The sequence below is a fragment of the Bos mutus genome, chromosome 8 (genome assembly GCF_027580195.1).
Source record: "Bos mutus isolate GX-2022 chromosome 8, NWIPB_WYAK_1.1, whole genome shotgun sequence".
NCBI lineage: Eukaryota > Metazoa > Chordata > Mammalia > Artiodactyla > Bovidae > Bos > Bos mutus.
This window is the reverse complement of record NC_091624.1, coordinates 21,657,722-22,811,154: the sequence shown is the minus strand read 5'-3', so window position 1 is coordinate 22,811,154 and position 1,153,433 is coordinate 21,657,722. Positions and strand designations below refer to the sequence as shown.

Genomic DNA, 1,153,433 nt, shown 5'->3' with positions numbered 1-1,153,433 from the left:
TTTGGCCACCTCATGCGAAGAGTTGACTCATTGGAAAAGACTCTGATGCTGGGAGGGATTGGGGGCAGGAGGAGAAGGGGACAACAGAGGATGAGATGGCTGGATGGCATCACTGATTCGATGGACGTGAGTCTGAGTGAACTCCAGGAGTTGGTGATGGACAGGGAGGCCTGGCGTGCTGCGATCCATGGGCTCACAAAGAGTTGGACATGACTGAGCAACTGAACTGAACTGAACTGAACTGAACTTTACCCCTTCCCTGGAGGAGGGCATGGCAGCCCACTCCAGTGTTCTTGCCTGGAGAATCCCATGGACTAAGGAGCCTGGTGGGCTAGAGTCCGTGGGGTCGCAAAGAGCCAGTCACGACTGAAGCAGCTTAGCACGCACGCAAGCCTTTTACCCCTTTGTTGTTGTTCAGTCACTAAGTCGTGTCTAACTCTTACTGACCCCGTGGACTGTAGCCCCCCAGGTTCCTCTGTTCATGGGGTTCTCCAGGCAAGAATACTGGAGTGGGTTGTCATTTCCTTCTCCAGGGGATCTTCCCAGACCAGGAATCGAGACCACATCTCCCACTGAGCCACCACGAAAGCCCCACTTTACCCCTTACAGGAAGCCTACTTGAAATAAAAATACATAAATGTATTAGAAAGTAAGATCTATCCTGTTGGTTGCTAGACAGTACCAGGTAAAGCATATTTCTTGTAAAAGTCACTGAGACACAAGGTTTCACATATAATGATGCAAAAGGATTAAATACTTGAAACAATACTGAATTTCTGTGGCCACAAAATCATAAATGTTGTTATTCAGTTGCTCATTTGCGTCCGACTCTTTACGACCCAGTGGACTACAGTATCCCAGGCTTCCCTGTCCTTCACTGTCTGCCAGAGTTTGCTCAAAATGGCACCCCACTCCAATACTCTTGCCTGGAAAATCCCATGGACAGAGGAGCCTGGTGGGCTGCAGTCCATGGGGTTGCTAAAATTGGACACGACTGAGCGACTTCACTTTCACTTTTCACTTTTATGCATTGGAGAAGGAAATGGCAACCCACTCCAGTGTTCTTGTCTGGAGAATCCCAGGGACGGGGGAGCCTGGTGGGCTGCCGTCTATGGGGTCGCGCAGAGTCGGACACGACTAAAGTGACTTAGCAGCAGCATGTCCATTGAGTTGGTGATGCCATCCAACCATCTCATCCTTTCCTGCTCCCTTCTCCTCCTTCCCTCCATCTTTCCCAGCATCAGGGTCATTTTTAATGAGTCAGTTTTTCACATCAGGTGGCCAGAGTATTGGAGCTTCAGCTTCAGCATCAGTCCTTCCAATGAATATTCAGGACTGATTTCCTTTAGGACTGACTGGTTTGAAAGACAGCTGAATAATGGTAATACCTATTTTACTATCCAGATGATAAGAGATCAAGAATTTGTACTAAAATTATTCCTCAGAATCACACGAGAAGTAAAGGCAGACTTCATTGGCAGGTTGGAGATAATTAAGATGGACACTTACTGGGAACACAAAATACGTAAAACCTGCAGAGAGCTGACACAGGATTGCTATCATTGAATTCAGGCCCCAAGACATAAGCTTGTTTGAACACTGAATATCCTGCAGGTTGGAACAGAAATGTTTTCAACTGTGTGTGACCCACTTTACATAAACTTGTTGACAGCCAGATAGAAGGCTGTGACTTACAATGCTGATTTTATTTTCTTTCCTTTTCTTTCCCTCCCCTCTTTTCACGTTTGTCCCCTACTTAATTTAGCCTGAACTGAACACACACCTTCCCTTCTAGAATTTAGTTTTAAACTGATATGTCACCAGTAACAAAACTGAAAGAAAAAGCAACAATTTAGCAAGAATAAATCAACAGATTTTCTTTCTTTCTTTAAATAAGATCCTATGAAAAACCTGAATGATCTTTTGGGTCAACCCAGTATTTATTTATATATTGGGCTGGGTCAGATCTCAGTTGGGATCTTTAATTTTTACATGTGGGATCTAGTTCCCTGACCAGGGATTGAACCTGGGCCCCCTGTATTGGGAGTGCAGAGGTTAGCGACTGGACCACCAAGAAAGTCCCCAAATCAACAGATTTTCTAAGAAGAACCAATTTTCATCATATGATAAGCAAAGATACAGCTTTGTTGTTCAGTTGCTAAGTCACGTCCAAATCTTTGCAACCCCATGGACTGCAGCACACCAGGCTTCTCTATCCTTCTCTATCTCCCAGAATTTGCTCAAACTCATGTTCACTGAGTCAATGATGCCATCCTACCATCTCATCCTCTGTCTGCCCCTCCTCTTCTTGCCCTCAATCTTCCTCAGCATCAGGGTCTTTTCCACTGAGTCGCCTCTTTGGGTCAGGTGACCAAAGTTTTGGAGTTTCAGCTTCAGCATTCCTTTCAGTGAATATTCAGGGTTGACTTAAAGATACAGCCAAATAAGATCAATTTTCCACACAAGCTAGGAATAAGGTGACTCCCATAAAGTGAGGTTTTTAACTACCCCAAAACATTGTCTATAACTGCGTCAGTTCAGTTCAGTTCAGTAGCTCAGTCATGTCAGACTCTTTGCAACCCCATGAACTGCAGCACGTCAGGCCTCCTTGTCCATCACCAACTCCCAGAGTTCACCCAAACTCATGTCCATCGAGCCGATGATGCCATCCAGCCATCTCATCCTCTGTCATCCCCTTCTCCTCCTGCCTCCAATCCCTCCCAGCATCAGAGTCTTTTCCAATGAGTCAACTCTTCACATGAGGTGGCCAAAGTACTGGAGTTTCAGCTTTAGAATCAGTCCTTCCAAAGAACACCCAGGACTGGTCTCCTTTAGAATGGACTGGTTGGATCTCCTTGCAATCCAAGGGACTCTCAAGAGTCTTCTCCAACACCACAGTTTAAAAGCATCAATTCTTCAGTGCTCAGCTTTTTTCATAGTCCAACTCTCACATCCCTACATGACCACTGGAAAAACCATAGCCTTGACTAGACGGACCTTTGTTGGCAAAGTAATGTCTCTGCTTTTGAATATGCTATCTAGGTTGGTCATAACTTTCCTTCCAAGTTAGAGGGATTTGGGAATATCTAGGTATCATTAACCGAGAAGACAATGGCACCCCACTCCAGTACTCTTGCCTGGAAAATCCCATGGATGGAGGAGCCTGGTGGGTTGCCGTCTATGGGGTCGCACAGAGTCGGACACGGCTGAAGTGACTTAGCAGCAGCAGCAGCAGGTATCATTAAAAGGTGTGAATTCTGTGGAGAAGAAACAAATGGTTAGGACTAAATGTAAGTGAAACTAAGATGTATGTTGCATCTTGTCTGGAGTATCAATATGAGTTAAAGAGACACAATCTTAGTACTGTAGACCAAATGGCCCTATAGCGTTTTAAACATGTGCAGAGGGAAGTGATTCTGCCAACAGGCACTTGAGGACCACGTATGGAAATGATGGATGCATCAGCCACCATCAAATACAACTCAGCCTCCAGTTCACAGCTGTTTCCTAAGACAGCCATCAGGCAAGACGCCATTCAGGTTTATCACACACACCCTTGTCCACCTGAAACAGCCTCCTAGGGCTAGTCATTTTCTTATATTGAGGGGAGCATGTGCTGAAGAGCAGAGCTGAACATCTATCCTTCACTCACTAGAAAGTAATAAATTGGCTTCTTTGGTTTATACATCAGTCTCTTAAGAGTTTGGTTAATTTGAGTTTACACCTATGGGTATGTGGAAAATAACTGGGAACACCACCCTGGAGTAAAGACTCTATTGGGGAGCCAGTGCCAAGAAGAATACCACCTGAATAGTCAGCAGCCACCCCCTTTGGCATCACAGTGGGATCAAGCCTTTAATATTGATGCTTGATCAAGAGGACAGAAAATTCTGGGGTCAGCTCTCCAGCAATACACCTAAAGACCCTCTCTACATATCATTTTCCATTGGAAAACATTTTCTTTAAGGAGAAAATTTCCTGAATAATTTTTATCTCGCCTTTCCCTAAAATCTTTTCCTAATCAAACAGATATTTCATGAAAGTTTCAGCACTTCCTATAAAATTTTTTAATTGCTTTAATTTATTCCATAAAATTTCACTTTTGACCCAAAGTTACTTGACCCAAAAGTTCTGATGGGCGTTTTGTGCTGGGCCCAGCATGTCTGAAGGTTAGCGTCTCACCAGACTTCTCACCTCTGTTCCTCTACACCTCGATCTGGTTGCACTACCCTCCTCTTACTGGAAATCTCAGCTCAGATCTCGCAGTGGTAATTTTCAAGTTTATGGGAAGATGGGCAGCAAACCCCTCTTGATACTGGTGTGGCCAGAGCAACAGACCTTGCAGGTTTATCTCTGTAGACCACCCACCACTGAGCAGCCCCACTCCTGAAAGGAAAAGGGCAGGTCCATGGGCCCTGGACGAAAACCCTACAGAAGGTAGGTTCACGGGTTCACGCCTGGAAAGCCATCACACCAGACTGGCGGATCTCACTTCGCTGGGAAGCCAGCTCATTCAGCCGAGCATCTGAGCTCCAGCCACTCCCCACTGGAAATGTGAGGACGGAGACTGTCTTCTCCCTGCCGCCTCGTTTAGGGGTCACATTCCAGCACAAATATCTCCAGAATTAGATATCAGAAAGAACTAGATATCTTCTAACATAAAGACCTGCCGAGAGCCAGCGTGAGGAACTCCACCCGTGGCAAAGGTCATGAGGAAGGAGGCTCGGCATACACAAAGGCGGGATCGAGCCTCAGGAGTCTCCCTGGATATTCTCGAGCATCTACCCCCAAAACCAGAATCTGCCTACTTTACTGCTTTGTGCTCTCACCTCTGACTTTACGGGGGCTGTCCCCCACCACCATCTCACTCTCTCTGAAAAGGAGTTAACTTACAGCTCCAGTTAATAAAGTTCCTGGGCATAAAAGGAGTGTTTAAATCCAAACCCCTCAGATAGCTCTCTAACTTGCCTGAGAAGTTTACCAGGACTCCTACAGCTATGCATATGATTGTTTACAGTCTCCCAACAGTGAGAGGCATGGGAAGCTTAAGATATTCAAATAGCTTAGAGCCTCTCAGAGAGTTAGAAACTGTCAGAATAAAACTAGTTAAAGATTTCATTGATGAGCCAATGCTTCCTGCCAAGTTTCCACATCCCCTGTTTTGTATCCTTGAATGTGTATTAATTAATATAGTTGGTATGTAGAAAAGATAAGTAGTGGCCTTGGTGCTAGCAACTTTAGACCCTTAAGGTAATAAATTCTTTTCTTTGTTGTAAACTCACTGCACCTCTGCCCTATAGGAATGCAACTTTATCTAACACCTTCGGAGGATGGCGCCAGACCTTAAAATAATTACTCTTAGAGAAAATAAGTCTTATGGTTGACAAACCTTTGTCAGAGTCATAAAATGTTAATAGGCCTTCTGGCCAGAAGATGATGTAAATCACCTAAACCATTTGTATACGATAAATTTGCAGAAAAGAAACCCTGGTTTCAATAAGGATCAAAGACTGCCGACTTTGCATGATTTCACATCTCCTATTATCCTCTATGTGCAACTTATGGTATAAAAGCCCCTGTTGAAAATAAAGCTACGGGCCTTGCTCATCAAAGCTTAGTCTCCCTGTGTCATTCTTTCTTGTTTCCTTTTCCTCCTTTTCTCTTCTGTTCTTCCTTCATGCCAAAATAATTTGGAGCATGGGGGTCCTCTGCAACCGCTTATTTGCCTGGGCTTCTAAGACCCACTCGAGAAGGTGCCTAAGGTGGGGCACCTTCCGCTATTCAAGAGGGCGCCTGCGGCCTCCGTGGTCAGAGCAAGTTTGGTGTCACGAACTTTATTGATTTCCCGCATAAACCAGTTATTATTGATCATCTAATAAATCTCTCAGCCTTTGCTATTCCTTAATCGCCAACGCCGTCATCCTGAGGGAATCCCTGGATCCAACTGGGGCTGGACTCCGGTAAAGACCCTCTTTCCCTTTGAAAGAAACTGTCACATAGTTCATTCAAAATTATCAAAATTACAGTTTCATTCATTTCAAGTTGCCAGTAGCAGTACTGAAAACTGTTCTGCACCAATGAAAAAACAAAATGTGGATTTATCTCTCATAAATCTCTACCAAGATAAGCATCAGCATCAATAGTAATTTAAGGAATGAGAAGCTTATTTAAATGAGGACCACAGTTCCTGGAACTCTCCCCTCCTTTTATTTGTCTAAAAAGCTTTTAGCATTGAATTTTTAACATCTGCTACAAAACAGTTCTTCCACACACTATTCTTTCAAAGTGATTTTATTACACATTCAGTTCTTTTAAAATATGTCAAACTGACAAAACATAGATATCTCCATTCTAAATGTGTAAATGTTGAAAGTTTTACTAGAAAATGAAGTTGCATGAAGGGGAGAAGATACTTTGCCTGAGAGAGACAGAGGTGGACATCCTGAGCAAAGGGCAACCACAGCATAGGAACTCAGGGCCAGACATCTAAGGAGTGATGAAAATAAGAGCTATATATTTGCTTTCCTTTACCTGCCTCCTCTCCATAGTGTAGTGGTTATCACATTCGCTTCACCATGCGGAAGATCCCTGGTTTCAAACCAGACAGAAACAGACTGGGCTTTCCTCCGTGGCTCAGCAGTAAAGAATCAGCCTGTCAGGAGACACAGCAGGAGTCACAGGTTCAATCCCTGGGTCAGAAAGATCTTCTGAAGAAGGAAATAGCAACCCATTCCAATATGCTTGCCTGGAAAATCCCATGCCCACAGAAAATCCCATGCCCAGAGAAGCCTGGGCTGTATAAGGTCCATGGGGTCCATGTAGTCCTTTGGGCCAAAGAGTCGAACACAACGGAGCACCCATGCACACATTTGAGAACTAGTCACAGAGGAACAGGGGATCTTCTGGAACTCTCAGGCTCAGGATGAGACCAGTGAGCAGAGGTGGGAGAAGAAACTAACATTTCTCACACATTCTAGTTGTACCTGCAAGGGCTTCTCAGCAAACCCTGCCCCCTGCCACACATACAATCATCCCCATTTTACAGACATGGGTACTGAGGCACAGAAGATTAAGAATTCACGTTCCATGGGCTACAAATTAGTCACTTGGACACCTAACAGAAAAGAATATCTGCCAAGAAGAGGAAATTGACATTCCAACCCATGGGGAAATGAAGGGAAGGGAAGTGAAGTGAAGTCGCTCAGTCATGTCCAACTCTTTGCAATCCCATGGACTGTTGTCTACCAGGCTTCTCTGTCCATGGGATTTTCCAGGCAAGAGTACTGGAGAGGGTTGCCATTTCCTTCTCCAGGGGATCTTCCTGACCCAGGAATTGAACCCATGTCTCCTGCGTTGGAAGCAGATGCTTTACCTTCTGAGCCACCAGGGAAGCCCTTCATGGGGAAGTCAAGGTTAAATCAGGAGGCTGCCCAGATGCTCTCTTTGGAGTGGAGTACAGGACAGACAGAAAGTACAGGACAGCCAGGAGACCAGCAGACACAAGACCATGCTCAGGTGGGAGACCTGCTGAGGAAAGGTTGGCTCTGGCCGAGTCTAGAGGAGGCTGATGCTAGAGTAAGAGGGGCGCACACACCAAGCAGGGGGCAGGACATTTGATTGTTCACGTTCACCTTGAGAGATGCTGACTGGAAGCAAAACAGGGGAGCAGACAGCAGACGGATATAACTGGACCAGGCAGAAACAGATTTTTAAACAAAATTTATGTTTTTTCCATTTGTCTAGCTTTATTGAGAAGAAATTTTCTTAGAGTTGAGACCCTTTCTCTGTGGGCACTTGGTAACTGTGAACAACAACACCAAAGCTATTCCTAACAATTTGGGCTCATAATCATTGGCACTTTAGAATAGAAGGCAGCAAACTGCAGCCCACCACCTCTTTTCATGTGGTCTGCAAACTAATAATACTTTTTACATTTGTAAATGATTAGGGAAATAAAAGAAGATGACTACAGCAAGCCCCCTACATCCGAACGAGTTCCATCCCAGGAGTACGTTCACAAGTCCAATTTGTTCCCAGGTCCACTAAAGTTAGCCTACTAACACAATCAGCTATATAGTACTGTACACTATTCACACAAATAATATATAAAAAACAAACACACAAAAAAGAAAACATGCTTAATCTTACAGTACAGTGCCTTGAAAAGTACAGAAGTACAATAGCTGGCATACGGGGACTGTCAGAGAGGGCACAGGCAAGCAGAGTTACTGACTGGAGGAGGGAGAGGAGGTGGGAGATGGTAGGGCTCAGATCAGATCAGATCAGTTGCTCAGTCGTGTCTGACTCTTCTCGACCCCATGAATCGCAGCACGCCAGGCCTCCCTGTCCATCACCAACTCCTGGAGTTCACTCAGACTCACGTCCATCGAATCAGTGATGCCATCCAGCCATCTCATCCTCTGTCGTCCCCTTCTCCTCCTGCCTTCAATCCCTCCCAGCATCAGAGTCTTTTCCAATGAGTCAACTCTTCACATGAGGTGGCCAAAGTACTGGATTTTCAGCTTTAGTATTATTCCTTCCAAAGAAATCCCAGGGCTGATCTCCTTCAGAATGGACTGGTTGGATCTCCTTGCAGTCCAAGGGACTCTCAAGAGTCTTCTCCAACACCACAGTTCAAAAGCATCAATTCTTTGGTGCTCAGCCCTCTTCACAGTCCAACTCTCACATCCATATATGACCACAGGAAAAACCATAGCCTGGACTAGACGGACCTTTGTTGGCAAAGTAATGTCTCTGCTTTTCAGTATGCTATCTAGGTTGGTCATAACTTTCCTTCCAAGAAGTAAGCGTCTTTTAATTTCATGGCTGCAGTCACCACCTGTAGTGATTTTGGAGCCCAGATAAATAAAGTCTGACACTGTTTCCACTGTTTCCCCATCTATTTCCCATGAAGTGGTGGGACCGGATGCCATGATCTTCATTTTCTGAATGTTGAGCTTTAAGCCAACTTTTTCACTCTCCTTTTTCACTTTCATCAAGAGGCTTTTTAGTTCCTCTTCACTTTCTGCCATAAGGGTGGTGTCATCTGCATATCTGAGGTTATTGATATTTCTCCTGGCAATCTTGATTCCAGCTTGTGTTTCCTCCAGTCCAGCATTTCTCATGATGTACTCTGCATATAAGTTAAATAAACAGGGTGACAATATACAGCCTTGACGAACTCCTTTTCCTATTTGGAACCAGTCTGTTGTTCCATGTCCAGTTCTAACTGTTGCTTCCTGACCTGCATACAAATTTCTCAAGAGGCAGATCAGGTGTTCTGGTATTCTCATCTCTTTCAGAATTTTTCATAGTTTATTGTGATCCACACAGTCAAAGGCTTTGGCATAGTCAATAAAACAGAAATAGATGCTTTTCTGGAACTCTCTTGCTTTTTCCATGATCCAGCAGATGTTGGCAATTTGATCTCTGGTTCCTCTGCCTTTTCTAAAACCAGCTTGAACATCAGGAAGTTCACGGTTCACATATTGCTGAAGCCTGGCTTGGAGAATTTTGAGCATTACTTTACTAGCATGTGAGATGACTGCAATTGTGCGGTAGTTTGAGCATTCTTTGGCATTGCCTTTCTTTGGGATTGGAATGAAAACTGACCTTTTCCAGTCGTGTGGCCACTGCTGAGTTTTCTAAATTTGCTGGCATATTGAGTGTAGCACTTTCACAGCATCATCTTTCAGGATTTGGAATAGCTCAACTGGAATTCCATCACCTCCACTAGCTGGAGGTCAGCAATTGGAGATGGACTTTCAATACAGACAAGAAGGGGAAAATGACACAATGGATTTTGATGACGCATGTTGAGGTCCAGATATTTCATATTCTGACCCAACATGGAAGGCGAGGGTGCTGGTGGGCAGAGGGTTAAAGCACTGTAGGATCATCCCTTGTCTTCCTATCAACATTTCTTTAACCTTTTCTACTAAAGTAGAAGCCTGATTCTTCTCCTGGACCCCAGGCCTCTGGGCCTTTTCCTGGGAGGCTGCCATTTTTAGCATTTAAACCCCAAGATATGGGAGTAGAGATGCCAAATTAACCAAGCACAGCAAAGCGATGAAAAGGAATTGAGGTAGCCTCTTCTGCTAACTCATTGGTAGGGTGACCTCCTGGTCATGTACAATGTGATGCTAAGGTGTAGAGATCAATGGCAACCATCCCATGGGCTCATCAAGCCCTCCCCTGCTAGCTCTTGGTTTTAAACACATAGTCTTTAAATACAGAATTTCCATTCATGACCATGGTTCAGATCCCTGATAGTCACTGGGCACAAAAATCCAAAGAAACAAAATGGGAATAGATTCCAACGGATCATTAGTCTCAAGGGCCTGTGCCAGGAGCTGTAAGTCTTTCTAGGGCTTGTGAAAACCTCTAAAGTCTGACAAAAAGAAGAAATGCATTTTAATTCCAAAATTAATATATGTTTAATTCAGTTCAGTTCAGTCGCTCAGTCATGTCTGACTCTCTGCGACCCCATGAATCACAGCACACCAGACCTCCCCTGTCCATCACCAACTGCCGGAGCCTACCAAAACTCATGTCCATTGAGTCAGTGATGCCTTTCAACCATCTCATTCTCTGTCGTCCCCTTCTGCTCCTGCCTTCAATCTTTCCCAGAATCAGGGTCTTTTCAAATGAGTCAGTTCTTCACATCAGGTGGCCAAAGTATTGGGGTTTCAGCTTCAACATCTGTCCTTCCAATGAACACTCAGGACTGATCTCTTTTAGGATGAACTGGTTGGATCTCCTTGGGACTCTCCTTGAGAGCCTCCAAGGGACTCTCAAGAGTCTTCTCCAACACCACAGTTCAAAAGCATCAATTCTTCGGCACTCAGCTTTCTTTATAGCCCAACTCTCACATCCATACATGACTATTGAAAAAACTATAGCCTTGACTAGATGGAACTTTGTTGGCAAAGTAATGTCTCTGCTTTTCAATATGCTGTCTAGGTTGGTCATAACTTTCCTTCCAAGAAGTAAGCGTCTTTTAATTTCATGGCTGCAGTCACCATCTGCAGTGATTTTGGAGCCAAGAAAAATAAAGTCTGACACTGTTTCCACTGTTTCCCCATCTATTTCCCATGAAGTGGTGGGACTGGATGCCATGATCTTCATTTTCTGAATGTTGAGCTTTAAGCCAACTTTTTCACTCTCCACTTTCACCTTCATCAAGAAGCTTTTTAGTTCCTCTTCACTTTCTGCCATAAGGGTGGTGTCATCTGCATATCTGAGGTTATTGATATTTCTCCCGGCAATCTTGATTCCAGCTTGTGTTTCTTCCAGTCCAGCATTTGTCGTGATGTACTCTGCATATAAGTTAAATAAACAGGGTGACAATATACAGCCTTGACGAACTCCTTCCTATTTGGAACCAGTCTGTTGTTCCATGTCCAGTTCTAACTGTTGCTTCCTGACCTGCATACAAATTTCTCAAGAGGCAGATCAGGTGTTCTGGTATTCTCATCTCTTTCAGAATTTTTCATAGTTTATTGTGATCCACACAGTCAAAGGCTTTGGCATAGTCAATAAGGCAGAAATAGATGTTTTTCTGGAACCCTCTTTCTTTTTTGATCATCCAGTGAATGTTAGCAATTTGATCTCTGGTTCCTCTGTCTTTTCTAAAACCAGCTTGAACATCTGGAAGTTCACGGTTCACGTATTGCTGAAACCTGGCCTGGAGAATTTTGAGCATTACTTTACTAGCATGTGATGAGTGTAATTGTATGGTAGTTTAGGAGTCTTTGGCATTGCCTTTTTTGGGGATTGGAATGAAAACTGACCTTTTCCAATCCCGTAGCCACTGTTGAGTTTTCCAAATTTGCTGGCATATTGAGTGCAGCACTTTCACAGCATCATCTTTCAGGATTTGGAATAGCTCAACTGGAATTCCATCACCTTCACTAGCTTTGTTCATAGTGATGCTTCCTAAGGCCCACTTGACTTTGCATTCCAGGATGTCTGGTTCTAGGTGAGTGATCACACCATTGTGATTATCTGAGTCATGAAGACCTTTTTTGTACAGTTCTTCTGTGTATTCTTGCCACATCTTCTTAATATCTTCTGCTTCTTTAGGCCCATACCATTTCTGTCCTTTATCGAGCCCGTCTTTGCATGAAATGTTCACTTGGTATTTCTGATTTTCTTGAAGAGATCTCTAGTCTTTCCCATTCTATTGTTTTCCTCTATTTCTTTGCATTGATCATTGAGGAAGGCTTTCTCATCTCTCCTTGCTATTCTTTGGAACTCTGCATTCAAATGGGAACATCTTTCCTTTTCTCCTTTGCTTTTTGCTTCTCTTCTTTTCACAGCTAATTTTAAGGCCTCCCCAGACAGCCATTGTGCTTTTTTGCATTTCTTTTCCATGGGGATGGTCTTGATCCCTGTCTCCTGTACAAAGTTATGAACCTCATTCCATAGTTCATCAGGCAATCTGTCTATCAGATCTAGTCCCTTAAATCTATTTCTCATTTCCACTGTATAATCGTAAGGGATTTGATTTAGGTCATACCTGAATGATCTAGTTGGTCTAGTAGGTCTAGTTGACCTACTTTCTTCAACTTAAGTCTGAGTTTGGCCATAAGGAGTTCATGATCTGAGCCACAGTCAGCTCCCGTTCTTGTTTTTTCTAATTGTCAGCAAAATATAGCCCTGGGTCATCAACTCAGGCAGAGAAGGCAATGGCAACCCACTCCAGTACTCTTGCCTGGAATATCCCATGGACAGAGGAGCCTGGTAGGCTGCAGTCCACGGAGTCACAAAGAGTAGGACACAACTGAGAGACTTCACTTTCACTTTTCACTTTCATTCATTGGAGAAGGAAATGGAAACCTACTCCAGTGTTCTTGCCTGGAGAATCCCAGGGACATCGGAGCCTGGTGGGCTGCCATCTATGGGGTCACACAGAGTCAGACACGACTGAAGTGAATCAGCAGCAGCAGCATCAACTCAGGGCTCCCAGGTGGCTCAGAGGTAAAGAATCCACCTGCCAAGCTGGAGACCCAGGTTTTATTCCTGGGTTGGGGAGATCCCCTGGAGCAGGAAATGGCAACCCACTCCAGTATTCTTGACTGGGAAATACCAGGGACAGACAGAGAAGCCTGGCAGTCTACTGTCCATGGGGTTGCAAAGAGTTGGACACAACTGAAATGACTAAGCAACATCAGCTCAACTGCAACTTTCTCTTACAGAGTTGTACTATATGAATTCACTCTTTCAACAAACGCTTATTCTTAAGTAGCAGTGAAAAGGAAGTAAAAAAAAAGAGGAATTAGTTTTTTCTTTCCCTTTCCTGAGAACAAAGAAGATAAAGAGAACAGTGAGCAGACCTGAACCTTCCTAACTTCTCCTAACTTGGAATGTCAATAGCAAAGTGTGCTTTGAAAAGCGAAAGTGGAAGTCGATCAGTTGTGTCCAACTCTTTGTGACCCCATGGACTATATAGTCCATGTAATTCTCCAGGCCAGAATAGTGGAGTGGGTAGCCTTTCCCTTCTCCAGGGGATCTTCCCAACCCAGGGATCGAACCCAGATCTCCTGCAGTGCAGGTGGATTCTTTACCAGCTGAACCACAAGGGAAGCCCAAGAATACTGGAGTGGGTAGCCTATTCCTTCTCCAGCAGATCTTCCCGATCCAGGAATCGAATTGGGGTCTCCTGCATTGCAGGCGGATTCTTCACCAACTGAGCTACTAGGGAAGCCCAAAGTGTGCTTTTCTGCCCCATAACTCTGCAGGAGCTCTACTTCACATCTATTTTTCCTTTGACTCTATGCTAGATGCATCCTGCATCTGGTATGTACCCTTACAACACTCTTCCCCTTACAGTTCTTCTTTTTACATATAAGAAAGAAGGCCACAGAGCCATCAAACTCCCGGACTCAATTACTGACTTACTGAAGCCAGCCTATGACTGTCTTTGAAACAAAGGAAGAGGAAGAAATCAAGATCCCAACACCTTTGTTCCTCATCACCGACTCCTAACAGTGAGCCCTCATTTTATATAAGCCCCTAGACTCCTCATGAAGCCGGGGCAGGGCACAGTTTTTGAGGCATGAGCCTACCATGTTCCCCTCTCCTCCAGAGAAAGCCAAGGTTTTGGCCAGCAACATTCTCAGTGCTGTGAATATAGCATCTCTCAAGGCCCCTGTCTTTCGTTGTTTTCATTTCTGTGGGAAAGATAAAAAATAACAAATGCAAAGTCAGGTAAGGTAAGAGTTATGAACAAAAATACAGCAAGGCAAGGCAAGGCAACAGAGGGGTCAGGTGCAATTATCAGTAGAGGTGACTCCTGAGCAGTGAAGGAGGAGTGGGAGGGAGTGGTATGACCATCTTAGCAGCACGACCACAGAAACAGAACAAAATCACATCTGTAAGTTTAAATTTTCTAGTCACCACCTTATGAAACTAAAAAGAAACAGATAAACTTAATTTAGTTACCCCAATATATACCAAATATTATTTTGACATGAAATTGACATAGAAGACTTTAATGAGATATTTTACATTTTTTCCATAAGAAGCCTTCACACTACAGTGTGTATTTTGCCCTAACAGCATATCTCAAAGTCAGCCAGCCACCCACAGGGCAAGGGCTTAGTAGCCACACATGACCATCAGCTACCATACGGGGCAGCGCAGGACAAGGGCCAGCACCGGAGATGGATGCCCCTTCAGGCTGAGTCCTGACATGGGCCACCCCACCCCAAGCCAGGAATGCTGCCCACTGACTGGAAGTTCAGACAAGGGATTCCGATAGACCCTGGAGTCCTTGTGTGTGCGCCTTTGTTGTTGAAGCTGTTATAAATGCATGCACATTTCGAGTGATCTGAGTGACAAGGAATACAGAGGGGAAATCCGGTCTCATACCCAGAAACAAAATTGTTGAATGTTTCTTTCTCTCCTCCTGAGGCCTGCCTGAGGACGAGCACCTGTCTAGGATGACCTTCTTCCCAAGGACTGAAGAATTTGCCTGGAGATGTTCCTGTTGACACGGGGTCCACGCCCCTCCATGGCACACACAGATCTTTGGACAAGTCCACTCTATGGCTTGTCTTGAGCTCTCCATTCTAGCAAATCCTTATCTGAGTGTTTGTGCAAATGACAAAGGAAGAAGGCAACTCAAAATCTCTCAAGGCTTAATATTAGGAGAACGTGAGCCTTGGTTTTTGCCTTGCCACAGCTGGAGCCTTAGAGCAGGCTGCTTCTCTTATCCAGGCTCTGGGTGTGAAAACATGAGGTGGGGTGGAACTGGTGATGCTTCGGGGGCGCCTTTCAGGGAAGACATGATTAAAACTGTCTGTAATTAAAATTGACCACAGAGTAGGAGTAATCTGGCTCAAGTGGGTTTTATTGTGCTTTTGGTCAATTAGGACTTCAGGAAAACATTCACCTTTCTTTTGGAAACCTAATTCCTAAGGTATGGGGCAGAGGGATCCCTGACTAGGATTTTTGAGAATGTCTTAGACAAATTATTTTAGAAATACTTTCTTAGATAACCTGAAATTTCTAGTATTAACAAATCCTGTTATATCTCTCTGCCAAAGAATGTGTGCTTATAAAATGTGCATGATATGGTAAGGAAGTAAGAAACATAAGGTTAGATCCCGTGAGACAAATAGGATGTGTATAATTGAAGGACCCACACGTGCTTCCCTCTTTGGTACTTGCACATGAATAGTCTAACTGGATGGTTTTAATAGGGATACTGACGAACACGTTGGTGGCTGCCATTAACCTCAGGTTGACAAGGCCATGATGGGGTCTGCACTAAATGGCTCCGTAAACCTTCTTAAGGCCTAAAAGTTCATCTCCCTGAGAACCCACCTTTTACAAAGGACTGACAGATGCACAACAGGAGAAGGCGCTGTTTCCCAAATTTAGAAGAAGATAAGAATGATCCTGATGCTCGCTGAAAATACAGGTGTGGAGCCAAAACAAGGGAAATTTCACTTGGGTGACCACTCTGGACTGAAGTGAAATTTTCAGTTCTAAGTACAAGAAGGAAGAGAAGAAATTGGAGTTCTATGTGCTCTACCCCACCCCATCTCCCTCTGCCTCTTGACACTCGTAGCTGTCTCTCTGCCTGTTTACAGCAAGGAGAGCATAAAGAGATCTTGGTAAAGACAGATATGTTTTCTCTTTCTTAGCTATGAGAGGTACAGGCCCCAGATTTCAGAGTCCATTTGCTGAACAAGGACTTCTTTTCTCTCTGGGCATACGTCAGTGATTACTAAATTGAATGCATTGGAAATACATTAATACATTGTAAAATTCGGGAAAGGGGAAAGATTTGGTGGATTTTAGTCTCCAGGGGATGGTTGATATGTAGCAGACTCTCTATGAACCAGGATGCACTGCATTTCTCTGTCCTGTATTTTAAAATAGGGTGTAATTAGAACATGGGATTCCCTAAGGATGACACACAGATGGCAAATAAGCACATGAAAAGATGCTCAACATCATTAGTCATGAAGGAAATGAAAATTAAACCACAATGGGGTATCACTACAGACCTAATAGAATGGCTGAAATAACAAACATTGACACCACCAAATGCTGATGGAGATGCAGAAAAATTGAATCACTCTTACATGCTGGTAAGAATATATGTTCGTATCTTAACCCCGGAAAACTTTGGCAGTGTTTACAAAACTAAATGTACAATTACAGTACAACCAAGCAAGTAAACTTTTGGGTATTCATCCAAGAGAAATGGAGACATATGTTCACACAGAAACCTGTATGCGAATTTTCAGAGGAGCTTTATTATAATAGCCAAAACTAGAAACTACCCAGATACCCTTCATTGAGTTGAATCACACAAGCTCCTATCTCTCCATACCACAAAATGTTATTGTTTAGTCGTCAAGTCGTGTCTGACTCTTCTGTGACCCCATGGGCCGTGGCCCGCCAAGCTCCTCTGTCCATGGGGTCCTCCAGGCAAGACTACTAGAGAGGGTTGCCATTTCCTTCTCCAGGGGATCTTCCCAACCCAGGGATCAAACCCGCATCTCCTGCATTGGCGGACAGATTCTTTACCATTGAGCCAGCAGGGAAGCCCCTATCACAGAATGCTACTCAGCAATTAAGAGAATTATTGATGTATGCAACAAGTTACAATGGAGTTCTACTAAGAGAAAAAACAATCCCCAAAGTTTATATTACTATATACTTCTATTTACACATCATTCTTGAGATGACAAAATTATACAGATGAAGAGTCGGCTAGTGAAGATGAGTGATGACCTAGGATTAGGGATTGGATGAGGAGGACAGGGGGCTTCCTTGGTGGCTCAGTGGTAAAGAATCTGCCCCTCCCACCAATGCAGGATTCCTGGGTCAGGAAGAGTCCCTGGAGTAGGAAATGGCAACCCACTCCAGTATTCTTGCCTGGGAAATCCCATGGACAGAGGAGCCTGATGGGCTGTAGTCCATGCGGTCACAAAGAGTCAGACATGACTTAGTGACTCAACAACAACACAATAAACTTTAGAATCTCTGAACTTTTCTAAGTGAAAGTGAAAGTCATTCAGTCGTGTCCAACTCTTTGCAACCCCATGGACTATACAGTCTATGGAATTCTGCAGGCTAGAATACTGGAGTGGGTAGCCTTTCCCCTCTCCAGGGGATCTTCCCAACCCAGGGGTCGAACCTAGGTCTCCTGCATTGCATGTGGATTCTTTACCAGCTGAGCCACAAGGGAAGCGAACTTTTCTAAATGACACTTAAATTGGCCAAATAATTAACCATATAAAAGTTACTGGTTGCTTTCTGTCAAAAGAGTTTATCGTTTTTATCCTTTCCATATTACTGAATTATTCCCCCTTATCCATATCACTGAGGATATACAGCAGGAAGTTCTGTAAAATATTTTCTAAAATTATATATAAGTGAAATGTATCATTGGAAACTGGGACTCTGAAACGGTTTTGCTGAACCTGTTATTATAGAATGACTAAATAGGAGAAGTAGATGGTTTCACAGGCAATGAGATCCAGAGGTTGGGAAAGAAAGTGTTGCCTAAATGAAGGGATGACAGTAAATGAAATATTTCAAGTAGGCAAAATTGCTTTCATTGATGGTACCCACAGTCTGCAAGTAAATACAACTAGGGAATCGAGGCCTGAACAGTGTGTAGGCTCACATATAGAGACAACAAAGAATACAGCCAGGTCAGCAAGCAAGGAGAATCACAACATAAAATGCTATCTTCCGCTTCATCTTTCCTAGGAAACACGAAAGACCCAAGTCAAAAATTAATTCATGGCCAGTGCATTGAGCAAGCTATCTCTACAGCTGAAGAGGCCTTAGGTGCTCTGGATGAGTAACAAATGAATAATGAAACACTTGAAAGGCTAAGACATTTGTATAATTATGGAACCTGCTGAGAAAGAAGCAGCTGTAATGAAAGCCATGGGGAAAATGTAAAACAGAGCATTCTGGGTAATCCCCTAATCATGCTTTTTAACAAGAGAAAAGCCCTTTCAGGCATGTACCTTTCATTCCCCTAGAAATTCAGCGCTGAGTTTCCAAAGAGAAAAATTATTAAAAGCAATAAATATTCTTGAGAATTTTTCTTTGCTCATTTGGAAAGACAAATGAAGGATAAATAGTCCAGAAAAAATAATCAAGTTTTTTTGTAAAGGAGCATTTTCATTGTCCTGAGCTCAGAGTACTTTCTGATCTAGAAATCAGTATTATTACACTCTTGGAGCAGACTTGGGTTCCACCTCAGTGTGGTGTGGACAGTTGTCAGCAGCCTCAGACCCCTCCACTGCTCTGGGATGGTCCCCCCACATCTGCACCACGGCCACCACCCTCACTCAGCTTTAGTTAACACTCGAATTACCTGCTGTTTAATGCAATATACCAGGGATGAGTCCTGGTTTCTCACATTCATTCTTTCTTTAAAAACCTTTTTATTTTATACTGGAGTACAGCCGATTGGCAACGTTGTGATAGTTTCAGGTGTGCAGCAGAGTGACTCAGCCACACATATACATGTATCCATTCTCCCAACTTCCCTCCCATCCAGGCTGCCAGGTAACACTGAGCAGAGTTTTCTGTGCTATTTATAGCACATTTTATATCCATTTTAAATACAGCAGTGTGTACATCACATTCAGTTTTGACAGCCCACTTCTGCCACAGAAACAATTTTAACTGACAAAGAAACAAGACGACATGAACCATCTTCTCTGTGAGTCACCCCAACACCTCCCCTTCCTTTCTCCTTGTCCTAGTTATTGCTGTTGTTTAGTCGCTAAGTTGTGTCTGACTCTTTTGTGATCCCAAGGACTGTAGCCCACCAGGCTCCTCTGTCCATGGGATTTTCCAGGCAAGAATACTGGAGTGGGTTACCGGGCCCTCCTCCAGGGGATCTTCCTGATCCAGGGATCGAACCTGCGTCTCCTGCATTGGCAAGTGCGTTCTTCACCACTAGCGCCACTTGGGAAGCCCAGTTACAGATTACTGCAAAATAAACCCCAATATCAGTCTGATAAAATAACATCCACTTTATTCTGCCTGTGGATGCTATGGTCAGGAAGTTAGATCAGGCCTTAGAGACAACAGCTTGTCTGCTGTGCAGGATCTGGGATCCCAACTGCTGCTGCTGCTGCTAAGTCGCTTCAGTCGTGTCCGACTCTGTGTGACCCCATAGACGGCAGCCCACCAGGCTCCCCCATCCTTGGGATTCTCCAGGCAAGAACACTGGAGTGGGTTGCCATTGCCTTCTCCGGGATCCCAACTAGGAGCACTCAAATGCCAGGGCTGGCATCTCCTGGCATCTTTACTCATCCATCTGCTGCCTGGACTGAGGTGACTCGAAGGTTGGGCTCCCCTGGGCCTGGAGGTCCTGCATGCGGCTCCTCTGTGCAACTTTGGCTTTCTCTTAACTCAACTGCTTCAGGTGGAGTAGGCTTCTTACATGGACGTCCCCACAAGTGCCTTGTAAGGGAGGCAGAACATGCATGGCCTTCTGTGGCCCAGTCTCAGAAGTCACACAGAAATCCTTCCACCAATTTCTGTTAGAGCAGTCCCAAGCCTGCCCAGCTAGAAAGGGAGGGCATAGAGCCCCACCACAGGAGGGGAGGATCTACAAAGAATTTGTGGCAATTTATATCTCATGTTGGTTCTGGGTTTGACCTCCAGTTCTTTTCTTCTCCCCACCACCTAGACGACCTGGCCACCCTTCTTTCTCATCTCCCTGCACACGCTGCTAGGCTCTGCTCAGCCACAGTCTGTTCTCCATCCTGCAACCTGGATAATCGTAAAACCCAAATATGCTTCTCACCAGCTGCTAACCCCTCTGAGATTGAGATTTGGAGCTCTTAGCTCAGCTCCCAAGGCCCAGTGTGATTTATTCCCTGACGACCTGTCTCATTGCCCAATCCTGGGCCGCTGAATTGGGTGACCATCCTGACTGCCCCAAGCCCTTTGCACACACTGGTCCCTCTGTCTTGAATGCTCTTCCTTGTAGGCCCCATTCACCTGTACCCCAAAACTCCTGACTCATGATTCAGCTCTCTGCCCAACACCATGGTCACACAGGGTCCTTCTCCACCCCCACAGTGAGTCCGAGTGCCCTGTGATGTGTTCTTACAGTACCCTACACTTTTCCTCTGTCTGGCGCAGCATTGTCTATAAATATCTTGCTTTAAGTTGTACAATTGGCCACATCGTGCTCTCCGCCTTCAGTCTACGCCCTTAGGATATGAGGCTCCCAATGATCCCATCAAGAGGTGAAATCTAGGACTTTCCTGGTGGTCCAGAGGTCAAGAAGCCACCTTGCAATCCAGTGGACATGGGTTCGACCCCTAGTCTGGGGAGATTCCACATGCCACAGGGCAACTAAACCTGTGTGCCGCAGCTACTGAACCCGTGTGCGCTAGAGCCTGTGCACCACAGTGAAGAGTAGCCCCTACTCCCTACAAGTAGAGAAAGCCCCCACACAGCAACAGAAATTCAGCACAGTCAAAAATTAATTAATTAATTTTTAAAAACAGGTGGAATCTATACATGGAACTTGGCTATGGAGTTGCTTTGGCCAATAGGGCATTGACAAACAAGGCACAAGAAGAGGTTTGAAAGGTGCCTGTGCTTTGGGGCCTGCTCTGTTGCAGTGGCTGGACCCCAAAGACTACCAGATATGGACCAGCTGGCTGTACGCTGGAGTCGCACGGCACTGGGGCTCCCTGTGTCATGCCGCATGGCCATCCTACATCAGCCAGCCTCCCCTGCCCTTTCACTGGCCAGACACAGAGGACAGCACAGCAGACAAGCCATACTGGACGTCCAGTCAGGATGACTCTGTAATCAGAGGCACAGTAATCATGGTTGTGGTTTGAAGCCACCATACGTTAGGAGAAGCTGATGGATGTGGATGTACTTGTATCAGTACTTTGTGGTGTCGATAGCCTCACCAGATTTCAAACCTCATCAAGGTAGATACCAGATGCACGCTGATGATTTTTTTAAAAGATTTATTTATTTTCTTGGCTGCGCCGGGTCATCATTGCTGCGCATGGGCTTTCTCTAGTTGCAGAGAGCAGAGACTACTCTTTTTTGTAGTGTGTGGGCTTCTCACTGCTGTGGCTTCTCTTGTTGCAGAGCACAGGCTCTACGTGCACGGGCTCAGTAGTTGTGACACTGAGGCTTAGTTACTCGAGGTATGTGGGATCTTCCCAGACCAGGGAGTGAACTGGTGTCCTTTGCATTGCAAGGTGGAATCTTAACCACTGGAACTTTCTGAGTTGATGGAAACATCCCCAACTTGATAGCAGTGATGATGACACAAGGGCACGTGTTTGTCAAAACTTAGAATTGGTGCGATTCCTTGTACATGAAAGATTCTTGGTGAAGGTGATTTCTAAAGGGCTAAGGGTGGTCCTTCTCTCTTTTCAGCTCCTTCTCTTCCACTTATGCCCATGGCCCTCTGGGTTGGAGCACATAGAGAGATGAGGGAAAGGGGCATCTGAGATCGTCAACTTATGATGGAGTTCTAGAAACTCCACCCTCCAAATTGCCAGCTGACTGTTCTGCCCTCCTTGCTTCCAGGGGCAGGAGTGTCCCCTAGTCACTGTGTCCCCACACTCCAGAGCCTCAGCAGAGCCATCTCTCACCAGGTCTTAGGTGGGAGGGTGAGGGGCTCATAGCACATGTTGTCTATCTCTCAAGACTCTGCATCTTTTTTTTTTTTAATATAATTGCCTTAAAATGTTGTGTTAGTTTCTGCTGTACAACTACATGAGCCAGTCATATGTATACATATATCCCCCTACCTCTTGAGCCTCCCTTCCACCCCTCCCCATCCCACCTCTCTAAGCTAGCACAGAGCACTGAGCTGAGCTCCCTGTGCTATCCTTCAGGTTCCCACTATTTTACACACGGTAGAGTATATATGTCAAAGTTACTCTCTCATTTCATCCCACCTTCTTCCCTCCCCACCCTGTATCCAGAAGTCCTTTCTTTACGTCTGCACCTCTATTCCTGGCCTGCAAATATGTTCCTCAGTACCATTTTTCTAGATTCCATATATATGTGTCAATATACAATCTTTGTTTTTCTGACTTACTTCACTTTGTATAGCAGGCTCTAGGTTCATCCACATCCCTACAACTAACTCTATTTCTTTCCTTTTTATGGCTGAGTAATATTCCATTGTATATATGTACCACATCTTCTTTATTCATCTGTTGATGGAGGAAATGGCAATCCACTCCAGTACTATTGCCTGGAAAATCCCGTGGACAGAGGAGCCTGGTAGGCTACAGTCCATGGGGTCGCAAAGAGTCGGACACGACTGAGCGACTTCATTTTTATATATGTACCACATCTTCCTTATTCATCTGTTGATGGACATTTAGATTGTTTTATGTCTTGGCTATTGTAAATAGTGCTGCAATGAACATCAGAGTACATGTGTCTTTTTGAATTATGGTTTTCTCAGGGTATATGCCCAGTTGTGAGACTGTTCGGTCTGTATCTTTTTCCTCCCTGATCCTGCTGTGGTGCTCTTTGTAAATTTCTATTTGGTTGGGAAATTTAGGCTCCATGGGAACCTGCATGTGGAACAAGTTGGCATCTTATTATAAATGATGACCTTACTGGGCTTTAGTTTGGGGGTTGTTGTCTATTGTACCTTTGTTTTATACCATCCAGCTTCTGCCAGCTATTCCTGAGATAATAGCAGCCTAAATTTGCTTTGGTGATGAGTGTTTCTCCAAATCAGTACAGGTGGTTCCAGAAAAGACAACTCCACAGAGGAATTAAACATGTAACTTGGTCTGAAGGGTAAGGAACCTATTGCCTTGGCAGATATCCAAGGGAGAATATTTCGGGCAGAGGGACTATTATGGATTGAATTGTGTTCCCCCACAAATGGATACATTAAAGGCCTAAGGCCCCCAAGTGACTCTCTTCAGAGATAGAGCCTTTAAAGAGTTAATTAAGGTTAAGCAAGGTCATAAGTGTGGAACCCTGATCTGCTAGGACTGATGAATGAGGAGGAGAAGACACTCGTGCTGTCTCTGCCATTAGGACACAGCAAGAAGGTGACCATCTGCAAGGCTGGGAGGAGGCTTACCCCCCAGCCATGATGGCACCCTGACCTCAGACTTTCAGCCCCAAAATTGTGAGAAAGAAAAGTTTGTTGTTTAAGCCTCCCAGGTACTATATTTGTTACAGTAGCTCAAGCTGACTGAGACAGGAATTGACCCATGCAGAAGACCCGAGGTTTAAGGCTTTTCAGGGACAGCAGAGGGAGCAGGAGCTGTGGGGAGGTTTTTAGAGCAGAACCTGCTCAATTACATTTACAGGACCCGCCTGGACCTGGAGGGGGAGCGCTGGGCAGCACTAGGGGGAGGGGGAGGATCCTGCTTTCGAGGCGCAGATGGCCAAGGGGTGGATGACAGACGGTGTCTCCCAGGGAGCAGGAGGGAGGCTCACTGGGACCAGAGGAGGATTCGTGGGCTGGCTAATAACCATGGTCTCAGAGGATGCCTGGAGGGGCTGCAGGGGCTGGGATGGGCCAGATATTCTTGGAGCCATAACAAGCAGGCCTCTCTCTAGCTTGGCCTAGGAGAAGAAATAAAAACTCCTGGGGTTTGGGGCTCATGTAAGCTTTTGTTGTTGTTCAGTTGATAAGTTGTTCTGACTCTTTGTGACCCCATGGACTGTAGCACACCAGGCTTCTCTGTCCTCTACTATCTCCCAGTTTGTTCCTATTCATGTCCATTGAGTCTGTGATGCTATATAATTATCTCATCCTCTGCTGTCCCCTTCTCCTCTTGCCCTCAATTTTTCCTAGCATCAGGATTTTTTCCAGGGAGTCAGGTCTTAACATCAAGTGGCCGAAGTATTGGAGCTTCAGTTTCAGCATCAATCCTTCCAATGAATATTCAGGGTTAATTTCCTTTAGGGTTGACTTGTCTGAATGCTGTGCTGCAAAGTAAACAGGAATGAGTCTAGTTACTGCAAATCATTCTCCCCCAACACTTCCAACATACAAAGTGCTTCAGGGTAGGGAAAAAGAGAACTGAGGGGAAGGGGGATGAAAAACGTGCTGCCTTCACACTAAGGGGAATGGAGAAGCCACTCTGGGTGTGTAGAGCCCATCTCAGCCACCACCACTGAACCCAAGTTGCTGAAGCAGCTCCACATCACAAAAACAAATCCGCAGAGAACCCAGCAGATGTCTACTTTGACGTTACACATCTCCTAGATTAAAGAGCCATTGATGAGCTAGGACCTGGAAGCAACCTAGATGTCCATTGGCAGATGAATGGATAAGGAAACTGTGGTACATATATACAATGGAATATTACTCAGCTATAAAAAGGAATACATTTGAGTCTGTTCTAATGAGATGGATAAACTTGGAACCTATTATACAGAGTGAAGAAAGTCAGAAACAGAAAGACAAATACCACATATTAACACATATATAGGAGAAGGCAATGGCAACCCACTCCAGTATTCTTGCCTAGAGAATCCTGTGGACAGAGGAGCCTGGTGGGCTGCTGTCTGTGGGGTCTCACAGAGTCAGACACGACTGAAGCAACTTAGCAGCAGCAGCAGCAGCAGCAACACACATATATGGAATCTAGGAAGATGATACCTGCTCTTTTGCAGGGCAGCAAAAGAGACACAAAGAACAAATTTTGGACTCAGTGGGAGAAGGAAAGGCTGGGATGATTTAAGAGAATAGCAGTGAAACATATACATTACCATATGTAAAACAGATGACCACTGTGAGTTTGATGTCAGACACAGGGCACCCAAAGCTGGTGCTCTGTGATAACCTGGAGGGAGAGGATGGGAAGGGAAGGTGGGACGGAGGTTCAGGGTAGAGGGGATACATGTATTCCGATGGCCAGTTCATACTGATGTATGGCAAAAACCATCACAATATTGTAATTATCCTCCAATTAACACAAATAAATAAATTTTTAAAATAAAAAATAATTTTTAAAAAAAGAGCCATTGATGTTATCTAGAGAAAGAAGAGGGCAAATGATTGGAGTTTCATTTTCCTCTGAGCAGCACATTAGTGATCCAGGAGGCTGTGAGCTGCCACTCTCCCTTGCTTGTTCGCAGAGCAATTTAGCCAACATTTCTTTCTAAACATCTCTTCCCCAGTATCTCCTTGTGGGCATCACACAACCCATCGTGGGGCCAACAGGCTGCAGCTCAGGTGTATAATTTCACTATATTGATTGATACTAAAAATGGAATGCTCTCAGGTTACTTTCCTGTCTTAGTTTTATCCTGGAAATGCCCCAGGGAATATATTCATAGGGCTCTGGTGTTGTTTTCAAGATGAGCAGAAATACCTTTCTACATGAGTTTTTTAAAACCTATTTGTGGAATTCACAATGACATCCTCCTTCTTTCCTATGGCTGCTCAGCTCTTTCCAGCACATTTCTTCCTGATTTTTCATGGAAAAGCAGGGATTTTCCCATCCAAGAGGAAAGGGAAATACTACAGTAAGTACCCTATGTACAAAAAAGTTCCATTCCGAGAATGCATTCATAAGTCAAATTTACTCATAAGATCAACTAAGTTAGCCTAGGTACTCAACGAATACAACCAGTTACATAGTACTATATTGTAATAGGTTTATAATATTTTTCACACAAATAATACATAAAATACAAATACAAAAAATAAAGAAAACATTTTTTTAAATCTCACAGTACAGTGTACCCCTTGTAGAGGGTGCACACACATGACAATGTATGCCAGACGTGTGAACTAACTTACTTACATAACTGGACATGTGAACACATGTTCTCATCTTTGAAAGTTCACAACTTGAAGGTTTGCATGTAGGGGACTTAACTGTACTATTACAAGCATGCAGCATTTCCCCTGCACTGCTACAGATGTCTGTGATAATTAAACCAAAGGGAAACCTTATGTAAAAGCCCAGTCATCTGGTTCGAGATGGTAAAATGAGACACGAGGTTTCCTTGTCTCCCTCACTAAAATCATCCAAGAGAAGTACAAGTGGAATTCAAGAAAGGGAACAGAATGGAAGATGGAGACCATCAGCCTTTGAAGACTCTGACAGCTTTCTAGAAGACAGGAGGTGGAAAGATGCCAGTATATGGGTTGGAAGAGGCAGGTGGAACCCACAGGGTGGGGGAGGGGAGGCAGGCAGTGTCTGCAGTGCACAGTAGGTGGGGAGATGACAATGATGACCATACTCACTTCATATCTATCCTCCTAAATGAAATGAAATAAAACAAAAGCTTGTATTTACCTTTTATGCACCCCATCCACCTAGGAAGAAAAGTCAATGCCTTGTTAATTACTGCACCCACCTCCAGACCTCTGGCTGAAGTCCATTCCCCCGCTAGTTTTACCAGCCTGCCTCAGATTGTAACCCGCAAGTCCAGTTACAGGGTTAATCATCGGTAACACCCACACTGGAAAGTGCTGGCTTTTGTCACTTTGTTTGTGAGTTCAGTAGGCACACACCAGAGTAGTGGGAAAGACTGACTCATTTCAGCATGTGGGCTATCTTCCCTTCCAGGTTCTTTTCTTTTTAATTAATTTTTATTGGAGTATAGTTGCTTTACAATGTTGTATTAGTTTCTACTGGCCAGCACAGTGGATCAGTTTTACGTATACATATATGCCGTCTGTTTTTGGATTTCTTTCTCATTTAGGTCACCTCAGAGCACTGAGTGGAGTTCCTGTGCTCTACAGTAGGTTCTCTTTCGTTGTATACTTTATGCATACCATCAATAATGTGTATGTGCCAACCCCAACCTCGCAATTCATTCTACCCCTACTTTTCTCCATCTGTGTCTATTTGTGTTCTGTAAATAAGATCATCCATACCATTTTTTCTAGATTCCACACATATGCATTAATACACAACATTTGTTTTTCTCTTTCTGACTTACTTCACTCTGTCTGACAATCTATTATTTGTCTACCAGATTCTTAAAAGCTCCATACACAGTGGGGCACCACATGGGCATTTATTGATTTATCTATTGACAAACCCAAAATGTTCTCAACAATATGAGGTAGTAAGGGGGTACAATTTTAAAATAAGGATAAATCTAACTGAAAGTCTACTATTTATTATCACCATGTTCTAGATGTCCTAAACAAATGTCAGTGATAAAAATACTCCTTTTTGCTGGACACTCAATCAGTACTATTCATATCTTGTCACACTACTCACTCCTTATCACCCATCCTTCCCAGTCCCTGACACTAGGCTCTGCCCATAAATCAATATAGATCTTTACCTCTGATCCTATCTCCTTCCAGGCAATGTAGATCATCAGCTTTACTGCCTTCTCATGGGTCGTGCTCTATACAAAACTGGAAACCTTTTAGGTCGCTCAGAGCAGCACACTCAGCTTTGATGTAGGCTACCTCCAAATCCCACAGAGACCTACCAAGCATTGTATATCTTTCTGGGCAGTAAAGAACACAATTCACAGCAACATTCTTTCAAATTAGAGACAACATCCCCAAATGTCCTGTGACGTTGGACTCCAGAAACTCCACCAAGGAGACAGACCTTGGTGGTTTGGGCTGGAATATGTTCATCTTCCACCTTTTGCATATGTCTCTCCCAACACATGTCCCACCATCAGCTCTTGGAGTCCTGTCAGCATGATGCTATCAATGCTGTGAATGACTCAGAATATCATCCTGCAGGTCAGTGAAATGGCAAAAGTGTGGGAAACAGCCAGAGTGTTGAAATACCCGGAGCCAAGACACTGAAGATGTTCTTCTTAGCCAAAGAAAGCTCTCAGTTCCTTTGTTATTTGCATTAAGCAGGAAAAAATTCCTTATCTTTAGCTGCATCCTTAATGACTGGAGGTCTTTTGATTTGCTCCACTAAGGAGGCTCTATCTCGAAAAGCAACTGCAATTAGAGACATCACCTGGAATTATCCACTGTCATTATCCAGTTTTCATCTACCTTTTGCCCTGACTATATTAGAGAGCTAAATGGACTATGATGGGAATCTACATCCTTGCATCTTTAGTCATGAACAGTGCAATTATCCTGTGAACTTCCCTTGGGCATTTGCTTTTGCTTTTGGCTCTTTGTCAACAGTGAAGAAGGCTATGTGGGGCTTTCTCTTTTTTTTTAATTAATTTTTTTAAAATAGGATAATTGCTTTCAGACTTTTGTTGTTTTCTGTCAAACCTCAACATGAATCAGCCATAGGTATACATATATCCCCTCCCTTTTGAACCTCCCTCCCATCTCCTTCCCAATCCCACCCCTCTAGGTTGATACAGACCCTATTTGAGTTTCCTGAGCCATACAGCAAATTCCTGTTGGCTGTCTATTTTACATATGGTAATGTAAGTTTCCATGTTACTCTTTTCATACATCTCACCCTCTTCTCCCTTCTCCCCATGTCCATAAGTCTATTCTCTATGTCTGTTTCTCCATTGCTGCCCTGTAAATAAATTCTTCAGTACCATTTTTCTATATTCCGTATATGTGCATTAGAATATGATATTTATCTTTCTCTTTCTGACTCACTTCACTCTGTATAATAGATTCTAGGCTCATCCACCTCATCAGAACTGACTCAAATGCATTCCTTTTTATGGCTGAGTAATTTTCCATTGCGTATATATACCACAACTTCTTTATCCATTCATCTGTCAGTGGACATCTAAGTTTCTTCCATGTTCTAGCCATTGTAAATAGTGCTGCAATGAACAATGGGATATATGTGTCTTTTTCAATTTTGGTTTCCTCGGGGTATATGCCTAGGAGTGGGATTGCTGGGTCATATGGTGGCTTTGTTCCTAGTTTTTTCATCTTCCATAGTGACTATATCAATTTACATTCCCACCAACAGTCCAAGAGTGTTCCCTTTTCTCCACACCCTCTCCAGCATTTATTGTTTGTAGACTTTTTGATGATGGCCATTCTAACCAGTGTGAGGTGATATCTCATTGTAGTTTTGATGTGAATTTCTCTAATAATGAGAGATGTTGAGCATCTTTTCATGTGTTTGGTTAGCCATCTGTGTGTCTTCTTTGGAGAAATGTCTGTTTAGGTCTTTTTTCCACTTTTTGTTTGGGTTGTTTGTTTTTCTGGTATTGAGTTGTATGAGCTGCTTGTATATTTTGGAAATTAATCCTTTGTCAGTTGTTTCATTTGCTCTTATTTTCTCCCATTCCAAGGGTTGTCTTTTCACCTTGCTTATAGTTTCCTTTGCTGTGCAAAAGCTTTTAAGTTTAATCAGTTCCCACTTTTTTACTTTGTTTTTTGTTTCTGTTACTCTAGGAGGTGGGTCATAGAGGATCTTGCTTTGATTTATGTCATTGACTGTTCTGCCTATGTTTTCCTCTAAGAGTTTAAAAGTTTCTGGTCTTACTTTTAATCCATTTTGAGTTTATCTTTGTGTATGGTGTTAGGAAGTGTTCAAATTTCATTCTTTTACATGTAGCTGTCCAGTTTTCCCAGCACTATTTATGGAAGAAGCTGTCTTTGCCCCATTGTATATTCTTGCCCCCTTTGTCAAAAATAAGGTACCCATAGGTGCATGGGTTTATTTCTTGGCTTTCTATCTTGCATCGTTGGTCTATATTTCTGTTTTTGTGCCAGTACCATACTATCTTGATGCCTGTAGCTTGTAGTGTAATCTGAAGTCAGGAAGGTTGATTTCTAGCTTCATTGTTCCTTCTCAAGACTGCTTTGGCTATTCAGGATCTTTTGCAATTCCATATGAATTGTGAAGTTTTTTGTTCTAATCCTGTGAAAAATGTCATTGGTAATTTGATAGGGATCACATTGAATCTGTAGATTGCATGTGGTAGCATAGTCATTTTCACAATATTGATTTTTCCTACCCAGGAACATGGAATATCTCTCCATCTGTTTATATCATCTTTGATTACTTTCATTAGTGTCTGATAATTTTCTGTGTACAGTTCTTTTGTCTCCTTACAAAAGTTGATTCCTAGATTTAATTCTTTTTGTTGCAATGGTAAATGGGATTGATTCCTTAATTTCTCATTCTGAATTTTCATTGTTAGTATATAGAAATGCAAGTGATTTCTCTGTATTGATTTTGTATCCTGCAACTTTGCTAAATTTACTGATTAGCTCTAGTAATTTTTTGATACTCTCTTTAGGGTTTTCTATGTACAGTAGCATGTCATCTGCAAATGGTGAGAGCTTTACTTCTTCTTTTCCAATCTGGATTCCTTTTATTTCTTTTTCTTCTCTGATTGCTGTAGCTAGGACTTCCAGAACTATGTTGAATAATAGTGGTGAAAGTGGACACCCTTGTCTTGTTCCTGATCTTAGAGGGAATGCTTTCAGTTTTTCAACCATTGAGAATAATGTTTGCTGTAGGCTTATCGTATATGACATTCCTGGTGGCTCAGACGGTAAAGCGTCTGTCGACAATGCGGGAGACCCGGGTTCGACCCCTGAGTTGGGAAAATCCCCTGGAGAAGGAAATGGCAATCCACTCCAGTACTATTGCCTGAAAAATCCCATGGACAGAGGACCCTGGTAGGCTACAGTCCGTGGGGTCGCAAGGAGTCGGACACAACTGAGCGAATTCACTTTCACTTTCACTATCATATATGGCCTTTACTATGTTAAGGTCGGAGAAGGCAATGGCACCCCACTCCAGTACTCTTGCTTGGAAAATCCCATGGAGGGAGGAGCCTGGTAGGCTGCAGTGCATGGGGTCAGGAAGAGTCGGACACGACTGAGCGACTTCACTTTCACTTTTCACTTTCATGCATTGGAAAAGGAAATGGCAACCCACTCCAGTGTTCTTGCCTGGAGAATCCCAGGGACGGGGGAGCCTGGTAGGCTGCCATCTATGGGGTCGCACAGAGTCGGACACGACTGAAGTGACTTGGCAGCAGCAGCAGCAGCATGTTAAGGTAGGTTCCTTCTATGCCCATTTTTCGAATAGTTTTAATCATAAATGAGTGCAGAATTTTGTCAAACACTTTTTCTGCATCTATTGAGATGATCATATGGTTTTTATCTTTCAATTTGTTAATCTTTAGGGGTTGCTCCACAATCCCTAAACTCCAGTTCCCAACCACTGCTCCTTCCAGGGGACCTGTGTCCCTTTCCGTGGTATATATGGCTGTAGAAAGGACTGTCTGATTCTCATTCCATTAAGGCTGCCACAGATCCGCTATTTCACTCTCAGCCTTAAATGTTTCTGCTCTGATTCAGACAATTGACAGATGTGGGGATTGGACCCTTGCTTCAATTCCCCTACCTGCAGAAGGCAGGTCCAATCATAATAACATTCCTGTTTTTCCCCTTAGTTCCTTCATCCTACCAAGTTTTCGTGATTCTATATATTCTTTTCTGCTGGTCAGGTACTCCTGTCCACTCTCCGCTAGTATTCTGCATGGCCTTCTGCATCTGAAAGTGTATTCCTGATGTATCTGTGGAGAGAGATAAACTCCACGCCCACCTACTCCTCTGCCATCTTGTTCTGTGTGAGGCTTTCTACCATAATAACTTCACCCCCTGGAACAGGAGGCCAGTGGTAGAATTGTACCAGTTGCCAAGGTCACCTAACCAATGCTCTGTTCAGGAACTGGGAAAGTAAGTGCAGGGTAGATGTATACAGGAAATAGCTAAAGGATAGATGGGCTGCCACGAGGTAGACTCGGCTCCTATTCCATTTGTCATATTAATAAGCCCTCTATACACTCTCAGACTGGCCAATGGACCACAGTAACTTAGTTGGTCTATGGGGATTAGCCTCCGAGAGCATTCCCTGTGTCTGAGTATTTTCTCATGCAAAGTTATTTTGTTAAGTGGCTATAGGCTTTAGGGGAAGGTGAGGAAGTAAACTCATAGCACATTTTGTGAGAATATCATGTAGTCCTCCTTGTACAGGAGATCATGGCTTGTGGAATAGTTCCAATCTAGACATGGACAGGCTTTGATTCCTCATCATGATGTTCAATCCAGGCCTCTATTCCCCAGAGCTGAAAGTTCTCCATTTTAAAAATCAAACAGAACCTCAGTAAACTGCTTGCCAATTTCATTCCTAAGGCCTTGGGAGTGACAACAGTCTGTTTACCAAACTGACCTGGAGCCTATTATGGTGATCAAATTAGATTTGCGTGTGCTTATGTGGCTTCCACCTCCCCAGAACCAACACTGAAATCAAGGAGTCCATGTAAACTGAATCTTTAATCTATGTTATCTTCAGCCTAACATTGAGCAGTGTTAATGCTCCTAGAGGTAGCAAAACAACTCAGAATCCAGCCTTCAAGTAGTTCACTCATATAGACGCTTCAACCCAACATAAAAATATATTCTCTTTTTCCTTGGTCTTAGACCATCAGAATCCATTCCCATTCTGACTTACTTCATTTTTTATGACAGTCCCTAAGTCTGTCTCTACATGACCCCATGTCTCTACATGTCTCATCCATGTCTCTACAAATGACCCCATATTGTTCCTTTTTATGGCTAAGTAATATCCCATCATATACATGCACTACACCTTCTTGAGCCATTCATCTGTCTATGAACATCTAGGTTGCTTCTGCCCTGGCTATTGTAAATAGTGCTGCAATGAACACTGGGGTGCATGTGTCTTTAAGAATTTTTTCGTTTTTCTCAGAGTATGTGCCTGAGATTGCTGGGTCATATGGTAGTTCTAGTTTTAGTTTTTTGAGGCATCTCCATACTGTTCTCCATAATAGTTGCATCACTTTCAGTTCAGTTCAGTCGCTCAGTCGTGTCCGACTCTTTGCGACCCCATGAATCGCAGCACGCCAGGCCTCCCTGTCCATCACCAACTCCTAGAGTCACTTTACATCCCCACAAGTGGTACAAGACAGTTCCCTTTTCTCCACACCTTCTTCAGCATTTATTACTCGTAAATTTTTTGATGAAGGCCGTTCTGCCCTGTGTAAGGTGATACCTCTTTGTAGTTTTGATCTGGGTGGGTGGAACTGGGGTGGGCAGGGAGGTCCAACAGGGAGGGAAACTATGAATACATTCGCTGATTCGCTTTGTTGTACAGCAGAAACTAACACAGCTTCGTAAAGCAACTAGAACCCAGGTTAAAAAGTCTATTTCCACACATGTTCTCATGATTTTGCTGATTACAAACAGTTTATTTTCTATTCCGGAGTTTGACTTTGTAGTTGACCTCCTGGACATGTAGAGCTCTGAGTCTAATTACAGGCCATCAGACAGCCAGAATAGCATGCAAGGAGTGGGATGTGAACAGAACTTGCAACAGAACTCACTCAGGCAAGAGAGTTTCAGGGTCTTTATGCAAGGAAGGACTCGGGTGAGTAAGGAAAACCGAGGGGAAGGAAAAGGCAGGACTCATAGTTGTCCAGATATTTTTGGGTTCTCATGTATTCCCATTCTAATTCTTAGAGTTCCAATCAATCCCCTCACTCTGATAGAGTGATAACATGTTGTTGTGAATTCAGCTGACTTTGCCACTCGGCATACTGTAAGATCAAACTGTAACACAGCATTAGATGCACTATGGGGTACAGTTTATGCCTCAATTTTAGAATTTAAGACATTTAAGTTTCTTGTTCTTTCTTCAAGCCCTTCAATGCTATATCAGTGTTGCCTCCCCAAATACTAAGTGTATTTTTATCCCTTTTCATTGAAAAGTCATACCCTCCAGGGTTCCAGACAGAGCAAGGAGGAGAAAGTCAAAGTGGAAGTTGCTCAGTCCTGTCCGACTCTGTGATCAGGCCAGAATCCTGGAGTAGGTAGCCTTTCCCTTCTCCAGGGGATCTTCCCAACCCAGGGATCTAACCCAGGTCTCCCACATTGCAGGCGGATTCTTTACAAAGGTGAGCCATAGGGAAGCCCAAGAATACTGGAGTGGGTAGCCTATCCCTTCTCCAATGGATCTTCCTGACCCAGGAATCAAACAGGGGTCTCCTGCATTGCAGGCGGATTCTTTACCAACTAAGCTATCAGGGAAGGGAGGAAGAGAAGTTGCCTGAAATGAATAGGAATGCTATCAAAACCACATGGGCCGACTTCCCTGGAGGCGCAGTAGATAAGAAACTGCCTTCCAATGCAGGGGACACAGGTTCAATCCCTGGTCTGGGAAGATTCCACTTGCTAAGGGGCAGCTAAGCCCTTGAGCCACAACTAATGAACCCCTATGCCACAACTACGGAAACCTGTGTGCCTAGAGACTGTGCACCCCAACAAGAGGAGCCCCAGAGTGAGAAACTGTGCAACGAGAGAGTAGACGCCACTCTCTGCAACTAGAGAAAGCCCTCGTGCAGCGATGAAGGTCCAGTGCAGCCCAAAATAGATACTAAATAAGAATAAAATAATACATGGAGCTGTGTGCACATGTCAGAATAAAATTAAAAAAAAAAAAAAACAATGCCAGGGAAACAAGTTAGGATCTCATTTTGTTTTCTCAATGTTACCTGTCATTGCCAGAGTTGGGTGGGCGTCTCCACAGCAGAGGAAGCAAAAACAGGCTGAAGGCGGGCCTTTCTGGGAAGATGTCCTTGCCCTGAACCTGGTACTGGCTGCTTTAGCCACTTCCCAGAGGCAGGCGGAGAGGCCCCACCCTTCCCCTGGGCAAGGGGCGGTTGGGCATTTCTTAAGGAACTGTGGTAGGTGGAGGGGAGTATGCCCAGAGAGCGCTAGCCTCAGGCTCTCATCCCACTTATTGAACCATTTGCTTTTGTTTTCTCAAGTACTTCCCTGGTAATCAAGCTGCCTTGAGATGCATTTTGTAAAAAGAGCTAGAAATAGAAACCTCTCAGGAAACCCGCTCGATTCCTAATGAAGGAGGAGGCTCTCTGACTTCAGATCCCACATACGCTGGCTGAGGGGCCTGCTTCTCACAGTCAGCCCTGCTTCATGGGCTGAGTTTTTTAAAGGACTGTTTTAAGTGTCGCTTCATAGTCCTTTGAGGGGATTCTGAATAAATATTGAAGGTTTGACCTCTCCGTTACTAAGCTGTGTGCCTTTTGTGATAGCCAAAGGTCAATTGTTTCACACTCTGTTCAAAGTGCTAAATGGTGACTGCTTTGAAATTAGAGAACTGCTGTATGAAGCATTCTGAAGAAAACATTGTAAAAATTCCCAGAAATGTTTGTAATAGTCATCATTATGAAAGAGGAACTAACTTCCTTATCACCAAAAAAAAAAAAAAAAATGCACTCCAGCTGTGTTCTAAATGAAAATTGTCTATATTAGTCTCAGGACTTTTGTTGTTGTTGTTCAGTCCAGCTCTTTGTTATTCTATGGACTGTAGTCCATGGGATTTCCCAGGCAGGCAAGAATACTGGAGTGGATTGTCATTTCCTTCTCAAGGGGATCTTCCCAACCCAGAGATCGAACTTGTGTCTCTTGCATTGCAGGTGGATTCTTTACTGTTGAGCCACCAGGGAAGCCCCTGAGCATTTTTAGGGGCCTGTAATATACCTATGACTTTTAAGACAATTGAGAGGATTTTTGGGAATCACAGGTTACTGTCGCATTTGGATTCTGGGTTATGGGGAACTTGCCCAGCCTTTATATAAACTTACAGCTGAACTCCAGAGAGGGCAATGGCAACCCACTCCGGTACTCTTTTGCCTAGAAAACCCCATGGACGGGGGAGCCTGGTGGGCTGCAGTCCATGGGGTCGCTAAGAGTCGGACACGACTGAGCGACTTCACTTTCACTTTCAATACAATACAGTACAATGTCATTTAAAATGCAAAATAGAAATATACATATAAAATACTAAAACGGAAAGTTGCAGCTAGGGTATCAGTGACTGTTAAAGTATCCTTTAGAGTGAGAGTGTAAGGAAAAGGCTACTTTACGTATTTAATATCTATCTTCTCCATTTGAGCCATTATCTGGGATTCATTATTCAGCAAGGCATTTTGTCTAGAAGGCACGCTGTTTTACACTTGGTACACAGAACTGGAAGATCTTCTCAGAAGTAACCCTGACACTTATCACTGCACATATTTGTTCTCCATTGCCCTCAGAATAAATTCAAATCCCCTGCCTTACCCCTCAAAGCACTGTATGATCAGGCCTTAGCCTGATGTTCTCAGAATTTTTCTTGCAACACTGGTGCCAACAACCCTGCACAGGCCTCCTTCCCATCCAGGCCAGAGCTGCTTGTCTTCTTTTCTGGAATGTTCCACCCATGGCTAGGTCATGCTTCAGTATTTTCACCTGTTTCATGTGATGGTTAGTTTCATGTGTTGACGTGACTGGGCCACAAAGTTTGGATATTTGGCCAAATATTATTCTAGATGTTCTGCAAAGGTATTTAGTATAGAAATTAACACTTAACTCAGTAGACTTTGAGTCAAGCTGATTGCCCTCCATCACACAGCAATGCACTCCAGTATCCTTGCCTGGAGAATCCCATGGACAGAGGAGCCTGGCAGGCTATAGTCCATAGGGTTGCAAAGAGTCAGACATGACTGAAGTGACTTAGCATGCGTGCATGCACATACAGTTGCCCTCCATAATGTGAATGGGCCTCCTTCAATCACTGAAAGGTCTTCAAAAAAAGACTGAGGTCTCCCAAGGGAGAGGAAATTCTGAATCCAGATAGCCTATGGACTCAAGCTGCAGCATCAACCCTTCCCTGGGTCTCCAGTCTGCCAACCTGCCCTTCAGATCTCAAACTTGCCAACCCCCAAAATCATGGGAGCCAATTCCTCAAACTTAGTCTCTCCCTCTCTCTCTCTCTCATACACACACACATACATACATAAACACATACACACACATACATCTTATCTACATATGTATATCCACATGCTCTCAGTTCCATTTTCTGCAGAACCCTGCCTACCTCATCTAAAGACGGAGGCTGACACCGTGGCTTTCTTGAAGTGCTTCATGGGCATTTCCACAACCTTGGTTACTGTGCACTTGCTCCCTAGCTGGCTCAAGGTCTGAGGACTCTGAGCAGGAATGCTGAAGGCTCTGGGAAGCCAGCGGCCTTAGTGGGCTCTCACTGCACAGCCCCATGCAAGCACAGAACACCAGTTGGATGAACAGTGGATGGCACACATTCTAAACATTTTAATTATGTATCTTCTTTGAAGTGACTGTGAGGATTGATCAATACATTTTTAAAGTCTAACAATATCTCAAAACTGATGCTTTTGAACTGTGGTGTTGAAGAAGACTCTTGAAAGTCCCTTGGACTGCAAGGAGATCCAAGCAGTCCATCCTAAAGGAAATCAATCCTAAATGTTCATTGGAGAGACTGATGCTGCGGCTGAAGCTCCAATACTTTGGCCACCTGAAGCGAAGAGCCAACTCATTGGAAAAGACCCTGATGCTGGGAAAGATTAAGGGCAGGAGGAGAAGGGTATGACAGAGGATGAGATGGTTGGATGGCATCACTGACTCGATGGACACGAGTCTGAGCAAGCTCCGGGAGATGGTGAAGGACAGAGAAGCCTAGCGTGCTGCAGTCTCTGGGGTCGCAAATAGTCGGACATGACTGATCAACAGGACTGAGCAACAAAAACATTTCAAAGTTAACGCCCACTTTGTTATTTTTAGAAACTTGAACAGGGGACTACAAAAACTAGAATTAGACAATGTTTCATAACTTGGTTAGCTAGTAACTCATCAATCCATTAATAATCACAACATTATAACATCATAAGTAACCGCAATAACTCATTGATATCAAACTCTGTCAAAACCTTCACACTTTCTGCAGGAGCCCCACCCGCGCTCCCCACTACCCTGTGCTTTTGTTATAGCAGTGTATACCCCTCACCCTACCTTTTCAAGGAGCCACTCATTTTTGAGTGGTCCTGCACGCATGTGAAATAAACCTCTCTCCCGTTAAACAGGCCCCTGACCCCCGGGACCTACACTGGTAGAAGAAAAATTTCCCTCCCACGCTAGGAACTGTTTTGCTAATGCTTTTCTAGTGGTTAACTCTGTTACTCTTCTTCAAAATCTTACATCACAATTTTTACTAATTACTATGCTATAAGCTCCCAATTCATTTTGATTCTCTTATTGCTTATCTTTATACCTTTAAATAACGTCTTTAAGCCTCTGTCCCTGTTTTGCCAACTCAGTTGCTTCTCTCCGAGAATCAGTGCCCACTGCTCGTCCTCCAAGCCAATATCTTCTTCCATTCAATAGCTTATCTTTTTACTTTATTAATGATTCCATTCTCCGAACAATAGCTTTTTACTTTGATGTAGTCGCATTTGTTTATTTTTGCTTTTGTTGACCTTGCCTTAGGAAAACCCCAAAATACCTTGCTAAGACCAAAGTAAAACATTTCACTGCCTAAGCTTTCTTATAGGAGTTTTATGGCTGCAGGTCTTATATTTAAGTCTTTACTCATTTTTAGTTTATTTTTGCATATGGTCCTATGTTAAAGACATAATTCATTACTAGTTTGTTTCACCTAAACCTGTATTACTTTTGAGGTTTGAAATGCCACAGAGAAAATCGAGTCCTAACAATTTAAAGTAAAAGAGGATGAGGGAATCAGCCAGTGGTGGGGAGGGTCCCCGGTACAGAGATGCCCACTGACCACCTAGAGGAAGAGCTGGCTAATAGCCTGTCCAGAAGCGCTCCCAGTGCGCCACCTTGTGGAGAGCTTCTGAAATAGCTGAGTGAGCGGCTCTAAGGCTGGTTTGAAAGCACATCCCACGTGCAGCATCTACGCCACCTGGGAGCTTGTCAGAATTCAGACACATTCGGTCAGAAACTCTGGGGGTGGATCCAAGTGATCTCAATTTTACAATCGTTGATTCTGTTGAAACTTGAACTCGGGAATCACTGCACTATTTCAAACATGGGCCAAAACTTTAGTTTTGAGCACAACCAACACATATATATATATGTATGTAGTTTCAAAATTTGAACTACCCATAAGGGTAGGTGTACTGATGTTTTTAAGGGAAAAATCATTCTGGCCACAGATCTATGTTCATCAGTGATGTTGGTAGGCAGTTTTCTTTTTTTGTGATATCTTTTTCTGGTTTTGATATCATGACAATGGTAACCTCATACAATAAGCTTGGGAGGGTTCCTCCCTCAATTTTTGGAAGGGTTTGAGATGGATAGGTGTTGTTTCTTCTCTAAATATTTGATAGAATTCACTGTGAAACCATCTGGTCCTGGACTTTTATTTGTTGGAAAATTTTTAATCAATTTCACCTTTATTGCTTGTGACTGGTCTGTTCATATTTTCTATTTCTTCTTGGATCAGTCTTGGAAGGTTGAATTTTCTAAGAATTAGTCCATTTTTTCCAGGTTGTCCATTTTATTGGTATATAGTTGCTTGTGAAGTGAAATTAAAGTGAAGAGTTAGTCACTCAGTCGCATCTAACTCTTGCGACCCCATGGTCTGCAGCCTACTGGGCTCCTCAGTTCAGTTCAGTTGCTCAGTCATGTCTCTTTGCAACCTCATGGACTGCAGTATGCCAGGCTTCCCTGTCCATCACCAACGCCTGGAGCTTGCTCAAACGCATGTAAATCGAGTCAGTGATGCCATCCAGCCATCTCATCCCCTGTCATCCCCTTCTCCTCCTGCTTTCAATCTTTCCCAGCATCAGGGTCTTTTCCAATGAGTCTGTTCTTTGAATCAGATGGCCAAAGTATTGGAGTTTCAGCTTCAGCATCACTCCTTCCAATGAATAGTCAGGACTGATCTCCTCTAGGATGGACTGGTTGTATCTTCTTGCACTCCAAAGGACTCTCAAGAGTCTTCTCCAATACCACAGTTCAAAAGCATCAATTCTTGAGCACTCAGCTTTTTTTATAGTCCAACTCTCACATTCATACATGACTACTGGAAAAACAATAGCTTTGACAAGATAAACCTTTGTTGGTAAAGAAATGTCTCTGCTTTTTAATATGGTATCTACGGTGGTCATCGGAGAAGGCAATGGCACCCCACTTCGGTACTCTTGCTTGGAAAATCCCATGGACGGAGGAGCCTGTTAGGCTGCAATCCATGGGGTCGCTAAGAGTCGGACATGACTGAGCGACTTCACTTTGACTTTTCACTTTCATGCATTGGAGAAGGAAATGGCAGCCCACTCCAGTGTTCTTGCCTGGAGAATCCCAGGAACGGGGGAGCCTGGTGGGCTGCCGTCTATGGTGTCACACAGAGTCGGACACGACTGAAGTGACTTAGCATAGCATAGCACAGGTTGGTCATAGCTTTTCTTCCAAAGAACAAGTGTCTTTTAATTTTATGCAGTCACTATCTGCAGTGATTTTGGAGCCCAAGAAAATAAAGGCTCCTCTGTCCACGGAATTTTCCAGGCAAGAATACTGGAGTAGGTAGCCATTCCCTTCCCCAGGGGATTGTCTAGACCCAGGGATCAAACCCAGGTCTCCTGCATTGCAAGCAGATTCTTTACTGACTGAGTGACCATGGAAGCCCACAGTTGCTTGTCGTAGTATCTTATGATCCTCTGTATTTTTGCTGTATCAGTTGTAACTTCTCCTTTTTCATTTCTAATTTTATTGGAGTCCTCTCCCATTTTTTCTTGCAAAAGGTTATCAATTTTGTTTATCTTTTCAAAGCAACAGCTTTTAGTTTCATTGATTTTTGCTATTGTTCTCTTCATTTCTATTTCACTTATTTCTTATAGAAAGTAGAACAAAAAGTTGGGGGGAAATAGAATTTAAGAGATTTGCTTGGATAGCCAAAATCAAAATAATAAAATCTTTAAAGAGAAGGCAAAAAAAACAAAAACAAAAAACAGAGATAGAGTTATCAGCAAAGAAGTATAAGAACATTTTCTAACATGGAAAAACATTAACTATCAAATTTTAAATAGCTATCAAAAAAACAATAGCTACCAAATCCACAGCCAGATAAATGTAATTTAACATGTACACACACAGAAACATAAAGAATGAAGAGAGAACTCATTTATTTTCTTCAGATAGAAAAATAAACTATTTACCTACAAGGCATTGGGGATCAGTATGACATTGAAATTTACGTTGCCAAAAGCATAAATGATCACAAGAATTACCTTTGAAATTTGGAAGGAATATTTCAGCCAGTATACATCCAGCCAAACATGCAATTGTTGACAACCTATTCTCATGAAGCTACTCAAAATTATGATCCTCAAAATGATAGAAAACTCCAAGAAAAGAACAATATAGGGTCCAGAAAATTCTAGCTCCAACAGAGGAAAGAGGGGGAGGAAAGTCCCGAGATGATGGAGAAGGCACATTCCAGGATAACAGTAGGAAGAGAAGCCTAGAGAACAGCTGACACAGATTGGAGGAGGGAAACTGAGGCCCCCAGGGGAGGTTTATATGCTCATCAGAGCCTGGAGGAGGGCATGGCAACCCACTCCATTCTTGCCTGGACAATCTCATAGACAGAGAAGCCTAGTGAGCTGCACTCCATGGGGTTGCAAAGAGTCGGACATGACTAAAGTGACTTAGCACAGCATGCATGGTCATCAGAGGTGTGGGGAATTAATGAATGACTTTGACTATGTGGATCACAATAAACTGTGGAAAATTCTCAAAGAGATGGGAATACCAGACTACCTGACCTGCCTCTTGAGAAATTTGTATGCAGGTCAGGAAGCAACAGTTAGAACTGGACATGGAACAACAGACTGGTTCCAAATAGGAAAAGGAGTACATCAAGGCTGTATATTGTCACCCTGCTTATTTAACTTCTATGCAGAGTACATCATGAGAAACGCTGGACTGGAAGAAGCACAAGCTGGAATCAAGATTGCCAGGAGAAATATCAATAACCTCAGATATGCAGATGACACCACCCTTATGGCAGAAAGTGAAGAGAAACTAAAAAGCCTCTTGATGAAAGTGAAAGAGGAGAGTGAAAGAGTTGGCTTAAAGCTCAACATTCAGAAAACTAAGATCATGGCATCTGGTCCCATCACTTCATGGGAAATAGATGGGGAAACAGTGGAAACAGTGTCAGACTTTATTTTTTTGGGCTCCAAAATCACTGCAGATGGTGATTGCAGCCATGAAATTAAAAGACGCTTACTCCTTGGAAGGAAAGTTATGAACAACCTAGATAGCATATTCAAAAGCAGAGACATTACTTTGCCAACAAAGGTTCGTCTAGTCAAGGCTATGGTTTTTCCAGTGGTCATGTACGGATGTGAGAGTTGGACTGTGAAGAAAGCTGAGCGCCAAAGAATTGATGCTTTTGAACTGTGGTGTTGGAGAAGACTCTTGAGAGCCCCTTGGACTGCAAGGAGGTCCAACCAGTCCATTCTGAAGGAGATCAGCCCTGGGATTTCTTTGGAAAGACTGATGCTAAAGCTGAAACTCCAGTACTTTGGCCACCTCATGCGAAGAGTTGACTCATTGGAAAAGACCCTGATGCTGGGAGGGATTGGGGGCAAGAGGAGAAGGGGACGACAGAGGCTGAGATGGCTGGATGGCATCACTGACTCGATGGATGTGAATCTGAGTGAACTCTGGGAGTTGGTGATGGACAGGGAGGCCTGGCGTGCTGTGATTCATGGAGTCGCAAAGAGTCGGACACGACTGAGTGACTGAACTGAACTGAACTGAATGATTGAAATAAATGCAACAAAATTGAGTCTAGAAGAAGAGAAGTTGTACCAGAAAGAGCATAATCAGACACACTATGAATATGAGTAATATACTGTGAAAATGTGATCATGATAATGTAAACACTATAATTTACCCAGAAATTACATTTTATGAAGAGAGAATGGGAACAGGGGGAGTAACTATTGAGGTGCCAAAAGAATTAAATTCTCAGGAATTCCCTGGCAGTCCAGTGGTTAGGATTCGGGCACTTTCACTTCTGGGGCCTGGGGTTGGATCCCTGGTTAAGGAACTAAGATTCCCAAAAGCTACTCAGTGCAGCCTAAATAAATATATATAGAAAGTGTAAAAAAAAAAAAACTTTTTAAAGAATTAAATTCTCATCTACCATAGTGAGAAAGCAGACAATCAGAAGACTAGAAATCAAGAAGTACTCTTAAAAGCTTGTCACATATCAATGTAGGTATAAAAGCATGATAAGCCCCTAAAAAATTTATATCTTCTTGTGTTTAAGGAATAAGAATCAGTTGTGTGGAAGGGTGTAGCAGGAGAGTGTTGTTTCTCTTCATAAGTATTGAAAAAACACTCCACTTTTCAAAATGAGTACATGCAACATGTGGTAAAATGAAAACGAAAACTAAAGACTCAGATCTGCTTGGCATGTAGTGTATGGCATTTAAATTCAAAATCACGCTTAGAATGTATTTTTATCACTTGATTCTGAATTTAAGTAGTATGCAGAAAAAGGGCCACACACGTTTTAGAATACTGTCCTAAATCTTATCCATGTTGAATTCACTTCAGTAATGGTGTGTAGAAAAGTCCTATTTACTGAGATCCTATGTTTGGCCTTGTTGTTTGGCAGAGGTGACCCTCTATCACCCGTGCTTCTGGGTCAAGTCTTCCTAAACGACATGATATAGTCGTGTCTGACGATACGGGGGCATCTGCTCGCTTAGGGAGCTGCTGTCGTGGTCCCCATAGAAGAGGAAGGGGTTCAGAAAGGATGTTGACCAGAGGCGGGAGACGCTGACAGAGCTCTCTGAGAGACATTAAGGAGGTAGGAAAACCGGACTGTGTGATAAAAGAACTTTCTGTGAGAGGTGATCAAGTGTACTCGCAGGTATCTGACCTGAGAACCCAGATGGCGACTTTATCTTGAGTTGCGCACCGTGAGACTCCACACACCCCCACCCCAACCCCCGAGGGCATTTTATACATTTTTCCCATTGTTCCCTCATTGCCCTGTTGACTTTGTTTTTAAATATCTGCCTCTTTGGCCAGTATCTGATTATCATTGGTAGGCCATCGAGAGGTTTCTGTCTCCTGGAAGGTGAGCGTTTCCACAATTGCCTCTCATCTAAGAGGCTAACGGGCTTCCCTGGTGGCTCAGAGGTTGTTCTGTTCAGTTCAGTTGCTCAGTGAGTCAGCCTGCAATGCAGGAGACAGGGGTGCCATCCCTGGGAGGGAAAGAGCCCCCTGGAGAAGGCAACCCACTCCAGTATTCTTTCTGGGAAATCCCATGAAGGGTAGTACCTGCGGGGGCTAAGTCCATGGGGTCACAAAAGAGTCAGACACCACTGAGTGACTAAAAAGCAAGAAGCTAGTTATGGTTAATCACGTTAAGTAGAGTTTAAGGTTTATTCTTTTTTAGTCAACAGTTCTTCCAGATTTCTCTTCTGTATTAAGTTCTCGAGATGGGAAAACTTTATTGTTGTGTCTGCTAAGTCTTGCTCAAGGTAAATCATGTTCCTAAAGGCATGTGTCTCGTGCCTTTATTTTTATTTATTGTTTTATTTTACCGTTTTGGCTGCACTGCAAGGCTTGAGGGACCTAGTTCCTCCACCAGAAACTGAATCCAGGCCTTGGGCAGGAAAAGCACCAAGTCCTAACCCCTGGACCAACAGAGAATTTCCTAACTTGTTTCTTAATTTTTATACCACTTTTAAAGGTTACATTCCCCAAGGTTACTAAAGCCAAAATGTTGGCTATATTCCCTGTGTTGTACAATACATCCCTGAGCCTATCTTCTACATCCAGTAGTTTGTATCTTCTCTTCCCCACCTCTTATTGCCCCTCTCCCCTCCATTGGTAACCACCAGTTTGTTCTCTGTATCTGTGAGTCTGCTTCCTGTATGTTATTGTCACTTGTTTGTTGTATTTTTTAGATTATACGTATAAGTGATATCATACAATATATGTGTTTCTCTAGTCCTGAATTGGAGAAGGCAACGGCACCCCACTCCAGTACTCTTGCCTGGAAAATCCCATGGATGGAGGAGCCTGGAGGGCTACAGTCCATGGGGTCGCTAAGAGTCGGACACGACTGAGCGACTTCACTTTCACTTTTCACTTTCATGCATTGGAGAAGGAATGGCAACCCACTCCAGTGTTCTTGCCTTGAGAATCCCAGGGACAGGGGAGCCTGGTGGGCTCTCGTCTATGGGTTGCACAGAGTTGGACACAACTGAAGTGACTTAGCAGCAGTCCTGAATGTTCATTGGAAGGACTGACGCTGAAGCTGAAACTCCAATATTTTGGCCACCTGATGTGAAGAGCTGACTCATTTGAAAAGACTCTGATGCTGGGAAAGATTGCGGGCAGGAGGAGAAGGGGACAACAGAGGATGAGATGGTTGGATGGCATCACTGACTCGATAAACATGGTTTGGGTGGACTCCAGGAGCTGGTGATGGACAGGAAGGCCTACCGTGCTGCGGTTCATGGGGTTGCAAAGAGTTGGACACGACTGATCGACTGAACTGAACTGAACTGTCTGACTTATTTCACTTAGCATAATGCCCTCCAAGTCCATCCATATTGCTGCAAATGGCAAAATTTAGTTCTTTTTTATGGCTGAGTAGTATATAGTTTTTCCAGTGGTCATGTATGGATGTGAGAGTTGGACTGTGAAGAAAGCTGAGCGCCGAAGAATTGATGCTTTTGAACTGTGGTGTTGGAGAAGACTCTTGAGAGTCCCTTGGACTGTAAGGAGATTCAACCAGTCCATCCTAAAGGAGATCAGTCCTGGGTGTTCTTTGGAAGGACTGATGCTAAAGCTGAAACTCCAGTACTTTGGCCACTTTATGCAAAGAGTTGACTCACTGGAAAAGACTCTGATGCTGGGAGAGATTGGGACAGGAAGAGAAGGGGACAACAGAGGATGAGATGGCTGGGTGGCATCACCAACTCAATGGACGTGAGGTTCAGTGAACTCCAGGAGTTGGTGATGGACAGGGAGGCCTGACATGCTGTGGTTCATGGGGTAGCAAAGAGTCGGATATTACTGAGTGACTGAACTGAACTGAGTATTACAGTATATATATGAAGTGAAGTCACTCAGTCGTGTCTGACTCTTTGTGACCCCATGGACTGTAGCCTATCAGGCTCTTCCATCCATGGGATTTTCCAGGCAAGAATACTGGAGTGGATTGCCATTTCCTTCTCCAGAGGATCTTCCTAACCCAGAATCGATCCTGGGTCTCCTGCATTGCAGGCAGGCACTTTACCATCTGAGCCACCAGGGAAGCCTATATATATATATATATATACAGCATTTTCTTTATCCATTCATCTGTTGATGAACACTTAGGTCTTGGCAACTGTAAATAATGCTTCTATGAACATTGGGGTGCATGCTCTTTTCAAATTAGTGTTTTTGCTTTTGAATATATACCCAGGAGTGGAATTTCTGGGTCATGTGATAGTTCTATTTTTAGTTTTTTGAGAAGCCTCCATATTGTTTTCTACAGTGGCTGTACCAGTCTGCATTCCCACCAACAATGTCACAGTGTTCTCTTTTCTCCATATCCGGACCAACACTTGTTATTTGTAGAGGTTTTAATAATAGCTGCTCTAACAGGTGTGAGGTGTCATGCCTTTATTTTTAAGTTCATCTCATTTTTCAGAATATCCTCACTCAAGAGCATTTTGACATTTGCTTTTGATGTCACCCCAGAACTGCTGTTCACTAACTTCTCAGTTAGATGTTGAGTAAACCTACTTTGCAATTTCTCAACATTTTTTCAACTGTTTTAACATTCTGGAAAAAAAAAAGTTTAATGGAAACACAAGAAAACACATAGATAGGGAGGCACAGTTCCCATTTGCCTCAGGCTCTGATGTGGCTCAGAGTGGTACTGTGAGAGCTTATCTTTATTTACTATTCTTTCATCTTTTTTTAAAACATTAGTACTAATAGTTTTTGAATATCACAATAAAATATTATTCATGCTGATTACTGAGATTTGGGGCATAAAATTAAAAGATGCTTGCTCCTTGGAAGAAAAGCTATGATAAACCTAGACAGCATATTAAAAAGCAGAGACATTACTTTATCAACAAAGGTCTATCTAGTCAAAGCTATGGTTTTTCCAGTAGTCATATATGAATATGAGAGTTGGATCATAAATAAGATTGAATGCTGATGCTTTTGAACTGTGGTGCTGGAGAAGACTCTTGGGAGTCCCTTGGAATGCAAGGAGATCAAACCAGTCAACCCTAATGAAAATCAACCCTGAATATTCATCAGAAGGACTGATGCTGAAACTGAAGCTCCAATACTTCGGCCACCTGATGTGAAGAGCTCACTCATTAGAAAAGACCTTGATTCTGGGGAAGATTGAAGGCAGGAGAAGCGGGTGACAGAGGGTGAGATGGTTGGATGGCATCACTGTCTCAATGGACATGAGTTTGAGTAAGCTCCAGGAGATGGTGAAGAACAGGGAAGCCTGGTATGCTGCAGTCCATGGGGTCACAAAAAGTCACACATGACTGAGTGACTGAACAACAATGGCTTTGATCATCCGTCCATTCCAGCTTCCCTTCCCCACTATCTCTGGGAATGAGAAGTGTGTGCTCAGCTGCTCAGTCGTGTCTGACTCTTTGTGATCCTATGGACTGTGTGTAGCCTGCCAGGCTTCTTTTCCCTTGGGATTCTCCAGGCAAGAATATTGGAGCGGGTTACCATTTCCTCCTCAAGGGGATCTTCCCCACCCGGGGATTGAACCCACAATCTCTGGAGTCTCCTGCATTGACAGATGGATTCTTTACCACTGAGCCACTGGGGAAGCCGTGGAAATGAGAAGAGATGATGGCAATTATAATCCCATGCTGCTGCTGCTGCTGCTAAGTCACTTCAGTCGTGTCTGACTCTATGCGACCCCATAGACGGCAGCCCACCAGGCTCCCCTGTCCCTGGGATTCTCCAGGCAAGAACACTGGAGTGGGTTGCCATTCCTTCTCCAATGCATGAAAGTGAAAAGTGAAAGTGAAGTCACTCAGAGTGTCCAACTCTTAGCGACCCCATGGACTGCAGCCTACCAGGCTCGTCCATCCATGGGATTTTCCAGGCAAGAGTACTGGAGTGGGGTGCCATCGCCTTCGCCGATAATCCCATGAGCATGAGCCTTAACTCAGAGATAAGGGTGAGGGGAGAAGGTGAGGTGGGGAACTTTGTTGTAAGACAAAGAAATAAAGGAATGAAGGAAAGATCTTGAAAGCCAGGAACAGGGAGGACACTCTACTTGCTTCTCCAGGTCAAACCCATGGAGGTATCTGGATTCCCAGGAATGGAGGAAAGGAAGCAGGCAGATGAGAGGTCTCCAAGAAGTTGAGAAATCAGAAACAAGGAAACACTTCAAGGAGAATATGTATTTTCAGTCTGGGTTTAGCAGATAGAAAAGGTTGGGATTAGCTCTTGGAAAGAACTCTGAAATGGAGAGCTATTGTGTCTATGGGCAAATATTTCTTCACTCTTTATTTGCTGACTTCTCAGTTGTCTGCAAACATTCTGAAAATCCTGAACTGGCATTTCCAGCCCACCACACAAAATCACAGGTGTCCCACATTTACATAGTACTTACTACATCACAAGCTTCTTTCAAACACTCTACTTTGTGAGGTAAGCAGGAATGGTTTTCTATATTCATGAGATTGTCTCACTTGGCAGACTCAGAATGCAAAACTAAGACTTCAGATGGAGTTACAGGGTTGTGTTTACCACTCTCAGCTGTCATGTACGTTCCCCAGAAAACCTGTAGTCCCCACAGCTTAGTTTCTTGGGTCAGTTTCTTAGGGGTCAGTTTTCACATTCTTTTCTTTTCCCTTTCTTGTCTTCCTTGGAAACAAATGCAGGTGTGAGCCCCAGGCCTCCAACCGCCTACCTTTGCTCTGTCATCCTCGCCCACTGTCCAGGAAGCGGGCCTGAAACGCAATGAAGCGCTGCCGCAAAGATGCAAAGATAAGAGGAAATTCCCAAAAGTGAAATGTGTTCTAGGGGCTGAGTGTTTCCTAGGTGTAAGAGAGAGAGGTACCCTTGGTCTTGTTTGGCCCACAAAACCCAAAGAAGCCATTTCTCAGCAAATGTCTTTGGCCATCCCCAGTGTGTACTGAGGGGCTTCCCAGGTGGCTCAATGGTAAAGAATCCGCTGGCCAATCCAGGAGATGTAGGAGACTCAAATTCAATCCCTAGGTCAGGAAGATCCTCTGGAGGAGGAAATGGCAACCCACTCCAGTATTCTTGCTGGAAAAATCCCTTGGACAGAGGAGCCTGGTGGGCTACAGTCTATGGGGTCCCAACGAGTCAGACATGACTGAGCTACTGAGCGAACCTGCACACACATAATGCACACTGAACCAAACCAGGACCAATGGTATTTAGAAGTTTCATATGATTTATCTGAACAGTATTGATGTGCCTTTAAAGGAATTTATAATTAGCTGAAGGGATTTGGTGAATTGGAGAAAGACTGGGACTTGGCTAATTATCTGCTCAGATTCTTCCCCTGTAAAATAGGGGATTTAATTAACTAAATGGTTCTAGCTCAGATGTTGAAAACATTTCATTTAGGACACTGAAATGAGTTCATAATAGTTCATGTACTAGAAGATCCATATAATTAACCTTTCTATATTTTCATTCCTTTAATTTTTACTATTATAAACAAAGCTCTATTATGCATATCCTTAAATATTTGACCATATATGGCAAATATATTGATTTACAATGTTGTTAGTTTCTCCTGTACAGCAAAGGGATTCAGTTATATGTATATATATATTTTTTTCATATTCTTTCCTATTATGGTTTATCACAGGATATTGAATGTAGTTCCCTGTGCTATACAGTAGGGCTTTGTCGTTTATTCATTCTATATTTACAGTTTGTATCTGCTAATCCCACACTCTCCATCCGCTGCCTACCACCCCCCTTCCCCTTGGCAACCACAGGTTTGTTCTCTACGTGAGTCTGTTTCTTTCATAGCTAAGCTCTTCTGTTTTGGCCATGCCACACCACAACTTGTGGGATCTTAGTTCTCTGATGAGGGAGCAAATGCAAGCCCAGGGCAGTGAAAGCACCAAGTCTTAACCACCAAACCAAGGAATTCCCATTTGCATCATTGTCAGGAAGCATTTAACAGGAGGCTTCCTGTGTGCTGTTTTGGATCTGTCATGAATCCTCTGTTCCTGAATATTCAGGAATTAAGAGGAGTGGCAAACCACTCCCGGGGCTGAGGACTGCATGCATTTCCTTCGTTAGTTTTTCCATACGGTGATAAGTAACTATTTACGACCCTCTTCCTTTTTACGAACTATACAGTAAAAGTGATTATTTACAACCCTCTCTCTTTGATATGGATTGCCTTATGTTTCCCTGATAATTTGTAAGCCTGGACTTTTGAGATTTATCTTTGCTGAACAAAGCTATCTTGTAAGACAGTATATATACCCACTCTACATTGAGTAAAACGCCTTTGCTCCATCAGATCTTGGGTCCCCGTGTCTTTCTTCCTCTCTCTTCCTGGCTAATTCTCTGAAGTGTAGAAACCCATCGTGTTCACTCTCCTGCCAGGGCTTCTAAGACACTCTCCAGAAGGCATACTTCACCCCATTGAGAGGGTGCCCCGTGCCTTCATGAGCAACACAAGCCCTGTGTCAAGGGCTTTATTGGTTTTCTGTGTAAACCAGGGAATATCAGCCTCTCTCTCTTTTACTTTCTTATTGTCGACTCTGGACCACCAGGTTCCAGTCCATTAAAGGACCCCAACATATCGTATTTTAGATTCCACATGGATGATATCATTATGGTATTTGTCTTTCTGATTTACTTCACTTAGTATGATAATCTCTAAGCCCAACCAGAAGTTGGCTTAAAAGTCAACATTCAGAAAACAAAGATCATGGCATCTGGTCCCATCACTTCATGGCAAATAGATGGGGAAACAGTGGAAACAGTGTCAGACTTTATTTTTTTGGGCTCCAAAATCACTGCAGATGGTGATTGCAGCCATGAAATTAAAAGACGCTTACTCCTTGGAAGGAAAGTTATGACCAACCTAGATAGCATATTCAAAAGCAGAGACATTACTTTGCCAACAAAGGTTCGTCTAGTCAAGGCTATAGTTTTTCCTGTGGTCATGTATGGATGTGAGAGTTGGACTGCAAGAAAGCTGAGTGCCAAAGAATTGATGCTTTTGAATTGTGGTGTTGGAGAAGACTCTTGAGAGTCCCTTGGACTGCAAGGAGATCCAACCAGTCCATTCTGAAGGAGATCAGCCCTGGGATTTCTTTGGAAAGAATGCTGCTGAAGCTGAAACTCCAGTACTTTGGCCACTTCATACGAAGAGTTGACTCATTGGAAAAGACCCTGATGCTGGGAGGGATTGGGGGCAGGAGGAGAAGGGGACGACAGAGGATGAAGATGGCTGGATGGCATCACTGACTCGATGGACTCCAGGAGTTGGTGATGGACAGGGAGGCCCGGTGTGCTGCAATTCATGGGGTCGCAAAGAGTCGGATACGACTGAGCAACTGAACTGAACTGAACTGAAGCCCATCCATGTTGCTGCAAATAGCATTACTTCATTCTTTTTTGGAGAAGGAAATGGCAATCCACTCCAGGACTCTTGCCTGGGGATTCCCATGGATGGAGGGGCCTGGTGGGCTGCAGTCTATGGGATTGCAAAGAGTCAGAAACGACTTAAGCAACTAACACACACACACACACACACACACATTTTTATGACTAAGTAGTATTCCATTATCAGAGAAGGCAATGGCACCCCACTCCAGTACTCTTGCCTGGAAAATCCCATGGATGGAGGAGCCTGGTAGGCTGCAGTCCATGGGGTCACGAAGAGTCGGACATGACTGAGCGACTTCACTTTCACTTTTCACTTTCATGCACTGGAGAAGGAAATGGCAACCCACTCCAGTGTTCTTGCCTGGAGAATCCCAGGGATGGGGGAGCCTGGTGGGCTGCCGTCTATGGGGTTGCACAGAGTCAGACATGATTGAAGTGACTTAGCAGCAGCAGCACAGTATTCCATTATGTATGTGTACCACATCTTTTTTTTTTTAAATATTTATTTGGCTACACCAGGTCTTAGTTGCAGCATGAGAACTCTTAGTTGTGGCATGTGGGACCCAGTTCCCTCACCAAGGATCAAATCTGGGCCCCTGCATTATGTGCACAGAGTCTTGGCTACTAGATCACCAGGGAAGTCCCCATATCTTCTTTATTTATTCCTCTATTGATGTACATTTAAGTTGTTTCCATGTCTTAGCCATTGTAAATAGTGCTGCTATGAACATAGAGGTGCAAGTTTTCTTTGGACATATGCCCAGGAGTGGTACTGCAGGAAACCATGGCAATTCTATTTTTAGTTTTGCTTTTTTTTTTTTTAAATTTAGAATGACTTTCACTTTTATTTTGAGAGGTATGATTCATTGTTATCTGACTTTGTTAATTTCCCTGCCACTATATATGCTCTTACTTTTTCCTCCAACATGTCATTTGCATTTTGAGTTTTGTCCATGGTAACTATCCTGTATTAATGGCAGAGCAGTCTCTTTTCTGTGTTTATTTTTATGCTTGGAACCATTATCTTAGCCTGAGAGGCATTCATATGCTGCCTGGTAATTAAGAAAACTAGGCTCTAAGAGAAGAAATGTTGCCCAGGCCCTATATCTAGGGAGTGTGGGGCCAGAACTGAACCTCAGTTTTACCTCAGGCTCTTCCCTTGTTCCTCAGGCTTTCTCTGATCAGCTGCTTAGCAAGCACCCAAGAGCCTGGGGAAAGGAAGGGAGATACGGAGTTCTCATCTGAGAAGCGGAGAAGGCAATGGCACCCCACTCCAGTACTCTTGCCTAGAAAATCCCATGGATGAAGGAGCCTGGTAGGCTGCAGTCCACGGGGTCACTAGAGTTGGACACGACTGAGCAACTTCACTTTCACTTTTCACTTCATACATTGGAGAAGGAAATGGCAACCCACTCCAGTGTTCTTGCCTGGAGAATCCCAGGGATGGCGGAGGCTGGTGGGCTGCCATCTATGGGGTCGCACAGAGTTGGACACGACTGAAGCGACTTAGCAGCAGCAGCAGCATCTGAGAAGACCAGGAGCATAGTTATATATCCCTGGTTATATATCCTAAATCATTTCCTTCCAAATACTGATTTCTTAAAGATCTTGCTAAAGTTCCAATACTTTGGCCACCTGATGTGAAGAGCTGACTGATTAGAAAAGACCCTGATGCTAGGAAAGGCTGAAAGCAAAAAGGCAGCAGAGGATGAGATGGTTAAATAGCTTCACTGACTCAATGGACATGAATTTGAGCAAACTCCAGGAGATAGTGGAGGATAGAGGAGTCTGGCATGCTACAGTTCATGGGGTGTCAAAGAGTCAGACACGACTTAGTGACTCAACAAAAACAAAGACCTTGTCCATGTTGTTCATTTGTTTTTGTTTTTTCAGTTGTTTTGTTTTGCTTTTGGTTTTGTTTTGGCCATGCTGTGTTACTTGCTGGATTTTAGTACCCTAACTAGAAATTGAACCCAGGCCTGGGAAGTTAAAGCACTGAATCCTAAAAAAATGGGCCTCCAAGGAATTCCCAAGAACTTGCCCTTGTTGAGGACAAATTTCCTGCAAAGAATGTAAGAAAACTAGAGACAAAAAGCAAGAGACAGCATCTTTTATTTCTTTTCCACCTACAAGAAACTTGGAAATGCTGAAGTCTAATTTCAGAGAAAGACCATCACTCACCAATCAGCATATACAGATTCCATGGCCAGCTTTGCCATGGCATATATGAGTAAATAGTTCGTGAGTCAGTGTCTTCTCTGAGTCAGTGTCTTCTCTCTTTACTACAACTTGATAAATATAAGGGTTAATTAATGTTTATTAATCCATTCCAATGTGGATTTCACACATTGTAAGGCACTATAGGGGCAGAAAGACAGGGAACCAGAGAGAAGCCTTATAAAGGTCAGAGTTCAGCCAAGCCTTCTGCTCCATTTGAACAGAAGACAGCCATCCAGTCTCCTACCATGCAGCTCTGCTTCTGTCTCTTTGGGCCCCAGACCTGGGAAACTCAGCATATCCCCTCATAAAGACACACAGGAGCAGTTTCCTGACACCCTCCGTGGGCACAGGGTAGCCTGGTGTTCTGCCCTCCAGCAGGATCTGGTGGTACTCTCGTTCCCTCTTCACCTGGTACTGCCATTTGGGAAGAAAAATGGGGGTGAAGGATGGGGGTTTGAGGCTAGAAAGATGTCTACTGATGAAACCTGAGTAGTCTGGAGTCAAAACCCAAGGTGCTGACAATGTAGATCCAACTTAAGATTTTTCAGGCTATGAGGCCTTCCTGGCAGTTTGTGTGTTGGTACTTTAACTTCACAGAATGGCAAGGAAGCAAGGAAGGTGAAATATGTAATTGGACATTTCAGCAGCCTGTGCTCAACCCCTGCTGCTGCTGCTGCTGCTAAATCACTTCAGTCGTGTCCGACTCTGTGCAACCCCATAGATGGCAGCCCACTAGACTCCCCTGTCCCTGGGATTCTCCAGGCAAGAACACTGGAGTGGGTTGCCATCTCCTTCTCCAATGCATGAAATTGAAAAGTGAAAGTGAAGTCGCTCAGTTGTGTCCGACTCTTAGCGACCACATGGACTGTAGCCCATCAGGCTCCTCCGTCCTTGGGATTTTCCAGGCAAGAGTACTGGAGTGGGTGTGCTAGTTTTCCTTACTTACTTTCACCTAGTTTTCCTTAAAGTCAGACTGCGCAGAGCAATTTAAGGCTGCTGGTGTTCAGCTCTGATGTACACCAGATCCTTATTTATAAACTGGGTAAAGCTAAGTTTTGCTACTCTGTAACCTTGAAGGTAGTCTGCCACATGAACAAGAAGCATCTTTATATAATTTCTCCAATCTTGAGGGTTCAGTCCCCCTGGCTAAGCAGATTTCCTCCACATAGGTGTGCTTCCCACCCTCTCCCTCTTGGCATGGATGAGTAGGTACTGGAGGGACCCAGGCTACACTGTGAACTGAAAAGAGATGCATTTGCATTCACCTTCCAACTTCTCTCTCTACTCAAACCCATTCATTCTACACTGGGGTTTGCATTTGGCAATACACAGTGAGTTGGGAGGAGGACTTGCTTTCAGGAAATTGTTTGCCCGGGAGCAGGGATGTGTTCAAAGTCCAGAGGGAAGACACACTTGGCTGGACAAGGGAAATGGGCAGTGTGCACATGGAGAAGAGGGAGGATCCATCCCAGGCCACAGAAATAGCCACAGTGAATCCCATTCTGTGAGTATTGAGTTTATTTCTACAAATCAGCCCTCACCCTACCCCTCAATCCCTTCTAAGGTTTACAGAACATTTAAGTGCTTCATATTGATCAAGTGAATCATATTGATTCATATTGATAAAAAGCCAGGACAGATGGACTTCCAAAGATCCCTTTTCCTCCCATCTAAGGAAACCCCTTAGGTCCTCTGCCTGCCCATATCCCCTGCACTTTATGCCCTTCCATCTTGACAACTGCATTTCATTAGAAATATGTCTATATCTCTCCAGCACAAATACACAAATCTTCAAATCCTTTTTCAATTTTGCATACTATTAAAAAGTATAGATGAGCCCTAGCTGATTTCATCTGTGACTGGCTCACACTTGCTTAGGTTATGTCCGCTGTTTTGTTGTAGCAGGGGTTTAAGTGCTGCTCCCAGAGCTGCAATGGCTGAGGGCTGGGGTGCCTAGGGCCTGCCACCAAGGTCCTTTCTCAGAGGTAGGGATGGAACAGGTTCCTCATATTGGCACGTGCCTTCTTTGGAAAGGGCTGAGAAGAAGCAGGATGGGAACACAGCTCCTGGGGCAGAGGGGGTTGAGGAGGTGAAGAGGCCGGAGTAGGTGGAAGTGACCAACAGGACCACGGAGGCACAGCGGCCTCCAGGCTCTGGGACAGTGGCTGCTCGAATTCCATCTCTGGCTTCGGAGCAGGCGAAGGCTGCCAGTTCCACCATGGCTGCTGTTCACCAGAGGGGGGACACTGCCCGTATCCCTGCGGGGGCTCATCCCCTTGAGCCAGGAACTGCTCGGGGTCCCCCACATAAGTCTCTGCACAGCCAGCTTCCAGTTGTGGAGAGGACTGTTGGGAAGCATTGAGAATTTTGGGGTTGAAGCCTGAGGAGAAACAGTGGAGGCTGAAGCTCGAGGACAAAGAGTAGAGCAGGTCTCCGGAAGGCTCATCAGCTGCAGTTGGCAGGTTATGCGAGGCCATATTCATGCTCGGGTTACCAACATACCCACCAAAATCAGCTTGATCAGAAGCATTCCCTGGCTTCGAGGAAAATAAACTGGCATTCTTCTGGGCCGCCAGGAGACACTGCTGGCAAGGGCAGTTGGGGGCACAGAGTCCACCCTGACTGGGTCTTGGAACTGGGGCGCCAACTCTTCCATGAATGGGTTCTGGAACCAGGGGGCGTGCCTTTTCCTTTGTGTTCTTGCGAGATCGAGGATCTCGAGCTCTTCTGTTCTGAAACCACACCTAGAGGGGCGGGGATAGGGGGAGGGAGATGGAGAAAGGAAGAGACACAGGGATGGTGAGACAAAAAGACATTTTCCAATTAAGCCCAGTCCCATAATTATCACCACCAAGGAGCATGTGACTTAAGGTAGAATTCAGAATAAAAGTAAAATTCGTGGTAAGCTGATTCAAACCATTCAAGGTGTGGCCCAACCTTAACCATCCGGGCAAAGCTCCCCAAGGCATCATGTGCGCATGCGTCTCACAACCCAGGACGCTGTGTGGAGGCCGCCATAGCGACACACCCTTTCTCTCCCATTCTACTTTCCAATCCTTGTCGGCACTTTCACTGTGCTTTCACTTTCACTCCTGGCTCTGCTCTTCTCTGCCAACTGCAACTCACCCCTTCTTATCAAGATTATCTTTGAAAGAAGCCTCCTCCCATGGCGGGGGAGGCCGGGGGGCGGGGCCGACGGGACTGGACAGATGCTGGTCAAAGGGTACCAACTCTCAGGTCATAAGATTAACAAGTTCTGGAGATCTAATTACAGCATGTTGCTAAGTTGCTAAGAAAGCAGATAGATATTTAATGCTCTTATCATAAAGAAATGTTAACTATGTGACAGAATGAGGTGTTACGTAAGCTGTACAGTGGTAACTATGTGACAGAATGAGGTGTTACGTAAGCTGTACAGTGGTAATCATTTTTTAGTTTATAAGACAGAACCCCTCTGAGTAAAACCCCTTTTCACCCCAAGCCCCCTAGTTCAGTGTCAGTTCCTCTGTGGGTCCTTTCAGGACCTCACCTTGGATAGGTGAGGCCTGGGAGCAAGACACTTATTAGTCCCACCTCCTCTCCTTTGCCTGACACTGGGAGTCCTCTTCTCTTCCCATTCCCAGGCAGGCCTCCTCTCTGCCTCCTCTAGATTTGAGATGCGGTTCCACCTCCCCTAGGGCTACTCCTTCTCCTGGAGGCTCCTCTTCACCCCTGACCCTGGTCCAGTTCTGCCAGGCCTCCCCTTTGCCCTCCAGGACCACAACAGTGGCCTCTTTATAGGCCCAGCCACTAGGCAAGCCCTGAAGATGGAACAGAACAATAAAGGAACTTCACTGACAATTCCCACACATTTTCTTTTCCCTTAGGGAAAACAACTCCCCCAGGGAAACTGCAGGATAAAGGCCCAAACTTACAGCAGAGGGGTGAGGGAGGAGGGACATTCCCAAAATTCCAACCCTGCACTCTCCTATACACACCCTGGCCCCAAGGCAAGCCCACCTCCAGGTAGGCACAGGATGCTGGCTTCTTCCCCCACACCCTGGCCTTTGCAAATGCTAAGCTGATCTCTAACCAGGAAACTTTCCCAGTCTCTGGCCCCTAATTGGGTTTCCCAGGTGGCTCAGATGGTAAAGAATCTGCCTGCAACGTAAGAGACCTGGGCTCAATCCCTGGAAAGGAAAGATCCCCTGGAGAAGGGAATGGCAATCCACTCCATTATTGTCCCTTTGGGAAATGCTATGGACAAAAGAGTCTGGCAGGCACTGGGTGGCAAAGAGCTGGACACGACTAATCGACTTTCACTCTCTGGCCCTAATAGGGTGTCTACCAGGTGCCCCCAGAGGGATGTCCCATAGCTGAGCTTTTGAACTTCAAGGTTTCCCATCTGGCTCCAGATGCTACCTGAAGTATAAAAGGAACCCCAGAACCTTTTACTGAACTTCTGAACCCAGTGCTTCTGCCCATAAGTGGTCGTGAAGTTGTACCTGCCTGCCTGCTAAGTCGCTTCAGTAATGTACAACTCTGTGTGACCCTATGGACCGTAGCCCGCCAGGCTCCTCTGTCCATAGGATTCTCCAGGCAAAAATATTGAAGTGGTTTGCCATTCCCTTCTCCAGGGGATCTTCCCAACCCAGGGATCGAACCCAAGTCTCTTAGTCTCTTAACGTCTCCTGCATTGGTGTTTGGGCTTCCCAGATAGCACTAGTGGTAAAGAATCTGCCTGCCAGTGCAGGAGACGTTAATCTAGGACTGAAAACCACTGGTCAAGAACAGAGATTTCAATCCTAGCTACACATCAGAATCACCTGGGAGGCTTTCTAAACAGCCTGTGTATATTCCAGCTCCGCCCTCAAAGACCTGAATTTCATTAAGAGCAGCAGCAGCAGTTTTCAGACTTGACCTCACACTTCAATCACCTAGAGGGCAGAGGAGGGGGTGTTACTTAAATTCCCAGGCTGGACCCAGACTCATCCAAGTAGACTTCCTGGAGGAGCAATCAGAGAGACTACAGTGTGCCCCCAGGGCTGTGACCCAGAGATCCAAAAGATCCAAGATTCCTGGGACCTCCAACCCCCTTTGGGGGGTCCCTGTGAAATCAAAACCATTTTCTTTACAACACCCAGATGTAATTTGCCTCTGCTCTTTTCCTCTCTTCCTATATTCTCTCTGTGATTCCCAGAGGCCCAGAGAGCTGGTACAGCAAAGGGAATGCAAAGAACTGAGAAACCAGCTTCTGAGTCTTGTTCTGCCATTCTTCTAAGACAGTGTTCAGGTTTTGAGACTATGGTTGCTTTTCTTAAAAAATACCAAAAATTAACAAGTAATGTAACCAGTTTATTGTTGTCCAGTCGCTAAGACTCTGCGACGTCATGGACTGCAGCACAGGTTTATTATGGTTATTTTTACTGAATTAGTGAATATTTTGAGATTTCTCGGTTTCAATTTCTTTTTTTCCCTTTTTGTAAATTCTCAGTTTTCAATTTCTAACATGGTAAATATTTGACAGAACCCAGAGAAGCCAGTTTAGACTCTACCCCTTGCCAGAGTAGTAACCTAAATTACTAACCTCTAACCTTTATTTTCCTATAAATGGGGATAATGTCTACCTCACAGCAGTATTAAGAGGATTTACTCAAAGCAGGGCTTTTTAAACCAGTATTAAAAACAGGCAGTTAATACGTGGGCTGGTCCCTCACCCAGCCCCACCCTCCTGTCAAGGATTTACATTTTTACCTGGATTCTTGGCTCAGGAACCTTGATTCGCTCAGCCAGAGCCATTCTGACATTAATATCGGGGTAAGCGTCACTTTTGAAAGCCTCAAAAAGAATCTTGGACTGATTTTTGTCGTACTTGGTTCTCCTGCGCCTCTGGCCTTCTTGAGACTCTGGAGCAGGTCCAGAAAAAGACTCTAGAACAGATCCAGAACAAGAAACAGACTTCAGCCTCAGGCCTCACATTTCGGTTCACTTGTAACCCCGGGATCTGTGTGTGAGAACTGAGACTTGCTCAATCTGCAGCCTCCCAAAGAGAAGGAATTTTGTTTCTGGGCAGGAAGCTTAGGCCCCCTTGCAGAGCTCTCGCAAGCCCACCCCTGGGATTCTGCTCTTGGGATTCTGCTCCTGGCCTGGCACCCTCTGAGGAATCCCATGAAATCCCACCTGCACATCTTACCGATACCGGAGACGTCAGTGCACCCCAAACAATTCTTGAGGCATCTGCCATATAAACTATAATGACAACGCAATGCACAGGTCCAGACACTGGCCTGGGAATGCCCAGATGTGTCTGTCAAGACCCCCACTAATATGTACCCACCACCTATGAGAGGACTCAAAATATGCAGCTATTAGGAGATGTCAAAAATTTAAACGAAGAAATCTCATCTGAGAAAAACCAAACATCGTGGAATCATACACATTAATATTTGCATTTCTGCTTGTAACTAGGGCAAGCTCCTCAGTCCTCAATTTTAGCTTTGGGCTCCCAAGTGCATTAGAACTGGGCTCACTACTGACTCAGTTCTAAACCAAATTCACTCTCTGATGAAAAATGGGCAAAATATCAGGTTCTGGAGAAGTTAGGCTCCCTTCCCCCTTTAGGCCCTCCTCAAAGCAATCTAGAACCGCTGCATCCTGCAAAGTGAACTTTGCACATTTCTGAATTTAAGGGGGAAAAAAAAAAGTACCATGATGGGTGCCTACTACCATCTTGAGCTCCTTCTCTAAGGAGGCTTTTTCAGGGCCTGGTCTAGTTAGCCTTCCCCCCGTTCTAAGTCTCAGCACTAAATAGCACAGTAAACAGAAAACTTCAAATCACTCCAGGTGAGCCCTGCCGATACCCCACAGCCCAGACTCTCCGCATTAGTCACAATAGCCCTCGTCCCAAGGACTTACCCTCCGAAGACATGGTGAGGATGGGCCTCCAGACGAGCAAGGAACTTCAGTGAGAACTGCCTCCCTCTCTCCTGGAGTCCGGTAGAGGCACTGGAGGGACCCACCCAGTCAAGCCCCTTTTAAACACCTTCCAAGGCCCCCTCCCTTAATGCAATCTTCTCTAAAAGTAGTTCTGGGAGTGGCCAGGCGCTCTCGGAAGAGCACTAGTTCCGGTGCGTTCAACTCCCGGCCTTTGCGCAGCTACTGAGACATTGAGCACTGGGTCAGGATTTAGGAAACCTGATGGGAGATTGCCCCCACCCCGTCGCAGAATAGCGTAGACCAGACCACACAGCGTCATCAAGGTGATTGGTTTTAAGGGATATGACGGCAGATGAATTAGTTAAGGAATGAAAGGCAACTCTTCTGCACCCACAATATACCCAAGTGCAGTGCGGCAAGCGTCGCCCAACAGCAAACGTCCCCCAGTAGCAAACATAGGGCCAGACTGAGTCACACTTTCCTACCCCGTTACTACAGAACTTGCTACTGAAATTTCCTTATCCATTTCCTCTGATCAACATTTAAATAAAGAAAAAAAAATTTTTTTTTAATCATGAAATGGACTGTTATTATAAAAGCTGCTGCTGTGCCTATCTAATACATAGAAGGTCATGAGTCAAGATTTAGACATTTATGCTGTATATCAGGGCCCACTTTTCTTGAATTCCAATGGACTGAGCAAATCTCAAGGGAATTTTAGTAGAATATAATTCCAGGAAAATAGAAAGGAAATAAGTTGCAAACTGCCCCCAAGGTGCAGGTACCAGGAGAGAAAGGGGTGGGAAGCTGCATGACCTTTTGCTTATCTCGTTGTGGTGATTAACAAGCAGGGTGGGGCACTAGATACGATCACATTTTGTTGTTGCTGTTGTTCAATCACTCAGTCGCATCTTACTCTTAGCAACCCCTTGGACTGCAGCACGCCAGGCTTCCCTGTCCTTCACTATCTCCAGGATTTTGCTCAAACTCATGTCAATTGAGTCCGGATGCTATTTATAACCACCTCAACCTCTGCTGCCCCCTCTTCTCCTGCCCTCAGTCTTTCTCAGCATTAGGGTCTTTTCCACCTCTTCACATCAGGTGGTCAAAGTATTGTAGCTTCAGTTTCAGCATCAGTCTTTGCAGTGAATATTCAGGGTTGATTTCCTTCAGGATTGAATTGACTGGTTTGGTCTCCTTGCAGTCCAAGAGACTTCAAGAGTGTTCTCCAGCAGTTAGAAAGCATCAACTTTCTTTATGGTCCAACTCTCACATCCATGTGGGTGGATGTATACTCAATCATGTCCAACACTTTGTGATGCTATGGACTGTAGCCTGCCAGGTTCCTCTGTCCATGGAATTTCCCAGGCAAGCATACTGGAGTGGGTTGCCATTTTCTACTCCAGGGGATATTCCTGACCCAGAGATCAAAACTGTGTCTCTTGCATATCCTGCCTTGACAGGCAGATTCTTTACCACTGTGCCACCTGGGAAGCCCCAGTTCACATCCATACATGACTACTGGAAAAACCATAGTTTTGACTAGACGGAGCTTTGTCGGCAAAGTGATGTCTTTGCTTTTCAATGTACTGCCTACGTTTGTCATAGTTTTCCTTCCAAGGAGCAAGCCTATTTTAATTTCATGGCTACAGTCACCATCTGCAGTTATTTGGAAGCCCAAGAAAAGAAAACCTGTCACTGTTTCCACTTTTTCCCCTTCTATTTGCCATGAAGTGATGCAACCAGATGCCGTGATCTTAGTTTTTTGAATGCTGAGTTTTAAGCCAGCTTTTTCACTATCCTCTTTGACCTTCATCAACAAGTTCTTAAGTTCCTCTTCACTTTCTGCCTTATAATGGTATCATAAACGGTAAAGAATCTGCCTGCCATGCAGGAGACCAGGGTTCGATTCCTGGGTTGGGAAGTTCCTCTGGAGAAGGGAATGGCAATCCACTCCAGTATTCTTACCTGGAGAATTCCATGGACAGAGAAGCCTGGTGGGCTACAGTCCATGGGGTCACAAAGAGTCGGACACAACTGTGAGCGACTAACACACACATAACACACACACATATTTCTCCCAGCAGTCTTGATTCCAGCTTGTGATTCATCTAGCCCAGCATTTCCCATGATGAGCTTCCCTGGGGACTCAGTGTTGAAAATCCTCCTACCTATGCAGGAGATGCAGTTCAATCCCTAAGTTGGGAAGATCCTCTGGAGATGGGGATGGCTACCCACTCCAGTATTATTGCTCATAGAAGTCCAAGGACAGAGGAGCCTGGTGGGCTATAGTCCATGGGGTTACAAAGAGTCAGCATGACTGAGCAACTAACACTTTCTCTTTGCAAATATGAAAAATAAGCAGGGTGACAATATATAGCCTTCAAGTACTCCTTTCCCAATTTTGAACCAGTCCATTGTTCCATGTCCAGTTCTGACTGTTACTTCTTGACCTGCATAAGGTTTCTTAGGAGGCAGGTAAGGTTTATCAGGAGGCTGGTATTCCCATCTTTTAAACAATTTTCCAGTTTGTTGTGATCCATACCAAAGGCTTTTGACCACATTTTGACCACTATCTGGTGTTTTCTTTCAAGCTCCATAGTTTTTATTTGTTTTGTTTTGCTTCTGGCCGGATTAATTTGCAACTTGTTCAATTAATTTGGCATTGCCTCAGAGAAAACGAAATTATTTCCTCCAAAGTCTGTCCTGAGCTGAAAGATTTAAATAGCAAGAGCAAACCTGGAAAGATCCAAGTGTTGAGAAGTAGAGGGGAAAGTATTGTTGAATATTGTCAAAAAGACAACCTCAAAATGCCATATGAAGCTTTTCTGATGGTCTCCCATGGAGAATTCCATCTCAGAAACCTGCTTTCTGCTCTGCATTCCAGGAAGCTCAGAAATACATGGGCACTGGCCTCCTATTCTGCTTTGAGGATGGTTCTGCTGACCCATCTCACTCCTGCAGAGATGGGTAGCAGACCAAAAACCCAGAATGCTTCCAATCCTGAAAGGCTCTCCATCGGCACCAGTTCTGGTTAGAAGTGATCTTCATAGCTGTGTGTCCATGAAGGATGTACTCTGTTTGAAAAAGTTTAGCATCAGAGGGTCCACCTCGGGCAGAAGGAACCACCTTATGGGTGTGATAGTTCCCACTCCTTCACCAGGGAACAGCTACATCAGCTCCAAGCAGTTGTACTTCCCCACCCACCCACAGCCCCATAAGACCCCACAAGACTCCCCCTCAGCCCCACAAGATCCAACAGCCACCCCAAAAAGACCCCAAATGACCCCACAACAACCCAACAAGACTCCACACCACGCTATCCCACATAATGCCCAAGAGCCACTACCACCTCTTTATCACTTGAACCTCTCACTTCATTTCTTGTTCCTAAATTTGAGAAGACTACTGCACTTTCAGGGGATGGTGAGTGTCAAGCTCTGTGCAGGGAGGAGAGAGATGAACAGGAGGTGCAGGAGTGGAGAAACCATGGAGAATTTGCGGGGAAGCAGAGGGAGCTCAATACACGTGTGGACATGGATTTTTGGAGAAACACTTTAGAATGGGAGAAATTCAAGTGTTATTATTACAGGAAAGTGTGCATCAAAGCAGAAATAAGGTGACCAATGTTTCAATGCCACAAAAGGATGCATCCAAAGCTCAAAGGGTCTGGATTTCTGCTCTGGGCCAAGCCCTGCCCTTGTATTAATTGGTCCCCATAACTGCTCTCATCCCATTTCTTCAAGAGTGGAGGCCAAGCCCAAAAGTCCGTTTAAAGGCACAGTCCTGGAATCCAAGACAATTTGGGCCGTAAACTGCTGCCCTTTTTCCTCCTCTGAAACAGGCTCTGAGGGTGTTTATAACCAATACAGTGGCTGAGCCACATTTATAACCAATACATGGCTGAGCCACACTGGGCACCTGAACGTGGCAAGTCCAAACGGAGATGTGCTGTGACTGTAAAACACACCCTGAACTGTGGGGTTGTTTTGTTTGCTTGTTTGTTTTCTTTTTTTGCCCCATGGTGTGGCATGCAGGATCTTAATTTCTCAACCAGAGACTGAACCCATGCTTCCTGCAGTGGAAGCTTAGAGTCTTAAGTACTGGACATCCAGGGAAGCCCTGGCACACTGCATTTTGGACACTCAGCACAAAACACAAGATGTGAAACAGCTCTGTCCAAGAAAAAAAATACTCAATAGCCAATCTAAGAAATAAATGGAAAATTTTATTCAAGCCAATCTGAGGATTACAACCCAGGAGACAGTCTCTCAGAAAGCACTGAGGACTGTTCCACCCATTAGAACTCAAAGATCCATTAGAGGTCAAAGCACAGTTATATAAACTTTTGAGACAAAGGGTTATACGTAAGAGAAACATATTGATAGTTTACATGATCTAACAGGCAAGTAGTGAGTCATCATGACTCCTTACAGAATTGAGAAAGGAATGTTATCTTCTAAAGAGTTACCTTGCTGGCACTGATAGAAAATTGTTGGGGTTTTTAGTTAATTTCTTGTTGGTGAGCAGGCATTCCTGTGTCTTCTAGATCTTCTAAGGAGATCTAGTCTGTGTACAGTGCAGATGCACAATGCATATGAAGGGGAGAGAAGAGTGACTCAAACAGCAGATAAAATTTTAGGTTCAATTTTTCTTGTCCTGCCTTAAAACAGTTTTGTTTCATCAGCTCAGTGATTTTTATATGCCTTACACAGTCAAAACAACATTTTTTACATACTGGGCAAAATAAAATGTGTTAGTAAAATCAATGTCACCCATTTCTTCTTACCTTTTTAATGTGGTTATTATAAAATTTAAAATCACCCATGTGGCTCACATTATATTAAGAGTCTGTGCCGTTAATTGCTATGCAGTCCCTCTGCACCTATGAGGTGCCAGATAATGGGCAAGATCCTAAAGATAATTTATGAACAAGACAAATAGTATTCCTCTGTGGCTTCAGGAAGCTTCCACGTTCCTCATGGGAGAAGGCCAAAGCTTCAGATTCCTTTAGCACAGAGGCCCCCAACCCCTGGGCTCTATTGCCTGATGATCTGAGGTGGAGCTGATGTGATAATAATAGAAATTAAGTGCACAATAAATGTAAGGCACTTGAATCATCTGGAAACCATCCCCAACCCCTTCCCCCACCCCCACCCCACCCCCTTCACCCTCACACTTGTCTGTGGAAAAACTGTCTTCCATAAAACCAGTTGTGCCAAAAAACACTGTGGACTGCTGCATTAGAAAATAACAGGGAAAAAATTTTTAAAAAATTTAAGGAAGTTTATCTTTACCTCCAGAGACATTTGACAATTGGTCTATCCCAGATTATGTTTATTATTCAATTGAAGTGTATCAGACACTCATCACTCATAAATTAATGTTTTCCCATAAGAAATGGCAGATTTTGTAACAGAGTTGTGAATACTTGTTGATTATTTGAGGTTAGTATTTCAAGAATCATGCCAAATTTTTTTTTTAAAGCATAACAGCAATAGATGGAAATAGAGAGAGCGAAGGGGAAAAAAAGATTGCGTGTGAGAGATGGAGATTGAGGGTGATTGAGAGGGAGTCAAAAAGAGTCGGTTCATGAATGTCTTCACGATTCAGACCCTCAGGACGACACTTGGCTAAAATGAACTCCATGGGACTCCCCTGGTGGTCCATTGGCTAAGATTCCAAGTTCTCAATGCAGGGGACCTGAGTTTGATCCTTGGTCAGGGAACTAGATCCCACAGCCACAACTAAGAGTTCACATGCTTCAACTAAAGACCCTGCATGCCACAACTAAGACCCAGCCCAGCCAAATAAATATTTTAAAAATAATAATAACTAAAAAAATAAAATGAACTCTGTCAACTTTTATTTTGTCTCTCTGCCCCTCTCCCCCACCCCCCGATCTCCCTGTCCTTCCAATCCCTGTGACATCAGTGTTAGTCGCTTGGTCATGTCTGACTCTGTGTGACCCCATAGACTGTAGCCCACCAGGCTCCTCTGTCTATGGGATTCTCCAGGCAAGAATACTGGAGTAGGTGGCCATTTCCTTCTTCAGGGAATCTTCCCAACCCAGGGATCCAGCTGAAGCTCCTGCACTGAGGCGGATTCTTTATCCTCTGAGCCACCAGGGAAGGTCAGATAGATTTTGTTGTGAATCTGGCTCCTCCCTTCCCTAGCTCCCTGAAATGGAAAGACTTGGAAAAACTCTCTAAACTTCATTTTTCTTATGTGAACAACAGAAGTAACTAAATTTGCTGCCTCACTGGGTTTTCATATAAAGTGCCTTTCAGTAGGTTCTGGCATGTGTTATGTGCTTATTAAACATTAGCTATTTTATTTTCTTCAAAAATATGAGGACCAATGAATTAATGCTCTTATTTTATGCCTGAAATTTCCCTGATTCAGAGCTCACAGGGAAGAAAGAGCAGCCTGAGCAGACAAAGGATTATGAATGATATCCTGGGGCACTCCAGGGGCTTTTAGCCATGTCAGTTCTAGGCTAAGCAAAGGATTCAGGTCTTCCTTGATTAACTCATTAAAAATGACTACAGGGCACTCAGCTGTGCTAGGGCTAATTAAGGGAAAAGACAGCAGAGGATGGAGCTGATTTGTAGCACAAAGAACCACAAAGAAATCTGGGATTAAAAGATTTAGTAGATTTGGGCGAAGGTGCTGTTATGCCTTCCAGTGGGGCTGGCGGGGCCTCTGCGGGCTCTGCGAACGAAGCTACCGAAATTCCACACAAAGTGGGAGACTGGCTTTGGGGCATCTACCACTTCAGCACCAATAAGAATGACTTCCAGAGGAACTTGTTCTTCAATTTGGGCCTTTGCTGCTGGAGTTTGGCTGGCCAGGAATTTGAGTTACGTTGACCAAATAGCATCTCAGCCTGGATGTAACCATAAAGACACGTGGAACCCCTGTGCTGTACTTGAACCTTCCAAAAACAGAGCCTTCAATCTGTGACCATCACAGGACTTGCCCTGATGGCAGCTGAAGTTTTATTCAGATGGGTACTTTTCCTTCCCTGCCTGATTTACTTTTCTTCGTTGAGTCCACTCAGGCACCCTTTGCAGGTCAGCGGGCAGGCTTCAGCTAAAGTGTTGTTCTCTGTTCTGTAAAGTTCTATACAACAAGGGTGTGATCCCTGGGTCGGGAAGATCCCCTGGAGGGCACAGCAACCCACTCCAGTATTGTTGCCTGGAGAATCCCATGGACAGAGGAGCCTGGCGGGCTATAGTCCATAACGTTGCAAAGAGTTGGACACGACTGAAGCAACTTAGCACACATACATAGTTCCTAAGTTTTGTCAGGGGATGATCTTTGTTCTTGTCCTGAAGAATAATTTAATTAACAAAGACTGAATACACACACACACACAATAAAAAACACCCAAAGATTTAGAACATTTGGAGTCAAATTCATGCTCCAGCACTTATATGCAACATTCTGGGTCCCTAAATACCTTATGATTTAACTTCTCTGAATCTAGGTATCGTCACATGTAATTCTCACAACACCACTGGTAAAACCCACTATGCTTGTAATGACTTAATAATGATGAACATTTTTTGAGGACTTAATGACTTATTATTCTCTCATTAAACCATTGGTGACTGCAGCCATGAAATTAAAAGACGCTTACTCCTTGGAAGGAAGGTTATGACCAACCTAGATAGCATATTCAAAAGCAGAGACATTACTTTGCCAACAAAGGTCCGTCTAGTCAAGGCTATGGTTTTTCCTGTGGTCATGTATGGATGTGAGAGTTGGACTGTGAAGAAGGCTGAGCGCCGAAGAATTGATGCTTTTGAACTGTGGTGTTGGAGAAGACTCTTGAGAGTCCCTTGGACTGCAAGGAGATCCAACCAGTCCATTCTGAAGGAGATCAACCCTGGGATTTCTTTGGAAGAAATGATGGTAAAGCCGAAACTCCAGTACTTTGGCCACCTCATGCGAAGAGTTGACTCATTGGAAAAGACTCTGATGCTGGGAGGGCTTGGGGGCAGGAGGAGAAGGGGACGACAGAGGCTGAGATGGCTGGATGGCATCACTGACTCGATGGACGTGAGTCTGAGTGAACTCCGGGAGTTGGTGATGGACACGGAGGCCTGGCATGCTGCGATTCATGGGGTCGCAAAGACTCGGACATGACTGAGCGACTGATCTGATCTGATCTAAACCACTGGAGCAACCCTCTTTAGTGGGTACCAGCAGTATCTCATTTGAAGAGAAAAACACTCAGCAATTGTTGTGGTCTTCAGCTGATGAGGAGCACTTTGAGAATTCCACTGCAACTACTTTGGTTTTATCCCCTGCACTAGGCCTCTACATGTTAATGTTCCAAGAGCAACTGCAGTTTCTCTAAGTTGGAACCTTGGTCCATGGCCCTCTCCCTAGAAGAGCACACCATGGGCACTCATAGAGCTTTATTGACTTACTGCTCGATGATGCGAAGAGTGGTGGAAAGGGCTTCCCTGTTGGTCCAGTGTTAAGAATCTGCCTGCCAATGCAGGGGACACGGGTTTGATCCCTGGTTTGGGAAGATTCCACGTGCCTTGGGGCAGCTGAGCCCCTGTGCCACAACTACTGAAGCCCGAGAGCTGTAGAGCCCATGTTCACTGAAAACCTGTGCACAGCAACAAAACCCATTACAGCCAAAAATAAATAAGTTAAAAAGTGGTAGAGAGCCACTGATTCACTTTAGTACTTGAGAAAATACTGAATTTTCTGAGATAAGCAGCTATGGAGGGGAACTGGAAGATTGCCAGTAGTATCTTAAAGCATTCGCTGCTGTGTGTTCAATCTTCAAAAGGTCGTGTATGAGAGCAGCCACCTCCTTCCGCTGAGGGAACTGCAGGCACTGGAGTAGGCATTTCTCCTCTTCACAAAAAGGAATTTATCGAGTGCACTTGAGTCATCTTGCTCAGTTTCTCAGTCATGTCTGACTTTGCAACCCCATGGACTGCAGCCCACCAGCCTCCTCTGTCCATAGGATTTTCCAGGCAAGAATACTAAAGTGGGTTGCCATTTCCTTCTCTAGGGGATTTTCATGACTTAAGAATTGAACATGCAACTCTTGCACTGTCAGGCAGATTCTTTACCACTGAGTCATCTTGAGACCTTACTGAAAATACAGAGTCTGATTCAGTAGGTCTAGGGTGCTGCTGGGCATCTACATCACAGCAAGCTCCCAGGGGTTGACAGTGCTGCTGGCTTGCAAATGGCATTTTGTGCAACTAGTCAAGAGTTCATACTCTGTTTCTCATGTGTTTCCCCCAACCCTATCCAAGCCAAGGGGCTCGAAAGTTGTCTCAGAAAGTGAGTGCACAGAATAGCCTAAGCTCCCATGAAGCTCCCTAGGACTAAGAGAAGACTTTCCATTTCCTGAGAAAGAGATCACTGTTAAATTCTGAAAGCCAAAGAAAAAGAGACTCTAAGAAAGCAGAGGGAGAGGAGTGGCTCACTACTTATAAGAGATCCTCATGTGTGTTCACGCTGTCGATTCAGTCATGCCCAACTCTATGCAACCCTATGGACTGTAGCCCGCCAGACTCCCCTGTCCATGGGATTAAGTGCTAATTTCTCCCTAGAAACCAGGACTGCCAGAAGGTAGTGGGATGACACTGAAAGTGCTGAAAATAGAAACTGTCAACCAAGAATTCTACATCTGGCATAACTATACTTCACAAATGAAGGAGGAATTAAGATCTGCCCCACAACAAATTCTAAAAGGAGTTCTTTAGGCTGAAATAAAAGGACTCTTGGGAGTAACTTGAATCAACATGGCATCAGTAAAGATAACTACATAAGTAAGTGTGGAAATGACAACATAAATATAAATGCTCTGTGTAATTATATTTTTCCTATTTGATTTAAAAGACAAGTGCATAACACAATAATTATAAATCTGTATTGATGGTCACAGTATGTATAAAGATTGATTCGTATAATAATAACAACATAAAGGAGAGGGGAAGGAACAGAGCTTATATAGGAACAAAGTTTTTCCACATGGCTGAAATTTAGTATTAATTAAAATTATTGATTGTTGGGAATTCCCTGGCTGTCCAATGGTTAGGACTCCACACTTTCATTGCCGAGGGCACAGGTTGGGGAACTAAGATCCTGCAAGTCACATGCAAGGTAAAACAAAATGTTAGATTGTTTTAAATTAAGATGCTAGTTTTACTACCCAGAGAAACATTAAGAAAAAAGATTTTTTAATATCGTAAACAAAATGACAAGAGAATTGAAACAGAACACACTAGAAAACATCTACTTAATACAAAAGAAGCTGATAATAGAGGAACAGAGAAATGAAAAAGACATGGAAAATAAATATCAATTAGTAGATGTAAATCCTACTTCAGAAATCATTACAACAAATGCTAATGAATTAGGCATTCCAATCAAAAGAGAGAGATTGACAGAATGGATTTTCCCAAAAACATGATCCAATTATAAGCTGTATACAAGAGAGTCTCTTTAGAAAGTTAAAAGATGAGAAAAGATACAGAATGTAAATAGAAACCAAGAGAGTCAAGTGGTTATACTGGTTTGAGTCAACATAGACTTTAAGACAAAAACTGTTACTGGAAACAAAGGACACTTTATAGAGGTATTTAAGGAAATAAATAGGACAATCCAATAGGAAAAATGATTATACAAACATATTCACTTAACAATAGACGTCTATAATACAGTGAAACGAAACCAGACTTAAAACTGAAAGGAGCCAACACATAATTCAACAATAAAAGTTGAAAACATCATGTCCCACTTTCAATAATAAAACAACTAGGCAAAAGAAAAGCCAGGAAATAAAAGACTAGAACAACACTAAAACACGGTTAGATCCAGCAGACGTCTGTAGATAGCATGTGGTCTCTTCCTGGACCACAGATTGAACCCGTGTTCCCTGTACTGCAAGGCAGGTTCTTAACCACTGGACCACCAGCAAGTCCCCGTGATTACTGTTTTAATGATTTTTTTAGAGGAAATTTAAAAATTTTAGAACAGTTTTAGATTTACAGAAAAATCGCAATAATGCAGCTTGCACATACTTCAAAACCCAGTTTCTTCTATTAACATTTTGTATTTAGTATGGCACATCTACAATAATTAATAAATGAATGTTGACACATTATTATTGACCGAAGTCCATACTTTATTCAGATTTCCTTAGTTTTTACCGAATATGTTTTTTTCTGTCCTAGTATTCTAAGATATCAAGTTCTCTTTCATTGTCATGTCTCTCTAGGCTCCTCTTGGTTATGGGCTTCCCTTGTGGCTCAGCTGGTAAAGAATCAGCCTGCAATGCAGGAGACCTGGGTTCGATCCCTGGGTTGGGAGTTCCCCTGGAGAAGGGAAAGCCTACCCACTCCAGTATTCTGCCCTGGAGAATTCCATGGACTGTATAGTTCATGGGGTCACAAAGAATCGGACACAACTGAATGACTTTCACTTGGCTATGGCAGTTTCTCAGACCTTCCTTGTTCTTGATGACCTTGCCAGTTTTGAGGAGTGTTGTTCACCTTTTTGTAGAATGGCCCACGTTCGGGATTTGCGTCATGTTTCCTCATGATCTGATAGAGATTATGGGATTTGGGAAGGAAGACAACAGAGGTAAAGTGCCATTCTCTCCACATACTAGTACTATCAGCACGGCTTATCACTAGTAATGACCTTATCTCTTGACTGAGGTGGAGTCTTGTCAGATTTCTTCCCTGTATAGTATTTTTCATTTGATTTCACTTGATTTTCATTTCAGATGAGATGGGTGAATGGCATCACCAATGCAATGAACATGAACTTGGGCAAACTTCGGGAGCTAGTGAGGGACAGGGAGGCCTGGCATGCTGCAGTCCATGGGGTCACAAAGAATTGAACATGACTGGGCCACTGAACAACAACAATATAGTCTTTTATTAACTTTTCATATTGTCCTCTTTGACAGTATGACACGACATACAGTCAGCAGTTAAAAAGTGGGGAGCTATTCACGTACTGGAAAGACAACAACTTACAGAAATGAAAATATGTAACAGGGAGAGGGAAAGAGGAAGGGAAAGAAAAGTCCACATGTATTACAGGGACTCAGCCACACCATATATCACTAAAGTTTAATTCCCTTTAATTGTAGGGTCAAAAAAGATACTTAGGAATTGATTGATAGCCTAGATCCTGCAAAATCTGCTGTTCTGAGGGGAAGAGGCATCTGTAAATTTCAACAAAATTCCTGGAAAGAATTAATGTGAAATTTTCTGAAGCCACAGAAAAACACCAAAAGAAGCATTAAAATAACCCTAATATTAGGGTTATTTTGTTATCACTAATATTGTGATAGTGTGGCTGACAACAAACTGTGGAAAGTTCTTAAAGAGACAGGAATACCAGACCACCTTACCTGCCTCCTGAGAAATCTGTATGCAGGTCAAGAAACAACTAGTACTAGACATGGAACAACAGACTGGTTCCAAATTGGGCAAGGAGTACGTCAACGCTGTATATTGTCACCCTGCTTATTTAACTTCTATGCAGAGTAAATCATGAGAAATGCTGGGCTGGATAAAGCACAAGCTGGGGTCAAGATTGCCTGGAGAAACACCAATAACCTCAGATATGCAGATAACAGCACCCTTATGGGAGAAAGCAGAGAAGAATTAAAGAGCCTCTTGAACAAAGTGAAAGAAGAGAGTGGAAAGTCTGGCTTAAAATTCAGCATTCAGAAAACTAAGATATGGCATCTGGTCCCATCACTTCATGGCAAACAGATAGGGAAACAATGGAAACAGTGAGAGACTTTCTTTTCTTGGGCTCCAAAATCACTACAGATGGTGATTGCAGCCATGAAATTAAAAGACGCCTGCTCCTTGGAAGAAAAGCTATGACCAACCTAGATAGCATATTGGAGAAGGCAATGGAAACCCACTCCAGTACTCTTGCCTGGAAAATCCCATGGACGGAGGGAGGAGCCTGGTAGGCTGCCATCTATGGGGTCGCAGAGTCGGACACAACTGAAGTGACTTAGCAGACAGCATATTAAAAAGCAGAGACATTACTTTGCCAACAAAGGTTCGTCTAATCAAAGCTATGGTTTTTCCAGTAGTCACGTATGGATGTGAGAGTTGAACCATAAAGAAAGCTGAGTGCTGAAGAATTGATACTTTTGAACTGCGGTGTTGGAGAAGACTCTTAAGAGTCCCTTGGACTGCAAGGAGATCCAACCAGTCAATCCTAAAGGAAATCAGTCCTGAATATTCATTGGAAGGACTGATGTTGAAGTTGAAGCTCCAATACTTTGGCCACCTGATTCCAATAACTGACTCATTGGAAAAGACCCTGATGCTGGGAATGATTGAAGGCAGGAGGAGAAGGGGATGACAGAGGATGAGATGGTTGGATGGCATCATCGACTCGATGGAAACTAGTTTGAGCAAGTTCTGGGAGTTGGTGATGGACAGGGAAGCCTGGTGTGCTGCAGTCCATGGGATCGCAAAGAGTCGGACACGACTGAGCAACTGAACTGAATTGAACTGAACTGAAGGAAGATATACCAAATTGTGCAGAAATAAGGAATAGAGTAACTCTATGGCATTGATATTTTTAGAATAGAATTTAAACATGAATGAATTTAAATTTCATGATAAAATTTTATAATTATTGCAATTGTTTATATTTTATATGTTGTTTAAGGTCTTTGTAAATGTGTTGTTGCCATATAAGTTACTTGAGAGAAATTAACTGGAATCATTACTGACGTTTACACGTTTAAGAAAATGAACTTTCATAGTCCAACTCTTTGCTATCCCATGGACTATAGCCTGCCAGGCTCCTCTGCCCATGGGATTCTCCAGGTAAGAATACCTGAGTGGGTTGCTATTCCTTTTTCCAGGGGATCTTCCCAACCCAGGGATCAAACCCAGGCCTCCTGTATTGCAGGCAGTCTTAACCATCTGAGTCACCAGGGAAGCCCAAGGTATTTGAGAGAAATTAATCACAATCATTACTGATGTATACAAGGTTAAGAAAATGAACTTTCATAGTTTTATCTTTTAGATAATTTAATAAATTGAAACTTAAATTACAAAAAAAAAAAAGTGGGGGGTTATGCTGCATCTCCTGAGAGCAGAGTACTTGCATAAGTTATCTGGAATCCTTCTGAATAGGATACTTTCTATTACCCTTTATTTATTTATCATTTATTTATTAATAGTAATTCATGGATATTTATTTTATACTTTTGGTTATAACCCAATACTACATCCTTGTTTTCCTGGTCAAATTGTTTCAGCTTTGGAAATTGGAAGCTCTTTCTGTTGGCTCATGTGCACCTTATTTTTTCTTTTTTAGCAGTTTCTTGTTTTCTGTTTTAAATATTATTTGTGAATACACTGAGAAACACTTCAAATAACACTATAATTTTTTTGTTTTTAAATACCAAGCATAATTTCTTGATAAAATCCCAGTGGGAGGATAATCTATTATCCTCACCAAAAAGTAACTGCTTCTCTTACTTATTTATGTATTTTTAAACTTATTTTTGGCTGCTCTGGGTCTTCGTTTCTTCGAGGGCTTTTTTCTAGCTTTGGCGAACTGGAGCTCCTTTCTGTTGCCCTGCACAGGCTTCTCTCATTGTGGAACATGGAGCTGCTAAGTCACTTTAGTCGTGTCCGACTCTGTGTGACCCCATAGACGGCAGCCCACCAGGCTCCCCTGTCCCTGGGATTCTCCAGGCAAGAACACTGGAGTGGGTTGCCATTTCCTTCTCCAATGCAGGAAAGTGGAAAGTGAAAGTGAAGTCGCTCAGTCGTGTCCAACTCTTCACAACCCCCATGGACAGCAGCCCACCAGGCTCCTCCATCCATGGGACCCTCCAGGCAAGAGTACGCGCTTGGGCTCAGTAGCTGCAGAAGCTGTGGCTCATGGGCTTAATTGCTCCTCTTCCTGTTGAATCTTCCTGGCTAGGGATCAAACCTAAATCCCCTGCATTGGCCAGCGGACTCTTATCCACTTCACCAACAAGTCCAAATATTAACCCTTTCTATTCCTCTTTTTTTGCTCCTGACATTCCATGTTTCCTTCTGTTATCATTCTCCTTCTCCTTTCAAGAACTTCCTTTAGCAATTTTTAAAATTAAGTTCACTAAGAACAAATTCAATTTTCCTTCATCTGAGAATGGCTTCACTTCATTTTCATTCCTAAAGTATATTCTCACTGGATATATAATTCTGTTAACAGTTCCTTTCTCTTAGCACTTGAAAAATGTGCTGTTTCCTTCTGGCCTCTATGGGTTCTAATGAGAAATCACAAGAATTAGAGACATTCTGCCCCAGTAGGCAATGTATCATTTTTCTAGGACTGCTGGGCACATTCAAGAGTTGGTTTTTTTGTTTTTTTCTTTTAGTTTTCAGTAATTTGATTTATGATGTTTTAGGGCATTATGATAGTTTGGGGCCTATTCTTTTGGGATTGACTCAACTTCTTCAAACCGTAGGTTATACCTTCCCCCAATTCGTGAAGCTTTCAATCATTATCTATTCAAATATTTTTTTCAGCCCTGCCTTCTTCCACCTCTCCTAAATTTTAGATCTACTCTTAATGTCTTACCAGCCTTTCAGATTATGTTTATTTAAAAATTCTTTTTTTTTTAATTTAAAAAGGCTTAATTGTGGAAAATAACATATACAATTTACCATTTAAACAATTTACCATCTGAACAATTTCTAAGTGTACAGTTCAGTAGTGTTAAGCATATTTACAGTACTGTGAAACCAATATCCAGAAGTTTTCATATGGGAAAACAAACTCTATACCCATCAAACAACAGCACCCCATTTCTTCCTTCACCCATGCCCCAGCAACCATCAGTCTACTGTCTGTTGATATGAATTTGATTTCTCTACATACTTCATATAAGTGGAATCATACAGTATTTTTGTTTTTGTGACCAGCTTTTTTCACTTAGCATAATGTCCTCAAGGTTCACTCACATTGTATCATGTGGCAGAATTTTCTTCCTTTTTAGGAATGAATAGTATTCCAGGACTTCCTTGGTGGTCCAGTGGTTAGGACTCTGTTTTTCCAAAGATAGGGGCACAGGTTCCATCCTTGGTCAGGGAACTAAGATCCCTCATACCACGCCATTGAGGAAAAAAAAAAAAAAGTAATATTCCATTGTATGTATATATTGTATTTTGTTTATCCATTTATCTCTCCATGGACACTTGGGTTGTTTATTCCTCTTGCCTACTGTGAACAGTGCTACTATGAATATGGAAGTGCGAACATTTCTTCAAAGTCTTGCTGTTAATTCTTTTGATATATACTCAGAAGTAGAATTGCTGGATCACATAGTAATTCTATTTTTAATTTTTGAGGAACTCCCATACTGTTCTTCATAGCAGCTGCACCGTTTCACATTATTTTGTGTCTAGTTTCTTTGAACATTGTGCTTGAGATTCATCCATGTTGTTGCAAATAATAATGTTTTGTTTATTCTCATTACTATGTAGCACTCCATTAGGTGAAAAATCCTGCAATTTATTTATTCTACTATAGACTTTGGGGTTGTTTCCAGGTTTGAGCTATTAAAAAGAGTGCTGTTATCAACATTCTTCTGTGTTTCTGGTGTTAAAAAAAATGTGCGAGTGAGTGCTAAGTCACTTCATTCATGTCCGACTCTGTGCCACGCTATGGACTGTAGCCTGCCAGGCTCCTCTGTCCATGAGATTCTCCAGGCAAGAATACTAGAATGAGTTGCCATGCTCTCCTCAAAAAAAAAAAAAAAAAAGGCATGTATACACATTTCTGCCAAGTCAAATTCCTAGGAGTGGAATGATATTCTGGTGATTATTATATTATGGTTTTGACTTAAAATTTCCTGATGACTAGTGGAATTAGCAGAGAACTTTTCAAATGTTTATGGGCCATTTGTGTATCTCCTTTTGTGAACTGTCTATCCTATATTTTGCCCACTTTTCTGAAAGCTTGCTTCTTATGATTTTGCAAGAGTTCTTAATAAATTCTGCATATGAGTTCTTCGTCAGATACAAGTGTTACAATATTTTCTCCTTTTTGTGGCTTTGTTCTTCACTCTCTAAATGTAGTTTCTTATGATAAACCGATGTTCTTACTATTGACAAAGTTCAACTTTTCATTTTTATTTGTCTTTTAACATTTTCTGTAACCTCATTTAGAAAATCCTAACTAAAAAGCCTCTTCATGAAAGTGAAAGAGGAGAGTGAAAAAGTTGGCTTAAAGCTCAACATTCAGAAAACTAAGATCATGGCATCTGGTCCCATCACTTCATGGCAAATAGATGGGGAAACAGTGGAAACAGTGTCAGACTTTACTTTTGGGTGCTCCAAAATCACTGCAGATGGTGACTGCAGCCATGAAATTAAAAGACGCTTACTCCTTGGAAGGAAGGTTATGACCAACCTAGATAGCATATTCAAAAGCAGAGACATTACTTTGCCAACAAAGGTTCATCTAGTCAAGGCTATGGTTTTTCCTGTGGTTATGTATGGATGTGAGAGTTGGACTATGAAGAAAGCTGAGCACCGAGGAATTGATGCTTTTGAACTGTGGTGTTGGAGAAGTCTCTTGAGAGTCCCTTGGACTGCAAGGAGATCCAACCAGTCCACTCTAAAGGAGATCAGTCCTGGGTGTTCTTTGGAGGGAATGATGCTGAAGCTGAAACTGCAATACTTTGGCCACCTCATGCGAAGAGTTGACTCATTGGAAAAGACTCTGATGCTGGGAGGGATTGGGGTAGGAGGAGAAGGGGATGACAAAGGATGAGGTGGCTGGATGGCATCACTGACTCATGGACATGAGTTTGAGTGAACTCCGGGAGTTGGTGATGGACAGGGAGGCCTGGCGTGCTGTGATTCATGGGGTCGCAAAGAGTCGGACACGACTGAGCGACCGAACTGAACTGAACTGAACCCAAAGTCATTAAAATATTTTTTTTTCTAAGAGCTTCATTGTTTATCTTTTATATTTAGGTCTGCAGTCCATCTGGAATCAATTTTTGTGTATAATTTGAGATCTGCGTCAATAGACAGTTCTTCCTCATATGACTTTCCAAATGACCCAGTACCATTTTTTGAAGACCATCCTTTCCCATTCCACTGCTGTATTTACCCACACCATTTGTAATAGCTGTAAAGCATTCCATTCTAAGGCACTCTCATAACTTATTCACCATTCTTCCATGGGATATTTGACTTATTTTCTAGCCTCTGCCATCATCAAACAGGGTGAATATATCTGTATAGACATCAAGGCCTTCTTCTGAAATTGTTAAAGCAGAGTACAATTTATGAGCCAGAAAAATATTTATTTTTTTGAAGAATTAATAAATTATACGGTTCACAATTTCAAAAAAATCCAAAGAGGCCCAGTGAAAAGATCACCTCCTACCTTGTCCCCAATCCTTCTGGTCCCTTCACCAGGTAAGCACAATCATGAAATCTTGAGTATTTTCCAGACACCTTGTAATGCATGAACAAGCATTATTTATATTATTTTCTTTTCTTTTTACACAGCTAGTGGCACTCTATATACTTTGTTCTTCATCTTGTCCTTTTGACTTAACAATACATCTTAGAAATCTTCCCGTTAGTGTGCATAGAAAAGCATCCTGGTTCATTTTAAAGGTAGCGTAAATGATGTGTGTCACTGACTCGATGGACGTGAGTCTGAGTGAACTCCGGGAGTTGGTGATGGACAGGGAGGCCTGGCGTGCTGCGATTCATGGGGTCGCAAAGAGTCGGACACGACTGAGCGACTGAACCGAACTGAAATGAATTGAATTGCTGCGTGTATCACAATTTAGACAGTCTCCTATCGATGGATATCAATGCCGTTTCTAAGTTTTTGCAATTCATCTGTGCTTCAATGCCTGAACTTACACGTGTCATTTCACATGAGTGTAATGTATCTGTTGGAGGAGGTTCTAGAAGTGGATCAAAGAGGATATACAACTGTGATATGATTATTTTATTATTATTTTAGTTGTGATTAGATTATTTTACGGTTTATCTCATCGTGTATGAGATTAAACACTTTTTCAGAAGTTTTAAAAAGCGACTTGCTTTTATCAACATCCTTTGACGGCATGCACTTCTTTAAAATCCCCCAGTCTGCAAATTCCTCCAGTATTTCCTCATTAGAAGTCCTCAGACATTGTCTTTCTGTGTCAGAGTTTGCACTTTTTAAAAGTTGTCTTTAAATGCTGCCATTTCACGCTCCCTCCACAACGCAGACCGGAACCCGTCTCGCTTCCATCATCATTAAGTCTGGGGCTTAAAGGCGGAATGGTACCTGTATGTTTTCCTAGGTGGAAGCTGGCACCTCTAGGTAAGGGGGCGGAGGGACCCTGGCCTTCTTGGGGAGGAGCCCGCCCCTCCCTGTCACTTTTCGGCCACGCCCTCGGCGCCGCAGTCACGCCCCTGGGTGGACGGCCCCGCCCCTCCCTGCCCCGTGCTCGCCTCCTCCCTGAAGAGCGGCTCCACCCTCCCGCCAATTTAGCGCCTTCCCACCGCCTCTCGGCTTTGCCCTCGGGCTAAGTGGCCCCGCCCGTTGCGTAACCTGGCATCACTGGTCACGTGGTGCTCGGCAGAGGCGAGAGGGATCGGCGGCCATCGCTCCCGCCCGCACGGATGACTTCTGCTGAGTGAAGCGCACTGAGGCGTGATGGCGAGGTCCTAGGGAAAGGCACTGAGAGGCCCGGACGTCACCTCTAGTTGCCTTCGGCCTCCAGGCCCGGGCGCTCGTTTCTGCGTCGTTGCTAGGCAGCCGCGTCTGGGGCGGAAGCCGGGGCGGGCTAACGCGGAAGGGTCTGGTGCCAGCGAGGGGCTGTAACTGCGGAGGGTCAGGGTGCCGGGCAGAGGGCCATGGAGCAGTACTGCATCTTGGGGCGCATAGGGGAGGGTGCGCACGGCATCGTCTTCAAAGCCAAGCACGTGGAGGTGAGCATCCAGCCCTTCCTCTTCGGTTTCATTGAGATCTCCCCGTCTTCCTGACCCATGCTTGGGCCATAGCTTCTGCCTCCCGGTAGTTCATCCTGGCGTGCGCCCGCCTCTTTTGCCCGCGGAGGGGAGGGCTTCCAAGTTGCGGCCAGCTACCAACGGCGCTTTCAGCGAATTCCCCTAGGAGCCTGGCGTGGATATCTGAGTTGTTTGCCCAGCTCTGCGCCGGTTGGCCCTGATTTCCCTCCAGCACGGGTTGGGGGGCGCGTTCCACCCCCACGAGGACCTCAGCCCTCGGCGTCGCACCCCTTTTCCCAGCTGGGACGGGCTGGTAGTGTCTGCGTTCTGTCCCAAACAGACTGGAGAGATCGTTGCCCTCAAGAAGGTGGCCCTGCGGCGGCTGGAGGATGGCATCCCCAACCAGGTCCTACGGGAGATCAAGGCCCTGCAGGAGATCGAAGACAGTCAGTATGTGAGTGGGGCTGGTGTTCTGAGGGGCTGTCCCACCCTCCTTGCTCACTCCCACTCTGAGGGCCTGCGGTCACTGTGTTTCCTTATTTGCATCCTCACCCCTCAACTCACTGCCTTTCTTGTCCACATTCATTCACCCAGTTATTTCATTCCTCACTCATTCCCTCTTGTTCACGCATTTATTTCTTGCCTACTTGTTCATTCATTGACTGACTTATCCTTTTTCTCAAATCATATAATGATTTCTAATGATAATGATTATTGCCACCTGTTGAGCTCCTGTTACCTTCTGCAGGCTGGGTTAACTGCTTTATGTACACTGTCCTGAGTTTTCTCCTCCGTACTGCAAGGCGGGTTTCAGGCTCTCCTTCTCTCAGGCCAGGGCCTGCTCATGGGCACTCAGCTGGCTCAAGCTTGTCTGTGGAGGCTTTGCCTGATTGCAGAATCAAGGTTTTAGCATTAGGGTCTCCCATAGGCTCTGCCCTCTGCTGGGCACTGGAGACATAGCCCCTAACCTGCTTTTGAGAACTGAAGTGTGATAGGGGAGACAGACAAAGGCTACAGGGTCCACTTGGCGTGATTTGTATGTGACAGGCATGAGAGGGGCTGTGGGCGCATGGGGAGAGACACCTCCCACACCCAGGCTCATTACGTGGTTTTCTCTCTTGTCCATGTCCTTCCTGAGTGGAGAATGTACCTAACTTCCTGGGGAGTGACAAGGCTAGGCCCACCCACCCAAGAGTAGGCAATACTCTGACTTGCTTCTTTTTTTTTTTTTTTTAATTTTATTTTTAAACTTTACATAATTGTATTAGTTTTGCCAAATATCAAAATGAATCCATCACAGGTATACATGTGCTCCCCATCCTGAACCCTCCTCCCTCCTCCCTCCCCATACCATCCCTCTGGGTCGCCCCAGTGCACTAGCCCCAAGCATCCAGTATTGTGCATCGAATCTGGACTGGCATCTCGTTTCATATATGATATTTTACATGTTTCAATGCCATTGTCCCAAATCTTCCCACCCTCTCCCTCTCCCATAGAGTCCGTAAGACTGTTCTATACATCAGTGTCTCTTTTGCTGTCTGACTTGCTTCTTATTCTCTAGAGATGTCCATGATATTTTGGTGACAAAAGCATGTTTTAGAACTGCATGTGTCATCCTGGTTTTGTATAAGAATATTAAGTGTATATATATATATATATATATATATATATATATAGGCTTCCCAGGTGGCTAAGATGGTAAAGAATCTGCCTTCGATACCTGAGACCTGGGTTTGATCCCTGGGTCCGGAAGATCTGCTGGAGAAGGGCATGGCAACCCACTCCAGTATTCTTGCCTGGAGAATCCCATGGACAGAGAAGCCTGGTGGGCTACAGTCCATGGGTTCACAAAGAGTCAGACATGACTGAGCGACTAACACATACAACACACACACACACACACACGTATGAATATGTGTCTGTGTATACCATGTCTCTTGTAAAGTCTGGTGGGATAGACTCCTACTGTTGACTATAGGTGGTAGGATTTTACTTTTGCTGGGGTTTTTTGTTATAATTTTGTGTATTATCTGAATGTATGTTTGTCCCAATTTGTAAAATGACTGTATGCTACCATCAAAATCAGAAAAACAGCACTATGGCCATTCTTGTTTTTTGAGGACAGTAAAAGGGCTTGCAAACAGCTTGTGTGAGCTGGTTGGAGGGCCCATGGGAAGCTGGTGATACAATCCCATGTCCTGTGTAGCAGGCCTGAAGGGTCTATCTTTAAAACACTGCTGGTATTCCCCTGGCCCAGGCCATCCTCACCTCTCATCAGAACTACTGCAACAGCTCCCCCTTCCCTCCTCCACCTTCCCTGCCACTACTCCCACTCCACAGTCAAAAACTGTAGATGAATCCACTCCCCAGCTTGAAAAGCTCCAGTGTCTTCTCTTCACTCTGAAAGAACTATCTCTATCTGCTCTGTCTCATGCCAGCCTCTTCATTCATTCAGCAAAATTTCTTCCATGTCTCTCCGAAAACAGCACTATCGAGACTCCAGGAGTATAGAACAGAGCAGCCTCCTTCCTGTTCTTGCCTTCGGGCCTTGTGTTTGCTGTCCCCCTGCCCCCAGCTCCTTCCCAGATCCCTATATAACAGACCTCGCCCCATCTGTTCTCTTCTGTTTTCATCAGAATACCCTATAGGTTTGTTAGTTTCTGTCATTTTTCCCCTCCTTGAGAACCCACTGGCCCTCCCTCCTGCTCATTGCTGTGCAGCCAGCCCTTGTGGGCCCTCGGTTTATATGGCATGTCTCCTGCGCCCAGTGCTGGGAGCTGCGATCACCTGTGTGGATGTGTTTCCAGATGACTTTCCAGTTCATGGGCTGGGTGGGGGATCAGACACTGCCCTACGTGGCCTTTCTTAGACCTCCTTTCCCCTGAGGGTTTGCTAGAACTAAATCACTTCAGTAGTGTCTGACTCTGCGACCTCATGGACTGTGACCCGCCAGGCTTCTTGTCCAGGGAATTCTCCAGGCAAGAATACTGGAGTGGGCCGCCATGTCCTCCTCCGGGGGATCTTCCCAACCCAGGGATCAAACCCACATCTCTTAGGTCTCTTGCATTGGCAGGCGGGTGTTTACTACAGGATTCCAGTAGGGACTTGCCTTCTTCTGGGAGAAGGGAGCGAGAGAGCACCCAGCTCCCTGATCCTGAGCTCAGGTCTCTTTTCAACTTCTCTGCCTGCCTGGTCCTCTGTTGGCGCAGGGGCTGGGGATCCGAGAGAACGTGAGCCATGAGAGTCTGGAGGCTGACGGGGTACCATTGCAGGTTGTGCAGCTGAAGGCCGTGTTCCCACACGGCGCAGGCTTTGTGCTGGCCTTCGAGTTCATGCTGTCAGATCTGGCTGAGGTGGTGCGCCACACCCAGAGGCCACTGGCCCAGGCGCAGGTCAAGAGCTACTTACAGATGCTGCTCAAGGGTGTTGCCTTCTGCCATGCCAACAACATCGTGCATCGGGTCAGTACCACCATGGGCTGGGGTGGGCCTGTGGATGGCTGGGCTGGGAGTAGGCCAGCCCTTGATAAAGGGCATGGTTTGGGAGGGGACAGAACGGGCAGGGCCTGGGAACAAGTGACTGGAGTTGTGGCCCTGGAAGAGACCAGGTCCTGAGCTCACCCGGGTGCCCAGCCTGCCAAGCCCTCCTGTCCCGAGGTCCGCTAGAGGAACTGATGCTTCTTTTGGTGCCCTCAGGACCTGAAGCCAGCCAACCTGCTTATCAGTGCTTCAGGCCAGCTCAAGATAGCAGACTTTGGCCTGGCCCGGGTCTTTTCCCCAGATGGCAACCGCCTCTACACACACCAGGTGGCCACCAGGTAGGGAGGACCAGTTTCTGGGCAGGATATGGCAAAGGATAGGCCCCCAGCCTACCTACTGGGGAAGAGATGATTTTGGAAGAGATGTTCTGTCCAAACAAGTGCTACTGGGGCTGGTGTGAGGGTCAGGGTGACCTTCCAGGGCAGCTTCCTGACAGACCAGTGACCTACCTGTGACCCCGTGCCCTCCTCTCATAGGTGGTACCGAGCCCCCGAGCTCCTGTATGGTGCCCGCCAGTACGATCAAGGTGTTGACCTCTGGTGAGACTCCTATGGGCTAGACAAAGGGGGGATGTGGGTAGCTGAGTCACCTCTCCTCCTGGACATTGAGGTCTCTAAGCCATTTGGGGGTTTTCCCTGCTGTGAGCTCTAGGTTGCCTTGGGAGTGTCTCCTCTGGTTAGAGTATTTCTGAGGAGTTTGGAATCAGTGATCCTCCCCATGAGTTTTGAGCTGGGAGGGGTCAAGTGGGATTGGAGTGATTGTCCCTGTAGGAAGCTTCTGGGCTGAGGTTGGGAAGGCGGTCCGAGGCATGGGACGTCTAAGCCGGTATGCAGGGGATGACATCCCAGGATGTAATGTCCCTGAGTTATGCAGAGGCCTGGGTCCCTGGATATGAAGGCCCTGGACCTTTATTTGGAGTTGGATGCATGGCATCTCACTCTAGTATTCTTGCCTGGAGAATTCCAAGAACATAGGAGCTTTGTGGGCTACAGGCCATAGGATCTCAGAGTCAGACATGACTGGACTCACCTGGTAGCTCAGTTGGTAAAGAATCTGCCTGCAATGCAGGAGACCCTGGTTTGATTCCTGGGTCAGGAAGATCCCCTGGAGAAGGGATAGGCTACCCATTCCAGTATTCTTGGGCTTCCCTGGTGACTTAGATGATAAAGAATCCTCCTGCAGTGAGGGAGACCTGGGCTTGATCCCTGGGTTGGGAAGATCTCCTGGAGAAGGGAAAGGCTACCCACTCCAGTATTCTTGCCTGAAGAATTCCATGGGCAGAGGAGCCTGGCAGGCTACAATCCTTGGAGTTGCAAAGGATCAGACACGACTGAGCAACTTTCACTTCACAAGAGTTCGAGGTCTGGGGGCTGTTTTGGGGGTCTGTCCCAGAATGGGAGGGGGTTGCTGTGTGTTCCAGAGTATGAGGTTCTGAGACGTTCCCCAAACTGGGTTGATGTGTGTTTCAAAGTTGAGGCCTAAGACCTATTTAGAGAATGGGCTATGCTCTGTATTCTAGGCTTGAAGCTTTGGACTGTGTGAAGCTGGGGATCTGTAGGCTACTTTGTGGGTGTCTTGACCACAGAGGGAGGTGTGGGTGCTGGTGTGGGGAAACCTGTGTCCCTCGTGTGTGATCTCTGAGATGTTTGGCTTCTGTACCTGCAGGGCTGTGGGCTGCATCCTGGGGGAGCTGCTGAACGGGTCCCCCCTTTTCCCAGGAGAGAATGACATCGAACAGCTTTGTTGTGTGCTTCGAATCTTGGGCACCCCCAATCCTCAAGTCTGGCCGGTTTGCAGGGGCCTACCATTTGAGGGGGGAGGGGGTGTCCTCTCTTCCCCCAGCAGCTCATAACTCCCCTGCCTTGCATCTTCTGTCTTCTGCCTCAAGGCCCCCACACCTCCTAGACCCTCCCAGACCTTGGTCCTGGCCCAGCATGGGATCTCCTCCATCCCTGATCTACTGGAGGGTGGAGGACCAGAGCCCAGCCCCTACCCCTTCCTGCTAATCCCCAGCACACACGCAGCCCTTACCAAGCTGGGCATGGAGCAGGCGCCTGAGATGTGCATGTGTTCACTCACATCATGCTGTGAGCGCATGATGTCATGAGTGATGTGGTGCGAGCAGGGGCAGGTGGATGGGGGCTCTGTGAGTGAATGGCAGCAGGTGGGTGACAGAAAGCAAGAACTGACTCCTGAGGGGGCTGACAGGGTGGGCGCCAGCCGTGATGAGCCCCTTCTCCTCCAGGAGATCACTGAGCTGCCCGACTACAACAAGATCTCCTTCAAGGAGCAGGCACCTGTGCCCCTGGAGGAGGTGCTGCCCGATGCCTCTCCCCAGGCCTTGGACCTGCTAGGGCGGTTCCTCCTCTACCCACCACAACAGCGCATCTCTGCCTCCCAGGTAGGAAGACGCCCATTGCCCTGACCCTCCTTGTTCATGCCCCTGTGTCCCAGCAGGTTGAGGTCCTCAGAACCTGTGATGGGCTGGGAACAGCACCCCTGGAGACAGGGGGCATGGAGAAGGTGTACCTCTCCTGAGCAGACCCTTGAGAGGCAGCAGGTGGCTAGGAGTGGCCATATTAAAAGGGCATGCCCACCTCGCTGAAGAGTGCATCTCGCTTCTTTATCCCTTCATTCCTTCAAGAAGAATTTACTAGCATCTGGCACATGCCCAGCATTGTCTTGGGTCCTGATCCCGCGTGAACAGACGTGACTTGTTCCTCTGGGCTCTCCACCCTGTGGTGGGGCAGGGCAGCCAGTCTGTGGGCATCAAGGGGAGGGATGTTGGGACTGACTCTGGGGTCATGCAGGTCTTCTGGAGAAGGGCGGGGGGAGTGGGGCGGGTCTATTATCCCAAGAGAAATGATGAGCAGAGGCCTGGAGAGGAGGACCCAGAAGGGGTTGTGGCTGTAGGTGAGGGAGGAGGGGAGAACCATGGGCTGATGGCTTATGGAGTCAGGCCTCTGTCACATGTACCTGTCCATCTGGCCTCATGGCAGCCTCACCTCCCTGCCCTTGGAGCAAGCAGTGTGTGTTTACATACACCCCTATGAGTTCCAATGTCAGCAATGCCTTTAGGATGTACTGAAGCCAACCGAGGCTTCCCAGGTAGCGTTAGTGATAAAGAATCTACCTGCCAGTGCAGGAGACATTAAAAAAAAAAGATGCAGGTTCGATCCCTGGGTCAGGAAGATCCTCTGGAGAAGGGAATGGTACCTCACTCCAGTATTCTTGCCTGGGAAATCCTAAGAACAGAGGAGCCTGGTGGGCAAAGAGTTGGACATGCCTGAAGCGACTTAGCACGCGTGCACAAAGCCAGCCGACCACTTCTCAGCCCCCCGCTGCTGCCTCCAATCTAAGTGCCTCCTGCCTCCATGCAAGTCCCCAATTGCTTCCCAGAGTTTGCTTCTCCTACTCCCATTCGATCTCTCCTCCACTCGGCAGAGAGAGGGACCTTGTCCAGGCAGGCTGTCACATCTTCCCCTGCAGGGCTCTCTCCTCAGCTGAGAAGCCCAGGTCCTAGTGACCCACAGGCATCACACACGTGGGGCCGTCACATTTGTGACCCTGCAGCTCCCTTCCCCTTGCTCACTCCCTGGGACCCCAGGCCTCCTCCAGGTCCTAAGGTCTGTGCACTTCTGTCCCAGAGCCTCACTCATTCAGCTTCCAGATCTCTGCTCAAGTGCTACCTCTCGGGGCCTACCCTCCTGTTCTTCAGGCCTGCAGCTGCCCTAGTTTTCCTTGTCCATGCTCTGACTTTCTTTTTCCCACAGCACCAATCATCTGGTGCGCTGTTTATCTTACTTTACCTTGTTATCGCCCCCTGTGCTGTGCTGTGCTTAGTCGCTCAGTCGTGTCCAACCCCTGACTATATGGAAGACTTGAAGGCAGAGCTCTTTGTTAGTTCACTGCTACATCTCCTGTCTTTGGAGCAGTGCTGAAACAGTGAACACTCAGAGCTGTTGGGATCATCTTGAATGGAGAATGCATGAATGAGAAAATTTCTTCCAGGGTATTCTCGGGTATTCACATCCCCCCCAGAGGGAAGTGAACTGAACCTGGAAGGCTGCAGTGACCGGTTTCCTTTTGCTGTCTCTTGCTTGCTCCCCTCAGGCCCTCCTGCACCACTACTTCTTCACAGCTCCCCTGCCTGTCCACCCCTCGGAGCTGCCAATCCCCCAGCGCCCAGGGGGACCTGCCCCCAAGGCCCACCCAGGACCCCCCCATGTCCATGACTTCCACGTGGACCGGCCTCTCGAGGAGTCACTGTTGAACCCGGAGCTGATTCGGCCTTTCATCCCGGAGGGCTGAGATGCAGGGCCAGGCCCAGTTGGCTTGTCCCCCCAACTTCCTGCCCCTCCCAAGGACAACCCAAGCCACTCGTTCTTCTGCTCCAGCCTGATTTCAACCACAGTGGCCCTGGTCCTGGCCAGACGATGAGGCCATCCAGCCCCAGCAGAGGGCGCCCTCAACCTGTGCTGTCAGCCTCCAATTTTGTGTGCTGCTGAGGGATCCATCAGGAGGGGGCAGTGAGCTCCACTACCATGCCTGCCATCATCAGGGATTCCACCAGGCAGGGATTGTCCCAGTAGAACCATCTGAGGGAGCACTGAGTTTAAGATGTCCTCATGTTGGAAACCCAAGTGAGAAGGAAAGTTTGGTTTGATTTTGTTCTCAGACATTAAACACTAGTTCAATTTTGAGATTTATTATAAAAACCCTGAGTAGTTCTATGTGACGTAAGCCCCTCTTCCGTAGTTCATATAGAGAGAAGTGGCTGAGGTGGCATCATCTCTTGGCCCTTGTTTCTGCTCACTTGGAAAGTGGCCCCACTCATGGCTACTTTATAGTCTTGGGGGCTTCCTAGGTTCTTCATGTAACAGAGCTCCCTTTTAGAGGTAAGGTGGCAGAAGTCAAGGGCCAGGGATGGCTCAAGTGGGGGACCCCGTAGTGACCCTCCACACCTTAAACTGGTTTACCAGCATCACCCTCAGGATAAGGGTAGGCTGGGATCAAATGAACCTCTTCACTCAGAGATATCTTGCAAATAAGAGACATTCCTGGAATTCACTTGTTAATTCAGTAAATACCAAAACAATTCGAACTTGCTCTTGTCTTTCTTATTTAATAACTTGGTAAGCCAATTCTAAAATATATATGTGGAAATGAAAAGGTTAAGAGGAGGGAGAAGAAGAAAAGGAGAAAAGCAATAAAAGGATTTACCGTATCAGATACCAAGACATATAGGGTATAGTAAATAAGACAATGTGCTGTTTGTTCACGGATAGATTAAAAACAGACAAGTGAGAGAAACTAGTATTTTAAGAGAAACTTAAAATACTAGCAGTATGTTATTCAAAATATACATTTTGTGCTCATATGTATAAACTTCTGCAAGCGCTGAGGTTACAGAGGTGACTAACTGCCACCATCACTGCCCTCTAGGCTCTTTGAGGGTAAAATACAGTAAACTCAGTTGTTGCTTGCAGGGATAAGTTTAAGTGTCTCATGTGACTTTAAAGGTGTTTTAAGCATCTGCCCTCTGCCTGTTTGTCCAGCCACATCTGAAGACTAAGCTTCAGTCTAGCTCAATTTCTGGTATCTCTCACCTCCATATGAATGTGGGTCTGGACCCAAACCCTGATCGCTGACACTCAGCCAGTTCTGCTCACAAAGACTCTATAAACCTTACCCCCACCCCCAACACAGACCCTAGCCTTGACCTTGAGCCTTACATTTAACCTGACCCTATTACCCTGACCCTGGTACATACCCTCACTCTCACCTTCACTCAGTTCTTTGGCAGCCCCTTCCCCATCCCCCCGCACCCCCCCACCCCACCACTGGCCTGGCTTTGATCTTAGCATTGACTGACCCTCATCCAAACTCTGACCTCATTTGACCTAGAACTTAACCTTGTCCTTGAACTTGGCTCTCCTTTTCACCTTAACCATGACTGTCTAACTGATATCTTTGTTTCTCATGTTGACCCTGGGATCGAACTTGGGTCTCCTGCATTGCAGGCAGATACTTTACTGTCTGAGTCACTGTACTCAAGCTGAAACTGAAACTAGTCTGCACCCCATACCTGATCATGACTCTGGTTCTGACACTCATCTTGCCATAGACTCACACTTGGCTGACACCACTGACACCCTAATCCCATCATGACCTTGAACTTGACCTAGACCTTAACTCTAAAATTGAACTTAAGGGTGACATAGCCCTTCATGATTACGATGACTCTGATCCTCAGCCTGAACATCACCTCCATCTTGACCTACTCTCACGTTGAAACTTAAGCCTGATTTTTACTACAAGCCAAACGCTGACCCTCTGTGGTAAGCAGACTAATGTTCCCTTTAAAATGCCCATGTCCTAAGCTATGAATATGCTGTTTTACACACAGAAGGGATTTTGCAAATGTAATTAAAGGAGTGAGATGTAAAGAGTGTCCTGGATTATGCAGATTGGGCCAATGTAATGGGGGGAGGGGAGGGAGAGTTGGAGGAAAACTTAATTCCTGCCAGCAGGAGTAGAAATGGAACCCCACCTTGACTTTTAATTGACCTTGACTTTCATGCTCACCTTGACACTAACATTATCCTCACATTGATCTTGACCCTGAATCCAACACTGATTCTAATTCTGAACATCAACCTCACCCTCAACTTGACCCTGAATCCTACTCTGAAATGGCCATGCACTGTCAACCTGAACCCAACTTTTACTTTCATCCCCAAAATACCATCTTTCTTATCCTGACATTCATCCTCTCACTGACCCTCTGCAATGGAGGCACAACTTGATCTTGACTTTCACACTGATCTCAAACTTGAACTGGATCTTGAACCTAACCCTGAATCTAAAATTTCCCTCACACTGATCTTGTCCTTGAACCTGATTCCAATGACACAACCCTGACCTTTTTCTTATCTTAACCCTTAACCTGACATAGAATTTTACCTTGAACTGGACACTCACCCCAATTTCTGATCTTCATCAATCTGTCCCTGATCTTACCCTCATCCTGACTGTGACCCTAACTGCTCTGACACTGAGCTAGATCATGATCCTCACCCTTACACTAACTCTGATCTTTGATATGGTCATGACCAAGTCCAGAGTGAGCTCCGGGGTCAGGGCCAAGGCAGGGGTCATGACAAAGGAGACACTAGGTGAGGGCCAGTGCCAGGGTAAGAGGGAGGCTGGGGGTCTCTGTGAAGGTGATTGTGAAGGCAAGAGTCATGGCTAGGGCAAAAGTCAGGGTGAAGGAATGTTAGGGTGTGTCAGGATCAAGTGAGGGTAAGAATAGGGGTGGGGTAGATGTCAGATGCTAATGAGGTCAAGCGCGATGATTAGGGTGAGGCTGAAGAAAAGGTACAAGGTCTGGATAAGGGCCAGCACCAGGGCAAGGGCTCAGGAGGTACTTGGTGCAGGGGCACCACAAGTTCCAGTGTAAGGGTCAGTGCAAGGGCGAAGGTCAGAACGAGGATGAATGTCAGTATAAGAGGGTGAGCGAGGTTCTGGGCTACTGTCAGGACAAGAGCAAGTGCCAAGGGGAAGCTCAAAAGCCAGATGAAGACTAACAGAAGCGGATCCGGCGTGCTATTACTGTAAGGAGCAACAGCACCGCTGCTCGGCAAGAATTATGCCAGCCGGGCGGAAGCCGGCGGGCTGGGCGGGGCGCGGCCTGCGGAAAGAGGTTCAGCTTGAGGGGCGGGGCTCGGCCGTCGGGGGCGGGGCTCGGCCGTGGGGGGCGGAAGCACAGCGAAGGCGTGGCCCAACCCGGCGTCCTGGGCGGCGGGCGCCATGGAACCGCAGTTGGGTTTGCATGAACTGTTGCACGTCTTTTCCTTCTTGGAGGCTCGCGACCTGCTGTGCGCCGCCCAAGTGGACAAGGTAGTGAGTCCCGTCCCAGGTGGGAGGCAGGGCTGGGCTCATGGTCTCTGGCGTGTCCACGGTTGGTCCGTTCCCTCTAGGCCTCAGTTTCCCAAATCTGGGAGGGAGCGTGCGGCGGTCCTGAATCCGCCCGGAATTAGCAGAGGACGCTCGTGGCCCCCGGGGTGATGACCTCCTCAGCGTTTTAAGGGGTCGCTCAGAAAGCCTGTTACTCCTCCGTCCCTCCATCTGTCTAGAGTGTGTCCAGAGCTCCTGTTGGGTTGACCTGCGCTGGGTACCTGTGAACAGAGTTCACCCCAAGATTGACTTAGAGATCCCGCCTCTTCTGGAATGTTCTGAAAGTTCCCTTATGGGGCCTGCCCGGAAATCCTTGCTCTCCCTGTGAGTGGCACCTCCTCCTGCAGACTCGGGCTACCCCTTCTCAGCCAGTCGAACTCTCATTCTGGCTGTGTTCCCTAAGTGCCTGTTGAATGTGGTAGTCTGGTCTGCGCTTCTGCGCATGTTACACGTGTTCTGAGCGCTTTCTCCTCTGTGCGCTCCATCAGCACAGCTGTAACCACATGATCGTACAGTGTTATTTGTTAAATATCTGCTCCTCACCCCCCACCCCCACTGGACTCATTTCTAAGAGTGGGGAACTTGTTTCTTGCATCACTGTGTATAAAATCACTGTATAATCATTGTGTGTATACACTCAGTATATGGCTTGATATTTAATTGTTCAGTCACGCCAAGTCGTGTCTCACTCTTTACGACCCCATGGACTGCAACACGCCAGGCATCTCTGTTGCTGACCATCTCCCAGAGTTTGCCTAAATTCATGTCCATTGAATCGGTGATGCCATCCAACCATCTCAACCCCCTTGATATTTAGGGTCCTCAGTAAATGTTTGTTGAGTGAAATAATTTCTTCACTTTTAAAAATACATTATTGTATCACTTTACAAAAGGTAAACAGACAGACCTTTACCTCTTTGTGTAATTACAATTTAAATGTGTAGAGTAACAATCCTGGGTTGTTATCCCCAGTTGCACCAGTAAGGTATTAGGCTTCCCAGGTGGCGCTAGTGGTAAAGAACCCGCCTAACAATGCAAGTGACTGTACTTGGTCAGGGACGTGGGTTTCATCCCTGGGTCAGGAAGATCCCCTTGAGGAGGAAATGGCAACCCACTCCAATATTCTTTTGGGGAGAATCCCATGGAGGAAGGAGCCTAGTGGGCTATGGTCCATGGGGTCACAAAGAGTCAGACGAGACTGAAGCAACTTAGCATGCACACACACCAGTAAGGAAAATGAGTATCAGGTAGTGAGCACGTTGGCTGAGGTCACCCAGGTAGTCCCCCAACAGATTTAGAAAGGGAGGTGCCTTTTACCCTTTGATAGTAGCAGATTCTCTAGGTTCTGGTTCCCCTGTTAGGTAAAATGAGGTCAGTAGACCCTGCCTCACAGTGTCATCATGAAGGTCAGGTTCTAACAGAGAGATTCTCAGAGGACTTGAAAGTGAAAATGTTAGTGAAAATGTTGCTCAGTTGTGTCTACTCTTCTGCGACCCTATGGACTGTAGCCTGCCAGACTCCTCTGTCCATGAAATTCTCCAGGTAAGAATACTGGAGTGGATAGCCATTCGCTTCTCCAGGGAATCTTCCTGACCCAGGGATAAAACCCAGGTCTCCTGCATTGCAGGTAGATTCTTTACCATCTGAGCCACCAGGGAAGCCCAAAGGTGGGTAGCATTTATTTTGTAGGTTTCATTACATTTTATAATTATTAGGGATTATAAATATTAGGGAAATAAGATCTCAGTTGGGTTTTGAACTGGGAACTGTGTAAAAGGAGAATGGATAATCTTGTCAGGTTTGATCTTTGCAAAATATCAACTTTACATTCCTTCCAGCCAAAAAAACTTCCTTTTTTTTTTAATTTGGCTAAACTGGTTCTCAGTTGTCACACACAGAATCTTCCATTTTCATTGCAGCATGCAGGATCTAGTTCCCTGATCAGGGATCAAAGCCAGGCCCCTGCATTGGCAGTACAGTGTCTTAGTGCCTGGACTACCAGGGAAGTCTCCAAAAGGACTTGTTAAAGGCTGAAATTTTTGAACTTGGATGAGTGAGGGCGGCAGAAGTAGGAGCCTGGGCTCAGACAGGAAGGTTGTTACTTCTACCAGGGCCTGGTAAGCCACATATCTGGAAGGGAGCCTCAGTAGGTCTCGGCCACAGAAAGCTCCCGAGTGGTTTTCATGAGGATGGGTAGGCTCCTGAATCCAGGGTGGCCCAGCTAGAGAGGCCAGGAGGTTCCAGGATGCAGGTGTGGCCTGAGGGAGAGGGAAGCATGGCACTCTGATCCTGTCCGGGGCCACCTGAGCCTCTTCCAGACATTTCTGCAGATAGCAGTTTGTGGGAATAGGGCCTATGTACCCTCCCCAGATAGGAGTCCATTCTGCCACCTTGACATCTCTGGGACATCTCTTTAGCCAGGGCCTTAATTTACTCCATTGCAGCAGCCTTCTTATGGGCCCTGCTGCTCTGCGTTCTTCAGTTCTTCCTTCTCATAGCATCTAGTGACCTTCCTGAAACAGTTTGGCATGTCGCTCTGCCATTTACAATTCTCAAGTGACTTCTCACTGTTTTTGCCCTTCCAAGAGTTGGTCTAAGCCTGTCTCCAGCTCCTTTCTCTGTGTTCTGATGAAGGCAACCTGCTCATCATCTTTTTCACACTTGTGAATCTTTGCCGAGGTGGATGGCTCTCCCTGAAATTGCTTCAGGCATTTTATTAGAGGACAGCCACTTAAGAGGACATCCTTCAGGGCTTGATCCATCATTTCTTCTGAACCTCTTGGCCCCAGTTGAGTTGGTCATTCTTTTTCCTTCCTCATTCGTCATTTGGTGGGTTTTATTTGATTGTCTGAATATGTCACCTCAGGGTGAGTGTTCTTGAATGCCAGTACTGGATCTCATTCAGCACTCTGTCACCTCCACAGGGCCTGGCAGGCTAGTCACTGATTGCTTGCTGACTGAACAGATGACTGTCTTCTCTCTCCTCCTTTTCTAGGTCTGGAATGAGGCTTCAAGGACCAAGGAACTGTGGAGGTGAGTGAAGGAAAAACCAGGCCTCTCAGGAAAGAGTATGCCTTGAAGAAGAGCGGGGTGGCCCTTTTTAGCACTCACTGCATTTCTGTTAAGGAGACAGGAACAGACAAACCACAGCCCCTACCAGCAGGAAACTCCTCCCTACTTGGAGAATAAGACTTTTCTTTAATAGTATATTGAAATAAAAGAGAGTTTATTAATCAATTGGAGGTTAATATTAGGGGCGGGGGTACCAAACTCAGGGGCAGATGTGTATAACAGATTGAATGCAGCTGGCTGATAGACAAATTGATGGACAGATAAGCCATTTTGATTTCATCTTTGCTGTAATGGCATTGTTCAAATGTGTATGTCTTTCCTTTTCTCCTTTGCTTTTTACTTCTCTTCTTTTCACAGCTATTTGTAAGGCCTCCTCAGACAGCCATTTTGCCTTTTTGCATTTCTTTTCCATGGGGATGGTCTTGATTCCTGTCTCCTGTATAGTGTCACAAACCTCTGTCCATAATTCATCAGGCATCATCAGGCACTCTATCAGATCTAGTCCTTTAAATCTATTTCTCACTTCCACTTTAGTATAGTCATAAGGGATTTGATTTAGGTCATACCTGAATGATCTAGTGGTTTTCCCTACTTTCTTCAATTTAAGTCTGAATTTAACAATAAGGAGTTCATGATCAGAGCCACAGTCAGCTCCCAGTCTTGTTTTTGCTGACTGTATAGAGCTTCTCTATCTTTGGCTGCAAAGAATATAATCCATCTGATTTCGGTGTTGACCATCTGGTGATGTCCATGTGTAGAATCTTCTCTTATGTTGTTGGAAGAGGATGTTTGCTATGACCAATGCGTTCTCTTGCTTCATTCTGTACTCCAAGGCCAGAATTGTGTGTGGTTTATTCTGTGTGGATCACAATAAACTGTGGAAAATTCTGAAAGAGATGGGAATACCAGACCACCTGATCTGCCTCTTGAGAAACCTGTATGCAGGAAGCAGCAGTTAGAACTGGACATGGAAATTCAGACTGGTTCCAAATTGGGAAAGGAGTACAGCAAGACTGTATATTGTCACCGTGCTTATTTAACTTCTATGCAGAGTACATCATGAGAAACGCTGGGCTGGAAGAAGTAAAAGCTGGAATCAAGATTGCCGGGAGAAATATCAATAACCTCAGATATGCAGATGACACCACCCTTATGGCAGAAAGTGAAAAAGAACTAAAGAGCCTCTTGATGAAAGTGAAAGAGGAGAGTGAAAAAGTTGACTTAAAACTCAACATTCAGAAAAGTAAGATCATGGCATCCGGTCCCATCAGTTCATGGTAAATAGATGGGGAAATGGTGGAAACAGTGAGAGACTTTTTTTGGGCCAAAATCAGTGCAGATGGTGACTGCAGCCATGAAATTAAAAGACGCTTGGCTCCTTGGAAGAAAAGTTATGACCAACCTAGACAGCATGCTAAAAAGCAGAGACATTACTTTGTCAACAAAGGTCTGTTTAGTCAAAGCTATGGTTTTTCCAGTGGTCATGTATGGATGTGAGAGTTGGACTATAAAGAAAGCTGAGTGCCGAAAAATTGATGCTTTTGAACTGTGGTGTTGTAGAACACTCTTAAGAGTCCCCTGGACTGCAAGGAGATCCAACCAGTCCATCCTAAAGGAAATCAGTCCTGAATATTCATTGGAAAGCCTGATGCTAAAACTGAAACTCCACTACTTTGGCTACCTGATGCGAAGAACTGGCTCATTAGAAAAGACCCTGATGCTGGGAAAAATTGAAGGTGGGAGGAGAAGGGAACGACAGAGGATGAGATGGTTGGATGGCATCACCGACTCAATGGACATGAGTTTGGGTAAACTCCAGGAGTTGATGATGGACAGGGAGGCTTGGTATGCTGCAGCCCATGGAGTCGCAAAGAGTCGGACAAGACTGAGCAACTGAATTGAACTGAACTTGTAGTACAGTGCTCACAACTGAAATGGGTAGAATGCCAACCCTAAACCCTAGTATTTGTTTTCATTTTTACTGATAAGCTGGGGTAGAAATTTCCCTTTGAGTAACAAAGTAAGTATATTTCTTGCAGCAATTCAAAAAATCTTTGCAGCAGCTTATCACCTGACCCCCACATATATGTCATGTGTCACCATATTGTATGCATCTCCAGGTTCCTGAAGCAGATTGTTCAGCTTTCTGCAAGCCAAGTCACAGATAGGTTTTCGGTTGATGATTATTTTTCAGTGTCTGGTGTTAACTCTTTGTAGCATAAAGTCATTGCTTAAGATTATACCTATGTTCATATAAAAACACTGGGTTTCTGTTTCTGGGACAACACATTCCAGGAGCATTGTCACATGCACATATCATTTCTGATGCTGTGCCTGTGTGGGTACCAGACCCCAAAATTCCTCAGGCCCAGTGAAATTCTTATGGACACAGTAAATGAATGTGATTAACTGATCATGTGTTTTTAATATGTACTCCAATTCTAATTTAAAATACTTCATGGTATTTCTTTAAAATGCTTCATGACCTTTTTTCCCCCTTTGACCTTTTAATTAAATTGTGCCATTTCTTTAACACACTAAGCATTAGTTTTTTGGTTAAAAGTAAAACTGCAGACATTTCCTTTTGTTTAAGGTATGTAATTTCTGTTGTGCACATTAGATTGTTTTGCTGTCAGCTGGTATCTGAAAGGTTTTGATGCCAAGGGTTTTGATTTTTTCACTTGATACATCTTTGTATTTCAGAGATGTATATACTTATATGCACACTTCAACTGTATTGACAGTGTGCCCTTTTTTAGTCAGATCATTTGGTTTTATTTCTTCTGAATATTCCTTTTGGTTCCTACTTACGGTTTTATGTATAATGGCCTTAACAATGTAGAAACAGGCTTCACTTCCACAAAGAAACATGCTTTCTCCCTTTTTTTCTTAAAACTACGTTGTCTTCTTGGTCTAGTTTTTATTTTCAAACTGTTTAAGTTGACATATGTGTACAAGAAAGTCCCCTTTCTGCTTATTTCACCTAAATGAAAATCAACAGCATGAGAGTAATGATGTGAGGCAGCTGGTAATCAGCTTCTTAGTCCAGGAGATGACACAAGCGGTGAAGGCTGTGGTGGAGCTGATTCTTTTTTTTTTGACGGTGCCATTCAGCTTGTGGGATCCTCGTTCCCCAACCAGAGACTGAAGTAAGGTCTTCAGCAGTGAAAGTGCAGAGTCCTGACCACTGGACTGCTAGGGAATTTCCTGAAAGCCCATTCTTGTCTGAAGGGGACAGTTCTCTGTGGCCCCAGACAAGTTTTATCAGGTGGTAATTTGATTTCAATATAGCTAAACCTTCTTTTACCTGATTTGTGTGTGAAATTTGATTTTTAAGTGTGCGCAACTACTTCATGTAGGCCAGTCCTATGCAAAGGGATTCCCTAGTGGCTTAGATGGTAAAGAGTCTGCCTGCAATGCAGAAGACCCGGGTTCAAGCCCTGGGTTGGGAAGATCCCTTGGAGAAGGAAATGGCAACCCACTCCAATACTCCTGCATGGAAAATCTCGTAAAGGAGCCTGGCAGTCCATGGGGTTGTAAAGAATTGGACATGACTGAGTGACTTCACTTTCGCTTTCAGTCCTAAGCAGACCAGACAAGGTAATCTGGATGCTCATTCTGCCCACAGGCTGTGATATGCTACTTCTGATAGAATAAGCAGAGTTTCAGTGAGTATAGGAAAACCTGCATCCCACCTCAGCACTGGATTCCTCAAAGGAAATTGAGGCCTACATAGACAGAATGAGTTGTCCAGGCTAGTGTTAATAGATGCTAAAACTGGGAATTGAAACTAGGCCTCCTGATGCCAAAGCACCTTGTAATGACACCTCTTCTGCCTGGGACTGGGGCCTGTGTTTCAGGCAGCTGTGTCTGAGACGCTGGTCCTCCTGTAAAGCCTCCCAGATGACCCTGGGCACACAGACATGGAAACAGTACTATCTCCGCCGATCTGAGCTTGAGTTCCGAATGGCATCTGGGCGGCCAGAGGACTTTACCTGCAGAGCCCTTGCTGGGCACAAAGGTATGGGGTGACAAAGTGGTAACTCTACATTCCCACGGCTTCCCTGGTCACGTCTCCAGGGATTTGGTCTTTCAGCCAGTTAGTTGGAAAGGGCTACTTAATGAGGATATGCCCTTGCTGGTTTCTATACTTGTTCTATATAATTTGATCCTCACAGAGATCATTACATCTGTTTCAGAGTAGAAAGAAACTAACATAAGGAAATTGTTGACAGTTACATGACCAGTGGGATGGTAGGCAGTCCTGGGCATGATACCCGGGTTGTAAGTCTGAAGCCCTAACTCTGTGTGTCCACTGCTGTGCCCTGAATCAGCACTGCTTCTGAGAGAGAAAGAGGGATGACTGTCCCACCTACCAAGCTGAGTGTTCATATCCTGAGCACCCATATGTGTGCTCAAGGCAAGTCTGTGTTCTTCTTCAGGAGAGATAGATGATCTGGCCTACATCTCAACCAGCGAGTACCGGTTTGATGGTCGGGACAAGTCCGTGGTGTGCACCGTGTCCTCAGATGGCACCGTGCGTGCCTGGGATCTGCATGAGGTGAGCTGCCTGGGAGGGGGCCAGGATGAGCGCTGTGGATTCTGCTGTGTCCTCAGTCTTGCAGCCCTTTGCCTTTATTCTCTTTGTCTTTAAACATCACAGTCAACTTGTGAGGTGTGGGAGTCCCATTGTACAGTGGAAAGTGTGAGCTACAGGAGGCTCAGTCACTGTGCCAGGTCACTCTTCAAGCTTGAGTCTGATTGATCGCAAATGCCCTTGACTGTCCTGCCCCGCCTCAGGGAGATGGGCATTTTTACAGTGCCTGATGGAGTCTGTTCATGCAAGGGGATGGCAGCTGGCTTGCCCAGTTTTGTGATGTCCATATTAGAGCTGATGCCAGTTTTGCCCAGATAATGCAAACTTTACTCACCCATTTGCAAACTAAGTGTTAAAAACTTTGATAACTATTAGTAATTTCAGACTTGGTTGGCACTTAAAAAGCTTTCCTATCCATTTTCTCATTTGATTCCCACAGTAGCCGTTATTATTCTCAGTATTCATTATTATTATCATCCTAATTTTATACAGGTTTAGACTGAGACAGAGAGGAAAGGCATCTGAGTTGAACCACGTGGTCCCTAGCAGATCCAGGGCTTCTGCCTGGGCCCATGGATCTTTTCCTGGAAAACTAGATAGCTTGATGTTTTCAAACACCCTAGACAAGGAGGTCCCTCTAGGCCTTGCATTATTGGTAGACAGACTTGGGGAGGTGGTTGCTCATCTTGTGCTGTTGTTCGGGTTTGCTGGACATGACAGTTTCCTTCCACGGGAACTTAGTGCAGAGCGAGCAGAGGGCAAACTCCTGAGTAGGGCACCAGGAAGCCCTACCTAACGTCCCGCAGATTGCCCCCATGAACAGGGCACGGTGGTCAGAGACCTGACTGATCTGTGGGCTTGACTTCTCAGTCCGTGTTGTAGCTACATTTTTGAGTCCCTGTTCCTGCCTTGGGGGTTGCTCCTCTGCCCAGACTTCATGGTAGAAGCCATGAGAGAGAATGGTGTGAACCGTGTTAGGCGATGGGAGTGCTTGGCTGCCAGTGAATGAGTAAGTCCGAAAGCCCTAGTTGGGCTCCAGCCCAGGATTCTGACAGATGCCAGATGACAAACTAGGCCGTCTGAGGGACTTTAGAAACTGGGATAGGGACTCAGAAAGGGAGGAAGGTTGGGGGCACTGGATGGGAGCAGTGAGAGGGCAAAGGAGCAGAGCAATTTGGGAATGAGTTTTGGGTAGTTACAATTTGCTTTGATTTTCATAAAACACTATCAAGGCTTTTATATGAAAGGAAAAATGGGACTAAAAGATAATTTATAAGAAGTAAAAAAAATTGCCCTTCCTTCCAAAGGTAACCACTTCTTTATTGATTTCTGGTCTTATTTTATATTTTATTAATAGATTCTGTTTCTTGGTGTGTATACTTTAGAGAGCATCTGTTGACTGCTTTACAGAAACATTTTTAATTACTAGGAACCCTTTCATATTTTCTGATTATAATTATTATTTTTGTTTGTTTAAAGGATACAGTTATTTGCATCGTATGTCTTTCCTCCATAGTCAGTTTTTCAGTTGTTTATCACGGATTTTTCTCTTCCATGTGCTTTTTTCCCTCATATATATGCCATGATGTTTGACATAATTCCAAGTGAAGGTCTCTGGTGACCATGGGTGCATGTAGCTGGTTTCTGTCTCACTGCAGTTGTGTTGCCCTGAAAGAGGCCTGCCTCAGGCTGTGGACAGGAGACCTTGCAGGCTTAGTAGGTTAGGGATCTTGGGCAGGAATGAGACCCAAAGGCTGGGAGGTTCCATAGTTGCCAAAACAAAAAGATCTTGACTTGAAAGAGCTTTGGTGCAGGGGTCGACAGACCTTTCTGTAAGACCTTTTCTTTGTCTGGCCAGCAGACCAGAGAGCAAATATTTTAAGCATTGTAAACCATGTGATTCTGCAACAACTTAACTCTGTGGCTGTAATGCAAAAGCAGCCATAGATAACAGATAAACAAAAGGGAGTGGCTGTGTTCCAATGTAACTATTTATGGACACTCAAATGTGAGTTTCATGTTGTTTTCAAGTGTCATGAAATGCTCTTTGTGTTTTTCCTTTAACTAAAATTCAAAAATGGGTTTGGGTATAGGCCGTGGTTGAACTCTACTGTGGTCTGTTTATTATAGGGCTAGACCACTCTGCATCCATTCTTCCTGATTCCCTATCTTAATCCCTCTTGTGAGCACATCTCCAATCTTACTTTATTTTTTAAAAGTTCAGTCATTCCGTTGGAGTCATGCAATATGTAGCCTGTTTCCATGCTCTCTTCCCCTGGTCACTGCTTTCGATTCTGACATGAGAAGGGGAGTTTCACTGCTGCTTTGCCTACTTCCATACCACTGGCCACTGGGGAGTGATGTGTGGTCTCCGAGACCTATTTGACATGAGCCAGTCACCGGTGCAGAGTTTCTACTAGTGATGGTCTTATTAGCTGTTCCAGCAACAGAAATCAACTGTTGATATGTTGACATGAGGGGGAAGAAAGAAAAGAAAGGAAGAATACTGGGATATCATGACTGGGAAAAGATTGTGCTAACAAGATAACACCTGATACAAAAAGGACCATAATAACTACAAATTGAAAGAAAAAGAAAAAACTTTGTCGCAACTCTGGAAAACTCTGAAACAATGGCTAGAGGATTGGTTCTCTGATGCCCTTTGTTAATGTGCCATGGGCCTGCTCTTTACCTCACTCTTCTAGCTTTCAGAATCCTGGAAGAGACCGTGGAGCTGGGAGTCAGCCCATCTCAGGCCAGTTGTTCTCCTCTATGCTAATGGCCATGACAGGGCATGGACCTTGGCCAGGCCCGGCCCGTGGTAGCTCCACTGGGCACCCCAATGGGAAGGGCATGTTCTGAGCAGGGCAGCTGCAGTTACCCAACAGAAACTGTTTGCATCCATGAGCCTAAAGTAGCTTATCTGTAAACTTGGGCTTCCTGGGGACCAAATGGGATGCTCTGTGTGGAAGTTCTCTGTATGCAGCCCTCTGGAACTCAGGTCCTGAGTACAGCTCCAGTCCAGGGCAGGGTGGAGGGTAGCGTTGGTCCTGCCTCCCTGCCCAGCCTTCCTCAGTTAAGCCATAGTTGACCACTGGTAGTGCTTCAGACATCCCAGTGTGCACCCCAGACCCCACCTTTAGTCCTTCTGGCCATGGCTCTAGCCCCAAGCAGTCTCCGCACCCACTCTCAGCCACTGCTCTCCTCTAGGACAAATGTGTCCTTTGTGGTAGAACGTTATTTATTTTTTTTTTTTTAATGAATTTTATTTATTATTTATTTAGTTTTTGGCTGTGCTGGGTCTTCAGCACTGCATGATTTTCTCTTGTTGCCAGGCAGGCTCTAAGGGTGCACAGACTTCAGTAGTTGGGGCACGCGAGCTTAGTTTCTCTACGGCATGTGGAATCTTCCTGGACCAGGAATCAAACCCATCTTCTCTGCATTGGCAGGCAGATTCTTAACCACTGGGCCACCAGGGAAGTCCAGGGGAACATTGCTTTTGTGTTGTATCCCATATTGTGCTGTGCATCCTGTGAGGATGGGGATCACACCTCTCATCCTGCATGTCCCCAGTGTGCCCTGGGTGATGGTTGAATGAATGAAACCAATAAGTGTTTAGGAAATAAATGAGCCCTGTGTGAGTTGTTATATTCATTTTGTTGTTGCCCAGGGCATGGAGCTCTGGTCGAGCCCTGTACAGTCTGCTGCTCTGGTGAATCTGGTGGCCTACCCTCGACTGCAACTGGTGGTCACTGTGGATGAGCGGGGACTGATCAAAGTATGGGAAGCAGAGAATGGGTGTGAGAAAGCCGCCTTCTTGCTGCCCATGTATTCATCTGCATTGGAGGCCTGTGACATTCCGGAGGGTCCCCTCTTGCTGGTGAGTAACCTGGCTCCTAGGAGCCTCTCCTGTTTCCCGGCATCTGTGGGCCTGGCACCGGACCACCGTGTCAGGTGGCACCTCAAGCCAGGCCCTCCACGTGGCAGACCAAGTGACCTCATTATTCTGCTTGGTCCCCCCGCTCCTCCTTGCCTGCCGTGTGGAGGGCAGGCTCCACATCCCCCTTCAGTTCTAACATGCCACAGCCTGCTCCCTGGACCTGTCTCTGCAGCCTCTCACCCTCTCACAGTGAGGTCCAGCCCCATGGGCTGCCGGTGCTTTCTTGTCCACATGCCCCTGCTTTCCTGTCTCCCCGTCCTGCTCATAGTCTTTCTTTCCCTTCTGGTTACTTCTCATTACTGCATTCTCACTCTTCTCTCCCCCTTTCAAGTCTCAGCAAGGGCCCAACTCAAAGGAAAACAGGCATGTTCGACAGAATGCAAGCATTTGCCTGAGATGATAAAGGCCTTCTGTTGCCAGGACATTTGGTTTGGAGGTGATTCTTGAGTATTGCAAGGGAGCATTTGGCCAGAGAGAAAGGGTGAAAGTGGGTGTAAGTTGGCAGGTCGAGGATGTGGCTCTCACCTGGCGGCAGTATCCTCCTCCTGGAGGGAAGGAGGTCTTTGAGAGTGTGAACAAGCTGGCCTCCCAAATACCAAGATGAGCACACCCCCAGGAACAGCTTCATATGTAAACAGGACTAATTCTGTAAAGGAACTAAGTTCATGAACAAAAACAGTAAGACCTGATGAAACATATTTCATATAAATAACTCTGTAGTTATTTAAAGGAGACTTTGGAATAAGTGTAATTAATACCTCCAGAGCAATTTGAGAATATATTGTAAAGAGGAAGAGGAAGCCACTGTAGTTCTCTCCGGGAATGAGAGACCACATGATTCACACTTCATTGTTGGTGAAGGACAGTTAGGAAAGTTAGAATATATATTAAATCAGAGAGCTAAAAATAGCAAACAGTTTCTAGGCCAAGATTCAGAAGATGGCAGAAAGCAAAGTGCTGAGCCTAACACTGGGGCTGCTTTTGTTCTGGAGATGTTTACTCCAAGGCCAAGGAGCTGAGCAGGGAGATAGCCAAGTAGATAAAGGTTGGAGTGCAGGGCCATCAAGGGTTGGAGCCCTGTGAAGCCTCTTACATTGGGTGTGTTATCGAATGTTGGAACCTGAGAGTTGTGGGGGAGGGTCTGAAAATAAACAGTGCCTGCAATGGCTGCAGTCCATGGGGTCGCTAAGAGTCGGGAACGACTGAGCGACTTCACTTTAACTTTTCACTTTCATGCATTGGAGAATGAAATGGTAACCCACTTCAGTGTTCTTGCCTGGAGAATCCCAGGGACGGGGAAGCCTGCTGGGCTGCCGTCTCTGGGGTCACACAGAGTCAGACATTACTGAAGCAACTTAGAAGGAAATGGCAACCTACTCCAGTATTCTTGCCTGGAAAATTCCATGGACAGAGGAGCCTGGTAGGCTACAGTCCATGGGGTCGCAAAGAGTCGGACACTGAGCGACTTCACTTCTTCACTAAATGAAAATCCTTTCTAGAGAAAGATAAGACTCACCATGCCTCTCTTTTCAAATATAGTGTTTAGCACTCCCTTAGAAATGAGGGAGTGGTTAAGACAATGGGCTTCCCTGATGGCTCAGAGGTTAAAGCATCTGCCTCCAATGCAGGAGATCCGGGTTCGATCCCTGGGTTGGGAAGATCCCCTGGAGAAGGAAATGGTAACCCACTCCAGTATTCTTGCCTGGAGAATTCCATGAATGGAGAAGCCTGGTAGACTATAGTCCACGGGGTCGCAAAGAATTGTACACGACTGAGGGAGACTTAACCTTCACCTTCACCTTAGAGATAAGTAGTGATAAGATAACAGGACCTACCCAAGGCAATCTACAGATTCAGTCCAGTCCTTACCAAACTACTAATGGTGTATATTCTTGGGCTTCCTTTGTGGCTCAGCTGGTAAAGAATCCACCTGCAGTATGGGAGACCTGGGTTCTATTCCTGCGTTGGGAAGATCCCCTGGAGAAGGGAAAGGCTACCCACTCCAGCATTCTGGCCTAGAGAATTCCGTGGACTGGATAGTTCATGGGCAAAGAGTGGGACGTGACTGAGCAACTTTCACTTTCAGAGATAAGTAGAGATAAGATAATATGACCTACCAAGGCAATCTACAGATTTGGTACAATCCTTAGCAAACTACCAGTTTTTCACAAAACTAGAGCAAAAATTTTTAATTTATATAGAAACACAGAATATCTTGGAATAGTCAAAGTAATCTTGAAAAAGAAAAAGGGAGCTGGAGGAATCAGATTCCCTGACTTCAGACTATACTGCAAAGCAACAGTAATCAAAATAGTATGAGACTTGTACAGAAACAAGAATATAGATTAATGGAACAAAATAGAAAGCCCAGAGATAAACCTATGCTGCTGCTGCTGCTGCTAAGTCACTTCAGTTGTGTCCGACTCTGTGCGACCCCATAGACGGCAGCCCACTAGGCTTCCCGTCCCTGGGATTCTCCAGGCAAGAACAAACCCATGCACCAATGGTCAGTTAATCTATGACAAAGTAGGCAAGAATATACAGAGGAAAAAAGACAGTCTCTTCAATAAAATAATGGAATTAGAACAGTCCCTAACACCATACACAAAAATAAACTGAAAATGAATCAAAGCCCTAACTGTAAGGCCAGACTCTATAAAATTCTTAAGAGGAAAACAGGCAGAACACTCTGACATAAATCGCAGCAAGATCCTTTTGGATTCAGCTTCTAGAGTAATGAAAATAAAAACAACAGTAAACAAAAATTAAACTTAAAAGCTTCTGCACAACAAAGGAAATTATCAACAAAATGAACAAAGAGCCCAAAGAATGGGAGAATAATCCCCCAAATATGCAAACAGCTCATGGAGCTCGCTCTCTGTCTCTCTCATATATATATATAAAACAATCAGAAAATGAGCAGAAGACCTAAATAGACATTTCTCCAAAGAAGACATTGTAAAGGCCAAAAAGCACATGATAAGGTACTCAGTATCACTAATTATCAGAGAAATATAAATCAAAAGTAGTGACATATCACCTCAAACCAGTCAAAATAGCCATCATCAAAAAGTCTACAAACAATAAATGCTGGAGAGGGTGTGGAGAAAAAGGAACTCTCCTACAGTATTGGTGGGAATGTGAATTGTCACAGCCACTATGGAGAACAGTATGGAGGTTCCTTAAAAAACTTACAACTTAAAATACGATCGAGCAATTCCACTCTTGGGCATACACCTGGAGAAAACCATTATCCAAAAGAACACATGTATCCTAATGTTCACTGCAGCACTGTTTACAATAGCCAAGACATGGAAGCCATGGGTGGTGATATGAGTATTTACTTTGTAATAATTTACTGAGCTCTTATGTTTATGTTTGGTGCAATTTTCTGTGTTATGTACATCAATTAAGAAGTTAAGATTATAGAAGAATTAGTGAACTGGAAGATAAACGTAATTCTGTAGAATGCAATGGGGATATCAGGAGTGGTAAATGTGGAAGAGAGGCTGAGAGACAGAGACGAGTGCTTCTCAGACTTGAATGGGATGTTATTTGCCTGTGGACCTTGTTGAAATGAAGATTCTGATTGAGTGGGTCCCTGGGAATACCTGAGATTTCTGAGTTTTTTAGGAGCTTCTTGAGGATATTGATGCCGTCAGGTCACAGACCACACTTGGAGTAGCAAGGCCATAAAGGACCCATGAAAAAGTTTAGTATTTGTTCATTTGATATCTTAGGAGTAGGTGAGTCAGGGTGAAACCATGTAGTGCCATTTCATGGGGCTCCAAAGAGCCCTCATCTTTTATGTCTCCACGTGGAAAGAATCCAGCGAAGGGTGAAGTGATAAGTGATTTATTAGAAAAGGGTGCTTGTGAGGCTTACAAGCAAATGGGCAAGAGAGCGCTGTGTCCTGAGAACTTAGTGGGCTAGTTTTATAATCAAAGGAAAAGTGAGGAGGAGGAGATCTTTGTCTTTCTTGATAGATGTCACGCTTCCATCATGAGTTCCTCCTCCAGGTTGAGCAGGGGAGTTTTCTTGTCCCTATGTGGTCCATCTAAGTCCACAGGTACTGTTTCATGTGTGCAGAGAGCATGCCCTAGGCATCATCAGCTGACTGAGCTCCCTGGGCAGGATGTGGTCTCGTGCCACCAGTGGTTTGCAGTTTTGGGGCATGTCATGCTTCTGTCGCTAAGCAAGCCAACTTGGTTTTGAGGTTATCCAAATTTGCTTTCTTGAGTGATCATTAACTCCCAGGGGTCTCCCCAATTTTTATTTATTTATTTATTTTTTCCAGTAAACAACTTAGTCTTTTATTTGCCCAAGGCCAGCTGTTGCAGGCACTGAGGCCCTAAGACTTCCAGAAGGGATGGGGGTGGGGGGAGTCACCCTGCCTCCCAGGTCCTGCCTGCCCCATCCTGCTTCCTGCAGGAGATGGGAGAGTAGAGAAAGTGTGCCCTTGCACCATCAAGTATCTCAGTTGTGTGTGTGTGTCAGTCGCTCAGTCGTATCCGACTCTTGCGACCCCATGGACTGTAGCCCACCAGGCTCCTCTGTCCAAGGGATTCTCCAGGCAAGAGTACTGGAGAGGGTTGCCATTTCCTTCTTCAGGGTCCAATTTTTAAAACTTACAATCCCCTAGTGGGAGTTAACTATTTTATGACCTACGTTGTCCCTTTACTCTTTCCCTATCAAGCTGGGGGGTGGGGTGGGGGTGGGAGCATAAGAAACATTTGACAAGATGGTAGACATTTTTCCGAAATAGACTGAGGACATTAATCAATGAAGGTCAAGAAGGTCCTGCAAACCCCGAGTAAGGTAAATAAAAATAAATTTGCACATAGACCTATCAGAGTGAACTGAGATAATTGAAGACTAAGACAGATCTATTTAATAGCAGTGAGGGGAAATAAAACTACCTTAAGTGTAATAGTAATGAGACTGCTTCAGGCAGTGGGAGAATGATCATAGGTGAACTTTCAGAAGGAGCAGGAAAGAATTTTGAGCAAGAACCATGGTAAATCTTAGGAAATCTAAACGAATATCCTGTATAAAGCAGCAGAAACAATGCCTTGTGGATTTTATATGTAGAAATAAAATGAATGACTTCACCATTTAGGTTAGGAGAAGGTTATGAGGAACTAGGTCTACTAAGCTCCTTGAACTGTCCGAGATTAAATGTACGAAATTAGTCATATACTTTATGAGGCAGTTTGCAAACAGTTATCTCTCACCTAATTCCCAAAATAGTATACAGCAAATAGCTTCTAAATCATAAGAGGAAGATCAATGTGTCTTGTGGTTTCCCTCTAGGGGCAGGATCAACCCAACCCAAAGTTTGGCTTGGTAATTGTCAACTGGAAAAGAAAAACAAAAGCACAACCTAGAAGCTGAGAGTTTTGTTTTATTCAGCAGGACTTTCTGAAGATAGAGCATTTCAGATGACCTTAAGAAAACTGTTCGGAAGAGGCAAGGGTGGGGACCCAGGATATATAGGATTTTTTTTGCAATAAATGACCAGGTGGTTGGAACATCAAAAGATTACTGTTAATTAAAGAAAACCAGATATGATATCTCAAGTTAAGGAATTTAACACTCTTTTATGTATGGGAAAATGCAAGAGTCTGGGCTTACTGAATTGTTCCTTTGATACGTACCTTCTTTTGATGTGGGCTTCCCTTGTGGCTCAGCTGGTAAAGAATCCGCCTGCAATGTGGGAGACCTGGGTTCGATCCCTGGGTTGGGAACGTCCCCTGGAGAAGGGAAAGGCTACCCACTCCAGTATTCTAGCCTGGAGAATTCCATGGGCTGTATAGTCCATGGGGTCGCAAACAGTCGGACATGACTGAGCAACTTACACTTTCATTTTATGAACCTTCACTGTCTGGGGCCAGTATCCTGTGTTTTCACATCCCGAGTCCCCTCAGAGCTCACCATTGCGGGTGGCGGTAATGTGATGCTTAATGGCTGCAACATCCTTTGTTTACATATATGGCAGGCAGCATTTTTAGTTCTCATTATCATGAGAACTCATGATGCCACACATGCTCTGAGGGGATGTAAAAAGATTCATTGGTTTCATTATCAGACCTCCCTGGGAGAGCAGAGCGGGCTTCTAGGAGTCAGCTCTGGAAATGGCTTGAGGGAGTAGGGAGGAATGACTGGCTCTGGTCTTCCTTCAGAGGAAGCAGAGCCCTGCTGGCATCTTGATTTGGGGCCTCTGCCCTCTAGAACTGTGAGAGAATACATTTTTTGTTTTTATAAGCCACCCTGTCTTACTACTGCACCCAAAGGAAACTAATACAAGACTCCTCTAAAACAGAACACTTAAGGAATTAAAATGATGGGAAAATGATAGGCATTAGAGATGTTACCAGAGGCAAGCTGATACAGCTAATTATGTTAGACGAGAAGACTGGAAGATGAAAGTCTTTCCTGGATCTTAGGGATCTTATATCAGAATAAGAATTAGGTAAGCCTCCTGGGAAGATACAGCAAGACTAATTTTTTTTTTTGGCCTTGTGTTTTTGGAGTGGCTTTCGGGATCTTAGTTCCCTGACCAGGGATCAAACCTGTGTCCCCTGCATTAGGAGTGCAAAATCTTAACTACTAGACCACCAGGAAAATCCCAGGGCTAATTTTGAATGCATTTTAGAATATGGCCTAAAATATATATTGAAAAATAATGTGTAGAATTTCAAGGAGAAATGGTCAAAGCTACATGCATCATGAGACATTGCTGTTACCTGGTTAAAGAGAGATGATCTGGGCAGGCCCACTCTAGTTCCGTGGGCGCTTTAAAGGCCAAGCATTTTCTCTGGCTGGTCACAGAAGAGGAAGTCAGAGACACAGAGGGTGAGGGCATGGGGGCCTCCTGTGCTGGCTGCCAGGTTGTTGGTGGGCCTGGAACAGGGATGGTCTCTGCTGCCAACCAGTGGGCAGGGAAACCTCAGTCCTGCAGCCACAGTGACCTGAATGGGCCCTCAAATGAGAATCCAGCACCCTGACACCTTGACTCAGCTTTGTGTGACTTTTTATACATTCCACGGTTTATTTGGAAGTGGTTAGGTCATTGGCTCATTTCAAGTTAAATTACATTTGTGTGCAGGGTCAGCATCAGGGTTCATTTTTACTTACAAATGGTCATCCAAAACTCACAGGAAAGACCATACTTTCTTCATCCAATTACATTATCACCTTCGTTTTGTCAAAATATCAGCTGACCAAATGTGTCATGGGTGTTCTATGTCAAACTTGTGGGTCAGTCTCCACTGATCTGTATGTCTGTCCTGATGACAGTCACATGGGATCTTGTTTCCCACAGATTTTAGTTAAGTCATGACCTCCCACATTTCCTTTCTTTGAAAATATATCTGTTTCCATAAAATTTTTCCAGTGAGCTCATCAATTTCTGTAACACTGCTTCCTGGGTTTTTGCTTACTTTGAATCTGTACATTAATTTGGGAACAACTAACACCTTAGTATTCAGTCTTCTAAGCCATGAATACGGCATCAGTTCAGTTCAGTCGCTCAGTCATGTCCGACTCTTTGTGACCCCATGAATCGCAACACCCAGGCCTCCCTGTCCATCACCAACTCCTGGAGTTCACCCAAACTCAGGTGCATCGAGTTGGTGATGCCATCCAGCCATCTCATCCTCTGTCGACCCCTTCTCCTCCTGCCCCCAATCCCTCCCAGCATCAGGGTCTTTTCCAATGAGTCAACTCTTCGCATAAAGTGGCCAAAGTATTCGAGTTTCAGCCTCACACCAGTCCTTCTAATGAGCACCCAGGACTGGTCTCCTTTAGGATGGACTGGTTGGATCTCCTGGCAGTCCAAGGGACTCTCAAGAGTCTTCTCCAGCACCACAGTTCAAAAGCATCAGTTCTTCAGCGCTCAGCTTTCTTCACTATCCAACTCTCACATCCATACATGACCACTGGAAAAACCATAGCCTTGACTAGACGGACCTTTGTTGGCAAAGTAATATTTCTGCTTTTTAATGTGCTATCTAGGTCAGTCATAACTTTCCTTCCAATGAGTAAGCATCTTTTAATTTCATGGCTGCAATCCATCTGCAGTGATGTTGGAGCCCCAAAAAATAAAGTCTGACACTGTTTCCACTGTTTCCCCATCTATTTCCCATGAAGTGATGGGACTAGATGCCATGATCTTCGTTTTCTGAATGTTGAGCTTTAACCCAACTTTTGCATTCTCCCCTTTGACTTTCATCAAGCATATATGTCCATATATATATATAGGCCTTCATTTATTTTCCTCAACAAAGTTTTGTGGTTTTAAGTGAACAGCACTTGCACATAGTCTGCTACAAGCATTTTCATACTGTTTAAATATTATTTTAAAGTATTCATTTATTTTTGCCTGCATCAGGTCTTAGTTGCCGCACTCGGGATCAATCATCATTGCTGGGCACAGGCTCTTTGTTGTAGCACAGGGGCTGCTCTCTGTTAGTACTTGTGGTGCACAGGCTCCAGAGCTTGCCAGCTCAGTTGTGGGGCACGGACTTAGTTGCCCCGAGGCACGTGGGATCTTATGGCTTCCCTGGTGATGCAGTGGTTAAGACCACATCCCAATGCAGGAGACATGGGTTCGATCTTAGGTTCAGGAAGATCCTCTGGAGCAGGAAATGGACACTCTGAGTATTACTGCCTGGGAAATTCCATGGACAGAAGAAACTAGCAGGCTACAGTCTAATCGCTTCCCAAAGAGTGGGATGTTACTGAGCATGCACGCGTGTGGGATCTTAAGATCTTCCCCAACCAGGGATTGAACTCACATCCCCTGCATGGGGAGGCAGATTTTTAATGACTGGACCATGAGGCAAGTCCCTTAATGTTATTTTAAAATGTACTTTTCCAATTTTTTCCATTGCTAGTATACAGCATATATAGAACATAAATAATTGTGATCATGCTACCCAAGATGGCTCTTCTCTTGCTGTCTGTACATCCTTTGCTCGACCAGTCCCTTCTTCACCTATACCCTACTCACATGATCAGCCCCTACTCACATGACCAACCCTTAATACCTACTCCCCCCTAATACATACTTGCCCCCACCTCCAGTTAGTGATTATTCTAATCTTTAGATCAGAGCATCTTCTCCATGATAGTTTATCAAAGGGGTGGTGAGGGACGGGCTCCTCTGCTGGTTTCCCTGGTAACTGACAAGCCAACCTGATGTCAGTTACCTCTGTAATTGGTCTCCCTCCTATACATGGACGTCACCAGATGGTCAATACCGAAATCAGATTTATTATATTCTTTGCAGCCAAAGATGGAGAAGCTCTATATAGTCAGCAAAAACAAGACCAGGAGCTGACTGTGGCTCAGATTATGAACTCCTAATTGCAAAATTTAGACTTAAATTGAAGAAAGGAGGGAAAACCACTAGGCCATAAGGGTATGATCTAAATCAATTCCATAATTCTGACCATAAACTGGACTACAGACAGGAGGAGTTACAGGAGTATCAAGGGACAGAAACAGGCTTGAATGAAGCATGAGCCTCCTGAGCAGAGAGCACACAGGCTGATAATAAAGCCCTTCCTGGGAAAGCACAGTCTGCAGTCTGGAGGAAAAAAAGAAGGGGGAAGGAAAGAGCAAGAAGTGGGATGCAAGAGGCCTGGAAAGCAGGGAAATGAGTAAACTGTATTATTTAGTCTGAATAAAGACAATCCTGGGCTTCCCCGGTGGCTCAGACAGTAAAGAATCTGCCTTCAATGTGGGAGATGCGAGTTCGATCCCTGGGTCAGGAAGATCCCTTGGAGTAGGAAGTAGCAATTCACTCCAGTATTCTTGCCTGGAGAACCCCCATGGAGAGAGGAGTCCGGCAGGCTACAGTCCATGAGGTTGCAAAGAGTCTGACATGACTGAGAGACTAACACTTACACTTTAAATCAAATCCCTTACAATTATACAGTGGGAAGTGACAAATAGATTCAAGGGATTAGAGCTGATAGAGTGCCTGAAGAACTATGGACAGAGGTTTGTAACATTGTACAGGAAGCAGCGATCAACACCATCTCCAAGAAATGAAATGCAAAAAGGCACAATGGTTGTCTGAGGAGGTCTTACAAATAGCTGAGAAAAGAACAAAAGCAAAAGGCAAAGGAGAAAAGGGAAGACATATCCATCTGAATGCAGAGTTTCAAACAATAGCAAGGAGAGATAAGAAAGCCTTCCTCTGTGAACACTGCAAAGAAATAGAGGAAAACAATAGAACGGAAAAGACTAGAGATCTCTTCAAGAAAATTAGAGATACCAAGGGAACATTTCATGCAAAGATGGGCATAATAAAGGACAGAAATGGTATGAACTTAACAGAAGCTGAAGATATTAAGAAGAGGTGGCAAGAATACACAGAAGAATTATATTAAAAAGATCCTAATGACCCAGATAACCATGATGGTCTGGTCACTCTAGATCTAGGCATCCTGGAGTGTGAAGTGGGCCTTAGGAAGCATTACTATGAACAAAGCTAGTGGATGTGATGGAATTCCAGCTGAGCTATTTAAAATCCTGAAAGATGATACTGTTAAAGAACTGCATTCAGTACGCCAGCAAACATGGAAAATTCAGCAGTGGCACAGGACTGGAAAAGATCAGTTTTCATTCCAATCCCAAAGAAGGGCAACGTCAAAGAATGTTCAAACTACCCCACAATTGCACTCATCTCACATGCTAGCAAAGTAATGCTCAAAATTCTCCAACCTAGGTTTCAGCGGTATGTGAACCGAGAACTTCCAGATGTTCAAGCTGGATTTAGAAAAGGCAAAGGAACCAGAGATCAAATTGCCAACATATGCTGGATCATAGAAAAAGAGAATTCCAGAAAAACATACTTCTGCTTCATTGACTATGCTAAAGCCTTTGACTGTGTGGATCACAACAAACTGTGGAAAATTCTTCAAGAGATGGGAATACCAAACCACCTGACCTGCCTCCTGAGAAATCCGGATGCAAGTCAAGAAGCAACAGTTAGAACTGGACATGGCACAACAGACTGGTTCCAAATGGGAAAAGGAGTACTTCAAGGCTGTATGTTGTCACCCTGCTTATTTAACTTATATGCAGAGTACATCATGCGAAATGCCGAGCTAGACGAAGCAAAAGCTGGAATCAAGATTGCTGGGAAAAATATCAGTAACCTCAGATTTGCAGATGACACCACTGTTATGGCAGAAAGCAAAGAGGAACTAAAGAGCTTCTTGATGAAAGTGAAAGAAGAGAGTGAAAAAGCTGGCTTAAAATTCAACATTCAAAAAACTAAGATCATGGCATCCAGTCCCATCACTTCATGGCAAATAGATGGGGAAACAATGAGAGACTAGTTTCTTGGGCTCCAAAATCACTGCAGATGGTGACTGTAGCCATGAAATTAAGAGACACTTGCTCCTTGGAAGAAAAGCTGTGACCAACCTAGACAGCGTATTAAAAAGCAGAGACATTACTTTGCCAACAGTGGTCTGTGTAGTCAAAGGTATGGTTTTTTCCAGTAGTCATGCTATGTGAGAGTTGGACCATAAAGGCTGAACTGCAGAGATTAATGCTTTTGAACTGTGGTGTTGGAGAAGACTCTTGAGAGTCCCTTGGACTGCAAGGGGATCAAACCAGTCAGTCATAAAGGACATTAATCTTGAATACTCATTAGAAGGATTGATGCTAAAGCTGAAGCTCCAATATTTTGGCCACCTGATGAGAAGAACCAACTCATTAGAAAAGACCCTGATGCTGGGAAAGATTGAAGACAGGAGGAAAAGGGAATGACAGAGGATGAGATGGTTGGATTGCATCACTGATTCAATGGATGTGAGTTTGAGCAAACTCCAGGAGATGGTGAAGGACAGGGAAGCCTGGCATACTGCAGTCCATGGGGTCGCAAAAAGTTGGACACAACTGAGCCACTGAACAACACCAACTGCCCCCTCAACAGTGAAGACTGCTGCTATGTCCTGCCTGCTCCCTGCTGCATATGGTAGAATGTCACTTAAGGGCCTTGCTTCAGACATAAGGTCCCCCATCCATTAAACTGTTGTTGACTCCATACTCTTCTGTCTTGAGGCTACGTGAGTGGGTAGGGTGCAGACCAAGAGTAATAGGAGAATGTATGGTTTTGTATTTATAAAGAAATTGCCATGCATGCACTATGTAGCATACATAGAAATAATTTCTGTATAAATATACAGAGACTTGCGTTTGACTTTTGTATAGTTACCTGTATCCAACAGCCTTGCTAAATTTACCTATTAATTCTTTGGTAAAAAAGAAAAATTTTTTTATTATTTTTTGCCCGCACTGTGCGACTTGCGGGACCTTCCCCACCCAGGGATTAAACCTGTGCCCCTTGTACTAGCAGTTCAGAGTCTTAACCACTGGCTCACCAGGGAAGTTCAACCTATTAATTCTAACTGTTTTGCAGGGGAGTAGATTAGTAGAAACTTTTCAAAGGTAACAATTTCTTAGGACTCACAAAGGACTAGCTGTGTAATAAAAAATAAACAAATTCGATTTCATCAAGTTCAGAACTTTTTAGAAGACGTTAAGGAAAATAAATGGCAAGCTTCAAACTGGAATAATGTATTTCCCATATATAAACATGACATAGGACTGTGTCGAGAATATATAAAGAACTGGTACCACTCAGGAAAAAGGACACAATGCAGCTTTTAAATTATGCAGATGATTTGAACACTCCTCAGTTCAGTTCAGTTGCTCAGTCGTGTCCAGCTCTTTGCGACCCCATGGACTGCAGCACGCCAGGCTCCCCTGTCCATCACCAACTCCTGGAGCTTATTCAAACTCATGTCCATCAAGTCAGTGATGCCATCCAACCATCTCATCCTCTGTCGTCCCCTTCTCCCGCCTTCAATCTTTTCCAGCATCAGGGTCTTTTTCATTGAGTCAGTTCTTCACATCATGTGGCCATAGAATTGGAGTTTCAGCTTCAGCATCAGTCCTTCCAGTGAATAGTCAGGACTGATTTCCTTTAAGATGGACTGGTTGGATCTCCTTACTGTCCAAGGGACTCTCAAGAGTCTTAACCAACGCCAGAGTTGTTTTTTTTTAAGCAGGGCATTATATGCTTCTCATATATGACAACCTGCTTAAAAACTCGTGACGGTGGGTACTGTCCTTCCCCCTTTTGTTGGAGGCTCAGCCAGGAGTCCACAGGCTGCAACTCTGAAGTGCCTCAACTCAGACTTGGTGCAGCCAAGTAAGGACTTCCCAGGTGGCGCAGCGGTAAAGAATCCATTTGCCAATGCAGGAGACACGAGAGACTTGGGTTTGATCCCTGGGTTGGGAAGATCCCCTGGAATAGGATCTGAACAGGGATCAAAGCCAGGCCCTCTGCATTGGGAATGGGGATTCTTTGCCACTGGACCACCAAGGAAGCCCCGGTTTTCTTTACCTTAACACTTTCTTTCTCCTTTTTCCTTATTTGGGCCTGTCACCTGTTTTATTTGTTGTCTTTACTCTTTACTCCCATGGCAGTCAGTGAGTTATTCTATTTTGATCCTCCCTCACTTTTTAAAGATATATTATTTCCAGCTTTTTGAGAACATAAAATATTTACACCCTGTTCTTCTCTTGTGTCTACCTTTTTTTTTAATTAGCTCTTTGATTTACGGTTTAATGTATTTCATAACAACACTAGTTCTTTTGGTGACATATTCGTTGTATCTTGTGATTTGATGAAGCCCATCCCCTGGTCAGGTCCCGAGGAAGGACCCATGAATGCAATTCTTGCATTAGCATTGTGGTTCTGTAGTCTGGGGGCTTGAAGAGTGACCTGGCTGGCCACTGCATCCCTGGCTCATGCTTTCCTTAAATTTTGTGAAAATATTATGCCACAGTGTTTCTGTTGGAAATGTCTACTGCCACCCTTATTTCTCTTGTTAAATACTGGAGTTTTAAAAAATCAAAGGCCTAAAGGATTTTTTGAAAGATTTAAAGCCTAGTAGTCAGTTTTATTGTGATGTGTCTGTGGTGACCATCCCAGCTCAACTTCCCCAGGATTTATCGCCAGAAAGTTTTTACATGAATTTTGTTTGTTTGTTTTGACTGTACCACGTGTTTGTTGCAGCACGTGGACTCAGTAGTTTCGGCGCTCAGGCGTAGTTGCTTAGTGGTGTGTAGGATCATAGTTCCCCGGTCAGGGTTCAAACCCACATCCCCTGCGGATTGGAAGGCAGATTTTTTACCACTGGACCACCAGGGAAGTCCTTGAACATGGATTTTCAGTGTTAGTCTGTTAATTAGTTGACTTTTCTTCTGTAGGAACTTCATTTCTGTGTTTCTTAGACCTTTGCTTATCTCCTTGGACACTTTCTGATTCTTTTTGGGTCTTGATCCCATTTTTGATCCGTTGCTTGCAGGCCGCCTGTGCTGAAGGGGCACTCTACACACTTACGGTGCCCTGGCTGCAGCTGCTCTCCAGAGTCAACGTGTTTCCCGGCAACCCCACCAGTCTCCTCTGCTCACCTGACCGGCAGTGGGTGTTTGCGTCAACCCAGAACTCAGACCTGAGCCCGGAGGTCAGTGGTGGGCTGTGTCCCTTGCCTCAGGTGGCTGGCTTTGTGCACAAGGGTGGTGGATCCTATGCCCTAGGCTTTTGGGGTGCATCTGTGGGGGCAGCTTCTCATGTAGGACCAAACCTGCATGTATGGGTGATGATGAGTCATCTGTGACCTTTCACAGTAGGGACTGCCTTCTCAGGGCCACCAGCTGAGCTGATGGCCATGGCAGCCTCACCCAGGAGTCTCTGTTCTTTCCAGGCTCCCGTGTTGCCCACAGGCTGGAGGGGGTCAGCTATCTGACTGGAGATGACAGAATTCAGTTTTGAAAAGGTTTGGGACTTCCTTGTGGAAATGCTCATGAGGTATTAGTGGCCTGAGAACAGGCTTCAACAAGATTAAGGAAGACAGTGTCTGGGCCAGCATGGAGGAGATGCTGACAGCATAGGGACTGTATCCATTACTTGGAGGCCCATACACAGCTTGCCTGTGAGAATGGCTGCCTCTGCCAGTGAGGGCTCAGAGATGCTCAGGCTGAGTGCCAGGGTGTGAACTGGAAAAGTGTGTGTGTGAGTGTGCACGCGCAGGTGCACCCATGAGCTCTGTCATTCAGTCGTGTCCAACTCTTTGTGACACCATGGATTGTAGCCTGCCAGGCGCCTCTGTTCATGGGATTTCCCAGGCAAGACTACTGGAGTGGGTTGTCATTTCGTACTCCAGAGGATTTACCCAACCCAGGGATCAAGCCTGCATCTTCTGTGTCTCCTGCATTGGCAGGCGGATTCTTTACCACTGAGCCACCCGGAAAGCCTGAATTGGAAAATTAGACTGGAGTAAAAAGCAGGCAGCTGGAGCGGGTCTTGAGACATACTGGGGTCGGTGAGCAAGGAAGGACAGAAAAAGAGAATCAGTGGCCTAGCTGGATGGAAGTGGAAGTGCCGAGACCTGGGAGTCAGGGGAGGCCAGGGGTCAGGGAGGGCAGCCAAAGGAGAGAGGCCATAGGATCGGTGGGCAGCCTCAAATCAGTTCCGGGGACCAAGAAGGGGTTTGGAGCCAGACTGCAAGAAGACAGGAAAGGAATATGGAGGAAGACATTGGAGGCAAAAGCAAGATGGTGATAGGCGCTCAGGAAAAGAAAATCCATTTATTTGATTCACCCATTATGCTGACCTCACTGGGACTGGTGTGCCAAGATCTTTCCAGCAGGGCCAGACATGGTGTGGGGTTAACCTCTTTTCCTTGGTAAGGGCGTTTGAGAAAGGCGGGTCCACATGAGGCACCCTGTGAGACCCAGTACAGTCACCGTGGATGTGGTCTTTCGGAGGGCTCCTGGTTGGAGAAGTCTCCTCCCTCACCAGCGATGAGACGTGCGGTGCTGTTCCCCAGGTGTTCTACACTCAGTCCTTGCTCTGCCGGTCAGAAGATGAGACTCCTGCCTCCACCACTCTCCCCATCTGGCTGACGTCCAGAGCCTGCTGGACCCCCGACGAGGCAGCCAGGCTGATGGTGATGCACAGAAATGACAATGGCATGCAGTTGGTCATCACCACCTATGAGCTAGGGAGCAGGAAGTCCAGGGATAGAGTGGAGGTTCTCGGTAAGGATCCCCATGTCACCACCACTACCTTACAGTGCTTCTTCATGTTTCCTTTGGGGCACTTTTTCTTTCCTCTCAGTGAATCATAGTGACCCCACAGATGTCTTCTAGTTGTGCTTTTGTGTGCTGGTGGAGTAGTTGAACATTTGCTGTGTGTTGGGGCCCTCTGCATGGCCGTGGGATTCAGAGGTTAACTGCTGTCCACTCTTCTCCCTTCTCTTCGTCCATTCATCCCACCTCTCCTTTTACAACTGTGTCAGAGTCACCACTCTCAGCACTGAGTGCCCACAGAGATGAATAAGGAGCTCTTCCCTAAGGAGCTCCTAGTCCAGTAGGAAAATAAGACCCACATTTTTGTCTTTTCCTGTCTCCTCTGTTTTCCAAACCCCACACCACCCTGATAGGCCTTTTCTTTGTTCCTTAGCGTTTTTTCCTTTGTATTATATTCATTTGTTTTCCTATCATCATTTGACCATAAATTTTACTCTGAGCTTCCTGGCAGCCGAGGAAAAAAAGGGAAACAGGATGTGTAATATAATCCCTTGTCTGATACGAGAAAACGCATGAACTCTTCAAAAGAGGTAATTTTGTTTTCCTGGTGCTAACTAAATTCCATAAGGAAATGATCGAATTAATTTTTTTTTTTTAACAAGGAATGCTGTACAGTATAAAAGAATCTTCAACAGTAGTTTTCAGCAGATGTCATAAATGTCATAGTTCTCTTGTGGTCATGTCTTACATCCCCCTGTCTTAGATGGGGAAGGGTAGAAAGCAGGGTGGAGGCCGCACCCCTGGATAGTACCATAGGCCAGATACTGTCACTGCCATGTGCATATCGCTTTGAACCTCACAGTCTCCCTGTAAAGCAGCATGATCAGCGTTCGACAGCTGATGACCAGTAGACTAGGGGAGTAAATGCATGGGTCAGGATTGACTGCAGATGCAGCACAAAGCTGTTGCTCTTTTCATTATTCCACATCCTTGTAGGTGAGGCATGTCTATTCCAGACCCCCAGCTGCTACTAAGACATGACAATCTGTGTGCCTTTATTTCAAAAAGTACGACAGATTGCGAGCTTCCTGCTGCCAGACACCATGATGCCTCCTCACCTCATGAAGGGCCACGGCTCCCAGGTGATCCTGCTGGTGTCCGGCTCGGAGCTGGTGCTCTTCACCATTCACGGCCTGCAGCTGGTGGCCTTTCAGGACCACCAGAGGCCCATCACGTCCATGTGGGTGGTGAGTGTGGCCCCTTGCCCGCCTGCTGCCAGCCTCATGGCTCCGTGCCTTGGAGCCCACATTCCTGCCTCACTTGGTTTTTCATTTCAAGGACCAGACTCGAGTCATCACCTCTTCCTTTGACCTCTCCCTGCGAGTCTACATGTGGAACAAGGAAAATAAATTTCCCGTCCTCAAGAGCTGCTATCATTTGCTTGGTGGGTCCCACAGATGGGCCAGGTAATTGCTTCTGACTTTTTAAATGTTAGCTACACAATGGCCTCTCATGGCCTCCCAGCAAGAGGATACCATTGGCAAGAATGTGAATAGGACTTGGGGTCTTAGCCCAGCCTGCCCCTCCCTATATGGGGACCTGAGGCAAGTCACTGTTCATATTTATCCTCTGGTTTTAAAAAAAATGCTACACTGTGCATCATTTGCATTATCTCCTTTAATATACAAAGCCACCACCTGCAGTTAGCATCACCCACGTTTCCCAGATGAAATCAGCGATGTGGGTTTTGCCCAAAGGCCCACAGGGATGCACAGTGAAGCTGGGGTCAGCCTGGATGCAGCCCTTACCCCACCTCTGTAACCTGCACAATGCCAGGTCCATTTACCAAACCTAGGTGGCCATAGGGGCAAGACTGTAAAAGTTGAAGAGAATATGATTTTTGTGCTCTGATTTACAATTAGAATTGGGGATGCTATGCTTAGTCATTCAGTTGTGTCTGACTGTTTGCAACCCCACGGACTGTAGCCCACCAGGCTCCTCTGTCCCTGGTGATTCTCCAGGCAAGAATACTGGAGTGGGTTGCCATGCCCTCCTCCAGGGGATCTTTCAACCCAGGGATCAAACCCAGGTCTCCCGCATTGCAGGTGAATTCTTCACTGCCTGAGCCACGAGGGAAGCTCAAGAATACTGGAGTGGGTAGCCTATCCCTTCCCCAGGGGATCTTCCAGACCCAGGAATGGAACTGGGGTCTCCTGCATTGCAGGTGGATTCTTCACCAGCTGACCTACCAGGGCAGCCCAGAATTGGGGGATGACATGTTTTTTCTTACCAGAGTAAGTCCTGCAAAGTAAGGACAGGGCTTCCAGATTGTCTGTTTCACTGGGTTACTTATGGTAACACCTCCTGCTTCATAATCATCAGTTACTTGTCATGAGTTATGGGATTAATTCAGCCTCCTGTGGCAAACATCTTCCAGTGTTAATTTAAAAAAATGCAATGCCCCAAACTAAATATTTTTACAATTAAATATTTCTATTAACAAACCTGCTTCCCTAGCAGCTCAGATGGTAAAGCTTCTGCCTGCAATGCAGGAGACCCAGGTTTGATCCCTGGGTCAGGAAGATCCCCTGGAGAAGGAAATGGCAACCCACTCCAGTATAACAAACCTACCTTGTTGCTGAGTTTAAGAGCCATAACATTCCATCTCCACACTGCAGGCCATGAGGGGCTGTATATTTCCTACTGAAGACCCTAATATGTTGTTATCTACCCTCCCCTGTGCTCGGGAGAGGTGGCCTTGCTCTGTTCTGTCTGTACCTGGGCCGCAGGCCAACCATTGTGAAGCAAGCCCCTCAGGCCGATGGAGGCCCTGATTACACACCCCACATCCACTCATGACCCCTCAGTAATGATTTTTTCCCTCCAGTGGCAGGAGATGTATGTGCGAACAAACACTTGTTGCCACTGGAAGGAGGCCACTGAAGAGCTTGCCAGCGATGTTGGTCTCCCAAGATGTGCTTTTTTTTCCTTTCCGTTTTTATATGTGCCTTTAAAGAATTCCCTGTATCATTACTGAATGGTTAGAACATCTTTTCACTGAAAAAACACTGTTGTCAACTTAGTAAGCAAGTAGCACTTCTAGAAACTTCTTTTTTACACATTTTTAAACACTGCTCTACATGCATCACACAAAGCAGAACACATTCATTCACTGAAATATTCATTGTGCACTATTAGAAACATTTTTTAAATTACACTTTATTTACTTACCTCTGTGCTAGGTCTTCATTGTTGCATGCAGGCTTTTTCCAGTTGCGGTGGCTTCTCGTTGCAGAGCTCAGGCTCTAGAGTATGGGCTTAGTAATTGTGGCACATGGGCTTTGTTGCCCTGTGGCATGTTGGATCTTCCTGGACCAAGAATCAAACATGTGTCCCCTATATTGTTGGCAGGCACATTCTGAACCACTGAGCCACCAGGGAAGTTCCAGAAACTTCTGTTTTTTATGTGTTTTTAAACTGTGCTATTCTGAGGCTTCCCTGGTGGCTCAGATGGTAAAGAATTCACCTGCAGTACAGGAGACCCAGATTTGATCCCTGGATCAGGAAGATTTCCTGGAGAAGGGAATGGCTATTCTTGCCTGGAGGATTCTATGGATAGAGGACCCTGGGGGGCTACAGTCCATGAGGTCACAAGAGTCAGACACGGCTGAGTGACTAACACACCCATTTTATAGGATGGTAAACCTTTTCACTGAAATGACATTTTCTCAATGAGCATAGCACACTTAGTAACATAAATGTGCTTTAATCAGAACCCTGGAATGTATTACAACCTTGAATTCTGCTCCTTCCTAATTCATAACAGATTCCTCAGAAATGCTTATTTGATGCAAGTGGTAATTTTTCTCTTTGAGGGCTTCATTGGCAATCATAAACCCAGCAACCTTGCTCCATGCTGATCCCCACAGGATGGGCAGCTGTGGACTGTATTTGATCTATCTTTTCATTACTTTTTAGGAGCTTTTCAGTTTCCTAAAATGTTATAATCTGTGAACACATACTCTGATTCTCCAAAGAAAACAGGTGTGGTAAATAAAAATGTAATAGCAAACGTAGCAGCATACCCCTAGGAGAAATAAAACATGTCTACAGAGACTTGTACTTGAATGTTCTTAGCAGATTTATTCAGAAAACCCTAAAGGTGCAAACAGTGCATATGCCCATCAGCTGGTAAATGGATAAATCCACTGTGGTGCGTCCATACAGGGGAATGTTATTCAGCCGTAAAGAGGAATGGCATATGACATACACGTGGGTGAACTGCCAACATGTTGTGCTGGTGAAAGAAGCCAAATGTGTAAGGTCACATATTGAATGATTCCTTTAATATGGTACATATAGAAAAGCAAGTGTAGGAACAGAAGGTTAATTACTGCTGCCCAGGGTTGGGGGTAGGATGGGATTTACTGCAGATGGCTACAACAGATCGTTTGGGGCCAATGGAAATGTTCTTAAAACTGGGTTTTAGTGATAGTTACAGAGTTCTGCAAATTTACTAAAGATGAGTTGAGGGCGTGGGGGAAGATGAAGAGGAAGTCTATAAAGAGAAAAAGAAAGAAGATAGGTGCTAGTTCAACCTTATTTGCTAACAAACCAAGGAGACTGCTGGCTGACTGCTTGTATCAGGGAGCAGTTGTTGCCCTGCTCACCCCACGCAGACCAGCCAGTCCTGCAATTTTCCAACCCAATCTCGCAGTTTTCTGACACAGTCTGCAAACTGCCACATTCCACTCTTGTTATTAATCTCTGTTGTTGTTTGCACAAGATGCGTTTTTTAAAATTAATTTATTTTCATTGGAGGCTAATTACTTTGCAGTACTGTGCTGCTGCTGCTGCTAAGTCACTTCAGTCATGTCCGACTCTGTGCGACCCCATAGACGGCAGCCCACCAGGCTCCCCCGTCCCTGGGATTCTCCAGGCAAGAACACTGGAGTGGGTTGCCATTTCCTTCTCCAATGCATGAAAGTGAAAAGTGAAAGTGAAGTCGCTCGTACTGTAGTGGTTTATTAATCTCTTAAGTTGAGTAAGTCAGCATGGCATTTACTCTAAGCTGAAAGTAGTTCATGAAAGCCAAAGCTCGTTTCAGAAGCAATCTATAGACAAAAACTGGGCTTCTTTGGGAAACTCAGCAAGTTCCTTCTGTTTTTGTTTGTTGGTTAGTTCTTTTTTTTGTTTGTTGGTCTAGACTTGCTCAATTTTTCTATAATGCAACAGAGCAGCATTGTGTTTTTGTGGAAACCGAAGTCCCCATTGGCTCCTGTGGTTACATCTCCTTCACTAAGACTGGTTAGGAATTGATAGTAATTCTAAATTCTGGAGAAATGACTCTGACTTGCCCAGATTGGATGAGGTATCCCCCACTCCTGTATCAGAAGTTTCTAGAGTAGCTGGAATCATTGTGATTTAGGCAGCTACCATCAGGAAGACCTCAGACTGATCATAGTCAAGAATGTGATGATTTTTGCTACTTGATATAAATGAACGTAGGTCCTCAAGTCAAAGCCTAGCATACTCACAGATGGGTGGACTGGGTGGAGAACGTACAAGGCTGAGCTCCATCTTCGTGTAAAAGCTTTATGACTTAAACGTTTGTCCTTTTCCAAAGTTAACATATAGCGTGTCCCTTCCTTCACAGTGGATTCACTCATGTGGAGAGTGACAGTATGAGCATTGTAGGCGTGGAAGCCAGAAACATCGGAACTAGTATTCTGAGGTCATATTACTTCCAAGTGCGCTGTGGCTAAGATGACTGCATCAACTGAAGATTGTCACCACAGTTGGTGAGGGGCTTGTCTGCATACAGAGACCAAAGTAATTATTGTATCAACATCGGGAAAAGAAGTAATGATCCTCAAATACCTACTGTGGGCCACACAAGTGTGTGAGGTGACCTTATTTTTAAATCCTCAGCAGAAGCCCTGCAGTGTAGATATTACTGTCTGTATTTTTCAAAGAAGTTGAAATGTAGTGGAAGAGGAGTTAACCCACCGTTGGTCCATTTTCCAGCTATCAAACTGTCCAAGGCTATTCAGATAGTAAGTAGCCAAGAAGAATGAGTGCAAGACCTTGGGTGCTAGAAAACCCAGGTTTAAAGTACTCAAGATTGTAACATAATTGTTTTTTGTTGTCCAAATATGTAATTAATGGAGTAAATATTTTTATCTTCCTAGTCTGTGTTACATGCTTTAGACACACATTAATAAACAGCTCTGGGTGTCCTACAGATGTTCTGTGGCACAGCGTTGCATGGCTGCAGGGCACCACTCTGTGCCTTGTGACAGCGATGCCTCTGGAGTTGGTCCATATGGAAGCCCTGACTGGGTTAGCAGGTCTGTCTTTAGCATTCTTAATTGCAGGCAATAGGAACAGCAGGCTGGATCACTAACACCAAAAAAGGAATTTATTAGAAAGAAATAGAGTAGCATAGAGGGGCAGTGTGCAGGCTTGAGGAGTAGGCCTGGCACCATGGAAGCTGGCAGCAGGTGACAACCAGGGCCGGCTCCAGCAAGGCCTGGCTTCCCGGCTCTGCTGCTCATATCCCTATTTCCCCTCCGGCTCCACCACATTGCTGCCACCATGCTCCCATCGCTGTCACTGAACAGGCATCACTGCCATTATCTGAAAACTTCCCTAAGGAAATGCGACTCTTTGCGACTCAGTGGAGTGTGCGTATGGGATTTACTGGCCTGGGTCACAAGCCCACACCATCAAGTTCAGGATGGGAGAGTCTGGCCCATTCAGCTTTAATAGTAGGTACTCAAAACCAAGATTCATACAGTGAAGAACTCCTTGAAAATAGAAAATAAAGATTAAAAAGTTCTCTACTACATTCTGCTCTTGTGGCTGCCTAGTTCCCAATATACCCTACTTCTATATTTGCCTTTTAACAATAGTTTTTTGGCCTAACACAGCACCTATATACTATGTAGCCAAGACCACATGCAATCATTTCACCCAGAGGAGGAAATCTAAGGTTTTTCTTTCTCTTTTTTAATCTTAAGGTTTATTTTGGAGTTATTTTAAATTTACAGAACATTTGCACAGATAGTACAGAGGGTTCCCATACGCCCTTTACCCAGCTTTCCTAATGCATTAAATCTCGCATAACTGGTACACTTAAAAACCCAAGGTCTTTGTTAGCTGTGTGAACCGGTTTCAAGTCAGAACTCTTAGGGCTGTGAATCTCTCTTTTAGTTCTGTCACGATTTTGCTTGATGTTCCAAAACTCATGAACTAAGTACTAATGCATCGTATATACAGCAGTGGGGAAAGGGGAAGGAGATGAGAAATTAGCTGAAATAAATATGCACACACACACATGCGACACAGCAGGAAATAGCTGTTCAGAGATGAAGGGAAAACTTCAGATAAATTGAGATATAGGAAGGTTTTCTGAAGACACAGGGAAAGGGGTTGGGGTGTCAGCAAGAGATTGGAGATCAGACAAGGGAACTCTTGAGTGTGTGGATCCACCTAAGAAACTTGGACACGTGATGGCTAGGAAAGCGGTCCTGGTCATTTCTTAGGGGAGGCCAGCTAATCAGGTCCAGGCACTCTGTCCTCAGGTGCTACATTAGGTATCATGTCTGGGAATGGCAGCCCTACCCAAGAACAAGTGCAGTTCTGCTTTGGTTGTGTGTAGGAAGTTTGTAAGGGAGTCTATGGGAACATAGGGAGCTCTGGGGATTTCTGTGAGTCTTGACAACGGTAGGTCCTGAGTCTGGCAGATGGGCTTTTGTCAGGAAAACATGGTCTGCTGGGGTGTGGTGCCATGGCCCCAGGAATAGGCACTTAGTATGTCATGCTCTAAAGTCCTCTAAGTCCAAGTCCTGACGGCTTGTTTTACAAGGTGCAGTGGGCACTGTTCCAGTTAAGGAGCGTGAGTGGTCCTCCTCGAGTCCTACAGAAGCATGCAGATCTCTGTGAGACCTTCCAGTAACTCCTGGTGTAGGCATATGTATTCTGTATTACTTTTAAAAAATTCCCCTAATCATTGGCTACAGGTCAAGTCTTAACAAACTACAAAATACTGACTGCTAACCTTGGATTCTTGAGTGTGGCTATAGTCACACTCAGTCATAAAGTTCCCTAGTCATTGGCTACAAGTCAAGTCTTAAACTGCAAAATACTAATTGCTAACCATGTATTTTCCCTATAGTCACATTACCAGTCATTGGTTCAGAGCACACACCATATCTTGTATTGGAAGATTGTATCCAAACCTCACTAAGTATTGTCTCCCCAGCCAGCACCTTACCTGAGCCTTCAGTAGGCCATCCTGTATTGCATCAGGCCAGTTACTTCTGGATGATGGATACATGACAAGATCAACGCATTGCACAGTCATGAGCTCATTGTCACCCCTCTGGTGTAAAATAGGTCCTTCATTCTGAGGCAGTGTTGTCCAGGATGTCTGGATAAGGCATTCAGCAAGTTTGGGAGATGATGCTGACAGAACTGTGGGCAATTATGACAAAGTAGGCAAGAATATAGAATGGGGAAAAGACAGTGTCGTCAATAATTGGTGTTGGGTAAACTGGACAGTTTCATGCCAAAGAAACGACTACTTTCCCACATAACTAAAAACCTCAAAATGGATTAAAGCTTAAGTCTAAGACTTGAAAAAACAAAACTTCTAGAAAAGCATAGTACCTTCTTTGACATTGGTCTTAGCAATATTTTTTTTTAATATGTGTCTTTAGGCAAGAGAAAAGCAAAAATAAACAAACAGAACTACATCAAACCAAAAAGCTTTTGTACCACAAAGGAAACTTAACAAAATGAAAAACAGCATGCTGAATGGGAGAAAGCATTTATTTGCAAATAATATATCAGATAAGGGGTTAATATCCAAAATACACAAAGAACTCATAGAACTCAACACCAAAAGGACTAACAGTCCCACCAAGGAACTGAATAGACATTGTTCCAAAGATATAGATACATATGACTAAGACACATGAAAAGATGCTCAACATAAAAAAGCTCCCATTATAAACATAAGGGGAATGCAACTGAAAATCACAATGAGATAACACTTCACACATGTCAGAATAGCTATTACAAAAAGATAAGAAATAACAAGTGTTGGTGAGGATATAGAGAAAACCCTTGTGCACTGTTGGTGGTACAAATTGGCTCAAGCATTATGGAAAACAGTATGGAGATTCCTTAAAAGTAGAACTACCATCAGTTCAGTTCAGTTGCTCAGTCGTGTCTGACTCTTTGTGATCCCATGAATCGCAGCATGCCAGGCCTCCCTGTCCATCACCAACTCCCGGAGTCCACCCAAACTCATGTGCATCAAGTTGGTGATGGCATCTCATCCTCTGTCATCCCCTTTTCCTGCCGCCAACCACTCCGAGCATCAGAGTCTTTCCAATGAGTCAACTCTTCGCATGAGGGCCAAAGTACTGGAGTTTCAGCCTTAGCATCATTCCTTCCAAAGAACACCCAGGACTGGTCTCCTTTAGGATGGACTGGTTGGATCTCCTTGCAGTCCAAGGGACTCTCAAGAGTCTTCAACACCACAGTTCAAAAGCATCAGTTCTTCGGCACTCAGCTTTCTTCACAGTCCAACTCTCACATCCATACATGACCACTGGAAAAACCATAGCCTTGACTAGATGGACCTTTGTTGGCAAAGTAATATCTCTGCTTTTTAATATGCTATCTAGGTTGGTCATAACTTTTTTAAGATCTAGCAATTCCACTTTGCATATTTTTTACAAAGGAAAAAAAAAAAAACACTGATTAGAAAAGATGTATGCATTCCTATGTTTATTGCAGCATTACTTACAATGGGCAACATATGGAAACCACCTGAATGTCCAGCAATAGATGAATGGATGAAGATGTGGTATATTATATATAGTGGAATATTAGCCATAAAAAGAAAAATCTTTCGTGATTTCAATGTGACAGCATGAATGGTCCTAGAGGTTATTATGCTAAGTGAAATAAGTCAGAAAGAAAAATGAAGTGTGATTTTAACTTATATGTGGAATCTAAAAAACAGCAAATGAAAAAAGGAAAACAATAGATACAGAGAAGAAATAGTGATTGCCTTAAGGGAGGGAGTGGTGGGTTGAATGCCATAGGTGGAGGTACAGACTTCCAATTACAATATAAATGAGTCATGCGGATGAAATATACAACATGTGGAATATACTCAGTAATACTGTAATATCTTTGTATGGTGACAGATAACTAGACTTAGCATAATAAACATTTTGTAATGTATAGAAATATTGAATCACTATGTTGTGCCCCTGGAATTAACATAGTATTACAGGTCAGTTATGCTTCAGTTAAAAAACAAAAGATAGTTCTTTGAAAATTAATAGAATTGATAAGCCTCTAGTCAAGCTAACTGAAGGTAAATACAAATTAGTAAGATCCAAAATAAAAGAGGGACATTACTACAGATCCCATGGATATTAGAAGGATAATCAGGAAATACTATGAACAACCATATATCTACAGATTTGGTAACCTAGATTAAATGGAGCAATTCCTTAAAAAATACATCTGCCAAAACTTACACAAGAAGAAAAAGACTGAATAGGCCTGTATCTAATAAAGAAATTGAGTCAATAATTAAAAACCTTTCAGAACAGCAGCAGGCCCAGATAGGTTCACTGGTGAATTAAAACATTTAAGGAAGAATTTATGCCAATTCTATACAGTCTCTTCCAGAAGATAAGATGCAGAACGGAACCTCCTAACTCATTTTATATGAGGCCAGCATTATTCTAAAACCAAAACCAGATAGTCTTTAAAACTATAGAGCAGTCTCTCTCATGAATACAAATGCGAAAGTTCTCAACAAAATATTAGCAAATCAAAACCAAAATGTATGCAAAGAATGTATTCCAGGTATGCAAGTTTGGTTTACCATCTGGAAATCCATTAATCTACCACATCAACAGGCTAACAAAAACCACATGATTATATCAATAGATACAGAAAAAGTATTTGACAAAATCCATCACTCATTTTTTATAAAACTAGCAAACTAGGCATAGAGGGGAACTCTCAACTTGATAACATCTACAGCTAACATCATACTTAATGGCAAGAAAATAGAAGCTTTTCCACCAAAAGCAGGAACAAGGCCAATGTCCTCTCACCATTCCTTTTCAACATCATACCAGAAGATCTAGGTAATGCGGTAACAACAAAAAAGGGAAATAAAAGTTACACAGGGTGGAAAAGAGGAAATAAAACGTTCATTTATTACATGATGGTCTATATAGAATTAACAAAAAGTTTCTGGAAATAAAGTTATTACAGCAAGTTTATAGGATACAAGGTTAATGTACAAAAGGTTATTAACACTTTTATTATACCAGCAATAAACATGCAGAATTTTAAATTTAGAATGTGTTACCATTTACATTAACACTCAAAAAATTTAGTTATATGTAAATCTAAGAAAATGCATATAAGATCTATATGGGGAAAACTACAAAACTCTGATGAAAGAAATTTAAAAAGAACTATAGGTAGATATTCATGGATGCGAAAATTCAGTTTTGTCAAGATGGTCATTCTTCACAACGATTTATAGGTTCAATGCAATTCCTATTAAAATGCCAGCATGTTATTTTGTGGATGTCAACTACGTGATACTAAAGTATATCTGAAGTGACAAAAGACCCAGAATTGCCAGTACTGAAGTTGGAGGACTGACACTGCCTGACTTCACGACTTACAATAAAGCTACAGTAACCAAGTGTGGTATTGGATGAAAAAAGTCATATAGATAATTGGAACAGAATAAAGAACCCTGAAAGAGACTCACATAAATATCACTGTATTTCTGTGAAAATATCACTGATCTTGATGAAATACAAAGGCAGTAAAATGGAGGAAAGATGTGTGCTAACTCATTTCAGTCGTGTCCAACTCTTTACGACCCCATGGACATATGTACAACTTAAAAATATAAGCAACTTAAAGTATACATGAAGGTATACAAATAGCTGACTGTGGCTCAGATCATGAACTCCTTATTGCCAAATTCAGACTTAAATTGAAGAAAGTGGGGAAAACCACTAGACCATTCAGGTATGACCTACATCAAATCCCTTATGATTATACACTGGAAGTGAGAAATAGATTTAAGGGACTAGATCTGATAGAGTGCCTGATGAGCTATGGGCAGAGGTTTGTGACATTGTACAGGAGACAGGAATCAAGACTATCCCCAAGAAAAAGAAATGGAAAAAAGCAAAATGGCTGTCTGGGGAGGCCTTACAAATAGCTGTGAAAAGAGAAGTGAAAAGCAAAGGAGAAAAGGAAAGATATACCCATTTGAATGCAGAGTTCCAAAGAATAGCAAGGAGAGATAAGAAAGCTTTCCTCAGTGATCAGTGCAAAGAAATAGAGGAAAACAACAGAATGAGAAAGACTAGAGAATCTCTTCAAGAAAATTAGAGATACCAAGGGAACATTTCATGCAAAGATGGGCTCAATAAAGGACAGAAATGGTATGGACCTAACAGAAGCACAAGATTTAAGAAAAAGTGGCAAGAATACACAGAAGAACTGTACAAAAAAGATCTTCACAACCCAGATAATCACGATGGTGTGATCACTCAAACTCACCTAGAGCCAGACATCCTGGAATGTGAAGTCAAGTGGGCCTTAGGAAGTATCACTACAGACAAAGCTAGTGGAGGTGATGGGATTCCAGTTGAGCTATTTCAAATCCTGAAAGATGATGCTGTGAAAGTGCTGCACTCAATATGCCAGCAAATTTGGAAAACTCAGCAGTGGCCTCAGGACTGGAAAAGGTCAGTTTTCATCCCAATCCCAAAGAAAGGCAATGCCAAAGAATGCTCAAACTACCTCACAATTGCAGTCGTCTCACATGCTAGTAAAGTAATGCTCAAAATTCTCCAAGCCAGGCTTCACCAATACATGAACCGTGAACTTTCAGATGTTCAAGCTGGTTTTAGAAAAGGCAGAGGAACCCAAGATCAAATTGCCAACATCCGCTGGATCATTGAAAACACAAGAGATTTCCAGAAAAACATCTATTTCTGTTTTATTGACTATGCCAAAGCCTTTGACTGTGTGGATCACCATAAACTGGGAAATTCTCAGAGATGGGAATACCAGACCACCTGACCTGCCTCTTGAGAAACCTGTATGCAGGTCAGGAAGCAACAGTTAGAACTGGACATGGAAAAACAGACTGGTTCCAAGTTGGTAAAGGAGTATGTCAAGGCTGTATATTGTCACCCTGCTTATTTAACTTCTATGCAGAGTACATCATGAGAAATGCTGGGCTGGGGGAAGCACAAGCTGGAATCAAGATTGCCGGGAGAAATATCAATAACCTCAGATATGCAGATGACACCACCCTTATGGCAGAAAGTGAAGAAGAACTAAAGAGCCTCTTGATGAAAGTGAAAGAGGAGAGTGAAAAAGTTGGCTTAAAGCTCAACATTCAGAAAACTAAGATCATGTCATCGGGTCCCATCCCTTCATGGCAAATAGATGGGGAAACGTGTCACACTTTATTCTTTGGGGCTCCAAAAACACTGCAAATGGTGATTGCAGCCATGAAATTAAGAGACGCTTACTCCTTGGAAGGAAAGTTATGGCCAACCTAGACAGCATATTAAAAAGCAGAGACATTACTTTGTCAACAAAGTTCCGTTTAGTCAAGGCTATGGTTTTTCCAGTAGTCACGTATGGATGTGACAGTTGGACTATAAAGAAGGCTGGGCACTAAAGAATTGATGCTTTTGAACTGTGGTGTTGGAAAAGACTCTTGAGAGTCCCCTGGACTGCAAGGAGATCCAACCAGTCCATCCTAATGGAGATCAATCCTTGGTATTCACTGGAAGGATTGATATTGAAGCTGAAACTCCAATACTTTGGCTACCTGATGCGAAGAGCTGACTCATTTGAAAAGATCCTGATGCTGGGAATGATTGAGGGCAGGAGAAGAAGGGGACAACAGAAGATGAGATGACTGGCTGGGATCACTGACTCAATAGACATGGGTTTGGGTAGACTCCGGGAGTTGGTGATGGACAGGGAGGCCTGGCGTGCTGTGGTTCATGGGGTCGTAAAGAGTTGGACATGACTGAACAACTGAACTGAATTTGCCTAGTATTAAACAGTAATATCTGGCAGAATCTATGTCTATTTCACTGTAGAGCCTAAAGAAGTAATAAAGACATGCAACTTAATCCCAAGGGCTTTCAAGAAGTGAGGTGCATTTGCTCTGCCCTCACCCAGTGAATATATCACATTTGAATAGCATGTATCTTTAAACATAGGATTGGTAGATAAGTCAGGGCTAAATAGGAAAATATATCCAAGGTCATGAAGTCACCTTGATATGTTTTCTGATTGCTGGATCCTTTTTCTGTCCCACAAGCACATTTCAAAGTAGAACTATGGAGTTTTAGTTTCAAAGAATTTAAAGTTGAAACGGACCTTAGAGATGATTTAGTCCAGTTTTCACATTATAGCCTTGAAAAAACCAAGGCCTAGGAATGGAAATGGACTTGTTTGGAGACCTAGGATGTTAGTAGAAGAGCTAAGAAGAGAATCTGAGTAATAATTTAAACAAATTTAATTATTATATAGTCATAAAATAATATTTAAAACAAAATTAACTACAATGCCATATATTACCACTTGGGGGTGTCTGCAATATCCCCTGTACATATATTGTCTTATTTAACCTATATATAGATTGTCTTGTTAAAGCAGTGTTTTGATATAAGTGTTATTATCTCTGTCTTGGGTAAAAGAAAAGTTTCTAAATCCAGGATTACACAGGTAATGCATGGCCAAACCTTACCAACAAAGATCCATAAATCAAAGTTATGGTTTTTCCGGTAGTCATGTATGGATGTGAGAGTTGGACCATAAAGAAGGCTTAGCGCTGAAGAATTGATGCTTTCAAACTGTGGTGTTGGACAAGACTCTTGAGAGTCCCTTGGACTGCAAGGAGATCAAACCAGTCCATCCTAAAGGAAATCAGTTCTGAATATTCACTGGAAGGACTGATGCTGAAGCTGAAGCTCCAATACTTTGGCCACCTGATGCAAAGAGCAGACCCTGATGTGGCAAAGATTGAAGGCAGGAAGAAAAGCAGGTGACAGAGGATGAGATGGTTGGATGGCATCACCAACTGGATGGATATAAGTTTGAGCGAGCTCCGGGAGATGGTGAAGGACAGAAAGCCTGGTCTGCTGCAGTCCACGGTGTCACAAAGAGCTGAACATGACTGATTGACTGAACAACAAACAACTAAAGAATCAAGATTCTAAGTTTTTCCTACTATATCATTATTTTAAAAAATTATTCTGTTGTTCATATTTAATTTTATTTTCTGACCCTGCCACGTGGTATGTGGGATCTTAGTTCCCTGCTGCTGCTGCTGCTAAGTCACTTCAGTCGTGTCCGACTCTGTGTGACCCCATAGACGGCAGCCCACCAGGCTTCCCCGTCCCTGGGATTCTCCAGGCAACAGCACTGGAGTGGGTTGCCATTTCCTTCTCCAATGCATGAAAGTGAAAAGTGAAAGTGAAGTCGCTCAGTTGTGTCCGACTCTTAGCGACCCCATGGTCGCTGCTGCTAAGTCACTTCAGTCGTGTCCGACTCTGTGTGACCCCATAGACGGCAGCCCACCAGGCTCCTCAGTCCATGGGATTTTCCAGGCAAGAGTACTGGAGTGGGGTGCCCAGGGATCAAACCTGCATCCCCTGCATTAGAAGCATGCAGTCTTAACCACTGGACCATCAAGGAAGTTCCTCAAACTAACTTTTATTCATGCTATTAAAACTATAGAAAAACAATTGAAAATGACATCAATGAGAAAAAAACAGAATTAAGACAAATATATGCATGCTACCATCAATATCAGATCTCTACAATGGCTAAGCTTTATTCTGGTCTCAAGGAAAAGTTTGAACGGAAATAATATATGCACTGCATATTACCACTTCAAGTTGTAAATATATGGAATCATCTGGAAAAAGTAATGCTCTAGTCTCTCTTTTGTAGGAGATATTTGTTGATTTTCTTCTAGGCATTTCATTTTTATGTTCAATTGTATAGTCTTTTTTTTTTTTTCACTTGTCCCAATGGTTTTTTATAATGCTTTCTTGGGTCACAGCGATAACAGAAGGAGACACAGGTGTGTTTTGTATTGGACTTTTCACGGAACTCCTCACCTACAGTGGCACTGGTCACCAGAAGGGCATTTGAGGAAAATACCCAGTTGTCTTCTGAAGCTTAACCAAAAACTTCTTCAAGGCTGCTTTCTCTTTATCGATCTCCCTGAACCGCATATTTAAAGCCTGCTGAAGTTTTAGAATGTGGATCCTGGTTCTCTTCTCCTCTCCGAGGTTGTACACAAGGGCCTTCCGCAGGTATACAGGATCTCCTGTTTTTATTGTGCCCTTCTTCACTGTGTAGCTCATTCCACCCATGTTCAAACTTCGGTAGAAGAAGTCCAAAACAAGAGAGTAGGACTGCCTGTTAATGTCTCAGTAAAATGATTCTCCTCTGGTTTGGAATATTAGAACCATGGCACCATGGGAACAGAGGCTCACAGAATCTTGGAGCTGAGTGGCATCAGAGATACACTTAGCTCAAACCTTGTATTTATTGATCAGAAGTTTTTAAGCTTGCATATATTCTTAGTTTAGAAATACAAATGAATACTTCAGTAGACCAGAATGGCAACAGGATGGCTGCTGTTATTTTGCGCTTACACTTAGGTTGAATGGTAAGTGCCTTTTAGTTCAGTTCAGTTCAGTCGCTCCGTCGTGTCTGACTCTGTGATCCCATGGACTGCAGCACACCAGGCTTCCCTGTCCATCACCACTCCCGGAGTTTACCCAAATTCATGTCCATTGAGTTGGTGATGCCATCCAACCATCTCACTGCTGCTGCTGCTGCTGCTGCTGCTGCTAAGTTGCTTCAGTCGTGTCCGACTCTTTGCGACCCCATGGACTGTAGCCTACCAGGCTCCTCCACGCATGGGATTTTCCAGGCAAGAGTACTGGAGTGGGGTGCCATTGCCTTCTCTGAACCATCTCATTAGGTGTTTCCTAATTAGGACTTTAGGGCTTCCCCAGTAGCTCAGTGGTAAAGAACCCTTCTGCAGTGCAGGAGCTACAGGAAACATGAGTTCGATCCCTGGGTCAGGAAGAGTCCCTAGAGGAGGGCATGACAACCTACTATAATATTCTTGCCTGGAGAATCCCATGGACAGAGGAGCCTTGAGGGCTACAGTCCACAGGGGCGCAGAGTCAGGCACAATGGAAGCAACTTAGCACACACGCCATCAGGACCATGATGTTCGTGGACAAAGGAAAAAAGGAGAGCACAATAATTCAGTTTAGTTTCTGAAGCTATTTGTCATTTCTTTATATACCCACTTGAAGTTGCTAAATAACTGAGATTTTATCATTTGTTTAGGTATTAGATTAGACTTAAAGATAAGAACTTCCTCATGAACTGTCTACTTTTAATATAAGGACAAGAAACAGCAAAATATACATATGTGCCACAAAAAAACCCCCACAGAAAATATAAACTAAAAGTGAATGAGGTGACAGAGATGGGAAGGGGTAAGTGGAAAGGATGGGGAAATGGTAATAGAGGAATAGGAGTAGGAAGAGAGGCACTTTAAATGTAAGTTTAATTGTTCTTACATTTAGAAATGTGTTAACTTTATGTGTTCAGAAATAATTTAAAAAGGGCTGGGGGTGGTGCCAACATACGTGTATTCTAGGAGTGAGTAAGAAGTGAATATGTTATGGATAAAGAACTCATTCTCTCTGTAGGAGAAACTAAAAATAAAGGAAGGCTATAATGTACTCTGTGATGCTGGATTAAGAATTAGAGATGGCAGTATAAAATTATGGTTCTATCACTCAGTTTGAATTTATGATCCTATGAATCAGATGAATCTATGCTTCTGTGAGTCACTATGAATTCATGGTTTGATGAATTAGCTGAATTCATGGTAGAAAAACTCTGGTCTCCAAACATGTCTTAGAGACTTGGGACTTTGTGACCCTCTCCAAAATGACTTGAGCCTCATTTATCCCTAGCCTCAAAATTCTGGAATTTTCAGATAACAGGTTACATGTCCCCTCTCTTTCTGTTTTAGCTATGATTTTTACCTAAGACTTGATAAACTATTTTATTCTTTTTAACCTTGTTATGAGCAGACACATGCATAATTCTTGCAGACTTGTTTAGTCAAGAGCAGAAAACCTGAACAATGTGGAATGGTCCTAAGTAAGAAAGCACATTTTTTCCCAACAGGAAAATTTTACTAGTTTTCTTTTTAAAATTGAGGTATAATTGACATATAACATTATACTAGTTTCAGATGTGCAACATAATGACTTCATATTGGTGTATATTGAAACACAATAAAAGTCTAGTTAATATCCATCCGCATACTAGTTACAATATTTTTCTCTTGTGATGAGGACTTTTAAGACCTACTCTCTTACCAACTTTCCAATACGCAATACAGTATTATTAACTATAGTCACCATGCTGAACATTATAAGCCCATGGTTTATTAAATAACTGTGGTTTGCACATTCTGATCCCCTTCACCAATTTCACTCCTGTAACTTCCTGACTCTGCCAGCCACCATTTTTTGGTCTGTATTTATGTGCAAAAAATATCTTAAGGACCCAGATAACCATGATGGTGTGACCACTCACCCAGAGCCAGACATCCTGGAATGTGAAATCAAGTGGGCCTTGGGAAGCATCACTATGAAAAAAGCTAGTAGAGGTGATGGAATTCCAGTTGATCTATTTCAAATCCTAAAAGATGATGCTGTTAAGGTGCTGCACTCAATATGCCAGCAATTTGGAAGATTCAGCAGTGGTTACAGGATTGGAAAAGGTCAGTTTTCATTCCAATCCCAAGGAAAAGCAATGCCAAACAATGTTCAAACTACTGCACAATTGCACTCATCTCACATGAGTAATGCTAGCAAAGTAATGCTCAAAATTCTCCAAGCGAGGCTTTAACAATACATGAACCAACAACTTCCAGATGGTCAAGCTGAATTTAGAAAAGGCAGAGGAACCAGAGATCAAACTGCCAACACCCATTGGATCATAGAAAAAGCAAGAGAATTCCAGAAAAATATCTATTTTTGCTTTTATTGATTACACCAAGTTCTTTGTGGATCACAACAAACTGTGGAAAATTCTTAAAGAGATGGGAATACCAGACCACCTGACTTGCCTCCTGAGAAATCTGTATGCAGGTCAAGAAGTAACAGTTAGAACCAGACATGGAACAACAGACTGGTTCCAAATCAGGAAAGGAGTCCATCAAGGCTGTATATTGTCACCCTGCTTATTTAACTTATATGCAGAGTACATCATGAGAAATGCTGGGCTGGATGAAGCACAAGCTGAGATCAAGATTGCCAGGAGAAATATGAATAACCTTAGATATGCAAATGACACCACCACCCTTATGGCAGAAAGCAAAAAAGAACTAAAGAGCCTCTTGATGAAAGTGAAAGAAGAGAGTGAAAAAGTTGGCTTAAAACTCAACATTCAAAAAACAAAGATCATATCAACCAGTCTCAGAACTTCATGGCAAAGAGATGGGGAAACAATGAAAACAGTGAGAGACTTTATTTTTGGGGGCTCCAAAATCACTGCAGATGGTGACTGCAGCCATAAATTAAAAGATGCTTGCTCCTTGGAAGAAAAGCTATGATCAACCTAGACAGCATGCTAAAAAGCAGAGACATTACTTTGCCAACAAAGGTAGGTCTTGTCAAAGCTATGGTTTTTCCAGTAGTCATGTATGGATGTGAGAGTTGGACCATGAACAAAGCTGAGCCCGAAAAACTGATGCTTTTGAACTGTAGTGTTGAAGAAGACTCTTGAGACTCCCTCGGACTGCAAGGAGATCAAGCCAGTCAATCCTAAAGGAAATCAGTCCTGAATATTCATTGGAAGGACTGATGCTGAAGCTGAAGCTCCAATACTTGGATCATCCTGATGCTGGGAAATATTGCAGGCAGGAGGAGAAGGGGATGACCAAGGATGAGATGGTTGGATGTCATCACCAACTGAATGAACATGAGTTTGAGCAAGCTCTGGCAAATGGGGAAGGACAGAAAGCCTGGTGTGCTGCAGTCCACAGGGTCGCAAAGAGTCAGACATGACTGAGTGACTGAACTGAACTGAATTGAATTTATGTGCTCAGTTTTTGGTTTTGTATTGTATCATTTTTAGATTCCACATATAAGTGACATTTTATAGTATTTGTCTTTCTCTGACTTACTTCATTTAGCAAAATGTCTTTAAGGTCCATCCAGTAGTCTCAATAGTCAAAATGGAGAAGGAAATGGCAACCTACTCCAGTGTTCTTGCCTGGAGAATCCCAGGGGCAGGAGAGATTGGTGGGCTGACATCAATGGGGTCACACAGAGTCAGACACGACTGAAGTGACATAGCAGCAGCAGTAGTCTCAAATGGCTTCAGTTCAGTTCAGTTGATCAGTTGTGTCTGACTCTTTGTGACCCCATGGACTGCAGCATGCCAGGCTTCCCTGTCTATCACGAACTCCTGGAGCTTGCTCAAACTCATGTCCATTCAGTTGGTAATGCCATCCAACCATCTCATCCTCTGTCACCCCCTTTCCCCCCTGCCCTCAATCTTGCCCAGCATCAGGGTCTTTTCCAATGAGTCAGTTCTTCACATCAGGTAGACAAAGTATTGGAGTTTCAGCTTCAGCACCAGTCCTTCCAATGAATATTCAGGACTAACTTCCTTTAGGATTGACTGATTGGATCTCCTTGCAGTCCAAGGGAGTCTCAAGAGTCTTCTCCAACACCGCAGTTCAAAAGCATCAGTTCTTTGGCACTCAGCTTTGTTTATGGTCCAACTGTCACATCCATACATGACTACTGGAAAAACCATAGCTTTGACAAGACCAACCTTTGTTGGCAAAGTAATGTCTCTGCTTCTTAGCATGCTGTCTAGGTTGGTCATAGCTTTTCTTCCAAGGAGCAAGCATCTTTTAATTTATGGCTGCAGTCACCATCTGCAGTGATTTTGGAGCCCCCCAAAATAAAGTCTCTCACTGTTTTCATTGTTTCCCCATCTATTTGCCATGAAGTGTTGGGACTGGCTGCCATGATCTTTGTTTTCTGAATGTTGAGTTTTCAGGCAGCTTTTTCACTTTCCTCTTTCACTTTCATCAAGAGGCTCTTTAATTCCTCTTTGCTTTCTGCCATAAGGGTGATGTCATCTGCACATCTGAGGTTACTGATATTTCTCCTGGCAATCTTGATCCCAGCTTGTGCTTCATCCAGCCCAGGATTTCTCATGATGTACTCTGCATGTGTTAAATAAGCAGGGTGACAATATACAGCCTTGACGTACTTCTTTACCAATTTGGAACCAGTCTGTTTTTCCATGTCCAGTTCCAACTGTTGCTTCTTGACCTGCATACAGATTTCTCAGGAGGCAAGTCAGGTGGTCTGGTATTTCCATCTCTTTGACATTGAAACATGTAAAATATCATGTAAAAAACGAGTTGCCAGTCCAGGTTCGATGCACGATACTGGATGCTTGGGGCTAGTGCACTGGGACGACCCAGAGGGATGGTATGGGGAGGGAGGAGGGAGGAGGGTTCAGGATGGGGAACACATGTATACCTGTGGCGGATTCATTTTGATATTTGGCAAAACTAATACAATTATGTAAAGTTTAAAAATAAAACAAAATTAAAAAAAAAAAAGAATTTTCCACAGTTTGTTGTGATCCAGACAGTAAAAGGCTTTGGCGTAATCAATAAAGCAGAAGTAGATGTTTTTCTGGAATTCTCTTGCTTTTCCTATGATCCAATGGATGTTGGCAATTTGATCTCTGGGTCCTCTGCCTTTTCTAAATCCAGCTTGAACATCTGGAAGTTCACAGGTCATGTACCGTTGAAGCCTTGCTTGGAGAATTTTGAGCATTACTTTGCTAGCATGTGAAATGAGTGCAATTATGCGGTAGTTTGAACATTGTTTGGCATTGCTTTTCCTTGGGATTGGAATGAAAACTGACCTTTTCTAGTCCTGTGGCCACTGCTGAGTTTTCCAAATTTACTGGCATATTGAGTGCAGCACTTTAACAGCATCATCTTTTAGGATGATTTCCTCAAATGGCATGATTTTCTTCTTTTCATGGCTTAATAATATCTGTATTATATACACACACACATAGACACATACATCACATTTTCTTTATCCATTCATCTGTTGAGGGACACTTGTCCATGTCCTAGCAACTGTGAATACCATTGCAATGAATATGGGGATGCAGATATCTTTTTGGAATAGTGAGTTCACTGTCTTCAGAAAAATACCCAGAAGAGGAATTGTCAGATCATATGATAGTTCTCTACTTAATTTTTTTGAGGGACCCCCATACTGTTTTCCATAGTTGTTGGCATAGAATGTACCAGTTTACATTCCCACCAACATGCACAAAGATTCCCGTTTCTCCATATTCTTGCCAACATTTCATACTAGCCATTCTAATAGGTATGAGGTGATACTTTGGAGTTTTTCAAACTTCCCTAGTAATTAATGATGTTGAGCATCCTTTAATGTCTCTCTTGACAATTTGTATGTCTTCTTTGGGAAACTATTCAGGTTTCTGTGCATTTTTAAATCAGATTACTTCTTTTCGCTAGTTGTATGAGTTCCTTATATATTTTAGATATCAACTCCTTATCAGATAGATGATTTGCAAATATTTTCTCTCATTTTGTAGGCTGCCTTTTCATTTTGTTCACTGCTTCTTTGGCTGTGCAAAAGCATTTTAGTTTCCACGTTTTTCCGGGTTCAATTTAATCAGTGTGATGTTGCTGCTGATGCTATGTCTCCTCAGTCATGTTTGACTCTTTGCAACTCTATGGACTATAGCCCACCAGGCTCCTCTGTCCATGGGATTCTACAGGCAAGAACACTGGAGTGAGTTGCCACGCCCTCCTCGGGATCTTCCTGATCCAGGGATCAAACCTGTTTCTCCCACATCACAGGCAGATTCTTTACTGTCTTGAGCCACCAGGGAGAATAGTCTTAAATGTAAGTCAATCTCAAAACCAACGTTCCTTTAGATACTGAATATTGTGCATTAAAAATCGCATGTTTTAATAAATTAGGGTGCAGAGAAAAAGGAACCCTCTTACACTGTTGGTGGGAATGCAAACTAGTACAACCACTTTGGAGAACAGTGTGGAGATTCCTTTAAAAACTGGAAATAGAACTGCCATACGACCCAGCAATCTCACTGCTGGGCATACACACCAAGGAAACCAGAATTGAAAGAGACACGTGTACCCCAATATTCACCGCAGCACTGTTTACAATAGCCAGGACATGGAAGCAACCTAGATGCCCATCGGCAGACAAATGGATAAGAAAGCTGTGGTACATATACACAATGGAATATTAGCCATTAAAAAGAAGGCATTTGAATCAGTTCTAATGAGGCGGATGAAATTGGAGCCTATTATACAGAGTGAAGTAAGTCAGAAAGAAAAACACCAATACAGTATACTAATGCACATATATGGAATTTAGAAAGATGGTAACGATGACCCTATATGCAAGACAGCAAAAGAGACACAGATGTATAGAACAGTCTTTTGGACTCTGTGGGAGAAGGTGAGGGTGGGATGATTTGAGAGGGTAGTGTTGAAACATGTATATTATCATATGTGAAGTGGATCGCTGGTCCAGGTTTGATGCATGAGACAGGGTGCTCAGGGCTGGTGCACTGGGATGACCCCGGGGGATGGGATGGGGAGGGAGGTGGGAAGGGGGTTCTGGATGGGGAACACATGTACCCCATGGCTGATTCATGTTGATGCATGGCAAAAACCACTACAATATTGTAATTAGCCTCCAATTAAAATAAATAATTTTTTTTTAATCGCATGTTTTCATGTGAAAAATGTAAAAATCAAAGGACTTGTTTTGTTATGTTCTCCATTATCTTATTTTTATATCCATTTCTGTTTTGTATATATAAATGGCAAAACATAAGATTTACACACAGTAGGTGAATCCTGTTAAAATACGGGTGAATGTAAAGTCTGGAAATATCAACAATATTTTTAAAATAGATAGAATCCCCTTGATTGTTTTATCTAGGGCAAAGGTGCAAGTTTATGCTGTGGAATTTGGACACATAAATCATCTGAGACAACATATGAAGATGCAGGTGCAGTGACTGACGGGAACGTTGCTTTAGTGCTCGTTGCTCATTGCAGTTTCGCACTATGCATTACTAATGAGGGGCAGTGCAATCACACATCATTGCAATAAACTATTTATTATTATGTATGTTTGTCTATGTTTTCAGTTTGTTCAACTTAAATTCAAAGGACTGAATAATAATCAGTCTAAGACAGTCAACTTGAAAAGGGAATAATACATTTTGTAAAGCATTTCCTGTATGGAATTTTTCTCAGTTGGCCCCATTTCGTTATGAAACCTACCTGCGTAACTTTCACTACAAAAAAAAAATCACATAATAGAATACAAGAGGACATCCACAACCATATTCCATCATGTTGTGATTCAGTAAGATTGTAAGAAGTAAGGTAGAAAATTAGTTATAGATTTGTAATCATAAAAAAATACAAGAAGGGAATTTTTGTTGAAATAAATAGGCCAAAAGAACCCTCACATCAGCTCTGTTTCTCTTAGAAACAGACTGTGATACTGTCATCCTGAGGGATAATCTGACTTAACCAATGATTAACACTCGACAGCTGTCACTAAAGTAGATTTTAACAAGGCAAGGAAACGTAGTTGCTTATGAGCAACAAGAAATATGTATGTAGTTTCACTAAAGTGCCAACTTTGGAAAGGGCTGAAAATACAATGTGAGGATTTTGATGATTGATGTACATTCTGTGTACATTAATACATTATTTATTTATGTACCCTATCTTCAATTCAGATGTAAAGAAGTCCCTTCTGGTCATTTTATCATGCCATATGTATATATCAAGCACAGATTAAATGATCTTTTGTAAAACTCCAGACTAGTTGAAGCAGAGTCCTTTTTTAGCCCCATGCTTGGCTGCTCAGTCGTGCCTGACTCTCTGCTACCCCATGGACTGTAGCTCACCAGGTTCCTCTGTCCAGGGTGATTCTCCAGGCAAGAATACTGGAAGGGGTAGCCATTCCCTTCACCAGTGGATCTTCCAACCCAGGGATCAAACCTAGGTCTCCCTCATTGCAGGCAGATTCTTTACCATCTGAGCCACCAGGGAAGCCCAAGAAAAGTGGAGTGGGTAGCCTATCCCTTCTCCAGGGGAACTTCCCAACCCAGGAATTGAACTGGGATCTCCTGCATTAGAGACAGATTCCTTACCAGCTGAGCTACCAGGAAAGCCCCCTTTTAGCCCTAAAATGATATAATGAATAAAAAATGGAGCCTACCAGAGTCTTGGAAATTTTACATTTTTAAAGAATTATTTAAAAAATGATTCCTCCTAAATATTCATCAGTTTCAGCTATGTTACCTGGATATTAGGACTTTGTCATATCTTGGAAATATGTATAACACCATTTGAGGGCATTACCAGATTTTAAGGAAAAAGAAAAATCCCAGTGGACAAAAAAGGAATGCTGCTGCTGCTGTGTCGATTTAGTCGTGTCCAACTCTGTGCGACCCCATAGACGGCAGCCCACCAGGCTTCCTGTCCCTGGGATTCTCCAGGCAAGAACACTGGAGTGGGTTGCCATTTCCTTCTCCAATGCATAAAAGTGAAAAGTGAAAGTGAAGTCGCTCAGTCGTGTCAGACTCTATCGACCCCATGGACTGCAGCCTACCAGGCTCCTCCGTCCATGGGATTTTCTAGGCAAAAGTACTGGAGTGGGGTACCATTGCCTTCTCCGCAAAAAAGGAATATTGCCAAATATATAATTCACCTGAAAAACTTCACGTATTAGCTTGTTTCATTTAAAAATAAAACCAAACCCACAAACCTGACACAAGCTGTATGCACAAAATAGTGTGTTAGCTGCACAGCCCCCTGGGAGGTGGGGGAGACTTCACATGCCTTTTTGCTGGTTTATTCCTTGAGCCCATTTGTTACTTTGTTTTCAGAGTAAAGAAACCTGACATCTTGAGTTCTCATCTTGTCCACAAGGAAATTAATATGATATTGACACCATCCGACTGGAAGATAACTAAAATGGGAGAAATTTTTATACTTTCTCTCATTAGAGTTTGGCAGCATTTTCAGTTCAGTTCAGTTCAGTTCATTTCAGTCGCTCAGTCATGCCTGACTCTTTGCAACCCCATGAATTGCAGCACACCAGGCCTCCCTGTCCATCACCAACTCCCGGAGTTCACTCAGACTCATGTCTATAGAGTTGGTGATGCCATCCAGCCATCTCATCCTCTGTTGTCCCCTTCTCCTCCTGCCCCCAATCCCTCCCAGCATCAGAGTCTTTTCCAGTGAGTCAACTCTTCGCATGAGGTGGCCAAAGTATTGCAGTTTCAGCTTTAGCATCAGTCCTTCCAATGAACACCCAGGATTGATCTCCTTTCGAATGGACTGGTTGGATCTCCTTGCAGTCCAAGGGACTCTCAAGAGTCTTCTCCAACACCACAGTTCAAAAGCAATCAATTCTTTGGTGCTCAGCTTTCTTCACAGTCCAACTCTCGCATCCATACATGACCAGTGGAAAAACCATAGCCTTGACTAGACGGACCTTTGTTGGCAAAGTAATGTCTCTGCTTTTCAATATGCTATCTAGTTTGGTCATAACTTTCCTTCCAAGGAGTAAGCATCTTTTAATTTCATGGCTGCAATCACCATCTGCAGTGATTTTGGAGCCCCAAAAAATAAAGTCTGACACTGTTTCCCCATCTATTTCTCATGAAGTGATGGGACCAGATGCCATGATCTTAGTTTTCTGAATGTTGAGCTTTAAGCCAACTTTTTCACTCTCCTCTTTCACTTTTATCAAGAGGGTTCCTCTTCACTTTCTGCCATAAGGGTGGTGTCATCCGCATATCTGAGGTTATTGATATTTCTCCTGGCAATCTTGATTCCAGCTTGTGCTTCTTGCAGCACAGCGTTTCTCATGATGCACTCCGCATATATTGCCAACATCTGCTGGATCATGGAAAAAGGACGAGAGTTCCAGAAAAACATCTATTTCTGCTTTATTGACTTTGCCAAAGCCTTTGACTGTGTGGGTCACAATAAACTGTGGAAAATTCTGAAAGAGATGGGAATACCAGACCACCTGATCTGCCTCTTGAGAAACCTATATGCAGGTCAGGAAGCAACAATTAGAACTGGACGTGAAACAACAGACTGGCAGCATTTTACTGATGTTTAAAATTTGTGATTCTCTAAGCAATGAGCGCCGAAGAATTGATGCTTTTGAACTGTGGTGCTGGAGAAGACTCTTGAGAGTCCTTGGACTGCAAGAAGATCCAACCAGTCCATCCTAAAGGAGATCAGTCCTGGGTGTTCACTGGAAGGATTGATGCTAAAGCTGAAACTCCAATACTTTGGCTGCCTCAAGCGAAGAGTTGACTCATTGGAAAAGACCCTGATGCTGGGAAGGATTGGGGACAGGGGGAGAAGGGGACGACAGAAGATAAGATGGCTGGATGGCATCACCGACTCGATGGACATGAGTTTGGGTGGACTCCGGGAGTTGGTGATGGACAGGGAGGCCTGGCGTGCTGCGATTCATGGGGTCACAAAGAGTCAGACACAACTGAGCAACTGAACTGAACTGAACTGAAGCAATGTGGCAGAGCTCCAGGTAATGAAGACCTGTGGAGGAAAGACATTTGCAAGTCTGCACGTGGAAAGTTATAATTCTTCTGTTCAGAGGCAATGTTTGCAAAAGTACAAGAAAGCAGGAGCATTTCTCCAAGCAGAGAAACCCATCTGGGGACATGCTGACAATGTCTGGATGTCTTAAGAGTTTTGGACAAGGGGTGGGGGGCAGTTCGGGACACGGCCACTGGTCTTTCTCCCATGCTGCAGTTCGTTAACTGATATCAGACCCACCATGAAGGACCTGTCAGTGGGGGGATACTCAGATCCTAAAGAACACCAGTGAGGTGTGTTGGGGAGGTCTCAGAGAGAGAGGTCTCTGGGATTTCTCAGAGTGGGGGTGAGAGGTCCATGTGTGGGGTCGGTGTGGGTCAGCGTGGGGACTCTTAGTGGGGAAACCTCTGTTGCTGGTCTTTCTGCCCCTCGCGGCAGAAGGACACAGAGACTTGCTGCTTCTTGTTTCTTGTGTCCGTTCTGGTTCATTCCTCTGGATACATGCCTAGGGGGTCTACCTCCCCCATCCCTTATACTCACCTCTTGGTGCCACTGAGAGGACCAGGTGGCAGCCGGCCTCAGGGTCTCAGCTCTCTGTGTTCCCTTCTGCTGAACTCCAGAGGTCACTGTCTGTCCTGGGCCCCAGCTCGTCCCTCAGCCCTGGATAAGCCCTGAGTTCTATGCTCACCCCAGAGGATGGGGCCCAGAGGGCACCTGTCTCTAGGGAAGAAACACAGCACAAGCAGGCCTGTGCCCGCTGCCCCTGCAACCCTGATCCTGGTCCCACTTGTGGGAGTCCTGACAGCCGTGCGGCAGGACTATTCTTCCTGTCGCCTGCATCGGGGCCCCTCCTGGAGCAGGTCTCTCCACTGTGGGAGTGACTGTGACACAGGGCCCCAAGCTGTTCCAGAGAACTGCTCCTATCTCCCCACTTTCCCCTGTGGATGGGTCCAGGGAGGAAAGCTGACAGCATACTTGTTCCCCACAGGTCACCCCCGCCCCCACCCCCCGCCATTGGGTGACACATCAGGTCTGCTAGTCTCTCCCCTCCCCCGCCCCGGGCTCAGGTCAGCAAGGCTGGGGGCAAGTGAGACTTGCTATGACCCCTGCACAGTCCCTGGGCCTGTTAAGTCCCGTCTGTCCTCTGGGAGCCTCCTTGGGCCACACATGTAGGTAGAGGTCACAGACCGCGAGTCTGTCCTGAGCTTCCCGTCCTGTGAAAGCTGATTATTTACACTGTGGAAAAGTGAAGTTTCCATTCTCAGAGGCTCCACTGTCTCTGGGAGCCTGGCCCTCTGTGGAGGAGCTCCAGGTAGCCCCACTCTGTCTGGGCTCTGGGAGCTGGAGTAGGGGAGACTCTGGGGTGGAGCCACCAGAAAACACTGGACCCCTAACTTCTTTCCTCTGGGCCTGTAGATGGTGGTGGGACACCAGGGGCTCCTTGGTCACTGCACCGTCTACGGACACCTCTGCCACTGCCTCTTTTCCCTTCATCCCACCCCAGGGGCACAGCGTCCCACCCTCAGGCAGTGCGGTGACTGCACACGCAGTGACACCCCTGCTCCTTCCCCAGGGGAGGTGGGTGCTGTGAGCAGGGCTGTCCTCTCCTCTAGGGCCGGGGTGGATGGGCCCTCAGGGGCCTCCATGCTCCACAACACACATTCTCAGAGCTGGGAATGTGGTCCTCATTGTCGCTTCTGCTCCAGAGCATGAGAAAGGCAGAGGAAGGGTGATGCTCCTGGTTCATCTCAATTCAGCTCCATCAGGGAGAGAAGGGGCTTCCAGGACACTGTCATCTAATCCCACCAAGATGTGGGGATGAGGTTTCTCCCACCTCTGGACTTGGGGCCAGCACTGCCCCTAAACTCCCTGCCTTATTCTGACATGTAAACTTGTCTCTGCCACTTTCTGGGGTCTGAGGGGAATTTCAGCCTCTGCAAACCCCTCTGCTCTATAGTCCCACAAGCTCAAGGTAGAGAGGGAGGTAGAGAGGACTGAGTCGGATCCTAAAAAGTGGGAGGTCTTTAGGTTTAGTTCACCTTGACATGTACTGAATGCTGTCGCTTGTTTCTGCAATGCTTCGATCATGGAAACTGAAGGTGCAGTGAGGAAACGGGGTGGCGGTGAGCATCCACGCCGGGGTCACACCCTCCCTCCGTGGCCCCGTCCCATCTGGGAAACAAAGCAGGCACCTGGGAAGAGTGGACCCTGCTCCCTTCCCTTCCCCTCAGCAGGGTACAGACCACCAATTCTCATGAGAAAAAACATTTCTTTCAGGAAACAATAAAATTTGTGGTAGGAAGAAGTCATTAGGACACAGAAGATGTGTTAACATGAAAGAAAAAGTTTTTCTCTGCACGATATGCAATTTCTTTTTTCTTGGAGAAGAGTTTTCCTACCAGGAAATCTGTGACAAGCATGTTCTGATTGACCAGAAGAGGTATATTTCTGAAGGAAACAGTGCCTTAGATAGTGCATCGCCTGGGACACTTGTTACTCTTGATCCATGCTGGAAGGCTCTCACAAGGGGAGATGAACACACATCCTTCTACTGCGTTAGCTTGGACCCTCTTACCTTACCTTTTTGTTTGGAACACAGTCCTTTGTTTCTTTGATTTCCTTCACTGTCTGTTGGTTTTAAACATTAGAAAAGACAGCCACCTTTCCCAGTCTTGACAGAGTGGTTTCACACAGAAGATGAAACTTATTAATCAGCTCACCCTGGGTTCTTGATTGCCTCTCAAATCTTTGACTGTTTAAGCCACACTCTTTGTCCATGGTACTTCTCAGTCACTGAGGATGTTCAAGGGCCCATCAGCGTCCCAAAGGGGAGGATCACATCAGGACCTGGAGGTAGGCTGATTGGAAGCTGGCAAAGTATGTAGTTAAGGCCCTTCCAGTGATATACTGAAAAACTGACATTTTTGCCTGTTCCTTCTGTGCTTGTATAGTTGTGAGGAAGAAGGAGGGGCTGTCCTGTGCCCATTCAGAACTACTACTTCATTTGCTCCGGTTCTGTGGGACTTATGAAAGCAAACCCCACTGGCTGTCAAAAAATCCAGTGGCCTGTGACGTGGGCAGTAGCCGAAAAAGCTGGGGAATACGTGTACAAGCTTCTTGTAAGAGATACTAGCAACTTCAAGTAGGCTTGAGGAAGAGGGCAAAGGGTAGGACACAGGCTCTTGGAATTTTGGGGAGGCTCTGATTCAGCCCATAGAAGGATGCTAAATTGGAAACTTGATACTTGCAGTGAATTTTAAAATACGCAAATAGACCCTTTTCAGGAAAAGACTAAAAGATGTGTATTTCTGTTTGCTCCTTCTGCTCCTGAGTCCCAGGAGGACAGCCAGTGAAAACTACTTCTTTGTTTGCTACTGTCCTATGGGACCAGTGAATGCAAACCCTGGTGGCTATCTGAGCCAGGTAATCCAAGGACCCACCCCTCAGCAGCAGCCACTGAAGCTAGGACATAGACCTGTGCCCAAGCTTTGTCCAGAGACGTAACATGATTGGAGTCAATTAGAGGGATAAGCTGGAGGAGACCAATTTGGGTTCTTTAATCATACTTAAATAAGTGCTTTGAATTCTAAGTTTGAAAAATATATCTGAGACTAAAGACAATTTTTACTAATTTATTTCCACCCTAGTATGAACACATTTTCCTGCTTCTTTTTATGTCTTATAACTTACTATTAAACACTAGACATTTTAGATAATTTACCATAGATATCTCTGCCCAAATATTTTGCTTGTTTTAATTATTATTCTAAAGTTTCCAGACACAATGCCTTTTTTTCTCCTTTTTTAGTATATTTACTTATGTTTCTTTTTTTTCTTCCAGTTTTATTGGGATATAATGGACATACAGCACTGTATAAGTTTAAGGTGATTACACTTACATACATCATGAAATGATTACGATAAAAGTTTAGTGAACATTCTTACCTCATGTGTTACATATAACTAGAGAAACAAAAAAACTTTTTGTGTGATGAGAACTCTTAAGATTTACTCTGTTAAAACTTTTATATATAAAATATATCAGTGTTACTTATATTTATTTGTAAGGTTTAACTATTTCAACTTGTTTTATACTTCATAACTTTGTAAATTTCAAATAATTGTTTCAGTCCCTGTAGCTGAATACAGTTAAGATTAACATAAAGTTTAAAATTTTTCTTTAATGTTTTCAAAATTCACACGGCTAAGTATGAGACAAATTTAAGTTCTGTGCCTGGGTGAGGCAAGGCATAAACATACTATGTGGGAAACTTGGAATTACAGTCAAGGGCATCGTGGGAATAAAAATTCCTGGGATTAACCAAAACTACAGGGACAACTCCAGATTTTTCAGAGCAACTGACGGGGCTCAAGTGGAGATCTCAAAGGAATCATGTATTGTCTGAGTTCCAAGTGGAATTAATTGAAACTTGACTTATGTCTCTCTAACAGGATGAAAAGGTAGGATGGGAAGGCTCAGAGAAGGAGATGGATGGAGCTGTGGGTCTGGATGGTTAGAGAGGGGCGGTGGTCCAGCCCCGCCCTCCAGTACTCCCTCCCACTTCAGGAGCCCACTGTGACCAGACCACAGCTCTGTGACAGGGACCTCGGACTTGAGTCCCCGGTGCACACCCTGTGCTTAACTGCCTGAGGGCAGCAGTGTGATTCAGATGCTGGAGAATCCTCTGTTCTCTGAAAAGCACTTTTGATAACTCGGCTGAACTCCAGTTCTACTTTGGAGGTGATTAATGATTGATCAGGAGGGTAAGGAACCCTTGGCCCAGACTCACAAACACATGATTCCCTCTTCTTGTGTATTATTATTTCCATTTTCTTTTTTTTTTAATTTATTTATTTTTTATTGAAGAATAAAAATTCTTTACAGAATTTTGCTATTTTCTTTCAAACCTCAACATGAATTAGCCATGGATATACATATATCTCCTCCCTTGTAAACATCCCTCCCATTTCCTCCCCATCCCACCCGTCTAGGTTGATACAGAGCCCCTGTGTGAGTTTCCTGAGCCATACAGCAAATTCCCATTGGCTATCTATTTTACATACGTATTTCCATTTTCTGAATCAACTAGGGAGACTCCTGGGATGGAAAAGAACACGATAACTTTCTCAAGGAAGAACAGAACATCATCCCTCTAGGGACAAACCAGGCTGGGCAGGGGATACAATGAACACTAGGATTTCTATCCAAAGTTATCAGACCAGTTGACCAGCTGTAGCAGAGGGCTCCAGGACTAGTCCCCAACATAGTGACCAGAGTCTGAGGACTGGATACTGAGTTCACTCTCAGCCAGAGGAGAGGCCCTTGAGCATCTGTTCACCAGACCTGACCAGGTATCTCAGACCAGGACTAATCTGAGGGCACTGCTGAGGCCCCCAGAGCCTCAGAGCAGGGGCTGGAGGAGGGCCTGGTCTCAGGAAGCAGAGACCTACCGGATGGAGCTCGGATTCACCCACAGGTCTGAGAATGCGTCGTTTCTTGAGCAGAGAAATAGTGACAAAAGAAATTCAGGGTGAATCTCACACTGAAAATCCTTTATGTTCTTCAAAGAAGGAAAACAGAAAACACTTTTATCTTCTTTAAAAATGAGTGAAAGGAAGGAAAACCCACAGAGCTGTTAGTAAAACATAGGAAGTCATATTATGTATGGCCTCTGAGTTATGCTTGTCTCGAGAGGGGAGAGTGAGACTTGGTCCCAGGTCCTCATTTTTTTCTCTCTCAGCATCAAATGGAGCTGAGGGGAAGAAGCAGGAGCAGGAAAAGAAACAGAGCTTTGAAAGGCGAGTTCTGCCATTCAACCCTGTGTGCCCCAAACATTAGCCCCCTCCTCTCCCTACCCTGAGGGCCCAGGTCCATGGACTCCGAGGAGGCCAGTGGCAGTACCTGTCACTCAGGAAACAGAAGCCTCAGGGAGACTCCTGGGATGAAGAGCAGAACACAGATACTTCTGAGATTCCACGTGGAGAAGGAAGCCGCGAGGGGCCTGGAAAAGGGTGTGGTGAGCAGGAGCCTGTGGGCAGCATTGAACCAATAGCGCCTGGATTGGGAGGTGGGACTCCAGGTCCAGCTATGGACAAATTGTTGCAGTTGTTTTTTAATTGGAGTACGATTACTTTACAATGTTGTGTTAGTTTCTGCTGTACAATGAAGTGAATCAGCTGTATATATACATACAGACCCTCCCACTTGGACCTCTCTCTCACTCCATCCCCATCATACCCACCTAAGTCACCACAGAGCATTGAACTGAGCTCTCTGTGCTCTATGCAGGTCCCCACTATCTATCTATTCTGCACATGGCAGTGTATTTACATCAAACCTAATCTCCCAATTCACCCCACCCTCCCCTTCACCACCCTTTGTGTCCACATGGCTCATTCTCTAGTTCTGCATCTGTATCCCTGCCCTGGAACTAGATTCATCTGTAACATTTTTTCTAGACTGCTGCTGCTGCTGCTAAGTCGCTTCAGTGGAGTCCGACTCTGTGCGACCCCGTAGACGGCAGCCCACCAGGCTCCCCCGTCCCTGGGATTCTCTAGGCAAGAACACTGGAGTGGGTTGCCATTTCCCTCTCCAATGCATGAAAGTGAAAAGTAAAAGTGAAAAAGCCATGTCCGACTCTAGCGACCCCATGGACTGCAGCCTAGCAGGCTCCTCCGTCCATGGGATTTTCCAGGCAAAAGTACTGGAGTTTTCTAGACTGGCCATCATCAAAAAATCTACAAATAATAAGTGAAGAAGAAAGTGTGGGAAAAAAGGGAACCCTTTTGCACTGTTGGTGGGAACGTAAAGTGATACAGCCACTTCGGAGAACAGCATGCTAAGTTGCTTCAGTCGTGTCCATGAACACCTCCCACGAATCTCTTGTCCTCAAATCCTTACATTCAACAAGAGTTGGAAGCACATAGAATAAGGTTTCAAGTGATCTTTCCAGGTGGCACTAGTGGTGAAGAACCCACCTGCCAATGCAGGAAACATAAGACGTAGGTTCAATCCCTGGGCCAGAAAGATCCCCTGGAGGAGGAAATAGCAACCCACTCCAGTATTCTTCCTTGGAGAATCCTCATGGATAGAAGAGTCTGGCAGGCTACAGTCCATGGGGTCGCAAAGAGTCAGACACAACTGAAGCGACTTAAGCACACACAGGTGAGGTACAGGTGGGGTGTACCTCTAGAGTTTTAAGTTCATACTTAGCTTAAAGGTGAAAAAGGCTCAAGTCCACCTTGAAAGTCACCTGTGACTCTGGGGACCACTCAAAATCCCAGTTAACCAAGATCTTGGAAAAGCCCCTCCAGGCTCATCTGGGAGAGAAAGTGATAACAACAAGGGCAGTTTCCCCTCTGAAGAGTCTCTTTCCTGCCCCCTCACAGGTGAGTGAAGAAACCCCAGGGCCCCTGGGAGGACCCCCACCTGGTGACATCCATAGGCCCTCAGAGGTCCCTCTGACTGGACAGGAAGACAAGCCACCTTCACAGGCCCCCTCATACAACTCTGTGGGCAGAATCTGTGACATGAGTCTGTTGTGGGGACTGACAAAGGCAGCCTGGAGCCCAGTCCAAGTCCGGCATTGGCTAGGAATGAACCACAGGAAGAAGCTGGGGGGCAGGCCTCCCCAGACACCTGCTCTATCATGACAGTCATAGACCTCGACACATGGTCCCAATCTTCCAGGGTCCAAGAGGTCATGGAGGGGGACCCTTCTTGGAAAAGTACTTTCAAACCTAGTGTGCTGATTAAATTCCAAATCTGCAATATGGATCTGAGGAGATCGTGGTCCCGAAGGCCCATAAAAGCCCCTCGTTGAACAGAGTCCACAGCCCCAAGTCCAGAAGATCTACACTTTGAGGCCCAGTGTTGCAAGCCTGAGTTCCAAGGGTTCAGAGACCGGCAGAAACAGGCTCAAGGCTGCGTCACTACTTGCTCCTTCAAGATGGCGCCACCAAGACGTTTCTCAGACTGTTACTCAGATGTTTTCATTGCCCCAGACATCTTGGTTTCTCAGGAATCTCTGTCTGGCTTCCAGCCCTTGTCCTGTGGAGACTCATCCAATTCCCAGAAGCTCCATGACCTTGAGTGGAGGGAGTAGGCACGGCCAGCAGGAGGCCCCAAGACAACAGCCCAAATATAAGAGCCTGAGCAAGATGTTTGTCCCCACTGCCGGGAGACTCACAGGAGGCCCAAACTAGGACAGCATAAAAGGGCTGGCAGTACGGAGGGCCGACCAGGCCAGCTCGATAGCAGGACTGCTGAGGTCCAGGCTCTTGGGACAGCTGTGGGCCGGATCCTAAGGGAGAAGGTGGCACTTCACTGTGGACCTCGTGCCTCCAAGTTTAACTGGTTCAAAGGAAAACTCTGGGCCCTATTAGTTCTACGTTACTACTACCACAGGTTTCTCTCTACCAAGTTAAGAGTGAGGCAATATACATGCCGGGATGACCAAGCTACCCCATGGGTCATGGCTGCCCTAGAAAGAGTAAGTGGACCAGCCCCAGGGACAGCAGGTGGACCTTCCCACCCCCACCAGGCAGAACCTTCATCATGGATCAAGAGTGACAAGTGTCCCAGGCCATCCTCTCCACTGTCCAAGGTACTGCCTCTTTCAGAAATAAACCTCTTTTGGTCAATCAGAACATGCCTGTCACAGCTTTCCTTGTAGAAAAACTCATCTCCAAGAAAAAAATGCATAGTATGCCATGCAGCTAAAACCTTTTTTCTCTCAGGTTAGCACATCCTCTGTGTGCTAATGGCTTCTTCCTACCACAAAGTTTACTGTTTCCTGAAATAAATGTTTTTTCTCATGAACAATGGTGGCCTCTCTGCACCCTGCAGAGGGGAAGGGAAGGGGTCAGGGTTCACTCTTCTCAGGTGCCTGCTTTGTCTTCCAGATTGGACAGGGACACGTAGGGAGGGTGACCCCAGTGTGGATACTCACCATCACCCCAATTCCCTCATTGCACCCCATTTTCCACAATACCAGCATTACGGAAACAAGCAACAGCATTCAGGACATGCCAAGGTGAACTAAACCTAAAAACCACTCCTTCTCAGGATCCAGCTCAGTCCTCTCCTGCTCTCTCTCTACTTTGAACTTGTGCGGCTGTGGGTGGGGGTTGGGTTGCAGAGGCTGAAATTCCCCTCAGGTTCAGAAGGTGTCAGAGAGAACTTCTCATGTCAGAATAAGGACAGGAGCTTGGGAGCAGTGCTGGCCCCTAGTGAGAAGTGGGAGAAACGTTGTCCATGTGTCATGGTGGGATAGATGACACTGCCCTGGAAGTCCCTCCTCTCCCAGACGGAACTGGAATGAGATGAACCAGGAGCATCACCCTCCCTCTGCCTTTCTCATGCTCTGGAGCAGAGGCGAGGATGAGGAGCACATTCCCAGCTCTGAGGGTGTGCAGTGTAAAGCATGGAGGCCCCCAAGGGCTGGTCCACCCTGCCCGAGAGGAGAGGACAGCCCTGTTCACAGTGCCCACCTCCCCTGCGGAAGAAGCAGGGGTGTCACTGCGTGTGCAGTCACCTCACTGCTTGAGGGTGGGACGCTGTGCCCCTAGGGTGGGATGCACGGGAAGGAGGCAGGTGGCAGAGGTGTCCATAGATGGTGCAGTGACCGAGGGATCCCTGGCGTCCCACCACTGTCTACAGGCCCAGAGGAAAGAACTTAGAGGCCTGGTGGCTCCTGGTGGCCCCACCCCAGAGTCTCCCCCTACTCCAGCTCTCAGAGCCCAGACAGAGAGAGAACACCTAGAGCTCTCCACAGAGGGCCAGGCTCCCAGAGACAGCGGAGCCTCTGAGCAGGGAAGCTTTCACAGGACTCGGAGCTTGGGACAGACTCATGGTCTGTGATCCAAGGAGACTCTTAGGGAACATGTGGGACTCAACAGGCCCAGGGACTATGCTGGCGTCACAGCAAGTGTCAACTACTATCAGCGTGTCAGAACCCCAACTTGTAGGACCAGAACCCGGGAGCGGAGGGCAGCGGCATGGGCCTGCTTGTGCTGCAGTTTCTCCCTGGAGCCTGGTCCCTCCTCTGGTCCCCATCGTCCAGCGTGGGCCTAGCAGTGGGGGCTCAGGGCACAGAGTGGCCTCCAGAGCTCAGAAGAGTGGGGCACAGAGTGGGGACCTCGAGCCTGGCTGCTGCTTGGTTCTCTTAGGGGCACCAAGAGGTGAGTGCTGGGGCGCCCCATCGTCTCCTGTCTGGAGGAGTGACACAGAAGGGATATTGACAGAAAAGCAAGAAACCAGGAGGGGAAAAATCCCTGTGCCCTTCTCCTGCCCTAAAGTGCAGAAAGGACACCAATGTAGGGCCCCCCACTGTGTGTCTCCACATGGAGACACAGTGTCCCACACAGGGATCTCCCACAAACCCACACTGACTCCACAACACTGACCCCACACATAAACTCCCCCTAGTCCCACACAGAGACCTCCCACAGATAAAAAGTGACCCCACACAGAGACCTCAGACAAACCCACACTGATCTCCCATAGGGACCCCACTAGCCCCTCACAGAGGCCTGGCACAGAGCCACAATGACCCCACAAAAGGGCCTCTCACAGACCCATACGAGTAATCTCCCAGTGACCTCTCAAATCTGTCTCTGAGACCTCCCACACAGACCTCACAGGCGTTCCTTAGAATCTGAGTATCCACTCACTGACAGGGCCTTCACGGTAGGTCTGACGTTAACAAACCTTGTGCATTGGTGTTCGGAATGTAAATTGGTACAACTAATATTTAAAACACTGTGGAGATGCTTCAAAAAATAAAATTAGAATACTATGTGATCCAGCAATTTCACTTCTGGTCATTTAGCAAAAAGAAACAAACATTTTTATCTGAAAAAGTTATCAGTGCTTTTCTATGTTCTCTGAAACATTAATCACAAAATAATGGTACAGAAAGAAACTTCCTGTTTGTGGTAGATAAATGGATAAAGAAAGGTGATACACACACATACATAACATACAAAATGAGATATTATTCAGCCTTAACAAAAGTTAACCCTGACATTTTCAAGAACACTGAATGAACTTGGAGAACATTATGCTAACTGAAATAAGCCTGACAGTATCACTTACATGTGGAATCTAAAAGAAAAAAAAAAAAAGGAATCATAGAACAGAGTAGAAATTGTTGTCTGCAGCTGGTTGTGGGGGAAATGAGAACAGGTTGGTAAATGGACACAAATTTTTCATTATAAAATGAGAAACAAAATGAAGGAATAAGACCTGAGGAGCTAACGCACAACATGATGTCATTAGCAGGCGGGTTCTTTACCACTAGTGCCACCTGAGAAGCCCCTGAATGTGCAACCTGGGTTGCTATCACACATGTAAATTTTTAAATTGGGTGATTGGTCTGATTTAATAAAATGTATCTGAAAAAAAAATTAATGAAGCCCTTCCCCTCGGCTGCTCCTTCTGGGTAGAGCATGACTGATCAGCATGGACTTTGGACTTAACAAAGCTCCTCCTAGATGCCTGTGGGCTTCGAGACCAAACAGCTACTCTCCACACCTACTACATTCCCCTAGCACATCAAATCCTGGTCACTTAGTGGGCTTTGTTACAAACAGAAGCCCTCATGGGATGAAGATTATTCTCTGGCAAACTCACATCCCTATTATATCATGGATAAGGGATTCCTCCTAAGAGTGACCCAGCATGGCCACAAATGCCTCTGGGCTAAAACAGAAATAGTACCATTATGAACAGGCTAAACCTGACATGGTAAGGAAAGACTCCCAAAGTCATTCTCTGAAGCTACCATCATCCTGATACTAAAACCAGACAAAGATGCTACCAAAAGAGAAAATTACAGGCCAATATCTTTTATGAATATAGATGCAAGAATCCTCAACAAAATACTAGCAAACCAAGTCCAACGACACTTAAAAAGGATCCTATACCATAATCAAGTTTGATAAATCTCAGGGTCATAAGGATGGCTCAATATATGCAAAACATTTAATCTGTTACATCACAACAAATAACAAAAATCACATGATCATTTAAACAGATGCATAAAAAGCATTTGATAAAATTCAACATCCATTCATGACACAAATTCTCACCAAAGTGGATATAGAAGGAACATATCTCAGCATAATAAAAGTTATTTATGACAAATGCCCAGCCAACATAATACTCAATGGTGAAAAGCTGAAAGCTTTCCCACTAAATTCTGGAACAAGTCAAGGATGCCTACTACACTACTTCTATTCAACATAGTATTGAAAATCCTATCCACAGAAATCAGACAAAAAAATAAAAATAAAAGGTATCCATTTTGGAAGGGAAGAGATAAAACTGTCATGTACAGATGACATAATACTCTATAGAAAACCCTAAAGTCTCCGCACAAAAACAATTAGAATTGATAAATGAATTCAGCAAGGTAGCAGGATACAAGATTAATATACAGAAATCTGCTGGATTTCTTTACACTAATAATGAAATATTAAAGAAAGTAAAAAAAAAATTTCTGTTTAAAATTATGTCAAAAAAAAATAAAATGCCTAGGAATCAACCTGATAAGGACATGAAAGATTTACACACTGAGAACTATAAAAACACTGACAAAGGCAAATGAAGATTATTCAAGGAAATGGAAAGATATCCTATGCTCTGTGGTTAGAAGAATTAATATTGTTGAAATGGTAATGCTATCCAAAACAATCTGCAGATTTAATGCAATCCCTATCAAATTACCCACGATATTTTTTTTTTCCCCCACAGAACTGCAGTGACTAATCCTGGGCTTCCATGGTGGCTCAGTGGTAAAGAATCTGCCTAACAATGCAGGAGATGCAGGTTTGACTCCTGGGTTGGGAAGATCCCCTGGAGAAGGAAATGGCAACCCACTCCAATATTCTTACCTGGGAAATCCCATGGACAGAGGAGCCTGATGGGCTGGACAGGACTTAGCAAATAGACAACAAAAATAAATAATCCTAAAATTTATATGGACCCACAAAAGACTCAGAAAAAGAACAAAGCTAGAGGCATAATGCTCCCACACTTCAGACAATACTACAAAGCTACATTAATCGAAAGAGTGCAATATTGGCAGAAAAATAGACATACGGATCAATAGAACAGAATGGAGAGCCCAGAAATAACCCCACATTCCCACAGTCAATTGATCTTTGACAGAAGAGGCAAGAATATGCAATGGACCAAAGACCATCTCTTCCACAACTGGTACTGGAAAAGTTGGACAGTCACAAGCAAATCAATGGACACTCCCTCACAACATACACAAAAGTGAACTCAAAATGTCCTAAAGCCTTAAATATAAGACATGAAACCATAAAACTTCTATAAGGGAATATAAGCAAAACATTCTTTGACGTAATTGTAGCAATATTTTCTCAGGTCATTCTCCAAGGCATAAAAGATAAAAGCAAAAATAAAACAAATGGGACCTAATCAAAATCACAAGATTTTGCACAACAAAGGAAACCATAAACAAAATGCAAAGACAATCTACAGTTGGGAGAAAATATCTCGAAATGATACAACCAACAAGGGCTTAATTTTCAAAATATACAAACAGCTTATATAGCTCAGTATCAAAAAAAAGCAACCAAATCAAAAAATGAGCAGAGGACCTAAATGAACATTTCTCCAAAGAAGACATACAGATGACCAACAGGCACATGAAAATATGCTCAACACAACTAATTATTCAGTTCAGTTCAGTTCAGTTGCTCAGTCATGTCCGACTCTTTGCGATCCCATGAATTGCAGCACGCCAGGCCTCCCTGTCCATCACCAACTCCTGGAGTTCACTCAAACTCATGTCCATCGAGTAGGTGATGCCATCCAGCCATCTCATCTTTAATTATTAGAGAAATGCAAATCAGAGCTTCAATCACTTCACACTGGTCAGAATGGTTACCAACAAAAAGTCTACAAATAATAAATACTGGAGAAGGTATGAAGAAAAGGGAACCCTCCTACACTATTGGCAGGGAATGTAAATTGTTGCAGCCACTATAGAGAACAGTATGAAAGTTCCTTAATAACCCAAAATAGAGTAACCAACCATATGATCCTGCAATCCCACTCCTGGGCACATACCTAGAAAAGATGAAAACTCTAACCTGAAAAGATACATGCACCCTGATGTTGACTCCCGACAGTGCAAGCATACCCTTATCAGGGCCCTATTAGACCCCTTGGCCACTCAGTTCCCCTCGTCAGTGGCTCCCTGGCAGAGCCACTATGTTGGGAGCCTCTGAGATGGCTCCCCTCACCTGAGACAACACTGGAGATGCAATGCTATAGCCCACAAAAGTGCAGGACATAACAGTCTGAGAGAAGACAACATGGATGGATTGGGACATGAGGATTCATGCTATAACACCCCAGCCCATGACATGACTGGACACAACTTCATCCTGAATGCTGCCTCCACAACCTTCCACTGTACCCAAGATGACATCAAGGGACACAAGCACTGGGACTTGGTTGCTAAATTGAATGTTTGCTTATCTAAATACCCTGCCAATGACACTTCAAATAGCATTTTGCAGAGCTAACTATATGTCTACACCAAGGCCTCCTTGCTTGCTTACTGTATATAACACTTGCTGCTTGAGTGTGAGATGGTTGCTACGATTGTCAGGCTGCTCTCTGCTATGCCTTTGAGTTTTGGAAAACCAAGGTATGTGCTGAGTCTCATAACCTTTTTTACACCCTGAACTTAGAATTCTTGCTCCAAGTTCAGTTTTACTTTTCCTGGGACACCTTTTAAAGTAGCCACTTACAGTTGAGCCCACCAAAGTTTAGTGACCTCCACCCCAAACACCTAATAATTAATAGATGCATGCTACCCTGCTTTCTACCTCTTGCTGGCTCATAACCTGGGCAGAGGATTGCCTTTCAAAGCTCCTTGCCCAACCCAACCCCCACTATCCCCCAGTTCCAGGGTCTGACACTAATAACTCTTGTGACTTTACCTCCTTTGTGTGTATGTACTGAAACTATGCCTTCAATCAAAACAACACTTAGGGCTTTCATTTCCTGAACATGGGAGCTTGGGTGCTGAGGGAGCTGCTTGCCAGTTCCTTGTGGGGCTTGTGCCTCCTCACTCAGCAGGTCATAATCTACATATTCTTAATGTAACACACCAGATATCGCCCTGCGAACACACCTCACCCCAACATACAAGGGGCCATTCCAACTTCCCTCAAACATAAGCACAACCCTCCACACTCCCTGACTTCACACATACAAACCATGTTTATGCACATAAACACAGCCCCAACACACACACACAATTTCCACCACCCTAAAGACACAACCAGAGAAGGCAATGGCAACCCACTCCAGTGTTCTTGCCTGGAGAATCCCAGGGATGGGGGAACCTGGTGGGCTGCCGTCTATGGGGTCGTACAGAGTCAGACACGACTGAAGCGACTTAGCAGCAGCAGCAGCAGCAGCAAAGACACACCCACACTCAGAATCCCTGTAAAGAAACAGCTGCAAGCTGTAAAGGGGATGAATTTGGTGACATGGACGTGGGCCACCTGGATTTCTCTTCAGGAAAGGCCTTGTGTCCTGAATTGATGAGGGTATAGTTGGGAGGCAGTGTCAGCTCCCAATTCCTTCAGGGACTGCTGAGCTAGAGAACTGCCTTGCCTAACAGTCATTCCCCTTCCAGGAAAGTTCATATCTGATGGACTGATGGAGGCAGAGTTAGAAATGCCTGGCCCACTCCTTCCAACTGACCACCTCTCTGAAGAGACAGTCTGGCTCCTCAGGTCCCATGGGGTAGGGGGAAGATGTTTTGGAGTTTGAGTCACTGTTCAACAGCCCCTCTGCCCAATCCTTTTTGTTTCTACTCCTCACAGGTGTTGCTTGGTAAATATACTGTTCCCTAAACTCTTTCTCTGATTCTGTGTTCCAAAAAATCCAAACTATGACAACCATCATCATTTCTTCATTCCATTATTCATCAGGCATCAATGAACACGGCAAAGACCGCTCTTATAGATTTACAGTATGTGGAGGAAATAGACAGGAAACACATAGCTCCATCATAAACATGCAGGGTATTAGAAGATATCCAGTTAGCAACTGAATTAAGGGTGCTTGATCTACCTGGCTCTGCAGGTAGTAGTAGAAAGTGAAAATGTTAGTAGCTCGGTCACGTCCAACTCTTTGCAACCCCATGGACTGTAGCCCGCCAGGCTCCTCTGTCCATGGGATTCTCCAGGCAAGAATACTAGAGAGGGTTGCCATTTCCTTCTCCAGGGGATCTTCCCAACCCAGGAACTGAACCCAGCTCTCCTGCATTGCAGGCAGATTCTTTACCATTTGAGCCACTAGGGAAGCCCATGGTAGTAGTGGGGGAGGGTACAAAGAGACTTGTGAGCTATTCAGAAACGGCCTTTCTGGTTAGGTTTCTGGGCTGTTCCCAGAGAAGAGGGCCTGAACTTTCTTCCTTACATACATGCAGTTCTAATCTGGGTACACCATGCTTATTGTTTAAAGTATGGGAGAGCTACAGGAAGAACGTGGACCCCTGCCCTCCAAGATAACACTCCCTCTATTAGGGAGTGTTATTTGCAGCCACAGGAAGTGAGTCTGGCCATGGAGTGAGGGGCAGAGGACCAACATGTGTACAAGCTGAGAAAGATCTAGCAATTTGGCCCTAAAAATGACTCTAAACTCTTCAAAAACTTTTGGGGTTCCTCCTTAGGTTTAGAGAATTCTTTGCCTAGAGCTCTCAGTTCAGTCTTTAACTAAGGGAGAGAAGATATCTGAGGAGGTTTGCCTACAACCTCAGTTAGTTTTATTTTAAATAGCAATTGTTGAATATTCTCTTTGGAATAGAAAAGTAGTTCAGTCAAAAAGTTAATAAAACATTAAGTCAGTCACTCAGTCATGTTTGACTCTTTGTGACCCCATGGACTGTATCCCACCAGGCTCCTCTGTCCATGGGATTCTCCTAGGCAAGAATAGTGGAGTGGGTTGCCATTGCCTTCTCCAGGGGATCTGTCTGACCCAGGGATTGAACCCAGGTCTCCCACATCGCAGGCGGATTCTTTACCGTCTGAGCCACCAGGGATTGGAAAAGGATATGGTAGAATAGTAGGACTTGAGTCTACAGTCATAGCTGTCCTATGATCTTCTGTTTCAGGTAACTTTATCTCTTTAATTTTTCATTAGCTTTTTGTACTGAGTTTTTAAATGAAGATATTTTGGAATCTTGAAGGCTTGAAAGTTTTCACATACCCATTAAAGTAGGCATCTCATTCTCCCTGTTCAAATGGGATCCTTTGCTCTAGTGTTTTCCTTAAATGAACAATCTTGTCTGATTGGAACACACCCCACAACGGCCACTGTAATTCTAGACCAATATCACTAAAATTTTGCCATCCTTCTAGGTCTCTACAGCCTCCAGGACTACAGTTCTTAAATATAAAATAAGCAAGTGTGCCAGAAGGTAGCATAACGAATTGTGATAAAGGCTCCCATTTCCTTAGCTAGTCTTTGTCAACCCGAAACAAGGCAAATACACCTGGGCCTTAATATATGAGCAGTAACCAAGAGATGCTGCTATGTCTCAGCCGAAAGAAGGCCTGGCCTGTACCACCACCAATTCCCAGGGAATGTTGGAATGGGGGAAATGGTCAAACTAGCAAATTCCAAGAAATTGGGACTACAAACTAATTCCAAACAAAAAGGAGAACTATGGCTGTCACCAATAGTTCCCAGCATGGAATCTGGGGGCCAATGCTGATTCCAAACAGATGGGAAAGTACAGACTAAACTGTCAGCAGTTTCCAGGGAACGGAATTAGGGGCTAGGATTTACTACTCAAAAATAGATTGGCAATAACCAAGAGATATTACTGTGCCCTGGCAATTTTGATCTGAAAGGCTAGGGGTTTGGCCTTAGGAAGAATCCCCTACCAGCCAAGCTGACCTGCCCTGTAAAGGAAAGCCATCAGACTGGGAGCACAGATGCAAAGAGAATGGAGCTCAAACCAAGAGAAGCTTACCAACAACCTCCAGGAATGGCAAGAAAGACAGTGAATTCAAAGGATTTCTAGACATCACACCTGTTTCTCCTTGTCCCCAGGTATCATTCCATCACTGCCACTAATATATTAAAAAAGCAATATTTAACTGAGTAAATTGGAAGATTTACTCTGAATTTGTAACATACTGACTCTAGTAAATGATTCATGAATCAGATGGCATCTCGTGGAAGACAAGGAGATACTCCAAGGGGCTGCACATCATGGAATGCTCTTAAAATAAGAAAGGTAGGACAAGGAAAGGAAGTGATGAAAGTTCCAGTGGGGAAAAGTGGCTTCTGATGGCAAAATTTTCTATTAGCTGAGTTTGTTGTTGGCCAAAAAGGAAATCTTCCCTCCTCCAGCTGGGGTAGTAATGTAGCCGCACTTCCTGTTTGTGATTGCAATGTATCAGTCTTCCTGCTGGGATGAGTAATGACCTCTTCCTGCTAGGGTATTTGATGATGAGTGACAGGAAATGGTAGCTCCCTCTACAGGCCTTCCAGACTCCAGTTACAGTTGAGTTATCCTTTTATTAAAGTTCACAGCATGTTTTGTTGGCAGGAGGATTCACAATGAGGGAGAAAAGGCCAGAAGACTTACCATTAAGAAGGTTCAGAAATTCTTAGGAGGATGCAAGGGAGGCAGAATGTGACTATGGGGTCAGCTGGTGGCCATACTGATCACATGGCTCCATCTGATGACTTTGCAGCTTGCTGTGGAATATTAAAAAAAAAAAAAGTCACTTTATCCTATCAGAGAAACATGAAACTGAGATGAGCTTCCCACTGCTAGAAGCATCCTCAGCCTTCAGAAAAGACCAGAAAACATGACTAAAGGATTTGGGAATATCAGAGCCATATTTCTCAGAGTGGGACTCCCCAGTCTCTGTAGGTCTCAGTCCTCAACTGTCCCTCAGGGACAGTCTCCCCACCTCCATACTTATCAGCTCATTGATCCCTAGAGGTCCTGCCTTACCCTGAGAACTTAGGTTTCCATGGAGCTAGGTTGGTTGAGACCTAGTGATACAGCTGACCAGCCTGATAATAGTCCCCATCACCCTGGGGCAGTTGGGCTTAGGGATACATGGCTTTGTAGACTTTCAACACCTAGACCCAGTGTGGAGGGTGTGCTTGCCCATCACCTGTGTCACAGAAGAGCCAGCAATACTTGGAGCTGTCCAAGCAACTCTCAGGGGGTTTTCCTGGGAGAGCACTTGGTTATCTGACTTCTTATCCAGGAAGCCCTATGACTTTTGACTGCTGCCTGTCACACCAACAACGCACCTGTGAAGCTTCTCCTCTACAAGGCCATCTGCCCACCACACCCACCCTTCTAGGGGCCCAGATGCTAGGACCATACAAATGCTGGAGTGTCTACTGCCTAAAGTACAGACACCCCTCTATCCATCTGCATGATTTCTGCTGGGAATCCCCAACATTTACGGGAATTCTTTGACCAACCTGATAGGAACGATGCAATGATTCAGAATGACAAGGATCCATTCACACTTACAACCCCAGAAGCCCCACTCATAACCACGTAAGTGTCCCATACATTCCCACTGATGCCCAAATATTCTTGCGTCATACATACATACATCTAAACACACACATCAGTGGTGTGCTGATAAATGCTTAATAAAAACCTCTCTGAGAAAGGTAGGAAAGACTTCATTTATGGTGTCTACATGGTATAAATATTCCCAGCATGATCAGTTTCAAGCTACCTAGTTGACATCACTGAACACAGAACTGGGAGGAGATATGCACCATTGACTATCCCAAGCTAGTATGAACCAGTTTCAACACATCCCAAATCTTTTCATATGAGTATGTGCACATGAACCACTTATACCCAGAGTAGGCCCCTCAACTCCCAGCACAGATATATAAGCAAAAGGACACAACATACATATTCATATATATGTGTATGTATGTATATCCATACACATATATATTCTGAACACACATGTACATTTCTACTCTCACCTTGAAAAAATATACACAGAGACCACCTCTTACTACCTAAATTTTTATAGATGAAAACCTACTCACACTGAATATTCACATGCCACTCTTACAACTATATACATATACACACACGACATGGGCCTGAACACAAACATATGCAACCAATATACCACTCATATGTACACACTGTACACGTATACACACAGGCTCACGAGGTACACAACTGTTTGTTTCATGAGCAACTCCCAAAAGACCCACAAGCAATTCATAGCCCTAAAATACATATACTCCAGATTTCTGAACATACACATAACCTACTCCATCTACTGAACTCTCATATCTGCCAGAATACTTAATTCATAGCCCCAGGGACTCAAATACACACAGCCACAAACAACCTACACTTATCGAATACAGCTGAACCTTGAACAACTTGGGGATTAGGGTACCAAACTTCCATTCAATGCTTCTGTATCCATGGATCACGTAGTAGCACTGTAGTATTTACTGAAAAAAAAAAAAATCCACTAGGAATGGATCCGTGTGGTTCAAACCCATGATGTTATAGAGTTAACTATACTTATATAAGTCCAACTTACCAGTTCTGAGAACACACAAGCAACACTGCTAAATTCTTCAGGCATTACATTTTGAAATAAACACAAAGAGGACACTAAGCCTCCTTTACGCACAAATCACAAATACACACATCCATAAACTACTCTTGAGTATACATCCCAAATGCTAAGACACACACAAAACACAAAAACACCGACAATTTCTGTTCTCTAATATACACATGCAATTCTCACACACCTATGGACACAGATGTGCAAACATTCCCAATCTCTGAACATAGAGATCCCCCTCAAACACTACCTCTCCAGATACAACCTCCCCATTGCTCCCCAAACATATAAACAAAGGACACTATATACATATATCTAACCTCATGCTAATATACACAGACCACCTCCTACTATCTACTATCAAACACATGTATAAACGCACTCAGTTCAGTTCAGTTGTGTCCGACTCTGCAACCCCATGAATCGCAGCACTCCAGGCCTCCCTGTCCATCACCAACTCATGTGCGTCGAGTCGGTGATGCCATCCAGCCATCTCATCCTCTGTCGTCCCCTTCTCCTCCTGCCCCCAATCCCTCCCAGCATCAGAGTCTTTTCCAATGAGTCAACTCTGCATGAGGTGGCCAAAGTATTGGAGTTTCAGCTTTAGCATCAGTCCTTCCAATGAACACTCAGGACTGATCTTTAGAATGGACTGGTTGGATCTCCATGCAGTCCAAGGGACTCTCAAGAGTCTTCTCCAACACCACAGTTCAAAAGCATCAATTCTTTGGCGCTCAGCTTTCTTCACAGTCCAACTCTCACATCCATACATGACCACTGGGAAAACCATAGCCTTGACTAGACAGACCTTTGTTGGCAAAGTAATGTCTCTGCTTTTCAATATGCTGTCTAGGTTGGTCATAACTTTCCTTCCAAGGAGTAAGCGTCTTTTAATTTCATGGCTGCAGTCACCATCTGCAGTGATTGTGGAGCCCCCAAAAATAAAGTCTGACACTGTTTCCACTGTTTCCCCATCTATTTGCCATGAAGTGATGGGACCAGACGCCATGATCTTAGTTTTCTGAATGTTGAGCTTTAAGCCAACTTTTTCACTCTCCTCTTTCACCTTCATCAAGAGGCTTTTTAGTTCCTCTTCATTTTCTGCCATAAGGGTGGTGTCATCTGCACATCTGAGGTGATTGATATTTCTCCCGGCAATCTTGATTCCAGCTTGTGCTTCTTCCAAGCCCAGCATTTCTCATGATGTACTCTGCATAGAAGTTAAATAAGCAGGGTGACAATATATAGCCTTTACAGACTCCTTTTCCTATTTGAAACCAGTCTGTTGTTCCATGTCCAGTTCTAACTGTTGCTTCCTGACCTGCATATAGGTTTCTCAAGAGGCAGGTCAGGTGGTCTGGTATTCCCATCTCTTTCAGAATTTTCCACAGTTTATGGTGATCTACACAGTCAAAGGCTTTGTCATAGTCAATAAAGCAGAAATAGATGTTTTTCTGGAAATCTCTTGCTTTTTACATGATCCAGAGGATGTTGGCAATTTGATCTCTGGTTCCTCTGCCTTTTCTAAAACCAGCTTGAACATCTGGAAGTTCACAGTTCATGTACTGCTGAAGCCTGGCTTGGAGAATTTTGAGCATTACTTTACTAGCATATGAGATGAGTGCAATTGTGCAGTAGTTTGAGCATTCTTTGGCATTGCCTTTCTTTGGGATTGGAATGAAAACTGACCTTTTCCAGTCCTGTGGCCACTGCTGAGTTTTCCAAATTTGCTGGCATATTGAGTGCAGCACTTTCACAGCATCATCTTTCAGGATTTGAAATAGCTCAACTGGAATCCCATCACCTCCACTAGCTTTGTTCGAAGTGATGCTTTCTAAGGTCCACTTGACTTCACATCCCAGGATGTCTGGCTCTAGGTGAGTGATCACACCATCATGATTATCTGGGTCGTGAAGATCTTTTTTGCACTGTTCTTCTGTGTATTCTTGCCACCTCTTCTCAATATCTTCTGCTTCTGTTAGGTCCATACCATTTCTGTCCTTTATCAAGCCTATCTTTGCATGAAATGCTCCCTTGGTATCTCTAATTTTCTTGAAGAGATCTCTCATCTTTCCTATTCTGTTGTTTTCCTCTATTTCTTTGCATTGATCGCTGAAGAAGGTTTTCTTATCTCTCCTTGCTATTCTTTGGAACTCTGCATTCAAATGGGAATATCTTTTCTCCTTTGCTTTTTGCTTCTCTTCTTTTCACAGCTATTTGTAAGGCCTCCTTAGACAGCCATTTTGCTTTTTTGCATTTCTTTTCCATGGGGATGGTCTTGATCCCTGTCTCCTGTATAATGTCACAAACCTCCATCCATAGTTCATCAGGCACTCTATCAGATCTAGTCCATTAAATCTATCTCTCACTTCCACTGTATAATCATAAGGGATCCTAGCAGTTTCCAAAGAAATGCACTTAGAATACTCTTAACAACTCCATACCTCATGAACAAACTTTGATAATTCATACACCCTTTGATGACATACACACAAATTACTATTCACAAGTAACATGCATAGAAATATCTACAGGAAACCATTTATGAAATAACTTCCACATACCAAATGATCCCTAGCTAGTAGGAGCCAGCTCATATATCTGCAAATACTAACAAATAACCATGTCACATATTCCTAATACATATAAGTGCAATTCTCCAACTCCTGTGTATAAACCTGGAACCTCACCGTCTCATCAGATACACATATACTCACTTCTCAAAATATATAAGCCTAAGAGGCCCCTACTGAAAAATACAAATACATAGCACTAGCAGATATTCCTCCAAATGGCTATGCCCCTTGAATACACACACAAACTTACTTTACATACAACTCTCCACAAGCTCCAAATAAAACAATTACCCACTGCACTAAAAATAAGCAAACATATAACTGTATATACTCTCTGTTTCAAATACACATCCTACACTACCTGCATATGCATAGCCCCACATTCCCAAACTCTCACACAGAATTAACTCTTCCATCTTCCATAATACAGTATTATACAAACACAACATACCTACATCTATCAGTTCCATAAAATAGCCACAGACTTCCCCTACACAGCAAAAGATATATACACAGCTCCTGAAAATACACACACACAAACCACATAAGCCCTACAACATACACAATGCACAAATGATATCCTGAATACACAAATGATCATCCTACATTCATCAAATACACAAAACAGATAGTATACCCAAACTAATACACATCAGTCCTTTTCCTAACACTGCCCTTATGCATATGCAAATCCATCATGAGACACAAAGAAATTCCCAAATTCATGGGTGAAAAAAACACATGTAAAAATATTCCCCAAATACCAAATTACAAATACCTAACCACTAACTACAGAGAAGGTGATGGCACCCCACTCCAGTACTCTTGCCTGGAAAATCTCACGGACAGAGGAGCCTGGTAGGCTGCAGTCCATGGGGTCGCAAAGAGTCGGACATGACAGAAGCAACTTAGCAGCAGCAGCAGCAGCAACCACTAACTAACTCCTTGAGTATGTCTCCGTTAAATCTCAACACCCTTCAAATATCCTTCAAAGATTTACCTTACACATTCTCACAAAAACATAACTTCCCCTTAAACACAAATATTCACAAACAAAACCAACCCACACATTTTATTACATATCAGATTCCCACCAACCGATTACACACGAATCCCATCTATGCTTGCAAATCAATACTGAATTGACATCAGACTATGAATCAATGTTTATTACTACATTCAGCAAAGTTTCTTCTATCATGGACAAAAGAGTGCAGTTTGAACATTTGTGTCCAAATCAATTGAACAATCGATTGATGCCTTTACGTTAAAAATGAAGACACAAGTGAAACTATGGTTTCACTCACTTTCCACTCATTTTCCTATAACCTGTGCTAGTTCTTGGGAACCTGATGAGGGCTTTCAAATCGGAAGAACTTCCGTCTAGCTTTCGTACTCTTCAGAACACGTGGACAGAATGGCACCTGTTTAACGGCTCTCACACACTATTTATCCCACAACTTACTCCCACAGTCACCGAACCGTTCTTGCAGCCTGCTCCCCCATGGCCAATAACCCTAGTGTAAACGCAGCAAAGGGAACTAAGTAAGCTCTATAGGGGCATGAATCCACATTGTGAGGAGTCTCCCCTACAGCTGCTACTGCTAAGTCACTTCAGTCGTGTCCGACTCTGTGACACGAGACCCCAGAGACGGCAGCCCACCAGGCTCCGCCGTCCCTGGGATTCTCCAGGCAAGAACACTGGAGTGGGTTGCCATTTCCTTCTCCACTCCCCTACAGACAAAGACACAAATACCCGACAGGGTGAACAGCAGTCAGAGAGTGACACCCGCAGGTTGAAGGGTCCCTCCATCCCTTACCTCCATGTTGACTCTGGAGGCGGCCTTAAGAGGTTCGGCCCTCTGCTGAGGCAGCCGTTGGGGCCCCGCCCTCCAAGCTCGTGCGTGCGCTCCTGTTTTCCTGAGCAGACAGCCTCAACAGACCCTTGAAAGAGCCAGTAGACTACCGCACTTCCAGTGCTCTAGAGCCCCTGGAGTCCTGTGCGTCAGGACTTGTGGGAAACTGTCCTTTTAAGTCCCTGCTGGAGAGGAGAGAAATGGAGGGTCGGGGTATCCTGAGGAGCTTCTCTGGCTATGTCTCCTTGCTGGAAACTTCGTGGTGCTCTCTTAAAACTAGCTCTCGTGAGATGAGCACTTGTGATTTTTAAATTGCACACGTGAAGTCCTTGCGCTTAGATGCAAAGGGTTTTGTAGAGCTCCATCCTTATAACAATATCCTCAAATTGGAGCAAGTGCTTTCATGACCTTCAGACTGCAGTTCCTTGCTTCTTGTTTATGCCTGTCAAAACCAGTAGGTCTTTTTCCTAGCAAGGTGGACGTTTCTGTTAAAGAACAATTTTAGCAAAGAGTTTCAGACCTGGGAACACTCTTAAGATGCTTTCTCCTGATTCCATTCCTAGAGTTCTTCCAAATGCATATACTCTACTAGAATATTTTTCTGTAGTGTATTTAATACATGGAGTTTTTTTCAGTAAATATTGAGTGTTTCCTTTGTAAAGTTTTTGTTGTAACCCTGAGTAAGACAACAATCTGGTTCAATTTAAACACAACAGGTATTAATACTATGGGAACAATTTTACTCTCCCCCTTTTTTGGTAATATATTGCAAAATTTCTGTTGGCAATAAAAAAATAAATAGTAGCAGAATCAACTTATTAACCTGACTATGTAATGCTTGCCAAAGAAACCTCAATCAGCAAATCCTCTTTCTGGTCAATTGCAAGATTAGAGCATTTTTTCACTCAACAGAAAGCTTCTGAAGATCCCTCATATTTAACAGTACTAAGAGCTTCAAGTGCACAGACTTGAAAACTCCACAAGACATAAACATTGTATCTCTTTCTGTCTTTAATGTTCCATAGTGATGTGGAAGATGAACTGTCTTCTGATGCTTGTGATCCATGTCCAGAGATACTTTTTCTCTGTAATCAATGCCTGCCCCCAGCGTCTGCAGGAATAGTCAGAGATTGTGATCTAAAGGAATTTTAGATATTCCTTCCTTGTCTGGTCTTCCCAAATCATATTTGGGCTGCTTTGATTATATCTGTCTCCGGGGTGTAGTATTTTGAAGCAGTACAAAAATGATTGCAGAATTGATAACTTTTACATAATGCAATTTTTGTATCAGTGGCCCTGAGAGGCCTCATTCAAATACTTTATCAGAGTTATGAATGAGAATCTTGTAATTGGTTGAAGGACTGAACAAGGGGAGGAAGCAACAAGAAAGCTTTCCTTTCTTGTATTCTGCCTCACCATCCCTCTAGCATCAAGTCTAGCATTGGTTGAATATCATTTAAGTTTTCCTTCATGATAGGAGTCCAAGAGCTGAGCCATATTTCCAAGTTATTTTTTCAGTCCCCAACAGGAGTTTATTGATATAAAGTTCACCATGATATTACTTTAAATACTCTCACCTCATCTTCTCACCTTCTTTTGAGTCCGTTTTTCCTTGCAAGGTACAAGGAACTTCATAAGCACCAACAGAAGTCTTTTTCACCGTATGGAACTGTCCTTCTAAATCTTTCTTTTCCCAACACCCCACAATTCCTGCTATAGCAGGGAGTGACTCTTGTCTCCCAAGAGATCTGGTTGTAGTCCTCTGAAATTTTCACCCTTCATATCCCTTGACAAGATACCTAAATTCCTTTCTTCTCACAACACAAAAGGCAAATATTCTTTCATATCATTTTGATAGTGATAAACTGACATTGATTCTCAATATGAAAATGAGAATCAGGCAAATTATTAAAAAAAAAAAGAGATGCTCCCTTTATTTCATGCAGGTGGGTCCATATGCAATGATGAGCTTAGGTTCTAAAGAGAAAGGGTATGTAATGCAGACAGGAAATTCATAAGCTTATAAGCAGTATTTGCAGGCTAGGATTTAGATGGAAGTGGATTTGTGTGAATGGGGATTGGACATTGCTAGATAAACTTTTGGCATTTTTCTCAAGGTACACGTCCATTTCATGGGTAATAGATTTTTAACATCTAGAAAAACCAGTGCTCTGGGATATTTAGTCCTTTAAACACAAGGAAAGAGAAGATTTTTTTACCTTCTCATTCCTTATTTCTGTCCTTAGTCCTACTAAGCCTAAACTTTCAATGCCATGTGATGGCTCTTCGAAATCCATTTCATCCAGAGTCTGCAGATTTTGTGTGTTTGCAATTGTGTTTTGTGTTGGACCCAAGATGCACACGTCAGTCTCTTTACTCCCAGTTCTCTTTCTCATAGTGTAAACTGTAGTCACTCAGTCGTGTCCGACTCTTTGCAGCCCCATGGACTGTGTCCTCCAGGCTCCTCTGTCCAGGAATTCTCTAGGCAAGAATACTGGAGTGGATTGCCATTTCCTTCTCCAGGGGATCGTCCCAACCCAGGGATCAAAACTGAGTCTCCTGCATTGCAGGCATATTCTTTACTGTCTGAGTCACAAGGGAAGCCCCTCTTTCTCATAAGAATGATGAATAATAGCTTACTATGTTATACTTTTTTGGTAGTACTGCCAGATAAAATACAGGTTTTCAGTTAAATGCAAGTATCAGATAATGAGGAAATTAATTTGCATAAAGCTATATCAAAAATATTGCATAGGGCACAGCTAGACTAAAAACTAATCCATTGTTTATGCAAAATTCAAAAAATCAAATTCATTTAGGCATTTGTTATTTTTATTTGCTTGATCTGGCCATCCTACCTTTTCAGGTAATTTGAAATTTAAAAGACTGTAGAAATTCTTGTTCTAGGAATTAAGTCCGGAAACAGAGGAGCTGTAATACAAAATACAAAAACAATCATTGAAAATATACTTGGATATATTGGAACATATATGAATTTTCAACCAGAAAAAAAAAAAACTGGAGACATTTTTAAAAATGAATATCAATTACATTTATTTTTAGTTGCAAAACACATCTCTGGAAAGATTTTAATGAAACAGATAACTCTGGTTTTCTCTGGGAAAGAAGATTGAAGTGAGGAAAGAGGTGGAACTATGTCACTGCATATTCCATTTCTCACAATTTGATTTTGAACCATTAGAAGATATTACTTGTTTAAAGTATTATACTAAAATCATTTAAAAGATAAAAAACTAAATATTTAACAACAATGTAATGCTATGAGAAACACAGTGAATTCTGGTCTTAGACGTGTGGGTTGCATGATGGATTTTTGATAGATGGGCATTTTCCAGCAAAAGGGATTGTTAGTAAGGAAAAGTCCTGCTGAATGTTGGTTGGGGCACAAGGACTGCTTCCTTAGGAGTGATGTACATACAGCAACCAAACACCCTGCATCTGCTGAGACAATCCTAATTTCAAACCCTCAGTTCCATGTAGCCATTAATACCCAAGGGTTTATAAGACTAAAAGTTCTTCTGAACTTGTTCTGAAAGTCTAGTCTCTGTTGAAGTAAGTCAAGATCCAGTTAGGAAGCAGAGTGAGTTGAGGGACACAAAACTAGGTTGATGGAAAAAGAAGTGAAATAGGTGGAAGATCAAGTCCAACTTTGGTGCTGTGAAACTGAGAAACAATTGATAAGTTGCCTAAAGAGGCAAACACCAATTGTGTCACCGCTATGTAATGTGGAACGAACTTCTGGTTCTCGCCTTCCTGCCAGAGCTGTTCATGGAATGTCTGCTCACCCCACCCAGGTCCACCTGCCTTCTGCCCCTCCCCCGCTGCAGAATGTTTCAGTTCCACATTCTACTGTTTGAATTCAAACATTTCCCTCCTTTACTTGGATGCTGAGCATCTGCTGGAGCAGGTCACTCTCTGGGTCTTGGTCTTGACTTTTCTCATTGAGGCTACCAGGCAGCAGTGGTCCATGTCCAAGCCTATGCGAATGGCTTCAGAAGGAGGTAAGCCTGTAGGCTGGGGTCATGTTCCCTGCCATTTCTCAGACCTTTGAGTCCACATGTGACATTTCACTGTGGGCACACGGTTGAACTGAAGTTGAGGAAGGAGAGAGCACTGGACCCATAAGGACATCTGGGGAGACTGAAAAGCCTGAAGAAACCTGAGGCTGCACTGGGGAGGAGGGTTCATTGGAAGTGGATCAAGGGAAATTGCCCTGGTTATGGAGAAAGGATGGCAGCAGGCAGGCTTGATAATTTCTAGAATGAAGATAAGCCGCTTTGAAACGTGTGTGTAGGAAGTGTGAGTGATCTCCTGGTGGTGACACAGGAAGGGTCATGAGGAGGCCCTAGCCCCGTATTGTGCTTCTTAGGTACCCGAAGCTTGTCCCACCCCATGTCTTTCTGAGGGGTTTGGACTGGGGCATACTGTATCTAATTGGGCCATGGGGAGAGATAGTCTTATTAGAAAACTATTCAATGGGACTGTGTGTGGTCACACCTGAAGTGAAATTTCCTCTGAGAGCTAGGCAGGAAGTTACTCTAACTGCTGCAGTCCAGACCGTCTCCACTCCTTCCAGCTCACAGCTGACCTCTCAGTTCAGGTAACAGTTGCCTTGGCTTTGACAGGGATGGGTGTCCATGTAACTTCAACCAAGACAGGCCTCAGTTTCCCAAGATGTCTTAAACTGTTCTTCCTTTTGTGGAAAAGCAGCTCTTTAGACCGACTTCATCTTGTCCAATATCTCATGGTGGACCTTCGGCATATCTTGAGACGAAGAGTTTCTTCATTTTTCACGTCACTCCTTTGTGGACAGGGAACAGATGTGGAGGGTGGTTAGTTCTGGTGGAATGTCAGTGAAAGCTGATTTCCTCTTTAAAGGGGGGTAAGGAGTGTAGCCCAGAAGCAGGCAGACAATCTTCTCTGTTCTGAGTAAAAGTCCTATGACATCTGTTCTGATTAATTAGGTGCACGTGGCATGTAACCTGTTCTCCTGAACAGGGATGTGTTCCAGACAACTTTATCACAATGGCACCTGGATCATGCCTGTTTCTCAGTTTGTCTTCACTCTCTGTTATTGGGAACTCAAAGGGGAAGTACCCCAGGCAGTCTATACTCCCACAACCAATGTAACATGACCATTCCCTGGTCCTTGTCTAATCCTCTACAGCCATTCACTGGCTGTGAAATGACAGAATTTAAGGGACAGATGCCCACTTCTCAGACTCCCCACAGTTCCTACAAAGAGAATTCCTAGAGTGATGACATGGCTCTGGGCACTGGGAAGGGGGTGGTATAACCTGGCTCATATTAACTGTCTGCTGTGGTGATTCTGATGTGCATGCTGAGCCAGTGTGTTATGGGTTTTTGTCAGAATTCCATTTGAGTGATAGTTTCCATTATTTTTGTTTTGTGAGGCTTGAAAAGAGTGAGAGGATTTATACTGAGCACCAGGAAAAGAAAGACTGAGGTGGAGGTAGGCCCTTAATGTTTTAAACACTGCCTGTCCACAAAGGGTCTTTGGGTGCCTAGAACTTACCGTGGAGAAGGTCCTCACCTGCTAGTGGACCTGCTGAGGGGCGTTTCTCACAGAGCAGATGTTCACCCAGTTCCGGGTCTGGGAGACAGCCTGTGAGATTTGGGTCCCAGGGAGTGCCTGAGGGAGGCTCTCCGAGTCAGCACTTGCTGAAGAGATTTCTTCTCGGCAGACAGGGCTCAGGGACCTTGGAGGCTAGGAGTGAGGTCACCAGTGGAATAATTCTCATCCAGAGGTCAGATCGTGAAAATCATTAGAAGACATGTCCATGCTGCACACACTGTCCAGATGTCCTCATGTGTGGAGATTTACACTCTGATTCTCTCCAGAGAGCCTCAGTCCCAGTGAGAGAGTCATTTCCTAGGCAGGTTGATAAGAAGTCTAGGGGTCTCCAAGGAGAGAGGGGTCTGAAATTCTCAAGGAGGAAGAAAGGACAAAAATTTTTCCCCCTCTACATTCCTTAGGATTATATAACAATAATGTATCCTGCCCGAGGACAATCTCTCGATTAAACCTTCTGGCTAATCCTGTTATCTTAACATGTAAATTATGGGAGTAGATCTGGTGAGGTCTTTACAAGAATTATATAACAATAATGTATCCTGACAGAATGTGGTCCACTGGAGAAGGAAATGGCAAACCACTTCAATATTCTTGCCTTAAGAATCCCATGAACAGTATGAAAAGGCAAAATGATAGGATACTGAAAGAGGAACTCCCCAGGTTGGTAGGTGCCCAATATACTACTGGAGATCAGTGGAGAAATAACTCCAGAAAGAATGAAGGGATGGAGCCAAAGCAAAAACAATACCCAGCTGTGGAAGTGACTGGTGGGTGATAGAAGCAAGATCTGATGCTGTAAAGAGCAATGTTGCATAGGAACCTGGAATGTTAGGTCCATGATTCAAGGCAAATTGGAAGTAGTCAAACAGGAGATGGCAAGAGTAAACATTGACATTCTAGGCATCAGCGAACTAAAATGGACTGGAATGGGTGAATATAACTCAGATGACCATTATATCTACTACTGTGGGCAGGAATCCCTTAGAAGAAATGGAGTAGCTATCATGGTCAACAAAAGAGTCCAAAATGCAGTACTTGGATGCAATCTCAAAAACGACAGAATGATCTCTGCTCATTTCCAAGGCAAACCATTCAATATCACAGTAATCCAAGTCTATGCCCCAACCAGTAACGCTGAAGAAGCTGAAGTTGAATGGTTGTATGAAGACCTACAAGACCTTTTAGAACTAACACCCAAAAAAGATGTCCTTTTCATTATAGGGGACTGGAATGCAAAAGTAGGAAGTCAAGAAACACCTGGGGTAACAGGCAAATTTGGCCTTGGAATACAGAATGAAGCAGGGCAAAGGCTAATAGAGTTTTGCCAAGAGAATGCAGTGGTCATAGAAAACACCCTCTTCCAACAACACAAGAGAAGACTCTACACATGGACATCACCAGATGGTCATCACTGAAATCAGATTGATTATATTCTTTGCAGCCAAAGATGGAGAAGCTCTATACAGTCAGCAAAAACAAGACTGGGAGCTGACTGTGGCTCAGATCATGAACTCCTTATTGGCAAATTCAGACTTAAATTGAAGAAAGTGGGGAAAACCACTAGACCATTCAGGCATGACCTAAATCAAATAGTCACAGAAAAACATATATTTCTCCTTTATTTACTATGCCAAAGCCTTTGACTGTGTGGATCACAACAAACTGTGGAAAATTCTTCAAGAGATGGGAATACCACACCACCTGACCTGCCTCTTGAGAAACCTATATGCAGGTCAGGAAGCAACAATTAGAATTGGACATTGAACAACAGACTGGTTCCAAATAGGAAAAGGAGTACATCAAGGCTGTATATTGTCACCCTGCTTATATGCAGAGTACATCATGAGAAACGCTGGGCTGGATGAAGCACAGCTGGAATCAAGACTGCTGGGAAAAATATCAATAACCTCAGATATGCAGATGACACTACCCTTACGGCAGAAAGTGAAGAGGAACTAAAGAACCTCTTGATGAAAGTGAAAGAGGAGAGTGAAAAAGTTGACTTAAAGCTCAACATTCAGAAAACTAAGATCATGGCATCTGGTCCCATCCCTTCATGGCAAATAGATGGGGAAACAGTGGAAATAGTGTCAGACTTTATTTTGAAGGGCTCCAAAATCACTGCAGATGGTGATTGCAGCCATGAAATTAAAAGACATTTACTCCTTGGAAGGAAAGTTATGACCACCCTAGATAGCATATTCAAAAGCAGAGACATTACCTTGCCAACAAAGGTCTGTCTAGTCAAGGCTATGGTTTTCCCAGTGGTCATGTATGGATGTGAGAGTTGGACTGTGAAGAAAGCTGAGCGCCGAAGAATTGATGCTTTTGAACTGTGGTGTTGGAGAAGACTCTTGAGAGTCCCTTGGATTGCAAGGAGATCCAACCAGTCCATTCTAAAGATCAGTCCTGGGTGTTCATTGGAAGGACTGATGCTAAAGCTGAAACTCCAATACTTTGGCCACCTCATGCAGAGTTGACTCATTGGAAAAGACTCTGATGCTGGGAGGGATTGGGGGCAGGAGGAGAAGGGGACGACAGAGGATGAGATGGCTGAATGGCATCATCGACTCGACGCACATGAGTTTGGGTGAACTCTGGGAGTTGGTGATGGACAGGGAGGCCTGGAGTGCTGCAATTCATGGGGTTGCAAAGAGTCGGACACGACTGAGACTGAACTGAACTGAACTGAATGTATCCTGCCTGAGGACAGTCTCTGGATTAAACCTTCTGGCTAATTCTGTTATCTTAAAATGTAAATTATGGGAGTAGGTCTTTACAACCTCCAGACATTCTTTTGATTCATTAGTGAGCATATAACTCCACTGCTAACACTAGCAAGGGGGTACTCTTTCTGCCCCCTTCTGATGCCTATGTCAGAAGCTTTCTCTATCGCCTTTAGACTTTAAAAAACTTTATTACACAAAAGCTCTGAGCAATCAAGCCTCATCTCTGGCCCTGGATTGAATTATTCTCCTCCGGAGGCCAAGAATCTCAGCATCTTTTCGTGGTTCAGCAACAACCTTTCATCTGTTGCCCGTTCTCCTCCTCCATTCAAATCTTTCCTTTGTCTCAACAGCATCTCCAGAGCTGGGAACGGATGTGGCCGTGACCCCTGGTGCCTCCTTGCCTCCTTTCAGGACAATGCCCTTTCCTCCACCCATTCCTGGCCCAGAACACTGGCCACCCTGGGAGCAACACCTGCCACCTTCCATGACCCCATCATTCCCTCCTGGTGGCACTCAGCTGCTGCCAGCTTTTCCAAGGACACCTTTGGTGCCCAATGCTGGCCATGGCCCCAGTGCCCCTGGGGCTTGCAACATCATTGTCCAAGTCAGGTCAGAAGGAAGGCCAGCGGAGCACCCGCAGACTCAGACCTTTGTCCTTACTCAGGCTCCCCTCAACTGGAGCACTCCAGGGCCCCTCAGCAGGAGTACTGCATGTCCTGTCCCCCTATTCTTAACAACCCCTGCGATGGAGACCATTGTGACTGCCCCAGCTGTTGGAGTAGCTCAGTCTGGCAAGGGAAGCTGGACCCCAGGCTTTCCACCTCAAGCTCCACTACCAGCTGCCCAGCTGGCCCCCATCATTCCCCAAGTGAACTTGGGGCCACAGTCACATGGCATTTCCAGGGAGGGCAGCCTGGCCACCAACCAGTCCAAGGCCTCGCAGGATGACTCCTGCAACCCCAAGAGCGTGTATGAGAACTTCCGACGTTGGCAGCGCTTCAAGTCTCTGGCCCGGAGACACCTTCCCCAGAGTCCTGATGCTGAAGCTCTTTCCTGCTTTCTCATGTGAGTGAACAGCCAGGGGGTCATGAGGTTATCAGAGCTTTTAGATAAAAAGGAACTGGGGGTGGATGCTCAGATTAGGTTTGTAGGGATACCAGGAAGAAAGTCTGAGGGTGATGTCCCTGCTGTGAGAAGGCACATTTTGGTCCTACACATCACCATGCAAGTTCCTGACATCCTTTCAGTACCTTATCTCAGTTATCTCACTGCCTTGTGAATACAGCCAACTTGACTTTCCATGATGCTCATGGTGATGTTGATGAAGACTTGTAGCCAGGGAGGGTTTTGGTGTGAGGTGAGGAGCCACAGATGGGATGCTGCACTCCTTTGTGGTGCCATATCCTTTCACACAGGACTTGAGTGTCCATGGTCAGGGGATGTCCCTTCAGAAAGGAGAGGGAGTGCAAGGTCCAGGATAGAGCTCTATGCATGCCTCAAGAACAAGAACCTCCTTGTTCTGGAGAATTCTTAGAACTGGGTGGTGGTAGAGCTCACAGGGCATGGGCTCTCTCCTAGAGCTGGGAGCCTGGCAGGCATTTCCCTCCTAAACCTCAGTTCCCTCGTAAAAAAAAAAAGGTGGTGGTGGGGGACAATTGCATTTAACTCAGAGAACTGTGTAGAAAACTCTTTAGGCTAATCTATGAAGTGTTAGCAGACTGCCTGGCACATGCCATGCCTCACTGATGATAGGGATTTTTATAGTCAAAAGGCAATCTTGCAAAGGAAGGAGCCCTCACAAGGGTCCCTGTCCCAGCCTTAGCCTGGGAATGGATGGTCATCCTTCAGTGAGAGTGAGGCGGTGATGGCAGTAGCGGGAAGGCTTGTCCTTGCTCTCTCAGGCCTGTCCCTCACCTTCCTGATGCTCAGTCATGCTATCTTGGGTTATGTGGTCCAAGTTGCTGGGTGGAATCAGATGAGTGGAGACTGGGCTGGACTCTGAAACAGACCCTGATGGCTTACAGCCCAGTGCTTCGGTCCCTGGCTCGCCTGAAGCCCACCATGACACTGGAGGAGGGACTGTGGCGGGCTGTGCAGGAATGGCAGCACAGAAGCAACTTTGACCGGATGATCTACTATGAGATGGCCAGAAAGTGAGTCAGCATCCTGGGCCCTAGAGCTGTGTGGTGGGTAAGAGGAGTGGGTGAGGGTTAGACCCCAAGTCAGGGTCTGGCTGTGGGCATGCTCATCAAGCAGGATAGAGGAGGGCTGTCACTCAGCACAGGGCCCCCACAGCCCAGATGCCCTACTCCCCTCCAGAACCCCTCCCTCATCTTGAGAGCGTGGGTCTTCAGTACTTCCTCCAGCAGCACCTCTGATCTCCCTTGATGGTGACCTACCTTTGGCTTGACATGAAGGTCTCAGGATGGGGTTGGGTAAAGCTTTGAGCCCAGGAGGGGTCCAACCCCAGCCATAGGGGCTGTGCAGGGGCATGCTCTCCACCCACCAGCCTGCTGCTTCCTTAGTGGTGGGTGGCTGGCAGCCACTGACATAGACTTTGGGACCCCCTCTTCTCATGAAAAGTGGCTGGAGTGGGTACCCTGATCTCCCTGAAGAGGCTGGGGAAGCCAGCATGTCATCAGCCCAAACGTCTCTGGCCATTCCAGTATTTTCTCCATGGCAATCTTTTTAGTTTAAAAATAGAACCAAACAAACAAACATCTCTCAGAGGAAAGGAAAGCCTCTTCTCTAAGCTTAGCGGCCAAATCCTCCAACCTTTCCTGGGCCCTGTCTCCAGGCTTATGTTCCAGGACTCTCAGCCCCTGTCCAGGGTCCTGGATTCAGCAAGGACCGCTTTGGGGACATGTGCCTGATTCAGCCTCTGGCCATCAGCCCTTCATATAGTTCTGGATGGGAATGGGGGCATGAGGAGGGTCCCCTGTGGGTCTGCCTGTGTCCTGAGGGCCTGGTTCAATTCAGCAGCCTTGGTCTATGCTCTTGAGTGCCCTTCAAGTGCTGGTGGGGCAGGAAGAGTCCCAGATATCGAGTCAGTTCCAGGAGAGCCCTCTGCTGGGAATAGTACCTCCCACGGCCCTGTCCACCCCAAGACACACTCTCTCCCAGGCCCTCATTCTCTGTTGCCTTTGTTCCTGGCTCCAAAGCCCAGGCCTTTTTCTCAGTGTGCCGTATGCCTCCATCACTCCCAGGTTCATGGAATTTGAGGCAGAGGAAGTGATGCAGATTCAGAAGTTACAGTGGATGCAGGGGGTGCAAGGCCTGCCTCCTCCAGTCCCACCGAAGCTGGATCCTCAGGGGTCCTCAGCCCAGACAGTGTGCCCTCAGCCAGGCACCCACGTTCCCACTGGAGTTCCAAGCAAAGGTAACATGGGCCAAGGGATGACCGCTGGCCCCATGTGGATCCTTTTCCTTCAAGAGGGTCATTGGTCTTTCAACCAGAACAGCCAGTGAGACAGGGTCTCAGTTGTCCTTTGTCACTGCTGCTGCTGCTGAGTCGCTTCAGTCGTGTCTGACTCTGTGTGACCCCATAGACGGCAGCCCACCAGGCTCCCCCGTCCCTGGGCTTCTCCAGGCAAGAACACTGGAGTGGGTTGCCATTTCCTTTGTCACTACAGGGTATCATCTCCATCAGTTTAATAACTCCTCTTTCACCTCCCTGTCAAAAGACCCCACACGAAGTGGGCTTGTTAGGGATACCCTGAAGAATCAAGGTTCCACATTCCTCACAGGACTGTCTTAGATGGCCCCCTCCCCCTCCCACTGTGCATGAGGCTTCAGGTGGTGCTAACCCTGCCCACACCTAAGTCACTGACCCCCAAACACTGCCCTCACCAGCGCATGCTCAGTGGTCAGGAGGTGGACGCAGAAGCCCCTCACCTTCCTTCCCTCTTTCCTGCTCTGCCTCAGCCAGTGCTCCCCGGAAGGCCGGGCCCCGGGCCCATCCCACCCGCTCGCAGCCACACAGAGCCCAGCGGCACCCGGGGACCAAGGCCCCCAAGGAGATTCCCCCTGAGGCTGTGAGAGAGTATGTGAACATCATGGAGGTGCTGGTGGGGCCCATCCACTCGGCCACGGGCAAGTCAGAGGCAGAATGTGGAAAGGATGAGGATGAGCTGAAGCAGGAAGAGGACGGGACCTATGCAGACCCGGATCTCCTGAGCTACATTGACAAGCTGTGTTCCCAGGAAGAGTTCGTCACCAAGGTGGGCTGGGCATGGAGCCTGGGGTCGACAAGATTCCAAGGCATGGAACTCTCAGCACCCAAGATCTGGGTTCTGCCCAGGCCAAAGGGACTGAAGCTCTGTTCATGTGCTTTGTGTGTGTGTCCATATGTGTGTGGAGTGTGTGTATGCACATGTATGAGTGTTCATGTCTGTGTCTGTGTGTATGCCTTCATATGTCTGTGTAAGTAGGTGTGTATGTGCTTTTTTATTGGAGTATAATTGCTTCACAATGTTCTGTCAGCTTCTGCTGTACAACACGTGAATCATCCATATGTATACATATATCCTCCACCCCTCACTCTTGAGCATCCACCCCACCCCCACTAGAGAACAGGAGTGGGTCTCTACTTTTCACTTTCCTCTAGGTCTTCTTGGCTCCCAGGCCATTCCTGGCCAAGAATGCTCACAGCCTTTTCCTTCTGTTCTAGGTAGAGGCAGTCATTCACCCTCGATTCCTGGCAGACTTGCTTTCCCCAGAACCACAACTGGATCCCTTGGCACTAGCTGAGGAGCTGGAACAGGAGGAAGGCCTCACCCCTGAGGAGGTGAGCAGGAGAGGGAGGGATACTTATGGAGCCTGTGGGTGGGGACCCCATGTGACCCAGGGGAGCCAGGGGAGGGAGGGACCCCAGGTAGAACAGGGGAGACAAGGGTCTCCCAGGTAAACCAGGGCATGGGGGACCCTGGTGAGCAAGGGAGACATAGAACCCCAGAGCAGGAGGCTTCCATGGCTCTGTCCATCCCTCCCCTGCCTGGGACATCTGGCCTGGAAGAGAGCCTGCTCTGGGGTAGGTGCAGTGCTGGGTGATAGGAGGGAGAGGATAGGGAGCTGGGGCGGGTGATGGGGGAGGAAAGGACACAAAGCTGGGAACAAGGTGCAGGAGGCCAGCAGGAACACCACAGTGTCTATATTTGGATTTGAGTCTCAAGGTCACCCCTCCTCTCCACCCCACCCAGGGCCATGTCCCACTGCCCACGGCTCCTCCTCTCACATGTGGGTGTGCAGAGCAGTCACTGCCCTCTTCTCTCCTACCAGCTGGTGCAGAAACGACTCCTGGCCTTGAAGGAAGACAAGGGAGTGCAGACACCCAGCAGTCAAAGTGTACCTCAAATGGACTCAAGTCCTTCTGAGTCTGACACCAGCAAAGATGCCCAGAGATATGATCAAGGCCCCCAGCTAGGGGTCAGACATGAAGCCTGCCCACCAGAGGTTGATTTCGAGGCTGTTCACAGGTTCAGCCAAGCAAACACTGGCCTATCCAGGGCCAAAGACCTTGTTCCCTCTCCGGGACAGCAGGAGTTGCCTCCATTCCAGCCAGGACAACACTCCCCTCCCCAGGGTCAGAGGTGCACTGGCCCTCAGCCAGGACCCACGGATACCTCAGTTCTCAGAACGGCCTTTCCAATTCTGGGGGCCCGAGGGCCCAGGGATGGGTCCAGCGAGGACGAGGAGGAGCTCCCCAGCCTGGCCTTCCTCTTGGCCTCGCAGCACAGTCTGCTGCCCTGGAGGCTGTCCCAGAGTCCTGTCCCTGCCTCAGGCCAGGCCCCCTCCTCTCAGAGAATAGGCCTCAGTCCAGCTCCTCTGGCTGCTGCCAGGTCTAGGAAGCGGGCTCTGTGCGGAGGCTCAGCTGCTGTAGAGATGCTGCCTGGCCTGGGGGCTGGCCTCGGGGTCTCTGAGAGCCCTGCCCTGGCTCTGGGACTGGTTCGCTCCTCACAGCTGAGAAAGAGAAAGTGTGACCCATTTGTCACAGGAAGGAAGAGGAAGCGGCTCTGCAGCCAGTAGGGAACAGCGGGCCAGCCCCAAGGGGAGCCTAGGGCTCCTCAGCTCGTGGGTGATCCTGGCTGCTGTTGGAGGAAGGGACTCCAGGGCAGGGAGGGGATTGGGCTTGAGGGAGCTTCGAGAGGTGGGGGAGATGGATCTGGGTGGGCGTGGGTGGCAGCAGGATCTTTGGAGAGATGTATGTAAAATGTGAATAAACGTAGTTTTGTTGGGAAATGCTCTTGGGTCACCATCTTCTTATTCGTGTCTGCTCTGCTCTACAGAGAGGGGTCCTGACAGGAAGGAAGGACCAGGGAGGTCACAGGTGCTGTGGGCCTCCAGTGGCCAAGTCTTGCCTCCACACAGACAAGGACTCCTCAGGCGGCTCCTGGGAGCTCTCAGCTCTCATCCTCCACAGGGACCTCCTCATCATCCCCGTCTCTAAAGCCAGCTTGGCTTGAGACCTTGGGGACATCTGTACCATCATCTGCATCCCTGGACAATCTAGGGATGGAGAGCTGCTGTCCTGCCCTCAGCCCTCTGGACACTAAGCAGTTTCCAGGATGGAGCCTGGTGACAGCTTTTGTCTTTAGGGAGCTTTTCTCTGCTCCCTGAAGCAGCCAGATGAAGGGGCTGGGCTGATCCTCTGCTCATCCAGGGTTTCCTGTGTGGTGGCCTGACCAGAGAGGAAGAATCTCCGTCATAGGGTCCGGATTGTCGGCCTCTCTGCCTGGCTGGAGGGTGAGCACCCTCTAGTCTCAGAGGGATTACTGCAGTGTGGAGAGTGGTGGAGGCAGCTACCTCTTAGTCCCAGTGAGGATGAAACAGGGGAAATGGGTGAGAGGAAATTCATGGGGTGCCCATTAAAGCTGTGTATAAGGAAAATGACAGCTGGGCCCCTTTCTGGAATTTATGGAAATTTTGTGCAGGAGTGTCTTGTTCAGGGGAGGGAGGGGACCCATCTTGCTGTGGCTATGGGGACTGACCTTAGGGGCCCAGGGTTCTGCAAAGACATCCCACAACTACTGTCCCTTCCCTTCCCACCCATGGCTGAACATGTGTGTGTATTGGGGTCAACACTGATCTATATTCACACATGAGACAGTTCCTCCTAACAACATATGGCCCAGGGAATCTGGCCTTGAAGGCCAGCGGAATTTGATTATAGGACTTTCACAGGCCTGGGACAACAGACACTCCAGTCTTGGAAGGCATAAACAAAATCTGGCACGCACCAAGACCCAGAGGAAAGGAGCGGTGACCCCACAAGAGACTGAACCAAAACTACCTGCTATTGTTGGAGGGTCTCCTGCAGAGGCATGGGTGGTAGGGGCTCCACCATTGTATCATTACTGGTCAAAAGAAAAATAATGGAATTCTATATCATCAAAACTACCATTTAATAGAAAAACCTGTAATGACTTTTTATAATCCAGATGCATATCAGAATTATCTTGGAAATTTTTGAAAAATACAAATACTCAAGCATTGCTTTTTTAAATTTTTTGCCAGAGCTTCAGATATGTTTCTAATGAACATTCACTTCAGTTCAGTACAGTCGTTCAGTCGTGTCTGACTCTTTGAGACTTCATGAACTGCAGCATGCCAGGCCTCCCTGTCCATCACTAACTCCCAGAGCTTACTCAAACTCATGTCCATTGAGTCAGTGATGCCATCCAACTATCTCATCCTCTGTAGTCTCCTTCTTCTCCCACCTTCAATCTTTCCTAGCATCCGAGTTTTTTCAAATGAGTCTGTTCTTTGTATCAGGTGGCCAGAGTATTGGAGTTTCAGCTTCAGCATCCATCCTTCCAATGAATATTCAGGACTGATTTCCTTTAGGATGGACTGGTTGGATCTCCTTGCAGTCCAAGGGACTCTCAAGAGTCTTCTCTAACACCACAGTTCAAAAGCATCAATTTTTCGGTGGTCAGCTTTTTTTATAGTCCAACTCTCACATTCATACATGACTACTGGAAAAACCATAGCTTTGACTGGATGGACCTTTGTTGGCAAAGTAATGTCTCTGTATTTTAATATGCTGTCTGCTACTGCTGCTGCTAAGTCGCTTCAGTCGTGTCCGACTCTGTGCAACCCCATAGACGGCAGCCCACCAGGCTCCCCCGTCCCTGGGATTCTCCAGGCAAGAACACTGGAGTGGGTTGCCATTTCCTTCTCCAATGCGTGAAAGTGAAAAGTGAAAGTGAAAGTGAAGTCGTGTCTGACTCCTAGCGACCCCATGGACTGCAGCCTACCAGGCTCTTCTGTCCATGGGATTTTCCAGGCAAAAGTACTGGATTGGGGTGCCATTGCCTTCTCCGAATATGCTGTCTAGCTTGGTCATAATTTTTCTTCCAAGGAGCAAGCGTCTTTTAATTTCAAGGTTGCAGTCACCATCTGCAGTGATTTTGGAGCCCCCCAAAATAAAGTCTGCCACTGTTTCCCCATCTATTTCCTATGAAGTGTTGGGACCAGATGCCGTGATCTTAGTTTTTTAAATGCTGAGTTTTGAGCCAACTTTTTCACTCTCCTCTTTCACTTGCATCAAGAGGCTCTTTAGTTCTTCTTCGCTTTCTGCCATAAGGGTGGTGTCATCTGAGTACATGAGGTTACTGATATTTCTCCTGGCAATCTTGATTCCAGCTTGTGCTTCATCCAGCCCAGCATTTCGCATGATGTACTCTGCATATAAGTTAAATAAGCAGGGTGACAATATACAGCCTTGATGTACTCCTTTCTCTATTTGGAACCAATCTATTGTTCCATGTCCAGTTTTAACTGTTGCTTCTTGACCTGCATACAGATTTCTCAAGAGGCAGGTCAGGTGGTCTGGTATTCCCATCTCTTGAAGAATTTTCCACAGTCTATTGTGATCCACACAGTCAATTGCTTTGGCATAGTCAATAAAGCAGAAGTAGATGTTTTTCTGGAACTCTCTTGCTTTTTCGATGATCCAACAGATGTTGGAACATATCTGGACTATATAAGGCTCTTTTATCTAGTTTGTTTAACTTTTTCCATTTCATATTCAGGGCTCCCATTTCATTTAGTCTATGTTTTCTAATTTCTCCATCTCTTCTTTTTTCTTGGTGTTCTTCCTCAAGCCTTTATCAAGTGTAGTAGAAAAGCTCTTGTGTACATATATATAAATAATATGTATAATATATGTATTTTAGAAAACTTATTAATTTTTGCCTAACTAAAAAATTTACAACATTTTGATTCCACTTGTTTGACTTAGTGTAAATAGAATGCTAGTTTTCTAATTTAAAAAATAGATATATAATAAGCAGCAAAGGTTTACTATATAGCACAGGGAATTATAGTCAATATCTTATAACAACCTATAATGGAAAACAATTTTAAAAATAATATATATGTATATGTATAACTGAATCACACACAAAAAATAATTCTACTTTTTGAAATTTAGTAATGTTTATCCTTTGTCCAGTTTTTCTAATCATCCTATGAACATCTAATAGCAACATGTGAGATACAAAATTTTAAGTATGTCTGTATAGGATATAAGATTAATATAAATTAATATAAATAGAAATCTATTATATTTAAATTATTAATGACATCATTCAAGATGCTTCTATTCTTATTTTTATGCACTTAATAAAATATTCTCAGAGAAATGTGAGTATGCCTCACTATGATTATATTTATTTTTCTTTTCCCTTATATTTCTTCTAATTTTTGCCTTATGTATCTTTGTGTCTTTGTTGTTAGGTGCCAGATGATTTATGATGTCTATCTTCTTTGTGAGTTGTACCTTTTATCATTAAAAATATTCATCTTTGTTTCATCTAGAAATACACAAATAAATTTATGCAGTAAAAAAATCAGAACTTAGAGATTTGGAAAATTATCAGCCTATCCATATTTCAAAGCGAGCAAGCTTGTTCTGAAGAAAACTCTAAGGGTGTAGCTGAGCAACCATTTGAAGAAGAGATCATGGATGTGGCTCATTAATTTAATCAGTCTTCTCAACAGAGGCCAAGAATAGAGAGGGATAAACCAGCAGAGACTTTCCTGTCACTTTGAACTAAAGGGGGCAGAGAAAGCCCCTGTGAAATGAAAATATCTCCTGCCATATTAATCAACAAGAATTGTCGCAGCCATCAGTAATTTCTAGCCTCCAAACGTGAATGAGAGCTCCCAGAACTGGGATCCAGTGATGCTGCCATCTCCACCCCCCGCCCCATGGTGATTGCTGAGGAGCTGGGGGAACGCAAGAAGCAGGGTGAGCAAGGAAAGAGGATTGGCCCCAGATAGCTGAGCTGTGGTGGTGATCAAAACCACCCCCAAGAAAAGGCAAAATGGCAACATGGCTGTCTGAGGAGGCCTTACAATAGCTGAGAAAAGAGAACCGAAAGGCAAGGGAGAAGAGGAAAGATATCCCCATCTGAATGCAGAGTTCCAAAGAATAGAAAGGAGCGATAAGAACAATGCAAAGAAATAGAGGAAAACAATAGAATGGGAAAGACTAGCTATCTCTTCAAGAAAATTAGAGATACCAAGGGAATATTTCATGCAAAGATGGGCACAATAAAGAATAGAAATGGTGTGGACCTAACAGAAGCAGAAGATATTAAGAAGAGGTGGCAAGAATACACAGAAGAACTGTACAAAAAAGATCTTCATGACCTAGATAACCACAATGGTGCAGTCACTCACCTAGAGCCAGACATCCCGGAATACAAAGTCAAGCATAGGAAGCATCACTATGAACAAAGCTAGTGCAGGTGATGCAATTCCAGCTGTGTGATAGCAACTCAGCTTGCACATTCAAGGACTTCTCAGGATTGGCACCTGCCTGCCAATCCAGGAGACATCATGCTGTACATTAGCTCCTCAGACCTTAGTCCTTCGTTTTGGTTCTCATTTTATAATGGAAAATTTGTATCCATTTGCCAGCCTATTCTCATTTCCCCACAACTAGCTGCAGACAACAATTTCAACCCTCTGTTCTGTGATTCCTTTTTTTTTCTTTTAGATTCCACACATAAGTGATACTGTCAGGCTTATTTCGCTTAGCATAGTGTTCTCCAGGTTCATTCAATGTTCTTGAAAATGTCAGGGTTTACTTTGATTAAGGCTGAATAATATCTCATTGTTTATGCTATGTATGTGCACGTGTGTGTATCACCTTTATCCATTTATCCACTGTAAACAGACCCACACTGATCTCCCATAGGATTCCCACTAACCCCACACAGGGACGGAATGACCAGGCTCAAGGTCCCTGCTCTGTGCCCCCCTCGCCTGAGCTCTGGAGGTCACTCTGTAATCTAAGTCCCAGATTCTCCCCTCAGACCCTGGCTGAGCCCCTACTGCTGGGCCCACCCTGGAGGATGGGGCCCAGAGGCAGGACGTGGCTCCAGGGAGAAAACACAGCACAAGCAGGCCTGTGCCGCTGCCCTTCCCTCCCAGGTCCTGGTCCTACGTGTTGGGGTTCTGACATGCTGATAATAGTTGACACTTGCTGTGACACCAGCATAGACCTTGGGCCTGTTGAGTCCCACATGTTTCCTAGGAGCTTCCTTGGATCACAGACCATGAGTCTGTCCCAAACTCCCAGTCCTGTGAAAGCTTCCCTGCTCAGAGGCTCCGCTGTCTCTGGGAGCCTGGTCCTCTGTGGAGAGCTCTAGGTGTTCTCCCTCTGTCTGGGCTCTGGGAGCTGGAGTAAGGGGAGACTCTGGGGGGGGGGGCCACCATGAGCCGTGGGCCCCTAACTTCTTTCCTCTGGGCTGCAGATGGTGGTGGGACGCCAGGGGCTCCTTAGTCACTGCACCATCTATTGGGCACCTCTGCCACCTGCCTCCTTCCTCTACCTCCCACACTAGGGGCACATTTGGAAGGCAAAGCAGGCACCTGGGAAGAGTGGCCCCTGATCCCCTCACTACCCCCCAGCAGGGCACAGACAGAGGCCACCACCTTTCATGGGGAAAACAAAAAACAAAAAACAAAAAAAAACTTATTTCAGGAAACAAAATAATACGTGGTTGGAAGAAACCATTAGCACATAGAGGATGTGCTAACATGAGAGAAAAACTTTTGTCTTGGCAGAATATGAATTTTTTTTTCTGGAGAAGAGTTTTCCTACCAGGAATGCTGTGAAAAGCGTGTTCTGATTGACCAGAAGAGGTGTATTTCTGAAGAAGATAGCGCCTTGGACAGTGGAGAGAAACAACCTGGGACACGTCACTGTTGATCCATGCTGGCAGGCTCTGCCTGGAGGGGGACCTGGCTCCCTGGGTGGGACGGTCCACTTGCTGTCCCTGGGACTGGTCTACTTACTCGTTTTTGGACAGATGTGGCCCATGGGGGTAACTTAGTTATTGAAGGCTGAGTTTCTCCTCACTCTCCTTTACTCTGGGTAGGAGAGAAACCTAGTGTAGCCGTAATGTGAACCTAATGGGGCCCAGAGTTCTGCTTTGCACCAATTTAACTCCAAGGCATGAAGTCGATGGTGAAGCTCCATCTTTTCTTTGAATCTGTCCAACAGCTGTCATGAGAGTCTGATCCTCAACAGCCCTGCTGTCGGTAATCAATCTGCTTTTGACTGGTTCCTGGCCCTGGGCGGCGGATGCTGCAAGCTTGCCTTTTTGCAGGGGCTGTTCTTATCCTTTGCATTTACTTGAGAAAATCCATTGCAGAACCTGCTTAATCTGTGTTCTGAAGTGGCTTTCTGAAGGACCCTGTCTCTTCTTCAGGTTTAACTGTTTAATTTGCTTCTCTGGGACTCTGCTGATATCTTTTGCTGGCCCAGGTTACTCATCCCTTAGGCCTCGTAGGCCCTCTATTCTGCCAACCCTTTTTATGCTGTCCTAGTTTGGACCTCCTGTAAGTCTCTCTTCTATCAGTGGGGACAAACTTATTGCTCAGATTCTTATATTGGGTTTGCTGTCTCAGGATCTCCTGCCGCCCCCGGGTGCTCCCTCCACTGGAGTTAATGTTATAGAACGTCTGGTAATTGGACACATCTCCACTGGGCAAGTCCTGGGAATAGGAAAGAGATTCCTGAGAAGCCAAGATGTTTGCAGCAAAGAACATATCTGAGTGACAGTCCTTGAGAAGCATGTCAGTGGCACAGTCTTGAAGGAGCACACCAGTTTCACAGTGTGCCCTTGAAACTCAAGCTTATGAAACTGTTCATTGGTGTGTAGATCTTCCTGATTCTAACTTTGTGTTTGAGGAGGGATTTTTATTGGACCTTGGAGATTGTGAACTCTTCATATCAACATTAATGACTTGGGATTTAATAAGTACTCTAGGTTCAAAATTACCTTACCATGCAGGGCCTCCTCCACAGATTCTTTGGTCCTGGCAGATTGGGGGCATTCGTTGAGGTCCATGACTGTCATGCTAGAGCAAGATGCTGGGGAGGCCTGCCCCCCAGCTTCCCTCTGTGGCTCATTCCTGGCTGTTTTGGGACTTTGACTAGAATTCAGGTTGCATTTGTCCACTCCCACCACAGGCTCACTGTGCCAATTCTGCCAACAAAATTGTCTGTGGGAGCCTGAGAGATGCCTTGACTTCCTGTCCAGTCAGAGGAACCTCTGAGGGCTTTGTGGATGTCCCCATGTGGGGGTCCTTCCAGCGCTCCCTTGGTTTCCTCACTTGCCTGTGAGCAAGCAGGGAGGGGACTCTCCAGAGAGAGACCTGTCTTTGTTGTTATCACTTTCTCTCCCAGATGGCGCTGAGGATGTTTTCCCAAGCCCTAGGTTAACTGGGTTTTTGAGTGGTCCCCAGAGTCACAGGTGGCCTTCAAGGTAGATCCTGGAAGGAGTATGGGGTGAGCCCTTGTTAACTTAGAGCAAAGTATGAACTTGAGGACCTTAAGAAGTAGGTCCCACCTGCACCTCACCCGAAACTGAAAGCTTATGGTGAATCGTGCTGGTATTCCTGGTCTCTAAAGGTGAAAATTTCAAAACTAAAATTTCACAAAAATTTCAGTTTTGACTGAAATACAGTCTCAGTCACTCAGCGCTTTGTGTAACAAAGTTTTATTAGAGTGAAAAGTTTAGAGAAAGCCTCTAACAAAAGGGGGAAGGAGAGTTCCCACCGTCACTAGTTTTTAAGCAGGTTGTCATATATGAGAAGCATATAATGCCCTGCTTAAAAAAAACAACTCTGGTGTTGGTTAAGACTCTTGAGAGTCCTTTGGACTGCAAGGACATCCAACCAGTCCATCCTAAAGGAAATCAGTCCTGAATATGCAATGGAAGGACTGATGCTGAAGCTGAAACTCCAATACTTTGGCCACCAGATGCAAAGAACTGACTCACTGGAAAAGATCCTGATGCTGGGAAAGATTGAAAGTGGGAAAAGAAGGGGACGACAGACGATGAGATGGTGGGATGGCATCACTGACTTGATGGACATGAGTTTGAGTAAGCTCCAGGAGTTGGTTATGGACAGGGAAGCCTGGTGTGCTGCAGTCTATGGGGTCACAGAGTCGGACACAACTGAGCGACTGAACTGAACTATATACTTCTCAACTGGCTGCTGAAAACAGATAAAAAGAATATCTGGAGGTTGTAAGAGTTCCACCAGACCCTTTCCCAAGTCACACATCCTGAGATAACTTCAGTACAAGATTAGCCAGAAGGAAGGAGTTCGGGGAGTTCCGGAGCACCATGTTTCTGGGCGAGATATATTGTTGTTGAGAAACAGACTCCCAGGCAAGATTTGTTACAATTATAATCATTAAGATAGAGTCTAAGAAAAGCATACCCATGAGTAAGATATATTATGCTTTGTAACAGTTAGTTCTGGACCTAAAGAAGGCCAGGTCTCAAGCGAGATATATTGTTGCAATACCAGTACAGGGCTTAAAAGAAACATGTCCTACCTGACTAAGGCAAAAGAATGGATAAAGGAATGTTTGCTGCCTCCTCCTTTAAGGGCCTTGGGCTACCTGCTTATGCTTTAACTCTCTCATTCTCCCCTTTTTCTTTTAGGAGAATATTGTTGCTGATGGGAAAGGGGTGAAGAAATCTGTCTTTAACTGCTCTGTGTTGGAGAGGGGCGCTGGCCCTAAGTTGCTGAAGCAACATATTCTTCTTACCCTTTTATTTAGTGTTTCTGATCCAGGGGCCCCAAGTAGTAGCTAGAGGAGGCAGTAGAAATTGTAGAAGCACGAACAATCATTTGCAACTTAAATGCCTCAAGCTGCTTAGATACAAAATTCATTAGACAATTAAAGATACAGGGTGCAAATAGTAAGAATAACTACTGAAGTAGTTTCCCACCAGGTTAGGCCCACAGACTACACATTCCCAATAGTCTGTGAATTTTGGGAAACTATAATTCCAAAATCAAGATTGGATCTATGACCAGAGTGGAACATCAGGGGAGTCCATCTTGAAGAGTGACCAGAATCTCTACATCACTGTCAGTTTGTCTGGGAATCCATTGTATCCTTTAGGAAGAACAAACTAGACAAGTAGATTTAAAAGGCAGAAACCAAAAATCAGTAAAAGAATTATTATAATCAGCAGTCCAAGCAAGAATAAGAATCAGGTTACATTTGGCGGGAAATCTGATCCTGGTCTAGACAGAGTCAAACCTTAGATGGCCCTGTCTGTAAGAATGGAGCCATTTGGTTTGGTCGTATACATTTTGAATGTAGGTATAGCAAACCCTGTTCTCAGAAGCAGGTGAAAGAGTGACAACTTGCACTTTAACAGACAAAATAAATCTCATCTTTTTTTTAGGAGAATGCGTCTCAAACCCAGTGTAGACAGGTGCTTTATGTAAACTTATAGCCAGGCAGCCAGCTGTCCAGGTTTGTACAAGTAGGCTTTAGCCTCTTACTGTGGTATTAACATATAAGCCATTGTAGTTGTCACTGTTAACAATTTTAGTCTTTTTCTAGGTATGAGAAGATGTAAGAATTTGGGCTCAAGAAAATTTTTACCTGACAATATTGAACTATCTGTTTGATAGAGAGGCCTGTTTTGTCCATTTTGCCAAGAGCACAGAGTGACTGCTTAATTTCTGATTTCTACTCAGAACTCCTTTCAGGGGATGTTAAAGTTCAGCAGCTATAATGTCCATGATTTAATATTTGTAGAGGAAGCTGGCAAGTGCCAGTTTCCAGTCAGCAGGGCCCCATTATGGCCATGAGTTTGACCATTGTTTGGGGCATTTCATGATCTGAGCCACAGTCAGCTCCTGGTCTTGTTTTTGCTGACTGTATAGAGCTTCTCCATCTTTGGCTGCAATCTGATTTCGGTGTTGACCATCTGGTGATGTCCATGTGTAGAGTCTTCTCTTGTGTTGTTGGAAGAGAGTGTTTGTTATGACCAGTGTGTTCTCTTGGCAAAACTCTATTACCCTTTGCCCTGCTTCATTTCGTACTCCAAGGCCAAATTTGCTTGTTACTCCAGGTGTTTCTTGACTTTCTACTTTTGCATTCCAGTCCCCTATAATGAAAAGGACATCTTTTTGGGGTGTTAGTTCTAAAACTCATTGGAAAAGACCCTGATGCTGGGAGGGATTTGGGGACAGGAGGAGAAGGGGATGACAGAGGATGAGATGGCTGGATGGCATCACCGACTCTATGGACATGGGTTTGAGTGAACTCTGGGAGTTGGTGATGGACAGGGAGGCCTGGCGTGCTGTGACTCATGGGGTCGCAAAGAGTCAGACACGACTGAGCGACTGAACTGAACTGGGGCATTTCATCACCATCTTGTCCCATGGTGCTGGGAAGGCTCATTCCCAGGTCTATCAAGGATTTCACAGATTGGCCACTCTCTGTGCTGTTATTGGACTAGGCCCTGTGAATAGCAAAAGTCTCTGGACCACACCTGTCTTACTAGCCTCTTGGTCCAGGAAAATATTTCCTCTTGTTGCTTCTTCTAATATAGAGAGTCACATTGCTACAATTATGGATTTCATATGGAACTGTATACCATCATTATATCAGTGGCTCAGTCACACAATTGATAATTTAAGGGACAAGAATTTTTGAAACAGGTAATGTAGAAAACAATATACTGAGCACTAATAGTAAAATCATAAGTAAGAACTTAAGAACTTCCATTAGATATAGCCCTGTGATATTTCTAAGTCATCTGACTTAGTTTGTTACATGACTATAGCCTGCTGTTAATCTCCTGGTTGTAGATCTTGAAGGATCTGATCTTTATTCAAAGATTGGTTTAGAGATAAGATAGGCTTTAAAGATAAGCTTTAGAAACAAACTCAGAGAAACAAACTGTGTTCCCCAGTGGCTCAGAGGATAAAGCACCTGCCTGCCATGTGGGAGACTTGGGTTCGATCCCTGGGTTGGGAAGATCCCCTGGAGAAGGAAATGGCAACCCACTCCAGTATTCTTGCCTGGAGAATCCCATGGACAGAGGAGCCGGCGGGCTACAGTCCAGAGGGTCGAAAAGAGTCGGACACGACTGAGCGAGTTCACTTTAGAAACAAACTCAGAGTGTCCTTTTCAATAACTTAATTAAACCTCTTGGCAATTTAACATAGCCACAAGGAACTATCTCATAAATGAGTCTTAGTAAATACAGATATTAATTAACAAAACTAGAACTTAGTGTTCATTGAAACATAATATTTTTCTATAATTATCCCCATTTTTATTAAATATAGTGAAAACTAATTTCCTTTCTAAAGTAAGTTTGGTCCATTGACTATAGATGCCATAGGACTGACATCAGTTTTTATGGAGGTGTATTTTTCTTTTAGAGGTCCCCTGTATACTTTGGGAGAAGGCAATGGCACCCCACTCCAGTACTCTTGCCTGGAAAATCCCATGGGCGGAGGAACCTGGTAGGCTGCAGTCCATGGAGTTGGACACGACTGAGTGGCTTCACTTACACTTTTCACTTTCATGCATTGGAGAAGGAAATGGCAACCCACTCCAGTGTTCTTGCCTGGAGAATCCCAGGGGCGGGAGAGCCTGGTGGGCTGCCCTCTATGGGGTCACATAGAGTTGGACACGACTGAAGCGACTTAGCAGCAGCAGCAGCAGCAGTATACTTTGAGATTTCTGTATATGTTGGGAGACAGTCTTTTTATTTACTTGATAAATCTGTTCAGAACCCAGTGTCTCCAATTTCTGGAAGGACAAGACAGAGAGAAAAAAGTTATAATTTTACCCACAGGTGTAAATTACTAAGTTGCTTTAAACCATCAGTAACTTGAGGAGAAGAGCCTCTTTATATCTGAAAACAAAGATTAAAAGCCAGCAGTACGTCAGACAAAAAGTCATGAAAACTGTAATGCTTGTATGGTTTGTCCAGTAAAGTGGGTGCCTTGATCACTGCAGATTGTAGAAAACATAGTTGAACCATATTCTCTCCACTGGAGACGCTAATCCTGCAGCCAGGAAAAGGCTTATCCTATCAAATAAAAGTGAGGTTTGTCAGGGAGCCAGGAAAAGCCAAGCAGCCATATTGGATTTCCCGTAGCCCCAGCTGTTTGGTTTACAGCCATTGTTTATCCATTTTAAATCCCCTGATGAAGGGTTAATTTTGTAGAAGCAGAATGAGCTTTGTCTATGTGTGACATAGCCTTCATAGAGCTTTGTGAAATAATACTCATTCATTTTATCAAAGTAACAAAAGATTTAAAAAACAAATACGAATCACTTAAAGGCAAAGAAATCTACATGGTCTGTTATCAAAAGCCATATTCCAAGAAAACTTTGTTCTTTTCATCAGGGAGAGAAAACAAAATTCCAGTTTGGTACTAGCTTACATTCACTGTGAAACAATAGTTATCTACTTAATCAAAGTAACAATAAAAGATTTCAAAGGCAGTTTAATGTCTTAAGAAACTTTTACCATGTACACAAAACTTTTTTACACTTTTCATATTCATTACTTTATTGTACAGGAATATTCACAGCAACTTTATTCATAATAACCCAAACTGGAAACAACCCCACTGTCTATTGACAGAAGAATGGACAAAGAAATTGTGGTATATTCATACAGTTGAATCCTACAGCTATATAAAAGAAGGGACGATTCATATACATAACAGCACACACTGTACGATTCCATTTATAGGAAGTTCAAGAACAGACAAAAGCAAGTTAAGAGATCAGAATAGTGGTTGTGTTGTGCCATGGCAGGGAGTCAGGGGAGGGAGGGTTCAGGGCATAGGAAAACATGGAATTTTCTGAGGTGAAGGACTACAGACTGATAGAAAATTGCACAATATAAGAGTTGTGAGCTAAGTTTCATTTAGGGTCTTATTGAAGACTATAACCCGAGTGAGAGCCTTTCAGTAGCTCTGAGAAACTGCTCTGAAGAGATAGCTGGGGAAATTAATTTATATATGATTTTTGGCTGGGGAATACATGCAGTCAAGTATATTATATATCTTGGTAACAGATTACTGTTAGTCATCAAAAACGGATGTATCAAGCTAATGATTTTGGTGCTTTTCAATGCATGGAAAGTTGTAAGAAACTTCATTCACTAAAATTCTTCCTGAGACACATCTAACCACATAAGACCCTGCTTGTCCAAAGCACAGAGCATCCTGCTATCATTTTAATTTCTTCTGTCTGAAGCACAGAGTGCTTCATCCTGTTATCATCTTAATTTCCTCTGAAGTAGAATGCACTGTCAGTCAACAACTGCAGCAAGTTAATCTTTGCAAAAGTGGGTGAAATGCAATGCTGTCTGTCTTTCTTCTTTTACAAGTCTTTTCTTTATATTGATCTAGACATTGGCTGCACAAGTATATCTGTCAAAATTCAATAAGCTTTACACTTAAATCTGTTCATTTTTTCATATATAAAGTATATATTACCAAAATACTGTTAGGATAAAGAGTTGGAAAAAAGGCGACAATACACATTTGTGTGATTTCTTTTTTTTTTTTTTTCAATTATTATTTTTTTAAATCATAAAAAGAAATTTTTTTGGCCACAAGGCATGTGGGATCTTAGTGCCCTGACCAGGGATAGAACTTGTGCCCCTGCATTGGAAGCATGGAGTCTTAACCACTGGACTGTCAGGAAGTCCCATTTGTGTGATTTCTGAAGGTGAGTGCAAGACATGTTGATGATCTCTAAAAGTTGATGGCATTCATTCTTTTTTTTAAGTTAATTTTCTTTTGAAACTTTCTGATGTCCTTTTACTGTGTTCTATCACTAGCAACCATTTTACCAGATTAGTTTCATTTCCAGAACCAAAATAGGAGGAAAGGAGAAAAAAATGTACAGGATGTACTATGATAAAGATAGAAATAGACATAGTTACTTAACAAAAAGCCTGTAATAGTATTAAGTGAGTTGTGGGTAGTGACAAATACAGGAAAAGAAGTATCTCTCTGGAGGGAAGGAAGGATGTCTTGGAGGAAGCCTTTGGAGGAGAGCGTGAGCTGAGAGCACTAATTAGCAGTACATGGCCTCAGCGAAGTCATTTGAGCCCTCTGAGGATGGTTCCGTACTATACATTTCCTTAATTGGAGAAGGAAATGGCAACCCACTCCAGTACTCTTGCCTGGAGAATCCCATGGAGGGAGGAGCCTGGTAGGCTACAGTCCATGGGCTCGCAGAGAGTCGGACACGACTGAGCGACTTCACTTCACTTTATATGCTAAATGATAGGACTGAACTGAGCTCAGAGCATCATGCTATAATACTAAAGTACAGTATAATGACTAATATCCCAAGTCATTCAAAAAAAGCTAATTTCTATTCTCTGTATTTAGTTTCATAAGGCAGAGAGGTATGTAAAACATGATTTGTAATAAGAAACTATTTGACATATTGAATGCCTCCTCTGTGCCAACTAATAGGCACATACACTAGGCAATATACTTTCATTGTCTTATTTAACTTTCACTTTAATTGATTAATTACTTTTTAACTTGTATTGGATCAAGAAAAAATGTTTTTAAATAACATATATATATATATATATTTCATCATCATGGTAATGTAGCATTATTGCAGACAACAGAGAAAAAAATAGAAAAATCATAAAGAAAAAATAACCCTGTCATTCTTAGGAGCTATTACCATTTTGGCAACATATATGTTGACTCTTTTATACACACACATTTGTTTTAGTTTATTATCTTTGGTTTTATAAAACTGAGATCAAATTCAGTACATTCCTTTGTATCCTGTTTCCATTTTTCAAAAATATGATTTTTCAATAACCAATAGCATTCCATTTTGTAAATACAATAGATTAGATAATCTCTTATTTTTGGCCATAAGAAGGGTTTTGACACTAATAATGTAAATTTTAGTTATATGAAAAATCCCAGGGGCAATGTCTCTATCAGGGTGCCCAGGGGAAACAGATGACACACTTGGAGACGGTAATTAGAGGAGTGTTTAACACAAGATCTGTTTACAAAAGAGTGGGCAGAGATTAAAGAAGCCAAAAGTAATAATGGAGTATGTGACCACATTGCTGATGGTACCTATGGGCCTGAAGGCCTGAAGTGGTGACAGGAGGAAGGAGGGGAAATTATGGGAACCTGGAAATCAAGAAAGCTGGCAGAAACTCCTGCTTGACAGAAGCTTAGTAGGTACTTGGTTGAGGGAGCAGCTAGTCTTCAGGGACCCGAAAGGAGGAAGCAGGGGGATACAAGCCCCGATACCCCACCTGATTCTGAGCTCCTGCCTATGCACCCCACTCAGACTGTTCTCCCCAATCAGAAGCCATGGGGCCAAGGAGACTTTGGTGTGTTCTGCACAGGTTGGCTCGCTTGGGTATAATGCATAGCAAAGAAAAGTGAAGAGTACATCCAGAAGAGCAAATGGAATTCCAAGCACATACACTTTCTTGCTTGCCAGAATTTATCTCTGTGATGACCTGTGCTGGGAATCTGAGAAATTTTCTCTTGAGAAGTGATGCTGAATCTGAAATCTAAAGGATGTGCAGTTGTTTAGAATGTGATCAGTTCAAAGAAGACATTCTAATGGTCAAAGTGAAAAGATGCTCAACACCACTAAGCATCGGGGAAATCAAAATCAAAATCGCAGTGAGATATCACCTCACACAGGTTAAATGGCTATAATAAAAAAGACAAGAGATAACAACGGTTGGTGTGAATGTGGAAGCATGTTGACTATAGTTAATAATATGGTATTATATACTTGAAAATAATGAGACAGTACATCACAAGCATTCTTACCTGAAAAAAAAGAGTTGTGTGAGGTGATAAATGTATTAATTATCTTCACCTTGGTAATTATTCTAATCATTTGATAAATAGATCAAATCTCATTTTACCCTTTAAGTATATACAACTATATTGTCAATTTTTCCTCAGTAATATTGGGAAAAATGTGACTAATAAGTAATGTTGTAAGTAAGGAAAAGAACATTCTAAGCAGAGAGAATAGCATGTGCAAAGTCCCCTGAGGTGAGAGCACATTCAAAGAACTGAAAGAAGGCAGTGGGTGAAATAGACAAAGGAGAGAATAGAATCAAAGGGAGTGCAGATTTTGGCAGGGCATTGTAAGTCCTCCAAGGATTTTGGTTTTTATCCTTAAAGCAAAGGTAAGCCATTGATAGGTATTAGGCATCCAATGACAGATTAGATTTTGTTTCTCAAGAAAATTACTCTGGGGAGAATGGATTAACAGGAAGGGAAAAATGCAATGGATGTGGTTATACCAGAGATTCAGATGAATGCTTAAACTAAGGTCGTGGACAGACATGGTGACACAAAGAAAAGTTTGAGAAATTTTAGGGACGTGAAACTGACAGGACTTACTGATATACATGGGATATAGCAGTTTGGAGGTGATGGCAGTGTCAAGGACTGTACTAGATCACTTGCTTGTAAGATGAAATTAGGAGAAAAGCTTTTTGGAACTGGGAAGTTACAAAATAATTAATAATAATTAACCAAAAAGTGAAAAAGGAGGAGAAGGGCTGACTGTTTTTTCGTGAATTAAAGACTGTAGACTCCAGAAATAAAAGAAGATGCTTTAGAAGCTGAACACTGAGAGCAGAAACCATTTCTAAAATTTAGCATTTGTTGAACAATTATTAGAGGAAGGTGGAAGGCAGGGAAAGGAAAATCTGAGAGGGAGGGCAGAGGAATGACATGAGACAGACCTTGAGGAAAGAAGAACTTATGCAAAAATAACACAGTTTGTTCCAGATTCAAGAAATGACTCAACTTTGGAGAAAATAGGAATGCAATAAAATAGTTATCACAAAAATACAAATAAGCAAGCAAACAAAATTATATTCATTATTTATTTCGTTTCCTCCTAGTAAATAGCACAGCCTCCTGTTTCCACCTCTTTATTTCTTTTATTCCACTCTCTGCCCCTCTCTTTCTTGAAACATCGTGAGCTCCCTGAGGGAGGGCCCACACTTCTCAAGTATTTTGAACACTGGTTCTGTCATTATCTAGCTCCTTTGGACCACAGTGAGGATTAACCAACATGAGGGTTAATCGTCTGCCTTCTACAGACCCATCCTTAGCTATTTACTCCTCTTTTGAGTGCCCCCTTTCCTCATCTGTATCATGCTGCAGTGTTCTAACCCCGCTACAGTGTAAACTTCTAGAAAGCAGAATTGACAGGACCCTGACGTAAGGGCGGATGGGATAAGTACAAGTGACTGGGAGAAGAGAAGAACATGGAATGACAAGCCTAGAGACAAGCGGGATCTATTTCCCAGGTAGGTGCAGATCTGAACCCTTGACCTGGGCCTGCTTTTCCTCCTGCAGTACAGCAATTCTGTGTTGGGGGTTGTGGGGTGAGGCTCAAGGAATCCAGCTCCCGCACGTTCTCAAGTATCTATTCAAGCTGGGGAGCCCTGTGGGCACATTCTTCGTGCTAAGTAGATAGCCGCACTCAGTAGCCACTAACACATATTTCTGGAATAAACAGATGGGTGGATGAAATACTTGTGCAATAGAAACTTCTTGTGGCAACTCCCGAGCGAGTAGAATCCTTATAATCCCCGCCATTCATTCCGCAAGTCCTGGGCTCGCGTGTCTCCGCCAGTCACATGGAGGCCCCGCCCACCTCTGGGCGCGGCCCCGCTCGGCGCGCTCCTTCTGCTCGGGCCCGCAGCCCTCGGGGACGCGCGGAGCAATGGGCAAGTTCTGGGCCACAGTGCGCTTGCGCAGAAGGTGCAACGGTCCGGGGAGGGGCGGAGCCTGAGGAGCTTAGACTGAGGTGATAAGGAAAATACGGAAAGGATCTGGATGGCTGTCAGCTCTGGCTCCGCCGGGAGAGAGGAAATGGGCCAGGAGTGGGTGTTTGCAGGGTACACAAAGACAATCTGTTGGTGAGTTTACATTTTTACTGATTTTACCTTTTTTTCAATTAAGCTCGGTGTTCAAGAGCTGATGCTTTGGAGGTCCCAGTGTTCTGACACCGCATGCCTATGTGGCTTTGGGTAAGTTACCTGCCCGAGCTTCAGTGTCTGCCTCTGTAAAGTGGACCTGGTAATAGTTGTGGGCTTCACAGGACTTTTGTGAAGATGACATCAGACAGTGTGTGTAAAGTACTTGGCACAATGTTTGTCAGAAATGCCCAATAAGTTGTAAGTGCTATTACTATCATCAATGTTAGAAGCATTAAGTATCATCATAATGTGTTTTTTTGTGTGCCAGGATCTTTTGTATGCAGTTGTTATGCTGGTAATCTTTGGAAAATATCAGAGAACCTGAGAAGTAACAGGAAGTTAGAGATTGGAAAATATTCTGAGTTTAGAAAGGAGAAAAAAGTAGATCTTGAAAAATGGACTCTAATAATCTTGAATTTTACTGAGCACCAACACAAACCCAGGATGGATCGTATCAAAGGTAGTTTGTGAGGAGAATTTCCTGGCTATGCAGTTGTTAGGACGCCACGCTTTCACTGATGAGGCTGTAGGTTTGATTCCTTATGGGGGAACTAAAATCCCACAAGCCAAGCGGTACTGCCTAAAAAAAAAAAAGTAGTTTGTGAGCCTTTAGAAAAGGAACTGGTACTCACTATGAAGCAGTCTGCATTCTCTAAGAACAAATAAATCAAGCCAGATTAACTTTTTTGAGCGAAGAGTAAACTGATAGCTCAGTGGAAAAACTTTCTTTGGTTTAGTCATTTACCTCAGCCTGAGATGCTGCCCCATTTTAAGAGTCTCTTGTCAGAGTCTCTTTCATTTCTGACATAAATCTTACAGAAGTAATTTTTTTAGCTAAACGGGGAATATGTGAATACCTTTTTGTTGTAAAAAATTCAAAAACTGAAAATGAAGGGAAAGTCCCCTTCCCAATTCTGTTTCCACCTCCACTCATCAATTTAGCGTGCATTTTGCTCTGATACTTAAAAATCTATCTCTACACTGATTTTTAGCAGTTAGAACTTTATTCTGCCAACTGAATAACCAGCAAAAGAAAGCAGTTTTTTAGTCTCATTTGAAAGGAAACCCAAGGGCAGGTAGTGTAGAGCCAGCAGACTCTTTCTGTCTTGGTTTCACCATCTACACATTTATCCTCATGGTCACAAGGTGATTGCTGCTTCTCTAAAACTGAGTCCATTTATTGGACAGGAAAGGACAAAAGCTATCTTGTGAAGTTTTATATTTTAATTCAGGAAAGGAAGCCGACTGGAACATCTGCCTACAACTCATTGGCCAGACTATATCACATGACCCCTCTATCAACAAGGGAGTCTGGTGGTCAAGTGGTTAAGACTCCATCCTTCCACTGTAGGGAGCATGGGGTTCCATCCCTAGTGGGGAAACTAAGGTCCCTGAATGCTGAGTGGCTAAAAAAGAAAAAAAAGTAAGACAAGGGAAATATTAATAATTTACTTTTTAAGCATCTAGAATATAGACTCCTGAGAGTCCTTTGGACAGCAAGGAGATCAAACCAGTCAATCCTAAAGGAAATCAACCCTGAATATTCATTGGAAGGACTGATGCTGAAGCTCCAACACTTTGGCCACCTGATGCAAAGAGCCAACTCACTGGAAAAGACCCTGATGCTGGGAAGGATTGAGGGCAGGAGGAGAAGGGGATGACAGAGGATGAGATGCTTGGACAGCATCACCAACTCAGTGGATTTAAGTTTGAGCAAACTCTGGGAGATAGTGAAGGACAGGAAAGCCTGATGTGCTACAGTCCAAGGGGTGCAAAGAATCGGACACGACTTAGTGATTGAACAACAACAAAGTATAGAACGACATAGTAAAAGTGAGGGGTGAATATCTTTGGGCTAAGCAAGGTTTCAGTGTCTGCTGCAGAAATATAGAGGTTGGTTTTGCTTTTCTGAAAATAAACTCACACTATATATTTTTGGCAGCTTGCTAATTTTCCTTGGCAGTATGAATGAATTAATACTTTCTGAGGTGGCCTGTATGAAATTTCCTTGGCTCCTTTAGCTGCTGCATAATACCCTTTTTTCCTTATTCTAAGGCATACTCTTTCATTCACATGTTATTATCTCTAAAATTGGTATGCATCTTACACTTGCCATCATCTAGGCAGTAGTCGTGATGTAATTGTCATTGCCTGCTGGATATGCTTCAGAACTTGCAGAATGGATGTTAGCAGCCTGGAATATTAATGATTCTGAGTCTACATATGACTCAGAAGGTTCTGACTCCAAGAAGAAGATTTATATATGTTTTAATCAATTTATTTGATGAATACTCTTATTTTAATGTATGCATGAGGATGACATGGAATTAAAAATTCATGTCTTAAGTTTCATGTGACTTTTTGAATAAATATAAAATAAAAATTATAAGTGTTAAGAAAACTTTTTTGTCATAGTTTAATTAGGACCACTTTTTTCTTTTTTAGTGATACATAAAATAATGGTGTTTATCATTCATGATGTCCTGAAGTCAGTGAAATATGATTTTCTACACTGTGGCTATTCCATAGCTTAATCATTTTTGTATCAATAGATGTTAAGTTTTCCCTTTTTTTTACAGTAGTGCTTCAGTAAACTCTTTTTCATTCCTCCTTTTCCATATGTGCAAATAGTATTTCTCTTGATTCCTAGAACCACATTTTTAAAAATTCTAAAGCTGCTGGCCCCTCCAATCTATTGTTGTTGTTCAGGTGCTCAGTCATGTCCAACTATTCATGACCCCATAGACTGCAGCACAGCAGGCTTTCCTGTCCTTCACTATCTCCCACAGTTTGCTCAAACTCATTTCTATCGAATCAGTGATGCCATCCAGCCATCTCATCCTCTGTTGCCTCTTCTCTTCATACCCTCAATCTTTCCCAGCATCAGGGTCTTTTACCAATGAGTTGGTTCTTTGCATCAGGTGGCCAAAGTATGGGAGCTTCAGCTTCAGCATCAGTCCTTCCAATGAATATTCTGGGTTGATTTCCTTTAGGATTGACTGTTTTGCTCTCCTTGTTGTCCAAGGGACTCTCAAGAGTCTTCTCCAGTACCACAATTCGAAAGCATTAATTCTTCAGTGCTCAGCCTTCAGTGCCATAAAGGTCCAATTCTCACATCTGTACATGACTCCAGGAAAAACCATCAGATGAGATCAGATTAGTCACTCAGTCGTGTCCGACTCTTTGCCACCCCATGAATCGCAGCACGCCAGGCCTCCCTGTCCATCACCAACTCCCGGAGTTCACTCAGACTCACGTCCATCGAGTCAGTGATGCCATACAGCCATCTCATCCTCTGTCGTCCCCTTCTCCTCCTGCCCCCAATCCCTCCCAGCATCAGAGTCTTTTCCAATGAGTCAACTCTTCGCATGAGGTGGCCAAAGTACTGGAATTTCAGCTTTAGCATCATTCCTTCCAAAGAAATCCCAGGGCTGATCTCCTTCAGAATGGACTGGTTGGATCTCCTTGCAGTCCAAGGGACTCTCAAGAGTCTTCTCCAACACCACAGTTCAAAAGCATCAATTCTTCGGCGCTCAGCCTTCTTCAGTCCAACTCTCACATCCATACATGACCACAGGAAAAACCATAGCCTTGACTAGACGAACCTTTGTTGGCAAAGTAATGTCTCTGCTTTTGAATATGTGCTTTGACTAAATGGACCTTTGTCGGTAAAGTGATGTCTCTGGTTTCTAATACGTTGTCTAGGTTTGTCGTAGCTTTTCTTCCAAGCAGCAAGCATCTTTTAATTTCATGGCTGCACTCATCATCTGCAGTGATTTTGGAGTCCAAGAAAATAAAGTCTGCCACTGTTTCCACTTTTTCCCCATCTATTGGCTATGAAGTGATGGGACTGGATGCCATGATCTTTGTTTTTTTAATGTCGAGTTTTAAGCCAGTCTCCTCTTTCACCTTCATCAAGAGGCTCTTTAGTTCCTCTTCACTTTCTACCATTAAAGTGGTATCATCTGCATATCTGAGGTTGTTGATATTTCTCCTGGCAATCTGGATTTCAACTTGTGATTCATCCAGCCAGGCATTTCACATGATGTACTCTGCAGCAGAACAGATTAAGAAGAGGTGGCAAGGATACACAAAACTAGACCAAAAAAGGTCTTAATAACCTGGATAACCACGATGGTGTGGTCACTCAAGTAGAGCCAGACATCCTGGAATGTGAAGTCAAGTGGGCCTTAAGAGGCATTACTACAAAGAAAACTAGTGCAGGTGATGGAATTCCAGCTGAACTATTTCAAATCCTAAAAGATGATGCTGTTAGAGTGCTCCACTCAATATGCCAACAAATTTGGAAAACTCAGCAGTGGCCACAGGACTGGAAAAGGTCAGTTTTCATTCCAATCCCAAAGAAAGACAAGGCTAAAGAATGTTCAAACCAAGAACTTCCAGATGTACAAGCTGGATTTAGAAAAGACAGAGGGGCCGACTTCACGGCCGACGCGCACGCCGCCTGGGACAAGTTCCTGTCGATCGTGTCTGGCGTCCTGACGGAGAAGTACCGCTGAGGCCGTCGCAGGACCCCTAGAACAGGCTTAAAAAAAAAAAAAAAGAAGAAGAAAAGACAGAGGAACTAGAGATCCAACATCAGTTGGATCATAGAAAAAGGTAGAGAATTCCAGAAAAAAATCTACTTCTGCTTCATTGACTACAGGAAAGCTTTCGACTGTGTGGTTCACAACAAACTGTGGAAAATTCTTCAAGAGATGAGAACATCAGTTCACCTTACCTGTCTGCCTCCTGAGAAACATGTATACAGGTCAAGAAGCATACAGTTAGAACTGGACATGGGACAACAGACTGGTTCAAAATTGGGCAAGGAGTACATCAAGGCTGTATATTGTCATCCTGCTTATTTAACTTATATGCAGAGTACATCAGGTGACATGCCTGGTTGGATGAATCACAAGTTGAAATCCAGATTTCCAGGAGAAATATCAACAACCTCAGATATGCAGATGATACCACCCTAATGGCAGAAAGTGAAGAGGAACTAAAGAGCCTCTTGATGAAGGTGAAAGAGGAGAGTGGCTTAAAACTCAACATTAAAAAATGAAGATCATGGCATCCAGTCCCATCACTTCATAGCCAATAGATGGGGAAAAAGTGGAAACAGTGGCAGACTTTATTTTCTTGGACTCCAAAATCACTGCGGATGATGAGTGCAGCCATGAAATTAAAAGATGCTTGCTGCTTGGAAGAAAAGCTATGACAAACCTAGACAACGTATTAGAAACCAGAGACGTCACTTTACCGACAAAGGTCCATTTAGTCAAAGCTATGGTTTTTCCTGGAGTCATGTACAGATGTGAGAATTGGACCTTTATGGCACTGAAGGCTGAGCACTGAAGAATTAATGCTTTCGAATTGTGGTACTGGAGAAGACTCTTGAGAGTCCCTTGGACAACAAGGAGAGCAAAACAGTCAATCCTAAAGGAAATCAACCCAGAATATTCATTGGAAGGACTGATGCTGAAGCTGAAGCTCCCATACTTTGGCCACCTGATGCAAAGAACCAACTCATTGGAAAGGACCCTGATGCTGGGAAAGATTGAGGGTATGAAGAGAAGAGGCAACAGAGGATGAGATGGCTGGATGGCATCACTGATTCGATAGACATGAGTTTGAGCAAACTGTGGGAGATAGTGAGGGACAGGGAAGCCTGGCCATGGGTGCTGCAACCCATGGGGTCTGAAAGAATCGGACACAACTTAGTGACTCAGCAATGACAAAATTTTCCAGGGAAGTCTCAATATAAAAAATCTCGGTACATTATTGTCATTAGCTATCAACATACTTCAGAAGTTCTGAGATATCAGTATCTGAACTATACTGTACTGCCTTGAGTTCCAGTGAGGCAGATGTCACACAGTTTGTTTCCAGATAGCATCTCCCTAGGGGTGGTCTTAGTTTCTAAGTTCTCTGGACAATTTCAGATCTACTTGGACACCTGAAAGATTATTGTTAAAATAATGAACAGGGAGTATACCTCTATATTATAGGAAGGGTCTTTATTTTTATTAGTGCTTCTGACCACTAGAAGTGTTTGGGTGTTTCTTTGCAGTCAAAAGACCTGGCTCAGCCTCTCACTTTCTGAGCAAGGTGACTCTGTGGGTCATGGGAGCTAGGAGGGTGGGGATAGCCTCACATATATCCAAGGAATTAAAAAAAAAAAAAAATAGCAAGTGTTGGTGAGGTAATGGCAAATTTGGAACCCTCATACATTGCATATATTGCTGGTGGGAACATAAAATCATTCATTTAGCCACTATGGGAAATTTTTTTGGCAGTTCCTCATAGAGACTCCCAGAGACAGGGGAGCCTGGTGGGCTGCTGTCTATGGGGTCGCACAGAGTTGGACACGACTGAAGCGACTTAGCAGCAGCAGCATAGAGTTAAACAGAATTACCATATGACCCAGCAATCCTACTCCTAGGTATATACTCCAAAGAACTGAAAACATAGACAAATACATTGATATAGGCACGTTCAGAGCAGCAGTATTCACAGAGGGTGGAAATAACACAAACATCCCTCAACAGATATATGTATAAGCACATTGTGGTATACATACAATGGAATATTATTTAGTCATAGAAAGGAGTAGGACACACGCTACAAGGAGGGTGAACCTTGAAAACGTCGTGCTAAGTGAAAGAAGCCAGGCACAAAAGACTACCTGTTGTATGATTCCATTGATACGGAATGTCCAGAATAGCCAAATTCAGAGAGAAAAAATAAATTAGTGGGTACTCTGAGTTGAGGATACCAAGGGATAGGGAGTGACTGCTTAATGTGTGGGGAGGTGGTTCCCTTTTGGAGTGATGAATCTGTTTCAGAACTAGATAGAGATGGTGTGGTTGCTTTACACTGCATTGTCATAAATGCCACTGGATTGTTGACTTTAAAGTTATTTTTATGTTATGTGTATTTCACTCGTGTAATAAGAACAAGAGAAAGTTCAATCCTCTCCACCCTTCTGAGCTTGGAATCCTTGCGGGGGCACGATAAAAGGTGCCTTGTTCTACAGCTGCATTTGTTGTGCATTCTTCATTTGTTCATGCAAAAATTCCCACTTACTCAGCACACAGCGTCTGAACCAGGTTTGGGCTGCAGAGGGAACAGTCTCTGCCCCGGGAGCGCACAGCCTAGGGGGAGACACATCCCGCAAATTAAAAAATAAAGCAAAACTCCGTGATGAACCCAGCAAAGGAGGGTTGGCTACTTAAGTAGCAGGGTGTTCCGAAAGAAAAGGGGGGCCTTTGTCAGACGGGGGGCATGGACTGAGCCGATTCCTGCCCATGGCCGCCAAGTCCCTGGCGACAAATGCATTCTTTTATTGTTCATGGAAATGAAACAGTTTTTCAGGCCCTTCAGGAGCTCGTCCGCCAAGGTGGGAAGACGGAACTTAATCAGCACAAGGATGTCGGGCAGGAGGGAGAGGGGTGGATAGGCGGGAGACCCCCTGCACCCCGCCTCAAACCTCGGGGGAGGTCAGCGACCGCGTCTCGGGGAGGTGGGGACTGCGCGGGGCCGCGCTCCCGCCCTCCTCGGCGCCTGCGGACCCGCAGGCGGCGGGCGGCCCGCGAGGGGGCGGCGGCTCCCGGGCTTTGTGGCCGCTGCGCGCGCGGCGGGGCCTGGCCGGCCGGGGGCGCGCCGCCGCCGCCCGGCGCTCCGGAGCCCGCGGCCCTCCCGGCCGCCCAGCCTGCGAGAGGAGTCAAGGCCGCCCGCGCTCGCAGCTCGCCGGCCCCTCCCCCGATCGCCGCTGCCGCTGCGCCGCCGCTGCAGGTAGGAGGCTCCCCAGGCGGGCGGGTCGCAGCGGGGCGGGGGCGCGGGCCAGGCGTGCGGGGGCTGCGGGGCCGGTAGGGCGCGCTTCCGGCCCAGGCGCCACGACCCCTGCCCCGCAGGCCCGACGGCCACCTCCGCGCGCCGCAATGGGAGTCGGTGAGTGGGGCCGGCCTGCGGCGTACAAAGCCCCAGGGCGCGGACCTCGGGGAGATTCAGCGACGTACCCGGGGTCTGGGGACTCTGGACTCCGAGGGCAGAGGAGCGGCTTGGGGGGGTGGGGGAGAAACCTGATGACCCTCAGTGCCGGCGTCTCTCCATCTCAGTGTCCCCACAGTATGCCGGGCACTGTGCTTGCGCTTTTGCATACTTGTCTTCTTTAAGACCCCTTGTGTCCCTTACAGAGCTGTGAGGGGAGGGGTCCCTCATTCTGGGGCAGAGCGCCGAGCATCACAGAGGTGCCCGCCTGACCTTGGGAAAGCGCCTTTACTCCGAGCCCTGGCTGCAGCTCCTGTAAATGAGGGTGGGATGGGGGAGAGGGATGGTGGCTGAGAGTGCGTGGTGTAATGCCTACCCGCAGGTGCTATTGTGAGAGATGAGGTACGCAAATGATCATACATATTGAGCACTTTCTACATACCAGGCCTGGGTACCAAACAGTTGGCATGAGTTATCTAATTAAATCATCATGCTGGCGCTGTGATGTAGCTACTGTAAATTGCACTAGTAATCTTTATTTAGGAGTAGGAAATAGAAAAGAATTTAGCCTCCCTATTCTGATTAAGGAAATTGGGTGTTTCTTAGGCATGGTCACATTTAAGGTTACAGATGTCCCTGCAATGTTAGAGCAGTTGTGGGATATATTTATTACACATTTAAAACCGGGAGGTAAAATAATATCAGGGCCAGGGGTGTGAATTTCAGCGTCAGATAAGTCAGTTGTGTTACCAAGGAAATTGTCGAGTATTAATTAAAAAACATAGTTCCAGAGTTAGGACTGAGGACTGCTCTAGGAGTTTGGGGCCAGAGAGACAAGGGGTGGACTAGGAGGAAATGGAGGATTCTAAAGCCCTGGGTGGAGAGAGGGACCTGTGACCACCCAGCAGTTTTCTGGACCAAGATTTCATCCTGCCCTTGGAGACCAGACATCCTATCTGGAAGGAGGGAATGGGGAGGGGTGGGGGAAGGATCCAGGGGCAAGATCAATGGATTGTCTCTTCTTACTCCCAGGCCACCCCAAAAGTAATCAGCTGGGTTGAGAGCCGGATGACAGGGCCTCCTAAAGCACCATGGTCCCTTCTCATGATTCTTTAAATTCTTTTAATATGTTTGAGGAGATTGGGATGCTCACCAACCCTAAAGATTGGTAAGATGCTTAAAATACAAAGACCTAATTGATGTAATGAAGGAGTGTGTTTGGATACAGCTCCCTTGGTTGGATAAGCAATGGGCCTGAGGAGATTATTTGGGGGTTCAGTTTGGAATGAGGAGAACTGGAAAGATTCCGGACCCTGAAGAAAAAAGAAAGGCAGGAAGGCCCAGGTGCTGTACCCTGGGGGCAGGGGGTAGAAGGGGCACTGAGGCCTCCAGAACACCATGTGCAGAATACCCACCCAGCCCCCTAGTGCTGGAGTACCCAGAAGGTACCCCTCTTCTCCCAGCTTGTGACTGCATCTTCCTTGAGTGTTGTGGAAGGTCGGGGCTCGACTCAGGCTGACTTTTCTCCTGAGTGAGCAGGAAAAGCTTCTTGGAGAAGGGTTGTTTGAAAACCAGTCTTGAAGGACAGGGTGTTTGGGCGCATAGATTGGTGAAGGTAGGAGCCCTGTGCCTAGTAAAAAGAGCAGGTGCTTTGGAGAGACAGATAATGGGATGTTTGAGTTCTAGGTCTGCCATTTCTCAGCCATGTAGTTTTTTGCAAGGATTAAATGATGGTTTTTCAAGTGCCAGATAGGGAGCTCAACAAGCACTAGGACCTTTCCCCCGTCCACGGTGACATTTGTTTAACTCTTGTCTCCCGAGCACCAGTCCTATGCTGAGTCATATGCTTCATGCTGGGGATCCAGAGATAAGTCAGAAATTATGCATTTCCCTTAGGGATTTCCCAGCCTAGTGAAGGAGACGGACACAATGAGCAAATTACAGAAAATAAGGGAAGTGCAGTTATCCACAGCTGGCAATGAGCTCTGGATAGAACACTCAGGGCTAACTGCCTCTTGAACAAGATTTAACAAGATGAGATGTTATCATAGAGGTTTTGAATGCAACACCAACTCTTAATTTCTTTTTTTACCTTTGTCTTGTCTTTGCCCTGAAGTCTCTCTCTTAAAACAAAAAACAAAAAACGCAACCTAGTTGCAGTGTGTACATAGTTGTTAAGCTGCCTCAAACTCATTTTAGGAGGAAGCTATTATAAATAAAATCAACATAATAGCCTGGATGTTAGTTAAGGAAGGCTTCACAAAAATTTCATGAGAGTTGGACGTTGAGGGATGAAGATAAGCCCTGGGTGGCCTTTGGGGTAAAGTATTCCAGCCAGAGGAAGCCCCATGTCCAGAGGCATGAGAACACAACAAGTTCAAGGGCATGAAGGTGAGTTTGGTCTGGCTGGGTTGAAACATACAGGGAAAGGGTGTTGTGGGATGTGGGTGGGAAGCGGGTACTGTAATCAGGGCCAGATCTGGAAAAGCCTTGGATGCCTTGTGAGCAGTTTGGACTTTATCACCAGAGGTCTACATACAGGACTGTGGCATCATCACTGTGTTTTAGGAAGATTCCTTGAGGGGCCGGAAGTTTGGGAGGTCATTTTGGGAGACTAGGGCTCACCATGGGCACAGGCAATGAGGATGGGAGTGGAGAGAAGAGATACAGAGGTAAAATGTGAAGCAGGTCTTGACGAGTAGTTCCATGGGATTGAAGAGCACACTGAGGTTTCTGCTTTCAGCCGAGTTCATGTGGCTGAAATCATCAGAAATTGGAGGTTTGGGAATGAATAATTCATTTACTTTGGGAGGTTTCTGAGGTACCCATAATGGACAGCTAGATGGAGGTGGCCAGGAGACAACTAGAAATGTATGTGGTGTTGAGGGGAGAGGATGGGGCTGGAGAGAGGTTCTTCCTGACATCCCTACTTTCTTGCGATCAAATGCCAAGAATCAGCTATGTGCTCAAGATACAAATATAGTTCCAAGCCACAGGAGCTCATACTTGGATAGGGGACCCCCTGAGGCGATGGATAGACTAGTACAGAGTAATTCTGAGTCTGAAGGAAAAGGTAAATACGTGGGATCCTGGGCCCTGCGACTTGAGAGCTGTTGTTGCTGAAGTGGTGAGTGTTGCTGAAGAGGAGATTGTCCTCAGATGAGAAGCAGGCCGGAGCGGGAACCCCTAAGTATGGGGACTTTCATTTTGTAAAAGCACTTTCTGTGGAGGGTACTTGAATAATGATCCCAAGGGAATTTCAGGGAGACTGGGATAGTGTGGGGAGATGGTTTGGGATGGAGCTGTAGGGGACGGGAGGGCAGGGGAGCGGTCAGGATCTTTAAGAACCTTCCCCTGGTTGGCAGAGGGAACCATGAGGGGTGGGGGGACAGGAGGTGGGAGCCCCTAGGCTTAAACACAGGGCTGGTTCTGCTCACGGTCACACTTAGACACAGATGGTAAAAATAAACACTTCCCGGTTACTTGGCCACCTGGAGTGGGTGGTGAAGGAGAAGAGGAGGGAGAGCACCAGAGGAAGCAAGTTTAGTGCTGGGTATAGATTGGAAAACCGTCTAAAGGAAAGATAGAAGGTGGAGAGGGCACAGGTGAGTGGCCATCCTGAGTAGACAGGTCTGAACACTTGAGAGCAGGTACATGGCAAGGTGTGCACGGGAACAGGAATGTCTGATTATTCTTAACCTCTATGACAGATGGAGGAGGAAATGGCAACCCACACCAGTATTCTTGACTAGGAAATCCCATGGGCAGAGGAGCCTGGCAGTTTGGAGTCCACGGGGTTGCAAAGAGTCAGACATGACTGAGTGAGCATGCACTGCGTCAGATGAAATCAGGAAGGCATCATAGTTCTAGCTAGGCTCTTAAAAAAATTTGACGTACAGGAACTTCCCTGGTGGTACAGTGGATAAGAATCCACCTGCCAATGCAGGGGGCACAGGTTCGATCCCTGGTCCAGGAAGATCTCATATGCTGCGGACAACTAAAGCCTATGGGCCACACCTACTGAGCCTGTGCTCTAGAGCCTGTGAGCTGCAACTAATGAGCCATAACTCCTGAACCTCACGAGCTCTAGGGCCTGAGAGCCACAACTAATGAGACCCTGTGCTGCAACTGCTGAAGCCCATGAGCCTAGAACCCATTCTCTGCAACAGGAGAAGCCGCTGCAATGAGAAGCCTACGCACCGCAACTAGACAGTAGGCGCTGCTCACTCCAGCTAGAGAGAGCCTTCACGCAGCAACAAAGACCCAGTGCAACCAAAAAGAAATAAGTGCATTAAAAAAATCTGGCATACAGTACAGCAGTATTTATAAGATGAAGCCATAAAATGATTTTTGTTAGGATAAATCCTTGATAAAAGGAGAAATTTAAGATCGTGGGACATCTAGATATAATTAGTTAAAGAAAGTGCAAATGGCGAGCAGGTTAGTTTCAACATATATTTCCCCTGTATTTATTTCCCTGCTGTATTCCAGGTGCGCTTCAAGGAGCTTGGGCTACAGTAGTGAGGGAGGGGTCCATCACTTGCTTTAGACATTTCACTTAGAAATAACCTACAGAGTTAAACCTGGGCTAACCTCCCCTAAACTGCTGAGTTGGCTCTATTCTGTTGCAGTGTTCTCTTTCTTTGGCTAGTAGCCCCACTAGCCTCATAAATAATCAGAAAATGCCATCTATGGGTCTTTGGCAAAGGACCATGGAAATTAGGTTGCAGAAAAACCCTTGTAACAGCATTGTTAGTGTGGGCTACAGCACTGGATGGGGGTTTAGAGAACATGCATGGTAGTTTAGAGATGAGGAATCAACAGGAGGAAAGGGGACTTGGCTGATGGCACAGAGTGAGTGTCAGAGTTGAGGGCAGTGGCCTCAGAGTTTTCAGTTGGGGTAATGGGGAAGGCTTGAGGGTACCTAGCCAAAGGGCATCTTGATGGTGAGAGGGTTCCAGAGAAGAGATATGGGGGGAGGGGTTGAAAACAAATAATGAAGCTTCACTTTTAGCCCCTCCTCGGCCTCTAGGAACCTCTGTAGCTCGCTCTGAGACTCAGTTTCCTCATCTGTAAGGTGAGAAGAGTGGATTGAAGTCCCTTGTGAGTTTAACGTGTTAGGATCGATGTTGTTCTCTAAAAAAGATTGTTTAGGGGGATGCTGAGAGAGGAGACAGTCAATAGACCAGGATGGGAAATAGCCTTTCTAGGCTTTAGAACAAACTGATCACCCATAACCTATGGCCAGGACCCCCTTCAGGGAATTGGCTGCCATATTTCCTGCAGCTCACTCGCCAATTCTGTATACTTTCCTTCTCTCCAAAGTTGCCCTGCTTTGTTCTAATGGCAGTTCTGATTCCAGTCTGTTCTGATGGGAGTTAAGGTCCTTATTCTAGGTCCTCCCCAATCTTGGAGTCACATCCCTGGGCACATTTCTTTCTCTGTGCTTATCACACTTGTCACCAGTCCATCCACAGTACACTGTGTTGTATTGTGTCTTCATTGGACCGTGATCTCCTGAATTTGTTTTGTTTTGTTTTCTCCTGAATCTTAAGACATACCCCTCCCCGTCCAATGCCTGCACACGCAGGTGCTTATCTAGTCCTCGTGCATTCTCTTTGCCTCTGCTTTCTCTTGATCCCCCACCCTAGTGTAGACACACACACATCCTGGTCATTTCTCACTTTGAAACAGCCCTTGGCACGCACCGCCTCCTTTCCATTAACTCGCCGCTACTCAATCCAGGCCCTTCCTTATCAATTATTTATCTGTATGATCTCCTTCAGCGCTGTCTGTTCATATCCTATACATTCTTAAAAGATCTAGCTCAAATGTCCTCTCGTTCATGAAGAGTGCACATTAACCTCTTCCCTCTTCTGAATGCCCAGGGCGCTTGGTCCTGTTTAGGTCTCAGTTTCAGTGTGCCTGTCCTTCTGGTTGTCAGTTTCTGCATGCCAGTGCCCTTCCAGGCTCTCTGGTTCAGATTGTCTTTGTATCTGCCACATATTCTAGGACAGTACTGAGCCTTTGGCAGGAATTCATTACATATCTGTTGATGGGTTTTTTTTTTTTTTTGCCAGTGAATAGAAGAACCAATAAGTATTTGAGTGTATGTTGTATTTAGACCACTGTTTTACTTTTGGAAGCAGTTCAGTATGGGTGAGAGGGGTGGAAAGAACTAAAATTTATTGAAGATCTAGTCTGTGCTTCTTGACTCCCATTGCAGGACAGTCATATAGGGGGACTAAGGCAGAGTAGTGGGTATTAACTCTTACTACAGATGAAGCATGAGGTTAGTTGACATGCCCAGAGTCACACCGCTAAGTGAGTGCTAAAGTTAAGATTTGAGCCCAGGTTTTCTGCATCCAGTGTCTTCACTTCACTTTAAGAGCAGTAGTTCATATCCTAACATCTGTCTGAAGTCTCAGTGTCACGATTTTTGGTCGTGGTTCCTACAAAGAGCAGTAGAGATCAAATCTGGCCAACTTTCTCTAGTCTTTGCCCAAATTTTAGGACTTTGTTTCATCCTTAGTGGACTTAGAATATTATTGGATGGTGTATTAGTCACCTTGGCCTGCCATAATAAAATACCACAGACTGGTGGAGGGGGAGGCTTAAACAACAAAAGTTTATTTCTTACAGTTCTGGAAGCTTAGGAAGTCCAAGATCAAGGTGCCAGTAAAGTAGGTTTCATTCTGAGGCCTCTTCTCTTGGCTTGTCGGTGGTTGCCATCTCTGTGTGCTCACACGACCTCTTTGTAACCTAGGGGTTGGTGGTGGTTGGGGAGGCAGGAAACAAGAGCTCTCTTGTCTTTTCTTATTAGGTCAGTAATCTTCTTGAGCCAGGACTCCACCCTTATGACCTCATTCCATCCTGTTGTTGTTATTCAGTCATTCAGTCCAACTCTTTGCGACCCCATGGACTACAGCATGCCAGGCTTCCCTGTCTTTTACCATCTCCTGGAGCTTGCTTAAACTCATGTCCATTGAGTCAGTGATGCCATCCAGTCATCTCGTCCTCTCTCTTCCCCTTTTCCTCCTGCCTTCTATCTTTCCCACCATCAAGGTCTTTTCTAATGAGTCTGTTCTTCCCATCAGGTGGCCAAAACATTGGAGCTTCAGCTTCAGCATCAGTCCTTCCAATGAATATTCAGGACCTATTTTCTTTAGGATTGACTGGCTTGATCTTCTTGCAGTCCCAGGGACTCTCAAGAGTCTTCCCCAACACCACAGTTCAAAAGCATCAGTTCTTCAGTGCTCAGCCTTCTTTATGGTCCAGCTCTCACATGCATACATGACTACTGGAAAAACCATAGCTTTGACTAGATGGACCTTTGCTGGCAAAGTAATGTCTCTGCTTTTTAATACACTGTTTAGGTTTGTCATAACTTTTCTTCCAGGGAGCAAGCATCTTTTAATTTCATGGCTGCAGTCACCATCTGCAGTGATTTTGGAGCCCCCCAAAATAAAATCTGTCACTGTTTCCATTGTTTCTCCATCTGTATGCCATGAAGTGATGGACTGGATGCCATGATCTTCATTTTTTGAATGTTGAGTTTTAAGTCAGCTTTTTCACTTTGCTCTTTCTCCTTCATTAAGAGGCTCTTTAGTTCCTCTTCAATTTCTGCCTTAAGGTTGGAACCATCTGTGTTTCTGAGGTTATTGATATTTCTCCTGGCAATGTTGATTCCAGCTTGTGGTTCTTCATCCAGCCCAGCATTTCTCATGATGTACTCTGCATATAAGTTAAATAAACAGGGTGACAATATACAGCCTTGACAATATACACCTCCTTTCCCAATTTTGAACCAGTCCATTTGTTGTTCCATGTTCAGTTCTAACTGTTGCTTCTTGACCTGTTTTCTCATTCAATCTTAATTACTTCCTTAAAAGCTTATCTCCAAATACAGTTACTGTGAGGGTTAGCGTTGTAACAAATAAGTTTTTTTAGGGGGATGGGTTGAATCCAAACATTTAGTCCCCTAACAGATGGATTTTTAAGGTGGATATTAAATGTACTTATTACAGTCTTCTGGTGGTTTAGTCAGTGTTATTGTTTTGGGAATTGTGCTGATTATTTCCTCTGTGTTCTTTTATAGTATTGAAATCCTGCTATTTTATTTAGTTCTGTCTGTGGGTCTTTGCTTAGCCCAAGAGGAATTTCCATCATATTTGGATGTTTCTATTTTATTTGACAATTTTTACTTTCATGCAGCTTTTGGTGTACTGATTATTTTATCACATATGATACTCATTCTGTGCATGGTAGGCAGTTTTATGCCTATATCAAAAGACATTGATTTGTTAAATTTTGCTGAGGGCCCACAATGTGAGGGTCTCTGGGCTGCTTGTTGTCCTACAGCCATGCATCTGCACCCTGTCTAGCAGAACAAGGGGTGGAAAATTTGATCCATACTGAGTAGAGCTGGGGCAGTTTCTAATAAAAGTTGATGCAGCAGAGGCTTGTTATGTTGTCATAGATAACCAGTTATGGACATTCCTGAGCAGTTTTAAGCTGGAAGGTGCTTTCTAGTCTCGGTGTTTTCTACTAATAAGCTGTGCCCGGACATCTCTTTCTCCAGGAAGTGTTTGCTTACTTAGGACTGTCAGTCAGGTGCCCCAGCGCAACATCAGCATCCAGTCTCCCTGAGGCGTGACCATTTTAAAGCTCCATTTTATTGCTACAGTTACTTTTCAGACACACATTCTTAGCAGATCAACAGTAGACACTATTTCAGTTCCCTGGTTAGAGTGAGAGCAGGGCACCTGGGTGGGGGTGGGGGACTGGGGACCCTAGGTTTGAAAGAAAGGGGGAGTGGGGAGCCAACAAATGGAGATGGGCAGACAGCTCCTAGGCTGCTCTGCCCGAGGACCTTTCCCTGCTGACAGATTGCTAATTGACAAGTAATTCGACAGGGGCACTAGAGGCTGTCGCTAGGTCTGAAAGAAGTGGGCTAAGTAGAGCAGAGAGCAGCCTGGGCATGGAGTCAGACCTGGGTTTAAATCCTGGTTCTGCTACTTACTATTTGTGTGACCACAGGCAAGTTACTCAGCCTCATTTTTCTGATCTGGGAAACAGGAATAATAATTGGTTAGTGGGCTTGTATAGCCCACTTCAGAAGACTGTTGGGAATCCATAGGGGACCTTTGGGGTACTCTGTCTCATACCAGAATCCTTTTATAGCCCATCAGGATGCAACCACATGGCCAAGGGAGGCCTGCTGTTCTACAAAATTAGGCAAAGTAAATTGGTAACTTTCGATTTACTTAACTAGTAATTAAATAACAGTCTAGTTAATAGGCTATTAATGGTCCCCAGGTGTTGGTAATTCTGAATATTTGCTTTTGAGAGAGTTGTGTAATTTCTTCTGGTACTTTCATAGTTTTTTTGTTTTAGCAGTGTAACAAATGATGCTCTCAAGGGCTATTTTGGGGAGGATTAAATGATATAGTGCATATTAAGCAGTTAGTATAGTGTCATGCTTACAGTATAGCCTCAATAACAGTTATCTGCTATTGTTATTACTGCTCTTATTAGAGACCAAACTGGGCACACTTAGGTTAAGATCCTTTATGAATTTAGATCCCCACCAGCCCACCACCACCGGGTGGCAGTTAGTGGTACTGCACACTGTGTGAGGAGGAATTATTAAAGTGCTTGGAACTAATTCCCTGTAGTTTCAATTCCACTAAGTATCACAGGGACTTTGTTAGGCAGAGTGTGGCCTATTTGCTTGGGAGCTGCAATTCATATATCACTAAACAATGAAGGGACATATTTTTCATCTCCACAATTGACACAGATTTTTTAAAAATGTTAACAGCAGAAGTCAATGAAGTGGGAATATCAGTTGGTACACCATTTCTGAAGGACAGATAGTGATGGAACAAGTCTTGAGTGTTTTTTATCTTTTTTGGGCAACTGTTCCTCTCCTGGGAATTTATCTTGAAGAAATAATCAAGGATAGGAAAAGAGGTTTATTTAGAAAGAAAATGTATATTGTGTATAAGATATTATTACCTTTAATAGAATGAAATAGCAAACAATCCCTTTTTCATTTGGGAATAAGATTCCGAATCCTCATAGCAGTGATTCTTAAAAAGAGTGGGGCATGGGGGAAGGTAGACATCTGGGGGCAGAAGAGTTGGGGTGGGCTTCATATAGTGTGGTGCGTAGGTTAAGAACATTTGGGATACCTATTGATTTCATAATAAAAACTATAGAACATAAAACATAAACCATAGAACATAAAATTGAACACAGACATCTTGGTAGATAGAGATACTATAGGAAGAGATATATTGTAAGGAGTGCATGTTAATAAATTTCAGTTTGGGAACGCTACTTTATAGGAAATAAGAGTATTGATGAAGGGGAAAATTAATTTTGGACCTCTGGGGGAGACGGGGTCTGAATTGGATGGATCATCATAGGAATATTAGAGCCACGTGGCTGAAGCATAGGCCTAGTAATTTAGGGGTTCAGGACTTGCCTCCAAAGATAAATTCTCCTCCCATGGACAGAGGAGCCTGGCAAGCTACTGTCCATGGGATGCAGAGTCGGACACGACTTAGCAACTAAACAACATTTCTCTTTGCCCAAGACCTCAGGGCCAAACCACCTCTGGCTTGTCTAAAGCTCTAGATTTTTGATGTGGATGTGTTCTGATGAATGTGAGGGCAGGCACCTTGTATCTGGAGACACTGATCACACTGACCTTAACTTTTGGGAGGAAGTGGTACATGGTGGGAAACCCAGACCAGGTTCTATTGCCCTCATGTTAAGCCCACATTTCCTTGGCTTCTATTTAAAGGTTCTCTGACCTGGCCAGGTCCCCTCCACACTCAGGTCTCACAGATTTCAACTGCAATTGGGACTTCCCTGGTGGTCCAGTGTTAAGAATCTGTCTTGCAATGCAGGGAATGCGGGTTCAATCCCTAGTCTGAGAACTAAGATCTCACGTGCCTCAAAGCAACTAAGCCCATATACCACAACTAGAGAGTCTGCAACGAAAGATCCTGTTTGACGCAATGGGGATTCCCTGAACCGCAACTAGGACCCAACACAGCCAAATAAATATTAAAAAATAAAAAACTACAGTAACCCCTCCCCAGGCATAGTATGTGAAGAGCTGACTTGTATAATGGTGTGAATTTAAGTCAGTGTTTTAAAACTTACAAGCCACAGTCTTTCTCCTCCACCCTAACTGTGGAACTTTTCAAATATGAAGATCAAGAGAATAATTTGATGAATCTTAGTGTACCCATCACTGTTATTCAGATGTCCCATTTTTGGCCAGTGCGGCTTGTTTCAAGTTAGTTTCTATTTCTTTTCATAGCAGGTTGGTCAGTTTTAAATGAACTGCATCATCAGTATCTTGAAACTTGTCTGTTATTCTGAAAACTCAGAGGCTTGAAGAACATAAAGAGAACGGGGCATATCAGCTCTTTCCACAAAGAGGACAATGCACCGCTTGCTTTATTGCTGCATTCTCTGTTGCTTAGTGACATTCTTGCCATGATGAATCTGAGAGATTAATTTTGTAGGAAGTTTTCTGTGAATAAAAGATGTGGGAGAGTATGTGGTCATAGAACACATAGGCTCAGTGGAATAAGACATTTATTAAGCATCTATTGTGTAAAAGATGCTGGCTCAGCACTGGGGAGGATGGCAAGATGACCTAGGGAGTCATGGTTGCGTAAGAGATAATTGTGAAATGATACTAAGAATACCAGGTGATTCGAACTCACAGAGGCAGAGAGTAGAACAGTGCATACCAGGGACTGGAGTGGGGAGTGGGGAAGATGGGGAGATGTTGATTAAGGGGCTACAAGGTGCAGTTATGTGGGATGAATCAATCTGGAGATCTAAGGTACAGGAATGAGATTATAGCTAATAATGCTGTATTGAATATTGGAAACATGATGAGAGCCTAGATTTTAGGTGCTCTCATCACCCACATAGAAGGTAACTATGTGAGGAGATATGTTGTTTACCTTGATTGTAGTAATCATTTTCACTATGTATGTTACATATATACAATTTTTTTTAATATAAAAAGGTATAGCATGTTTTTACATTTATTAAAAATATAAAAATCTATGGTTCAGTTCAGTCACTAGGTCGTGTCCGACTCTATGCAACCCCATGAACCACAGCACGCCAGGCCTCCCTGTCCATCACCAACTCCTGGAGTTCACTCAGACTCATGTCCATCGAGTCAGTGATGCCATCCAGCCATCTCATCCTCTGTCGTCCCCTTCTTGTCCTGCCCTCAATCTTTCCCAGCATCAGAGTCTTTTCAAATGAGTTAACTCTTCGCATCAGGTGGCCAAAGTATTGGAGTTTCAGCTTCAACATCAGACCTTCCAATGAACACCCAGGACTGATCTCCTTTAGGATGGACTGGTTGGATCTCCTTGCAGTCCAAGGGACTCTCAAGAGTCTTCTCCAACACCACAGTTCAAAAGCATCAATTCTTTGGTGCTCAGCTTTTTTTATAGTCCAACTCTCACATCCATACATGACCACTGGGAAAACCATAGCCTTGACTAGACGGACCTTTGTTGGCAAAGTAATGTCTCTGCTTTTTAATATGCTAATCTATGGTATATAGATTCTAATAATGATAAAGGCATGTGTGCTAAGTTGTGTCCGACTCTTTGTGACCTGATGGACTGTAGTCTGCCAGGCTCCTCTGTCCGTGGGACTCTCCAGGCAAGACTATTAGAGTGGGTTGTCATGCCCTCCTCCAGAGGATCTTCCTGACCGAGGAATTGAACTTGCATCTCTACGTCTCCTGCATTGGCAGGTGGGTTCTTTACCGCTAGCACCAATGTCATGCGGTGTGGCCAAAAATAAATAAAATAAAAATTCATTAATTAGTAAAGGATATAGACTGTGCTATATCTATAAAATGGACTATCCTTTGGCAATAACAAAGAATGAAGTATTGATATGCACCACAATGTACACAGACCTTGAAAACATTATGCAAAGTGAAAGAAGCAAGTCACAGATTATTCCATTTGTATGAAATGTCCAGGGGTAAGAAAAAAGAGGGGCATTGGACTCAATCTTTGAAGCGTTCAGGCCTTTACACCTCTGAAATTATATTAATTATTTACATGGAACTGTACACTTTTAAAAGTGGCCCTTATAGCTTAAGAATCACAGACTCCAAGTCCTTATTTTAAAGATAAAGAAACTGAGGTTCCTCTAAGAGCATGGACCTATCTGCAGCCACAAACATAGTGATGGAAATGTCAGATCTTCTGGGGTGATTTTGGATGATTCTACAATCTTGGTAGTATTTATATTATCTGTTACATTAGGTCACTCAGTGCCTTCTCTTATCTTCAGCTTAACAAAACTTTGAGAGACCTGTGTAGTTCAGAAGGTGCCTACCATGAATTTGAGGAATTATCAGTTCCTTAATGTTTCACTTCAGTTCAGTTCAGTCGCTCAGTCGTGTCTGACTCTTTGCAACCCCATGAACCGCAACACGCCAGGCCTCCCTGTCCACCATCAACTCCCAGAGTTTACCCAAACCCATGTCCATCAAGTCAGTGATGCCATCCAGCCATCTCATCCTCTGTCATCCCCTTCTCCTCCTGCCCCCAATCCCTCCCAACATCAGAGTCTTTTCCAATCAGTCAACTCTTGGCATGAGGTGGCCAAAGTATTGGAGTTTCAGCTTTAGCATCAGTCCTTCCAATGAACACCCAGGACTGGTCTCCTTTGGGATGGACTGGTTGGATCTCCTTGCAGTCCAAGGGACTCTCAAGAGTCTTCTGCAACACCACAGTTCAAAAGCATCAATTCTTTGGCGCTCAGCTTTCTTCACAGTCTAATTCTCACATCCATACATGACCACTGGAAAAACCATGGCCTTGACTAGATGGACCTTTTTTGGCAAAGTAACGTCTCTGCTTTTGAATATGCTATCTAGGTTGGTCATAACTTTCCTTCCAAGGAGTAAGCATCTTTTAATTTCATGGCTGCAGTCACCGTCTGCAGTGATTTTGGAGCCCCCCAAAATAAAGTCAGCCACTGCTTCCACTGTTTCCCCATCTATTTCCCATGAAGTCATGGGACCGGATGCTATGATCTTAGTTTTCTGAATGTTGAGCTTTAAACCAACTTTTTCACTCTCCACTTTCACTTTCATCAAGAGGCCTTTTAGTTCCTCTTCACTTTCTGCCATAAGGGTGGTGTCATCTGCATATCTGAGGTGATTGATACTTCTCCCGGCAATCTTAATTCCAGCTTGTGCTTCTTCCAGCCCAGCATTTCTCATGATGCACTCTGCATATAAGTTAAATAAACAGGGTGACAATATACAGCCTCGACGGACTCCTTTTTCTATTTGGAACCAGTCTGTTGTTCCATGTCCAGTTCTAACTGTTGCTTCCTGACCTGCATATAGGTTTCTCAAGAGGCAGGTCAGGTGGTCTGGTATTCCCATCTCTTTCAGAATTTTCCACAGTTTGTTGTGATCCACACAGTCAAAGGCTTTGGCATAGTCAATCAAGCAGAAATATATGTTTTTCTGGAAATCTCTTGCTTTTTCCATGATTCAACGGATGTTGGCAATTTGATCTCTTGTTTCTCTGCCTTTTCTTAAACCAGCTTGAACATCTGGAAGTTCACGGTTCACGTATTGCTGAAGTCTGGTTTGGAGAATTTTGAGCATTACTTTACTAGCGTGTGAGATGAGTGCAATTGTGCAGTAGTTTGAGCATTCTTTGGCATTGCCTTTCTTTGGGATTGGAATGAAAACTGACCTTTTCCAGTCCTGTGGCCACTACTGAGTTTTCCAGATTTGCTGGCATATTTAGTGCAGCACTTTCACAGCATCATCTTTCAGGATTTGAAATAGCTCAAGTGGAATCCCATCACCTCCACTAGCTTTGTTCGTAGTGATGCTTTCTAAGGCCCACTTGACTTCACATCCCAGGATGTCTGGCTTTAGGTGAGTGATAGAAACAAATTAACACAATAGAGTTCCACATAGATGTTCAGCTTTTCTTTTTTTTGGCTGTTCTGTACCACATAGGGCCTTCCTCAGTGGCTCAACGGTAAAAAAAAATCCACCTGCAATGCCGGAGACACAGGAGATGCGGGTTCGATCCCTGGGTTGGGAAGATCCCCTGGAGGAGGGCATGGCAACCCACTCCAATATTCTTGTCTGGAGAATCCCTTGGACAGAGGAGCCTGGTGGGCTAACGCCCATGGGGTCAAAAAGAGTCGGGCATGACTGAAGCAAGTGAACACACATGCATGCACCACATAATCAGGCTTCACTGGTGGTTCAGAGGTAAAGAACCTGCCTGCCTAGTGGGATGTGTGGGTTCAACCCCTGGGCAGGGAAAATCCCCTGGAGAAGGAGATGGCAATCCACTCTAGTATTCTTGCCTGGAGAATCCCAGGGACAGAGGAGCCTGGTGGGCTACAGTCCATGGGATGGAAAAGCGTCAGACACGACTAAACACAATAACCAGGTAACCACAAAATAGCCAAGAAGTGCAGCGAAGGTTCTACTGGAGTGGGTAGCCATTCCTGTCTCCAGGGGATCCCCCCGACCTAGGGATTGACCTGCTTCTGCATTGCAGGCAGATAGATTCTTTACCATCTGAGGCACCAGGGAACCCCCACTTGAAAATCTATTCTTAAGTTAAAACCCCATTCCTGGTAAACTTCTGAATGTTTTCTTGAGAATATCACAACTCAGTATTAAAGAGGGGAGGAAAGTGCTGTATTTCAGACAAGGGAATCAAGTCAGGGATGGAGCTTGAGTGATTAGCTGATGCCTTTATAGCTGGAGTTGATAATGATTGTTTCAAACTTCTTGTTCCAGGATAGCTAACAGCCAGGAGAAACACAGTGGAAAATGCAAAACAACGAAATCATAAAACCTGCCAAATACTTCTCAGAATTGGAAAAGAGCATCCTGCTGGCGTTAGTAGAAAAGTACAAGTATGTGCTGGAATGTAAGAAAAGTGATGCGCGAACTATTGCCCTCAAGCAGCGCACCTGGCAGGCGCTTGCCCACGAGTACAACTCCCAGCCCAGCGTGTCGCTGCGGGATTTCAAACAGCTGAAGAAGTGCTGGGAGAACATCAAGGCTCGGACCAAAAAGATTATGGCCCACGAGAGGAGAGAGAAAGTGAAGCGCAGCGTCAGCCCGCTTCTGAGCACCCACGTCCTGGGGAAGGAGAAGATTGCCAGCATGCTGCCGGAGCAACTGTATTTCCTGCAGAGCCCTCCCGAGGAGGAGCCCGAGTACCATGCTGAGGCCGCTGCCCAAGGTATCGTGCGTGCCGCCCGCTTGCACCTTCCCCTCGGGTAGCCCTTTGACAATTCAGTGTTCCAAGTCCTTCATTTCCACGGAGCTTAGAAAAAAAAATAATAACTTTCCTATCAGACTTGACTTTCTTAGTTCAGAATTTCTGGATTAGATAGGACATTCAAGTCATGTTGTCCATAAAAACAGAAGCCCTTCTCTCCTTGTGCTATCTCTTAGAGAGGTCTCAGTAATCACTATTATCACCTAAGAGGGGAAAATAAGGGGCTGCATCAATATAGTTATGAATGAAGTACCTTAGTTGCTTATCTCTATTTTATATATTAAAGAGACTTTGAGGATTCATACTCATTTCAGTCAATCATATTTTTTATCTTTCAAAAGTAGTTTTTGAGGACTGTTGTGTGCAAAGCACCACATTAAGTTCCTCAAAAGGCCACGATAAGAAAGTGAACTATTTCAAAGTTACCAAAAGTACAGAGGCTAATATACCAAACACCCATTTAGCAGTCACCCAAGTTAAAAACTAGCATTTCTACCTATTATAACATTGTGATCTATAGTTTTGGTTTGTGTACTCCAGGAAACATGAGACATTCTGGAAAAAATTCATTTTTGAAAAGAGAAAAATATACATAATTCTTAGGGAAGTAAAAGAATGTCACATAATTAAGACTGTAACAGTAGTGGGTCATGGCTTTAAAAAGTTGAAATTAAGGGGCTATTGAAATTTCTCCAGGCAAGGGGAGGGTGAGAATGCATATAGACAAAGTATCAGTAATTTCTGCCTCTTTTAAGATAGGAAAGATCAGTTTATGTAAAGATTCATGGAAGTTTGTAGAAAATATACCTTGATGCAGAGGAAGATTTCTGGGAAAGCCAGAAGACTGCTCAAAAGGCCCGCCAAGGACCCAGACAGCAAGGATTTGCCTGGAAAAATCCAACTTTTGGCTTGCAGGATGAGAAATTCACTTATTAGTGTCCCGAGAGTAAATTGAAGCTCTGAGAGACTAGTTAATTAAAAGTCACAAGAAACTGTTTAAAACCAAGAATGTTATTCATGTAGAGTGGAAAAGATAATAACGTGTTTCTGATTAGCACTTTTTTTTTTCCTGTCGGCAGATCATCCTGGGAAGCTTAATTACGATCAAATGTTTGTTTTCTGATCATTTGGCCAAGGTAAAATCTAGGAAGCCAGTTGAATGTCAGGCAACTCATGTGTTGTTTCTCAGGGTAGGATCTCTGTTTAAGTTGATTCTTGAGTTCCCCAGGTAGGGAAGCTTCCAGTGTTAATATGGACACTGCCAGCTCTCTCTCCTCCATCCTTATTGCTGCTTCTGTGCTAAAGTGGGGTCCGCTGCTAATTGACAGTGTCCTTGCCTTGGAGATGTTTACAGCTTCAGCGAGTTCCTGTCCATTATGCTGGCCTTGGGTGATTCTGTGTCTGTGAGGCAGTGAAAGGAATGGTGCTGGGGGAGGTGAATCAGCAGGGCTGCTTTTCAAATTGCTTATATTCCCTGAGAGATGTTGCTGAGGAAGATGCTGGTGTGGACTGCGCGCAGTTCACTTTGCAGATCTCCAGTCTGGATGGTTGTGTATTGATTTCATCAGCTTCTTCTAAGGGGACAGTCTTATTTCCCCATTTTCAAATTCTTGAGTAGGAAATAGAAAGTCTATTCTTACAGATTTTTTTCCTCTTGCTTTTTAGAGGAAAGGATATAACTTATTTACTCATAAACACAATTTCTAAATTTTCAACAAGAAGGGAATAAATGTGGATTCTCAGTGTCCTTCCTGTAGTGATGTTTTCTAGAGACTCACTTGTAAAGAGATTTTCTTTAAATTGGCTGTGTGTACATATATGGTGCATGAGACTTTTTGCTGATGGTTCTTAAGGTACAGCCATATGCTGTCTGGTTCCTGTTTCCAGGTCAGATCTGGAGGGTGATGGAGAAGTGTGTTGCTTTGTCAGTTGGGAACTGGGTCCAAAATAATTTGTATTCTCTAGTAGTTAAGGTACTGAAACTCTTTCCATACATTAAAACAGCTTTGAGGTTACCTTACCCATTTTGCATTTCAACTTACTTTTAAGAAAGAGAAAGAAAGCTGGAATTGTTAATCATTTGTTTCTGGGTCTTGCTGGGGAAAAGGTTGAGAACCTGCTATAGAGTTATGGCTCTTCTTCTTTCGTGTGTCTTTTGGCCCATGGACTCTGTGTGTGTGTGTGTGTTTAGTTAGTATCTCTGCTAACTTTGTCTCCTGTCTCTCTGTCTCTACCGTGCTGTCCAGTATAGCAGCCACAAGCCATGTGAGGCTGGTAAGCACTTGAAATGTAGGGAGACTGAATTGAGAGGTGCTATAAATGTATGCACTATATCTCAGAGATTTAGTACCAAAAAACAGAATGTAAAGTCTTACTCATAACATTTATATTGATTGAATGTTGAAATGATAATACTTTAGATCTGTTGGATTAAAAATATGTTACTAAAATTAATTTCGCCTCTTTTTACTTCTTTAATGTGGTTATGAGAAGAAATTTTAATGGCATACGTAACTCATATTTCTGTCGGACAGCACTGTCCTAACACCTTATACAGTGCCTGTGACAGAATTAGTTGCTCAAAGATTTGTTGGAGTTTAAACAAAGGAGCCTAACACATTCCCCTAGAGGCCTCCCACCAACTATTTCTTATGTGAGATGTCTTCAGCTGTGTCATCTTGATCACCGTCCCTTGCATGTTCTTAGCTTTGTTAATAACTTTCATGAAATGTATATCTGTATTTGAATGCACTGGCCTTAAAACTTAATACTTAGGAACGTATTTGTAAAAAACGGGTGTTTTCTCCTTAAATATAATAAAGGAATTTATACCCTGTAGATTTATGATATGTGATAATTTGGCTTCGATACTTAACTTCCATAATCTTTGGGGAACAGGTTTACAAACAAACTAGGGGAGTCGACAAAATTTGCTGGGTGATCAGTTCAGTTCAGTCACTCAGTCATGTCCAACTCTTTGTGACCCCATGAATCGCAGCACGCCAGGCCTCCCTGTCCATCACTAACTCCCGGAGTTCACTCAGACTCACGTCCATCGAGTCAGTGATGCCATCCAGCCATCTCATCCTCTGTCATCCCCTTCTCCTCCTGCCCCCAATCCCTCCCAGCATCAGAGTCTTTTCCAATGAGTCAACTCTTGGCATGAGGTGGCCAAAGTACTGGAGTTTCAGCTTTAGCATCATTCCTTCCAAAGAAATCCCAAGGCTGATCTCCTTCAGAATGGACTGGTTGGATCTCCTTGCAGTCCAAGGGACTCTCAAGAGTCTTCTCCAACACCACAGTTCAAAAGCATCAATTCTTCAGCGTTCAGCTTTCTTCATAGTCCAACTCTCATCCATACATGACCACTGGAAAAACCATAGCCTTGACTAGATGGACCTTTGTTGGCAAAGTAATGAGGGTAGAATGGCCAAATGTCAGATGCACGTAGGAAAACTAAGCTTTCAGATAGGACTCAAGTATCTTGAGAGAACTTACATTTAATTCATATGCTGTTAGTTCTCTACTATACAGCTATACTCCAGTAATGCAGACATAGGCATGCCAACCTATCAAACATTTCTTAATAAATTCCAGTATTAGTCTTTTTAGTTTAATCCTCTTCTTTTGGGGTAGGAACTCCAGTACAGGGAGCTGATTTTTATTTCTAGTCTTGACTTATTAGATATATAAAGGGCTGGAAAAGTCCTTTTTTGTGTATTATTACTTATACAAAAATCAGCATTATTTTTTTTTCTTTTTTTAATCCCCATTCACCACTTTCACTCTTTTCTCCTGAACCCTAATCATTCTAACGTGTTGTATATTCTCTCATGTGTTTTTGAAAGCACGCATTGGTGTTGTGTGTGTATATTTTATTTTTTGCAAATATTAAAATTTTACATAGATTAAAAATCATGCTATAGATGCCATTCCTTTTTCTCTTACCTTTTTTCACTTAGAATGTTTTAAAGATCTATCCCCACCATGGTGAGTAAATCTAACTTGTTTCTTTTAGTTGATGTATAATATTCTGTAGTGTATATCCCCGGCATCTTATTTATCCATATTCTCTGTCAGTCCTGTTTCCATTTTTTCTGCTGAGAAGGGCTGAGTTTTAGCCTGTACATAGTTTCCTTCCCATCCTTTGACTGCCTTCGTTGGTTTTCCTGATGAAATTAAACTTACTCAAATTGCCCAAGTGGAAGAACACCCCTTGACTGTGTTCTCTGCTCCCAGGAAACACTTTAGGCCTTCTTACCCGTTTTGCACACGATCGAGTTGTTTTCTACTTCAGGTGGCTTTGTTTTACCTGGGAGAGAGATTACATGGTGTGTGTTTGTAGCAGGTTGCCATTCCCAGGAGAGTCTTTTTCCAATTAAGAGGAGACTCTCCCCATCTGAACACTAGCTTCCAATCATTGGAGCTAATATTTGTGTGAAAGTTAATTAACTACTCCATCGGGCTTCTCTAGTTTTAAGCAACAGCTTCTAGCAGAGTCTTGAGAGATCTGGCTTTTTAAATTTAAAATGTGCACACTTTTAAACTAAAAAAAAGTAATTTTAAAGTAGACTCATTTATCTGTTCCCAGACATAAACATACTGTGTTCATGTTCATAAGTCAAGAGAGAAATTTGGAGGTCAAAATTTGAAATATATACCCATAGTCTTAATAATCAATGGTTTTGTAGTGGATACAACTTGAAGACTGCATTTCAAGATATGTAAGTAATCAGCTGAGCAGGTGATATAATGAGAGGGTGGGCGTTGTAATAGTTGAGCTTGTGTTTTAGAGTCAGGCAGACCTGGATTGGAGTCCTGGTTCTTTCAACTAGCCAAGTGACTTTAGCTTATTGTGCTTGGTTTTCTATAATAGTACCTCCCTCAAGGACTTCCCCGGAGAAGGCGGTGGCACCCCACTCCAGTACTCTTGCCTGGAAAATCCCGTGGACTGAGGAGCTTGGTAGGCTGCAGTCCATGGGGTTGCTGAGAGTCGGACACGACTAAGCAACTTACCTTTCACTTTTCACTTTCGTCCATTGGAGAAGGAAATGGCAACCCACTCCGGTTTTCTTGCCTGGAGAATCCCAGGGACGGGGGAGCCTGGTGGGCTGCCGTCTATGGGGTCGCACAGAGTCGGCCACGACTGAAGCGACTCAGCAGCAGCAGCGGCAGCAAGGACTTCCCTGGTGGTCCACTGGTTAAGACTCCATCTTCCAGGGCAGGGGCACAGGTTCCATCCATGGTCGGGAAGCTAAGGTCCCACATGCCATGGGGTGTGACCAAAAATGAAATAAAAAATAAAAACACCTCTCTCAGAGGGTTGTTGTAAGGATTGAATGAGATAATGCTGCAAAGCACTAGCCTAGTGCCTGGTTAGCTGCTCAGAAAATGGTATTGCTGTCATCATAGTCATCATCAAAAGGCCTCTAAAGCCAAGACTTATTGAGAGAAAAATAAGCATTTAGAAATTGGGAGAGATGAGTAGCATTGTCAGGGCATGGACTTTTTAAAAGCTCAGAGGAGTATCCAGAACTGTCCTCTGGAATGAAATCAAAGAGAGAAGAGGCTAAAGGTACCAAAAAACGTCTAATGTGTCCAGTCTTCTTTGAAGACAGTTTCAGATCTGAGACTCGAAAGGAAACAGATGAGGTAATCCTCTTTGCATTTGATCCCATCTGAGGGACCCCATTCTCGGTGCTCAGCCGTCCCCACTCCTTTGTCCTGCGCCTTGGCTCTGCACTCAGAATGCTATTCTTTCTTCACAGTTGTGCCGTGTTGAGAGCGATGTGACCCTCTGCAGCCAATTCATCCCGCACACATTTCTTACAAGCCCAGCAGTGTGTCAGGCCCTGAGCTGGGTCCTCCAGGAGGATGAATTAGAGGCAGTGTCTGTCTTCAAAGTGCTCAGAGACCTGAAGGGGAGGTAGTTAAACCGCCAGTTTTAACAAGTGCTCTGCCAGAGGTAGGCTCCGGAGGCAGTGGGAGCATGAGGGAAGGACATCTAATTGAAGCTGTAGCCGCTGGAGTTGGGAAGACTCCTAGGGAGACATTTTCATTATCTCTGGATGACGCAGGAGTCCTTTTAACCTTCCCTTTCAAAAGTAAGATTTTTTTTTTACCTTTTCTTTAAGCTTAATTAGGGACTAGTTATGGTTGTTACCTAACCCCTTAGAGTGAAATCATCTAAACAGCAGCCATTTTCCTTTTATTAACAGAGTGTTACGAGTTAGGTTTCCCCCAGTAGCCATTAACATTCCCGGCATCCCATCTTCTGGAATAATGGAGTGGACGTACTAATGTAATCAACTCTGTTAATAAATTGATGTTATTTTTCTCAAAGGAGAGGACTCTCATTACCGGAAATATAAAGCGTCCCAAGAAAGCATTGGAGTCAGAGCTAGAATCCAGTCCTACCACATGGAATCATGGGTTAGTGGTGTTAGTGGTTTCCTTATGGAAACTCCCTAACTGATACTCATATCATTGACCTATAAAAATACTAGGGCAAACATGGCACCACCGAATGTGGCAACCTTTTGTATCCATAAGCTCTGTTCCCTTCTGTTCAAAGCTTCAGCGCTAGGCATCCGCTAGGTACCAAGCAAAATAATTGGTGCCCAAGGATAAAAGAAATGAATAAGTCACAGTCCTCAGACAATACTAGGATGTGTTAAGTTCTATAACAGAAGAGAAAAGTAGAGGCTGAGGTTTCACAGAGCAAGTAGCATTGATCCTGAATGAAGTAGGGGTTAGGGAGGAGGTTGGAAGGGAAACTAGAGTAAGAATGTGTGTTTGAGTGAGGGGCTGGGGACAATTAGTGAGCCCAACTGTAGGCTGAAGGAGCAGTGAGACAGCATTATGGGAGAAAATAAAGATTGTGGTAGAATTGGAGGATACCTGGGATTTTGAAGAGTAAGTCAAGGAAGATAAAGGAAGGTTGGAATTAGATTATGAGGGTTACTTAGGGTGGATGGAAAACAGAGCCAGAGATAGGAACCCCAGGGAAACATTTAAGTGTGATCCAGAAAAGAGAAGAAAGAGCAATCAGAGAGGAAACTTAGGAGAAAGCAATGGTTCAGAAGCTAATAGGGAAAACAAATGTCAAGAAGGATTGTCAAGTGCTAGGGAGAAGTTTCATAAGAGGGATGTCAGAAATTGTCTGTAGGATATGAATATTGACCCCCAGATGGCAGCGCTAGAGGGAACAGCCAAATGTAGGAGACTGAAGAAAAGTCTGAGGAAGTTAAGCCAGGGAGTGTAGGCTCATCTTTCTAGGAAGAACCTTTGTGAGATCCTATCCAGGGTAAGGGTTAAGACCTGTGAACAGGACCCCCAGCAATGGTGCCCTTGTGGAGATTGAACTTCAGTGTTCATGGCTGAATGAGAATCAGAGAGGGAGATCAGACCAAGGGAGAACTTCTTAATCTGCAAACCGACCACTGGCTTCGTACTGTGGTCTTCTGCTCACTGGGGGTTGTGCACGTTTCATTTTAGAACTTACATCCACATACCCAGGTCTCCAGTCCTTGATAAGCACAGTCTCGGACCACTTTTCTCATAGTTCGCAGTGTCAGAAATGATATGATGAAACCTATTATTGTTACTTTCTTAAGGGAAAATTGCTTTCGATGTATGGTTTTTTTTTTTTTTTTTAAAGTCAGGAGTGACAGGGGTACCTGTGGACATGCAGACCAGAGCAGATGCTGTCTCAAGTCATCCTGCCATGGGGGACCCTGTCATTTGAAATAGGATTGATTTACTCTCTGCCTGTAAGTTCTTTGAACATATGTTTTCTGCTACTGTTTTTCAGAATCATTTGCTGTTTCAAATAGAGAACTGTGCGATGATGAGAAAGAGTTCATACATTTTCCAGTATGTGAGGGGACCTCTCAACCTGAACCCTCGTGTTCAGCTGTCAGAATAACAGCCAATAAAAACTACAGGAGCAAAACCTCTCAGGAAGGTGCTTTAAAAAAGATGCATGAGGAAGAACACCATCAACAAATGTCCATCTTACAACTGCAGCTGATACAAATGAATGAGGTGCATGTGGCCAAAATCCAGCAGATAGAGCGAGAGTGTGAGATGGCAGAGGAGGAACACAGGATAAAAATGGAAGTTCTCAATAAAAAGAAGATGTATTGGGAAAGAAAACTGCAAACTTTTACCAAGGAGTGGCCTGTTTCCTCATTTAACCGGCCCTTTCCCAATTCACCCTAAAAGACTGTGGGGATGGCCCCCTTGTAATTAATGTGTGTTGGCAAAGAAAGTCTGCAACATGAACTTGCGGTCAGTAACCTGTAACAGAGCTACGAACTAGGAAAATTAGAGTGGTAGTAGACACTTAAGAATACATTCAGGTAAACAGCTGCACCCTGTGTACCCCTTCAGTGGTAAAGAAGCTGTTAGAGTTTTCTGAAAATTATCACTTTGAGTGCTATCCTTCTGAATGTAATGTCTCTTAATTAGAATTCATACAAGAACCATGTGTGAGTGTTGTTGTTGTATTTTTTTAATCAAATGCAAGTGTGACTATAAAGGGAGTGTGGCTGGGTTTTGTGGGTCTTTTTTTTTTTTTTTTTTTTTAAACAGCAGACCTTTTATATCCAAATGAATGCCCTCCCATTGAAAGCGGCTGTCTTGGGAGGATACACGTTTCTCCAGCAGTGATGCTGTTGCTCAGAGTTTGCTAGAGGTCTTTCGGGAACCTCCACAAGAGCTACAGCACACTTTTCAGTTTTTCTGTGTCATCTTCTGAGTGTGGATTTTCCGTTTTTAAACAGCCTGACATGTGGAAGGTTATTTTCTAATGTGGCTCATAGACTGCTTTTTTTTCCCCTTTACTCAAAGAAGAGTTCCAGATAATGTCTCCAACAATGGTAGCTTTGTTGGAACTAAGGATGTGATTACTTTGAGAGAGAAATGTTCGTTTAGAGTTCTACATTCTGTCATGCTTATTTCTTATTTTATTAAAAGACAAGACTTGCAATTTTATAGTCACACTGTGTATGTTTTTTAAAGGTGCTGCTTCCCCCACTGTGCTCCAGTTTTTGCCTTCCTGCTGTAGGTTCCTCCCAACTTTGTACTACTGAGTTCATGCTTGCCCTTAGTTTTAATCTTTAGCCACCTAAGGAAAGACCCTTCCCTCGCTGTACTCCTGGTGCTGGCTGATAGTAACGCTCCATAAGCATTACGCAGTTGGTATTGAGCTTTTTCAGAATCCATTACCAATAGATTTGGAAATATGGATTGATAAATGGATATTTTGACTGAGCTGTGATATAACTTCTCCTGTAGCCTAGTGTGAAAAACAGCCTTGGGAGCTGGGCATAGCAGTAGTTGGGAGAAGCTAAGTGACACTCAAGTGCCATGGCAGGTCAGCAGAGTCTGAGAATGAAACTTTGAGACTGTGTGTCGGGGAAGGAGGAGTATGTATGACAGAGGCTGTGCAGGTAGTGTAGGACTAGGAGTCGGAGCTTGAATTCTGAGCTTGGCTCCGGCTCAGGTGCTATGTGACCTTGGGTAACTCCATTTAGTCTTTGGCCGTGGTGTTTCCTGTCTCTAAAACAAGGGAGTTGGTCTAGATAATGATCAGACCAACTCCTTGACTATGGTGTGGTCTGCACAGTCTTGGACGACGGCTGCTAACATCATAATTGTCCGTAGGACGTGAGTCAACGGGGAGAGTTTATACAGTGGCTAAGCTTCCTTTCATAATTTTGGAATTTGGCTCTCAGGGTCTGTAAATTCAGTAAAGTACATATGTACTCATATATGCATATGCACTGCATAAAACTTAAATGGATATCAATTTATTATATGCACTGATCATATTTGAAATACCTTAGAGGAAACAGTTATTAAAGGGAACCCATGAAGACTAGTCTTCTTTCAAAGGAAGGATGCTTTTGTAAGGATTTGTGTTCTTACTTTTTTTTCCAAATGGACCCTTTAGAGAAGTAGCATCTGGAAAAAGTCTCAAGCTTCATGGATTTATGGGAGACAGATTAGGCCAGAGAATGGCAGGTCCTCAACACAGATGTGAACTGACAAAAGTGTGATTTGCTTCATCTATTGGTCCACCTGAAAATCTCCTTAACATGCCGATTCTGGCATGGGGCTTGAGACTGTGCATTTCTTGCAAGTTCCCAGGTTATGCCAGTTCTGCTTGTCTAATCACCATGATTCTGTGCAGCAAGGTTTTAGAGGACCCTTGTCTTAAAAAAAAAAAAAAAAGCACCACCATTGGGTTAGGTACATTTTTGTATACAGCATTATGCCATATATTATTATTCTTTCAGAATTTGCCACCTAATCACACAAATAACAATGTGGAACAACACAAAAAGAGCTCACACATATAATGGAACTGTAAAAGCATTGAACTAATTCCTAACTGAACAAATAAAGGATAATTAAACCAGCAGGCTAAAGCACGTGTTCTACTGTTAATGGTATTTATGAGTTCATAACAGTTTTCAGCCTTGAGTTGCATTAGAAACAGTGTTTTATAAAAAATTTGTCTCAATGGGTTCCATTCCCAGGAGATTCAGTTTTCCTGGTTTGAGGCCTGGTCTTCTATATTTTGGGATTTTGCAAAGGATGATGATGCCCAATTGAGACTGAGACCCACTGGTGTAGAGTTCACAAACGTGTATCATTTGGTCCTTAATCCAGTGAAGTCCAGCAGCAGTGAGGAAATGATGCTCAGAAGAAACACTTGCACCAGGCTGAAAGCTAGTGAATGGCAAAACAGGACCTCAGTGCTAGGTCTCTTGACTTGAAAACAAATAGCTCCACCTGCCTGCTCCCACCCCATCCCTCAAAAGCTCTGTCATGGATTTCCTTTATCCTGAGAGCCAGATGACATCTACAGCTTACTGGTAATGTCTCCACTTATGAACAGGTATATCCCGATGCATTCCACTTTTGAGCAGTTCTTTACCTGAGGTGGAAATGCAATAAACATCTCTTGGCAGGTGCTGTAGAGAATTGACAGATGAACACTAATACATCCCCTGCCCTGCGAATCATGGACATAGCCCAGTAGGAGAGCTTGTACACAGCTGTCGTGTATTTGATCAGTGCACGTCTTCTAGAGCATTTGTAGCTCAGCAGAGAGTGAAGACGGAGAAGGCAATGGTACCCCATTCCAGTACTCTTGCCTGGAAAATCCTATGGATGGAGGAGCCTGGTAGGCTGCAGTCCATGGGGTCGCTAAGAGTCAGACATGACTGAGCAACTTCACTTTCACTTTTCACTTTCCTGCATTGGAGAAGGAAATGGCAACCCACTCCAGTGTTCTTGCCTGGAGAATCCCAGGGGCAGGAGAGCCTCGTGGGCTGCCGTCTATGGGGTCACACAGAGTCAGACACGATTGAAGTGACTTAGCAGCAGCAGAGAGTGAAGAAGCTTGAAGGAAAGCCGCCTGGAGGAGTTAGCATTTGAGCTAAATCTTTAGAGTTGGTATTTTGGTAGGTGGAGATTCAGAAAGGAGAGCAAATTCACTAGATGTAAGACCCTGATGAAGATTTGTGCAAGGAGACATGTAATTGGGAGGACGTGGGGTAATTTCCAAATTCGGCAGTAACGTGATCAAAACGGTGCTCCAGGAGGAAGATTAGAAGATGGAACTGAGTTTAGAGAAGACGAGTCCAGAAGACAAGGTAGGAGGGCTTGGCTCTAGTTAGGATGAGATGATAGGAGGACCTAGAGGAGTCTGTAGTGCAAAATGAGGGAGACCAATGTGAAGGGCGGGAGAGGCATCACTCAGGCTTGGCAGATTTCTTTTGTTGAAGTGGATGACTAGGGTTTTGAAGTCGATGCCTGAAAGAATGATGTTGATTGAAACAAAGCAAAGATGCGTCTGGCTGACAATGTCCTAGGGGAAGCCTGGATGCAAACTAGTGCAGTTGCTGCAGCTCAGCCTGGAACACCAGCTCCTCCTCTCACCTCCTCTTTGGCTGGCGCCTCTTTGCTCTGACTTCTGCCACCTCGGCTGCCCGTGCTGCCCCTTGCACCTGTTCAGCTGATGTTTTAACCCCTCCTTGCTGGGTCCTCATCACCCGACTCACTTGGTGCTGTCTCTGCCATCAGTACCTTCACTGCAGCTAGTGGTGTATCAGTCACCGTCTCTTATAAAGGCTTCACACTTGAAAGGTCAGGAAAGACTATCGTTGACCCTTAACAACTGGGGGGCTAAGGGCACCAACACACCCTAGCTGTGGAAAATCCGCCTATAACTTTACAGTCAGCTCTCTGTATCTGCAATTCTGCATCTGGGGATTCAACCAACCGCAGATGGTGTCATACTATGGTACCCAAATATTGAAAAGAATTTGAGCATAAGTGAACCTGCGCAGTTCAAACCTGTGTTGTTTAAGGGTCAACTGATTTCTTTTATCTTGGGCTTCAGTTCTCTCCTAGTTGGCACCTACAAATTTCAGGGTATTTTTTAAGCGTCCCTTGTTGTGTAAAGACGCACTGACTGAGAGGCTAATTCCCACGTATGCCTATTACAGCCCCTTTACAATAATCAAACATAGAATCCTACCTTATTATGCATTAAAAATTAGGAAATATTTTAGGAACTTTTCAGGGAGAATCTTAAAATACATTGTTTTTATTTTATTTTATTTTTTTAAGACAAGAGCCAACAGAAGGAAAGAGGCATGGTGGGGCAGTGTATTTGAGTTGTCAACAGCTTCTGCAGTGTCAGGTCAATTACATCAGCACTTGGTCTGGACCAGGGGAGAGGAATGGTTCTGCCTCCCGGGAATGTCAGAAGGACCTGATAATTATATTTGGCAAAGCCATGAAGAGTGACTCTGTAATGTCATTGCAAAGAATTACTCTCTTAATAGCATCTCTAGATGTCCAAGCTGTTCAAATGCAATAGCACTTCTTTTCTGCTGCAGCTTTCCTTTCCGTTGGGCTGTTTCCCAGCTGGTCCTCTTGTTCTTCCTTGCCCTTTTCTGTCTTCTGCCTTCCCAGCCCTGTTTCTGCAGCCCCTCCTTCTGCACCCACAACAGTCTCTGCTGACCCCTGTTTTAGAGTTGGAGTCACCTGAGAATGTGTGTGAGGGAGATACTTGCCAACACCCAGCATATTGAACATGTGGTATCAACAAGGTGAAGTGTGTAGCCTTAGACTAGCCATAATATCGACCATCTGCTTCCTTGCGGCATCCGCTACTTCTGTGTTGGTGGAACTCAGATGTCGCGGGAAAGGTCACCGGTGATTCATGACTGCAACAAATTCTTTTCCTAATTGTGCCATATGTTATGCCCTTCAACACAACTTACTAATCTCTGCCTCGGTTTCTCCATCTGTGAAAGTGGTGTAATACTTATCTACCTCCCTTGAATGTTGTAAAGACTAGTCTATGTTAGTAAAGCACTTTTGAAATAAAGAGTGATGTAAAGCGTTTTAACATTATTGTTGTCATTGTGACATGGATGCAACCCTGTAGAGATGCTGCTCTGTAGGAGAAGAACCCCAAGGATACCATGCTTTAGGAATACCCACTATAGAAAATTTCCATAACAGATACCAGAGTGATTTTGGGGGGTATATGAAAAATTTCACCATAGCATTTCTTTAAACAGCGCTTTGGTTCATTTAGAATGAGATGTGATTATAGAAGAGTGATTTATGTAAGATTTTTAAAGAACATATCTATTGAACCTCTATTACCTAATATAATAGTAGGATTTGCAAGCTGATTATTAACCTAACAGTGCAGTTTATCATCATTAGGTGGAAGGCTATTTCTACATTCTCCAGATGCCCAGATTTTGTGCATGCAGGTTTTTTCACTGTTGCCACTGATTAGAGTAGACAGAATGGGGCTCCTGCTACTCCTGAGTGAGGGGATCAACAGCTCCAGTTCCACTTGAAAAATATTCTCACAGCACTGCCAGTGTGGAGGGGAAGACTCACCATGTGTGTTCATCAGAGTAGGGGGTTCTCTGGCCATAAACTTGAGTTCCGTGTCATAACTCCCGGTAACTGTCAAGAGATTTAATTAGGTTCTGGTCTGAGTTTTCTCTTTCATGGGTTTGTTGGGAGAAAAAAATTGCAAACCCTGCTGTTTAAGAAATTGGTTGTTTTTAATCAAAAGGACCTGTTATAATGGAACTACTGTAAGCAGCAGAAGTTAAGGTCCCAGGGAAATCCCTGATGGTCCAGTGGTTAGGATTCTATGCTTCCACTGCCTGGTGCCTAAGTTTGATCCCTAGTAAAGGAACTAAGATCCCACAGGCTGTGCAGTGCAGCAAAAAAAAAAAAAAAAAAAAAAAAAAAAAAAAAGGTTCCAGTTCTTTTTTGCCTCATCATCTGGTTTAGCTTCTAGAACAACCTAGAAGGAAACTCTGCTCTGCTGTGAGGTGCATGTGGTTCTAGATTTTTATCCTTGAACCTCAGAGAGATTTTGGGTGGGCTAGTGTTATACTTTCTGCAGGAATGGAAGGTGGTCACTGTAGTCACTCAGCCTTTGGGAAGTCTGGAGGCACTGCTGGGGTCGCTTGGAGCCCCAAGCTGCAGGGGTAGGAGCTGTCCAGGGGAAGCCCTTCTCAAGGTGACGGCAGAAGGATGAGAGGGCAAGCCCACCTGGGAAAGCACATTTCAAGTGTCAGTGTGATAGCTGCTAATATCTCCTTGGCCAAGGCAAGTCATGTGACTGAGCCAAAAGAGAGGGGGAGGGAAGCAGACGCCTCTTAAGCAGGTGAGGGGGAGGATTCCCTGGTGGCTCAGATGGTAAGGAATCTGCCTGCAATGCAGGAGACCCAGGTTCGATTCCTGGGTCAAGAACATCCCCTGGAGAAGGGGATGACAACCCACTCCAGTATTCTTGCCTGGAGAATTCCATGGACAGAGGAGCCTGGTGGGCTATAAAGCCCACAGGGTTGCAGAGAGTCAGACATGACTGAGCAACTAAGCATGAAGCTGGTGAGGGGAGGAGGTGAAAAATTGGAATGGTAATCTCATCTACCACAGTGACACAAGTGGGGAGGCTATGAGTGGAATACCAAGGAGTTGAGATTAGATGATAAACAGAACAGAGAATTTAGGGGGGAAATGCATCCCAGTTCCTTCCTCTTTTTCTTTTTTGGAGGGAGAGGCTTTAAAATAGTGATAATAATAGAATACATATCCTAGGGCTGTTGCATTAAATGAGTACTTGTATGTATTTAGAACAAAGCTTGGCACACAGACACTCTAAGTTTTAGTTTAGTTTTTTTTTTTTTTTTCTCTTAAGGTCATATGGCGTCTAAATGGGGCCAGAGAGATTTGAACCCAAGTGGCCTCGCTCTGGAGCTCATGCTTTTAAGAGTCAGAATACAGTGTTTCTATTCAGAGCCTGCATTCAAGTCTTTGCTTTACAAAGAACTTCCCTGGTGGCTCAGATGGTAAAGCATCTGCCTACAATGTGGGAGACCCGGGTTCAATCCCTGGGTCGGGAAGATCTCCTAGAGAAGGAAATGGCAACCCACTCCAGTATTCTTGCTTGGAAAAATCCTATGGACGGAGGAGCCTGGTAGCTAGAGTCCATGGGGTCACAAAGAGTTCGACACGAGTGAGCAACTCCACTTTCACTTTCACTTACAGAGAACATGGCCTCCTGAATATTAGACCATCATCTGTAAAAAACCTACTTTCCAAAATGATTACATGAGAATATAAACATGAAAGGGCCACACAAACTGTACAACCCACCTCCCCCTCCCAAACCCTGCACCTTTCTTCTGATATTCTGTGTCATAGGACAATCCAAGACTCTCTTCTTCCATCATGAAACTTCATCTTAATTTCTCCCTCCAGCCTTCCCACTCTGTGACAATCCCTGAACACACTCATCACCTCTCGGTTTCAGAGCCAGGCTCTGTGAAATTACTTCTGTTGATCCCTCTACCTGGAATGCTGTCAGCCTTTCTACAGCCTCTCTCCATCACTTGCTAAAGTGTTATCCGTCCTTCAAGGTCAAGTGACACCAGGACGCACTCCTGTAACCTGGGCTCTGGACCCACTCATCACTCTCTGGATTAATATAATTCCCTTGTGTGTAAAATAAGAGTATTGGAGGAGAGGATCTCTAAATTCCCTTCCCTTGTTTTAATTCACCTGATTCTGAAGTTAAACTAATCTTTTCACTTTACTGCATGTAACACAAGTTTTCAATTTACCATTCTCCTTAAAAGATAACGTGTATATGTGTGTGCGTGTGAAGTTGCTTCAGTCCAACTCTTTGCGACCCTATGGACCGTAGCCTGCTAGGCTCCTCTGTCCATGGGATTCTCCAGGCAAGAGTACTGGAGTGGATTGCCATGCCCTCCTCCAGGGGATCTTCCCCAGCCAGGGGGGAAGAGATTTCCATTGTGTATGTACATAGTGCCACTTGAGATTTCCAATGAGTACATAGTGAAGTCGCTTAGTTGTGTCTGACTCTTTGCGACCCCATGGACTGTAGCCTACCAGGCTCCTTGGTCCATGGGATTTTCCAGGCAAGAATACTGGAGTGGGTTTCCATTTCCTTTTCCAGGGGATCTTTCCGACCCAGGGATCAAACCCAGGTCTCCCACATTGTAGGCAGACGCTTTACTGTCTGAGCTACCAGGAAAGCCTGAAAATGTGTACATAAATGGAATTAAAATAATCCATTGAAGCGGGTCAACTTCAAAGTTAAAAGTTGTATTTGTGAAAGTTATTGAATTAGCATAATGATTATACTTAAACTGTTTCTAAAATAAACCAAATACAAGCAATACAAGAATTTCTATATAAGGCGTACATAAAGGTTGTTGGTTCCTAAAATGTAATTTTCCCAATAAGATGTAATTAGCTGCTGTTTACTTTAGCTCTTTTAAATTGCCCACTTCTATAGATTATAGAATCCTTCTATTTTACAAATTGCCCTGTTCTAAGGCAGTAATATACCCAGAATGTGTAGATTTTTGTATATGCTTTTAACACGTAATCAGTTGCTTTCAGTAGATGATATCTCTTTTGAACATCCAGGGCTGCCTGGAAACCTACTTCCAAGGATGAAAGTTAGCATTTGTTGCATATCTTTTATGGTCCCTAAGCATGTTCATATATTATTTTATTCTTAAAATACTCTGTAGGAGTAGGAATATTATCCATATTTTAAAGATAATGAAATGAAGCTTAGAGAGGTTAAGTGTCATTCAAAGTCAGATACCAAAAGTTCTACAGATGGTTACACAACAATGTGAATGTACTTTACATCACTGAACTTTACAGTTAAAAATGGTGAAAATGGTAACTTTTATGGTACTTCACTGCAATAAAAAAATTGCATATTTAGCTCAACTAGATTTAGATCCCGAGTTAGTATGATTTGATTAGTCTGTTTATGGCTGGTTATGTTTATCAACATCTGTTAGGAATGATGAGCCAGAAACAAAATGAAGCAGAGAGAAGAGCTACACGAGGTTAAAGGTAACAGCAGCGGCAAAGGTGGTACCCAGTTCTTCTGACAGCAAGCTGAGAATCAGTGACCAAAGCGAAAGAGAGGTCACCCATCTGTCTTGTGGTGCTTCTCAAATGTTAAGGTGCATTAGAATCACCTCGGCATCTTGCTGAAAATGTAGATTCCGATTCAGTAAGTCTGGAGTAGAGCCAGATTTTGCATTCCCAACAAGCTTCCAGGGGCTAGTGATTTTGCCAGTCTATGGACCAAACATTGAGTAGCAGGGATTTTAAGTGAAGTGAGTGAAGTCGCTCAGTTGTGTCCGACTCGTAGCGACCCCATGGACTGCAGCCTACCAGGCTCCTCTGTCGATGGGATTTTCCAGGCAAGAGTACTGGAGTGGGGTGCCATTGCCTTCTCCGATTTACATGTATAGCAGACTTTAGCAAGGATTTTAGATCACGGTAATTTCCACGGCAGGCTTCCCTGGTGGCTCAGTGGTAAAGAATCCGCCTGCCAATACAGGAGACACACGTTCTATCCCTGGGCTGGGAAGATCCCCTGGAGAAGGAAATGGCAACCCCATCTAGTTTTCTTGCCTGGGAAATCTCATGGATAGAGGAGCTTGTTGGGCTATAGTCCATGGGGGTCACAAAGAGTTGGACACGACTGAGTGACTAAACAACAACAATGTCCTCGGTGGCTCCCTAAGTGTTTCAGATCTCTTGCATCAGAGAATCTGGCGTGCTTCCCCAAAGCAAGTTCTGGACCAGTACCCAGACCTACTGAAATCAGAATCTCTGAGGGCAAGACTGGAAATCTACACTTTTAACAAGCTTCCCTGTTGCTTGGTAGGTGTAATAAAGCTCAAGAACCATTGCTAACAGGACATCACAATAGTATGACTTCCATTCCCATTTCCACTTTATAAAGTCTTTTCCTATCCTGCTTCTCCTGTGCCTGGACCGCAGGATGACAAAGGCAATATTATTACCCCTGCTTTGCAGATGAGCAGACAGACACCTCCACAGGTTAAGTGCTATACACAAAGGTCTTCAACTCCCAGAGTTTTCTTTTTATTATTTTGTGGCCCTCTCTCCCATTTTACCATATATGCACTTATACTCCTACACAAATTAGAAATTCTTTTATGTCTAAAAGGCTTTGCAGAGCAGTTATCTTGCTGTGATGCTTTTAAAGGTTTCTATCTAATTTAGCGTATTAAGAAGCACAAAAAGCTATCCAAGGTCATGGCAAAAAAATATGTTTGAAGTAATGAAATAAATTGCATTGAATTTTAAAAAAATCCTTTTTTTAATCCTTCACCTAGATTCACCAATTGTTAACAGTTGGCTTTTCTCGCTCTTTGAACCACTTGAAAGTTGCAGACTTTGACACTTCACCATTTAATTCTTCAGCGTGCTCCTACATCTGCAATTCCATTATTACATGGAAGAAAATTAATATTAACTTAGTAATATCTTCTGAGTTACCACATAGTATCTATATGTAGTCTACATTCACATTTCTCTAGTTGTAAGAATGTCTTTTATTGCTGTTTATTTTCTCAGATCCAATCAAGGTTTATTGCATTTGGTTGTTTTGTGTCTTTAGCCTAATTTAATTTAGAAGAAACCTCTTTCCTTTATTATTTCTCCTTACATTAAATTTCTTTTAAAGTCCAGGCCTAGTCAATGTGCCCCATATTCTGGATTTATTTGATTACTTCCTTGTGATTAGATTCAGGTTAAACTTCTTTGGCAAGACTATCTTATAGATAATATCACCTATCTCTCATTACATCCTTTCTGGAGCTGTGTGGTCAAAAGCTGCCCCACCGTTGGTGAGGCTAAATTTGATCACCTGGCAAAGGCAGCATCTACTAGATTTTTCCATTATAAAGTTATCTCCTTTTGTTTATAGTTAATAAGTTATCTGTGGCGTGATATTTTAAGACTACATGAATATCCTGTCCCCTACAACCTTTCACCCCACAGTTTTAGCATCCATTGGTGATCATTACTCAAATCAGTTATTTCATGGTGATTGCAAAATGGTGATTCAATCACTCTTGACCATTTGCCAGCATTTGAAATGGCAGCCCACTCCAGTATTCTTCCCTGGAAAATCCCAGGGACAGAGGAGCCTGGCAGACTACAGTCCATGGGGTGGATAAGAGTCAGACACAACTGAGAGACTATCACTTTCACCTCTATAGAATAGAAGGCATGCTAGATTGGAGAGAATCTGAATTTAGGTTACCTCAAGGGACGGGGCAACTTCACTTTCACTTTTCACTTTCATGCATTGGAAATGGCAACCCACTCCAGTGTTCTTGCCTGGAGAATCCCAGGGACGGGGAAGCCTGGTGGGCTGCCATCTATGGGGTCGCACAGAGTTGGACACGACTGAAGCGACTTAGCAGCAGCAGCAGCAAGTCACACTGACTACTCAGAAAGCATAGGGTACACTTTGCCCAAACTTTCTTAAGAGACCATTTCCCTTAGAACTCTAAGTCAGTTTAAAGAAAAAGTAACTTGTTACATAAGACTGAGAGAATGCAACTGCCCACAGTAAAGATGGTAATGCAGATTGGAGTGGAACAGCCTAGAGGGAGCTGATGGAGAGTATAGTGGGGCCAACAGTGCCTTCAGCTACCTTTGGATGCAGCACCCCCCACCCCCGCCCGCCAATATCCCACTCTGCCCTGCCCCCTTTCTTTTCAGAGAGACAATGAAACCAAGATTCAGGATGTTCCTCAGTGTCTCAATACCATATCTACAACCCCCATGTCACCTTCCACTCTTCTATCTTATTTCAAAGAAGAAAGTGTCTTCCTCAAAAGTCAGTCCCTCCATCTGCGCTTTGAATTCCACCTTGTCTTCTCAAGAACCTTACACTCCTGTGTTGTACAGTCAATTCCCCCACCCCAGGATCTTTATCATCGTTTTAAATATTTTACAGTCTCATCTCAAAAAGTCCCTCCTCCACCCAGTCACCTCTAGCTTTGTTTCTCTTCTTCTCTTCACAGTCAAGCTGTCCAAACGTTCTGTTTCTACTTCTACTTCCTACTCATTTCTCAGAAGGCTCCAATCTGGATCCTGCCCCTACAATTTCACCAAATGGCTCTTGCTTAGATCACTGATGACTTCAAGTGACTATATCCATTGGACACTATTCAGGACTCATTTTGCTTGACCTTTCAACAGCATTTGACTAGGTGGGCATGTCCTCCTTCTTGAAAGATTTTGTTCCTTCATCACTGTGACCCTGTTCTTTCCTGGTTTCCTTCTAATTTTCTGGCAGTTCTTTCACAGTTCCCATCATTGGAGATCCTCAGGGATTCAACCTAGACCCTCTTCTTTCTTTTTTTTTTTTTTTTTTAATTAATTTTTAATGGAGTATGTAGTTGCTTTGTGACCCCATGGACTGTAGCCTGCCAAGCTCTTCTGCCCATGGGATTTTCCAGGCAAGAATACTGGAGTGGGTTGCCATTTCCTTCTCCAGGGGATCTTCCCAACCCAGGGATTGAACCTGGGTCTCCTGCACTGCAGGAAGTCTCTTTACCTTCTGAGCCACCAAGGAAGCCTTGTAGCCTTTCCTTTCTCCAGGGGATCTTCCCAACCCAGGGATGGAACCCAGGTCTCCAGCATTTCAGGCATGTTCTTTACCAACTGAGCTACCAGGGAAGCCCAAGAATACTAGAGTGGATAGCCTGTCCCTTCTCCAGTGGATCTTCCTGACCCAGGAATCAAACTGGGGTCTCCTGCATTGCAGGCAGATTCTTAACTGAGCTATCAGGGAAGCCCTCTTTTTTTTTTTTTTAAATTAATTTTTATTGGAGTATATAGTTGCTTTACAATGTTGTGTTAGTTTCTGCTATAGAGCAAAGTGAATCAGCTATATGTATATATAAATCCCCTGATTTTTGGATTTCCTTCCCATTTAGGTCACCATTGAACATTGAGTAGATTTCCCTAACCTGGGACCTCTTCTAATTTTCTAGTAAGTTTACCTTTGAACAACATTGGGGCTAGGGGGCTAACCCCCCTCACAGTTGAAAATCTGAATATAACTGTACAGTTGGCCCTCTGTATCCATAGCTCTGCATTTAAGGAGTCAACCAACCTTTTATGGTGTAGTACCATAGTACCTATTTATTAAAAAAAAAACAACTGAGTGGACTCTTGTAGTTCAAACCCATGTTTTTTAAGGGTTAACTGTATCTTATACACTTTTAAGATGTCACACAGACTTCCATGACTTCAATTAATTTTTATTTGGTGTCTTCCATACTTATGTGTTCCGTGTAAATCTCTCAGGAGCAACAGACTTATAAATCCAACTGCTATTGGATGTCCTAGTGATAGATACCTCACTGGCCCCTCAAACTCAGTGTGCCTACAACTGAGCCCATCATCCTCTCTCCAAACCTGCTTTTTATTCAGAGTTGGCCATTTTAGTAAATATCCTTGAACCTAGGGATAACCGTGGCTTGACACTTTCTCTCCTTCACTCCCACATCTAGTCAGTCACCAAATTCTGTTGATTTTACTCCCTTAAGTTAATTCCTTTACTTATCCTCATCTTCCCTAGTTTCAAGCCACCATGATCCCTTACCTAGACTCCTGCAATTTTTCTCCTGTGGTTTTCTTGGGTACATTTTGCCTTTCCAATCCATTATGCACACTACAGCCCAAGCTATTTTTCAAAAGTGTCATTGGGATATAATTAACATACCTTACGGTTCATGCAGATAACCAAGTACTCTTTTTTTTGAAACTGAAGTATAGTTGATTTACAACGCTTCGTAACCAAGTAATCTTTTAAAGACATAAATCTGAGCAGGATATTCTCCATTCATAATCATAGGATCAAATACGAATCCTTACTCTGGCTTAAAAGGCCCAATGTGGTCTGGTCTCTAACTTCATCCTTTGTGTCATTTGCCTCCTCAGTCTTCAGGCTTCAACCACAGCTGCCTTTTCTCTGTTTCTTAAACTTGCCATATTCTTATCATTTACAGGTTGAACATCTTTCATAGAATACTGTTCCCTCTCCACTCCCTTTTAACTCTTCATCAGTCTTCTAGGAGTGGCTCAAATATCACTCTTAGGGGAAGTTTTCCTTATACTAGTACCCAACCCCTTGGAGTTAGGGTCCCTGTCTGATGCTTTCACACATCCTTCACAAAATCCTTCATTACTGAAATTTGCCATCTAAAGACTGACTTCCTGTTAGACAGTAAGACAAAGACTGTGTCTATCTGGTTTACCTCTGCCTCCTCACTGCCTAACATGGTTGCCTGGCATGTAATGGGCAATCTCTCTATATTGTTGGGTGAATGGCACTACTGTCCTTGCTCTCCATGCCCTACTCTGACCCCTGCTCCCATTGTTTTTGAAATCACCACTATCAGAGCTGCCAAAGGTCTCACCACTCTTGTTCTGCTTTGAGAGAAACAGCTTTAGTGTGGGGTCTTGCTGTTTCACCTTTACAACTCCCTTCAGTAGGAACCCAGACTAAGAGCCGAATCTAACTATGTTGATCCCAATGATGAGTTCCAAGGCCATCAGACTGTAGGGAATAATTTTCAACTGGCTGCCAAGGGAGAAAGGGAAAGAAAATCACTGACTTCATTCAAGCTCACATATGTATTGGTGAGTTGCTCTATACAGTGACGTGTGCATGGATACACATATGTAAATGTGCATGTACAAACACAGGGTCCAGCTGTCACACTCAAATATGCAAGCATACACACTCCCAGAGGCAACCTTATATATACTCATTCCCTACATATGCACACAGAGAGTAAAAGGACATATGCTTGGCACTTATGCATATATACAGAGGCAAGCTGATATACACTCATTACATATATACACATAGCAAATGACATATGCTCAGTACATATGTGTACATACAGAATCAAGCTGACATACTTAAACATACACAGTGGTAAAAGAGAATTATTTAGATCCATTTGACTCACTCTAATTCCTCCCTGTACTTAACTCCTTGCCTTACTTCTCTTTCATGAGTCTTAAGCCCAGTGGATGCTCTTCTCAAGTGTCCATGCTCTTGTCTCTTCCCTTTGACCCACATGGCTAATTATCACAACTTTCCCTTCTAGTAGCTGGGCTGCCCCTGCCAGTCACCCAGTTGCACTCATGCAGGTCTCTCTAGCAGCCAGCCAGATCAGATGAGCTCTTTAGACTGCCAACTTTAAGGGTGACCATAGGCTTTGGAGTCAGACAGACCTCAGTTTGAGTCCCAAGTCCTACTGCCCACTAGCTGTGTGACCTTGGGAAAATAATTAATTTCTCCAAACCTCAGTTTTCTCATCTACAGAATGAGATTTTGGGAGCATTACTTTATATAATACATGTGGAGCTCTTAGCCTAGTATTTAAATACAGTTTATGGCTACTGCCACTCATACTAACTAACATTTATTTGCTTATTGCTACCTCTACCCAATTATTTATTAAATATTTACAATGTACTAAACATTGTTCTAAGCACTTTATCTATGCAAACCCATTTTATCCTTACCACAACCCTATGAAGTAACTAAAAAATTTATTTCCGTGTTACAGATTATGAAACTGAGGCCCAGAGAATTGAAGTAACTTGCCCAAGGTCATTAAGCTTGCAAGTGGCAGAGTTAAGATGCAAAACCAGATGGTTTGGTTTCAGAGCTTACACTCTTATTTACTATGCTATAGAGACGACTCTTGAGAGTCCCTTGGACTGCAAGGAGATCCAACCAGTCCATCCTAAAGGAGATCAGTCCTGGGTGTTCATTGGAAAGACTGATGCTGAAGCTGAAACTCCAGTACTTTGGCCACCTCATGCGAAGAGTTGACTCATTGGAGAAGACCCTGATGCTGGGAGGGATTGTGGGCAGGAGGAGAAGGGGACGACAGAGGATGAGATGGCTGGATGGCATCACTGACTCAATTGACATGAGTCTGGGTAAACTCTCGGAGTTGGTGATGGACAGGGAGGCCTGGCATGCTGCGATTCATGGGGTCGCAAAGAGTCGAACACAACTGAGTGACTGAACTGAACTCTTACTACAATTTATGGGTGATTGTCCAAGAAGCTATTTTTTTGGTACAATCCTTTTATGAGTTAAACCTTTGGAGAAATTTTTGAATTGCAGCTGAACATTTCCATTTGCCGAAAGATGGAGAAAATCTGCATTCTGTATTTAGAGCAATCCTGAGCAACTGAATGACAAGAAGACTTTCAGGAAAAACCCAGAGGTGGCTCTTCAGTCTCTTTACCCACTCACAGGGACTGTTTGGGTGAGGAGCCTTTCAAATATACACAATTACAGTGGTGAAGCCTGTTCTCAAGGCAGAGTGATGCTATCTCTGTGGATTCCCACAGCACTTTTTGTTCAAATATCTGTAACCCTGGCCTCCTTGGCTTCTGCCCATCTACAGAATTGAGGGCCATTAAGGCCAAGCTCAACATTCAGAAAGATCATGGCATCTGGTCCCATCACTTCATGGGAAATAGATGGGGAAACAGTGGAAACAGTGTCAGACTTTATTTTTTTGGGCTCCAAAATCACTACAGATGGTGACTGCAGCCATGAAATTAAAAGATGCTTACTCCTTGGAAGAAAAGTTATGATCAATCTAGATAGCATTTTGAAAAGCAGGGACATTACTTTGCCAACAAAGGTCCATCTAGTCAAGGCTATGGTTTTTCCAGTGGTCATGTAGGGATGTGAGAGTTGGACTGTGAAGAAAGCTGAGCTCTGAAGAATTGATGCTTTTGAACTGTGGTGTTGGAGAAGACTCTTGAGAGTCCCTTGGACTGCAAGGAGATCCAACCAGTCCATTCTGAAGGAGATCAGCCCTGGGATTTCTTTGGAAGGACTGATGCTAAAGCTGGAACTCCAATACTTTGGCCACCTCATGTGAAGAGTTGACTCATTGGAAAAGACTCTGATGCTGGGAGGGATTGGGGGCAGGAGGAGAAGGGGACGACAGAGGATGAGATGGCTGGATAGCATCACTGACTCAATGGACGTGAGTCTGAGTGAACTCCGGGAGCTGCGATTCATGGTGTCGCAAAGAGTTGGACACGACTGAGCGACTGAACTGAACTGAACTGAAGGCCATGTGGGTAACAAGAATGGTACCTTCAACTGGAGTTGTAATTACGAGCAATGTAATCACAATAATCGCTGTTTATGATGACAAGAAGCCCTAACAAAAGTCTCCTGATGCCTGGCTGGGGGCCTAGGATGGCTTGTGCATACCTTTGTACACCCTGCAGTATTAGTGGTGCCAATCTTTGCGCCATCTTTTATCAGGTGATGGATGATGCTTCTCCACCTGTTCATGCTTGTGATGTGATGGGGCTTTGGAGTCAGAGGAGCCAGGTGACTCCAATGTCCTAGCTTTGTGGTTTAGGTAGGTTACTTAACCTCACGAGTCTCGGTTTCCTCATCTATAAAATGAAACTAATAACCTACCAACAGGATAGATGGGAAAATTAGTGACAAGTAATAGGAAGTGCCTGGCAGTACCTGGGATGTAGCAGGTCTTCAGAGAATTATAGTTACTATTGTTATGGCTCAACCCACCAATGATATTATGGGGTCTCTGCACTAGACTATAAGTTCCATGAGAAGCAGTGACTTCGTTTCGTTCACTACTATTTCTCAGCATCTAGAATAGTGTGTAATTTTTAGTAGGTGCTCAGTAAATATTTGTTGAAGTTTACAACCAGTTGATCTTGTTCTCTGTCCCCACTATGCTGGCTGGCATTCAGACGAATTCACAGGCCCTTGCTCTGATTTTTCTTCTGCCTGGAACACTCCCCTCTTCACCTAGTTAACTCATCCTCCTGATCTAAGCACAAGTACAATTCTTTCAGAGAAACCTCTGACTTTCTCTTCCATAGCCTCTGTTTATACTGTTGCAATTTTACTTTTATTTGTATAACTGATTAATATTTGATTGTAAACTTCATAAGGAGAGGGACCTTATCGGTTGTACTCATCACTGTAAATTTTCAGGGACCAGGGGTAGACCTTCAGTATAAATTTGCTGAATGAATGAATGACTTCCATTATTGTTGTTTTTGACTGTACCATTAAGCTTGTGGGTTTTCAGTTCCCCCAACAGAGATTGAACCTGGTCCACGGCAGTGATAGCCCGAAATTCTAACCACTAGGCCACTAGGGAACTCCCTACTCTTTTCATTTTTTAAAAAATATCCCTCTGTCCAGGAAGTGGTGTCCAATTTCTCGAGTTGGGTCAGAGGTCAATCCCAGGTTTGCATCGGTGCTGAGCCATAAGTCATTCCAGTGTTTTTGAACTGAACTCAAGTACTATGATTCTCTCCTACCAAGGCCAATTTGTCAGTCTCGGAGTTTTCATTACCGCTTATCAGGGCTTTATTATGCTGCTAGACCCTCTAGCACGAGGTCTAGAAAAGTCCGAATTTTGGCTGGGTTGGGAGTGTGAAGTAGGATTTGCCATTTATTCCTCCTTCCCCCACCCCCCTCTATTTCTATCTAGTGTTTATCATACTGGGTTGTAATTATTAATTTTTTAGATGTATCACCCCCTCATCCCCTAGCAAGGCAGGACTAGCTCTTGGTCCCAGAGGACTGAAAGAATGCAATGAGATTTGTTGAAGGAATGCAATGTTTTCCATGAATGAAGTTTTACTGAGGAAAAAAATCAGCTCAAAGGAGAGGGCACTACCTGTTTTTTTTTTTTTTTTAAACCTGAGTCAGTAAGTCTCTTTTTGTTTAAGTTAATTTGGGTTCCGTTTTCTGTGACTTGGATCTGAAAACATTCTGATAGAGCATAATCCATGGTGTTCAGATATAGAATCTGACAGATCATTGTTAAAAAATGTTTATTCCATAGTAACTCCTTCTTACCTCTCTAAGAAGAACAGACTTCTCTACCTCTGTCTCTGGGCTCAGCTATGAGACTTGCTTTAGCCAGTGGCATCATAGCAGACACGTACAAAGAGGGGTGTGAAAAGTGCTTGCACAGTTGGTTATGCCCCTTGTACCTCTGCCACCTCCATAAAAACTGGTTCCCTCAGGTTCTGCCCCTTCAGCTGGGGCCCCAAAGTGCATACGCCTGAAGAAGATCAGAACTCAACCTGCACATAGGAGCCAAGCCCAGTTGAACCTGCGGTTTGGAGCCCAGCCACTCAGCCAAGCCTACGGTCAACCCCCAGACCTATGAGAAATGAATGTTTATTGCTGGTTGCTGTAAACAAATGACAGGTTGCTGCCATGTTGTAGTTGTTATGGAGCAATCACTGATAGGCCAGGGGTTTCCAAACTGGCAGTGTATGTGAATTACTTAGACAACTTTAAAGTAAATAAGGGATACTTGAGCTTCCCCCAGAATTCCTGGAGTCGTATTCAGAAATCTATATTCTTTTAAAACTGACTGGGTGATTTAAAAAAAAATATATGCATTTTTGGCTGCTTTGGGTCTTAGTTGCGGCATGCAGTGAGCAGGCTGAGTTGCTCTGCAGCATATGGGATCCCAGTTCCAAGACCAGGGATTGAATCTGCACCCTCCTCCCGCACCTCCCCCCACCCCAACTTCTGCTGGAAGGTGGATTTCTAACCACTGAACCACCAGGGAAGTTTCCTCTGGATGGTTTTCATGTAGTGAGTTCCCCACTCTTTTGCTGGCTGAGTGGGTCACCAAAGTTAAGGCATGTGATGGGGATTCTATTAGATGACCACTAAGATTTTTTTTAACTTTAAAAATTTATTGGGGTATAGTTGATTTACGTGTTAGTTTCAAGTATATAACAGAGATTCAAAATTTTTATAGATTTCATTTAAAGTTATTATAAAATGTTGGCTATATTCCCTGTGCCGTTCAATATATCCTTGTAGCTTATTTATTTTATGCATGGAAGTTTGTACTTCTTAAGATCTTTTTTCCTCTCTGAGACCGAATGATTGAAGTCAGAGGACTCCTGTTTCTGAAGTACAATCCTTTTCAATTTGAAAACTTCTGAGAAATCTGTGTTAAATTTTTCTTACCTGATTTGGAGAAAGATGCAGAAATAAATGATCTGTGATTTATGGCCATAGGGTTTTTGGTTTTATTTAAGGATTGTCTCCTCAAAGTATTTCTTCCTGGACTATGGTTAGCAGTCAAATGAAAATTAAAAGCAGAAGACTGGGGTTTGGAGAGCCAAACACATGGCAGGAAAAAATCACTGGGGAGGTCATGTTTAATGGAGAAGCTGTTGAAGGAATGGTCTGAGAAGGAGCCTTTAGCTGTGGCTTGGCAGTCAGGAACTCGAGATCACACCTAATGCAGAAGCTAGTTGAATTTCAGCTGTAATAACTGCCATGCCACAGCCCAGTTTAGAGTTTTGAGGCAATCTTAATAAAATGTTTCAAATGTGAATTTATATAAAAAGCATGATGAACATATACTTCAAAAGAAAATAGCTTTTTAAAGTTTTAACAAAAATTTTCATTGAAAAAAATTCAAAAAACACAGACAAGTATAAAGGACAGGAGTCTTATTCATCAGCTCACTTTTTAGAGATAACCACTGCTAATATATCACTATATTCTTTTGAACTTTTTTTTCCTATATACACACATGTCTATTTAATAAAAATAAGATTTTCTTACACATACTCACTGGTATCCTTTTTTCCTTGTCAGTAAACACTGATCTAATCTACTCCATTGCAAAAAGAGGTACCATACTTTAGTTCCCACAGATGGACATTTAGTTGATATTTACTATTATAAAAAGGCTGTGATGGATATTCATATAGACATTTTGTGCTCTTGTCCAATTATTTCTTTAGGATAAATTCCAATTCTTGGAATTGCTAGATTAAAGGATAAATGTTTTAAAGGTTTCTGATACATAGTTGAATTGCTCACCTCAAACATAAATTAATAAAGCAAGGTTTTGTCATTTCTTCTGGGCTTCCCCTGTGGGTCAGCTGGGTAAAGAATCCACCTGCAATTCTTGAGACCAGAATTCGATCCCTGGGTTGGGAAGATCCCCTAGAGAAGGGACGGGTGATCCACTCCAGTATTCCGGCCTGGAGAATTCCATGGACTGTATAGTCCATGGGGTAGCAAAGAGACACGACTGAGCGGCTTTAACTTTGTCATTTATCTCTTTTAGTCATCATCAGGACAAGAAAGCTTGTCGGCTTAATCTGCCTTTTACTACTACTGGGTTTAAATATCTTTTTATATATTTATTGTCTGTATTTAATCTGAATAAGACATTAGCGCCCCTTTTGTTTTTTTTACCTCTATCAACCTTTTATTCCTGATTCATATTGTTGTCTCCTATTTACAGTGAAGATATTATCCCTAGTGTGGTTTTTTGCCTGTGGCAGCTTTCCACACATTAAAAAATTTTATGAGTCAAATTCATCAGTTTTTCAACGAGATTTATAAATTCCTTTTTAGGTGAGAGGCAGCATAAAAGAATGAAAAAAGTAGAGGAATTTCAAACAGTTCAGTCCATCATCTTATTGCTGTGGCTGGGTCTCACTCATTTCGCACAATGTGGTAGGAAGAGCACTGGGTTGGGAGTCGGATCACCTTTCTCTGGCTCTCAACTTCCTCCTCTGTAGAAGAGGGATGAGAGTGAAAACTCCTTTGTAGGGCCGTAAGAAAGAACTGGAGGGAATTTGAGTCCTATCTAAATATTAGCTATTCTTAGTGGGAGAGGGCAATACAGAATTTTAAAAACTATTTTAAATTCAGTTGGTGTTTGTGGGAATAGGGTAAGGGTGAGGAACCCAGTAATTCAGCCATTTACCCCCATCTCTAAGAACGACAAAGCTGGAGTCAGAACGTGAGTTCTAATTCTGGGGTCCTGCCCGTTTTCCTCGTAGGTGACCTTGGACAAGTCACCTTCACTTCTCCCCGGCTCAGTTTCTTCACCTAGGGAATAGCTATATAATAGCCCACCTGCCCTTTTCCCCGCCAAACTGCTGGGCCAAGGAAACGCTTCAAAAACGCTCACAAAAGGGCGGCAAAAACGTCTGTCAGGGTAACGCCTTCGGAGCCTGCTCGGCGCCCGCCGGCCCCGGGTGGCTGGACCGAAGGGCGGCCGCGCCCCCCAACCCCCGCCAGTGCTCCCGCCCCGCCGCAGGAACAATAGCTCCCCCGGAGGCGGCGCCGGCCGCGGGCGGGGGCGGAGCTGCGGGCGCGGGCGCTAGGGGTGTGCGCGGGGCGGGGTCGCAGCCACCCCTCCCGCCGGCGGCTCTGTCACGCGCCCCGCACCGGGCGGGCCGGGGTCTTTGTGACGCGGCGGCGACAGCCGCGGACACAAAGGGAAGGCGAGGAGTCGAGCGAGGGGCTGGGCCTGACCCTGCCCCGCGACCCCCGCCCGCCGCGCGCGCGCGCCCGCTCGTTCCCCGGCATCGGTCTCCCCGCGCGGGCTCGCACGCTCGCGCGCACTCGCCCCGACCCTCCGACTCCGTCCCGAGCGCGGCTGGCCCGGGCCTGGCGGGCGCTGCGGGTGGGGCGGGGATGCTGAGGGGCAGCTCCTCGGCGCAGCGGCGCGGCTGCTAGGAGGCGCCGAGGCAGCGGCGGGGCTCCCGGCGCGCGGCTGGATGCCCCGGGCCTGCGGCTCCCTGCGCTTCCCGCCGTCCAGGGGCGCCAGCCATGGGCGCCGTGGCCGCTGAGGCGCCGCTCCGGCTGCCGGCCGCGCCCCCGCTCGCCTTCTGCTGCTACACGTCGGTGCTTCTGCTCTTCGCCTTCTCTCTGCCCGGGAGCCGCGCGTCCAACCAGCCCCCGGGTGGCGGCGGCGGCGGGGACTGTCCGGGCGGCAAAGGCAAGAGCATCAACTGCTCAGGTAGGACCGGCCGGAGCGCGCCTCTGCGGCCCCTCCTTCCTTCCGCCCCCGCGCCTCCTCCCGCCCGGTCCCCGCGACGCGGCCCGGCCAGGCCGGGGCGTGGGGGTCCCGGGAGCCAGGCCGAGGGCGAGCGAGGGCGCCGGGCGGGGCGCGAGCGCGCGATGCGGGCTTGGGGACCCGCGTGGGGCCGGGGAGTGGCCGTGCGTGCGTCCGTGTGTGCCAAGTGGCTGGGCGCGGGCGGCCGGGCTTGTGGGGAGGGGATGAGGCCGGGTCGGCAAGTGGGAGGCAGCCGGCTGGGGCTCCGGTGTGGTCGTGGGTGTGCACGCGGGAGCGCATGTTTGTGTTGTGAAGGCTCAGGGGAGGGAGGGGGGCGGCCCCAGACAGGGCTTTTCTGTGTGCTTGTGTGACGATGAGGGGCCAGGGGAGTGACCGTGCGCTGGGGAGGTTCCTTCTTGGGGGGCCCTGGCTTCTCTAAGGGGTCGTGTGGGAAAGGGGAGCGGCTGGTCCAGAGGTCGCAGATCGGCCATGGAGCGTGACTGTGTGTGTCTTTTGGGTTGAGAGGTGGGCGCTCCGGGCTCGGAGTGATCCCGGGTCTGTGGATATGAGCAGGGAAAGTCCTGGGGCCATGGAAGTGACCCTCTGTTGTATGCGTTGTGCTGGGTGAAGCCAGGGGCTCAGGGATGTGCCGGGGTACACATTGAGGAGGAAGGAAGGGGGTCCTGGAGTAAACCCCGTGTGTGTGGATTCAGAGGGACGTTAGCTAGGGAATCATCATGCTGTGTAGGATGTGGGTAACAGAAGGAGGTAATTAGGTCTCCGGGAGTGCCTCTGTGTAGAAAGGTGTGCCCCGGGTTAAGCTGGTGTGTGAAGAGGGAACCGGTTCCGAGGGAATGGTCCTGTGCGTGCGTTGGGCTGTTGTAGGAGGGCTTGGAGATTGGCAGCCACGGGAGCAAGGGAGTGACCTCTCCCCTCTCTCCAAGGCCGTCTGCCCCCACAGCTGGTGCAAACAAAGAGCTTGCTGGGGCTGTAATGGACGAGACTGGGGAGGAGGGGATCCTGGCAGTAAAGTTCCCTCTTCCTTTCACGACGGGTCCCAGAGGAGCCCTGGGGCAAGGAGAGGCTTCCAGGTCTCATTTAGGGGTGCGTAGGTCCTCCTGGAGCTGGCCTGGCAGATGCTGGTGATCATAAGCCACAGCCTGGCTAACTTGCCTTCTATCAGTTCTCATTTTCCACTAGTGTTCTTTAAATCAAGTGTGGGAGCAGAGGCTTGGAGGTCGGGGGTGGGGCTGAAGAGAGATTGGACTTCAGGTCACAGAGAACCCTTTGGTTAGCCTGCCAGACAACCTTTGTACCCAGAGGGCTCTTGAAAGGGGCATTGTTTCTAGGGGAGTGAGGGAGCAAGTGGGGCTCAGCACAGATGTTTTTGCTACCCTAAATCAAGAAAACCTTTGGCCTGCTGTTTAGATTTGAAGGTCTGAAATCTTTTAGTAATTTTCATAATGGCATATTTTATGATGGGGGAGGGGTTATGAGCACAGTAAACAATAGCATGTCCATTAAAAGCTTTTCCATCCATGTAATAACTTTTACTTTATTTTTCTAATGTTAAGTGGAATAGGGGATAATGCTTTAATATATAATCACACTTTAATGGTTAAGAATAAAAGTCATTAGTATGTTAGCATGCCCTTTTGCAACAAATATTGGCTACCAAACTTCTAAGTGATCGCACCATGTCAAAATATTTTATGGGATAATGTGCTGTGGTTATTTGTTCTTGCTGAGCTAATTTGTCCTTAGCAAAATAAAGTGTGTATTGATGGATGTTTTTGGGTATGCTTGCTAACTCTGGTGGATAATACAAATTTTTAAAAAAGACATAGAGGGCTGAAAACCCACGTGGTGTGGAAAAAAGGAAAGATTTGGGGATTGTGGCCCTTGCTAGGCAACTGTATGATTTGGAGCAAGTTACCTAATTTTCTTAATTTACTCTTTTGTTAAAGGGATTTGGATTTAATAATATCTGAGCCTTATTTAAAGGGTGTATTGATATTTTGATATGTATACCAATAAATTAAGCTTATTACATAAAATGTTTCTAATGCTAAGATATACTTGAATAACTCTGGGTCTAAAACTAAGGGTTCTAACTAAATGGTATTTGTAGATTCTTGTAGTAATTGTTCCTAGGATGAAGATCTGGGAGTAATTCATATGGAAAATAAATTTTTTAGAGTTGATTAATTAGAGAGCTGTAGTACTGCAGTTTGGACATTTGTTGTTGTTGCCATTTAGTTGCTAAGTCTTGTCTGACTCTTTTGTGACCCCATGGACTATAGCCTGCCAGGCTCCTCAGTCCATGGGATTTCCCAGGCAAGAATACTGGAGTGGGTTGCTATTTCCTTCTCTATGGGATCTTCCTGACCCAGGGATCAAACCCGTGTCTCCTTCATTGGCAGGCGGGTTTTTTTTACCACTGAACCACCAGAGAAGTCCAGTTTAGACATACAGTTCAGTTCAGTCGCTCAGTCGTGTCTGACTCTTTGCAACTCTGGACTGCAGCACACCAGATGTCCCTGTCCATCACTAACTCCCAGAGTTTACTCAAACTCATTTCCATTGAGTTGGTGATGCCATAAAACCATCTCATCCTCTGTCGTCCTCTTCTCCTCCAGTCTTCAATCTTTCCCAGCATCAGAGTCTTTTCAAATGAGTCAGTTCCTTGCATCAGGTGGCCAAAGTATTGGAGTTTCAGCTTCAGCATCAGTCCTTCCAATATTTAGGACCAATTTCCTTTAGGATGGACTGGTTGGATCTCCTTGCAGTCCAAGGGACTCTCAAGACTTTTCTCCAACACCACAATTCAAAAGCGTCAATTCTTTGGCACTCAGCTTTCTTTATAATCCAATTCTCACATCCATACATGACTACTGACAAAACCATAGCTTTGACTAGATGGACCTTTGTTGGCAAAGTAATGTCTGCTTTTTAGAATGCTGTCTAGATTGATCATAACTTTTCTTCCAAGGAGCAAGTATCTTTTAATTTCATGGCTCCAGTCACCTCTGCAGTGATTTTGGAGCCCCCAAAATAAAGTCTGTCACTGTTTCCACTCAAACTATGCACAGTTGCACTCATCTCACACACTAGTAAAGTAATGCTCAAAATTCTCCAAGCCAGGCATCAATAGTATGTGAACCCTGAACTTCAGATGTTCAAGCTGGATTTAGAAAAGGCAGAGGAATCAGAGACCAAATTGCCAATATTGGTTGGATCATCGAAAAAGCAAGAGAGTTCCAGAAAAACATCTATTTCTGCTTTATTGACTATGCCAAAGCCTTCCACTGTGTGGATCACAACAAACTGTGGAAAATTCTGAAAGAGATGGGAATACCAGACCACCTGACCTGCCTCCTGAGAAATCTGTATGCAGGTCAAGAAACAACAGTTAGAACTGGACATGGAGCAACAGACTGGTTCCAAATGGGGAAAGGAGTACGTCAAGGCTGTATATTGTCACCCTGCTTCTTTAACTTACATGCAGAGTACATCATGAGAAATGCTGGACTGGATGAAGCACAAGCTGGAATCAAGATTGCCGGGAAAAATATCAATAACCTCAGATATCAGATGACACCACCCTTATAGCAAAAAGTGAAGAAGAACTAAAGAGCCTCTTGATGAAAGTGAAAGAGGAGAGTGGAAAAGTTGGCTTAAAGCTCAACATTCAGAAAACTAAGATCATGGCATCTGGTCCCATCACTTCATGGCAAATAGATGGGGAAACAGTGAAAACAGACTTTATTCTTTGGGGGGGCTCCAAAATCACTGCAGATGGTGACTGCAGTCATGAAATTAACAGACGCTTGCTCCTTGGAAGAAAAGTTATGACCAACTTTGACAGCATGCTAAAAACTGGAGACGTTACTTTGCCAACAAAGATTTGTCTAGTCAAAGCTATGGTTTTTCCAGTAATCATGTATGATGTGAGAGTTGGACTATAAAGAAAGCTGAGTGCTGAAAGATTGAAGCTTTTGAATTGTGGTGTTGGAGAAGACTCTTGAGAGTCCCTTGGACAAGGAGATCCAACCAGTCCATTCTAGAGAAAATCAGTCCTGAATATTCATTGAAGGCCTGATGCTGAAGCTGAAACTCCAATACTTTGGCCACCTGATGCGAAGAAGGGACTCATTTGAAAAGACCCTGATGCTGGGAAAGATTGAAGGTGGGAGAAGAAGGGGACAACAGAGGATGAGATGGTTTTATGGCATCACTGACTCAATGGACATGAGTTTGAGTAAACTCCGGGAGTTGGTGATGGACAGGGAGGCCTCTCATGCTGCAGTCCATGGGGTTGCAAAGAGCTGGACACGACTGAGCGACTGAACTGTTTCCACTGTTTCCACATGAGTGCAGCATTTCTCATGATGTATGCATCTATTAATGCAGCTTGAGATTGTGCCTTGTGTTTTTTTAAGTAGCTTTATTACCCAGGCATTTCCCACATAAACTGGTTTACTTCTCTACATGTTTGAATTTTAAAATCTAAATACTGGCCTTGACTACCTGTTAATTTTCATTTGGGGTTTTTGACCATTGTTTTAACCTATTCTGACCTTTCTGAAAACTGATTCTGTCAGGCTATGTGAGTTGGCTCACAGCCCTGTGGCCCTTGTAAATGTGAGGAGAAAGTCTGCGGCTTCTTAAATTAATAGAAGTTGTTTAGATCATGGAAAAGTATGGAACTCTGTGATATTTTACTGTAGACTTCTTTCCAAATTGGTTGATGTTGATACATTAATCAGCCGGATGTTCAACCAGCTATGTATCTTCCTAGTTGTATATAACAGATTTTTTAGCTTCTGCTGTTAACATTTTCCCAATTTGCTCACCAGTCTATCATTTAGAAGATTCTGTCAGATTGTCTTGTTAGAATATCTGTATCATCCCTTTTCCATTCTTAGTAGTCATATCAAAAAGCAAATGTCTATAGTCTGCCTTAATTGAGAGCCCATGGTGGCTTTTTCTTTTCATTGTGTTAAAAAACTTACTGACCCATTCTAGAGTTTTTCAGTGGATATGTGGCAGCTTTACCTATGGATGTTTTTTCTGGGTTTGTTTTTTCTTTTTTGAAAATTGAGAGTGCATTCTTTCCTTTCTGGTCTTCTGGCATCTTGTCAAGATAGCTTAGGTAATCAGTAGTCAGATCTTAAAAGTTTTTTTCAGCATTATGGAATGTGATTTGTTTGGATCAGAAGCAGATTCCTTTGAACTAGCTCTGTATTCCATTAATGTCCGCTTTCCATGTCGCTTCCCTTAGATGGTAGCTCCCTTTTTTCAGGGTCTGCCTTCCCAGTTTTTGAAGGTCCTATTCTTTGGTGAAGATTACTAAAGCAGAGAAGAAACTGAAAGGGTCTGCATGTCCCTGTCACCTCTTGATGTTACAATATCTTTGCTAAGCCTTTTGTTTATCTCTTCTTGTTCAAAACAAGCCCTTTAAAAAAAAAAAAAGTTGTTCTCTTGTCTAAGTTTTCTACTCGTTCTAGACTTTATACTTATTGATCATTATCTTGTTGTTTGTGCTTGCTATTTTTTAATAATTTTATGGATTGTTTTGTTTTTGGCAGCACTGTGTCTTGGTTGCTGCGCAGGCTTTCCTCTAGGTGCGGTGAGCTGTGGCTCCTCTCCACTTGTGTGCACGGGCTTCTTGTGGCGCCTTCTCTTGTTGCAGAGCACAGCTCTAAGGTGCAGCTCCCTGGCTCCAGCACCGATTTCAGTAGTTGTGGTGCACGGCTCACTTGCTCCTCAGCGTTTGGGATCTTCCTGGATCAGGGATTGAACCTGTGTTTCCTGTGTTAGCAGGCAGATTCTTTACCACTGAGCCTCCAGGGAAGCCCTGTACTTATTATTTTAAAAAATCTACCTTACCAGAGAGGTTTCATGTTCATCCAAAGAGAAAAATGTTTGGAAATACGTGATTTATGTGAAGAACAATTAACCTTGAGCCCAGGAGACCAGGTGACCTTAGCCATGCTGCTTTTTTTTTTTTTCATTTGTAATGTGAAGATAATGATAACAGTCCTTTTTGGCTCTAGGGTGTTAGAGAAGAACAAATGAGGCTAAACATATGAGACAATGCTATTTTAGGGATTGGGGTTAAAGAGAAAGAAAAACATTTTAAGAGACCAGCAAGCTGCATTGGTGAGAGTTGTAAGGTGGAGAATTTGAAGTAGGTTTTTAAAGTGTCACAGAAATCCAGATCCTCTGATTGTGGTGTGGTTAAGAATGATATAAATGGTTGATATAAACTTCGTATTAAGAGAAGTTTCTCATTGAGAAATTAAGGAAACAATCCCATTTACCGTCACATCAAAAAGAATAAAAATGCCTAGGAATAAATCTACCTAAGGAGACAAAAGATCTGTATTCCAAAAACTCTAAGATGCTAATGAAAGAAATTGAAGACGGCACAAACGGAGGGAAAGATAGACGGTGTTCTTGGATTGGAAGAATCAATATTGTTAAAATGACCATACTACCCAAGGCAATCTGCTGTCAAATTACCAATGCTATTTTTCACAGAAATGGAACAAAAATTTAAAAAATCTGTATGGAAGGACTTGCCTCGTGGTCCAGTGGTTGGGAATCTGCCTGCCAATGAATGCGACACATGTTTGATCCCTGGTCTGTGAACTAAAATCCCACATGTCTCAGGGCAGCTGAGCCCCTTACACCTTAGACCCCGTCCGCCACAACAGGAGAAGCGAGTGCAGTGAGCAGCTTGTGCTCGCCCCAACTAGAGCAAGCCCGTGCACAGCAGTTGAGAGCCTGGGTGTTACAAGGACGACCCGGCACAGCCAAAAGTAAGTAAATAAATAAATGTTTAGAAGAATCTGTATGGAAACACAAAAAACTCCCAATAGCCAAAACGACGTTGAGAAACAACGGGATGGGGGGACGGGGAGAGAAAACCAGCTCCCTGACTTCAGACTGTACTACAAAGCTACAGTAATCAAAAGTGTATGCTATTGGCACAAAAACAGACATATTAGATCCATGGAATAGGATAGAAAGCCCAGAAATAAACCCACACACTTACGGTCAAATAATCTAGGACAAAGGAGGCGAGAATATACAGTGGAGAAAAGACAGTCATCTTCACTAAGTGGTGCTGGGAAAACTGGACAGCCACACGTAAAAGAATGAAATTAGAGGGAATTTCCTGGTTTGTCCAGTGGTTAGGACTTGGCGCTTTAACTGCCAGGTCCTGGGTTTGATCCCAAGTCAGGGAACTAAGATCCTGCAAGCTGCACAGCGCTGCAAAAAAATAAAGAATGAAATGAGAACATTCTCTAATAACCGTATACAAAAATAAAAGTGGATTAAAGACCTAAATATAAGAGCAGATACTTCGATATTTATAGAGGAAAACATTGGCAGAACACTCTTTGAGATAAATTGCAGCAGTATTTTTTTGGATCCATCTCCTAGAGTAATGGAAATAAAAGCAAAAATAAACAAATAGGAAGTAAGTGCCTTGTTAGTGGCAATTCAGGATTTTGGGGGATAAAAAGTGAATTTTTTGTAATTGGTACAATATTTTGATCAGGACATCTCTAAATCCCTGGTATGTAATATGTGAGTGTTGAACCTTGATTGAGTACCTGCAGTTCAGTCAGTTCAGTTCAGTTGTTCAGTTGTGTCCGACTCTTTGCGGCCCCATGAATTGCAGCATGCCAGGCCTCCCTGTCCATCACCAACTCCCGGAGTTCACCCAAACTCACATGCATCGAGTCGGTGATGCCATCCAGCCATCTCATCCTCTGTCGTCCCCTTCTCCTCCTGCCCCCAATCCCTCCCAGCATCAGGGTCTTTTCCAGTGAGTCAACTCTTCACATGAGGTGGCCAAAGTACTGGAGTTTCAGCTTTAGCATCAGTCCTTCCAATGAACACCCAGGACTGATCTCCTTTAGGATGGACTGGTTGGATCTCCTTGCAGTCCAAGGGACTCTCAAGGGTTTTCTCCAGCACCACAGTTCAAAAGCATCAATTCTTCAGCGCTCAGTGTTCTTCACAGTCCAATTCTCACATCCATACATGACCACTGATAAAACCATAGCCTTGACTAGACGAACCTTTGTTGGCAAAGTAATGTCTCTGCTTTTGAATATGCTGTCTAGGTTGGTCATAACTTTCCTTCCAAGGAGTAAGTGTCTTTTAATTTCATGGCTGCAGTCACCATCTGCAGTGATTTTGGAGCCCAGAAAAATAAAGTCTGACACTGTTTCCACTGTTTCCCCATCTATTTGCCATGAAGTGATGGGACTGGATGCCATGATCTTCGTTTTCTGAATGTTGAGCTTTAAGCCAACTTTTTCACTCTCCACTTTCACTTTTGTCAAGAGGCTCTTTAGTTCCTCTTCACTTTCTGCGATAAAGGTGGTGTCATCTGCATATCTGAGATTATTGATATTTCTCCCGGCAATCTTGCTTCCATCTTGTGCTTCTTCCAGTCCAGTGTTTCTCATGATGTACTCTACATATAAGTTAAATAAGCAGGGTGACAATATACAGCCTTGACGTACTCCTTTTCCTATTTGGAACCAGTCTGTTCCATGTCCGGTTCTAACTGTTGCTTCCTGACCTGCCTACAGATTTCTCAAGAGGCAGATCAGGTGGTCTGGTATTCCCTTCTTTCAGAATTTTCCACAGTTTGTTGTGATCCACACAGTGGAAGGCTTTGTCATAGTCAGTAAAGCAGAAATAGATGTTTTTCTGGAACTCTCTCACTTTTTCCATGATCCAGCGGATGTTGGCAATTTGATCTCTGGTTCTTCTGCCTTTTCTAAAACCAGCTTGAACATCAGGAAGTTCATGGTTCACGTATTGCTGAAGCCTGGCTTGGAGAATTTTGAGCATTACTTTACTAGTATGTGAGATGAGTGCAATTGTGCGGTAGTTTGAACATTCTTTGGCATTGACTTTCTATGTTCTAATATACTAGATAGTAAGGGAAATATATTAGAGGTCATCCCTGCCTTCAGAGGCCTTATATTCCAACAGAAGTGGTTGGTTAACCTCTTAAAAATACATGCAGGAAATTTGTTTAGTACATCTGGGCTTTCTCCCCTTTTCCCCCACTCCCTCAATAATAAGCATTTATTGACCACTGACAGCAGCAGCAGCAGCAATGGAGTTTTTAAAAGGTGTACAGTTAAAGTGATTTTAGTATAATTATAAAGTCATACAACCATCACCACTATCTTAATTCCAGAACATTTCACTCCCCCCAAATCCTGTACTTACTAACAGCGATTCCATATTCCTCTTCACCCTGCCCCTCCCCCCTTCCCCCAAGCCCTTAACAACTACTAATCTTTTTCCTGACCTTATGGATCTGCCTGTTTTGAACATTGAATATAAAGGGCATCATGTAGTATGTGGCCTTTTGTGATTGACTTCTTTCACATTTTTTCAGGGGTCATCATCCATGTTATAGCATGTATCAGAACTTTATTCCTTTTATGGCTGAGTAATACTCTGTAGTATGGATATATGTGGCACCTTTTTGCTTTTCCATCAGCTAATGGACAGTGGGCTGTTTTCACATTTTGGCTGTTATGAATAATGCTGCTATGAACATATATGTACAAGTTTTTTTGTGGACCTGTGTTTTCAATTCTCGTTTAACGTTTTGAGAAACTGGCAAACTGGTTCCCAAAGCAGCTGCAACCATTTTAGATTTTCGTCAACAATGTACAAGGGTTCCAATTTCTCCACATCCTCTCCAACACTTGTTACTACCTTTTTGATTATAGTTCTAGTTGGAGTCCTAATTGAAGTTGTGGATCAGTGAGGTTTTGATTTGTGTTTCTGTAATGACATTGAGCACATTGTGCTTAAAGGCTATTTATATATTTTGTTTGGAGGAATTTCTCTACAGATCCTTTGCTGAGCTTGATTTTAACCTTCTGTATTAAACATTCCCTTAGTGAACCATATTATCCAAATCCTACAGCTTACAGATGCTCCAGTGGTAGGTTTGCTCTGGTTTGTCTGTGTATTGTTTGATTTCTCTGCTTACCAAGAATCAGTTGTGTTTGTTTTCAAGTTTATTTATACCAGTGGTATAATAAATATTACTCAATTAATAGGCACAGATGAACAGCAGTGAAGAAAACAAATAAGTATTAATAAATATTACTCAAATAGATGAAATGTGAATGCAAAAAGCAGCTGTTTTTCTGAATTGCTTTGGAAAGACTTGAGAAAGGCATGAAGCTGCGAGAATTGCCTTTCAGTGAATTAAACTGTGGTCAGTGCAACCAAAACAGATTGGGGAAACCTTACAAATCTGGGAGGATTCTAGTCCTAGAAAACTTTGCAGATAGTTAAAAGTCTTGTTCTACTGTGAAAGGGAGGAAAATGGACATTGTAGATTATGGATTATGATTGTGGTTTATCCAAGGAAGTAGAGAGCTGCGTTTGGCAGACCCATACTCAAAGAAGAGGTCTTGATGCTATAATATATGGGGAAGTGAATGTCCATTTGTACGTTTGAAGTTTAAAATGGTTGTAATATGTATGTGTCATTTAAAAAATGATTCCTTGCTCTACCTGACTTTTATGATTAATTGATCAGTGACAGTTTCCACTATATGAGGTGTGCCCTAAGGAAGATACTGATACAGTGTTAAGGGAATTAATAATTCCTATTTCTGGGAATCAAAAAATAATTCCTATTTTCCTGAATAAGTGGCTGTCGAACTGGGCTTTATGGGCAGAGTAGAATGTCAGCCCAAAACACCAGCCATGCTTTTGCCTGAGGCCTTTGTTGTTGACCTTCCTTTTGCTTGGAACCTTCTTGTCCCAGTTATTTATCCCTTAGCTCTTTCTCATCTTCAACTTCACTTTCAAAATGATGCCTTAAAATTGCAACCTTTTCTGCCTCCCACCCCTTCTTCCCTTCTCATACCCGAATCCTCCTTTGTGTTTTTTTTTCTGTCTCCAAAGCACCTTTTTCTCTGTGACCTAATATGAAAAGTTGTGTTGGTCGCTCAGTTGTGTCCCACTCATTGTGCGACCCCGTGGATTGTAGCCCACCAGGCTCCTCTTCATGGAATTCTCCAGGCAAGAACACTGGAATGGGTAGCCATTCCCTTCTCCAGGGGATCTTCCCAACCCAGGGATAGAAGCCAGGTCTCCTGCATTGCAGGCAGATTCTTTACTGTCTGAGCCATGAGGGAAGCCTGTGACCTATTACACATGTTATTCTCTGACGACTCTGTGTAGATCCATGAGGGCAGGGATTTTTGTCTTTTTTTTGTTCACTGCTGTATCATCTGTGCCTAGAACTGTATCTGACACAAAATTAGGTGCCCATCCTATATTTATTTGTGGAGTTAATGACTGAAAGAACGTAGAAACTGAGGAGAGTTGGAAAGAGTGTTCTCTAGGCTATTGGAATGGCGCTGGAATCCAGCTACAAAGATGGGGAAGCGAGGGGACTATTTGGGGATACTGGGCTGTGGGGATGAAGGCAGGAGATGAGTCTAACACAATTGCCACTGTATTAGAGGAAGGCCTTGAAGGCTGAACTGAAGGTTTGACACTTGCTCTGAAGAGAAAGGAAAGCTTTTAAAGCTTTGAGTGACATTGTGGTTTTAGAAAACAAAATCTGGAATTGAAAGGGAGAGGAGATGAGACTGGGGGCATGGTGAAAGATGACAGTGGAAATGAGAACTCAGAGGATTTGTTTGGCTGCACTTTATGTTTAGAAATTGAATTGGTTGTTAACCATTTGAAAATCTTGAGGTGTCACTTGAAAATCTTGAGGTGTCACTTAAAAATCTGCATTTTGGTCTGCCTTTTCTAAACTTCCCTAGTGGCTCAGTTGGTAAAGAATCAACCTGGAATGCAGGAGATCCTGGTTTGATTCCTGGGTTGGCAAGCTCCGCTGGAGAGGGATAGGCTACCCACTCCAGTATTCTTGGGCTTCCCTTGTGGCTCAACTGGTAAAGAATCTGTGTGCAATGCAGGAGACCTGGGTTTGATCCCTGGATTGGGAAGATCCCCCGGAGAAGGGAAAGGCTACCCACTCCAGTGTTCTGGCCTGGAGAGTTCCATGAACTGTGTATAGTCCATGGGGTTGCAATGAGTCTCCCTACACAACTGAGCGGCTTTCACTTTCACTTTTTGAATTTGGAGGTATTGATAGCTTTAGGCTCTTTCCACATGGCAGAAATTCTCCAGAGCTGTCTAATGGGGCATCAGCTCTTCAGCTTGTTAGGCCCTACCCAGCCATCCTTTCACTGACCGTTTTCTCCCTTAGCTTCTGGATCACCTCCTATAGGTGGCAGGATGAATTATGATGTTCTTGATATGGGGTGGAGAACCTGTTTGGAGGAGGGTCAAATTGGTGTGTAATCCTTCCTTCATTGCTGTTACTCACAACCACCAAGTTGAATGTAAATCCTTTTTTCTGCAGTTTCCGGCCCTTCCCATCTGAGCACCTCTCCTGCCCGTACTCCTTGCAACTTCTGCTTTATTCTGTCCTTTCCCTTCTCAAATCTTGCCTTGAACTCTCCTTCTACCTCTTTCTATTTGAAAGCTATCCTGCTATCATCTCTGACTGTATACCAATTTCCTTGAAATGTTTTCTGATGATATTTTTATCATATTTAGTTTTCCTTCATCAGTTTTATATTTTAGTTTTAGTACTTCCCCTTTTTTCAGATCAGATCAGATCAGTCGCTCAGTCGTGTCCGACTCTTTGCGACCCCATAAATTGCAGCACGCCAGGCCTCCCTGTCCATCACCAACTCCCGGAGTTCACTGAGACTCACGTCCATCGAATCAGTGATGCCATCCAGCCATCTCATCCTCTGTCGTCCCCTTCTCCTCCTGCCCCCAATCCCTCCCAGCATCAGAGTCTTTTCCAGTGAGTCAACTCTTCACATGAGATGGCCAAAGTATTGGAGTTTCAGCTTTAGCATCATTCCTTCCAAAGAAATCCCAGGGCTGATCTCCTTCAGAATGGACTGGTTGGATCTCCTTGCAGTCAATTTGATCTCTGGTTCCTCTGCCTTTTCTAAAACCAGCTTGAACATCAGGAAGTTCACGGTTCACATATTGCTGAAGCCTGGCTTGGAGAATTTTGAGCATTTCTTTACTAGCGTGTGAGATGAGTGCAATTGTGCGGTAGTTTGAGCGTTCTTTGGCATTGCCTTTCTTTGTGATTGGAATGAAAACTGACCTTTTCCAGTCCTGTGGCCACTGCTGAGTTTTCCAAATTTGCTGGCATATTTAGTGCAGCACTTTCACAGCATCATCTTTCAGGATTTGGAATAGCTCAACTGGAATTTCATCACCTCCACTAGCTTTGTTTGTAGTGATGCTTTCTAAGGCCCACCTGACTTCACATTCCAGGATGTCTGGCTCTAGGTCAGTGATTACACCATTGTGATTATCTGGGTCGTGAAGATATTTTTTGTACAGTTCTTCTGTGTATTCTTGCCATTTCTTCTTAATATCTTCTGCTTCTGTTAGGTCCATACCATTTCTGTCCTTTATTGAGCTCATCTTTGCATGAAATGTTCCTTTGGTATCTCTGATTTTCTTGAAGAGATCCCTAGTCTTTCCCATTCTGTTGTTTTCCTCTGTTTCTTTGCATTGATCACTGAAGAAGGCTTTCTTATCTCTTCTTGCTATTCTTTGGAACTCTGCATTCAGATGTTTATATCTTTCCTTTTCTCCTTTGCTTTTCGCTTCTCTTCTTTTCACAGCTATTTGTAAGGCCTCCCCAGACAGCCATTTTGCTTTTTTGCATTTCTTTTCTATGGGAATGGTCTTGATCCCTGTCTCCTGTACAATGTCACGAACCTCATTCCATAGTTCATCAGGCACTCTATCTATCAGATCTAGGCCCTTAAATCTATTTCTCACTTCCACTGTCTTTCCCTTTTTTTCTCTTTCTAAAGTCTTGAGGAAGAAACAGAACTTTGTTTCTATTTCCTTAAGACCACAGGCATTTATGATAAATTTCCTCTCCTTGTTGTATAGCTTAGGAATTTAGATGTTACTGATAGATTGTTTTATGGTTTTGCATTATGGTCTAAGAGTGTGTTTATATAATTCTAGGTTTTCATGTAAGAACTAGGTGGGGAATTCCCTGGTGGTCCAGTGGTTAGGAGTCCATGCTTTCAGTGCTGAGAGCATGGTGTCAGTCCCTGAGAGCAAGGTCAGAGAGCGAGGTCTCACAAGCAGCACAGCGAGGCCAAAAAAACCAACCAACCAACCAAACTAGAAATTAGGTGTGTCTCTGCATTCTAGTATGAGAGCACGTTTTGTGAAAGATACTTATACCTCAGAAAAGAAAGTGTTATTTCCTTAGCTTCTTAGTCCCCTATTATGTAACTATTAATTTTACTTAAAGTTTAAAACATTTTCTGAATTTCAAACTTAGAAATAAATTGTAGTAGTATACCCAGATTTTCCAATTAAGGTTTCACCCCATTTGCGGTATCATAGTCTCTTTATATATATAAATCTGTCTATATCTATATATTTCTACCTACTTACATCTGTATCTATATTTTATCTGTGCTGTGTGTGTTGTGCTTAGACGCTCAGTCATGTCCAACTCTTTGCACCCCATGGACTGTGGCCCGCCAGGCTCCTCTGTCCAAGGGGGTGCTTCAGACAAGAATACTGAAGTGGGTTGTCATGTCCTCTTCCAGGGGATCTTCTCAACCCAGGGATCGAGCCTAGGTCTCCCTCATTGTAGGCGGATTCTTTGCCATCTGAGCCACAAAGGAAGCCTGATACTTTATCTGCTGCTACTGCTGCTAAGTCACTTCAGTCGTGTCCGACTCTGTGCCACCCCATAGACGGCAGCCCACCAGGCTTCCCTGTCCCTGGGATTCTCCAGGCAAGAACACTGGAGTGGGTTTGCCATTTCCTTCTCCCATGCATGAAAGTGAAAAGTGAAAGTGAAGTTTTATCTATATCTATCTAAATCTTTCTTTTCTGAACCTGACTCTGCCAAGTTGGCCCCTACCAAAGGAAATGGTTTAATTTATGCTTTATATCAGTTTTATTCTTTTAATACTTTGTGTTGTCATCTATTGTGAATGAAACATTGAAGCCTTCAATTATAATAGAAGTTTATTTTTGTATCATTTTTATATATTTTTGTTCTATTTGGGACACATACATTGAATAGTTTTTGTTTCATTTTTTTGTTGTAATTTTTATTTTTGTGTAAGGTAGATCTAAAGAATCTCCTGAAGTCATAATATTGCCTATTCAGTTTTGGATTTGTGTGTGTCTTTTAAGTGTTGGGATTCGTTTCACAGTGTAGATACAGACCATTCTGCTTTCATAGCCCATTTACATTAAGTGAAGTAATTATGATATTTCTGATAACCCTCTATTAACGTGATTATCTTTTAAGATGTAAAATCCAGTTGTTTTTAGTATAGCTGCAAAGTTGTACAACTGTCGCCATGATCAATTTTGGAACATTTTTGTCCTTTCTAAAGAAACCTCATATTCTGTAGCAATCACTCCCCAAACCCCACTCCCACAGCCCTAGGAAACCACTAATCTATCTTTTGCTGTAGATTTAACAGTTTGGGACATTGCATATAAGTGGAATCATACAATATGTGGTGTTTGTGATTGGCTTCTTTCACTTAGCATACTGTTTTCAAGATTCATCCATGTTGTAGCATGGATCAGAATGTCATTGTTTTTTATGAGCAAATACTGTTCCATTGTATGGATAATACCATGTTTTGTTTATCCATTCATCAGCTGATGGACATTTGACTTGTTTCCACTTTCTAGCTATTATGAATAATGCTGCTGTAAACATTCATGTACAAGTTTTCCTGTGGACATATGTTTTCAGTTTTCTTGGGAATATACCTAGGAGTATTAATAGCATTACTGGGTCACATGGTAAGTCTGTGTTTAATATTTTGAGGAACTGCCAAGCTGTTTTCCAAAGTGCTGCATCATTTTACATTTTCAGCAGCAATGTCTGAGGATTCAAATTTCTCCACATTCTGGCCAACACTTGTTTTTGTCTTTATTATAACCAACCATTTTAAAGTTCGTATATATTATCCCTCATTTCCTTATGCGTGTGATTTCTTTCAGTTCAGTTCAGTCCCTCAGTTGTGTCCAGCTCTCTGTGACCCCATGGACTGCAGTACGCCAGGCCTCCCCATCCATTGCCAATTCCTGGAGTTTACTCAAACTTATGTCCGTTGAGTTGGTGATGCCATCCAACCATCTCATCCTCTATCGTCCCCTTCTCCTCCTGCCTTCAATCTTTCTCAGCATCAGGGTCTTTTCAAATGAGTCAGTTCTTTGCATCAGGTGGCCAAAGTATTGGAGTTTCAGCCTCAGCATCAGTCCTTCCAAAGAATATTCAGGACTTATTTCCTTCAGGATAGACTGATTGGATCTCTTTGCAGTCCAGGGGACTCTAAAAAGTCTTTTCCAACACCACAGTTCAAAAGCATCAATTCTTCGGCACTCAGCTGTCTTTATAGTCCAACTCTCGCATCCATACATGACTACTGGAAAAACCATAGCTTTGACTAGACGGACCTTTGTTGGCAAAGTAATGTCTCTGCTTTTTACTATGCTGTCTAGGTTGGTCATAACTTTTCTTCCAAGGAGCAAGCGTCTGTTAATTTCATGGCTGCAGTCACCATCTGCTGTGATTTTGGAGCCCCCCCCCACAAAATAAAGTCTGGCACCGTTTCCACTGTTTCCCTATCTATTTGCCATGAAATGATGGGACCAGATGCCATGATCTTAGTTTTCTGAATGTTGAGTTTTAAGCCAACTTTTTCACTCTCCTCTTTCACTTTCAAGAGGCTCTTTAGTTCCTCTTCACTTTTTGCCATAAGGGTGGTATCATCTGCATATCTGAGGTGATTGATATTTCTCCCAGCAGTCTTGATTCCAGCTTGTGCTTCATCCAGCCCAGCATTTCTCATGATATACTCTGCATATAAATTAAATAAGCAGGGTGACAATATACAGCCTTGACGTACTCCTTTTCCTATTTGGAACCAGTCAGTTGTTCCATGTCCAGTTCTAACTGTTGCTTCTTGACCTGCATACAGATTTCTCAGGAGGCAGGTCAGGTGGTCTGGTATTCCCATCTCTTTCAGAATTTTCCACAGTTTATTGTGATCCATACAGTCAAAGGCTTTGGCATAGTCAGTAAAGCAGAAGTAGATGTTTTTCTGGAATTCTCTTGCTTTTTTATGATCCAACGGATGCTGGCAGATCTCTGGTTCTTTTGCCTTTTCTAAAACCAGCTTGAACATCTGGAAGTTCATGGTTCACATACTGTTGAAGCCTGGCTTGGAGAATTTTGAGCGTTACTTTGCTAGCGTGTGAGATCAATGCAATTGTGCAGTAGTTTGAACATTCTTTGGCATTGTCTTTCTTTGGGATTGGAATGAAAACTGACCTTTTCCAGTCCTGTGACTACTGCTGAGTTTTCCAAATTTGCTGGCATATTGAGTGCAGCACTTTCACAGCATCATCTTTAAGATTTGAAATAGCTTATCTGGAATTCCATCACGTCTACTAGCTTTGTTCGTAGTGATGCTTCCTAAGGCCCACTTGACTTCACATTCCAGGATGTCTGGCTCTAGGTGAGTGATCACACCACTGTGATTATCTGGGTGTGAAGATCTTTTTTGTACAGTTCTTCTGTGTATTCTTGCCACCTCTTCTTAATATCTTCTGCTTCTGTTAGGTCCATACCATTTCTGTCCTTTATCAAGCCCATCTTTGCATGAAATGTTCCCTTGGTAGCTCTAATTTTCTTGAAGAGATCTCTAGACTTTCTTTGCTGCTGCTAAGTCGCTTCAGTCGTGTCCGACTCTGTGCGACCCCATAGACGGCAGCCCACCAGGCTCCCCCGTCCCTGGGATTCTCCAGGCAAGAACACTGGAGTGGGTTGCCATTTCCTTATAAAAAGACTTTCTTTAGTAGTATGTAAATTTCAGTTTTTATAAAAGCCGGTTTGGGAGATAATGTCAACCCATTTACCTTGTCCTGCTCACCCTCCCCTTTTTTTGCATTGTTAGAAACATTGTTTTAACAGAACTGTTTTCATTATTCCTACTATTAGTTCCGTTATTAGCTTCTCTCACTGGAGAACTGAAACATTTAGCAGTTGACATACTACTTTTCTTGTACACTGTGAAATTCTATTTAAATTTAAATCTTAAAACTCTATTTGCTTTTACTTTTAAATGATTTACTGTTAATCTTTTGTTACAGTTTGAATCTATTCCTTTTTTATAAGTGTCATGTATTTTTCATGGCTCAGTAGTTTCATCATTTTTTGAAAAGTCATTTCAGGTTCTAAAGTTCTTAGCGTATTCTTCTGCCTTCAGAAACTTTGGCAGGTATTACATTTTCAACCATGGCTCCATTCCTCCTATTTTTTGTGCAAATATTCTCTGAGTCTTTTCCATGGTTAAAAAAAAGGAAAAGGAACAAACTCCACACCTTTTTTCTTTATTATAAAAGTAGTATTTGTTTGATGTAAGAAATTTGAGGAATATGAAAAATTGTACAGAGACATCTGTGATAATTGCCATTCTCCTCTTAATGTATGTTATAATGTTTGTGCTGAAATTATTTCATTTATACCAAAACAGTTTAAACTTTTTTCTTTTTTTAAAAAATATTTATTTTTATTAGGCTGCATAGAGTCTTAGTTGTGGCACGTAGGGTCTAGTTCCCTGACCAGGGATTGAACTCAGGCCCCCTGTATTGGGAGTGCAGTCTTAGCCACTGGACCACCGGGGAATTCCCTGAACTTTTTTCTTGATGTTAATGTTTGCTTTGGCGTGTTCTGTTTAACCTGGAGCCACTACTGTTCACAGATCAGATCTTTTGGAATTTTAAGTTCAGCTTATTTTTTTGTCAGCTTTTGTATAATATTATTTTACAAGTGAATCTAAACTGCTGATATTTCTGTTTCAGTTCTGTTGTTCATAGCCTTGTTGTATATTTAGATTCTCTATTGTTCACATGTCAGCTCAGTCTTTACTATTTTTCTTCATAGATTTTTTCCTCTATAAAGTGGTTTGAGATGTTTCTTAGGTTGTGCAATTATATTTACTATTGTTTGCTTCAAGTTCAGACCATAAGTGCTTCCTGAGTGAGTGAAAGTCGCTCAGCCATGTCCGACTCTTTCCGACCCCATGGACTATACAGTCCATGGAATTCTCCAGGCCTGAATACTGGAGTGGGTAGCTTTTCCCTTCTCCAGGGGATCTTCCCAACCCACGGATCAAACTCAGGTCTCTCACATAGCAGGTGGATTCTTTTACCAGCTGAGCCACAAGGGAAGCCCAAGAATACTGGAGTGGGTAGCCTATCCCTTCTCCAGTGGATCTTCCTAACCCAAGAATTGAACCGGGGTCTCCTGCATTGCAGGCAGATTCTTTACCAACTGAGCTATGAGGGAAGCAAGTGCTTCCTAATTACCATTTAATTAAACTTAGTTTTTTAAAAAAGATTATTCCTTGTTTTACAAAATGGGGTTTAAGGTTGGGGTTGTGTCAAAGTTTTGGTTTTGATGGTTTCACCCAATGGGGAGAAGTATCCTTGATAGTTTCCGTTGGTATTTTGTAAAGATGTCTTTTAATCTTTTTTATCTCATGAGGGATTATTATACCCATTTTTACTCTAGGGAACTGGGGTTTCTCAGATTTAGTGCTTGGCCAGTTTCATGTAGTTACTTAATCAAATAGTTAAAACTCCAAATCTGGAACTCTTTCTATTAATAATAATGCCCCAGAGTTTGTGAAGTCCTTTTAAAATAGTTAACATCGGGCTCTTTAGTGATAACTTGCAGGTTCTTTTGTAGATTTTTGTCTCTGTGGGTGACATCTGGGTTCTGACTACCTCCCATTCCATTTGGTATTGCAGACACTAAGGAATAATGGTTAGAAATAGAACTAGAAATGGGAATTACCTGGTGGTCCAGTAGTTAATACTCAGTGCTTTCACTGCTTTGGGCCCAGGTTTGATCTCTTGTAGTGAAACTAAAATCCCACAAGCTATGTGGAGTAACAACAACAACAAAAAAGAAATAGAAATAGAAGGGTGTTTTCTTGTGTTTAGATTTATTTGTTGATATTTCAAAATTTTTGATGTAGGAACTATACTGAATGTACTTTCAAAAGTTAAAAATACTTACATAAACATGTATATGTTGCAAAATATAAATTACATTATAACTCTGGTTTTATTTTTTAATTTTAGTTATTTTAAATTATGAAAGCATGATAACACATTTATAGCAGACTTGGAAAATACAGAACAAGGTTACATGTAGTTCTGCTATTAATTATATAGTTTTATAACCTGCTTTTTGCACTACATAATGGATCTCGGTCCTTCCATAGATATGTATTTCTGTCACATACTTTCATGGCTGCATAGTATTTCATCAATAATTTATGTAATTAATTCCCAACAGGTGGACACTTAGGTTGTTTTCTGCTTTGCTATGATATAAAAAAGCTGATGTTATCAGTCTTGCAGGTACACTTTTGTATGCTTTGTCTTCTCTCCCTATCATAATTTCCTAGTAATAGAGTTGTGGGGTTAAGACATAGAGACAGTTTAGATTTCCATATATACTGACACATTTTACTATGAGAGGTTCTGCCAGTTTATACTCTTAAAGTTGGTTTGAATGCTCATTTTCCCCATCTTCTCCAGAGCTGGTATTAATAATAAAAAAACAACCAGCAGACATTTAACATTGCACTTCTGATGTGTCATGCACTGCTGAGTGCTTTCCCTATCTGTATTTAATCCTTCATCAGCATTATGAGATGGGTGCTATTATTGTCCCCATTTTACAGATGAGGGAATGGAGGCTCAGAGTGGTAAATTCCTAAGGTGTTATATACTTGATAAGTGACAGAGGCAGCAGAGGCAGGATGCTGATCTAGGAAGTCTGATTCTAGAGTCTGCCTGATAAACAGCAAATTATATTCCTTGTTCATCTTTTTCAAAATTTAGGTGACATGATTATTTTCTCCGATTTTTGAAGTTTTTTATTCTTTATTGAGATATAATCCACATAACATAAAGGTCACCATTTTAAAGTGTACAACTCAGTGGTTTTTAAATATATTTAGTGTATTATGCAACTATCACTGCTACTTACAATATAATTGAGAAGCATTTCCATCGCTCCTAAAAGAATTTCCATACCTGTTAGCAGCCCCAATACTCCTCTGTCCTTGTCTCCTGGCAGCTGTATAGAGGCTTCAGTTTGTGGATCTGTGAGAGGGAAGCACCCAGGTTTGCCAAGCTAGTCAAAAAATAGGAGTAAGGGAGAAAGTGTCCAAATTTTGAGATCTTTGGTAGGGCTAGAAAGACCCTGGGTACCATTAATACCCAGCTTGAAATCTAGGTATTTCTTTCTTATCATGGAATAGGTTGTCCTCCCCATCACCTTGCCTGAAGCATCCTGACATTCAGGCGTTTAGAACTGAAATAGGCAGCAGGGAATGACTGTAGGTGTTTGATTGGAGGACTGACATGATCAGAATGGTGTTTAACAAAGGGTGGTTTGGCAGTAGTGTGCAGAATGGGATGAAAAACATTGGAGTCAGATAGATTGTGTGGCACATGTGAATTTCTTTCATTTTACATAGCTTAGAGATCTTTTAGTCATCTCTTCTGTGAATGCTATTTAATATTAATGTAAACTGCTTTTGGTTTTATATCATGAAATATTGAGCACAGTTTATTTCCCCCCAATATCTTTATAGCAGAAAATAACTCATGTAATATTGTTAATTTAGTAAGCAAGTTGAACAGAATTTAATTCCTAGTTCATCTCACTTGCTGAGACTGAAGTCAACATTTACTAGATAGATCAGTTGTTTCAGTTTTCAATGACTTGTGTCATTACAGGTATCTCCAAGATTGGTCTGGGAAAGGAAAGGAAGTGAATCTTTGTTGTATACCTTCTTATTCTAGGCACTGTTGCTTTTTAATATGTTATCTCATCTAATCATTACAACATCTAGGGAAGGTGCTGCTACTCTAAAATGTGAAGAACTAGCCTGTGAACCTGGCCTGTATTGGCCCTCAAACTCATGCTTTGTCCGTTGTATGGCAAACTGTGTCTGGGGTTGTTTGAAATAACATTGACTTTTTGCTCCAGTGCTCAGTTGTGTCCAGCTCTTTGCCACTGCATGGACTGTAGCCAGCCAGGCTCCTATGTGCATGGAACTTTCTAGGCAAGAATACTGGAGTGGGTTGCCATTTCGTTTTCCAGGGAATCTTCCTGACCCAGGGATTGAACCTACATCTCTTGCATCTCCTGCATTGGCAGGTGGATTCTTTACTAGTTGAGCCACCAGGGAAGCTCCCCCTTTAAATATAACTGGTATAAAAACTTGAAAAGAGAGAAAAAAAAAATCCATGTTCCACTGGTGCAAACATACTTGGATTTTCCTATATATGTTTTTTATACATTATATTGGTGTATGTATAGCTTTGTCTTCTACCTTACTTAACATTCATCAGCATATTTCCATATTGTTATATAATACACACAACCTTTTAAACAGCTGTGTAATATTCCATGGCTGTGTCACACTATTTCCTGGTGTGGGATATTTTAAATGTTTAAATATTCTTAATATTTTCACTGTTTTCAGTGTAGAGATTGTGGAACTGTCATGTAGGCAGTTGGACACAGTGTCATGAACAAACAGGGCATCTTTTGGGAGTGAAACCATCCAGCAGGGGTCATGTCAGGTTGGATTGGTGTGTAGGTTTTCCCAAATACTATTAACATCTAGGCAATGAGAATAAACCCACTGAAATTTTCTTAAGAACGTGATACAAAGTTTGAATATGTCCTGAAAGAGAATCAATAAGGAATCACCTAGAGATAAACTGAATATTTCCACATGTTGTAAAGTACTTAAAGAATACTTATCATTAAATCCTATTTAAGTATTAATTTATAGGACTTTGCTCACCAGTGCTTTGAAGACTGGAAATAGCACTGGCAAAAGCAGATGAGAATGGCTTTAATAAGGTTGGGGAAAACCAACTCTGAAGACTTGAGTCGTGGGAGTGGAAGAGAGTGCTGAGAGAAGAAGTACGATGAGATATTACAGTGGGATGGCTGAGGACAGAATATTTTTATACATAGTAGGAGCCCTCTTGTCTCAGTGCCGTAAGATTCTGGTAGTTGGTTAATCAAGAAAGTTTTTAAAGTGAGGAGTCACAAAATGGTTTGTAAATGTATGTAGCATTTTAACTTAAAAATATATGTTTATTAAACAATATTTTGAAAGAGAGCCCAGAGTTTTCTTTGAGAATAACTGGAGTTTCCCCTTTCTTGAATAAACCACCTTCATAATGCATTGAGTACACATTCCAGTTTTAATGTCTTTAAAAAAGAATTTAAAGACTTGGAGATACAAAAACCTAGATTTTTATCTTGCCTCCACCTAAGGCAACAGCTATTTTTAAAAAGGAACTCGTCCTAAGTCTTTCTGTAGCATCCAATTTTATTTTCATAGAAAATTTATTTTCTTGCTTGTGAAGAGTTGAAACCACATAATTACAGTAATGAATACAGTTGGTATACACAGACTGTATAACATACATAACTGACTCTTGAAGCACAAGAGCAGCTCTTCTGATTGGAGCTCAAGTACTCATGAATGTTGTAGAGAGTGACCTAGTAGCCTTGAGGATTCACTGAGCCATGGGCATTGGTTGGCATGTTTTACAGACAAAAGCACACTTTGGTTAATCTAGAGTGTTGATTAAGTTGGGGATAAATTCTAAGAGTGACGTGGATTGAGCAGTAGTAGAAGGAAAAAGGGGAGTGACTGAGAAGTGGTCAGAGAGTTAGTTGGGGGAATAATTAAGATTACCAGGTTGGAATGGGGGAGGCCAGGTATGTCAGCTCCAGTAGACAGGTCAAGAAAAGAGCTGGAAGACTTAAGAAGAAAGGTGTGGGATCTTTAGAATAGAGTGATTTTGACCTTTGATAGAATTTTGATATGAAAGGGGAAAGAAGCCAGGCTGATGAGAGGTTAAGACATTCTTGAAGGAGGACACCCACTGAGCCTCTTGTTGCAATGAAAAATAACTGCAGTACTGTACAGAGATTTTGCAGATTTCTGCTGTTTGACTCATTTTCTTTATAATGATTGTGTTGGAGAATTAAATATATAAAGCCTTTTATTTCATCTTTTACAGTAAGTGGGTCTTGTCTGGTGGTGAGTTTGTTCCCTAAGGGGATGTTTTGTAGTGTTGAGACATTTTTGGTTGTTACAGCTGGTCCTGCCGGCTTCTAGTGGGTGGAAGTCAGGGATGTTGCTGAGCATCCTGCAGTGAACAGGGTAGCCCCCTCCAACAAAGAACTATCTTACCCAAAATGTCAGTAGTGCTGAGATGGAGAAACCCTCAATCCTGTCATAACATCTTGCAAAGTTAATTCACTTTTTGGCTCCCATAATCACTAGCTAACTCATAAGATCCCCCAGTTACCTTCTGTTTAATTGGAATGGTGGTAGGAAAGTCGCATCATTATGGAATGCTAATGGGTCTCATTTTGAACTGCAGCCTGAACCTAGTTAGTGGTGCCAAAAGTTGGGGATTCTGGCAGTTCACATTCACAGTAAATAGGATTTCTTCCCTTATGGTATATTGTTCCCCAGCCTTCGAAAGTTGATGAAAATTGAGACAAGTTTTACATTTAGAGAATTATATAATGGGCATTTTTGCAACTAGAACTAAATATTTCTGTTTTGAATCCACCCTTCTGAGTGATTCTGTGTGTAAAATATTTCTGTTTGGAGAACTGATTTTCGGCCTTAGAAATGACTCATCCTTTCTGCTGAATTCCCATTTGGGGCTCAGGAAGGCAGGTGTGTTATCATCGTTACCATTGATAGGTAGTAGAGTGCCCTCCTGATGCCTGGTACTGAACAGAAGATGACTCCAATTCAGAATTCCTTCTGTACTGTTTTTGCACTAAGGCCATAGTTCTCAAATTTGTGAGGAGTCAGGGCACTGGAAAGTCATGATACTCTTGATAAACTAATTTTTATCAAACTATGATGTAGCACCCAATTATTTAAGACTTTGCCTGGACTCCTCTTGTCCAACCAAGACTTTGTTTATCAGGCTGAGCTTTTCTGTTTTACCTTGTGGTTTAGTTGCTAAGTCATGTCCGACTCTTGTGACCCCATGGACTGTAGCCTGCCAGGCTGCTGTCAATGGATTCTCCATTGACAATTCTCCATTGGCAAGAATACTGGAGTGGGTTGCCATTTCCTTCTCCAGGGGATCTTCCCAACCCAGGAATTGAACCCAGGTCTCCTGCACTGTAGGTGTATTCTTTACCAACTGAGATACCAGGGAAGCTTCACCTTAGTATGAATGATTATTCTCCCAAGGTGTTCTTTGGTCTGTCATGCAAACAGGTGCGTGTGAAAATCTTTGTGGCAGGGAGGGTTTAGGCTCTTGATTGCAGTTCCATTGTGCTTTTAAAATACAACAGATGAAGTATTACAAGTCAAAAGAATCTGAAGCCAACATAGCAAGTTTTAAAGCGTGATCTTGACCCATGGACAAAATAAAAATTTTATTTATTGTTGTTTGATATGTCTGATCTCTTTGGAACCCAGTGTGAATCTTGAAGCTACAAAGAAAAGAAGTAGAGAAATAGACTAAAATTTATATCTCAAATCATGCAATTCTTTTTATTTCTATGGTCCCTAAAATGGATTAAGTCTGTGGTTGAGCAGAGATGTCATGCTTTCTTATCTTCTTTTCTAGAGCAGTTCTTTATGAATATTTAGTTATGTTCCTTGGGTTTTAATGTGTACATAAGACAGTAACTGGAACCTGGAGACCTTGTGCGAGTTCCCTGCAGGAATATAGGTAGACAGAAAAAAGCAACCCTCCCCCCCAACACACACTTAGTATTGAGCTTCAGGAGCTAGTGTGAGTGTTTAAGGGGGGAAAGGGAAGAATAAGCGAAAATTGGAAGATGAGGAAAACCAAGAACATAAAGCTTCCAGAGCCAAGGTGAAAGGAATCAAAGGATGGTCGCCTCTGCCCTGAATACTGTGTGAAACATTGAGAGCGACAAAACAACTGCATTAGCTTCCTATAGTTTTTGTTTCTGCTGATCTAAAAAAAATTTTTTACACATATGGTTGAACTTGAGAGCAATCCAATTCTGTGCACCTGAGATCCATTTAAGGAAAAGAAAAAAAATTTTTTTTGTAACCTATAGTTACATAGACATGCTTACTTTAGTGCAATGCTTGGTTCAGGGTGGTTATTCAAATAAGTACCCTGACTGTCCACTCCTTGGGTGTTCAGGTACTAGACTATCAGTTCCTCAGAGGGTCAGCTGGGAGTAGGAGACCTGAGACAAATGGCAGAGATATTGCAGAGCACTGAGGACAAGTGGGGCCGAGAGCGGCAGTGATGGTCAACCAGGACGTGTGTCACTAGATAGAGAAATGGAACCTCCTCAAGGCAGTCCACTGAGGCCTGCTTCAAAATCTAGAAGTAGAAAACAACCAGGGATGAGGGACTGCAGGAGAAATACTTGCCAAGACCTCATTTCCATCTAGAGCTGCAGGAAGGAGGTCTTGTGCTCTTCCCAGAGTGTCTCAGCTGTTGAGCCACAGAGTCAGGAGTAACTTGGGCTTCTCTGCTTCCAGACTCATGAATTCACCTCCTCACTGGGATGAGTTGCCTTTTTATTTTTTAACAACGTTGTTTATTTATTTTTGGCTTTGTTGGATCTTTGTTGCTGCGTGGGCTTTTCTCTAGTGGTGGTGAACCAGGGCTGCGGTCTAGTTGTGGTACGTAGGCTTCTCATTGCTCCTGTTGGGGAGCACAGGCTCTAGGGGGTGCAAGCTTCAGCAGTTGCCGCGCGCAGACTCAGTAGTTGTGGTTCTCGGGCTCTGGAGCACAGGCTCAGTAGTTGTGGCACACGGGCTTAGTTGCTCTGCCGCACGTGGGATCTTCTTGGATCAGGGATCGAACCTGTGTCTCCTGCATTGGCAGGCAGATTTTTCATCACTGAGCCATCAGGGAGGCCCTGGGATGAGTTTTTAAACAACCATTTGTTGATTGTTTATAAAAGTGCATTTGTTGTTGTAGCTCTCATTCCCAGTAGGGAGGATATGAAAATTGGCTTTGTAGTGGTTTTCACCCAGTTCCATGTGATTGGCAGCTTTTCTCTAACCTGGAAGCAATTTATTAGGTTTCCTAGAGAGATTATTTTGATCGTTCCAGAATAAGACTGACAGTCTTGGAACAAGCACAGAATGACTGCAGAGTACTTGTATTGTTGATAGGCTCTGCTTCATGTGGTAGTAAAATTATATCAATCATTTAAAAATCTTAAATCTACGAAGATTTTGAACCTCTTTCTTTGCACATAAATGCCCCGTATATACTTATGGTGTGAACTACCGTATATATCTATTGTGTGAAATTCAAGCTTACTTTATCATTCTTTTGTAATTGAAACTGTTTATCTGTCTAGAGTGAATAATGATCACCCAAAACTTATTCTGGGTGCCAAAAAATTCAAGATTTTTTTTCAGTTATTCTTATTGGCTGCCCTTAAAAGTAACTCAGTCACTAGAAAAATAATGTAAATTATTAAGATAATAATAGTAAGAAGACCGTCTTAAGCTCTTGGCAGGCAAAATAAAAAAATTCTGTGGATTTCCCTTTTGAGAATTATGTGAAATCCTGAAATTTTGAGCTTTATTTTGCTTTGCTCTATGTGATTTAAGGCACATTACTATGCACAACTTTCTTTGGGGAATCTTGAACATTTTGTGACCCATAGAACTTAATTTTTGTATGTTGTGACTTATTATACTTGTCGATGAGATATAAGGATTTTTTTTCTTTTATTTATATATGCATATTTGGATAAAAAGGAGACACACACACATATATGAAACAATTTTTCCTCTTTTACAGAATTAAATGTGAGGGAATCTGATCTAAGAGTTTGTGATGAATCATCATGTAAATATGGAGGCGTCTGTAAAGAAGATGGAGATGGTTTGAAATGTGCGTGTCAGTTTCAGGTAAGGAAATCAGACCTTTTCTCAAAAGTTTTAACGTTTGTCATATTTTGTAATTCTACATTTTTTTAAATTAAAAAGCTTATTAAAACACCTTGAACTCTACAAGAAATTTGGGTTCACAGCCCACTGATTCTTGTCAAATGAAACGCTACTGTTTGTACCTTCCATTCTTTTCTTGAATGATAAGGACAGATTGGCTCTCATAGAAGGTGAAAATGCCTTGAAAAAAAAATTAAAAGTTTTATTCAAATGTATAATTGTCACTGAAAGGAAGTAAGGTACAGATTGCAGTAGAGTCACTTATTTAAAATGTTGGTCTTTTTATCCTCTTTCCTTGTCTTTCTTGTCTTTCTCTTTTCCTTTTTTGCTTATTTCCCTTATTTCCCTCTTATTTGCTGCTGTCTCATCTTTTTTCGGCCAGAGGACATGACTGCCTCAGGGTAGATCCGAGTTAGAGATGGATTAGAAAGGGGGAATCTCAAACTAAGAGTGCGAATATCTTTATTTTTCAGATGCTGTTTTAGTTGTGAGTTTGTTGTCTTAAAAAAAAAACAAAAAGAATGGAAGTGAAATCTGCTCCGTTTTTTTTTTTTCCTTTTGATTGTGTCGCACAGCTTGCGGGATCTTAGTTCCCCCGACCAGGGACCATTGTTCACAAAGTGGTCCCTTATTCAGAATTTGTGATGAAACAAAAAAGGAACTAGAAATTTTAAAATTCATGATCTTATTCTAATTGTGCCTACCATTTTGAATTTTAAAGGGAATAAAGGGAACAGAGATTAGGAATAAAAGCATAGGATAGTCAGTATTTCTAAAACCCTGTACAGCTTCAGGCATAATTCTGTATGATCCATCTGAAAATAGATAGCATATTTCCCACCCTTTCTTAGGATATTGTAATGAGAATCAGAATCAGAAAGAGATCTTGAATATGAAGCCTTTTTGAAAACTGTTAGCTATCAAGTTTATTTTCATTAAAAGAAGTAGAAAGTTTAAGTAAAGGAGGAAGGGGTGGGAAGTATACTGATGACCAGCCAAAAATGTTCCTCTTGGTCAAAAGGGACTTTACAATCCACTGTTTATTGACAGTAGCCACCTTTGAAGTGGCTTAGCTAACCTTGTGCCCACCCCTCCATCGTTCCTCATGTAACAGTAGTCAGGCCAGTGTAACTACTGTATATAAAATAAATAACCAACATGGACCCACTGTATAGCACAGGGAAGCCTACTCAATATTCTGTAATAACTTACATGGGAAAAGAATCTTACAAAGAATGGATATATGCATATATAACTGAATCACTTTGTTGTACACCTGAATTAACACAGCATTGTAAATCAACTATAATATAAAATAAAAATGAAATTAAAAAAATAGGCAGTGTTATGTCTGCCTGCCCTCTTGCTCCCTAAACCTTCTTAAGAAGGACAGTAACTAAAGTGGGCTTCTTTCCTTAAAAGAAGGTGTTGATTACATGGTATGTACCAAGCCCTCATGTGCTTTTACTTCTTCTTGTTCTTCATGTTAGATAAATTTTAGTTACCTACATCAAGGTTCACTGATCCTTTTTTCTGTCATCACCATTCTGCCATTCAGTGAGTCTTTACTTTCAGATACTTTATTTTTAGAATTTATAGTTTCTGTTTGAGATTTCTTGTCTTTTCATTCCTTACAAGCTTATTTTCCTTGAGCATAGATATTGATGCTTTAAAAATCTTTGCCAGTTTCAACATCTGGGACATCTCAGGGATCATTTCTATTGATTGCCTTTTCGTTTGAGAATGGATTGTGTTTTCTTTTTTTTCCTATTTATTCTGACTGTATCCTACCCCTTGTGAATGATGTGTTTTCTAGTGTTTGGATTACATTCCTCTGAGTATTGTCATTTTTGAAACAGTTGAATTGACTGAAAAACAGCAGACTTTGTCCTTCCTGTTTGAGTAGCAACACAAATATCATTTATTTCAGTCTTGGCTGGTCTACTTGGAGTGTGCCCCATAAGTGCTTGGTTCAAAAGTCAGCCACAGAATCTGGGGCTCCCTGGTTTCTCTCTCCTTTCGGGGACTTTCTCGCTCACTTCCCAGTGGCTTTGGTCGCTCTGAATTCTATCCTCTGGGTCTTCATGCAACAAAGATTGAAGGTTTTTTGGTGGGTATTTTAGCTATCCTGGGTGGGGAAAACTGGGGCTATTCCCCTCTTCCAACTGTTTTTTATTTCCTTAGGTTAAAGTCCTTGATGTGGAGTTGTCGGGCCAATGGAATGCTTATGTACAGATTAGCATTCTCACCAAGAGCAGTGTTACCAGGCTGCTTGTTTCCTTTCAGCCTCTTGGTAGTGAATTTTGTCAGTCCTTTTAAATTATATAAATCTGAAAGGTAAAGAAACTTTTTGCATTTGATTACTGGAGAAATTGGAAATGTGCCATAGATTTATTTACCATTTTTTTGAATTAATATTTCATATTCTTTCTATTTTGGGGAGTATTTTCTTTTTCCCTGTGTTGATCTGTAAAGATACATGTGTATACTGTGTTAATAAAATATAATGTACTGTTTGTGTTGTTCTTATAATATTGCTTACTGTGCTGAGCATTTTATATCTATTAACTCCTAAATATTTTATATATATTTATATATAAAAATTAACATAACAAACTCTTATGAAAACCTATGATGTAGGTATCATTTTCATACATTTTTTAAAAGTGTGGTATTTGCCTTAGTAAACAACTTGAACATTATATAAGGAAAAAATGTCTTCCTTCCACTCCAGACTACCAGTTGCTCTTCTCAGAGGCAACATCTGTTAATTCTTACATTTCCTTTTAAAAATATTCTGTTTTACTAATACATAAGTGTTTTAATTTCTTTTAAGTACTAAGTCACTTATGCATGCATGCTAAGTCACTTCAGTCTTTTCTGACTCTGCAGTCCTATGGACTGTATCCCACCAGGCTCCTCTGTCCATGGGATTCTCCAGGCCAGAATACTGGAGTGGGTTGCCATGCCCTCCTCCAGGGGCTCTTCCCGACCCAGGGCTCAAACCCACATCTCTTATGTCTCCTGCATTGGCAGGTGGGTTCTTTATCGCTAGAGCCACATGGGATATATGTAATCCATATAAACTAAAGTATCTTAGAGATGGTTACTTTTTAGTTTATATGGATTACAAAGAAAGCTTTATATATTTTAAAGAAGTTATCCTAGTATTATTTTCATTTTATGTTTTTTATATAAAGTTTTACATTTTCATTTTATATTTATCTTTGTCTTCATGATTCTGCTTTTTATTCTCAGAGTCTTTCCTTGCAACTCTACGGTTATAAAGCCTTTTGACCTTTTTAACTTACTTGAACAGCTAGAGAACCTTCTCATGATCTATCTGAATCCCTGTATTCTTACCTTGTGGCAAAGCAAGAAAGGAAAAGAAAAGTTAGGGGTTTAGATCACTAGACATTTACCCAGAGCTTACTTAGTGGTAGGTGCTGGGGATATAAAGATGTTTAAAGACAAATTACTTACCTTGCAGGAGCAAACTGCCTAAGGGCTTACAGCGTGACTTGATCCTGCTGCTGAGCGAAACTTTGACTCCTCTTCTTTATATGCTTTTACGTCTCTTCAGCCTAGACTTCCGTTCTTGCTGGTTTAAGAACAATGACCTCATATGCCCATTAAACACTTTTCTGTGGATGCTTTAGCAGTATCTTTCAATTCATTTAAAAACCTTGCTTATGATTCATCATGCTTTCAGTGTCAAGCTTTTGGAGGGGCATAATTGAAACACATTTTAACAGATAATAATAGGATTTTAAATTCTAAAATTGTTTTGTTTAGCCTGTTAATAGGAGCTATTACATCTTGCCACATACATAAACAAAATTGCTTTTATTAATTTTGAACAAAGAAAAATGATCAGTATTGCATCTTTTCATTGCAACCTGAATAATATATAAAGAGAAATGCCTGTGGCTTTTCCTGTTTTCTTTCTTCCCCTTTGTTCTTCTGACTGGAGTTCTCAGGCTGATACCTTTTTTTCCCTGAGTTTCATAGTATTTGCTCTAGCTAAGTACTCTGTCCTCTTATTAGACTTTTGTATTAGTCAGGATTCTCCTGAGAAACAGAGCCAACAAGGTATATAGAGAGAGAAGAGAGAAAGAAATTACAAGGAATGGGCTCACTCAGTTATGGACATGAAGTCCCATGATCTGCAGCCTGCAGGTTGGGGGCCCATAAAGGCTGGTAATGTGGTTCCAATGTGGGTCTGAAGGCCAGAGGAGCAGAGGAACTGATATGTAACTCTCAGTCTGAGTCCATAGGCCTGAGAACCAGGAGAAAACCAAGGTCCCAGCTCAACCAAGGTCAGGAGCTTATTCTCCCTTCATTTGCCTTTTTCTATTCAGGCCCTCAGTGGGTTGGATGATCCCACCCACATTGGAGGGGGTATTTATTCAGTTCACCAGTTTAAATGCCAGTGTCATTGAGAAATACCCTTGACAGATACATCCAGAAATGTTTAATCTAGGCACCCTGGAGCCCAGTCAAGTTGATACTTAAAATTAACCATCACAACCTTGTTAATATTATTGTATTCAGCACAGTTCCTGACACACAGTAGGCACATAATAAATGCTTGAATGGACGTGGCTGCAGAGTTGTACACTGCTGCATCTTTGTAAACTGCTTCAAATCACTCTTCCAGGTAAAGAGTAGGTATAGGGGAGAGTTCTTTCCCCCAGCAAGAGTGACAGTAAAGAGGAGGCAAACCTTAAGATAGAGTCATGCCTGAGTCAGAAGTTGCGTGTTGTTAAAATTGCCCAAATCATATAATTTTTGTATAGCATAATAAGAAGCTCCTAAAAGCAACTCCTGGAAACTGACCGAGGAACTGCAGGTCTGCTTTTCCCATCATGCTCACTCCTTGGTATGTGCTTGTTAGGTTGCATTTCAAGGACATTGCCTATCTGTTTTAAGCTCCTTGCTCACTACCACCAAGTGAGATCCTGCTGAAAAACTGGAGCATGTAGTGGTTAGTGTTAGAAATTGGCTATGACCCTAGACAATTACTTAGAACTCAGAAATGATAATATCTATAGCAGAACCAGTGAATGTTTGTTGAAAATTTACTATGGCCAGATATAAATGCTAAAGATGGATTTCTCTTATTTAATACTCATAACAGTTTTGTTAGGTAGATACTATTATAATTACCATTGTACAGATAGGGGAAAAAAAATGGCATTGGTGCTAACCCGTAGTCACATGAATATTTGACCCAAGATTTGAACTCAGCATTTGACTTCAGAACTCTGGCTCTAAGCACTAAGTAGAGTACTGGAGTGGGTTGCCATTTCCTTCTCCACATGTGCTTTGCAGGACTGTTACATTTAAGTTAGTTTAGGACATTAAAGTTGCAGCCAATATTTACTAGATAGAAACTCTGCATTAAATGTTAGCTATTACCGTATAGATTCGCAGCCCTATCAGACTTAATAACCCTTTTTTATAACCAATAATTTGTATTCCATTTCTTTTCTAAAGTGAAATTTGTAGATAATGTAGCTTACATAAACATGTAGTTAAAGAAATCAATATAATGTATAATTGAAATGTAAAGGAGAAATAAAAGTAATTTATAATAAAATAAGTATTTCAAAATGTAAATGCTGGGACATGATTATACTAGAAGACAATGTAGGGGTCCATTGCTTATATCTACTTAAATGAATATTTGGATTTTTAAAAAGATCATCATCAGCACTTGCATACCAGTAGTACTTGAAAACGAAAAGTAGAAGTATGGTGAATGCTAGAATAAAAACTATTAGGAGAAGCTGCTGCTGCTGCTAAGTCGCTTCAGTCGTGTCCGACTCTGTGCGACCCCAGAGACAGCTCACCAGGCTCCCCCGTCCCTGGGATTCTCCAGGCAAGAACCCTGGAGAAGCTAGAGCAGTCTTATTTGTTTATGATCTTACCGTAGTTCCTGCATGAATGGCTAGAGATGCATTCAGAAATTGTATGGTGTACAAAAAAAAAAAGAAATTGTATGGTATATATAAAAAAAGAAATTGTATGGTATATAAACAAAAAGAAATTGTATGATATGTATGTTGTATGGAACTGCCCTTTCCTTTGTGGTACTTTGAGCACTCTTAGAATCCATCTGCTAAATGACAGTAATGTCCTCTTGTCATCAGTTCAGTTCAGTCCACTAATTTGTGTCCAATTCTTTGCGACCCCATGGACTGCAGCACGCCAGGCCTCCCTGTCCATTGCCAACTCCCGGAGCTTACCCAAAAACTTATGTTCACTGAGTCGGTGATACCATCCAACCATCTCATTCTTTGTCATCCCCTTCTCCTCTGCCTTCAATCTTCCCCAGCATCAGTGTCTTTTCAAATTAGTCAGTTCTTCTTATCAGGTGGCCAAAGTATGAGTTTCAGCTTCAGCATCAGTCCTTCCAATGAATATTCAGGACTGATTTCCTTTAGGATGGACTGATTGGATCTCCTTGCAGTCCAAAGGACTCTCAAAAGTCTTCTCCAACACCACAGTTCAAAAGCATCAATTCTTTGGCGCTCAGCTTTCTTTACAGTCCAACTCTCACGTCCATACATGACCACTGGAAAAACCATAGCCTTGACTAGACGGACCTTTGTCGGCAAAGTAATGTCTCTGCTTTTTAATATGCTGTCTTGGTTGGTCGTAACTTTTCTTCTAAGGAGAAAGTGTCTTTTAATTTCATGGCTGTAATCACCATCTAAAGTGATTTTGGAGCCCCCAAAATAAAGTGTCTCATTGTTTCCATTATTTCCCCATCTATTTGCCATAAACCAATGGGACCAGATGCCATGATCTTAGTTTTCTGAATGTTGAGTTTTAAGCCAACTTTTTCACTCTCCTCTTTCACTTTCATTTGTCATGGTGACAACCAAAAATGCCTCCATGGGGCACCCAGACCTAAGGGGCATGAGCACCTTTGTGAGCACTGTATTAGAAAGTTGTTAAGCATTGCTGAGTGAAGAGTTAGTTGGCTTGAAAAATCCATAGACTTGTATTTGACATCTTGGAGCTTATGGTCTTTTTTTGTTGTGTTGTTGCTAATTATACATTGTATAATTACAGAGTAACATTGACTCCTGCAGACATCATATAGTTTTATTGTGTACATGTTAGGGGAAGAGAATAAAGGAATGTGATCCTTAGAAGAACTGGAGGAATATAGGAAGGCATCCTAAAGTAAAATTTGAGTTTTAACTAAAGTTGATGTAGGAGTCTGGTGATAGTGTATAGCAAGTCAACTTGGTTATAAAATATTTTATTAAAAATTGTTTTTACCAGTGCTACCTGAGGTAGCATGCCAAAGTTATGGTTCATAAAGTAAGTTGACCACTTGTTAAAAAGTAAATGAATGATGAAAGTAAGCCTTGCTCATTGCAGAAAAATTGGGAAAAACAGAAAATCCTAAATATGGAAATAAAAAAATATGGTGACAAGTAATGTGAAAAATTTATTGATATTTTCTTCCAGGATTTACTCTGAATATTTATTTTTCTAAATAACTCAGATATATATATATAATTTATCTTCTTTCTACATTTTTATTTTATATTATCATATTATTTAAGAAATTTTCATTCAGTTTTATGGACTAGATAATGCATTTAAAAATGGCACAAAATTCTCAGAAGTTATATACGTGGTATTATTACCTGCTTTTCACCTAACATCATCTTTTTATGTCACACAGTATTCTTATAAAGTTCAATAACTCTTTGAACATATATAGCGTGCTTTAAAATAAACATTACCTTATTGGATACTTAGATTTTTTCTTGTATGTTTTTGATATGAATACATTTCTATTTGAAATGACTGTAATAAATTTTCATCTATCGTAGTTTCCTTCAGATAGATCCTTAAATGTGTAATTCTAGATCAAAAGCCTCATTGCTTTTTTAGAACTCTTAAAATGTGTTATTAAATTGTATTCTTTAAAGATTGAGCCAGTTTAAATTACAGCAGGGCTATTGGTATGCAACTAAATTGAATTTTTTGTTTGTCTAGTAGCCAGTTTTATAAGGTTAAAGTAGCATCTTATTTTCATGTACAACTCTGATTATTAGTAAAGGTCAGCATTTTTAATATATTAATTGACCGTTTGTTATCTTTCTGTAAATTTGTCTTTTGTCCATTTTGTATTAATTGGTACTGTCTCTGTTTTAGTGATGATAACTTGTATCATGTTATACTATTTTCTCCCAGATTTTAAAACTTTAGTCATGTATATTTTTGAAATATAGAAGTTTTAAAGTCTTTTAAACATCTCAATTCAGTGTCATTTCTCAAACCTGTATCATCTTTTTTCTTTTCATCTACTAATTCTTCAAGGTCCAGTTCATGTTTCACTTTCTCTGAGGAGGCTTTCTTAAATACCTTATATCTTACAGTAATAGGTGTTAGATATAATACTTATTATCTGTACTTTTGATTTAGTACATGATCATATATATACCCACACATATAAATTTCATATTTATATGGCTCTCTAATAAGATTGTAAAGTCTCAGAGAACAGAGCTTATGTGTCTTCTATAGCATTTACCTTGAAACCTTTTATACTAGAGGTGCTGAATAAGTGAATTTTGATAGTTTACATCATTAGTGCTTATTCCAAACATTGGAAAGAATCTCCTCTTATATTATCTCCTTGGATCGCTAGCAAATGATGTAGACAGGATAGAGATTTTCATTCTCATTTTTATGGATAGTTGATAGTTAAAATATTTTCATTATAAATGTGAAAAAAAGGTATGAGAAAGTAGCACAGCTCTTCTTTTTAAAAACCAAATAAAAGAGCAAACTTCTGTCGTAGAAGTGTGTTACAGTCCTATGGCATTGCATTTGTGAATATGAAATGAACTATTAACATTCACGTGTCGCTCTGAGAATTTATTTTTGTTTCTTTTGCAGTGCCATACGAATTACATTCCTGTTTGTGGATCAAATGGGGACACGTACCAAAATGAATGCTTTCTCAGAAGGGCTGCTTGTAAGCACCAGAAAGAGATAACAGTAGTAGCGAGAGGACCGTGCTACTCTGGTATGTGTGATGCTCTCCTAAAGAAACGTTAGAAGTGGTTCTGCTGTACTAAGGTGAAGTTTCCAGTCAGAGGTTCATTCCCAACGCTGCTGTGCGGATTGGGATGATTATGTGGGAAAGTGGGCGGGGGCTCTTTTTGCCTCCATCTCATGTTGCTTTTTAACCCCAGGTGGTCTCTCTTATTACCTCTTCTGTGGCACTTCTTAGGACGTTTTTAATGTTTAATACTATTTTTGGTGGGGACTTTGCATATCAATTTTGCCTTATGGTTTGAACATTAGGCAGAGTAAGATTTGGGAGGGTAAATGCTATGAGATCCGTTTTGTTAATTTTTATTTTGGTGCGAGGTGGAGTGGGGAATATTGTAGAAACTCATTAGTGGCATCCCAGAAAGTGTTTGTCCAAGCTCTTCTCTTTGTATCTTTTCTGTTTGCCAGCCTTTGTTACCAACTTCCTCCCAGTTTTTGTATATACTTCTCTTTTCCTTCCTGAATTATTTGTTGTTGTTGTTACTAAGTTGTGTCTGACTCTTTTGTGATGCCAAGAACTGCTGCATGCCAGGCTTCCCTGTGCTTCACTATCTCCTGGAGTTTGCTCAAATTCATGTCCATTGAGTCAGTAATGCTATGTAACCATCTCATCCTCTGTCATCCCTGTCTCCTGCTTTCAATCTTTCCAGCATCAGGGTCTTTTCTAAAGAGTTAGCTCTTCGCATCAGGTGGCCAAAGTATTGGAGCTTCAGCTTCAGCATCAGTCCTTCCTATAAATATTCAGGGTTGATTTTGTTTAGGATTGACTGGTTATATCTCCTTTCTGTCAAGGGATTCTCAAGAGTCTTCTATAGCATCACAATTCAAAAGTATCAATTCTTCAATGCTCAGCCTTCTTTATGTCTTCCTAAATTGGTAGTGGTTAATTTTGGAAGGCATTACTATAAGAAACCAACAGTAATGCCTTGGTTTCTTACTTGTGTTTGTATTTGGGAGCAGGGATGCTGGTGAGATATTATAATAGAATTATTTTATGAAGGTTAGCAGTAAATGTGGAGGCTGTTCTTTATATGATTACTCCATTTCCTTTCTTTTCCTGTATACTACAGTGCCTGTGTTCAGAGTTTTTATTGGGGCTCCATTACATAAGCATGACTAATTGCTTGTCCGTATGGTTGATTTCAAATTTGGTCTACTAACACCACATGATTCAAAGCCTCCACTCTGAACTATGTGGTTGGTCTTTCTGGTGTGAGCTAGCCCCTACCCTAAGAATATTGAGTGTGGCCAGCCCCACCCTCAGATCTGATGTGGTCAGCTTCCTTCCTAAACATCAGTTGCCTTCTAGAAGCTGTGGGCCAAGGCCAGATCTCTCTTTGGGAAAGGCCAAATTCTTTTCCATACACTAAATAATTAGGTTCTCTTAGGCCAGTAGACTGTGATTTGTATGGTTCTCACATACTTTCTAGGTACGTTATATTTCACAGACTTGATTTAGAAACTAAAAAGGAATATGGAGTTCTTTATAATCCCAAATTAATTATGCATCATTTATGAGGAGTTAAGATGCCAACTGCTTTGATAAACAATGAATGTTAAACATGGGGAGGCAGAGTGTTAGGCTGGAAAGAGCACTGCACTAGGCTTAGAAAGTCTAACTTAAATTAACTCCAGCTCTGATTTGCTGAATGACCTTGCACAAGTCACTTAGCTGCTCTGAGCCCCAGTTACATACCTACATGGTTAGATGGTTATCGTCTCCTGTGGTTAAGTGAGGGTCGAATGAGCTAAGCTATAAGGTACTACTTTGATCTTGTTATCTGCTAGATGGGCTCTGTGTTCTGTCATTTAGTCTGGTGTAGGTCCTGTTTGCTGTGCTAGAAATAACATTCTCCTTTGCTTATTTGAGAACTCCTTTTTTTAATGCTTTAATATTGAGCTTAAGTCTTTTCTCCTCTCTGAAATCTTTCTTCTTTGGCATCTCCTGGCAGAGTTTGTTCATGCTTTGTGCATATGTCTGTGTATATATCATACTTCATTTCATTTATCCAACACAGATGAATGTGTTTATCCTTTAGCCAGATCCTGTTTCTGAACAGGAAAGTACTATGTCTTGCCTAGAGAGGATGTCTTAATTCCAGGGTTGGAGTTGGGGAAAGCGTGTGTCTAGTGAAAATCTAATCTACAGAAAGAGCTCAACCTCATTATCAAAGTAGTCACAATATATTTATTTCAAAATTTTAAATGACCCTTATGGGAGGTGGTGAGATATAATATTTATTAAAATTGGACATTGGTTGAAAAAAAGGTTGGTAGTGAGTATCTCCTGGACTGGGTCTGTCTTATTTATCAGTTTGTACCTATTCCTTTTACTATGTTGTCTAACACATAATATGTACCTAGTCAATGTATATGGAATAGAAGGGAAAAAGAGAGTTTTCCTAAGAAAAATTTGGTAATAAAAATAAGTCAAGTTCCCTTCTTGTCTTTTTTTCTGCTCTTTCATCCTTTTCCTCTACTTGGAAAAGATATTTTTCATGGTTGATCGGTCAGTGAATACTCTATAAGACTTTGTATAAAATCGCATGAAGTGTTGAAGTTCAGTTCAATTCAGTCGCTCAGTTGTGTCCGACTCTTTGCAACCCCATGAACTGCAGCACCTCAGGCCTCCCTGTCCATCACCAACTCCTGGAGTTTACCCAAACTTATGTCCATTGAGTCAGTGATGCCATCCAGCCATCTCATCCTTTGTCATCCCCTTCTCTTCCTGCCCCCAATCCCTCCCAGCATCAGAGTCTTTTCAAATGAGTCAGCTCTTTGCATCAGGTGGCCAAAGTATTGGAGTTTCAGCTTCAACATCAGTCCTTCCAATGAACACTCAGGACTGATCTCCCTTAGGATGGACTTTTTGGATCTCCTTGCAGTACAAGGGACTCACAAGAGTCTTCTTCAATCTCACAGTTCAAAAGCATCAATTCTTAAGAGCTCAGCCTTCTTTATAGTCCAACTCTCACATCCATATATGACCACTGGTAAAACCATAGCCTTGACTAGACGGACCTTTGTTGGCAAAGTAACGTCTCTGCTTTTTAATATGCTATCTAGGTTGGTCATAACTTTCCTTCCAAGGAGTAAGCGTCTTTTAATTTCATGGCTGCAGTCACCATCTGCAGTGATTTTTGAGCCCCCAAAATAAAGTCAGCCACTGTTTTCCCATTTATTTGCCATGAAGTAACGAGACCAGATGCCATGATCTTAGTTTTCTGAATGTTGAGCTTTAAGCCAACTTTTTCACTCTACTCTTTCACTTTCATCAAGAGGCTCTTTAGTTCCTCTTTCTGCCATAAGGGTGGTGTCATCTGCATATCTGAGGTTTTACTGATATTTCTGTCGGCAATCTTGATTCCAGCTTGTGCTTCTTCCAGCCCAGCGTTTCTCATGATGTACTCTGCATATAACTTAAATAAGTAGGGTGACAATATACAGCCTTGACGTACTCCTTTTCCTATTTGAAACCAGTCTGTTTTTTTATGTCCAGTTCTAAGTGTTGCTTCCTGACCTGCATACACATTTCTCAAGAGGCAGATCAGGTGGTCTGGTATTCCCATCTCTTTCAGAATTTTCCACAGTTTATTGTGATCCACACAGTCAAAGGCTTGGCATAGTTAATAAAGCAGAAATAGTGTTGAAGTGGCTGATACCTAAAATGTGTATTTTTTCCAATCCCTCTTGTTTCTACCATGATTGGGACTTTGATTATTGTCTTCGGGAAATTGAGGGTGAGGGGGGAAGGGAGCGATATTGTGAAGGATGTCCCCTATTCTTGAGAGCTATCTGACAGACTGGAATGCATTTTCTGGTAAATTCTCCCTAGAAAGTGCTGGATAGAGTGTCAAGTTCATCACTTGCCATCTTGGCTCCAGGCTGATGATGCTACAGTCTTGCCCTCTTTAATATGCTTTGTGCCATATGTTGGTTCTTTCAGGATTATAAAATACATATTTTAAATTAATTACCTTTTACACTGGTTTCTTGCTGGTAACTTTGAGGGAGGCTCTTTAATTTGATTAGTAACAAGTTTTTCAGACACCTTGGTGAGATTCCTTCTGTAAGGTTTCCTGTAGGAAGTTAATTTCATCAGTATTAAGAAAGCCTCAACCCTGAGGTTCTTTCCTTCTAAACCTTAGGTTTATTCATATCTTTTGGCCTTTATCCACAGATTTAATTAAGAAGATTTTTGGAGCAAGACCCAAAGCTTTTCCTCCCTTTTTATTAAAAGCAGTTTATTTATTATTCCTTTAAAGCTTTAGCAAAGTTAAACATTTTTTCTCCCTTAAAGTGAGTTCATTAAAATTATTTTTATTTAGCCATTTACTTTATAATATTTATTGATTTTTCACTTTGTACAAAGCACCTGTGTATTTTCTGAATGAGCTACAAAGATTATGAGGTATATAGATTATGTATCCAAGGAATTTATATTTGGAGAAAGGTACAAAATAAGTATATAAGAATAAATTGTTGGATGTCGAAAAAAATGAGAAAAGGGACTATCTGAGAATGGATATCACAGTTTGATTTTTGATAAGAAATTTTGCTATTTGGTAAGATGAGATTCTGGGAAAAGTGTTGATAGCCATTCTTTATTTTTCTTCTCAGATAATGGCTCTGGATCTGGAGAAGGAGGTAAGTTTCAAATACCCTTAAAAGGCATTTTCTTCTTTTGCATTTTAAAAATGGCTTTACTGAGATAAAATTCACATCCCATACAATTTGCCCATCGAAAGTGTATAATTCAGTGGCTGTTAGTGTATTAACAGAGTTGTGCATTAATCACCACAGCCAACTTTAGAACATTTTCATTGCCCCAGAAAGAAACCCTGTACCCCTCAGCCATCATCCCAACCCCTCAGTTTCCCTTAGCCCTATGCATTCCTTTTTTTTCCTGCATTTATTTTTCATTTTAGATTTGTTGTCAGACTAAGGGGAAACATTGCTCCAGTTAAATTGAAGTTATACCAAAGGGCCCTCTCTGTAGGATCAGACCCCAGGTGATTTTAGCTCGAATCAGAGTATTTGTGACTCTTTTGTCGTTTGCTTACACATTTTTTGCTCATAGGGAATTTTCAAGGCACAAAACTTAAAAAACTAATATTTGGTAATAGCATATAACAGAGTTTACTCTGAATTATTAGAATTGATTAGAACAGATACTGTACTTGATCTCAGCCATAAAGCCGAGAAATGATGAATTATTAGAATTGAGAATGACTAAACTATCTCATAATCTAATGAGACTGTAATTCTTAATGAGTATCCACTGAATGCAAAATAATGTTTCAGGTGCTCTGTGGATGCACTAAAAGAAAAAACATCTATGGTAAAATTCACATGTATGCGCATGAAAACCGCAGTTATGATCCTTCCAGCACTATCTGAAACCTTACTCCATCCCCCTACATTTCATAGAACCCTAAAATTGTAGAGTTGGAAGGGACTTTAAAGGTCACCTAGAGAGTAGAAGAACTGTCCTGAGGAAGAAGTTCAGGGATGATGGTTTTAGCTTTAAAAAAGAAAAGATTAAAAGCTGTCTAAAAATAGAATTTGAGTGGACATGTTCAAGCAGAGACTTCGTGATCACGTGTGAAGGATGAGATCATAAATTCTAGATCTTAGAACTGGAAAGGACTTTAAAGGACCATGTAGTCTAGCCCCTGTGGTCAGATATTCAGTTAGGAAATTGTCATTGTTACTATATGAAAGAAATGGAAGTTGGTCTACATATTTGCTTTTATGGTACAAATGTTGGATGTCTTTCCCTGAGAATGTTGGTTGTTGGTAATTTTTTTTTTTTTTTGGGAGTTTGAGTTAGAAAGGCCAAGTGGTTTGCTCAGATTAATACACAAATTCTAGTGAGCTCATGGTGGCTGTGTGAGTTTTAGATCTCATGGTATTTCTGAGGCTTAGAAGTACTTAAGATTATGCTCCCTGGAACTGTTTGGGAGTATGCATGAGAATTTGGGTAAAGTGTAGGTAGGATCCAAAATGCCAAATTTAGAGATAGTACCAAACAGGCACTTAGGTCTGTGTGCTTGCCTTATAACACCTTCTCTGCTGATAGGCACCCCCGCAGTAAGGTATGCTTTCCCAAACCAGACTGGGACATCCTCTAAGTAAACCATAATCCCTAAATTGGCTTCAGAACTCATCTTCCTGCCCAGTTTGAGATTCTCTTAATAGGATCCACTGTAGCTGAGACCCACAGAAACGAGGTTCCCTAACTGCGAAATATGAGCTGATTTGGGGGCTGGTGGTATGCACTGATCTTGTGCTGGATCATAGGAGACCCATACACTTCAGCATTCTTGGTATTATTGGCAGGGCTACGTGGCAAAGTAGAAAAGGGTAAGTACTTTGTAAATAGACTCCTTTTCTTTTTAAAATTGGGAGACAGTTTTTAAGGCAGGTGTGAAACTGCTGTGAAGACAAGGCAGTGGTTAGACTCGGCTGTGTTGAGTAACTTGTTTGTTGAATCACTTACTGCTAATAGGATTGCACAGGCTGTTTCAGTAGGGTAATCGCTGGACTGAATATATTGCTCATGTTTATTTCCCCTCTCTTATTTCATGTTATGGTAATTCTTTTTAAGAATTAATGAGACCTAGCTTATTGTTCCATGGTACTTAGGCTAAGGGATTATTTTTCTGGCCCCAATACTTGTTTTTTTTCCACAGTATATGTTAATACTCTGTATTGACAGCATTTTTGGACTCAAGCATCAACAGCTTTTTGGAACTGATTGTTTTCAAGAGCCTTGCATACATTTTCCCCAGAAATAAGGATAATGGCTGCTGAAAACATGAAGCAGGTTTGGAAAGGATCCCAGCTTTTGGTTGAAAATTTAATTTTTCTTTTTAAGCAGAAGAAGAAGGGTCAGGGGCAGAAGTTCACAGAAAACACTCCAAGTGTGGACCCTGCAAGTATAAAGCTGAATGTGATGAAGATGCAGAAAATGTTGGGTGAGTTGATTGAGGGAAAGGGATAAACTTATTTGGAGGTCAGTTGTCAGCATTATTATGTTATAGAAAGCTTATCTTTTAACCTGCTTTGGTGTATATTGTGTGTGCCTTCTTTATTTTTTGTTTACTGTTAATCTATTGACTTTTAAGTTGATATGATACTATAGCTATCTAAGTCAGTTTAAGTGTTTTAGAGTGGAAATCCATTTGTAACTTTTTTTTTTTTTCATTTTACCACTCCTTTCTTCACTGATAGTTTTATACTGTTATAAAACTGATACATTTTATACCAAGTGCTAATTTTATTCATCGGAATTACTCTTATTTGAATTACCTTACTTTTATATCTTCAGCTAGAGTCATGATAAACAGTTTTTCTTGCATTTTTATACACAAACTTTTAATGCATTAAGAAAAATCCAAAACTTTCAAAATTTTAAAGATAGTAAGTAAATATAATAAGTAAAAATTATTTCTGGAAATCTCAGCTGGATAGACTGACATTCTGTTTTGTTTTCTCACTCACGTTCTGCTTTCACCAAGGTAGGCTTTGTAGCTGACCTGTGTTGTCCATCCAGTTTCCCGTGCACTCCCCATGAAAAGAGTGCAGAGTAGTAGCAATATAGACCTCACCAACACAGCCAGCTTTGTTCCTTTCGTCAGGCTCCTGTTTGTTTATCCCCAGGCTCAACCTTCCTTCATTTCCCTGTAGTGCTTGCTTTCTGCATAGTTGATTCTAAAAACTTTAATACTGTCTTTAGGGCCTTATGTAGCACAAATGGATCCTCTTCACTTCCTCAATTTCCCCTTAGTGTGTATTTTGAAACACTTATAGAAATTTGCACTTTCTTTCTTACTCATATGTATTTTCACTGTGCATTTCTATGTTTTATTCAGTCCATAAATGCATATTTGAGCCTTTTACTGATCAATGGTAATATGGTTTAGTTAGCATTTATGCCTGGAGTGACTTTTACAAATCAGGGTCACTGTGTTTTCAGTATTTTGATACATAATCAGCTATTTGTCTGGCACTTGGTAAAATTAAATGTCTGATAATTTACTTGATATATATTTCAAAGTAGGTAAGAATTGGCAAAAGACTAATTCAATAAAAAGTCGAACACTGCAGCAAACCCTGTGTTTGCTCTGTTTCTGCATACGAGTCGCTTGTTGACATGTCCATCTGTTTCAGTCAGAGTGGATTGATTTGTGAGATGATGTTTCCCAAAGTAGATTTTGGCCTGTAGAACATGAGAGAAATGATAGCAATGTGGACTTACAGAGAGGACAGGTAATAGATACTGTGTTCTTTTTCTCTTTTTGTACTGAAGATACGGTATGATGCAACACCTGTGTGTATATGTGTGCATACGTGTGTATTTTTGCAGATATTTAGTTCTTTTCTCTGCTTTTCCTCAGAACTGTTCTAAAATCGTGTTCAGAGTCAGAATAGCTGTCAGTGATTGATCGACGTGGTCTGTTGAGCTTTTGTTACTCCGTTGACAGTGCCTCTCTTCAGTCTTCTTTTACACATTTCTCTGCTATCATTTTTCATCTCTTAATTGAAAGAGAGAGAGATCTTTTGCTTGGAAGTAGAACAGATTCTGTGTAATCTCAGAGGTAGCCTTAAGTATGACATCTGTATAAAATACACATCATTCTTATATATACCTCCTCTTGATATGATATGTAGTCTGTCCTCAGTCAGAGCATGTCTGTTGTATAGAAGCGCACTAAATTCATTATGTGTGTGTCTATTTGAGAACTTGTAACTGCTGTCCTTGCAGGTACACGCTCTAAGCAAAAGAAAGTGAGTAGAGACAAGGGAAGGGCTTACCAATAAAAGGAGCAGGCAGGCTGAGGAGCCTCCTCAGGAGCCCATGGATAGATTGGGACAGGCAGCCAAGACCAGGCCAGGAAATTGATGCAATAATAGAAGAACATTAAGAACATTAACATTAACATTTGTGCCTTTACCTAGAAAGCAAGTGCATATATACATAGTAATAACAGATATTAAGTAAAACAAAATCCTATCATACTTAACCTTTACTAAAAATACTGTACTCTAATATTTCCTATAGTGATTATGACTTAGAGTTGAAAAAATATTGCTCTATAATGTAACTATAATAGATACTTTATTTCATGTTACATTTTTAGGTATGGGTATTCATTTAAAAAATATTTTGAGGGCTTCCCTGGTGACTCAGTGGTAAGGAGTCTGCCTGCCAATGCAGAAGACATGGGTTTGATCCCTGATCTGGGAGGATCCCACGTGCTTGGGAGAAACTAAACTCGTTCACCCCAACTATTGGGCCTGTAGAGCCAAAACTGCTGAGCCTAAGTGCCACAATTCCTGAAGCCCTCGAGCCCATGCTCTGCAACCAGAGAAGCCACTGCAGTGAGAAGCCTGCACACCACAGCTGGAGAGCTGCCCCTGCTCTCTGCAGTTGGAGAAAAGCCCATGCAGCAGTGAAGACCCAGCACAGCCAAAAATAAAAAATAGATTAAAAATTATTTTTAAAATAAATAAAAGTATTTTTTAATCTTCTGTCATTGTGAAATATCTTTCCTGTCAAATGAAATGCTGTATATCAATATAATCTATCTGGTTTCCAGAGGGCAGCTAATCTTTTTTTTTTTTTTCTCTTTTGTACTTGGCTAATTTATTCTTGTTTTTAAAATTTCTTTTTTATTGAAGTATGGTTGATTTACAGTGTTGTGTTAGTTTCAGGTGTATAGCGAAGTGATTCAGTTATACATAATATATATTCTTTTTCAGATACTAAAACCATTCTCTTGCTTTAAAAGCTCTTTTTTCCTTTGCTAATAGGGAAAGAAACTTGACCATTTGTGGGAGGGGATAAATGGTTAAGTTAAGTTAATGTTAAGTTAATTTTCTGCTGTTAAGAGAGGTGCTAGTGTTTTATTTAGCCATTTAAATGGAAATTGATTTAAACAGATTGTCTTCTTAAACAGACTATACAGAACATATTCTAACTATTCTTAAAGTCATATATTGTATAGTGCGTTACAGTTTTCAAACATTGTTACCTAAACTATTTTTTTCAGCTCTTTATGGCAGTATGTCTGGTTGGTAGGGCGAGGATTTATTACTCTGATTTTACAGGTGGAGGTGAGCGCAGAAGAGGCTGAGTGGCTTGTGATTAAGAACAGAACCAGAACACAGTCTCATGACAAGGGATTTATCTATCGTGTTGTGTATGCACATGTGTAACACCATGGTGTTCTCAGAGGCCCCTGATGTGCTTAATGCCAGTAGTTCTACCCCTACTTAAGGGTCCGTTCTGCCTTGTTTTTGGGGTTCTACATCTGTTTATAAAAATGACTTTTCTTCTCCCATATCAGGTTGTTCCCTTGCTTCTGGGTGCTGTCAGTATGCCTAGTCAGTGATTCTGATTGTGGGTGACTCCAACTTATTAGTTGCTTCTCTGCTTCCCCAAAATAGGAAATCATGTGCTTATAGGAACGGTATCTAATAAAATCAGAGTAAATAGGTTCTTAGTGAGGTGCATGAACTTCTTATATTGTATGACTGTTTTCTCTCTTATCTGCTCAGTGGCTATTTTAATTATAATTGAAATTAGCTTTGCTTGTGAGAGGCTTTTTTCTTCTTTCTTCCTGAAGCACAGTGTGACTCTCTAATGGCATTGGGGACTTTTGCATGGGTTTGTGAATCACTGCAGATGGTGATTGCAGCCATGAAATTAAAAGACGCTTACTCCTTGGAAGGAAAGTTATGACCAAACTAGATAGCATATTGAAAAGCAGAGACATTACTTTGCCAACAAAGGTCCGTCTAGTCAAGGCCAAGGTTTTTCCAGTGGTCATGTATGGATGTGAGAGTTGGACTGTGAAGAAAGCTGAGCACCAAAGAATTGATGCTTTTGAACTGTGGTGTTGGAGAAGACTCTTGAGAGTCCTTTGGACTACAGGGAGATCCAACCAGTCCATTCTGAAGGAGATCAGTCCTGGGTGTTCATTGGAAGGACTGATGCTAAAGCTGAAACTCCAATACTTTGGCCATCTCATGCGAAGAGTTGACTCATTGGAAAAGACTCTGATGCTGGGAGGGATTGGGGGCAGGAGGAGAAGGGGATGACAGAGGATGAGATGGCTGGATGGCATCACCGACTCAATGGACGTGAGTTTGGGTGAACTCCGGGTGTTGGTGATGGACAGGGAGGCCTGGCGTGCTGCAGTTCATGGGGTCGCAAAGAGTCGGACACGACTGAGCGACTGAACTGAACTGTGATGTCTGTCTGCATTGATGTTTGCCCTTTGAATTTATACCTAGAGCTAGATAGTTGAGGTTCCAAGAAATTTGATGCCCACATGGAGAGGTTTCAGTATTTCATTGTGACTGTTTTGAAATATAGTGGCTAGATTTTCTTAGTCTTAAAACTTGGGAACAGTATCTGCTTTACAGAAAATTAGATTTCTCCATACTCTTACCAACTGTATCCCTCTTCATCTAAACAGTATCTCTTAAAAAAAAAACATCCCAGTATCTCTCATCTGTCCAAGGCTGATGTTATTGCTCTAAGATAGTTCTCAACTATTTGTCTGTACAGTGGGACCAAATAGTCATAGAACTCCTTCAGCCAGGTAGACCTTTTATATACCTGACTTAAATGCCTGCCATGAACGATTTGAGGAGTTTGTAGAATCATCTGGCATAATGTCAATACAGGTGAGCTGTAAGAATCCTGCAGTTACTCCTTTGAACTTTGTCTGTCATGTGCTTTATGGAAATTGTCCCTGCTCTTCTGCCTTTTTGATGTCAGTCACTTTGGAGATGGTGTTTTCCTTTTCCCCTGAGGGACATAAGCTCTCAGAGTTGCTCAGAGAAAGAATCTTATAGGTGTGCAGTGTGACAGACAGTTTGAGAAGCATGCATTAGTAATTCACCTGATAGACATCTTTGTCGTTATACCATCATTTTCTGTTTGGAGAGTTGTTGGCCATTGTCACAAGCTGATGAGTCTCTTCCTCAGAATGTGCAATGAAGTCTTTTCCCTCACTGAAACACAAAGAATAATGCTCTATATCTGTGTTCTCCATCAGTCCTCCTTTCTAGAAACTGCACATAGTTTTTTTTTTTTTTTTTAAAAAAGCAACCAAAGAAGTATTTTCCTACTGTTACCTTCTCCTCACCTCTGATTTCCTCCTAATCAGAGATGACAGTAATTTATTTACTAATGTCATTTATTTATGTATGTATGTCTGCATTCATGCCTTTGAAATTCAGTGTTAGAAATTCAAAAGCTTTACAGGGCTTTACAGGTAGACTTTTAAAGCTATTTAGGTTTAGTAAATTTCTACCATGGTCCCTTACACTAAAATGGAAAAATAATTGTATGTTGTCTGTTTTCCTCTGGTAATGGGAAATAAACACTATTAAACATTATTCTGTACTGAATATAACCCAGATGTTAGCAATGACAGGCTTCTTTATCCAGAAATATCTTCCTGTATTTCTGTACAGCTGCCAGTAATGGTTTCTTTTGAGAGGTTAGATTTTAAAATGTAGAACACAGTATTCTCCGTGGCCTCCTGCAGTTTTCTGAATGCTCTGTTGCTCTTTGATAATTTGCCTCTGTTATTCTCTCTGCCTAAAGTCCCACCCCTGTATGTCTATTTGTTTAATTCCTGCTCTTCCTTTCAGCTTGGATATAAGCATGACTTTAGCACCTCTTCCTAGCAGCATGCCTTGCTCTTTCTGCAGTCCCTATGAGAGAGATGACTAACGCTTGTGTTCAAACAACCTCCACATAGCACTTAAATTGATGGGACTGCTAACAGATTGTGGATTCCCTGAGGACAGGGACTTTGTCTTGCTGGTTTCTACAATGGATGAACTTGCCATGAGGTTGGGTATCTTAGGTTCCCTCCGTAGGTCTTATGAACTGGCAGTTCACACAGGGCTTTCTTATTCACTTGGAGCTGCACAAGGGGTCATAGTGATGGTTTAACATGTGTGAGAAGGATTAGTAATATTGTGAGGAACTTGGAGCAGGTGAATTTGTTGCAGGCTTTGTTAGGTGTTTGTGAAATCTACATAACTTCACGTGATTTAGTTTAAAATGCCAGTGATCATAAAAATTAACCATATCTCAAAGGAATGACACTTTCTATGTACAGTAAGTAGAAAGAAAGAGACAGAATAGATATTTTTCAATAATACCTTTCAGATGTACATAGAATTTGATGATTTCAAAGGGCTTTTTACAAAAGCTTATTTGATTCTGTCACCAGCGTTTGAGGTATTATCCCTATTATTAAAGACTCAGAGTTGTGATTTGCCAAAATCCTCAAGCTAAATCAGAGAAGTAATTGAATGTATTCATTTATTTATGTATGTATGCCTGCATTCATGCCTTTGAAATTCAGTGTTAGAAATTCAAAAGCTTTATAAGGCTTTACAGATACAGGTCTGTTTTCCACCCCAGTCCTCAGCTACCCAATTGTCTTCACTAGAGGCAGTCACTGTGATCAGTTTCTTAATCTCCCAGAGGTATTTTCCCCACGTACAAAAAGTATGCACACATATTCTTTCTTTCCTTTTTATAAAGTAATGGCAGCCCACTACACGTATTGCTCTTCAGTTCAGTTCAGCCGCTCAGTCATGTCTGACTCTTTGCCACCCCGTGGACTGCAGCATGCCAGGCCTCCCTGGAGTTGGTCTATCACCAACTCCCAGATTTTACCCAAACTCATGTCCATTGAGTTGGTGATGGCATCCAACCATCTCATCCTCTATCATCCCCTTCTCCTCCTGTCCTCAATCTTTCCCAGCATCATGGTCTTTTCATATGAGTCAGTTCTTCGCATAAGGTGGCCAAAGTATTGGAGTTTCAGCTTTAGCGTCTGTCCTTCCAATGAATATCCAGGACTGATTTCCTTTAGGATGGACTGGTTGGCTCTCCTTGCAGTCCAAGGGACTCTTAAGAGTCTTCTCCAACACCACAGTTCAAAAACATCAGTTCTTGGTGCTCAGCTTTCTTTACAGTCCAACTCTCACATCCATAAATGACTACTGGAAAAACCAAAGGTTTGACTAGACAGACCATTGTTGGCAAAGTAATGTCTCTGCTTTTGAATATGCTGTCTAGGTTGGTCATAACTTTTCTTCCAAGGAGCAAGCATGTTTTAACTTCGTGGCTGCAGTCACCATCTGCAGTGATTTTGGAGGCCCCCAAAGTAAAGTCAGCGACTGTTTCCACTGTTTCTCCATCCATTTGCCATGAAGTGATGGGACCAGATGGCATGATCTTAGTTTTCTGAATGTTGAGCTTTAAGTCAACTTTTTCACTCTCCTCTTTCACTTTCATCAAGAAGCTCTTTAGTTCTTCTTCCCTTTCTGCCATAAGGGTGGTTATGATATTTGAGGTTATTGATATTTCTCCCAGCAATCTTGATTCTAGCTTGTGCTTCTTCCAGCCCAGCGTTTCTCATGATGTACTCTGCATATAAGTTAAATAAGCAGGGTGACAATATACAACGTTGACGTACTCCTTTTCCTATTTGGAACCAGTCTGTCGTTCCATGTCCAGTTCTAACTGTTGCTTCCTGACCTGCATACAGATTTCTCAAGAGGCAGGTCAGGTGATCTAGTATTCCCATCTCTTTCAGAATTTTCCAGAGTTTGTTGTGGTCCACACAGTCAAAGGTTTCGACATAGTCAATAAAGCAGAAATAGATGTTTTTCTGGAACTCTCTTGTTTTTTTGATGATTCAGCAGATGTTGGCAATTTAATCTCTGGTTCCTCTGCCTTTTCTAAAACTAGCTTGAACTTCTGGAAGTTCATTGTTCATGTACTGTTGAAGCCTGGCTTGGAAAATTTTGAGCGTTATTTTACTGGTGTGTGAGATGAGTGCAATTGTGCAGTAGTTGGAGCATTCTTTGGCATTGTCTTTCTTTGGGATTGGAATGAAAACTGACCTTTTCCAGTCCTGTGGCCACTGCTGAGTTTTCCAAATTTGCTGGCATATGGAGTGCAGCACTTTCACAGCGTCATCTTCCAGGATTTGAAATAGCTCAACTGGAATTCCATCACCTCCACTAGCTTTGTTCGTAGTGATGCTTCCTAAGGCCCACTTGACTTCACATTCCAGGATGTCTGGCTCTAGGTGAGTGATCACACCATCGTGATTATCTGGGTCATGAAGATCTTTTTTGTATAGTTCTTCTGTGCATTCTTGCTACCTCTTCTCAATATCTTCTGCTTCTTTTAGGACAGAACTATCTTCTATTTCTGTCCTTAATTGATCCCATCTTTGCATGAAATGTTCCTTTGGTATCTCTAATTTTCTTGAAGAGATCTCTAGACTTTCCCATTCTATTTTTTTCCTTTATTTTTTTGCACTAATCACTGAGGAAGGCTTTCTTATCTCTCCTTGCTATTCTTTGAAACTCTGCATTCAGATCTTATATCTTTCCTTTTCTCCTTTGTTTTTCACTTCTCTTCTTTTCACAGCTATTTGTAAGGCCTCCTCAGAGAGCCATTTTGCTTTTTTGCATTTCTTTTTCTTGAAGATGGTCTTGATCTCTGTCTCCTATACAATGTCATAAACCTCCATCAGTAGTTCATCAGGCACTCTGTCTATCAGATCTAGTCTCTTAAATCTATTTCTCACTTCCACTGTATAGTCATAAGGGATTTGATTTAGGTCATACTTGAATGGTCTAGTGGTTTTCTCCACTTTCTTCAATTTCAGTCTGAATTTGGCAGTAAGGAGTTCATGATCTGAGCCACAGTCAGCTCCCAGTCTTGTTTTGCTGACTGTATAGAGCTTCTCTGTCTTTGGCTGCAAAGAATAGAATCAATCTGATTTTGGTGTCGACCATCAGGTGATGTCCATGTATAGAGTCTTCTCTTGTATTGTTGGAAGAGGGTGTTTGCTATGATCAGTGCATTCTCTTGGCAAAACTCTATTAGCCTTTGTCCTGCTTCATTCTGTACTCTAAGGCCAAATTTGCGTGTTACTCCAGGTGTTTCTTGACTTCTTTTGCATTGTAGTCACCTATAATGAAAAGGACATCTTTTTTGGGTGTTAGTTCTAGAAGGGCTTGTAGGTCTTCATAGAACTGTTCAACTTCAGCTTCTTCAGCGTTACTGGTCGGGGCATAGACTTGGATTACTGTGATACTGAATGGTTTGCCTTGGAAACGAACAGAGATCATTTTGTAATTTTTGAGATTGCATCCAAGTACTGCATTTCAGACTCTTTTGTTGAGTATGATGGCTACTCCATTTCTTTTGAGGGATTCCTGCCCACAATAGTAGATATAATGGTCATCCGAGTTAAATTCACCCATTCCAGTCCATTTTAGTTCGCTGATTTTTAGAATGTCAATGTTCATTGTTGCCAACTCCTGGTTGACCACTTCCAATTTGCCTTGATTCATGGACCTCACATTCCAGATTCCTATGCAATATTGCTCTTTACAGCATCCGACCCTGCTTCCATCAACAGTCCCATTCACAACTGGGTGTTGTTTTTGCTTTGTCTCCATCCCTTCATTCTTTCTGGAGTTATTTCTTCACTGATCTCCAGTAGCATACTGGGTACCTACTGACCTGGGGAGTTCATCTTTCAGTGTCCTATCTTTTTGCCTTTTCATACTGTTCATGGGGCTCTCAAGGCAAGAATATTGAAATGGTTTGCCATTCCCTTTTCCAGTGGACCACATTCTGTCATTCAATAAACAGATATTTCTATTCTTACACAAAATCATCCAGAGAACAGAAAGAACATTCTCTAATTCATTTTATAAGGCCATATAACTGCAAAAAATAAAAGATTAAAACTCGCCGAATAAAAATGAATAAAAGAAAATCTCACTCTACAGCAGACAGAATCCCAATAATAAACAGGCACAAAAAGGTATTATAGTCATAAAACAAAAACAGAATGCTATAAATTTTTTTTAAAAGGAGCACCATAAAAAGTATATAAGAAATGACAAACTCAAAAAAGGACTGGAAAATAAAAGTTCAAGAAATCTCTCAGAAAGGACAGCAAAAAATAAAAAAATTTTAACAGACACTAAGAAAATTAAAGGACTAGTCCAGAATGCCCAACATCCAAATGACAGAACTACCAAAATTAGAAAAGAGAGGAAAGAAAGTCATCAAGGAACTAATTGAAGAAAATTTCTCAAATCGGAAGTCAGTAAGTTTCTGGGAACTGTGAAATTTCATTATACTGAGGACCAAAAGGAGATTCTACATGCTTCGAGAGAGAAAACAAACAGTGTAGAAAGGACCAGAAATCAGAGTGGCTTCAGACTTCAGCTGGAAGCTAGAAGACAATATAGCAATGCTTTCACAATTCTGAGGGAAAATTATCTCAGCACTTGGAAGTATGCACTCACTGAGTTATAAGTCAAATATTAGGTGTAGGATAAATACACCTGAAACATAAGGTCTCAGACTTCGCTGGTGGTACAGTGGATAAGAATCCGCCTGCCAGTGGAGGGGACATGGGTTGATTCCTGGTCCGGGAAGGTTCCACATGCCGCAGAGCAACTAAGCCAGTACACTGTAACTCCTGAGACTGTGCGACTGTGTGCTGTGCACTGTGCGACTGTGCGACAGAGTGTGCGACTGCTGGAGCCTGTGCCCCAGGAGCCTGCGCTCCACGAGAGAAGCCACCACGGTGAGAAGCCCAGGCACCACAAGTAGAGTAGACCACCATCACCACGACTAGAGAGTCCACACACAGCAGCAAAGACCAGTGCAACCAAAAGTGAATAAAATAAATTACCAAAAATAAAAAGTAAGGTCTCACTTTGTACCCTTTCACAAGAAGCTATTGAAAGGTATACTGAAATGGGAGAAGGTAAAATAAAAAAAAAACATGCCACGGAGGAGAGAGGTAAAGGAATTTCTGGGATGATGCGTATCGTTTAACAAAAAATATTATTAGGTCTGTTTCTGGCAGAGCTCCTAAACCCTTGTAACTTTGAGAGACAACTGTCTTTTGTGTGCTAATGAGATGACTCAGCTCCTTCCTTAATTCTAAGTCATTTTAGCAAACTATGGAACCTTAAAGGAGGTGGTAGGAACATCCAGATTAGTAGTATCCTGGGTAGAAGTGCAAAGAACCTACCTCGTTTGCAGCCGGTGTCCTAAAAGGGGGGCAATTTGCAGATCAAAGACCTGTGGGGTTTGTGCTCACTCCAAGTAAGAGAATAAGAGAACTGAAAAGAAAAAGAGAACTGAACTGTAAGACACTCAGCTAGTGCAGAAAGACTGGAGAATAGACTGTGGTAGGAAAAGGTGCAACATTGAAGGGAGATTGCAAGATCATGGCTATATTAAGAGGGCAACCAGTTCACGCTGAAACAGTTCCACTCTGTGGACAGTCATATTGCTGGCTGCCATTACCAGGATGCCTACTACCCTCTTTTCAGCCAGAGGACAGAATGCCCAGAATGCCCTGGCTCAGATTCTTATCTGTACTTGCCGTGATGAAGTTCCTGCAACTGCCTGAAGCAAACAAGCACTCTCATTTAACTGACATACTCCTGAGAACTGCAGGTCAGCTACAGTGAGACTGGAAGTAGAAAACACAGAGCCGCCCGCTGAGATGACATTTCTGCCAGACATCCATACTTGGTAATGCTAGGATCCTGCCAGACGTCTCAACTACGAGTCCTATGACATTCCTGATGACTTTCTCAGGGTCTTGCCCACCAACTTCCCCAGAAGGGAATCTTATAAACCAGGAAGCCAAAAGCCAGACTCTGACAGAGACTGTTCAACATGTCTTTTTCGGTAAGCCTTCATCTAACAGTGCCAGCTAGGTCAATGCCCAGTACTATGAATTAGGCAATAGTCTATTTTGGACCCAAGGTGTTAGGTACGTACGTGAAGTATTCTCTAAACTGCATGTTTATATTTTAAACACATCTGTATGCAAAATGTACTTTTCACCAAAAAAGTTTTGACTAAAAAGTAGAGCAGTATGTTTCATTATAGGGGACTGTAATGCAAAAGTAGGAAGTCAAGAAACACCTGGAGTAACAGGCCAGTTTGGCCTTGGAGTACAGAATGAAGCAGGGCAAAGGCTAATAGAGTTCTGCCAAGAGAATGCACTGATCATAGCAAACATCCTCTTCCAACAATACAAGAGAAGACTCTACACATGGACATCACCAGATGGTCAACACCAAAATCAGATTGATTCTATTCTTTGCAGCCAAAGATGGAGAAGCTCTATACAGTCAGCAAAACAAGACCGGGAGCTGACTCGGATCATGAACTCCTTATTGCCAAATTCAGACTGAAATTGAAGAAAGTGGAGAAAACCACTAGACTATTCAGGTTAGACCTAAATCAGATCCCTTATGACTATACAATGGAAGTGAGAAATAGATTTAAGAGACTAGATTTGATAGACAGAGTGCCTGATGAACTATGGATGGAGGTTCATGACATTGTATAGGAGACAGGAATCAAGACCATCCCCAAGAAAAAGAAATGCAAAAAAGCAAAATGGCTCTCTGAGGAGGCCTTACAAATAGCTGTGAAAAGAAGAGAAGCGAAAAGCAAAGGAGAAAAGAAAAGATACACCCATTTGAATGCAGAGTTCCAAAGAATAGCAAGGAGAGATAAGAAAGACTTCCCTCAGCGATCAGTGCAAAAAAATAGAGGAAAATAATAGACTGGGAAAGACTAGAGATCTCTTCAAGAAAATTAGAGATACCAAGGGAACATTTCATGCAAAAATGGGCTCAATAAAGGACAGAAATGGTATGGACCTAACAGAAGCAGAAGATATTAAGAAGAGGTGGCAAGAATACACAGAAGAACTATACAAAAAAGATCTTCATGACCCAGATAATCACGATGGTGTGATCATTCACCTAGAGCCAGACATCCTGGAATGTGAAGCCAAGTGGGCCTCTAGAAAGCATCACTACGAACAAAGCTAGTGGAGGTGATGGAATTCCAGTTGAGCTATTTCAAATTCTGGAAGATAATGCTGTGAAAGTGCTGCACTCAGTATGCCAGCAAATTTGGAAAACTCAGCAGTGGCCACAGGACTGGAGAAGTTCAGTTTCATTGCAATCCCAAAGAAAGACAATGCCAAAGAATGCTCAAACTACTGTATAATTGCACTCATCTTACACGCCAGTAAAGTATTGCTTAAAATTCTCTAAGCCAGACTTCAGCAATACATGAACTGTGAACTTCCAGATGTTCAAGCTGATTTTAGAAAAGGCAGAGGAACCAGAGATTAAATTGCCAACACCTGCTGAATCATCGATAAAGCAAGAGAGTTTTTCTGCTTTTTTGACTATGCTAAAGCCTTTGACTGTGTGGATCACAATAAACTGTGGAAAATTCTGAAAGAGATGGGAATACCAGACCACCTGACCTGCCTCTTGAGAAACCTGTATGCAGGTTAGGAAACAACAGTTAGAACTGGACATGGAACGACAGACTGGTTCCAAATAGGAAAAGGAGTACGTCAACGTTGTATATTGTCACCCTGCTTATTTAACTTATATGCCGAGTACATCATGAGAAACGCTGGGCTGGGGGAAGCACAAGCTGGAATCAAGATTGCTGGGAGAAATACCAGTAACCTCAGATATGCAGATGATACCACCCTTACGGCAGAAAGTTAAGAAGAGCTAAAGAGCTTCTTGATGAAAGTGAAAGAGGAGAGTGAAAAAGTTGGCTTAAAGCTCAACATTCAGAAAACGAAGATCATGGCATCTGGTCCCATCATTTCATGGCAAATAAATGGGGAAACAGTGGAAACAGTGGTTGACACAATTTTGGGGGGCTCCAAAATCACTGCAGATGGTGATTGCAGCCATGAAATTAAAATTGGAAAATTATGACCAACCTAGACAGCATATTAAAAAGCAGAGATGTTACTTTGCCAACAAAGGTCCATCTAGTCAAACCTTTGGTTTTTCCAGTAGTCATGTATGGATGTAAGAGTTGGACTATAAAGAAAGCTGAGCGCCAAAGAATTGATGCTCTTGAACTGTGGTGTTAGAGAAGACTCTTGGACTGCAAGGAGATCCAAGCAGTCCATCCTAAAGGAGATCAGTCCTGGATGTTCATTGGAAGGACTGATGCTGAAGCTGAAACTCCAATACTTTGTCCACCTGATGTGAAGAGCTGACTCATTTGAAACGACCCTGATGCTGGGAAAGATTGAGGGCAGGAGGAGGAGGGGACGATAGAGGTTGAGATCGTTGGATGGCATCATGGACTTGATGGACATGGTATGGGTAGACTCAGGAAGTTGGTGATGGACAGGGAGGCCTGGCGTGCTGTGGCTTTTGGGGTTGCAAAGAGTTGGATAGACTGAGCGACTGAACTGAACGGAACTGAATGATTGGAATGAACGTGTTCATGAATCCTTTTTAAAAAATTACCTGGATCTGATACTGTCTTGGAGGATATATTTAAAACTGATTTTATTTCTTCAGTGAATGTAGTACCATTCAGCTTCTATTTCTTTTTTGATCAGATTTTAATAGTTAATTTTTTGTTATTCATTTAACTTGTTTTCAAATTTGCTGACATATAAAGTTCAAAATATAATTCTCTTATTTTTTAAATCACAATCTGTAGTCTTTTTTAGTTTAGATACTTTTTTTTAAAATTTTTTCTCATCCTGCTTTGTTGATTTGAAAGTTAATTGTTGATTCTTTCTTTTTCCTTTTTTTTGTCTTTGTTTTTTGGTCACACCACGTAGCTTCTGGGATCAGAGTTTGAACTCAGGCCCTCAGCAGTGAAGGCATGGAGTTCTAATCTCTGGACGACCAAGGAATTCCCTAAAGGTCTTTTCAGAGGACCAACTTTTAGCTGTATTTCTCCGTTGTAATTTTGTTTTCTATTTCTGCTGAGATGTATCTATAAATCTAATATTAATATCCATGTCCTCCATATTTTCCCCTTTTTTTTGTTTTCACTGGGTTTATTCATTGCTCTTTTTCTAATTTCTTAAATTGATGTTTAGTAATTTAACTTTCTACTGTTCCTTCAAGATTTGAGATAAAACTTGAAAACGGTGAGGGATTAAACTAAGTGGTTGTTTGAGGGAAAAGTGTTTCAGGAAGAGGGGAAGCCCTGAGGCAGGGGTGTCCCTGGAGAGTTTGAGAGAAAAGCAGGGCCAATTTAGTGAAAAGATTTTTCATGATATAAATGTGGAAAATAACTACTTAACTCCTTTCATCTGTCACTTTGCCTGCTGAGATGTCTGTTTCATGTGACAGCTGTGATGAGTGGAGAGAACACCCTCTCAGTCACTCATTAGGTTTGTGCTCTTAGGCTTTTTAACTTCTTTCCTATTCAACTTCCCTGTTCATAATTTGCTGTCATGATTAAAGAGGCAGATACGACTGTCCCCACACAGTAGGTGCAGAATGAATGGTTAAGTGTCTTGAGTTTGGCATGTTTGCTGAAGCAGTTTCTTTCCACATTAGTGCACTCCTGTGCTTGGCATCCTCCTGCCCTCTGCCGCCATTGCCAGCCTGCAGACCCCAGGAACCACTCCAGTCAATAGTGTTAGTGGCCGCTGGGGTCTAATGCTGTTCTCTTCTGCTCATTGTTTCACTGAGCTGGACATTCCTTAAGATGGGGATTTCATTTTCTTTCCTCACGTGCTGCTGAAAATAGTAGTGGCGGTTGTTGTCACAGCTCTTGGTCTTTTATGCCGTGTTACTGTCCCACTGTGGAGTGGACCTTTCCTGCATGAAATCAGGGCAGTTCCTGCTGGGCTTCCCTGGTGGCTCTGTGGTAAAGAACCCCCTTGCAGTGCAGACATGTGTGTTCGATCCCTAGGTTGGGAAGATCCCCTGGAGAAGGAAGTGGCAACCCACTCTGTGTTCTAGCCTGGGAAGTCCCATGGACAGAGGATCGTGAATGGGCTACAGTCCATGGGGTTGCAAAGAGTCAGGTACAACTTAGTGACTGAACACAAGCCTCGGCTGAGTCCCTTGTTTCTCCTCACTTGATCGATATGGTATTCTGCCTTTGTTGCTGAGCCTTTTCTCATCCCTGAAACTGTTCTATAATTCTTTCTTTTGTTGGCCACTGTTTCTGTTTAATTGCCATCCCAGTTTTGCCTACTTTTATTCCTTAAACCTGGAGTTGGCAGTGTTTTTCTGTAAAGGACTAAATGGTAAATATTTTATATTTTGAGGGCCACATACTGTCTCTGTCACATATTCTCTGTCCCCATCCCTTTAAAAATTGTAAGAGCCATTTTTGACTTGTTAGTAAATATTCAAAGTTTTTTTTTAATTGTGAAACAGAGCATATATTGAAAAACTTATGAAAACTTAAACATTTAGTTTAACATACAAAAATGAAGCAAACTGTGACTCCTACATCCCAAGCCAGGAAATACAGGGTATTGTCAGTACTTTAGAACTGCTTCCCGTGATCCTCCCCCATTGCATGTTTCTTTGTTCTGTCTGCTCTGCTGCATTTTGTGGAAATCATTCCTTTTATTTTTTTCTATAGTTCTATCACATGATAACCCTCCTAACAATAAATTGGATTGGCCAAAAAGTTTCTGTAAGATGTTACAGAAAAACTCGAATGAACTTTTTGGTCAACCCAATATTATTTGGCTTTTGTTTGATTTTGAATTTTGTATAAGTGGAATCATACTATGTGTACCTTCTTTTGGAGAAGGCAATGGCACCCCCTCCAGTACTCTTGCCTCTAGAATCCCAGGGACGGGGGAGCCTGGTGGGCTGCAGTCCTTGGGGTCACGAAGAGTCGGACACGACTGAGTGACTTCACTTTCAATTTTCACTTTCATGCATTGGAGAAGGAAATGGCAACCCACTCCAGTGTTCTTGCCTGGAGAATCCCAGGGACGGCGGAGCCTGGTGGGCTGCCGTGTATGGGGTGGCACAGAGTCAGACACGACTGAGGCGACTCAGCAGCAGCAGCACCTTCTTTTGCTCAGAATTATGTTTTTGAGATTTGTTTGTGTTGATGCTCGTAGCTGCTTAATTGAATTCAGTTGCTTGACTGTTCCACATCCTTTTATAGTCCATTTTAATGTTAATGGACATTTGGATTGTTTCCAGTCTTCTGTTCTCATGAATAATGCTCTGTGACCATTCTTATGCATATCTTCTGGTGCACATATGTAAGAGACTTACAAGGGCCTCACTCAGTAGTGGGATTATTGGGCATGTGCAAGTCTAGCTTTCCCGGTAATGCTTGTTTTCCAAAGTGGTTATATCAGTAAGTTTTCCCTCCAGCAGAAGGTAAGAATTCCCTTTGGTTCTCATCCTTGTCAACACTTTGTATTCTCTTAATTTTTGCTGTTTAGTGAATGTGATGGTGTCTTGTGGTTTTCATTTACATTTTCTTGATTATTGAACAATTTGAACACTTTTTTACATATATTCTTCCAAGTCCTATATCTTTTTTCAAGTTAATTTTTATATATATTTTGCATATAAGTTTAACATGTATATTCAATTTATCACAGTCTGAAGTTCATCAATATTTCTGTTCTTAAAACACTGTAATTTCAGTCCCTTGCAATTTGTATGCTATCATTAATATTTTAATTTACTGTTTTTTTTTTTTTTAATTAGCACAGAGCTTTGATGTCATTGTTTTATATTGTCAGTATTTTGTTAACATTGCTTATGTATTTATATTTTTGTTCTTCATTTCTGTTTTCATATGAGGTCTTTCTTGTAGGATCATTTTTCTACTGCCTTTATAATTCCTTTACTGACAGTCAGCAGGTGACAAACTAAATTTTTACTTCTTCCAGATTACTTTTATTTTACATTTAATCATGCACGATAGTTCTTTTTATATAAACTTGTATCTCAGCACATTGCAGGTATTATTTCACTGTCTTTTGGCTATAAATAAATAATTTGGCTTCAGCACTACTTTTGAAGACACCTGTCTCTCTTCTTGATTCTTTGAAGGTAGTCTTTTCTTTTTGGCTGCTTTTAAAATATTATTTTTTTGCCATGTTACAAAAATTCCACGGTGATATTTCACTATCTAGATTATTTTTTAATAATTTTGTTTAGAATTTATTAGGCTTCTTGGATATTTAGATTAGTATATTTCTTTAGTTTTAGAAAGTTTGAGAAACTGAGAATATTATTCCTGCCTTATTCTTTTAACTCATCTGAAACTCCAATCAGATTTTTATTAGCTGTTGTGACTGTTTTCCATGTCTCTTAATCTTTTTTTAAATATATTCTGTCTCTTCGACTCTGCCGTGGTCTGGGCATTTTCTTCTGACCTGTCTTCCAGTTCATGGATTCACCTTTCGTTTATCTAATCTCCTTTTAAATCTGCCCAGTGAGTTTTTTATTTCTATAATACATTCTTTATTTATTAGAAGCTTTTTTTGGTTCATTTCCACATCAGCTTGCTCTGCCCATGTGTTTTATTTCCTTGTCTGTGTGGGTGTGGGAGTGAGTGAGCGTGTGTGTGATCTACTTGTTCTTCTCAGAACTGTATCTTGGAAAATATTTGAAGTCTAGGATAGTGAAGTTGGGTTTCTCCAGAGAGGATTGCTTTTACTTTTGTTAGTTGCTTAGGGCCCATTCCAGTCATTGACTCTTAAATTCTGGGCTTGATTTTTTTTCAGATCATCCAAGTAGTATTTTAAGTTGTAATTACTCATGTGGGGACTGGCTTGTAGTTCTAAGGGAGATGTTTTTTACCCTGTCTTCAGTACTGCGGCTCAGGGAAAGATTTTTTTTTTTCCCTTTAAACAGTTGACTTGGAATATGGCAACTCTTTTCTTCTCTGCCCTCATGCCTTTTTTCCAGGGTCTTCAGATTCTCCACCTTAGGTAGGTCAGTATTCTTTGTCTTCTGTTCTCAGAGGCTTGCAAAGTCAAAAAGTTGATGATTGAATTTTCCTAGTTTGGCAAATGCCTTCAAGGTGAAAATCAGCTTTGGCAAACTTAATTGATCTTTTTCTATTCTTGTCTTCATTTAACTTTTGTCTTGAATATTCCTTGTTTCTTGACATCTTATAGGTGCATTTGAGAATGTTTTAAAATATTTGTTATTTTCATTAGAAGGATTAGTACAGGTTCCGAGTCCACCATATTGCTGGAAAACAGAGAGTCTCTGTGGTTTTCAGTTTCATATTCCCTGTTAGATTTTACTGTTCTTGAGAGGAGTGACCATGCCTTGTACTTTCTTGGCCTTCTTAGAAGGCAGTGAGTGTTCAGTGGACACGCAGATATACAGGTGGATGTGTAACTCAGAAACACTTTTGAAGGACTTCTATTTTACATGTTTTATATCTATTTTTTAATCTTCCCCATTATTTGGTAAGGTTAGGTGTATTATTACTACTTCTGGATCAGTAAACAGACTTAAGAGAGAATATGGACACAAATCTCGTTATTTGTTGGACTAAAATTTAGATTCATGACTTTTGACTCATAATTCTGTGTTCTTTCTGCTATACCATGTTGCTTTTTAACTAATATTATTGACATTTGCTATTTCTTGATTATTATCTCTAGATATGAAAATTCTAAAGAAGTGACTCCATTAGTAATAATCTGGATGAAATTATCTCTGGATTCTCACCTGAAAGAAATTGTTGGCTGAGCATTCACTTTGCTTAAACTTTTATCAGTGACTTAATGTATTGACTTGTGTTACAGAAAGCAGAAAAAAAGAATTCCTTACAAACTACTATATAAAATAAATAAGCTGTAAGGATATATTGTACAGCACAGAGAATATAGCCAATATTATATAATAACTTGAAATGAAGTGTAATAAAAGTATTAAATCACTGCATTGTACACCTGAAACTAATATAATCTTGTAAATCAACTGTACTTCAATAAATATGTTAAAAAGTTAAAAAAAAATTGCTCAGTTTTGCTGTTGAAGAATTGTGAAATCAACTGTACTTCAATAAATATGTTAAAAAGTTAAAAAAAAATTGCTCAGTTTTGCTGTTGAAGAATTGTGAAATACTTTTGTTGTAAAACATAAATAGTTTTTGTTTTTTCCACCAGGTGTGTATGTAATATAGATTGCAGTGGATACAGTTTTAATCCTGTGTGTGCTTCTGATGGGAGTTCCTATAACAATCCCTGTTTTGTTCGAGAAGCATCTTGTATAAAACAAGAACAAATTGATATAAGGCATCTTGGTCATTGCACAGGTAAAATTCATTCTAGAGGTCTGTCTTTAATATCACATGTCTACAGTCTTATTTGTATATTTTGGTAGTGTTCTGAATTTGTAAAATGAAAAATCTTTGATGCTTTATTTTTTATTACTATGTATTTTAGAACTTCTTTGTTCTGTTACTAACTTAGCTTTTTAAAAATTTGCTTTCACTGTCTTAAGACACAAACAATGCTTCTTGATTGTTTATTTAGTTATTAAGCTGATCCTAATGTGAACTTATAGCTATATTTATGCTTCTTAAAAATTGTCTCAAATTTGTAACGATTATAGTTGTTTAGAAATGAGCTTATTTTAATTATAGTAAAACTGTAAATATCACCATTTTTTCATCTTTTTTTCTAGAGCATTATAGTTTACTTTATTTTCATGTTTTCTCTAGTTTTTGCCCCTACATGTTTTATACTGTTAGAGATTTTGGTGTGAAGTTATAGCATGTAGGGAAAAATTATTACTTTCAGTTTAAAATTCTTTCCCCCTTCTTGATTTTTGCCGTAGTTTAGGAACCATGATACTAACTAAGAATAAGTTTTTGTCTTCTATTCCTGCTAGAAGTACCTGGTCACAGAGTTAGAGGTTTTCAATCTTTTTTCCTAGTAAGACACATATAGACTAGCATAATGTGTGATTTCCCAGTAGCAAACAAGGTCCAGACACTTCCTGATGGCCTAGGGTTATGCATCTTTCCTGCTACTAGGTCTAACTGCCCTCCCTTCTGGCTACCCACCCCCGCCCGCCTTTTTTTGCATTTATTAAAGGGCTGTGTTTTCATAAGCTTAGGGAGAACATAGCTAAGGGGAAAAAGTTGCAAGCCAGAGTTTGCTGGTTTATACTGATAACAAGCTATTTGTGAAATACTGAACAACTGATTGAAATGTCTGTGGTCTAAGCTACTGAAGAATGCCCAAGAAACTATTCAGGGATATCTAGGTGAGAGTCAGGTGTGTGCATGGCAGAGGAAACTGTTTACTGACAGAGACCCCTTATATATGGAAGTACTAGTGTGGTTTGCTTTTCTTTCTTGGGGTGGCATTTGTAGCGTAGGTTAAAGTGTATTCTTGAGAAAGCATATCTTTTCTGAGGAACTGGTTTGTGGTTGAATGGTACTACCTGGAATTTCAAATTCAGAAGAGTTGGTCAAGCTTGAGGATTTTGTTAATTGAAATTCATGCTTTTAGAATCCTGTGGAGTGGTTTATCCTGCTCCCCATTTACACCTGACTGTGCCTTCCCTTGCCCCCCACTGTGCACTGGAAAACCGAAGCTTATGCTTCCCAGCAGGTGTTTATGGTCCATGTAGTCTTCCTGTCCTAACATAATTCACCAGGAGGGTCATGTTTATAATAAATTTTGTCTGATAACACAGTTGATATTCCACATTTATATTAATCTGATACTTTTCCAAGGAAACAGTGGTGTGAGAAGGTAAATCTTGAAACCATTGTCCCTTGGAGAACCGGCTGATCCTTTCTGTTTAAGGTCTATGTGATTTCAGTTTCACAGGGAAGACTTTTTAAGGAGATGATGAGATGATATTTTAGCTGAAGTTTCAGTGAAGTTAGACTGTTCATCATGCAGAACGCATTTATATCTGAGGCCTGAGATAGAAGTGTTACAATAGATCAAGTGAGTGGTAGAGCAGGAAAAATGGACAGAGAATTGGAAAGGACCTGGAGGATTTGGAATATTTAGGAATTTCATGGTATGACTTTAACATCATATGTATCTTAATTTTCAAGTCATTTTCTCTTACAGACACAGATGACACTAGTTTGTTGGGAAAGAAGGATGATGGACTACAGTATCGACCAGATGTGAAAGGTACTGAATAACAATTTCCTAAATTTTGGCCATGTGTTGAAACATGGTCACTAGCTGTCCTTAGTAGTTCTTGTTCCATTATAATGACCTTTCCAGCTTTGCTCTATGGCAATATACATTATGCAGTTAAATTTTAGTAATAATATTGACTGAGTGCTTCTCAGTTTACAGAGTACTCTCACATCTGTGTTTTTTTAATTGAAATTTTTATTGTGAGAATTTAGATTCACATGCTTTTGTAAGAAATTATATAGAAAGATCTCTCATCTTTGCTTTTAAAATCCTCTTTGCCTCTCTAGAATCTACTGTTAACACTTAACCTCTGTGCATGGGTCTTTGAACCTAGTTCCCTTTGCCTGGAACTCTTCTTTGCCTAGGAGTCATCGTTTCGGTCACCTTAGAAGTTATTTCCGTTTGGGAACTATCCCTTGACTCTTAAACCTAGATTGCATGCCTCTCTTACATACTCTGATGACCAAGCCCTTAACCTGCTCTAAGTGTGATTGTCGGCTCTACTCATCTGCATCCCTCTCCAGACTGAATTCTGCCATGTTCACTTTGGGATTCCTAACACTTAGCAGAACGTCTGGCACTTACCTACGGGCTCCATGCTTGTCAGAAGAATGGATATAGCTCAAAGAAACTGTAGGATTTATTTGTACAAAGACTTTTATTTTAAGGTCAGATCAGAGATTGGATTCTAGTTCCCTTGACTGCAAGTCCAGTGTGCTTTCATTTCTCATTTTCATATTTATTATTTCATTTGGTTTTTGCAACTACTCTGAGGGATAAGGACCAGTGAAAATATTGAGGCTCATTGAGGTTATAGTTAGTGAACCAAAGCAGGTCCCAATCTTAGGATCCTAGACCAGGGTTTCTGTGTATTTGCTTTTACATGTATCTTCTATGCTATTTATTTTGATTATACTAATGGGCAGTTTTTTAAAAAGATGTGTGATCTACCTTTTAGGCCTAATTTCTAAAAAATACATAAAATGAAAATAACAGGCCATATCTCTTAGAGTGTCATAAAGGTTAAATGAGATAATGCATGTCAAGTGCTTTGAATAGTATCTGACATACTCATAAGTGTGTAAGAAGTGGTAGCTGTTATTATCATTGAATAATTTGTATTTCTGTCACTTGAATCATATTGAACCTGAATCAGTTATATCCCATGAGCCCCTGAAATATCAGTTTCCTCTGTTGATACAAAGTGCTGTGTTTAAAATAGGAAATCTTTGTATTCCCATAGGAGATATAATAGATCAATGCTAGTTTTATTCTTTATACTGATAGTACATGACCAGAATAGGAAAGTTCTTTTTTAGTAGGTAGAAGCTCCTGCTTAAGGCAATTTGGGGAATTGTATATACCCAAAGTACTTGTCTGTCTTCGATAATTTTACAGGGATAATTTAGTGCCTAAGCCATTTTTGAGATACTGAACATTCTTTCCACATAAGAATTTGTCTATAATGCAAATGAAATTATCATAATCAGGAGATGTAATTTATTAAGTGCCAATTTTATACTGGTTGTTTTACTAGAAACTGTTGGTGGATAGAAAGATATGTAATACATGACATTCATCTTTAAAAAACTTGTGACACAATAAGAAATGAACATAACCTACTTCTAACAAAGTGAAAGTTGGTTATTGTCATAAATGTAGTGCTTTGAAAAAGTTAGGATGAGAACTCAGAAAAAAAGAAATTACTGTATGGTGGGGACTGGTGACGCAGGTGGAGGTGCAGGTTTGATCCCTGGGTCAAGAAGATCCCCTTGAATAGGAAATAGCAACCCATTCCAGTATTCTTGCCTGGAAAATTCCATGGACAGAGGAGCCTGACAGGCTATAGTCCATGGAGTTGGAAAGAGTTGGACATGACTGAGCATGCATGTAGGAGAGTGGGGAGAAATGGTGAAGATCTAAGAAACAAGAGATCTTATTTGAGCTGAACCTTGAAGGGTGGTTAGGATTTGAAGAGGTCAAAGGATATTTAAGGAGGATAGAAGAGCATCAGCAGAAGTATAAATGCGAAAAAAAAAAAAAAAGAATGTATTGGAGAACGATGAGGAATCCTTTTTGGCTGGAGAGAAGGGGTTTAAAAGGCAGAAATGGAAGGCAAGTATGGAAAGGTAGCTTGGGGCCAGATTGTATACAGTCCTTTCTTTTTTTTTGTCTGAGTCTTTACCACTGGACTGCCAGAGAATTCCCATGTGTACAATCTTGAATGCTCTGTTATCCTAGGGCATTTAAACTTCATTTGTAGGCAGTGGGGAAATCATAATATATTTGAAAAGGAAAGGCTACAGTATTAACCAGCTGAATGCATTATACCAGGCAGGACTTGTGCTTATTATGAACTTTGGGCTAGAGACAGAGAGATCAGTTAATTAGGCTCAAAAGGAATAGATTCCTACTTAAGATATGGAGAATAAAAGAGTTAAAACTAGGATGACTTAGGTGATGGATTCTGTTTATTGAACTAAGAATATTGGGAAGGGAAAGGTGTTTGAGGCAAGTAAGAAAGGAGTTGATGGTGGAGATGATTAATTTTACTTTGGGGTTTGAGTTGCTTGTGGAACTCACCTGGATGACTTTGTTTTTTAGCATAAATTTACGAGTTAGTCCTTGGATATCTAGGTGGTAACTGAAGTGATGAGAATGAGTGAGAGAGATTATAGAGCTGCATTGTCTAGTAGAGTAGCCACTGGCTACATGTGGCTATTTAAATTTAAATTGGATAAAATGAAATAAAATTAAAGGTTTTTGTTTCTCAGTTATACTAGCCGTATTTTAAATCCTCGGTAGTCCCATGTGACCCATGGTTACCATATTGGACAGCACAGATATAGAACATATCAAGAGATGCAGAAAGTTCTGTTGGACAGCACTCTTATTTTTAAAGGAGAGGAGGCTAGGATGAAGCAGAAAGAAGATCCAGAGGAAAAACATCATGAAGAGTACAGTGGCACAGAAGTTGAAATAGAAAGACTGACTGTTAGTTTAAAATGCTGCATGAAAGAATTAGAGGACAAGCCTCAAGTTTGAATATGTCAGAAATGTAAAGTTGAACTCTTGGAAAAGTGTGCTTTCAAGATGGAGCATTTGAATGTCCAGCATGTTGTATATGTAAGTCATAAAGGATATAGTGGCTGAGCATGAGGTGTATGGGCTTCCCTAGTAGCTTAGCTGGTAAAGCGTCCACCTGCAGTGCATCGATCCAAGTTCTATTCCTGGATCGGGAAGATCCCCTGGAGAAGGGATAGGCTACCTACTCCAGTCTTCAGCTTCCCTGGTGGTATAGAGTCCACCTGCAATGTGGGAGACCTGGGTTTGATTCCTGGGTTAGCAAGATCCCCTGGAGGAGGGCATGGCAACCCACTGCAGTATTCTTGTCTGGAGAATCCCCATGGACAGGGGAGCCTGGCGGGCTGCAGTCCATGGGGTAGCAAAGAGTCAGACATGACTGAGTGACTAAGTGTGCGTGTGTGTGCTCACGTGTGCGCGCACACACACACACACACACACACACAAGGTGTGTGGGAGCTGGGTATGTGACATTTTAAAAACGTGGTTGCAGAAAATTTTAAACACAAATGAACAGGATAGTATAATGAACCCTTATATACTCAACCACTGTCAATAGTGAACAGCATTCTGTCATCCTTGTTTTGTCTGTATACCTTTACCTGGTGGATTATCATTATTCTTATTTTACAGATTTTTTTGAACTTTAATTTACATACATGGAAATGCACAAATGTTAGCTGTCAGTTTTGACAAATGGATAGACCCCATCTGTACTACACCTTATCACAGTCTTTGTAACATTTCCATCTACCCAGAAAGTTCCTTTGTGGCAAATGACATTTTAATGTGGCCATTTTTATCCAAGGATATTTTCATACAGCCTGAAAGCCACTGTAACACCTTTTAATTGCCAGCACATTCTCACTCCATTCCTGAGCATCACCTCACCCCAATCCTTACCCCACCTTCGAGTTCATCCTCTCAGCCTCTCCTTCTGCTGATCAAGGATACCAGACACACCAAGATATCAATATTGTTGGTTCCATTATTTGGTGATTAATGTTTATATATTTTAATACAGCTCATTTGATATGCCCTTTTAAAAATGGTCTTGATAAATTTGCCTTATCAAAAGGTAAGCCTGAGCCAGTTGCTGCAGTCACTGAAGGAGGGGGAGAGCCTATGTTGTGGAGTGTGGAGGAGAATCACAGTGAAGATGGTGAGAAGGCTGTGTAGGTGGGTGGCACAGAACCCTACGGGGAGGAAGGTCGTTGAGAGATGAGAGTGGGATGCTGATCTAGAGGTGACAGGTGGTGAGCACAGCAGGGGAAGGGACGGGGGGAAGGGGTGTAGGAGTAATGTGATTTTGTTCCATCAGGGAGATGAAAGGAGTGCTTCCTAAGGGAACCACGGAGGAGGTGGATGAGTTTACGTGCATTAGAAAAGGTGTTTCACTGGGCAGAGTGGAAAGACTAGGAGAGAAAGAAGCAGAGTTAAGGTTGGTCATATCTACTCCCTAGACATGAGAGGGTGGGGGTGTTGGGGAGTAGACGAGAGTTTCTGCCTAGGTAAATGGTTCTCTGTTGGGGTCTGAGGAGACTTGGGTTAAAGAAGGATGTGTTAGTGATGAAGCTTGGAGTGAAGGTTGGTATAGGGGAAGTAGGAAAGTATATTGAATTTTTGAATTCAGTATGTTGGCTCTGTGAAAGTAAAGAGCCCTCGAGTTACTAATGCAGTATTGATGTTGTGGCTTCAGTAGCCTCTTCTAGGTGCATGTCCTGGTTGTTAACAGCAAATCCTGGTGCTTTATTTGGGTGGAACATGGATGGACCAAGACAGAGTCAGTGAGACTTGGCTTTGCAGATAAGCCATCTGGAGTCTTACCACATCGTCACTTAGAACCATACTCTCCTTTGTATTTGAAAACACTGCCGCTGGTGGCAAATTGGTTTCTGAATGCCTCTGTAGGGTGGAAGGCACTGCTGGGTGTCTGAGCTTTTTATATTGTGTGTGTGCTCGTGCACACACATGCACACATTGTTCAGAGACTCGCAGTTGCAGCTGTTATTCATGGAGCCTGTCACCACTTGCCTGAAGGCATTGTTTGTACGGGGCTGTGCCCAGTTCTTGCTGTGCAAGGCTACATCTCTGCTGTGGTTTCTGAGACTGTGCTTCATTACATCTGTAAAGCCTTTTAATCTTTCCATTTTGAAGTTACCTAATTTACGTGGCCTGGAGAGCAAGTGCTTGAACATTCCGCTTTTGTCTGTTCCCCACCTACCTCCCAGGGTAGCTTGGTGAAGTCTTGTGGTGGTTAAGAGCTTGTGCTCTGAAGTCAGACTTGGTCCATGCTGTGGATCAAATCAGGCAGTGTGGCCTGATTTCTCTGAGCTTCAGTGATCACATCGGTGAAGCAGGGGCAGTAATACCTACTGCCTAGGATTACTTTGAGCATTAAATGCTGTCACTGAATTCCTTATCGATGTTATTATGGTGTTTTTTCCTAATTTCATCGTTAGTAGCCTGGCTGTGCTAAAGGTTCTTACCATTGGTAAGTCTGCCTGTCCACTGTGTTTAATGTGGCTCATGAGTGACAGTAGGCTGGTCATCCTTCCAACAGTTTTTAATCAAGTACGCTACTGTGTGCCAGTTGCTTGCACGTATTTAATCCTTATTACAGTCATGTTACCACCATTTTGCAGATGAAGAAGCTGAAACTGTGGCTCATGTAGAATGGCAGAGCAGCGGCCAGAATTCAGCCTTTCTGACACTAAGCCCTGGTGCTCTTTCTTTTTCATGACAACTATTCCAGAATTCCGTTCTCGTGCATGCTCTCTTCAATTTTCTTCAGAATAGTTAATCTACTCTCAGCTACCACCTTGGTGAACACTTATACTCTAGCTTTATTCTTTCTCTAAGAACTAGTTTCATATATTCAGCTACCTGTGGGTCTTTACACCTACATTTAGCTTGTACTGCTTTGCCTGAACTTCCAGGAACTACTGTCTTGCCTGGGACATGATAGGTGCTTAATAAATACCTTTTGGAGGACTGGAGATCTCAATTTGAACTCAGTTTACTACATTCTTTGTACTGAGCCTCCTGTCATTAGGCTCATACAGAGTTTTTCTTTTAGTTTGTAAAGTTGTGAAATATATATAACTATACCATGTGCTGTCTTAACCATTTTTTAAGTGTATGGGGCTGGTGGTATTCAATAAATTCATGATGTTGTGCCACCATCACAGCATCCATCTCTCGAAATGATTTCATCCCGTGAAACTGAAACTATAGCCATTAAGCAATAACTCATTTCCCCCTCCCCTCTGCCCTTATAGCCACCATTCTGCTGATAGTTGCTATAATTTTGACTATTCTACATAACTCATATAAGTGGAAATTATGCAGTATTTGTCTTTTTGTCACTGGCTAGAAAATCCCATGGGCAGAGGAGCCTGGTAGGCTGCATGCAGTCCATGGGTCGCTAAGAGTCGGACATGACCGAGCAACTTCACTTTCACTTTTCACTTTCATGCATTGGAGAAGGAAATGGCAACCCACTCCAGTACTCTTGCCTGGAGAATCCCAGGGACGGGGGAGCCTGGTGGGCTGCAGTCTATGGGGTCACTAAGAGTTGGGCATGACTGAGCAACTTCACTTTCACTTTCAGTTAACATAATGTCCTCAAGGTTTGTTTGTGACATAGCATATGTCGGAATTAATTTCCTTTTTAAGGCTGAATATTTCCTAGGGTGTGTAGAATATTCTCTACAACTCAGCCATCTTGTTTATCCATTAATGGACACTTGGGTTGCTTCCATGTTTTAGCTATTTTAAGTAATGCTACCATGAATATAGGTATATAGCTGTCTCTTGGAGACCTTGCTTTCCATTTTTTTGGGGGAGAGTATATATCCAGATGGATCATATGGTATATCTACTTTTAATTTTTTGAGGAAGCACCCTACAGTTTTCCCTAGTGGCTGTACTGTTACATATTCTCACCAGCCATGCCCAAGGATTACCATTGCCAATACTTGTTATTTTCTGGTTTGGGGATAGTAGTCATCCTTTTGGGTATAAGGTGCTATCTTGTTTTCACTCATATTTCCCTAGTGATTAATGGCTTCCCAGGTGGCGCAGTGGTAAAGAATCCACCTATGAATGCAGGAGACACAAGAGATGTGGGTTCGATCCCTGGGTTGGGAAGATCCCCTGGAGAAGGAAATGGCAACCCACTCCAGTATTCTTGCTTGCAAAATCCCATAGATAGAGGGTCCTGGCAGGCTACAGTCCTGGGGTTGCAAAGAGTCCAACACGACTGAGTACGGATGCATGATGCAGTGATTAATGATGTTGAACATATTTTGATGTGTTTATTGATGTTTTGTTGATTCTTTTTGAAGTAAAATTGTTTTACACAATTCTGTATTGAGCCATCTTTAGCAAAGGGGACAATTCTGTTGTATTAAACACTTAAATGTTAGTGGGTTGGTTGTTGCAAACTATATAAAGGGTAAAACTAGGGAAGTTTGACATTAAGAAAAAAATTGGTGGGCAGTGAGGTAGGTGGTGAACAGACATGGGGAAATCCACTCAAAGATAATGAAAGAGAGATTTCATTCAATATAAGGAAAACTTGATAATATTGGAACTAACTGTATTATATTGAAGAATATAAAGAATATCAAGGAGAGACAAGAAAGCCGTCCTCAGTGATCAATGCAAAGAAATAGAGGAAAACAATAGAATGGGAAAGTCTAGAGATCTCTTCAAGAAAATTAGAGGTGCCAAGGGAACATTTCTTGCAAAGATGGGCACAATAAAGGACAGAAATGATATGGACCTAACAAAAGCAGAAGATATCAAGAAGAGATGGCAAGAATACACAGAAGAACTATACAAAAAAGATCTTCATGACCCAGATAATCATGATGGTGTGATCACCAACCTAGAACCAGACATCCTGGAATGTGAAGTCAAGTGGGCCTTAGGAACCATCACTACAAACGAAGCTAGTGGAAGTGATGGAATTCCAGTTGAGCTATTTCAGTCCTAAAAGATGATGCTGTGAAAGTGCTGCACTCAGTATGCCAGCAAATTTGAAAAACTCAGCAGTGGCCACAGGACTGGAAAAGGTCAGTTTTCATTCCAATCCCAAAGAAAGGCAATGCCAAGTCGTGTCTGACTCTTTGCGACCCCATGGACTGTAGCCTACCAGGCTCCTCTGTCCATGGGATTTTCCAGGCGATAGTATTAGAGTGGATTGCCGTTTTCTTCTCCAGGGGATCTTCCCAACCTAGGGATTGAACCCAGGTCTCCCTCATTGTAGACAGACACTTTACTGTCTGAGCCACCAGGGAAGTCACAAAGAATGCTTAAACTACCGCACAGTTGCACTCATCTCACACGCTAGTAAAGTAATGCTCAAAATTTTCCAAGCCAGGCTTCAACAGTATGTGAACTGTGAACTTCCAGATGTTCAAGGTGGGTTTAGAAAAGACAGAGGAACCAGAGATCAAATTGCCAACATCCGCTGGATCATCGAAAAAGCAAGAGAGTTCCAGAAAAACATCTGCTGCTGCTCTATTGACTGTGCCAAAGAAAGCCTTTGACTGTGTGGATCACAATAAACTGTGGAAAATTCTGAAAGAGATGAGAATACCCGACCACCTGACCTGCCTCCTGAGAAACCTATATGCAGGTCAGGAAGCAACAGTTAGAACTGGACATGGAACAACAGACTGGTTCCAAATAGGGAAAGGAGTACTTCAAAGCTGTATATTGTCACCCTGCTTCTTTAACTTCTATGCAGAGTATATCATGAGAAACGCTGGGCTGGAAGAAGCACAAGCTGTAATCAAGATTGCCAGGAGAAATATCAATAACCTCAGACATGCAGATGACACCACCCTTACGGCAGAAAGTGAAGAGGAACTAAAGAGCCTCTTGATGAAAGTGAAAGAGAAGAGTGAAAAAGTTGGCTTAAAACTCAACATTCAGAAAACTAAGATCATGGCATCTGGTCCCATCACTTCATGGCACATAGATGGGGAAACAGTGGAAACAGTGTGAGACTATTTTTCTAGGCTCCAAAGTCACTGCAGATGGTGATTGCAGTCATGAAGTTAAAAGATGCTTGCTCCTTGGAAGGAAAGTTATGACCAACCTAGACAGCATATTAAAAAGCAGAGACATTACTTTGCCAACAAAGGTCCGTCTAGTCAAGGCTATGATTTTTCTAGTAGTCATGTATGGATGTGAGAGTTGGACTGTAACGAAAGCTGAGCGCTGAAGGATTGAACTGTGCTTCAAAAGGATTGCTTTTGAACTGTGGTGTTGGAGAAGACTCTTGAGAGTCCCTTGGACAGCAAGGAGATCCAACAGGTCCATCCTAAATGAAATCAATCCTGAATATTCATTGGAAGAACTGATGCTGAAGCTCCAATACTTTGGCCACCTGATGTGAAGAGCTGACTCATATGAAAAGACCCTGGGCAAGATTGAAGGCAGGAGGAGAACGGGACGACAGAAGATGAGATGGTTCGATGGCGTCACCAACTCAGTGGACATGAGTTTGAGCAAATTCTGAGAGTTGGTGATGGACAGGGAGGCCTGCCATGCTGCAGTCCATGGGGTCGCAAAGAGTGGGACATGACTGAGTGACTGAACTGGACTGAACCGATATTATGAGTTCCTTATCTCTGAACATGTTTAAGTAGAAACAGGATCATGGGGTTATAACTAAAGAAATTCCTTCATTAGATCTAATGACCTCCAAAGACCCTTACACATCTGAGTTTCTGGTTTCATTTACTTTCCAAAGCATCTTGACACTATTTTTCTTCTATGTTTCTATTATCTGTTCCTACTGCTGAGCTCGAACTTTTCAGTGCCAGAGTTTGGATTGTGTAGTAACCTCTTAATTGGTCATCCTGTCTTTCTTTTGTCTTCCAATTAATTTTAACAGCTTTTTGAGATACAATTTACATACCATTAAGTTCACCTGTTTAAATAGTGTAATTCACTGGGTTTTTTTTTCTTTTAGTATATTTAAAGGATTGTACTAGCATTACATGTACTAGTATCATAATCTAATCTTAGATCATTTTTATCACCCTCAAAATAAACCTCACACCGGTGTCACACTCTTCATTCTCCCCTAACCATCAGCTCTAGCCCTAGGTAACCACTCTCAGTTAACTTCTTATGTAAAATATGGCTTCGCTTGTGTTGCCCTCCAACTGGGTCCTCCTTGTCCATATGATTAAGAAAACGTTTCGCATCTGAGGTTTAAATTTTTCCATGCTCTGACTTCAGCTTATTTTTCCAACTTTGACTTAAACCCTTGCACAGTCTGAATGTATAGTTCTTGCTAGGTCCACTTACCTCTCGTTCTTGAGAGTGAGAACAGGTACCTTATACCTGTTTTTTGGTTTCCATCATTCAACTATCTGAATCTGTCTATGCTTTGAGACCTAACTTGAGTGCTACCTTCTCTATGAGTCCTTCCCTGGGTTATTCTGCCTAAAATGAAGTTCTCCTTCGAACGTGAACTTTCATAGCACTTAGTATTATAAAGCCTTCTTTTGGTGTTTTATTGTATGCTATTGTGTGGGACCTCTTCTCTTGTGTTGTTCAGCTTTTTGTGTGTGTATGTTGATGATAAACTTCTTGAGGGCAGGGACTGTGACCACTTTTCCCTTAACCCCTCTGTAGCTTAGCTGAGCATATGGATGTGCACAGAAATAGTATGTAAGTGTAATGGAATGAATAGTGTTGGCATTGAGCAGAATGCTGAATTTGGACTCTGTGACAGAGATTTCAAAGTCTTAATAGATATGTCCACTTTTTTTTTAATTTAATTTAATTTAATTTTATTTATTTATTTTTTTATTTTATTTTTAAACTTTACATAATTGTATTAGTTTTGTCCACTTTTATATGGCTTTGCTTTGTCTAGAGCTTGATACCACATTCTTTCATTAATCATTCAGTGAATGCTATTGGTGTACTCTTTATTCATTTCTCATAACCCATTCTTAATTTTCTTACTGCTATCATGCATCTGAATTCTCTGATCACTTTCAGCTCTGCATTATTTTGCTGTTTTTAGGACTTTCTTATGGTAGGTTAGTACATTACCACAGCTTTTGGGGACCAGTGTGGTCTGTTTGTTATATACTTTATGCAACTTTATTTCTATAGGCTGGTACTTAACTCAGTCTCTATAGTCCCATTATTATATACTTCATGGTATATCACAGCCTGAAAATATCATGTTTTGAGAAGCTGCAGGATGATAAGCACTGTGGGAGACAGTTGCATTCCTCAAGTCACTTCATGGCTTGATTGCAAAGGTCGAATACTACTCTTGGTTTGAAACCATAGCAAGAACATTACTATGGTCTAAGTGTCAGGAGTTATACAGAAATGGATAATACAGGCATCTAGATCCTCAGGGAGTTCATGGTCTCATGGTAGAGACAATTTAAATACCTAAATAATTATGACAGTGTTTTGAGTATTGTAGCACAGAAGTGGGTGGTCAGGATTGTAGCAGCCCAGAGGAAGGCTTGATTTCTTTGTCACCACACGTAATTATGGTTTAGGAACTGGAAGAGCCCCTGTAAGCCCTTTGAGGACAGGATACATCTTAACTGCTTTTTTTATCCCAGCACCTAGCAGAGTCCCTGGCATATGGAGGGTGATGAATAAATGATAAATGAGTAAGCCACCTGTTCTGTGCTGTCTACCCTTGTGGCTACTAGCCACATGTGACTGTTGAGTATTTGGAATGTGACCAATTGGAATTGAGGTGTCCTGTAAGTGTGAAGTGCTCCCCAGATTTTGTAGACCTATTTAAGAAAAAGGAATATAAACTATCATAATTTATCTGAATATATGTTGAAATGCTATTTATTTGATATATTAGGTTAAATAAAATATATGATTAAAATTATCTTGTCTACTTTTAAAAAATATGAAATAAAATAAAAAATAAAATTTTTCTTTTTAAAAATAGAAAAAATTTTGTTACTAGAAAATAAAAGATTATGTATATGTCTTATACATCTTTTTTAATTATCAACATTTTATTTGGTTTATTTTAAAAATTTATTTTATCCATCTATTTTTGGCTACGCTGGTTTTCATTGCTCCTCATGGGCTTTCTCTAGTTATGGTGGGCTGGCTTCTCACTGCAGTGGCTTCTCTTGTTTTGGAGCACTGGCTGTAGGGTGCGCAGGCGTCAGAGTTGTGGTACGTGGGTCAGTTGCCCCACAGCACGTGGAATATTCCTGGACCAGGGATTGAACACATGCATTGGCAAGCGGATTCTTAACACTGGACCACGAGGGAAGTCCACTGTATTATACTACTGATAGGCTTTTCTGATCTCATTCAGCTCTCTTAGAAGAAATTACTTGATTAAGGTTACACAAAATAGCAGAGATACCCTTAAAATTGAGATCTTCTGTGTTGGATTTCCCCTTAGTTTAATTCTCTTTTCTATGCATAAATTTGCACAAGGTAAATACATAAAATTTGAGGTAAAATGGCATGAATTTGGTCTTAAGTCTTATCTTTGAACTTAATAATCATTAAGATTAATAGTCAAAAAGATTCTCCTTTCATATGTAAAGTTTGATCTCCAGAAAAACCTGCATTTTCAGTTCTCAGTTTTTTTCACACTTGGTACACCTATTCCCAGTTCTTCCTTGCTTTTTGATATCTATATATACACATAGTCTCTTATTTCATTCCTTCTTAATTTGTTTCTATTAATAATTCTTCAGATTATATTAACACTTTGTGTGTATTTGGGGGAGATAAGTCTTGGCTGGTGCATGATGTGTTACATAGAGAGCTGGTGGGTTTAGTGGCCTGTACATGCATTAATTATCTCACGTAATACAGTTGTGAGATCTCAGGCTTCGAGAGGGTGGTATGCTCAAGGTCACATGAGATTATTATTGTGAGATTATTATTAGTAAGAATCTGTAATTCACAGAATAATACACAGAATCTGTAAGCTGGAATTTTATAAAATGGCAGGAGGCTTGGGAGTTTTTCCTACACATGGACAGACCTGTAAACATTGGGGAACTCTGGGTTCATAGAGCTGAGGACTAATATATTAGGTAAATGCCAGAAAAAAAGTAAAAAAAAAATTGATTCTAGGTTGTGTGAATATGTAGATAAGTATGCATATATAAGTATATGGAGATGATGAAGGACAGGGAAGCCTGACATGCTGCAGTTCATGGGGCCACAAAGAGTCTAACATGACTTAGCGACTAAACAACAAGTATACGGGGAAAAGAGACATGGGAATAGAGAATGAATTAATGAAACAATATCGTTGATTTTGAAGACTGGATCCCCATGCCTTCTTCTTTCCTGCCCTTTTCTATCTTTGCTTCCTGACTCTTCCCATTTTTGGTAGTGGAATTACTTACCACCCTTCTGTTTTTGTCAGTTCAACCCAATTCAGTTCAAGTCAGTATACCTAAGTCCAAACGCATATTCATTAATATGTTTACAATGGTTCTCTTTGGATAGAGAGATTTGGGATGGTTTTAAATTTGTTTTTTATTTGTTCTCGGTATCATTTGAATTTTTTTTTTTTTTTACAGAAACATATACTAAGAAAAACAATTTAAAAAGAACAGAAAACTATTTTCACTTGGGAAAAAATCAATATGCTTGATAGTTTTCATTCCAAAGTAAACCTTTCACCCTAAACTTTCAGAATCTCATACTTGTTCTCTGCCTTACCAGTGTCCTTTCGCCTCAATTTCATAGCCTCAAGGTGAATGGCTAGAGTAAGTCAATTCCCCAAAAGCCACTGCTACATACCCCATCTCTCTGTCACAGAGGTGAGATTTCTTCTGGAAGTAATGTTTATTTTTATAGCAAAGATGTTGAGTGTTTTTATTTTTTCTGATTGTTTTTAAATAGCAGTCACTCACAGTGGTCACATCCTGCAAATATTTTTAAATGCTTTGAATCTAAACAGTCTACCTGCTGTGTTTGTGGCATAATGAGACCTTGGTTCTTGTCCAGCTTCCTATCTGATAAATTTCCTTCCCAAATTACCCAGCAAGGGGCGAATTTATTTGTTGTCCTAGAACCTTTGAAAAGTCCATGTTTTTCAATTTGCTTTTCATTATTTATTGACCTGGTTTATGTTCTTTTAAGATGCTAGTGATCAAAGGGAAGATGTTTATATTGGAAACCACATGCCTTGCCCTGAAAACCTCAATGGTTACTGCATCCATGGAAAATGTGAATTCATTTATTCTACTCAGAAGGCTTCTTGTAGGTAAGTCAGAGTACCTCCAGATCAGAGGTCAGACCTTTTTTCCATCTTTGGTCACTGCTCTGTAGCAGGCAATGAAATGTGGACTAAAAATATCACTAAAAGGTAGTATTTATTTGCAGTTGAGTTAAAAAAAAATACATTAGCAGCATCATTTGGAAAAAGCTGGCAAGTAATATGCAAAAAAAAAAAAAAAAAAACCCCAGGTGTTTATTAGGGTTTTGAGATAGGCTTAACCTTTTTAATATTATGCTGTGTATTTTTTAATATAGAACTATACCATAGACCAACATTATTTTGATTTTTAGGCGGTCTGTCACAGAGTGAGTGTGTTAAGAACTGAGAATGTTCTTAAACTTTATGGTCAAGTTTCAAATAAAGGTTTTAATATATTTCTCAAAATAAAGGGATGGGGATTAGAATCAGGTGTAATGTGAGGGATGGAGACAGAAAGGGTGTGAATCTTCAACTCTGTGATTCCAGAGGGGTTGTGTAAATAGAGCTGAGACAAAACTAGATCTCGAATTTCCGATACTCACCCTCATGGCCTTAGTGCTTTTGCTATTCCTTGTCTGTACTGATAACACTTCTTGCTGCTGCTTCTGGGAACTTGTCTTCCACCTCTGGTTGGTCTAGTTGTCAAGGCAGTGTTTGCAAACACAGGGTGATTGGTCTTGTTCTTCTCACTCCTGCCCCCTGCAGTTTGACTAGTGAATCTTTCTCTCAAGAAGTAAAAGAAAGCTTGTGAAATCAAGTCTTCTGGTTTCTCTGTTTCTTTAACTCCATTCCCCTGACTTCTCCCCAACCCTGCTCCCTCCCATTCTCCTCCTACTTAAAAAAATAAAACAAAACACTGTAAATTGTTTTAATGGTTATTAAGAGTTCTTTGTTAAGCTTTCAGCTTCCTTCTAATTGAATGGTTTCCTTGTCTTTGAAGAAGCTAACACCAGCCTTACCCCCCACCCTACCCCTTTGCTTGTACATTAAAAAAAAAAAAAATACAGCCATGCAAGGGAGAACAAAATAAAATCATACAGTGGATTCCTTACGCTTGTCTCATAGTGACATACATACTGCAATAGAAGTTCAGATCATGTTGACCTCTGAGCGTGGGGTGTCTTTTAAGATACCTAAAAGGGAGGGAAGGAGAGGTTGATGTCTAAGCCTCATGAACCTATTTGCAGGGCAGTGGAGATGCGGACATAGAGAACAGGCCTGTGGACACAGTGGGGGAGGTGAGGACGGGATGAATTGAGAGAGCAGCATGGCAACGCATATATTACCATGTGTAAAACAGATAGCAAGTGGAAATTTGCTGGGTGACATGGGGAGCACAACCCAGTGCTCTGTGACAGCCTAGACGGGTGGGCTGGAAAGGGAGATGGGAGGAGGGGTGGAGGGGTAGAGGGGTTCAGGAAGCAGGGGACATACGTATACCTGTGGCTGATTCATGTTGATGTATGGCAGAGGCCAACACAATATTGTAAAGTAATTATCCTCCACTTAAAAAAAATGATAATGGTACTTATTTCCTAGTGTTGTTAATATATGCAAAATACTTATCACAATGCATGTTATGCAATCTGTATTAAATAAATAGCAATGGATGTTGATATTGACAATATTGATATTACCAGGCTATTCGAACTGTTAGGTTAGGGACTCTGTTTTGCTAACCATTGTCTCCCCAGTGCCTAGCATACGGCCTCTCCCAGTAGCTACTCAGTGAATATTTTTTGAATGACATGTGATGGTGGCCAACTCTTGCGTCTTCTTCAGACCAGAGGTGTTTCTTAAATGCTAAAGAATCTCTTTTCTGCATATTGTAACTCCAAAAAGCAGTTGATCTTTGTCTTTTGTCTAAGCATCTACAGTGTCCACAAGAACCAGGCCTTGGCATCACATGGATTTCTACTGGTAGGTGTATTTGTTTAGTAGCAGGTAAACTGTTTAGTAGCAGTAAACAGGCAGGGATGAACACCCTTTAGCCACAGTCCTGTTATTAGGTTAAAATCTTTTAGCATTATATCACCATTAATTTGTTTCTTTATTGCTTTTGTTGTTGTTCAGTCACTACTCCGTGTGTGACTCTTTGCCTACTTTGTACCAAATCCTACATGGCCCTGGGGTCTCAAGTTCAAATATAACAGAGATCCAGCCTTCAGAAAAACTTAGTCTGGTGGCAGCAACTGACAAATAGTAATTTAAATGTAATACTATATGAAAAATGCTATCATACATAGATATACATGAGATGATTTGAGACTTCAAGAAAGCTCTTCAACCTTAAGTGGGAGGAGGGGCAGGTCTTATGGGGACATTTGTGCCATACCAGGAGATTGTCCTTTAATTAATTAATTAATCTGGCCACACTGCATGGCTTGTGAGATCTTAGTTCCCCAACCAGAGATGGAACCCAAGCCCATACAGAAAGCAGAGTCCTAACCACTGGACCTCCAGGGAATTCCCATGTCCTTTATTTTAAAGACAGAAACCATTTAAGGATTTAAATAAGAAAGATACGGGCAGATCTGAAAGCCATCTGGGTAGCTAGGTGAAAAATGGATTAGAAGACTGAAGGTTAGGAGCCTGTCTGTTAGTGAGGAGTGAGAGCCTGAACCAAATAAAGACTTACAGAGGGACTGAGATGAGGACATGAGTTGTAGAGAGAAAACAGGTGGTGACTCCAGAGGTTTTGGTGGCTGGTTGGGTATGAGGATGGGAATGTGGGAGTTGGTGGAGGGTCATGGGAGGAAAGAGTCAAGAGAGTCTCCTGGGTTTCTAGCTGATGCAAAATTGAGGAGGGAAAGGAAATAGAGGGAGGAGAATGGAGGTTTGGGGGGACATGATGCACTGAGCCTAATAATGCTTGATCTCAAGTGTCTGTGGGGCATCCACTTATCTAGTAGGCTCCTGGGTATCTGTGGTTTTGGAACTCATGAGACAGGTGCACATTGAAGATGTGTCTGAGAATCATTCCATCTTTAGCATTGTTGTTCAGTCGCTTAGTTGTGTCTGACTCTCTGCGACCCCATGGACTGCAGCACGCCAGGCTTCGCTGTCCTTCACCATCTCCCAGAGCTTGCTGAAACTCTCGTGTCCATTGAGTTGGTGATGCCATCTAACCATCTCATCCTCTGTCATCCCCTTCTCCTCCTGGCTTCAATCCTCCCCAGCATCAGGGTCTTTTCTAGTGAGTCAGCTCTTCTCATCAGGTGGCCAAAATATTAGAGCGTCAGCTTCACCATCAGTCCCTCCAATGAATATTCAGGATTGATTTCCTTTAGGACTGACTGGTTTGATCTCCTTGCAGTCCAAGGGAATCTCAAGAGTCTTCTCCAACACCACAGTTCAGAAGCATCAATTCTTTGGCACTCAACCTTCTTTATGGTCCAACTCTCATTCGTACATGACTACTAGAAGAAACCATAACTTGGACTATATGGGCCTTTGTTGGCAGAGGTCTTTAGCGTATCCCATCTAATTCCTACAGCAGTCCTTCCACCCACAGGGCCTCCAGGTGATTAATCTCTCACCTTTTCAGTGCATATCCTCATTGCCTCCTTACTCAGCTTAATTCCGTGGTCAATCCTTGTAGTACCTCCTTTGCTTCATCATGCACTCACTTGACAAAACTATCATCCTGGTTCGTTCCAGCTTCCCGCCTGCTGCATACCTACACCCACCAGGCTTTAACTGGTCTTATGCACCTTTATACTCAGCGGGCCCTGCATGCTGCCGGCAGTCACTCTATAACTGCGGTCCTTCATCCTCCTCTCCTAGATAAAATGACTGCTTTTACCATCCACCCTCTCTTCAGACTGTCAACACCTCCTCTCATCCTCACTCTCAGGTAATGATCTTGTTTCAAAGTTCAATGAGAAAACTGAAGGAGTATGACGAAAGCATTCACAGGCTTTTTACTATCACTGCCAGCAGTGTTCCCCATTTTTCTTCTTACCATATATTGTTTTGTTCATATATTTTTATACATTTATAAGCTACTTTTTATTTCTTTTATCTTGAAAGGTATTTCTCATTGTCACTTCTATCAGCTACGATCCCATTTCTGTCCTTTCCTTTGTAGAAGAACTGGAAATAGTTGTCTGTAGTCTGTCTCCAGTTTCTCACTTCCTATCTCATGAATTCACCCCAATGAGCTTTTGCTCCCCAGCACTTCACTGAGACTGTTCTTGTTGCTAAATTCATCAGTCAGTTTCTCAGTCTCAAATGGCTTTTGAATGATCAGTGGCGTCCAACCTCCTGCATGATAGACATTCTTCGCTTGGTTAAGGGATTACGCTCTCCTTCCTCCTTTCTCCTTCCTCACTGGCTGCTTTTCTTTCAGCCTTCTTGCCTGGGTCCTCTTTTGCTTCCTGGTCTCTCAGTGTTGGCGTGCTGCCAGGGCCCAGCCCTGATTCTCTTCCTTAGTGACTCCATCCAGCATCAGGGCTTTACATGATGTATGCTGATGACCCCCAGGCCACTCTCTCAACCTGGGACTCTCCCTCTCTGCCCCTTTTCACATGAGCATCTGACACCTTAAGCTCAATAGAACCTAAGCTAATCTCTGGATCTGCCCTCCCTCTCCTAAACCTGTTCTACCTCTAACTTCTCCATCTCGGTTGATGCTGACTCCATCTTTTCTTTGGTTTACACAAAACACCTCTGATATGACTTTGACTTGTCTCTCTGTCATACTCCACGTTTAGTCATTTCAGGTGTCCTGTTAGCTCCGTTTCAGAATATATCCAGCATCTGATGACTTCTCATCATCACTACTACTCCTAGTCCAGGCACCATTTTTCCCCTCTGGCATTATGCGTTAGCCTTCCTGATTGTATCCTAAATAGTCCATATTCAACACAGCAGCCAGAGTGAGACTTTAAAATAAAAGTCAGCTCTTGGCTTTCCTTTGCTAATGCCCTTCCAGCGGCTCCTTCACCTCCCGAGTGAGGAGCCCTTCGCCAGGTGGGCCCCTTCACCTCTCTGTGTTGGTCCTCTCCTTCCCTTTGGCCGGCCCATTCCAGCCACACTTGCTTGGACACACCGTGCACTCATGCACCCACCTCAGGGCCTTTGCACTGATTCTTCTTTTGCCTGTTATGCTCTCCTCACACTTGTCCACACAGCAAACTCCCGACCCCCTTCACATCTTTACTCACATGTCTCTTCCTGAAGCTTGCCTTGACCATCTTCCTTAAAGTTGCAGGGCTCCCTTCCTGGCCTATACCTGGCACTCATGATACCCCTTAATTCTTTCTCTTTGTTCTCTTTAATTCTACCTTCTAACATAACCGTTTAATTTGCTTATTGTGTTTATTGACCCTCCCTCCCCTACTGGAGGATGAACAAGCCAGGGATCTTTGTTCCCTGATGTATCACACATGCCCACCTCAGTACTTGGCACATGTCGGGTGCTCAGTAAGTAGGTTGAATATTCGAGTGAATGAGTCAGCCCATGAGGCTGTGGGCATGATGAGATTACCATGGAGGGTGTGGACATGAAAGAACAGGCAAGAGAGAACCAGATCCCTGGATCTGCCTTTAATCAGCAACAGAGGAAGTAGTGCTAACCTGGAATTTAATACTCCAGGTATTGGAGAGTATAATCCAATAGTCAGGTGCAGGAATGATGTCCAGGGGGACCTGCATGAGTGAAACATGGTCTGTACATTCTTTCTGATACTCTGACCTTTAATTTTTGAATTAAGCTTAATTGTCAACTGCGTATCTAGGACATTGTTATAGCTCCCTGTGGAACTATTTTTATTTCACTGAGCTTTGACTTTTGGCTGTTAGCCTGCCATGAAATATATTCTTTGAGAAAATCCTATGAGACTTCATTATATTGTTGAATTTATTATAGCTGTATTGTTGAGGATGATGCTCTCTGGATGAGAAAGTACTCTTTCTGGGGCTGGGGGACCAGGCTGTGTCGCTTGTGGGGATCTTAGTTTCCCGACCAGGGGTTGAACTCATGCCAGTGAAAGCCCTGAGTCTTAACTACTGGATTGCAAGGAAATTCCCGGAAAGTACCCTCTTTATATGAGGACTTATGAGATCAAGTTCCCTTAAATTTAATAAAAATAGCAACTGATTTGTTTTTTAAAAACAAATAGTTGATTTGCAGTATTAATTTCAAGTATACAGCATAGTGATTCAGTATTTTTATAGATTATACTCCATTAAAAGTTGTTACAAAATAATGGCTATAATTCTCTGTGCTGTACAGTATACTTGTGGCGTATCTATTTTATATATAGTAGTTTGTCTCTCTTAATCCTGTACCCCTGTCTTGCTCTTCTTCCCTTCTGCCTCCCCACTGGTAACAACTATTTGTTTCCTACATTTGTGAGTTTGTTTCTTTTTTGCTATATGCATTCTTTGTTTTAATTTTTAGATTTCACAAAATAACTGGTATTATCAGTATTTGTCTGACATTTCGCTAAGCGCAGTATTCTCTAGGTCCATCTATGTTGGTGCAGATGGCAGAATTCCATTATTTTTATGGCTGAGGAATAGTCCATTGTGTGTATGTGCATTTATCCATTTGTCTGTTATGGACACTTGGGTTTCTTTAGTATCTCGGCTATTGTAAATAATGCTGCCCTGAACATTGGGATGTATGTATCTTTTCAAGTTCGTGTTTTTGTTTTTTCTGAATATATGCCTATGAGTGGAATTTCTGGGTCATTAGGTAGATCTGTTTTCAGTTTTTTGAGGAATCTTACTGGTTTCTGTAGTGACTGCACCAGTTTACATTCCAACAATAGTAGTATGTACAAGGGTTCCCTTTTGTCCACATTCTTGCCAACATTTGTGATTTGTGGACTTTTTGATGATAACCATTCTGACAGCTCTGAGATGATATCTTAGTAAAATGTTGAGCATCTTTTCATTTAGCCATCTCTGTATGTCTTCTTTGAAAAAAAAAAGTCTGTTTAGGTCTTCTGCCTATTTTTTGATTGGGTGGTTTTTATGATAGTTATATGAGCTGTTTATATATTTTGGATATTGACTGCTTATCAGTAATATCATTTGCAAATATTTTCTTCCATTCAGTAGGTTGTCTTTTTGTTTTGTCTATGGTTTCCTTTGCTGTGCAAAAGATTTTAAGTTTAATTAGATCCCATTTGTTTAGTTCTGCTTTTATTTTTTTGCCTTGGGAGACAAATTAAAAAAATATTGCTATTATTTATGTCAAAGCGTGTTCTACCTGTGTTCTCTTCTAGGTGTTTTGTGATTTTCAAGTCTTACATTTAGTTTTGATCTATTTTAAGTTTATTTTTCTGTATGGCGTGAAGAAATACTCTAGTCTCATTCTGTTACATGTATTTGTCCAGATACTGTTATTCTTTTGAACAACTGGCTTGATTTCCTTTTGTGGAGATTGTATTTTATATCCGTGATTTTATCTCTTTCCCTTTTCCCCCTCACCTCTCAGCTCCCGTCCCACTTCTTTCCTTTATCCAGTGGTTTTTAGTATATTCATGGAGTTGTGCAGTCACTGCAGTCAGTTTACATTTCATCACCCTGAGGAAACTATGCCCTTTACCCCCAAATCTCCCCATCCTCCTGGGCCTTAGCCAGCCACCAATACTCTTTGTCTCTGTAGATTTATCTATTCTGGACATTTCATTTCAATAGATTGTATTCATGCAGTGTGTGGTCTGTGTCTGTCTGTCTTTGACTTAGCATACTGTTACACAATTTATTCATGTTGTGATGTGTATCAATATTTTGTTCCTTTTTGTGGCTGAACAGTATTTCATTAGATGGGTAATACCACATTTTTTAATCCACTTACCAGTTGAAAAATAATTAGATTGTTTCCACTTTTGGCTATTACGGATCATGCTCCCTTGCATAATTGTTTGCAAGTTTTTGTGTGGACGTGTGTTTTCATTTCTACTGGGTAAATGCCTAGGAGTTGCTGGGCCAAATGCTAACTCTGTATTTAACTTTTTGAGGAACTGCCAGAATGGTTTTAAAAGTGGCTGCATCATTTTTATGTTCCCTGCAGAATCCTTGCCAACACTTGTCATTTTCTGGCTTTTTGATTCCTGGTGGGTATGCTAGACATCTTATTGTGGTTTTGATTTGCGTTTCCATGACGACTAATGATATTAGTGCTTATTTGTCATTTATCTATCATTTTTGGAGAAATGTCTGTTCAGATCTTTTGTCTATTTTGTACCTTTTCCCTCTTTTTGTTAATGAGTTTTAATAGTTTTTTATATACTTTAGATACAAATCTCTTGTCAGATTCATACTTTGCAGAAATTTTCTCCTGTGGCTTATCTTTTCAGTTTCTTTCTTGATAGTGTCCTTATGTACAAAAGATTTAATTTTGACTTAGCCTAGTTTAACTTTGTTATTGTTTGTGCTTTTGATGGTGTATGAAGAAATCATACCTCATCTAAGGTCATGAATATTTACTTTCTTCCCCCCGCCAAGAGTTTTAAAGTTTTAGTTCTTGCATTTAGATCTGTGATCCATTTGAGTTAATTTTTGTGTATGCTATGAGGAAGAGGTCCAACTCTTATTCTTTTGTATGTGGATGTCCAGTTGTCCCAGCACCATTTGTTGAAAAGACTGTTTTGCATCAAATTATCTTAGCTCCCTTTCCAGATATCAGTTGACCATAGATGTAAAGGTGTATTTCTGTGCTCTCAGTTATGCTTGTGATCTATGTATCTGCCAAACTGCCATTTTTGTCTGCTAGGAAGCTTAGAACCAGTATGGAACCTCTGGCAGGTGTCTGGGCCCCCAAGGGTAGGATGTGTGGACTCAGGTTCCTCGGGCTTCCTGTTCCTGTGCTTTTGGGTTTCTTTCTTCCTGTGCGTATGTGTGTGTTAGTTGCTCAATCGTGTCAGACTGTTTGCGGTCCTATGGACTATAGCCCACCAGGTTCTTCTGTCCATGGGATTCTCCAGGCAAGAATACTGGAGTGGGTTGCTGTTTCTTTCTCCAGGGGATCTTCCCAACCCAGGGATTGAACACGGGTCTCCTGCATAGCAGGTGGATTCTTTTTTTTTTCCACTCTCTGAGCCACCAGGAAAGCCCCTTGCTCTGTGTGTTTTTATTAAAAATTATTTTTCTGTAATGAAATGTGGGACATTAATAAATATTCTATCCTTAGACTTCTAATGTTTTATTAATCAGTTTTAACTGAAGGCTGGCGAATTTACACATTTCACTTCTGTCCTTCTGTCAACTAAAAAATGTGAGTTTTCTATTAAGTATTTTAAATGTTTCTCCCTGTCAAATTATCATCAGCTGATGTTGTTGCCTTTTTATTTACTCTTAATTGGAATTCAGATAATTTCTCAGATTTGTACCTACTTGACTGCTTAGCTCTGTTTCTGTCATTAACAACTTATTTTCATCTCTTCCCCTTGTTCTTTAAATGATTATATTATGTACACTGAGAAGCGTCTTGAATATAATTTGGTGTTACGTTCAGAGAACTGTAAATGTCTATAAAACTATTTATTCAGTAATCCCACTTGAAGTATCTAGCGTAAGGGATAACGCTAAATATAGAATGCACAGTCATCATAATATCCACCACACCTAACTCATAATTCTGAAAAATAGAAAATAGCCGATATGTCTAAAAGCAAGGAATAGGAATTGCTGTATTTTAGCCACTGAATGGGATATTGTGAATCCATTTTTAAATGGCAGTAACAAAGACTGCTTAGCAGCTTTTAAATTAAAGTGATATGATGATGAGTGCAAGAAGCACTTTGTAAACTAGTCGTATCCAAAAGAGTGTAAGGAAATACAGTAATGGCAGTGTTTTTTCAGATGGTGGGAGAGTGCCTGATTTGCTGTTTCTGTTTATCATTCTTTTGTACGTTTTCATTTTAAAACCTGGAATTACTGAAATTTATAAATCTCACAGGAGTCCTTTTTTTCTTTTTCCCCCTTTTCAGATGTGAATCTGGTTACACTGGACAGCACTGTGAAAAGACAGACTTTAGTATTCTCTATGTAGTGCCAAGTAGGCAAAAGCTCACTCATGTTCTTATAGCAGCAATTATTGGAGCTGTACAGATTGCCATTATAGTAGCAATTGTCATGTGCATAACCAGGTAGGTAATGGCCTACAAAATACCAACTTTCAATTAGAGGTGGGTGGCTATTAAAGAATCCTGAAGCACTCAAAATAATGGGGACTTGACATCTACCAGTCTATTAGGAAGAAATCCTAGAATTAATTCTCTTAAGGTTTCCATGTAGGTCTGACCTCTCCCCATCGTGCTGCTTTAGAATTTGGTCAAGAACTCATTCCCAGGGTTACAGGCAGATCTAGGCTCAGGCAGAGAAAGCCTGAGGGTACTCAGTGGCATAAAGGAATTTTGAGATCTTAGAACTGTGTGTCCGCTTTAAGCATCACCTTCAGGGACAGTGATGGTAGCAGGATGGTCTGCACATGCATTGAAGAGCCAGGCAGGAACTTTCTAAGTCCTGCAGAATTGACTGGGTCTTGTGCCCTAAGAATATACTTTATCTATAGTAAATACAAGAAGGGAAGAAATCAGAGGTTAAAGAAAACTGCTTTTTAAATATGTTGTCTTAGCATTACTTCATTTTCTAGAATACAGTTATAAGTAGTAAACTTTAAAATACTCTATCATAACTAAAACCATTGGGAGTTTATCATAACTGAACCCCAAAGTAAAGGACATAATTGGAGTGCAGTTGGCCTAAAAAGAGGTGTTTTCCAGGCTGAGTGGAAATATGTAAGTCAGACTGAACTGGACCTTGGAGAACTCAAAGAAAATTAAGTTTTCATCTTGTTCATCTTTATGCTTCTGAGTCTAAGGTCTTTTCTTCTTGCTTACCTCTTCCTACCTCCTTTCAGTTTGGTTTAGACTCCCATAAACATTATCTCTATACATTTCTGCCTTATTCTGGGCTGAGGGTTGGGCTATATCAAGTGTAGATATTGGCAGGCCATAATGGATTTATGGCTCTTCTGTCTGAAGTCTGGGGAGAAGCCAGACCCTCTGTGGTCTCAGCCATCTGGAGCTAAAATGATAAATCTAGCAATGATGAAAAACTCTTCTCTGAATAACATATTTTTCATAAAATACAAGTGCTGAAAGCCAGTGGACTTTATTCTATAGAACAGATGATCTGCCCTTAGGCAAGACTACTGAATATGAAATTGGGCAGTAGATTAAAGTAGGGACATAATGTTATAAAAAATAATGACAGCAGAAAGAGAACATAGAAAAAATAAACCCACCATGTAACAGCAGGGCTGCCTGTGGCTGTGTAACATGGGCTCAGAGGTGAAGCAGTTTGCCTGTGGTCCTCCAGCTAGTAAGTGAAACGGTCTGGATTTGGATTCGGTGCTGCCTGATTGCTAAACCATTCCTCTTGCTATGGAACCACCAAAAAGAGGGGGGTCCATGTTAAGTCATCTTGGGAAATACGTTTGCTAAGTATGATCCTCCTGTGGGAGTGCGATTCAGACTTGATTTTATAGCAGTTCAGGGTTTTGCAACAGGGAAGGGACTTGGTGTGAATCATTTTCCCAGGGCATTAGTTCTGTGTGTCATCTGAAAAATTTATTGGAGAGAAAATGTGAGGTTTTGGAAGACCATTTAGGACGTTATTAGAGTAAAGCAGAAGTGGAATAACAGATGATTTGGAAGGTGAATGAAAGAAATAAGGTAATAAGGTAAAGGTAAGGAAAGATTTTGAGGCCCAGTGATTTTTAGTTCCTTAAAGATCTTAAAGATCAAAGGACGTTAGAGTCAGCAAGAAGTTACTTTGTATTCAACCCCTTCATTCTAGAGAAGTGAGGAAACTGGTGCCCTAGGTTGGGAAAACTTCACCCAAGAGCAGAGAGATAGTTAAGCCCTTTTGTTAATCCTATCCAGCCTTTTGTCTAGCTCTTTGCCTCAATTCTCACTGTGCCATAATCCTCAGCTACTAAATTACAATTACCTTGCAGGTAGTTTTTAAATTAGTGGTGGTTGTGGTTTAGTCGCTGAGTCGTGTCTGTTTGCGACCCCATGGACTGTAGCCTGCGAGGCTCCTCTGTCCATGGGATTCTCCAGGCAGAAATACTGGAGTGCGGCATTTCTCTCCAGGGGATCTTCCCGACCCAGGGGTTAAACCTGGTCTCCTGCCTTGCAGGCAGATTCTTTACCAACTAAGCTACCAGGGAATTCAAGTTAGTAACCTCTAGTGTATATCCCATCACTCGAGTACTCTTGCCTGGAAAATCCCATGGACGGAGGAGCCTGGTAGGCTGCATGTAGTCCATGGGGTCGCTAAGAGTCGGACACGACTGAGCGACTTCGTGTTCACTTTTCACTTTAATGCATTGGAGAAGGAAATGGCAACCCACTCCAGTGGGAGAATCCCAGGGACGGGGGAGCCTGATAGGCTGCCGTCTATGGGATCACCCAGAGTTGGACATGACTGAAGCGACTTAGCAGCAGCAGTTTATATCCCAAGTCCATTTGCTGCCTTCACAGACACATAGGCGTTGCCTTATATTTAACTGTTACAGTGTATTCACTACCCTCTGTCTCTATGTCTGAAGGGTCATCTCATTGAATTTATCATAGATCTCTTCCTGAGGCCTTTTTATTATGGCATTTTCACCCCTAGAATGTCTTGCTCCCTTGGATTGAGGATATTATAATTATGCACTTGGACTGACCTGCACTGCATTTTTAAGGAGTGTCTCTCCCACACAGTCCATTGCGACAGCTGTTCACTTATCCTGTGGTGACTGTTACATGTGAGGAATCTTCCTTTAAAGGGATGTTCCCACTGACACATTTATCAAGACTGCAGGAGTGAAATTTTCTTCTCTTAGGCTTGGCATCTTCTTTCATGTTGAATATCACCTTGGCCGAACCCCCTTATTGTGTAGATGGAAAAAACCCATGGTCTCAGAAACTTGTCCAGTGTCACGGTGAGGTGTGACAGTTGAGGAAGATTGCCGTCCCTCTCAATCGGTGTTCCCATGTGTGAAATGGAGTTGATTCCAGCCCTGTCTACCTCCAAGTGTTTTTATGAGGATAAGGCAAAATTTGTGAAAAACAGTATGTAAACTGGAAGTGTTACCATCAAGCTTTTACATCAAGACAAAGTAGTGCTCTTGGAAAATGAGTAAAAACCTGGAACTTTAGGGTAGAAGTTCTTGTCTCAAGACTTTCTTACTGTTAGATTATAAAGTTCTTGCTGGAAGAGATTTTAGAGGTTAGTCCAACTTTTAATATTTTGCTTATAGAAAAAGGGTGTTGCACAGCTAGTTTCTAGCAGAGCCTCAACTCAGAATTACTGGAGCTCATCCAGCTTCCTTTATTCCATGTTGTGTAGTGTATAGCACTTTGTGCACAGTGAGATCTGATTGCGTTTACATTCTAGTGGGCGGGCACATGGCACGACAGGCTTTAAACCACCGCAGAGAAACATGCACAGAGCCGTGAGAGCAGACTGAGAAGTATCTCTTATCCCCCAAGTTCTGTCCTGGGTTTTGTGGTTTGTCCCAGCAGGGTGTTGAATGACTCCTTCTGAATTACCATCTAAAATAACTAGGCATTTCCTGTATTTTCTGATTTGAGGTTAATAAGCACATTTCTTCCTGATTTCTCCTTCATCTAAGCTGTCCTTGTCATTTTGAGGGTGTTGTCATGCTCAGGGAAAGTACATAAGCAAGGATCCTTTCTACTGTCACAAGTTTCCATGTTACCAGTCACTGTGGTTTGGTAATTGCCAGGCCAGAAGAAGGGTGGCGATTCCTCTTGGGCATGCACATGCAGTGGGAGACCCTGGGAGTGAGTTTCATTTGTGTTTACACCTGCATTGCATGTCTAACCCTCTCACCTCCCTGCTTTGTAGGAAGGACGGCAGTCTGACATGATAGTCTGTCATCAAATAGCGTCTGTTTCCCTTTCATGTGATCATATGCAATATGGCTTTCTGTGTGGAATGTGTATTAACCTGGAAACATTTGAAATATCCTAAACAAAATGACATTTTCCTTTTTTCTTGACAGAAAATGCCCTAAAAATAATAGAGGACGACGACAGAAGCAAAACCTAGGTCATTTTACTTCAGATACGTCATCCAGAATGGTTTGAACTGGTGACTTTTATATGTACACTGACCATGTGATGTACATTTATTATGTCTTTTTTTAAAGAATGGAAATATTTATTTCAGAGGCCTTATTTTTGGACATTTTTAGTGTAGTACTGTTGGCTCGTATTTAGAATATTCAGCTACAACAGTTTTGGACTGTTTAGTAGTCTTTGTTTTATGTTTTTAAATACAAAAATTGATTTCACAAATTTGTACCACATGGTAATTCTAAGACTTGTTCTTTACCCATGGAATGTAATATTTTTGCAAAGATGGACCACTTCACAAATGGTTACAAAGTCATACCCACTTCTTCCACAATGACCACAGCAAATGACCAAGCATGAACTAAAGGTAAAGATGTTTACAGATTACTTTTCTTACAAAAAAAATCTAGAAGACACTGTGTTTAGACATTTCAATGTTTTTGAGATTTATTAACTGATTTTTTAGACACTGCCTATCGCATGAACTATAAAGTTGTGTGTGTTAGATGTAAAATATTTATAAGATGTATGGACTGGAATTTGATCATTTCTCTCTTTGAAAAAATAATTCTGAATTAATTTTTAAAAGTATATGGTAGCAGTGATGAAACGGATCACTGAAAAGTAGACTTAGATGTTGTGAAAATAGTCTGTTTAACAAACGGATTGGAATAAAGCCTACTCTGTCATTTAAACTACTTTAATACACATTCATTTTTAAAGAGAGTATTTGTTTTAAGATAAATAAACCAATGGTATCAGTGTTTGTGAATAAAATGCAAAAATGATGTTAACAATTGGTGCTCTTTGTGTGAGCTTAAAAATCATCTCAGACCTCTATCCAAATTTGTTCTGTTATAATAGCTATACTAATAGGTTGTTGATGTTTAAAGATCTGAAGTGTGAGTAGAATGTGTTCAGGTGTTTAACATGTAGTTTAGGTATGCAGAAGTATGCATGTAGAATTTAAGAATATGTTCAAAATATTAATTTTAATATTCGGTTTGGAAAAGCATGTTATAATATAATGTTTTCACTATATGGCCTCTGTTTTGGTGTGTTTATTTATTGCATTCTTTGATATTGATATATCAGTGCATTTAATGTGAGATTAATGGAAAAAACAGATTTCTGTTCAAAATTCCCATTTGCTTTTTATAAATAATGCTTGAAATTGTCTAAAGGCAAAAGGCTTCACCCATCACTTAAAGTTTGCTTATTTAGTTATTTGGCTTCTAGGCTTAATATTAGTAACACGGTGGCTTTAGGGAACTTTTCCTTTTAAAAAGCTTCCCTCTTCTACCCACACAGTCTTATTTGAGCCCCTTAGTCAGTCAGTAAGCATGTTTGGAACAGCATCCAGTGCTTTGCGAGGGTTCATATTGCAGAACAGTCATGTATGGGTATTTGTAGTTACAAATACTTGACCAGCCTCCAGGGGTGGGGCTTCCAACCCTTTAAGCAACCCTGTTGCCTGTTATCAAGCTAACTTTTTGCTCTCGGTGCCAGAATTGATTGTGGTAAGACATCTTTCACTGAGAAATAATTAAAATGGAGCATAATGGGTCGGCTTCAAATGCTGATAAAATCCACCAGAATCGCCTGTCGAATGTGACAGAAGATGAAGACCAAGATGCCGCTCTCACCATTGTGACTGTGCTGGACAAAGTCGCTGCCATCGTGGACAGTGTGCAGGCCAGCCAGAAGAGGATAGAGGAGAGACACAGGGTGATGGAGAATGCCATCAAGTCCGTCCAGATTGACCTGCTCAAGTTTTCACAGTCACACAGCAACACAGGCTATGTCATTAACAAGTTGTTTGAGAAAACCCGAAAGGTCAGTGCTCACATTAAAGACGTGAAGGCCCGGGTGGAGAAGCAACAAACTCACGTTAAAAAAGTTGAAGCTAAGCAAGAAGAAATAATGAAGAAAAACAAATTCCGTGTGGTCATATTCCAGGTAAGCTGTGTGTTTAACTCAACGACTGCAGTCTTTTGCAGCCTTTAATGGCCAGCATGTCCTATCCGAGTCCAGTGTCACGTGGTGACTGTTGTATACATGTGTGTGGTGGAGTTCTGTATCAGCAGGGATCTCAGGATAAAGCCATTTCTCTGTTAACTGGTATACTATCATGTCAGTGTTTTGAGCTTCTCAACCATTCCATGTAATATGAACTGTGGATCATAGCTGAGTCTATTTCTTGCCTTTGAAACTTAATATTGGTAATCCACTTTTGGGATATTAGCCATATTAGCATGGTGCCCTCTCATAGCCTTTGAGAAGGTTAGAACTAGAAGATAGCTAAGAAGCCTCCAGTTTAAAACACCTCTTTGTTGTATAGAAGAAAAAAAAAAAAGAAACTGAGGACCTGTAGCCCCGTAGTGTGGTTCTTTCCCTTGCTATGGAGAGCCTGGAAAGCCCTAAACAGTAAAATGTAAACTTTGCAGAAATTAATTTGTCTATTGAATTTTTTGTATTATAATAATGTGTAAGTCACGGTTATAAGCAAAACAGTATTTCTTGATGAACAATCAGACAGTTCTGTTTTTTCTTATAGTTATACAAGCGTAGGAGTCACTTAAGTAATTCCTTATATTTGATTATAATGTCTCTTAGCTGATTTTATATGGTAGTTTCTATGTGGCATTGTGTATTGAGCTAGTAAGTTCCTATCTTCCTGTCTTATCTGCACTTGACCCTCATGTTTTTTGAAATAGGAATGCATCCATGGCAAATGCCTAAAACCTATTATATGTTTTAAAACTGTTACAGATCAAAAGGGAAAAGCTTGAACTCCAATGGTAGAAAAATTGGAAAGTCATTATCAGTCAGTTCACAGAAGACCAAATAAATGAGCAAAATTCCACTTTCACCTACTTAAATATTTACAGTTACTGAAACATATTCTGAGTTTAAGAATAGGAAATAACAAGCACTTTCATTTTCTGCTAGTAGAATATTAATTGGTACATTTCTGGAGGGTGGTTTTGGTAGTATGTGTTAAGAACCTTAAAAATTCACAAACCTTTTGGCTTCAAAATTTCACATCAACATGCTTATTGTATGCGTAAAATCAGGAATGTGTGTGGGGATATTCACTGGTGCATATATGTAGTGTTATCATGCTGTATTTTTTAAATGGATGGATGCCCATATGCATAGGGGAAAAGCCTAGAAGAATGAAACAAATTGAAATAGGAACACAGTTGGATTATGTAGGCGGGTATTTGTAAGATACCAGGAATGTGGGCCATTAATGCCCCAGGGGATTCTTTACACTTTAGTCAGTTCTTTGTAGCCCACTGTTGACTGATAAGGTTACACTGGAATAGTAAGTGGTATTTTGGATTTGTTGTGAAGAGCCTGTTGGTTATTTAGGAGAAAGAATGAAAAGAGAAGGTTGCTGATTTCAGAGGTAGGCAGGTTGGACTATGCCATCTGAAGGCTTTGCCATTTCTTCCCCTGCCACCGCCCCCACCCCAAGTCCCTGAAAGTCCTTCTCCAGACATTTTTTGGGAAAACACACACACACACCTGTTATCTTACTGTCGGAAGCCTTTGTCAGTGTATGTAATGGGTGTAGATTTAGTACGAGAATATAGTCTTCATTCTTGAATTCATTTTTCCAAGGGCATTAACAGTCATGAGTATATCTCACTTGCCTGGGGCATGCCAGGAAACATTCTTGGTATCCAGAATTTCTTCTGAGAACCTTTCTGTGAAGAGTAGACCAGGTAACAATCAAGGTTTCAGTTCAGTTTAGTTGCTCAGTCGTGTCCGACTCTTTGCGACCCCATGAATTGCAGCACGCCAGGCCTCCCTGTCTATCACCAACTCCCGGAGTTCACCCAAACTCATGTCCATAGAGTAGGTGATGCCATCCAGCCATCTCATCCTCTGTCGGCCCCTTCTCCTCCTGCCCCCAGCTGCCCCTCCCAGCATCGGAGTCTTTTCCAGTGAGTCATCTCTTCTCATGAGGTGGCCAAAGTATTGGAGTTTCAGCTTTAGCATCAGTCCTTCCAATGAACACCCAGGGCTGATCTCCTTTAGGATGGACTGGTTGGATCTCCTTGCAGTCCAAGGGACTCTCAAGAGTCTTCTCCAACACCACAGTTCAAAAGCATCAATTCTTCGGCGCTCAGCTTTCTTCACAGTCCAACTCTCACATCTATACATGACCGCTGGAAAAACCATAGCCTTGACTAGATGGACCTTTGTTGGCAAAATAATGTCTCTGCTTTTGAATATGCTATCTAGGTTGGTCATAACTTTCCTTCCAAGAAGTAAGTGTCTTTTAATTTCATGGCTGCAGTCAGCATCTGCAGTGATTTTGGAGCCTAGAAAAATAAAGTCTGACACTGTTTCCACTGTTTCTGCATCTATTTCCCATGAAGTGATGGGATCAGATGCCATGATCTTAGTTTTCTGAATGTTGAGCTTTAAGCCAACTTTTTCACTCTCCTCTTTCACTTTCATCAAGAGGCTTTTTAGTTCCTCTTCACTTTCTTCCATAAGGGTGGTGTCATCTGCATATCTGAGGTTATTGATACTTCTCCCGGCAATCTTGATTCCAGCTTGTGCTTCTTCCAGTCCAGCGTTTCTCATGATGTTTCTCATATAAGTTAAATAATCAGGGTGACAATATACAGCCTTGACGAACTCCTTTTCCTATTTGGAACCAGTCTGTTGTTCCATGTCCAGTTCTAACTGTTGCTGACCTGCATATACGTTTCTCAAGAGACTGGTCAGGTGGTCTGGTATTCCCATCTCTTTCAGAACTTTCCACAGTTTATTGTGATCCAGAAAGTCAAAGGCTTTGGCATAGTCAATAAAGCAGAAATAGATGTTTTTCTGGAACTCTTTCCCTTTTTCCACGATCCAGCAAATGTTGGCAATTTGATCTCTGGTTCCTCTGCCTTTTCTAAAACCAGCTTGAACATCTGGAAGGTTCATGTATTGCTGAAGCCTGGCTTGGAGAATTTTGAGCATTACTTTACTAGCGTGTGAGATGAGTGCACTTGTGTGGTAGTTTGAGCATTCTTTGGCATTGCCTTTCTTTGGGATTGGAATGAAAACTGACCTTTTCCAGTCCTGTGGCCCCTGCTGAGTTTTCCAAATTTGCTGGCATATTGAGTGCAGCACTTTCACAGCATCATCCTTTAGGATTTGAAATAGCTCAACTGGAATTCCATCACCTCCACTAGCTTTGTTCATGGTGATGCTTCCTAAGGCCCACTTGACTTCACGTTCCAGGATGTCTGGCTCTAGGTGAGTGATCACACCATCATGATTATCTGGGTCGTGAAGCTCTTTTTTGTACAGTTCTTCTGTGTATTCTTGCCACCTTTTCTTAATATCTTCTGCTTCTGTTAGGTCCATACCATTTCTGTCCTTTATTGAGCCCATCTTTGCATGAAATGTTCCCTTGGTATCTAATTTTCTTGAAGTGTTCTCTAGTCTTTCCCATTCTGTTGTTTTCTTCTATTTCTTTGCATTGATCGCTGAGGAAGGCTTTCTTATCTCTCCTTGCTATTCTTTGGAACTCTGCATTCAGATGCTTATATCTTTCCTTTTCTCCTTTGCTTTTCACTTGTCTTCTTTTCACAGCTATTTGTAAGGCCTCCCCAGACAGCCATTTTGCTTTTTTGCGTTTCTTTTCCATGGGGATGGTCTGATCCCTGTCTCCTGTACATTGTCACGAACCTCCGTCCATAGTTCATCAGGCACTCTATCTATCAGATCTAGTCCCTTAAATCTATTTCTCACTTCCACTGTATAATCATAAGCAATTTGATATAGGTCCTACCTGAATGGTCTAGTGGTTTTCCCTACTTTCTTCACTTTAAGTCTGAATTTGGCAATAAGGAGTTCAGTGGCTTAATAAAACAGGAGTTTCTGAAAAGTCCTAATTGTCTCTTGTGTGTCTGTTGATATACAATTCTTCTTTTAAAAAGTTGTTTCTATAACCTGTTTATTCCCTGAAACTTGCTATTTTTTTTCTTTTCTTTGAGCCCCAGTAGTTATTAGAATGAATAAAAGATGGTATGAAAAAGCAACTAAGAGGCATAATGTTGTGAAGAGTCTGTGAAATTAAGTTGTGCAGAGTAAGCAGCCCTTTGTCAATAAGCAGTGGCTATCTCATGCAGTTGGGAGTGCTTGTAAAGAAAAGATACAGGCAACTACCAGTGGATATGGGGATTCTTAGATGTTGAAATAGAGAATACAGCATTCACATGGTTCTTCGTAGCAGTTAAAATTCTTATAGTTTTTTTTGGCTGCTCCACTTGTGGGATCTCAGTTCCCTGACCAGGCACTGAATCTGTGCCGTGGCAGCGAAAGAGCCAAATCTTAACCACTAGACCACCAGAGAATTCCCACAATTCTTAAAATGTATTCTCATAGTTAAAATATGTATATATATGTGTATATATACATGTATACACACACACACGGCTTTATTGAGACTGTGCCTTCTACTAAAATTAACTTGAAGCTGAGTAATTTAGCTGTAACAGGCTTACCTTTCCATTTGAGTTTTTCCTCAAAAAGATATCCCTGGATATATCTTTTGGTGGCAGACTTTATTGGTACTTTATCTCCCACAGTTGTGTACAGTGGAGCTTTTACCTAATCCTGGACATTGGCTTTGGAAAAAAGTATCTGTTCTGTATCATACAATTATGATTTCTTTTTGAACATGCTTTCACCTTGGTGACCTTCTCACCATGAAGGCGAGGAAGGAGGATTATCATACCTTCTAACAATTTTGCTTACTAACCACATGCCTTTGCTTCCCAAATGAGGTATTAGGCCTTTCCCTAATGATAAGTTCCAGACTTGTAAATATTCAGACTTCTCCTACCTATATTACTTTGATAATCATGGCCACTATACTCTGATTTATAGTACTTGTTTTGTTACAAAACTCATCTTCTTACCTAGAATTTTACATGAAAAGATGCATAATAATTATACTTGGAAATCAACTATAATTCAACCCTAATTGTTTTCAATTATTATTTTAGTGAATTCACCACTAACTCATGATTATCTCTGAAGCATAGGCATTACAACAAATAGATTCACTTAACAGGTTCTTTCTCTGATTCACCTCTGTTTTGTTTTGTTGTTAAGCTTGATTTTGTAGAGTTTGTTGTGCACTTGAAGGAGGGTTTGTGATTCCTGAGCCAGATCTGATGCCTTTACAGCAGGATTGTGAAGGTTTTTCTCACCGAACAGTAATAATTCTTCAGCTTCGTTTCTAATACCTCCTCAGTCTACACCCACACACGCAGGGCTGCTGAAGCTGCTCCCTGTAGCAGGTGGTCAGGAAAAGAGAGGAATAAAGTTGCAGCTTCTAACTGATTCATCAGAGAGCTGTCAGTTATCCACCCTGACTTTTTTTTTAAGCTCCTAGACTGTCCAATCCTATAGCCAAATAATTAAATTTTAAGTAAGTATCCAAAGAAATAAAGTTCCGGGGATACCTCCTTGACTATCAGGCTGATAGGTCTTGGAATGTATATGAATATATTTCTTACATAGTAAACTTTTTTGGTTGAACATATTTAATCTGGATCTCAAAGTAAGGGCACATTTATTTTGTTTGTTTGTTTTAGATATATTCATTTTTTGTCTGTGGTAGGTCTTCGTTGCTGCACAGGGCTTTCTTGAGTTGTGGCGAGCGGGGGCTAATCTGTAGTTGTATTACGCTACAAGGTGGCTTCTCCTGTTGCGGAGCACAGGCTCTAGTGTTTGTGGGCTTCAGTAGTTGTCACACATGGGCTTGGTATTCGCAACTGTGGGCTCTGGAGCGTGGGCTGAGTAGTTGTGATGCGTGGACTTAGTTGTGGACCAGGAGTCGAACTAACCACATGCCTTTGCTTCCCAAAGGCATGTGTCCCCTGCGTTACACGGTGGATTCTTAACCACTGGACCCCCAGGGAAGCCTGGGAGCATAGTTTCTTTTAAAAAAATTCATGGGTTCAGTTAGAAATCTCATGATCTTTAAAGTTTTTCTGGTTTAGTTTTAAAAATAACCAGTAAATAGTGAATTGAGGTCCTTTAGCAGCTGTGTTTTTGGGCTCATTCTCAAGGTTACTAGTGTCTGCCAGTTCAATCCAGTTCTTATCCTTACCCTTTGACACATTGACATAGTTATTCCCTCCCTCTCTTCTTCTCTTTTGCACATTTGTAGTCTCCGTTTCTTCTTAAAGCTTCTTTCCCCTGGGCTTCTGGGGGCGTCCCTCTCTCTTGGTTTTCCTCCTGCCTCACTGGCTGATATTTTTCCATTTTGATTCTTTCTCATCTCTTCCTTCTTATCTTTAGGTCCAAAATCCATTTATCTGTCTATAACACCAAAATTCAAAAATTTCTAAAAATAAATTTTTTGTAACTTATTTGGCAGCAAGGCCTAACTTGACCTGAACTCATTTGAAGGCAAAACCCAACCTCAAGTAGCATGAGGCTATTTGTATTCTTTATGCCACCCTGGAGTGAATGTTCATATTTTCTTTTCTTTGCAAGATCTCACTGGGAATGTTATGTATTATTTTCCCAAATCTGAAATATTCTGATTTTTAAAAGGTACTTTGGTTTCAGGGAGTTTTGAGTAATGAAGTGTAGACCCACTCAATCTCTTGGTTGTCTGTTTGAACTGGTCATGATTTTTAGTTTCATCTTTATGTTAATGACTCCTAGAGAGATAAATCTCTAGTCCAGACCTCTCCTGGATTCCAGACTTATATATTCAACTGCCTACTCGTCATCTCTGCGTGGATGTGCAGTGGGCATCTCAAAGTCGGCATTCTCAGCACCTTAGTCAGTATCCTTCCCCTCCAGTCTCTGCCTCCCACTGTCTTCCCAATCTTAGTGAAATGCAAATATGTCCTTCATTTGCTCAGGCCCTGGACTTGAGAATCATCACCCTTGACGTCTCCACAGCTCAGTCTAGCAGTGGATCCCATTGACTCCTACCTTCACAGTGGATCTGGAATCAGACCACTTCTCACCACCGCCTCTGCCAGCACCTTGACCGCCTCTCACCTGATTGAGCTCAGTGGTCTCTACCTGCTCTCCCTGCTTCTCATTACTCTCGACTGCCTCATTTCAACAGGGTGACCCTTTTACAGCATGAGTCAAATCATGTTACTGTTTTCCCCAGAACTAGAAGGCTTCCTATCATATCCGGAATAAGAGCCACAATCATTATTGGCTACAGAGCCTTATGTGCACTGGCCCTCTCGCTCCCTCTCTTACCTTCTCTCCTTCTCTTGACCCTTGATCATTCTACTTGAGTCACGATGCCTTCTTTGCTTTCTGCTTTCCTCCCTGGGATATGCATTACCTTCAGGTCTAGGCTTGGATGTCACCTTCTTAGTGAGACCTTTCCGAGCATCCTCCCCTTTTAAAAGAGCATTTAAAGTATGTATCCCCACTCCCCATTTTATTTTTCACCTTAACATTTATTACCACCCAACATACTATATAGATAACTTGTTTATTTCTCTTTCTGAGAGTACAGGTTCTTTTACTGTTTTACTCACAGGAGGTTCTCAGTGCCTAGAATATTGACTGGTACATTGTGGGTGCTTAGTAACAATTGTTGAATGAAGGCATGTGTCTCTCTGTTCCAGCAGTCATTTGTTGAGCATACCTTCCATGTGCAAGGCACTCTGATAGATGTGGAGCATAAATCATAAATAAGATACAGCTTGGCTTTCATGGAGCCTATTATTTAGTGAAGGCCCCAGGGAGACATACACAAATGAGTAGAGCTCCAGTTCAATTCAGACTGTGAAAAATATTGTAAGTAGAAGATGGTTGGATGGCATCACTGACTTAATGCACATGAATCTGAGCAAACTCTGAGAGATAGTGAAGTACAGGGAATCCTGGCGTGCTGCAGTCCATGGGGTCACAAAGAGTCGGACACGACTTATTGAGTGAACAACAACAAGTACTTTTGTGTCATTTGGGTATAAATTGGAGACAGAATTGGTCTCTTGGGGAGGTTGGGCATGTTTGACTCAAAGATTTTGTTCACCAAGTTGAAAAGAGCATTTAAAGGTATTTAATTAAGGTAGCAAAAACCACGTATAGGAAGGCGTGGAGGGATGAGAACAGCATGTGCTGGAGGCGCTCAGGGTGTTTGTATGGCTGGACTGGACTGGAGGACCGGGAAAGCAGGCGTAGTTCAAACCAAAGGGCCATCTAATTATACTACAGAATTTGAACTCTCTGTCCTTTTGAGTATTGATGAGCTCCCAAATGTTTTAAAGTAGAGGAAGGATGTGATCAGATGTATGTTTTAGGACCATTTCACAGGAAATACTTAGGTGATATTGTGGTGAAGGTTTTTCATAAGTTCAGGGCTGAGGTTACAGGGCCTGAATTAAGACATTGGTAGAGGCAAGGATGAAGGAGGAGGGAACAGAGGAATTATTAGTCGGTAAGCAGTGTTACCGACAGCGCTTGGTGACCTGTCAGAGGAGAGCAGGGAATATTTGGGATGGTGATTCTGAGGTTTCTCTCTGGGTGACACCTGGAGGTATTAGTGCTGAGAGGTCCAGGAAAGGGTGATGGCTGAGCCTTGATTTTTGGATAAGTTAAGTTAGAGGTGCCTATGTTACATCTAGGTGAAGAAGTCTGCCTGCCAGTTAGAAATAAATGAGTCTTCATCTTAGGGGAAGGGGAGAGGTGAAGGGAAGATTTGTTGAGTCTGCTTGCCATTGGATTTGAAGGTAGAGCAGTGGATAATGTTGCTTAGGGTGAGCTTGGGAGATGAAGAAAAAGAAACCTTGAGAAACACCAGCATTTAAGGAGCGGGTGGAGGATAAACAACCTGTGAAAGTGAAGTCACTCAGTTGTGTCCGACTCTTCGTGACCCCATGGACTACAGCCCACCAGGCCCTCCGTCCATGGGATTTTCCAGGCAAGAGTACTGGAGTGGGGTGCCATTGCCTTCTCCGTTAACAGCGGCTAGGCATATTATATTTACTTGGAGCTGGTATACTTGGTTACAGCCTTAGTGCCCTCAGACATTGCATGCTTGGCCAGCTCCCCAGGTAGCAGCAAGCGCACTGTGGAGGAGATTAAAAAGGTGTGGGAAGGTCCAAGAACCCATGGCTAACAAGCTTGCTTTCTCTCTCCTTCAGGAGGAGGTTCAGTGTCCGACGTCCCTGTCTGTCGTGAAAGACAGAAGCTTGACTGAGAGTCCAGAGGAGGTGGACGAAATCTTTGATACCCCAGTTGATCTGTCTTCGGATGAAGAATATTTTGTTGAAGAGAGCAGGTCTGCCAGGCTAAAAAAGTCAGGCAAGGAGCGCATTGATAACATCAAAAAGGCATTTTCCAAAGAAAACATGCAGAAGACGCGGCAGAATTTTGACAAGAAAGTGAACAGAATTAGGACTAGAATAGTGACCCCAGAGAGGAGAGAGCGGCTGAGGCAGTCAGGGGAGAGATTGAGACAGTCAGGGGAGAGACTGAAGCAGTCAGGGGAGAGGTTTAAGAAATCTATTTCCAATGCAGCTCCCTCAAGGGAAGCTTTTAAGATGCGTAGCCTTCGGAAAACCAAAGACCGAGCAGTGGCTGAGGGTCCAGAAGAGGTCAGGGAGATGGGGGTGGACATCATTGCCAGGGGCGAGGCTCTAGGCCCCATCAGTGAGCTCTACCCCGAGGCGCTCAGTGAAACAGACCCTGAGGAGGCCAGTGCCACGCATCCTCCCCAAGAAGGTGGGGAGGTCTCGACCCCCGAGCCTCTAAAAGTTACTTTTAAACCCCAGGTGAAAGTAGAGGATGATGAATCTCTTTTGCTAGATTTAAAGCAGTAATTATAAAGAGGAATTAAGTATATTATAATTGTAAGTCTCCTTAATCATACAATCTTAGTTTAATTAGTATAGTCATTTACATGTACATGCCATATAGGAAAACATAAATGATATGCTTGTTTCATTTTTAGGTTTAAAATATTCAAGATAATAAGTTATTAATATATATTTCCTTGTAACTTCCTGGGGAATTCTTTTTTTTTTCCTCCCCGGAGAACTTTTTTTTTCTCTCCTCCCCCAGGGCTTATTTGATTCTATCAGCTTTCTCTCTTAGGTCACTCTCACGGCAGCTGTGGATTTTTAAGTTCATTTCTCTTGCCCATCAAAAAAAATAGTTTCCTAGTGAGGGCCAATTAGGTGTTTGTCTAGTCTACAACAAATGAAGGGCAAATTTGTGGCCATGATTTGCAAGTCAACTCTTGATTTTGGTCTAGATTAATACAAGGGGAATAACTCATGTGTGGATTTTATCTGTTCAAATCAATAGATTTGTTAGTAAATTAGCAGTCACACCCCTTTTTGATGCCTTTGCATAAAAACATGGAAGTGCTGGACTCGAGCACTCGGTTCTGGCATCAGAGCCTTGCTTGTAGCAAGCCACTCGGCAAGTCGTCTGCTAATCGTCTGGTCACTGAAATGAAGAGAGTTCACCTGTCCTGCCCACCCCAGAGGACTGCTGTGAAGATTAATGAAATATTACACATTCTGGGGGGAGCAAGAACCATTTCCAGAGAAAAGAAACCCCACCGGTTCCTCAAAAACAGAATCGAAATACTTACATCTTCTGAAAAAGCCCTGAGCTTCAAGCAGTAAGGACCTAGGTGGGACAGACACTAAAGTTGGTTTTTCTTTTCACAGAATCAGGAATGAAAAATAAAGGTTTGGGTGACATCTTTTTCATCAGAGACTAAACCCAGCTCTTGGGTTTGAATTGGGTCTTAAAACATTTCCTGGAAAATTCTTCTCTGATTATCTTCTGCACAGATCTCTGGTGGACTAGAACAGCATGTTTGAGCATCATGAACTCTGCAACTGTGGCTGTACCTTCAAGAGGCCTCTCTAAAGCCAGACCTTGTACAGTGTTTTTAAAAGACCTCAAATGTTTCTGATTTCCGGAGTGAACCCCTCAAAGTCCACCTGTCTAAAACAGTGTTCAGGGAGTTCATCACAGCTGCTTTGGGAGGAAGCCAGATTCTACCTGTCAGTCAGCTGTAAATCTAACTGATCAGCTAAGTAGCTGATCCAGAAGTAGATATTATTGTTAAAGAGAAAAATGATCATACTGGTTCTTCAATTATGTATGTTTAAATCTTTTGATTTGAGAAAGGGAAGAAATGGAATTATGGGATTTGAGAATTTGAAGAGTTTTGGACAACAGTTAGCTTTCAGATCAGTTTTAGATGCTCTGGTAGTAACTAAAAATTGTACACACACACACACAAATCAGCTTTAAAATATTTAACTGAGTTATCCAGCTGTTTGGGTTTGGGAGTTTGATTCAGTATCATTTCCTCTTCACTGTGCGTGAATACATAAAATAGTGAATTGTTCCTCTCATTATCTTTTTATAAAGTGTATACAGCTTTGAACAATACTTCAAAAGGAATAATTTTTAAAATGTTATGGTTTAGCAAAAGCTTGGATGCCTAATCAAATATTTCCTTAAAGCCATAATAAATTTGAATTAAAAAAGATAATACAAAGTTTGATGTCATTGTCCTATTTGTAAATATTTTTGCTGATAATGAAAGCAAACAATATGGCACGAATTTGATATAGTAACCCTGCTTATGATAGATATGTTTCTAGGTTAAGCAGAATGTAAAGAAGTTATAGGTTGTTTTTTCTGGCACCATACAGAGTAATGGAGAAGGAAGTGGCAACCCACTCCAGTATTCGTGCCTGGAAAATTCCATGGACAGAGAAGCCTGGTGGGCTGCCGTCCATGGGGTCACAGAGAGTTGGTCACAGAGAGCACATCAGTACGGTATGGAGAGTAAACATCAATTGAACTTTTTTATTTTTTTGCAGATACCACTGTCAAGTAATTTCTGTCAAGTCCTTTTACTTACTGACTCACTTTATAACCAGGCTTTACATGTTAATGGAATGTTGCCCACATAGGTCCGTCTGAATGTTGACGTAGAAGACATTGTAGCCTGGTCAGCTCTTCATCATGGTGGACTTTGAACAATTTCCATGTTCCCAGAGGTTCATTGTAACTTTTTACATTTATTTTAGGCTGTGCTAGGTCCTCCTTGATCTACCGGCTTTCTCTGGTTGTGCCAAGTGGGGGCTACTACTCTCTAGCTGTGATGTGCAGTCTTCTCATTGTGTGGCTTCTCCTGCTGCAGAGCACGGGCTTCAGGCACATGGGCTCAGTAGTTGTGCACAGGCTTAGTCGCTCCATGGCATGTGCGATCTTCCCAGACCAGGAATCAAACTCGTGTCCCCTGCATCGGCAGGCAGATTCCTAACCACTGGACCGCCAGGGAAGTCTGATTCATCGTACTTTACACTGCTTGTTTGGTACTAGGATTTTCCCCTCTGTGTTCCTTCTGTCTCTGAACTTCTCCTCCCATGTTTAGAGCATTCCTCAATTCCATATTCATCATTTTTTCTTTTACCGTGTTCTCTTGACACAAAGAATGTCTGTTTATTATATAGACTGCAAAATCAAATATCTTCATTTAATGCAAGGAATAATTATCAGCATTTTCTCTTCTTAAAGTTTCAGACAACACAGAACAGATTTTGTGCTTATTGTACTCTTCTGTGTTTTTGAAATTTTTGTTAGATTTTGAACCGTTTATTGTGATTGCAGCCATGAAATTAAAAGACGCTTACTCCTTGGAAGAAAAGTTATGACCAACGTAGACAGCATACTAAAAAGTAGAGACATTACTTTGTCAACAAAGGTCCGTCTGGTCAAGGCTATGGTTTTTCCAGTAGTCATGTATGGATGTGAGAGTTGGACTATAAGGAAAGCTGAGCGTCGAACAATTGATGCTTTTGAGCTGTGGTGTTGGAGAAGACTCTTGAGAGTCCCTTGTACCGCAAGGAGATCCAACCAGTCCATCCTAAAGGAGATCATTCCTGGGTGTTCATTGGAAGGACTGATGTTGAAGCTGAAACTCCAATACTTTGGCCACTTGATGAGAATAGTGGACTCATTTGAAAAGACCCTGATGCTGGGAAAGATTGGGGGCAGGAGGAGAAGGGGATGACAGAGGATGAGATGGTTGGATGGCATCACCGACTTGATGGACATGAGTTTGAGTGAACTCCGGGAGTTGGTGATGGACAGGGAGGCCTGGCCTGCTGCGGTTCATGGGGTTGCAAAGAGTCGGACACGACTGAGCGACTGAACTGAACTGAACTGATTGAAATAAAATCATTGGCAGGATGTATACCGTTTTCTTTCTGTGGGGAAGAACAATGCATCATCCACAGATACTCGGGGCCTGGAGCCCTCTCTCAGGCTTTTCTACAGAATAGACGGAAGAGAGGAGGGGAGTGCAGCTCTGTCTCCTGCGTGAGATGGATCCAGAGGCTTTTGTCTCAGGGTCTGCATGGCCTGGGTCTAGCTTAGAGTTTAGTAGAAAAGGCCCAGTGAGAAAAAGCGGTAAGAGGAGCATGATAATTCAGCCTGCTGAGCATGTATGTGTGGTGTGTGTAAGCTCCCTTGAGCAAGTTTTCCATAAATTTAAAATACAAACTAAACTACAGTATTTTCATTTTGACTTTATTCTTTACCTTCCATGTACATAAAAGGGTTTGGTTCAGAGCAGTCAAATTCATTGTGATTCATCTGGAGAGCAGGCCATGTTATGTAAAATATTTCACAGAATCACTGTGAACTTTGTAATTCCCCTTGCATGAAATTACTGGGGCTGTTTTTCTTATGAGACATGTTTTCTACAGATTTTATTGAACCCTACTAATAGCATCACAGACTCGATGGACGTGAGTTTGAGTGAACTCCAGGAGTTGGTGATGGACAGGGAGGCCTGGCGTGCTGTGATTCATGGGGTCTCAAAGGGTCGGACACGACTGAGCGACTGAACTGAACTGAAAAATGTTTTAAGTTCCAATCCCCAGATAGTTTCTCTGCCCTATCTGAGTCAAGACCAGGGGAAATGACCACTGTGGTCTCATCTTGAGTTCTTTTGAAATTGGGGGCATGCTAGTTAATCTGGTCTGTAGTGAATGAAAAATGAAGAAGCCTGAGTGCTGAGTTTTGTGTGTCATTCTTGTGGCCACTTCTGAGTGTTGTGATTTCTGAGGATTTACAGCTGTCCTTAGCAAGTCCGAGTCCTTCAGTGAATTTCATGGGTGAATAGGAGATGGAGGCTAGCTAGCTCTTTGGGCGCATCTCTTAGGATGGCCGAGGATCCCCGAGAGGACAGAAGAGTGTCAGAATATCCTCAGGCTTTGAATTTACTTTGGGTATCTTCTCTAAATTAACTGTGCTAGTCAAGGGCTCTCCCAGACTGCCCTGCCTCTTGATGCCTTTGCTCATGCTGTTCATTTCCCTTTCGGCCTGGGAGATGAGTTTCAGGTTCAGTGATAATGTCCATCCATGTCCTACTTGTAGCTTTTCATGGTTACCTCCCATCCCTTAGGAAGGGCATGATTATTTACTCCATATATCCAATATACATAGCACCTTTGATCTGCCAGATTCTGTGTGAGGCACAGAGGATTCAAAGGTGAATAGAACACAGTCCTTAACCCCTCTGCTCCCCCACCCCTCCCCTTTCTCAGCCCTTTTCTCAGCCTCACTGTTTCTACGAGACTGTTAAATAAAAACAACTTATCGTTGTATTTTAGTTCATTTGTGTGACTGTGCTAGCCATCATTGTTGTTCAGTTGCTAAGTTGTGTCCAATTCTTTGGGACTCCAAGGACTGCAGCACACCAGTCTCCCCTGTCTTTCACCATTTCCCTGAGTTTGGTCAGACTCATGTCCATTGTGGAGAAGGAAACGTCAGCCCACTCCACTGTTCTTGCCTAGAGAATCCTATGGACAGGGGAGCCTGGTGGGCTGCCGTCTATGGGGTCGCACAGAGTCGGACACAGCCAAAGCGACTTAGCATGCATGCGTGCATTGGAGAAGGAAATGGCAACCCACTCCAGTAATTCTTGCCTGGAGAATCCCAGGGACGGAGGAGCCTGGTGGGCTGCTGTCCATGGGGTCGCACAGAGTTGGACACGACTGAAGCAACTTAGCAGTAGCAGCAGCATGTCCATTGAGTCAGTGATGCCATCCAACCATCTCATCCTCTGTCATCCCCTTCTGCCTTCAGTGTTTCCCAGCATGAGGGTCTTTTCCAGTGAGTCAGCTCTTCACATCAGGTAGCCAAAGTGTTACAGCTTCAGCTTCAGCCATCAGTCCTTCCAATGAATATTCAGGGTTGATTTCCTTTAGGATTGACTGGTTTGGTCTCCTTGCTGTCCAAGGGACTCTTTCAGAATCTTCTTTCAACAGTTTGAAAGCATCAGTTTTTCAGTGCTCAGCATTCTTTATGGTCCTACTTCTTCATCTGTACATGACTGCTGGAAAAACCATAGCTTTGACTATATGAACTTTTGTTGGCAAAGTGATGTCTCTGCATTTTCATACACTGCCTAGGTTTGTCATAGCTTTTTTCCCAAGGAACAAGTGTCTTTTTAATTTCATGGCTGCAGTCATTTGATATCATGAATCCAGAGATGGACTCCCTGTACCTCAGGAGCTTTTTCTTGGTGAAGAAGATAGACATGGAATCCAGCATCATTGCTGTGTGATTGGAGCCTCAGATTTAAGAAAGGATAATGGGAGCATAGAGGAAGCTCACAAGCTGGGGAGGACATGTCAGGGAAAGCTGGAGAAAATGGTGCATCACTTGGCATTCGAAGACCAGTCGCGATTCAGCTAAATAACAGAATTCAAGGCAAGATGCTGCTAGAGAGGTGGTGTGAAGGTGTTTTGGGTTTTACGTCAGGGGCCATAGAAAGCCAGTGAGATTTTAAGCCATGGTAGTGCCATGACTGATGCTTGTGGAAGGATATTCTGTTAACATACCAGGGGCAGGGAGACCAGTTACTGGGGCCCTTGCATTTTTTTCAGGTGAGAGTAGCACCTGCCCTCAAGCATTAACAGAGCTCTGAATGGGATACACTTAGATGTGGGTTGTGATGGGGAGCCAGGTTTTTGACTCGGGTGAGTGGTCCTGCCATTCCCTGAGGTGGGAAATACTGATTCCATCTGGGGAGCTCTGAGATAGGCAGTCCCGTGATGCCCCTGTTACTCTCTGCTCTGACAGCCTTTGTTGCTCATCCCTGGCATAGCCTGTGAAAGACGAGCCGTGTGTATAATCCAGAAGCTCCCACCCTGGAGGTCTGTCTGGCTTAGCCATTGTGTGTCTCACTCATGCTTGAAGAAGGCCTAATTTGGAATGATCCTTTCCTTGTTCTTGCAACTGCTTGCCCTCTCCACCAGGACTGAAAAGTCTTTGGGAAGCAACATTGCCTTTCAGATCTAAGGCCATCGTGAGAGCTCTGTCATCAACACCTTTGATCAGGGCCAGGGCCAGATTTTTGTCTGCTCATTGTGTGGTCCAAAGAAAAGCTACCCTTGATCTTAAAATGGTTGTTTTTGGTTTGTTTCTCTTTTTTCTAATTTCAGTTGTTGTTTGGCACCCAAGAATTCTAGCTAAAGTTGTGCTTGGTATTGTTAAGTAAACGCTGCTAGGACCTGGTACCTTGGTCAAGGCCAGTTGCTCAAGTTCATGTAGCTATTCGGCTGCCATGGTTTGCAGTAAGAGTCTCAATCTCACCCTGCATGCTTTGGTTTCATATCTCATCCCTTGGTGTCTTACACATTTTATCTGAGTCACGGCATCACAAATGTATTAGGGGTTCAACATGGGCTTTGATGCAACGCATTTTTCTTCTCTTCCAAGGTTTTGACTGATGGAAAAGTTCATATAAGGATCACCAGTAAAATGGAGCAAGGTGTCACCCTGTTGCTGGGTGGGTGGATTCCAATACATCCCCTGAATGTAGAGCATCTGGTAAACTCTGTTGGAGAATGTGGCTTAGACCTGAGACAGGAGAGAGATCCTTCTGTGTCCCTGAGGACCTGCATACTCTGTGTGGCAGTAAGGAGAGCAAGGTTTGTGGTGCGGAAGCAGGGTCTGTTTTATCAGCTAGCAGTGAAGTCCATAGGCCAGCCTCACATACTCAGCCAAGGCGAGCAGGGGATGGAGAGCCTTTTGGCCCCCACCCTGAGTCACCGGGCTCAGGTGGGCAGGTTGTTAGGAGATGGGAGGCAGAGACTTTTGGCCCAGAAAACCCACCACACCAGCACAAAGGGTCCACTTTGAAGCTGTAGCCTGGTTTGTGCTGTTGAGGCCCAATGTGCAGAGTTAAACCTATCCCAGGGGAGGTAGCTACTGCTTCTGAAGTGCTGATGCTCAGTGAAGACCACATGGAGGCCAGGCAAGTAGGAGATTACAGATCCCAGCCCAGAGGAGAGGGCTAGAGAAACACACTTAGATGAAGCACAGGTAAATGAAATTGTGGGTTTTCATGAGAAAACTCTGGCAGTTTGACTTTGAAAGAAACAGTGGATAAAGATCATTCAAGAAAGAAAGGGGTGCAGAAGTTACCTAAAATGTAAGTTAAACCATTCTTCTAAACAGTTCTTCGTGTGTTCTCATTTCAAGAATAAGTTTCTCCTGATCACTCTATTATTAATATCTTTGTCAATTCAGTTCAGTTCGTTCACTCAGTTGTGTCTGACTCTTTGAGGCCCCATGGACTGCAGCACACCAGGCCTTCCTGTCCATCACCAACTCCTGCGGTTTACTCAAACTCATGTCCATTGAGTCGGTGATGCTATCCAACCATCTCACCCTCTGTTGTCCCCTTCTCCTCTGGCCTTCAGTCTTTCCCAGTGTCAGGGTCTTTTCCAATGAGTCAGTTCTTCACATCAGGTGGCCAAAGTATTGGAGCTTCAGCTTGAGCACCAGTCCTTCCAATGAATATTCAGGACTGATTTTCTTTAGGATGGACTGGTTTGATCTCCTTGCAGCCCAAGGGGCTCTCAAGAGTCTTCTCCAACACCACAGTTCAAAAGCATCAATTCTTTGGTGCTCAGCTTTCTTTATAGTCCATCTCTCACATCCTTACATGACTAGTGGAAAAACCAAAGCTTTGACTAGACGGACCTTTGTTGACAAAGTTATGTCTGTGCTTTTTAAATATGCTGTCTAGGTTGGTCATAACTTTTCTCCCAAGGAGCAAGTGTCTTTTAATTTCGTGGCTGCAGTCACCATCTGCAGTGATTTTGGAGCCCCCCAAAATAAAGTCCCTTACTGTTTCCCCATCTATTTTCCATGAAGAGATGGGACTGGATGCCATGATCTTAGTTTTCTGAATGTTGAGTTTTAAGCCAACTTTTTCACTCTCCTCTTTCACTTTCATCAAAAGGCTCTTTGGTTCTTCACTTTCTTCCATAAGGGTGGTGTCATCTGCATATCTGAGGTTATTGATGTTTCTCCTGGCAATCTTGATTCCAGCTTGTGCTTCCTCCAGCCCAGCATTTCTCATGATGTCCTCTGCATATAAGTTAAATATCTTTGTAGGGGCAAGAATCCTCTTTTCAAACAGTGGTTTCCAAACCTCCCTGATACAATTCACTTTAAGAGAAACACTAAACACTGTTCTTAGCTTAATCGAACTATAATGAGCACTGCAGTCTGGAGGGTTTGGTTCAGTTTCTTGCGGTTAGTCTATTAAGGTTATTACTTAATGGCTAAAGTTTGCCTACAACAGAATATTGTAAAGCAGCCAGGTTATCCTTAAAATCTCATGCTGCTGCTAAGTCACTTCAGTCGTGTCTGACTCCTAGCAACCCCATGGACTGCAGCCTACCAGGCTCCTCTGTCCATGGGATTTGCCAGGCAACAGTACTGGAGTGGGGTGCCATTGCCTTCTCCATGGGCTAATATAAATTATCAAGGTCTCATTACATCTTTTATCTGAATAAACTTTAAATTCTCAAACTGGTTATGTAGGTATGTTTCAGGGTAAAATAAAATCTATTGAAATGAGTCTTTCACTTTAATTATATTAGTACCTTTCAGTTATATTAGTACATTTATTTGGAAAGTTCCTGTAAGGAGAAGAAATAAATTAGCAGAATTAGGCATGGAATGTGCTTGGCTGTAGTTCAAAGCAGTGGAGGAGATTTCAGAGGGAAACATTCATACGCTTGTCAGTTGTTAAGAAATAGAATTAAATTTTCTTCAAGAAGAGAGAAAACGTTCAATGAGACCATAGGTTGTAGATGCACAGGGAGACTGCACCCAAATAGTCTCTGCCTGAAGCTCATACATCTTTCTCATGTAAAAAAATCAGCAACATTACTGGCAGACCTGTGTTGGAGAGTTAAATCACTTAAGATTTACAAGTTACTCTCCTATATTCTTAAATAATCATCTTCCAGTGATGATCTGCTTAAATCTGTCTTTTATCTTTCCTTTCCAGAGTAACAGCATCTGTGAGGGAAAAGGAGCTGTAAAGAGAGTAATTAGTTAGATACCGAAGGAGGCTGAATTTACTTATGTGGTTTGATAGGGGCCCCATATGCTTATGGTGGGTTATTTTTCTTGACTCAAAATTTTGTGCAGAAGAGGCAATGATCATTGCATCCCCCCTCCCACCCCAGGGGCATATGATATAGGAATGGGGAGAACAGATGTGGATATCATGAAATTAGTCATGTGTCTTCTGGGCAAAAAACCAACTCTCAGCTGTAAATTAAAGATCAAAGCCAGGAACACCTTGAAATAGTGCACGTTGAGGAATAAGGGTAACTGGGTGGTCTCCATTGTCATTTGAGGACAAAGCAAAATAAATGCATTTGGAATGCAGGGGATTTCCACGAGGAACGGCTCCTACTATGCAGAAACATGTTCAGTAGGTTTAAGAATGGAACAGTCAGCCTTCTGTTTGCAGGCAGGGTAGTAAATGAAGTGCCTAGAGATGAATGCATGCATCATACTTTTGTTATCCCATAGTTTTTAACAGTGTGCAGCCGTGTGCAGCCATGATTGTCATATTAATGCTCTTCTTTTTGTAAAGCTTCTTAAAATACTGTGCATGCATTCTTACTGGGATTTTATGAGTTTTAAGGGCAAAAGACTGTATTTCTCAACAATAAGATGTCTTATATTGCACCTCCTATAATTCAGTGCCTTCTTTGTATCAGGTGTTTAGTAAGTAATTATTGAATGAAAACAAGTGAATCTTTTAAGTATGACATCTTTGCTGAATATTTTTGAACTAAGGTTGTTACTGTTTATTGAGCAGCTCTTAAAAGCCCGGTACCTTTTCCCTGGGGAAAAAAGCAGTGAACAAGACAAAAAGGTGCTGCTTTCAAAGAGAGCTAAACTAACATTCCAGAGAGAGACTAACAGTAAGTACACATAATATGTTCAGTTCAGTTCAGTCGCTCAGTTGTGTCCGACTCTTCGCGACCCCATGAACCGCAGTAAGCCAGGCCTGCCTGTCCATCACCAGCTCCTGGAGTTCACCCAAACTCATGTCCATCGAATTGGTGATGCCGTCCAGCCATCTCATCCTCTGTCGTCCCCTTCTCCTCCTGCCCCCAATCCCTCCCAGCATCAGAGTCTTTTCCAATGAGTCAACTATTCGCATGAGGTGGCCAAAGTATTGGAATTTCAGCTTCAGCATCAGTTCTTCCAATGAACACCCAGGACTGATCTCCTTTAGAATGGACTGGTTGGATCTCCTTGCAGTCCAAGGGACTCTCAAGAGTCTTCTCCAACACCACAGTTCAAAAGCATCAATTCTTTGGCGCTCAGCTTTCTTCACAGTCCAACTCTCACATCCATACATGCCCACTGGAAAAACCATAGCCTGGACTAGATGGACCTTTGTTGGCAAAGTAATGTCTCTGCTTTTGAATATGCTATCTAGGTTGGTCATAACTTTCCTTCCAAGGAGTAAGCGTCTTTTAATTTCATGGCTGCAGTCACCATCTACAGTGATTTTGGAGCCCCCCAAAATTAAGTCTGACACTGTTTTTCCACTGTTTCCCCATCTATGTGCCATGAAGTGATGGACCAGATGCCATGATCTTCGTTTTCTGAATGTTGAGCTTTAAGCCAACTTTTTCACTCTTCTTTTTCACTTTCATCAAGAGGCTCTTTAGTTCCTCTTCACTTTCTGCCATAAGGGTGGTGTCATCTGCATATCTGAGATTATTGATATTTCTGCCGGCAATCTTGATTCCAGCTTGCGCTTCTTCCAGCCCAGGGTTTCTCATGATGTACTCTGCATATAAGTTAAATAAGCAGGGTGACAATATACAGCCTTGACGTACTCCTTTTCCTACTTGGAACCAGTCTGTTGTTCCATGTTAGGCAGGGAAAAAGTGTTACAGAAAAAATTGGTCAGGGTAAGAGGGTGGGGTGGTGCCAGGTGGGTGCTGGGTCAAAGGGTGGCCAGGAAGGCCTCTCTGAGAAGGTGGCCACAGTCAGGGTCCTGAGTCTAATGCAAGAATTTCTGAGAAAAGAGTCTCAGGTGTGTTCAGGGGACAGTGTGGCTAAAGTGGATAAGGATGGAAGAGTGTTTATTGGCCGTGGTAAGAAGTTGGATTTGTACTTTGAACAAGGGGGCGCATGTTAGAACTTGTTGAGCATGTGACATGATGTAATTTATTGATCTGTTTATACTCGTTGAAAAATCAAACCACTGTGTTCATAGAAAAATCTCACTAAAGTTCCTTAGTTCAGACTGCAAAGGAAAGTCATTCTTCCAACACTTTCAGTTCCGTGGTCTCTCCTCAATAGTCCTTGGTTGCATCCCAGGAAACCTGTTGTAGCTCAAGGCTGACATCTAGTGGTCATTTTCACAAGTGTTTATAAACCTGCAAGTTGGAACATACCCACTTTTGATTAGAGATAGAGGGCAAGCTTTAACATAAAAATCACAAATAGGATGATAAACAATCATAAAATTTTGGAGGAGATTGTAATAGATTTGCTTCGTTTTCATGTGCTTATATTCTGGTAAGCTTGCATTCCTCTAGCAAGTATTTGTTAAAACTGGTAGGTTTACCTGCCAGAAGATAGTGGCAGCAAAGTCATGGGCTGGTAAAGGGAGAATAAATGAGGATCGGGTGGGATCACTAGGAGAAAGTGCTCTGGTTCTAGGAGTGGCCTTCAAAAGGTAGCCTGTGGTTTGTTGTGTGGTATCTAAGGGTGTGTGTGTTCCAAACCTGACCTGGAGTCAAGTTAACCCTGATTTACAAAAGGGGTCTGAGCTCATGAGCAGGTATGATGGGAGGAAGTTTTGGGCATTGGCGAAAATACTCAAAGTCAGGTGCAGTTAGGTGTTTCCCAAAGCTTAAGTGGGGTGTTCAGTGCAGTAGTCAAGAGCTTTAGCTTTGTAATTGGATATCTGGCTTCATGTCCTTCTCTGCCATTTACATCCTGACTGTGAGAACTTGGGTGTGCTGCATTCTCTATATCTGACTTTCTAAATTGTCCCACTTTGTAAAAGTGTTTTATTAAGTGAGGTAATTTATGCAGAGCACTTAACATTGACATTAAGTAAGCAGTCAGTAGCAGCTAGGTGTTATTTTTCAGAGGAACCACAAGTAGCCATTAGAGGTAAAGAAGTAGGCTATTGTAATGATAGTATCTGCATTAACAAACTTTTTCTTTTTTGCCCTCAGCACTTCAGATTAGCAGAATTTAGGTTTTAACTTTATCTATATGATCCATTTTATCTGCATTGATTGGGGATAGTTGAATATGCTGCCTGCCTAAGGTATACCATTTGTATTACATAAAGATTATAATTGTTCAGTGGCTTTCATTACTTTTAAGGAAAAAGACCCACTTGGCTTTGTAGGACCTGGCTCCTGCCTGCCACTTCGGGTCATCTTTTACTGCTCTTCCCCCTCAGTTTCTGAATTCTAGACATGCTGAGATATGCTGCTCTTCTTTCGGGTCCTCCAGCATCTTGTTCCACCTATCTCAGGACCTTTGCATAGGCAGGTTCCATACTGGTCCTCATCTCTCCCACCCAACCCATACCAACAACCAAGCACAAGCCTGGTAATGCCCATTCATCTTTCAGATTCTGATTCAAATGACACTTCTTCTGGGAAGCTTTCCCTGCCTCCACTCCACTCCCAGGCTGGGCAAGCCTCCCTTGTTATAAGATCTCATAGCATTCTGTACTTTTAGCTTTTCTTTAGAACACTTAAAGTTTTAAAGTATATCAGATCAGATCAGATCAGATCAGTCGCTCAGTCGTGTCCGACTCTTTGCGACCCCATGAATCGCAGCACGCCAGGCCTCCCTGTCCATCACCAACTCCCGGAGTTCACTCAGACTCACGTCCATCGAGTCAGTGATGCCATCCAGCCATCTCATCCTCTGTCGTCCCCTTCTCCTCTTGCCCCCAATCCCTCGCAGCATCAGAGTCTTTTCCAATGAGTCAACTCTTCGTATATATGCATATTAAAAAGCAGAGACATTACTTTGCCAACAAAGGTCCATCTAGTCAAAGCGATGGTTTTTCAAGTAGTCATGTATGGATGTTAGAGTCGGACGATAAAGAAAGCTGAGTGCCGAAGAATTGATGTTTTTGAACTGCGGTGTTGGAGAAGACTCTTGAGAGTCCCTTGGACCGCAAGGAGATCCAACCAGTCCATCCTAAAGGAAATCAGTCCTGAATATTCATTGGAAGGACTGATGCTGAAGCTGAAACGCCAATACTTTGGCCACCTGAGTCACTTGAAAAGACCCTGATGCTGAGAAAGATTGAAGGCAGGAGCAGAAGGGGATGATGGTTGGATGGCGAGAAGGGGATGACAGATGGTTGGATAGCATCTCTGATTCAATGGACATGAGTTTGAGCAAGCCCTAGGGGTTGATGATGGACAGGGAAGCCTGGTGTGCTACAGTCCATGGGGTTGCAAAGTCAGACACGACTGAGTGACTGAACTGAACTGATATTTGATTATTTACTTCCCAACTAGATTGTAAGCATCTTGAAAGCTGGAGTGGTGTCTCTTTGACCCATAACTTTGTCCTTGCCATAGGGCCTGATGTGTTCAGACTCTCAGATACTTTTTTGGATACTAAAAAGTCGTGTGAGGGAGGTGGGATCTGATTTGAAAATTAAAATGCAGATATAGGTAAAACACTCGGTGACTAGCGAGTGTGAGACATGTAGTGAGTCCTGTGGTGTGGTTCCTCAGTTCTCTCTTTAGAATTAGGCACCTGCTCCGCCAGAGCCTGGGAGTTTTAATGGCTGATGGCACTCAGCCTAGTCCCTCCACAGGAATTACCCTCAGCAAAGAGAGCCACCTCACCTAAGCTCACACCTCTCCTGAGAGCAGTCTGCCATATCCAGCGACAGATTAACTGGGAGGTATGGGGCTCCCCCTTGCCTGAGTGTGGGACAGTTTTGAAGGGCCGTTTCAGGTCAAGGGCTCATCAGGCCACCGTGAACTAATTCCCTCACCCCATCCTTCCTCACTCAGCCTTCACGGGTGCTGTTTCTGCAGGTACCCACGTACCCCCAGACCACCTGCACAGAAGTCTCAGAGTCTGTTTCCTAGGGAACCCGACTCACAACTGGGTGGGGAGGAGAGGGAGGAATCTAAGGTATTGCCTGGATACCTGGCTTGAGGCAGCACCTGATGCCATCCAGTGACAGAAGAACACAAGAAAAGATGGGTAAAAGTCAAAGCAGGCTTTCTGGAAAAGATAAATTTTGGAGGTGGTAAGTCCGAAGTTCCCTTGGGATAGCCAAGAGTGTGAAGCCCAGAGGAAAGGTCTGTACTGGAGGTAAGGACTTGGGGGTCATCGGCACAACAAAACAGCGATGTGGAAGAGCTCACCCATGGAATGTTGTGGAAAGTGAAAGATACAGAGGACTAGAGTGAGCTGGGAACCAGCAGAGGGTAAGGAAGACAAACAAACCCTTCCTGGCAGTTCAAGAGGGATCACAGAGGTGGGAAAATCTATCGGGTGTGAGCCGTATGGATAGCAGAGGGTGCAGCAGAGGGGTTTACAGTGAACAGAGGCCAGTGTACCACAGCCCGGAAACGGCCATTGGATTTAATGACACCGCCACTGAAGACCCTGCTGGGGACGGTTTTGGTGGAGTGGGTAGAAGAAACCAGATTTCTGTGAAGTAGGTGGTGTTGGAGGGACGGAGATGAATATGGTGACTTTGGTTTTCAATAGACAAGAGGGACAAAGGAGAGGTGGATATAGTAGTGAGGAACTAAGACAACAGGATGTTTATGTATAAATGGTGGGTAGACGGGCTGAAGGAGAAGGTCCAGTTAGAAAAGTATAACGTGAAGGCTACGTGAGTGACAACCGGTAGAAGTTCTTGAGAAGGTGAAAGACGATTGAGTGCCCAAGAGGGATCTTGGGAGGGGTGGAAGCAGACTACTGTTGACGCCGGAAAGAAAATGAGCGGACATGGAGGCAGTAACAAGAGCTTCAACTTGTTTATGCTCTTTAAGCATCAGGAACTTTCAGTACTTTTTTAGCCCTCACAAATCTCTGAGTAGACTACCACCCCACCTGTGCTGGGCAGGTGACGCGAGGAGGGCGGGGCCTCGGTTCTGATAGGTTCCCTGCCCTCGGGGCCCCGCCCAGTCTCCAGGTAGGCAGGTGAAAGCAAGCTCTGCAGGGCGGGTTGTAGGGGGTGTACCCTCCAGGGCTGTTCCAGAAGCCGCCTCTAACCTTCTCAAAGGAGCCTACGGGAGCCGGAAAGATGGACATGAAAAAGCACCGCCTGGGTAAAGCGTGTGCGCTGCAGGTGGGACGGCGAGGGCTGCTGGGCCCGGCTCGTTTCTCTCCTGTGAGTTGGAATCCCGGCTCTGCCCCTGACTCCTGCCGCACGTGACTCCGCAGTTTGTTTTCCCAGTATTGCGGTATTAAAATAAGTCAGTAGCAGTCTATCTACCAAAGGGAATTTGTTAATTGAAATATAGTTACGTAATGTGGTGGAATATTTTACAGCTCCACTTAGGCAAACCAGAACTCTACATTATGTGTGTGTTTTGGATCCTTTGCAGTTGAAGGACTAGTATTCTCTCCTTGTAATTAGGTCTGGTGACCAACCTGTTAATTCAAAGCTTTGCGGGTGGGACAAGTGCCGTTTTTTCCTCTGGGTCAAATTAGATTATGAACATGTTATAATAAGAGAGGGGCAATAATGAGTGAGTTTTCTCTGTCCCAAGTGGGTCTGTGGTAGGGAGGGGCGTGGTGGTCACTTGGCAAAGGACTCTCCTTAAGGGTCTTGCTCAGAGGTGAGGAGACCTCAGCAGACGACATAAAGGCCGCAGCGTTAGATGCGGAAGCTGGGAGCGGTGGGTAGTCAGGGGTTTGCTGGAGGAAAGGTGTGCCAGGAGGGACCTCTGAAAGGTTGCATGGAAAAGAACCAGCCACCTGTGGAACACAGCACTGTTCTCCAGATTTCCCGGGTAGGGTGAGAGTCAGACAGCAGTTCACTGGGAATCCCAATCTGTAAGCTCTTTGGGTGGTCTTTTCGAGGTTCCCTTAAGCTGAAAGTCAGAGATGTAGGCATCTGCTTAGAGGATCAGCAGGGCTCTCTAAAGAAATCATCCATCCAGAAGGCAATGGCACCCCACTCCAGTACTCTTGCCTGGAAAATCCCATGGACGGAGGAGCCTGGTAGGCTGCAGTCCATGGGGTCGCTAAGAGTCGGACACGACTGAGCGACTTCACTTTCACTTTTCACTTTCATGCATTGGAGAAGGAAATGGCAACCCACTCCAGTGTTCTTGCCTGGAGAATCCCAGGGACGGGGGAGCCTGGTGGGCTGCCGTCTATGGGGTCGCACAGAGTCGGACACGAATGAAGTGACGCAGCAGCAGCCCCCTTCCAAACTTTACTCTTACCTTTTTGTATCTTCTTTACGGGCACAATGATATATTCAAGACTTTTTAGCCAAGTTCTTTGCAAATCCTCCAGGATGGTCTTGTTTCATGACTAATTCATGCTTCCAAATATTTCACACCTCCAAGAAGAATTTTGTCTGCAACATTATCAAAATCGACCTGCAAGAAGCAAGCAAAACTTTTGGGGAGTAAAACAGCTTGCTCAACTCTGTCTTGGGAACCAAGGCCACCCTTAGATGCAGACTTGTCCAAATCCGAGTTCTGTGGAGCAAACAGAGCTCTCTGACGCCATCTCTTTCTCTGGGTGCCCTTGTATTGAGAGGGTTGGAATCAAAGGGATGCCAGGAGAGAGGAGACTGTTCTTTCCCACTTACTATCTCAGGCGTATCCTATAACTTCTCTAGCTGCTCTCAGGTAAGAAGTCCTCGGGAATCTTTTTTGAGTAATAAAAATTCCAGTCCAGTGTCATAATGATCTAACAACTTTCTCTTATCCGTTTGAAAGCTTCTCTCCATTTTCCTTTCAGGCCTGGATTAAAAAAAAAAATATATATATATATGATATATCACATATATAAATATACTACATATTATATATAAATATATTAATACATTTATATTAATATGTTGTATATAAATATATACACAATATTTTATATTAATATATAAATACATTTATATATTGATATATAAATACATTTATATATTAAATATATAAATATATACTATTTATAATATATAAACAATATACAATAATTTATATTTATATATAATATTAAATATATTTATATAATATAATTTATAATATATAATGTATTTATAGGATAGATTTATAATTTATAATTTATATATAAAATATATTTATATAATATATAAAAATAATATATATAAATATATATGTGTGTGTGTATGTGTGTGTATATGTGTGTGTATATATATATATATATATATATATATATATATCTCAGACCACATAGAAGGGTTTATTTAAAAATCACTGCCGCACTGCCCATCCTCAGTCTCACTGCCCAGAGGGTGCCATTGTACACTGTTGCTTATTTTTATGTTTGGTAAATTTTTGTTGTTGTCAAATTTACTTCTACCTTGGCTTCTCAGTTGGTGCTCAAGTTCTTCTACTTGGAATGTTAATGTTTTGGAAACACTAACAGACAAGCTGGCACTTTACCTTCCTCATCAGTAGGGGGACCTTGCCTCTGCTGATGATCCTGAGACGGGGTAAATTGAAGATGTGTGTGAAGGACCAGAAGGCCAGGCTTGCTGACTGTTAAAAGGAAAAAAAGACCATTCATTTAAAAGCTTTTTTCCCTGGTGGTCAGTGGCTAAGACTCCACGCTCCCAGCACAGGAGGCCTGGGTTTGATCCCTGGTCAGAGAACTAGACCCCACATGCTGCAACTGAGGGTTCGCATGCAGCAACTAAAGATCCCGTGTGCCATACCTGCAATAAAGATCAAATATTTTGTGTGCCGCAACCAAGACCCAGCGTGGCCACGTAAATGTTCTAAAAATAAGTTTTTTAAAAATGGGAGTGATGGTTTGTCACAAGTTATACTGGCTTTTCTTTAGTAACTTTGAGACTCAAAGGCCTTGAAAGCCCAGCGGGGGTAGTATTTGCGTGGGTTGAGTGCAGCTTTGATTGTACCTGATGTGTTTGTTAAACTTTGCGGGTCTGTCTCTGGGGAGCAGTACTACCCCTGTGCTTTTTGTATACTAAGAATTGCCTCAGTTCTGCTGGTGCTGCCAGCCCCTTGTCGTGGGAGCCCTGACAGCTCACCCTCCTTGCTCTCTTAGCCATGCTCTCTGAGACAGCTCCTCTGTAAGTCCAGTAGCACAGGGACATAAGCCATGATATTTGGCGTCTTTCCTTGCAAGCCCATGGGGACTTGCAAGTGTATTTTGTCTAGGATCATATAGGTTATTATCATTTTTTCTTCTCTTTATATATTTATTTATTATCCCTTCTTTATCTTCTCTACTTAAGTACCTCCTAACTGGTATGCTTGCTCTTCTTCTAGAAAGGTCACCATATGGAGACCAGAGTGTACTGGTTATCAATTTATGACCTCTCAGCTTCAAATCTATTGTAAGTTGCCTGCTCTGCTGGGTCCTGTATTTTTCCTTTGCAGGCTGGCACAATGCTAAACTTTGCCAGTAGAGGGCACTAGAAAGCCACTGGAGGAGGAGAGTGTTTTCTTGCCTCTTAGGGATGTCCGGCATTCTGCAGGTTCCTGCTCTTTGCACGGCTTCTCGAGCCCTGGATCCTGAGCCCGGCCCCTGTAGTGTAATGTCACCAAGGGCACCCGGCAGCCAGAAACTCCTCCCTTTGAGTGGTGCCCTCTGTGGGTGATTTCATAGTTCAAAGAATTCCTGCCCTTTGTGGCTTCCTGGCACCCTAGAGATAGACGTCAGTTGTTTGCAGTCCTGCAGCTTCTCTAACATCCAGGGAGCCACAGAAGTTCCTTATCCAACAAGGTCTTTACGTATGTTGGTGCAATTAAAAAAAGTAATACCTATCTCCTTTCTTACAGATTGTAAGCTCCCTGAGGAAAAGGACTTTTGGCTCCTTGTAAAGCCACATATCTGGCACATGTGGTAGAGTGGCTCTTATGAAGCAGGCATGTCACCTTGTTTCCCTCGTCTTTTTTGAAGTATTTGTTCTTTAGTCACTAAGTCATATCTGACTCTTTGTGACCCATGGACTGTAGCACACCAGGCTCCTCTGTCCTCCACCATCTCCCAGAGTTCGCTCAAAATTCATGTCCGTTGAGTTGGCGAGGCTAACCATCTCATCCTCTGCTGCCCCCTTCTCCTTTACCTTCAGTCTTTCCCAGCATCAGGGTCTTTCCCAATGAGTAGGCTCTTTGCATCATGTGGCCAGAGTATTAGAGCTTCGGCTTCAACATCAGTTCTTTCAATGAATATTCAGAGTTGATTTCCTTTAGGATTGACTGGTTTGATCTCCTTGCTGTTCAATGGACTCTCAAGAGTCTTCTCCAGCACCACAATTTAAAGCATCAATTCTTTGGTGCTCAGCCTTCTCAATGGTCTGATTCTCACATCCTTATATGACTGCTGGGAAAACCATCACTTTGACTACAGTTGATTTACAATGTTGTGTTAGTTTCCAGTGTATAGCACATTGATGATTCAGCTATATGTATATACATATATTCTTTAAAAAATTACTTTCCAGAAACCGAGCTAAAGGAAACTATATTCAGTATCTTGGTGTGGGTTTCCCTGGTGGCTCAGTGGTAAAGAATCTGCCTGCTAATGCACGCGACATGGACTCAATCCCTGATCTGGGAGGATCCCACATGAAATGGAGCAACTAACCCTGTGTGTGTGTATTAGTCCCTTAGTCATGTCCGACCCTTTGTGACCCCGTGGACTGTAGCCTGTTAGGCTCCTCGCCCGCTATACTCCTCTGTCCATGGAATTCTCCAGGCAAGAATACTGAAGTGGGTTGCCATTCCCTTCTCCAGAGGATCTTCCTGACCCAGGAATCGAACCCTGATCTCTTGCATTGGCAGGTGGATCTTTATCGTGTGAGCCATCGGGGAAGCCAAACTAAGCCCATAAGCTACAACTATTGAGCCTGTGGTCTAGAGCCTGAGAGCCGCAATTACTGAAGCCCGCTCAACTCTAGAGCCTGTGCTTTGCAACAAGAGAAGCCAACACAGTGAGAAGCCTGCTCAACCGCAGCTAGAGTGTAGCCCCTGCTCACTGCAACTAGAGAAAAGCCTGCACAGCAACAAAGACCCAACACAGCCAAAAATAAATAAAATTATGTAAAAAATAAAGTGAATGCAAAATTAAAAAATATCTTGTTGCCCTCATCTTGGTCCCACGCTTCCCCTTTGGCAATACTCCAATTTGCCACTAGAGGGCAGGCTAAGACTCTGATTTCCTTTGAGAAAGCCATATTTCAGGTTAAAAGGCTTTTCTCTGAGCCAGAAGAGGATGTCTTTGAATTGAGGTTGAATCACACGTTACAGAAGATTTCTCTGGAAATATCCTCTGCACCTTCATTTCTTCACTGACTCAGGGATTCTAACAAGCAAGACAGAGGCTTGTTTGCGAGGCTGCTCTGCTATTTAGAGAACAGTTCTAGGGGGACAAATCTGGGAAAATAGGAACCTGGTGGGAGTGGGGGAGATGGGAGTATTTATGCCCCTTCCCTCAGGCTTTGTTTTGCACTGTCTGTGCGTTCCAGAGGAAGGTCTAGAGCAAGTGGTCAGCAAACTGTGGCCCTAGCATCAAGTCTGGTTCTCTTCCTGTTTTGGTAAATAAATGTGCTTGGAACCTAGCCATACCCATTTGTTGATGTATTGTCAGTATTTTGTTCAACTTTGAGTACCGTGACACAGACCATGTGGTCTGCAAAGCCAAAAATATTTACTATCTGGTCCTTTAAGAAAGTCGAGAGACATTTGGTCTAGAGGCGTGTAAACTTCTTAGAAGCCTTGATATCTGGTTAGCATTTAGCTGACATTTCGTAAAGAGTAGTGATTTGACCTTTTTGGGGAAAGACTTGTCTTTCTTTCCACGAAGCGAACATTCTGGGTAGAAATGTCTTGAGGTTACTTATAGTTGTACCCATATAATTTGGAAATACATTTATTAATTCATTTCAAGAGTTACAGATTTAAGTGTGCTCCATTTTTTCTAAGTGCAAATATGGGCATATATGATGTCATGCTTAGCATGCTTTCCACTAGCAGGATTAGTAAGTCACGGTTATATTAATTACTTCATTTTTCATGGTACCAACCAAGGGTATGTAGCTATTTACTTTGCATTCAAGAATTGGCATGATTGGTGTGGGTTATTTATGTGTTTGTAATTATTCAGATAATGCTGAATCAGAATCACATTAATTAGTTTTGAAATTTTAAACAGTAAAATATATTTTCTACAGATCCAGAAATTTATGTTTAATGGTTAATTTAATAAGTCATATTTGCTTAAATATGATTTAATAAGTCATAGTTCTTTTTATTTAAGATATTTCAGTGTTAAATTTCATTTGTTTGCTATTCTAGAGTTCTTAGTGTTGATTTCTGCTTCAGTACACTGATTTCTTCAGGCACTTTTAATAATGAAGATGTGTCTTCTATATTTTATATATAGGTCTTTATCCTTGGGTGTGTAAGAATATCTTTGTGTTGTGTTTTTAAAAAGTGGGCATAAACATTTTGACAACAACAATTTCATTTTTTTTTTTTTATGGATTCTGTTCCCCGTTGCCACATTGCCTCTGGCTTGAATGTAGGTTCAGGAGTTAATTAATAGTTTGTGAACTCACAGATATCCTGTGTGTCATTTTATTTATTGCTCCACTCTGTGTCATCTCATGAGTCAAGTTTCGGTATTTTATTTTTTTTTTTTTAAATTTTATTTTATTTTTAAACTTTACAATATTGTATTAGTTTTGCCAAATATCAAAATGAATCCGCCACAGGTATACCTGTGTTCCCCATCCTGAACCCTCCTCCCTCCTCCGCCCCATATCCTCCCTCTGGGTCGTCCCAGTGCACCCGCCCCAAGCACCCAGTATCGTGCATCGAACCTGGACTGCCGACTGATTTCATACATGATATTTTACATGTTTCAATGCCATTCTCCCAAATCTCCCCACCCTCTCCCTCTCATTTTTTTAACACTATAGTTATAGTGTTGAAGGCTTCTGTCCATCCTGACCCACTCATTCCAATCTGGATTCTCCTCCTACCAGTCCCCTGAAATGGCTGTCATGAAGGTCAACAGTGATCACCGTGTTACAAAATCCAGCTGAAAGGAAGACTCCAGGACATCTCTAGAGGAAGTTGAAACTGATCTCCATGTGGTGATTGCTAGGGAAAAACTGTAAAATATAGAAAATATAGAAACTAAAACTATGACTAAAATCTAACAAAAATTAGTCTGTACTCACATTTATAGAGACTAGAAAAAAGTGGAATGATAATGCAAATATAAGGTTTGCAAATATAAGATGAAGTTGTATCAAGATTTTATTTAACTCATTAGTTAATGAAAGAACCGGTAAGATATTACAATTGGGGTATGGATATCTTTTCAAATGAGAATTGTCTCCAGACATACACCTAGGAGTTCTCCTTGGTATTTACTCAAATGAATTGAAAAGTTATGTCCAGGACTTCCCTGGTGGTACAGTGGATAAGAATCTGCCTGCCAATGCAGGGGACACTGGTACAATCTCTTGTCTGGAAAGATTCCACACACAGGGTTTTAAGGTAGTAAAACTATTCTGTACAACAATGGTGAATAGATGTTATTATGCATTTGTCAAACCCATAGGATGTATAATAGTATTACATGAAAACTGTAGTGTACTCTTTGGACTCTGGGTGATAATGATACGTCAATGTAGGTTCATCAATTGTAATAGAAGTAGTAATACCATCTTGGGGGGTGTTGATAGTGTAGGAGTCTACATGCATGGGGATAAGGAGTTTATGATAAGTAATTTCTCCTTAATTTTGTTTGTATTTTTTTATATACACCAAAACAAAACAGAATACCAACATGTTACCCAAACAACTACTAATCAAGCCAAACCCTAGTGTGTGTGTGTGTGTGTGTTTGCCTGTGTTTTTGTGACTAGGAAAAGGACGTGAAAGAATATTCCCTTGATGATTATTTCATTATGGATCAGCGGATGGGGTGGAATACCAGGCGTGGATGTTTGTTTTCCTTGTATACCTTTGTTTTGTTTTACGTATTAAATAAGCATCCATTATTTTTTGTCATGAGAAAATCATTAAGTAAAGAAAAAGATGAAAACAAGTACAGTTCTCCCCTGTGGCTTACTTTGTTACGGAAATTTAATCTGTTTTTAAAACTTTACTAAATTTTTGTTGATCTCTATAAATGTGATTGCAGACTCACTTTTGCTAGATTTTTGTCATAGTTTTAGTTTCTATATTTTCTGTATTTTACAGTTTTGCCCTAGCAGTCATGACAAAGTGATCAATTTCAACTTCTTCTAAAGATGTCCTGGAGTCTTCCTTTCAGCTGGATTTTGTGACACGGTGATTATTGTTGACCTTCATGACAGCCATTTCAGGGGACTGGTGGGAGGAGAATCCAGATTGGAATGAGTGGGTCATGATGGACAGACATAGTTAGTGTTTGCACCTCTCGGGAGAGCTCTTTTTGAAGGGGAGAATAGAGAATGGGATGGATGGAGCTGAAGTGGAAATAGAGGATGACTTATTTTTTTTTGATGGTAGAACAAGCCTTCAGTTCAGTCTCTCAGTCATGTCTGACTCTTTGCGACCCCATGGACTGCAGCACACCAGGCTTCCCTGTCCATCACCAACTCCCGAAGCTTGCTGAAATTCATGTCCATCGAGTCAGTGACGCCACCCAACCTTCTCATCCTCTGATGTCCCCTTCACCTCCTGCCTTCAGTCTTTCCCAGCATCAGGGACTTTTCCAATGAGTCAGTTCTTCACATCAGTTGGCCTAAGCTTGGACATGTTCACCCCTGAAGGAGTGAGCAGGGGAGGGAGAGATGGGAGGTGAGGTTGGGCTGTGAATTACCACCTAGGAGGCCCTAAGATGATGTGCGGGCGAAGTGGGATCCAGACACAGGTGGGAGCCATCATGTTTAGACAGGAGAGAATCCTCCTAATCACAACAGGAGGGAAAGAAAGTTGAGGGAGTTCCCATGTCATAGTCTCTTCTCTGTGTGGTTGAAGGTGAGATGATCTGCAGGGAGTGAGGAGGTTAAGAGGAGACTGCAGGTGTGAAGAGAGTGGGAACCTGTTTCAGCAGGGACAGCTCAGTGTGGGGGAGCAAGCTCCAGAGAGTCCTTGTGGGGTTCTTCTCAGCTTTGTTCAGAAGCTCAGGTCCAGGCAGAGGGAAGGTGGATGGTTGAATATGTCCAGAACTAGAATTTAGTCAGAGAAACGTGAGGAATTGGAAGAAGTATGGAAACAGTAGTTCTTGGAATGTGATTGCATAGGGCGAGCAGGAAGCTGGGAGTGGGCTGAGGAACTGGGAAGAGGGGGAGAGGCCCAAAGCCTGGAAGACCTGATGAGGTCAGAAGACTAGGGCCTTATGGTTGAAATTAATGACCATTGTTTCAAGAGATGACAAGGCCCACTGTGTGGCCATATGGGAAATCAAGGAAGGAGAGGATTTAAAGAACGTAGCTCATAGGGCTATTCTGTTTTGACAGTACTGCATGTATTTCCATAATTTATTCTATTTGTTGGTATATCCTCCTAAAAAATCCTGTGTGCTTCCCCACACATTAAACAAGTAATATTTAATAATTGCATAGTTTAGAAATATCCTCAGAGGAAATAACACTGAAGAAGAAATGAAATTGTTATCTTTATTTAGTGGCCATGCTCAGGTCCCTATTGGGTTATGAACAGAGGGAAGGTGCTATGAAGGTGAAACGGACTAGGGTGGCATTTGAACTTGAGGAAGCCTTATTGGCCATGAAAAAGGAGGATAACTGTCCCTGGTCAGTGGTCATTGGCTGTCACACTAGGAGCTTTGCAGCTCCCTGCATAATCATTGGTTCCCTAATTGTCTATTTCCCACAGCAGCTCTGCCCTCCTAATATGTTATGTACCTGGCTCAGTGCTGGTCCAGAGTAAAATGGAGATGTAACAAGCATTTTGCATGCCTTTCATTTGCTTTTTTGTGGTCCTTCCCTCTTGTTGAGGCTTCCCTTGAGGCTCAGATGGTATGGAATCTGGCTGCAATATGGGAGACGTGGGTTCAATGCCTGGGTTGGGAAGATCTTCTGGAGAAGGGAATGGCTGCCCACTTCAGTATTCTCTCTTGTTACCTGCTTGGGAGATGATCTTTGATCAGCTTCCATAACTGCCGTGTAGCAGAGGTGGGCAGGAAGTCTGGGCATCCTTAGAGCATCCCGTGTGTGTTCTATACAGTTGGTTACCCACTATCGTTCTGGATGAGTGTCTCCTGAGAAGTGAGGCTGCGTTATACCGCCTCCTTACTGTAAATACTCTCAATTTCCTGAATCCCAGTTAAGACAAGACTTAATATTTAATAAAAATGTGCTGAAGACTTTGAAATAGAGAAAGCACAAGGAATTGCCTTGTCACTCCTCAGCCCACTATAATTTGGCTTATGGCTCCTTCGTCTCAATTTTTAAGAACATGCCAAAGTTAAGGAAAAGTATAATGAATCCCTACATCCCATCACCCAGCCTCAGTAATGATTTATCTTTTGTTCATCACATTTCACTGATTTTATCCCTTTTCTGGACTAACCTATTTATTTATTTATGGCTGCGCTGGGTCTTCGTTGCTGCACTCAGGCTTTCTCTAGTTGCAGAGGGCAGGGACTCCCCTTTGTGGCGGTGCACGGGCTTCTCATTGTGGGGGCTTCTCTTGTGGAGCATGGGCTGTAGGCCACGGGCTTCAGTAGTTGCTGGGCGTGTGGGATCTTCCTGGACCAGGGATTGAACCTGTGTCCTCTGCATTGGCAGGCGGATTTTTAACCACTGGACCACCAGGCAAGTCCTCCTGTGGCATTTTAAAGCAAATCCTAGACACGATGACATTTTACCCATAATTGTTTCAGTAGACATCTGTAATCGATAAGGACTCTTAGGTTGCAAAGGGTCGGACACAACTGAGTGACTATGCACCTGCCCACACGTGTATATACAGATATTGTGGTATGTAAATATGCATTTACATATATATTATATATTTATGTGGTATATATTTACATGTGTATATATATATACATTCGGGGGCTTCCCTGGTGGCTCAGATGGTAAAGTGTCTGCCGACAATGCGGGAGACCCGGGTTCGATTCCTGGATTGGGAAGATCCCCTTGAGAAGGAAATGGCAATCCACTCCAGCACTCTTGCCTGGAAAATCCCATGGACGGAGGAGCCTGATAGGCTTCAGTCCATGGGGTCGCAAAGAGTCGGACATGACTGAGCGACTTCCCTTTCACTTTCATATATACATTTACATAGCACCATGGCATATCATACCTAACAAAATGTTCCCATATCATCTAATAGCAGTCCTTATTCAAATTTCCTTGCTTGTCTTTATAATGTCTATTTATGTCTTTGGTCAAATGAGGACCAGACAAACTCACATGGGTAGGAGACTCCTCTTCTTCCTCCTTCCGTTCCAGCTTCTCCTCCTCCTTCCCCTCTTCTTCCTCACTTTCTATTTTGAAATACAGCTTTTACCATTTCATTAAAAGTCTGCATACAAGAAGAAGGGAGGGGAGCAGCCACGGTCAGAAGATGGACCTCTTAAGTTGTGAATTTTCCGAGTTACCTTTAACTTGGGATCTCTGCCACCTCCATCCTTTACAGACATCGTTTTGAGATCCACTGAGGAGGGAAGTCTTTGTACTCCTAAGAATACTTACAGTATACGTTCAAAAGGCAACTTAAGCAGACTGTGAAAATGGAGGAATAATGACAACTAGAATGAAGTATACATTTGAATGGTATCTAAATATACCTTCTGAAGAATAAGGGAAGTCATAGTAAAAAGGATTAAGTGTGCATCAAAGGCTATTCAGACGTATATTGAAAAGCAAAGAAGTCACACTATTTCCATGGTTTATAATTTTCAGAATAAGAGATTTAAAACTCTTTTGATTGTGGCCATGCTGATTGTCTCATCATTTTTTTTTCCTGTGTGTAATGTCCAGTCTGCACACTGATAGTTATATATTTGTTAGGCTTTTATTATACTGGAAGAGACAGTTCAGGGAGGTTATGATGACTTGACTGTTCTCCCACATTGAGTTTGACCACCCTCATCGGCCATCTCTGCACTGCAGCCAAAGTGATCTTTATAAGGTAAATAATCACCTCTCATTAGTGGTTTCCCATTGCACTCAGAATGAACCAACATTTTTTAGCTTGGCTTCTAAGGTCTAGGATGGTTCACCGCCCTGTCTCTCTAGCTTTATTTGGGCCATTTTTCTTTTCTTTCTTTTGCTTCAGGCACAGTGTTCTCTGTTTCTACAGAATATCATGATCCTTCCTGTTAACAACCTTTGCTCAGGCATGTTTTCTAACTGGAATATTGTCTCCATCACCTTTCATCTAAGTTGGGTGTCTTTTCTGTAAGAGAACCATGTTCTTATTGATCCAAGTTTGTGGCCATTAATTCATGAATGTGATTATCGGTTACATCTGTATTCCCCAGTCAGGCTGTGTGTTATACAACAGATGTAAATGGTGGCCCTTCTCTCTAGAATACAAACTTCCAGAAAGTCAACACGGTGTCTTTATTTGTATACCACCTTATGCACAGCACATAGAAGAACTCCGTATATACTCATTGACTGAGTAAATAAATGGCTGATGGAATAAATATTCATTCATGGGTTGAATAAATAAATAAAAGTCACCAGAGATGATTCTTATTCAGGCTTGTTTCTCTAGCTTAAAAAAAATGAAAGTTCCTCAAGGTTTTTTTGGACTCATTTATGTATATCATTTATTATTGTATCTCCTATAAGATTTCTTTGAACACCGAATTAGTGAATACTGCATAATTGTCCCTAAGGGAAGAAGTTCAGGGTTGGGTTCCTGAAAGCCTTTGGTCACGGCACTTTTGTCAAGTGGTCTATATACAACCTGGTTTTATGTGTGTTTCTATTTAAAGATACTTTATTTAATATCACTGTTGATTTATTATTAATACGGAATTCATAGCTAGCAGCACTATGACTCATGCCTGAATGAAGCTTTGTAACACACGTGTTTTTCCCCTCAGGTACATCGGAGCCTTTTTGCACCTAGAACACTAGAAGCACTTCAGCACTACACTTGGGGCTCGTGTAAAACCAGCAGCTAAAAGCATACAACTGTGAGAAATGTGGCACGAAATAAACCATGAAAAGGACACTTGTTTACAGCAGGAGAGCTGAAGCAAGAAGGTAGAATGTTGCCTTGTTCCACTTCAGCTGGAAAAGAGGGCACGGGGCAACCCAAAATTTTCCCTGCTTTTCAAATGTCAATGAATGAGACCGCAAGTGTGCTACAAGGATTGATTTTGGGGTTACAGATAAATTTTGGCAAATAGACAAAATTGCAATTATGAAATCCTAGAATAATGAAGATCAAATATTTATATAATAACACAAGATATACTGTATAAATGCATTTTACATATATTTATATTTCATATGTAAATATATAAAACATGTCATAACAGTTTTTACTGTCTTATACATGGTGTCACATGACTTGGCAGTGTATTTTATGCATATCAATAATCATAATTACAAATATATTCCTAATTGTGTTTCCCTATGTTAAATGTCTCTTGGGTTGTAAAGATTCTATGAGAAGTCAGTTTGGGAAGTGCTGGTATCAAGAAATCCTCTATGTCTGTGGTGTTTGAGAAAACCATGCCTTTCATTCTAATAGTTCTGCTTTGACAGGAACAGGGTCCTATATGCCAAAATAGAGGCTAGTCAGCTTCCCTTTTACAGCTGCCCACTTTGCCCGTCTTTTGTTACTTTGCTTTTCCAAGCTCTCATCGCCCATTATACTGTATCTCATTGGATGAGGTATCATTCGATCTTTTTTGACAAACATTGATAAGCATGATTAAGCAAAATTAGAGATGTCTATGTTTCTCATATATTGCATCGATTTTACACACAGCTTTCACCCGAAAAGGTACAGCCTAAACCTTTGGGAAACACCTTGGTTCAGTCAGTGCCTCTGTGTCCGCTCATGAAATATCGTATTCCTGTAGGCCTTGTTCTGGGCTTCCTCATGCCCAGTTTCTCTAGGCCTCTAACAGGAGCTTAATTTGACAAGAAGCCATGGTCTGCCTCTCAATTAGAATAATTTCAAAGTCTCTCATCAGATGGCTCTTTTGGAAATGTCAACAATTTCTAAACTGTCAGTGCTTCAATATAAACAATGCTACATACTCTGTTAATCATGGAAGTAATTTCTGGTTTCAGTAAAACAGAACCCAGGGGAGTTTGCCGTGGTGACATATTTTTTGCTTGAGATTGTAAAGACCCCACTGCAGCTGGTGTCTGTCCACAGCCTGGCATTGAATTGTCTAATTTCCTGAGACCGAAGCATTACAGATTACATCTGGTATGTTAAAACATTATTGGATAATGGGGCAATGTCATTCAGCTATGTACAACTTCTGCCAATGAATATGTATAATTTTTGCTTGGTGCCCTGGACCACCAGGACTTTGTGATTTGCTGGTTTTCCTCCCTTTCTTCTGCTCTGGTGAAAGACAGGAGAAGGCAGTTTATGAAAGGACAATTACAGGTGCCAGTAGATCTAATAAGTGTGTGATATGCATATTTAATAGTAAATAAAATGCAAAATAAATATAATACTGATCTGCCACTTTATCCTGCCAAACTGGCAAAGCTATGAAAGGATAATATCCAGGTGGATGAGGGTGTAGGGAAATGAGCATTTGTATACTGTTTTTTGGAAATGTAAGCTGATTCAGGTTTTCTGGACAATGGGCCCTATGCATCATGAATCTCTTTTTGTCCATCAATTTCATTTTCAGGATTTTATCCTGAAGAAATTAGGAATATGTATAAAGGTAGATAAATAAGGATTTTCTTATAGCATTTATAAGAGGGGAAAATAGGCTGCTATGCAGTCATCAAACATACTCATTGATATACCTATCAACATTTCCAAGATCCACAGTATTGTACTAAGTCAATGAAGTATCCCACTGCTGGGGTCGTTTTTTTCTTTAAATTATGGCATAAAAAGGTTATAATTATTTATTAAAGGTCACATGGGTAAGAATTAATAAAGCTTAAATGAAACCCCAATCTTAATAAATTGCTATAATTAGTGTCCTCTATAATAGAACAAGTGACATAAGGAAATGGCATGAGGAATTGTTTATATAATATATGCTATATGGGGAAGGCGCCAAGATGGCGGAGGAGTAGGACGGGGAAAACACTTTCTCCCCCACAAATTCATCAAAAGAGCATTTAAACGTCGAGTAAATTCCACAAAACAACTTCTGAATGCCGGCAGAGGACATCAGGCACCCAGAAAAAGCAATCCAACTCTTCGAAGGAGGTAGGAAAAAATATAAAAGACAAAAAAAGAGACAAAAGAGGGAGGGACGGAGTTCCGTCCCGGGAAGGGAGTCTTAAAAAGAGAGAAGTTTCCAAACACCAGGAAACCTTCTCACTGCCGAATCCGTGCCGAGCTTTGGAAGCACAGAGGACAACATAACAGGGAGAAAAACAAATAAACAATTAAAACTCGCAGATTGCGAGCCCTACGGTAACTCCTCCAGCGGAGAAGCAGCGCAGACGCCTGCACGCCGCCAGTAGCAGCGGGGGCTGGGCAGGGAGGCGCGCGCCGGGCTGCATCGCTGAGAGTAAGAATCTGGCCTGAATACCCTGAGCACTATCTGAGCGAAATAATTTGGGCTAGCAAACCAGACTGTGGGATATCTACCATGCGAAAAGCCAGCCCTAACCTAAGACACCGCCAGCCCGCGCGACGAACAAAGGACTAAATAGAGGTAGCGGCTGCAAACCTTCCCCTCCGTGACAGGCAGCGGAGCCGGAAGGGGGCAATCGCAGCCCCAGAGAGACATTATCTATAAAACTGGCTTCTTTGCTAACTAAAACTTATTGGGGGTCTGGACGGTCAACATCTGCCTGAGAAGGTGCGCCGGTTTTACACCCAGATAACCAAGTGGCGGGGAGGCGATAAGTCGCAGCATTGGCGCTCGCCAAACACCTCATCACCTGAGCTGCTCGGACCTGGGAAGAGCACAAAACGCAGCCCCAACTGAGTCTGCGCCTCTGAGGACTACCCGAGTGCCTGAACCTGAGCGGCTTGGACCTGGGAGGTGCATGCAACCCAGGGCCAGCCTCGGATTGTTCCCGGCGGAACAACCTAGAGCCTGAGCAGTGTGGGCAGGGAGGCTACACGCGCCGTGAGCAGGGGCAGACCCAGTGTGGCTGAGGCACTGCGAGCGCACGCCAGTGTCATTTGTTTGCAGCATCCCTCCCTCCCTCCCCATAGCGCGACTGAACAAAGAGAAGAAATACAGCTCAACCCACCAGAACACCGACACAAGCTTCCCTAACCAGGAAACCTTGACAAGCCACCTCTACATACCCACACACAGCGAGGGAAACGCCACAATAAAGAGAACTCCACAAACTGCCAGAATACAGAAAGGACTCCCAAACTCAGCAATTTAAACAAGATGAAGAGACAGAGGAATACCCAGCAGATAAAGGAACAGGATAAATGCCCACCAAACCAAACAAAAGAGGAAGAGATAGGAATCTACCTGATAAAGAATTCCAAATAATGATAGTGAAATTGATCCAAAATCTTGAAATTAAAATGGAATCACAGATAAATAGCCTGGAGACAAGGATTGAGAAGATGCAAGAAAGGTTTAACAAGGACCTAGAAGAAATAAAAAAAGAGTCAATATATAATGAATAATGCAATAAATGAAATTAAAAACACTCTGGAGGCAAATAAATAGTAGAATAACAGAGGCAGAAGATAGGATTAGTGAATTAGAAGATAGAATGGTAGAAATAAATGAATCAGAGAGGATAAAAGAAAACGAATTAAAAGAAATGAGGACAATCTCAGAGACCTCCAGGACAATATTAAAAGCTACAACATTCAATCATAGGGGTTCCAGAAGAAGAAGACAAAAAAGAAAGACCATGAGAAAATACTTGAGGAGATAATAGTTGAAAACTTCCTAAAATGGGGAAGGAAATAATCACCCAAGTCCAAGAAACCCAGAGAGTCCCAAACAGGATAAACCCAAGGAGAAACACCCCAAGACACATATTAATCAAATTAACAAAGATCAAACACAAAGAACAAATATTAAAAGCAGCAAGGGAAAAACAACAAATAACACACAAGGAATTCCCATAAGGATAACAGCTGATCTTTCAATAGAAATTCTTCAAGCCAGGAGGGAATGGCAAGACATACTTAAAATGATGAAAGAAAATAACCTACAGCCCAGATTATTGTACCCAGCAAGGATCTCATTCAAGTATGAAGGAGAAATTAAAAGCTTTTCAGACAAGCAAAAGCTGAGAGAATTCTGCACCACCAAACCAGCTCTCAACAAATACTAAAGGATATTCTCTAGACAGGAAACACAAAAATGGTGTATAAACTCAACCCCAAACAATAAAGTAAATGGCAACGGATCATACTTATTAGTAATTACCTTAAACGTAAATGGGTTGAATGCCCCAACCAAAAGACAAAGACTGGCTGAATGGATACAAAAACAAGACCCCTACATATGTTGTCTACAAGAGACCCACCTCAAAACAGGGGACACATACAGACTGAAAGTGAAGGGCTGGAAAAATTTTTTCCATGCAAATTGGGACCAAAAGAAAGCAGGAGTCACAATACTCAGATCAGATAAATTAGACTTTATAACAAAGGCTGTGAAAAGAGACAAAGAAGGTCACTACATAATGATCAAAGGATCAATCCAAGAAGAAGATATAACAATTATAAATATATATCCACCCAACATGGGAGCACCGCAGTATGTAAGACAAATCCTAACAAGTATGAAAGGAGAAATTAACAATAACACAATAATAGTGGGAGACTTTAATACCCCACTCACACTTATGGGTAGATCAACTAAACAGAAAATTAACAAGGAAAAAAAAAAACATGTAAAAAAAAAAATAAAAATAAAGATGTGCCAAAACAGCTTTGAATGTATAATTACATTTATTTCTATTTTGGAAAAAAAAAAAAAAAAAAAAAAAACTAAAACAGATGGCCACACTTTCTCAAATGCCAATATTTATTTATCTATTCATTTATTATTGAATTTTTTTGATGTGGACCATTTTTTAAAGTCTTTATTGAATTTGTTACAATATTATTTCTGTTTTATGTTTTAATTTTGTTGCCATGAGGCATGTGAGATTTTATCTCCTGACCAGGGACTGAATCCACACCCCATACACTGAAAGGTAAAGTCTTAACCACTGGACTGCCGGGAAGTCCCCCAACATTTATACTTAAGACTTAGAATCTAGAATGACTCAATCGGTAGAAAGCAAAAATCTTTTCTACATTTCATGCACTTTGTCCACAGTCTTCATTAAGTGACTTTTCAATTAAACTCATTATCCTTAAGATCATATATCCTCCAAGTTACTCTTTGCATTTCTAACTCAAGGGTTCTATGGAAAACCTGTACTCCTAATTAAAAGCGATAAATCCATTAAAGTAAATTTTGATTTCAAGAAATGTCAAACACACTAAAATATATGTAAAAGAGATAAGCAACAAGGATTTATTGTATAGCACAAGGAACTATATTCACTGTCTTGTAATAACCTATAATAGAAAAGAATCTGAAAATATATGTGTGTGTGTAACTGAATCACTTCTCTGTAAAACTAACACAATATTGTAAATCAACTATACTTCAATTAAAAAAAGAAATGTCAAAAAAAAAATATATGCTATATGAAAAAAATCAGGCTCTATTCAGTTTCTCTAATGGATATAGGACGATGCAGGTTTTCTGATGCTTTTGCTAAGTTATGTTTTTTTCTAGGAATTATTTATCATTTCAAATTTATTGGTATAAAGTTGATAATATCCACTTATGTTTTAATGTCTGTAGATGCTGTAGTTAATGTCCTTTTTAACTCCTGTTTTATGCCATTTTTCTTAGTCTTCATGGAGGGGGTTTTGCCTTACAGTAGTCAAGGTACACCACTTATTTATTGGTTAGTGTTTGCATAGCATATATAGTTTTTTTTGTCCTTTTACTTTCAACCTCATTTTCTTTGGGATTAAGTTGCTTTTTTAAAATCTGATAGTCTGACAACCTTTTCTTATGATCTATTCAAGTTCAATGTATTATTGATATATTTGGGTTTAAACTTACAATCTTAATGCTTATTTGTCCTACTAGTTGATGTTCTTTTTTTCCTCCTTTCTTGCCTTCTTTTTTGTATTTAATTATATAAACTGTGTTATTCAGTATACATCATTTCTCACATGCTTCTTTTATTAAAAAATAGATTTCTATGTTTCAACCTTATAAAATACTACATAATATTCCAAAGTACACATGTGTCAGTTTAGCACTTACCTTCTTAATTTTTTGTTTTTGTGTTATTTTAGATTCCATGTGACAGTAATTATTTTGTAGTTGATTTTACTTAGAATAACTGACATACCTACCCTTTTCATTGTTCTACGTTCTATTCTGTATCTTGGTGCTTCTTTCTGGGATTTTTTTTCCTTTCGCTTGAATTGTCTTTCCATGAGGGTATTTGTGCTGATCAAAATCTTCTCAGTTTTTGTGTTAAGTGTATTTTGCCTTAAACTTTGAAGGATATTTTTGATGGACATAGAATTGTGTGTTGGGAGGAATTGTCTTTTAGTATTTTAAGGTATCATTCCATTCTCTCCTTGCCTTTTTTTCCCCCCCTGTTGAGAAATCAGCCAATGGTTTGTGTTATCCTTTCAAAGGTAATGTATCTCTTTAAAGGTCTTCTTTTTGTCTTTGTTTTTCAGCAGCTTGGTCTTTGTTTTTTAGAAGTCTGATCATAATGCGTTTAGGGGTGGTTTTATTTATAATTATTTTTCTTGGAGTTTGTAGTATTTCTTGGTGTTTTGGCCATTTGGGGGAAAATTTTTGGCAGTACTATTTTGTCAAATATTGTTTTTGCTTTATTCTCCTCTCTTATGGTTGGAACTTTCACCATATCCCTTGTGTCTTTTATGTTCATTTTTTTTTTTCCCTTTTGGTTCTCCATGCTCCAGCTTATGTTTTCTTCTGACGTTTTACCCTGCTGATTGGCTCTTGTTTTGTGTTTTCTGTAATCTCCGGAGAAGTTCATCTCTTGTCAATTTACCTTGTTTTGTTTTTCAGTCCTTTACTTTCATTTTATTTTCTGATTTCTACTTCTTTGCTTAAATTCTCCATGGGACATTAAAATTAGTATATATAATAAATACTAGTAGCAGCATTCATTTGTAATTGTTTAAAAATATTATTTTAGCAATAATAAAATACATATAAACCAAAATATCACATATAATTCCCTCATTAAACTTACCTTTTTTATTTTCCACTCTGTGTCTTTATTTTATATGCAGATAAAGTGTGCATGTTAAGTAATTGTCCATTGCATTGAATTTTAATGAAATACTTTATTAAAAATAACCTTTGTATAATTTTTCTAATGCCACATTTCTAATTCTGCTCTCACATGTTATCATTCTTTGCCTGGAATTATAAAGATTTCCAATTTATAGATTTATTGTTCTGTCCATTAAGTATATAGTTAAGATTTCAAATAAAATGGTAAAGATTAACATCACCAAAAGATGTATAATGTTATCTTTCTACAGGTATTTTTCTTTTCAAATCAGAGGAAGCACAGGAGAATTTTGCTTCAGTATATTCATTTGACTTTCCCTGCCTTTAAAATCTTTCTTTCAACCTGGATAGATTAGTTTCCACTCTTCTTTACTTAAAATCCATTTATCAGACTCCAGATGTATTTCCCTTCCTAGAACAATACCTATGTGTCATTAATGGTGATGGCATTGATCTTTAATAGACTGTGATGGTTTGAAATCTTTTGATGATATCTCTATTATCACATATAACTTTTTAAAAGGCCAAATTATTAGTTGATTCACATTAATATTGGTACATTTATAGGTATCTTAAATGAAATTCATGTCAGTGTAAGAGGAAGCTACATTTTTAATTAAAGATTTCTCTGAAAAATGGAAGAATTCCAAGATTTCTGGTAGTTAATGTTAAGTAGGTAAAAATAGGAAATGAAAGTAGGCGTCTTCTCTGAAATAAAATGTTTTAAATCTTAGCAAACTGAAAGGCAGTCTTCTCTGGAAATAATTCTTGGTTCATTTAAAGCACCAGTCATATTGTAAAAAAAACATGGCATCATCTAGGCCAGATATCCATTCTCTTGAAAACATGGTGACTGTAAGTTATGTAATGATCTGATTTTTAGGGAAGCCTGCAGAGAAGAACTCATAGAGAATGCCAGGTTTGGAAACTCACTTAGAGGTCTTAGAACCTCAGTCTCTCATTTTGTAGATGAGACTCAAGCGGTTGTTTCAGACATCAAGTTGGTGCACAGTATCGTGAAAACTCCTAGAACAAGTAGTTGCTCTGGAGCGTATGTTCTAACGTTGTTAGTTTCTTTTCCTTTTTTCCTAGAACACAGAAATCTAGTTCCCATTCTTGGGATCATTATGATTTGTTTGTTGCATTGATTCATCTAACTTGTGGTAAAAAACAACCCCTAAGTCTCAGTGCAAATAACAAAGATTTTTTTGCTTTGTCTCATTGCATATCCTCTGTGGATGGGCTGTGGGTTTCCCCCTCTTGCTGGAGGGTGCTGCAGCTGTGGCAGACGCTCTGTTCCAGATGGCTCTTTTCCATGAGTCTTTATTTTGGAATCCAGGCTAGTGGAGCGTCCCATCTAGGATAGGGTGTTCTTCAGTTAGAGATGGAAAAGAAAGAACAGCCTTCTTCAAGAAGCTCTTGCTTGGAGTGAGCACACTGCATTTCTGCTGATATTCATTGGCTGGTCAAGTCCATGGCCAAGGACTTGCTACCTATCTGATGATAGGTAGCAAGATATGCTTCTCTCGAGGTGTCGTGGCAAACAACAAAGATGTGTAATTGCCTTGTAGGGTTGGGAGCAAATAGTTGTAAACTAGTGTGAGCCACCACACAAATCACCAAAATTTGGTGTGGTATCTTTATTGGGTCTATTATTCTTTCTCAATTCCACTTTGGCAGAAATACAAGATATTATAAGCTCTTGCTACATTTTTTATGGCTGAGCTGTGTTCTAGTTTTTTTCACATTAGGGCTCACGATACAGATTGTTATTTGGTTACTCAGGAAAAATGTTTTCAAAACTGCAACAGAATTTGAGGATCAATTGATTTTCCTTTGAATCAAATTGTTCTTGCTAGAGGATGCTTATTTTATAAAAAAAAAAATACTGGATGGAAAGGGGACATTGTGTGCAGAGATTGTTGTCTTTATCTTTTGAAAGAAGACTTGCAAGGCCTTCAACTGAATCCTTAGAGAAAGCTTAAACTTTATGTAGTGAAGTATTGCTGGTGGTCCTTATATAAAGGTAAAAAGCCATGGGAAGGAAGGGTATGCTTCCATGAAATCTTTTACAACTGTTTTAAAGCTCAATTTAATAATCAATAGGTCTATGTCTCTATTTCTTCTTTGCAAATGAGTTCATCAGTATAATTTTTATGGATTCCACATTTAAGGGATATATATTTGTTTTTCTCTTTCTGACTTACCTCACTCTGTATTATAGTCTCTAGGTCCAACCATGTTTCTGGAAATGGTGTAATTTTGTTCCTGTTTATGGCTGAGTAATGGTCCATCATATATATGTGTACCACTTCTTGTTTATCCACAGACACAGAGAACAAATGTGTGGATATATTTGTTTCACATTTGTCCATACAAATGTGTGGAGGGAATGAGATGAATTGGAAGATTGGGATTGACATATATACATATATGTATAAAATAGATATCTTGTGAGAACCGATGGTATAGCACAGGAAACGCTACTCAATGCTCTGTGGGACCTAAATGGGGAGGAAATCCAAAAAAGGGCTGCTGCTGCTAAGTCGCTTCAGTCGTGTCCGACTCTGTGTGACCCCATAGATGGCAGTCCACCAGGCTCCCCCTGTCCCTGGGATTCTCCAGGCAAGAACATTGGAGTAGGTTGCCATTTTCTTCTCCAGTGCATAAAAGTGAAAAGTCAAAGTGAAGTCCCTCAGTCGTGTCCGACTCCTAGCGACCCCATGGACTGCAGCCTACCAGGCTTCTCTGTCCATGGGATTTTCCAGGCAAGAGTACTGGAGTGGGGTGCCATTTCTGTCTCCAAAAAAGGGCTATACGTATACATATAGCTATTTCACTTTACCGTTCAGCGAAACTAATGCAACATTGAAAAGCAACTATAATAAAAATCAATTTAAAAAATCACTGGAGTCTTAACCATCCCTTAAGAACCTTCTTCAATAAGAGGAAGGTTCTTCTGTGTAAAGGAATGAATAAGAGAAGGGAATGGGCTATCCAGAGTTTATTGTATTTCTCTCACACTTCAGTAATGCACTTGAACTTCACAATAATCCTTTAATGGATGGATAGGTGAAGACAGGAGTGACAGTGAGAGAAGGGAGAAGGGTCATCTCCCTCCTGCCAGAGGATTGGATGATTTCTTCAGATTCTCACCATCACAATCTGTCCATCTGTCAGATGTCTGTCTGTTGAGTGGTGAGAACATATCTTGTAAGATCTTTCTTGAGAGAGGAAAGAATAGAACTTCATAAGACATAAAAGGGGCTAAAAAGAGAAGTCTTGCCAAGGGTACCCTAGCTCCCTAGTTCCCTTCCAGAAAGGCAATCTGTGTTGTCTGGTCTACTGTATTTTAGACATTTACAAGCAAATACATTTAACTAGACATTTCTCCCTTTTGTGTATCAAACATGCCTGTCCTGCTCCTAGCTTTCACTTAATATATTTTGAGGATCACTTCATATAAATATACAATGAGTTTCCATACCTTCACATCCTCTTTTTTTAAAGGCAGCTAGGGTCTTAACTTTGTAAAGATATACCATAAGCTACTAAATGGCAGTGTGTTTCTTCTTTCTGGAAATACACATTGTCTTCATGGTTCCACCCAGAGGACACTTACTAGGGGACCTCAGGAGGCTTATTGGTTTGTAACTTGTCTGTGTCTGTGGCTAACTCCTGCTTGTTTCCCCACAGTGATAAAGAGAAGGCCCTCAAAAACACGTCTGGGGCTTCCTTTGTGAGATCACACCCGAAGGAAGAGGAAGGACCTAGGAAAAAGCATCCTTTGCAACAACACCCGAGAGAGTTTCCCTGAGGAACCTCCAGGTGATGGCAGCTCTAGAATGGGAAGGAGAGCAGGCGGAGCCCTGATGTGGAGGTGAAATGGGCTCGTGGAGGTAGAGAGGGCAGAGTGACCATGGGATGAGCAGCTGAGGCCAGAGGTCCTTGTGGTTCTCTGGTACGCTCCCCTTGACTGCATGCATTATCGTTATGGCTTGTCCTTCGGAAGAGCCATACTGGTGGAAAGAGAATGTACTGTGAATTTGAATGTAAATGGGGAATGTGCATCTGTTCAGAGTGCTATTAAGAGGAGAATCACATCAAATTACAGGGTATGAAATGGCAAGTCATTTCAGAGAATTACCTGTTAAATGTCAGCCATGACCTAATAATAGGTTTTTCTTCATGTGTAAAGGCATTATTTCTGCTATCAGTAGGGCTATTTTCTCTATCTTGTTTTGTCCCCCTTGCCACCAGCTGGGGTGAGGGGCAAGGTGAAAGTCATGACACCCAGCATCCCTAAACAGCCTTCTTGAGGACTGACCCCTGGCCATGGCTTCATTTGTGTCTTGTCTGCTGTTCTTCTGAAATTAATCAGCCTCGGACCATAATCTGGTAGTTTAATAATTATATAATGCCTATTTCAATAATACTCAAGAGCACAGGTTATTATGAAAGAATGTATACAAGCTTTTCCCTCTTGTTCTAGGTAGTATTTTTATAGGTGGTAAACAGTAATGTTGTTCAATTGCTCAGTCATGTCCGACTCTTTGTGACCTCATGGACTGTGGCAGGCTTCCCTGTCCTTCTCCATCTCCTAGAGCTTGCTCAAACTCATGTGCATTGAATCAGTGATGCCATCCAATCATCTGTTGTTCCTTTCTTCTGCCTTCAGTCTTTCCCAGCATCAGGGTCTTTTCTAACGAGTTGGCTCTTTGCATCAAGTGGCCAAAGTATTGGAGCTTCAGCTTGAGCATCAGTTCTTCCAATGAATGTTCAGGGTTGGTTTCCTTTAGGATTGACTGGTTTGATCTCCTTGAAGTCCAACTGGGGACTCTTAAGAGTCTTCTCCAACACCACAGTTCAAAGTTCGAAGGCAAACAGTAATATAAACAGTTAAAATGAGATTTTCAAAGCCAAGTAACATATTTAGTTCAGATGAAAGAACTTTATCCCATTTCGTCTGAGTTGTTGAAAATATCTTTTCTTTCAAGGAGGTTTCATCTGCTAGTAAGTGGGCACAAGCATCCTTGATGTTTGTTGGCACTGATCATCTATCTATTTAACGACTTAAAAGTACCATTCAGTCCCCAAACTACTCTTAGCTTCTCATGCTTTCAGCTCGACAGATCTTCTGAACTCGTCTTATGTATAAAATCCAGAAAAATACAAATTTTACAGACCTGAGTCCTCTAGATTTATACAGTGGTGTTTTCAAATACCATAGTGCTAACGTCCTGATTTCATTCTCATGAAGATTGTGTACTAGATGGTGGTGGTGGTTTAGTTGCTAAGTCGTGTCTGATTCTCGCAAACCCATAGACTGTAGCCTGTCAGGCTCCTCTGTCCATGGGATTTCCTAGGCAAGAATACTGGAGTGGGTTGCCATTTCTTTCTCCAGGGGATCTTCCAGATCCAGGGATCAAACCTGGGTCTCCTGCATTGCAGGAAGATTTTTTACTGTCTGAGCCACCAGGGAAGCTCCTATCTAACTCTCAGCCTGTATTTTATGTCCAAGTAAATGAGGAAATTCAAGATCTCAATCAAGTCTCTCTCCTTATTGGCTTTGTGTTGTTATTTTGCTTCACGTCTGAGCCAGAGTGCATTGAAGTTTATTTATACTACTGGATAAAAATTTGGATGCTGGAGTCAGGATGACATGATTTTAAATTCTGGTTCTACAGCTTACTAGCTGAATAACCATGAGAAAATTACCATTCTCTGTATGAGTATCAACATTTCTCATCTATAAGATGGGGAAATAATAGTCCCTCCCTTGGGGGATGTTGAAGATTAAGTGAAGTAATGTGTGTGAAACGTTTGGTGCCTAGTGAGTGTTCAGTGTTAGCTGTTATCATTCTGATGAGGATGTTGACTGTTGTCAACCAGCACTGGGGACTGTGACTCTAAAGTTCCTTCTGGGTAGAGTCTGTGAGAGGACCACCTGGCATATTTGTGTTTGTTCAGTGAGTAAATCATGGGAATGCTCTTGTTTAGCTAGCTTGGAAATTAGAGACTCCACTAAATGTGAGCTTGTAATCTAAGAGTGCAAAACACACATGGAAACAATTCACCTGGAATAAGGGTCACCAGAAAGAATAATTAGCAGAATTAGAACTTAAAAGAGTTTCAATGATATATTGGGTACAAAATAAAAAAATAAGATGCTTGGGAAAAAAAGGGTGGAATACAGAACATGAGAAACAAGATGTGATTTTCTACAACCTCTGTCTGCCCCTTGCCCACTGCCCCCCAGCTCCACTTATGATTTCCTGAGAATCATTTTTCTTCCTAAGAGAGTGCATGGCCAGGAGATTGTCAGCTCATCACTTCAGCAACAAATAAACAAGAGAAAGGGGAAACAAAGTGCATTCATGCTGACCCTTTTATTCATGGTGGCTCCACCCTCTGGCAGATGTGACCTGACCTGTGTCCAGGAATATGACTTAGAAGTTCCCCTCTTTGGAGAGAATGGGTTGGGGGTGGGGTTCAGAGCAGGGGTGTGAGGAGGGCATGGGAGGTTAGAGAGAAGCCTAAAAGAAGTAGTATGTCTTCTCATAGAAGACCACAACATCAGAGAATATGTTGAAGGGGAAAATGATTTCATTGAATTAATTTGAATGAATTTGCTCTTGCTGTTTATATTGTAATTATGTTAATTAAAAAACAATTGCAAAGGGAGGACAAGATAGCAGAGGAGTAGGTGGACGTGGAGTACATCTTTCTCCATGGATACACCAGGAATGCACCTTCAGACAAAGAAGCGCTTGCAGAACACCAGCTGAGAGTGTAGGGGTTCCTGACTAGAGAAAAAGAATATACAGACCCACACAGAACTCGGCAGGATGAAGGAACTAGGGGGCAAAACAGGGGTGTGAGTAGGACTGGACCTGCCCTTGGCGGGTGGGGGAACTGAAGCAGGGGTCTGATACTCACATCCGGGCAATTGTCTGAGTCAGAGGAGAAACATTTTAAGGCTGAGAGTGAAATAGCTGATCTTTGGCAGCCTAAATGGAATAAGAATCGGACAATTCTTGCCATAGCCATATAAATCCCAGACAGGGATGAGGGTCCCCTGGAAGGAGCAGCAGCTGGGAGCTGGAGTTTGGGGAGTGTAGAGCAATCCCAGGGCAAGGGCTGCTGTTGACTGTGGGCAGATGGATATAGGGAGGGTGAGGGAGGAGATTGTGATGGCGAATACCTATGGAGGAAAGCTGGGCAGCATGGAAGCAAGGTGATACTACTGAGTCATGTGTAAGGGGTGGAGCCATCACCAAAGCCTCTCTCTCCCCACATGCCAGCATGGCAGCTGAACAAGGTTCTGAACTACAGAGCATGACCCCATCCAGGGTGCTCCTTTAAGTGCCTGAAGCGTGGATCTACAGGGTAGGACCCCAGCCAAGGGGCCCCTCTATGTGCCTGCCACACCAAACAACAGAGAAGGACTCCAGGCAAGGGAGCCCTCTAAGTGTCTGAATGGGCGGAGCTATGGAGAAAGACTGGCCAAGAGGTCTTCTGATAGCCAGCTGCATGAGGCTGGAAAAAAGGCTCTGATAGGGCCATAACTCCTGCCATGGAGGTAATCCCTGTCCCTGCACACTTGGTGCCACCAGGGTCCCCGCAAGCCAAGCAGCTGTGCCACCTTCATGCTCAAATCTCTCTGGGGCAGAGCTGCCACAGGCAAAAAAAGTCTTGCATCTATGTGCACAGAGTCACTTTGGTCGTTTCTGACTCTGCGACCCTGTAGACTGTGGCCTGCCAGGCTTCTCTGTCAGGGAGGGGATTCTCCAGGCAAGAATACTGGAGCATATTGGCCAATACTGGTTGCCGTACCCTTATAGAGCACTATGATTCCTGCTGCCCCAGCTGCCAACTCCGCTGAGTACCTGGTGCTGCCAGAACCCCTGCAACCCAAGCAGCCGCACCACCACCACACCTAGCCCTCACATGGGCAAACCCAAGTCCTCCAGGGCAGTCTCAGGAACAAACCCCAGAGGTGGGAATAAAATCACAATTGAAACTCAGGGGTAATGTGGCTAAAGAAGGAGACCCAAAACCTTCCCACCAGCTGTACAAGCTGCTGATTAAACCCACACAATCAACTGGGCAGACTCTGTGTCTGTGGAAAATGTCAGTGAAAGCTCCCACAAAAGAAAACACACTAGTTCTGATAACTGTGGATATTGGAGGCAAGAACACACAGGAGTTGGACCAGATTAGAATCTGAGCTTCCCCCACAGCAGGTCCAGAGATAAGCGCAGTGTTGGAGGGCATCCTAGAGAGGTGAGGTGGACTGTGACTCCCAGCGAGGGAAAGCACTCTGGCAGCAGTGACTCAAGAAAATCATTTATTATTTTTATGTTTTGACTTGCTCTGTAGCTTCTTTTCCATTTTTTTCTTTTTTCCTTTCTCCCCCTCTCTGTTGTAGTTGTCAATTTTATTGGCACTATGAAATCTAATTGAGCCTTTGAGCTTTTTTTTTTTCAGTCACATTTTTTATTGCTGTTATAAACCTCTGTCTCTGCATTGGACTTCTGCAGTTCTGTGGAGTTTTCCTTTTTTTTTTTTAATCCTTTTTAATTTTAATTTTTTAAACCTATTATTTTTTTTCTATATTTATTCCTTTGTTTGCTTTTCCTACTGTTCTTTTCCCCTTCCAGTTAATCTTTAATGTATATAAATCTTCTTTATCTACCTCTATTTACCTTTGGATATCTATTCTCTCCTTCTTTTCTTTCTTTCCTTTCCTCTCAACATATTTGCTAGTTCTATTTTCATTGCTTTATTCCCCAATTGGCACCTTGCTCTAGTTTTGAATTTCCAGTTTGTGCTTTAGTTAGTTTTGTTCTTAACTGGTGGATATAATTTTTGTTTTCCTTTATTCTCAAGGTCAATCTATTGTACTTTATTTTGGTTGGACTCTTTTGACTTTGTTAATGGATGTATATGTATTTGTGTATATTCAGTCACACTTTTTATTGTTGTTATAAAGCTCTGCCTCTACATTGGGCTTTTGCAGTTCTGTAGGGTTTTCCTTTTTTTTTTTCTTTTTTCTTTCTTCTTCTATCTGTTTTCTTTTCTCTTTTTTATAATGTTAATTTTTTAAAACCTATTATATTTTTCTACATTTGTTCCTTTGTTTGACTTTCCTACTGTTCTTTTCCCCCTCCAGTTAATCTTTAATGTATATAAATCTTCTTCATTAACCTCTATTTAACTTTGTATATCTATTCTTTCTTTCTTTCCTTTCCTCTCAACATATTTGTTAGTTTTGTTTTTTTCATTGCTTTATTCCCCTCTTGGCATCTTCCTTTAGTTTTGTTTTCCAGTTTGTGCTTTACTTAGTTTTGTTCTTAACTGGTAGATATAATTTTTTATTTTCTTTGTTTGCTGGGTCAATCTATTGTACTTTATTTTGGCTGGACTCTTTTGACTTTGCTTATGGGTGTATATGTATATGTGCATATTCCATTATTTTACTTATTATTTGCCTGTTTTTGTAACTGCCATTGTCTGGGGTTCATCTTTGGTTTCTCATTTTGGATATTTATTTTAATCTCACTTAATGCCATAACAAACCACTTGTGGAAACTTCGTTCTTGACCAGAGATCACACCCTGAGCCCTTGGAGTCGGAGCACTGACTCCAAGACCCTAGACTACCAGAGAAACTAACCCTAGGATTATCAGATAGTGAGAACTCACAGAAAGGAAACCACTAAAATACAAGACCCAGCATCACACAACCACCAGTAGCACCCTGTGCAGGATGCCTCATCTAAACAAGAAACAAAACAAAAATACAAACCCAATCATCAGCAGACAGGATTACCACCTCACTCAGGCTTGCCCATCAGAAGGAAAACAAACAGAAACTCAGCACAAATCTCACCCTATAGGAAGCTTACACAAACTGCTGGACTAACCTTAGGAGGTCAGAAACCAAAAGGAAGAAAGAATTCAACCTTGAAGCCTGGGAAAAGGAGACCTCAAACACAATAAGTTAAAAGAAAAAATAATGAAAAGGCAGAGAAAAACTACAAAAATGAAGGAACAAACTACAAACACAGAAGTCCAAATAAATGAAGAGGAAATAGGCAAACGACCTGAAAAAGCATTCAGAATAATGTTAGCAAAGATGATCAGAAACCTTGAAAACAAAATGGAGAAAATGCAAGAGTCAATTAACAAGACTTAGAAGAATTAAAAAATAAACATACAGAGACAAATGACACAATTGCTGAAATTAAAAATACTATAGAAGGAATCAATAGCAGAATATCTGAAGCAGAACTAAACAGTGAGCTAGAAGATAAAATGGTGGAAATAACTTCTGAAGAGCAGATAAAGTAAAAAGAATTAAAGGAACTGACCATAGTCTCAGAGACCTCTGGGACAATATCAAATGCACCAATATTCAAATTATAGTGATCCCAGAAGAAGAAAAGAAAAATAAAGGGTATGAGAAAAATTTTAAACAGATTATAGTTGAAAATTTCCCCAATATGGAAAAGGAAATAGTCAGTCTAGTCCAAGAGGCACAAAGAGTCCCATACAGGATAAGCCCAAGGAGAAACAGGCCAAGACACATACTAATCGAACTAACAAAGACTAAACACAAAGAAAGAATATTAAAAGGGGGAGAATAACAAATAACATACAAGGGGAACCCCGTATGCATAACAGCTGATCTTTCAGCAGAAACTCTGCAGGCCAGAAGGGAATGGCAGGTTATATTTAAAATATTGATAGGGAAAAATCTACAAGCAAGATTACATTTCCTGGCAGGGATCTCATTCAAAATTTATGGAGAAATAAAAAGTTTTTCAAACAAGCAAAATTTAAGAGAATTCAGTACAACCAAACCAGCTTTACAGCAAACGTTAAAGGGATTTAGATAGTCAAGAAATACAAGAGAAGAAAAAAGAGCTACAAAATCAACCCCAAACAAACAAGAAAATGGCAAGAGGAACATATATATCAGTAATTGCTGCTGCTGCTGCTAAGTCGCTTCAGTCGTGTCCAACTCTGTGCAGCCCCATAGCGGCAGCCCACCAGGCTCCCCCGTCCCTGGGATTCTCCAGGCAAGAACACTGGAGTGGGTTGCCATTTCCTTCTCCAATGCATGAAAGGGAAAAGGGAAAGTTACTTTAAATGTAAGTGGATCAAATGTTCCAACCAAAAGACACAGACTGGCTGAATGGATACAAAAACAAGACCCATAGATATGCTGTCTACAAGAAACCCATTTCAGACCTCAAGACACATAGAGACTGAAAGTTAGAGGATGGAAAAATATATTCCATGCAAATGGAGAGCAAAAGAAAGCTGGAGTAGCAATCCTCATATCAGAAAAAAAGAAACCTTAAAATAAAGATTACAAGAAATAAGGAAGGACACTGCATAATGATCAAGGGATCAACCCAAGAGGAAGATATAACAAGTGTAAATATCTATGCACCGAACATAGGAGCACCTCAATACATGGAGAAATAGACAGTAACACAATAATAGTAGGAGACTTTAACACCCCACCAGACCAATGAACAGATCATCAAAACAGAAAATTAATAAGAAAACACAAGTCTTAAATGATACATTAGATGAGATAGATCTCATTGATATCTTCAGGACATTCCATCCAAATGCACAAGAATACATTTTCTTCTCAAGTGCACATGGAACATTCTCCAGGAATAGACCACATTTTGGGTCAAAAGTCAAACCTCAGTAAATTTAAGAAAATTGAAATTGTATCAAGCATCTTCTCTGATCACACCTCTATGAGACTAGGTATCAATTACAAGGAAAAAACTGTAAGGAACACAAACACATGGAGATTAAACAACACGTTTCTCAATAACCAACAGGTTACTGAAGAAATCAAAAGGGAAATCAAAAAATTTCTAGAAACAAATAACAATGAAAACATGATAACTCAAAACCTATGGGATGCAGTGAAAGCAGTTCTACAAGGGAAGTTTATAGCGCACAATCCTACCTCAAGAAACAAGAAAAACATTGACTAGACAACCTAACTTTACACCTGAAACAACTGGAAAAAGAAGAACCAAAAAACCCCAAAATTATTAGAAGGAAAGAAATCATAAAGATCTGAGCAGAATTAAATGAAAAAGAAATGAAAGAAACAAGAGTAAAGATTAATAAAACTAAAAGCTGGTTCTTTGAGAAGATATATAAAATTGACAAGCCTTTAGCCAGACTCATCAAGAAAAAAGGAGAGACGAATCAAATCAACAAAATTAGAAATGAAAAAGGAGAGGTTGCAACAGACAATGCAGAAACACAAAGGATTATAAGAGACTATTATGAACAACTCTATAACAATAAAATGGATAACCTGGAAGAAATGGACAGATTCTTAGAAAAGTTCAATCTTCCAAGACTGAACCAGGAAGGAATAGAAATTATGAACAACCCAATTGAAGCCGTGATCAAAAATCTCCACCAACCCCTTCCCCCCAAAAAAAAGCCCAAGACCAGAAGGCTTTACAGGAGAATTCTGTCAAACATTTAGAGAAGAGCTAATGCCTATCCTTCTAAAACACTTTCAAAAAATTGCAGAGGAAGGAGCACTTCCAAACTCATTCTACAAGGCCACCAGCGCCCTGATACCAAAATCAGACAAAGACAACACAAAAACAGACAACTGCAGGCAAATGTCACTAATGAACATAGATGCAAAAGTCATCAAGAAAACTAGCAAACAGAATTCAGCAACATATCAAACAGCTCATACACCATGATCAAGTTGGGTTTATTCCAGGAATGCAAGGATTCTTTAATAAATGCAATTCAATCAATATGATATATTATATTAACTAATTGAAAGATAAAACCCATATGATCATCTCAATAGATGCAGAAAAATCCTTTGACAAGATTCAGCACCCATTTATGATTAAAATTCTTCAAAAAATGGGCATAGAAGGAACTTATCTGAACATAGTAAGGCCATTTACGATAAGCCTACAGTAAACATTATTCTCAATGGTGAAAAACTGAAAGCATTCCCCCTAAGATCAAGAATAAGACAAGGGTGTCCACTTTCACCACTATTATTCAACATAGTTCTGGAAGTCCTACAACAATCAGAGATGAAAAAGAAATCAAAGAAGACCAGATTGGAAAAGAAGAAGTAAAGCCCTCACTGTTTGCAGATGACATGATCCTGTATATAGAAAACCCTAAAGATAGTATCAGAAAATTACTAGAGCTAATCAGTGAATGTAGCAAATTTGCAGGATACAGAATCAGTACACAAATCAATTGCATTTCTGTATACTGACAATGAAAAATCAGCAAGAGAAATTAAGGAATACAACCCATTCACCATTGCAACAAAAATAATTAAATATCTAGGAATAAACTTACCTAAGGAGACAAAAGAACTGTACACAGAAAATTATAAGACACTAATGGAAGAAATCAAAGATGACATAAACAGATGGAGAGATATTCCATGTTCCTGGGTAGGAAGAATCAATAGTGTGAAAATGACTGTACTGTCAAATCCAATATACAGATTCAATGTGATCCCTATCAAATTACCAATGGCATTTTTTACAGAACTAGAACAAAATATTTCACAATTCATATGGAACCACAAAAGGCCCTGAATAGCCAAAGCAGTCTTGAGAAAGAAGGATGGAGCTGGAGAAATCAACCTTCCTGACTTCAGATTATACTACAAAGCTACAGCCATCAAGACAGTATGGTACTGGCACAAAAACAGAAATATAGACCAATGGAACAAGATAGAAAGCCCAGAAATAAACCCATGCACCTATGGGTACCTTATTTTTGACAAAGGAGGCAAGAATATACAATGGGGCAAAGACAGCCTCTTCAATAAATAGTGCTGGGAAAACTGGACAGATCCATGTAAAAGAATGAAATTTGAACACTTCCTAACACCATACACAAAGATAAAATGGATTAAAGACCTAAATGTAAGATAAGAAACTATAAAATTCTTAGAGGAAAACATAGGCAGACACTTGATGACATAAATCAAAGCAAGATCCTCTATGACCCCCTGCTAGAGTAACAGAAATGAAAACCAAAGTAAACAAGTGGGACCTGATTAAACTTAAAAGCTTTTGCACAGCAAAGGATAAGCAAGGTGAAAAGACAACTCTCAGAATAGAGAAAATAATAGTAAATGAAACAACTGAAAAGGATTAATTTCTAAAATATACAACTAGCTCATACAACTCAATGCCAGAAAAACAAACAGTTCAGTTCAGTTCATTCGCTCAGTCTTGTCCGACTCTTTGCGACCCCATGAATAGCAGCACGCCAGGCCTCCCTGTCCATCACCAACTCCCAGAGTTCACTCAGACTCACGTCCATCGAGTCAGTGATGCCATCCAGCCATGTCATCCTCTGTTGTCCCCTTCTCCTCCTGCCCCCAATCCCTCCCAGCATCAGGGTCTTTTCCAATGAGTCAACTCTTCACATGAGGTGGCCAAAGTACTGGAGTTTCAGCCTTAGCATCATTCCTTCCAAAGAGATTCCAGGGCTGATCTCCTTCAGAATGGACTGGTTGGATCTTCTTGCAGTCCAAGGGACTCTCAAGAGTCTTCTCCAACACCACAGTTCAAAAGCATCAAATCTTCGGCACTCAGCTTTCTTCACAGTCCAACTCTCACATCCATACATGACCACTGGAAAGAGATCAAATTGCCAACATCCACTGGATCATGGAAAAAGCAAGAGAGTTCCAGAAAAACATCTATTTCTGCTTTATTGACTATGCCAAAGCCTTTGACTGTGTGGATCACAATAAACTGTGGAAAATTCTGAAAGAGATGGGAATACCAGACCACCTGACCTGCATCTTGAAAAACCTATATGCAGGTCAGGAAGCAACAGTTAGAACTGGACATGGAGCAACAGACTGGTTCCAAATAGGAAAAGGAGGACGTCAAGGCTGTATATTGTCACCCTTCTTATTTAACTTATATGCAGGGTACATCATGAGAAACGCTGGACTGGAAGAAACACAAGCTGGGATCAAGATTGCCGGGAGAAATATCAATAACCTCAGATATGCAGATGACACCACCCTTATGGCAGAAAGTGAAGAGGAACTCAAAAGCCTCTTGATGAAAGTGAAAGTGGAGAGTGAAAAAGTTGGCTTAAAGCTCAACATTCAGAAAACGAAGATCATGGCATCTGGTCCCATCACTTCATGGCAAATAGATGGGGAAACAGTGGAAACAATGTCAGACTTTATTTTTCTGGGCTCCAAACACTGCAGACGGTGACTGCAGCCATGAAATTAAAAGACACTTACTCCTTGGAAGGAAAGTTATGACCAACCTAGATAGCATATTGAAAAGCAGAGACATTACTTTGCCACCTTTCAGTATCTTCTTTCATTTGTTTTATATATAATGTCCAGGGTGTTTGGTTGCACTTAGTAAGGAGGAGAAGAAAAAGTATGTCAACTCCATCCTCCCAGAGATGGAAGTCTCTGTAACTGTATTTTGAACACCTCTTTTGCAGCAAAGCTTTGCACTTCATTTGTGATGTGAAATTGTCATGCTGCCCCAGCCAAAATTTCCCATTAGCCTTTTGTCATATACATGTGAAGAAGATAGGGTTACAAAATACATTCTCAGCAGTTGTGATTCCATAAAGTACCTGGGCTTTTGTTGTTTCAGTAATAACACATAAACATGTTCCTAGATGATTCATTCTTCTGGCTTCAGGGAGATCATTCTGGAAAAGTCAGTCTTGGGAAAATTATTAGAGAAATAACTAAATTCCATTGTTGAAAAGATGAATATTGTTATTGTGCATCCTCTTTCATTTGTTATAACTAACCAGAGAGCTATTTGTTAGTTCCAGTAATGTGGCTGCCAGAGTATTATATAGATAGCGGCGAGCTGGTGTCAGTTTGTACTGGCTTGTGAAAGGTGATTGTTCTCAGTAATTCTGCAAGGTAATAAACATAGCTATTATTAAAAATTAAATTATATAAAGTGTCAACCAATTACATTAAAATACTTAAAATTCATCATTTTCTAGTTATTTTAGTATAATCTGTGTTCTTGAGATCGTTTATATCTATTGTGCCTGTGATGGAAACACTATGTAATGGCTTTCTGCTGTAGATCTCTCTCCAACTCTGGTTGGTGATTTCACATTGGCAACTTGAAATCAGTCATGGTGGGAGTATTTACACCATAGAAACTGGAAAATGCTACAAATCAGGGCTTTTCCCTGGAGAGCCTGTTGTTAAATATTTTCCAGAACACCACTGAGTATAAGCTGTTTTCCCAGATTCTCTCTATCCCTGAAGATAATTGTTCTTACTCTTCAATAAGAACATTCTCCTATCTCAGGAGTTTTTGAATTTCCAGACCTAAATTACTTGCATTTTACAGAATGCAATAGCAAGATAAGAGCAAGTATTTCTTCAGCCCTCACAATCCACAGTGGGAAACAGATATGTTTCCTATTATTCTGCCTTTTGAAAAGCTTAGACGATGGAGCTGATACTGTGTTCAGATTAACTGTGTGCAGAAGAGGTGGGGGAAGGGGGAAGACAAATGACTTGTTTTTTCAATACAGCTGCCCCAGCTATTGTCTTTAATTACACTCCTGCTGGACTGATAAGGGAACTGGATTCTGACAGCTGTGAGAAGCAGTCACACCACAGAGCCTAATATTTCTTTTTGGGTATAAGTGATGTTTTGTGCACTAAGCAACATAGACATAAATTATTTTTTAGAATTGTGATTGGTTAGGTTTCTACTATGTTTAAGGCCTTCATTTTCTTAAAGCTACATGGTCCCCATTTAGAAGTTTACTTACTGCATTTAGTATGGTGGGAGATTTTAGTGGTTAAAACATAGATGCATTTTTCAAGCTTTTCAGCATGCTCCTTATTTGTGACTAAATGCCTTTTAAACTTGGCATTTAAACAATAGGCTGATATCTGCTTGAAGGCATGACTGATAACTATCTTGATGCCTTTCCAGTATGGCCAGAATTCACCCGGGCTGTTCTGAATGTCCCTATACTGTGAACCCAAAGCTAAGATATATGATGTACAGATGGGCCAAGAGAGCCAGCAGCAGGGTGCTCAGGGTGGGCGGCCAGGGGGCTCCAGCACCAAGCACAGTAGCACCCAGAACCTGGGGTGACAGTCAAGCCAGATGTATAGGGATTTAGGATATGGTGAAATCAGTCCTTTGCATACATACTTACCAGATACTCACGTTTTAATAATAAGAGCCCTGAAGTAAACATAAGATAAGCAGACATCCCAAGGGAGGACAGCCAGTGTGTTGGGAGCCACATATACTAAGCCATTCAGGAGGGGGTCCAGAGGGAACCATCTGAGAAAGACTGGCCAGTTTCTGGTCCTGCTGGCTAATTCAGGCTGGTGTGGTGGTGCAGTTTGTGGGCCTGGGAGTCAGAACACCAGGTTTATAGCCTGGATCTGCCATGTAACCACTGTCTGACCTTGTATTTCTCAAATTCAGTGGCATTATCTGTGAAACATAATGAGAGCACACCTCATGTAAAGCTCTTAGCAAAGTTTCTGGAGCCTAGAGATTTCTCCACAAATGTAGCTACATAAATGCTAATGCAATTATATTAATATTAGATCTATAGTGATATGAGACATACCAGAATCCACTTGCTATTTTTATGGCTTTTAGTATAATAGTATAGTTAGTGAACTGTATCTGGTTCTCATTACAAAATGAGGGTTTGGGAATTCCCCACAAGTCCCTTTGTACTCTTCCTAATGTTTTGTTTTTTTTTTTTAAATATTTATTCGTTTAATTGGCTGTGTTGGAACTTAGTTGTGATGTGCAGGCTGTTTGCTGCAGTGTGTGGGTTTCTCCAGTTGCAGCGTGTGGGTTTAGTTGCCCTGTGGCATGTGGGATCTCGGTTCCCTGCATCTCCTACATGGCAAGATAGACTGTTAGCCCCTGGACTACCAGGCAAGTCCCTCTTCAAACTGTTTAGTGTTTTGAAATAGAGGCTCATTAGGGTGTTTTTCTATGTTGATACATAGTTCAGGTGGACACTACCTGACTATTAGACTGACCAGGGTGAAAACTAGAGTCATATAAGCAGCCCCCTTGCAGAATGCAGGCGTAACTAAGGCCATTTTTATCTGACTTTGCTACCAGTTAACTTCGTTTCTATCTTTATGGGCCGCTTTTGTGTGGTGAGGTGACATGAGGATGCGTGTGACAGAGCAGGCTGTCTCCTCTCTCACGTATTCATTAATCATTCACGGATTCGTGGATTGATTGATTGACTCCTTCATTCATTTATTAATTCAAAGATGGTGACTGACTGCCTTGAATGCATCAGTCATGGCCCCAATCTCCAAATCCTTATTTTCAGTGACTTCACACCTAGTAGTGGAGACAGAAAAAGTAAACAGAAAAATCAAAAGTAGTGCTACTTGTTAAGCCTAACAATAGTGAAGAAATTTTATAATAATAACTAGATGAGAGCAGCTCATAATTGTAATGACAGGTATTGGGGAGCACTTCACTCATACAACAGATGTTTATTTAATACCTACTATGTGCCAGATGGGCTTCTCTTGTGGCTCAACTGGTAAAGAATCCACCTGCAATGCAGGAGACCTGGATTTGATCCCTGGGTTGGGAAGATCCCCTGGAGAAGGGAACAGCTAACCACTCCGTATTCTGGTCTGGAGAATTCCATGGTCTGTATAATCCATGAGGTCACAGAGTCAGACACAACTTAGCAACTTTCACACATGTGCCAGACAATTTTGAAAGACCAGGGCCCATAGCAGTGAAAAAGACAAGGTCCGTACTGTCATAACTTTTCTATTATCTTGTGGGGAAAGAGCATGCACTAAAAGAAAAATATCAATAGGAATATACACTACGCAAAGAGTTGAAATAGGGAGATGATTTGGGGGAATAGTTAGATGGTTATTTTATATAGGGTAGTCAGGAAAGACTTGTTGAGGAGGTGATATTTGAGATGAGGCTTAAAGGTTCAGAAAGAAAATTAGGGCGAAAGCATTTTAGCTAGAGAGTAAAGCCAGTAGAAAGAAATGTCGTAATGCAAAATGGAGATTGGCATGTTCAAAAGAAGGCCAGCATGGCAAGCCACGTATGGGACAAGGATGGAGAGCTAGGAAGAGGCAAGAGAGACTCTGAAAGCCTGCAAAGGAGACTGACTCATTCTCAATGCAATGAGATGTCACTGATGGGCTTTAAGCAGGGCAGTAACATGGACTAATTTACATTGCAAAATGCACTTCTGGTTGCTGTGTGGAGAATAGATGATTGGCGGTGGTTCTATGTGAGAGATGGTGGTGGCTTAGATTGCAGAAGAAACAGTAGATGGGGAGATAGCAATGCATTCAGGTATGCTTTAAAGATAGAATTGAGAGGGTTTGGGGCTTACCTGGTAGGCTCACACTGTAAAAAAAATCTGCCTGTAATGCAGGAGACCCAGGTTTGATCCCTGGGTCAGGAAGATCTCCTGGAGAAGGGAATGGCTATCCACTCCAGTATTTTTGCCTGGAGAATCCCATGGACAGAGGAGCCTGGCAGGCTACAGCCCATGGGGTCGCAAAGAATTGAACACCACTGAGTGACTAACAATCACTGAGAGGATTTGCTTCTGTGCTGGATGTGTGGAGTGAGGAGAAGACAATGAACGCAAGGCAAGCTCTTAGATCTTCAGCATGAGCAACTGATGATGGTACAGTTGACTGGGACGAAGAAGAATGAGAAAAGAGCAGCGTGGTTTTCTGGTGAGGAAGGGGCAGATGCTGGTGTGTGGGATGAAGTAGGGGAATATAGGGGATCCAAAATGGCAGTGTGGAGTTGGAGATATCTTAGACTCCCCGGAGGAAACAGGCCTTATCCACTTGTGGAACTGGCATAGCAACTGGCACAGTCTAGGTTGGTTCGGTAACGATATTTGGATGAAAGAAAGGAAGGATGATGTAGATGGTTTCCTGTTCTGTCACATTCTTACTGTCATCAGATGCTGCCTCATCACACAAAGGGAGCACAGAAAGACACAGACTGACTCAACAGGTAACACATTCAGGCAAAAATAGGCTTCAGTAAGTCTGCATTGGTCTTGACTGGTAGCTCAGCTGATAAAGAATCCGCCTGCAATACAGGAGACCTGGGTTCAATCCCTGGGTTACAGAGATCCCCTGGAGGAGGGCATGGCAACCCACTCCATTACTCTTGCCTGGAGAATCCCCATGGACAGAGGAGTCTGGCAGGCTGCAGTCCATGGGATTGCTGTGTTGGACATGATTTAGGTATTAAGCACAGCACAGCACAAGTCTGAATTTTGTAAAGGGGCTGCTGCTTGTTTTCTTTCCCCACAAGTAGTAATTTGGATAGATGAACCTAGAATCCTGGGGAGAGATCAGATTTGCTGAGAAATATTTAGTAGTCTTGGAATATAGATGGTTTTTAAAGCCACAAGATGACTTAAGCTTCCTTTGGAAGGACATATAGATAAAGGACTGGGACCTGGCTTACTGTCTTATAGCAGTGACAACAACTACAAACTTTGTCGCTTAAAGCAACACAAATTTATTATTTTATGGTTCTGAAGATCAGAAGTCTAAACTAGGTCTCACTAGGCCCAAACCAAAGTTTTGGTTGGACTCTCTCTGGAGACTCTATGATAGAATCTGTTTTCTCACCTTTTCTAGCTTTTCAAAGCTACCTACTTTCATTGACTTGTGGCCCCTTCCTCATATTCAAAGTTCATCTAACCTCTGTTTTCATTGTCACAACTTTTTCTTTTTTTTAAATTGATTTTATTGAAGTGTAGTTGATTTACAATGATGTTAATTTCTGTAGCAAAGTGACTCAGTTATACATATATTAATACATTCTTTTTTGTATTTTTTCCATTATGGTTTATTACAGGATATTGAATATAGTTTCCTGTGCTATATGGTAGGACCTTGTTGTTTATCCATCCTATATATGCTAGTTTTCATCTGTTAATCCCAAACTCCTAATCCTTTCCCTCCCCATCCCACCCCCTTTACCTGACAACCACAAATCTGTTCTTTATGTCTGTGAGGCTGTTTCTGTCTTGTAGATATGTTCATTTGTCATATTTTAGATTCCACGTATAAGTGATATTATATGGTATTTTTCTTTCTCTTTCTGACTTACTTCACTTAGTATGATAATCTCTAAGTCCATCCATGTGGCTGCATGGGTGGTATGATATTGCATTCTTCTCAATGGCTGAGTAATATTCCACTGTACATATGTACCACATCTTTACCTATTCATCTGTTGATGGACATTTAGATTGCTTCCATGTCTTGTCTATTGTACATGGTGCTGCTATGAACATAGGGATGCATGTATCTTTTTGAATTATAGATTTTTCTGGATATGTGACCAGGAATGGGATTGCTGGATCATATGGCAACTCTGTTTTTAGTTTTTTTGAGAAACCTCCATACTGTTTTGCAGCATGGCTGCACCAAATTACATTCCTATCAACAGTATAAGAGGGTTTCATTTTCTCAATGCCCTCTCTTGGCATTTATTATTTGTAGACTTTTTTTAAAATATAAATTTATTTATTTTAATTGGAGGCTAATTAATTTACAATATTATATTGGTTTTGCCATACATCAACATGAATCCGCCACTGGTGAACACGTGTTCCCCATCCTGAACCACCCTCCCTCTTCCCTCCCCATACCATCCCTCTTCGTCATCCCAGTGCACCGGCCCCGAGCACCCTGTATCATGCATCGAACCTGGACTGGCGATTTGTTTCGCATATGATAACACACATGTTTCAATGCCATTCTCCCAAATCATCCCACCCTTGCCCTCTCCCATAGAGTCCAAAAGACTGTTCTATACATCTGTGTCTCTTTTGCTGTCTCTCATACAGGGTTATCGTTACCATCTTTCTAAATTCCATATATATGTGTTAGTATACTGTATTGGGGCTTTTCTTTCTGGCTTACTTCGCTCTGTATAATAGGCTCCAGTTTCATCCACCTCATTAGAATGATTCAAATGTATTCTTTTTAATGGCTGAGTAATACTCCATTGTGTATATGTACCACAGCTTTCTTATCCATTCGTCTGCTGATGGACATCTAGGTTGCTTCCATGTCCTGGATATTATAAACAGTGCTGCAATGAACACTGGGGTACATGTGTCTCTTTCAATTCTGGTTTCCTCATATTTGTAGACTTTTTAATCATGGTCATTCTGATTGGTGTGAGGTGGTCCCTCATTGTAGTTTTGATTTGCATTTCTCTAATAATGGGTGATGATGAGCATCTTTTCATGTGCCATTGGCCATCAGGAAGACCCACTGGAGGAGGAAATGACAACCCACTCCAGAATTCTTGCCGGGAGAATTCCACGGACAGGGGAGCCCATGGGGTCACAAAGAGTTGGACATGACTGGGTGCCTGAGCACACAAACACACTGGCCGTGTGTACATTGTCACAACTTTTTCTGTCTCCTGCTTCCCTTTGTAAGGATTCTTGTGATTCTATTGGGTCTATCTGGATAATCCAGGATAATCTCCCATCTCAAGATCCTTAATCAGGATACAAACTGCCTTACAGGTATTATTTGACTATCACAGGGGCCAAGACTGACCCCTGGAGTGTTGCTCGGGGCCTGAACAGAAAAGATCCAGAAAAGAAGAGGCAGGTCCAATAAGAAAGGAGGAAAACTGGGAGAATGTGTCACAGAAGTGAGAGGTAGACAGTTTCTACCACAAAGAGGTAGTATAATGGTGTCAGTTAACTTTGGGTTTGTCTGTAAATAACGGAAAATCCTATTTTGGTGGTTTAACCAAAGAATGGGTTTATTCTGGTCCTGTAACAATAGGTCTAAAAGAAGCCATACATGGCTGGAGTACCAGTGCAAGTGCCTCTGTGGTCCTCCTCTGCTGTGTTTAGTGTGTGGCTTCACATTTCCATGATGGTGCCTGCATCTGTAAGCTTTCAGCTTGCCGTTCAGTCAGAAGAATGGGAAAGGGTAAAGAGCAAAGGTCAAAGGGTAAAAGATCAGCTAAGTGTGGTTTCTATTCGAAAAACTTCCTCAGAAACACCTTCCAGTCACTCCTGTCTGCATCTCATTGGGCAGTTACATCCTGTCCCTGGTGACATGGGGGGAGTTGGTTGGCTATAAAGGGAGAGGAATGAATATCAGGTAGTTAGTTAACTACCTGCCTGCTACTGCAAAATATGATTTTTGTGAAGAAAAAGACATTAAGAAGTCTTTCATTCACAATCACTTCTTCCAGTGGGGTTTGGGCTTGAAAAATAGACTTAACTCCTTTTTAAACGACTTTAATGATTGCTGTTTTATAACCTTCACAGAAACTCTTGTAACATTTGATTCATACACTCCTGAAGCTTTTTCCTTCTGTCTCAGAATTTCCTCTCAGAGGTGATTTAATTCCATTTCTTTTTGTTTGCTATTCTGGTGAGATGAAGTAATACCAGTCAGCATCAATATCTGGACCCTTGAAATAATTTGAACTTGCAATCCTCCAGTGACTTAGTAGAAAAAGGCATTGGGAGATGAAATGCAGGTGTAGAGCTTATTGAGGAAATTAGTGAAATACAAAGTGAGGAAAATTGTACTCTGTTTTTATTGGGAAAGAACTGGTTGAGTGAGTTTTCATATGAATTGGAGGGGGAATATTATAGATGCTTTATTGATGAGCTTGGAAATTTGAATACATAAAAATGGAAATGTAATAAGTACTTAAAAAGACTGCAGAGAGATGATTGTAAGGCAAGAGAAAATTATTGGCTGTGCTGAAGTGTCACCCCCAGGAGGAGGGAGAGAAGAGAACATGGTGCTTCAGTGGAGGCCCTTCTGTGCCTGAATTAACTCAGGTTGCCATGTGTCAGTCTCTTTTGACAGTTGGTATTTTTCTGGGTTGGTGGGTTTTATCTCCTCTGTGCGCTCATTGGCAGGATGAAGGCCAGCACTAAGCAACCATTATAAAAGAGAAACATTTTAAAATGTCATCTTTTGGTAAATTTTCTGAGTATGCCTTAGAAGGTGGCAACAAATGTCCCTTAAAATTCATTTTTTTCCTTCACATGCTATTTTTGGCCAGTCTGCCAGGCTAGAAAATTACTACTCTCTTCTTCCCTCACCACCAGTGATCCAAGCTTCAATTTTGGAACTTTAAAAATATGTTATCAAATGGTTCCACAATTCCAGAAATTTCTTTCCTTCAGTACGTGTGACTCTCATTCCCCAATACATGAGCATGTGCACGCATACACACACACACATACACACACACACTTACTTGCCTGTCAGGATAGAGTTGAGTGAATCTCTACCAGGTAAATGTCTGGCTCTTGTTAATGACACTTGCTCACAGTAGATTCTAATTAGAAGGGCAGTGAATAATTGATGATTTGATTTTTGATCGATTGGATAGCAGAAATGGAAATGCCCAAGTATTGAAAATATAAAAGGACTTTGATCTTTAGTATTCAACAGGCTGATTTTCATCATTGATTGTAGTTTCATGGCCCAGAGAAGGTGGTGTTTGAGTTGGTGTTGAAGGGTTTTGATAAGAGGAAAGGGAAGAAGAGTCTTTCAAGTTAAGGACACAGTGTGAGTATGCGTGGGAAGGCAAGACATGGCATTGTATACACAGCACGTGGCAAATAATCTAGCAAGGCTAGGGCATGTAGTTTGGGTAATATTGTGATGGAGCATAAAGCTGGAGACATACTTCAGAACCATGTTTTGGAAGGCCTTGAATGCCAGTCTATGGGGCTGAGTTTTATTCATTAGGCAAGGGGATTTTTGAAGGGGGAAGTGATCTGACTCTTGCATTAGGAAGATAACTTATAAAATAATAAAAGTAATTTTAAGGTACAGAACTCTAGTACAGAATTCTGAAATCTACATAGCTTTTCCACCTAACATGTGATCCTGTAGAATGAAGTAAGTAAATAAAACCCTACATGGGGTTGAAAATTCATGTCATATGATATCTGTTTGAAATCAGTGAAACAGACCCTTATTGTTTGCAGGGTTCTATATGTAAAGGGTGTAGATTTGTTCTGTATTGTCTGCACAGCAAAGGCATAAGTCTAAGACTAATTCAAATTCTCCAAAAAATTTTTAAAAGTTAATATGATCATATGTTAATATGATCAAAAGTTAATATGATCTCCAAAAATTTTTTGGAGAATTTGAATTAGTCTAAATGCAATTAAGTAAAAAGTAACTTAGAAAACACCATGAGTTATCTCCCCAAAGCAGCCATTCTTAAAAACTTGGTGCATTACTTTCCATTCTTTTTGGTACACATATTCATTTGTCCATCTATTCACTCACTTATACACAACAAATATATATAGATGTTAGAGTAGATTATATAGACATAAGATAGATAAGACAAACTCAATTCCTGTTCTTATAGGGCTGTGGTTTAGTTTATCTTTTTTTACAAAGATGTAACCACATATTCTCATCCTCTTGTCTTTTAAAATTAACATTTTAAATTATCATTACATCATGTATACTTGCTTTACCATTATGGATGCATTATTTGCATAATATTTCTCCTGGTGGATACCACACATTTTTTTCCTACTGTTAGACCTTTAGATGGCTTTCTGTGTTTTTGCTGTTACAAACTACTTTGCAAATAAACAATATACTTTATTTTTTCCTACATTTTAGATTATTTCCTTAGAAAAGATTAAGAATGGTAGAGCCAGAGGCAATAAACATTGATAAGGCTTTTGGTAGTGGTTATTGCTTAACAAAAAGTGCATGCACTTACTTTCTGCTCAGCAGTAAAAGTCCATTTCACAGCAACCTCGCCACATTGGTCCTTACCATGAAAAAATTAATTTGACTCTAGAGAAAGAGGTTAATATCCTTGCTCTTATTAGAAAATACACTTAAATGACTCCAGTTGTCAGGAAATGCAAGGACATTTCTTGCACTGCTGTGAACTCCCTGTGACTGAAGGTGTGCAAGTTCAGACCATACAGTCCTATGATCATACATCTAGAATCACTTTGCAGTCCAGTTGTTCCTATGGAATTTTGATTCTCTTCTATGGCAGTGGTCCAAAGTGATCACTAATGAAAATGTGCTATTTTTTTGATGATAGAGAAATGTTCATTTGGCCCCAGAAACATGGACTATGTGTGAAAATGAAACTTTAAATAATCTCAATAGGCTATAATTAGAAATAGGGAAGAGGCTCGTAAGAGTTGGTAAAGAGAAGCACCACAGAGAGAAACAGAAGCACCTACAAAAGCAGAATGATGGCAACCAAGTGCTCAGCAGTGCCAGGAGACAGAGCGGGCCACTGGGGCTTCTGATACAGATATGCCACAAGTATTCATTGCTTTGTTAGAAGAGGAACAGCCTAAAAATATATGAAGGAGGCTGGGCCCTAGAGGTACTAATGGCAGTGGAAACTGTTGCCATGACAACGGCAAGGAAAAGTCAACCAAAGGAATTACTAATACATGTGAGTGTAAATGTGTCTGACATTGAATAATGTGAGCTGATTCCTTGGCAGATTCCAACACTGTTTTTGAACCTGCAAAAAAAAAAAAAAATTCAGCATTTATCACTTGCAGGTTTAATTTTATGAATTTCATGGTAAGGAGTAACTAACTTTTTCATAAGAGGTGGGCTTTGATTTTAAAATAACTTTTGTTATACGAATTTCACAGGAACATTAACGGGTATCTTCAAAAGAAAAAAAAAGAAATCGTTTTTCATCCTCCGTCTCTCAATACAACAGCTTGCCTTTTCTTTCTCTACTTCCAACTGCATTTTTACATATCTGTAATCTTCTAACAGTTTTGAATTCTGCGTTTATTATTTAACCTCATGTCTAAAGCATTTTCCATATTTCAAAATCATCTTTGTAGTTAACAGTTAAAATTCTGTGCGGTAATTTATCATTTGCATTGTATTATTTACTCAACCATTCGCCTGTTAGAAGGAATTTATTATTCACAAGTTGTGTTATAGGCAATGCCGAGGGGATGGTAGAGTTCAGATTAATGTTACTAACACGTTACCCAGAGTTGAGTTCGTGTTTGGGCCATGGTGCATTACTAGATACAAATAATGTGCTAGCTGAAGGGTGTGAGGGGTCAGTAAGTGTTGATTATCAGATAGAGCCAACAATTAATAGGATAGGGAAGAATGCTTTTCTCATCATGCCACATATTGCTTTATAATGCACATCTGCTCCCATACCCTGGGCTCTGCAGCAATCCTGTGTTCTTCGCAGACACATCATTTCTTACCCCCAAATGAATCTGTCAATAATAATTATTATGGTAAAAGTGAAAAACCCAGCTAACATGATTGAAACACTTCCTGATAGTCTGCAATGAAGAAAAGAGACTCTATATCACAGGATGACAATTGTCTCTTGCATTTATGGTAAATAGGGTGTCTCTTTCATTCTGTATTGAAAGGGATTCTGCTTGACCTCGTGTACTGCATCATTCATCTTGTTTTGTGTACTTAATGGTGCTACTATGACTGTGCCAGTGCTTTAGGTTGTTAATAGAGCTGCCTCCTTCCACGAGGATGTCTTCTGAATGTATGTCTATTGTACTGTCTGCATGCACAGTTAGCAAAGCAAAGGGCAGCCACAGGAGTCACTATGTAGAGGTGTGGCTTGAACTTGGAAAATTCAGTGCAAGCACAATGCCCCAAAATGGATTAATGGCAGATTGCAAGTGAAAACAGTTGTTATCCCAACTACTATTTTGATGACTATTCAATTACTGAAGAATTGTGCTAATTCATACTGATTCAAGGATGTTGGTTTTGTGTAATTGTCATTAAAAATACATGCTGAAGAGTAATAAATCAGCATGTTGTTTTCCAGTAAGCTTTCAGGCTGGAAGGAAGAATAGAAGGATTTAAGGAGGTAAAGGAATAACCAGAAGGTGTTGGGAGAATGGGATAAACACAGGAAAACCAAGAAACAGAATAAGGTGATTGAGCCCAATCACCAGGCACTTTCATGTAGGAAATTTTTTGGACACTTAGGTATTAGCAAACCACCTGCTCAGAGGAGTGTTCTTGGCTTTCTTCTATGTTCAGAGTTGCCAGGGGCTTGCGTTTGAGAGTCAGACTAAATTTCTGCCACTTATAATACTTTTTTTTTTCCTGTGCTTCATTTAAAAAAAATTTGAGTAAACTTTATTTACTTATCTATTGAAGTATAGTTGGTGTACATATTATGTTAGTTTCAGGTGTGCAATATAGTGGTTTGACATTTAAATACATTATGAAATGATCATCATGATGTTTAGCAACAACGTGTCCCTGTTTGTTGTTGTTGAGTTGCTCAGTCATGTCCAACTCTGCAACCCCATGGACTGCAGCACGCCCGGCTTCCCTGTCTTTCATCATCTCCCGGAGCTTGCTCAAACTCATGTCCATTGAGTCAGTGATGCCCTCCAACCATCTCATCCTCTGTTGTCCCCATCTCCTGCCTTCAATCATTCCCAGCATCAGGGTCTTTTCGAATGGGTCAGCTCTTTGTATCAGGTGGCCAAATTATTGGAGCTTCAGCTTTAACATCAGTCCTTCCAATGAATATTCAGGATTGACTGGTTTGATCTCTTCGCTGCCCAAGGGACTCTCTTCTCAGCCTTTTGGCTAAGATCAAGTGTAGTATGTGTCAGTATTCAAAGAACTTAAAACAGCTTAAAGTGAATAAGTTCTAGGTTTCTTTGTCCCAAGTCAGGAAGGGCCTTTAGAGAAGAGTTTATTTTCTTATAATGAGTATATTCCTAATATCTCTGCCAGGAAGCTAAAATCCCAAGGAAATAGACATTCCATCTCTCATTGCAGAACAAAAAGGGTGGAAAGGGACCACAGAGATCTCAGAGGAAAGGACTGGAGGAAGGAGGGGTTAGTGTTTTCAAACTTAAGTCCCAACACTGTAACAGACACATTTTACATGGAGACCTAATGTGGGTGTGCATAAACATTCAACTCCAGACAAGCTTTTTATAAAATAATGCTTATACTTACTTTGCAACACTGGTATCTTTTCATCAAATGCATGACCACCACCAGTCCACTAATAAGACAACATACATTGATTCGTCTAATTTAGTAAGCAAGTACTTTTGTTACTGTTTTCTAGGTGAGGAAACAGGGCTTTGAGAGCTGAAATCACTGGCCATGTTCACATAACAGTCAAGTGGAGGCTGAGTCATGAGTGTGTATCTGAGTGATCAAAGCGGAGTCATTCTCCATTGTGCTAAATCATCTTTCTCCAGGAAGCACTGAAAATTGGTCCCAACTTCCTTAGCCACTAAAGGAAGGAGAGAAAGACATCAGTTAGAAGAACTGTAATGTCCAAAGAACTTCTCAGAAACCCAGGCTTTCAGAGTCAATTTGGCAGCAACAGGGCCCAGTGATTGAAAGCAAGGGCCCCATGGATCAGACGGCCCAGTCTGACTATTGCTGCCCCACACAGACCAGCTGTTGCACTTGGGCAAATTAAGACTCTCTAAACATTACTTTCCTCATTTATAAATTGCTAATGTTAATAGCAGCCTCCTTGTAGTTTTGCTGTAAAGATGAAAAGAGAGGATCCATAGAAGTATTTAACATGGTATTGAGTACAGATTTTGCATTCCATAAATGTAGTTGTTACCACGGACATGGAGAAGCTACATGAGTGTGTTAGAAACTCCTTCATTCAAAGTCAGGCTACTTCAGCTATAACTCTGTGACTTTTTCTTTCCTTTTTCTGCTTATGGCAATCCAATTCCTACTGAGAAGCCAAATGTGTTATTTGAGCCACTTACGGCTAGATGGAAATTCATAATAAACATTTGCTAATCAACGCAAAGACCCCTAAGCAGTTACTGAGATGATGGGGACAAAATTGCCTCTAGGTCATTATTTTCATTATAGCTCCTATAATTCTACTAAAAACTCTCATGAGTTCTCTTGTTGATAGCCCCATTTATATGAATTAGTAGCTGCAGTTCAGTTTCCATTACCCAGGTCTCTCAATCACAATTTATAAATTCTAAAATTTGAAGCTTATGTTTTAAGATGAATGGAGTAAACTTTTAAAGCTTGGGAGAAACTTAGAATCTCCACCATGACAAATAATTACAAGAATTTTTTCATAAGATACACTGTTAGAACAGCAGAGGGGTGATGTTCTTTGATCTGGATTGTGCCATAAATACCTTGTCAAGCTAGGTACCTGTGCCAGCCATTAGAAGAACTTGGACAGAATGCAGAAGTGAGAATAGTATGTTTCTGTCTTGTTGAAGCACCCCCAGTTTTGTCAGCTAGAGACAATCCATTCCACATGGCACGGGAATTATCACCAGAAACTGATAAATAATACTGTCATTGGTCAAAAGGAAACCTAGCTACTGAGAACACTCTATGTATGAAGTCCCATCCTGTGAGCTAGATCTTTTCAGATAATGGTCCCACCTGTGCCTGGATCTTGGGTAAGTCATATAAAACTTGGCAGAAACTCTGCTCATGGTCTTCTCAAATCCTTGGAACAAATTATTTGGAACTCCAGTAACTACACCAATGAGGACCTCTAATGGATCTACTATTTGGAATGAATTGGAGGGGAAGAATTGCAAAGACTGAATCCGTATAAGCAGTTTGAATCTTATGCTCTCATGATTGTTAGAACATGTTCTGTCCCATATAGATGCTTTTCCTCCAGATACACACCATGTGGCCTTGACAGTCTCTTAAGATATCAAGAATTTTGTTGCAGGGAGGGGGACCCCTTCCAGGGCTCAAGAGTGAGCTCTTGTCTAATGCTCAGAAATGAATTGTCTGAGGAGAAGCATGTGCTGCCAAAGCAAGAGGCTTGACTGGGAAGGGACACCCTGGCGGAGAGCAGCAGGGTCAGAGAGCCCAGGAGAACTGTTCTGCCACATGGTTTGCAGTCTCAGGTTTTATGGTGATGGGATTAGGTTCCAGGTTGTCTGGCCAGCCATCCTGACTCTCCACCTGTTCTTCCTGGTGGTTCATACATTGCTCAGCTGAGATGGATTCCAGCGAGGAGGATTCTGGGAGGTTGGTAGGACGTGTGGTGTCTCCTTCTGATTTTTCCCAAATTCTCCATGTTCCTTGTTCCTTACCGGGACCACCTGTTGTAAAATACCTCATGCAAATAGTTACAATGGTGCCTGGCCACGGTGGGTGGTTTCACTCAGTGTTTCCTTCCACAAGTTGATATTGCTGATAATGATGGTTATAATTTTTTGAGTGCTTACTATGTGCCAAGCTATTTTAAGTAGTTTCCATTCAAAATCTTATTTCCTATTCACTGAAATTTGGTAAGGTAGGTCCTATTATTATACCTATTTTACAAATGAGAAAACAAAGGCTTGGAGAAGTTACTCATTACCCAAAGTCATACAGCCAGCATTGTCTCATGTTAACAAGCTATCAGTGATGCCTTTTCTCCTATTTCTCATCCTTAATTGCCCCTTAATACATCTTAATACATTCATATATCTTTTACTGTCATGTGAATATTGCTAATGATTGTTTGTGGATGAAAGGAACAATCTGAAAAAGCTATTGGTGCCAGGCCTCCTGTCCTACCAGCTGGATTATCTATTGACTTGAGCTTCTGCCCCTGCAAGAGCATCTCTGATTCTAGAACCCAGAGGCCACTGAGTCCCATAGTGATAAAGAGTCCTATGTGTAGTCCTATATGTAGTCCTATGTGTAATATATATAGTCCTATGTGTAGAGTCCTATGTATATAATAGTGCCTCCATGACCACCGTATCCACCAGGATTGGACCTGGAGTGGCTTCCATCTCCTTTCTTTTAACACCCAGGCAAGGAACTCTGCCTCTGTGAAACCTTCTCTGATCTCTCCTTGTCTTCCCCAGCTGAGGCGGCAGCATGCACTTTAACAGGTGTGTTCAGGGCAGCTATTTGGTATACCTCGATCCTAGGGCACTTGGTAGGGGTATCAAGAGGGGAGGAAAATTATTGATTAGGGAGGGCCTTACATGCTGTTCTAGGAAATTAGGATTTTTATTTTGAGGGCAAGAGGGAACCATTGGCAGGTTTTAAGCAAGGAAATTGACAGAAGCATACTCATATTTGGAGAGGTCATTAAAGGAAGTTGCAGTATCAGGGAAGGAGGCAAGACAGGAGGCAGGGAAATAAGCTAGGATGCTATGGCAAGAAAACAGTAGTTCTCAGACTGGAAGGCACCAGAATGGCCAAGAGAGCTACCCTAGAGTGTCAGACAAAGTGTGTCTGGGTGGGACCTGAGAATTTGAATGTCCAGATAGTTCTCAGGTGATGCTGACATTACTGATCTGGCGGCCCCACTTTGAGAACCACAGGAACTACTGTTGCAGAGAAATAATCATGCTTTGAATCAGTGCCAAGACAGGTTAGGGATGAGGGGATGCATTGAGGAAATATTTAAGTGGTACAACCTGAGTGTGTTGGTGATGAGTCAGAGGGACGTAAGGAAGAGGAGGGTTTTAAGCTGGGTGACAGGGTGGGCAGAGTCACCACCAGTGTGCTGGGGCCTCAGGAGAAGCAGAGTCCTCATGAATGCAGTCCTCTCAGGGTTAATGCTTTTTGCTTTCTCTCATTGTGAGCGTTTCCTTTTAAAGATGGCTCCATTTTTCCACTTCAGCAACTTCTACGTTTCTAAGTGTTATGGAAGTATTTTACAAGGGCCTTTCAATAAATTAAGTGGCTTCTGTGGATAGATTTATGTTACAGAGTAGGAATGTGTAAGGGAGAAGAATTCCAGGGTGAATGAAGGAGACTGACTGTCAGAGGGGTTGTATTTGGAGCCACCTCATGTTCCTTTCTCTTCGTCCTCAGGAGTGCTGTGATTACAGCGGCAGAAGGAAATACCCACAGATTCTGCTGATCAGCAACACTAATAAATGTTATCCCTCAGCAACCATCAAAGTTGTTCACCATTAAAAAAAATTACTAACAATAATTTATTGTTCAAATATGGTGTGACGTAAATAGTGCTTGCAACGGGAATCGTAGGTGGGAATGGAAGTCGGCCACAGTAGGATTTCCCTATGTTGGCCACAAAGCAGGAAGGAAAGAAAACTCGGGTCATGTTGGCTTTGAGAAAAGAACATAAATATGCCACCTGGTAGACTCGCGGGCAAGGGATTGGTCAGCAGACATACAAGCTCTTTTCATCTAGTCATTTCTGCCAGAGGCGCCACCGTGACCGCAAAGGAGAAAGGATGCGCTCCTGGAAAGATGCTTGTCGGCCAGGCTGGTCGTAATTCATGCTCCAGCGACACTGTGCCTGGAGGAAGGGGAATGAAACATTTATGAAAATGGCTTTTCCTAGCTGTACATCGTGTTTGTCAAAGGGAAGAAGGTGAAAAAGCAGGAATCATCTCCCAGGAAAGATCATGCTGGTTTGATTTGTGTCTTTAGGAGTAGACTCCACATCTGAGGTTTTGAATGTGAACCCATGGAATGGTTCATATCCTTCACTACTGTTTTACTGCATCTCAAAACATCCTCCTGAATTATCCGTGAAGGTGGGCAAGAGTGAATTTGATCTCCAGAGGGTGGAGGTAGCCTGAAGCATCCATAGCAGAAGTGAGAAATTTCTTTGCAATGTCACTTTTAACCCTGAAAAAAATGTCATGTACATTTTCCATTCCATCCCCACATTTGTTGTAACAGTAACAACCATCTTACTCTCCCTTTGGAAGTATAAAGTGGAAGACACTCTCCCCAGGTGACACTAAGGCGATTGAACATTCTGAAATTCTCCTTGCCACTCATTAAGCAATTAGAGGCATTTTCTGAGGCTCATGGTGATTTTATCCAAGGAGAGGGCACAGTAGTTCACTCTAAGGAGTAGAATCCAACTTTGGTCAGAAAATAATGAGGTCTGTTTTGAATAAGAACAGTGATTTAATCACCATCAGTATGGTGCTCACACAGTTTTGCTGACTTTTTTTTTTCCCCCTCAAATAACTTTGACAATGCTCAAGTTATCTAGTATTATCTGAGACTGTCTGGAAAGAGCACTGTGTTGACAAGTGAAGTGCTGTCACAAATGAGCCTTGTGCCCTTTGTAAGTCACTTCACTTTGGTCCCCGCACCCATAAAATGAGAGGCTTAAACTTGCCATCTCTGAAATCAACTCCAGCTACTGGATCCCTGTGTTCAGAACTGAGACCAGTTTAACTGTCCATAGGCACTGACTGAAAAATATTTGGTGAAAATAGTTGTGGAAAGAAAGCAGCTTGAAGAATCTGAGTCTGAGCTGTATTTTCTCTCTTGAATGGTGTGGTACAAATTTAGGGCTTGAATATCTACCTTGCAAACAAAATGTTTTTTATTGAAGTATAGTTAATTTGCAATATTGTGTTAGTTTCTGGTGTACAGTGAAGTGATTCGATTACACACACACACACACACACATATTCAGATTATTTTCCATTATAATTTATTACAAGTTATTTTTAAAATTTCATTTATTTTTTCTTGAAGGAAAATTGCTTTATATTTTGTTGTTTTCTGTCAAACCTCAACATGAATCAGCCATAGGTATAAATATATCCCTCCGTTTTCAAGCTCCCTCCTATCTCCCTCCCTACCCCACCCCTCTAGGTTGATACAGAGCCCCTGTTTGAGTTTCCTGAGCCATACAGCAAATTCCCATTGGCTTTCTATTTTACGTATGGTAATGTAAGTTTCCATGTTACTCTTTCCATACATCTCACCCTCTCCTCTCTCCCCATGTCCTTAAGTCTTTTCTCTCCGTCTGTTTCTTCCACTGATGCCCTGTAAATAAATTCTTCAGTACCATTTTTCTAGATTCTGTATATATGTGTTAGAATATGGAGAAGGCAATGGCAACCCACTCCAGTACTCTTGCCTGGAAAACCCCATGGATGGAGGAGCCTGGTAGGCTATAGTCCATGGGGTCGCTAAGAGGTCACACGACTGAGCGACTTCACTTTCACTTTTCACTTGCATGCATTGGAGAAGGAAATGGCAACCCACTCCAGTGTTCTTCCCTGGAGAATCCCAGGGACAGAGAAGCCTGGTGGGCTGCCGTCTATGGGGTCGCACAGAGTCGGACACGACTGAAGTGACTTAGGGGCAGCAGCGTTAGAATATGATATTTATTTCTCTTTCTGACTCACTTCATTCTGTATAATAGGTTCTAGGTTCATCCACCTTATCAGAACTGACTCAAATTCACTCTTTCTTATGGCTGAGTAATATTCCATTGTATATATGTACCAAAACTTTTTTATCCCTTCATCTGTTGATGGACATCTAGGTTGCTTCCATATTCTAGCTATTGTAAATAGTGCTGCAACAAACAATGGGGTACATGTGTCTTTTTAAATTTCAGTTTCCTCAGGATATATGCCTAAGAGTGGGATTGCTGGGTCATATGGTGGTTTTATTTCTAGTATTTTAAGGAATCTCCATAGGATCTTCCATAGTGGCTGTAACAATTTACATTCCCACCAACAGTGCAAGAGTGTTCCCTTTTCTGCACACCCGCTCCAGCACTTACTGTTTGTAGACTTTTTGATGATGGCCATTTTGACTGGTGTGAGGTGATATCTCATTATAGTTTTGATTTGCATTTCTCTCATACTGAGCGACGTTGAGCATCTTTTCATGTGTTTGTTAACCATCTGTATGTCTTCTTTGGAGAAATGTCTGTTTAGATCTTTTCCTCACTTTTTGATTGTGTTGTTTGTTTTTCTGGCATTGAGTTATATGAGCTACTTGTATATTTTGGAAATTAATTTTTTGTCAGTTGTTTCATTTGCTATTATTTTCTCCCATTCTGATGGTTGTCTTTTCACCTTACTTATAGTTTCCTTTGCTGTGCAAAAGCTTTTAAGTTTAATCAGGTCCCACTTGTTTACTTTTGTTTTTATTTCCATTACTCTAGGAGGTGGGTCAGAGGATCTTGCTTTGATTTATGTCATTGAGTGTTCTGCCTATGTTTTCCTCTAAGAGTTTTATAATTTCTGGTCTTACATTTAGGTCTTTAATCCATTTTGAGTTTATCTTTGTTAGGAACTGTTCGAATTTCATTCTTTTACATGTAGCTGTCCAGTATTCCTAGCACCATTTATGGAAGAGACTGTCTTTGCACCATTGTATATTCTTGCCTCTTTTGTCTAAAATAAGGTACCCATAGGTGCATGGGTTTCTTTCTGTACTTTTTATCTTGTTCCATTGGTCTATAGTTCTGTTTTTGTGCCAGTACCATACTGTCTTGATGACTGTAGCTTTGTAGTATAATCTTAAGTCAGGAAGATTGATTCCACTAGTTCCATTCTTCTTTTTCAAGCCTGCTTTGGCTATTCAGGGTCTTTTGTGTTTCCATATGAATTATGAAACATTTTGTTCTAGTTCTGTGAACAATGCCATTGGTAATTAGATAGGGATCACATTGAATCTGTAGATTGTGTTTGGTAGTATAGTCATTTTCACACTATTGATTCTTACTACCCAGGAACATAGACTATCTCTCCATCTGTTTATGTCATCTTTAATTTCTTTCATTAGTGTCTTGTAATTTTCTGTGTACAGTTCTTTTGTCTCCTTAGGTAAGTTTATTCCTAGATATTTAATTCTTTTTGTTGCAGTGGTGAATGGGATTGATTCCTTAATTTCTCTTTCTGGTCTGATCTGATCTGATATAGAAATTCAAGTGATTTCTGTGTATTGATTTTGCATCCTGCAACTTTGCTAAATTCAATGATTCAGTTCAGTTCAGTTCAGTTCAGCCGCTCAGTCGTGTCTGACTCTTTATGACCCCATGAATCGCAGCACACCAGGCCTCCCTGTCCATCACCAACTCCCGGAGTTCAGCCAGACTCAAGTCCATCGAGTCAATGATGCCATCCAACCATCTCATCCTCTGTCGTCCCCTTCTCCTCCTGCCCCCAATCCCTCCCAGCATCAGAGTCTTTTCCAATGAGTCAACTCTTCGCATGAGGTGGCCAAAGTACTGGAATTTCAGCTTTAGCATCATTCCTTCCAAAGAAATCCCAGGGCTGATCTCCTTCAGAATGGACTGGTTGGATCTCCTTGCAGTCCAAGGGACTCTCAAGAGTCTTCTCCAACACCACAGTTCAAAAGCATCAATTCTTCGGCACTCAGCCTTCTTCACAGTCCAACTCTCACATCCATACATGACCACAGGAAAAACCATAGCCTTGACTAGACCAAGCTTTGTTAGCTCTAGTAATTTTCTGATACTATCTTTAGGGTTTTCTCTCATATATCATGTCATCTACAAACAGTGAGAGCTTTACTTTTTTTCCGATCTGGATTCCTTTTATTTCTTTTTTTCTGATTGCTGTAGCTAGGACTTCCAGAATTATGTTGAATAATATGCTGAAAGTAGACAACCTTGTGTTGTTCCTGATCTTAGGGGGAATGCTTTCAGTTTTTCACCATTGAGAATAATGTTTGCTGTAGGCTTATCATATATGGCCTTTACTATGTTCAGTAGGTTCCTTCTATGCCCATTTTTTGAAGAATTTTAATCATAAATGGGTGCTGAATTTTGTCAAAGGCTTTTTCTGCATCTATTGAGATGATCATATGGTTTTTATCTTTCAATTTGCTAATATGGTGTGTCACATTGATTAATTTGTGTATGTTGAAGAATCTTTGCATCCCTGGAATAAACCCAACTTCATCATGGTGTATGAGCTTTTTGATGTGTTGCTGAATTCTGTTTGCTAATATTTTGTTGAGGATTTTTGCATCTTTGTTCATCAGTGATATTGGCCTGTCGTTTTCTTTTTTCTGTTGTCTTTGGTTTTGGTATTAGGGTGATGGTGGCCTCATATAATGAATTTGGAAGTGTTCCTTCTTTTGCAAGTTTTTGAAAGTGTTTTAGAAGGATAGGCATTAACTTTTCTCTAAATGTTTGATAGAATTCTGTGAAGCCATCTGGTCCTGGGCTTTTGTATTTTGGGAGATTTTTGATCACAATTTCAATCTCAGGGCTTAAGATTGGGTTGTTCATAATTTCTATTTCTTCCTGGTTTAGTCTTGGAAGATTGAACTTTTCTAAGAATCTGTTCATTTCTTCCAGGTTATTCATTTTATTGTCATGTAGTTGCTCATAATCCTCTCTTATAATCCTTTGTATTTCTGCGTTGTCTGTTGTAACATGTCCTTTTTCATTTCTAAGATTGTTTATTTGGTTCTTCTCTCCTTTTTTTTTTGATGAGTCTGGCTAAAGGCTTGTTAATTTTGTTTATCTTCTCAAAGAATCAGCTTTTCATTTTATTAATCTTTACTGTTGTTCCTTTCATTTCTTTTTCATTTATTTCTGCTCAGATATTTATGATTTCTTTCCTTCTAATAATTTTGGGTTTTTCTGGTTCTTCATTTTCCAGTTGTTTCAGGTGTAAAGTTAGGTTGTCGATTCCGTGTTTTTCTTATTTCTTGAGGTAGGATTGTATTGCTATAAACTTTCATCTTAGAACTGCTTTCGCTGCATTCAGTAGGTTTTGGGTTGTCATGTTTTCATTGTCATTTGTTTCTAGAAATTTTTTGATTTCCCTTTGATTTCTTCAGTAACCTGTTGGTTATTTAGAAACATGTTGTTTAATCTCCATGTGTTTGTGTTTCTTACAGTTTTTTCCTTGTAATTGATACCTAGTCTCATAGCGGTGTGGTCGGAGAAGATGCCTGATACAATTTCAATTTTCTTAAATTTACTGAGGTTTGGTTTGTGACCCAAGATGTGGTGTATCCTAGAGAATGTTCCATGTGCACTTGAGAAGAAGGTGTATTCTTGTGCGTTTGGATGGAATGTCCTGAAGATATCAATGAGATCCATCTCATCTAATGTATCATTTAAAACATGTGTTTCCTTACTTTGTTTTGATGATCTGTCCATTGGTGTGAGTGGGGTGTTACAGTCTCCTACTCTTATTGTGTTACTGTCCATTTCTCCTTTTATGTCTGTTAGTATTTGTCTTCTGTATTGAGGTGCTCCTATATTGGGTGCATAGGTATTTAACAATTGTTATGTCTTCCTCTTGGGTTGATCCCTTGATCATTATGCAGTGTCCTTCCCTATCTCTTGTAATCTTTATTTTAAGGTTTATTTTGTTTGATATGAGGATTGTTACTTCAGCTTTCTTTTGCTTTCCATTTGCATGGAGTATTTTTCCTTCCTCTCACTTTCAGTCTCTATGTGTCCTGAGGTCTGAAGTGGGTTTCTTGTAGACAGCATATATATGGGTCTTATTTTTGTATCTATTCAGCCAGTCTGTGTCTTTTGGTTGGAACGTTTGGTCCATTTACATTTAAAATTAATTATTGATATACATGTTCCTACTGCCATTTTCTTAATTGTTTGGAGTTGATTTTGTAGATCTTTTTTCTTCTTTTGTATTTCTTGACTATTTAAGTCCTTTTAACGTTTGTTGTAAAGCTGTTTTGGTGGTACTGAATTCTCTTAACTTTTGTTTGTCTGCAAAGGTATTTTTTTCCTCCATCAATTTTGAATGACATCCTTGCCGGGTACTGTAATCTTGGTTATAGATTTTTCCCTATCAGTACTTTAAATATATCCAGCCATTCCCTTCTGGCCTGCAGAGTAGTGTATGGGGTTCCCCTTGTATGTTACTTCTCCCTTGCTGCTTTTAATATTCTTTCTTTGTGTTTAGTCTTTGTTAGTTTGGTTAGTATGTGTCTTGGCCTGTTTCTCCTTGGGCTTATTCTGTATGGGACTCTTTGTGCCTCTTGAACTTGATTGACTATTTCCTTTCCCATGTTGGGGAAATTTTCAACTATAATCTCTTCAAAAATTTTCTCATATCCTTTCTTTTTCTTTTCTTCTTTTTGGACCTCTGTAACTTGAATATTGGTGTGTTTGATATTGTCCCAGAGGTCTCTGAGACTATCCTCAGTTCTTTTCATTCTTTTTACTTTATTCTGCACTTCAGAAATTATTTCTACGCTTTTATCTTCCACAGTGTTTCATTCTTTTGCTTCAGGTATTCTGCTATTGATTCCTGCTATTGAGTAATTTTAATTTTAGTAATTGTGTTGTTTATTCTTTAATTCTTCTAGGTCTTTCTTAATTGATTTTTGCATTTTCTCCATTTTGTTTTCAAGGTTTTTGATCATTTTTGCTATCATTGTTCTGAATTCTTTTTCAGGTAGTTTCCCTATTTCCTCTTCATTTATTTGGACTTCTGCATTTGTCATTTGTTCCTTCATTTGTGTAGTATTTCTCTGCCTTTTCTTTTCTTTTTTTTTTTAACTTATTGTGTTTGAGGTCTCCTTTTTCCAGGCTTCAAGGGAAGTTGATTTTTTTCCTTGAAGAAGATTGAATTATTTCTTCCTTTTGGTTTCTGCCTTCCTAAGGTTGGTCCAGTGGTTTGCATAAGCTTTGTATAGGGTGAGATTTGTGCTGAGTTTCTGTTTGTTTGCTTTTCCTCTGATGAGCAAGGCTGAGTGAGGTGTAATCCTGTCTGCTGATGATTGGGTTTGTATTTTTGTTTTGTTTTTTTGTTTAGATGAGGTGTCCTGCACAGGGTGCTACTGGTGGTTGGGTGATGCAGGTCTTGTATTCAAGTGGTTTCCTTTCTGTGAGTGCTCACTATTTGATACTTCCTAGGGTTAGGTCTCTGGTAGTCTAGGGTCTTGGAGTCAATGCTCCCACTCCAAAGGCTTAGGTCTTGATCTCTGTTCAGGAACAAAGATTCCACAAGTGGTTTGTTATGGCATTAAGTGAGGTTAAAACAAATACCCAGAAGTGAGAAACCAAAAATGAACCCCAGACAAATGCCTGTTACAAAATCAGACAAATAATAAGTAAAATAATGGAATATACACAGATACATATACACCCATGAGCAAGTCAGAACAGTCCAACCAAAACAAAGTACAGTAGATTGACCCAGAGAACAAAGGAAATAAAAAATTATATCTACCAATTAAGAACAAAACTAAGTAAAGCATAAACTGGAAAACAAAACTAAAGCAAGGTGCCAAGCAGGAAATAAAGAAATGAAAAGAAAACTAACTAATATGTTGAGAGGAAAGGAAAGAAAGAAAAGAAAGAAAGAACAGATATGCAAAGTTAAATAGAGTTAGATGAAGAAGATTTATATACATTAAAGATAAACTTCAAGGGGAAAAGAACAGTAGGAAAGCCAAACAAAGGATTAAATGTAGAAAAAATATAATGGGGTTAAAATTATTAAAAATTAAAAGTATAAAAAATAGGAAAAAAATGGGAGAAGAAAGAAAATAGGAAAAAAAAAAAAAAAAAGGATAATTCCACAGAACTGCAAAAGCCCAACGTAGAGGCAGAGGTTTATAACAACAGTAAAAAGTGTGACTCAATATACACATATACATTTACATCCATAAGCAAAATCAACAGTAAAACAAAAATAAAGTACAATAGATTGACCCAGTGAACAAATGAAATAAAAAATTATATCTACCAGTTAAGAACAGAACTAACTAAGGTGCAAACTGGAAAACAAAACTAAAGCAAGGTGCCAGTTGGGGAATAAAGCAATGAAAGTAAAACTAACAAATATGTTGAGAGGAAAACAGAGGAAGAAAAGAAAAAAGAATAGATATGCAAAGTTAAATAGAGGTAGATAAAGAAGATTTGTATATGTTAAAGATTAACTGCAAGGGGAAAAGAACAGTAGGAATAGCAAACAAAGGAATAAATGTAGAAAAAATAATAATAGGTTTTAAAAATTAGGAATTAAAATTAGAAAAAGAGAAAAGAAAAAAAATAAAAGGAAAACTCCACATAACTGCGAAAGCCCAATGTAAATGCAATGGTTTATAACAACAATAAAATGTGTGACTGAGAAAAAAAATGCTCAAAAACTTAATTGGATTTCATAGTGCCAATAAAATTGACAACTATAGCAGAGAAGGAAAAAAAGAAAAAAATAATCCAAAAGCTTCCACAGAACACGCCAAAACATACAAATAATAAATGATTTTCTTTAGTCACTGCTGTCAGAGTCCTTTCCCTCGCTGGCAGTCACAGTCCACCTTACCTCCCTAGGATGTCCTCCAACACTTTGCTCATCTTTGGACCTGCTGCGGGGACAGCTCAGATTTGAATCTGGTCCTACTCTTGTGTATTTCTTTACTCCAATGTCCACAGCTATCAGAACTCGTGCATTTTCTTTTGTGGGAGCTCTCAGTAAACTTTTATATATTCCACAGACATAGAGTCTGCCTAGTTGACTGTGTGGATTTAATCTGCAGCTTGTTCAGCTGGTGGGAAGATTTTGGGTCTTTTCCCTAGCCATACTGCCCCTGGGTTTCAATTGTGGTTTTATTTCCACCTCTGCATGTGGGTTATCCACTGGGGTTTGTTCCTGAGACTGCCATGGAGGACTTAGGTTTGCTCTATGATGGCCAGGTGTGGAGGTGGTGCAGCTGCTTGGGTCGCAGGGGTTCTGGCAGCACCAGGTACTCAGCAGATTTGGCGGCTAGAGTAGCAGGAAATAAAGTGCTCTAGAAGTGTATGGCAACCAGTATTGGCCAATACGCTCTAGTATTCTTGCCTGGAGAACGTCTCTGACAGAGAAGCCTGGCAGGCCACAGGGTTGCAAAGAGTTGGATACGACCAAAGCAACCCTGCATGCATAGACGCAAGACTTTTTTTTGCCTGTGACAGCTCTGCCCAGTGAGAGTTGAGTGTGAAGGTGATGCAGCTGTTTGGCTTGTGGGGACCCTGGTGGCGTCAAGTGTGCAGGGAGGCAGGGACTGCCTCCATCGCAGGAGTTATGGCCCGATCAGAGTGGTTTTTTTGAGCCTCTTGTAGCTGGTGATCAGAAGGCCTCTTTGGCCTGTCTTTCTCTATAGCGCCACCCGTTCAGGCACTTAGAGGGTTCCCTTGCCTGGGGTCCTTCTCTGTTGTTCAGCACATCAGCCACATAGAGGCGCCCCCCCCGCCCCCCGCCCTCAGCTGGATCCTACCTTGTAGGTCAGCACATCAGGCACTTAAAGGGGCACCCTGGGTGGTGTCCTACTCTATAGTTCAGTGGGTCAGGCATTTGATGAGTCAGCCTCTCTATTGTTCAGCTGCTGATGCTGGCGTGTGGGGAGAGAGGCTACGGTGATGGCTCCACCTGCTACGCGTGACTCAGCCGTATTGCCTTGTTTCTGTGGTTGCCCGGCTTTCCTCCACAGGCATTTCCCACCACAATTTCATTCCTCACATCCCCTCAATCCGTCTTTCTGGAGTCAACAGCAGCCCTCACTCTGGGATTGCTCCACAATCCCTAACCCCCTGCTCTTAGCCGCTAAGCCTTCCAGGGGACCAGTGTTCTTATCTGGGGTATGCATGGCTGTCACAAGGACTGTCTGATTCTCTTTCCATTTAGGCTGCCACAGATCAGCTGTTTCACTCTCAGTCTTAAATGTTTCTCCTCTAACTCAGACAATTGCCCCGATGTGGGGATCGGACCCCCTACTTCAGTTCCCCCACCCACCGAGGGCAGGTCCATTCCTACTAACACTACTGTTTTTTCCCCTAGTTCCTTTGTCCTACTGAGTTTTGCGTGGTTCTATATATTCTTTTCCACTGGTCAGGTACTCCTGTCCACTCCTAGCTGGTGTTTTGCATGCATTTCTCTGTCTGAAGGTGTATTCCTGATGTATCTGTGGAGAGAGATGTACTCCATGGCCACCTTCTCCTCCATCATCTTGATCTCTCCCTGATTATTACAAGATATTGAATATAGTTTCCTGTGCTATACAGTAGGTCCTTGTTGTTTATTTTATGTAGAGTAGTGTGTATCTGTTTGTCCCAAGCTCCTAATTTATCCTTCCCTACCCCTTTCCTCTTTGGTAATCATAAATTTGTTTTCTATGTTTGTTAGTCTGCTTCTGTTTTTCAAAAAAATATTTTTATTTATTAAAAAGTTTCCATTTATTTTGAAGTATAGTTGATTAACAATGTTGCGTTAGTTTCAGCTGTACAGAAAAATGATTCAGTGCATTTCAGAACATGTACATATTCTATTCTTTTTCAAATTCCTTTCACATTTAGGTTATTACAGAACATTGAGCAGAGTTCCTTATGCCTATACAGTACATTCCTGTTGGTTATCCTATTTAAATACAGCAATGTGTACATGTCAATGCCAAACTCCCAATCTTTCCCTCCCCCGCACTCTTCCCCCTGGTAACCGTAAGTTTGTTCTCTAATTCTGTGAGTCTATTTCTGTTTTGTGAATAAGTTAATTTGTATCAAATCAAAAAAAATTTTAAACAAATTTTTAGTTAGTGCCAGGTGATCTTTGAAGTTCTTTACAGGTACTGTCTCATTGAATTCATATGTTCTCGCTATGAGATAGGGGTTATCATTATCCCCATTTGACAGATGAGAAAACTGAGAGGTTAATTAACTTGTCCAGAGTTACAAATAGTAAGGGCGAAGCCAGGCAGCCTGCTCCGAGTCAGTGCTCCTAACTGCCGCACTGTGCTTTCCACTTAATACTAGAGATTGTATACTCTTCCCAGGCTGTGCTGTAAGTTGTGCCGTGGCATTTATGCTCATGGCATAGAGACAAATAAGATTTGGTCCCTACACTCTTGGAGGTCAGAATTCAGTGGAGGAGTTCAGTAGGATTGCTTTTAGAGGCCCCAGTGACAGTTTGCAGGAGGTGGAGGAGGGAGTGACTCTTGTCTGGTGTTGGGAAGGTGGTGGGCAAGGTGAAGGATGCAAAAGAGGCTTTGAAGGAAATGTGGACCAAGAACTATAGATGTTGATGAAGTTATCAGGAAGGGAAGGGAGCATGGATGGGCCTAGATAGGAATTCTGGCCAGAGAGAATAGAGTGCTCTGAGAGTTTTAGGTGTAGGAAGTAAGTAAGTGGGTCTAAAGCTTAGGGATTTCCACTTGAGCAGAAAGAACATTGCCTGGAAGTGGTAGTTAGCACATCTGTATTATTTAAAAGTTCTACATTATCCTAAGTAAGCATGTATTTCTCCTATAAAACTCAAAATAAAGCTATTTCTCCTATAAAACTCAAAATAAAGCAAAATGTTATTTTGCACAATTGTTTCCTGTTTAAGATATCAACTTTTCCCTGTTCTTTTAGAGACGTCAAAGCTATATTATGTACATGGAGTTCTTAAAATATAAGCTTTGAAATAAGAAACCAGCCTTACCACTCATTGGCTATTTGGCACTGCCTTTTCTGGGCTTTAGTTTACTTTCCTATAAATTGAGAATGGTCATAACTACTCTGCTGGGGCCTGATGGAAAAAAAAATAAAGGAAACAATGAAAATAAAATATAAAATAACTACTACAGCTTGACAGAATAGATCAATAAACATTATTTCCCATGCCCTAACCTTTGTAAAATAGTTTCCCCACATATGTTGGGTTAAATCTTGGATCTTTTCCTTAAGTGGTTGGAGAGTGCTGAGAGCCCAGTTTCACGGCCACATGAACTTGTTCTTGTTAGCTGCTCGGCTCCTGCATCATCAGCAGGTACCTGCAACTCATGTACCTTAGGTAGACTCTAATTAGCCTTCCCAGCTTGGTATAGCTCTGGGAGAAATCCTAATGTACAGTCAAGAGCACTTCTCCCAATATATGGGGGGCTTTCCTGAACCCCACACAGAACAGAGACCTAGGAGAAGCATCAGGCATAGCCTCACCATCTTATCAGCTCTCTTGGTTGCCTGTGCACCCCTCTCAGCTCTCTCCCCCCATAGTAACCCAGGATGCTCAGGGTTCTGTGCTTTTTGTCTCCATTTCTATTATCTTTCCACAGACTGTACTGCAAAGAGATATATTTGGTTTCCTATTTCTAACTATCTGCCTATTTTCTCCACAGTTATTTTCCAGTATGCTCTCAGGAAAGATTGATATGTTCCAGGTCATCCTTAGGGGGACTACTCTATAGCCTCCTTCTGTAATCTTTTTGCTATGAGCTGCTCTTCACCCTGCAGCCTGAGTGATCTTTAAGAAAGACTTCCTCTTCTTAAAGCACTCCAGTGGCTGCCTGTGCCCTAGAAGAAAAGCCTAATACCCTACCCTGCCTTACAGAGCTTTCCCGAGTTCCTTTAGCATTATCACTTGAGAAGTTGGAGCAGGAGAGTGGTTGATATTTTTTACTTTGTACAATAATAAAATATGAAAGTTGTTTTGCTCCCAGAGTAAAGATGGTTTTATGAAGTGATACCTTTCTCTCGAAGAGTCTGTTGTTATGTTGGACAAGCAGAAGGAAGCTCTAGACACAAAAAGAAAAACACTTTTTGACCCGAAATTACTTGTAAGGTCCTATAAGGATGGCCTTATAGAAAATCAGCATTTAGAAGATATCTCCAGAGTGTAGGTTGTCACTTTATGAGATGTGTATTTATGAAGCCAGATGCAGAGGGCTGTACAGATTACCCAGAGAACTGCCAAACAAAAAACTGCTTTGTGCTTTAACCGATACATTGTGAAGTGAGATCTTTGAACAGTGAAGCATTCCTTGAGTTCTTACTTTATAGAACACAGGGAAATTGATCCTATGGGGAAGTGTGGAAGGGAGTGTGTCCAGAAGATGGAAAAGATACTTTCCTGAAGACATTTATAATTAAGAAGAGATAAAATATAGGCACAACATAAGTAGTTTGAGAACAACTATCAAGAAAGAACGCTAGAAACATCAGGGCAATGAGCACATACCTGGTGGGTGTGTTGAGGGGTGAAGATAGGTGGGGAGGGATGGCTGGCTGCTGGGGAAAGGGTCTTACAAGAGATGAATTTTGAGCTGTGACTTAAATCATTCAAATTGTTATAGATGAGTCTTCAGGAGGTCATCTGAGAAGGCAGTAATGGCTTGAGCAAAGATAGAAGGATTTAGGGAAAAGTTCAGAAAGACAGAAGCTAGGGGTAAGGCTATGTTGGCAAAGAAAATTGTGCTTTCCTAAACTACTGTCCAACGTCTAGATAAGGATGAGCATTATGGAAACAAACAGAAAGGTACAAGAAATATTGATGTTGTTGTTCAGTTGCCAAGTTGTGTCTGACTTTTCCCGATCCCATGGACTGCAGCACACCAGGCTTCCTTGTCCCTCACCATCTCCTGTAGTTTGCCCAAGTTCGTGTCCATTGAATCAATGATGCCATTCAACTGTCTCATCCTCTGTTGCCCTCTTCTCCTGCCTTCAATCTTTCCAACATCAGGGTATATTCCAATGATTCAGCTGTTTGCATCAGGTGCCAAGAGTATTGGAGCTTCAGCTTCAGCCTCCAGTGAATGTTCAGAGTTGATTTCCTTTAGGATTAACTCGTTTGATCTCGTTGCTTTTCAATGGACTCTCAAGAGTCTGCTCTAGCACCACAGCCCGAAAGCATCAGTTCTTTGGCATTCAGCCTCTTTATAGTCAGAAATGTACTGGTATATACAAGAAATATACTGGTACTTAAAAACAAGTGAATTGCTTTGGGCCCTGAGTATTTTGCAATATAATTTCTGGAAAAGAGTTTCTGAGTTGCTTTGCTGAATCATTCATTCCTCCAACATCTGTTGGGTACTACGTTCCAGGATTCAGGTTAGGTGCTTCATCCTGAAATATCACACACACACACACACCTATTTTGGGAACAGGGAAGGGTGCAAAAGACCCACAAATACTTACACACCCTCCCACTGATGGTAATGTATTAATTCCCAGAAAAACACGGTACCTGTGTGAATAAGGAAGAAAGATATTTTTGAGAGTTTCCTTCCCTCTTTTGGTATATGGGGAAAACACCTTCCAAATCTGGCACAACACAACCCTTGCTTCCCAGTAGACATGCGCATGAGTGAGCAATTGACTCAGCTAAGCGGGGTGATTTCAAAACTGACAGCAGTTTCTAGGCATAGGATTTCAGCTCCAAGCGCCTGAGGGAACCCTGTGCTAAATCCACCAATATTTTTAGTAACTTGTAGTTGCAAGTCCAAACCTGGTCATAGCAAGAGCATAAAGGACAGATATTTATGACCCCTGGAAACTAAATAGTGCACATCATTTACTGAAGAATCAAGTCAAACATTTTTATTTTACAGAATTTTCTTCCTCGGGCTGCACTTAAACTGTAGTATTTCAACAAATGACTTGAAGACCATAAAATGCGTATTTTGATCCTTTGTATTTAGCTCATTAGTGAATGACCCTCATCATTTTCCAGCATGAACTGTTACTTTGTAACCCAGATCACGTTCTGTGCTCTCAGCATTCCTTTTTATTGAACTGATATTTTCTCTAAGGAAATTGTCTAGGGACTATATTCATTTGTGAAAAGGAATACTGAATACGGGCACTAGTTATTTTATTTTTCTTCAGATTCCTTAGTTCAAGTAGAAAATTGTAAAAAGCTCATATAAAAAATTACACCAGCAAATATGAAGAGAACTGAGTGATACTAGGTCTTCTCTGTCACCTCGAATGACATGCTCGGAATGATCTTTCCTTCAGGTTAGAGGAAGTGTTTGGCCTTATGACAAAACTCATCCTTCTAATTAACCTCAACCTAATGCTGGGAGTATTTTAAAAATTGTGGCTGTTTATAACGATTTATCCCCATTGCGGATGACACCACCCTTATGGCAGAAAGTGAAGAGGAACTAAAAAGCCTCTTGATGAAGGTGAAAGAGGACAGTGAAAAAGTTGGCTTAAAACTCAACATTCAGAAAATAAAGATCATGGCATCTGGTCCCATCACTTCATGGGAAATAGATGGGGAAACAGTGGAAACAGTGTCAGACTTTATTTTGGGGGGCTCCAAAATCACTGCAGATGGTGACTGCACCCACGAAATTAAAAGACGCTTACTCCTTGGAAGAAAAGTTATGACCAACCTAGATAGCATATTAAAAAGCAGAGACATTACTTTGCCAACAAAGGTCCATCTAGTCAAGGTTATGGTTTTTCCAGTGGTCATGTATGGATGTGAGAGTTGGACTGTGAAGAAGGCTGAGCACCAAAGAATTGATGCTTTTGAACTGTGGTGTTGAAGACTCTTGAGAGTCCCTTGGACTGCAAGGAGATCCAACCAGTCCATTCTGAAGGAGATAAGCCCTGGGATCTCTTTGGAAGGACTGATGCTAAAGCTGAAACTCCAGTACTTTGGCCACCTCATGAGAAGAGTTGACTCGTTGGAAAAGACTCTGATGTTGGGAGGGATTGGGGGCAGGAGGAGAAGGGGACAACAGAGGATGAGATGGCTGGATGGCATCACTGACTTGATGAACGTGAGTCTGAGTGAACTCCGGGAGTTGGTGATGGACAGGGAGGCCTGGCGTGCTGTGATTCATGGGGTTGCAAAGAGTCGGACACGACTGAGCGAGTGAACTAAACTGAACTGACCTGTGAGAATTCCCAGGTTAGTGTTTGTAACCTGTGTGAAAGAGGCTCAAGTGTAGCAGAGAGGTGGGAAGGTCAGTTTCCCTTGCTTTCATGTTTCACTGGCTTTCAAGACCCCCTAATTGAGTCTAATGATAGGAAACTGCAGTGTTTGAAATAGTAGTTGGTTAGGAGTCTCTGGTGGCTCAGACTGTAAAGAATCCACCTGCAATGCAGGAGAGTCAGGTTTGATCCCTGGGTTAGGAAGGTCTCCTGGATAAAGGAATGGCTACCCACTCCAGTTTTCTTTCCTGGAGAATTCCACAGACAGAGGAGCCTGGCAGGCTACAATTCATGGGGTTGCAGAGTGAGACACGACTTAGTGACTAACCCTTTCAATTTCACTAGCAGTTTCTGACATAGCCTTTCCCAACTTTGCATGAAAATGCCTATGGGGGAACAAAAAAAAATCATAAAACGAAATTATCCCACATACAAAGATTAAAGGGAAAAAGTTTGTTAACTGAGGGTGGGTTAAGAAATATCTCCTCATCTTCCCTTACTATATACTCATGCCTTAACTTATGAGACAGACCCTGTTTGAAAAAAGGGTAAAAAAACAAAGAAGAAAAATACTGTAATTCCTTCTACTCACCATCTTCCCTGTGTTAGAGACCCAGTGTTTGATCTTTTCTTCCTAAGATTTTTAGATGGTGAGTTTTTTAGATTTTTTTAGATGGCGAAAGTGTAAAATTCAACTTCCCTATCTTTTATGTTCATTTACACAAAAGGTAACTGGAAAACAACAGAGTTGGAATAAGATGGTGAGTGCTGGCAGGGGCACCTAAAAAGTAATCCACCCTTTCATGGAATGAATGAAATGCACAATGTATTATTAAATGAGAATTGTTTCCGGCAGTATAAAATATGTAATTCAGTAGTATATGTAAGTGTGTATGGGCACATAAAAAGAAGAATGGGAAGATACACACCCAAAAGCAGATTATTGATGGATAATGAGAATAGGGTGGCTTTCAATTTCTTTTATAAGATTTTATATTATAGGATTTTTAACATAATGAGAATGTTTTACTGGAATAATCCATAAAACACTGTAACACTGTGATTTTTTTAAGGAAGCTCTTTCTGAAGGTCATATAAAGGAGACTTGAATGAGAGGTTAGATTAAATGATATCAATTATTTTCCAAATATTGAGGAAAACTTTGCAAAAGATTGATAAATTTTAGGAGAATGTTTCCCAATAAAATATTAAAATGTATTAAAAATCAGAATATAGGAAAAAAGAATCCTAGTAAGAGACAGATCCATGGACTAAAAGAAAGAGTGCTGAAACAGACTCTTGTGATAAAGCTCACATTTAAAATCGATGAGAAAAGGATTAATGTATTGTAAATCACTCCAGACAGTAGACTAAACAATTTGTGGAAAAGTTACCTCATAACACATCAAAAGAAATTCCACCCAAATGAGAGATATAAATGTTTCAAAAGAACTGAAGTAAATAGGGTATAGAATAAGTAAACAAATGTAGAAGAACTGAAGCAAATGGAGGAGACTATATATCATCTGGAAGTATGGAAATTTAATAATCCTGTCATAGGCAGAAACCATAAAATTTAAGTTAGAAAGATTTGATACATAAAGAGTAAAGTGTACTCTGTCAGAAACACCATAAATAAAAATAAAAGACAGATGCATGAATAATGTATTGCTTTTGTAGTCTGTGTTTTCTAATTTTTCTATAGTAAGAATGGTACTTGGTGGTCTATAGAGGATGTTCATGTGATGACCGAGAGACAGAGCGTGGAGGTTAAGAGGATTTTGGTGCCAGATCACCTCTGTTCCAATCCTGGGATGCTTCTTGTGTGACACTGGACAATTGAACCTAACCTCTCTGTGTCTCAGTTCCCTGATCTTTGTTTTTTTTTTTTTTTTTTTTTTTTTTTGCAGTGCAATTTTTTTTTTTTTTTATTTTATTTTTAAACTTTACATAATTGTATTAGTTTTGCCAAACATCAAAATGAACCCACCACAGGTATACATGTGTTCCCCATCCTGAACCCTCCTCCCTCCTCCTCCCCCATACCATCCCTCTGGGTCGTCCCAGTGCACTAGCCCCAAAGCATCCAGTATCGTGCATCGAACCTGGACTGGCAACTCGTTTCTTACATGATATTTTACATGTTACAATGTCATTCTCCCAAATCTTCCCACCCTCTCCCTCTCCCACAGAGTCCATAAGACTGTTCTATACATCAATGTCTCTTTTGCTGTCTCATACACAGGGTTATTGTTACCATCTTTCTAAATTCCATATATATGCGTTAGAATACTGTATTTATGTTTTTCCTTCTGGCTTACTTCACTCTGTATAATAGGCTCCAGTTTCATCCACCTTGGAATGATGATAGAAACTACCCTAAAGTTGTAAGGATTAAACATGTTAATAGATATGCATGGCTTTTAGAATAATTCCTGTTCTACAGTGAGCACTCTAAGTGATGGCTTTTATTCTCTAAGACCTTCCTGGTTTCAACATCATGCAATTCTATGGAGGACTGGAGAGTGAATAGGAGCTGGGAGCAAACTATTCCTTTCTCAGTAGAATAATTGACTTCAGAAGAGGGTAACAGATCAAACAAATTGTGGTTTTAGCTCAAGGGATAAGAGAAACCTGTAATTCCAGTATGGTCAAATGTGGCCCACTGATAGAATAAAAATTAAATTACAGACATAGAAAAAGAAACAGAATAAGAATCAGTTTATCCTCTTTAGTATCTGCATAAGCAAATCAAATATATAAAATGCTGGCATAAATTGTATGGAGGTGGAAGGGAATAGGTGAGGAGCAAGGTTCTCTTTGTTATCACACATGGACACTAAATGCAATTCCAATTTCCCCTGATTTTCTTCTTTAGATGAAAGCTGGAACTCTGGATATAACTGATACAAATGACTCCTTTTCTCAACTTAGTCTTTTATTTCGTTTGACTCTGTGGCAGCAATGATGAGCTGCTTCACTGTTTCTCCATGGTTGCCTGCATGACACAAACCTACCAGAGCTGTGATGAAAATAACAGATGTGCTGAGGAGAGGGCCAGTCATTGTAAATTTGCCATGTAGCCACATTGATATCTGCACCAGGGAAAAGTAGCAATTAACTGAAATACAGCTGTTTTCAAGTTGATTGGGGAAGAATCATGACCAAAATACATAATGGGTTTAGAGGCTCCCTATTTTTTCTTTTAAAATTATTGTCCTTTTTTTCCTTAGTACAAAAACAACATAACGATAATTGTAGAAGAAAAAAAAAAAAGGAAACAGAGACCAGAAAAATACCATAACCTGTAACCCCAACTCCTAATCTTGTAGAGGGTTAAAGAATGAACGGGTTCAAGGAGCAAACGATTCTTTTAAGAGTAGAACATTTTGGTGTATATCCTCTGATCTTTTACTTCATCTTTTTGCAAAATGTAGTTAAATGATGTTTGATGTCTTATACTTCTTTTTCACTTAATATTTTACAAATATATAAAAGATTGTAAAATATTTATGAGCCAAATTTTAATCAGATCAGATCAGATCAGTCGCTCAGTTGTGTCCGACTCTTTGCGACCCCATGAATCGCAGCACGCCAGGCCTCCCTGTCCATCACCAACTCCCGGAGTTCACTCAGACTCACGTCCATCGAGTCAGTGATGCCATCCAGCCATCTCATCCTCTGTCGTCCCCTTCTCCTCCTGCCCTCAATCCCTCCCAGCATCAGAGTCTTTTCCAATGGCCACCACTCTTCGCATGAGGTGGCCAAAGTACTGGAGTTTCAGCTTTAGCATCATTCCTTTCAAAGTGATCCCAGGGCTAATCTCCTTCAGAATGGACTGGTTGGATCTCCTTGCAGTCCAAGGGACTCTCAAGAGTTTTCTCCAACACCACAGTTCAAAAGCATCAATTCTTCGGCGCTCAGCCTTCTTCAAGTCCAACTCTCACATCCATACATGACCACAGGAAAAACCATAGCCTTGACTAGACGAACCTTTGTTGGCAAAGTAATGTCTCTGCTTTTCAATATGCTATCTAGGTTGGTCATAACATTCCTTCCAAGGAGTAAGTGTCTTTTAATTTCATGGCCGCAGTCACCAACTGCAGTGATTTTGGAGCCCAGAAATATAAAGTCTGACACTGTTTCCACTGTTTCCCCATCTATTTGCCATGAAGTGGTGGGACCGGATGCCATGATCTTCGTTTTCTGAATGTTGAGCTTTAAGCCAACTTTTTCACTCTCCACTTTCACTTTCATCAAGAGGTTTTTGAGTTCCTCTTCACTTTCTGCCATAAGGGTGGTGTCATCTGCATATCTGAGGTTATTGATATTTCTCCCGGCAATCTTGATCCCAGCTTGTGTTTCTTCCAGTCCAGCGTTTCTCATGATGTACTCTGCACATAAGTTAAATAAACAGGGTGACAATATACAGCCTGGATGAACTCCTTTTCCTATTTGGAACCAGTCTGTTGTTCCATGTCCAGTTCTAACTGTTGCTTCCTGACCTGCATACAAATTTCTCAAGAGGCAGGTCAGGTGGTCTGGTATTCCCATTTCTTTTAGAATTTTCCACAGTTTGTTGTGATCCACACAGTCAAAGGCTTTGGCATAGTCAATAAAGCAGAAATAGATGCTTTTCTGGAACTCTCTTGCGTTTTCCATGATCCACCGGATGTTGGCAATTTGATTTCTGGTTCCTCTACCTTTTCTAAAACCAGTTTGAACATCAGGAAGTTCATGGTTCACATATTGCTGAAGCCTGGCTTGGAGAATTTTGAGCATAACTTTTCTAGCATGTGAGATGAGTGCAATTGTGTGGTAGTTTGAGCATTCTTTGGCATTGCCTTTCTTTGGGATTGGAATGAAAACTGACCTTTTCCAGTCCTGTGGCCACTGTGGAGTTTTCCAAATTTGCTGGCATATTGAGTGCAGCACTTTCACAGCATCATCTTTCAGGATTTGGAATAGCTCAACTGGAATTCCATCACCTCCACTAGCTTTGTTCATAGGATGCTTCCTAAGGCCCACTTGACTTCACATTCCAGGATGTCTGGCTCTAGGTCAGTGATCACACCATCGTGATTATCTGGGTCGTGAAGATCTTTTTTGTACAGTTCTTCTGTGTATTCTTGCCATCTCCTCTTAATATCTTCTGCTTCTGTTAGGTCCATACCATTTCTGTCCTTTATCGAGCTCATCTTTGCATGAAATGTTCCTTTGGTATCTCTGATTTTCTTGAAGAGATCCCTAGTCTTTCCCATTCAGTTGTTTTCCTCTATTTCTTTGCATTGATCGCTGAAGAAGGCTTTCCTATCTCTTCTTGCTATGCTTTGGAACTCTGCATTCAGATGTTTATATCTTTCCTTTTTGCTTCTCTTCTTTTCACAGCTATTTGTAAGGCCTCCCCAGACAGCCATTTTGCTTTTTTGCATTTCTTTTCTATGGGAATGGTTTTGATCCCTGTCTCCTGTACAGTGTCACAAACCTCTGTCCATAGTTCATCAGGTACTCTTTCTATCAGATCTAGGCCCTTAAATCTATTTCTCACTTCCACTGTATAATCATAAGGGATTTGATTTAGGTCATACCTGAATGGTCTAGTGGTTTTCCCTACTTTCTTCAGTTTAAGTCTGAAAAATTCTGTTAAAAATCTATTATAAGTATCATACTTTATTTTACCTACTTTTTGATTTTGGACACTTAGATTACCTCTGTCCTGTGACTATTGTTGTATAGAAATCTTTGGGCATGTGAGTTATTTCCTTAGCCTAAATTCTTAGAAATTAAATTTCTAGTTTCAAGTTTGTAGATATTTCAAAGAACTTGATCTTTTGCCAAATTGCTCTGAAGAAAGGTATTATAAATTTATGACTTATATTTTATATGCCAGCTTGTATAAGAATGCCTAATTCTCCTTATCTTTGACAGCGCTCGGCATTGCAGCTATTTTTTATCTTTCCGTTCTGACTGGACTAGTCTTGTCCTCTAAAAGATTTCTAACATCCACGGTACTGGATGCTTGGGCTGGTGCACTGGGACGACCCAGAGGGAGGGTAGGGGAGGGAGGTGGGAGGAGGTTTCATGATGGGGATCGTGGGTATACCTGTGGTGGATTCATTTCGATATTTGGCAAAACTAATACAATATTGTAAAGTTTAAAAATAAAATAAAATTTAAAAAAAAAAAGTTGACATTAAGAGGTAGTACTGACAAAAAAATAAAAATAAAAGATTTCTAGTGGTTCTGGGAGAACTGATTAAACACATGGACAAAAATGAACTTCAAGGCCTACTTCATGCTATAAACAAAACTTAATTAAGAATAAATCAATGACATATTTAAGTGGTAAATTATAAAGTTTCTAGAAGAAAACATATGAGGATATCTTTGTAAACTCAGGGAAGACACAGATTTCTTATGAAAATCACTAACTATACATTAAAAAATTGATGAGTTATACTTTATTAAAACTAAATGTGTTTTCTCATTAAGAGACATTGTGAAGAAAATGAAAACAAAAGCCTGAGATGGAAAAGTGTATTCATCTGTAGATGAATATGTATTTGTACATATACAAAAGGATTGTAGCTAAAACATGTGAAGAAGTTCTATAACTCAATAATAAAAGATAAGTCACCCAATTTAAGTAGTATTAAGGACATGAAAAGAGATTCAACATCATTAGTTATTAGGAAAGTGCAAATTTAAATCACAGGGAGAAACCATTTCAAACCCACTGATATGGCTAAAATTAGGAAGCCTACACCAAATGTTGGCAAGGGTGTGAGGCAACAGAACCGTATTTTGTTTGTGGGTGTCGAAAATGGTATACTCATCCTGAAAAACGTTTTGGCAGTTTCTTAAAATGTTTGAGTCTTCACCTTCTCTGAGGTGTGTCATTCCTACTTCTGGGTATTTCCCTGGGGAGAAATGAAAACATCTATCCTATCTGTCAAAAAAAAAAAAATAGTGTAAGTGAATGTTTGTGGATCGTGGAAGCTTATCAATAGAATCTCCAAATGGGAAACAGCCCAAATATCCCTCAACAGGAGAATAGTTAAACTCATATATTTATACAATGAAATACAGCTAGCAATGACATGGAAAAATCTTAGAAACATTGTATTGAGTGAAAGAAGATAGACACAAAAGAGTTCCCTTGTAAGAGTCCGTTAATAGGAAATTCAGTGATGGGCAAAACTGACATGTGGTAGAAATCAGAACAGTGGTTTTCAGTAAGGTCTTCTATTAATGATGAAGAGCGACATGAAAACTCTTTGGAGTGAAGGAAATGTTCTGTATCTCCACAGGTTTTTGTTTATATGGATGTATGTATGCGTGCTCAGCTGATCAGTTATGTCTGACTCTTTGTGACCGCATGGACTGAAGCCCCCAGGCTCCTCTGTCCATGGGATTTTCCAGGCAAGAATACGGGAGTGGGTTGCAATTTTCTCCTCCAGGAAATTTTTCTGACCCAGGGATTGAACCCAAGTCTCCTGTGTCTCCTGCATTGGCAGGCGGATTCTTTACCACTGAGCCACCTGGGAAGCCCCACATGGGTGTATACATTTGTCAAAGCTTGTAAAACTGTACCCTTAAAAATCTGTGTTTTTCTCTGTATGTGAATTTCAGTTCAGTTCAGACACTCAGTTGTGTCCGACTCTTTGCGACCCCATGAATCGCAGCATGCCTGGCCTCCTTCTCCATCACCAACTCCCGGAGTTCACTCAAACTCATGTCCATTGAGTCGGTGATGCCATCCAGCCATCTCATCCTCTGTCGTCCCCTTCTCCTCCTGCCCCCAATCTCTCCCAGCATCAGAGTACTTTCCAGTGAGTCAACTCTTCACATGAGGTGGCCAAAGTATTGGAGTTTCAGCTTTAGCATCAGTCCTTCCAAAGAACACCCAGGGCTGATCTCCTTTAGAATGGACTGGTTGGATCTCCTTGGAGGCCAAGGGACTCTCAAGAGTCTTCTCCAACACCACAGTTCAAAAGCATCAATTCTTCAGCGCTCAGCTTTCTTCACAGTCCAACTCTCACATCCATACATGACCACTGGGAAAACCATAGCCTTGACTAGACGGACCTTTGTTGGCAAAGTAATATCTCTGCTTTTGAATATGCTATCTAGGTTGGTCATAACTTTCCTTCCAAGGAGTAAGCGTCTTTTAATTTCATGGCTGCAATCACCATCTGCAGTGATTTTGGAGCCTCCCAAAATAAAGTCTGACACTGTTTCCACTGTTTCCCCATCTATTTCCCATGAAGTGGTGGGACCAGATGCCATGATCTTCGTTTTCTGAATGTTGAGCTTTAAGCCAACTTTTTCACTCTCCACTTTCACTTTCATCAAGAGGCTTTTCAGTTCCTCTTCACTTTCTGCCATAAGGGTTGTGTCATCTGCATATCTGAGGTTATTGATATTTCTCCCGGCAATCTTGACCCCAGCTTGTGCTTCTTCCAGCACAGCGTTTCTCATGATGTACTCTGCATAGAAGTTAAATAAGCATGGTGAATATATACAGCCTTGATGTACTCCTTTTCCTATTTGGAACCAGTCTGTTGTTCCATGTCCAGTTCTAACTGTTGCTTCCTGACCTGCATATAGGTTTCTCAGAGGCTATAGATGTGAATTTTACCTCAATAATAAAATTCATTTTGGGAGGGAGGCCCAAGAGGGTGCATATATATATATATATATATGTATATATATACACACTTATGACTGATTTGAGTTGTTTTGTGGCAGAAACTAGCACAATATTGTAAAGCAATTATCACTAATTAAAAAAAAAAAATTCAAAGCCAGAATTCAAAACTCTATGGATATTAGTGATTGCAATCATAAACAACTGAAAATGAATATGTAAAAACTAACAAAACTTTTTGGGGTAATAGGAAATGAGGGATTTTTATTTTTAAAGTTCTTTTTATATTTCTGTATTTTTATTTTTTTTAAGATTTTTTGTGTCTTTTTTGAATTTGTTCCAATACTGTTTTTGTTTTATGTTTGGTTTTGGCTGCCAGGCCTGTGGGATCTTAGCTCCCCAAACAGGGATTGAGCGCACACTGCCTGCACAGGAAGGTGAAGTCTTAACTTCTGAACTTCCAGGGAAGTCCATGTATTTTTATTTTTTAAATGCAAAAATAAAGAAATTTCATTCAAATGAAAAAAAAAGAACATTTCTGATATTTTAAAGATTTCAATGTAGAAGTATAAAATAATGAAATTTCAGTTCAGTTCAGTTCAGTCACTCATTCATGTCCGACTCTTTGCAACCCCATGAATCGCAGCATGCCAGGCCTCCCTGTCCATCACCAACTCCCGGAATTCACCCAAACTCATGTCCATTGAGTCGGTGATGCCATCCAGCCATCTCATCCTCTGTCATCCCCTTCTCCTCCTGCCCCCAATCCCTCCCAGCATCAGAGTCCTTTCCAACGAGTCAACTCTTCGCATGAGGTGGCCAAAGTATTGGAGTTTCAGCTTTAGCATCAGTCCTTTCAAAGAACACCCAGTGCTGATCTCCTTCAGAATGGACTGGTTGGATCTCCTTGCAGTCCAAGGGACTCTCAAGAGTCTTCTCCAACACCACAGTTCAAAAGCATCAATTCTTCGGCGCTCAGCTTTCTTCACAGTCCAACTCTCACATCCATACATGACCACTGGGAAAACCATAGCCTTGACTAGACGGACCTTTGTTGGCAAAGTAATGTCTCTGTTTTTCAATATGCTGTCTAGGTTGGTCATAACTTTCCTTCCAAGGAGTAAGCATCTTTTAATTTCATAGCTGCAGTCACCATCTGCAGTGATTTTGGAGCCCCCCAAAATAAAGTCTGACACTGTTTCCACTGGTTCCTCATCTATTTGCTATGAAGTGATGGGACCAGATGCTTTTAGGAGCATATATTTATAACCTTGGGTGGGGTGAACTTCCTAAGCAAGACAAGAAACCCAGTTTCAATGAAACTGATATATTAAACTTCAAGAAACCTGAAAATGTTTATGTTTAAACATAGCATAAAAGAAAGCAAAAGATACAGTATGAAAGAGAAACAATTATTTCAACACCTATGATGGGCAATATGATAAGAATAAGGCAAATGACTTAATAGAAAAAATGGGTGAAGTATATGCACAGATAATTTACGTAAAGAAGAATGAAAATAACCAGTAAATACATGAAAAGATGCTCTGTTTCACTTGCACTCAGGGAAACAAATATTAAACTGCTAGTGCAGTAAAAATGGGAAATTTTGGAAATATTAAGTGTTGGTGAAATTGGAAAATGGGTAGTCAAACTTCACTGGTTGACATTTGATTTGCTTGAAATTTTTAGGAAAGCATCAGGCAATATCTATCAAGACAAAATACAGCAAATCATTTGCCCTTGCACTCCCTTTTGATATCTCTACTATGGAACAAAAGAACAAGTACTTAAGGATATGTGAATAAGGATATTTAATGTTGTTTGTAGTAGGAAATAAACAAGCTGGGAACAATCAGAATGAACATTAATGGGAGACTGGTAGAATAAATTATAATAATCTTTACTGCAACTGTTACACCAAAATTAAAAAGTAAATCAGATTTACATATATTGACTTAGAGGGAGTCCAGTGATATATTATTATGTGAAAAGAGCAAGTTGGAGACTAATGTAGAACATGTTAGTCCATTCCAGATTTAAAAAAAAAGAAATGCAAATATAGATATGCACCTTATTAGAGCATAAACATGTAATACTTCTGCTTTCTACAATAATTGTCACATTCATTTCTCTTTCAAAGTTCCTCCCTACTGAGTAACAGACATGGTTAGTAATAATATTTAACCAAATTCCATAACTTTTCAGTTTTTACAGTCTCATTTTTGTCCTCAAGAGGCCACCAAATATATGTCTCACCTGTGCATTTTATCCCATTTTCAACAATCTGATAAGACACTCCTCCTCTCTTCTAGAAGAGTAAGAGGGCAGAATGGTTGATGGAAATTTCTCAAGAGAGTGGATGTTTTGGTAAAAATAACTGTTGTGTGAATTCACACAGGACTTCAAAGGAAGAAAGGGATTGGCTTACCCTATACTGATTCTCATCTCTGTTGATAAATGATAGAATTACTAGACCGCTGCTAGTGATGATTCCACTTTCTTTTTCACTGTATCAATTTAACTAGGTCCTCGCTAAATTGAGGTTAGGACTGAGCGACTTCACTTTTACTTTTCACTTTCATGCATTGGAGAAGGAAATGGCAACCCACTCCAGTGTTCTTGCTTGGAAAATCCCAGGGACGGGGGTGCCTGGTGGGTTGCCGTCTCTGTTGTTGCACAGAGTCGGACATGACTGAAGTGACTTAGCAGCAGCAGCAGCAGCATAGTAGTAAGAGGGTTTCCCTGGTGGCTCAGAGGATAAAGCATCTGCCTGCAATGCAGGAGACCCGGGTTCGATCCCTGGGTTAGGAAGATCCCCTGCAGAAGGAAATGGCAACCTTGCCTGAAGAATCCCATGGATAGAGGAGCCTGGTGGGCTACATGGGGTCGCAAGGAGTCGGACACGGCTGACCGACTTCACACATAGTAAAGAGATAAATATCTTATTGGAAAATTAGTCCCCATGGGTGCATAATATGAAAAAGACTGATAGGCAGAAAGAATATCTAGTGAAGTAAATTAATGAAACATCTTCCTTTTTAAATTCATATAGAAGTTTGCCGAGAAGAGCACCTACGAGGAGCTCGTGGAGGGCACGGGCGGCCTGGAGGAGGACACAGCCCTTCCTCTTCCAAGGGTCTGCAGGGCTGGTGTGGGGGGCCCGCTGCAGGAGAGCCCAGCCTAGTGCCTCCGCCTGGAGAGCAGCCTCCGGGACCCCCAGGAAGCAAACTGAAGCGCATGTAACCCGAAACAATGGCACCCCACTCTAGTACTCTTGCCTGGAAAATCCCACGGACAGAGGAGCCTGGTGGGCTGTAGTCCATGGGGTCGCTAAGAGTCGGACACGACTGAGCGACTTCACTTTCACTTTTCACTTTCACACATTGGAGAAGGAAATGGCAACCCACTCCAGTGTTCTTGCCTGGAGAATCCCAGGGATGGGGGCGCCTGGTGGGCTGCCATCTATGGGGTCGCATAGAGTCGGACACGACTGAAGCGAATTAGCAGCAGTAGCAGCAGCAGCTTCCAAGTCTGTCTGTCCAGTAAGAGGGGCATCTTTGTCCCTTGGGGGCTCCCAAAGAATGAGAATTGATCTTATTATTGTAAAATTTTTTGGTCTTTCTTAGGGCATTTGAACTGTTTTCAAGCGAGTTAGGCCTGGTTTATGAGTGCAGGAAATCAATTATATATGTTTACTTTTTTTCCATCTACTCTACTTTCCTCTGGTTCATATGAGTATCTCTATTCCTTCCTCTACTGTATTAGAAATTGTTATTGGCTGATTGATTTTTATTTATTTTAGGGAGGAAGAAGAAGTAATTTACTGTATGGAAGGCACCTAGTCTATGCTTACCAAAATGGGATCCATCCCATCCACTCCACCTGTATTCACAGACCAACGCTGGGATATCTTTGTTGACTTTTCTTGGGTCTCTTCTTTTCTTCCTTGTGCACATGTGCTCAGTTGAGCCCCCATGGACTATAGCCCACCAGGCTCCTCTGCCCATGGACTTTTCCAGGAAAGAATACTGGAGTGGGGGGCCATTTGTTCCTCCAGGAGATCTTCCCGACCCAGGGATCGAACCCACATCTCTTCTGTCTTCTGCTCTGGAAGGTGGTTTCTTTACCTAAAGTCTCCTGTATCCTAGGTCTTTGCTTTTATTGCCTTTGTTCACAGTTAAGATTATTTACTCTCCTTTTCTCCTCCTCACATGTCTCAGTGTCACTATTCAAAGTAGCTGAGAGCTTGGGACAGTAGCTGAAGTCTCTTCCTGATACTGGCCTGGCCATAATTCTGATTTCTGACAGTGCCTCACAAAGTTGGCAAGCTGCATGATGCTGAGGATTTGCTGCACATAAACAAAATTACATATAGGACATCTCTGTGTGAGCAGTTGCTTTCACTTTGGGCCTGGTCCTATTAACACAATGCCCGCTGCTGCTGCCGAAGAGAATAAACTATTTGAAGTGTTTATAAGAAGTCATGATTTATAAAATGCAAATCATAAAGAAAATACATTTAGAGCTGGGAGCGACAAAAGTTGAACCCTCCCGTTTTATAGTTAAGGAAAGGCAAGCTTAAGTGACTTACTTGAGGTTACACAGCTAGAAGAATGAGGAGTCTTGGAACTTGGTGAACTATTGTGAAACTGAAAACAGAAACAGTATAGGAAAGCAAATTCAGAAAGCCCATGTTTTTTCCTATTCACTTAACAATATACAAGTTTAAGATTGTATTTAGTCACAGTGTTCCATCCATTTGAGAGCCATACAAAAAAATTCCTTTGTAAAATACTTAAGTCTTTCTTGTGTTAAGGTGCTCTAGATCTTTCAAAGGTAGTGCAGATTAGCTCATTAACATTTCTGTCTTTCTAACACCTTGCCATTGTCATTTAGGGAACAGTCGGTAATTTTGAAATGTGCAGAACCGGGGATTGCACATTAAATCATTTGGGAGCTTTAAAAAAGCATCAGTGTGACCATTTGGGGGCTTTAAAAAAGCATCAGTGTGGCCAGGTCCCATCCTTAGAGACTGTGATTTGATTGGTCTGGAGGAGGTCGAGGAATGAGGGTTTTTTTTTTTTTAAATTAAAAAATATTGGAGTATAGTTGATTTATATTGTTGTTAGTTTCAGGTAAAGTGATTCAGTTATACATATGTCCGTTCTTTTTCAGATACTCCATATAGGTTATTACAGAATACTGAGTAGAGTTCCCTGTGCTATATAGTAGATCCTTGTTGATTTTCTGTTTTATATATAGCAGTGTGTATATGTTGGAGAAGGCAGTGGCACCCCACTCCAGTACTCTTGCCTGGAAAATCCCATGGACGGAGGAGCCTGGTGGGCTGCAGTCCATGGGGTCGCTAAGAGTCGGACACAACTGAGCGACTTCACTTTCACTTTTCACTTTTACGCATTGGAGAAGGAAATGGCAACCCACTCCAGTGTTCTTGCCTAGAGAATGCCAGGGACGGGGGAGCCTGGTGGGCTGCCGTCTATGGGGTCGCACAGAGTTGGACACGACTGAAGCGACTTAGCAGCAGCAGCAGCAGTAGCAGTGTGTATGTGTGAATTCCAAACTCCTAATTATCCCTTCCCCTGCCCATTGCCCTGTTGGTAACCATACATTTGTCTTCAAAGCCTGTGAGTCTGTTTATGTTTTGTAAATAAGTTCATTTGTGTCATTGTTATAGCGTCCGCATGTAAGTGGTATCATATGATATTTGTCTGTCTGGTTTACTTCACTTAGGATGATAATCTCCAGGTCCATCCTTGGTGCTGCAGATAGCATTATTTAATTCTTCTTTATGGCTGAGTATTATTTCATTGTATATGTGTACCACATCTTCTTTGTCCTAAAATGAGTATTTTTAAATACTCCTAGATTATTCCAATGTACACCCAGATTTGAAAACAATTACTCTAGAATAGTGGTTTGCAAAGTGTGGTCTCTGGCCCAGCAGCTTTGCCATTGCCTGGAAACTTGTTTGAAATATAAACCCCCAGACCCTTTCCTAAACTTTCTGAATCAGAAACTTTGAGGGTAGGGACCAGCAAGCAGTGTTTTAACAGGCTCCCTAAGTGGTGCTAATGAATGCTAATACTTGAAGAAAAGTGCTGGTCTGACCCAGGATGGGCAAACTATGTAGCCTGTTTTTGTAAATTAATCTTTACAGGAACATGGCCACACTCATTCACTTATATATAATACAGTGACATAGTCCAATAGTGACCAAGATTGTATGATCCACAAAGCCTGAAACATTTACTGTTTAGCTTTATAAAGAAAAAGTTTGTTGACCCCTGAACCGTGCTTTTCAAATTTTACTGTTCAGATGGGCATCTTGTTAAATTGCAAACTCTAATTCAGTGTGCCTGGGATGTGTGTTCACTCTGCTTATAAAGAATCTACTCCAAGACTGAAGGCAGGAGGAGAAAGGGGCAGCAGAGGATGAGATATTTGGATGGCATCACTGACTCAGTGGACACAAGTTTGAGCAAACTCTGGGAGATTGTGAAAGACAGAGGAGCCTGGAGTGCTGCAATCCACCGGGTCACAAAGAGTCGGACTTAGTGACTGAACAAGAACTCCAGTAGTTCTTGGAGAGGACATGCTACAGCCTACGAGAACTTTTCAAAATAAACATGTAGTTGGAAATGGGGGCAAGTGGGGTGGAGAGAGCAGTTGTTTATTGGAATTTAGTGACAGGAAGGGCGTGTGGCTTACAACAGCTCTTCCATTGACTGTCTTGTCCTTTCTATCCTGAAAGCCACTCTGAGGATCACAGAAGTATTAGGGTCACAAGATGGCAGAGGAAGGACTAGCATCCAGAGCTAGCCCTGCGCTTTGCACAAAGAAGGTGATAATTGAGCATTTGACTGTCCGATAGGACTCAGGTGTCTTGGTTTGTAGTCTGGTCAATTTCTGGAACAAAGCAGCTTCCAGTGCGCATGTGTAGACTCCTGGGCTCGACTGAGCGCTCTCGGCCTGTAGGCAATTTCATCCCGACCCTGTGACCCTGCCTCCCTGGGACTCACCTGTATAGTTAAGTTTCTGAGAGGGACACAACCCCAACCCTCATAGGATCAGGTAGCCTTTGTTAGAAATTGCTTTGTCCGTGGGGACTCTGAGCACAAACGTGTTCTTAAGCTTGTCCTGGTAGCCCCATGACTGTGAGGAGTGGGAGACGTCTGCTTGAAAACGAGGGCGGTGGGAACGAGGGGCCAGGAAAAAGCGCCTCCCAGCCGCAGCCTAACAGCTGACGTGGTGCACGGCAGCCTGCAGTACAGCAGCCATATTTTCCGAGTCTAGTCTGTCACTAAATAATATGGCACAGATGTTGCTGAATATTTTATGGTTAACTTGCCCTAAGGGTCTCTAAATGTTTTATAATTTCTGGGTAAATAAAGCAATCATTGGGGGCCTTGTGCCCTAAGCAGCAGGTTCGATATTGTTATCCTGCCGCACATAGGAGACGTTCCTTCTTCTCCCAGTCACACTTTGACAAGGCAATAGCCGTAAAGGTTAAAGTTCCTGTGTGAACAGTGAGAACACAGGAAAATAACATCTACCGGACGGTGAAGGCTAATTTCAGGACCTTTGTAATGATTCTGTAACTTGATTTTAGACAAAATCTTGAAAACTGAGATCGATGTTTCTTGCTTTTTTGGGTTGAAGCCTTTTGGGATTGACCGATGGAGCAGGACTGTTTTCTTTATGATGGGGGTGGGTACAGTTGGGGGACATATTCATATTCAAAAGGGACATATTCATCTCAAGATTAGGTCAGCCCAGTGTGAGGAAGCACTTTCAATCTTCCGGTCCTCTGTCTTTAACCCACTTCGGCATCCTAAACAACAGAGGGCGCTCTACTGACAGCAATCTGAGGGACCCATCTCCTGGGTGAGGACCAGATAATCTGAGCTGTGCGCCTGGGTCTACACTTCATTTACTTCTTCACATATGTTCGGCGAACTCATGGTGGAATCCTGGTCCACGGGTCAAGGTAGGGAGTGTGAGGGTGTGGGAGACGGGGTTTAGAGAGTGGGGAGGAATGGCACTAGGCTGTAGAGAGATGTGTGGCTCAGGGACTTAGGAGACAGAACTTCAGATTCTGGTGCTGCTTCTTACTAGCCTTGTCTTTGAGCAGTTGTTACCCCTCCCTGCAGTTTCCTCATTAATAAAATGGTGATAAACACTAACTCATTTGAAATAAGTATTTGGCACGATGCCTGGCTTATAGGATGTGTTCAATAAATAATAGCTTTTAAAAGAAGCAAGCAAGCAGACACGTTCTTGGGTTCCGCTAGAGGAAGAGGGGCAGAACATAAGTAGGGAGCCTGCTCATTTACCGTGCTGGCATAACTCATTTTAGAACATGTTACACAGACTAAGATTTTATATGTATATATTCCTGCTAACCTATTGATTAAAAACAATCTTTTATAAGGTGTGGATAAGTTTTGCCTGTTATTTCATATTGGCTTTCCATTTATTTGGGAGGTGCTGGTTTTTTTTTTTTTTTTCACATCTAAATGATTTGACAGTGTGAAATTCTAAAATAGAAGTTTGAAATTGTTCTCTCAAATAATCATATGCTTTTTTAGACAGAAACTTGATATGCCCAAGAATAAAACCAACTTAAAGAAGAAGGGTGATATGAACTCTTTGGAGGTGCTTTCCAAACCTCATTCCAGATTTAGGGTCTGAAGATAAAAAAGAAATGGCTTTTACCACATTCCACTTCAAATGGTAGGAACCTTCTTTGACACAGATGATGGAATTTCAGCGCCAGAAGAGTCCTTGAGCTTCTCATGCTTTAAAAAATACCTTGCCTGCCTCCTTCCCTCCCTCCCCCCACCCAATTAAATAATCTCTTAGCAGTGAGGCTAGGTTAGCAGCAGTTTTACAAGCATCTCAGGTGATTTTAATGCAACCAGCCATGCAAACCCTTGATTTATACCAGCTGATTTTACTGATGAAGTAAGTACTTTTTGCTGGTAGGAAGAAGGCCATCTTCCTGTGGCCTTCAAAATCCTGTTAACCTATCGATTAAAAACAATCCTTTATAAGGTGTGAATAAGTTTTGCCTGTTATTTCATATTGGCTTTCCATTTATTTGGGAGGTGCTGGGGTTTTTTTCACATCTAAATGACTTGACAGTGTGAAATTCTAAAATAGAAGTTTGAAATTGTTCTCTCAAATAATCCTATGCTTGGGCTTCCCTGGTAGCTCAGACGGTAAAGCATCTGCCTGCAATGCGGGAGACCTGGGTTCGATCCCTCGAATATCCTCTGGAGAAGGAAATGGCAACCCACTCCAGTACTCTTGCCTGAAAAATTCCATGGACTGACAATCCTGGTAGGCTACAGTCCATGGGGTCTCAAAGAGTCAGACACAACTGAGCAAATTCACTTCACTTCTTTCAGAAATCCAACCAGTTAGAAACCTTCAACAACTTGCCCAGCCCCTTTCTGCCTTTTCCCTTCAGTTTTCAGAGTGAAGTTCAGGGTCTTCAGCTTAATTTACAGCTCTTTTCACTATTTGCCTCTTGCTACACCTCTCCTCTCAGTGTTTCTGTTCCCTTACTTCTCCCAGACACCCTTTGTCTAGTTGTCCCCAGCTGCTCGCTTTTCTAGAATGTGGCGTGATGCTTCACAGTGCCACACTTCAATGCATGCTTTCCGTTCTTCCTGCTGGGCTGCCTTTATCTGTTTCCTCATTTTCAAAATGCAGTTCAAGCTGAGATTCCCAAGTAGAGAGGCAACCAGGGAGCATTAGCTGTGGCTGCCTGGGTCAAACACTGTAGATTCATTTAAACACTGGGAAAGACTCTTTCAGGGTCTTTAATTTCAAGCTCAAGTGGTTTCAGGGCTGGATTGGTATCAGAGATGTGTGAAGGAGGATCAGGTGTGAGACCAAAAAAGTTACCCGACTCTGATGGCGTGGAGAACATGTGACCCATTAAAAGATGACTAAATTTCACTTTTTGAGAAACATGGAGCAATTGGTTCAGGGTTTTTGCTAATTTACTCTTGCCTGGAAAATCCCATGGACGGAGGAGCCTGGAAGGCAGCAGTCCATGGGGTCGCTGAGGGTCAGACACGACTGAGCGACTTCACTTTCACTTTTCACTTTCCTGCATTGGAGAAGGAAATGGCAACCCACTCCAGTGTTCTTGCCTGGAGAATCCCAGGGACCGGGGAGCCTGGTGGGCTGCCGTCTATGGGGTCGCACAGAGTCGGACATGACTGAAGTGACTTAGCAGTAGCAGTTTTGCTAATTTACAACCCTCGCAATGATCTTATTTTACAGATTTGATTGAGGCTGGATGTTTCCACTGGCCTGGTTGAGAGCTACTGTACTGGCCGAGTTCTGAGAGTTTCTTTGATAGGAAAAAGGTAAAGCTTTATTCTGACATATAAACACCCTGGGCCCATTTGCCTACTTCAGGGGTCATTGTCCAACCTAAGGTCTGGAGAGTCCTGGGTATGCTTTGGCTCTTCTCTTTTCTTTGCCAAGAGACTCACTGTTGGAGATAGAGGAAAGTCTTACATATCATGCCATCAACAGGGGTAGGAAAGAGATAGCAGAAATAGTAAGCTGTGAAGGGTGTGCTGTGTAGGATAAAATAAGTCATCTTAATTGATCAGTAAATGGTGAAGGTTTGGAGAGGAAAGACTGGGAGATTGGGATGTCCATTGTTTGTCAAGATAACAACTCCAGTTAAAGGCATCTTACCATAGATAGGAGATTTCCTTCTTAGTTCCTGGACACTTGCCATCTCTCGTGCTTTATGAGATGCAGGCAACTTCCTGGGCCAGTGCTGCTGAATGGCCAAGTGTGTCTTCATTCGTGTCTGTGGTCACTAAAGGGATAACTTGGCTTGCAAAGTAGGAAAGTCTGTGTTTAAGACAAACCCTCCTCAGTTAATACACTTTCTCAACTTGAAAGTCTTGGTTGCAGAAAGATACATTTTTACAATACAAGTAAAATAATAGGAACTGAGGAACAGTAAATTATTTATCACTTAATAAAAAGAAGGGACAAGTCATAGGTTTATTTTAAATAGGAAGATCTCCAATGACTTGTTTCCCTTCACAGTTAACTTTTAAGAAACCATGTTATTTTATTTATATTTGTATATTATTTGCACTGTTTTCACTGTTCAGTTTAAATACAAAGCTGATCTTGAGATATATAGAAACCTAAGCTATCTTTAAAGATTTATGTATTTGCTTTTGGCTGCATTGGGTCTTTGTGGCTTTGTGCAGGCTTTCTCTAGTTGTGACACCAAGGGCTACTCTTCACTGCAGTGTGGGGACTTCCCATTGCGGTGGCTTCTCTTGTTGCAGAGCATGGGCCCTAGGGTGTGTGGGCTTCAGCAGTTGTGCACATGGGCTCAGTAGTTGTGGCTCCTGGGCTTAGTTGCTCTGTGGCATGTGGGATCTTCTTGAGCCAGGGTTTGAACCTATATTCCCTGCATTGGCAGGCAGACTCTTAACCACTGGTCCACCAGCGAAGCCCCTAAGCTGTCTTTAAAGATGTGAAAGTTTGTGTTTATAAAGGCTTTTCTTTCTATTCCTATTTTATGATTGTCATAATTATAATTAAACAGATATGTGTCATGGCTAAAAGTTTCAGAATTATATCCATAACTTGATAAATTTACATTTAAACACTGTAGTTATGCCTCTAGTCCCTATGTTGCCATGTCCTTATGTATCTGACTGTCCTCCCAGTCCAGTTCTTAGAAAATTCTTAATATTCAAAAGGAGCTAATGAGTGGGAAGCATCACATTTGTTCTTTAAAAGATGTTAAATAAGAAATGAATCCATTAAAAAATCTGCAAGAAAAGCTATCTCTCTTGGTGGTTTCCCTGTTCGTAAAGCTCCCCAAATGTGCAGTTTTTTTTTGGTAATTTAATTTTTGCTGCAGATGTCCATCCAATTTATTTGTGATTTATCATAGATTTTAATTTATAGTGAAAGTGCTGGGCCAGATTTACAAAGGGATAATTTTTTTCCTAACCTCATTCTAGTTTTAATGAATAGTTTGTTTCTCCCATTATTATTAATTTATCTTTGGATGTTAATGCTTTTGGACAATTACTAGCTTCACAAAGTTCTTCTCCAGCTGTTATATTGTGACCCTAATACACCTGGAAACTTCTTGTGCCAATGTAGCTTTAGCTTGAAAAAATTTTCTAGTTTTGAGACTAAGTCTGTGTGAAGAATGGAGTTACAGAATAAAAGATTTGAAGAGAAATCTGAGGTAAATAAAGAATGTAGTTTATTCATAAGTGTTATTTGTATTATACTGGACGATGATCATCTCAGCTCACTATGATCTTCAGAGACAAGGATCTTTCTCATGGTTGTAGATACCACCATTCAGTCAGTTCAGTTCAGTTGCTCAGTTGTGTATGACTCTGTGCAACCCCATGAATCGCAGCACGCCAGGCCTCCCTGTCCATCACCAACTCCCGGAGTTCACTCAGGCTCACGTCCATCGAGTCAGTGATGCCATCCAGCCATCTCATCCTCTGTCGTCCCCTTCTCCTCCTGCCCCCAATCCCTCCCAGCATCAGAGTCTTTTCCAATGAGTCAACTCTTCTCATGAGGTGGCCAAAGTGCTGGAGTTTCAGCTTTAGCATCATTCCTTCCAAAGAGATCCCAGGGCTGATCTTCAGAATGGACTGGTTGGATCTCCGTGCAGTCCAAGAGACTCTCAAGAGTCTTCTCCAACACCACACTTCAAAAGCATCAATTCTTTGGTGCTCAGCCTTCTTCACAGTCCAACTCTCATATCCATACATGGCCACAGGAAAAACCATAGCCTTGACTAGATGGACCTTTGTTGGCGAAGTAATGTCTCTGCTTTTGAATATGCTATCTAGGTTGGAGATAACTTTCCTTTCAAGGAGTAAGTGTCTTTTAATTTCATGGCCGCAGTCACCATCTGCAGTGATTTTGGAGCCCCAAAAAATAAAGTCTGACACTGTTTCCACTGTTTCCCCATCAATTTGCCATGAAGTGATGGGACCAGATGCCATGATCTTCGTTTTCTGAATGTTGAGCTTTAAGCCAACTTTTTCACTCTCCACTTTCACTTTCATCAAGAGGCTTTTTAGTTCCTCTTCACTTTCTGCTATAAGGGTGGTGTCATCTGCATATCTGAGGTGATTGATATTTCTCTCAGCAATCTTGATTCCAGCTTCTGTTTCTTCCAGCTCAGTGTTTCTCATGATGTACTCTGCATATAAGTTAAATAAACAGGGTGACAATATACAGCCTTGACATACTCCTTTTCCTATTTGGAACCGGTCTGTTGTTCCATGTCCAGTTCTAACTGTTGCTTCCTGACCTGCATACAAATTTCTCAAGAGGCAGGTCAGGTGGTCTGGTATTCCCATCTCTTGAAGAATTTTCCATGGTTTATTATGATCCACACAGTCAAAGGCTTTGGCATAGTCAATAAAGCAGAAATAGATGTTTTTCTGGAACTCTCTTGCTTTTTCGATGATCCAGTGGATATTGGCAATTTAATCTCTGGTTCCTCTGCCTTTTCTAAAACCAGCTTGAACATCTGAAAGTTCACAGTTCATGTATTGCTGAAGCCTGGCTTGGAGAATTTTGAGCATTACTTTACTAGCATGTGAGATGAGTGCAATTGTGCGGTAGTTTGAGCATTCTTTGGCATTGCCTTTCTTTGGGATTGGAATGAAAACTGACATTTTCCAGTCCTGTGGCCACTGCGGAGTTTTCCAAATTTGCTGGCATATTGAGTGCAGCACTTTCACAGCATCATCTTTCAGGATTTGGAATAGCTCAACTGGAATTCCATCACCTCCACTAGCTTTGCTCGTAGTGATGCTTTCTAAGGCCCACTTGACTTCACATTCCAGGATATCTGGCTCTAGGTCAGTGATCACACCATCGTGATTATCTGGGTAGTGAAGATCTTTTTGTACAGTTCTTCTGTGTATTCTTGCCATCTCTTCTTAATATCTTCTGCTTCTGTTAGGTCCATACCATTTCTGCCCTTTATCGAGCCCATCTTTGCATGAAATGTTCCCGTGGTATCTCTAATTTTCTTGAAGAGATCTCTAGTCTTTCCCATTCCATTGTTTTCCACTATTTCTTTTCATTGATCACTGAGGAAGGCTTTCTTATCTCTTCTTGCTATTCTTTGGAACTCTGCATTCAGATGATGCTTATATCTTTCCTTTTCTCCTTTGCTTTTCACTTCTCTTCTTTTCACAGCTATTTGTAAGGCCTCCCCAGACAGCCATTAAGGCTTAGTTTTCCCAAAATAGAACTTGTGAGTCCTTGAGGGGTTGCTTTCCCTTATATGAGTCAGAATATTCTCATGTACATAGTGAAAATGTCATGCTTGCCCAGCCTACTTTAGAAGAAAACTACATTAGCCCCCTTATTGAGAGAAATGAGCTCTGTGGCTAGGTGGACTGGGGTTTAAGTCTTAGCTCTGCTCCTTAGTATAGTGTGATTCTGGGAAAGTTACTTAACTTTTCTGAGCCTTAGTTTTCTCATCTAGACAATGGGGAAAATAGTAATACCAACCTATGGGGTTGTTATGAAGATGGAATTTGACCATGCATTTTCTGTGCTTAGTGAATGACTGGACATATTGTAAGTTTTCTCTAATGATGGCATTTTTATGGATCTATGGGTATGTATTTGTGAAGATCAAATAAAATATACACAAAAGTGCTTTATAAGTGTTAAGGAGCTATTCAGATGTGTTGACATCATTAGTTGAGCATTTTAATATCTTTCTGAGCCTGGATCTTGAGTTACAAACCTTCACAGAACCTGAATGAAGCAGTCACTAAGCCACAAGAAAGCTGATCCTTGTCCACTTTCTGTTTCTGGCCCCAGGTATCACATGCCAGCTATTATACAGTCACCATATCTCAGGTTCTTTGCTTTACTTACTTTATTACTAACCCTTCTAAAAAACCTCCAACATAGGTGTGATGATTCACATTCTGTTGTTGTTCAGTTGCCAAATCGTGTCTGACTCTTTGCAACCCCATGAACTGCAGCACACCAGGCTTCCCTGTCCTTTTCTATCTCCCAGAGTTTGTTCGACCTCATGTCCTTTGAGTTGGTGATCAGTTCAGTTTAGCTGCTCAGTCATGTCCAGCTCTTTGCTACCCCATGGACTGCAGCACACCAGGCTTCCCTGTCCATCACCTACTCCTGGAGCCTACTCAAACTCATGTCCATTGCATTGGTGATGCCATCCAACCATGTCATCCTCTGTCGTCCCCCTTTCTTCCTGCCTTCAATCTTTCCCAGCATCAGGGTCTTTTCCAATAAGTCCGTTCTTCACATCAGGTGGCCAAAGGATTGGGGTTTCAGCTTCAGCATCAGCCCTTCCAATGAGTATTAGGACTGACTTCCTTTAGGATGGACTGGTTGGATCTCCTTGCAGTCCAAGGGACTCTCAAGAGTCTTCTCTAGCACCACAGTTTGAAAGCATCAGTTCTCTGGCAATCAGCCTTCTTTTTGGTCTAACTGTCATATCCTTACATGACTACTGGAAAAACCATAGCTTTGATTATACAGACCTTTGTTGACAAGGTGATATTTCTGCTTTTTAATACACTGTCTGGGTTTGTCATTGCTTTTCTTCCAAGGAGCAAACATCTTTTAATTTCACGGCTTCAGTCACCGTCCACAGTGATTTTGGAGCCCAAGAAAATAAAGTCTGTCACTGTTTCCACTTTTCCCCCTTCTATTTGCCATGAAGTGAGAAAATAAATATAAGAACTTGTTTAAGGTTTATCTTAAATGGCTCTTAAATTGGGGAAGGAAAACCAAGATCCAAATTTATCTTGTTTTAAAATACATGTACTTTTCACTCTACCATGTCTCTGGTGGGAGTGTAACAGCAGCTGTGAGTCAGACAGATTTATACCTTGTCCTGGATCTGCCACTCACAAGCCTTGTGTCCTTGGGGAACTTGGTTTATTACTCGAGCCTAGGTTTCTTCATCTGTAAAAGGGCAGGAGCTACCCCACGGGAATGTTGTGAGTATTAAATTAGAAGGCATATAGTAAGTGACAGTAAATAATAGCTGTTCATATTTTGTCTTCTGGTGCTTTCCATTTCCCAAGGGGGTGCTGGAGAGCGGCTCCTGCCTCTCCCAGTCAGCAGGGGGCAGTAGAGACCATAAAGGATAGGACTAAATGAGGGCTGTAGCCTTAAGCAGTCCCCAGCTAGGTCCACCTAGCAATCTAGGCATCTCTGAATCACATAAGTTTAGTGGTCTTTGAGCCTGGTCCTTAAAGGAAAAAAGAAGGAAAAAAAGCCCCGTTGATATACTCAATAATAGGCAAAACCACCACAGCAATCATTGTCCTTAGTGTTTGCAAAAAACTCAGAATAGATGGTTTTTTATTATACATAAAGCCATTCATAATTGGCCTGTGTTAGCAGTTTCATTAACCTCATGAAGACATTAACATCATTAGAAAACAGAAGGAGAATACCTCCAGCTCCTTCGTTAGATCCGATTAGCAGAGCAGTGCAGCACAAAGGAGACCCGAGTCGGGCCTGTCTGTGCTCACACCTGCAGGCGCTGGCTTCCCCATTAGGGTACTGCTTGTTGGAGCCATTAAATTAGCCTCATTTGTGATATGAAGGCATCTTTCCCCAAATAGGTTGCTTTCAATAAATGAATATTGGTAAGTGATAATGATGATAAATTAACACAAGATGATAAAGTAAATGCCAGACAGGTTAGACCAAACATTGATAGATGGAGTGGGGTGGTATATCCCAGTTGCTCTGAAATATTATTTCTTCTTTCTTCATTTCTTACAACAACCCTATGAGAGCCTTATTATTTTTATTTTTACTTTAGTTTCTCTGGCTTGCTCCCACTTGCTGTCAGGAGCCCCTGCAAAGTCCTCTGTGTTTTCTGGGAGTTCTGAAAGGTGGTAGTGGTCTGGCATGTCCCACATGTACCATGAACAATTATAACTGATTTCCATGTGGCATGTGCAGTTTTATTCCCTTTTCCTCTGCTGTTATATCTGCATATGTTGGGATGAGTTACTGGCCTGGCCACGGTTTCCTCTGCTCTGTAATGTGGCTCCTGCTGCTGGTTATTACTGTGGGTGAACTCCAGCTGGAGGTGCCAAACTCTGTGCAAGTGTGCAAATGAAAGTGACACCTCATTCTTTCTTAAAAAAAAAAATCACATTCTATTCAATATTGTTAACATGGTGGTACCAAGAGGCCCCTGGATTCTTTATGCAAGTAGACATCTTTTTTTTTTTTTTTAATTTTATTTTTAAACTTTACAATATTGTATTGGTTTTGCCAAATATCGAAATGAATCTGCCACGGGTATACATGTGTTCCCCATCCTGAACCCTCCTCCCTCCCCATACCATCCCTCTGGGTCGTCGAGTGCACCAGCCCCAAGCATCCAGTATCGTGCATTGAACCTGGACTGGCGACTTGTTTCATACATGATAGTATACATGTTTCAATGCCATTCTCCCAAATCTTCCCACCCTCTCCCTCTCCCACAGAGTCCATAAGACTGTTCTATACATCAGTGTCTCTTTTGCTGTCTCATAGCAAGTAGACATCTTTTGATCCATCCTGCCAGTTTCTTATCCTTTAAGACTGAGCTTAGATATCCTGTTTTTCAGAGCTTCCCAGGTAGCTCAGAGGTAAAGAATCCACCTGCCAATACAGGAGAGACAGGAGATGTGATTCCATTCCTGGGTGGGGAAGTTCCCCTGGAGAAGGAAATGGCAACCCACTCCAGTATTCTTGACTGGAAAAATCCCATGGACAGAGGAGCCTGGAGAGCTGCAGTCCATGTGGTTACAGAGAGTCAGACATAACTGAGCAGGCACACACCTTCTGTTTCCCAGGAAGTCTTCCCTGAATCCCAGGTTTCTCTGTGAGTATCCCCCACCACCTTGATCCTGAAGCACCTTGCTTACTGCTACCTCAGCACGCTGGATCCACTACAGCCTGGTGGCACACACGGCATGTGACTCCTTATTCACTTCTGTGTGCCCACACCTGGGACAGTGCTTGGTCCATTCCTGTGTACTGAATGTAAGAGCCTCTTTGGTTTTGCTCCTGGTCTGTTCCTGCCACCCTTTCAACTTTGTCTAATCAGCTCCGTTGATGCTCTTCTTTGGCATCACAGTTTGAGTGCCTCTTTTTTTCCTAGGCCTCTGGATTAGTAGTCTGATTTTCAATGATCCACCAGGTTTTAAACCAATACTTTCTTTTGATGTCATATTAGTTCCCTGGGGCTGCTGTTAACAAAGCACAATGAGCACAGTGGCTTCAACACCAGAAATTTACGACTTCACAGTCTGGAGGCTAGAAGTCAGAAGTCAAGGGTCAGTAGGGTAGCTTCCTTCTGACAGCTCTGAGGGGGAATGTCTGTGCCATACCACTCTCCTGACTTCCAGCAGCCTCAGGCATCTGTAGTTTGTAGATAGTGTTTTCTCTGTCTTCACATCCTCCTCCATCTGTCAGTGTCAACCTCTGTGTCCAAATTCCCTGGTTTTAGAAGGGCACCAGTCAAAATGATTTCTCAGGTGGCGCTAGTGGTAAAGAACCTGCCTGCTTACGCAGGAGACATAAGAGATGTGGGTTCGATCCCTGGGTCAGGAAGATCCCCTGGAGGAGGACATGGAAAACCACTCCAGTATTCTTGCCTGGAGAATCCCGTGGACGGAGGAGCCTAGTGGGCTACAGTCATATTGTATTAGCCCTTTCCCTCCCCCAGTGTCCTTGTCTTAACTTGATCATCTGCAGCTACTTCCAGTGAGGTCACTTTTATGGATAGTGGAGGTTAGGACTTCAGTGTCATTTGGGGAGACAATTTCACCTATACAGATGCCTCATCTGCTACACCTCAAGGGTAGGTGGTGCCAGGCGGATGGCCTAGGTGTGGCCAAAGTTTCCTATGGCAGCTTCTCTTTTCCAGGAGGGAGTTCACACTGTGTATCATAGTTGCTAGCACACTTTCCTTTTCCACCTTCTCAAGGAGAGCACAGAGCTCAAACTGGGACCTGTTTCTTAGTTTTCACACTTAAAGTGAACTGGGCTTTGCATTTATTTTTAAAATTTCTGTTGGCATATGATTGATTTACAGTATTGTGTTAGGTTCAGGTGTACAGCAAAGTGAATCATTTAGCCATGTACCTATATACAGTCTTTTAGATTCTTTTCTCATATGGATCATTACAGAGTATTGAGTAGAGTTCCCTGTGCTATACAGTAGGTCCTTATTAGTTATCTGTTTTATTTGTAGTAGTATGTATCATGGAGAAGGCAATGGCACCCCACTCCAGTACTCTTGCCTGGGAAATCCCATGGATGGAGGAGCCTGGTAGGCTGCAGTCCATGGGGTCTCGAAGAGTTGGACACGACTGAGCAACTTCACTTTCACTTTTCACTTTCATGCATTGGAGGAGGAAATGGCAACCCACTCCAGTGTTCTTGCCTGGAGAATCCCAGGGACGGGGGAGCCTGGTGGGCTGCTGTCTATGGGGTCGCACAGAGTTGGACACGACTGAAGCGACTTAGCAGCAGCAGCAGCAACCCACTGGATAGGGCTTCCCTGGTGGCTCAGATGGCAAAGCATCTGCCTACACTGCAGAAGACTGGGTTCGAGCCCTGGGTCGGGAAGATCCTCTGGAGAAGGAAATGGCAACCCACTCCAGTACTCTTGCCTGGAAAATCCCATGGACAGAGGAGCCCGGTAGGCTACAATGGAGTCGCAAAGAGTTGGACACGACTGAGTGACTTCACTTCACTTCAACCCACCGAATATGTTGGCAGCACTGGCTACTTCTTGCCACTGATTCTACTTCAATAAATACCAAGTAGTTCCCGAATATCTGTGTGTCAGGGAGCTAAAGCCACTTCCTGTCACATTCATTTTTTTAAGCCTTTTCCAACTATCTCAGATAGGGAGACTCTGGGGAAAAGTCAACTGGAAAAGAAGATATTTACCTTGCTCAAAGGTTTTCAACATATATAATTTTTGGTCAAGCAATGGCAAAGCCGTCAACCCTTTTCAACTCATACTAAGTGTTAACCTAAAGAAATTCATAGAATAGTGGTTGCCAGGGGTTGAGGGGAGAAGGCAATGGCAATGCACTCCAGTACTGTTGCCTGGAAAATCTCATGGATGGAGGAGCCTGGTGGTCTTCAGTCCATGGGTTGCTAAGGGTTGGGCACAACTGAGCAACTTCACTTTTCATTTTTCACTTTCATGCATTGGAGAGGGAAATGGCAACCCACTCCAGTGTTCTTGCCTGGAGAATCCCAGGGATGGGGGCGCCTGGTGGGCTGCCATCTATGGGGTCGCACAGAGTTGGACACTACTGAAGTGACTTAGCAGCAGCAGCAGCAGGGGTTGAGGGGAGTGGGGAAGGGAGGCTATTGTATAGTGAATACAGAGTTGCTGTTTGGGATGGTGGAAAAGTTGTGGAGATGCATGGTGTTGATGATGGTTGCATAATGCTGTATGTGTACTTAAGGCCACTAAATTGCTGGCTTAAAAATGGCTAAAATGCTAAATTTTATGTTATGTACATTTTATGTTATGTACATTTTACCACAACACCAAACAACAAAAAAGAGCACCTTGCTGATTGTACCTTGTGGGATAGTAGTGACTCTGAAAAATAGAAGTTATTTGTAGCATTCACTGACTTCTATGGTATAAATGCTCCCCCATGGCTGATTTCAAGCTACTAACATGATTTTGAACTTGGAGTTGGTAAGAGCAGCATTCTGAGTTCTCTCTTGCTTGTGGAAAATGAGGAACTCTGTAAGGCTTCTAACTTTAAAGAGTTATTTCTTTTTCTCTCTTATCTCAGTTTTTATATCTGACATTGTTTCTGTAGATACAATCGTGATCTCTCCATGTATCTTTTCTCTCATTAAATTAGCCTATTACTCAATTTCTTTTCTATTTGTGGGAGGATATTTTGAGCTTGACTTCTGTATAATTCTAATTACATTTTCAGAAAGATCCAGTGAGCTGCTCACTGTATCTATTGTTGTTGTGGTTGATATTCAGTTGCTAAATCATGTCCAACTCTTTGTGACCCCATGGACTGCAGCATGTCAGGCTTCCCTATCCTTCACTATCTTCCAGAGTTCACTCAAATTCATGTCCATTGTGTCAGTGATGCTATCTAACCATCTCATCCTCTGCTGCCCTCTTCTCTTGCCTTCAGTCTTTCCCAGCATCAGGGTCTTTTCCAGTGAGTTGGCTCTTTACATCAGGTGGCCCAAGTGTTGGAGTATTTTCATTATCCATTGTAGTGTTTCATTACATGTCTTCACTATTGTGCTATTTTTTTATGATGCCGGAGTATTGTGACTTCTTGGTAGTCTGCTGTGGATTCATCTATGTGTGCTTTTCCCCTCTACTCTTCTTTTGAGAACCATGTGTTGGACAATGTCAAAAATCCTCACCTGTTCCTGGTGGTCACGTTTCAAAGAGGTGCTCTTGTTCTGGTTCTCCAGGTTGCTTCTTTTCATTTGACTTGCTTTAGGCAATGGCACTCCACTCCAGTACTCTTGCCTGGAAAGTCCCATGGACGGAGGAGCCTGGTAGGCTGCAGTCCATGGGGTCACGAAGAGTTGGGCATGACTGAGCGACTTCACTTTCACTTTTCACTTTCATGCATTGGAGAAGGAAATGACAACCCACTCCAGTGTTCTTGCCTGGAGAATCCCAGGGATGGGGGAGCCTGGTGGGCTGCCGTCTATGGGGTCACACAGAGTTGGACACGACTGAAGCGATTTAGCAGCAGCAGCAGCAATGCTGTACCTGTTTGGTGATTTCCACCCCTCCCTTTCATTTGCATATCTTACAGATGAATGTCAATTCTTGTCCTATACTGGTAGTTGAAATGGATCTGATGGAACTTGGATCTATGTTTGACTATTTCAGCCATAGGTAAAGAAGAAAGAGAAGAGGAAAAAGTTAGGTGGTCTGAATTTTTGAGCTGCCAGCTAGTTTAGAGATCAGACCTTCTGGTAGGAAGACAGTGGGAACTGGAGCCAGAGTTTACTTCCAAGTTTGTAGTGGCACTCAGACTTCAACAAGGGCAGCGCCACTTTCCCTGGTATCAGGGTTGCTCTCAAAATGAGCTTGCTATCTTGTCTGTGGTTCAGCAGGACAGTCTTTCCTAGTTGAGACCTGGGATCCTTGTCTGATGTGGCCTCTAGCATCTGTGCTTTTTCTAGGGGCTCAGGTGGGAGTTCATTACAATACAGGATGGTCTCACAGGCCATCTTTGCCTCACTTGATTGCTTTTCCCTTTCAACGGATTCTACTGAGATCTCTTCCACTTACTTCATAGGTAAATTTGCCCAGCACCTGAGAGAAGTCATGGGAATGGCCAGCCGTTCCTTCCATCTAGTTCCCTCAGCAGAGTAGTTTTTGAAGTATCTCAGTGTTTCTCATGTGACGATGTCCCATATTTTTCCCTAATAATTTAAAAAAATATTTTTAAATTTATTATTTTAAATTGGAGGATAATTGCTTTACAATGTTGTGTTGGTTTCTGCTGTATAACAACATAAATCAGCTATACGTATATCCTCTACCTCTTGAGCTGTCTTCCTAATTTTTTTTTTTAATAATCTAAATAGGCACCAGGAATGAGACATGCTCAGCTTTTCACCTTAACTGGAAATCTAACATAGAAAATAATAAACTAAATGTCTGGGTTCAGAAGGTAGACACTTTGGTTGAAAGACTGCTGCATGTTTTCCACCAGCATAGCTTCTATAGGCTAATGTTGCCCCTTCTTCAGGCTGGGCTGTGTGAATCCTGCTTTTGTATCACCATAACCAGTATGTTGTGTTAGTCACTCTGTTGTGACCAACTCTTTGCGACCCCATGGACTGCAAATTGCCAGGCTCCTCTGTCCACGGAATTTTCCAGGCAAAGAATACTGGAGTGGGTTGCCATTTCCTTCTCCATAATGAGTATAACCCACTTTTTAATTCAGGATACAAATATGGTCATATCACCTTAATTTGGTTAAGTTAATTAGTTAAGACTCCAAGTATTCCATAGGAGGATGTCCAGTGTTTGCCTTGAGGCCCATGTTATTGTTGTTGTTAAGTTGCTAATTCGTGTCCAACTCTTTGCAACCCCGTGGACTGTAGCCCACCAGGCTCCTCTGTCCATGGGATTTCCCAGGCAAGAACACTGGAGTGGGTTGCCATTTCCTTCTCTGGGGGATCTTCCCAGCTCAGGGATAGAACCTGCATCTCCTGCTTGGCAGGCAGGTTCTCCCACTGAGCCACCTGGGAAGCCTCTTGAGGCCCATACCCCTATTTAAAAATTTATGAGAACTCTGAATGAAGGTTTACTTTGTCCAATTTGGGGAAAGGATGGTTTCTCCTTCTAATGGCAGAATCAGAGGGAAAAGGGAAGCCTGATAATCATTTGATATTAACTCTTGGTATTGCTGTTAAGCTGGGTCTTATAGTGTCCCATAGATGCTGATGTTTCCCTTTGCAGTATAATAATGGTCCAGACACCAGTACAAACCACTGTGATCTCCCACGATTGGGCTCCAAGATCACTGTTATCTTAGTCTGCACTCAGAGGTCTTCTAAACGCAACATGTGCAAGGGTGGCTGGGTCCCCGGGCATTATCACTATACATTGTGCCTATGCCAGGCCTCCTGGTTTACACATTTCACGCCTATTGAGCCCAGACTGCTAACCTAGATTACCCCTCCCCACAGATCATTTTATTCCAGAGGGCATGTTTTTCTTTCCCGTGGGCCTAATTCTGGACCACCCTGGTCAGTCCTCATAAGTCTTCCTGACTTTGAGTCGGGGACCAGGGTTTGGGGATCCTCTCTTGGAATATGCAGTATGCAAACAGGTCCACCTTTCCCCCAGAAACCAGCCCTAGTTGTCATCAGGTATTTTGACGTGTCTGACTTGGTACAGCACGAATGTTTCTGTTATATTCTTCTGCCAGAGCAAAGGTGCAGGCTTATCCTTCATAAGAGAGGCTACTCAAATGATTCTTTGAACAACAAATGTCTGGTTCAAAGTGCCACTTTGCTTCTTCCAATATTGAAAAGCAGTGGCTTTCTGTGGCAGTGCTTCAGTGTGGTGACTATGAATGCAAAAGCAGTGCAGTCCATGTTTCTCTTGGCATCTTCCCATAATTCTGCTTATTTTGTAAGATAGTGTGACTAATGAGGGTGTAAAGAGTTACAGAATCAGAAAAGGCAAACAGATAAGTGGTGCATGTGTGCTAAGTCACTCCAGTTGCCCAACTCTCTGTGACACTATGGACTGTAGCCTGCCAGGCTCTTCTGTCCATGAGATTCTCCAGGCAAGAATACTGGAGTGGGTTGCCATTTCCTTCTCCAAGGGGTCTTCCTGACCCAGGGATCAAACTGGTGTCTCATGCCTCCTGCATTGGCAGGTGGGTTCTTTACCACTAGTGCTCCCCGGGAAGCCCTGGATAAGTGGTAGAGTCAGAATCTGATTTCATCTTCCTGACTTCCAGTGTCTAGTCAGTCAGTCAGCAGTCATCATAGGGCATCTGCCATGTACCAGACATGTGCTTGGTAGATGCTGTGGATACAGGATGAGTAAGGCATGGTCCTTGTGAGGGACTCAGACTACAAGAAGGGGTTAAGTAGAACCTTGGAGATATGAATTGGGTGCTGTAGGAGCTTGTGGGACAGGGCACTGGGGCATGGTTTCCTGGAGAAGGAGAGATCTCAGCTGACTCTGGCAGGAAGAACTGGGGAAGAGAGGTAGAGGAAAAGGAAATAAGTTCCTTTGGGTTAGAGGAAGCCGTAAGTGGTGACTACAGAGCTTTCTAGTGGCCAGATCCTCTTCATGTTTGGGGCAGAGAGCACCTGCTGTGGTAAAGAGTTTCTAAGGGTTTCTGTTTCTTTCTTCTTTCTTTTCTTAAAATCACTTTACTGCGGTATAATTATTGTGCCCAATAAAAGTATACAATTTGATGAGTTTGAACATATACATCCACTCTTGAAACCATCACCATAAGCGAGGTAATAAACACTCCATCACCTCCAAAAGTTTCCTTGTGTCCACACCTCAACTTTTTTTTTGGTAGTAAAAACACTTAATATGTTATCTTCCCACTTAACAGATTTTTTAAAATGGAACTATAATTGATTTACAATATTGTGTTAGTTTCTGGTATACAGAAAAATGATTCTCATATTTATATGTACACACACATGTACAGTTTCCTCTTTGTTTCCATTACTGTTTATTACAAGATATTAAATATAGTTCTCTGTGCTATACAGTATATATAGTAGTTTATATCTGTCAGTCCCAAACTCCTAATTTATCCCTCCCTCAGCTTTCCCCTTTGGTAACCATAAGTTTGTTTTCTGTGTCTGGGTCTGTTTCTGTTATTTAAAGTTCATTTTTATCTTATTTTAGATTCCACATGTAAGTGATGTAAGTGGCTTTGTCTAACTTACTTCACCTCGTATGACTATCTCTAGGTTCATCCATGCTGCTTCAAATGGCATTATTTCATTCTTTTCACACTGAGCAATATATTCTGCCGTGTATCGTACCACATCATCTTTATCCATTCATCCGTCAATGAACATTTAGATTGCTTCCATGTCTTGGCTATTGCAAATAGTGTTGCTGTGAACATTGGGGTGTATGTGTCTTTTTGTTGAGTTTTCGCCTTTTCCAGATATATGTTCAGGAGTGGGATTGCTGGGTCATATGGCAGCTCTATTTTTAGTTTTTTAAGGAGCCTGTATACCGTCTTCCATAGTGGCTACGCTAGTTTACATTTGCACCAACAGCATAGGAGGGTTCCTCTTTCTCCACAGCCTGTCCAGCATTTGTTATTTGTAGTTGGCAAAGTTTTTAAAGTGCACAGCACAGTGTTACTAACTGTAGGCACTGTTGTCCAGCAGAGCTTTAGAACTTATTATCTTGCCTAACTGAAACTTTATACCCTTCAAATAGTAACTTCCCACTTCCCCTTCCACCCAGCCCCTGACAACCACATTGTACTCTCTATTTCAATGAGTTTGATTATTTTTAGATACTTCATACAAGTGCAGTGTTTATAAGGACATATTTGTACTTAATGGGAACTAATTTCTTGTAATTACTGTTTGAGCTTTTAGGATGGCCTAAATGTGTAATCACAATAAACTTGTGTGGATCACAATAAACTGTGGAAAATTCTGAAAGAGATGGGAATACCAGAGCACCTGACCTGCCTCTTGAGAAACCTATATGCAGGTCAGGAAGCAACAGAACTGGACATGGAACAGCAGACTGGTTCCAAATAGGAAAAGGAGTACATCAAGGCTGTATATTGTCACCCTGCTTATTTAACTTCTATGCAGAGTACATTATGAGAAATGCTGGGCTGGAAGAAGCACAAGCTGGAATCAAGATTTCCGGGAGAAATATCAATAACCTCACATATGCAGATGATACCACCCTTATGGCAGAAAGTGAAGAGAAACTAAAAAGCCTCTTGTTGAAAGTGAAAGAGGAGAGTGAAAAAGTTGGCTTAAAGCTCAACATTCAGAAAATGAAGATCATGGCATCCAGTCCCATCACTTCATGGCAAATTGATGGGGAAACAGTGGAAACAGTGTCTGACTTTATTTTTGGAGGTTCCAAAATCACTGCAGATGGTGACTGCAGCCATGAAATTAAAAGACACTTACTCCTTGGAAGGAAAGTTATGACCAACCTAGATAGCATATTCAAAAGCAGAGACATTACTTTGCCAACAAAGATTCATCTAGTCAAGGCTATGGTTTTTCCTGTGGTCATGTATGGATGTGAGATTTGGACTGTGAAGAAAGCTGAGCACTGAAGAATTTCTGATTTTGAACTGTGGTGTTGGAGAAGACTCTTGAGAGTCCCTTGGACTGCAAGGAGATCCAACCGTCCATCCTAAATGAGATCAGTCCTGAGTGCTCTTTGGAAGGACTGATGCTGAAGCTGAAACTCCAGTACTTTGGCCACCTCATGTGAAGAGTTGACTCATTGGAAAAGATTCTGATGCTGGGAAGGATTGAGGGCAGGAGGAGAAGGGGACGACAGAGGATGAGATGGCTGGATGGCATCACTGACTCGATGGACGTGACCCATGTGATCAAAGTTGGGATGATATAGTTGTTATATTTTTGAGCAATGTTCATAAATGAACTAATGCTGGCTGAATACAAGCAATGTGTTAGAATTTTTATATCAATGTTCTCATGAGGTTTTATTATCTTTGCTTATACTTAGAAAAACCAAAGCTCAGAGAGATTAAATAATATGCCATAGGTCACATGGCTACCAAATGTATAAGCTGGAATGGAAACTGAGGCCTGGGTCACTCCATGGAAATAACCAGAGCTCTTACCACCAAACTCTCAGTTGCTGAAACTGAGTCTCTGGCAAAGAACACAGTTAATTATACATGCATGAAAATAGACTGAGGGACATTAGGCAGATGTGACTATGAAAACTGCTCTGTTTCAGTGGATTTAATTTTCTCCCAGTACTGGCTTGAACTGGTGGTGAACACACAGATAGAAGGTAATCAAAGAGCTGAATGAACCTGGCAGTTGTAAACGGAAGCATGGGGTCCCCATCGGACCAGCAGAAAAGTGCATGAGTCCATTGTTTTTAATAGGCCAAATATTTCTCTCTTGTTCCCTAGGAGGCAATTGGAAGAGACATGCTGATAGCTCCCCTTGGGGCATTAACCAGAATCAAATTAGTGAAGTGAAGCTTAAGTTGGTCATTTTATTCCCAGTTCACAAAAACAGGAAGTGAATGGTAGCGGGGGCAAAGACTGCATTTTCTAGTTTATTAAAGATTGCAAATTGTATTAGCATGATATTTTCATTGTAGTAATTACTTTGTGGGCCCAGTAATAGAAAAGTATCACTTCAGATAAATTCCTATTTTTCTGCTGTGATTCTTCTAAGGCATGTCTTTTCTACTGAAGTGATGATCGTAATAGCCGATGTAGATATGTACCCTTGCTTAGGTTACTGATTCCTCAGCAACTTAGTCCTGTGATCTGCATACAATTTGTGCTGTATAGGCAGTAATCACTGCTACCCTGAATGCAAGACATGCATAGCCTCTTTGAGAGCGAAGTGTGTACACCCTCATGAACTTCGTTAATTTTTAAGACATCATTTAAGGAGTCAAAGAAAAAAGTCAACTTACCTACTTTTTCCTTAAATATTATCTTTCCCAAGATAAAGACAGAGAAGTTGATATATCATAAAGCAGAAAGAAGTTTGTGGGCAATGGGAAGCAGCTTGGGAAGACTTCCATTCTAGGGGTTCAGCGACGTTTGATGCACATGTTTTTGGGGGCCTCAAATAGCAGTCAGTAGCAAACCTCTAAGAATTCATGTAAACAGAGGCTTGAGAAGAGAACCAAAATAGACTTTTAGTGCTTCAGTGCACTTTGTATTTTTCATCATTGTTAAATTAGGAATTTAATGAAGTTACTCAGAAACCTATAAAGTCAATTGAGAGTTCACTGTACTTTTCAATTATCCGGTTTGACTATTGGCATGTATGGTATTTATTTTAATTTGTTGCTCGTTATATAGTTGTGGACACTCGGTGTAAATGAAAATAATAAATTTGGCTGCATTTTCAAAGCAGTAGCCTCACCTGGGAATATGAACAATAAATGGATGTGACAGCTCTCAAAGGAAAGAAACTTTTGTTCATGGATATCCCATTTCATGTCATAACAGTATTTATGTAACTAGTTGTTTTAGTTGAACAACCATTCATTTTAGAGCTATTATCACATTCCAGGCCTTGTTCTAGGTAGAATCAGAGGTTTCCAGTATGAGATAGTTCCTTATTTAAAGATTAAATTATTTATCTTTAGTAAATTGAAATGTCTTAAACCCATTAACACAGCCAGTGACTTAAGATTTTGAGTGATGTTATTTTGTAAATAAAGGATTGTTTTTGTAAAAAGAAGAGTTATTATACATTGATCTTTTAATATCCTGTCTTTTTTTGTTTTTTATTTTGTTTTATTGAAGTATAGTTGGTTTACAATATTGTGCTAATTTCTGCTGTACAGCAAGGTGATTCAGTTATATATATACATATTCTTTTCCAGAATTTTGAAAACCTTTTCCTTATTTGGCTGCACTAGGTCTTAGCTGTAGCACCCAGGACCTTTCTAGTTGCTGCATGTGTACTCTTAGGTGTATCACGCGGGATCTGGTTCCCTGACCAGGGATCGAACCCGGGCCCCCTACACTGGGAGCTCAGGTCTTAGTTTCTGGACCACCAAGGAAGACCCTATCACAGGATATTGAATATAGTTCCCTGTGCTTTACAATAGGACCTTGTTGTTTATCCATCCTTATCCTGTCTCTTAATGTGGTATCTGTCTCTAATGTTAGTTTCTCAGTCATGTCTAACTCTTTGCAACCCCATGGACTGTAGCCCGCCAGATTCGTCTGTTTATGGAATTCTCCAGGCAAGAATGCTGGAGTGGGTAGCCATTCCTTTCTCCAGGGGATCTTCCTGATCCAGGGATTGAACCCAGGTCTTTTGCATTGCTGGCCGACTCTTTCCTGTCTGCTGCTGCTGCTGCTGCTAAGTCGCTTCAGTCATGTTTGACTTTGTGCGACCCCATAGACGGCAGCCCACCAGGCTTCCCCGTCGCTGGGATTCTCCAGGCAAGAACACTGGAGTGGGTTGCCATTTCCTTCTCCAGTGTATGAAAGTGAAAAATGAAAGTGAAGTCGCTCAGTCGTGTCCGACTCTTAGTGACCCCATGGACTGCAGCCCACCAGGCTCCTCCGTCCATGGGATTTTCCAGGCAAGAGTACTGGAGTGGGGTGCCATTGCCTTCTCCTGTCTGAGCCATCACTTATTGTTTCCCACTTTTACCAGACCCTCCACTTCAGAGGATGCTTCCCTTATTGGTTCCCATTAAAGCATCTGGTTGTAATCAAAGGCCCCAGGGTGTTAGGCCCCAATTTCTTGAATACATCTCTAGGTTCTGACACTGACTCACTGCATCTTTATTTCTTGCCTGCCTTTAACATTGAGGCAGTTTTAATAATGAACTGAGGCATTGTTGGGAGCTAATTATTATAATTAGAATATAGAATTTTAAAAGTGATAAGATTAACATACCATTTAGAAATTCAAGGCCATAAATTAAATTATTATAGCTTATTATTGGAGGGAGATCATATGGAGGCCGGGACAACCCTCTTCTAACCTATTGTGGCAAAACTTCCACCTCATTCATTGGCCACGCGGAGGCTTTGCACACCCTCTGATAGTTGTTGGGCAAAACACTAAAGGCCTCTAGTTACTGTGTGGTGACAGGCGCTCTCCTTCCCCCACCGTCCAGTCAAGGCATTGTCCAGTCCAGCCTCCTTATTTTAGAGATAAAGTATGTAATGAACTATGTAGTTTCCCAAGGTCAAGAATTTTAACCTAGGTCTTAATATTCCAAATTCAATGTTTCTCTTACTATATCATGCTGCTGCCTTTGTGATGCATGTTACTGTCTATGTGAGTCAGAGTAGCTTAGGTAAGATCCAAATAAGATCAGTAACACAGACAAAAGTAGATTTACTTTGTTCCCCATTTATTTTTGTTAGCCAATCTCTCTTTTTTTATTAATTTATTTATTTTAATTGGAGGCTAATTACTTTACAGTATTGTAGTGGTTTTTGCCATACATTGACATGAATCAGCCATGGGTGTACATGTGTTCCCCATCCTGAACCCCCCTCCCTCTTCCCTCCCCATGTCAGCCAAACTCTTATGTGGCATCAGCTCTTAAAGGATTGCTGAGTGTATTAACCACCTAAATCTTAAATCTTATCCATTTACACTCAGACTTACAACAGTTCAAAACTTTATTTTTAATCTGAATGCTGATTATCATCACTCAGTACTGGTTCACATTAAACCTTAGCAAAAAGCTAATGTTACTTTCAGTGGTGTTAGTTGCTCATTCATGTCCATCTCTTTGCGACCCTGTGGACTGTAGCCCTCTAGGCTCCTCTATCCATGGAATTCTTCAGACAAGAATACTGGAGTGGGTAGCCATTCGCTTCTCTAGCGGATCAATCCCAACCCAGGGATTGAATCCAGGTCTCCTGCATCACAGGAGATTCTTGTGGATTCTTTACCATCTAAGCCATCTAATGTTCACTTAATAATTTACACAACCATGTGGATTATTATCCTGCCACTTAGGATACAACCCTTAGTGTTGCTAATTCTTATAAAAATCTTGTTTAAAGAATAGTTTTGGAAATAGCAACAAATGAAAAATATGAACATCACCTTCCATACTCTATTGAGGATAGAAAACATCTAATATTTATTTGAAGATACAGTGGGCTAGGGATAGACTGTCAGGAGTTAGCATCTACATATGTGCCCTTTGTCTTTCTGGAATTCATTTGTTGAGATTTTGCCATGATGTCTCTGTCAGCCACCTGTCTGTAAATATGTTTTCACATTGACATGAAAGAAGTTTAAGCATGATAAAAATGTGTAATTAAGTAATTTCTTAAGGAAATATTCCAAAAAGCTGCTCTTCTTCTTAGAGACATGAGGATGAGTTAGGCAGTGCGAATGCTTTGTTGAAGCCTGTTCAAGTGAAAGATAAATTGGGCAGCCTTGTCCTTTAATGGCCTCCTGCCCAAAATAAGACTGGCAAGCCAGCAATATTCATCCTAGCAATGCTGCCATTTTGTATCGCAAAGTGACCATGTAGTCTCATAAACATAGCCCAAAAGTGCTGACTTTTAAAGGCAGTTGATTTTTTTAAAACTTGCTACTGTTTTATAGCTTTGTATAAAATGCTAATGCCATGACATTTATAGAACTATTAAATCATTTTAATGAAAGAGTAACCGTTATACCACTAATTCATTTGAGTGCATTTCCCTTGCAGAATCCTTTAGTAGTTGATTGTAAAAGGATGGGACTTTTTTTTTTTTTTTAGCTCCATGATTTTGTTCTACCATGGAACCAAATCCCATTATTTTGATGTGCTTTATAACCCAAGTGTAATGGAGCCAAATCCATTGACAAAATTTGTTGTCCGAAATCTGAGCTCGTTTGCTTCCTGGCCCCCACTTAATTTGATCTAGTGTCTGCACAAGCCAAGTCTGCTTTTCTTGAGAAGTAGGGCTTTTTGTTTCCCTCTTATGTGGGTAAATATATAGTCATGTATTTTCAGCTACTGAAAAACGAGCTTCATTGCCTTAACACTGAATCAAAGAAAATATTTGGGCTTTAAAAAATATCTTGTGATCACATCAGGAGACAGCTTGGATTGATTCTGGATCTGGGCCCACATTTCCTTGTTAGTGGCCATCCCACTCAGCTTATGTTGTCATACCGGAGTCTCTGTGGAAGGAAGTGGCTGGAAATTCCCAGACACGAAGCACTGTGAGTGGCAGAATTAGACCTCCAATCTCCAATAGATCACTCTTGTCTGAACCTCTAGCTTTCATCTAAAGTGAAAATGATGCTTATTTTTTCCTCTCTGTCTTTTTAAAGCCCTCATTTATAGATAATTATTATTTCTTGGACAGAAATTATCTTTCAGGAACATTGCCTGGCATCCTTAAATGCATGAGAGACTCAGAGAATTGACTTCACCATCAATATATTTTTCACCCCTTAGGAACATGAATATTCTTGTGAAATGTTGGAGCCTGCATTTACTTTGCTTACCTTGACCGTACATTTGTATTTACTTTTCATAGTTCTGAGTTTCTTCAGAAATAATTAATCTCATTATCATTCTACTCTGAGTTAAAGGGTTTTGCTGCTAAAATATCCAGTATTCAGTTGTATCTTTTTCTTCAACTTAGGTTTGTCTTGAGCAAAGTTGTAGAATATTACATAGAGAGATGTGGAAACTGGAATGTATTCCCTCAGGACAAACTGATTCTTTATGCAGCCTAGTGTCTGGAACTACCAAGTTTTTCTGTGTTTTTATCTAGTTTTGATTAAACATTTTGGAACAGAATTCTCTTCTAAAATAATGCCCATGTAATATGAAATTATATATCATATATTATAATATATAATTATATAAATATAAATTATATATACAATATATTATAATATATAATATAAAACAATACAATATAAAATATAATATAACATATATATCATGTTATAAGAATATAACAGTGAAATTGATGTCTTTTTGATTCACTGAATGTTTAATACTTCTGGCATTCACAATATTATTGATTAGATGAAACCCATCTATTTAGGCTGTCATTGGTTTACTCTGTTCCATTATTTACAAGTTTCTGTTGGAATGTATGTAGGTGCTGAATTTAATATGTACAGTTTTATGAATATTTTTCAGTTCATCAGAGTACAAATTTTGTCTGTTAAAATGTCACATATTTCTTTGGGCTAATGTCATAATCATTTACCATTTTTTTATTAGTTGTAGTAAAAATGAAATGAAAATCACTTTGCCATTTACTCTTATGTATCATTAACTATACATTAAACTCTAGAGGTCTGATACTACTACTAACAACTAACAATTATATAGTAGTTGAAAGTTTATAGAACACTTCCACAGAGAATTGAGCCTCACAATAACCCCAGTAAGGTGCATTTATAATCCCAGCTTTACTATTGAGAATACTGAAGTTTCTAAGCATGTAATCAACTGCTTGTTTTTCTCTTTTCCAGGTTTATTGAGGTATAACTGACAAATAAAAATGAATATATTTAAAGTATACAATCTAATTATTTGATATATGTATACTTTGTGAAATGATTATCACAATAAGATTAATTAATGTGGATGTTTGTTCCTGATCAGTATGATAGAAGAGGCCATTTACTGTATGTTGCTGAATGACCTAAAAAGTTACATCTAAATTGTTATCAGCTTCCCTGGTGGCTCAGATGGTAAAGAATCTGCCTCCAATGCAGGAGACCTGGGTTCGATCCCTGGGTTGGGACGATCCCCTGGAGAAGGGAACGACTACCCACTCCAGTATTCTTGCCTGGGAAATCCTGTGGACAGAGGAGCCTGGTGGGCTACAGTCCATCGGGTCACACAGAGTTGGACTGAAGCAACTAACACACTCAAACTGTTCCAGAGTTAAGGATGACTATAAAGACAATCTTCATGAGGTGTTTTGGCGACAGGGGACTAATAGTGTGCTTCCATTAAACTGTCATCCAGGTCTGCCGCATAATACCAATGCTAACTTGGTTGCCACGACCTCAGGGCACTTTAGGTAGTGACTGCTGTACCAATCTAGCATTGGCCCCTGGAAAGACCAGGATTCTTTAAACAAGATATGTTAAGTAGGTGCTTCTTAAGGAGAACTTAATAGGACTACAGATTCAGACTAGGAAAGACCCCACAGACCATTATCAGATTCTCATTCTTTCAAGAAGACTTAAAGAGTGTAGCTCTCCGTCAGTGTGAGTACATCTGAGTGCAGAAAACTTTGACTATTTTTCAGTACTTCTCCCTTAAGCATGATCTGTCCTTCTCCCCCTCACCTATTTCAAATATAAGAATCACTCTGTTGGATCTTGCCCATTTGGCTGAAATGGCTGCATAATTACTTTCCTGATCATGACACATCTTTTCATGCTGGATACATCTAGTCTTCTCCGGGTCTGTCTCTTCCACCTCTGTCCCCTTACTCCGCCCCCCCCCCCGTGCCCCGCCCCCCCACACCACGCTGAAAATTTTCCTTGGTGATTTTGTGAATTACCAAGTATTCAAAACTTACTAATACACTTGATGTAAGATTCTATAGTACTCTGATGTTCCAGGTCTTTTGTTTTTCTCAAATTTAAATCCAGTTCATAATCTTACCCCCTAAATCTTCTCTTATTTCTTTGTCTCATCTCATTTATCCCACTACCATCTCATTTGCCCTCAGCTGCTTAAGTTAAGAATCTTAGTGTTTCTCTTCCTCCATATAAAGCAGGTTATTGAGTTGTGTTTGTGTTGATTCTGCCTCTCAAAGACTCCTGAAGCTTTGGTTTCCTCTCCATCCTCATAACCACTGCCCAGCTTTAGCCACTCATTATCTGCATGGACTGTCATAACTGACCTCTGGTGAATCTGGTCTCTGGGCTATGATTCTCTCCTTCCAATCCATCCTTTGCATTCTTATCACTGATTTTACAAAGCTGATTATGCCTCTCTGCTTGATTAAAATCTTTGAATGGGTTCCCTCAAGGTCAAGTTCATTTCCTTAAGGGTTATAGTTGAAGACATTCACAATCTAATTACAGTTTAACAATACCTGTATATATGTGAGTGTGTGTGCCTGTGTGTGTGTGTATTGCTATTTCCTACCATGTGGCCTGTATGCTAATCATACTGGACAACCCACAAGTCCTAAAGTATACTGTGTATTTTTAGGCCTCCTTGCCTTTGCTGTACCTCCTGCTTGGAATGTCTTTCTTCCTATATAAACATTATATAATATAAATAGGATATTATGAATTCTGAGGCCCTCCCCCCATGCCCAATATAATGGACTTGAGTATTGCATTTAGAATGGATTTGGCCACTGCAGTCCTCCCTGTACTCTAAATATGCCCTTTCTCGAAGGAGGGGAATAATCAAGCTTTGTTCATGAGGCTTGGTCAGTGGTCTTCTTAATCTTAACCCCCTGCTGTCCAGTTATTCCTTCTCTGAATCTGTCACGTCTCTTTCAATCTTAGACTCTTGGGGTTAACCAAACCTGGTCAAAACTATGTCAGAGCTGGGAGGGAAAAAGTTCAGCAATCCAAGCCCTTCAGGTAAAATTATTCAGTTTTAAATTAATTCCCTATTTCTCAGGCTTAATATTACTGACCCTGTGCCTGACCTAACTTAAAATAGCTGAGCCTGTGCCGTTAGCCACCTGCCTGGTTATTTTCTCCTGTCAATTAACTGCTGTCTGAATCCCTAGGTACTAGACTGCTGCCATCTGTACCTGCCATATCTTTTGGCCATCTACCAATCTGTCCAACCTTCTGTGCTTTTGAGGTCATCTGAAATCCTTTATCTTCACTCCTTGTTCTGACCAGTGACCTCTAGCTTCCAATCTTGAGAGCCAAATTGATAATTTGTTACCTGAAAAAGGAAATGGCAACCCACTCCAGTATTCTTGCCTGGAAAATCTCATGGACAGAGGGGCCTGGCAGGCTACAGTTCATGGGATCGCAAGAGCTGGACACAACTTAGCACTTTCTTTCTTTAGTATGGGGAGATATGCTAAGGTACTTACAATTAGACAATTTTGTGGATTTTTTTTTTTGGTGGAGATAAAAAATATTCCTGAGAAAAGAAGACCCTGGATAGATAATTTTTATAGGGACAAAAGTGGGAATGGGAAAGGTCTCGAGTTTAGGGGTTTGTGTCTGCGCACGTCTGGGTGATGCATAACAGTAGTAGAGTGTCTAGAGAGATGGTAGCACAGAAGGGGTGAAGAGATCGCAAAGACAGCTCCAGCTATTCCAGGATTTGGTGTAGGCTTGGACTGAGTTCTACCTGTCTGCGCTCGCATTATGCAGCGCAGCACAGGACTCTCTTACAGTTGTGGTAGACATAAATTTACTAGATAGTTTATGCACACTTTTGAAATTGGGACTAGGTTTTATTATTTAAATACATAATAAAAGTTCCATGTATATTGTTGCACATACCATCACACCTTCCAGAACTTTGTACTTGAAAAGTATTATTTAAAAAATAAGGAATATTTAATTTCATAGAAAAATTCAAATTTAATGGCATAAATTAATATTATACAATTTATTATTAAAGAGTTTATGGTGGGACAGTGTTCTTCCTTTTCATTGGTATGATTAAGCATTCAAAGGTTTATAGTGAAATAATGTGACTTGAGCAAACATGGTTTGGGGGTACTAGGTGTTCAGAAATACTGTGCGGTCAGGGGAAGGAGTGGTATCTTGTTTCCCTAGGGAAACAAGCTAGGGGCTCAAGAATTTGTCCAGTTTTGTCCAGGTGTGGCCTGGAGCAAATACCTGGGCTGCTCAAACATGATAGTCTCAAGTTCTTTCTGGAGAACATTGACATAGCTCTGGGTAATCCAAAATCAATGCAGAGTATCCACTCCCACGTGGTTACTGGTTTGGGAAATCTTTCCATATCCATGTGGAGAAATTGGACATAAGTTCAGACTCTAGGGGAAGAGGCTGGAAGGAAATAGAATCCAGGAGGCAGTAAGGTGCAGTGGAATGGGTAGCACCATTTTACCAGCAGTGTGAGCTTGAGTATGTTTCTTAAACTCCCTAAGCCTCAGTTTTCATATCAATAAGATAATATTAATAGCACCTCATCTGTGGAGCTGCTGAGAGGTTAAAGGAATAACATGAGATAATGTACAGTAAATCCCCTCCATACGAACAAGTTCCATTCCTAGAGCATGTTAGTTAGTCCAGTTTTTCGTAAGCGTGACAAAGTTAGCCTAGGTACCCAACTAACACAGTCATCTACATAGTACTGTACTCTAATAGGTTTATAATACATTCACATCTTTGAAAGTTTGCAAAGTTCGCAAGTTGAAGGTTTGTATGTAGGGGACTTCCTCATTAAATATATGAAGAGCTTAGCATAGTACCTTATTCACAGTAGACTCTCTCACTAAACCATTCACTATCCATACCACTTACCTATCCTCAAGTCTTTTTATTGAGCCTGGAAATCAAAGTCACCTTCCTTTAATAGGACCCTAGCTAAAAATAATGGAAATGTGGGCAGAGCTCCAGTCCTAGAAGCAGGTCTGCAGCCGTGGAAAGGGTGATAGGTTGGAATAAATGGGACAAAGGTGGGTGGGCCATAACTACACGAGGCTTTCATAAGGTACTGGTTTCTGTTCTGGCTTACCAAGATGAAGGAATCAGAAAATGGGTGATCATAAAAAGATAATTCATATGATTTATGGATGTGCATAGGAGATAATCCTGATAAAGACCATGAAGAAATGGTCACATCATTCTTTGGAATTATATTTCTCAGCTCTAGAATGAAAACTGTGATTTTTTATGCTTTCTATATAATGTTGTCTTGTTCTTTTTGCCAAGAATGATAAAGCAGTGTTTTCTATTTAATACTATTATTATTGATAGTAGTAGTAATCTCATGTCCTGTTAACTTCTTTATGAAAGAGGACACTGTGTGCATCCCTAGTGGCCAGACTAAACTCAGGGAAGACACTTAACATCAGGCCAAAGAATGCTTTATTACCCTGCTAGAGTGCAAATATCACAGATGAAGAACAGCCATGATGGGGGACTCTCTGAGGGGAAGATAACAGGGATGAGCACAGAGACGAATAGGGCAACTCGCCTGTGTTGTGGATGCCGTGTCCATGGGGATTATCAGTTGTCATTGGAAATGTGACTTCAGATCATAATGCATTCATGGTAACGCTGCCTGTTGTTATGAACAAGGCTGATTTCCCGCATATAAGTGAAAGCTGGAGTTAACAACTTTAGAATCACTTACTTTTTGTTGTTGTTCAACAAATCACTAATTTTTGTCTCAGTTGTGTTCAACTCTTTGTGACCCCATAGACTGCGGTATGCCAGGCTTCCCTGTCTTTCACCATGTCTCGGAGTTTGCTCAAACTTGTCCATTGAGTTGGTGATGCCATCCAACCATCTCATCCTCTCATCCCCTTCCCCTCCTGCCTACAGTCTATCCCAGCATCAGGATCTTTTCCAATGAATCAGCTGTTTGCATCAGGTTCAGCTTCAGCATCAGTGAATATTCAGGGTTGAGTTCCTTTGGGCTTGACTGGTTTGATCTCCTTGCTCTCCAGGGAACTTTCAAGCAGAACAAATTGGAGATTCTGTTGAACACTTTATTAGAAAGAACTTCTCATGAAACATTAGTGAGGTTTTGAAAGTTTCCATTTGCTTATCCTGTGAGGCATAATCTGTTGACTGAAGCATGCTGGGTAAAACAACAGGTTTGATTTGCTAGTGGTTTGTAGGCCAGATCTGGCTTGCAGCTTGTTTTTATATGGTCCAAGAGCTAAGGTTTGTTTTTACATTTTTATATGGTTGGAAAAAAATAAGAATATTTTGTGACATCTGAAAATTATATGATATGCAAACTTCAGGGTCCATAAATAAATTTTTATTATAACACATTCACATTAATTAATTTTCATGTCATTTATGGCTATTTTTGTGCTACGACAGCAGAGCTGAGTATTTGTAACAGAGCCATTATGGCTTGTATAGCCTAAAATATTTGCTATCCGGCCCTCTACAGAACAGGTTTGCTGATCCCTGATAGAGATTTCAGTATAACATCTATTTCTGCTTTATTGACTATGCCAAAGCCATTGACTGTGTGGATCACAATAAACTCTGGAAAATTCTGAAAGAGGTGGGAATACCAGACCACCTGATCTGCCTCTTGAGAAACCTATATGCAGGTCAGGAAGCAACAGTTAGAACTGGACATGGAACAACAGACTGGTTCCAAATAGGAAAAGGAGTACATCAAGGCTGTATATTGTCACCATGCTTATTTAACTTCTATGCAGAGTACATCATGAGAAACGCTGGGCTGGAAGAAACACAAGCTGGAATCAAGATTGCTGGGAGAAATATCAATAACCTCGGATATGCAGATGACACCACCCTTATGGCAGAAAGTGAAGAGGAACTAAAATGCCTCTTGATGAAAGTGAAAGAGGAGAGTGAAAAAGTTGGCTTAAAGCTCAACATTCAGAAAACTAAGATCATGGCATCTGGTTCCATCACTTCATGGGAAATAGATGGGGAAACAGTGGAAACAGTGTCAGACTTTATTTTTTTGGGCTCCAAAATCACTGCAGATGGTGACTGCAGCCATGAAATTAAAAGACGCTTACTCCTTGGAAGAAAAGTTATGACCAACGTAGATAGCATATTGAAAAGCAGAGACATTACTTTGCCAATGAAGGTCCGTCTAGTCAAGGCTATGGTTTTTCCAGTGGTCATGTATGGATGTGAGATTTGGACTGTGAAGAAAGCTGAGAGCCAAAGAATTGATGCTTTTGAACTGTGCTGCTGGAGAAGACTCTTGAGAGTCCCTTGGACTGCAAGGAGATCCAACCAGTCCATTCTGAAGGAGGTCAGCTCTGGGATTTCTTTGGAAGGAATGATGCTAAAGCTGAAAGTCCAGTACTTTGGCCACCTCATGCAAAGAGTTGACTCATTGGAAAATACTCTGATGCTGGGAGGGATTGGGGGCAGGAGGAAAAGGGGACGACAGAGGATGAGATGGCTGGATGTCATCACTGATGCGATGGACATGAGACTGAGTGAACTCCGGGAGATGGTGATGGACAGAGAGGTATGGTGTGCTGTGATTCATGGGGTCACAAAGAGTCGGACACGACTGTACGACTGAACTTAACTGAACTGAAATAGCATAACAAATCATAACTATTTTGCTGTCTCCCAGGGATAATAGAGATATTTAGAGTTTAAAGTGAATTAGATGACATTAATTGACAAATATCTGCCCTTGAAAATGTTAAATGACAGTATATGACACATAGTGGTTCTTTTGGCTATTATTATTAAATGAATGACATGACCGTGACTTTAAAAAATTAATTAATTTTAATTGAAGGCTAATTACTTTACAATATTGTAGTGGTTTGTGCCATACATTGACATGAATCAGCCGTGGGTATACATGTGGCCCCTATCCTGAATCCCCCTCCCACCTCTCTCCCCATCTCATCCCTCAGGGTTGTCCCAGTGCACCAGCTTTGAGTGCCCTGTTTCATGCATCAAACTTGGACTGGTGATCTATTTTACATATGGTAATATACATGTTTCAATGCTATTCTCTCAAATCATCCCACCCTTGCCTTCTCCCACAGAGTCCAAAAGTCTGTTCTTTACATCTGTGTCTCTTGCTGTCTCTCATATAGGGTCTTTGTTACTATCTTTCTAAATTCCATATATATGTGTTAATGTACTGTATTGGTGTTTTTCTTTCTAACTTACTTCACTCTGTATAATAGGCTCCAATTTCATCCACCTCATTAGAACTGATTCAAATGCATTCTTTTTAATAGCTGAGTAATATTCCATTGTGTATATGTACCATGGCTTTCTTATCCATTCATCTGCTGATGGACATCTAGGTTGCTTCCATGTCCTAGCTGTTGTAAACAGTGCTGCGATGAACACTGGGGTACACGTGTCTCTTTCAATTCTAGTTTCCTCGGCGTGTATGCCCAGCAGTGGGATTGCTGGGTCATGTGGCAGTTCTATTTCCAGTTTTTAAGGAACCTCCAAACTGTTCTCCATAGTGGCTGTACTAGTTTGCATTCCCACCAACAGTGTAAGAGGGTTCCCTTTTCTCCACACCCTCTCCAGCATTTTTTGTTTGTAGACTTTTGGATAGCAGCCATTCTGACTGGTGTGAGATGGTACCTCATTGTGGTTTTGATTTGCATTTCACTGATAATGAGTGATGTTGAGCATCTTTTCATGTGTTTATTAGCCATCTGTATGTCTTCTTTGGAGAAATGTCTGTTTAGTTCTTTGGGCCATTTTTGGATTGGGTCATTTATTTTTCTGGTATTGAGCTGCGTGAGCTGCTTGTATATTTTTGAGATCAATTCTTTGTCAGTTTCTTCATTTACTATTACTTTCTTCCATTCTGAGGGCTGTCTTTTCACCTTGCTTATAGTTTCCTTCATTGTGCAAAAGCTTTTAAGTTTAATTAGGTCCCATTTGTTTATTTTTGGTTTTATTTCCATTATTATGGGAGGTAGGTCATAGAGGATCCTGCTTTGATTTATGTCAGAGAGTGTTTTGCCTATGTTTTTCTCATGGAGTTTTATACTTGGTCTTATATTTAGATTTTTAATCCACTTTGAGTTTATTTTTGTGTATGGTGTTAGAAAGTGTTCTAGTTTCATTCTTTTACAAATGTTGACCAGTTTTCCCAGCACCAAGAGATTGTCTTTTCTCCATTGTATATTCTTGCTTCCTTTGTCAAAGATAAGGTACCCATAGGTGCATGGATTTATCTCTGGGCTTTCTATTTTTTTCCATTGATCTATATTTCTGTCTTTGTGCTAGTACCATAGTGTCTTGATGACTGTAGCTTTGTAGTATAGTCTGAAGTCAGGTTGATTGCTCTAGTTCCATTCTTCTTTCTCAGGATTGCTTTGATTATTTGAGGTATTTTGTATTTCCATACAAATTGTGAAATTATTTGTTCTAGTTCTGTGAAAAACACCATTGTTAGGGATTGGTAGCTTGGTAGGGATTGCATTGAATCTATAGATTGCTTTGGGTGATAAACTCATTTTCATTATATTGATTCTTTTGATCCATGAATATGGTATTTTTCTCCATCTATTTATGTCATCTTTGATTTCTTTCATCAGTATTTTATAGTTTTCTATATATAGGTCTTTTGTTTCTTTAGCTAGATTTATTCCTAAGTATTTTATTCTTTTTGTCACAATGGTGAATGGGATTGTTTCCTACTCTTTCTGTTTTCTCATTGTTAGTGTTTAGGAATGCAAGGAATTTCTGTATGTTATTTTATATCCTGCAACTTTACTATATTCATGGATTAGCTCTAGTAATTTTCTGGTGGTGTCTTTAGGGTTTTCTATGTAGAGGATCATGTCATCTGCAAACAGTGAGAGTTTTACTTCATCTTTTCTAATCTGGATTCCTTTTATTTCTTTTTCTTCTCTGATTGCTGTGGCTAAAACTTCCAAAACTATGTTGAATAGTAGTGGTGAGAGTGGGCACCCTTGTCTTGTTCTTGACTTTAGGGGAAATACTTTTGATTTTTCACCACTGAGGATAATGTTTGCTGTGGGTTTATCATATATGGCTTTTATTATGTTGAGGTATGTTTCTTCTTTGCCTGCTTTCTGGAGGGTTTTTTTTTAAATCATAAATGGGTGTTGAATTTTTTCAAAGGCTTTCTCTGTATCTATTGAGATAATCATATGGTTTTTATCTTTCAACTTGTTAATGTGGTGTATCACATTGATTGATTTGCAAATATTGAAGAATCCTTGTATCCCTGGGATAAAGCCTACTTGGTCATGATGTGTGATCCTTTTAATATGTTGTTGGATTCTGATTGCTAGAATTTTGTTGACGGTTTTTGCATCTATGTTCATCAGTGATATTGGCCTGTAGTTTTCTTTTTTTGTGGCATCTTTCTCTGGTTTTGGTATTAGGGTGATGGTGGCCTCATAGAATGAGTTTGGAAGTTTACCTTCCTCTGCAATTTTCTGGAAGAGTTTGAGTAGGATAGGTATTAGCTATTCTCTAAATTTTTGGTAGAATTCACCTGTGAAGCCATCTGTTCCTGGGCTTTTGTTTGTCGGAAGATTTTTGATTACAGTTTCGATTTCTCTGCTTGTGATGATGACTGTAACTTTTGAGGCAGATAACATGCTTATGCTAAATACGAAATTATGGTTTTTGGTAATAGGAAAGGGATAGAAACTAGATCATGGTATATATATTTTTATCCTGTTTATCTGAGGGGTTGATATGATGCTAATATTTCTTCCTTGTAATGATGATGGAAATCAAGAAAATGGGTAATAGGCCCTGTTAAAGAATGGTGGTGTTCTTAATGTTAAAAAATGGTCAAGAATTAATTTCATTTGTTTTGCAAGTGATGCACTTATTCTCAAACTAACAGGCAACTAATGCTTTTCCTGGGCTTCCCTGGTGGCTCAGATGGTGAAGAATCTGCCTACAGTGTGGGAGAGCTGGGTTAGATCCCTGAGTTGGGAAGATCCCCTGGAGAAGGGCATGGCAACCCACTCCAGTATTCTTGCCTGGAGAATCCCCCAATGGACAGAGGAGCCTGGTGAGCTGTGGTCCAGGGGGTTGCAGTGAGTCAGACACGACTGAGTGACTAGGCACAGCACAGCGCAATTCTTTCCCCCAGACCTACTGTATTAATAAGGAATATGTCCTGCTGCAACTACTAACAGCCTGGCTAACAGAGGCTTAAACAATAGGTGTTTATTACTTTATTTATCTTTTTGACTCAACTATATTCTTAGGGACCTCAGCCTTTCCTATCTTTGTCCCCTTAGTTGTTGGTATGTTGATTGGTTTCATAGTTGCACTATTGCTATTGAAGGTTCAGACATAACACCTGTGGATTGATGAAGATGCTATGGGGGTGGGTTGGGATGAGTTTGGGATGAGTTGTGGAGAATGTGTAAATCTTGTTAGAATAAGCAAAAGTTCCCAGAAGCCACTGTTTGTGTGCCAATGACTAAGTAGCGTCTGAGTCTTTGTGACCCCCATGGACTGTACCCCACCAGGCTCCTCTGTCCATGGGCTTCTCCAGTCAAGAGTACTGGAGTGAATTGCCATGCCCTCCAACAGGGAATCTTCCCTGAACCCAAAACCGCATCTATCTCCTGCATTGGCAGGCAGGTTCTTTACTACTAGTGCCACCTGGGAAGCCCTGACCAAAGGTTGAAATTCTGTCATATGGCCACTCCTCGCTTGAAGAGTAACCTGGGGATATATTCAAACTTAAACAAAGGAAGGCAGGTGGCAGAGGAATGGCAGTCAGGAGTGGCTGTTGGGCTTATCTTCTGCACCCACCCGTAAATGTGCGAAACACTTTTTTGAGAAAAATTGCTCCACTTTTTTTTTTGTTTGTTTAAATACACTTTAAAAAGACACAGATACTCTTAAAGGCCAAAGCCAAAAGGGGAAATAAACACAGCAAGATTCCACAAAGCACCTACTGCTTTAGATACAAGTGGTAGCTACTTCGGAGACTATTGTCCGTGTTCATTTCCAGATTATACCAAACACCATGTGTCCTATATTGTACAAGTGTGTTAATAGTTATATACATTTGGAGAGGAAAGAGGCATTGAATCATCTTTGTGACTTCTGCAAAGCAATTAAACATTTTTGTGCAGAAACATTTCATATGAAACTGGGGCTGTGTGTGAAAAATGTTCATCTGTTTCCATTTTAATCCTCATTCTACAATAAAAATGTAAATCATAGAATTTTGGAGCAAGTAGGCAGGCCTTCACAGATTGTTTAGTTGAAAACCCTCATTTGTGATTTCTCATTTGTGAACCCTCCATTGGGCCCCCTAGTGCCAGCCCCATGGGAAGATGTCCATGTCTTACTGAGGACAACAGGACAGAGATGTCTGCTTTGCTATTGCTGCCTTCATGACTTCCCTGAGATTCCTGGGAACCCTCCAACATAACAGCAGATGGAAACCTATGGAGTACCAAATATTTCTTTCTTCTGCCATTGCGTCTTTGTATCCATTTGAATTGTGACTTAGTTGTGACCAGGTGCAAGTCCTGATGCTGCTGTGAAATCACTCTTGAGGGGAGGAACCTTACTGTGTTACCTCTAATCTGATTCACAGGAAATTGTAGGTCCTGAAAATATTTGAGAGATTATCCAGTGTACCTCCTTATTTTTTTGGATGAAAAAACAGTCCAAGGTTTGAGTAAAATGTTCAGGGTCACACAGTGTTTAATACGAGATAAAAATTTGGTTCTGATTTCTAACCCAGTACTCTTCTCATAATACCATGTTACAGAGAGGACTGTATCATTTGAGGGCTTCCCTTGTGGCTCAGATGGTAAAGAATCTGCCTGCAATGAGGGAGATCTGGGTTTGATCCCATGGGTTGGGAAGATCCCCTGGAGGAGGGCATGGCAACCCACTCCAGTATTTTTGCCTGAAGAATCTCCATGGATGGAGGAGCCTGGTAGGCTACAGTCCATGGGGTCACTCAGACACGACTGAGTGACTAAGTAGAGCAGTACAGAGAAGCAAAGGCAAAACCAAACAAAACGAAAAGGGATCCTCAGATCCGAGACCAAGATGAAAACCTACACTCTTGTATTTGAGCTGCCCTTTTGAAACAGCTTTACAGAGGTATCATTGACATACAACAAACTGCACACATTTCTGGTGTACAGTTTGATAAGTTTTGACTTGCATGCACAACTATGCAATCATACCTAGATATGTATAATACAATGTGAAACCATAGCTTGAATCAAGATAATGAGCATATCTATCACCCTGAAGAGTTTCCTAATAGACATTTGTAAATCTCTCTCTCTTTCAAATATTGTCTTTCATTTTTAATGACTACTCTTAAACTTTATTTTTTTTACCCTTTTTAAAAAAATCATTTGATCATGATGTACTTTGGTATAATTTTGTTCTCCTTTTTATTATTTGGAGTTCATTGAGTTTCTTGGTAGCTTGATAGTTTTTCAAAATCAAACTTGGAGAAATTTCAGCTAAAAGTTTTTCAAATATTTTTTTGTCCTCTTTTTATTCCCTGTTTTTCAGGTACCCTAGAAACATATGTTAAGGATGCTTGAATTTGTCCTTCACTTCACTGTGTTAGGAAGGACATCACATAACAGATGCTATGTTATTTTTAAAAATTCTCCTTTTTCCTTTTTGAATATTGGTATGTCTTCAAGACACTAATCATTTATTGTATAATTTCTTTTCTTCCATTAAATGCATCAGTGTATTTTCATCTTATGCACTGTAGTTATAATCTTTAAAAATTCAGTTTGGGTTTCTAAAAGTATCTTCTGTGTCTCTATTTGACTTTTTAAATTTGTGGATTACAGTTATAACTCTTTTAATGTCCTTGTCTACTAATGCTAATATTTCTATCAGTGCTGATAGATTTTTACCCTCAGTGTAAATCCTCATTATAGTTTCCTGTCTTTTGTAAATACGGTAATTTTTTATTATATTCTAGAAATGTTGAATTTTATTTTGTGAGTTCTGGGTATGCAGTATATAATTTGTGGAGGTATACTGTCTAAAGAATCAGTGAAACCATCAAAGCTTAAGTATCATTTACACGCAGAATTTAGTAACATTTACATTCATCAAGAATATGTGTGATTTACACATGATGATGGTAAGGAAGAATTAACATATTTTTTCAGCTTTTGCCATCAAATATAATGAACTCTAAAATGTACAAAACTATGGATAATTACATTGTCAAAAATGTGGCTTGGAGTTAAAGTTTTGCATAGGAGTATCTTCTTATGGCACAGCCACAATGACAAAAATATTCTTCAGTACTTATTCAGATTATATGAATTTATATGTTATCAGTTCAGTCGCTCAGTTGTGTCCGATTCTTTGTGACCCCATGAACCGCAGCACGCCAGGCCTCCCTGTCCATCACCAACTCCCAGAGTTTACTCAAACTCATGTCCATTGAGTCGGTGATGCCATCTAACCATCTCATTCTCTGTTGTCCCCTTCTCCTCCTGCCCTCAATTTTTCCCAGCATCAGCGTCTTTTCAAATGAGTCAGCTTTTCACATCAGGTATCCAAAGTATTGGAGTTTCAGCTTCAACATCAGTCCTTCCAATGAATATTCAGGACTGATTTCCTTTAGGATGGACTAGTTTGATCTCCTTGCAGTCCAAGGGACTCTCAAGAGTCTTCTGCAGCACCACAGTTCAAAAGCATCAATTCTTCGGCACTCAGCTTTCTTCACAGTCCAACTCTCACATCCATACATGACTACTGGAAAAACCATAACCTTGACTAGATGGACCTTTGTTGGCAAAGTAATGTCTCTGCTTTTTAATATGCTATCTAGGTTGGTCATAACTTTCCTTCCAAGGAGTAAACATCTTTTAATTTCATGGCTGGAATCACCATCTGCAGTGATTTTGGAGCCCCCAAAAATAAAGTCTGACACTGTTTCCCCATCTATTTCCCATGAAGTGATGGGACCTAATGCCATGATCTTAGTTTTCTGAATGTTGAGCTTTAAGCCAACTTTTTCACCCTCCTTTTTCACTTTCATCAAGAGGCTCTTTAGTTCTTCACTTTCTGCCATAAGGGTGGTGTCATCTGCATATCTGAGGTTATTGATATTTCTCCTGGCAATCTTGATTCTAGCTTGTGCTTCTTCCAGTCCAGTGTTTCTCATGATGTACTCTGCATAGAAGTTAAATAAGCAGGGTGACAATATACAACCTTGATGTACTCCTTTTCCTATTTGGAACCAGTCTGTTGTTCCATGTCCAGTTCTAACTGTTGCTTCCTGACCTGCATATAGGTTTCTCAAGAGGCAGGTCAGGTGGTCTGGTATTCCCATCTCTCTCAGAATTTTCCACAGTTTATTGTGATCCACACAGTCAAAGGCTTTGGCATAGTCAATAAGGCAGAAATAGATGTTTTTCTGGAACTCTCTTGCCTTTTTGATGATCTAGCAGATGTTGGCAATTTGGTCTCTGCCTTTTCTAAAACCTTCCTCTGCTGTTTCTAAAACCAGCTTGAACATCTGGAAGTTCACAGTTCACGTATTGCTGAAGCCTGGCTTGGAGAATTTTGAGCATTACTTTTCTAGTGTGTGAGATGAGTGCAATTGTGCAATAGTTTGAGCATTCTTTGGCATTGCCTTTCTTTGGGATTGGAATGAAAACTGATCTTTTCCAGTCCTGTGGCCACTGCTGAGTTTTCCAAATTTGCTGGCATATTGAGTGCAGCACTTTCACAGCATCATCTTTCAGGATTTGAAATAGCTCAACTGGAATTCCATCACTTCCACTAGCTTCGTTTGTAGTGATGCTTCCTAAGGCCCACTTGACTTCACATTCCAGGATGTCTGGCTCTAGGTGAGTGATCACACCATCGTGATTATCTGGGTCATGAAGATCTTTTTTGTACAGTTCTTCTGTGTATTCTTGCCACCTTTTCTTAATATCTTCTGCTTCTGTTAGGTCCATACCATTTCTGTCCTTTATTGGGCCCATCTTTGCATGAAATGTTCCCTTGGTATGTCTAATTTTCTCGAAGAGATCTCTAGTCTTTCCCATTCTGTTATATGTGTATTTATTTATGTCACACTAGTGGTAAAGAATCTGCCTGCCATTGCAGGAGACACAAGAGCCTATCCCTTCTGCAGATCTTCCTGACCCAGAAATTGAGCCCGGGTCTCCTGCATTGAGGGCAGATTCTTTACCAGCTGAGTACCAGGGAAGCCCCATATGATATATGTATATTTATTTATGTGGCAGTAATAGTAAAGAATCTGCCTGCCAATGTAGGAGATGCAAGAGACACGTGTTTGATCCCTGGGTTGGAAAGATCCCCTGGAGCAGGAAATGGCAACCAACTCCAGTATTCTTGACTGGAAAATTCCATGGATAAGAGAAACCTGGTGGGCTATAGTCCATGGGGATGCAAAGAGTCAGACATGACTGAGCACACACATATTTATTTTTCAAATAAGCATGTTGACATCACATTGTTCCTACAGTTTCTTTAGCCTTTTTTTCACTGCCAAGATATTGTTGTTCAGGCACTAAGCTGTGTCTGAACTCTGCAACCCCATGGACTGCTGCATGCCAGGCTTCACTGTCCTTCACTATCTCCCAGAGTTTGCTCAAACTCACATCCATTGTGTCGATGATATCCAACCATCTCATCCTCTGCTGCCCACTTCTCCTCTTGCCCTCAGTCTTTCCCAGCATCAGGGTCTTTTCCAATTAATCTCATCACATCAGGTGGCCAAAGTATTGGCGTTTCAGCCTTAGCATCAGTCCTTCCAATGAATATCCAGGGTTAATTTATTTTAGGATTGATTGACTGGTTTGATCTCTCTGCAGTCCAAGGGACTTTCAAGAGTCTTCTCCAGCACCACAATTTCAAAGCATCAGTTCTTTGGCACTTAGCTTTCTTTATGGTCCATCTCTCACATCTATACATGACTACTGGAAAAACCATAGCTTGGACTATCTGGACTTCTGTCGGCAAAGTGATGTCTCTACTTTTAATATGCTGTCTAGGTTTGTCGTGTGTAGAGTTATCTCTTGTGTTGTCAGAAGAGGGTGTTTGCTATGACCAGTGTGTTCTCTTGGCAAAACTCTGTTAGCTTTTCAGTTCAGTCACTCAGTCATGTCTGACTCTTTGTGACCCTATGCACTGCAGCACACCAGGCTTTCCTGTCCATCACCATCTCCTGGAGCTTGTTCAAACTCATGTCCATCAAGTCAGTGATGCCATCCAACCGTCTCATCCTCTGTCATCCCCTTCTTCTCCTGCCTTCAATCTTTCCCAGCATTGGGTCTTTTCCAATGAGTCAGGTCTTCGCATCAGGTGGCCAATACTTTGGCCTGTTAGCTTTTGCCCTGCTTCATTTTGTACTCCAGTACTTTGGCCACCTCATGCAAAGAGTTGACTCATTGGAAAAGACTCTGATGCTGGGAGGGACTGGGGGCAGGAGGAGAAGGGGATGACAGAGGATGAGATGGCTGGATGGCATCACTGACTCGATGGATGTGAGTCTGAGTGAACTCCGGGAGTTAGTGATGGACAGGGAGGCCTGGCGTGCTGCAGTTCATGGGGTCACAGAGTCGGACACTACTGAACGACTGAACTGATTTTGTACTCCAGGGCCAAACTTGCCTGTTACTCCTGGTGTCTCTTGACTTCCTACTTTTGTATTCCAGTCCCCAATAATGAAAAGGACACCTTTTTTTTTTTTTTTTGGTGTTAATTCTAGACGGTCTGTAGATCTTCATAGAACCGTTCAACTTCAGTTTCTTCAGCATTAGTGATTGGGGCATAGACTTGGATTACTGTGATATTGAATGGTTTGCCTTGGAAACGAGCAGAGATTATCATGTTGTTTTTGAGACTGCACCCAAGTACTGCACTTTGGACTCTTTTGTTGAATAGGAGGGCTACTCCATTTCTTCTAAGGGATTCTTGTCCATGGTAGTAGATATAATGGTCATTTTAATTAAATTTGCTCATTCCGGTCCATTTTAGTTCACTGATTCCTAAAATGTTGATGTTCACTCTTACCATCTCCTGTTTGGCCACTTGTAATTTACTCTGAATCATGGATCTCACCTTCCAGGTTCCTATGCAATATTGTTCTTTATAGCATTGAACTTTACTTTCAGCACCAGATCATCCACAACTGGGTTTTATTTCTGCTTTGGCTCAGCCTCTTCATTCTTTCTTGAGCTATTTCTCCATTATTCTGCCGTAGCACACTGAGCACCTACCAACCTGGGGGCGAGGTTCATCTTTCAGTGTCCTATCATTTTGCCTTTTCATACTGTTCATGGGATTCTCAAGGCAAGAATGCTGAAGTGGTTTGCCATTCCCTTCTCCAAAGGAGTAAGCATCTTTTAATTTCATGGCTGCAGTCACTAAACACAGTAATTTTGGAGCCAAGATAGTTATTGTTTAGTTGCTAAGTTGTGTCTAACTCTTTGTGACCCCATGGACTGTAGCCTTCCAGGCCCCTCTGTCCATGGGATTTTCCAGGCAAGAATACTGGAGTGGATTGCCATTTCCTTTTCCAGGGAATCTTCCTGACCCAGGGATTGAATATGGATCTCCTACATTGGCAGGCAGATTCTCTACTGCTGAGCCACCAAGAAAGCCCTGCTAAGATGGCAGTCATTTACCAATGTTATATTGGCATCTTTCTTTGTCAGGAGAATTTGTTGTTGCAGGAGGTCATTAAGAAGGTGTGACTCCAAAGCTAAATCTGGGCAATTGGAAGCTTCTTACCTCTTTCCTTATCCTTGGAATGTACATCCTATCTATCATTCCCATGCATTCATGCATGCTAAGTCATTTCAGTCATGTCTGCCTCTTTGCAACCCTATGGACTGAGGCCTGCCAGGCTCCTTTGTCCATGGGATTCTCCAGGCAAGAATACTGGAGTGGGTTGCTGTGTCCTCCTCCTTCCCGACCCAAGATCAAACCTGGGTCTCTTATGTCTCTTGCATTGGCAGGCAGATTCTTTACCACTAGCCATAGCCAGAGCTGTTTCTAGGAGGTAGTCTTGAGAGAATAAGGTATCCTGGAGACCATCCACTGAACCCAGTTAAGGCTGCTATACAAACTTTTAAGATTCTCCATACCTGGTGGGCAGGTTTGGAGATTACTGTCCTGCAGCTGCCCAAGATAAGCCTTGTAAGTTCCCTTGCTTGTTAAAACTGCCAGCTGCCAATCTGGAATGGTCTGCCTCTTTCTTCAGGCTCTCCTTGTCCTTCATGTATGGAGGCCAATTTATGAACCAGCATTTATAAAGTCTGTGTAGTATTCCACTGTAGGTTTTCCCTTATGTATTTAAGGAGTCTTATACTCTCAAACAAGCTGTGCCCTTTAAATTTTTTTTTAGCTCTTTTAAACAGACCTATAATGAGCATCCTTATACATATGTCATTATATTCTTTTCCAATTTATTAGGCTAAATTCCCACAAGTTAGGGAATGAAGCCAAAGGATAGGATACATATTGCCAAATGTGCCTACACATGCTCTTAGACAATGACAGTTACTCAATTTAATCATAACTGTATCAGAAGAAAAATTGATAGCTCATAATTGTAATATTTGTGGCCTTCATTAATGAGGATGTTGCTTGCTTTACATGTTTATTATATTTTCATTCTTTTATGTGATGTCAGATCCTATGCTTTGCTCATTTAAAAAATGGAGTCATCATTCTTTATATTGCAGACAGTTTCTATGTGTTATTTTATACTACCTTTCTTATATTTTTACCAGTTTTTCATTAGCATTAAATCAGTATTTTTCTTTGTGATTTCTGACTTTGCTATCATGATAGAAATATCTTTGCTATAAATCAAAAAATTTCAGAGTGTTTCATACATTTAATAGTTTTGTCATTGTAGCTTTATATTTAAGTTTTATTAAATCTGGAGTTTAAAAAATGTGATATGTAAGATTTGCTTATTTATTTTTGATTAGTGTCTGGCCAGTTTTCCTAGTATCATTTATTAACACATCATTTCTCCTCACTAATTTGAAATGGCATTTTATCATTTAACATATTCTCAACTAGGTTTTATAGTAAATATGTTTTTAAGTATAACTGCATACTTTGTAATATATTTTATCAACATTTCTTCTCAGACTTTCTTCTACCTGAGATTGTCTCCTTTCCAGTGAAATGCATCTTTTAGAGTTTTAAAAAAACTTTCAGTCTTTGAAGATAATCTACATATTTTGTTATATGTAGAACTTTGTTTCAGATAGTTCCACTGGTTTTATATTACTCCTGTGCAGGTCCTCTGCCCATTTTTCGTTAGATTATTTGTTGTTTTTCCTATTGAGTTCTATGAGTTCCTTATATATTTTATTTTATTTTTTTACTTTTCTTTTCTTTTTTTTAAAATTTAAATTTATTTATTTTAATTGGAGGCTAATTACTTTACAATATTGTATTGGTTCTGCCACACATCAACATGAATCTGCCACAGGTGTACACGTGCTCCCCATCCTGAACCTCCCTCCCACCTCCCTCTCCATACCATCCCTCCTGGTCATCCCAGTGCACCAGCCCCAAGCATCCTGTATTGAACCTGGACTGGTGATTCATTTCTTGTATAATATTATACATGTTTCAATGCCATTCCCCCAAATCATTAAAATTTTCTTTGTTTATTTTTAACACCAAAAACATTTGTGTTGGGATATAGCTGATTTGGTGGTTTCAGGTGAGCAGCAGAACTGAGTCTCTAGTTGCTTTGGATAGTATGGACATTTAAAAACACTAGTTCTTCCAATTCATGAGCATGAGATATTTCCAGTTTTTGGGGTGCTTTCTTCAGTTTCTTTCATCTCTGTCTCTTCAGTGTAGTAATCTTTCATCTCCCTGGTTAAATTTATTCCTAAGTAATTTATTGTTTTGATGCTATTAGAAATTGAATTGTTTTCATTATTTTTTCAGATAATTCATGCTAGTAGAAACACCACAACTGATTTTTGTATGTTGATATTGTATTCTGGGACTCTACCAAATTCACTTATTAGTTCTAATAGTTTTTTGGTGGACTCTAGGGTTCTGACAATAGAGATTATTTTACTTCTTCCTTTCTTATTTGGATGCCTTTCATTTATTTTTCTTTCTTGGTTACTCTGGCTAGAACATCCAATATTATGTTGAATAGCATTGGTGAGAGTAGGCACCCTGGTCATATTTCTGACCTTAGAGGAAAAGTTTTCAACCTTTCACTGTTTAGTATGATACTACCTGTGGACTTGTCATATATCATATGTATTACGTTGAAGTACATCCTTCTGTACCCAATTTGTTGAGAGTTTTTATCTTGAAAGGATGTTGAATTGCATTAAATGCTCTTTCTATATCTATTGAAGTAATCATTTGATTTTATCTTTCATTCTATTAATGTGATGTAGCACATTTATTGATTTGTGTGTATTGAATTCTTGTATCCCAGGGATGAGTCCCACCAGATCATCTTGTATGATCTTATTAATGAGCTGTTGAATTCTGTGTGCTGTATTTTGTTGGGAATTTTAGTATTCATCGGGGGTATTGGTCTATGGTTTTCTTTTCTTATAGTGCCCTTATGTGTCCTTGCATTCAGGGTAGTAAAATGAATTTGAGTGTATTCCCCACTTTGTGTTTTTGAAAGAGTTTGAGAAGAATATTGGCATGTATTTGAAAGAGTTTGAGAAGAATATTAGCATCTACTCTTCTTGAAATATTTGCTGATATTCTTTAGTGAAATGTTCTAATCCTAGGCCCTGTTGTTGTTGTTGGCAGGCTTTCGATTACTGTTTCTAGGAAGTTTTCTATTTCTTCTAGATTGTCCAGTTTATTGGTGTATAATTGTCCATAGTAGTATCTTTGATTTTTTGGTGTTTTTCTAGTGTCCAGTCTGAGCACTGGTTGCTGTAAACCCTGTGCTCTTTTCTGTCTCTGTCTGATCCCCAGTGGTTGGGTCCAGTAGATTCCCCCAGTGATTCCTGTTTTGTAAGACCTGAGTGGTCCTCCTGAAAAGTGTCTTGCAAAGTTGGGGAAGCCACATGTCCACCTTGGGATCTCTTTTAGCAACTAGAGAAAATGTAGGCCCTCTCAGCGCAATGCTGTGCCAGCCTGAGGGAGGGGCAATGTATTTAAAGTGAAACCTCTCTTCCTTCCCTCCTCAAATGGTCTTTCTTGGTCTCTGTGGTCCAGGTTTCAGCCTTACCCCAGTTTCTTGGGCTTCCCTTATTGCTCAGTTGGTAAATCATCTGCCTGCAATGCAGGAGACCTGGGTTTGATTCCTGGATTGGGAAGATCCCCTGGAGAAGGAAATGGCAATCCACTCCAGTATTCTTGCCTGGAGAATCCCATGGACAGAGGAGCCCGACAGGCTACAGTCCATGGGGTTGCAAGAGTCAGACACAACTTATCGACTAAACCACCACCACCACCACCACCACCACCTCCACCCAGTTTCTTGGATTTTCACAATGGGGAACTGTCTATAGATAGATGCTAGCTGGTCTTCTTGTGTCAGTGACTGAGGTCAAGAACAACCTGTGTCACCATCTTGATGTCATTAACCTGGTTTTCATTATTTTCATCTCTTTCTCTCTGAATTTCACTTTAGATCATTTAAAAACATCTATTTTGTTTTCCAGTAATTCTCTTTTTAGCTGTGTCTTGCTTTTTTTTTTTTTTAAGCCCTTCTGTCTAGTACCAAAATCAAACTTTGGTACTAGATAAAACTTAATTGAAGTTTTAATTTCATTTATTTTAATATCTATTTCTAGAATTCTACTTAGTTCCAATTCTGTATGCTTAATTACTCTTTCTGGGATCTTGTTTCTTGTATTTTCAAGCCTCTCTTTTATTTGTTTAAATTATATTCAATATGGTTGTTTTATTTTTGGTGCTGGAGAATACCATTTGCAGATCTGTTATATGTTTCTCACTCATATTGCCTTATTTTCCTTGTGTGTTTAGTAACTTTTCTTTCTGCTGTGGTCTTTTCATTTTCTTTGGAATTTTATATCTGGGAAATAGATGAGCTCTGGATTGAAACTGAGTTCCTTTAGGCAGGATTAGCATTGGTTTCTGCCAATTGCTTACTGGAACTACCAGACTGGGACTCTTGAGTTAAATTCTCTTCTTGAGGATTTTGTCCCCAAAGGTGCTGTGAATTGGACTATATATAAACTCCTGTGAAAGCTAGTTTGTTATTAATTATCAGGGAATTTTTTTTATCCCCTCTATCTAGTACTAGAGCTAAAGCAAGCAGGATTTTCTACCCTTTTGTGCAGTGGGGCTCATTCTGCTGAGACTGAGGTGTGCCAGCTCTGTGTGTAGTTTTTTATTTGTTTCAGTTCAGTTGCTCAGTCGTGTCCCACTCTTTGTGGCTCAGGGATTGCAGCACGCCAGGCCTCCCTGTTCGTCACCAACACCCAGAGCTTGCCTAAACTCATGTCCATCGAGTTGGTGATGCCATCCAACCATTTCGTCCTCTGTCGTCCCCTTCTCCTCCTGCCTTCAATCTTTTGCAGCATCAGGGTCTTTTCTAACGAGTCAGTACTTCACATCAGGTGGCTAAAGTTTTGGAGCTTCAGTTTCAGCATCATTCCTTCCAATGAATATTCAGGACTAATTTCCTTTAGGATTGGCTGATTTGACCTCCTTGTAGTCTAAGGGACTCTCAGGAGTCTTCTCCAACACCACAGTTCAAAAGCACCACAGTTCACAAAGTTTATTTGTTTAGTCATTTTTAATAATTTGTACAACAGTGGAAACAGTGTCAGACTTTATCTTTTTGGACTCCAAAATCACAGCAGATGGTGATTGCGGCCATGAAATTAAAAGACGCTTACTCCTTGGAAGGAAAGTTATGACCAACCTAGATAGCATATTCAAAAGCATAGATATTACTTTGCCAACAAAGGTCCGTCTAGTCAAGGCTATGGATTTTCCAGTAGTCATATATGGATGTGAGAGTTGGACTGTGAAGAAAGCTGAGTGCCGAAGAAGTGATGCTTTTGAACTGTGGTGTTGGAGAAGACTCTTGAGAGTCCCTTGGACTGCAAGGAGATCCAACCAGTCCATTCTAAAGGAGATCAGCCCTGGGATTTCTTTGGAAGGAATGATGCTGAAGCTGAAACTCCAGTACTTGGCCACCTCATGCGAAGAGTTGACTCATTGGAAAAGACTCTGATGCTGGGAGGGATTGGGGGCAGGAGGAGAAGGGGCCGACAGAGGATGAGATGGCTGGATGGCATCACCGACTCGATGGATGTGAGTTTGAGTGAACTCCGGGAGTTGGTGATGGACAGGGAGGCCTGGCATGCTGCAATTCATGGGGTTGCAGAAAGTCAGACACGACTGAGTGACTGAACTGAACTGAATAGTAAATGATGGCTGCGACAATAGGTTTCCCATATATTCCATTCCATCTTGTATCACAGCATGAACAGTAGATCCTAAGAGTGATCTTCTTTCAGTTGAGATTTATGTGGCCATCAAAGCAGACACTTATGGTCCCTGCAGTTCAGCAGAAACCTTAGGATAAAAGCAGCTTAGTGTGCTTATCTGCCTAACCTGTTTCATTGCATTTTGGGGCTTTGTATCTTACTTGCTCAGTTTTACACTGAATTGCATTTAAAAAATATTTCATAATTTTATCCAGCATGTTACTGTTTCAACCCCAAGAGGGTTATTCATTCTCATTCACCATAGTGCCATAAGTGGAAATTCTAGTAATCTTTATTTACTCTTTAATCTTTTTCCTCTGTATTTTTGGCATTCACTTTGATATAAGAAACTTCAGTGTAACTACAAAGTGAGATTTTTCTGGTGTTTAAATGTTAAATGGGAATATTTGAAACTTGTGGAAATAAGCTTTGTTTATGAACCATGATAATATTAAAAAAAATAGATTAGTTTCCTGCCCTCTTGGTAAACTTTATACAGCATTGACTTCTAAATATTCATTTATTTTCATTTTGACTTTCCATTTCTTTCTTTTTTAGTATTAACACATGATTTTTAACAAATGGAGAGCCATCCATTCTCCACTAGATCAATCCTTGATGAACTTTTGTTTCCCTGCCACACAATCATACTTTAATGTTAGTGATATTTATTATTTAGCCAGGAGCATTACAATCATCAGTTCCCTTCAAAAGACCTCATTTAATCAACTGCATTAGTAACCTACTTAATGCAATCATAGGGCTAATTGAGTGAAAAAGAGAAAATCCATACATTATGCTGGTTAAACTATTAAAATCTGCAGGGTTTTATGGGAAAACACAATTGTAAAATCTTTGTTATATACTTTTTCAGTTTTTCTTCCTCAGTAGGAGAGAGTCTGTATTATAGCATTATTAGTATGTAAAGTACTTAATGGTACCTATAAGTGTACAAAATTGTGTTTATGGTATTTTTATTCATTTTTTTTTTCATGGCATGTGTGTGTGTTAGTTGCTAGTCATATCTGACTCTTTGTGATCCCATGGACTGTAGCCCTCCAGGCTTCTCTATTCATGTAATTCTCCAGGTAAAAATACTGGAGTAGGTTGCCAGTTCCTTCTCTAGGGAATCTTCTGATCCAGGGATTGAATGCGGGTCTTCCACACTGCAGGCAGATTCTTTACCACCTGAGCCACAGTATACTTTCGGATAAAGAAATATCTGCATTTAAAAACACATTCAAGATAGTATAATAAGATAGGAGATTGGAAAGACAATAAGCTGATGAGATTTTTTTCTCAGGAAAGATTTTTCAGGTTACACTGAAAGAAGATATATTTGATCCTTTTCGCCAAACTATCAGGTTATTTTAAGATTAGGTTAGCTAATTTTTCATAAGAGTACATCTTTCTTAGGTAGTCAAAATCATTATTATATCAATGGCACCCCACTCCAGTACTCTTGCCTGGAAAATCCCATGGATGGAGCAGCCTGGTAGGCTGCATTCCATGGGGTCACTAAGAGTCGGGCACAACTGAGCGACTTCACTTTCAGTTTTCACTTTCATGCCTTGGAGAAGGAAATGGCAACCCACTCCAGTGTTCTTGCCTGGAGAATCCCAGGGATGGGGGAGCCTGGTGGGCTGCCGTCTCTGGGGTCACATAGAGTTGGACACGACTGAAGTGACTTAGTGGTAGTAGTAGTAAGCACATTACTATAAAGTGAGGAGCATTTAATAGCTTGGCTATCTTACTGTTATGATACATTGAATTAGTTTAGCACAGACTTCCAGGTAGATATGCTGGGCCAGTGGAGGGTTTTGTCTACCTGCCAATGATTTTCAGCCAGAGGTCTTCAACATTTGCCTGAGAAGATATTTCAAATGCCACCCTTGCCTCGGAGAGCCTGTTGCTGCTGCTCCTGCTAAGTCGCTTCAGTTGTGTCCGACTGTTTTCGACCCCATAGACGGCAACCCACCAGGCTCCCCCTCCCTGGGATTCCCCAGGCAAGAACACTGGAGTGGGTTGCCATTTCCTTCTCCAAGGCATGAAAGTGAAAAGTGAAAGTGAAGTTGCTGAGTCATGTCTCTTAGCGACCCCATGGACTGCAGCCTACCAGGCTCCTCTGTCCATGGGATTTTCCAGGCAAGAGTGCTGGAGTGGGTTGCCATTGCCTTCTCCACTTGGAGAACCTACTGAAGTGTTATTTGCAGAGTGGTTCCTGTGGCTCAGCTGGTAAAGAATCCCCCTGCTATGTGGGAGACCTGGGTTTGATCCCTGGGTTGGGAAGATCCCCTGGAGAAGGGAAAGGCTACCGACTTCAGTATTCTAGCCTGGAGAATTCCATGGACTATATAGTCCATGGGGTCACAAAGAGTTGGACACAACTGAGAGACTTTCACTTTCACTCACTTTCACTTCTGCAGGTAATCTAGTCCATACATGGGGCCCCAGCTGGGTTAGGTGATCACCTTTGCTTTGTAGCTTCCTACAGGAAGCATGGGTTATGTATTCCTTATTCCTCCATATCTTTCCCACTAGACTGCAAGGTCCTGTGCTCTGCAGGGTATCATAATAGATATATGAAAGTGAAAGTGAAGTCGCTCAGTAGTGTCCGACTCTTTGCGACCCCAGGGACTGCCGCCTACCAGGTTCCTCCCTCCGTGGGATTCTCCAGGCAAGAGTACTGGAGTGGGTTGCGGTTTCCTTCTCTGGGGGATCCTCCCGACCCAGGGATTGAACCCAGGTCTCCCAATTTCAAGCAGATGCTTTAACCTCTGAGCCGCCAGGGAAGCTATATAATAGGTATATAGTAAGTGCCTATTAAGTAGCTGAATATATGAATGCTTGGACTTTGGGGGGAATGGGTTTCCTGTAGTCATTCTTTTGACTCTTGCCGTTGTCTCAGAATAATCCCTAAAGAAAACTAAATCTAGAGAAATCCTTTATCATTTTCAAGATGGATTTTCTGGCCAAAAGAGGGTTTCAGACTCAGGTTTGTGCCTATTGGAAAAGCTGGCATTTGACTCTGTGATAATACTCTGATTTGGCTTTCTCAACATGTAAAACTAAAACCACATGCCAATTCTTCAATTACTTGGTGAAAAAGGAGCTGTGGTGTCATATTATTAAGGCCCTTTACAGTTAGGTTTTGTAAGTTTGTTTTATGTATGAATCTTAGTTCTTGCTTTGACTTTTTTTTTTAACTGCCACTTCGATTCTATATTTATTTGTCATGCATGGAACACTGCCTATTCCATGTGATACATGAAGAAGTAAGAATTAGATTCCTCTTACTCATATTTTAGAACTAATGGAGAAGGAGGTGGTTGAAATTAAAACCAAGGTAAAGATGCTGTCTAGAAATGTAGGCGTGTGTTTCTCATTAACCTGTTATAATTAAAGCACTAAGGAACCAGTACTCTTTCCCCACCTATGAACACCTTTCCCCAAAGGCAGGGCTAGGAATTTCCTAGGTGTTTATGTTTCTTTGTTCTCCTATTCAACAAATATTTACTGTGTTTGGGGCTTGGAATCAGTACTCCTGCAGCTGTTTTCTCACTTCTGGGGAGGTGCCAACATTGTGAGCACAGTTTCTGGCATAGGGTGGAAACCCCATAAATATTAGTTTTTGTGATTGTTATTATTCAAGTAGTCCCACATTGTACACAGCCCAACAATGTCAGCTACATTGTGATTCCACCCTGGAGAAATGGACAGAGGGTAACCAGATTTCAAGAAGAAAATGTGGGAACTACATTGCATTTATTTCAAATTATTCCAGAGAGAACCCCTGCACCAGGAAGAGCAGCTACCCACATTCGCTGGGTCAGGGCAACAACTTCAGGGGAAGTCTGGCAAAACTGGAGGCTCCCTGGGGGGCCAGTCCACAGCAGGAAGTGTCGTGAGATCTTTGTGGGCAGTATCATTTAGCCCTGCTCGTGTCTGCTCAGCTGCCCAGGGCCCCTCGTCCATTCATTTCAGGCAGCAGCAGTGCCCTGGCTCGGTCTTCCCCTGCTCGTACTGCCTACTCCTTATAGTCGTCCACTCTTCATCCAGGTAGTCTAAATATGCTTTAGTGTATTTGTTTTGTTATTACTCATTTTTCTTTTAGAAGGCACTCTTCCTTCTTTTGGGAGATCTTTTCTATCTTGACTGCAAATGGGAATTCCAAGACCTAATTCAGGTTTGTAATGCTGATGCCTTAATTTACGAGCCTCCCACTTTAATAAGAGCATTTGGATTCTCTATGGGGCTACCACTTTAATGTTAATATTTTATTTCTGAGATTCTGCCTTGAAAAATCATACCACCAATGTGTTAAAACTGAAAATGATAGTTTAGGCATGCTAATCTTGGCTTATGGATTGATGTCACAGGAAAGGAGTGAGACAGATTCCCGTCACTACTTTTTCACGTATATAGTACCTTCTGTTTAGTGTTCCTCTACACGAGACTTTTCATTGTGAACTTTCAGAATAATGTCATGTTCTGCTTTTTTCTTCTATTTGAAAAAACAAAACAAAACAACACAATTTAGCAGTAAGGAAGAAATTTTATTAATCTAATGACAACATACTTCTTAGAAGGCTCAAATTAAGGAAAACTCTACAGGATATATACCAACCATCTTCTGTCAAAAAACAGAGTGAATTAAAATTATGATCATAGTTTTAGCACATTATCAGATATGTCACCTGTAGGGATTCCCATGTGCAGTGGTGATATTGTCCAATAAATATGTTTTACGTTAAGTAAAAACTTGCTTAAAAGAGAACATGCATGTAATCTCAGAATTTTTCTGTACATTTTTAGATTTATCAAATTTTCATGTTATTCCACCTGTCTTTATTTTCAATATTAGATTCCCTGGTTCAATTTAATTCAAACATTGATTGCAAATTTACTGTGTGTCAGTTATATCTTTCTCCTGCTTCTAAGCTCCCATAAAACATGCTGTGTGATCCACTTATATGGTGATTGATGTATTTTGGTTTTCTGAATTTAAGACTTATCTCCTTGATGACATTTTAAGATCTTTAAGTTTTGGGAATTTTATATTATAGTCTCTAATGTTTATGTACATAGTAGGCAGTCAATAAATATTAGCTAATTAGATTAAATGAGTTAGTCTATGAAACAGCACTTGTAACAAATCCTAGAACATGATAAGCAATGTTTGTGACTGGTTAGTAAAATATGAAATTATTAACTAAACAGAAATTATTCCTAAGGTTGGTATATTTTGGGACATGTAGTTAGGGTCTGACATGGTGTTGGGCCCAGAATGGACAATAAACATTTGGTAAATTATTCAGTTGAAGATTCCTATAAGTCTATATAGTGGTAATTTCACTGAGAAATTAGATCTGTTAGGAGATCTGTTTGGAGCCAACCAGACAGATCTGCAGTCACCTGCTAGATATATTTGGGCCCAGAAAAAAGTAGAGTGGGTATTAATCACAAGGTGATAGGATAAAGGATAATTTATCCTTGGCTGAGCACATGTTGATAAGAGTAGGGGATATTGGAATGAATGAGAGACGAGGACTGAATTTCCCTCCTGGTAGGACAGGTGGACGGATGGGTGTAGAGTCAAGCACTGGGAGGTTGTTAGTTCTACCTACTAATGTTCAATCTTAGATTCTATCGAGAAATGACTCTAGTTGGTGTTGGAGAGGTCAGTCAGTCAGTTTAGTCGCTCAGTCGTGTCTGACTCTTTGCGACCCCATGCACTGCAGCACACCAGGCCTCCCTGTCCATCACCAACTCCCAGAATTTACTCAAACTCATGTCCATTGAGTTGGTGATGCCATCTAACCATGTCATCCTCTTTTGTCCCCTTCTCCTCCTGCCTACAATCTTTCCCAGCATCAGGGTCTTTTCCAGTGAGTCAGTTCTTCACATCAGGTGGCCAAAGTATTGGAGTTTCAGCTTCAGCATCAGTCCTTCCAATGAATATTCAGGACTGATTTCCTTTAGGAGGACTGGTTGGATCTCCTTGCAGACCAAGGAACTCTCAAGAGTCTTCTTCAACACTGCAGTTCAAAAGCATCAATTCTTCAGTGCTCAGCTTTCTTTATAGAAAGAAACTCAATCACATCCATACATGACTATTGGGAAGATGGGGGTAAGGATTCTAATACAGAGCACAGCAGGACCAGATGCCTGAGAACACCCCAAAATATGGTCTTAGTTGTAATGACAGAGTCAAGTCTGGCTGGACTAATTCTAGTTGGTGTCTGCTGGGGAAGTTGGTCCCTTTTACTCACACCATCATCTTCTTTTGGAAGATCTCAGTTATTACTGTTTATCATAAGTTAATGTGTCTTGAAGCCTGAAGGCGTCAACTAATAGACACTTCAAATTGAATTAAAAATTCATATTCAGAGCAATTGGTCACCAGCAAAAAACAGAATCTGATACAAATTTTAATGTCTAAAAAAATTCTCCATTTCCTTGGTGTCAATAGATGTGGGTAAATCAAGGGCTGATGAAATTCTCTGTCTCTCATACACACACATGCATGCAAATCCAGCAAATTTAATTTTTTTTAGCTTCTTTTTTTGTTGGAGCTTCAGCTGCAGCATGTTTTTCTTTGAAATTGAATGCACTGCTTTTTGTTTTTTGGGTTTTTTTAATCCAAACTAAAATTAAAATTTCCTTTTATAGTTTCAACTGGTTATGTGCCTCCGTTTGTGAGAAGACATTTGCATTAATATCCTGTATTACCAAGTCTTTGTACTTCTACCCTAGCTTCCAGCAATAAATACAGTCTTCACCAGGTTCTTTGAAAATCCAGATGCTCAGTCCCATATTAAAAATCTGTCCTACTGTAGTGAGAACAAGATGGCAGAGGAGAAGGTGGCCGTGGAGTACATCTCTCTCCACGGATACATCAGGAATACACCTTCAGACGCAGAAGTGCATGAAGACACCAGCTGAGAGTGGACAGGAGTACCTGACCAGAGGAAAAGAATATATAGAACCACACAAAATTTGGTAGAATTAGGGGACTAGGGGGAAAAACAGGGGTAGTAGTAGGACTGGACCTGCCCTCGGTGAGTGGGGGAACTGAAGCAGGGGTCTGATCCCCACATTGGGGCAACTGGCTGAGTCAGAGGAGAAACATTTAATCCTGAGAGTGAAACAGCTGATGTGTGGCAGCCTACATGGAATGAGAATCAGACAGTCATTGCCGCAGCCATATGTACCCCAAACAGGGACACAGGTCTCCTGGAAGGTTTAGCAGATAGGAGCTGGAGTTTAGGGATTGTGGAGCAATCCCAGGGTGAGAGCTGCTGTTGACTGTGGAGAGATGGATCGAGAGGAGGTGAGGGAGGAGATTGTGATGGGAAATGCCGGGCAGTCATGGAAGCAAGGCGATACAGCTGAGTCACGTGTACGGGGTGGAGCCCTCACCATAGCATCTCTCTCCCCACACACCAGCATCAGAACTTGTGCGTTTTCTTTTGTGGAAGCTCTTAATGACCTTTTATATATTCCATAGACATGGAATCTGCCTAGTTGATCATGTGGATTCAATCTGCAGTTTGTACAGCTGGTGGGAAGGTTTGGGGTCTTCTTCCTTCACCACACTGCCCCTGGGTTTCAACTGTGGTTTTATTTCCACCTCTGGATTTGGGTCGTCCACTGGCACAGGTTCTGATAGCTGTGGACATTGGAGGCAAGAACACAGGGGAGTAGGATGAGATTAGAATCTGAGCTGCTCCCACAGCTGTCCAAAGACCAGTACAGTGTTGGAGAGTATCCTAAGGAGGTTAGGTGGACTGTGACTCCCAGCAAGAGAAAGGACTCTGACATCAGTGACTCAAGAAAAACATTTATTATTCCTATGTTTTGACTTGTTCTGTATATTCTTTTGGATTTTTTAAATTTTTCTTTCCTTTTTTGTCTCCCTCTGTTGTAGTTGTCAATTTTATTGTCACTATGAAATCTAATTAAGCTTTTGAGCTTTTTTTCCCCTCAGTCATAGTTTTTATAGTTGTTATAAACCTCTGCCTCTATGTTGGACTTTTGCAGTTCTGTGGAATCTTCTTTTCTTTTTTAATTTTTTAAATGTATTCTTATTTTTTTCTACATTTATTCCTTTGTTTGCTTTTCCTCCTGTTCTTTCCCCTTCCAGTTAATACCTAATGTATATAAATCTTCTTTATCTACCTGTATTTAACTTTGCAAATCTATTCTTTCCTTTTTTACTTTCTTTCCTTTCCTCTCAACATAATGGTTAGTTTTCTTTTCATTGCTTTATTCCCCAGTTGGCATCTTGCTTTAGTTTTGTTTTGCAGTTTGTGCTTTAGTTAGTTTTGTTCTTACTGGTAGATATAATTTTTGGTTTCCTGTGTTTACAGGGTCGATCTATTATACTTTATTATTTTTTTTTTATACTTTATTTTTGTTGGACTATTGATTTTGTTTATGGGTGTATATGTATATGTGTATATTCAGTCACACTTTTTATTGTTGTTATAAACCTCTGCCTCTATGTTGGGCTTTTGCAGTTCTGTGGAATTTTCCATTATTTTTTTTTTTTTTTTTTTCCTCTCTCTTTTTTTTTTCTATTTTTTATACTTTTAATTTTTAATACTTTTAAATCAATTATAATTTTTTCTACACTTAATCCTTTCTTTGCTTTTCCAACTGTTCTTTTCCCCTTGAAGTTTATCTTTAATGTATATAAATCTTCTTCTCTACCTCTATTTAACTTTGCGTATTTTTTCTTTCTTTCCTTTCCTCTCAACATATTTGTTAGTTTTCTTTTCATTGCTTTATACCCCACTTGGCACCTTTCTTTAGTTTTGTTTTCCAGTTTGTGCTTTAATGTGTTTTGTTCTTAACTGGTAGATGTAATTTTTTATTTCATTTGTTCTCTGGGTCAATCTACTGTACTTTATTTTGGTTGGACTGTTTTGACTTGCTCATGGGTGTATATGTACGTTTATATTCCATTATTTTAACTATTATTTGCCTGATTTTATAACTGCCATTTGCCTGGGGTTCAACTTTCGATTCTTGTTTTTGGGTATTTGTTTTAATCTAACTTAATGCCATAACAAATCACTTGTGGAATCTTCGTTCCTGACCAGAGATCAAGCCCTGAGCCTTTGGAGTGGGAGCATTGACTCAAAGACCCTAGACTACCAGAGAACTAACCCTGCTGCTGCTGCTGCTAAGTCGCTTCAGTCGTGTCCAACTCTGTGCGACCCCATAGATGGCAGCCCAGCAGGCTCCGCCGTCTCTGGGATTCTCCAGGCAAGAACACTGGAGTGGGTTGCCATTTCCTTCTCCAGTGCATGAAAGTGAAAAGTGAAAGTGAAGTCTCTCAGTCGTGTCCGACTCTGTGTGACCCCATGGACTGCAGCCCACCAGGCTCCTCCATCCATGGGATTTTCCAGGCAACAGTACTGGAGTGGGGTGCCATTACCCTAGGGAGTATCAAATAGTAAGAACTTACACAAAGGAAGCCACTTGAATACAAGACCTGGCATCACCCAACCACCAGTAGCACCCTATGCAGGACGCCTCATCTGAACAACAAACGACAAAAATACAAACCCAATCATCAGCAGACAGCATTACCTCCTCACTCAGCCTTGCCTATCAGAGGAAAATAAACAAAAACTCAGCACAAATCTCGCCCTATACAAAGCTTACACAAACCCCTGGACCAACCTTAGGAGGGCAGAAATCAAAAGGAAGAAAGAATTCAACCCTGAAGCCTGGGAAAAGGAGACCTCAAACACAATAAGTTTAAAAAGTATAATGAAAAGACAGAGAAATACTACTCAAATGAAAGAACAAACTAGAAACACAGAAGTCCAAAGAAATGAAGAGGAAATAGGCAAACTACCTTAAAAAGCATTCAGAATTATGATAGTAAAGATGATCAAAAACCTTGAAAACAAAATGGAGGAAATGCAAGAATCAATTAACAACGACCTAGAAGAATTAATGAATAAACATACAAATAACGCAATTACTGAAATCAGAAATACTCTGGAAGGAATCAATAGCAGAATATCTGAAGCAGAACGAATCAGTGAGCTGGAAGATAAAATGGTGGAAATGACTTCTGAAGAGCAGAATAAAGTAAAAAGAATGAAAAGAACTGAGGATAGTCTCAGAGACCTCTGGGACAGTATCAAATGCACCAACATTCTAATGATAGGGGTCCCAGAAGAAGAAAAGCAAAAGAAAGGGTATGAGAAAATTTTTGAAGAGATTATAGTTGAAAATTTTCCCAACATGGAAAAGGAAATGGTCAATCAAGTCCAAGAGGCACAAAGAGTCCCATACAGGATAAACCCAAGGAGAAACACACCAAGGCACGTACTAATGAAACTAAAAAGACTAAACACAAGAAAGAATATTAAAGGCAGCAAGGGAGAAGCAACAAGCAACATTTGGAAGCTAAAATATTTATTCCTTTAAAAAAATCCTGCAGGCAAGTGATCTTGATCAGTGACTCCCACCAGGATAATTATATCATATTACAATAGTCCATGGAAGAGGAAATGGCACCCCACTCCAGTATTCTTGCCTGGAGAATCCTATGGACAGAGGAGCCTGGTAGGCTCCAGTCTGCAGCATTGCAAAGAGTTGGACACGACTGAAGCGACTTAGTATGCATACGGTAGTGCAGCATCAGCACACTTAGGGGTTTTTAGGTTTAAATAACATGGCATATCAAAAGAAGGTGGCAGTAGTCCTGTCCAGATGGAGCTGTGCTGAGTTCAGTTTAATTTGCTTTTAAAGAAGTTCAAAATCATGCCTACTGCCTTTTGGCTGTCTTGGGAGTCTCATATCCTTATCTACATAAGCAGTTCTCAGTACACCTGCCTTTTTCTATTCCTGAACCCACCCATTTCCATGGGGGAAAAATGGTTTTATTTAAATCCATGTATAGAGTAAAATAGCAAAGCCCTAGAGACATAATCCTGACTAAGGCATTTTTACAGTAACCTGTATCACCAATAGCAATGATATTTTCTCAGACTAAATGTCTACATTTGTGTTATTTTACCATTACCCCCAAGAATTATGCATGAGAATATTTGATTAACCAAGGGGCTCATCTGAACTTTCGTTGTTATTTGTTTAGTTGCTAAGTAGTTTCCAACTCTTTTGTGATTCCGTGAACAGTAACTGGCCAGGCTCCTCTGTCCATGAGATTTTCCAGGCAAGAATACTGGAGTGGGTTGCTATTTCCTTCACTAGGGGATCTTCCTGACCCAGGAGTCCTGACCCATGTCTCCTGTATTGGCAGGTGGATTCTTTACCACTAAACCACTAGGGAAGTCCCAAATGAGATTTTTCCTGAAAAAAGGTAGAACGATCACAAAGGTGAATCCAAGTCTTCTCTAGAGCGACCAAAATAACCTGCAGCTTCTTGACCACCTATTGCATTTTCCTTACTTTTAAAATTTATTTTTAATTGAAGGGTAATGGCTTTACAGAATTGTGTTGTTTGCTGTCAAACCTCAACATGAATCAGCCATACGTATACATATATCCCCTCCCTTTTTGCTTCTTTCTCCTCTCATGTTGTCGACTTTCCCTTTCGTGAACTTCCTGTACATTCCATGGATTGTGTTAATGGTAACTAAACTAAGGGAACAACTTACTACAGCAGTTCTCTCTTCTTTTGGATCTTTTTATTATGGAATATTTTAAACATCCATCATCAAATAGTAAAATGTACCTTGTACACATTAACCAGCTTAAAGAGTTGTTAGATTTTTCCCATCTTATTTCATCTATTTTCCCCACATCTTTATTTTCTGGTAGCATATTTATAACAAATCCATGATGTCATATTATTTCATCCATAGATACACCAGAGTGCTTATAATAGATAAGAACTATTATCTATACATGAACAAAGGTTAGACATTATCTGATTAAACAATACTTCTGAAAAATTGCATGTTAGTCTCCAAAGTGCCCTTTTACAATTGTTTTGTTTGAATTAGGATCCAAACAAGGTCCACACATTACATTTGTTTGCCATCTTACTGATATCTCTTTATTTCTAACCCCCCCACACTCCACTTTTTCTTGCTGTTTATTTAAGGAAACCAGGACATATTTCCTGTAAGGTTTTTCTTATTTTGAAGTTGGCTGATTGTATCTTCATGGTGTTATGTGACATCATCCTCAGTCTTGTTTTTTATAGCCTTATAGCCTGGTAACTTGATCTAGAGGCTAAACTAGATTTAGATTCAATTATTTGGTCAAGAATAATTCATAGGTAGTGAAGCACACAATGACTAACCTTTCCACTTTTCATTGTAGTTTAAGGTCGGTTATTGAGTTCAGGTGATTTAAGCCAGAGTGTGTATTTTAATGTTCACTGTCAACCTGTCACATAATGGTCTTAGCATCCATTGGTAACTGAGGTCCAGATCCTTTATTATTCATATCAGGGTTTCCCTGATAGCTCAGTTAGTAAAGAATCCGCCTGCAGTGCAGGATACCCCGGTTTGATTCCTGGGTTGGGAAGATCTGCTGGAGAAGGGATAGGCTACCCACTCCAGTATTCTTGGGTTTCCTTTGTGGCTCAGCTGGTAAAGTATCTGCCTGCAATGTGGGAGACCTGGTTTCGATCCCTGGGTTGGGAAGATCCACTGGAGAAAGGAAAGGCTATCCACTCCAGTATTCTGGCCTGGAGAATCCATGGGGTTGTGAAGAGTTGGACACGACTGAGCAATTTTCACTTTTATCCTTTATTCATTAGGATTTACATAAAGAGATACTTTTTAAATTCTATTATTTCTTTTGCATTATTAGCAGGGAACTTTTCTTCATCATCTCTTTGGTTTGTAAAAATATTCACTACTCCAGGAAGGCTTCCTGCACAGAACACTGGAGCCGAGCCTGTCAGCCTTCTGCTTTGTGATTTCTCTATGTGGGAGGACTCCTTTTGCTGTGGGCTTATAAATGTGCTTCGATCTGTAGTTAAATAAAAAAGTCATTGCTGTATTAATGAGTAAATGTGACTCTTAAACTCATATTCTGTATTGGTACAAGTAAAAACGAGAATTAAGAATCTGTACCTCCAAATTAAGACTGCTAATTTCATAAATTCCTTAGAAAATATTTTTGTCCCCCTCCAAAATGGAGCAGTTAACAAGGAACTCTCTCAAAAACTAGTTAAGTTTTTATCCAGATTCTTTCCCAATGTACTGAACTGTGGTACTGGAGAAGACCCTTAAGAGTCCCTTGGACAGTGAGGAGATCAAACTAGTCAATCCTAAATGAAATCAACCCTAAATATTCATTGGAATGCATGATAATGAAGCTCCAATACTTTGGCCACTTGATGGGAAGAGACAACTCATTGGAAAAGATCCTGATGCTGGGAAAGATTGAGGGCAGGAGGGGAAGGGGACAACAGAGAATGAGATGGTTGGATGGCATCACTGACTCAATGGACATGGGTTTGAGCAAACTCTGGCAGATAGTGAAGGACAGGGAAGCCTGGAATGCTGCAGTTCATAGGGTCACAGAGAGTTGAACAGGACTTGCTGCTGCTGCTACTGCTGCTAAGTCACTTCAGTTGTGTCCGACTCTGTGCGACCCCATAGACAGCAGCTGACCAGGCTCCCCAGTCCCTGGGATTCTTCAGGCAAGAACACTGGAGTGGGTTGCCATTTCCTTCTCCAATGCATGAAAGTGAAAAGTCAAAGTGAAGTCACTCAGTCCCGTCCGACTCTTAGCGACCTCATGGACTGCAGCCTGATAGGGCATCTCCATCCATGGGATTTTCCAGGACTTAGCGACTAAGAAACAGACAATGCTGGGAAGCTGTAGCATAATTTTGTTACAATTCCAGATATCTTGACATTAACCTCTTTTCTTCACATTTTTCCCTTTAACTGGAAGTAAGTTTAAAGACTTGCTGAACAGAGATGAAATCCTCTTTTCTATCCCCGAATCAGTTTTACACAGTTTGCTTCATGGTCAAATGCAGTTCCACCTCTATATGCTCTAGGATCGCTTTAAACATATGAGCCCTAGGGTTTTTAGTGCAAATATCCATTGCCATGTTTGAATTAAATTGAAAAAATTCCAAGAATTTTGATTTCTGTGTCTGTTTTTATATTTTTCTATGAATTTCTTTAGGTTAACACTTAGTATGAGTTGAAAAGGATTGACGGCTTTGCCATTGCTTGACCAAAAATTATATATGTTGAAAACCTTTGAGCAAGGTAAATATCTTCTTTTGCAGTTGACTTTTCCCCAGAATCTCCCTATCTGAGACAGTTGGAAAAGGCTTGAAAAAATGAATGTGACAGGAAGTGGCTTTAGCTCCCTGACACACAGATATTCGGGAACTACTTGGTATTTATTGAAGTAGAATCAGTGGCAAGAAGTAGCCAGTGCTGCCAACATATTCGGTGGGTTGAAGTGAAGTGAAGTCACTCAGTCGTGTCCAACTCTTTGCGACTCCATGAACTTGTAGCCTACCGGGCTCCTCCGTCCATGGGATTTTCCAGGCAAGAGTACTGGAGTGGGTTGCCATTTCCTTCTCCAGAGGATCTTCTCGACTCAGGGCTCGAACCCAGTCTCCTGCAGTGTAGGCAGACGCTTTGCCGTCTGAACCACCAGGGAAGCCCTATCCAGTGGGTTGCTGCTGCTGCTGCTAAGTCGCTTCAGTCGTGTCCGACTCTGTGCGACCCCATAGACAGCAGCCCACCAGGCTCCCCCGTCCCTGGGATTCTCCAGGCAAGAACACTGGAGTGGGTTGCCATTTCCTTCTCCAATGCATGAAAGTGAAAAGTGAAAGTGAAGTCGCTCAGTCCTATCCGACTCTTAGCGACCCCATGGACTGCAGCCTACCAGGCTCCTCCCTCCTTGGGATTTTCCAGGCAAGAGTACTGGAGTGGGGTTCCATTGCCTTCTCTATCCAGTGGGTTAAGTTCCTATAAATCTATGGAATAAATAACTCCCTGGTGGTATTTTTTCACCTATTTATTAACTGGTAGATAAGTCTCTTCATTGCCATGGCAACTTGAGAGTGAAGAAAGGAAGTAGTTAGCAGGTATTCATTCCTTCCTTTAGGACATTGCCACCCTCTGCAACCCCCTCTTCCTCCACCAGTTTTGTGGGCTTGTGGCTCTACTGGCAATAGTGTATTTTTGAAAAAGGCTTTCCTTAGAAATTCTCCATGTTGCCTGTGGCATCTGAGGAGCTCTGCAGAATGTCCCTAAAGACAGAAACTCTTACCCTAGAGAAACTCACATTGAGAGTTGTCAGACCTGATGTCTCACAAAACAGAGAGGGGCCTGGAAGGATTATTTAGGAATAAAAGAAATTTTCCTTTGAAAATTGTCCTTTGATTAAGAAAAGAGAAATGAATTTTCTGTAGCAAGAGTCTTAATACCTAAAATTGGATTTTCCTAAATACATTAGTATTAGGACTCTAATAGTAATAAGAGTCTTCATGTATCCTTTTCACAGAAGTGTCCCATCCTCTTCCAGGCTAAGCTTTTCTAATTCCACTATAATAAAGGGAAGCCTTATCTCTACTGTGCAGACAAGAGATACTGAAGCAGTAAGTGTAGATGAGTAGATACAGAGTTACAAGCATGCTTAGTGTTTTCTGGATCTTAAACCTGAGCCCATTCTGTTAGGATTTTCTTGTTTCCTTCTTCCCACCCAGGATGCACTGAGTATAAATATTCATTGGTTATGGTGAATACATTTTGAATGGTTTACACAGGGTGTAACTTTCAGTTATGTTTCGGTATCTAGTCACACTCTAGGTTGAGTTTCCTTTGACTGTAAAAGATTGGATGGACTTGTAACCTCATAATTTTTTATCTTGTTTAAAATCAAGGTTCAACAATTCAAATGCTTACAGGGCTGAAGCTGTGTAATTGAGTGAAGTGGATTTTGTGTAACATAATAGAGTAGTTGTGTGGCTTGTGGCTAACTAGAATCTCTACTTAGTATTCAAATTAAAAAAGAAATTAGAGCAAGGTTCAAATAAGACCTTTGGGATGAATTCAGCCAGCAGTTTCAAGACTGGAATCCCCAGAAATATTTTAAAAATGCTTGAAAAATGATTTGGTTAATAAAAATGTAATTCTACTATTTATGTGACTTTCTTAAACATTGACAATTATAATGAATTGAAATTATTGACTTATTTGAAATATATAATTTTCTTAAGAGTCAAGATAACACAAAGTGCACAACACAATATGCACTTTAAAAGTCACACATTTCAGAGGAAAGTACATGGCATGTCTCAGTATTGGGTTTAATAAGGCCAAATTGTGCCTCGGTCTTTAAAATTATCCCAAACAAATTACTCAAGAAATTACTGGTTATTATTGTCTTGGATTTCCACAGTTTTCCTAGTCTCACTCCTTCTGTCCCTCCTTCCCTTCCTTTCTTTTTTTCCTTCTCTCTCCCTTCTCCCTCCCCTCCTTTCTCTCTGTCTTCCCTTCTTTTTCCCTTCCCTTTTCTCTTTCTTCTCCTCCCCTTCTTCCCTCTCTCCCTCCCTTCTTTCTTTTTTTAGTGCATCAGGCTTTCCTACATAGACAATCATGTCTTTGGATAAAGGCAGTTTTACGTTAGTCAGAACCTCTAATACAATGTTAATAGCTGGGGGTGAGAGCAGACATCCTCGTTTTATTCCTCATTTTAGGAGGAAAGTAAAGACGTTTTCCTTGTCATTGAATTCACAAAGTCAACCAGTCCATTCTGAAGGAGATCAGCCCTGGGATTTCTTTGGAGGGAATGATGCTAAAGTTGAAACTCCAGTACTTTGGCCACCTCATGCAAAGAGTTGACTCATTGGAAAAGACTCTGATGCTGGGAGGGATTGGGGGCAGGAGGAGAAGGGGACGACAGAAGATGAGATGGCTGGATGGCATCACTGACTCGATGGACGTGAGTCTGAGTGAACTCCAGAAGTTGGTGATGGACAGGGAGGCCTGGCGTGCTGCACTTCATGGGATCGCAAAGAGTCAGACACGACTGAGCGACTGATCTGATCTGATCTGAGAGATCATCATTTATGTCACACTTTGCTGCTGCTAAGTCGCTTCAGTTGTGTCCAACTCTGTGCGACCCCATAGACGGCAGCCCACCAGGCTCCCCGTCCCTGGGGTTCTCCAGGCAAGAACACTGGAGTGGGTGCCATTTCCTTCTCCAATATGTCACATTTTAGGCAACAAATATATTGTTTGATAAAACATTGGCTTTCAAACCAGTTTTACCATAATTTATATAGGTATGTTGGAGTTTGTTCCCTTTTGGGATCTAACAGAATGCATGTAAATATTTAAGATTAGGATGGTGTCAGTAACTACTTTCCAGTATTAAAATGTCTTTCCTATTTAAAAGTTAACCAGTGTTTGAAGGGACTAAAGCAGCATGTTCATAAAGTGGCATTTGTAGTAGTTGAGCAACAGCTAGAATTGGATAAATAGTGTTGGTTTTTAGGAGATTAGCAAAAAATTTTACACTGTAGCATTCAGATTGTCCTGGACAAAAGATAGCAAGATTTTCCAAATCTATAATGCTGTTCTTTTCTGTGCTACATACTTCAAGTGCTGACCATGGTAGCAGAACCTGGTTGGAGCCTAAAAAGAACTTAATCATGAGTGTTGATGGGAAAAGCCTACATCATAAAACTCATCTTTGTCCTTGGGGTTTTGCTGTCAGACTCAGCAGAGTTCAAACATTTACTGAAGACCAAAACAGTCTTCACCCTTGGTAACCATGGGGGTTGTCATCTAACAACTAGAATTGCTTAAGCAGGACTTGAAAGGGGTTTCAGCCCCAGAGGATAAAGGAGCGCTCAAAAACACTCTGCCCAGAATTCATTGTATTTACTTCAAACTTCTGTTAGTTCCAGAGGATTATTTAGAGTGCTGTCAGAGATCTCCAAGGAGGTATAAAACACTTCATGTAATATAGTGTCCATAGCAGCTAAAATAGTTACAACTTTTAGAAGCTCACCTATTGGCTCTGAGAATGTTAATTGGAGGTGTGACTGTCTTTTATGCCAGAAACAGATAAAATGAGGCATGCTCTTTCCTGTCCCCATCCCACCCCGTATTTTGCCTTTCAACTCTTACTCATTCCTCTGGTCTCTCTGCACCCACTCCTCCCTGTGGGTTGGATGACCCTACTTTCTATTCTGTTAGCCTGGTGTGCTTCCTCTAACACACGTTTACTGACTGCATTGTGATTGCTTCTCAACCTGTTTGAATCTTCCACTAGGTTATGAGCTCTGATAGGGCCCCTATGTATCCAGCTTATTTATTATTATGTCACCAGCAGTAGTGCCTGGCCTGTTGTTGGGACTGATAAACATTTGTTGGATGGATTATGAATGAATAAATGCACAGAGCAGACCTTGAGTGGGTAGGAATATTTCAGTTGCCAAGTAAAAGTAATAAGACAGAGGTTTCCTTGTTAATGGATTGAATTAATTGAGGAGGGACCAGGGTTTGAAAAGTGAAATAAGAGATACATGCACATACCACACACGAATGCACACTACAAAAGAGAATTGTACTACTACTGGCTTCAGGATCTTTTGTGTATTTTGTTTTCACAGTAGTATACTGAATTTTATCCCAATATGTACTATATAGAAATGTGACTTACATACAGTGTATTTTCCTAGATTGTAGTAAGTGGCCAATGCAAAAGATGAATGGATTGTAAGGTGGAAGAATGAATTGACTACCCCCAGATTCTCATCTAACAGTGACAGTTCTTTATGGTTTTATATGGATGTAGAACTCAGAGGGCATTCATATTATCTAGAGCATTGTATCCCTCAACAATCCTGTGAAAGAGGCAGGGAAGTGTCCAGAGTTTTAGGAAGACAGGAAGACAACCATTTCTACATAGATTAGAGGAGCCTAACATCGGAACCTGTGAAGGGCTGGTAGTGAGATTACCGGCTTGTGACTAGGGGTCTGGAATGTGACGTAGGCGTGGTGTCTCTGACCTTGATGTGTAGATAGAATTGTGCTCTCATAAAGCAGGCTGATGCATGGATGTGTGGGTCACTATAGTAAAGACTCAATCTGTTATGAAAACTTAGGATTCTTTACCAAAAGGGAAGGGAATGCTGCTTGTTCTCACTTGTACGTAACCATTTGTATTGATCCTTGAAATGTCTCTCACATTTTCTGAACCCTGCCATTGTAGTGAAAAGTTCTATGATAGATAACTGGTGATCTCTTGGTATCTTTATGTTTCCTGAAATGTTTGTGTGTGTTGTTTTCTTTTACCCTTATTTTTCTTTGGGTTTACTCAACATGAGTAAACCCTAATTTATATCCATTTTCTCTGGGGGGAAAATGGATGTAACTGGTATATACAAAGTTTATCATTGGAAATATGTATTTGTATTTTAAATAGCAATATTAATGAACTTTCCTTTAAATTCTAATATTTAGAATTTAGAATGGTTAGGGTGGTTTTTTTCAGGTAGATATGTTGTTATATACAAGTATGGATAGTATTTCCTTCTCTTTCCTAATATTTATACTTCATTTTTAATTCTAGTGGTCTTTTTCAATTGCTTAGAACTATCAGAAGGATGTTCAAATACTGGTTCTGATGGGCATTTTGGTCTAATTTTTATATGAATAAAAGTGTCCATAGTATTTTCTTTTAAATTTTACATTGCTGATTAACTTGACTGTAGATATTCCATATCACATGAAGGAACACCCTTTTATTGCTAGGTCACATATTTAAAAGTTTATCAATTGCTTTAAAAAAAAAAACATCTATTGAGGCAGTCAGATGGCTTTTTTCCTTTGACCTATTAATATGATGAATTATAAATTTCCCAATATTGGCTATAATTGCATTCATTTCTGGAATAAATCCTCCTTTGTCATAGTGTGTAACTTTTTAAATACCCTGACAGATTTGATTTTCTAATGTTTTATTAATGATAGATGTATTTATAGTTAGAGTTGAGATTGCCTAGGAGACTGTGAATTTCCTTCACAGTTATTACTTCATGGCCAAGTCTTTCTTGCTTCCAGTCCCTGCATCTGTGAGCTGGGGGAAAGGGGGGCTTCTGGTGACTTTTTCCTTGAGTTCTGGTTACTTTCTTCTCAGCCAGGGTACGTTCTTGTCCTTCCTTTATTTTGTCTTAATCTATTGTTTGTGTAGTAGAATGTTCTTGAGTCTTCTCTCCTAACGTCCTCTAATTCAGATTGCTTCTCTTTTTCCTTTCTTTTCTATTTTCGTTTGGATTTTATTCATCAGACACTGGGAAAGTGAGGGGTAGGAAACACATTTTATTAATCCAAAAGCCCCTGGTTCTGTGCTTCAAATCTCAGAGCAATATGCAAAATAAAATTACATGGTATTTTCATGTAGTTCACATTTGAGACAGTAGAATTTCTAAAAATCTGGTATTGACTTTCAGAATTTCATAATAGTAAAGTTTCTGCCTCAGGAAGGGGACAGTAGCACTTAACCACTTCCCTAGGAGTTGGGAGTGTCTCAGTGGCTGGTTCAGGATTAAACCTGAGGATGTTGACATCGCAAATCTTCAGTGCTAAGCCTTGTGCCTTGAGGAGTATCTTTAATTGTGAAGATTTTTGTGTAGGTGCAAAAGAACATTTGGTTAACTCTCATAATTGGAATAAGATGCATGCTTTTGTTTAAGACCAATAGAATTCTTCATGCTTTTATTTTGCTTTGGGAGACATATTCTGAATCTTGTGTATACTTTGTATTAAGTCCTGAGGTATCTGGAAGAACATATAAATACAATCCTCAAAAAACACACAGTCACACCAGCAGCCAACTTCAGAAACCAGGGGTGTGCAGAGCTTGGCTCAATAGCACATTATCATCTGTGTGGTTCACCTTGGAGACGGTCCATGCAGCGGATGCCCAGCTGGAGGGTCCCATCTCAGCAGGGTGTTTCACCTGTTCATAAGCTTTCTCCAAGTCTTCCTCTGAAATCTTACTTTCTTCAGCTGGTGCTCCTCATAGTTAAGACCAGAAACGAATTCTAAATTCCATCCTTGGAAAGGTGAGGATCTTCCTGACTCAAGAATGTGAGGTTCTTTGGGATAGACCATAATTTGATAAACAAGCCTTTCTTTGGTCAAGATGAATTCTTTTTCATCAGCGCAAATCTGCTGTTTAGCCAAAAAAGGATCCCCTCTCCATCAGAAGTGAATACCTGTAGGGATGAAGGATACGGGGCCCTTCCTGTCACATTTTAAGTAGTATGGGCTGTTTTGATGGTGATTTTATAGAATACAGCTAGGCTGACTCAGCGGTTGTTTCATCCATGGGTCTTTGAGACAGGATGTTGAAATTGTTTTCCCAGATCCAGTGGGTAAGCAGCGTGGACGAGAGACCCAGGGCTATGGTCTCCCCCAGTCTGTGTCCCTGAATGACCTTGGGAAAAAGCATTAGCTTCTCTCTCTGTTAAAAAAAGATGAGTGTGCTGTCTCCTACATTCTAGAGCTGATGGGGAGAAGAATGTGAATGTGCCAGTAAAGAGCTCTGAGCTTCCGCTAGAAGGATGCTCGTAATGATGAGGTGTTACTATCACCACTCCCATTAGGTGAGTGGAGATTGCATGGCTGGGATTAAATCAGTTGCACTTGCCTGTCTTTATCTACAGCTTCAATGTGTCTACACAGCCTGTGAGCACAGAAATATTATTTTCCTAGTCAGGCTGCCTTCCAAGAAGTCAGGGCTGACTTTTGCCTTATACTGTTGAGCCTGGTCTCTTTGGTTGGGTATATAATGAAGTGAATTCTTTTCAAGACCAGATAACCCCAGTCTCACTGCTGTGGAGCAGGGTGACCCTGGGGCTGTACCTTAAGCTCTCTAAGGCTCTGTGTCTTCAATAGTAGAATTGGGTTACTTATAACTATTTTATGGGTTAAATGACATTAGTGCTCCAAAACACCTGGCAAACAGAAGGTGCTCAATAAATGTTAGTGTTCTAGAAATTTTCTCTTTTTCTCTCCCTTTTTGGCCCTGACGTTACTGTGACATGTGCATTGCTGTCCCAGTCTCTTCTTTTGGGTAGCAGTAGATATTTTGGGTGCTTTGAGATGTGACATCATTATTTCTCAAAGGTTTCATTTTTAGCCATGTGTCTCCATTCTCAGTGTCCTCAAAGCAGTTTAAACAAACAAAGTATATAAAAAGCATTTACTTGGTGACATTTATTTTCAATAGCTTGTGAGCCCTTACATGCTCTTAATAGAAAGCAAAAGCTACAAAAGATGGCCTGGCTGTTAGGAGGTGCTATTTAAAGCCTTAGTGGGCCAAAAATGACAATTTTGAAATTGACTGTGGAGTGTGATGATGCCAAGTACTAGCAGACGCTCAGGAAACCTGTCACATTTGCCATGTGTTACCAGAAATCTCAAATAGAGTCTACAGGGGTTTTAGAAGAGCTTTTGTCTTAGGAAGCTTCACCATCTTAATCTCTCAGTTCCCCTTTTGCCATGGATGGGATATGCCACAGCAAAGGAATCACAGGCTGCAAACCTGGGTTTATGGTAGGGAGGGTGTCCCCCATGCAGAGGTGTTTGTGAGGCTTCCAGCTAAGCTTAGCTCCATGAGAGCTTTATGGCTGGGAACCAATGATTTCCTCTGAAAAGTGGCTATTCCTGCTGCACACAGTTTTACAGTGTTTTAGAGGTCTGCTCCGGAGAAGGCAATGGCAACCCACTCCAGTACTCTTGCCTGGAAAATCCCATGGACTGAGGAGCCTGGTGGGCTGCAGTCCATGGGGTCGCTAAGAGTCGGACACAACTGAGCGACTTCACTTTCACTTTTCACTTTCATGCATTGGAGAAGGAAATGGCAACCCATTCCAGTGTTCTTGCCTGGAGAATCCCAGGGATGGGGGAGCCTGGTGGGCTGCCGTCTATGGGGTCGCACAGAGTCGGACACGACTGAAGCGACGTTAACAGCAGCAGCAGCAGAGAGGTCTGCTCTGCCTCTGACTAGCTAGGTCACCTCATAGGATTACTTAGCCCAGGAGTCTCAATTTCATTGTCTATAAAATTGGGATAGTGATGTCAACCTTGTGGTATTTCTATACAAATTTGCTGTAACATGTACAAAGTTCCTATATTGGTATTTGACATATAGAAGGAACATTGATATATTTTAGCTATTATTTTTAATGAAACTAATGAAAAATAAATAATCATTGTAATAGGCAGAATAATGACCCTCCAAAGATATTCTAATCCTTGGAAGCTATGAATATGTTACTTTTCATGGCAAAAGGGGGCTTCCCAGGTGGCGCTAGTGGTAGAGAACCTGCCAGCCAGTGCAGGAAATGCCTGAGACAAGGGTTTGATCCTTGGATCAGGAAGATCTCCTGGAGGAGGGCATGGCAGTCCCCTTCAGTATTCTTGTCTGGAGAATCCCATGGACAGAGGAGCCTGGCAGACTACAGTCTGTAGTGTTGCAAAGAACCGTCAGGACTGAAGTGACTTAGCACACACACATGCATGGCATAAAGGAGGACTTTGTGAATATGATTAAGGAGTTTGAGATGAGGAGCTTGTCTTGGGTCACCCGGGTGGGTCTGATCTAATCACCTGAACCCTCAAAAGGAACCTTTTCCTTTTGTGGTCAGAGAAGAGAATGTGACAACAGAAACAGGGTCAGCAGCATGCTATATTGCTGGATTTGAAGAAGAAAGGCGGCCAGGAACCAAGAAATGCAAGCAGCCTCTAGGAGCTAGAAAAGGCAAGGAAACAGCTTCTCCCATAGAGACTCTAGAAGGAACCAACCCCACAACACCGTACTTCAGTCCAGTGAAACTCATGTCAAACTTCTGACCTACAGCACCGTGGGAAAATAAGTTTATGTAGCTAAAGCCACTAAGTTAGTGAGAATTTCTTATATATATTCTTATATAGCAATAATGGAAAACTAACACATGATTAAAGAGAATGTCAAGGATTTGTGCCACTGTAGAAAGGATGAGGCCTATGATCTCTGTATTTGGACAAGCTATTAGGGTGTACGTGCTAAATTTCTCATCTCCTTGAGCTTGGTAAGAATATTTGAAATCCTACCAGCTTCTCTTCTGGGCAGAGGACATGGCTTTTGTTGCAAGAACTGCAGTGAGATATACCCTTAAAGACCTGAATCTAGTCTGAAAAAGTTACTTATATTTAAATCTTGGAACTACAATAATTGCACAAATGCCTTGTTTCCTCTAATTAAACAGCAATAGAGTTTTACTATACCTTATTCTATGGATGAAAGAACTTAGAGTCTGAAAATGTGGGTATGAATCCTGCTCTCCTGGAAGAACACATCATGTAATCTCCCAAATGGATCTGTAGAATGGAGATGATGATACTTGGATTATCTTCCCTTGTGGCTCAGCTGGTAAAGAATCCACCTGCAATGTGGGACACCTGGATTCGATCCCTGGGTTAGGAAGATCCCCTGTAGAAGGGAAAGGCTACCCACTCCTGTATTCTGGCCTGGAGAATTTGAAGTCCATGGGGTCACAAAGAGTCGGACACGACTAAGCGGCTTTCATTGTCGCGTTGTGTAGGTCAGGGGACAATGGGAGTAAAGAGGTATTGAGACTAGGCCCACTGTACAGATTTCAGGTGTAATTATCATTATATTTTTTGTTATTACATCATCTTGTGACAGAATCATACAATGTAGATCAAGAAAGGGTGCTAAAGCTAATTTAGTCCACCAGCCTTGAAACTTGTGTCAAGAGAGGTCAAATAACTTGAAAATGTTCTCTTGGCTCCCTAGTGTCCATCCTCTGATGTGGCTGGATAATCACAGGGAGATAGGCTAGGCTGGGAACTTCATCTCATTTGAATGGTACAGGCCAGGGTAGGAAAGGATACAGCTGTCAGAACTGAGAAGCTGAGGGGTCCGGCCATAAGAATTGGTGATGAATTGGGAGGGATTGGCAATGGGAGAGGATATCGGGTGGGCCCTGGGAATTTGAGGAAATTACAGGATGGAGAAGGGTGAAGTCACACCATGCTGAGCCGGAGATGGCTTACAGGTAATGAAAGTTCATATATAACAAATATAATTTCGAGCTTCTGACTAAAGTCTTGTATTTTTCCCACTGTACCTATATATTTTGGTTAGGGTAGCTGTACATGTGTGCTAAGTTGCTTCAGTTGTGTCTCTTTGTGACTCTGTGGACTGTAGCCCACCAGCCTCCTCTCTCCCTGGTATTCTCCAGGCAAGAATACTGGAGTGGGTTGCCATGCCCTTCTCTGTTTGGGTAGGGGAGAAGAGGAAACTGCCTTTGGCCTTTGAGTGTGATTCATTCCCTGACTTTTGGAAGGAACCCAAATGCACTTACTTTGAATTATACTCAAAGATTAAGGTATTGCAGTCAGGTCCATTCAGACCACTGAACAGTCTCCTTCAGTACCTGATAGGCTCATATCCCTAGAACATGTATCTATAATTTTTGGTCTCAAAAGTTTAATATCCAGACTCATTATGGATAGTCAGGTAAAACAAAACAAAATTTATAAGGCAACAGTGATTCTAAATTTTTCATGGCTCCCAAAGTCTCCTGAATGTACACATCCTCAACCAAATACATATTACACACACCATACATGTGGACACAGTGGTTATACCACACTCACACACAACTACCGTGCTCGTTGCCTCACACACTCACATTCAAATGCATGCACATACCACTCACAAATGCACACTACAAAAGAGAATTATACTACTACTGGCTTCAGGATCTTTTGTGTATTTTGTTTTCAAAGTAGTATACTGAATTTTATCCCAATATGTACTATATAGAAATGTGATTTACATACAGTATACTTTCCTAGATTGTAGTAAGTGGCCAATGCAAAACAAGAATGGATTGTAAGGTGGAAGAATGAATCGACTACCCCCAGATTCTCATCTAACAGTGACAGTTCTTTATGGTTTTATATGGATGTAGAACTCAGAGGGCATTCATATTATCCAGAGCATTGTATCCTCCAACAATCCTGTGAAAGAGGCAGGGAGGTGTCTTTATTCCTGTTCTGCAGATAGCACTCAGAAAGGTGATGTGAATTAACCAAGGTCAGAGTTAGGTCTAAAAGAAAGGACAGCTGTCTACTTTTCTATAACCATGAAACTGTTTCCCTCATCTAATTGCCAAACAACTACAGCAATAAAGACATTTTAAATGAGCTTTAAAATTGATTTAAAAATACACATTATTTAAAGGTTTTTCTCAATCTAAGTATTAAGCATTTTTGCTATACTGCATTTCAAAAACTTGGGAAAATAGATGGGAGAAAATTACCTTTACAGATGACTGTTGTTAAGATTTTTGGTTTATTTCTCTTTCACTTTTTCTGGCTGTGTCATTTGGCTTGCAGGATCTTAGTTCCATGACCAGGCATTAAACCTGTGTGCTTGGCAGTAGACTCTCAGGGGATCCCCCAAGTGTATTTCTCTTAAAATATCTTATATGCATAGAACTTCTTTGTAATTTGATTTGTTTACTTAGTAGGTTAATGTTGAGTTATAACCTAAAATTTTTTTTTGGAAGCCATTTTCTCATACATTTTCTTTTTGTTGTTTTCAGTCACCAAGTCGTGTCTGACTCTTTGTGACCCCATGAACTGCAGCACACCAGGCCACCCTAACCTTCACTGTCTCCTGGAATTTGCTCAGATTCATGTCTATTGAGTCACTGATACTATCTAACCATCTCATCCTCTGTCACCCACTTCTCCTCCTGCCCTCAACATTTCCCAGCATCAGGGTCTTTTCTAATGAGTCGGCTCTTCACATGAACAGACCAAAATATTGGAGCTTTAGCATCAGTCCTTCCAATGAATATTCAGGGTTGATTTCCTTTAGGATTAATTAGTTTGATCTCCTTACAGTCCAAGGGACTCTCAAGAATCTTATCCACCACCACAATTTGAAAACATCAGTTCTTTGGCACTCAGCCTTCTTTGTGGTCCAACTCTCAGATCCATACATGACTACTGGAAAAACCATAGCTTTGATTATACAGATCTTTGTTGGCAAAGTAATGTCTCTGCTTTTCAATATGCTATCTAGGTTTGTCATAGCTTTCCTTCCAAGGAGCAAGTGTCTTTTAATTTTATGGCTGCGATCACCATCCATAGTGATTTTGGAGCTCAAGAAGAGAAAATCTGTCACCGTTTCTACTTTTCCCTCTTCTTCTGCCATGAAGTGATAGGACTGGATGTTATGATCTTAGTTATTTAATGTCGAGTTTGAAACCAGGTTTTTCACTCTTTCACCTTCATCAAGAGGCTCTATAATTCCTCATCACTTTCTGCCATTAGGGTGGTACTATCTGCATATCTGAGGTTATTGATATTTCTCCCAGCAATCTTGATTCCAGCTTGTGATTTGTCTAGCCCAGCATTTTGCATGATGTATTCTGCATATAAGTTAAGTAAGCAGGATGACCATATACAACTCTGATGTACTTTCTTTCCCAATTTTGAACCTGTCCATTGTTCCATGTCCAGTTCTAACTGTTGATTCTTGACCTGCATACAGGTTTCCCAGGAGACAGGTAAGGTGGTCTGGTATTCCCATCTCTTTAAGAATTTTGTATAGCTTGTTTTGATCTACATAGTCAAAAGCTTTAGCATAGTTAATGAAGCAAAAATAGATATTTTTCTGGAATTCCTTTGTTTTCTCTATGATCCAACAAATGTTGGCAATTTGATCTCTGGTTTCATTGCCTTTTCTAATCCCAGCTTGTACATCTGGAAGTTCTCAGTTCACGTACTGCTGAAGCCTATAGTTTGAAAAATTTTGAGCATTACCTTGCTAGCATTTTCTTATAATCTACATTATCTTATAACCATATATATAATAATTGCAAAGTACCCCCTCAAGGGGCTGTGTCATAATTTATTTAGCAATCTTTGTCTATGGATCTAGGTTGTTTCCAGTTTTTGGCACTTCCACATTTGGTTTAATTTTTCAGGGTTGATATCAAGAATTGGGCTTATCAGACAAAAACAAATTGGATTTATATTAATATTTGCCAAATTTCTTTCTAAAAGTGTTATTGTCAATCTGAATTTTGTATTGTAGAAATGAAATGAACTTGAGATGGAGTACTGTTCTTAAAAGACTTCCAGGCACAGGGAATTTCTAACTGGCTGCCTTTCCCAGCTCCTTTCATAGGAGTCAGCTTCTGGCTATGTTATTCACCTCCCTCTATCCGTCTCTAATCCTGTTTCCAACCTTTCACTGCTCATCGCACCTCAACATTCCATTCATTTCTAAGACACAATGGTTTGATTTTGCTTTGAGCACCTCATCTTTGTCACCCAAAATGGCTTATCAAAGTATTTTTCTAAACAAAGTTAGTTCCCTCTCAGTAAAAGGCTCTGCAGTCAGCTGTGAAGATAATTTTTTAAAATTGAGAGGTATGGTTGATTTACAATATTATATTATTTCAGGTGAACAACATAGTGGCTCATTATTTTTATAGATTATGCTCCATTTGAAGTTATAATAAAATACTGGCTATATTCCCTGTGCTGTGCAATATGTTCTTGTAGCTTATTTTATACATGGTAGTTTGTAACCCATAATTCCTTACCCCTACCTTGCTCATTCATTCTTCCCTGTCCCCACTGATAACTACTAGTTTGTTCTCTGTGAGTCTGTTTCTGTTGTGTTATATTCATTTGTTTATTTTTTAGGTTCCATATATGAGTGAAAACAGTATTTGTCTTGCTCTGACTTATTTTACTAAGCTTAATACCCTCAAGGTCCATTTATGTTGTTGCAAATGGCAGAATTTCATTCTTTTTATGGCTGAGCAATATTCCATTGTACACATATACCACATCTTCTTTACTCATTCATTTATTGATGGGCACTTAGAGTCCTTCCATATCTTGGCTGCTGTGAATGGTGCTGCTGTGAACATTGGGGTGTGTGTATCTTTTCAAATTAGTGTTTTTGCATTCTTTGAATGTGTATCCTGCACTGGAATTGTCATATGGATCTGGATATGCACTGGATCATAGGGTAGTTCTATGTTTTCCATAATGGCTGCACCAATTTATGTTCTAACCAACAATGTAAGAGGGTTCCCTTTTCTCCACATCCTCTCCAACATTTGCATTTTGATTTGCACTTCTTTGATGATTAGCAATATTGAGCATCTTTTCATGTACCTATTGGCCATCTATTTATCTCTGAAAAAACATCAAATCATGTCCTCTGCCCATTGTTTAATCAGGTTGTTTGTTTTTTTGATATAATGTTTTCAACACTCTTTGTCACTCATCAATGCTTGAAAAACATCTATTTGTTTGCTTATTTAGGCTGATGGATTTCAGGATCTTAATAAGGATGAACTTAGTAGTTATAACAGGTGTCCTAAGGAGAGAATGCCTTGCAGGAAGTGACAAGTCTCTGCTGTGGGAGATGTCCAAATAGAGGCTGATAATCACTTGCCAGGACAATTGTAAATGGAATTCAAATAACAGCTGACCATGGGGCTAGAATAGATGACCTTGAAGACCTCTGTAATCTTGGGATTCTGTGAATCACAATTTTCACCTTCTCTAAATATTGAAGCACATATTTATTAATGATCCATTTTAAGGCCTCTCCCTTGAATAGTAGCAAGCATGAGTGTTGAGCTAATGGGTCAAACCCCTATGTCATGTTGCTTCCTCACCTGCAATTCAGTGTGATTAGCTCCTTCTGGCAGAGTTCCTTCCAGTGAAATCTTTTTTAGGTAATTTTTCTGCCTCTGAGACATTTCAGCTGTTTCACTATTTTAGGAACATACTTCTAAATTATACAAAGTTTTGCTGACACAAAGGCCATAATACCTTGCCAAGAGGAATTCTCCATGAATGGAATAAATTAAGAGAGAAAGCCTGTGAAATGTGTGTCAGTGCAGCTGCTCTGAGTTCCCCAAATTCAACACAGCTTGAGACTGAGTATACCTGACATTCAGGGCCAGATTATGCTTTCCATATCTGGAGTTAGTTACATCAGAAGAGTGCTGATACCTCAAGTAGCCTGGGCATGGAGATAGGTGCTGGTGTGGTCACCAGCCCTTATCCACCGCAAGTTACCTTTTCTTTCAATGTCATGTTGCTGTTCGGAGTGGTTAAGGAGGACTTTACCCTGACTTGAGGCAATTATTTGCCTTTGCTCAGAAACTGTCTCCTAGCCCCTTTCAAAATAAGCCAAATGTTAAATATTGCAAAGAACTCTGAGTCATGTAAGTACTGAGACCTAAAATGTATCAACAGGTTTAAAAGTGAATATACCTTTTATTCCAGCAATTTTACTTCTTCATAAGGAAGTAGTGAGAGAGATGTTCAAGCATGCCAGTTTGCAACACTTTATAGTATTCAGTATCTGGAACTTTCCTAAATATTTTCAAATAGAAGGCTCTTCCTTTTAAATGAGGTACATCCATACTATTAAGAGGGCTTCCCTGGTGGCTAAGATGGTAAAGAATCTGCCTTCATTGCAAGAGACTGGGGCTTGATCCCTGGGTTGGGAAGATCCCCTGGAGAAGGGAATGGCAACCTGCTCTAGTATTCTTGCCTGGAAAATCCCAGGGACAGAGGAGCCTGGCAGGCTAGAGTGCATGGGATTACAAAGAATCAGACACAACTGAATGAATAATACACTATACTATTAAGAATCATGTTGTAGGAAAAGATATAGAGGTAAAGAGATGATTATGATACATTACTTAGTAAAAGAACTCGGGTGAGAAATAATTGACTCTTTTCATTAAAAATATATTCCTAAACAGTATGTTTAATACAGGTATAATAATAATAGTTAATATTTACTGAGGGCATACTGGGATGTCCAGCACTGTCCAGATTTCTTTAAATGCATTAGTTTATTAATCCTTGACAAAACTCTGTAAGATACTATTATTGTTCCCATTTTACAGATGAGGACACAGGCACAGAAAGCTTAGACAACGTGCTCAAGCTTACTAGGCATATCGGGGACCCAGCAGGGAAATTTTTGCTACACGACTTGAGCTGTTAACCACAACTAACACTGCTTCTGGCACACTAAAAAGACAGCCTTTGAAAGCTGTATATGCAGATACATTACATATGATTGTTAAGATTATAGGTGATATTTTACTTTTGAGCATTTATAAAGAGAATATTCATTGTAAAATAACATTATAAAAAAAGAATTCTGATCCACGAGTTATCTAATTAATTTGCTCGATGGACATTAATATGGCTATAAAAATAAAGAAAACATGGTTTTGCTGTGTGGAACAATCACTATTTGGGATTCAGTATTCAGCTCCCTGTCCCATAGAGAGGCCAGGAGAGCAGAATCAAAGCTCTTAATTTTTACTCTAGGTTCAGTTCTTAATTGAGGTCAGACTAACAGTGACCTAGGCTGTGTATATTTAGCAGTTGTATTCCTTTCTTGTGTTGCAGTTCTCAGAACTGCATGATGTTAGCCCTAGAGTATTGTTTCTGGGGGTGGGAGGTAATTTTGTTCCTGAGCTAACAGTTGACAATGCCTGGGAGTGTTATTTTTATGTGGCAGCTGTGGTGGGGTGCTGCCTGCATCTACTCGGTGGTTCAAGGATCCTGGGGGTTCAAGGATACTGATAAAATCCAGAGATTCACAGGATGGCCCTTCACAACAAAGGATTGTTGTTGTCATGTCTGACACTTTTCGACTCCGTGGACTGTAGTCCGTCAGGCTCCTCTGCCCATGGGATTCTCCAGGCAAGAATACTGGAGTGGGTTGCCATTTCCTTCTCCACAACAAAGGATTATCTGGACCCTAGTGTCAATAATATGGAGATTAAGGAACCCTGCCCTACAGGGATGTCAGAGGTAAACTGGTCCCACTTCTTGTTCTGGAGGCACTAAAGGGACTCCCAGCTGCTCTGATTTTGCCAAACTCACTGCTGTCTTCTTTCTGTCAAAACTCTGGAAGATGCATCCCTACACACAATTTGTGTCTATGAGGAGATGTGGGCAGTGGAAACAGGATGGGCATTGCAGTCAAATAAGACAGACCAGACATATATACCTACACTGGGAACAGAGCTTGGCCAATTACAAATCTCTGAGGCTGTGGGCAAATTATTTGCTCTCTCCTAAATTTGGTTTTCTCTCTAAAAACTGGGAATGGCAATACCAACTTCCCAGGGTGGTATAAAGACTTAATGAAATATTGTCTGTAAAATACATGGCATAATACAATTATAAAGTAGGTACTTGATAAATGTTTCTTCCTTTCCACTTTATTCTGAAGAAGAGCATCAGTGATCAACTTAAGGATCATGGGATAAATTATACATGAAGAAGTGATCCACTGGGCAAGTTAGGTTCTTTATTTTTAATTAATTTTTTTGTTGTTGGAGGATAATTTCTTTACAGAATTTTGTTGTTTTTCTGACAAACCTCAACATGAATCAACCATAGGTATATACATATCACTTCCCTTTTGAACCTCCCTCCCACCTCCCTCCCTCCCACCCCTCTAAGTAAATACAGAGCCCCTGTTTGAGTTTCCTAAGCCAAACAGAAAGTTCCCATTGGCTATCTATTTTACATATGGTAATGTAAGTTTCCATGTAACTCTTTCCATATATCTCATCCTCTCCTTCCCTCTCCCCATGTCCATAAGTCTATTCTCTATGTCTGTTTCTCCATTGCTGCCCTGTAAATGAATTCTTCAGTACCATTTTTCTAGATTCTGTATATTTGCATCAGAATACAATATTTATCTTTCTCTTTCTGACTCACTTCACTCTGTATAATAGGCTCTAGGTTCATCCACCTCATCAGAACTGACTCAAATGTGTTCTTTCTTATGGCTGAGTAATGTTCCATTGTGTATATGTACCACAGCTTTTTTTATCCATTCATCTATCGATGGACACCTAGGTTGCTTCCATGTTCTAGCTATTGTATATAGTGCTGCAATGAACAATGGGGTGCATGTGTCTTTTTCAATTTTGGTTTCCTCAGGGTATATGCCTAGGAGTGGGATTGTTGGGTCATATGGTGGTTTTATTCCTAGTATTTTAAGGAATCTCCATACCATCGTCCATAGTGGCTGTATCAATTTATATTCCCACCAACATGCAAGAGCATTCCGTTTTCTCCACACCTTCTCCACCATTTATGTTTGCAGACTTTTTGATGATGGCCTTTCTGACTGGTGTGAGGTGAAGTCTCATTGGGGTTTTGATTTACATTTCTCTAATAATGAGTGACATTGAGCATAATTTCATGTGTTTCTTAGCCATCTGTACGTCTTCTTTGGAGAAAAGCCTGTTTAGGTCTTTTACGCACTTTTTGATTGGGTTTTTTGTTTTTCTGGCATTGGGTTGTATGAGCTGCTTGTACATTTTGGAAATTAGTCCTTTGTCAGTTGTTTCATTTGCTATTATTTTCTCCCATTCTGAGGGTTGTCTTTTTGCCTTGCTTATGATCGCATGGACCACAGCCTTGTCGTCTAACTCAATGAAACTAAGCCATGCCATGTGGGGCCACCCAAGATGGATGGGTCATGGTGGAGAGGTCTGACAGAATGTGGTCCACTGGAGAAGGGAATGGCAAGACACTTCAGTATTCTTGCCTTGAAAACCCCATGAACAGTATGAAAAGGCAAAAAGATAGGACACTGAAAGAGGAACTCCCCAGGTCAGTAGGTGCCCATATGCCACTGGAGATCTGTGGAGAAATAACTCCAGAAAGAATGAAGGGATGGAGCCAAAGCAAAAGCAACACCCAGTTGTGAATGGGACTGGTGATAGAAGCAAGGTTCAATGCTGTAAAGAGCAATATTGCATAGGAACCTGGAATATTAGGTCCATGAATCAAGGCAAATTGGAAATGGTGAAATAGGAGATGACAAGAGTGAACATTGACATTCTAGGAATCAGTGAACTATGATGGGCTGGAATGGGTGAATTTAACTCAGATGACCATTATATCTACTACTGTGGGCAGGAATCCCTCAGAAGAAATGGAGTAGCCATCATGGTCAACAAAAGAGTCCGAAATGCAGTACTTGGATGCAATCTCAAAAACAACAGAATGATTTCTGTTCGTTTCCAAGGCAAACCATTCAATATCACAGTAATCCAAGTCTATGCTCCAACCAGTAACTCTGAAGAAGCTGAAGTTGAATAGTTCTATGAAGACCTACAAGATCTTCTAGAAATAACACCCAAAAAGATGTCCTTTTCCTTATAGGGGACTGAAATGCAAAAGTAGGAAGTCAAGAGATACCTGGAGTAACAGGCAAATTTGGCCTTGGAGTACAGAATGAAGCAGGACAAAGGCTAATAGAGTTCTGCCAAGAGAATGCACTGGTCATAACAAACACCCTCTTCCAACAACACAAGAGAAGACTCTATATGTGGACATCACCAGATGTCTGACACCAAAATCAGATTGATTATATTCTTTGCAGCCACAGATGGAGAAGCTCTATACAGTCATCAAAAAAGACCGGGAGCTGACTGTGGCTCAGATCATGAACTCCTTATGGCCAAACTCAGACTTAAGTTGAAGAAAGTAGGGAAAGCCACTAGACCACGCAGGTATGACCTAAATCAAATCCCTTACAATTTTACAGTGTAAGTAAGAAATAGATTTAAGGTACTAGATCTGATAGACAGAGTGCCTGATGAATTATGGACGGAGGTTCATGACTTTGTACAGGAGACAGGGATCAAGACCATCACCAAGAAAAAGAAATGCAAAAAACAAAATGGCTGTCTGGGGAGGCCTTACAAATAGCTGTGAAAAAAAGAGAAGTGAAAACAAAGAAGAAAGGGAAAGATATACCATTTGAATGCAGAGTTCCAAAGAATAGCAAGGAGAGATAAGAAAGCCTTTCTCAGTGATCAGTGCAAAGAAATAGAGGAAAACAATAGAATGGGAAAGACTAGAGATCTCTTCAAGAAAATTAGAGATACCAAGGGAACATTTCATGCAAAGATGGGCTCGATAAAGGACAGAAATTGTATGGGCCTAAAACAGAAGCAGAAGATATTAAGAAAAGGTGGCAAGAATACACAGAAGAACTGTACAAAAAAGATCTTCACGACCCAGGTAATCATGAAGGTGTGATCACTCACCTAGAGCCAGACATCCTGGAATGTGAAGTCAAGTGGGCCTTAGGAAGAATCACTACAAACAAAGCTAGTGGAGGTGATGGAATTCCAGTTGAGCTATTTCAAATCCTGAAAGATGATGCTGTGAAAGTGCTGCATTCAATATGCCAGCAAATGTGGAAAACTTAGCAGTGGCCACAGAACTGGAAAAGGTCAGTTTTTGTTCTATTCCCAAAGAAAGGCAATGCCAAAAAATGCTCAATCTACCACACAATTGCACTCATCTCCCACGCTAGTAACTGCTACTGCTGCTGCTGCTAAGTCGCTTCAGTCATGTCCGACTCTGTGTGACCCCAGAGACGGCAGCCCACCAGGCTCCCCTGTCCCTGGGATTCTCCAGGCAAGAACACTGGAGTGGGTTGCCATTTCCTTCTCCAATGCAGGCAAGTGAAAAGTGAAAGTGAAGTCGCTCAGTTGTGTCTGACCCTCAGCGACCCCATGGACTGCAGCCTTCCAGGCTCCTCCGTCCATGGGATTTTCCAGGCAAGAGTACTAGAGTGGGGTGCCATTGCCTTCTCTGCACGCTAGTAAAATAATGCTCAAAATTCTCCAAGCCAGGCTTCAGCAATATGTGAACCGCAAAATTCCGGATGTTCAAGCTGGTTTTAGAAAAGGCAGAGGAACCAGAGATCAAATTGCCAACATCTGCTGGATCATGGAAAAAGCAAGAGAGTTCCAAAAACATCTATTTCTGCTTTATTGACTATGCCAAAGCCTTTGACTGTGTGGATCACAATAAACTGTGGAAAATTCTTCAAGAGATGGGAATACCAGACCACCTGACCTGCCTCTTGAGAAATTTGTATGCAGGTCAGGAAGCAACAGTTAGAACTGGATGTGGAACAACAGACTGGTTCCAAATAGGAAAAGGTGTATATCAAGGCTGTATATTGTCACCCTGTTTATTTAACTTCTATGCAGAGTACATCATGAGAAACACTGGGCTGGAAGAAGCACAAGCTGGAATCAAGATTGCCGGGAGAAAGATCAATAACCTCAGATATGCAGATGACACCACCCTTATGGCAGAAAGTGAAGAAGAACTAAAAAGCCTCTTGGTGAAAATGAAAGAGGAGAGTGAAAAAGTTGGCTTAAAGCTCAACATTCAGAAAACTAAGATCATGGCATCCAGTCCCATCACTTCATAGCAAATAGATGGGGAAACAGTGGAAACAGTGGCTGACATTGTTTTTCTGGGCTCCAAAAATCCCTGCAGATGGTGATTGCAGCCATGAAATTAAAAGGCGCTTACTTCTTGGAAGGAAAGTTATGACCAACCTAGATAGCATATTAAAAAACACAGATGTTACTTTGCCAACAAAGGTCCGTCTAGTCAAGACTATGGTTTTTCCAGTGGTCATACATGGATGTGAGAGTTGGACTATAATGAAAGCTGAGTGCAGAATTGATGCTTTTGAACTGTGGTGTTGGAGAAGACTCTTGAGAGTCCCTTGGACTGCAAGGACATCCAACCAGCCCATCCTAAAGGAGATCAGTCCTGGGTGTTCATTGGAAGAACTGATGTTGAAGCTGAAACTCCAATACTTTGGGCACCTGATGCAAAGAGCTGACTCTTTGGAAAAGACGCTGATGCTGGGAAAGATTGAGGGCAGGAGGAGAAGGAGACGACAGAGGCTGAGATGGTTGGATGGCATCACCGACTCAGTGGACATGAGTTTGGGTGGACTCCGGGAGTTGGTGATGGACAGGGAGGCATGCGTGCTGTGGTTCATGGGGTCACAAAGAGTCCAACAGATTTGAGGGACTGAAGTGAACTGAACTGATAGTTCCTTTACTGTGCAAAAGCTTTTAAGTTTAATCAGGTCCCACTTGTTTACTTTTGTTTTTATTTACATAACTTTGGGAGGTTGTTCATAGAGGATCTTGCTTGATATATGTCATGGAGTGTTCTGCCTATGTTTTCCTCTAAGAGTTTTATAGTTTCTTATCTTACATTTAGGTCTTTAATCCATTTTGAGTTTATCTTTATGTATGGTGTTAAGAAGTGCTCTAATTTCATTCTTTTACATGTAGCTGTCCAGTTTTCCTGGCAATATTTATTGAAGAGGCTGTTTTTGCCCCATTGTATATTCTTGCCTCCTTTGTTGAAAATAAGGTACCTATAGGTGTATGAGCTCATTCCTGGGCTTTCTATCTTGTTCCATTGGTCTATATTTCTTTTTTTATGCCAGTACCATACTGTCTTGATGGCTGTAGCTTTGTAGTATAATCTGAAGTCAGGAAGATTGATTGGAATCCTCCAGCTCCATTCTTCTTTCTCAAGAAGAATGAGAAATGCTTTGGCTATTCAGGATCTTTTGTGTTTCCATATGAATTGTGATTTTTTTTTTTTTGTGAAAAATGCCATTGGTAATTTGATAGGGATCACATTGAATCTGTTGATTGTATTTGGTAGTGTAGTCATGTTCACACTATTGATTCTTCCTACCCAAGATCATGGGATATCTCTCCATCTGTTTATGCTGTCTTTAATTTCTTTCATTAGCATCATAAGTTTCTGTGTACAGTTCTTTTGTCTCCTTAGGTAAGTTTATTCCTAGATAATTAATGGTTTTTGTTGTAGTGGTGAATGGGATTGATTCCTTAATTTCTCTTTCTGAGTTTTTTTTGTTACTGTATAGAAATGCAAGTGATTTCTGTGTGTTGATTTTGTATCCTGCAACTTTGCTAAATTCACCGATTCAGTTCAGTTCAGTCGCTCAGTCGTGTCTGACTCTTTGCGACCCCATGAATCGCAGCACGCCAGGCCTCCCTGTCCATCACCAACTCTCGGAGTTCACTCAGACTCACATCCATCGAGTCAGTGATGCCATCCAGCCATCTCATTCTCTGTCGTCCCCTTCTCCTCCTGCCCCCAATCCCTCCCAGCATCAGAGTTTTTCCAGTGAGTCAACTCTTCGCATGAGGTGGCCAAAGTACTGGAGTTTCAGCCTTAGCATCATTCATTCCAAAGAAATCCCAGGGCTTATCTCCTTCAGAATGGACTGGTTGGATCTCCTTGCAGTCCAAGGGACTCTCAAGAGTCTTCTCCAACACCACAGTTCAAAAGCATCAATTCTTCAGCGCTCAGCCTTCTTCACAGTCCATCCATACATGACCACAGGAAAAAGTATAGCCTTGACTAGACGAACCTTTGTTGGCAAAGTGATGTCTCTGCTTTTGAATATGCTATCTAGGTTGGTCATAACTTTCCTTCCAAGTAGTAAGCTTCTTAATTTCATGGCTGCAGTCACCATCTGCAGTGATTTTGGGACCCCCCAAAATAAAGTCTGACACTGTTTCCCCTGTTTCCCCATCTATTTCCCATGAAGTGATGGGACCAGATGCCATGATCTTTGTTTTCTCAGTTGTGTCCAACTCTTTGCAACCCCATGGACTTTGCAGTCCATGAAATTCTCCAGGCCAGAATACTGGTGTGGGTAGCGTATCCCTTCTCCAGTGAATCTTCCCGACCCAGGAATCCAACAGGGGTCTCCTGCATTGCTGTGCATTGCACAGATAATGTTTGCTGTGGGTTTGTCATATATAGCTTTTATTATGTTGAGGTATGTTCCTTCTATTCCTGCTTTCTGGAGAGTTTTTATCATAAATGGATGTTGAATTTTGTCAAAGGCTTCCTCTGCATCTATTGAGATAATCATATGGTTTTTATTTTTCAGTTTGTTAATGTGGTGTATCACATTGATTGATTTGCAAATATTGAAGAATCCTTGCATCCCTGGGATAAAGCCCACTTGGTCATGGTGTATGATCTTTTTAATGTGTTGTTGGATTCTGATTGCTAGAATTTTGTTAAGGATTTTTGCATCTATGTTCATCAGTGATATTGGCCTGTAGTTTTCTTTTTTGTGGGATCTTTGTCAGGTTTTGGTATTAGGGTGATGGTGGCCTCATAGAATGAGTTTGGAAGTTTACCTTTCTCTGCAATTTTCTGGAAGAGTTTGAGTAGGATAGGTGTTAGCTCTTCTCTAAATTTTTGGTAGAATTCAGCTGTGAAGCCGTCTGGACCTGGGCTTTTGTTTGCTGGAAGATTTTTTATTACAGTTTCAATTTCCGTGCTTGTGATGGGTCTGTTAAGATTTTCTATTTCTTCCTGGTCGTGTTTTGGAAAGTTGTACTTTTCTAAGAATCTGTCCATTTCTTCGACGTTGTCCATTTTATTGGCATATAATTGTTGATAGTAGTCTCTTATGATCCTTTGTATTTCTATGTTGTCTGTTGTGATCTCTCCAGTTTCATTTCTAATTTTATTGATTTGATTTTTCTCCCTTTGTTTCTTGATGAGTCTGGCTAATGGTTTGTCAATTTTATTTATCCTTTCAAAGAACCAGCTTTTGGCTTTATTGATTTTTTTTGCTATGGTCTCTTTTGTTTCTTTTGCATCTACTTCTGCCCTAATTTTTAAGATTTCTTTCCTTCTACTAACCCTGGGGTTCTTCATTTCTTCCTTTTCTAGTTGCTTTAGGTGTAGAGTTAGGTTATTTATTTGATTTTTTTCTTGTTTCTTGAGGTATGCCTGTATTGCTATGAACTTTCCCCTTAGGACTGCTTTTACAGTGTCCCACAGGTTTTGGGTTGTTGTGTTTTCATTTTCATTCGTTTCTAGGCAAATTTTGATTTCTTTTTGATTTCTTCTGTGATTTGTTGGTTATTCAGCAGCGTGTTGTTCAGCCTCCATATGTTGGAATTTTTAATAGTTTTTCTTCTGTAATTGAGATCTAATCTTACTGCATTGTGGTTCAGAAAAGATGCTTGGAATGATATCTATTTTTTTGAATTTACCAAGGCTAGATTTATGGCCCAGGATGTGGTCTATCCTGGAGAAGGTTCCATGTGCGCTTGAGAAAAAGGTGAAATTCATTGTTTTGGGATGAAATGTCCTATAGATATCAATTAGGTCTAATGGGTCTATTGTATCATTTAAAGTTTGTGTTTCCTTAAAACCCTGTGATGTTTTACCAGTGGTGCTGTATACAAGGAGAAGTTTTGAAACTACTGTTAAAATAAGACCGATAACTGGAAGCAGGAGGCTTAAGTCCAAACCCTGACTCCAGGGAACTCCTGACTCCAGGGAACATTAATTGACAGGAGCTCATCAAATGCCTCCATACCTACACTGAAACCAAGCACCACACAAGGGCCAACAAGTTCCAGGGCAAGACATACCAAACAAATTCTCCAGCAACAAAGGAACATAGTCCTGAGCTCCAAGACACAGGCTGCCCAAAGTCACCCCAAAACCGTAGACATCTCAAAACTCATTACTGGACACTTCATTGCACCCCAGAGAGAAGAAATACAGCTCCACCCACCAGAACACCGACACAAGCTTCCCTAACCAAGAAACCTTGACAAGCCACCTGTACAAACCCACACACAGCGAGGAAACGCCACAATAAAGAGAACTCCACAAACTGTCAGAATACAGAAAGGACACCCCAAACTCAGCAATTTAAACAAGATGAAGAGACAGAGGAATACCCAGCAGATAAAGGAACAGGATAAATGCCCAACAAACCAAACAAAAGAGGAAGAGTAGGGAATCTACCTGATAAAGAATTCTGAATAATGAGAGTGAAATTGATCCAAAATCTTGAAATAAAAATGGAATCACAGATAAATAGCCTGGAGACAAGGATTGAGAAGATGCAAGAAAGGTTTAACAAGGACCCAGAAGAAATAAAAAAGAGTCAATATATAATGAATAATGCAATAAATGAAATTAAAAACACTTGGAGGCAACAAATAGTAGAATAACAGAGGCAGAGGATAGGATTAGTGGATTAGAAGATAGAATGGTAGAAATAAATGAATCTGAGAGGAAAAAAGAAAAACGAATTAAAAGAAATGAGGACAATCTCAGAGACCTCCAGGACAATATTAAATGGTACAACATTCGAATCATAGGGGTCCCAGAAGAAGAAGACAAAAAGAAAGACCATGAGAAAATACTTGAGGAGATAATAGTTGAAAACTTCCCTAAAATGGGGAAGGAAATAATCACTCAAGTCCAAGAAACCCAGAGAGTCCCAAACAAGATAAACCCAAGGCGAAACACCCCCAGACACATATTAATCAAATTAACAAAGATCAAACACAAAAAACAAATATTAAAAGCAGCAAGGGAAAAACAACAAATAACACACAAGGGAATTCCCATAAGGATAACAGCTGATCTTTCAATAGAAATTCTTCAAGCCAGGAGGGAATGGCAGGACGTACTTAAAGTGATGAAAGGAAATAACCTACAGCCCAGATTATTGTAGCCAGCAAGGATCTCATTCAAGTATGAAGGAGAAATCAAAAGCTTTTCAGACAAGCAAAAGCTGAGAGAATTCAGCACCACCAAACCAGCTCTCCAACAAATACTAAAGGATATTCTCTAGACAGGAAACACAAAAACGGTGTATAAATTTGAACCCAAAACAATAAAGTAAATGGCAATGGGATCATACTTATCAGTAATTACCTTAAATGTAAATGGGTTGAATGCCCCAACCAAAAGACAAAGACTGGCTGAATGGATACAAAAACAAGATCCCTACATATGTTGTCTACAAGAGACCCACCTCAAAACAGGGGACACATACAGACTGAAAGTGAAGGGCTGGAAAAAGATTTTCCGTGCAAATAGGGACTAAAAGAAAGCAGGAGTAGCAATACTCATATCAGATAAAATAGACTTTAAAACAAAGGCTGTGAAAAGAGACAAAGACGGTCACTACATAATGATCAAAGGATCAATCCAAGAAGAAGATATAACAATTATAAATATATATGCACCCAACACGGGAGCACCGCAATATGCAAGACAAATGCTAACAAGTATGAAAGGAGAAATTAACAATAACACAATAATAGTGGGAGACTTTAATACCCCATTCTCTTGTATTTCTTGACTATGTAAGTCCCTTTAATATTTGTTGTAAAACTGGTTTGGTGGTACTGGATTCTCTTAACTGTTGCTTGTCTGAAAAGCTCTTTCTTTCTCCATCAATTTTGAATGAGATCCTTGCCAGGTACTGTAATCTTGGTTGTAGAATATTCCCTGTCAGTACTTTAAATATATCCAGCCATTCCCTCCTGGCCTGCAGATTTTCTGCTGAAAGATCAGCAGTTAAGCGTATGGGGTTCCCCTTGTATGTTACTGGTTGCTTAGCCCTTGCTACTTTTAAAATTCTTTCTTTGTCTTTAGTCTTTTTAGTTTCATTAGTACTTGCCTTGGTGTGTTTCTCCTTGGGTTTATCCTGTATGGGACTCCTTGTGCCTCATGGACTTGACTGACAATTTCCTTTTCCATGTTGGGCAAATTTTCAACTATAATCTTTTCAAAAATTTTCTCATACCTTTTCTTTTTCTCTTCTTTTTCTGGGACCCCTATCATTCAAATGTTGGTGCATTTGATACTGTCCCAGAGATCTTTGAGACTATGCTCAGTTATTTTCATTCTTTTTACTTTATTCTGCTCTTCAGAAGTCATTTCCACCATTTTATCTTCCAGCTGACTGATTCATTCTGCTTCAGATATTCTGCTGTTGATTCCTTTTAGAGTATTTTTAATTTCAGCAATTGTGCTGCTTGTCACTGCATGTTTATTCTTTAATTCTTCTAGGTCTTTGCTAATTGATTCTTTCTTTTTCTCCATTCTGTTTTCAAGGTTTTTGATTATCTTCACTATCATTATTCTGAATTCTTTTTCACGTAGTTTGCCTATTTCCACCTCATTTATTTGGACTTCTGTGTTTCTAGCTTGTTCTTTCATTTGTGTAGTATTTCCCTGTCTTTTCATTATACTTTTTTTTAACTTATTGTGTTTGAGGTCTCCTTTTCCCAGGCTTCAAGGTTGAATTCTTTCTTCCTTTTGGTTTCTGCCCTCCTAAGATAGTCCAGTGGTTTGTGTAAGCTTTGTATAGGGTGAGATTTGTGCTGAGTTTTTGTTTGTTTTTCTTCTGATGGGCAAGGCTTAGTGAGGTGGTAAATCCTGTCTGCTGATGATTGCGTTTGTATTTTTGTTTTGTCTGTTGTTTAGATGAGGTGTCCTGGGCAGGGTGCTCCTGGTGGTTGGATGATGCCAGGTCCTGTATTCAAATGGTTTCCTTTGTATGAGTCCTCACTATTTGATACTCCTTAGGGTTACTTTCGGAGAAGGCAATGGCACCCCACTCCAGTACTCTTGCCTGGAAAATCCCACGGATGGAGGAGCCTGGTAGGCTGCAGTCCATGGGGTCGCTAGGAGTTGGACATGACTGAGCGACTTCACTTTCACTTTTCACTTGCATGCATTGGAGAAGGAAATGGCAACCCACTCCAGTGTTCTTGCCTGGAGAATCCCAGGGATGGGGCAGCCTGGTGGGCTGCTGTCTATGGGGTCGCACAGAGTCGGACATGACTGAAGCAACTTAGCAGCAGCAGCAGCAGGGTTACTTTTCTGGTAGTCTAGGGTCTAGGGTCTTAGAATCAGTTCTCCCACTCCAAAGGCTCAGGGTTTGATCTCTGGTCAGGAACAAAGATTCCACAAGTGATTTGTCATGGCATTAGGTGAGATTAAAACAAATACCCAAAAATAAGAAACCAAAGATGAACCCCAGACAAATGGCAGTTACAAAATCAGGCAAATAGTAAGTAAAATAATGGAGTATACACATATACATATACACCCATGAGCAAGTCAAAACAGTCCAACCAAAATAAAATACAGTAGATTGACCCGGAGAACAAAGGAAATAAAAAATTATATCTACCAGTTAAGAACAAAACTAAGTAAAGCACAAACTGGAAAATAAAACTAAAGCAAGGTGCCAAGTGGGGTATAAAGCAATGAAAAGAAAACTGACAAGTATGTTGAGAGGAAAGGAAAGAAAGAAAAGAAAGAACAGATACCTGAAGTTAAATAGAAGTAGATGAAAAAGATTTATATATATTAAAGATAAAAGAACTGTAGGAAAGGCAAACAAAGGATTAAATGTAGAAAAAATATACTGGGTTTAAAAGTATTAAAAATTAAAAGTGTAAAAGAAAGGAAAGAAATGGAAGAGAAAAGAGAAATGGGAAAAAAAGGAAAGTTCCACAAAATTGCAAAAGCGCAACGTCGAGGCAGAGGTTTATAATAACAATAAAAAGTGTGACTGAATATGTACATATATACCCATAAACAAAATCAACAGTCCAACAAAAAATACGTTGGATTGACCCAGTGAACAAAGGAAGCCAAAAATTATATCTACTAGTAAGAACAAAATTTACTCAAGCACAAACTGGAAAACAAAACTAAAGCAAGATGCCAACTGGGGAGTAAAGCAATGAAAGAAAACTAACAAATATGTTGAGAGGAAAGGAAAGCAAGAAAAGAAGCAAAGAATAGATATGCAAAGTAAATAAAGATAAAGATTTATACACATGAAAGTTTAACTGGAAGGGGAAAAGAAAAGTAGGAAAAAGCAAACAAAGAAACAAATGTAGATAAAATAATAATAATAATGAAAAAATTAAAATTAGAAAAAGAGAAAAAATGAAAACTCCACAGAACTGCAAAAGCCCAATGTAGAGACAGAGGTTTATAACAACAGTAAAAAATGTGACTGAGGAAAAAAAAGCTCAAAAGGTTAATTAGATTTAATAGTGCCAAAAAAATCAGCAACTCCAACAGAAGGGGGAAAAAAAAGAAAAAAAAATCCAAAAGATTCTACACAACAAGTCAAAACATACGAATAATAAATATTTTTCTTGAGTCACTGCTCTCAGAGTCCTTTCCTTCGCTTGGAGTCACAGTCCACCTCACCTCCCTAGGATGCCCTACAACACTGTGCCGATCTCTGGACCTGCTGTGGGGCAGCTCTGAGTCGAATCTGGTCCTACTCCTGCGTGGTATTACCTCCAATGTCCACAGCTATCAGAATTAATGCCTTTTTTTTTGTGGGAGCTCTCAATATAATTTTATATATTCCAGACATGGAATTTGCCTAGTTGATCATGTGGATTTAATCTGCAGCTTGTACAGCTGATGGAAAGTTTTCGGGTCTTCCTTCACCACACTGGGTTTCAATTGTGGTTTTATTTCAACCTCTGCCTGTGGGTTGTCCACTGGGGTTTGCCCCTGAGGCTGCCCTGGAGGAGTTGAGTTTTCGCCTGTGAGGTCCAGGTGTGGAAGTAGTATAGCTGCTTGGGTCTCAGGGGTTTGGGCAGGACCAGGTGCTCAGGGGAGTTAGTGGCTAGGGCAGCAGGAAATATAGTGCTCTAGAAGGGTATGGCAACCAGTGTTGGCCAACATGCTCCAGTATTCTTACCTGGAGAACCCCCTGACAGAGAAGCCTGGCAGGCCACAGTCTATAGATCACAAAGAGTGGGACAAAGCAACCCTGCAAGCGCAATGATGCAAGACTGTATTTCAGCTGTGGCAGCTCTACCCCAGTGAGAGCTGAGTGTGAAGATGGCACAGCTGCTTGGCTTGTGGGGACCCTGGCAGTGCCAAATGTACAGGGACATGGACTACCTCCACCACAGGAGTTATGGTCATATCAGAGTCTTTCTTTTCGAGCCTCTTATAGCTGGTGTTCATAAGGCCTCTTTGGCCATTCTTTCTCCATAGCTCTGCCCATTCAGACACTCCCTTGCCTGGGGTCCTTCTCTGTTGTTCGGTGTGTTAGGCACATAGAGGGGCCCCCATGGCTGGGGTTCTACTCTGTAGATCGTTGCGTCAGATACTTAAAGGATCACCCTTGGTGGGGTCCTGCTCTGTAGTACAGTGCGTCTGGTGTTTGATGGGCCAGCCTCTCTATTGTTTAGCTGCTGATGCTGGTGTGTGGGGAGAGAGACGCTATGGTGATGGCTCCACCCACTACGTTTGACTCAGCAGTTTCACCTTTCTTCCACGGCTGCCTGGCTTTCCTCCACAGGCATTTCCCATTACAGTCTTCTCCCTCACCTCCCCTCAATCCATCTCGCCAAGGTCAACAGCAGCCCTCGCCCTGGGATTGCTCCTCAATCCCTAAACTCCAGCTCCTAGCTGCTGCGCATTCCAGGGCACCCATGTCCCTGTCCGGGGTATGTATGGCTGTGGCAAGGACTGTCTGGTTCTCATTCCGTTTAGGCTGCCACAGATCAACTGTTTCACCCTCAGCCTTAAATGTTTCTCCTCTGACCCAGACAGTTGCCCTGATGTGGGGATTGTACCCTTGCTTCAGTTCCCCCCACCCACCAAGGGCAAGTCCAGTCCTACTAATACTCTTGTTTTCCCTCCTAGTTCCTTCATCCTACCGATTTTTGCATGGTTCTGTATATTCTTTTCCTCTGGTCAGGTACTCCTGTCCATTCTCAGCTGGTGTTCTGCATGCATTTCTCTGACTGAAGGTGTATTTATACCTGATGTATCCGTGGAGAGAGATGTACTCCACGTCCACCTGCTCCTCCGTCATCTTGTTCTCCCATCCACATGTTAGGTTCTTGAGTTGATATTATGCAGCATCAACTTTCTGTGTCTGGCTGGGTCAGCAATCAATGTCCTTTTTTCTATTTACTTGGAAAATTACCAGATTCATGTGCACCTCACTGCTGGAGAAGCGTGGCCGTGGGCCTCACCTGCTTATTTCTGAGCGAAATTCAGCACTATTGTAGGAATTTATTTTGAAACTGTGTTTGTCTCCCTGATCTGCCTTGTCTACATCTCTGTTTAGCTAACTGCCTTGAAGGGACTGAATATTGTGATAATAATAGTAATAGTCACAACAATAATATCTAACACAGATATAATGTTTTCTGTATGCCAGACACTGTTCTAATACCTCACATAGGCTAACTTATCTAGTCTTTACTGTAATCCTCTGAGGATGACTGTGGTACGCTGAAAAATACCACCCAAAGTTTTCTGTGTCATAGTTTCTGGAGCCTGTGAATATAGTACCTTACTCGGTCAAAGGGACTTTGCAGAACTGATTAGATGAAGGACCTTGAGACAAGGAGATCATTTTGGACTATCTGGGCAGGCCCAATAGAGTCACGTAGATCCTTAAAAATATAAAACTTTCCCTGCGGTGGTCAGAGAAAAATACGAGAAGTCAGAGGGTCAGAGAGAGATTATACTTCTGGCTTTGAAAGGGAGGGGACGGGAGCCATGGGCCAAGGAAATGCAAGGAGCATTTAGAAGCATTTAGAGCTTCTAGAAGCTGGGAAAGGCAAGGAAATTGATTCTCCCCAAAATCTGTTCTAGGTCTCCAGAATATATAACTGCCTACCTCTTGACTTTAGCTCGGTGAGACCCACTTCAGACTTTTAACTTTCAGAATTGTAATATAATAAATTTATGTTGTTTAAGCCATTAAATTTGTAGTAATTCATTATGACAGCAATAGGAAATAATACAGAGGATGATTGCCATGTTACAGATGAGGGGACTAAGGCTTGGTGGGCGAGGGAAAGAAGGTTGCCAAGGTTTGCCCAGTAACACTGGGGAGCCAGGACAGGGAATCTGATTCCAGAGCCATGGTCCTTCCCACTCTGCTGCACTGCCTGGGAGAAGACTGTCCCCACCACCTATGCTGATGTGACAAAAGGGAATTTGGTGAGCAACTGGTAAATAGTGGCTCAAAACGAAAATAAGCACACATATCTCATAATAATCCTGTTGTTGTCCAGTCGCTCAGTTGTGTCTAACTCTTGCAACCCCATGGACTGTAGCACATCAGGCTTCCCTGTCCTTCACTATCTCCCAGAGTTTGCTCAAACTGTGTCCATTGAGTTGATGATGCCATCCAACTGTCACATCCTCTGTCACCTCCTTCTCCGTTTGCCTTCAATCTCTCTAGCATCAGGATCTTTTCCAGTGAGTCAGCTCTTCTCATCAGGTGACCAAAGTATTGGAGTTTCAGCTTCAGCATCAGCCCTTTCAGTGAATATTCAGGGTTGATTTCCTTCCTAATAATCCTGTGTGGTGGATAAAATAGATGTCTCTGAAGCTTAAAAAGTTTATTTTGCAGCCAAGCCAAACAAGCAATAAGGATCAAAGCAGGAATTCTGGAGTTTCATTCCAAATGTAGAACTATCTCCAATACATCCTTTTGTTTGTTTGTTTGTCTGAATGATAGGTTTGTTCAAAGCCATAAATCTACTGTTGTATTTTTATTTATATTGAGACCAAGCATTACCTCCTCCTTTTAGAAAATTGTTATTCAGAGAGCCTGATAATGATGCATGAGTGACTCTAAGAGCATATCTATCACTTTCAGCTACAAACCTTATGAATTGAATCTCAGCATTGGAGATAAGTAAAATCCAATTTCTCTCTTGGCTTTTATTTGTCATTCGCCAGTGAGTTATACATTATCTTCAATCATTAGTCTGTGGTCGTTGTGTGAAGTCACTGTATTTAGAATAACACTCAAACTATCTTATACAACTGAGTCCAAATCAGTTTTGTGTATACATGTCAGGCAAATCCAGAGCACAGAGAAAAGAAAATTCTGTGTTAGATATAGTTTTTTTTTTTTCTATTTTAAGATCTACCCTATGAAGAGCTCAGTGAAGGGGAATTTTTAGTAATGTTGTAGCTTGCTAACACTTTGGGGAAAGTCATAGAAACACTGATCATGAACTTCCTCTGTGCCTGTATTAGTTAATTAATTAATATATTAAAAATCTTCTGCGATGGCTTGCTATCTGCCAGGAATTGTGATAGGTATGAGAGAATCAAAAAGTGGATTAGACACAGTTCTCACTTTCAAAGCTCACAGGATTCCAGTGGAGTACAGACTCATAAACCTTAGGGCAGCTGGGTCATAAAGGATATGTGAGTCTATTCACATATCTACGAATAATGGAGGTACAGTTCAGGCAAAAGGTATCAGGGCTTGAGAAGGGAGAGAATTGTTAGGAATTGCTGACAGAAGCTGAAAAGTTGTATCTCTGTGTGTGTGCACGCGCACACACTTGTGTGATATGTTGTGTGGCCGTGCCAGGAAGTGTGGGTGGCTTCATGTAGGTAATATGAGTCATTGAAATGTTTTAAGCAGAAACAGATAAAATCATTTATGTGTATGTATGGGTGCTTGCTCAGTTGTGTCCGACTGTTTGCGACCCTATGGACTGTAGCCCGCCAGGCTCCTCTGTCCGTGGAATTTTTCAGGCAAGCATACTGGAGTGGATTGCCATTTCCTTCTCCAGAGGATCTTCCTGACCCAGGGATCAAACCCACATCTCCTGCATCTCCTGCATTAGCAGGCAGGTTCTTTACCAGCTGAGCCACCAGGGAAGAGTCAATGAAATGTTTTAAGCATAAACAGATAAAATAATTTAAAAAGTTTAAATGCATGCCTTTGGTTTCTATGTGGCAGCCTAGCTGAGGATCAGTAACTAGATTCATCGCTGTAGTTAAGGTGAGTGAGACTGAGGGTCTGGACTAAGATCGTGAAAATGAGAATGGAGAGAAAGGCATAAAATTGAGGGATCTCTTAGACATGGAAGTAATGTGAATTTATGAATAATTGAATGAGACAATGTTGAATTATTTTTAATGTTGCATCATTAAGTTTTCTGAAAATATGCTCTATATAAGTACAGTCTAGTGTCCACATGGTTTAGATCTTCATTCAACAAGTATTTATTGAGTAGCTCCCCCCTATTTTAAGTATGATGGGACTGTGCATATGGTTTATATTTTATATATTATTTGGTCTTGACCCTTAAGGAACTTACAGTGTAGTGGAACTTATTTAAAGATCCAGGAAATATTGCTTTGTTCTTAAGTCGTTTTTCCAAGTTTGGACAGTTGGATGTCCTCTCCTGGGACTTTGCAACTTGAGCAAGTGGCATAGAGCCAGTGGGTGGTGGTCCCTTGTCAGCTGGCCCCAGAACCTCTTCTGTCCACAGGTAGACCAAAATTCTTGCATCTTTACCCTCTGAAGATCCCTTAGTCCTGTCTGTTTCTGAACCTGGATTTCCAGCCCTTTCTTGATTCTGGAAGCCCCTAGAAGTCCACTGAAATCATTCCCCTTTCCTTAGATTAGTAAGTCAGTTTCTTTGGCTTGCCTTCCTCATGTGCTTATGTTTTTAATTTTCTTAGCTTCACTTTTCCTCTCTAAAGTTGTTGAACAATTTCCAAGTTTGTCTTCTGCATCATTGATTCTATTTTCTGAAGTATTGATTCTGCTCTTAACTGCCTCCAGAGCTGAACTTAATTCCTATGTTGCACTTTGCTCCTTTCATATCCTTTTCCATTGCAATCTTATTCCTATTTTTTAAAAAAATTTCAGGCTGTTCTTTTCAAATGGATATCTTTTCTTCTTTCAAGGAGAATTTGCCTTCCTCCATACAGTTAAGATTGCCAAAACATTTTATTCCCATCACATATTTTCTCAGAAAGAAGTTTCTTGTATATTATTTAATTCCTTAAATCAATTGCATTATTAGGGAGAAAAGGGTCCAGAAATACTGCTTTGAAGACTGAATCACAACAAAACTCAAGTACCTTCCTTTCTACTTCCCACATCAAAATATCTTGGATTCAAATACAAAAAAAAAAAAAAAAAAAGAAAGAAAGAAAGAAAAAAAAAAACAAAAGAAACCATAGACACCAATGGCTCTGTGTTTGTCAGTTTGGGGTGTTTAACCTCCTCCCCTGCCATCTGCCCGTTGCATATGGAGTCTATTTCACTAGGATTCACAAAGCCATTTCTTTAACAAGCAAGGCTCACCACAGCACATTTTTACCCCTGCCTGGCCATGTTCAAACCTCACATACATCGAAATATTTTAATGGACTGGAAAGACTTCTTTGCATTGTTATGAGTTGAAACTATTCTGAATCATCAATTTACTAATGTTCTCAGGTTTTTTCCTTCATGATCCTACTCTATTAACCGAAGATGTTACAGCTCACACCTAATTCCCACTTTCCTTAGCATTTCTATCATTTTCTACAAAATGGGAAAGACTCTCTTTTGCCTCTTCTGTTAAGCAAATAATATCTTGCTCTCTTTTTTCTTACTCTTCTATTATATCTGTGGCTGAGAATAGGCTGACTACAGGAGATTAAATAGACTTGCTCTTTTACATCTGTTCAAAGGAGAGTGAGAAATGGAGGTAGAAAATACTTGTTGTGTAGTATTATTTTATTATTTCTTTTTTATGTGTTTTGTTTGTCAAACTGCCTATGCCATTTCCATTTGGATAGCTCATAGGATCCTCAGATTCAATGCGTGCAAAGTTCTGCTTATCTGCTTCAACTCTGAACCCAACCCAAAGCCTATTCCCTCCTCAGTGGCCCTGAATTCAGGAAATACCACCACTGTTCACCACCCAGAAAGCTAGCCATCATCCTTAACACTTCTTTCTCAAACCTTTTATTACAAATTCTGGTGAATGCATCTCTTAAATAAATCTCAGATTCATCACATTTACTCACATTTACTGCTACAACCCCGGAGAAGGCAATGGCACCCCACTCCAGTACTCTTACCTGGAAAATCCCATGGACGGAGGAGCCTGGTGGGCTGCAGTCCATGGGGTTGCTAAGAGTCACGCACAACTAAGCAATTTCACTTTCACTTTTCACTTTCATGCATTGGAGAAGGGAATGGCAACCCACTCCAGTATTCTTGCCTGGAGAATCCCAGGGACGGGGGAGCCTGGTGGGCTGCCGTCTATGGGGTCACACAGAGTCGGACACAACTGAAGTGACTTAGCAGTAGCAGCAATCTTTTTACTAGGCTTGCCTGGTGACGCAGTTGGTAAAGAGTCTGCCTGCACTGCGGGAGACCCAGGTTTGATCCCTGGTGGGGAGGATCCCCTGGAGAAAGAAGTGGCAACCCACTCCAGTATTCTTGCCTGGATAATTCCATGGACAGAGGAGCCTGGTGGGCTACAGTCCATGGGGTCGCAGAGAGTCAGACACGACTGAGTGACTAATACTTTCACACTTTCAGTCTTTTTACCACAGTGTAGGCAGTGCAGTCTTTTCAAAAGAGAAATTGTGTTTTGTCACTCCATTATTTAAGCCCATTTTGCTCCTTGGATAAAGATAAAAATAATCCTTAACATGCCTTACAGATTCCATTTGGCCCTGCCTACCCCTCCAGCCTCATCTGTTAGGACTATCTGCTCTTGTTCACCATCCACTCACACCCATGACTTTTGTTCATTCTGTTGGTTATCTGGCTTTTTTCTATCTCAGAGTGTTCAGGTCTGCTGTGCCATCTACCTAGAATGTTCTTACCTACACTCTTTACCAAGATAACTCGTCTTCACCTGTGCTTTTCTGTTATAGACCCTTTCACTATTAGAATAAGTTCCAAGAAATTGTTGACTTAATGCTTATTTTTTCCAACTAGTCTGTAAGCACCATGAAGGTAAAAGCCAGAGTTTGTGGTTTTTAAAAAACACTGTGTCCCTGGCGTCTAGTGTAGCTCTTGGGTTTTGTTCAGCAATGGTATCTGTCACTTCCTTTCTAACATCATTCTCATCTGGTGACAGCAGCTAACCCTGCCCCGACTTTGTTCACTTGTTAAACCAGACAGCTTTGTCCACCCTGCTCTTCACTTGAGGAAAACCCTTTACTCTAATGAGCATTAAGAGTCTTCATCTCCAACCTGAGAAAATATATTCACTTTTCGTGTGTGCTAAGTGGCTTCAGTCGTGTCCAACTCTTTACAACCCAATGGACTATAACCTGCCAGGCTCCTCTGTCCATACGATTCTTCAGGCAAAAATATTGGAGTAGGTTGCCACGTCCGCCTCCAGGGAATCTTCCCAAGCCAGCGATTGAACCCATGTCTCTTATGTCTCCTGTTTTGGCAAGTATATTGTTTACCACTAATGCCAACTGGGAAGCCCCATTTACCTCTTAGGATGCTATAAAAATATATTAGCTGAAGTGTGTATAAATACTAAGAGCACTTGGTAAAGTCTGACAAATAATTGTGAACTTGAAAGTTGGAATATTTATTTGGAGAACTTTCTACTAGGTGGTATCTGTCCTGGTATTAACTTCTGGAAATAACTGAATGACCTTTGCAAAGTTATTTTATCTTCTTCAATATTTGTTGAACACTCAGGATGTGCGGTGTTTTCCCAGGCTATTCAGGGACAAGTGAGAAAGGAAATCAGGAGGACAGAAGAGATGCTCTACAGAGCTGCTGGGCTCATTTGCATTTCATCCCAAGTCAACGTTAATATACACATCTTGCATTGAAATTGTTTTCTATGATTGAAACCTGAATTTCATTATATACCAATCTACATGGTCTTTGTAAAGGATTTTAGTTCTTTATTCTTATTTTCATTTTTCAGGTTGTATTTATGCTTGGCTGGTTTTATTCTTCAGATGTACTTTGTTAAAGGCCCTATCATAAAACATAATCATTTTTACATAAATTATAATTTCAAGAATGGATTTCTTAACCTATTCCTAAATATTCACTAAGAAGATTCATAGGAAAGGTGCAGCAAACATAGATGGACACTTTTATGTCATTTCATCATTTAAAAACTTATTTTTTTATTATGAAAATGATTCACGTTCACTGTAGAAAATTTGGAAAATATAGATAAGGAAAAAAACAAGCATTTGAAATCTTATCAGTTAGAGATAACCACTACTGACATTTTGATGGTCTTGTTCTACGTGTGGTTGTGCAGACACACACAGACACACACACAGATCCTATTTCAAATGATCAAACAAAGTCAAAATAGTCATCAAATGTTTTAAATTGTGATCTCAGTGAACTCTTGTGTCAGGTCCTATAGTTTACCATTGCTTTTCTTGCATTTGTCAGGTAGACCTACCACAAATAGGTAATAGTTAGACCTCAGTTTTGCAAATACTCGCACTGCTGGTTTTGTTTACCTGCCTAACTGAACTGAATGTCACAAACATTGATAATTGTGATAGTATTAGCTTATTATGTTCTTGACTCTAATGGAATGATGTGCAATTGTGTGTATGCTCTGAATGTGTGCATGTGTGTGCTGCATGTGTATGTCAGTGTCAATTTTATTACATGAAAGGAGTCCTGAGAGTCTCTAGTTGGTTGGTGGAGTGGGATAAGTAACCATCACTACAGTTTAAGGGACTGAATAAATTTAGAGCAAACAAACTGTTCCAGCTTTGGGGAGTTAAAAAAGGATTGAAGATAAAGAAAAACTAAAGGCTGACTCACCACTATACATTCTAAGACGGTAGCAGCTGGTAGAAATTTGTTTATATGCCATTTTTGGGGTGAGGAGGAATGAGAGTTGGGTTATTGAAAGGGAATGAACTGCTTGGAATCCCTCTTGCTGTCCTGGAGCAACAACACTTGAAGGTAACCCTAGGATCCATGCAGTAGCTAAATCAAGCACAGGGCAGGCAGCGCAGCAGGGCTTTGACACCCAGCAACAGGTCCAGGAGGGAGGCCTTTGAGGGTCAAGCCATGTAATTGACACACCGGCCAGACTAAGTGTAAAGCTCTTAAAAGAAAGCTGGGCTCTGTCACAGCTGTGTAAGCAAACACAGGAAGAAGAGACCCATGAAATTTCTTTGCTGCAGCTGCCCTGGGTACATAGAACTGTTATGTGAGGCTGTGTAAAACAGAATTCATGCTTAAGATTGAAGACAACAACCAGATGGGCAGTGAAGGAAAACTTGGGCCTTGGCAGACCTCTTCTCATTCCAGTATGAGCAGATAAAGGAAAACCAATACTGAATTCTTCAAAAAATAGGATGGTAAAAATGAAAATATCAGAAATTCAGAGGAAACACACTTTTGATAAAGATTTTTTGTGGGATTTATAAAGTATCTGATAGCATCTGTTCATGGGATTAACTCAATTTGTAGTGTTTCATCAAGTTTATGATGAAAGATGAAAGACAGTATGGCGAGATAGCCTGTTCAGATGAACAGAGAGCTTCTTGAAAGGCATATAGAAATAAAGACCTGGCTTAGAGTTTAATTAAATTAAACATAACCTCAGATTTAAAATGGGAATTAGGAACACACAAGGCAAAAGAGATTTTAGAAAGTTACGTAAGATATGTGGAAGACAATTTTGAAATGCTTTTTTGGGAATATGGAGAAAAGGATATGGAAATGTGAAGATGACAGAAGAAGTCATAGGAATGGAAAACAGAGCAGGTATTAAAATATGTATAATTGCCATATAAAAAGATCTGAACAAATGAAAAATAAGTTGCTTTAACTCCTGCAGCTCAATTCCAGAAAAATAAACGACCCAATCAAAAAATGGGCCAAAGAACTAAATAGACATTTCTCCAAAGAAGACATACAGATGGCTAACAAACACATGAAAAGATGCTCAACATCACTCATTATCAGAGAAATGCAAATCAAAACCACAATGAGGTACCATTTCATGCCAGTCAGAATGGCTGCGATCCAAAAGTCTACAAATAATAAATGCTGGAGAGGGTGTGGAGAAAAGGGAACCCTCTTACACTGTTGGTGGGAATGCAAGCTCGTATAGCCACTATGGAGAACAGTGTGGAGATTCCTTAAAAAACTGGAAATAGAACTGCCTTATGATCCAGCAATCCCACTGCTGGGCATACACACCGAGGAAACCAGAAGGGAAAGAGACATGTGTACCCCAGTGTTCATCGCAGCACTGTTTATAATAGCCAGGACATGGAAGCAACCTAGATGTCCATCAGCAGATGAATGGATAAGAAAGCTGTGGTACATATACACAATGGAGTATTACTCAGCCATTAAAAAGAATACATTTGAATCAGTTCTAATGAGGTGGATGAAACTGGAGCCTATTATACAGAGTGAAGTAAGCCAGAAAGAAAAACACCAATACAGTATACTAACGCATATATATGGAATTTAGAAAGATGGTAATGACAACCCTGTATGCAAGACAGCAAAAGAGACACAGATGTATAGAACAGTCTTTTGGACTCTGTGGGAGAGGGAGGGTGGGATGATTTGGGAGAATGGCATTAAAACATGTACAATATCTTATAAAAAAAAAAACAAATTTTGCTCATCCCATGTGAGATTAAAATGATTTCTTGTGCTAGTTTTTTTTTTTTTTAGCAAATAAAAATATACTAGTGAAAGAAAAAAAAAAAAAAAAAGAAATTGCTTTCAGGATTTTTCACACACTGGAAACCACCTGAGCTTGTAGATCAAAGGGACTCACTGTGCCTAAAGTGACAATCCTGGATAAGATGAATACATTTCATGAATAAAGGAAGACTCACTAGTGAGGGCCATGTCACCTGGAGCTCCTTTTCTCACTATACATCAGTACCATTTGGAAGTGGCTCTGGTGGGCCTCAAACAGTAATATCGGTAGACCAAATAGGAAGTCAGCAGGTATCAGGCCTTTACTTGGCATGACTTCTCACTAATAAGAATGTTACCCAAAAAAATGACGGTCAGTAATGTGAGGAAGAATGAGTACAGGAGCAGAGATGCAGATATGGAGAGGTGGCTGTGGTTCTCAACAAAGGAGTGATTACCAGGATAACTGCTGAGGTTTCCCACAGCCCCAGATCCCCTCCTCTGGTGACTAGTTTGTGGAACTTTTCTTCATTTTAGGATTTAAGCAGATCATGTTAGGGTAAAGAACAGCTCAGGTTGAAGTTATCCTTATTCAAGGATAAAAACAAAGCAAAACAACAGAACAGAGTATGACAAATGATGAAATGATTATAAAAGATTAAAATAAGAGAAATAAAATAGAAAGGAGCAAAGAAAAATACTCTTGAGAATAATTTTTGGCAGGAAACAGATGTGTTTTACTATGAGTTAAAGAAAACATGAGATCTGGAGAGAAGAGTTAATTGATGAGATGTTAGAACAAGGAACTGAATTAAAAATGGAGCCATCCCAGCAAAGCAAAGAGTGTAGATGTCCCAAAACACACGTTAAATTGTCATTAGAAAAGTACAAGTTAAAACCACAATAAGATATCACCCTCTAGAATGACTATAATCCAAAAGACCAATAATATCAATGGAAAATAAGTTGCTTTAAAATTTGTTTACTCACTGGAAAACCATTTGAGTTTATGGGTCAAAGGACTCACTGTCCCAAAGTAAAATTCCTGGTAAGATCAGTTCAGTTCAGTTCAGTAGCTCAGTCATGTCCAACTCCTTGCGACCTCATGGACTGCAGCACACCAGGCCTCCCTGTTCTTCACCATCTCCTGGAGTTCACACAAACTCATGTCAATTGAGTCCATGATGCCATCCAACCATCTCATCCTCTGCTGTCCCCATCTCCTCCTGCCTTCAGTCTTTCCCATCATCAGGATCTTTTCAAATGAGTCAACTCTTGGCATCAGGTGCCAAAGTATTGGAGTTTCAGTTTCAACATCTGTCCTTCCAATAAACACCCAGGACTGATCTCCCTTAGGATGAACTGGTTGTATCTCCTTGCAGTCCAAGGGACTCTCAAGAATCTTCTCCAATACCAGTTCAAAAGCATCAATTCTTTGGTGCTCAGCTTTCTTTATAGTCCACTTCTCACATCCATACATGACTACTGAAAAACTGTAGCCTTGGAAGATAAGGGGCTTAATTACTGGTGGGAATGAAAAGTGGTGTAGCGATTCTGGAAAACAATTCCATGGATTCAACATACATTTTCCAGATGTCCTGAAAGTTCCACTCCTATGTACCCATCCAAGGAAAGGCTTGTATGAAGATGTTCATAGTGGCATTTTTAATAATAGTTCAAAAATAGAAATAGTCCAAATGTCTGTTAACTGATGAATAGATAAACTATAGGATGTACATACAATGGAATAATACTCATATTAACAAAAGGAAATAAGCTACTGATACATGCCACAGACTAGATGAACCTGAAGAACATTATATTCTCCTGTCCCTTGTCCTTATAATGTGTTCCTTGGGCACAACCCAAACCCTAGATGAGCTCAACTGTCTGCCTTTGCCTTATTTGCACTCACCTTTGCGGGAGACCTAGGTTCAATCCCTGGGTTGGCAAGATCCCCTGGAGAAGGGAAAGGTTGCCCACTCCAGTATTCTGGCCTGGAGAATTCTATGGACTGTATAGTCTGTGGGGTCGTAAAGAGTCAGACAGGACTGAGTGACTTTCACTTTCTAGTCCTGGGAGTGAAAAAGCCACAAACTGATCACACTGATGTCAGTGTACATTAGTGGTTACCAACCTTCTCTGGTCCATGCTTTCCAGTTTCCTCAGCAGCTTAAACTCTAGCCCTCCACAATCATCTTATACTTTCTCCCTTTTCTTCAGACCTCTGACATTTTCTTTTCCCAATTCTTAAATTTTCAGCAGATTAAGTTACTGCCTACTTCACAGAGAAAGTAGATGTTTTCAAGTAAGATTTCTGTAAACCTCCCTTCAGCGAACTTGTTAAGCTGTCATTTTCCTTTCCCTTTTATCTCTCATCCATCCCACCTATTTGAAGAGTTGTTTCTCATCTAATTTTTCCGCCCATGTGCTAGGAATTGTGGCGAGCAGATCTTTGCCTGTATGGAGCTTACCTTTGGGTGGGAGGAGAGAGCATCAGTTCTTTGGGGGAACACTTTTCTAAATCATAGACTGTCTAAATCTTTGATTGAATGCGTCCAAAGTATCTAGGACCACTACCTTGGAACTATTGGTCAAATTTTCAACTACTTTCTCCAGTGTCATTCTTTCCTGTCACACTGTTTTTAATAGCTTCCATGAGGGCAAGGATTGGTCCCTGCCATATTTATTAGGACTCAGCACCATTTTCTTATTTTTTTTAATTTGGCTGCACTGAGTCTTAGATAAAGCACGTGGGATCTTTGTTGTGGTATGCATGATTTTTAGTTGCAGCATGTGGGATCTAGTTCCCTGACCAGGGATTGAACCTCGGACCCCTGCATTTGGAGCATGGAGTATTATCACTGGACCTCCAGAGAAGTCCCACAATATTCTGAATATGGTAAAGTCACAGTAAAATTTTATTGAATAATCAACCAAAATAAATGTCTGTGTTAACCATGATTATTTTTAAGTGATGGAAGTACTGCTGATAATTTACTCACGATTTTAAAAAGGCTCTAAATTTCCTTTAGTTTATATTATTAATATTTTATATTAAAAACAATGTACAAAACATAATTAAAAAGCAGTGGATTTGAATCTAAGAGATTTTTGTCTACATAATTTTGAGGAAAATTTCTTTGAATTATTTTGTGTTTATTCAAACTGAAAAAACATAAGCTAAATAATCTGCCTAGAATCAAGGAGCAAATTTTTGATGGGTTGTTAGATAACAGAATCAGATACAAAAATCTAGTAATCTTTCTAAAATTAAATGATAGAAACTTGCATTTAAACTTTTAAAGGGACTGTGAGATCATGCTAATTGGCATTTTAACAATCTATTGCTTATCAATTATTTAGCAAGCCTCTGAGGAGCAGGGCTATGGTATCATAGAGTGACTTTCAGACATTTCCCCATAAAGTTGAACCGTTTAAAGTGATCCTATATGACAATGATGCCTAAAGAGTTAAGATTATAAATATATATACTTTAAAAAACATGCCATTGAAGGGCCAGAGAAGACATTCAGGAAAAATGCTGCAGTGCGAGAATTTTGTTTACTACTAATATCATTACTTATAAGTGAATTAGTTTTTAATTTCATTATAAAATTCCCTTATTAAGTATCAGCAGGTTCTAAATGCTGGTTTATTCATTTACCTAGTTTGTTTTTATACAAACTAATCTGACTTTTCTTAATGACTGTTGACATTGCTATAAACTGGATCACTTAATCAGTGGACAGCGTAAAATGGAAAATCGTGCTTCATGCTGCATTTCATTTTGCAATTACATAATTCTGCAGGCTCTTTTTGGGCAAATAAGAAAGGCAAAAGGATAAGGCTTATCAAATATGTATTATGAAAAAGAAAAAAGTCCTTCAGTTTCCTTTGTATAGAGTGCTGTTTGAATTACTCTTTAGATAAGCTGTAGCGAGCCCTTTGCTTGCACCATCAAGGTAACAGTATATTTTACTGTATTATCTTTGGCTTAAGTGTTATTTTGAATCCTCCTCTGTTATAGAATAGGAGCATAGAGTAGACTGTCAGTATGAATTTTTGTGTTTATTTACATATGCACTCACATGGAAATATATTTGTGATATCAGCATCACTGCTTTATCACAATGTCATATCTTGGTACATTTGACTCTTTTTATGATGTAGCATTAGGGAAAAGAATGGAGTCAAAAGATCTGTGTCCTTATCCCCAATCTGCCATCCACCGGCCATGACCGGGTACATCAACATGCTCTTCATTTCAGATCCCAGAGAGGGGATTTGATCAGTGTCCATATGTATAATGAACAAAGTCAAGGAAATAAAAAAAGAACAAACCAAACTATCTGTTGACAAACATGCCGTCTGGACAGACTGCTTCTCATTTTATGATGAAAACAACCAGCACCACCACCTCAGCAGCATCTGCCATGACAACATGAAGCCAATGGAAGAATCGTGGCAGGGCCAAGAAAAGGAAGAAAGGACACTGTGCATCTGTAAGCTATGAAGCTAAAAATTATATATATTTATATATACACATGTGCATTTTAGAAAACTGTTTGTTAATAGGAGCTATAGTGTTTTGAGAGAAAAAGGAATAGCATTAAGAAAGAATAGAGAAATAGAAGCAATAATAGAGACAAAAAAGTGGAAAAGTTTTCTGAAAGGAATCTATAAAAATGAAAAAGAGAATTAAAGCATAAAAAGAGAATCACACCTACTTATTTACTGGAAAGTGGACTTAGATGGAAAGAGAAATCTCAATGCATATAATGTTTACTTGCAAAGAAATGAAGTTTTGGCTGGCTCAGAATTCTCCTGAGAAATGATAAATGCTAGAGAACAGTGGAACAATGGGTTAAAATTTCTATGAAAAAACTGTTGAGACCTCACAGATTTACTACATGTTTGTTATATTTCGTGTATAAAGGCAAGAGAAAATCATTCTCATGTATGCAAAGCATTGAGAAACACTTAAAGTTATTGGATGTTTTACTCCAATGGCCCAAGAAACTTGGGGAAGCTTGGTATAAACAAGTTTTGGTTATTTGAAACAAATCTAATGTAGGATAAAGCCAAATGTTTATAGTAAAATGCATTTTTAAAATTAAATGCAAATTTCAAAGTTTTTCTTAAAAGAGAAAAGATACAATCTTGCAATTTTATTAACAGTAATTAGGACCTAAGATGTCACGTAAAGTGAGAGTTTATGTGGTGAGAAGTATTCCATATTTTTTTTTCACACACTGTTCTTATGACTCAGTTACTGAATGTTCAGTTCAGTTCAGTCTCTCAGTCGTGTCCGACTCTTTGCGACCCCATGAACTGCAGCACGCCAGGCCTCCCTGTCCATCACCAACTCCTGGAGTCCACCCAAACCCATGTCCATTGAGTCGGTGATGCTATCCAACCATCTCATCCTCTGTTGTCCCCTTCTCCTCCTGCCCTCAATCTTTCCCAGCATCAGGGTCTTTTCCAGTGAGTCAGCTCTCCACATCAGGTGGCCAAAGTATTAGAGTTTCAGCTTCAACATCAGTCCTTCTGATGAACACCCAGGACTGATCTCCTTTAGGATGGACTGGTTGGATCTCCTTGCAGTCCAAGGGACTCTCAAGAGTCTTCTCCAACACCACAGTTCAAAAGCATCAATTCTTTGGCGCTCAGCTTTCTTCACAGTCCAACTCTCATGTCCATACACGACCACTGGAAAAACCATAGCCTTGACTAGACGGACCTTTGTTGACAAAGTAATGTCTCTGCTTTTTAATATGCTGTCTAGGTTGGTCATAACTTTCCTTCCAAGGAGTAAGCATCTTTTAATTTCATGGCTGCAATCACCATCTGCAGTGATTTTGGAGCCCAGAAAAATAAAGTCAGCCACTGTTTCCACTGTTTCCCTATCTATTTGCCACGAAGTGATGGGGCCAGATGCCATGATCTTAGTTTTCTGAATGTTGAGCTTTAGGCCAACTTGTTCACTCTCCTTTTGCACTTTCATCAAGAGGCTCTTTAGTTCTTCTTCACTTTCTGCCATAAGGGTGGTGTCGTCTGCATATCTGAGGTTATTGATATTTCTCCCGGCAATCTTGATTTCAGCTTGTGCTTCCTCCATCCCAGTGTTTCTCATGGTAGGTGGTTAGCACACACGTAACAGGTGTCCATGGCATTGTACCATTTGTTTATAGCTATATCTCTTCTGATTGGCCAGACTGTATATTCTGATTATACCATGTGTGAATACGTGCATACTAAGTCACTTCAGTTGTGTCCGACTCTTTGAGACCCTATAGACTAGCCCACCAGGCTTCTCTGTCCATGGGGTTCTCCAGGAAAGAATACTGGAGTGGGTTGCCATGCCATCCTCCAGGGGATCTTCCTGACCCAGGGATCAAACCTGAGTCTCTTATGTCTCCTGCATTGGCAGGCAGGTTCTTTACCACTAGTGCCACCTGGGAAGCCGACTGTACCATACCAGTTGCTAAATGTTTTGAAAATCATCCAGGTTGAATGAATGAAAGGATTAATGAATTATTAGATTTGATCTCTTCTTTTATCCTTATCTCTCTATTGTTTGGGGATATTTTTACTCTCACTTTTAAGAGTCTCTGAATAAATGTATTTTTTTTGTCGTTGTTCAGTCACTAGTCATGTTCAACTTTGCAACCCCATGGACTGCAGCAAACCAGGCTTCCCTGTCCTTCACTATCTCCTGGAGTTTGTTCAGATTTATGTTCATTGAGTTGGTGATGCTATCTAAACATCTCATCCTCTGCCACCCTCTTCTCCTTTTACCTTCAATCTTTCCTAGGATCAAGGTGTTTTCTAATGAGTCAACTCTTTACATCAGGCCAAAGTATTAGAGCTTCAGCTTCAACATCAGTCCTGCCAATGAACACCCAGGACTGATCTCCTTTAGGATGGACTGGTTGGATCTCCTTGCAGTCCAAAGGACTCTCAAGAGTCTTCTCCAACACCACAGTTCAAAAGCATCAATTCTTTGGGGCTCAGCTTTCTTTATAGTCCAACTCTCACATCCATACAAGACTACTGGAAAAACCATAGTTTTTGACTATACAGACTTTTGTCAGCAAAGTGATGTCTTCACTTTTTAATATGCTGTCTAGGTTTGTCATAGCTTTCCTCCAGGGAGCAAGTATCTTTTAATTTTATGGCTGCAGTCACTGTCTGCAGTGATTTTGGAGTCCAAGAAAATAAAATCTGTTACTTCTTCCACATTTTCCCCTTCTATTTGCCATGAAATGATGGGACCAGATGCCAGGATATTAGTTTTTTGAATGTTGAGTCTTAAGCCAGCTTTTTCACCCTCCTGTTTCACCTCAAGAGGCTTTTTAGTTCTCCTTCACTTTCTAAATTTTTTTATTCAGTAAAATGCTGCCTCTTTTCCTTCATATCAACCACAGTATTCCATTTGTGTGCAGCTGCCTACCAAGTCTGAGGACAACAATAATGTTGCAGTTGTCTTTTATTTTTGTCTTTTTTATAATATCAAGATTTCTTTGTTCTCTATCCATACTCTACATAATACTATATAATCATCTGAGACTTATTTTTTCTGAATCTATTCTTAGTTACTCTCTTGTGGATACCACTGGGTACCTTGGGTATTGTTGTAGTTCCTTCTGTCATGCCTGCTAGGTCTCCTTAGTAAGTGGATACATACCTCACTTTTTCATTGTCTCCTTCTCCCTTCATAGATACATTGAATTTTAAGATTGGATGAGCTCATAGACATTGCATTGTCATTTAAAAAGTGACTAGGATGAAAGTGATACTATGATTTGAGTTAATTATGCTTAATTGAGGCCAAGCTTCAACCAATCATTGTCCAGATTTCCTACTCCATTGCTTTTAATAAGGGTAGTTCATTTTCGGACAAACATATGCTTCCTTTTACTACTAACATGTGCTGCGTTTCTAGCCCAAAACTTATCATTTTGGTGTTTTAGACTGTAGTCCAGAAACTGAAATTTTCTTTTTTGACACCATCTGCATAGCCAGTCTTTTCACCTCCCATAGCCTCCTTCTCTTTGAAACTCCCAACTGTTAGTTGGAAGAATCAATGACAACACCACCTGTGCCCCCTCAGATTCCTATGTTAGAGTCTCCAGTCCCAAAAGATGTTTCCTGGGGACTACTTTATTGTCTAATTAATTAATGAATTAGTATTTATTGAGTAGCTCTTATGTGCCAGGAATTGCACTAGTTGATTCCCAATTGACTATCAACTGAACTGATAATGAACCTAAAGGGTATTTCCATTGTAATATATAAACAAATAAGTTGCCTTTCTGTCCAACTAAGGGCATTTCTGTCTTGCTTTCCCATTAAAATTCTAGAGATCCACCTAAGATATCTTTGAGTAAAATTTCCATTTCATTTTTTAAGGTTTTTCATCTTTAGGTATCAGTTCAGTCACTCAGTTGTATCTGACATTTTGCAGCCCCATGGACTGCAGCATGCCAGGCTTCCCTGTCTATAATCAACTCCCAGAGCTTGCTCAAATTCATGTCCATTGAGTCAGTGATGTCATCCAAGCATATTATCCTCTGTCGTCCCTTTCTCCTCCTGCCTTCAATCTTTCCCAGCATCAGGCTCTTTTCCATTGAGTCATTTTTTTTTTTTTTTTTGCATCAGGTGGCCAAAGTGCTGGAATTACAGCTTCAGCATCAGTCCTTCCAATGAATATTCAGGACCGATTTCCTTCAGGATTGACTGGTTTAATCTCCTTGCAGTCCAAGGGACTCTCAAGAGTCTTCTCCAACACCACAGTTCAAAAGCATCAGTTTTTCAGTGCTTAGCTTTGCTTATAGTCCAGCTCTCACATCCATACGTGACTACTGGAACAATCATAGCTTTGACTAGATGGACCTTTGTTGGCAAAGTAATGTCTCTACTTTTTAATATGCTGTCTAGGTTGGTCATAGCTTTTCTTCCAAGGTGCAAGTGTCTTTTAATTTCATGGCTGCAGTCACCGTCTGCGGTGATTTTGGAGCCCGGAAAAATAAAGTCTCTCACTGTTTCCATTGTTTTCCCATCTTTAAAAAAAAGAGGGAGAATGGAAAAAAGGGTAAAATGTTTTATATATACATGAATTAAAAAGGTCTGAAAGAAGGTACTCTTAATTGAACCTTTCTGCAAAATGGGGCTTGAGACAAGGAGGGGAGGAAGCTATCTCAGGTATTTTGCTTTGTTCACTTCTATACAGCTTGAATTTTTATGATTGTATATTGCTTTTATAATTAGAGAAAATATCTAAATGTAGAATTTGAAACAAACATCAAGGTCATCTAGAGTTGGCAATTTTTTTTACTTCAGTGACACATTGACTGTATATTTATATCTAAATATTTAGTTTAGTTTAAAGTTTAAACTAAATAATGATTCATCGCAGCACTGTTTATAATAGCCAGGACATGGAAACAACCTAGATGTCCATCAGCAGATGAATGGATAAGAAAGCTGTGGTACATATACACAAGGGAGTATTACTCAGCCATTAAAAAGAATACATTTGAATCAGTTCTAATGAGGTGGATGAAACTGGAGCCTATTACACAGAGTGAAGTAAGCCAGAAAGAAAAACACCAGTACAGTATACTAATGCATATATATGAAATTTAGAAAGATGGTAACAATAACCCTGTGTACGAGACAGCAAAAGAGACACTGATGTATAGATCAGTCTTATGGACTCTGTGGGAGAGGGAGAGGGTGGGGAGATTTGGGAGAATGGCATTGAAACATGTATAATATCATGTATGAAATGAGTCGCCAGTCCAGGTTCGATGTACGATACTGGATGCTTGGGGCTGGTGCACTGGGACGACCCAGAGGGAGGGTATGGGGAGGGAGGAGGGAGGAGGGTTCAGGATGGGGAACACAGGTGTACCTGTGGTGGATTCATTTCGATATTTGGCAGAACTAATACAATATTGTAAAGTTTAAAAATAAAATAAAATTAAAAAAAAAGATTAAACTATACTTATATCTAACTATTAGGATTTTATTAGATTCGTGTGGATTTTAATCTTTTGATGATATCTAGATCTCTCCTTGAGGGCACTATTGAAACAGTTCCAAAGAATGCTATTATAATCTAAAAGATGATTCCTAACCCCAGTGCCTCAGACTGTGACCTTATTTGTGGGTAGAGCCTTTATAGAGATAATCAAGTTAAAATTAGGTAATTAAGATGGGTTGTAATCCAGTATAACTGGGGTTCTTATAAGAAGGGGAAAGACTGGCACAGACACACAGACACAGGGAAAATGCCATGTGAAGATGAAGGCAGAGATCAAGGTGATGGTTACATTAAGATGAAGATGTTTTATTCAACAACAGATACCATAAAGATGATGAAAAGATAAGTCATAAACCAGGAGATGTAATTTATAATACATGTAACTGACAAATGACTAGATCAAGGACTATCTGCAAATAAATAAGATTTTATTTAGAAATAAATGATACCTATAAATCAAAAAGAAAAAGATGGACAAGCTGATATAAAATGAACAAAAGGCTTAGGTAGATATTTCACAGAAGAAATGCAAATGACCAGTAAACATATAGGACAATTGCACTCATCTCCCATGCTGGTAAAGTTATGCTCAAAATCCTGCATGCTAGGCTTCAGCATCAGGTGAACCGATAATGTTCAGATGTCCAAGCTAGGTTTAGAAAAGGCAGAGGAACCAGAGGTCAAATTGTCAACATTTGCTGGATCATAGAGAAGGCAAGGGAATTCCAGAAAAACATCACCTCTGTTTCATTGACTGTGATAAAGCTTTTAACTGTGTGGATCATAACAAATTATGGAAAACTCTTAAGGAGATAGGAATACCAGACCATCTTACCTGTCTCCTGAGAAACCTATATGCTGGTCAAGAAGCAACAAAGCAATTGAGAATTAAAAAAAAAAAAAAAAAAGCAACAGCTAAAACCCTGAATGGAACAACTGACTGGTTCAGGATTGAGAAAGGAGTTTGACAAGGCTGTTTATGGTTACCCTGTTTATTTAACTTATATGCAGAGCACATCATGAGAAATGCCAGGCTGGATGAGTCACAAGCTGGGATCAAGATTGCCGGGAGAAACATCAACAACCTCAGATATGCAGATGATATCCCTGTAATGGCAGAAAGTGAAGAGGAACTAAAGAGCCTCCTGATGAGGGTGAAGGAGAGAGTGAAAAAGCTGGCTTAAAACTAAATATTAAAAAAACTAAGATCATGGCATCTGGCCTCATCACTTCATGGCAAATAGAAGGGGAAAAGGTGGAAGCAGTGACAGATTTTCTTCTTGGGCTCTAAAATTTCTGCAAATGGTGACCAAAGCCATGAAATTAGAAGATGATTGCTCTGTGGCAGGAAAGCTATGACAAACCTACACAGTGTGACAAAAAGCAAAGATATCACTTTGCCGACAAAGGTTCGTATATTCCAGGCTATGGTTTTTCTAGCAGTCACGTACGATTGTAAGAGCTGGGGCGTAAAGAAGACAGAGTACCAAAGAACTGATGCTTTCGAATTGTGGTACTGGAGAAGACTCTTGAGAGTCCCTTGGACAGCAAGGGAATCAAACCAGTCAATCTTAAATGAAATCAACCCTGAATACTCATTGAAAGGACTGATGCTAAAGCTGAAGCTTCAGTACTTTGGCAACCTGATGCAAAGAGCTAACTCATTGGAAAAGACCCGACTCATTGGAAAAGACCCTGATGCTGGGAAAGATTGAAGACAGAAGGAGAATGGGGCAACAGAGGATGAGATGGTTGGATGGTATCACAATGCAATGGACATGAACTTGGGCAAACTCCAGGAGATGGTGAGGGACAGGGGAGCCTGCTGTGCTGCAGTCCATGGGGTTATGAAGAGTCAGACATGACTTGGTGACTGAACAACAAATAGACAAAATTAAAAAGACAGATTTGCCAATATTAACTGATGGAGTGGTTATGGATCAAGGGAAAATTATACCTTTCTGAGGGAAGTAAATATTGGTACAGACATTTTCAAAGTGATTTTTAGCACTATCTTATAAACTTGAATACACCCCAACACCTGGCTTTTCCGTTTCTAGGTTGATCCTAGAGAACCTCTTGCATATGAACACCATACACATGCAAGGATGTTCATAGCTGTGTTAGCATGTATTTGTGATTAAAAAATTATTGAAAATACCTTAAATGTCCACCACCATGACAAATAGCTAAGTACAATGGAATATTCTATGTAGTAAAGAGGAAGGAGTCACAGCTACACTGCTTTAGTATATGTGAATTTCAGAAACATAGTATCAAGTGAAAAAAAGCAAGTCACAAAAGAATCCACACCATTTTTTAAAAGCTAAACACCATTTTTAAAAGTTTATAGACAAGCGAAACAGTTTTATATTTAAGAATACATACAAATGGAGCAATATTATAAAAAAGAAAGTGAAAGTGAAAGTAGCTCAGTTCAGTTCAGTTCAGTCGCTCAGTCGTGTCTGACTCTTTGTGACCCCATGAATCACAGCACACCAGGCCTCCCTGTCCATCACCAACTCCTGGAGTTCACTCAAACTCACGTTCATCGAGTCGGTGATGCCATCCAGCTATCTCATCCTCTGTTGTCCCCTTCTCCTCCTGCCCCCAATCCCTCCCAGCATCAGAGTCTTTTCCAATGAGTCAACTCTTCACATGAGGTGGCCAAAGTATTGGAGTTTCAGCTTTAGCATCAGTCCTTCCAAAGAACACCCAGGGTTGATCTCCTTTAGAATGGACTGGTTGGATCTCCTTGCAGTCCAAGGGACTCTCAAGAGTCTTCTCCAACACCACAGTTCAAAAGCATCAATTCTTCGGTGCTCAGCTTTCTTCACAGTTCAACTCTCATGTCCATACATGACCACTGGAAAAACCATAGTCTTGACTAGACGGACCTTTGTTGGCAAAATAATGTCTCTGCTTTTTAATATGCTATCTAGGTTGGTCATAACTTTCCTTCCAAGTAGTAAGCTTCTTAATTTCATGGCTGCAGTCACCATCTGCAGTGATTTTGGGACCCCCCAAAATAAAGTCTGACACTGTTTCCCCTGTTTCCCCATCTATTTCCCATGAAGTGATGGGACCAGATGCCATGATCTTCGTTTTCTCTGTTGTGTCCAACTCTTTGCAACCCCATGAACTTTGCAGTCCATGAAATTCTCCAGGCCAGAATACTGGTGTGGGTAGCGTATCCCTTCTCCAGTGGATCTTCCTGACCCAGGAATCCAACAGGGGTCTCCTGCATTGCAGGCAGATTCTTTATAAACTGAGCTACCAGGGAAGCCCTAAGAAAAGAAAAGGAATGGTAAATAGAAATTACAAGGTAGTGCTTAGTTCTGGTGGGAGTGTAGGAAGAGGCAGCCAAGGGACTAGAAAGAGGCATGTGGCTTAATACAGAGATGTTAGGAATGTTCTAGTTCTCAGGATAGGTGGTAAAGCTGTGAAGTAATTGTTTTCATGCTTCATTTATGTGAATGTGACTTTCTTTTGTATGCCTATTTTATTAAATATTTTTTTATGATGTGGACCATTTTTAATGTCTTTTTTGAATTAGTTACAATATTGCTTCTGTTTTGTGTTCTGGATTTTTGGCCAGGAGGCATGTGGGATCTTTGCTCCCTGACCAAGGATCGAATCCACACCCTTGCATTGGAAGAGCAAGTCCCAACCACTGGACCACTAGGGCAGTCCTCCTACCAGATAGTTTTAAAATCCAATCACAAGAATAATTTTTAACTAGGAAAACTTTTAGTTTGTCGTTACCAAGTTGTAAATTCCTTGAGGTTACCTGTTTGGCACAAAGAAAATATCAACAATGATTTGATGAAGGAAGATTTTTGTGATGTGTGTTACATTGATGCTTCTAGAGTTCTTCACAAAAATGTAGTTAGAAGAGATTAGTCCTCTTGTCACTTTGTCTTAATCTGTTTAAGATTGCCACTGAATAGAGCTAAATCACGGTCCTGCTTCATAAGAAATATCAAATTAATGGGATCTGAGTGAATATGCTCTTACTAGATTTTGGATGATGGCTGTTTTATCGGTGTGAGGTGATACCTCATTGCCATTTTGATTTGCATTTCTCTAATAATGGAATATGCTGTTACTAATCTTTCATAAAAATTGATAACTATCTTGTGTGGAAACATCATTTGATCTAGCATATGTAATTCATATCTCAAAAGGCACTGATGGAAGGAATTAGAAGATATAATTTATGCTGTGAAAATATTCTTTCTGAGCCCTAGTCATCTGTTCTAAAATCAAATAAAGTCAAAATTTTACCCCCATATACTAAATATGGTAAATGAATACTTTGAAAGACGGAAAGAGGAAAAAGCTATAGAAAGAAGGATAGTTTTCAAGAGAAAAATCTCTTTTATCCTTTACCCAAAGAGATTTTTTTGTATCTCAAACAATAGGACTGCAATAAATAGCATTGATCTACAAGCTTATAAACTTGAAAACTGCCCAACAGACTTAGAGGAGATTGACAGGGAGACATATTCATCTCCTACTATACGAGTTTTTGAGTTCAGAAACATTTAACGGTTATCCTGAAGATACTGTTGGTTCAGAAACTAGACTGGTCAGTGGATCTAACAGTGAAACCAGAGTGTTCAACAAAATCAGAGGGCTTGTAGAGCCAGTGAGGTCTTAGTTTGTGTGGTCAGTGGGCCAAGGCTGGACCCTGTTAGAGGACCTGAAGTGTGGGTAATAAGGTCTTTTCTTGGGATGATATTGCCCAAGGTGTGTTCACTTGGGGAGTATTTCTGGTGCTGCCCTGGAAGAGAAGCTAGGAAACAAATGAGAGAGTCTTTTTAGAGAATGGAGGGTGTGACACCAAGCTAGAGGAAGACTAAACTAGGGATAGAATAACAGCAAGCAACTGTGTGGAGGCTGGTAAAGCTGAGGCCAGGGCCACTGAGCTGTTAGGGTACAGACTTATATGACTGTTTTATGATTATCTCAACCTTAGGATGGAGTATAGGGGGATGGAGTCATAAAAAGGTAAAAATGTCTAGGATTGGAATGCAAGTAAAAAAGGTAAAATATTCTACTCCTCACCAAATGTACCTCCTGTGTTTATGTTCTGGGTTTTTGCTTCACTAAGCAATTCACTAGACTCTGACGCTGCGAGGGATTGGGGGCAGGAGGAGAAGGGGATGACAGAGGATGAGATGGCTGGATGGCATCACCGACTCGATGGACATGAGTTTGAGTGAACTCCGGGAGTTGGTGATGAACAGGGAGGCCTGGCATGCTGCAATTCATGGGGTCGCAAAGAGTTGGACATGACTGATTGACTGAACTGAACTGAAGAAATTTGATAGAGGTCAAATTGCCAACATCTGCTGGATCATGGAAAAAGGAAGAGAGTTCCAGAAAAACATCTATTTCTGCTTTATTGACTATGCCAAAGCCTTTGACTATGTGGATCACAATAAACTGTGGAAAATTCTGAAAGAGATGGGAATACCAGACCACCTGACATGCCTCTTGAGAAACCTATATGCAGGCAGGAAGCAACAGTTAGAACTGGACATGGAACAACAGACTGGTTCCAAATAGGAAAAAGAGTACGTCAAGGCTGTATATTGTCACCCTGCTTATTTAACTTATATGCAGAGTACATCGTGAGAAACACTGGGCTGGAAGTAGCACAAGCTGGAATCAAGATTGCTGGGAGAAATATCAATCACCTCAGATATGCAGATGATACCACCCTTGTGGCAGAAAGTGAAGAGGAACTAAAGAGCCTCTTGATGAAAGTGAAAGAGGAGAGTAAAAAGTTGGCTTAAAGCTCAACATTCAGAAAACTAAGAGCATGGCATCCGGTCCCATCACTTCATGGGAAATAGATGGGGAAACAGTGGGAACAGTGTCAGACTTTATTTTTCTGGGCTCCAAAAATCACTGCAGATGGTGATTGCAGCCATGAAATTAAAAGATGCTTACTCCTTGAAAGGAAAGTTATGACCAACCTAGATAGGATATTGAAAAGCAGAGACATTACTTTGCCAACAAAGGTCCATCTAGTCAAGGCTATGGTTTTTCCAGTGGTCATGTATGGATGTGAGAGTTGGACTGTGAAGAAAGCTGAGTGCCAAAGAATTGATGCTTTTGAACTGTGGTGTTGGAGAAGACTCTCGAGAGTCCATTGGACTGGAAGGAGACCCAACTAGTCCATTCTAAAGGAGATCAGTCCTGGGTGTTCTTTGGAAGGACTGATGCTAAAGCTGAAACTCCAATACTTTGGCCACCTCATGTGAAGAGTTAACTCATTGGAAAAGACTCTGATGCTGGGAGAGACTGAGGGCAGGAGGAGAAGGGGACAACAGAGGATCAGATGGCTGGATGGCATCACTGACTCGATGGACATGAGTTTGAATGAACTCCTGGAGTTGGTGATGGACAGGGAGGCCTGGCGTGCTGCAATTGATGGGGTTGCAAAGAGTTGGACACGACTGAGCGACTGAACTGAACTGAACTGAAGCAATAGAAAATTGAAGTGATATGAAGAAACCTCCTGCTTCAGGTGACTCTGTCTTAGAAGGAAATATGGTATTTGGAAAAGGGATCCTATTTGTGTTCTCTGGGTTGATGCTGACACTTGGCACTCCTAAAGTTGGAACCTAATGGCAATTGAACTTGGTTCAAGAAGGATCATGAACCCTGGATGTACCACAGCTTATATCCATTCCTAGGGAGTATGCTTGGACCTAGGGAGTGTGCTGCTGTCAGATCAGTGGACATGGATCCTGGGAGGCATTGTTGCTCTTTTGGCCTAGTGTCTTCCAGTATATAGGAAGATCCGTGGTGTCTTGGGTATTCAGCTGGCTCAAGCGGGTCAATTTGTTGTTTAGTCACTAAGTCGTGAGCAAGTCTTTGTGATACCATGGACTGCAGTATGCCAGACTCCCCTGTCTTTCCCTATCTCCCAGAGTTTGCTCAGATTCATGTCCACTGAGTCAGTGATGCTATCTAACCATCTCATCCTCTGCCACCCACTTCTCCTATAAGTCTTACTATGTGTGGGTGTGGGGGGTGGGTTTGTGTGTATGTGCACATTTATACATGAGCTGTAGTGCGAAAGTTCTGGACTGTTAGAACACCCAGATTTTATTTTTGTTTTCTACACTCACAATCCAGATGATTTAGTGAAAACCATTGTTATTTGAACTTTTAAATTTTGCCTTCAATCTTTCCCAGCATCAGGGTCTTTTCCAATGAGTTGACTCTGCATCAGGTGGCCCAAGTATTGGAGCTTCAGCTGCAGCTGAAGCTGATTTCCTTTAGGATTGACAAGCTTGATCTCTTTGCAATCCAAGGGACTCTCAAGAGTCTTCAATTTAAGAGGCGTGATAGAAAATGCTCCTGTTCTCACTAGGTACCTCAATAAACAGTAGAATGATTTTATGCATCAGACACCTGGAAGGAGTAGTCTGAAGGCCTCTGAGGCAGTCACTGACATCCCCAAATTATTACTAGGTTGGGAGAAGAATACAGAGAAGAGGAAAAAGAAACAGATCTCTAAGCAAACCTAAGACCCCAGTTATAAAGTATTAATCTAATCTTATTCAAATTCTTTCTTAAAACAGAAAGGTACTGATTGAAGATTGATTATATATGCAGTTTAAGATCTTAAATCCAAAATTTGTAATTGCTAGAATGTAAATGTCATGCCAGGAAATTTCAATATTCGGTCTTGGGAAAAATGATTGTCCCCAGGTTTAATCTTTTCCTTTTGAAGACTGCTATTATAAGCACAGTTCCCTGTCCTTAGGGTACAATGATGGTTTTGTAATCTCATCTCACTTGGTTGCAATGCCTCTACAGTGGACCAGACAAAGCACTGAATAGACTTAAATAAAGTTCTGCTGACTGTGTAAGTAAGAAATGATTAATCGCAAAACAGCTAGATCCTCCCAAAGTGATTGCACCATAGCTCATCTTCTCAGGTTCTCACATTTTTTATTAAAACGGTAGATTGATTTTTCTGCTTTCACAGCTTCTTCAGTTTAAGGTGATGCATTTTTTGCCTGGCATCAGCAGCATCAGCAGCCTGCAGTTGTAAGATTGTGTTCCTGTTACTTTGTGTGGGTGTGGGTGGGGGGTGGGTTTGTGTGTGTGTGTGTGTGTGTGTGCGCACACTTATACATTAGCTATAGTGTCGAAAATTCTGGACTGTTAGGACACCCAGGTTTTATTTTTGCTTTCTGCACTCACAATCTGGATGAGGTAGGAGAAACCACTATTCTTTGAACTTTTAAATCTTTGCAACAGCAGCATTTCCTTTGGCTCCTCAAATGAGTGAGAGAACATTGTTATGGTTGCTGGGGGAGCTCAGGAGGCACCAGGGTGTGATGGTTAGGTTGACTGGTGCTGAATGCAAACAATATCCTGTTTTGAATGCTGGTCTTGCCATTTACTCTGTGTGAGTGTAGAGAATTGCTTCTCAGATAATGTTCTCTCATTTGCTTGAATATGGCTGTTGTGAACTTCCAATGAGAACTTGTCTGTGCCAGAAAATCAACATCTTCTAGCATGGTGACAACTTGTCTTCTGACATATGATGACAATTCTGATGCTCTTTCAACATAAGATCATACCAGGTAATACATCTGACATTAACCTCTAATCACTCTCTCTCTGGTTCAAGAGAGAATTCAGAAGAGTTCAGTTAAATATCTTAAAGGTAGGGATTAAAGTGTACATATGTGGTTCTGGTAACTTCTTTTTCCACCTTCTACAACTCTTGTGGTCCACAGTGGGCTTCAAGTGACTAACACTGGAGGCTTTCAGATGCACCCTGCATTTGTTGAGTGAGCAGATAAATTCACTGATATTACCACCATTTTATCAGTCAACAATAAAGCCTGATGACGCATCTGATTTCCAAGACTTATCCCAAATGTCCATTTATTCAATCTTTGTTTCAGACCAACTACAGAGACTTCTATATAAAAACATTCTGTCATTGTAGCCAGTCTCTGTGTTTAGGACCCAACCCTCCCCCACCCCAAGCTTTCATTGGTGCTTTGAGGAATCATTTATGTTCTCCCCAATTTGCCAAAAAATAAGAAAATTGTGCATTCTAATTATCTATGATTCCTTTTTCCAGTGTACCAATATAACAATGTACCAATGTACCACTATCTGAGAAGCAGTTCTCTACACTCACTTGAAATGTACCAATATTTTTTTTGCACTTTGGACAAAGGTATTGCTAAACTTCTTTTTCTTTGTAATCATGGAAAGCAGTAAAAACCTGACAGAAAGTATGGTCTGTTTTCTCAACAATGGCTGTTACTCAGAAATAAGGAAATTTCATCATTATCGCTGTATTTGTAATATGGTGAATGATGGTTGGTGTTCAGTTAACAATGGAAAATACCAGGTGTGAATAAAGTCAGTAAAAAGATGTTCACTATGAGGAGGTTAATTATTTAACAAAAAAGTGTCTCACGTCTAATAGGATTTCTTGGAGACTTCAGTGCAAGGACCATTTTGGAGTTTGTATCAGGAAAAGAGACCACATTATGAGAGACAAAATAAGTAAACACTTTATCTGTTCATTCCTTGATGTTTAGGTTATTTATATTCTGCTAGGTTCTTAAAATGATTTAAGTTGTCTTACAGAGATCTGTATATGGTAGCAAGACAAAATCAATTGAAAATGAAAATGAAAAGTGAAGCAAAGGAAAAAAGTAAAAATAGGAAAGTACAGTGGAGCCTGGAATTACCTTAGTATAAAAAGACAAGCTGTGAAATCCTATGCACTTGCCAGGAAGGCCCAGAAAGTTGGCTTAAATCTACCTGTTGGCCATTGTTAGAGGAAAATGGGATCTACTGAGCAATTCATAATAGTAATATGTGACATTCCTCTCATGGATCTTTATAGAGAGGGCATTTTGAAATCTAGTTAACAATATCCTCAACAAGAAGATAAGCAAACACAATCATAAAAATTATGACAAAAGGCAGATAACATCACATTTATAATTTTAACCATTTGAAAGTGTACAGTTCAGGGCATTAAGTACATCCACATTGTTGTGTAGCCACCATGATTGTCTAGTTCCAGAATTTTTCATAAGATGAAAACTCCACACCCACTGACTAGTCGCTTGGCAACCAGCAATCTTCTGTCTTAACAGCATTCTTACAGTAAATGATAAACACTTTTATAATCTTGTGCATTAGAATGCCAGAGGTAGCAGTGAGTAGCAGCATACTGTTTTCATATTTATGTTTGTCTTTTATAATTCAACTATCCAGAAAAACTGACTCAACAGAGGAAAGGGTGGATTGCCTCTCTCACCTCTGAAACCACCAGAAAGAATACCTGAGGAGACTTGTTCCACCTAAGTGTTTGGGTTGGAAGAATTTCTACAGAGAGACATTCACTATGGTACTAGGGAGGTTAGCTTGGAGAAAAAGAAAGGCTTTGATCCAGTTTCTTGAGTGACTGATAGCCAAGAATTACCTAACCATCTTACCTTTTATCAAAGTTGTAAAAGTCAAGTGAGTCCCTCCTGTTGGTAAGGCTAATCTAGCATGAGGAGAGAAGGAAACAATGTTGGTTGACCTGAAGGAAAAAGAAGTAAAGATTTGGGAAGCAGGAGGTGAAACAAGTATGATTCAGTCCATTGAGCTAAATTCTAGATAAGCAAGGTTTTGGGGGAGGGAGATAGAATAGATGCAATTAGTAACATTTAACATCATTGTGGAACTAAGTTTGTAGGTTTGGTTTCTTAATTTTTGTTTCTAATGTGCTAAGAAGAAATACTTTTTTTTGGTACTTTTGTATTTAGTTTACAGCAATTATGCAGCATACATCATAATCAAACACATTGCAATATATCTCTTAACTTTTCACAAACTACTTAAAGTCAATATTTTCCCACTTCAAGGGGGATGAAGAAATCTTACCACACCAGTCCTATTCTCCCCATTTTCAGTTCAGTCGCATAGTCATGTCCGACTCTTTGTGACCCCATGAACCGCAGCACAACAGGCCTCCCTGTCCATCACCAGCTCCCGGAGTCCACCCAAACCCATGTCTGTCGAGTCGGTGATGCCATCCAACCATCTCATCCTCTCTCGTCCCCTTCTCCTCCTACCCTCAATCTTTCCCAGCACCAGGGTCTTTTCAAATGAGTCAGCTTTTTGCATCAGGTGGCCAAAGTATTGGAGTTTCAGCTTTAACATCAGTCCTTCCAATGAACACCCAGGACTGATCTCATTTAGGATGGACTGGTTGGATCTCCTTGCAGTCCAAGGGACTCTCAAGAGTCTTCTCCAACACCACAGTTCAAAAGCATCAATTCTTTGGCACTCAGCTTTCATTATGGTCCAACTCTCACATCCATACATGACTACTGGAAAAATGATAGCCTTGACTAGATGGACCTTTGTTGACAAAGTAGTATCTCTGCTTTTTAATATGCTGTCTAGGTTGGTCATAACTTTCCTTCCAAGGACTAAGAGTCTTTTAATTTCATGGCTGCAATCACCATCTGCAGTGATTTTGAAGCCCAGAAAAAATAAGTCAGCTTCTGTTTCCACTGTTTCCCATCTATTTCCCATGAAGTGATGGGACCTGATGCCATGATCTTCGTTTTCTGAATGTTGAACTTTAAGCCAACTTTTTCACTCTCCTCTTTCACTTTCATCAAGAGGCTTTTTAGTTCTTCTTCACTTTCTGCCACAAGAGTGGTGTCACCTGCATATCTGAGGTGATTGATATTTCTCCCAGCAATCTTGATTCCAGCTTGTGCTTCTTCCAGCCCAGTGTTTCTCATGATGTACTCTGCATAGAAGTTAAATGGGCAGGGTGACAATATACAGCCTTAACGTACTCTTTTTCCTATTTGGAACCAGTCTGTTGTTCCATGTCCAGTTCCAACTGTTGCTTCCTGACCTGCATATAGGTTTCTCAAGAGGCAGGTTAGGTGGTCTGGTATTCCCATCTCTTTCAGAATTTTCCACAGTTTATTGTGATCCACACAATCAAAGGCTTTGGCATAGTCAATAAAGTAGAAATAGATGTTTTTCTGGAACTCTCTTCCTTTTTCGATGATCCAGCGGATGTTGGCAATTTGATCTCTGGTTCCTCTGCCTTTTCTAAAACCAGCTTGAACATCTGGAAGTTCATGGTTCATGTATTGCTGACTTGGAGAATTTTGAGCATTACTTTACTCGCGTGTGAGATGAGTGCAATTGTGCGGTAGTTTGAGCATTCTTTGGCATTGCCTTTCTTTGGGATTGGAATGAAAACTGCCCTTTTCCAGTCCTGTGGCCACTGCTGAGTTTTCCAAATTTGCTGATGTATTGAGTGCAGCACTTTCACAGCATTTCCCCATTTTAGGTTGTCATTATCTTACATGGTATATCTGCATACATTGAAAACTTAACCAGATGTTACAATTCTGCTTTTAATCTTCAAATGTATTTTAAATAACTTATAAGATGAAAAATAGTTTATTATACAAAACCAGATATTTACCCTTTCTGATGCTCTTCCTTCATTCTGATGTTCCAAGTTTTCTTTTTAAAATTTTTTAAAAAATTATTTATTTATTGGAGTATAGTTGCTTTGCAGTGTTGTATTATTTTCTGCTGTAATCAGCTATATGCATATACTCCTTCTTAAACCTCCCTCCTCCCACCCCCAAGACTGGTTGATTTTGCCTTGCTCCAGTGTTAAATTTGTATTTTGAATAATGAAGAAGAGTGGGCATTTGAGTATGAAGAAGCAACGAGAGTCAAGATACAGAGGCGTTGCCCTCTGGGTTATACTCAGAGTCATCTTTGATTCTTTCTCCTTGTTTTTCTCAGTCACGCATCCAGTCATTTGATGACTTCTGCTTATTTGATATCTTCAGTGTTTTTCTTACCTATGACTTTCTCCATTCTTAGTGTCATGACCCTCATTCAAGGCCTTGGTCTCTTGTCTGGATGACTACCATAGTTTTCTAACTGGTCTTCCACCTTTCAAGCTCTTGGCCATTTAATTCTTTTTTCCAACTGTTGGCAGAATAAATGTCCTAAAGAGGTGGCGGGACAGTCCACTCATGTCATTCTTTTCTTCATAGGCCTTCAACGTAAGATATACGTATGTGGTAATGAGGTCATCACAGTTAGCACAGAAAAAAAGGATTATTCAGAAAGTTGAGCTCAGGCTCAACTTTTGTTGAGGGGGAGAACGTATGGGAGAAGGGTGCTACTTAAATCCTCATCATATGTCATAATTAACTGTGGATGTGTTAATGACACTGGACCACAGCCTTTCTTTTTCTTCAAGCTAACCTCCTTAGCACCTGAAGAAGATGCAGGTGAATGTTTTTCTGATTGAAAGTTAGGTAAGAAGCTTTGTAGTGGGATAAACCACAGAGAAAAAAATGATTGACTTGATAACATAAAAATTTAAGTTCTCTAGGTCAAAACTATAAATGAAAAGACATTCACAAAAATTCTCTAGTCCCAGCCACACTTACCTTGTGGCAGTTACTAGAAACAGACTCCTTTGCATGTATTGGTTCCTCTGCAAGGAATGTTCTTCCTGAACATCATCCTATGACTGGTGCTTCCTCATTCTTCAGGTCTAGCCAAATATTCTCTTCTTAGAAAGGTCTTCCCTGTTAATCTTCTGTAAAGTAACTACCCCTCAGTGTCTCATCCTTTCTGACCTTCACTCTGTCACATTACTTGTTTTGTGTTCCTCATAGCTGTTACCACTGGTGGGAATCAGCTTATTTGTTAGTGCTCTCATTTGCTGTCCTCTATGTTGGAAGCTGGATGAAATGTATGAATCTCATCTGTATTGTTCAGCGTCAACTAGACTTGTTTTTCAAACATGATAGGTGCTCAGTAAGTGTTTGTTGAATGAATGAGTGAATGAATAGATATGTCTGTGTGTAGATAAAAAGAATGGAAAGCTATGTAATGAAATATAGTAATGGGGTTGTTTCTAGGTGGAATTTGGCAAATTAGTTTTTTCTTTTTTAGAATTTTTTGTCTTTCTCAAATTTTCTAAAATGAGTGTGCATTACATTGTTAGAATTATAACTAAATGTATTTTATATAAGTCACATTTTAAAATAATAGCATCTGTAGTATCAGATCATTAATCTCCATTAACACTGACAAAAGATGATAAACTATGCAGACTATAAGGAACAAATTTCCTAGAAACAAGGGTGTCAGCTTGCATCCTCTTCAAGTATTCACACATTTAACACATCCAGTTAGCATAACTGAATAATGAGGAAATCAGGCCAAAAAGTACCATCCAACTTGGATATTCTTTTAAGACTCTAAAATAAAACTCTTCATATAAGGAGAAAAATCATTTTTTAAAAAAAGTACTGCTGCCTAGTTTCAAAAAATAATTGCCATGGGTTTAATGTCCCTGAATCTATCAAATATTAAAAAGGGCAATTGAAGAAAAGGCCTGACTATAAAACAATTTGAAAAATTTCGTAGTAGAACTATCTGCATTGCCATCTCTCAGATACTATGACTCTGGAAAGGTCTGTTACAGTCATTTACCCATTCTGAGCAACTCTTTGTCATTTATTAACCTTGTTTAAACTGATCAGTTCAACATGGGGAGAAAAGCATCAGTTTTTTTTTTTTTTTTTCTCACAGAATACAAGTTTCTTTTTGGCTCTGAGTAAGATTTGGTCAGATTTTTTAATGTAAAGTGATTATATTTTAAATGATCTCAAATGGTCAAGTTGTTACAAGCAAAAATTAAAAAAAAAAAGGTGTAGTAGCCCTGTGTTTCATTTATTCACTCACCCATGAAATCTTTGTTTAGCATCCAGTAGCAATCAGACACTGTTGGATATTGGGGATGTGACAGCGAGTAAGACATAATTGTTGTTCAGTTGAAAAGTTGTATCCAACTCTGTGACCCCATGGACTGCAGTATGCCAGGCTTCCCTGTCCTTCACCATCTCCCAGAGTTTGCTCAAACTCATGTCCATTGAGTCCGTGATTGCCATCCAACCATCTCATCCTCTGTTGCCCCCTTCTCCTTCTGCCCTCAATCTTTCCCAGCATCAGGGTCTCTTCCAGTGAGTTGGCTCTTTATATCAGGTGGCCAAAGTATTGGAGCTTCAGCCTCAGCATCAGTCCTTCCAATGAATATTCAGGCTTGATTTCCTTTAGGACTGACTAGTTGGATCTCCTTGATGTCCAAGGGACTCTCAAGAGTCTTCTCCAACAGCACAATTTGAAAGTATAAATTTTTCGGTGCTAAGTCTTCTTTGTAGCCCAACTCTCACATCCATACATAACTATGTTTTTCCAAAAAAGCATAGCTTTGATTATACAGACTTTTGTCAGCAAAAGTCTGCTTTTTAATATGCTGTCTAGGTTTGTCATAACTTTTCTTCCACGGAGTAAGCATCTTTTAATTTCATGGCTGCAGTCACTGTCTGCAATGATTTTGGAGCCCAAGAAAATAAAATCTGCCACTGTTTCCACTTTATGATACTTGTCCTCCAGGAGCTTACCTTCTAGTGGAGGCAACATAAGTAAATCACATAGATGCCAGCTGTGATAAGTTTTGGAGGAGAAATACTTCCATAAATAATAAAAGGGTAAGGAGCAATAGGGAAGACTGGAACAGAGATAGGAATAGGAACAGAAATAGTGAAGACTCAGTGTGTATGCCCAGCAGGTTTGATGCAGGATACAGGAAGCTTGGGGCTGGTGCAGTGGGATGACCCAGAGGGATGGTATGGGGAGGGAGGTGGGAGGGGGGTTCAGGATGGGGAACACGTGTACACCTGTGGTGGATGCATGTTGATGTATGGCAAAACCAATACAATATTGTAAAGTAAAAATAATAATAATAATAATAATAATAATAAAAAAATTTAAAAAAAAGAAATAGGGAAGACTTTTTTAAAAAGGTGATATTTAGCCTGAGATCTAAAAGGATAAAAAGGAGCTAGCCACATGAAAAGCCAAAATGTGTCTGTTCCCAGTACAAAGGTGTCTAGGAAATGCCAGAATCCCATATGATCAAACAAAGCAAGCTGTGGAAACGTGAGATGAAGTTAGAAAGGTAGGCAGAGGGCAGGGCACATAGGACATTGTAGTGTTTAATTTTCAATACTATAGAAAGCCACTAAAGTATTTTAATCAGAGGAGTGACAGGATTTAAACTGCCACAGGAAGCCAATAAAGCATTTTAATGGGCAAATGACAGAATCCAATTTTAAATGATCATTCTTGCTATTACAAGGAAATTGAATTTTAAGTGGACAGAAGTGAAGGAGGACTAAGTCAGAAGAGTCAGGAGTCAGCCTGTAGTCATTCAGAAGAAAGGCCCGGGTTGGACCATAGTATTAGCAGCAGAGATGGAGAGAAGTGATAGATTTAGGATATATTTTGGAAGTGTACTCACTTGGAATGCTGTGGGATTCGATATAGGAATTTAGAAAAAAATCGAGTTGAGTCCCAAGTGGAGAACTGAGAAATATAAATAAGGCAGGTGTAGCAGGATATGGCAGGTAATTGCATGTGGGTGAACAGAGATAGGAAAGAGCAACATCCAGCTGGTTGGTTTCTGGGGCACTTCGGTAGACTGTGGTGCCACTCACTGAGACAAGAAACTGTAGAGAGGGTTAAGCTTGATTGCAAAGACTGTGAATGTAAAGTTTTCCCCTCTGCAGCTTTTATTTTCTAAGTTATAAAATAGAAATTTCTGTTAGAAATTATGTTCAATAAAAACCTTAGGAATTTGTTAATGTTGAATTTGCTTGTGATCGAGAGTGACCATAATTGCTGTGATTAGTACTGCAAAGGCCAGCAAAACCTACTTTTTGTGGAGAAGCTTTCATCATCTTGTGAGTTTCTGGAGGTCCATCTAACAGATTAGCCTGTCATTTATGAGGGGAAAAGTGAAAGACCAAAGTTGGAGTGGTCCCTTCCTTTGAGATCAAAATACTTTAGAAAGAATCTTATGAGGAAGGACCTTTCCATGAGAGAATGTGTCTGGCTGTGCTCTTGAAGTTCTCTTGTCAGCAGTTTGACTAAGCAGGCAGTGAAAAGAAACTTCTGTATTCGTGTGTGACCTATGAACATGTGTAACAAATGACTTTGTACATCTTGGAAACATTTGGAATGCCTGAGTGTCTGTATGTGACATTTAAATGTGAGTAACACTGGAGTAAGTCTCAGAGTTAGCTGAATTCAATAAATGCTTTAATCAATATGTTGTGGCATTTGTAACTAGTATTGTAGTCGTCCTAAATCTCTAGGTGATTATGTCCTGTAATACACCATTCCCATGCTTTTGTCCACATGTTCTTGCTACAGATCTCCTCATCTGGAAGCAATTTCTTTTTCTTTCCATTTTCATAGTATTCAGTTTGTATATTCCTTATGATGTACACTGCATTTTGACTTTTGTGATGGAGGTAAATTTGTTTGCATGTCATTTTCCCTAGAAGATGTAACAACTGTCAGACTCAGCCCACAAAGACTCCTGATGAATTCCTAGGAGCCTATCTCTGGATGGCTCATAAATTCCCACTGGCTGTTATTAAAGTCTTCTCTGTAGTTTTGAGACAGGAAGGAAACAGGGCACAACCTTTAAAAGAATGACATAGCCCATAGAGACACAATATAAACTGAATGGGACCGAAGGTCCGAGATGTCAGACAAGTTGACTTCCACTAGACCTAGAGCCTCAGTGTATGCTCAGTGTAACACATCAGAATGCTGAATGACGCGCCAACAGGTGTCAGGACCATACAGGTCAATTGTGAGCAGTGGCCCAATTCTTGGAAATCCCCCCATCTTCCCTAAATCGCTGGAGTACTGTTCCCACTCATTAGCCTATGTAATTACTCAGCACACATCAAAATTGACAGTCACCATACCCTGTTGCCTCTCTTGCCTTCTGAGGTGGCCCACACTCTGTCTATGGAATGTGTTTCCTCCATGAATAAACCTTCTTTCACTTTACTATGACTTGCCCTTGAGTTCTTTGCTATGGAAAACCAAGAACCCACACTTGGCGGCCAGCCCAGGGACTCAGACGTGACCTGGGATGTGACCACTCTCTTGCACCCCACTCTTTTTCCTACAACAGTTTCAAATGGTGTCTGATCTTCATTTCACCACCTGGAAATCTTGATAATCTGCTTCTCTTGGTCTGACCCAGCTACTTGTAGTAGGCCTGTTGATTCCAAAGAGGGCCACTAGACTCTCTCAGCCTTTTTAACCCTCCTTGGATGTCTGGAATGTAAAGCTTGTATCCCTGAATCAACACAGGAAGATAATCTATAGGCCCCCACAGTATCTTATCTCTAATAGTCCTTTCCAAGTCTGGTATCCCATATCCCATGAATGATTTCCAGGTAAGAATCTTGTTTTTTCAGGTTTTTTTTTTATTGTGATAAAAAATATACAATTTAAAATTGATCATCTGAGCCATTCTGTGTGAATATTGAATATATGCGTATTCAACTATCATGACCATCCATCTCTAGAATTCATCTTGCAAAACTGAAATACAGTAACTGTTATACTCCCTATTCCCTTACCCACCAGCCTCTAACAACCACCATTCTTTCTGTCTCTGTGTACTTCACTACTATAAAAAATGTATCATGTATCCTATGAATGAAATCAAAGAGTGTCTGTCTTATTATGACTGGCTTATTTCACTTAGCATAATGTCCTTGAAGTTTATCCATGTTGTAGCATGTGTCAGAATTTCTTTTTAAAGCCAAATGATATTCCATTGTATGTACATACCATATTTTGTGTATCCAATTATGTATCCAATTTTGTGTATCCATCAGTGGACAAGTGGGTTACTTCCTTGTTTCAGCAATTGTAAATAATGCTGCTATGAATGGTATATATTTACATTCTCTTTTATTTTAGGTTTGCTTCTTTTTTATCCATAGCATTTCCTAAGAGACTGGATTTATTCTATTTTGATCTCTGTCAATAAGACCCTGAGAAGAGGATTTGTGTATAAGTGATTGGTTAAGGAAGTACTCCCAGGAGACTTAGCAAGGCTCTGGGGAGAGTAGAACTGGGATGAAGACAGAAGCATCCATGTGTGCAGTTTGGGGGAATCCCACAGAAGGTAGCATCAGCTTCGTCACCCAGAAAAACTTTGGAATGTAAATTATGCTTCTGTGCTTTTACCCAAAGCAAGAGGGCTGAGTTTCATACTTCTGTATCCTTACTCATCCTCTTTGGAGATGTAAACTCCTAGGCACTTCTGGATTTCTGTGTGCTTGGGCAAAGTGGATCTAGCAGTCCCAGAGAAGTTCTCCAAATTAAGATTGCTGAGTCTTGACTGCTGAAAGCAAAAGCACACCAGAGCTGGGAGAGGGGTACACAGAGAGAGCTGAGGGGTCTGGGAGGGTCTGGGTAGAGCACCAGCAGTATCCACTTGTGCTTCTCACTGGGAGTTTGTGTTCCAGTGTCTTGGGCACAAACCATCACTTACAATGCCCTTTCCACTGCCTTTCCAGGATGCCCATTGAGAATTCATAAAATCTGACTCCTAGTTACCTTCTCCAGTATGCCAGCATTTCTAAACATCACTGTATAAGTCATCTGGGAATAGCAGTTATGTATTTTCAGTTCTGAGACTCCAGCCTCTTGACAGTGCACCCTGAATTCAAATGAATTTCTGCTTTTCCAGGCATAGGATCAATTAAATGAATAACACATGAGGGAAGCCCCAAACAAAAGCAAAATTAGGAGGAAAAATTACACGGTGTGTGCTTACTGGACTGGAGGTCACTTTCCTTAGTTGTATTTCTCACTTTGAAATCTGGCGTTAAGGAAAACAACCTTCTTGGGGGCTCTAGGCACATTCTGCCCCACCTAGGTGAGACCTCCTTAAGCAAATGATCTGGTCATACTAGGGACTTTTCTTGATACTCAGGACTGTGAAACCATAGGTCTGATTTTCTAAAGTACTCCTTAGATGACCATTATTATATTTGCAAGGCTTCCTGCTCCCATTGAAATTAGTTTTGAAGGTTGTTCACAAAGTTGTAAGACTGATTTTCCTCTTACCAGCTGTGGAAGGAGAACATTTGGGGACTATATGGCAGACAAGGGACATTGTTAGTGTTATTTTACAAACTCATATATGTAACCTTGATTATAGGAGTACACATTTATATCAGTGTCCAGGTTCCAGGGACTTCCTGCTGCTGGCAGTTCTGCATGGAGGGGAATATGTTATTAAAATCCACAAATCCCTACTGTGAACATAACTTTTAATTTGACAGTCATAAAAGTCATCAACTATAACCATAACCACCATTTTAAAGATAGAGGAAGTGAGGCAGAGAAAGGTAATGGCATTTCAGTGAAGCTATCTTAATTCAGTGGTAGATCTTGCCATTAGCTGGAACTTACTCATTTTCAGTCAAAAATAAATTTCTTTCATGGGACATGATTATTATTGATTATCAATATGCTTTAACTTTCCTGGAAAAAGTGTTACCTTTCTAGTCTCCATTCTTTCTGTTCACCAAATAAATTTTAGTTAATCCAAATGAATTTTGAAACTCAGTGGTGAGATTGTGCTTTATGCTATTGGAGCCTAAGAATCTTTGACTTTTGTAGTTCAGGATATGGAAATAGACCTGCACAGAGTGAAACTGGAATCAGATTTAGAGTTAACCTTTACATGACTCCTCTGTGCCTTGATCTTGTCCATCTTCTTAAGTATTGCTGAACTTAATCCACTCAGTGCTCTTACAGAAGAGGTATTGCTCCCAGTTTTACAATTGAATCTGACAGTTGGTCTTGATAACAAATACAATATATAATTGTTTTTAATTATTTATTTATTTTTGCACTGGGTCTTCGTTGCAGTGATGGAGGCTACTCTTTTTTGCATTGTGCAGGTTTCTCATTGCAATAGTTTCTCTTGTTCCAGAGCACAGGCTCTAGGCAGGAGTTGTGGCTTGTGGGCTTAGTTGCCCTGCGCCACATGGGATCTTCCTGGACCAGGGAACTCATGTACCCTGCATTGGCAGGGGAGTTTTAACCACTGGACCACCAGGAAAGTCCTATAATCATTGTATCCAGTATCCAGCAACATGTTTCTCCTAAGTCCCAAGATCATGTGGAATTTCTCATAACAACCCCATTATTGATACTCAATGATACTTTGTTAAAATGGGTAAAAAAAGATTAATAAAAGTTATGACCTGATATTAAAAAGTTATTAAATATTATGACTATTACAAGCAGTAATTATAGGATTGGGGAATTTCTCAACATATATTTTGGAGAACAAGGAAAGGTAGGAATAAGTGGAGATTATGGGAAAAGATATAAGACCATGTAAGGGCATTCTTGTTAGTGCTTGCCAGTGTAACTGAAGTTACCAATGGAATGTAAAAACAGAGTAACTGATAATAAACAAGCACAAGGCATGGTATATAATACTAAAGCTGTACTTTAGAGTTCTAGTGCATCTTATAAAGAGAATTCTCACTGAATGAATACCCTAGTAGGACCCATTGCTTTTCTTGTTACCCTTCGGTAATATCATAACCCTGCTGCTGCTGCTAAGTCACTTCAGTTGTGTCCGACTCTGTGTGACCCCATAGATGGCAGCCCACCAGGCTCCCCTATCCCTGGGATTCTCCAGGCAAGAACACTGGAGTGGGTTGCCATTTCCTTCTCCAATGCATGAAAGTGAAAAGTGAAAGTGAAGTCGCTCAGTCGTGTCCAACTCTTTGCGACCCCATGGACTGCAGCCTACCAGGCTCCTCTGTCCATGGGATTTTCCAGGCAAGAGTACTGGAGTGGGTTGCCGTTGCCTTTTCTGATAACATAACCCTAAGGTCATAAAACACATTAAAACTGTGTTTTAATACATAAAACACAGTTCAATAATTAAAATATCTGGTGTGCTATCATACTAAAAACCTCATACTTCAATCTTGAAGTATTAAAATGACATACTTCAACCTTGATTTAAAGTTGAGACTTTTTTCCTCTCAAATTTGGCCTTTTTAAAGCAGAAAATCTGTAGTTGGAGAAGAGGATCATGTGCTGAGTTTCTTTCATTCCCCACTTAGCACATGTACTCCTATTTTTCTTACTTTAGTTTCTGAACACTGCAGATTGGACCACAAGGAGGGACATGAGATCAGAGAAGCAATAAAGTTCTTATTAACTGACTAGCACTGTCCCATTGGTCTAGCATAGCATCACATAATATAGGCATAAAGTTGACTCTTACACTCATGGACACCTTTATGGATTTGTTCATGACTCATTTTCCCTATTGCAAGAAATTTCTCCCTTTTAGTTCCCATGAGGAGGACAAATGCATGGCTGATAGCTCACTTCTTTGATACCTAGGTATCTGGCAACAGCTGGATCTTCTATCAGCCAACTTTCTAAAAAGATTTCTACATTTGAGTATTTTGAGCAGTAATAGATTTAATATATGGAATTATTGCTTTAAAAATTGTTGCAAGCATCAATAGAGAAGATTCTAGGCTGAATGTTTATGAATGACCATCAAAAAAAAAAAAAAAAAGAAATGGCCCACCTGGAGAACAGCTACCTCTGATATCACTACTGGGGCTGTGGCAGAATTGATCAGTTGCTGCTATTGATTATTGAAAATATCTTTGGGAACACAGGGAGCTAGATCATGGACATCATAGCTTTGACCATGGGTCAGCTAAGCAAAGCATAACATCATTGCTGCTGCTTCAGCCACCTCCACTACGTGTCATCAACAAGGTAACTGGAGCATGGACACTGTTCCAGAGAAAACTCATATTCCTATGACGGTGCTTTCTAGCTGAAACATCCAAGTATAGGAAACTAGATTGTGCTTTACTCCACCTTCCAAACCTCAAACACATGTTCCTTATTGTCAGAAACAAATTTATATACAGAAATATAGCTCTAAAGGAGTCTGGGAGGTGATTTTAGCTTTCTGATTTTTTTAAATTCATGTGTGTGTGTGTGTATTATTTATTTTACCCAAGCTTTATTAGGTATAACTAACAAAACTGATATTTTAATATGCATATACATTGTGAAATGATGATCACAGTCAAACGAATTAACATATACATCACCTCACATATTACCCCCCACTTTTTTTTTTTGGTGTGATAAGAACACTTCCGAACTATTTTTCTTAGCAGATTTCAAGTGTACAAATATTATTAATTATATGAACATAAGTTTTAGGTTTCCCAAACTTATTTATCTCATAACTGAAAGTTTGTAACCTTTGATCAGTATTTCCTCTTTCCCTCATGCCCAGGCTCTGGTAATCACTATTTCTACTCACTGAAAACAGTAACATATTGATGAAAGAAATTGAAGAAGATGCAAAAAATGGAGAGATAATCTGTATTCATGGATGGGAAGAATTAATATCATTAAAATGTTCATTGTTCCCAAAGTGATGTACAGATTCAGTGCAGTTCAAAACTGGAGCCTATTATACAGAGTGAAGTAAGCCAGAAGGAAAAACATAAATACAGTATACTAACGCATATATATGGAATTTAGAAAGATGGTAACAATAACCCGGTGTACGAGACAGCAAAAGAGACACTGATGTATAGAACAGTCTTATGGACTCTGTGGGAGAGGGAGAGGGTGGGAAGATTTGGGAGAATGACATTGAAACATGTAAAATATCATGTAAGAAACGAGTTGCCAGTCCAGGTTCGATGCGATACTGGATGCTTGGGGCTAGTGCACTGGGACGACCCAGAGGGATGGTATGGGAGGGAGGAGGAGGAGGGTTCAGGATGGGAACACATGTATACCTGTGGCAGATTCATTTTGATATTTGGCAAAACTAATACAATTATGTAAAGTTTAAAAATAAAATAAAATTAAAAAAAAAAAAAAAAATTCAATGGCATTTTCCACAGAAATAGAAAAAATAATCCTTAAATTCATATAGAACCACAAAAACCCTGACTAGCTAAAGAAGTCTTGAGCAAGAAAAACAAAGCTGGAGACATCACATATCCTGATTGCCAACTATAGATGACAATGCTATAGTAATCAAAAGAGTTTCAGTTCAGTTCAATTGCTCCCTTGCGTCTGAGTCCATGATTCCATGGACTGCAGTACGCCAGGCTTCCCTGTCCAAGACCAACGCCTGGAGCTTACTCAAACTCATATCCATTGAGTCAGTGATGCCATCCAACCATCTCATCCTCCGTCATCCCCTTCTCCTCCCATCTTCAATCATTCCCAGCATCAGTCTTTTTAAATGAGTCAGTTTTTTGCATCAGGTGGCCAAAGTATTGGAATTTCAGCTTCAGCATCAGTCCTTATAATGAATATTCAGAACTGATTTCCGTTAGGATGGACTGGTTGATCTCCTTGCTGTCCAAGGGACTCTCAAAAGTCTTCGCCAACACCACAGTTCAAAAGCATAAATTCTAAAAAAAAAAAAAAACAACAACAACAAAAGCATAAATTCTTCGGCGCTCAGCCTTCTTTATAGTCCAACTCTTACATCCATACATGACTACTGGAAAAACCATAGCTTTGACTAGATGGACCTTTGTTAGCAAAGTAATGTCTCAGCTTCCAAGAAGCAAGCATCTTTTAATTTCATGTCTGCAGTCACCATCTGTAGTGATTTTGGAGCCCCAAAAAATAAAGTCTGCCACTGTTTCCATTGTTTCCCCATCTATTTGCCATGAAGTGATGGGACTAGATGCCATGATCTTAGTTTTCTGAATGTTGAGTTTTAAGCCAACTTTTTCACTCTCCTCTTTCACTTTCATCAAAAGGCTGTTTAGTTCTTCACTTTCTGCCATAAGGGTGGTGTCATCTGCATATCTGAGGTTATTGATATTTCTCCTGGCAATCTTGATTCCAGCTTGTGCTTCTTCCAGTCCGGCATTTCTCATGATGTACTCTGCATATAAGTTAAATAAGCAAGGTGACAATATATAGCCTTGATGTACTCCTTTTCCTATTTGGAACCAGTCTGTTGTTCCATGTCCAATTCTAACTGTTGCTTCTTGACCAGCATACAGATCTTAGGAGGCAGGTCAGGTGGTCTGGTATGTCCATCTCTTTCAGAAGTTTCCACAGTTTGTTCTGATCCACACAGTCAAAGGATTTGGCATAGTCAATAAAGCTGAAGTAGACATTTTTCTGGAACTCTCTTGCCTTGTCAGTGATCCAGTGGATGTTGGCAATTTTATTTCTGGTTCCTCTGCCTATTCTAAAACCAGCTTGAACATCTCGAATTTCGTGGTTCATGTACTGTTGAACCCTGGCTTGAGAATTTTGAGCATTACTTTACTAGCGTGTGATATGAGTGCAATTGTGCAGAAGTTTGAGCATTCTTTGGCATTGCCTTTCTTTGGGATTGGAATGAAAACTGACCTTTTCCAGTCCTGTGGCCAAATTTGCTGGCCTACTAAGTGCAGCACTTTCCCAGCATCATCTTTTAGGATTTGAAATAGCTCAACTGGAATTCTATCACTTCCACTAGCTTTGCTTATAGTGATGCTTTCTAAGGCCCACTTGACTTTGCATTCCTGGATGTCTGACTCTAGGTGAGTGATCACACCATCATGGTTATCTGGGTCATGAAGATCTTTTTTGTGTAGTTCTTCTGTGTATCTTGTCACCTTTTCTTAATGTCTTCTGCTTCTGTTAGGTCCATACCGTTTCTGTCCTTTATTGAGCCCATCTTTGCATGAAGTGTTCCCTTGGTATTTCTAATTTCCTTAAAGAGATCTCTAGTCTTTCCCAATCTATTGTTTTCCTTTGCATTGATCACTGAGGAAGGCTTTCTTATCTCTTCTTGCTATTCTTTGGAACTCTGCATTCAAATGGGTGTATCTTTCCTTTTCTCCTTTGCCTTTTGCTTCTCTCCTTTTTACAGCTATTTTTAAGGCCCCCTCAGATATTTTGCCTTTTTGCATTTCTTTTTTTTGGGGATGTTTTTGATCACTGCTTCCTGTACAATGACATGAACCTCTGTCCATAATTCTTCAGGCACTCTGTGTCTCAGATCTAACCCCTTGAATCTATTTGTCACTTCCACTGTATAATCGTAAGGGATTTGATTTAGGTCATACCTGAATGGTCTAGTGGTTTTGCCTACTTTCTTCAATTTCACTCTGAATTTGGCAATAAGGAGTTCATGATCTGAGCCACAGTCAGCTCCTGGTCTTGTTTTTGCTGATTGTATAGAGCTTCTCCATTTTTGGGTGCAAAAAATATAATCAATTTGATTTTGGTATTGACTGTCTGTTGATGTCTATGTGTAGAATCTTCTCTTGTGTTGTTGGAAGAGGGTGTTTGCTATGACCAATGTGTTCTCTTGGCAAAACTCTATTAGCCTTTGCCCTGGTTCTTTCTGTACTTCAAGGCCAAATTTGCCTGTTACTCCAGGTATTTCTCTTGACTTCCTACTTTTGCATTCCAGTCCCCTATAATGAAAAGGACATCTTTTTTGGGTGTTAGTTCTAGAAGGTCTTGTAGGTCTTTGTGGAAACGTTCAACCTCAACTTCTTCAGCATTACTAGTCGGGGCATAGATTTGGATTACTGTGGTATTGAATGGTTTGCCTTGGAAACTAACAGAGACCATTCTGTCATTTTTGAGATTGCATCCAAGTACTGCATTTCAGACTCTTTTGTTGACTATGATGGCTACTCCATTTCTTCAAAGGGATTCTTGCCCCCAGCAGTAGATATAATGGTCATCTGAGTTAAATTCACCCATTCAGTCAATTTTAGTTCACTGTTTCCTAAAGTTCTTAAATTAAAAAAAAATTTTTTTAACAACCAAGTTAGGATAATTTGATCTGAAATTTACCTGAATTTATGGCTTAAGATCATGTAAAGTCCTGGTCTATAGCCTTTTCCGATTTTCCAAAAGAGTTTGGTATTAGTATAAATACAGTAAAAATATTTAATGATGAAAGTCCGATACAGTCCTCCTAAGAATGGAAACAAAGAAAGGATGCTATAGCTGGAGTGGTAGTACTACATTTCAAAGTGACAATGGCACCTCTTGAGTTTTGTGAGAGGCTGAAGAAATGAACAGAAATGTAGATTCTTGTATTTTCATGGGACTGTGTCTCCTTTAGATTTTCAAAAGGAAACAGATGACACAACCAAGTTAGGATAATTTGATCAGAAATTTATCTGAATTTTTGGCTTAAGGTCATGTAAAGTCCTGGTTTGTAGCCTTTTCCAATTTTCATGAAATACATACGAGATGATTTCAAACTAAAAATACCAGAGTTGTTTAGATTCCCCAGTATATAACTTTTTTTTTTTCTACCACGCTCTTTTCCTTTCTAGGAGTTTTGGGCTCTTTGGGATTGGGAGAAGGCTGGAGAAACTAATGGGAGTGAGGTCATGAGTGGTTAAGTCCACTCTTCTGCCCTTTCTTCTTCCACTGTCTGGTCTAATCTCTAGGACCTGCTGCTATGTCTGGTGCAAGGTGCCAGACTTTCTCTTTCATGTTGATGTATTTTGGGGGCCTCCACGTTCTAATCCTGGCTCTTGTCTGGCTTTTCTCACATCTTCTCTCCTCACTGATCCTCTAATTTAAGTCTGCATATCAGATGCCCAGTTGTGTTCAGAGTTTCAGTTGTTTTCTATGAGTCCAGAGAGCAGGGGACCTCTTTCAGGTGTCTGAATATTCCATGAAGGTTAAGCAGTTTTCCAGTATTATTTGACAGCCTTTACCTAGCAAGTGGTTTGAGAAATTCTGAGGTCTAGAGAAAGTGTCCCAAGGAGTTCATGGTATCAAAAGGAATAATTGTGCCTGCTTAAATTTATGTTTGAACTGAACTGAACTGAAATTTATGTTAAAGGTCAACAGATAAAGGGATATTTAAAAAATATCCCTTTAAAAGTGGACATATAGTTCTTGAGTATGTAGTTAGTGCATATCATGGAGATCAAATGAATGTGTTTTTGACTCAGTCACTTAGCCAGACACAGTGAATTGAATATCAACCACCAGCTATGATGGACTTGGCCATCAATCAGCTGTAAATTATTTTTATTCATGGTTATAAGAATAAAGTTATTATTAAGGCTAGACAATTATTTAAGAGCATGACATAAGGAATACAGAAACTGCTATATATCAAGTTAATGAAGAATATAAAATATTAATAATTCTTAAATTTTCTTCAATATGAACTTGACCAAATCTGTTAAGCTGCATCCACTTGATCAAAATTCTCATGTAGCACATTAGGAGATATAAGAATAATTTAAAAATCATTATTTAAATGGACAATGTTAGAAAACTTCATGTGTGGGAATAAAGGCTATTTTTAACCACAGGTGTTACTATAAGAGTTTGCATAAGCAGACAAATGAAGCAAAATATTGAAATAGTAATTGTTTTTTTTTGCATATTAATATAAGAATATCAGGCATCCATAATAAAATAGTTTTGAGTCTATTTTATGCTGTAATTCATAGTTACATTTATTTATTTTTTGTTTCTTTTTTTTTTTATTTTTTTAATATAAATTTATTTATTTTAATTGGAGGCTAATTACTTTACAATATTGTATTGGTTTTGCCATACATCAACATGCATCTGCCACGGGTGTACACATGTTCTCCATCCTGAACCCCAACCCCACCTCCCTCCCCATACCAACCATCTGGGTCATCCCAGTGCACCAGCCCTGAGCATCCTGTATCATGCATCGAACCTGGACTGGTGATTCGTTTCACATATGATATTATACATGTTTCAATGCCATTCTCCCAAATCATTCCACCCTTGCCCTCTCCCACAGAGTCCAAAAGACTGTTCTATACATCTGTGTCTCTTTTGCTGTCTTGCATACAGGGTTATCTTTACCATCTTTCTAAATTCCATATATATGCATTAGTATACTGTATTGGTGTTTTTCTTTCTGGCTTACTTTACTCTGTATAATAGGCTCCAGTTTCATCCACCTCAGAACTGATTCAAATGTATTCTTTTTAATGGCTGAGTAATACTCCATTGTGTATATATACCATAGCTTTCTTATCCATTCATCTGCTGATGGACATCTAGGTTGCTTCCATGTCCTGGCTATTATAAACAGTGCTGCGATGAACATTGGGGTACACGTGTCTCTTTCAATTCTGGTTTCCTCAGTGTGTATGCCCAGCAGTGGGATTGCTGGGTCATATGGCAGTTCTGTTTCCAGTTTTTTAAGGAATCTCCACACTGTTCTCCATAGTGGCTATACTAGTTTGCATTCTCACCAATAGTGTAAGAGGCTTCCCTTTTCTCCACATCCTCTCCAGCATTTATTGCTTGTAGACTTTTGGATAGCATCCATTCTGACTGGCGTGAAGTGGTACCTCATTGTGGTTTTGATTTGCATTTCTCTGATAATGAGTGATGTTGAGCATCTTTTCCTGTGTTTGTTAGCCATCTGTATGTCTTCTTTGGAGAAATGTCTGTTTATTCTTTGATCCATTTTTTGATTGGGTCGTTTATTTTTCTGGAATTGAGCTGCAGGAGTTGCTTGTATATTTTTGAGATTAGTTGATTGTCAGTTGCTTCATTTGCTAATATTTTCTCCCATTCTGAAGGCTGTCTTTTCACCTTTCTTATAGTTTCCTTTGTTGTGCAGAAGCTTTTAAGTTTAGTTAGGTCCCATTTGTTTATTTTTGCTTTTATTTCCAGTATTCTGGGAGGTGGGTCATAGAGGATCCTGCTGTGATTTATGTCAGAGAGTGTTTTGCCTATGTTCTCCTCTCGGAGTTTTATAGTTTCTGGTCTTACATTTAGATCTTTAATCCATTTTGAGTGTATTTTTGTGTATGGTGTTAGAAAGTGTTCTAGTTTCATTCTTTTACAAGTGGTTGACCAGTTTTCCCAGCACCACTTGTTAAAGAGATTGTCTTTTCTCCACTGTATATTCTTGCCTCCTTTGTCAAAGATAAGGTGTCCATATGTGCATGGATTTATCTCTGGGCTTTCTATTTTGTTCCATTGATCTATATTTCTGTCTTTGTGCCAGTACCATACTATCTTGATGACTGTGGCATTGTAGTAGAGCCTGAGGTCAAGCAGGCTGATTCCTCCAGTTCCATTTTTCTTTCTCAAGATGTCTTTGGCTATTCCATGTTTTTTTGCATTTCCATACAAACTGTGAAATTATTTGTTCTAGCTCTGTGAAAAGTACCGTTGGTAGCTTGATAGGGATTGCATTGAATCTATAGATTGCTTTGGGTAGTATACTCATTTTCACTATATTGATTCTTCCAATCCATGAATATGGTATATTTCTCCATCTATTAGTGTCCTCTTTGATTTCTTTCACCAGTGTTTTATAGTTTTCTATATATAGGTCTTTAGTTTCTTTAGGTAGATATATTATTAAGTATTTTATTCTTTTCATTGCAATGGTTAATGGAATTGTTTCCTTAATTTCTCTATTTTCTCATTATTAGTGTATAGGAATGCAAGGGATTTCTGTGTGTTGATTTTATATCCTGCAACTTTACTATATTCATTGATTAGCTCTAGTAATTTTCTGGTGGAGTCTTTAGGGTTTTGTATGTAGAGGATCATGTCATCTGCAAACAGTGAGAGTTTTACTTCTTCTTTTCCAATTTGGATTCCTTTTATTTCTTTTTCTGCTCTGATTGCTGTGGCCAAAACTTCCTAAACTATGTTGAATAGTAGTGGTAAAAGTGGGCATCCTTGTCTTGTTCCTGACTTTAGGGGAAATGCTTTCAGTTTTTCATCACTGAGGATAATGTTTGCTGTGGGTTTGTCATATATAGCTTTTATTATGTTGAGGTATGTTCCTTCTATTTCTGCTTTCTGGAGAGTTTATCATAAATGGATGTTGAATTTTGTCAAAGGCTTTCTCTGCATCTATTGAGATAATTATATGGCTTTTACTTTTCAATTTGTTAATGTGGTGTATTACATTGATTGATTGGTGGATATTGAAGAATCCTTGCATCCCTGGGATAAAGCCCACTTGGTCATGGTGTATGATCTTTTTAATGTGTTGTTGGATTCTGATTGCTAGAATTTTGTTAAGGATTTTTGAATCTATGTTCATCGGTGATATTGGCCTGTGGTTTTCTTTTTTTGTGGCATCTTTGTCAGGTTTTGGTATTAGGGTGATGGTGGCCTCATAGAATGAGTTTGGAAGTTTACCTTCCTCTGCAATTTTCTGGAAGAGTTTGAGCAGGATAGGTGTTAGCTCTTCTCTAAATTTTTGGTAGAATTCAGCTGTGAAGCCGTCTGGACCGGGGCTTTTGTTTGCTGGAAGATTTCTGATTACAGTTTTAATTTCCATGTTTGTGATGGGTCTGCTAAGATTTTCTATTTCTTCCTGGTTCAGTTTTGGAAAGTTGTACTTTTCTAAGAATTTGTCCATTTCTTCCAAGTAGTCCATTTTATTGGCATATAATTGCTGATAGTAGTCTCTTATGATCCTTTGTATTTCTGTGTTGTCTGTTGTGATCTCTCCATTTTCATTTCTGATTTTATTGACTTGGTTTTTCTCCCTTTGTTTCTTGATGAGCTGGCTAATGGTTTGTCAATTTTATTTATCCTTTAAAAGAACCAGCTTTTGGCTTTGTTGATTTTTGCTATGGTCTCTTTTGTTTCTTTTGCATTTATTTCTGCCCTAATTTTTAAGATTTTTTTCCTTCTACTAACCCTAGGGTTCATCATTTCTTCCTTTTCTAGTTGCTTTAGGTGTCAGTTCAGTGCAGTTCAGTTGCTCAGTCATGTCCGACTCTTTGCTACCCCCTGAATCACAGCACGCCAGGCCTCCCTGTCCACCACCAACTCCCGGAGTTCACCCAGACTCACGTCCATCGAGTCAGTGATGCCATCCAGCCATCTCATCCTCTGTCGTCCCCTTCTCCTCCTGCCCCCAATCCCTCCCAGCATCAGAGTCTTTTCCAATGAGTCAACTCTTCACATAAGGTGGCCAAAGTACTGGACGTTCAGCTTTATCATCATTCCTTCCAAAGAAATCCCAGGGCTGATCTCCTTCAGAATGGACTGGTTGGATCTCCTTGCAGTCCAAGGGACTCTCAAGAGTCTTTTCCAACACCACAGTTCAAAAGCATCAATTCTTCGGCGCTCAGCCTTCTTCACAGTCCAACTCTCACATCCATACATGACCACTGGAAAAACCATAGCCTTGACTAGACGAACCTTTGTTGGCAAAGTAATGTCTCTGCTTTTGAATATGCTATCTAGGTTGGTCATAACTTTCCTTCCAAGGAGTAAGCATCTTTTAATTTCATGGCTGCAGTTACCATCTGCAGTGATTTTGGAGCCCAGAAAAATAAAGTCTGACACTGTTCCCACTGTTTCCCCATCTATTTCCCATGAAGTGATGGGGCCGGATGCCATGATCTTCGTTTTCTGACTGTTGAGCTTTAAGCCAACTTTTTCACTCTCCACTTTCACTTTCATCAAGAGGCTTTTTGGTATAGAGTTAGGTTATTTATTTGACTTTTTTCTAGTTTCTTGAGGTATGCCTGTATTGCTATGAACCGTCCCCTTAGCACTGCTTTTACAGTGTCCCACAGGTTTTGGGTTGTTGTGTTTTCATTTTCATTCGTTTCTATGCATATTTTGATTTCTTTTTTGATTTCTTCTGTGAAATGTTGGTTATTCAGTGGTGTGTTTGTTGTTCAGCCTCCATATGTTGGAATTTTAAATAGTTTTTCCCCTGTAATTGAGATCTAATCTTACTGCATTGTGGTCAGAAAAGATGCTTGGAATGAGTTCAATTTTTTTGAATTTACCACGGCTAGATTTATGGCCCAGGATGTTGTCTATCCTGGGCAAGGTTCTGTGTGCCTTTGAGAAAAAGGTGAAATTCATTGTTTTGGAAGTGAAATGTCCTATAGATATCAATTAGGTCTAACTGGTCTATTGTATCATTTAAAGTTTGTGTTTCCTTGTTAACTTTCTGTTTAGTTGATCTATCTATAGATGTGAGTGGGGTATTAAAGTCTCTCACTATTATTGTGTTATTGTTAATTTCCCCTTTCATACTTGTTAGCATTTGTCTTACATATTACGGTGCTCCTATGTTGGCTGCATATATATTTATAATTGTTATATCTTCTTCTTGGATTGATCCTTTGATCATTATGTAGTGTCCTTCTTTGTCTCTTTTCACAGCCTTTGTTTTAAAGTCTATTTTATCTGCTGTGAGTATCGCTACTCCTGCTTTATTTTTGGTCTCTATTTGTGTGAAATAACTTTTTCCAGCCTTTCACTTTCAGTCTGTATGTGTCCCTTGTTTTGAGGTAGGTCTCTTGTAGACAACATATATAGGGGTCTTGTTTGTATCCATTCAGCCAGCCTCTGTCTTTTGGTTGGGGCATTCAACCCATTTACGTTTAAGGTAATTATAAGTATGATCCCGATGCCATTTACTTTATTGTTTTGAGTTTGAGTTTATACTCCCTTTTTATGTTTCCTGTCTAGAGAAGATCCTTTAGCATTTGTTGGAGAGCTGGTTTGGTGGTGCTGAATTCTCTCAGCTTTTGCTTGTCTGTAAAGCTTTTGGTTTCTCCTTCATATTTGAATGAGATCCTTGCTGGGTACAGTAATCTGGGCTGTAGGTTATTTTCTTTCATCACTTTAAGTACGTCCTGCCATTCCCTCCTGGCCTGAAGAGTTTCTATTGAAAGATCAGCTGTTATCCTTATGGGAATCCCCTTGTGTGTTATTTGTTGTTTTTCCCTTGCTGCTTTTAATATTTGTTCTTTGTGTTTGATCTTTGTTAATTTGATTAATATGTGTCTTGAGGTGTTTTGCCTTGGGTTTATCCTGGGACTCTCTGGGTTTCTTGGACTTGGGTGATTATTTCCTTCACCATTTTAGGGAAGTTTTCAACTATTATCTCCTCAAGTATTTTCTCATGGTCTTTCTTTTTGTCTTCTTCTTCTGGGACTCCTATGATTCGAATGTTGGGGTGTTTAACATTGTCCCATAGGTCTCTGAGATTGTCCTCATTTGTTTTAATTCATTTTTCTTTTTTCCTTTCTGATTCATTTATTTCTACCATTCTATCTTGTACTTCACTAATCCTATCTTCTGCCTCCATTATTCTAGTATTTGTTCCTTCCAGAGTGTTTTTGATATCATTTATTCATTATTCATTATATATTGACTCTTTTTTATTTCTTCTAGGTCTTTGTTAAACCTTTCTTGCATCCTCTCAACCCTTGTCTCCAGGCTATTTATCTGTGATTCCATTTTGTTTTCAAGATTTTGGATCATTTTCACTATCATTATTCGGAATTCTTTATCAGGTAGATTCCCTCTCTCTTCCTCTTTTGTTTGGTTTGATGGGCATTTATCCTGTTCCTTTACCTTCTGAGTATTCCTCTGTCTCTTCATCTTGTTTATATTAATGTGCTTGGGGTGGCCTTTCTGTATTCTGGCTGTTTGTGGAGTTCTCTTTATTGTGGAGTTTCCTCGCTGTGGGTGGGGTTGTACAGGTGGCTTGTCAAGATTTCCTGGTTAGGGAAGCTTGTGTCGGTGTTCTAGTGGGTGGAGCTGGATTTCTGAGAGATCTCCAGAGAGATCTGGAGTGCAATGAAGTGTACAGTAATGAGTTCTGAGGTGTCACTGGGTTTGGAGTGACTTTGGGCAGCCTGTATATTGAAGCTCAGGGCTATGTTCTTGTGTTGCTGGAGAATTTGTGTGGTATGTCTTGCTCTGGAACTTGTTGGCCCTTGGGTAGTGCTTGGTTTCAGTGTAGGTATGGAGGCATTTAATGAGCTCCTGTTGATTAATATTCCCTGGAGTCAGGAGTTCTCTGGTGTTCTCAGGATTTGGAGTTAAAGCCTCCTGCTTCTGGTTTTCAGTCTTATTTTTACAGTAGCCTCAAGAGTTCTCCATCTATACAGCATCATTGATAAAACTTCTCGGTTAAAGATGAAAAGTTTCTCCACAGTGAGGCACACCCAGAGAGGTTCACAGAGTTACATGGAGATCAGGAGAAGGAGGAGGGAGATAGAGGTGACCAGGATGAGATGAGGTGGAATCAAAAGAGGAGAGAGCAAGCTAGCCAGTAATCACTTCCTTATATGTGCTCCACAGTCTGGACCACTCAGAGATGTTCATGGAGTTATACAGAGAGGAGGGAGGAAGGAGACAGAGGTGGCCAGGAGGATAAAGGGGGGAATCAAAAGGAGAGAGACAGATCCAGCCACTAATCAGTTCCTTAGTGTTCTCCACCATCCAGAACACACAGAGAGATTCACAGAGCTGGGTAGAGAAGAGAAGGGGGAGGGAGGAGATAGAGGCAACCTGGTGGAGAAAAAGGAGAGTCCAAAGAGGGAGAGAGTGGTCAAGCCAGTAATCTCAGTCCCAAGTGAAAATGGGTACTGAAGATTGGGTTCTTAAAGGTACAAAACTGGTAACAAATACCAAAAAGCAAAGATTAAAAATCAAGAGTAGAGGTTGGATTTTCAAAAATTCAATATTAAAGAAAAAAAGTCACAAAAATTATAAAATATATGTATATGAAGTTTGCTTTAAAAAATAGGGTCTCTCTCTCTCTCTTTTTTTTTTTTGCAAAGTAATAGTAGGTTATAAAAATGAAAATTAAAGGAGTAACAGAGGACTTAAAAATAAAAAAGTTAAAAAAATTAAAGAATGATAGTAAAAATAGTAAAATATATCTAGGACTTTCTCTGGTGGTGTTGTGGGCAGTGTGGGGTCAGTTCATTTTCGGATAGCTCCTTGATTCGGCTTATATTTCTCAAGATCTATAGGCCCCTTCCTATGTAGTCGGTACTAACTACAGGGTTTTAATTTATTGCACCTGTCAATTCCAAGGAGGTTCCCTCTGTTTTAGCCTCTTCTGTTTGCTGGTCTCTTCGGTGTCTAATTTCTGCCCTGAGGCAAGGGGGCGGTGGTGGATACTTTTTTAGGCTCACTTGTTCAGTCGTGCTGTGGGGAGGGAGGGATGCTTCATATAAATAACACTGGCGTGTGCTTGCAGTGTCTCGGCCACACTGGGTTTGCCCCCGCTCACGGTGTGTGTGATTTCCCTGTCTACACTGCTTAGGCTCTAGGTTGCTCTCCCAGGAACTGTCTGAGGCCGGCCCTGGGTTGTATGCACTTCCCAGGTCTAAGCCGCTTGGGTTCAAGTACTCGGGTAGTCCTCAAAGGCGCAGAGTCGGTTGGTCCTGCGTTTGTGCCCTTCCCAGGTCCGAGCAGCAGCTCAGGTGACCAGGTGTTTGGCGAGCACAGTCACTGTGACTTATCACCACCCTCGTCCCTGCTGCTTGGTTTTCTGGGTGTACAACTGGTGCACCTTCTCAGCAGATGTTGACCATCCAGAATCCCAAGAAGTCTTGGTTAGCAATGAAGCCTGCTTGCAGTTTGATAGATAATGCCTCTCTGGGGCCACAGTTGCCCCCTTCTGGCTCTGGCTGCCCTCACCTGCCTGTCTGAGGCGGGGGAGGGAGATGGGCTGGCCTGCAGCCGGCTAGCTTTGCTCAGTCCTTTGTTCTGTGAGCAGGCCTGGTGGTGTCTTTGGTTTTAGGGCTTTTCACATGGTAGCTATCCCACAGTCTGCTTTGTTATCCCAAGTTAGTTCCCTCAGATTGCCCTCGGGCATTCAGGCCTGGTCCTTACTCTAAGCAATGCAGCTGGTGTCTCCCTCATAGTTAAATTTAATTATATTCTTGGCTCCCAAGTATCAAAATAGCATATTTTAAAAATTACACTCTTTTTACATAATTAATCTACATTTATGGGCTTGCTAGGTGGCGCTAGTGGTAAAGAACCTGCCTGCCAGTGCAGGAGACTTAAGAGATGCAGATTCAATCCTTGGATTAGAAAGATCCCCTGGAGGAGGGCGTGGCAGCCCACTCCACTATTCTTACCTGGAGAATCCTATGGACAGAGGAGCCTGGTGGGCTAGTCCATGGGATCATAAAGATCTGGACACGACTGAGTGACTTTCACTTTCAGTCTATATTAATTAGCATGTACAATGTCAAAACTTGTTTCTCTACATGGTGGGTATATATTATATGTAAATGTACAATTTGTTGAAGATTGCATTTAAATGGGATTTATAATGCAATATATTTTCAACCTAAAATCATATCATTATAACATACAATGCAAAAAAATGGCAGACCCATTGTCTAAGGAATTGAAGACGTTCTGCCTCTGTACTGTTGAGTGTGGTAGCAACCAGCTGCATGCAGTTATTGCAATTTAAATTAGTTAAAGTGAAATAAAATAAAAAGTTTAGTTTCCCACTTACACTAGCAACATCCCAACTGCTCAGTAGTGTGTATAACTGGTGGCTATCATTTTGGATGGTGCAGTTGTATGGCATTTGCATCATTGTTCACAGAAAAGGCTGTCTGATAGTGTTGAGCTATACTATTGTGAAAGGAATTTGTTAAATAGTAGGAAAGGCTACTTTATGTGTTAAAGTTATCCTTGCTAATGTCTTTTCCATGATAATAAGAATTTCGAGAGTAGGATTTTTTTGTCTGACCAGGACTGATTCACGCTGAATGCTAAATTCATACAAATACACTTACTGTGGGCTTCCCAGGTGGCACTAGTGGTAAAGAACCCACCTGCCAGCGCAGGAGACTAAGAGATGTGGGTTCAGCCCCTGGGTCAGGAAGATCCCCTGGAGCAGGGCATGGAAACCCACTCCAATATTCTTGCCTGGAGAATCCCATGGACAGAGGAGCCTAGTAGACTACAGTCCCCGGGGTTGCAAAGAGTCGGACACGACATAGAGACTAAACAACAATGTCTATTGACAGTTAATATTATTAGTTATTGACATTAATAGCTATTGTTTCTTGAACTCGCAATGTATTATATAATTTATCAGAAACCTCTGATTATATACTACGTCTGCATTTTCTTATTTTACAGATGAGGAAACTGAGGATTGGGGGAGTTAGGCAACTTGCTAAAAAATCTGATATTTGAACTCAGGAAATCTGTTATGTTTGTATGTTAGGGGTCAGTTTCATACTCCAGCTCTTCTTCTGCTCTAGCTTTAGAATCCAATACAATATAAGCCCACTTAGTAACCTGGTAGTCCCAATTCTACCATCTTGAAAGAAAATTTAACAACTAGTGTTGTGTCAAATAATCCCACAATATATATTATATTAAATGTAGCCAAACTTGAGATGTTGTGTACTGATGGCATCCTGATGGGACAGACCAAAGCTATTGATCAGAGGAACAGAAGACACGTGCCTCTTTAGAGTCAGCATTACATTTGTTTGCAGCTGAAGACAATTATGGATTTCTGCTACAATGGAGCAGACTGACAATATGCTGTCAGCCAAAGACCTGGAAATCGCATAATTAAACCAGTCTCAACTTGGCATTGATAAGGAATAAAGCTCCAGCTAAAAGCAGATGCCTCTGGAGTCATGGGTGAGGACTTCCAGGTGTTACATCATTTTCAGCCCAACATTTTTTGGTAATTTATGTGACTCCAACTCTGTGACAAATGTGAGCTAAGTTTTCAGAGTTGGGGCAGAAATGATGCTATACAGATGGAGGGCTGATGTGCAATTTGAAGTATTGTCACGTTTGTGTCGATGGCTGAAAAAGTTTCTGCAAGCAGTCAGAACATGTTGCTGCACATCAATCAGATAAAAACTTGCTAAGTTTCAGTAAAATTCTACTGGCCATGAAGGTGAAAACCATATTGTCAGAGTTTTTTTTTTGTCATCTATGAGACAAATACTGGGTTTCTTAAGAACTGTGTGTATGGCAGAGAAAGAGAGAGAGAGAGAGAGGGAGGGAGGGAGGGAGGGAGAGAGAGGGGGAGAGAGAGAGAGAGAGAGAGAGAGAGAAAGAAATAGATTCATAAGGCTGTAAGAAAAATAAATTTTGCAAACAGAGGATCATAAGTCTGTGGGTATATATGTATATTGGCTGTACTCTCTCAGTGGCAAAAGTCAGAAGCAATTCAGGCTGGTTTTAGCAAAGAAGCACACATTGGAATCTACTGATTCCTGTAGCTGGTATTTTCAAGAGGTCAAGCTATATTTAGGCATTGTTGAATTATGAGGTTAGGTTGATATTAAGAAGCTTTCTCTTTTTCTTCCTTTTCTAAATCTACATTCCTCTTCTGAATTCATTCTAAGGAAGCCTCTCTTCATACAGCCACAAAGCTGTCTTAAATGGTTCTTGTTGTTGTTCAATAGCTCAGTTGTGCAACTCTTTTTGACCCCATGGACTGCAGTGCACTAGGCTTCCCTGTCCTTCACCATCTCCTGATTCTTAGCCTCTAGATGGTTCTTAGCCTCTATAATCTAGTAGTTCAGAAGAAGTTCCATGGAGGCCTCTGATTAGTCTGATGTGGGTCATCTGATCATCCTGAATCATACTTGAACTAAAATGGAAGGATGGACATTGAGATCGACCAGGCTTGATCATGTGCTCACCTCTGAAAAGAGAAGGTAGAGACCACCCTCCTCATACCATGTAGTCTGAGAATAGAGGAGAGACGTTTCCTAAAATGAAAAATGGGTTTCTTGTATTAGCTGAATAAACAGATGATCATGACTTGTGTGTATGTGTTGTGTTCTGTTCTCTTGTTTAAGACCAAACTCTAGCCAAAGTTCATCTGTGACATTACGAAATTCAAGTACCATTTATAACTTTGTGAGAAAAAATTCAAATATCTTTGTGAATTCATATATGATAGCCAGTACTGAAGTAAATTATCATTCATTTTGTATAGCAGTAACTTAAATTATAATAAAATTTAATATAATATAAATTTAACATTAATTTAATATAATAATAAAAAGCAGAGACATTATTTTGCCAACAAAGGTCTGTCTAGTCAAAGCTATGGTTTTTCCAGGAGTTATTATGTATGGATGTGATAGTTGGACTATAAAGAAAACGGAGAACCGAAGACTTGATGCTTTTGAACTGTGTTGTTGGAGAAGACTCTTGAGAGTCCCTTGGACTGCAAGGAGATCAAACCAGTCAATCCTAAAGGAAATCAGTCCTGAATATTCATTGGAGGGACTGATGCTAAAGCTGAAACTCCAATATTTTGGCCACCTGATGCAAAAAACTGACTCATTGGAAAAGACCCTGATGCTGGGAAAGATTGAAGGCAGGAGGAGAGGGGGATGACAGAGGATGAGATGGTTGGATGGCATCACCAACTTGGTGGATGTGAGTTTGAGCAAGCTGTGGGAGTTGGTGATGGACAGGGAAGCCTCGCATGCTGCATTTCATGGGGTCGCAAAGAGTCAGACACGATTGAGTGACTGAACTGAACTGAACTTAAATTATAATAAATTAGTTAACTTTGATAATATTAACATAAGGCCTAGATGGTCAATATCCTTCAATAAATATTTGTTGACTTCTGAATGAATATATAAACAAAATCTAATTAGTTTTTCTCTACTATGTCATGCTCCTAAAAGAATTTGATTTTTTTTGTAAAACTCGAGATATTTGCCAGTGTAAAAGAAAACTAGACCAATGATGGCTAGATAATAAGTGTATTTTATTTGCCTCCCATAGTCTTTCAGTTATTGAGCTCATGAGAAGAAACACTGCTTTTCCAAATAAGAAAGGGATTCTCGGTGAATAGAATTAGGATTCACTTTAATAATAAGATATGAACAAACATAACTGATGGTGATCTAAATGTCTAATTTTCCTTGAATAAGGAATTATTTTGCAGCATTCTTCAAATTAAATCCATAAAATTTCATGCTAATTACGCTTGGAATGTGAATTTTGATGTGATTTTAGGAGCTACTGCATCTTTATTCTGTATCATGTGTCTTTCAAATGGCAATCATAAAACTTTGAGAGATTTTCAATGTAGGATCTTATTTCAGAAATCAACAGCATCCAGAACTATGGCTCACTGGAAAAGAAAATTCATATTATGCTATGATTTAGGTTATTGAATTGGAATGAAATAGTGTTCGCTTCCCTTAAATATACTATTTTTATTAGAGAAGATAGTGAGTGCACAGCTATAGAATTGTCTTTTAAAAGTTCCTGTTAAAAGATCATACCACTTGACCTTCCACACTCCTTTGTATTTATTGCTTTTGATTGTTGATCATAGGATAATTTGCTCCTCAAATTATCCTATGATCTTCAGTGAGATGAAGTTGCTACTGTATAAAATTCGGTATCCCAAGTGGTAAGTGAGCTGATAAAATAGGCAAATCTTCCAGAAGGTGGGTTACATTTTCCCTCTCAGGTGGCATTCCATAGAGCACCACATGACTATTTTATTTAGGCACCTTCAAAGGCAGTCCACGGTATTCTTTCCACCTTGATCCTAGCCTGCCATCATACTTGTATATACAAAATCTCAAAATATCAGCCAGGGCTGCCCAGTTCCTTACATGGAGTGTGCTCTGGAATGCCTCCATGGTTCCTGCCTCTGCTCCTTTCTGGCCTTGGGTCTAATTGTACAATTGTCTCTCTGATTTTGTTCTTTTCATTCTTTTCAGTGTTTTGCAGCATGCTACTAAAACTGCAGTGGCAGACAGCAGCCTTTGAAATTTATTAATGTCTTTAGGGTATTAAGTATTTTCATCTTAGACTATTGTAAGGCTATGCCAAAGGCAAAGCAATCAAGGGGCAAGATCTTGAGATACTTAAAAACTCAAAGTTTAGATTAGAATAATAAAGAGCTGACAAGAAATGAGGGGGCAGTGGAGGGAGAAAAAGTTTGTATCACAAACCAGGTTTTACAAGTATTACTTCTGTGGAGACTCTATGATGGCACTGGCAGAATCTGAGTGAAAGTGTTAGTTGCTCAGCCGTGTCTGACTCTGCGACCCCATGCACTGTAGCCCATCAGGCCCCGCTGTCCATGGAATTCCCCAGGCAAGAATACTGGAGTGCGTTGTCATGCCCTTCTCCAGGGGATCTTCCTGACCCAGGGATCGAACCCAAGTCTCCTGCATTGCAGATAGATACCTTACCATCTGGGAGGACAGTTCAAGTAGCAAGCTGTGCTGAAAGCCAGTGTCAGGACTTAGTAGACAAATGTGATGGGGGTCCCATTGGAGAAGTGCCAAAGGCCATCAGAGCCAGGATGAACTTGGCTCAGAGAGCCAGCCAGGTTAGTGTTGGAACTAAGACTTCATCCCAGCTGGTTATTTTTTAAATTTCATTTATGTATAGTTATTTATTTGACTGTGCTGTACGTCTTCCTGGATATTATTTCCCCAACTAGCAATTGAACCTGGCCCTTGGCAGTGAAAGTGCAGATTCATAACCACTGGACTGCCTGCGAATTCCCATTCCAGATGTTTTTAAACTCTGCATTGCATCCACATGTGGTGCAGACATTTCTGCCCTCACCTCTTAAGCAAGTACCTATCTGTTCTTTGACAATGTGATAATTTAACCAGAAACTAATGTATCCAGTTGCAATGGAAACCAACTAATACTTCTCTGTTCTATTCATAAGGGTATTAGGAGAGGCTTTATCAAATGCTCTGCTTATCTCCAGAGAGCCCATGCCTCATATTATCTAACCCAGTGTATTTATTGGTCAGGATGACTTTTTTTTCTGGAGAACTGACGTTTGTCTCTAGTGATTGCAGTGATCAGTTTTATATTGTAGTGTTCTTCTTTGAATACTGGAATTTGTTCCACTGTGTGTGTCCCAGTATCTTTTTTACTCTGTGACTCATCAGAGGTTAGTGGAATTAGCTGATTATCTAATTCAGTATCCATGAATATAATATATCCAGGCTAGAAGATGTAGGGTAATATAATGCAACTGATGTTTCCTTATGATTGGTTTATTTGATTTTATTCATATTAAAAATTGGTCCAAGAAGACAAATGGAATATAGTAGCCAAGAAATTCTAAATTAAAAAAAAAAATGTCATCCAGCATCATTGTATCATTGAACACATAGTGAGTCTATCACTTCTTTCATCTTTGTACTGAAAAAAAAAAGATGAAGGAGAGAACCATACCTTTTGCTGAACTTGTCTTCTCAGATGTCATCAGGTCATGGGTCTTTAGTCTACCAGGAAGTAGTTTTGTACACTTGAGCTGCCTTAAAGATAAGTATCACTCCAAGAAGTAACTGAAAGAGAGTGAGAATTACCTTAGAATCAAGGATATTTTGCTGAACATGTAAACTTCATTTCTGGAAAAAAGTGGTAATTTCTAAGTCCTACTAAATTTAAAACATTAATTAATTAATTGTTTTGAACAATACAGTTTCCCTGTCTCATCTGTTTCCATTATAAGGTAATTAGGAAATCAGAACCCTTAGCTATGTAATCAGCTACATTAAAATTATTACTTTTTTTTTTTTTTTTGTAGGAGTACTGGGGCCATTGTTGGTACTTAAAATATATTAATAGTTTTTTATTTCTTTTTAAAAAATTTATTTTTTGTTGAAATTGCTTTACAGAATTCTGCTGTTTTCTGTCAAATCTCAACATGAATCACCCATAGGTATACATATATCCCCTCCCTTTTGAACCTCCCTCCCATTTCCCTCCCCATCCCACACCTCTAGGTTGATACAGACCCCTGTTTGAGTTTCCTGAGCCATACAGTAAGTTCCCATTGGCTATCTATTTTACATGATTTTTTTATTTCTTAGCCATGAGTGGTTATTTACCAAAAGTCAATCAGGACTAATTTTGTGAGGAAGAAAAAAAAAAAAACTCTCAAAGAAGTTGGATATCTGTGTCTGTATGACAGATTTTTACAAATTCTGGAAAACAAGATATATAAGGTAAATTGTTTGACGGGAAGTGTTAAAGAGTAATCTGAAGCAGTTCTATACCAATTTAAATCAAATACTTAGCTATTCCAAAGTTCAGAGAGTTAGAACATTTTAGAAAATCTGGTGAAAGGACACTCATACTACTAGAGATACTACATTCTCTTCTCTGTTTATGGGGTAAAATACATATATGCAAAATATATTATTACATGGAAAGGGCTTGTTTGCTGTTTGTGGAGTGCCAGCTTCCCAGATCACCCTGGCACGTGTTCTCCCAGCTGCCGGGAGTGTAGTGTGTTGATAGCACCCAGCTGTCCCTCTCCTGGAGCTGCCTCAAAGACAGCTGTCTGTCTTACCTAAGATTGTGTCTGCATGGGGGTAACCCACATTCAATGAAGGGTCATGTGGAGTTACCAAGCCTGCCCCTTGCCTCATTTTCAGACAACTTTGATGGGCCATCCTCTCTCCAGAGTTCCCTGAGGGTTTAGTGAAGGCATTGGCTACACCTGCATTTTGCAGCACCGTACAACTTTCCTTGCTACCCTGTCCCCACAGGTGCCATTCAGGAAATTTCTCTCCTTTAAGCCTCCTATATGCAAATCTTCACTCCAGAGTGTATTTTCCAGTAACCAGACCTAGAAAGAAATGATTTTAGGAAGCTGACTCTATAATGCGGTTTTGAAGATGGATGACCTCATAACCCAGATGGATAGAGTACCAATAACCTCTGGCAGATCGGTATCCTGCCATCATTAAAATTTTCACTGGTGGTAAAATGGATGAGATAATATGGGAGGGAATGCATTAGCTGATGCAATGTAATTGGCACTGAGAATTGTGGGAGAAGTTATTACAAAAATTATGAAATTGAAGGTCTGTTGCTCGGTAATGTTGATGGTTCAATTTATTTCAGTTTATTTATTGAACAACAGACTGGTTACAAATTGGGAAAGGAGTATGTCAAGGATGTATATTGTCACTGTGCTTATTTAACTTATATGCAGAGTATATCATGAAAAATGCCAGATTGGATGAAGCACAAGCTGGAATCAAGATTGCAGGGAGAAATATTAATAACCTCAGATATGCAGATGACACCACCCTTATGGCAGAAAGTAAAGAAGAACTAAAGAGCCTCTTGATGAAAGTGAAAGAGGAGAGTGAAAAAGTTGGCTTAAAACTCAACATTCTGAAAAATAAAATCATGGCATCAGGTCCCATCACTTCATGGCAAATAGATGGGGAAACAATGGAAACAGTGGAAGGCTTTATTTTGGGGGGCTCTAAAGTCACTGCAGATGGTGATTGCAGCCATGAAATTAGAAGATGCTTGCTCCTTGTAAGAAAAACTATGACAAACCTAGACAGCACATTAAAAGGTAGAGACATTACTTTGCTGACACAGGTTTGTATAATCAAAGCTATGGTTTTTCCAGTAGTCATGTATGGATGTGAGAGTTGGACCATAAAGAAAGCTGAGTGCCAAAGAATTGATGCTTTTGAACTGTGGTGTTGGAGAAGACTCTTGAGAGTCCCTTGGACTGTAAGGAGATCAAACCAGTCCATCCTAAAGGAAATCAGTCCTGAATATTCATTGGAAGAACTGATGCTGAAGCTGAAACTCCAATACTTTGGCTACCTGATGCGAAGAACTCACTCACTGGAAAAGACCCTGATGCTGGGCAAGATTAAAGGCAGAAGGAGAGGGGGACGACAGAGGATGAGATGGTTGGATGGCGTCACCGATATGATGGACATGATTTTGAGCAAGGTGTGGGAGTTGGTGATGGACAGGGAAGGCTGGCATGCTGCAGTCCATGGAGTTGCGAAGAGTCTGACACAACTGAGCAACTGAACTGAACTGAATATTGATGCACTGGAGAAGACAACAAAGGGTTGAAAGTTAAGGCAAAATAGGAATATCAGAGGGCCTCCTTGGCAATATATAAAGAGACTCTTTTTTTCTTATATCTGAAAGAGCAGAGAATTCTGAGACTCAGATCTAAGACTTATAACAGTAGCAGGACTCCAGAGAAATTTGAATTATCTGCTGTAACAAGTCAGCTCTGCCAGAGTCAGGGACCTGACCCAAAAGTTGTGGGACTCTGAGATTTGAATGAGGACATACAAATGACTGTACTCTATAAATTTGAAACCTCTGATCCCACTGAACCTTGTGGGATGGCATAAGTGACCCCTCTTTTCTGTTAGTGGTAAAAATTATTCTTGCTTAAAGACAAAATAGAGGCATCTGCTTGGCAGCTCAACACATCCTTGTGAAGACATATCCTCCACCCTCATTCCTGATCACCAGATCCAGAGTTAGGACAGAATCTCGACATTCAATTGGGGAATGGCTGGAAAGGAATTTCAGTTCAGTTCAGTCGCTCAATAATGTCCAACTCTTTGTGACCCCATGGACCACAGCATTCTGGGCCTCCCTGTCCATCACCAGCTCCCGGAGTTTACCCAAACTCATGTCCATCGAGTTGGTAATGCCATCCAACCACCTCATCCTCTGTCGTCCCCTTCTCCTCCTGCCCTCAGTCTTTCCCAGCATTAGGGTCTTTTCCAATGAGTCAGTTCTTCGCAACAGGTGGCCAAAGTACTGGAGCTTCAGCTTTAGCATAAATCCCTCCAATGAATATTCAGGACTGATTTCCTTTAAGATGGACTGGTTTGATTTCCTTGCAATCCTAGGGATTCTCAAGAGTCTTCTCCAACACCACAGTTCAAAAACAACAATTCTTTGGTGCTCAGCTTTCTTTATAGTCACAACTCTTTATAGTCCAACACATCCATACATGACTACTGGAAAAACCATAGACTTGACTAGATGGACCTTTGTTGGCAAAGTAATGCCTCTCTTTTTTAATATGCTGTCTAGGTTGGTCATAATTTTCCTTCCAAGAGGTATGTGTCTTTTAATGTCATGGCTGCAGTCACCATCTGCAGTGATTTTGAAACTCCCAAAAAATAAAGTCAGCTACTCTTTCCACTGTTTCCCCATCTATTTGCCATGAAGTGATGGGACCTGATGCCATGATCTTAGTTTTCTGAATGTTGAGCTTTAAGCCAACTTTTTCACTCTCCTCTTTCACTTTCATCAACAGGCTCTTTAGTTTTTCTTCACTTTCTGCCATGAGTGTGGTGTCATCTTCATATCTGAGGTTATTGATATTTCTCGCGGCAATCTTGATTCCAGCTTGTGCTTCCTCCAGCCCAGCGTTTCTCATGATGTACTCTGCATATAAGTTAAATAAGCAGGGTGACAATATACAGCCTTGACGTACTCCTTTTCCTATTTGAAACCAATGTGTTGTTCCATGTCCATTTCTAAATGTTGCTTCCTGACCTGCATACAGATTTCTCAAGAGGCAGGTCAGGTGGTCTGGTATTCCCATCTCTTGAAGAATTTTCCACAGTTTGTTGTGATCCACCCAGTCAAAGGCTTTGGCATAGCCAATAAAGCAGAAATAGATGTTTTTCTGGAACTCTCTTGCTTTTTCGATGATCCAGAAGATATTGGCAATTTGATCTCTGGTTCCTCTGCCTTTTCTAAAACCAGCTTAAACATCTGGAAGTTCTTGGTTCATGTATTGCTGAAGCCTGGCTTGGAGAATTTTGAGCATTACTTTACTAGAGTGTGAGATGATTGCAACTGTGTGGTTGTTTGAGCATTCTTTGGCATTGCCTTTCTTTGGGATTGGAATGAAAACTGACCCTTTCCAGTCCTGTGGCCACTGCTGAGTTTTCCAAATTTGCTGGCATATTGAGTGCAGCACTTTCACAGCATCATCCTTCAGGATTTGAAATAGCTCAACTGGAATTCCATCATTTCTACTAGCTTTGTTCGTGGTGATGCTTCCTAAGGCCCACTTGACTTCACATTCCAGGATGTCTGGCTCTAGGTGAGTGATCACACCATCATGATTATCTGGGTCGTGAAGGTCTTTTTTGTACAGTTCTTCTGTGTATTCTTGCCACCTCTTCTTAATATCTTCTGCTTCGAAGAAAAAGGGATCAAATGCTAAATAAAAAAGATGCAGGCTCTAGACAAAATGTGTCAGGGTATTTAGATAAATCTTAATAATTAGAATATTCAGGGACTTCCCTGACGGTCCTGTAGTTAAGACTTCACCTTCTAATGCAAGGGGTTTGATCCCTGGTCTGCAAGCTAAGATCCCATAGGCCTCCTGGCAGAAAAACAAGAATATAAACAACAGAAGCAATGTTGTAACAAATTCAAAAAGACTTTAAAAATGGTTCACATAAAAAAAATCTTAAAATATTCAGCACCTCTATAGCTTTGCTTATTTTTTGTTTGCTTGATCTATAGAAAGCTTTCACTAGTTTCTTTTTTGTTGGTTTTTCAATACATTTCCAACCGATTTTTCCTTGAACACTATTTTGAGGCAGCATTGTTTGGCACATAGTTTTATTGTGGATATATAAATTTCCCCTTATGTCAGCAGCTTGGAAATTTTGCACATGACCAAATGGTTTAGGTAAGCAATGAAATCAGCTTTGTGATTTTTATTTCAGGTATTGAGTCATGATCTCACTCTTTAACAATACTTACCCTGACTCATTGGGTTATTATTAAAGGTTAAAATGAAAGTAGTAAACATTCAATAAATATTAGCTATTATTTTTTCCATGCTATGTTACCTAATACATAAGGGTTTAACATAGCTCGAATCTTCTCAGTACAAGATAGGTATTTTCTCCCTCAGGGCTTTTAATTTCATTTTCGTCTTATATTAGCATTACACACCTTCCCTCCTTCCTTCTTTCCTTTGAAATTTCCCGAACAATGTTTTGAGCTTTGCCAATTTGCTTGCCTTTAATCCTTTTGTTATTTTTGATCATAAGAATCTTTGAGGCAGAGAGTCAATTTAACAATTAATATTTTATTTTAATTGAATATTTTGTTGCCATAAGAAAGAGTTATGTATTGTGTTCATGCTTAACTTTAGGTTCTTTTAGAGAGTTAATTCAGTTCACATCTTTATTAAAAATCTTCTCTATCTCTAAATCCAGGACCTCAGTATTTTAATTTAGCTATTTAAAATAGGAGATGGAAATGGGGAGGTGAGAAGTTGACAGTGAATGGAGTAGGAAGCAGGTGAGGGCTGGTGTAGACTCTATACTTATGTGTCTGAACTATAGTATTCTATAGACCTGGGACCTCACTGACCAGGGTTTTGGAATTTCTCATTTTTGGTTTGAGACCACATGGGAGTATTTTTATAATCTTTTTACCTGAGAGTCGAACAGACCACCCATCCCGTAGTTTTTGCTGCTCAGTAAGTGGAGCCTTTTCTCTGTGAAACAGTCTTGCATATGAAACCGAACCGAGGTCTGTTAATTACTTGGTAAGTATACAGACTGTGAAATGAGTTAGCTATGCAGATCAAGACCTGTATAAATCTATAATCATGGTCCAGTTGGACATGCACCTTTCATCCAGGTTTGTATTAATGACATAATTTCCAAAATTCTCTCCCTCAGTTTTTAGTATTTGAAATAATTTTTTTTGAGTGATATCAAATGACTTCCTATGTCATGAGCCTTATATGACTCTAGAGCCTTATGTGAGCTCCTATTTTATTTCAGTAGAGAGAATACTCTTTGTTTCATAATATTTATTTGATAGCCTTTTTTTTAATAGAAAAAAAAAAAAGATAGGCTAGATAAAGGTTTTTCAACCTCGGAATTCTTGCAGATTGGGCCAGATAAGTCTTCCTTGTTAGGTCTGTGACTTCAACTCCTCAGAAGCAGTTGCTACCTTATCTTTTTCTAGCATCTCCCCAATTTAGGAGAAAAGATGCATGTGGTGATTAAGTCATGTAAAGAAGTGTCAGAGATGACAGGAAGCTTTACAGAAAAGTACAGGAGTCAAAGATACAGTTACCAAACCTTGGAGTTTTTTCTTAAGATTTTTTTTTTTTTAACATGGGCCATTTTTAAAAGTCTTTATTGAATTTATTACAATATTGCTTTTGTTTTATATTTTTTGGCCATGAAGCATGTGGGATCTTAGCTCCTTGATGACACCCCACACCTCACATTGGAAGGCATACCCCTCCAGTGTGATTAAACTCACACCCTCTGCATTGGAAGGCAAAGTCTTAACCACTAGATCACCAGGGAAGTCCCACCAAACCTTGGTTTTAATCCCAGTTTTGCTGTTTGATGCTGGACAAGTATTTAGATTCTTGGTTATTTTAGTTTATCATCTGTTACATGGTTGATCTCTAAAGTAGCCTCTAGTGATGTGAATTATTCATCTTTATGTCCCCACCTTTATGCCTCATTGACTTGCCAAGATACATGAAAGAAAATAATAGAATCAATATCCATTCCTTCTTTAATAAGCCTACCATGTTACTTTGTAGTATATAGTGAATGTGTTCCAAAAATTGGCCTGTGTACACAATCAATGTTCTGTGAATTGTATTTAATTTGTTAGGAAACAAAGACATTTTCCTTAGAAAAGTATCCTGCTACAACTCCTTTTGAAATGGGAGCAGCATACCCCTAGTTTGTTTTGAGATTTCAAGTTTGGGCATATATAGCTTTATAGCATAAATTCTCAGTGTTATCCATGAGCTAGTAATCCTTTTAGATTTGTATTCACTGTAGATTGAGATAAATATGGCTTCTTGGCCTCCCAGTGAATTCTGGGAGAATGGAGTTCTTGGTCCCCAGACCTTTCTGTTATAGATATCAAAGCAAGTCAGTATATCACAATGATTAAGGTCACTGGAAGCAGACTGCCTGGGCTCTTGCTCAGCTCTGGTCTTTACCAACTCTCTGGCATCGGGGAACTCTTAACCTTATTGTATCTTAGTTTGCTCATGTGCATAGTGGAGGTAAAAATAGTACCTACCTCATGTTATTACTGTAAGACTTACAGTGCCTGTGCCTTATATATGGTAAGTGGTAAAAATAATTAATCTCTGAAGCCTATTCTAGCATTGATATGCTTGTAGATTGTAAAGGCAGAGCTAGAGGAGGGTATACAAAAGCCTGGGTTATTTTTTTCAACTTACTTAGAACACTGTTCACAAAGCAGTTATTTAAAATAGGGCTCTCCGTAGTGTTTTTGAGATTCTCTGGTGTATATTTAATTTATTGCTCTTCCTAAGTGCTTCCAATGCACTTAGATGGCTTCACAGTTGAATTTTTCTCTCATCTGTTGTGGAATTCACTAAAGATAGTGTATAACTATAAATAAGCCTACCCATGCAACTGTAACCATGGCAACCACCAGCCTTCAAATGGGGAGAGAGGGGCTCACAAGGCTGGTCTCAACTTCACAACAGCCTGATATGTCCCCTTATAGATTAGACAGCTCAGAATTGTGCTTTGCACACAACACAGTCATTCATTGCTTTCTATAGTGTGTCCATCATTTACTTTAATTTCATGCAATTCATTTCTGACTCTTAACACATTCTTTGAAAGCACTGTACTAGGTTCTGGGGGGATAAAAAACGACTTAAACTAAGTCTTTCCACCCCCATACAGTGGCATCTTCCTAACATTTATATATCTTAGGTTACTCCCTCACTAAAACCTCTTCAATGGCTCCTTGGTGGATATAGAATTTCACTTTTGCTTTCTCTTTAGCTTCATTTCTCTCTCTCTCCCATAGCACTGTAAACTTCAGGCTTTGTCTGAAAATTCTATGCTCTCCAATACTGTTCTCTCTGTACGAAATTTTCTCCCAACTCTCTTTTTTGCCTTTCAGATTTTTACTTTTTCCCCTATTTCAGCTTAAGTACTTCCCCTTGTGAAATTTTCTGTTATGATATGGTCTTAAGACTTATTTACATAGAAGTCAATTAATCTTCCTTACTCATATGAATGAGCCAATGGGATCAAGCACTTACCTTACTGCTGCTGCTAAGTCACTTCAGTCGTGTGCGACTCTGTGCGACCCCATAGACGGCAGCCCACCAGGCTCCACCATCCCTGGGATTCTCCAGGCAAGAACACTGGAGTGGGTTACCATTTCCTTCTCCAGTGCATGAAAGTGAACGTGAAAGTGAAGTCACTCAGTTGTGTCCTACTCTTCGTGACCCCGTGGACTGCAGCCTACCAGGCTCCTCCATCCATGGGATTTTCCAGGCAAGAGTACTGGAGTGGGTTGCCATTGCCTTCTCTGACTTATCTTACTGCTGCTGCTAAGTCGCATCAGTCGTGTCCAACTCTGTGCGACCCCATAGATGGAAGCCCACTAGGCTCCTCCGTCCCTGGGATTCTCCAGGCAAGAACACTGGAGTGGGTTGCCATTTCCTTCTCCAATGCAGGAAAGTGAAAAATGAAAGTGAAGTCTCTCAGTCGTGTCTGACTCTTAGCGACCCCATGGACTGTAGCCTACCAGGCTCCTCCGTCCATGGGATTTCCCAGGCAAGAGTACTGGAGTGGGGTGCATTGCCTTCTCCGACTTATCTTACTAGGTACCAGCAAAGGAAAAACAAAACAACAAAAAATTCAAAACCTCATTTATCAAAAAGAATGGAAATGGCAAATGTTATTTAGGCTAGTCTCAACATATAAGATGCTCTTGATCTGATATTCTTCTGTAAATGGATATGGCTGGTGAGAGTTGTGAATGCAGGTATTTGGTAAAAGGTGTTGGGTGTGAATTGGTGATAGATACTACAAAAAATGAATTTATAGGATCTGACTGATTATAAATGGGAGACTAAAAAAGGAGGTATAATAATTATATACTATAATATTATATATTAATATATTATATAATTATAATTAATATGTTATAATTACAGTTGTCTTGTTTTTATATGTATATTAAAATATAATAATCATTATTCTCATTGTCACCTGGACCTTTTATCTTACCTCTTTTAAAAATTATATTTATAATTGTAATATAATTATAATAATAGTAGTGATGTCTTACAATATTGGAACAGGAAACAAAAAAAGACTATATTTGGGGGTGGAGTTACATGTAGTTTTGACCCATTGCGTTTGAGATACCATTAGAATATATATATCTAGTACTAGGTCAGAAAATACTGCTTGGATCTCGGAAGTCAGAACTAAAATTATAGATTAGAAAACCATCAATATAGATGGAAATTTAAGACAGTGGCATGAACAAAGCAGCTGAAGGAGGGGGTAGACTAAGAGGAAACCCTACATTCAAGGAGACTCAGAAAGTATCACTAAGAGAGACACACTTGGAGTACAAGGGCCCCAGCCAGATGAGGAGAAGGAGGCAGTCTGCCTGTGAGCCAAGTGGGAAGGAATGAAATTGCATGAGAGTAAATATAAATATGGGTTTCCCTGGTGGTTCAGACAGTAAAGAATCCCCCTGCAATGCAGGAGGCCGGGGTTCGATCCCTGGGTTGGGAAGATCCCTGGAGGAGGGCGTGGCAACCCACTTCAGTATTTTTGCCTGGAGAATCCCATGGACAGAGGAGGCTGGTGGGCTACAGTCCGTGGGGTGCAAAGAGTCAGAAACGACTGAGCGACTGAGCACAGCACAGCACAAGGTTTACTGTTTTTTGTCTCTTTCCCTCCATTGATATTGAGTTCCCTGAAGACAGGGATCTTTGTTCTGTTGTGAAGTATCCTAAATGATAGAACAGTGCTTAGCACATAGTAGTAGTTCAATAAATATTTGTTAAATAAAATTAAGATAACTTAAGAAATGTGGGTCTCATTGAAGGTACATAATGGGTATTAGTTTTTATTGAACCAGAAAACCCATATGAAAACTTCACTTTTCATGGTTACTTTTTGGTTTTAATTTGTGACAAATTTCTTAAGTTATGAAACTAAATTATCCCCCTTCCTTTTTCAGACACCTACTTCTCTATCTCTTTCCATATATAGTTGTAGTTATAATCTACTCTTAATAGATCACTCACATGTAGAATAAAATCCTATCAATATATTTAAATCTCATACAGTCATTTTGCATTTTAAATTGCTGTCTCTCTCATTTATTGATTTAATTAAGAGAGCTGAGTTCTAGATATCTAGAAAGTCTCTGAAAGTTGGAGGAGATAATATTATTTGGTGGTGGTCAAGGAAGGACTATGATTGTAGCATTACTGAAAACTGCCTCTTCTTACCTGGAGGTGAAATGGCCTTGTTTTCTACCACACTTCTCTATGGGGTGCTGATATTTACCATAGAAAAAGATTCTCAGTTTTGCCAAATAAATTTTGGGTAAGCAGGTAACTCAACTCAATTGTGGGAATCAGTGAACTACTTTCACGTTTCATAGTTTTTCTATTCATTTACTTCAAAAGTGGCTGTGAGATTGTTAGATAATATAATTTGCTTTTCCCCATATTTGAGAATCTTGTGAAAGTGATCAAAATAACTTGAGATCAAAGCGGGTTTCTTACAGCTTGAAAAGAGCAGTGACCTTAAACCAAGCTTAAGCCAAGGAGAGCACAATAAGCTTTCCTGCCCTCTCCCAGCAGCGACAGACTTTGTCTCTTACAAAACTTTCAGATCAAGGGAGATTTACTCTCCTTCTCTTCTTCACCCTCACACTTAGGTGTGTCTTGACCATGGAGGTAATCTCTTTCAACTCTCCTCTCCTGCCTCTAATCTTTTTCATAAACATTCCATGAAGATCAGGGGAAATGATTTTGTGGGTGAATGCAGACTTCTCTTATGTCTGGGACTTTCAGGCAGTCTCAACCATCTCACCAACCTAAATATGCTCCTTAACATTTAACTAAAATCTCAGATGTTTTCTTGCCTGTTTATGTGGTGGCTACCTCCTATCTCTGCTGCTCTGCAAAGGTGTGAGTTTCATTTCTTCCTGGAGAGCATTGCCATCCTTTTGGATTTTAGTTTCCTAGCTTACCTGTGGCCTCAGCTCTGTGAGAGGCTCAAACATGATTTTTATAGGATATCTGACTTATTCCTGTTGTTAGAGTAGGAGCTATGTTCTCCACTTGGTTTCTATACCTAGATGGAAGATATTTTTAATATTGGAAGGATTATTTGGTTCTTTGCCCAATCTCTTCAGTTATTTCTGAATCTATTTCCTACTCACATTTGGAAGCTTTTCTTTTATTCTTTAAGCATATCAGATATAGCAATTTTATATTTTGTGCCTAGTAATACCATTACCTGGGATCTATGCAGATCTGATTCTGCTATCTATTGCTTTTGATGTCTCTCAGTGATTGTTCTTTGTGTTTTTGTATGTTTTGGGATGTTAGACTGTGAGCACATGGTTTATTTGAATGTTATCTTTGGGAATTTTTGAAGCCTGGATTGAAGGTGAATTCCTTTAGAGAGGATTTGTGTTTACTTCTGCATGGAGCATAGCCAACCATTTCATATTAAATTAGTTGATTGAGGTTTTTCGTACCACACTGGTAGCATGAGAGGTAGTTTGTAATTATGCATTCTTGGTGGACTGCCATCTATGGGGTCGCACAGAGTCGGACATGACTGAAGCGACTTAGCAGCAGCAGCAGCAGGGTGGATATCCTTTTTTTCCCTGTACCCAGCACCAAAGCCAAGACAATGCAATGTCTGTATCATGCCATTTGAGAAGGTGGACTTACTTTTCATTCATTATTTTACTTACAAATCAGCTCCTAGAGGTCCCAGCTTTATTTGGGTGGAGTGAAGGGGGGAATTTGCCTCTCTTGAGGAGGTCTGTGACATTTTCTCTCTCCTCCACAACCTGGATAGCCATAAAATGAGGAGATTAACATCTCCACAGAAACTTAATAAAAAGTAAAAAGTCAGATTTTTTTCTTTTTTTGGCTCATTTTCCTTTTATGTCTTCATTTGATTTCTGTGAGTTCTTTACTTTGTACCTGCTCTGCAAATGCAGTAATTAAAAATGCTTTTTGTCAGCATTTACTTATGAGGACTATTTGGATATCTAACATGCTGTTGTTGTTTCAGTCACTAAGTCATGTTGGACTCTCTGCGACCCCATGGACTGTAGCCTGCCAGGCTCCTCTGTCTATAGGATTTCCCTGGCAAGTCTACTAGAGTGGGTTGCCATTTCTTTTTCCAGGGGATATTCCTGACCCAGGAATTGAACCCTTGTCTCCTGCTTGGCAGGCAGATTCTTTACCACTGAGCCACCTCAGAAACCCCCATTATTAATATGTTACACAGACAGAAACAGAATTCCTCTTTTAAAATTTCTTTATTGCCATGTTAGTGAGATCTTGCTGCTGCTGCTGCTGCTGCTAAGTTGCTTCAGTTGTGTCCGACTCTGTGCGACCCCATAGACAGCAGCCCAACGGGCTCCCCCGTCTCTGGGATTCTCCAGGAAAGAACACTGGAGTGGGTTGCCATTTCCTTCTCCAACACAGGAAAGTGAAAAGTGAAAGTGAAGTCATTCAGTCGTGTCCCACCCTCAGCAACCCCATGGACTGCAGCCTTCCAGGCTCCTCCATCCATGGGATTTTCCAGGCAAGAGTACTGGAGTGGGGTGCCATTGCCTTCTCCGAGTGAGATCTTAGGAAAGAGAAAAAAGAATTTCTATTTTATGTCATGTTTTTTAACTTCAGAAACCAAATACTTCAAGGAACATAGAGTTATTCAAATGGACATTTACAGGTTTATTTAAGACTAACAGGACTGGAAAAGGTCAGTTTTCATCCCAATCCCAAAGAAAGGCAATGCCAAAGAATGCTCAAACTACCGCACATTTGCAGTCATCTCACATGCTAGTAAAGTCATGCTCAAAATTCTCCGAGCCAGGTTTCAGCAATACGTGAACCGTGAACTTCCTGATGTTCAAGCTGGTTTTAGAAAAGGCAAAGGAACCAGAGATCAAATTGCCAACATCCGGTGGGTCATGGAAAAAGCAAGAGAGTTCCAGAAAAACATCTATTTCTGCTTTATTGACTATACCAAAGCCTTTGACTGCATGGATCACAAGAAACTGTGGAAAATTCTTCAAGAGATGGGAATACCAGACCACCTGACCTGCCTCTTGAGAAACCTATATGCAGGTCAGGAAGCAACAGTTAGAATGGGACATGAAACAACAGACTGGTTCCAAATAGGAAAAGGAGTACGTCGAGGCTGTATATTGTCACCCTGCTTATTTAACTTGTATGCAGAGTACATCATGAGAAATGCTGGACTGGAAGAAACACAGCTGGAATCAAGACTGCTGGGAGAAATATCAATAACCTCAGATATGCAGATGATACCACCCTTATGGCAGAAAGTGAAGAGGAACTCAAAAGCCTCTTGATGAAAGTGAAAGAAGAGAGTGAAAAAGTTGGCTTAAAGCTCAACATTCAGAAAACGAAGATCATGGCACCCAGTCCCATCACTTCATGGGAAATAGATGGGGAAACAGTAGAAACAGTGTCAGACTTTATTTTTTTGGGGCTCCAAAATCACTGCAGATGGTGACTGCAGCCATGTAATTAAAAGACACTTACTCCTTGGAAGGAAAGTTATGACCAACCTAGATAGCATATTCAAAAGCAGAGACATTACTTTGCCAACAAAGGTTCGTCTAGTCAAGGCTATGGTTATTCCTGTGGCCATGTATGGATGTGAGAGTTGGACTGTGAAGAAGGCTGAGCACCGAAGAATTGATGCTTTTGAACTGTGGTGTTGGAGAAGACTCTTGAGAGTCCCTTGGACTGCAAGGAGATCCAACCAGTCCATTCTGAAGGAGATCAGCCCTGGGATTTCTTTGGAGGGACTCATGCTGAAGCTGAAACTCCAGTACTTTGGCCACCTCATGCGAAGAGTTGACTCATTGGAAAAGACTCTGATGCTGGGAGGGATTGGGAGCAGGAGGAGAAGGGGACGACAGAGGATGAGATGGCTGGGTGGCATCCCTGACTCGATGGACGTGAGTGTGAGTGAACTCCGGGAGTTGGTGATGGACAGGGAGGCCTGGCGTTCTGCGATTCATGGGTCACAAAGAGTCGGACACGACTGAGCGACTGAAATGAACTGACTGAATGTTATTTATACTGAATCCCAAATTTCTTGTTCTCAGAACATCACTCCCCATAGGTTATTTTGTTACTGATTATAAGTATATGGCTAACTGGCATATTCCCAGGCTGACTGTTTTCAGGAGACATAGGATAATCAAAGAAGGAAAATTGTATTGATCTATGTCCCTAAATTCCAATCTCGTTGTTTTCATGAACCTGGGATGATGGTTTTGTTGTTTAGTCTCTAAGTCATGTCTGACTCTTTTGCAACCCCATGGACTATAGCCCGCCAGGATCCTCAGGAAAAAGAAGATTTGATATTCTTTCTTTCTCTTCTTTGAACAACTCAGCATTCTTCCAGACCTCTGATTTATCATTTAGGTTCTACCAGAAAAGTGATGACTGTTTTCTCAATTTTCCCAAGGATGGTAAACACTACCATCCTACCTGCACAGGAAAGAAGTTAATTTATTATATACAATAGGTCCCTTAGACTGGCATTATGGCTTAATTCTCTTGGACCCTCACATGAGAATGACTGCTAGACTGTTCTCTTCCACTTGCCATTTGTCAGGAGACTCTTCAGTTGACTTCACTTCCAAAGGAAATAAGCAACTTGGATTTTTAGAGGGATTGTAGGAAAAGGGAGGAAAAGAGAAGAGAAGGCCTTTCTCTGTAATTCATTTTAGTATTCCATTGCCTTCCATATTTCATTTCAAAATGGTAGGGGGATTGAAACCATGTATCAGTTCAGTAAAGAGGATGTGATTTTTCTGAATCAGCCATTGTTTTAGAAGTGTCATTTGTTTCCATGGCTCAAGGAGAGTTTTCTTGAAGAAAAATAAGTGAGTCTAATTTTAAAATGTGAGTTTTCATTCCAGCTCTCACTTTTACTCTGTGTAGGGTGAAATTGTCCGGACACCAATCCAAGGCTAGTGAATCACTTCAGTTCTATTAAAACCTAAATGATTGTTAAATTTATTTTAAATCTCTCAAGTTTTTGTACTTTGGGATAACAGCTGTGGTATAAACATACCCTAGAGAATTAACTTTGAATTAAACTGTAAATACCTAACTGTGATCTCCTTTGTAGTAGGATGCCATAGAACAAACCACTGGCCAAAGTGAATTCTTTAAATTATTTTAATTAATCCTAAGCCAGTTATTAATCTTTATTCTATCTGCCCCCCCAGAGAACCGTTATTCTAGAATTGATCAGATTCCCTTTCACTCTCATACTTGAAAACATTTAAAAGCTGTCTATTACATGATGAATAAAATAAGAGATTATTATGAGGGAACTCGAGATTCAAAATCAAGCTTTTAGTCTAGACATACCGCATATCCTTTGTATTAACACCCCATGCCTTTGCTCATGCTCTTCTTTTACCTGGAGTACTTTTTTTATGATTTCCCAAATGCTAAACTCTTGTTAATCCCTCAGCTATCAACTCAACATTACCTTTAGTTTTCTTCAATAATAGGAAAGTGGTGTGATTCTCAAACTTGGTTGTTCATGGAATCACACAGATAACTTAAAAGAAAGGAAAGAAAGAAAGGAGGGAGGGAGGAAGGAAGGAAGTAAAGAAGGAAGACCAATTATTTCTGAGTCCCAACTCCAGATATTCTGATTTAGTTGCTCTGAAGTGCATCCTAGGGATCAATATTGTTTTAAAAGGTCCCCAGATGACTCTAACATGTAGTCAAGTAGAACCCCTCATGGTATGATTGGTAGTCCAGATGATGTGAATCTTGATCTTACCACTGTCTTACTTTGTTGCTTAACTTCTATTTATTTCAGTTTTCTCATCTGTAAAATTGCAAAAACTAATCATGTTTAATTCTTAGGGTTCTTGTGAACATTAGTTTAGATGATGCAGGTAAACAGACTTAGCCTAAAACCTGCTCTAGTACATATTGGCCAAGACCAATAGGCAAATTAGCTGTTGCCTTCTGTTCTGTAAAAATTCCTGAAACAGAGACTTTTTGGAGAGTGCTTTCAGTAATACTTTTAAAACAGGCTCAAAAATACTATCTCATTCTCTCCAAATTTCTGGATGTCCCTGGTGGCTCAGATGGTAAAGAATTCGCCTTTAGAGGATTCCTAAAGAATGCAAGAGGTGCAAGAGACGTGGGTTTGATCCTTCAGTAGGGAAGATCCCCTGGAGAAGGGAATGGCAACCCACTCCAGTATTCTTGCCTGGAGAATTTAATGGACAGAAGAGCCTGGTGGGCACAGTCCATGGGGTCACAAAGAGTTGGACACGACTTAGCAACTATCACTTTCACTTTCAGAAGGAAGTTATGAATATTGAGAAAGTGTCAGACAACATAAATTTATAAATCATGTTTCAGCTATTACAGGCTAAACTGGAAGAGTTTTTGAAGCTTCAGTATTAATACTCTAATAATTTCCTAAACTCTTCAATTTGTTGTTGTTCAGTCGCTAAGTCATGTCCAGCTTTGTGACCCATGGACTGAAGCACCCCATGGACTGCAATAAAATTTTCTAATTCTCTACCTATTACTTCTCCTTCCCAACTCCTTGCATATTTGCTATTTACCTAAACAACTATTATGTCGTGTCTCAAGATTGGAACACCATAATTGGGTTAATTTCTTACAGAGAGTATTGGATCATGGTGTTCCTTGGAAAATAGAAATTTGAGAAGGTAAGCAGAGATATTAAATTCTCTTTGCCAGAGTGCTGATAAAGAATGCTTCTGGAGATATAATAATAGCCCTGAAAAGAGATATGACTATATAAAGATGCTGAAAAGAAATCTAAATTTAATCTGTGTATTCTTCATGATTAAATGGAAAATTAAAACCGGCTTAATAGTCATGCTGTTAAGTGTTTCATGGCATTTTAATAGCATATTTCAAATTTAGTACCAAACTCATTATACAATATTTCAAATATCAACATTTTACCATACCACAGGACCATTAGAATGTACATTGTTTTCCTGTGGGAATTATATACCGCTTCTTATTTACTAGCCTTGGGGCATATTTCAGAGTTCTTAGTGCTACTATTTATTATCCAAAGGAGACAAAATAAAAGTAAACTACAGTCTTGGTTACTTCTAAAATCTAGATGATATTGTAAGGTATTTTATATTTCTATTTCTGCCTTTGTTTTCTTTAAAAAGAAACAACAGGTATCTTGTTTCTGTTTAGAGAAATAATGTAGGCTAATTAACATTTTGAAAGCAAATGGAAGCAAAATAAAGTAAATGAAAACTTCTAATAAGTTCATGACATGGTGATGATGACCAATGAGATTCTATTACTTTATACTTTTAGCCCTTTTCTATGATATATATATATATATACATATATATATAATATGCATTTTATATGGTATATATATATATACTATGACATATATATATGTATGGAAATATCCTAGAGTTATTGTTACAAAGCTGCAAGTTCAAATATTAAAAATGTTTCTGCATCTTAATTTTTATGTTCATTGGTTGCTTTAGTGAAAGTTGGGGGAAAGGTATAATACATGTATTATTCTGCTGCTGCTGCTGCTGCTAAGTCGCTTCAGTCGTGTCTGACTCTGTGCGACCCCATAGAAGGCAGCCCACCAGGCTTCCCCGTCCCTGGGATTCTCCAAGCAAGAACACTGGAGTGGGTTGCCATTTCCTGCACCATCTTATTCAGAAATCTTCTATAATGTTTTAAACAGATGAATCAAGAATGAGAAGGAACCAGACTCTGGTTGTCACATGAAAGCTAGGAATACAGGTGAAGATGGGGGGTCAGCTTGTCTAATGTGAGTAAGAGCAGAATCAGAAGCAGAAAGAAAGGGGAGACAAAAAGGTGAGACCCAGAGGCTGGGACAAAAACAGGGCCAGAGAAGCAGATTCTAGACAGACAGGGGAGTCTGAAGGATCTTGCATCTTTTCTTTTATTCTGTCCTATTTGACATTAACTGCAAAACAGAACACAAGAGACAAACTGTCACTGTGTTTCTCTGCATAGATGAAAGTGCAAATACTCTAATCATTCACTCCTCATCTCTGCTGTGTCTTTATTTCTGAAGGCAGTTTCATTATTTTGACCTCCAAAGAAATAAAGGGATTGAGCACGAGAGAGTCAAACATCCAGTCAGGATTAGGGGGAGGTATGAGCTCCACAGGGGTAACTGATATTCGATGCTTTTGCAACTCTCAGGCAAAATGTTGCCTATTTCTTCCTCTGTATTAATATCCCACCTAACAAACTAGAAATCTCGTAAGCGAGCTACTGTGAACCTCATTTACATCCAAGGAAAAGGATGTTCAGAGAAGTTAAATCTTGTTCAAATTAATACCTATAATGATTTAAATTCAGGTCTATTGACCATGAAGGATGATGTATGATTTTTAAAAACCTTTGAAATCATGGAGAGGAATTCTGGAATAGTAAAATCATGGGAACTCCGTAGGCTATAAGTGTGTGAACAAAATCCCTTAGTGGGAAGACAACTTCAAATCATATACAGGGAACTCATTTACTCAAGATTTGGTGTTATCTAAGATCAATCTGTTTAAGAAAGATTTTCAGAAGTTTGCCATAGGAGAAGTATAGCTATTTGGATACATTTTCAACTTCTAAGGCTTTGTGTTCTTAGTAGGGAAAAAAGACATCGTCCTCTCACAAAAGTCTCTGTGAGGCAGCAAAGAACACCAGGAAAAATGTGAGCCTTGAAGACAAATGAATTGAGGTCCAAATTTCAATAGCACTGTTAATTATTTTTAGATATTAGGCTTCTCTGGTGGTTCAGATGGTAAAGAATCTGCCTGCAATGCAGGAGACCTGGGTTTGATCCCTGGGTCTAGACGATCCCCTGGTGAAGGGAATGGCGACCCACTCCAGTATTCTTACCTGGATAGTTCCATGGACAGAGGAGCCTGGCGGGCTACAGTCCATGGAGTCGTGCAAAGAATCAGACATGACTGAGCAACTAACACTTCACTTTTCATTGGCCGCATTTATGTTTCTGAGTCTGAATTTCTACATTTGTATGAGGGAATAATAATTCTCTTTCTCATAATCTTGCTATGCTGATTAAATGAGATTATAGATTGTGGAAAGCTGTCTAGAAACATTGGCTGACAACAACTATTACTATACAGTGAAAAAAAAAATCATTCTTCCCCAAAATGCCCAATGTTATTCTTGGTTGTTTCAAAGCACTAAATGTGATTGCATAGTTGCTTTGTAAGCCAGGTGTGAAAAGAGGCACTTTTCCAGAGTTTCAGTAATCCTATCAGCCAGTTCTGGACCAACTCAAGGTACCATGTGAACCTAGCGTCCATCTGTTGTTTCAGTAAATCTAATTCCTATTTGCAGTTAAACAAAACAGGCAAGAACAGCGACCATTGCTGATTCATTGACAATTTGTTTGCTCCCTGTATGATCAAGCATCTCAGTTAATTGTCCAAATCTCAACTTGGAATAGCCTGAAATGAATTTCTTTAACTTTGGCCAAATATTGAAACAGTTAGTGGAAAATACAGATCTACTTTTACCTAGACATTCAATTAACCTTTTATTATATCTGCCTGAACTTCACCTTCCTTCCTCAAATATTCTTGACCCACAGAATAAAATCTAAGCTTTCAAAAGTGCATGTCAAGGCATTCATGAATTAATCTCTGCTATTTCTGTCCCATATTCCCTGCTTCTATCCATGCTTTCTGCTTTCTAGTCACAATGGCTTCTCAGAGTCCGCAACTGCCTCCTTCCTTCTCTTTCTTTGTTGTCATACCATCTGCAACAGGTCCTCCCTTTATTTTCATCTTGGGTGAACATCACACCCCAGTGTAGAACCTGGATTCTTGATCAGCTGTCAAGGGGCCTACTGACTCAATGGGGAGTAGGGAACCTTAACTTGTGGAAAAGCTGATAGATAATTTTTTTTTCCTTCTTATTCAGTTCAGTTCAGTTGCTCAGTCATGTCCAACCCTTTGTGACCCCATGAACCGAAGCACACCAGGCCTCCCTGTCCATCACCAATGGGCAGAATCTACCCAGACCCATGTCCACTGAGTTGGTGATGCCATCCAACCATCTCATCCTCTGTCATCCCCTTCTCCTCCTTTTTCTTATTTTTAAAAAATTTTTTTTATTTTTTTTTAACTTTACAATATTGTATTGGTTTTGCCATATATCAACATGAATCCGCCACAGGTATACACGTGTTCCTCATCCTGAACCCTCCTCCCTCTTCCCTCCCCGTACCATCCCTCTGGGTCATCCCAGTGCACCAGGCCCAAGCATCCAGTATCGTGCATCGAACCTGGACTGGCGACCCGGTGTGGCTCATCTGAAGAGGAACTGAGGGAGTATATTTGCTGAGTGACATGCTCTGTGTCTTTGCTTGTCAAGCTGTTATTATAGTTTATAACATCACCTTGTATCATATCACCCGTTGTTTCTTTTTTTTTTTTTCTTTTGTCACTTTTATAGTCTTGGGCTTATACCTACCAAAAGTTCTTATTTTAGGTTCTACCTGTCAAGGAACTCGGGTTAAACACTTGTTCAGTCGCTAAGTCCTGTCAGATTCTTTGTGACTCCATGGACTGCAGCACTCCAGGCTTCCTTGACCTTCACTGTCTCCTGGAATTTGCTGACTCTGTCCATTGAGTAGATGATGCCATCCAACTGAGAGGGTAACATGCGGGAAGGCCAGGGGTCTCCAAATAGAGGAAATAGCCTGCAAGTGTCAGACATTTTTATCTCTCTTAAGCGGCAGGAGGAAACAAACTAGCAATATTTTTTCCTTCTCTATACAAATTTAAAGGGAGGTTTCTCTTAAAATACTGTGTTGCCATAATGACACCTGGTTTACCTGAAGTTAGCTATTCTCGAGCCTAGAGATAACCAATGCCTTTTTCTTATGGAAATGTTTGTCTTAAGCTATGCTAATGTACTATGCCTTTACCCCAAACTCTGTCTCCAAGTCGGTTCCGCCTCTTGGCCCAGAACCTACTTGACAAACCAGTATGGATATTGTTCCCCTAATCTATGTAAATGAAACTATTTGTATGGTGGTCTGCCCTTCTTCAAGATTCAAGTTAATCATTTTATGGCCCAGGATAAACCATTTGGTGCCAAGATTATCCCAAAATGCATCTTATGGGTGAGGGGCCTGGTGCCATTCTGAATTTTAAGACATTCCTTTCTTTCATTAACAGACTGCTAGTGACTATATAACATCCAGCTAAAGACTAGCAGGGGGGTACTCTTTCTGCCCCCTTCTGATGCCTATGTCAGAAGCTTTCTCTATCTCCTTTATACTTCAATAAAACTTTATTACACAAAAGCTCTGAGCGATCAAGCCTCGTCTCTGGCCCCGGATTGAATTCTTCTCCTCCGGGGGCCAAGAATCCTGGTGTATTCGCGTGATTCAACAACCTTTCACAACCATCTCATACTCTGCCAACCTCTTCTACTTTTACCTTCAATCTTTCCCAGCATCCAGATCTTTTCCAAGGAGTCTGCTTTTCACATAAGGTGGCTAAAGAATTGGAGCTTCAGCTTCAGCATCAGTCTTTCCAATGAATATTCAGGGTTGTTTTCCTTTAGGATTGACTGGTTTGATCTCCTTGCAGTCCAAGGGACTCCCAAGAGTCTTCTCCAACACCACAGTTTAAAAGCATCAGTGCTCTGGCACTCAGCTTTCTTTACAGTCCAACTCTTACATCCATACATGACCATTGGAAAATTGTATCTTTGACTATGCAGACCTTTGTTGGCAAGGTAATGTTTCTGCTTTTTAATATGTTGTCTAGGTTTGTCATAGCTTTTCTTCCAAGGAGCAAGTGTCTTAATTTCATGGCTACAGTCACCATCCAAAGTGATTTTGGAGCCCAAGAAAATAAAGTCGGCCACTGTTTCCATTTTTCCCCTTTCAATTTTCCATGAAGCTATGGGACCGGATGCCATGATTCGTTTTTTGAATGTTGAGTTTTAAGCCAACTTTTTCACTCTTCTCTTTCATCCTCATCAAGAGGCTCTTTAGTTCCTCTTTGCTTTCTGCCATTAGGATAGTATAATCTGCATATATGAGGTTGTTGATATTTCTCCTGGCAATCTTGATTTCAGCTTGTAATTCATCCAGCTTGATATTTTGCATATAAGTGAAATAAGCAGAGTGAAAATATATGGGCTTGACTTACTCCTTTTTGAATTTTGAAACAGTCCACTGTTCCTGTCCAGTTCTAGCTGTTGCTTCTTGACTCACATACAGGTTTCTCAGGAGGCAGGTAAGGTGGTCTGGTATTCCCATCTCTTTAAGAATTTTCTACAGTTTGTTGTGATCCACACAGTCAGAGACTTTAGCATAGTCAATGAAGCAGAAGTACATGTTTTTTATTGGAATCCCCTTTCTTATTCTATGATCCAGCATATGTTGACAATTTGACCTCTGGTTCCTCTGCCTTTTCTAAATCCAGCCTGTACATCTGGAAGTTTACGTACTGCTAAAGCCTTGCTTGAAAGATTTTGAGCATTACCTTGCTTAGCATGTGAAATGAGTGTAATTGTGTGGTAGTCTGAATATTCTTTAGCATTGTCCTTCTTTGAGATTGGAATGAAAATGGACTTTTTCCAGTCCTGTGGCCATTGGTGAGATTTCCAAGTTTGCTGGTATATTGAGTGCAGCACTTTCACAGCATCATCTTTTAGGATTTGAAATAGCTCAGGTGACATTCCATCACCTCCACTAGCTTTGTTTGTAGTAAATCTTCCTAAGGTCCACTTGACTTCACATTCCAGGATGTCTGGTTCTAAGTGAGTGACCACACCATTGTGTTTGTCTGGGTCATTAGGGCCTTTTTTGTATAGTTCTTCTGTGTATCCTTGCCACCTCTTCTTAATACCTTTCCCTCTTTTAGGTCCTTGCTGTGTCTGTCCTTTATCATGCCCATCTTTGTGTGCTACGTTCCCTTGGTAATCCAGTTTTTTTGAAGAGATCTCTAGTCTTTCCCATTCTATAGTTTTTCTCTATTTCTTTGCATTGTTCACATAAGAAGGCTTTCTTCTCTCTCCTTGCTATTCTCTAGAACTCTGCATTCAGCTGGGGATATCTTTCCCTTTCTCCTTTGCCTTTCACTTTTCTTCTTTTCTCAACCATTTGTGAGGCCTCCTCAGACAACCATTTTGCCTTCTTGAATTTCTTTTTCTTTGGCTGGTTTTGGTTACTGCCTCCTGTACTGTGTTACAAATATCCACCCATAGTTCTTCAGGCACTCTGTCTACCAAATCTAATCCCTAGAACCTTCATCACTTCATGGGAAATAGATGGGGAAACAGTGGAAACTGTCAGACTTTATTTTTTGGGCTCCAAAATCACTGCAGATAGTGACTGCAGCCATGAAATTAAAAGATGCTTACTCCTTGGAAGGAAAGTTATGACCAACCTAGATAGCATATTCGAAAGCAGAGACATTACTTTGCCAACAAAGGTCCATCTAGTCAAGGCTATGGTTTTTCCTATGATCATGTATGGATGTGAGAGGTGGACTGTGAAGAAGGCTGAGTGCTGAAAAATTGATGCTTTTGAACTGTGGTGTTGGAGGAGACTCTTGAGAGTCCCCTGGACTGCAAGGAGATCCAACAAGTCCATTCTGAAGGAGATCAGCCCTGGGATTTCTTTGGAAGGAATGATGCTAAAGCTGAAACTCCAGTACTTTGGCCACCTCATATGAAGAGTTGACTCATTGGAAAAGACTCTGATGCTGGGAGGGATTGAGAGCAGAAGAAGGGGACGACAGAGGATGAAATGGCTGGATGGCATCACTGACTCAATGGACGTGAGTCTGAGTGAACTCCAGGAGTTGGTGATGGACAGGGAGGCCTGGAGTGCTGTGATTCATGGGGTGGCAAAGAGTTGGACATGACTGAGTGACTGAACTGAACTGAACTGAACTGAAAGTAACCTTGAAGTATTTAACTATTTTAATCTAGTTTCTTTGGACAAATTGGTAAAAATGAACAGTGAATCTCTAGCTGGTGTTACCTAAAATCCTTTGTGTTGTGTGCAGTCTTCTGGAATGTCTGACTTCCTAGGATTCCACAGCTAATCTTAGGATAAAACATGGCACAGTTAGATCAGTGGATTCAGATGGATTTATGTGATGGATCTGGAGGATAGAAATTTAAGAAGGTTTCAGTGGGGTTGGGAAAATATTTTATGTTACTTAGATATTACTGGAGAAGGCAATGGCACCCCACTCCAGTACTCTTGCCTGGAAAATCCCATAGATGGAGGAGCCTGGTGGGCTGCAGCCCATGGGGTCACTAAGAGTCGGACACAACTGAGCGACTTCGCTTTCACTTTTCACTTTCATGCATTGGAGAAGGAAATGGCAACCCACTACAGTGTTCTTGCCTGGAGAATCCCAGGGATGGGGGAGCCTGGTGGGCTGCTGTCTATGAGGTCGCACAGAGTTGGACATGACTGAAGTGAATTAGCAGCAACAGCAGCAGCAGAAAAGTATTATGGGTCTCGAATTACAGAAGCTCTAGAATTGGTTAAGCCTACCATCTTGAATTTCCTAATCTAATATACAGTGTACTCTGATGATACCTCCTACTTCTCCATCTTTTCCTATGTTAATATGAAAATCTATATAATCTGGGTATTTTCCTGTTGATGGAAATATAGTGGACAGGAGAGAAAGCTCTAGTATGCTCTAGTAAATGTCTTTATGAGCAGATGCTAAAGATATGCCAGTAATTAATGAAAAAATGTGGACACAAACCCCTTAAGACAAAAGGTGAAGATCCATCTCCTCTCCCTCTACTATCTTCCCTCTATAGTCCTTCCTCTTCTCCTTGCTGTCTCCTTTTGTCTGACCTTCATTTTGTCTTGTAGGGTTTTATTGCAAAATTCATGTCAAAATCTTTTAGTTTGAGTTAAGCTAGTACAGAGGCATTCCTTAACTCCCTTAGTATAAGGTACAGCAGTGTCAAAAAACCACCTAAGATTTTTCCAGCCCAATAGTGTTTACTATTTATAGTTTTATATATGACCCATGAGCCCTCAAGGGGCATGGATGCAAATAGAAGTGGATTCTGGTAAATGTTGGAACAGGATTTCAGGAAAAACTCATGATTCAGAACCAGGAGGGAGAGAGGTATGAACATTCATTGATTGCTTAAGCATTATTCTAGGTGCATTATATATGTAATTTTCCCAGTAGCAATATAGTAAAGTAGGCATTATATCTTCATTTTCCATGTGAGGAAACTGAGAACCCAGACGGTTTTAGTTGAGCAGTGCTACACTACCAAGAAAGTGCTGAATAAAAAGCTTGTCACTTATTCACCTGCTGGCATCACCCATTCAGATGTGGTGAGGTGACGCTCTCTAGGAAGAAGATTTTACATTTTAGATGCATTCACACCCTTGCTGCCATCTGTTTCTACTATTTCAGGCACAAGACAACTTCCTGCAAAGGGAGCCATTTCTCATATAACTCTTCTGGGTGGCTAAGACTATAAGGATTTAACAGTGGTAGGTGAGGCTGGCAGTTCAACAGTTAACACCTGATGGTGGAAAGCATCCTGTGGAGATGAACAACAGAGTGAGAATTTCAGCATATTGGACTTTGGCAGGCATAGAGAGCAGCAAATGAGCCTCTTGACACAGGAAGGCACCCCTTCTGATTTGTCATCATTTGAAAAGCCTAAAGAATGTTCTAAACCTTCCCAATCTCTTCTCCTGCAGAGATAATATCACATCATTTCTGAGGAGAGCAGAAAGTTTATTTTGTGCACTTTTCAGATTGAAGAACTCACACATGAGTTTTTATAATTTGAACAATTCAACAGAATGTTCACATGAAAGGTCATGAAAGCTTTTTCTCCCCTTGTTGTCTCTTTTAGTTATTACCATTGAGAAACCACTTTAAGAGACTTTTCTTTTATCTTTTCAAGATAAAGACTCAAGCCCCAAGAATCCACCAAAATAAATTATTTCATGTAATAGTTTATTCACAGAAGAAGCACACATGAATATTTCTTAAGCTTCCAAAAAGCTCTCCTACTCCTATAAAAGAAGAATGTATTAAAATGAAATAATAAAGAGTCGGAGCCCAACAAGTTGTGATTGTTGAGAGAAAAATACAAAAGAGAGGTTTTCTCCAGGTGGTTCTATTTCAGAGCTCTCTTTTTAATGGCATTGTTTTTCGTGTCCAGTCTCATGTATTCAAGAGAAGCCTTTCTCCTTATCTACTATCTGTCTGCCATGTTTTGCCTTCTTTTAAAAGTTAACATGACTGAAATGGGATGCACCTACCTTATCTGAAAGCCCACTGTAACTCATGGCCCTCCACCTATTTTAAAAGTAATGATGATATCCTCATGTAATTCAAAGGGCCATCTTGAAGTCCCCTTTTCTGTGAGATTGCCTTTCCAGATCATTACCCTTCTTAACAGCCACTGTGCTCTCATGAACTTTTGCCTTCCCATTCTCCAAGCCATCACGCTCTTTGAGGCCATTCTCATTTCACACATAAATCAGTCCCACAGTCTCTAAGTTGACTTCCCCTCATCTGTTCCGACCTCCACTATTTCTCATCTTCAACCTTCATGGCATCTTGTAGATGATCCCAAACTCTAATGTTCATTAACTGACCCTGCTGCCTATGGATTGATCCCTCATTTCTGGCCAGGTAGTTTCATTCATGTTTTTACCCAAAGCATGAGAAATTTCCCAGGCACTATTTTAAGTACTTTTCACATACCATCTAATTCAGTTCTCACAAGTAGATAGTGAACTAGAGTGCTGGCTGGTTGCATTGGGCCTTGAACTTGGGCAGGAAATGTAACTACTCCATGTGTTTGTTTCTTCATCTGTGGAATGAGGTTAATACTAACACCTACCTTACTGAGTTATTGTAAGGATTTAATGCAGACACATGTTAACAGTGCCTAGTCCATAATTCAGTAGATATTGGCTGTTAGTATCATATCATACAGGAGACACTGAGGAGCAGTTTACGCTATTGTCAAAGGGCTGTAACTGTTAGTTCAGTTGGAGTTTGAACAAATCTGACTTCAGAGTGTACCTAAACATTATGTTGTGCAACTTCTCTTGATACTGTTTATACCTGAGGTCCCTCCTCAATCTCTTTCCTTTAAGGCAGGGGTCTGTGACATCCGGGGTCTAATGCCTGATGGTCTGAGGTGGAGCTGATGTAATAATAATAGAAAAAAAAAAACAAAACACAATAAATGTAATGGTCTTGAACCATCCCGAAACCATCCCATTCCCTTGGTCCATGGGAAAGTATCTTCCACAGAACCGGTCTCTGCTGCCAAAAAGGGTTGGGGATCACTGCTTTTAGGGATAGATTAGACTTTCAGTACCATTAGTAGTTGCCCACCCTCTGCTCTAAGATGCTATGGAAGCCATGCAGAGGGAGTAGGTGGCGCCATTTGTTTCTAGCCACTTCATCTAGAGTCCTGGCCAGGAAGCTGTGGTCGCCATCTGCTGATCCCTCCTGTACTCTGAACACTTTGAATGAAAGTGCCTGCTTTGGGCAGAAAGTATAGGTCTCTCTTGAATAAGGTGCTGGACTGAGGTTCTTGCTGAGGGAAGCAGATCTCTGCATTATTTTTATGTCACAGAAAGGAGCTGTACCCTGTACTTTAGGATGCCAGAGAGAGATGCTTTAGGATGCCAGAGAGAGATGCTTTAGGATGGTGAGAGGTCCTGTGCTTACCTAGGGGTCATCCTCTGGTGAAAGGAGTCCTTTTTGGTGCCTTGGCCATGTTTATGGCATGAAGATCTCTGTTATTCACCTGACTAGTGAATTATGAACCAAGGAAAATCTCTTGGAATTCATAATTATTAATATAGGACCAGGTTAAGCGGTTTAGGCAGAGAAAGATCATTAAGAGTGTTGGAGGAAAGAAAAGAGAGGATAAAACTAATATAAGGATCTCGTCTGTGCCAGACAATATTCCATACCTTATCATATATTCAAGAAATCATGTTTAAAATGTTAGTGAGCACCTTTTATGTTTCAGGAAGGCACACAATACTTCCTGGGGCTTTGAGATTAATATGGCAGACATACTTCTTGCCCTCATGGAGCTTATAGTCCAGCAGAAGAAAAGATGTAGAGCAAACATTTATTTATCCTCTTCTTCAAGTCCTGAGAAGCAGAAGTGTATTTCCATTTATAAATGTGGAAATTGAGGCTCAGAGATGTGATCCATCTTGCTTAATATTACAGGTCCATTCAGTTAAGAAAACGGCTTCCCAGGTGGTACCGTTCTTTACCATGGAAGTGGTAAAGAATCTGCCTGCCAATACAGGAGATATAAGAGATGCAGATTTGATCCCTGGGTCAGGAACACCCCCATCCCCCCACTCCCCCCATCCCTGCCCAGAGAAGGAAATTGCAAACCACTCCAGTATTCCTACCTGGGAAATCCCATGGACGAGCTACAGTCCAAGGGGTTGCAAAGAGTCAGACACAACTAAGCACGCACACATGCCTAGATTAAGGGGAATTTCATGCCCAGTTCTTTCTAGACATTAATTTTGATATTCTCCTGTTTGCCATAGAATCTCTTCTGCTATTAACTTTATGGTTAGCTTTGTAACCAACATTAGGTTAAACAATAAATTTCAGAGGCAAGCTTTTGACTTATATTGAATTGTTCTTCAGACAATAAGTCAGATCCTTTCATTCAGCCTACAGAAATTTCTCAGCCTCAGAGTTCTGCGTATTGACTCTTTTGCTTAAGCACTGGGTGTATTATACATAATTATTTTTGAATAACTCAATAACAATAAAAAACTTTCTACCTAATCCCTTAAAAGGCATATACTGATTTCAAACAAAATTAGGTCCAGGTTAAAAAGTGGCTCAAATGGTACTATTTAATTCTCCTCCTCTCAGCCCCAGTAAATAGATTCTCACTGAAATTCCTGAAAAGATATACAAATAAGAGAACATTTTTATATCCACCCTGGGAAACAGGAAAGAATGTGTGATAATCAGAACAAGGTTGAGAAAGCTTCTCTCATGCTTGTCTGCATGTCTGTCGTAACAAAAGTTCCTTCCTCAGTCCTCCTCTTCATTGTGTCTTTATTGGAATCTTTCTTACCTTCAGATTGGATTTCCAAATTTTCCTAGCCCTCTTCCTCTAATGCTGCATATATTCCTTCCCTCTTTTTATTTTTATTCATAGCTTAAAATAATCACCTGCCATACTGTAAGTTTCAGTTCATGTCAGTTTCGTCTCTCAGTGGTGTCCAATTCTTTGTGACCCCATGGACTGCAGCACGCCAGGTTGCCCTGTCCATCACCAACTTCCGCACCTTGCTCAAACTCATGTCCATTGAGTGGGTGATGCCATCCAACCATTTCATCCTCTGTTGTCCCCTTCTCCTCCTGCCTTCAATCTTTCCCAGCATCAGGGTCTTTTCCAGTGAGTCAGTTCTTCATATCAGATGGCCAAAGTATTGGAGCTATAGCTTCAGCCTCAGTCCTTCCAATGAATATTCAGGACTGATTCCCTTTAGGATTGACTGGTTTGATCTCTTTACTGTCCAGGGGATTCTCAAGAGTCCTCTCCAGCACCACAGTTCAAAAGCATCGGTTTGTCAGCACCCAGCTTTCTTTATGGTCCAACTCTCACATCCATACATGACTACTGGAAAAACCATAGCTTTGACTATATGGACCTTTGTTGGCAAAGTAACATCTCTGCTTTTTAATATGCTGTCTACATTTGTGATAGCTTTTATTCCAAGGAACAATCATCTTTTAATTTCATGGCTGCAGTCACCATCTGCAGTGATTTTGGAGACCAAGAAAGTAAAGTGTATCACTGTTTCCATTGTTTTCCCATCTATTGGCCATGGAGTGATGGGACCGGATGCCGTGATCTTCATTTTTTGACTATTGAGTTTTCAGCTGTAAGTTTAGCTTTTTTATTTTGTCTGTCTTCCTGTTTTTTACCACTAGAACATAACCTCTGTGAAGGAAGAGTTTCTTTGTTTTCCAGTGCTATATCCCTCTTGTCTAAGATCCTGGTAAGAGTAGTCATTCAGTACTTCTTAAATGAAGGAATCCCTGTTTTACTGATGAGGAAACTGAGGATAGAGAATACTATTCTCTCATCCTGCCTCATTTCATGTTCATCATTATATTTCTGAGATCTCTCCATGTTGACATGTATAGATCTAATTAATTATTGGCACAGTATTACATAATTTAGATATATCAATCTTAGTTTTCTTTTCCCCCATGGATGGGCATTTATGTGTTTCCAAAACTAATATAACAGCTTTATATGTATAGGCTGGTTATATATATAGGTGTTGAGTGTTTCCAATTGGCTAAAAAATGCAGAAATAAGTGAAGACCTAAAGCTAAGGACAAAAGGAACTAAGTCCTCCATATTCTATGTGAACAGAACTGTCAGCCACAGCTGCCACCTTCCTCTTTGCAGGGCTTGCCTCTCTCAACTGGATATAAGAAGAGGCATGGGGGAGGTGGCTTCTCAGTGAGTATTGTGTTCACAGAAAAGCTCTCTCCTTGTCTACCCTTGTGTGTGTGTGTGTGTGTGGCAGGGGGCATGTGTCCATTTCCTGAATCCCAAGGAAGGAGTTCCAGAGTGCCCAAACTGTCATTTCTGTATTTTGAGCTCTGGAACTTCTTTTCTGAGAACTGCTGATGCCCTGAGATGTTGGAGAAGGGGGCAGGAGAATGAAGACAGATCCTAGAGAAGGAATGCCAGGAAAGCAACTTGAATCTCCTTTAGTGGATGTGGCAAATCTATGTGCTTTTGCTGTTTTTTTTTTTTTTTTGGATGATGGGGACATTTCTTTGACAGTCTTACTTAAATATTTGAGTTGAAATTTGGTACTTTCACTATCGGCCTTTCATCTTTCATCATTGACTTGAAAATTGCTTTCTTTCTTCTTCTTTTAACCATATTCTCCTAAAGGCCCAATGTTCCAAACAAAAGGGCTTCTGTTAAATGATTTTACATGTGGCTGTATAACTCTTACTATGAAGATACAATGTCTTTAAAATATAAAATGAGAAAAATATGCTCTAGGAGTTTCAATAGGACAAAAATAATTTTTGATTGTGTATAACAAAAAAGTTCTATGTGAGGGCCTGAATAACTTAGAGTAGATGCCTAAATACAGTAATTTTTAGATATATTAAGAACAGCTGAAAGTGAAAGTGTTAGTTAGTTATGTCCAACTTTTTGCCACCCCATGGACTTTAGCCCACCAGGCTCCTCTGTCCATGGAATTCTCCAGGCAAGAATACTGGAGTACATTGCCATGCCCTCCTCCAGGGGATCTTCCCAACCCAGGGATCGAACGCAGGTCTCCTGCACTGTAGGCAGATTCTTTACCATCTGAGCCATCACTTTAAAATGTCCTGGGTAGGATGTATTTTTATAATTAAATCACAGGCTTCCCAGATGGCACAGTGGTAAAGAATCTGCCTGCCAATGCAGGAGACACAAGAGTTGCAGGGTTGAAACTTTAATATATACTTGAAGGGATTAAAATAATCAGATCATAATGCATTAGTAAAGCATTATTTATATATGATATAATTAATAAGACATTTCCCATTAAACCTTATTACATGCCTTCCATACATTGATGGTGCTGCTTATGATTTGACCATATCTTCTACCCAGGGTCCCTTCATGTAGAATGTCTTGTCATCATTACATTTTCCTCTAGTGCTGGAACAGTTACTGTTTGTTAAAACATTAATAATTTTTATTAAAGTTATACTGAACTGAAATCATACATTGAAAGACTGACTATTCACCCTGTGATTTCTTCTCCTTCTTTTTCAGATCTGCTTATTGCATAGTGTGCTCAAATTGGTTTTCATTGCTAAAGTTTTGATTAAGTAAATGCCATCGCTAGAAATTAAATTAGAAGCACTTATCAAATTGCAGTCAAGTGATATCGATCTCTAAATGTAACCTATATATTCATTGCAGTGTGCAGGGTGTGGGCTTGCGATCTGTGAAATGAACTATAGTAATAAATTGGGCATGCTACCGTTCCTCATCATGCTTTTAGCATCCATTAACCAATTACAAAAAAGTGTGAGGGGGATGGGCTACAGAATTTTAAATGTATAATATTAGCAACAAGGAGAGGGCTTTGCACTGTTCACTTCTTTGTACTTCCTTCCGAACAGTTCTTTCCTAAACTGTTTCTCTGTGGCTCATCATCAGATTGTTGGGTGTCTCCAGCTTATGTATGCACTCAGATTGGTTCTTCTCTCGAGAAATGCTGCTATGGGCCAAACTCCTGTTACACTACGGCTCTTTGGGAGATTTTGTCCAATCACAAGGCATTGCAGGAGCCGCTGTCCATATTCCTCCACCAACCCCCTACCCATCGCCTTCAATTAGGGAGAACAGGTATCCCAATAGACAACTGTAACCGTGGCAGGGGCCTCTGCAGCTGTCCATGCCAAGATTCTGTAAATGAACGGCCAGAGTGCTGCCTGAGGGCGCTGAGGTTTAGGATTTCCTGTGCAGGGGCAATTACCTCCAGCTCCTAGGTGAGAAAGGCAAGGCTTTCTTCCTTACGGAAGGGATGCCAGCGCACAGTGAAGCCCTGAATTAATTGGATGTCAGCCCTGACTTTGCTGTCAGGAAGACTGATAACTGGGTCATTCTTATTTTAATCCCAGCTAAGGAAATTGGGGGATTAAAATAATTATCTGGGTATTTCTAGGGCAAACTAGACTAGCAGCTGAGGTTCATGGATAAAGCTGCTCTCTTGGCTAAGTCTCATCTTATTCTTACTTCTTTCTCTCTTCCCCTTCCCTCACCAACTCCACTGTTTGCTCCTTTGCATGCATGCTAAGTCACTCCAGTCGTGTCCGACTCTTTGTAACATTATGGACTGTGCAGCCCGCCAGGCTTCTTTGTCTATGGGATTCTTCAGGCAAGAATACTGGAATGGGTTGCCATTCCTTTCTCCAGGGGATCTTCCTCACCCAGGGATCGAACCCTGGTCTCCTGCATTGTGGGCACATTCTTTACTGTCTGAGACACTGGGGAAGTCCCTTTGCTCCTTAACTGAAATTTTGGATGGTAGTGAAAAGAGCTTTAGAGTTAGAAAGATTTGGGTCACATTTCCAGTTTTCTGCTTATTCTTAATAGCTGGTATAACTTTGAATAAATTACTTTATTTCTTGATCCTCCATTTTCTCAGCTACTAAATGGGTTTTTGTGAGATATTAAATAGGGTGTTAAATGATGCAAACAGTCTTGTATCTGGTACCTCACTGGCACATCATTAAGACTAGCTCTTTTATTTTTCCCAGTATGATTTCTCCATTTTATTCATACTAGAGATTCACTGCACTAGTCTACAAAACTTGTGCTAATGCTCTGAAAGTACTACAGTCCTCCTCTCTACCAGCTGAGCTATCAAAGGAAGCACTGTGCTAATGCTCTGAGAACATCTTAGATTGTTAGAATAATAATTCACACCAAGCTCTGTTCAATTCCAGGCCAAATTAACTCTATGGCTATTAAGTCACTTGTTGACTAATTGGTTGATTGATTCATTCATTGAAAAATTATCTCATAAACAACAATGTATTCTGGATGATGGCTGTATCAGGAGGTGGGGAAAAGGAAGTCTTTTCAAGGAGATAAATGAGAATTAAGCCTGGGAAGGTAGAAAATTTTCTCTTAAAAAAGAGAAATGTGCTATGCATATGCAGTACTTTATTTAAGACAAACCCACTCCAGTATTCTTGGGCTTCCCTCATGGCTCAGCTGGTAAAGAATCTGCCTGCAATGTGGGAGACCTGGGTTCAATCCCTGGGTTGGGAAGATCCCCTGAAGAAGGGAAAGGCTACCCACTCCAGTATTCTGGCCTGGAGAATTCCATGGACTGTATAGTCCATGGTGTCACAGAGTCGGACACAACTGAGCAACTTTCACTTTATGTGAAATAACAATAATAAAATTGTGCCTCAAATGATTCATTTGGTACTTTGCTATTTTCCTCTCTTTAGCTTTCTCAAGGTAGGTATCTGTCTTCATATAGGGTAAGAGGTTCTGAGCACAGTCACACAGACTCCAGTCTAGAACTAGGCTAAGTCACTTACTGGTTACATGACTGTGACCATGGGTAAGTAGCTTAGCCTCTCCATGCCTCAGTTTCCCTGTTTGTAAGATGGGATCTTGTAACAGATAATCACCTGATGGGGTTATTGTGAGGATTAAATGGGCTAGTATTTGTAAAGTATTCAAAACAGAGCCAGGTACATAGCCCTAGAGTATTGATAGTTAACCTAGAGTTACCCCTAGAGTACTAATAGTTAGCAGTATCAGTTCAGTTCAGTCACTCAGTCGTGTCCGACTCTTTGTGTCCATCACCAACTCCCAGAGTATACTCAAACTCATGTCCATTGAATTGATGATGCCATTCAACCATCTCATCCCCTGTTATCCCCTTCTCCTTCCACCTTCAATCTTTCCCAGCATCAGAGTCTTTTCAAATGAGTCAGTTCTTTGCATCAGGTATATAAAGCAGTGGTTTTAACCCATGGTTGCTGCTGCTAAGTCACTTCAGTCGTGTCCGACTCAGTGTGATCCCATAGACGGCAGCCCACCAGGCTCTGCCATCCCTGGGATTCTCCAGGCAAGAACACTGGAGTGGGTTGCCATTTCCTTCTCCAATGCATGAAAGCGAAAAGTGAAAGTGAAGTTGCTCAGTCATGTCCGACTCTTTGCGACCCCATGGTTCCTCCATCCATGGGATTTTCCAGGCAAGAGTACTGGAGTGGGTTGCCATTGCCTTCTCCGAGCCTACTGGGCTGCCGTCTATGGGGTTGCTTAGAGTCGGACACGACTGAAGTGACTTAGCAGCAGCAGCAGTAGCAGCAACCCATGGTTACACTCATCTTTTCTGTTGTCTCTCTAGTCCAGAAGGTTTTGTCCAGATTTGCTTTCTTTAATTTGTATTATAAATCAAGAGGATGTAGAATATTTTCTTCTAAACCTTAAGATTCCTATATACCTGCTCTATCCCTCAGGGCTTCCCTGGTGGCTCAATGGTAAAGAATCTACTGCAGGTTCAGTGCCTGGGTTGGAAAGATCCCCTGGAGATGGAAATGGCAACTCATTCCATTATTCTTTCCTGAAGAATCCTGACAGAGGAGCCTGGTGGGCTATACAGTCCATGAGGTCGCAAAAGAGTCAGACATGACTTAACGACTAAACAACAGCTCCTTTCTCTAGCTCTCCTCTATTAGGAATCACAGAATAAAATTAGTCAACAGAGAATAAATTTTGGATATTTGGTGGGCTATGGAGGGTAGTTAGTGATATATCTAAAAGCTGAAATGATGAGATGAAATTGGCTGGATTATTCCTGTAAGAATTTTCCTATCATTAATGAAAAGCAGTGGACCCATTTCCCTCTACAGAACACATCTGGTGCAATTTCCCCTTTGGTCATAAATTTCTGCAGCCACAGACAGCTGAGCAATAAATTCTTTTTTTAATTCCTTGTAGCCTCCTGTTGGAAAGAGGTTCCTTCACATGATTATACTGTGAAAAAGAAATGACAATGTTCCTATTCCGTTTTAATCAGTTTGTTTCTCTTTGTGTTATATATAATGCTTAGGTTACTTTTACACATTTAAGCATAATGGGATAATTAAATAGAGTTCTAAGGTTTTGATTCTCCCTATCTTTATAAAATTGTATTTCTTTTAATAGTGTCGAGTTTGAGAGAATGAAGGCATATATTTTATGCAGTTATCTATTTTTATGATTTGTACTTATGACATTAGGTAGCTCTAACCCCCAGATTCACACATATGCATTAGTCATATTTTCAGGTACCATATTGCTTAGAGTCTGAGGGAGGATTTAACTCCTGTGTCTTAGGCTGTCATATGTTCTTCTTTGAAGACCTTCCAGCAACAGGTTAGAGCTGATGGAGTTAATGTTATTCTCCCAGTTCTCTCTCTTCCTTTATGTAGAATTAAAACTTCCACTCTAAGTCATTGTTCATCAATTTTATTTCATTTTAATAATTTGAATCTATAATGCCTTAATTTTTACAACTTCCAAATTTCATTTAGAATCCTTTACAGTAAGCATTGTGTGGTGTGTGTGAATGTGTTAGTTGCTTAGTCGAGTCCAACTCTGAGACCCCATGGTCTGTCCAAGGAATTCTCTAGGCAAGAATACTGGAGTGGATTGCCATTCCTTTCTCCAGGGGATCTTCCCAACCCAGGAATTGAACCCAGGTCTCCTGCACTGCAGGTAGATTTTTTACTGTCTGAGCTAAATTTTCACAACTTCCAAGTTTCACTTAGAATCCTTTACAGTAAGCATTGTATGGTAGTGCACCAGTAACACATGTCTCAGGGGAAATGCCTAGGTCTGGAGTGCATGTGTCCATGATATAAATAATTCCATCATGGCTGATCTCAGGATGCCAGCATGACATCACTGAATGTGAAGTTGGGAAGAGATGTGTACACTCGGTGCTCAAGAGCCAACGAGCCAGCTTCAGTGCACCACGGCCTCTATAACAGCATATTTTAACCAACAAAATAAATCAGTATTCCAAAATTATTCTCAACTAGTTGAAGGACGTTGTATGTACATATATATAAATGCTTGTTTGTATGTATATATGGGTACTCACATATATATGTGTATATATGTATATATATGATATATTTTATATCTCTATATCTCTAAATCTTTTCTTTTGTAGCCAGAATTTTAGGCATTTTTATTTCCTTGGCAACCGGGTATCATGTGATTGCAAGTAAAATCCAGGATTACAGCTTTACTCCTTTGGATAAAGCCTAAATGAATAAGGATATTAGGTATAAAAACTCCCTAAAATTGGAGAGTTGCCTTCTTCTCAGGTTGCTTTTCTTACAAGCCAGGTGTTCTCAGATTTAAAGAAAAGACAGGGCATTGTTCTGTTAACCTGGTTTTTAGTTTAACTCTATTTAAATGAATAAAAGGTCTAATCAAAGAGGCATCTCCCTTTATACTTACTGAAAACAGACACAGATTGGTGTAAATTGTGATTTTTTTTTTTTTTGATCATTCAAGTACTGCTCTCTGGGGAACTTCTCTTAGGCTGACTGAGGTTATTCTTGGGATGGGCACGGCTTGGGAAGCTCACAAGGGCCTTGCCAGTTCTGTCTTTATTATCCTGAATGCACTGGAGTTTGGTAATGAAGTTGTGCAGTTTTGTGTCTGACTAGAACCTTCCAGGGTAATGGTCCCGTGGACTTCTCTGAAATTCAGTTTCCCGTGTATGCAACCATAGATATAACGGTTAGAGGAGATAACTGGTTTATCTGCTCTGGAAAACCAGATCTGATAAAACACTGAGGCTCATTGTGGTTATCAATAGGGATTTTAATGTCAGCAAGGCTGGCTGCCTGATTTATGGGACCTAGGGCAAAATGAAGATTTGGGGTCCCTTGTTCACATCGTTAATAATTTTGAGGCAGGGACAGCAGAGCATTAGGGCAAGTGTGGGGCTTTTTCAAGCATGAGTGAGTGACTGCACTGATTGTCTGTCCACGAAATCAACTGTGGATGTCAGCATGGGTGGCTACCTATCTTCCCACCATCCCATGGAGTCCCTGTGATGACGGAGCTGGACAGCTTCAGGAGGGACAGTATGTACCTGGGTTATGGGAAGCCTCCATCAACCTGGACAAGAAAGGTTCTAGCCTTTTAATGAAAGTTGGGAGTCAGCATTTCCTTCCAGAAGACAGCCTAGGCAGAGAACTATAATACACAGCAGCAGATTCATCAGTCAGAAGACATTCAGTAAAAAAAAGAGTTGCCCCGATGTAAGGTCCAAAGACTAAAACTTGGGGCTTCCTTGGCCGAAAGGAGTCAGAAACCTTAAACAAAAAGGCTCAGTGACAACAATCTGTGTAGCTCACCCTCTAAGCAAGAACGACTAAGCGGAAAGAACAGGCTCATTTTCTGCTATGATTTCTACAAAGATAGCACTAAAACAAGACTATAAAATCTGTAAAACCTGCTGCTAACTGACTTGGTAGAGAACGCTTAATTAGCAACATCCAGAGGTTAAAATACAGTTTAGACTGTCTTTTGTTAAAAAAAAAAAATAAAGTCACATTATTTTATGGCCAATGTATTAATGTTACATAGATCTATTGGGAATGACTTTTCCCACTATAAATAGCAGAAGTGTGTCTAAAGCCCCACTGTCACTTAAAAATGTAAGGAGTTGACAGTTCTTTTCTTTTCAATTGGAGGATAATTGCTTTACAATTTCCCTGATGGCTCAGCAGTAAAGAATTTTCCTGCAATGCAGGAGATATGGGTTCCTTCTCTAGGTGGGGAAGATCCCCTGGAGAAGGAAATGGCAACCCACTCCAGTATTCTTGCCTGGAAAATGCCATGGACAGAGGAGCCTGGCAGGCTACAGTCCATGGGGTCTCAAAGAGTTGGACACGACTTAGGTACTAGACAACAACAATAACAATTGCTTTCCAGTGTTGTGTTAGTTTCTGTGGTACAGCAATGTGAATCAGCCACAAGTATGCATATGTCATCTCCCTCTTGAGCCTCCCTCCCAACCTTATCCCTCTACGTTGAAGAGTTGACAGCTCTTCTTCTTCTCCCTTGATATAAATGACTGACTATTGGGACAGCTTAGGAAATGGAGAGGCAGGAGACTGAAGCTGGCTGAGTCAGAGTCTGGGTGTTAGGGGAGATAAAGTGTGATGAAGCTCATCCAGAGTTGAAGAGGGTGTTAAGAAATAATCAGGTCCATTGCAGGTCTTTAGACCTGTTCACAGATAAACTGAGGCATATTAACATTTTTAACAGCTTATTGGGGCAAAACTCAGGATTGGAACCAGGCAGTGCCAAGCCAGAAGTGGTTAGGAGCATGCTGCTGATAGGAGCCAGGAGAAAGGCTTATAAAGAGAAATTGTGGAGGGAAAGAAGTTATTTGACTGGCCATAGCTTGAAAGCTTAGTTGTTTGTCCTCAGTGTTTTGACTTTGTAACCCTGAGGCATTTAAGGGCTTAGAGTTTGGTTTGCTTACGTAGGCCACCACAAGTGCCTCCTGGTTTAATTAATTTAAGACTATGTAATTACACTACATACCATAGGGAATGTAGGGGTCTTCTATGGCTTCAGTGGGATCTTTGAGGCTGAAGATTTAGAAAAGTCTTTAGTTTGTAGCTGTTTTCTGAACTGCAGATTCAGACCTCATCCTCGTATGTCCCAGTCACACTGAGCTTGTGGGTTTCTCACTGTGCCTTTCTCCTTGATGTTCCTTCTGCCTATCTTGGACATTCACCACCAACATTCCCCCCACACTGTCTTTCTAGCTTACTAACTGCTTCACATTCTTCTGGGCTCGGTTCAAATGTAGTTCTTCCTGAAAGCCTACTTCACTTCTCTTTCTGATATTTATGTCCTTCCTCCAGCATCCTTCCCCACATACCATGTTTATGGAAAACTGTAGATTAACTAGTCTTCTTTCTCAGAACTAAAACTCCTTAGAGTCAGGACCAATCTCGTCATGGTGTTATATTTTCAATTCCTTAAAAGTGCCTGAAGCAAAGTGTATGTACAATAATTTTACATGTCGGATGAATGAATGAGTAAGTAAATAAACGGACACTGTAATTCCAGAGGGGCAAGCGAATAAGTGATTTCCATATTCTGGGCCCTTCGTCTAAGAAAAATTATTCTGAAGTGGTTAGCAGAGGGGTGGGAAATGTAAGCATTACTGAAAAGTGAAAGTGTTAGTTGCTCAGTCCTGTCTGATTCTTTGCGACCCGTGAATTGTAGTCTACCAGGCTCCGCTGTCCATGGACTTCTCCAGACAAAAATACTGGGGTAGGTCTCCGTTCCCTTCTCCGGGGATCTTCCTGAATCAGGGATCAAACCTGGGTCTCCTGCATTGCAGGCAGATTCTTTACCATCGGAGCCACCAGGGAAGCATTACTTACATGTAGCTTAATTAGCTGGTTGCTACTGAGAACATATTTAGGTAGAGTAAATCTGGAGCTTGTTTTCTCACTGCTTCTGTAAGAGGTGATGTGGAGAATTATTTCATGTTTCTATGCTGGCTGCATATCAATATGGCCTTTTTTCATTCACTCTCTTGCTCCTTCAGAAGTGTGTCTCTCTGCAAAACTTGTGACTGTATTCAGGAAATTGCGGGGATGGCTGAAGGGGATGGAACGGGTTCCTGCTGTGTGCTCTCACCACTCCCAGGGCCATGACTGGGGCTCTGGCAAGCAGTGGGCTTGGTAACTGGCTGGCTGCTGCTTGCTCTTATCTCTCCTTCCCTGCTTGACACTGACTTTGGTTACTCAAGTTCCTTTGGGATGGCCAAGTCCTCAGTGCTGAGTTTACTTCCCAGTGAAACAGCCCAGAAAACATGGGACCACCTGCCTCAACTATGCCATTGCTCTGAAAGGTTGGACCAAGAGACCAAGTGGTAGATAAATGAGAAAGCGATGGGGTGAGTTAATTTAAATGACCCAGGAAATCCAAAGGGTCAGGGTCACCTCCTGTGGGAACTCTGGCTTCTTGATTTCAGCACCTGCACAAGAATCTCGGCAGTGGACATGCAGGTGATTGACAGGTAAGCATTTCTAATTTTCTTGTGTTCTTTCCACAGTCTGTTAGAAAGAAATACACTTAAAAGGAAATAGATTTGTAAATTCAACAAGTTATGAAAGATGTGGATTATGAAAGTCCTGTGTTGTAGACCCACCAGTAGCACCAAAAACTGTTAGGATGAGAAATAAATTTGAAGAAAATCCAACCCCTTGATTTCTTAGATAATCATAGTAATTAACATTCCTTGAGAATTTGCTGTGTACCAGCATACGTATTATCTTTCTGTTATCTCTGTTAATCCTCAAAATAACTCTGAGCGGTAGGTTTTATTATTCTCATTTTAAAGATGAAGAAATTGATGTTCAGAGAAGTGAAATACATTACTTGATATCATGAAACTAATGGGCAGTAAATCAGAGCTAAGACCCATAAGACTCTCGATTTTGTATCTATTATAATATTGGCTGCTATTTGTTTTTAATAATAGACACTGGTATAAGCCCTTTACAGGCACAAGATCATTACATCTTCATAACTTAGAGAGACAAATGTTATTATGTCGACTAGACAAATCAGGAAACTGAGATTCCAAGAGGCTAAGGGGCCTAATTCAAGGTCAAGCAGCAGAAATAGACTAGAAATCAGGCGTTCTTTCAGGCAAGTGTGCCTTTAATTCTTTCAGGTCATGTCTATGTCTTTACATTTATAAGGAATTCTTGACAATTTTATTTTCAGATCCTAAGAGGAAAGGTGGGGGAAAGTTAAAGTGCGGGACTGCCTATTGGTATTTAGCACTTTTTCAGCCCACCTATGTTCTCTCTCAGGTATCCCAGAGGTTGGCAGCTTGGTACTACTTTTCCCAGAATCCTTTGCCAGCATCATTCTGTTTATTTAATGGATTTCACCCATGAAAGAAATTTGCAGGTTTGGGAAAGGGAGAGGAGCAGCGGTCATCCTACTTCATATCCCATCTCCTACAACTTCCTGTCCTTTCATTTACTCCACTCTAGTCCTCTCATCCTCTCTGCTGTTTCACAGATAACTCAAATGTGTGTGTGCTCAGTCGCTAGGTTGTGACCCCATGGGCTATAGCCTGCCAGGCTCCTCTGTCCATGGAATTTTCCAGGCAGGAATACTGGAGTGGGTTTGCCATTTACTCCTCCAGGGGATCTTCCTGACCCAGGGATCCGTCCCGTGTCTTCTGTGTTTCCTGCATTGGCAGGTGGACTCTTTACCACTGTGCCACCTGGTAATGCTCCAAGAATGCTACAAGGCATTTTGCACTTGATCATTCTTCTACCTGGATTGTTCTTTCCTAAGATTCCACATGGCTTCCTCCATCACCTCTTTCAGGTCTTTATTCAAATGTCCCCTGCTTACTGAAATCCTCTCTGAGCACTTTGTTTAAAATTGCAAAATCTGTCCTGGAAAATGCTTTCTCTCATTCCTTGCTTCAGTTTCCTTCATAGCATTTATAATCATCTGATATCTATTTTAGTTTGTTTCAATCAATTTCTACTAGAAGGTAAGCTCCACAAAGGCAACGATTCATATCTGTTAATTACTGATTTCCTAGTAACATAACTGGTTCAAATTAGACACTGAATAAATATTTCTCAAATGAATGGGGATAAATTCTGCCCTGACAGGTGACTGCAGGTGGTGACTCTGTGCATGGGGCACTGATGCAATCCTTAAGTCAATTGTAAGAATCTCATTTGTTGTTTTGATCCAGAGCCCACCCTTACTTCTGCCTTTACTTCTGTTCTTTCTTGCTACTCTGATCTGCAAGGGCATCTGTGTTGGATAAAAGGTCCAATTTTCCATAAAAAATGCAGATGGCATTATCAGGAAGGCTCTGTACAGCGGGGAGTATCACTCTGCCAAGCCTTTCTAAAGTCTTTATTGTGTCAGTCAGTGATGCATTGGAGGGGAGGCAGGAGGGCTGTCTGCCCTGGTGGGAAGGAGTATTTCCTTGTTTAGAATTGCCAGTGCAATTAATAAATAATAAAAGTTGATAGTAAAATAATAATTCTATTTTTATTATGATAATAAAATTGTGATATCACAAAAAAATTGTGATAATAAAAACCTGACTTTTGGCATTGCTTATAGTCTTTTCCAGAAAATGTACCCATCATTGCCTTCATGGGAATGGACCACTCCCACTCCCCTACCCTTGGTGCATTACAGATAGCAGCATAAAGGTGGCTGAGGGTCCAAAGCTGACCTCTAGCTGGTGCTCATTACCACAATGATTGGGAGCTCATCGTAGCAACACCTCTGCCACTGCACACACTGTTTATTTGCAAGAAAGGTTAGTGTGGGCACTAATGTGTGCATACGTGCTAAGTCACTTCAGTCGTGTCTGACTGTTTGAGACGCTATGGCCTGGCTCTTCTGTCCATGGCATTCTCCGGGCAAGGGTACTGGAGTGGGTTGCCATGCCCTCCTCCAGTGGGTATTCCCAATCTAGGGCCTGAACCCACATCTCTTATGTCTCCTGCATTGGCAGATGGGTTCTTTACTAGTAGCACCACCTGGGAAGGTGGACACTAAAACAGATCTTGAATTTGTTCAGTCCTGTCACTGCTTCCTGATTTCTGATTAGCCCATTCTAATTTCTGCGTCCTGAATTTCCATGTTGGTGTGGAGGTTTCTAGGTATATTATCTACTGCTCTATAACAAATCACTCTAAAACTTAATGGCTTGATACAGGACCAGTTATCTCAGAGTTTCTGTGTGCTAAAAGTCCAGGCATTTTAACTGGATATTCTGTTTCAGGGTCTCTGTGGGTGACGGGCCTTCCCGAGACCTTAATTGTTGGAGCCTTGTTAGGATTGTACTAGGGCTCTCAGGAAATGGAGTGGAGTTACTGAGACCAAATGTGTTAATAGAACCAGATTATACTAGGCTGCAATCATGGTGGAGGCAGGTCTGCAGTCTCAACTCAAGGTTCAGCTGGGGAAGCATGCACTTCCGAGCTCACTCACGTGGTTGTTGGAAGAACTCGGGTCTCAGTATCTCGATGGTTTGTTGGCCAGAGGTTGCCCTCAGTTCCTTGCAATGTGGGCCTTTTCATAGAGCATCTCACAACATGGTAGAGTGAGCAAGTTAGAGGGTAAGAAGAGCACCAGCAGGAGGGAGAGAGCTAGCAAGACAGAAGTCACAGTGACCTAATCTTGGAAGTGATATTCCATCATTTTTATTGTCTTCTATCAGAAGCAGTTTGGACTTCCCTTGTGTCTCAGACAGTAAAGAATCTGCCCACAATGCAGGAGGCCAAAGTTCCATCCCTGGGTTGGGAAAATCCCTCTGGGGAAGGAAATGGCAACCCACTCCAGTATTCTTGCCTGGGAAATCCCATGGACAGAGGAGCCTGGCAGGCTACAGTCCATGGGGTTGCAAAGAGTTGGACATGACTGAGCAGCTAACACATACACTAGGCTCAGCACACACACATACATGGGAGGAAATTCCACAGATGTGTGAATATAAAAAAGAAGGGATTACTGAGAGTCATTTCAGATACTGCTCATTGCACTGGATTTCTTTTTCAACAGTTAGTCCACATATTTTAAATATTCAATCACTGGGCCTCGAGAGTTATATTTCCTTAAGCCAGGTTCTGTTTTTGCTGTATCTTGTGTAAATTCCTTGAAGTTTCTGGCTGAATAATGGGTTTATTTTCTGAGTTACACTGAGAATGAAATTTTTTTCTGCTTTGAAATTTCCAAGGAACCAAATACTATTTTTATATGGAATTTTTTTTTACTATTTTTTTTAATATGTGCATGGGCAATACAGTTTTTGAGGTCTTGCATATGAAGATGTCTTGCTGTTGTTGTTCAGTCACTATATCATGTTGAACTCTTTGCAACTGCAGCATGCCATGCTTCCCTGTCCTTCATTGTCTTCTGGAGTTTGCTCAAACAAATGCGCATTGAGTTGGTGATGCCATCCAACCATCTCATCCTCTGTCATCCTCTTCTCCTCCTGCCCTCAATCTTTCCCAGCATCAGGGACTTTTTCAATGAGTTGGCTGTTTGCATAAGGTGACCAAAATACTGGAGCTTCAGCTTCAGCATCAGTCCTTCCAATGAATATTCAGGACTGATTTCCTTTAGGATGGACTGGTTGGATCTCCTTGCAGTCCAAGGGACTCTCAAGAGTCTTCTCCAACACCACAGTTCAAAAGCATCAATTCTTTGGCGCTGAGTTTCTTTATGGTTCAATTCTCACATCCATACATGACTACTGGAAAAACCATAGCCTTGAGTAGATGACCTTTGTTGGCAAAGTGATGTCTCTGCTTTTTAATATGCTTTCTGGGTTTGTCATAGCTTTTATTCCAAGGAGCAAGCATCTTTAAATTTCAGGGCTGCAGTCACTGTCCACAGTGAGTTTGGAGCCCAAGAAAACCCTGGATTGGGTTGCCATTTTCTACTCCAGGGGATCTTCCAAACCCAGGGATTGAACCCACATCTCCTGCATTGGCAGGTGGGTTCTTTACCACGGGGCCACCTGGGAAACCCAAGTAAATATTAACAAGACACTTGTTTTGAATGAGAACTCTCACCATCATGTGTATTACAAGGGCATAATAGATTTTGTCTAATTAGCTGAACATGATATGTAAAGTTTTGTGATTCTTATGTTTTAAACTTTACTTGTAAGGTGTATTATTTTTCTATTATTGGAATAAAATGGCACCTATGACAAATAGCTTTATAATCTTGCTTTGTGTATGCTATAAATGTCTACCTGAAAATTATTTTTGAGGCAACTACCTCAAGTTTAATCTATCTGCTGATCTTGAGGAATATTGCTGTCAAAAATTATGACGAAGTACTCCAAAGTGTACATATTCATGGCCACTGCTTCATTTCTGTCCTCAGAATTCATGATTACATCTAACATAGTGACAGAAACTCAGGGCAAAAGATCCGAGAAAGCAGAACGTAAGCCATGCAGAGTACTTTCCCCATCTTTATCAGGTGTTAAAAACATCAGCCTGAGAGTGATTGATGAGCAGGAGGATATCATAAAACCACAAGCTTTTGAAGGCCTTTTTTGATATGCTGAAAATCAAAAAATGCAAAGCCAGACTTCAAAACTCATGTGCTTTTTCATCTGGAGTTTAAACTTTGGCCCTGACCACCTTTGATTAACAGTAGAACTACTAGACTTCTCATGGTATAAATAAACACACCTGTGGACCAGAGATCAAATGTTGCTTAATCTATTGATGAATAGAAAAATCTGCACATTTATTTACTTTTGGAATGCACTGGAACAGCTTTTATTTGTTCCAGACAACCAACTGTGTGAGTCTCTTTCAAACTCTTCATTCAATGACATCACAATGATAGCCTGAAACTGATCATGTTGGGAGGATTTATGTCATACAAATTGGCAAAGGCTACAGTTAGGGCTTTCTTTCCCTCCAGAGAGCCAGTTGTTAAACATTTATCAGCATACCACTGTTATTATGGCCCTTTTAATCCTTTCTTTCTTGGCGATTACATGATTATATTTAGTTTATTTATATTAAACCTGTCAGCTTTCATTATAGGAATTGAGTCAGCAAAAAACATTGGATTTGAATTTTCATAAATTTGCTTTTATCACAAGAGCAGAAACCCATATCCAAACAGTGATTTTGTACCTTTTTCATAAGTAGTTGTTGGTTGTAATTAAGAATCACAAAAAGGTGACAACTGTAAGCTAGGTCCTCTCTGATTTTTTAAATTGTTATTAATCTTTCCAAACTAAAAGATACATTTCTGTTTTAGTTTTTCTTAAGATTTAATGTCAGTTTGAAGTTGAATGCCTCCAATTATATTAATAACAAACTTAATTTCATCTCCCCTACAGTGTGTTTTCGGAGAAGGCAATGGCAACCCACTCCAGTACTCTTGCCTGGAAAATCCCGTGGATGGAGGAGCCTGGTAGGCTGCAGTCCATGGGGTTGCTAAGAGTCGGACATGACTGAGCGACTTCACTTTCACTTTTCACTTTCATGCGTTGGGGAAGGCAATGGCAACCCACTCCAGTGTTCTTGCCTGGTGAATCCCAGGGACAGAGGAGCCTGGTGGGCTGCTATCTATGGGGTCGCACAGGGTCGGACACGACTGAAGCGACTTAGCAGCAGCGGCAGCTGCAGAGTGTGTTTTATAGATGACTGTTCCTAGCATAGGGTTCTGCTTCCATTTCTGCTCCATCACCTGGAGCATGGAGGTCCCATCCCCTAGAGCATGGGGGAAAGTTGTCTGAGAGGAGCACCCTGAGAAGTAAGGAAGCAGGAGTTCCAGGAAACTGCTGACCTTGACCCTGCTGTCCGCTCCATCTCTTGACTTCCTCAATAGTTCTTTCTTTCTCAGTCTTTCCAATCTCTTTTCATCATCTTCTAGTTATTTATTGTGCTAACTGGGTTGCATTTATATTGCTGACTTTAATTTTAAGAGAGAAACAGTTGATGGGAAAGACAACTGTACAGTCATGTAGATGACCTGGGTGAGAAAGCAGTTTGTCATCTCCTTAAACACACATTTAAAAAATGCATGTTTAATATTTATTTGAGGAAGAGGGTCTGTCGGCCCCTGTTAAGAATCCTTTGTTGTTTCAACATGAAAGCACTCTTCTTGTCTGTTCTGCAGGACCAATTTACATGTGGTTGACTGTGAAAGGATCTGAGGACCCAGGGTGGAGTCAACTGGCACCTTGTTTTCAAGTTAATTCAGTAATATTTTAATGTTCCTTAGAGAAATACTTCTCGACCAATGATGTGCATGTCTCTCACCTGGAAATCTTATTAAAAGCAGATTCAGAGTTCAGTGAATTCTGGTTCAGTCTGAGCCCGGGCCTGACATTCTGCATTCATAACAAGTTCCCACGTGATGCTGACATTTCTGGTCCAGGGCCCACACTTTGGCAGGGACGGGTGTGACGGTGTATGTCACATCCCCTTTACTCTGGCTTGAATGGAAGGGTCTGTATTTCTCTATGAAAAGTGGGTGGAGAGAACGATAAGCCAGTTTTCTTTTTTAAACTCATTTAATTTATTTATAGATTTTTACATGTGAATCCTTAAAACATTTTTTGGGAGGTGAGTGGTTTACTGGCCCCTTCCCTTAAAAAAAAAAAAAAAAAAACCCTGCTTATTTTAGATATCTTGCTTAAAAAGAGGTTTATACTCTTAGGCAAGAATTATATGATTCTATGATTTTGAAATTTACATTTCAAAGTCCCTACTTAGAACATGAGATATGAAGGCTCTGATAGGCTTATACTGTGACAGTTTTTAAAGATTTTGATCTACTCAGTAGGAATCCTTGCAAAGAAAATTCTTTTAAAATGAGTAACAAAGGACAGGGAAACTGAAAAACACAAAACATGAAGCCCACTCTTTGTGTGGTGATTTAAAATGAACACCTAGATAGTGATATTTCTGTAAGAATTGTTGTCATGATGAGCAGGTAAATTTGCATCTTTATGTACTAAGGCATTCTGATTGATCACTCTGGGGACATGAAGCTGCCATCCATTAAGCAGATTCCCCACCCCACATGCAGATTTTAAGTCTGTAAATCTGAGCAGACCACATGCTGCCTGTGTATGTCCTTGCCAGGCTCATGTTAGATGCTCAGTAAATGCCTGTTGGATGAATTGAATCCAGAGGAAATTCACATGTGTAAGTTGCACACACGCCTGCACCGTGTAAATAATAGTTGCCACAAGCACATGCTTCAGAAATGATTCCTCCCACACTGACCTCTTCAGACCTGGGAGATGGGGAGTCTCCTTTTTTGGGCTTTGTGATCTGATGCCAGCTGTGTCTACAAAGGTCCCCTCAATCACTTCAGCCAACATTGAGTTTTTCTTATCCAAACATGCACAACAGTTATCCTAGTTCATATTTCTGCTATTTGTACTTGAAAACACTGCATCTCCAGAAACCACTGAAATTCTTTTTTATTAGGTAGTTTTCTCTATAGGAGGTTTTCTGAAAGACTATATTCTTGTATTTAAGGGCTTTCCTGGTGGCGCAGAGGTTAAAGCGTCTGTCTGCAATGTGGGAGACCTGGGTTCAATTTCTAGGTTGGGAAGATCCCCTGGAGAAGGAAATGGCAACCCACTCCAGTACTGTTGCCTGGAGAATCCCATGAACGGAGGAGCTTGGTGGGCTACAGTCCACGGGTCACAAAGAGTCGGACACGACTGAGCGACTTCACTTTCACTTTTAAAAAATTATTTATTTTTTAATTGAAGGATAATTGCTTTACAGAATTTTGTTTTTTTTGTCAAACATGAACATGAATCAGCCATAGGTGTACATACATCCCCTCCTTCCCTTCTCCGTTCTCATCCCACCCCTTCTGGTTGATACAGAGCCCCTGTTTTAGTTCCCTGACATAAAATTCCCATTGGCTTATGTATGTTATATATGGTAATGTAAGAGTCCATGTTGTGCCCTCCGTACATCTCACCCTCTCCTCCCTTCTCCCAGTGTCTGTAAGTCTGTTTTCTAAGTCTGTTTCTCCATTGTTGCCTTGCAAATAAATTTATCAGTACATCTTTCTAGATTCCATATATATGCAGTAGTATATGATATTTATCTTTCTCTTTCTGATTTACTTCACTCTGTATAATAGGCTCTAGGTTCATCCACCTCTTTAGAACTGATTCAAATGTGTTCCTTTTTATGGCTGAGTAACAGAAGCAGAAGATATTAAGAAAAGATGGCAAGAATACACAGAAGAAATGTACAAAAAAGATCTTCATGACCCAGATAATCACGATGGTGTGATCACTGACCTAGAGCCAGACATCCTGGAATGTGAAGTCAAGTGGGACTTAGAAAGCATCACTACGAACAAAGCTAGTGGAGGTGATGGAATTCCAGTTGAGCTATTCCAAATCCTGAAAGATGATGCTGTTAAAGTGCTGCACTCAATATGCCAGCAAATTTGGAAAACTCAGCAGTGGCCACAGGACTGGAAAAGGACAGTTTTCATTCCAATCCCAAAGAAAGGCAATGCCAAAGAATGCTCAAACTACCACACAATTGCACTCATCTCACACGCTAGTAAAGTAATGGTCAAAATTCTCCAAGCCAGGCTTCAGCAATATGTGAAGCGTGAACTTCCTGATGTTCAAGATGGTTTTAGAAAAGGCAGAGGAACCAGAGATCAAATTGCCAACATCTGCTGGATAATGGAAAAAGCAAGAGAGTTCCAGAAAAACATCTATTTCTACTTTATTGACTATGCCAAAGCCTTTGACTGTGTGGATCACAATAAACTGTGGAAAATTCTTCAAGAGATGGGAATACCAGACCACCTGATATGCCTCTTGAGAAATTTGTATGCAGGTCAGGAAGCAACAGTTAGAACTGGACGTGGAACAACAGACTGGTTCCAAATAGGAAAAGGAGTTCGTCGAGGCTGTATATTGTCACCCTGTTTATTTAACTTATATGCAGAGTACATCATGAGAAACGCTGGACTGGAAGAAACACAAACTGGAATCAAGATTGCCGGGAGAAATATCAATAACCTCAGATATGCAGGTGACACCACTCTTATGGCAGAAAGTGAAGAGGAACTAAGAAGCCTCTTGATGAAAGTGAAAGAAGAGAGTGAAAAAGTTGGCTTAAAGCTCAACATTCAGAAAACGAAGATCATGGCATCCAGTCCCACCACTTCATGGGAAATAGATGGGGAAACAGTGGAAGCAGTGTCAGACTTTATTTTTCTGGGCTCCAAAATCACTGCAGATGGTGACTGCAGCCATGAAATTAAAAGATGCTTACTCCTTGGAAGGAAAGTTATGACCAACCTAGATAGCATATTCAAAAGCAGAGACATTACTTTACCAACAAAGGTTCATCTAGTCAAGGCTATGGTTTTTCCTGTGGTCATGTATGGATGTGAGAGGTGGACTGTGAAGAAGGCTGAGTGCCGAAGAATTGATGCTTTTGAACTGTGGTGTTGGAGAAGACTCTTGAGAGTCCCTTGGACTGCAAGGAGATCCAATCAGTCCATTCTGAAGGAGATCAGCCCTGGGATTTCTTTGGAAGGAATGATGCTAAAGCTGAAAGTCCAGTACTTTGGCCACCTCATGCAAAGAGTTGACTCATTGGAAAAGACTCTGATGCTGGGAGGGATTGGGGGCAGGAGGAGAAGGGGCCGACAGAGGATGAGATGGCTGGATGGCATCACTGACTCGATGGACGTGAGTCTGTGTGGACTCCGGGAGTTGGTGATGGACAGGGAGGCCTGGCGTGCTGTGATTCATGGGGTCGCAAAGAGTCGGACACGACTGAGCGACTGATCTGATCTGATCTGAATATTTCATTGTGTATATGTACCACAGCTTCTTTATCCTTTCATCTGTTAGTGGACATCTAGGTTGCTTCCATGTTCTAGCTATTGTAAATAGTGTTGCAATGAACATTAGGGTACATGTGTCTTTTTCAATTTTGGTTTCCTCAGGGTATATGCCTAGGAGTGGGATTGCTGTGTCATATGGTGGTTTTATTCCTAGTTTTTTAAGGAATCTCCATACTGTCTTCCATAGTGGCTATATCAATTTGCATTCCCACTAACAGTGCAAGAGTGTTCCCTTTTCTCCACACTCTCTCCAGCATTTATTGTTTGTAGACTTTAATGATGGCCATTCTGCCTGGTGTGGGGTGATATCTCATTGTAGTTTTGATTTGAATTTCTCTAATAATGAGCAATGTTGATCATCTTTTCATGTGTTTGTTAGCCATCTGTATGTCTTCTTTGGAGAAATGTCTATTTAAGTCTTTTTCCCACTTTTTAATTGGGTTGTTTGTTTTTCTGGTATTGAGTTGTATGAGCTGCTTGTATATTTTGGAAATTAATCCTTTGTCAGTTGTTTCATTTGCTATTATTTTCTCCCATTATGAGCATTGTTTTTTCACCCTTTTTATAGTTTCCTTTGCTGTGCAAAAGCTTTTAAATTTAAGTAGGTCCCACTTGTATACTTTTGTTTTTATTTCTATTACTCTAGGAGGTGGGTCCACTGAAATTCTGAAAAGTAGAGACAGTGTCATATTATTCTTGTGGGTTCCATTCTTCTATCATAGAGCCATATTCAATTAAAATTTTTAGTAAATTGATTTTCCTGCTTTGATAGGTGATTGTTGATGACTCTTTATTTGTTACATAACTCTGTCAAATATTTCAGGCAAGGCTGAACCCTTTTCAGACTCAGCCAGACAAAATGTCATTGCTTTAAGACATTTTCTTATTACTCGGCCTTTGAAACCTCCATAATACATATCTTGACAAAAAAGGCTTAGGTATGTTTCTCCAAGGCTCAGCAAGGCTGGTGGTCCATGTATTTCCCCAAGGTGGAGTTGAGAATAGTTTTGTTATATTTATAGTTCCATCAGATATTAATGGTTGATGTTTTCTCTCTATTTTTTTTAAAGGGTCAACTGAGTGTGACTTTGGTATGATTATTTCAACCAGTCAATAGTCTGAGAAAAGCAACCCAGCTAAATTATGAGGAGACATAGGTAATTATTTTTAAATGCCTGTAATAGCTGATAATCCTGGAAGTTTAGTCTAGACTGTATCTTCTTGTAGGTGCTTCAGTGAAAGAGTTTACCTTATCTTTGCAGCAACACTGTGAGTTAAGGAATATATTACTTCTAGATAGAGCCAGAGGCTGAGGCTCAGAGAATTAAAGTCACTTTACCAGTGTTAAGGGGCGTGGAAATGTGGAGCTGGGACTTGGTCTCAGGCTGTCTCTAAAACTATCTTGTCCAATATAGTAGCCACTAGCCACATGCAACTATTTAAATAAATTAAGTTACATCCAAATAAAAATAGTTTCTCAGTGACACTGACCACATTGCAAATCATTGCAGAAGTTCTATTGGACAGCTCTGCTCTAGTGCCTGAGCCTGCTGGCAGCCTGCTGGTTATGCTGCCTATTAAGAACCTTTCCATAGAAGGGGGAGGGCAGTGTCTGTGTGTGTGTGTGTGTGTGTGTGTGTGTGTGTGTGTGTATGTAGACCTGAGCAGCAGAGTGGGTGAGGAAGGGAAGAGCTCTCGTTCATCCTGGACCTGGGTTGGTGGCCTCAACAGGCACTGAGAGCTCTTTGGAATAGATAGTGGAATAGCCACTGTGGGGGAGGACCCCCACCAGATTGTTGGGAAGTCTGGGGAGCTACTGTAAAGGCTAAATGGCTGGGCTGGAGAGAGAGAAAGAAAAAAAGAGGAAGTCTGCAGATCAGCAGCCAGCAGTAACCATCCGCCTCTGCCTGGGCCATGTCTGTCCTCGGGGCCCTCTCCCTTGAACAGGACTTTCCCCAGGCCCCTGAGGGACACTGGAGAAATATGAAAACACAGCACATAACTTGAGAACCTCTGACTGGCCACTTTAGGTCCACTGAGGCTTAGATGGCCTGATGACTACAGAGTCATTCCTGACAGACTCTCAGGAGTGGGATTCTGATTGCTTTACACATGCTGACTAGCATCTCAGTCCAGACTGACCATCTCAGACACAATGACTGCTCCAGGCACGCACTGAAATAAAAATGACAGCTATGGCTTACACTCAGCATATTCCAGGTACCATGTCTAGGTGTTTTAAGATAATAAGTATAAGCCGTAGTTATTACTTTTGTTTATTTATATTTTATTTGTATATTCTTTTAGTTTTTACAACAGTTCTATAAGGTATGGATATTTGTGTATATTACTATTATTATCATTCTTATTTGATACACGAGGAAACAGCCACAGAGACTTGATAACACGGCTATAGAGGGGCAGAGTGGCAGGTGAATCTCGTCAGCCTGGGCCCTTCGTCCACATTCTTAATCACCACCCTGAGTTTCTTTGCTGGCCCAGTGTGGACGTCACTCTAAGCTGCAGTTGTCCATGTGCTTTATCTGTATAAACAATGGGCCTTCAGTGTGGCATGGTTTTTGTGGTATTATTCCAGCTATAGACAGGTACCCACTGAGCTTTGGGAAACTGCTTATTTTGATTTATAGATACCAGCAGTGGTGATAGACATTTAGTAATTGGCAGAAGTTTCATCTCTTTTTACATCAGACAAAGAAGTTTTACTCTGTCTGGTGGTAAATACTTTTTACTTGTTGTGAATTCTATACAATGCCTTAGTTAGTATTTGTGAATGTATATATTTTTGAGTTTGTCTTAAGGACTAGAGTTTGATTTCAGTGATTTATCCCTGTGGTTTTAGTCACCAACAGCTGAGTGTTATTCTCTCAACAGCATAATCATTAAGTTCAGGAAGCATTATCTGAGAAAAATAAAAGTAGTAATTAAAAAAATTAAGTACAGCTATTAATATTCCATTAATTGTTATTAATGTAAGCCTTGCCGGTACTGCTAATGTAAAACACAAAGGGCTAGTGTTTAGAAAATTAGTGCATAGAGTGTTATGAACATAAACTGGAAAAACAAAAACCCCGAGGCTGTGTACTGGCCTTCATTAGATTGGTTGAGAAAGCTGAAAGCTATCGGTTAGCGTACTGCATAAATAACACTTGCCAGCAATGTGTTGAAGACCAAAGCATTTGCAAAATGATTAAAAACTGAAGAATGTCTTTTGAGGCTGTGGTAGTCATGGCATCAAGTTCAGGTCAGTTCAGTCTCTCAGGCATGTCCGACTCTTTGCGACCCCATGGAAAACTCTCTTTTCCATGACTACTGGAAAAACCATAGCTTTGACTAGATGAACCTTTGTCGGCAAAGTAACGTCTCTGCTTTTTAATATGCTGCCTAGGTTTGTCATAGCTTTTCTTCCAAGGAACAAGTGTCTTTTAATTTGATGACTGCAGTCACCATCCAAAGTGATTTTGGAGCCGAAAAAAATAGTCTGTCACTGTTTCCATTGTTTCCCCATCTATTTGCCATGAAGTGACATGACCGGATGCCATGATTTTAGTTGTTTGAATGTTGAGTTTTAAGCCAGCCTTTTCACTCTCCTCTTCATTTGCACTCAACACCAAACACAAGTCTGTTGAGTAGGGGGGATTTCTTATGTCTGAAGTGATTGGGAAACTTAGACAACTCTGGAATGCCACATGGGAGGGGTTCAATTCAGTTCAGTCGCTCAGTCATGTCCAACTCTTTGTGACCCCAAAGAGTCGCAAAGGTGTGCTTTGGACTGCAGCATGCCAGGCTTCCCTGTCCATCACCAACTCCTGGAGCCTACTCAAACTTATGTCCATTGTGTCGGTGATGTCATCCAACCATCTCATCCTCTGTCATCCTCTTCTCCTCCTGCCCTCAATCTTTCCCAGCATGGGGGTCTTTTCCAATGAGTCAGTTCTTTGCATCAGGTGGCCAAAGTATTGGAGTTTCCACTTCAGCATCAGTCCTTCCAATAAATATTCAGGACTGATTTCCTTTAGGATGGACTGGTTTGATCTCCTTGCAGTCCAAGGGGCCTCCTTGCAGGTGGGGTGGTTTGAGTAATTTAATCCACCTAACTAGGATGCCAAACTAAACTATAATTTGGGGGAAGTCTATGATTTTCATTACTACAAGGACACAACACAGTTGAAGGAGGCCATAGCTGGGGAATAGCTTGCAACCATGATAAACCAGCTTGTACAGCATAGGCTCAGATGGGGCTTATCCACGAGCAAGCATGGCACTTAAAAGAGCAGCAAAGTTATAGTTTTGAATGAGGCTATTTTGGGTATATATGACTTGGAGAATTCAAAGGCTTAGGGAAGCCTCTGAAAACAGCACTGGTGTTCACAAAACAAATGCAGTCTTCAGCAGTAGTGATGAATCATATGTGACAGCCACACCCGCATGAGCCCTCAGCCTCATTCCTCAGAGGATGTATAATGACTAAAGATGTATAATGACTCGTTTCAGCCTTAAGCATGTGTAACACTTAATGAGGCTGACGGGGTTTATACCTTCAGAACATTAGTCTTTAAAAGTGTCTTTTGAGCTATAAGAAACCTAAATGTCTTGGAGGTTGGTTTGCTTGTGTTTGTTTATTAAGAATCTGGAGAGGCTTAAAACAAGAATATAAATAAATCATTGTAGAATTTAAATAAAGAACATAGGAAGGCAAGAGTAGGATAAATATAGAAATGCTGGGAAAGACAACAGTGAGATTGTCTCTAGGCTGATGCATTTGTCTCTGTAGTCCTCATACAGTGCAGAGCCACCCCCAGTAAAGCCTGTTGGATAGTGACAAACGGTGGTGGGAATGAGTAAGTCACGTGGGTTGTCATATTTGACTTGAAAGTTCAGAAATTTAAACAATGCCACCCACAGCCGGCAGCAACCACCATTGAACAGCCACACGTTTATTTCTTCTTGTTTTTCAGTCACTAAGTCACGTCCAGCTCTTTGTGACCCCGTGGACTGCAGCACTCCAGGCTCCTCTGTTCTTCACTGTTTCCCAGAGTTTGCTCAAATTCGTGTCCATTGATTCTGTGATGCTATCTAACCATCTCATCCTCTGACACCCCTTTCTCCTTTTGCCTTGAGTCTTTCCTGTCATCAGGGTCTTTTCCAAATAGAACCATCTAAAAGTTATATGCTCTTATACGACTGATTTTATACATGGTAGAAAAAAGTGGCAATGGGGGAAGGAGCCATTCTAAGAGACACCAGAGTACTCTGTTCTTAACAAGGCTTGCCCTCAGGAGAAACCAGTCAGCTAGAGCTAACTTGTCTTGTTGGGGTATTATTAGAGAGTACTGCACTAAGGGGAAGGGAAATTCTCAGGTCCAGCCCACTCTAGCCACCCTGTGCTACCTAAGGGGAATGGGGAAACCTAAGATACACGCGCGTGAAGTCGTTCTCAGTCCAGAGGTACAGGCTCACTAGAAGAACCTAAAACTGCTCTTTAAAAACAGTATAAAAGTAATCAAGTGAGTTGTTCTTTTACTACCCAAATCAGAATCCAGCTTTTTTTCTTCAAAAGGTAATTTAAAATTCCATTAGCAATAATCTGAAACTGAGGGAGTCAGTGGCTTTTAAAATGAAGCCTTTGGAATCCAAACAATACTTGAATGGTTTTGGAATGGGCAAAATGGGCAGTTTGCTTATTTTGATGAATTTGTAACTTTGGAACTCTATGGGGGCTTCCCAGGTGGCGCTAATGGTAAAGAACATGTCTGCCAATGCAGGAGACATAAGAGACATGGGTTCAATCCCTGGGTTGGGAAGATCCCCTGGAGGAGGGCATGGCAACCCACTCCAGTATTCTTGCATAGAGAATCCCATGGACAGAGGAGCCTGGAGGGCTACAGTTCATAGGATCACAAAGAGTCAGACATGGCTGAAGCGACCCTGTTAGAAAAATGAATTTGTGAAATACACAGTTTTTTAGCAAGAAGAGGTAAGAAAGCCTTCCTCAGCGATCAATGCAAAGAAATAGAGGAAAAAACAGAATGGGAAAGACTAGAGATCTCTTCAAGAAAATTAGAGATATCAAGGAAACATTTCATGCAAAGATGGGCTGTATAAAGGACAGAAGTGGTATGGACCAAACATAAGCAGAAGATATTAATAACAGGTGGCAAGAATACACAGAAGAATTGTACAAAAAAGATCTTCATGATCCAGATAATCACAGTGGTGTGATCACTCACCTAGAGCCAGAAATTCTGGAATGTAAACTCAAGTGGACCTTAAAAAGCATCACTACGAACAAAGCTAGTGGAGGTGATGGAATCCAGTTGAGCTATTCCAAATCCTGAAAGATGATGCTGTAAAAGTGCTGCACTCAATATGCCAGGACATTTGGAACACTCAGCAGTGGCCACAGGACTGGAAAAGGTCAGTTTTCATTCAGTGCCAAAGAAAGGCAATGCCAAAGAATGCTCAAACTACCGCACAATTGGACTCATCTCACACGCTAGTAAAGTAATGCTCAAAATTCTCCAAGCCAGGCTTCAGCAATACGTGAACTGTGAACTTCCAGATGTTCAAGCTGGTTTTAGAAAAGGCAGAGGAACCAGAGATAAATTGCCAACATCTGCTGGATCATCTAAAAAGCAATAGAGTTCCATAAAAACATCTATTTCTACTTTATTGACTATGCCAAAGCCTTTGACTGTATGGATCACAATAAACTGGAAAATTCTGAAAGAGATGGGAATACCAGACCACCTGACCTGCCTCTTGAGAAACCTATATGCAGGTCAGGAAGCAACAGTTAGAACTGGACATGGAACAATAGATTGGTTCCAAATAGGAAAAGGAGTACGTCAAGGCTGTATATTGTCACCCTGCTTATTTAACTTCTATGCAGAGTACACCATGAGAAACGCTGGGCTGGAAGAAGCACAAGCTGGAATCAAGATTGCCGGGAGAAATATCAATAACCTCAGATATGCAGATGACACCACCCTTATGGCAGAAAGTGAAGAGGAACTAAAGAGCCTCTTGATGAAAGTGAAAGAGGAGAGTGAAAAAGTTGGCTTAAAGCTCAACATTCAGAAAACTAAGATCATGGCATCTAGTTCCATCACTTCATGGGAAATAGATGGGGAAACAGTGGAAACAGTGTCAGACTTTATTTTTTTGGGCTCCAAAATCACTGCAGATGGTGATTGCAGCCATGAAATTAAGAGATGCTTACTCCTTGGAAGAAAAGTTATGACTAACCTAGATAACATATTCAAAAGCAGAGACATTACTTTGCCAACCAAGGTCCATCTAGTCAAGGCTATGGTTTTTCCTGTGGTCATGTATGGATGTGAGAGTTGGACTGTGAAGAAAGCTGAGCACCGAAGAATTGATGCTTTTGAACTGTGGTGTTGGAGAAGACTCTTGAGAGTCCCTTGGACTGCAAGGAGATCCAACCAGTCCATTCTGAAGGAGATCAGCCCTGGGATTTCTTTGGAAGGAATGATGCTGAAGCTGAAACTCCAGTACTTTGGCTACCTCATGCGAAGAGTTGACTCATTGGAAAAGACTCTGATGCTGGGAGGGATTGGAGGCAGGAGGAAAAGGGGATGACAGAAAATGAGATGGCTGGATGGCATCACTGACTTGATGGATGTAAGTTTGAGTCAACTCCGGGCGATGGTGATGGACAGGGAGGCCTGGCGTGCTGCGATTCATGGGGTCACAAAGAGTCCGACATGACTAAGCAACTGAACTGAACTGAACTGATGGGACCCGATGCCATGATCATAGTTTTTTGAATGTTAAGCTTTAGGCCAACTTTTTCACTTTCCTCTTTCACTTTCATCAAGAGGGTCTTTAGTTCTTCTCGACTATCTGCCATAAGGGTGGTGTCATCTGCATATCTGAGGTTATTGATATTTCTCCCGGCAATCTTGATTCCAGCTTGTGCTTCTTCCAGCCCAGTGTTTCTCATGATATACTCTGCATATAAGTTAAATAAGCAGGGTGACAATATACAGCCTTGATGTACTCTTTTCCCTATTTGGAACCAGTCTGTTGTTCCATGTCCAGTTCTAACTGTTGCTTCCTGACCTGCATACAGATTTCTCAAGAGGCAGGTCAGGTGGTCTGGTATTCCCATCTCTTTCAGAATTTTCCACAGTTTATTGTGATCCATCGGAGAAGGCAATGGCACCCCACTCCAGTACTTTTGCCTGGAAAATCCCATGGACAGAGGAGCCTGGTAGGCTGCAGTCCATGGGGTCGATAGAGTCGGACACGAATGAGCAACTTCACTTTCACTTTTCACTTTCATGCATTGGAGAAGGAAATGGCAACCCACTCCAGTGTTCTTGCTTGGAGAATCCCAGGGACGGGGGAGCCTGGTGGGCTGCCATCTATGGGGTCGGACAGAGTCGGACACGACTGAAGTGACTTAGCGATTAGCAATTGTGATCCATACCGTCAAAGGCTTTGGCATAGTCAATAAAGTAGAAATAGATGTTTTTCTGGAACTCTCTTGCTTTTTCGATGATCCAGTCTATGTTGGCAACTTGATCTCTGGTTCCTCTGCCTTTTCTAAAACCAGCTTGAACATCTGGGAGTTCATGGTTCACATATTGCTGAAGCCTGGCTTGGAGAATTTTGAGCATTACTTTACTAGCGTGTGAGATGAGTCCAATTGTGCGGTAGTTTGAGCATTCTTTGGCATTGCCTTTCTTTGGCACTGGAATGAAAACTGACCTTTTCCAGTCCTGTGGCCACTGCTGAGTGTTTCAAATGTGCTGGCATATTGAGTGCAGCACTTTCACAGCATCATCTTTCAGGATTTGAAATAGCTCAACTGGATTCCATCACCTCCACTAGCTTTGTTCATTGTGATATTTCGAATGTCTGCCTCTAGGTGAGTGATCACACCACTGTGATTATCTGGATCGTGAAGATCTTTTTTGTACAGTTCTGTGTATTCTTGCCACCTGTTCTTAATATCTTCTGCTTCTGTTAGGTCCATACCATTTCTGTCCTTTATAGAGCCCATCTTTGCATGAAATGTTCCCTTGATATCTCTAATTTTCTTGAAGGGATCTCTAGTATTTCCCATTCTGTTTTTTCCTCTATGTCTTTGCACTAATCACTGAGGAAGGCTTTCTTATCTCTCCTTGCTATTCTTTGGATCTCTGCATTCAAATGGAAATATCTTTCCTTTTCTCTTTTCACAGATATTTGTAAGGCCTCCTCAGACAGCCATTTTGCTTTTTTGCATTTCTTTTTCTTGGGGATGGTTTTGCTCCCTGTCTCCTGTACAATGGACACGACTGAGTGACTGAACTGAACTGAAGGCAGGGGAGTTCAGTTCAGTCCAGTTCAGTCGCTCAGTCATGTCTGACTCTTTGCAACCCCATGAATCGCAGCACGCCAGGCCTCCCTGTCCATCACCAACTCCCGGAGTTCACTCAGACTCACGTCCATCGAACCGGTAATGCCATCCAGCCATCTCATCCTCTATCATCCCCTTCTCCTCCTGCCCCCAATCCCTCCCAGCATCAGAGTCTTTTCCAATGAGTCAACTCTTCGCATGAGGTAGCCAAAGTACTGGAGTTTCAGCTTTAGCATCATTCCTTCCAAAGAAATCCCAGGGCTGATCTCCTTCAGAATGGACTGGTTGGATCTCCTTGTAGTCCAAGGGACTCTCAAGAGTCTTCTCCAACACCACAGTTCAAAAGCATCAATTCTTCAGCGCTCAGCCTTCTTCACAGTCCAACTCTCACATCCATACATGACCACAGGAAAAACCATAGCCTTGACTAGATGAACCTTTGTTGGCAAAGTAATGTCTCTGCTTTTGAATATGCTATCTAGGTTGGTCATAACTTTCCTTCCAAGGAGTAAGCGTCTCTTAATTTCATGGCTGCAATTACCATCTGCAGTGATTTTGGAGCCCAAAAAAATAAAGTCTGACACTGTTTCCACTGTTTCCCCATCTATTTCCCAAGAAGTGATGGGACCAGATGCCATGATCTTCATTTTCTGAATGTTGAGCTTTAAGCCAACTTTTTCACTCTCCACTTTCACTTTCAAGGGAACTGCAAATTAATTGAGATTAACTTTCTGCCATCTTGGTGGAATGGGAGATAGGCATTAGGTCAAGGTATTTGTAACTATTATAAATTTATTTATTTGAACATTTGAGATATAAACTGAGGTACATATTACCTGTACTGGCTATAATTATTATTACTTTCAATATCACAGCCTTCACCTGAGTCCATTCTTTGCTCAACCAAGACAGTCTTTTAAACTAAGGTAAATAAAAACAAATTTTATTGATAATATTATGCCACTTTTTGAGGTAACTGGAGATTCTGACATAGGTTGTGATTTGCTACATAATAAGGACTTCAGACTTAATCTACAGACTTAATTCAGGTGGTTCAACAGTTTGTTAAAAGGACCCAAGGGCCAGAAGAAAAAGTACAAACTTGACTTCATCATTTCCCATTTCTGTGAGTCAAGTATGTATGCCCAGTGGTGTAAATGAAATACATTTGCATGTTAGTTACCTGACATTGGGCTAAATGAGACCTTGGGCTAAACCAGTAAAAAGCTCATTTATATAACTAAAAACCATTTCTAACAGCAACTAGCTTTTAAGCTGCCTTTAGATCAAAGTAGGTATTTGGAGAGAAGCTGCTTACAGGTCGCCAGAAGACTTTGATGTTGGTCATTTTCTCCTTGAGATTGGAGCTAGCCAGCCTCTGAAACCCCATCCCAGCATCTCTACTGTTTAACTTGCAGGTGAATTTTTCAACTAACTTTGTGAGACCAATAATTCATATGATATGTGTGACATTTATTTTTTACTGTCTTCTAAAAATAAAAGAGGAGTATATTTGCTACCACAATTTCCAAATGGCTGAAAACAAGAAAAAAGTGTATAATCTATTTCTGGTTTTTATTCCATTGTGCTAAAAGCTTCAGAAGAACTGTCTGCCGATCTTTTAAATTGTCTGTATAAAGTATCATTTTGTGTACTCTGGATAGCTTTTTTCGTCCTATTTTTCTGTATAAATCCTCACAAATATTTTGCCTGGAAATGTTTTATACAGTTGTTGTTGTTTTTTTTTTTTCATCCTGTTATTCTGAGTGTTTCCTACATGCTAAGCAGGGTGCTTTATGCTGACTTCGTAGCAATACTAAGACAGTCTTTTTCTTCCTCAAGGAGCTCAGAAGTTCTCAGGGGACACAAATGGGTACACAGATCATTACAATTCTGTGATATAAGAATTTTGATAAGGACTAGGAGTCAGCACACTTTGTGTGTGGAATGGCTTAATGGGAAAAATCTCAAGCCATTAGTGTTGGTGAGGATGCGTCGTGACAGGCCATGGGAAGAGGCAGGCCTTGGCTGCCTGCACCTATTTGTAACTCTGATGTCCTATCAGCGTTACTCTTCTCTCCCAAAGGGCTACTTTTCTCTCTCACCCATTCCAGTAGGGCTGGTAAAAATGTGTGCAGTGTACCCAGGGCAGAAGTCAGGACTCAGAGGTCCCAGCCTGGGAGAAGACAGGCAGAGTCCCAGACAGTGCCAGGCAGCAGAGTGAGAGAAGTCATTGCCAGAATCAGGGAGATTTCTGAGAATTTAACACAGTGGGGAAAATTACCTTGTTTGTTTTTCACTGCTGTAGCCTCATCAGCAAGAATTGAAAGGCATGTGGATTACCACCTTAAGAGGTTAATGAAGGCATAGCATGCCTAAGGCCCTGGCTCTCCTCACTTCCAGAAAAGACGTCCTGATGACAATATCAAAATGTTTCTGGTGGTAATCAGGGGCTGTTAGGGAATACAAGAAGTAAGGACAGACTCGATGTGTTTCAGACCAGTGGTGCCATGTGGCTGCGACGAGTGACATCGAGTAACCACCGAGAGGCAGAGCTCTTCATCCCAAACTGGAAGTCCCCTGGATCTCACTTCAGGCTCATGTAAGTCCCCAAGGGAAGAGGGGGAATGGGGAGAGGGTCTCTGGGTGACCAATATTATATTTCACGTGAATCTTAACAGGTGACTCTCTGAGTTGGATATAAATCAAACTTTCTTGGCCTTGGAACTACTGACATTGTGGGTGAGATAATTACTTTTTGCAGGCATTGCTCTGTGTGTTATAGGACATTGAATAAGACTCAGGTTCTAATAGTATCTTTTCTTCATTTTGTCATATTTATTTAATGATTTTCAACTGAAGAATCTGAGAGATATTGGGCATTGTCTGGTTACAGCTTTGATTATCACCCTGGCAGAGTGCGTGCTGCTGGCATCCCATGGGTAAAGGTTAGAGGTGTCCCGGGCAAGGGGAAGCCAGGCAGGGATTGAAGTGAGGTCAGAAGGAAACTCAGAAGTTGAAGTGGCTTTGTCTTGGAAAGGAAGGAGGATTACACTCTCTCCTTACCTATCAGAATGCTCCTAAATACCCGGAACATTTGGTGGGCTTCACGACAGGGTAAACCACAGGAAAAGCTGACCAGTGAGACTGTGATCAGCTTGGCTTGACTGCAAAGGACCATGGGGTGCAGAGTGGCAAAGCAGAAAGGGGCAACTCTCATGCTTCTAGGCCATTGTTTTGCTTTGTTTTTCTTTTGGTGGAGCACAATGGACTGTCAATTCTGTTAGGGAAATATATGTTTTTGCAATATAATTTAATGGTTGCTCTCAAATTTCTATAGCTTTCATTTGAGTAGTTGATGAAACAGACTACCTGCTGGTTACATGTGGCAGGGTTATTTTTCTGCCTGGGGGTTATTTTATTCTTAGGGGAAAAAGATGCTATTTATGTAAATCTAAAATGTTACATGCATCAGAGAACTCAAAGAAAAAGCTTTTATTCTCTTGAGACAGGCATAGATAGCTCCAGTTTCTTCTTCTTCTTGTTTAAAGCCACCCCATAAAGTGCTATCACAAACACACTCCAAGGATGAATTGTTTAGTGCTATAAAGTTTATTTGTGTGCAAATACACACACATATTGCATTTACACTCCACATGTAGTTATGCTGTACTCTCTAAGAGCACTTTAGAAGACTCAACATACATTTTATTCCATGGAAAATAATAAACGCAGACAAATAAGAAAGCCACATGTTAAAATGTAAATAAATGATGGATGTAAAAATTTTAAATTTTCTACTAAAAGACTGAAGTCTAACCATTTGGTCATGGAATACTGATTTCCTACTTGTTCTGTTTTCCCTCTTTAAACCAGATGGTGTTTCTCAAAATTCAGGTTATAAAGGCATAGCACAGCCTGCATTTTTTTCCTGTTTATGTTAAGTGGTAAACTTCACATTGGCAAAATGACACCTCTGATGGCCTTCTTACAGGAGAGGCTTCTCACCCAGTATGTGTGACTTTGTGGCCATATTCCCTTGCACAAGGGAATTAGGTCACCTACTTCCAGCTCCACTTGAAATACCTTTTGTTAAAAGTCTTCCTCCCAAGTGAACTCTTTTTTATTTTTCCTTCATATTTTCTACATAGTCTTCCTTTTGAAAGTCCTACAGCTGGAAGTTAGGCTTCTATCAATATCCCAATGGTGGGTGGGGATAGAAGTGAGCTTAGGAGAGTTCAATAGGCCTATAAGACCCAAATTGATCAGCAAAATTCAAAACTAAGACACTGAGTGTTTTTCATGTTCAGAATTGAACCTCACATGGCTACAGAAAATCTACTTTAAGTTCTAGGCCTTGTCTTATTTTCCTTGCTTTATCTCTAGCCCATAGGAGAGTATCAGGCAGAGAGCAGACTTTCACTAAATAATTCTTGAATAAATAGGTGAAGGATCATTCTGCTACCTCCAAGAAACAGGCATTTTCAAAGAAAGAAACATATTCAATTGACTCTAGGTGACTGATTTTTGTCAGTTTTGTCCACGTTCCAAAGCAAAACATTCCATCATTTGGCCAAAAAAGAAAACACACACATTCTCTCTCTTACACATACACACACACACACACATACACACACACAATGAGAACAGTACACAGGTATTCAGAACTAATAGCTATAATATAGACGTGTGAGTGATTGTGCCCTCAGTGTTTCAGAGTAGAGCTTATCTAGCTGATGTCTAGAAATTGGAGTACCAAAGCGAGTCACTCAGTCTTCCTGAGGTCACGAGGATTTTTGTTGTCACAGGTTTAGGTAGACATGGTTATGTTCTTGCCTGTTCTATAAAAGCAGAAGATGAAACAGTGGAAAATTTGCTACATGTATGTGTGGCTGACCTGGGGTTTGACCTCACTTCAATCGCTAATGTTTCATGTTATAAAATCTCTTATAGGGTAGAGAGTTTTCATGTTGGAAGGCATCTTTTGCAAAGATGAAATCATAACTGCCTGAATTGTAACAGGTGTGAGGATGTATGTAGTCAGTATAGAATTTACAGCCTGGAGTACCCAGCAATGACAGGGTCACAAAAATAAATCCCTTGAATCAGTTCTTGCATGAGTAAATAATTTAACATTCTTTTACTCATTATCAAAACTGTGGGATAAATAATATGAAGACCTGCTCCTTCGGTGGTCTGTTCAGTATCTTTTAGGAGAAAAATAAGAAACCAACTACAAAAGTATAATAAGAAAGCCTTATCCCCCAGAGTTGTCAAATAAATACTCTGATTATCTACTCCATTTGTCAGTGGACATTTGAAATAGCCTTGCAAATGATTGGTAGTATTCCATGATATGAAGAAGTTACTGGCAAGCATGAAATTTGTGGATTTAATTTTGATTTCGACTACTAGTTTAAATGCCTGCTTTGAGGTAACCGTTGTACCACAACGGATCCTGTAATAATGTACTTGCTAGAGAGCTTGCTTGGCTGTGCAGCTCTGTGGGGAGTCCCTCTGCTTGTCCCCCCACTCAGCAGCAGCTCTGAAGCTGTTTGGAGATTCTCAAAATCTCTTGTAAACTACAACTAAAGTGAGGTCAGTGTTAGAAGTGAGGCAATATAGCCAAATGCATTGCATCAGGGCCTCTTGGGCTATGAGGAACCTTTGTGAGTTGACAAGTTTCAAATGGCAATGAATGTGGCTATTGAACAGTCTGTCTGGTTTATTCCCATTTTATCACCATATCTAAAGTGCTGCCTAGTTTATAGTTGCTACATGTGTTTGTAACACATATGTGTTGAGTAAATGAATTCAGAGCTAAGCAAACTAGAAAGAAGATGCAGAAAAGAAGATGCAGATGCACAAAAGAAGATGCAGAAAAGAAGATGACGACTCATCCTTTGCCCAAGTAAGTTTGTTTGTTAAATATTCAATAAAGTTCACAGGTTTCCTTTTTTTTTCTGGAGCATCTCACATTTTTAGTATGTATTGTGAATCTTCAGGGAAAGGATTTATTTAGCAAAGCAATTTCCCAAGCTCTTTTTTTTTGTTTGTTTGCTTTTGAGTGTAAAACCCTTTGTTCTCAAAGTACTAATTAGCTTCTCTCTGCAATACTAATGCATTTATAAATAAGTATGGTATAATAAGCAAAAAAAAGAAAGCTTGAACTGGATTTTGTTTGCTACGTTTAGGAGAACTGTGTGTGGACGTGTGTGCGTGCACACTGGTGCCCTTGCTGGGCCTCCATGACTAGAGAGTACATAACATTCTTGAAATATTTGAAAGTATCTATGACACCTTTACTCTATTCTGATAATTATTGGAGTAATAAATTATTTTATGAGCTCTGAAGTAACTAAGTCCCAATTTAATCTGCTTTACAGTTTCAAAATCAAATTATGTGATCCTGGGATTATATAGGGCTTCCCTGATAGCCCAGTTGGTAAAGAATATGCCTGCAATGCAGGAGACCCTGGTTCGATTCCTGGGTTGGGAAAATCTGCTAGAGAAGGAATAGGCTACCCACTCTAGTATTCTTGGGCTTCCCTTGTGGCTCAGCTGGTAAAGAATCTGCCTGCAATGCAGGAGACCTGGGTTCGATCCCTGGGTTGGTAAGATCCCCCAGCGAAGGGGAAGGCCACCCACTCCAATTTTCTGGCCTGGAGAATTCTATGGACTTTATAGTCCATGGGGTGGAGATTATAAATACATGGAGAGGTGGTGGTTCTCATGTATCTGCATCCAAAATACTAGGGGGTTTGTTAACTGTTAACTATCTCTGGGCCCCATTTCCTTCTTCTGAGTTTCTGGAGACAGGGGTAGGGAGGCCTAGGAACCTGCATTTCAAAGGTTCTGAAATGATTCTAAAGTAATTAGGTCAATGGACAGCAGTCTGAGTAATATTCATATAGACAATACCACAATATATCATTATGCTGGTCAGATGTATTGCTTTCCTAATCCAGGGTTTCCCTCTTCTGCCAGTTCATACATTTTAAGCACTTAACGTTGTCTCTGGTTTTGGAACAGATGGTAGGACTTCTACAATTATGATGCAGAGCTTTTTAGCCTTACAGAAAAAGAAAAGTCTAACTCAGACTTTTCTCTGGTATTTATTTTTAGTAGTTATATTTATCTGTAAGATCTTGTTTTTGCTAGGATTGGTCTTAGAGATTGAGTTCAAAGCTATAGGAATGGTGGGAAGGGGAGGAATGCCATCCAAGCAAAGGAGATTTGGCAAATCCCCTTTGAGACTGGACTCCTTAATACTTATTGCATTGACAAAATGGCAGAGTTAAGATAAGACGGTTTCTGTAAAGGCCATAGACCCATACCTGACATATAGTAAGCAGTTAATGTTAGTAGTTATTATCTTGAATGGTGGTGGCTTGCAGCTCCTCCATTATAATATTTGCCACTGTAATTGAATCCAGTGATAATGGTGATGCTGTCTTTAAAAATAAAACTATACAGTGGTGCTATGGGCTTCCCAGGTAGCATTAGTGGTAAAGAATCTGCCTTCCAATGCAGGAGACACAAGAGACATGGGTTTGATCCCTGGGTCAAGAAGATTCCCTGGAGTAGAAAATGGCAGCCAACTCCAATGTGCTTGCCTGGAAAATTCCATGAGCAGAAAAGCTTGGTGGGCTACAGTGCATGGGTCCACAAAGAGTCGGACATGACTGAGTGACTGAGCATGCACACACACATATAATCTTGTATGGAGCTCAATAAGTTTGAGATTGAATATTAGCTCCATCCCTCAAATTACAAGTTTTATGAACTTGAACAAGTGATCTAACTCATGGGAACCTGTTTCCTCACCAGTAAATAGGGATAGAGTACCTAAAAATAAGCGATGGCTGTCATTGCCGTTAACTTTGAATTACATTAAGCATTTGGCAATTCATTGTCCTCATGAGATCAATTTAAGTGTTCCTGAATTTTTCTAAACCTCATTTCATTACATTGAGCTCATTGAGAAGATTCCTTGACTTTCCCAACAGAAGTGAGAGAACGCCCAGAGCTCAGGGCCAGCTGGGATTCCAGGATCCACCCCAGTCAGGGAAGCAGGGAGAACAGCAGGCGACTGTGAGATGTGAATGGAGAGGAACCAGATTCTAATCCAAGGCATGTATGAGTTCAGGTAGAAAGAGAAGGTCCAAAGTGTCAAGACCAAAGTGGGAATGAGGAGAGAAATCGGTACACTGAAGCAAAAGTTTGGAAACAGCCATTAAGCATGGCCGACTGAGTGTGTCTTAGAGGCAAAGACTGGAAGTATCCTCACAGGCAACCCTCTATCTTGGGAGGAGCCTCTCAGGAAGTGCTAGATGCGGCCCTTGGTGGATAAAGAAACTGGTAAGGGAACCATGGCAGTTTGGACAATGCCAAGTAGTATAAAAATTATCATCATATTCTCCATATTATACTGTGAGTTCCTTGAGACCAGGACCTGTGTCTAATCCCATTTCAAATCCCTGAGTTTCTGGAAGTCAGAGAGTAAATGTTTAATATGAATCGGTTCAAACAGATCAAGGGTCAGTTTTAAGTATTCCATTTCCTTCAACATCTAAGCCACTTTTTAAATATCTAGGACTCCTTAAGTTTGATTATGGGTTTTAGAAAAGTTTTTCATATTTTAGTCAGCCCAATATTCTTTGAATAAGAACACAAATTTAAGTACCCAGGATAGTTATTGGGCCAGAATATATTTCCTACTTAGTAAAAAGATCTACGAAAATAAAAAATAGAGAAAGTAATTTTTACCTTTTCAGACAAATTCTGTACTATTAATTTGATGTGAATTGGATAAAGTTAAAACTTGGCCCAAATAAGGAAGTACAGCTTTGGACTGCAGTGGCCATGTTTGAAGATTTCTTATAAGTCAACAGGTGTGCCATAGAGTGGCATGTATTTGTGATATCCTGATGGAAAATGAGAAAATATATGATACTTAAAAAGAAAGGCAAATATGAGACATTTCTAACAATTTCATCATTGTCTTAATTTTCAAAGAAAGTAATCAGAATAATTTAGGAATATTTACATAAACTTTAAAAGAACTGTATTATATTACAATATCCTTTTTAAACATCAACATATTTTACAACCTGCAATATCTTTAATCAAAGAAGATCTGTTTCATTCTCTTAGTTGAGCTGTTGTTCAGTCGCTCAGTCATGTCGGACTTTGTGACCCCATGGACTGCAGCACTCCAGGCCTCCCTGTCCATCACCAACTCCCAGAGTTTACTCAAACTCATGCCCATTGAGTCGGTGATGCCATCCAACCATCTCATCCTCTGTAGTCCCCTTCTCCTCCCGCCTTCCACCTTTCCCAGCATCAGGGTCTTTTCAAATGGGTCAGTTCTTCCCATCAGGTGGCCAAAGTATTGGAGTTTCAGCTTCAGCATCAGCCCTTCCAATGAATATTCAGAACTGATTTCCCTTAGGATTGACTGGTTGGATCTCCTTGCAGTCCAAGGGACTCTCAAGAGTCTTCTCCAATACCATGGTTCAAAAGCATCAATTCTTTGGCACTCAGCTTTCTTTTTGGTCCAACTCTCACATCCATACACGATTACTAGAAAAACCATAGCTTTGATTATATGGACCTTTGTCAGCAAATTGATGTCTCTGCTTTTTAATATGCTGTCTAGGTTTGTCATAGGTTTTCTTCCAAGGAGCAGGTGTCTTTTAATTTCATGGCTGCAGTCACCATCTGCAGTGATTTTGGTGCCCAATAAAAAATAAGCAGCACTTAGATGCAGAGGTTTCACTCTTGATAAAGCAAACACTCAAAGATAGAGTCTGTGATTAGGAGCTGTCCGAGTCTTGATTTTGAAAGTAGGTTGCTCTGGGCCCACCGTGTTGTAACTGAGAACAGAGAGTATTCTTGGTTTTGTGGTCTGTCCATAGATTGGAAAGAACTCTCACCATGGTAGTTGCCAGAGTAGAGATTGTTAAAGTCGCTGAATATTAAATTCTGATATAGAAAGGATCACATCTTTCTTTTACTCTGTCTTATATTTTTAGCCCTTCTCTGTTTTAGAGTACATCATCACCATTGTCCTTTGTTGGTGGTGGTTCTCAGTCACTGAGTTGTGTCTGACCATTTGTGACACCATGGACTGCAGCATGCTAGCTAGCATCACTATCTACATTGATTTTGGAGTCCCAAAAAATAAAGTCTGTCACTGTTTCCGTTTTTTCCCCATCTATTTGCCATGAAGTTATGGGACCAGATACCATGATCCTAGTTTTTGAACGTTGAGTATAAAGCCAGATTCTTTACTCTCTTCTTTCACCTTCATCAAAAGGCTCCTTAATTCCTCTTTGCTTTCTGCCATTAGAGTTATATCATCTGCATATCTGAGGTTGTTGATATTTGTTCCAGAAATTTTGATTCCAGCTTGTGATTCATCTAGCCCAGCATTTTGCATGATGTATTCAGCATATAAGTTAAATAAGCAGGGTGACAATATACAGCCTTGATGTACTCCTTTCCCAATTTTGTATGAGTCTGTTGTTCCATGTCCAGTTCTAACTGTTGCTTCTTGACCTGCATACAGGTTTCAAAGGTAAGGTGGTCTGGTATTCCCATCTGTTTAAGAATTTTCCACAATTTGGTGTGATCCACACACTCAAAGGCTTTAGTGAGGTCAATGAAGCAGAAGTAGATGTTTTTCTGGAATTCCTTTGCTTTCTCTTTGATCCAGTGGATGTTGGTGATTTGATCTGTGGTGCTTCTGCCTTTTCTAAATCCAGCTCGTACATCTGGAAGTTCTCAGTTGATGTACTGCTGAAGCCTATCTTGAAGAATTTTGAGGTTTACCTTGCTAGCATGTGAACTGAGTGCAATTTTATGGTAGTTTGAATATTCTTTGGCTTTGCCCTTCTTTGGGACTGGAATGAAAACTGACCTTTTCCAGTCCTGTGGCCAATGAGTTTTCCAAACTTGCTGGCATATTGAGTGCAGCACTTTAACAGCATCATCTCTTAGATTTAAAACAGCTCAACTGGAATTCCACCACCTCCATCAGGTTTGTTCTTGTAATGCTTCCTAAGGCCTACTTGACTTTGCACTGCAGGATGTCTGACTCTAGGTGAGTGACCACACCATGATGGTTATCTGTGTCATTAAGACTTTTTTTGTATAGTTCTGTATATTCTTGCCACTTCTTCTTAATATCTTCTGCTTCTTTGGGGTCCTTGTCATTTCTGTCCTTCACTGTGCCCATCCTTGCACAAAATGTTCCCTTCAATTTTCTTGAAGAGATCTCTAGTCTTTCCTATTCTATTGTTTTCCCCTGTATTTTTTTTTTTTTTTTTTGCATTGTTCACATAAGAAGGCTTTCTTATCTCTCCTTGTTTTCTCTGGAACTCTGCATTCAATTGGGTGTATCTTTCCCTTTCGCCTTTGCCTTTCACTTCTGTTCTTTTCTCAGCTATTTGTAAGGCTTTCTCAAATACCCAGTTTGCCTTCTTGCATTCCTTTTTCTTGGGACTGGTTTTGGTGGTCACCTCCTGTACAGTGTTATGCACCTCCATCCATATTTCTTCAGACACTCTCTACCAGATCTAATCCCTTGAATCTATTTGTTGCCTCTACTGTATAATCATAAGGGATTTGATTTAGGTCATACCTTAATGGCAGTTTTCCCTATCTTCTTCAATTTAAGCCTGAATGTTTCAATAAGGAGCTCGTGATCTGAGCTACAGTCAGCTCCAAGTCTTTTTTTTTTTTTTTTTGCTGACTATATAGAGTTTCTCCATTTTTGGCCGCAAAGAATATAATCAATCTGTATTCAGTATTGCCCATCTGGTGATGTCCATGTGTAAAGTTATCTCTTGTGTTGTTTGAAGAGGATGTACCATTGTCTTTAACTCACTAAAAATAGAACCTGTTGTGTGCTGAATTTCTACAGTAGTTTGCTTCTTTTTGCCATTAACTGTAATAATATATATTTAATAACCACTATCACTTACTGCATATTTGTTCTGTCTCAAACCTGGTGTTAAATGGCACATGTGTATTCACCGTCACGATCACCTCTTCTGTAGTTGTTCTAAATGTAAATGATTACTACCTACGGTGAAACTAAAAGTAGACGTAATCTTTGTTTCTGACTTGGGAAGTTTTCTGTTTTTCCAAAGCCTTTTCCCCCTGTTCACTGCCTTATAGTGGTAGTTGCTGAGACCCCTGAAGATGCTGCAGTCAGTTCTCCAAGCCTTTGGTGTTTCTTATCACCTACCGTTTTCCTCCTACTGGGTTTCTCAAGGAACAGAATATCTCTCTGGAGCTTATTCAACTTTGGATCATACTGTTTTTTTCTCTCCTTTTAGTGGTATCAGTATAATTTTGTTTCTTGTTTAATGTGACAGTTGGGGAGAAAAATATCATCATCATTTTCAGAATAACCAAATTTCTTTGTCTCTTGTTGTTGTTATTTAGTGGCTAAGTTGTGTCTTGCTGTTTTACGACCCCATGGACTCTCCAAGCTCCTCTCTGTCCATGGGATATCCCAGGCAAGAATACTGGAATGGGTTGCTATTTACTTTTCCAGGGGATCTTCCCAACCCAGGAATTGAACCCAGGCCTTCTCCATTGGTAGGCAGGTTGTTTACCACTGAGCCACCAGAAAAGCCCTGTTTATCTCCATAAGCGGGTTATTTTGTCTTTACATGAATGTCAACTTTTCATCTAGTTATTAGATAAGAATATTAATAGTTCTGGGCAAGTACAAAACTAATTGAACTTCCATGAATATGATTGAATTTAAAGTTTGACTTGTGTTTTGTGTCAGGCAGGTATGTTGGTGACAGTGTTCCTGCTGCCATCAGAGTATAGCTGAGCACTGGGCTCTTGGGCTTCAGTTCCTTTTCTTCTACCACTCCAAGTTTTAGCATTTAATACTTATGAAGTGCTTTAAAGTCACAGAACACCCTGACATCACCACGACTTTATCAGGAGACTGTCTTTATGAATGAAGGAGGAGAGCCACACGTCCAAGGGAGCACTGATGCCTTCAGATTCAGAAGCAGTGAACGCAGCACCAGGAACAGTTTGTCCAGTTCCTCACTCTGGCTGAGGGGGCAGGTGACCAGGCATCTCTGGGAAGCTGCCTTTGAACAGTGAGATACAGATGTCACACTCTGTCTGCAGACCTCAGCTGCCTTTGGAATGCATTGTGACTTTTAACACAAATGAGCACTTTTCAGTGTGGCAGTGCTCGTGCAACTGAGCTGAGCTATAGAAACATACAAGGTGACTGGCCTTAGACTGGGATGATCACGTCTTCCAATCAGCCTCAATAATCTTTGTTTCAATTTTAGACAGCCTCCCTTGATCCCTTCTTGCCCAGGATAGATGGCACCTCTGGTTTCTCTTCAGCAGGCAGTGCTTCAGGTCCTAGAAAATGAATCCACATATTATTATATATATACATACCACTATATATGTGGTACATATGTAAATGCATTGAAAAATGCCTGGAATTATATCCAAAGAGCTCTTAAGAGATTCACACATATATACATATAGCTTCCCTGGTGGCTCAGACAGTAAAGAATCTGCCTGCAATGAGGGAGACCCAGGTTTGATCCCTGGGTGAGGAAGATCCCCTGGAGAAAGGAATGGCAATCCACTCCAGTATTCTTGCCTGGGGAATTCCATGGACAGAGGAGCTTGGCAGGCTACAGTCCATATATAACCACAATCATATTATCTTTGTATAATTGAACCATGAAATGCACACTCCTTTTAATACCCTACAAGAAAACACAGTTAACTAGTGCTTACTCTGGGAAGAATGTAAACCCTGTAAATCCTGTATGTCTTGTTAGCATCCCACAATCACAAATGCCCATTTCTACAACCTTCCAACGTTCTTTCATGGAAAAAGAGAATGTAAAGGTGATAGAACGGTGAGACAAGAGCAAAAGGTTTAAGGTTTTTAAGAAATGGTCCTTGAGATTTTTAAAACTGTGAGACTAAGTATAGTATTATTTAGTCAGAAACTAAAATTTTACAAATCATTTAATGATACACAATAAATCAATTGTGTCCTTGTAATGGAACCAAGTAGCTTGGGGCCAAAAGTATGGAGAATATTCATGAATACATTTTCAAATCTTTTGAATTATATGAATATATTATCCACTTTTAATTACAATAAGAAATTAAGAATCTTTCCAAAATCTTTTCTGCCAATTATTTTACATTCCCCTGCCAAATAATTAGTGTGTGATGTGCTGTGGGGTGGGGCCTCCAAAACTGAGATTCAGTGTCAGAACAAAAATTTTAAAATAGTCCTGTTACTATTTCCATGGAATTTTTGAGGATGCCCCATACTATTTTATAAAATATAAGAGTAAAGGACTCAGTAAAAAGAAGAAAACTTGTGAAAGATTGTCCAAGAGTTCTCTCCTCTGGTCCTAGATTTTTCTTTTTTCACATCCAGTTTTAGCCAACCTTTGAAATGGGTTCAGTTTCAGTCCAGTTGCTCAGTTGCTCAGTCTTGTCTGACTCTTTGCCACCCCATGTGACTACAGCACACCAGGCTTCCCTGTCCATCACCAACTCCTGCACATTGCTCAAACTCATGTCCATTGAGTCGGTGATGCTGTCAAACCATCTCATCCTCTGTCATCCCTCCTCCTCCTGCCTCAGTCTTTCCCAGCATCAGGGTCTTTTCCAAATGAGTCAGTTCTTTGCATTAGGTGGCCAAAGTATTGGAGTTTCAGCTTCAGCATCAGTCCTTCCAATGAATATTCAGGACTGATTTCCTTTACGATGGACTGGTTTGATGTCTCTGCAGTCCAAGGGACTCAAGAGTCTTCTCCAACACCGTAGTTCAAAAGTGATCAATTCTTTGGCACTCAGCTTTCTTTACAGTCCAACTCTCACATCCATACATGACGACTGGAAAAACCATAGCTTTGACTAGATGGACCTTTGTCGAAAAAGTAATGTCTCTGCTTTTCAGCTGTCTAGGTTTGTCATAGTTTTTTTCCCAAGGAGCAAGTGTCTTTTCATTTCATGGCTGCAGTCACCATCTGCAGTGATTTTGGAGCCTCCAAAACTAAAGTCTCTCACTGTTTCCATTGTTTCCCCATCTATTTGTCATGAAATGATGGGACCAGATGCCATGATCTTAGTTTTCTGAATGTTGAGTTTTAAGCCTACTTTTTTACTCTCTTCTTTTACTTTCATCAAGAGGTTCTTCAGTTCTTCTTCACTTTCTGGCCTAAGTGTGGTATCATCTGCATATCTGAGGTTATTGATATTTCTCCCAGAAATCTTGATTCCAACTTGTGCTTCATCCAGCCCAGCATTTCTCATGATGTACTATGCATATAAGCTAAATAAGCATGGTGACAATATACAGCCTTGATGTACTCCTTTCTGGATTTGGAACCAGTCTGTTGTTCCATGTCCAGTTCTAACTCTTGCTTCTTGACCTGCATACAGATTTCTTTGGAGGCAGGTACGGTGGTCTGGGTTAAATGGGTTTTTTCTATGCTAGTTAAACTGTTTATATTTATGGAAAAAGGTGTTCTTCAATCCATTTTAAAGGCTAACTCTGACATCAAAACATGATGAAGACAGCATAAAAAAGGAAAAATGCCTGCCAATTCCCCCCTTTATTTGAACAGCAGAAGCTTTTCATAGCTTTAGTGTCTTACTCTATGCTTGCCCACTGTCAGGAATGAAATTCAGGAAGATCTATCAGAGATGCTGTGTGTTCCTGTCTACAGCTTTTACAGATGAAACTTTAGATGCAGAAGAAACTTTAGAAGCCACAAGGGCTTCCCTTGTGGCTCAGCTGGTAAAGAATCTGCCTGCAATGTGGGAGACCCACATTGGGTCCCTGGGTTGGGAAGATCCTCTGGAGGAGGGAACAGCTACCCACTTCAGTATTCTGGCCTGGAGAATTCCATGGACTATGGTCTATGGGATTGCAAAGAGTCGGACACGACTGAGTGAATTTCATTTCACTTAGATGCAGACAGGAAGGAAGAACAAAGAGGGTGGCTAGGGGAACTAGATCATCAGCTCTAGCCAAAGATTAGACTTCAGTTTTTAAAAACCACTGTTACAAGTTAGATTTCCTTGGATTCTTCCCTTCAATACACGTGAGTGCACACACATACTATACAGACATCACACCACAAGCAAAACCCACTTCTCTGTTTTATTCATTTCTACTTGTCCACATTTCTGTTGTGGTCTTCAGTATTGGCCCATGGCTGCCAGTCCACAAAATGCTTCTGGTGGTCCACCTCCCACTATCTCCTATGTCTGCTATTGTCCTCAAACTCTTACCCTTTGAGCTGGGAGCTTTCTTTTATTTGCTTTCCAGATATGCTACTTCTCAGTAACCCAGCTCATGTCAGTTTTCAATAGGTTCCATTAATCTGGTTCATTTAGTGCTATTCTCTCCCAGGGACCCATTATCATTTTCTTATTTGTGGATCCTTTTTGTACATTTCCTTGGGAGATTGGGGAAAGGCAGCCTTTGCTACCACCTTATCTGGAAATATCTTTACAGCACTTAATTAAATAATGTACCTGTATGTTTTACTAAAACTGATTCTTAGATTCTCTGTCTGAAGCATCCTTCTTATCATGAAATGAGAAAATTAGGGTATGAATTTTATCTTTTTAGTGCTTTTTATTGTGAGAACAATGTGATTTTACTTTGAATGGAATTTCCTTCTTATAGAATTAGAAATAAAGAGAAAAATACAGTTCCTCTATTTCTCCCTCGTGTGTCTTAAGTAATGCTGTCTTATATTTGTCTTCCTCTTGCAGTTCAGGCAATACAATTAACTGTCTCTGTACAATTATTCTTGCTCCTATATAAAGAATTAGCAGCGATTCCCATGCATTTTTGGAATTCTATTTCTTATCTTTTATACCACACTACTCTCTCATAACCAGTTCTAGCTGTGAATCTATTACGAATTATTTTATGGGCAATTTATTCTTTTCTTTCCAAAGTGTAAGTATGATTTTTTTTTCCTCCCTGTTACAACGACGTGACAAGTGTTTCAATTTACAATTTCCCAGGAATTCCTTTAATGTCCAAAGTATCTGATAAAATACACATGGGATTGCAGGCTTCCATTTGCTTCAGTACATTTTCAATTATAGATAGTGAAGCGCTTGGACCCTGAGTTCCCAGAACATATATAATCTCCCATAACTGCTGCACATCTCCAGCTGCTTCCTTCATCACTCAAACGGGGGTCTCAGGTGGGTCGGTGTGCAAAATAGTCCACGTGGGATTTTAAACTGTGTTTGTTTAGAATTTCATATTGATGCTTGCCACCACTGCTTCACAAACACATTCAAGGAGAATAATAAAATCCCTAGCAGCCTATTTTATTTTCCCATCCACCCCAACATAACTACTGGAGAGGAAACATCACAGTGAAATGGAAATATTATAAACTCAGAATTAACAGAACTGGACTGAATGCGGTTTTACCGCTTATTATGTGTCTGACTTCGGACAAGGCACTTGACTTTCCTGAGCCTCAGGAAAATGGGGTTGATATTAGAAGCTCCCTCAGAGCCAGGACTCTCCTGAAGATTGATAAGGTAATGGAGGAGCTTATAAATGAGAGCTTTTGAAATAAGGTGAAGTGTGACAAGGCTCTGACTTGTGCTGAAGCTTACATAATCAAGATCCTTATGCCCAGGTTTTAAAGGATCGTGGTGAGAGCGGCTCCCTCCTTCTTCCCCAGTCCCCACCTCTGCCAGCACCTCCCTGGCTTGTGCTTGAGGACAGATTTCTCCTACAACAGAAAACACATCAGCGTGCCTAGGCTGAGGCCAGAGAGGGGCTAACCCTCAGCACTGCTCTGCTTGGGCCTTGTTAAATTTCAAGCGGAGGAGTCCACTGGGCAGTTAGATTTAGAAACTGGAAGTTCAGTAAGCTTTAAAGTCTACAGTGAGAACTTGAATCAAGGAAATAATCTCCGATAGAGACTAAGCCTTTTGCATTCCTGTATGTATTACAGTATTCTTCACAAAAGAAGAAAAAAATTAGAGGCCACCCAAATTGGAGGCCATCCTCTAATAGAGGATTAATTTAGCACAGCGAAAAATCACTTGATGATATTTTATACAATTTTAATGGTTATATTTATGGATACTTTAAACACTTCAGAAAATACGTTGCAATGCCTAATAACAAAGCAGAATGAAAAACTAAAAATAAAGTTTGACTTCAGTTATGTAAAAAAAAAGAAAAAATAGTTCAGATGAAATACACCAACATGTTAACAGTGACTGTCTCTGGGTTGTGAGTTTAAAGTGATTTTGATTTTCTGAATAATCTTCTGTAATTTTAGATCTCTAACCATAGCCATAATTTGTACACAGAAAGGGTGGCTTTGCTAGAAGATGGGCTGCGGCTTTATGAAGGGCATTATCTTAGAGGCTGCCTGGCCTCGGTCAGCCCTCAGGCTGTCACCTTCCAGTGTTATCAGAAGGTCGGTTGCCTTGCCTAGAGTCCAGCAAATGAAGGTGGCTAGTCTTGAGAGATATTTTATCATGGTTTTGGGGAAAGGCAATAAATCACCCCTGCCCACAGCAGAAATCACCTCCACAGTGAGCAGAAAGCTTGGGCTCCTTGGCCTGGACAGCTCTGAACTAAACACAGGCAACTTCTGGTCTTAGTATTTCCCTTTTTCGTGCATTATGCTGTCCCTGCTCTTCACATGAGATTAATTAGATTTCAACTTACTGAATAATATACCAACCCAAATTTGTGTCCCCGTGTTTATCCCCAATTCATATCTGCTTTTTTCACATGCATTCTTCTGGCTCACTTCATCATTGATTATTCATATCCATTGTATATGAATTTTATTTCTAAATTCTTGAAAAACACTTTAATATCATCCTATTGAATTATCAGTGGCTTATATTCATTTCCGTAACTGGAAAATAACTTTTGAAAATGTGCAGAGTCTGGCTTATTTACTTGTTTTTTAAACACTCCCGTGAATGCGCTTAGATGTGTTTATGAAGCAATCATGCTGGGGAGCAATACTATTGTCTGTGCCAAAAGCATTCTTGAGTTTATTCTTCTACTGTGATCATCTACCAAACTGTACACATTCAAAAATGATTTTTAATATATTCCAAATTACTAATTGACTCTCAGAGGTCATAGAAGCTGTTCTGAAAATTCTGCAAGAGACTTTGGAGGCAAGGTCCACAGAGGAGACTCTGAGCCTAGAACTGTACATGCAGCAGTGGTTAAGTATGGGCATTCCTTAGCCAGAAATATATGCCTTCCCCGGGGACAAACTATCAAATGTGTCTCTTCAGATCAGATCAGTTGCTCAGTCGTGTCCAACTCTTTGCGACCCCATGAATCACAGCACACCAGGCCTCCCTGTCCATCACCAACTCCCGGAGTTCACTCAGACTCACATCCATCGAGTCAGTGATGCCATCCAGCCATCTCATCCTCTGTCGTCCCCTTCTCCTCCTGCCCCCAATCCCTCCCAGAATCAGGGTCTTTTCCAATGAGTCAACTCTTCGCATGAGGTGGCCAAAGTACTAGAGTTTCAGCTTTAGCATCATTCCTTCCAAAGAAATCCCAGGGCTGATCTCCTTCAGAATGGACTGGTTGGATCTCCTTGCAGTCCAAGGGGCTCTCAAGAGTCTTCTCCAACACCACAGCTCAAAAGCATCAATTCTTCGGTGCTCAGCCTTCTTCACAGTCCACCTCTCACATCCATACATGACCACAGGAAAAACCATAGCCTTGACTAGACGAACCTTTGTTGGCAAAGTAATGTCTCTGCTTTTGAATATGCTATCTAGGTTGGACATAACTTTCCTTCCAAGGAGTAAGCGTCTTTTAATTTCATGGCTGCAATCACCATCTGCAGTGATTTTGGAGCCCCCCAAAATAAAGTCTGACACTGTTTCCACTGTTTCCCCATCTATTTCCCATGAAGTGGTGGGAATGGATGCCATGATCTTCGTTTTCTGAATGTTGAGCTTTAAGCCAACTTTTTCACTCTCCACTTTCACTTTCATCAAGAGGCTTTTGAGTTCCTCTTCACTTTCTGCCATAAGAGTGGTGTCATCTGCATATCTGAGGTTATTGATATTTCTCCTGGCAATCTTGATTCTAGTTTGTGTTTCTGCCAGTCCAGCGTTTCTCATGATGTACTCTGCATATAAGTTAAATAAACAGGGTGACAATACACAGCCTTGACGAACTCCTTTTCCTATTTGGAACCAGTCTGTTGTTCCATGTCCACTTCTAACTGTTGCTTCCTGACCTGCATACAAATTTCTCAAAAGGCAGATCAGGTGATCTGGTATTCCCATCTCTTTCAGAATTTTCCACAGTTTGTTGTGATCCACACGGTCAAAGGCTTTGGCATAGTCAATAAAGCAGAAATAGATGTTTTTCTGGAACTCTTTTGCTTTTTCCATGATCCAGCAGATGTTGGCAATTTGATCTCTGGTTCCTCTGCCTTTTCTAAAATCTGCTTGAACATCAGGAAGTTCATGGTTCACATAATGCTGAAGCCTGGCTTGGAGAATTTTGACCATTACTTTACTAGCGTGTGAGATGAGTGCAATTGTGCGGTAGTTTGAGCATTCTTTGGCATTGCCTTTCTTTGGGATTGGAATGAAAACTGCCCTTTTCCAGTCCTGTGGCCACTGCTGAGTTTTCCAAATTTGCTGCCATATTGAGTGCAGTACTTTCACAGCATCCTCTTTCAGGATTTGGAATAGCTCAACTGGAATTCCATCACTTCCACTAGCTTTGTTCATAGTGATGCTTTCTAAGGCCCACTTGACTTCACATTCCAGGATGTCTGGCTCTAGGTCAGTGATCACACCATCGTGATTATCTGGGTCGTGAAGATCTTTTTTGTACAGTTCTTCTGTGTATTCTTGCCACCTGTTCTTAATATCTTCTGCTTCTGTTAGGTCCATACCATTTCTGTCCTTTATCGAGCTCATCTTTGCATGAAATGTTCCTTTGGTATCTCTGATTTCCTTGAAGAGATCCCTAGTCTTTCCCATTCTGTTGTTTTCCTCTATTTCTTTGCATTGATCACTGAAGAAGGCTTTCTTATCTCTTCTTGCTATTCTTTGGAACTCTGCATTCAGATGTTTATATCTTTCCTTTTCTCCTTTGCTTTTCGCTTCTCTTCTTTTCACAGCTATTTGTAAGGCCTCCCCAGACAGCCATTTTGCTTTTTTGCATTTCTTTTCCATGGGGATGGTCTTGATCCCTGTCTCCTGTACAATGTCATGAACCTCATTCCGTAGTTCATCAGGGACTCTATCTATCAGATCTAGGCCCTTAAATCTATTTCTCACTTCCACTGTATAATCATAAGGGATTTGATTTAGGTCATACCTGAATGGTCTAGTGGTTTTCCCTACTTTCTTCAATTTAAGTCTGAATATGGCAATAAGAAGTTTATGGTCTGAGCCACAGTCAGCTCCTGGTCTTGTTTTTGCTGACTGTATAGAGCTTCTCCATCTTTGGCTGCAAAGAATATAATCAATCAAATTTCGGTGTTGACCATCTGGTGATGTCCATATATAGAGTCTTCTCTTGTGTTGTTGGAAGAGGGTGTTTGTTATGACTAGTGCATTTTCTTGGCAAAACTCTATTAGTCTTGGCCCTGCTTCATTGCTTTTCCAAGGCCAAATTTGCCTGTTACTCCAGGTGTTTCTTGACTTCCTAATTTTGAATTCCAGTCCCCTATAATGAAAAGGACATCTTTTTTTGTGTGTTAGTTCTAAAAGATCTTGTAGGTCTTCATAGAACCGTTCAACTTCAGCTTCTTCAGCATTACTGGTTGGGGCATAGACTTGGATTACTGTGATATTGAATGGTTTGCCTTGGAAACGAACAGAGATCATTCTGTTGTTTTTGAGTTTGCATCCAAGTACTGCATTTCGGACTCTTTTGTTGACCATGATGGCCACTCCATTTCTTCTGAGGGATTCTTGCCTGGAGTAGTAGATATAATGGTCATCTGAGTTAAATTTACCCATTCCAGTCCATTTCAGTTCGCTGATTCCTAGAATGTCGACATTCACTCTTGCCATCTCTTGTTTGACCACTTCCAATTTGCCTTGATTCATGGACCTGACATTCCAGGTTCCTATGCAATATTGCTCTTTACAGCATCAGACCTTGCTTCTATTACCAGTCACATCCACAGCTGGGTATTGTTTTTGCTTTGGCTCCATCCCTTCATTCTTTCTGGAGTTATTTCTTCACTGATCTCCAGTAGCATATTGGGTACCTACTGACCTGGGGAGTTTCTCTTTCAGTATCCTGCCTTTTCATACTGTTCATGGGGTTCTCAAGGCAAGAATACTGAAGTGGTTTGCCATTCCCTTCTCCAGTGGACCACATTCTGTCAGATCTCTCCACCATGACCCGCCCGTCTTGGGTTGCCCCATGGGCATGGCTTAGTTTCATTGAGTTAGACAAGGCTGTGGTCCTAATGTGATTAGATTGACTAGTTTTCTGTGAGTATGGTTTCAGTGTGTTTGCCCTCTGATGCCCTCTTGCAACACCTACTGTCTTACTTGGGTTTCTTTTACCTTGGGCGTGGGGTATCTCTTCACGGCTGCTCCAGCAAAGCGCAGCCATTGCTCCTTACCTTAGATGAGGGGTATCTCCTCACTGCCACCCTTCCTGACCTTCAATGTGGGATAGCTCTTTTAGGCCCTCCTGCACCCGCACAGCCACAGCTCCTTGGACGTGGGGTTGGTCCTCCCGTCTACCGCCCCTGTCCTCGGTCCTGCGGTTGCTCCTCCTGTCCGCTGCCCCTGGCCTCGGGCGTGGGGGCGTGGGTTAACTCCTCTCGTCGCGCCCCTGGCCTTGGGCTTAGGGGTGTGGGGTAGCTCCTCCCAGCTGCCGCCCCTGACCTCGGATGCGGGGTAACTCCTCTTGGCCACCGCCCTTCCGGCATGGGGTCCTCCCAGCTTCTGCCCCTGACCTCGGACGTGGGGTGGCTCCTCTCGGCTGTGCTATGGCGCGCCCGTCACAGCCGCCTGTGCTATGGCGCGCCCGTCACAGCCGTGGACTAAGAACTATATTTAATTATGGAAAATAGCACTGTAAATATTTTATATATGTGTGTGTTTTATATGTCTATGGAAAATAGCACTATAAGTATACATATAATATGAATTTTTTTTACATAAGCATCTCTCTCTCTCTCTCTTTAGTCGCTAAATTATGTCCGAGTGTTTTATATGTCTATGGAAAATAGCACTATAAGTATACATATAATATGAATTTTTTTTACATAAGCATCTCTCTCTCTCTCTCTTTAGTCGCTAAATTATGTCCGACTCTTGTGACCCCAGGCTCCTCTGTCCGTGCCTGCCAGGCTTCTCTGTCCGTGGGATTCTCCCGGCAATAATACTGGAGTGGGTTGCCATTTCTTTCTCCAGGGGATCTTCCTGACCCAGGAATTGAACCCAGGTCTCCTGCATTGCAGGCAGATTCTTTACTGACTGCGCTATGATTGGCAACTGGGGCATTTTCCTCTCTCAAGACAGTGTTGAGGAATTGCTGACAGCTTCTCCAGGAACATTTAACTACTCTTAGCTTAGCTAGTTAGGCTCTGAGAAGTGAATGAGAGGTGTTGGACAGAGCATACAGATCATAGACTCAGTCTACTTGTAGAGTTGAGCATAACGGTTCTGGCAATAATGAGTGCAAATTGTGAAAACGTAAATTTTTGTGAATTAGAAATTGATGCAGAATTAGGCCATGAAAGTGAAGAGTTCTCTTTGTTTTTATGGATTGTTTTCCGTTTGTGAGCTAAGGCTAATGTTTCCCCAAAGCATCATGGCTTCCACCTATTCCTTTCTCACTCAATCCTTTCTCACATTCAGCATTTAGCATCGACACAGGAAGATCCCCTGAAGGAGGAAATGGCAAGCCACTCCAGTATTCTTGCCTGGAGAATCCCGTAGATAAAGGAGCCTGTAAGGGACTTCATTCCCATAAAGGTTTTCTTTTGTTTTCTGTACTGTAATTCTTCTACAGTCTACATTTTCTGTTCTGTGTCGACCTGATACTAGAGTCTTTCCTTAGGCAAACGTCTTATTGATTTTACTCAGGGTGTGGCTTAACCAGGGAGACAAGGGTGGCCCCTGGGAGTATGAAATCAGTGTATTCACAGCGTTTATGTTTCTCTGTGACTCTATTAGGCCACCCCTTTAGAGTCTCAATTTAAATAAATCTTTGATTCTGGGTAAACCATGCTACTGAGAAAAAAAGTTACTATATACATTGTCAAGAAACAGGGGCCCATTGGTTCTGACATTAATAAAGTACAATGATTTTCCAAATTATTCTTGTTATAACTTCAATGACTTCTATTTATGTAGTTCATAGATTGTACAAAGTGCTTGGTGCATATGTGATATCATTTAATCTTTGCCACCATATGAGTTAGGTATTGTTATGCTCATTTTGCTAGTGAGCAAATTTAAACTCAGAAAGGTTATAATTTATTTGTCATTATAGAACCATTAAGAGACAAAGCCAAAAGTAGAACTTGGATCTTGCGCACCCAAATCCTGTGCTCTTCCCTAAAGATCATGCTGCTGTTTTGCATAAAGGCTTTATCATCAAGTAGACCTGATTTTGTCCAGGACATTTTGAATTAGGCAGTAAAATAATAAACTACAATATGCATATTGCTAAGGAGATAAAAAAGCTAGATTGATTTATATTTTATGAGATTAGCCATTGTTACTTAGAGGTCCCCAAGGGAACTTCGACCAACAAGTTTGGGAACAGAAAATAGCTAACCTAGGGCTTCAAGAGAATATGCAAGGGTTTAACCTTATAGACAGTTTATTTACAAACTTCTGGCTGGCTTCTTTGAATACACCTGAATGGGTGGTTGTAGAGCCAATAAACGTGGGCTATTTGAGCCCCACTCCATGCTTGGTTTGTTGAACACTGACTGTGTGCCAGGACTTGTGCTAGCTGTTGGGAAGAAAGCCATTGAAGAGAACTGGTCTCTCTGCTTCTGGTTTGTTCTCCACCTTTCCTCAGTCCAATTTATTCTCCACAAGCTCCATAGAGATCCAGAGTGATCTTCTTAAAATGAAATCCTGACCATGTCCTTCCAATGTCACCAGGCTGTACAGAGACAAAGTTCACATCCCACTAGGAAACTTTTCAGAACTGCCCAGTTCTCTCCTATTTCATTCTGCTTTTATGCCATCATAGCATGTACCATGTGGTAATTAGATTGCCTATTGTTGGTATGTTTCCTGAAACAGTAACTAGAACACGTCAGGCATTAAGATATCTTTAAGAAGACCACTGAGTGAGTGAATAAATGAAGGAATCCTGGACAGTTTGTCAGGAATTTTGTTTTGTTTGTTCTGTGTCTCCAGCATGTATTAATATTACAGTACATGTCTCATGCTGCTGCTGCTGCTGCTAAGTCACTTCAGTCGTGTCCGACTCTGTGCGACCCCATAGACGGCAGCCCAGCAGACTCTCCCATCCCTGGGATTCTCCAGGCAAGAACACTGGAGTGGGTTGCCATTTCCTTCCCCAATGCATGAAAGTGAAAAGTGAAAGTGAAGTCGCTCAGTCATGTCTGACTCTTAGCAACCCCATGGACTGCAGCCTACCAGGCTCCTCCATCCATGGGATTTTCCAGGCAAGAGTACTGGAGTGGGGTGCCATCGCCTTCTCTGAGACATGTCTCATAGTGTTACTGAACTCAGGTCTGGCTGTTCACCCTTCAAAACTCAGTATCTGAGAGGCCATTATTGGTGGAAAGGAAATTAGTTTTAGTTAAAAAGCCAGCAATCAGGGAGAAGGCAGACTGTGTCCCCCTGAAACAAAAAAGATTTTGTTTCGCCATGAAAGTTTTTTTTTTTTTTTTTTGGAGGGTAATTGCTTTACAATTTCGTGTTGGTTTCTACTGTATAACAACATGAATCAGCCATAAGTATACATATATCCCTTTCCTCTAGAGTTTCCCTCCCACTGCCTCCCCTATCACACCCCTCTAGATCATCACAGAGCACCTGGTTGAGCGTCTTTTGTTGTTACAGCAGATTCCAACTAGTATGTTTTACACATGGTAACAACAGACTGGTTCCATATAGGAAATGGAGTATGTCAAGGCTGTATATTGTCACCCTGCTTAGTTAACTTATATGCAGAGTACATCATGAAAAACGCTGGCCTGGAAGAAGCACAAGCTGGAATCAAGATTGCAGGAGAAGTATCAATAACCTCAGATATGCAGATGACACCACCTTTATGGCAGAAAGTGAAGAGAAACTAAAAAGCCTCTTGATGAAAGTGAAAGAGGAGAGTGAAAAAGTTGGCTTAAAGCTCAACATTCAGAAAACGAAGATCATGGCATCTGGTTCCATCACTTCATGGGAAATAGATGGGGTAACAGTAGAAACAGTGTCAGACTTCATTTTTTGGGGCTCCAAAATCACTGCAGATTGTGATTACAGCCATTAAATTAAAAGACGCTTACCCCTTGGAAGGAAAGTTATGACCAAACTAGATAGCATATTGAAAAGCAGAGATATTACTTTGCCAACAAAGGTCTGTCCAGTCAGTTCAGTTCAGTTCAGTTCAGTTGCTCAGTCGTGTCCGACTCTTTGCGACCCCATGAATTGCAGCATGCCAGGCCTCCCTGTCCATCACCAACTCCTGGAGTTCACTCAAACTCACTGTCTAGTCAAGGCTGTGGTTTTCCCAGTAGTCATGTATGGATGTGAGAGTTGGACTGTGAAGAAAGCTGAACACTAAAGAATCGATGCTTTTGAACTGTGATGTTGGAAAAGACTCTTACGAGTCCCTTGGACTGCAAGGAGATCCAACCAGTCCATCCTAAAGGAGACCAGTCCTGGGTGTTCACTGGAAGATCTGATGCTGAAGCTGAAACTCCAATACTTTGGCCACCTCCTGCGAAGAGTTGACTCATTGGAAAAGACTCTGATGCTGGGAGGGATTGGAGGCAGGGGGAGAAGGGGACAACAGAGGATGAGATGGCTGGATGGCATCATTGACTCAATGGACGTGAGTCTGAGTGAACTCCGGGAGTTGGTGATGGACAGGGAGGCTTGGCGTGCTGCGATTCATGGGGTCGCAAAGAATCGGACACGACTGAGCGACTGAACTGAACTGAACTGAACCTATATATGTATCAATGCTACTCTCTCAGTTAGCCCCACCCTTTCCTTCCCTGACTGTGCCCACAAGTCTGGTCTCTATGTCTGCATCTCTATTCACTTTCTGCACATAGGTTCATCAGTATTATTTTTCTGAATTCATATATGGTCTAATATATGGTATCTGTTTCTCTCTGACTTACTTACCTCTGTGTAACAGGCTCTGCATTCACCCACCTCACTATAACTGACTCAGATTTGTTCCTTTTTATGGCTGAGTAACATTCCATTGTATACATGTACAACAACTTCTTTATCCATTCATTTGTTGATGGATGTCTAGGCTGCTTGCATGTCCTGGCTATTGTAAATAGTCGGCCATGAAAGTTTTAAGGAGAAAAGGGGAAGTAATTTCAGTTCATCACTGAGGTATAGGGGGTTAGAGTCCTTGCCATCCCCATCTGCATGCAGATTTGTCAAATTCTTGTGATCTTTCTTTAGATGCTATCGTCTTCACACAGTTTGTTCACCAGGTTACTGAAGGGCAAGCTAGTGAAGAGATCTGGTCACCTGTTCATTACTTATTCTTCATTTCTACTTCTTTGATCTATGAAAAGAATCAACAGGTTAGACAGCATATTCTGTGATCAAAAGATTTGAAAAGTGTGCTTGGGCCAGAGATGAGCAGAGCATGAGGGTGCCTGGGTTTTAGTTTAATTACAATATAGTTTTGCTAAAGTGATAAGGCAAAGGGGTTTCCTCCTGAGGGCAATTATAATCTCTGTAAAACAACTCAGGAGTGTGCATCAGATAGTAAGTCTGTGACTCTGTGGTCCTAATCATTTACTGCTTGAGCTTTCTCTTTTTTTGACTAGGGAAACTTGGAAGAATTCAGATTTACTACAGACAAGAGGCAGGGGACATGGAGGGACCTTTGTACTTGTGGGGCCCTCCAGGTTCCAATAGTTAAGTTTACATGGAATGTTTCCAAATTAATGCATTAATTTATGAGTGAGAAACAAGGCTTACACACATACATAGAAATATCAGGACAATTATGTTTTATATTAGAAGAGTTTGACCCAAGGCCACTCTCACTTGGTTGATTGACACTGCCTATTGAGTGCCCACCGAGAGTACATCCTGCCTGGTAATGGACAGTCAGGAAATTATAGTGACCAAGTGTTCTCATTAAAGAAGAATGGCTACCACAGTCATGCATTTAAAACAAATCCCTGACTTATCTTGCATATACCTTTAGATGGCTTCTTTTTGCCCCCAGAACGAAATGCAACCTAGTTAGCATGGTTAAAACTCCCCCTAATGTGCCTTTATGGGCTCAGTGGCTTCCATTCCCCAAACAGCACACCTTCCCTGACAACCATGTGAAATCATGTGTGATTCTCCAAGCTCACGCTGCTCCACCAGACCCCAGATTTTCCTTCCGGTGATCTCCCTTCTTTCTGAAAGGCCTCTTTTCTGTTCTCTGCTTGGAGAACTTTCTCATTCTTCATGTACACTGTTCTGTCCCAAGCAGTTTGCCACTTTATTGTCCTTGCACCCAGATTAATTTGTCCAGAGTTCTATAATTAAACCTCCCAAACAGAATAGTAATTGTGAACATGTATATCTTCGTGACTGGATGGTGAGCATCTTGATTCAGGGGATATTTCCTATTTGTCTTTAGGGTACTCAGACCTCTGCACACTGATAGGCATACAATAAAGGTTTATGTAATAGACAGAAGTAGATCTTAACTTCACACTGTCTTAGTCTGTTCAGGCTACTATAAGTACCATGTATGTGCTTAGTCGCTCAGTTGTGTCCGACTCTTTGCAACCCCATGGACTGTAGCCCACCAGGTTCCTCTGTCCATGGTTATTCTCCAGGTGAGAATACTGGAATGGGGTGCCATGCCTTCCTCCAGGGGATTTTCCCAACCCAAGGATCGAACCCAGGTCTCCCTCATTGTAGGCAGATTCTCTACCGTCTGAGCCACCAGGGAGGCAACTGAGTACCATAGATTGGTTTAAGCAACAGACATTTATTTCTAACATTTCTGGAGGCTGGGAAGACCTAGATCCAGGTGTCGGCCGATTTGGTTCATGGTGTGAACCCTCTTCTGGTCTTTGCTGTAACCTTACAAGGTGAGAAGAGGACGCCCTGATGTATGAGACACTGTACCTTCCTCTTCTTGTCAGGGCACTAATCCCATGATGGGACTTCTTAGCTCATGCTCTCATCTAAACCTAATTATTGAAAGTGAAAGTTGCTTAGTCACGTCTGACTCTTTGTGACCCTATGGACTGTAGCCCACCAGGCTCCTTTGTCCATGGGATTCTCCAGGCAAGAATACTGGAGTGGGTTGCCATTTCCTTCTCTAGGGGATCTTCCCAACCCAGCGATAAAACCCAGGTCTCCTGCATTGCAGGCAGATTCTTTACCATCTGAGCCACCAGGGAAGCCCTAAACCTAATTATTAATACCTCCTAATGCCCCTTTGGAGAAGGTACCACACTCCAGTACGCTTGCATGGAAAATCCCATGGACAGAGGAGCCTGGTAGGCTGCAGTCCATGGGGTCACTAAGAGTCGGACACGACTGAGCAACTTCACTTTCACTTTTCACTTTCATGCATTGGAGAAGGAAATGGCAACGCACTCCAGTGTTCTTGGCTGGAGAATCCCAGGGAAGGTGGAGCCTGATGGGCTGCCCTCTTGGGTCGCACAGAGTCGGACATGACTGAAGCGACTTAGCAGCAGCAGCAAAAGCCCCTTGGGCTTCCTTGATAACTCAATTGGTAAAGAATCTGCCTGCAGTTCGGGAGACCCAAGTTCGGTTCCTGGGTCAGGAAGATCTGCATGAGAAGGGATAGGCTACTCACTCCAGTTTTCTTGGGCCTCCCTTGTGGCTCAGCTGGTAGAATCTACCTGCAATGTGGGAGACCTGGGTTCTATTCTCTGGGGAGTTTCCCTGGAGAAGGGAAAGGCTACCCATTCTAGTATTCTGGCCTGGAGAACTCCGTGGACTACAGCCTATGGGGTTGTGAAGAGTCAGACACGACTGGGCGACTTTCACTTCACCTAAAAGCCCCACCTCCTAATGCCACACTGGGGATTAGGGCTCTAACATATGAATTTTAGGAAGACACAAACATTTGGTCCCTAACATATCATATTTTTGTCATATTGTAGTTTAATTTATAATATATCAATTACTTTTTTTTTAGTTCAGGTTTCAAACACTACATGGAATACTAATAATTTCCTCATCAGTATATATCATATCAATAATTCACTAATTTTTTTAAACTGGCATGTGCTTGAATCACATGCTTTAGAACTCTGAAATTTTATCAGATCAGATCAGATCAGTTGCTCAGTCGTGTCTGACCCTTTGTGATCCCATGAATCGCAGCACGCCAGGCCTCCCTGTCCATCACCAACTCCTGGAGTTCACTCAGACTCACGTCCATTGAGTCAGCGTTGCCATCCAGCCATCTCATCTTCTGTCGTCCCCTTCTCCTCTTGCCCCCAATCCCTCCCAGCATCAGAGTCTTTACAATGAGTCAACTCTTCCCAGGAGGTGGCCAAAGTACTGGAGTTTCAGCTTTAGCATCATTCCTTCCAAAGAAATCCCAGGGCTGATCTCCTTCAGAATGGACTGGTTGGATCTTCTTGCAGTCCAAGGGACTCTCAAGAGTCTTCTCCAACACCACAGTTCAAAAGCATCAATTCTTTGGCACTCAGCCTTCTTCACAGTCCAACTCTCACATCCATACATGACCACAGGAAAAACCGTAGCCTTGACTAGACGAACCTTTGTTGGCAAAGTAATGTCTCTGCTTTTGAATTTGCTATCTAGGTTGGTCATAACTTTCCTTCCAAGGAGTAAGCATCTTTTAATTTCATGGCTGCCGTCACCATCTGCAGTGATTTTGGAGCCCAGAAAAATAAAGTCTGACACTGTTTCCACTGTTTCCCCATCTATTTCCCATGAAGTGGTGGGACCGGATGCCATGATCTTCGTTTTCTGAATGTTGAGCTTTAAGCCAACTTTTTCACTCTCCACTTTCACTTTCATCAAGAGGCTTTTGAGTTCCTCTTCACTTTCTGCCATAAGGGTAGTATCATCTGCATATTTGAGGTTATTGGTATTTCTCCCGGCAATCTTGATTCCAGTTTGTGTTTCTTCCAGTCCAGCGTTTCTCAAGATGTACTGTGCATATAAGTTAAATAAACAGGGTGACAATATACAGCCTTGACGAACTCCTTTTCCTATTTGGAACCAGTCTGTTTTTCAATGTCCACTTCTAACTGTTGCTTCCTGACCTGCATACAAATTTCTCAAGAGGCAGATCAGGTGATCTGGTATTCCCATCTCTTTCAGAATTTTCCACAGTTTATTGTGATCCACACAGTCAAAGGCTTTGGCATAGTCAATAAAGCAGAAATAGATGCTTTTCTGGAACTCTCTTGCTTTTTCCATGATCCAGTGGATGTTGGCGATTTGATCTCTGGTTCCTCTGCCTTTTCTAAAACCAGCTTGAACATCAGGAAGTTCACAGTTCACATATTGCTGAAGCCTGGCTTGGAGAATTTTGAGCATTACTTTACTAGCGTGTGAGATGAGTGCAATTGTGCGGTAGTTTGAGCATTCTTTGGCATTGCCTTTCTTTGGGATTGGAATGAAAACTGCCCTTTTCCAGTCCAGTGGCCACTGCTGAGTTTTCCAAATTTGCTGGCATATTGAGTGCAGCACTTTCACAGCATCCTCATTCAGGATTTGAAATAGCTCAACTGGAATTCCATCACTTCCACTAGCTTTGTTCATAGTGATGCTTTCTAAGGCCCACTTGACTTCACATTCCAGGATGTCTGGCTCTAGGTCAGTGATCACACCATCGTGATTATCTGGATCGTGAAGATCTTTTTTGTACAGTTCTTCTGTGTATTCTTGCCATCTCTTCTTAATATCTTCTGCTTCTGTTAGGTCCATACCATTTCTGTCCTTTATCAAGCCCATCTTTGCATGACATATTCCTTTGGTATCTCTGATTTTCTTGAAGAGATCCCTAGTCTTTCCCATTCTGTTGTTTTCCTCTATTTCTTTGCATTGATCACTGAAGAAGGCTTTCTTATCTCTTCTTGCTATTCTTTGGAACTCTGCATTCAGATGTTTATATCTTTCCTTTTCTCCTTTGCTTTTCGCTTCTCTTCTTTTCACAGCTATTTGTAAGGCCTCCCCAGACAGCCATTTTGCTTTTTTGCATTTCTTTTCCATGGGGATGGTCTTGATCCCTGTCTCCTGTAGAATGTCACGAACCTCTGTCCATAGTTCATCAGGCACTCTATCTGTCAGATCTAGGCCCTTAAGTCTATTTCTCACTTCCACCGTATAATCATAAGGGATTTGATTTAGGTCATACCTGAATGGTCTAGTGGTTTTCCTACTTTCTTCAATTTAAGTCTGAATATGGCAATAAGGAGTTCATGGTCTGAGCCACAGTCAGCTCCTGGTCTTGTTTTTGCTGACTGTATAGAGCTTCTCCATCTTTGGCTGCAAAGAATATACTCAATCTGATTTCGGTGTTGACCATCTGGTGATGTCCACGTGTAGAGTCTTCTCTTGTGTTGTTGGAAGAGGGTGTTTGCTATGACCAGTGCATTTTCTTGGCAAAACTCTATTAGTCTTTGCCCTGCTTCATTCCGTATTCCTATGTGACCTAGTACATAGTCTATAAAATTATGTACCAGTCCATTTAATAAAAAGTTTTAAGTACAGTGTAGTATATAGTTTCTAAGAGAAACTGTACAGTCCCCAAAAGGGTCAGCTTTCAGCCAATGTACATGTCCTTTGATAAGTTCTGAGGTTTCAGCATATAGGGCACTATGTTATTATGAGTGTTAACTGAAAATAATTCAAAAGCATGTTGTTTTGCATCACAATCCTTATTTTCACTCTGGTATTTCCATTGTCTACATGTTTCTTTCCTTAATAAGAATCCTATCCTAATAATGACTAATAGTACCACTGAAGCAGAAAATGGAGACATTGAAGGAGGATATATACATTTTATAGCTGTAAATTTTTCACTGAAAAGTTGAATGCTTGAATAGAGTGCAAATATAAATGAAAGTTTAAATTGAATACAACAAAAATTAGTGCTATAATGGATTTGGTTGCCAAAAATATATAAATTATTTAGTTTTAAAAGTTTGGGTGGTTCAATGCAGGATACAGGAAGCTTGGGGCTGGTGCACTGGGATGACCCAGAGGGATGGTATGGGGAGGGAGGTGGGAGGGGGGTTCAGGATGGGGAACACATGTACACCCGTGGCGGATGCATGTTGATGTATTTCAAAACCAATATAATATTGTAATGTAAAAAAAAAAAAAAGAAATACTAATTCTTGGTTGTGAATTTAAGAAAGCATTTAATTACAAGAATCAAATAGCAAAAGGTATAGTTCAAATAAGGTATAAAAGTTCTACATGTGAATTGAAAATAAATATTTTTGATAATGTTTAATAGTTATGCTATATTAAAAATTAATCAAGAAATAGATAACATTCTTTTACAAAATACATTTAATAATTGGGGTTTAGGAATTAAGTAGAGTTTAAGGGCAAAATGTAATAATTGAAATTGTATGACTTAGAATATGAAAAGGAATATATTTACTGTACATGAACCTATACTAATTTTGAGCTGCGTGAACTGTGCTAATGTTTTCACAGATAACCAGTCGGTTGTATCCTAAATTAACAATTTGAAAAAAAGTAACTGGTTGGCCTTTGGATGAGTCTTCAAATTTGGAAAATTTGAATCATTAGCTTTACAAAGTTACTTTATATCTCACAGTGTAGTGAACAAATAATTGTTCTAGATAAATAGATCAATGGAGCAGAATAGGAAGCCCAGAAATAGACCCACATAAACAGAGCCAACTGATATTTGACAAAGGAACAAAGGCGACACGATGGAGCGAAGATGGTCTTTTCAACAAATGGTGCTGAACATCTGGACATGCATCAGTTCAGTTCAGCCGGTCAGTCATGTCCGACTCTTTGCGACCCCATGAATCGCAGCACACCAGGCCTCCCTGTCCATCACCAACTCCCGGAGTTCACTCAGACTCATGTCCATTGAGTCAGTGATGCCATCCAGCCATATAAATCTAGGGATGGAACTTACACCCTTCACAAAAATTACCTCCAAATGGATCACAGGCCTGAATGTAAAATGCAAAACTATAGAACCCCCAAAAGATAACATGGGAGAAAACCTTAATGACCTTAACTGTGGTAATGACTTTTTAAATGCAACACCAAACACATGATTTGTGAAAGAAATACTTGATAGACAAGCTAGACTTCTTTAAAATTAAAACTTCTGCTCTGTGAAAGGCAGTATTAAGAGAACGAGAAGTCACAGACTGAAAGGAAATATTTGCAAAAGACACATCTGATAAAGGACTATTATCCAAAATATACAAAACAACTTGTAAAACTCCATAATAAGAAAACACATAACCAAATTAAAAAACAGGCCAAAGATCTTAACAGAAGCCAAAGAAGATATAGATGGCAAATGAGCATATGAAAAAATTGCTTGACATTATATGCCATCAGGTTGATGCAAACTAAAATGAAATACCACCACATATTCATTAGAATGAATGCCCAAAATCTGGAACACCGACCAAATGCTAGTGAGAATGTGGAGTAACTGAAACTAATTCGTTGCTTCTTGGAAATGGAAAATGTTGTAGCCACTTGGAAGAGTTTGATGGTTTCTTCCAAAGCTAAACATATTCTTACCATAAAATCCAGAAATTGTGCTCCTTGATTTTTATCCCAAGGAGTTGAAAATTTACATCCACACAGAAACCTCACGTGGATGTTTATAGCAACTTTAGTCGTGATTGCCAAAACTTGAAAGCAGCACAGATGTTTTTCATTAGGTAAAATGGATAGATAAACAAACTGGTGCATCCAGACAGTGGAATATTATTCAGTGCTAAAAAGAAATGAGGAGCTATTCTGCCATGAAAAGACATGAAGGAATCTTAAATGCATATTACTAAGTGAAAGAAACCAATCTGAAAGACTATATAATGTATGATTCCAACTATATGATGTTCTGGAAAGGTGAAACTATGGAGACAGTAAAAAGATCGGTGGTTTCCAGGGCTTGGGGTTTAGGAGGGATGAATAGCTAGAGCACAGAGGACTTTCAGGGCAGTGAAAATAGTATGATACTCTAATGGTGGATTCATGTCATTATATGAATACAAACCGATAGAATGTACACCACCAAGAGTGAGCCCCAAGGTAAACTGTGGTCTTTGGGTGATCATGATGTGTCGATGTTGGTTCATCAATTGTCAAATGTAGCATCCTGGTGGAAGATATTGATAATGGATTGGTTATAGAAGTGTTAGGGCAGGTGGAGTAAGGGAAATCCTCATACACTCCTCTTCATTTTGCTGTGAACCTACAACTGCTCTAAAAATAAAGTGTCTTAAAAAATTATAATCTTATCCCTATGCTCATCCCCAAGTTCTGGTTTTCTGCTTGCCATCATGCTCAGTTAATATTCTTGCTGTGCAATAAAATTCTTGCTTTTTCTAAAAATTAAAGGTAATTTTCTATGTTACCCTGTGTTATAGCACAGCTGAAAATATGTTCTTCAGCTGTATCTAGTTCATAAGATTTCTTAATATCAAATTTACAGTGTAAAAAGGTGAGACACTTTTGTATGTGATTAGATGTTTACTTCCGTGGATTCATCTTAAGTCGGAAAAAGAATGTGGCTCAGTCATCCTCAGATCTGAAATGGTATCTTAGTATATACAGTATATACAATACATTGTAACATTATAATATATATACACAATATATTGTATATATACAGTATATATAATACATTGTAACATTATAATATATGTATACAATATATTGTATATATACAGTATATACAATACACTGTAACATTACACACAGAGTAATAGAAGATCTGATCAATAGTGCGCCAGATTAATAGTAATAATAGTAACTGTCTTCAGATGTCAAGATACCATTCTAAGTTGATTACATCTGCTGACTCATGTAGTCCTCAGAAGGACCTGATGGGGAAGATGATATGACAGTTGTCTCCCTCACTGCTTTAAAGTAGAGATGCTTAGATAACATCACTGACTCAGTGAGGACATGAATGAATCTGAGTAAACTCTGGGAGATAGTGAAGGATAGAGGAGCCTGGCATGCTGCAGTTCATGGGGTTGCAAAGAGTTGGATATGACTTAGTGACTAAATAGCAACAACTCCTTTAAAGATGAGGAAAGGGAGGCACAGGGGAAGTTAAGTAAATCTCCCAGGATCACAAAACTACCAAGAGCAGAACTCAGAATTCTAAGCTGAGGTAGTCTAGAACTGTAGTCTTATAGTTCTTATGGGATCTTAACCTGCATGGTGACTGCACCCCAGGACTTAGTCAACTGCAGTCACTAGAGAAGGGTGAGCATCTGTATTAACAAACAGCTCTGTAGTTGACTGTGAGTATAGTTTTTAAAACATTTTTATGTATGTACGTATGTATTTATTTTTGGCTGCACTGGGTCTTTGATGCTGCATGGGCTTTTCTCTAGTTTGGGCGAACAGGGCCTACTCTGTAGTTGTGTGTGGGATTCTCACTGCAGTGACTTCTTTTGTTGTAGAGCATGGTCTCTAGGTGCATGGGCTTTAGTACTTGCACACATGCGGGCTGTAAAGCCTGGGCTCAGTAGTCGTGGCACATGGTACCCCACGCATGTGGGATCTTCCCTGATCAGGGATTGAACCTGTGTACTCTGCTTTGGCAGGTGGATTCTTTACCACTGGGCCACCAGGGAAGTCCATGAGTATATTTTCAAGTTGGATAAATTAGGGCTTGAATTCCGACTCCCGTATTAACTGGCTGTATGAAATTGGGCAAGTTGTTTAATCTTTTGGAGTCTCGGTTTTCTTGTTAGTAAAATGGGGGGGCGGTATTTACTTTATAGTTTTGTGTAAATTAAATGAGTTATCATATGTGAAACACTGGCGTGGAATACATGTTTCATAAAGAGAAGGAGAGTTTCCCAAATCTTTTTATGCTCAAGTAACAGTCTTTGAGATGCATTCTTTGGAGGGTGTGTGTATGTAGTAGCGTCTTTGTGCTTAGCCTCTCAGTCGTGTCTGACTCTGCAACCCCATGGACTGGAGCAACCCCAGACTGCTCCTCTGTGCATGGGGATTCTCTAGACAAAAACACTGGAGTGGGTTGCCATGCCCTCCTCCAGGGATCTTCCCAACCCAGAGGTTGAACCCAGGTCTCCCGCAATGCAGGTGCATTTTTTACATCTGAGCCACCAGGGAAGCCCCATGAAGTGCGGGTGTCATTAAATCTGTAGCTTTTTGTTTGTGGTCTGCTTTGGAATTACTCTTGCTCATTAATTCAAGGAGAAATATATGTATAGTCTATATGTTATTATGACTTCCAATAAGTGCCTTGACATGATTTCAGAAAAAAACTCTTAAAATAGTATCTCACAGAAATATATTGCTTACTTGACACATTGGATAATAGAGAAAATGGCTCTATGCCAGTGAGTCCTGGCTCTCTAGTCCCCTTATGAATGGGATGAAATAGCTTAGTGCATAAGCAAGTCCTTGAGCAGAAGATGAAAATCAAAAGGCTGTCACCTCAGTCCGGGCCTTCTGCCTGTTCAGAAAGACTGCAGAGAGCACTGACTAATATCTGGAGATAATATATCGGAAAATGGCAGTGCAGTCATGTCCTGTATATCACCCTTCCCTAGTTCTTCTGAGACACCCATTACTTTGAAAATGGTTGGATTATTATGAAAGGGAAATTGTTTAATTTTTGTCTTCCAGATTTGACTCTTGCAGTCCAATTTAGAGAAATAGCTGTGGAAGGCAAAGCTATTGAGCTGTAAGACCCAGGCTCTTTGAGAGGAGAAAAGCATTTCAGAAATGCAAAGGGAAATCCTGTAAGCAGCTGCGCATAAAGTTAGCCTTCGCACAGTGGAAATGAAGTAAAGGAGAGATGACCAGTCAGAAGTTCCCACCCTGGGGGTTGAAAGGAGAGCAGGGCTGGGGGAAGCCCAGAGAGTGAAGAGACAAGGGAATCTGGGGTGGAGGCCAGTGGGCTCCATGTTTGGAGCATGTTCATGGAAGCATGGGGTCAATATGATGGAATGCCCCTCTTTTGCTGGATTGAGACTTTCTGTGACCAGGCTTCAGGGTGTGAGCTTCACTGGCAGACTGTCCTTCCCAGGTGGAGTGATGGCTGCTGCTGAGGTGCCATGTTAGTACCCTTATTATACCTGTGAGGGTTCCCTACAGACATGGGCTTCAACCCTCTGGCAGGAGCAATACAGTCTGCCTTGACACTTCACCTGACTCATCTTAAGTAATTTGTGTGACTAATCCTCCACTTCACAGTACAGGACACTCCAACAGCATTCCCCTAAACAGAAGGATGGGATGCTGAATCTCCTCTGGGAGTGTTGCCCCCACCCCCCAGCTTCTGGACCTAAGAAGCTGAACAGAAAAGGCACTTTTTCCTAACTGGGAAAATGGCCAAGCATACTGTTGCTTTTAAAATATATGTACAAATTATAGTCATAACTCCCTGTGAAGAATAAACATGATGTATTTTGGAAGAATGATATATGTTCTGTTTTTCACATTAAAGGTGGTCACTTTATTAGCTTATGAGTAAACAGTAGGGAAACTGTTGAATAGCAGAGACTGTGTTTAATAAGAGGCAGCCGACTCTTAAGTGGGAGGGAAAGCAGACATAATAAAAGGGGAGTTATTTGATTTTTCCATTGCAGAAGTTATTTTGAGACAAGTACTGCTTGCAAGGAGATCATCCTTATTTAACTTAGAAAGTTTATTGGGCTTGGTTGTATGGATCATTTAGCTTCACAGTACCTTCCTTCATAGGTATTCCATTTGCTCCTTTCTATACCCTTGTGAAGAAGGAAAGCAGATATTGTAAATCCTATTTTACGAAGAACGAAGTAAGGTTTGTAGGGTGACGAAATTGAGGAACAAAGGAACTAAGCAATCTTGGGAAAAGGATTGTCATGGATCCCTTTTGATACCAGAAGTGTGGTGTTTACAATCATTTGGTAAATGCATGTATGAAGAAAATGTATATTGTTCTGAAATGAATGTTTTCAGAGTCTTCTGGAAATGCTGCCAAATTTTAATTTCTCCAGGAAATCATATGTATGTGTATGTATATATATATATATACACACACACACACACACCATACTATTCCCACGCAATTTAGGGACTTTGGAAGGAGAACAGCAGCTTTGATTTTATAATGCTCTTAGTTTCTCATTTTCTGAAGGGATTTCAGGTGGAATTTGAATGGCTCTTTCTTCCCAAATCAAGGCTATTATGGTAAATAATTCTTACCTAATACTTCCTAGCAGTAGTCACTGAGTCAATTCTTTGTGTCTTAGAATATTTTATCTTCACCTTCTTTGGCATAGACATGTAGAATTTAAGTAATTTTATGTGTCTGATTTGCTAATGCTGAATGTTTGGAAACGTCTTAGTGCCAAAAAGCAATGAAAGCCAGAATCCCTCTGGAGACCTTTACATGCTCTTTGCTACAAGAGACTGATGAACGAAGAAGGCAGGACACTCAGGACAAACATCTCTGATGTGGGAGTGAAAGTTACATGAGCAGACTCATTCCTCCAATATTAACTCTAATGTTTATCAGATCGTAGTTGTGGTGATGCTGGTGGAGGTGAATGGCAGTGTGACAACTAGACTGAAAAGAATTTTAATGGTTGATGTGGATTTTGTGACACATAGCCTAAGTAAACACACACACACACACACACACACACTTACCCATTGTGTCTCATAAAATTCTATGGAATAGGTAGGGAAGGTTTTATTATCTCTATTTTATGAATGAGGAAATTGTGGCTCTGGAAGGTAAAATGACTTGCCCAATACCATATACTCAACCACCCATATTTCTCCCTGTTGTAGAAAATGTAACATTGCACTCAGCATGAGAGTTCCCCAGGAGATAGGAGGTTTTGGTAATACGTATCTGTAACTCAGTTTCATTGCATGATTATGGGGGAGGCAATACCTGAGGCTTACTCTAATTGCTGGGGCGGTGGGAGTCTCCAGTGATTTTTTGGATTATGAGTGTAAGCAGGAAAGAACCTCAAACTCAAGGTTAGAGACCTGTGTTGCCTAACATTAATGTTAATCTAACATTAATAGTAAATGACCAGACCTCAGCTGGTGCATTTTAACATCAACAGGAACACCTGGAACAGACACACTGAATCAGCTGAGGTCCAGGAGAAATGAGGCTCACCTCTGCAATCTCTGAGCATTGAGAGAAAAATGGACTCGGCAGGATTTTAGGCAGAATTAAGTACAGGAAATCCTCAGGTCTTTGGTTCATTTCTACATCCCTCACCTAGCTGGGCTACCAAAATACTTCTTTTGCAAACTCTCCTAAAATGATTTCTGCAGCATTTGCTGTTATGGTGACTCCCCTTGATTAGGGGATACAGTAGGAGAGACTGTAAACCTGAGGTTGGCAAATGCTGGGCCATGAGCCAAATCTAGCCCACTGCTTACAATTGGAAATGCAGTTTTATTGGAACCCACAGTCATCCCCATTTGTTTCCATATAGTCTGTGGTTGCTTTTGTACTAGCAATGCAGAGTTGAGTAGATGCAGCAGAGACCATATGGCACACAAAATTAAAAATATTTATTCTCTGGCTCTTTACAGAAAAAGTTTTCTGATCTTTGTCCTGGACTATGAATAGCAAAATGCTTTAATCTTGATGTCAGCTCTAATTAGTCAGGAGTTACTTCATGAACACTGGGATTGTGTCACTGGTCAATGAGAAAGAGTGCTGAGCTCAATGAGCAATGTCTGCTATAGTCACAAAAGCCAGGGTGGATGGCACTTGTGCCAAGTATTTGTCATTCCCTACTGCGAGCTTTTGTTTTCTCTCATGCCTTGAAGACTGTCCTTAAGAGAAGGCAGAGCAGGTGACTTTCACCTTCCTGAATACATTAAGATAACCAGTCATAGATATGACTTGAATGCCATTACTTTGCTCTTTGCTTTACAAATGGTTAGTTGTCCCTACAGTTCTGAAAGATAGATATTTATCTTTATTTTGTGGCCGAGGAAATTAAGATACAAGGAGATTCAGTGATGTTTAGTGTTGAACCCAAAGAAAGAAAAGAAAGTGAAGTCACTCAGTCATGTCCAACTCTTTGCGACCTCATGGACTGTAGCTCTCTATCCATGGGATTTTCCAGGCAAGAGTACTGGAGTGGGTTACCATTTCCTTCTCCACTGACCCCAAATATGGTTCCAAAGATAATATATCTGTTGGGTTGAGTTAAATTTGAAAGAGATCACAATGTCATTAGCAGTTTTTCCTGCTGCGTAATCAGAGCTGTGTCTCCAAGAGAAATAATCCTAATATCTAAGAAGCTTAAGCTGCAGGGCATTCACATTTTAACATGTAATATCTCAATAAGAGATATTATTTCTGCTTTATTGACTATGCCAAAGCCTTTGACTGTGTGGATCACAATAAACTGTGGAAAATTCTGAAAGAGATGGGAATACCAGACCACCTGATCTGCCTCTTGAGAAATCTGTATGCAGGTCAGGAAGCAACAGTTAGAACTGGACATGGAACAACAGACTGGTTCCAAATAGGAAAAGGAGTACATCAAGGCTGTATATTGTCACCCTGCTTATTTAACTTATATGCAGAGTACATCATGAGAAACGCTGGACTGGAAGAAGCACAAGCTGGAATCAAGATTGCCGGGAGAAATATCAATCACCTCAGATATGCAGATGACACCACCCTTATGGCAGAAAGTGAAGAGGAACTCAAAATCCTGTTGATGAAAGTGAAAGAGGAGAGTGAAAAAGTTGGCTTAAAGCTCAACATTCAGAAAATGAAGATCATGGCATCCGGTCCCATCACTTCATGGGAAATAGATGGGGAAACAGTGGAAACAGTGTCAGACTTTATTTTTCTGGGCTCCAAAACCACTGCAGATGATGACTGCAGCCATGAAATTAAAAGATGCTTACTCCTTGGAAGGAAAGTTATGACCAACCTAGATAGCATATTCAAAAGCAGAGACATTACTTTGGCAACAAAGTTTCATCCAGTCAAGGCATTGGTTTTTCCTTTGGTCATGTATGGATGTGAGAGTTGGACTCTGAAGAAAGCTAAGTGCCGAAGAATTGATGCTTTTGAACTGTGGTGTTGGAGAAGACTCTTGAGAGTCCCTTGGACTGCAAGGAGATCCAACCAGTCCATTCTGAAGGAGATCAGCCCTGGGATTTCTTTGGAAGGAATGATGCTAAAGCTGAAACTCCAGTACTTTGGCCACCTCATGCCAAGAGTTGACTCATTGGAAAAGACTCTGATGCTGGGGCAAGAGGAGAAGGGGACGACGGAAGATGAGATGGCTGGATGGCATCACTGACTTGATGGATGTGAGTCTGAGGGACTCCGGGAGTTGGTGATGGACAGGGAGGCCTGGTGTGCTGCGATTCATGGGGTCGCAAAGAGTCGGACACAACTGAGCGACTGATCTGATCTGATCTCAATAAGACCAATTACCTCTTTAAAAAAAAAAAACAAAAAAACAGCTGTAATTTTGAACATCATATTAGGCTTCCCTAATGGCTCAGATGGTAAAGAATCCACTTGCAATGCAGGAGACCTGGGTGTGATCCCTGGCTTGGGAAGATCCCCTGGAGGAGGAAATGGTACACCCATTCCAGTATTCTTTTCTGAAGAATCCCATGGACAGAGGAGCCTGGTAGGCTACAGTCCATGGGGGTCCCAAAGAGTTGGACACAACTGAGCATCTGAGAACATTATGTACAAAAACAGTAAAATATTAACTATATAAAAGTGATGAGCTTAAAGTAAACATATAAAATATTCTTGCCAAATTGAGAAAAGTTTTTTAGGAAACAATACAGATATATTTTAAAATCCTTGCATTTATGAAGCCCAGAAAAAAATAGAACAATACCAAACAATAGACAAAATTGGCAAGGAAGATGAACAGACATTCTAAAGGATATCAGGTCAAAGATCAATACATGCCCAGAAAAAGCATATCATTATTAATAATATATGAATACATAGTAAAATAATAATATGCTCTTTCACTTATCAATTAATAAATGCAGACTTTTTAAAGATTTAAACTAATTGCAGTGACAGATATAATTTTAAAAGTATTCTAATATCCTGTTATTGAAATGAAAATCAGTATGAACTTTCTTCAAAATAACTTGGTCATATGATTCAAGATTTTTAAAAATATTCTTGTCTTTTGGCCTAATAATTCCTAAGTTCTAGGAAACTTAAAATAAATTAATCAAAGATGGTCACAATGATTTAGGTACATAGGTGCTAGTCATAGCATTATTTATAACCAGGAAAGCTTGAAAACAACTAAAATGTACGATAGAGGATTGATTAGATACTATATTTATATGATGAGTGCTTCTTATAAATTAAATGTATATTTAATAATACTTAATTACATGGATAATGTTTATGAAGTTTTAAGTATGAAGGAAAATAAAACTGAGAATACGATATCACCAAATATTGCAAAACAACCTGTGGGTTTGTGTGTGCTTATATTATAAATATTTTTTCTTTGTTATATTCTTTCGTTGTTATTATTGATAGTCTCTCAGTCATGTCCTACTCTTTTGCAACTCCATGGACTGTAGCCCACTAAGCTTCTCTGTCCTTGAGGATTCCCAGGCAAGAATACTGGATGGGTTGCCATTTCCTACTCCAGAGGATCTTCCCAACCCAGGGATTGAACCTCATATCTCCTTTGTATCCTGCATTGCAGACAGATTCTTTACTGTCTGAGCCATGGGGGAAGCCCATATTCTTTTGTACTTTATAATTATTTAAATCCTTATTGTGTATTTTTTGATGTCCAGGAAAGTCATCCAGTAACAAATAACATTAAAAATAAGAATGGCTAACAAGATTTTGCAACAGTAGTCATTTTATTTGTAGGCTCAAATGAGTGTTCCATGTGTGCATGATGAGATTTAAGAGGAAATAGAGGAATCAGAAGTTTTTACTGCTAATTTTATTAACCATAATGCTTCAGCTAAGCAAGTTTACAACCACAAATGCCAGTAAAAACTGAATAAATGTTTACAAAACTTTTTCTAAAGACAATTTCTCACTTTTTTTGACTGAGTGGGGTTACACCAGATTTTCAAAAAGCATATTATAAATAAGTTTGTATTTAAAAATAACAACCCACTTACTATGAATTTCACAATGTTATTACAATAAATGGATGCACTGCCCTTCAGTCCTGATACTATCAGGACAAAAGAAATTCTTTCAGGATTGCCCTCCCTCCTTTTCCTGGGTTTGCAAATTATCAAAGTCTTGCTCCTGGGTTAGTGGTATTTCCTTCTGAAAGACAGAGAAGTCTTTAATTCTAGTCGTAATCTACTGAAGTCTGTTCTGTGGTTTTAACGAGGGCCTGCATTTTCAGGGTTGAGTCTCTTCCATTAGCAGTAAGAATGCTTGTTTCTAATTCTCCTGTAGGAGAGAAGGAAGGAAGGAAGGGAAGATGGGAGGGAAGGAAGAAGGGACCCCTAACATACTTTGATCCCTGGTATGAAATTCCTTGGAATACAACTGAAAGCAAAAATCTGAAATTGATTTCTCATGGTATAGCGCTTAGTATTTTTTGTTTGTTTGTGTTTTGGTTTGATTTTTGACCTTAATGTCTTGGTCTGAGTTTTCCCTAGGTTGCCTGAAGGTACATTGCCAGGGAATGCACTGGAGCAACTGAAGCTGAGCAAGCAATGTGTTCCTCGTTGATTTCTAACGTGTCACTAGGAGAAGGGAGGATGCATTTACCTTTAACGTTTTTTTTTTTTTAATTTTATTTTATTTTTAAACTTTACAATATTGTATTAGTTTTGCCAAATATTGAAATGAATCCGCCACAGGTATACCCGCGTTCCCCATCCTGAACCCTCCTCCCTCCTCCCTCCACTACCCTCCCTCTGGGTCGTCCCAGTGCACCAGCCCCAAGCATCCAGTACTGTGCATCGAACCTGGACTGGCGACTCGTTTCATACATGATATTATACATGTTTCAATGCTATTCTCCCAAATCTCCCCACCCTCTCCCTCTCCCACAGAGTCCATAAGACTGCCAGCTTCATCACTCATAGGCTGTTCTCTTCACCCTGGAACTCTCTTGTGATCATATAGAAAATAAATATTACAGATTTTCTATGTCAGTTCTGGAATGAGTGGATAATTAGAGATTAACAGGGATATTTGTCATTCAGATTTAACGCTTCAAAGAGTAGTTCTCAGTTTTCATTCTGAAATAGTTTACAAAATGAATATAACTTAAAACATGATAATAACTTACACATTTCTTCTGCATCTCCTATCAATTATTTTTCTTACTGAACCAGTGAAGTAGGTAAAGTTGTATCATGATTATCATTCTCATTTTATTAAAGAGGAAAGAGGTTCACGTTGAACTGCTCAAAGTCACATAGTTGAAACTTAGAAGGATTCAAAGTCAGGCCTTCTGACTGCTTTCACTGTACAACATTATTTATCGGACACCAAACCATCCAAATGCAATTGCACAAGTAGAAATATTCACTCTGGTTCCTTTTGTAACTCATTAATGGATACGACTTAGTGACTGAACAATAATGATAATAGTACTTGTAGAAGTAATCCTTGACTGTACCAAATCCCCAGATACCACGTCACAAATCAGTAATTCTTAAAAGGCAAAGCAAGTCACTCAGTCATGTCCGACTCTTTGCGACCCCATGGACTGTAGCCCACTAGGCTCCTTCATCCATGGGATTCTCCAGGCAAGAGTACTGGAGTGGGTTGCCATTTCCTTTTCCACAGTAGTTCTTAAGAAAAAGTTTAATTTATGCCATGAATTTATGTTGATGCCAGTTTGCATTTTTGTGACTCATTTCACAAACCATGTCATCTCTTTGAATCTGGAAAGCCTAAGAAGAATATTTATGAAAAACAAATAGCTGGATGAAACCAAGGGGATGGGCCAGTCCTGGGTAACTGCACAATGCAATTTTGTACAAATTTTACTGCTAGTAGACCCTGACCTTTAATTCACTGTTCCTAAATACAGTCCCCAAATGGGAATATAAAAAAATAAGTTTCAAGGTAATACAAAAAACAGGGCAGAACAGGGTTGAGAAAGAACCTATTCAAGCCTTACCTCTTGAATGAGATCCAAAGAAGTTGAGAAGAAATTTTGTACTTCCCCTTCCTTCTGTCTCCTGAGCTAGGGACCAGCAGTTGGCCAGTGAGTCAGGAGGCTTACCATTGTTCCTGATTATGAGTGCTTCTCTGTGAGAGGCTAAAATACTATACCTCACGGTTGTACATTTACTCAGAAAAAGTAAAAAGTGAGAGATGTAAGAACTTTAGTCACAGTAAATGCTTTGGAAGGGAATTTTAAATTTTAAATTTTTTCAGTTCAGAATCAGAAAGAATGAAACAGTTGGGATAGGATATTTTGTATAAACAGAGCAAAGATACATCAGAAGATGATAGAAATTACTGGAAAATTTGGCTTGGAATGCAAACTCTGCCTCATTGTGCCCTCTAGTTGAGGATAAATCTGATTAGCAGATTTGTTGAGTTTTTTTTTTTTTTTTCTTGAGATGCAGGGCTAAAAGCAACCAATTTATCAAGTCTGGATAGACTTTACCTAGTTAGAACATAAAGAGATAGAAACAAAACTAAATAAATAGGGGCTGTGGTAAATTAAAACAAGGAGAAATAAATTTTATTTTGAAGAGTCAAGGGTAAGTTTATCTGAGACAGTAATTAACTGTAGGATTCAGAAGAGTGTTTCATAAAACCCATCTTCTTCATTAGAAAGCAAGAAAGCATAGTCCTTAAGAGACAGAGTGCAATAAAGAAAGCTATAAAGAAGCTATAAGCAATAAAGAAATCATAAGGTCAACACAAAAGAAAGAACAAGATATAAAGGAATATGAATAATATAATAAGGATTTGGAGACAACAAACATGCAGTAACAAGCACTAAAAATATGTTTTTAGTAATGCTGGACCAGATTATTTGGATCAGTCTTCTTGCTGAGAACAACTAGAGAAGCTAGATGAAATATAAACAGTATTTATTTGAAGACGTTAGATAGCTACTAAAATAGAAAGGGTTTTCAGGAAACAAGTTCTGGAAAGAAAGCAAATTGCTTTTCTCATCAAACCTACTGATTCTGAAAGTGTTAGTCTAGAGCGTGAGAAATTGATCAGAGTTTATGGCAGATAAACAAGGCTGGTGGTGTGAAAAGTGAATTTCATTGTCTGCCCAAGTCAGGACACCTTGATCTACATATTTGACTTTAAGGGACCATGAAAGGCTACAATCTAGGAGTAAGAATAAATCAGAGAAAGAGAGCTTCTTTTTATATCAGGATCTGCAAACTTCTCAGGGCCAGATGATAAATATTTTAGACTTTGTGGGTCATACAGTCTTTGTTGTAACTCCTCAACTCATCTATTGCAGCATGAAACAGACAGAGACAATATATAAATGAATGGGTGTGACTGTGGGCTCCTATAACATTGTATTTACAGGAACAGGCATATAATTCTGTTCTTCATTAGTGCCTGGGATTATGGATTAGGTACTGGCCATGACACCAGGGTCAAGAAAGCAGCTGGAGTTAGACACCTGCTTCCTTAGTGGGAGGGGAAGACAAAGAGGGTTTCAGGTAACCTCTGTCCCAGTGTGGGATTACTCCTTGTGTGGTAAACAGAATAATGCCCTGGCCAAGGAGGTCCCACTTCTCATCTTCAGATCCTACGGATATACTTTGTTACTGGCAAAGGGAAGTTAAGGTTGCAGATGGAATTGAGATTGCTAACCAGCTGACCTGAAGATAAGGAGAGGACCTTGAGTTAATCCAGTGTAATCACAAGGGTCTTTCAGTGTGGAAAAGAAAGGTAAAAGAGTCAGTCAGAGTCAGAGTCATGACTACAGAAGCAGAAATTGGAATTATGCAATGTGAGAAAGAGTTGATTGGCCAATCTGGGTTTAAAGATGGATGGGGGCCACAAGACAAGGAATTCTGGCAGCCTTTAGAAGTTGAAAGATGTAAGAAATTGTATCCTCTGTTTCTGCTGCTGCTGCTGCTGCTAAGTAGCTTCAGTCGTGTCTGACCCTGTGTGACCCCAGAGACGGCAGCCCACCAGGCTCCCCTGTCCCTGGGATTCTCCAGGCAAGAACACTGGAGTGGGTTGCCATTTCCTTCTCCAATGCATGAAAGTGAAAAGTCAAAGTGAAGTCACTCAGTCGTGTCCAACCCTTAACGACTCCATGGACTGCGGCCCACCAGGCTCCTGCATCCACGGGATTTTCCAGGCAAGAGTACTGGAGTGGGGTGCCATTGCCTTCTCCGGTATCCTCTGGTAGGTTCTCCCAAAGGGAGGCTTGATTTTACCCAGTGAGACCCATTTTGGATTTCTGATGAAAGGACAGATGTGTGTTGTTTTAAGCCACTAAGTCTGTGGCTTAAAGGGCTTTCCTTGTGGCTTAGCTGGTAAAGAATCTGCCTGTAATGTGGGAGACTTGGGTTTGATCCCTGGGTTGGGAAGAATCCCTGGAGAAGGTAAGGGCTACCCACTCCAGTATTCTGGCCTGGAGAATTCCATGGACTGTACAGTCCATGGGTTTGCAAAGAGTTGGACATGACTGAGCAACTTTCACTTCACTTCACTTCCAAGCCTGTGGCAGTTTGTTACAGCATCGATAGGAAATGAGTACACTTCTTATATCTGGGAATGGAGCTGACTGTGGGGCTGACAATGCAAGTCAGGTGAAAGGAATCCCATGTATCAGGAGAAGGAGGAATGCAGAGATGGAGAAGGAAGCTGAGACCAGTGTGGCTCATTTCCTTTACAGGTGAATTATGTAAACTGATGAGGTCTCAGTTCTCCAAGCTCTATATTCTAGAAATTAAGATCAGGAACAATTACCCAGCTGTGCATAATCCTTCATGACTTAATGTTTCTTTAAAATGAGCAAGTCCATAATTAACTCAGTTACTTGTTTATCCAGCCCCAGTTATTTCCACCCTGCTATTTGATTAGAACACAACTGATGAGACTGTGACTTATAAAATTCAAAAATCAATATTCCTTCTATTAAAAAGTCTATATGTGTGACCTGAAGCTGGATAAGTATTATGACACATAAGTTCATTAAGTGGCTATAGTGATAAGATTTTACCATTGTAGTTACCAGATGGTGACATGATGGACAAGGAGGAGAGAAACATGAAGGTTACCTTGTAAAACTCCTTCAAAAAAAGATATTAACATGAGATGTATCCTCTATAGCTTTTGACCAAGGTATTTAGACAATATAGTCTAATCTAAGGTGGGTGGTTTTATAGAACTTGTTAAACAACTCACACATATTGAGACTATAAGAGGGGAAGGTTATCGAAGATTACAGGGAATTTTGTTGAAAATTTCTTTGTGAAGACCTGATACTTACCCCACCCATAGGGGTAGGGATGCATGGGAGGACTGTATTTCCCTCACCTCAGGTCTCATGAAGGGGAAGATTCTTTCCTACACTTAGGCACTGTGGACTGATGTCTGCTCCATGCCTGAGAATACCAGAGAGACAGATGCTATCTGAAGCTGCTCATGGAGACAGAGCAGAGGCTGCCTTTGAAAGCAGTGCAGTTCCCTTCAGTAGCAGGGTAAAGATCCCAAGGAGAAGGATGGATTCATGTCCATCATCAGAATGTTGGTCTGGGGTCATTTAAAAAGACTCTGCCCGAAAGAGTGTCTGCCAGATATAAGGGGGGAATCTCAGCCGACAGAAGTTGAGGGTGAACCACTGGACACAGAAGGGCATTTGTGATGGCCAGTTGATGGAAATCCCCTGCCAGGTCAAGAGAATTGTCATCAGGAAGGTCCAGCAGTAAGCCATTAACAGGTCAGAAAAGTGCCCCAAGAGCTGGAGTCACTTTTGAACATTTGACGAGTCCAAGGCTTTGTGTCCCGCTCATGTCATCCCCTGATTGTGTCTCTTGACTCTCGCTGCACGGAACCCAGAGGGCCATGAGAGGAGTGACTGCCCCTTAAAGCTGATGAGAGAGCCTTCTGAAGGACACACAGAGAGCCCGATGTGGCTGGAGGCTATGGCTACTGACCTGAAGCAGGTGAGAGAGAGAGAGAACCGGCCAGGCTGGAGGTGGAGCCATACATCTGAAGGTCATGGGATATAGCTGAGTGCATCAGACTGTACAAGATTCCCCAGGGAACCTTCTCTGTCCTACCCGTTCCCCCAAAATGGAAATACAGAGAATGAATCTGTGAGAAACAACACCAGTTAAATGGTGGAAATTAGAGTAGGGAGGTAGATTAAATACTAAGAACAGCTCCTCATTGAGCCCTTTTGGTCTATGGCCCTCATTTATGAAATCTCTTCCTGATGTTGGGGCTTCAGTCTGTGATACAAGAGGTTGTGGGTAAAAGGTCACCTAGGAATTAAATCCATAAGCTTTATGTTACCAGTCTACAGAACTAATGAATAGTCATTTAGTCAGAGATGTAAAGGGAAATAGAGCTACTATGAAATGAATTTTGGATTATTTATTAGACCTTTGAATCACACTCTTATTTGCTCCTATATATGAATACTAATACTGCCAGGAGTGTCTTCTAGAATGCAAGGAAATGATAATAACTTTAGTAGCAATAACTGCAATTTACTGAGCTACACTTTGCTAGGCCCTGACTAGGCCTTTTCTGTACAATGTTGTTAATCTTCCCTGGAACAAAGAAGGGAAGCTGTATTGGCCAAGGACGTGAATTAGGTCACGGCAGAGAATTCTTATTTCCCATGCATAGCATCAGTGACTGGTTTGTTCCAGCCTATTAATTATTTAAATAGTTATTATCTATGTTTGTCCTTCTTGCTTGAAGTGAAAACTGCTGATTTAAGCTTATCTGCATTAGCATCTTGTAGCAATACAGAGTGTATATGGGATCATTTTTAGCAGGAAGGGTGAATTTACTATGGGCCAGGCCACATGCCAGTCATTTTCACATACGTTGAAAGTGAAAGTGAAGGGAAAGTGTTAGTCACTCAGTTGTGTCCGACTGTAGCCCACCAGGCTCTTCTGTCCATAGAATTCTCCAGGCAAGAATACTGGAGTGGGTGGCCATTTCCTTCTCCAGGGGATCTTCTGACCCAGGGATTGAACCTAGGTCTCCCACATTGCAGGCAGACTCACATATGTTATCTCATTTAATTATGACCACAAACTTGTAAAATAGGTATTTTATCTTTTTAAAATATACATACAGAAATGCAAAGACCAAGATCCCTAAGTTAATCAGTGACAGAACTCAGAATATGATCCCAGTGTCTGATGCCAAACCTTAGAATGTAGAATTAGGCCCTGTATTCTATCCATTATGGGGCTTCCTTGGTCACACAGTGGAAAAGAACCTGACTGCCAATGCACTAATTGCAATTGACGTGGGTTTGATCCCTGGGTTGGGAAGATCTCTTGGAGTAGGAAATGACAATCCACTCCAGTATTCTGGCTGGGAAAATCCCATGAACAGAGGAGCCTGACAGGCTTACAGTCCATGGGGTCGCAAAGAGATAGATATGACTGAGCGAATTACCACACACACAGATGTTCTCTCTATGATATCATCCTGAAAGTGCTGTATGCATCATATCTCATTTTATTTCTCCACATGCCCATGAAATAGGCAAGAACTTAATGATATGCTGACTTTACAGACTGAGCTCTTGAAGAACTAAGCGTGAGAGCCAGTGTAGGGAATCCAATGAGAAAATGGGTTTCAACCTAAAGAAAAGCATATGTGATCTGAAAAGCATGCTGTTTTGAACTATGATTATCTTGTGATGGGGTTAAAAAATACCCTCTTCTCCCCAAAAGTAAATTCACTTTCTAATCCCTGGGACCTGTGAATATTACCTTATTGGGAAAAATATTGAATATTACCTTATGTGGCAAATGATATGACTAAAATAGTTAGGGACAATGAGAGACAAGAGTTTATTTTGGATTACCCGGGTATAAGTATTAAATGTAATCAGCAAAGGGAGGTTTGAGACAGAATGTAGAAGGCACATATACACAGAGAAGGTGATGTCAGAATAGACCAGAGAGAGATGCTGCCATGAGCCAGGGATTGCTGACAGCCACCAGAAACTTAAAGATGCAAAGAATGTATTCTGCCTTAGAGCCTCCAAAAGGGGATGTCCATGCTGATACTTTGATTTCTGACTTCTGTCCTACAGAACTGGGAAGGAATACATTTCTATTGTTTTAATCCATCAAACTTGTGGTATATTTTTATGACAGTCATAGAAAGTTAACACAGCCATTATTCACTATTAATTGGGAGATAATACATTAAATAGGTACTTTTCCTAAATCCCTGGAAGATACCAGGAGGCAAAATATAATGTGAATGTGTTTCTGAAATCATAAAAAATATTGGTTTAAAAGCACACTCTGTCACATATGATCTTGGGTGATGCCTCTAAGTATCATTTTTCTTATTTATAAAATTAGGAGGTTGATAATATCTACCTCCTAAATGATTTAGGTATGACCTAAATCAAATCCCTTATGACTATACAGTGGAAGTGAGAAATAGATTTAAGGGACTAGATTTGATAGACAGAGTGCCTGATAAACTACAGATGGAGGTTCATGACATTGTACAGGAGACAGGAATCAAGACCATCCCCATGAAAAAGAAATGCAAAAAAGCAAAGTGGCTGTCTGAGGAGGCCTTACAAATAGCTGTAAAAAGACGGGAAGTGAAAAGCAAAGGAGAAAAGGAAAGATATAAGCATCTGAATGCAGACTTCCAAAGAATAGCAAGGAGAGATAAGAAAGCCATCCTCAGCAATCATTGCAAAGAAATAGAGGAAAACAATAGAATGGGAAAGACTAGAGATCTCTTCAAGAAAATTAGAGATACCAAGGGAACATTTCATGCAAAGATGGGCTCAATAAAGGACAGAAATGGTATGGACCTAACAGAAGCATAAGATATTAAGAAAAGGTGGCAAGAATACACAGAAGAACTGTGCAAAAAAGATCTTCACGACCCAGATAATCACAATGGTGTGATCACTCACCTAGAGCCATACATCCTGGAATGTGAAGTCAAGTGGGCCTTAGGAAGCATCCTATGAACAAAGCTAGTGGAGGTGATGGAATTCCAGTTGAGCTATTCCAAATCCTGAAAGATGATGCTGTGAAAGTGCTGTACTCAATATGCCAGCAAATTTGGAGAACCCAGCAGTGGCTGCAGGACTGGAAAAGATCAGTTTTCATTCCAATCCCAAAGAAAGGCAATGCCAAAGAATGCTCAAACTACCGCACAATTGCACTCATCTCACATGCAAGTAAAGTAATGCTCAAAATTCTCCAAGCCAAATTTCAGCAATATGTGAACCGTGAACTTCCAGATGTTCAAGCTGGTTTCAGAAAAGGCAGAGGAACCAGAGATCAAATTGCCAACATCCACTGGATTATCGAAAAAGAAAGAGAGTTCCAGAAAAACATTTATTTCTGCTTTATTGACTATGCCAAAGTCTTTGACTGTGGAATAAACTGTGGAAATTTCTGAAAGAGATGGGAATACCAGACCACCTGACCTGCCTCTTGAGAAACCTATATGCAGGTCAGGAAGCAACAGTTAAAACTGGACATGGAACAACAGACTGGTTTCAAATAGGAAAATGAGTACATCAAGGTTGTATATTGTAACCCTGCTTATTTAACTTCTATCCAGAGTACATCATGAGAAATGCTGGGCTGGAGGAAGCACAAGCTGGAATCAATATTGCCGGGAGAAATATCACTAACCTCAGATATGCAGATGACACCACCCTTATGGCAGAAAGTGAAGAGGAACTAAAAAGCCTCTTGATGAAGGTGAAAGAGGAGAGTGAAAAAGTTGGCTTAAAACTCAACATTCAGAAAAGTAAGATCATCGCATCGGGTCCCATCACTTGATGACAAATAGATGAGGAAACAGTGGAAATAGTGGCTGACTATTTTTCTGGGCTCCAAAATCACTGCAGATGGTGATTGCAGCCGTGAAATTAAAAGATGCTTACTACTTGGAAGGAAAGTTATGACCAACCTAGATAGCATATTAAAAAGCAGAGACATTACTTTGCCAACAAAGATCCATCTAGTCAGTACTATGGTTTTTCCAGTGGTCATGTATGGATGTGAGAGTTGGATTGTGAAGAAAGCTGAGCACCGAAGAATTGATGCTTTTGAACTGTGGTGTTGGAGAAGACTCTTGAGAGTCCCTTGGACTGAAAAGAGATCCAATCAGTCCATCCTAAAGGAGATCAGTCCTGGGTGTTCATTGGAAGGACTGATGTTGAAGCTGAAGCTTCAATACTTTGGCCACCTGATGCAGACAGCTGACCCATTTGAAAAGACCCTGATGCTGGGAAGGATTGAGGGCAGAAGGAGAAGGGGATGACAGAGGATGAAATGGTTGGATGGCATCATCAACTCAATGGACAAGGGTTTGGGTGGACTCCGGGAGTTGGTGATGGACAGGGAGGCGTGGCGTGCTGTGGTTCATGGGGTCACAAAGAGTTGGACACGACTGAGTGACTGAACTGAACTGAACTGAATATCTACCAAATAGATTTATTTCTCTTAGGTTTTGGAATTTTTATTTGACAGTATAAAGGAGATCAAACCAGTCAATCCTAAAGGAAATCAGTCCTGAATATTCACTGGAAGGACTGATGCTGAAGCTGAAACTCCAATACTTTGGCCACCTGATGTAAAGAACTGACTCATTGGAAAAGACCCTGATGCTGGGAAAGATTGAAGGCAGGAGGAGAATGGGATGACATAGGATGAGATTGTTGGATGGTGTCACCAACTCAATGGACTTGAGTTTGAGCAAGCTCCAGGAGTTGGTGTTGGATAGGGAAGCCTGGTGTGCTGAAGTCCATGGTATCACAAAGAGTTGGATGCAATTAAGTGACTGAACTGAATGATTTCATCATTAGCTCCACTGTGAGGGTAAAAAAGTCAGGATCACTAAAAGATGTTTCTGGGGACCTGAACCATGACACTAGACTGAGCTGAGGCATATGTATGGATTTCCTACCCAAATCCATGGAATAAGAAATATAATATAGACAATAATAAATCCACAGAGTGCTGGCAAATAGGAAAAATGTGTCACTAGGCTGCTGCTGCTGCTGCTAAGTCGTTTCAGTCGTGTCTGACTCTGTGTGACCCCATAGATGGCAGCCCACCAGCCTCCCCCGTCCCTGGGATTCTCCAGGCAAGAACACCAGAGTGGGTGTCACTAGGCTAGAGATAATTAAATAAATAAGAAAATATGGCTCTGAATTGATGGAGAAAACTGCAACTCAAAACACACAAGAGAAGGAAGACTCACGTGCTTCTGGGGGTACTCCAAGCTTAGAAAGAATGGGCAAAAAAATTGGAGGAGTCCTGGGTGATTGGGAAACAGCATTCAGAGCTACCTAACAGGTTGGTTCCTGCCCTATCACCAACTTATGTTGGGCAAGATGTATTTATCCACAGACTCAAGCAGGAAATGGGTATCTGGGCTAGAGGACACAGCATCACTCCGGTAGTCAGGCAAACACAAGAGGGATGTTGTTGATATACTGCATCCTGAAGTATATCCTTCCTCTTTAACATCATCACAAGAAGCAGACACTATATGCCACATATCCATAGATGAATGAATAGAGATGATCAATTATATGTGAAGCAGACTAACAAGAATCATCAAACATTTGAAGAAAAAACAGTACTGTAAAAGTTAGGCACTAAATTCAAGCAAAGGAACTACTACCAAAGAAACAATGGAGAAAATACTTTTACATATGTATAATTAATATTTTCATAGAAATACAAGCACAAATAATTATGAAGAGTCCCGTTAGAGATCTTAAAAATCAGTAACATACCAAATTTTAAAAGTTAAATCAAAAGTAAAATCAACGGTTTGACTGCAAGAATGGATTTAGCTAGAGTGAATTATGGAACTGAAAATGTTGAAACATTCTCCTAGAATTTATTATCAAAAGACAAAAAATAGCATAAGAAAGTTAAGTAAAAGAGAATATTATATAGACTTTATATAGAATTTCTAATATGTACTTATGTGAGACAATAGAATGGAGAAGATCAATCAAATAAAGACAAAAGAACTTTTTATATAACTAAACAAAACATAGACTTTTAAGTAGAGAGGTGGTATTAAGAGGCAAGTGGTATTAAAAAAAAAGAACCATCGCTTGTTTTCTGTGATTGTGAATTATAGACCTAGAAAACAGACTTATGATTATCAAAAGGGTAAAGGAAGGTGCGGAAGGATAAATTAGCATTATGGAATTAACAAACTACTATACATAAAATAGATTATTATTGTATAATACAGGGAACTATATTCAGTATCTTGTAATAACCTATAAATGAAGATAATCTGAAAATATATGTACATACATAACTGAATCACTTTGCTCTACCCCTGAAACTAATATAGTATTGTAAATCAACTGTACTTCAATCATTTTAAAAAAGAATCATAGCAGGTCTCAGGGCAATAATTTAAATAAAATACCAATTGCTTTTTAATTGCCGGGAAATATATTTCCTACAGAAATTGGGTTTATATCAGACTTTTGAGATTCCAGAAGCCACTGGAAAGTTTCTTAGACAAAATTATTTTTAACCATGAAATAAGAGAATGTGAACAGTTATGTCAATAAATTTGAAATGATAATGAAGTGATATTTCACTATAAATATTTGACCTACTAAAGTTAACAATAAGAATTTAAAAGTCTGATCTGTCCTTTTATTGCTTTCTTTAGAAGTAATGTTTGTTTTAGAAATGAATCATCACTGTACAAATTCCACTCATTAAAACTGACAAAAAAGAAGTAAAAAGCTTGAACTGCCCTTTTATTGCTTTCTTTAGGAGTAGTGTTTATTTTGGAAATGAATATTCTGACATTATTCTCTTTATGCATGTAGCAGCTCCATAGAGGGGACAACTACTCCTATGGAACCAAGTATGGTCCTTTACAGTGAAAAATTCAAAGCCTTCTTCCTATATTTTCTTTCAAACTATGTTTAATAAACTTCCCCATTATGCTGTAATGTTGTTCAGTTGCTAAGTCATGTCCGACTCTTTGCAACCTCATGGATTGTACAGCACTATGCTCTTCTGTCCTCCACTATCTCCTGGAGTTTGCCCAAATTCGTGTCCATTGAATCGGTGATGCTATCTAACCATTTCATCTTCTGTCACCCTTTCTCCTTTTGTTTTCAATCTTTCCCAGCATCAGAGTCATTTCCAGTGAGTCAGCTGTTCACGTCAGGTGGCCAAAGTATTGGGGCATCAAGCTTCAGCATCCGTCCTTCCAATGAATATTCAGAGTTGATTTCCTTTAGGATTGACTGATTTGATTTCCTTGCAGTCCAAGGGACTCTCAAGGGTCTTCTCTGGCACTGCAGTGCAAAAGCATCAATTTTTCAGCTCTCAGCCTTCTTTATGGTCTAACTCTCACATCCATACATGACTACTGGAAAAACCATAGCTTTGATGATATGGATCTTTGTCAGCAAAGTGATGTGTCTGCTTTTGAATACGCTTTCTGGGTTTGTCATAACTTTCCTTCCAAGGAGCAAGTGTCTTTTAATTTCATGACTGCAGTCATTGTCTACAGTGATTTTGGAGCCCAAGAAAATAAAATCTGTCACTGCTTCCACTTTTTTCCATTCTCTTTGCCATGAAATGATGGGACCGGATGCCATGATCTTAGTTTTCCTCATGTTGCGTTTCATGCCAACTTTTTCAGTCTCCTCTTTCATCCTCATCAAGAGGTTCTTTAGTTTCTCTTCACTTGTGCCATTAGAGTGGTATTATCTGCATATCTGAGGTTGTTAATATTTTTCCCAGAAATCTTGACTCCAGCTTGTGATTCATCCAGCCTTGGATTTCACATGATGTACTCTGCATAGAAGTTAAATAAACAAGGTAACAATATACAGCTTTGTCATACTCTTTTCCCTATTTTGAACCAATCCATTGTTTCATGTCTGGGTCTAACTGTTGCTTCTTGGCCCACAAACAGGTTTCTTAGGAGACAGGTAAGGTGGTCTGGTATTCCCTTCTGTTTAAGAATTTTCCACAGTTTCTTATGGTCCAAGCATAGTCATACTGTAATACCTGTGCATAAAGTGGTCATTAACCCCATCCTGCTCCCTAGCCTGCATAAATACATGCTGATTGCACTTTGGATCCAAACAGTTATATAAACCTTGGATGGAACAATAAAGAGGAAACATTCATCCAAATAAATACTCAGATGTGGTCTTATTCCCATTTTTCCACAGATTGACATTAAGGCAAAGTCATGACTTTTGAAACACTTCTACAAAAGGACATCAAAATGATATTTTGTTTTAAACAAAGTAATTTATCATTCTCTATACTAACCCTGTGTATAAAATGTATTTTGCCTACATTTTTTAGATTTTTGTAAGAGTACTCCTTATTAAATTAATCAGTATAATATTACTGAAACTGAACAACCAACTTACATACCCACTTAGTAGGTCATAGATTATAAAAGTTTACTGAGAAATAGCTAAGTTGGCAGAACATCATCTTGGGGTGTATGAAATCCACACAGGATGGCATGAACCATGCTTCCAGCTGTAAGTAGACACTACTGTTTGGCGTCATACATGTAATAGCAATAGATTACAGAATAATAAGATATCAGCCAAAACTTTATATCTCTGAGAAACGAGTAGACTTCCTATCTTTTCTATAGTGTGATCTTTCCATGTTTTGTTTTCTGTTCAGGCAATCAGGAAATATCCAGAAAAATTCGAAAAAGTTCTCAGTTCCAGAAATTCCACCAACCCTTGTATCTAACACATGTTCTTCCTTTTATCTTCTTTAATATTGGTGTTCTCTTTTTATTTGTATTAACTTTTTAAACTTTTTTTTAAGTTATCTTTATTAACTTTTTTCCACAATAACCATTCTTCATTGGAAGGTGCCTCAACATGAATGTATACATGTGTAACACAATAGAACAAACTGTGGCATTAGGGGAGAAAATTTTTAGTAAGACTCAAATTATTCCTTTTCTTTATCCAGAGTCCCCATTATATCCCATGGACCAAAACCCAATGTATTATTTGATAGGTGTATTAGTTTTCTAGGACTGCTATAACAAAATACCATGAACCGAATGGCTTAGAACAACAGAAGTTTATTGTGTCACGGTTCTGAGGCCAGAAGTCTGAAATCAAGGTTTTAAAATGGCCATATTATATTGATAGCACCTCTGAAGGCACCAGGGAGAAAGCGGTTTCGGGCTTCTCTCTTCGCTTGGTAGTTTCTTGGCTTGTAGCAGGGTATCTCCTGTCTTTTCACATGGTGTCCTCTGTGTGGGTGTCTCTGTGTCTAAATTCCTCCTTTGTATAAGGATATCAGTTCAGTTCAGTTCAGTCACTCATTCATGTCCAACTCTTTGCAGCCCCATGGACTGCAGCACACCAGGCTTCCCTGTTCATCACCAGCTCCTGGAGCTTACTCAAACTTATGTCCATTGAGTTGGTGATGCCATACAACAATCTCATCCCCTATCATTTCCTTCTCCTCCTGCCTTCAATCTTTCCCAGCATCAGGGTCTTTTCCAATGAGTCAGTTCTTTGCATAGGTGGTCAAAGTATTGGAGTTTCAGCTTCAGCATCAGTCCTTCCAATGAATATTCAGGACTGATTTCCTTTAGGATTGACTGTTTGATCTCCTTGCAGCCCAAGGGACTCTCAAGAGTCTTCTCCAATACCACAGTTCAAAAGCATCAATTCTTCGATGCTCAGCTTTCTTTATAGTCCAACTCTCACATCCATACATGACTACTGGAAAAACCATAGCTTTGACTAGACAGACCTTTGTTGGCAAAGTAATGTCCCTGCTAGAGACATTTAATGACATTTAATATGCTGTCTAAGTTGGTCATAAGGACATCAATCATATTTAATTAGGGGCCTGCTCTGTTCTAGTATGACTTTTTTTTTAAGTTGCTTAGTCATGTCCAACTCTTTGCAATTTCATGAACTATATAGGCCATGGAATTTTCCAGGCTAGAATACTGGACTGGGTAGCTTTTCCCTTCTCCAGGGGATCTTCCCAACCCAGGGATCGAACTGGGGTCTCCTGTATTGCAGGTGGGTTCTTTACCAGCTGAGCTACCAGAGAAGCCCTTATCTTTACTAATTACAATGAATAAAGTATGGCCTTATCTTTATTAATGACATAAAGTATTTGTCATTTGTTTATTAATTATTATTTATTAAATAATATTATTTATTAAATAAATTTATTTGTTAAGTAAATCAATTAGTTGATTACCTAAGTAATTAAAGGGAATGGCAAGCCACTTCAGTATTCCTGCTTTGAGAACCCTATGAATGGTATGAAAAGGCAAAAAGATAGGACACTGAAAGATGAACTCCCCAGGTAAATAGGTACCCAAAATGCTATTGGAGATCAGTGGAGAAATAACTCCAGAAAGAATGAAGAGATGGAGCCAAAGCAAAAACAACACCCAGTTGTGGATGTGACTGGTGATGGAAGCAAGGTCTGATGCTGTAAAGAGCAATATTGCATAGGAACCTGGAATGTTAGGTCCATGAATCAACACAAATTGGAAGTAGTCAAACAGGAGATGGCAAGAGTGAGCATCAACATTTGCAGTATCAGCAAACTAAAATGGACTGGAATGGGTGAATTTAACTCAGATGACCATTATATCTACTACTGTGGGCAAGAATCCCTTAGAAGAAATGGAGTACCCATCATAGTCAACAAAAGAGTCTAAAATGCAGTATTTGGATGCAATCTCAAAAACGACAGAATGATCTCTGTTCGTTTCCAAGGCAAACTATTCAATATCATAGTAATCCAAGTCTATACCCCGACCAGTAATGCTGAAAAAACTGAAGTTGAATGGTTCTATGAAGGCCTATAAGACCTTCTAGAATTAACACCCCAAAAAGATGTCCTTTTCATTATAGGGGATTGTAATACAAAAGTAGGAAGTCAACAAACACCTGGAGTAATAGGCAAATGTGGCCTTGGAGTACAGAATGAAGCAGGGCAAAAGCTAATAGAGTTTTTCCAAGAGAACACACTGGTCATAGCAAACACCCTCTTCCAGCAACACAAGAGAAGACTCTACACATGGACATTTGGTCAACACCAAAATCAGATTGATTATATTCTTTTCAGCCAAAGATGGAGAAGCTCTATACAGTGAGCAAAAACAAGACTGAGAGCTGACTGTGGCTCAGATCATGAACTCCTTATTGCCAAATTCAGGCATAAATTGAAGAAAGTAGGGAAAACCACTAGACCATTCAGGTATGACCTAAATCAAATCCCTTATGATTATACAGTGGAAGTGAGAAATAGATTTAAGGGACTAGATCTGATAGACAAAGTGCCTGATGAACTATGGATGGAGGTTCATGACATTGTACAAGAGACAGGGATCAAGACCATCCCCAAGAAAAAGAAATGCAATAAAGCAAAATGGCTGTCTGAGGAGGCCTTACAAATAGCTGTGAAAAAAAGAGAAGTAATAAAGTATGACCTTATCTTTATTAATTACATCTTCAATGACCCTATTTCCAAATAAAGTCACGTTCTGAGGTACTGGGGTTTAGGATTTCTACAAATCTGGGGAGAACACAATTCAATCCATCATCATAGGTTTCCTCCATTCTCAGAAAGAAGCCTTCCATTAATATTTTACATTGGAGCCTGTAGAATGGAAGCATAAATTTCAATATTTATCAAAACATAGGTGGGAATAAATCTGTTATTTATAGATAGTTCTCCTATAGTTCTTAGCACTATAAGACACAGTCATTCAGGTGTCTGATGAGAGACCGTAACAAGTGAACACCAGATCAGTTGTTGTCTGTTGAGCTAGTTTGTTTCCCTTGAATACAGATGGCTGGAAGCCAGTAAGGAATTGTCTGTTGTTTTCATCCTTTATTTGCAGACATTTACATGTGTTGCCCATTTTATGATAGATCATCCATGCACCAGTCATTCAAGGAGACTGGCCTTGAAGACTGACAGGAAGTATGAGTAAATGCATATTGAAGTTGACAGGTGGATAGGCTGACAAATTCAGAACTGCTCCATGAAGTCTCCGTTTATTCAACTGGAGGTGATCAGACCCCAGATTCACATCAGACTCCTTTGCAAAATGTCATTAAGTGTCTGTTTCTCCATTTTAAAAAAAGATCTTGTGCAGGCAGTGGTGAAGTAAAATATGTCAGCTACAATAAAAAATGTTGATAGCCTAATTTTTCTGCTGAGTTTCCCACTATGGAAAGGACTCTATTATTGGCAAAAAGCACTCTACTGAGGAAGTGCCCTGCTGTTCCTCACCCCCACCCCAATGGAGAATTCTAGTGAGAGAAGCTGTGGAAGGTAGCAATGCAACAGAATTTTCCAAACTAGCCTTCTCAGGCTAATCCCAGTGACCCTTTCTTCATTAGAAATGTGCAAATCTGACCAACCCACCACTGAAGACTTTTGTAAGGCTCTAACACTCTGTTAGGTGCTATGAAATGTATGTGAATTAGAAAGTCTATGCCTGCATGGGGCTTAACTTCACTAATAGTAATAGAATATGCTGTTTGCTAGACACTATGCTAGGGTCAAACATAGCTTATTGAATCCTCTGAACTGTCTTACAACAAGCAAACAGTATTCCTCTGACTTCTTTCAGTTTGTAATGATGTATCAAATGGGGTTACAAGTATACATGAAAAGATTCTCTTCTCTACAGTTTAGAAACAAGCATTTTCCTGTTTAATTCTGGGTGTTGGTCAGGGAAAATCATTACACTAGAAGAGTGAGACTTGACATCACCACTGCTGCTGATGCCCACCATCACTGGCACAGATGCTGATCTTTGTGACAAAACCAGTACACTGAGCCAACGCCGCAGGTGTCACTGAAGTCCCACTGCCCTTGATGCTGCTGATGGTCATTCATGTAGACATGAGGTGGTACAGCAGCCACTTGCCATGGGAGGGTACCAGGACCGTTGATGTGCCAAAACAGGGCTGCGTTCCCTGGGGTTCTATGCACAGTCATGAAGAGCTGTTGGGATAGTGGGCACAGAGCTAAAAGTGGTTTAATTCAGTGAAGGCGGAGGTGGGATTCTCCAGAGTCAAGAGTTCTTTTCTATTAGACCCAGTAACAAGTGGAGGAAAACAGTGATAAGAATCTTCCTGCTTCTTCTATGTTTAGACCAGCACAACCCACATTCGCTTGAAATCAGGCACTCCTATGGATGAGTAGAAAAAACAGTAAGATTTTTTTTCTTGCAATGAGATACCCCTTAAGAATCAGGCATCTGAGGATGTAGGGAAGCACAAGTCCTCATATGCCAGTTATTCGCTCAACAAATATAAGCTAAGCACCTAATATATACCAGGTAAAAGACATCATTCCCATCTTCAAGTTTGCTCACAGATTATAAAGGGAGTCGCAAATGTGAATGATACGAATGTGTAACTACAGTGCAGTGTGGGAAGTGCTGCGCTAGAGGTCAAGCCACGGTGCTCCAAGAGCACAGAGGAAGAGCACTGTACTTCCTCCTTCTTGTCTTGGGAAATTCAGAGGAGCTTTCTGGAGGAAACAAATTAGGGTTAGGCAGGCTCGATGGGGAAAGTCAGAAGAGTATGTAAGAGGTACAGGGGGAGACAGCTGACACACTTGGAATGGTGAAGTGACAGGAAGATTTGGGTGGATTGTGAATAGCAAGTTTTCAGGCTGATAAATAGGAAGTCTGTCAAGATCATGACGGACCTTGAACATCAGGCCAGGGAAAGCCATTGAAGAGTTAAACCAGTGAGTGACACAGTCAGGCTACATTTTAGGTCACTAGGTGCAGATTAAACACAAACCTGGGGTGAAGGGCCACCAAGAGTATTCCTCTTTCTCTGGAAAGTTGATGCATGTGAACTGACAACTTTGGGAGCTGTGGGGAAGGAGGGAACACCCACCAAGCCAGTCAGATCAGCCTGGCAGCCAGAGGGGTGACAGCTGTTTTGGGCACTTTCCCTGACAACCCCTGTGGTGCCAGAGCCTCTGGGATAGGGGACTGCTCCATCCTGCCTTAGTGCCTAGGGACACCTGTCCAACCACACAGAGCTGTGACTGGCACATGTACCCACCAGGCACACAGAGTCTCCAACACCACCGTCATCTTCTGGAGCCTCGGAGAGCTGACTGCAAGGAGAACTCAGACTCGCCTTAGTTGGATACTGACAGCAGTGGTGGTTATGGAGTAGGGCTGGGCCTGAGGCCAAATGAGTTGGCAGGGTTTGCCTGGCCTCTGCCTTACCCCCCTTAGCTCCATCTGTCTCACAGTGGATGTCAGCCTTGAAGTGTGCCAGCCTTGGAATCTGGTGATTCAGAAAAGGGGAAGAGGACGCACAAGATATATGCTCAGGGGTGGAAGGCTGCCTGAAATGATCAGAGCTTGAATTCAGTTACAGTGTGGCCAGGAGATATCCTTAAAAATTGTTTCCATATTTTGCTTGCCTTCCCTCTTGTTTGTCATTATTACTTAAAGAGATGCCATAATTCATGTATGCATAAAGACATTTTCAATGGGGCTAGGGAATGAAAATCTAATTTAGAATGCCTTAAGCAAAAATGCATTATTGATTAAGTAACTGAAAAGTCCAGTGATACTTGAAGACATGGCTAGGTTTAGGAATTAAAAAACATGTGAAGGTCTCTCTCCCGGCATTCCTAGGCTTAGAAGTTTTTAAATGCTTAGAATCCCCAGTAAAAGGAGACATTTTTCTTTCTTGTCAGCAGAAGTCCTAGATCTTAATCTAATTTTCCTGATATGGAAATCATTTGCCGTTTGCCATCTCTGAGACATTACAAGGCTAGAACAGTGGGAGATTCTGACTAGGCTGGGCTTCTGTGCTCATGCTTGAAAGTTGGAAAGGTTTTTCACCCCCAAACTCCCACATGGATTAGTAATTGAAGAATGGTGATTTTTTGGAAGAAAAATGGGTAGCTTTGCTGATCAAAGGGAGAATACTGCACGACAAGATAACAGATAGTGAGCATTACTGAATCTTTGGTTTACCAAGCAAAGTAAACTAAAAGTAGCATTTGGATGGTGATTATCTGCAGATGCTATTGATGGTGATGTTAATCATTACTGGCATTTTCAGAAGATATTTTATAGTTTGTGTATACTTCAGTGATCTTCCTGAATTTTCATAGTCAGAAGAATGATCTAGGCACTTTTCTGGGTTAATGTATCATTTACCAGTTATAAGGGCTATAGGATAATCCTATAGGAGGACTAGGAGACATAATCTTAAAAAGTCTCATCAAGAGGCTTTATGTCATAACTCACGCCTGTATCATAGTTCAGCTCAGTTCAGTTCAGTCACTCAGTTGTGTCCGACTCTTCGCGACCCCATGAATCGCAGCACGCCAGGCCTCCCTGTCCATCACCAACTCCCGGAGTTCACTCAGACTCACGTCCATCGAGTCAGTGATGCCATCCAGCCATCTCATCCTCTGTCATCCCCTTCTCCTCCTGCCCCCAATCCCTCCCAGCATCAGAGTCTTTTCCAATGAGTCAATTCTTTGCATGAGGTGGCCAAAGTACTGGAGTTTCAGCTTCAGCATCATTCCCTCAAAAGAAATTCCAGGGCTGATCTCCTTCAGAATGGACTGGTTGGATCTCCTTGAAGTCCAAGGGACTCTCAAGAGTCTTCTCCAACACCACAATTCAAAAGCATCAGTTCTTCAGCGCTCAGCCTTCTTCACAGTCCAACTTTCACATCCATACATGACCACAGGAAAAACCATAGCCTTGACTAGACGGACCTTTGTTGGCAAAGTAATGTCTCTGCTTTTGAATATGCTATCTAGGTTGGTTATACTTCCTTCCCAGGAGTAAGCGTCTTTTAATTTCATGGCTGCAGTCAACATCTGCAGTGATTTTGGAGCCCCCAAAAATAAAGTCTGACACTGTTTCCACTGTTTCCCAATCTATTTCCCATGAAGTGATGGGACCGGATGCCATGATCTTCGTTTTCTGAATGTTGAGCTTTAAGCCAACTTTTTCACTCTCCGCTTTCACTTTCATCAAGAGGCTTTTTAGTTCCTCTTCACTTTCTGCCATAAGGGTGGTGTCATCTGCATATCTGAGGTTATTGATATTTCTCCCGGCAATCTTGATTCCAGCTTGTGCTTCTTCCAGTCCAGTTTCTCATGATGTACTCTGCATATAAGTTAAATAAGCAGGGTGATAATATACAGCCTTGACGTACTCCTTTTCCTGTTTGGAACCAGTCTGTTGTTCCGTGTCCAGTTCTAACTGTTGCTTCCTGACCTGCATACAGATTTCTGGTTAAAATAAAATTTTTATGTGATTGTACTATAATATTCCAGTAAGACCTTGGGATTGTTTTTAACTAAGTCCTTGAGGCATTTCCTTTATACCTTTCATGGAATTGTTATTTAACAATACATTTTTAATTTGAAAGTAATCTAAATACACAGAATATTAGGTATAATTTCTTCAGAGCGCTACCTAGAATTCTTGACATCAAATTTTCTGATTATATTGGCATCAAACATTTAATACATATTGGTTAAATAAAAGTAAGAAAGAGTGAATGACTATCTTACCTGGTATGTTATCCAAGTATACGCCTAGTATGACATACCCAGGTGTATACCCAAAATGAAATTGCTGGATCATATAATAATTGATATTTTTAATCTTATGAGGACTTGCCATACTGTTTTCCATAGTGGCTGCACCATGTTATATTCCCACCAGTAGTGCACAAGAGTTCCAATTTCTCCACATCCTTATCACCAATTGTTAATTTCTGTTTTGTTTTTCTTTTTGATAATAGCCATCTTAGTGGGTGTGATGTGTTATCTTGTGTTTTTTCCTCCATGAAAATCACACTGTATTATCTGTTACTTCTTCTAAGCATTATCTTTATCATTGTGGTTTTTATTTGCATTGCCCAAGTGATTAGTAATGGTGAGCGCCTTTTCATGGGCATATTGGCATATGAAATATTGGTGCATGGGATATTGAATATCTTTTTTGAAGAAATGTCTGTTCAAGTCCTTCACCCACTCTTGAATTGGGTTGTTTTGTTGTTGTTGAACTGTAGGAGTTCTTTATAGGTCCTTAATATTAACCTCTTATCAGGCAGTTTTAGATCTTATGTTAGGTCTCTGATTTGTTTTGAATTTATTCTATACATAGTATAAGGTAAGGGTCCAACTTTTGCAGGGGGCTATTCAGTTTTCCTGACATTCTGTTGAAAAGACCACCCTTCCCCATTGAGTTAAGTAGTCTTGATATCCTTGTTGAAAATCATTTGACCATACATGTGAGGATTTCTGGGCTCACTGTTCTATTCCAGTGGGTATATGTCTGTTTTTATGCCAGTATCACACTATTTTGATTACTAAAACTTTGTAGTTGTTTTTGAGATCAGTAAGTATGGGACCTCCAACTTAGTTCTTTTTCAAGGTTATTTTGGCTGTTTGGTGTCCCTTGAGACTCCATATGAATTTTAGGATGCATTTTAAAAAAACACCACCGGGATTTTGATAGTGTTCTGGCCTGTACTGTGTCACCTAGAAGTTCACATATTGAAATTCTGACTCCACACCCCCGGACCTCTGCACGTGACTGTATTTAGAGATTGGAGCTTGAAGAAGTGATTCATTTAAAATGAGGTCATTAGGGCGGGCCCAAATCCAATATGACTGTTATTCTTATAAGAAGAGGAAAGTGGGACACAGACATGTATAGGAGGACAGTGTGAAGCCAGGGAGAAGACGGCCATCTACAAACCAAGGCTAAAGGCCTCAGAAGAAACCAACCCTGCCTATACCTTGATTTTTAAAACTGTGAGAAAAGAAATTTCTGTTAACCAAACCCCCCTCCCCCAGTGTGTAGCCCCAGCAAACTAATACAGACGGGGATTGTACTGAATCTGCAGATTGCTTTGGGGGAGTGAAATTTTTAGATAGGCCGAATTTCATAACTTTGGGCTGAATGTGTGAAAATACTCAGCCAGTAGCCAGATTTTTATAAGTTCAACTCAGTAGAGGCATCGCTCCTGTACTGGGACCTACCTAAGAAGGTATTCTGTTTTACTGGGGCTGAGTTTTTATCTTTGGAGAGGCAGTTTTCTTAAGGTGCTAGTCTAGTCATAATTAGAATGTATTTACCTGCCCTGTTTTCAAAGGCAGGAATATTGTGCTCACGCTGTTTTTTTTTTTTTTCATTTTCCTTTAAAATATTCCTCTCATTAAATTTCTAGGGCTGCACAAATCAGTTTTAGGCTAAAAATAGTATAGTTGTTATTGCCGCTGCTGTTCCATGTGGAAAACATAGCCAACTACTTTACAAAAAAGGAAAAAATAATTTTCTAGTGTGTTCTTAAGATAGTGTGAAAGCCACGCTGACAAGGAGCCCCTCAACTGCCAGTGGACTAAGATTTCCTGCACCAGTTTCATGACTTTTATTATTTTCCTACTGGCAGAGCAAGAAGCAGGACTCTTCAGGTTCCTTCTACCCAACAATTGCTTGCAAAGGGCAGAAAATGAAGCATTAGACTCAAGGTTGGCAAACTGTAGCTTGCGGGGCAAATCAGCACACCACCTGTTTTGAAAAAAAAAAAAATGAAAAAAATTGGAACATAGCCGCTCTCATTCTCAGCACTGTCTGTGGCTGCAGAGTGGAATAGTGGTGTTGGAGATCACATGGCCTTCAGAGCCTAAATATATGTACTATCTGGTTCTTTTCAGAATAAGTTTGTTGACCCCTGAACTAGGCTATTAAAACATGATGACTGAATAATTTACTCAAACCTCCCATTTTAAAGATGAGAAAAATGAAGATGCTAATATTACTGAGATTTAAGGGTTCCATGTTGGCAGTTTAGGACAGACTGAAGAAGAGACATTGCTGAGCTCTGGCAGATTAACCTCACCTGAGTGGGACAAGGTCAGCAGTCAGGAATCACTAGATGTGGAATCTAGACTTTTTGAAATACTCAAAGGGAGGCAGAGTCATGATTCTAATAGCTCTTTTTTTTTTTTTTTTTACTCTCAAAATAGCTTTATTAATATTTTGATTCTTCCCAAGATAATCATCTCTCCAAACTCCCTTTTGCTAAATTCTCCCATCTCCAGAGTGGGAAACACATTCCACTTTCATTTGTTCATTCTCATGCTTAGTCGTGTCTGACTCTTTGCGACCCTATGGACTGGAGCCCTCCTCCAGGCTCCCCTGTCCATGGGATTTCCCAGGCAAGAATTCTGGAGTGGGTTGCCATTTCCTCCTCCAGGGTCTAATAGCTCTTGATGAGGAGCAGATAACTAGGGTGGCACCAGGGGTCGAACCAAAGAGTAGAGGATCAGCAACAGGTACCTCGGTTCTGCTTGTGAGGACAGGGAGAACTAGGGGGGATTTCCAGCAACAAAGGTACATGGATCCTGGGGGCTGGGCCACATGAGGCAGTAACTCGGAATACAAATCATGGTGTGTGGGGGAATAAATCAGAGCTGATGAAGTAGCAACAAGCATTAGGTTTAATGTGGGTGAGCTGTGCTGTGTGCATGCTTCACACTTGTCACTTCAGTCGTGTCCAACTCTGCGTGACTCTATAGACAGTAGCCTGCCAGGCTCTTCTTGCCTGGAGATTCCCAAGGAAATGTGGGTGACATGAGTGCATAAATAGGAAAAGAAATTCTTGAAATTTGTATCAGTCATGGTCCCAGCAAGAACCAGAGGGAACCCTCACATGAAGATAATCCGAGGGGAGTAGCTGGGCTGGGCTGTGTGATGGATATGGCAAAAGCGATGGTGTGTGGCTTCTGAGACTAGGTGGGAAAGGACTGCAGCTTCTGTCTTGGCATCTTTCTTTCTGCCTGAGACCGTCCTCAGGAAATTCTTACTGGGTATATGAATGCAAGAGAAAAAACCACTATGGCAGCAGTCACCTGGTCCCCTATATTCTTCTACTCCTGCCTCAGAAGAGTTGTGATCAGAGCTGAGACCTTTTATTTATAGTTTAATCTACCCCTTCCCCACCTGATCCCCATCCTTAGGTACCTATTCATGAAAACAGAACCAACTACTTGCTGGTTCCTTTCGCTCAAGACAGTAATGATAGAAGTGCTGGGGATGAGTGCCTGGGGGAGGTCCTTTTCACATTTTTTAAAAGCTTTTTATTTTGTATTGGGATATAGCGAACAGTGTTGCCTTTTGACATTTTGAATGATTTCTTTTGAAGAGGAGTTCTAAGCACTATTGCCTCAACTATTTCATCCTGCTCAGGGGGAAAGTTAAATTAGAATATTATTCTGCCTGGATTAAGTTGGTCAGCACGAAGCTATTCTTTGAATAACAATGCACTTTGGGCCAAAATTATATTCTCTTTCTGAACCAGAAAAATTAGCATGGACTTGGTGGATTGGGTTGGCCAGTATGTATTTCCAAGGGGATAGAAACTATCTTCAGAAAGCCGTTTTGTCTTTCTCATTCAACTTTCATTTTTAGATAATCATATATACAAAATCTTTAAAGATGGTGTCTTTTGACTTCATCATGTATAAGGAGTACCAAGTGGCACAGAACTTGGGAGTCTTTTTCCAAAATCAACATTTTAGTCCCAGAAATTTATTTTTGGCTGCAAACTTACTCATTGACTCTTTAAACATTTGCTGAACATATACCACTTGCTTACTTTCATGAGGCATCAGGGCATAGAAAAGAATAAACCTCTGCCCTTGAATGGCTCAAACCAACCTGCTGCTGCTGCTGCTGCTAAGTTGCTTCAGTCGTGTCCGACTCTGTGAGACCCCATAGATGGCAGCCCACCAGGCTCTGCCATCCCTGGGATTCTCCAGGCAAGAACACTGGAGTGGGTTGCCATTTCCTTCTCCATTGCGTGAAAGTGAAAAGTGACCTAGGTGGGGGCAAGTCAGACATAAAAAAAGGACTTGATGTGTTAAGAGCGACAATAAGAATACTTGTAAAGGCCTATAGGGATAGTTTTATAATAGTTTTTGATATTCCCAGAAACATTTTGATTCTTATAATAAGCACTAGTTTAGCCCTTAGAGTCATGGCTTAACATTTTTACTGAACCAAAAATGATTGCTATAAATATGAAATTTCTACAAGAAGAAAAAATTATAACTCTCGTCTCATTATGGTGGCATTTGAAAATAACCAAGATTGTAGTTAGAACACAAGTCAAATACCAATGCTGTGTCTCATAATTGTTAGATACTATTCAGATGTGTGAGTGACAACTTATATTGCATCACCATAGAATTGTTATATTATTTTAGCAATGTCTAACTTGATGGAATTACTTTCATATGATTTTCTAAGAACTGAGATATCACTATAGCATCCATAGTTTGGAAAGACTTTATGTTCAAACATTGTTTTTATTATTGGCTTTTATTAATTTTGAATTTTTAATGCATGTATGTGCTCAGTTGCGTCCAGTTCTTTGCGACGCCATGGACTATAGCCTGCCAGGTTCTTCTGTCCATGGAATTTTCCAGGCAACAAAACTGCAGTCGGTTGCCATTTCCTTCTTTAGGGGCTCTTCCCAACCCAGGGCTTGAATCCACATCTCTTGCATCTCCTGCATAGGCAGGTGGATTCTTTACCATTGAGCCACTGGGGAAGCAAATATGCTTATGAGAATTCTAACTTTTTTTTAGGCTGTGCAGCATCTTAGTTTTCTGACCAGGGATTGAACCCGTGACCCCTGCATTGGAAACCTGGATTCTTAACCAGTGGCTATTCTGAAGAGCTAGTTCTCTTAAAAATTTAATAGCTAGCTTTCCAGAAAAAAAAGAAAGAAACATTGTACAAAGTCAGGCAACAATACTGGGTTATTTTGCTGATACAGGAGGTGAGGCCATTAGACTTGTTTGTTGATGCAGAGAGGTGCAAAGTTCAGGAATCCTCCACTAGGTAGGGAGATGAATGCTAAGTCTGAAATCTGAATTTAAGGAGCACTGAAAATACCTGCAGCCTCTGATATTCTGACTATTATTTCTCTCAAAACCATCTTCAGATGTGTGCATATTAATTGGCTTCGGGCATTCTGTTACCTAGGAGGAGTAACACATTAGATAGCTAAAATTAGAAGGAAGGTTAATTAAAAAAAAAAAGTGAAAATACAATGCCTGGTGAGCCACTGTCCATGGGGCTTTACAGCTAGAGACCCTGACTGCCAAGCAGAAGGGGTCCTTAATCCCTGTGAGGTGTGAGTGGCAAAAAGTGCTGGGGGTGTGCCTTATTGTACACCCATGCTGTCTCCCGCTTAGACCTGAACCTGAGAGTGGAGGGTGAGGGTCAGGGTTATTCACGATTCACGTGGCCACACAGCTGTACATCACACTTTTCATTTCATGGATTTGAATGCATCGGTGCTCAGGGAGATGTGTGAGGGGGCGAAGGAAGGAAGTCATAAGGAAAACTGCAAGGCATCTGGCTTTCATCTGTTTTAGTTGTTTAAGCTTGTAGGGGTGGGGGGACCTCCTCAGCTTTATTAAAAAAAATCCTAATAATGAAAATGTTAACAATCAAATTCATAGAAGTTACAATGAGTTGCTATGCAGTGGGCACTGTGTTAGTGTCTTATGTACATCATCTTACTTAGTGTCACCAGGGGCTTCCCCCACTCTCCACAAGCAGTAAACATCTCTTCGTGGATTGTACTTCACCCTCCTATAGCCGTACCAGAAAGGGATTCCACCTGATTTACAGTTCCAGATGGATAACGTCTCCTTGACCTTGGAGCTTTGAGGTGGTGATGACAGTGACCCTGGGCATCAAGGGGGAGAGGCGTCCCTTTGCTCCTCACCCAAGGCTGGGTTCAGACAAAGGAGAGAGTGCTCCTTGGCCAGGCAGCCCTGGACACTGACTGTTGGTGGGAGGGCCTCAGTACTCTCTTACTGACAGAGCTGTGGGAGTTGAGACCTACACTCACCTCCACCCCACCTCTCTGTTCCAGGTGCTTGGATTCAGAGCCCTCACTCCCCTGGGGCTTACACAATAACAAGGCGGGGCCCGCTTTCCTGCCTCAGGTCTCTGCCGCCACCAACACCTTGAAATTCTGGTGAACTATTCACTGTTCTGAAGGGAGAGTGGTAACAAGCAGATCTGGCTTGGATCTTTGGACCTTTCAAGAAGCTTGGTGCCAAAGGAAAGGCCTGAGAAAAACCAGGCTTGGAAGAAAGTGAAAGTGAAGTTGCTCAGTCGTGTCCGACTCTTTGCCACCCCGTGGACTGTAGCCCACCAAGCTCCTCCATCCATGGGATTCTCCAGGCAAGAATACTGGAGTGGGTTGCCATTTCCTTCTCCAGAGTATCTTCCTGACCCAGGGATCGAACCCAGGTCTCCCACATTGCAGGCAGATGCTTTAACCTCTGAGCCACAAGGAAGCAGCTCCTAATTCTGTGAGAGCTTCACCCTAAGGACTGTGCTGCTTTTCAGAAGAATCTGATGTCCCCTACCTGGTGGTTAGAGACTCAGACTCACTGTCGCTGCTTTTCAGAAGAATCTGATCTCCCCTTCCTTGTGCTTAGAGACTCAGACTATTCTTCAGGCAAAGAGATGCTGCAGTTCTGCCCCCTTCAAGAGGCTATGGAGAGAAGGAACCAGTCACTAACATTCAGGGCACTTTCACTTTTTAAAGCCTTCCTCTTTCTCATCCTTATTTCCCTTTTTTCTGTGTTTTTTCTCCTAAACTTGGCTTTTGTTGGTAGTATTTAGACATGCTGTTTTCTCTCCTCTGGGTGTGCTCTAGGGTGTTATCTAATTTTCCTTCTGTTCTAGTGTCACGGCATTATTATTGGGAAGATGAATGGGACAGGGGTCAGAGTTCAGCAGGAAGGCATCTGCGAGCCCAGCACTGCATAGTGGAAGTGCTCAGAGGTGATCTTTAACGAAAGCTTGGAAAAGATTTGCACAGAGAAGTCAGTCTTCTATCCCTCCAGCACTGGAGTGACCAAAAGGTAGTCTTTTTCTGGAGGGACCAAAACTGAACAAAAAGGAGGTCATAATATCTTTACAGAGAGTTCCCTGCTTGGCATGGCTTTTCTTCTGTTAGGAGAGAAAATGGGGGGAAAGACAAGGTGATCAAACACGGAGGAGGTTGAAAATGGAAGCTCTTGAAAGGATCGCTGACCACTGTCCTGTTTTGCTCATAGAACTGTCTCACCAGAAAGAGTTTCCACTCTATTCGCAAAGCATCTCAGCCAGGAAAGCCTCTCAGCCAGTATTTGCCCTGGCCTCAGGTTACTGCGCCGTTGCCTGAGGGCTCAGGTTCTCTTACTGGACTTTCTTCGCTTTGACAGTTCTTCCACTTTACCAAGCAGCCAGAATTCCCACTTGCGAAGAACTGCTTTGGCGCTTTGGCATTTGAGGCGAGGGGACAATGGCTCTATTGTTCTTTTGGCCTTCTTCAGTAGAGCAAATGTCTCCTCCATCTAACCCTGTCACCACGGGAGGCTGAGCTTGGAGCCCTCCAAGACTCACCTTCCTTCCACTTCCGCTTTGTTCTGGGAAGAGGGTTTGGTGTACCCCAACCCCTGCCCTCCCCTCCAGCAAACCAGTTCTGGGACCCGAGTGGGCAGTTGCCTTTTTCCTGCCCTTCACAGGTTGAAAGTTGGGAGAGAGGGAGAAAAAGATGCATGGGTCAGGAATCCCGTTTTAGTTCAGGTTCGACCTGCTGTCCGTGGTTCCCCTGGACTACACGCACCCGGAGCTCCGCCACGCAGAGGCTGCAGAGCGGTCCACGGGAACCCCGGCCAAGCTCTAAAAATACATGCAGAGGAGAGCCAGGCGTCGCGAGGACTCTGAGCTGAAGCTGTCTCCTAGGGCGGGTCGGGATCCCGCCGCCGGCTTCCCGCACGGCGTGCTCCAGGGAGTCCCCACGCAGGGTGCACCTTTGCGGTTGGGTTTCCCAGTCGCCTTCCGGGAACCCCGCCGAGCGCCCCGCGGCTCCGGAGACGCAGGCGAGCTCGCCTCCGCCGGTCCCCAGCTCGCTCTTCTCGCTCTGCCTGCGCTGGGGAGTGAGCGCTCAGGGTCCCCCTCTGAGCATGCGCAGCCCCGCGCGCGCTCCCCCCCGCCCCCCTCCCTTGCCAGCCTTTTGCTTCTTCCTTTCATTAAACAAACAGGAGATCCTGAAACCTGGACCCGGTGCAAGCCGCAGCTCAAGGAGGAGGCGGAGGAGTAGGCAGAGCGTGGGATGGGCGCTGCGGAGGGGGATCGGTGATCCCGCGCTCCCCCGCCCCGCCCCCCCGCGCGCGCACACGCGCTCTCACACACACACTCTCACAAACACACACTCGTACACGCCCGTGCCGCGCGCTCGCTGGTTGGATCTCCCACGCAGGCGGAATGCAGCAGAGCCCGGGGAGCAGCGTGTCTCCAGCTGCCTGAATGCGCCTCGCTCCCGGGAGCCGGAGCCGGAGCCGGACGGCCCAGTAGGGCGCAACGGAGGAGAGTCTGCCGGGAGAGGTGAGTTGGGCGCCCGCAGCCGCGGGGCCGCTTCTGGACGCCCGGGGGGCCAGATCAGGTTCCTGCCGGACACAGCGGCGCAGGTGGCCCAAGCCCGGCTTGCGGGCATCAAGGTGCAGATGAAAGCAGCTCTGGGGCGGTGCAGGGGGGAGAGGGCGATCCCAGAAATGGTCGCCTCCTGAGAGGTGTCAGATTGACCCAGTGGAAAGCGACACTGTCGCTGCTCATAAACTTTCGTCCCCTGTCATTTGGGGAACGTGGAGACAAAGGGGGCGTGGAGGCTCCCTCCGTCCCGTTGCACCCTTCTGGCTGCATTCTGGGCTGCACAGGATCCGGCATGCGGGCGGGGGCGCCCTGCAGGTAGCTGGTGCCAAGTCCTCCCGCCCGGGCTGGGTTGGGATTTCTCACCCCTGCTGTAAGCGTTTGCCTTTGATTTTCCCTCAGGCGTGGGCACCTGTCATCCTTTCCTTCTGCCCCATCCTGCACCCTCGGCGCCTCGTATTTGGGCAGGGGTGGGGGAGAGGGGGGCGGTGTCACCTGGAGAATTGGAGGGGCAGCGTTTGGCTCTCTCATTCAGCACCAGTGCCACCGGCGCCGGGGTGAGGCTCAGGTCAGCGCGGGGATGAATGATGAGTTACTAAAAGGCTTGCTGTAATCACCTCCTGGAAGCACTGGGCGCGAGGATCTCTCCTCCCCGGGGAGAGTGTCTTCACGCACACCCAGGCGGCGGCACTGGGAGCCGGGCTGGGCTGCTGTGGTGGGGGCTGCAGGCGAGGGAAGCTGGGGCTTTATTTTTGCCCGGGGGTTTTATGACCCACACATGTGGAGTATGTGGAGGATTCTGGGTTATTTTTCTTTGTGGGGATACCATGTTCCCTTTTAACCTCTTTCGTGGGAGAGATTCTCTGCAGCCCTTATATCGAGCTGGTGGACAGGAGCCCTTCTGAATAATCCCTTCAGTCCCGGGGAACAGGTCCCAGCGAAGGGTTCCCTAAAATGCCATTTCCATTGGGGCGGGGTCTCAGAGGGCAGAGCGCCTGCTGGTACCTGGGAAGAGCCTCAAATCTAATGGCCCTTGGAAACAGGCGAGACTGGTCAGCGTACAAGGAGTCCAGGACTGGGACAAAGGGGTTTGCAAGAGGGACAGATGATGGCTATTTAGGAGAGCAGTGACTAGAAGCCAGTTGAGGCAGGAAGAGGTCTTGTGGGAAGCAAGGTACCCCTGCAGTCTTCAGTGAATTCCTATACCCCTTCTCTTCTCCTGTGGTTGGTGGCTTTTATTCATCCGGTGGGACTCTGGAGATTTCCAGAATGTCACATCTGGAGCATAGAAAACTTGACTGTTCCTTAGCTAACCCTGAGCACAACCACAGATTAGTTCTGTAAGTCTAGAAAATGCCATGTACAGTTCTCTATTTTGACATTTTGTTCATACCTGGAAGAAGGGATGGGTAGACTGGTATATTGCAGGGGGGCGGAATCTCTACTTAAGAGAGCTTGGATTTGCAGAAGTGTGTGTGTGTGTGTGTGTGTGTGTGTGTGTGTGTATGTAGGGGGTGGGGGCGGGTGGTGAGGAGCCTGGAAGCCAAGCTGATGCTGATAGAAGAAAACACCAGAAGCTCAGATCTAGTTCCTGTGACTGTGGGTTGCCAGAGAGTTCTCTTCACTTTAAGATGAGTTGCAGAGGCTGTCTCTCTGCTGCTTTGGGGACCTTTTAAAATTTTAAACATTTTGTAACTTCATTGAAGTGGGAGAAAGCCTGATATACATGAGGTTAATTAAGGAAGTTCACTTATGAAATTTGAGCACGTTGGCTCAAAAGTCAATATTGCCAAAGGTGAACTTTTTGAGGAAGTGCGGGGAGGGGGGGGGGGGCGGGAGGGGAATTGAAAGGGAGGTGTATTATTAAAACAGCTTCACTTTTATAATTTTAAAAAAGCATTCAATAAGATAGAATTCTGAAGTTTTTTTTTCTTTTTTCAAACAACTAGTGAAGTAAAGACCTTTCCAGAAATATTTTCAAGTTGAAATTGACATAGTAGGGGTTTAAATATAATTGTCAGCTTATGTCCATTTGTATTTCATGGTCAATATTCACATCATTTACATTGTAAATCTTGGCAAGAAAAGATTAAGATTATTATTATTATTTTGCTTTATACTAGAGCTCTATTTTCTTCCTTTATGGTATATTTCCTGTTTGTACATCTGCAAGTTCAACTCATTTTTATTATATTCACATTCTATTTTCTAGTATTTATTGACTACCTATCCCATATTTAGCATTGGTGGTTATATAAAAATGTATAACATCATTCTTGCCCTTAAAGCATTTATAATCTAGTTGTCAATACAAGATTAACACACATGAAGTAATTAGAGAGTAAGGTAGGTTTGTACTGTCCTGTGAGCTCTCAACATGCATGCCATATACTCCATCCTTCCTCCTGGCTTTTCTGAACATTCAGAAAACACACATCAGCACTTAGGTGCAGGAGCCTGGAGGAAGAGAAACACATGGAAGTAAAAAATAGTTCCAGCTTTCAAGGATGGGGAAATAGGTATTTAGCTAACTATGATGCAATCTGATTAACTGTTACAGTTATAGGGTAAATTAAGTAGTAATAGTATAGACATGCAAGTGACTTTTTTTCTTCCTCTATGGAATTTAACCAGATGGTTTTGGAGATATTTTTGAAAAAATGGATAGTCTTTACCAGGTAGGGAAGGATGAAAAAGACATCCTGGCAGAGGAAATGTTTGAGTGTCCTGTGTGGCTTGAGCATAGGGTGCTGGAGTGTGGATACAGAGATGAACAGAAGCTAAGTGACAGTAGTTAGCAACTGATGCTTTGGAGTAAAGGCTTCCCAGGTGGTGATGGTGGTAAAGAACCTGTCTGTCAAAACAGGAGATGCAGGAGATATGGGTTCAATCCCCTGGGTCAGACAAACCTTGTTTATGTAGCACAGTGACTAAGAGCACAGACTCTGGAGCTAGACGAGTTCTATTTGAATTTTGGCTCTGTTGTTGTTCAGTCACTAAGTCGTGTCTGACTTTTTGTGACCCCATGGGCTGTAGGCTTCCCTGTCCTTCACAATCTCCTGAAGCTTGCTCAGACTCATGTCCATTGAGTCGGTGATGCTATCCAACCGTTTTGTTCTGTCATTCCCTTCTCCTCCTGCCTTCAGTCTTTCCCAGCATCAGGGTCTTTTCCAATGAGTTGGCTCTGCATCAAGTGGCCAAAGTACTGGAGCTTCAGTGCTAGCATCAGTCCTTCCAATGAATATTCAGGATTGATTTCCTTTTGGATTGACTGGTTGGCTCTCCTTGCAGTCCAAGGGACTCTCAAGAGTCTTCTCCAGCACCACAATTCAAAAGCATCAATTCTTCAGTGCTCAGCCTTCTTTATGGTCCAACTCTCATATCTGTTTGTAACTACTGGAAAAACCATAGCTTTGACTAGACAGACGTTTGTTGGCAAAGTGATGTCTCTGCTTTGGGCACACAGTTTACATCTATGTGCCTCAAATTACTCTTTCACTTCAGACGGCGATAACCATCTTAACGCATTACATAGAATTGTGGGGATTATATGAGTTAGTATTTGTAAGTGCTCAATAAATGGTAGGTTTTATGTGTGACAACAGTCAGGTTAAAAGCAAAGTTTTGACTTCATACTCAGGGCTCCAGAGACTGTGTGCCACAGTGTTTGTTTAAAAAATTATTTTGGTTGGTTTATAACTAGCTGGCTCTAATCCTGTTTACCTTAGTGGAGGAATTAAATCAGCCAACATAAATGTGGCAGGAGCAGACTAGCTCCTAGGTAGAGTAGGTGTCAGCGTGTATGCCTATAACATTTGCCTAGGTGCCTCCTCCTCATGCCTGTCTGGGGAAGGTAAAAGTTTGCTTGCCTTTAGGCTGGTCCTCACGTTCTTCAGGCTCATAGGCAGCACACAACAGATGCTTAGCTGTTTAGGCAATTGTTTTCAGGGAAGTGACTACATGTATTAATTACAGCACTGCTTTGGTACTGGGGGATGTAAACTAAACATGTCAGATGTGAGGTTTGTATCATTCTTTGGGAATTAAAAGCCTTTTTTCTTTACAGAAAAGTCTGGACTGTGTTCTAAAATAGAATCTCCAGTGCATACGGAAGCCCTGTCTTCTAGCTAGTCGACAACAGGGCAGTGACCAGAGCTTAGGTCTGACTACTGCCTGGAGCTCTGTGTTGTGCTTGTTGGGCTTTATTTTGTTCAGCTGTGTCAGGCTCTTTGCAACCCCATAGACTGTAGCCTGCCAGACTCCTCCATCCGTGGAGTTTTCCAGGCAAGGAAACTGGAGTGAGTTGCCATTTTCTATTCCAGGGGATCTTCCCAACTCAGGAATGGAACCTGCGCCTCCTGCCAAATGTTGTTTTCGTTCCATAATCAAAGACTGATTTTTGTTTTCCTGTTTCATCCATCCTATTTATGTTTCACTCAGATTAAACTTATAACAGGTATCCAACTGAGATTTTTCTTTTTCACCTTCAGGTCTTTTGCTGTGCTGTTCTCTCTTGCTGGAATTTTCTCCCTTAGTTTCCCTGCCTAACTCCTTTGGAAGTTAGGGAAGGTTGTCTTGACCTGTTAGCACTAGAATCGGCTTCCCATCCTACATATTTCTCAGGTCCTCACCTTTGTATTTTCAGCCCCTCGTGTAGGGCTTGTCACATAGCAATTGATTGGATTGATTTAATTCATTTTGGATTGAATGAGTGACAGTGAATGAATCTTGGCTTGAGTCATTTCTGATGCCCCAATAATACAGCTCATGTTAGAGAAAATTATAGAATTTTCAAGTTCAGCAGTTCACTGGAAATCTTCTAATCAGACTCCTAAATGAAACAAGATGACATTGAGAACCGGAGAGTTTCAGTGACTCACCTGAGCTCAGTAGTGTGAGAACCAGGACTAGAACCCCCAGCTCCTGATTTCAGATGCAGCGTCTGCCCAGGTCCTAGATCAGGGAGAGCTGAGGGAGGCAGTCATGTAATTGCAGGGTTTGTTCCTGACTTTATTTCAAAATTTGCAATCTTGTTCATTATATATATATATATTTTTAACTTTACAATATTGTATTGGTTTTGCCATGTATCAACATGAATCCACCACAGGTATACACTTGTTCCCCCCATTATATATTTTTTGCATTAATTTAATTTTTAAAAATATTGCACTAAATATTGTTTGTTTTCATTACTGAGTTTTTGGACATCCCTTTAAAATTTGTGCCCCATGTGAGGACCTTTCTGACCTCACCCTGATTCCAACTCTGTTCTTTCCACTTCCAGGCCTTCATTATTGGTGTAAGAATGCAGTTTCACTGTGGAAAACACAAAAATATCAAAGGAAACACCATTTGACATGGTGGAATGAGCTGCTAATAAACATTTCATGACCTGGCTGATCTGCTTATTAGTAAAGGTTACATTCACAGCATAAAAGCAAGGCTGAAAGGAAAAAATAAAAGTTGAAAGATTCTCTATCTATTGAATGTCTGTTTATCTCAGAGGCAAGGGACAATGTAGAGATTGTCTTCATTTATAAGTTTATATATGTCTATATTTCTGAGGTTTCTGAAGATACAAAATGGAAAAAGAAAATTGTTCTACTCATCAACTTGGTGAGTCTTGGCTTATGGCACTGTTAGTCTGTTTTGAATATTTAAGCTTAGAAGGCTAAAAAATTGGCCATTTCTGTCCCCAAAATAGGAAAGGAAGGAAAAGAAACGTTAATGGAAAGGAGAAAAAGAGAGAAAATTTGAGGGAGATATCTGCTAAGTACCATCTATACTACCTTTAAGTGTAGAAGGGGCTTTACATATATTATTTCAGTAATTTTGACAGCATGCTAAAATTGGTATTCATATCTCCATGTGACAGCTAAGCAAACCAAGACTCAGAAAAGTGAGTTAGCATGTCCAAGCTCTTAAGCTAGAGCCGGATTCAAACCCAGATGTGAATTCATAGATGACACTCATCCCACTTCATCCTGCTTCTCCAGGGCTTGGGGTGACAGGTCCCCTTATCACCTCCTGTCTTCACCGAAGCCTGAGGTTCAGGGCTTTAGCAGTTCATATGGGTTTGCTGGACGGGAAATCAGCACTCAGCTCCCATCCCTGCTGTTATTTCCTCCTTCTATGGTACATTTATCTTTCCCCATTCATCAGTAACAACAGAAAGCAGAGATGCATACACATAGGAAATAAATACCCATCTTTGTGTGAATATCATAAATTTTTACATGACATGAAAGCACACATTTTATTTTACCTCCATTATGCCAGAGAGGGCTTTTTCTTTGGGTATTACAGCATCAAGTGTTCCAGAAATGCTCACAGACACAGACTGATGAAAAGGTGATCATAATTACTGGAGCACATCTGTCACGATGAGGGGCGATGTATTGCACAGCTGATGGTCAAGGGTTTCTGGGGTGCTTTTCTAATCGATGTTTCTGATGAGTAGCATGGAGCAGTGACCTTCACCCCCAACATTTTAAATTCAATGAAATCCCCAATCAAGTGGAATCTGATATAATTAACAAGAAATAAAATCTGGTTGAGAGTAATGCTGTTCCGTGCGGAGCTCTACGAGCAGAGCATGCTTTATCATTATTCCCATCTCCCCGTCTATGCTAGCTATCACTTCCAGGCAAACACACACTCAAATGCTCAATAATCAGCCCACAGCCTTCTCTCCCGGGGGTCACAGAAACTGAAAAAAAAAAAAAAGTAAAACCTTTTCATTCGCACTTGTATTAACTGGAAAAGAACATTATCTCTCTGGTTTTTTCCCTCAGTGTAAATGTAAGGCAGTATCTCTGTGTTTGAGAGAATCTTCTGGGTTTAGTGTTTTATGTGGGCTGACTCCTAGCATGTGACACAATTCATGGCCAGGTTGTTTTGGAACAATTAGAGTATTTTAGGAATCGAAAAACTAAACCAGTTATATATGTACTGCAGTGTTATACAAAATGTAAATGTAATGAAAAGCATGGAGTAGAAAGTAAAAACCAGTCATATTTCTGCCCCAACCTCTTCCCCAGAAAACCACTGCCAGTTGATTACTGTATGTTCCTCCATTTTTGGTCCAATATCATTTGTATATGTTACTCTTTAAAAAAAAAAAGGTGGAGTTATACTTTACATATTCTTTTATATTTGCTTTTAGTTACAATTTCAAATGAAAGCACTTTCTTTAGATTAATAGGCATTTGGTAAATATTACTGTTGTATGACTAGGATAAATGCTGCTTTTCATCCTAAAATAGAGCTCAGCTGACCTGTCCTATGGTCCGTTGGCCACCTGTGTGTGCTAAGTCACTTCAGTTGTGTCTGACTCTTTACAACCTTGTGGACTGTAGCCCACCAGGCTTATCTGTCCCTGGAATTCTTCAGGCAAGAAAACTGGATTGATGCCTTCCTCCAGGGGATCTTTCCTAACAAAGGGATCAAATCCATGTCTCTTATGTGTCCTGCATTGGCAGGTGGAGTCTTTACCACTAGTACCACCTGGGAAACCTGTCCTCATATGTAATTTTTAGATACAGTCAATGAGCAAATATTGTCTGAGGTCCTTCTGGGAGCCACCAAATATACTATGTGCTTTTCTGGAGTTCACCGTCCATCTGGCAAGAGATAAGATAATGAGGGGACTTCATTTGAACTTAATGAATGGCAGCAGCTATAAACTGTCCTTGATTCACAAAATTTCTGGAAGGGATAGTTTACTTCAATTGTTTTCCATTTTTCCAGTTGACAATACTGAGGTCCACTGAGGTTAAGGGACTCGTCCAAGGTCCCACAGCTGATGACTGGAGAGGCTGGGATGACAGGCTGGTTTGTAGCCTATTAAGCTAGTGCTTAATACCTGACAACATCAGTTGTTGTTCAGTCGCTTAGTCATGTCCGACTCTTTGCGACCCCATGGACTGTAGCACACCAGGCTTCTCTGTCCTTTACCATCTCCTGGAGCTAGATCAAACTCATGTCCATTGAGTCGGTGATGCCATCCAACCATTTCATCCTCTGTCATCCCCTTATCCTCCTGCCTTCAATCTTTCCCAGCATCACATTTTTTTCTAGTGAGTTGGCTCTTTGCATCAAGTGGCCAAAGTGCCATCAGACCTGACTGCAAAACAACCCTCACATCTGGAAAAGGGAATGCAGGAACTCACTTCACAAACACTAGCTTGACCAGTGAATCTCTAGTAAATTGAAACTCATGCTTTATGTAAATATTGTCACCCTCAAGCGCTGCAGATACTGCTTCCCCATCCTCACATCCTGCCTGCCTGCCTAACCCCTGCCTAAGCTCCATCTTTTCCTCTTCCACAGCCTGATCGTCTCCCATTTTAGTAACACTTTGAAGTTAGGCAGCAATCTGACCGTGTTGAGATGGTGCCCACATTACCTAAAGAGAGTGTTCTTCTATACACATTTTAGCAGAAGTTTAACTTTTAGTTTTGCTTCTTGCCATCTTGAACTTTAAGGAATGAGTTCCAAAATAAGTGCATTTTACCTGCCAACTTTAATCAAGGTATGAATTCTTCCTTTTATTAACTGATGATTTTCCCTGATAGGGGCATGAGTTCTTTAGTTATCCTTCACTGCTGTGGAGGCAGGGTCACGTGGTGGCTTAACAGCTTGGACTATGAAGTCAGAGGGACCTGAATGTTAGTCCCAGCTCTGCCGTTCACCAAAGTTGTGATGTAAGGCCAATCCCTTCATCTCTCTAAATCTCAGCTCTCTCATCTGTGAGATGGAAATAATAAAAGTATGCCCTCAAAGAGATTTTGTAAGGAATAAATAGCTTGCTTGAACATAGTTTAGAACATAATAAGGACTAAGGAAATTGCAGCTACTATTTTTCATTATTTATGATATACAAGATGTGTAACTGACATAGCCTTCAGAACCACTTAGATATAAAGCTTTATTGGGTTGTCACATAACATTTTAATCTTTTTTTTTTAAAGTAAGACTTAAACCAAGGATCTGAAAGTCTGATTCATTATATGAGTAACTCCCTAAATGTTGTCAAGTCTTTGTCAGAATATTACCTTCCATGGAATTCTGAAGAATAGCAAGAGGTGGGAAAGTGGAGGGATTTGGTCCATACACTGAAGCCCTACTTAAAAAAAAAGTGTCAGCCCTCTTTGCATTATTCTACTTTCATGGAAATGCTTGAGGACTGATGAAAATGTATGCCTTTCCCCAACATGAAGACTACATTATTTAACTACATGTTTTAAGTCTCACTTTCCTTAGTTGTACTGGTAAATTATCTAGATGTAGACATGTTTGAATGCTGCATAGACTCATAGAACCTGAGGTGTGGATGGCAAGAATCTAGTCACTCACTCAGTGCTTGGGTCTCCCATTTCACACCATATGACGAGAAGCTGTCCAGCCTTTACTTTTCAGCACCAGGGCTCCATTCCTTCCCCATGTTGGTGACCATAATAGATGTACTCAGGATAGAAGCTGATCGGATCTGAGCTGTGGTTGGCCAGGATCCTGAGAGCGGAGGCAGAGAACGTAACCTTAATGCCCATCAAACACCTAAACATACTTTCATCTCAGGATCTTTGCACTTGCTGTTAGCTCAAGTCTGGAATGCTTGCTTTGCAGGCTTTCTCTCTACTTCGTCCACCTGCTCATATGTCATCAAATAAGCCTTTCCTGGTCGATTTGTCTAGAATACCCAGCCCATTCATCTCTAATTCTTTGTTCTGCTTTATATCTCTTTGATAGTATTGATCACCACCTTGCTTTTTGTATGTGTTTACTTGTTTATCTGCATTGCTTCCCTGGTGGCTTAGAGGGTAAAGTGTCCGCGTGCAATGTGGGAGACCCAGGTTCAATCCCTGAGTCGGGAAGATACCCTGGAGAAGAAAATGGCAACCCACTCCAGTACTCTTGCCTGGAAAATCCCATGGACGAAGAGCCCGGCAGGCTGCAGTCCCCAGGGTCACAAAGAGTCAGACATGAGTGAGCTGTCTCATACTAGAATAAGTGCTACAAGATGAGGGATACTCTATGTTTTGTCTGTTTTTATATCCCCAGGAGTGCCTGTGACACTCTATAAGTTTAATTGAAATTTATTGAATAAATGAATTAAAATATAAAGAATAATTAGCATCTTGAAAGTGGATCTAAGAAACCAGTAGAAATCACCCAGTCCAAAAGGCAGGAGAGTGATAATAACATCTAAAAATGTGAGATGGTCCCAGAAACCCACATGTATGCTATTTGCCACAAATGGCAAATCTGGGAATGTTAGTGCAAAGTGAGGCCCAAGTCTGGGGGTGGTCGCAGAAGATTGCTCTGAATAAGGTCAAGGCATCACAGTTTCTACCACTGACTTTCAGACATGGGGAGCACATGCCATTGAGATTACTTCTGCAGGAAAGATATCATTTCACTGCAGACAACTTGAAATATTAAACAGATTGAACCAAATTCTGCCTCCCTTTAGCTGCATGGGGCCAGATGGCCAGACTAAGGGGTAGAGCTCATGTGGAAGAAGATGAAATTAAATGATGCCCAAGAAATCCAGCTTTATTTTACATAGAAGGTCATTTGTGTAATGCTCCAACAAAATGAGCAAGCTGGACCACACATCATATACTTTCAGGAAAATGAGTTTGGAAAACTGCAAACATTTAGCATGTGCACCTTCTTACTTCTATATGTGACCCACTATTGAACAAATGTACATTTGTGTAGGAAGTCTTGTTATCTTGGGATCTTTAAATGTGAAGTTACTTCTGACTAGTGGATTTGGTTCTGGGTGCAGTGCTGATAAGTATTCTCCGTGGTTTGTTTCATTTGTGTGGTCTGGGGTACAGAAGCCAGAGGCAGCTCCGTGAAGGACAGGATTGCCCCAAATTTGTCTTGGAGTTCTCCTGGAGAAGCTGTAAATGGTGTGACAGCCTTGCCTGAACACTCCAACCCAGGTCTTGATCTCGGTGGATTTCTTTAGAGAACCATTGTTGGATTTTTTTTTTTTTTAATAATTCTTTTGCTTTGAGCAGAAGTTTTCACTCACTTAAATATCAACTATATAGAAGAAACTCACCAAAACTAATCGAAAGGAAATGTAACATCCTTGGAAAGTTTAACTCTGTAAAAGAGAATGGGCTGCAGTCACTCTTACAGGATGTTTTTCTGTATGAGTCATCAGCACAAGTCAGTCTTGAGGCCAGTGATAAAAACCTAAAGTCTATACCTTTATACATGGAGAAAATAGAATTTATAGGAAAAAAACTGAAAAGAGGAGAAATCTAAACATTCAGAACTGGGTGAACCGACTGCCTAGTGTTACAAGAAGGATGGAGTCACTGGAGAATAAATCAGAATTTATCACATCATTGGTACCTTTTCTAACAGAGCATCTGGCAGAAAAAATTTCCCAGTTTTTCACCAAGAGGGGATCTTTCCCCTCTCTTCCTCTCAGATCTTGCCTTTGCAATAAATCTCGGTTCCTCTGCCTTTTCCTTGAATTCAAGATCCTTTGTTGTTAGTGGATTCAAGGGGACAATTCATGAGACCAGGGCTTATGTTTCCTATTGTTCTCCCACAAAGCATTTTGGGCCACCCCAATTACTTTCTGTCTAGGCATTTTTTCTGGCCTATCACATCCTTCAATAACAACAACAAAAAATATCTACTCACCAAGTTTTTCTGAGTGCCAAAGAATTGATGCTTTCGAACTGTGGTGCTGGAGAAGATTCCTGAGAGTCCCTTGGACAGCAAGGAGATTAAACCAGTCAATCCTGAAGGAAATCAACTCTGAATATTCATTGGAAGGACTAATGAAGTCCCAATACTTTGTCTACCTGGTATGAAGAGTTGACTCATTGGAAAAGATCCTGATGCTGGGAAAGATTGAGGGCAGGAGAAGAAGGGGATGACAGAGGATGAGATGGTTGGATGGCATCATTGACTCAGTGGACATGAGTTTGAGCAAACTCCAGGTGATAGTGAAGGACAGGGAAGCCTGGTATGCTGTAGTTCATGAGGTTGCAGAGTTGGACATGACTTAGCAACTGAAAAACAAAAGTTTTCCTTATTTTCGTTTCCCTGGTGTTAGATCCACTCTGTGTGTGTGTTTGTGCTAAGTCACTTCAGTTGTGTCTGACTCTTTGTGACCCTATGGACTGTAGTCCACCAGGCTCCTCTGTCCATGGAATTCTCCTAAAAATAATGGTAAGTTACCTTTAAGGTAGATTCAACTTTCAAGTAAAGTTGTTTCTGAACATCCAGAACCACAGGAAGAAATGAGAACTTTTCTTTTCCTTCGAAAGAATTCTATCTTGGAACTTCCCTGGTCATCCAGTGGCTAAGACTCTGCAGTCCTGGGTGCAGGGAACCTGAGTTTGATCTCTGGTCAGGGAATTAGATCCCACATGCCACAATGAAGACCCAGGCAGCCAAAATGAATTAATGACTGAATGATTTTTTGATTTGAGTTTAGGAAATGGTTGTAACTTCAGTGATTAAACTTTTGACCAAAAAGAGTTTTATAAAATTATAATTTCCCAGGTAATATTTTATAAATCAGAGTTATTTAAATATTGTTAAAATGTGAGTTAAAAAGAATAATCATTCCATTATTTTAGATGAGACATGAATTTCACCTTAACGGTTCTTCTGCATGGACTTCACCCGGGATACTTTCTCCTCTGACGGTATATCAGGCTGTGACTCCTCTTCTCCAGAGCTGCCTTTCCATTTCAGTTGTCTACCATCTTTCCCATTGGAGACAGCCCTTGCTGCTGTCTTCACTGCATGACTCCCGCTCCCTTCCCCATTCAGCTTCGCAGCCCATCCCACCCCCAGCGCCTGCTAGGCAAAAATCATTTGGAAATGGTGGCATGTGGCAGAAAGTATGAGATTTCAATTAAAAGGTCTGAGTTTTTAGCCTTGACTACATGACTTTACTTGCTATGTAACCTGAGTTTTCTTAATCTCTCTAGATTTAATTGCTTTAAATAAGGACAAACATTAACTCATTGAAGAATTGTTTTGGGATAATTTATGAGAAGGTAAACTCAAAAATTTTGTAAAAAGTGTTCATTTATGAATGCATTATTTCTAATTCAGCTCCATCAGCCATGATTTTATTGGTAATGAAGGGAAATGAAGTAACTCTTCCCAGGATGCAGGGCTCAATTTTTCCTATTCATTTGGCAATTGAAAATCAAAGCAGGTAGTATGAATCAGATGGAAATACATGTGCTGGCTGAGGATATAAATCATCCTAAGATCAGATGTGTTTCTCTTTGGTATGACTCAGAAGTGTTTTATTGTAAACAGAGTACACATTTGGCATTCATACAGGGAATCACTTCACCTAGTTTAGCCCCAAATTGCTTCCGTAAAACTATTAAGCTTTATGTTTACTATGTCCCCATTTTAAAATGCAGTGTGTCTGAGATTATCCAGAGGAGTTGAAAAGGTTCTCATCCTTGATTTTAAAAAAGGAGATGACTAGAGAGAGAGGCTACTTGCAGAAAAGAAAAATGGAGAGGATAAGGGAAAAGTGGGTCTGAGCTGATCCAGAAGGGATTGGCTATTTCACATGAACCTAAGATGTGAAGCAGAAGCTTTGCTAGATAAGGCTGTGTGATTTGAAAGAATCAGGTTCAATAACAAAGGATCGTGTGGCCTTATGGAGCTGGAGAAACCAAAATCGTTTTGATGAAAATCACCAGGAAGATTCAGTTGGGTGAATAGGTAAGACCTGGACAGGCTGATTGAGGTTTTGATGACTGGCAGCAGCTGAAACTTAACACTGTCCTTTTCTTTCGTAAGTAGACATGTTTGAGTACACAGTACATATTTGATGAATGGGTGAATGAATAGAAGAGTAAGTGAATAAGTGAACCAAAAGAGTTGTGAGTGAATAGGATTACCCTGAGCTGAGACCTGGAAGCTATTGTCTAATGGAGCAACTTAGTTAGAAGAGAAAGGATGAGCTGAAAAATATGCTGGGTTAGAAATTCCAAATGATGTTCTTAAGAAGCATATTTTAGCAAGATAGGATCAGATAAAAACTTGCCCCAAAGCTGTGTATGTGGTAAGTGATTGTGCCACTTGATTCTTAAAAAGTATGGTATCCTTGTACCACCCCAGAGACATAGTATAGTAATGAGTGGAGCATGGAATCTGGGGTCCAGCAGATGATTTTCAGTTCTGCTTTTCTGACTTTGAAATGGGAAAAATATTTAACCTCCTGGACCTTCAATTTCCTCATCTAAAAATGGGCTAATAATACCTACTTCATATGATTACCATAAGGAGTATCTGAGCTGTCTGTAAATCTTCTGGCATATTGTTCATCCTCAATAAATGTCAATTGCCTTCTCATCCATATTCTCGGACAAATAGCAGCAGCACCCATCAGATTCTGACAAGTTAAAAATGAATGAAGAATCACAGCTCTTGCAACACTGGTTTACTCCTACAATACCAACATATACATTCTTAAGCATGTTGGTGTTTATAAATGCACAGCATTGATGCCCTGCTACACAGACTTCACCTAATCAGTTGCTCCATATGGACTTCACCCAGGAAAGTTCCTCCTTTGACCTTTTCCTGGTCCTCTGCCCCTTTTCTCTGCTGCTTTTCACACATTTCCTTCTATCTACTTCCTTGCCTGTGTTATACAACCCCATGCTGCTGATTCCTAACATATGACTCCCAGTCCTCCCCCAGACAACTTTGAAGTGCCTACCCCCACCCAGGGCAGCAGAAGAACTGAGTTCCATTTTTTGTCTTTTCTATTATCCACCCACATTTCTCAACTCTCTTATTCTTGTGTGCTCAGTTGCTCAGTCGTGCCCTACTCTTTGCGAACCCATGGACTGTAGCCAACCAGGCTCCTCTGTCCATGGAATTTTTTCAGGCAAGAATGCTGGAATGGGTTGTCATTTACTCCTCCAGGGGATCTTCCCAACCCAGGGATCAAACCTGTGTCTCCTGCATTGATCTCCTGCACTGGTAGGCAAATTCTTTACCACTGCGCCACCTGGGAAGCCCTCTCTTATTCTTACCAAAGCCAATACCCCACCCCCATTTTCTTCCCTAATTTTTTAACCCTTAGTTCCCTTAGTTTATCCTTGCTGTTACTTTCTTACAAATCCTTGTAATTATTTTATTTTAATGGGTTTATCTTACATATGCATCCCTTTTCATATATGATCTTCAAAACGGAGTTTCTTGAAAACTTGGGTAGTCACCCTGGTGTCTCTCTAGATGGTGATAACTCACCTTTCTTTCCCAAGAAAAATCATTTATAGTTTTCTGAGTCATATCCTTACTCTTGAGACTCCTCTTCTCTCACGTATGTATACCTAGTCCTTTAAACCATTTCTAGAATTTCAGATTAAGGGATTCTGCTCCTGTCTTCTTTGGGATCCTTAAAATAGTATTCCTTGGTGATGGTAAACTCTCATGTTCCTCTTTTGAGGCTATTTCCCTTGCTGTGCATCACTGTTGATCAGAATACACTACAGAGTCCACTTAATGAGCTCCTCCATTTCTTTGAGAAATCACATCACAAAGAGAAGGCTAAGCATGTATCTGAGCACTGGGCTGATCAAGTTGTCTTTTGGGCAGTGTGTGGATATTTGTCTTCCATCCTGCTCTGCCTATCCATGGGGTCCATTCCGTGGTTTGTATCAGAAGCACACCTTTCCTGTCCTTCATCAAGCTTATCAGTCTCCACTTACTCCTATGATGGTATCAACTTCAGTTTCACTCTGTTCTTTTTTAATCGCCCTTGTAGACTGTAGCCAACACGAAGCTGCTCTCAAGTCTGAATCATGGGATTTCCTCACAATCGATGTCTAGCACTTGTGCTTTTAAAAAAATATATGTTTATAATGGTCATGCATGTGCCTGCTCCCAGTCGTGTCTGACTCTTTGCAACCCCATGGGCTGTATCCTGCCAGGTTCCTCTGTCCTTGGGATTTCCAGGCAAGAATACTGGAGTGGGTTGCCACTTCCTACTCCAGTGGGGTCTACCAGACCCAGGAATCAAACCCATGTCTCCTGCATTGCAGGTGAATGCTTTACCTTGGTCATGCTGTATGCTAATTCTGTCTCCAAATACATTTGCACTGTGGTTTGTCTTGAAGATTGTACTATTTTGGAGCAGCCCTGCCACTTGTTTTTCTTCTCACTACTTTTAATGACTCCTGTGTGTTTCTTTTTCTAAGGCTCCTGATTTTGACTAAGATGTTACTAAGATCTTTAGGAAGTGAATCTTTCCTGAAGCTTAGGTGAGTCTTGGTAGGTGGGCACCCAGGCTGTTCCATGGAGGAGACTTAGTTAATATCTGTTGACTGACTGAGTGAATCAGCTGCCCCTTCATCTTCTTTGCCATTTTCTTGCTCGGGAAGCCATTTGGCCCAGTTTCGCTCGTTCTTTTTCTGTTTCTCGAGAACTGTGTCGGGAGAAATGGGCCAGAGAAACAGGTCCAGAAATAGATCATTACTCAGAGGGAGAAGTGCCAAATAGCCTTGTTCTGTGTCCAAGAAAACATCAGGGCTCCTGAAAAGCAAAGTGAAAAATGACAGCTTACCATTTCATTGAAAAGACAAAGTAAGTAGACATGAGATAGCATGGTCCTTGATCTAGTGAGTGTCTGAGGTAAGACACACCAAGCCTACCCTAAGCTAATGGAAAACTACAGGGATCCTAGAACCTTTGGGGTACACACTCCTTACTGAGTCTGCTATATTCCTATAAAGCATTGGAGAACACAGTGCTTTGGGATGCAAGGCTCTCCTGGAGTAATTGGGCTCATGATGAGACAAGGAATGAACCAGGTATCCCTTTTCAGAAAAAGGTTTATACTTCTTAAAGAATGAAGATGATGTGGTGCTATCTCACTTCAGGGAGGTTCTTAGAAGCATTGATTTTATGATAAGAAGTATGCATATCTCTTAATGCAGTTGCATTGAATGCTCGTACTTCAGGAGCCACAAATCCTCAGAGGCCAGGAAAGATTTTGATTCAGAACCACTGTCTAAAGAGTCACTCTTCTTTAGTACTTGGATGATAATACCTTGAAAGACAGGAAAATCCTAGTAGTACATATGGCATACAGTGGATGATAAGCATACAGATAAAGAGCACGGCAAAATGATAAGAAATAGATGATAGTAAAACGAGCAAAGGGTACAAAGAAGAAAATCCTAAAAGACACAATTCAAATGGCCAATAACTATATCAAGGGAAGTTCAGTTTCACTAGTTGATGAGGAAAAGCAAGTAAAAATCAAGACAAGATACAATTTTGAAGCCATCAGACTGATAAAATTTTTAAATATTGTTTTTATTCAGTGGTGCCAAGTGTATGTATGTATGTATATGTGTGTGTGTGTGTGTGTGTATGTGAAAACACTTTGTACACTGCTGATGGTTGTGTGAATGACTACAACAGTTTTAGAACTTAATTGGTAAATATTCTCAAGACTGAAAATGCACACTCCTTGTCACTGACTTTGGAGAAGATATCCTAAGGAGACAAGGGCATGCATTTTTAAGGCTATGTATGTGCAAAAATATAGCATTTAGTAGATAAAATATGGAAACACATTTGAATACTTATCAGTGGGGCCTTGAATAAATTATGAAACACTAAACATATTGGAATATGCCATTTTGCCTCTTTGAAAAATGTGGTTTTATGTTTATTCGCCTGGAGTGATATCCTTTATCCTTTTGCAAGTGGAAGAAAAAAATTATTAATATTAGCTAAAACATATATATTGTTTACCATATGCAAGTTACTGTTCTGGGTTGCACGTGTTATTTCATTCAAATGTCATGGTATCCATTTACAGTTGAGAAAATAAAACAGAGAGAGGCTAAAGGACTTCTAAGACACGTAAACACTTAGTGATACACCTAAGATTTAAACTCTAGTGGGTTGGCTCCAAAGTGGGAAATCTTAATGACCATGGTGTACTTTTTCTCAAGTAATGGGTTATTATTAATATAAACCCCAATTTTTGTATTAAAAAATAACCATATGTGTATATGTACATATTTATGTATATATATTACAAAGTGATGCTTCTAATAAGAGTCTTGATTAAGATATAAGAGACATGGTTTGATACCTGGCTTTGGAATATCCCCTGGGGAAGGAAATGGCAGCCCATTCCAGTATTCTTGCCTGGAGAATCCCATAGACAGAGGAACCTGGCGGGCTATAGTCCATAGGGTCACAAAGAGTCAGACAGGACTGAAGAGACTTAGCATAGCACACATGTATATATGTTAAAAAGTGATGCTTCTCATAAGAGTCTTGATTATTTTAAGAAACAAGATAGTGAGATCAGTTTGCCTTTGAGTTTATCACACCCAAACAACCAAAGTAAGAGCTTCTTAAAACCAATACAATAAAAAAATAAATAAATAAAATAAAATAAAACCAATACAATAGTGTAAAGTTTAAAAATTAAAAAAAAAAAAAAAAAAGCAGAGACATTACTTTGCCAACAAAGGTTCATCTAGTCAAGGCTATGGTTTTTCCTGTGGTCATGTATGGATGTGAGAGCTGGACTGTGAAGAAGGCTGAGCGCCGAAGAATTGATGCTTTTGAACTGTGGTGTTGGAGAAGACTCTTGAGAGTCCCTTGGACTGCAAGGAGATCCAACCAGTCCATTCTAAAGGAGATCAGCCCTGGGATTTCTTTGGAAGGAATGATGCTAAAGTTGAAACTCCAGTACTTTGGCCACCTCATGCAAAGAGTTGACTCATTGGAAAAGACTCTGATTCTGGGAGGGATTGGGGGCAGGAGGAGAAGGGGACGACAGAGGATGAGATGGCTGGATGGCATCACTGACTCGATGGACGTGAGTCTGAGTGAACTCCGGGAGTTGGTGATGGACAGGGAGGCCTGGCGTGCTGCGATTCATGGGGTCACAGAGTCGGACATGACTGAGCAACTGATCTGAAATGGAAATCAACTGTTTTACAGCTATGAAAACACAGTTACCTTGAAAGAAAATGACATTATTAAAACAGAATCAGATAAGTCCTCCAAATGTAAGCAATATTCATCTGGAACAGAGAGCCAGAGAGACCAGGGCTGAGTCCTCCCTCCATTGCTCACTGTATTATCTTGCATAGTTCATTTAACCTCTATGAACCTCAACTATATTGTTTATAAAGCAAAAGTCATACACATGTCTTGGACAGTAATTTTAAGTATTTGCAATAAATTGGTAACTTGGTAAATTCATGATAAACTCAGAATAAATATTATAGTAATTACTACAATAAATATTAAAAGTAACTACTACCATAACAAATATAGTAACTACTACAATAAATACTATAGTAACTATTACAACAGCATTATAGTAATTATTACTAATATTACTACTACTATAACTACTGCCGCCACCACCACCACTGTTATTACTACTACACTACTGCAGCTACTACTACTACTGATACTAACAACTACTAACAACTACTGTTACTATGACTACTACTAGTCGTAATACTGCTTCTATTTATTGGAAATTTTGCATACTTTGATTAAAATGTATAACAAAGCAAAAAAAAGAAAGATTTCAGGAAATTCCAGAAATTTCATGATTTCCAAGTTGATTTGAATCCTTTTCAATGTCTTTTTTGGCAAAAGACTTATATACTGAGAGATTTATGTCTACTCTGCAAGGTGGAAGAAAGGTGGAAGAAAGTCACAGATCAGGTTGTATTTTAAACACAGTCAAGTCATGAATTTTTAAGACAGAAAAGCAATGAAAACTACATGTATTTGAACTCTCCAAGTAAGACTTGGGTCTCATTTTTGATATCCTGATATGTGAGGAAGATATTCCAATTCAGTAGGTGCTGGTTTTCTGGAAGGTTCAAGGGAAAAGGAATGTGAAGGGGTAATATCAGAGATGGAGGGTGCTGTGAGAATAGTTTGAAGTTTGGTGGAGTGGGGTAGAGGAGGACCTCAGAATGAACAGAGAACACGCAGAGGATCTTGTTTCTCTATTGGTAGTAGTAAATCAGTAAGAACATTATGATTCAAAATTGGTCCAAACTGATGCTTATTAATGGCCGTATTGATTGAGTCTCGACAAAGTAGACCAATTGCACTTCTAAAATGTGAAATTCTGAAACACCTGTGTGACCACAGCCTCAACCTTTCATCTACTGTCTGCGTTTATCCATCCGTTACCACTTTCCTGGACTCTTAAGCCTTCTCTTTGTCAGCCGGTTTCACTCAAACCTTACTGTCACTGTGAATTTACTTTGTCTCCTCCCATGGCTTCCTTTCCTGTCCTTTCCTGGTTTGTCCTTTTGTCTCTGTGGTTTCTTATTTTCAGCCTGCTTTTCTAGCTTATCTTACTCTTGTCTTCCCTTAAGTGCTGATGTTGATGAACTTCCTTTCTCTGCTTTACATAGTGCTCCTTGCCTTGTTTCTGTTTTTGCTGTTGTCCTAATTAGAGCTGTCATTATTTTTGTGTGTACTTTTTCACTCATATCTTAATTGGCCTCTTATCTCTGCTCCCTCTAATTCATTGTAAGTACTCACGTCTGATCTGTTGTATATATAATTCATCTCTAGTCATGTCACCCCATTCCTCAACTGTTTTTAGTAGCTCATCATGAAATCCAGCCCCTTCATTCTGGAGCTCAGTATCCTTCAGTGTTAGGCCCCAAACTTCTTCCTCAGCTTCTCTCCTGCCTGCTCAAACTGCATAAGACTTCCTGCATTTCCACAAGCATACCCTACACATTCCTTCTCCACGTGTTCAACCTTTTGTCTCATATGCCCCTCTTATGTAGAACTTTCTAAAATCTTCTTGAAGCTTCTCAGATGCTACCAATCAGAAACAATCATTCCGTACTAACATTCTTGTTTTATTCTCTTCTTAAGCACTCATTTCATTTTTGTTCTTTTGTTGTTGTTCCCCTGTTTTTTCTTTTTTCTTTTAAGTGTGTGCATTTATTTATTTTTATTTGTGTGGCTGTGTTGGGTCTTAGTTGAGGCATGCGGGATCTTTTGTTGTGGCCCATGGTGTCTCTGTTCTGGCACGCAGGCTTCTCTCTAGTTGTGATGTGTGAACTCCAGAGTGTGTGGGTTCTATAGTTTGTAGCACATGGACTCACTAGTTTTGGCACCTGGGACCAGTCGTTGCAGCCAGAGAGCTCAGTTGCCCTGCATCCCATGGGATCTTAGTTCCCTGAACAGATATAGAACCTGCGTCCCCTGCATTGGAAGATGAATTCTTAAACACCGGACCATCAGGGAAGTCCTTTTGGTTCTTGCTTTAAAGTTATTATGTACACGTGTTAGTCTTTTCCATTCACTGTGCACCTTCTTAAAGAGTGGTAGATGTTTATTTTTTAATTTAGAGTTACAGAAAGAGTAAAAGTAGCACCCAGATGGTGATAACCATGATTCACATTTTGGTGTATGTCCTTTCTTTATGCTTACTTACAGTACTCCTTATTCTAAAAAGTAAAACAGTATCACAGTATACATATTCTTTTTAACCTGTTTTACTATCTAATGAAAAGTCAGAATTGAATGGCTTGGCTCCAAATGGTTGTTAAGCAGTCATACCAGGAGGAGACTGCCTGAGTGAAATCCCTGGTTCATTACTTACTACCTGGGTGAACTTGGGGATAATATTTAATCTTTCTTTACTTAAATTGCTTAAACTGTAAAAGACAATTATTAATAATATCCACTTCTTATGCCTATGGGGAGGATTAAATGACATAATCCATGTAAAATATTTACCCAGTACATATGATATAATATATAAGCATATAATAAATGTTGCTTGCTGTTTTTATATAAAAAAAAAAACTGTATCTTGAATATATCCATATGATGATTAGTATAGTCTAGACAAGTGGTGGTTAGTCTAGCCAAAGGGTAGTGACTTTGCCCCCCAGAGGACATTTAGCAATGTCTGGAAATATTTTTGGCAAATACAACAGGGGGTGGAATGGTGCTAATTGCATCTAGGTGGGTAGAGGCTAGAATTTCTTACTGTGCACAGGACAGCCCTGAACAACAATGACTGACCAGAGCCCAGTTGTCAGTAGTGGTAGAGCTGAGATGGGTGAGGTGACTTCGTGGCTGGGGCTTCTCTCAACATTGTCATTCTTCCTGTAGGAAACTGGCTTGAGCTTGTTCGCATGGTGGTGGGAGGCTCCCAGCAGTGATAGGGCAGACTCCAATGTGGCACTGAAAGTACTTTTCAGTCCTTGTCTGGATCACGTTCTCTAACGTTCCATTGGCCAAAACAAGTTCTGTGGCCAATTCCAGCTTCTAGGGGTAGATTCTGCTCCATGATGGGAGGAGTTGCAAACCCTTACGGCTTCGAAATAAATCTACTACGTGGGTGGATACACTGTTAACTGAGACTCATTCTGCTCAGCAGCGCCCCCGCCAAGAAGACTGTACCAACTGACTCACCCAACAGTTGTTGGTGTTTTATTATCTCACAAATACGTATAAGTTGGTGTTAAAAAGATATTAGTACTTAGAGTCTTTGATCATTCAGGTGAAAGTAAAAGGGCAGGATAGAAACAGAACAAAATAAAAACTTTCTATTAATTCATTTTTGATGTTTCCCCTCAGATGAGACCAAATTCATGTGTTAAACAGCCTGATGGCATCTCAGCTTGGATGTCACATGGTACTTAAACTAGAAGGCATGAAAGGATTTATTTTCTCCCAGGAAAACCTACTTTTCCTACACTGCCCTTTTCAGTTCATGGCATCACTATTATCCAGTCACTTGACCTATTTCTCCTCTCAGAACTTCCCTCTCCCTCACTTCCCTGACTTTTTGATCAGTCATCTAGCCCTCCATTACTTTACCCCCTAAATGTCTTTCAAATTGACCCCATGTTTCCCCATGATCATAGGATTAATTTATGGTGTGGTTATTTTCCTTTCTTGGATTATTACAATATCCTCTGTGTCCACTATCACTTCCCCTACCACACTCAACCCACTCTAATGCCCCTAGAGTTATCTTTCCAAAGTAAAAATCAGACCAAGTCAATTCCACAACAAAAATCCCTTGAATTTTGTGTGTACTTTGTGGAATCTCCATGTCCTTCTGCAATTAAGCTGATGTAGCAGGGCAGCCACATCCCTGCTGTCAGCGAAATGATAACACTCTACCCATCTTACAAGCTTGTTTAGGTAAATAAATGAGATTCTCTGTGTATATTGAATAAATGAATGAGTGTATGAATCAATAAGTGAATCAATGAATACAAAAGAAGTACTTATATCTGGCTGGGGTAAAAGACCTGGAAGTTGTAGTGAAAAGATGCAGCTTAAAGGGTCATGAGGGACTTGGCTGTAAATGCCCTGTGTATCCGACCAAGAAGACAGAATTTCATTCTAGAAGAAACCAGAAACATATGACAGCTTCTGCTACTTCAGATAATCTCTAGAAAAGGGAGTATCAAACCCTATTTACATTATGTTTCAATGCAAAAAATAATCATTAGTTTCAATGTTCTCATCCATGTTGAATCAAAATTTCCTGACGAAAGTTAATCCTCCTAGTAGCCTGATTTATATTACTTGGCTTTCACCAAGTCTTCAACTTCACAAGGTAATTTCTGGAATCCCTTTTTATGCATTCATTTCTCTGGACATAACCTTTGACCTCTTAGAAAATAGTCCCAATAGCACTCTGAAGTGTGCTGATGACATAGACAATTGGAACAGAATCGACAATGGTTTCAGTTTGCTGGAGTCCAGGGGTAATATTCCTACCTGTCTTCACCTGTGCTTTGTAGAAACCCAGTAGCCCTCTTTTAGACAGGATTTGTTCTTCACAAAGACTTGCTGCTTATTATCCAGTGCCCTGTAATCTCCGAGCATATTGAAAATTCATTTCTTCCAATGCCTTTCCCTGGTGCCAGCCACTGAAATCCTTGACCATCAGTGGATGGAGAGAATTTCAGACAAGTATATAAATAAATATCAGGAGCCTTCTTTGTTTCAACTCTCTGACTTCTGCTATGCTGCAAACCTCTTCGTGCACATTTGCTATGTCAGCTCAAAGTGAAGCAGACAGAATGGGCACTGAGGAAGGCCATTAGGAGCTGAAACAGCAGGAACCTGGTAGGGAGATACCCTGGCCCTGCTGTGAGTCTAAAGGTGAGATGGTCTGTGGCGGGAGCACTTGCTTCTCTGCTTCCTGGTAACAGCATAGCCATTTCATAAGCAAAGGCTCCTTGTGGACTGCTTAACCTGAGCTCATCAGTGCAGTCTAGGATTGGGAGTTCCTTTTAGTTAGAACCAACAATTGGATAAAGAGGTTATTATTGGAATGAGGCTTTTCACACTCTGAATATGGTCAAGTGCAATTTTGCTTGAAGGATCTGCATTCTGTTACAAGATCATCTTATCATTAGTTTGCTTTTGAGTTTTTATGCTAACAATGAAAAGATCTAAATTTATTAGTCCTTCCTCTCCTATGCTCATCCAGGAAGCATCCTTTTGATACCTATCTAATAAAAGACAATCTTTGGAAACCAAATAATAGAGTTAGAAGTTCTTATTTCATCCCAGATGGGGTTACCTTTAATTCTCCAGTTGAGATGGTTGTGTTTGTCTTTCTGAAAGCAGTTTTGTCAAGTGTTTCAACTAAATTAGAATATTAGCTAATTCCTTATAGAATTGGGTTAGACACTCTCAAATGGCACCTTTGTGCTTACTCATTGTCTTGAGTAGCCTTAAATATTGTTGCTATCTTCCTGCTCCATTATTTATGTAATCACTAGCCATTGGTCTTCTGCTTCAGGTCATATAAAATCACTTACATGTATTTTCAACATGCACACAGAGACCCTTTATGTCATAATCCAATTTGATGGGGATTTTTTCCCTGCATTACCTCATGTGGGAATTCTTGTTTAAACTTTATTGATCTGTCTGGTTTATTGTACTGAGCTATATAGTTCCACATCACATGGGCAGGAGGGAGAGGTCTAGTGAACAGACTTACTCATTTTGAGTATTCTCTTGCCAGTGGACACAATTAACTTCCTTTCTTTTGGGCTGTCAACATAAAAGTTATTGTTTGCTTGATATACATTTGCTTAGAAACAAACGTTATGTGGTTATATGATGTAAAAGCTCTCTGTGTCCTCCATTTGTAGTTGGCAATTTCTACTTTACACCAGTTATTGACACAAAAGCAGTAACAATAATAGCTTTCATTTATCGAATCTTCTTAAAGTGTCAGCTTCTGTAAGTGCTTTATATGCTTTATCTCATTAATTCTTCAATATTCTGGGGAAGTATGCACTGTTATTATCCATAGTCTTCAGATGAGAAAACAGAGGCCCCCAAAAGTTGAGTAACACAACTAGTACATGTCAGACATTAGGATTCAAGTCCGTGGATTTCTGATCCTCAAAACTATTCTTGTAATCATGTTATTATACATGCTCCAAAGGTAACCTGTTCTATTTTTCAATTGTTAAAACTTTTTATTTTAAATATTTGAAATCTTTGTGTCTATAGCTTTTACTCACTGGTCTTATTTTGATAGTTTTGGCTAGGTGAAGTGGCTTTCAGTTCCCTCTCTGGATTATTTTTTATAGATGAAACATTTCTAATTCCTCTGAAAGTGTGTATTGGGTACTTGACCCACGGGATTATATATTCCCATAAAAGTGTTTCCTCATTCCTCAGAAACATGTAACTTGAGACTGTTTACTATCTCTCCTTTATCCTGGTATTTCAAAAGCACTTCTTGGGTTACTTCTGTTCATAGTTCTTTCTGGTCATGTGTCTCTATTAGATTGGACTAGGCTGTACCCACAGCATCTTCTGTGTCTTAAGACAAAGGCACCTTCAAGTTGAAGCCATTCCCAGGTCATCTGCAGATTCTGAGGTCAAGTATCTGAACTTCCCAACTAGGATTAAATTAACAACAAGTCACAATTTCTGTCCATGACTCTAAGGACTATCTGAAGTAGATCTATGATAGATCCTTATAGTACCCTAGTCTCCTTTTGATTTTGAAGATTTCTAAGGCTGGTAAAATTTTACTTTGACAGATGCCCTGGGGTCACTGAAGATCTCTCAATCTTGTCTGTGAGAGGTCATGCAGCTCTTCATTGTATGACTCTGCCCAGCTGCGGAAGTGCCACACTGATGGTGGCTACCATTGCTTCTAGGCTCAGTTAAGAAGAAAGAGTCTGGTAAATGTCATACCAGACGGGGTCACAGCACTTTTGTACTTAGTCTCTTGTGCTCAGATTATCCCAGAGAGAAATATCCAGTTTAATCCTTTCTTCCTTTTCCTCCCTGGTTACTTGTCAGGACATTTAGAAAGAAATTTAAAGGTCCCAGATCTCGAGTTCCCTCTTTGTTTTCCTTTGAGCCATATGCACTCTTGCTCAGTTAACTGAGGAAAAGAGAAGCAGCAGACTTATTTAGCTAGAATACGGAAAAGAAGAAAGATTCCGGATACATTAAAAAGACACTGCCGAGGAATAATAACCCATGTATTACAGTACAAAAGCCTGACCCACTTCACATCTCCAAGGTGACAATCCTCTCTTCCACTAGCCAGAGTGCCCAGGCCCTGGACGGGGGAGAGATGACAGGCACTGTTTCTTACTTTCTCAGCACTTTTGTTTTATATTCCCCACATGTTTTGTGAAGAGGAGAGGTGGAGGAAAACAAGAGGAGCACTGCTGAGGACAGGTCTTTATTCCTTACTCCTCCAAGCTGAGTCCAGGTGAAGAATGATAAAGAAAAGATAGGTTTGGGGATACAAGAGTAGAGGCAGCCCACCTCTCTTTTCTTCATAACACCCTGGGAAAGAAAGCAATTTCAGAATTCCTTCATGGTGCACAGAGCTGCCAGGAATTGGTTCAGGCGTTGGTGAAAACTTTTTGGGGGTCTCTCCAGCAAGGGTTGCTCAATCCTGTCTGACTCTTTGTGACCCAATGGACTGTGGAGTCCTCTGTCCATGGGATTCTCCAGGCAAGAATATTGGAGTGGTTTGTCATTCCCTTCTCCAGAGGATCTTCGTGGCCCTGGGACTGAACCTGGGTCTCCTGCATTGCAGGCAGATTCTTTACCATCTGAGCTAAAGGGATGAGTTTGTGTTGACATCCAGCATAGGTGGGCTCTGGACTCCCTTCTGACCACTGATTGTTTGTGTTGGCTTCCCCTCTCCTCACCAGCCTAGCTGTTGCAGGAGAGCTGGGTAGGAGAGAGAGAATCCATGTGCCACATGATGACAGGAGCTAAAAGAGGCATGGTGAGCACACACGCAATATTTTGTGGGGACCACCAGGCATACTTGAGTGAGACTCTGAGGGTGTGGCTGGTGGCATTGCTTGCAGTTCCCCCTGAGTAGTCAGGATAGGAACTGCTGAAATTTGATTTAGTCTACCAATCAGGATACCATCTGTCGAGGCAGCCTGGCAAAACTCAGCCACCTTAAGTTGAAATTACCAAACACCTATTGCTACCAGAGGAGATGCAAATAGTTGTTCAGTCTATACTGGCATGAGAAATAAGGCATTTTATTGTTCTTTGTAATGCAGGCAAAATAGCATTTTGTATTTCGCAATATCTACATTGCATAACAGTGAAAATTTCCTTTAATTTTCTACATCATCTATTTCTTACTGATTAATTAGGCAAGGTTCTATTTTATAGGAGAGAAAACTGATGCACAGAAAAAAGCAGTTACTCAATATAATCCTATTAAAAACGAATTCAGTCTCAGGTACTATGTTAAGAAAGTTACATGCAGTCTTTTATTTACTTCTTAAAATTACTTTGTGAAATGAGTATTGCTATTATTTCCATATTATTGATGAATAAAGTAAGGCTCAAAAGACCTTAATTAACTTGCTCAAATTTGCACAGCTAACAAACAGCTGCGTCAGAGTTTAAATCTGTTTCTCCCTGACCTCAAAGTCCATGCTTCTGGCCATTTGCTGTTCTGCGACTGGCAGAACTAAAATCTAGATGTTATGATTAACTGTAAAATAATCATTTTGTTTTACCTGCAAGGGAGTTTTTCATTGCATGTGAGCTAGATAGCTTCTCAACTTTTTTGTGTGTGAGCATTTCATTAATATGCATCAAATGGAAGCATATGATTTTCAGATGGATTCATTTCTCATTTCCACTGCTTTCATTAATTTGAATATCAAAGCATTTGCTTGTTTATACACACTGAAGAATGAGCACTCTAAAAGGAGACAAAAGCAACTCTCTGAGAAGGTTTTGGCATGTTTTTATGAGTAAAAAATAGTTTGTGTGACTCATTTGGGGTTTGTGTGTATTACACACAATAAACCAAATGAGTGTAACAAGTTAAATTTATGAATTAAAGATCTGGTAATTCATCAGCCACCTTTCTGCAGAAGACTTTTGAATTCAATGTGCATGTTTCCTCCAATTACATGGAGGGGATATGCAGTATAACTATAAAGTAATGAGATTTAAAATGTATAAGAATTTAGGTCATCCTTATCACATGTTATTTTATTTAAACTGCATTAAAATTATGTACTGAATACAAGTGCTCCACTCTACAGGAAACTTGGAGGGACTTCACATGTCTTACTGTGTGTTCTCTGTAAAGTTGTCGCTTTAGAGTTTATTATATTTATTCTAATAACACTGTCATTTCTTAAAACATTTTGAAAATTCCCCTGGGTTAATTTCCCCCAGAGACAGTTTATAGAGTGTAGGAAAGTCATTTTCATCAATTTATAACCAACCTCCCTTCACTACCAAAAAGTGATGATTCTCCATCCCATAACCTCATCTGATTTACCAAACCAGGCTCGGACCTGCTTTTGGCTCTTTCTCAAAACCAAGCCCAGTGTCTCAGTGTTACCATTGAAGAGATACAGAGGACAGTAGAAGAAGCTCCCCAAATGTTGGGAGTAATATAGGAACTTCCCAAAGTAGGCAATACCCTGATTAAGCCTGCATGCCTTTGAATGGACACATTCAAGTATCCACTTAAAAAACTAGTGTTACTCTGTGCCCTCATATTTATAACTCCATGATCTCATTTTGCCTTTCTTGGATCTTGAGTCTTCAGTGAAACCAGAAGCAGATTTCTAGCCAGTGCAAAGTATGCTTTTGAGCTCTTTATCCCATTAACTTTCAATTAAGACATCTTTTTTAAGGTAGCATTTTGATGAAGATATAACTTGTAGCACAGGTTACAATTTTTTTCTGGGGGAGTTCTTCAGTAATTGAAGATTTTGGCTGCAAGATATGTTTCTGACACCTGATTTAAAGAACAGCTCAGCCAGACATCTTGATTATGAAGCACAGGTCACATTTTAAACAGTTGACACAATTAATTATTTTGAGTTCTTCTTTTGGATTTGCAGTAATTCACACAGGTGTGTTTGTGTGTGTGTACCTTTTTGTGTGATTGTAATAGATATACTAACTTGTGCAAAGGAATGATTTCTCTTATGAGTTTAGAAGGTGTTATCCTAAATAAAAATAATGAAGTAGGTGAACTCTATCGCTGATGTCTTGCTCTTTAAACCTTCTGAAACCCTCTCCTACCTCCTGGAGCCCCTAACATTCCTAGAGTCTAAATCCCACACTGCATTCTTCTTATCTAATCCTCACAACCACATTAGAGCTTATTGTGCCAGAACATTTATAAACAAGTTAAATTCAAAGCAATAGGATTGTATCACTGGTATTTCAGGCACTGAGAATATATATAATTGGGGAACAGAATCACTTTCCAGTTCCAAAATCACAAATCCAGGAGAGAATTCATCTGCAAAGCAGGAGACCTGAGTTTGATCCCTGGGTCAGGGTGATTGCTTGGAGAAGGGAATGGCTATCCACTTCAGTGTTCTTGCCTGGGAAATCCCATGGACAGAGGAGCCTGGTGGGCCACAGTCGATGGAGTCACACAAAAGTTGGACACGACTTAGCGACTAAACAACAACAGCAATTGGGTGTGTGAGGTCCCTTTGCTTCTGCTACAGCAGAAGCAGAATGAGTGACCAAGAACCTGGTAAGCAAGCAAGGTTGAGAGATGAAGGACACACAGATAAGATGTGTCCAGTATAGTCCAACCTTTCTACTCATCAGGGAATAAATAATGACATTCCATTTTTCACCTATCAGATTGATAGAAGCCAAATTGATCATTTTTAGGGTTGGCAGGGTTGTGGGAGAACTGGTGCTCTCACAGGGAGTAGCTGGGCACTAACTTTGGAGAATAAGCGGTGTATTCATACAGAGGGATGCAAAGAGCATTAAAGGACATGGCCTACTGTTCATCTGTCGGTACACTGCATTAAAACAGAAGTACACTTCCATTATTAGTAGTGGAAAAGAGCAAGTGGCAGAATACATGTATCTTGAATACAAATAAAATATAAGGAAATGGGTAGAAGGTCAAGGCAGTGGGTGTCAGTTATGGTCACTGGCACTGAGAATGAGCTCAGTGGAGAAAGAGACCATAGACAGAAACTTTAAGTTGCTTAGATGACTGGACCACAGAGTATGGCGCTGCATGTGAGAGTGGAACCTCCTCCACTCAGTGTCACAGAAACAGTGATGTGCCCTTGCCTATCAATGACAGAGCCTAAGGGAGGCTGTGATAACCAGTGGACATAGAGGGCCGGTGGAGAATGGAAAGATGACATGCAATGCCCCCTAGAGGCTCTTAGAAATATTAAGGGAAGGGTTTCCCCAAGACTGGGGTCTCTGTGGGAACATACTGCAAGCAAAATATGAGAATTCATGTTAAGATGAATTCATTTGACTACTGAAGCCTGAGGTCATTCAGGTAGAATTAATTGTCCCTTGTCTGTGTTCCCCAAACATATATTGCATTGTCTTCGAGATCGTTCTGTTCTCAAGGGTAAGGATAATGTCATATTTATCACAACTGGTACACAGTGAAGACATTAATGTTTGTGGATTGGATGAACCAATGATTGGTCATTGTCTCTAGAAATCCGTTTGAGCTACTTGAGGACGATAATATCCTCCTAAATGATTGGATGATAGCTCCTCTCACATCTGAATAAAATTTTCAAGTGAGAAGATCAAGAATTACCGCATGGCTGACTTCAGTCTAGATTCGTCAGGAGAGATAAGAACTGTCATGTCATTTGGGAATCACTTTGAATGTTTATAACAGCTGCATATTTGTCCTTTGGGTCCATGTAATTGCATAGGTCAAAGCTAGAGTGAGTAAAACCCCAAAACTGTTCATGTACACAGTTCCTAGCTGTCAATCAAATTCTGCCTCTTTCCAGTATTTCTGGAATACTCATAGTTACGACAAGGTTTGATGTGTGTGTGTTGTGTGTAGTTTCTGCCATAAAACTTGAGGATTTCAAGTATATCTCAAAGACCACATTGAAATTTTACCACAATATAACAAAACTCCCTTCAAGCTGACAGATGTTCTCTGAAAGAAGATAATTTAAATATACATATATATTTTTTCAGATAATGTGTAAATTTGAATCACTGATACCTGGATTTATTTCAGTTTAGCACTTCTGAGGTCTCATGGAGGCTTAAATTTCTTTAATATTGGTAGCCCTGAGTTTTTTGGAAGAAGAAGCCTTTTTGATAGACTTTGTGTTTAAGATTTAAACATAAAAAGCAACAAATACATTGCTAGATGATAGGAATAGTATGTTTTACATATTTAGATTCTGTGGTTTCAAACTGATTTAACCATTCCATTTTGGGGAACATGTTTAGAATATCTTTTGACAATTTATAACAGTACTTTGAGAGTATTAACTCATGAAAGATAGCTAAAATCATATGAACTTTGTGTTTGACAAAAGATTCTTTCTCAGAAAAGATTCTAATGAAAGTCAGATCTGGTAGACAGCAATTGTAAGAGAAGGCAAAGAAATAATAGATCCTATATTATCGTATGACATCATGTTTCTTTGCCTGGATAAACTTGTGCTCAGGCAACTCTTGGTCCTCTGATTCTGTCCCCTTTTCCCCATTACACACCCTCCAAGCCAACTAAGAGATTCAGTCTTCTCTGTTCCCACTAGGCTTGTGTTGGGAAGTATCCTTTACTTGAATTATTTATTCATCATTGTGTCCACCAGATTTTTTCATTCCTCATAGTGATTGTCATATTGTGATGGTCATATGTTATATGTGATGGTCATATTGTCATAGTGATGACTATAGTGGTGGTCAGCAGGAGTTGGTGATGGACAGGGAAGACTGGCATGCTGCACTCCATGGCGTCACAAAGAGTCGGACATGACTGAGCAACTAAACTAAACTGAATTGAGTGATGGTATCTTAATTTGCTGTAGAGTCTTAGGTCATGCCTAGAGTTTGATTTTAGGAGCAGTAAAGAAGGAAATGGCAACCCGCTCCAGTGTTCTTGCCTGGAGAATCCCAGGGACGGTGGAGCCTGGTTGGCTGCTGTCTATGGGGTCGCACAGAGTCGGACATAACTGAAGTGACTTAGGAGCAGCAGCAGCAGCAACAACATATGGTTTGGCTTGATACAGATCACACTGTCTCTGTGTGGCCTCAGTCAATTGTTTTACACGTTATCTCAAGTGGTGAGAAGCCTGATGTAAACTTGCTTTAGTTGGAAAAATGGTATATGAGTAGATTATGTTTTCTAAAGCATATGCTTATTAAGAGTTCCAGAAAATCTAAAAGCTGCTAGGTCATGTACAAATCACCCTCTTGAACTGGATGGTGATTCCTTTTCATTTAAAAGAAATTCTCATTTTCCTGGACCAAGCTGAGAGTTCTCAGATGACAGGACATGAGGTTTCCATGTTTTTACTTGATGTTGACCTTTGTAATAACCCAACACAGTAGTTTTACTCTTTTGCCTTCCAATTCAATCTCCACAGAGACCAGAGTGATCTTAATACATAAACCAGGTCATCTCATTACCCTGATGGGTTCTCCGTGCTCACAGAGTAAAATAAAAGTCAAATTCCTCAGCATTTGATCCAACCTCTCACGATGAATTGCAGTGGAATCTTATCTCACTCTGCCTTATTTCAGTTAAGAGAATACTCATTGAATACCAGCTCAAGCCTGAGCTCTCAAGCTTAATACCAGTGGAGATGTATTTACTTATAAATACAGTGGGGAGAGAGAGGAAGAGAGGATGGGTCTTTGCTCCATGCAGTCACGGGGCTCAGTTGATAGTCATATTAGGTTCTCATTGACACCCTGGATATTAACATCCAACTGGCACTTAAGCAAAGAGAGTGGAGGATTTGTACGGGCCATGATTAGCTTTGGCAGTCCCACCTAAATTCTTTGGACCAGGGATCAATTACATGATTATGCTTGCATGCAGGGGGATAAGGTTGAGAAATAAAATCTCTTATTTGAAAACCACCTCCTCCAGACAACTTTGCAACACAGAGGGGCATTTTCTAGTCTTATCTAGAAATAAGACTATCTTATCCCTTCCACTCTCCTCTTACATATTAAGCTCCAGCCGCTCTGACTTTACTCTGGTCCTGGCATATTTCTACCCCGGGGCCTTTGCCCATGGTGTTCCTCTTCAAGGAATATTTCTACTGTTCTTAACAGGACCGGTTATTTCCTTACCTTTAGGTCTTATCTTCAATGTCATTTTATCAGAAAGACTTTTCTTAACCACCTGTCAAAAGTAGGATTGTCCCATGCACTTTGCTGGTTTTCTTTATAGCACTTATCATAATTGATAATCATTTATATACTTGCTTTTGTTTGTTTCTCTCACTAGAGTGTAAGCTCTATGAAATCATGTATATGTTTGTCTTTTACATCATTGAATTCCTAATGTCTGCCATTGTGCCTCACATATAATATATGTTTAATAAGTATTTTCTAAATTAGGGTGGAGGCTCTGGGTAATCAGTAAATCATTACATATTAAACTAAAACACTTTACTTATCACTAATAAAGATTTAGCTATTTATGAGTCTATGGCCAAGTTTGACACAACACTTTATATTAACCCACCTCTTTCTTGAACAATCATAAATTGAATATTCCAGTTAGCTATTGCTATATAATAGGTCAGAATTTAGAGACTTAAGACATCAACAATAATTTTATCACCTTTCTCACATTCTTGTAGGTCAAAAATTTAGGAAGTATTTGATCAAATTATTCTGGCTCAGACTTTCTCATATGGTTATGGTTAAACAGTGGAGCTGGAATAACAACGGGACCACAGCAGACCTAGAGGCTGAAGATTTCAAGGTAAAGTATTCTTGTGAATACAGCGAAAGTGCTGTGGTGTTTATGACCTAGCTTTGGGAGATTGTGTCCCTTCCCACTGTATCCTGTTGTTTGAAGCATACAGTTTCAAGCTTAGAGAACAAAGAGCCCATCTCTGGATAGGAGGAGTGCCATGAATTTGTGGACATATTTTTAAACTACCTCTCTGACCAGGAAGGAATAAATAGAATCCTTGAACTTCCAGAGTATTTTAAGGCATTATTACTAGCCTTTGTCATTCATCCTACTTTTTACACAGGCCACCAAGGAATTCCGTGGCACTTAACTTTCTTCCTGCACAGACCTCTTTAAGATATGTATGTATTCAGGACATCCAATTTGAAAAGTGTCTCCTCTGCAGGGTATTGTAGATATCGTATTATGAACACACTGACATTGAATTGAGTGCTCGATTCTTTTTATACCATTAGAATTAGGCTGCGCTGATCCTGAATGTTGCTTCAGCACATTTGTGGAAAAGAGCTTTTCTCACAATAATTGGTCTTGGATTCCCAGCCTTCATATCCTACGTAACACATTTTCTGTTTTCATTAAAAGCTTTTTTTTACCCCTAAGCAGTGAGTCAAATATTCTTTATTCTGGCCGGAATTCCACAGGGAGGAATTACCATGAGTTCTAGAATCCTGCTTTATAACCATCTCCCTGAACGTACTCAGTGGGATGTTTTAGAAGGTGGATAATTTGGATTAGAAAACATATAAACTGCTATATTGTGCCAAGCTCCAAAATGCACATTTATCAATGTAATGTAATCCTTTTACTATGAGAACTTATAGTTGGAAAAATTATATCATTCCAAGTATAAGTTTGAGCAAGGGTTTATTGACTTTTAAAAAGTAAACATTTTATTTAAAGCAGAGCTTTATATTCACAGAAAAGTTGTACAAATAGTACAGAGAGTTCCTGTATACCTCACATCCAGTTTCCCCTATTGTTAACATTACTTCGGTATATTTGTCACAGTTGATGACTCGGTGGTGATACATTGTTGTTGCTCAGTTGTGTCCAACTCTTTGTGACCCCATTGACTGCAGCACATTAGGCTTCCCTCTCCTTCACTCTCTCCTGGAGTTTGCTCAAACTCATGTCCATTGAGTCAGTGATGCCATCCAACCATCTCGTCCTCTGTTGTCTCCTTCTCTTCCTGCCTTCAATCTTTCCCAGCATCTGGGTCTTTTCTAGTGAGTTAGCTCTTTGTATCAGGTGGCCAAAGTATTGGAGCTTCAGCTTCAACATCAGTCCTTCCAATGAATATTCAGGGTTGATTTCCCTTAGGATTGACTGGCTTGATCTTGGTGGTACATTATTAGCCACTAAAGTCCGTATTTGATTTAGACTTCTTCAGTTTTTACTTAATGTCTGTTTTCTGAGCCAGAATTGCACTTTGCATTTGCTTGTCATGTCTCCTTAGACTCTTCTAGACTCTTAAAGTCCTCTACACTTTCCTTGATTCTTTTTTTTCTAATATGTTTTCTTTTTAAAAAAATGTTTTGACTGCACCGAGTCTTTGTTGCTGTGCCCGGGCTCTTTGTTGTGCTGCATGGACTTTCTCTGCTTGTCGCACATGGCTTCTCTCGTTGCAGAGTACGAGCTCCAGAGCGTGCAGTCTCAGTAGCTGCTTCACACAGGCTCTCTAGTTGCAGCGCACAGGTTTACATGTCCCATGGTGTGTGGGACCCTAGTTCCCTGACCAGAGATCAAACTTGTGTGCCCTGCATTGGAAGGCAAATTCTTAACCACTGGACCACTAGGGAAGTCCCTGCTTTGCTTGTTTCTGATGAGCTTGCTAGTTTTGGGTTGAGAATAGCAAAAATGGATAGGGAAGACCAAACATTGTTCTGTTAGGAAGTTGAGCATCATGAGTGTGCGAACAGACTCAAGGGCAGAATAGCCATGTGTGTGAATCTTGTCTCTGGCACATACCAACTGTGTGACTTTAAGTTCCTTAACCTCCTGAGCTTCAGTCTCTTTACTGTTTACATGAGGAATAATAGTAGCGTCTTTATTTATAGGGTAGCTGGGAGAATTAACTAAGGTAAAGCATACAATGTGCTTATAGCATAATAATGCTCTGTGCTTAGAAGGTGTTAAATTGTTATTTAAAGGTATCTAAAATAGAGGTCGGCCCCCAAAAGCCTTTGTAAAGTATAGCATACATGACCTATTTTAATGGCAATAATTATAGTTATATTAATGCCAAACATGTATTGCACATACTGTATACAAGTCACTATTTTAAGCACTTAACATATATCAGCTGAACTAATTGTACTACTAATATTACTAAGTCCAACCATATTAATTATATTATTTCCAGGGAAAATAATCCTCACATTTTTGATGTGAAGGAGAGCAAAGGGAACATCTCAATGTGAGTAAAGTCAGGACTGGAGATGTGTACATCCGTGTATGCATAAAAGCAGAGGAGAGTGAACTGAGCAGACGGGTCTCAATGTGGGTGTCTTAAACAGAGGCTATTGGGGCAGGAAGTTAAACCATTATTAAAAGTTTTGACAGACCTGAGTTTGTGGTCAAATTTTCCATAACTTTTTTCTCAAAGCTTGCTAGCCAGGCCTGGTGGCGTGGGGAAGGGCAGAATTTGAGGACTGCTCTTACGTTCAGACATTTGCTATGGATGAGATTCATCAACAAAAAGTAGGGGAAATGCCCTCGCCTCTCAGGGTGCCTGTGGCTTTGAATAAATGGAAACCTGGCCTCCCTGTCTCCATGATCCCTTCCCCAAACACCAAGAGACAAGTGTTCTCATGAGTTACTAATTAGGTGGAACCACTCTAATGATTTCATTGCTGTTGCAGCTTCCACCAAGAGAGCATTTGATGCATGTAAAGCAATCAGAACTATAATCCAGTGCTAGCAAATGAAAATAGACAAGAACATTACTCCTAGTGAGTGTATCAACTTTGCTTACTACCAACAAGGGTGATGGGATAGGAATAAAGAGTCTGTCTGCCAAAAGCCCGCTTAGAATTCCCATCTGTTATAATGGGCAAACGTTTCATAAAGTAAAACAGTGGTTTCCTCCCAGAATAGCTTTGGGAGGTGAAGACAGAGGAGGAAATTAACTACTGGAAAGAGTTCCCCTGATGGCACTTAAGCTGATCCTGGCTTCCCTGGTGGCTGTTGTTATTTTCCATGCGGATGCTCTTCAGGAGGAAAAGCAAGAAGACAAACTAGCATCTTTGTTTTATAAAAAAGCTGCAGAGCTGCAAAATCTCATATTTAACATCAACAGCAGCCTCAAGTCACTGGCACCTGCAAAGTGCTGGGTGTAATCACCTCTTTAAATCCTTCAATAGTCCAATGTGTTAGATACAGTGACTTTCATTTTAGAGATGAAGAAAATGAGGCTGCAAGAGGTAAAGCATCTTTTTTTTTTCATATTAATCTTTTTCAAAATTTATTGGCGTATAGTTGATTTACGATATTGTGTTAGTTTCTCCTGTATATATAGCATGGTGAATCCGCTATACATATATCCACTCTTTTGTTTAGATTCTTTTCCCATAGGAGTCTTTACAGGGTATTGAGTAGAGTTCCCTGTGCTATACAATAGGTCCTTATTAGTTCTCTGTTTTATATATGGTAGTGAATATATGTCAACCCCAATCTCCCAGTTTATCCCTCCCTTCCCTTTCCTCCTTGGTAACCATAAATTTGTTTTCTACCTACTGTGCTTCTGTGCCTACTGTGCTCAAGGTCAAGTAACAGAGCTGGGATATGAACCCACACTTGTTATTTCTAGAGCTCATGATCAAAACCACCATATTACAGGCTTGTGTCTAGGATGGCCATGTCTGTGTCTTGCCTAGGCAGTGTCTGTGATGCCCTGTCTGAAGAGGCCTGGCCAATTGAATGATAGGTCTCTGACTTGGAAGAGATTTTCATGACACCACAGATTCTCAACCAGCCTGCACATTGGACTCATCTGGAGACTTGACAACGTACTATTTCCTGAAGCCCGGTCTTAACAATTTCTGATTCAATTGGTCTGATGTGGCTTTGTTGTGGAGAAGGGAGGTATTTAAAAGTTCTTCTGGTGGTTCCACTAGGACCCATAACTGAGAACCACAGACCTAGGCCCACCCTCCATGACTAGCTACTCCTGTGGCCCATGACAATCAGCATTAGCACCATCTCTTACAAACCAATAAGTCTGTTAGAAATGCAGATTGCCAGGTTCCACATCAGGTGATTTGTATGCACACCGAGGTTTAAAAGAGCCGCAGTGCCCAGCCAACCCCTAAAGCATGAGGAGGAGTTATATAGAGAAAGAAGGAGGGGAAGGGCATTCTAGACAGATGGATTCACATGCCCAGAAGAGGAAGAAGGGTGCATTTGGGAATGAGAAATAGATTAAAAGATCAACTGTTTCATACAGACCAGATATGCTTCTGCCTCAGTACTACTCATTGGTCACCTTCTCTGTCTACATGGTTCTATCACCTCAAATGATCCCCATAAGAGCCTCTCTGTCCCTTTCATTAAGGGCCTGCCTTGATCACCTCATTTAAACTGTAACCTTTCTTTCAAATTTGCACTCCAAGATGCCATTATTTGCTTTACTTTTTTTTTTCATGAACTTGTAATCATCTAACATGCTAAATGATATGTTTAACTTTCGTCTGTATTTACTACCTGATCCACACTGGAATGCAAGCTCAGCAAGTGCCCAGATTTTGTTTGGTGTTTATCAGTGCATCCTTCAGCACTGAAAACAGTATCTGGCACTTTGAAAAGCTGCTTTCTATATATCTGTTGATGCATTAATCAAGCTTTCCAGGTGGCGCTAGTCGTAAAGAATCTGCCTGCCAGTGCAGGAAATGCAAAAGACGCAGGTTCGATCCTTAGGTTGGGAAGATCCCCTGGAGAAGGAAATGGCAACCCACTCCAGGATTCTTGCCTGGAAAATTCTGAGGACAGAGGAGCGTGGTGGGTTACAGTCCATGGGGGCCTCAGAAAGTCAGATATAACTCAGTGACTAAACAGCAGCAGCAAATTATGAAAGGCTGAGTAGGTCATGCTGACTTTAACTAGAACTCGATTGTGAAATGCACAAAGACTCTTTCCAGGACTCTAAGTGGATAAAAGACAAGATCTGATTTTCAGTTGATTTTAGAAAGACCGCCTGGCTTCTGTTTAGCTAGTGGACTTTGGGTACGGGGAAGTTAAAGACTAAAGACAGAAAAACTAGTTTGATGACAATGACACCCTGTACTAAGGGAGTAGAGGCTGGTGAAGAGAGGTTTCTCACATCCTTTCTGTTTGAGAAGGAGACAGTGTTGCAGCAACTTGTGAAAAGATTCACAGAGAAGAGGCTCTTGCATCAATATGAAAGCTTTTTATTCTCCTTTGTTTTATTAAAGAAAATAAGTTAAACATCATTGTGTACTGTGAGTAAAAAGTTTAAGAAAGCATGCACCCAAATCCATGAGGTTTAAGCATATTGGCTCAGATGGTAAAGAATCTGCCTGTAATGCAGGAAACCCAGATTCGAACCCTGGGTAAGGAAGATCGCCTGGAGAAGGGAATGGCAACCCACTCCAGTATCCTTGCCTGAAGAATTCCATGGACAAAGCAGTCTGGCAGGCTACAGTCCATGGGGTCTCAAAGAGTTGGACACGACTGAGCAACTTTCACTTCACTTCACTTACTGGCTTATTAAAGGATAAACAATGCATGAACACAGTGGGGAAAACCTTTTGCTTATGTCTGTATCTTGACAGATTGTTCTGAGGATTGTGGAGAAAACATAAGTGATGTACCCTGTACAGTGTTTAGCTCCTGGAAATAAAGGGTAGCTGCTATTATTATGTGGCTATAACAAAGATAGTTAGGGAGGGATGGGTCTAGGTCAGGTGAACTAGGCACCAAGTAATAAATCTTAGCATGCTGGTATAGTATGGTGATACTTTACAAGTCTGATTTTGCTAGCTTATTTCTCAAAGGGACTTCCAATTCAGTAGTAGGCCACAGTGTAGGAGTCTTAGCTGAAATTTGCTTTGCAGCCGATCTGTTGCACAGATTGAGGCAGCTGTGCACAGCATGCATTTCATTTCAATGACTATATCCTGAAGGGTGTTATGCAAAAGGCCACTAATCCGGGAAAAAGCTCTCTTCAGTTGGCAACTTCTCAGGGCCTCTTGCAAAGGAAAATTTGCATGTTTCAGTAAGAATGAATCAACCTATTGGTTATGTACAACCTGGATCATTTACATTTTCGGTTTTAAAAAAATGCTTAGATATTATTTCCAGTCTCGTGTCTTCCGTCTCAATTAATTAGCCTGAATAAACTAAGTTCCCTTGGCGGAGAAATTGATTGGAGAACCGTGGGTTTCTTGGGGCTGGTTGTTGTCGTGTACCCAGATAGCCTTAATAAGATTAGCCTTGTCTTTTCCTATGGGCTTTGATGATGGCAATCTACCATATTCTCCAATTAAAATCCTTGTCACACTTGACTTTTGTTTGGCTTAATCTTTACAATGTATTCAGCCTGACAAATAAAAGTAGATTGATCTATTTCACTCCTTCTGACTTAAAGTTGTTCCTTACACAGACTTCCATGCCCTGGCTCATGTTTCATGAGTCTCCAGACAGTGTATGTAGCAGACGGTGCTAATCTATATGAATCTGATTTATGGAGACAGACAATGAGACCATGAATATTAAAATCCTATTATCATGTGATGGTATTCTAAACACATACACCATAAAAATCTCAAAATATGAAAGGAAATGATCCTGAGGTCACCTGTATAATTTCTGTCCCAAAGAAATGAAACTTGGAAAGATCATGCAAGCAAAGTATGATTCCAGGCCTTGCCCATACCAATAAACTGTGGCTCTAAGGTTCAAGTCTTTGTTCAGTTGTGAAGTATTAGATGGTATATTGATGTATCAGGAACTGAACGTGACATCCAGTGTCTTCATGGACCAATTAATGCAAGACACTAGCTTGATGGTTTGTTAATGCTCATATTCAGTTTAGGTGATTAGCTATTATAGAACTCAAGTATGACATTGGGATATAGCATTTTTCCTTTTACTTGGAAAGAGTTGAAAATGTATCTAGTATTTGGATCTCATTAATTACCTTAACTCTCTAATTTCACCCCCAAGAAAAGTGAATTCCAGAGAGATGAAGCAGCTTGCCTAAGATAACCCAGCAAATTAATGACTGTTTTGCCATATCATATGTTACTGCCATATCATTGGCAGTAACAGGTCCACAAATGTTCCTTTCTTTGAATAAATATCAGTTCAGTTCAGTCGCTCAGTCATGTCCGACTCTTTGCAACCCAATGGACTGCAGCACACCAGGCTTCTCTGTCCATCACCAACTCCCAAAGCTTGCTCAAACTCATGTCCATTGAGTCAGTGATGCCATCCAACCATCTCATCCTCTGTTGTCCCCTTCTACTCCTGCCTTCAATCTTTCCCAGCAACAGGGTCTTTTCCAATGAGTCATTTCTTCACATCAGGTAGCCAAAATATTGGAGTTTCAGCCTCAGCATCAGTCTTTCCAATGTATATTCAGGACTGATTTCCTTTAGGATTGACCAGTTGAATCTCCTTGCAGTCCAAGGAACTCTTAAGAGTCTTCTCCAACACCACAGTTCAAAAGCATCAATTCTTCGGCACTCAGTTGGAGTAAGTCCAACTCTTACATCCATACATGACTACTGGAAAAACCAAAGCTTTGACTTAGATGGACCTTTGTTGGCAAGGTAATGTCTCTGCTTTTTAATATGCTATCTAGGTTGGTCATAGCTTTTCTTCCAAGGAGCAAGAGTCTTTTAATTTCATGGCTGCAGTCACCATCTCCAGTGATTTGGAGCCCCCCAAAATAAAGTCTGTCACTGTTTCCATTGTTTCCCCATCTATTTGCCATGAAGTGATGGGACTTGAATAAATATCGAGGCTCCGTCTATTCTTTTTCTTAGCTTTTTATTTTATATTGGAGTATCATTGATTAACAATGTTGTGATAGTTTCAGGTGTACAGCAAAGTGGTTCAATTATAGACATACATGTATCTATTTTTCAAAATCATTTCCCATTTAGGTTGTTGCATAATATTGGGCTCAAATGGTAAAGAGTCTGCCTGCAATGTGGGAGACCTAGGTTTGATCCCTAGGTCCGGAAATCCCCTGGAGAAGGGAATGGCAACCCACTCCAATATTCTTGCCTGGAAAATCCCATGGACAGAGGAGCCTGGTGGGCCCCAAACCATGGGGTCACAAAGAGTTGGACATGACTGAGCGCCTAACATACACTACTGTTGCTGCTGCTAAGTCGCTTCAGTCGTGTCCTACTCTGTGCGACCCCATAGACGGTAGCCCACCAGGCTCCCCCGTCCCTGGGATTCTCCAGACAAGAACACTGGAGTGGGTTGCCATTTCCTTCTCCAATGCATGAAAGTGAGAAGTGAAAATGAAGTTGCTCAGTCGTGTCTGAGTCTTAGCGACCACATGGACCGCAGCCCACCAGGCTCCTCCATCCATGGGATTCTCCAGGCAAGAGTACTGGAGTGGGGTGCCGTTGCATACACACTCACACACAATATTGGGCAGAGTTTCCTGGCTATACAGTCAGTCCTTGTTGGTTCTCAATTTTAAATATATCAGCCTGTATTGTCAATCCCAAACCCCTTTCCCTCAAGGTTATGTCTGTTCTTGGAGAAAATATTTTTTCTGAGATCATGGTCATGGTAACAACAGGTTTCCTTTCTCTAAATATTACTTAATTCTCCTGTTCTATTTGGTTGTTAAATTGGTGATTCGTTCATTAAGTACCCACTGACTATCACCATGGTAGGTATTCTGCAACAGTTTAGCAGGACAGCAAGAGAAGAGTGAGTATGTTTAGATACTCTGTGGGGCCAAGTATTGGGCTAATTATCAAGTAATTACCCAGAAAGAAGTCCACATAATAGAAATGCACTTGTTACAATGACTATGGGGGTGGAGGTTTTCAGACAGAAGTTTATGAAGTGCTATTAAAAACCCCCAGCAGTGATTTGATTCTAAAGTGCAGTGTTTTCCTTCTCATCCCAACCAAAGAAATTAAGGGAGATCACATACTGTGGACCACTGAATTTGAAACAAACATTAGCCGTCTCCTAAAGATAATGGCCAAAACTTGTGAAAAAACACTCAAATGATGTAAAAATAAGATTGTTGTAAGAGCTAGGGGAAAAGACAGTTGTTAAATAATCCAGTGTCTAAGAGAAATGATGTTTTATGTTTTTTGTTTAGTTTGACAGCTGAATTACTCAAACGGCTCTAATTTTTTTAATGTTGAAAATTATTATTTCCTTTTATAGATTCACAGTTTTGGTGATTTGTCAAGGGATAGATGCCTGGGATCAGAGATGTAACTTCACATCAAAATAAATTTTAGTTTTTTTACATGTTAAAATATGTTTAGTTTATTTATAATAGCTTTCCTCTTTTTATAAAATAGTTTTTTTTTTTCTTAGAATAGGGCTAATATTACTGTAATTCTGCTTTAGCAGAAATGACATTCCACTAGTTTTGTACTAAATTATACCTCCTGGTCCAATTTTCTAATTAAAAATGATGTGTGGAATAAATTTTCTAATTACAGATAACATGGTTACAAAAGATTCTTGGATGAGAGTGGTGGAAAGATACCCTTGATGGCGAGTTGTCAGGTATCTGGCTGACTAGAGGTGAAAGTCTTCTTTGACTAGAAAACTCAAACCACAGATCTGGTCTCTTTCATAGATTTATTTGTTCATCCAAAAATCACTTATTGTTTGCCTCCAAGTGCTACAGATAAACCAAAAAGCCCAAAGAGGCCCCTGTCCACATAGAACTTACTCTGTGTAGAAAAGACAGATAATGTGCAAATAATCATCACGTGCCTTCAGATAGAAATGGCTTTCTTGGTGGCTCAGATGGTAAAGGGTGTGTCTGCAGTGCAAGGGACTCAGGTTTGATCCCTAGGTTGGGAAGATCCCCCGGAGAAAAAAATGGCAACCCACTCCAGTATTCTTGCCTGGAAAATCCCGTGGATGGAGTAGCCTGGCAGACTGTAGTCCCTGGGGTGGCAAAGAGTTGGACATGACTGAGCCACTTCACTTTCAGATAGAAATAAGTATCAATGACAAGAAAATAAAATACAACAGTGGTGTAGATGGAGAGTGGTAGAGAGTTCCTTTAGGGAAGGTGGTTAAGAAGGCTTTTCTGAGAAGATGAAGATCAAGGAGAGAATGAATTTAGGCAGAGGGAACCATAAGTGCAGAGACCTTGACCTGGGACAAGCATGAGGTGTTGAGGGTCAGAAAGACTGAAGTGGCTGATGTAAAATATGCAAGAAGGAGAGTATTAAGACATAGAGCTAGAGACGTGACAGGGAACTGAGCAGGGTGAACGATGGCTCTCAGAGTGTGGTCCCCACCAACAGCATTAGTATCAACAGAAAAATCTGTGAATAATAAAGATTCTCAGGTCCCATCCCAGACCTCCTGCATCAGAGCCTGGGGGAAGAGCCTGGCATTCTGAGTTTTAACCAGCCCTCCTTTTGACGTGTGCTCAAACCTAGGACCCACCGATCTCGAGGCTTTTTTGCCATGATAAGTAATTTGCATTTGATTCTCCATGGGCGGGCTTTAAGGCAAAGGAAATAATGTGATTTAGGCTTCCTGGATGACACTAGTGGTAAAGAACCTGCCTGCCAGTGCAGGAGATGTGAGAGAAGCAGGTTCAATCCCTGGATTGGGAAGATGCCCTGGAGGAAGAAATGGCAACCCACTCCAGTAGTTTTGCCTGGAGAATCCCATGGACAGAGGAGCCTCATGGGCTACATACAGTCCATAGGGTCACAAAGAGTCAGACAAGACTGAAGCAACTTTGCACACACGCAGGCTTTGAGAAGATAACTTTGGCCTTTGTGAGGAGAATGGACAGATTGGTACTTACTCTTTTATGTGTCTATTCTGACTAAAAATTGTAGCTCAGCAGGAAAGAACAATTAGCAGATTCATGCTGAGCTCTGTTTACTTTTATTGTGAAAGATAATTGTGTTCAATCTCATGCCTGAATTCCAGATGTCAGGTACCTGGAAATGCAAATAGTAATTCCCTACTGTGAGATGTCAGATAACGGAAATTCAAACACACTTGCGGAAATGCAAACCCATTATCAATTGTCTTTGGATACTAATGGCTTAAGTTGGGCAGATTTTCTAGTTGAAACAAACAATTGGCTTTCACAGTGAAATAGAATTAGAACAGTTGTAAATTAATATGTTGTCTGTTTTAGTCTGGATACTAGCCCAGATTTGGTAGGGTGTGTGTGTGTGTGTGTGTGTGTAAAACATGCTTCCTAGAATGAAGACTTAACCTTTGTACAATGAAATCCCTCTGAATTTTTACAGGGTCTTCAAGGGATGATCCAAGACTGTTCTAGAAGAAATCTTTTCAACCACCACGTACATAGGCCATTTTTCCTTCTCTACTCTACTTTCTTTCTTGTGATATGCTTAGTAAAGTCATATGCTTAGTAAAGTCACATGAGGTTATTTGTGCCATAAATACTGTCTCCCATTACTAGAGGTTTTGCCTTTTGGAAGATGCCCTCTTGGCTCTGCCAGTTTCCTAGTTGGGCCGGTGCTAAGGTTGCTTCATTGAAGGCATGAATCTCACACACCCCGTTAGTGTCAGTCATACAGACGAAGCCCCAAGAAGTGCTTCCTCCAAATCTCACAGACATTGTGAGAGAAAGCCATGCTTTCCTTTCCTGCTTGTTTTCCCCTCTCCTTGACACTCAGACAGAATGTCGGCCTCTTCCACCTCCCCAAGGACATCAACTTTTCGTATTTTGGAGTAAATTTCCCCTTGGCACTTTCTTTCTTTTTAGGCAAGATTCCCACCTTACGTTCTTGCAGAAATCTCTCCTGGAGTCTTCTGACCTACCTCAGTCTGGTCTGGTGACTCTAGACAGGTGGCACGCATTCATCATTCTTCTCTGTCGTCCTGAGCTTTCTCTTCTCTCCTTTCAAATGTAGGACCCAATTTTCCTGTGTAGGACTCCATTTCATGAATTTCATGACTTACTCTTTCTTACTTTGTTTTGGAGGAGCATACTTCTCACTTCCCAAGAAAGGGTGCATGAGAGGTGAGGTGTTTTTATTTTTTATTTTCTAGAATTTTCATGTCTGAAATTGTCTTTTATCCTTGCACTGTCTAATGGTAGTTGGATGTTGGATGTTTGAAGATTTCCAGATTAAAAGTCACTATTTCCTTAGCACTTTAAAAGTATTACACCATTGTCTTTTCATTTCCAGTGACATTCAGATTCTTCATTCTTTGTATGAAAACTTTTTTTTCTCTCTGGGAGTCTCAAGCATCTTTTACTTCCACTAGAAATTTCAGAATTCTGGGGAAGAAAAATTTCACTGTCAAATGCCTTCGTATGCATATCTTTTCGACCATAAAATGGAACCATTATGCTGGTCAGAACTTCAAATCTGAGATTCATGTCTTTCATATGTAGGGAATTTTATTGAATTATTTCACTGGTGATTTTGTCTCCATTTTCTCCATTCTATTTGGTGGTTTGGTTTTATTTTAATGTGAGTCTATTTGAAGCTCTGAACACTGTAAGATGTTTGTTGACTCTTGTCTTCACTGTAGGGTAATTGGTTGGACTCCTTTCTTTGGGAACTTCTGATGTCAATGTCTTTAGAATTTTCTTTTTGGTTACAATCCCCAGGGAAGACTCTTCTGTTCTCCTACCTGGCTGCCAACCTCTGGGAATTGCGTAGATGTTAAAAAGAACTGAGGTCTGAACATTCAGTATATCTATGTTCTGTGATTACACTGTTTTCAGTATGGGACCCAAGTCTCAGCTCGGTCTGGTCCCCTAATTCAGAGACCCTCTCTTCCCTTTCCTGCGATTAAAGCTCCAAGATTCTGCTAGGATGGAGGAAGAATTGCCAAAGACTTTGGGGAGCCAACTGCTTCTTAAGTATTCTTTTCACAGATCTTCCTGTTGTTAGCCTCATCTTCTCTACCCTTTCCAGAAGTATTTGGTACCATTGATTCCTGAGCCACTGGGAGTTCTGCCGTGAAAAACAGACTGTTCTTGCCTTTCTTTGCTGCTGATTTAGAATTGTGCTTTTTTGAGTCTAAGTCAGTTTCCACCTATTCATCTACTTTCTAGCCCTCAACATTTTGTTTTATCATTTCCTCTCCCATTTTCCTTTGTGAGTTCATACATTAAAAATATAATTCTTGAAATTTAATGGGATTTGAGAGGGAGCAGAATTAATTGCATGTGTTTAATTTACCATTTAAAATCACAAGTGCTTTTAAATTTATTTGCTTTCCTCTAGTCTCTGAATTGGATTGGAATGATTGGAGAGTTACATGAATTATGGCATCTCTACCCCTACACTTCCCCATTAGAAAGCAGAAATAGATACAGTATGTTTAGATTTAAAAAAAATTTTCTCCTCTGTGTTACGTTTGGTCCAATTCTATTTCTGCTTAAGACAAGATGAACAGGAATGTATTTAAATTTCAGAAAGAGAAATGGAGATTAGATAATAAAATCTCCTGAGTGTGTGGGATGTTGAAGTGGGTTATCAGGGGAATCCGCTGAAGCTTTCGAGTAGCTGAGTTGACAAAGAGCTCCTAACATAAGCATGGATCTTAAATTGGCTGGCGTTCCTTTGTAAGGCATGGCAATTAGCACAGGAGCAAGCACACTCTTCTCTTTGTCTGGATTAAGAAATATCTGCGATTTTAACCAAATGCAATGCTCTCATTGATGCATATTTGGATATTGCAAAGTTGTCCCTGAGATCAGGTTGCTTGTATCCAGTTAGTACCTGGGCATCATTTTTGAGAGTGGTGGGCATCTAGCTGCTGCCAGATGGGCAGTGACTCAGTGAGGAGGGTGGAGGAGAGGAGGGGACTCTAGCAGCTGCTATGAAAAATACCATGTACAACCTAACAAAATAACATATTTTATAATTTGTTGTTTGAGAAGTGGTTGTGGTTTGAAAGTGGTTGATTACCTTTCTACTTTCACAGAGCCTTGAGGTTTACCTGGTCTGCTTTTTATTTTTCTGTTATCCTTCCTTTTACTTACAAACATAATTTCATCAGAACATTCTCTGGTAATTTTTTTTTTCTTTTTTACTTTGAGGTTTGGGGTGTGGTGTGAGCAGGAAAGCTTTTGTTTTTTTCAGTGAAAGGATTACAGAGCTTGATTCACCCATGCACAGTTCCCTTTAGGTGTGTGTGTCACTGCGTAGTATGAAGCCAGTGCTGCAGGGAGAAAGCAATCCTAGCTGTGTCACGAAATTGAGCTGGATTTATGTTTAGCTGCAGAGTCAAACTCAAGAAAATAAAGTTCTTATTTACTGCTTTGTACTGGAAGCGTGGCCATTCCTTGCCTTTTCTGGTTTTGAATTTGGAAGGATAGCACTGGTGCAACGCTTACTTATTTGGCCAGGACGTTCTGATCCCAAATTCTAAAGGCAGTATTGTGCAGGAGTAAAGAGTATGGGTTTTGGAGTGAGATGCTGGGTCCAGATGTGGGTGAGTAACTTTGGCCAAACTAGTTAATCTCTCTTAACCTCAGCCTCCTTATTTGTAAAATGAGAATGATGTTTGTGTTTTTCCAAGGACTGCTGTGATGATTAAATGAACAAAGGTAAGCAAAGAGCTTCTGTCACTGCCGTAGTTATTATCACTGTTACTATTATTCACTGAAAGTCTGGGACCATCATTAGGTGGAAAAGTGAGAAAAGACATTTTAGAAGAGACTTGGGGTGAGCAAAGGCACCCCAAGACAGCTCAGCCTGCTTCTCCTGCAGAATCTAGTGAAAGACCCGTGTAAGCGTGGTTCCACAGCACAGCGCGTGCTCAGTCATTTCAGTCATGACTGACTCTTTGCGACCCCATGGACAGTAGTTCCCCAAGCTCCTCAGTCCATGAGATTCTCAAGACAAGAATACTGGAGTGGGTTGCCATTTCCTTCTCCATCCACAGCACAGACTAGAAAATAAATCTTGCTTTATGGAATGTTCACCTAAAATTTGTCTTATCACACACCAGATCCTTATAAGGCCCATGGAAGAAACTTAGTGAATCATCACAAGTTCAAAGTCCCATTTACAAGACTGCTTCTCTGGTGGCATAGAAGATAAACAATCTGCCTGGAGTGCAGGAGACCTGGGTTCAATCCCTGGCTTGGGAAGCTCCCCTGGAGAAGGGAATGGAAACCTGCTCAAGTATTCTTGCATAGAGAATTCCATGGACAGAGGACCTGGCAGGTTACAGTCCATGGCATCCCAAAGAGTTGGACACAACTGAGCAACTAACTTCTTCCTTACCTGTGTCCAACCTCAACAGGCAGTGAACACTGATACTGTTGACAGAGCAATAAAAATCCTTAAATATATTGTTTTTAACTACAATATTTTAAAATGTCCAGATATTCACAGGAGTAGTTGTACAAAGTAATAAACACATGGAAAACTATCAGAACTGTCTAACTTATACATTTTGAGACTTGAAGGGAGTCTTTAAAAAAAAAAAAAAAAAGAGCTAGAAAAAGAAATAGGATTCAAAGGATCTGTGATCCAGAACTGGGTTTCCTACATTAAAAAAAATTAAAGTAATGCGAAATTGACTGTGAAAAGAACAGCACTGAGTAAATGAAAGCTTTTCTTTTTTTCCATGTATCAAATCAAATGCATTTCATAAAGGAACAGGAACCTCTTAAATACGATGAAGCCGCCTTTAAGCGTTTACTCTAGGGACTAACAAAAATCAATTGCCTCCTCAAGGTAGATCTTTAATAAAAGATGGAATCAAAATGGTATTGGAAGCTGCATCCACATTATGAAGAAGTGGCCCCTTAAGACAGCTGATTGCCCAACATGCAGCATCTTTAGTACAGATGCCATTGTCTTTTTTACAGGAGACTGTTTGATTGAGGAATATGTTGAATACAAAGGTCTATCTGTTTACTTATTACTGATCAGATTCATTATCTTAAATAATGGAGAGAAAGAATATTTCCAAGCCTTGTAATAACATGAGGGAGTGTATTTATGTGTATTTCACAAGATAACTCCACTTGGCTGATGTCACCTAATTAATCTTTACAGTTGGCCCGTAAGGAAGATGCAGTTTTAATGTCCTCCAATCTGTAGATCTAATAACTAAAGAACATAGACGATAAACTGTGTTTGCCCTGAATAGCTGTTTTAAAGGCGTCTCTACTACAGTGCTGATAATGAAGCCCATTCTAAGCTTTGCACACAAGGGGACTTTGACTCCGAGCTTCCTGTATGGTACGCCTGGAGGCTGTTTAAACGGAAAATTTGTTAGAAATGCTCAGTTCGTCCCAGTTCTTGAAGGAGCAACACAGTCTGTGCCATGCCTTGGGAACCTACTAGGGTCTTTTCTCTTTCCTAAATTTTGGGATTTGGGAGGGTTGGGGATGTGTGCAGTAAAGTGCACAGTGACAATTCCTACTGTGGGAGAGAAGGATTAAAACTTAGTCGTATATCACTTGATCCACTTGGATGGGGCAGTGAAACAGTGAAAGATGAATGGCCATAATGATGATGACGGTGGCAATGAGAGCAATGTTAATGACCTATTTTATTAAATGCTATTCTGCATATTAAAAAGCAGAGACATTACTTTGCCGACAAATGGTTTTTCCAGTAGTCATGTGTGGATGTGAGAGTTGGACCATAAAGAAAGCTGAGCACCAAAGAATTGATGCTTCTGAACGGTGGTGTTGGAGAAGACTCTTGAGAGTCCCTTGGACTTCAAGGAGATCAAACTAGTCAATTCTGAATGTTCATTGGAAGGACTGATGCTGAAGCTGAAGCTCCAATACTTTGGCCACCTGATGCAAAGAGCTGACTCATTTGAAAAGACCCTGATGCTGGGAAAGATCAAGGCGAGAGGAGAAGGGGACAACAGAGGATGAGATGGTTGGATGGCATAACTGACATGAGTTTGAGCAAGCTCCAGGAGTTGGTGATGGACAGGGAAGCCTGGTGTGCTGCAGTCCATTGTGTTGCAAAGAGTTGGACATGACTGAGCTACTGAACTGACTGTCTGCAGACCCAGACCAGATAAACACAATATGCTATGAGGTTGATATTTATTATTATTATTATTATTATACCAAGTTTACAGGAATAAAAACCATCTGGCTTCTGTTAATAAGGAAAAACGTGGAAAAATCAGAGCTTCATAGGAGTCATCTTTTGTTTTTTTAATTGAAGTATAGTTGTTTTATAATATTAGTTTCAGGTGTACAACATGGTGATTCAGTGTTTCTACAGGTTATACTCCACTAAAAGTTATTAAAACATAATGGCTATAATTCCCTGTGCTGTACAGTATGTCCTTCTTGTTGCTCATCTATTTTTCACATAGTAGTTTATATCTATTAATCCCACACGCCTCTCTTGCTCCTCCTCCTCCTCCCTTCCTCTGCCCCACTGGCAACAACTAGTTTGTTTCCTATTAATGTATCTGTGAGTCTCTTTCCATTTTGCTATATACGTTCATTTGCTTTTTAGATTCCACTTGGAAGTGATATCATCCAGTACTTATCTTTCTCTATCTTACTTCATTAAGCATAAGATTCTCCAGGTCCATCTACCTTGCTGCGTATGGCAGAATTTTCTTCTTTTCTGTGGCTGAGTAATGTACTATTGTGTATGTGTGTGTGTGTTTGTGTGTGTGTATTAAATTTATATATCTATCTCACATCTTCTGTGGCCATTTGTTGTGGGACACTTGGTTTGCTTCTACACGATCCAGTTAGTCTTCAGTGTAAATTGTTCCACAGTAGCTGTGTTTTTGATGTGTTCATGGGGGAGAATGAGTGTCATGTTTTCTTATTCTGTCATTTTGAACATCTCCTTCGGGGAGTCATTTTTTTCTGGTACAGAATATGGCAACTCACTTTGCAACATTCCATTGGCCTCTTTACAAGTCACCTCAGTTTTTGATCGAATTTCTTTGAGGATTGGTCTGGGGACTGAGTAAGTGCCGTGCTTAGTCGCTTAGTCGTGTCTGATCTTGCGATCCCATGGACTGCAGCCCACTAGGCTCCTATGTCCGTGAGGATAGGGAGGTGAAAATGGCCCAATGTTTGTCATTAATAAATTCATTCCAAACTGGGCTACCAAATCAAATTCTTTCAGGGCAGCCATGCAGTATGACATCAGTGAGTGTGACAGAGGCCAACTAGAGTTGTTCAAATTAAACAGCATTAACAACAAAAACTCCTGTCACATGAGGGGAACCTCTCTCTGGGTTGGATTAGATTTAGCATTACTTTGCAACTCATGGGCTAGCTATATTCTGATTTCTTAACCAGTATTATATTTTGTGTGTGATTTTTCATATTAAAATTAAAACATAGGGTCTACCTCTGTGATATGGAAACTTTGATATGGAGGCTTAGGAACTGCTGGTGGCCCTGCTCTGCTTTGAAGGACGCCACTGTCATGAGACTGGCATGGGCTCACAGAGAGAAGCAGAGACAAGAGACAGGGTTATGGAAAGTCCAAATGGCATTCCTATCCCCAGTTCTAATCCTCCCTAAGGTCCAGTGGTACCGTTCCTACAATTTGTTCAACAATTTCTTCAGTTACAGAAAATGATACTCGAGAATATCCTTCCAAGTTATTTCCCTTTCTTTTTTAGCCAGAGGTAGGTTAAGGGATTTCTACCACTTAAAACTAAAAGTGACTTGAGTAATTCATTGGGTTGCCTGTGAACCCTGGAAGGGAGGTGAAGGAGGTAGAAAGTCAATGATGAAAGAGTGAAATCCATCCAGAGAGCACACAGCTGGATAAAGCATCTGTGTTCATAAGCTTAAACATAGAGACATGAATACTCAAAACCAGACAGTTAAGTCAAAATTAAAAGGCAAAAGGATACTATGGGAATTGGAGAAAATTTTTGATAAGAAAAAAAAATTCAATTACTATTTGAAACTGAAGTCAAAGTCATAATTAACGTGTTTTGCCTGAAAGCTGTTGGGAAATGGATTCTGGTGTTTCTCAGTGGGTCAAAGACAGGGCTCTTAAAAGAAGGGAAGCTGGGATTAGTTTTTAAAAGGAGGAGATGCTGGAGGTACTGGGGCAGTCTATAAAGTTGACTCACTTCTTTTTTATTTTTTAAATTAATTTTTATTGGAGTATAGTTTGTTAATAGACAAGTTGTGTTAGTTTCTACTGTACAGCAAAATGAATCAGATTCTTTTCCTATATAGGTCATTACAGAGGATTGAGTAGAGTTCCCTGTACTCTACAGTAGGTTCTTATTAATTACCTGTTTTATATATAATAATATGTGGACTCACTTCTTTAGATTGTCTCCAGAACTTACTCTGGATTCTGAGGGTCCCCTTTTCTCATCGGAAGTGGACCACCATGGCTTTATTGGCTTCATCTTAATCTAGATCTGAACCCTAAGGGCATTATTACCTTCTTAGTATTCAGGGAACATAAAACATATCCTGAACATATCCTGTGAAAGTCCTCCATGCTTTCTATTGCTAGCCGTGTTCTTAAAAAAAAATCTTTATTAAGATATAATTCACGTGCTAAGCAATTCACCATTCAAAGTATATAGCTCAGTGGCTTTTATTGTATTCACAGAGTTGTATAACCACAACCACAATCTATTGTAAAACATTATCGCCAACTCTAAAAGAAGTCCTGTCCCTGTGTTAGCAGTTACTCCTCATTTCTCGCTCCGTGGTCCCACCCCCTAGGCCTTGGGTTTCTATCTCATTAGATTTGCCTATTCTAGACCTTTCACACAAATGGGACCATATTATACGTGCCTTTTGTGTTTGACTTCTTCCACTAGCATAGTGTTTTCAAGGACCATCTATGTTGTAGATACATTAAAAAAAAATCACCTTTATTGCCAAATAATAGCCCATTATATGGAGAAGGTGATGGCACCCCACTCAAGTACTCTTGCCTGGAAAATCCCAAGGATGGAGGAGCCTGGTAGGCTGCAGTCCATGGGGTCGAAAGGAGTCGAACACAACTGAGTGACTTCACTTTCACTTTTCACTTTCATGCATTGGAGAAGGAAATGGCAACCCACTCCAGTGTTCTTGATTGGAGAATCCCAGGGACGGGGAAGCCTGGTGGGCTACCATCTATGAGGTTGCACAGAGTTGGACACGACTGAAGTGACTTAGCAGTAGCAGCAGCCCATTATATGGATATACCACATTTTATTTTTCTGCTCATCAGCTGACAGATATTTGAATTGTTTCCACATTTTGGCTATTAAGAATAACAGTGCTGTGTTGTGTGTACAACTTTTTGTGTAAATATACCTTTTCTTTTTTCTTGCATGTATACCTAGGAATGAATTTGTTGGGTAATGTAGAAACTTTATATTTAACATTTTGAGGAATTTCCAAACTGTTTTATAAAGTAGCCACTTCATTTTACATTGGCAGTAGTAAAGTATGAAGGTTCCAGTTTTGCTGTAACCTCAGCAGCTCTTGTTTTATGACATGTGTTTTTGATTATAGACATTCAAATGGTTATGAAGGTGTATCCCATTGTGGTTTTTGTTTGTATTTCCCTTATGGCTGATAATATTGAGCATCTTTTTATGTAATTATTGGCCATTTAAATATCTTCTTTGTATAGATACCTATTTAGATTCCTTGTCCATTTATAAATTGGATGGTCTTTTTATTAGGTTCTTTACATTTTCTAGTATATGTCTCATCAGTTGTATTATCTAGAAATATTTTCTCCCATTTTGTAGATTGTCTTTTCATTTTCTTATTCTTTAAAGTCCAAACACTTTTAATTTTGAAGATGCCTAATTTATTTTTTTCTTTTGCTGCTTGTGCTTTTGGTGTTGGGTCCAATAAATATGGATATTGATTTGTTCCTACACAGTTTTTAAAAACACAGTTCTCTTTTCCATGGCACCCTTGTCAAAATAGTCTTGGCACCCTTGTCAAAAAAGAACTAACCATAAGTGCAAGTAGTTATATCTAGGCTTTTAGTTCTGGTCTATTGATCTTTAAGTCCATTTTTATGCCAATACTACACTATCTTGATTTCTTTAGCTTTGTCATAAGATTTGAAATTAGAAAATGTGTATCTTCCAACTTTTTCAATGCTGTTTTGGATATTCTGGGCCCCTTACATTTCCATATAAATTTTAGGATCAGTTTATAAATTTTTGCAAGGCAGTCACCTAGGATTTTGATAGCGATCACATTAAATTATTTTAGTCACTGATTGAATTTTGACAGTATTTGATAGTGATTGCATTAAATCAGTTTGGGGAGTAATGCCATATTAACAGCATTAGTTCTTTTTTAAATTTTTAATTTTAATTGGAGGCTAATTACTTTATAATTGTGGTGGGTTTTGCTATACATTGACATGAATCAGCCACAGGTGTACATGTGTCCCCCATCCTGAACCCCCCTCCCACCTACTTCCCCATCCCATCCCTCTGGGTTGTCCCAGTGCACTGGCTTGGAGTGTCCTCTTTCATGCATTGAACTTGGACTGGTCATCTATTTCACATATGGTAATATACAAATATCAATGCTATTCTCTCAAATCATCCCACCCTCACCTTCTCCCACAAAGTCCCAAAGTCTGTTCTTTATATCTGTGTCTTTTGCTGTCTCACATATAGGGTCATTGTTACCATCTTTCTAAATTCCGTATATATGTGTTAATATACTGTATTGGTATTTTTCTTTCTGACTTCCTTCACTCTTTATAATAGGCTCCAATTTCATCTACCTCATTAGAACTGACTCAAATGCATTCTTTTTAATAGCTAAGTAATGTTCCATTGTGTATATATCCATCTGCTGATGGACATCTAGGTTGCTTCCATGTCCTAGCTATTGTAAACAGAAGAACATTAATCTTAATATGTTTTCAGATTAATAAATATTGGAATATATTTCTATTTACCTCTTTAATTTCTTTCAACAATTTTTGTTTTAGTTTTCAGAGTATAAGTTTTATACTTCTGTTCTTTATTATTAAATATTTTATTCTTTTTGATGCTAATAAAAAATTGTTTTCTTAATTCTAATTTTGGATAGTTCGCTCCCAGTGTATAGAAATAAAATTTATTTTTGTATATTGCTCTTGTACTCTGCAACTTTGCTGAATCTTCTGATTAGTTTTAATGGTATTTTTGCTGACACCTTAGGGTTTTCATTTGGCTTCCCTGGTGGCTCAGACGGTAAAGCATCTGCCTGCAATGCGGGAGACCAGGGTTTGATTCCTGGGTTGGGAGGATCCCCTGGAGAAGGAAATGGCAATCCACTCCAGCACTCTTGCCTGGAAAATCTCATGGATGGAGGAGCCTGATAGCTACAGTCCATGGGGTCGCAAAGAGTTGGACACAACTGAGCGACTTCATTTCACTAACATCTTTTATTTCTTTTTCTCTAATCTCAATATTTTTTACTTCATTCTCTTGTCTAATTGTCCTGGCTAGTCTCTCCAGTATGATATTGTCTAAAGGTAGTGAGAGTATTTGCTTTTCCTGATCTTAAGGGGAAACCTTTAAGTCAGTGACCATGGAATATGATGTTAGCTATGGATGTTTTATAGATGCCTTTTATCAGGTTGAGGAAGTTCACTTTTATTTCTATTTTGTTGAGTGCTTTACTATGAAAGAGCGTTAGATTTTTTGAAAAGCTGATCATGTGTGATTTGTCTTTTAATCAATTAGTATGGTATATCATATTAATTTGTCTACTTGTTTTCTTGAATACCTGAGAACGTTTACTTTTGGGTACTCAATGTATGTCATGGCTTAGATTCTCTGGAAGCAGATATTAAGACCAAATTTGGAGTGCAAGAGATTTATTAGGGATCAACACCTATGAAAGAATTGGGAGAAAGCAAGATTGGACAAGGGGAAAAGGTCAGAAACTGTCATATATGTCTGACAAAGTCTTAGCCAAGCCTGGAGGCAAGTCTGAAATAGATATTTCCTTTTGAGTTCTCCTTTAGTGGGTCAAAGTGGCTGGGGCTTTTTGCCCCATCTTGTTCAGTATCCCGATGTCAGCTTCTCTATGAAGAGTGTGCACCAGGGCCAGGTAGCTCTCCATGGCTGAAAAGACCCTGAAGGTACTAACAGCTGGAGGTTGTCTGCAGATCACTTGGGCAATAAATCCTGCCTGGAAGGTGATTTGGGCTGCGCGTCAGCATATCAACCATACTGACTCATAGAAATCTTAGACTCTAACTCAAGGTTTGTTGCTGTTATCAGAGGTTTGACTTGCAGAGTAGATCAAAAGTGTGTGGACAGCCTTCATATACTTTGGTTTGAGTCATACACAGTAGGCCAGTAGTCACAAATCCCCAGGCAGGTGCCCACACTCCTTGTACTACATGGCACACACAAAAGTCTATACCCATAGTGTTCAGAGGCTTTGGTGACTAATTTAAATGTTATCTCATGAAGAACAGGGCTTGTGCAAATCTGGACACATTCAAGAACAAGTCAGTTCAGTTCAGTCACTCAGTCGTGTCTGACTCTTTGCAACCCCATGAACCGCAGCATGCCAGGCCTTCCTGTCCATCACCAACTCCCGGAGTTCACCAAAACTCATGTCCATTGAGTTAGTGATGCCATCCAACCATCTTATCCTCTGTTGTCCCCTTCTCCACCTGCCCTCAATCTTTCCCAGCATCAGCGTCTTTTCCAATGAGTCAGCTCTTCGCATTAGGTGGCCAAAGTATTGGAATTTCAGCTTCAACATCAGTCCTTCCAATGAACACCTAGGACTGATCTCCTTTAGGATGGACTGGTTGGATCTCCTTGCAGTCCAAGGGACTTTCAAGAGTCTTCTCCAATACCACAGTTCAAAAGCATCAATTCTTTGGCACTCAGCTTTCTTTATAGTCCAATTCTCACATCCATACATGACCACTGGAAAAACCATAGCCTTGACTAGACGGACCTTTGTTGGCAAAGTAATGTCTCTGCTTTTGAATATGCTATCTAGGTTGATCATAACTTTCCTTCCAAGGAGTAAGCGTCTTTTAATTTCATGGCTGCAATCACCATCTGCAGTGATTTTGGAGCCCAGAAAAATAAAGTCAGCCACTGTTTCCACATTCAAGAATAGGTTCCTGTTATTTATGATGACAGAAAAATCTTAGAAAATCTAGTAAGTAAAGTTTCGCTGGCACACCCTTCATTTGAGAAGGGAAGTTTTAATTGAAAATATAATTTATATGCCTGTTTTCTTTTATGTTTTTCTGTCATACTGTTGATCTTTTCTTATCCTTATCTTCATTTTCCTACTAAAAGTCTCATACATGTAACTTAGGAGATCCAGAATCACAGAGACTATTAGGAAAAAAAAAAGGAAAAGAGATTAAAAACTCACATCTGTTTCTATCACAAGAAGTCTTGCTTGTAAATCTAGAATAAATATTTGTTCTGCTCCAGGTTTCACTTTTATTTACTCTGGCTTTGTGACTCCAGGTCTCTTTTCAATGGTCCTCTAAAATCCACTTAGACTGGGTTGAATTTACTTGTTCTTTATTCTCAGAAAATATGACATAATGAACAGAAAGCCACCTTTACACTAATGTGGAGTGTCATTACATGTTATGTAAATAATCCTCTAAGGTCTTACTTACTGGATTGTCTGGGAAGTGGAGAGAGAGAAATTAACCCAGCAGTGTTCCTGAGCGTTGACTCTAATCTATTCTCTAAGCAAGAGGAACTCTTTGGTATTATTTTTATCAGAATTGTCTAGTTACTGTTCTCTGAGGTAAATCATTCTTCCACAAATGAAATAATTTGTCATTCCTTTTATCTGAAATTTGACTCATCAATAACAGAGTCTGATTCATCTCTGTCTCTGAGAGGCTGACGTTAAGCAGAGAGCGCAGCTTATGGCCAAGTCTTTGTCTCAACTCTGAGTATTTGCCTGGGGATACACATGCCTGGCTTTTCAAGTAAGCCTCAGAAGAGGATCCTTACTGGTAACATTTGAAATGAGAACTGAAGCATCTAAATTTCCCTGCCTTCAATCCTCCTGTCCCAAACCCCATGGAAATGATTAATGAAATTTAGAGATGACAGGAAACTTCAAGGAATTGCTGCTGAAATACTGCTGATGCAGCTAGTTAAAGAAGGTGACTTTGAGGACCAATAAAGCATTGATTTGCTTGTGAAATTCCTATCTGTTCTCTGCTTGTGGGAATCAGATAGGCCTCGGGGTAGGTGAGTGAAACAGCCAGGAGGAAAAAGTACGGAGTTAAAAGAATCCAAATATCTATATCTTGCTTATCAGTCTTTTTTTTTTTTTTATGAAACACAGCATTTTCTTCTATAACATTGAGCTACTGCTAATTTTCACAATGATTATATCAGACCATCTTAAGTAATCCTGTGTATGTTGCTCAGTCATGTCCAGCTCTTTGTGACCCTATGGGCTGTAGTCCACCAGACTCCTCTGTCCACGGGATTCTCCAGGCAAGAATACTGGAGTGGGTTGCCAGTTCCTTCTCCAAGGGATCTTCCCAACCCAGGGACCGAACCCGTGTCTCCTGTATCTCCATGCATTGGCAGGTGCATTCTTTACCATGGAGCCACCTGGGAAGCCTTCTTAAGTAATCAGCAATACACTTTTCCATTGTTGAATTCTATGTGAGCAAAAAGACACTTCGTATCGCTCTCACCATGTAAAATGATTTGAGGAAGTATAGCAAGGGTTACCAGAGAAGGATGAGAGGCACCCCACTCCAGTACTCTTGCCTGGAAAATCCCATGGATGGAGGAGCCTGGTAGGCTGCAGTCCATGGGGTCTCTAAGAGTTGGTCATGACTGAGCGACTTCACTTTCACTTTTCACTTTCATGCATTGGAGAAGGAAATGGCAATCCACTCCAGTGTTCTTGCCTGGAGAATCCCAGGGACGGGGGAGGCTGGTGGGCTGCCGTTTATGCCAGAGAGTCGACACAACTGAAGCGACTAAGCAGCAGCAGCAGCAGCAGCAAGGGTTACATGGGAAATGGCTGCAGTGATATTTCTGCTGTCACTTATAGTAATCAAGCATTTGTAACCTGCTTAGCCTTTTATCATTTCTTCTCTAGAAATGTCTTTATATTGAAAATTTAAATTTTATAGGAAAGTCGTAGTGTGAACACAAAAGAACTGCTGGACTTTGCTGTGCCAGCTTACTGATCCCTGAGTGTTAGTACTCAGCTGATGAAACAAATACTTTGACATCTTACAGTGATTCCAAATGGTGAACATTTAAAACCCACAGAGATCTGTCTTTCCTGGAAAGCGGCATAGATCTTTGATTCCTAGTGAACTAATTGTAAGAGCCGGGCATTAACATTTATTGATTACTTAGTATTTGTCAGGCACTGTGCTAATGTGCTTTATATCTATCATCTCTTCAATCTTTTCAACAACCACATGAAAAAGTTCTTATTCTTGCTTTACAGGTGATTAAACTGAGGCTTAAAAAGTCAAGGGACTTGCCAAGAACAGTGAATGAGGGAGCTGAAACATAGAAAGTATCATTATTTTTGTTAACCAAATAATTATTATTAAGTATATTAGCTTAATTACATATTTTTGAAAGGTATTATTAGTATTTTCATGATTATGTTTACTGTGGAATTATCAGAAAAACATTAAGAAAACAAAAATCACTGTGTTCTCATAGAGGAGATAAATAATTTTCCCTCTGCCTTTTTAGTTTCTTGACTGAGACCCTTCCTCCCCATAATGAAAGACAGATTAACAGAAGAAAAAAGAAACAGAAGTTTAATAACACCTCCTGTCTACATGGAAATATACAGGAGAACCAAGTAATTCCCTGAAATGGCCCAAGCCATTACCTTAAGTACCATTTTCAGCTTAAGACAAAAGAAAGAGGTTGGGTTGGGTTAACGAGGGGAGGGTTTACCAGGAAAGGCACAGTAACAAGTGAAAGGGGTATGGTGGGCATGCAGATCTAAGTCCTTGTCTCTCCATTGATAAGAGTCTCTAGAGAGTTAGCTGGAGAAGGCAATGGCACCCCACTCCAGCACTCTTGCCTGGAAAATCCCATGGACAGAGGAGCCTGGTAGGCTGCAGTCCATGGGGTCGCTAAGAGTCAGACATGACTCAGCGACTTCACTTTCACTTTTCACTTTCATGCATTGGAGAAGGCAATGGCAACCCACTCCAGTGTTCTTGCCTGGAGAATCCCAGGGACGGGGGAGCCTCGTGGGCTGCCGTCTATAGGGTCGCACAGAGTCAGACACGACTGAAGCAACTTAGCAGCAGCAGAGATTAGCCACCCTTCTCTTGCTAGTCCTGAGAGGCAGGAATCCTTGCAACTGGATTCCCTTATGAATGTAAAAGTCTCATACAGAAGGGTAACTTCTATTCAGTTTTTAGAGGTTTTCCCGTGTCTGCTGTTTCTTAAATCTTAGCAGCCTAAAATAATTCTTCTACCAAAGAAATGTCTTTGGGGGTGGCAAATTCAGTTCTTTCTCTCTCCTCTGATGCTCACCATTATCATTCATAATGTACACATGAAGTACAAAGTTGGAATAATAATGGACCTTATATAGCTTGTTTTTTCATATAAACGTGTGAAAAATTTTCCATATCATTAGTTTTCTTCTAGAACAGTATTTTAAGTATTTAACACATGGTGTTATGTTCCAGGTAAGGAACCTATGATCGTCAGCCAGTTTCTTATTTGTGACCTAAGTGCTTCCTGATATTCCATTATTATGTATATTACAATGATCCTTCCTATTAAGCAGTCTGTTTGATACATATTTCTAAACTGCCCTTGGAGAAGATAGTTTGTAAGATGTATTAGCTTGCTGAGGATGCTATATAGCAAGGTGCCACAAACTGGAAGTTTTAGAACAAGAAAAATGTATCGTCTTACAGTACTGGAGACTGGAAGTCCTAAATCAAGGTGTTGGCAGATCCATGCTGTTACTGTTAAGTCACTTCAGTCGTGTCCGACTGTGCAATCCCATAGACAGCAGCCCACCAGGTTCCTCTGTCCCTGGGATTCTCCAGGCAAGAACACTGGAGTGGGTTGCCATTTCCTTCTCCAATGCATGAAAGTGAAAAGTGAAAAGTGAAAGTGAAGTCGCTCAGTCGTGTCCGACTCTTAGGGACCCCATGGACTGCAGCCCACCAGGCTCCTCCACCTTGGGATTCTCCAGGCAAGAGTGCTGGAGTGGGGTGCTATTGCCTTCTCTGAAACCTATAGACAAAGGATCCTTTCTTGACTGTTCCAGCTTCTGGTAACCCAGGACATTTCTTGGTTTATGGCTGCGTAATTCTCCCTGTGTCTCCCTGTCTCTCTTCACACGGTCTTCTTTCTGTGTGCAACTGTGTCCAGATTTCCTCTTCTATAAGGACAGTAGTCATTGGATTAGGGCCCATCCTAATGACCTCATCTTAATTTGGTTAAATCTACAAAGATCCTCTTTCCAAATAAGGTCACATTCTGAGGAAATGGTGGTTAAGACTTGACTCAACTTTTTAGTGGAAAGTGAAAGTCACTCAGTCGTGTCTGACTCTTTGTGACCCCATGGACTATAGAGTCCATGGAATTCTTCAGGCCAGAATACTAGGGTGGGTAGCTGTTCCCTTCTCCAGGGGATCTTCTCAACCCAGGGATCGAACCCAGGTCTCCCACATTGCAGGCAGATTCTTTACCAGCTGAGCCACAAGGGAAGCCTAGGGAGACATAATTCAACCCATCACACAAGGTGTACAATCTTTATGAGTATGATGTAGGAGTCCTTATTTTCCTGCCTGTTTACCAGGACTTGGCAAAATTTAACAAATAAAAAGAGATTTCATGTTTGCCAATTTAAAAGATGAAAAATGATGTGTGTGTATGCTTTGATTTGAGAGTGTGCATTTTCTTATGGGTTGTTACGCTCATGTTCAGCCACCCTCAGCCCACCACAATCTGGCTTCCACTCCTACCATTCCCTGTATCTGCTCTTTCTAGAATGCTGATGGCCTCCTTCCCAATGAATTCAGTGTTCATTTCAGTTTTTATTTTCCTTGCTCTGGTAAATAGTAATGCATATTTATGTCCCAACATTCCATCTTGAAATATATTCTATATCTGCTTTGCATGGCAGTGCCTCTCTTGTTTTCTTCCGTTCTCATTGGCTGCTCCTTCTCAGCTCCACCTGCTTCTTTTTCTCTCCCATCCCCTAAATTCTGGAGCTCTTTATGGTTGTGTACTAGGCCTATTTCTTCTTCTTCTTCCTTTTTAAAATTTTTACTCTCGCTCCCTAGATGATCACCTGTACATGGCAGGTAAGTTACTACACATGTTAATGACATATGTAGAAGTCAGACGTTAGCTACTCCTGAACTTCTGTCATCTTCATCCAACACAATGTATTCTTTCTTGCCTCCAGGCCTACACTTTCTGTTATTTTTAGTCTGTAAGTCGTGTCCAACTCTTTGCAACCCTATGGGCTACAGGCTTCCAGGCTCCTCTGTCCATGTAATTCTCCAGGCAAGAATTCTGGAGTGGGTAGCCATTCCCTTCTCCTTGAAATCTTCCTGACTCAGGGATTGAACCCGCATCTCCTGCATTGGCAGGCGGATTCTTTACCACTGAGCCACCTGGGAAGCCCCCTGGTCTGCATACCTGCTCCTTAAAACTGCAATAACAATTATGTGTTTCAGTTTTCACTTTGCTGAAGTCTACTTTATTTCTCTTTCAGGTCCTACTTAAAACCTTACTTCCTTTAGGAAGTCTTTTGCTGTTCCCCATCCTCTGGATATTATGTGTCCCTACTTCCCTGTATCAGCACATACTATTTTTACATTGTGAGTGTCATATCTATCTTGCTTACCATCCCTGCTGTATTTTTAGTGCCTAGCTGGTGCTTCACATATATTAAATTCTCAATATAAATTTGTTGAGTTAAAGAAAAAAAAATCAATATGGTCCTTTATCAAATAAAGCGTCCTTGCTTGGTCCAGCCCTACCTTTTGAAATTCATCCTGCCTCTCTCTCTTCTTTTCTGTGATCCGTGCACACTAGCCTCTCAGTTCTGCCAAGGGACCCTGTTCCATCCTGCTTCAGGAACAATGCCTCTGCTGGACCCTCTCCTTGGAATGAATTCCTGTGCCTAGACCTCTCCTTCAGATCTCAGCCCAGGGATCACTTCTGCAGGGAAGCTTTTCTTGACTCTCCCTTTTATAGATTAAATGTCTGTGAAGCCTGTCCGTTCCTATGTTGAAACTTTAAACTGTGGTGATTGGGCCACCAACTTCCCTGGTGGCTCAGATGGTAAAGCGTCTGCCTGCAATGCAGGAGTCCAGGGTTCGATTCCTGGGTCGGGAAGATCCCCTGGAGAAGGAAATGGCAATCCACTCCAGCACTCTTGCCTGGAAAATCCCATGGATGGAGGAGCCTGATAGGCTACAGTCCATGGGGTCGCAAAGAGTCAGACATGACTGAGAGACTTCACTTTCACTTAGGTTTTGACAAGTCGTTAAGGGTGGGGCCCATGATGGGATTAGTGTCCTTATGAGAAGAGGAAGAAACCAAGCTGTCTTTCTCTCTGCTTCATGTGAATACAGCATCTGCAATCAGGTAGAGAGTCTTCACCAGACACTGGATTGATCTTGAACTCCCAGCCTCCAGAATGTGAGGATAAAATGTCTGTTATGTAAGCCACCTAGTCTGTGATATTTTGTTATGGTTTATGGCAGTCTAAGACACACCCCATTCCTCTCTCCCAGTCAAACTCTCAAGTTATATTTTCTTCAAAAACACTTATATTATATAGAGCCATTATCTCAGTATTTATACATTCATTAGAGGATATATTTAATTAATGTCCATCTTACTAATAGACTATGTTCCATAAGAATAGGAATTATCTATTTTGACTTATCATTGTATTCCCATTCAGCCACCAATAAATATTTGTTGAATGAAAAAAAAAATTAATGGATGAATAAATAAATGAATGATTTCCTCTCCTTTTATCCTCTGAGTTTCTTCCTTTTTCTCTCCCTTTCTTCTTTTCTGTACTCTTCACTGTGCTAGCTAGGGCAACTTACTATAAAAACACGAGTACAAAAGTGTCTACATTAGGATAACTACCTAAGACTCTTAAGATCATCTGGACCTGTCTCCATACCAGACAGGAGTTCATTCACCTTCCCCGAGGCTTGGACTGATCTTTTTCAGTCACTGGTAGCTCATGACATTTCAATTTGTTCTGTTTTCAGCAGTTCTGATAGTTTGAAAACTCTCCATGTATCAAACCGACAACCATCTTCTTAAATTCCTCCCATTTATCCCATCTCATGGAGAAGGCAATGACAACCCACTCCAGTACTCTTGCCTGGAAACTCCCATGGGCGGAGGAGCCTGGTAGGCTGCAGTCCATGGGGTCGTGAAGAGTTGGGACATGACTGAGTGACTTTCACTTTTCACTTTCATGCATTGGTGAAGGAAATGGCAACCCACTTCAGTGTTCTTGCCTGAAGAATCCCAGGGATGGCAGAGCCCTCTGCAGCAATACATGATAAAATTATTCTCTCTTTGGAGTGACTCCTCTCATGTAATTATGGACAGGTATTAGGGATTCTCCTTCCCTGCCCAGGACTCTTGTCTTAGATCCATTCCTTTCAACAATCGCCATCCTGTTTGTGTCTGGTGGCTCTTCTCTTGCTTCTTTCTCTATCAACTTCCTTTTCCTACCCTTCCTTCCTTCTCCCTGATTTTCCTTTCCTCTTTCCTTCCTCCCCCTCCCTCCTCTCATTTTCTGTTTTATTTCTTTCCTTCCTTCCTCCTGCTTCCTTCTTTCTGTTTTCCACTGCTCTTCCTTTCCCTCCTCCCTTTTCTTCTTCTCCTTTCTTCTCCTTCCCTTCCCTTCCCCCACTTCGTTTCCCAAATAATATAAAGCAACTGCTGCTGCTGCTAAGTCGCTTCAGTCGTGTCCGACTCTGTGCGACCCCATCTCTATTTCTCTTTTTCCTCTTACATATCGGGCCTACTCTGATCATCACAGTGAACAGGGAAGGAAGGAGAGAGGGATGTTCCCAGTCGTTTTGATGAGTGCCTGTTGTGCTTTCCTCCAAACTAGATGAAAATATTAAATAGGATTGAGCTCTGTACCAAAACCTGGGAATGCTACTAAAACTTCCCTTCAAGGTAATACTGATCCATTAATCAGTACTCCCAGTTATTAATATGCCGTCTCCAAGCGCATGTGGAAAATGTGAATGGTCATGTAATCACCAGGAAATCTTCAAGCTGGATTTAATATTTCAGAGAAACCCATTCATTGATTTATTCACTCAATTGAGTGCCCACTTAATATGTAGCCCTGACATTTTAAACTGAATATTTTGGTCAAGGCAGCTATAATAGAGCTTTGAAATTTGAGAATGTCAAGCTTCTGTCCACTCAAATGTCACATAATTAGTTCCCTGTCTATTTTGATACATCCAGGAAATATACCATAGCCACCAACCAATTTTGTACTCTATCGTAGGTCTATCTGCTTTAACTTTAGAATTTCCATTCATTGACTCATCTGATATATAAGTGCACTGCTATGGCACTGCTTCCATCTTCTTGGCTAAATGAAATGGATATTGTGACCATCTCCTTTCATTAGATCAGCGATGCTGCTTTAGCATCCCAGAAGAAGCTCCAGTCAGGCTCCAGAATGCATGAATGATGGAATCTGTGAATCACTGCCTGTGTTCCTGGATTGTTCACCAAGGGAGAAGTCCTGAACAAAGGCTGTATATCAGAGCAGATCATTGTTCCATCCACAGTAGGTCTTTCACTTAAATCTTGAAGTTTTTCTGAAAGTGTGATAGGACATCTTTCCTTTCTTTCCAATTTGCTGTTCAAGTGATCACCAAATCCCATCATTTTTTCCTATCTCTTAACTCTCCTTGGTACTTGTCCTCCCATCTCCATCCTTCCTTCTACTTCTTTATCTAAATCATCATCTTCCATCTGGATTGCAGCTGGAATATTCTAGCAGGACTCTCTTCCTCCTGCTTTGCCTCCCTCCAGATAGTGTTCACACTGTAGCCAGATTGATGTTTCCAAAAGACAGATCAACTCAAGTCATTCTGCTGCTCAAAAACCTTCAATAGCTCTCTATTTATGAACTTATTCATAAATACCATCTCACTAGAAAATGTGTTGTGTGTGAAGTCACTTCAGTTATGTCTGACTCTTTGTGAACCTATGGACTGGTAGCCCACCAGGCTCCTCTGTCCATGGGATTCTCCAGGCAAGAATACTGGAGTGGGTTGCCATGCCCTTCTCTAGGGGATCTTCGCAACCCAGGGATTGAACCCACGTCTCTTTTGTCTCCTGCACTGGCAGGTGGGTTCTTTACCACTAGTGCAACCTGGGAAACCACTTACACTTATTTATCCTGGAGCATATTACCTATTTAAGGTAATAGGTTTAAGCACACATTACCTATTTAAGGAGTAAATGTGTACAGCCTGGTACACCATTTACCTTACCTATTTAAGGAGTAAATGTGACCACCTTTTTGGTTAATAGGCACTGCCTTGAGACTTAATGTAATGGAAGTGTGAAGCCCACTCTAGCACCAGTTCTGTCACCAGTTTGAACCCCATTTTCTTGCTTCTATAGTTTTCTCAGCTCACTAAAGACATCCCTGAAGGCTTCGATCTATCTCAGTTGTAAAATAATCTGCTATTTCTCTTTCTGACTTACTTCACTCTGTATGACAGGCTCTAGGTTCATCTGCCTCACCAGAACTGACTCAGATTAATTCCTTTTATGGCTAAGTAATATTCCATAATATCTTCTCTATCCATTCATCTGTCAATGGACATCTAGTTTGTGTCCATGCCCTGGCTATTGTAAATAGTACTTCAGTGAACATCGGGGTACATGTGTCTTTTTCAATTAAGGTTTTCTCAGGGTATCCTCCAATTAAACAATCTTCTATTAAGGTGGGAAGTTTCAAGAAGCCCCAGCCCTCCACCCCAGTGAGTTAGTTCCAAGCCGTGCTATCAGTGGCTTTGCAGCTCGTTTGTTCCAGCGTGTGGTGTCTGAACAGATTATGTGGTGTCTATAATCTGTGTTTGAGCTTCCCTGTTGGCTCAGATGGTAAAGAATCCGCCTGCAATGTGGGAGTTCTAGGTTCGATCCCTGGGTTGGGAAGAGCCCCTGGAGGAGGGCATGGCAACCCATTCCAGTATTCTAACCTGGAGAATCCCCATGGACAGAGTAGCCTGGCAGACTACAGTCCATGGGATAGCAAAGAGGCAGACATGACTGAGTGACTAAGCCCACAGCATAATGTGTGTTTATTGAGCTTTCTATTCCTTTCTCATACCTTGAGATTGTCTGTCCTGGGATTATCCACTTGTACCCAATTTTCTAAGCTCACTATTCCCTCTTCCTCTACCCTCATGTGCCTCAATCAGTGGCACTAAACTTCTTAGTCCCTATTTCAAGATTTTATTTCAGCAAAACCTGATATAACCGAGACTCCTGTGCATCTCCCATTGTCCCAGTACCCTGCTAGGAGGTTTATGAGTCTCATAGTCCATCCATAAATATTTCTTGTCTGCTGGCTTCTGAGTACTGTCCTCACAGCTGCCTTCATGGTGCCTGGACTGGATCTTCCCTGAGTCTGTGATGGGTTTGCCTATTTAAGTGGGGCTCACCTCTCAGTCCCAGCCTTATCTCCATATGCCATGGTAACTTCACTGTGGGAAAGCATAATTCTTCCCTTTATTTGGCTTACAACAAAATCTTTTTTAAAAGCTAACTTTCCTTGATCAAAGGCTATGTGCCAGTCATAAAACCTTCGTAAACGTCATGATCTTCCTCATACAGGTGAGGGAACTTGCCTCTGAAATTATTACATAACTGTCTCAAGATAACATAGCTGATAAGTGGTGGAACCAAGATTCAAATTAGTATCATTCTGATTTCAAGCATAAAATAGCTCTTTCTCTGCAAATTGGAGCAGAAAACACTTCAGACATGAACAGAAATATTTCTGAGCCACTAAAGGAGGTTGAGTTCATGGTAAGTGTTCCATCATTACTGTTTGTTTTCAATGTTGAGCTGGTATCACTACTTTAAGCCTCTCTTATTGATTGTGGCCAAGACAATGATAAAATTATGAAGTGGAACCAATCAAAAGCTCTCCGAAATGAAGGAACTTGGAAGGCCCTGAAGGTATTTAACTGGATTGCCAAAGGTGACAGAAGATGTGGTTAAAAGCACATTTAAACCCAGTGAAAGGCTGACAGTTGCTGGAACAACTTTTCCCAATTGATGAGGGTATTTGAATATGAGAATCAGATATAAATACAGTGTAAACAATGGTGAGTTTGGGCTACTGTGAGATCACAGGGTGATCAAACTGTGAGGCAACTGATGGGCCAGCAGAGTGTGCTTGGGGAGTGACACAGCAACAGCATCAGGAGAGAGCCTGGGTGCCATAGGAGACAAGTAAATGGGAAACTTTATAAAGAAGGTGCCATCCTCAACATGGGAAGTGGCTAGAGCAGTAGGTCCCCTTTGTCTCTGGTTGGTTAGCAGTGCATACCAGATGTGTAGGGCAGTTCCTCAGTGACTGAGCATACAACTGAATGGCCCTGTGAACATGTCAGTGAGCATGTGTGAGCTGAATAAGCACCTTTAACATCAGAATGGGCTTGTAAAAGATCTGTGTGCATTGTGAAACATGTATGACCATGTGTAAGATTGGAGTGAATTTGTATATTACTTGAAATAGGGTAGGTGACATCTAAATAAGCACATGAGTATGGAAGATCAGAATGAATAGTTTAACATATGAAAGATTTAGGTAAATATTTTTTAACAATGCAGTGAACATGTGTGTCATCTCAGCGAGCACATGTACTATCTGATGAAGTTTTGTGATGTCTCAGGTATGACTTTCTGAACTAGCTCATGCATGATCTGAATGTCAATGTGTAATGTTTGAACTGTTTGCTACTTAAATGAATATATTTTCTAACAAATTAACATGTGTATCCTTTTAGTGAAGGTATGTGTCACCTGCGTTAGTAAGGATGTGATCTGAGCAGGCAGGTAGAACATCGGAACGAGGATGCATAACACCTAAATCAACAGGTCTCAAACTTGAGCGTGTGCCAGGATCGTCTGCAGGACGTGTTAAGCTCACATTGCTGGGAACTTGTCCCAAGAGTTTCTGAATCAGAAGATCTGGGGTCAGGTCCAAGGATACGTATCCATGGGATCCTGGTGCTGCTGACCTAGGAACCACATTCTGAGAACTACTGTTTTAATGATGCGTAACACTTATATGTAGCATTTCAGTGAGCTAATTAATGGCCACATGGACACATGACAGGTCTAAATGAACACATGTGTATAAGGGACATATATGTCACCTGAACAAACACTGTGACAACTATACGAACATATGTAACAACTATATGTAACATATGATATGTAGGGAACATAAGTGAACCTCAAAGTATTTGCAAAAACATCTAAATAAGTGTGTGTATATGAGGTTATATGGAATATCTGAATGAATGTGAGTAGATATAACATCTAGAAGATGTGTATGTTTTACATCTGAAGGCACTCATATGAGTAGACAGGCATCTGTACAAATAATTACTGTGCATTATGGGAAATGCAGCAATGAATGTCCAGGGAATAAAGATGCACAAGAAACAATAGCTACATTAGTAGCAGAAGCTGCTAGAGGAGAAGGGAGGTGGAAGATGACCTGTTAGGTCTGTTTTAAGTGCTGGTTAGGTCTATGGCTATACCACCCAAAATGCGTCCCTTCTCATCTGATCTCCGAAGCTAAGCAGGGTTGGGCTTGGCTAGTGTTAGGATTGGAGGCCACATGGGAATACTTAATACTATAGGCTTTTTTTTTTTTAACAAAAGCTGATTATGAATTCTCTAGGCTAACAAGGAGGTAGGTGGTGAAGGTCATTCTGTAAGAGAGCATAGCATAAGAAAAGGCATAAAACAAAATAGCTTGGTGTGTTTCAGGAACCAAAAGTAGTCTAAGATTTCTGGAATAAAATATCATGTGGTTATCATGTGGGGCTGAGGCTAGAGGGTTTCCCAAGGGATCAGATTGTGGAGATCCTTTTTTATTTATTTATTTTATTTTTTAAATTTAAATTTATTTATTTTAGTTAGAGACTAATTACTTTACAATACTGTATTGGTTTTGCCATACATCAACATGAATCCGCTATGGTCCATGATATGGAACTTGATGACTTTTTTCTCCCAGTAAGTGATACAAAAACCAATGGATTGGATTTAAGTAGAGGATTAATGTGATGGGTTTATGTTCAGAAATAGGACTTTGGATCCTGAATAGAAGATAGACTGGAAATGGAGCAGGAAGTCAGCTACAACATCTATTTGCAACAATGAGGTCTTCAACTATAACAAATATGCAGTGGAAAATAAGGGGCAAAATTAGGATCAATTTTAGGTGATGAAAGTCCACAGGACTTGTGGACCTGTGCACTGGTGGGTCATGAGTCTCAGGTGAAATGTATGGTCAAGACAGGGATTATGGGAGAATGGACTGGAAAGAATAATGTATTTGCTATTACTGTCAATTTTGGTGCATCATCAGCATTCAGAAGGTGATATTATACACTTGGGTCTGAAGCTCAAGAGATAATCCAGGTCAAATATAGATCAGTCTTATGGACTCTGTGGGAAAGGGAGAGGGTGTGGAGATTTGGGAGAATAGCATTGAAACATGTATAATATCATGTATGAAATGAATCGCCAGTCCAGGTTCGATGCACGATACTGGATGCTTGGGGCTGGTGCACTGGGACGACCCAGAGGGAGGGTATGGGAGGGAGGAGGGAGGAGGGTTCAGGATGGGGAACACAGGTATACCTGTGGCGGATTCATTTCGATATTTGGCAAAACTAAAACAATATTGTAAAGTTTAAAAATAAAATAAAATTTAAAAAAAAAAATTTGTTAAAAGAAAAAAAAAAAGAAAAGAAATTTGGAAATGATTAGTCAGTGCTAACTACACTCATGGGAATGGCCAGGCTTTAGTGAAAAGAGTAAAGAGGCCAGAAAGGGAGCTGCCCAGGATCATCAGCATTTGAGGGATCAGGAAATGAAGAGACTGAAACAAAACAAAATCAGGTGGAATACTGGAAAGGTAGAGGGATGCAGACTCATGTGACCCCATGAAACATCGAGTTCTTTTAAAAGTCGGGGGAAATTCATTTCGTTTCAATGATTTACAGACAGTCCTGGATTGAGAGTGGCTGGTTCAAGAGGGAGACTCATGTTCCATCCTGGCTGTGCCACCAGCTGCTTTTGTGGCTTTGGTTCATGAATTTGAGTGTCTGGGCTTCAAAATATGAGAAATGCTAAGGCAGTCTTGACTGAGAGACAACAAGAGCTTGGTAGTTTCTGTTTTGCTTCGTGAATGAGAGTTTAAAGACTGTTCTTGAAATGCTTGTTACAAGGGCAGGCTCTGGTGTTGCTCAGTCCTGGGTTGAAATCCTGAAGGCGTTGTTTTCTAGTTCTTTGACCCTGGGTAAGTTACTTAATCTCTCTAAGCCTCAATTTCCTATAAAATAAGTGAAACATAGTAGACTTGTGGGATGGTTTTGTGTGAGTATTTAAAGAGACACGCCATGTAAACTGTGTTCAAACAGACAAACCTATCAACAGCAACAACAAAACCCTACAAATTCATGATGATGGAGGAAGTCAAGTTATTAGATCATCAGTGAAGTCTTTTCCAGCCCCACATGATTTGTTTGCTTCTCTTTTTGTCTGCGATCTTGAAATGAGACACTCAGTAGACATTTATGACCTACACATTGACTAGGAAGAAGGATTTGGTTTCTGACTTCTGATATATATGACACAGTCAAGAAAAAATAATTCTGATGGGAAAAAAACACCCACCATAAAATGCAAATACACTAAAAAAATATGGCTTGCCAGGCAGTGCCCCTCCTCTTCTCCTGCCCTGAGGCAGCTGAGGGGCCTGTGCTGCATGGAATCCAAAGAGCATCTTCTGCTAATGACCTGTAATAAATTGCTTCCTCAATCTAATCACTGGGACAGGTAATTATTTGTTTCTCAAAATATTGCGATAAAATGAGAAGGAATCATGAGCTTGGGGGAAATGTGGTGGCTGATTATTCCTCTCTCTTTTATCACACCTGGTCAAAGGGTCTCATTACTTCCTTTATGAGAGTTGCATGGTTAGCATTTTTTCATATATGCAATATCTAGAAAAATGTGAGACTGACAAAAAGTGGGTTATTAATATGGATCCCCAACTAAATTTAGGACTTAGCAAGGTGGAAAGATAAAGCAGTCTGACTCAAAGTCAGTGGCACAGAGCAACTGAGAAGATGAGAAGATCTCACCTTTGTGGTGACAGGGACTATTTTGCAATGCAAAACCATCCTCATCTCCAGGGAAAGGCAGGCTAATGAGACTGAGCAGATTAAAGGCTGGACCCTGGAAAGAAGTTAAGAGTTAGGCTTTATCTTCTACTCATTTTATTTTTATTTACGAAAAAACATAAGTTTGCATTTCAAGGTATTATTTGAGCATTTCACCTCTGTATAAGTCCTCCACCCTCAATTCCTCACAGTTTGCTCAGCTTATCTGCTTGAAATAAAATCTCATTGCTCAAACCCTGAAAACACTACAGTTATTATGGAAATGTATTTTGGAACACACATTTTTATACACTAGCATTTAAGAAATTTTAAGGAACTATATTGTGATAATATATGGGATGGACTTAAAAGATGGCTTGGCAGAGAATTTTCTCTTTGTGTGTGTGTAGCTTTGGTTGTAGCTCACATTTATTGAGCACATTGAGTAATCAGGTGCTTTTCCAAGTTATTTAGCATTTAATCCTCACAGTTAGGACCCCATTCTTAAGACTCCTAGTGATACTGATCAAGGTTCTTGGCCTTCCCCATCAATAGAAATTGAGGCCAGACAAGAAATTCAGGCAAGGTTTTATTTGGGCAACTGCTATAGCAAGGGGAGCGAGAACAAACAACGGGTTCCCTTGCTTGCTCATTCCCTGGGGGGGAGCACCCTTGTTCCTTACATGGGATGAGAGTAGGGATGTGTCCAAGAGTCTGGCCTGAGAAGTGGATTAGGTGTTTTGCCCACCCTCTGGTGGTTTTGAGTGCAAGGGGCATGCTCAATATGGTGCTTTTGTTCCCAACACCCTGTTTTTGCTCCTAGCTCTTCTGAAGTGGTAGTAGGGATTTTTTGGTCTTTTTGTATCTTTTGCCCAGAATTTGCCCCAACTGCACTACATGCAGTCATTTTCCCTCCCATATAGTTTCTTTCTGTTTTGTTGCTGGAGGAGAGGTTTGTCCAGGTATAAGCACTGCAGCAAATGGTCCCAGGTCCTGGCCTGTCTCACTAGGATACTGTTAGAGCCCACAATTAGGATTACTATTTCACTCATTTTGTAGCTGAGAGAGCTGAATTTAGTGATGCAAAGTAATTCAGCCAAAGTCACATAGCTAAATAGTGGTGGAGTAGGATTTGAACTGGAGAAGGCGATGGCACCCCACTCCAGTACTCTTGCCTGGAAAATCCCGTGGATGGAGGAGCCTGGTGGGCTGCAGTCCATGGGGTCGTGAAGAGTCGGACACGACTGAGAGACTTCAGTTTTCACTTTCATGCATTGAGAAGGAAATGGCAACCCACTCCAGTGTTCTTAGCTAGAGAATCCCAAGGACAGGAGAGCCTGGTGGGCTGCCATCTGTGGGGTCACACAGAGTTGGACCCGACTGAAGTGACTTAGCAGCAGCAGCAGCAGCAGCAGGATTTGAACACAGGTCTGCTTGATTCCCAAACCGACTCTTTGAGCCACTGAACAATACTTGTGTGTACAAAAAAGTATATGCAAGTGAATTAAACCTTGAGAAATGCACATTCTTTTCCCCATTGCTGTTTGTGTTCTGCTTAGCTTGCTGTAGGCACTTTGTGCATTCCTTTATTACATTTACTTATTGCTTTGTATTATTAGTTTATGTTTATTTTCTTTTTTATCAGTGGCTCTTGATTTTCTTGTGCAGTAAAAGATGGTGATGGCCATCATGAATCTCTTTGAGGTTTTATCAAGGTTAGGACCTCTCTCATGCAAACTGTGTGGGCATTTAGGCTGGATTAATGCTTCAGTGATGACTTATGTAACATTATACATTTTCCCCATCAAAATATAATTTGGGTATCCTTAGATTTTCTAGACATGTGAGATCACTCTTTTATTTAGTATCTTAATACTGAATACTTCATAAAGGAAATTTAGTCTCTTTCAGAAAACATCTCAGTGCTTGCTGTAAATGCTTCTGAGTCTTTGTTGCCACACGTTACCTCTGGGTGCAGCTGCAGACAGCTCCAGAACGAGCTCTGGAGAGTGGGTGACACGCTTAGTGAGTACCTGAGCATAGCTTGAGGTAATTTAAGAAGGGAAAAGGGGAAAACTAATAGTTCTTTTCCCCCAGATTTCTTATTGGATACTCTACGTGATATACAGCCATCTTGTTGAATAAATAATAAATGGATGAATGAAAGGATAAATCTACAGACCCTTTAAATATTAATGAACCAGGTGATTCAAATCCATGCACAAGACTGTAAAGTCCTTAAGGGCAAAGTTTTTTCTATATTCTTTACCATTCTATGAAAGTGAAAGTGTTAGTTGCTCAGTTGTATCTGACTCTTTGTGACCTCGAGGACTGTAGCCTGTCAGGCTCCTCCATTCATGGGATTTTCTAGGCAAGAATACTGGAATGGGTTGCCATTTCCTTCTCCAGGGGATCTTCCAGATGCAGGGATTGAACCCGGGTCTCCCACGTTGCAGGCAGACTCTACCATCTGAGCCACCAGGGAAGCCATTGTATACCTATAAACTAATGCTAAAAAACTATTTGTTGAATATATTAATAGAATAAACCCATTAGCTAAGTATGTTGGTACACTAAAGAGAAAATTAGGGCCTCTTTTTAAAACTTCTTCTTTTAAAATCAGGCCATAGGCTGTTAAAAGAATATTTCCAAATACAAGAGCATTATTTGCCCCAAAGAGAATAATGCCATTACCTCTTCAATGCTGTTTATAGAATATCACACTTTCTCACTTATCACATTTCTAGTTATTTTTTATGTAATTGCCTTTTCCATTATAAAGTGAACTTATACACTTGATGAAAGTAGGAAAAACTTTATCTGTATACCGCTGTATTTCCAGGTTTTGGATGGAGGCAATAAATATTTGTTGAGTGAGACCTATTTAATTGATGAATGGATGATTAAGTCAATCAATTGATCCATTCATGGACTATGGGTTGGCTTAGATGATAAACATCTTGCAAAGGTTTATTCTGGTTTGTATTTCTGACCTAAACCATGGAATCTCGCATGAGTAGGGGTTTGATAGATGCGTGTTGAATGAAATAAATACATGTATAAATGAGTCTTGGATAAGCCCTTACTGTCCAACTTGGGACTCTTTGTTTATGAAGGTAGGGGCCATTAGTAATTATCCCAGGATATCAAGCATAGACCAGAATTTCCCAGACACACTGGGAAGTTCGGTCACCCTGTGGATAAAGATGATACCAAAGTAGATTTTTGTTTAGGGAAAGTACAAGAAAATATCATTATAATGCAGTTCCCCTGAACATTTTTTAAAAATCTCACCATATGCCATAAATTAAACAATTAAATTACACCTAATATTTACTTCAACATTCAGAAAACAAAGATCATGGCATCTGGTCCCATCACTTCATGGGAAATAGATGGGGAAACAGTGTCAGACTTTATTTTTGGGGGCTCCAAAATCACTACAGATGGTGACTGCAGCCATGAAATTAAAAGACGCTTACTCCTTGGAAGGAAAGTTATGACCAACCTAGATAGCATATTCAAAAGAAGAGACATTACTTTGCCAACAAAGGTCCATCTAGTCAAGGCTATGGTTTTTCCAGTGGTCATGTATGGATGTGAGAGTTGGACTGTGAAGAAAGCTGAGCGCCGAAGAATTGATGCTTTTGAACTGTGGTGTTGGAGAAGACTCTTGAGAGTCCCTGGAACTGCAAGGAGATCCAACCAGTCCATTCTGAAGGAGATCAGCTCTGGGATTTCTTTGGAAGGAATGATGCTAAAGCTGAAACTCTAGTACTTTGGCCACCTCATGCGAAGAGTTGACTCATTGGAAAAGACTCTGATGCTGGGAGGGATTGGGGGCAGGAGGAGAAGGGGATGACAGAGGATGAGATGGCCAGATGGCATCACTGACTCGATGGACATGAGTCTGGGTGAACTTCGGGAGTTGGTAATGGACAGGGAGGCCTGGTGTGCTGCGATTCATGGGATCGCAAAGAGTTGGACACGACTGAGCGACTGAACTGAACTGAATATTTACTTTGGAAATCCCAAGATCCTTTCTATTTCCTAAAAGTCCTGAAAACTGGAAGACAGGCTCAAAACAGGCTGGAGAGCAATTGGGCTTTTGTCTCCTGGCCTGATACATAAATCATAAATCATTACAACAATTTGTGTTTTGTTTCACTAACCTTTGGGAACAGAATAAACATCCTCTGGGAATGCTGCTCTCCTAAAACTCTTGCTTACTGCAAATGTTCTCAGCCTGCTTTGGTCTAAAGTTTCTTCTTAAAGTGTCTCTGGATCATAGCACAGCCTTCACTTCTATCCACCTTAGAACCAGATCTATTTACATAGCTCAGACTATTAATAGAACTAGCTAATCTCTAGAGCCAGTGATGGTGAGAATGAATGGGGGCCACAATTTCATTCTGGTTTATGGGCTTCTTCTCCTATTTGTGGATTGCAGAATCTTCTAGTCAAGCTAGCTTTCAGGCAGTGTGAAAGGGTGATCTCAGAGTTAAAAGACAAGGCTGTGGGCTGAAGTCATAGTTTGCTGCTCAGATAGCTATGTGACCCTTTCTGGGCCTCTTTTTACTCCTGTGCAGAGTCATGTTGTAAAGATCACAATATTAAGGGAACCTTAATGTGAAGGTGATATATAAACTGTGAAGGACAGTACAGAAAGTGTGAAGGCCTAAACAGATCAGCATCCTATAGCTGCTCCTGATATCATCCATGATAATATTAGGGCACTGCCAGGTTCTATGATACTGTATGTACTTCTCTTTAGAAAACAGTTACTAATGTCCTTATTGTTCAGTCACTAAGTCATGCCCGACTCTTTGTGACCCCATGAACTACTGCACGCCAGGCTTCCCTATCCTTCACTATCTCCCAGAGATGACTCAAACTCATGTCCATTGAGTCAGTGATGCCATCCAACCATCTCATCCTCTGTCACCTTCTCCTCCTGCCCTCAATCTTTCCCAGCATCATGGTCTTTTCCAGTGAGTCAGCTCTTCTCATCAGATGGCCAAATGTCAGGGAAATCTAGTAATCATAAGAAAATTTTGCCTATTTTTTGATACTCTAACTTGACAATAATGAAATCATATTGTATATGTTCTTAGATTTTACTTTTTACCATAATATTCCTATAACTTGATTATTTTTCATATTGCTCTGTATGGCCAAAATACACCCATCTTCTATGGCTTTTTCTTTTTTATTGTTGTTATTACAAACAACAGTCCTATGAACATCCTTTTACATGTGTCCTTCTGTGAAAGTGCAAGTATTTAAGGGAAAATTTTGCATTATAAATAATTCACATCTTTAGTTTTACTAGATTATATCTAATTATTTTCTTCAATGGGGAAGATAAGTTGATATATCCAGTAAGAGCATGTGAATTTTCTAATTCCTACACATCCTAGCCAACACTTGATATTGCTCAACTTTTTAATATTTGCCAATCTAGTGGTTATAAATGGTACTGCATTATGGTTTTAATTTGTATTCTCCTGATTACAAAAGAGGGTAATTTTTATTTAATACCTTTATCCACAATTTGGATTCCCTACTCTGAAGTGCCTCGTTACATGTTATGCCTATTTTTTTACTTGATTATCTTTTTCTTATTGATTTGTTGGTGCTCTTTATATTTTTTGGACACTAATGAATTGTTAGTAGTTTGTGGCAACTATCTTCTCTCAACTTGTGGTTTGAGTTTCAGTGCATTAAAAAAATTTTTTTATGTTGGAAAAAGCTTTTTTGTTTTTTTTCCCTTGTAGTCAAATTTAACTCTTCTAATGGTTAACCATTTGTGTCACATTTAAGAAAACATTTACTACTTTGGCTCATAAAATATTCTCCTGTAATATCCTTTAAGATATGTAGAATGTTGCCTTTTGCATTTGTCTTTAATTCACTTGGAATTAATTTTGGTATATGATATGAGATGGGACAAATTTAATTTAACTTTCCTATGAATAACTAGTTGTCCCAATGCCTGTTTTTGGAAAGGCCATCCTTTACTGCATTTGCAGTGCAGGCTCAGATTTCCATGTATCCGTGGGTCTATATTTCCAAGTAGCATTTTAAAAAAGAGAAAGAATCAATCTCACTGAAGCTCTCATTTATTGAGAACTTAGTTTGGAACTCTGCTAAAAGCTTTTTATATGCATTGTTTTATTTAACCCCCAAATAAGCCTGTTGAGATTGATGGGCACTATTCATTTTATCCTCATTTTACTTATGAGTAAACTGAATCACATACATGAATTTCATAAATTAAGTACTCAACATTTCCTAATAAGGAGTGGAGACTGGCAATGAACTCTATATGAAAGACATGTTTATTTTTCAAGGCACTATTTGAGTTTGAGAAACCAGAATGTATCCTTAAAACCCCGAGTTTTTAAAATGCCTTTTTGAAGCTTTAACTTTTACTTCAAATACAGTCTCAGTGGGGGAAACGATGTGAGCACACTTCCTGCTCACCTCTTCTCCTGCCATGCTGTCTCGAAAAGCTTTGTATGGAGTATTTTGCCAGAATCTACTTGTTTTATAAGGATTAGTGCATTCATTCAACATGAAGCAAAACCGTTTAACTCACAGATACTTTAAATGAATGTGCTTCTTAATGCCTGTGTTTGGGTAATTGAGTCAGCTTTATAGGGCTTTACTATTACTTTTAACATAGGTGATGATTAAAAATGCATTTAATGTATTCATTTCAACCTAAGCCTGAGACATTTAGTGTAATATATTTCTAAAAACCCCACTGGGCACCAGAATTTTTTTATTATAGAAATTCCACCTGTAGAGGAAATGATTGATCACTAGGATTATTTTCTACTCAGAAAGATCTCATCTGTTTATGAAATGACGAAGGCACACCCTGTACATAAAGTCTGAATATTCATATGCTTTTGTTCACACACACACACTGGTTCAGTTTTAGGGCTAATTAACATTTTTTGTAACTTTATGCACCTTGCCCCACCCACACAGACATATAGAATAAAATAAAATCTTAATTGGTCATTAAGTTGGAGATTTGTAATGTAGAGATGACTTTCCTTTTCTGAAAGGTCAGATGAAAGAGCAAATTCCAGAAGACCAAAGCCTAGAGAAAAATTTCCTGTCTGCTATGATTTTCCTGTTAGCCTTAGTTTGCTGTAGTTTTTTTCTGTATTTTTCATTCTGACATTTTTAAAATGAGGAGAATCATACAGTCATAACATGTCAGAAGTGTATGAAACCTTAAAAATCTTCTCATTCATGGATCCATAAGACCTTTGCAAGGTAAAAATCTTTTTTGTAATAATACTAGGATGCTACCTGTCTCTTTACTCTTATCATTCAGTGAGTTTCCCAGAGGCTACATGGCATGTATTATCACAACAGATGGAATGTAGACAAAGAAGAGAGAATCCAGCTGTCTTCCACTTACCAGACAGGAAAAAGATGTGCAGAAATGCAGGAGAGTTGCTTTTACAATTGTTTTCTGGTTTGGAAAATCTCATTATTTTTCAGTAATATGTTTTAATGTTAACCTGCATTGTTTTTTTTAATGTTACCCTTGAACTAATAAATAGTTTAAAAATTTCTCAGTTTTAATTACTAACATAATAAAATTGATTGAGATAACTCACAAAATAAAAGCTCTTTTTGGTACTCGATAATTTTTAAGAGTGTAATGGGGTCCTGAGACCAAAAAAATAAAGTTTAGAAATTTTCATCTATTTTAACTTAATGTCATCATTTTGCAGTAAAGAAATGGAAACCTTGACTTCCTCAAGGGTGTAGTTGTTGCATTTAAATCAGCATTTTGTTCTCTTCTCTCTATTGACTTTGCTAATCATTTCTCATGTAGGTATGTATCTGTGGTGCTGCCATATATACTTCTGCCTGGAGCATGATCATAGCTTCACAGAGAGTATTCAAATATACTCACTGAGTCAATGGTTATTATGAATTTCTAGTAATCCTTCTAGTATGTTCTTCAAAGGGTATATGTAGGAGATTCCAGCACAGAGCACTTGGTATTGATTTTTACCATTTCCACAAAAAGATTAAGAGTAATTTAGTAATAGTCAATTCTAGTGCCCAGGCAAAATCACTGTGAACATTTTTGAGTAATTCTTTTTTTTTTTTTGGTGTGGTTTGCCAATTTGAGTACTACCCTATATTTTAATGAGTTTTAATCATAATTAACTAGCCATGTATAATACCTGTAACTGGGTGGTTTGCTTGTGACAGCACTTTCAAAGCTGTTTTGAAATCTTGGCACATGCCAGTGGTCATTATGTGCTGCTGAGCATCTCTGCTTTGGGGTAGGACGGGTGGGAAAACTGTTCAGTGATTCTCCCAGCAAAGCATCCCAAACATGAAAACAGTTTGGCCGTTGTTAACAGTGCCAAGACACAACAGCTTTTGCTGCTGCTTTAAATTATCATATATAAAAGCAGGAGACTATGAATGTGAAGGGAAGGACATAAATAACAAAACAGCTTCTTAGCTAGCAAATTAGTTGAAGAACCGCAAGGGCAAGATTTTCCCTAGTTTTCAGAATCCATATGATGATTCATTTGGAATTTAGAATTTAAGGTTCAGATTGAATAAGTGATTAATCCCACTCATAATTAAAGAAATACAATGAAAATACAGTAACAATAATGCAGTGTCTTAGCTTTTAGCTCAGCAAGGATTAAAAGGTTGCATAATAGTGTTGCTAAGAAATGTAAATAAAAATAGCCATTTAGAAAAGGCAATATGATGATGTCTAGCAAAATTAAAAGGCATATGTGTATATCCATTTACTGAACAGATTCCCTCTGTACTGAAACATCTATGCAAGTTTGCAAAATACATGTACAAGGATGTGGTATCATTGTTTGTAACAGTAAAAATCAAGTGATGGAAATATGCGTCAATCGGGACCATTTTTTATTAAGTTCTATTATATCCAGGCAATCAAATCTAATGAAATCATTCAAAGAATTGAAGAAGAGATATAGGCACTGATCTCTAAGATATGTTGCTAAGATGTAGCAGGCTTCCATTTGTACAAAGGCACAGTGTTAGTTGCTCAGTTGTGTTTGACTCTTGGTGACACCAGGGACTGCAGCCCCCCTGGCTCCTCTGTCCATGGGATTCTCCAGGCAAGAATACTGGAATGGGCTACCATTCCCTTCTCTAGGGGATCTTCCCGACCCAGGGGTTGAACCTGGGTCTCCCACATTGCAGGCAGATTCTTTACCATCTGAGCCATCAGAGGCAGGGTGTATGAGTAAATTGCATGTATTCTTGTGTATAGTATAAAGTTTCTAGAAGAATAAATAAGAAATTGTCTATACTGGTTATATCTGAAGGATAATTCATAGGCTGGGGTCAGGGAAGAAGGTAAAAGAGCTTTGATAGATTATGTTCATGTGTTCCTATAATTAAAAACATTTTGATAAAAAAACCTTTACATTTTTATATTTTTAATCCAGGAATACAACTTTATGGAATTAATCTTATAGAAATGGTTATGTATTATTAAGAGCCCTGGTCCTAAGATGGTCTTTTGGCATTGTTACTAAATAAAGTATTAGAAGCAATGTAAGTGACCAATCATGGAATTAGGTTACATGATTTATATTATTATTAAAAATGATATTTTGAGAGAATATTTATATTCTTTGTTAGATGGTGCCCCTTAAATTATGTGCACTATAACTCAGATATGTAGGATGAGCTATATCCAAACATGATTAGTGGTAGACTAATGAATGATTTTTATTTTCCTTTTTTTTTTTTTTAAATCTGTATTTCCCAAGTGCTCTAAACACACACACATGTACAAGCCAGGTTATTTTTTTAAAAAAATAAAAGCTAAGATATTTAGATATTGCTGCTAAGAGTAAATTAATCTCTTAGCACCATCAGAACATCTGTTTCCATATTTTCATAACCTGATTCCATTTTCTTAGTTTAGTAATGCTACTTACTGCTTGGCTTACATGCCATGGAATTCCCATATAACTGATGCATTCATAAACCTGTCTATTCAGCAGTCAATTCCTTTAATAAAAGTATGTTGGAGCCTGTGTAGTGAGATATTCGGGGGAAAGTATTTTTCTATTGTACCTGCATTTGTGCACCTAAACTATGTTAAATGATCTATGCAATTCAATATGGTTTGTCAATATTCTGTTGATGCTACCCTGGCATTTTATGTTGTGGTCGTTCAGTTGTTAAGTTGTGTCTGACTCTTTGCTTCCCCAGGGACTGAAGCATTTCAGGCTTCCCTGTCCATCACTATCTCTTGCAGTTTGCTCAAACTCAGGTCCATTGTTTTGGTGGTACCATCCTACCATACCATCCTCTGTCACCCCGCTTCTCCTCCTGCCCTCAATCTTTTCCAGCATCAGGGTCTTTTCCAATGAGTTGGCTTTTCGCATCAGGTGGCCAAAGTATTGGAGCTTCAGCATCAGTCCTTCCAATGAATATTTAAAGTTGATTTCCTTTAGGATTGACTGGATTTGATCTCCTTGCAGTCCAAGGGATGGATTTTATTTATTTTGTTAAGATAGAAAAACTGTGAAGCACTGTTATTAACTTTATGAAAATTCAGGTACTAGGGGTAGAACCTTAATTGCATAGTTATAAAACAGTACATCATGACTTTCTGATTTTCCCTGACCACAGAGCAGTGCTGAATGTGTGAGCTGTCCTCTTCTAGGCTGGACTGAACCATGTCATTTAAAAGTGTCTGCCAACCCAACCCAACACTAATAAAGATACATTTAGACGGGCACTCATATATTAGAAAGTCTTTATAGTAGGAGAAATGAAAAGAACGTGTGCTTTCAAACAATGCTTTAAAATACATACAGCTTTACTGTAACTTCTCCCTTCCAACTTTATAAGGTGCTTTATTTAAACAAATTTAAGCTCAGGAAATAATTTGGCATTTCTCTGCCCCCATGAACACACTCTCTCTATATATATTCTGTGATAAGGAGATAATGTCTATTACAGAATCTCTGGTGGCCATACTGTCAATTCTGAGAATGATATTTGCCTTGTGAGCTACAGTTTTTGCACAGAAATATGAGGTATGGGCTTCAAGCATCATATCAACTGAAATCCAATATTCTCTACTTACCATTAGTTTCTACTTAATATATTGATAATCATACTCAAAGACAATGCAGTTTTACAGTCCTGTTTGAACACTCTACCTGCACACTAGCTTAACAATGACTTCATCCCACAAAGGCATTCATGGTGGTAAGGACAACTTTTCAGATACTGTTATTTCTATATTATGAAGCATGTTCATATATAGCTTTATTTATATATACATATACACACAACAGGTGTTCCACACATAGAATTTGAAAGTGGGTATAGGCGGAAATACAAACCCAATTTTCTAAATAACATTTAGCTAAGATTGGCCACTTATGTGATCCTTATTCATTTAATATTGGGTTCTATTTCCATAGGATGTAATTTTGGAACTTGGGAATTTGGCTACTATTCTCATCTAAAAATATCTCAGATGAACAGCTTCAAATACAAACAGTGTTGTTGGCAGTAATTTCAGTGCTTTAGTACAGAAACTGTCTCTTCCTACATTTAATCATTGTCTGCCCTGGCACACAGGAGCCCTGCATCATTACTTGGTCACCCCAAGCAGTGCAGCGCTGAGCTTGACAGTTTCCATATGGCGTGTCACACTAGGGGAAATAGGGAAGTGAAGAATGCTGAGAGCACACTTTCTTCCCTCCACATTGAGAAAGGAAATGATGCTGGCAGCTGTCTATCCATAGAGACATCTGAGCAGGTTAAAACTTCATTCTCACACCGTCAAATGCCAGTGGTGGCACTTGCTTATTTGTTTGTTTATGGTTTACTTTGAAAGAAACTCAGCAGGATGAAACCCATGTCAGTTCTCATGGCATGAAGCAGTAAACTGACCTCACCATTCAGACATCTGCCTCCGATATTTGCATATGTACAGTGAACATGGTTTGGGGGCTTGACAGATGGATCTTTTCCTCCCGTTTTGTACTTCTTTGGAGAATTGACAAGTCCTTAGAGATATACCTGTTTGGGGGTGGGAGGGGGCAATTGTATTTGTCTAGAACCTCCATCTTGATTGCTTTGTTCTTTTAGACAGTCAAGTTAGGAGGTGCTAGAATGATAATTGGAAGTGGGACAGGACTTGATGAGAAGAATTTTATTCTTTTGCTGCATCCTTAAATATTTAATGCTTCTTACCTTGGAGGATGTTGCAGTAGCCTCCAGTGGGAACTCTCAGTATTGGTTCTGATTTACTCAAAACTGTGCTAAACCAAACCAAACAAAATGTAAAGAAACCAGGTCAGTATTTTTGTATATTTCTGCCTTCATATGCTATAAGTGATGTATGTTCTTTAGAGAAGCAACAAGAAAGTGATATGCATGAGGGATATAGGATGATTGTTTATGTTTTTCATTTTCCTGCAGGAAATAGATCATTCATTTTGTTCTAAGATGAACTAGAAAGTGTATCATCCCAAGGTCTTTACAAATCAGAGATCAGATGTACCCATGGACTCTCAATTTGCATTCTTAATGGAATTTTTTTTTACAGCTTCTTAAATATGCCAGTATTCAGTATGATTAGGGGGAAATGTGGTAAGAAAGAACAGCAAAAATCACACTCTTAGGCTGACACTGAGAGTGTCAGTGTCAGTGTCACTTTTTACATGCAAAAAAATAAAACAAAAAATCAAGCAAGTCTCTGCACTGTTGATAGACAAATGCAATTTTTTTCACAAAAAACTTAAAACAATTGCATATTTCTGCAGAAACTTGAGCCCCTATGGCTCTTTGGACCCATGGCAGGATTGTGCCCAGCAGTAAGTGAAGGCAGGCACAGAACAGTGAGCTGCAGAGGCTGTAGGGAGAGGAAGAGCTGGAGCCTGGAGGCAGACCTCTCCATAGAAGATGTGAGGAGACACAGCTGTAGAAGGAGGGAGGGCGGTAAAGTGACACGATAGCTGGGGAAGTTTGGGTGGCCCCACAGAAGATCAAGTAAGGAGTGATGGACGTGTCCTGAAAAGTAGACGGGAGCCTAAAATTGGTCCTAATGGCAAAATCAGCAAGACAAACAGCAGCATCAAAACTGAGAATTTGAGAGTCTCACAGTGGCTTCCCATTGCCCATTAGGAAAAAATCCAAGGTCTTACCAGGCGGAAGTCCTTTAAAATCCGCTCTTACCGTTCCTTCCAGCCCCATTGTTCTCTCCACTTGCCTATTGCTTGCTATGCTCCAGCAAATTCACCTGCCTATGGTTCTTCCAACAACTCAAGCTTTTTTCCTCCTCAGGTCCTCTCCACATGCTGTTTCCTCTGCCCGGAATCCTGTTTTTCCCCATACTTCACCTCCACTGTCCTCAACGTGGCTGACTCCTACTTCCCCTTCACGTCTCAGCTGCCATGCAACCTTCTTCAGAAAGGTCTTTCCTGACCTTCTAATTTATAGGACTGTAACCCTTGCCCAGTTACACTGTGTCACTATCATCTTGAGCCCTCTACCTGTCACTTGTGTGAACCAGGTCCTACCATCCTCCCCAACATAAATGCTGCCTGCAAGCCGGAGAGGTCAAGTAAGTTGTCCAAACTATGCACTAGCAAAGGGTATATCAGCCAGGATCCCAGCAGGGGAGAGACAGTACACTTGGATTTGCCTGACTTAAGGAGCCCTTAAACCTGAAGAGGAAGGAAATAGACACAGCTGTGTGGAAAATGTCACCTACAAAAGACTGAGACATGGGTGAGGGACGTAACCAGCCCAAGGTGACTCTGCAGAGAGGGAGGCAGGACTAGGGAAAGCGGACCACACTCTCCTTTCTCCCTATTTTCCTGCTGGTGCTCCATGCTGGAAAGCAGGCAGGAAAGGCAGCCAGTGATGTGATCTACATCAGCCCCCTAGGGACACAGAACAGGCTAAGAAGGGTCCATGTGGAGGCAAGCAGCAAAGGAACAGGGATTTGAACTTCATGTGGTTTCATAACAGATACTCTTAACAATGGTGCATGTTTCTTTTTCTGATATGTGTGTGTATGTGTCTGTATGTGTTAGTCACTCAGCTGTGTCTGACTCTTTGCAACACCATGGACAGTAACCCGCTAGGCTCCTCTGTCCATGGAGTTCTCCAGGCATGAATACTAGAGTGGGTAGCCATTTCCTTCTCCAGCGGATCTTCCCGACCCAGAGATTGAACCCACGTCTCACACATTGCAGGCAGATTCTTTATCATCTGAGCCACCAGGGAAGCCCCTCTCTCTGGTACAAAGTGCTTAACCCAGACTGAATCTGATGTGATGAGGACCTGAAAAATCAGTGAGGAGTTGCTGTTCTTTCTGCATGCATTGAAAAGCAGCGTAAGGTGAATATTGCTAACCATCCTTCTCTGTAGAGGAGAGCTAAGGACCACTTATTAATTAAGTTGGCCTTTTGAGAGGTGAGGGCCAGGCGGCCTCTTTATTTTTTTCCCTCTTGTAGCTCATTATGTTTCCTAGAATGGGTTGAGTCTTGCAGCTGCTGGAGATGACTCTCCAGGTAATTTCAGACTTGCATTTGGTGGCCGGCCTGAGTTTAATTTTGCTGCCTCGTTACATTTTGTCCCATTCCTGCAGAATAGAAGGGGCATTCATGTAGGAGAACTCATTCCATTCCTATAGCAGAGCCTCAGTGAGACAGAACACCCAGCTCTCTCCTAAAAGGTCATTTTATTCTTTCCTAATGGAGCTTCATTTGAGAAGACCCTGATTCTGGGAAAGATAGAAGGTGGGAGGAGAAGGGGACGACAGAGGATGAGATGGTTAGATGGTATCACCGACACAATGGACATGAGTTTGAGTAAACTCTGGGAGTTGGTGATAGACAGGGAAGCCGTGCTGCAGTCCATGGGGTCACAAAGAGTCAGACATGATTGAGTGACTGAACTGAACTGAATGGAGCTTCAGGAACATATGGGAAGACAGGCATCATAAACATTTAGGTATATCTGTGCTCCAAGGCTGATTCACACAGAGGATCAGCAACCTGCATAAGTTTAGCCTACGAGGGCAGCTGTGATAGTTGTGGGAATGGTGACAGATTTCCATTATGTAGTTATTTATCAGTCACTTACCATGGGCCAAACACTTGGGGCTATTATGATGAACAAAACAGTCGTGGTGTCATCATACTTTCAGAAGTTTGCTTTTAAAAATACAAATTGCCAGTTGAGATGGAAAGATGTGTCTTTGCCTCCCTTGGGAAATATGAGAGAGAGCAAAGAATAGAGTTTAAAAACATCATAGATGTGAGAGATATAAAAAACCATATGGCATAATAGCCTTTTAAATAACCATTACATAAAACCTGATGGTTAGATATATGTTGGTGAGATGCATATATTCCATATGGCATATGTGCATTGTGCTTTTTATCACATAACTTGAATGTACATTTAGCTGTGTCCCATCTTAATGAGAGGGATTTCTTGCTTTCTTTATACTCTCAGAATTCCCTCCAATTTTGCTGGGAGAGATGATAATAGCAACAGTAAGTCCCTCCATTAAGGATGCTCACTTTTTGCAGAGTTTCACATTATTTTCACTGCTTAGCAGTGACTCTTGGAATTTACACATCTTTACAGTTTTCCAGACAATGAAAAGAAAGCTTCTCTAGAAGCACAAAACTTTGAAAATTCTCTGGGAATGAACGCAATTCTCAACGTGACTTTGTGACCAATGTGAGAATCACCTAGACAGTCTAATGGGGCTTCCCTGGTGGCTCAGATGGTAAAGAATCTGCCTGCAATGCGGGAGACCTGGGTTCAATCCCTGGGATGGGAAGATCCCCTGGAGGCGGGCATGGCAACCCACTCCAGTATTCTTGCCTGGAGAATCCCCAGGGACAGAGGAGCCTGGAGGGCTACCATCCATGGGGTCACAAAAAAGTTGGACACAACTGAGTAACTAAGCACAGATAATCTAATAAACAGCTACGGAGCGCTCAGCATCTGTAAGGCAGGCAACCGGTTGGCGGGGTGGTGGTGGTGGGGGGGCTGGGACCTGTGGGTTAAGAGTGCAGGCTCTGAAATTAGATATGTCAAAACCTTAGGCAGACTGTTTAATCTCCAAAGTCTCCATTTCCTTCTCTTTAAGTGGAAATAATAAGAATATCTCCTTCAAAATTTAGTTGTGAAGATCAATGACTTACCTAGCATGGTGCCCAGCACACATAAACACTCAGTAGGCATCAGTTAATTCTGCCAGTCTTCTCATCATCGCGTTAGTTATATCTGATTCCCTCTTCTTAAATAAGTGGGACCCCAGGATACTTATATCCCCCAAGGGATTTCCTGCTCAAGGTTGCCTTTGTCAGATGCCATCAACAGAGGTAAGTTTTATATCAGCAGTAGTTTCAAGGGGAAAAGCATAAAGGAACAATCCAAGAGGTCAGTCAGTGGACCAAAAACGAAACAAAAACAAAAACCCATAAGATCAAATGTTTAGAGGAGAAGGTAGAAGCTGAGTCCAGAGAAGTGACCTAAGACACAGTGTCTTTGTGTATCATAAGATTTGATTCATAACGAACATCCTATGACATGGATGTGCAAGAAGCCAGTAAAAGCAAGCATGACCTGCCCTGGGAAATAATGGTCAAGAATCGTAAATGCTACCTCACTGATGGGACACAGGCACTGCTCGCTGGGGTTCTGGGGAACCTGGGCTTACTGGGACTGGTATGGGAGAGCTAAAGAAAGAACACAACTGTCTGAGAGCGAGTATGTTTGGAATCACATCTTAGAGACCAAATTTGCTTTCTTGGAAATAGGATCTAAAAGAGAAAGGTGAACAGAACAAGAGATGGCGTGAAATTGAGGAGTGAAGCACAGAAGATCTAGGACTTGTCCTATGAATTGCAAACTGGCACTCTCTCTGGATTCTGGCTCCACGTGGTTTGAGATAAAGATGTGACTTCAACTGGAACGGCAGATATTAGTAAGCCATGAGAGAGGCTCTAGGGTGGGAAGAGGAGAGATTATGAAGCCTGTTCAAGGCATGCCAAGGGGTTTCAGTCCCTTTGACCCCTTCAGAATAAAAGAGAGAAGGACACAAAGATGAGGTGCTGATTTGGATGACATCCCGTGAGAAGTTGGTTTCCAGACACTCCTGAAGGCTTGGGCTTGGGGCTCAGGTACTAAGTCACCACCCTCCCACACTAGAATTGGGCCCTGGGAGTGGGCCAGCTGTACCTGGGCCTGCAGCACTGGAAGCCTCCTGAGAGTCCTTTTTCTCTTTTTCATCTGTCTTCCTAGTCTTACCATATGCTTGGCATGCAACACTCAATATGTGTCTAACAGGTTAAAGGCTGATACCTCGTCTTGAAGGATGGCCTTAGGTAGGGCCTTCAGGGTGCTGCTTGCCCTAATGTTATAGCATCATTGGTGGTGTGCTGCTTTGGCCATATGGAAGCCCACCTGGTCTCCTGGGAGATGCTTGGAGTAAAACCACTTCACACAGCACTGCCAACCCTGGCCATCAAATGTGGCCAGTGGAGGGCAGCAGAGGGCAACAGGCAGGTCCAGCTACTCAAGGGAACTTCCCTCTAGAGGCCACTGAACCACCAGATGTCTCTGGACAGCGGAACTGAGAATGCAGGGCTGACAGGAAAGTGTTCTTGAGCAACCAAGAGGAAGAGTCAATAGCCCCTTGGGAGCAAGTTTGGGCTGTAGAGAAATTGAAGAGCTGCCCCCTTGAGAACTGTGAGCTAGGTTGGAGACTACAGTGGGAAACTTAAAAACAGCTGAGCACATGGAGAAGGGCACAGCTGGCACTGCCTCACAGTGCCTTTATGTCATGCAGACCACCAAGGTCATGGCCGAGTTGATGAGACCCACTTTCCAGAGGACCTCAAGGGGAACCTTACATGGCCTCTAGGCTCTTTTGCTGTTTCTCGTTGTTCAGTCACTAAGTTGTGTCCTACTCTTTGTGACCCCATGGACTGCAGTGCACCACTTCCCTGTCCTTCACTGTCTCCCGGAGTTTGCTCAGATTCTTGTCTGTTGAGTCAGTGATGCCATCAAACCGTCTCATCCTCTGTCACCCTCTTCTCCACCTGCCCTCAATCTTTCCCAGCATTGGGGGCTTTTCCAATGAGTTGGCTCTTCCCATCAGGTGGCCAACTCTTTGTGACCCCATGGGTTGTAATCCACCAGGCTCCTCTGTCCCTGGAATTCTCCAGGTAAGAATGCTGGAGTGGGTAGCCATTCCCTTCTCCAGGGGGATCTTTCTGATCTAGGGATCGAACCCGGGTCTTCTGCATTGCAGACAGATTCTTTACCATCTGAGCCACCAGGGAAGCGCCATGGGCTCTTTACTTGCCTGGAGAATGCAGTGGCTCTGGAAAAATACCCTCCCGATATTCTTTTCTACATTCCTCCCACCGCAACCACCCATTTCTGCCTCATATGTTTGTTCTTTGGCAGGCTGAGGCTAGTCCTACACTAAAGGAAAAATCCAGGTTTTCCTTGGCATCTTAGCAGCCGCTCTAGGGGCATCTACCTCATCTACCTAACAGTTTAGCGCTTTAACTAGTGGCATTTAGGAGACATTCCTCCCTTCTTTACTGAGTTCCTGCTTATTGGCTAGGAGAGAGCTCTGGGATTTTTCTGGTGACTCACACATCTTCACACCTCAAGTTGTTTTCCTGTCTCTCCTTACTATAGCTTCCCAGGAGAAAAGCTGTCTTTACACACACAAGGATAAAAATAATTATCCAAAAGTCTGAAAGAGAGGGAGTGAGATACTCACTCTCTCAAAATTCCTCTTTCCTTTTTTTTGTCTTTTAACCCTATTTGCCCGACAGCCAATGGGATCAGTTGTCGTGAATTCCTTTTCTTGCCTTTGATGGTTAGAATTACTGACTGTAGGCACTGTGACTTATTTAAAAGAGAGAGAATGTCTGAATGTTCTATTTACCAAGTGTATCAGCCAGTGTATCTTATCAATGCCTTTGTGTTTTAATCATTTAATATTATTCCTCTTAGAAGCATCATAAATGTTCTTATTGGCTAGAACTTCATTGCCTGGTGAGGTATCTTCCTTGTTTCCTTCTTTATATACTCAGCAACTCAATAGGTGCTACTGAATGAATGGGTGGGTGAGTGCCTATTTTATGATAAGTACCATCCCCTGGCATGTTGCAGTCCATGCAGTCACAAAGAGTCGGACTTGACTTGGTGACTGAACAACAGCAACAGTCATCCTCTTAGTTTATCCCAGGACCATTCATTTTTTAAAAACTGAACATAGGGAATAGTTATGGTCATATTCTTCCCTCTTTAAATAGATATAAGTGTGGGATCATCACCAAAGGAAAAGATTTGAGGCTCTGTGAGCTCAGCCACCCATCTCACTTGGCTTCGGAAGCTCTGTACTTTGGGAAAGAATATGACCCTATGAGGTCCTTCTCACTCTATTATTCCCAGAATTTAATGGTTCTTCCCTCTCATTGCCACAGTTTCATCCTTGGCATTGGATGTAATAGAGTTATTCTTGGTGACTTAGATGACAGAATCAGAATCCATCAGTAGATGGTCATTACAGAGAAACAAATATGGACTCAATTTAAATAAGCATTTGCTAACAGTTGAACCTCCCAAAGACAGATGAAGCTGATTCACAAGGGGATGGATGCCAATCACTGGGGTTTTAAGCAGAGGGTGGAAGGCCAGTTGTCGACACCAGTTCTCTCTGATGCTCCGATTGTAAAGTCTTTTGTAGCCTTCAGGACACATAAGGATCATGGCCTTCTGGAATGGGTTTCTTATAAGTTCCTATTGATGCCTGCATCTTTAGCCAGTAGAATAGTGCAGTGCATCTTAGAGATAGGATCTAGCTTCTTTTTGGCAGACAAAAAATAAATTTGCATTCATTGAGTTACTATATACTATGTCTAGTACTTTTCTTTTAATCTGCACAACAGCACTGCTAGGCAAGATTTATTCTTTTCACTCCATAGGTAAGGAAACTGAGACACAGAGAGTCTAAGTCACTTGTCTGAGTCCACGTCATCGCAGAGCCCAATTCTGGAGCCAGATCTGTCTAAAAGTGTCTTTTCAAGGCTCCAGGCCTCCTTTAATAAAGAATTGAAAGCTACGCTTGCCAAAGCTCTGTCTTTCTGAGTATACCATGCATTTTAGTCACAAGTAACAACATTTAAAACAGTAATTTATGATCAAGGAGCAGTTTGTAATCTTTATAAATGGCTGCAGGGTAAACACAGCTCAGCTTCATTCCGCATGCACCTCAGAACGCGTGCACAGTCAGTCGGTTTTCCCATTTCCTGTCAGCAAGTACAGTGCATGTGGTGCTCAAGCAAGGTGAAAAATGATTGACTGCCTTCAAAGGAAAGGAATTGCAAGATTTTATAGCTGGTTTTGCCATGAGAATTGTGAGTGTGGGCAGATGAAAACAATGAATTCTTCCAGAAGTTAGCAGCTTTTCCCCATGTTATAATAGCTGAGTCCATCTCTTCTTTTTTAGGTATAAAACATGCACTTGGCAAGCTACGTGAGGGCTGATCACACGTGTGACCATGACAGTATGGTTAAGCGAGTCCACTAATCCACACGTGTGACCATGACAGTATGGTTAAGCGAGTCCACTAATCCGTGGTTTGCAGAACTAAGAGACCAGAGTCACCCCCAGGAACACGGCTAGGGTGTTTGCCGGTGCTGTGAAAGCCTGGAGCCATCCAAGCAATCAGCCTTTTGGTATTTATTTCCTTCATGTAAAAACAGACAGTGAACTTGCTTTGTATTCATTTGTTTTCCAGGTTAGCTCTTGGCAGTTTTCTTTGAATGTGCAGAGAGGGATTTTTCAGAGGTAACATTGAACCATAACAGGGAATCTTATCTGGTAGTCTTCCCTGATCTGTCACTGAACGCTAATCTCACCACGGGAACACTGTCATACATCATAAAGATACATACCCTTTCCAGACACTTTAAGACTTGTTCATCTTCCCATTGTTGTGCAGACACTGCCATTGTGGACAACTGTTGGTTTTCATAATATTACTAGCAGACTTTTAATTACACTTGCTATGTGCCCAGCACTGTTGTAAGAACTTTTTATCTTACAACAACTTTGTGATGATTCTCATTTTACAGATGTAGAAACTGCAGTCATCTTTTTTTTCCTTAATAGATTAGGGGGAAAAAAAATAAAAGTTGAAGTAAAAATCCCTTCCAGCTTTAAAGCAGATATTCAGCTTAAAACACAACTGAACAAAATCAGTTTCAAAGATGTGTATTCTAGGAGTCATTTGTTAAGTTATATTTTTACTATTCACCTTAGTTTCAACCTTATTTAATACTTTCTGTAGTTATAAGATACAATAGATCTACTTTATTAAGTATATTTTTGATAGTATCCCTATGGGGGAAAAAAAACAACAGGCTTTTTGAAAACAGAAGACCCAGGTGAATTCTAGATTGGAGTTGTTGCCTTCTGTATACTACTTCCATCTCCATTAGCCCCTAAACTGTATTCCTTCAAAGACTGCAGGCTTTCAGGTTCTCTCCGTAGAAGTCAGGTCAGTGTTCTGTTTTCAGAATTGCAGAGTGACATTTACTATAAATGACTTTATCTTAAGTGCAGTGTTTAACAGCCTCCTAATACCATTCTTCTCTTTAGACCTGAGTTTAGTTTCAGTACAGTTGATTCACCTGGGCTTATGCCAAATAATGGGTGTTCCTGCAACCCCTCCAAAACTTTGTTACAGATAGTTCCTCTGTAAGCCAAATCAATGTACCTGTATATTTCTAAAACCGTGAATTAGAGGCCCATGCTTTAAAACTGAGACCTAATGTTATAAATCTGAAAGTTCCCCCACATTAACGAGGTTCAATAATAGCTCTACCTGTCAGTCCACAGTAAGGCTTCTAAGACACTAAGAAATAGAAAATCTTCACAGTGAGGCCTCCAGGCTTTGAGATCAGACAGCCTGGGTCTGGTCCTGCTAGTCAGGGCAAATGTTGGAACCATAAATGTAATGTGGCCAGTGATGGCTGGTGCTTGTGGCGGGGGGAGAGGGGCAGGTACGGTGGACCGTGAGTGGAGCGAGAGCAAATAGGTAGTTGGAGGATCATTTCAAGAGAATCTCTTAGGGAGGGAGAAGAGGAAAAATTAAACCTCATCAGGCGATGTAGGGGATATTGGCCTGGGATGTGGGTGGGGACTAAGGTTGACAGAATTCCTCCAAAGAGTAGTTCAGGGAGATTTGTGAGGATCTAGAAAAGAAGGGCTTCCCTGGTAGATCAGATGGTAAAGAATCTGCTTGCAACGTGGGAGACTTGGGTTCGATCCCAGGGTCAGAAAGGTCCCTGGAGAAGGCAATGCATACCCGACTCCAGTATTCTTGGGTCTTCTCTGGTGGCTCAGGCAAGAGACCCAGGTTTGATCTCTGGGTTTAGAAGATCCACTGGAGAAGGGAATGACTACCTACTCCAATATTCTTGCCTGGAGAATTCCATGGACAGAGGAGCCTGGTGGGCTATGGTCCGTGGTAGGTACTTTGGGATGGTGGGAAATTTCTTAGAGAACCTGGGAGCTATGTCTGGAGATACATTCAGGGAAAACATGGGACTTCTGTTATGGAACAACCAAGAGGTTTGTGGCTCACGTGGTATAGTCACTCAGAGCAGCCAGCTGTAGAGAAATTCCAAGGAAGATGAAAATCCTCACTGGAGTCATGATTCATCCCAACCTGCAGTTACAGCTTTTTGTTTAAATTCTGCTAAGTTCTTTCCCTAAAAGAATGAATGCTTGCTTTTTAAAGTGAAGCAATCATTTTTCCTTTGAGATGTAATGATGATCTTATTTACTCTTGCCAGATCTTTATATTATTTGAGTCAGTCTGTGTTAGACAGCTTACTGAGCACCAAATTCAGTTTCCATGGAAAACCCACACTCCCTTCAAAGCAGTGACTGGACATTTTTTTGGCACTCAGTACAGAGCGAGTTTAATATGATGGGAGGGTGGGCTTTTTTGTCTGTTGATGTGCCCAAGTTAGTGCTCTCTCTCAAAATATGTGGGTAATTACTCATTTCTTTGCTTGAGACCATGTAATCTGCAGGATTGACACGCTTCTCTGATGAGAACTTTGGAAGGAGATTTCATAGTACTTTGTCTTGTGGTTTAATATGGGTCATTCCCCTAAAAACCCCTTATGATGGGGATTAGAGAAGTTAAATAATTGACCTAAGTTAAGCCAGTCAATTGGAGAAGGCAATGGCACCCCACTCCAGTACTCTTGCCTGGAAAATCCCATGGATGGAGGAGCCTGGTAGGCTGCAGTCCATGGGGTCGCTAAGAGTCAGACATGACTGAATGACTTCACTTTCACTTTTTCACTTTCATGCATTGGAGAAGGAAATGGCAACCCACTCCAGTGTTCTTGCCTGGAGAATCCCAGGGGCAGGAGAGCCTGGTGAGCTGATGTCTATGGGGTCACACAGAGTTGGACACGACTGAAGTGACTTAGCAGCAGCAGCAGCAAGCCAGTCAATAGAGGATTCTGAAACACCATCTTTTTCTTCTAACAATACAAGTTCTGTGGTTCTCTCAAGGGTGATACAAAACCTGTTACCAGAAGCTAAACCAGACCAACAATACATAATAATGTTATGTTCTTATTTTATATTTTCCTTTGAATCCTTTTAATCATATTTCAATATCCTATCATATTAATCCTTCTTTTTATAGATAGATATATAGATAGATATGCAATTATACTAATGATCCTCTAACCACTTCACTGTCTCCCTAGATTCTATCCCATGGACTTTGAGCTCCATGGGATAGAATCCCTTGTTCTCTAATTCTTTAATTTCCTCATTGCCTCTTGCACAGTGCAGAACACACTATAAATCTTTGTTGAAAATATAGAAGACTGACTATACCAAACATTGTCAAATATGTGGAACAACTAGAACTCTAATTCACTGCTGGTGAGACTGTAAAGTGGTGCAACCACTTTCGAAAAGAGTCTGAGTTTGTTTTTTTTTTAAGTTAAACATACACCTATCATTTAATCATTCCATTCCTGTTTATTTATTCAAGAGAAATGAAAGCATACATCCACACAAAAATTTATACAAAAATACTCATAGCAGCTTTATTTGCAATAGCCCCAAACTGGAAACAACCAAAATATATGTCTGCTATAGGTGAATGAAAAAGCAAATTGTGATATAGCCGTACAATGGAATACTACTAAGCAATAGAAAGGAACAAACTATTGATATATGCAACATGGATAAATTTGAAAATTATGTATGTGCACCGAATGCAAAATGCCGCACCAAAAAAGTACATTCTATAAAATTCCATTTATATAAAATTCTAGGAAGTGTAAATTAATGTATAACAACATAGTCAGAGAAAGCAATGGCAACCCACTCCAGTACTCTTGCCTGGAAAATCCCATGGACGGAGGAGCCTGGTAGGCTGCAGTCCATGTGGTCGCTAAGTGTCGGACACAACTGAGTGTCTTCACTTTCACTTTTTACTTAAATACATTAGAGAAGGAAATGGCAACCCACTCCAGTGTTCTTGCCTGGAGAATCCCAGGGATGGGGGAGCCTGGTGGGCTGCCATCTATGGGGTCACACAGAGTCAGACACGACTGAAGCAACTTAGCAGCTACAGCATATTATGAGTGCCTGGGAATGAGAAAACAGGGCAGGGAGATTATAAAGGCAATGAGGAAACTTTTGGGGGTGATGATATATTCATTATCTAGATTTTGGTGATGGCTTAGTAGACATGCACATATGTCAAAAGTCATCAAATTTACATTCTAGATGTGCCTGGCTTATTGTCAGTTATGCCTCAGGAAGCTAAAAAAAAAGTACTGAAATTACTGAAAGTATTCTACATGTGTCATTTTCCCTTAAGTATCTCACTGCCTCTGTGTTTTTATGGCAGGAAGCTTCCTCTTTGAGACCAGCATGCAAGAAGACGTGAAGCAGATCAGGGTATTTAGATCAGACAGAGCTTGTATGATCAAAACTGTGCTTCTTACAGCCGTATAACTCTGGGCAAGCTTCTCAGTGTTCTTAGAGCTCAGCTGCTTCCTCTTCTAGAAAATAGAACTAATAATATACCAACCTCAGAGGAACATTATAAAAATTAAGTTAGATTAAAGGCCTGACACCTCATAAATGGTGAACGTGAAAGGGTGAAGTTATTCAGTCGTGTCCGACTCTTTGCGACCCCATAGATTATAGCCCTCCAGGTTCCTCTGTCAATGGGATTCTCCAGACAAGAATACTGGAGTGGGTTGCCATGCCCTTCTCCAGGGGATGTTTCTGACCCAGGGATTGAACCCAGGTCTCCAGCATTGCAGGCAGATTCTGTACTGTCTGAGCTACCAGGGTCATTAATGGTAGCTACTACTTATTATATATTATTAAGAACCTTTTTAAAATAAGACTGGCACACATTCATTGAGACCTTTCTCAGCTTGATTTAATTTTTGCTGATTCCTAACCCATTATTAAGAATAAAGCAATTAACAGAGAGCAGACTATGCTTGAATATATAAATAATACAAAATCACTTCTGGGCACCTATCCATTTAATTCTCCATCATTTGTGCTAAGCTGAATCAGCATCATATGTGTAAGTGTGTGCCAAATGGAGAACAGGATAATACAGAAAATGTGAATTGAGGCAGAGTGGGAATTGATAAACCGAAAGGCATGGAGAGGTACTTGAAAGTGTGTGGGTTTTGCTTTACACAGCCTGACTATAAATGTGAGCTCAACCGCTTACTATTTATATGTGAAGCTGTGGATAGGTTTATTAAATTTCTGTGATCCTCAGTTTATTCATTTGCAAATGTAGTTAAACAGTTCACACATCACAAATCTGTTGTGCCAATGAATATTTATACAAATATCAGAAATAATTTCACGAGTAAATATATATGTGTAATGGTCCCTATTCTCCATCTCATTCTGGAATAAGGCCAACTGTTTGTGTACTAAGGATAAACACATGATTTAACCTGGTCTTAATGGTATTTTTAAAACAATACGTGTTAAAAGTCCTTTGTAAACTTATTCTTGGATAATTGTGTGTGTATATGTAAATGTGATTACCAGATCTCTTGAATCGCCACTAATTCTTCTTTTAAGGAGAGAAGTTTATCACATTAAAACCTTCTCGGTGCAGGAAAACAACTCAAGCAGCAATTTTGGTTGAGAGCAGTGAGGAGAGGCGTTCAGGCCGAGCCTCTAATTCCCAAGGCTCGCCCACGTTCCATGGCCCAGGTGTATCTGCGTGGCACCATCAGGTTTAAAGGAACCACCTGTTTAAAGAAACAGCCCCAGAAGCTCAGCTGGGGAGGTGGAGGCAGAAAGCAGGTTGGAGGAGCCGGGGTATGGACTCTTCTCCCGGCGGGAACCCCATGGCCTACTGTGGAGTGGCCTTCCTCAGACACCAGCGTCTGCTCCTGGGTGTGAAAGGTTCGCCACCACTTACCTTCTATTTCTCACCTTGCTTTCCACGGGGTCTTGAAAGTTTGAGAAAGGTACATATTTTAATCTAATTTTGCAAATGGGGAACCAAGTCCAAGAGAAACAAGTAGTGAGGAACTTTGAAAGAAATTTTTAGCCAAAGAGATTAAAGCTCTAGACTCTATACTCAGATTACCTGGGCTCTAGTTTTATCTCTGAAACTTACTAGCTGTGTGACCTGGGACAAGTTACTTAACCTCATTTTGTCTCAGTTTACCCATGTGTAAAATGGAGAGAGTACCTACCTCATAAGGTTGTTGACAGAAGGAGTTAAAGCAAAGTGCTCAAAATAATACCTGGCTTATGGGAAGTGCTGCATCGATCTTGGTTATTGTTTTTGAGCCATTGCTTAGTCAGTTTCATTAGAAAAGATTTGGTATATTGGAATTATTCTGACTTTCCATAACCCTATTCCTTTTAGACCGGTTTATCAGAACAGACTAGGGCTTAATTAAGACTTTGTTTTAAGCCGTAATCTCAAATCTCTAGGGTTTCCTCTGGTGGCTCAGTGGTAAAGAATCCGCCTGCCAATGCAGGAAGTGCAGATTTGATCCCTGTGTGGGGAACATCCCTTAGAGAAGAAAATGGCTATCTACTCCAGTATTCTTGCCTGGGAAATCCCACCGACAGAGGAGACTGGTGGGCTGTAGTCCGTGGGGTCACTAAGAGTCTGACACGAATTAGCAATTAAACAATAGCAACATCATCCTCAGACCCTGTAGCATTTTAAAGAGAGTTTTGAAAATGAGATAGTTTGGAAACTGAGGGGGCTGTATACCAAAAACTCCTCAAAGTTTTAAGAGATTAAGATCAATCAGTACCACAGAATCCCTAGCAGTGAGCCAGGCACAGGCCCTAAAGAATGGAAAATGCAGTGGGGAATTCTACTCCTTAGGTGGCTTTTTTTTTTTTTCTTCACTTTCTCTGCCAGCCTCTGGAACTTTTTCATGTCTTGAATGATTAACCAAGGATTATGGTGTGTGTTATTTCATGTGTAAGTTTGACCACCAGATAAATTCAGTCACGCTACAAAACCATGTAACTGAATTAGTCTTTTGCTGTGAGATAAATCCATAGTATCAGAAAAGCTTCAATTAGGAAACTGTGTTACAGAAAGATAAACCTTGAGTAACAGTTTTAGGAAGAGTGAAAGTGTTTATTTTTATGTATATGGATTTTCTCCACCAATACCTTTTATTTCTCATGGTACCTGTTTCCTTATATAATACATGGTATTGAAACCTATCTTTATACCATTTACCTTTTAAGAAGTATAGTGTTTGCTGCTGGTTAGAACAGATTTAACTGTTTTCCCCTGATTTTATGTCCATTATAAAAGAATATTTGTATTGTTATATGAGCACTATACGGAGAAGGCGATGGCACCCCACTCCAGTACTCTTGCCTGGAAAATCCCATGGACAGAGGAGCCTGGTAGGCTGCAGTCCATGGGGTCGCTAAGAGTTGGACACGACTGCGAGACTTCACTTTCACTTTTCACTTTCATGCATTGGAGAAGGAAATGGCAACCCACTCCAGTGTTCTTGCCTGGAGAATCCCAGGGACGGGAGAGCCTGGTGGACTGCCATCTCTGGGGTCGCACAGAGTCGGACACGACTGAAGCAACTTAGCAGCAGCAGTAGCATGAGCACTATAACAGATATGAGAACCTGTCTTTATACCATTTACCTTTTAAGAAGTATAGTGTTTGCTGCTGGTTAGAACAGATTTAACTTTTTCCCTGGTTTTATGTCCATTATAAAAGAATATTTGTATTGTTATATGAGCACTATAACAGATATGAGAAAACAGGATAGTTTATAGGTTGAATTTGGCCTCTAGTATCAAAAGGGACTAAATTTGAATTCTAACTTCACCATCTAAAAACTTTTGATTTTGGATTAATTATTGAACTTAAGCTTAAATTATTTTATCAGTTTTTAAAAAGAGTAATATATGTATCTACTATGGGGCTTCCCTGGTGGCTCAGAGGTTAAAGCATCTGCCTGCAATGTGGGAGACCTGTGTTCGATCTCTGGATCAGGAAGATCCCTTGAAGAAGGAAATGGCAACCCACTCCAGTATTCTTACTTGGAGAATCTCATGGACGGAGGAGCCTGGTGGGCTACAGTCCATGGGGTCACAAAGAGTTGGACATGACTGAGTGACTTCACTTTACTTTTTTTATACACGATATTTACCTGATTAGCTTTAGGCAGTCATGTGAATGCTTATATTCATGCCTGGCATCGAGTGAGCAGCAAATAGTAAGTCACTGTTATTCAATGTTTTCAGCTTAAATAACAAGAAAGTTTCATACTTGAAACTATTTTATGCCTGCTAATCTTGAGTTTATCCCTTTAGTGAAGTGAAGGAAACTACAGCCAAATAAACTCACACTGAAGCTGTATAGTAGAATTGTTGTATGGAGGTTATAAACTGGATTCAGAATTTAGACAAGCTGATTTCAAGTCTCAGCTCTACCTTACTGCTCTGTGCATGCAGGCTGTCGTATCTGACTCTTTGCCACCCTATGGACTGTAGCCCGCCAGGCTCCTCTGTCCATGGAATTCTCCAGGCAAGAATATTGGAGTGGGTTGCCATTTCCTTCTCCAGGGATCTTCCCGACCCAGGGATCAAACCCTCATCTCTTACATCTCCTGCATTGGTAGGTGGGTCCTTTTTAAAACAAACAAAAAAATTATTTATTTTTTAATTGAAGGATAATTGCTTTACAGAATTTTGTAATTTTCTGTCAAACCTCAACATGAATCAGCCATAGGTGTATATACATCCCCACCCGCTTGAACCTCCCTCCCATCTCCCTTCCCATCCCACCCCTCTGGGTTGATATAGAGCCCCTGTTTGAGTTTCCTGAGACATACAGCCATAGATAGCCAACGGGAATTTGCTGTATGATAGGTGGGTTCTTTACCACTAGTGCCATGTGGGAAGATTATTGCTCTGTAGGTTTGAGCAAATTGCTTAACCATGCTGTGCTTCCCCTGTCTCCATCTATAAAACTGGTCAGTGATACTACTTTTTTTGGTGGCTGTGAGAATTAAGTGAGATGATACATATAGAACTGGCACATGGAAGACCTTCAAAATATTTGAATTACTAATGTTCAAGAATAGTCAAGTAAATTGCAGAGTGTAAACAACATAAGTCAAGTTTAGGTTTGGAGTTCTAGGAATCATGCAATTTTGCTCTATTCTATGAAAATGAGGTTGGTATCCATCCATAGTTTCTACTTTGTTAAATTAGGTAGACTACATCTCCATTACATCTTTATTGCCTATTTATGTACTGTAAAGAATATAGAAGTTGAAGAATTAAGGAATTTGATATATTGTTAAAAAGACAACCCTAAGTCATAGAAGATAATTTGAGGACAATGTTAGATAACATAGTCAAGTGCTAAGTGATATGTTGTGGTCTGTAAGAAAAGGAAAACTGCAAAGCAGGACAGATATCCAAGCAGCTGGGAATAATTTATGGATGGTAGGGTAAGTGATAAGTGTTTGGAAGGGAGTATGGATGGATTCAAGTTCTAGTTCAAGAGAACAGCAAAAGCAGAGGGCAGGTAGTAGGTCTGGGCATGGCATTTTTGGAGGGGAGAAGCAGAGGAATGAGAAACCCCAGAGGGTATCTGCGAGCAAATCGTGAGAACTGGGTGTGGTGTACCAGGTGACAAGCCTTCTGAAGAGTCAAGTTTATAGTTTAACGTGTACCCCTCATTTTATAGATGAGGTGAATGAGGTATAAAGAACACCAGGTCACACTTACTAATTGGTATAAGACCCCATCATCCTGGATTCCTTGGCTAGAGAATGTGCAACAGCATCACTTTGTGGAGTCAGATGACAGAGATCCTTAAGAGGACTGAAAAATTCCCTGGACGGTTCTCACATGGTCATGCTCCTAATTTTGTAGATTAAGTGATGCTCTTTTTTTTTTTTCTGTCCATATTTTCTAAAGTGAAAGAAGCATACATTAATTCACAGGCCATCAGAATGAGGGCTTCATCAGTCCCCTCTCAGGAACACCCACTGGAGCATTGACTTAGAACCCAAATCTGATTGCCAGGGCAAAGTGCTTTCCACTACAACCCCTCACTGTATTTATTTACTTTGATTTCAAACCCTTTTATTAAGGATCTCTTTATTTTGATCCTTGGATCCTTGTTAGGCTAAATGACTCAGGTTTTTCTTCCTCTACAGTGTTTCATTTTCTCACTTTTACCGGCCCCCTTTAGTATCAATGAAATGTTACCATCTATTTATATAGAGCCTCCAGGATTGCTCTGCTTATGACTCCCTAAAAGCTGCTGATCTGGAGTCTGTATTTAGTTGTTGTGTTCCTGAATCATGCAGGTCATTATATTAGAAACATGTTTTCCTCCTCCTCTGAGTCACCTCTGGCATAAAGGTTGCAGATCCTACTGCTGCGGGAGTCCTTTCTTCATAAAAGCCAACACATACATCCCCGGGATATCCCTGTTTTGCTGTTCCATTCTGGTGGAGTTGTTTTCACCTTCCCGTTTTTCAGCCCCCGCCACTTTGTGCCCAGCGGGCGCTCAAGTGAGGAAAGGAGCAGTAGGGGAGTCGACTCAGTCCTGTGCGTTAACACTGTCATGGTGTATTTCAGATGGCTGTGTAGGGAAGAGGCAGGCAAGCAGAAATGCTGCAGATAAAATACAAAAGGAGGTAGTATGGGCTGTGACTGAGGTTGCAGGGGCTTAGGAAAGTTTCTCTGCTCTTTCTTAATCAGCTTCAGTTCCTCTCCTTCAGCTCTGAGTGGGTGTAAATTCCTTCAGAGTTCTTTTTCCACCCTCACCTCCTCCTCCCCTTCCGCTTCCCTGGGTTTCCTTTCACAGCCCTTAGTGGCAGGTGAATCAGAATTAGTAGGGGAATAATTATCTTCTCTTTCACCATTTATCACCAGCCCACTTCCCTTTAAAACCTGAGATACTGCTTGCAGGTTGCCAAGTATCCACAGCATCCTGAAGAAGTGTCATGTTTATAGGAACAGCTTATACTGTCAGCATTAGAGTTGAGAGAATAAGCACAGGTCTGTTCAGCAAATTGGAGACCTATCTCACTGCAGGTGCTAAAATCTGGGAACAATAATCACTTATGGGTCCTCCTTCGCTGATCCTACTTGACACCATTCAACACATGCTTTGCATGACAGTGTTCTCTTTTCCTCTGACATTAAGCTGTGTTTATTGCTCTAGTGAAGATTCCAATTTCTCTACATTTACTTGTTACTGTTGAATCTTTCACTCATAAATCCCTTCCTCCCTATTCAATTTTTAGTCAATTACGGGTAAGTGTCTAAATGCAACTTTATGAGTTGCATTCATTCTGTTATATTTGCTTTTGAGAGCTTTATGTACTTCTATGTTTAAAAATGAGTCATGTGGTTATTTGGTTATTTTTGTAATTTCATCAAATTGCATGATGAGGACTTGAATATGGTTACTGGGTTTCTTAGTGACAGCGCCTGGCTCTCCTGACAGTACTCATTCCTTTAGTCTTTAAGGATAGTCCGAGAGGTGACATTCTTTGGCAGTACTTAGGTGGAAGATGATTAAAGGAGAACAGTTTAATCAAGGACACCGCTAGCCCATACTCTGCCTTGGGGCAAAATTACAGAAAGCTGCCTGGTTCCTCTGCATGAAGGTGGTCCTGTACTTGGGCGCACAGCTTGGGGAGCAGGGAAGGCTGTATTATACTCACTGTCTGCCTCCTTGGTTCGGTGCCCTTGGGCAGAACACAGCCTGCATACTCTCCATGGCAAGTCTGAGTATATTGATGAAGAACATGCTCTAAAAAGCAGTGGTACAAGTTTTAGTGTGTGTTACCTCTGGAGCGAAAACAGTCTGCTCTGAAATGGTCATATTCTAATATTCCTTTCCATAATATAGTAAGACTGACAAAGTTTCTGAGCTTCCGTGCTTCGTTTGATCCCTCACATGGCACTGAGTATACTGTTATCCCCACTGTGTTGATGAACAGACAGGTTCAAAGAGATCAAGGTGTTCACAGAAGATACATGACATCAAGTAAGTAACAGAGTCATGATTTAAATCAAACCCCCTGACTGTAAATCCTGAGTTTTTCTGCTGTGTTACGCTACCCACATTGACAGCATACAGAATAAAGGAGGCTGCATTTGTGAATTACCATGGCCATTCCTCACCAACACGCAGTAATTAAGACAACTCTGTCATTTTGCCTGTACAGGAGAGCTGATGGATTCCTGCCACAAAGGTAACTTGGAGAAATGAATTTCGGTGCCTCAGTGTCCTCACATGTAAACTGATCAGATCAGATCACATCAGTCACTCAGTCGTGTCCGACTCTTTGCCACCCCACGAATCGCAGCATGCCAGGCCTCCCTGTTCATCACCAACTCCCGGAGTTCACTCAGACTCACATCCATCGAGTCAGTGATGCCATCCAGCCATCTCATCCTCTGTCGTCCCCTTTTCCTCCTGCCACCGATCCCTCCCAGCATCAGACTCTTTTCCAATGAGTCAACTCTTCACAAGAGGTGGCCAAAGTACTGGAGTTTCAGCTTTAGCATCATTCCTTCCAAAGAAATCCCAGGGCTGATCTCCTTCAGAATGGACTGGTTGGATCTCCTTGCAGTCCAAGGGACTCTCAAGAGTCTTCTCCAACACCACAGTTCAAAAGCATCAATTCTTCAGCGCTCAGCCTTCTTCACAGTCCACCTCTCACATCCATACATGACCACAGGAAAAACCATAGCCTTGACTAGATGAACCTTTGTTGGCAAAGTAATGTCTCTGCTTTTGAATATGCTATCTAGGTTGGTCATAACTTTCCTTCCAAGGAGTAAGCGCCTTTTAATTTCATGGCTGAAGTCACCATCTGTAGTGATTTTGGAGCCCAGAAAAATAAAGTCTGACACTGTTTCCACTGTTTGCCCATCTATTTCCCATGAAGAGATGGGACCGGATGCCATGATCTTCGTTTTCTGAATGTTGAGCTTTAAGCCAACTTTTTCACTCTCCACTTTCACCTTCATCAAGAGGCTTTTGAGTTCCTCTTCAGTTTCTGCCATAAGGGTGGTGTCATCTTCATATCTGAGGTTATTGATATTTCTCCCAGCAATCTTGATTCCAGCTTGTTTCATGATGTCCGGTGTTTCTCATGATGTACTCTGCATATAAGTTAAATGAACAGAGTGACAATATATAGCCTTGACGAACTCCTTTTCCTATTTGGAACCAGTCTGTTGTTCCATGTCCAGTTCTAACTGTTGCTTCCTGACCTGCATACAGATTTCTCAAGAGGCAGGTCAGGTGGTCTGGTATTCCCATCTCTTGAAGAATTTTCCACAGTTTATCGTGATCCACACAGTCAAAGGCTTTGGCATAGTCAATAAAGCAGAAATAGATGCTTTTCTAGAACTCTCTTGCTCTTTCCATGATCCAGTGGATGTTGGCAATTTGATCTCTGGTTCCTCTGCCTTTTCTAAAACCAGCTTGAACATCAGGAAGTTCACGGTTCACATATTGCTGAAGCCTGGCTTGGAGAATTTTGAGCATTACTTTACTAGCGTGTGAGATGAGTGCAATTGTGCGGTAGTTTGAGCATTCTTTGGCATTGCCTTTCTTTGGGATTGGAATGAAAACTGACCTTTTCCAGTCCTGTGGCCACTGCTGAGTTTTCCAAATTTGCTGGCGTATTGAGTGCAGCACTTTCACAGCATCATCTTTCAGGATTTGAAATAGCTCAACTGGAATTCCATCACCTCCACTAGCTTTGTTCATAGTGATGCTTTCTAAGGCCCACTTGACTTCACATTCCAGGATGTCTGGCTCTAGGTCAGTGATCACACCATCGTGATTATCTGGGTTGTGAAGATCTTTTTTGTACAGTTCTTCTGTGTATTCTTGCCATCTCTTCTTAATATCTTCTGCTTCTGTTAGGTCCATACCATTTCTGTCCTTTATCGAGCCCATCTTTGCATGAAATGTTCCTTTGGTATCTCTGACTTTCTTGAAGAGATCCCTAGTCTTTCCCATTCTGTTGTTTTCCTCTATTTCTTTGTACTGATCGCTGAAGAAGACTTTCTTATCTCTTCTTGCTATTCTTTGGAACTCTGCATTTGGATGTTTATATCTTTCCTTTTCTCCTTTGCTTTTCGCTTCTCTTCTTTTCACAGCTATTTGTAAACCCTCCCCAGACAGCCATTTTGCTTTTTTGTATTTCTTTTCCATGGGGATGGTCTTGATACCTGTCTCCTGTACAATGTCATGAACCTCATTCCATAGTTCATCAGGCACTCTATCTATCAGATCTAGGCCCTTAAATCTATTTCTCACTTCCACTGTGTAATCATAAGGGATTTGATTTAGGTCATACCTGAATGGTCTAGTGGTTTTCCCTACTTTCTTCAATTTAAGTCTGAATTTGGCAATAAGGAGTTTATGGTCTGAGCCACAGTCAGCTCCTGGTCTTGTTTTTGCTGACTGTAAGAGCTTCTCCATCTTTGGCTGCAAAGAATATGCTCAATCTGATTTCGGTGTGACCATCTGGTGATGTCCATGTGTAGAGTTTTCTCTTGTGTTGTTGTAAGAGGGTGTTTGTTATGACTAGTGCATTTTCTTGGCAAAACTCTATTAGTCTGGGCCAGGGGCGGTGGCCGGGAGGACCAACCTCACGTCCAAGGAGCCATGGAAGCGCGGGCTCAGGAGGGCCTAGAGGAGCTATCCCGTTGAAGGTCAGGAAGGGCGGCAGTGAGGAGATACCCTTCGTTTAAAGTAAGGAGCAATGGCTGCGCTTTGCTGGAGCAGCCGTGAAGAGATACCCACGCCCAAAGTAAGAGAAACCCAAGTAAGAAGGTAGGTGTTGCAAGAGGGCATCAGAGGGCAGACACACTGAAACCATACTCACAGAAAACTAGTAAATCTAATCACACTAGGACCACAGCCTTGTCTAACTCAATGAAACTAAGCTATGCCTGAGGGGCAACCCAAGACGGGTCATGGTGGAGAGATCTGACAGAATGTGGTCCACTGGAGAAGGGAATGGCAAACCACTTCAGTATTCTTGCCTTGAGAACCCCATGAACAGTATGAAAAGGCAAAATGATAGGATACTGAAAGAGAAACTCCCCAGGTCAGTAAGTACCCAATATGCTACTGGAGATCAATGGAGAAATAACTCCAGAAAGAATGAAGGGATGGAGCCAAAGCAAAAACAATACCCAGCTGTGGATGTGACTGGTGATAGAAGCAAGGTCTGATGCTGTAAAGAGCACTATTGCATAGGAACCTGGAATGTCAGGTCCATGAATCAAGGCAAATTGGAAGTGGTCAAACAAGAGATGGCAAGAGTGAATGTCTACATTCTAGGATTCAGCGAACTGAAATGGACTGGAATGGGTGAATTTAACTCAGATGACCATTATATCTACTACTGCGGGCAGGAATCCCTCAGAAGAAATGGAGTGGCCATCATGGTCAACGAAAGAGTCCGAAATGCAGTACTTGGATGCAATCTCAAAAATGACAGAATGCTCTCTGTTCGTTTCCAAGGCAAACCATTCAATATCACAGTAATCCAAGTCTATGCCCCAACCAGTAACGCTGAAGAAGCTGAAGTTGAATGCTTCTATGAAGACCTACAAGACCTTTTAGAACTAACACCCCAAAAAGATGTCCTTTTCATTATAGGGGACTGGAATTTAAAAGTAGGAAGTCAAGAAACACCTGGAGTAACAGGCAAATTTGGCCTTGGAATACAGAATGAAGCAGGGCAAAGACTAATAGAGTTTTGCCAAGAAAATGTAAACTGAAGCCAGTAATAAATCTACCCCATAACTCACTAGGTTGTTAGTCATCATAATTATGTTTCTGAGTATTAAACACTACAAGACAGGGCTCCTGTCTGTTTCATACACAACTGTGTTTCCAGAAACAAAAACAATACCTGACACAAATAGCTGCCCAATGGATATTTGTTGAAAGAATTAATGGACGTAACAGTTGACTGCATGTTGGGTGCTAGGATGGGCTAAATGCTTTGTAAACATTACTTGTTCTTCACCACAGAGCTGCAGGCTGTGGGTGATGACCTGCATTTTACAGATGAGGAAATCAAGGCAGAGAGAGGAGTGAAACAACTCATGAGAGGTCACACAACAGAGCTGGAAGTCAAGCACAGACTTGCCTGATCCTAGAGCTTATGCTCACAGCTACTAGAATTGCGAGGACTAAATAAAAGTAGGTGCTGGACCTAGCATAGTTTATAATGCAAATGTTTGATTAATGAAAATTTCCTCTATTCTTCCAATTGTAAATCCAAAAGTCATGACCACTTTTTAAATGTCTGAAGAATAAATATAAGGGTTTTAGTTGATAAATAACTAGAAGCATAACTTCTGAAGCCTGACTAACCAGTTTCTTTCCTCTATCATACTTCAGTGATGACAATTTCTTGGGGCACCAGTTGATGATTTTTTTTCTCCTTTCAACGTACCCCTCGTTAGCTCTGGTGATGCATGTTCTCACAGGTCTCACAGCAAGAGACATTTATACTGGCTTTTTTCCAAGGATGTAGAGGAGCAGCCAGAAGTGACTAACATCCCCTATGGTGGTGAGCACGGTTCTGTCTTTATGATGTAGTCATCCCTGAAGACCTCATGGTAAAGCAATTAATATCGCAATGGGTAGGGGGTTTTTCACTATTTATTGTGAAATCTGTATTTCTTCACCTTTCAGAAATAGGAAAAATAACATTTAGAAAATACTATAATGAAGTCTAATAGAGTTGCTGGAGCCTCCCTCCCCCTGCTTAATATGAAAAGCACATGACTGGGTGCCAAAAATAGAACAGGCACCCAGATGTGGTCACAGTTCAGAGGCAGCTCTGTCCGACCAGCCTGCAAAACATGAACTTTTGAAATAACCACATGGGTTCAGATCCCAGCGCCATCACTTGCTAGCCTTATTTTTCTGGGTGAGGTGTTAACCTCCGCAGGGCCTTTCCCTTGCTCTTGTAGGAAGCCGAGAATTCCTGCTTCACAGGCACTTCGTCAGGACTGAAGGAGGCAGCGCGGAGCAGACCTAGCAGGGTGCCTGGCGCCCCTGCGAGCTCCGTGAAGATGGGTTCTTCTCCCTCAGGGTTGACAGTGTAGCGAGAGGGAGCCGGAGAAGATGAGGGAGGTGATTCCTGGTGAAGGCAGCGTGTGGTACTCACGGTAGAAGTGGCATTGTTACATTAATTTTTGTAGACATGGAAATGCAAAATAAAGATGATGTATAATTCTGGTTGGTTAATAAAATGGCCATCGTGAAGTAAAATATGCAGGTGGGTGTGGGGTCGGCATCAAGGGCTGAGGCCCTGGCCAGATGTGCTGGAGAGCTTTCCCCCAGCCTGTGTCTCAGCTGAGCCCCAACAAATGGAGACGCATCTACTGCACACTTGCCGCTTAGCATAATGAAGGAGGCAAAACCTGTGGATCTATAGTACCCTCAAATGGGAGCGCAGAGGAGTTAGAAGCAGGTCACCGCCCACTCCTTTTGTCCACAAAAGGGCTAAGTCTGTATGTATTCTCATAAAAATAACTTTTCCTGAATGAGTTTGACTTTTCCTAGAGACATAAAAGCAAGGTTAGTCAGTAGGAAAGAAGTAGACTCCTTACATGGACTAAAGCTGAGTTTAAGTTTCATTTGTTCGAGTGCTTGAGGTCTGCTATATACCAGAATCCCCACTGAGTGTTGCTCATAGGAGAAACAGGTGTTTGAAACACCAGCAAGAACAAAACAGCATTGACCCTAATAATGTAGAAATTGTTAGATGTATAAAATGTTCTTTGCATTTTATATACATTGACAAGTGGATAAAGGTCAGGAGAAGGGTACCTTACGTGTGTACTGAACACGATTTTCCCTTTTTCTCCAAGGACCCCCTTATTTAAATAGCTCTCCTTCCTCATCTGGTGGTGGGGTAAATGGCTCCTTCTACAGGGTACAACATGACAGCTGTTTAATGGCATAACAGATGAATCCAACAAGATTGTCATACCCCTCAGGGACAGGGAGAATAGGGGTCAGAAAATAGCAGCCAGTTACCTACAGTAGAATTTGGCCCATGTGTTGTAGGGGGAGGATGGTTTTGGTGGACTGTGTAATAAGATGTACCGAACCCCCACAATTTGATATATGTGTCCTCTAGCTAGCTGGACAGCAGAATAACTCAGCACCAGGATGAGAGACTAAAATAAGCAGCAATACAAGACAGGCAAACGTGAGAAAGAGGTGGGAGTGTGCTCCACAGGTGAGTGGCCTCAAGGCCTGTCAGTAGGTAACACTCTGCTTAGAAGTGTCACAGTGCTGACACCTGGCAGGAGTCCCATGAGAAAATGATTCAAATATGGAAGCTTGTGCCTGGAAGAAAATGACACTCCTGTGTCCCTGTGTAGAAGTGTCAAGAGGAATTGGAAGTCTTTGAATAGAAAATAAGGATTAATTTCCAGCCACAATGGATGTGGTGTCCTGTTAGACATTGGGAGGAGAGACATGTTTCTGAGGAGAACCAATGGGAATCTCCTCTGGCCACAGGGAAGATTCTAGTCTGTGAAAGCATTAGGTGTTCTGTCTCATGTTATTTAATCATTAGCATCATAAATGTTTTTGCACTATGGAGGTTGAGCCTTTTGAGTGAATTACCTTATTCTCATGATGGTTTATGAAGTAGATATTGTCATTGCCAGTTTTCAGATTAGAAACTTGAGGATTAAAGAGTTTAAGTATATTATCAAAAAAATCACGTTGTAAGTGGAAAAATCTCACCACTCCTGTTAGATTAGAATTAAACTCAGGTCAGAGCCCAAGTTCTTAACAATAAGTTGATGGATTTTTCCTAGCACAGAATGAGTGAGAGGATTCTTGGTTGTATATGAATGAACAATTTTAAAACATATTTATTGAATAAGAATTTTTAAAAATTATTTTTGGTTGCACTGGGTCTTTGCTGCTGCGTGTGGGCTTTCTCTAGTTGCGGTGAGCAGGGGCTACTCTTGGTTGCTGGGCATGGACTTCTCATTGCGGTGTCTTCTCTCTCGTTGCAGAGCACAGGCTCTAGGCTCATGGGTCCAGTAGTTGTAGACTGTGGGCTCGTAGTTGTGGTGCACAGGCTTTGTTGCTCCACGGCATGTGGAATCTTCCTGGACCAGAGATGGAACCTATGTCCCTTGCCAAGGCAGACAGATTCCTGTCTACTGCACCACCAGGGAAGTCTGAATGAGGACTTAAAAAGAATCTAACTCATCATTTCATTGTAGTTGTTCTCAGAGAGAGACCAAGTAAAAATAGTCAACTTAAAGGTAATTTTCTAGCAATAGGATGGACATGGGAGAGCCGTGAATAAGGATGTAAGTAACTGAAGCTGGCAAACTGCATTAGGACACGTATCCTTACCTGGCTCTTGCTCTTCTGTCACCAGCACTGTTTACCCCATGTGCTCTGGAATTTTAGTTCCTCTACCCACTCTGTGATTCCCCAGTTTGGATCAACTCCGGTGCTGACTTTATCTGTTCCTGTTCTTTGATGCGAAACAGCACAGGGCTGGGGGAAAGCATCACCCTGCTAATTGGCCCCCGCCCTGCTCATTTCAGGCTTCCTGGGTGGCGCTAGTTGTAAAGAATCTCCTGCCAATGCAAGAGATGTAAAAGACATAGGTTCAATTCCTGGGTCGGGAAGATCCCCTGGAGTAGGAAATGGCAACCCACTCCAGTATTCTTGCCTGGAAAACTCCATGGATGGAGGAGCCTGGTATGACTACAGTGCATTGAGCTGCAAAGAGTCAGACATGACTGAACAGCTGAGCACTGCATCGTTCTCATTCCCAGCCCCAGCTTGTTCCTCCCGATTGGTCAGCAGTTCTGTTCTTTATCCTGCAGTGGCTCTTCCAAACATTTACCACACATCTCAATCCAACGTATCTGAACATCGCTCTCACCAGATGCTGCAAACTTCCTCCTTCCAAGAAAATACCCGCCTAGAGTTTCTTACATAGAAGTAAACTGAGGCACAGAAAGCTTAAGTAACTTGCCTCAAGTCTCGCCGCTAATATTGGTAGAGCTGGGATTCAAACCTTCTCAGTCTGGCTATACACTTTGCCCTGTTAACCTCTATGCCATATTGCCTCTGTGGACATATATGTTGGATGAGTCAGTTAATCAGTGAGTAGATAGATTAAAGGCTGGAACCTGAAACTTGGTAGCCATAGTAACCAGGCCAGGTCTGCCTGTACATATGAAGCTACTGATAAAGTTAACTCATATCAGGACCCACTAAATGGAAGCCACCTGGTCCACGTTACAAAGGTAAACCTAAGCCAGGCTGCACTTACAGGAAATTCCTGTCAAGGAAACCTAACATACACCAATCACAGTCATCCAACTTGGCTTTAGCCAGCTCACCTTACCCTGGGAAACAGGACGAACCAGCCTTATAAGGAAACTCCCAGTCTCCTAGCCACTTACACCCTATTTCTACATGGTCTCTTCTGATGCTCTGTAAAACACTCTTGCCCAAAATCTCTTGGAAAGAATGCTCCACTGCTTCTGAGGCTCTGCACTCCCCCAATCCATGGATTATTTTCTCTTGAATAAAGGACACCAGACTCCTCACTTCTTTTAGTTTTGTCACTTGATACTAGGCTTGCAGTAAACGTGGCCTGAATCCACATGCCTTCGCACTTAATTTTACTGGACTGGTCCTTCCCCGGGGACCACAGGAACTACCACCAGGAACTTCCTCTCTGACTTAGTTTTCTCCTTGTCCCAGCATCCTATGTGGCCAGAGTGGCTGCTTAACTGACCCTTCCCTGGTCTCAGCTAGCTTTTCTTCTGTATTCCCTATTGCCCTTGAGAACTGTTTTCCAGATGAGAATCCAGGAATAGTCTGGAATCCTTCCCATACTCTCCTAAAATTTTATTTCTTGACTCTGTCTCCTTATCTCATTTTCCATTGTCGCTTCTTTGATTCTTTCACATAGTGCATTCTTTTGACATTAAGAATGCAGTGATGAAGACAACAGACAGTGCCCCTGACCTCATTGTAAGGGAGGAGATAGATTCTAATGAAGATCTAGATTGTGATTGGTAAAAAGAATCAAACATGGGGTAGAGGGCATAATAGGATGGCCAGATGGTATTGAAGGGTGACGTAGGTACTCATGAATTGATTGTGAAACCAGTGATCCTAGTTGACTGACTCTTTTTCCTCCTGTAACTTTGCCTGCTTAGATGAGGTGTGGACAAGGTGGATGGAGATCATTTCTTCATCTCTTACATAGATCATTACCAAAGTCTGCTGAACAGTCCCCTAACCTGCAGTTCTTGCCTCTCTCCTGCTCCATATTGATGCCAGCATGTTCTCTGTAAACACAGGGTTGCTATGTCATTGCTCTAATTAGACACCCGCAATGCCCCCTCTGCCTGTAGCAGTGGCTTTCCATCCTTAGTGGGTCACAGTTGCATGGAGAGTTAACCACGCTGATGGCAGTTCTCCTCTCTGGCTCTCATCACCTCCCTCACTCTCATCACCTCCCTACCCAAGTTTCTGATGCCATAGATCTGAGGTGCCATAGGTCTGGGTGGAGTCTGAGAATTTGCATTTCTGGCAAGTTTTCACCTTATGCTGATGGTCTGGAGACCACACTTTGAAAACCACTGGCCTGAAGAACAGTTTGCTAACTGCTCCAGAAACTAAGCCAGCCTGTTTCCAGCTTTACTCCTCCACTTTCTCATTCATGTAGACAGTGTTCTAGTCAAACTCTTTGCAGCATTTTCAATATGCCAAGTACTTAGTCATCTGTTACCTCTGCTCACGCTGTTCCTCTTGCCGTGAATGCTCTTTCTTTCCTCTCCTTCAGTTCAGTTCAGTTGCTCAGTCGTGTCCGACTCTTTGCGACCCCATGATTCACAGCATGCCAGGCCTCCATGTCCATCACCAACTCCTGGAGTTCACTCAGACTCATGTCCATCGAGTCAGTGATGCCATCCAGCCATCTCATCCTCTGTCGTCCCCTTCTCCTCCTGCCCCCAATCCCTCCCAGCATCAGAGTCTTTTCCAATGAGTCAACTCTTCACATGAGGTGGCCAAAGTACTGGAGTTTCAGCTTTAGCATCATTCCTTCCAAAGAAATCCCAGGGCTGATCTCCTTCAAAATGGACTGGTTGGATCTCCTTGCAGTCCAAGGGACTCTTGCCAGCACCACAGTTCAAAAGCATCAATTCTTCAGCGCTCAGCTTTCTTCACAGTCCAACTCTCACATCCATACATGACCACTGGAAAAACCATAGCCTTGACTAGATGGACCTTTGTTGGCAAAGTAATGTCTCTGCTTTTCAATATGCTGTCTAGGTTGGTCATAACTTTTCTTCCAAGGAGTAAGCGTCTTTTAATTTCATGACTGCAGTCGCCATCTGCAGTGATTTTGGAGCCCCCCAGAATAAAGTCTGACACTGTTTGCACTATTTCCCCATCTATTTCCCATGAAATGATGAGACCAGATGCCATGATCTTCGTTTTCTGAATCCTTTGAGTCTCCGCTGAAACACAGTTGCCTCTGGGATCCTTCCCTTATCCCACCATTTGAGTAAAGTTAATTATTGCTTCCTCTGGCTTCCATAGCACTTTCTTTATGTCGCTTTATTTCTCACAGCTTAATGTGATTCCTTGTATACCTCTTGCTTTGAGAAACCACGGTTTACTTATGCTTGTTACTGCCGTCCTGACCCCACCCCACCCCCAATGACCAGCACCAGCCCTGGTACCTAGCAGAAGCTCAAGAAATATTTGTTGATAAATGACTGTTTAGATAGGTGGGTACTTAGAGGTGTCAGAGAAGGCCCCTCAGAGCACAGTCTGAATAAAAGAGTAGAAATAATACCTGATAATGTGCCAGTATTAAGCCTTGTTGCACAGGAGACTATGGAACAGAAAATGAAGTCCCTCAGAACACTCTAACAGCTATCCCACTCACCAAGCCAGGCCATTTAAGAGAAGAGATCTGTTGATAATACAAAAAGGAATGTTTGAAACTTCCAGCTAGAATTGCCTAGAAATTATAGAACCCAGGGAAACAAGACCAATGAAGGTACTGCTAAATAACCCAACAAAGCAATTTCTGAACTTGAGGCTCCAAAGGACTGAATTCCCTTACTCCCCAGCAGGGGTCTGAGGGGCCTTTAACCAAAGGATCTCTGCCTAATTTTCCCCTCCCCTCAGAACATCTTAAGCTCTGAGTTGCAGTGATGACAGTCCCTTATTATGAGGGTCAACAGGCAAGGTCTATGCTGCCAAGAAACTTAAAATGCGGCCTGAAACACACGGCCTTAGCATGTGGAGGAGACTGAGACTTTGTGATTTCAGACCTGTTTCAATTCCCCACAACGTTAAAAATTTAAAGAGAGTTCTGTTTCTGGTTTAGCTTGCCTAATAAAAGACCAGGATGTTGTAAGGTCACATTGCTGGGCAAAAGGTCACTTCAGGAGTTTTGACTCTGGTCACAGCCCAGCCACCTGGTAGCTGTAGAACTAAATAGGAGCAGCATGTGTGGCTGAGAGTGGCTCCCATCCTTGCCTTATAAAAGAGGTGCTGAGCCTGGAATTGCCTTTCGGTTGGTTCAGCGGCCTTGTGTGAACTTCACTCAAATGTAGTTCTGTGGCTCACAGCAGAAGCCTACCCAGTGCCTAGTGGTCTAGGATATTTCCCATGTCTGCATATTTATAATTTGTGAGGAAGGTCTTGTATTTATCCACAGTAAGGTTTTCTGTAAAATTACCACAGTTTTCCTGTCTCTGGGTGGGCTTTAGAAAAACAGTCACTTTCGGTCCCTTGAAGGTGCCCATTTCTTCCTAATACGAGGGTCAGATATTCAGAACTGCTCTGCCAATCAGGGAGATGAGTTTTTGTGCTAAGTGCCGTTGGGACTCCTCCTGTGTCTTCTTAGTGGTAACTTCCAAGGAAGGAGGAGCAGAAGAGTAAAAAGCACAAAGAGACAGATACTTGGATTCAGAATGAAGAAGAGCAAGACGTAGGAGGAGGAAGTGAGACTGCATTTCCCAGGAAACAGGACAGAGAGAGGAGTGTTCCAAGGAAGGAGAGGGAGAGTGAGAATGGACAGGAATCTGAAGACTGAAGACACAGCTTCAGGAATCAGAGGTGACTTTGCAGGAAACCAGCAACTGAGGTGGCAGGTACAGTGGGAAGGGTGGGGTGAGGGGCACAGGGCGCCCATCTGCTGAGCACTGAAGCCTCTCAGGCTCTTGACCACCCACTGTTATTGTTTTGGGAAATCCCCACAAGAACCCAGTGAGATGTTACTCTCCAAGGCTAGCTAAGCTAATGTCACCATTTCAGCTAAGTGCCAGAAATGGTATTTGAGGTGGTCAAAGTATTGGAGCTTCAGCATCAGTCCTTCCAATGACTGATTTCCTTTAAGATTGACTGATTTGATTTCCTTGCTCTCCAAGGGACTCTCAAGAGTCTTCTCCAGCACCACAGTTTGAAGGCATCAGTTCTTTAGCGCTCATCCTTCTTTACAATCCAGCTCTCACATCCACACATGACTGCTGGGAAAACCATAACTTTGACTAGATGGACCTTTGACAACAAAGTAATGTCTCTGCTTTTCAATACACTGTCTAGGTTAGTCTTTGCTTTTCTTCCAAGGAGCAACCATCTTTTAATTTCACGCCTGAAGTCACCACCTTTGGTGATTTGGGAGCCCAAGAAAATAAAGTCTGTCAATGTTTCCATTGTTTCCCCATCTATTTGCCATGAAGTGATGGGACCAGATGCCATGATCTTAGTTTTTTGAATGTTGAGTTTTAAGCAGACTTTTTCATTCTTTTTCACCTTCATTAACAGGCTCTTTAGTTCCTCTTTGTTTCCTGCCATAACAGTGATGTCATATCTGAGATTATTGATATTTCTCCTGGCAATCTTGATTCCAGCTTGAGCTTCATCTAGCCCGGCATTTCACATGATGTACTCTGCATATAAGTTAAATAAGCAGGGTGACAATATAAAGCCTTGATGTACTCCTTTCCCAATTTGGAACCAGTCCATTGTTCTGTGTCCAGTTTTAACTGTTGCTTCTTGACCTGCAAACAGGTTTCTCAGGAGGCAGGTAAAGTGGTCTGGTATTTCCATCTACAGGCAGTCAGATTTGGATGCCCATTCACCTGGGTGGGTGTTAAGAGAGGGGCCTCCGTATGTATAGTCAGGCTGGCAACAACCCACTTCTCAGTCTCCAGGTGACCTCTGCTCTGAGTGGACAAACAGAATCTGAGGTGCCCAGGGTCCCTTCCCTGGTGTAACTGCAAAGGGGATGGTGTCTTCCATTCTCTCTCCTCAGGGGTCATCATGTAGCAAATATCCAGATGTTTTCTCCAGTCTCATATTTTATCACCTAGGGATGCTGCTCTAGATTAGAAGAGTCTCAAGTGTTCCTGATTTGATTGTAGACTCTGACAGGGGCTCACTTGCCTCTTTGATGAAACTGTTTGCATTCATAACTGGAAAACACCCTTAAAGGTTGAGGAAACTAGGAGCAGCTCCCAAGTAACCTCTTGGGATTTGGGTTCAACCCCTATTTTCTTTCATCTGGTATTTTCATGTTCAGTCCTTTTCGAACTTAGTTCTCTGCTGCTTCACCCCTGGAATGAATCTCTAACATCTCTCCAGTGCCCCACTTGCACTGTGTCAGGCCAAGTCCTCCCAATACTCTTTTGCTAAATCCTCCATTTGCCATGTAACTGGCCCCCGGTCTGGGCCCTCTCTGTGCATCTTATGGAGTTTCTGACAGATTCATCCTCCCTAAGTGCAGTGTTGTTGTTCAGGTTCTCAGTCGTGTCCAACTCTCTGAGACCCCATGGACTGCAGCACCCCAGGCTTCCCTATCCACCATCTCCTGGAGTTTGCTCAAACTCATGTCCATTGAGTCAGTGATGCCATCCAACCATCTTATCCTCTGTCGTCCTCTTCTCCTGCCTTAAATTTTTCCTTGCATCAGGGTCTTTTCCAATGAGTTGACTCTGTATCCAGTGGCCAAAGAGTTGGGGCTTGTGTGCTGTGCTAAGTTGCTTCAGTTGTGTCTGACTCTTTGCGACGCTATGGACTGTAGCCCACTAGGCTTCTCTGTCCATGGGATTCTCCAAGTAAGAATACTGGAGTGGGTTGCCATTTTCTCCTCTGGGGCCCAGGAATCAAACCCTCCTCTCCTGTGTCGCCTGCATTGGCCGACGGATTCTTTACCACTAGCGCCACCTGGTGGTACTATTGGAGCTTTGGTGGTTTGGTCACTCAGTTGTGCGACCCCATGAACTGTAGACCTCCCAGCTCCTCTGTCTTTGGGGTTTTCTACGTGAGAATTCTGGAGCTGGTTGCCATTTCCTTCTCCAGGGCATCTTCCCGACCCAGAGACTGAACCCGCATCTCCTGTGTCTCCTGCATCGCTGGCAAATTCTTTACCCACTGAGCTGTTGGGGTTTTGCTCTATGTTGACTCAGTAGCACTTCACTGATCACAGAATGAAACTCCAAGGCTGGTCTGGACTTCAAGGCTCTCTATCAGGTCTCGCAGACTCACCCCACCCTGCTTTCTAGGGTCTCCCCACCCAACAGTCTCAATTCCAGCATACATCTAGAACTTCTTCCATTTCTGTGCCTTCATTCCCACAGTTGTCCTGCTTGGAAGTCATTCTTCCTTATTTCCAAAGGCCTAAATCCACCTGTAATTCAAGGCCTGGTTCAAGTACCAGTTACCACAGAGAATTTCTGTTAAAGTCTTCCTCCCCATCCTTCTACCTAAAGTATTATCTCCTACCACTGAATTCCTGTCACAGTGCCTTACACCCTCTCAGAGAACTTTGCAGTGTAAAATTTTTGTTAGAAATATTCAGATAATAAATACCTGTTTTACATACGTTTCTAGGGATTTGCTTCATAGAATCAACCAGTTGACATAAGCTTCCCATGTTTCCGCCATACTTCTGAGATAACGGGGAAACGCTCTTCAGAGTTATGATGAAAAGAAGTGATTATTCTAAAGCACTATTGATCATATATCCAAAATAAAGTTTGTAGAGTATTGACAGGGCTTCCCTGGTGGCTCAGATGGAAAAGAATCTGCCTGCAATGCTGGAGAGCTATGTTTGATTCCTGGATTGGGAAGATCCTCTAGAAAAGGATATGGCTACCCACTCCAGTATTCTTGCCTAGAGAATCCCATGGACAGAGGAGCCTGGAGGGCTGTAGTCCACGGGGTCATGAAGAGACAGATACGACTGGGTGACTAACACATGTGTATTGACACCAGAGACTAACAGAAACTCAATATTTATTGACTGAATGGATAAAAGAAGCAAATTAACATTTCTTAAGCTCAGCTTTTAAATAGAAAAACCCCTGACCTTACTCATAACCATTACCACTTCATACACTTCCTGGCCTTATCTGTGAGTCCTCCAGCATTCTAGGCCACACACTCTTCCAGTTACTAGGGCTACCTCTTTGTATATTCAGTCTTTGACCCATGGTGGCCTTGCTTCCCCTACAGTGAATCCCTACCTGTCTCATACTAGAGGCCGCTAGCAAAACAAGAACAATTTGTCTGGTTATGAAACTCGTAGGTCACATTTTCCTTAGAATTTTGCCCATATTATTTCACTATTCCATATTTAATGTTGCTAGAAAGAAGTCAGACCCAACATAATTTTTTTCTGCTTTATTTTTCACAGCTAGGTATCCATAGACTATTTTTTATCTTTGGAACTCAGCAACTTCCCCAGTACTTGATCGGGTTTTCTTAGGAAATTGTATGATTTTTTATCTGTAGTTTCAAATCTTTAATCCAGGATTGTTTTCTTCTTTTATAACTGACTGTTTTTATTCCATTTTTTCCTGTCCTCTTTTTCAGGAATACCAGTTGTAGGAATGTCAGATTTCCTTTGCCTATAATCAGGGTTATTCATCATATTCCTTTTAATCATGATAATATCTTTTGTCATTTCAGGCCTCTCTACTGTATTTCTAGATCTGTTTTCAGTTATGTTTGTTTTATATTTGTGCTTTAACAAGGCTTTCATTTGTCATACTTCTGCTTTGTTTTTGTATTTCTTTCTTGAGCACTGCCAACTTTTTAAATCTTCTATAATCTCAATAATAATTGCCTATTTAAAATCCTGTATCCTTTGAACTCTTTCTACAGCCCTCTAATATTTTTGTGTCTATTGAGATGCATTTCTCTAAACACTTATTGATTTCTGTTTCTATAAAATTGTCTTAATCTCGTTGTCCCCCCTTTTCCTGTTGTGGGGTTTTAGTGTTTCATTGCTTACCTTACTTTGTATCTTTTATGCATAGGTCTCAAATTGATGCATTTCTGATTATTATCTTTGGGTTACTAGTTTCAGAAGAATATTTCAGAGTGGAGTGAAAGAGAGCTATTAAGTTGGAGTGTTCTACAATTTTGCTAAATGCAGCTAGGAAAACAAGAACAGTTTGGTTGAGATTTGTCATAAATGCCTTTTCCCAAAATCTGTTTTAAGTTTGTCTTATACTCAGGGCCCTGGCTTTAACTTTTTGTCATTCAGAAAGCTGGTGTGATTTTCAGCAAAAACTCTTGACAGGCTGAGAGTGTTACAATCCAAGGACTTCTGCCTCTTGTCCAGCCACCACCCTGTTCTTCTCTGGTGGTCCCTGTCAAGTAGATGGTTATACTGTGGGCCACAGAAAGAGCACTCAGCTTTGGTTCCTCTTTGGATCCCTGCTGTGCAGGTCAGCAATGATTTGACCTGCCTAAGTTCCCACTCTCATTGCTTCAACAAAGTGACTTTTCAGCAAGCCTTTAGGGCCATGCCTCTTGCTCCTGATGAAATCCCCTTTGTGCTTCAGTTTTGAGGAGGTGTATTCTTCTTTACACATACAGGTTTCATAGTATTGGTCAGCTACGCTTTATAGTTACAGCAGCATTGCTATTTCCAAGTAAATGGAATTTTTTCCTTGATAGTTTTGTGTGTTTATGTGCACAGTATTTGAGAGAATAGGGTCAAATGGAAACACCTTTACATCTTTAAGCAAAGGTCCAGATGATGTTTTTAAAGACCAAATCAAATGAAAAGAAAGCCATATGTGGCTAATAAAAATATTCTATTAACTATGCTACGATATAGATGAAGCTTGAAGACAATCATGCTAAGGAAAATAAGCTAGTCAAAAAGGGAATAATATCGTATGACTCTACTTACATGAGCTATTTAGAGTAGACAAATTCATAGACACAGGAAGAATAAAGGTGGTTGCTAAGGGCTGAGGGAGGTCAGAATGGGGAGTTATTGGATATTGTTTCCATTTAGGAATATGGAGAATGTTCTGGACATGGGTGGTGGTTATGGTTGCACAAAAATGAGAATGTACTTAATGCCTCAGAACTTTAACCTTAAAATGGTTAAAAAGGCAAATTTCATATTATGTATATTTTGCCAAATTTTTCAAAATAAAAGTACACAAACGTGGAAAAAAACCATTCTATTAATTAGAGAATATCAAAGTAATGGGTATTTGTTGCTATATGAGTTGGCTGTGTAATCCTTTGGAACCATTCTCAGATGAAATAATGGAAGGGAAACAATTTTTTAAATATTAGACAATGTTTCAGTATAAGGTAATATTCATTATGGGCTTCCCTGGTGGTCAGTGGTAAAGAACCCACCTACCAAGGCAGGAGACATGGGTTTGATCCCTGGGTCAGGAAGATCCCCTGGAGAAGGAAATGACAACCCACTCCAGTATTCTTGCCTGGGAAATCCCATGGTCAGAGGAACCTGGTGGGCAGCAGTCCACAGGGTCACTAAAGAGTCAGACACAACTTAGCAACTAAACAGCACAACAACAAATATTCAATACAGAATAGAGTTTATATAAATCTGGGTCATCTTAAAAAATTTACTGATGGGAATACCCAAAAGCCTTTTTTATTGATTTGGCTTCAAATATTTGTACATATTGTACTTATTTTAAAAGGAAACTATGTTAGTGTTCTTTAAGCAGGGGAAAGCATCGGTTCTTATAGAAATAACAACTTGTTGCTTTAAAATATTATTCAATTAGACCAATTAGCACTGCTACTGCTGCTAAGTCACTTCAGTCGTGTCCGACTCTGTGCGACCCCATAGACGGCAGCCCACCAGGCTCCCCCGGCCCTGGGATTCTTCAGGCAAGAACACTGGAGTAGGTTGCCATTTCCTTCTCCAATGCATGAAAGTGAAAACTGAAAGTGAAGTCACTCAGTCGTATCTGACTCTTAGCGACCCCATGGACTGCAGCCTACCAGGCTCCTCCATCCATGGGATATTCCAGGCAAGAGTACTGGAGTGGGGTGCCATTGCCTTCTCCGCCAATTAGCACAGCAGCATCCTAATAAGTAATGAGTTAATTGTCAAGGTTTGTTGACATTCTGGATGAATGCTTGAGCATGCACTGGTGAAGCCTCTTGTGTGGCTATATTATTTGTTATCCCCTCTCTGGTTTACAAAGGGATTGCAACTATGTAGCACATATACTGCTGCACCCCCTCCCGCTGCTCCTGACTGAGTGCTAATTTATCATTTTACACATTATACTGAGATCAAACATGGCCTTAGAACCTTTCCCGTCACAAAAGCATCTACTATGAATTTATTCAGGATGGCATGACAGAACCAGTCTGCCTACCCCCCTACTCTAACTCACTGCTGGGCTTCTCAATTTGATGATGTTCCCCAAATAATGAGCAGGCAGAATTGTGAAATTAAATTAGGAAAATGATGTTTCCTAACTATCAGAAAACATTCCATAGGCTTCTCTTTCTATGATGCTTCGGTAGTGTGACTAAAATTCGGTTCAAAACCGTATGCCTACTCTGGGTGCTATTTGATCTTGGGTGAGGAGATGAATAAAATATAAGCTCTGTCCTCAAGAAGTTAACCAATTAGTCTAAGTATTTATGAAACACTTCCTCTGGCAGACTCGATGCCTGGTTCTAGGGTTACAGAAGTGAGTAAAACAAGTACTGATCTTGCCCTCATGGAGCATACAGTCTAGAAGGGAAGCTGGGAAATCAAAACATATAATGGTTAATTACAAGGACATAAAGTGCTTCAGAGTTGTTGAGGGCACTACTATTAGTATGTGACAGGGGGTTCTTAGTTTGTCGTGGGTGAAGGGGTTTGTTATCTAGTAATGGAGATAGCTACAGAAGCAAACACGTGGAGCTTGGTATGACACAAACAATAGAAGAGTTATGTACAAGGAACAGAAGCGGTGCCAAAGGCCCAGTGATTCATTCTGTTTTGTAGAGTCAGGGAAGAGCACAGAGGGAACACTCGAAGGAGGTAATAATGAACGAATAGGGTGTCAGTGGGCATGCACAAAACAGAGAGGGAGGCTTGCCAGATGGAGGAAATTGCTGGAGTACAAAAGCAAATGAGAGGTGCTGCCTAGTTTTTGCAGAAAACTGTAAGAGATTTTTGAATAGCAAGTGATAGCCTCTAACTTGATAAAGATCACTATATGACATAAAAAGAAGCTTAAGCTTTATTTTTTTTGTGCTGATGAGATGGACATTGACACTTGGCCCCACTTATTACAGAAAGATCAGTTGGTGGCAGTGTTGAGGATGGGTTGGTGAGTGAAGCCTGGAGATAAGGAACTGAAACTGCAGGTTATGACACCATGTGAGGGAGCTAATGAGGAATATTATAGTAAAGAAATTCAAAATGCCCAAATCCAAATGCTTAATCCAATTTATACTTTTTGGTCCCTACTTTAAAGCTCAACATTCAGAAAACTAAGATCATGGCAACTGGCCCCATCATTTCATGGGAAATAGATGGGGAAACAGTGGAAACAGTGTCAGACTTTATTTTGGGGGGCTCCAAAATCACTGCAGATGGTGACTGCAGCCATGAAATTAAAAGACGCTTACTCCTTGGAAGGAAAGTTATGACCAACCTAGATAGCATATTGAAAAGCAGAGACATTACTTTGCCAACAAAGGTCTGTCTAGTCAAGGCTATGGTTTTTCCAATAGTCATGTATGGATGTGAGAGTTGGACTGTGAAGAAAGCTGAGTGCCGAAGAATTGATGCTTTTAAACTGTGGTGTTGGAGAAGACTCTTGAGAATCCCTTGGACTACAAGGAGATCCAACCAATCCATCCTAAAGGAGATCAGTCCTGGGTGTTCTTTGGAAGGAATGATGCTAAAGCTGAAACTCTAGTACTTTGGCCACCTCATGCGAAGAGTTGACTCATTGGAAAAGACTCTGATGCTGGGAGGGATTGGGGGCAGGAGGAGAAGGGGACGACAGAGGATGAGATGGCTGGATGGCATCAGCGACTCAATGGACATGAGTTTGAGTGAACTCCGGGAGTTGGTGACAGACAGGGAGGCCTGGCGTGCTGCGATTCATGGGGTCACAAAGAGTCGGACACGACTGAGCGACTGAACTGAACTGAACTTACTTTTTCTTTGCTAGCGGAGAAGAAAAGGGGAGAATACATTTGAGAAATATTTAGGAGCTAAAATTCAGAGGACTTGTTAACTGTTAGGTCATGAACACTAGGAGAGATGATCAGTGATTGAACTTATAGAGGTTTCACCGAGTAATATGCAAATTGTAGGAGATTTGAGCTAAAAAAAATGATGAATTCTGTCTCAGATGTATGACGTCTAGATGTCTGTAAATATATCAAAGGGATATATGGATCTAAATTCAAGAGTTGTCAATCCTGAAAAATATGGATTTCAGTACTGTTAACCAGGGCAATAAGTGAAATTACAAAGGGAGAGCATGTATGATAAAAAGAGAACCTGAGAAGAAAGCCCTGGAGGGCATCAACATTTAAATAGTTTGTGGAAGAATAGAATCCAAAGCAGTCTTCAAAGGAATAGTCATAAATATCAGAGGAAAATCAAGAGACTGAGGTCACAAAAATCAAGGTTAATGAAATTTAAAGAAGATGGTTTCTGTAACATAGAGAAGTGAAAGTGTTACGTTTGGCATTTAAAAGGTCACTGCTGACTTTTGATGAAAAGAGCTTCAATAGAGATGGATGAAGAAGGCAGATTACAGTTGGTGAAGATGAGAAATTTACAGCATAGAGGGCACTCTGTAGACTGGTTGATAAAAAAGGGGAGAGGAAGTTAGGATAGTAGCCAGAAGGGGGATGCAAGAGGGGTTTTTCATAGAGTGAGAGAAAATTGGCTCTTTGGAAGAAGTTGTTGCTAAAGCAGAGAGCAAGATGGACATAAGACCAGAACAGGTGAAGGAGCTGACCCTCGTCTTAGTGTGGCTCTCTCTAAAAACATGCTGAAACATGAGGGCAAGACCAAGTAGTTTCTTGAGTGCAGGAAATAACAGTAGGAAGGTAGAAAAGTGGGACGGGGAAGGAAGCTAGCCAATAAAAGATAAACTCTCAGACCAGCTACCACGTGGGCGACTGGTGCTTAACCCCATGGGGAAGGTCTCGGAACAGTGTGAGGTGCATGCCACAGAGTTTTCTCATCCCAAGGGCTGAAGCTCAGGCATTTGACTATGACCAGACATTGGTTGAGGAGTTGCTATTTTCAGGGGTTTTAATTCCCTGCGCTTCCAGCCTGCATTGCAGGTAGCTGAACACCTGCTGCTGCAGGTAAAATATCCCCTGGTGAAGAGATGTTGTAGGTGCTGCAGGGTGGGAAAAAAAGAAAGAAAGTGAAGTCGCTCAGTCGTGTCCGACTCTTTGCGACCCGTGGACTGTAGCCCACCAAGCTCCTCCGTCCGTGGGATTCTCCAGGCAAGAATACTGGAGTGGGTTGCTATTTCCTTCTCGAGGGGGTCTTCCCGACCCAGGGATCGAACCTAGGTCTCCTACATTGCAGGCAGATGCTTTAACCTCTGCGTCACCAGGGAAGCCAGTGGGCTGAAAAAAGTGAAAAGTGAAGTCGCTCAGTTGTGTCCGACTTTTTGTGACCCCATGGACCTACCAGGCTCCTCCATCCATGGGATAGGTCAACTGAAATAGTAAGTCACAGGGCGGGTGTGCTGGACCACAACAGTTTTCTTACAGCCTGAAAGATAGACTTGGCTGAGTGAGTGGAGGCATGCGACTGAGTGGATTTTCCATTACATTTCATGTAACTGGTGTGTGTGTGTGCTAAATTTGACTAATATCTTCATCATATATCAATTTTAAGAGTGACAATTATGTTTGAATAGTAGTCTATAAGGAAAAAACCCTTTCCCCTGTCTTACATATGTAATTAAAAATCTTGAGGTAAAACACCATTTTCAATCTATAGAAGGCATTACTCGCTTTCTCCTAAGTGATCTTGCAAAAACACCTGGCAAAGGAATTGGACTGTGAAAAATCAAAGTTTGTGAGTGAGTACATAGAAATTTACATTCATCAGTGAGATGGGCTAGATATTTTAGGAGTGAGATTGAAGGTGCAAAAAACCCTACAAAATTCATAACCTTAAGTTCAGTCATATAATATTGGGCTCTTATTATAGAGACAAATATAGGCATTAACCTCAAATTTATTTTGAGGTGTGAAAGACATGAGCAGTAGTTAGGCTGTGGTGATGCGTGCCTGTGTGTGTAAGTTTCTTCTAGACTTCTCTTAGATTTAGAACAAACTGAAAATGATTTTTCCTGTACATAATACTAATCACTTTATTCGCCCTTTAATGTATGAATATAGATACTAAATATGAAAAGAAACAAAATGTTTCAAAGTGATTGCCTCTCAAAGATGGGGCGTCAGGGTGAAAAAAGGCAAAATGGCAGACTACTAATGGGGTCATAAGTTGGTAGTTTTATTTGGTCTTTTAAACTTGCCACATATATTTATTTTTTCATACAGACTTTAAAAATGTTCTATGGAACAAAGAAGCTAAGAGAGATGAATGGAAAGCAGTGGTTAACCAGAGCTGTAGTGCAAAAGAACAAAGTTTTGGGAGGCGAGGGTAATAACATGGCCTCTTCCACACACAAATGCAAAGGAACATGATGCAAAAGACAGCCTTGGAGCAGAGAGGGGCTGAGCTGCTTAAACTGAACAGGACTTGTGTTCCAAGCTGTGTGTTGATAATATAAACTTCACATCTCACTTTCCAGACTGTAATTTAAGATTCTTCTGCAAAGAGGGATTCTTTTGCTTCTTGTGACATAAGGGTACCTAAACAAAATGCAAGGCTTTCTATGTCAAGAAAAATGTGGTGGTGGTTAGGGCTTTACCCTTAAGAAGTTGGAGTGAGAGTGCCAAGTGTCAGTGAAAAGGCCTCCTGCGAACCTGCCTGAGATTCCTAAAGTGTGTACCTGGGGAGAGCATGAACCTTCTAGAAATAGGCAGAACAAGGACCGAGGCATCGATCCCCCTCTGGGTAGTTGAGAGTTGCCTTTCTCTGTAACTATAGCAGCGTTTTTACATCAAAGGAGTGGCTCAAGAGCTGCTTATGCTCGGTTGCTACATGATGCTGAACGGGTTACTCGGTCTTTCTACTCCTTGGTTTCTTTCATAGTAAAATAGGATGGTAATCTCCACTTCTATGGTGGTTATGGGATCACATGAAGTCATCTATGTGAAAGGCTGCCTGGTGATGATATGATGTGTGCTTTTTCCTCTTTGCTTTGAGGGCATTGGTACTTTAGTACTCTTTGATCAGAATGAATGCTTTCACATGAGAAATCCATTTTATCATGGTATTTGGGTCTTCAAACTTTCATCCAAATTTTTTTGTTTCATTTGTTGTAAGTATTATAAATTTCATGATGTAGTTTGAATAGTAAATGTGAGAATTTAAAATATGGCCTTAAAGGATGTTAAAAACAATTGCTTATTTAACATGGACCTAACCAATATCAGCAAAGAGCTCAGGTTTCATGGAGAGCATAAAATTGGACAAATTCCTGGATAAAAGGCTTATAATCCAATTAGCTATCAGGAGTCCATAAATATTTATGCAAAAATCATAGGACTGGAAAGAATTTCAAGTTAAATGCAAATGTGATTTCTACAAAAAAAGTCCTTAACTTCCTTTTTCATTCTAACCTTTTATGTGTGTTCAAAATGTCATTGAAATATTTAAAAAAATTTTAACCACTTTAGTGTGACAAGTTGTCTGTAGCTGGATGGTTGGCTGGATATAAAATGTTATTCTCCTTCAGCTATTAAAGCTGTCCTTGAAAAAGAATTTCTCTCAATTTCCTTCAAGATCACTTGTACTTCAATAAATAGCATTAAACCTCTTTGCTTTTGGAAATATCACTTCATTAGCATTATTTTTTGCCCTTGACCCTATGGGAGATACAAGTGGGAGGTTCCTAACTGAATTGCATTATCAGTTGAGTATAAGTACGATTTTTCTGATCATCAGAGCTGCTTATAAACAGAACAAGCTTCAAGTGTTTTTATTCACTGGAGATGTTCAAATATAGGCTCAGTAAGTGGTAGTTAACATGTTAGCTCAGTTGCCCCAAGATGTTCTGACCCTAGGAAACTAGAGAAGTATTTGGACAAACCTTAGATAAAAGAAGGGCTTCCCTGGCGGCTCAGATGGTAAAGAATCCCCCTGCAATGCAGGAGACCTGGGTTCAGTCCTTGGATTGGGAAGATCCCCTGGAGAAGGGATAGGCTACCCACTCCAGTATTCTTGCCTGGAGAATTCCATGGACAGAGAAGCCTGGTGAACTGCAGTCCATTGAGTCACAACGCGTTGGACATGACTGAGGGACTAACACTTTCACTTTAAATGGAAGAAAGTGTTGGGTTATTGGCCACTTGCCACAGACTTGCAAATCATCACAACTGCCTGCTGATGTCAAGACAGAGAATAGCAGGAAGTCATTAGGTTTACTTCTTATTTTCCTATGTGTCTCCACATACCTTGAAGACCACATAAATAAACTACATTTGTATCCTTGCACTGAGGCCTCCTTGTTGTGTGACCTTTGACAAGTTATGCAATGGTTCTAAGCCTGTTTCTGTATCTGTAAAATGGGGATATGCATAATAGAACTTGCTTTATAAGATTAATGTAGAATTTCTTCTAGAGCCTATTATACAGAGTGAAATAAGTCAGAGAAATATAAATATCATCTACTGATGCATATATATGGAATCTAGAAAGATTATGGTACTGATGAATTTATTTTCAGGGCAGCAATGGAGAAACAGACATAGAGAACAGACCTAAGTACATGGGGGAGGGGAGAAGGCAAAGAGTGAGATGTATGGAGAGAGGAATGTGGAAATTCACAATACCATATGTAAAATAGATAGCCAATGGGAATTTGCTATATGACTCAGGGAACTCAAACATGGGCTCTGTGACAATCTAGAAGGGTGGGATGGGGGGAGATGGAAGGGAGATTCAGGAGGGAGGGGACATGGGTGTACCTATGGCTGATTTTTGTTGATGTATGACAGAAAACCACAAAATTCTGTAAAGGAAATATCCTTAAGTTAAAAAAATTAAGTGGCCAAAAAAAAAAAAGATTACTGTGGGGTTTCTTAAGGCAATACTGAAGCTTAGCATGGCCTGACACACAGGAGGCATTCAAAATATGCTATTTATTAAAAGGAGGAGAAAAGAGTGTCTCATAAATGGTTTTTCCCAACCCTAAGACTCCTCACCTCTCTGGAAAGTTACTGCCTTATTTCAAACTGTGTAAAAGTCCTTTTCTGAAATTCTAAGCATAGGATGGGTTCTTGGACTAGATGACTCATGAGGCAGCTTCCTGCTCTGAGACTCTGTTATTTTGAGTATTTGATTCATAGTATTCACTTAGGGTAAATATTTCCCTATCTCCCCAAGTAAGAATAGCCTGGCTATCCTGGGTAAGCACTGTGTAGAATGAGGAGCTCACATGATGAAGGAGATGGAATTCGGTTACATCTGGACCGCTGTGGACCTAGTTTATATCCTAGCTTCTAATACCTGTTAGCTGACAACCACATGAGGCAAGTTGCTTAACCTCTCTGGGCCTCAATACTCACAGCTGTACAAGGAGGGTAAAATAATATCCAGGAGCTCTGGAATGAAGATGCAGAGAACTTTACCGTGTTATGTCATCCAGCACTGGGTATCCAGGAAACAATCTTTTTGTTGGCTGCAGTTTTCACTTTTTAGCCAGGTGTGTCTGCATGACTTAACACAGCCTGACAGTGTTTTATCCCCACCCCGTAAACAGCAGGAATATCTTCTGCCTGGCCCAAACGTTAGGATGTAAGATTTTTGGATGGCACCCAGTTTGTCTCCATATAAAAGCCCTAAATAAAATGCTTTGGGTAGAAACAGTTTTGGCTCATCCACCAGGCAGTGGCAAAAGTGCCTGGCTTCCTGAGGACAAAGCAAAGGATGCCATGACTGGCTTTATTTGCTGAGGGCAGAACTTTTGAAGTTCTGTGCTGCGGGTGCCATCCACGTTTCTGCAACTGTCTCTTCCCTTTTTTTTTTAAGAGCTGTTGTGGCGAAGTCTTCTTAGCATGATGTGCCAAGTTTGAGGGAAGTTAATTTATTAGTTCATTAAGCTTAGGGCATTCTAGCTTCAGCCTCACCATTGCTTTTGATTTTAGACTTTGGGGGCTTCTCATATCTTCAGTGTTTGACCTACCACTTTGCCAGCAGTGACCCATCATCGAGTGCTACGTGCTGTGTTTTTACTTCCAGGGCTGCCCAGATGGATTTGCTCTGTGTTGTGGAGAATATGGTTAATTAAGAGCTTCAGGCAGAACCCGCAAGTGCTTTTTAATTTTCCTTGCTGTTTGGTTCATCGCTCCCCTTATCTCATTACCCACGTTTCTCCTCCAATCTCAAGAATGAATTTCCTCCTCATGAAGTCCCGCTGGCTGCAATGTAGCCTGTGCCTGGCTATCTGCTCCACTGCACGTGCTTTCTCTGTGAGGGGAAAATAAAATAGTGAAATTAACTCATATTCAAATCTGAAGGTTTTCTGAAAATAGATGTGAACAAATTAGGCGTCCTGGGAATTAGCCAAAGCTCAGTAATTAATAACCTTTTTAGGTCTGGGTGAATAAGAAGAATGTTTAATAAGTATGGCTAATGTTCTCTACAAACAGTCCATTCTCATTAAGCGGGATAGTATAATGCTGTTTCTCTAATGGGTGAGGGGCAAAAGTAGAAAAGTGACTGCAAGTGAGGGGTGTAGGGAGATTTCTTTGTAAAAACATTTTTATTTGTTTTTATTTTATTTTATTGGCCGCACCCTGTGGTATGCAAGATCTTAGCTCCCCAACCAGGGGTCGAGCCGGTGCCCCCTGCATTGGAAGCACGAAGTCTTAACCACTGGATGACCAGGGAAGTCCCTGTAGTGATCTTTCATGCCTGGTATGTGCTAATCACTGCACATGTCATGTAATTACCCCTCACACCAATTACTGCAGTACAACCACAATAACACCAAGGAATAGAAAACACAGCAAGTCATGGCGGCTTAATCTAGCTTATGTACTTGGTTCCTTGTGACTGGGGGCCAGATCCAACACCTGTCAGACTCCAAAGCTAGTAGTGTGCAAGGCCTGGAACCTGAGACTTTGTCCTCCAGATGCAGAGTGACATTTACTCGTATGATGAGGGTTAATGCTGTCCCAGGAAGGAAATCCCTATCCTGGTGGTATTCTAGTGACATCAGGCTGCTGGGGAGGTTGCTAATTAACCTGCCCAGCTTTCACTCTGTAGGTTACACATCAGCAAAGTGCAGAGAGAAAGGGGGACACTTGGTGAGAACACTGGAACGAGGGTGCACTTCATCCCAAAGCTTGTTTATAGGCAGTGAATGTCAGTCAGTAAACAGGTGCCTTTGAGGGGCTAAGATTTATCCTTAACTAACTCTGGCTTGAACCACAGAATAACGTCAAGTCCCTGAAGTAATTTTATGATCCTCTGAAGTGTGGAATTTCAGTGAGATAGAGAAGAGGATGACAGGGCTCCTAAGTATAGTCATTGAAGGTATCTTGGGCCACAACTTGTGAAAGTTCTTGTAAAACTAGGGAAGAGCTCCCCTGGTAGTCTAGAGGTTAAGAATCCACCTTCCAATGCAGAGGACTTGGGTTTGATCCCTGCTCAGGGAACTAAGATTTCACATGCCGGGAAGCAACTAAGCCAGCATTGCACAACTGGAGGGCCCGCATGCTGCAACGAAGACCTCATACAGCCAAATAAATTAAAAAAAAATTTTTTTTAATAAAATCAGGAAAAGCTTGGGGCTTGCATTAGGAGATCACAATCCCTGGATGTCAGATGAAATATAAAAAGAACCAGCATGTTAAAGAGCAAACTAACTGTTAGCTAGCAAGCTGGGACCAGGGATGTAAATTAAGCCCTTTGCTTCCCTTTTCATTTTTCTGGAGAAGAAAATGATACAGTTACTGAGTACACAAAGTTTAGGATCAGATACCTAGGTTATAAATCCCAGCTTGAAACCTGTGTCATATGTGATCTTGGGCTCTGCTTAAATTCTCTGTAACTGTTTTCTCCCCCAAAAGATCCAACAATGAATTGTATATTTCATAGAGTGGTTATAAATATTAAGTGAATTCTATATATAGTTTGCTATTACTTTCATCCTGACCTTTTGACACCTTTATAAATGTTTCTGTTAAAAATGGGAAGGCAGAAAGGATGGAAAAATTTAGTGGATTTTTAAAGTAACTTTACCAAAAGGACAGGTGACTCTATGGATCTGAAATTGGATCAATAGTTTGAGTTCATTCATTTTCCTTCTAATGTGAAAAAATATTCATGAATTGACTCTGCTTTAATCACAGGGTCTTCACAGAAGACTTGACATGTTACTATAGCCAGCATTTTGCTGACTGCCCATTTGATGCCCAGCTGGGCATCTCACACTGATGATGTGAGAGGAGCGGGGGTTGGAGCTAAGACAGCCTGGTAGTCACCTCCTGCACATTTCTCTGGAATAACCATAAATACTTTCTGTATATTATCATTTAGCACTGGGCTAGATGCTGTGAGGGAGTTTATAATCTGGAAGAGAAGATAACCCATTTGCCCATTGGGAGTTAACTAAGAATTTTGGGGTGAAAGATGAAAATGAGAATACAAAAGGGAACCATGGGCTGGGAAGGGCCTTATTGTCATTTAGTCACTAAATCGTGTCTGATTCTTTGCAACCCCATGAAGTGCAGCACACCAGGCTTTCTTGTCCCTCACTGTCTCCTGGAGTATTGTCAAACTCATGTCCATTTAGTAAGTGATGCCATCTAGGCATCTCATCCTCTGTCGCCCCCTTCTCCGCCTGCCCTCAGTCTTTCCCAGCATCAGGGTCTTTTTGAATGAGTCAACTCTTTGCATCAGGTGACTAAAGTATTGGAGCTTCAGCATCAGTCCTTCCAATGAATAGTCAGGGTTGATTTCCTCTAGGGTTGACTGGTTTGATCTCCTTATAGTCCAGCAGACCCCCAAGAGTCTGCTCCAGCTCCACAATTCAAAAGTGTCAATTCTTCAGCACTCAGCCTTCTTTATGGTCCAGCTCTCACATCCTAACGTTGCTTGTGACCAAACACCAAATCAATGGTTCACATAGTAAGCATGCACAGCTTATGGGCAGATCAAAGCATGATTGTTGTGAATGACTGACTTATTTAATTGTGTCCTAAAGGATGCAGAGGAGTTGGAAAGGCAAAAAGAAAATAAGAAAGGGCATTTGTATATGTTAAAGGATCCCAACTTATTTAAGGAATGGATTTGCAATAAGTTACTGGTTTTGTTGTTTTAGCACTGTATATTTTTAATTTATTTTTTAACTGGAATATAATTGCTTCACAATATTATGTTAGTTTCTACTGTACAACAATATGAATCAACTGTAAGTACACATGGACTTCCCAGGCGGCACTAGTGGTAAAGAACCCATCTGACAATGCAGGAGACATATAAGATGTGGGTTCGATCCCTGAGTTGGGAAGATCCCCTGGAGGAGGGCATGGTAACCCATTCCAGTGTTCTTGCCTGGAGAATCCCATGGATAGAGGAGCCTGGTGGGCCACAGTCCATAGGATCGCAAAAGAGTCAGACATGATTGAAGTAATTAGCACAAAAGCATGCACACACATAAGTATACATATATCACCTCTCTCTTGAGTAAGCACGGTATTTTCAAATGAGATATTGTGAGGTGATTCTCAAGAATTGTCTGTTCCGTGCTGTGCTTGATTCTGGGCCAGATGATGGCTGAGAGGACACAGTTGGGACTCAGGAGGAAAGACTGAAGGAGAGGCTGCTGCTGATTTAACAGGAGGGGAAACAAAGCTATTCATTACCCCTGGAGGCAGCACAAGTAAGGTAGTACTCAGGATTTAAATTTAAAAAGGCATTTAAATATCCCCACCACTCCTATTTTAATCGATAATTAAATCTTATTTGCTCTTCTGATCTTTTGAGTTTACTGACCTGTCTGTGTCTGTTGCCTGAGCCTGAACCCCAGCTACCTTCTCCTTTTATTTAGAGATAGCAGGATCCTTCCATTGGCCACCTCACCACAGTCACTCTTGCCCCACTCTCCCAAACCATTCTCTGTATCCTGAGCTGTCTTTAGTAAAAGCAAATGGGGCATGACTGTTTTGTTCCTTAAAGCCTTTCAAAGTTTACCATTGTTCTTAGAATAAATCTCAAACTTTTTAGCGTGTGTCCCCAGCCTTGCACCGTGAGCCCTTTCATCCCAGCCCTCATCGTGTGTCCATTGCCAATGCTGTGTGTTGCAGCTGTGTGGCCATGCTTTCTCTCATTTCAGGAAGTTCCCCTGTTCTATTCCCTTTGACAGGAATACAATACAATCTTTTATGTATCCAAGATCACTTCTTTAGGGACGACTCTCCTGATCCCTATACTATGTTGGGTTCCCCTTTAGGTCCTGGAGAGATACTGTCTTTACCTCACTTGTAATTATTCTCTGTCCTCTCTCCAAAAGACACTTAGGATACAGATCAGATCAGATCAGATCAGTTGCTCAGTTGTGTCTGACTCTTTGCGACCCTGTGAATCGCAGCACGCCAGGCCTCCCTATCCATCACCAACTCCTGGAGTTCACTCAGACTCACGTCCATCGAGTCAGTGATGCCATCCGGCCATCTCATCCTCTGTCATCCTCTTCTCCTCCTGCTCCCAATCCCTCCCAGCATCAGAGTCTTTTCCAATGAGTCAACTCTTCGCATGAGGTGGCCAAAGTACTAGAGTTTCAGCTTTAGCATCATTCCTTCCAAAGAAATCCCAGGGCTGATCTCCTTCAGAATGGACTGGTTGGATCTCCTTGTAGTCCAAGGGACTCTCAAGAGTCTTGCCAACACCACAGTTCAAAAGCATCAATTCTTCGGCGCTCAGCCTTCTTCACAGTCCAACTCTCACATCCATACATGACTACTGGAAAAACTATAGCCTTGACTAGACGAACCTTTGTTGGCAAAGTAATGTCTCTGCTTTTGAATATACTATCTAGGTTGGTCATAACTTTCCTTCCAAGGAGTAAGCCTCTTTTAATTCCATGGCTGCAATCACCATCTGCAGTGATTTTGGAGCCCAGAAAAATAAAGTCTGACACTGTTTCCACTGTTTCCCCATCTATTTCCCATGAAGTGGTGGGACCGGATGCCAAACCAGGAGTTGTGGTGAAACTTACGTCCTGGTCACTGGAGAAAGATGATAAACATAATGAATAAAGTATGGTATATGATGAATGATATATATAAAAGAGAAAATAGACTAGAGTAAGAAGGATGAGATGAGGAAAGCAGGCTCCAATATTGAAAAGAATGGTCAGCATATTTCCATGCCATATGCAAATTAACTCAAGAAATATTATAGTGTTAAATGTAAAAGTTAAGACCATAAGTCTGCATAAAGCCTGGCATGGGTTAATAAGTTCTCAAAACATATTTATCAAGGAGACTAGCAGACAATATTATCATTGTTGTTATACTCATTCAAATTCTAAGTTTGGGTCAGGTACAGAATATGTGTAGCCTTCTCTGGTTGCACAGCAGGTAAACCAAGGCTTGCGCCAGGGTTGTCTAATCCTTCTCTGAAATCTCCTGTGCTAAAAGGGGATTCCCTTCAATGCTTTTTTCTGTCTCCTGTGAGACCCTAACAGGGTCCAACAGAGCTAATTAATTACCCTGTCATGAGGGCATAGGGACTTCCTTGCAGTGATTTTTGAGGGCACCCGAAGATTGAGCAGGCCTAATGATGAAAACAGAATCATTCCGTTCCAGAGAGTTGATGTGGGGATAGATTGGATATCTGAACTCCTGGATGTTTCTGTCTCTGTCTCTCTCTCTCACACACACATGCACACATGCTCTTTCTCTCCTTGTCTTCTCAACAACAAACAGCTTGGCTCCTGGGCAACTTAGCTTTAAATTGGAAAGTGCAGCCTTGCTTGGCAGAACAACAGTATCACAGCCTCCCTGTTGCTCAGAACAGCTTGTGAGATACATCCCTGCAGGCAAGACCATAAAGGGCTGTCTAATGTCCTGGAACCACCACCCCCAAAAGGACTCTTCTGTGCGGCTTCTTTAGAATTCTAGTCTGCGGGGCATATCTTCTCTTCCCCAGCAGTTTCTCATGCTGGACTTGAACTTTTTGCGTCTTTCCTCTCCATTTAATTAGTGATCTCATCTCTTCGATCATTAGAAACTCACAGTGGCCGTGGAGATGGAAATCAGAACCAAATTCAAAGGGAAATGCAGGAACCAATGACTTGGAAGTCTGAAAAAGCACTCTAGTCCCTCTGACCTTAATAACATAACACATTCCCTTGGCCACTTTACAGAGGTCCCAGTTCAAACAGGCACTCCTATTTACCTCTCCTCCCTGTGAATCTAAAAAAAAATTTTAAAAGACTAGATTGAAGCAGTTCTTGCATGGTTCTGAATATGTCTTACTTAGATGACAATCAGATCAGATCAGATCAGTCGCTCAGTCATGTCCGACTCTTTGCGACCCCATGAATCGCAGCACGCCAGGCCTCCCTGTCCATCACCAACTCCCGGAGTTCACTCAGACTCACGTCCATCGAGTCAGCGATGCCATCCAGCCATCTCATCCTCTGTCGTCCCCTTCTCCTCCTGCCCCCAATCCCTCCCAGCATCAGAGTCTTTTCCAATGAGTCAACTCTTCGATAGCCACTCTTTTGTTATTGTTGTTCTGTTGCTAAGTCATATCCAACTCTTTGTGACCCCATGGACTGCGGTATGCCAAGCTCCTCTGTCCTACACTATCTCCTGAAGTTTGCTCAAATTTATGTCCATTGAACTGGTGATGCTATCTAACCATCTGTCTCATCCTCTGCTGCCCCCTTCTCCTTTTGCCTTCAATCTTTCCCATCATCAGGGTCTTTTCTGATGAATTGGCTCTTTGCATCAGGTGCCAAAATATTGGAGCTTCAGCATCAGTCCCTCCAATTAATTCCAGGGTTGATTTCCTTTAGGATTGCTTAGTTTGATCTTCTTGAAGTCCAAGGGACTCTCAAGAGTCTTTTCTAGCACCACAATTCAAAAGCATCAATTCTTTGGTGCTCAGCCTTCTTTATGGTCCAACTCCCACAACCGTACATGGCTACTGGAAAAACTGTAGCCTTCGTAAGTCTTGCCGACTCCAGTGTTCACCCACCATCACCTGTCTTATATTCTGTAAGCAAAAGCCAATGAAGTGAACCTAAGCTCCTTAGCTTGCATTGAACAATCCAGGGCCAGTCTTCTAGAGACAGAAGAAACTTGCCCAACCATAACTCCATGTCATAGATATGGTCTGGGCTATTCTACTCCATACTTTGCTCTTACCAGTCTTAACACCTAGAAATCCATCTGTCTCCTGGGCAGGTTCATAACTCCCTGTCCTCATCAGTTCACCTCAGATATCTTCCATGGAAACAGTCTCTTCTTCCTATGAATTTTCATCATTTAGGCTCTGCACTTGACTGCATTTGCATTCTTACTAGGTTGTAAGCGACTGGCTGTCAATGTCTGTTTTACCCATTTTTGCATTATTCAAAGCCTAAGACTTTGTACCTAGTAGATACTTAATAAAGCCTCATTGATAAGTGAATGGACAAAATGGCATCTTTTCTCAATGTTTGTCTTCAAAATAGTTTAGTAAAAGGTGTTATGGTATTAGGTACATCAGAGCCTTTCTAAAATACAGTCCATTTTAGGACAAACTTACATAGTGCAAGTTGATTGCAAATCTGATCAATGGGCAATTTTCACTGGAATGATGTGAGAGACCACAATAAAACAATCTTTGCCTTTAATATAGTCAGTCCTACAACAGATCATAACATCATTACAAATTTTGTTAACTTCAATTGCTTTTGAAATTATATTTGAAGTTTAATAACTAGAGCCAGATGCAGGAGAATATAAATACATCCAGTTCCCGACTTAATATGGTTGGATTTAATACTTTTCAACTCTGTAATGGTGTGAAAGCCATTCTCAGCAGAAAGGCTGAAGATCAAACTGTGATCTTTTCCAGGGCGAGCAAATGAGGTATAGTGTCTTCTGATGTTGGGCAAGATCCTGAGCTGCAGCTCCGTTTGCCGTACGATCTCAAGGATAAACAACTGATACACTTACAACCAGTTTGTACCCATACAAGCATTTTCTTTTTCATACTCAGTACAGTATTCAGTAAATTAACTGAGATAGTACTTTATTGTAAAGCAGGCTTTGTGTTAGATGGCTTTGCCCAACTGCAGGCTAATTGTAAGTGTTCTGTAGGCTAGGCTATGCTAAGATGTTTGGTAACTTAATGTGAATTAGATACATTTTCTACTTAGGCTATTTCCAGATAATGATGAGTCTATCAGGATGTACTTCCACCATAAATCAAGGTAGATCTGTACTTAATTATATTTAAAAATCATATTCACTACTTTATAAGAGCAATTCAGCATATTCCCTACCTCTTTTCTTTAGAATTTAAGCTGTGAGCACAACATTTGTCTGGAACTTTCCCTATCTTTAAGCCTTTCTGAGGGGGAAGTGTGTGTATGTGTGTGTCCATCCCAGTCCGCGTGTGTGCACACACACGCACATGCATGCACACTTCTGGTTCTTGCTCTGATGCTTCAAGGTTTCAGTTTAACTGAGCATCAAAACCTCATTTCCTTCTAGCCTTTGATTTTATTGAAAGAGACATTAACTTCTGCTTGGTAATTAAAAGTTCTTTGAGTCCTGCTACTCCTCCAGCTTTTTTCTTGTTGTTGTTCCTTTTTCCTAGTGGAAATTAGGGGTAAACAGTATCAACTGAATTGAATTGAAAAAGAAGTTAGGGACTGACCTTCTGGTCTGGGCACTGTCTTGTTATCTGTTGAGCAATTCTCCTGATAGTGGCCCATCAGATGGCCCTGGGTCCTTGTTCCCGTCAGCAAGTTTGACATTCGCAAGCTCTCTGCTTTCCTCCCGCTGTCTCAGGTCGCCTGCTGAGCTTTGTGGTCTGAGTCATCCTTGTGCTCCTTGTTTTTAGATCAGTCTATAACAGAGTTGGCTTACTTTTGGATAGATTTGGATTCTTTTTTTCCAATTTAAACTTTTACCTTGGAGGCATGTACCTTTTAAAGCAGCCGTCTGAAGCAGTTTTGTTATGTTGTTTTCTTTTTTTTTTTGCCTTTTTTTTTTTTTACTTTACAATATTGTATTGGTTTTGCCGTACATCAACATGAATCCGCCACGGGTGTACACATGTTCCCAATCCTGAACCCCCCACTCGAAAGTACCAGAGGTGGAATCCAGTGGAATGATTTCCCCTTTCAATTTTACATTTTAAAATGTGTTCTGGTTTATGTTTTGATTTCTAGGACTTTCAGACACTTTATTCTTCATTGCTTTTTTGGGTCCAAGTTATAGTGGGTCTTAGCTAGTTGAGGTGGGTCAAATGTCTTGACCCAAGACCTATACTGTTGAGTTCATGCAGGACCTGGAAAAGACTGACCAAGACCCAGATGAGGGCTGGGTCAGGAGTAAGGAGTGGACCCAGGGCAAATGTGAAATCAAACGACAGAGCTGAGTGGCTTAGGCACACTGTTAGTGTCACCTTTGACTGTGCACATACCCAATGTGCAGGGTCTGTGCAAATTACTAAATTTACAGTGCTGAGCAAGGCAAACATTCCTAGAAAAGAGATATTAGGCAATTGCACAATACGTACTCTGAAGGAGCATGACAGTGTGTAATAGAACTGAACCAGTCAAGGCAATTAAGGAAACTTTCCCATTGAAAATGGTGTTTAACTGCAAATCTGAAAGTGGGGCAAATAATGGAGGAGGAAAAATTCTCCATGCTGGAGTGCATGAGAGTCCAGAGGTGAGAAAGAGCTTAGGATGTTGCTAAAACTGAGTGAGTGGCTGGAGTACTAGGAGGCTGGGGATGGGCATGAGGTGAAGATTGTTACAAAATGAGACTAGAAAGATGTAACATAGTCAAAACAAATTAACAAGCTCAGTCATTAGCCAGGCCATCTTCTGCCTTCGTTGTGAGAGGCCCATCACTGGTACTCCGAGGTGTCAAGTCATCCTCTAGTAGCCAGGGGCAGTGGTTGTCTTGCAGACCATCCATTCAGGACTAGGGCTAAAGTGTGAACCAGGTATAACTTGTGGGTTCAAAGGACTCACCTAGATAAATGGGCATCTGAGTCCTAGTTACTGGGTGAAGTTCAGACAGGAGTGTGCAGGCAGACCTGAAAAGAGATTGAGGTATGAGAGAAATTCATCAGATTTAAGCAGCAGGAACAAAGCTAACGGCTGGTCATACAGACCTAGCCAATGTTATATGGGAGCCCAGAGGGAACCTGGAATTATGCGCAGGTCTGAGAAGCCACTCAAGACCAATCTGGGGCCCTGGCATCCTCACAGACCCCCTACCCCCACAAATTTTTATTTTGTAAAGATTTGACTGAACTCTAGAGTTCCCTGTATTGTAGGTCTCCTGTTCTTTGTATCTCTGCCTGATGCTGGGCTAGCTCAAGGGCTGGACCATGGATCCAGCTGTGAGTGAGGCACTGTGGAGGGGAGAGACTGGACAAAGAAAGAGGGTGTCAATGCTACTGTCCTTAATGTAGGGTTTTCACTTTGTCATTTTTCACAAGCTTTGAAAAGCATCTTTACAAGCTTTGAAAAGCATCTCTCAAATTGAACAGAGTACAGCATTTCTCTTGAAAATCTAAGTAGTACAGTCTTAAATCCCACATCATCTTGTGATGAAATCTCTTTTACACTCATCTACAATCTCATTTGATTTATTCCTGTCTCTTAATGTCTTAGTTGCTTAAAAAAAAACAAAAACAAAACATAGTTAGGTTTTCCAGCTTTGAGAAATTAAAGGCCTACTGAGATGCTGGTTGGAGATAATGTACTGAATAGAATTGATCCAGAACAGTGAGGGGCAGCTCAGAGCCACCAGGGAAGTTAATGCCTATTTAACATGTGTTAAAGATGAGCTGGATTAGGGGATTCTGGCTCACCCTTAGTACAGGGGAACAAAATGAAATGTAACTGGCACAACTCATTTTTTGCCTTTTAGTTTTCCCTTTTCTACTCTAATCCTCTCTGCCATACCTCTAATTAAGATGTGGATCCTGTAGAAAAAAGTCCTATTTTTCCCCTTGCTAGACATAATCTCATTTCAATCCTACACCAATCCAATTTTGAATAAATCCTAGAAAGTTTCACCACATTGAGTGTTGTAAAACTCACTCAGAGGTTCCTTTGATGTGACCTGAGTCATGGATATTCTTGTTTCTGAGGCCCCCTGATACTGGGGAAAAACAAGTCATTCAGTGGCCCAGAATCTCAGTAAATTTTCAGTATCCTATAACAAAGGAAAAAAAAACTCTGTAAGGAATACTTGTGGTCCCTGGATAAGGAATGTTTTCATATCAGAGTTATTAGTTAACCTAAACTGAAGTCTTCTACCTTCTCTCTGATGAGTTAGGTGTCTTTTCATTTGGGTTGGTGGGAACAGGAAGTATTCTTGGCCTTGTGTGAGCCCTGATGATAATTTCACTCTAATCCTTTTGAATGGTTTCCCTCCCGGCCTTAGCTAGTTTCTCCCATGCTCATTAGTACTCTGCCAAAAATTCGCAGAGACCCCCAAACTTTTTGGCACCAGGGATAGATTTCATGGAAGACAGTTTTTCCACCGACTGGGGGTTGGAGGGTGTGGTTTCAAGACGATTTAAACACATTGCATTTATTGTACACTTTATTTCTATTACCATTACATCAGCTCCACCTCAGATCCTGGAGGTTGGGGACCCCTGCACCTAGGGGACCCTCAGCAGGGAACCCAGCTCTCTCTGTGCAGAACTCTCCTCTCTGGTCCTCTCCCTTGTGAACTCCAGTCTCTTGGGCCTCCCCACATTCCCAGTGCTGTCTGCTCAGCTCAGGGAGACCACAGGCCATTCTTCTGGGTTTTCCTCTCTGTGCCCTGGGCTGGAGACACTCTCCAGGCAGTAAGCGAGGGCAATTGCGGGGCTTGCCTCTGTTTGTTCCCATCTTTCAGGGATCACTGCCCTTCATTGCCTCACAGCCAATGTCTTGAATACCATCGGCTCATTTATTTTGTCTCTATTTTTCAGTTATGCCAGGCATGAAATCCAGTCTTAGTTACTTTCGCTTGGCTGAAAGCAGAATCCCTCCAGGGCTATTTTAAGGTTGTTTAAGCTTGTTTTTGACACTCACTTTTTGAGACCTCACTCTATACAAAGATAAACACATAATGAATCATCTAACAGTACATCTTTATTTTGTGGCAAAATGAAAAGACTTTTATGACTTTTTCTTTGGAAATTATTTTTCTGAGTCACTAATTTTACAATTAAAGGTTCTTTGCAAAGGAATTTTTAGAATAAAGAATTTTGCCTATAAATCACTTTCAGATTGCTAACAGTAAATTGAGTAATGAAATTGCAAGAATTTTACATTTTTAGGTATATATGTACACATTTATTGGATTTTACAGAGCTTTAGTGCCCTTTTTGTTTATTTCTTGTATATTCTCATGGACTGTTAAATAACTCGTCAGCCCTAGGAACTGGGCCTAAAGGCCTCAATGTATAAAACAGCCCTGCTTTCTTTAGAGGTTCAAAGTGGTAACAATACCACTTATAATAGCTTTATTATCACTCCAGTGATGGTCTCTGACATGAGATGCCCTTTGTTTCCCCCCCAGATGCGGATAAAACATCTCAGCAATTTCCATATTTCCCTCTGTTAGGTACTAAACAGCAACAAGTTTGTCCCCTTGTGCTAAAATGTGGCCTTTATCCTTAGTGAAGAAAGAGCTTCATCAGCTCAAAATTCTAATGTCCTAGGGCCTCTGCTTTCGATCCTTTAAAATTAATGGTTCTCCCCGCAGTCTGTCTCCATCCCCTGCTCTCTCCCACCTTGGAGGGGAATAACTGGCGATGTCTAGAAGCATTTTAAGTTGTTACAGTATTTGAGGAGGAGGGTTGCTACCATTGGCATCTTGTAGGTAGAGGCCAGGGATTTAACTAAACATCTAATGATGCTCAGGACAGCCCCTCACAACAAAGAATTATGAAGCCCACAATATTATTCAACAGTGACGGGGTTGAGAAACACTGTCCTGAATCAGTGTGGCCTCAGAGTGCAGAATTCTTGGGGTTACTCATAAAAATACGTTTTTGGTGGCCTTGTTGTTACCTGTTTGTTTTTTAGACTTTTGTTTTAGTGAACTCAATAAATTCATATCATCCTAACTTTGAAGGGAATCACCACAGCATTTTGAGCAAAATTAGCTTAAAATATTCTGTATAAAAAAAGCAAGATCTAGCATCCCTAAAATCATAGACTCTGGGCTGCTGAGAAGAACCTCAGGCTGTGACTTTGGCCACTGAAAATATTGGATTCACATCAAGGCTGTGCAGAAGATCCACTGAATCATGGGGACTCTTTCTCAAGGGCATTTTTGTTCCTTGCTGTTGATACTTTATTTGACTGGTCAACTGGAGCTAACTTTGCATAACATAGAAATCGGTGAGGTTTATCCTCATCTATCTATGACTGTGCTCCATCCATATCCATTCTGAGTCTCACTGAAACAGATTCTTTATAATCAGCCATTATTTGTGCATTTGTCCTAGATTGACTAAGAATTGTTACACTCTTCATGAGCAAAAGGGAATTACATGGAAAATCCAGTGGAAACACATGAGATGTCATTGACTCCTTTATTGGACAGGTCTGATTTTTAATGTCCCTACTGCCTAGAAATGAGCTCTCAGTTAATTAGTAGGAAACAGTAGTCTGTCAATATTCTCTTTTTTTCCCCATGCTCCTATCTGATATATAAATGGACCAACCTTATATTTCTTATCCTTGAGGTCTTCTAACTTCTGAGTTTGTGCATAAAATTCTACATGTACATAAACAAATTTTGGTAACACCTTGAATGTTTTCATACATTTGAGCTGGTGGTGTTTTTATCTTCGCAAACATATGTTAAGTCAATTTATATCTTTGGAGCCTTAGCTCTTGCTGTTCCCGTTAGCTAAAAATACTTCACTTGTCCTCCTCTGATAGGGGAGCAGCTACCTTTATTTTAAACAACATAAATAGCCTTCTCCTCTAAGAAACTTTTCCTTAACTTTTCCCAACGAGGACTATCTCATTACGATTGTGGACTCTAAGCAATTTTGCCTTTGTAGACCCCTTTCTCTATTAAAATTAAAATTTATATTTTACAGTTGAATTAGTATAAAACTGAATTTAATAATACATTAAATATTCTTGTACCTAACCTAAACACTTATTATTTTAAAAGAAATTAAACATTTTCAGAGGCTCCCAAAAGTATTGGGGGTCCCAAACAGTGTATCTACTCTGCCAATTGGATAACTCCCTGACCTCCAGAGTTAGAATTGGTCATCCATGCTGCCATTATCCCTCTTATAACTGATTGAAAAATATATAAACAAATATAACAGCTTTTTCTTGATGACTATTAGCCCCTTAAATATGGAGTGTTTGGTTAATTCATTACTTCTAATTGTGCCTAATGGGATACCAGGCATGAATTAGGGACTCACAAATAAACAAACAAATGTTGCTATTCTGATATTTTGAAACCTTGGGCACAAAAAGACTCAAATTCATGAGGACACAGCAGGGCTGGGCTACATGAGAACTTTGGTCCCTGCCGTTGTGGTGCTCCTTTAAAAAGACTTCTAACAAGTTCTTCTGAAAGGATGGAGTAACATGGACTTTCCCCATTCCTCCCACTAAATCAACCAAAAATCTTGAATGTTACATGTAAACAGACAAAGCTCAGAGGAAGGAATGGTGGACTGGTGGAGGCTTCACATAAGAACCAGCACAATATTGAGTTCCCAGGATTTCCTTTTTGCCTCGTATCTCAGACTGGATATCAGAGAAGCTAGCAAACTGGGATACTGATACTCTCAGATGAAACAGCCCCAAGAAAAGCTGCTGCTTTTCTAGCCAAAGCACTGGGAAAAGGGCAGCTTAGCAGTGCAGAAAACTTTTAGAAATTAACCCTTTGACTATATCCAAAACCACAGAAAAAAAAACTGCAGTCCTACCTCTATCTCTATCAGCAAAGGCTATGCAGAGACCCTGGACTTCTGCCCTTGCCAGGCTATAAGCAGACTCCTCCAAACTTCTGCTGGGGTTGTATCAGAGAAGGCCAAGTAGGGAGCCAAGACTTTAATTCACACTGGCCAGCAACAAGTTGGCCCCCACCCCTGTTCCGGTGTCAGGGGAGAACACAGGAGGAGCCTAGACTTCAACCCCCATCAGGCGGTAATGAGGCACCCGTGCTTCCTCCCCACTGGAGTGGTATCAGAGTGGGCCTAGTGGAAATTCAGTTTTACATTACACAGCATTAGCAAAACCACAGGGTCAGTGGAGGCCGAGTGGGGAGCAATAAAGAGGTACATACCCTCTCCCAGCCCTGGTGGTATCAGTGGGCCTTACTGAGGAGCCTGAACTCTCCTCTTGCCTAGTGAACGGGGCCACTCACCAACTAGCTATCACAGGGGGCCAGGGAGAGGACCTGGACTTCCACCTTCATGTGGCAGTAACAAGGTGACATCCCTGTATCTACTGGAGGAGTGTCAGAGGAGGTATGAAAAGACATAAGCTTTCAACAGGATCTTTAGTCTTATAATGTAACAACCCAAGGTCAATAAAAAATCACTCTGCATACCAAGAACCAAGAAAATGGCAAACTGAATAAGAACAGATCATTAACAGACACCTAAGTCTAGTCAAGGCTATGGTTTTTCCAGTGGTCATGTATGGATGTGAGAGTTGGACTGTGAAGAAAGCTTAGCGCTGAAGAATTGATGCTTTTGAACTATGGTGTTGGAGAAGACTTTTGAGAGTCCCTTGGACTGCAAGGAGATCCAACCAGTCCATTCTGAAGGAGATCAGCCCTGGGGTTTCTTTGGAAGGAATGATGCTGAAGCTGAAACTCCAGTACTTTGGCCACCTCATGCGAAGAGTTGACTCATTGGAAAAGACTGTGATGCTGGGAGGGATTGGGGGGCAGGAGGAGAAGGGGATGACAGAGGATGAGATGGCTGGATGGCATCACTGACTCGATGGACGTGAGTTTGAGTGAACTCTGGGAGTTGGTGATAGACAGGGAGGCCTGGTGTGCTGCGATTCATGGGGTCGCAAAGAGACGGACACGACTGAGCTACTAAACTGAACTGAACTGAAAACAAGAGGATATAGAATTGTCTGACAAAAATTTAAGTGGCCATCATAAAAATGCTTTAATAAATAATTGTAGACATGCTTGAAACAAATGAAAAAATAGTCTCAGTGAAGAAAGAGTTTCAGCAAAGGAATAGAAAACAGAAAGAAAAATCAAATGGAAATTTTAGAATTAAGAAATATAACAACTAAAATAAACTCAGTGGATGGACTTGGCTCAGCACCATATGGGGATGATAGAGGAAAGAATCAGTGAACTTGAGAACAGAATAAGAGAAAATACCCCATCTGAACAACAGAGGGAAAATAGACTGGGGTGGGGATGGGGTAATAAGAGTCTCCTGGACATGATGGATGGACTGCAACAAAAGATCTAATATTCATGTCACTGGAGTCCCAGAAGGAGAGGAAAGAGTGGGTTAAAAAAGTATTCCAGGAATAATGGCTGAAAATTTCCCCAGACTTGGGAAAAACCTAAACTGATAGATCTAAGTATTAAGAAATCTCTAAGCAGGATAAACCTAAAGGAATCCATACCAAGGCACATTAATAGTCAGAAGACAAAATATATTCTGGTAAGAGACTTGTATCCAAAATATACAAAAAACGCTTTTATCTTGAAAATATTCAAATCTTTTGTGTTTTTATGATTTGGTTATTTTACAGAAGAAGATAGAATAATGGGCAATAAACACCTAAAAGGATGCTCAATATCATTTGTTATTTACAAAATGAAAACCACAATGAGCTATTATCCCACACCCACTAGAATGACAATGAGAAATGAAAATAAACACAAGATGTTCTTAACATCACTGCATAATGATAATATTGGATACAACCTAATGTTGGATACAGCAAAAATTAGAAACAGCCTACATTTCCACCAGTTGGTAAAGGCTCTATATCCATACAATGGAATAGATCAGTAATAAAAAGGAAAAATTACTGATATGTGAACTATGACATGAATAAACTTCAAAAACATGCTTTTGTTTTGTACAAGAATCCAGATCAAGAGACCACAAATTATATGATTCTATTTATTTGAAATATCCAGAAAAAGCGAATCTGTAGAGACAGAGAGTAGATTAGTGACTAGCTGGGCTGGAGAGGGGTGAGTGAGGTGATCATGGGAATGAGAATTCTTTGGGGGTGAAGGAAAAAGTGCTAAAAGTTTTGTGTTCATCATTGTACCGCTTGGTAAATTTACTAAAATATCATTGAATTTTACACTTGAAATGGGTGCATTATATGTGAAAGAAACCCCATTATAGTTACTAATTATGTATACTACACAGATACATATGTGTGTGTATATATGTGTGTGTATATATTTAGTCTTCATACATGTATAAAAAGCTAGGTTGTGTTTTGAACCAGAAGAGTGAAGAGAAAGGTGAATTTTATGTGATATCCCAAAGCTTGTGTTGTACTCTCCATTTCATTGCTATTTTTTATGAATTGTATGGAGAGGCCATCTAAAATACTGGGCGTGTCTGATGCCTTTGTTTTTCTGGTGCCCCTACCTACTTCAAGGTGATTAAAAACTTAATTTACTTTTCAGATATAAGGCACTGTATTTAGTTGATACTAACAGCAGGACTCATCTAAATCATAAATACTAACATATCACAACATTATTAATTGGCTATATTCCAATATAAAATAAAAAGTTAAAAATATCATAAATACTGATAAATGAATTCTAAGATACTTGGGTTAAGTAAGGGTAAAATGAAACCAATACATGGTTGCCAAATCAACTCAAATGTGTTCTATTTATGAGTTTCTAATTGTAAAAAATATTATTTATCCCTAAATTATGAAATAGAATGGTGAAATAAAAGATTTATTATGAGTATTTTATAACAGATAATATCCAATTTTAATAGAAACATTTTCATAAGGAGAAAGAAATATTTTTTAAAGTTTTATCTTGGAAAAAAGTAAGAATGGGCATAAAGACAGAGTTAAGTTAAAAAACATTAACTCATGACCTTTAAGAAAAAATGCAGCCGGCCAGTTGCATGGGCCAGTAGTCCCTGTACCACTTTTCTTGCCACAGTCCATAAGAACTATGGGAAATCTGACACAGAAACAGAACAAACAAAAAATAATTCTCAGGAGCAGGTACATGAAACATATTAAGTATTGCTTGAATAGAGAATGAAAGGTTTGGTGGAAAATTCTTTTTATCAGGCCATGGAAGTTTCAGAAAAGCCTGGAATCTCTATTTCGTTGTTGTTATTAAGAAGAGCCAAAATTAACTGATCTTCTAATACACAACTATTTTCAGTTCAAAGTAGGACAGAAGAGTTCTAACAAATATTTGAAATAATCTGCTGTTGCCCAACTACTATTCTTATAGGAGAAAGTTTATGGTGTCAATGTTTTGTGTTTAGAACAGAGAGAGAGAGAGAGACATGGCTGAGGGAACCCAGTGAGAGGGATCAGTGATGTATTAATCCATAGTGAATAGCACTGTAGTCAAGGGAGCAAGGGCGAAGAGTGGTCAAGAAAGGAAGTCGGGGATTAGTGCCTCAGTCCTAAATGGCAGCTCCAAAGGAAGAGGCAAAGGCAAAAATGAACAAATCCTTAGACTGCAAACTGCACGGATCAGGCACAGAAGAGATTCACGCAGAATGGACAGTAAAAAATGTGTTGTAGCAAAAATTGCATTTGTGGCACGAGCACAATCTACTGGGTTCAGGCACTGTGCGCACCAGGCAATTAAAACTCTGTGCACTATATCTGTGTGCACAGGGGCTACCTGCTTGGTCATTTAGGCTCAGAGACTGTTTATGGTTAGTAAACCTCAGTCTCTTTTCTCTGGACTTACAATTAATCTGATTTGACTGTGCTGTAGATCAGTATTTTGCCTTGTTTGTACACAGCTTGCTTATCTAAAGGGCAGCTGATATTTTTATGTGCATACCTAAGGGACTTCTAAACATATGGTTCTTACACCATGCCATCTATTTCTATTTCAGCCTGGACAGTTTTAGACGGTACAGCCTTGCTACATGTAAGAAATGGCCGTAGGAAACAACACTCAACGAAGTTATTCCATCATCCCGTGTTTTATATTTGTTGAGGTAGGTGTATTTATTTACCTTTACAGAAAAACTGGAATTGTAGCAGTTTTATGCTGAGAACTTGGATTATTTTATAGAATTATTTACTCTTATGATTGATAATGAAATTTTTATAGCAGAAACATTGGTAAAGAATAAGTTATGCAACGTGTTTCTTAAATAGGAAGCCATAGGACAAGAAGCTTCATCTATAGGGTCCAAAATAATTGTGTCTTACTAGATTTCTTTTATTTTCAGTGGTGATTTGAATATATTGTTAATTATGAATGCAACATTTTGATTAAATTGTTTCTTTAAAAAATCAATATCATTATTTCAAGAATTCAATAAACAAGGTTTATAGATGATATTATTGACCTTTGGCCTTGGATGCAATATAAAGAAGAAAATTTCTTAGAGTTGACTATCTTCACTAGGCATTTTTTTTTACTGGGATATTGAGAACTTATATAGTGTGCAATTTTTTGGGTTTTAAATGATTTTGTTGAGATGCCCCAACTTCAGGCCAGCAAACAATTTGTCCAGCATCTTTTGGTTAAACTTCTTGGCATCCTTTCCCCACTGTACCTCCCTTTCCATAATGTTTGCTATAGAAGAGACAAAGACATGAAAATTTTAGGTAATTTGGAATAATATGATGAAAAAAGCTACTCCAGGTTTTCACAAAATAAGGTATTGATTTGCCAGAGATGATATTATTTTTGCCTTCTTCAAGAGAAAGGGCATCTAACACATTGGTTTTTATCCAGAAAATTGTGTTTAAAATATGATGATGTGAAGAGCTGAGAAGTAAATGTCCTGAGTTTCCTTTCTGGTAGCAGCTTGCATAGTCTCTCCATCCTAAGGATTGGCTGTAGCACGTTCTTACATAATCAGGCAGGAGACCTTTTTGGCTTTGAGTATGGGAGGAATATGCATGTTGATCTGTTTTATCGCCTGTATCACTTGAGTTAAACCATTACTGATGCTGGCAAAAATGTACTTTCAGTGCATGTGCTGTTTAACCATAACCTATGAATCAATGAAATGTTTGGGTTTTTTTTTTTATCTTCTAGCTCTTGAAATAACTGTAGCTGTCTATATAGTCAGTTGAATGATTTTGATAATATCATCTGCGCCAACTAATAATGTTTGGCTGATCCTCAAGTTTCACTTTATAGATATCCCTTGGTAGTTTAGATGGGCAAATATTACTTGATGATTTATTTTCTGGTGATACCTGTGAACCTATTTGTATTGCAAAACCAGGTGGAAATAGAGATTACATTGGGACAGAAGTGTTGATATAAGTTAAGATACTCAGACGCAAACTATATCTTTGAAAGAGTAAACAAAGAACTCATCTTTAAACACAGCATATATTCTTAATACTCTTAATTTGCCATGCAAGGTCAAGAATAACTCCTTTCAGTCAATATCTCTATATTATATCTATTGTGGGTCTAGTTGCTGTTGTTCATATTGAAATCGTGACAAATAAAAAGGAGCCCTCTCTCCCACTGATCGTGGGAAAAGGATAGAAGTGTTTGACACTATGGTTTTCAATGTTAAAACTCTGACTCTTTTGTCACAACAAAAATAAAATTTTAAAGTGATCTTGCCTGGAGAATCTCAGGGACGGGAGAGCCTGGTGGGCTGCCGTCTATGGGGTCGCACAGAGTTGGACACGACTGAAATGACTTAGCAGCAGCAGCAACAGAGGAGATTTAGAATAAGTCATCTGTCATCATCCTTATCCTCCTGGCTCAGTTTAGTTCAGTTGCTCAGTCGTGTCCAACTCTTTGTGACCCCATGAACCTCAGCACACCAGGCCTCCCTGTCCATCACCAACTCCCAGAGTCCACCCCAACCCATGTCCATCCCCCTGGTAGCAGTTTTATTTTAAATTTTCTTAAAAGTTGAACCAAACCTTAAAGTAAGCGGCTGAATTTATTGGCTGGAAGCTCTGTGTCTAAAGATTGTCAGGCCTCTAGTCTGTGAATGATGAGCTTGACAAGTAGAGCAAACCACAGAAGACATCATTTAATCTTTCTATGCCTTAACCTGACACAAAATATAAGTCTAAAAATCTTGGAAAGGAAAGATAGTTTACTCTTTTTCTTGCTGTGTTATTGTTCTTGCTTTGCATAGAAGTTTAAGACATATCAGTGACTTCTCTGAAACAAGGAGGAGAAAGAAAAAAGAGGACATGAAGTATCAATAGAATAAAGTAGAAACTGAAAGGGAAAGAGGTGAAAAGTGGCTTTCATGATTCTCACATATTTCATTCATTAAACACTTTTTGTTATAAACACCCCATGTTTGTTGCTGCACTATTTATAATAATCAAGGTATAGAAACAACCTCAGTGTCTGACAGTAGATTAATGGATAATGCAATTGTGGTTTGTAGATATATGTGTGTGTGGTGTGTGTGTGTATATATATATATATATATATTTCCCCCCCCAATGGAGTATTATTCAGCCATCAAAAAGAATTAAGATACTGTCATTTGTGACAGCATATATGGATCCCAAGGGCATTATGCTAAGTGAAACCAGTCAAAGACAAATACTTTATATGATTGTTGAATCTAAATATGTGGAATACATATGTGGAATTTAAAAAGGAAAATAAAAATTCATAAATACAGAGCAGATTTGTGGTTTCCAGATGTGGGGGCACAGTGAGGAGGACAGAAATGGGTGGAGGGAGTCAAAATGTTAAAAAAAGTAAGTTTCTTCTGAGATTGGGCAACAAAATTTTGAGTAAGATCCAATGGGAACAAAAGAAATGAAATAAAAGAAAATACTTAGTTTACCTACATTATTCCAGGCATTATAATAGGGATATCAGAAAACTTGATCAAAAGTATAACTTGGTAAAAATGTCAACATGATCAATAAGTATCTTTCCACTGTTGTTTTTAATTATGAAGTAATTCAAACAGAGAAAATAATATAGCAGACATCACTGTACTACCATCAAGACCAAATCTTAAAATTTGCTACATATACTTCAGATATTTTTTTCATGGAATGTAAAATATTCCAGATATGACTGAAGTCCTACTGTTCTAGACACAGAAGTAACTACTGCTGCTGCTAAGTCGCTTCAGTCGTGTCCAACTCTGTGCAACCCCATAGACAGCAGCCCACCAGGCTCCCCCGTCCCTGGGATTCTCCAGGCAAGAACACTGGAGTCGGTTGCCATTTCTTTCTCCAGTGCAGAAAAGTGAAAAGTGAAAGTGGAGTTGCTCAGTCGTGTCTGACTCTTAGCAACCCTACGGACTGCGGCCGACCAGCGTCCTCCGTCCATGGGATTTTCCAGGCAAGAGTACTGGAGTGGGGTGCCATTGCCTTCTCCAAAGTAACTACAGTTGACCCTAAACATTGTGCATTTGGACTGTACAATTCCACTTATATGCAGATGTTTTTCAATAGTAAATACTACAGTACCAAGAGCCCATGGTTGAATCTGTGGAAGTGGAGGAACCTTGGATATGGAGGGCTGACTATAAGTTATACATGGATTAACCCCTGCATTGCTCAAGGGTCAGTTTGTATGTGAAGTTAGAGGCTTTATTCTCCTGCATAATTCTTATACATATTTTCATATTTTCCCTACATGTCCACATATTCATAAATTATATTTTAGGGAGAGTTTAGATAAATAATCATATTGAACCTACTTTTTGCAACTTAACTTTTCATTCAACATTATGTTTCTGAGTTTATTCAGATTGGCAAGTCATTCTTTTAATTATTGCCTTTTATCCCATTATGTGAATATATATCAATTCCTACTGAAGGATGGTTTGGTTGATTCTTTCTTATTTTCTTAATGCTTTATACCCATACAGCTTTTTATTTTTTTGAAGAAAGTATCCTTATTTCTGTCTCTGTATGCAGGTGTACAAGGGCTTTCCTTGGATTGACACCTAGCACTGGAATGACAAAAGATGATTACATTTTCCTGTTTTGTTTCTTCATTATAGAAACAATATTGGTATTTTTCTACCAGTTTTCTTGAAAAAACTTTGCTAAACTTTATTATTAGTTTTACTTGTGACTGTATATTTCTTACATTTTTTTCAGACAGTTATATCACCGGAAGGTATTGAACCCAGGCTCCCTGCATTGGGAGTGTGGAGTCCTAGCCACTGGACCACCAGGGATGTCCCTGAATTTACTGATATTTAATCCTCCTGTATGTTGAATCTGCCATCTCTAGCTCATAGTGGATTGTTTCTTTGTAATTATTTTTAGCTCATTTTTGGCAGAGCTAAAATTCTTCTATAATAATTCATGTGGGTCTTAGGTTTTAAGAGTATTTCTTTGGGGAGATTTTATATTCATGTTTCTCTTGGGTTTATGTTTCTATATTAATTAGTCAAATGTTCATAATTCCACAGTATTATTAATCAAAGTTCATCTTCCTTGTAGTCTCCCTTTGCCAGCAGGTGGATTTATACAGAACACTGTTCTGAAGTGTCAAAAGCACGCTTTCAGGAATTCTGACTTTTACACAGGAGTCTCAGTTCCAACTCAGGTCCTTAGAATGTCTTATCCTCATGGGCATTAAACCCCAAACCTTCTTACTGAGACTGCCATGTACCCCTTTCTCTATTCCCGTTTAGGTTCACCGTGTCATCACTTTACTCAGTTACCACTCCTGCCTTCAGTACCCTTTTGGATTCAGCTCATCTATGAATTAAAAGGAAAGAAAAAGGCTGACCATCATTTGTAGGTGTTTGTGGTAGAATCTTTGCATGACTTTTTTGTTCCACGAATGCGTTCACTCATTCAGCACTCATATTTTTAGTGCGTATTTTTCTTCCCCAAATCATTATGTGTTTTGCCCTTTTTTGCACACTTGACATACTAACTGTGTTTCTGTAACTTGTATCTCATCAAGGTTTTTTGCAGGTCTGTGGTTATTGGGCCAAGTTTAACATGTGTAGGGGATGGAGGGTGGGGATGAGAGACACACAGAGCTCTCATGTGTATTTTCTTGGTGATTTTAACTCTATGAGCATAAAATTTTATTTGTGGTAGTTGGTGAGGAGAATAGATGCCAACCAGCCTCTAAAATTCAAACTTGCTGATATAGTAGGAGGTTGTTTGAGACCCACCCAGAAGGCTGAAACAGTGGTAGAGAGGCTGAAAAAGCAGCATGCAGCAGGCACTATCTCACGGTGCTAACATGTCAGGAGAGCATTGCTTTAGGTAATCCTTGAATGTCACGAACCAAAATGAAGGGTTAAGATATCGCTGGAGAGAGAGCAAAGTTGTAGATTAGGAGAGTATCTAGAGAAAGTAATGGGCTGAAAGGAGGGAATTAACGGTGGGAGGACAGCAGAATAGATTGAGAAGCATGATATGCAGTGGGCAATGCAGGTAGTGCCAGAAACCTTAAATGTTAGAAATTCAGAAAAATGTCTCAAGTACATCTTCCAGCTAATCCTTAAAATGTACCTTTCCATGCTGGCTAAAGCCTGTTAAATGGAAAGCCCTTGACAAGAAAATAATGACTTGATTGACCAGAATACAAACTTTTCTGTCGCCAATGAGAGGGAACTTCAGAATCACTAAAAATCGAATATGGTCCACAGTAGTCCTTCTGGCCAGCTTTTGGCTCTTTGCTGATCTTGTTCTAGTACTGCAAGTAGTAGAGCAACTGCTGAACTAGACAAAAGCTTAGAAAAGTCAGAGGCAGCAGGGAGAGCAGTAGAAGTTTACCAGCCTGTAACATGAGGACACGGGGGACACCTACTTCCCATCCTCATTTTTATTCCTTGAACTCAATAATATTAATTTTTGGTGAGGATAAACGTACAACAAAGTAGCTCCCAAAAAGTGATCAAAATAATCAAATATTCTTTGTGATTTTTATTCTTAGTCCCTGTTTCTCTCTCTCTCCCTCTGCCTTCCCTACCCCCCTCTCTGCCTTTTAGTCTATTTCTGATCCCTTTTTTCTGTCATTTTAGCAATACCTCTCATGCTTGAGGATCTAAAATGGAGAATCTCTCTGAGGGGAAACCACACTCAAATTTGTGACTGAAGTGTAATTTTTCCCTAAAAATAAGAACACAAGTTGTTTGAGATCTCCCATGTCCCCCAAATCAATACCTAACTCTATTTTTGCAAATTACTTAGGGCTGAAATACCCTTTTTGCAAATCTTTCCACGTATCAGTCAGTGGACACCTCTTGAGACAGTTTCACTGCATGCTCTATAAACTTGTGAAAAATTCAGTCAAATCTCTTTCAAACATATTTGTGCTAACAGCAAAACTCTAAATGGAACTTAGCTTCCTTGGCAGACAGTATTAAGTATCAGGAGTTGGACATGATGAATGTAATCATTGCTTGATATGGACAAACGTGACAGTTTTATCATTTTGATGGTTGCTTGTACTTGCAGTGGTTACTGCCTTTTCTTGACAACTCATTTTTCTCAGCTGGAACCTACTGGGTGATTGTCATAAATCCCAGACTGAAGATAAATACTCTCATGAAGTTCTGCAAGAACTTGATTCTGAGTGTCTTTCTCCAGAGCCAGACGTTAAGGAGTTTCCCCTCGTCTTTTCTGGACAATGAGTGCCGTTTCAATGTCTCGCTTGTTTCACGTCCCTCCGATTTTAAAGGAAGCGTTGCTTGGCTTTGCTTTCTGCTGTTTACTTGGCAGGTGCAAAGATTTAGCAGCTGTGATTGCCTTGTTTCTGAGTCTTAAATTGCATTTATATTTAAGTCACATTGAGATCTTTTTCTTCTTAAAAAAAATCAAACTGCTGGTTCTTATAAGGAGAAAGTATCAAATCTTATCCTCATACAGAGTAAAGTAGAACAAGAAAATAACTTGATGTCAGAAGCAGTGAGTTTGAGTCCTGGCTCTGCCATTTACTGCTTCTGTAAACCTGGATTCCTTCTTTGGCCCTCAGTTGCTTCATCTTTGAAGTGGAAATAAAAATAACTTGTTCCTGAACACTTTTGAGAAATGAGGTAATGCATCTGAAAGTGATGGTCAAGTAATAAGTGGTTAAAAAGTGTTAGCACAAAAATAATTTAAAATAATAACTTCTACCCACAATAAAGCAGGAAAAAAAACAGCAAAGATGAAAAATAAAACTAACCAAACACACACACAAACACTAAAACCCTGACAATTATGGAGGAAGTCTGGCAGTTTTATCCCCAAATATGCTACATCGCTGGGTTTAGGGGCATAATGTTTTTAGAATATATTGAGATGTTATTGGATGTGGTGTTTTAAAAGCAATGAACAATCCGTGGTCTTTTTAACAATTGCAGTGATAAATGCACATTATAAAGTACTTTCTCATGCTTTTCCTTATTTAATCATTATTTTGACTAGTGTTTGCAGTACTGGGGTAAAAGGACAATGCCAATCTTTAGGTATCTATTTTTCATAGTATCAAAATACCAATATTGATTTTAAAAATTAAATATGGTTACCATCACCCTTGGAGAAGGCAATGGCACCCCACTCCAGTACTCTTGCCTGGAAAATCCCATGGATGGAGGAGCCTGGTAGGCTGCAGTCCATGGGGTCGTGAAGAGTCGGACACAACTGAGCGAATTCACTTTCACTTTTCACTTTCCTGCATTGGAGAAGGAAATGGCAACCCACTCCAGTGTTCTTGCCTGGAGAATCCCAGGGACGGGGGAGCCTGGTGGCTGCCGTCTATGGGGTCACACAGAGTTGGACACGACTGAAGTGACTTAGCAGCAGCAACCATCACCCTTTATCCTTGTCATCATATGCCCTTCCCAATGAATGAAGTCTCCTCTATTCTTCAGCATTGAGTCTCTCCAAGGTGAATATTTTGGGATCAAGGTCCCAGTTAAATCTTCATGAGGGGAAAAAAAAGTTAGGAATGAAAAAATGAATCTGGCTCCAGAGGTCAAAAGATCAAGAGGAAGAAATATAGTTCTGGGGAAAATCAGATGGTTGGACTCCAAGACCAACTAGGAGCCTAGGGAACCTCCCAGCCCCTTCTTTCTCTGACTCCCTTACCATACCCTCCTCCTGTTTTTCTTACTGGTCTACTCCTCCTCCTACCTACCCTTTCAAACTAATGAAAAGCCCAATCTAACTCCAGGGGAGGGGGAGTTCTAAATCTCCAAGAAATATAAGAAAGATGAGCAAACTCACTGGTAATCTAAAAGTGATAATGGTTATAACTATACCATGAAGAAATTTTGAATAGAGCAGGGATGAGGTCAGAATGAGGGGAGCTTTGCTCTTGTCAACATTTTAATGAAATATATAACTCTCTGCATGAATCTCATGATGTAAGTTAGTCAGATTTCAGATTTTTTGAAAATCCCCTAATGTGTTATACTATTGTGCTCAGTTGCTAAGTTTTGTCAGACTCTGTGCAACTCCATGGACTGTAGCCCACAAAGCTCCTCTGTCCATGGGATTTTCCAGTCAGGAATACTGGAATGGGTTGCCATTTCCTTCTCCAGGGGATCTTCCTGACTCAAGGATCGAACCCTCATCTTCTGCATCTCCTGCATTGGCAGGCTGATTCTTTACCATTGAGCCACCTGGGAAACCCATTATACCACTAAATATATCATATTTGACATTTGCATGGTGTTCTGTTATAAAACTGGAGTCCTGAAAAACATCAGTAGGAAAATATTGACTTTTTTCAATAGAAATATGTCTTCTAAAATTTCAAAATGAAGAAACAGATACAGAGAAGTTAATTGGCTTACTCAAGGCCACACACCTAACCAATAGGTATTAAACTTGGGATTTTAATTCATCATACCTTCATATCTTATGTTCTTTCCACTGCATATATGTAGACATGATAATCACTGGCCTCCTGGTCACATGGAAGGAGGGAACTTTCTCCTCTGGAGAAAATAATGTAGGGTAAGGAAGTCCTTTCAGAGGCCAGAATCCAAACATAGAAATGTTGAAGTGTGAATTTCCCTTTCTACAAGCTTCCGTGCTTTATGAGCTTAACGAGTATTTTTATGTTTCAGTTCAGTTCAGTTCAGTTCAGTCGCTCAGTTGTGTCTGACTCTTTGCGACCCCATGAATCGCAGCACGCCAGGCCTCCCTGTCCATCACCAACTCCCAGAGTTCACTCAGACTCATGTCCATTGAGTCGGTGATGCCATCCAGCCATCTCATCCTCTGTCATCCCCTTCTCCTCCTGCTCCCAATCCCTCCCAGCATCAGAGTCTTTTCCAATGAGTCAACTCTTCGCATGAGGTGGCCAAAGTACTGGAGTTTCAGCTTTAACATCATTCCTTCCAAAGAAATCCCAGGGCTGATCTCCTTCAGAATGAACTGGTTGGATCTCCTTGCAGTCCAAGGGACTCTCAAGAGTCCTCTCCAGCACCACAGTTCAAAAGCATCAATTCTTCGGCACTCAGCTTTCTTCACAGTCCAACTCTCACATCCATACATGACTACTGGAAAAACTATAGCCTTGACTAGATGGACCTTTGTTGGCAAAGTAATGTCTCTGCTTTTGAATATACTATCTAGGTTGGTCATAACTTTCCTTCCAAGGAGTAAGCGTCTTTTAATTTCATGGCTGCAATCACCATCTGCAGTGATTTTGGAGCCCAGAAATATAAAGTCTGATGCTGTTTCCACTGTTTCCCCATCTATTTCCCATGAAGTGATGGGACCGATGCCATGATCTTTGTTTCCTGAATATTGAGCTTTAAGCCAACTTTTTCACTCTCCACTTTCATTTCATCAAGAAGCTTTTTAGTTCCTCTTCACTTTATGCCCTAAGGGTGTATCATCTGCATATCTGAGGTTATTGATATTTCTCCCAGCAATCTTGATTCCAGCTTGTGCTTCTTCCAGCCCAGTGTTTCTCATAATGTACTCTGCATAGAAGTTAAATAAGCAGGGTGACAATATACAGTCTTGACATACTCCTTTCCTATTTGGAACCAGTCTGTTGTTCCATGTCCAGTTCTAACTCTTGCTTCCTGACCTGCATATAGGTTTCTCAAGAGGCAGGTCAGGTGGTCTGGTATTCCCATCGCTTTCAGAATTTCCCACAGTTTATTGTGATCCACACAGCCAAAGGCCTTGGCATAGTCAATAAAGCAGAAATAGATGTTTAAATCCAAGTAAATCTTATCTAGAACTCTTTCAAAGTAGGGCATTTTAAAAAATTTGTTATTGGATTATAGATGATTTAAAATGTTATATTACTTCCTGCTGTACAGCAAAGTGCCATTCAGTTGTGATTACTGCAACTTTGTAGCATAGTCTAAAGTTAGGGAGCCTGACTACTCCAGCTCCATTTTGTTTTTCAGGATTGCTTTGACTATTCAGGGTTTTTTGTGATTCCATACAAATTGTAAAATTTTCTGTCCTAAGTCTGTGAAAAATGTCATTGGCAATTTGAAAGGAATTACATTGAATCTGAGGGTTGCTTTGGGTTGTAAATCATTTTCCAATCCAAGAGCATGGTATATCCCTCCATCTGTTGGTGTTGTCTTTGATTTCTTTCATCAGTTGCTTATAGTTTTTTGTATACAGGTCTTTTGCCTCATTAAGTAGGTTTATTCCTAAATATTTTATTCTTCTTGTTGCAGTGGAACATGAGTTTGTTTCCTTAATTTTTCTTTCTGATATTTTGTCCTTTAGTGTATAGGAATGCAAGAGATTTCTATGTATCAATTTTGTATCCTGCAACATTACCAAATTCATTGATGAGCTATAGTAGTTTTTTGGTTAGCATCTTTAGGATTTTCTGTGTATATTATTATGTCCTCTGCAAACTGTGACAGTTTTACTTCTTTTTTTCTTCTTTGATTGCCATGACTAGGACTTCCAAAATTATGTTGAATAAAAGTGGCAAGAGTGAACACCCTTTCTTTTCCCTGCTCTTAGAGGAAATGTTTTTAGGTTTTCACTGTTGAGTATGACGTTTGCTGTGGATTTGTTGTATACGGTCCTTATTATGTTGAGGTAAATTCCATACATGTACACTTTCTGGAGAGTGTTATTATAAATTAGTGTTGAGTTTTGTCAAAAGCTTTTTCTGCATCTATTGAGATGATTGTCTAGGTTTTGTTCTTCAGTTTGTTAATATGACATATCACATTAATTGCTTTGAATAAATGAAAGAATCCTTGCATCCCTGAGATAAATGTCACTTGATCACAGTGTATGATCCTTTTAATGTGTTGTATTCAGTTTGCTAGTATTTGTTGAGGATTTTTGTGTCTGTGTTCATCAGTGATACTGGCCTGTAATTTTCTGTTTTGTGATATATTTGTCTGATTTTTGAATCAGAGTGATGGTGGCCTTATAGAATGAGCTTGGGAGTGTTCCTTCCTCTGAAATTTTTTGGATGAGTTTCAGAAGGGTAGGCGTTAACTCTTCTTTAAATGTTTGATAGAATTTACCTGTGAAGTCATCGTTTCCTCAACTTATATTTGTTGGAAACTTTCCATCACAATTTCAATTTCAGTACTTGTGTTTGGTCTGTTCATATTTTCTATGTCTTCCTGGTTCAGTGTTAGAAGGTTATACCTTTCTAAGAATTTGTCCATTTCTTCTAGGTTGTCCCTTTTATTGGTGTGCAGTTGCTAATAATAGTCTCTTATTCTTTGAATTTCTGTGGTGTCAGTTGTAATTTCTCCTTTTTCATTTATAATTTTATTGACTCAAGTCCTCTCTTTTTCTTAATGAGTCTGGCTAAAGATTTATCAATTTTGTTTATCTTCACAAAGAACTAGCTTTTAGTTTCATTCATCTTTGCTATTATTTTCTTCATCTCTATTTCATTTCTTTCTGCTCTGATCTTTGATTTTTTTCCCTCCACTCACTTTGGGTTTTGTTTGTTCTTCTTTCTCTAGTTGCTTTAGGTGTAAGGTTATGTTGTTTATTGGGGATTTTTGTAGTAAGATTGTACTGCTGTAAACTTTCTTCTTAGACCTGCTTTTTCTGTGTCCCATAAGTTTTGGATCATTATATTTTCATTGTTATTTGCCTCTAGATATTTTTTTTTATTTCCTCTTTGATTTCTTCAGTGATCCATTGGTTGTTTAGTAATATATTCTTTAGCCTCCATGTGTTTCTGCTTCTTACAGTTTTTTTCCTGTAATTTATTACTAATCTCATAGTGTATGGTCAGAAAAGCTGTTTGATATGATTTCAGTTTTCTTAAATTTACTGAGACTTGGTTTGTGGACCAAGATGTGATCTATCCTGGAGAATTTTTCATGTACACTCGAGCAGAAAGTGTTTTCTGCTGCTTTTGGATAAAATGCCGTATAAATATCAATTTAGTCTATCAAGTCTAATGTGTCATTTAAGGCTTGTGTTTCCTTATTATATTCTGTCTGGATGATCTGTCCATTGGTGTAAGTGGAGTGTTAAAGTCCCCCACTAATATTGTGTTACTGTTGATTTCCCCTTTTATGACTGTTAGCATTTGCCTTATGTATTGAGGTGCTCCTATGTTGGGAGCATATATATTTATAATTGTTATGTCTTCTTGGATTGATCCCTTGATCATTATGTAGTGTCTTTCCTTGTCTGTCTCTTATACCAGTCTTTATTTTAAAATCTATTTTGTCTGATTTGAGTACTGATACTCTAGCTTTCTTTTGGTTTCCATTTACATGGAATATCTTTTTTCCATCCCTTCACAAAGTAGGGCATTTTATTTGGAGGTTTAGGTTAGCTGATAATAATCAGAAAACCCTTTGACTGTAATAACTGCTGTTAAATAATTTTCTTTTAAACTTGTATTTTGAATGATCAGAAACATACTCTACATAATAGAAAATAATATCTTTCAAGTACTCAGCTATATAAAACCTTAAATTTTGGCATTATGTGGTTCAGATTTAAAATAATAATAAGACATCACTGATACAGTTGAAGCTCCTATGTACTCTTCCTTTATGGGATCCCATTTTCTTCTTTGTCTCTCCAGAGGCAACCACTAAGCTAAATTTGTTGGATATAGTTTTCTAAGCTTTGAACACTTATATAATATGTGTCCACTTTGTGCGTTAGTAAGTTAGAAAGGCTGAACAATTATATTTCTTTTTTAATGTTAAAGTACTTGATCATGAGTTGTGTTTACATGCTGTTCTATTATAGGTGTAGATATTTAGGAGATTGAACCAAACACATAATGTCCATGGATTTATATGATAGGTTGGCATTTTAAAATAATCCCAGCTAAAATTGACTCTAACAGTAGTATGGGATAGGTTTTGGCACAATAACAGACAGTTATTGTGGTTAACACACAAGCTGATTTCTCACACTGCAGATTCTTTGTGGTTGGTAGGTGGGCTCTGCCCATCCCAGTCACTGAGACCTTTCCTGTTGGAGGCATCAGCTCAACACGTTTCCATAATCACTTTGGCAAACCAGAGCAAACATGGACATTCACAACACAGACTCCAAAGCTTCATATATATAGTTCCGACAAGCTTCTTATGTATAGTTAATATTGCTCACTTCCACCCACATTTCAGCAGCCCAAGCAAGAGAACTGTGGCCACGTCCAAGTTTAAACTGGGTGGGGAAGTACATCCTACAAATGTATCTGAGAGAGAGAGATGCTTTGTAGCCTAAATGACGACCACAATGCCCTTGTGATTTCTTCCTTCCCACTCAAAGTTATGTTCCAAGTTGTTCAGGTAATAAGCTTTACTTAGCCACGTTCTAGATAATAGTGACATTTGCATGTGTTTGCTGAGTTCTTTTGTCAAATGATTTATGCAGTTGATGTGACTGATAGGGACAGTTCCCTGTCACTGGTGTGTTTAAGTAGAGACCGATTTGCCAAGGGGTGGGAGACTGAAGAGATGACTTCAGTACCACACTGTGCTGTGCTTAGTCGCTCAGTTATGTCTGACTTTTTGCAACCCCAAGTACTGTAGCCACTGGGCTCCTCTGTCCACAGGGATTCCCCAGGCAAGAATACTGGAGTGGGTTGCCATGCCCTCCTCCAGGGGATCTTCCCAACCCAGGGATCAAACCCAGGTCTCCCACATTGCAGGCGGATTGTTTACCATCTGAGCCACTAGGGAAGCCCAAGAATACTGGAGGGATAGTCTATCCCTTTTGCAGGAGATCTTCCTGACCCAGGAATCAAACCAGGGTCTCCTGCATTGCAGGTGGATTCTTTTCCAGCTGAGCTACCAGGAAAGCCCCTCAATACCAAACTAGTGACCCTTATTCCCTTATGACCCTGAGTCCCTGCCCTAGTGACACCATCCAAAGATGATAGTCCTAGTGAGAACCATCTACACGCAAGTACCATTTCCGAGGTTTTGCCCAAGAATGCTTTCCTTAATTCATCCACCTACTTTGTGGAGTTTCCAGACCACTTTATTCCCATATGGTATATCATGTGGTAACATGTTCCTTACCAGCTTCGCTGATAATTGACATAGCACCTTAAACCAAGCATCCTTTGTAATGTTAAATGAATGCACCAGTACTCTGATCCTCATAGAATTTTATATGCTGCCTCTATAGGTCATGAGCCCAATCAAGCCAAAATAATAGCAGAGTCTGGAATTAACATGTTACATTTTTTAAGAACTATAAAAGCATCTTGTCCTACTGCAGTGTATTATTTTGCACAGGGTACAGGTGAATTCATTCTTTACTTTGTGATGCCTTTTTTCTTTTATAAAACCCTTTAAATATAATTTGAAGCAGTCTAAGCTGTCGTTGAGATGTGTGGCTGGCCAAACTCTTTGCATTTCTCTTGAATCCTAATTCTAAGATTATATCAAGGCTAATTTTTAAGCCAATACAATGTTATGATCATTTATTCTAAAAACAAAACCCCTTGAATTTGAATCTATTTCACAGCATATAAAAGTCTAATTTATAGGAATGCTAAAATAGCAATCTGTAGGGAGAAGCAGCTTGGCACTGTGTCCCAAGATCTTCAAGACTTTGTATTCCCCTTTTTACCCCAAAAGCACAATCTGCTTTTTTTTTTTAATTGAAGCATAGTTGATTTACAGTGTTGTGTTAATTTCCACTGCAGAGCAAAGGGATTCAGTTGCACATATGTACATTCCATTATGGTTTATCACAGGATGTTGAATATATTATAGTTCCCTGTGCTATACAGTAGGATCTTGTATATCCATTGTATATATGCTAATTTGCATCTGCTAACCTCAAACTCCCACTCCATGCCTTTCCCACCCCTCCTCCTCCTTGGCAATCACAAATCTGTTCTCACTGTCTATTGCTCACACCTGATCACAGAGGATTCCAGCAGCTCCCTAATCTTCCCCGATTAAGCCTGGAATTGATACCCAATGCTCATGAAGCAGTCTCTGGGCTCTTGTTACCCAGAGAATTTTGTTGATCAGCTCCAGCCATACATATCTATTGTCTCAAGCAAAGAAGCCACATAAAGGTGCCTCAGCCCTGCCACTGCTGGCTTTGCTGTCATGGGGAATGCTAAAATCTCAGCCACGGGTGGGTGTGGGGGTTAGTCACTCGGTCATGTCCAACTCTTTGCAACCCCATGGACTGTAGCCCTCTAGGCTCTTCTGTCCATGGATGGGTAGCCATTCCATTCTCTGCGGAATCTTCCCAACCCAGGGTTTGAACCTGGGTCTCCTGCATTGCTGAGAGAGGACATCAGAGGGCAGACAGACTGAAACCACAATCACAGAAAACTATCAATATGATCACATGGACCACAGCCTTATCTAATTCAGTGAAACTAAGCTATGCCATGTGGGGCCACCCAAGATGGACGGGTCATGGTGGAGAGGTCTGACAGAATGTGGTCCACTGGAAAAGGGAACGGCAAACCACTTCAGTATTCTTGCCTTGAGAACACCATGAACAGTATGAAAAGGCAAAAAGATAGGACACTGAAAGATGAACTCCTCAGGTCAGTAGGTACCCAATATGCTACTCAGTGGAGAAATAACTCCTCATTTGAAAAGACCCTGATGCTGGGAAAGATTGAGGGCAGGAGGAGAAGGGGACAACAGAGGATGAGATGGTTGGATGGCATCACCGACTCAATGGACATGAGTTTGGGTAAACTCTGGGAGTTGGTGATGGACGGGGAGGCCTGGCGTGCTGCGGTTCATGGACTCGCAAAGAGTCAGACACAACTGAGCAACTGGACTGAACTGAACTGAATTGAACTCTTGCATTGCAGGCAGATTCTTTACCATCTGAGCTACCTTTGTCTCTGTGGAGGATAGGAAAGAAATTCTGTTCCCAACTCAATGTCTCACTTCATTACCAGAGCATCAGGAGGCTCTGATGTGTCTTTACAACCTTCTGTTCACAGGACTCAGATGTGAATCTGTGTACTCATGGAAGAATCAATGCCTAAAACAGATACATTTGTCTCCTCTATTTGCATTTTTCCTTCCCCCTTTTCCATGCAAATTAGTTCAAAACATAAAATTTTATAGGCCATCAGCTGCATTAACTTCTCAGACATGCTGGGTGTGTTCAGGTCATGGCAGTAGATATTGTAGCCTACCAGCCAGATAACCTCTCCATTCAAGTTCTGCAGCACAGCTGTAAAATGTAATGCCATTTTGGAAATATGGATATGTAGCTATATAACTAGAAAGAAAAGTATGTGCAAAAGCCAGTGTTTGCCTCTGGATATTGGTATTAAAAGTACTTTTTTTTTGCATAGAACTTAATTACTTTTTCTATCAGAAAAAAATAACTTCCTTTTAAGAGTACACTAGTCACTGATGGGTGTAGTATGAAATATGAAAATACTGTTGTTTAAAGGTAGAACCTGGCTATTTCTTCTATAGCTTGAAAACTCCCTCACAAAAAACCTGAAGTCTCATTCACTTCTCAATATAGAATTAATTGAAACAATAGTGAAGGTTGCCATTTCTAACACTGGATTTTTTTTTTATGATACATACTATGTGTTTATCACTAATAAGAGTGTTGGGAGTATCAATGTAAATATTTATAATCATGCTTCAGTTGTCAGTTTCATTTAGAAAATATTTGAGTGCTCTGGATTCTTCTCTGCTTATAGATTGGTATATTAGATTGTTCATTATATAAGAGAATAATTGTTCTTATTTTTAGTTTTAAAACTACTGTCTTTTCTACACATATTTGTGCAACTGTATTTTTCTACTCAACTGGCAGCTCTGGCCCGACTGCCTACAGTGGTTTTCTCCTTTGTGCCTGTAATGTGAGTGGAGTAAAGAATCCTTGTCCTACTCCTGCCCCTAGACACTTACCAGCATCAAAAACTTCTCTCCTCACAGCAGCAGCAGTGCTAAATGGGGCCCTAGATCATTGTGCAGATCTCTCTTGTTTCAGATAAAATGATTGAGATTCAGAGAGGTTTAGTGACTTATCAGAACTCACATAGCTGATTATTAACCGAGTTGGCAACCAAAACCTGTAAGTCTTGACCCGGTCATAATCAATGGCAAATGAAATTAATTGTTCATAGCCAAATAATTTCAAAAGCAGAAATATAAAAAGCATTTCCAAATATGTACATGAAGAACAACTGTATAATATATAATGTGTTATATCTCAGTCTACTTAATGTAGTATTAGAAGGAGCCTTCAAAAATGTTAGATCCCAAGGCCTATGGAGATTCCATAACAGCTCTGACTCACCTTCTAAGGGGCCAGGAAGGCATCCTAGAGGAAGCTCATTTAGAGCAGTACTTGAGGACTAGTGAGTCTTCACGCAAGTGAAGGAGGAGGAGGGGTCTTCCAGGACAGAGAGACAGCATGGCATGGGCCAAGAACTAAGGATCTACAGAGAACTTGAAAAGCTGAAAGAGTTTTTAGTAAGGCTGGAGCTTATAGGGTAAAACAGGGATTAGTGACAGAGAAGAGGCCAGGTCATGAACTGCCTTACAGGCCATAGTAAGCAATGTATTCAACCTCAAGGCTTTGGGAAATCAGGATGCTCCTGGATATTTTTAAGTTTATGAAAGTGAAAAAAATGTATTAGTCTCTCAGTTGTGTATGGCTCTTTGTGACCCCATGGACTGTAGCCCACCAGGCTCCTCTGTCCACGGAGTTTTCCAGGCAAGAATACTAGAGTGGATAGCCATTCCCATCTCCAGGGGATCTTCCCGACCTAGGGATTGAATGCAAGTCTTTTGCATCACAGGTGGATTCTTTACCATCTGAGTCAAGTTTATACACTACCTGATAAAAAGAGATGTCAGCAAGAAGTGGTGATGAGAACCTGGAGCTGAGGATAGGAGACATGAGCTCAGGTTTGCACTACATACAATAGATACCATCTCTCCCCAGATGGCGGAATATCATTCTTAGAGAGGTGAACAAGTGTCAAGGTCCTAGGGCCCTCATTGCCGACTCTCCATAATATCAGACAGATGAGAAGAATGTGAAAGGAATGACACTTTATCAAAAAAAATTCTGAGCATAGCAAACTGCTTTTAGAAGTACCATGACACCTTTTATCATAACCTAGGAAATTTTGAAAAAGATGGTGTCAACAGTTGGTCTGGCTTTGACGATTCCCAAAGCTGAACAGGTATATATGCAGGCTCCCTGTAACAAAGGCTTCAAGATATTTTTTTCCTAAGAATCCTGACCAACATATGTAGGTACAACGATGTCATTTTCTGTTTCAATAACCCCTTTTCTTATTTCCTCCCTCCATTCACTCCTGTTCATCACACCATCTTGTTGGAAAAGCATGATCACTCCAGAATAAGGGTATCTGACAATTTTGCTCCTGACCCATAATCAGATGGATGAATCTATATTTAAAGTGATTTTCCAGAATTAGACTTGCAAAGTGCTAACCCATTCACATACTCATTACATTCCCTTCATGAGCAACAGCTTATATTTGAGAAAATGAGACATAGGAAAGTAAGATCCATCTGCGGTCGAGTTAGGATTTTTTTCCTCCAAGACAGTGGTGAACACACATGGGGTGAACTCATGGTGTTTGGTGTCACTAGCACAGTGTTTTCACACAGTGGTCCAGGGACCACCTGCTCTGAAACAGTTAGATGCTTGCTGAGATTCAGGTTGCTAAATCTAATCACTGATCTTATTCAGTATGGAGGTGGGGGACTAGAAATATGTATTTTTCTCCATTTTTAGGTCATGGCACCCTACTCCAGTACTCTTGCCTGGAAAATCCCATGGACGGAGGAGCCTGGTAGGCTGAAGTCCATGGGGTCGCTAAGAGTTGGACATGACTGAGCAACTTCACTTTCACTTTTCTCTTTCATGTATTGGAGAAGGAAATGGCAACCCACTCCAGTATTCTTGCCTGGAGAATCCCAGGGACGGCGGAGCCTGGTGGGCTGCCGTCTATGGGGTCGCACAGAGTCGGACATGACTGAAGCGACTTAGCATAGCATAGCATAGCATAGCATGCCCAGTAAAGTGGACTAAGCTGATTGATAAAGCAGTTCACTGTGAACACGGTGTAGCAGATTCAGGCAACACTCTGCTCCGCCCATTTTTCTCAGCCTGAGGCACTTGCAGACAGTCCTGAAGAGACATACAGGTTTTTCTATCTTGTCCTCATAGGCTGTTCTCTAGCTGTAGAAGTGTGCTAGGCCTAACAAGTTGAGGAGGCCATGATTGCTAGGGGGTTACACCCAGTTCCCCTTGACCAATGAAGAAGCCATGATGGTGGATAAACTGTCTACCTTCTTCACTCCTCAGTAGGACTATTCTGAAAGGGGTTTGATATCATCTCTGAGAGCTTCCCAGCAAGATTGAATGCCAGTTGCCCTTAGTGGTAACCTGCTCACTAATGCACTGTTACTGTCTCTCTCCTCCCTTCCTTGTCTCCCTTACCCTTCCCTTAGGTGTTTCCCAGATCACTTCACAAATAAATAAGTTGCACCCACATCACTCTCCACGTTGAGGGGGGAACCCAGACTAAGGCAGATAATACACTGTATGTGGAGTGGAAAAACTTTATTACAGCCAAATTAGGGAATGAGATTTGAAGAATGGAGGGTAAAATTTTTTTAAGAAATTTGATAAAGGAAATTTTATTAAATCCACCCAATCAAAATGGAGTCAGTTCAAGCTGTTGTATTTTTCACACTGTTCTCTATTATTTCCTTCTATGAAATCTGATGTGTTCAACAATCTTCCCAAAGTATCCTCATTATTTTATATTAAATCCTTCAACTTTTTCTTGAAAATATTCAGATTTTTCTGGAGATAAATATTAATTCTGTATATGCTAGATGGAATTTAGATAACTTAGGAATCAATTTTCCATTGATAATAGACAAAAGAATGCTTAGCCAAAAAAAAAAAAAAAGAAGAAGTATTTTAAAGACTCATTTTCCCTGAAACTACGTGTTATTTGACCTGAACAATTGAGGACACGATTGTTCAAACTCATTTTTGCACGTCCTAAGGCAAACACTTTGGAGCTGAACTTTGGTGTGCTTTTTTTCTAGCCCTAAAGGATGGCGGCATAGTGTTTTGGAAGAAGCATGGGTTTGTGGGTCTGACAAAATAGCTGTAATACCTTACTAGTCATCTCCCAGTTGCAGTTTTCTCATTTGTTACAGGGTAGTAATAATAATAATACTAGTAATACTGACTTCACTAGGTGGTTTTGCAGATTACATAGTGTTTTTAAGGTGCCTGGCACATGGAAAGTAGATGCTTACTACTCATTAGCTCACCAGACAGCCCAGCTAGAACCTCACACCATGAACAAGCCAGTATTTGTCAGCTCAGGAATGTCCTCAAGGTTTCTTATCACCTACTTCTATTCAGCTTGCTCTGTTCCATCATTCTTATTCAGTAACTGTCCTGGGCCGAAGGAGGGTTATTTCTGTGTAGCCAGTGTCTGCAGCCTGCAAACATTTGTCTGACTGGCAGAGTCACCAGCTCGAGTGCAAACCCAAATGGCTAACTTGTCAAGCTAATGACATACACAAAATTTAACTGTTTAATTTGTTTGTCGTCCATGGAAATTAATCTATTTGGACAGAACTGAATGAAAAGACAGATAGTTCTGACACTTTTCAAACACAAGATGCAAAATAGCCAATTAATTTTGTCCAGCCAGTCTGGGGGTCTATGTACCTACCCTTGTCACTGAAGAACAAGCCTGGGTTGTATGAAATATTTCTCTTTAGATTGGTCATTCAAGCATGCATTGTAAGGGATGACAAATTCTGTGAAATGTATTAATATTTCCAAGTGAAATCAGTACCTTGATTGTTTCTTTGACGTATGTAATCTTACTGCTTAGGTTGTTTGATGCCTTTCTGCCATAGGGTACTTTGTGCTGAGTTCTTAAGGGCTTCCCTGGTGGCTCAGAGGGTAAAGCATCTGCTGGCAATGTGGGAGACCTGGGTTCAATCCCTGGGTTGGGAAGATCCCCTGGAGAAGGAAATGGCAACCCACTCCAGTATTCTTGACTGGAGAATCCCATGGACAGAGCAGCCTGATAGGCTACAGTCCACCAGGTCGCAAAGAGTCGGACACAACTGAGTGACTTCACTTCACTTCAGTTAATGGCAAACTCCACTTTTCATTGTGAGAATCTTGCATTAGTGAACATGTGTTTATTGTACATATCCCCAGTATCCTTCCAAAGTAGACTGTCGTCACTGGTCTTAACCTTTGTGGTTATGCTCCTAGAGGTCTTAACTTTGAGGGCTAGGATGGTATCTGCTTGTTCTTCATATCTCTGATACCTATTATATAAAAATGATTTGTACAAAGAGATTTTCTTTTCTCCACTGTATATTCTTGCCTCCTTTGTCAAAGATAAGGTGTCCATCTGTAGGTGCGTGGGTTTATCTCTGGGCTTTCTATTTTGTTCCATTGATCTATATTTCTGTCTTTGTGCCAGTACCATACTGTCTTGATGACTGTGGCTTTGTAGTAGAGCCTGAAGTCAGGCAGGTTGATTCCTCCAATTCCATTCTTCTTTCTCAAGATTGCTTTGGCTTTGTTGTACACCTGAAACTAACACAACATTGTTAATCAACTATACTCCAATGAAAATAAAAAGCTGAAAATAATTTTAAAATAAAATTTAAAAAATAATGGAAAATATAATGAAAAAGGCCATTATCTGAATCATTTTGCTGTACAGCAGAAATTAACCCAACATTGTACAACTACACTTCAATAAAATAAATTTAAAAACTAAAAAAAAAAAGATTTGTATAGAGTATAAATGCTTGTTTTAGCTTGGGTTCCTCCAGAACAGTCTCTAAATCCAAGACTTGAGGGCAAGTAGTTTGAAAGTACCTGCTACAAATGGGAAAGGATGAAGCTAAGACATAGTACATTGAGGGCAGGTGCCCAGGGTGGAGAACTGGGCTCAGTGCATGCTGGAGACACCTAGGATATGCCTCAGAGTTATCCCAACCAAGGGGCAAAGAAGCTGGTGTATTTATCATTTGGTAGCTGCATGGTGGTTCAAGGTTTCCTCCAAGGGGCATCGATTCCTGGGCACTCCAGCCAGCCCTGCACACAGCCAGCACACTCCCGCATCTCAGGAAGCCCTCTTTGTGAGAAAATAGCGAGTGCTAAGGGACTGTGAGCAGGGCACCAGCTGCCTCTGCTGTAATGCTCAATAAACTCTTCTTGTACAGAATTGAATGGAATTTTCCCAGAGCTATAAGAAATGTCAAATGACTCCAAGACCTGAAATCACTGATTTTTACTTACCTCCTGCAGATGTGTGTTTTCAGCAGTATCAACTTTGTCAGGGCTGAACGATTTGGGGGCATTGCCATCTCTAGAAGCAGCAGGAGGGCAGTGTTTATTCTGACTCCATCACACCGGTGGGATGTCTTACATACCCAGGCTATGTTACAGATAGAGCAATAAAAGTACTTTTTTATGCTTTTTAAACTAAGCAGTATGGGATCTCAGTAGAGACTCCAGGGAAGAAAGACTGTATTGTCCTTTGGAAAGAGTACTGGGCCAGGAGTTGGGGGATTTAGGTGTTTATATTCTTTCTCACATGACCTCACGTGGCCTTACAGAAATCACATTGAACCTTATAGACTCGTTTGCTGACCTGTAAAATGGATAGGTTGAACACTAAGGTTTCTTCCAGTTCAAGTATGATTGTCCTATGAAATAAGGCAATAGGACTTGTATTATGTGGATTGAGTAAAGATTGGAAGGGAAAAAATACAGACTTACACATATGTACAAATTATGCATATTGATTTCTGTAACATGTGTGTCTATTCATTCTGTAGTTTTTATTCCAAATATGAGAGAACAGATTGTTATGACATTCAGAATATATCCTTTTCTAATAATTTTTTCCCCAGAAAGCAAATGGTTTCTTCTCCCATTTGTTAGAGAGAATATATTTCCCATGTAGGATCACAACAGGAAAGGGAATTTGAGAATGAGATCTTTTCTTATGACTGACATGATTAAGTAGTCTATAGAGATGAATGTTGGTTGAAAATTCATGTGAAAATAACCTGAGGTTGCTTCTCCAGGTCATTTAAGTTTCTGTTAATTTCCCATCTGTCTTCATAAACTCAGCAGGATTATACTAGTATGGAAGGATTCCCTACTTCTAAATATTAAAAAAATACAACCTTGCAGTTTCTGTTTTGCTAATTTAGCCTAAAGTATTGGCCTCATAACCTAATAAATGTAAGGTTTTAATCCTGTTTGTTTCTAAGAGGTAGAGAGTGGTGTGGGAAGGGTGGGAACAACCAGTTCAAGCCCATTGATAGGGCTCACTTACCCCAACCCCTATCTCTTTGAGGACTTCATATCATACTATGAATAAGAGAACTCTGGTATTTTATGATAATGATGTACATTAGGTTGTGATGGAGATGTCAAAGAGAGGGAAGTTCACATTCTATGCTAGCATCATGGCTAATCACTCCTGGCTCCAACCTTCCCACTCGGATCCTTTAAGGGAGTGTGCCTGGGCTTGTCTGGTGCTCAGCTGAGGATGCAGAATGTGATTCAGTGGTTTTGAGGCCCAGCCACATTTATAGACACTCTTAAGCTTCTGCTTCTGCGTACTGGGAAAGCAGAGCCACAGTCAGGCCTTTCTGCTAGTGCTTTGCCATGGTGTGGACACCTGTTCATCTCCCCGGGGACCAACCCACTCCAGACTGGGTCTTCAGGCCCCTGGAAGTACAGAATGGGTTTATACGATTCTCTGGCTTCTCTAGTAGGGTCAATGTTTTCTTACTGGGCTAATCAGGACGTCTGAAGTCCCAACAGACCTTTGAGCCAGAATCAGCTGGGGAACTATTTAATGGTCAGGGGTAGTATAGGAGGCCATGCTCAGCCCAGTTCAGTCTGTTGTTCAGTTGCTGGTCATGTCCAACTCTTTGCAACCCCATGGACTGCAGCACAAAGGCTTCCCTGTTCATAACCAACTCCCAGAGCTTGCTCAAACTCATGTTCATTGAGTCGGTGATGCCATCCAACCATCTCATCCTCTGTCAGCCCCTTCTTCTCCCTTCTTCAATCTTTCCTAGCATCAGAGTCTTTTCCAATGAGTTGACTCTTCATATTAGGTGGCCAAAGTTTTAGAGCTTCAGCTTCAGTATCAGTTTTTCCAATGAATATTTAGGACTGATTTCCTTTAGGCTTGGCTGGTTTGATCTCCTTGCAGTCCAAGGGACTCTCAAGAGTGTTCTTCAACACCACAATTCAAAGGCATCAAGTCTTCGGTGCTCAGCCTTCTTTATGGTCCAATGCTCACATCCATACATGACTACTGGAAAAACCATCAGTTCAGTTCAGTCACTCAGTCGTGTCTGACTCTTTGCGACCCCATGAATCGCAGCACGCCAGGCCTCCCTGTCCATCACCAACTCCTGGAGTTCACCCAAACTCATGTCCATTGAGTCAGTGATGCCATCCAGCCATCTCATCCTCTGTCGTCCCCTTCTCCTCCTGCCCCCAATCCCTCCCAGCATCAGGGTCTTTTCCAATGAGTCAACTCTTTGCATGAGGTGGCCAAAGTCTTGGAGTTTCAGCTTCAGCATCAGTTCTTCCAATGAACACCCAAGACTGATCTCCTTCAGAATGGACTGGTTGGATCTCTTGCAGTCCAAGGGACTCTCAAGAGTCTTCTCCAACACCACAGTTCAAAAGCATCAATTCTTTGGTGCTCAGCTTTCTTCACAGTCCAACTTTCACATCCATACATGACCACTGGAAAACCCATAGCTTTCACTATATGTATCTTTGTCAACAGTGATGTCTGTGCTTTTTAGTATGCTGTCTAGGTTTGTCATAACTTTTCTTCCAAGGAGCAAGCATCTTTTAATATCATGGCTGTAGTCACCATTCACAGTGATTTTGGAGGCCAAGAAAATAAAATCTGTTACTGTTTCCACTTTTTCCCCTTCTATGTTAGCCATGAAGTGGTGGGACCAGATGATATGATCTTAGTTTCTTGAATATTGAGTTTTAAGCCAGCTTTTTCACTCTCCTCTTTCACTCTCATCAAGAGGCTCTTTAGTTCCTCTTTCCTTTCTGCCAATAGGATAGTATCATCTGCATACATGAGGTTGTTCATATTTTTCTGGGAAATCTTGATTCCTGCTTGTGCTTCATCCAGCCCAGATTTCACATGATGTACTCTGCATATAAGTTAAACAAGAAGGGTGACAATATACAGCCTTGACATACTCCTTTCCTGATTTGGAACCAGTCCATTGTTCCATGTCCCTTTCTAACTCTTGCTTCTTGGCCTGCATACAGGTTTCTCAGGATGCAGGTAGGGTGGTCTGATATTTCCATCTCTAAGAATTTTCCATTGTTTGTTGTGATCCACACTGTCAAAGGCTTTAGCTTGTCAATGAAGCAAAAGTACATGTTTTTCTGGAATTGTCTTGCTTCTTCTATGATTCAATGGATGTTGGCAATTTGATCTCTGGTTCCTCTGCATTTTTTAAATCCAGCTTGTAAATCTGAAGTTCTAGGTTCACATACTGTTGAAGCCTTACTTGAAGGATTTTGAGCATTACTTTGCTAGCATGTGAGATGAGTGCAATTGTGCAGTAGTTTGAACATTCTTTGGCATTGCCTTTCTTTGGGACTGGAATGAAAACTGACCTTTTCCTGTCCTGTGGCCCTTGCTGAGTTTTCCAAATTTGCTGGTATATTGAGTACAGCACTTTAGCAGCAGCATCTTTTAGTATTTTAAATAACTCAGCTGGAATTCCATCACCTCCACTAGCTTTATTCATGCTTCCTAAGGCCCACTGACTTCACACTTCAGAATGTCTGGCTGTAGGTGAATGAGCACACCATTGTTGTGATCTGGATCATTAAGACCTTTTTTTGTACAGGTCTTCTGTGTATTCTTTTCTTAATCTCTTTGCTTCTGTTAGGTCCTTGCCATTTCTGTCCTTTATTGTGCCCATCTTTGCATGAAATATTCCCTAGGTATCTCCAATTTTCTCTAGTCTTTCCTATTCTATTGTTTTCCTCTTTTTCACTGCGTTGTTCACTTAAGAAAGCCTCCTTATCTCTGCTTGCTATTCTTTGGAACTCTGCATTTAGATGGATATATCTTTTCTTTTCTCCTTTGCCTTTCACATCTCTTCTCAGCTATTTGTAAGGCCTCCTCAGACATCTATTTTGCCTTTTTGCATTTTCTTTGGAATGGTTTTTGTACACCCCTCCTGTACAATGTTATGAGCCTCCATCCATAGTTCTTCAAGCACTATGTGTATCAGATCTAATTCCTTGCATCTATTTGTCACTTCTACTTTATAATCATAAGTGATTTGATCTAGGTCATATGTGAATGTTCTAGTGGTTTTGAATGTCCTATCTTGTCTGTGAAACACACAAGCTCAGACAAACATAAGTTTTGTTTAAGCTTACTTAGTGCTGCTTACTTAGTTTTACTCAGTTTAGGAATCATAACCTTTCTGTAATCATGACAGAGACATAGAAGAATGTTCCATGTATCCTGACAGAGAATCTCAACTGATGGTTGGAAAAGGGTGAGATGGCCATTAGGTTGGGAGCTAGAGTGTGCCTACACATTACACCAACATATTTCCTCAGGGATTTGGGCAGATGTGAGAATTAAAGTCACAGTGACCAAAGGGTTTATAGGAGCTACACTATTTCTCAAAAGTGAGGCTGAAAAAAGCTTAAAAACTACTGACCTATGATTATCTGGAAGGCTTTTTCACTTAGGACTTTGTCAGTACAACAAAAGACTCTGTGAATGTCAGAATCCATACTCTGGAAAGGAAGATAGTGGAGCAGACATGGCCACACACACACACACTAAACACATGCAGCGTCCAGGCCCACACCCTTAGCCTTCTGATTAGCTTTCTGGAAGTTCACTTGGAATGTAGACATTATGCAGTGATTCTCAGGGGAGTATATCTGAAGATGTTCAGTAAATGCTTGCTGCTTGGACATACGAACCTGTGACTCCCATCTGCTCCAGTCTGCAGCCTGAGCTTTCTCTCAGAGTCTGAGCTCTCTGCCTGGAACAGAACAAACTTTCTTCTTCTGTCCTTTTGTGTTATAGGCACACAGGGTTCTCTTGCTCAACAGCAAAGGGACAGAGGTAGAGACAGGAAAAGAGTAGCTTTAAACTTGGATCCTTTGCCCAGATTCTCTTCTTGAAAGGTGATGGAAATGAACGTTTATTCAGCTTCCAGATATGACACCCAGGTTTTTCTGGAAAACTACTGATTTATCACTTTCTGTGGGATAATGATATTTTCCCTGGAACTTCCACTGATACCTGGAATAATAGTCTGTAAGTTGTTTGCTTTATTGTGTGTGTGATTTTTTAAAATTTGCTTTTTCTCCTGTGTCTTACTTACTAGACTATAAGCTCCATGCATAACAAATAAAGATAATAAATATTGTTTCAGTGAATAAATAGGTAAACCCTCAGGAAAAGTATATCCAACCCCCACCCTTCCTCTCCCTTGTTCCTTTTCCAAGAAATGAAGAGGAATGAGAGGAAGAAGGAACTAGAAGCATTAGACTGCTCTGACCTGCAGCACTAGTATAAAGGCTGCTCTCTATCTTTTAATTGTACCTGGCCTGGAAGAATTATGCAGAATTGTCTTTAAACCCTCTAAATCTTTGATTCAGCTTTTCCCCCCAATACTCTGGTTTTCTCCAGCTGTGGTTTGATAGTTTTCATACTTCAAGAAATTAGGTAAATTGCTTTCCTTCTTGGACCCTACATGCATTTTCAGAATATTATTCCAAAAGCCTGAGATGGAATGATGAGGATGGGGAGAAAGTGTGGGGAAGCATGGGGAATGGAACCCAAGCTTTTACCCCTTAAGTCATCTTCAGGTTATGTGACATCAAGCCACCCCCACTCACCACCAATGGCAAATACATTACTAATGGACAGTATCTCAGCATATGAAGTGATCAGAGAATTTCTGATGGAACCATGATCTATCCAACTTAACCTCCAAGAATTAGGGGAAGAATTCTGAGCCTATGAAAGAGTTTGAAAATGGAAAGAGTGCTCTTCAAGGAGGGGACAGAATACATATCTAGTAATCAGTGAGGTAACTAGGAAAACAGGGCTTCTTATAGTCTAAGGAGAGGTCCTGAATGGAAGGATGCCAGCTTCATTCTATCTGCAAACATATTTTGTTTGAGTCACACACTTTTTTTTATTGTAGTATAATTGCTTTACACTGCTGTGTCAATTTCTGCTGTACAACAGGGTGAATTGGCTATACACACACATATGAAAGGTTGCTGCTATGAGCTGTGAACAATGCCTGAATTCTTGGCCTCCAGAGGAGAGGAATTCGATCTGGGGCCAGTGACAAGGCTTGATCGCTCAGAGCTTTTTGTGTAATAAAGTTTTATTAAAGTATAAAAGATTGAGAAAGCTTCTGACACAGACATCAAAAGGGGACAGAAAGAGTGCCCCCTTGCTAGTTTTTAGCAAGGAGTTATATACCTATTAGCAAGCTGTTAATTAGAGAAAGGAACTGCCTCAAAACTGAGGGAGTTGCACCAGGTCCACAACATGCATTTTGAGATAGCATTGGCACAAGGTGGGTCATCTCGGGCCATAAAATAATTGGCATGAGTCTTAAAAAAGGCAGATTTCCAAGCAAATACATAGTTCATCAATATAGCTTAAGGAAGACATTTCCATGAGAAAAACGCATTGGTTAGCTCAAGGTTTGAGACAAAGTTAAGTTCAAGTGGAACCAGGTGTCATCATGACAACACAGAATTTTAAAAGAAGAAAAAAAATGTCTGCCACTTGCAATTTTATTTCCTCTTGCCCCTTGGAGACCTCTGGCCTCCCTACCAAGGCTATTAACACTCTCATATATATCCCCTCTTTTTTGGATTTCCTTCCCATTTAGGTCATCACAGAGAATTGAGGAGAGGTCTCTGTGCTATACAGGAGGTTCTCATTATCTATTTTATACATAGTTATATATATATATATATATATATATATATATGTATGTCAATCCCAATCTCCCATTCATCCCACCCTGCACTTTCCCCCTGGTATCCATATGTTTGTTCTTTACATCTGTGATTCTGTTTCTGCTTTGAAAATAGGTTCATCTGTACCATTTTTCTAGCTTCCACATGTGTGTTAATATACAACATTTTTCTCTTTCTAACTTACTTCACTCTGTATGACAGTCTCTAGATCTATCCACATCTCTGCAAATGACACAACTTCATTCCTTTTTATGACTGAATAATATTCCATTGTATTTGTGTACCACATCTTTATTCATTCATCTGTTGATGGACATTTAGATTGCTTCCATGCCCTGGCTATTGTAAATAGTGCTGATATGTACACTGGGTTGCATGTATCTTTCTGAATTATGGTTTTCTCTGGGTATACGCCCAGGAGTGGTATTGCTGGGTCATATGGTAGTTCTACTTTTAGTTTTTCAAGGAAGCTCCATACTGTTTTCCATAGTAGCTGTATCAACTTACACTCCCACCAACAGTACATGAGGGTTCCCTTTTCTCCACACCCTCTCCACCATTTATTGTTTGCAGATTTCTTGATGCTGGCCATTCAGACTAGTCACACACTATTGTAACAGCTAGGAAACTTTACATGAAATTCCAAGTTCTGATCCCTTTTGGAAAATTGGGAAATCTGGGAACACTGGGATCACATCCCATAATGCAGCAATCTCCTGAGGCTGGGAAAGAATTTCCCCTCTAAACAGAATAGAACAGTCTTTGGTTAAGCAAGTCTCTTTACTACCTATTGCCTTATGTTCTATTTCACTCACTTATACTGGTCCCTGTTGGCTGCAAGATTTCATCCCTGGTCTCTGAAATAGATTTAGGATTTTCAAAGAGACAGTATACAGTGAGTATTTCACTGGCAGAATGGAAGTGAATGGCAGTCACTTCCTGACTCTACCAGAGAGAACCAAAGCCTCCGAGAAGGTGTGTTTATCACGTATATTGAGTTGGCCAGTACATCCTTCGGAGAAGGCAATGGTAACCCACTCCAGTACTTTTGCCTGGAAAATCCCATGGACGGAGGGGCCTGGTGGGCTGCAGTCCATGGGGTCGCTGAGGGTCAGACACGAGTGACTTCACTTTCACTTTTCACTTTCATGCATTGGAGAAGGAAATGGCAATCCACTCCAGTGTTCTTGCCTGGAGAATCCCAGGGATGGGGGAGCCTGGTGGGCTGCCATCTATGGGGTCGCACAGAGTCGGACACGACTGAAGCGACTTAGCAGCTTAGTACATCCTTAGGAGACACATGTATGGAGAATATCTCTTGAACTTGAGCATCTGTCTGTGGTTGAGAATTTCTAGGTGGTGGTGGTGGTAGGTAGATTTTTTTTTTTTTGTCAGCACAAATTTTAGCTTTGCATTTTAGTCAGTAACACTTGCTAGTACCTATTTTGGAAATTACAGTCATTCTTTCATCTTTATACCTCAACTTTCATTTGTTCCAAATGGTTGAGTATCTCTCTACTGGAAAATTTGCTTAGTCTCAGTAAATGTGTGTCTGTTATTAGGCCAGATTAGTTTTGCCAAATCAGTGAATATAATATCCTCAGGGTAGAATAAATTAATACATTTGTAAAGGTAATTCCATTAAGTCATTTTGCCACAGTCAGAAAAAAAAAAAGAAAGAAAATTTCTAATGAATCCTTTGGAGTGGTTTTGTGAAAGACTCATGCAAATTCTAATTAGTCGTAAATTGTAATTTGGTACTGTTCACATTTACAATGATAGAGCTCTCTGGCCACTGTCATCTTCCTTTATAGTTGTCCCCTTTGGTTTGGCTAAACAAAGAGAAACATCCAGTTTGGGCCTGCTATTTCATCTCTCTGTGCTTCCTCATAAACTCCCTCATTCACTTCCTAACAATCATCTGTTGAGCAAATCCATTGGAGCCTTGGGTGAGAAAAGAGACCAGACCTCAGAGTGCTCAGAAACTAATAATCAAGTGAAGAATTAGGCCTGTGGGCAGGCCACAATGTGTAGCCTCAGCATCACACTGAAACTTGTTAGAAATACTAATTCACAACTTCCACTGGATGTAATGAACCAGAAAGTCGAGGAGTGGGCCCCGTAACCAGTGTGTTAACCAGCCCTCCCGGTGATTCTGACTTATGTAAATGTTTGAGAGCCCAAGTGTCCTGTGTTCCATTCACATAAACTATACCCGGAGTTTCTTCACAGAACTTCTTCAGAAATGAAACAAATAAGCTAAAGCATGAGGGCCCTGGTATCCAGAAAGGCAGGATTTTTTCCTTTGTGAGTTTTTCCTGTCTAGTACTGCTGTGTGCTCTGTGGCTATTCAGCATCCCAGGTGGTGCTAGCCAACGCAGCAGACATGGGTTCAAGCCCTGGCTTGGGAAGATCCCCTGGAGAAGGGTCCAGCAACCCACTCGTATTCTTGCCTTGAGAATCCCATGGACAGAGGAGTCTGGCAGGCTATGGTCCATAGGGTCACAGAGAGTGGGACATGGCTGAAGCGACTTAGCGCTCAGGCACATGTTATAGACAGGACCGACCTTCAACGTAGTTGTGGAGTGAATGAATCACCTGCTCCCTTGTCTGTCTCTCTGTTTAGGGTCCTCAGATTTCTTAGGCATCTTTAGTCCACACAATCTCCTTTCCACTGTCTATTGATCAGAGAGATAGAATCAACAAATTCACAATGTAGGACATATGTTTGGTCCAAACCATGAGGATGTATAGTATAAAATCAGCAACGTATTTTTAGCTGTTGACAGTGTGGTTTTCCTGCTGGCCAGAGTATCTTATTTCCACATCAAATGAATGAGAAGACTTATGACCATGCCAGGATTGTCCATTTTTCAGCTACTGAGATAATCCTTCTAAGGAATATCTGCAAAATGTAGATTATTTTTAACAGTGAGAAGTTTCTGGTTTTTCAATTTGATTGGAGGATAGCTGATTTACACCAGTGAGAAGTTTTAAAAATAGCACATCAGCTGTCTTCTGGATCACGGCCTCACTGATCTAATCATGAGTTCTGTTCTCAGCGTGAACACTGATTTTTACAGACAGTTTGTGCAGTGACTGTTAATCCGGGTTTGAACTCAGGAGCCTTAGATGTGAAGAATGAGCAGTACTTCCTAGAAATACAGGGATTAGTTTTATAACGACTTACATTTCCATCAGGTGTAGAATTATTATTTTTAGAATTATAAAACCCAATCTTATGTACCTTTGCTATGTCCTGACAATTGCTTTAAGCTGTGCTCATCAACTGTGTGGGGCTTCCCAGGTAGCTCAGTGGTAAAGAATACGACTGCCAATGCATAGACATGAGTTCAATCCCTGGGTGGGGAAGATCCCCTGGAGAAGGGCATGGCAACCCACTCCAGTATTCTTGCTGAGAAAATTCCACAGATAGAGGAGTCTGGCAGGCTACAGCCCATGGTGTTGCAAAGAGTCGGCCGTAACTGTGTGACTGAGTACGTTCACACAACTGTGCTTGCTAACACTGTGAACAGTGGTTAGTACCGCATTCTGTCACAGGCAAAGATTCTGCTGGCTTTGGGGGAGTGGTATTAATGTGACCTGTGTACTTCAGAGCACCGCGGGATCATCTGAGAGAAGATAAAGACATGTGTAGGTTATGACACAAGTAGCTTGGAGGCCTCTGAATTTTGACTCCAGGGCACAGGGGCTCCCTGGGGGGTTTGTGTGGGTAGTGGCCAGTGTTTAGGGACAGACAGGGAAAAGTCTGTGCACTCATCCCCACTCCTCTGTCTGGAGGCCTCTGCAGCAGGTCCTTGACTTGTCATCTTTCTTCCTCTTCCTCTTTATAGTGGGCTTTGAGTAGAAGAGAATTCATAGTTGCTGATCAATTGTTTTTCCCCAAATTTGGCCTTGTATTCTGTGAATATGATGAAGTATATCTGTTTCTGTTGGCCAGTTCTGCTTGCAAAAACAGACATTTAAAACTAGAATGTAAAAGAAGAATGAAATTTTCTGTTTTATTTACCTTCACAATTGAGTTGGACATCCACTTTTAATCTTAATTAAATTTAATTTTATATTCATGCTGTAATTATAATTATGGTTTTATGTAGGCCCTGATTAATTTCAGGATTCAGATGCTGCTGCTGGAAGTAATAACTGAACAGATAGGGCTGAAGATTTCAGAAGGGGTCACCTGCACCAGTCAGAAAGGAGCTTCATAAGATAGAAAGACAAAAGAACCCTGACACCCAGGAGCTCGCTTAGTACTTTCAGTGGGTTTGGCATTTGCCTGCTGCATGCATTTTCATAGGACACCACCATCAGACAGGCCATTCTGTGGCTCTGAAGGATCAAGACAAAAACAAGACCACTCCAAATCACATCTGAACACAGGCAAAACCTAAACATTCTGCTCTCTCAGCTAGTAGGAATGACTGCTGTTTCTCTTTCAGTTAAAGCTTTAGTTTGTCCTGCCCTCAGATAAGATTCATTAAGGTAATTTAAAAATTATCCCTGCTTTCTATAATTAACCAACAAATAAAAGCATGCTTCCTTGGACTCTCCTCAGAGTACCCAGTCAAAACCCCAATCCTAAAAGCTCTTGCTAACACCTTCCCTTTTAAATTTTTTTGTACTTAAAAAAAAAACTTATTGAAGTCTGATTTATAATGTGTTAATTTCTGCTGTACAGCACAGTGACTCAATTATATATTCTTTTTCATATTCTTTATTATCATTAACATTATGCTATATGGATTTAAATTAGACCTGCTTAGATATAAACACGGAGAAGGCAATGGCACCCCACTCCAGTACTCTTGCCTGGAAAATCCCATGGACGGAGGAGCCTGGTGGGCTGCAGTCCATGGGGTCGCTAGGAGTTGGACACGACTGAGCGACTTCACTTTCACTTTTCACTTTCATGCATTGGAGAAGGAAATGGCAACCCACTCCAGTGTTCTTGCCTGGAGAATCCCAGGGACAGGGGAGCCTGGTGGGCTTCCATCTATGAGGTTGCACAGAGTTGGACACGACTGAAGCGACTTAGCAGCAGCAGCAGATATAAACATATAAGAAAATCTATAGTCAATATACTTCTAAAATTAATTTTTATTGGAGTATAGTTGATTTACAATGTTGTTAGTTTCTGCTATATAGCAAAGTGAGTTGGTTATATACACACATATATCCACTCTTTAGATTCTTTTCCCATATAGATCTTTACAGAGTATTAAGTAGAGTTTCCTGTGCTATGTAGTAGGTCTTTATTAGTTACCTATCTTACCTATCCCAATTTCCCAGTTTACCCCCTCTCCCTTTCCCCCTAGGTAACCATAAATTTGTTTTCTACATCTATGACTCTGTTTCTGTTGTGTAAATAAGCTCATTTGTACCATTTTCTAAGATTCCACATATGTGATATTATATGATACTTTCTCCATCTGACTTACTTCACTTGGTATGACAGTCTCTAAGTCCATCCATTGCTGTGGCCAGCACAACAGGTAGGGATCTAAAGTGGTCGATGCACAGTTTGGGAAAAAGAAACTAGAGACAAAATTAAAGTTTTAAAGATGGGACCGGGGCACTCAAGACTTCTTGGATCAAGAGCCCTGTTCCTCAGAGCCACATCACTTTTATTTAGTGTCTTGGCATGCAGAAAGTATCTGTTGTAAAGTATCTGTTGTGCTATGATAAAATCAGCCTCCTGTGTCCCTGGTCACATCTCACATTTTATTGATTACTTTGAACTATCTTTGTTATTTTCTTGTACAAGGGGTATCTATCACCCAGCTGGAGGTCATAGACCCACATATGCTTTTGGAAAACATCTTGATGTGTGCACAAGCAATGTTCTGAACTTGCACTGACCTGGCATTCCAAGGTCCATGCTATGTTTTTCCTTAGCTTAGCAGGGCAGGACGACCTCAACTAATCAACCCGATGTACTTTTGTTTAGATTATACTGTATTGCTATATTTTGCTTTTGTTCTTTTTCCACGGTGTTTTTCTCATGGCTTAACCAGAGCAACAGGCAGCTGATTATTAACCCCTGCAATCCATGTTGCCCCAAATGACATTATTTGGTTCTTTTTTATTGTGTAACATTCCACCATACATGTGTACCACATTCTTTATCCATTCCTCTGGTGATGGACATTTAGGTTGCTTCCATGTTCTGGCTGTTGTAAATGGTGCTGCAGTGAACACTGTGGTGCATATACCTTCTTTAAAAATTTTATTGGAGTCTAGCTGATTTACAATGTTGTGTTGGTTTCAAGTGTACAGCAAAGTGAATCAGTTCTATATATACATATATGCATTATTTTTTAGATTCTTTTCTAATATAGGCCATTACAGAGTACTGAGTAGAGTTCTTTGTCCTATACAGTAGGTCTGTATTAGTGATCCACTTTATATACAGCATTCTGTACACATCAGTACCAACCTCCCAATCTATCCCTCCCCACCTATCTCTTGGTGACCATAAGTTTGTTTTCTAAATCTCTGTTTCTGTCTTGTAGATAAGTTCATTTGTACCTTTTTTTCATTTTAGATTCCACATACAGGCTATATCATATGGTATTTTTCTTTCTATGTCTGACTTCACTCAGTATGAATCTCTAGGTCCATCCATATTGCTGCAAATGGCATTATTTCATTCTTTTTTACGGCTAATATTTCTTCATGTATATGTACCACATCTTTATTCTTCTGTTAATGAACATTTAGGTTACTTCCATGTCTTGGCTATTGTAAACAGTGCTGCAACAAGCATTGGGGTGCATATATCTTTTCAAATTATGGTTTTCTCCAGATATATGCCCAGAGGTGGGATTCCTAGATCATATGGTAGCTCTATTTTTGGTTTAAGGATCCTCCATACTGTTCTCCATAGTGGCGTACCAACTTAAATTCCCACCAACAGTGTAGGAGGGTTTCCCTTTCTCCAGCATTTGTTTGTAGATTTTTTTGATGATGGCTGTTCTGACTGGCGTGAGGTGATACCTCATTGTAATTCTGATGTGCATTTCTCTAATAATTAGTGATGTTGAACTTCATGTGCTTTTTGACTATCTGTATGTCTCCTTTAGAGAATGTCTATTTAGATCTTCTGCCCATTTTTTGATTGAATTTTTTGTTATTGAGCTGCCTGAGCTGTTTGTACATTTTGGGGATTAATCCTTGGTTAGTTGCTTCATTTACAAATATTTTCTCCCATTCTGTGGGTTGTCTTTTTATTTTGTTTATGGTTTCCTTTACTGTGAAAAAGCTTTTAAGTTTAATTAGGCATCATTTATTTATTTTGTTTTTATTTCCATCACTCTAGGAGGTGGATCAAAAAAGATACTACTGTGTCAGAGAGTGTTCTGTTTTCCTCTATGAGTTTGATAGCATCCAGCCTTACAGTTAGGTCTTTGATCCATTTTGAGTTTATCTTTGTGTATGGTGTTAGAGAATGTCCTAATTTCATTTTTTGCATGTAGCTGTCCAGTTTACCCTATGCCTATTTTCTGGAGAGTTTTTACCATAAATGTAACACCCTCTTTGAGACAACCCATAATTACTCATGGTGTGCTCTCACTGCAACAAGTAACAAACCCAACTTTTTCAGCCACAGGTGTGTTCCTGGTGGTCTTTGGCCAGAGAATATTCTACAAGTTAGTTGACTATTTGGTTATGTCCACTCTGGACAATAAATGTGACTTTTACCTCCTTAATGCTGGGCATGGCTTACTAATGAATGCATCAGCTCTGTCCTTCTCTCACTTCAGGTCTTCTGGGGGATTTTTTTAACTTTGTTTTATATAAAGCTGATTAACAATGTTGATAGTTTCAAGTGGATAGCAAAGGGACTCAGCCATGTATATACATGTATCCATAATTGGAGATTTGTTCTTAATGGGTTCATAGGCTGAAAAGATTTTAATGCTTTGAATGGAGTCACCTTAGAATCCAAAGTGAAAATATGTATTAGGGTGCTCTAGAGAAACAGAACCAGACCAGTTTAATGGATGGATGTGGGAGGTACATATTATTAAACATAATATTTACTGCATGTTAGGAAACTGTATTAAGTGCTTTATATAAACTAGCTTGTTTTAATCCTTGAGACAAGCCTCATAAGGTAGATATTCAGTTCAATTGCTCAGTCATGTCCGACTCTTTGCGACCGCATAGACTGCCGAATGCCAGGCCTCGATGTCCATCACCAACTCCCAGAGTTTGTTCAAACTCATGTCCATGTAGTCTGTGATGCCATCCACCTTTAATCTTTCCCAGCATCAGTGTCTTTTCCAATGAGTCAGTTCTTCTTATCAGGTGGCCAAAGGATTGGCGTTTCAGCTTCAGCATCAGTCCCTCCAATGAATATTCAAGACTGATTTCCTTTAGGATGGACTGGTTGGATCTCCTTGCAGTCCGAGGGACTCTTAAGAGTCTTCTCCAACATCACAGTTCAAAAGCATCAATAATTCTGCACACAGCTTTCTTTTGGAGAAGGAAATGGCAACCCACTCCAGTACTCTTGCCTGGAAAATTCCACGCCTGGGGGAGCCTGGTAGGCTATAGTCCACGGGGTCGCAAAGAGTTGGACATGACTAAGCAACTAACACACACACACAGGTTTTTTTATAGTCCAACTCTCACATCCATACATGACTACTGGAAAAACCAGTTTTGACTAGACGGACCTTTGTTGGCAAAGTAATGTGTCTGCTTTTTAATATGCCGTCTAGGTTGGTCATAACTTTTCTTCCAAGGAGCAAGCATCTTTTAATATCATGACTGCAGTCACCATCTGCAGTGATTTTGGAGCCCCCCAAAATAAAGTCTGTCAGTGTTTCCACTGTTTCCCCATTTATTTGCCATGACTACATTTTACAGATGAGCAAACTGAAACACAGGTGAATTAACTTGCCCAATTACACAGCTAAGGTTCAAATTCAAGTTGTCTAAGTCTCCTCTCTTTAAACTTTTACATTTTGCTGCCTTTGCAATACCGCCTCTGTTTCCCAGAATCTCAGTTCAGTCACTCAGTAGTGTCCAACTCTTTGCCACCCCATGAATCGCAGCACGCCAGGCCTCCCTGTCCATCACCATCTCCCGGAGTTTACCCAAACTCATGTCCATCGAGTCAGTGATGCCATCCAGCCATCTCATCCTCTGTCGTCCCCTTCTCCTCCTGCCCCCAATCCCTCCCAGAATCAGGGTCTTTTCCAATGAGTCAACTCTTCGCATGAGGTGGCCAAAGTATTGGAGTTTCAGCATCAGTCCTTCCAATGAACACCCAGGACTGATCTCCTTCAGAATGGACTGGTTGGATCTCCTTGCAGTCCAAGGGACTCTCAAGAGTCTTCTCCAACACCACAGTTCAAAAGCATCAATTCTTTGGTGCTCAGCTTTCTTCACAGTCCAACTCTCACATCCATACATGACCACAGGAAAAACCATAGCCTTGACTAGACGGACCTTTGTTGCCAAAGTAATGTCTCTGCTTTTGAATATGCTATCTAGGTTGGTCATAACTTTCCTTCCAAGGAGTAAGCGTCTTTTAATTTCATGGCTGCAGTCACCATCTGCGGTGATTTTGGAGCCCCAAAAAATAAAGTCTGACACTGTTTCCACTGTTTCCCCATCTATTTCCTATGAAATGATGGGACCAGATGCCATGATCTTCGTTTTCTGAATGTTGAGCTTTAAGCCAACTTTTCGGAGAAGGCAATGGCACCCCACTCCAGTACTCTTGCCTGGAAAATCCCATGGATGGAGGAGCCTGGTGGGCCGCAGTCCATGGGGTCGCTAAGAGTCGGACAAGACTCAGCGACTTCACTTTCACTTTTCACTTTCCTGCATTGGAGAAGGCAATGGCAACCCACTCCAATGTTCTTGCCTGGAGAATCCCAGGGATGGGGGAACCTCATGGGCTGCCATCTATGGGGTCACACAGAGTCGGACACGACTGAAGCGACTTAGCAGCAGCAAGCCAACTTTTTCACTCTCCTCTTTCACTTTCATCAAGAGGCTCTTTAGTTCCTCTTCACTTTCTGCCATAAGGGTGGTGTCATCTGCATATCTGAGTTTATTGATATTTCTCCTGGCAATCTTGATTCCAGCTTGTGCTTCTTCCAGCCCAGCGTTTCTCATGATGTGCTCTGCATATAAGTTAAATAAGCAGGGTGACAATATACAGCCTTGATGTACTCCTTTTTCTATTTGGAACCAGTCTGTCCCAGAATCTAAACAGTAATTCAGAATCCTGTTATGTGGAGGAACACAGGTAGACATAATAATAGTTATTAAAATGTTGGTACATTGGTAAATATATTACCAGCCTTATTCTTCTCAGTCACAATAGTTAATGAATCCATGATCAAACTCTTGAGAGAGTCAGATACTATTATCATATATCAATATAACTACAGGATTCAGATTTTTTCAGTGCAAATATTGTTAAAAGTGTATTCTTCTTAGTTATTTAAAGTAAAAATATATAGGAAACTCTTCTTTGAATAAGATAGACATATTTGTAGCAAAAGGAATGAGAGATATGTGAACATAAGTACTGAGTACAGGTATATTAAAGTGGCGTCAGTTGTTACAAGTGTTTTCCAGGTAATCCTCTTCCTGTTGGTCACAGCTGAATTGGGTATTTACATCGAGAGGTACTACTCGATCACTGTTCAGTGTTCTACTCTTTTGTCCAATCACTATTTTCAGCCTCTGATGTTCTCTGTCCTTAGTCACGGAGAATTTAATTACTCTCATTGTTTACTTGGGCTTCCCGGGTGGCTCAGTCGGTAAAGCGTCTGCCTGCAATGCAGGAGACCTAGGTTCGATCCCTGGGTCAGGAAGTTCCCCTGGAGGAGGAAATGGCACCCCACTCCAGTGCTCTTGCCTGGAAAATTCCATGGATGGAGGAGCCTGGTGGGCTGCAGTCCATGAGGCTGCAAAGAGTCGGACACGACTGAGCCACTTGATTATCACTATTGTTTACTTGATCAGTCCTTTCATGCTAACTTACCATTTCTTTTACCACTTGGCAGAATTTTTATAATGGTTTAGCCATTTTTACAACTCTTCTGACCTTAAAGCCTTTTGTTAATGTTAGCTAATAAATCAAGAACTTATTTGAATATCCAAAATAATGTAAAATAATTTTGATTAGGCACTCAAGAAAATATATCATCCAAATAATTTTAATAAGTATTGTTTTCAAAATAGGCATATGTTTAACATCACTGATATACTTTAGAAATTCTAAGGTTAATATTAAAATAGTAAATGTGCAGAAACACAATTTATAAACAGATATTGCCTTCCTGTCCCTTATCAATGTCAACTATATACAAAGTCACAGTTCACACATGATTATGGTTACTTTTCTGTTATCTGGTGCAATCAAGGGAAAACCGGTGACCTCCTGGATGTTGGTCACTCTTTGTGACCCCATGGACTGTAGTCCACCAGGCTTTTCTGTCCATGGGATTTTCCAGGCAAGAATACTGGAGTGGGTTGCCATTTCCTTTAAGCATGTGATATATGGAATATTCTTCAGCTCCTGCCTAATTGTTAGGGTTGCAATTAACTTTCGTAGTTCTTCCATTGCTCCTTACAGCCAAATTCTAAGTCTAATGCTCTGTACCTAAGAAGGGAAACATTGTAAAAACACAAAGGAAAAAATTTAGTTGTAAGCATCTCAAATGCAAATGTACCATTTTTTGTAGTATACACAGAAGGTTTTAAATACTGACAGGAAAAAGTAATTTGATTCAATGTTTCATCAGTACTGCATCTCTTACTCTAAACATCTGACTGTGTATATTCAGATAAAATCACACATGTGGGTCAGTTTAGAAAGATGTGTGTGTTTGTCTACAGTTTTGATCTGTGAAGAGAATGTACAGTTCAGTCACTCTTGACTACTCTGTGAGGCCTCCAGAAAAATCTGTAAAAGAGATGGATGAGGTGACAAGACAGATCCCAGTAAAAAGGGGTTTAGGGATTGCTATCACTGAAGGACTAAGGATTAGGTCAGAAATACTTTTGTTCAAGTTCATTCAAGAATCAATCATGCTGTTCTGTAGGGATGCCGGGGGAAATTACAATTTGACCTGCTGCAGAGGAACCTTTTACCCTTGATGGCTTCTGAATAGCTCCTTGTACTTCAAGGAGCTTAAGCACATCTTTGTAGTGCCAACATATCCTGGCCTAGCTAGCACAGCAACACTTCACCACGTCACATTAATATTTGTAGAGGTATTATATGTATGTGTATGTGTGTATATATGTGCACACCCATACACATATATATACTTAATCAAAAGACCAGTAACAACTACTTTAAAATGAAGATCTATAAGTTTTTTGCTATTTTTAACTTGAAATATTTTACTTATGAAATATTTTACATTTTTAATTCTGTCAACATTCTTCATTAAAATTAGTTTGGAAGTCCAAGCCTATGCTGTATGAACCAAACAAAAATAAGATAAACATTGGAAAGAATCTACAAATTATATTACTTCATGGGTTGAAAACTGAAAGTAGCCAGACAAACTCTACTCAAATTCTGAGTTTTAGTAAAATTGCTTGAGATAAAAAATAGTATCCAGATATAGCTATTTGATAACAAAGAGGTCCCATTTCAGAGCAAGAAATTTGTGAAACACTTAGGAATAAACCTCAGAGGTGTTTATGACAAAGAAAACCAGAAAATTTGACTGGAAATTTTACTTAGTAAAGACTTATTTATAAACAGGAGCTATAACAGAAGACTGACTGAGAACATAAGTTAATTTGTAGAACTAGTTCAATTCTGGCCAAAATCTGAAAAGAATTTTCTTTTTTCCTTGGCAGAGGCTATTGTAAAATTTATTTGTAAAAATAAGCATTCAGAAGACCAATTGGTACTTTGAAAAGAAGCATAAATGGGGGAGGTGACTGGCTGCATGTTGCGAGAAAGCATCGGTAAATATATGATACAAAGCTAAAGCTGCTGTTCAGTGCCTAGGCCATGTGCAAGTCTTTGCGACCCCACAGACTGCGGCACACCAGGCTTTCCTTTCCTTCACTATCTAAAAACTAAAGTAGGGTTTCTCAACTACACTGACATTTGGGCCAGGTAATTCGTTGTTGTGGGGGTTGTCCTGAAATTGTAAGACGGTTTTTAGTAGCACCTTCTTCAGTTGTGATAAACAAAAACACCTCTGGATACTGACAGATGTCTCTTGGGGGTCAAAATGATTCCTAGTTGATAAGCACTGAGCTAAAGAAAAAAAAAATCAGAAATTAATGAAGCAGATTTGAGAGTTCAAAAACTCTCTAATTATATGTAAGAAGGTTATGAAAAGGTAGGCATCAATGAGCAATGAATAAGAGTTTTTAAAATAGATGTGCACAATCAAGTTTCATATTATACATTAAAGTTAACATTGTGAGTAGAATTAAATAAAGGAATCATATCATTAAAAGGAACTAATATAAAATAGACTAAACCTATGTATCTGATCTCTGGGGCAGTGATTGTTGAAGGAAACTAAAAATTCTATCATGAAAACAAACATCAATGTTTTGACACAAATGGCATTAGTTTAAACAAAATTACAGACAGGGATAAGCATTTAAGCCCATTATAAGAGATTTAAGATTAATGTGTATACCAGAGGGCAGCAAAGGGCTAGAAAGTAAATGTTTCAGACTTTGTGGGGAGGGCCAACTTCATGGGCATGTGACCTTCACTTGACTTAATGCTCTGTCATTGACATCTTGAAATTCTTAGTGTGGAGCTCCTTGTTAAAAAATTGTGTTCATAATTCATTTCAAATTATGTAGCCACTTCTGTTTGCAGGCCACTTGTTTTCTGTTGAAAGTACTGAACTCTGCGGTTGTAGCATAAAAGCAACTATAGAATATACATGAATGAATGTGGTCATGCTTGAATAAAACTTTATTTATAAAAACAGCCAGTGGGCCAGGTTTGGCCCTTGTATGTCACAAGGGAGTCGGACACAACCGAGTGACTAAACAACAAATACTATAAAGTATATAGAAACAGATAAAGAACCATAAATGAATGTCCCACTTCCAACATTTTCAAAGAAATAATTATTAGCAGGACAACTGTTGAATTAATACAAACTTAATGATTAATTTCCATACCAAAGAAATCATAGTAAACCTGGTAGCCTCAGAAAACACTCACAGGAGCATAACTCAAACTTTGAAGAATATGTTTGAAGAATTATAAAAAGGCACCTAGCTTTTGACTCAGTACCTTTACTCCTAGGAATTTATCCCAAGAAACAGATCAAAATTAGAGAATATTGTGTGCATGAAGATATTCACTAGAGATTTATTACTAAAAGAGGAAAACTGATAACAATATAAATATCTACAATGGAAGTATGCTTAATTAAAGTATGATTCTACTGATTTTTAAAATTGTATATGTACTCTCAATAAAGATGATCCAGCTTATAAAGTTGAGACTGCAACTTGCGAAGTACAGTGGAAACAGTGTCAGACTTTACTTTTTTGGGCTCCAAAATCACTGCAGATGGTGACTGCAGCCATGAAATTAAAAGACACTTACTCCTTGGAAGGAAAGTTATGACCAACCTAGATAGCATATTCAAAAGCAGGGACATTACTTTGCCAACAAAGGTCTGTCTAGTCAAGGCTATGGTTTTTCCAGTAGTCATGTATGGATGTGAGAGTTGGACTGTGAAGAAAGCTGAGGGCCAAAGAATTGATGCTTTTGAACTGTGGTGTTGGAGAAGACTCTTGAGAGTCCCTTGGACTGCAAGGAGAGCCAACTAGTCCATTGTAAAGGAGATCAGTCCTGGGTGTTCATTGGAAGGATTGATGCTGAAGCTGAAACTCCAATACTTTGGCCACCTCATGCGAAGAGTTGACTCATTGGAAAAGATTCTGATGCTGGGAGGAATTGGGGGCAGGAGGAGAAAGGGACGACAGAGGATGAGATGGCTGGATGGCATCACTGACTCGATGGACATGAGTTTGAGTGAACTCCGGGAGTTGGTGATAGACAGGGAGGCCTGGCGTGCTGTGATTCATGGGGTCTCAAAGAGTCAGACACGACTGAGCAACTGAACTGAACTGATATGAAAAAAACAGACAGTCAATGCTATGTTGGCAGAAAGGCAAAAATTATGAATGGATAATGAAAAATTCTGGAAGGAGTCAATAAGAAAGAAACCAGAAAACAGTCTTTGAGTTCCAGCTCAGTCTAGTGCTCAGCTGGAGTCCTGGGCCTGTGGTGTTCGGCAGGGCCCCATTTGGCATGACTGTGAGCAAGTTACTTAACTTCTGAGACTCAATTTCCTTTTCTTCAAAACAGATGTAATAACATTACACTGTCTATATCATGAGGATGTTGTAACTTAAAAGATAGATATGGTATGGCACAGTGCTTTGCACATGGAATGCTTTCAAATGTTAGCTATTGTTATTATTAGCAAAGCATGGCAAATTAAAAGTTTATTTCCTTTTTAGTTCAGTTGTTATGATGTTATTTGTGCAGTTAGAGAAACTTCTAACAGCTGTCTTTTAAAATGTAATGATTAAGACTACAGCGATCTCAGTAGGTAGCAAACTAAAACTATTAAAGCAGGGACAATAAAAAGACTATTTTGAAGATTTCACCAAAGAAAAGAGAAAAGAACTGCTGAAATGTCTTACATAAGTTGCTAAGAAAAGTCACAAAGACAATTAGAATGAGCACAGGGAAGGGTAATGAGGGGCGATAAAGCTGCCACCAGACACTCACACAGGCAAACTCACACACATCTCTCTGTCCTTTAGGACAGCTGATTAAGGCAGCAGAGGAGCAGGGAAAGGGGTAATTATTCAACCACTCTTGTCATGAACATGCTCCTCTACCCAGATTCTCCCCTAAGATGAGAGAGGAAGAGAAGTCATACCATCACATTACGGCTAGGAATCTTTGTTGTTCACTCCTGGTCCATGCCTTTGTCCCCACCTCTCACTGTGGATGAATGGGTTTCCAGATACCATGTAGGTAGCTGGATGGTCTGGGGGGCTGACTCAACATGAAATTCTCTCTAGTCATTTGGTTCCAAGAAGGCTTGTAAGAAAAGCACTTAACACAGTAAATCTGGGCTTATTCCCCAACTGCACGATGGTTTTCATTGCCACAGAGGCCCAGGTTTTGGTTTATAAGACTATCCTACCTTTTTCCTCTTCTACACCTGGGAATATCTGTTAGACTGAACCAGTGTTCTGTTTCCCTGCCATGCCAGAATTTGCAAACACCCTCAGTGTGTGCACACATATAGAACGTAATGCAAAGAATATGTTTAAGGAATTTAAACCAATATAGAACCTACAGAAGGTTGATGAAAGTAAGATGCCCTATCCCTCCCAGCTCTGAGTTCTCAGCATTTTGACTATGTTTGCACCTCACAACACTTACAGATGCAGTGAGTGCTCCGGTCTAGAACTTTGCCATGGCCCTGCCCTCAGGGACAACGTTCCTCTTCTTACTGTGGCACTGTGTGAACCCTAGCTGGGCCCCGCAGAGTGCACTCTCCAGTGCTCCATAACCTCTGCATTTCCTCAGCTGGCCTTCAGCTCCCTCGTTCACTCTGAAATCCATCGGTCACAGGTAGAACTCCCGCAGCCTTGGGACGGGGCAGGGAGTCCCTCTGTTTTCCCTCCTGGTGCTCCTGTCTTGTGTGCTCCTTCATTTTCCCTCCCTCATTTTACCAAAGTGTTGTGGCAGAAATAATGGAAATTCAGGCCAGCTTGGAGCCCTCTCCTAATAGCAGTAGACATATCTTCTAGAACTGAGTTTCTTAACCTTGGCACCTGTGATGTTTAGGACTGGGTGGCTCTTTGTTGCAGGGTCTGTGCTGTGAATAGTGACATGTTTAGCAGCATCCCTGCTGTCTACCTACTAAACACCAGTCGCAGCTCCCGTCTATTTGTAACAACCAGAAATGCTTTATAGACTTTGCCAAATGTTCACTGGGCAGGGTGTCTGTGTGTGCATGTGTGTGTGAAATCACTCCTAGTTAAGAACCACTGTTCTGCTTGGTCATTTTGTATGACCTCCTGATCACTTTTATGTAAAAATGCCCTTTAAATGAGCACAATGATTTAAGTATCATTATTCATCACCTACAATTTACGAGGGAATTATTATTAAACCCATTTTTCAGGTGAGGGAATGGAGGTTCTATTTGCCAAATATTACACAGTTAATAAGTGGTAATATCTGGATTTGAACACAGATCTAACTAGAACTCTCACCTTTTTTTCTACTTAACAGTGCAAACCAGGGTATTATCTTGCTGGTTCATAGATAACGTGTATTTTCCCTGTGTCCTCTCATGACAGAAGGAGCAAGAGAGCTCCTCCCTCATGACCTGATCACCTCCCTAAGTCCCCACCTCTGAATAGTATCTTATTGGGAGTTAGTTAGGATTTCAACATATGAATTTGGGAGGGACACAGACCTTCAGTTCATCACAATATACACATAACACATGGAGTAGTATAGTAACAAAAAAAAATCAAAGTGCTACATCAGTTTAGCTGATATTACATTATTAAAGTGCCAAATATCTTTTAGAACAAATAATTTTCTTAAAATTCTACCTTCTAGTTAAATGGAAAAATAATTTATATTTGAGGGTAATTAGATTCACAGGGTTTTCCTTTCCCCAAGCATATTGGTCTCTCAGTTGAAGTTTTATGTTACAGATTTCAAAGTGGTTGATTTACATATGGAAAAATCCAGATATAATACCGACCTCAGGTAAGGCTTGATCCGGGGTTTCAAACACTCACTATTTTCCCTTCATGTTTCATGGCCTTTCTTAATGCCAGTTCCACTCTCAGGCTGTACACTCTGGGCCAGCAGATCAAGGCTCCCCCTTTATGGTGGTGCTTCAGGCTTCACAGCTTCATTTTACACCATCTAAAAAGAAGAAGGCAGTCCTGCAAAAGAAATAGAGTTGATTTATTTTTCTCTTAAGCCCCAGAAAATATTTGGCTCTTTCAAGTCATATGCCCATCCCTGAACCCCTCAGTTCAGCCAGAGGATTGGCTGTGTAATTTGCTTTAGCTCTTCAAGGCTTACTCTGGGTTAGTTGTGGGGTCAATCCCCTTTAACTTATAGATCTAAAATTGAGAAGCAGTGATTCCTTAAGGAAAGTTAGGAATATAATTCCAGAAGATGTGGGAATGGATGCTAGAGGGGACCAAATAATATGTTTTTACACCAATTCTGTTAACCTGTCTATTGCACTTAGCAGTTTTCATTATTTTACAAGTCATCTCCCCACCCACTACACTGCCCTCTGCCGTCTCAAGACCGCCCCAGCCAATTTTACCACAGAACTTTTACTATAGACCTATTTCCTTTACCAGGTATTGCTGAAAACTCTTGACAAGTGCCCAAGTAGACGCTATGGTGAACCAACACCCACAGAGCGGGTCTCAGCCAAGGCCAGGGCCAGGTGTGGGGACAACCCACTGCTTCTTAGAGAGGGCTCCCAGCCAGTCCCTATCATTCAATCAAAACCTCTCTTGATCATCGGAACTCTAGGGCCAGATTGTTGTCACTACAAGTAGGCTAGCACTTCATTCCGCAAGCAAAGGAAAGGGGCTGTGTTTGAGCACCTACTATGCACCAAGCAAATGCCATGTGCATATCATGTCTTCCTACAACCACCTACGACGTGGGTTTTATTACCCCACTTTAAAGATGAGGAAGTGGAAGCTCTGGAAGGTGAAGCAGCTTACCCCAAGCACACCTCCATAAGAGGCCGAACACACATTCACTGACGTGTCTTTCATTCCAAAGCCTGTGCTTTGCATCAGCCAAAATGAGCCCCCCAGAAAATCAATGAATATGTATTTACTTAAAATCTATTGTACATCAAGAAATATGCTCGATGTTATTTACATATGAGTAAATATAAAGCATTTCCCCTTTTCCCCAGGAATGAATGGAAGAGGAAAAATGAGAAAGCAGGAAAGATAAAACCCTTGTGTAATGAGAAGAGCCTTAGTCATCTCAGTGGTCCACACAGTACCTAGAAATCAGCACCAACATGTAATAACGAGAGCATCTGCAGGAAGGGTGAAGTTTCTTCAATGGGAGTGCAGGGCAAGACTTTTTTAGGCAGCGACACTGAATCCCCAGAGAAGTTAGAGGGGGCTGAGGCAGCCCTGTGGCAACAGTGGGGATCAAAACTGCATTTGACGGCGAAGGTGAGCGGGCAGTGTGCATGCCAGTCCTATCACAGGGAGTCTCAGCTCTGCCTCCAGGTTGGTGGGCCCTAAAGGAATTCCCACTAGAGAAAGGTGTGCAGCAATACACATAGGCTTTGCTGAAATTCAAATTCTGCATCTGAAACAGAACAAATAGGAAGAGTATTTGCTCATTCCTGGGTTATCTTGAAAAGCTAACATAGCCATAACACTTGGGTGTATTCTTCATCTCATAGGGTAGGTATTATGTGGATTTCTTTCAGCTCTGGCAAGAATATTACCTTTAGGCACATCAAAATGCGACATACCCTCTATGCACCTCAGTCTCTACGTATACCTTATACCTGTCATCCTAAACCCGTGTAAACTTTGGACAGGTTGTGAGTTAAATCATTCCTTTGCCCGTGATCCATAATATACAGCAGGATGACACAAAAGCAAATAGCTAGTTTTCTCCGTTCTGTGTCTTAGAGATGACAGTCAATTGTGTACGATCTGGCTTGTTGTGCAGACAGCCTAGAGCAGAAGTCCTTGGATTGGGTTCTGCAGAGAACTAGGCCTGAGAGAGGGTCACAAAAGCCACAAAAGAGACGAGGAGGATGCCTGTGTGTGTTTCCCCCTCCACCACTTCTCCCTGGCACCTCCCCTGCACCCGCTTCTACTATTGGAGCTCTATGTAAGAGTGCGTCTGCGAATATTTCACTACTAAAGGTTCACAAGCCATAGTCCTAGATGGAAACATCGTATTTCTGCCTCTGAAATGCCTGAGTTATGCTCAGAATGACAGTTTCTAAGACAATATGAAGTTAACACGCTAGAGCTGTGGTCCCCAACCTTTTTTGGCACCAGGGGCTGGTTTCGTGGAAGACAATTTTTCCACAGACAGAGGGATTGGGGGCGGGGGATGATTCAGGCGATGATGAGAGCTATGGGGAATGGCAGATAAAGCTTTACTGGCATGCCCACTGCTCACTTCCTGATGTGCAGCCCAGTTCCTAACAGGTCACAGACCAGTACCAGTCCATGGCCCAGGGGTTGGTGACCCCTGCTCTAGAGGACGCCAGCTACTGGGGGCGAGTGCCCCCTGAATATGCATGGGAACCAGTTGCTTGGTATATAGTAGTGCTGGGCATGACACCCAGAAAACAGAATTTCCAGAACTTTCATGAAGCCCGTCCATCATGTTCTGAGACACCTCCCTCCCCAATTATTTAATCCTTTTACTAATTAACCTGCACCCAACAAGAACCTCTGGTGAGTTCTAAGTAAAGCATCAGGGCCTTAAGCCTTTGCATTGTCCATCCCTAGTAGCTCAGCTGGTAAAGAATCCGCCTGCAATGCTGGAGACCTGGGTTCTATCCCTGGGTTGGGAAGATCCTCTGGAGGAGTGCATGGCAACCCACTCCAGTATTATTGCCTGGAGAATCCCCATGAATAGAAGAGCCTGGTGGGCCACAGTACGTGGGGTCACAAAGAGTCAGACATGACTGAGCGACCAAGCACATCCCGACTAGTGGGGCGAAGGATAAAGTCTGTTTTCCACCTGACCTGCCACCTGCAAGTATTGGAAAACGCATTTAAGACAGGGGGAAACTTTTGCTATATTTTGAGGTAATCTCAGCTATTCTGAGAAACGACATGGCAATTCTAAATTTGACTGGATGAAAATTGAAACACCCAGTTTAGTTCCGTCCATTTAAAGAAAATTATGTATGAATGTGTGAAACATATACATATAATACCTAAATGTATATAACCAAACCAGTACTTCATCATTGGAGAAAACAGCCAGTTTTTAGTTAGTATTTTTACATTTTTTTCAACAACTTACATAAGATGATACCCCTCTCCGAATTCCTCTCCTGTTCCTATTAATGTGTGGGAACTTGCAGGTTGATATCTGGGCCTAAATCTCCCCCAGTCTTATAAGGATGAAATAACAAAGCCTCTCACCTCCTTAGGAGAGCTGTTTTGAGGTAGGATAAAAGTTGCTATTGTGCTTTTAGCCTCTGACAATTGACAAATGTAAGAAGTTGGACAAAGGAGAAAGATTCTGCAAAAAGAATTTTCCGTACAAATGAGGTGGTAAAATGTCTTTGCTATGGTTGATGGTTATACACTAACAAGGTTTTGTTAAAAATGTTCTGCTAGGAAAATAGTGAGGATTCCAGGGCCATATCCAAAAAGATACAATGTGCTATTCAATTTTAAGCATTCATTATCATTGATGGAGGGAAACATAATTAGAAGCTTCCATTTTGATGACAAGCCTTTTCCTTTCTCACTGAACCCAAAGTTAATAATGTTCAGGCCTCTGTCTCCTGCATTGCAGGTGTATTCTTTACCCTTTGAGCCACGTGGGAAGCCCCAGGCCTCTGTCATTGAGTCTTTGGGGGAATGTTTTATTTCTTCTGTATAAAGAGAGTAAACTGGTGGCAGTTTTACTTGGGGAGGGCGGGGGGAGAAATGCACGGTGGGCTCTATCCAGGAGCCTGTGGACAATCTAGGGTGCGCGTTTACAGACACCAGGGAGAAGATCTGTGGATGTAAAAGACTATGTTAGCATGTGGGGCCTGAATTTATACAAGTTCAAGGATGTCTTTTGGAGTCATTTGGGGAATGAATTTTACCAGCAATTCTTCCTTAAGTGAAAAGAATCATTAAGTCATTTCCTTTCGAGCACATGACATCTTTAATGTTTCTTATGGGCTGTTTGTGAAGTGAAATATTATCAGTGCTCACATGGAAGTTTTCCAAAAATAGAAGGCCCTGTAGGCGGATTTAACAAGGGCCATGCCTCACTTGGCTCTGCAGGGCTGATGGGCTCATTCTGGTCCGACACAACCCACCCAAAGCAAGAGCTAGCCCTCGACCATACAAGGATTCACCCATCAAGTCCTAGGTTTCCAGAACCTCTCATCGCAATTGCAAAATCTGTCTGTGCGCCTGAAACTAAAGAGCGAGCATGTGGTGAAGATGCCTGAAGTGAGCAGTAACAGAAGGGCTGGCAGCAGTCAGTGGGAGTGAGATACTTTGACATGACCTCTCACAGTCCATGCTTGCTCACGTGCGGCAGTCACCTTTGGAAGCTTCCTGCACCCCAGGGCTCCCTCATTGTCCCCTGTACCTGTCTAGCCAAACAACAGAATTTAAGAGTGCCAAATATCATACACATGTATTAAGGTGCTTTCATAACAATGATAGACCCACTCCAGTTACACTACACCAGATGCAAATCTTGGGGCCTGGAGGGCCTTTTGGATCAACCCCTCAAGATCACTTATCTTTGCAACTGGGGGAACTGAGACCCAGAGAAAGAAAGTCAGTTGTCCAGAGTCACACAGGAAGTTTAGTGAGAGAAGTGAGACCCAGCCCCATGGCTCCTACTTTCAGTTCAGTCAGTGCGCTTCCTCCAGGACCAGAGAGGCTTTTCATCTCTTACAATCTCATTTCCCAAGTTTACTCTCTGACCTGATGACTTATATATTTGTACTCGGGGCAGGTAAGACGGTAGCTTTTTCTGAAAGTAAACTTCTTGGAAACATGTTGCTGATGTGGTAGAAAAGTGTACTGAGATGTTTTCTCCTCCCTCTCATGTGCACACACACCCCCTCATCCCATTCTGTTCCAATACCACACAAGTAGCCTGGGGGATCCGTATGCTTTGTTAATCACAGGGGCATATGCCAGGGGGAAAGAGCTGAAGCTGCTTAAACTTACTGGCTCGTATCTTTTATCAGAGCTTGTACCCCTTACAGTGATTATGCTAGAAGATCTGTAGGGGCTGGGAAGAAAGGAGGTCTTTGAGGGCCAGCAGAGAGACAGATGAGGAGGAAGAATATTCCCCAAGACCGGAAAAGAGAAACAGAGGGTCTTTAGCTAGGGACAAGTGTCTTGCTGCATAGCAGGACTTCTGTGAGTTGGCAAGACCTCACAGGTGAGGACCACGTAGAACACCAAAGGAGGCTGGACCTTGGGGCTCCAAGACCCAGCAAAGATGCCTGTGCCCTAACGGTGACACAGAAGCAGCAGAGCCCCAGGGCCTAAAGGAGCTATATGAGCTGGATACTGTGGGCTTCAGGGCTACCCACTATAGACCATCACTCACCCCAGAGGCTTATCTGATGCACTAAGATACGGTAGGGGAGTCCTAGTAATTACAAATAAGTTTCCTGTGGCCCAGGGTGATGGTGGCTCAAAATCAGATATTAACAGACTTTAAAAAAGAGAGAAAGAGATGTGATTTATTTTAAAACACTGCAGATGGTGACTGCAGCCATGAAATTAAAAGATGCCTGCTCCTTAGAAGGAAACCTATGACAAACCTAGACAGGATATTAAAAAGCAGAGATATTACTATGCTAAGAAAGGTCCATCTAGTCAAAGCTGTGGTTTTTCCAGTAGTCATGTATGGATGTGAGAGTGGAACTATAAAGAAAGCTGAGTGCTGAAGAATTGATGCTTTTGAACTGTGGTGTTGGAGAAGACTCTTGAGAGTACCTTGGACTGCAAGGAGATCCAACCAGTCCATCCTAAAGGAGATCAGTCCTGGGTGTTCATTGGAAGGACTGATGCTGAAGCTGAAACTCCAGTACTTTGGCCACCTGATGCAAAGAACTAACTCATTTGAAAAGACCCTACTGTTGGGAAAGACTGAAGGCAGGAGGGTAAGGGAATGACAGAGGATGAATTGGTTGGATGGCATCACCAACATGATGGACATGAGTTTGAGCAGGCTCTGGGAGTTGGTGATGGACAGGGAAGCCTGGTGTGCTGCAGTCCATGGGGTCGCAAAGAGTGGGACACAACTGAGCGACTGAACTGAGCTCGAGCTACACATAACTTAATTTTGAGATAAAAGAAAAACAAAACACCCCAAACCTGTGCATTCTTCATTTGGTCTAATGAAGACAGGAGACCCCAGGGTTATTTAGAAGGTGTGGTTGTTTCTAGCTTTTCCGTTTTGCTACTGCTTCTGCTCTCAACTCAGGTCAGTTCAGTGGACTCAAGGGGCAATACTTAACATGTTTGGAGCACTTTGCTTTGTTCCATGAGAAAGTCTCATGCATACACACACATGTTCCAGCAAGGAGCTCCCAACCTACTGGAGAGTACAGGCAAAACAAGGTAAATGATGAAAAAATCATATCGCTAATTCTATTTCCCTCATACCCACTGAAGGACCCTCATCCAGGCCTAACATAAGCCCATCAGTCAGGTCAGTCACACAGGGGCAGTCATGTGAACTCTGGATTTTTTTTTTTTTTCCTACTTTTTGAAATTTAATAATATTTATCTTTTTGCCAGTTTTACTAAATGTACTATGGACATCTAATAACAGCAATTGAGACACAAAATTTTAAGTATTTTATGTAGGATATTAATATAAATTAATTAAATATAAATCTATTATATTTAAATTATTTTTGTATTTTTTTTATTTTGTTATTTTTTCATATTTTTATTTTATTTTTTTGTTTTTTAATATAAAATTATTTAATTAGTATACATGTGTTCCCCATCCTGAACCCTCCTCCCTCCTCTCTCCCCACACCATCCCTCTGGGTCGTCCCAGTGCACCAGCCCCAAGCATCCAGCATCGTGCATTGAACCTGGACTGGCATCTCGTTTCATACATGACGTTTCACATGTTTCAATGCCATTCTCCCAAATCTTCCTGGATTTTGAAAGCAAGGAGCTAGGTTCTAATCCTTTCTTTGGATTTTAGTTTCTTCAATTTTTTCCTAAGTGGATGTAATATTTGAGTTAGAGGTCTGATTGACAATATGCTTAAAAGTGCAGTATAAAAAAGTAAAAAATGAGAAAAAAAAAAAAACTGTTCCAAAGAAAGAATAAGTACACAAAACAATTAATGTACAGAATAAGTATATAAAACAAAGAATTGAATGGAGAGGATAGAGAATAAGGAAGTAGAAAGGGAAAATAAAGCCATTTAGTCAATGAATTTAAACACAAAAGAAGAGAAATGGACAGGGGTTGAAATTAACAGTATTAATAAATTCCAGTGGGACTATTGGTGATGTGATAATATTTAGGAGATGAGATTATTTAAGAGAAGAACCAATTAAGTTCATCATAAATGCTAGCCAGAAAATGGGCATGTCATCCTCTGCTGCTGCTGCTAAGTCACTTCAGTCGTGTCCAACTCTGTGCGACCCCTGAGACGGCAGCCCATCAGGCTCCACCGTCCCTGGGATTCTCCAGGCAAGAACACTGGAGTGGGTTGCCATTTCCTTCTCCAAAGCATGAAAGTGAAAAGTGAAAGCGAAGTCGCTCAGTTGTGTCAGACTCTTCGTGACCCCATGGACCACAGCCTACCAGCCTCCTCCATTCATGGGATTCTCCAGGCAAGAGTACTGGAGTGGGCTGCCATTGCCTTCTCCATGTCATCCTCTAGAACAGTAAAATAGTAAATTCAGGGTAGAGGTAGAAGGTGATTGGACCTAAATGTTTGAGAGAGTGAGTGAGTGGGGGAGGAAAATTAGGAAGTTAATGGACATTTGCAGGGGAGAAGTACTAAATAAGTGAGCTGATAAAACCAGATGGCAATGGATCCCTCCCCCAAAGTCACTATATTATTTACCTAGGAATCAATATAAACTGTTTTGAATTGCAGCCTCTGAAGAGATTCATGTGACAAATAGGTCATTTCTATGATTCACCCAACAAAATTAGTCAGTTCTTAACTCAGAATGAAAAAATGATTAGGTCTGCTTCCAGGAGTTTGGCTTGTTTGTTATTGGGTCAGTGGTTTGATATTGGATCAAAGCCACAATTCCATATTGATTCTTAAGCATAATTTTGTATTGAAATGAAAATAAAGTGTGTCTGCAGTCATTCAGTCAAAAAAAAGGACAGTGTAAGAATCAATTGTTATCTGTGTTTGTTATTTTTCAGTGCATCAAATTTGCCGGTCTCAGGATCTTAGGGGAAAAAAGCTAATTTTCCTGTGTAGCTTACTGGATCTTATAGCCCGTATCGGGGAACTGATTTAACTGTACGAGAATAATCATATTTTAAGTAATTAAAATATCTCTTTTCCATTTATAAAAGCAATGTATATAAAATACAGAAAAAAAAAGGAAAAACATCATTCATTGGTCAATCATTCAAAGCAACCCACTGCTAATAATGTGATGTATGTCCTAGTATCTTATATGCGTGTTTTGTTTCATAGTTGGGATTATACTCTCTTTCATACATGGCTTTCGCTTACTTATCTTAATAAGAGAGCATTTAAAAATACTTTTTAAAATAAGATGCCTAAACCTAAAATGCCACGCACTTGAAAGTTTTCATCTCTCAGTTTCTGCAGTAAGACTTTAACATAATCTTTAACAGGAAGTAAAATTCAGCATCAAACCTGACTAAAATTAGAGAATCTAGTTGGAGGGTCATAGCCAGCAAAATCAGCAGATTCTAAAACCTCTCCAATTTCTGTGCCTTGCCAAGCGACTGAAGTGGAGAGGCAACTTGACTATTGCCTTCTGACGCTAATTAATGTTTAATACTGAGCAGCAAACGTGCGCTTCCTCTTGTAAGTTCTCATTAAGTTCCCTTTGAATCAGTTAACACTCTGTTTATAAAGATGTGGATATTTTCTCTAATTACTGTAATTTTGGCTACTGCTGTAAAAATCAGTGCTCCGTGTCATGCTGTCAGAGATCATTACAGATGCATGTGTACTTCTCCCCTCCCTCCCCTGGAAAGGATCCAGTTATCTCTAGAAATTAAATGCCTTAAAAGGTTCAATAAAGGAAAATCCAGACGTAGCATGTCTCTTGTCAAGCCATTCCAGAAGAAAACCAGAATGTATTCATCAGGGTGATGAAATGTGGACTGTTTAAAGAATAAGGGTATAGATGCAGAGTTCTCTTACTTATAATAAATTTCATTATTGTAAAATCCAATTCATCCTGCCCAACAAGAATAAATTGAGATGATTTATGCTCTCAGAAGCACATTTCCCCCTCCTGGTAATTTCCTTCTGTGTGGAGAGCTATCTGTAAGGGTATAAAGTCTATCCCCTCTTCCCCTTTGGGTTACCCCCACCCTGGGGTGGAAGTTTCACCATTATTGAGTTTAGAAGATGACCTGGGCATGTGTGGCTCAGCTTCTTTCTCCTTCCTTCCATGTGGGAGCCAAATACCACAGGAAATGTGTGTTCTATTCTGTTCCTTCTTTGTGGGGAAGGACAGGGATTTTCTAGCTGTCTGTGACTGAGTAGGTTAAGTCCATCTAAGTCTATGGCTCAGCATTAGTGGCTCCAATTAAGCCACATCCTCAAACTCAGCCTTTAGAAGTAACAAAGGACCTTCCATCTCTGACACCTTCTTACTCTTAATCAATTCAGAACACTTGGATGGCTAAAGCAGGTGCTATTTACCACCAAACACAAAGAAGCTGGTGATTCAAAAACAAAGTAAAGCAAAAACACCACTCTGTTTTAGAGTTGTGCTGTTTTCCTGTCAGTTATTATAGGCAGCATCAGAAAGATATGCTATAAGGGTTTATTAAATTGATAAAAATATGTCCGATTAGAAACGCATGTTCCAGGAGTTCAGAGGATGGCCCAGGGGCCAAGGTTAGTTTTATAGAGGAGTACCTAGTCTGTGTCTGCCATATACCTAGGGGTTGAATGAAGATGAAAATCTGAATGAGCATTAAGGGCAGGTGGGAATTAGGCAGCTTTCTTATGCTTCAAATAGAACTGAATCAGAGAAAGCCATAGGTATGCACAGGTATGTTTTAATGTATCCTTCCTTTGTGTTATTCCTTAAGAATTTTAAGATATAAAGCTAAAAGTATTTTAAGGATAGAGGATCCAGAAAAATGGGATATAAGAAGTTTCTAGAAACTATAATAATTCATAAGTAATTATATCTGACACCTAGCGTTTATGTCATGGTAGATGTGCAAAAATTGCATTTATTTTTATTGGTGTTTAATAATCTGTCTATTCATGACCGAACATGGGGCTTGTGAATGTGTTAGTGTGAAGAAAGGCGGCTCTTTATCTCATCTACTATGCATTCCAAATCTAAATATTTCCTTTCCCCCCAATTCCTTTCATGATTACGTGCCTTTGCCTGTGCCAATAAAAGGGGAGAGAGCAAAACAGACAAGTATTTGTTGTATCAGAGTAGTTTCTAACACAGAAAGAACTGTTTCATTTCACTCATTACAGCTAACTGAGAGCTGTAAGCATTAGTGATGCGAGTTTACCATGATGTCAATTCAGCTGTCTCCCCAATTCCCAGGACTTGGAAATGCTGAATCTGCAGCTGCTGTGACAGTTTTTTCACCCTCTCTCTCACCAAAAAAAAAAAAAATTTAAGGCCTCCAGCATCTTTATCTTAGAAAAATCAAATATGTACATGCTGTACTTTTATTTCATTAAGTTTCATTTGAAACAGATGACATTTCTATGTGGATTTTTCCAAGAAAAATAGTTTCTCTATCTGCTTTGATTTGTGATCATTTTAAAATGCTCAGCGTTACCTAGAGCACTTAGTCTCTGAGTCAAGTGCTTCTGCTGATAGAACACCAATGCCCCCTACTGATAAATTTCCCAAAACCTTTCTATGGACAATGAGAACAGAACCCCCTTACTTAAAACAAGCATACTATTCACCAGCCTTGTCTGAAAAGGACAAGTACTTCTTGGATCACCTGTGTCTGCTTTATTAGCCTCTTATTAGCGTAATTTCCTCTATTAGTCTTTACTAAAGCAGCTAGAAGTTATTTCATGCTTGGCTGGCTGTATTAGAAAAAACAATTTTAAAGGTATCAGCAGAGCTTTATACCTGATAAAATGTGAACCAGAACTAACATTTGATTATAGTAATGTAATTCATGTTACATTATATTTATATTTAATGGGAAAAGTCCTTCTGAATACCTTATTTGTCTCCCTGTGTCTTCAGTATTTATAGAATTCAGGCATAAACAGACTTTAATACCTAATGCTCCAGATTTACATGAATCCCTTCTAATGTCATCTCCATCGAGTAATTGGTTGGTTTTCCCTAGTGACAGAGAACACACTACCTATCAAAGCAACCTGTTGCATCTTTGAAAAATTCTGGCAGAAAGTTCATGGAAAAACTTTTCAGCTTTCAAAATATTGGGCAACTTCTTCCCTTCCTTTGCTGTAACAGCTCTAGTTCTTCTTCAATATTTGAACAGAAAGATGATGCCCTTCTTCTGGCATTCTTCTCTCCCTCAGGAAGAGTGATGTCAGCTGTTAGAGAAGAGGCAAATGTTTCTATAAATGTGAAATCAAAGGGGCAAAGATTTAGGACAGAATGCCCAGGTGGCACAGTGGTTAAGAATCTGCCTGCCAGAGCAGGAGACACAAGAGCCGTGGATTTAATCCCTGGTTTGGGAAGGTCCCCCTGGAAGGAAATGACAGCCCACTCCGGTATTCAAGCCTAAAAAATTCCATGAACATGGGAGACTGGAGGGCTACGGTCCATGGGGTCTTAAAGTCAGACACAACTGAGCAAGCATGTATGCCAGTAGATTATAAAATTCCTAATTTCAAATTATGTACTAATTGTTACTTCCTCGCTCTCCCTCATACACACATACACATCCTCATGGTTACCACAATACACTTTTAAAATGGTCATCTTTATTCTCTGTGATAAGGTCAATAATCTTTTTCCAGTCCATACAGCACAGAAATCTTTCCAGAACTTTAACCTGATCACATCTTTATTCTCAGCTCTTTAAAAGATCCTCTTACTATCAAAATAAAGTCTCAAATCCTAGGTCAAAAAAAAAAAAAAAGTCATCTTTGAACTTAGTACAGGAAGCAAGAGGCCAATTCAACTTCTGTGATAGTGTGATTTAAATGTTTCCAAAAAGATCCAGTCTCAAGGCTACCTTCACAAATGCCTGGAAATTGTTAGACCTCCCTTCTCAGTCCACGTATTCTTAAGCAAGCAGCGTTAGATGAGGGTTTCCAACAAGGTTGAGAAATTAGTCAACTTAGACTGAGGCTTTTTAAGCAGCAAATGTCTCACAAGACCAATTGGACCTTTGTAAGAAGTCTGTCATCCCATTAAGTTCAGGCCCTTCTCTTTGGGCAGACGCAATGTCAAGATTCCTAGTGCTCTCTGTATAACTCCCTTTCTCCCTTTTATTTGCAGCCTTAATTTTGCTGTCTAGGAAGCCAATCATGAAGGGTATTGCCATCTTTTAATTATACAACAAGCAAGAAAAGTATCATATATTAACATATATACATGGAATCTAGAAAAATGCTACTGATGAACTTTGAACTTACTTGCAGGGCAGGAGAAGGTGGAATGAATTGGGAGATTATGATTGACATTTATACATTATCTTGTGTAAAACTGATAGCTAGTGGGAATCTGCTGCACAGCAGAGAGCTCAGCTCTGCAGGCACCACCAGCAGCTTCATGCGGCCTTTTTCTGTGCCTTGGGCTTCTTGATTTGGGAGTGGAAGCACTACAGGAAGAAACGTTGTGAGAGACCCACGTAGATGCTGCAAGGTTTCTTCTGACCTAACTGATCTCCCCTTCCTCACACTTCTTCCCTGAAACAGGCCAAGAAACACTCATGTGAAAGGTGCTCTTCCTACACCCAGAGAAAAAGAGCATCCTTCTCCCTGAAGACAAGGGAAGCTGAGAAGCATCTTAATGGGTCTTGCTAAGTTTCCCCCAGTTTCCTGCAATTACCTCATATTTCTTAACCTATCAGATTCCTCTTCAGCTCTGCACCTCACCAAGCCCTAGCATACAACACTCAAGGCTGTTTCTTTGGCTCTTCATTTCCTTATGGAGGCTCTCATGCACATTAAACTTATATTAAATAAATCTGTGTCACTTTCTTCTCATTCTGTTGGTCAAGGAAACTACTGTCAAGAGAAGGATAATTCAGCTCCATTTCTTAGCGAGAAAAGCAGCAAAGAGTCTGCTTGTCATGGTTAATCTGCCATAGTTGTGTTTGGTTAGAGAAGAATGGCTTGAAGGGGTGGGAGTTGGAAAAATGGTTGAAGAGGGTCAATAACACAAACTTCAGCTGTAAAATAAATAAGTCCTGGGATGTAATGTACAGCACGGAGACTACCATTAGTAATTCTGTACTGCATATTTGAAAGTTGCTAAGGGAGTAAATCTTAAAAGCCCTTTTCACAAGAAAAAAAAATTTCTAACTACATATAGTGGAAGATGTGATCGTTTCAGTGTGTACAAATATTGAATCATTATTTATTCACCTAAAACTAATATAATGTCAAATGTCAATTATACTTCAATTAAAAAAAAAAAAAAAAGTTTCTTGCTCTCAACTGCTTACTATTGTAATAGGTACTGTTTTCTTTCTGTGGGGGCTTCCCTGGTGGCTCAGAGGTTAAAGTGTCTGCCTGCAATGCAGGAGACCTGGGTTCGATCCCTGGGTCGGGAAGATCCCCCTGGAGAAGGAAATGGCAACCCACTCCAGTATTCTTGCCTGGAGAATCCCATGGACAGTCCACGGGGTTGCAAAGAGTCGGACACGACTGACTGACTGCACTTTCACTTTCTTTCTGTGGTGCTTCATACAGTTTCCATTTCTTCAATCATTGCCCCTTTGACAAGGTGTTAGATTCCTTATTGTGCTTCTTTTAAAGTTTTTTAGTCTATGTCTGCCTTAATGCAAGTGCAGCATCACAGCAGAGCAAAATATTCTAAACATGCATTCATCAGCCCAGAGAAAAGCAGCACCGCCAGTGCCTACAGGGCTCCCCTGGTGGGTCAGTGGTAAAGAACCTGCCTGCCAATGCAGGAGACACAGGTTTGATCCCTGGGTTGGAAGATGCCCTGGAAAAGAAATGGCAACCCACTCTCTTGCCTGGAGAATCCCATTAACAGAGGAATCTCGTGGGCTACAGTCCCTAGGGTTTCAGAGAGTCTGACACGACATTCTGACTGAACATGCACTGCCTGTAAGTTCTAGTATTGTTAAGAGAGCCAGGGAAGAACAAATTTGTGGAGGTGACTCTGTAATCTATTCCATAAACATGAGTTAAGTGTTCACTATATACCAGGAACTATAGGTAAATAGAACTTAGTCACTTCCTTGAGGAACTCACAGTTTAGTGGTAAAGATTGTCATGCAAAACAAGTATTTGCTGCTCTGTTTTGCAGTATAGATGAGGCTCTAAGGGAATACAGAAGAGAAAGTTTCAAATGCTTCCTACAGAAAGTGAAGTCACTCAGTCGTGTCCGACTCTTTGCGACCCCGTGGACTGTAGCCCAACAGGCTCCTCCATCCATGGGATTCTCCAGGCAAGAATACTGCAGTGGGTTGCCATTTCCTTCTCCAGGGGATCTTCCTGACCCAGGGATTGAACCCAGGTCTCCCACATTGCAGGTAGACGCTTTAACCTCTGAGCCACCAGGAAAGCCACAAAGAATTATGCCTTAAAGAATTTCATCAGGCAAAACCAATACAATATTGTAAAGTAATTAGCCTCCAATTAAAATAAATACATTTATACTAAAAAATAAAAATTATGCTGGAAAAAAAAAAGAATTTCATCAGGAAAAAAAAAAAGGTAGAAAACAATCAAAGCAAAAAGAAAAATATATGAATAGGCACAAAAGTACAACGGAAGCAAGATATACACAGGTAACCTTACTTTGAGTAGAAATGGATGGTTAGTCTGTTGGATACTTGCAGGAAAAACTATGAGATGGGATTGAAATGGTAGGGGAGAGGACTCAGCTCATCAAGAGCTTGGGTGACATGCTAAAGAGTTGGGATTATTATCCTCCAGAAAAGGAAATCAGTAGAACTGAGTTTGAGAAAAAGTGCTCTAGTGGCAGTGTGGTATTAAGGGAATATAACTGACCAGACTTGGAGTCTGCCTGAACATGGAGGAGAAAAAAACAAAGAAGGAAGGAAGAATCAGGTGCAGTGCTTCATTTTCTGGCTTGTATCAGGGATGGTATGATTTTTCAGAGAAGGAAATACTGCAAGTAGAAGTTTCAGGAGGTGGAGGGAGAAGAGTTATGATCCAGGTGGAAAACCGTGAGTATAAGATGCCTAGGAAACATCTAGGCAAAGGTGTTGAGTATGGATATAGAAATAAGGGTTTAGAATTCAAGAGAGAGATCTGGGTTAGCGTTTCTGTGAATAGTCAAAGTATAGGTGGTAAAGGAAACCATTAGAGAAGTGGAGGAGAAACTGAAGTCCTGAGCTCAAGAAAAGGGTGTGCAAGAAATAAAAGATCTCAGCAGGGAAGAGGCAGCTGAAACCCTGGAAAGACCCTACCACAGGAAACAATGAGAAGAAAGTACAGAGCCACTGGTAGAATGAGGTGTGTGCTTGAAGAATAGTAACAAAAGAGACTTGAAATAGAAGTCTGAGACCAGGAAAATAACCACAAAAGAAAGTAAACCTAGGAAAGAGAGAAATTCAAGAATAAAAAAAGTGACCGGGAGTATCAAATGCTGCAGAGGGATACGATTATACCAGTCCTATAAGGTTAGGACTGAAAAGTGTTGAATGAGTTTTTAAATTAGGAAGTCATGGATGATTCAAATGAGGCCAACTTGAGGACAGCGGCTGGAGCAGATGAAGTTAACCCCTCAGTAGCCCTGGATTGTAGAAAAGTAGAAAGATTGGGTGGTAGCGAAAGGCAGTAATACAATGAAGGGAGTTTTGTTTTTTGGTCTGTGTTTTTAATGTTTAAGATGTCCTTAGAAGCAGTGAAGATGGAGAGGTTCAGGATGCTGAAAGAGGAAAAATAATGGAGAAGTGTTTTCAAGAAAGACAAATTAGCTAACAGCCACAAGGGGAAAGGCTTCTTTTTCTGTCTTATTCCTTTATTTCAATTCTATTAAGTTACATTTATGCCCCTCTCATATCCATCACCCGATATTTGAGCAATAGATTATTTTTGACCCAAGTATTAGGGCTTCTGTTTTCTGTTTCTATGAAATTTCTTGGAGTTAAATTTGGTCTCTCATTTCAGACCACTGAGGACTTTCTGTCTTTGTTAGAGGAAGCAGACTGACTGAAAGCACCCACCCTGGCCAGGTACCATAGTAACCATTTGTACAAGTTATTTTATGACAGGAGGTACTAGTAAGGAACATGAAACTAACAGATCACCACCAACTGGAAGAATTTGGGAAAGGTCAAAAGGAGACGCCATGGTGGCGTGGTATATTCCTACCACCTCCCAGAATCCTCGCTGACATCCATCTTGGCCAATGCATGCACCACCAGGAAAGACCTTGAGTCAGAATGATTGGCCAAAGACAACCCGGACACTAATCCCATCACCGCAAAACCCTTGACTGTAAGCCACGTGGCAGAGTGGTTATTCTGGGTTTCCCTACTGTACTGCTCTCCTCCCAGGCGCCCTTTCCCAATAATGTCTCTTGCTTTGTCAGCATGTGTTTCCCCTCAGACAACTCATTTCTGAGTGTTAGACAAGAGCCTACTCTTGGGCCCTGGAAGGGGTCCCCCTTCCTGCAACAGATTGAGATTTTTTTCTTTCTGTGTATATGCTATCCCTTCAAAGTTCACATTCATCGTTTACAGATTTGGTAAGGCTGACTTCTAATCCATTGACACAAGACTGAGAAATGCACACACCTAGATTTTTCCATTAATATTACTACTGACTCATTCAGTTCAGTTACTCAGTCGTGTCCAACTCTTTGTGACCCCATGAATTGCAGCACACCAGGCCTCCCTGTCCATCACCATCTCCCAGAGTTCACCCAGACTCACGTCCATCGAGTCAGTGATGCCATCCAGCCATCTCATCCTCTGTCGTCCCCTTCTCCTCCTGCCCCCAACCCCTCCCAGCATCAGGGTCTCTTCCAATGAGTCAACTCTTCGCATGAGGTGGCCAAAGTACTGAAGTCTCAGCTTTAGCATCATTCCTTCCAAAGAAATCCCAGGACTGATCTACTTCATAATGGACTGGTTGGATCTCCTTGCAGTCCAAGGGACTCTCAAGAGTCTTCTCCAACACCACAGTTCAAAAGCATCAATTCTTCAGCGCTCAGCTTTCTTCACAGTCCAACTCTTGCATCCATACATGACCACTAGAAAAACCATAGCCTTGACTAGACGGACCTTTGTTGGCAAAGTAATGTCTCCGATTTTGAATATGCTATCTAGGTTGGTCATAACTTTTCTTCCAAGGAGTAAGCGTCTTTTAATTTCATGACTGACTCATTAATAAGCTCATTTAGTTCATCAATATTCTATATACCTATCATTCAGTACCTATATACCTATCATTCTGTCTTGTCCTTCAGATTTCTTAAGGTTAACTTTTGACAGATTCCTGGATGTAGCCTAGACAGATCATAAATAACTCATATCCCTCCCTCCTATGCCAATCCAGTAACTCCATTAAAGAATGAAGTAAGATCAGCCTAAGATAACCTGACTCATCCTTAGTGAATCCATCTGGCTCAGGGTGATCAGGGCTTCCTCTTCTAAAAGCAAAGAAAGTTGCCCTGTAGCATTCTACAGTCATCCCCCAGATAACTGTAAAATTCAATCATCATTAGCAATATTTTTAAGTCTGTTGACTTCATTTTTTGAAATTTGGAAATAATGTTTGCTCATATCTAACCTTCCTGCTTCTCTCTTATTCTCAGTGATTTCTTAAGACTTACTTGCAAGTTTCTCAGTGTCCTGGATGTGATTTCTCTTGTAAAGCATATTTAAACTCATCAAAGCAACTTTATTCTTTCTTCAATCACACACTACATTTGGGATCAATGCCACTGTCACTTTTTCAATCTAAAGATCTTTTCTCTAGACAGAGAAAACAAATAAATATTAAATAATTCAGCTTTCTCATTACCATCCATCAATATCACGATCATCATTCTGTCTTGTTGCATCAAATCTAATTGTAGCATTTTTTAACCACCATTTACTTTGGATTTTAGATAACAGAACACACTATAAAAGATCGCCTGAAAAACAAATATCATATATTACCACATATATATGAAATCTAAAAAAAAATTGTACCTATTTCCAGGGCAGGAATAGAAAGACATAGGTATAGAGACATGGTGAGTAGGGGGAAGGAGAGGGTGGGACAAACTGAGAGGCTGGCATTGACGTATATACACCATGATGTGTAAAACTGATAGCTAGCAGGAGGTTGCGGTATAGCTGGGTGCTCTGTAATGACCTAGAGGGGTGGGACGGGTGGGGGAAGGGGAGGCTCAAGAGGAAGGGGAGATATATATATATAATCTACACACATGTGACTGATTCACATTGTTGTACAGCAGAAAATAACACAACATTGTAATGCAATTATACTCCAATTTTTTAAAAAAATTAATAAAATGGAAAGAAAACAAAAGAGAGATTTGCTGTCTTATATTGGTCTCAGTTAGCTCTCTCTCATCTTGTATACATTGCCAAATCTGGCCTCCTCAGAGAGCTCTCCATACAGCTCAGAGAGTTTCTTTCAGTTGTTTCTCCTCTTCCTTCTCATTACAACTTCACTTGTGAGAACTTTAATGATCTAGACTGATTTCTCTTTTAGCTTCTTATGTCTTAGACCCATGTCTGCTTCATCTTGAAATCTTTTATTTTTATGAGTTCATGTCTGACCAAACTCAACCTTTCCTTTCTTAGATACACTGAACTAAGTTACATGGCAGATTTTTCCTCCTACATTCACTTCAGGTAATTTATTTTTAAATTAATTTTCATGGATTACAGCACATTGATCTGATAGGTTACCTATAAATAATCCATGCCTTATAAGAATATCAAAATTAACTTAAAAATTGATAAATATTGTGTATGAATTGTGGGGCAAGTGGAAAATCAAAGCCATGTGGCATAATAGGTACACAAAATCATATTTCTCAATTACTAATGTGACTTGAATTAATTATCATAAAGAGGTTATAACCAATAAAGTAATTGCTTTTGAGTACTTTAGATATATGATTGACTAGGACAATCATTTGTACATATCAAATCCCTATAATTTAGAGATAATCTCATTTCTATTTTGACATACAATAAAATATACCTTTGACGTATTGAAAAATCATACTAAAGAAATACAAAAACTGGGAAATTACATTCATCAAAAGATGTCAATGGGAGGGAGGTTCAAGAGGGAGCGGACAAATGTACACCTATGGCTGATTCATGTTGATGTCTGACAGAAAACAACAAAATTCTGTAAAGCAATTATCCTTCAATTAAAAAATAAAAATTTCTAAAAGGCAAAAAGAAATACTGGAGAATATTTTTTATGTGGATCTGATAAGAGATTAGTGTCCAGAGTTTATTAAAAACTATGTCAAGCCAGTAAAATGACAGTGCAAAAAAAAAAATGAATAGGCTGTGTGTGAACATATACACATATGTACCTACCTATATTTAAGGTACTCATACAGATGTGCAAAGAAATGAAAAATATACAATTCAGGAAACAGTGGCCTCTTTGGGAGATCATCAGGTTGGGGCTGCAATAGGATCCAATAGATTGAGATTAGAGTTGACCCTTAACCAGCACAGGGTTATGGAGCCGACTCACTGCATGGTTGAGAACCTGTGTGTAAATTATAATAGGCACTCCATATCAGCACTTCCTCCATATCAACTGCTTTTGAGGATTCAACCAACCCATGGATCATGTAATGAAAAAAATTTGGGTTTAAGTGGACCCATGTAGTTCAAAACCAGATTGTTCAAGGGTCAGTTGTACATGGGAAGTGTTTATGGCATTAAGTAATATGTTCACATAATTATCTGTCTAAACTATAGTTCAATTAAATGATAGCATATTAAAACGCAGAGACATTACTTTGCCAACAAAGGTCCGTCTAGTCAAGGATATGGTTTTTCCAGTGGTCATGTATGGATGTGAGAGTTGGACTGTGAAGAAAGCTGAGCGCCAAAGAATTGATGCTTTTGAACTGAGGTGTTGGAGAAGACTCTTGAGAGTTGCTTGGACTGCAAGGAGATCCAACCAGTCCATTCTAAAGGAAATCAGTTCAGGGTGTTCATTGGAAGCACTGATGCTAAAGTTGAAACTCCAATACTTTGGCCACCTCATGTGAAGAGTTGACTCATTGGAAAAGACCTTGATGCTGGGAGGGATTGGGGGCAGGAGGAGAAGGGGACGACAGAGGATGAGATGGCTGGATGGCATCACTGATTCAATGGACATGGGTTTGGGTGAACTCTGGGAGTTGGTGATGGACAGGGAGGCCTGGCGTGCTACAATTCACGGGGTCGCAAAGAGTTGGACACGACTGAGTGACTGAACTGATAGTGAATTTACAATGTTGTGTTAGTTTCAGGTGTACTGCAAAGTGATTGAGTTACTCATTTTTTTTTTCAGATTCTTATCCAGTATAGGTTATTACAAGATACTGAATATATTCAGTAGGTACCTATACTATACAATAAGCAGGTCTTTGTAGCTTATCTATTTATATATAGTAATGTGTATTTTATATATAGAGTCGGAGAAGGCGACGGCATCCCACTCCAGTACTCTTGCCTGGAAAATCCCATGGACAGAGAAGCCTGGTAGGCTTCAGTCCATGGGGTCGCTAAGAATATGTGTATATTATTCCCAAACTCTTAATTTTACACACATCAAAAATACCAAACAATAAAAAACAATAAGAACCCACTGTGCTATGTGCTGATCCAGAGTATTTGGATAACTTATTCTGTTATCTCAAGCAAGTTACTTAGCTTGTCTGAGCCTCACTTCCCTCATTGGTAAAGAAACTGGCTAATCTGTAAAGTATCTTCCAATTCCCACAGTCTCTAATCCCATGATCCAGAGAAATAACAGTATGTAAACTAAGGAACTTCCCCAGTTAGTTTTCAATTTACACATGTTGACATAGGCTCAAAATATGAGGAAAGGGGCAAAGAATACTAAGCTGCTAAGTTATTTTAAATAAACGAGAAAGTCAAACAAGGAAAGACTAAATAAACAAGATTGTATTAAATTATTTGAAACTATAACCGTCTTACCCCTGCATCAAATAGCTACTTGTCCACAACCCTCCTAATCACCTCTCCCATATCCCTTTCAAAATTTTAAAAACAAGGAAAACATTGTATAAATACCGAAATCTAGAGGAAAATGACATTCAGTGACAAAAATCTCAAATACTGCAAATTTGATACCAATTGACTCAGAAGAAGGAAAAGGAAACTGAGGCCAGCTTATAAAACCTCTTGCCCATCCGGCAAAACTGGCAGCAGCATGTGAAGCATGCTTCTTTATGTGGAGAAGACACTGGCGACCCACTCCAGTACTCTTGCCTGGAAAATCCCACGGACAGAGGAGCCTGGTAGGCTGCAGTCCATGGGGTCACTAAGAGTCAGAAACGACTGAACGACTTCGCTTTCACTTTTCACTTTCATGCACTGGAGAAGGAAATGGCAACCCACTCCAGTGTTCTTGCCTGGAGAATCCCAGGGATGGGGGAGCCTGGTGGGCTGCCGTCTATGGGGTCGCACAGAGTAGGACACGACTGATGCGACTTAGCAGCAGCAGGCTTCTATGTGACCTAATTGGGTATTTATATCAAGCTGTCCTTCACTGAGACCTCCAAGGGGAGGATGTTTACAGCCATCATAGGGAAAGGAAGGGAATCTAAAGAGATATTTATGTGAGAAAGTATTTTCCATTTCTGCTGGGGTTTAGACTTATTACATGGCACTTATGAAGGCATTGCTTGTTGCTAATGGTTGTCTTGAGGCACTTGAGAGAACTATAGGTGTGGTGGTCTGTGGATCGACATCCATTGGCTGGAGTCTGGATCTCACCATTCTCCTCTGATTTTCATCCATTTATTGTACAAGGACGCATGGAGCACCTACCAGACACCAGGCTCTGGGAGCACAATAGCTGTTCAGTGTTTACAATCCTCATGGACTTTTTAGCCTTCTGCACTGACTCTTCATGGTCTCCCAGACCCAGAGTGCTCATTAGACTATATTCAGGAATTAAAATCTAAAAAATAGATTATTGCTATTCTGTCTCCCGTACCTCTCTCTGAGTGAGTATAACCTCTTCTTCAATATATCCAGCTAAAAATAGTTTTCCTGCTCCCCAGAGAATAGAGATCCTGTCCTACTTTGTAGAAAACAGAGAGCCTGTGCCTAGGAAGGGGTGGCGCTTAGCCTGGATTAGCTGATACAGCAGTACTGATGGAAACTACTTTTGGACCCAGTAAGAGGCTGATGATGTGAGGTATAAGGTATCCGTTGGTGGGGTCCAAACCAGCACCCTAACTGCACACTCTAGTTATAACATTCTAACCTTCACATTTTTCTGTTGTGAAAATGTGAAGACACCACTGAAATGATCTTTCATATCCTAGATTCGCTACCTTCTACTGGCTGTTTCATGGGGTCAGAAGACAGAGGCAGCAGTCAAGAATGAAAAGATAGCTTATGGTGAACAATTATTAACTACTTAAGAATGTAACTAACTTCCTGAACGTTTTCAGCTCAGCATGCCTGGCTCAAATCAAATGCTCTAAATGTGTCTTCTAAAGTAATTTCACATCTCATTGAATAAATTTCCATTGACAAGGCATACTCAGTCATAAGTCCCCTAGTATAATGGCAGAGTATTTAGAGTGCTAAATGATACAGATTATGCATTGTGCCGTGTTCAGAAAGTTTTCAAATGGAACAATCGTTTTCAAAAGGAAGAAAAATCAACCCAAGAGGATAAAAGTGAGAAAAGGAGGCTTAGATTGCTTCGCAGAAACTGCAGTCAGGCATGGATATCCAGAGAGTGACAGTTTTTCATGAGAATCAGGAGATTAAAAGCTCTGAAAGCCTTTCTCCTATCATGTGTATTAAAATAATTGTTCCTCTAATTCAAATCTCTAAGCAGCTTAATGCCTGTTCTTATCTTAGTTCAATTTAAAGAGAACATAAGAACAAAAATGCTGTATCTGCTCAGTGTCTGCTTCTCTAGATGAAATTGTTTAAGTAAACTCAAAGCTCTGGGATTATGTGGTTGACCATGTAACTGGACATTCCTTCCAAAAACAAGGTAAAGAAAGCCTCTCCTAGGCCAAACTCAAATTGAGAAGTGGTCCTAGGATTGTTAGAGGGGTATAATAACCTCTTCCTAATGAAATATGTTTGGGGACAACTTAACCTAACATTAGAGGGAAGAAAAAAACAATCTCTGTTCCATTCAATGCTCTGAATTTAGTTGAATTACCATGATTGCATCCGTCAACACTCTCAGCTGACACAATTGGGGTCTTACCTGGGAGAAGAGGTAGCCATCTTTACTGAAATTACTGCCTTTCTCCAGATTCAAAGAAATGATTGATGAGCAAGTGTCTGGTGATACCCTCTGCTGGATTGCCTGTCGTGTAAGTCTCCTCTGGACAGGAAACTTTGGAACCAGAGTTTGCTTGTCTCAGGAATGTGGAGTACTTTGAAGGCACATAGATATCATTCAAGCATGTACTGAAAACCTCATGGAAGTCTAACCTATTTCAGGACCCAAGCCACATATCTGAATAGGTGGTACCCCTTATGACATCAGGGGTAGCCTAGTTCCAGTCAACTGGTAATGACTGAGTGCTGTGTGGAAAATGATCTGAAGACCCAACTGGGTTCAATAGGAAAGAGTCCCAAGAATAAGTGGTGCTGTCGGTCATAATCATGGCACATTTGGCATGATTTTGTCATTTCTAGCTCTGCTGAATTGAAAGTTTTCCTTGCATTTTCTCATTTCTTTAAAAACACAGGGAAAAGGAAGCCTGGTTGGGGATGGGGGCTGGGTTTAAGTCCTCTGCATTTTGAAGTGAAGATGTTGGTCCTTTACACATGATTATATATATATACACACACATAAACACACACCTCTGAATTACTTTGCTGTACATCTGAAACTTACACTACATTGTAAATCAACTATACTTCAAGAACAAAAAGTCACTCAGTGTGAAGCCTCACTCTATCAGTCAGTACCACTCACTGCCTCCTTGATGCCCTTACATGAAGTCTTGGACCGCCACATCTCCCATATTCTTGTTCTTGGCTCACTGTTACTTTCCCTCCAATCCTACCCTTGTCACCACCTTCTTCACTTGCCTTTGCTCATTCATCACATTTCCTGGACTCTTCTTTCCTCTATGTACGCTCACTAACTAAGGCTCCCTGGTGGTCCAGTGGTAAAGAATCCACCTGCCAATGCAGGAGATGCAGATTTGATCCCTGAGTCTGGAAGATCCTTGGAGTAGGAAATGCCAACCCATTCCAGTATTCTTGTCTGGAAAATTCCATGGACAGGGAAGCCTGGTGGGCTACAGTCCATGTGATGGCAGAGTTAGACACAACTGAGCAACTGATCACTAACTAGATGACGACATACCTTGATTCCCAAAATATATCTCCAATTTATATAGCTGACTCCCTCCTTGACATTTCTATTGAATGTCTAGTAGGCATCTCAAAATTTATATGTTCAAAATGCCAGCCCCCAAATCTTTTTACTGCCTCCCCCATGTGGATAGAGACTTGATTTTGTGCACTGCTATTTCTATAATACCTATCATGTAGTAGTTTATCTATGGAAGTTTAATGAATGAATTACTTTATATCTTCACAATAGTAGTTAAAAACTGAATTTACAACAGACAGCATTTTACTTTTATTCCTTTGTGAGGGAGAGTGCTAAAGAGGATTTCGTGAGCTTGCTCTGGAAATGTGAGAGCACTACATATAACTGGTACTCTGAGTACCTGGAAACTGACCTGTAAACTAACATTTGCACCAACTCTGATTTGTCTGCCAAGGGTTTCTGCTCTAGTCCCATACGGATTCCTGTCAAGTTCACCCTCTCTTCAGTGACAGGTTTGATGGCACCACTTCTCTGCTCAAAATCCTTCAGTTACTTCCTTTAAGTAAACGATAAAAGGTTGATTTCCTCTGCCTACCACGCAGAGCTCTCCTCTTTTGAGTTTGTACCTACTTATCCTTTTTCATTCCAGTTCCTGAATATACCTGTCAATCAGAATATATCAGCTCATGTAACTATAAAAATCTCTATGTACTAAGATAGAGATCTTTATAGTTACAAAGAAATAACAGGTGACTCGGAGGGTAAAGAATCTGCCTGCAATGCAGGAAACCAGGGTTCGATCCCTGGGTCAGAAAGATCCCCTAGAAAAGGGAATGGCAACCCATTCTACTATTCTTGCCTGGATAGTCCCATGGACAGAGGAGCCTGGCAGGCTGCCGTCCATGGGGTCCCAAAGAGTCGGACATGACTGAACAACACTTTCACTTCAACTGTAAAGATCTCTATGTAGTAAGATAGAAAAATGGTGAAAATAAGTTAAGAGAAATACATGCTGTGGAACAGTATTTATGGTATGGTTCTACTTTATGTATTTTAAAATCTAGAAGAATAAATATAGACCACATATTAATTTCAATAAGTTTTTCAAATTATACCATTATATATTAGAGTGTTTCATTTTTTAAAAGATTCACAAAATCAGAGACAGAGATCAGACTTGTGGCTAACAGGTGTGGAAGAGGGGAATGGAAATTAGAGGAAGGTAACCAAAAGGTACAAGCTTCCAAATAAAGTAAGTATCAGGAATGTAATGTACCACGTGGTGACTACACTGTCTGATATAGGAAAACTGTTAAGAGAGTAAATGCTAAGAGTTCCCATCAGAAGGAGAAAATTTTTTCTTTTTTTTTTTTATTTTAGTTATATGAGATGATGGACATTAGCTGAGCCTATTGTAATAATTTCACAATATATATAAATCAGATCATCAAGATGTATGCCTTAACTTATATAGTGATGCATGTCAATTATTTCTCAATAAAACTAGAAAAGATTGAAAGGCTCATATTTATGTTTGGCTCATGGTTGCACACTGCTAATGCAAAGTTATCATGCACGTTCCAATATAACTACCAGCCATGTGTGGCTACTTAAATTTATATAAACTGAGGTGAAATTTAAAATTCCATAGCCACATTTTAAGGGCTGGTAGCTACACATCACTAGTGGCTATCTTATTGAGAGTACAGATATAGAACCTTTCCATCAATTCAAAACAGTCCCACACTGGGAAACACCTGGTAAGCCAGATGTCCCTAAATGCTCACCTGGTTGCATTCCCTAGGATAACTGGCTTCATTTAGTTGCAGCCAGAGTGAAGCAGGTACAGGCCTGAACACCTGTGATCTGACAGCCACCGGGAGTTGGAGTGAGGGTCAGGTCAGTGTTCCTTTATGCGAGATTTTCCTAATGTGTATGGGGAAAGTGCTATCATAGAGGCAACTTACTCAGTGAGTTGAAGAGAAATAATGAATATCCTAACTGGTAATTTTTAAAGGAAAGTGAGAACATCTAAATCTTTTACAATGTTGAGATTAACCTGTTTTAATTAGAAAGAAAAATAACCGGTTGATTTAAAAGAATGTCTTTTCTTTTCTCATTTGCTTAATTCCCAAGTAACGTAGCAATCCATGTGGAGAAAGAAGAATCATATTTCTTTCTGGTAGGAAAACTAAAATGATATCTTAAGTACTTCTGTTCAAAATTATTTGAAAGCAAACATAGGAATCTCTACCTTGTTCCCTTAATTTTCTTTTTCAGTTGAAACCTTTAATGTGTGTTGTATGTGGCGTGCAGAAAATGCAATGTTAGTTTTGTGTCCATTCTAATTTAATCATAAAATAATTTCTTATGTGACTTTTCCCAAGTCCATAATTTAAGAGCTCATAGTGAGAAAAGGGAGAAGGCAATGGCACCCCACTCCAGTACTCTTGCCTGGAAAATCCAACGGGCAGAGGAGCCTGGTAGGCTGCAGTCCATGGGGTCGCTAAGAGTTGGACACGACTGAGCGACTTCACTTTCACTTTTCACTTTTATGCATTGGAGAAGGAAATGGCAACCCACTCCAGTGTTCTTGCCTGGAGAATCCCAGGGACGGGGCATCCTGACGGGCTGCCGTCTATGGGGCCGCACAGAGTCAGACATGACTGAGGTGACTTAGCAGCAGCAGTGAGAAAAGGATTCTTATTGTAAATAAAAAATAGGAATTCTCAATATTTTTGAGCTAACAGTGTGATTTTAATATTTAAAGAGCAATATATTATATCTCAATCTCTAGTATCCTTTTAAAGCCACAAAATAGTAATCTCATGAAAATATCATATTTTTAAGAGGAAAATCATTAAAATTTTTTTGACCACAGATCTCATTCCTTCTCTCTCTCTGCAAAGCACTTATTAACATCTTACATACCAGGGAATACTATTCAGAACATGCTTAGTTTTGACCAATATACCAATAAGACATCCCATGATGTTTTAGGTCCTATATTCTTTGAATTATGGTTTTCTCAGGGTATATGCCCAGAATTGAAGGAGACACATGTACTCCAATATTCACTGCAGCACTATTTACAATAGCCAGGACGTGGAAGCAACCTAGATGTCCATCGACAAATGAATGGATAAAGCTGTACCTATATGCAATGGAATGTTACTCAGCCATTAAAAGGAACAAATTGGAGTCAGTTGTAGTGAGGTGGATGAATGTAGAGCCTGTTACACGGAGTTAAGTCAGAAAAACAAATACCATATATTAACACATAATATATGGAATCCAGAAAAACAGGACTGTTGAACCTATGCGCAGGGCACAAACAGAGATGCAGACATAGAAACCAGACTTGTAGACACAATCAGGGAAGGAGAGGGTGGGACAAACTGAGCGAGTAGCATTGGCATGTATACATTACCATGTGTGAAACATAGCTAGTGGGAAGCTGCTGTACAGCACAAGGAGCTCACCAGGTGCTCTGTGATGATCTAGAGGGGTGGGGGAGCGGGGGCGGTGGGAAGGAGGCTCTTGAGGGAGGGGATACATGTATATGTATGGCTAATTCACATTGTTGTACAGCAGAAACCAAAAAAAAACAAAAAAAAAATTGTAAAGCAATTGCCTTCCCCCATTAAAAAAAATGTAAACAAAAACAAACAAAAAAAAAACCGTCTTGACCGAGCAGAATCTTCAGATCTGGTTTTGGGGGGACATGAATCTGCACCCAGAAGAGCAATCTCCCTGATTGGTAGCTTTTTGACTAAAACTAATTTCCTTTCCACCAATAACTGCCTCTTGGATACTGAGGCATCCTATACCAAATTATTCCTAATGATGAAAATCACATTACATGACCTTACCCCTAAAGAAAGAAAAATACAGGATAAGATGAAGTCCCATAGAACTTAATCCTGTAACAAAAGGGCCCAGAATGACTAGCAAATTTCTTTTGTTGGGCTGAAATCTTATCCTATTTTCCTTTGATTAAGTGGATTAAATAGTTGAAGTCCTTCAGTAAGATACCTTTACTTGCAACATCATACACTAGGATTTTAGTGTGGATATTAGTATATTGTGGATAGGCCAAAGGAAGTAAGAATAAAGTCCTCTTTTTCCTTCAGACTAGGCACAAGACCCAAAATGATTCTTTAGGCAGAAAATCAAATCAGTCTCCCCAAAGGCAAATCAGTGTTCAGTTATAAAGCAAAGATTGCAGTAATGATGATTCAAATCCGGCTTCATGTATTCACTTGTGATACCCAGCTTTGTTCACACAGGGGCTGTGCCTGCTGATTAAGCCTGTATCTCTTTCACTGAAAATCTCTTTCGATTATTAATGAAAGAAATTTTAAAGATTGCAAGAAAATTGCATTTCCTTTTGAAATTACAGTACAAGTGTAATTTCTTCAACTGGCTCTTTAAAAATTGAGAAGGCCGCATCCTCACAGATTAAGGATATTTTTTTTTCCTTCCCTGTGCCCTTGGACTCAAACCCCCTTGGACCTACTGATATACTTAATAAGTCTGCTACCTATGTCTTGGCTGTCAGAAATGACACGAGTCTTCTTTCTTCAGAGGAGGGCTAACTCTTCTGGATGCTCGGGCAATCGTATTTCTAAACATTTTCTTCAGTGCTTTTGACTGGAGTGGATGGCACACCAGAGGCCCTGTTCTCACATCTACACCCTTCTCCCCTTCCTCCACAAGAGGAAGTGAGGCCTTTGGTGTTAGAGTCTAAAGACTGGCATTCAGATGACCTACTTGTTATTCCTGTAGCTTTTTATCCAGTGGTAGTCAATCCCATAAAGAAGTCAGGCGCTGGGAAACTTGAACCCAAGAATGTTTGTGGGTTTAGAGCAGAGGTATCATTCCAGTGCCCTAAAGGACCAACTCTTTTAAGAACAACAGGGTAGGCTGTTTTGATCATGGCTCTTTGGACTCATAGAACAGAAAACCAACTGCATTATGTGAAGCCAAATCTTTTGAAATTAGAGTAAAAGTGAATTCACTGAAAACCAGAAAGCAGACAGCCCTCAGCACAAACTAAAAGCAAAAACTGCAAAACCATCAGAACCAAAATTATTCTCTCTCTCCAGGCCTTACAGTCTCTTGGTTTTACATGTCCCCTTTACTTTTCCCTCTGAAAAACCATGTGTTAGCCCTCATGGGTTTTCCAGGTTCAGGTGGCCACACACCGAGCCCTGTAGCTCCTGGATTTAGCATGTCCTGAGCTGGTCAACAAAGACACACAAAGGTGTGTGAATCTCATTTCAAATTCCTTAGAAGCCAGTCAGTGAGCAGGAAAGACCAAAAGTCAGGACTTCCTCTTCAAATTATGGGGTTTCTCCCCTCTTTGGATCCCCCTTTATAACCTCAGAGAGTGTTGACTAAATGTGGAACATCTTAACCAAAGGTACATTCAGCTGCCCTTAGAAATGGCTTCCATTGCCACCTCCCTGTGATGCTCAACTGGGAACACAATTCATCCAGTCCTCAGTTTCTTCAGTCCTCAAGTCATCTTTGAGAGCCAAGTCACACAGGACCTTGTTTGCTTACCCTTCTCCCACAGGGAAGTGGGGCCCTGCATATGGGTAGCACCTTAAATCTTGTGGTGTTTCTGACTGGTCAGTTGATTTTATGTAACTTTTTATTAGGTTTTCCAGAAAGGTTCTGCTATTTTTTCTGCTATGAGGAGGCTAAGGAGGGCAAAGAACTCCCCTTTATCAGCAAGTGCTATAAGCTATGAGCTAAACATTACTTTTTACATATTTTAATTTTAATTTTCACAGTTCAGTGCTAAATATATCTATTTTAAACATGAGGAAACAGATTTGGAGAGATTTTGTACATTACCTGAAGCCAAGCCTCTCGATGGTATATCTAGTATTGTATCTGGGTCTTTAAGCTCCAAGACCATAAACTTCTCCTGTACCATATAACCAGCTCAGATGTCATTGCCAACATAACCCTTCCCCTGTCTCATCACGTGTCTCTCACAGTCATTTTCTCGATGTGACATCCATCGATCCATCCATCATCCAATTATAACAAGTAACAGAAAATCCTAATGGGGATCCTAACTAGCAGAAAATCCTAACTACCAGAAGGTGGTTCTAGTAGTTCCTTGGCTGGTCCAGTGGCGAAGACTCTGTGCTCCCAATGCAGAGGGCCCGCGTTCCATCCCTGGTCGGGGAACTAGATCCCACATGCCACAGCTAAGAGGTTCCATGCCACAGCTGAAGATCCTGCATGCCACAGCTAAGACCTAGCACAGCCAAATAAATAAATAAATATTCAAAAAAAAAAGAAAAGAAAAAACTACTAGAGTATTCATTAATTAATTTGGTAATGTTGCAGGATACAAAATTAATACACAGAAATCTCTTGCATCCCTATACACTAACAATGAAAGATCAGAAAGATAAATTAAGGAAACAGTCCCATTTACCATCACATCAAAAAGAATAAAACAGGAATAAATATACCTAAGCAGAAAGTGAAGAGGAACTAAAAAGCCTGTTGATGAAAGTGAAAGGGGAGAGTGAAAAAGTTGGCTTAAAGCTCAACATTCAGAAAACTAAGATCATGGCATCTGATCCCATCACTTCATGGCAGATAGATGGGGAAACAGTGGAAACAGTGTGAGACTTTATTTTGGGGGGCTCCAAAATCACTGCAGATGGTGACTGCAGCCATGAAATTAAAAGACACTTACTCCTTGGAAGGAAAGTTATAACCAACCTAGATAAGCATATTGAAAAGTGGAGATATTACTTTGCCAACAAAGGTCCGTCTAGTCAAGGCTATGGTTTTTCCAGTGGTCATGTATGGATGTGAGAGTTGGACTGTGAAGAAAGCTGAGCACCAAAGAATTGATGAACTGTGGTGTTGGAGAAGACTGTTGAGAGTCCCTTGGACTGCAAGGAGATCCAACCAGTCCATTCTAAAGGAGATCTGGGTGTTCATTGGAAGGACTGATGCTGAAGCTGAAATCCAATACTTTGGCCACCTCATGCGAAGAGTTGACTCATTGGAAAAGACCCTGATGCTGGGAGGGATTGCGGGCAGGAGGAGAAGGGGACGACAGAGGATGAGATGGCTGGATGGCATCACCAACTCAATGGACATGAGTTTGAGTCAACTCCGGGAGTTGGTGATGGACAGGGAGGCCTGGTGTGCTGTGATTCGTGGGGTTGCAAAGAGTCGGACACAACTGAGCAACTGAACTGAACTGAAGGAGGTATAAAATCTGTACTCTGAAAACTATAAAATGCTGATAAAAGAAATTGAAGAGGACACAAACAGAAGGAAAGATCTACCATGTTCTTGGATTGGAAGAACCAATATTATCAAACTGACTATACTACCCAAGGCAATATACAGAATCAGTGCAATCCCTATCAAATCACCAGTAGCATTTTTCACAGAACTGAGACAAAAAATTTTTAATTTATATAGAAGCACAAAAGACCCCCCAGGCAGCCAAAGCAAGCCTGGGAAAGAAAAAAGAGCTGGAGGAATCATAACCCTTGACTTCAGACTATACTACAAAGCTACAGTAATCAAGACAGTATGGTACTAGCATAAAAAAAGAAATATAGATTCAAATATATACGGAACAGGATAGAAAGCCCAGAGATAAACCCACAGACCTATGGTCAATTAACCTATGACAAAGGAGGCAAGAATATACAATGGAGACAAGACAGTCTCTTCAGTAAATGGTGTTGCGAAAACCAGACAGCTACAGGGAGAAGAATGAAATTAGAACATTCTCTAATAGCGTAAACTCAAAATGGACCAAAGACCTAAATGTAAGGCTGGACACTATAAAGCTCTTAGAAGAAAACAGGCAGAGCACTCTGCTGCAACGAAGAGCCTGTGTGCCACAACTAAGACCTGAAACAGCCAAATGAATTAATTAAATACTAGGAAAGGAGAGCCCTGGGTGGGAAGTAATCAGTCAACCCCTACTCTTACCCCATGCCCATTGAAAAGGACAAGTGAATAAAAATCACAGGATATGAGAAAGGAAGGACTGAGCACTGACTAAGTGCTAAGAAGGCATTAGGCTAAGCATTTTACAGACATCATCTCGTTATGCTTAAGTGACACCAGAGGTTCAAATCCTACTCCACCATTCACTAGTTCTGTAAGCTTTGATAAATGTACTCTGCTTTAAATGAGGGTGACTCATCATCTCACAGGGTGGCATGAGTATCATGTAACAATACATTTCAAAGCACATACTTGGTTATGTGCTCAGTCAATGGGAGTCATTATTCTCATTCCTTTGGGTTTGCTTTTATAATATCTGTCTCCCCCACAGAAAGCCCCATGAGTCCAAAAATCATGTCTGTTTTATGAGTTTTGTTATTTGTTTTTCAGTTTTGGCAATAACTGAAAACCCCCAGGGTCTGCATGTAGTAGGCACTCAAAGAATACTAGTTGAACAACTAAACAATCTCATTTCATCTACATCCTTGCCTGTGGGTACACCTTTGGTTCTCCTTAAAAAAGGAATGAATTCTCATATATACTGGTCCATACTAAGTTTCTGTTTTTACATGAGGATGTCATGGCTAACCATAACTTAATTGCCTACTAATTAAAAGATTCTGGACTGAGGGGGAAATGGAGAGTTACTAATCAACAGGTATGAAGTTTCAGGGTACTGAGTTCAGATCCCAGGGATTTAAGCTCTATTGGTACTATCTAGAAGTTAAACATTTTTTTCCAGAAAAATACCAGAGGATCAGCACAGACAGATGCAGTAGCCACAATCTCAGTCCCTATGCAGGCTGACAGCAATGTGACCAGTGGTGTATATATTTTTAAAATGTTAGAAATGTTGGATCCATCCATTTCCTATGGTATTGATTACAAAAAGTATTATACAGCTCAAAAAAATAGGGGAAAAAGCTCTAAAAATCTGCTGTACATTGGACCTATAGTCATCAATAACATAATGGTATTCTTAAATATTTGTTAAGAATGTAGATCTCATTTTAAGTGTTCTTAAATAGTGTCAGACTTTATTTTTCTGGGCTCCAAAATCACTGCAGATGGTGACTGCAGCCTTGAAATTAAAAGACGCTTACTCCTTGGAAGGAAAGTTATGACCAACCTAGATAGCATATTCAAAAGCAGAGACATTTGCCAACAAAGGTTCGTCTAGTCAAGGCTATGGTTTTTCCTGTGGTCATGTATGGATGTGAGAGTTGGACTGTGAAGAAAGCTCAGCACCAAAGAATTGATGCTTTTGAACTGTGGTGTGGAGAAGACTCTTGAGAGTCCCTTGGACTGCAAGGAGATCCAACCAGTCCATTCTGAAGGAGATCAGCCCTGGGATTTCTTTGGAAGGAATGATGCTAAAGCTGAAACTCCAGTACTTTGGCCACCTCATGGGAGGAGTTGACTCATTGGACAAGACTCTGATGCTGGGAGGGATTGGGGGCAAGAGGAGAAGGGGCCAACAGAGGATGAGATGGCTGGATGGCATCACTGACTCGATGGACGTGAGTGTGGGTGAACTCCGGGAGTTGGTGATGGACAGGCAGGCCTGGCATGCTGTGATTCATGGGGTCGCAAAGAGTCGGACACAACTGAGCGACTGATCTGATTTGACCACAATAATTTTTTTATTTTATTTTATTATTTTTTAATGTTTTTTAATCTTTAAATTAATTTTATTTTTAAACTTTACATAATTGTATTAGTTTTGCCAAATATCAAAATGAATCCACCACAGGTATACATGTGTTCCCCATCCTGAACCCTCCTCCTCCTCCCTCCCATACCATCCCTCTGGGTTGTCCCAGTGCACCAGCCCCAAGCATCCAGTATCGTGCATCGAACCTGGACTGGCATCTCGTTTCATACATGATATTTTACATGTTTCAATGCCATTCTCCCAAATCTTCCCACCCTCTCCCTCTCCCACAGAGTCCATAAGACTGTTCTATACATCAGTGTCTCTTTTGCTGTCTCGTACACAGGGTTATTGTTACCATCTTTCTAAATTCCATATATATGCGTTAGTATACTGTATTGGTGTTTTTCCTTCTGGCTTACTTCACTCTGTATAATAGGCTCCAGTTTCATCCACCTCATTAGAACTGATTCAAATGTATTCTTTTTAATGGCTGAGTAATACTCCATTGTGTATATGTACCATATCTTTCTTATCCATTCATCTGCTGATGGACATCTAGGTTGCTTCCATGTCCTGGCTATTATAAACAGTGCTGTGATGAACATTGGGGTACACGTGTCTCTTTCCCTTCTGGTTTCCTCAGTGTGTATGCCCAGCAGTGGGATTGCTGGATCATAAGGCAGTTCTATTTCCAGTTTTTTAAGGAATCTCCACACTGTTCTCCATAGTGGCTGTACTAGTTTGCATTCCCACCAACAGTGTAAGAGGGTTCCCTTTTCTCCACACCCTCTCCAGCATTTATTATTTGTAGACTTTTGGATCGCAGCCATTCTGACTGGTGTGAAATGGTACTTCATAGTGGTTTTGATTTGCATTTCTCTGATAATGAGTGATTTGAACCACAATAATTTTTAAAATCTTTCAGAAAAAATAGACAATTAAGAATCAAATGCATTGACAAAAGAAGACTAATTGCTTAATATTTTTATCCTGTCATTTCTTGAGAGAAGATATCCTTTACAAATAGCAAACTAAGAATAGTTTGACTCTTGAAAATTCATATTTGTAGAAATAAGATGCTTGTTAAGAAGGATCTTTTCTATCTTTTGTACATGGAAAAACTAGTTGATCATTCAGTCTTGGCTAATGCAATGATTTTATATTCTCATGTATTTTAGTGCATGTGGTATTGTTTGCTTATTCAGAAAACAATGTATATTCTACTTAAGTCTAACAGTTATTGAGTGCCTACTCAGTGTAGGCCTTTTTAATGTATTTTTAAATTTACATATGGTAAAAATTTACTTTTTGATATACATTTCCACGAGTATTGAGAAGTAAGTGGCTTTGATATACTAAATTATATAGTTCTCTTATTTCTCTCATGAGCATTTCACAGGTGAGGAAACTAAGGCATAGACAGGTTAAGCAATTGGTTCGAAGACATACAGTAGTAATTACTGGATTTGGGATTTGAACTTACATGTCTTAGTCACTAAAGTATAAGGACCTTGCTTATGATGAGACAGGTATCTAATAAAAATCCCATTTTATTGAAAGATTTTTAAAAATATAACTGAAAGAAATATATTTCACTTTGTAGTATACATTCTCCTTCTGCCTATATGTTGCATACTCAAAAAAAGTTTCACATAAAAACACTCGTCCTTAGGACTGGGAGTTTGGGATTAGCAGGTGTAAACTAGTGTATATCAGATGGCTAAAAAGCAGGGTCCTACTGTATAGCAGGGAACTATATTCAATATCTTGTAATAAACCAAAATGGAGAAAACATGAAAAATAATATATATATATGTATAACTAAGTCACTTTTCTGTACAGAAGAAATTAATAACATTGTAAGTCAAGCATGCTTTAATAAAAATTTTTAAAAGACTTGTCCTTACTATATGTAAAACTCTCTAATATATTCATTTTTTTTTCTGTTCTTTTTCCCTACAAAATTCTGGCTGAATTCCAAACTGTGTACATTTGTTTCACAATCCACTAATGGTTTCATACCTTCAGTTTAGAAACCCAGCATGATAAAGGACATATTAAGATACAGTATCCCTAAATGAAGCTAATAATGATTAGGGATGTCATTTTTTAAGCATGTACTATGTGCCAAAATACTGTCATCAAATTTATGTATCATAGCCTCAATTCTCATTACAACCCTGAAAAGTAATGCAGTCTTTTCTCACAGAAGCAGCCAGGATGAGAAAAGGTTAAAAGATTTGTCCTACAGAGAGCAGACTGATCAAAGGTTCCTTCCACTAGTCTACTCTAAAAATACCAATGTAGTATCATTCAGTTCACTCGCTCAGTTCTGTTCAACTCTTTGTGACCCCATGAACCACAGCACGCCAGACCTCCCTGTCCATCACAACTCCCAGAGTTCACACAAACTCATGTCCATTGACTCGGTGATGCCATACAACCATCTCATCCTCTGTCGTCCCCTTCTCCTCCTGCCCTCAATCTTTCCCAGCAATGAGTCAGCTGGCCAAAGTATTGGAGTTTCAGCTTCAGCATCAGTCCTTCCAATGAACACCCAGGACTGATCTCCTTTAGGATGGACTGGTTGGATCTCCTTGCAGTCCAAGGGACTCTCAACAGTGTTCTCCAACACCACAGTTCAAAAGCATCAATTCTTCAGCGCTCAGCTTTCTTTATAGTCCAACTCTCACATCCATACATGACTACCGGAAAAACCATAGCCTTGACTAGATGGACCTTCGTTGACAAAGTAATGTCTCTGCTTTTTAATATGCTGTCTAGGTTGGTCATAACTTTTCTTCCAAGGAGTAAGCGTCTTCTAATTTCATGGCTGCAGTCACCATCTGCAGTGATTTTGGAGCCCCTAAAATAAAGTCAGTCACTGTTTCCATTATTTCCCCATCTATTTGCCATGAAGTGATGGGACTGGATGCCATGATCTTAGTTTTCTGAATGTTGAGCTTTAAGCCAACTTTTTCACTCTCCTCTTTCACTTTCATCAAGAGGCTCTTTAGTTCTTCTTCCCTTTCTGCCATAAGGGTGGTATCATCTGCATATCTGAGGTTATTGATATTTCTCCCAGCAATCTTGATTCCAGCTTGTGTTTCTTCCAGCCCAGTGTTTTTCATGATGTACTCTGCATATAAGTTAAATAAGCAGGGTGACAATATACAGCCTTGACGTATTCCTTTTCTTATTTGGAACCAGTCTGTTGTTCCATGTCCAGTTCTAACTGTTGCTTCCTGACCTGCATACAGGTTTCTCAAGAGGCAGGTCAGGTGATCTGGTATTCCCATCTCTTGAAAAATTTTCCACAGTTTGTTGTGATCCACACAGTCAAAGGCTTTGGCATAGTCAATAAAGCAGAAGTAGATGTTTTTCTGGAACTCTCTTGCTTTTTCAATAATCCAGCAGATGTTGGCAATTTGATTTCTGGTTCCTCTGCCTTTTCTAAAAGCAGCTTGAACATCTAGAAGTTCATGATTCATGTATTGCTGAAGCCTGGCTTGGTGAATTTTGAATTACTTTACTAGCATGTGCTGATGTACTCAGTCATGGCTGACTCTTTGCGACCCCATGGACTGAAGCCTCCCAGGTTCCTCTGACCATGGAATTTTCCAGGCAAGAATACTGGAATGGGTTGCCTTTTCCTTCTCCATGTGAAGAATGTGAGATGAGTGCAATTGTGCAGTGGTTTGAGCATTCTTTGGTCAAACAGGAGATGGCAAGAGTGAACATCGACATTCTAGGAATCAGCGAACTAAAATGGACTGGAATGGGTGAATTTAAACACATGACCATTATATCTACTACTATGGGCAGGAATCCCTTAGAAGAAATGGAGTAGCCATCATAGTCAACAAAAGAGTCCGAAATGCAGAACTTGGATGCAGTCTCAAAAATGACAGAATGATCTCTGTTCGTTTCCAAGGCAAACCATTCAATATCACGGTAATCCAAGTCTATGCCCCGACCAGTAATGCTGAAGAAGCTAAAATTGAATGGTTCTGTGAACACCTACAAGACCTTTTAGAACTAACATGCAAAAAAGATGTCCTTTTCATTATAGGGGACTGGAATGCAAAAGTAGGAAGTCAAGAAACACCTGGAGTAACAGGCAAATTTGGCCTTGGAGTACAGAATGAAGCAGGGCCAAGGCTAATAGAGTTTTGCCAAGAGAATGCACTGGTCATAGCAAACATCCTCTTCCAACAACACAAGAGATGACTCTACACATGGACATCACCAGATGGTCAACACTGAAATCAGACTGATTATATTCTTTGCAACCAAAGATGGAGAAGCTCTATACAGCCATCAAAAACAAGACCAGGAGCTGACTGTGGCTCAGATCATGAACTCCTTATTGCCAAATTCAGACTTAAATGGAAGAAAGTGGGGAAAACCACTAGACCATTCAGGTATGACCTAAATCAAACCCCTTATGATTATACAGTGGAAGTGAGAAATAGGTTTAAGGGACTAGATCTGATAGAGTGCCTGATGAACTATGGACGGATTTTTATGACATTGTGGTATCATTAAACAATGAAATCCATTTTTTATAAAATATGTGGATCTGTGTTTCCCTGGAAGAACACTTATGAAAAGGTCGTATCTAATTCACTGCTACCCAGTAGTTTTTAAAAACCTAATCTGAGAGAAACTATAGGAAAGAATGTAGAATACATAGTCTATGAATTCTTCTAGAACATGCTTACTATTGAGTCAGATATTGCTGTAAATACTACACAATCCTCATTTAATCTGCACAAAGACCTGAAGAGGTAGGTGCTGTAGTATTATCAGCCCCTTCACTTTTTTAATGAGGAAACAGAGGCACAGGAATTTGTCACATTCCTAGTAAGCAGCAGAGTGGGTTTCCAGGCTAGGCAGCCTTAACCTTTCATCGTGCTGTATCTCTCAAGTTTAACCTACACTGAATCATGATATCCACCTCCTCCCTTCTATCTCACAGTATTGTTTTTGTGCATTTAGCTTTAATGTGATGTCATCAGCCTATGTTAAGAGTTGATATGAAATCCCATATAAGGAACAGCACAGTCATTCTCAGCATGGTCATTGTTTATCATGTTGCATGTGAGGACCCAGGATGAATTTCTGTCCAGGTCACTCTATCAGAAAGATTCTACTTACCTTTATTTAAGCATTGGTTGGTTTTTATCTTATAGTTACTGTGAAATGTGAAACTGACCAGTAATTCCTTATTGTGTTGACTAGAAGACAACTTATACTCAAGGATATAATTTCTATAATGTCTCCATATTTATTTCTTCTGTTCCAACAGTTCATTGATGCTTGCTTACTTTATTTGGTAAAAGTTGATATAACTTCTTTTTGAAACAAAATGAGAATATATAAACATGCCTCGTGGCAATTATGAGTTATTATTGACCTTCATCAGTTCAGTTCAGTCACTCAGTCATGTCCGACTCTTTGCAAACCCATGAACCGCAGCACTCCAGGCCTCCCTGTCCATCACCAACTCCCAGAGTCCACCCAAACCCATGTCCATTGTGTCAGTGATGCCATCCAACCATCATCCTCTATCGTCCCCTTCTCCTCCTGCCCTCAATCTTTCCCAGCATCAGGGTCTTTTCAAATGAGTAAGCTCTCCACATCAGATGGCCAAAGTATTGGAGTTTCAGCTTCAACATCAGTCCTTTCAATGAACACCCAGGACTGATCGGATCTCCTTGCAGTCCAAGGGAGTCTCAAGAGTCTTCTCCAACACCACAGTTCAAAAGCATCAATTCTTCAGTGCTCAGCTTTCTTTATAGTCCAACTCTCACATCCACACATGACTACTGGGAAAACCATAGCCCTGACTAGATGGACCTTTTATGGCAAAGTAATGTCTCTGCTTTTTAATATGCTGTCTAGGTTAGTCATAACTTTCCTTCCAAGGAGCAAGCGTCTGTTAATTTCATGGCTGCAATCACCATCTACAGTGATTTTGGAGCCCAGAAAAATAAAGTCAGCCACCGTTTCCCCATCTATTTGCCATGAAGTGATGGGGCACCAAGGGGTGTCCTGGGACATGGGATTTTTCAGTGCTAACATGGAGATGTTTGTGTGTCTTGAACAAATTGGGGTGCTCAGTCACTCTACTTGAGGCAATGAATGCTTCCCTCCCCCAAAAGCTTTCTTATTCTGGTCTTGCCAGAAGTGATTGAGATCAATGCCAATTAGTCAGCCAACCAACAACTGTTTCTGAAAACTGTCTCTGCGTTCCGTCCCAAACTAAGTGTAGTGAAGGTGAGGAATTCTCAGATATGCTCTCTAATCTCAAGTCACTTGTGACCCAACTGGGGAGCACACATCAACACAAGAAACAGTGATCTGTAGGAGGGTGTCAGTTGATCCCAAGCTGGGGTTCATATGTGGTTGGTGACCTAGTAGGGATGGGTGTTGACAGAAGGAGAGCAAGGGAAGGGGCTGCTGCATGGAGGAGGAGAGAGGGCAAGGGGGTGGAGAAGGCAGAGTGGTGTGTGTTCAGGATACTGGTTTTGACTTAGTCCCAGGGACATAAGTTCAATTCCATAGAGAGAGAGGATAAAGGATACTCCAAGCAGAAGGAACACTGCATCAGAGCTTAGATGGTCAGATCTGGCATGGTTGTGATGCAGAAGCAAAGTCTTAGAACCTCAAGGGATAGTGCACATTAAAGATTTGCATGTTGTTCAGTCCTGGCAAAGCATGTTAGGCACCAAGGTCAATAGCTGCACAAAACAGCTGGGGTGGGAAACCCTCAAGTGGTACTGATGGAAGTGGAACAAGATCGTAAGCTGGAGGGGAAACACCTGAGAAAACTGACAGCGAGCCCTGTGAGACCTCACGGGGAACCCTTAGAAATAAAAGAGATGCTTTGTGAGGAACTGGAAGTCTTCCATAACAACAGGGGCAAGAGCCAAGGAGAAACAGAATGAGTAGGAGATGGAGGAGATGGTGATGGTAAAGGTATGATCTATACTATGCATGTCTTGGGAACTGTTCTAAGTACATGACATAAATCAACTCTTTTCTCTGTGCTCAACCAACCAAAATGGTACACATATTATTTCCATTTTATATAAGAGGAAACAGAAGCCCAGAGAGATAACATGAATTGTATAAGGTCACACAACTTGGCTGAATCTAGGATTACTAGTGTAATTATGATGTATTTCTTCACACAAACTCTGCCAGCCTGAGGAAAATCAAGTGAGAAACATGTCAGCATAATACTAAGGGCTAAACCATGTGCTACAGACTTGAGTACTTAAAAAAATTGGAGGGAGGAGGGTTCAGGATGGGGAACACATGTATACCTGTGGCGGATTCATTTCGATATTTGGCAAAACTAATACAATATTTTAAAGTTTAAAAATAAAATAAAAATTTTATTTGACTGTGCTGGTCTTAGTTGCAGCATGTGGGATCTAGTTCCCTGACTAGGGATCAAACCCAGGCCCCCTGCATTGGGAGTGTGAAGTCTTAGCCACTGGGACACCAGGGAAGTCCCCAGACTTGAGTACTTTATTCAAATGTCTCCTGGAATCAATTTCTTCATCTGTATGAAGATGACACCACCCTTATGGCAGAAAGTGAAGAAGAACTAAATAGCCTCTTGATGAAAGTGAAAGAGGAGAGTGAAAAAGCTGGCTTAGAGCTCAACATTCAGAAAACCAAGATGACTGGTCACTTAGCACTAGGATCCCTCAGTTCAAACTATGCCCTTTAGGGACTTCCCTGATGGTCCAGAAGCTAAGTGTCCAAGCTTCCAATGCAGGAGGCCCAGGTTTGATCCCTGGTCAGGAAACTAGATCCCATATGCTGCAACCAAGACTGACACAGTCAAATAAATAAATAAAAATAAATCTTAAAATAAAAATATCCCCTCTACACTCCAAACCAGATACCAGTCCTCTCATTCCCACATCATGAGTCTGCCCCTACATCCCTGGACACACACACATACACACAGTTTCACTCACTCACATGAGTCATACACCATTATCTGTCCCCTGCTCTCCTAGCTTGTATCCTGTCGTATAAATTAGTGGTCCACAATTGCTTCAGACTTCACCAACCAAAGGAAAATATATCTGTCATCTCAGTCTCTCCTCTCAGCTTTGTGACCTTCCCAGTTACCCTTCTGTGACCTTTTCTCCCATCAGCAGAGGGCTGGGGTAGAAACACAGGACTGTAAACTCCGAGAAGCTGTATTTCATACCCTGCTGGCTGCTGCCTTCTGAATCTTCATGGAATGATCAGGACCTAATGCATCCTCATATATCGGGTTGTCATTCTCAGGAAGCGAGAGCTGAGGAGAATCCCTGGGATGGGAGCTCCTGACACCTTATCTCCCCACAGCCTTAATTGCTCTTTTCACACTGGTATCATCAACCCTGCCACCAGCACTTGGGCCCGGCACAGCCTCACCATCTGCTCATGTGACACCAACATTATGGCCACCCTCCAGGCCTCCCTAGCTGGGGCTGGAGAAGGCAGCGCAGACGGCAAGGGTGCCAGCTGGCACGAGTGACACAAACCTAGACGGTGATGAATGTGGCCCAGGACAGGGAGGAGGAAGGGAGGACGCCCACAGCTAATTGTGTGTCATCCATGCTGTGAGTTTGCCCGTGGAAGCAGAATCAATGTGCTTCTCCTGTTCCTGCACTTCTTTTTAATACATGGTCATGAGAGAAAGCTGGATTCCCTGGTGGCTCAGACGATACAGATCTGCCTACAATGTGGGAGACCCGGGTTCAATCCCTAGGTCAGGAAGATCCCCTGGAGAAGGAAATGGCAACCCACTCCAGTATCTTGCCTGGAAAACCCCATGGATGGAGGAGCCTGGTGGGCTACAGTCCATGGGGTCACAAAGAGTCAGACATGACTGAGTGACTTCATTTTCACTTTCTTTCGCAAGAGAACGTTCAATAGAAAAGAAGCCTGTGCTCATGGTAAAGAATCTTCCTGCAATGCAGGAGATCTGGGTTTGATCTCTGGGTTGGGAAGATGCCCTGGAGGAGGGCATGGCAAACCACTCCAATATCGTTGCCTGGGGAAACCCATGGACAAAGGAACCTGGCAGGCTACAGTCCACAGGGTTGCACAGAGTCAGACATGACTGAAGTGACCTAACATGCACACACATACACTATATATGTATAATGTATATGTATAATAATGTATATATATGTATGATTATATATACACACAAATATACATATAGGTCATTTGTATATAGACCATATATGTATGTATATATATATACACACACACACACAATTTTGCTATCATTTACTTCTCTTTACCTTTTTCTCTTTTAAATGGAAGTGGTAGCACAAATGCACCTAATAAAATATAACATTCCTCCTCAATAGAGGAAGCTAGATGCCATTTATTTATTTTTGTTTTATCCAAAAAGCCCCCATTGATCTGCCTATTCTCTAAGCACATTTCTCCTAAGGACTAATGGAGCTGAGAGAGAGAAAATGTTGTTTCCTGCCACATGGATAAGATAAACAGAAATCAGATCATGCCTGTGCAGAAAACAGAAACAGTGGCAGAGCCCCCAAACTGTTGGAATCCTAGCGTTAGCTCCAAAACATTCAGGTCAGCTGGCCAGCTTCTTTCCCATCCAGTCAATCCAACCGAGCAATGCAACAGAAGAAAACCAGAAACATCATGGCCTTGACTTTATAAACTAGCTGCCAGCAAGAGCACCATTCAGTGGGACAGCTTGGGAGCACCTATTTCTCATCCTTATAGGAAACATCTATATCCAAGTTTGTGTTAAAGAGGAAAGAAATAAAATGCATGAAACATTAGAGATGGTGGCAGGAGCACTGGTAATTTACACATGCCAGTGAACAACTTCAGGCACCAAGAAACACACACAAATCTAGAGATTACTGGATGGCCAGAAGTTGTGACAGAAGGTCCCCTGGGGAGGAAGGTAGCAAATGTCAGATAATGGAATATAATCCTTGTAGAGTCAGAAACAAGCTGTGTGCGAGAGTGATTGGAAAGTATGATTTGGAGCCTACAGACCTTTATAGCAGGATGGTTAGGAGTTTGTACTTTGAACTCAGTGCAGCCAGAGATAATTCAAGGCTCCCGAACCAAAGAGGAAAGGCACTGAGTTAGAGAAAATGGAAGACTGGGGAAGATTCTTAACCCAAATGACCCTTAAAGACAATAAGGAGGAGGAATCGCAGAGCTAACATTCCAGAAGCAGAGACTGCACCTGGTGTGAAAGAGTGGGCAGAGTGTGAGGCTCTGTTCTGGTGTCGTAGCGAAAGAAATGGACATGAATGTGGATAAAGATGAGAAACAGTGCCTCTCTGCATGAGAGCTGAGCCACCCTGCCCACCCCCATAACTTGATTTCCACTCCATGACAGGTGTTTTGCCCCTTGGAGATCAGAAAATGTGGGTTTCTTGTCCTGGGTCTAACACTAACTAGCTATGTGACCTTGGGTTAGTCACTCCAGGGCTGGAATAAAAACTGGAGACTAAACCCTCAAAGATTATACTTCTTCCTCCTGCCCTGTATGTACTTCCACACATAAACAATTTTTAAGCCATAAAAGACACACTACCAAGTTCTAATTTCTCCCAAAATGATTACTTTGATACTTTTAAACAAATCAACATTTTAAAATACTTTTTCTCCATTTCAGTTTCCTTGCTTTGCTGATTGTCAGTGTAAGCACATGTTTGGTTTACTTATTGGATAATCCAGCAGTAATTAGTTCTCCTTGCTGGGCCTCTGTTTTCTCATCTATGAAATAAAGGTTTTATATGGGAAAACTTCCAAGGTCTTTTCCAACTTAATTTTCCATAATTTTATAATCTCAAAGACCTCTTTTCTGTCAACCTTTATCACCATCTCATCTTGCCATTTTGGTGTTTCAATTGTGAATGAGGAAAATAATGGTGTTTCCATACTCCCCCAACTCCTCACACCTGTTAAAGGCCTCATCTAAACCTCAGTGAGTATCTGGGACATGTCTGAGCTAAACGAAAGGATAAAACTGTGTCCCTTTTTGTGTCCAAACCTTATGAAGTACATATAGAATAAGATGTCATCATCAGCAAAGTCCTTTATTGACTGGTAGAAAACCTTTATTAAAGGTAGAAAGCCTTACCTTTATTTTTGGAATAAAGGTAATATCTTTTTGGAAAAGGATAAGAGTTATGACCGATATAGGATACCTGTACGATGTTCTTATCCATGCCATTAATTTAGGGTGTGGTTCTGAAAATTTCCCTTAACCTTTCTAGGCTTTAGCTTTCCTGATCATTCATTCATTTGCGCATTCGTTCATCATTTACCTGCCTCTAATACTTTGTAATAAGGTAAGTTTATCTCTAATATTTTCTGAAATTTTCCATGAGCAGATCTCATGCTACATCTGGCCAATTCATATGCCACTGTCCTTTGACTTTTCACCTCTGTCCTGAATGGCAGCATCGCCTTGGTTCCCACGCATCCTCTGGGAAGGGCGCGGGGTGGGGGACAGCAGAAGCTGGGTCTCTCTACAAGCGATGCTGTGGTCTGCCTCTCAGATGGGAGCCGTTCTTATTTGCTGGAAGGTTTATATAACAGATGTTACAAGGCAGACAAGTAAGCACACACTCCCTGAGCCCGGCGCACGTGGAGCCAGACACGCAGACACTGCCAGTACCAGTACAAGGAGAGCTGCCGGGTGATGGAGGGAGTAGGCTCTGAGGGGCGGGCACAGCTCTGAAGCCCTGCTAATGTCTCTGTGTGGCCATGCTGTATTTTCAGCTTGTCATCATGGCTGGGACAGTGCTGCTTGCCTACTACTTCGAATGCACTGACACTTTTCAGGTGCATATCCAAGGATTCTTCTGTCAGGACGGAGACTTAATGAAGCCTTACCCGGGGACAGAGGAGGAAAGCTTCATCACCCCTCTGCTGCTCTACTGTGTGCTGGCGGCCACCCCAACTGCTATTGTAAGTACAGAAAGAGATCTCCCTCTTTCCTGTTGGGTCCTAAACAACATTTTCTGTCTGCCTTTTCTCCTCTTTCCTCTCTTCCTGGGCGTACAGCAGCAGCCTTATTAGATGTGTCCTTTTCCGGTCCGGGGTGAGTAGAGCCCTGCATAAAATCTCATCTAAGTAGGCCTTGTCTTTTACAGGTGGCTTTTGCTTTTCAGTGCCTGAATTGAAATATATATAATTTTTAAAGTATGTCTGAATATGTAAGTCAATAGTCATGAGTGGCTGTCATGTTAAGTATAGCATTTGTGCTCTTGAAAAAAACAAAAGTATGGTGTGCGTTGTGTGTATTCAGAAGAGGTTGTGAATGTAAACGCTGGCCTTGATATAAAGACTCACGTCAGATTGGAACAGAATCCCCCACAGCCTGCATCTCCTGTTCTTCTGACTGAACTTCCAGAGAGGCCGGAGATGAGAGAAATCGCTTGACCTGATTTGCCGTGATTTATTCTGGGCAGCTCTGGCTCTGCTCACATTGCATGACATTCAATTAAGTTGCAACTTTACCTTCATTGATTGCACTCTTCTCTCTCATGAGGGGAAAAAAAAAATGGCCCAACAGTCCTCTAGGGAGACTGTTTCAAAAGCATAAAACTCACAGATCTGTATTGTCTAGTAAAGTGATTTAACGCTTAGACATCTTAATTTTAACTTAAAAAATTACTTTGTATTTTAAAATAAACATTTCTTTGTACATGCTATGGGGTCAGATTAGTTGGGATGTTATCATTTGCAACAGTTATCATTTATCATTTGCCCCTTTTTTCTTCCAAAGCTTCCTCCCCCTCAACTCTCCCCTCCTCTCCTACCCTTTCTCCCTCATTCCCCACTCCCCTCTCTTTGGGACAGTAATAAAAATAACCACTGGCATGCAGAAGAGTGTACTGATTACTCAGATGTTCAGTTCAAGTATTGTTTTCCGTACAAATGTTTTCCTTGCTTTAAGATGAGACATGGAATCGAATTTAGAGGAGAATATGCACATAATGAGTACTTTAAGTTCATTTTTATCATTAATTCTAGGCTTGACAAGCTCCCCCTTAAATGATAAGGCTGCAGTAGGAATTAGGATCAGCTGTGATAAAACATGGTCTCTCATGGTGGTGAAAAACACAAGCTTTGCAGTCCAATCTACAGGACATCCTGTCTGTGTGACTCCGGGCAAGTCACTGTCCTGTTCCCTCCCACTCGGCCCCCCCAAAGCGGGGATAATGTGACTGCCTAGTTCACAGAGTTATCAAGACTTAAGATGCTTCGTACAAATACTTGGCATAGTGTCTAGCATGCACTAACTGGTTAGAAGTAGGGGAAACAAAGAAAAACTGGAAACTGATCTTCACCTTCTTCAGGATCACAGATGAACTTCCTCTCCCTGCAGAGGAGACTCCACTGAGACCCTAGTGACACCTCCTGTTTAGCAATTTCACTGAGACCCTGGTGACATCTCCTGTTTAGAGATTCCACTGAGACCCTAGTGACACCCCTGTTTAGAGTGATAGGGGATGTGCCCCCCTTAACTTTCCTTTCTCACCAGCCCAAGGACTACGAGAAAGACCCACTTCCAGGCATCTCAAAAGATGATACAATTCGCTCCCCAGGTAAAGCCTAGAGGCTACATTGGGTTCTATCTGGAACGGCTTAATGGTGGCTCTACCCAGAGGCACTGGGCTTAGCTGGAATCAGGTCCTGGTTTCTTCCTGTCCCATAAACATACCATTTTCTCATGTTCTCAGACTAGAATCCCTGAGAGATCCATTCACTTACTAACATTTACCTATCTTCTTGCTAGTCCCAGGAAATATCATTGCCTGGGCTCTCCTGCAATTACTTTTTGTAATTATAGAGACATTTTTCCTTTTAAAAAAAGAAAGAGAAAAACTAAGGAAAGCAAAGGAAGCAGATCAATAAAAATTATGAACAAATCAATGAATCAGAAAACAATAGGACTGATAAGTAAAATGTACAATCCCCTTGTTCTAACAGAAGAAAGACAGAAGTAAAAAAAAAAGGAAAAAAATACATAAGCAAAAATATATAAATGTTTAAAAGTCTGTATTATAGTTTTGTTAAAATTGTAGATTCAGGTCTGTGCAAATACATGCTTACCTCTCAATAAAATTGATAACATTCTATGAAAATATAACTTTTTAACAATGCCTTTAATAGAAGTAGAAAACTGAATAGATAACAATAGAGAAAATTTTAAACTGTCTAAAATTTATCTCATATCATTGGAGACACATAACTATTATAAAATTCCTTCAAAATTTCAAGGCATAAAAAAAAAAAAAATTTCAAGGCATAGAAAATCAGTAACTATAAAACTGTTCCAGAGCCTTAAAATAAGCGGAAAGCTTTTCAATGCACATTATAAAGCAAGAAAAATAGGGATTTCACACACTTAGAAAGTCTATATACACATCCACAAAAGCATTAGGAATGTTAATTGCAAGCAGATGGAAGAGGACTGATAAATTTGTCTACCTGAAAAATAAGCATTTCTACCAAAATAAAAAGTACATAAAGACTGTAAAAATATTTGCAGAATACGAGACTCCCATGTAAATATTCTTACTACTTAAAAAGATGAGCTTCCCAAAATAAAGATGGGTAAGGACAAAAATAGACAATTAACAAAATAAATTGTATGTACATAAACATTTCTAAACTCATGAATTATCACAGGAAAGTAGTTTTTTATAGTCCAGAATTTTCCCCATGTAAAATTGGCAAGTGCTTTAAAGAAGTATAACCTGTGTTGTTAAAGGTACAGATACTTTCATACAATTTGAGTCAAAATGTAAACTGAGGGGCTTCCCTGGTAGCTCCGTGGTGGGGAATCCACCTGCCAATGTAGGAGACACTGGTTTCATCCCTGATCCAGGAAGATATCACACACCATGGAGCAGCTAGGCCCTTGCGCCACCATTATTGAGCCTGTGCTCTAGAGCCCAGGAGCCACAACTTCTGAGCCCATGTACCCTAGAGCCATGCTACACAACAAGAGAAGCCTCTGCAATGAGAAGTCCATGCACCTCAACAAAGAGTAGTTCCCCACAACTAGAGAAAGTCTGTGCAAAGCAATGAAGACCCAGTGCAGCCAAAAATAAATAAATAATATTTTTAAAGAAACTGGCCATTAAAAAAATGTAAACTGACATTTTCTTTTTGAAGGGCAGCTGGTCAAAGATGTACTAAGAGTTTTATAAACTTTGAACCCATTAATTCCATTCCTTGAATTTATGTTAAGAAGATAACCAGAGTAGGGATGTTCAGTCAGCTTTAAGAGTAGGATACTTGGTGGTAGCTAAATACACAGAACTAGAGGATTGTCCAAACTCATTATGAGGCCATAATATTTCTGAAACACCTCTAAGAGAAATGAAGCATGCTTATGATTTAATGAAAAGATTTTTATGAGTGCTAAAAAATTGTATCTAGTATCAGAGGTAAAAGCTTTTTCCCTTCTATAAGAGAATATTAGATTCTCTTAGTTTTCTAGCTCCGTTTCTCCAGAAAAAGAGGGTATGTATCAGCTATGTTGCTAGGCAGAATTAACCCCTGATTGGTGAATTGCCCCTGGACTCAGAGAACTGAGATTACCCAAGACGGTGCCATGCTATGATTTCCCAGTGCAAGTGACTCTGGAAACTTGGAAGCTATGTCTGTGGAACTGCTGCACCATTTATTGACTCTGATGGGACACAATAAGTCTTGTAAGCCAAGGTGGCTCCTGCATCCTCTGATGTGTCTATGGTCTCCTTGCACCTGAGCTGCACTGGATCACTGCAAGGAAACAGGATGAAGAAGAGCAAGTGAGGCTACCCAGTTGGCAAGCTATTAGTTCCTCCCAAGTGGACCAGTGCCAAATGAGACATGTGGTTGTCTGTGGCTCTGAATATTTAACAGACCCTAAGAAGACACTGTATGTGTGTTACAAGTATAGTCCCAAATTTATAATTATACATAAAAAAAACTGGCAAGAAACTAAAATGTACAGCTATTATCTCTGAGTGCTAATGGAACAGTTATTTTTTCTTCTGTTATACAATTAAATTCTACATCAATGCAGTATTTTCAAACTGAAAGATATTTTTAAAACATTGATTCTTCTGGCATAATTATGAAATGACCAATCTTTAGTAAGATTTAAACAGCAATTCTAATAAACAAAAACACATATGACCAAAAAACAAAAATAAAACAACTTTATGAGGAATTTCTCTTCTCTCTGGGTAAAGATGATAGATTTCATTCTAAGATTTTCAGCTGAAATTCTTCTCAAACCATGAATTCTGATCATATTCCTTTTCCCCCAAATGATATGAACTAACATGTGGTCAAATGCTGTGATGGAAAGCCAAGGGAGTGTGGCCACTGGACAGTGAACTGAATTTTAAGGATCTAGAGTTCTACTCTCGTTTTCAAGTATGGAGCTCTGATTTGGACATTCCATTCCTTTTCTTCTTGGGGAGAAAAGTGTGACCAATAATGATGGTGGGCCTTCAAAGATATGTGCCGAGGAATATTCCGTAAATGAAGATGGCAAGGATAACTCCTTTTAATTTTCTTGTATTCTGCAGTCCTTGCCTAATTTATCCTCATAGCATCCCGGAGAAATAGAAAAGAGATATCTCAAAGAGCATAGAGAAAGTGTATGGTCCAGTTTCCTTCATTTTTGACTCTGAGTCTGTGAGTTCATTTAGGAAGACAGTCATTAGCTACGTTACTTGTGACTCAGCTATGTTAAATGATTTGCTGAGGGCTGCAGCTAGTTCCCTATGTGACTAGACAGTAACCCACCCATTTGGTTCTATTTTTATTCTCCTCTCAAATGAGGAGCATTGCTAGGACCCGGCACTGATTACAGCTGATGGGTTAATGGCAGAGAGTCCAGTGGCCTTGAAACCCTGCTGTGGTGCTTGATCTTCCCCCGAAACCTGAAAATAAGTGAGCAGCTGCAGGACAGAGAGTGGACCTCTCCTGATGCTCAGGGACACCTCCTGGGAGCAGGGAGCTGTATTCACTTCTGTCCCTCTTAGAGAGGTACAGCATATCCGAGAGCAGTCTGTATCAGGCCACCTGAACACAGATCCCAAGTGCCAAACTCAGCACACCCCTACCCCCCGAGTGTGCATCCTTCATCCTCATGCTGCAGAGTCACCCTGTCTCAGGTCTGCTCTGTCAAGAGAAAAAGGGATGTCAGTTATGGCTTTCCATCCCAGTAATTGTATGACCTCTGATAAGGCCTGTTCCCTCTGTGGGTTGGATTTCTCATCTGTAAAAGGTAGGCTTGGGCTAAATATCTCCAAGGTCTTTCTGGTTCTAATACTCCTTAAGAGCTGAACCTTATAATTGGAGGCTCCAAATGTCAGATTCCCAACTCCTTAGTCTCTCTCGACTTTCTTTCTGGAGTTTAATTTGTGCCTGGCCAAGGGTTACACATAATGGCACAGCCTGTGTGTGTTTGTGTGTGTGTGCAGGGTTTCTCAGAATGGTACAGTATGTGTTTACTCCTTTTTAAACCCATTTCCTATTTTCCCTGGAGTGAAAGAAGGCAGGGCTACTCTGGTGACTCAGTGGTAAAGAGTCCTCCTGCCAATGCAGGAGACATGGGTTCAAATCCTAGGTTGAGAAGATCTGCTGGAGAAGGAAATGACAGCCCACTCCACAGTATTCTTGCTTGGGGAATGCTGGACAGAGGAACCTGGTGGGCTATAGTTCATGGGATCACAAAAGAGTCGGACATGACTTAGAGACTAAACAACAAACGATAACAACAAAGAAAGAAGGCAGGACTCCTCAGGGGTGACATGTGACACAAACTAATGGCAGTTCTCTAAGAAGGCACCTCAACCTGGACTCATCCGTGGTGTTCTGTGTATTCTGTGGTTGATGTGCTAGAGGACAAGCTAACGCCCTGCACTGCCGTGTGTCTCTGAGGATGGGCGCTAATTGCAGGGATGCACAAGAAAAGGCACGAGGGAAAGGACTCTGCTGTGGGTTTGATCTGTCACTTCCTATTTGTCCTTCTGTGCTTCGCTGTCAGAAAGGATCAGCATCATGTGGAGGCAAGGCCACGTGGGAGCAACCGTGCAGGGACTTAGGAAAGGTTAGAGCTTGGAGTATTTATTGTGTCCAGAACCATTTAGCCAAAAGTGTTGGCCCAGGCTTCCAGGAAATCTGCAGGGTGTGTTCTGACCAACGTGGAAATCCCGGCTCACAATTGCCTCAGGCCCCCTGAATAAACTCACAGACTCAAAGGCAGAGAGCCTTTTTGGATAAGAGGATTTAACTCGGTGGAGAATCTGATTTACCCGTATTGTATCTCAGCGCCAGCACCACAGGGCATGAGAAAATAGCTAGTAAACCTTTACTGGCCTCACAACAAAGTGACAGGAGTACTTAGAATTGAAACAGCAGAACGTTTGATGCCCAGCCCAGGAGAATCGACACAGCTCATGGTCTGCATGCAAGCGTGCACGTGAGCATACATGCACAAGACTGCGAGAATTTCCTAGGAAAGGAAGAGACAAGCATCATTTGATAGAAAGGCCCACTCTGGAGGAAACTGTGACTCTTCATTTGGGGGGTTTCTAGGCCAGAAGCTCTGGGAGTGAATACAAAAGCTCAAAGCACAGCATGGATCAGAGAGTGGGCCCTGGGCAAAGGCACATCTGTTGCCTGGCTGATGAGGAGCGCAGCTGCAGCAGCAGAGGAGACAGGGTCGGCGCCTGAGTGCCTTGTCATCTGCCTCTTCCCGGCTCTGAACAGCCGCAGCTATTGAAACCCCTTTTAATACATCATCATTCACATCTTTTCCCTTTTGTACATCATCACATGATTTCCTTTTTTTTTTTAAATAAGAAGCCGGTGCTGTTTTTTCATTTTATTTTGGCCCAACAATGCAACATGTGGGATCCTAGTTCCCTGACCAGGGATCGAACCCATGTTCCCTGCAGTGGAAACGTGAAGTCTGAACCATTGAACCACCAGAGAAGTCCCTATATTTATTTATCTCTACCATGAATACATTTTCTTTATTGCAAATGTACTTAATCATTACAATTTACATTCCCCCCCCCCGCCGGGAAAGAGTTATAAATATCCTCATTAACTGCTGTGGATTTTTTCAAAACCTTGAAGAAGAATATCTATTTCCCTATTTACTATGCATGTGATGGATGAGTGCTCCAAATTCCTTTATGGACTGTTTTTTACCTGACATCATCTGACAGCGAGATGTCCTTACACCTTTGAGATGTTCCTTACCACCTTTACAATGCTTCTTTTAATGACTGATGATTAGATGATTGTGTTAGGAGTTTTGATAATTTGTTTCTTGAAAAGACTCCCATTTGCCTAAAATTATGTGATGATGAGTTTACTTGGTGATCACAATGCATTTTACTTTTTACTGAGAGCAGTATTTTAGCTAAATCATTTTACATTCCCATTTCTCTTATATCCACTGTTCAGAAATGGGAAAAAAAAAAGTTCAAGAGAACACCCTGCTTTGGCAAGGTAGTGTGCCACCTTGGTGCTACACTTCATAGCAAGTGTCGATTTCAGAGCCTTCTGAATGGGTAGGTGCTGCCCCTGGATTAAGACCAGTAAGTGAAAAGTGACAGGGAAAGGCACTCAGCCGTGTCCAACTCATTGCAACCCCGTGGACTATACAGTCCATGGAAATCTCTAGGCCGGAATACTGAAGTGGGTAGCCATTCCTTTCTCCAGGGGAATCTTCCCAACCCAGGGATCTAACCCAGGTCTCCCACATTACAGGTGGATTCTTTACTAGCTGAGCCACACGGAAAGCAGTAATGACGACTCTCCAATCCACAAAACACTTATTATCTGAGTTGCTGGATAATTTCCAAAGCCATCATCCAAATAGCCTTGATTCTATTGAAGCCTTCAGCTTTGAAAGGCATAGAAATGTCTACAGCTGAATTCCTTTATTTACACTCAAGTGTGATAAAGCAGACGTCAAGAGGTCTTGAACCAAGCATAGCTCAGCAGGCCAGAAGACTAGAATCCTCTCTGCAGATCTGAGGTGTCACTGGTACTCATCAGGAAAGATTAAACAGAACATAAAGATGCTGGGCAGCATGGTCAGTACGCTTAAAATCCCCTGGGTCACTTTTAAACAGGATCTACAGGAAAAACCCTGGGCCTCAGACAGTAAAGAATCTGCCTGCAACGCAGGAGACCCAGGTTCGATCCCTGGGCCTGGAAGATCCTCTGGAGAAGGGCATGGAAACCCACTCCAGTATTCTTGCCTGGACAATCTCATGGACAGAGGAAGCTGGTGATCTATCAGTCCATGGGGTTGCAAAGAGTCAGACACAACTGAGCGACTAACACGTGTGAACACACAACACACACAGCAAAAACCATGCCTGCCTTTCTCAGAAATGCTCGTGAGTAAAGAAGTCTCCCAAGGAGGATACTGGAAGCATCTACAACTCCCTGGGACTGAAAGCTCTGCAGCTACTTAGACACTGTTATTAAGAAGTGTGCAGAGAACCCTCTTCTCTTCCTCAGAGCATGCTACATGCACACCCAGGGAGGGGCTGCCAGCCTCTGCTGTCCTTTAGAAACACAGGTGACAGGTCTCAGGCAGTGTGATGACTCTGGAGGAGGCTGTGTCCACTTTGCTCCAAGGGAAGATTATTTCATGTTGGCAAAGCCCTGTGGGGTTTGAAAAGAGAATGAAGGCTGGAGGGAGAATTACTGTAAGAAACTATGCTGGCCCTGGAGAGCTTAACCAACAGAAGAGAGACTAAAGCCCAATTATGTGATATCAGTTCCCTTAATCAGCCCTATCTTGTCAGTTTTTATCATAAAAACAAAGATCTTGGAAGAAAAACTTAAAGGTCTCCTACAGAGCTCCCCAACCTCCAGGATCTAATGTCTGATGATCTGGGGTGGAGCTGGTGTAATAGTAATAGAAATGAGGCACACGATAGATGCAATGCATTTGAACCATCCTGAAACCGTTCCCCCTCCCCAGTCCATGGAAAAATTGTCTTCCATGAAACTGCTCCTTGGTGTTAAAAAAAAAAAAAAAAAAAAAAAAATGGTTAGGGGCCACTGTAGTCTAACAGATGAGAGATTGACAGATAAGGAACCAGAGAGGTCAGCCAAGTGGTCCAAGACTGAACACCTGGTTAGGGGCAGGGCAGAGCTTGAATTATACCATGTTTCCTTAACCCAGGACAGTTTTTAAATCAATTTCAGCACACATTCTTGCCTAGACCAACCAGTAAGTGAAAGCAACAAATACTCTTTGAGCTTCTCTAGATGCTTTTATATACATTTCTAATAATCAATAATTTTCTGATATAGTTATTACCCTCATGTTTAAAATCATGGAGGAAAAAAAAAAGCTTGGAAAGGTTATCTGCCCAAAATCACCCCTCAAGAAGGGAGGGAACTGAGATTTCAACTCCAGAGCCTACATTTGAGAAACAGGACTATGTGGGAGAAGGAGAGGGTGGGATGATATAAGGGACTAGCGTTGAAACATATATTACCATATGTAAAATAGATGACCAGTGCAGGGCACTCAAAGCTGTTGCTCCGGGACAACCCAGAGGGATCGGGTGGGAAGGGAGTTGGGAGAGGGGTTCAGGATGAGTGGATACATGTACACCCGTGGCTGAGTCATGTCAATGTATGGCAAAAACCACCAATATTGTAAAGTAATTAGCCTCCAACTAAAATAAATAAACTAATTAAAAAAAAAATAAAATCATAAACAAAAAAAAGAAATAGCAATGACTTTGATATGCCAAGTATCAGAGCTACAGCTAGTATATACATGAACCCAAAACCTATATTCCAGGATCTCTAGATGCCTTTTGTGATAACAGCCACATGGAACATGCAGTGGATCCCCCTTACAACACTAAATGATAATACGTCTTCCAGTGACTTTTTCTTCAGACTTCATATTTTGCGATCTAGAACACTATCTTCTAAATATTTTGCATTTCCATGGGATTTTCCAGGCAAGAGTACTAGAGTGGGGTGCCATTGCCTTCTCCTATGACTTATCAGATCTCCTTAAAACACTGTAAAGACATGAATTCTGAAAGATTTCACCAAACTGATGTATTATATTCCAGGGTTATTTATTTGAAATTTGGGCTTCCATATTTGAAAGACAAATTTATCAAGAGTCACTATGAAGTCAGTCAGAAAGAGAAAGATAAATATATATTAACACATATGTATAGAATCTAGAAAGACAGTACTGATAATCCTATTTGCAGGGTATCAGAGGAGACATAGACATAAAGAACAGAATTTTGGACATAGTGGGGGAAGGAGAGGATGGGATGATTTGAAAGAATAGCCGTGTGACATATACATTACCATGTGTAAAACAAATCAGATCAGATCAGATCAGTCGCTCAGTCGTGTCCGACTCTTTGCGACCCCATGAATCGCAACACTCCAGGCCTCCCTGTCCATCACCAACTCTCGGAGTTCACTCAGACTCACGTTCGTTGAGTCAGTGATGCCATCCAGCCATCTCATCCTCTGTCGTCCCCTTCTCCTCTTGCCCCCAATCCCTCCCAGCATCAGAGTCTTGTCCAATGAGTCAACTCTTCCCATGAGGTGGCCAAAGTACTGGAATTTCAGCTTTAGCATCAGTCCTTCCAAAGAAATCCCAGGGCTGATCTCCTTCAGAATGGACTGGTTGGATCTCCTTGTAGTCCAAGGGACTCTCAACAGTGTTCTCCAACACCACAGTTCAAAAGCATCAATTCTTCAGTGCTCAGCCTTCTTCAAAGTCCAACTCTCACATCCATACATGACCACAGGAAAAACCATAGCCTTGACTAGATGAACCTTTGTTGCCAAAGTAATGTCTCTGCTTTTGAATATGCTATCTAGGTTGGTCATAACTTTCCTTCCAAGGAGTAAGCGTCTTTTAATTTCATGGCTGCCATGAAGTGGCGGGACCAGATGCCATGATCTTCGTTTTCTGAATGTTGAGCTTTAAGCCAACTTTTTCACTCTCCACTTTCACTTTCATCAAGAGGCTTTTGAGTTCCTCTTCACTTTCTGCCATAAGGGTGGTATCATCTGCATATCTGAGGTTATTGATATTTCTCCCGGCAATCTTGATTCCAGCTTGTGTTTCTTCCAGTCCAGCGTTTCTCATGATGTACTCTGCATATAAGTTAAATAAACAGGGTGACAATATACAGCCTTGATGAACTCCTTTTCCTATTTGGAACCAGTCTGTTGTTCCATGTCCACTTCTAACTGTTGCTTCCTGACCTGCATACAAATTTCTCAAGAGGCAGATCAGGTGGTCTTGTATTCCCATCTCTTTCAGAATTTTCCACAGTTTATTGGGATCCACACAGTCAAAGGCTTTGGCATAGTCAATAAAGCAGAAATAGATGCTTTCTGGAACTCTCTTGCTTTTTCTATGATCCAGTAGATGTTGGCAATTTGATCTCTGGTTCCTCTGCCTTTTCTAAAACCACCTTGAACATCAGGAAGTTCACGGTTCACATATTGCTGAAGCCTGGCTTGGAGAATTTTGAGCATTACTTTACTAGCGTGTGAGATGAGTGCAATTGTGTGGTAGTTTGAGCATTCTTTGGCATTGCCTTTCTTTGGGATTGGAATGAAAACTGACCTTTTCCAGTCCTGTGGCCACTGCTGAGTTTTCCAAATTTGCTGGCATATTGAGTGCAGCACTTTCACAGCATCCTCTTTCAGGATTTGGAATAGCTCAACTGGAATTCCATCACCTCCACTAGCTTTGTTCGTAGTGATGCTTTCTAAGGCCCACTTGACTTCACATTCCAGGATGTCTGGCTCTAGGTCAGTGATCACACCATCGTGATTATCTGGGTCGTGAAGATCTTTTTTGTACAGTTCTTCTGTGTATTCTTGCCATCTCTTCTTAATATCTTCTGCTTCTGTTAGGTCTATACCATTTCTGTCCTTTATTGAGCTCATCTTTGCATGAAATGTTCCTTTGGTATCTCTGATTTTAGTCAGCGGGAATTTGCTGTATGATGCAGGGAACCCAAAGCCAGTGCTGTGACAATCTAGAGCGGTGGGATAGGGAGAGAGGCAGGAAGGGGGATCAAGGAGGAGGGGACATATGTATAGCTAAGGCTGATTTATGTTGATGTATGGAAGAAACCATCACAACATTGTAAAGTAATTATCCTCTAATTAAAATTTTAAAAAAGGAGTTACTCACTAAAAGCATATGTATTGTTATCTAAAAGTTTTAGGTCACTTGTGATCGTAGGCGGCATAGCTGTGGGGGACGAGAGATGCACCAATGGAATTCACTTGCTTGTTCGTGGCCAGGTCTAAAGTTTGGCCTTGATCATTTCTCACCGGAGGGTATTCTCATTTGCTATGAGTGATAGCATGCTTGTTAGTCAACAATCTGAAAGACCGTAATAGGCAGGGCAGCCAGGGCCGAACACATGGAGAGTCCCACGTGTCCCGGCTGTTCTCTGAACAGAGTGGTGGATGGAGACAGAGTGTGCATGGCAAACAGACAGATGGAGGAACCCAGTCAGTGCCAGAACCAGAGTCATAAATCTGCCAGTGTGAGAGGTGGCTTCCAACATGGGCTGGTGGCCTGGCAGGGAAGCAGAATCTCGCCCGCCTCTTTCCCCAGAATCAGGCCTGTATGAGACTATAGGACCCAGTGGATGGAGAAACAGTACACTATGTGTGATCAGTGAAATGAACATCCTCGCAGCTCATTCACGGGATCTGAGAGCTGGATTGTTCCATCAGCAACCTCTACGTCCATCACAGTCTGAACTGAAAATCAGGACTGTTGTCCTACCTTTAACTTATAAAATGACCCCCTTCCTCTTTTCTTCCTTCCTTCCTTCCTTTACATAAACAGTATTGCTTAATATACTCAAAGTATTATATCAGTAACTATATAAGTTAGCATATATTCTAGTTCTGATTTTTTTTCTATTTCATACCTTAACTCTGATTTGAATATTGTTGACCAATAGTATCAATTCATATACTGCTTATCCCTGCTGACACAAGAGTCTTAGGACATTTTACTTATGGATTATTTGAGCTCCATACCCTTTTACATGGCAAGTTTTGTTTGGTGTACCTTGGAGTGATTTTGTTTAGATTTGTGTGTATGTGCATGCCTGTGTACACATATATGTGCATTTTTTAAAAAAACAATATGTTATGTGTAGATTTTCACTCACATTTTCTTGCTATTTTGTCTCGTGTGAGTGTGTGCACTCAATCACTCAGTCATGTCCAACTCTTTGTGACCCCATGGACTGTAGCCAGTAGGCTCCTCTGTTCATGGAATTTTCGCAACAGGAATACTGGAGTGGGTTTTGCCATTTCCTCCTCCAGGGGATCTTCCCAACCCAAGAATCGAACCTGAGTCTCCTGCATTGGCAGGTGGGTTCTCCACCACTGAACCTCCTGGGAAGCTCCAGATGTCAGGATAGAGATCTGTATAATATGTTGTGGGAACAATGATAAGACAGGGTCTCCCTTTTCCTGAGGGGACCTGGCAAAGGTTTGGGGAGAGTCATGACATTTTCACTGAGTCTGGAAGGATAAATACTAAAAATTATTTTTCCTTCCTTATAGTCTCCCTCATTAAACCTGTATTCCAAAACACCTTCATTAATCTGATATGCTTAATTCATTTAACACTGAATAACAGCTATGTGCCTTACACTGGGCTAGGCCCTAGGGATATAACCAGAATAAGATAAGCAGGACATCCTATAACAAGGAATAACAATGATAGTGTGTACTCATTTGTGATAGGAATAGAAAGGAAAACATGAGGTAAGAGATTCATATACAACAAGAATGCTTAAGCTAGGCTCTGGGAGTAGAGAATGCACCCTCAAGGAAATGCTGTGTCATTACCCAACCATGCATGAATTTATCCCCATCTGTTCGCTGAGATAAAGAACAGAATGCAGTGCCATCATTCCAGTGGGGACAAATAAAGCCTTGTGGCACCTCATTTTGAGAGAGATAAGTCTAACGAGAAGAAAAGGGAAAGCTGAGTTCTTAAAGCTATTCAACTATTTTTACCAGAAGGAGCATTAATGCATTAATTCCAAAGGATGTCACAAAATATTCCTAGACATATGCAGACAGCACCTGCCAAGGTGATCCATGCTGTCCCACCGTTTGCCTGTCTGACCCTGAACTCAGTCTATTCCTGCCAACTTTTCATCCCATTCTGACTTGGCCATAGTTCTACTTCTACTACACCAATCTATCTTGTACTTTAATATCATCTAAGGTTTTCAGTGTTTAAAGCATATTGCATTTGTTTTGTTATCTGTGTCATCAATATTAAACACAAATTCAACAAGTATTTTATTGGATCACTACTGAGTAAAAGTGTAGCATTTAAGAGAAAGGCCTCTACAGACAGGTTTCCTGGCAAATTATTTCACCCCTCCATGCCTCAGGTGTCTTATCTGTACAATAGGATAACAGTGTCTACTTGCTTCAGACACTGTGTGGCCAAATCCCTGAGACTGTCGAGTTTCTGTCTAGATGAAGGGGGAAACATCTGTTTTAGAGGATTCCAGCTTTACAATTCTATCACTTAACTTCCACCATTCATGTGCCATTCATTATATTGGCATTTTTATCCATCTAAATAGATATTCTATAATTAGAGGAGGAATATAAGGCATAGAAAGTCTTAAAATATTGATGAAGTTTATCTAAAACCACAAGCACATGCATAGCAAAAGTGTGACAGTCAACTAATTTAGAGTAGGAGAATATCACTCAGGCAAACATGCTCAAATAAGATTTTTCACGTAAATAATGGTAGTATTGCCACATAGCTCAGTTCAGTCGCTCAGTTGTGTCCGACTCTTTGCAACCCCATGGACTGAAGCATGCCAGGCCTCCCTGTCCATCACCAACTCCTGGGGTTTATTCAAACTCATGTCCATTGAGTTGGTGATGCCATCCAACCATCTCATCCTCTGTCATCCCCTTCTCCTCCTGCCTTCAGTCTTTCCCAGCATCAGGGCCTTTTCCAATGAGTCAGCTCTTTGCATCAGGTGGCCAAAGTATTGGAGTTTCAGCTTCAACATAAATCCTTCCAATGAATATTCAGGACTGCTTTTCTTTAGGATGGACTGGTTGGATCTCCTTGCAGTCCAAGGGACTCTCAAGAGTCTTCTACAACACCACAGTTCAAAAGCATCACGCTCAGCTTTCATTATAGTCCAACTCTCACATCCATACATGACTACTGGAAAAACCATCGCCTCGACTAGACAGACCTTTGCTGGCCAAGTAATGTCTCTGCTTTTTAATATGCTGTCTAGGTTGATCATAACTTTTCTTCCATGGAGTAAGTGTCTTTTAATTTCATGGCAGCAGTCACCATCTGCAGTGATTTTGGAGCCCCAAAAAATAAAGTTTGTTTTATATTTTAAAATAACTGTTTCCACTGTTATTGCCACATAATGAAATAACAATTTATTGTGATGTGTGCATATAATGCCCTGCTGGGCACATTGGCTATCCCAGTCACTCCTCATCACTGTAATACACACATTCAATTTAAAATATTCAAGACCAGCTTGAGTGAGCTTGTTCATTGATTCTCTTATTTATTATTTCAACTTATGTTTTATATGACCTTAGAATTTAATATTATACCTGAAATCTACCTGAAATTATCAATTATTGCTTTCTCTAATTCTTTTAGAGAGTTGACTGCAAACTGCTATTTAACTCTCCATCTCTCCAACATAGTTTTTTAATACAATTGTGACGCCTCAGAAGTTTTCAGTTTTTTTAAGCCACTGGTCTATCAGAAAGCTCTCCAACTTGATAATTCTTTAACATTCCTTCTCCAGATTTTTATTGGTGAGATATCCATGTATTTCATAAAGTCAACCAGAGAATCTCTGATTGCCCAGGAGAAAACAATTCTGACTGGAGAATGCTGTTACCTGAACCCCTTACTCCGAAGGATCATAAGATTCATAGGTGAGTACAAGGGCATGTTGTATAAGCCCTCACATATAGGTAAAACTTACTAAAGATGAACATACTTGATAAAATAACCTAAGCTATGGAAGCACCAACTTTAAAAGCAAGGGTTGTTTTAGAGTTTTTCTAGGAAGTACAGAAATTGTGCCTGACCATGGTGCCAACTCACATACTTACTAAAGTGTTTAACAAAAAATTTCAACTTTTTTCCTACACTATATCTGAGATTCCCTCAGGACATATATTTTAATATTGACTGGATATTGCCATATACCCTTTAGCTGAGTCAGGCAAGGGGGTGGGCCATCAGGGAACACCAATAAAATGAACTTAGAAATAATCAAATGTCCTGAAAAAAAAAGTTTACTACCTAGTAATTCTGTTATACAGGGAATTTTTAAAAGTACGGGAAATCACATCCATCAGGTTCTTGAAAATCATACCTTTCCAAAGTTGGAAAACAAAGAGTTTTACTAGTGTTTATGACAAAGAATAATTAAGACACTTTCTATAGTCCTCCTTCTAGGACTTTTATAAAAATCCTGAGGGGATATGGATAATGATCACAGATATAGGAATGAATGTGTATATGGGTAAATGTGGGAATATAGATCTCACAGAGTTCCTACACAGTGAGTACTCAGTAAATAATTATTAGTGTTCTAATGAGATCCTGCAAATTATGTACTGGCCAGGTACTTGTGGGAGAGAAGATAAAACTCTGAACATATCAACATGGTATTAACACAAGTCATGACACCATTTAGAACATAGAGAACTGACAGCTGAGAAAGTGAGGTCCAGAAGACACATGCTCTCGACTCCTTTGATTATTCTTAATCCTTTTCTTCCTAATGAAGAAACGGTTGAATTTCCTCAAGTCATGAGCAAAGGATCACAGCACAACCAAATGTGCGGTAAATTCATGCACCCCGACGTTCACTGCAGCACTGTTTATTAATATGATAGCCAAGACATGAAAACAACCTAAATGTCCATCAGCAGAGCAATGGATAAAGACGATGTGGTACATATATACACGATGGAATATTACTTGGCCATTAAAAAGAGTGACATGATGCCAGCAACATGGATGGACCTAGAGATTATCATACGAAGCCAGAAAGACAAAGACAAATACCATGTGATATCAATGGATTACATTACATTACATTACAATGTAATTACATTACATTGTAATGTAATGGATTATATTACAAATGGAATCTGAAATACAACACAAATGAAATACATATGAAATACATGATGCCAGCAACATGGATGGACCTAGAGATTATCATACGAAGCCAGAAAGAGAAAGACAAATACCATGTGATATCAATGGATTACATTACATTACATTACAATGTAATGTAATGGATTATATTACAAATGGAATCTGAAATACAACACAAATGAAATACATATGAAACAAAAATAGACGTACAGATATAGAAAACAGACTTGTGGTTGCCAAGGTGGGGAGGGTGGAGGGAAAGCCTGGGAGTTTGGAATCAGCAGATGCAAACTATTCTATATAGGGTGGATAAACAACAAGGTCCTGCTGCATAGCACAGGGAACTACAATATATTCAACATCCCGTGATAAACCATAATGGAAAAGAATATGAAAAGAATGTGTGTGTGTGTATAACTGAGTCACTTTGCTATACAGCAGAAATTCAACAATAGTATAAATCAACTATACCTTAATAAAATTTAAAAACTATATGCAGTAACTTCCAACATTGGCATGGGAGTGGGGGAAGTAATAGAGTGGGAGGCCTAAGAAAACCTAAGTTAAAAGAAGCAACCCTTAACAGTCAAATCGTCTTCGGCATTTACTGGTATTTGCAGAATCCCCTGTGGGAATCTGCAGTAGGCTCATTGGGTTTACCCTGATCCATATGATGTCATCACTATCATTATTCATTCCAAACAATAGTATCTTTCAAAGACATTCAGAATTTGGTCACTTGTTACCAGAGTGACTTCAAGAAAAAAAGAGGAGAGGAAAGAATATTTATTATACAGAACACTGGACTAGACACTTTATAATTTCCTTGATCCACCCAACACCCTTTAAGGTAGATTATAGTTCTAACTGTGCAGACAAAGAAGCTGATATAAAATGGGATAAAGTCACTGTTCCCAAGGACTGTGAGTGTGTGTGTGTAAGGCTAATAATACCTGTATTGTGAGCATGAAAAATACTATGATGAAGAGCTTGATACCCAGTTTTTAATAGATGATGGTAATCATTTACTTTTAACTTTTCATCGCATGATTTTGCTTCCCATGGGTTCAGTTACTCACCATCGGCCATGGTCCAAAAAGGCTCCAGAAATAATTCCTAAGTTTTAAATCACTCTCCATTCTGAGTACGCTGAAATCTTGCTCCATCCTGCTCTGTCATGAACCTTCCCTCTGTCCAAAAGGTCCCACCTGGCTGTCAGTCACTTGGCGGCCCTCTGGTTATCACATCGACTATCATTATATCGCAGGGCTATGTTCAGGTAACCCTTACTGTACTTAATAAAGGCCTCAAAGTGCAAGAGTAGTGATGCTGGCAATTTGGATATGCCAAAGAGAAGCCATAAAGTACTTTAAGTGAAAAGGTTAAGGTTCTCAATAAGAACAAGAATCATATGCTGAGGTTGAACCATAAGAACAGATCCTTTGTTTGTGAAATTACGAAGGAAAAAGGAGTATATGCTAGTTCTGATGTCACATCTCAAATTGCAAAAGTTATGGCCACTGTATGTGGCAAATACTTAGTTAAGACAGAAAAGGCATTACATGTGTATAGTAAGATATTCTGAGAAAGAGAGACTATATTCACCTTTTATTACTGTAAATGTTGTTACAATTGTTCTATTTTGTTATTAGTTGTTGTTAATATCTTAGTGTACCTAATTTATAAATTAAACTTTATTCTAGGTATGTTGTGTATCAGAAAAACATAGGATTTGGTATGATCCATGCTTTCAGGCATCTACTGGGGGTCTTGGAATATATCCCCATGAATAAGGGGGACTACTGCAATTTGTGATCCCTTAGAGAGGAGGGACTGTATCTTTCTTGCTTTGTATCAATAGCATATTGTAAAATGCCTGCCATAATTTTTCTGGAGGGGTAAAGAGCAAAACTAAACTGTGTTAAATCACAGATTTACCTAAAATTGCTTTCATAAATACTGATTCTTAAATATTCATTTGCCACCTGTTTAACTTTTTACCTCTCTAGCTTAGTTCTGGAAAATTAAGGTACATAAATAAGGCAATTTCTAAGAGAAATTCAAAAGTCTATTCTGACTTTTCATATAGGAGAGGGAGGGGTTTATCTTGAGATGGGTAACTTTGTCGTAGTATCTGTGGATTTTTTTTTAATAAGAGAAAAAAAGCATACTACTTGAAATGAAGATCCTTTAAATGGGGATGTTTCCTTTTAAAAAATTAAAGTATAATAAGGTATTACCCAAAATGTATTAGAAATATTATTGTAAATCGCTTAACAGTCTTTTTTTCTAGCCCAACAGCCTGCAAAATGTATACTATGCAATTGATATTAGAAAATGATAACGATTCCTGTAAGCTGAAATGGCATGACTTTGCTCCTGCAGTTTATATAATTATTCTAGAACCTATTACAAATAGTGTTTCCTAACAAGTACAATCAGTTTCACATTGAGAAAATGGACAATGAACTAGCAAAATATTTTTAAACAAAATAATGCTTTATTCTATCACAGATGAGAAAAAAACTCGGGCTTCTAGTACATTTCTAGTAAGAGTAAGTTGATATACCCTTTCTGCACAGCAGTTTGACAGTATATTTCAATAGCCTTAAAATAATCAACCTTTTTAACTCTAAAGTCTATTTTAAATAATCTGTCCTAAGGAAATAATTGGAAATGTAAATCAATTTTTACAAACTAAAATCATTTTTTCATAATATAAATTAAAAATATCCAAAATATAACTTTAAAAAATAGTGCTACCATAAGGTACAATCTCAGAAAATGGTATTTTTAAACCAATTTTTAATGAAAGGGGAAAATTCATGATATAATGCCATGTGGAAAAAGTCAAGACACTAGGAACCTATGATTATCCTGAAATAAAAAGGATGCAACATGACATGTATGTATCAGTCTCGAAGAATGGCAAGTCCTTTAATAGTGTTTGCTGTTGAAAGAAGAGCTAAAAGTAGCACCTTGGCTCTCAGATTCCCTGTCTTCTCTAGACTGTGTGATTGGGACTTGAACAGACAGCCCCTCACCCCACCCTACAGATCCAAATTAAATTTTAAGTGAGAAAATGGCAATGGCCAAGTCAAAGGAAAAACATTCAAATTAAGCCATCTTGTCCTATAGACAAATGCTAACTGTGCTGACCTTGACAGAAAGGATTGAATTCCTCTGATTCCCAAATCCTGCAATAACTTTTTTCCAGGGTCCTCATTATAAGGAAGACGAAACACCCTCACAGACGTAGAAAACTTGTGGTTACCAAAGAGGAAATGTCTTCGAGTAACAGATACATACCACTATGTATAAAGTCAACAACAAGGATTTATTGTATAGCACAGGGAACTATATTCAATATCTTATAATAACCTATAATGGAAAAGAACCTGAAAATATATTATGTAACTGAAACACATTGCTGTACACCTAAAACTAATGCAATATGACAAATCTACTATACTTCAACAAAAAGAAGTCTCCCAGGCTTTAGCTATAAACCCTCATAGTTAACTTCTGTGAAAGTGAACTCGCTCAGTTGTGTCCGACTCTTTGCGACCCCATGGACTGTAGCCCACCAGGCCCCTCCATTCTTGGGATTCTCCAGGCAAGAGTACTGGAGTGGGTTGCCATTTCCTTCTCCAGGGGATCTTCCCAACCCAGGGATCAAACCCAGGTCTCCTGCAATGCAGGCAGACGCTTTACCCTCTGAGCTACCAGGGAAGCCCAACTTCTGTACTCATTTCCAAACTGCTATATAGTTTCTCACACTGTGTTACATGACGTGGGAAGGGAGAAAAGGAATTGGCTGAACAAATTTGACCAACCTTTTATCAAAGCAAATGTTGTGCAATTAGTAACACACATTTAGGCTTCTCCCTTTCATGTTTTACTCTCCATTGCTTTCCCTTCCTATACCAGTTTTTTTGGTATGCATTCAACTAAACAACAATACACAGGCTTAAGTTCTAAGACAATATAAACCTCTACATTCTCTTTTCAGAAACAAAAACAAAGAAAGGAAGTCATATTTAAATTCTTTTCATTCACAGATATTCTTGAATAAGCATATCTTGTAAATATTATTAAATAATAGTTGTTCTGTTTAAAACTGAAAAGTATGGGTTTTTAACCCATAGGTGCCATTGCCTTCTCCGTTAGATTGTCTACTAGCACCTAAAATAGACTGTCATTCAGAAACTATTTATTATGGGCTTTTCATTTGGAATTACACGGTTGCTCCGTTATTACTTCTAATAAAACTTGAATTAAATACCAAGCAAGTCTTAGACCATTTATTTAGGTCAGGTCTAAGGATTAGGTTGGAGAAGGCAATGGCACCCCACTCCAGTACTCTTGCCTGGAAAATCCCATGGACGGAGGAGCCTGGTGGGCTGCAGTCCATGGGGTCGCTAAGAGTCAGACAGGACTGAGCGACTTCACTTTCACTTTTCACTTTCATGCATTGGAGAAGGAAATGGCAACCCACTTCAATGTTCTTGCCTGGAGAATCCCAGGGACGGGGGAGCCTGGTGGGCTGCCATCTATGGGGTCGCACAGAGTCGGACACGACTGAAGCGACTTAGCAGCAGCAGCAGCAGCAAGGATTAGGTAGCCATGAACAGACTGGAAAGTACCACAGTAAACAGTTAATTCATGTAACACTAATTAATTGCCATAAATTAAGTGTGATCTAAATGAAGCATGAATATTTTAAATGCAGCCTCAAAGGTCACAGTGTTTTATGGTTGTAAGAATTGATACCCTGAGACAAGCTTAATGTCAGCCTTTTTGAGAACTAGAAAATCGTTCTCAATTTAGAAATTCATTTAGATCTACTTTACCTGCAAGGAAACTCCATTTGATTCCATCAGTCCATTTTTACTTGCATTCAGTGTTTATAATTATAAACAGGGGACTGATCATATGTTTAACCTTCAACAATTGTTGGCATCTACCATATGCTAAACACTGATTAAGGTGTTGAGAACATATTAGTGAACTGAATAGAGATTTATTTGTTCTCATTGAATTTATATTCTAATGCGGGAAGCCAGGCATTAAACTAAGTATATCATAGTATTTGTGTTATGGAGGGAAATAATGTAGAAAAAGGAAATAGGGGGGTTGCAAAGGCAAATATGCAATTTTAAGTGGGAAGGAAGAGGCTGCCCTCCAGTGAGAATTGTCTAGAGTTGGCAGTGACTTCATAGCAGGACAATGACCATTCCGGGAAACTAGGTGCCCAGTGAACTAGCCCAGCTCCATGTGTTGACCATGGAAGTTGACCTTGGCTGGAGAGTTTGAAGGAGAGTGTCAGTACCCAGGCACCCAACTTTAGTTCTGAGTCCAGAGTAGACCCTAAAATAAACATGTCAAAGACAAGGTAGGGCATGGGCCTATAAGTAGATGGAGATATTTCTATAACTCAGCAACAAGAACCAGATTTGAACCCAGGTATATACCTGAGGAGGCGAAAGCCAGGATGGATCTTAGGAAATAACTGGAACCTCAGTTTCTGGACCCGTGAACATCCAGACCACCAGACTTTGAGACAAAGATGTTTGATGCTTCCCTCTAGGGACCAGGACTGACTCTGGAGGCAGGAGAGAGAGGCACGCTGAGGTTGAGAGCCTTGGTTGACGTCAGAGGCATAACCAAGGATCAAGCACTGCTCACGTCTCAAGAAGGTGTGATGAGGCTGCTTTTGGTTGCTCAGTCTAGTCCTCCTTGAATGTCAATCCTCACTGAACCAGAGCATTACAGACCTCAACAAGACTCCTGACCCAGAATTCTACAAGTTACTCTAATTATCGAGAGGAAAGTTATTTAGTCATGAGACTCAAGTGACCCTTTTCCAAAGACCCTTCCCAGCACCAATGTTTAGAGACTGGACTCAAATAAAAAGACTAACTGAGTGGCTTAGTGCTAACTAGAAGGACTATGTAAAAATTAACACTTAAGAGCTGACTAAAAGAACTAAGGATTGCTGCTTTCTCTAGCACTTTGCAGATTAACCTGTGCAAATTCATGGCACTTCAGTGAACTCATTGGCTGTAAAGCAGAGTTTCTCTTCCTCAGCACTATTGACATCCTGAGCCTGTTCTTTTCTGTACAGGAGGAGAGGACATCCTACATTGTAGAGTGTAGGATGCATAGGAGCGCCCCTGGCCTCTAACCAGATGCCAGTAGCACCCCTCTCCCACGAGTGACAATCAAAAATGTTTCCAAACATTACAAAATGTCCCCTGGGGACAGGATCACCCTCAGTCAAAATCCACTGCTATACCAAGTATTTCAAAGACTTTTAAAAGAGTTTTATGAATATTTATGTTATATAAGATCACACACACCAAAATCAAGCACAGCGAGGTGCAGAAATACTGTCTGAATATCAGAAATGAATCCCAGGGCTTCCCTGGTGGCTCTGTGGTAAAAGAGTCTGCCTGCCAATGCAGGAGACACAGGTTCAATCCCTGAACTGGGAAGAGCCCACATGCTGCAGGGCAACTAAGCTCCCATGCCACAGCTGTGAGCCTGGGAGCTACAACTACTGAGCCCATGTGCCACAACTACTGCAGCCTGCAGTAATAGAGCCTGTGTTCCACAACGAGAGAAGCCACCTCGATAAGTAGCCTGCCCACTGCGACTAGAGAGTAGCCCCCACTTGCCGCAACTAGAGGAAAGTCCTCGCAGCAAAGAAGACCCAGCACAGCCAAAGAAAGGAAGAAATGACTCCCAACAACTGATAAAGGGGAGTTTCAAGGTTTTCTATGATTAAAAAATAACAACAAAATTTGCAAAATATGCAAATATCAAATCACATTGTATACCTGAAACTAATGCAATGCTACATGTCACTTGCCCCTTAATTTTAAAAAGTGCATGTTTTGGAAATAATTTAAATTATTACATTAAAACATAATAACAGTGAATGGGAAATGCTGATGCAGAGAGCAGCAGTACCAGATCAGGATGGCTCATCACCAATAGGGCTGGCAGCTGCCTGCTGATGGAACTTGAGGCTGGTCAGGTGGTGGGAATGGGAGTGGATTCAGATCAACAGCTTTGGCTTTAGAAACTTATAAATATGAATCAGAAAGAACAAATTTTGAAGGCTGGAAGCCCTCCAGGATTTGGTCTCCTGTGTTTAGGTTCCTTGATAGGTAAGGAATCTAAAATCTTCCCTCTCCACCTTTAGTTTGTATCTAGGTGTACTTTCTAGCACATCATGCAAAATGCTGGGCTGGATGAATCACAAGCTGGAAATCAAGACTGCCTGCCGGGAGAAATATCAACACCTTAGATATGCAGATATTACCACTCTAATGGCAGAAAGTGAAGAGGAACTAAAGAGCCTCTTGATGAAGGTGAAAAAGCTGGCTTAAAACTCAACATTCAAAAAACTAAGATCATGGCACTCACTCCCATCACTTCATGGTAAATAGATGGGAAAAAGAGGAAACAGTGAAGATTTTATTTTCTTGGGCTCCAAAATCACTGCAGACATAAAATTAAAGATGCTTCCTCCTTGGAAAGAAAGCTATGACAAACCTAGACAGTGTATTAAAAAGCAGAGACATTACTTTGCCACTGGTCTATGTCAGTTCAGTTGCTCAGTCGTGTCCGACTCTTCCTGACCCCATGAATCGCAGCACCCCAGGCCTCCCTGTCCATCACCAACTCCCGGAGTTCACTCAGACTCACGTCCATCGAGTCAGTGATGGCATCCAGCCATCTCATCCTGTCGTCCCCTTCTCTTCCTGCCCCCAATCCCTCCCAGCATCAGACTCTTTTCCAATGAGTCAACTCTTTGCATGAAGTGGCCAAAGTACTGGAGTTTCAGCTTTAGCATCATTCCCTCCAAAGAAATCCTAGGGCTGATTTCTTTCAGAATGGACTGGTTGGATCTCCTTGCAGTCCAAGGGACTCTCAAGAGTCTTCTCCAACACCACAGTTCAAAAGCATCAATTCTTCCGTGCTCAGCTTTCTTCACAGTCCAATTCTCACATCCATACATGACCACAGGAAAACCATAGCCTTGACTAGATGGACCTTTGTTGGCAAAGTAATGTCTCTGCTTTTGAATATGCTATCTAGGTTGGTCATAACTTTCCTTTCAAGGAGTAAGCGTCTTTTAATTTCATGGCTGCAGTCACCATCTGTAGTGATTTTGGAGCCCAGAAAATAAAGTCTGACACTGTTTCCCCATCTATTTCCCATGAAGTGATGGGACTGGATGCCATGATCTTCGTTTTCTGAATGTCGAGCTTTAAGCCAACTTTTTCACTCTCCACTTTCACTTTCATCAAGAGGCTTTTGAGTTCCTCTTCACTTTCTGCCATAAGGGTGGTGTCATCTGCATATCTGAGGTTATTGATATTTCTCCCAGCAATCTTGATCCCAGCTTGTGTTTCTTCCAGTCCAGCGTTTCTCATGATGTACTCTGCATATAAGTTAAATAAACAGGGTGACAATATACAGCCTTGATGAACTCCTTTTCCTATTTGGAACCAGTCTGTTGTTCCATGTCCACTTCTAACTGTTGCTTCCTGACCTGCATACAGATTTCTCAAGAGGCAGGTCAGGTGGCCTGGTATTCCCATCTCTTTCAGAATTTTCCACAGTTTATTGGGATCCACACAGTCAAAGACTTTGGCATAGTCAATAAAGCAGAAATAGATGTTTTTCTGGAACTCTCTTGCTTTTTCCATGATCCAGCGGATGTTGGCAATTTGATCTCTGGTTCCTCTGCCTTTTCTAAAACCAGCTTGAACATCAGAAAGTTCACAGTTCACATATTGCTGAAGCCTGGCTTGGAGAATTTTGAGCATTACTTTACTAGCGTGTGAGATGAGTGCAATTGTGCGGTAGTTTGAGCATTCTTTGGCATTGCCTTTCTTTGGGACTGCAATGAAAACTGACCTTTTCCAGTCCTGTGGCCACTGCTGAGTTTTCCAAATTTGCTGGCATATTGAGAGCAGCACTTTCACAGCATCATCTTTCAGGATTTGAAATAGCTCAACTGGAATTCCATCACCTCCACTAGCTTTGTTCGTAGTGATGCTTTCTAACGCTTACTTGACTTCACATTCCAGGATGTCTGGCTCTAGATGAGTGATCACACCATCATGATGATCTGAGTTGTGAAGATATTTTTTGTAGCATATTAAAAAGTAGAGACATCACTTTGCTGACAAAGGTCCTTATAGTCAAAGCTATGGTTTTTCCAGTAGTCATGTATGGATGTGAGAGTTGGACCATAAAGACGACTGAGTGCCAAAGAACTGATGCTTTTGAATTGTGCTGGAGAAGACTCTTGAGAGTCCCTCAGGCTGGAAGCAGCTCAAACAAGTCGATCCTAAAGGAAATCAACCCTGAATATTCATTGGAAGGACTGTTGCTGAAGTTCTAATACTTTGGCCACCTGAGGTGAAGAGCCAGGGGTGGGCAAAGGATGAAATGATTAGGTAATGTCACCAACTCAATGGACATGAATCTGAGCCAACTCCAGGAGATAGTGGAGGACAGAGAAGCCTGGCGTACTACAGTCCATGGGGTTGCAGAGTCGGGACCACTGAGCGACTGAGCACACAGCACGCACACAACAGGAGTGAGAGAGGAAGCAGATCCTGAGAGAGAAAGCCCCAAGGAGCTGTCCTGCATGAAGAGGAGTAAAGTCCCTCTTGTTGAGATAGAACCATCTTACCAAGAAGTTGTACAACTTTGGGAACTTGCCTGACAGTGCAGTGGTTAAGACCACGCACACTTCCCGTGCAGAGAGCACAGGTTTGATCCCTGGTTGGGTAACTAAGATCCCATATGACATGTGGTGTGGCCAAAAGTAGACGTTTTAAAAAAATCATACAACTTTATACTTTGGAGGAGCAGAAGTCTGTCTGTTTGTTCCTTCATTTATGAAAACATTTGGGAGGGTTTCTGGTTGATAACTCTTCCTCTTCCTTTACCACGATACGTAGTTATAGTAATGGCAGAATGTTGTTTACACACCACTAGCTCCTCATAATGTAAAGGTGTTTTATTAATACAAAGAATGAATAACAGAGTCAAATATATGTTTGAGTTTGTTAGAATTAATGTCCTTATCTCTTTCTTCTGTCTTAAAATAACTTTATAATCAACTTATTTGAAATATCCCTCAGTTATAAAAACAATAGTCACTAATATATAAATCTCACAATGTACAAAATGTTTTTACAACTATTTTATGTGATTTTTCAATAATAACCCAGTGATTTAGGACTATTTAAAACATCTAAATAAATAAAACCTCTTATACAGATAAAGTAACTGACGTTCAGATTACTTGATTTACATAAAATTTATTCTTTTGATTAAAACAATGACATCAAGACAAGTAGACTGCTGTCAGCTTTCGTGTTTCTGTGACTTATATAGGAAAGAGACCCCAGAATCTTTGTTTTGTGAACCCCTGAAATTAACTATCTAAGGAAGTGACGGATTCAGTCCTGTGAGAAACTTCCTTTCAAAACACAATATTTGGTGCGTGTAAATCAGTTTGCACTGATGGTGTTCTTGTTATACCAGAAACAAAGTCAGATTCATTGCTAAAGTGATGAGAAAAGTGCCTCGTTCAGTGATGACATGTCTTAGGTATTCTGTCATCTTCTTGTTGGAAAATTGTTGGCTAAAAAATAGAGGAATTCTTTTTCTGAGTTGACAAGGCAAACATTTCATTGGGGAAATGCTCTAAATCCTGGCCCTTAGTGCATGCGTGAGAACTAAAGTCCTTTTTTTCACAGCTTAATGCCTATCTATATATGTATATATATTTTTAAGTACATAAAAATATAAGCTTAGAGGGTAGTGAATAAGAGTTTGGATCTAGAGCCATAAGTATTTAGTGTCTAATCCCAGCTCTTCTATTCCCATCACATGGACTTCCCTGGTGGCTCAGGGGTAAAGAATTGGCCTGCCAGTGCAGGAGACATGGGTTTGATCCTTGGTCTGGGAAGATCCCCTGGAGAAGGAAATGGCAACCTCCTCCAGTATTCTTGCCTGGGAAATCCCTTGGACAGAGGAGCCTGGCAGGCTATAGTCCATAGGGTTGCAAAAGTGTCAGACACAACTTAGAGACTAAAAACAAACCCAGCTCTTCTACTTACTAGCTGTGTGAACTTGGTCAAATTAGTTGACCTCTCTGTGCCTCACTTTCCCCATCTGTAAAATGGAGATAATGGTGTCTATCTCAAAGAGTTGTGGTGGAATAATATTTCCAAGCACTTAGATTAATACCGAGCATATTCTAAGCACCATGTATTAGCTACCTGTTACCATCACTACCTAGTATCCATGGCAGTCTTATTTAAACATCTGTCTCATCAGCTCAGTACACCTTGCAAGGAAATGAGATGAACATGGTAACTGCAGATAAAATATCTTCATTCGGAATTTTCCAGTTTGAATAAAACATATTAAGGAGAAGAAAACATTTCACTGTCTCTCCTTTTTCTAAAGACATCATTGTTTCCCTAAGGAATGGTCTTCACAGCTGGATGACTTTCTCCACTGAGATTTTCCACTAGGGATCTCCACATGGCAACAGGAGAAGCAAAAAGAAACTATGTTCATTTCTTTGTATCTTATATTCCATTTGCAATGGTGCTTTGATGAAAGATGCAATCTAGAATGAAGACCCAATGATTGCATCAGAATATATTTTGAGGAAAGTTGAACATAAGAATTCCTTAGAGGTCCCCTTTCCACTGTCAAAAATGGCACTGATGACCCCATTCCTCTTGCTTGTACCTGTGTGTAGGATAAGATTGCCATCAATTTTCCCACTAAAATAAAGGCCAAGAATTGATTTGAGAGTGTGTTTCCTTGTTTTTTTTGAACATCATAGTGGGAAAACTACCACAAAAGATTCACAAAGCTGGTTAACTTCTGAAAGTGAGAAAATGTTCAAGCATTCTTAATCTCAAACAGTATGGTGCGTGTGTGTGCTAAGTCGCTTCAGTCGTGTCCAACTCTTTGGGACCATGTGGAATGCAACCTGCCCAGCTCCTCTGTCCATGGGGATTCTCCAGGCAAGATACTGGACTTAGTTGCCATGCCCTCCTCCAGGGGATCTTCCCAACCCAGGGACTGAACCCATGTCTCTTACATCTCCTGCATTGGCAGACAGGTTCTTTACCACTAACATCTCTTGAGAAGCCCTTTCATTACCTTGATTTGCTAGCACAGACAGAAGAGCGATTCTCTTTTAGAAATGTTTAATAAAAGGTTGAGAACATACACTGAGGAAGAACTAAGATCCCCTCACCTTTTCAGAGAGTAGTATTACCACTCCAACCCAGATAACTTGTTTTTGTCTTTTCCACTATCCTTTCAAAATTCTGTGTTAGTTTCTCCACATGAAAAACATGTAGGAGCCATGCTTTCATGTGTGCACGTGTTAATGTTTAAACTGACCATCGCACCTTCTCAGAATCAGAATGGGGGCAATGTGTCTCAAAGATGCTCATGTCTATGTAAAACTGCCCAAGTGCATCATGACTTCCAGATTTCTTGTGCTTCATAAACATCCACAGGAAGAAATCTCTCCTGCATATGTAGTGTGGATCTTCATACTCCAAATTAAGGATATTTTCTCATTCTTGCTGTATTGAAAAGGGAGAGTGATTTGATTTCCAAATTATGATTTACAAGTTTTCTGACTTCTGAGATGCTTAGAAAGACCCAGTTTTCAATTCTAAGCAGCTAGCAGTCTACTGGATTTTGTGGCATTTATTAAAAAGAGAAATGATCCCTACCTCTTACATGCTAAGTGGTTTGATCTCAACCCCATGTTCAACAGAGTCAGGGATGTGAGACCCAACGGAAGTTAGGCAATTTGGACAAGTTTCTATGCTCTTTTACTGTCTTCTCCTGTCAGTCTTCTCTGAAATCTCTTCTGCAGTTGATTCATTGATTCCACAAATGTCTATCAAGTGTTCACTGTGTGCCAGCTTTGGTGCTAGGTACTTGGATACAGAATTGAGCAAAAAACAGATGTGTTCTCTGCTTTTTACAGCGTGCATATTCTACAGTTCTAATGGGAGAGATGGACATTATTGAATAATCACATATAAGAGGTACAAAAAAAGAAGTATAATGGTATAATACTAGTCTAAAATAGTATTTTTACTCACTCACTTAGGGTCCATTAATCTACAACAGAGAGGCAAGAATATACAATGGAGAAAAGACACTCTTCAATAAGTGGTACTGGGAAAGCTGTACAGCTACATGTAAAAGAATGAAATTAGAACATTCTCTAATACCACACACAAAAATAAACTCAAAATGGATTAAAGTCCTAAATGTAACACCAGATACTATAAAACTCCTATAGGAAACATAGGCAGAACATTTTTGATATACATTGCAGCAATACCTGTCTGGATAGAGGAAAACAAAAAACAGAAATGAACAAATGGTACCTAATAAACTTAAAAGCTTTTGCAGAGCAAAAGAAACCATAAACAAAATAAAAAGACAACCCGCAGGTTGGGAGAAAATATTTGAAAATTAAGCAACTGACAAGGTATTAATCTCCAAAATATACAAACAGCTCATGTGGCTCTGTCAAAAAATAAATAAATAAAAAAGTGGGCAAAGGGCTTCCCTGGTGGCTCAGTGGTAAGGAATCTGCCTGCCAATGCAGGAGACATGGGTTTGATCCCTGGTCTGGGAAGATCCCACATGCCATGAACCCATGCACCACAACTATTAAGCCTGTGTTCTAGAGCCCAGGAGCCACAGCTACCTAAGCTCTCATGCCCTGGAATCTATGCTCCACAATAAAAGAAGCCACCTCAATGAGAAGCCTGACCACTGCAATTGGAGACCAGCCTTCGCTTTCCGCAGCCTAGAGAAAAGCTTCGGAGAAGGCAATGGCACCCCACTCCAGTACTTTTGCCTGGAAAATCCCATGGGCAGAGGAGCCTGGTGGGCTGCAGTCCATGGGGTCACAAAGAGTCGGACACGACCGAGTGACTTGACTTTCACTTTTCACTTTCACACGTTGGAGAAGGAAATGGCAACCCACTCCAGTGTTCTTGCCTGGAGAATCCCAGGGACGGAGGAGCCTGGTTGGCTGCCGTCTATGGGGCCGCACAGAGTCGGACACGACTGAAGCGACTTAGCAGAGAAAAGCTTATGTAGCAGCGAAGACCCAGCACAGCCAAAAAAATTTTTTAACTACTAATTTTTAAAAATTTAAATGTTTTTTAAATGGGCAAAGATCAAAGTAGATATTTCTCCAAAGAAGACACACAGAGGGCCAAAAGCACATGATAAGATGCTCAACATCACTAATTATCAGAGAAACACTAATCATAACTACAGTGAGGTATCGTCGCACATCAGTCAGAATAGCCATCATCAAAAAGTCTACAAACAGTAAATGCTGGAGATGGTGTGGAGAAAAGGAAATAGTATGGAATTTTCTTAAAAATCTGAAAATAGAGTTGCCATATAATCCAACAATCTCACTCCTAGGCATATATCCAAAGAAAAATATAATTCAAAATGATATATGCACCCCAGTGTTCACAGTAGCAATATTCAAAATAACCAAGACACATGTGCTCAGTTACTCAGTTGTGTCTGAATCTTTGCAACCCCATGGACTGTAGCCCACCAGACTCCTTTGTCCATGGCATATTTTCAAGCAAGAATACTGAAGTGGGTTGCCATTTCCTACTCAAAGACATAGAAGCAATCTAAACGTCCATCAATCGATGAAAGGTGTGGTACATATACACAATGGAATATTACTCAGCCATAAAAAAGAATGAAATAATGCCATTTGCAGCAACATGAATGGATGTAGAGATATTATGCTAAGTGAAGTAAGCTAGATAAAACAAATATCATATGATATCATATGTGAAATTTAAAAAGAAAAAATGATACAAATGAACTTATTTACAAAACAGAAACAAACTCACATACTTACAAAATAAATGTATGGTTACCAAATGGGAACAGGAGAGCTAAATTAGGAGTTTGAGATTAACATATGCACACTACTATACATAAAGCAGATAACCAACAAGGTTCTACTGTATAGCACAGGGAACTATATTGTGTATTTTGTAATAACTTGTAAGGGAAAAGAATCTGAAAATATATATGTATAACTGAATCACTTTGCTGTACACTTAAAATACAACACTGTAAATAAAGTGTACTTCAAAAAAACTTTATAAACCCAAAAAATATGCTTTATATATAGCAGTTGTGAATTTGAGTAACTCAAATATGCAAACATTTCATAGTTCTTGTTTTTTTTTTTTAACTGAGATACAATTCACATACCACAAAAGTTACCCTTTAAAGTGTTCAGTTTGGTAGTTTTTAGTGTATTCACAAAGTTGTACAACTACCAGCACTGTTTAATTCTAGGAATTTTCTTCATCCCTCCCAAAACACCAATACCTGTTAGCAGTCACCCACTGTTTTTCCCTTCTCCCCAGACCCTGAGGTTCACTATTCTATTCTCTGTCTGTGGATTTGCCTATTTTAGGCATTTCATATGAACTGATCGTACAAGGTAAAAAAAATAAGAGTAGCATTTTCCCCAAGACCCCATGTGATATGTGATTATTTCTCCCTCTTCAGTCTTAGGTGGGGCAAGATCTATACATTCTGTTTTCTTCAACAGAAAGAACAGAATGACTTGCTCTCGGTCCAGTCTCCAGAGCTTAAGCCTGAGAGCAGGTTGGCATGCACAGCACTGTCCAATTCCAAATTAGCAGGTTTCCACCTGGAGTTCCTCAGCTCCACTGAACTGGCATCTCCTCCTACCCCCAGTGCCATGACGATGCCGTGCACGCAAAGCTGTGGCACCCAGCGCATGCTGCTGTCTACAGCATGCAGGTCTAAACCTCTCAGAAGCAAGATGCCAGCACCAGGGCCCCGCCACTGCCCGCCTAGCTGTTGTCCCAGAGCATGACTCTAAAACACATTTAGCAGAAAAGGGGGAAAAGGAACTCGTCCCTGGCAAAGTCACAGAGCAGAACTCATCCAGTGGAGTAACAGCATCCATGTTTTCTGAGCAGTCTAAATCCTGGATCTCTGAGTAGGGGGCAGACAAGAGAGAAAAGAAATCTCCCTCGGTTTTCTCCCATGATGGCTCTTCAGAGAGAAGCTCAGGCTTTTCATGAGGTAAAACTGTGTGTGTGTGCACATGTGAGAAAGGGAGAGAGACAGAAATCCTCACTGATTATCCCTTTGAGTTGGCACTCTGAACGTCCATCTTTTTTCACTGTCATCATGTATATTTTAGTTGAGAAGTGTTCTGTTAGAGTCTGTCAGCAAAGTGCCATTTTAAACTGGAAAATTGCACACTTGCAATTTAATATAGAATAATTGGCCTTCGGTTCAGAGGCTCCACCTCCGGTCACAGGTTCTTTGTGGCTAAAAGGAGATATTCCTTCCTTTGCTCACCCCATCAGCCCCTGCTAATTATTACTCTGTGGTCTGGGTCTAGGCTTCCTAATGAAGGCCTCCTGTGTGTCTTTCTCAGCAGCGAGCAGTCTGGTTTCTTTATTTTGACCAGTTCTTTGTTTGGGAGGCAAAAAGACATCCTGATAGGAGCCCTGTTAGCATTCGCCAGCACACCAGTTACCTGTGGCTGAGAAGACCTTTGTCATGTGTTTCCTGCTTACGTCACTGCTTCCCCTACGACCTTCTCAGCTGAGTAAAAGGATGGAACCCTGAACTGATCCCATGACAAGAAGCGGGTCACAGAGTTTCACCTCTGTGTCCTCATTTACCAGTGACCAAAGATCCTCATTTGTCCAAAGAATCCAGGTAAAGCCCTGAGAGGGAGGAAAAAGGATTTTTAACACTTTCATCTTCCTCTTTCTTCATCCTTTGACTTGCCTGATGGGTGTCGGATTCTTTTAGGCCACAAAGTGGCAGCAAGCTCAGGTTACCATAGTGATCCATGTCATCAAGACAGGGACCGCAGACCTCACCAACGATGCCAGTCTCTGTCCTAAAGCCAGGCTGCTTCTACCTCCTGGTCCTCTGAGCATTCTAATGCCCCTCGCCCCTGATGGATTCACAAGTGCGCATCCCACTCTGCACCAGAATGTATGGGTCCTGTGAGGTACCCTAGGGCTCAACCAGTTTGACCCTCCACTGCTAACACAGGCACCCATAGCTACACTACCATGGTAGGTGTGGAACTTCTCTGAAAGGTGTGCAGGGCTCCTGAGCTACATCCTGGGAGGCACAGGACAGACTTCAGCTTGATTTTCAAAAATCATTCTGGAGGTTTCTGTTGTGCTGCCCCTGGGGTTTGACAGCCAGCATGGGCAGGGAAGGGGGCAGCCCCTTCACTCCTTCAGCCAGACTAGGTAAGTTTCTAGCTCCTTCTTGGGAGACATGCTTCCTACATCTCCCCATTCCAGGGTTTATTATAGAAATTCAATGGTCTTATCCTCCAGACCATGGCTCTTGGTTTTCCCATCCAATTCGTTTCAGAATTCCAAACAAAACAGTACATGTCTCAAGCATATAGCTCTGGCAAGCTAAGAGAGTTTTGCTTTTAGACTTCTGTGTCTGCTGTAAATCCATTCAAAAATGTGATCAAGGACTTCCCCGGTGGTCCAGTTGCTAAGACTCAGCGCTCCTAATACAGGGGGCCCTATTTAGGGAATTAGATCTCACACGCCACAACCAAAGACCTCACATGCCACAAGTGAGGCCTGGAGTAGCCACATAAATAAATAAAAATATTTTTTAAAAACAGAAGTGTGATTAGCTCCCCTGAAGCAAGAAATACTGTTGGGAGCAGAGCCATAAGCTAAGTATCAATAGAACCAGCTAGGGAGGGTCATAGGAATGAAAAATGTATCTGTTAAAATTTTAAAAACATTATCACACTTAAAGAATTTTAGACACCAAGGTAGGACACTCCAAAAGCATCTCCTTCAAATCATATAGGAGGCCATAAACAGTGTTCCACCTGACTCTAAGAACAAAAGCAACACTTTTTAGCTTCTGAGCTTTGTAATACACACACAAGAAGCTCAGGATTAACAGAGGAACGCCTGGAATGCCTTACAAAAGCCCTGTATGATCTGACATTGTCTGTGAATCACCAGGGTAGGCTCCACTGCACTTTGTTGGCATGGCCTGTGCCAGGCAGGTGGAGTCCTGAGGCTGCCCTTCAGAAGCTACATCAAATACACCAGAATGAGATGTTTGGAAAGCAAATGCTTGTTAAGCCATCAAGAAAAGCAGACATAATCCAGGGGAGGCCAAGGGAAAAAGGGAAAGCAACTTTCAGCAACAGTATCACATGACAACAAAGCAGAAATTTGCCCATCACAGACCCACTGTGACCACAGACCTGGCATTTCAGATACTCATCTGAGGAACCTAGAAATCCTCAGAAATGTCTCAGAAAGAATTCACCCTAATTGGAAGCACTCCAACAAATAAAATGCCAGGGGAAAATGCTGTCACTTTTCTCTTTTCAAATCATGAATTATCCTCTTTTCCTGGAAAAGTATGTCTAGACAGACTTATTGCCCCTCGAAAAAGCTAGAGACCTGGTCTTTGAGAATCTTGCTTGAAGATATAAAAAAAAAATTGCTAGCCAGACTTCCAGAACCTGGGAGTGAAAGGAATGATCCAGAGGTCAGACCCTAGGAGTGTCAGTCAGTTCAAGCTATTAAAAGAGCCAGTTCTCGTTGTGATAAAGCACATCCTGGCAAAGCCACAGAAAAGAAAATTGTAAGAATCAATATAAGTCAAAATGGAAACCGGATGAAGGTTTCAGCCAAACTCATTTTCACTTCTGATCTAATGGATTGACTTTTGGGTGCTGAAATCAGTACAATTTGCAGATTCAAGACATTGAATATGGAAGTCAAAATTGGATAGAAATTTAATCAAAAACTATAGCAGATCCTTGAAATTTACAAGGGTTAATGCTGCCTCTTACTCTTGCCAATTCTTCCCACAGCTGAGTTGCACTGGCAAAGTCTTCTTTATCTCTTCAAGCAACCTGTGTATACCTTGGCTCTGCACAGCTGCTCGATACATTTAACAGATACTCTATAGATGTATGCATAACCTTTGAAAGAATCCACAGTGCAACTTCCTATCAGGAATTCATATTTTTGTTAAAGCTAGTCAGGGGCAATCCTGTATTCCTGTGGAACTTACCAGAGAACAGATAAAATCCAGGAAGTATAGCCTACCCACAGGATTCTTAACCAAACAGGTCAAGTCAGCATGGTAGGTAAAATGATGCCTTTCTCACCCCAAAATGTTTATGCCCTAATCCCTAGAAACTGTGGGCCATGTTACTTTACATGACAAACAGGAATGTACATGTGTGATTAGATTAAGGATTTTGAGATTATCCTGGATTATTCAGGCGGACACAATGTAACCAATGTAACATTATAAGAGAAGCAAGATAGGGAGTCAGGGAAGGAGACGTGACAATGCAGTAGAGCTCTTATGATACGATTGCTAGAATTGGGGGCATAAGTCAAGGATTGAAGGTGAGAATCTGGGAAAAGCAAGGAATAAGTTCTACTCTGGAGCTTCCAGAAAGAACACAGCTCTGCCAACACTTTGATGTTAGCCCACTGAAACCTATTTTGGACTTCTGATCTCTGAAACTGTAAAAGGATGCATTCCAGTGGTTTAACCACTAAACTGGTAATTCGATACAGTCAACAACATTCTCATTTTCTGTTTCCAACATCAAATGAAACATTCAATTCAATCAGGGTTTCTAGAGCAATCTTTTTCTTTCTTTGAAGGACGACTCCTAACATACTCATTCTCTCTCACCTGCCATGATAACTCCTTCAAGGAGTACTCGCATCTCCAACAGGACTAGGGAGAAGATATATTCTATAGAAGGCAAGAGAACCAATGTTGAGTAACTATTGAGTTGGCCAAAATGTTTGCTCGTGTTTTTCTGTAACACCTTTCAAACTTTTTGGCCAACCCAATACTTAATGCCAGGCACCCTAGGGGTTATTTTGCACATGTCTTATTTTATCTTTCCAACTCTTTTCTGAGATATCATTCCCTGAAACCATGCTTGATAAGGGTACCAAGATTCAAAGAAGATAGCTTACACTGTAAACAAGTCACCAAAGGAGTACCTAGAGCCCAGCTCTACGTGACTCCAAAATTCAAATCCTCCTATGAGAACATGCTGCTTCTACTTTATTGACACAAAACAGTAAAGCATTACCAGCAGCGTGACTGCATCACTTTGGAAAAAACAGTGGTTTAGGAAGCAGGAAAGAGAAAGATGAGGGGACAGTTTGACTCCAGGGAGGACCTTTCCGGTAGGTTGTCATGGGCTCGCACTGCTGTTTTTCTCTCAGGGACAAAACCCAATCCATGGTGTATGTCACCATTCCTAATTATTTTAAATCTCCTCATAGGAGTATTTGCCTTTGGGCTTTTTGCTACTGACATTTTTGTAAACGCCGGACAAGTGGTCACGGGGCACCTGACCCCGTACTTCCTGACGGTGTGCAAGCCCAACTACACCAGTACAGACTGCCGGGCGCACCACCAGTTCATCAACAACGGGAACATCTGCACCGGGGACCTGGAAGTGATAGAGAAGGCGCGGAGGTCCTTTCCCTCCAAACACGCTGCTCTGAGCATTTACTCTGCCCTGTATGCCACAGTGAGTATGACCCGAGTAGAGTTTTGGCCGTGATGGGTGTCTCTGCCATCCTCATCCCCCATTCTTTCATTAGTCACTTCTGGTGGCTTCTGAAGTCATGTTACAATGTGTTTCTCTTCCATTATATCATGCTGTTGCCCCCACCTCAATACCCCAATGCCAGAGGATGTTAATTCTGGCGTGACTGTTGATGATCACTTAGTCACCTCCTCCCATTTTACAGATACAGAAACTGAGGCCCAGAGAATTGTTAAGAGTACACAGTCAGAGCAAAGGCCCAGGCTCCTGGCATTGGACACAGGGTTCTGTCACTGCCCAGAATAGCACTCTGCGCCAAAGCTCTGGTTGGTTCCAGAACGGCACACATTCCTCACGCTTGTCTATGGATTGCAGATGTAAGCCTTATGCAAATGCCTGCCCAAAGCAATGTGCAATACCAGATGAAGACAGGGTTTCCTCTGCTCCTCCTAACACTCTTCAACACTTTGCCAGGACAGATGGGCAACCCTGCAAGACCCCCAAAATCCAACAGTTCACTTCTCACTGTTCTCTAGATCACAAAATCTCTTGACTGCCCCCACTGGGGTATAATAGTCTAAACTTTGTGGCCTCATCAGAGAGAAAGCACAAAAGTGTGTCTAACATCTTAAAATAGAAGAAATGGTGTCCATCTATATTTCCTTCTCTTTAATTCCACCCCACTTTGGAAATAACCTAGGGCTTCCCAGGTGGCGCTAGTGGTAAAGAACCCGCCTACCACTGAAGGAGACGTTAGAGACACAGGTTCAGACCCTCGGTTGGGAAGCTTCCCTAGAGGAGGGCATGGTAACCCACTCCAGTATTCTTGCCTGGAGAATCCCATGGACAGAGGAGCCTAGTGGGCTATAGTCTATAGGGTCACAAAGAGTCAGACATGACTGAAGTGACTGAGCATGCATGGAAATGACTTCATTTCACCTTTGCCTGACCTTTGCTTCTTTAGAACGCAGAGTATAGAAGTAGACGGATCAATGCAAACATTCCACTGATGGATATCATGTGTATTTACCTGTGGATGAGTGACTATTGGCTAAAAACATCCCTTTTCCTTCAACTTACTTTATATTTATGGTACGACTAGTCTAGAGATTCTTGGGTGAAAGGTGAAATAAGGAGAAGGCAGAGCAAAGACCCCTTTCAAGCTATGCGGTCTGCCTAGAAACTCCCAGTATGCCTTCACCCCAGCCCCTGGGAGCACGTTCCCCTCCAATGACAGTAACCACAATGCCCACTGCATCTGATGGAAGCGTGTCCATGCCGTCGTCCCCAACACTGTCCTAAATTCAGGGAGGGGTAAAGGTGACTGACTACAGGTCTGGTCCATTTGGTGTAGTTTAAAAGAAATTGCTTGGTATTCTCTTTAGAACAGTGGTTCTTTTTTTGTCCAATTTATAGAATCACATCTATAGGACAACTTTGCAATATCTATTTCTTTTAGATTTACTCTTTAATGAATACATGACAAAAATGGTTTCAGCTACCCCCACATTAAGGAAACATGAATGTAAATAATACAGAAGCCTTGATTTACAAACAAACCAGTTTAGCTCAATGAAGTTCCTTGACTCACTTTTACCCCACCCACAAAAAAAAAAAAAAAAAAAAAAATATATGTCAGGCATTTTTTAAACAAGGTCTTTTCAGGCATTTGGCATAATTTCCAGCTTTCAAAATATTGTATCAATTTGTATCCTAGATTATCTAGAACTTATCTAGAACCTAAGTTATATGAAACAATGTACTCTTGCACCTTTTCCTGTATTTTTATCAGACTTAAGTCATTGTTGTATGAAATAAATTTCTATAATACCATTACAAAAACAAATATATTACTCATCTTAAGTTACTGTCTCATCAAGTGAAATATAAATTTCTCTTGAGAAGAAAGAAGTATAGTCATCTCACTCAGAATATATGCTGGTAGAGCACATGTTTTCAAGGATTCAGATATAATCCAATTCAAATCATGCCCCACAGACAAACTATAATCAGATAAACCCTGATACAGGACTCCAATTATGTAAACATCTTCTGAGCCCCTATTATGCATGCTTTCAGAAATTACTCAACAAGGAATTCCTAAGTACTAGTTAATACTGTGAAGAATACTAATGAACCATAGGCCCATGTTTTAATCTTATAAGTTTGTAATCTTATAAGATTTATAAAGGCTATAATTTAAAAATATGGAAGCATAAAACACTAAATTTAAATATATATATAAAAATAATAAAATTTAACCCATTATTGACTGGGGGATTTTTACAAAAACCAACACCCATGGCCAGTGATTTTTATTTTGGCCAGCCAAAAATTAATTGTTATTTCATTAAGACTTTATGGGTTACTGTATTTAATAGTTATACTTGATACACCTGCAAAGTCTTCTCCAGCACCTTGAGTATTATCACTTTCCATATCAGAATTAATCACTAAGGTTTTTTTGCTTTAATATTCACATAGTCTGAATCAGAACTATATTCTGAAGAACTATCATCTTCTGACACATTACTATATATGCCACTTAGACAATCAGATAAAGTATCTGCATAAAATTCTTCACTCAAAATTTCAAGATGTATCATTTTTGAAAATTTTACAGCAATAAACTTGCATTTATAATATATACAGCATTGGAACAAAAATTGAATGGAGGAAAATGTGAATGACCATTATAATTATCATAACATGATAAATATCATTAGTTATAATAATTATAAGTTGTATAATGAACTCTATCAATTTTAAGCCCTAACAACTATGTCTCTGGTCAATAACATTCAATACCAAAAGACATATTAATACATCTTTGGTCAATAATGTGCTAAACAACATTTCCTACTTAGCCTCAGAATGGTGTGATGATATGCTCTAATTTACATAACTCTGATCTAACCACAGTTTTGTAGGGTATGTGTTACATATAATAAAGAAAATCCCATCTTCCTGTATTCACACCAATGCTGAAGGGTCATCCTAAGAAATTACGTTTCCACTAAAATATTTTAAAATGTATCTATTTGAACTTATATGTGCTCAGGTCATACAAGCACACTATACTGCAACTTGAGTATTGGCATACTATTTTTCTGAGTCACAAACTCATTTAGCACACTTGTTATGGTTTCCCTGGTGGCTCAGATGGTAAAGAATCTGTCTGCAATGCCGGAGATCTGGTTTTGATCCCTGGGTCAGGAAGGTCCCCTGGAGAAGGGAATAGCAACCCACTCCAACATTCTTGCCTGGAGAATCCCATGGATAGAGGAGCCTGGTGGGCTACAGTCCACGGGGTTGCAGAGCTGCTCAGAGACTAACACAGAGACAATAGATCAATTGCGCCCTCTAGTGGTTTCTTATAACCATTACCAAAGTTTGTGTGACAAGAGGCATACCTTGCTTACTCTAAGCCACGAGGGACATATTTGATAACCAAGCCTGTAAAATATTTAAGTCTTACTCAGCTCCTCACGGGGAAGGCAATGGCACCCCCCTCCAATACTCTTGCCTGGAAAATCCCATGGACGGAGGAGCCTGGAAGGCTTGCAGTCCATGGGGTCGCTGAGGGTCGGACACGACTGAGTGACTTCACTTTCACTTTTCACTTTCATGCATTGGAGAAGGAAATGGCAATCCACTCCAGTGTTCTTGCCTGGAAAACCCCAGGGATGGGGGAGCCTGGTGGGCTGCCGTCTATGGGGTCGCACAGAGTCAGACACGACTGAAGCGACTTAGCAGCAGCAGAAGCAGCTCCTTACAATGTCTTAAGAACAGAGTACGTCTCATGTGTCATAAATTGTATCATCATTTACTAACATCAGGTCTTCCCAACCTTTTATACACCCACATAGAAAATTTTTAAACATGCTGGAGTAAATGAATGAGTAGAACTGATCACAGCCATCCCAACGAATGTGAGAATCAATTTCCCAGCACAACGGAAACACTGGTTTGGAAGTCAACACTTTTATACTCATTGAAAGTGTGAAGAACTAGCTAGGATTATGGGGGACCTAAAAAATGAAATGTATTGCTACTCCCCTACCCGGTCTTCTCCATAAAATTAATTCTCATAGAAGATTTTCTGGCATCTGAGATTCTTATATGGGTTTATTAACACTCCAAGTGATTCTTTAGTTTGTTGCATAAAAACTGCATGCTCTGGACCTGATTATCATGCAGTCATTCATGGCACTGTGATTCTGTTCCCATGCCCACCAGAATATAAAGCACTGAGATGAGTGAGCATTCGTTCATCGTTCATGCTTTGGTGCAGCCCGTCTGTGTGTGTTGGTGTGTGTCCGTGTGCATGTATATATACACCGTGTACAGAGGCTGCTGGTCACTCCCCAGTCTCTGTCCTCACCTAGATGTACATCACAAGCACAATCAAGACGAAGAGCAGCCGACTGGCCAAGCCAGTGCTGTGCCTCGGGACCCTCTGCACAGCCTTCCTGACGGGCCTCAACCGGGTCTCCGAGTATCGGAACCACTGCTCTGACGTGATTGCGGGCTTCATCCTGGGCACTGCGGTAGCCCTGTTTCTGGTAGGTCAGCTTCCTCTACTTTTTTCCCCCTCTGGTGCTCTCTGAAAGGCTGCCCAAGATCCTGGTAAGTCAGGCTCCCCAGACTCCACGGTCTCAGTCCAGGTTCCACCGGCCTCAACCTTGTGAGCTGCAGTTACTCACCAAGTACCCTGTGTCCTTTCTTTCAGAAATATGACTGCATAGTCCCTCTGTGGGCCAGGAGTATGATCACTCCAGGAAGGATGGCTTGCTCCACTTCTTCCAACCCTGTCCTTGGGGCTGGGGATGGGCAGACTAGCAAAAATTTAGTGTACATTCAAACCATGATTCTTTAAATACTTGCTCAGAGACATACTGGCAGCATAAGCTAAGTGCCGCTTGGGGGAAGAACAGAGAACAAAGTACTGACAGAAGCAGGCAGCTCCTTCTCCAGCATTTCAAGAAACTCCACTCTGGCCCAGACTTGCAAGTCCCACTCAGAAATAGGAAAACCCTCAGCTAATCGCACCCAGGGGACCTCTGTTATTATCTGAACATGCCTCCTGGGCATCTTATTTCCGCTATAAGTGGCTTCACAACCACATAACACTTCCTGAAGAAGGGTTTTGGTTCATTTTTATAATTTGAGGTATGATAAAGTGAAAGTGTTAGTGACTCAGTCATGTCCAACTCTTTTCAATCCCATGGACTGTGGTCCACCAGGCTCCTCTGTCCATGGAATTCTCCAGGCAAGAATACTGGAGTGGGTTGCCATTTCTTTCTCCAGGGGATCTTCCCAACCCAGGGATAGAATCTGGGTCTCCTGCATTGCGGGCAGATTCTTAACCATCTGAGTCACCAAGGAAGCTAAGCATACAATAAATGGTACACGAATTGTATAACTTGATCAGTTTTGACCTTCAGATACTTCTTTCTCTCCCACCCTTCCCCTCCCCCCTCATTCCTAAGCAACCACTGATCTTCTGTATTAGGTTACTGTAAGATTTAATGTTAATGGAATTATACAATATGCATGTGTTTTTTCCTAGCTTCCTTCATTCAGCGTAATTATTTTGTGATTCATCCTTGTTGTATCAGTAATTCCTTTCTCTTGCTATCTAGTATTCCATTGCACGGACATACCATGGAGGTACAGTTTTTAAAAAATATAGTCAAGGACTGGGCTTCCCTGGTGGCTCAGTGGTAAAGAATCTGCCTGGCAATGCAGGAAACATGGGTTTGAGCCCTGATCTGGGAAGATCCCACATACCACAGAGCAACTAAGCCCATGCTCCACAACTATTGAGCCTGTGCTCTAGAGCCCAGGAGCTGCAACTACGGAAACCCAAGCACCTACAACCTGTGCTCTGCACCAAGAGAAACCACCGCAGTAAGAAGCCAGCACAACGCAACTGAAGAGCAGCCCCCACTCGTCACAACTAGAGAAAAGCGTGAGCAGCAATGGAGACCAAGCACAGCCAAAAACAAATTTATATAAATATATATGTGCGTGTATATATATGTGCATGTATACATATATATTTTTTTTTCAAGGATTTAAAATACACCCAGAAGGGTTCACAGTAAATCACTAAGCCTAAAGATGCTGTGCATGGTGAAATCAGTCTCCTAATAATATTCAGCAAGCCTCTCCTAGCAGACAGAAGTCATCACAGCCTGTTGCCCATTCTGCCCTTTCTGGTCCAAGGCACCCGTTAAGACTAACATCACATGTAGATGGATTCCACGGGCCTGTGACCTAACTTCTCCTTGTCCTATCCCTTCCATACAGGGATTCTGCATATATGTCCTCCCCAACATAGGAGAGGCACATGTGCCTGTCCCAACTTCTAACTCAGAGTTCCCCAACACTTGTACCTGCTCAGAAAATGCTTACATTTACTCAGAACACTAACTGGCAAGCTCCATTTGCATTCAAAGTTCTTTTTCAGGGATCCAATCTTTCTTCCTAAAGTGAAAGACAGGGGGACTTGAATGCACATTCTCTGTGAAGCAGCAGCATAAGTGGTGCCGAGTGATCCTGAGATACTGATCTCTCAGAGGGTATTTCCCTAAGGGTGCTTCTTAAATGGGGGAGAGAATACAGATGACTCAAAGAGGGATCAATAGTTTGTCAATGAAAGCCCCATTAAGGGGCTTCCCTGGTGGCTGAGACAGTAAAGCCTCTACGTGCAATGCGGGAGACCAGGGTTCAATCCCTGTGTCGGGAAGATCCCCTGGAGAAGGAAATGGCAACCCACTCCAGTACTCTTGCCTAGAAAATTCCATAGATGGAGGAGCCTGGTGGGCTACAGTCCATGGGGTCACAAAGAGTCAGACACGACTGAGCGACTTTACTCACTTGGCACTTAAGAAGCCAAATCTTACAGTGGACTGATTTAGAGGCTACGGAGTTTATGTAGCCTTGGGAAAGTTATCTACATTCTCTGTGCCTTCTTATCTAAGGTGGAGAGGATAATAGTATCTCCCTTATAAGAATGTTGAGTAGTCAAATGGAGAAGGAAATGGCAACCCACTCCAGTGTTCTTGCTTGGAGAATCCCAGGGATGGGGGAGCCTGGTGGGCTGCCGTCTATGGGGTCGCACAGAGTTGGACACGACTGAAGCGACTTAGCAGCAGTCAAATGAAATTAGGTAAAACCCTTCAGACAATGCCAGATACATAAGTGGCCCTCAGTAAATGTTAGCTGTTACTATGAGATGGTTTACATGTGTCATGTCTTTTAAATGTAAATCTACAAGGCAGGTGTTATTCCCATTTTTATAGGTCAGGAAACAAGTTCATTGAGGGTAGATTGAGTATCCCTGGCCATCTGGTGATCAAACAGATGCTTCCTCAGCACCCCAAATGTGCTCAGCAGAAGACAGCCTGGACCGTGCCCCAGGTCTTTCCATGGTCCCTACTTATTGGCTCAAAAGTCACTGTGCAGTGACATTCTAAGGGGCAGGCCTGCCACCCACAGAGATAGCCAGGCATTGATGGCTGCAGTCTGACCCTAATCTTTTTTCCCCTCATCCCGCAGGGAATGTGTGTGGTCCATAACTTTAAAGGAACACAAGGATCGCCTTCCAAACCCAAGCCCGAGGACCCCCGTGGAGTACCCCTCATGGCTTTCCCAAGAATAGAAAGCCCTCTGGAAACCTTAAGTGCACAGGTACAGTAAAGTGGTTTTAGCCAACAAAGCCCGGAGGCTCCAGGCTTGTTATCTGGAAGCCAACTAACCATTCCTCTAGTGAAAACAGAACACAACTGAATCCACCCAACAGTAAAAAATCTGGGGACTTCCCTGGCAATTCAGTGCTTAAGACTTCACCTTCCAATGCAGAAGGTGAAGGTTCAATCCCTAGTCAGGGAACTAAGATCCCACATGCCTCGTGGCCAAAAATACCAAAACATAAAACAGAAACAATATTTAACCAATTCAATAAAGACCCTAAAAAAAAAAAAACTCAATAAAAATCTGACATAAAGGCCCTCAAGAACTTCACAGCTTCCCTCAATTCCTTTCAGGGAGTGGGCATCATGAATTCTCAGGACGTTCTTAGTAATGTCTAACTTAAACCCCAGCTGCTTCAGGATATCTTGACCTTCAATGTAATAACACATTTGTGAAATTTAGGCCAACTCTTGTGGTAGGCCAATTCGATTTAATATGTAGGACAACACTTGGAAAGAAATGCTTTGTTACATTCGGTGACAGATGTAAACTGGAAGCACATTAAAAAAGGTAACTCAATATCCTTTTGGATCTCTTTTGATGACCATCAAAAATTCGATGCAACAGTACTTACTGTTTACACTAGGACCTTGTTTACATTAGGACCATTACATTCATGCCAGAGATAAAGATGACAACTAGCCACACAGTCTTTATGCTCAAGGAACTTAGAGATGATCAGGAAAGGTGTATGTAAATGCATGCATGCTCAGTTGTGCCCGACTCTTTGTGACCCCATGGACTGTAGCCCACCAAGCTGCTCTGTCCATAGAATTCTCCAGGCAAGAAAACTGAAGTGGGTTGCCATTTCCTACCCCAAGGGATCTTCCCGACCCTGGGATAGAACTGGCACCTCCTTCACTGGCAGGTAGATTCTTTACCACTCTGCCACCTGGGAAGTCCTGTATATAAGTGAATAATCATAATATGGCATGCTGAATCAGATGCACAAAGTGTTCTGTGAACACAAATGAAGAAAAAATCTATTGTAAGGCAGGGAAAGACAAAGATGTGCCAGCCAAAATGAGCCCTGATGCATGGTATAACACCTGACTTTTGCCTGAGACAATTGCTAAGTGCTTTACAAATATATTTTTTTGAACAAAAACTTACTGAATTGGTAGTGTAATTCCCACTTCAGAGAAAGAGAGGAATATGAAGATAGCAATATTAAATTACTCACCCAAGACACACAGCAAGCAAGTGGGAGAGTTGGGGTGAATAGTTCTTTGAGCAGACAGAGCAGGGATAACTAATAATAAAACAGGGATTTTATTTTCATGTAGCTGAGTCTTGCTAAAATGTTTATTTTCTGTAATAGTCTATTTACCTTGAAGTCTTACTGTATTTGGCATCTCCTTACCAAATCATCTTTATTGAGTACAAGAGGAAAGCAAATCTCTTCCCATTGGACTTATCAGATCCTTCCTATCAATACAGTATAAAATATTTCACTAAAGATTATTAACTATCAGAAAACTGAGAAACTATCCTATTTCTTTTCACATTTAATGAAGTCCAATTTTATTAATGAACAAGGAAAAAAATCTATTTCCACCTGGGAAAAAAAATATTTAGGAATCTCCATTAAACCCAGTGCCAAGTGTTTTGTTTTCCCTTCACCTATATTAAGGTGAAAATTATAAATTCTAAATATAATTAGAAGTAACATGTTTAAAATTTTATCACTGGTTTATTTATATACAGCCAGTTAATGCAGGTTGAATGACAAGTTAGCTAAATAATGAAACCTTGTGATGAAAAACCCTAGTTTTCCTTTTAACTATGTTCTTAAACCCAGTGAAGTCAGAGTAGTGAAGTAAAGTCGCTCAGTCGTATCCACCTCTTTGCAACCCCATGGACTGTAGCCTGCCAGTCTCCTCCACCCACGGGATTTTCCAGGCAAGAGTACTGGAGTGGGGTGCCATTTCCTTCTCCAGGGGACCTTCCCAACACAGGGATTGAACCTGGGCCTACCCGCATCGTAGGTAGACACTTTACTGTCTGAGCCACCAGGGAAGATCCTGAAGTCAGAGTGGGTCCCTCTATCTTTGAGAAGAAGCAACTAGTGACAAAGGTGACAAAGGTGAATTTAAAAAGCAAACTGAAATGTTTGCCGAGCTCCACAAACATGTAGTCTGTTCTTGCAAATGCTATTGACCTTGCCCTGAATGTCCTGGTCTAAGAGCACCTTCTTTCCACCTCAGCACTGCTCAAGCACCTTCTGTCTGAAGCCTCCTCTAGACTTCTCTCTCCTCCCTCAGGACAGTAGTAGTTGACTAAGCCAAGAGACACCCAGGCCATGCTTTGGGGGATTCTGCTTGCATTGAAAAATGAAGTGCCAAAAAGGGTTTCCAAACCCCGATATTAGCAGTAAAGGGGCTTCCAGGTGGTATGGTGGTAAAGAGTCTGCTTGCCAATGCAGAAGAAGTAAGAGACATGAGTTGAATCCCTGGGTCAGGAAGAGCCCCTGGAGAAGGAAATGGCAACCCACTCCAGTATTCTTGCCTGGAGAATCCCATGCACAGAGGAACCTGGGGGGCTACAGTCTATGGGGTTGCAAAAAGTAGGGCATGACCACACAACCGACCAATCCACAATACAGATTTTTAAAATTCTTTAAATATATGTATCATTATTCACTACAGGCAGTAACTGAACTTTTGAAATCTGTCCATGTGTCTATTTCCATGTGTATCACCTTGTCTGCACACAGTTTGAGGCCTTTTGTGAATACCAGGCTTCAGCCGAAAGAGCCTCAGGGCCCGACGTGCATTTGCTGCTCACAGTTCATGTCAGGACTGCCCTCATATCTGCCTCCCCCAGGAACTGAGAGATTAAAGATACAAATCCTATGAACCATGTCCTTCTTACTCTCCGTATTTCCTGGCATTCACTAGGCATGAAATAAATGTCAGATGAATAGACAGATGCAAGCCAGAGTCAAAATATGAACTAGGCCCTTTAGTCAAAACCAAGAACCCAAAATTGGACTACAGTCTATATCTGAACCTCCATGGTAAGTAGTTTATGAGTAATGATGAACAGAACTTCTGCAGGCTGGTCACAATGAATCTACAGGAAGCTGGAAGGGAAGTAGTACTGCCTCTTAAGCTATGCCTTCCATGCCATTTGTGCAATATCCAAGCATCTGCTTTCCACATGGGTGGTTAGAAGGACATACCCTTTATTTGTGGGTCAAGAAAAGGAAATGAGCATATGGTGCAAGCTATCACATTCAATCTTTACGATAATCCTGCGGTTGGCCTTATTCTTCTATTTTATAGACGAAGTAAAGCACAAAGAGTTTAAGTAATACGCTGAAGGTCACTCAGCAAAGATTAAGACACAGGCCCATCTAATTCTAAAGGCCCTGCTTGCTCTCTACACCACACAGCCTGAGGTTTAAGGAAAATTCCATTTTGAAATCTACAGCTCTCAGCACTGAATATGGAAACACGCTGTAGCGGCCAGAGTGTGGGGGCTGAGCTGCACCGCACTGGCAGAGTTTACACTGAGCATCGCTCTTCCAAAACAAATATGCCCTGTGTTCTCCCCTGTGGGCGAAAGCTTCCTGTGCAATAGCAGCAGCCATGGCTTCTACTAGAAACTGCTGCTCCTTTGTAATTTTGGGGATAGAGCTGTCTTCCCAGGAGGAGGACTATGGGGATCTGAGAGAAGATATGAACCTCTCTTTAGAGCACACATTCTCACATGAGAATTCCATCTCGCCGTTCAGAGCATCTCAAGGAGAAAACTGTCTCGCTGGAGAGGGAACCCCCCATCCTCCCTTTCGTCCCTGAGACATACTTTGTCCTTTGCCACATGAAGCCCCAGGGCTGCAGGCTGCCCCAGGCTGCTTCTCTCTTCCCCTCTAAATGATCAGCTCAAATTTAAATACTTGGCTTTCTGTGACTGAGACAGTACGTTCTCTAAAATCTTTCCCCAGGACTAAAGAGAAACCAGAAAGTAAAAAACTGTAGAATCCAAATGAAACAAAGATGGTCAACCTTCCAAAGTCTTATTTTGTGACCACACAGAGTTGTATCCTGGAGACCTGCTCCGAGCTTTCCTCGCCCTGCAGCCTCATACCCATTTTCACCTGCACGATCAAGCTTAGAGTTGAGCAAATGTGTTCTTGTTGAACACGGTTTATATTAACAAAGAAATGAGAGTGGAGCCGATGTGTTAACTCACTGTGTCGTATGAAGTCTCTTGTGTCTCCTGATGTGTACAGTGGGGAGAGGAGATATATTTTTCTTTAACAACAGTAACAACAAAAGGATCCACTCTATCCCAGGACCCACATGCCTATGACCTTATTCCAGGGGATTCTGATTCAGCCATTCTGGGGTGAAAAGCCATGTAAGAAAATCATCCCACAGGAATTCTAATGCTTATAGACTTCATATCATAAATAGGAGGGGAAAAAAAGACTTGTTGAGTTAAAGAAATCTGTACAAAGTCACCAAGTTAGTTATCTTAGGCTGTTGAACTACTTTATCTATACCATTCACTCTTAAATGAAATCTTAAAAACATAAAAATGACCAAACTATTGATGGAAGTTTTTTTTTTTTTTTAAGGAAGCATACTATAAAAGCAAAAGGATAAGTTTTTCACATTATAGCAAGAAATGCAAAAACCTCACTTTTCACAAATATGGTAGATAAAAGTACCTTGAGAAATATGGAATACTCAGTTTCTAAAATTCACATTTGCCCTCTCAAGAATATGACTCTCTAGTGTCCTAAAAACAAACAGGAATCTGGAAACCCATAATAATCAATTAGCTCTAAAGCCACCGTTTCTTAAGGTATTATCAATACCATAAACTGGGAATTTTAAGTTCAAACAAAAGAGAAAGCCTTGGGCCTGAAAAAAGGTGTGATTATATATGTTATATAAAACAAGAGATAAGGGTTATTATGCACAAACCACATAAACAAAAATTAACAGAACTACAAGGAAAAGTGGATAAAACTGCAATCATAGATTTTAACGCTTTTTTCAGTAATAAGCAAACAAAATATAGTAAAAAGTTAATAAGGTTAAGGCAATGGCACCCCACTCCAGTACTCTGGCTTGGAAAATCCCAGGGACAGAGGAGCCTGGTAGGCTGCAGTCCATGGGTCGCTGAGGGTTGGACACGACTGAGCGACTTCACTTTCACTTTTCACTTGCATGCATTGGAGAAGGAAATGGCAAACCACTCCAGTGTTCTTGCCTGGAGAATCCCAGGGATGGGGGAGCCTGGTGGGCTGCTATCTATGGGGTCACACAGAGTCAGACACGACTGAAGCAACTTAGCCGAGGCAAGGCAATATATAATCCTCAAACACAAACATTTAAAACAAACTACATGTAAGACTATAAAGCAAATCAAGAAACTTTAAAAGCATTCAGTGTTATATTTTCATAATTTAAAAAAATTTGTGTAAAAAAAAAATCTATTCAGTAGATCACACAGATGACATTCTCCAGAAATGCAGATACCTTAAACCAAAACCGCTATGCACTTGAAAACATTAAACTCACTGCTCTGAAAATCCATGGCTCAGAATACCTCATATGGAAATTTTTCAAAGATTAGAAGCGTTCAAAATTATAACAACACTTAAAAAAAAATGTGGGATGCAGCTAAAATTACTTTGAGATCTTCAAATGATTCATAGAATACAGTTACCTATCATACAAGACAGATGAGTTTATTTTGGTTGAAAAAAAATCAGGGAAGGTTTAATAGAAGAGGTAACAAGTTGAGGGGCCTTGGAGACGCATGTCAGGGAGCAGGAACAGACTGTGAACTTGAGACAGGAATCAAGGGGATATTGAGGGAAGTGAGAGTGTGTGCATGAGTCAACTAAGATTGTATCTGCTTATGTTTGCAGAATCACTCTGCCTCCATGACCGAAGTTACCTGAAACGGCTGACGTGTCACAAGCTGTTTTTTTTTTTTTTTTTTATCACCCTCCAATTCAATACTTCAAGACACAGTTACTTGATATCAAACTGTGAAGACAAGTATTATGTTTATCTAGTTAGAGGCTAATGTTTTGTACATTTTTTGTATGAGGAAGTGATGTAGCTTGCCCTGATTTTTTTTTTTTTTTTTTTTTTTGGTCAGCTTTAATATATTTATGCCAGAATTTTAAACAAAGTTTTCTTCTTGTTCAGGTGTGCATTGAAGAACCACATTTATTCAATGATTGATGTTGTTTTGTGATATTTGTACACAAACCTTCTTTTATCAGTTTTATAGACACTGAAATGAAATATAATAATTCACTTTAATCTTTTATTATCACAGTTGCTGCCTCCTCTGGAATTTTTGAATTTTAAAAAAAACTTAACTTTTGAGTTGCAGGGAAAACAATGTTGGTTAATGGTAAATCTCAAAATCAGTTGTGTAGAAAGAAGTATTACTTTGAAAAAGAACTTTATATTCTGACTTAACATGTGATTGCATCCCAAGTTAAAGTAACATATTAATAAGAAAAAATCACCTAAGTTACACAAGCAATGGCAGGAAATTCTGGTTTTGAGGATGTTGGTATGATCCTTAGATAATGGCCTCTCCTGGTTAAGAAATTCAAGATCTTTCTGTAATCATGCCCTTGGGCTGGCAGGTAACACTGCAGCCTTCTTTCTCAAATGACCAGCCAGTACCAGCATCCCCTGTCAACTCAGTTTTGTATATCATATTGTATGGACTTTATATGAAAATGAATATTTTACAGTTTGCACAGTATTATTTTACAGAGAGGGTATCAGAGCATCTACAACCTAGAGCCCCAAAGCAACAGCTTGACTTTGGGGCTTTTAATTGTTCTAGAATTTTAAGTGCATCTCATTTTTCTAGCATGGTAATAACTAACGTGTAACTTCCCTGAGAGCAGGCGCTCCCTTGTCTGTATCTATCAGAATGTTTTCTCAACACTTCCATGTTGCTTCTTCTTAGCTTTTTTTGGTACATATTTTTTTTCTAAAGAAAAACGTTATTCACAAAATGAATTTTGGCTCATGTCCTTTGTTTGATGCTTCATCCCCCGAGTATTTGAAGACTCACAATGATGTGACCTCAGTAAGTGTTTATCCTCTTCAGTTCCCTGCCTATTGGGATCAGCCATAACAGAGGCATGACTGATATGTCCTTTCATGAAGGAGTATGTGTGTTTAGGCCAAAGAATTTGTGAGTTTAAGACACTCAGAAGCACATTCTGGTTTTCTAGCAAGCTACCTTTGTCTTCAGTTTGCCCATAGATACTTCTAAGGCATCAGTAAAAATTCAGTCATTTTGACTCTGCTAAAACTCATCCCCCATCTCATTCTGGCCTAAACTTATTTGCACTTACATGTATAAACACTCACACACATCTTTTGAGTGACATCAGACTAAAAGTTGGGGAAGTGGGCAAGAAAGGGAAGTGCTAAAAGCCCTTCTCATCCCCTATGCTAAGCCACAACTATAATCTGGTTGTTCAAAAGTGAACCCAGACATACAGAACAGACTTTTGGACACAGTGGGAGAGAGAGGATGGGTCAAATTGAGAAAGTAGCATGGAAACACAAATATTACCCTATGTAAAACAGAGGGCCAGTGGGAATTTGCTGTATGACACAAAAACTGGTGTTCTGTGACAACCTAGAGGGGTGCGATGGGGTGGGAGGGAGGTTCACGAGGGAGGGGACATAATTAAACCTATGGCTGATTCATGCTGATGTATGGCAGAAACCAATACAATATTGTAGAGCAATTATCCTCCAATTAAAAATAAATAACTATACACATATAAACAGTGAACCCTAAGAAGCTGCAACACCTCCAAGGTCGTGCTGTATACATCAGCAGTACCGTTGGAATCCAGGTTTGCCTGACTCCAAATTCCACTCTTTCCACTATGTTAAAATGTCTCTAAACCAAGTCCACATCTTTTCAGAGGTTTTTCGACATCATCACCTACTTATGTGGTTCAGGGTTGTGTAGGTGACAAAAGCACATCATGAGAAAGACGCATTCTACTTACGAGACGGAATGATTTGCAAGCTCTGAGCCTTCCATTCTGGTATAAGCTACGCAAGTATAATGTTGCCCAACTTCAGAGTGATTCATCTTCTAAATATATTTTACAGTTCTTTTAATAATAGCAATGACAGTTCAGTTCCATTGTTCATAAGACATTCTGAAAAATACTGGCACACTCCTGATTCTCCATTGCCCATTTCTTATCACAATGAGAGACCATCTAAATATCTATCAAATGGTATTTCCAAGAACATAAGTTGACCAAGCGAGGGTTACCCTTACATTCTTCACTTTGGTTTCAATCTGGAAGGACCTATTAGAAGTGTTCTGAGGTCTCCAGCCACAGACTCCAATTTCCTGGCCTTTGTTAGTTATTGATACAGGACACAGTGATGTTCCACAGAACACACATTGGGGCACCTAGAACCAAGGACCATCTCTGGGCTCACATCCCTGGGATCATTGGGTCAGTCTGATTCCTTCCATATGACAAGGCAACCTCAGTGTTACCCCTGATTTAGGCCCAAGTCACTTCACAGGCCAAGTCACTTCATGGACCTTTCAAGCCTGCCATTTGAGACTCATTTCTTGAGGCTAGAGACCCCTCCATATGGGCCATGTACCCAGGATAAAGCCCTCTAAGCAGGAGGAGTGGTCACTATCACCTTAGGATGAAGTCTGCAATGAGCTTTTCTTCTTTTTAAAGAAGCCCAGAGGAGTCTGAGAAGTCTGATTCACTGTGAGAGGGAAGTGAAAAGAAACTAAAGAAAAGCTGATAAAATGTATGGACATAAGCAACCTCATGAGACTATTAGCCCCTGAGGGTTTATTTATGACATTTTCAGTTCTTTGATTCTGTACCCAGAATAGGATCTGACAGAGAAAACTTTGCAAATAGATGGATGCCAGGGTTCCAGTTTAATTTGCCTGAAAGAAATTATGCCTAGTTTGGAAATAAAGAGAATTTGCATGGAGCCTGAATGTAGATGAAACATAAGTATATTTAGATACAGAATTAAGTGTGAGGAAACTGCACTCAGCAGCTATGACCATGTAGGTGACTCTCTTGGTAAATTCTAGAGATCTCTCTAATTAGGCTGTGATGGACAGAAAGGCTATATGTAGCTCCAGTTAATTAGAATGTAAGTAGGCATAATCCCATACACAGGAGGAGGAGTAGATAGCACTAGTATGATTAAAAGAGCAGAAGAGTGCCAGGAATAGCATTTTTGTTTCTAAAAAATTCCCTTGATTTTTATATTATATGCAATGACCAGAACTTTGAAGGTGTTAAGTATCTTGGAGGCAGACACGAATACCAGATTGCCCTAGTTAGTTTTAAGGAGGTTACATTAAGGCTGTTACACTGTTCTTGCCTTGCTGAAGTCAAGATGTGTACTAGAACTAGCCTGTCATTCACAATCATTCCCTCTACTACCATGGGAATCTTGTAATGAACAGCTAATCTCTTGCTTCCATCCTAGTTCTTGATCCAGATGTCCCAAGATTGAGTGATACGATCATTCACTAGGAATTTAATGAACATCTGTTATGTGTTAAGAATCATGCCAAGAACTGGGAATATACAATAAAATTGACCTACTACTCACCCCTATGGAATTTAGGGTCAAATGGAAGAAAAGGAGAACCACCACAGAATACTCAGTGTTTTGAAGGGAGACCTGGTTTAGGTAAGGCAAGTGTTATGTCTTCTTTGAAGTGCTTCTAAGTCGCTTCAGTCATGTCCGACTCTGTGCGACCCCAGAGACGGCAGCCCAACAGGCTCCCCCATCCCTGGGATTCTCCAGGCAAGAACACTGGAGTGGGTTGCCATTTCCTTCTCCAATGCATGAAAGTGAAAGTGAAGTCACTCAGTCATGTCCAACTCTTAGCGACCCCATGGACTGCAGCCCACCAGGCTCCTCCATCCATGGGATTTTCCAGGCAAGAGTACTGGAGTCTTTGAAGCGACATATACATTAAAATGAGGAGATGACTATACAGAAAAGTAGCAAAAAGCACATGAGGCTAAGGGAACAGTATGTACCAACGTCCTGGGGCAAGAATGAGCTGTATCCGTGCGAAGAACTGAAAGTAAGCCAGAGAGGTGCCAAGTATCGGTTATCCATTCGAGGAGAAGTTTAGGCCCTGGGGCCCCCTACCTTTTGCCAAGCCCCTTGTGGGGGTCCTTGATTTGGTCCAGCTCTGTGGACCAAATGTGCTAAGGCAGCCTCCAGTGGAGTGGCCTGTTGTCTCATTCTTTGTTGTTCCTTCTTCCTAAACCTGGTCCCTGCCATTAGAAATTTCGAAGGCAGTCTCAACAAGGTGAGACATAGGCATACCCAAACTCCCTTCCACCTTTTGTACTTTCCTTTCTATGTTAGAGGCACTGATAAAAGTCATGTTAACCATCTTTAAATTCTCTAGGGCCTCAGAGACTATGTATGCGCCTATAGGCTTTAAAGATTCTTTCTAGAAATTCCGAAGGATCTTCACTCAGTTTGTTTCCTTCCTGTGCTTTATTAAGGATCTTTGTTTTGGCCCCATTTGGGCCAGGTTTCGGCCTGTCTGCAGCACCACTTCCCAAACAGGACCCACTGTGGGTTCTGCTGCACTTGCAGCAGCCTGTATTGGGCTGCCAGAGGTTCTTAATGAAGCCCACCTGCCGCTTCCCTGGCTTTATCCAGCACCTTCTACGCTCTCCTGAAGTGAGTATGGGTAATAAACCTTGAACATCAGCTCAGGTTGGGCTGTGGGATGCAAAAAATTGATGAAAAAAAATTTTTTTTCCATTCTCCTTGGGTCATCTCTGTATGTTGACATATTAAGGGAACACTACGTATTCCCATTATTTATTCCAATTAAATAAATCTGAAGTTGAAAAAGGAGAATGGATTAGGATCAACCCCCCTGGCTGCCCAGTTTCAGCATTTGCACCCGCAGTGGGGACTTGCCTTAAAAGAGGGGACCCCGACCCCCGAGCCACTGGTACTGATCTGTGGCCAGATAGGAACCAGGCCGCACAGCAGGAGGTGAGCGGTGGGAGAAACCGAAACCATCCCCCCTCTCTACCCCACCCAGGAAAAATTGTCTTCTACAAAACTGGTCCCCAGTGCCAAAAAGGTTGGGGATCGCTGGCTTGAAAGATATTGCCCCATCTTACAAGATCAAAAAACGAAGTCTCAAGCCTTTAACCCAGGTACTGGCAACCTTTCATATTGCTTGCCCACATCCCTCCAGGTGGGCCTCCAACCCACGACCCGTGGGTCAAGATTCCACAAAGAACGTAGGCAGGTGTATTTCTTTAACAAGGTTACCCAAAAGGCATCTTCCAAACCCTAAATCTCCCCCAAACCCTTGTTTCACTGCAAGATGCGGAAGCTTGGCGGCCCCTCGCTGGGTCAGCCGCAGGGAGCGTTCCTGTAACAAACGCACCGGCTACCGCTTGGACTCAGTGCACAGGCTCTCAGGCTCTCAGCCTCTCAGCACCCGGGAGGGACCAAAAAAACCAACGGGCAAAATCCTGTTTGGACTTACCTCCTGGTTGACCCACCAAATTTGTTACTGAGCCAGGTTCATTTTTCGGGAGGCAGAGCCAGCCAAAACGCTGAGTTACCGAGGCTCGCAGAGAAGACAGTTTACTTGCAAGGCGAGGAAACGGGAGAACAAGCCTCAAATACACGTCCCAGAAGACAAGCGGGTGGAGTATCCAGGGGATGACCAATGAAGAGGCAGAGGAGGGCTGGCTGAGGCGAGAGGGGGCGTGGGGGAAAGGTGATTGCGAGAAGATGCGATTCTCGTGGTCCTGCACAGATGTAGCTAATCTACAAGCCTCTCCATGTTCAAAAGGTCCCCAGTGGACACCAGCAGGTGCCCAGCCAGAGGGTCGGTGGTGCTACCCTGTCCTAACCAGCTCAGCCTGAACTAGACAGAGCTGAGTCCAACATCCTGGAAAATAACTCAGGCAAACATCTTGTTTATGCTTCATGCCTCTTAGAGGACATGTAGTCATAAGACATACAAGTCTTAAAACAACCTTGATTAGTGAAGGCAAGTGAAATGGGTTTGACTAATCACTGTATTTGGTTTCAGATAAAACCAGGAAAAAAAGAGCAAGGAAATGTGAGGACTAGAGCATATAAAAACATTTTCAAATATTGTCTTTAACACACCATGTGTAAACTCAAGAAACACTTCTTAATTGATGGTGGCATCATCACTAATTTGTGTCCAAAATTTGACATCCCAGGTTTCCCAGTGGTTGGCTCAGTGGTAAAGAACCCGCCTGCCAATGCAAGAGCCACAGGAGATGCCAATTTGATCTCTGGGTTGGGAAGATTCCCTGGAGTAGGAAATGGCAACCCACTGAAGTATTCTTGCCTGGAGAATTCCATGGACAAAGGTGTTCTGGTGGGCTACAATCCATGGGGGTGCAAAAGAGTCAGACATGACTTAGCAACTCAACAGCAACCCATACTTCATCTTGTAATCAAGGTGTCTAGAAAACCATTTTATTAGTTAAAATGTTGCTTGATTAGCATGAGTTTCTTTTTAAAGGTGAATAGTGTATTCTCTGGTGACTCAGATGGTAAAGAATCTACCTGCAATGCAGGAGACCCAGGTTCAATCCCTGGGTCAGGACAATCCCCTGGAGAAAGGAATGGCAACCCACTCTAGCATTCTTGCCTAGAGAATTCCACAGACAGAGGAGCCTGGTGGGCTGCTGTCCATGGGGTTGCAAAGAGTCAGACACGACTAAGCAATTATCACTTTCACTTTCATAACTGAATAAGCCATGGGAAAAGCCTGCTGCACCGTCCCTGTCCCATGGATAAGATGACTTCCCTATTGTGAACTCAAGTATATTTCCTTTACTGGTGGATTTTCTTCTCTAACCCATTTTTTTTTTCATTCAGAGCAATGCTTGTCTGAATTTTTCTTTCTGTATATGTGGTATTATCAATTAAAGTATTGTAAGGTCCTCTGTCATTGGACTAGTCTATCTTTTAATATTATGTGTTGAACTAACCAAACTAAAAAATTATAAATACCCTTACCACATCCAACCTCAATTATAGTGGAAGCCATAATACTGATATAACTGATAAGAGAAGATTCAATTATTTCATCCCTAGATACTGCAACCTGGGTAGATACTGCTGTCAGGCAGGTAAAATGATAGTTACATGAGTTCTGGAAGACTGTAAATTCAATCCTATTATAAATCCATCTATATTTGTGTAAGCTTAGGTAACCTAAGCTCCCCAAGGCTTGGTTTTTACTCATCTGTAAAATGGAAATAATTTAGTGACTATCTATTCTGTGATGGTTAATTTTATGTGTCAGCTTGACTAAGCCACTGGAGCCCCAGATATTTGGTCAAACATTATTGTGGGTATATCTGTGAGGGTGTTTTTGGATGAGATTACATGAGATTCAACAGACTGAGTAAAAACATGGATTGCCCTCCCTAACATAGATGGCCTTCATTCAATCAGTGGAAAACTGAATAGAATACTAGGCTGACGTTCCTTTAAAAAGAGGGAACTCCTCCTGCCTGTTTAAGCAAAGACATCTGTCTTTTCTCAACTTCAATCTCATACTGAAACATCAGCTTTCCTTGGATATCGAGGCTGCCAGCTTTCAGACTGGAATTCACACTATTAACTCTCATGGTTCTCAGGCCTTCAGACTTGGACTACAATTACACCATCAGCTCTTCTGGGTCTTCAGTTTGCAGGTTGTGGATTTGGAGACTTCTCAGCTTCTGTTACCACAAAAGCCAATGCCTTAAAAAAAATTCTGTATTTATCATGTTGGTTCTATTTCTCTTGAGAACTCTGACTGAGATTTTCATACAAAGAGTGTTTCTAAAAAAAAAAAAAAGAGTTTTAAGATTGAGTTTTTTTGAATTGGCTCTGGCGTTTCTGGAACTGGCTCTTTAATCTGATTAGATTTAAATATGCTAATTATTCTATTTTGAGTAGTAAGGAGAACACTGATAGTCTATGGCATGACTTGACAATGAAGACAGGAAAAAAAAAGGCACCCCTGGATACTTCTCATCAACCTCTTATAAGAATGAAAGGGCTGGGTAAAGCTGTATATGATACTTTAGAACATTTTTGGCAAACTGATAAATATAAGATTGGCTTGTTGCTCCTAGTGTTACTGGACAAAGTGGGGAAAGAAAATGAACTCAGGAATTTATATTCCCAACTTGTGTGCCCTATAGATGATCTGAAAGCTTCTATGTGTGCTCTGAAAAAGATCCTTCTCTCCTGTAATCACAGGACTGAGATTGCTAAATGTCATTGGATCAGCTGAATGACAACGCTAATCCATCTCACAGCCTCTTGGGATGTCTACTGTTAAAGCTGCTCTGAAGATTCAATTAGAGAACTCAAAAAACCTGGTAGCAAAGTTTCTGGTATACAGTAAAAACTCAATAAGCATTTTGGTCTGAATTTTTTCTATATACATGGCTTATTTTCAGCTCCCTTCCAACTGGGAAGATGGAGGTGACTCTACTCACCATCAGAGGTTTCACTTCTCCCCACTATTGCATCATCACAAGGAAAATATAATACAATCTCCTCCAGCAACAGTACATGGTCCTTGGGACTTCCCTGGCAGTCCAGTGGTTAAGACTTCACCTTCCAATGCAGGAGGTGTGAGTTCTATCCCTGGTTGGGCAGCTAAGATCCCACATGCCTTGAGGCCAAAAAACCAGAACATAAAGCAGAAGCAATTTTTTTTTTCACTTTTAATTGTATTTTATTTTTAAACTTTACATAATTGTATTAGTTTTGCCAAATATCAAAATATTGTAACAAATTCAATAGAGACTTTAAAACTAGTCCACATCAAAAAAAAAAAAAACTTTAAAAAAGAATAAAACACAATACATGCCTCTCAGATTATCCATATTATATAATCTTATGAAACTTTAAAAGTCTGATAAATGTCATAAATTTCAAGATGGTCATTAATTTTTAATTCATTTTGCAATATTTTCATTTAAAAATTAGATTGTGCCATTTGTTCTTCTACAATGCCTCAGGCCAGATCCAAAAGAGGGTGGGCTGCCAAGAGGGAGAAATGTTTATGACCATGATCGTCTTTAGTAGCAAAGAACAGAAAAGCCCAAAGTAAGTGGCTTAAACAAATAAGACAGTGTATTGAGTCTATTAACAAGAAATACAAAGATTAAACAAGTATGGCAACAACATAATTAGAGCTCCAGTATTTTTCTGCAACTCATTTGGCTCAGACCTTGGGTGTTGGCTTTGTCCTCAGACCAGCTCCCCTCATGGTCTCAGGATATCATCCACCTTAAGATACAACATCCAAATGGAAAACTTCCCTCCAAATTCCAAAAATGTCTCTTTCAGGCAATCTCCATTCTCTTCAGATGTCTCTGACATCTCATTGGCCAGAATTATGCCACATTCTGTGCCTACACGAATCACTGGATGAGGAAAAAAAGAACACCATGATTGGTCTACGCCAATCACCACTCACCTGTGGGGGATGGAGTGAGTCCAGAATCACAGAAGCACTGGGACATATGTGGGTACAATTAAAAAGGAGAAAGGTTATGCAACAAGAGTGTAAACAGCAGAGATTTTTAAACTGATTAAAATTTCTACCAGAAGCAATAGAAATCTGTGAAAACCACATACAAAGGCTGAGAGGAAAATACCTAGTCAAGGTTAAAACACAACAAAGAAACAGTGAAATGGGAAGCCTTAGAGATAAAGAAAATCCAGAGACTAAGAGGCTGCCAGTTTCCAGCATTATAAATTATTTGTGTTCTAGGGCACATAAACCTTTGTCTTTGGGATAGACTGTCTAACCACCCTAGAAAGGGAATATGATAGGGTGAAAGTTACTAGGATTCATATATACAGATGAGAAGTATTCTACAAATGTTTAAACTAGAAATACTTCTGCAGTCAGCCAAAGGACACAAAGAAAGAAGGCAAAGCTTAGAGAATCAAAATGTCTGGACAAGTTAATTGAGGGGTAATCTTTGCCCATAAGTTACAGAAAATACTTGAAATGCATCAGAAACCAGAAGAGCACATCTCCCCCAACCAAATTTTCATTTGTTGTTGAAATAATTAGGGGAGGTAGTAAAAGCAGGAGGGGCAAACTGTGCTGATTGGCAACTGAATAGCCCTTCCTAATAATGGATCTTATTTTTGTTCACAGTCCACTAAATGGACATGGTTTTCCAATGGATGCTGACCCATCTCTGTACCTCTGGGTTAGTCTTGATTGTCTAAGTTAGTATGATGGTCTCATCTCCCTCACCTGTGATCACTTTAGGCATGAACATGTGATATGGGTTCAGCCCATGGGGTACCAAGCAAAATAAATTAAAATAATAATAATAAACCCATTCCTAGTCATATCCTGATGGAATTTCAGAACGCTAAGAACAAAGAGAAAATTGTAAGAAGTTCTCAGAAAAAGAAGAAAAGAATCCCACAAAGTAGCAAGAATCAGATTTCTCATTGGCAACAATGGATGCCAAAAAGACTAAAGAGAAAAACAAATATTGTATAATATCATATACATGTGGAGTCTATAAAAATGGTACAGATGAATTTATTTGCAAAGCAGAAAGTCACAGATATAAAGAACAAACTCATGTCTACCAAGCGGGGAAGGAGGAGGGGGATGAATTAGGAGATTGGGATTGACCTGCATACACTACTATGTATAAAATATCAATAGGTAACTAATGAGAACCAACTGTATAGCAGAGGGAACTCTACTCAGTGCTCTATGGTGACCTAAATGGGAAGGAAATCTAAAAGAGATGGGATATATATTTGTATATACATATAACTGATTCATTTTGCTGTACAGCAGAAACTAAATACAGCATTGTAAAGCAACTATACTCCAATGAAAATTAATTTAAAATAATTATCACTGATTGCAAAAAAATTATTCTGAAATTAATAAGGTATATCATGGAGAAAAGATGTATTGCATGCTAAAGTTCTTGTCTGTTGGGCAGAAAAATAAACATACCAATTGTACCTTATTTTTTAACTTTTATTATTAAAAATTTGAAAGCACACATAAAAGTAGAGAAAACAAACCTCAGTATATGCATCATCTAGATACAATAGTTTCTCACATTTTCCATATACCTGTAGTATTTTAAAATGATTCCCAGATATTGTGATTCTTCACTTCTAAATATGTCAGTATCCATCTCTAAAAAGTTACCTTTTACATAATCCCAATACCATTCTGACACCTAACAAGATAATTTCATAGTATTGTTTACTATCCAGTCATATTCATATTTCCCTAGTTACCCCTCAAAAATCTTTTTACAGTTATTTTGTTCAAACCAGGCCCACACACAGTATTTGGTTGATATGCCTCTCAAATCCCTTTTAATTTTGAATAATTCCCCAGCTCGCTCCAATGCAAAAAAACAAAATCCTACAAAGTGAAAAATTCCAAAATTTTCCATGCAATTTTTATGAAAAGAGACCAGGTCAGTTGGTAATTAAATTGTGACTAGACCAGATCATAGAATGATAGTCTATGGTTGTCTCCTTATAGTAAGTACCATTTATCTCTTTCGCTAGCTACCACATTAGTAAGAAGTTTGACCGGACTGGATTTAAAGCTTGACATTAAAACTTCAAGCTTACTAGTGTTGTTAGAAGAGTTCTAAGAAGTGCTGAGCACTCCACATTACATCTCATCATGAAACATGTTATTTCAAGTTGACCATTTTTAGAAACACTAAGCTTGATCAGTGGGTTCAGAGGGTGACAATCTGACTCCTCCAATACAAAGTGAGATTCCCTTTTAAAGAACAAGTTAACTACAGGATGATACTTGGTACTTTGGTAAAAGCATTCTTGGGTTTAAGGGAGGGGCAGGGAGTAAATCACAAACTACTTAGACATTAACAAAATGAGAACACAGTATATCAAAAAGCCAGAAAAGCAAATACGGCAGAAAGAATAAACTTATTTCAAAGAAGCAGAAATTGAGGAATCAGGAAAAATTAGATTTGACCCATAAGCAACCCAAAAGCTGTTCTAGGGGAAAAAAATCAATAAAATAGACAAGTATTTAGCAAGTCGGATTCAAAGTAAAAGGCAAAAGCATGCAAACAAAATGACAGTTGATATGTTAAAAAGAGAGAGAGAGAGAGAAATGTGTTCCAGAAAATAGAGATGAAATTCTTAGAAAATATAAATGACTAGGTTAGCTCCAAATTTTTTTTAATTTTAAAACCCAAACTAGTCAAGATGAGAAACTGATCTAGTAGAATTAGATGAATTAGAAAAATTAGTGTATCAATGAATACAATTCACCACATTGACAGAGTGAAAGAGCAAAGCATTATGGAAAGGATAATAGCTAACTCTGATACTGAAATCACTATGTGCCAGGCACTTCTGTAATCACTTTAAATATAACTCATTTAGGCACTAAATACTCCAGAAGCACATGAGCATTTAATCCCACTCCTGTTTAAAATTCTTAAACAAAATATATTTTAGGAAGAAAAAGAAACATCACTATTCCAAAAAAAAAAAAAAAATAGAGTTAAGGTATCTACTGGAAATCCATAGCAAGCTCTACACCTGATGGTGGTATCAGAACTTTTCAAATCAAATGTCAAATTCAACTCAAAATAGTTTAAACAGAAAATGACTTCACAAGGGACTTTAAAGTTCCAGGAAATTCATCTAGATTGGCAATACCCGGATCCAAGGACTCCCCAACCGGGATACAAAAGGTTATTCAATGTTCAAGGGCATCAAAATTTTGCAGGAGCAACGTACCCTGCTGCATATCAACTAAGATTCAATTTATAAAAAGTTACAAAGCACATACAATTTTATCAGAAATATTTCAGATGCATGATTCTTTGATTTTGTCCAGTTTTCTTCCAGTTGACTCAAGATGACTGTGAATCTAGAGAAATCAGGAGAGCCCCCTCCCTCACCCATAGCCCTGCCTGATTCTTTTCTGTTGCTGTTGGTCTCCGCCCCCCGCGCCCGCCCCCATCACCCCCCTTACAGTGTGCTTCTGCTCAGAACAAGGTGTTGCCTGAAGAATTTCAGGATCTCTTGCCAAGAGTGCTCCTGGGCTGCCGCTTGGCCCTCAGGCTCCCCGCCCCAGAGCATGGGGAGGAAGAGGCCGCGGCTCCAGGACACACAGCACAGGGGCAAGTTTGGCGGCTCTATCAGGTGGCCCGCCCCGGGGTAGGACAGCATCCTTCCACTGCTTTTGCCGTGCCTCCGCAGCTGGTCCAGTGCCTGCTCAGCGTATTCTTTGCTATTGAAGCATTCGTCAGCCTCTCCTACAACGAAGAGGATTGGGCCCCGGGCCTTTTCAACAGGAAGCACACTATGTTGATTCCGTTCATCTCGGGGGTCGCCCTTGAAGTGGCGGATGCGCACAGCACCCGCAGCGTTGACCTGCATGCGCTCTGGAAACGAGGGGATGGGGGTTATGACCAGATCCCGGTACCTGAGCGGAAATTCATGGATGGCATTGGCCCCATTGATGCAGACAGTGGCTGCCACCTGCTTGAGGTAGCAGGCCATGGCCAGCCCAATCTCTGCACCTTTGCTCACAGATATCACTCCAATTCCCGGCTTTTGGACCTGAAGGACAAAATGAAGGGAACCCATGACAGGCCATTCTCTGAGAAGGAGCTGTCCCACAGGCCAGTAAGCTGGGATGACGGGGAGAGTCAGAAAATAAGGAGTGGGAGTCCTAGCACTAGGGTTTACCAGCTTTTGAGACCAAGAGAGATCATCATCTACTTACACTCCCTAAGCCTTATTGTCTTATGAGGGGTCATAATATTACCTACATTGCAGGACTGTTGCGAAGATCAAGTGAAACAATAGACACTAAAACTGCTCATCAAAAGCAGAGTTCTATATAAAGCAAAAAGGATCTAATGCACCAGCAACATTCAAGCAGAGGCAGGTAAGTATTCTGAAGAACAAAATTATTCTCTCGAGCTAGAAAAAGAGGTGTCCTGAGTTCTTTCAACTATTCAGTTCAGTTCAGTTGCTCAGTCGTGTCCGACTCTTTGTGAACCCATAAATCACAGCACACCAGTCCCTGTCTATCACCAACTCCTGGAGTTCACCCAAACTCACATCCATCGAGTCGGTGATGCCATCCAGCCACCTCATCCTCTGTCGTCCCCTTCTCCTCCTGCCCCAAATCCCTCCCAGCATCAAGGCCTTTTCAAATGAGTCAGTTCTTCACATCAGGTGGCCAAAGTATTAGAGTTTCAATTTCAACACCAGTCCTTCCAATGAACACTCAGAACTGATCTCCTTTAGGATGGACTGGTTGGATCTCCTTGCAGTCCAAGGGACTCTCAAGAGTCTTCTGCAACACCACAGTTCAAAAGCATCGATTCTTCGGCACTCAGCTTTCTTTATAGTCCATCTCTCACAACCATACACGACTACTGGAAAAACCATAGCCTTGACTAGGTGGACCTTTGTTGACAAAGTAATGTCTCTGCTTTTTAGTACGCTGTCTAGGTTGGTCATAACTTTTCTTCCAAGGAGTAAGCATCTTTTAATTTCATGGCTGCAATCACCATCTGCAGTGATTTTGGAGCCCAGAAAAATAAAGTCAGTCACTATTTCCACTGTTTCCCCATCTATTTGCCATGAAGTGATGGGACCAGATGCCATGATCTTAGTTTTCTGAATGTTGAGCTCTAAGCCAACTTTTTCACTCTCCTCTTTCATTTTCATCAAGAGGCTCTTTAGTTCTTCTTCACTTTCTGCCATAAGGGTGGTGTCATCTGCATATCTGAGGTTATTGATATTTCTCCTGGCAATCTTGATTCCAGCTTGTTCTTCATCCAGCTCAGCGTTTCTCATGCTGTACTCTGCATATAAATTAAATAAGCAGGGTGACAATATACAGCCTTGACGTACTCCTTTTCCTATTTGGAACCAGTCTGTTGTTCCATGTCCAGTTCTAACTGTTTCATACAGGTTTTCAAGAGGCAGGTCAGGTGATCTGGTATTCCCATCTCTTTCAGAATTCTCCACATTTTATTGTGATCCACACAGTCAAAGGCTTTGGCATAGTCAATAAAGCAGAAATAGATGTTTTTCTGGAACTCTCTTGCTTTTTCAATATCCAGCAGATGTTGGCGATTTGATCTCTGATTCCTCTGCCTTTTTTAAAACCAGTTTGAACATCTGGAAGTTCACAGTTCACGTATTGCTTAAGCCTGGCTTGGAGAATTTTGAGCATTACTTTACTAGCATGTGAGATGAGTGCAATTGTGCGGTAGTTTGAGCATTCTTTGGTATTGCCTTTCTTTGGGATTGGAATGAAAACTGACCTTATCCAGTCCTGTGGCCACTGCTGAGTTTTCCAAATTTGCTGACATATTAAGTGCAGCACTTTCAAGAAATACCTAATATTTAAACATTTTTGAACTAGAAAATGAAGATCATAATATACCTAATATTTATTGTCTTCTCTGTGCCAGTAAGCATTAAGCTGATCTTAATCAACCCAGCAATCCTACAAGGTTGATATTATTATCCCCAATTTTAACTCAGGTGTGCTGTGCCCCAAGCTAAACAGACTGGTAACATAGGCAGAACAGACATTTGTGATATAATGTTGCCAGGTAAAATGAAAAGTATTTTAAATACCTTGGGATGAGCTAGTAGCAAGTTGGCAGCTTCCTCAAAATATTCCAGGTCCACCTCCTCCAGCTGCTTGGGCAGGTCATCATAGGCAAAATATGCTAAAGCCAGCACTGCAAAGCCACGGACAGCCAAAAGACTGGCCCGATATTCAACTAGACCCCCGATGCCCCCAAACAAATCAAGGAGTCCTGGGAATGGGCCTTCCCCTAGGAGCAGCAAAAAGAGAAGAAAATGAGATCAGAAAGAGTATCAGAAGGGCTGAGTAGATAACGGCAAAAGTACAAGCTGAGCAGAATGAATTTCACTTTCATACACAACAAAATGGCTTGTTACTTTTAAAATATTGTGGGAAATCCTAGTTCAACAACTGGATGCCCTTTGTCTTTGCTTTTATCCCCACCAACCATGTTTTCCAGGTTCCTCAAGATGAGTCTCACCTGGAGGCAGGAACAGGGCTCCTCTGATACGACCTTCTCGGATGGGCACCCGCTGCAGGTCGGGGCTGGAGAACCAGCGCTGCAGCACCTGGCTGGCCTTGGGCTGAGCCTCGCCTACCTTGTGTATGTAAACTGAGTCATATAGATCCAGAGTGATCCAGGTGGGTGTGTTCATCACGTTCCTCTTAATTAGCCTGTCAAAAGGCCTCTCGGGCTTCAGGGACCAGAGGAGGCCCATTGGGTGGACCCCCATGTAGTGGCCCCCCACAGCAGGATCTCGCTTCAGGTCCAGTTCCCCAGCCTCGTTAGCCCTGTAGAAAGCTCGGGACCGGTATAGATTCCCCTTGTCATCCTTCATGGTTGCTATGAGGGTCACCATCTGCAGTGGGGGCAGGCCCGTCGCTTGGATGTGCACAGGCTCATCTGCCAGGGCACTTGCTGGGGTGACTGTCAGCTGGAACATTGGCAACAGGCAAAGGGACCAAATGGTGTTTCCTGCAGTGGGAGAGAAGACTCTGAGTTGGAGACTTTGGTTCCAAGGAAGAGGCTCAGACAAGGCTTGCACTGGCCCAGAATACTTCTGGAGATTACTGCAAAATACACGGAACATTTGGAGGAGGGAAAAATAAGGTGTGCAGAGTGTACTCATTATTCTCATTTTACATATGAGGACAGGTTAAGTGGCATGCCCAAGTGTTGTAAATAATTAATAGTAGAACTGGAAATTGAAGCTAGGTCTTAACACTATAGCCTCCTGTCTTATCCATTACAGCACTGAAGGAAATCTTAGTTTTGTGGTTTTGAGTAAATTGAGCTTCAGTTCTTCAGCTGAGATCATTCCCAGATGACTTATTTCACAGGTGTTTGTTAGGCTCCAAGGGGTAATGCATGATTAAGTGTTGCCTGGAAGGATCAATGCGGCTTTTCAATTCCCATATCTACATAAACAAGAAATATGTTACAGTATTGTTTCTTTTTCAAATTTCCAATCCCTCTCTGCCATTGTAAGACCAACCACCAGCTCTTTTTAGAGTTCCCATTATTTGTTCTTTTTCAGGGAAAATAAAATTTCATGATCTGCTTCAGTGGCTTTCCAGTGGAGTGGTAAATATTGAATATTGTTTGTAGCAAAGAGAATAAAATATACATTTGGTCAGCTATTTCATACTGTGCCCTTTTATGAGCAAAATTGGGGTATTCTCCTCCCTCACACCCTTCCTTCTTTCTTTCTCTCCTTTTTTATATACCTCATTGACAAAGGATTTGAACCTGTTTATAGGTAACAGAGACATAAAAAATAAAAATAGGATCTGGGAAAATATGAACTAGAATCAGAAACACTGAATGAGTGACAACCAAAGGAAAAAGGCAACCTGTCAGTTGTGTTGTTCTAATTATTTTCATAGAAAGAGCTACCAGCTTATCAAGGGAAAGGAAAAGGTGAGGCCTTTCCAATATTTTCCTAAAAGAAATTTCTCACCTGAGACTTTGACATAGATATGCATCATTTTCCAACAATGTCTTCAGACAAATTGTAGTACTAGGTTTCCCCTCAGAAAGTTTGATCCTCTAAAGTGAAGTTGCTTAGTTGTGTCCAACTCTTTGCAACCCCATGGACTGTAGCCCACCAGGCTTCTCTGTCCATGGGATTTTCCAGGCAAGAATACTGGAGTGGGTTGCCATTTCCTTCTCGAGGGGATCTTCCTTACCCAGGGATCGAACCCAGATCTCCCACATTGCAGGCAGACACTTTACCCTCTGAGCCACCATCCTTGATTTTATTTTATAGAGGAATGTAAAGTGAGGGTTTATGCTTTATATTTGTGACCAGAAAAGATTCCAGAGAAAATAAACAGGGTTTGGAAGTGCAGGGGCAGAGTGAAGTCGCTCAGTTGTGTCTGACTCTTTGTGACCCCATGGACAGTAGCCAACCAGGCTCCTCCATCCATGGGATTTTCCCATGGCAAGAATACTGGAGTGGGTTGCCATTTCCTTCTCAGGGGATCTTCCCAACCCAGGGATCTGACATCCCATCTGTCAGCAATCCTTAGGCAGACAAACAACATTAGGATTCCACTTTAAATCACCTGGGAAGGGAGCCAAGCCTGGGCTATTAGAGAAACCTAATAGTCAGAACAGACTGGTTCCAAATAGGAAAAGGAGTACATCAAGGCTGTATATTGTCACCGTGCTTATTTAACTTATATGCAGAGTACATCATGACAAAGGCTGGAAGAAGCACAAGCTGGAGTCAAGATTGCCAGGAGAAATATCAATAACCTCAAATATTCAGATGACACCACCCTGATGGCAGAAAGTGAAGAGGAACTAAAAAGCCTCTTGATGAAAGTGAAAGTGGAGGGTGAAAAAGTTGGCTTAAAGCTCAACATTCAGAAGACAAAGATCATATCATCTGGTCCCATCACTTCATGGGAAATAGATGGGGAAACAGTGGAAACAGTGTCAGACTTTATTTTTTCGGGCTCCAAAATCACTGCAGATGGTGACTGCAGCCATGAAATTAAAAGATGCTTACTCCTTGGAAGGAAAGTTATGACCAACCTAGATAGCATATTCAAAAGATGGACCCTTTGCCAACAAGGGTCCATCTAGTTAAGCCTATGGTTTTTCCAGTGGCCATGTATGGATGTGAGAGTTCGACTGTGAAGAAAGCTGAGCACTAAAGAATTGATTCTTTTGAACTGTGGTGTTGGAGAAGACTCTTGAGAGTCCCTTGGACTGCAAGGAGATCCAACCAGTCCATTCTGAAGGAGATCAGCCCTGGGATTTCTTTGGAAGGAATGAATCTAAAGCTGAAACTCCAGTACTTTGGCCACCTCATGCGAAGAGTTGACTCATTGGAAAAGACTCAAATGCTGGGAGGGATTGGGGGCAGGAGGAGAAGGGGACGACAGAGGATGAGATGGCTGGATGGCATCACTGTCTCGACGGACGTGAGTCTGAGTGAACTCCAGGAGTTGGTGATGGACGGGGAGGCTTGGCGTGCTGCGATTCATGGGGTCGCAAAGAGTCGGACACGACTGAGTGACTGAACTGACTGACTGACTGAATAGCCAGAGTATCTGCCAAATACTCTGTATCATTTCTTTAGATCCTTTGGGATCTTCCCTTTATTTATCAGGAATCACATTTCCTTGAGGCACACCTAGAAGATCCATATCATCTTGTGCTTTCATTCATTCTTTTCTAAGGTGGGCTCCCTGCAGATCTCCACCCAAACATTAACTCTCTGCAAGATCACTCTTCTGCAGGGGCAGAAGAGGGGTCTTAATGCTCAGTTCTTCACTGTTGAAAGGAGATCTTCAGAAGAAAGAGAGAGTGAAGGACAAAATGTATTTTGTGCTTCTTTTATGAAAAAGTGATTTCCTAGGAAGTCCCTGGTGGTCCAGTGTTTAGAACTCCACTCTCTCAATGCCAAAGTTCTGGATTCCATCCCTGGTTGGGGAACTAAAATTCGGCAAACTGCTCAGGGCAGCCAAAAGTTTAAAAAGCAAAACAATTTTAAAAAGAAAGTAATTTTCTGCAAAGGACACACTCCCTCTCACTTGATCCCCCATCAACAACCAGTATTACTGACCATTTGAAAACTCATGGTCAATAGAATAATTTGGAATAAACAGATTGTGAATGTTTTCCTTTAATACCAGCAGAGTTCTTCACAGAAGGAGGTTGCATCAGTTCAAACTTCCTGGGTCTTTCACTAGTCTTAGGGAGATAGGACATGTAATAAGAATAAGAACACCCCGTATCCTGTGTGACATTTCAGGGGTCCCTTGGTATTTTCTGATCTGGTCCTTCCTATAACTCTTTGTATCTGCTATTTCTTTCTTCCCAAAAAAGAAATCATTAAGAAGGGGTACTTGAGAGCCTTATTCCACACATTCTTCTTTCTTCTCAAAACTTCCTTATAATGTATTGACTCACTACTGTTGGGGGCCGGCGTGAGGCACTCCGCCCATGACAAAGGTCATGAGGAAGGAGGCTCGACATACGCAAAGGCGGGATCGAGCCTCAGGAGTCCCCCTGGAAATTCTCGAGCATCTACCCCCATAACCAGAGCCTGCCTACTTTACTACTTTGTGCTCTCCCCTACACCTCTGACTTTACAGGGGGCTGTCTCCCACCACCTCTTTCGGAGAAGGAGTTAACTTAGAGCTCCAGTTAATAATAATTCCTGGGCGTGACAGGAGTATTTCAACCTACAAACTCCTCTGAATGTTCTCTAGCCTGCCTGACAGGCTTGTCCGGCCACATGTGATTGCTCACAGCCTCCCAACCATGAGAGGCACGAGATGCTTTAAACCTTCTAAAAACAGGTTCCTTAGAAAAGTTAGAAAACTTTTAGTATAAGTATAATGCGCTGATTAGAAATTGTATTGGTGAAGGGTTTTTCATTTGTTGAGCCAATGTTTGTTGCTAAGTCTCCACATCCCCTGCCCTTACACACATTAATGAATATATAGAAGAAATAAGTATTAACCTTTGATATTAATCACGTTAGACTTTAGGCTAAGTAAATTCTTTCCTTAACTAAAACCCACTACACCCTCACCCTATAAGAATGTAACTTTATTTGGGTGGCGTCTGTTTTAAGAATAATCACCCTTGGAGAAAAAAGTGTTCTGGTTGACTGACCACTGTCACAAGGAGAGGGTCGTAAATTGTCAGCAGGCCCCCTGGCCAGAAGATGATGTAACACCCCTAAGACCTCTGTATACATTTGTGTGAAGCACCTGACTTTAATAAAAGTCAGGACTGCTGTCCCCACGTGACTTTTGTATAACAGCTCAGTGTATAAAAACAGACTCTGAAAAATAAAGAATTGGGATCAGTTTCTTGAAATACTGGTCTCCTCATGTCGCTCTCTCTCTCACTCTGGCTGAGTCTCCATCTGGAGCGCGGAACCCACCATGCTTACTAATTATGCCTGGGCTTCTAAGATCTGACCGGGGAGGCCTCAGTGTCTCCTCTCCTTCGGGAGAATGGAAGGACGCCTGCGGCCTGCGTAAGTGGTGCAAACTTCTTGTCTTGAAGTTTTATTGGTCTCCCGCGTAAACCAAGCTACTCAGCCTCTTTTCTCCACTGAATTTTCCTACTGAGCTATCCTCATTCTACTACTCTTTATATCTTTGATGAATATTTAAATAGTCGCCGAAGCCGTCTCCCCTTCGAATACCCTGGATCAGCCGGAGCTGGACCCTGGCACACTACAGATTTTATTTTCAAATGGAATTCATTTGAATTACTTAACATAACTACTCTCCTGCATGCATTCTGCATCTGGTCTAATTCTCCCAGGTGGATTGCCAGCTCAAGGGCAGCAACCATGTGTTAAAACTTCAGAAAATCTATTGATACTCATATAGTAAATTATACATTGTATATACTTCAGAGTTATGAAATTCATAATGAGGGCAAGAAAAGAATAGCAGCAAACAAGGAATTAAGATATTCTACTTACATAGTGTTTTTGTAATGTAAAATATTAGAGTTTCTTTACAAATCATGGTCTCTCTTTATTTGAGAATTGCCTCCTAAGCCCAGAGATGGACACTCCATAGCTATGTTTATACCATGTGACCTCCTTCCTGGGGGCTGTTGCTGACTGGATCAGGATTGGGCACCTGATTCAAGACATGCCTGGAATGTTCCTACCTTGCCAATTTGGAATGGGGACTCAGAGCTCACCAGTCCCTTTATCAAGGTAAGGACTAAAGGTGAAGCAGAGGTAGCAAAGTTGGGTAGCAACTTCGGTAGCAAAGTTGACTTGCGTGGCCATGCCTTTGACGTCCTGAAATTTTGCACCCACGGTGCCCTCTTACCTCATGCTAGTCCTGTCCCTGGACTCTTTCTGTGTGAGTGTATCCATGAAATGCAGACGCTGCATCCAGATAATCACAGAAAACCAGCCTTGGGGTACAGTATGGACATTTGAGGAAAGACTGACAGAGACAGAGAGAAATTAGTTTGTTCCTATCCTGAGAAGCCCCTGAAGAAAGAAGGTCTGCAATTACGGAAATAAGCGTCAGAGGAAAGAGAGATGCGGGAAGATAGGTTTCAGAAGATTTCAGTCTTTGAAAGGAATGTTTCTTAGAATTTTGTTTTGGGGTCTCAGGACTTAGCTGACTATGCTTACTGTTTTATCTCCTAGTTTTTTTGGAGCTCCTGCTAAATGTGCAAAGCTATTGATTCTGAATTGTCAGAAATTCCCTGTAATGGTTATTAGTATTCTAGGTCTAGATTTTGCCATTTACACCAAGGTATATGCAAGGGATTAGATTATAATGATAGTTCCTGTAAGAAGTAGGAGTTCTCCCAAGAGCACATGAAATAGAAAGAGAGAGAGATCATTTGGTCAGTCAACAATGTGTGCTTGTGAATGGTGTCTCTGGTTTCTTAGCCACACACAGAGTAGGAAGTAACCACATGATCAGCAATCCCACAGTCACTGCCTTTGGTATGTGGGCTAAACAAAGTCGCCTTTCACAGGCTGATGAGGCAGATCTCGTGAAGATCTGGTAGGGATCCAAGGTAAAGTCTGACAGATTGCCTTTGCAGAACTTAGTTGTAAGCCTCTCGGACCTCAGATTAGTCAAACCTTTGTGTCATCTGTTCTTTATATAACACTCTCTTATAAGTTCAAGAAACAAGAAAAATCCAAAATTTAAATATTGGGTTGGCAAAAAAGTTCATTTGGGTTTTCCTTAATATCTTACAGAAAACCCAGAATGAAATTTTTGGTCCACCCAATACATACACATGTATACACACGCACACACTCTTACAAAAGAAGATTTGGGATTCTCAATGGGGTTCTGAGGAACTCTGAGGTTCTGCAAAATGTCATCAGGGTTTCCACAAGAGCTCTTAATTGGAAAAAAAGAGAAACAGTTTTTGAACTCCAAGTGTGAGGTGAAGGACGGGGCTAAGCAGTTCCATTCCTGGTTGTTTAGCTCCATAGGGTACTGTATGAAAGGACCATAGCCAGAGACCATTCTCAGTTTGAGACGCAAACTAGCGGAGGCTTTTGATGGCTATGAGCTCAATGTTCTGTGGAGAGGAGAACACTGTGCTGATGAGTGCCTCTCCTCCCTGAATTACCTCCTCCAATCCCACTCTTCTCTGTGGACTGAGGTAAAAAAGAAAACAAAGTCTATTGGTGTAATATAGAGGGAAATTTGCTGGTAATACAAGTGGTCCTGTTTCACTGGGCATGATCTTTAACAACTGAAAAATGCAGCAGTGGCTCCAGGAAAAGGGTAAAGACAAATCAAATATCACAATTATTTGACAAGTAATGGGGCTGGTTATTTTAAGTGGCCTTTGGAATTCAATTCTCCCCTCATTTCCCTTTTTTCTGTAATAGGAAACAATTACTGAACACTTACTAAAAGCTCGTCACTGGGTAATAGGAATCTGCATAGTAAAGCCTTTTCACTTTTCAAGACCCTTTTATGTTTATTATTTCTCTTGACCCTCACAGAAAATCTATGGGAATAAAAAAAATCATTATAATCCTTCCATTGTATATTAGAAAATTGAGCTCAGCTAAATGACTTACCCAAACTTGCCAATGTTGTTAATGATGAAGTAAGAATTTTAACCAGTACTATCCCACCCTACTTACATACCTTACTTATCTTCCTCAAATGAGGGTAGACACGTGAACGCTCATTCTTTTCCTGGCCACTCCCTCTTGCTTTTCTTTCCTACTTCTTTCTTGATTTTAACTTCATTTTTCCCTTTCCCCAACTCTGAAGACTTATGTTAAATATTAATATATATCCTGGTATATCCTCTTTCTTGATTATACCTTTATCTTTCCTGTTCCTTAACTCTAAAACCCTTTGGTTAAGTATTAATATATACCCTGGTGTGGCAGAACTAGTAATGGACCAGTAGAATTAAACTTTATAGTCCACAAACCCACATATGCAGGAAATATAAATTTTTTCTGTTTTTCTAGATTCAGAGTAATTTCTATTCCTGACCCAGGAATCAAACCCGGGTCTCCTGCATTGCGGACAGATTCTTTGCTGTCTGAACCAATGCAGGCCCAGTGAGTGGTGCTAGTGGTAGAGAACCTGCCTGCCAATGCAGGAGATGCAAAGAGGCGTGAATTCGATACCTGAGTCAGGAAGATCCCCTGGAGGAGGAAATGAAAACCACTCTAGTATTCTTGCCTGGAAAATGCGGGCTATTGTCCGTGGGGTCGCAAAGAGTTGGACACGACTCAGTGACTGAGCGTGCTTGATGATGTGCTTACTTGATGATGCATTCTTCTAAACCCATTTTACAATGGGTGCCAGTGGTTCCAAATTCAGATACCTATTGGGGTCAGACAGGTAATATAAATTTGTAGATAAAGACCAGAGATGAACAAAATATAAGGCTGTAGTGAACCTAAGACTACCAGCCCTTCTACAGGCACTCAAATGTATTATATTAGAAAGAAAAAAAAAATTCATACACACAAAACCACCCAACAATCACCAAACAAACAAAAATCAATCCAAGGTGTGGACCGAATGAAACACACCCATTTATGACTTTTGGAATTCACGTCATCCACTAGGATTTTGTACCATAAAGGCCAAGTAAAGATGTTTGTCTTCTCTTCCTGGTGTACTGTCCTTTTCTGAGGCAAAAAGTATCAACTGACCTCCCTCTGGAGGAAGAAGGAAAACAAGGTAAAATAGAAATACCAGAATATGAGTGACATATCTCAGAGAGAGTGTGAAGATAGAACAGAAGACCAGGTGAATTTTTATGGGCTACTTAAGATGCAAAATTCCTCAAAATTCAATGGCATAATTCCTTGCCGCAGAAGGCAGGACCCTGTTTATCGGCAACTGTCAAAGAAACCAAACGTAGAAAGCAACCGGAGGGCAAGAAACAAGAATTCAGCTGCTTCAGACGTGGTGGTGGAGAGGGAGCCGTCAGCAAAATGGGAGCGACCTGATAGGGTCTGAAAGCTGAAACCCACATTGCTGAGCAGGTTTCAGACCCCCCAGAGTCCGAGGGTGAAGGGTGGGGATCAAGCCTACACTATTCGAGACCTTGACCTGTTAGAGGAAGGGAAGTCAATAACTGGCAGGACATCAACACATCAGAAGCAGGAAGAAAAGAGTTAAAGAGAGCAAAGTTCCCATGGAACTTAAAATTACCGTCACTAATCAAGAAACAGATTCCATTCCCTTCAGAAGCCTGTGGCTTTTCTTTCTTCACCCCAGCACTTCTTTCTCCTAATAAATCCCAGGAAAATATTCCTTGAGTCAAGAAACATCTCTCCAATAGTCACATTAGGCTGGATCTTGACTTTTGCAGGCAAGTGTGCATTTTGCCTCCAAAGTAAAAGTGAAAGTGTTAGTCGATCAGTTGTGTCCAACTCTTTGCGAGTTCCTCTGTCCATGAGATTATCCAGGCAAGAATAGCAAAGTGGGCTGCCATTCCCCTCTCCAGGGTATCTTTCCAACCCAGGGATTGAAACTGGGTCTTCTACATTGCAAGCAGATTCTTTACTGTCTGAGCCACCACGGAAGCCCTTTTGCTTCCAAAATAATCTCCTAAACAGTCTTCCAGATAGCATGATGCAGCTAGCATAAATCTACATTTGAACAATAAACCACCTGGGACAGTAATTGCTGGTTTTTCAGAGAACTGAGCTACCCATTGAAGTGAGCAAAATACACACAGCAAGATGCAAACAGCCTTCCCTGGTGCCCTGTGGCTGAAATCAGAAAGCAGATCTTTTCTACTTGGCCGTGATGGACTTGACTTACCCTGAATTCAGCTGCAAAGAACAGTCTGGAGCGAGGTGCTTTACGGAGCCAGCTAAGAGCACTAGACACTTGCCTGTTGCTTGCTAATTTAGATCCTTCAAAATACCTCAGCCTACTGGTCAAAGTTGAAACTGTCTCCATAAAAACAATCAGCTGATCCTTTTTTTTTTTTTTTTAGTTCTCAGGGGTGGGGTTATCAGCACATGCTGCCACAGGCTCTGGTCAAAGGCTCAGTTTAGCTGGCATGCCTTTCAATCCAAATGTTTCATAGTGGAGCCTTTCATTTCATCACATAGGTCTGGTTTCTATGCTTCTTCCCTGGACTTCTCTCAACTCCTAGCTCTCTTCTCTTTTGCTTCAGTTCCTTCCCTATATCCTCCCCTAAGTCAGTAGTCTCTTAGGCAGCATGTTTTTGTTGGTTTCTAAGAAGATGGTATCCATCTTCAGAGTGGTGTGGTTTTCAGACTCATCTGGAGAGTCGGTTAAACACAGACTCAGGGCCCTTTACCTGCAGATTCTGACTTGATAGGTTTTGGTTAAGTTTTTGGGATCTGTACTTTTAACAATAGATTCTAAAACATAGCCCAGTTTGCAAACCATTCTTCCAAGGGAGGGCTGAAGCCCTCTCCATGCAAAAATGCTTCCTCAGGATAAGAATCCCTGATATCCGTTCCACTGTTAATCCTATCAGTCAATGTCTATTGTCAAATGTACAAGTGAACCAAACTACAAACTGCAGACTGCACCTGCAGGTCGTGAGTTCCTTGAGGGAGGGTACCACATCTTCTAATTTTTGCATCTCTTGCAGCCAGTGAAGTGTAGCTAACCTCTGGAATCAGAGAACCATGATAGGAACCCTGATTCCTTTACATCTGTCATTGTGATTGACCTCAGACAAATTACTGACCTTTCCTTAGATGTCAGCTTTCTAACTTGTGAAATGTGAATGGTACGATAAAATATATTAAAAGTGAAATGTAAGCCTTGAGGAGAAGGGGTCAATTTCGGGAGTCATGAGCAAACTGGAACATCTGGAACAAGAGGAGACTGTTTCGGCATACAGCTCTTACACTGGATGAGAGGTACCTTGGTAGGACAGCAAAGCTCCCAGCTGAGTGACTAATTCCCAGGACTAGATCCAAGGATGGGGGTTGACTGGGGAGGAACACACAGAAATAGAATGCTGTTTTTACTCAAACTCCAAGAGAAGCACAGAGACTTTCCCTGGTAGTCCAGTGGCTAAGACTCAGCCTTCCAATGTAGGGTATGCTGGTTTGATCCCTGGTCAGGGAATGACGATCCCACATGCTTCAGAATACAGCCAAAAATAAATAAATAAATAAGAGAAGCACAAGAATCAGGGCTCCAGTTGTTCTTGTTGTTGTTCAGTCACCAATTCGAATCCAACTCCTCGTGACCCCATGACCGCACCATGCCAGGCTCCCCTGTCCTTCACTATCCCCGGAGTTTGCTCAGATTCATGTCCATTGGGTTGGTAATGCCATCTAACCATCTCATCCTCTGCCGCCCCCTTCTACTTTGACCTTCAATCTTTTCCAATAAAAGGGTCTTTTCTAAGGAGTCAGTTCTTTGCAGTAGGTGGCCAAAGTATTGGAGCTTCAGCATCAGTCCTTCCAATGAATATTCAGGGCTGATTTCCTTTAGGATTGACTGCTTTGATCTCTTTGTAGTCCAAGGGACTCTCAAGGGTCTTCTCCAACACCACAGTTCAAAAGCATCAATTCTTCAGTGCTCAGCTTTCTATATAGTTCAACTCTCACATTCATACATGACTACTGGAAAAATCAGCTGACTATATGGACCTTTGTCAGCAAAGTGATGTCCTACTTTTTAATATGCTGTCTAGGTTGGTCATAGCTTTCCTTCCAAGCAGCAAGCATCTTCTAATTTCATGGCTGCAGTCACCATCCCCAGCGATTTTGGAGCCAAAGAAAATAAAATCTGCCACTGCTTCCACTTTTTCCCATCTATATGCCATGAAGTGATGGGAGCAATTGCCATGATCTTAGTTTTTTGAATGTTGAGTTTTAAGCCAGCTTTTTCACTCACTACTTTCAAACCCATATCAAGAGGCTCTGTAGTTCCCCTTCACTTCCTACCATTAGAGTGGTTTCATCTGCATATCTAAGTTGTTTATATTTCTCCCAGAAATCTTGATTCCAGCTTGTGATTCATCTAGTCTGGCATTTTGCATGATGAACTCTGCATATAAGTTAAATAAGTAGGATGATATACTTGACGTACTCCTTTACAAATTTTGAACCAGTCAACGTTTCATATCCAGTTCTATTGACCTGCATACAGGTTTCTCAGGAGGCAGGTAAGTTAGTCTGGTACTTCCACCTCTTTTAAGAATTTTCCACAGTTTGTTGTGGTCCACACAGTCAAGGGCTTTAGCATAGTCAGTGAAGCAGAAGTAGATGTTTTTCTAGAATTTCCTTGCTTTCTCTGTGTTCCAATGAATGTTGGCAATTTGATCTCTGCTTCTTCTGCCTTTTTTAAACCCAGACTGTACATTTGGAAGTTCTTGGTTTGTGTACTGCTGAAGCCTAGCTTGAAGGATTTTGAATATAACCTTGCTACCCTGGTGGCTCAGAGGTTAAAACATCTGCCTGCGATGTGGGAGACCTGGGTTCGATCCCTGGGTTGGGAAGCTCCCCTGGAGAAGGAAATGGCAACCCACTCCAGTATTCTTGCCTGGAGAATCCCTTGGAGAGAGGAGCCTAGTAGGTTACATGCCATGGGGTAGCAAAGAGTTGGACACGACTGAGCGACTTCACTTTCATACTTTGCTAGCATGTGAAATAAATGTAATGCTAGTTTGAACATTCATTTGGCATTGCCCTTCTTTGGCACTGGAATGAAAACACCTTTTCCAGTCCTGTGCCACTGATAAGTTTTCCAAATTTGCTGGTATATTGAGTGCAACACTTGAACAACATCATCTTTTAGGATTTGAAATAGCTCAACTGGAATTCCATCACCTCCATTAGCTTTATTCATAGTGATGCTTCCTAAGGCCCACTTGACTTCACACTCCAGGATATCTGGCTCTATGTGAGTGACCACACCATCATGGTTATCATCCAGATCATTAAGACCTTTTGTTTAGTTCTTCTGTGTATTCTTGCCACCTCTTTTTAATATCTTCTGCTTCTGTTAAGGTCTTTGCTGTTTCTGTCCTTTATATTGCCCATACTTGCATGAAATATTCCCTTGATATCTCTGGTTTTCTTGAAGAGATCTCTAGTCTTTCCCATTCTACTGTTTTCCTCTATTTCTTTGCATTGTTCATTAAGAAAACCTTCTTTCATCTCTCTTTGCTATTCTCTGGAACTCTGCGTTCAGTTGAGTATATTTTCCCCTTGTCTTTCACTTCTTTTCTTTCCTCAGCTACTTGTGAGGCCTCTTCAAACAACCACTTTGCCCTCTTGCATTTCTTTTTCTTTGAGATGGTTTCGGTCACTGCCTCCTGTACAATGTTATGAACCTCCATCCATAGTTCCTCAGACACTCTGTCTAGCAGATCTAATCCCTTGAATCTATTCATCACCTTCACTGTATAATCATAAGGGATTTGATTTAGGTCATAGCTGAATAGCCTAGTGATTTTCCCTACTTTCTTCAATTTAAGCCTGAATTTTGCAATAAGGAGCTCATAATCTGAGCCACAGTCAGCTCCAGGTCTTGTTTTTGCTGACTGTATAGAGTTTCTCCATCTTCAGTTGCAAAGAATATAATCAATCTGATTTCAGTATTGACCATCTGGTGATGTCTATATGTAGACTCGTTTCTTGTGTTTTTAGAAGAGGGTGTTTGCTATGACCAGTGCATTCTCTTGACAAAACTCGGTTATCCTTTGCCTCACTTCATTTTATAAGCATGGCCAAACTTACCTGTTATTCCAGGTATCCCTTGACTTTCTACTTTTGCATTCCAATCCCCTACAATGAAAATGACTTTTTTTTAATGTTAGTTCTACAAGGTGTCATAGGTCTTCATTGAACCACTCAGGTTCAGCTTCTTTAGCATCAGTTGGGGCATAGACGTGTATTACTGTGATAATGAATGGTTTCCCTGGAAACAAACTGAGATCATTCTGTCATTTTTGAGGTTGCACCCAAGTACTGTATTTTGGACTCTTGTTGACTATGAGGGCTACCCAACAAAGGTCTGTCTAGTCAAAGTTTTGGTTTCTCCAGTAGTTGTGTATGGATGTGAGAGTTGGACTATAAAGAAAGGTGAGCGCCGAAATATTGATGCTTTTGAACTGTGGTGTTGGAGAAGACTCGAGAGTCCCTTGGACAGCAAGGAGATCCAACCAGTCCATCCTAAAGGAATATTCATTGGAAGGACTGATGCTGAAGCTGAAACTCCAATACTTTGGCCACCTGATATGAAGAACTGATTCATTTTAGACACTGATGCTGGGAATAATCGAAGGCAGGAAGAAAAGGGGACAACAGAGGATGAGATGGTTGGAAGGCATCACCGACTCTATGGACATGAGTTTAAGTAAGCCCTGGGAGTTGCTGATGGACAGGGAAGCCTGGCATGCAGCAGTTCATGGGGTTGCAAAAAGTCGGACACAAGTGAGTGACTAAACTGTACTGAACTGAACATTTCTTCTAAGGAATTCTTGCCCACAGAAGTAGATATCATGGTCTTCTGAATTAAATTCATCCATTTTAGTTCACTGATTCCTAAGATATCAGTGTTCAATCATACCATCTGCTTGACTATGTCCAATTTACATTGATTCATGAACCTAACATTCCAGGTTCCTATGCAATATTGTTCTTTACCACATGGTACTTTCCTTTCACCACCAGACACATCCATAATGGAACATTCTTTCCATTTCAGCCCAGCCACTTCATTCTTTCTGGAACTATTAGTAATTGCCCTGCACTATTCCCAGTAGTTTATTGGACACCTTCTGACCTGGAGGGCTCATCTTCTAGTATCATATCTTTCTGCCTTATCGTATTGTTTATGGGGTTCTCAAGGCAAAAATACTGGAGTGGTTTGCCATTCCTTCCTTCATTGGACCACATTTTTTCAGAACTCTCCACTATGATTTGTCTGTCTTGGTTGGCCCTACATGGCATGACTCATAGCTTCAGAGTTATACAAGCCCCTTCACCACCACATGGCTGTGATCCATGAAGTGAACCAGAAATTGGGGTATTGCAGGAGTGGAGATGGACAGTGGTGATGGTAGCACATCAGTGTGAATATGCTTAAAGTCACTGTATAATTCAGCATATATTCATCTAAAAATGCTTAGAATGGTAAATTTTATGTTTTATCTATTTGCCACAATAATAAAAAAGCCAGGACCTTCTATAAAGTTTTATTCATATAATTTAAAAAATTAAATAAGATTAATATGGAATTAATTTGTTTTAACTCTAGCAACATTAATATGCCAGAACTGGAGGGATTTTTTGTTTTACTGTATTTTTTAGATTTTATCATATAGTTTAATTTAGTCTTAAATGTGTCTAGTTCTTCTGATATGTAAAATGCCAAATATATGTATCAGATCAGATCAGATCAGTCGCTCAGTTGTATCCGACTCTTTGCGACCCCATGAATCGCAGCACACCAGGCCTCCCTGTCCATTACCAACTCCCAGAGTTCATTCAGACTCACGTCCATCGAGTCAGTGATGCCATCCAGCCATCTCATCCTCTGTCGTGCCCTTTTCCTCCTGCCCCCAATCCCTCCCAGCATCAGAGTCTTTTCCAATGAGTCAACTCTTCGCATGAGGTGGCCAAAGTATTGGAGTTTCAGCTTCAGCATCATTCCTTCCAAAGAAGTCCCAGGGCTGATCTCCTTCAGAATGGACTGGTTGGATCTCCTTGCAGTCCAAGGGACTCTCAAGAGTCTTCTCCAACATCACAGTTCAAAAGCATCAATTCTTCAGCGCTCAGCTTTCTTCACAGTCCAACTCTCACATCCATACATGACCACAGGAAAAACCATAGCCTTGACTAGACAGACCTTTGTTGGCAAAGTAATGTCTCTGCTTTTGAATATGCTATATAGTTTGGTCATAACTTTCCTTCCAAGGAGTAAGCGTCTTTTAATTTCATGGCTGCAGTCACCATCTGCAGTGATTTTGGAGCCCAGAAAAATAAAGTCTGACACTGTTTTCACTGTTTCCCCATCTATTTCCCATGAAGTGACGGGACTGGATGCCATGATCTTCATTTTCTGAATGTTGAGCTTTAAGCCAACTTTTTCACTCTCCACTTTCACCTTCATCAAGAGGCTTTTGAGTTCCTCTTCACTTTCTGCCATAAGGGTGGTGTCATCTGCATATCTGAGGTTATTGATATTTCTCCCGCAATCTTGATTCCAGCTTGTGTTTCTTCCAGTCCAGCGTTTCTCATGATGTACTCTGCATATAAGTTAAATAAACAGGGTGACAATACACAGCCTTGACGTACTCCTTTTCCTATTTGGAACTAGTCTGTTGTCCCATGTCCAGTTCTAACTGTTGCTTCCTGACCTGCATACAGATTTCTCAAGAGGCAGATCAGGTGGTCTGGTATTCCCATCTCTTTCAGAATTTTCCACAGTTGATTGTGATCAACCCCGGTGGATCCAGGGAATTCGAAGCCGGACAGCATCGGCGATCAGGAAACAACAGCTTATTTAAACGTTAATTAAGGATATAAAGAGTAATAGAATAAGGATAGCTCAGTGAGGAAATTCAGTGGAGAAAAGAGGCTGAATGATTCAGCCAGAAGGTAAGAGAAAGAACGACATGGGGAGACCAAGTTTTGGTGAACAAGGCCCGTACTTTATTTTCCAAAGTAGTTTTTATACCTTAAATTGTGCATAGAGGATAATGGGGGAAGGGGGTAGAGTCATGCAGTAAGCCAGGTTTTCTTCCTGCAAACTTATCATATGCAAAAGTTTAGGTGATTTGCATCATCTTCTGGCCCGGAGGCCTGTTAACATTTTAAGAAACTTATTTTTCTCTAAAGGTGATTATTCTAAAGTCAGGCACCACCCTCCAAAAGCATTAGATAAAGTTGCATTCCTATAGGGCAAAGGTGTGGTGGGCTATAACAAGAAAAAGAATTAACTCAAGGGTCCAAGATTACAAACATTAAAGCTACTACTTACACCAATTATATTAATCAATACACTGCCAGGGACACAGCAAGTAAGGGATATGGAGACTTAGCAGCAAACTGGCTCAACAAGTGAAAATCCCTTCACCAATACAATTTCTAATCAATCTTTCAACTGCTCAAAGGAATCTGTATTTAGACAGTTTAGAACATCTCATGCCTCTCATAGTTGGGAGGCTCTGAGCAATCACATGTGGCCAGAAAAACCTATTCAGGTAGGCTAGAGGACTTCCAAAGGAGTTTGTAGGTTGAAACACTGTCACACCCAGGAATTATTAACTGGAGCTGTAAGTTAACTCTTTTTTCAGAGAGAGGTAGTGGGGGACAGCCCCCCATAAAGTCAGAGGTGTAGGTAAGAGCACAAAGCAGAAAGTAGGCAGACTGGTTTGGGGGGTAGATGCTTGAGAATTTCCAGGGGCACTCCTGAGGCTCGATCCCGCCTTTGCATATGCCGAGCCTCCTTCCTCATGACCTTTGCCACGGGCGGAGTTCCTCACACTGGCTCCTGGCAGTGATAGAATTCCAGTTGAGCTATTCCAGATCCTGAAAGATTATGCTGTGACAGTGCTGCACTCAATATTCAATATGCAATATGCACTCAATATGCAATATGCCGGCTCGCGGCACACACAGTCAAAGGCTTTGGCATAGTCAATAAAACAGAAATAGATGTTTTTCTGGAACTCTCTTGCTTTTTCCATGATCCAGCGGATGTTGGCAATTTGATCTCTGGTTCCTCTGCCTTTTCTAAAACCAGCTTGAACATCAGGAAGTTCACGGTTCACATATTGCTGAAGCCTGGCTTGGAGAATTTTGAGCATTAAAGGCAGCATCAGAAGGCAAGCGCTTAAAACCCAGGGACCACGTCTATCTCCTTCGAAGAAGCGAAACCCGTAACATCACCCCCATCAATTCCGGTTTGAGCACGCTTCTCTTCTCTTCTGCGACGGGCATGCCGAAGCACGGCCGAGAGGAGCCACCCCACGTCCGAGGTCAGGGGCAGAAGCCAGGAGGACCCAATACCTGAAGGGCGGCGGCCAAGAGGAGTTACCCCACGTCCTAGGTCAGGGGCAGCGGCCTAGAGTAGCAGACTGTGACAGCGCAGGAACGGCCGAGAGGAGCTACCCCACGCCCTGACACCGGAGGCCAGGGGCGGCGGCCAGGAGGAGCAACCCCATGTCCAAGGAGCCGTGGCTGCGCGGGCGCAGGAGGGCCTAGAGGAGCTATCCCACATTGAAGGTAAGGAAGGGCAGCGGTGAGGAGATACCCCTCGTCCAAGGTAAGGAGCAATGGCTGCGCTTTGCTGGAGCAGCCGTGAAGAGATACCCCACACCCAAAGTAAGAGAAACCCAAGTAAGACGGTAGGTGTTGCAAGAGGGCATCAGAGGGCAAACACACTGAAACCATACTCACAGAAAACTAGTCAATCTAATCACACTAGGACCACAGCCTTGTCTAACTCAATGAAACTAAGCCATGCCTGTTGGGCAACCCAAGACGGGCAGGTCATGGTGGAGAGATCTGACAGAATGTGGTCCACTGGAGAAGGGAATGGCAAACCACTTCAATATTCGTGCCTTGAGAACCCCATAAACAGTATGAAAATATATGTATATACATGTATGTATATACATATATGTATATACATATGAAAGTGCAAGTCAGTCAGTCATGTCTGACTCTTCGACCACATGGACTATACAGTCTATGGAATTCTCCAGGCCAGAATCCTGGAGTGGGGAGCCATTCTCTTTTCCTCAGGAACTTCCCAACCCAGGGATTGAACCCAGGTCTCCTGCATTGCAGGTGGACTCTTTACCAACTGAGCCACCAGGGAAGCCCTTTATATACATACACACACACACACACACACACACACACACATATGTATATAGAAGTTGTTTGGACTGAAAATATCTACCATAATATAGACAAGATACAATATACTAAGTATCAATAAAAATCCAGGATGTATTAAAAAAATTACTAGGAAAAATGTAATACCCCGGATAGAGCAACTAGCTTTTAAAAAGAGATAATTTCTGTCCTAATTAAACTACTATAGGAAAGAAGGAAAACTTCTGAATTCTTTTTATGAAACAAGTACAAAATTGACATAATACCTGATCCCCCAAAAGAACCCACAAAAAAATGTTTGATCTTATTTAATGTTAGAATTGGGGTTAGATCTTAGTTCCTCACCAGGGATCAAACCTGCATCTCCTGCAGTAAAAGCATAGAGTCTTAACCACAGGACCACCAGGAAATTCCTAGAGAAGTACTCTGACTGGCCAGGTCGAGAAATGTGAAAACTTCTATGAGTGACAGAGGAAGGAGGCTAAAAACCCCACTCATACTGAATGGAATATTTTCACTCTAAACAGAAGGTATCAAAAGTAAAGAAAATAAAGAAGTTAGGCAGATAAAACTGAAGTGGCCTCATGTTACTTCTATTATTCTATATTGGCTCCCCATCATACCTACAAAATGATTCAGAATACTTTCCTACCGATTCATCTTCACCTTGATTATCCATCATGTAAAAATTATATGAAATCTGAATTTCAGTGTTCATAAATAAAATTTAATTGGAACACGAATACAATCATTCATTACATCCTAAGGCTGCTTTTGTGCTATAACAGTAGGACTGAATAATAGTGACAGAGACCTTATGGACTACACAGTCAAAAATATTTACTATCTAGTCCTTTGCTAGAAAGAGTCTTATTGTTGTTCAGTTACTAAGTCATGTCCAGCTCTTTGCAACCCCATGAACTGCAGCATGCCAGGCTTCCCTGTCCTTCACTATCTCCTGGAATCTGCTTAAACTCATGTTCATTGATTCAGTGATGCCATCCAATCATGTCATCCTCTGTTGCCCCCTTCTCTGCTGGCCCCCAATCTGGAAGCACATAACCTACACCATCATAACTATCAAAACTACTTTCCTAAACTGAAATTCTGTGAATCTTAGATTGCTTCTCTTGAAAAATGCTGTATATGTTTAGACACATAAAAATATTTTCTTTAGTTAGCTTTTGTTGAATTATTGATTGTAGGCTGATTCAATGTTACCTCTGTAACTGCTTCCATATTGTCTTAATATATTTTTTACTCAGGTCTAGTTTTCCAAACGGAGAAGGCAATGGCACCCCACTCCAACACTCTTGCCTGGAAAATCCCATGGATGGAGGAGCCTGGTGGGCCGCAGTCCATGGGGTCACTAAGAGTCGGACAAGACTCATCGACTTCACTTTCACTTTTCACTTTCATGCATTGGAGAAGGAAATGGCAACCCACTCCAGTGTTCTTGCCTGGAGAATCCCAGGGACGGGGGAGCCTTGTGTGCTGCCGTCTATGGGGTCGCACAGACTTGGACACGACTGAAGCGACTTGGCAGCAGCAGCAGCAGTTTTCCAAACCAATGAAGTAACCATGAGCATAGTTTTTTCTTTCTTTTTTAAAATACTTATTTATTTGGCGGCTCTGGGGCTTCGTTCCAGCATGTAGGATCTTCAGTCTTTGCTGTGGCATGTATGCTCTGTCTACTTGCAGCGTGCTAACTCTTAGTTGCAGCATGTGGGATCTAGTTCCCTCACCAGGGAATGAATGCCGGCACCTTGCATTGGGAGCATGGAGTCTTAGTCACTGGACCACCAGTGAAGTCCCGTGAGCATATTTTCAAATATGAGAAAACTAAGCATATTTTAAAATGTATTTTATTTAAGTATAGTTGATTTACAATGTTGTGTTAAAAAGCACATTAATTTGGGTTTTAAGAAATCCATTTGTCAGCACCTGGTTCTATTGTTCCATGAAAATCAAGTGAAGGTCTGGTAAAGCATCCTATTCCTTCTCTATTTCTAGGAATATTTGCTCTTCTCAGAGATGATGGGTCACAACTGGAATAAGGTGTTTCCTGAGAAACTTCTGGATTTCCTTCCAAGAATGTTCATGTCCAGCTGTGTGTGGGAAAAGGAATCTCCTCCTCAGTGCATGGAGAAGTGGAGATTAGAGATCCTGGAGGCACAGCACGGGAGTTGGGGCCGGGGGGGAGGCTGTATCAGGTGACCCACTCCAAAGTAAGACAGCAGAGTGTAGTTGTTCCTCCCACGTCTCCTCAGATGTTCTGTGCTTGCTCTGCATATGCTTTCCCTACTGACATTCTTATCTTCTTCTCCCACAATGAAGAGAAAATGTCCCTGGGTCTTTTCAATGGAGAGAAAAGAAGTCTCACTGGCTTCAGCTCTAGTTTCCTCAAATATGTGCTATAACCTTACTAACCCTAAGGCACTGATGGATAGTAGAGGAGGAGAGAATGGCAAGGGCTGATTTATCTGATCATGATATATCTGTGGAATGTCAAGAATAAAGTTGGCCTCATTAATAAGCACGGTGGCTGTGACTTCTTTTAGGTGAATAGCCATGGAGAGGCCAATCTCTGCTCCTTTCATATGGAGACTACCCCAATGCCTGGCCCAAGGACCTGTAAAAAAATTAATACAGAAGCCTCAAGTAAATATTAATACAACCTGGAGACCAGTGGAAGGAGCTCTCATTTCTGCAACAGTGGCAAAGCCCAACAGGTAGAAAGGCTCCTCTTCTTTCCAGCAAGGACTCAGTCAATGAAAAGTCTTGGGTTCTTTGCTCACTGTAAGCCCTCCCATCTTCCTTTTCCCCTCCAGGAAATCCTTCCCCTGCTGTGCAGGGACTTGCATGTGGTTCACCATGGTTCTAGACCTCAACTTGCAATTTCTGCTGATCCTGAATAACCTCATCCTTGCTGGAAAAGCATCTGGCATTCTATTTGTTTTAGGTCAACATTTGGTGGCCCATACAAGAACCAGAGAGCTTCCCTGGTGGCTCAGTGGTAAAGAATCTGCCTGCAATGCAAGAGACCTAGGTTCTGTCTCTGGGTCAGAAAGATCCCCTGGAGAAGGAAATGGCAATCTGGGAAATCCCATGGACAGAGGAGCCTGGCAGGCTACAGTCCATAGGGACACGACTTAGTGACTAATCCACCACCACAAGGACCAGAGGAAACCCCCAAAGACTCTCGGGCTAATGAGCAAAGAGGTGAGGTATCCACAGTTGAGCCCTTTATTGCTCATTCCTTTTCTCACTGACCCTGTACATCTTTCTCCTGATTCTAGCCTTTGTAGTCTGTGGACTAAGAATGCTGTCTGCCACATCAGTAGAAAAAGGATGTGGTGGCCATTAAGCCATTAGCCACTATAGCCCCTCCTCCGACAGAGAACCCTGAGGGAACTCAGGATGGAAACAAACAGGATGCTGGTCCTAGATGGTTGATGTGTATATCAAAGGAATGATTTCAGTGAACCCAGATTCTTGTATCTTCCTATATGTAGAAAAGTACAAATTCATTAATTTGAGATGACTGGTTTTCTTTAATAAATAGTAATCTTTTGATCAGTAAAACCTGGCTTGCAAAAACCTGGTTTTTGTTGAAAAACTCTTACATATCCTGGCTTCTCCCTTACCTCTAGAGAGCAGTTCCTCAGAGCTATCTGAGAAGCTGCCCCCTCGGCTTAAAGGTCCTCAGTTTGTCCACCAAATAAAACATAATTCTCAACTTTCAGGTTGTGTTTTTCTTTTTTCAGTTGACCCCTCTTTGTACCCAAAGCTCTTCAGGTTGAATTAGGGATCTGTTTTTAGGTTTCACTCTTTCTGGTTAAAGCTTTGTTCTGTATGCAAATACTCTTGGCAGTTCAATCTTATTCTGAGATTAGACTGCTTCAGCTGAAATTGGCTGAGAAGCTGTCAGCCCAGTTCCTTCAGGTACAGGGGTTGTTTCACTCAAACTGAGTCAGTTCACTGAAACTCAGCCATCAGCCTGTACCTTTGGAATGGGTGCGGTTTCATAGGAACTAGCTGGGAAGCCTTCGGCCTGGCTCCTCCAGGACCAAGCTGTTCCCTCAGGACTGGCGGGTATTAGGCCTGCAGGCAGTTTGAGCTGCAAGCTGTTAAAACTGAACTGTTTAAGATATAAATTGTTGAAGCTGTTGGAAAATTATTCTTTTATTCTAGAGAAAAAGTCTCTGAGAAATTGTATCCTAGTTATCTATATATCTTGAGGGCACCCCGCCCCCCCCCACACACACACACTGAGATTCTAGTCAATTTTATGTTTAAAATCTTTATTTTTCCTCATGCTAATGGACTGACCTAACCAAAGGCAATTCAGAATATCAATGGCCATTATGGGTAATTTTTGAAATTCCTAAGAAGGGAGTCTTTTATCAAAGCTAGTCCTTTTAAAACTAAGCCTTCTGAGGATGCAGAGCCTTCATTTATATTTCCTGAACTAAAGCTGAACTGTGAGCCATAGTCAAAGATTTTCCCAAAATAACCAAAGATCCTCACAAATTTTGTGAAAAATTTAACATCGTTATTCAAACTTATCAATCTTGTTTTTATAACTTACACCTGCTAGTTTCATATGCTTGTCAGTAAAGGACAAGCCCAGGATTAGATGAAAACCCCCAAATGGGAAAATCCTGAAATTTCCCTCTGATGGAGACAATTTTCAAACATTGAGGCGTGGGGAAGTAATTTTGGCTTATACACAGCAGCCTGAACTTTGTGTGAATTAAAATAGCTTGTTATACACATACAGCACATCTGCTTTAACCATCAAGGTAAAGAATGTCTGTTTTGAAGATAAGGGGAAAAACTCTCTTCTTAGGACATCCATATTAACACTCCCTGGAAGATGTTTCCCTTCCCAGACACCAGGTCTTACTGTCTCACTCTATATATACTAAATCTGTCTATTTTGGAAACTTGAAGGAATATACCCCTGTCATGTTTGATGTATGTTCTTTGTTCTGACAAAATATGTAGCTATGCTAAAAACCATTTTTCAATCAGTTTCTCAGAATAATCTGAGAGGTTGTCTCCTGGGTTATAGTCTTCAGTTTGGCTCAAAAAAACTCTTTTCTATTCCTATTACAAGTAGTTTATTGATTATTTCCATCAACACCTAAGATTACAACACAGAGACCAACCTACTAACTTATATGATCAAGTTTGGGCAATTGCTAGGTGACTTTTTTAAAGCCTATTGATTGGAACAAAATTCAGACTTTTAACATGAAAACCTGATGAATCTGCTCATGACTATTACAATCAACTTCAGATTATTTTAAAAGAAAATTCTGATCTTTTAAAGGTTGATTCCACCCAGATAGCTTTTAACTTTATGTTTATTAATAGACTAAACCAGAACATTTCCTTTCTAGTAAAAAGAACCAATATGGAATGGGAAACTAGAATTTTCCACTCCAGAGTTTAGTTAATCTGGCAAACTCTCTCTCTCTCACACTCTGAATGAGTCACAAAAATGAAAGACCACTGAAATTCTTAAACTCCAGCAAATGATAGTCCCTAAATGAAAACCAAAACCCTCCTAGTTTTAAACACCTTCTGCCCTCTAGCCAGTCTTTCTAATGTTCTCCCAGTTCTCAATAATAGGGTTTGGGGGGGGACTCCAGGGTCTCTTTCCCACCTTCCCTCTTAATAGAATGGGAGAAACATTTCCTCAGCTTGAGGATGGGTCTCTTCCTGTTCTAAGTAACACCAGAACCACAATCTCGGTGCTCAGCACCACTACTATAAAGTAGCCCCTGCCTCGGAGTACTAAAACAATTCAAATTTGGGATCTCTAGTGAACCCCAAAGAGCTTCCTGTTTCTGAACCTATTCCCTTTAGTTTAGGCCCTTTGAGAGATACATATCCTTTTCTCCTTAGCTCCTCTGCCCTTATCCATTTATTAGGTCCAGACTTCTTAGATAAGCATCATGCCAGAATTTCTTTATCCCGAAATGGGAAAATAATTCTAGCATTTGACAGTAGTCATCAAAGTAACCAATCACATAAATTAAATGACCCTTTGACATCTTTTCATTGCTTCAGCTCTGAGTCCTAGAGCTGATTCTCAGAACACTGATTATTTGTTCTATTGAATTAGCTGTGACTTTCCTATGGACAAAAATCTGTAACTGACCCTGGCAAAATTCACAGCACACCTCCCATCATGACTCAGATAGGTCCCTCAAAACCTCTTTCTGGCATTAATCAATACCTTTTAAGTAAAGAAGCCCTTAATGGAAGACTGCAAGTCTCAAGACCTCATTATCCCTTGTACTAGTCTTTCTAATATTTCTACTTGACCTGTGAGAAAACCTAGGACCCAGGATGGATGTTCACCCAGAATCTCCAGGTAATAAACAACACATCCCTCGATGCCTTGTTGTTCCTAACTCTTATATGTTACTAATATCCACTGTCACTAGAAGTAAACTCTTTACCATAATTGATTTATGCAGTGCATTCTCTAGTACTCCAGTTGATGAAGCCAGCCATTAAATTTTGCCTTTATTTGGAAAGAAAAAGAATTCACCTGGACACTAATGTCTCAGGTTTCACTGAGAGTCCTTATTTCTCAATTCCTGAAGGCTGGTCTGGATGACAGAGTGTGTGGATGATTTGCTTCTTTGCTCTTCTTCTCAAGCCTCCTCAGAGAAAGGCAGCATACACTTGCTAAAGTATTAGCTTCAAAGGGATATAAAGCCACCAAAATTTCAAAGGAAAATTGCAGTTTGTTCAAACTCAGGTTGATATTTAGGGCATCTGATATTAGAACAGGGACTACACCTAGATCCAGATAGACTTTATAGTGTCCAGAGTTTCCCCAAACCCAAAACTAAACACCATCTGTGACATTTTCTTGCAATAGTTGGTTATGCTGAAATTAGATTTCAAATTTCCCTCTTATGGCCAAATCTCTTTGTGTTTTATTCAAGAATAACAACCCCAGCCCAATTTAAGAGGAAAAACCAGAGGACATGGCTTCTAAGGCCTTAAAAGAGAGCTTGATGAACTCACCTTTCTTGGGGCATTCCAATGATCAGATTTCCTTTTACCTTTTTTGAAAAGGAAGGAGATGCCCTTGGGGTACTCACCCCAAAACACAAGGACCACCACTGACCCATAGGGTATTCTAGCCAGCAGCTGGATCCTGTGACAGGAACACCAAACTTGCCTTAGAGTGATTAAGTTCAGTTCAGTCACTCAGTTGTGTCCGACTCTTTGCAACCCCATGAGCTGTAGCACTCTAGGCTTCCCTGTCCATCACCAACTCCTGGAGTTTACACAAACTCACATCCATTGAGTTGGTGATGCCGCCAACCATCTCATTCTCTGTCGTCACCTTCTCCTCCCGCTTTCAATCCTTCTCAGCATCAGGGTCTTTTCAAATGAGTCAGTTCTTCACACAGGTGGCCAAAGTATTGGAGTTTCAGCTTCAGCATCAGTCCTTCCAATGAATATTCAGGACTGATTTCCTTTAGGATGGACTGGTTGGATCTCTCTGCTGTCCAAGGGACTCTCAAGAGTCTTCTCCAACACTGTAATTCAAAAGCATCAATTCTTCAGCACTCGGCCTTCTTTATAGTACAACTCTAACATCCATACTGGAGAAGGCAATGGCACCCCACTCCAGCACTCTTGCCTGGAAAATCCCATGGACAGAGGAGCCTGGTTGGACAAGACTCATCGACTTCACTTTCACTTTTCACTTTCATGCATTGGAGAAGGAAATGGCAACCCACTCCAGTGTTCTTGCCTGGAGAATCCCAGGGACGGGGGAGCCTGGTGGGCTGCCATCTATGGGGTCTCACAGAGTCGGACACGACTGAAGCAACTTAGCAGCAGCAGCAGCATAAATTCTATGCTAAAATAATGCACATAGGCAAGCCTGCCAATCCAGAAGGCAGAATCAGACATAACTATTTGTAAAATAAATAACTAATAAGAACCTGTTGCATAGCATAGGGAATACTACTCAATACTACATAGTGGCCTAAATGGGAAAAGAATCTGAAAAAAAAAAAAAAGTGCATATATGTATATGCATAACTGATTCACTTTACTATATTTTCTGAAACTAACACAACACTGTAAATTAACTATACTCCAATAAAAATTAAGAAAAAAAAGATTCTCAGAAGAAATGGGCTATAAGTTGAGTATTTATGTAAAAAAAAAAAAAAATTAGAGCAAACAAGAAGAAATGGCATTCTATGTTAAGTATAGTAGACATTGTTAGCTGCCTAGACAGGGGCCAGTCTCCAGTTTTAAAGCTAACATGGCCTTGTTTTTTCAGGGCATAGCAATGTATCTAGTCTCAAAAGATAAATTCTGATGGATGTGAATCCATTCACCTTTGCTACATCGTTTTCAAGCCTCTCCTGGAAAGACAGTAAATTTTACCTATGATCTTGGCTTTTTCCCCCGACATAAAATAGAATAGAATCATGAGGAGAAAGCCAAGTTTCCTGACCATTTTTTCCTGCTTATAATGCTGGCATGTTGATTTAATGCCTGAAATGCAACAGCCATCTTGTGATCTTGAGGAGAAAGCCAGGAAATTACAGAAATGTCAGTCCAGTCTCCTTGTTCAGAAACTCCTATGAGTCTCCAAACTAAAGCTGGAAACACCTATCTCCAGGTCTGTTACATGAGAAAATAAAATGCCTTATGTTGATGCTGCTTAAGCCACCCTCAGTGACTTTTCTGAAAACACAGCCAAAGCATTCCTAGTCGATTCACCATGGGAAGAACACTTGCTAAAACTCAGAAGCAGTGCATTCAGGGGACCACAGTAGTTCTTTATTACTTGAGTTTAAAGTACAAAACAGGAAGTAGTAAAATAAGGCTGAAAAGGAAAATAGCAACTTGACAGGAAATGGCTTGGAAGAACATGCTAATAAACAGCTTTGATTCTCTTCCTTACACAGAGAAGAATCAGGAGAAATTTTAAAGAGAAGCGTAAGATAAGGCATAAGTAGTAAAGAATCCATTTGCAATGCAGGAGGCCCCAGGTTGATTCCTGGGGTGGGAAGATCCCCTGGAGAAGGAATACGCTACCCACTCCAGTATTCTTGGGCTTCTCTGGTGGCTCAGGTGGTAAAGAATCTGCCTGCAAGGTAAGAGACGTGGGTTCGATCCCTGGGTTGGGAAGATCCCCTGGAGAAGCACATGGCAACTCACTCCAGTATTATTGCCTGGAGAATCCCCATGGTCAGAGAAGTCTGGAGGGCTACAGTCCAAGGGTTGCAAAGAGTCAGACATGACTGAGCAACTAACCATACACACACATATTTATAAGTCAGATTATGAAAAACTTTATTAAAAATGCTAGGAATCCTGACCTTTATCCTATAGTAAATTGAGAGACTGTTAAGCAAATGAGTAAAATAATTGTGCTCTAGAAAAACCTAGTCTTATAACTCTGACTTGCAAAAATGGAGGCAGAAAAGTCAAGCCTACTGCAATGGTACAGGTAAGAAAGAAGGTAGCTTTTTAAATTACTGGTGGTGATAAAAAGGAAACGTGTCCATGAGTTATTTATGAGGGTAGAATATACAACTCCTAGTTACCAACTTGGTATGGGAGAGCAAAAAAAAAAAAAAAAAAAGGGAAGAAGGAGTTAAAGATCTTTTTTTTTTAAAAAAAGTGCAAAATAAAGCCTTCATTCTGCTTGAGCACTGACCCCATGCAAGGATAGATTCAGGGAGTCACATCTCTTCTAAAGTCATATTGATTCCCTAGATTTTCTTAGAAAAAAAATTTTATTAAGTAATGTTTGGGTTTTTTCTTATTATTTAGAAAAATATGAATGAATATACCACTTGTATCTAGTTGACAGAAATGTCAGAAGTTCTTACAGCAAAGGAAAAAATGAAACAAATTGAGTGAGTCATATGTACTCTCCATTTTCTATCCTGCATAGTTAGAGAAGTAGCTTGAACTTCCACCCTCACCCCTAATTTGGTTTAAAAGAACCTTTCAAGTTCTGAAATTCTATGTCAATATAAAATATACTGAGTCACAGGTATGGCAGGAGAGATGAGAATTCAGAATGGATTTGGCCATGGAAAATAAAGTAAAGCCAGTATATCATGGATGAGCAACAACAACAAAAAGACTCAGATATATATGCAGGCTTTTTTTAAATTTATTTCTGGCCTTTGACAGAACATTAACTCTTATTACAACTTCTGCCACCAAATTTTGGATCAGGGAATTTAGAGGCCTTTGGAAGACACTTCAAATCAACAAAGGGAGAAAAAAGACTTCCAAGGAATTGAAATATCTGAGGTCTAGCCTTCTGAGGAACAGACAGTGTGAAGCAAGTTTAATAAAAAGTACTTAGAGCTTAGGAAAGAAATCTGGTTTCCAGGCCTGGCTTAGTCACTAACTAGCTATCTATCAGGGAATGTTTAACGGGAGGATTCCTACGTGCTGTTTCTCACAAGTCCTTTGTTTCTTTTTAAGCGGAACAGCACGTTGCTCCCAGGAACTGAGGTCATTGTGTGAGACAGGCTTGAATCTCCTTTAATAAACATTCTCTTTATGACAAAACTGTTTAGTCTTGATCCCCTTTCTTGAGATATGGATTGTCTCCTGACCTTGTGACCATTATTAATCCCTTGTTCCCTTGGTGACAGTTGCTGTACATTTGGTTTTCTGATTGTGGAAAGAAACTTCTTGTACCACAGCCTTTATATACTCACAGAGAAATCATTAAAGCACCTTTGCTCCATCAGAGCTTGGGTTCTGGTGTCTTTCTTTCTTTCTTTCTCTCTCTCTCTCCTCGGCTGATTCTTTGGAGTGCAGAGACCCATCCTGCTCACTCTCCTGCTCGGGCTTCTAAGACTCTTGAGAAGGCACCCTGTGCCTTCACCCCACCTCGAGAGGGTTCCCCGTGCCTTCGTGAGAGACGCAAGTCCTGTGTCAAGGGCTTTATTGTTTCTCTGCATAAACTAGGAAGTATCAGCCTCTCTCTCTCTTTCACTTTCTTATCGTTGCCTCTGGACCGCCAGGTCCTGGTCCATTAAAGGACCCCAACAGCTCTCTATGTAAATTGGTGGAAACAATGATAGAAAAGTCACCAGTACCTACAAGCAGACCCAAGTTAAAAGAGTGAGAAGCAGAATTGCATAACCTCTTAAATTCTTATTTAAGCCAACAAGAGGACTAGCACAATGATAACAATGCCTATTTGATAATTCAAGAACAATTCCATTATATTCATCAAAAATACCTATTTAAAAAGTCAACACATCAGTAGATTGTCAGCAATTGTTGTTCATCTTACAATGTCAACTCTGACCATATTTTGATGATCCTTATATGAAAAAGGATGTAATACAGAGTCTTAATTCATAGATTAATTCTTATTAAGAAAAAGATATTAACAATAAATAAGGGCTAAAATGAGTCAACTCTCTTACAGCAAGCAGCAAAGCACATTGTAAAATTTTAAGAAGTTACGTGGGTTAGAAAGTACTACAGCATTATGTTTAAGATGTGTCAAGTAACTAAAAATTCAGACCCTCTATTCAAATAAATACAGATTTTCTACCTGGTTAAGTATGGTGATTTAATAATTATCAGAGAATGTGATAATAATAATAATTCATCAGATTTATTGAGTGTTTAGTGTTGTCAGTTACTCTAATAAGACTTGGCTTTTAGTATTCCCTTTAATTCTCACAATAACCTTGTGAAGTAGTGCCATTACAATATTTTTTAACAGATGATGAAACTGAGGATTAGAAACTTGGCAACTTGCCCAAATTCCCACAACCAGATGGTATGGAGCCAGAAGTGAAAGCCATTTATGTCTGAATCCAAAGCCAATGCCTCTGATTCCATGAAGGACACAGACTATGTATTTCATATTTCTGAACTGAAGACACAGGATGCAAAATAAATTATGTGAATAGAATTTCAAGTTCACTGAGGGTAAATCACACTTAGAAGTTAAAAGAAGTCATAGAATATCATGGTTATTGAAAACTAGGGACCAAAACTGACTAAAAAGACAGAATTTACCTTAGTATGTCTCAGGACAAAGTTGACAGCTTCCTCAAAATATTCCAAATCTACTTTCTCCACTCTGAAAGGCAGGTCTTCATAGTTATCATAGGCCAAGGCCACGGCACCAAAGCCATGACTGGCCAGGAGACTGGCCTGGATTTCAGTCAATCCACCAATACCACCAAACCAATCAATTACGCCTGGGAGATAACCGTCTTCTGGGAAGAAAACAAAAACAAACCCCACAGAACTGAGTATGAAGGGAAGGTGAGAAAAACAGAATACTGATAACACAAAGGAGAAATGCACCACAAATTTTAGAGTTAGGTATAAATTTCCAATAGAATCTCCACATTTTCAGCCTTGTATCTGGGGCAGAATTAAAGCTGATTGAATATATAATGAAGCATAATATTCAGAAGTTTCATTGGAAACCATGTTCATTGACAATGTTCAGTCTCTAGAATCAGGGCCCTGAGGACTCATAATGAGTCATTTCTATAGTGTTGGAGTAAAGAAAGCCATAGAAATTAGGCCATGGCTTCTTAACCTATAAAGAGATACACAAATAGGCATCAGGAAATCAGTGAAGGTCCTGAAATTATGGGCAAGACTATGTATGTTTATATGTACATTTTACGGATGAGCATGCCCACAGATTTAATTGGGTTCTCAAAGAAGCATATGGCTTTAAAAAGAAAAAAATGTATTGAAATGATTATCTTATCTAAAATCCTGACCTAACATTGCTCTGTTATACTCATCTGACTATACAGTGATGACATTTTACACCAAAATGGGGATGGTCAGGGTATCATTCTATACTTACTGTGTAGGCAGCTTGCTTCCAAAATACAGTAGAGCCCACATATTGAAAATACTTTATTATGCCCTTATTGGGGATATTCTATTATGGCATAAGTGATTTTAGCTAAGAAAGCCTGACCCTATCCATATCTGAGAAGAGGGACTTGGTTTAAAGGAGTATTGGGAATTTTCAAAACAAAATATTGCTATATTTTCTCACCTAGAGAAAAGAAGAAATAAAGTGATATTGAATATATCTTGGTTTAAAAATACTATTTGAATACGTGAATAGGAATGTTTTTGCATCTTCTAATTGACAGTACTTAAGAATGCTGAGCATCTTATTCTGGAAAAATGTTGTTGAGAACTTCTTTGAGACTTGACTCTTTTGGCCCTACACAACACAACCCTTTTTTGTACCCCAACAAAATAAGCACCCAAATCAGGAGACCCAGCACACACAAGTCTAAGAGGGTTTATACCTCTTAGCACAACCTAAACCAGCACATAATCCCAAGGTGAAAGCCCTGCACAAATATTCAGATTCTTAACTGAATATTAGAGGCAAGGAAGTTTGTGTCACTTACTTCTTGATCCCTATACACAATAAAGTTATGCTAAATACTGAGTATAAAAAATTTCAAATTTACCCAAAAGAAGTGCATGGATCATGGTGAATTTGCAAAGGAAAGCTTTTTTCCCTTCTGTGCCACCTAAAACTCCATGTTGTCAGAAACTACCTCTAACACTTAGGGTCTCCTTGTCTCAGTTCTAGAAGGTGACTATTAGAAAAAAAAAATAATAGAGGAAATACATCCTGATTCCAGATCAAAGCTACCTTACACACACCTTAAACCTGGACCTACTGAGGGCTATTTCTAGGAAATTAACTTTGCTTCATCCAGCCCCATAATAAACTCTGAAAAATGTAGCAACAGATGTTTTGAACCACTTATTAATATGTTGAGATTACTATGAGAAATTATGATAAATTCTATAGCCATTAGGAAGCATGTTATATTAGCTGCTGGTTTATGGAATATCCTATAAATATGCAATATTTATGCAACTAAAGGGTATAGAGTTCCTTTGCATCCTCTGTGTTTTTTACAATATTTCAATTCATTTTATCATCAGTTTACTGTGGCAGTCAAGTAATGACCTATGCCTAAATTAAAATTTAGACATGACAGAACTCCCAAAAAAAACCTGGGACACAGTTCCATAACAGGATGAGGGTCTTCAGATAGCCAGGTTTCACTGTGAATGAATTTCACATAAATCCAAAGCTATGGAAATTTCAAAATGCAGGCACTCTAATAAACTACTGCCATATCCTTAGGCTCCAGAATTGCTGAGATAAAGCCTGAGTTGGACTAAAGCTATCACCACATTCTTGTTCTGTTCGAAAGTTAACTCTGATTCTAAATCAGGAAAGGAATACTCTCTATATATCCATTTTTAAGACAAACTTCTAGGAGGAGAAGGGATTCAAAAGAGGGAGGAAAAAAGATGACAATAACCATGGTAATTCTATTCACCTAGAGGGAGAAAGCAGGCTCCCTGAAGGCAGCCTTCTTTGACTAGGATCTGGTGATACCAGGTGCTACATACCACCTCTACAAAATCAGACTGACATTTGGAGTACTGATGGCAACATGGGTTACCATTATGTCTGAATCATAAAGTTTTAATTGGACCTGCAAAGGGCTATTCATCACATCTCTTTTCAACAGTCTAATTAATATCTTCTCAGGTTTCAGGGACCAAAGGAGACCCATGGAGTAGACCCCTACATAATAACCTCCAAGAAAAGGTGCTTGCTCACCAACTTCATTGGCCCTATAGTTGGCTTGAGAATGAAACAAGTTCCCCTTTTCATCTTCCAGTGATTCTCAAAGAAGCTATATCTGAAATGGAGTCAGGCCTGTATCTTGGCTATGTTCTGGCTCATCAATAAGAGCACTTGCTTGGGTAGCTGTCAGCTGAACCACTGTTACAGTGTGGCATCTTGGATGATTCTTCAGTAATGCCTTCAGGAAACCTCAATACAGAAAGAAATATGGGAGAATGAAACAAGGCAGTGATAGTGTTAATGAAAAATAAACTGAACCAGGAATCAGGCTGCTTGGGATTCAGCCCTAACTCTTCAGTTAGTTAGCATATATCCTGATGTAATCTTCTAGTTCAAGATCCTTAGGAGTGTTCAACAAATCTCTAGAAACTATAAAGCAAGGTGGTAAGTTTCATAAAAATAATGAACCAAGGTTGAGGAAGCAGCAGTCAAAATATGCATGAATGATATTAACACATCTAAGGAAGACATCACAATCTTCCACCTAGAGCCCTTGAAAAGTCAAGGGCAATGGAGAATAGGAGGGGTGAGAGGTGGGGATGAAAACAGGGAGAACTGATGAACATCTTTCTGTAAGGAACAGATGACTTCACTGCTAATCCCCTCTCTGAGTCCTGCAAACAGAATGCTTTGGCATCGAAAACTTTACCTCAAACGAACATGAAAAAGGATCTTTTCAAAAGAATGAGAATAAAGTGCAGAGGGAGAACAAGGAGACTGATATATATTGCTCCCTAGAAAAAAAATTACTTCATAGTTAGGATTTACAAGGAGTCGGACATGACTGAGTGACTGAACTGAACTGAAGCAAAACTAGAAACTGACAAGCCCTTCAGGTGGACAGAAGTGCTTTTTGTTTTCTTTTGTTTCTTTAAACTCATTAGATTGCCAAGAATGCAAAGAATCTAAATGAATTAAACTCTAGCAAGTGACAAGCTCCTCTTAGAAGATATTTTCACTCCTACACAATGACTTTCATTCACGGCAAAGCAACAACAACAAAAAAAACCCATAGGGGAAAAATAGAGAAATCCACAGAAAATTTAATGTACTTTTAATGTATGTGCATGGGCTGGCTTGATAGATTAGAATTCTGAGAAACTCCAGCGACAGAGTAAGTCTCGCTCCAACTGCCAACCCTTTCTATAGGACTTGACAATGTGCTCAGGGACAATACATCAGAGTCAGAGCACGGACTTGGCTGAGAGAAATCCCCCTGGGACTTTGCAGGCCTTTATATAAAGCAAGGCAGCTGCCTTCCAAAAGATGGAGGCAGAGCAGCAAAATAGAGAGATATCCCCTGGATTAGAAAGCCAGGAGCAGAATGACAGAGAAAAGACATTTCCTTAGTTACCCTCCTTCCACAAGGATTGTAAATCAGAGATATATATTCCACAGTTAGAAAAGCTAGCAACATGACAATAACATACAAAAAAAAAATCTCCAGAAGCTCACTGATGTTGAAACCCTAGGCTTTTCTAATAAGAAGGGCCTAATCCCCCAAATATTAGAAGCCAGTGGTGTGCTGAATCAGATAAAGCCCCAACAAAGCCCTTACCCAGCTCAACTACACATCAGATTGATCCAGCCCCTAATTCTAACATTTTGACAGGAGAATGCTCTTTTCTTGAGGCAAATATTACTTATTTTAGCTATTGCTTTTATTTTATACAAAATATCCAGAATACAAAAAAAAAAAAAAATATATATATATATATAGGCACAAAAGAAGCAGGAAAATTGACCCTTGATCATGAGAGGAAACATTCATTAGGAGGAGATACAGAAATATTCCAAAGGTTGGAATAATTAGATAGGAAATTATTTTCTTGGTAGAGATGGAGAAAGATCTTTTGTTTTTTAAATTGGAGTATAATTGGCATGCTGCAGTATATCAGGTCTCAAAGAGTCAGACACAACTTAGCAACTAAACTACAACATAATTGCTTTACAATATTATGTTAACTTCTGCTGTACAACATGAATCAGCTATAAGTATACATATATCCCCGCCCTCTTAAGCCTCCCTGTATCCCATCTCACCCCTCTAGGTCATCAGAGATCACTGAGCTGAGCTCCCTGTGCTATCCAGCAGCTGCCCATCAACTACATATTTTACATATAGAAGTGTATGTATCAGCTTCCTCGGTGGCTCAAGGTAACTTAATGACTAAACAAGAACAACAACAAACAAGTGTATATATCAGGCAGGAACTTTGATATAATAGAATGCTATTCAGCAATTTTTTTAAAAAAAAGATTGTATTATTGATATATGTAATGTATATGAATTACAATGGAATGATATGAATTTTTAAAAGCCAATCCTAAATGGTTACATACTGTATGATTTCATTTATATGACATTCTTGAGATGACAGAATTATGGAGAACGGGTTAGTGGTTGCCTAGGTTCAGGGGCTGGGATTGGGGGAGATGGCTGTAACGGGTACTAGGAGGGACTACTGTGGTGGTGCAAATATTCTATATCTTGATTGTGTCAATGTCAATATCCATGTTGTGATATTGTTCCACAATTTTACAAGATTTTATCACAGGGAAACTGGGTAAAGGGTCATATGTTCACTCTATATTTCTTACAACTGATAGAAATCTACCATTGTCTCAAAGAAAGAGGCTAATTTTAAAAATAACTATGCTAAAAATGCTAAAGGATCTACTGGGAAGGCAGACAAAACACATGAAGAAATTGAGAATTTCATCTGGGCACAGAAGCTATAAACAAAAAATAGCCCAACAGTAAAGTCAGAAATAAAAATAAAATATCAGAAATGAAGAATTCACTAGACTTAATAGAAGACGGGAAACAGTTGAGTAAAGGAGCATAAACTTAAGGACACTTCCATTGAAAACACCCAAGCTGGACTTCCCTGGTGATCCAGTGGTTGGGGGTCCATCTTTCAGGGCAGGGAATGCAGGTGTAATCCCTGGTCGGGGAACCAAGATTCCACATACTGCAGGGCAACTAAGCCTGAGCACCTCAGTGAAAGATCCTGAATGATGCAGCGAAGATCCCTTGTGCCACAACTAAGGCCCAAGACAGCCAAATACGTAATTTTTTTTTTTTTTAAAGAGAACGAACCCAAACTAAACTCCCAAAAGATAAAAGGGTATAAAAGAACAGTGCACTTGAGATGTGTAGGACAATAGCAAATGCTCTAATATATGTGTAGCTGGTTCCTTAGAAAGAGGAGGGAGAGAGGCACAGAAGAAATGTTTAAAAAAAATTATGACTGAAATTTTGCCCAAATCATTGAAAAACACCATGCCACAATTTCAAGAATCTCAGCAAACTACAAAGAAAACAATCCCAAGAAAACCACAACTCTCGCATTAGAGTCAAACTGATAATAATAAAATATAAAGAGCAAATCTTAAAAGCAACCAGAGGAAAATGGAAACATGACTTATAGGAGAACAAACAATGCAAATAACATTTGACTTCCCATCACAAACAGCAGAAACCAAAAGACAATAAAATGAATCTCTAAAATGTTTAAAGGAAAAAAAAAATTAAATTCTTTAACAAAAATACACTTCAAAAATGAAGGCAAAATAAAGACATTTTCAGGAAAAAAACAAAAACAGAAACCTGAGGCATATGTCTGCAGTGAGTGAGTGAAGTCGCTCAGTCGTGTCCGACTCTTTGCGACCCCATGGACTGTAGCCTACCAGCCTCCTCTGTCCATGGGATTTTCCAGACAAGAAAATTGGAGTGGGTTGCCATTTCCTTCTCCAGGAATGTCTGCAGTAGACCAGCACTAAAAGAAATGCTGAAATGTTAAAGGGAAATGATACTAGCTGGACAACTGGATCTGTGGGAAAGGATGGAGAATACAAAAAATGAAAATTATAAAAGCCCTTTAAAAACTCTTTACTATGTTTGCATACACATGTGTGTATTTAAATATAATTAAGACTGTTTAACAAAAATAATAAAAATGCATTGTGGAACCTGTGAATACATAGAAATAACATGTGACAGAAAGATGGGAATGGAATATAGAATTATATTGTTGACAGATTCAGTCAGTTCAGTTCAGTCGCTCAGTCGTGTCCAACTCTTTGTGACCCCATGAATTGCAGCACGCCAGGCTTCCCTGTCCATCACCAATTCCCAGAATTCACTCAGACTCACGTCCATTGAGTCGGTGATGCCATCCAGCCATCTCATCCTCTGTCGGCCCCTTCTCCTCCTGCCCCCAGAGTCTTTTCCAATGAGTCAACTCTTCACATGAGGTGGCCAGAGTACTGGAGTTTCAGCTTTAGCATCATTCCTTCCAAAGAACACCCAGGACTGATCTCCTTTACAGTGGACTGGTTGGATCTTCTTGCAGTTCAAGGGACTCTCGAGTCTTCTCCAACACCACAGTTCAAAAGCATCAATTCTTCAGTGCTCAGCTTTCTTCACAGTCCAACTCTCACATCTATACATGACTACTGGAAAAACCATAGCCTTGACTAGACGTACCTTTGTTGGCAAAGTAATGTCTCTGCTTTTGAATATGCTATCTAGGTTGGTCATAACTTTCCTTCCAAGGAGTAAGCATATTTTAATTTCATGGCTGCAATCACCATCTGCCGTGATTTTGGAGCCCCCAAAAATAAAGTCTGACACTGTTTCTACTGTTTCCCCATCTCTTTCCCATGAAGTGATGGGACAAGATGCCATATTGAAAGATTATTGTATTACTATTTTTCAAGTAATAAAAGATTATTTGTAAGCAAACTAAAATAACCTAAAGTTACTGGCAGAAGGTCAGCTGAGCTGGAGGAAACAGAGCTGAGCTGCCAGTTGTCAGAGTGGCTGATTAAAGTGACAAGCCAAAAACCAGAATTACCCCTTTGATCACTTACCATGATGGGAGAAACTTCCTGAGACAAGACAGGGATCAAGGAGGGCTGTTGGATCAGCCAGATGTGGAAGTGATCTCAAAGCTGAGGGAACCCCAAAGGATTCAGCAATTTGGAATCAGAAGAGAACAGGGGAAAGGGCTACAAGTAAAAAAAAGAACTGAATTCCTTCCTCCATGCATAAAGAGGCCTCAGTAGAGATGCCCGAAGACATTAGACCTTGAACAAAGGCCTGAGAGAAAGATTTTAAAATGATGACTCCTAACCCTATTTATTTAAATTACATGCAGAGTACACCATGCAAAATGCCGGGCTAGATGAAGCACAAGCTGGAATTAAGATTGCTAGGACAAATATCAATAACTTCAGATATGCAGATGACATGACCATTATGGCAGAAAGCAAGGAGGAACTAAAGAGCCTCTTGATGAATGTGAAAGAGAAGAGTGAAAAAATTGGCTTAAAACTCAACATTCAAAAAAGTAAGATCACGGCATCCAGTCCCATCACTTCATGGCAAATAGATGGGGAAACAAAGCAAACAGTGACAGACTTTTTTTCTTGGGCTCCAAAATCACTGCAGATGGTGACCACAGCCATGAAATTAAAAGACACTTGCTCCTTGGGAAAAAAAGCTATGACAAACCTAGACAGCATATTAAAAACCGGAGACATTACTTTGTCAACAAAGGCCTGTCTAGTCAAAGTTATAGCTTTTCCAGTAGTCATGTAGGATATGAGAGTTGGACCATAAAGAAAGCTGAGCGCCGAAGAATTGATACTTTTGAACTGTGGTGTTGAAGAAGACTGCTGAGAGTTCCTTGGACTGCAAGGAGATCCAACCAGTCCATCCTAAAGGAAGTCAGTCCTGACTATTCACTGGAAGGACTGATGCTGAAGCTGAAACTCCAATACTTTGGCCAACTGATGAGAAGAACTGATCCTTTGGAAAAGACCCTGATGCTGGAAAAGATTGAAGGTGGGAGAAGAAGGGGACGACAGAGGATGAGATGGTTGGATGGCATCACCAACACAATGGATGTGAGTTTGAGCAGGCTCCAGGAGTTGGTGATCGATGGGGAAGACTGGTGTGCTGCATTCCACAGAGTTGCAAAGAGTTGGACATGACTGAGTAACTGAAATGAACTGAACTGAACTGAAAGAAAATGTGGTACACATATACAATGGAATATTTCCTCAGCCAATAAAAAGAATGAAGTAATGGCATTTGCAGCAATATGGATGGTCCTGGAGATTATCATAATAAGTGAAGTCAGAAAGAAAAAGACAAATATCATATGACAACTGCTTATATGTGGAATCTAAAAAAATGAACTTATTTATAAAACAGAAACAGACTCAAAGACTTAGGAAGCACACTTACAGTTACCAAAGGGCACAGGTTGGTGGGGGGCAGGAATAAACTGGGGGTTTGGAATTCATATATACACACTATGATATTTAAAACAGAGCCATGCAAATGCTGAGCCATTTTCCATGCCCAGTTTATCTGCTGATCCTGTATCTGTTTTGTGAATTTTTGCCTCTGTTGGCTGGAGCAGTGAGGATGGAGTTGGACTCTCCCTTCCCTGCATCTGTGATGTTCGATGTGGGTGTGAATGAATGAATTCTTCAGAAATAAAATGTAAAATAAAACACCAACAAGGGCCTACTGTATATTCTGTAGTAATGTAAATGGGAAATGAATGTGAAAAACAATAAACATATGTGTATATATATAACTAAACCACTTTGCTGTACACCTGAAGCTAACACAACATTGTTAATCAACTATACTCCACTGCAAAAACCAAAGAAAAAAGAAAAAAAAAAAAGATGACTCCTGGTCAAGGAAGGCAAATATGAGAAGAGTAGGATGAACCAGAGCAATCTGAGTCTTCAACTGCAACTTTCTTCAGAGACGGTCATGTACTGCTGTACCTCAAATCTGATGTGTGGAGAGCAGCTTTCCTCCATGAAGACTGCCAGTTAAAGACTTCATAATTGCCTGTGGTCAAGCCTGAAATATCACACACAGGTTTTTAACCAGGAGCTGGACTCCTCTGGTACTTACTGTAATCTCTAAAGAAAGTACATGCATGCACACATACACAAACACGTGCACACATTGATTGTTGTTCAGTCACTAAGTTGTGTTTGACTCTTTGTGACCCCATGAACTGCAGCACACTAGGCTTCCCTGTCCTTTGCTATCTCCTGAAGTTTGCTCAAACTCATATTCATTAAGTTGGTGATGCCATCCAAATATCTCATCCTCTGTCACCCACATCTCCTCCTGCCCTCAATCTTTCCCAGCATCAGGGTCTTTTCCAATGAGTTGGCTCTTCACATCAGGTGGCCAAAGTATTGGAAGTTCAGCTTCTGCATCAGTCCTTCTGGTGAATATTCAGGACTGATTTCCTTTAGGATGGACTGGTTGGATTTCTTTGAAGTCCAAGGGACTCTCAAGAGTCTTCACCAGCACCACAGTTCAAAAGCATCAATTCTTCAGTGCTCCACCTTTACAGTTCAACTCTGACATCCATACATGACTACTGGAAAAACCATAGCTTTGACTAGATGGACCTTTGTTGGCAAAGTGACATCTCTACTTTTTAATATGCTGTCTAGGTTTGTCATAACTTTTCTTTCAAGGAGCAAGCATCTTCTAATTTTGTGACTGAGGTCACCATCCATAGTGACTTGGAGCCCCCCTCAAAAATAAGTTACTGTTTCCACTTTTTCCTCATTTGTCATGAAGTGATGGGACCAGATGCCATGATCTTAGTTTTTGAATGTTGAATTTTAAGCCAGCTTTTTCACTCTCCTCTTTCACCTTCATCAAGAGGTTCTTTAGTTCCTCTTCACTTTCTGATATTAGGATATGTCATCTGCATATCTGAGGTTATTGATATTTCTCCCAGCAATCTTGATTCCAGCTTGTGAGTCAACCAGTCCAGCATTTCACAAAATGTACTCTGTATATAAGTTAAATAAGCAGGGTGACAATATACAGCCTCGACATACTCCTTTCCTAATTTGGAACCAGTCCATTTTTCCATGTCTGGTTCTAACTGTTGCTTCTTGACCTGCATATATTGTCACCCTGCTTATTTAAATTCTATGCAGAGTACATCATGAGAAACACTGGGCTGGAAGAAGCACAAGCTGGAATCAAGATTGCCGGGAGAAATATCAATAACCTCAGATATGCAGGACACCACCCTTATGGCAGAAAGGGAAGAGGAACTAAAAAGCCTCTTGATGAAAGTGAAAGAGGAGAGTGAAAAAGTTGGCTTAAAGCTCAATGTTCAGAAAACTAAGATCATGGCATCTGGTCCCATCACTTCATGGGAAATAGATGGGAAACAGTGGAAACAGTGTCAGACTTTATTTTTTGAGGGCTCCAAAATCACTCCAGATGGTGACTGCAGCCATGAAATTAAAGGACGCTTACTCCTTGGAAGAAAAGTTATGACCAACCTAGATAGCATATTGAAAAGCAGAGACATTACTTTGCCAACAAAGGTCTGTCTAGTCAAGGCTTTGGTTTTTCCAGTGGTCACGTATGGATGTTAGAGTTGGACTGTGAAGAAAGCGGAGCGCTGAAGAATTGATGCTTTTGAACTGTAGTGTTGGAGAAGACTCTTGAGAGTCCCTTGGACTGCAGGGAGATCCAACCAGTCCATTCTGAAGATTAGCCCTGGGATTTCTTTGGAGGCAATGATGCTGAAGCTGAAACTCCAGTACTTTGGCCACCTCATGCCAAGAGTTGACTCATTGGAAAAGACTGATGCTGGGAGGGATTGGGGGTAGGAGGAGAAGGGGATGACAGAGGATGAGATGGCTGGATGGCATCACTGACTCGATGGACGTGAGTCTGAGTGAACTACGGGAATTGGTGATGGACAGGGAGGCCTAGCGTGCTGCAATTCATGGGGTCGAAAAGAGTTGGACACGACTGAGCGACTGAACTGAACTGAACTGACCTGCATATAGATTTCTCAGGAGACAGGTAAAATGGTCTGGTATTCCCATCTCTTTAAGAATTTCCCAGTTTGTTTTGATCCACACAGTCAAAGGCTTTAGTGTAGTCAATGAAGCAGAAAGATTTTTTTGGATTTCCCTTGTTTTTTCTATGATCCAACAGATGTTGGCTTAAACCCAAAAGAGACATATGTTCCAATTACTATGACTGTGTAACAAATTACTCCAAAATTTAGAGGTATGCAACAGTTATTTATTATGGTCATATATCCTGTGGGTCAGGAATTAAGACAGGGCTCAATGGGGTCATTTTGTCTCCAAACCATTATGTCTGGTATCTCAAATGGAAGATCAAAGGCAGGGGGATAAAATCATCTGAAGCCTTATTCTTTCACACATCTGACAGTTGATGCTGGCTTACACTGGGGGCATTACTTTCTCTGCACGTGGGCCTCTGTGGTCTTTCTGCATGGGCTAGTATGGGTTTCCTAACAGCATGATGGCTGGATTCCAAGCATGAGCATTCCAAGAGGGACAGAGCCCGGTAGAGGCTATATCCTTTTTATATCCTAGCCTTGGAAGTCATATGACATTTCTGCCATTTTATATTGTTGTAGCAATATACAAGTCCTCACGAGAATTCAAGTGGAAAGAACATAGACCCTTCCTCACAGTGGGATAAATATTAAGTCATGTTGTTAGAAACAAATAACATGTGAGATGGGGCATACGTGTGTATTACATGTGTATTTGTATAGCTACCTTTGAGAAATACAATCTATCACAACATGAAACAAGGAATAAGTAAATAATAAATAGAATGAACAAAAAATATAACAGGGTGAGAGGCTTAGGAGAATTATTACTGCTGGGGGCAGGAAAAAAGAAAAAAAAAAAAAACCTCTACCCTGGGAGGACAGGAAACTATCCTGGACTCAAATAACTAGAGGTCTTCCTGTTGCTGGGAGAGGGCAGGATCACTGAGTATTCTCCATCCCCAGACAGAGGGGCACAGCCTCTCTGTCAAGGACCAAGGCTTATCTAGGATAAGCTTGTCAAAGACCAAGGCTTCTTTAGGGTAACAGAAAACCATCATGGCTTCCTCACCACCAGGCTAGTGGGCACCAAGTAACAAGCAACAAGTCTACAATTTAGGGTGTGCAAAAACATGGAAAGAGATACTTTCTAATGTGCAAGCACACAGAGAAGTCCCAAAGTTGAGGGTGGAAACTGAAAGTTGAAAAAAATCCTCTAGCAAACCTACCTTCTTTTCTAAACACAAAGTAACACCAAAAGATTTTGAAGTTGGTGATTATAGTGAACAAAGCCATAGCAATGACAACAACAACAACAATGAGCTCAACCCTTGACTAAATTTACTCCACTAACGGACCAGCAGAAGGGGTATTTCTAGTTTAAGATGTAAATACTCATACATTAAGGCCCTACATATGAACAAGTTCTGTTCCAAGAGCATGTTTGTAAGTCCAATTTGTTCATAAGTCCAGCAAAGTTAGCCTAGGTACTCAACTAATACAATTGGCTATAGAGTACTGTGCTGTAATAGGTTTATAATACTTTTCACAAAAAATACATAAAAAACACAAATCATAAACGTTTTTAACCTTAAAGAATCTGGAAAAACACAGTAGTACTGTAAACAGGTGGCGTACAGGGGCTAGCACTGAGTGAATAAGCAAGAAGAGTTACCAATAGAGGAGGGAGAGGAAATGGGAGTGGTAGAAGGATCGTCAGCTGAAGGATCATCAGCAATGGGAGATGGAAGACAAGCTTCAACTTCACTTATGCTTGCCATTGATTGCACAGGTTCTGGTTCCTTGCTGAATTCAATTCTATCTACCCTCTTGAAAAAAATGATACAGTGATGTCTGGGTAGTAGCTCTATTTTTCCTGTCACAGATGACACAGTTAACACTGGATTGTGTTCTGAATGACTGCGGCTACCTTCACGTACTGTTCGGGTCCAGTGCCTCCTCAGAGGAAATCCCCTTGCCATTTCCTGTGTTGTGAACCTCTTTGGTTCTTCAGTTACTTCTTCTTCCTCTTGTCTCTCTTTGTCCTTTCTCCGGGCCTCCAATTTCAACAGGTCTTCACTAATAAACTCCTGACACACAGCAGCAAGTTCAACAAAGTCGTTCTCTTGCAGATCTAGCTCTGAATAAGATAGCTTAATTATTCAAGAATGAGGAGAGAAACAGGGTGGTAGCTGAAAGAGGCAAGGAGGAGTTTGCTTTGTGTCCTACTTTGGGTTCCTCCAGAAGCCAAACTGAGGTAAGAACTCAGGAGAAAGTTTATTTTGAGGAAGTTCTAGGAAAAATGAGTGGAGAAGAGCAATGAGAAATATCCAATAAATAGTTGGTTGAGGGTTGCTCCTGGTAGCGTGGGTGGAAGGTGTGCATTAATTTCTTACCACTTCTAACCTGACATGTGGGAAGGTAAAACCGTAAATCCAAGTTTTGAATGTTCTGAGTCAGACCTCTGCACTAATCGCAAATACATGTCGGGTAAGGCAATAAAAGTATCTGCCAATTTTGTATTTTGTGTATGAATGTGTATGTGTGTGTATTCAGAAAGACAGAGAGAGAAGGGTAGTGATGAGATGAGGTAGAAACAGGCATGAATGCATGCTGATGAGAATCAGCCTAGAGAGAGAAAAGCACAGAGAATGAGAATGTGATGGTAAATAATATGTTTCATCAGAAACTTAAAAACAAGTAATTTATAGCCCTGAAGTGTAATTCTTTACTTGCAAAACTATTCAAGAAACTGAGTATTTAAGGTCACACAGAGATACATGGCAGGGCTAGGAACAGAATTCATATCTCCAACTTTGAGTCATAACTGATTAGAAGTTCATTAAGAATTTATCAAGGGTCTATATGTGATATTCACTAGGAAATTACATACAGTCTTTGCCCTAAATAAATCTAAAGGTCTATTATTCCTTCCACACATTATCAATTAAGCATCTATTTATATCACATGCATCAACCAGTGTACCCATTAAGAAATGAAAGTCATTAACTTTAGTTCAAATAACACTTCTTTTCAAATATCATCACTTTCCCCCTCATTTGTAAATTGCATAAGTATAACACATAGTCAACCTTCAAGAAATATTTTCACAGAATCTAATTCTAACATATCATTAGTCTTAATTAAAAGAAAATCATCCTTCAAACAAAATAAAAATAGGACAGTTTCTTCTGTAATTTTCTAGGAAATAGTTTTTAAAATAAGGGAGAAGTACAAATCCCAGTATGGGAGGGGGGGTGTGTAAAAAAGTTAATAATTTCAGATAGCCTTTCATTTTCCCTGAGAAATATAAATTCTTGCTTGATGTCCTCATAATTACAAGTCTCTACTGACACCCTTTCTGAACAAAATCTAATTGAAAAGATTTTATCTGAAGACTCTTGAATTCCAGAGCTCTCTAAGTAAAAGGATTATTTGTCCTCATGAACTACTGAATTCCAAACACTGGAGTCAATAATCAGATTTACTTCTCATTCAAGAGCCAATTTTAACCCATCTCCAATCAGCCCAAAAGAGACAGCTCAGAGTATAGGACAAAGTCCCTGACTTCTTCTTGCTCCCTTCTTTCTGGCAGCAAAGGAAGAATGACACACCTAGAGCTGTCCTGGTCAAAACCTCAAATCTGTCTTTTGAGATTAACTGAGGTAGTATTAGTGAAATCGCAGACTACTGCCCTCTTCTTGCTCTAATTTCCTATTAACTTTTGAAACATAAGAAATCCAGTCCCCTTATTTCTCTCTTTTCCTTCTCTATGCTCTCTAAATATTTCCCTCTTAAGAATAGGGAAAGATTTGCTTTCAAACCTTTGTTCATATATTTTACTAATTTTTTTAAATTAACAAATGTGATTTCCACTTGACATATCTTTCTTTTATAAAGAAAGAAGTCAAAGGCTTTGACCGGCTACCAAAGCATTCTGAACTAGCCAAGAATTACAAATGTGGTCACAGTAACCAACAAAATACTTTTTTTGTGGGCACAATTTCTATTTTCAGAACTTGGCCAACACCAAATTTCCCGTCAATTCCCTTCCCCTCTCAACCAAGTCATAGGGGTTCTTGAAATAGCTACAGAATGGAGTGTTAGTGGGATTTTATGTGACAAGAAAATAAAAGCACTATTTCCATAAAACTATGAGCCCTTATTTATTTGAGGTGATGAACAAAGCATTTCAAAAGTAGTTAAGGGGGAACTTCCTTGGTGGTCCAGTGGTTAACAATCTGCCTTCCAATGGAGGGGATGCCAGGAACTCAACCAGTGGAGTTTGATTCCCAGTCTGGGAGCTAAGTTCCCATGTGCCCAGGGGCAACTAAGCCTGTGCACCACAATGAAAAAAAAGCAAAAAGAAGTGAGGCAGAAGTTTCTTTTAATGCTGCTTCAAATATATACTACTGTTAAAAAGAAGACAGGCTCAAAATGAAGTCATTTGTGCTAGGCCCCAGGCCAGCAAACCAAGACATTATCTAATCTCGTTATAGACTCAACCTTCCCCAGGAAGGCCACAGGACTGGAAAAGGTCAGTTTTCATTCCAGTTCCAAAGAAAGGCAATGCAAAAGAATGTTCAAACTACCACACAATTGCACTCATCTCACAAGCCAGCAAAGTAATGCTCAAAATTCTCCAAGCCAGGACTCAATGTACATGAACCATGAACTTCCAGATGTTCTGGCTGGATTTAAAAAAGGCAGAGGAATCAGAGATCAAATTGCCAACATCCATTGGATCATTGAAAAAGCAAGAGAGTTCCAGAAAAACATCTACTTCTGCTTTACTGACTACACCAAAGCCTTTGACTCTGTGGATCACAACAAATTGTGGGAAATTCTTCAAGAGATGGGAATACCAGACCACCTGACCTGCCTCCTGAGAAATCTGTATGTAGGTCAAGAAGCAATAGTTAGAACCAGACATGGAACAACAGATGTTTCCAAATCGGGAAAGGAGTACATCAAGGCTGTATGTTTTCACCCTGCTTGTTTAATTTACATGCAGAGTACATCATGTGAAATGCCAGGCTGGATGAAGCACGACCTGGAATTAAGATTGCCGGGAGAAATATCAATAACCTCAGATATACAGGTCACACCACCCTGATGGCAGAAAATGAAGAAGAACTAAAGAGCCTCTTGATGAAAGTCAAAGAGGAGAGTGAAAAAGTAGGCTTAAAACTCAACATTCCAAAAACTAAGATCATGGCATCTGGTCCCATCACTTCATGGCAAATAGATGGGAAAACAATGGAAACAGTGACAAACTTTATTTTGGGGGGCTCCAAAAATCACTGCAGATAGTGACTGCAGCCACGAAATTAAAATATGCTTGATCCTTGGAAGAGCTATGACCAACCTAGACAGCATATTAAAAAGCAGAGATATTACTTTGCCAACAAAGGTCCATCTAATCAAAGCTATAGTTTTTCCAGTAATCATGTATGGATGTAAGAGTTGGACTACAAAAAGTGTGCTAAAGAATTAATGCTTTTGAACTGTGGTATTGGAGAAAACCCTTGAAAGTCCCTTGGACTGCAAGGAGATCCTACCAGTCAATCCTAAAGGAAATCAGTCCTCAATATTCACTGGAAGGACTGATGCTGAACCTGAAGCTCCAATACTTTGGCCACCTGATGAGAACTGACTCTTTGGAAAAGACCTTGATGCTGGGAAAGACTGAAGGCACGAGGAGGGGATGACAGAGGATGAAATAGTTGGATGGTATCACTGACTCAATGGACATGAGTTTGAGCAAGCTCTGGGAGTTGGTGATGGACAGGGAACCCTGGCGTGCTGCAGTCCATGGGTTGCAAAGAGTCAGACACGACTGAGTGACTGATCTGACTTCCCCAGGAATGTGATGTTTAACCAGCTAATCTTGAACTTCCTGGTTGGCACAAGGAGGAAATCCATTGATAGACCCTATCCATTCCCCTTAAGGAGAATGCCTAAAATAATACATTTTTTGCTAGTAATTTCCTTTTTTCTGTTCCCTCTCTGCCTTAAAAACCTTTCCTTTTTTGAAGCTCAACAGAGTACGTCTCTATTGCTGGATGGGATGCTGCCTGATTCCTAAATCATTTAATAAAGCCAATTAGAACCACTAATCCATTGAATCTTTGTTATTTAGCACTGGCACTGTTTATGTAAGATCACTCTATTAATCCTGAATCTTATAGTTTTTATATAAACATTCATAGTGAGTTCAACAGTCCAACAAAGTAAAATTGCTAACACTTTTATATAGCTATCATTTAATTTTTAAAAATGTAAACCTTTTATAATTATAGCATGTCTTTATTTTAGTGAACTAGTTAAGTTAGCAAACCTAATTTAATCTTCCACGAAAACTAAAGGTCACTATTCTGGTATATTATATTGGGCAATAAATCAGGGATGCCCTCTAATAGAGTTATTGGTGAATGTGCAGTTTATCTTTCCTGTGTAGCTAAACATTCCAGGACTACTGTTTCAGGGGGCAGAATTTGTAACTGAAGGCCTTCAATGAACAATGCAAAAAAGTAGAGGAAAACAACAGAATGGGAAAGACTAGAGATCTCTTCAAGAAAACTGGAGCTGATATGGAACATTTCCTGTGAGGTTAGGCACGATAAGGGATGGAGATGGTAAGTACCCAACAGAGGCAGAGAGATTAAGATGTGGCAAGAATACACTGAAGAACTATACAAAAAAGATCTTAATAACCGGGATAACCATGAAGTGTGGTTATCACTCACCTAGAGCCAGATACCCTGAGTCTGAAGTCAAGTGGACCTTATGAAACATTAATACAAATAAAGCTAGTGGAGGTGATAGAACTCCAGCAAAGTTATTTCAAATCCTAACAGATGATGCTGTTAAAGTGCTACACTCAATGTCAGCAAATTTGGAAAGCTCAGCAGTGGCCACAGGACTGGTAAAGGTGTTTTCATTCCAATCCCAAAGAAGGGCAGTGCCAAAGAATGTTCAAACTACCATACAATTGCATTCATTTCACATGCTAATAAGGTTATGCTCAAAATCCTACAAGCTAGGCTTCAGCAGTATAAAACCAAGAATTTCCAGGTGTACAAGCTGGGTTTAGGAAAGGCAGAGAAACCAGAGACCAAATTGCCAACATTTGTTGGATCATAAGAGAAAGCAAAGGAATTCCAAAAGAAACATCTATTTCTGCTTCACTGAATAAAACTGTGAATATTCTTAAAGAGTTTCACTGGAAGGACTTATGCTTAAGCTCCAATGTTTTGGCCACTTGATGCAAAGAGCTGACTCACTGGAAAAGACCCTGATGCTGGGAAAGATTGAAGGCAAAGAAGAGAGCAACAGAGGATGCGATGGTTAGACAGCATTACTTGACTCAAAAGACATGAATTTGAGTAAACTTCGGAGAGTGAAGAACAGGGAAGCCTGGCATATTGCATGCAGTCCCTGGGGTCACCAAGAGTGCGAAAGGTCTAAGCAACTGAACGACAACTGTTACCAAGTCCAAGCTTGATCTGCTCGCCACACAATAGGCCAATGAATCCGAGAAATGAGGTGTTGAGGCAAGGAAGAGAGAGACTTTAATCAGGGAGCCAGCAGACTGAGAAGATGGAAGGCTAGCGCCTCAAAATAACCATCTTATGGGGTCTGGAGGCCAGGTTCTTTTATAGATCAGATATGAGGAAGCAAAGTAAAATGGCCATTAATCTTGCAAACATCTCCTCAGGCAGGGGATGTGTTCATTTCTTCCTTCCTACCATCCATAGGTAGACAGGGTTCTGAACAAAGGCACTTTAGTTTAATGGTCAGGCAGAGGGTCAGGATTCTCTGAGGCAAACCATTCTGTATGATTATAGTAACAAAAGCAATGAAAAGCAAGTCAGAGAAACAGTTCCAACATGGAGTCAGAATTGGCTTCCTCCCTGCAACACAACTTGTCTCCCACTTCAATACTAGTGTCAAGGATGGCGCTAGTGGTAAAGAAAAAAAAAAAAAGACTCGGCTGCCAATGCAGGAGACCTAAGAAATGCAGGTTAGATCCCTGGGTCAGGAAGATTTCCTGGAACAGGAAATGGCAACCCACTCCAGTGGGTTGTCTGGAGAATCCCACAGACAGAGGAGGCTGACAGGCTACTGTCCATAGGGTTGCAAAGAGTCAGACACAACTGAAGTGACTTAGCACAACACAGCACACATAGGGTCATGGTACTCAAAACACAAGAATTACCTAGGAGTTTTTTAAACAAGCTCAGGACCTGCTCTCGACCTAGAGAATCAGAATCTGTATTTTAAAAAGATGCTAACTGATTCATAAGCACATTAAATTTTGAGAAACTACTCCAGGCTACAAGAGTAATTTCTCTAGCCATATTTACATGAAGTCTGGCAGTTCATGGGGTTGCAAAGAGTTGGACACAACTGAGCAACAACAAAGCTGAAACCAAGTGTTTTCCACACTGCCCATTCCTTGCTTCCATCTTGCCCTCTGCACGTTTTTCTTTATCTCCAGATTAGACGTAAAAGTTGTGCAGGAAATGAGATAATCACATCCTGTACACAGAATCCATATGTTTCCACCCTGAACCCATTCCACAAAGAAGCAGAAGGGATACAACAGCTCTAATGTTTAAGTTCCAGGGCTCTAGACATTTTGGCGCTGCAGAAACTTCTGAAGTTATTCAATGTAGTGTGAAAGTCACTCAGTCATGCCTGACTCTTTTCAATCCCATGGACTGTACCCCGCCAGGCTCCTCTGCCCATGGAATTCACCAGACAAGAATACAAGAGTGGGTAGCCATTACCTTCTCCAGGGGATCTTCCTGACCTGGGGATTGAGCCCGGTTCTCCTGCATTGCAGGCAGATTCTTTACTGTCTGAGCCACCAGGGAATCTTCAGTGTATAGGTTACTGAAAATCTGATTATCCACTGATGGTATTTATAGGGCATGCTGGCTGCTGCTGCTAAGTCGCTTCAGTCGTGTCCAACTCTGTGCGACCCCATAGACAGCAGCCCACCAGGCTCCCCCATCCCTGGGATTTTCCAGGCAAGAAGACTGGAGTGGGTTGCCATTTCCTTCTCCAATGTATGAAAGTGAAAAGTGAAAGAGAAGTCGCTCAGACATGTCTGACTCTTAGTGACCCCATGGACTGCAGCCTACCAGACTCCTCCGTCCATGGGATTTTCCAGGCAAGAATACTGGAGTGGGATGCCATTGCCTTCTCCATATAGGGCATGACTGTACTGTAACTTATTTTTCTAATAAACATGCCAGAATTTATATAACCAACTAATTTTTGCCCTCTTCAAAGGAGTCACCCTAGGAAAAAAATAAATGTAAATTTGTTTAAAAACTTGTCACTTTTCTTTCAGAATTATTAGATAAAATATAAGAAATTCCTTCTCCTCGTGTCATTACTCTCTAGCCACCTCTAAAGTCTGAACAATAATTCCTAGTTTAATCACTTTATCATTTTTATCATCCAGAATCATCTGGTTAGCTATATAAGTAATTTCCACAAATTAAAAGTCCATGAGTCTACAAAGATTTATCACTCTAGTGGAGACTCATAGAGCATTCAAGGCCACCTTTTAAAAAAGGTTTGAAATAAACATCATCTCCTTTCAAGAGAGTATCCATTCCGATATAGAATCTGGTACATATCTGACCAAGATTATATTTCTTAACGAAAGTGAAAGTCACTCAGCCGTGTCTGACTCTTTGCAGCCAGATGGACTGTATAGTCCATGGAATTCTCCAGGCCAGAATACTGGAGTGGACAGCCTTTCCTTTCTCCAGGGGATCTTCCCAACCCAGGAATCAAACCCAGGTCTTTTGCACTGCAGGCGGATTCTTTATCAGCTGAGCCATCAGGGAAGCCCAAGAATACTGGAGTGGGTAACCCATCCCTTGTCCAGTGGATTTTCCTGAACCAGGAATCGAACCAACCCAGGTCTCCCGCATTTCAGGCAGATTCTTTACCAGCAAAGCTACCAGGGAAGCCCATAGTTCTTAATAGTTGGCAAGTATAAACTCCAGTACTTTGGCCACCTCATGCGAAGAGTTGACTCATTGGAAAAGACTCTGATGCTGGGAGGGATTAGGGGCAGGAGGAGAAGGGGACGACAGAGGATGAGATGGCTGGATGGCATCACTGACTCGATGGACATGAGTCTGAGTGAACTCCGGGAGTTGGTGATGGACAGGGAGGCCTGGCATGCTGCGATTCATGGGGTCACAAAGAGTCAGACATGACCGAGCGACTGAACTGAACTGAATTGAACTGATTCTTCTCCATTTATAATACAGAAGAAAATGACAGGATTCCTAGATGGCTCAGTGGTAAAGAATCTACTTGCAACACAGGGGATCTGGGTTTGATCCTTGGGTCGGGAAGACCCCTGGAGAAGGAAATGGCAACCCACTCCAGTATTCTTGCCTGGGAAATCCCATGGACAGAGGAGCCTGGTGGGTCACAGTCCATAGGGTCACAAGAGTAGGACACAACTTAGCAACTAAACAACAAGAAAACGATGAGGCAGAAAAGCAAATTTCACCTTAAAAAAAAAATGCTCCAGATCTACTTTAATTCCAAGAGATTTATCTAGATTGAACAGTATTATTTTCTACTATTTCTAGTTGTACAGTAAAGCAAGTAGTGAAACATCTTTCGTAATATACTACAGATTTTTATTGCTTTTACAAATGTTATTTTATCTGTATATGTAATATATATTTTCATAAATTACGAATGACCTGATCCCATTAAAAGTTTCCGCAAATGTGAAAAAATCTTATTTGTCAATTCATGACAATGAAAAAAAAAAGATTAATAACTTTCTTCCACAGAGAAAAGTGGGTATAGAGACTAGTTCTGACAGCATTTCACATGGTAAAGTATCAAAAAGTCTGATAAACAGCCCCCTTTTCAGGGGGGAAAAAAAAGATTTCAATGTGTTCTTCCTTTGAACTGTTCAGTAACCCCAGGTGATTTTTAAATTGGGAGGCAGATTACTGGCAATAAGTTCATCAAATTTAGATCTATCCTGAACAGGCACAGTATAGAAATCAAGAACATCTCTAACCCTGCACATCTGGTGAAGCCTGGAGTTAGGCACTGCATGGCCCAAGTCATCAGCTAAACGTGCTAAGAAGCTGAACTTCATATGAACATCTTCCAGCGAGATCTCCTGCCAACTGGTAGGAACAGATGAACCAAAAACTTCTTTGACATGAGATTCCAAACGACTCTGGAGATCTTTAGGTGGTATGTATGCTTGGCTTCGTAAGGGTGGACACACCAAGATAGGTTCTTTCTTCACCTCTTCTACTGTCTCAGCTACCACTGGCTGTTTCTCTTTTCTGGAGGGATCAAAAACAAATAAGTGAATCTTCAGTTCACTGCATTAAGGAAGTTGACAAGTTGACGAACACCAGACTTAATTTTGCCCATCAATCTAAATTAATATACTGCACAATTACTTATACTTAACTCTAGGCACTGTTGAGAAGAATTAAATAGGTCTCTGCCCTTATAAATTCATAGTTGAACTCAGCTGGCACAAAGAGAAAACAAAAGCTACCTTCAGATTTTACATGCCCTAAGAATTTCCAGGAATGAATGAAGATGGTAAATCCTCTGGAATTTCTGGTCCTCCCAGATCCAAACCCAATCTACCTAACTTCATTTCCCACTAATATCTTATATACATTCTATGCCCTACTCAAACTGAATTACCTTGTTTCCCACTCTTCTGATATCACATTAGCTCAAGTTATATCCTACCTTAAGTATTTATCTTTCACCTCCAATTACAGAATTCTTAATCCATCCTTTAAGTTCTAGGACAAAACTCTTCTCTCAAGCTTTACTTGATTTCCTCAATCAAATATAGCACTTTTCTCATAGCACTTTTTAAAAAAGTGAAGTATAATTGATTTACATGTTGTGTTAGTTTCAAGTGTACAGCAGTGATTCAGTTTTGAATATATTTATGTGTATATTGTAGTGTGTATACGTTAATCCCAAACTCCTAATTTATCCCCCCCTCTTTTCCCCTTTGGTAACCATAAGTTTGCTTTCTATGTCTCTGAGTCTGTTTCTGCTTTGTAAATAAGTTCATCTTTTTTTATTTTTAAGATCCTACATATATCATAGCACTTAATATTGTTCTCAGAGCATACCTCATTCCACCTGAGTTTTAATTTTATTTACATTCTACTCCTCTTACTAGATCAGGATTTCTCAGCGCCAACATTACTGACATTTTGGACCAGATAATTTTTTATTGTGGGAAGCTGTCCTGTTCACTGTAGGTTGCTCAGCAGCACCCCTGGCCTCTCCCCACTAAATTCCAGTTGCACTCCTGTCCTCCAGTTGTAATAACCAAAAGACATTGTCAAATGTCCCTGGTAGACAAAACTGTCCCCAGTTAAGAATCACTGTGTCAGATTATAAACTTGAATACAGAGATGTGTTTAGGAGTCCTTTAAAACAGCTTGTGTAACTATTTCACATGGGCCAATGTGAGGGAGTCTGTCTTTACACATTATTTCAGTGCTTAATATCTGTTCATAAACTAACTCCTGATTCCTAAGGAGCTGTCATCTGATTGGGATCGGTCATCCGTACCGAAATTGGAGGGTATCAGAAATGGACATTAGTCAAGGAAATGATTTGTAATGCTATTCCTCTGTGTCTATTCAAAGACTCTTCCAGTTACCAATCCCTCTTTCTACATCAATTCTTTATCAATTTCTCCCTATCTACTATTCTCATGACACAAAAATATGCTGTAGTATTTCCCATCTTTAAAGGAAATAACCTCCAGATTCCATGTTCCACTCCAGCTGCCTTTACAACAAAACGTCTCAAGAGTTGCCTACACAACTTCTGTACCTCCTGACCTCCCATTTTCTCTTGAAATTACTCCAGTTTCACGACTCATCGCAATGAAATGTAGTCTATTCCCTGCATCTCAGTAATCTCTTACACAAGCGTACCTCATCTTATAGCACTTCATAGATACTGTGTTTTTTGACAAATTGAAGGTCTGTGGCAACCCTGCAATCAAGTCTATGGGCACCATTATTCCAACAGCATTTGCTCACTTAGTGTCTGTCACATCTTCAGAATTCTCACAATACTTCAAACTTTTTCAATATTTTATTTGTTATGGTGATGACCAGTGATCTTTGATTTACTATTGTAATTGTCTTGAGGTGTCACAAACTATGTTCCTACAGACAACAAACTTAACTGACAAATATTGTGCGTGTTCTCACTGCCCCACCAAGTGCTCTCTCCCTCTTCTTGGACAACCCTGTTCTCTGAGATACAACAATACTGAAATTAGGTATGGAAGAATTGCCCATCTTTTACTTTAAATCAAAAGCTAGAATGATTAAGCTAAGTGAAGGCATGTCAAAAGCCAAATTAGGCTGAAAACTAGGACTTCCAGCTAAACAGCCAAGTGGTGAATGCAAAGAAAGAGTTCCTGAAGGAAATTAAAAGTATGACTCCAGTGAACACACAAATGTTAAAAAGCAAAACAGTTTTATTCCTGACGTGGAAAAAGTTTTAATGGTCTGAACAGAAGATCAAACCAGCCACGATATTTCCTTAAGTCAAAGTCTAGTCCAGATCAGGGCCCCAACGCTATTCAATTCTATGAAGGCTGAAAAAGGTGAGGAAGCTGTAAGTGGAAGCAGTGACAGATTTCATTTTCTTGGGCTCCAAAATCACTGTGGACGGTGACTGCAGCCACGAAAGTTAAGACACTTGCTCCTTGAAAGGAAAGCTAAGACAAAACTAGACAGCATGTTAAAAAGCAGAAACACTTTGCTGACAAAGGTCAAAGCTGTAGTTTTTCCAGTAGTCATGTATGGATGTGAGAGCTGGACCATAAAGAAGGCTGAGCACTGAAAAACTGATGCTTTCAAACGGTGGTGTTGGAGAAGACTCTTCAGAGTCCCTTGGACTGCAAGGAGATCAAACTAGTTAATGCTAAAGGAAATCAACCTTGAATATTCATTGGAAGGACTGCTGCCAAAGCTAAAGCTTTAGTACGTTGGCCACCTGATGCAAAGAGCCACCTCACTGGAAAAGACCCTGATCCTGGCAAAGACCGAAGGCAAAAGGCGAAGGTGGTGGCAGAGGATGAGATGATTAGATAGTATCACCAATTCAATGGACATGAATCTGAGCAAACTCTGAGACAAAGTAAAGGATGGGGGAGTCTGCGTGCTGCAGTCCACGGGGTAGCAATGAGTGGGACAGGGCTTAGTGACTGAACAACAGGAAAGGTTGGTTCACGAGGTTTAAGGAAAGAAGCCGTCCCTATAACAAAAGGGCAGGTGAAACAGCAACTACAAGTTGCACCAAGTTATCCAGAAAATTTAGCTAAGGTAATGAAAGTGGCTACACTAAACAACTGATTTTCCAGGTAGACAGAACAGCCTTCTATTGAAAAACGCCATCTAGAACTTTTATAGATAGAAGAAAGTCAATGCCTGACTTCAAAGGACAGGCTTACTCTGCTAGAGGCTAAAATAGCTGGTGACTTGAAGTTAAAATCAATGCTCATTTACCATTCTGAAAATCCGAGGGCCCTTAAGAATTATGCTAAATCTACCAGGCTTGTGTTCTATAAATGCAACAACAAAGCCTGAAAGACAGAACATCTGCTTACAACAAGTTTTATCGTATATCTGAAGCCCACAGTTGAACCTACCACTCAGAAAAAGATTCCTTTCAAAAAATATTACTGCTCATTTAACAACACACCTGGTCACTTAAGTAAGCTCCCTGATGAAGATGTACAAGATTAATATTTTCATGTGTGCCAACACAACTTCCACTCTGCAGTCCATGGAGCAAGGAATGAGCTTTACTTTCAAGTTTTATTATTTAAGAAACACATTTTGTAAGGCTATAGCTGCCATAGACGATTCCTCTGATGAATCTGGGCAAAGTCAGCTGAAAATGTTCTAAAAATAATTCATCAATCTAGATGCCATTGAGAATATTCATGATTCATGAAAGTGAAAGTCGCTCAGTTGTGTCCAACTCTGCAACCCCAGACTATACAGTCCATGGAATTCTCCAGGCCAGAATACTGGAGTGGGTAGCTGTTCCCTTCTCAGGGTACCTTCCTAAGCCAGGGATCGAAACCAGGTCTCTGGCATTGCAGGCAGATTCTTAACCAGCTGAGCCACCAGAGAAGCCCATTCATGATTCATGGGAAGAGATCAAAATAGCAACAGAAACAGAAATTTGGTAGAAACCAGTTCTAACCCTCATGAATAATTTTCAGGGGTTCACGATATCAGTGAAGAAGTAATTGCAAATATATAAGAAATAGCAAGACAACTAGAATTACAAGTGACCCCTCAGACATAATTGAATTGCTACAATCTCTGGTGGCTCAGACAGTAAGGAATTTGCCTGCAATGTGGGAGACACAGATTCCATCCCCGAGTTGGGAAGATCCCCTGGAGACGGGAATGGCTACCCACTCCAATATTCCTGCCTGGAGAATTCCACGGACAGAGGAGCCTGGCAGGCCACAGTCCATTGGGTTGCAGACAGTCGGACACAACTGAGGAACTAACACTTTCAGTTTCAGGTTAAAACCTCATCATTGAAGAGTTGTTCCTTAGGAATGAGCGAAGAAAATAGTTTCTTGAGATAGAATCTACTCTTGGTAAAGATACTGTGAAGATTGTTGAAAAGACAACAAAGGACTGAGAACATTACACCAACTTAGTTGATAAAGAAGGGGCAGAGTTTGAGAGAATTGATTTTAATACTGAAAGAAGTTCTACTGTGGGTAAAATGTTATCAAACAGCATTACATGCTACAGAGAAATCACTCATGAGAGGAAGAGTCAATCAACGCTGCAAACTTCCTTTTTGTCTTATATTAAGAAATTACCAGACACCCCACCCTTCAGCAACGAACACCCTGAACTATCCTTCGCCATTAACATCAAAGCAAGACCCTCCACTATCAAAAAGATTATAACTCTCTGAAGGCTCAGATGATGGTTAGCAATTTTTAGCAATAAACTATTTTTTAACTAAGATATGCTTATTGTTTTCTTAGACATAATGCTATTGACATTAAACACTACAGTATGGTGTAAGCGTAACTTTAAATGTACTGGGAAACCCCAAAATCTGTATAACATGCTGAGATACTTGCTTTATCACAGCAATCTGGAAACAAACTTATGCAACTCCAAGGTATGCCTGTACTGCTCTAGTTTTCTTCATAATTTACCACTTTTTGAAATTACACTTGTTCACTTTTTCCTCCACCAAAACATGCTTTATGAGGACAAAGATTTGGTTTATCTTATTAACAACTGCATTCCTCACATCTAGATAGTAGACACCCTAGAAATACACCCTAGAAATGTTAAATGAGTCAGTGAAACAAACTTGAAGGAGATTTAAGAGACAATAAATACTAACCAAAATATAGGGAAAACAAGGACTTCCCTGGTAGTGCAGTGGATAGGAATCCACCTGCCAATGCAGGTGACATGGGTTAGATCCTTGGGATGGAAATGTCCCACATGCCAAGGAGCAACTAAACCCACGCGCCACAATTATTGAGCCTATGCTGTAGAACCCAGGAGTTACAACTCCTGAGCCTACATGCTCTAACTCCTGAAGCCCCGGCACCTAGTCTGTGCTCCACAAGAGAGAAGCCACTGCAATGAGAAGCCCACACAAGGGAGCGGAGAGCTGCCCCGACTCCCTGTGACTACAGAAGTCTGAAAGCAGCAAAGAAGACCTAGTGCAACCAAAAATTAAATAAACAAATCACATATAAAAAAATAATCAAAACAAAATGGAACAGAAGGAAAGCTAATAAAACATGAGCTGATGAGAAAAATCCCTTTGGGTTGAAAAAGTTTTTGTTGGAAACTTAAGAGCTTATACAGTGTTTCTTGAGGTTCCTACAAATCTTCATGTCCTAACACTAGTCACAGACTTACTTTCACAAAATTTCTGCCCTGCAGAAAAAGCAGCAGATGGGGAGAGTTAAGAGACGGGATTCCTGATCCAGCCCTGTCACTAACTTGCTTTCTGACTTATAGCAAAATATTGCTATTTCCTTCAGGTGCAGGCTCGGTTTACTCTTGCCAAAGCACTCACGCTCTGAGAAGGGACTCTGTTTCGCTGCTGCATCCTATATAAAGAAATGCTGGGCCAGGGCAGTTGTTTAATACCTATTTGAGTAAATCAATGCGCGGACAAAATGAGGACACTGCACTCTGAATCTTTCTTGTGAATAAATATACCCCAAATGAATTTAGTTCAGCGAACACTTTCACATTCATGTTCTAAGTTGCCTGTCCTAAAACAGTCATTTGTTTCCCGACACCACACTATATTCCGCGTCTGGAACACGTGGTCAGTAAGTATGGTTTACCTAATAAATTAACAAGTGAAACGGAAGGAGAAGGGGGCGGTATTTCTGTTCTAAGATGAGTAAACTGGGGGCACACGAGGTGGACCCCACCACTCGCGGAAACAGGAGCTGAAGCTTCTGAACTCAGAACCCTCATGCACTTTCTCATCCTTTCTCTGGTAAGGCGCAGGACCATGGTCCCGTCTTAAGTTCATCATTCTCAGTTCCTCTCCTTACTTTCTGTGAGCATGACCCACGGTCTAACCTTCCGCTTTACCTGAGTCGAGACCAAAATTCTCTGCGTGGCGCCCCTGAAGCTACCACTGTGAGGCTTTTTCTGCCAACGCCGGCCACCCAGAGCGCCGCCATCTTCGGGGAGACCTTGGTAACAGAGCTCCACCCGCGGGAGGCAGAGGCACGCGAAGATCAGCCAGTAATATGTAAGCTTAGTGGCATGTGTCCTTTTCCGGTTGAGACTTACCCAGGCTCCCTCGCCTTTTGCACTCCGGGAAGTGTAGTTCGGTCGCCATGGCCGTGGCAGGGTGCACCCCAGCGCTCTCTCAGAGCATGACGGGAGTTGTAGTTGAGGGGCGTCCCGGGAAGGTTCCCGGTGACGCCTTCTGGTCCGGGGGCGGGCGGTCACAGAGCAGGGTTCCTGAAAGCAGCAGGAACTGGCAACCGGGAGGAGGCTCTAGCGAGGCCTGGAAGGCTGCACAGCTAGGCAGGGGGGTGCGGGGTGGGGGCGGCCAAGTAGCGCTTCTGACAGGCTGCTGGGGTCGTGACCGCTCGGGGCAGGACCTGGCCAGATCCAGCCTAGAGGCCTCACTTTCTTCGGGCCTAATATTCAGCGGCCGGGTAGGCCTTGCCAGGGCCTCCTTTTCGTGCGGCCACCCGGGATTCCTGCCCTGATTTTCTGTCTAAGAGATGGCCTCGCCGAGTCCCCCGCCACAGCCAAAGGTAAGTCGCCCCTCGGAGTATTCCTGTTCTCTCGCCTTTACCTAGCTCGCTAGGCCGCGCCACCGCCCCCACCCCCCTTTTCGGGTTTTTAGGGCCAGCGCGGTGCAATGAAGTACCCCCTAATGTACTGGGGAGCCCTTCGCGATCACACTGCCCAGTGGCTCCTTTTTTCAAGAGCGACTTGATAAATCTAAAGAAAATTAGTAATGCTCCAAACTAGCGTTTTCATTTATGAGTTCTTCCAGGTGAGGTTATTCTACACCTGCCCCATGCCTGGATCCAAAGTAGACGCTTAGAAAAATTAACATAATTGAGTTGAAAAGGGTCGTAATTGAGTTGGAACGGGATGAGGAGGTGCAGGAAACTTGGGAAGGCCTTAGTGCAGCTTACTAAAAGTAAATTATTAGGGCATACTGGGTAAACCTTATCCATAAGCTCCTCACTACAGAGGACAGAGATCCAGCTGTGTTTTCCTCTAATTTGAGGTGTCCGAATTCTGTCTGTTCCCAGAATTGAGTCTCATTTGTAACTCTTAGTTATCATGTTCCTCCTAGCCTACTCGGCCCTGATAAGTGGTTGTTTCTGCTACTTTCAGCGGTAGAATTGTCCTTGAGACAACAAAACTGACTACAGAAATCATACTATTTCAGGGCTTGCTGACATTTGAGGATGTGGCTGTGTTTTTTACCCAGGAGGAGTGGGATTATCTGGATCCAGCTCAGAGAAGCCTGTATAAAGATGTCATGATGGAGAATTATGGAAACCTGGTCTCACTGGGTAAGAATCTGCTGTTTCTTGGATCAAAATAGCTAAGAAACTGTAAGAAAGCAGAACACATGAACTAGTACCATACCAAATGGCTTTGTTCCAAGGCTCCAATTCAGACCTTTCAGCCATGAATTGTTTCCATGGCTCTCATCCCTACCGTCCTTACAGTGACCAAAATACAAGCTTTTCTGGCTTCCATCCTCTTAATCTCATTCCCATATTGCTCTGTACTTTGCCTCCTAGCTCATCTTCCCACTGCTTTCCTCCCACCCCTTTTCACTCTGCCTTCTGGAGCCCCTGTTTCTCTTCACATGGTGTTCCCTACCCCTCCTGGCCTTAACTGAAACCTGGCACTTTCCCAAGGACACTACTTCTCTGGCAGGGGCGGCTTATTCTCCCACATCCTCTTCCTTCCCCATCTTTTGTCTCAGGGCTGAAAGGGAAAAATAATTGTTCTAACTTTTTCAGTACTGTTCCCAAAGCATTAGTTTTCTACCTTCAAACGTAATTTCTCTTTTGAGGTCTCAGCTGTCTTGCTCTACCCTCTTAATTTCTTTTCACTATCATCTGTCAATTTATTTATTTTATTTTTTTTGGTGTCTCACACATAGATTTTGTCACGTTTCGGAATCTTCTCTCTGTTAACCCACACCATCATGCAGTCATTACTTCTGTCTCACTATATCTTCAAGGACCCTGCTTTTCCATTCTTATTAAGCACCTCACATCAATGATCACACCCTCAATTTTGTTATAACAGGCAAATTTTAAACCCCAATATCTTGTATTGTGACTAATAACCTTAGTCTTTCTCAGGTAGTAGATGTTTATTGACTATAACTAAACAAGTCAACAAAACAGACATGATCTCTGCCCATGTGGAGCTTACTATAACTTCCTACCTGTCTACCTTTTCTCCTTTCCTACTGAACCTGTTTATTCTTAATCTTTCCTTTTCCTTGACTTCCTTTTTTCCTCCCAGGCTCTTAGTTCCCTCCTGCTTCACCTTCTCATCTAACCATAGCTGCTGCTGCTGCTAAGTCGCTTCAGTCATGTCCGACTCTGTGCAACCCCATAGATGGCAGCCCACCAGGCTCCCCTATCCCTGGGATTCTCCAGGCAAGAATACTGGAGTGGGTTGCCATTCCCCCCTCCAGTGCATGAAAGTGAAAAGTGAAAGTGAAGTCACTCAGTCATGTCTGATTCCTAGCGACCCCATGGACTTCAGCCTACCAGGCTCCTCCATCTATGGGATTTTCCAGGCAAGAGTACTGGAGTGGGTTGCCATTGCCATCTCTGCTAACCCATAGATCTATATATAAAATGATCACCAGCATGCTGTCTTGCCACTTTGTCATTATGTTCTACCCATTCTGCAAACTTGAAGTCCTGTACTGGTTATAAAATCTGCCTTTTTCTCTTACCTGATTTGCTGAACACAGCAAGAGAAGTTCTGTAACTGAAAGAATTGATGCCCTGCATATATACAGGTGGTTTCCTTCTGGATATAAAAACCCAGTGGTTTTATCAGCAAATTTTTTTATAATTGATTTGCTCCTACCCCTGCTTCTTTTAGTGACTGTTTCAGAAACTTTGAGTTTTCCTTGGGTTCATCACTCAGTGGTGGACCTCACCTTCTGTTTCACAGAGAAGATAGAGACCACCACACATGAACTCTCAAGTTTTCTACCCCTCATTGCACGCATAAGGTTGCACATTCTCCAAGAATGTATCAGTCTTCCCCCGCCACCCCCCACCCGTGTAATTTGATGATAGGTATGTTCATGGCGCCAGAGCTCTCCTTTGAGCCACAGTCTTTCTTGCTGCTCCTGTAACCTACTACTTATTTGCTTCACAGCCAGATTTTTGTAAGAGTGGTTAATGTGTATTCTCTACTTCTTTACTTCCCGTTATCTCTAAGCCTCTTTTTGTACCTCTGCCACTTACCTTCAGTTGTTTAACATTCGTCAGTAATGACCCAGTTGTCAAATACAGTAGATTCTTTTGGGACTTCCATTTCTTTATAGATATTTGAAACTCTTTATTGCTTCCTTCTATTTCTTTGCATTCTCAGACTTTCTCTCAGTCTATAAACCTACCTTGGCAGGTCTTAGTTACACTCAGGTAATCAAGTATGTCGTGATAAGTCTCAAATCTTTATCTCTACTTAAGTAGAGAGAAAATATGGAGCCTAGTTGCCTAAATAAAAATCCCAATTCCACTACTTATAAGACTTGTGACCATGGGTGAATTACTTAACCTTTCTGTGCCTGTTTTCTTTTTTTATATAAAAATGGAAATAATAATAATCCTAATCTTAGGATTATTGTGAGCATTAACTCAGTTAATATATGTAAAGCATTTAGGACACTGACAGACATGTATTAAGTACAGTGTATAAATGTCAATTGTTACCTTCATCATCATTGTCATTATCTTCTCTGTTGAACTCCAGCTTCTTAGTCATCTCCTTTTGAAGACCACATAAGTAACTCACATCTGGCAGATCTCAAATTATCTACCAAGATATAAGGGCCTCCTCTTCAGAATTCAGTACTCCATTCTCTGTGCTGTCTTTTATATACTTCCATTGTTGAATTTATTATAGTGTACCATAATTATTATGTTATATCTCTATGCAGACTGATCTTCAAGAGGATAGTAACTGTATTCTTTCATTTGATTTCTCCAGCACTTAGCACAGAGCCAGGCATATTATATGCTTCTTAAATATTTGGGTGACTGAGTGAGTATACTTAAGACTCAGTATCTTTTGACAAGATTATTGCACTAGCTTGATATCTAGCCCCTTGCCTCCAGTTTCCCTTTCTTCTAATATATTCTCTTTATTGCTACCAAACTGATTTTGTGTTAGTTAACTGCTTACAACTTCTGGTGATTTCTGACACCTTAAAGGATTAAAAAACAAAAAAAAATCTTAATTTCTTGTCCTGTATACTGGAACCACCTTATATAGCTCCTGTGTAGCTTTCTAGCCTCATCTGTTGTTTTCAGCATACGACTTCATTCTCCAGCCACATCAGATGCTAGGTTTTTTTTCCATTATGCTATGGTATCTCTGAGTCACTGACAGCTCTTTCCACCCATATAGTGTCCTGGTTGATAATATCAGGTGAATGCCCAGCCTTGCCTGTGCCTAGTATTGTAAAATAGCAGTGAGCCCATCTGTGATCTGCGTTCAGGCTCTCTTCTTTATTGTAGCTGAAATGCAGCTTTTCATGAGTTATTATTTCTTCCTCCACAATCTTTTCATCTTCCTGTATAAATTCTGTATCTACCCCCTTGATTTGTGCTCCCTTGATGAGAGATTATGGTTACTCAACTATTCCAGTGTAGTGTTTTCTGGCATTTCATCCTGTTACTCTACTTAACACAGCTTGTCTAGCTTGGTAATTTTGCCTCTTCAGTCATACCTATCCTTTCCATGCTGATTTTTCTTTAAAACCTGCAATAACTACATTGATGACAGCTTGATCTCTCACTTCTTGACCTTTCAGTTCTTTCAGTTAATGTAGACTTCTTCAGTTTTGATAACTTCTCTCCAGACTGCTAGAGCCAGATTGGACCTTAGTCTCTTTCCAAATATTTATTCAACTGCTCATTCATTCAATAAATAAATATAAAGCATTGTGGTTGGCCTAAAAATGCAAGTCCTTCCCCATTCTCTTATTGTTTTGTTTTGTTTTGTTTTTCTCCTAGAAAACTGAGAGAACTGCACTTTGAGGCACCTGTTTACTCTAGAAAAATTAGCTATGACCAGAGGATGGGAACATACAGTACAAGCGTGGCAGGTACCTCAGAAGGTGGTTACAGCTACCAAGCCCAGGTCTAATGGCTAGTCATTTCCAGGCTGCTCTGTTTGGCAGCCTAGATTCACTTGTTTTACATGTCTCTCTATTTGACCTATTTGTTTTCATGCTAGTGCCTCTGTGTTTTATTTACTTTAGCAATATATTATATTTCATGTCTGGTAAGATAAAGTCACTCTTACATTCTCTTTGAGGTTATACAGCTGACCCTTGAACAATATGGGTTTGAAATGTGAGAGTCCGCTTATTTGTGAATTTTTTTCACTAAATATGTACTACAGTACTATACAATCTGCAATTGACTGAATCTGTAGGTGCAGAACCATGGATATAGAGGGCCAACTTTAAAGTTATATGTACATCTTCAACAGAGTGGAGGATCAGTGCCCCTAACCTTCATGTTGTTCAAGGGTCAGTTGTACTTAACTAGTTTTCTGCATTCTTCCAGTTGAAATTTAGATTCATTGGGGTTTTTTAATTGGTTCATGGGATTTTGGATTGAATAGTTGTTAGTTGGTTTGGGAAGAAGTAAAAGCCTTGTAATATTGACTCTCTTTGGCAATTGGTTGATTCTAGTTAACTGTCTTATGTCCTTCAGAAAAATTGTATGGATTCTTTTATGGATCTTGCATTTCTTGTTAGATATATTCCTAGGCCTTATGGTTTTTAATATGAAGAGCATATTTCTTTTCCTATAATATTTATTAACTAGTTATTCTTGGTAGTAAGAACCAGTATTTGTTCTATATCTTAGTCCTTTCATAGCTATTATATTTCATTTAATTCTTTTAGGAATTTTGGGTAGGTGGTCATTGTTGTTCAGTTGCTAAGTTGTGTCTGACTCTGCAACCCTGTGGACTGCAGCATGCCAGGCTTCCCTGTCCTTCACTGTCTCACAGAATTTGCTCAGATTCATGTCCATTGAGTTGGTGATGTCATCTAACCATTTCGTCCTCTGCCACCCATTTTCTCAGAATTCTCCACTGTGACTTGTCTGTCTTGGGTGGCACTGCATGGCATAGCTCAGAGATGCATTGAGTTATGCAAACCCCTTTGCCACGACATAGCTGCATGAAAGGGAGGCAGTCATATCATCTGCAAATAATGTAATTTTGTATTACTGCTTTGAGTAAAACCCTGGAACAATATCCACTGAGTAAATGTTATGAAAAGACATTAACACAAAGTCTCAGAAAGAACTTGTAATCCAATGGAAAATACAAACTGAAGTACAGTGTAATAATAGCTATAATGCAGTTATAGACAAAGGATGGTCATCAAAAACAGAACTCTTAAATCATCTAATGGATTAAGTGAAGGAACTTTATAGAGGAACTATTGCATTGCATTGAATCTTAAAAAGAAATTAAGAGATTCTCAAGTAAACAATGCCAGTGGATATTTCATAAATATGAGATATGCAAAGAAATACCATAATGACTAAAGCATAAGCAATTTACACACTTAAAGTGTGAGAGCATGGGAAGGAGAGTGAGTTGAAGCTTAGAGACCTCAAGAAGTACTGATATCATAATGTAGAGAGATTTGGTTTGATTTTAGAGATAATAGGATCTGTAGGTAGTGACATGATTAGAATTCCATTTCATGAAAATCTCTTCTGGATTCAATGAAATAGATAAAGACCAGAGCCAAAGATTATTAGTTGGCTTTTGCAGTAATCTATGGAAAACAGAGAGGGCAAATGCTAAAGAGTAGAATCATTGATTTTGGTGATTGATTAATAGTAAGAAAAAGGGAGAAAATCTAGAATGATTTCCTGCTGTGGGACTGTAGGCTGATGGACAGTTAATGCTTCTGAAAGGAACATGATTAAAGGTGGAGATGGACATGACAAGTGATGATGGTAATGTTATTTGTGAGACCTTTTTGAGACAGCTTAGTGGCAACATTCAGAGAGTGTGTGTATATAGAGCATGATGAGGATATAAACATGGATAGTAATATCTTTAAACAATTGTGGAGAAGAGAAATGCATGAGGGAAATGTATTAGAAAAGGCCAAATAAGAAGTATGAAGAGAACTAGAATACAATAGCATAGAAACCAAAAACAGTGTAAAGGAATGGGAGTAGTCAAGAATATCACATGCTGCATGTAAAATAAGGACTAATAAATGTCCGTTGCATTTGCTACTTGAAAGTCATTGGTGATTTAATGAGAACTTTCTCTAGATACTAGAAACAGAAACCAGATTTTATAGTAGATTATCAAGTAGATTGAATGGGAAGAGATTGAGTGTGGAAAACATAGTTAGAAAATGGAGAGGTACAGTGTTAAGATTTTTTTTTCAAAGCTTGGATTTCATCTAGAAAAGGATTTCAGGTTCAAGATAAAGTTGGATATATTTTGTATTTTGGTAAGGTGTACACGACTGAGCGACTGAACTGAACTGAACTGAAGAAGGTGTATGTAGAATTCTATGGAGAATACAAATTGAAGAAAGAGGAAGAAATGGTAATAATTGAACAAGTGCCCAGAGGCAAGTGGGATTGAGAGAGTAGATGACTTAGCCTTGGATAAGAATGGGATATATCTTCATGTAGCAGTGCAGGTAATTTTAGGTACAAGACAGATTGATGAGGCAGTTCTCATCCTTTTTCTTTGAGTGAAAGAAAAGACTGTCTACTGAAAATGAATTTGAGAGACAGTACTGTAAGTAGCCTTAAGTAAAAATAAAGTTTCTTAGGGAAATAACAGAAGAGGGGTTTTTTTTGGAATAAAATAACGACTGGTTTGAAGTAAGTGAAAAGAAAATTCAAAGATGACTCCACAGTTAGAAGATTATAAAATTGAAAGAAAAAAGGAGGTATAAAAAAGGAGAAATTGTTAGGGTCAAATAAGAATTTAGTGGTGATTGAATCTTCTCATGGAGTTATCCACCAGGCAGCAAGAGATAGAAAATCAGGAAAGAAGTCAGAGGCAGACTTAAGTGTCCCATATGCTGCTCTGTTTTATTATAGACCATTATGTTATCTTTTTTCCAATGCATGCAAGATTATCATTTCTTGGATGTCATGCAAACTCCCAGTTGGAAATGAATAGTTCCAACATGGGTCTTATATCTTTAGAGGAATGAGACTCATCTATACTTGAAGAATGTGGTATCTGTGGTAGGTGAAGTCATGAACTACCACAGGCTATTCTTTTTCCTAGTTTCTTCCATTAGCTCTAAACATGTTCTTTTTTTCCTGCTTTTCTATATAATAGAATCCATATCACTTCAACTCAGTTTTTTAAAGCCATTTATCTCCATATAGGAACTATTTTACTTAGTATTTTCTTTGTCATATTCTACTCTTTCCCTATTTGTACTTATCATCTATTCCACTTGTTAAGAGGCTTCTTGCCTTATCTCTAAATTCTAATTCATTATATTAATACAGTGCCTGGAATGCTTTTATTTGCAACAAATTCTTGGTAATGAATGAATTGTTTCCTCTGGTTTTTGTCTGTTTTCCTTCTCAGCATCATTTTATGTGTTCTTTTCTGTCAGTTATTTGGCTTATTCACATTACAGTAATGCTACTTCATCCTAAGTTTTTCTGAACCTGCTGTTTTCTTTCCACATTGTCCTTTCTTTCCTGATAGCTAGTTTGTCCTACTATTACTTATTTTATTTCTTTGTTACCCTTTCTTTAAGGAAAACATTTCATTTTATCAGAAAACTAGTACTAAATAATATTTATATAGCTTGTACTGTTTGCCAGGTAGTTTTAAATGCTTTATGTATTTGAACTAATGTAATCATCACAAGCGTGCTGTGATACAGTGAACTACATTTTATGCACATAGTAGATTATTTTAATTATCTTATTTTTATGACAGTTTCTCCTTGCTGGCAAAGAACTAGGCTGACATTGCTGTTTTCCATTTATTCCAGATGTTTTAAACAGAGATAAGGATGAGGAGCCAACTGTGAAACAAGAAATTGAGGAAATTGAGGAAGAAATGGAACCACAGGGTATAATAGTTACAAGAATCAAAAGTGAAATTGACCAGGATCCCATGCATAGAGAAACCTTTGAACTTGTTGGAAGGTTAGATAAACAAAGAGGAATCTTCTTATGGGAAATACCAAGGGAATCTTTGACCCAGGAACAAAGAATGTTCAGAGGAAACACTAACATTATCCGTAAGAGACCAAATTCAGAAGAGAAATGTCATAAATGTGAAGAATGTGGAAAGGGTTTTGTCCGCAAGGCTCATTTCATTCAACATCAAAGGGTCCATACTGGAGAGAAACCTTTCCAATGTAATGAATGTGGGAAAAGTTTTAGTCGCAGTTCATTTGTTATTGAACATCAGAGAATTCACACCGGGGAAAGGCCCTATGAGTGTAATTATTGCGGAAAAACCTTTAGTGTGAGCTCAACCCTTATTAGACATCAGAGAATCCACACTGGAGAGAGACCCTATCAGTGTAATCACTGTAAACAGAGCTTCAGCCAGCGAAGAAGCCTTGTTAAACATCAGAGGATTCACACAGGTGAGAAACCCCATAAATGTAGTGACTGTGGGAAAGCTTTCAGTTGGAAGTCACACCTGATTGAACATCAGAGAACACACACTGGTGAGAAACCCTATCACTGTACCAAATGTAAGAAAAGCTTTAGTAGAAATTCGTTACTTGTTGAACATCAGAGAATTCACACTGGGGAAAGACCCCATAAATGTGGTGAATGTGGGAAGGCCTTTAGATTAAGTACATATCTTATACAACACCAAAAAATCCACACTGGTGAGAAACCTTTTCTTTGTATTGAATGTGGAAAAAGCTTCAGTCGGAGCTCATTCCTTATTGAACATCAGAGGATCCATACAGGTGAAAGACCTTATCAGTGCAAAGAGTGTGGGAAAAGCTTCAGTCAACTTTGCAACCTTACTCGTCATCAGAGAATTCACACAGGGGACAAACCCCATAAATGTGAGGAATGTGGAAAAGCCTTTAGTAGAAGCTCAGGTCTTATTCAGCACCAGAGAATCCACACCAGAGAGAAGACTTATTCATACAATGAAACCAAGGAAAGTTTTGACCCAAATGGAGGTCTTGTTATACAACAGGAAGTCTACCCTAAGGAAAAATCTTATAAATGTGATGAATGTGGGAAAACTTTCAGTGTCAGTGCTCATCTTGTGCAACATCAAAGAATCCACACTGGTGAAAAACCCTACCTATGTACTGTATGTGGGAAAAGCTTCAGTCGGAGCTCGTTTCTTATTGAACACCAGAGAATCCACACTGGTGAGAGACCCTATCTTTGCAGACAGTGTGGCAAAAGTTTTAGTCAACTTTGTAATCTTATTCGACATCAGGGCGTTCACACAGGTAATAAACCCCATAAATGTGATGAATGTGGGAAGGCCTTCAGCCGGAACTCCGGCCTGATTCAGCATCAGAGAATACATACAGGAGAAAAACCTTATAAGTGTGAGAAGTGCGACAAAAGTTTTAGTCAGCAGCGCAGCCTTGTCAACCATCAGAAAATCCATGCAGAGGTGAAAATTCAAGAAACCCATGAATGTGATGCTTGTGGTGAAGCCTTCAATTGCCGCATTTCTCTTATTCAGCATCAAAAATTGCATGCTACATGGATGCAGTAATGTGGAGAAATATTTAAGTTCAGTTTGACTTGAGACCAGGTACCCAAGTGCAGTTTCAGTATGGCTCAGTGTGAGTCACTCTTAGTGATCAAAGCAGATTCTCTTTGGCCTCAGGCACATGGTTTCTAAAGATTCTGTGAATAATGGGCAGTGCCCACATGCAGTTGAAGACTTCATTACTCTTCATTTTGATCAGAGAAAGACTCAGTAATTTAAGCATCTTTTTTTTTTTCCCCAGATCTCTCAGTGGAGAGGTTAAACCCAAGTTCAGAGCACTTAATTATAATTAATAAAAGGGAGAAGAACAAAGTTGCATATGCCTAGGGGAGCTGGAAGCAGCTGATGTTAGAAAACTTAGTCCTCTGGCACCGAAATATATGGTGGTTCTTTGAGTTCCACAATATGTTTGGCTGTGTGTTCCAAAGTTCAGTAGTTAAGCATATGTTTTATGTTTTCAAGGAAACAAAGCCCCCGTTTTTTTTTAAGAACTGACATCCAAAGCTGTTGTCCTTGTTGAAGCCAGTTTGGCATGTGGCTTAAAGGCAGTTCCAATGCCATGTGGTTCCCAGATCTGTGAAATGAGTGGACCATTAATTCTACATGTAAAGATTATGTAACAAACCTAGCAAAGGTGTTACCAAGGAATCTTAGGTAGTGCCTTTTTTCCCCTAAGATGGGCCCAAAAAGGTGGAGGAAGACACTGTTCTTTGTGTGCACTCCATTCTGTGAAAGATATTTGTAGTCCTAGACAGACTAAGTCTTATTCCTCTACTACCAGTAGCATGTGAAAGTGTAAATATTTTGATTACTGAGAGTTGGAAATAAAAAAGACCTGGAGTCTACGCTAGGAGACAGATATTTTGGTATGCCTTGGTTTTTATGGTAACTAGACTTTGCATGCAATCTTTATTTCTGGTTCTAGGGCTTCCCTTAGTTAATGGTTATTATAAACCTATTAATTCATTTGTTCTAGTCATTAAATCTGTTTTGTTTTTTGCTTTGTGTAAGAGTTTATTTATTACTCCATTGTAAAATCTACCCTGTCAAATGCATTACTGCATTTAAAAATTAGAATCAAGAATTTAAATTGCTCTGATTTGTTCTACATCTGACTAGTTACCTTTTCTGGGATAGTTCAATTGAGGTTAAGTCTTTCATTCCTAATTCCAAATCACCAGCACACTCTTATTCTAGATTTCTTAATAGTTTAAGCAAAAGACCTCACTTTCTTCTGTAACCTAGATATTCTACTTTTTCTGCACCAGTAGTTCTCTAGCCCAGGTTCACAACTAATAATGAGGTTCTTAGACCTGTTCTCTGTTTTGAAAACCTAATGCAAAGTGTATTTTTGCAGCATGCACACTAAACATTTTCTCTGCTCTTTGCTGAAGTTGCATTGTTTCATGTATGGTTATCTAGCTGAGCAGAAGTTCTGGCTGTTGACTTCACTTTAATTCGGGGCCATGGTAGTATGAGGTGTTCCCACCATAATTTTTAACATACTTGAATGTGAATCTTGGATCTTAGATCCAAATTCCAGTAACACTGAAATGGTTCTTATGTGTTCAGTTCATTGGCTACAAAAAAGCATAGCCAGCAAGGTTTTTGTTTTTGTTTTTAAGCAAGTCCACTGCAGTATACACTGCTTTTTTCCAAGAAAATGATAGAAATAGGCAGGGGTTTTAGAGAGGGATATGAAGTTCGTAGAAGACCAGGAAGGAGAAAGTTGAATCTTTCAGGAGGAAATGACGCCTAAGATGAGACAATCGAGTACTAGAAA

General features: G+C 41.2%; 12 protein-coding genes, 2 non-coding genes and 1 pseudogene across 32 annotated transcripts; 10 read left to right on the top strand and 5 right to left on the bottom strand.

Moving 5' to 3' along the window:
• Positions 1–56,109: 56,109 nt before the first annotated feature.
• On the bottom strand, positions 56,110–61,037 carry LOC102269017 (double homeobox protein 4C-like). The gene is made up of 4 exons (XM_005904086.2): positions 61,025–61,037; positions 59,864–60,039; positions 57,847–57,930; positions 56,110–56,874 (listed from the first exon to the last, which is right to left on the bottom strand). Exons 1-4 carry the CDS (start codon positions 61,035–61,037, stop codon positions 56,110–56,112), a joined length of 1,038 nt encoding a protein of 345 aa, XP_005904148.2.
• Positions 61,038–80,596: 19,559 nt separating this feature from the next.
• Positions 80,597–89,684, top strand: CDK20 (cyclin dependent kinase 20). The gene is made up of 8 exons (XM_005904079.3): positions 80,597–81,027; positions 81,386–81,499; positions 84,318–84,506; positions 84,741–84,862; positions 85,061–85,123; positions 86,250–86,373; positions 86,830–86,985; positions 88,698–89,684. The coding sequence occupies exons 1-8, from the start codon at positions 80,953–80,955 to the stop codon at positions 88,893–88,895; spliced, it is 1,041 nt and encodes a 346-aa protein (XP_005904141.1). The 5' UTR covers positions 80,597–80,952; the 3' UTR covers positions 88,896–89,684.
• Positions 89,685–92,348: 2,664 nt separating this feature from the next.
• On the top strand, positions 92,349–126,521 carry LOC102266393 (F-box/WD repeat-containing protein 12). Of its 3 annotated transcripts, none has more exons than XM_070375202.1 (10): positions 92,349–92,486; positions 95,539–95,576; positions 99,511–99,636; positions 100,058–100,176; positions 103,883–104,092; positions 118,552–118,710; positions 120,076–120,286; positions 121,346–121,524; positions 121,616–121,743; positions 125,934–126,521. In XM_070375202.1, exons 1-10 carry the CDS (start codon positions 92,419–92,421, stop codon positions 126,040–126,042), a joined length of 1,347 nt encoding a protein of 448 aa, XP_070231303.1. In that variant the 5' UTR covers positions 92,349–92,418; the 3' UTR covers positions 126,043–126,521. The 3 variants fall into 3 exon arrangements, with proteins under 3 accessions (XP_070231303.1, XP_005904140.2, XP_070231304.1); XM_005904078.3 differs by having other exon boundaries at positions 99,476–99,636; XM_070375203.1 differs by having other exon boundaries at positions 92,415–92,486; positions 99,480–99,636.
• TRNAW-CCA (transfer RNA tryptophan (anticodon CCA)) lies at positions 105,739–105,810 on the top strand. Its single transcript has one exon. It is a non-coding gene; the product is annotated as a tRNA-Trp (tRNA).
• A 50,723-nt stretch (positions 126,522–177,244) lies between the features above and the next one.
• LOC102268736 (NUT family member 2G) lies at positions 177,245–187,608 on the top strand. The gene is made up of 7 exons (XM_014480916.2): positions 177,245–177,260; positions 181,935–182,649; positions 183,609–183,737; positions 184,791–184,930; positions 185,509–185,804; positions 186,254–186,370; positions 186,862–187,608. The coding sequence occupies exons 1-7, from the start codon at positions 177,245–177,247 to the stop codon at positions 187,606–187,608; spliced, it is 2,160 nt and encodes a 719-aa protein (XP_014336402.2).
• Positions 187,609–205,745: 18,137 nt separating this feature from the next.
• MSANTD3 (Myb/SANT DNA binding domain containing 3) lies at positions 205,746–243,689 on the top strand. 7 transcript variants are annotated; one of them, XM_014480917.2, is made up of 4 exons: positions 216,137–216,302; positions 226,595–226,722; positions 229,771–230,221; positions 238,074–243,689. In XM_014480917.2, the coding sequence occupies exons 3-4, from the start codon at positions 229,804–229,806 to the stop codon at positions 238,481–238,483; spliced, it is 828 nt and encodes a 275-aa protein (XP_014336403.1). In that variant the 5' UTR covers positions 216,137–216,302; positions 226,595–226,722; positions 229,771–229,803; the 3' UTR covers positions 238,484–243,689. The 7 variants fall into 7 exon arrangements, with proteins under 7 accessions (XP_070231300.1, XP_070231301.1, XP_070231298.1 ...); XM_070375199.1 differs by lacking the exons at positions 216,137–216,302; positions 226,595–226,722 and adding an exon at positions 205,746–205,856; XM_070375200.1 differs by lacking the exons at positions 216,137–216,302; positions 226,595–226,722 and adding an exon at positions 205,908–205,967.
• Positions 243,690–260,941: 17,252 nt separating this feature from the next.
• Positions 260,942–357,402, top strand: TMEFF1 (transmembrane protein with EGF like and two follistatin like domains 1). 3 transcript variants are annotated; one of them, XM_070375194.1, is made up of 10 exons: positions 260,946–261,558; positions 289,627–289,736; positions 298,707–298,836; positions 303,486–303,512; positions 305,746–305,845; positions 325,901–326,049; positions 327,830–327,895; positions 342,137–342,260; positions 352,202–352,360; positions 356,296–357,402. In XM_070375194.1, exons 1-10 carry the CDS (start codon positions 261,369–261,371, stop codon positions 356,378–356,380), a joined length of 1,140 nt encoding a protein of 379 aa, XP_070231295.1. In that variant the 5' UTR covers positions 260,946–261,368; the 3' UTR covers positions 356,381–357,402. The 3 variants fall into 3 exon arrangements, with proteins under 3 accessions (XP_070231297.1, XP_070231295.1, XP_070231296.1); XM_070375195.1 differs by having other exon boundaries at positions 305,749–305,845; positions 356,296–357,401; XM_070375196.1 differs by lacking the exon at positions 352,202–352,360 and having other exon boundaries at positions 260,942–261,558; positions 356,296–356,422.
• On the bottom strand, positions 303,970–304,075 carry LOC138989050 (U2 spliceosomal RNA; annotated as a pseudogene).
• Positions 357,403–357,918: 516 nt separating the features above from the next.
• Positions 357,919–369,905, top strand: CAVIN4 (caveolae associated protein 4). The gene is made up of 2 exons (XM_005904075.2): positions 357,919–358,327; positions 367,525–369,905. Exons 1-2 carry the CDS (start codon positions 357,920–357,922, stop codon positions 368,200–368,202), a joined length of 1,086 nt encoding a protein of 361 aa, XP_005904137.2. The 5' UTR covers position 357,919; the 3' UTR covers positions 368,203–369,905.
• A 102,945-nt stretch (positions 369,906–472,850) lies between these two features.
• On the top strand, positions 472,851–1,065,466 carry PLPPR1 (phospholipid phosphatase related 1). Of its 4 annotated transcripts, XM_070375192.1 has the most exons (10): positions 472,851–472,916; positions 692,825–692,928; positions 918,760–918,864; positions 1,011,933–1,012,007; positions 1,012,441–1,012,629; positions 1,028,577–1,028,709; positions 1,050,421–1,050,671; positions 1,055,078–1,055,254; positions 1,058,256–1,058,387; positions 1,064,341–1,065,466. In XM_070375192.1, exons 3-10 carry the CDS (start codon positions 918,802–918,804, stop codon positions 1,064,371–1,064,373), a joined length of 1,053 nt encoding a protein of 350 aa, XP_070231293.1. In that variant the 5' UTR covers positions 472,851–472,916; positions 692,825–692,928; positions 918,760–918,801; the 3' UTR covers positions 1,064,374–1,065,466. The 4 variants fall into 4 exon arrangements, with proteins under 4 accessions (XP_070231293.1, XP_070231294.1, XP_070231292.1 ...); XM_070375191.1 differs by lacking the exons at positions 472,851–472,916; positions 692,825–692,928 and adding an exon at positions 766,083–766,440 and having other exon boundaries at positions 1,064,341–1,065,465; XM_070375193.1 differs by lacking the exons at positions 472,851–472,916; positions 692,825–692,928; positions 1,058,256–1,058,387 and adding an exon at positions 766,082–766,440.
• Positions 959,089–959,160, top strand: TRNAC-GCA (transfer RNA cysteine (anticodon GCA)). Its single transcript has one exon. It is a non-coding gene; the product is annotated as a tRNA-Cys (tRNA).
• Positions 1,065,467–1,077,544: 12,078 nt separating the features above from the next.
• LOC102268462 (acyl-coenzyme A amino acid N-acyltransferase 2) lies at positions 1,077,545–1,090,543 on the bottom strand. Its single transcript, XM_005904084.2, has 4 exons — positions 1,090,419–1,090,543; positions 1,080,616–1,081,110; positions 1,080,182–1,080,384; positions 1,077,545–1,078,138 (listed from the first exon to the last, which is right to left on the bottom strand). Exons 2-4 carry the CDS (start codon positions 1,081,076–1,081,078, stop codon positions 1,077,545–1,077,547), a joined length of 1,260 nt encoding a protein of 419 aa, XP_005904146.2. The 5' UTR covers positions 1,081,079–1,081,110; positions 1,090,419–1,090,543.
• A 6,742-nt stretch (positions 1,090,544–1,097,285) lies between these two features.
• On the bottom strand, positions 1,097,286–1,112,151 carry LOC102268176 (bile acid-CoA:amino acid N-acyltransferase). The gene is given in 5 exon segments (XM_070374919.1): positions 1,097,286–1,101,571; positions 1,101,574–1,102,046; positions 1,102,049–1,102,079; positions 1,111,517–1,111,719; positions 1,112,142–1,112,151. Coding segments are annotated over 5 exon segments (813 nt in total). The 3' UTR covers positions 1,097,286–1,101,475.
• Positions 1,112,152–1,133,626: 21,475 nt separating this feature from the next.
• MRPL50 (mitochondrial ribosomal protein L50) lies at positions 1,133,627–1,140,902 on the bottom strand. Its single transcript, XM_005904073.2, has 2 exons — positions 1,140,755–1,140,902; positions 1,133,627–1,134,415 (listed from the first exon to the last, which is right to left on the bottom strand). Exons 1-2 carry the CDS (start codon positions 1,140,844–1,140,846, stop codon positions 1,134,028–1,134,030), a joined length of 480 nt encoding a protein of 159 aa, XP_005904135.2. The 5' UTR covers positions 1,140,847–1,140,902; the 3' UTR covers positions 1,133,627–1,134,027.
• A 216-nt stretch (positions 1,140,903–1,141,118) lies between these two features.
• On the top strand, positions 1,141,119–1,152,650 carry ZNF189 (zinc finger protein 189). Of its 6 annotated transcripts, none has more exons than XM_005904070.2 (3): positions 1,141,119–1,141,434; positions 1,142,085–1,142,211; positions 1,149,933–1,152,650. In XM_005904070.2, exons 1-3 carry the CDS (start codon positions 1,141,402–1,141,404, stop codon positions 1,151,651–1,151,653), a joined length of 1,881 nt encoding a protein of 626 aa, XP_005904132.2. In that variant the 5' UTR covers positions 1,141,119–1,141,401; the 3' UTR covers positions 1,151,654–1,152,650. The 6 variants fall into 6 exon arrangements, with proteins under 6 accessions (XP_005904132.2, XP_005904133.2, XP_070231289.1 ...); XM_005904071.2 differs by having other exon boundaries at positions 1,141,120–1,141,434; positions 1,142,127–1,142,211; XM_070375188.1 differs by lacking the exon at positions 1,141,119–1,141,434 and adding an exon at positions 1,145,923–1,146,014 and having other exon boundaries at positions 1,142,113–1,142,211.
• Positions 1,152,651–1,153,433: the final 783 nt, after the last annotated feature.

Bases quoted from the DNA above. Each gene is read 5' to 3' on its own strand.
- PLPPR1 (XM_070375192.1), top strand. From the start codon at position 918,802: ATGGCCGTAGGAAACAACACTCAACGAAGTTATTCCATCATCCCGTGT. The intron at 1,050,672-1,055,077 runs GTGAGTATGACC...GTCCTCACCTAG, and splicing joins ACTCTGCCCTGTATGCCACA to ATGTACATCACAAGCACAAT. The intron at 1,055,255-1,058,255 runs GTAGGTCAGCTT...CTCATCCCGCAG, and splicing joins CTGCGGTAGCCCTGTTTCTG to GGAATGTGTGTGGTCCATAA.
- ZNF189 (XM_005904070.2), top strand. From the start codon at position 1,141,402: ATGGCCTCGCCGAGTCCCCCGCCACAGCCAAAG. The intron at 1,141,435-1,142,084 runs GTAAGTCGCCCC...ATACTATTTCAG, and splicing joins GTCCCCCGCCACAGCCAAAG to GGCTTGCTGACATTTGAGGA. The intron at 1,142,212-1,149,932 runs GTAAGAATCTGC...CATTTATTCCAG, and splicing joins TGGAAACCTGGTCTCACTGG to ATGTTTTAAACAGAGATAAG.
- TMEFF1 (XM_070375194.1), top strand. From the start codon at position 261,369: ATGGGCGCCGTGGCCGCTGAGGCGCCGCTCCGGCTGCCGGCCGCGCCC. The intron at 327,896-342,136 runs GTACTGAATAAC...TGTTCTTTTAAG, and splicing joins GTATCGACCAGATGTGAAAG to ATGCTAGTGATCAAAGGGAA. The intron at 342,261-352,201 runs GTAAGTCAGAGT...CCCCCTTTTCAG, and splicing joins ACTCAGAAGGCTTCTTGTAG to ATGTGAATCTGGTTACACTG.
- LOC102268462 (XM_005904084.2), bottom strand. From the start codon at position 1,081,078: ATGTTCCAGCTGACAGTCACCCCAGCAAGTGCCCTGGCAGATGAGCCT. The intron at 1,080,385-1,080,615 runs GTGAGACTCATC...TGCTGCTCCTAG, and splicing joins AGCCCTGTTCCTGCCTCCAG to GGGAAGGCCCATTCCCAGGA. The intron at 1,078,139-1,080,181 runs GTATTTAAAATA...TTTGTCCTTCAG, and splicing joins TGCTACTAGCTCATCCCAAG to GTCCAAAAGCCGGGAATTGG.
- LOC102269017 (XM_005904086.2), bottom strand. The intron at 57,931-59,863 runs GTAAAAATGTAA...TTCCATCTTCAG, and splicing joins TTCCTGAGCCAAGAATCCAG to GGCTTGCCTAGTGGCTGGGC. The intron at 56,875-57,846 runs GTCAGGGGTGAA...CCGCCCCTCTAG, and splicing joins CCTGGCAGAACTGGACCAGG to GTGTGGTTTCAGAACAGAAG.
- MSANTD3 (XM_070375199.1), top strand. From the start codon at position 229,804: ATGCAAAACAACGAAATCATAAAACCTGCCAAATACTTCTCAGAATTG. The intron at 230,222-238,073 runs GTATCGTGCGTG...ACTGTTTTTCAG, and splicing joins TGCTGAGGCCGCTGCCCAAG to AATCATTTGCTGTTTCAAAT.
- LOC102268736 (XM_014480916.2), top strand. The intron at 182,650-183,608 runs GTGAGTGAACAG...GATGGCTTACAG, and splicing joins GCTCTTTCCTGCTTTCTCAT to CCCAGTGCTTCGGTCCCTGG. The intron at 183,738-184,790 runs GTGAGTCAGCAT...CATCACTCCCAG, and splicing joins TACTATGAGATGGCCAGAAA to GTTCATGGAATTTGAGGCAG.
- CAVIN4 (XM_005904075.2), top strand. From the start codon at position 357,920: ATGGAGCATAATGGGTCGGCTTCAAATGCTGATAAAATCCACCAGAAT. The intron at 358,328-367,524 runs GTAAGCTGTGTG...TCTCTCCTTCAG, and splicing joins TCCGTGTGGTCATATTCCAG to GAGGAGGTTCAGTGTCCGAC.
- MRPL50 (XM_005904073.2), bottom strand. From the start codon at position 1,140,846: ATGGCGGCGCTCTGGGTGGCCGGCGTTGGCAGAAAAAGCCTCACAGTG. The intron at 1,134,416-1,140,754 runs GTAAAGCGGAAG...TGATCCCTCCAG, and splicing joins GAATTTTGGTCTCGACTCAG to AAAAGAGAAACAGCCAGTGG.
- CDK20 (XM_005904079.3), top strand. From the start codon at position 80,953: ATGGAGCAGTACTGCATCTTGGGGCGCATAGGGGAGGGTGCGCACGGC. The intron at 81,028-81,385 runs GTGAGCATCCAG...TGTCCCAAACAG, and splicing joins TCAAAGCCAAGCACGTGGAG to ACTGGAGAGATCGTTGCCCT. The intron at 84,863-85,060 runs GTAGGGAGGACC...CTCCTCTCATAG, and splicing joins ACACACCAGGTGGCCACCAG to GTGGTACCGAGCCCCCGAGC.
- LOC102266393 (XM_005904078.3), top strand. From the start codon at position 92,397: ATGGAACCGCAGTTGGGTTTGCATGAACTGTTGCACGTCTTTTCCTTC. The intron at 99,637-100,057 runs GTATGGGGTGAC...GTTCTTCTTCAG, and splicing joins AGCCCTTGCTGGGCACAAAG to GAGAGATAGATGATCTGGCC. The intron at 118,711-120,075 runs GTCAGTGGTGGG...GCTGTTCCCCAG, and splicing joins ACTCAGACCTGAGCCCGGAG to GTGTTCTACACTCAGTCCTT.